At 39.1% G+C, this 1,102,760-nt stretch overlaps 5 protein-coding genes and 1 long non-coding RNA gene across 17 annotated transcripts; 3 read left to right on the top strand and 3 right to left on the bottom strand.

The window, feature by feature from the left end:
* Positions 1–12,315: 12,315 nt before the first annotated feature.
* Positions 12,316–13,601, bottom strand: LOC110257623 (uncharacterized). The gene is made up of 2 exons (XM_021079290.2): positions 13,260–13,601; positions 12,316–13,120 (listed from the first exon to the last, which is right to left on the bottom strand). Exons 1-2 carry the CDS (start codon positions 13,585–13,587, stop codon positions 13,077–13,079), a joined length of 372 nt encoding a protein of 123 aa, XP_020934949.2. The 5' UTR covers positions 13,588–13,601; the 3' UTR covers positions 12,316–13,076.
* A 75-nt stretch (positions 13,602–13,676) lies between these two features.
* Positions 13,677–65,975, top strand: ZNF800 (zinc finger protein 800). 4 transcript variants are annotated; one of them, XM_085005591.1, is made up of 6 exons: positions 13,677–14,330; positions 14,829–14,947; positions 20,142–20,237; positions 29,073–29,216; positions 33,050–34,742; positions 60,957–65,975. In XM_085005591.1, the coding sequence occupies exons 2-6, from the start codon at positions 14,887–14,889 to the stop codon at positions 61,141–61,143; spliced, it is 2,181 nt and encodes a 726-aa protein (XP_084861717.1). In that variant the 5' UTR covers positions 13,677–14,330; positions 14,829–14,886; the 3' UTR covers positions 61,144–65,975. The 4 variants fall into 4 exon arrangements, with proteins under 4 accessions (XP_084861717.1, XP_020934948.1, XP_084861718.1 ...); XM_021079289.2 differs by lacking the exon at positions 60,957–65,975 and adding an exon at positions 35,978–37,756; XM_085005592.1 differs by lacking the exon at positions 20,142–20,237.
* A 42,014-nt stretch (positions 65,976–107,989) lies between these two features.
* On the bottom strand, positions 107,990–128,852 carry LOC110257597 (uncharacterized). Of its 3 annotated transcripts, none has more exons than XM_085005943.1 (4): positions 128,325–128,790; positions 124,208–124,326; positions 116,857–117,007; positions 107,990–108,277 (listed from the first exon to the last, which is right to left on the bottom strand). In XM_085005943.1, exons 2-4 carry the CDS (start codon positions 124,306–124,308, stop codon positions 108,134–108,136), a joined length of 396 nt encoding a protein of 131 aa, XP_084862069.1. In that variant the 5' UTR covers positions 124,309–124,326; positions 128,325–128,790; the 3' UTR covers positions 107,990–108,133. The 3 variants fall into 3 exon arrangements, with proteins under 3 accessions (XP_084862069.1, XP_084862070.1, XP_020934716.2); XM_085005944.1 differs by having other exon boundaries at positions 108,010–108,277; positions 128,741–128,852; XM_021079057.2 differs by lacking the exon at positions 128,325–128,790 and having other exon boundaries at positions 108,010–108,277; positions 124,208–124,372.
* Positions 128,853–129,098: 246 nt separating this feature from the next.
* Positions 129,099–141,550, top strand: LOC146394962 (uncharacterized). Its single transcript, XM_085005614.1, has 3 exons — positions 129,099–129,146; positions 129,347–129,779; positions 139,963–141,550. The coding sequence occupies exons 1-3, from the start codon at positions 129,099–129,101 to the stop codon at positions 139,980–139,982; spliced, it is 501 nt and encodes a 166-aa protein (XP_084861740.1). The 3' UTR covers positions 139,983–141,550.
* On the top strand, positions 140,045–935,264 carry GRM8 (glutamate metabotropic receptor 8). Of its 4 annotated transcripts, none has more exons than XM_021079053.2 (10): positions 140,045–140,766; positions 292,380–292,596; positions 480,598–480,733; positions 481,188–481,342; positions 483,004–483,141; positions 614,065–614,265; positions 762,277–762,413; positions 826,180–827,115; positions 920,973–921,274; positions 934,695–935,264. In XM_021079053.2, exons 1-9 carry the CDS (start codon positions 140,257–140,259, stop codon positions 921,267–921,269), a joined length of 2,727 nt encoding a protein of 908 aa, XP_020934712.2. In that variant the 5' UTR covers positions 140,045–140,256; the 3' UTR covers positions 921,270–921,274; positions 934,695–935,264. The 4 variants fall into 4 exon arrangements, with proteins under 4 accessions (XP_020934712.2, XP_005673251.3, XP_084862067.1 ...); XM_005673194.4 differs by having other exon boundaries at positions 920,973–921,219; XM_085005941.1 differs by lacking the exons at positions 140,045–140,766; positions 292,380–292,596; positions 480,598–480,733; positions 481,188–481,342; positions 483,004–483,141 and adding an exon at positions 568,649–568,785.
* Positions 694,668–733,456, bottom strand: LOC102162101 (uncharacterized). Of its 4 annotated transcripts, none has more exons than XR_014834018.1 (4): positions 733,266–733,456; positions 731,239–731,324; positions 718,369–718,541; positions 695,700–698,044 (listed from the first exon to the last, which is right to left on the bottom strand). It is a non-coding gene; the product is annotated as an uncharacterized LOC102162101 (long non-coding RNA). The 4 variants fall into 4 exon arrangements; XR_014834017.1 differs by lacking the exon at positions 718,369–718,541 and adding an exon at positions 729,807–729,954; XR_014834016.1 differs by lacking the exons at positions 695,700–698,044; positions 718,369–718,541 and adding an exon at positions 694,668–695,238.
* Positions 935,265–1,102,760: the final 167,496 nt, after the last annotated feature.

Consider the following 1,102,760-nt stretch of genomic DNA (forward strand, 5'->3'; position numbering starts at 1 on the left):
ATTTTAGGAGTTTCGGTTGTGGCGCAAGGGAAAGGAATCTGACTAGTATCCATGAGGATTCAGGGTCGGTCCCTGGCTTCATTCAGTTGGGCCAGGGACTCCGGCATTGCTGTGGCTATGGTGCAGGCCGACAGCTGTAGCTCAGATTCCAGCCCCTAGCCTGGAACCATCCATATGCCACGGGTGCAGCCCTAAAAAGCATAAATAAATAAATAAATAGGTAATAATAATAATAATAAACCCAGACTAACAATAATAAACCCAGATAATACCACTGCATGTTAGCAAGGATGTGAAGAAATTGGAACCTTCATTCAACGCTTTTGGGATTGCAACTACTTTGAAAAACAATGCTTTTGGGTTTGCTGCTACTTTGAAAAACAATCCTTATGCATTTCCTCAAAAAGTTAAATGTAAAGTTACCATATGACCTGGCAGTTACACCGCTAAGCATATACCCAAGAGAAATGAAAACATACGTCAACACAACAACTTGTATGTAAGTGTTCTAGTAGCACTATTATAACAGCCAAAGGTGGACACAACGCAGATGTGCATCAACGGATGAAGGAGTAAATGAAATGTGGTACATCTATATGGTAGAGTATATTTTTGGCAATCAAAAGAAATGAAGTACTGACCTATGCTACCACATGGGTGAATCTTGAAAACATTATACTAAATGAAAGAAGCCAGACACAAAGGATCACATAGTGTATATTTCCAGCTATACAAAATACTCAGAATTGGCAAATCCATAGAAACAGAAAGTGGATTTGTGGTTGCCAAGGGATGGAGGGTTGGAGGAGAATGGGGGAGTGGTTGCTAAGAGGTGTGCAATTTCTATTAGGGGTGATGAGATGTTCTAAGATCCCTTGTGGTAATGGTTTCACAACTCTCAATATACTGAAAACCATGGAATAAAACCTTAAATAGGTGGATTTTGTAGTATGCGAATTTTATCCCAATAAAGCCATTATTTTAAAAAGTCAGGCGAAATGTTATACAGGGTGGGCCTAAGCACTCTGAGACATCTGATATCCTCAGTCCTGCTCAACTAAATGCTAGCTGCACCTCCCAATTATCATGACAACTAGTAATACCTCCACAGCCTCCCAAAATAGCTCCTCATGAGAATCACTGAACTGCAGAAGAAGTGAAAATAGAGTCTACCCATTTGTGGACTCGAATAGAGGAAACAGAAATCAGGGTAAGAAGATTCGGGGGCAAATTCTCATCTCTTTATTCCAAAGTCCTGAGACTTCTGAGGGGAGCCGAGACATGCCGGGCTTCTCCTAGCCTCAGGCACTGTGGGCAAGTATATTCAATAAGCTGGAAGGAATTACCTACCGTGGTTTGGGATCTTGGGAGGAAACTGCAGTGCAGGCCAGTCTTGCACCCACGTGGTGGGGTGCACACCATGGTTAAAAGTATGCTGTGTTGTGCTAGTCAGAGGGAGGTTTTGTTGGCTTTCGTGATTTTCCATCAGTTCCGTGGCCTGGAGGCTGAGTTTAGAGCTGGCTGGCCTGCTCTGGCTGGTCTGACAGGAGCTGGACAGAGTATGTGGCAAACACAGATACCAGTGTGATCCTAGGCGAGGCTGAGCAGGGACCAAGGACACCTACTGGGCTCTGACCAAGCAGAGTGAAGAACAAGGCAGAACTCTATCTACCACAGGTGTAGCAGTGAACACTAGCTGAGTATCTGTAGGACCCAGCAATTCCCCTCCTAGATATATACACAAAAGATATTAAAATTTGAGTTCTTATCATTACGAAGTAGAAATGAATCTGATTAGGAGCCATGGGGTTGCGGGTTCGATCCCTGGCCTCGCTCAGTGGGTTGAGGACCTGGCATTGCCATGAGCTGTGGTGTAGGTCGCAGATGTGGCTCGAATCCTGTGTTGCTGTGGCTGTGGTGTAGGCTGGCGACTACAGCTCTGATTCGACCCCTAGCCTGGGAACCTCCATATGCCACGGGGTGCGGCCCTAAAAAACAAAAAGAAAAAATTTATGTACACACAAAAACTTGCGTGCATATGTAGGTGGCAAGATCACTCATAACAGCCAAAAAATGGAAACAACCAAATGTCCATTAGCTGTCGAATAGATAAATAAAAGTCGTATACCCATACAATGGGGTGTCATTTGGCACTCAAAAGGAATGAAGTAGTGACCCATGCTACGACATGGATGAACATCGAAGGTGCGATGCTAAGTGAAGGAAGCCAGACACAAAAGACCCCATAATATATGATTCCATTTTAATGAAGTGTCCAAAGTAGACAAATCTACACAGATAGAAAGTAGATTAGTAGTTGCCAGACACTGGAGGGGAGGGAATAGAGAGTAACTGCTAGTGTGTATAGGACCTCCTCTGGGGGGTGATGAAAAGGTTCTGAAATTAGATAGTGGTGATGATTGCACACCTCTGTGAATATGCTAGCACCACTGAGTTGTTCATTCTAACAGGATGAATTTATTATATCGGTGATATGTCGGACAAATATATGTGTCGGACAAATGAAATTGACAAACCTCTGGCCAAGCTCACCAAGAAGAAGAGAGAGAGGACCCGAATAAATAAAATAAGAAATGAAAAATCATAAATAATACTATGAACAATTATATGCTAACAAATTTGACAATCTAGAGGAAACAGGCAACTTTCTAGAAACATACAGGCCACCAAAACTGAATCAAGAAGAAATAGAAAATTTGAAGAGGCCAATCCCAAGAAGTGAAAAACAAAAAAGGTATATATATATATTATATTTATATAAACATATTCATATACACACACAACACACACTCATAACATGATAGAACCATGTTTTATCTGCATGTTTGAGTGTAGTGATTAAATCTTTAATCTTGCTACATGCTTGGATGCTTTTACTTTGCTTTTAAGAGAGAGCCACCACACATGGTCTACAAGTCTTTCCAGCCTTGTCTCACACCCTGAGTGTGCAAAGGCACATTGGTCTTCATCTTCCATAAGATCTTTGCAATTGCCAGACCCTGGGCCTGGAATGCTCCTTGAGCCTCATTTCATTTGGGTAATTCTTTGTCACTTCCTTTAGCAAACCTACCCTGACCTTCCTCACAAGGCACCTCTATTGTCCCCTCTCATTATCACTGTGCCTTTTATCATACCAATTATATTATGCATATTATATTGGTATTTTAATAGGTGGCCTTTGAATTAGCATCTGTCCTTTCAGTTAGACGGTAAAATACTTTCTTTTACAGATCAAATCTGTAATTGTTCTTTAGAGGCATTTGTCATGCACAAATACCTATTTCACATAAAAGTCGGTGCATATAAGTATTTTTTTACTTTTTTTAAAAGCATAGTTGATTTACAATGTTGTGCCGATTACTGCTGTATAGCAAAGTGACCCAGGCATACCTATATGTATATATTATATACTAACAAATTTGACAACCTAGAAGAGGTTGTCTATATATATATATACATTCTTTTTTCTCATATTATCTTCCATCATGTTTATCACAAGAGACTGGATATAGTTTCCTGTGCCGTACAGTGGGACCTCATTATTTATCCATTCTAAATGCAATAGTTTGCATCCACTAACCTCAAACTCCCAGTCCATCCTCTCTCTACCCACCCCCACCCCCCCACCCCCAGCAATCACAAGTCTGTTTTCCATGTCTATGAGTCTGTTTCTGTTCTGTAGAGGTTCATCTGTGCCATATTTTTAGATTCCACATATAAGTGATATCATATGGTGTTTGTCTTTTTCTGACTCACTTCACTTAATATGAGGATCTCTAGTTGCATCCATGTTGTTGCAAATTGCATTATTTCATTCCTTTTTTATGGCTGAGTAGCATTCTGTTGTGTATATGTACTACATCTTCTTAATCCATTCATCTGTTGATGGACATTTAGGTTGTTTCCATGTCTTGGCTATTTGTGAATAGTGCTGCAATGAACATAGGGGTGCATGGATCTTTTTGAATGAAAGTTTGGTCTAGATATATGCCCAGGACTGAGATTGCTGGATCATATGGTAGTTCTATATTTAGTTTTCTGAGGAGCTTCCATATTGTTTTCCATAGTGGTTGTACCAATTTATATTCCCACCAACAGTGTAGGAGGGTTTCTTTTTCTCCACATCCTCTCCAGCATTTGTTATTTATAGACTTATTAATTATGGCCATTCTGAGGAGTGTTAAGTGGTATCTCATTGTAGTTTTGATTTGCATTTCTCTAATTAGCGATGTTGGGCATTTTTTCATGTGTCTGCTGGCCATCTGTATATCTTCTTCAGAGATATGTTATTTAGGTCTTCTACCCATTTTTTAAATTGGATTTTTGGTTTTTGTTGTTGAGTTGTATGAATTGTTTGTATATTTTGGAAATTAAGCCCTTGTCTATTGCATTATTTGCAACTATTTTTCTCCTATTCTGTAGGTTGTCTTTTTATTTATGGTTTCCTTTGCTATGCAAAATCTTGTAAATTTGATTAGGTCCCAATGGTTTATTTTTATTTTTATTTCTATTGCCTTGGGAGACTGACCTAAGAAAACATTTGTATGGTGGAGTCAGATAATGTTTTACCTATGTTCTCTTCTACGAGTTTTATGGTGTAATGTCTTATGTTTAATAGACTGTAAACTTCTTGAAAGGTAGTACAATCATGTCTGGTTTTGCTTATACCTATATGCCTTGAAACAGTATCAAACATACAGTGCCTGATCTGTATGAGAAAATACGTATTGAATGAATTAATGAATCGCTTTCTTTTTATTTAACTCCTATCATGCCACTTCTGAACTTACTTCAATTTCTGCCCATTTGTTTATTCATTCAAAAATGTTCATTGGATGTCTACTGTGTGTCAGACTTTATAATGTTGCCTGTGACTCATGAAATGATGCCTGGTTTAATCAATTATGATTACAAAGGCAGGAGTCGTTTTACCTACAAAAATTCTGAATAGGCCTATAAGAATACAGGAATTCATCTCCTTATAATGTGGCTTTGTATATGGCAAGAACTTAAGGCTTCATAGAGTCTCCCTTCGGAGTTTTCATTTATTATTCTTGGTAATGTCAGTCAACTCAATAACATGACTTAATCTTGTGTCTTTCTAGCTCCTAACCTAAATCCTACTACCAAACTTCCAGCTCAATTGTACATTTAGTTTTTCAGCAAATCCAACTACTTGGGTATGTAAGAACTAGAAGGTTTCTAATGTGGATCTAGAGACCATAGTACCCATCTTGAAAACTGCAAAATGTCAGCTATTTAATTTTCATAAATGATTTTCAATTATTCAAATAATTTTATTCTTTTAATAAGTCACTGTTTATGCAAATTAATTTGTCTATATAAATTAATCATAGCAAAGAATATTCTTACATATTATGTATATTTGTACTCTGTAAATACAAGCAGGAATATATTTTGGTTTGGCTTCTCAAATTATGTAATTATGTAAATTGAGTTCTTATAAGTTGATAATCAAGATATTTCTGCTATATGTTTAATAGAAGGAAAATGTTTTTTATTTTAAAATAATTTTGACTCTTAAATTATTTATTTATTTATTTAAATTCCTCAAATGAATTTATCACATCTGTAGTTGTATAATGATCATAACAATCTGATTTCACAGGATTTCCATCCCACGGCCCAAGCACATCCCCCCACCCCCCAAACTGTCTCCTCTGGAGACCATAAGTTTTTCAATGTCTGTGAGTCAGCATCTGTTCTGCAAAGAAGTTCAGTCTGTCCTTTCTTCAGATTCCACATGTCAGTGAAAGCATTTGATGTTGGTGTCTCATTGTATGGCTGACTTTACTTAGCATGATAGTTTCTAGGTCTATCCATGTTGCTAAGAATGCCGGTATTTCATTCTTTTTAATGGCTGAGTAATATTCCATAGTGTATATGTACCACATCTTCTGGATCCACTCCTCTGTCGATGGACATTTAGGTTGTTTCCATGTCTTGGCTATTGTAAACAGTGCTGCAATGAACATTGGAGTACATGCGTCTTTGCGAGTCATGGTTTTCTCTGGATAGATACCCAGGAGTGGGATTGTTGGATCAAATGGTAGTTCTATGTTTAGTTTTCTGAGGAATCTCCATACTGCTTTCCACAGTGGTTGCATCAATTTAGAATCCCACCAATAGTGTACTAGTGTTCCTTTTTCTCCACACCCTCTCCAGCACTTATTGTTTGTAGACTTTTGGATGATGGCCATTCTGGCTGGTGTAAGGTGGAACCTCATCATGGTTTTGATTTGCATTTCTCTAATAATGAGTGATGTTGAGCATCTTTTCATGTATTTCTCGGCCATCTGTATATCTTCTTTGGAGAACTGTCTGTTTAGATCTTCTGCCCATTTTTGATGGTGTTGTTTGTTTTTTTGGTATGGAGCTGCAGAAGTTGTTTATAAATTTTGGAGATTAATCCCTTGTTCGTCGATTCACTTGCAAAGATTTTCTCCCATTCTGTGGGTTGTCTGTCTGTGTTGTTATTGGGAAAACTATTTAATAGACATTTTACTAATGAAAATATACGAATGGCAAATAAGTACATGACAAGATGGTCAGCATCAGAATTTGTAGGGAAATACAAATGAAAACCACAATGAAATACCACCACATATTCCCTAAAATGGCTAAAACAGAGAACACTGACAATACTAAATGTTGGTAAGAATGTGGAGCAACTGGATCTCTCACACGTTGCTGATGGGAATGTAAAGTGATATGGTCACCCTGGAAAAAAAATTTCTTTTTTAACTTTTTAGGGCCACATCCATGGCATATGGAGGTTCCCGGGCTAGGGGTCGAACAGAGCTGCAGCTGCCAGCCTACACCACAGCCACAGCAACGCAGGATCCTTAACCCACTGAGCAAGGCCAGGGATCGAATCTGCGTCCTCATGGATGCTAATAGGGTTCATTAATCACTGAGGCATTTTGGGAACTCCAAAAATTGGTTTTTAAGTTAACCATATACTTACCATATGACCCAGCAATTCTAAGTAGCAAAGAGAAATGAAAACATACATTGACAAACAGTTGATACACAAATGTTAATAACAGTATTATTCATGGTAGCCAAAAAGCTGGAAACAACTCAAGTATTCATCAACCCACAAATGAGCAAAGAAAGTGGTAAACCCACACAATGGAATAATAACTCATCAATAATAAGGAATGAATCAATATGGATGAATCTCAAAAACATCATGCTGAATGAAGTAGCCAGACAGAAGATATAGACATATTGTGTAATTTCATTTTTATGAAATTGCTAGAAAAGGCAAACTGTAGAAACAGAAACATCAGAGGTTGCCTAGGCCTGGGAAATCACTCTTTAAAATTTTTTAAAAATATATTTTATAGGGGATTTCCTGTCGTGGCTCAGAAATTAACGAGTCTGACTAGGAGCCATAGGTTTCGGGTTCAATCCCTGACCTTGCTCAGTGGGTTAAGGATCTGGCATTGCTGTGAGGTATGGTGTAGGTCGCAGATGTGGCTTGGATCCTGTGTTGCTGTGGCTCTGGCGTAGGCCGGGGGCTATAGCTCTGTTTAGACCCCTGGCCTGGGAACCTCCATGTGCTGCGGGTGCAGCCCTAGAAAAGACCAAAAAAAAAAAAAATTTATACACTGGGAACTATGTATGGTCACTTATGATGGAGCATGATAATGTGAGAAAAAAGAATGTATACATACATGTATGTGTAACTGGGTCACCATACTGTACAGTAGAAAGATGACAGAACACTGTAAACCAGCTATAGTGGAAAAAGATAAAAATCATTATATAGGAGTTCCCGTCGTGGCGCAGTGGTTAACGAATCCGATTGGGAACCATGAGGTTGCGGGTTCGATCCCTGCCCTTGCTCAGTGGGTTGATGATCCGGCGTTGCCGTGAGCTGTGGTGTAGGTCGCAGACGCGGCTCGGATCCCGCGTTGCTGTGGCTCTGGCATAGGCTGGCAGCTACAGCTCCGATTAGACCCCTAGTCTGGGAAACTCCATATGCCGCGGGAGCAGCCCAAGAAATAGCAAAAAAAAAAAAAAAAAAAAAAAAAAAAGACAAAAAAAAAAAATCATTATATAAACTTAAAAAAAAAAGAAAAAAGAAAAAAATATTTTATGGCTGAACCTGCAACTTATGGAAGATCCTGAGGGGTCAGGGATTAAAATCCAAGCTGCAGCTGCAGCAACATCAAATAACCCACTGTGCCAGGCTAGGGAGGAACCCACACTTATGCAGCAAACTTAACTGCTGCAGTCAGATTCTTAACCCACTATGCCATGGTGGGAACTCCTATTTTGACATTTTTATTCAGAAAGTAAATGAAAGCATATTCATGAAAATAGTAGACTTCATATGATTTATAGGGAGTCAGAAATTGTACTAAATAAACTCCATGAGGGCAAAGATTAACGTTTTTTTGTCATTATACCTTCCATCCTAATCCCTAGCACTGTTACTGGCATATAGTAGGTGCTCAGTAAATATCTCTTACATGAATGAATCAAATACTCTAATTCCAGCCTTGATATCTGTAGAGAATAAACTAATGATAACAGGTCCCAGTGTTAGCATTAATGGGTGAAATTGTTGATTTGTGTCCCAGTTTATGAAAGAAAGCAGTGAGTAAAAAATATAATCTAATTTTGAATTAGGAAGGCTAATAAAATCTGGTTTCTCATTGCACGGTTCATATAGGAAAAGTTTATTCTGGTTTATTATATTTTGAACTATGAATTCAGAGGTATGAAGATTTGGTTCAACCACCAGTCATTTTTGCACAGAGTCTTGGTTGGAAATAACTTCAGAGTCATCTTTTAAAACCCAGTTTTTCACCTAAAGTTTGAATCCCCTCTACAATATTTCTGCCAAGGGTCCAGCCAAGGTTTGGGGGCATTTATTACCTCCTGAGGCAATCCATTCCATTTAAGGACAGTTTGGTTAGAAAACTCATTCAATTGGATTGAAATTGGCCTTCCTTCGCTTCTCACACCCAGTAAGGATGGGTATGTAGACACATATGTTTCCTTTCCCTTCCAACACCCCCTACGTATGTGAAGTCTTTGGCTGGGTGAAATTTCCCCGCTTTCTACAAACACTCCGTGTAGGACATGATTTCATATCTCTTCCCTTTCCTAGTCATTCTCCCAGGAATGTGCTCTGTTTGTTTATATCTCTTTTAATGAACAGTGTCCAGACAAAACCCAGTATTTTAAGTATGGTTTATGTGCATGCAACTCTGCTCCTGTCAAATACTAGATTTCCAGATAGCCAGAAGTGTCCCAGACATTTTCTCCTGGGAGTGTGGTGACAATTCCTATGAATCTGCAACAAGTTTTTTGTCTCCCTCACGTTAGTACCAGAGGTAGAGCATTTTCGACTGGGCAAAGTGATTTTTGTCTAGGTCACATAAACAACCACCAGGGAGGAGTTCCCTGGTGTCTCAGTGGGTTAAGGATCCAGGGGCGACTCAGGTACACTCTACTCCCTCGTCCTTAAAGTAAATATTTTAGGTAAAGCATTATCATCTTTCTTCATATTATGTTATTTGTGCAGTGCTTCGGTGGTTAGTTCTACAGTTGATAATAGATCAAGAGCTTATTGTTTGTCCTTCTAAATCAATTTTCCATGACCCTTTCTAAACTCTCAACATCTATTTTGGCCCATAATCTTATTTATAAATAATTATGAACTTAATTGTTTGTGTTGTGAAATTGCCACATCATAATCAAAGCTAGCAAAATCTGGACCGGAGTACATAGTTCCTATGGGAATTATAATTGCTTCTCCTTGCTATTAGGTTTTTACACCATGTTTTAGAGAGATCTATTAGCACAGATGGGAAAATCTTAAAGAAAGCAACAAAATGATGAGGAAAGAGAAGGAATCGCCAAACTTCACCTACATGAGGTTTCCAAATTGACCCGATTAAAGAAATGGTCTGATTAATGTTTCCTTGTTTTGTTGTTCTTAAAGGCATCATCAAGCATTAAACAAAAAAGCAATCCAGCAGCTTTAATTAGCTAGTATCATTCTTGAAATAATTATATATTGCGATAGACTGCATGCAAGATCATGATAATTATTCCCGTTCCTTTTATACACACACACACACACACACACGTATATATGTGCGTGTGTGTGTATATATATTTATATATGCATAGCCCTTTGAAATGTGGCTTGACTACTCCTCCCATCAATATGGGAAATTTCTCTTTCTGGTTCCTGCACATGTGCTGGCCTTTTGACCTACTTTGATCAACAGAATGTGGTGGAAGTGATGTCAGGTAACTTTTGCTTCAAGATGTCTTGCAGTTTCCACTCTGTCCCTGTTTGGCCTGCTGCCACATGATGGCACCCAGTCAAGCTGCTGACTGTGGCAGCTACATGCATGATCCCAGACAAGGCCAAAGAGCACATAAAATGGTTTTACGGCACTGGTTCTAGGGTGGTTTGCTATGCGGCATTAATATATGCGTGTATATACGGATGTGTGTATATATCTATACGGTAGGATTCTCCAGCCTTGAAGATGAGAGAATATTTTTAAACTGTAAAGTGTCTTAGGTTAATCATTAGGATGTACTTCTAGACTTTAAAGGATCAAAAAGTTCCTTAAAGCTATACTGATGTGTCATCTCGGTTGCTGCAGTGAATAATGAAAGGGAAGACAAATGATTTTTCTGTGATGGTTTGTGCACAATGTTTTTAGAGGTGGGGTGATAATTCTAAACAGTGTTCAAAGTTTCTTTAAACTCTAGAGCCCTGTGAAATTCAATTGAATTGTGATTTTTGCAACTCCATTCCATTTCGTGAACTCGCATGTATAATTTTAGTATCTTTCACAAATGACAGTATCTACTGGCTCATCTTTCACATACAATGTGACCCCAAACAACTGTGGTAGTGGAGGCAATCCAGTTTAGGCAATATAACATAATGGCTAAGGTCGTGAGTTCTAGAGCCATACTGCTTGGATTCAAATGCTGGCTTAGGAGTTCCCTTGTGGTGCAGTGGATGAAGGATCCAGTGTTGTCACTGCAGAGGCTCAGGTTGCTGCTATGGCTCAAGTGCGATCCCTAGCCAGGGAACTTCCACATGCCATGGGCATGGCCAAATAAATAAATAATAAAAATAAATGCTGCCTCAGCTATCAGCTTGTAATCTTGGTGAGTTCTCTAAATCTTCTTTGCCTCAGTTTCTCCCCCTGAAGAATGGAAGGATAACAAAATCTCATTGGATTGTTGATAGGATTTAATGAGTTAATGTGAATTTAAAACATATCAATTGCTCAAAACATGTCAGATACTAGAATTGTTATTTTACAGAAAGGAATTATGTAGGTCCTAGACTCAGTTCTTTTACTATGTGACATTCAGCAAACCAATTAACCTCTTTGGGTTTCAGTTTCTTCATCTATAAAGTCAGGTTTACTAGATAACTTCCATGGTATCTTTTCATCTTTAAAATTCTATGATTCTTAGTGTTCAATATTTGTTCCATCCACATGGCACATTCCAATCTTGTAATTCCAATTTTTCCTTTTTTTTTGGCCAGGGATCAAACCCGTGCCACAGCAGCGACCTGAGCCACAGCAGTGACAATGCTGGATTCTTAACCACTAGGGTACCAAGGAACTCCTTCCAACTTTTCCAAGATTGTTCAAAGCTATTTCTATTAGTAAGCAATTTGGGGGACCACTTTGAAGTATAAACACTGTATTGACTCAGGAAACTAAACATTTTTAATTCACATCTGGTTGGCAAACATAACTCTCACATATCTGAAGCAATGCCTTTTCAGGTTTATTAAAACTTAAAATTATATGCTCATTTTTTAACCCATGATAAATTTGCTTATTCAAGTAGGAAAAGGTCCTCCAAAAGTGAAGAAATGATTTCACCTCAAATTTCACCAAAGATCTCCAGGAGTTAAAAAGTCACCAATGGAGTTCCGTCGTGGCTCAGTGGTTAACGAATCCGACTAGGAACCATGAAGTTTCGGGTTTGATCCCTGGCCTTGCTCACTGGGTTAAGGATTTGGTGTTGCCATGAGCTGTGGTGTAGGTTGCAGACATGGCTACAATCCTGCCTTGCTGTGGCTCTGGCGAAGGCTGGCAGCTACAGCTGCAATTAGACCCTTAGCCTGGGAACCTCCATATGCTGCAGGTGCAGCCCTAGAAAACACACACACACACACAGGACAAAAAAATCCCCCAAAAATTCCAGTAAGGGTCACATTTAAAATTTTTTTTTTGCTTAAGCATATTGCATACAATTAAATATTTTAAAATGTGACTTTTATTGGCAGCATAACAAGCACCATCACGTGGAGGTGTTTATTTTACATTGGTTTATGAATTGCCGCATTCCATTACATTTTAGTTTGCTGTTTTACGATGCTTTTTGACAATGGGGCAGATAAAAACGATCAAACACACTGAAGTGATAAATTAGTGTGCAGAATGCATGGTACATGGAATTCCTTTTTTAAAGTTGATCATTTTTTTAATCATTTTCTGTCACGCCTGTAATAAAGCTGCTACAATCCCTCAGGACCTAGACAAATACTCCGTGCAATATTTTCACAGTAACAGATTTATCAATTACTAGGCCTACTACAAAATTAGCTTTGAGTTTTGAAAACACATTTTGGTTACTCTTTTGCTCTTCCAAAATACATCAGAGCCTATCTACTAAATTTTCTTTTTCAGGGATCTGAAAACTGGCAACTTAAGTTGGACAACGAACGTTTTCAGTGATTCTTGGGGGGACGATAAACGAAGCGAACGGGCTTTTTCTTTCTTAAAATTTTCATATTTGCTTCTGGAGCGAGAATCCCATCCTTAGGAGTCGGGGAGAAGGCGGGGGAGGTGGCTCTCCTGCCTCTGGGCAGCAGCACAGGGATTTGCTGAATTTGACAGACCACTGTGATCTTCGGGGATTTTCCAGGCAGGATGAGGGCGCAGAAGAGGAGAAAGAGGGCGTACGGCCCACGTGACCCAACTTTACTTTCAGGTTCCAGAAGTTGAACGCAGCTGCAGTCAATACTGATCTTCCACCACTTGACTGTTTTTCTCCCAAGGACCTGATTTAAAAAAAAAAAAAAAAAAAAATCCAAGTTCTGAGAGGCACACTTCGGAAACTATTGAGTTAAAAAAAAAAAGTTCCATTCGTTCCATTTATAAATGCGCGGATAAACTTTTTCAGAATCACGAATAATTTACAGTTTACGCATTTGCCAAGCCTCCTATAGTTTCCTCCCGTGCTTCTCCAAGCCTCCCTGTTTCGGTTCCACCGAAATAAGCGCGATAGCAACAGTTTGGTTGCCGGGCAGCCTGTCTCCCGTGCGCAATCGCCGCTCCAGGGTCCTCGCACTTCTTGGTCCTCGAGGTCCAAGCCTTCGGCTCCGCGTCCACCAGCAGGAGAACGTGTGGGCGAGCTGCTCGTCCGAGACTCATGCCGCGGGCTCCGCACAACCGACCGCGGTTCCCTCCCCGCGCAGGGTCGCGGCGCGTCGCCTCCCCACCGGCTGGGGCGCCGGGCCGGGCGCATGCGCGCGGCGCTCCCGGGCGTGCCGGCCACACTCCCCCCACCCACTTCGAGAGCTTGTCACTTCCTGCCCTCGCCCCATCTCCGTCCGGGGTCAGTCAGTCGCTCCCTGTCGCTGCCGGAGAGTCTCTGCTTCCCCCTTCCTACCCGCTCCACGGCGGTAACTCAGGCTCTTCGGAGAGGGGGAGACAGAGAAAGAGAGAGACTGACTCAATAAAGTTTCCAGAAACAACTGCTACTAAAAAGGGCCCGAGGTGGGGGGAAACCCCCGTCCTTCCCCGCCCCTCTCCAAAAGCCTGAGGGACCGTTGCAGGTGGAGCGGCGCTGGGGGGAGCCGGGCTCCGGCAGCAGCCGTTGCCCCGGCGAGGGGCGCCTCGGGTCCTGCCCTCTCCGGTTCCGGCTCCTTCGGTGGCGGCGGCGGCGGCTGCGGGGCGGTTCCTCCTGTCAACTGCCTGCGCCCGCGCGCCGCCCGCCCGCCCAGCTCCCCAGCGCGGAGGGACGCCGTGCGCCGCCGCCGCCGCCGTCGCCTCGGGCCGCGGAGGGACGTGGTGAGCTGGGCGCTTCCGCGTCAGCGCCGGCGGGGACTCTTTGGGAGCGCGTCGGGCCCGAACCCGGGTCCCCTCGCCTGGTCCGCGGAGGCTGCGCCAGGTGGGGCCCGAAGTCGCCTCCCACGCCAGGCTGTCCCCGCGGCCGCCCGGCCTGCCTGCCTGCCTTCCGCCTGCCAGCCGGCCCGCCCTTGGAGTTCAGTAAGTTGGGCGCACTTGGTCGGGGGGACGGGAGCGCCTCCGGGGAGACCCCGACGCACGTGCGTGGCGGGAGGGCGCGGCGTGGGCCGGCCGCGGGCGGGAGCGGCACCTTGGCCGCCGCGGCCGCCGCGCCCCCCGCCCCACGGGCCCAGACGCCGACCGGGGCCGACGCGCTCCGCGCCTCCGTCCCCGCGCGCGCCCTCCCGGGAAGGCGAGGCCGCCGCCGCCGCCGCCGCCCGCGCAGCCGGCTAGGCCCTCGCCCTGCGCTGCGCGCCCGCGGCTGCGTTTCCGGGTAGGGCGATGGAGCTCTGCGGGAGCTCAGGCTGGAGAAGCCTCGGTGCGTTTTTCGTTTTCGGTGCGAGAGGAAGAGGAAGGTGCAGGGCGGTGGAGGGGTGGAGGGAAAGCGGAGGGCAGGTGAAGGGAAGGTTTCTGAAAAACGCAGCCAGAGCCCCCCCAGGAAGTTCAGGGTGAGTGACGGGTTTGTGCTTCTTTCAACAGCCAAGCCGCAATGAAGAGCTTCTTACAGTGAAAGGAAAGTAGGTCGCGTCCACTGAAAATGCCTTTAAGGGACAAATACTGTCAAACTGACCACCATCATCACGGATGCTGTGAACCAGGTATACCCCTTGCTTCGCCAGTTACTTTGCCCTCCATCAGAGCCATGCTGCTGTTTCCTTCTGGTTTTCTTTTCCTCCAGCCCGAGAAGTCATTCCTAACTAAGCAGGCTATAATTTCCCCCAGCATAAAACCAGTTATGAAGGTAAAAGCTTGTACAAACAAGAGGTCTCCCCTTCTTGATCCCTTAAAAAAAGTACTACAAGTGTCACCTTCAATCTTTTCCGCAAGATCGATCACTCAATCCCTTTTGCTTTTTCAAGGCAGCCTGCAGTTAGTGGTATAGCCCCAGCCCCATGCTCTGTGAATATTTAAGACTGAAGAGAAAAGGGAAAAAATGGGTGGGAGGATGGTAGCATTTATCTTCGTGGAAGTTGTTTCATTTAAACTCTTAAAAACTAAAAGTTTGTCATGCTTAAACAGTGCTTACAGAGAGAATTTTGTACAAAGCCTAAAAACTAGTTTAGTTTGGACTTAAAAAGTTTGTTGAATTCAACTTGTTGCGAGAATAAGGTTTTGCTAAATGCAGCCCCTCTTTTAACTTTCTGGGACAGAACACACTATTGCAAAACCTGATTATTTAGGTAGAGTACATATATATATTTTAAGGGATATTTTATTCATTTATGAAATGAAAAAGTTGCTTTTTGGAGTCTCATGAAGCATATTAGAACACTTTAATAAATGTGATAGGGAAACTTTTTCTGCTTCTTAGAAGTTTGATGTGTTTTGTCACAAACATTTAGAGGTATATCTTAAAAGGGAATCCTTGAATACACTCACTCAACCACTTGAAGAATATTCTAATATAGTTCAAAGGTAGCTATTTATCATTTTTGATCTAAAAGTTATTAGCACTTTTTAAATACTTTTGCTTAGTTTTTGTTGGAGTATTTAAACTGCACTGTGTTCTTAGTTTTGTCACAGTAGAGTTAATGGGAAAAAATGCCAACATAAAGGAAGAACTTCTATTTGCAGAAAACTCCAGTACATATGAGAATAAAATTTGTACCATGACCCTATCCCCACTGATATTTTGGAAATAATAGCTCTGCTGATAAAACAGGCAATGGCAGGGATGGAATCCAGAGTCTCTTTACCTGCTCCTTGACCTAACTTTCACCATCCTTTCTACTGCATATTTTGTGTATTTGAAGTGAAGATATATCATTTATATTTTACCAAATGTTGAATGGATTTTGCCAGTTTTGAAGTATAAGGCTGTGAATGTCTTTTATACTTGTGTTCCACTGACTTATCTCATTTTTTTCTAAGAACATTTCAAGTTGTTTAAATTGAATTAATTAAATCATTAAAACTTACTTATGAGGAAATTTATTTGGGCGTTTCTTTATTTCTCTGATAATTCATTATTGAGCAGCTTAAGTTAGGAGCTAGGCACTGTTTAAGGCAGTGTGGATATAAGTGATGCACAAAACAGAGGAGCTTATTTCCTCATGGGACTTTTGAGCGGGAAGAGATAGACATAAACAGGTAAACAAATAAGATAATTTTGTGTGATTTGTGACCATACCTTATTGAATGTATTCTGGTAATTAAAGTTTTCTAAAGACTTTAATGCCTTTTTAAAGAGGTGTCCAGAGTGGAACTTTTACATAGGTATTGGAACTTTGCTGCTTTTCCTCCCTCATTAACACAAAGTCAGATAAGTTGTAGTAATTTGAAATTTTCAACTTTCTTTTGCCAGAAACTTTCCCCATGCAGTTTATTTCCCAGACCGTCAGATGAAAAGTAGTGTCTCTTTGCTTTCTTAGCTAGGAGTAAACACTTTGTGAGGATTTAGTTCAGTGGAAAGCTAGAAGCTCAACTTAGGAGTAGTTAATTGTCATGATTTCAAAGGAAGGTATGGGCCAGTCGGGGAGTGTTTGTTATGGTAGTTTTTAAAAGAGGACGCCCTGAGATGAAGGGGAGAAGATGACATGATGTTTGAGAAGTTCTTCTAATGGGTTCTTCTGAGAGGTCTGTCCTCTGGATTGTAGACAGGGAGGTGAGTTCATGAATGAGAGCACTGTGTACCTGAGGAGGCCTTGAGAGGATGGATCAATTCGTAGTGAAGGGTAGTGTTGTTATAAGCCTGTTGGTGTATGTAAAGTATATTCTTAGTTATGTTTTAAGCAAGTTTCTTTGCACAGACAATTTCAAACATTCAAAAGTAGAGAGAATGGTATAAGGAACCCCAAGTACCCACCCAACCTCATCAGTTATCAGTACTTGGACAATCTCTTCTCATCTGTATTCTCCCCTCCCCACAATTCCTTTCTCCACTTTTCAAATGCTCCCCCAGCCTCTATTATTTATAAGCAAATCTCTGACATCGTAGGTAGAAGGATCTTTTAAGAGGCTTGTTTTAAGGTAGAAGGGACGCTTACAAAAGTATTTTGTTCTGGGAAGTATGTTATTGGAAAATTGTGAAGAAAGTTGTTACCTTCTGAATGTGTTTTTTGTTTTGGCAGAAAGGAGAAGCAGTTTTTTGTTGTTGTTTTTCCCTAAATGGTCATGTAACCTCGTCTTGGGAAGGATGATAGGCTATATAAAAGGTAATATTATAAAACACTGGGAGTTCCTATTGTGGCTCAGCAGAAACAAATCTGATTAGTATCTGTGAGGATGCAGGTTCGATCCCTGTCCTCGCCCATTGGGTTAAGGATCCAGTGTTGCCGTGAGCTGTAGTGTAGGTCACAGACGAGGCTCAGATCCTGCATTGCTGTGGTGTAGGCCTCCAGCTCTGATTTGACCCCCTAGCCTAGGAACCTCCATATGCCACAGGAGCAGCTCTAAAAAGATAAAAATAAAAGAAAAATATGAAACACTAACATATAAAGTTTTTAAGGGTTTGAGAGTACGTTTTCAAATGAAGAAAGGGTATTTTCTTACAGTAGGAACTACACAGATGTAAATACCAAGTGAATGTGTCCACTCATAACTAAGCTAACCTGGGGTTATTTTGAATGGTGTCTTAGGATGTATGTGTATGCTGGTGGTAGCAGTGATGGTGATGGGTAACAAAATTTTGCTGTAGCTTTAAAATCAGACCTTGTCATGTGGAGGTGGAAGTTAGTGTGTTATAGGAAGATTTCTGGAGCACGTACCTAAATGAGGAAAGATGGCTCTGAGAAAAAGTTTCCATATTCTCCCTTATGTCATTATTCTTTTTTCATTCTTCCTTTCTAGAATTCTTACCATTTACAGGGCCAAACTTTGGGGCTTTTTACTTCTTTAAAGTTGTATAATTTCCACCCTCTCTTTTACAGTTATTATTTTTTTAATTAGTTGTTGGTTGTTACAATGTGCACATACTGAAAAGAGATCCATCTAGGCCAAATAAATGATACCATCAACCTATTTACAAGCTTCTGCTGCTGTTTCTCTTGGGGGGTTGAATTCTACATTTAGGTTTTGGAAGAGATTTTTCAGTTTTTGGTGTCAGGAAAAGAATTGAGTGGTAGATGATGATGATGATAATAGAACATTTATTAAGCCTTTACTATACCCAAGGCTGATTTAACCAGTTACCCACATTAACAAATTTAATCTTTACTCAATTCTGTGACTTAGGTACTTTTATTATCCCCATTTTAGAGGTGAGAACAGAGAGATCAGAGAGTATAATTTGCCTTAGTTGTATCTAGTAAATGACAGAAAAAGAATTTCAGCACAGTCAGTCCAGGTCTAGAGTCTTCTGTTTTTAATCACTACCGTTAGTGCCAGTGTCAGATGTTCTTGAAATGAGGTGTATTTCTGTGTGTTCTTTAAAATTCCCCAAAGTGTCTCTTAAAATTGGGAAAATTTTGCTTAATGGAGTGATTTGGTCTTGAGATATAGTTCCTCCCATTTTTGTACTCTGAACTTGAGAGTTGAAGCCTGAAAGAGCATCTAAGGCTGTGTCTACATGCATAGCACAGCAGGTTTTACCTGCCTTATCAGACAACTAGATGCTGTCTGAGCCCAGACCCTGAAGCAGTAGCAACACATGCTACTGAAGTACCTCTTCTTATCTCCTCACTCTGAGTACACGATCCTGGGTTAGGATGATAAGATATTATAACATATCCAAAAAAGAGATAATTAAAATGGCCAGTTTTTCTCTACTACAACTATCTCTATTTGATATCTGAAGGAAAATAGTTTTCCTTTTCAGTTACTTTCTTTCTTATTACCATAATCTAATTTATTACGCAGTTATACTGCCAATTAGGGGATTTTGGAAATCAGGGATGATGGAGACCTCTGTATCTAAAATAGGAATATTATTTTCACTTCTTATAAAAATATGTTCTTTCTAAAATGCATACATCCAGAAGCTCAGGGTAGTGAAGTATAAGGCAGAAAGTGAAAATCTCCCCTATAAACCCATCCTGACAGAAAGAACCTTTATTAAGTTTTGTTGGTATCCCACCAGACTTTTTGTGTTTATCTTAGCATTTATACATAGACATTCATATACGTTAAATTTCTTTCTTTCTTAAGCTATTGAAATATATTAATTGAGATCGTCATATTCTATAACCTGTGTTTGTTGCTTAACAGTACATTATCTCCATCCTTTGTTGCCATTACATGTAGATCTAGCTCATGCTGTGTAATAGCTATGAGGGATTCCGTTGTGGGGATATTTCATAGTTTATTTACTGTGGTTTCTTCTGAGAGACCTTTAAGTTGTTTGAAAATTTTTCTCAATGCTGCAGTGAACATTCTTGTACATCGATCATTGTGCACTTGACCAGTTCTTTCCTTAGGCAGTGGTTTTTGAGTTTTGCTCTCATAGTTGCCCAGAGAGCTGTACTAGATTGTCCGGAGGGTTTTGGAATGGTTTATGAGGTATGGCTAGGCTGTCATTGTCCTAGAATTTTGGTTAAATATAGTGGTTCCTCTTCAAGGTGAAATAAAAAGGCAAACATGACTAATACATTCTGAATAATACCAAAATGATAAGATCTTTTCATTTGAACCTAATGCTTGACCTTAACAGTCTTGATTTCACCTTGAATTGAGAAGAATTTTACTTTTTTCCCCATTAGTTCATTTTGCCTTGCAAAGGTAATGGTGAAATATGTACAAAAAAAGTGTGATTGTCATTAACATAATTATAGTAAACCATTGTTTTACTTCAATAATAAATGATTTAAATAACCCTTTTTTTGTGGGGATTGGGGTGGGTGTTTGTTTTCCATGTAGTTTATATCCTGGAACCTGGAGATGCTCCTTTGTTACAGCAACCACTACAGACATCCAAATCTGGTATTCAGCAAATAATTGAGTGCTTTCGATCAGGTATGAATGTTTTAGGATGTATTTTCAATCTTCACATAGTAGTTAAAAACTGTTTAGAAATCCTTAGAAATAATTAAAAAATAAAATGTATACACTGGTTTTCTTTATAGAATGCTTTCGTCATTTTAAAAATGATGAGTAATGTTGGGTTGGTTAGAGATTCTTTTTCAGTACTACTGTATATTATATAGTAATTTTAAAAGTATTTAGTATTGCCTAAAGAAGCATGTGATATATTTGCTGGTAAAGTGTCTCTTAAAGATTTATTGTTATTTTTTGGCATGTTGTTTATAAACTCTCAAAGGGCAGTATAAATTATACAGGGTCTTTATGAGCTTTGACAGAGTAGATTATTTACCCAGAATGTCTGAGATGTCCCTTGTTCTAGATTAATTACTTTATCATCTGTTTGTGTAACCATCTTCTACCTAACCTTGGAATTTCAATATCTTTAGTAGAGATAATATAGAAAAAATTTTGGCTTATTCCAACCCAGATATCTTCAAATACGTTTGCTTAGCTTCTCTTTCTATTAGATTACTATAATAATGGGTATATAATAAGTATATTTGTGCAGTTGCAATCAGTTCTTTAAAGTAGGTGTTGCTCACTGCATATAAATGATTGAGAACTGTTAGAACTCCAGTGTTATCAGTAAGGTCTTAGACTGCTGTGATTCTTAGGATCCAGTTATCCACCTGTTGCAGATTTGACTTCTCTGACATTGCAGACTGTTAAGTTGAATACGAACAAGCAAACACATGACTGATGGACACCTAAGTGGTGGGCACTTAAAGGATTAGTAGTCTTTTGTTATTACTTTAAAGTTTACTATATTTTAATGAAAAATTTCTGAAATTCAAAGGAAAAGATTTACTTGGAATCACTTGTTCTGTATTGACGAGAAGTTTTCTGAGATGCTTGTTTTTAAATAATTTTAAAGGGAAATAGTGTATATTTGATTTATTTTAGGATTCTAAGAAATAGATTGTTCTTTAATCTAAAATGAAAAAGCCTATTTCTGACTCTTAAGATTCATTTCTTACACTTTTCATATATAGTCTTCGTGACATTGCTTTTGTGTATCTTTAAACTAGTAAGTATTTAATGTGTATCATATGCCTGTGCTCATGCTGGGTGGTGGTATAAATGTATTTTGCTGTGTTTTTTGTTGTTTTTTACTTTTGGTGATTGCCCTTGGTTAACAGAAATAACAGGTCAAATTTTTCTATCGTAAGTACAATTAAATTTTTACTAATTAGAGATAGTATTTAAACATATTTCTGGCATAACAGAAGAATGGCTAGTTTGTATTTGTAGTGAGAGTTTCCGTTAGCTACTTTTTAGTATAGAGATAGAAATTTTTTTGTTCTTTTCTTGTATCATGGAAATGAAGGTAATTAGTCATATTCCTTGTTGTAGGTTTCTTTTTAAAAAATTCATCATGTGGAGGAATTCCTTTCATGGCGCAGCAAAAATGCATCCAACTAGGAACCATGAGGTTGTGGATTCGATCCCTGGCCTTGCTCAGTGGGTTAAGGATCCAGTGTTGCCGTGAGCTGTGGTGTAGATTACAGATGCGGCTTGGATCTGGCGTTGCTGGGGCTGTGGCGTAGGCCAGCGGCTACAGCTCCGATTGAACCCCTAGCCTGGGAAACTCCATATGCTGTGGGTGCGGCCCTCAAGAGACAAAAGACAAAAAAAAAAAATTGATCATGTGGAATTAATGAAGTTATTTTATTACTGCTTCAGTTTATTATAGTGTTATTTGATTTAGAAATTAGAATTGGTTCATTCATTTGTGCTTTGTCTTGTAAAAGATCCTGTACCCAAAATTATTTTTTTTTTAACTTTGGAAGGTGAATATTTAAAAATGAAAGTATGGGAGTTCCCCTTCACTCAGTGTAGTGAACCTGACTATTCATGAGGACACAGTTCCATCCCTGACCTTGATCAGTGGGTTAAAAGGATCGAGTGTTGCTGTGAGCTGAGGTGTAGGTCACAGACTCAGCTTGGAGCCCACACTGCTGTGGCGTAGGCCATTGGCTACAGCTCTGATTCTACTCCTAGCCTGGGAACTTCCATATGGTGCAGATTTAGCCCTAAAAAGACCAAAAAAAAAAAAAAAAAAAAAAAAAGAAAGAAAGAAAAAAGAAAAGAGAGTGTTTTTTCATTGTACTGTGGTCATATATGTTTTCTGTGTTTGCCATTTCTTTACTGTCTAAGCTAAAGAAAAGAGACTTTGAATATGTTTTTTCTTAAATGTCCCTGGCATGTTTGCCTTCTGAGCCTTTTTTCTTTTTAAGACAAATTTTGAAAATACTGTAATTTAAATTCTCTATGCACTCAGTCATAGAGATGATTTAGAAATGCTGAGTGGGTTAAGGATCCAGCATTGCCTTGAGCTGTGGTGTAGGTCGCAGACGCAGCTCGGATCCCGAGTTGCTGTGGCTGTGGTGTAGGCTGGCGGCTACCGCTCCAATTAGACCCCTAGCCTGGGAACCTCCATATGCCGTGGGAGTGGCCCTAGAAAAGGCAAAAAGACAATAATGATAATAACAAAAAAGGAATTCTACTTCATCAGTGTATCGCATAGCTAAGGAATTTCAGTTTTCACTATTATTTAAGATAGGAATCTCTCCCATATCTGGATTAATCTCAGGTCTCTTAAAGTAACTCTTTATCACTCAGCTGACTGAAATCTTGGGAGGATGAGGTGGAAGTTTGGGCCACATGACTTAGGGTCTAAAATCCCTTCTCATACTGAGACTCCAGTCTCACTCTACTCCGAAGCAGGCCTTTAATGACTCATCTCTTTCTAAGCTCTTTCCTTTACAGCTTTGTCACATATGTTGCATTTAAAGAGCTATCCTGGTGGTGTTTTATATCTGACAGATATTTGAAGGTAGAAGTCTGTGTTTTGCCCTTCTTAATCTTCAGAGGCTAAGCCAGCTTGGGCAGTAGTAATGTGTTAGGATATCTGCCTTTACTCGGATGGTTGTCTTCAACTCCTGTATCAGGTCTGCGTAAGGGATTCACCATCTCCTGCCTATACTGGGCTGTCTATGACCTGATATTAATTCCTGCCCAAGCAAGAAGTTCATCAAAGGCTGAGGAAGGAGTTGACTCATTTTTTAGGTCCACCAACCTCGTGTGTGCTGTACTGACTGCTGGACCCATTTTCTTTGCCTCACACTTCAGTTTTTGCTTTGTACTGTTTTCCTGGCTTTAAATTACAAACATTTCTTGACCTCTAATCCCTCTTTATTTCTATCAGCTTGACTTGCAAATTAGCTTGAATAGACTTTTCTTTTGGGGATAAGTAATATTTACTTGTGATTTAAACAAAAGTAATAAAGAGGTATAAAAGGGTATACAGAAATACAAAAATAAATCTCTTTCCTCGGGTAGCACTGCTGCATGGTTTGTGTCTTCTAGAGGCCTTCTATGCCTGTATAAGCATATATCCCTCACATTCTCCCTAATAATACAGGTGCTCGCTGACTCTGCATAGTTAGGTATCTTTGGTTTTTTAACAGTACATTCCTCTGTTGTTTGACATCTGTCCATAGATAGATACCTCATTTTTTTTTTTTAGAAGGCTGGCTGTTTTACCCCCACCTACAGATTTTCTACTCTGAGAGCCCTGATGGTTGGGTGACTTGAGACATGCTGTTTGCTCTGAATCCTGGCTTCAGGTACTACCTTGACTGCCCTGCCTTTTGCTTGATCCTTTCCTTGATTTTATCAGTCCTTCTAGGAGCACATCTTGTGACTCTTTGTCTTTAAATTTCCCTCATTTTTATTAACGTTTCTCTATTAGCTTTTATTTTAGCTTTCTTCCTTTCCTGACCTCTCTCCCCAAAGTGAAACAAAATTTTAAGTAACAGAAAAGGTGTACTTCCATGAGATGTTTATAAAATTGATTTGATTGAGGTTAATATTCTTTCTTAGTCTCTTAGTCTTCTGGTAGAGGCAAAGGAGCTGTCGAACGCCCTAGGGTTAGAAACAGAAAAAATGGGAAAAGGGAAAGGTAATCATTTCGTCCATTACTTAAAACTGGTCTTTAATATGAAGTTGACATCATTTTTTAAAATTCTTGAAATATGTATCCCCTCTTTTTACAATATTATACAGTTGACTCTTGAACAACCTGAATGTGAACTGAGCAGGTCCATTTATATGTGGATCTTTATCAGTAGTAAATATTACACTATCAGACGTTCCTTGGGTGACTGAGTCTGTAGATGCAGAACCAAGGATATGGAGGAAGTGAGTATAAGGACTGTAAGTTATATGCAGACTTTTGACTACGATAGGTGTTGGCCTCCTTAACTCCTGAGTTTGTTTAAGGTCAAGTGTATCATAGAAAAAAGGATTCTACCTCTAGAATACACTACTACTCTGTGCAAATAACAGCATCTATTTTGAATCTTAGGAATAAATTGTAGTGAAAAATGAGAATTGGCTTTGCGTAATGTTTCCTGTTGTCATTGTCTAACTCAATTTAAGTTTGGTTAATTTCTTAGAAGATTTTTTAATTTTTATTGTGTAAAGCAGCATTTCTTGCAGATAGTGTAAGCTGTGACTAGATAGTGATGCTTCAGTCCTGACTCTAAGCAAAAGCTTGGGATGGCAGTATGATTTATCAGAGATACATTGAGAAGTGGCATATTAATATGATGGATTTTATTTTTGGTAGATACATAGCAATCAGAGGAAGTTTAAAAGAAGACTGCATATTTTGGGGATGAATAAGAAAAATATGGATTTATTTATTTGTTGTTACATTCATCTTCAAAACATGTCGTCTGGGGCTATGTTTCTAGGAGAGCAGCTGTTTCTATTAGTCTGGGAATTTCTCAAGGGCATAGATGATACCCTCCACTTTCATGTCTCCAATGAATAACACTGTACCTGGTATTTAGTAGGTGTTCAATAAATGTGTGTTAAACTAAACAAAAGCTACACCATGTAGGCACTAAAATTTATTCTACTTATTAATGTAGTATGTAGTAGTGTTCCATAATTAATCTAGTAATTTTTTCTACCAACCCTTGTAGCTGGTGGTTTTAAGATAACAATTTTAATTTTCATAAGTTTTCTTAAATTAGGGATGATCAATTAGAAATTTCCTTCATGCTGGTCTTGTAATTCAGGAGCTGTAACAGGAATTATAGATTTGCTTGCAATGTTGGGATGATATTGTAGTTAAGCAGTCATCCTAAAACGGAGCTCATGTGTGCTTAAAAAATCATTATTGCCTTCACCTAAAAGGGTCATTGACTAACATATCAATATATTAAGGGAAAAAAAACAAAAGCTTATCTTTGTCTAGAACAGAAGAGTTAGAATTAATTTTATGTCACGTCAACTGACTACCTAGTATAAGCTAATGTAAAATTGAGTATAATTTCCTTTTGAAAAAAGTCTTTTAAACATTTTTATCAGTGTATACTATGTGTTTGGCATTAATTGATAGCATAGAATAAACCCTTGATGAGGTTTAACTAAACTTAAGTGAGCACCCATTCTGTATGAGAATCTGAAATATTCATTAATTAATTTTAGGCATCAAAAGCCCTCCCTCTGGAGGCCTGTTTTTTTTGATAGATACTGATTGATGGTCTCTATAAGCAGTATGTAGTGACTTCTGAGATAATTTAAAAACCTAAGGCAAGAAAGAGTTATTAATATAGGAAAAGGAATAATCAAGAGTAAGGCAGCATGGCGCGCTCTCTCTCTCAGGGTTAAGAGTTGTGGAAGAACTTTGGTTGCTGTCTAGATGACCTTGTCTGTTGTTGTCTGAGGTTATAGAAAGTTTCAACTGTTGACAGAGGCACAGTTGGTTGGCTGTGTCTAATTGTCAGTGAGCAAAGTAATTAGAAAATGGTAGCTGATTAGAATAAAGCCATTATGTCCCCAGGGGAAAAACAACAAAAGCTTAAATGGTGACTGAAACTAACTTAGGGAATAACTTTTGTCTTCTTTATGGAATGAGGACACTTTTTATTTTTATTATTTTAAAGTATGTGAGCAGGATTGGAAAATCTTTCAGGTCCTTTTTTTGACTTTCCAATCAACTTTACCTAAACTTTTAAAAAAATCCTATTTATTGGGAAGGTTTTCTTAAAGATATCTTCTCTGTCCCCTTTGAACTTCCAGTTTAATGGGGATACAGAAAAATAACAAGATAGCAGGATAACATAGTATCGATGTTAGGGTGCTCTGGGGGTATCAGCGAAGAATCTTAACAACAACAACAACAAAACCAGGAGGGGTCCAAGAAGGCTGCCTGGGGGAAGTGACATCTAACCTGGATTCCAAAGGATTCTGAAGTGAGCCAGACCAGGGAAATGGGAGAATGTTATAGGCAGAGAGAAAAACAAAAAACAAACAAACAAACAAACAAAAAAAAACTGGTGAAGACCTGAAAAGTAAGTGAGAGAGAGAGAATTTGGTGAATACAAGGATTTGAAAGAAACTTGATATGCCCAGATCAGCACAACAATGTTTGTATCTGTGAGTGTGTGTAGGTGGCATGAGAGTGGTGGAGCATTTGTGATTGATAACTAAGATTGATTAGTCAAGGTTAGAGCCAAATACTTTTTTTTATTTCCAGTGCATATTGGGAATAAATACACCTGCTCTACTGAATAAAAACTAACTCTATAACTAGGACTAGAGAAGAAATTGATAGGTTTTTTTTTATGATCGATTGGGAGAAGATGGTAGATATGTCTGATTTGAGGATGCAGTCTTATATTTTTACAAATAACTTTTTTAATGTGTAATTTCGTATTGTACTTTCTAGTTAGACCTTCAGTAGAATTCTTAAGTTAAACTTAGTTCAAATTACTTCTGTATTCTTTTTCAATCCCTTTATACTATCTTTAAAGGTAGAATTGAATTTGTAGTGTGGGTCTAGCAGGTCTTTTAATTTAGGGTTAAAATGTGCAGAATTTTCATATGTTTTCTTCCAATACACCCACCTATGCTTACTGAGCACTATATGTAGATCAATTAGAGAGGCTCATCTGAAGTATTTCACATGATCGGTCTACTCTCATGGTTTGTTACTCGTGACAAATATGAATTAAATATATTAGCAGTTTATTGCCAGTGTACTTTGTAATATGAATGTACTAGAGAAATGTGTGTGTGTATGTGAACTTACTTTTATATAAAGAATAATATCCAAGCAATCCTTTGAATCTTTTAAAATATACGTTTTCTGATTTTGCAGTAAAATGGTCTAGTGCAATCTTGATTTGAATTTGGGAAATGGAGTTATTTCATTACGTATAATTTTTTTTCCTCAGAAACCCAGATTTATAATTTAATTCTCATATTTTCATTCATAATTCTCCAAGATAGGTTTAATTTGACGTGTTTCTTTTAAAAGATAAATCAAAATGCCAAAATTATATAGCTCTTTAAGGCTACAGAACTAGATGATGCCAGAATTGAAATCTCTGAAGACTTAGTAAAGTTCTGGTAATCTTTTTGTAGTAGAAATTTGAGGGCTGCCCTGTCTTCAAAATGATGATAAAATGCAACATGATGAATACAAAAATTAAATGTAAACAGATTGCAAAAGATTGAATCAGAAATATTTAATGTTATGGACCCTACAATATTAATTATGCTACTGAGATTGTGTTTATTCTCTGTTAGTCCCAAGCTTATTGTATGGTGGAACACTATTCACATAGTCTTAAAGGTATTTTTCAGGACACTTTTGTTCTTTTTCTCTTTAATTCAGTCATTATTGTTATCTTTTTTTGAGGAAACTAAAAGCTTATTAAATAGTGAACACTGCAGATCAATTTTATCAATTTACCTCTGTCAGATACCTATAGGAAGTAGTGACAAAAGACCTTCCATTTGTGTGTTATTCCTGGTGGATGTTTTTATTTTAAAGATTTAAAGAGTACTTGTTGCCATTTATTTTTTTCTCCACCTTTTTATCTGCCTCATAATGCTTAGATTTCCTAGATCAGTGGCATTTCTTCAACAAATATTTATTGAGCATTATTAGGGCTGAGCACTTTGTAGCTGTAAATAAGACAGGCTTGGTCTTGGCTGCTTTGGAGTTACAGTCTAGTGGAGAAGACATGCTTTAAACTAGTAATTATATCAGTATTTAATTAATTGCAATTAGGGTAAGTTTTTAAGGGAGAAATGCTTTAAATAAATGTCTGGTGGTAGTAAGAGGCCTAGCAACATTCAAAACCATGGGCAAGGATTCACTACCATCACACTAAATGGCTATCATCCCATGTTGGCCCAGAACCTGAAGTACTTTGAGCTGAATGTAAAAAGAAAGTCACAGGCAATCCCATGACACAGTTTTGACCTTTTTTAAGGATCAAGGGGAAAATGTATTGCTTCATAGTCACTTCCAAGTGGGAAAGAGCTAGAAGAACCAGCTACAAAAACTTGGGTGGGGTGGCGTTTAATTCTTCTGTCCTACTCCAGATCCACTGAATCAGAATCTCCAGGAGTTGGTCATGTGTATCTTTATTGCGAGGTCATTGTGATGATCACCTAGATGTTGGAACCATTATTAAGATATCCCAGGAATTGATTGGCTGCTGAATTAGAAAAAGACCGCCGATTTCAACTGTCCTAATCCAAATAATAGTAGGATTTTGCTTATTAACTTGGTTTATAACTTAGTTCTGGGTACATTGTGGTAGACATTGGCAATGCCTGTATTTTGTTTTTAAAGAGTAAAACTACGCTTTTAGATTGTCAACAGTGATTGCCCAGTTTAAAAGTCTGTATTAAAGTTATCTTTTATGTTAAATTTTCCTTTCTTTTTTCTCTCAGGAACTAAACAACTTAAGCACATTTTATTAAAAGACGTGGACACTATTTTTGAATGTAAATTATGCCGCAGTCTCTTCAGAGGATTACCAAATTTAATTACCCATAAAAAGTTCTACTGCCCACCAAGTCTTCAGATGGATGACAGTGAGTTTTATTCATATATTCAGTTATGCATTTTATTATATGTTCTTATACTGCAGTTATGCATTTGTGTTAAAATAGTATTAATATCTAGTTACAGATAATTTGGTAATGGAGGATTAAATAAAATAATGTTATATTCAGTTTCTTAAATAGATACTTTCATATCAGTGCTTTTCATTTGGTTTTGCTAAAGATACATGAGGTTAGATTTATGAGTATATTTACTTATATTAATATATTGGATATTATTTGTGAATGTTTATATGGACTATATGGTTTATAGTCAGGATTTTTGTAAGTTAAAATATTAATGCCTGGTGGGGGTATTGGTATTTTTCCTCTTTACTACTTTAACAACTTGCTACCGGATAGGACTGATCGTTTACTTAGATTCTCCTTAAGTAAATGAAAGGGTGGAAATTGAACAAAGAATGAATGAAGAGTTGACTTTGGAGGAACATAGAGAGCATTAAAAAAAAAATTTGTATTTTTCTAGTAATTTTTGTGTCTTGATTTGAACATCAGTTTTTTTTTTTTTTTTTTTTTTAAATTTTATTTTCCCACTGTACAGCAAGGGGGTCAGGTTATCCTTACATGTATACATTACAATTACAGTTTTTCCCCCACCATTTCTTCTGTTGCAACATGAGTATCTAGACATAGTTCTCAATGCTATTCAGCGGGATCTCCTTGTAAATCTATTCTAGGTTGTGACTGATAAGCCCAAGCTCCCGATCCCTCCCACTCCCTCCCCCTCCCATCAGGCAACCACAAGTCTCTTCTCCAAGTCCATGATTTTCTCTTCTGAGGAGATGAACATCAGTTTTATTCTCTGAAATTTATTAGATAAGTCATTTCATCAGAAATTAGATTGTGGAGTTCCCCTTGTGGCTCAGTGATAATGAACCCAACTAATATCCATGAAGATAAGGGTTCAGTTCTTGGCCTTGCTCAGTGGGTTAAGGATCTGGCTTTGCTCTGAACTGCAGTGTAGGTCACAGACACAGCTTGGATCTGGTGTTGCTGTGGCTGTGGTGTAGGCTGGCGGCTGTAGCTCCAATTAGACCCCTAGCCTGGGAAACTATATATTGCAGGTATGGCCCTAAAAAGCAAAAAAAAAAAAAAACTAACAAAGAAATTAGTTTGTGTTATAGGCTAACTTGAAATCTTAAATAGTTTTATGCAATGAAAGTAAGTAGTAGGCTAACAAAGTCTTTGTGGAACCCAAATATTTGTTGAATTAAGTGTAATGTCTCAGTATGATTAAGTTGCAGTATATGTAATGATACTACTTTCTTGTTTTAAGGAACTAATGTAAATTTCTTAAAATGTTTTAATAAGTAATAGGTTACTTTCATTATTTCTTGATCAGGAATTTAACTCTGTGGACTTACAAAATATAGAACATATTCTATCAGTTTGATATTACAGATGCATTGTAGATTTTGTGCATTTTTTCAACTTCACCTTTTTGAGATGGGAATGGAGTGCAGAACTCCAAATATCAAAAATACTGCTTTAATTATTAGCATGAAGTTGATTTAAAGTATATATAGGACATAAGATAAAGCAAAAACTTCATAATTGTCTGGAAACTTTTCCTATCATTGTTAGTTCTTACTATACTTCTTTTTATCCTTGAGATACAAATGAAAAGGCAGTCTGTAGAGATTAGTTTCAAATACAATCTTAATTAAAGAAGTAGTAGGGGAGTTCCCATTGTGGCTCAGCAGTAACAAACCCATTGAGTATCCATGAGGTTGCAAGTTTGATCCCTGGCCCCTGCTCAGTGGGTTAAGGATCCTGTGTTGCCATGAGCTGCAGTGTAGGTTGCAGACAAGGCTCGGATCTGGTGTTGCTGTGGATATGGCATAGGCCGGCATCTGCCACTTGGATTTGATCCCTAGCCTGGGACCCTCCATATGCTTCGGGTCTGTCCCTAAAAAGACCAAAAAAGGAGTTCCCGTCGTGGCGCAGTGGTTAACGAATCCGACTAGGAACCATGAGGTTGCGGGTTCGATCCCTGCCCTTGCTCAATGGGTTAACGATCCGGCGTTGCCGTGAGCTGTGGTGTAGGTTGCAGACGCGGCTCGGATCCCGCGTTGCTGTGGCTCTGGCGTAGGCCGGTGGCTACAGCTCCGATTCAACCCCTAGCCTGGGAATCTCCATGTGCCGAGGGAGCGGCCCAAGAAATAGCAACAATAACAACAACAACAAAAAGACAAAAAAAAAAAAAAAAAGACCAAAAAAAACTAGTAGGAAATTAGTTAATTTTCTGGCAGTTATTCTTTATTGTTTTTTTTTTAATATGGACTAAAGTTTAGTTGACTTTTAGAGGGAAATAGGTAAATGGATTTTCTGAATTATCATGCACTCTTCTTTGCAATCTCTCTCTTTTTTTTTTTTTTTTTTTCTTTTTAGGGCCGCATCTGCAGCATACAGAGGTTCCCAGACTAGGGGTCAAATTGGAGCTGTAGCTGCTGTCCTGTACCACAGCCACAGCAATGTGGGATCTGAGCGGCGTCTGCAACCTACACCACAGCTAATAGCAACACCGGATCCTCAACCCATTGCGTGAAGCCAAGGGTCGAACCTGTGTCCTCATGGATGCTAGTTACATTCGTTTCTGCTGAGCCATGATGGGAACTCCTGCAGTCTCATTCTAGAAATACTTCTGTGCAAGTATTATTGTTCTTACAAGGCTACTTTATCCATTTTAAAAAGGAAAACTAGTAGACTAGAAGAGCTATAATGAGTCATTTCTTGATTTTTAAGTAGATATCAGATTTGATGCTGTATTCATAGTTAGATTTTAGGGTTGTATGTAGAAACATAACCACTGTTAGACAACTCTTTTACGGTAGGAATATTAGGTTGCTTACAGAGGATATAATTCTTGCACAAGTAAGCTCTGTATTTTATTATTATTATTATTATTATTATTATTATTATTATTATTTTGTCTTTCTGCCTTTTCTAGGGCTGCACCCGCGGCATATGGAGATTCCCAGGCTAGGGGTCAAATTGGGATCCGAGCTGTGTCTACAACCTACATACACCACAGTTCATGGCAATGCTGGATTCTTAACAGACTGAGCAAGGCCAGGGATCGAACCTGAAACCTCGTGGTTCCTAGTCAGATTCGTTAACTACTGAGCCACAAAGGAAACTCCAGAGCTCTGTAGTTTTTAATAATTTGTTTTAATAGAAGTATGTCATGTTAAGAAAACGTATAATAGGGCTGAGTTTAGTCTATACATCATGTCATTCACTTTTATATATTTTCTTATAAATCTTTTTTTTTTTCCACTTTTTATAAGATCTTCGGATGTCCCCATACAGTTTAGAGTAGATTACTTGTTATGGATTAGGTTAATAGGAATGCTGTTGTGTTTTCTAAAAAAGTTATTTTTATGTATGTTAACTTTTTCCATGATTTTGTTTCATCCATCTTGGGTTATAAGAACTTTGACTTGCCTTTGCTAGCCTAAAAATTTTAGGCTAAAAATATAAATATTATTTTTATTGTTTAGGATATTCATGTGCTTATTTTATATTAAGGGTCCTTAGATGAGAAGTAGCTCTTCAGGTTGCATCTACTCCCTAACATTTGTGTACCATGTTGAGATTTTAAGTTAAAGCAAATTCTAGTTTGACTAATACTAGTTTTTAATCCTCATAAAACACTGAAAAGTAGATAACGCTCTTATAAAAGTAAATACGAACTAGTAAATAATAAATTTTAAGACAGAGGTTCATAATACATTTAAAAATTTTAGAGGGTTAGAACATGTTAATTATTTCGGATTAAAATGTTGTTTTTTCCTTAACAGACCTTCCTGATGTAAATGATAAACAAAGCCAAGCCATAAATGATCTCCTAGAAGCCATATATCCAAGTGTGGACAAGCAAGAATATATTATTAAACTAGAACCCATAGAAACTAACCAAAATGCAGTGTTTCAGTATATCTCAAGGACTGATAATCCTACCGAAGTTGCAGAGTCAAGCAGTACTCCTGAACAAACCGAAGTTCAAATACAGGACACTAGCACTGAACAGTCTAAAACAGCTCCAGTTACAGACACAGAGGTGGAAACTGTAGAGCCCCCTCCTGTTGAGATTGTTGCAGATGAAGTTGTACCTACATCTGATGAACAACCTCAGGAATCACAGGCTGACTTGGAAACTTCTGACAATTCTGATTTTGGTCACCAGTTGATATGTTGTCTTTGTAGAAAAGAATTTAATTCCAGACGAGGTGTTCGTCGTCACATTCGAAAAGTACACAAGAAAAAGATGGAAGAACTAAAAAAGTACATTGAAACACGAAAGAATCCAAACCAATCTTCTAAAGGACGCAGTAAGAATGTTCTAGTTCCATTAAGTAGGAGTTGTCCAGTATGTTGTAAATCATTTGCTACAAAAGCGAATGTAAGGAGGCATTTTGATGAAGTTCATAGAGGACTGAGGAGGGATTCAATTACTCCTGATATAGCAACAAAGCCTGGGCAACCTTTGTTCCTGGATTCTGTTTCTCCTAAAAAATCTTTTAAGACTCGAAAACAAAAGTCGTCTTCAAAGGCTGAATACAATTTAACTGCATGCAAATGCCTCCTTTGCAAGAGGAAATATAGTTCACAAATAATGCTTAAAAGACATATGCAAATTGTCCACAAGATAACTCTTTCTGGAACAAACTCTAAAAGAGAGAAAGGCCCCAATAATACTGCCAACAGTTCAGAAATAAAAGTTAAAGTTGAACCAGCAGATTCTGTAGAATCTTCACCCCCTTCCATTACCCATTCTCCACAGAATGAATTAAAGGGAACAAATCATTCAAATGAAAAAAAGAACACACCGGCAGCGCAGAAAAATAAAGTTAAACAAGACTCTGAAAGCCCTAAATCAACTAGTCCGTCTGCTGCAGGTGGCCAGCAAAAAACCAGGAAACCAAAACTTTCAGCTGGCTTTGACTTTAAGCAACTTTACTGTAAACTTTGTAAACGTCAGTTTACTTCGAAACAGAACTTGACTAAACACATTGAATTGCACACAGATGGGAATAACATTTATGTTAAATTCTACAAGTGTCCTCTTTGCACTTATGAAACTCGTCGGAAGCGTGATGTGATACGACATATAACTGTGGTTCATAAAAAGTCATCCCGTTATCTTGGGAAAATAACAGCCAGTTTAGAGATCAGAGCTATAAAAAAGCCCATTGATTTTGTTCTAAATAAAGTGGCAAAAAGAGGCCCTTCGAGGGACGAAGCAAAACATAGTGACGCAAAACATGATGGCACTTCTAACTCTCCTAGTAAAAAGTATGAAGTAGCTGACGTTGGTATTGAAGTTAAAGTCACAAAAAACTTTTCTCTTCACAGATGCAATAAATGTGGAAAGGCATTTGCCAAAAAGACTTATCTCGAACATCATAAGAAAACTCATAAGGCAAATGCTTCCAATTCACCTGAAGGAAACAAAACCAAAGGCCGAAGTACAAGATCTAAGGCTCTTGTCTGGTGAGGAACAGTTACAGAGTTTTGCTTTTTTCCCCCCATCGAACTAAAAAAAATCATTTGACCATAATTTGTAGCTGGTTCCATTTTAACACATGTTTGCTTCCATATATCTTATGGCAGTGGGAACTGCAAGAGTAATGTGCATATTGCATTTACCTCTTCAGTGACCTTTATTCCAGTGGCTTGGGAACAAAAGTTAACTTCAGAACTTATCTTCCACAGGACAATGCAATATAGTTATAGGTAGATGGCACAGGGTCAGTGCTTTCCTCTCAATGTTGTAAAATATATACATTTATATTGGCTTATGTTTACAATAGAAGTCTTCTGTTTAACTAACTTTGCACAGGTTTAATTTGATTCAGTGACTTAGTCTACTAATTAATACATTGTAGGAAAGTTAAATATAATAGAATGAATTTGTGAAGGCGATAATTATAGGAAAAAATCTTTTGAGGCACTGTAATTATTGTAAAAATTAATCTGTGATGGCTAAATAAAGTGCTGCACTCAGAAAAAAAAAATCCCCAAATTGAATTTAGAATGATTAGCATTTATTATTTACATTTAACATAGTGCTTCCAGGCAAAGGGGGAAACTTGATAAACGAAAGTGTGGATTTTTTTTTTTTTCCTTCTCCTTGGGAGTATGTGTTAGTTACTGTTTTTTAGTTTTGATCTATAGAAACAGTGATTGTTTAGGTCCAAGATCCTCCTATTTTTACCTTTTTGTTTAAATAAACTTTTGGTGATCATCATTTCAACATAGTTAATATTATTAAGTAGGGTTTTTTTTTTTTTTTTTTGTGGTTGTGTTGCAAAAAAAAAGTAAAATCCCTATTGAGAAGAAAGAAAAAATACTACTTTTTAAGAGGGTTTTGAGAGAAATGTAGATTTTTTAAAATGCATAATAAAATAAGGAGTAGACTCCCTGTACTTGTTTTTGCAAGTCTCTCTATATTTAAAAAGTTTGCCTTCAGTACCTGTGTCCCTTGTATTAAAACATTTAATATATTTAATTAGTACTAAATTAGTTTTGGATTCCAGTTCTAAAGCAGTATACCTAGTTTGAGTGCTGAGTAGGTTAAATGTTGCGGTTTGATTATCACATTTTTTTATTTGTATAGAAAACTTGAGATGAAACCATCCTTTAGTAGTCATTTACTGTTGTATAATTTTAAAGACAAGATTTTATTGGTAAACTCAAAGTGTTCATTTATTCCCATTTCTCCTCAGATAACTTCAAGTGATGTACGAAAAGGTTTGGAGTTCATTTTTGTGGAAAGACTTTAAATTGGTGTTAGAACCACTAAACGTCTTCAAATGGTACCATGATGAAAAAAAAAGAAAAAAAATTGATAAATTTTGACTGTAACTGCTGTTTTCTGACTAAAATAATAACCATCTAACCACTTGTTTATAAGGCACTGCCTCTTCCAGCACTTTTAAGTAGCTGTGACATTACATGTTGTCATCACAGTCTATCAGCTCACCACCCCTTGTGTATTTAGTCTACCGTTTCTGCAAAAATGTTGCAAATTTTGTTTTCCAAACAATTTGTTGATCATCAACCTGATCAACAACCTGAAGAAATATCACCACTGGTGATTTTTAATTAACTAAGACTTTATATCTTAGGGTATTAGTTTCGTTCCACTTTATTTGACACAATTTTTATCTGGATCATACAGATATATAATTTTCTAGTGATTGTATGTTAGGACCAAAAGATAAATTAATATCAACACATTATAAATATTTAGCTTACTAAATATTTGTAATTATTTTTGCATCCATTATTTCTAACTTGTTTTCTAGCACTTAAATGTTTGAAAGTTTCATTCTAAAATATATAGCACAGGAAAGTTCCAGTTCATTTTCATCCATGGATCATCACGTTTTTCGCTCGTAAACATCCAAGGTTTTTATGAAAATTAAACATTCCCCCTTTTTTCTTTAAATTTTATACAAAGCACTTTAATGATAGATGCAACTTAATTTTTCAGATTTTTCTTTCTTTGTTTAAAGACCACACATTTACTAATGTTAATATGAAGGTAGTAAATAGCTTACTGATATTTTATGGATGCAGACAATCCCTGCACAACCACTTCTTATAATACTCATTTATTTCTTTAAATATTGCTTCAAAAGGAAGATGGGGATATAAACCCTGATTTTTTTTTTCCTCCCAAGTAAAATCTTAAATGACCACTTTAGACAATATTTGATTCCTACTGTAAAATTTAGAAAATAATGAATTTTTGTCCATTTTTGTAATCAAGATTTTAGGGAAAACAGAAGTACATCTATCTTTAATGAAATATTGGGCAGGTTTTTATGTATCAATATTTTGTACTTTTTAGGGAATATTTTATTTTTTAGTGATTTTTGTCAAATTATAATTTTAAAAGGTACAGCAGAGAATATACCATGTTTTTATATAGGTTCACACCTGTACTTAGGAGGGACCCTGTCCATCTATATACTTTTTGTATGAAATTTTAAAATGCTGAAGATCCACAAAGTCATAATAAAATGCTTTTATAGCTAGAAAAACATTTACCCTTCCCAGTGCTTTGCACTAAAATATACTGTGAAAGGAAACTAGAAAGACTGTACTGTTGCTGGAAATGTTCTATATTGAATGTACATGCTCTTGTTGGAAATGTACTATATGTGATGGAAATAAACCAGACTCAAAGTTATTTCAGCTAAATGTGCTTCAACAAAGGTGCATTGGTTGAAACTTAAATGTTTTATTATCAAATTTATTTAGTGACTATGAGCAGCTACACTTGAATTTTACCCTGATAGTTTTATTTTTAAGAACTAGAGTGATAATTTCTCTTTAATTTAAAAAAGGATTTACTTTTCCACGTATGGAAAACTTGTACTTATAGGTCTAATTTTAATGTTTGATAGCGTAATATATTTAGGGAACTAAATGTGTAGGTGTTATTTATAAACCATCTTCATTAGTTGCACATTATTAAACCTGTATGTTGGACTTTTGCAAGGTGTTATCTTTTATGCATTCCTACACACAAGACATACTCCAAAGATATTTTCCAGACTTAAGTACCTATAACAAGTGGAAAGATATGAGGATTTCCTGCTGCAGCTTCTCATCTGTATGCAAGCCTTTTCCTTTCTTACTTGTTAAAGACTGTAGAGAAGAAAGCGAAGTGGTCTAAAGTTGGTGGAGGAGAGTTGGGAATTGGGAATTGCTGGAATTCCTTTACTCTTCTCACCTCTTTCCACAGGGTCATTCACAGTTTGTCTCCTCTGTCACAACTTTAGGACCACAGAGCAGAAATTTAGGAGAAGGAATTGAGGGTTCTGAGGTCTGTAGAAAGAGTTCATCTGGGTCATAGAGAAAAAAGTAGCACCATGTCAGGACTTGTCAAAGTTAGAAGGGCCTGGAGCGATTAAGGCTATTTTATCATGATAGCCAAATTAATGGGATCATGGCAGACAAAGCAGTTAGAGGCTAAAGTAGGACTGGTTAAGAAAGGTAGAATGACCAAGTAGGAAGTGGTTAGAAATTCTTTGTTTTTCCTATCCCTTTCTGGTCTTCATCCTTATTTTTCGATTTTATTTTGACTCGAGCTTTTTCGTTTCAGAGGCTTGGCCTTGAGGCCCTTGAAGACAAGAGGCCTAAGAAACTTGTGCCAGAAGCTTTTCTATACATAGGCTATATAAACAAATATTTATAGCACTTTTTTTGAAGGAAGAAGTAGTTAAGCAGATAAAGAACCATTTTACATTAAGACCTATATCTCTGGCTATAAATTATATCTACCTTTGCTGCTGTTTAATCAATTAAGAATTTTTCTATAGAATTTAACTCATCTTCCTTCCTGAAGATACCTTTCACTCCTAAATGTGGAAGAGGAGAAACAATGAAAGGTATGGTTTGCACTTCAACTTCGTAAGTTTGTATATAGCAAGAGAGCTGGAGGAGGTATTGGCTGACATTGAGCAGGTATTCATTGGGACGTATACCTTGAATGCACAATAACCATTTTTGGGGGTTCATGTCTCTTCCTCCTCTCCACTCCCTACTTCAAGAAGAAAACCTTTTTAAAGAATGTATATATTCTTGAAGAATATATAAATTACCCATCCTTAATTTTCAGCTTAATTTTATACATAAGAGCCAAAATTTTGATTGACATAGATTGCTTATATTGCTGAAAAGTACTTTCACATTTTTTTAGGAATGTGTATTACATTGCTTTATGATCAGTAGGCTGTTCTACTCAGTTTGCTTTAAAGAGCCTGTGCATGCAGTAGAGGGGAGTTTAGTGATTGTGCTATTCTGAGAGGCTGTGCGTACAGAAAGAGGAGTCTCCCAGTAGGTGAAGGGCGTGCAGATGTGGAGAAAGGCATCAGTATCATTTTCTGTTGCGAAGTTGCAAAAGATCTCTGCAAATAGCTTGATCACTGAAAATGAGATTGAAAATGCTTCTAAAACTTTAGAAATTAGGTGTCTAGGTTCCCTTTAGTGGCCCATGGAAGCCTTCTAGATGTTTAGGATTAGAATTTACTTTCGTGATGGAATCATTAGATTACTTTAGATTATGATTCAGGCAAGGTGGTAGTTGACATGAGCCAGGTTCTAAGGTAAAGGCAGCAAGATGTTGGCTGTGCTGTTAGACAGAATCCTTCTATACTCTGTGCTGTTCTTTTCTCTCTTCTCTGACTTTAAGGGCTAATGGAAACATCAGCAGTTTTTGTTTTGTTTGTTTTGTTTGTTTTTTTTTTTTGTCTTTTTTTAAGGCCACGCCCGTGGCATATGGAGGTTCCCAGGCTAGGGGTCAAATCGGAGCTATAGCCACCGGCCTACACCACAGCCACAACAACTTGGGATCCAAGCCATGTCTACAACCTACATACACCACAGTTCATGGCAATGCTGGATCCTTAACCCACTGAGCAAGGCCAGGGATCGAACCTGAGTCCTCAATGGCTGCTAGTTGGGTTCATTAACCACCAAGCCACGATGGGAACTCCAGCAGCAGTCTTAATAAGTGGCTGTTAGTTGCTCGGTTTCTAGGACACTAGGCACATGATAGAATGCAGAATAAAACCTGTCTCACTGAAACTCACCTACAATTACTTTGGCTTTTCTAACTTTAGAAATTCATTTACTCTCTCTCATAATTTCTTTCAGTACCCTATTCTTTTGATCTCTATTCTGAGCTTCTGGCTCTTTTCTTTTTTCTCTTCTGGTTAATTAACAGATCATTAGTACTAAGAGAGCTAGAATCTTTTCTTGAGAAGGTAAGAAAGTAAAAAGCCAGCCCATTCTTCCTGAATCTTTATCTTTCTACACTTGATTTGTCAGGTTTGCTATTTATTTTTCAAGCTTCTTTTTCTACATATATTCACCGCTATCACACCACAAGCAGAGAGAAACAATAATAAATGCCATCGGTGTGTCTGGTTGAGAAAATGCCTGAACTTGGAGGTTTTGGTGTTTGTGCCCACTCAGCAGAGTTAATTTGCTTGTTTGTGTTTTTGAAGTCAGGGACTGTGTCATGATAATTATGTTTAGTGCCTAGTATGTTTTCATGGATACCTAGGCACTTTAAATAAATGTTTAATAATGATGTTAAGGTAGGTAGTAGTTTTTCCCATCTCAAAATTGTGCTGTCATATATTTTGAGACCTTGTGTCTTAATCTCCTACTAAACTCTTGTTATCTCAATATTGATGGATGGAATTTACTTTAGAAAGTATCGCCAGTGCTAAAATGAGAATTTATGATAATAAAGAGGATTTTTAGTATTAGCTGATAGTAGTGAGCAATCATGGAATGCTTACTGTATGCCAAACACTTTGCTAGTTCTTTACATGCATAATGCCCTTAGTCCACCAGCAACCCTGTGAAGTAAGAATTGTTCCTTCATTATCCCTACTTTACAGAATAGAAAATTGAAGCTTAGAGAAGTTCAAGCATTTACTCAAGTTCACATAGCAAGTAAATTACAGAATTGAGACTTCACGCCAAGGTCAGCTACAAAACATGTGCCCTTAATCAGCTTACCTTATATTTGCAGATTTTGTTTGTAAGGCACGCTCACTACCTTACTTGTTGGCAGCTTGGTGTAATTATCTGGAGCTAGATTAGTTGATGAGATTTTTGGATCCATAAATTATTTTCTATGTGACCTTGTGCAAGTTAAGTTACTTAAACATTCTGTATCCTAGTTACCTCACTTGTGAAACAAAACTATTTCTTACCTCATAGGATTGTTGTGAGGATAAAATGAAAAATATATTAAAATGCTTAAGATGGTCCTTGTCATGTTATGGATAGATATTAGATATGATTACTATATGTGATTTTCACAGTATATCCAAATGGGGAATTTTTAAGATTACCTCTTAAAGTTAAATTTAAGGGGAAATGTGTGTATTAGAAGAGTGAACTTTATTGCTATGCATCATCACATTTTAATTGCTCCTTTAGCATTTAATTGGGAAAGAAGACAGCCGACTTTATTATTTGCTACTGATTTTCTTCTGATCAGAATATTACTAATTTATCATTCCTATTCATATTTTTTATTTATCTTGAAAAAGGTATTTAAGTTAGGCTTCATCTTTATCATTACTCCTTAGAATAGCCCATCTGTCTTAAAATATTCATTAGGATATGTTCTACACGCAATGTTTTGATTTTGGTCATGTGAATAATATTGACATGGAGCAAATATTAATGAACACAGCTTGAAATATTTCTATGAAACTAAAGTAGGTATGCAGTATTACTTGAAAGCAGGCATTCAGTTGTGGAAAGAGTGGATTCTTCAGGAGAGCATGATTTGGGCTAAGTCAGAAATTTCTTTGGTGAGTGTGTCATAGAGATAAAAAGAAAGGTACTTTTCAAGTCTTGCCAGTGGCAGTCATTAGTGGCAGTACTCCAGATTTCAACTGAGGCCTCATGACTGTTAAGTTATCTGCTAAGAGGGCTTACCCACACACCTGCCTGTTCCTGATCTTGCTGTTTTTTTTTTTTTTTTTAACCATGATATGATGATTTTAGAAATTTTTTGTATTTAGGGATAATTTGAAACACCAGAGAACCTTTGTTTCTAGGTTTGGATGAACCTTCTTATCTTGAACTGCCGATCAAGTGCTGGGGTTCCAGCACCGGGGTTGTGTGACTTCTTCTTAATGCTGAAATATTTATATCAGGTATCTGAGCATATTCCTGGCACACAAAAATTGTAATGTCTAAGCAATAGAATGATATGGTTGAAAAAATAAACAAAAATTAATTGCTTGAGCAATAACCTGCAACTATCCGAATGTCCTGGTAACATTTTCAGTACAAGAGCATGTGATGATGTTATGCTCAGAGGAGAAATTATTACACCAAAATGAACCCTAAATGCATGGAACTCTCTTTACAACTCAGGTTTTGAATGTTAGTTTTTAATCCCTTCTATCTCTGGGATTATCCTGAAAATAAACTAGCTCTGAGAAATGGAACTGTGACTTTTAGTCAGACTTTTCTTTCTGAGCTGTGCAAAAATAAATTTTTTAGAAAGTTGAGACTCCTCTTGGCTAAATTGATGCTTTGGTGGACCTAAATCCCAAAGTATCTTGTTGTGTCTGGTAGTTTTTATTTTGAATGGGAAGAAAAAGTAAGGAATACTTTTCTTCTAAGAAAAAAATAGCGAATCTCTAGGAACATTGTGTACACAAGTGATTGAATTATATGAAAAAAAATAAGTTTTAGGGAAAGGACTTTTATGTAGTCTTGGATTTTTGACTTCTAAGTTGTTAGGTGTAACAGCATATAAGCTTCAGTAGGAGAGTGGCCATGTCATTTTCATGCCTATTGCTCATTATATATTTACCAAGTTCCTTGGAATCCGACATGCTGGGCATTCGTAGGTGTTTGAGACTTTCCTGAGCTTCCTTCTCCTTTCCTTTGAACGGGCAAACTTGGGGGACATAAGATAGGCTTATAGGGCTGTCATAGACAAGAACACACTTGGTGAAATTTGTACATCATTTTCAATATTTATATATCCTCAAGGTAAACTTTGCTCAAAACATTTTCGTGATTTTTCAGTTTGTTTATTTTTTTCCTGGCTGTCTTGACTAGTCAGCTGTTGTTTCTTGTGATTGTTAGTAAACAAAATCACTTATTTACCATGAAATTTGGATACAAACATTTATGCATACACGAGAGGAAGAAACTTTGGAAGGAGATGGTTTTGGAGTTCCCTGGTAGCCTAGAAGTTGGGGCTCCATGTTGTCACTGTTGTGGCTCAGATCACTGCTGTGGTATGGGGACAATTCCTGGCCTGGGAACTTCCCCATACTGAGGATGTGGCAAAAAAACAAAAACAAAAAGCAAAAAAAACCACCCAGGGCACATTAGAGATGGTTTTGTTGCCTGTAACTGCCCCAGATCGCTTTTCCTTTTTTTTTAGGGCCACACTAGCAGCACATGGAGGTTCCCAGGCTAGGGGTCTAGTTGGAGCTACAGCTGCTGGCCTACGCCACAGCCACAGCAATGCCAGATCCGAGCCATGTCTGTGACCTACACCACGGCTCGTGGCAACGCTGGATCCTTAACCCACTGAGCGAAGCTAGGGATCAAACCTGCAACCTCATGGTTCCTAGTCAGGTTCGTTTCCACTGTGCCGTGACGGGAACTTCCCCCGCCCGGGTCTCTCTTTCATTTCTAAGTGTATAATTGTAGTGATAGGAATTGTTCATTTTTAAGGCTTTAGATACTTTTTTGAAGGTCATTTCTCTCTTTTTTTAAAGTTTTGTTGAAGTATAGTTGTTTTATAAGTTTGTGATAATTTCTGCTGTACAACAAAGTGATTCAGTCACACATATACACACATCCGTTTTCTTTCAGATTTTTTTTTCCCACATAGATTATCACAGGATATTGGGTCAAGTTCTATGTACTATATAATCGTTCCAGATACCTCAGTGCATATGCCAATCCCACACCCCAGTGCATCCATCTCCCCCCACTTGTCCCCTTTGTGAAGATCATTTCTTTCTAAAACAGTTAACTAGAGCTAAAGAACACAATGTCTTCACAGATTCTGCAAGATGGAAGTAAGGCCCACAATACTTGGATTACCAGCTACCACCCAATTTGCCATGTCTTCTAATTGCAGATGTGTGAGTGCATGTGCATCCGTGATACCAGTATTGTGCTACCCTTTTTGTTGTTGCAAACAGAGTTTTAGTTGGTCCATCGCTAGTAAAAGTTTTTTTGAAGGCATTGTATGGGGAAATAAGAGATAAAGGTGACCAGGTCTTAAGGGAATCTAGAAGTGAATGTACAAACTGGCTTCACTGTATAGGTTTCAACTATGTGTTAAACCGGAAAAATTAACCCACTCTAGTGACTGGGTGTTGCCCTCTTAGCAGCAGGAGTATTGCTTCTCTGCTATTAGCCCTTCTCAGACTCTGCTTTCACTTAAAAACAAAAACCCTAGTTACCTCATTTGGTGTCTTCTCAATGTGGATATATAACCGCCTCGTTACTTCCGCCGCTTGCCTTCTGTATCTTTCAACTCCTTTGCCTCTCCATGTAGTTTGAATTCAGACTCTTGTAAGAGAAAATCTGACTGGTTCAGTACAGGCTCTTGTAGGCAAGTCTCCCACGCCAGTCCGCTTCAAAGGTTGCTGGCCAGAGTGTGCTCTTCGGAGCTTGGCTGTCCTGGGACAAGGTGCTTTGTTTTTCCTGTCACTGGTGATCATGGTGGCAGAGTCGGTAGCATGGAACATGACCCTGGACCCAGTAAAAGAAACCTTTTGGTGCCAGGTTTTTACAAGAGGGGTCTGGATAGCTCTAGAATGTAGTAATCATTCCAGTACACGTGGTTTTCTAACATTTTGAAGGTGCTAGAAGTAAAGGGAACCTCTGGGCTTGACTGTTAACATCAGTGCAGCACTAACAATTCTTTCCATACTGAGATGTGGGAGAGGGTTTTCTCATCAGCATCTGCAGTTCCTTTTCTGAACTGCCTGTCTTCATCTTTGGCTTTGCAGCTTCCTAGACAGCCTGAGTTTTCACTCAGAAACAGCCATTACACATCCTTTAATGGCATATTAGGTCATTCTGTCAGTTGCTGCTATTTTCCAGACACCCACAGTTATGCAGCACAATTTGAGGTGGTGATGTAGTGACTCTGTAAAGTATTGATTCTGCCCTTCTATTTTCCACATCTGAGCTTACTCTGCGGTAGCTGCTTTATTTCGTCTCAGTCGTTCCTTCAGTGATAGACACTATTGAGTGTTCATCGTGGGTCTGGCACCTTTCCATTCTTCTGAGAAAGAATCAAACAGTGTTTAAAACATGGATTTTTAAGAATCATGCATACCTGAGTTCAAGTCCTGCCTCCTTTACTTACTAACTGCATTTTGGCCAAGTTACTTAGTTTTGCTAAGATTTTCTCATCTGTAAAATGACAGTGTTAGAAACTGTGTTATAGTGGGTTCGTTGTAGGAGCTTTTAACAGTTTAGTGATGTAGTATATGCAGTATACTTAGCACAGTGCCTGGCCCAAGAGCTCGACAAATAGATATAAATACTGTTTCAGTGATCACTAAAAATTGCTATCATTTTGCTGCCAAAATACTTTCTGGCACTTGCCAAATAGTTTCTGGTTATCTTGCTTTGCCATTTGATGTTCGTTGCCTTTTTGTTGGTATTAATCCAGCCGTTTAAGGAAAAGTCAGATGTAACATCTGTGATGAAGCCAAGATAGCATAGTCTAATGCATAGTTTTGAGTAGCAAAATTCAAAACAGTTTTCAGTTTTATTATTATTTTTTGTAACCATTGGACTACAGGTATAAGAACTTATTCTGAGTATACAAGAAAAAATTACGTCTTCTCTTTGTATCACTAATGCCTCTGCTAGTGTGCCTGGCAGATAACTGGTTCTAAGAGAATGTTGAAGGAAGGAAAGATGGAAGGCAGGAATATTACCTCAGTTATCTTCAGGCTTATCATTAGTACACAATATCTCTTTGCTTTAAGCTTCTTTTCCCATTACTTCATCTTGATCTATATAGCTTCTGTACCCGTGAGTTTCTCTTTATTTCTGTTACTGAAGGCTTCTGTTTCCTGACATTTCGTTTGAGCCTCCTAGCATCTGCCGTTGCTCCTAAGTAATGGTGATAGATTCAAACCCATGGGAGTGCTGTATTGACTGAATACCCTGATAAATAATCCATAATCAGTTACACACTGTATGGGTATACATTTAGTGATTTTCTTAAAAAGATTAACTTTTGTTAAATTTATACACATTAAATTCTGTGAAATGCACTTTCATATTCCACTCCCAGATCTAAACAAAGTAAGCCTACAAGTGTTGATTGCCTCTTCTGTCATTTGTGTAACCTTAGGAATTTAGTTATTTCATTTTTCCAGTTCTGACATTGCTACTTCAGAACTTTTACACTGTCCTTAGAGCCTCCAACCTGATTGTGCTTCCTTGGTAAGAGACAACCTTGCCTATATCAGTGGCAAAAGGTAGAGAACATTTCCTTATGCTCCTCATGTGTTCGCATACTATTCTGTTTTAGCATGAATTTCCCTATACCGTAGTTGTTTATTTTGATGTCTTCCTTCTCCAGTAAGGTCTTAGGAGACCTGTGCCTTGGTCACCATTGATTCCTCAGGGCCTAGGGTAGTTCTTGGTGTGTAGTGGATATTCAGTAAATACTTGTTGAATGAATGAACAATATAGAACCATGCCTGTACCATTCACTTGTAAACCATCTGCAGTTTTTTTCTACCCTTACATTTTTATTGAAAGTTCACTTGAAAAAAAAAAAAAAAAAGAAAGTTTACTTGAAAGACCTCAGTGACCTCAAAAGTACTGAATCTAGTGCCTTCCTGCTTCCCATCATGCTTGACCTCTCTGCAACCATTAATACTTACAAAAATCTACTTGCCCCAGATTGTTATGGTCAGTTTTAACTGGTCAGTTTGGGCTAGTCTCAGCATGGTACTGCATTCAAAAGAAACTATTTTACAGAAATCTTCCAAGGAGATAGAAAGATAAAATTATGTAAAGCTGAGCAAACTTTATACAAATTCTCTTTATCCATCTCTGTTCTCAAATCCTCATGTAGCTTGGCAACTTCTCTTAATCTCTTTCCCCAAATCCTCTGTAAAATTTCTTTCAGTACCTCTTGTCCACTTTTCCATCTTCTGAGTCTCTTATTTTCTCCAAGAATAACTTTGCTCTTTCCAATTTAAATTGCGTTAGCCTCTCAGCTTCTTCCAGTTCTTTTCTGTAACTTGTTATCCTGTTAAGCATTCCCTTGACTTCATTTGGCTTGTCCTTACCAATTTTCTTTGCATGATTTTACTTAATTTTAAAGCCTTAGATAAGACATGATCTTCTTCAGTATTTCTGAGTCTTTCTGTAATGCCCCGTCTATAACTATATTGAAGTTATCTATTTGTGTCTCTCCCCAAGGCTATAAGCATCTTAAGTATAGGGCTCCTATCTCTTCTTTATACCTCTGGCTTCTAGCATAGTACCTGGAACATGGTGGATGTTGAGAAACATTTATTGAACTGAAGTTCCTGTGAACTCTGCTCCTTCCTCTCTTGCCACTGACTTTTATTTTGTTACTAAACCTTTAATATGGACCAGAGTTTCCATACTTTTTTTTTCTTTCTTTATGCTTTCTTACTGATTCCTCTACTCCTAAAGCATCACCTATTCTGTGAAGATGACCCCAGACCTGTTTTCTTGTCAAGCTATTCTGATAACAAGACCATTTGTTTTCAAAGTCGTATGTCAGACATCTCTACATGCATATTTCTCCATATCTTAAGCAACAGAAACTTAGCACACCAAACTTAGTATCTTCTCTTTAAACACTCTCCTTTATGTGTTTGCTGTTTTATTCACACCCCTAACTTCCTGATTACCTAGGCTAGTTAGCATTCTAGGAAATACCTTGACTTCTTTTTATCTTACACTCTTTGCCTAATCAGTGATCAATACTTGTCTATCCTGCCTTTGAATGTTTTTCACATTTGGCTCCCCCTTGTGATCTCCACCTTTGGTAGTTTAGTTTGGACTCTTATCTCTTACCTACATTGCAGCAGTAGTCTCTTAACTGACCTCCTCTCTAATCTGTCTTCCATGGTGTTGTCAGAACTATCTTCCTAAAACACAGTTCTGTTGTTACTATGTGTTTATTGCTTAACTAACTTACTCATTGTCAGGTCTCAGCTTCGATGTCATTTCTGAATAAAGACAACCTAAAGTAGTTTTCCTGTAGTTCTGTTTCATGTCCCTTTCCCATTGACATGTAATAGTTTTTATATTTGAACACTGATTTGTTTAATGTGTCTTCCCACTGGAGAGATTTATGTAAGCGACTGCGGAGAGTGATGCACACCCTGTGCCTAGCACAGTGCTTTGGATATAGTAATGCTTAAAAAGTATTTGTTGAATGATTGGGTGGATAATAGATGGCTTATCACTATAGGGAAACCGGAGATAGCAAAGGCAGAAAAGATACAGGATCCTAGAATCTTCTTACATTTTCACAGACCTTGGTCTATAGGTCTAGCCTTCTGAACTAGTAATGGGCTTTCCTCCGCCACCCCACCTCCCCATTTGCATTTACTTCCCTGAGGATGGGAGTAGTCAATACCCCACACTCACTCTACTGCTGATTGACTATAGTTGATCTGGGGGCTGTAGGGTAGTGGCAGCTAGATTTGTTTACCTGTTAATGCATAGGTGGTGCTCCAGGTGTGCAGGCAAACAGGTATTTGCTAAATTGAGTTAACCCAGATTCCTTTTTAGCCTCTTGAGTGATGCAGGCCTATGTACCTCATGTTAATTAAGGTGTTTATTATTTGTAGAACTAGTTGTGTTTGAAATGAGTTATTTATTTGCCTCTTAAAGACTAAATATTTTTTAATTTAGCAAACTTATTGAATGTAAAATGAAAATTATATTTTAAAATGTTATCTAGAGACAGATTAGTAATGGTAAGCAAATTAAACTCCCCCTTGTGGAGCATTCTCAGGTTTTAAAAGTCAAAAGAATTTCATAATATTCTTTAGATTTCACTGTCTCTTAAGACTTGCTTCATCCATTCAGTAGATATACTGAGCTCCTGCTTTGTGTAAGGCATTGAATTAGGTACTAGGGTTACAGAGATAAGAAATGCAATTCCTTCTCTCAAGTACTGTGAAAGAAGAACACCATATAAGGATACACAGAAATTAAGACACACTGAGGGATTGGTGAAGCCTTCTCATAACACATTCATTCATTTTTAAGTTGAGTTTTGAAAGAGCTAGGAAGAAAACCTTTCCAGGTAGGTACAGAAGACATGAGACCACATGTAGACCAAGGGAAGGAGTATTGCCAAATCAAGAAAGATACCAAGAAGAATAGTTTAAATCATATTTTCAAAATTAAGGACAGCTGTCGAAGGGTTTTAAGCCAAGGGCATCTGATAGAATTGAGGAGATTGAATTGGAGGTAGGAGAAGGGTAAGACTTGTGGTAGGGAAGTCAAATAGAAACTAGTTTCAGAAATTTAAATAAGAAGTGATAAGAGCCTAAATTTAGATAATGGCACTGAGTCTATGGAGATGGATATACATACTGTAATTATTTCGAAAGTGGAATCTTTGGAGTTGAAGACGGAGTCTAGTGTGATTACCAGGCTTAGACATTTTGGTTGGCCAGGTGGGTGGAACAATTCTTCAAGGTGGAACACAGGAGAAGGAATACTTTTCCAGTGGGGAAAGTGTTGAATTAAAGTTAGGATGAGTTTGAAGTGCTTATAGGACATCTAATCGGTGATGCTTAGCATGAGTGGGATATAGACTAGACGTCAGGAGAGAGACTGCCCAGGGGCTCTCCATTTAGGAGTCTCATCTACCTGTGGTTGTTGAAACCATGGGTTGCAAAGAGATTGCTGGGAAGAATAAATAGTCAACATATCATACCAATTCTCACATTCTTTTTATTTATTATATAATTTGGGTCAGTGCCTGCCCACCTCAGTTTTTCATTTGGAAATGATGTTTGGCTAGCATTGGTTCTCTTTCTGTCTCCTCCCCACCACTACATATGAAAGCTATAGTATGTTATTTGATACCACTCTAAGAAGTGCTGGATAATTAAATTGTAGTAGTATTAGGCAGTGTGAACTGATCTGTGTATGGTATTTAGAGGGCTTTTTCAAAAGTCTAAGATAAAGACATATTTTAATAGATGATTTCTTTAAAAAAGAAATCTTATTTTTTTTAAATAAAACAATCTATTAATTTTCTGGACTGAACAAGATGTGTTTAAGTCCCAAAGCTTTGGTCTATCCAGAAGTTGTTTGTGACTTAGTCCCTATGTCTCTGACCAAGGCAGAAACTATTTCTGAAAATTAGGAGGAGGCCATCTGGGTAAACTAATAGAATCTGACATAATGCATAAGATAAACTTAAGTAATTTAGGTTCATAGCCAGGTTCTAAGGGAAAAAATATGCTATTAAACATGGAACAGATGATTGAAATAAATTGTAGTAAGCTTACTTTGCCAAACTTTTGCACTATTTGGACTGGTGAATACTTAAAATAACAGTAAATGAAATCTGCCCTGCATTGTCATGTATGTTTCTGTGGCTCTCATGGGTTTCTATTTTTTTTTAGCTCCATTCTGAAGGAAGAACCTAACAATAAAACTTTAAATCTTACCATTTATGATAACCACTGGAGGGAGTTCCCTGGTGGCCTAGTGGGTTAAGGATCTGGCATTGTCACTGCTGTGGCTCTGGTCACTGATGTGGTGTGGGTTTGATCTCTGGCCTGGGAACTTATGCATGTCATGGGTGTGGCCAAAAAAAGATAACTGCTAGAGTTCAGCTGGAGATTTTTGTCCTCTCAGAACTGAGATGAAGTAGCTTTCCCTGCCAGGCCAGTGGATGTTTAGGAGGGTACGCAGAATGACTTTTAAGAAGTCACCCCTGCTTGGGATTGAGACTAGTGATTTAATACTGAAAGCATAGGTCTGCGTGCCATTTAAGCTATCCAACTTTTTTTTTTTTTTTTTTGGCCACCATGTGCTAGTTCCTGGGCAAGGGGTCAAACCTACGCCACAGCAGCTACAGGAGCCACAGCAGTGCTAATGCCTGATCCTTAACCTGCTGCACCACAGGGGAACTCCTAAGCTATCTAACTTTTGATTCATTTTAAAAATCTGCTTTTAAAGGAAAGAATTCCCTGGAGACTGTGTGTCAGGTTTCAATAGAGCAAATTTTATGGATGAGTTATGACCCTTAAAACTGAAGTCAGTAATAGAAATGCTGACGGAGTTGAACTAGAAGAGATAATTATACTAAAACGACATTCTATTACAATCTTATCTGTAGTAAAATGAGAAAAAAAACTTTCAAGTTTTCTTTTGTAATACTTAGAGAATGGTTTCTTGTTATTTGAACTTTAATCAACAGTAGGCATCAGCATAAACCTAATAACTATGTCAAAATAACACAAGGCTCATAATTATTTTAAATTATAAACTTTAATACCTGTTCCAAATCTTCCTTTTTAAATAAATTTGTTTCTAAACACTGCTTTTTCCTCCTGGCAAGCCTCTGTATACTCATCCTCACCTCAGTAAATCACTTAGAGATTCCCAAAAAAAGTAATATGTGTATTTTGGTGTTTGAAGGATTGTAACAAAAATGCGTGGTGGAATAATAGAATTTTAGGATTTATACTTTCTGCATTGAGGACTTCATTTGTTTAATAACCTTTATGTTTATTGATATTCTTTTTCACCCTGTGGAAACATTTTAGAGATAAATTTTGTTTAGACATTTCTTACAAGATTTATCAGTGTGTTACCAATATTAACACACACACTCTCTCTCTCTTTATCCATAAGATAATATCTTGAATTTATATTGCCTATTTTGTCAAAAGTTATTATGTGATTGTGTATTATTTCTTTAGCTTTATAAGATTACTAGAACACAGAGAGAGAGGATGATTTTTTTGTTTTGTTTTGACATTTTTTTCATGCAGTAAAACAGAACTCTTATCTCATCAATCAGACCCAATTCACAGTCTAAATCAATGGAAAAGTAAAACCAGTACCTCTTGATTTCCTGGTTTTGTGTATTTTGGGTTGACCCTTGTGTATGAAGGTTGTGATAGGAAATAATACTAGGCACTTGCAAGACAATACTGGAAGAATGTTACCAAACATCCCATAGAAGTATGACTTTTCTCATACTTCAGATCCCTGCCCTGTTAAAAAAGTTATACTTAGATCATATTAATTGTGTATTTAAGCCTGTTCAGTAACTTTTGATACATCTCTAGCATGTCATCACTCCTGTGTAGTATTCTACAAAGAAAATTGGGCAAACCAGTATTTGAAAAATAATTTCTAACATTTTTTTTTTGCCAGAAGTTACTATTTAAAATAAAACTGTGACTAAAACTAAATTTATTGTCCTAGTACCAGAACTGACTCCCCTTGCTGATTTTATTTTGTCCATGATTTTATTTTGTCCATCATCATTTTGCTTATCACATGGATTTAAGGTCCTGTTCTTCTGTGGATTGGTTCTTGATAGCTCTGACCCATGGTGACCTCTTCCTCTGATGAACTCACAAACATTTTCCATTTATTTTTCACTTTACTCTTTTGTGTTACTATTGCATTATTATTTATTTAGTGTTCCCATGCTTAGACTCTAAGCCCTCTGAGACTCAAGACTAACAGTTTTGCTCTACAGCATGTAGGGTCGTGGATGAATGGACGATCGATCAGGCCTGTCCCCTTCTCTGTTGTCCAGGTGTTAGTGTCCTCTCCATGTACTTCTTTTCCTCTATTCTCGGGTGTCTTAGGTCTGCTAAGATTATGGATGGTTTTTAGGAGATTCTTGGACTATTTTATGGGAATACAGGGGTGATTTTTTTCAGCTTTTTTTTTTTTTTTTCTGTGTCAGGATCCATTTTTAAACTCTACCACAAAAATTCTACCTCTTTAGAATTACTTTTAATATTTACTCATTTATCAAGACATGTTTTGAGAGTCTACAATCTTAGAAGCAGTAGTTTGGAGATATATATATATATATATATATATATATATATATACCAGATTTTTACTTTTGACGCAGAAGAAAAAGAAGAGAAACATTGTCAAGTTCACAAAGATGTATTTTCTTCCCAGACTCTTGCTTACTATGCTGCTTTTAATAGCCTAATGGGAACGGCTCCTGCAGAGTGTAAATAATTATAATATGTTGTATGTTAGTTACTGAAAAGTAAGGCTTATTTTATTTAGCCACCTGGTATATACCTTTTGTATATACCTTCTTTTGAGCCAAAATTATTTTGAATTGTAGCTGGGAACTTGAGAGATTTAGTGTAACCTCATTCTAAAATGGAGTAAATTAAGGTAAGTAATTGTGTGAGGTCACATATGCAGTTAATGAAGAAGTCAGGAGTAGAGACCAGCTATTTCTTTAAGATTATTTTAGTAGGTATTACATGTTAAAAAAAATTAAGCAGTACAAAGAGATCTATTATGAAAGGTAAGTTTTCCTCCTACCCCATCTCTTAATTCTCTCCTTCTCTTCCCCAGAGTCAAGAAGCTAATCACTAGTTTCTTGGGCTTTTAAGGTCTGTTGGATGTGTTTATATAACCATATAAATGTATATTGTCCCCTTCATACAAATGGGTAGCATACTGTACACACTTTACTATACCTTTTTTTCACTTTTTAACAATATGTCTGAAAATTGTAAAACCCAAGTTTTTTTTAACCCTTGATCCATGAACTTTCCATCTTGCTGTATTGTTTATCATTTAGACAACCAGCTTTTGTTACTGTGAACAAAGTGTTACATTATTCTTTGCTTCTAGCATATTGTATTGAGTACCTTGGGTGCAACATAATGAATCTTATGTTTCTTTCAGAAAAAGAGAGATCATGGTCATTGGTTTATTTTATGATAAATGTTGAAGTTAAAACAAGTGAAACTTACATAATAATTATTACTGCTAGTTACCAAAAATAGCTGATTTTTTTTTTCTATTTGAGAGAAATGGCAGGTGAAATTTTCAGGTAAATCATTTACTTTTAAACTTGTATAAAAACCTGTGTAGTATGAGTTTAATATCTCAGTGCCAGTGATAAGCAGTGATGTTAAACCACAGATGTTTATTTTCTAAATTAATCTCCAACCTCATATGCAAATCACAGAAATAATTTTTCATTAGTTTCTCGAGACCGTTTTATATGTTTTAATCTTGAGAGGATTCATAGTCATCTGTATAAAAATATACCCTTAATTTTGATTATTTACAGTTTATTTTGGCTAATTTTGCAATTATTACTTTATTTTTTAGAGATTAATGGGGCCTATCACAACTGCTTGTTTTTTGGACCAGTCCATTTAAAAAAAAAAGTGTGTTCCATGCCAAATGTCCAAGATAGGACTCATAGAGATCGGGTGTTTATATTTTAGTTTTACTTTAGATAATTAGTCAGTAATCCTGTGTTCTCCCTAAAGGTGGCAGTACTTCTCCATGTATTATTTACTGAGTAATTCCGTTTGAAAATAGTATTAATTTTAACTCCATTATTGATTGGAAAAAAGTTAATGAGACTAAAAGTATATTTTCATAATTATATCACAATAGTTAAAATTCAGTAGTAAAACAAGTAAGATTGTATCCTGAGGTTCATAGCATTAGGTCACTTTTATGTGTGTTATCCTTGACCCTGAATACTGGGTCCTAATGGTTCGTATTGCATTCTGACTTTGGAATTCTTTTTTTTTTTTTTTTTTTTAATGGCCGTACCTGTGGCATATGGAAGTTCCTGGGCCAGGGATTGAATCCAAGCCACAGCTGCAACCTATGCTGCAGCTGTGGCAACACTGGATCCTTTAACCCACTGTGCTGGCCTGGGGCTCTAACCTGTGCCTCCACAGCCACACAAGCTGCTGCGGCCTGATTCTTTTTTTTTTTTTTTTTTTTTTTTTTGTCTTTTTGCTATTTCTTGGGCCACTCCTGCGGCATATGGAGGTTCCCAGGCTAGGGGTCTAATCGGAGCTGTAGCCACCGGCCTACGCCAGAGCCACAGCAACGCGGGATCCGAGCCGCGTCTGCAACCTACACCACAGCTCACGGCAACGCCAGATCATTAACCCACTGAGCAAGGGCAGGGACCGAACCCGCAACCTCATGGTTCCTAGTCATATTCGTTAACCACTGCGCCACAACGGGAACTCCTGCGGCCTGATTCTTAACCCACTGCACCACAGTGGAAACTCCACGACTTTGGAATCCTTTTTTTTGTCTTTTTTTATTAGGGCCACAGGTGTGGCATATGGAAGTTCCCAGGCTAGGGGTCAAATCTTGATGTGACATCATTAACAAAGTTTTGTCAAGAATTGTGATAAGTCATGTTTAGGGCCTTGCTGTATTTATGTAGATCTCTCTCCTATGGAGATGTCATCAGAAAAGAAAAACTGACAAAATACCCCAAGCAGAATCAAAACCCCTACCCCAGATCTTAAGCCTCCTCTGCTATAAAAACTAACTTCTGCATTCACAGGGTAGTACTCTGAAAAAGGGAGAAACAACACTATATTTTGTTTCCCCTTTTCCCATTATTTCCATTTCTGATTAAATGGTTCTTGCATGCATGTGTTTGAAATCACATGGCATGGTGAGTCTGAAGATGGTGAACAGCAAGATAGAGAGGTCAGGCTTGCTTTCCTGCTAGCCCTCACAAGTAACTTTGACATGGCCATTCCTTTCTAAAGCTGGCCCTATTGGTTCATCTGGGGCCATTAGTGGTTCATCAAGCAGGGTGACTGGATGCTTGAGGACTGTATAACTCGTACCAACCTCACAGATACTGGTGTATAAACACAATACTAGATTTTAAATTTATAATGAGATGTATCAGGCACACTGGCGTCTCATGTTTATGGTTGAGTGTATTTTCTCCCAGTAGACAAATCTACATGGAAAACTAATTTACAATCAGAAGGTTTCTTGATGCTCATTGAATCAGCTCTTAGCGATAAATGTCAGCAAACGTTTATAGTGTGATACAGTATCTTTCCCATAGAAATATACTTGCCACTTAGACCAGATGTACGTCAGTTTTCAGAGCATCCTTTCTACTAGACCAGGGTGCAGACAGATGGCCAGCTTTTGCCTTCTTGATTTTGTAGTCTGTAGTTACTATAGACTGTCTCCTTTAGCACACTTTTTTTTTCTATTGGAATTTAATAAAATTGCACTAATGTGTGTAAAACACCTAGCCCAATGTCTGACATAGTAAATAAATGATAAGTAATATTATTAAGTGTAACTGATGTTAAGTTCAGGTCATCTTGGTACTTGTAATGTCAAAGACAATATTTTGGGCCATTTCTTTAGATGATTGATGGGTCTCATCTTTCACATTTTGAGTTATTTCCATTGTTTAATTCCTTAGCAGCTTAATTGCATTAATCATTAATGTTGAATCCATGAGCTAATTAGGACAATCCCTATTGGCTCTGTGTGATTTTGCTACCATTTTGTTGTTGAGATGTTGTTACTTTTAAAATTTAAGTTTCATGTTCCCAAATACCCCCTTCCCCCTCAGTTCCTCCATCTGTCATGTGAATCTAATGGAGGGGATAATCTTCAAGTTACTGCTCTGCGCTAGAAATAATTTCATCTTATTTGAGTAGATGATGCCAGTTGTCGGTCTTTCTATCTAATCATCTTACCTTCATTTCAGATCTGCTTAAGTTCTTTCTTATAGAAACAACATCTGAATCCTTAGAATGGTGGGATGGCCATGGGATTGGGAGGCAGTGATTGAACAATACAGAGGTGGGGGTATGATGATGGTAAATTCAGCAGTTAGCAATGACATTACAGATTTGGCAAATACACACTTGACAAATCAAACTTTTTGAGTAAAAATGAGGATAGAAAGGAATAATTGAGATGAGTCAGGCTGTCACTCTGGCAACAATAAGCATTATTGTCAGCCTTCCCCTCTCCATCTATCTGGGGATAAGTTATTCTCTTAAGAATGGCAAGATCAGTTTAGGAAAAACAGTGGAGAAACTGCCACAGCTCTTTTTGGTGTTTGTAAAAATTATGGTGCGTTTTTGAAGCTGATGGTCTCATAACCACACTTTGAGAATAGTCATAGATAAATACTGTGGGAGTTCATGTAAATGGATAGATCATTTCAGACTGCAGTAATCAGGGAAATCTTTTTAAAATGGCTTTGAGAGTCATGAGGGATAGACAGCCTTTGAATACTTTAGAGGGGGAAGAAAACATTTTTTGATGAGTAAAATACCAAGAACGGAAGTGTGGAAGTGGGAAATAAAGTGTATGTTTGGGGAGTAGAGAGTCAAGTAGTTTGGTGGTAGTTTGATAGTTTAATAGTTTCTTAAATATGGCCCATGAAAGAAGATCAAGGCAGTGTTTGTCAAATGCTGTCATTCATTCCAGAGTTGGAAAAAAATGAGCACTGTACCATTTCTGTTCATCATGCAACTGGATGGAACTATTTTTTAAATTGTATTGAGGTATAGTTGATTTGCATTGTTGTGTTAATTTCTGCTGTACATCAAACTGATTCATCCATAGATATGCACATAGCCTTTTCCATATAGGTTATCACAGAGCATTGGGTAGATTTCCCTGTACTATACAGCAGGTCCCTGTTGATCATCCACTCCATATTCCATTTGCCAATCCCTCCCTCCCCCCCAACCCTTCCCCTTTGGTAACCATAAGTTTGCTTTTGAAGTCTGTGAGTCTGTTTCTGTTTTGTAAATCAGTTCATTCGTATCATTTTTAAAAACTCCACATGTAAGTAATGTCATATGATATTTGTCTTTCTCTAACTTAGTTCACTTGGTATGGTAATCTCTAGATCTTGGATGAAACTATTGATGCTGCTCAGGGTATCAAGCTTACATTTTCATATGCTCTTTGATGTCATCAACAAAGAATTTCATTTTTGGACTCTGAAAACTGGAAAGGCTGTTTACATCTTCAAAGTGATCTCTCTCCCTCTCTCTCTCTGATAATTATTTGAATGGCAGAAAAAAAATGATAGCATTCTCAGGGCAGACGGGCACCTATAATGTCAGGCATACAGCATGGTTTTCCTGCTTTGATCAGGAAAGGATAGCCACACGTCATTGTGCCTCATCACTTGCCATGTCAGCAGCTGTCACCACCTTTCCAAGAGGTATTGCCAAGAAATAGGAACAGAATATGATGTTTTTCTCTACTAGAAAGTAATAAATTTATTGCCTTTCCAGAGGTCTTAATTGACCTTATAGGCAGAGGAAGTAATATGAGTTGACTTTGACTTGAAAGTCTTGGAAGTATTTAGTGTTCTGGTACACAGGCTACCTTAATCTGACAAAGCACTCAATGGAATTTTGCTTTGGTTCTATGTATCTTTGTGAGTCAAGGATTTCAACATTTGTTGCCATGGAGAAGAAAAGTTGCAGTTGATTATCAAAGATGATGTATACATTGCTGTATCAAAGTCCGTATTACAATTCCAACTCAAGCCATATCTAACTGAGATTTACTACTGAGCAGTTAGAATTTTAAAATTTCTTTCAGAAAGTCACTGTTTTTCTTTCATGAAAAATAACAAGGTGAGGGAGGCAGAATCCTTTGTAAATATTTTTTTTTGTATATTGCTATATGTTCAGGAAATCAGTTTCCAATGCAGGGAAATAAAGTATATGGTGTATGCACTTCTGTGCATGTTTCTGGAAGACACAGTCCTTATCTTTAACCAGAATCTCAGACTAGTCGTTGACTCCCTGAAAAGGTTAAGAATTAGTAATTTTGCTAGTGTGGAGACAGTGGGATTCTCTGGATGAATTTGAGCAAAGTAATGACGGGAAGTTAGAAAGTTCACCTGAAGAATATGGGAAGGAAAACTTGGCAGGACTGCAGGGAAAGGCAGTAAATTTATTACTGTCTAGTAGAGAAAAACATCATTCAGGGATTCAGGTTAGCCCCAGGGTTGGAGTTAGCTGAATAATCTGAAGGTAATTTTCTAGATGGAGCTTGAAGGAGGAAATCTCATGTTATCTTCTCCTTGGTTCTCAGTGTCTGAGCACAGTTCCTGAGGCATAATAGGCACTTAAAGATCTTGAATTAAATTGAAATTGTGTGGATACATACACCAAGTGAAAGTTGGTTGATAGCAGCACCAAAAAGAAATGCTCTTCCATCTTACCTGTATTTAATCCTGTTAAGTCGTTTGGTGTAAAATAAGGGGTTTGGAGAGAGAGAAACTGCTTTATAAAAATCTCATATATCCTTTTTGTTCAAGCAGTTGGTTAACACAAACTTTTGGCCTCTTAGGATTTGTTCTTTTAATATATTTTATGTGTCTCTTGGCATAATAATTTTATCCGATACCTACAGAAGGAGGAAAACTTGCAGGATGGTGTGGTTGATTAGGTCATCATTTGTTTAAGCAACATTCCAGTAAAAATCTAAGCTTGGATTAACTCATCATTAAGTAAAATCAATCTGACAACTCTGAGGTCACTTTGGCTTAAAATATCATTGGAACTTATATATTAATGGATCTCCTGTCAGTTTAATAACAAAGCCCTGGCAGCCCATTCCTATGTTATATTAGTATAATTTTATTGTCATCCTTATGCATTTTTCTAGAACAAGGTTTAGCAGAATGGATTCTCTAGGTATTAATAAGTGCTAAAACTTTAAATTTATTGATTGGAAGACCAAAATGTAAAGTTTAGACTCCTAGTTTATTGTAATAGTTCTGCTCCCACTAAGGTCTTTCAAGTTAAAGAGAAAATTATTGAATACATCATTAAAACAGTATTATCTAAAACATTTGATCCAAAAATATGGTTAATTTTTTTTTCAGCAAACTTTGTGTTTACAAGTCTGTAGAGATTACAGATCAAATTAGGTTTGTTAAAAGCCCAGAAAGCTTTTTTTTTTTTTTTTCTCCCCCTGGTGTGGAAGTGCTTAGTAGAGTAAAATAAAGTATAACTTGACAGAAGACAGTGCCTTTTTTTTTTTTTTGCCCCACCTGCTACATGCAGAAGTTCTTGGAGCAGGGATCAAATATGTGCCATGGCAGTGACAAGGCTGGGTCTTTAACCAGCTGTACCACCAGGGAACTCCAGACAGTGCTTTCGATTAACTGCATGTTTAAGGCATAAACTGCTCTGAAATACTGTGATTTACTCAGAACTCTTGAGGTAGATAAACCACTTCTAAGGACCATTTATTCATTCTTAAAGTCTTTTGTGATCCACCAGTTTGCTACATGATATAAAATGATTTATTTTCTCAAATTTGAATTGGGAGAAAGAATTGGGCTCATAAGAGTGGATTAAAATTCCTCTTATTAACATATTTTTATTATGAAGATATGCTTATTGCATATAATTTGAGAAATATATAAAGATTACCTGAAGCCTCATAACTTGGATTTAATGTTAACCATTTAACATTTTGGAGTGTTTCTCCCCATGTTATACATCTGTGGTGTGCTGTTTGTGTATACACACCTAAACACATAAGTATACATACATCCCCATACACTACAGATGGGGATGAAACTCATCCTTAAAATTCTATCCAGTATACTCTTCCATATGATTAGGTGTTTTCCAGTGTTATTTTAATAGCAGGTTAGTATATCAGAAGGACTATAACTGACACTTTATTGTTGGGTATTCCCAAAAGTTTTTCTTTAACTTTTTTTTTCACTTTCTTTGCTTGTTTATTGCTGTTCTAGATACTGCACTGAATACACTGAATGAAATTTTTGCATATATTCATAATTATTCCATTAGGGTAGATTCTAAAAGAAATTCTGAGTCAAAAATTATTACAAAGTTTAAGGATTTGATACATTTTCCTAAATTGCTTAAAACCTGTTTATGACACTTTAGTTGGATGCTGTTTTCCTCCGATCAACACAGGTTTGTCTCCCAGGTCCCCGGGACAGACAACCTGTTGGGCGGAAGGAGCATCCCGCTGAGATTGGGTGGCGGCTCCTAGATTAGCTGGGAGGCGCCGGCGCTTCGTTCGGTTTCTAACCGCCGTGTGTTTGTCTCTCTCCCTGGGGACCGCTGCCGCCCGCGTTGGCCGAAGCCTCGGGAAGCCGTCGCCCCGCAGCGCCTCCGCCCTGCGCCCGGCCGCCCCGGGGAGCCGCTGCCCGCCCGCGGGCGCCGTCACCACGCGCCAGGCCGCCGCCAGCTGCCGCGCCAAGCTCCGCGGCGGCGCCGCCCGGGAGCGCCAGCACGCCGCCCGCGGCCTCGGGAAGCCCGCGCCCCCGTGAGCGCCGCCGCCCGGCCGCCGCGGGACCCCGCACAGCCCAGCGCCGCGGGCCTCGCCGCGTCGCGCCGCTCCTCCCGCCCCCTCGCCGGAGCTCTCGAGGTGCGCTGCGGCATCGGCCAGCTCCCTGGGGTGCTCCGCCCTTCGCAGACCGCCCGTCCCCCGCGCTTTCCCGGAACCCGGTCAGCCCGAGCTGCCCGCTCAGCCCCTCGGGAGGACCGTGTGCCTTCGGGCCGGCGGCCGGGGAAGTGGCCTCCTTGCTAGTCCTTGCTCCAGAGCGCCGCTTCCCCATCCCCTCCGCGGAAGGCCGGCCTCTGAGAATCTTGTCACTGGATCTTGAAGGAGGATCTTGCCATCCTGTTTCCCTCCTTGTGGTTTGTCAAGTTCCTTGTCAGTTTCTTTCATTATTCGTTCTCAAAGACTATCTCCCACTTGAGTCTTCTCCACCTCAAATCCCGTCATCAACAAGCTGAGGAGCCGCCTCCGCCCCACTCCCCGCCCCGCCGCCACCTACCAGAAGATTGTTTCAGTGAGTGCACAAATCCCCCATGACTACTGGATGATCCACACTATCTGGAGTTGGGTGATGCGTAACTGTGGTTAAACTTGAACTCCACCATCCAGTACCCTCCCGGAAACTTACTTCATCCCCAAAGACCTAACCTTTGGGAAATCCAACCTTCGGAATCAGCCTTGCTCCCACGGTTCTAGACTGCTGTCCCAGGGGACACACTCCTGGGTTTGCACTGAGGCGGGGGCTTCTCCCAGGCTACTCCCAGTCCTGGACTGAGGACGGTCAGGGTATTACTCTCACACTCTGCACTCCTCTAACAAGAGCAGCTTTGGCGTGGGGACTATCTTAGGACCGTGCTGCATGCAGTCTAAGGTTCTTCTTCCCAATCCCCCTCTCCTTTCCTAGGAGTCAAACTTGCATTACGGTATGAAGGCCCCGCCTTGCTCCTGATTCCTTCCCTTTATCCTTCACAAATGTTCTCTCAATAAAACTCTTGCCGGCTGAACCCTCCCTTGGTGTCTGTTTGGAGGACCTGAACTAACACATTATCAGACATTCCTCTCTGATCACCATCTTCCTATGCTTCTGGATCCCTTGCTTGTTCATTGACAGCTAATTCACTAATCTCACCCCCCCACACACCCCATCCAATATTGGTCAGTCCTTGTTTTGGATTCACTTCCTTCCTTGTCTAGCCTGGATCCCATGATCCATCACTATAATCATCCTCCTTGAAATACAGTGCTCTCAGCAGTCTTAAACTTCAAATCCTTCCAATTTACTTTCCTGTAAAATCCCAACTCTGGGTGACCTTACCATCTGCCTTCCACTGGCCTCACCGGGACAGGTGGACATTTTCTTTAAGAAAATCACGCAACACAGCCAACTAGTTTTACTTTGAATTTATCATCTCAAACAGGTGCTATTGTTCCTACTGTAGTCTCAGTGTCCCACTTCTAAAATGACTGTTTATAGCTTTTCATCTCCTCAAGCTTTTCAGATCCTTTCCTTCCTGTTTACGTTTTCCTTTGGAAAATAGAAGATATTATGTATAAACTTCATCTTTCTGGCACAAGACCCATCTAACCCCTAACCCAGCTCTCTTGGTAATCATCTTTCTGTGACTGGAGAAAGTTTCAAAGGCCAGCCCCTCCTCTTGTGCTCTAGATCCCAAGGAGTCTTGCCTTGTCTCCCTAGGTTTTCCTCTTTATTCTGCATTATCAATCTCCGTCTTGAAAAAATCATTCTCATCAGTCTGCAGACATGCTCTAGCATCCTCCATCTTCACCAAACCTTCCCTTGTGCATATCTTTCCCACCCTTTAGCCATTTCTTGGCTCTCTTTCATAACCAGACCTCTTTATGGAGTTATCCTTAGCGATTGTCTTCACTTTCTAATCTCCTACTCACTTTCAATTCATAGTGAGACTTCCTCGCCGCCCCTCCTGAATGCTGCTTTTCAAGTCACCAAGCACTTGCCTGTTGGCCTATCCAAAAGGATACTTCCTGTCGTCACATTGACCACTCTGTGCTCCTTTAAATTGTTCTCTCCTCACATCCAAGACACTATCCTGTCCTGGTTTTCTTCCCACTTCACTGTTCATTCCTAGTGTTACGCTCTATCTCCTGCCCAACTTGAGAAAGTTGAGGGTTTTCCCCTCCATTGGATCTCTCTTTTCTGTGTTCCTTCCTGGGGGGATCTTATCAGTTTCCATGGGTTTAAGTGCTGGCTTTTTGCTAATAAATTACAAATTTGTGTTTCCCACCTCAACTTTCCATCTGAGTTCTAGATGTACATGTCTCATTGCTTGCTTAACCTCTTCCCTTGAATGACTCAGATATTTCAAACTTAACATGTCCTGAATCTAATTCCTCATTCTCACCCCAAATCTGTTGCCCTCATCTTCCCTATTACAGGAAATAGCACCTCCATCCAACCAGTTGTTCAAGCCAGAAACCCATGTGTCATCCCTGATTCTTTTCATGACCTCTCCACTGCATCAAATAGGCCAGCATAACCTGTTCATTTCATCCCTCAACTATGTCTTTAATCTGTCTTCTTTTCATTTTCAATGGCATCACTTAATCCAGGTCACTGTTTTTTCTCACCTGATTACTGTGACAGATAGCCTACCTGTTCTTCCTGCTCCCACTCTTGACTCATGACCCACTTCAATACATTCTTGACTTAGTGGCAACCATGACCTTATTCCTAAATTGAACTGAGTAAATTGTAGGATAAAATCTAAACGCTTTACCATCACTCACAGAGTCCTACACAGTCTGACCCCTACCTGTCACTCCGACTCTATTGACGCGCCTCTCTATTGCCCACTATGGTGAAGACACACTGGTTCCTCCAGTTTACCAAGACCTTTTATGCACCTCAGGGGATTAGTAAATGCTATTATCTCTGCTCTCCTTGGCTTTCCCCCTACAACAACCACTTACATAACTGCTTAAAAATGCATCTTAAGAAAGGCCTGCCCAGAGCATTGTTTGGAAATAGTCCTCACCTCTCTCCTCCCATTTGCTCTCTTCTTTTTTTCTTGGAATTTCTTATCTCAATTGTAACTCTATGTATTTGTTTATTTACTTTGTGTAAAAAAAGATAATAATAATAAGGGTGTGTTTCCTATACTGGAATGAATGAAAGAAGAAACTGTGTCTGGATGTCTAGATTCTTCAACACTCTATTCCCAGCCCCTAGCATAATACCTGGCACAAATTAGGTGAATAATAAATAATTGTTGAAGGAATACATGCACACATTTGCTTATTTTTCTGTTGGGAGTTCACTTTTCATTGAATGATAAGAGCTCTTTATATGTTAAAACTAGCAACCATTTGTTTATTTCATATGCTGCAGAAATTTCGTCCCTGGTCATGTATGTATCAATTTAATTCATGATGTCTGATATACAGAAATATATTTTTTATTTAGATAAATTTATCTTTTCTTTCATGATTTCTCCTTTTGGTGATATGTTTGAAAAGATCTCCATGTCAGTGTTGTATAAATATTTGTCTATTTTTTTTCTTTTAATTTTTTTAGACTGAAATCTTTACTCCAAATGGAATTTATTTTTGATATAGATGTGATTAAGGCTTTAAATATTTATTTAGCTGTTACATCATCACTTATTGAAAATTCCCTCTAACATTGTTTTGAAAATTCCACACATATCAAAGATTAAATTCTTACATGTACTTGGAGTGGTTTCTGGATTTATTATTTGTTTATTTGTTTTGGGAGGGTTTGGTATCCTTCTCTATTCCTTAACCATGCTGTTGTAATTATTCTCATTTTGCAATTTGTTTTATTGTGCGATTAACTCTTTTTTTGTTTGTTTGTTTTTGTTTTCTTTTTGTCTTTTAGGGCCGCCCCCACGGCCTATGGAGGGTCCCAGGCCAGGGGTCAGGGGTCACATCGGAGCTGTAGCCACCGGCCTATGCCAGAGCCACAGCAGCATGGGATCTGAGCTGCATCTGTAACCCACACCACAGCTTATGGCAACTCCAGATCCTTAACCCACTGAGAGAGGCCAGGGATGGATCCTGCATCCTCATGGATGCTAGTTGGGTTCATTAACCGCTGAGCCATGATGGGAACTCCTGTGATTAACTTTTTAATGGGGTAAATGTTAGTCTTCTTTTTCAAAATATTTTCACTTATATTTGTGCATTTATTCTTCCAGATAAACTTTAGCTATATTTTAGTCAGTTTCCAAAAGAAATTCTATTCTAAAGCATTTTGTTTGGAATTGCTTTAACATTATAGACTAATTGTGGGAGAATTGCTGTTTTTGTAATGTTAATTTTTTCATTCAGGAACTTGTCACATGCCAAGGTTATTGAAGGATTTCTATATAATTCTCAGTAATTTTGTAGGCCCTGCATATTTCTTGTTAATTATATTATTAGATATTTCATATCTTTGTTGAGATCATTTTCTCTTTATGTTTTATAACTAGTTTCTCCTTGTTGGGTCAAGCTATTGATTTCTACATTAGGTAACTTTTCTGAACTCTTTCATTAATTGTTTTAGTTGATTCTAAGTAGACGATCATTTGAAGTATAATGGTAATTTTCTCTCTTTATAATATTAATATCTCATATTTTAAATAAATGATGGTATTAATTTTGCTTTTATTCCAGACTTTTTAAGAATACCATTAATATTTCACCAGCTTTTAAGATTAGCTGTTTGAATGAAATAGAGTTCTTTATCAGGCTAAGGAAGTGGTTTCCTGGTTCAAGTATACTAAGCATTTTATTGAAAGTTGTTGTTGAATTACATTAAACATATTTTGGGCAACTAGAGATAATCATGTGGTCTATTATTATAATAAATTATATTAATAGATTTCCCAATATTGGGTTATTTCTGCATGAGATGCATCCTATTTCATCATGGTGGGTTTTTTTTTTTTCTTTTTTTTCCTCTTTCAGTATAATACAGTTGAATTCAGCTCTTTTTCTTTTATTTAGGGTAATTGCCTCTATATTCATAAGTAAGATTGGACTGTAGTTTTACATTTTAAAATTCTATCTTAAACAACATCCAAAAAAATCCTGTTCTATGCTCTAGATTAGTAGAGTGTAGGACTTGCCTATTTTTTGAAGGTTTGGAGGAGCTCACCAATAGCACTGCATAGGTTCCAAGCTTTTTTCAGAGTGAGTGGAAGATAATTCTCAAAAAAATTAAAATTTTCTTCTATAGTTTTGGCATACACAGGTTAACTACTGTTTCCTGAGTATCAATTTAAAAAAATAACATTTCTAAAGAAAATCATGCATTTTTGTAGAATTTAAAAATTTGTTAGCAATCTTCCACATATAATCTTTTTTTTTTTTTTTTTTTTTGTCCTTTTTGCCATTTCTTGGGCCGCTCCCTCAGCATATGGAGGTTCCCAGGCTAGGGGTTGAATTGGAGCTGTAGCTGACAGCCTACACTAGAGCCACAGCAATGCGGGATCCAAGACGCGTCTGCAACCTACACCACAGCTCACGGCAACGCCAGATCCTTAACTCACTGAGCAAGGCCAGGGATTGAACCCGCAACCTCATGGTTCCTAGCCAGATTCCTTAACCACTGAGCCACAACGGAAACTCCACCATATAATCTTATAATTAAAAATATTTTTCTCAGAGTTCTCTTGTGGTGCTGTGGGTCAAGGATCCAGCATTATCACTGCAGCAGCTTGGGTTTCTGTTGTGGTGTGGGTTTGATTTCTGGCCTGGGAATTTCCACATGCCATGGGTGCCACAAAATTTTTTTTTATGTATTTATAGTTATAGCTTTTTTCTCATTTCTAATCTTTTCAGTTGCATTTTTCTTTTATTAGATTTGTTACTCTTTTCTACTTTCCACTTCACTAATATAACTTTTAATCTTTTAAAATTCCTTCTTTCTTCTTCTCAAGTTTATTTTGTTGTTTTCTGAATTTTTCCTTGTAATTAATCACCTGGGTAATTGATTTTTTTTCTTTCTTATTTAATAATAGGACACATACAACTATGTATTTACCTCTGAGCACAGCTTTGACTGCATTCTCAACAGTTGTTTGGTATGTAGTTTCTTAATTGTTGCTATTTAAAAATAATGGACTATAATTGCTGTTTTTATTTCATTTTGGACTGGTGTTTAGGCTAGTCTTGTGAGGTTTTTGTTATTGTTAATCCTGATTTCTCCTTAATAAAGAATAAATTTATTAATACTTATGCTGCTATTTTAATAAGAGCTAGTTTTATTTGTGAAATAATCTGTGAAGTTGTATTATCTGAAGTTACATGCAGGCATTATCTAGAGTTCCTCATTATGACAGCCTACCAATAGTGCTAAATATACTGATTACTGACAATAGGTATTTGGTGTACCACTAGTGTCAATAATTTAATGGAATTGTGATTTCTATATAATATTCTAGTAACTCATGTGAAAGTCAAAACAGAGCTTAAAAAATGTTTATTGCTTCAAAAATCCTCAGGTAACATGGAAATTAAATGATCATTTAATAATCAGAAAAACTCTATCAAAGTTTATGAAATCAGAAAGGATTTGAAAATTGTGAACAGGAAGTTTGCCACAAAATTTGGGCATTGGAATAATTTTTCTCTTAGATTTGGAAAGACTCATTTTAAAAAAGATTTATTTTTATACTTACAAATGTAATTCATGTACATAAATAAAATAAAAATTACCTGTAACTGCATTGCCCAGTAAAAAAGCACTGCTAATATTTTGTTGTATTTCATTCTAGGACTGTTTCTGTACATCTCTTTTTCCTTCTTTTTTCCTTTCTTTCTCTGTCTCTCCCTTTCTTTCTAGGGAGGGGAACGAATGGGCTCATATTCTTTTATATCCTAGTTTTGTTTTTTACTTATTATTTGTGAGCATTTCCCTATGACATAAGGAAGTGGAGAATGTTGGAAATTTATATTTCAGTATTAGTAGCATAAGGATTGGGGTCTTCCTTCTGCAATTTCTACTTCCTGGACTACTGGCTTTCCAAGACTGGTCCTTGAAAATCCAGGGGAGTCCAAGACTCCCCTGATAATCTCCCATTTAATTCTTTTGTTTCTGTCACTTGCATTCAAGAACTTTGACTGACATGGTGATTTTGTTTTATTATTTGATTCAGAATCCTAGTGGCAAGGGATATATTGTGCATGTATATACAAGTATGCACACATGCTCACACACACACACACACACACACACACACACACACACACACAGACCCATATTAAAAGTGCTGAGAAGTTCTGCATTAAAGAAAGAATGGGGGCATGGTTAAAAAAAAAAAAAAAAAAGAATGGGGGAGTTCCCACTGTGGTACAGCAGGTTAAGGATCTGACACTGTCTCTGAGGCAGTACAGGTTTGATCCCTGGCCCTGTGCATTGGCTTAAGGATCCAGCATTGCCACAGCTTTGGCATAGGTCACAACCACAGCTTGGATTTGAACCCTGACCTGGGAACTTTCGTATGCCACAGGTGTGGCTGAAAAAGAAAAGAAAAAAAAAAAAGAAAAAATTGCTTTAAAAATACATATTTCACACATTTCGTTACAGAACACTGTATACTTTTTCCTAGTAGAACTGGTAATATTTTAAAAATAAAACTTCAGGAAACACCGATTTTGTTTATTAGCTTAGAATCAGTTTGATGGCCCTTTCTCTTGATTTCCACACATCAGTAATAGTTGAATTAAGACTGATAATATAACTCTCAATTGATTTAGCATATAGAAAGGTCTATTTTCTGGTGCCTCTTCTTGGGTGCCTGAGAAGTTACTCCCAGCGGCCCGAGGATCTGATGTCTGGATTACCCTCAGACCCAGGTAAGAGAGTCCCTTGCTCTTGGCTCCACTCTTTACAGGGCCCTGCTCTGGTCCTCTTTTGGTCGCTCTTGAAGAGTCTGTGGATCCAAGGAAATATGCTCACCTGGACCCTGAGCACTCACCTTTAGACTGCATTCTGGGTACCTGGGATTCAGAATTCTCAATCCAAACAGCCTCACCTTCTAGAGCATCTTCTGGTCCATCCTATGGTGCCATCAGTGGAATGCTCCTAGGCCCAATGTGTAGCCAAAGGATGGGTGTTTGAGGGGTGTGACACAATTGATTCTGTAGGCTGGGGAGTCCACACAGGTGCCTCTGAGGCCCTTCACAGCTGAGGGATAGAAATAGTTCAGTGTGGATGGAATTGGGGCTTATGCCTTGTTAAGAGAGCTTACAAGAAATAGCAACAACAACAACAAAAGACAAAAAGACAAAAAAAAAAAAAAAAAAATAGGGAGTTCCCGTTGTGGCGCAGTGGTTAAGGAATCTGACTAGGAACCATGAGGTTGCGGGTTCGGTCCCTGCCCTTGCTCAGTGGGTTAACGATCCGGCGTTGCCGTGAGCTGTGGTGTAGGTTGCAGATGCGGCTCGGATCCCGCGTTGCTGTGGCTCTGGCGTAGGCTGGTGGCTACAGCTCCGATTCAACCCCTAGCCTGGGAACCTCCATATGCTGCAGGAGCGGCCCAAGAAATAGCAACAACAACAACAAAAGACAAAAAGACAAAAAAAAAAAAAAAGAGAGCTTAGATATTTTCCTCTAGATGACAGTAAGTCTTTAAAGACATATGAGTTAGGGAGTCCCCATTGTGACTCAGTGGTTAACAAACCCGACTGGTATCCATGAGGACGCAGGCTTGATCCCTGGCCTCACTCATTGGGTTAAGAATTTGGCATTGTCGTGAGTTGTGGTGTAGGTCACAGACGTGGCTCAGATCCTGCGTTGTTGTGCCTGTGTCACAGGCCCGCAGCTACAGCTCCTATTTGACCCCTAGCCTGGGAACCTCCATATGCTACGGGTGCGGCCCTAAAAAAAAGACGTGTGAGTTAGAACATAGCATGATTAGAAAGGTCATTCCCAAGGGGAATATGGAGGATGAGTTTGAGGGACATGAGACGAGTGCAGGAGGATATAGGTAAAAATATATCGCCGTAATACAGGTGAAAGAGAGACTACTTACCCATCACTTTGCCTCTCGCTGAGTTCCTTCTATTCTAAGACATAAAGAACCTGAATTTCAGTAAGTTTTGGGATCAGGTGTGTGATTTTAATAAAATATAGTGGGTTCAAGTCCCAATCTGGGTTTCGGCCAGATTCGAGTCCTGGCCTGTGGGTTCAAGTCACAATATGAGTCTTGGCTGTGTTAGAGTCCCAGCACGTGGGTTCGAGTCCCGATTCAAGGTGTATGGTTTCAGCTTCAGGGTGCCAGCTGAGAGATAGAACCCGGGGTGCCATGACATAGATAGAACCCCAAGGCCTTATGGAGCCCTAAAACTTGGCATGAAGCACCATAGCCTTTGTATTTGAATGAACCACAAAGTATCTCAGCTGTGACCATGGGCCACAGTGGGTTAAAGACTAAAGGCCCTTACTCCAAGTCCCAGGCATTCCAGAAGCCTCCAGAATTCTGTACTCTGATAGCCTTGCCAAAACATATGTGACTCTGATTCCTCCCCCTAACACTGGTGAGTGGGAAGTTCAGCACAAGATTTAATTTTACTTGGAAAATTGAAGTAATAGCACATCTCTTAGACTGATGATATGAGTCATATTAACTCTATTGTAATAAGTGCAAAATGATGCAGAAGCAGAGGATGTCTTGGAAGAGTAAACAGAGAGACTTCATTTGCTCTGGAAGTTCAGACTAAGTTCTTGGAAGCAGAAACATTTAGCTGAAAGGACGATAAAGTTTCCAGGGACAGCAATTCAAGGGAGGGGAAAACAGTTGGAAGGAACTGACTGACTTTCCTAGATCTTTGTGTCTTATTCTCACCTGGACTTGCAACAACCACTATATTAAAACTGGGCCATTCTGTGAAAGAAAGGAATCTGGTGACCCAAATACAACAGTGTATTAATAACTGGTAATAGCTAGATGTCTTTTCTCAGAGAATGTTGAATTTAAAAGAATATGCCTAGAATGGGCAATAAGGGTGGAATGATGGGTTTTAGATGTTTTGGATCTTAGTAAGGAGGTAATTAATTACTGGGTGGGAAAGGAAAAAGAAACATCGCTTCTCTTAACATTGGTGGTTCTCACCTGGGGGCAACCTGGCCCTCTCAGCAGACATTTGGCTGTGTCTGGAGACATTTTTGGTTGTCATAACTTGGGGTGGGAGTCCTAGGGGTTATAGATAATGTGTAGATGCTGCTAAACATCCTATAGTGCACAGGACAATTCCCCTTTCTCCCTCCCCTCCACCCCCCCCCCCCTGCATATTATCCAGTTCCACAGGCAGTATTGCAGAGATTGAGAAACACTGCTTTAAACCATTACATGAGTGGCTCTATATTAAGATTTGCTCTATTTCTAAGAGTTACATAATTATTAGGTTGAACAATTATGACTTGAGGGATGAAACCATAAAGTAAAGTGATTTCTATTCTTGTCAACTCTTCCTTTAAAATGATTCTGTGGGGCTTGTTCTGGCCCTGGCCTTGGATGAAAACTTGGGCAGACTTCATGAATTTTCTGGTCACTGTTATACAGTGAAAAACATCCTTTATTCATTTTAAACCACAGAGTACATCCTCAATTCAGTAATTAAAAAGCCTAATCCTTTGTAATAATCAAAACTCCAAAACTGATTTAAGAGGATGAGGGTGTGACAGACTTCCTTTTCCCAGTACTGGTCCTGCCCCTCTCCTTGTTTGTCTGACCTCTGGGTTTGAAGCATGTCCTGGGAGAAAGGAAACAGGGCTGGGATAATTCTTAATGAACTGATAGTACTATGAGTTGGTGTGGAGCTCACTGGAGTGCCTGGCAGGTGTTTACAGCTGATTCTAGCCTCATGGATATTTCTAGGTGACCTCTCACCTAGAATTCCCTTTTGCTAGTCATATACTGTCCTCTAGCTCAGGGCCTCTTGAAAAATCATCTGTAGTGAAGAACCAGGTATTTTGTGTGTGTGTGTGTGTGTGTGAGAAAGAAAAAGAAAGAGAATGGGAACAATAATTTCCAATTATTCCCAATCTGTCATGGACCAATACTTTTGAAAATATTCAATGAAAGCTAATTGTTAGTAAAATAAAATGAAAAAGACATATAAAATATAAACCTGTATTTTAAATAATCATATCCTACAACATAAAATTACTCTGTCAAACTGCTATAAAATTTTCCAAAAGCTTACTTTCAATATCTGTCCTTTTTTCTTTTGCTTTTAAGGGCCTCACCTGCAGCATACGGAAGTTCCCTGGCTAGGGGAACAGGTGCTGGCCTACACCATAGCCACAGCAACGTGGGATCTGAGCTGAGTCTGAGACTTACACCATAGTCATGGCCACATCAGATCCTTAACCCACTGAGCGGGGCCAGGGATCGAACCCACATTCTCATGAACACTAGTCAGATTCTTAACCCACTGTGCCATAATAGGAACTCTCTCTTTCTGTCCTTTTTCACATTATACAGTGGTTAACTGTGCACCAGCACCAGTCCTCAGACTGCAGAGCACTGATCTAGCTCATTGCTTGCTTCTTTCCTGGTGCCTGGTGCCTGGGACAAGGTGACATTTGGCTTCTTTCTTCCGAGGCCTATCTCCCCTTACCCTGCCTGAATACACTTTCTCACTCATGTTGCCCACCTCATCTGGTCAATGGAAAACATTAGACATCCTTTGCTCTGACTTGGTCCTAGAGGACTAGACTGCCCGGAAGGGCTGCCTCTTCTGGCTCACCTCCCAGCTGCTGGCCTGTACGTACTCCCCAGGCGGGGCTGACCGAATTACGAGCCCTCCATCCCCAACCCCCAGTAAGACACCCAAGCCCAATCCTCAGAAGCTTTGCATACAATCACTCTACATGACAAAAAGCGCGCTGCGGAAGGGAAGTGACTAGTTAAGGATTTTAACACCGGGAGGGGCGCTTGGATTCTCCAGGTGGGGCTGATGTAATCAGAGGGGCCCTCACACGTGAAATAGGAGACAGGAGAGCTAGAGAAGGTGGATGACGGAGGCAGAGGTTGGAGAGATGCACCAAAGAATGCTAGAAGTCTCTAGAAGCTGGAGAAGGCAAGGCTGTTAGTCGTCCTCTAGAGTCTCCAGAAGGAACGCCGCCTTGCGGACACCTTGATTTTAGCCTCTGCAGACGCCTTACTTTCACGACAGTAAGATAATACATTTGTAATGTTTGAAACCACTGAGTTTGTGATGATTTGTTGCAGAAACTTTGGAAACAAATACAAATCCCATCTACTTTGACTTGTCCCAAGTCAGATAGCAGCTTCATTTTTAAACATGGTGCTCGCATGCTTGGCATAACTCCCTTTTAAGCAGCTTCAAAGCTTGTGGGGGTGGGGTGGACTAAAGCCACACCTTTAACTGCAGGGCTTAATGACCAGTTTCTCAATTTTGAGCTGAATGAAAAACTCTCCCCAAATTATAAGCCTTAAAGTTTGCAATTTTACTTCTATGTCATTCTTTAAAAGAGTGAAATATTTCTAACTCAAAGGGATGTGCAATTAGCAATTTAATTTATTTGATTGCTTTGATAATTTTCTCTGACACATTTCTTTCCTCCAAATACTGTAAAGTGCTTTGTAGAAATTAGACTTCACGCAAATGGTATAATTAATCGTTCTTTGTAGGCTTTTGCTGGTGATGTTCGCAGAGATCTGAGAGTGATATATGCAAATCTAAGTTTTTTAAGATTAAAACAAAACTTTAAGAGCAGTGTGTTACTGTTTTACCTGAGTTTTCACTATTCTGTGATATATGATTGTTTATCATTGTGCATCATGCATCAAACACAATGGCCTAATGCTAATCTTCTGAAAGTACTTCAGCTATGGTAGGGTTCTGTTTTTCTAGTCAATCAATCAATAGAACTCTGTTATTTAATGAAGGTAGACTGAGGTTCAGAAAGAAAGGACAGGGAGGGCAGGACTTAAAAGCTTACGGCCCTCAGAAGGGTTCCTATTCATCCTTCACCAGGCAGATATTTGCTGACTGCTTAAAATGTAAGATGGCACATTAAATCCCATAGATTGTCCAAAATTATTTCTCTTGATTAATTGCCCAGGAAATGTCTCTAAGTAACTTGGTGATTATCTGCTTGAATATAACTATTCCCGGTAGTTGCTCACATCAGCACCATATCATATACATAACATCAAAGAAACCGAATGAAGAATGAGAGAAATGTAAGTTGAGAAAATCCATGCTGAAAAGACTGGATTTTCTGGCTGAAGCAAATGATTTAGACTAGTTAAACTTAAAAAAAAAAGTCATGCTTTCTTTAACATTTTCTTCTTTTAGTCCTTTGGGTTCTCTCTCATGTAAGTTGAAAAGATGATAAAGGAACTAAAAGAAGAAAAATGGTTTGTTTTTTTTTTTGAAGAAAATGGTTTGTTTGAGCTGTCACTGTTCTGGGACCTTCATCAAAGAAACTGAGTTCATTTTGACTGAATAATTTAATAGAAATGAATTAAAAGAACTAAACTGAAGTACAAATGGAGAGTGCAGTTTAATAGGATAAACAAAAGATTGGTACATGGATTGGACACTGACATTAATTTTAGCTTTTGGTGCTGACTTCTTGGTGGTCAATAAAGTGGAATCTGTGGAACTCATTTTTCTTGGAAAACATAATTTAGCAAAAGTGAAATACATTTAAAACATAATGAGGTACATATTATATATTATGGTTAAAGATGGAAAGAAGGCTAATGCTGACAATTGGGAAAAACAAAAGGTAAACCTTGAATTCATCAGTGAGGGTACTGTTTATAGTCCCGTTTTCAAGACTAATCTTTCATTTGTTTTAGGTACGTTTTTTTCTTTCATGACTTTAGAACTTGGAGTAATTGGTAGCACATCTAAATATCTACTGGTGGATTTGGATTTCAAACATCTTTTTATTGCAGAAACGCAAGTCATTAATGATTTTCTAGGCTGCCACTGGAAACCATATTTTAGGTGGTCCCTCAAATTAAAAAGAATTCTCTTTCTCAATAGAAGAATAAGCATAACTCTATTAGTTAAGACCTGCTGTTGTTTCCACCAATGTACACTGGTGTTAGCTTTTAAACTTCAACCTAGATTAAATTTATTTCCATTTTAGTTATATAAGAGGAAAGAGAAACTTTTAAAGATCATTTTCACTTATGTGTAAAAATGTTCCCCAAAATGACAGCTAAATCTGCTCTGTGCAGAGAGTATGCAGGCTCAGAGGAGATGAGCCCCAGCATTTCCCCAAATCAGGGCTCTTCCTTCCATAGTTCATTCACGTCTAGATGAGTTGTTCTGTTTTTGTTTATTTCACGTTGCACACCCTGACTGGGTGGCAGTAGCGCTGCAGTGTCATTGGCTTTGCTGGGCACACACTCACTGCTTTTCATACAGTCCCCTCATCAGTCAGGTGAGGTACATTGTTGGCACTCGATGCTGCATTCACTGTAAACAAAAGATAGTTAAACCGTCTTCAAAAACTATCCTTTGTAGCATCGCAGAGCCTGCAGGTCTGTATCAAGCCATGGTGAGGGAAGGACAGGGTTAAAGTTGTCAGGAGATACCACATGAAATTTAGAAAGAAGAGGAGGGAAAAGTTTGATTTCCTTGCTTAGAGCCCTTGGTAGTCCAGGATCAGAACAAGTATACCTCCCCCAAACATGGGATGGCAGATGGTGCTTCCGTCCAGAGGCTTACTCTGCCAAATTGCTTACCCCTGAAGAAAAGAGGATACGGGAGCCTGTGCAGCTTCTGCTCACAACGTCCATGCTTGTGAAGGTGGGTTTCCAAGCCACATGGGAGCAGAGTTCACCGGCGTGGATAAGTTCTGTAGAGGCCCGATGAGGTACAGCTGAGGGGAGAGGAATGGGATGTGGAGGCACTGTTGCCTGCTGCCCGATGTGCCATTCAGATGTGGGCCTTGCCAGATGCCCTTGGGAATAAAGTTTTGGCGACTCCAAGGGGGCAGATGGGAGGGAGGGCTGTTCTCTCCCTCGCAGGCACCAAACGATTCCCTGCCTATGGTACAGAAAGCAATAACTTCCACGTGGAAGTTCATGGTCAACACAGTATGGGGTGGATGCTCACAGGAAATAATTATTTCAATAGGTAAAGAAAAAATGTAATTTCACGCTTGTCAGCGGAAGCGGTATTTTGGAAAGCTCATGCTTTCCGAAGCTGTGACACAAGAGAATCCAGTCTGTAACAAGAAAACGGAGTTTGAAAGAAAAGGTAGGATGCTCCTAAAATTTGTCTTGTCTGGAAGAAAGATCAGGTTGCTCAGGTGACCAGCTTCCTCAGGGCTCAGGAATGGGCCTTAGCTGAACAATACGCTCTCAATTTCCCATGAAAATTTTTTTGGGGGGTGGGGTGCCAAGACAATGCATTTACTGATCCGGAAAAAAAAAAGTGGTCTTCAACAATGTTACTCCAGGATTCACCATTGAAAAGTTATCATGTGCAAAAGAAAGGCAGAGAAACAGAGCACAGGACATACATTTGATATCAGTGAATCAGGCCTCATCATTGGAGGAGGCAGTGCATGCCTGTATCTTCTTGCAAAGCAAAATCAAATGCTCAGTGTCCCCAAGAGAGGAAATTCCCTCAGGCAGATGAGACTGTGGTGTTTCTTCTGTATTTCAGGCCAAGCAAAACCCCTGAAGACAGAAGAATCACATCCCTTAGACAAGTGATGGAATTTTGAGCAATAAGAGAGGCTGGTGGGGTCCCTCATGCTTGGTGCAGGCCTATCATTTAGGCATCAAACGTGAATTTATCAGAAACTTCCTGCCGCCTTTCCGTAGAAACTCTTTAACTTCCAGCAACCTGTGAATTTGTTGAGGGAAAAAAATTAAACTGTAAGCTTTGTCAAAGTGGCAATGCTGGGAGTTCCTGTCGTGGCTCAGTGGAAACAAATCCATGGGGATGCAGTTTCTATCCCTGGCTTCATTTAGTGGGTTAAAGATCCAGCGTTGCTGTGGCCATGGTGTAGGCTGCCAGCTGCAGCTCTGATTCGACCCCTAGTCTGGGAACCTCCGCATGCCATGGGTTTGGCCCTAAAAAGACAAAACAAAAACAAACAAACAAACCCAAAGCCACAATGCTAGTACAACCCAGGTGTTGTTTTTTTGTTGTTGTTTTTGGATTTTTTTTTTTGTTTGTTTGTTTTTTTGCTTTTTTTAGGGCTGTACCCACAGCATATAGAGGTTCTCAGGCTAGGGGTCAATTCAGAGATATAGCTGCTAGCCTGCACCACAGCCATAGCAACGCAGGATCTGCAACCTACACCACCACTCACGGCAACGCTGGACCCTTAACCCACTGAGCTAAGCCAGGGATTGAACCTGCAACCTCATGGTTCCTAGTCAGATTCATTTCTGCGCCACAATGGGAACTCCCAACCCAGGTGTTCTTTGACCTGTCTCAAAATTATACTTTCAATGCAAAGGTGCCATAAAATAACAAGATCTGGTGACCACAGCTTACTTGACACCTGTCTCTAAGTATAAAAATAATTCTTTTAATAAGTATAAGATAAATATTCCAAATTTTAAGAAAACAGTGTTTTTTATTTCTTAATAGTACATAAAAGAGTAGAATCTTAGGTTCTGAGAAATGTGCTCGTTTTTCTGGAATCTTGGGTCTAACACAGTGTGAGGCAGCTTGGGGCGTCCCGGAAGAGGCTCCTGGCTGATTGGAAGAATGAATGGTGCTGAGGCCCCCAGAACTGGACGCGTTTGTCCTGGGCACTCAGGTGGGGTCCCCACAGCTCTACGGAGTCCTCTTAAGTTTTGAATTTGCTCCAGTTATTTGACGTACTAATAGCCGAAGAGGACCTGGGGGCCCCATGGGAGGAGACTTAGTTATGCAGAAGGAAGGAGAGGCAGTAGCTCCAAATGTGACGTCTCTTTCTGTCCCAGCACCAGCTTTGGGAGGTGGTGTAGCTGAGAGGTTAGAACCATGTGAACTGGAGTCAGGCCAATACAGGGGCTATGGGTGACTTGATGTGTGGCCTTGACGGAGCTATTGCCTGAGTCTCAGGAGCTTCCCCGTAAAATGATGATAATAAAGGAGCTCCGATACAGTAGGGCCAAGTGCTAAGCACAGCAACCAGCACATAATAAAGGTCCAGTGAATAATGCTATCGTGAGGGTTAAAGACCTGAAGAATGCCTGTCTCCCCCTCTAAATTGTAGGAGAGGACATTTGGTGGAAAATGATGCGAGTCAATTTTAGTCACCAGAATGGCTAAAACTACAAAAACTGGCCACGCCGAAGGTCAGCGAGCATATGGAGCCACCAGAATTCCCTTATGTTCATGGTTGCTGGGAGTGTCATGCGGTTCAATTGCTTTGGAAAAAAGTCTGGCAGTTTCTTCTAAAATGAAATACACATCCACCCAATGACCCAGAACTTTCATTCCTAGGTATTTACCTAGGGGACTGCATCAATATGTCTTTCCAAAGACATATAACTTGTACAAGTATATTCATAACAGCTTTACGCAGAATAATTAATACTGGCCACATCCGAGGTGTTCTTTAAGAGGAGAATGGACAGACTGTGGAACATGCAATGGACTATTACCCAGAAGGCAAAGGAATGAACCTCGGGTGCTCACAAACACATGCATGAATCTCAAAACCACTCTGCTGAGTAAATGAAGAAGCCTCCCATGAAAGCACACATCACGTATGATCCCATTCTAAGAAATGTTAGAACAGGCAAAACTGATCAATGGGGGAAAGCAATCAGAGCAGTGGTGGCCTCTGGGGCGGGGGATGGGTTTTGACTGGAGGGACACCTGAGGGAAGGTTCTGGGGTGATGGCAGCGTTTTGTACCTTCACAGGGGTTTGGGTTAGGCAGGTGTGTGCATTTGTCACCATGCAATAAATGGATTCAAATGTGTGCATTTCACTGAATGTAAACTTTATATCAAAGAGAGAAGAACTATAAACATGTATTGAACTCCAGTTGATGGTACACCTGCCGATGTGTTTAGGAGCAAAGTACACGGACGTCTGCAACTTAGGTTGAAATGCATCAGAAATAGGACAGATGATGGATGGGGAGAGGGACGGAGAGATGGATCAATATGTTATAATGCAAATGACGTAAAGCGTTAATTGTCAAATTTCGGTGAGAGCATACAGACCTATGTTGTATGATTAGTTCCCCTTTTCTGTATGTTTGAAAAGTTTTGTCATAAAATGATAGGGAAATAGTGCATATTTACAGTCATTCCTCTTCCTGCAGTTGGGAGATGAGGCATTTATCCTCCAGTCAGGCTGGCTACTCTTCAGTTTTCCTCCTTCCCACAAAGTTCTGTTCTACTTCCAGTTCTTTGCTTTCAGGGTTCAAGTTCTGGTATTTCCTATGCACTCTGCAGCATTTGAATGCTCTGGATGGCTTGACCTCTCGGCTTCTCAGGAATTGATGGCAGTTCCTTGGGTCTCACCTGTGTTTCTTTGAGTCTCCTGCATTCTCCCAGTGTCTTCCCTGCCTGGATGGTTCTGCCTTCACTGCCCACAGATATCACCTAAGAGGGCGAGTGGAGGGGAGAACCTGGTACTCCCTGGTCGTTGAGTCTATTCAATGCCCCTTCTTTTGTTTTTTTGGCTGTGCCTGTGGCATGTGGAAGTTCCCTGGCCAGGGATTGAATCCAAGCCACAGCAGTGACCTGAGCTGTACCAGGGGCAATGCTGAATCCTTAACCTACTGTGCCACAAGGGAACTCCTTCATGCCCCTTCTTTTTTTGTTTGTTTGTTTGTTTGCTTTTCAGGGCTCCAGGTAAGGCATATGGAAGTTTCTGGGCTAGGGTTCAAAATGGAGCTGCAGCTGCTGACCTACACCACAGCTCACAGCAATGTCATAACCTTAATCCATTGAGTGAGGCCAGGGATCGAACATGTATCCTCATAGATCCTAGTTGGGTTCCTTACTGCTGAGTCACAAAGGGAACTCCCTCCATGCCCCTTTTTTATAATAATTTTTATTTTGTCCATTATAGCTGATTTGCAGGGTTCTGTCAATTTTCTACTGCACAGTAAGGTGACCCAGTCACACATACATGTATACATTCTTCTTTCTCATATTTTCATGCTCCATCACAAGTGACCAGACATAGTTCCCAGTGCTATACAGTAGGATCCCATTACTTACCCACTCCAAAGACAATAGTTTGCATCTATTAACCTCAAATTCCCAGTCCCTCCTACCCCCTCTCCCTCCCTCTTGGCAACCACAAAATGCCTGTTCTCCATGTCCATAATTTTCTTTGGAAAGGTTCGTTCGTGCCGTATATTAGATTCCAAATATAAGTGAAATCTTATGATATTTGTCTTTCTCTTTCTGACTTCGCTTAGTATGAGAGTCTCTAGTTCCATCCATGTTGCTGCAAATGGCATTATTTTGTTCTTTTTCATAGCTGAGTAGAATTGCATTGCGTATACACACCACATCTTCTTAATCCAATCATCTGTCAGTGGACATTTAGGTTGTTTCCATGTCCTGGTTATTGTGAATAGTTCCATGCCCTTTCTTAATGAATAAGGCTTGATGGCCTTATACACGGTGGTGTCTTTTTGTTTTTACTCTAGGAACTGGAATATGAGATCTGTCTCAAAAGGGTTAGAGCTGGGCTGTTATATTGGCTTTGTCTTGTGTAAAGGATACTAATCTGGAAGGGAAGGGAACCTGACTTCTTGTCCTGCTTTTTCTTCTACTAACTGTGGCCATACAACCCTGGATGCATCATTTGCAGCCTCAGCTTCAGCCTCTTAATCTAGCAAATGAGGGATTGGATTAGACACTGGGTAAGGATGGCTTCAGTCTGAAATTCTGAGTCCAGGTATTTAGATCAATGACTGGCTTCAAAGCCTGCCTTGCCGCTTATTAATTATGTGACCTTAGGCAAATGACTTACATTTGGGGAAATGTGTTTTTCTTATTTGCAAAATGGGACTAATAACAACAATTATAGAGACTTCTTTAAGGGTTAAATTAAATAAAGCATGTAGAGATCTTGCACACATCTTGGCACATAGCAAGAAGTCAAGTCCAATGTTAGCTGCTACCACTGTCCCTCTAATCGTTACTACTCTCCTGCTGCCACTCCCCCCCAACCAGTGTGAACTGGAAAGCCACCCCAAATATATTTACCTCTAAAAGTCCTCCAAAGGCTTCATGTTTCTTTTTCTCTCTTGGAATTTTATTGGATTTTTTTTTTTCAAATTAACAAAGGTAGCTTAAATATTTTCTCTCTGATTTAGATGTTTTAGATATATTTGCAGTAACTTTAGGGGGTATGCCCTTCTATATTTTAGTCATATTGATTTTTCAGAAGGATATCATATTAAAAATAAGGATCCATTTTAATCCACATTCTCTTCATGATCTTTCATCTTCTAAAGGCAAAAATCTTCATATTCTTTCTTCTCTAAATCATAAGGACTAAGCTGAAAAATCAATTCTTTCTAAGAAAGGAGAAAAAGAGCTGTTATTAAGAAGTAAAGAATAGTGTGAGGATGGTATGAGCAGATCAATGGAACCATTGGTGACATCGTTAGTTCCTCACTGAAAACTAAACCCTCACCTCAGGCTGCTACTGATGAACGTCAGTCCCCATTGGAATCAAGCCCCAGAAATACAGGCAAGTCCCCATCAGCCTCAGCTCTTGGGATCTCTGCCTTTTACTTTTCACTCTTAAAAAAATAACTGAGAATATTAACCTACTTAGATAAATGCAGGTCAAAATTATTCTAGCATAATGTATGAAATGTTGCTTTTTTTTTTTTTTTTTTTTTTAAGGGCTACACACATGGCATATGGAGGTTCCCAGGCTAGGGAACCTCTGCTGGCCTACGCCACAGTCACAGCAACGGTGGATATAAGGCATGTCCATGACCTACACCACAGCTCACCGCAACGCCAGATCCGTAACTCACTGAGCAAGGCCAGGGATCGAACATGTGTCCTCGTGGATACAAGTCAGTTTCGTTTCTGCTGAGCCACAATGGGAACTCCAAGGTATGCACTGCTTTTAACTATTCAGTATTCTATACTAATTAGACACCTGTAACTAGAATGTTTAGAAGCCAGAGTGTACAATTTTTAACCCAAGGATGAATTATATTTATAACGAAAATAATAATAAATTTTCCAGAATTCTAGGGACCTAGAATAATGAGTGAAAAGCAAGATAGAAGTATTTAATTAGAAGTCCTTGGAGTTTCCATCGTGGCTCAGTGGTTAATGAATCCGACTAGGAACCATGAGGTTGTGGGTTCCATCCCTGCCCTTGCTCAGTGGTTTAAGGATCCGGTGTTGCTGTGAGCTGTGGAGTAGGTCGAAGATGCGGCTTGGATCCCGCATTGCTGTGGCTGTGGTGTAGGCTTGTGGCTACAGCTCCGATTCGACCCCTAGCCTGGGAACCTCCATATGCCGCAGGAGTGGCCCAAGAAATGGCAAAAAGACCAAAAAAAAAAAAAAAAAAAAAGTCCTTGATATATACAACCCTTGTCTTGAAGTAATCTGTCATCTCATCAAAGAACCTGTGGGAAATATGGACACAGAAGACAGAAGTCTGCAAATGTACATTTGTTATAACTTTGGAGCCAAACCCTGAGGTAAAACCTTAGCGTGTAGGATTCCTTTGGTGGCCACAAGAGGCAGCTGTGCATCTAGGACTGAGCAGTATGAAAGACTGCTCTTTCTCTGAAGTTCATTTCCAGTCTCGGGCCTCGCCACTAATAGCAAGGAAAGGCCAGTTAGAGCAAGCGGCCCCGGATCCCTCGCTAGGCCTGGTCAGGCTGGCATAGATGTCCTCGGGTGGGAGGGAGGTTGCCTTTCTACTTGAAAGGCCCCCAAGTTTCCTGCAGCTCACTAGATCCAACTGGGTGTAAAGAAAGCCTGGGGCAGAGGGTAGAGATAAATACGGTTCGGAGAGCCGTGTGGCTGTGGCTAAGCTGCTGGATCCTGAGTACGACTTCATGCTATGACCCCTCGAGGGCGCAGGGTTGCAGCCAGTGCTGTTATTAGCACAACTCAGGACACCTCCTGAGCTGACAGGGGAAAGTTCTCAGTGAGTCAGCTTGGGAAGGGGCAAAAAAGTGAAGAGGAGTCAATTCCATGCCCCCTTCTTTGCTCCCCCCGCCAACCGCCCCGCCTCCCATTTTCACGGCTTGAGAACTTGAGAGCGATGAAGGCAGTATTCTGAAAGGGACCCCAAGAAGAGGTTTCTCCGATAATCAATCTGAGGAAGCATATTCTTCAGTCAGCCTTACAAGGCTGAAAACGGCCACCTACAACTGTCACTAGGGCATCAGGTTGGGAATATCAGTATCTTTTCTGAGGAGGCTGACACAGGTGTGTCACTTATATAGGTTAATACACGCTACAACGATGAGACGTATTTTTCTTTTATAAAAGATTCAATGTAGAGCATCTTTAAGAAACAAACTTCCCAAGAGGAGGTGGGTCGGTTTATATTCAGCTTTTTGGGAATAAATGTGTATCAATCACATATGGCAAGAATTAGTCCTATGAGATACTGTTTTGGGAACATAGTTTAGGCCTTAGTGAGAAAAACCTACCAATAAATCAAATGTAGTATCAATGTGTTTCAGAGACGTCAAAGCAGAACTGTGGTTCTAACCACAGACACCATATCTAGACTAATTTTCCTAGAGACGTAATCCCCCAGGAATCAGAATGAGGTGAGCAACAGTGAGATTCTTTTGTTGAACCTGTTATAAAATGAGAAGGTTTGTGTTAGATCCAGAAAGAGGACAGGTGACAGCAGGACTCCCACTGTATTCCTGTATTATTTGTAAAAGCCAAGTCAAGTCAATCATCTTTTTTTTTAAGAATATGACTGCCTTTTATCTTACTTGTTTACTCTTTAAAAGTAATTTTACTGTTTAGCATATTTATACTATTTTAGACTTTAATCAGAATTTGTTTTACCATCAGACAGAATACAAATTATTATTTCTGTGTATGTATATATTATTAATTATATTGAAATCTAAAAAGGCAGGATGTTATGCATTTTGATTTTGTTCTTTTTGTTGTTTTTTAGTTAAGAAAATGTTGGGCAGTTTTAATGAACATTTTTCGTACACCAGTTAAGGCAATCATCTTTTATTTTTTGCTACCCTCTGCCCATTATGCTGGGTAGTAGAGAACGGAAGACAATCCCTAATTTCAAAGAATTGTAAAGCTTATTAAAGGCTAAGCCTAAATATGAAACTAGTGTAGTTTACAGATGCTCTAAACTCATTTACTAGCTGTATGACCTTATTTAACCTGTATATGCCGACAGAAGCCCCACCACTGTAACAGTCTGGAGGAGCAGGGATAGTGAGCAGGAGCCCCCAGAACTGCCCTGGCCCCTGAGTACTTCGGAGGGAGCTGCCTGGGGCAGAGGGCAGCATCCTGCCAGCTGCTCCACCCTTTGGGGTGGGGCTCTCTCTTGGGGCCACTGAGGTGGGCAGGGGACTAATGATAGTAGTTGTCTTATAGGCTTGTAAGAATTAAATGAAGAGTTCCCATCGTGGTGCAGTGGAAATGAATCCGACTAGGAACCATGGGTTATGGGTTCGATCCCTGGCCTTGCTCAGTGGGTTAAGGATCCGGCATTGCCGTGAGCTGTGGTGTAGGGTGAAGACATGGCTCAGATCTGGTGGTGTTGTAGCTGTGGCGTAGGCCTGTGGCTGTAGCTCTGATTAGACCCCTAGCCTGGGAACCTCCATATGCTGCCTAGGTGCAGCCCTAAAAAGCAAAAAAGAAAAAAAAGAATTAAAGGAGCTAATTTATGCAGAGTTATTAGACGAGTTCCCTGACATAAGTAGATGTTCAATAAGAGTTCACAATTACCATAAAACAATCCCGCAGAGCACTAGGCCAGTGCTAGATCATGTGAAAGAAGATGGTCTGAAAGGCCCTGAATTGCATCAAAGCCACTGCCCGGGTATAGAAAGCAGTTAAACTACTCCCTTTCTGAAAGAACCTACATTTTGCAGTAGTTATGATTAAATGTAAACCTGTAAAGGAAGCATTGCAAATTGTGTTCCTCGAGTTAAACAGTATATGCCGTAGACGCTGTACTTTTCCTGATCACTCTCACCCTGGGAAATCACTCAGTGAGGAAGAACTTGACTCAGGGCCCAGGACTGTTGTGAGGAAGCCCCCCTCCACCCCCCCATCCCCGGCCCCCGCCCCAGTGCGGGCCCCTCCCTCGCTGTCACTTTGCACACACGGCTGGCAACAGGTCTTCTCCAATCAGGGACACAGCTTGGTTACTAATCCCTTTTACTCCAATTTCCTAAACAACCGTGTGTGATGCGATTTTTCTAAAAATTTGGCCACAACTTACTCTATGAGGACAGGGAAAAAAGAAATGGGGAAAGTTCACAGTTAAAAAGCAAAATTCTGAAGTTTTCCAAGGTTAAATGTCCCTCTTGAGACTGACTATGAAATTAGAATCCCCAGCCTGCAGCTGAAAGAGAGGTGAGAAGCAGGGAGAAGCAGACATCTGAAAAATACTTAATGAGTACTTTGTTTATGGCAGGCATGGTATTTACATAATTACAAAATTCAGCTGCTTAAAAAAAATTGCAGTCTTTAGAACAAAATGAACAGGGGAAGGTAATCTTGCCAATTCAAGGTAACTCAATCACCATGAAACAGAGTTCTCCTTTCTCCCATAGCTGTGAGTTCCAAGGGGCTTATCCACCATCCTGGCATCTGAGGAGGGTGCCTGGACTGTCTTGTTCTTTTGTGGGCATCTACATTGTTGTGGCTTCTCATCTGCTCTCTTAGGCACAGGCCACACATGGCAAACGTTCCCACAAAGTTCAGCATCTCCTTCTCCAGATTTGGTCCTAACCGTGGCTCTTGCTGGGACGTGCTATTCTGATTGTCCCTAACATCTTCCAGGTCCCTGCTGGCCCATCTGCAGTCTCACCTGGGAGTCAGCTTGTCTGGAACCACAGTTACCCCTCTGTAGCTTTACTGGCTTTTAATCCTCAGGTGCCTTCAATGCCTCTCTGGGTTTTTTAGAGGCCCAAAGAATTGAGGTGGGGGAGTAGGGTTCATCTTAGACCCATGTCTGTTAACAAAGAAGAGAGACACTGACCAGTAAAAAAGGCAAGGTGCCATCAGCTGATGGGGTGGCAGGAGAGTCCTCTGCGCTGTGTCTACCAAGAGTTTATCAGCGCAGGGCAGATTTGGACCAAGAATCGAGGCCCCCCCGCAAAGACACCATCTCAGTTCAAGGTCTGTTTACACCTGTCAGGCCTTGAGACATAACCACTGGCTTCTGGGAAACCGCCCTGGATGGGAGATGCGGCTGCATCTTGGAAGCAAGCCGGTTCTCAGCACAGGTCGGAGCAGCGTGAGACCTGGGGTGGGGTTGAGTCAGCCAAGAACAGACACAGATGGAGCTGGTTACAGCATTGAGGGCTCCCTGAGGGATGCGTTAAAGGGGCACACAGGATAGAACAGGCAGCAGGCTACTTGTGTGTGACCTTTGATCTCCCTCTTGCCGTTCAGAAACTGCACTGACAGAAGTTTCTTCTTCCGGATGATATTAAGATGAGACCTAATCACCTCTCTGCAAGATCTCTGTGTAAGCGCCGCAGCTCCAGCGCCGCTCAGCTTGCCGCCTAGGTTTGTGAAAAGCTTGGTCCTTTCTTTGTTTTCTCTGCTTTGTTCCTACTGAACCACCAACGTGCGCAGCTGAGCTGCATTTGCTGGCTATACCCCCTCCGGGCCAGCCTGGGAGGGAAGTGAAGTTTGAGAGCTTCATTATTACCTATCATCCCCGAAAACTACAAAAACCCTGTTGTGCTGCCGCTAAGATTTGCTGTAGGGCCGTAACAGCCTTTTTAAGAAGGTAAGATTAAAAAAAACCAAAACGGCTGGAAAACCTATAATATTTTGACAATTTTTCGGCAAGTTTTACTTCTATCATTTATGGAAACTAACAACTAGGTGACTTTAAAGGTATATTTCTTACAAGAGTAACTAGAAGGTCAAGGTTAACCTCTTCTATCTTATTTAGGAATGCCAAGCGTCTGATGACTCTTTGCAAGTACAACTTCCATAGCTGGCTGTCCTCTGAGTTCATGTCGATGGAGTCCCTTACTAGTGAGATGCCCCCAGGGGGGCCTAATTTTATTAGTCCGGTAACTGTAGCTGATCCTGAGGGAGGAGAAAAGGGAAGAGAACCAATTTGCATTGAGTGCCTAATATAAGTGAGCTGCTGTGCTAGGTGCTCAATATTTGTTATCTCAGTTACTATCCCCCACAGTTTTGCCAAGTCTATGTTACTGTGCCATTGCGTAGGGGAGGAAAAGGAGGCTCTGGGAATGCCTGTGACTGGACCAAGGTAACATAGCTGCTACATCGGATTTGAGTCCAGGATCCAGAACCCTCTCTCATTTTATTATGTATGTGGCTTTGGGTGGCCCACATGGACCAACTTTATTCCAGATTCCAGCGCAGAGTGATAGTTTAGGACAACTTTGGAAAAACATTACTCCCTCCATTTCTACTTGGTTCACAAAATTCATGTTAGTTCTATTCTATTAGTGGTACTGCCCACCCATCCTCCTAGACATTCTTGCCAACTCTTATCTTTTACATACTAATCTAAGCTTCCGTTTATGGCAAACACAATGTCACCTCAAACAGGGTGATGGGGAGTTCTCTTGTGGTGCCGTGGGTTAAGGATCTGATGTTGGCACTGCAGTGGCTCAAGTTGCTGCAATGGCATGGGTTCATTCCCTGATCTGGGAACTTCCACACACTGCAGGTGTGGCCAAAAAACCAAAACCAAAACAGGTTTATGGGATTATCTATAAATGTCATCAAAGGAAGCTAGTAACCCTTCTTTTTCGGTTTTCCAATTAGGTCACCGATGTTTCTACATTAATGGCTAGACTTACATCAGTAGTACCTGCTCCAAAATAATACCTATTAACAACAATACCTCTCAAATATATTCGGTTTTTTTTCAGCGCAGCATTTATAATGATTCACCCACTACTAACCTCTCATTGTCAATTTTTTATCACCGACAAATTGTTGCCTTCGAAACAGTTCATCATAAAGGACACACACAACACACACATGCATATTGCTCAGGGAACGATTGCTATCCACAGAAATGAACTCTGAGAATATCTTTCAAAACAGATTGATAATTATTTGGTCATATTGATAATGAAATTATCAAAAAGTAAATGACCTTTGATCACGACTTTGGTAGCATTTATGTGCTACCCATGTAATGAACTTTGTTAATATCCTTTATTTTAACATGGATATTGCCACTTGTAGGTGGCAGTGTCTGCAGAGATATTTGTTAAGGCAAATGGTAAATTATGTTATTTTTAATGCATGATCTGTAAATTTATTTGTTCATTCATTGTTTCATTCATTCAATTATTTTGTTTTCAGAGGGCAATCCTGGTCTAGGACATTGGCCAGAAATACTGTACAAACTTCAGTTACACGAGCAGCAAAATATTAGGGCTTTTCCAGTCAAGTGGTTGCCATTAAATGGCTGGTTCATCCAATGGGTTGCTACAAAGATCCTGGACTAAACTTATGAAGGGAAAGAATAAGAGAAAACACCACTTAGGTACTTTGAAGTTTGTTTCTCCTTAGCTCAAGATTAATAGCAGTAGGACAAAACGTGGTGGGATTGGTCCCTGGTGAAACACACACCGCTGAGCTTCTGCCGATGAACAATATCCCAAATGCATTATTTAGGCAAAGCAAAACAACATTAAACAAATATATGTAGAGCTAGCACTGCAAGGTGAGTCTTGAACTGGGGTGTCTTTGCCATTCAGAGTCCTGTGTTGACTTTAATATCTAGGTTTCTCATTGTGCTTACTAGAGGAATGGAGAAAAGTATGTACTCCATATTCCTGGAAGCAGAGCCTTCTAAAAGCTATTTTTAAAATGGCAATTATATGTTGAACGCCCTGAGTGACTATCATGCTTCCTAAAGCATATATTAGGGAGTTAGAAGTCTTATTTTCCGAAAAGAAGGCCAATAACTGCACAGTTTTCCGCAGAGCAATAGGGTATCCATAATAAACCATTTCATTAAAAGTGCTAAATACTTACATTGCCTATTGCTTAATTTAAACGGCACATGTGGCTATAGTCCGTCCTGAACACAGTGATGGTTACTAATTTTAACACATTACTATTCGTGGGGGTTTTTTTCTTGTAACAGAAGGAAAGAAATTTTGCTCTTTCGGTTTCGTAAATGCGAACACCGAGAGCAGGACCAAGTCCCCTCACATGCTTCTCTGCACCTTCCCCACTCAGTCTCCATCCTCTGGCTCTTAAGCAGCAAAGTCCCCAAACACATACGGTTCCCTCTGTAACTGCCCGCACAACAGAAATTAAAAATGTAAAAGGAACATAAGGTTCTTGGCCTTCCCGTCCATCCTCATGGGAGTAGATTTATGGAATCAATAGGCCCTGAATTTGCAGTGTTCTGGTCAGAAACGTCTTCAATCTTCTCACCACTCTTCCTTCATTACAGAAATAAAAGTTAGGGAGTATGGTTAAATTTTTCTGGAAATCTCTCAGAATACAGGATTGATCTGAGAACTTGCAAGGAAAACGTTAATTTTTTTTTTTTAACTTTAAAAAAATGTTGGAGTTCCCGTCATGGCTCAGTGGTTAACGAATATGACTAGGAACCATGAGGTTGCGGGTTCGATCCCTGGTCTTGCTCAGTGGGTTAACGATCTGGCATTGCCGTGAGCTGTGGTGTAGGTTGCAGACGCGGCTCAGATCCCAAGTTGCTGTGGCTTTGGCATAGGCTGGCGGCTACAGCTCCGATTAGACCCCTAGCCTGGGAGCCTCCATATGCTTTGGGAGCGGCCCTAGAAAAAGGCAGAAAGACAAAAAAAAAAAAAAGTTTAATTTGAAACGGGGTACTGAAATGTCTTCTTTCCTTCATATTAGCAAGTAAATTATTTGCTGTCTTAGCTGAAAAGTGATTATACCCCAAATTATGTTTCTGAAATAGAAAGAGTTCATAGTTTAGTCTTTTAAGATTGTAAACACTCGAGTCTTATAATTCACTTTAAATGAGTGAGCATTTATCTACTAGAGGCTGAGGGAGGCTTTCTAGAGGTTCATCATCTGGTAGGCAAGAGAGAGGTGTATCTGCCAAAATAATTCTGATACCAGGAAAGTTGGTAAAAATTATACGAGAAAATGATTGTAAGATGTGTTGTAAAAACATGTTTGCAATTAATTCAAGATGTTATACTCTCCAAACTGTAAAGCTAGAAGGATGTTTAGAAGTCATTGGGTTCAATTCCTCATGTACAAGATGAATCTAGAAAATCCTGTTGTGGCAAATAGGAAGACTAGTACGGTAGTGTCAAAAGGAAGGACTCGAAGAGGAGTCAATTTCCAGAGGACTCCACTGGCCAAAGATGGGGCAGTTTGGGCTTTATAGGGACACTTGGTGAATCAAAAGCTATGTATTTTAAATTAATGAGTTCATAATGACGTAAAATGATTGCTCATACTGAGAGGATGACAGGAAACAAATTTATGATTTTCAACAATATCTTAGAACTCAATACTTTTTTTTCCCAATTTTTTTAAAAGGGAAAGAATCAAGCATTTCCTATACAAACTATATATCAGTGGGTACAGTGGTAACTAAATAGTGGATGAGCTAAGCATTATTTATAAAAATATTCTAGCTAATCAGTGAAGACAAAATGTAGAGGTAGAATATCACAGTTTCACTACTCCCAGTGAACTAATGGATCTGGCAATGAGCTGTGAACATCAAAAAGACAGAGACAACAGGATCCCCCAGAGACTTACAAAGGGACTGAACCTGAGTCTGATCCAGCCTCCAGCTCCAGCTGTCACTGCTCAGGACATGCAGAGGAAACCGTGCTGAACTGCACCGTGAGTGGGCAGCCAGCAACATCCAGCCCGTGGGAAACCAGGTCAGACTGGATGACTACTCCACCAGCATGTAAGGAAGAGGAAAAACTAGGAAGGGAAAATCTGTAGATTAAAAGAGGTTTGAGAGCCATCGTAACGTTTTAAAAATGGGCAAAACCAAACTATTCAGTCTAAAAATACACACATGATCAATAAAAAACCAAAAATGTAAGGTCGTAAGAGCTGTGAAAGGTAAGCTAGATGAACTTTTGGAGTCAGGGAGGAGGCTGCAATTGGGGTGGGACATATGGGTGGGCTTCTGCAGTGAAGGTTGGCAAAGGACAGTTTCTTTTTTTTCATATACATATATTTTAATGATTTTTACTTTTGCCATTATAGTTGGTTTACAGTGTTCTGTCAGTTTCTACTGTACAGCAAAGTGACCCAGTCACACACACATATATATATATTTATACATTCTTTTTTCTCACATTATCCTCCATCATAATTGACTAGATCTAGTTCCCTGTGTTCTACAGCAGGATCTCATTGCTTACCTACTCCAAATGCAACAGTTTGTATCTATTAACCCCAGACTCCCAGTCCGTCCCACTCCCTCCCCCTCCCCCTTGGCAACCCCAAGTCTGTTCTCCAAGTCCCTGAGTTTCTTTTCTGTGGAAAGGTTCAGTTGTGCCGTATGTTAGTTTCAAAGGGCGTTTCTTGACCTAGATGATAGTTATAACATTCATTAAGCTATATATTGGTTATGTGTGGTTTTCTGTATCTGTGTTTCATTTCACAGTAAAAAGGTACAAGAAATTCTATATGGTCCATGCTTTCTAAAGCCTAAGACAACCCATCAGTTTCAGTGTTACCTTTCTCTGCAAATTCCACTCTGTGTCTGTTTCTCAATATCTCAGCTCATTTGTAAGTTGGGCCTAATAAGTAGGTTGATTACACATCTTGGTTTACCTGGGACAAGTCCCAGATTTTGTCTGTGCCTTCTCAGAAATGTCTCAGTTTGGACAGTAAAGTATATGGCCACTCTCCTAATAAATAACACTATCTCCTTTCTGTCCGGGTTCAGACTTATTGAGAAACAGTCTAGGAATCAGACTACTGACAGCAAAATGTCAGCTTAATAGCTGATAAAGCTGTTGGAGAATATAACTTTAGTTCTTGCTAATATGTTTGTCCAAAATTAGGCAGATTTATACCTAAATACAGGCAGTGCTGCACCATCATGCCCCCACTGCTCCCTCCTGCACCCCCTGTGGGGCCTGCCCACATCGTGGAACCTCAGAGGGATAAACAAGGGGTGGAAAGAAAGGCCAGTGGTGTTGCTCTGCCCATGCTTCCTCCAGTGCTTTGGCTTTTGTTATCTTTCCTTGACTTGAACATTTTTGGAAAGTATTGACCTGTTATTTTGTAGAACGTCACTCAATTTGCATTTTTGGATGTTTGCTCATGATTTAATTTAGGTTATGCATTTTTGGCAAGAATACCACTGAAATATAATGTCCTTTTCCGTACATCATGTGGCAAGGCACATGGCGTTAATTGACCCTTTTACTGGTGATGTTGACTAAGTGACTTGAAGGAGATGTCAGGCTTCTCCAAAAACATACTCCTTTCTCCATTGTAATTAATATGGATCTTATGGAGAGATACTTTGGGACTCTGCATATCTGCAGGGTATTTGTTCTAGGATTCCTGTGGATACCCAAATTCAAGGATGCTCAAGTCACTTTTATAAAGTGGTGTGGTATTTGCATGAAATTTGCATATAATCTACATACATCCTTCCATATACTTTATTTTTATTTCTTGATTTCAGAAAAATTTTTAATGGTGCAGTATTTACATGTAATTTGCATGTAATCTACACACATTTTTCTGTATACTTTTTTCTTCCATATACTTTAAATCACTTCTAGATTACTTATAATAACTAAAACAATGTAAATGCCATGTAAACAGTTGTAAATATAATGTAAGCTTGATGTAAATAGTTGCCAGTACAGGGAAAATTCATATTTTGCTTTTCGGAACTTTCTGAAATTTTTTTTTTTTTTGTCTTTTTGCTATTTCTTGGGCCGCTCCCGCGGCATATGGAGGTTCCCAGGCTAGGGGTCGAATCGGAGCTGTAGCCACCAGCCTACGCCAGAGCCACAGCAACGCGGGATCCGAGCCGCGTCTGCGACCTACACCACAGCTCACGGCAACGCCAGATCGTTAACCCACTGAGCAAGGGCAGGGACCGAACCCGCAACCTCATGGTTCCTAGTCGGATCCGTTAACCACTGCGCCACGATGGGAACTCCCTGAAATTTAAAAAAAAAAAAAATTTTCCATCTGCAGTTGGCTGAATCCATAGATATAGAACCCAAGGACGTGGTGGGCTGGCTGTAATTATCCTCTTTCTCATCAGATTTTCACTTATGATTTTAGCATTTGTCAATGATTTTTGATTAAAACAATTATTACTACAGTATCTATTAAATAATTGTTTTGATATAGTAAAACAATCATTACTATAGTATAGTAAGACATTCTTTTTTTTGTTATTCCTTCATCCAACACTTATTACCTAGAAATCTGCTGTAATGAAGAGCCTTCTCTTCACCCATTCACTCTATTTCTTTATGTAACTGTGAACTCTTGGACTCTTATTTTAGTCCATGGGTTACAATCTGTCACTATCCTTTTTTGTTGTTGTTACTCCAGTTGCCCCAGATCTGACCACTGGGAGCCTCTTCAAGTTGGCTACTGTGTCTTTTTAACATATTTGAAGTGGTGGTTCCTATTTGAACCAAGGACATGCTAAAAATATTGACTCAGGTCCTGAAAAGATATGAATCTGGAGACTTCTGGAGGCTCTTTCCTGTCCCTCTTGTAATAGCTTAGAAAGAAGCTGGCCCCTCGGATCCCAGACAGCTCCACGGAGGAGGAGGCCATCCCAGAGACTGACCTCAGGAGAGACCCTCTTTCTAACAAGGCTGTCTCGTCTACCTCCAGTTCCCATGGCTTTATAGGTGTCTAGGTCTCTCCTGGTCCCTTTCAGTGCCTTCCTAACTCTGTAAAGGGGCACAGACACAGGACCCTTCCTTTGGCGCACGTTCCGTGCTGGGTGTGGCTCTGCATGACCCAGGCTGTCTCCTTGCAGGATGGCAAGAGGATGGAGCTCAAAACCCCTGCTGCTTCTTTGCCTGTAAGTTTTTCTTAAAAACTTTATTTTGCACTTACATCCTGCAGTCTCCATGCCCTGTTTTCACAACAGATCCCAAATGCAACCCTATCATTTAGATGTATTCCTGTAATAATTTAAAAAATATTAAGTTGCCCCATGATTGAAATCATTATAAGTGCTTCACTGGACTTATGCTCTGAAAGTTTTAAAACATTATACGTGACATTCTATACTGATTTAGAGTATTCCTACATTTTAGTGGCATGAAAATGAACAACTGCTCAAGCATAATATTATGAGAGTGAAAAATGGATGAAAGTGACAGTACGTCAACAATTAATCTAAGTACAATGTCCAGTGAAACATTACCCGGTCCATATTAAGTTTTGCGGAACTTTAAATTAGATTACTTCAAGCATGGACTCTTAAGAATCAAATATGAGTACAAATTTACCCATTTTTGTGACAAAATGTTTTGTTCAATTTAATTGCTTTTAAGTTTTCATTATTTATTTCTTAGGGCTTCCTGTTTTTGAAAAGAGTTTTTTAAGAATTGAGAAGGATCCCAATAACAGATTCTTTCTGTAGAAGTCGCTTTAGTTTTTCACGTGCCTTATAGATCCTTATAAATATGTTGCGTTATTGCAGAGGCTTTCTGTGAGGGAGGAGCTTGAGTCTCTTGGCATTTAAAGGGGCCAGAGATGTTGTAAGGTGAAAGGAGACAAAGATACGCTAAGAGCGAAAGGAAGAACAGAAGGAAACACGTTTCCAGGAGTCAAAGTCATTATTTGGTTCTATCAGGGCTGAAAGCAGAGAAGGCAGTCTCCTTCTGGATTAGATTTTGGAGGCTGGTGTGGCCTGGTGGGGTTGGGCGGAGGCTCTGAAATCAAACAGACCTGCGTTTTGTCCAATTCCACACTCATGAGCCATGTGACCTTAGGCAAGCTCCCCAAACCTTCTGGAGGGTTATGTAAAATGGCAATGTCTGTTGCACCAAATTGGATCATACTTGCAAATAGCTTAGCATGGTGAGGAGGCCATAAGAACCCTCTGTAAGTGTCTGCTCTTACCATTATCTGAGACCAAACAGTTGGGCTGTCATTTAATTATACATTTACTATCAGCCTGAGACTCTTAGCATGGAAGTGATGCCAGTGAAAGTGACCAATAGATTGGTGGTTTGACAGAAACGGGGAACAGACTCCATTTACATACGCAGATGAATCTGAGGCTGTAAAAGCTTCCTGCCCTGGGCCTTCTCAAGGATCCTGCCCCTCACGGATCACAATGAACTCAGCCGTAACCACTGTGCGGCAGCTGTGGATTCATCAGTGCCTGAAAAGCTGACATATCAAACATGGGTATGAAGCTGCTCAGAGGGCAGAAGAATGTCTTACTGAGGGTACAGTTGGAACCACTGAGAAAAAGGTGTTAGCTTTTCTCACGCAAAGTTTGCCCGCTTGAAGTTCAAATGAACATGTGTGTTGATTTAAAATGCCTGGTGGTGTCATTTAGCTGTTTCTTAAAAAGGCTTTTGAAGGCTTGACTTTAAGCTGTAACTTCAGAGCCTGTCGAGCCAAACAGATGCTTCTGGGGACTCAGGGTGAGTCATGTCCTCCTGTAGCCTGGGTCATTACTCATCGGCTCTTGCTCTAGTGTCCTGGACCAGGCACTGTATCTCTGAGTATGCACAGGGGAGGTACTTTAATGCCAGAGAACCTGGTGCAGTAACCAGAAACGTATTTAGAACTTAAAATGAAAACTCCAATGGGAAGTCCATGATGTAAAGAAATTTCTAGAGCATCCGCCTCAAATTGTCCAGCCGTCGGCTCCCAACATGTTGGTGCCATTGTGCTCAGAATAAAGCTCTTGAGGGAACAAAATCATGACTAATTTAAATTTTTCAGTAAAGGCATTAGTACCTTTGCCTAATAGCGGTAATAGCCGTATCCTGGTGGTATGGTTTATTTTTTGGGGGGGGGGTTCTTATTTTTTAATGTGGATGATATTATGCTGTCTCATACCTTGTTTTCCAAAGATCTTGGAAATAGTTTCTTGCCACACCATGTGGTTGGACTTATTTTATCTTTTCTCTTTGACATGAGAAGCTTTATCTTTGACTGTGAACATTTTAGCCTGATCCATCCACCAGCTGATCAATGAATACGGCAAGTGTGACGCATGTCAGGATTTTTTCATACGTAGAACTCAGGATGTTTATTTCAAAGCCCATTACCATGACAGTAAAATGTTGCTGTCATTCAGTTATAATCTACCTACCACCTACTATGCGACAGGCAGTGATGTAGCTGATGGGATGGAAGAGAAAACAGAACAATAGAGCTGCAGAAATCTCCCTCTGGACTCATCCCTCACACAAACCAGAGTTAGCGGTTGGCACAATATTAGCCCCTTGTTTTCTTTTGGAAACTTTCTCTTCCTTTGGTTTCTAGAAGGTTATGTTTTGCTGGGTTTTTACTAATTCTCCAGTGACCCTGTCCACTGCTGCCCTGATTCTTCCTTCCAAAGCATCCTCAAATACGCGAGCTCCTCCAGACATGACTGTCCACCCTCCCCTGCTCTCTGTGCCTGCCCGGGGCTGACTCACCAATGCCATGTTTTTCCATAGCAAGTATATCCTTGGGACCCCAATGCATCCGGCCCTGAATTTTGGATCCTCGAATCCATTGCCTATCTTCGTTGCCCCCTGGAAGACTCACCAGCATCTCAAATTTCACGTGTCCTTGGCTCACCTTTATTACCCTTTAATCACAAGCGTTGGTGGCTTCTGTCCATGAGAGGTAGCTAGCTTTCTTCCACATCATAGCCACTGTGTGGCCTTTTCGAGAGGAAACGAGACTCAGTTCTGCCTCAGGCGGGAGCGCTATGAGCAGCAGGTCACAGAGGGCCATTCAACCTGCACTTGATGAAGCCCGGACTTTCTGCTATTCTTTTCGGTTTGCTGAAGATGAATGTAGCCATATTCAGGGCAGGATTGAGTGACTCTTCTTTCCATGAAAGGTTTGCTTAAGATGAATGTAGCCATATTCAGGGCAGGATTTAGTGACTCTTCTTCTTTTATTCTCTTTTTTACTTAAAAAAAAATTGAAGTGCAGTTGATTTACAACATTGTGCCAATCTTCCACCATGTTTTATCACAGCGATTGGATGTAGTTCCCTGTGCTATACAGCAGGACCTCATTGCATTTCCAGGTATGGGTTGTTTTTGTGTTGTTTCGGATGGCTATGGCACTCCTGTTTGAATGGATTTTTGCATTTTTCCATGGGTTGCCTCAAGAAATTAGTTTAGCAGGATATTGCCTTGACTAGCATGTAACCGCTCTCATGATTCCTGGAAATAGTTGAAGCCAGGGAGAGGTGTGGCCAGCCCAGCCACCTTGTTAGTTTTCTCCCCACAAAATGCTTAGACTAGCAGGTTAATTAAGAGGAATGTTAACTTTTTCACTCGGTTTTCCCCTTATATATATTCCTGTTCACAGGGCTCAGGGTTATTAACTTAGTGGAGAGACAAGTACAGAAGACAAATTCCTAACTTTGGACTTCCAACAGTTCCAAAACTTTCTTGATGTCGATGGCACAGTGAAGGATTTAAATTGCAGAAGTCTGAGTTCCCGTCATGGCTCAGTGGACATGAATCTGACTAGTATCCATGAGGACGCAGGTTCGATCCCTGGCCTAGCTCAGTGGGTTAAGGATCCAGTGTTGCTGTGAGCAGTGGTGTAGGTCACAGCTACAGCTCCGATTTGACCCCTGGCCTGGGAACCTCCATATGCCATGGGTGCAGCCTTAAAAAAATAAAATAAAATAAATTGCAGAAGTCCAGGTTTTTTGGAAGAGAGGAGGTATTTTGAGTGGCTAAGAGACTGAGAGATTCATAGCACAAGTTCATGTGATAGATAATAAACTTGGAAAGACAGCAGGTGGGTGATCGGTAGGGAGATGGTGGGAGGAGCTGATATGATTCTAGGAGAAGGAACGCCCCTTCCAGCATCCATCATGGACTAGTAGCAGTAACACTACCAAACACATCTAAGCCAAGCATTGTTCTAAGAGCATTATATATGTTAATTCATTGATCCTTCTCAACAAGCTTATGAGCTCTCATTTTGCAGATGAGAAGGCAGGCACAGAAGGGCAAATGATGGGCCCAAAGTCACACCATCAGTAAGTGGCACAGCCGAGTGTTTGCACACAGGCAGTCTGGCCCTAGAGTCCTTGTTTAGCAATGACCTAGCCCTGGCTGAGGATGATAGAGAGCTCAGCTTGGTCGGGGGGGCGGGGGAGGGGGGGCAAGAGCACGCAAGACCTGTGTCTTGCTGCCTGGGTGAAATCTGAGCGTGCAGCAAACCCTCTGGACACGTTGGAACAGCAGCAAAGTAGTGGTAGTGCTGGGCCAGTCTAGGCAAGGAGGGATCTAACAGTTTGAGCCTCCTGCAGCCCAGAGAAGGGCCCACAGGAACGTTTATTGTCCCTGAGAGGATGGTGGACAAGGCTGAGAGAAGTTGAGATGAGGGTTGACTGTCAACAAGAGAAGCACCAAAAAGCCAAGGGTCATAATGGACCTGGGCACAAGGGCTGGGGGTATGCTGGGAGATAGAGATCGGCAGGCAGAGGTGCCCTCATGGGTGCCCAGTGGAGAAGCTGCCCCGATATCAAGTGCCAGGACACTTGCAAAATCATCTTGAGAGATGCAAAGGAGAGGGTGACGTTCTGACATTGTCTGATTTTATCTATGAAATGATTGAAGAATCACTCATTTGAATTAAATTAGAGATTGACTTTACTGCTCTAGAGCTTGTGATTGAAGTCAAATTCAATGATAGGAAAAGTAAAGGCTGTATTTTTGCGCCTTTGCGCACTGGCTTGTGTGTCATTCTACTGCAGTCATACCCATTCAACACAGGAAGCCCCCTTATGAACTTTCTGTCACTTTTTTTTTCTTTTTTGTCTTTTTAGGGCCGTACCCAGGACATATGGAGGCTCCCAGGCTAGGGGTCGCCAGCCTATACCATAGCCACAGCAATGCTAGATCCGAGCTGTGTCTGCGACCTACACCACAGCTCACAGCAATGCTGGATCCTTAACCCACTGAGAGAGGCCAGGTATCGAACCTGCATCCTCATGGATACCAGTCAGATTCATTTCTGCTGAGCCACAACAGGAATTCCCTTTCTGTCATGTTTTCAAATAGAAAGTGCCCCGTCTTGGGCCTCCTTGATGAGATGGACTCTGGATCCCTCGCTTCACATTTCTAGTGCAGGCACAACTCCTTGAAAAGCAATTTCCACTCGATTTCATTTACTTTTCCATGGGTCGGCAGCAGTTAAGGGAAATGAAGGACATTTCGGTGCCGGTGTTGTATTGGTTACCGATACCAAATTATTTCTGGATTAGAAACACTGTGGTTCACATTGTGGCAGTAAAAGTACTTTGCACCCCGTTTACAGATGAGGCCGATGGGTCTGTTTATAGACTTGTATCCCCTAGAGTGTCTTGTAAGTCTGTGAGTTGTTCCCAAGTGCTCTATCTTACATTTGGACCCCCGAGAGAGCTGGAAAAGCAAATGAACAAAGGCACACACATGCACAGAGGTACCTGGTTAATTACGCATCACAGAACTAGACCGGCTCCACGTCTTTTTCTGTTTCTCTCAAAGGTTTTTTTTTTTGGTTGAATTTTTGTCAGAGACACCAAAAGAGCTTATATTTTCTGAATAGAAATAAGAGGTGAACAAAATACCTCCATAAGAATTGTTTGGCTTTGAAAAGACGTTTCAATGGTCAAAGTGGGTTTGAGATGGGCTCCTAAGCAAAGAACAACCAGATTTTTTTTTTATCCCTGCTGTGATCCTTTGATATTTATTGAGACTCATCAATGCAAATAGCTCTATTTGGGGTTTAAACACATCATTACGTCTTAGTTTCGTTACTGGGAAATAGGTGTATGTGAAGTCTTTTCTGCCCAAATGCTCTTGGTGCTGCCTGCGAGCGAGGGGAGCCTCCGCCTTGTTCTGTGACCCTATGCTTCAGTTTCCTCCTTGTTGTTAAAATGGAGGTAATCTCTGCCACAGACACATATCGTGGAGATGGTCGGGTAATTTGTGAGTTATTACCCGAAAAGAGCTTTAAGTGTCTCAGGAGAAAAGAAAGATAACAGGCCGGCCAGGGTTCCTTTCCCTAGGGGAGGTTTCACCACCTAACTGGCCTCCCAGGAACATCCACTTGGGGCAGGAAGTAGTGTCTCTGAACAGAGCTCCCATTTTCCACTGCCTCCTCTCCCCTCACACATGAAGCTGCAGGATCCAGGAGGTGCAGGCCCCCAGCCTGTGACATAATCTCAGTGTTTTCGTTCCCCTGTCTGTCAGTCTGGAAAAGGTAATTCACAGGCTTGCCATATGGGGTGAGTCACCGGGGTGATCGCAGAGCCCAGTGCCGATAAGAAGCAAAAAAAAAGGCACACTGACATGAAGGCTAATATGCAAGCACATGCATTTTGAATGTAGAGATAGAGGTATTTGTCTGTTCAACTCTTGATTTGCAGGAAATGAGTGTGTTGGCTGAATGAAAGCCGTCTATAACTCTTAAGACAACAGCTGTGAGATACTTAAAAACATATGCTGCTCCACATTTTGTCGGCTTGACACCGCCAGATTGAAGATTTAAAATGAGTTTCAAAGAATTTCCATGGTCTTGCATATTGTGAAGTGTTATCATAAAGGACACAATTATTAACTGTCGGTTTTGCCAAGCCACCTCTGTGACTTGCCTGCCATGGAAGATCCAACCCAAAGAACCGCATGTCCAGTGGGTGACCAGAGGTTTCCTGGAGGTGTAAGGGTGCCTTCAGTCTATAGCAGTGGCCACTGTAGACAACCCCCCCCCCCACCCCACCAAAGCTGGATCTGAGCATTGTAAATTTCATAGACCATGGCTCGTTCTCAATCTCTTTTTGGGGTTATAAAGACAGTGATATTTTCTCCATTCTTTTTCTTAAGAGTTGGGGTACACATTGTCTGCATGCGGGGGAGCTAGTCAATACTTGAATGTTATGGTTACCTAGTAAATCCTGACGTACACACAACCCTTGATAAAGAAGAGGCACAAATGGGTGTTTCCTTCCCCTGGCACTTCCGCATTCCCCTCGAGTAAAGCCCCCACATCATCGATGAAGATATTTTTATCCCCTACGTAGGAGTATGTCTGACACATCATTGGAATATGTCTGACACATCATCAGAGTTCCAAAATAACTTGCTTTTTTGGTTAGTATGAGATGGAGATTCTGTGAGAGGAGACTCTGGGAGGCCAAAGTCGCCCCTGGAAAGTCCAGGCCACTCCTGCCAGGGTGTCCTTGTTGGAGAGCTCCAGCCCTGAGCCTAATCAGTCAATCATGGTGACATTGTCCAGCAAGGAAATGAAATGATAAAGGAGGAGGCAGAGGAGCAGGTTAACTGGGACTAACGCTGACATCAAGATGTGAACCACTGAGAAGGTGGGGAGAAGACCCTGGAGACTGAACGCCAAAATGGGGGGGAGACATGGGTACAGGGTAGAAGCAGCCCAATGAAAGAAACATGGCCATTGGTTGGAGAGGGAGATGGAAATAGAAATAGCGGACAGGAACTAAACTCAAAAGTAAAATAGGAGTTCCCATTGTGCCACAGGGGAAATTAATCTGACTAGGAACCATGAGGTTGTGGGTTTGATCCCTGGCCTTGCTCAGTGGGTTAAGGATCCGGCGTTGTGGTGAGCTATGGTGTAGGTCATAGACATGGCTCAGATCTGGTGTTGCTGTGGCTGTGGCTCTGGCATAGGCTGGCGGCTGTAGCTCCGATTAGACCCCTAGCCTGGGAACCTCCATATGCCGCAGGTGCAGCTGTACAAAGCCAAAAAAAAAAAAAAAAAAAAAAAAAGTAAAAGAGAGACCTTTTCTGGAGCCAAGGAAAAACTAGGTGCCATCAGCTATGGTGTATGATTAATTCAACCCCCTGCTCTGCAGTTCCACAGGGAAGACAGATGAAAGGATGTAGGATTCCAGCCCCTGAATCCTTTGTGTAGGTAGCTAGGCATGATCCCGTGAATGGGGATTTGGCATTCTGGTTTCGCCTGGCATGTGCAAGAAGGAAGCAAGCCCTCTTGGACTGGGTCTTAGAGGCTACTTCAAAGTGGCTTCAGATAGCCACTTTCTTTTGTTCTGTGAAATAGCCTACACCCAATACCCACCAAAGCATCACATGTGGCTACTACTTGCAACTTTAAAACTGAACCAAATGGACCAAGTGCAGGACTTAGACGAAATGACTAAACAGAGTACCAATTTCTATTATTTCTGAGTTTTTAAATTTTCTGGTGCTGTCTCACATTGAGGAGTCAAGGTGAAAACATTAATTAGAATCTATAAAACCAGAAAGAGAAATTCTGGTAAAAGGATTTCAAATAGCAGACAGAGGCCCATTAAATAACATATTAATATGAGTGAGCATCTTAATTGGGGTTTGAGCAGAAACCTGGGGTTCCATCCTGCCATTTCATTTAAGGGTCTGAATCCTTTCCCTGAATGTTTAGTGCCTTCTGAGATTCTTGGAAGACAGCCTTCCCGTATTCTCTCCTTTTTTTTGCCCCGTTAACCTCTTTCTGTTATCACTTGCAACAGTTTCCCCTAGAAAGGTTTGGGTCACGGACAAAGGTGGATAGGAATTGGGATCAGATAAGAGCCTTTTTAAAAAAAATTGCTTAAGTTAACTTGCATTTTTTCATTTCTTACCCTTTCAAAAAAAAAAAAAAAAAAAAGAGCGAGAGAGAGAAGTAGAAAAAGAAATAAAAGGAACAGTGATTCAGGTGACATGTGGACAGTATTGTCTTCTTTTACTTGAGTGATTGTCTCTCCAATTTCAGTTTTTGTTCCATGAAAACTTGACATCAGTACCAAATAAGAGTTCCTCCCACTCCCTGCCATGCAAACGGAAGAGGTATCTTTTTGCAAGTAATTTGATATTCAAGATTTTGTGAAAGGATATTGTATCTAACACAGCCACAAATTTTAGGTATTTATCTCTGCTTTTCTAAATCTGTGAGAAGCTAAAAGCAGTGATGTTTATGTTTGACTATCATAAGAAAATCAGACATTTAAATATAGAAGCAGTGATTCATAACAATTTCAGCCCTGGAAAGAAGGAATGAGATGTTTCAAGCTTAAGAAGATCACTAGGGCAGCTAATTAGGTTCCTTGGAGCATCTGTACCGGGGCTTCTTTCCAAAGGCGTGCTATGCTAGAAGGCAGGTTTAGAGTCCTTGTTACGGTGCTCACACTGGGAGCCAGAGTTGGATGAGATGGGTTAGTCTTTGCGCCTAATTTCTACCCTCTTTGGCTCATTAGAAAGATAAAAAACTTGGAGTTCCCCTTGTGGCTCTGTGAGGATATGGGTTCCATCCCTGGCCTGGCTCAACAGGTTAATGATCCTGCATGCTTGTGGCTGTGACTGTGGCATAGGCCGGCAGCTGCACCTCCGATTCAACCCCTGGCCCAGGAAAGTCCATGTGCCGCAGGTGCAGCTGTAAAAAGAAAAAAGAAAGAAAGGAAGGAAGAGAGAAACTTTATTAGCTTGTTGCCCTGATTTGAATTTCTGATGAAGAGCTAACCTAGCTGAATTGATTTTTCTGTCACATACAGGAGAGGGTTTCGTGGAGCCACACATAATCTCCAGTGGGAGCAGAAGGCTTCCTCCCTCCAGGTGCAGAAGAGGAAGGGAGCTGTGATGTGGGTCAGGAATGTAAGATACAGATAGTGATTTGTGAGAGGAGTAATCTCATCAATGTACCTGAGATGTCTCAGGCTACGTTTGTCATTGGGGATAAGCTATTGTAGCTGGAGGCACCCCCACTCCTCCTGCTCCCACCCCCCGCTGACTCTGGTGTCTTCTCAAGGTCACTTGTGTTATTTCTGGGGTTATATGCATGTCTTCAGACTAAGCTGGTAGTGGTCACGGCACCTTCCATTCGCATCTTCTCTATTCCATCTCCCGGATGTTCCCACTGCCTCTGGGGTTCAGGTCCTCCTGCCTTCTTACAGGGGCTGGGAGAATGGCCCCCCCAGCTCAGCATCTGGCCCCTGGAGCCAGGTGGCAGCTCTGCTGGTCTGAAGCCGCACCAGCTCTTTCTTGAACTCTCCGACCAGTTTCTGGCCGTTTTTTCCCCCAGACCCTGGGGAGGAAGAGCAGGAAGCAGTGATAGAACCGACACCTTACCTTTTGCTTCTTTCTTTTTTCTCTTCTTCTACTTTTTTGTCTTTTTTAGGGCCGCACCCTCAGCATATGGAAGTTCCTAGGCTAGGGGTCGAATCAGAGCTGCAGCTGCCAACCTGCACCACAGCCAGATCCTTAACTCACTAAGCAAGGCCCAGGATTGCACCTGCATCCTCAAGGATACTAGTCAGTTTCGTGACTGCTGAGCCATGACAGGAAGCCCTCTTTTCTTAATTCTCCTCTTTTCTCATCATCCCCAGTCTCTCCCAGGTGGAAAACAGAATGCATAATGCCTGTGAATGGCAGAATCAGGTATTAGGGTGGGGAGACTTTAATTAAGAGAAGGGAGAGTTGGGGTTTGGGCTGCACTCAGTGTTGGAACTTCCACTCAGCCAGGTGAGATTCCTGTCAAAATTAACAGGCACATAGATGGAGAGGCACTGGATTTCCTCCTCCTCCTCTCTCTCTGCTTCACCTTATTTTACCTCCTGGACCTTTGTGTTAGGATGGGCTTGCAGGTGCCCCTTGCTTTGGATGCCTTACATTTTTGAAGCCGAGGGAAACCAGGGAAGGTCTATGGCTGGCGGATTGTGCCATTTCCTCACTAGACCTGAGGAAAGAAGGTCTGTGTCTCTTGTGCTCAGACCCAGGCCTTGAGTGACGAGGGCATCTCTGAGGATCACATAGTCCAGAGCAGCCCAACAGGCAGCTCCTGAACTTGGGCTTTTGAGAAAAACAGAGCAGACCATGACCTTTAGGTCTTTGACAGCCACTTCCCCAGTGGCAGGTGGCTACCACAGTGTTCAAAACCCCTTGATGAGATCTGGCAGGTACAAACAATATCTCAGAGTATGTTGAAGAACTTATCTGGCATTGAAGAAACGCTCATTTATGGAAGATCGAAGGCTAATTATTCTTAGCTATTTATAGAAAGATTCCCAAGGGCAGGTATTGACTTGACAGCATTTTGTTGGATTATTGCACTTACTAAATGGTAAGAAAACAAAATTTCTTCTAAAAGTATCTTAGAATTTTAGTTGTCCTTTTAATAAGAGAAAAATGGTATCACTGGACTTCACGGCTGTATCGCAACGTCTACAGAAAAGTATAGTTGGCAGAGCACTTTCTAGGATGCCGTCTTGTTTGACCTTTTCAACAGCCTTGTTTGATGACGAGGAATAGGGCTGCAGAGAGCTTTGCCCAGGGTCACACAGCCAGCAGGGAGCCGAGTAGGGTCATCGGCCTTCGAGTCTTGTTTCCTGGGTCTTTGGTAGATCTTAGAGTGAACTTGAACAAGGTGAATGTAAAGTCCTTAGCTCTTCTAGGTTCCTTAATTTGTCACATCACCAACTGTGGTAGTTATGGGTCCTTCATGGGCCTTTCCTTTTCTTTGAGAAACATCTCAACATCTTTATCTTTCACTTTTTCTATTTGTTTTTCTGAGAAATTTTTATAATTTTGTTTTTTTTTGAGTTATTTGGCTACAAATAACTCACTTGGTTTAAAGTTGCCAGTGATGTCTTAGCAAGCTCCATGACATACCCAGGGATTCCTGCAAGTGAGAAAAATCCATCCTACAAGTGGTTTTCAGATATAATACAGAGTCAATAAATAATTAGATTCAATAATTAATAGAACCTATGTAATGGTATATATGCTAGACATTTTATCAAGCATTTATTTTTATTTTATAGGGTTTTATTGGTATCTTTTTAGGTATTACCTATTTTCATAGGTCTTCCAAAAACATGTTTCCAGTTTTCTCATCCATAAATTGGATAATAATAGCACCTGCTTCATAGGGTTTTATGAAGATTAAATCAATTTCAATTAATAAATTTTAAGCTCTCAGAACAGTACCTAGCACATCATACTCAATAATGATTAGTCAGTATTACTTTCCTATTAGACAAAAGAACTTTCATTGTACACCTCACAACAGAACAAATTTGTAGAGAGCCAGTAATTGGACAATTTGAATCCCAATATAATCCATGACTACTAGTTTTTGCTAAATATCCAAATAATTTTGGAATATAGCTCTTAGTAAATGAGAAGAGACTGTATAAAGTAATTATAGACAAATATAGCAACAATACTAATGGGAACGTTTTAATAAGAAGCAAAAATCCACCTTTTCTGGTACAGTAGATTAGAGTAAGATGATTAAGAGCCTGGATGTCTTTTTACAAATCTTGGCTTTTTCTGTTTGTTTGTTTTGTTTTTTTGGCTTTTCTTGGGCTGCTCCCGTGGCATATGGAGGTTCCCAGGCTAGGGGTCTAATCGGAGCTGTAGCCACTGACCTACGCCACAGCCACAGCAACGAGGGATCCGAGCCACGTCTGCAACCCACACCACAGCTCATGGCAATGCCAGATCCTTAACCCACTGAGCAAAGCCAGGGATCGAACCCACAACCTCATGGTTCCTAGTCGGATTCACTAACCACTGAGCCACGATGGGAACTCCTACAAATCTTGGCTTTAAGTTCACTCCCCGTGTGACCTTGGGTAAATTATTTGCGCCCTCAAAGCATCCATTCTTTAGTCTATAAAATGATATTAATAGTGTGCATATTGAGAGTCAGGGGAGGGTTAAATGAGATGGTGCCAAGCCATGTAGCCCAGTGACAGTCAGAATGTTGGCTGTTGGAATTACAGTGGTGAGCTCATGACAGGGACCAGAGACTGGTCCCTTCTCTAGCCCCAACAGCCCTGATGCTCACTTACCCTCAATATCCCACATAAACCAGTGTTTCGCAACCCTTTAAAATTTTTGCCCACAGATGATTAAAAAAATTTGCATCTGCCTCTTGCTTTTTTCCGAAGTTCCAACAGCCCCAGGGGTGAACCTCTACTTGAGAATCACTGTTTATTCTGCATATGTCTTCCAGCCAAGGAAATGTTGTCAAGCATTGGTTTGCTTTCTGCAGTTTCTATTTTAAAAATATACACACACACATATATATTTGTATTTGACTAATATATATATGGCTTCTATAATATAAAATATTGAATAAAAAAACCTCTACTGTTACATATTCTGATTCTTTTACCCAGTTTGTCTGAAATGTAGGCTCCCTGCAATAGGAGACAAAGTGCAAAGAATACTATTCAGTTCAGCTGGAAAAAAAAACCCCAAGTTTTTCAAGGCAAATGACTAATTGTCTGAGCCAAAAAAAAAAAAAAACCCACTCATATTTTAATGCATAACTAGTATTGTCATAAGTCACTTGTTTGAACACTCTTGTCAAAAGTAATTTATTTTCCTTTTAAGAGAAATATACTTACTGTTGATAATTAAATTTCTATTAAGTATTTTTTCTTTTTTCTCCCTATAATGGTTTTCTATTTCAACCCCAACTTCCTTTATTTAAATGTGAAATTTGTGAGTCAAATATGGCAAATGGTCCAAAATGCAAAATTAGCTTTAATTCATTACTCTATAGTTTTATTCATTTATGTAATAGGCTTCATGGTGGGAAAGTATTGACTTCAAGTCAATTAATTTAGAAATGATTCCTATTTTTAAGACACAGCTCTGGTTCCAACCTGTTCTGTGGTTCATCAGCTTTAAGCTTGGGTGAGCCTCAAAGAAATTTTGTAAGAACTGGAAATCTGAAAATGGGATAGAGAAAGGGTAGAAGTTGGTATGCCACTGGGAGAACTGGAGAAGTCAGTGTTCTGGGAAGGAGGAGAGGGAGCAGCCAGCGCTTCCTGTAGAAAAAATAAAGGAATATTGGCATTAGAGGCCCAAACAGTGTAATTAGATCTGAATCATACAGGGCATTGCGATTTTTAACCCATGTCAGTAGTTCCAGAGAACACCCAAAGGTTAAAAGTGGTTAATTGTTACAAGAAGACTTCTGTGCTTAAAATTCACTTTCACATTGCTGCTAAATATAAAAATACCCCTCAGCCCAACAGAGATGTGTTTCTGAGCCTTTCTCTAAAATATCCAAACCAAAGAAAGGTTAATTGCTCATACACCTATCTGCAGATTTTATATTTGTTTGCTTTATGCAACCAAGACTTTTCTGAGAAGTGGGTTGCAAAATAATTTTTCATAAACAAAAACCTCTTTAAAAAACACCAGAGATGGAGTTCCCATCATGGCACATCAGAAACAAAATCAACTAGGAACCACGAGGTTGCAGGTTCAATCCCTGGCCTTGCTCAGTGGGTTAAGCATCCGGCGTTGCCGTGAGCTGTGGTGTAGGTCGCAGATGTGGTTTGGATCCCACGTTGCTGTGGCTGTGGTGTAGGTCGGCAGCTACAGCTCTGATTCAGGCCCTAGCCTGGGAACCTCCACATGCCAGGGGTGCAGCCCTAAAAAGCAAACAAACAAACAAACAAACAAACCCCAAAAAACCACCAGAGGAGCTTTAAACTTAAAAGAACTCAGTTATTCTTTGATTTGGTGATTCCGTGTGTTCAACTATACTAGGTTTTAAAAATAGGCAAAACGCAAAGCTGAGACAACAGAAGACTGTCTAAAATAGTCACGACTGAGGTGGGACTGGGGGTGGGAGAGCAGACTATATATACCCTTACTGGTCGGCAGATGCAGATATCTCTGTGGATACACAAGAAATTGATAACATATGTTTCTTCTGGGACAAGAACAGGATGAATGGGGGTTAAGGATGCAGAATACTTTTCACTGTAAATCCTTTTGTGTTACTTGAATTTTAAACTGTGTTACCTATTTCCTCCCCTCAAAAAAAAGGTGATAAAGACTATTTTTTTTTTTTTTTTGGCTTTGTGAAGAATCAGATCATTCTTTCATCTGTGTGTAACTACATTTTAGATGCCTGTCATGTGCCAGCCACTGTTCTGGGCCTTAGTTTGTTCACAGAAGATCTTTCTGAGGAAGGAACTTGTGAGCTGGACCAGACTGTGCCAGGCAGAGGGAGTACGTATGGGATCTCTAGCAGGGCAAGGGGTGGACAAACCATCTGGGATGAGTGATCACTGTGTGTGTATTTCCAGGGGTGAGTGTGTGTGTGTGTGTGTATGTGGTGCACACAGCCCTCTGACTTTGGTTCACTTCGTCACTGACCCCCAACCCCTGGGGACGGCAGGAGTAGCCTTTCATCAGGCTGCCAGAGGGCTGTGGACCTGTAAAACCATTTCCGGATTCTAGATTCTATTTTTCACACCCGCAGGGTTTACTGCTTCTGTGTAGCCCCATAAATACCACAGATAACACTCAGAAGGATTGCATTAAGTTTCCTCTTACAGAGGCAAGCCCGAGGTATTCTCCCTGCCACCCTAAATCAGAGAGAATGTCAAAAAGGAAGAAAGGAAATTTTGGCCTCCTATCCAGAATCACTTGCATGGATGCTGCCTTTGCAGGGGAAGGGCGTGGTCTCCCAAATAGAAGGATTGGGAGAGATTCTGTGAGATCAGGTGAACTATAAAAGAAGCTGGTAAGGAGTTCCCCTTGTGGCTCAGTGGGTTGAGAATCTGACATAGTGTCCATGAGGATGTGGGTTTGATCCTTATGGCCTCACTCAGTGGGTTGAGGATCAGGCATTGCTGCAGGCTGTGGTGTAGATCTCGGATCCAAATTGGTGTTGCTGTGTCTGTGGTGTAAGCCTGCTTGGGAACTTCCATATGCCACAGATGTGGCAGTAAAAGGAAAAAAAAAGGTAGCTGGTAAAATAATGATTGAGGTAGTAATTTTCTTGTTTGTCCTCCCCCATCATTTTTTTCTTTTAGAGTAGGTCTTAAGAGTAATTCGATTTTTAATATTTTTTTCTATTTCTTCATCATCTTATCATAACATGTCAGGCACTGCTCTAGATGCTTTCATTTATTAATTCATTTTATCCTCTTAGCATCCTTGCTGCTAGCCCCACTTCACTGACAATGAAACTGAGTCATGGGGTTAGGTAACTTGCCTTGGATCATATAGCTGGTGGGTACAGAGCTGGGTTTCAAACCCAGACACACTGGCTACAGAGTCCTGCCTTTATTGAGAATATTGGGAGAGGAATACATTTAAACATCCTTATTTTCCATCTCAAAGGATTTCTGTTCAATTTGAATATTGATGCATTCTAAGAAAAATGACTGGACAGTTAGTGAGTGCCGGTGTTTAGATTACATTACAATTAGAAGGGAGATTGAGAAGGAAGTTTATTAGTTTGTCTGTTCAATCAGAAGATTTGACCTGGCTTAATTCCATTTTCCAGAATGAATCAAAAAAAAAGGAACTATCACAGGGTAATAATTGGTTGATCTCATTTCTTATTAGATAAACATGTTAACAGAGTGCAGTTTTGTCTTTTGGGGTAGGACATTTTAGCAGTAAAAGCACCCATAAATTTCATGTGCAGTTGTCATGGAACAGCAAACCAAAGGTGGTGCCAAGGTCCCCATTCAACAGCCTGGCATTTATTCATCGTTCCATGGGACACATTTTGCCTTATTGCACCGTTACACTTTCTTCAGGCACGATTAGCAGATAGAATGGCCTGTAAAGAAAAATTAACTCTCAATAAAGACATTAGGAATGAAATAAAATATGCAGAGTTCATACTCTTGCTGCTGGGATTTTTAAAATGTACCATGAAGTTCTAGTAGTAAAATTTCTTTGAACTACGTGATACTCCATGACATGGCTTTCATGGAAAAAATAAAATGGGAAAAGGACACCCTTTTGCCTTTGCCAGATGTTTCCAAACCTGTTGACGATTGTGTCATTTAGGGGGTGGGGTGAGGTTGGGCATCTGAGAGAGAGGGGATGGTGCCAGAAAGCCACATGGTGACATTCTTGAATTTACATGTGAAATAAAACCTAGAGAGGAAGGGAGAAAGGATAAGCAGATGTAGGTCAGAGAGGATCTGCCGTGAGCAGTATGCTGCTCAGTTTGGGTTTTATTTTAGGTGCCTATTCACCCAACATCTCTTAAGATAGTGTCTTTCAAACTTGAGTGTGCTGAGAAATTTCCTGGGGAGTATATTTTTAAAATGCAGATTCCTAGGCTCCACCCCAGAAGCACTGGTTTTGTATATCCCTAGACCCAAATCTGTATTCTCAACAAACTCTTCTGTGGTTTGGACCCAAAGGTCACAGGCAGAAATCTGTCCCTAAGGTTTATAAGTGAAAAAAATAACTTCATAGAGACTTGTCAAGTTCCTAAGATACTGAATATCTCAGCCACTTTCCTCTAAAATAATGATGGATTCTGTCTTATTAAGACGTTCACATGGGCTTACCCGTTGCCCTCTTACAGAGCTTTTGCCATTTGGCTGGTTAGGGATCCAAAGCTGCTCACAGAGGTGGAGAGTGAAATGCACAACTCTTGGGTGCAAAATGCCTTTTGAAAATACTCATTGATGTGAAATGCAAGTGCTCTTCAGCCTTTCGTGAATGTACCAATTATTCTTTTTTTTTAATTTTTATTTTTTTAATTTTTTTTTTGTCTTTTTGCCATTTCTTGGGCCGCTCCCTTGGCATATGGAGGTTCCCAGGCTAGGGGTTCAATTGGAGCTGTAGCCGCTGGTCTACGCCAGGAGCCACAGCAACGTGGGATCCGAGCCGCGTCTGCAACCTACAGCACAGCTCACGGTAACACTGGATCCTTGACCCACTGAGAAAGGCCAGGGATTGAACCCGCAACCTCATGGTTCCTAGTTGGATTCGTTAACCACTGAGCCACGACGGGAACTCCCTGTACCAATTATTCTTACTACTGTTGTTAAGTTTAAATGTTTTTTTGTTTTTTTTTTTTAGGGCCACCCCTGCGGCACATGGAAGTTCCCAGGCTAAGTTAGATTGGAGCTGTGGCTGCCGGCCTGCACCACAGCCACAGCAATGCCAGATCCGTGACTTACACCACAGATCATGGCAACATTAGATCCTTAACCCACTGAGCGAGGCTAGGGATGGAACCTCCTCATGACAACTAGTCGCCATTGTCACTGAGCCACAACGGGGACTCCTAAAGATCTTAAGCATCTATATCCCTAGGCTGCTCTCCCAAGTTCCATGACTTACGAATGGTCTGTAGAGGCTGAGGCATTGAATCAAAATCTATTGTAGACAAATACTTTTTTCTTGAAATCTCTTTGTTGTTACCATATAGCTGTGAGCTGCACCTCAACAAAGGCTGATTAAAATAAAGCCTCATTGGGAATTCCCACTGAGGCTCAACAGAAATGAACCTGACTAGTATCCGTGAGGATGTGGGTTAGATCCCTGGCCTTGATCAGTGGGTTAAGGATCTGGTGCTGCTGTCAGCTGTGGTGTAGGCCACAGACAGGGCTTGGACCTTGCATTGCTGTGGCTGTGGTGTAGACTGGTGACTACAGCTCCGATTGGACCCCTAGCCTGGAAACTTCCATGTGTCATAGGCGCGGCCCTAAAAAGCAAAAAAAAAAAAAATTAGCCTCATCAACAAGTTTATTAATAGTATTTCCCTCTTCACAGGGAAATTCTGCTTGAAGTCCCACACATGCACTCTCATTGCAGGTGAGGATCTGGCTGGTACCTGCCTCAGGTAGAAACTTATGTGTGGCAGCTTTTAGAATTACACACTTTAGCTCAGGGTGAGATCCTCATTTTAAAAAAGTCATGCCATTGCATTTGTATCTTCAGGAAGCTCAACTTGTCTTGGGCTTGATGAAATCAAGCTGAATTCATGGGGTGCTTCATCAACAAATAGGAACCCCAGTTTACCCAACTGTCCTGGCAGGACCACCTCCCCGGGATGGTTGGACGAGTCTGCTCTTTGATGGTACGGCAGCTGTTGCCGAGCACAGCGTTAAATAGTGTTGCTAAAATGATATTCGATTCGGGTTAATGTTAATTGCTGTGTGAGCTTTCTCCAGTTTAGGAATATCTTTGTCTAAATAAGTCCTGACTCTCTCTATTTGGGGTACTCTTCATTCTTCTGAGCTGAAGTTGTATCTGTTATTTGGGTGACCATTGTTTTTGTCCCCTCATCAGTTATACAAAACTTCTATTATAACATCGCTTCTTAAAACATATTAACAATTGATCTTATTGCTACATTTTAGCAAGCTACTTTCTGATCTCTAATTTTATCAGCAACCTGTCTAAATCAATCATAGTAATAATGACAACCTAGGGCTTCATAAGAGACCTCAACTTGCAGATGATCCGGAGGATCGGGGCAGACCGTGACTTCATCTAAGGTCCTTGAGCCTGTAAGTGGTAGAATCTAGACCAAACCCAGTCCTCTTACTTAGGGACTCCTTAATTCACACAGCCCCATGTCCCTGTGGCTAACTGGAGATATCGGAGAGTTTTCAGCTAGAGAATTGAGTGCAGCTAACTAACTTACCTAGCAAGAGAACCTGCCATCATGATCTCATCACACAGCATTCTAACCAACCGAACCAGTCTCTGTGGGTTATCCCAGCTCATTTAACTACTCAGGAATGAGGGAGCAATGCCTGCGTTGTGTAGATGTCAATCCAACCACTTCAGCTGCTACATTTTTCTAAGACTTACCCCAAGTTTTCATTGTTCCCATTTTCTTGATATTTTCAAATACTAGCAATTAGCTTGGGTTTTGAAACTATTTCTCCTTTCAGTCTTAGAACAGCATTTGCCCCTCTAAGCCATATTTCTACTGTGGGTATAGAATCCCCTTCAGACAGAAAGAGAACCATGAAATTTCTTTCTTTCTTTCTTTCTTTCTTTCTTTCTTTCTTTCTTTCTTTCTTTCTTTCTTTCTTTCTTTCTTTCTTTCTTTCTTTCTTTTTTTTTTTTTTTGTGTGTGTGTGTCTTTTTTAGGGTCACAACTCAAGGCATGTGGAGTTTCCCAGGCTAGGGGTCGAAGTGAAGCTACAGCTGCTGGCTTATGCCACAGCCACAGCAAAGCCAGATCTGAGCCACGTCTGCAACCTACACCACAGTTCACAGCAACACTGGATCCTTAACCCACTGAGCAAGGCTAGGGATGGAACCTGCAACCTCATCATTCCTAGTTGGATTCGTTAACCACTGAGCCACGAAGGGAACTCCATTAAATTTCTTTTTTAAAAAAGTTGGTAAAAAACTCTAAAGTGTCTTTTCATGGCCCTATTATTTGAAAATAATTGAATTTTCAAAAAGGGCATTTTCCCATTTTTCCTAGTATAGAGAATCTATAATATAGACATACAATATTGTGGAATGGATGAATAAATACTGACTTTGGTCATTAAATGGAGTATATAAAGTTATATCTATGTAACTTATCACTTCTTTGATAGCACTGGATGGTAATAACGAAACTCTCTCAGACGGGAAACCAGACTAGCCAAGCGGCTGGGTATATTATGGAGCCTGATAGCCAGGTGATGGGTTCTAGCTCCTTAGTCACCTCCTGTTTCCCTAATGATGTGTCATGAAGATCTTTGGTAATTTTTGTAAGAAGAAAATCATGACTTTCACAAAAATACAAAATAAACATTCATCAAAGATTTTATGAAATCCTTCATTAATGAGGGAACCTATGTGATGTTAAAACTGGTTCAAAGAACGTTTGAGTAGCTATGTGTTTATAGGTAGTACTCAGACAAGGGCGAGGGAATAGGAGCTCCTGCTGTGGTGCAGTGGGGTCTGTGGTGTCTCTCTAGCCCCAGGTGGCAGGTTCAATCCCTGGGCCAACTCAGTGGGTTAAAGGGTCTGACCCGCTGGCTCAGGAACTCCTTATGTCATGGGGGCAGCCAAAAAAAGAAGAAAAGAAGAGTGAGAGGATAGATGCAAAATTGGTTGATATCCAACTGAGCCATAAACTATAACCTCACTGGTTATCTAGTCCACAAACAAACATCTAGAAGTTAACCTCTGTTCTGCAGAGTTGGGAACGGGCCTAGACAGTAAAAAGCCAAGTCCAGCACTATACTGAAAGTGTTCCCAGCAATCTCTTCTTGCCTATTTCCAAGTCTGAGATGGTTTTCTGACACTGTGATATGTTCAGGTTTTTACCTTCATCACTTTCTTACTGTCTAGACTGCTTCTTGCATTGGTCCTTTATTTTTCCTTTCCTTCCCCATTTTTCTCTCCTATATATATATATATATATTTCCTACTTTTTGTTGTTGTGTTTCTTTGTTTTTAAATTATAGTTGATTTACAATGTTTCTTCAATTTCTGTTGTTTAGCAAAATGACCCAGTCACACACAGTTCCCTGTGCCATACAGTAGGACCCCACTGCCCATCCATTCCAAATATAAAGTTTGCATCCACCAACCCCAAACTCCCTGGCCATCCCACTCCATCCCCACTGGCAACCACAAGTCTGCTCTCCATGGCCATGGTCTGTCTCTGTTTTGTAGATAGGATCATTTTTTGCCATATGTTAGATTCTGCATATAAGTGGTATCATATGGTATTTGTCTTTCTCTTTCTGACTGACTTAGTATGAGAATCTCTAGTTGCATCCATGTAGCTGCAAATGGCATTATTTCATTCTTTTTTTATGGCTGAGTAGTATTCCACTGTATATATATGTACCACATCTTCTTAATCCATTCATCTGTGGATGGACATTTAGGTTGTTTCCATGTCTTGGCTGTTGTGAACAGCACTGTGATGAACATAGGGGTGCATGTAGCTTTCTGAATGCAAGTTTTGTCTGGATATATGCCCATGAGTGGCACTGCTAGATCATATGGTAGTTTTATATTTAGTTTTCTGAGATACCTCCATTCTGTTCTCCATAGTGGTTGTACCAGCTTACATTCCCACCAACAGTGCAGGAAAGTTCTCTTTTCTCCACACCCAGGAAGGCGGAGAGCTGAGACGTCAAGTAAATTTTATTGACCAACAGATTGGCCGGGAGCATTGAGAGTGGACTCAGGCTCCCTGCTGTTTAGGGAGCCACTTAGGAAACATGGTAATTTCTATTTTTAGCATAGATTTCTTCTTGTGCTGAGATAATAGTCAAGGGTTAGGGGGAGGCAATCTCTTTATGAATGTGGGTAATGGTTTTGGAGGGGGGGTGGAGGGAGGTTGTAAGGGAAACATCCTTTGAGGAATGACTATTTAACTGGTGTCCAAGGCAGCTCATTGTGGGGGGCGGGGAATCAGCCTTCTAGATTGTAAGTCTGATTAGAGTTTTGGTGGCATCTGGCAAGTCAGGTCCATTCCCCACCTACGAGAATTGTCTATTTCTTAGGGACTGTGCAAAATCCTCACCTGATTATTTTGCACTTGAGCACAGCGAACTCTCTAAATATCTTTATGGTGGGATACGGGGTTATGTCCGAAATGTCTGCAGACTCGAGGGGATGTTCTGGCCTAGCCTGGTGTGGTGAGACCCCTCCTTACTTGTGGTAGCTGGAGCGCCATCCGATGCCACCCTCGTATCTCTGAGAGAGGCCTCTTAGTCAAGGCACTGCTGGGACACAGTCTTCCTTCAACTGTGACAGCGACAGGATCACACTTCAGGATGTAGCAGCTGGAGGCCCTGCACATGCTGCTAAAATAGTATCAGAATTGAGGTAAAAGTTTAATTTTAGGTTTTTGAGAACTAGGCTTTTTTTTATTTCTTTCAAGGTTTGTTGTTGCTTATCATCCTTCCCCCCCCATTTGCTGCCAATAAAACTCTTTACTGTTCTTTGTCAGGAGGTAGCAGTATATTTGCAATGTTGATTACTGACACCAGTTTAACCTTAAGTCTCTCTTTGTATCGACTTTCTGTGGTAAGAAATCCTCAATCCCCAGGTCATACGCAGAGCTTTTTTTTTTTTTTAGGGATGTCTGTTTTCATTTTATTTATTCCTTTATTTTTTGGCTGCATCCATGGCATAGGCAAGTTCCCTGGCCAGGGATCAAATCTTTCACCACTGGCACGGCTGCAGTCAGATTCTTAACCCCCGTGTCACAGCGGGAACTCCAGAGATTTTTAATTTGGACAGGTCATGCTAATTTCCAATTGGAACCCTTGGACTTTAAAGAAAGGACCTTTTCATCAAGGAAGAATTTACTAAAACGTGTGCTGTGTTATAGCCAAGGACGACATATAGAGACTCAATCCAGCCATTATAGTTCAAAGTAGGGACATGAAGACTTTTTTCTATCAAGGGTCAGAGAAGGGAAAAAAAAATCTATTGAGGGTCACAGAAATTAAAAACAACGAAGTTAAAACACAAATTTTAAATAAATAATCATCTCTGAATGTTTTAAACATAGAACAGGAAACAGGAAATTCTATCCTGGAAGAATAACATCTAAGAAATATCCTCCTGTTCTGCAATAAGGTCACTTAGGAAGTAAGGACTGAAAGGGAAAAAGAAAGATAAGAAGGAGAAAGGGTAGCATGGGGACAAAGGCAGAGCAGGCCAGAGAAGGAGGGAGAGAGAGGGGAGCAGGTCCAGGAGTTAGGGATGGGACCCTCCCTGGGCCTGTTTAAACACCCCTTCCAGTTCTGAGCAACCATTCCCAAATCCTTAAAGAAAGCTGACTTCTTCTCCATCTCTTGTTTAAGGTCTCACTTTTTACGTCTCTTTCTCTGTACCTGGCCCTTCCCACCAGCGACTCCTCTGGGCACGGTACCCTCCGCTGCCACGTCTCACCACTTTCCACAGCCGTGGGGTCCCCCAACCCCACCTGCAACCTGGAGTGTTCACACCAGTCTACACACTTGCTTCCTTCACCGCTTCCTTTCCTACTCAGAAAACTGTACCCACAGCTTTCCCCTGGACATCCTCTGGGATTCGGGTTCTCCATCTCAAAGACTGAGCTGGGAATTCCTCCCTCACTCATCATTTAAGGCAATACAACCTCAGGTGGTTGGAGTCTTTCCTGGAACCTTCGTTTTCCTTCCTCTCTCCTTTCCACCGTCCTTCTTTGACTCCTTTTCTGCCTCTCTTCCTCCTTTCTCTTAGCTTGAAATGGAGAAGAAAAAAAAAAAATGAAGAAGCGCAATAGTGCTTCCAGACAATGAGCATCATTTTCATTTTTCTACCTTCCAACAAAGTCACCACTAAATATCTGAATGTGGAAGACGAAAGAGGAAAAGGGGAAAATCAGACTGCTGTCAGGTACAGGCAGGAGAAATCCTTTAGAGTACTGGGTAACCAGCCAAAAGCAAAATTGCCGGGGTCCTGCCCGCCCGGGGGTCAGGGGAGGTCCCGAAGAGGAGGGGCGGCAGGTGCAGGAAGAAGAATGGAGACGCAGACACTCTCGAGGAGTGCTCAAGCAGTCTCTAATTTATTGGTGGACAACAGCGAATTACATAGGGGAAAAGGCTAAAACTGACATAAGCAATGGAAGATCAAGATCTCAAAATTTTCCAAAAAACATAGATAAACTTTTAAGATTAAAAAGCACATGATTTGGAGTTCCCGTCGTGGCGCAGTGGTTAACGAATCTGACTAGGAACCATGAGGTTGCGGGTTCGGTCCCTGCCCTTGCTCAGTGGGTTAACGATCTGGCGTTGCCGTGAGCTGTGGTGTAGGTTGCAGACGAGGCTCGGATCCCGCGTTGCTGTGGCTCTGGCGTAGGCCAGTGGCTACAGCTCCGATTAGACCCCTAGCCTGGGAACCTCCATATGCCTCGAGAGTGGCCCAAAGAAATAGCAAAAAGACAAAAAAAAAAAAAAACAAACAAAAACACATGATTTGGGTAAAGTACAGTCTAAAAGCATAAAATAGAATTGAACACCATAAAAGAGCAATCCAGCAGGAACTAGGAATCTCATCAGCCACACATGACCGTTGCAAAAATTGCAAATATATTGTTTTCTTAGAACAATCATCTGATTATAAACCTAACAACTATTTTACTTTTAACTTTATTGTTAATAGATTTCTATACTTAAAATACTTAATTCAATAAATCAATAATTATCAATAACTACCTATAACTCCTAAAATTTACTTATTTACTTACTAAAAACTTAAAACAGCTTTAGCTAAATAATGCATACCAATATTATCTAAGATCTTGTGAAAAACAGAAGTCAAATCAGAGACCCATTTGAATGTAGACAGTGGGGAGCTATTCTCCCGGAGGTAAGTTGGAGGTTTAGCAGGCAAAGATAATAAAAGTTAATAAATTCCTTTCTTGAGGTAAGGGACAGGGAGTTAGGTACAGTAAACAAAGCACAGATTGTTTACAAAAGAGCAGAAACTTAAAGGTATGTATCCTCAGGCATAATGTCCTCTAGTTTCTGGGGTCTGGCAAGCCTGTTGTTTTGCAGCCCTTTCTTCAGAGTCCCCTGGACTTTGTCATCAGGTGGATTCCATTCTTGAAACTCAGCTCCCAGCATAAAATAATAGGAGTTCCCATCGTGGCTCAGTGGTTAGTGAATCCGACTAGGAACCAGGAGGTTGTGGGTTCGATCCCTGGCCTCCCTCAGTGGATTAAGGTTCCGGTGTTGCCCTGAGCTGTGGTGTAGGTCTCAGATGTGGCTCAAATCTGGCATTGCTGTGGCTCTGGCATACGCCGGCGGCTACAGCTCCAGTTAGACCCCTAGGCTGGGAACCTCCATATGCTGTGAGTACAGCCCTGAAAAGACAAAAATACAACAACAGCAAAAAACAAAACAAAAAACAAACCAAAAGTAAAATAATAAAATTAAAGATGTTAAGTACTAGTTTGTTCTTGAAGTTTGTGAGTCAGCTTTTTTTTCAATTATATTCATTGTTTGTTGTATTTTTTTAGAGTCCACACATAAGTGATATCATACATCATTTGTCTTTCTCTGCCTGACTGATTTCACTTAGCGCATTGCCCTCCAAGTCCGTGCACGTTGCTGCAAATGTCAAGACTTCATTCTTTTTTACGGCTGAGTAGTATTCCATTGTACGTACACATATCCATTCATCTGTTGATGGATATTTAGGTTGCTTTCATATCTTGGCTATTTTAACTAAAGCTTCTAGGAACACTGGGGTGTGTGTATCTTTTCAAATTACTGTTTTTTTTTTCAGATATATACCCCAAAGTGGAATTTCTGTGTCATATGGTAGTGAATATAACAAAAAAAGAAGCAGATAAACAGATATAGAGAACAAACCTGTGGTTACCAGTGGGGAGAGGAAAGGAGGAGGGGCAAGGGGCAATAGGGGTAGGAGATTAGGAGGTACAAACTTATGTATAAAATAAGCTACAAGGATGTATTGTACCATATGGGGAATAGAGCCAATGTTTTATAATACCTATAAATAGAGTATAACCTTTAAAATTGTGAATCACTCTTTGTACACCTGTAGCTTATATAATATTGTAAAGCAACAATGCTTCCATTTAGAAAAAAGTTGTTAAAAAGCAGTGGAACCCCTGCCCACTGCTGTTTCTCTACCTCACAGACTTATATTCCCCTTTAAATGCAGCAATATATTAAGACTGTCAGCTGAAGAGTGTTTTATAAACGGTAGATGCTTTTCCTTGCTTAACAACTGCTCTGAGTGCCTGATAAGCTACAGACACGCATGCTTAGAGCTCCACAACCCCCGACCTCTCACCTCCCATATTAGGCTCTCCAAAGCAACAGTCACGGCCCCACCAAGTAGGAGGCAGACTTCTAAGATGACCACCAAAGAGCCCTGCTTCCTGGAGTTCATGCCCTGGTACAAGCTTCACCTTGTCCTTGAATGGAGCTGGACCTAGTGACTCACTTCTGATGAATATGACAGATGTGATGGGAAGTCACTTCTAAGATAAGGTTATAGAAGACTGACTTCCATCTGGCTGCACCCTCCCTTGTTCTCTCTTACTTGTTCCCTCTGAGGAAGTCAGCTGCCATGCTGCTGCCTGCCTTATAGAGAAGCTGATGGGGCAAGGATCTAGTAACAGCCAGCAAGGGACTACAGCTCTCCGTCCAGCATCTTGCAAGGGCTCAATTCCACCAGCAACCACTCAGTAAGCTTGGAAGCAGATCCTGCCAGGCAAGTCCTGAGAAGGCTGAGACCCCAGCCAACTCTTTGACGGCAGCCTTGTGAAAGAACCCGAGTTGGAGACTTAGGTGAACCAGGCTTGGATTCCTGACCAGTAGAAATTGTGAGATAACCTGTGTGTGCTGTTTAAAGCTGTTAGTTTTGGGGGTAATTTGTTCTACAGCCACAAATACCTAGAACACTACCTTCTAAGTTCACTCTTAGTTTAAAGAGGTCCTTTTGGTATCTCAGTACACCTAGGTGGGGCTCATGACAAGAGCCACATTTTGCACCTAGAAAATAGTATTTTAATGAGATTATTCTTTTGAATTACCTGGGGAGGGAAAGCTGTGTTTACTACAAGCACTAGAATATAATCATTATTCCCTCTTTGTGTGTCCTTAGACCAGTTTTGGTCCTATCTTCTCAAAACCTTCCCAAACTCCTAGAGCACCCTATTCCGTATAATTTAGCTGTTGGTTAGTTATTTTTCTGCATTTTCTCTGTATTATTACACATCTGTCAGACTGGGTTGTATTGCTTTATGATGTAGTGGCTGTCATTTCATTTAGTTCCCTGGACCAAGTAGGTCATCACGAGTTATTTGATTATTAACCCTGGAAAGAATCGAATAGTTTATCTGGACGCATTGTTGAGTTCATGCCCATCTATATACTTTTGTCTGCTTATTACTAGTTGGTCAGTTGATGACAAGCAGCAAAACAAGCCAGAACATCCTCTCCCTGGAAGTTTCATGAAAGGAAAGCTCATTTCTTACATCAGTATTAATTCGAGAAGTTTTTGTTGTGATTTTAAACCCATATGAAATGTAATACAAATAGTTTTTTGGAAAATAGCAACTAATAGCTAACATTGATATTCTTTCTATTTGTCAAGTTTTTTTTTGCCCACAGCCATGAATGTAGGTGTTCCCTGGCCAGGGATTGACCCCGTGCCATAGCAGCAATCCAAGCCACAGCAGTGACAATACCAGAATCCTTAACCCAGTGCACCACCAGCGAACTCTGCCAAACATTGGTTTAAGTGTTTTTCTTATAAGAACACAGATTTCTGAGATTCAGATTAAAAATCTAGTGAATAATTGAAGAATAAAGTTCAAATAATTTTTAAACCTAAGGAGCTGAAATACCTGAATCATTATATTAGGAATTGAGTTAAATCCAGCAAATTTTACAAAGTGATTTAAAAAATATGGTATATATTAAGCGTTTTCTTTTCTTTTCTTTTTTTTTTTTTTTTTTTTTGTCTTTTGTCCTTTTAGGGCCGCATCCATGGCATATGGAGGTTCCCAGGCTAGGGGTCTAATCAGAGCTACAGCTGCTGGCCTGCACCAGAGCCACAGCAATGTGGGATCTGAGCCGCGTCTGCAACCTACACCACAGCTCATGGCAATGCTGGATCCTTAACCCACTGATCGGAGGCCATGGATCGAATCCACAACCTCATGGTTCCTAGTCGGATTCATTTCCGCTGCGCCACGATGGGAACTCCTATTAAGCTTTTTTTAGTGTCACCTTTTAGCCTCAGAAGGAGCTAAATTGCATGTGTGAAGGGTGGAGGTGGTGGTGGTGGAGGTGGCGGTGGTGGAGGTGGCGGTGATGGAGGCGGTGGTGGTGGAGATGGTGGTTTGGCAATTTCCATCTTTCCAAGCTTAACAGTCAAGTAACCCCTGATCACTTACTATATTCCCAGGGACCCAAATGAAGTCTGCTTACTCCACCATAAGACAAGAGAGCCAGGCTGACGGATGTGCCATAAGAGAGGAAGAACGAGAATATAAACAAGCCGAGGCTGAATTGCGTGGGTGAAGTTGGGATGCTCTCTCTAGAAGTTTGTGAAGGTTTTTCAGACAGGAAGGACTGTGCTGGTCTGGGAAGGATGGGTAGAGAGGAAGTCATGAGTGCGTCTCAGTGCCAGGAAGCAGGGTTTCCCTTTCCCAGGTGGTTCACAAGACTATGTTATGATGCTTGGAGGAAGTTATATAAGAGGCAATGAAAAACCATTGCTTTCTCATTGATTCAGTCCCCTTGGCCTGAAGATGTCTCCGTGAGTGGCTGTTTTGGGAGGAGGCCAGCACCGCAGTGCGGTCAAGGAGCTGCTTTGGTGAGCCTTTCCTTCTCCCAGGCCAGGCCAAGTCAGGGGGTAGCGAGGATGGGGCTTGGGAAGGTCGTGAACATGGCCCTGTGCCTCTGGGTGCCTAAGCACTGCTGAGGAAGGGAATGGGGCCACGCTCGGCTTGACCTCAAGTGGATCTTAAAGAAGCAGGAAGGCCCCCCGCTGTGTCTCCTGGGTGAGTGGAGCTGGACGTTAGCATATCCACTTGCTGGCTGGCAACCTTGGGAGCTCCCGGGGTGAGATCAGAAACTCCTCTGTACATGGAGGGCAAGGAGAGACAGAAGATAGAGGCGGACCCCTCCAGATTAGCAGGAGGCAGGTTTAATGAGCAAGGGGGCATACGAGGCTTGTGTTAGGCAGCTGCAAGACAGGTAATTCTCTGCATTTCTTGGCCAGAATTTGAAAAGCTTATCGAGAGGCCTTAACTGGGTTGTTACATATTCAGTCCAACAGGCTCAACAGCACCTTCCTCTCTTGTGGCTCCATCCTTGGAACAGCTGCTACATTCCAAGGACAGGGGAGGGGGCGAGTGACCTCTGATTGCTTGTGGTCACGTCCTCTTGCTAATCTCCTCCAACACCACTTGATTTGAATAACAACTAGGTGCTGTAACAACTGAATCTTCAAATTTCAGTGACAAAACATAAAAGTTTCTCACTCACCAAACAATTTGGTGCTGATATTCTGGTATGTGGGCAGCATTCCTTAGCTTGGCGAGAAATCCTAGGGTCCTTGCCTCTGGAGCTGCTAATCCTAGGACCATGGAGATCTCTGCTTGCAGCTGCAAGAAAAAGAGAGGGTAAGGAAGCATTTTCTTCGTAATTTCCTTGGCCCAGAAGTGACCTGCATCATTTCTATTCATTTTACAAGAAGTAGATACATGACCCCTCTTAGATCCTAGATGCAAGGAGGGTAGGGGAATGCAGTCCCTCTGTGTGTGTCGCTGGAGGGCACCCTGTCCAGTGACAATATACACTGTCCGTAGGAGAGCAAGACTCTTGGTTGGACAGGTACCTGTTTTTGCCACACCCATGTTAAGATAAGAAATTGAGGAGTTCCTGCTGGGGTGCAGTGGAAACGAATCCAACTAGGAACCATGAGGTTGCAGGTTTAATCCCTGGCCTCACTCATTGGGTTAAGGATCTGGCATTGCCAAGAGCTGTGGTGTAGGTTGCAGACTTGGCTCGGATCTGGCGCTGCTGTGGCTGTGGCGTAGGCCGGAAGCTTTAGCTCCGATTAGATCCCTAGCCTGGGAACCTCCATATGCTGTGGGTGTGGCTCTAAAAAGACAAAAAACAAAACAAAACAAAACAACCCAAAAACCCAAAAAACAGAAATTGAGCACAGGGAACTATACCTAGTCACTTGTGATAGAACGTGATGGAGGATAATGCGAGAAAAAGAATATGTATATATGTGTGACTGGGTCACTGCTGTACAGTAGAAAATTGACAGAATACTATAAATGAACTATAAAAAATAAAAATCATTAAAATAAAAGAATAGGTGCAGAAATGGTAAAAGTTCAAGATGACATCACAAAGTTAGGAATGGATGGAACCCAGCTTCTTTTTTTCCTCTCAGAAAACACTGGGATGCAACTTCCTCGGTTTAAAAAGAGTTGAAAAAACACGGCACTTCTGTGGCCACAGACACAGGCAGCATGGGCCTCCCCTCCCTGGATTCCTGATTCCTCAGGTCTACCTCTTTAGGCTTTGCAAGTAAGTATTTCTTTAAGTTTTTATTTTTATTTTTGGCTGCTCCTATGGCATGTGAAAGTTCCCAGGCCAGGGATCAAACCTGTGCCACAGCAGTGTGACCACACCGGATCCTCAACCCCCTGTGCCACAAGAGAACTCCCAAGTAAGGTTTTATATATTTAGATGCCCTGCCTGCTGATCAGCTGTGAGGAGAATGATTTTCTGCAAGCAGTGGGTTTCTCATTGTAGTGACATCAGAACCGCCCGGAACATGCAGATCCCCAGGCTCAGCAGGGGCCGCTGGGCTGCTGTCTTTTTTTTTTTTTTTTTTTGTCTTTTTGTCTTTTTTGTTGTTGTTGTTGTTGCTATTTCTTGGGCCGCTTCCGCGGCATATGGAGGTTCCCAGGCTAGGGGTTGAATCGGAGCTGTAGCCACTGGCCTACGCCAGAGCCACAGCAACGCGGGATCCGAGCCGCGTCTGCAACCTACACCACAGCTCATGGCAACGCCGGATCGTTAACCCACTGAGCAAGGGCAGGGACCGAACCCGCAACCTCATGGTTCCCAGTCGGATTCGTTAACCACTGCGCCACGACGGGAACTCCTGGGCTGCTGTCTTGATAATGCACTTTTTCTTGGCTCACTTGCCCATTGGTCTCCTGGGTCTTCCTTCGCCTCCAATAAACTACCTGCCCTTGAATCCTTATCCCAGGTTGTGCTTCTGAGGCTCCCAAATAAAGCCAGCAAGGATGCATGCGTTACTGCACCATAGACACCCTCTTGGGAGAGCCCTCCCATGGCTTCTGTGCACAGGGGGCAGCTGACGGTGGGGGCGCGGGGTGCACATGCTGTCTGAACCTCACTGGCCCTGTCAGTCCTGCATGTTTGTTCTTGCTTCCAGTAGCCGGTACTTTCATAAACTGAGCAAAACCCACATGGTATACTCGCCACCACTTGCAGATGGTCTAGCCAAGAAAAAAAAAAAAAAAAAAAAATACTGTCTGCGTTTCCAAAAGAAACAAATTCTATTCCCACTTTCCCCTGTCAGCTCTGCTCCATGTGGGAGCGTCGTGCTGTCAATATTCCTCCTGGGTGAGTAGCCTGCAAAGGTTCCGAGTCTCAGTGATTACCCCAAAGCAGGAATTGTGGCATAAATCTCCATGTGTGAAATACATATCACAGCTTGAGTTAAATGGACCCCAAACATATGGCATTGTTTTTTGTATTTTCTAACACATGGGCAGTTTTTCACGTTTTAAATCAATGGAAAATGAGGAGATTACAGGCAAATTTTCTTGGAGGATTAACCACCAGGAAATAGATTTCGTTTGCATAAATATTTAGGGTGGGATAAATGATGAAGTCAGACACTTTCCAAAGACACATTTCACATTGCGGTGTGGTGGCCCAAGGCGAGACCAGGCGGCTGACTCTGGAACCGTCCCTGCCACAGGCTGCAGCAAAGGGCAAGCAGAACTGTGGGCTTTGAGCTTGACGACTAGGGGCTGGACTGCCTAGAGCCTCTTTCACATGAGTGTTACTGATGCGATTCCATAGTGAGTAGTTGCCAGTGATTTGTGGAGACCGTCTTTCTTCCTGTGCCATTGAGTGGCTGTCAGTCTGGGTGGATTCTAACCTGTGTCTGGGCTTGTCACTAGCTCAGGGGCCATGAGATAAAGCCACTGGAAACCCTCCAGGGTATGTAGAAAAAAATCTATTCCCTACTGGTCAGATTCTGGGAGACGATGGCCCTGTTCTGACTTTCAAGGGTTAAAAATGATGCAAAACCCAACAGCAGAACTATTCTTTCCCTAGGGCAGATCACCTCTGCGCATGTCTCAGAGGGCTGCACCAGAGAAGCCTGCCGTGCGTGTGTCAGACACCAGACATTGGCAGGTAGTGATCAACAGGGGAAGGAGAAGAGCAGGCTCGCTGGGCATTTGTCCCCTGGGCAGCTCCCTCAGCCTTGTCGGGCCTCCAGAACCACAACTGGCTGTGCTGTCCTCCTGACTGAGATGGGCCCACCAGAGTGCCAGGGTGCTGCCCCCCACGCTGGCCTGGGGGACAACCCTGCTGGACCCACAGCTGGCTGCTAGCAGACCCTGAAGGCCACGGTGCAGGCCGGAGCTCTGCCTTGAGGGGTACCTTCACCCTTGCCCTGCCTGCCCTCGCCTTCATGGCCGTCTCCCCACCCCCAATGTTCAAGCGCAAGTAGTGAGGGGTTTAGAGAGGGGTGGGGACACCTGCATCCCTCTGCTGAGCCAGATGTGACCAGGCTGCCGTGTGAGGTGGGCCTGTCCACTGTTGAAATCAGGCTGCTCAGCTTCATACCTCTAGGGGAAGAGGGAGCCCTTCCAGCTAGGAGGAAAGTCCCCCGAGTTTCATATGCGACTCTGGGACGGATGAGCCCTCCCAGCCCCATCTCTGGATTGTGAAGGGCTTCTTTTCCTGTACCCTCCCTGCCCCAAGCTGCACTGCCTGCTGCTCACTCCCTTCAAGGCTGTGCTGTGCATTCACAGTGAACTGAGGATCCTACACAGAAACCTGAGGTGAGGGGACCCAGCCTATTTTATGTCTGCAAACTCTCCATCCTCCTTCAGGTGGTTGTGGCTACCGTCGAATAGCCTCTTATACGATGATGGGAGAGGGAAGGGAAGGGAATGGGAAGAGATGGAAATGAAAGGGGAAGAGGTCTCCTGGGCTGGAAATCTGTAGGTTTTTCTAAGTGACAAAAGGGCGAGGGAGGCTTTAGGAAAGAGAAAACTTGGAACCCTAATCCCAGCCTTGGGAAAAGCAACAGCCCCAGGGAGGAAGTGTGTATGGAGCTTGCAAGCCAGGAAGCTCTGATTTCTGGCTCTAGGACTTTCCAGACTTTCCATAGGCTTTCCAGCTGTGTCTCTAAGCCTCAGTTTCTTCCGCACCTGGAGAATGGACTTAATTTTGATCACCTCGCAGAGCTGGTGCGAAAATTAGAATGCACAGAATAACGGAAGATACCCGTCGTGATGCTTATGAGTTTTATGAGGCTTGGAAAGTTGAAATTCATTGCAGAGATGTCGAATGGGGGGAGAGGGCCTACCTTGGACTGGGCATCTTCCTCATCTCCTGCTGGCTGCCCCCCGTTGCCCCTAGTGTGTTCCCACGTGGTCTGGGCAGTAGGGACAGGCAGCACTTGCTCTCTGGCTCACCCCGCGGCCAGACAGCAGGTCAGGCCTGGGGCGCCGGCTGCAGTTGCGCGCGGCAGCCTCTAGATGGAACTTTCTCACCAACACAAGGCCGGGCGGCCGCAGCTCTCCAGGCGCCGGGCGGCAAGGGGCTCCCTCTCTCCTTCGCCCCGGCAGGCGCGGGGTGCCTGGGCGGTAGCTCCTGGGGAGGGCCGCTGGACCTCGCACGTCGAGCCTGGCTGGCTATCATCGACTAGAGGCGAAGGGAATCCCAAGTTTTCCCCTTGGGAACCCAGAAGCCGCGCGGCGCGGGTCCCCAGGAGTTTCTTACCCAGCACCTGCGGCTGCTAGAACCGTACCGGCCCGCCCCCACTTCTGCGCAGGGCCCGCAGCGGGCGGGTCTTCAGTCCAAGCTCCGGCTGCGGGGGTTCGGTAGACGGCGCCCTGAGAGCCACCGGCCGGAGGCGGGGAGACATCGCCCGAGCCGCGGGGCGGGACAAAAGGCCGAGCAGTAGCGCAGCGCGAGCAAACTTTGCAGGGGAAGCGCGAGGCTTTACTTTAAGCATCCCGGACAGAAAAGCGTGGGGCGGGACAGGTGCTGTCTGCCTTGTATTCTTCACGGTGACCCTTTTCGGAGCAGAGCTTACAAAGGAGAGCCCCGGGCTCGCGATCCCGACTACGGGCTCCGGATGGCCTTGGCGCGGCGCTTCCCGCGCGGGTCCCGGGCTCGTCTGGCAGTCGGAGGCACTCAGCTCCTTCCCAGCCATATTCCTCCTTCTAGCCACCCGCACTTCTCCTAACCTCCCGGCAGTCTCCCCCTTCCCCCAGTCTTTGGGTCCTCCCTTTTCTGTTAGGGGCGGGGCGGGTGGGGTGATGTGTAAAATCAGAACTGTTGACATTTCTGGTCCCCGCGTTGCTGAGGGCTGAGGTGCTGTAGCGCGGAGGGCAATCCGCCGGCCGAGTGTCCCTCTCCCTGCCCGCCCCCGGGCAGCTCCGAGACGCCAACATCCAGGGGCTCCCGCCCCTCGGGGTTCCTCCTCCTTTTTCTCGAGGTGACTGGTTGGCGCGAAGCGATTGGCGATCCCGGGCGCGAACCCGGCCGCGGCTCCCCGCGCCGCGCCGGGTGAATGGCCGCGGGCGGAGGATCGGGAGGCGCTGGGCGCAGACCAATCGCGGCCGCCGGTGGGAGTATTTGTTATTCACATGGAAGAGACTTGGCGCCGGCTGGGCCAGCTCAGCCCCCTCAGCCCAGAGACCAGCCACAAGTGCGGCCGCGGTGCTCGCCTCGCGCGGCGGCGGCGGCGGCGGCGCTGACATGGACCTGCGGGCCTCCCGCGGGCTTCCTCACCGCGCCCTCTGCGGGGAGCAGGGTAAGACGCCGAGCAGCAGAAGGAGGAGAGAGCAAGTGCCGAACCACAGGCAAAAAAAAAAAAAAAAAAAAAAAAAAAAAAAAACTCCCATCCCCAAACTCTCCCCAAAGGCTGTGCTTGCCAAAAAAGGAGAATTCCTCCAATTTTATTCCCTTTTCCATTTTTTTCCTTAAAACCGTTCATTGGACCGCGAGGCGCACCGTTCCTTCTCAGATCACTTTAGTGATTTGCTTTTTCCTGGGCACAAGTAGATGGCCTTGCACACCCAGAGTCTGGGAGAGAACTGGTGGGCGGAGGTGACGGGAATGGGGGGCGAGGGAGAGTGGGCACCAGGGGGCGAGGGGCTGGCCGGGCATTGGAGCTTGATTGGGTGTCTGTTGATTTTACGTTGCAAAGAATAAGGCAGCCACCCCTCTTATCTTCCCATGATTACATTCCAGTGAAGAGGTTCAGAAAAGAAGGACGCTTAGCATGGAACTCCCAAGGCTTGGAGATGTGGTCCCCCAAAAGTTTAGTCGTTGAATGGGAGACCGAAGGGTGATGGGAAGGGGCAGGCGCGCCTGGGGTGCTCGAATGGGGCGTGCGGCGGCAGAATTGTAATGCGCTCTTCCTCGGATTGCCTGCCCCGGGTGACCTCCTGGACCTGCCCTGGCGGAATCCGGACTTGCCCCGCCGAGATGACGAGGTACCTCCGTTCTGCGAATCTAACGGGAGGGATTTCCGAAGTTAGAGGCTTCCGGGATGAGTTGGGGTAACCCCCACCTTCCTGAGCGTGGGGCTGCATGAATGTCTAGCCGGGATCTAGGGAAGATGGGGGTCGCGGAAGAAGCCGGGTGATTTGGCGGTTCTCGAGACTCCACATCCCCGCATAGCCTACATTTTTGCCTTAAGTTCGCGTTCACCGAGTTGGCCCGGCGAGGTTGGGATTTCCGCGCCCCCCTTTTGTGGCTTTCGGGAAAACACTGGAGTTCCGTGTTCTGTTGGGGGTGGGGGGAGAGGAGGAATGGTCTCTGGGATCTTGAGTTTAAAAAGCAATGGCAGTGCACCCGACAGCTCCTCGGAAGCACCTGCAGCCAGAGCAGCCCCAGTTTGGCTGGGACCCGTGCGGGGCGTGGGCGCTCCGGGCTGCCAGGTGCAGCGGGGGCGGAGGCGCTGCCCTGCCCCGCGGCGTGCGGAGCCTGGATCCCCGGGCGCGCCGGGGGTTTGGGGCGGCGCCGGGATACCCGGGCGGCGCGGGAAGGCAAGAGAAACCAGGTACTTCTCCTAAGGCCCTGGCTCTCTTCAGAGCCTGGGTTCAACAGCCGAAGGAACTGAGAAGAAAAAGGAAGATGCGGCAGGGCAGAGGGGACCGGGGGCGGGGTGAGTGGCTGCGGGCTGAGATAGAGGCAGAGGTAGGGAACCCACTGAGCCACACCGAGAGCGAGCTCATCTGCTCTGTCAAACAGCTCGGAGATCCCTTGAGGTTCCTACATACAGTTGGTGAAAATATAACAGATCCCCAACCCCTCCAAAAAAGCGCCGTCTGTCTGACACGCTCCCTTGGTGCAAATGAAAGGCAGAGGGGTGTGCGAGTCACCCAACTGCGCAAGACGGCACCCCCACGCTTCCCTGAAGAATTGTTTCCTCCGTGGTCCAAATTGCAGAGCCTGGGATCAGAGGGTGGCTGTGCGCCCGGGAGGGTGCGGGTGAAAATAGACCCACCGCCGGCCAGGTGCAGCCCCAAACCCTCACTCTCCGAAGCAAGTCCCGCCCCGGGAGGAAATGCCCTATGTGCCATTTGGGGGTGATCCTTTCCCACAGACCTGACGACGTGGGAGTCTCCTGAACACCCAAGAATACACTAAGGGCTCAGCCACTACCGCGATTGAATACAAATTCTGCCAACATGCAGAACTGGCAAACGGGGTTGTGGTGGAGGTATTGATAAAGACAATCATAAACAGGAGAAATGCATTCCGATGATAGCTTGTATCTTGCTTGAAAGGAAGAAATAAAAAGAGAAAAAGAGCCACCAGCAGGTAGATCTTGGATAAACAGCTTATTGCACTTGACTTGTAATTTACATTTTCCTCTATGAAATTGTTTGTCAATAATTGCAGATGGCTACAGAAACCACTTTAGTTTATCTTGGTCACTTGCTTGTGAATAATGCAGATCTTGTGAAAGATCTCTGTAGGAGATAAAATCAGCTCTCTGTAATTCATTGCCTGCTTCTTGAAAATATGTGGTTTGATAATTTTGAAAGGGAAAGCCTTACCCATCAGGGAAAATGAAGTAAGATTTTTAAATGCAATTTTCCTATTTCACTGTCAACTACAGGTTGTGTCATACTTGAGATAAAGACAAAGGATTCTTGCTTTTAAATCAGGGGTGTGGGGAGAAATAGAAGAGGGAAGCTCTTCAGGAGAAAATTTATCCAGTATAAAGATGCTGAGAACACAGCTCAGTACTGCTATTTAGGCTCCATTTGTTCTATTTGGTTTGTGTGAGCTAGTTCTGCCCTCCTGCTCCTTTTACAAATTATGACTACTTGAATAATTCTAAAACCATCTGAATCTAAAAGGAATAGATAAAAGGAAGAGTTGAGTGCCAGTGGGTGCAGGAGAAAGTTAGGGGTCTAGAGAGATGTGCGCTTTTCAAGTTGGTTGGGCGGGTTGGAGCTGCTGCGGGGGCTTGTTTAATTGGTATTTATGCAGCAAACAACCCGCTGACATTCATGTTGGCAACATCTAGTGTCAATCTTTGTGTAAGAATGTTCCACTGTCTTCAGGGCAGGAGGCACAGAACCCTGTACACATGTGCTCATGGTAGCAATGCTTTTTTTCCTTCCAAGGTCCTTTCCCGCTGTTGTCCTCCTGCAGTTGGAATGCCCAGCAGAAACAGGACTTTGCTTTTGTCCAGGGAATGGGGTTACCCTGTCTTGGTGTCTTAAAAAGAAGCAGTTGCATGGATGTATCTTTTAACTGAATCCACAGCATAGATCTGGCTCCATCTTCATGCCTGTTGAATAGGCTGGCTTTTGAAAACTTGCTGTTTTCTTGAAAGAACCTGATTGGATATCATTAGACTCACCCATGTATTTTGTTCAGGGGGGTGGGCGGCGCTCCATGTTGTTCTGGGAGGAAAGGATGTGAATGGAGAGCCCGCTGGATTGGAAGGTTTCCATCCTAAGAGGGGCTTTCTGTCGGCTAGAAATTTAAAGTTGAACTGTTTTCCTTCCTTCCTCCCTCCCTCCCTTTCTTTCTTTCTTTCGTCCTTCCCTATCCATCTTTCTTTCTTCCTCCCTCCCTCCTCTCTCTTTCTCTTTTTCCCTCTCTCTCTCTCCCTTTCTTTCCTTTCTTCCTTGGCTCAGGGAGCTCTTTGCTCTGATTTTCATTTCTACTTGGTACTTGGACAAATAGTGATGAACTTACCCACTGACTTTGTTTTTTGTTTTTGTTTTTGTTTTTCCTTTTCTAGGGCTGCACCCGCACCTGTGGCATATGGAGGTTCCCAGGCTAGGGGTCGAATCAGAGCTGTAGCTGCTGGCCTACACCACAGCCACAGCAACATGGGATCCGAGAGCCGCGTCGGCGACCTACACCACAGCTCACGGCAACGCCGGATCCTTAACCCACTGTGCAAGGCCAGGGATCGAACCCGCAACCTCATGGTTCCTAGTCGGTTTCGTTAACCACTGAGCCACAACAGGAACTCCATTTACCCACTGACTTTGGACCTTGAGCATGGTGCACTCTTATCCCAGGACCTGCCTTCTGAGGGGTGGGCATTGCTGTGGGAGTGATTTGAGAGGCTCTCGACTTATGGTCCCTCCTAGCTTTGGCTTGTTACTTTGCCAGTCCTAACCACTATTAGAGACGTTTCTTTGGTAAAGAAACCACGAATCTCCTGCAAATGGTCTTAGAAATGCAGATGTTCCAGTTGGCATCTTCAGGTTTTGAAACCTGTTGGCGAATTTACTCACTCCCCAGGGAGGGCCCGAGTAACAAGAGGAGCAGATCTTGAGATTGTAACCATAGAACAGACACATCAGTGCTCAGGGAGGGGAGACCCAGGTCTGGAGGAGGAGGAGGGAGCAGGTGAGCAGAAATAGGAAGATGCAGAAGGGGCTAGAGAGGAGAATGTGGCAATGACTGAGCACCACGGACTTTTGCAGGCAGGGGTACAGCTAGACAGAAACGTCTGGGCTGTGTGCTGGCTAACTTTTCCAGTGGTAATGAGCTTGATTGGTAGAAACTCTCGTCATATCCTGCGAACAACTCAGGAAGGTTTCCTACTCTCCTCTTTTCCCTGCAGAAGACTATCTTGTCACCACTTTCTTTAGCCCTTTGGATGCTCCAGGTGTCGGTGAACCTCAGCTCTCCAGCCAGATGTTGCATCTCGATTTGACTTTTCCTCTGTGTCCTTCTTTCCGGTTTTTCTTTGAATTCTTTTGATTCTTTGGACGCGTGACCTAAGGTCTGATCAGCCCTGAATGTGAGGTGAAAGTATTTTTTTTGGGGGGGAGTCTTGTAAGCACATGGGTAAAATATTGGAATTAGTGTTCAACGAATAGTAGTATCCTTGTATGTTCTTACAGCCCTGGCGGTTATAAATACTTTGATACACAGTGTATCATTTGATTTCACAATCCTGGGAAGGGGCCAGAAATCATTCCTGAGTAAGTTTGGGGGGGGAGTTTACTTCTCAGACCCTAGGCTGCCACGCTCGCAGTCTTCATCCTCAAATCGGGGCAGATCTACATCCCTGCTCTGTTGCACGAGGGATGAGGGTGGGGTGGGGGTAAGGGAGAGACCATAGTAGCAGTTCTGAATTTAAATTCTGGCCCAAGATTTTAGACGCATTCATCTAATCTTCCTTCCTGTTTTTAGGTTCCTTAGATGCCACATGGGGCTGATACCAAGCCCATCGTCCTATCTTGTGAAGGAAATGAAATAATGTGTGCGAGGCTCCAGGCACACTGTAGCTCTCAATAAATGCTAGTTTCACCCCTATCATCTTATATGATACATACTATAAAAGTGGCTTCTCATTAAATATGGTCTTTTTATGCAATAGCTGTGTTATGAAAAAAAAAAAACCTGCGTAAATTGAATTCTGCTAAATCAGATTGCATTTTAAATGCACGGGGGATTTAGCTATTTAAAGGAAACCTGTGGTGAGTTCTTTTGTAATGCAAATAATCACCTTCTAATTTATCTGTTTAGCAAGTTGAGCTTCTCATGTATCAGATTTTCTTAATATGGGGCCTGCTCGAGAAGAGCTTTCACAACCTCTCTCACTGATGGGAAAAAGCCACTCAGCTTGCAAACAAAATCAGTGATTGTGTTCCGCAGGCGAAGCCTTGCTCTGGTGTTTTGAGCATACTCTCATATTCCCCTATTATTCAGTAATAGAACCTCAGAATGGTGAGCTGGAAGACACCTTAGAGATTATATGGTCCAGCTCACTCATTTCACAGATGAGGAAACAGAAGCATGCAGAGGTGAAGTGACATGTTCAGTGTCACCAGCCAGTGACTGTCAGACAGGGATCCAGTTCCAGCCCTCTGTGGCCAGGGGAGGGCTCTGCCTGGCCGCTCATCCCTCTGCCTCCACCAAGATTCCTGGGCAGAGCACACCTGTGGCTGCATGGGAGCTGATAAACAAATGTGATGCATTTTCTAAAACAACCCAAAAGAGCTACACGTGTGGGCCGTGTCAGGAGAAACTGCCTGATTTGCAATTTTGTGAAATGAGGACAATATTCAGCTTAACCTTTTTGTTAAAGAGCTGAATGGGGTCCCGCAGAGAGAGGCTGTTTGGCCTTTTTCTGAGAAGATTACAGTTCTTGGCTAATGATATTCCTTTGAGGATTTTACCATAGCGTATCTTGAAAAGCACTCGCCCAGTGCCGGAGGAAGACAGGGTGACAGCCACTGATAGCCACCCCCACCTCCCCAAGGCTTGGTGGGTTTGTTCTCACTGGCATCAGGCTGGCCAGGAAACCTGATTTGAAGCAGAGGGGTTTGGATATCCTGCATTTGATATTCTTAACCCTTTGAAAGATTCAGAAATCACCCTGCCCTGGTAGGTCTCCCAGATTGTCCCCTCCTAATTCGTGCATTCTTTGTCTTTAAGAGCTAACCTTTGAAGATAGATACATTTCTGAGAGATTTCAATGGAGGGGCAGGGCCTGCCCCTTGCTTGTGTTCCTGGTCCGTCTTTGCAGCTCTGCGGGTTTTCTCAAAGGGCAGGACCTGCCTGGAGGGCCTGAAGCCTTTGACTGAGTTGTCATTTACTAGCTCAGGGCTTTGGGTCCTACTCAACCTCTTTGAGTCTTTTTTTCTCATCTATACAAGAACTAATGATCGGCGCATGAAACTTCAGTGAAATCCTCTATTAGATGCTTGAGACACTGGTACAGAGAAGGTACCAAAAAATAAAAAGCAGAGTTCAGGCCTTGGCCTTTCAGGAAATAGCTAGAGCCTGGGAGGGCGCCACAGACTCCTGTTCCAGTTGGGGGTGGGTGAAAGGGCTGCTCCCCAGCAGACTAGGGCCAGGGAGACAGGTTTTTTTTTTTTTTTTTTTTTTTTTTGCCTTTTTAGGGCCACACCTGCAGCATATGGAAGTTCCCAGGCTAGGGGTCCAGTTGGAGCTGCAGCTGCTGGCCTACGCCAGAGCCATAGCAGCTCGGGATCTGAGCCGTGTCCGTGACCTCCACCACAGCTCACGGCAACGCTGGATCCTTAATCCACTGAGCAAGCCCAGGGACCGAACCTGCAACTTCATGGTTCCTAGTCGGATTCATTAACCACTGCGCCCCGACGGGAACTCCAGGGAGACAGTTAATGGAAGTACTGATGATCTACGTGGTTCCATGTACTTAGGATGGGCTGGGAGGCATGAACAGGAAGGGCTGCACAGCATTTAAGGGCTGAGCCTTCTCAAAGGCTCCTCGGGGGAGCCCCTCTTGAGGGCTCAGAGTTAGTGGACCACAACTCCTGCTCCCCTCAGAGATCACTTGCAGGAGTGCGAACCTCACACCTCCTTGAAGCTCATCAGCTCGAGCAAGGTTTGTGTCAAACCCCAGAGGAAGGTCAGTTTGAAAGAAATACTGTTTCATGTGAAATCAAGCACAGGACATGAGGTAGAGCAGTTTGGCTTGATAGCGCAAAAAGGTCATTATTTTGTTAGAACGCCTTGATTCCGACTAGGATGAGTTTAGATGAAAGCTCACAAGAACTGCCCAGGAGCAAGATTAAGCAATGCAAGATGACACAAGGCCATCCGATGTACGTCGTTTTCCACAAACTCTCAAATATGTTTTTCTTTAGCATTTAAAAAAGGAAACTAAGCCTTCTGGCCATCCAAAGTCTGATTTTTTATGACAGTGCCTCCCATTTTGAAATGACTGCTGTATTTCAATATTTTATAAGTAGCTCTGATGTTAATTTTATTTATTTATTTGGCTTCTTAGGGCTGCACCTGCAGCATATGGAGGTTCCCAGGCTAGGGGTCTAATTGGAGCTGTTGCAGGGATCGAATTTGCCGCCTCATGGTTCCTAGTCAGATTCGTTTCCACTGCGCTATGACGGGAACTCCCTCTGATGTTAATTTTAAAGTGACGAAAAATCTCGGTGAAAACCTCACCAACAGGGCAAATATGGAAGAGGTTGCCCTGCTTTAGTGGAAATGAATTGCGGACTACGTTAGCAATAATAGCTCCTGTTTACTGAGCATTAATCCTTTGCCAGCTCCTGTGCATGCTGTGTGGCAGGTTCTGGGCCCCCTTTTGTAGACAAGAAATCCAAGCTTCAGAAAGGCTATGTGTCCTTAATCCTCTGTTGCAAAGGAGGAAACTTAAGCAAAAATCCAAGTGAGCTGCCCCATAAATAACAACCCAAATGGAACCTGTTGTTTTCTGTTTTAAGTGCATCCATCCACTAAACAAAACTAATTCCTGTCTCACTGTTACTCATACCCCATTCTGTCTTTAACTGAAAGCTCTAAACAGACCTGTACGATGCTAAAGAGACCAAAGATTATTATAAAGGTGGATACTTTAAAAAGAAACTCCATTTTACTATTTCTAAGACTGCCCAGCAAGTGGAATTAGGTTAATGCCATGGGAGTAGCATAAGTAAGATGATTTGTAATTAACAGATGGACTGTGTTTATGGTCGTCTATGATGGAAAACCATTGATTCTCTGAAGTGGTTTCAGTACTGGGCGGGGGGGGGCTGGGGTCATGCAGAAAGGCTGGTCCTTAAGAGCATGTCTCCTTCCATTTCTCCTTAAACCTTTCTCCTCTGCGGAATCCGTTCATTCTGTGCTCTGCCAGAAGGGATATGCTCAGGGGCAGCCCAGCCCTATGGACGTGGTCTCCAGCCCTGAATTAGTGGTCAGAGTTAATGAGGTTTTTACGGCCTTCTCATGGGTCTTCCTTGTGAAACTGCAAAACAGAATCCTCCTCTTAATGGGTGGTCGGTGTGATGCATGGTTCATCCCTCACCTGGATCCATCCAGAAAGTCAGGGTGACTTTCTCAGTGTTTCCTTGTGGGGAATGCCTCAGGTCAGGCTGTTGCCAAATCAGATTTTCTGAAGAAGCAGCTGCTAGACGAATTGTTTCTGAGGCAATACTGGTCAAGGGGTGAGAACAATCAGAAGAGGACTGAGTATTTGGAGGCAGAATAGAGGAAATCCAGGGCTTGGCATGTGCCAGGAGGCAGGAAATGCTTGTGATAGGCAGACTAGGACTGTCTCAGCCCGGGCCATTGGCTGTATTTCTGAGTGTACCCCAAGTGTGTCATCAGAAATCCAGGGCAGTGGGCTCTGAGGAGCCCCCTTTTCTCATCCGAAAGTGAGAAAAGTGCAACTTTCTCTGTAGGCTTTTGGACATATGTTCAGTTCTCCCCCAGAGAGGCACCATCTTTCCCTTTGGGACAAGGAGGACGGAATGAAAACTTTATGAACTGGAAACTGAACAAGTGAATGGAAAATACCGCCAGATGTTAGTTGGCTCGGGTAGAGGAGAACTGCCCAAATTTCAGGTTTCAAACCCATATGTATAAATAGGTTAGAAATGATCATTAGATTAGCCCTCCTGCCAAAATAAGTTAGTGCTGTTTATTCTCTTAATTACATGTGTGTTTCAAACATCAGATTCCCTTCTGTTAAGTTAGCTCTTGTTTGCAGTTAAACCTCCAAAAAGTGCTTTGAAAGAACGTCATGGAGTGAATTCTTGAAGAGTGAAGAAGGTCCCAGAACAAACTTTTCTTACAGATTTGCTTGTAGATGTTTCCACTTGAGGTTATTTCTAGTCTTGATGAAATAACTGTTTTCCCCACTGAGTCGGACAAAATTAAGAAGCTCTTCAATTGATCTCCAGCTCTGATTTGCTCCTGGTGATTCTAGGATCAAGGAGTGTTTTCTTCAGAACTGGAAGCATACCCATTGCTTCTATTCTGACAAGTTAATAGGAAACCGTGACAAAAAAGAATATCTTCATATATAACCCTCCCTATGTGTTTAATTTTCAAGTCTTTGCTTTGTTTCCAGAGAACAATAAGATAATTTACAGGAAACAGCTGACATTCTATGCTAAATCTTTTCACAGGGGCTAAAACATACATTTTGGCTCCTTGGGTAGAGTTCTCTCTTCCTTTTTTTGGGGGGGTCGAATAATCACTTTTTCCCCACTGGGAAATCTGAGGCACCAAAAAATGCCATTAACAGATGACTGGTTTGTTGAATACATCACAGAAAATAGCCTTTCGTTCTGATTTTGTGGACGAAATTTAAATGCTCAATTCAGACAGCTGTACGAAGTGAAAACAGATTTGAAAAGAAATAATGCCATCAATCATGGGATTTTTTACCTTCATGGAAATTGGATTTATTGAAATAAAATGGTAAATAAAAATACTTTCTGATTTGGGAGAATCAACCCTAGTTTCTGATACTTTTCTGTTTCCCTTGCTCCAAAAGTGTCATCAATCTCCCTGTTTAGATGGAGTGCAGCCAGGTGTTTGGAATCATAAGGGGACAAAAAGAATTAGTTTCTTACCAAATAGGGAAAACGAAACAGCAGAAAAAGAGGTGGGTGCAAACAGGGTTTAAAAACACGAAAAATGTAGACCTATTGAACGGAACCCTTTCTTCTCTCCTCCCACCCCTCACCCCTTGAATAATTCTGCTACAGGGCTGACTCCAAGGACGTGAATTGGTGACCTCATCCCAACATCAGAACCTCAGCTGCTATTCTGATTTTCGCACCATTCCAGGCACCTTGAACTTCGTATGGAAATACAGTTGAACCTTGGGGTCTGATGGAAATTCACTGTGACATTCAAATCAAGACCACTTGCTGAAACCGGCAGAGCCTTTCCTCCATGGGCCCTGATGGTAGCCTCCAGAAGGTGCAGCCTCAGCTGGTCCTCCTTCTGTGGCAAGAATAAACTTTGGGTCCTGGATTGCAACCCCACCTGTGGAGAAAATGGTATGCGAGGGAAAGCGATCCGCCTCTTGCCCTTGTTTCTTCCTCCTGACGGCCAAGTTCTACTGGATCCTCACCATGATGCAAAGAACTCACAGCCAGGAGTATGCCCATTCGATCCGCGTGGATGGGGACATCATTCTGGGGGGTCTCTTCCCTGTCCACGCGAAGGGAGAGAGAGGGGTGCCTTGCGGGGAGCTGAAGAAGGAAAAGGGGATCCACCGACTGGAGGCCATGCTTTATGCAATCGACCAGATTAACAAGGACCCCGATCTCCTCTCCAATATCACTCTGGGGGTCCGGATCCTCGACACGTGCTCCAGGGACACGTACGCTTTGGAGCAGTCACTCACGTTCGTGCAGGCGTTGATCGAGAAAGACGCTTCCGATGTCAAGTGCGCTAATGGAGATCCACCCATTTTCACCAAGCCTGACAAGATTTCTGGCGTCATAGGTGCTGCCGCGAGCTCCGTGTCCATCATGGTGGCTAACATTTTAAGACTTTTTAAGGTAGGTAAAGGCTTAGACAGTTTGGACCATGGTGGGCAGACAGGAGGGTGTCCTGCAGGTTTAGGAAGAAAGCAAAGGCAGGGAAGACAGCCTCTCCAGGGTCACAGGTTCCTCGGATTGAGGCTTCTGGCTCCAGGCTTCTCCCTGTGTGCACTGCGTTACATTTTTTAAAACAATGACCTGGGGTAATGGTGACTTTTTTTTTTTTCTTTCTTTCCTGAACACACAGGAAGGTGATCATTTCTGGGACATGTTGCGTCCTCAGCATCTGGGGATGTGCTCTTTAGGGAGGCATTATTAAAGCAAATCAAGTGTTTGGAGAGCATCTCAGTGAACTCAGCTCAGTTATCAGATCAAACATGTCTGGGGTATTTGAGGTCTAAGATAATTTACTTGATGAAACTTCTGTATCGTGGGATGCTCTGTTGTGACACAAGTTCCTGTGTGAAGGAATAGTATTTATCACTAATGTGTCGATGGGAGTGACACTCTGGGCTAGAAGATGGCCATAAAATTGTCAGGTTTATTGCAGTTACAATAGGGCAGAACCTCATTAATTCAGACTACTCTGATGCAGACTGAGAATAATTGTATGTAATTCTTATTGAGTTAAAAGTTCAAATTTAGCAGGATAATTTGAGACTTTTTGATTTAGGTCAGATGACCTGTTACCTATAAATTGCATTTGCATATTGAATAAAATTAGCAGGGAAAATAAGGGATGGAACAATACTTTGAAAATATAGAGTCCCATAAAAATAAAATTACTGTAGCTCATCTTTCATTAACTTTCTCCTTTTCTTTGTTCTTTCTATTACATAGTCTTTTGTAACAGACATAATTTTAAAGATTGAAAATACTTTTCACTCTGATTTTTTAGTCACTGAGACCTGACTCTTCCACCTTATTCTGAATTAATGAATCTTCGTTTTATATTGTGAGCAAATGTTTCTGTGCATATTAGATTTAAAAATATTAAAAGAATATGAGATGTTGGACAGACGACAGATATATGACAAAAATGAACAAAGTAATGGAAAACTTACGCCAGAAAAAAGATAGAAGGGTTTGAACTAAAGACTTTCTGGTTTGGAAGCCACCCTAGGGACCATCGAGTCTGGTTCACGTCTGTAACATCCCCCCCAGCTTCTGTATGAATTCCCTTAGTTTAAAGGAGGGAATGCTGGAGTTCCTTTCATGGCTCAGTGGTTAATGAACCTGACTAGGATCCATGAGGTTGCCGGTTTGATCCCTGGCCTTGCTCAGTGGGTTAAGGATCCGGTATTGCCATGAGCCATGGTATAGGTCGCAGATGTGGTTTGGATCTCGCATTGCTGTAGCTCTGGTGTAGGCTGGCGGCTACAGCTCTCAGATTCGACCCCGATCCTGGGACCCTCCCTATGCTGTGGGTTTGGCCCAGAAATAGCCAAAAAAAAAAAAAAAAGGAATGTTAACAGGCAGCTTAATGACTCTTTTCAGACTGATGAAATTTTCTTATGAGGATACTGCTGGGCAGAAACTTGTCTGTGTCTAAGGAGTTACTGAAGAGGCACACACTGTCCTCAAGGAATGCTGGACATTTGAGGCAGACGTTAGGAAGGGCTTTTTACCAGTGAGAAGGAGGCAAAGTTATAGGCAACCCAAGGAGTTGCCTGGTGGTACAGTGGGTTAAAGATCCGGCTTTGTCACTGCTGTAGCTCAGTTCACTGCTGTGGCATGGGTTAGATCCCTGGCCTGGGAACTTCTGCATAGTTGCAGGTGCAGTAAAAAAAAAACCAGATAGCCAAGGGTGTTCTATTTCTCCATGTCTGGAAACTTTCAAGGGACACTGGGAAGTTGTTAGTCATTTTTCTTGGGCTAACCAACCGCTTGCCTGGAGGCAAGAGGCAGATTCAGCCTTCTCCAGGTTTACTTCCACATCCTGGGATCTGGGATTTCTCTGGGCATCCTGATTCTGAGCCACGGGGGCATTTCGGCTGGCTCTGGGGGGTGTCTAGCTCGAGCCACTTTCCCAATTCTCTTCTTCTCTCTGAATCTTATTTCCCTCCCCCACTGCTTCAAAGCATCTCTTTGCGGTTCTTAACTCCTCAGCACCCACTTTTAGAGAAGACCTTCTCCTTCTGTTCCCCTCCACCTGTATGCTAATTCTGGTTCCCAACAATCCTATGGTAATTCCCCTGAATCCGGACTCCTTCCTGGAGTCGGGTGCCAAAAGTGGGCAAGGATTTGGAGTGGGGTGGATGTCGTAATGGCTTGGTTGAGATTCTCAGAGCTTGTTTACATTCATTTTGCTGCAGAGTCAGCTTATCTGTAAAATGGGAACTTTAGCATTGTGTTAGGTTGTTGGGTGACCTGCTGTGAAAATGCAGTGAAAGTTTCCATCAGGCCCTGACTGTGTCCTTTGCCTGCTCGTACTGCCAGAGGGACCTTCCGGCCACCTGAAGCGCAGGGTTTGTTTTTATGCAGTCTAGACCTGGATTTGTTCTTCCCACACGGACTGGCCAATTCTCTCCTTGCTCCCTTGGATAACTCGGGAGGGAACCTGTTTGACCTTGACTCTGAGCAGTTGAGTGAACGTAAGTGATCAGCCTATGTTCCAGCCAAAGCTGGATCTGCATGAACTGATAATTACAGCTTCATCGTTGTTGTGCTCCTTGAATTCGAGGATGTATATGAGACCTCCAGCCAGCGCTCCACACTGATATTAATTATGAAATGATGATGGTCACTCTTGGGATAGAAAATATTTCACTTTATGTGAGAGTCTGAACACATATGCTGAGACTGACATGCAATGTTAGGGTAGTTATCATAGGAGTGATTGGCACATGAACGCATTGGGGATTGGCTTCCCCTTCCATTTTGAAAGATAATAATTTGATTAAGCAAATGGTATGACTTGAATAAAGGTAAACATTTAGGACTGTTAGACACAGAGGAGCTTGGGCCCCTCCAGGACAGCATATGCCCCATAGAATCTGAAAAGATCCCTGGATATCAATACAGTGCTCCTTTTTCCTGGATTAATGGAGTTATAAAAGGTAGAGCATCTTGGTTTGAAAACACGCAATTAACCTTGACCCTGAGGGACATAAACAAGGTCTTGATTAATGAATTTACTCCCTGTCCTGCCCAATAATAAGCATTAGTTGGAGTTTTCAGCATGTTCGCTGGGACCTGTTTAAAATTGTACAGGAAATGTTTGGGCTGAAATCAGACGTGATCTCCAAAGGTCTGTTCCTTTTTTTCCTGGACAATCCTGGTAAAGCCAGGTGGTATCTGCTTGGGCTAAACCGTGAAGGAGACCAAGTCCTCCCGTTGTCTCCCCTTTCCTCTTCCTCAGTCTCGCCCTCCGGGGGCAGGCAGCCTCTCGTGCCCTCTCTCCCTCCGCATTCTCCCGTTGGAAGCCTGGGTTCAGTAAAGGAGCCGTGTTAGCAAGTCACCTACGTAAAGTCAGTCTGTGTTTAAGACAGAGGAGGATCTGTTTTCCTTGGGATCACGAATTATGGTTCAATGAAGTAACTTGTCTTTGTATGTGGGACTCAGGAACCGGGCAGGGGTGATGGGGGTGGTTCATTTAGCCCTCCAGCGACTGCACTTGGTTGGGGGCCAGTTCCTTTGTCCCACAGTACAGCTGGGTCCTGCTTATCTCTAGAGGGAGGGAGGCTTGTGGCCCTATCTTTGTTTCTCTTCTCATCAAAGCCCAGAGGCAGGGAGTTCCCGTCGTGGCTCAGTGGAAAATGAATCTGATTAGGATCCATGATGATGCAGGTTCAATCCCTGGCCTTGCTGGGTGAGTTAAGGATCCAGTGTTGAGCTGTGGTGTAGGTCAAAGACGTGGCTCAGATCTGGTGTTGCTGTGGCTGTGACGTAGGCCGGCGGCTGTAGCTCTGATTTGACCCCTAGCCTGGGAACCTCCATATGCTGTGAGTGCGGCTCTAAAAAGCAGGAAAAAAAAATAAAAAATAAAAAGTAAAGCTCAGAGGCAAATGGAAAAATCAGCCCCTTTAACTTCAGAGGAGTATTGCACAGGCGGTGGAGCAAGACTCATGGGGACAGAAGCTACCCTGGGGCCTTGCCCCTTGGGACAGTGAATGTGCTGCAGGCAGTGACTGTCAGCCCTGAGTGGAGGGTGGGCTCTGCACGCTCTCTCCTCTTGCCCTGGGTGGGTGTGTGTAGGCTCTCAAAAATACCCCAGGGAGTTCCTGTTGTGGAGCATTGGAAACAAATCCGACTAGTATCCATGAGGATGTGGGTTCGATCCCTGGCCTTGCTGGGTGGGTTAAGGATCCGGCGTTGCCGTGAGCTGTGGTGTAGGTCACAGACTTGGCTCGGATCTCACAGCATGGCTGTGGCTGTGGCTGTGGTATAGGCGGGTAGCTGCAGCTCCCATTCGACCCCCTTGCCTGGGAACTCCCATATGCCACACCTATGGCCCCAAAAGCAACCCCCCCCAAAACAAACAAACAAAAAGCTACCCCAGAGGCTTTTCTGTGTCAGGACTCAGTGGGTGAGTGTGTGCCTCGAACCCCCTCCTGAGAACCATGTTTGCTGATTGAAGTGACTCATATTTCTCAGGTGCGTTGGGAGTGGAACCAAGGTTGAGAGTCACAGAACAAGAATTTAATGATCTGAACTTTTTAGAAGCACTACTGTGACACACACACACACACACGTCGTATATGGGTTGACATGGGGGCAGAGTGGTTACCTAGGTGATTGTTTAATCTTATATCCAGTTAATGGCTTGAGATAATAGCAGCATCAATTAGGATACCGTGACCCATAACTGCAGAATAGCAAACCCAGAAAAGCCAGAACTGCTCCTGCCTACGTGAAGGTGAATATGCCATTTCAGTGGCTCCTGTCTCTGTCTGTCTACCAAAGGAAAGAGGGTCCAGCTCTCAGACAGAGACTGTGTAGTTTGAAAAGAATTCAAGAATGAGAGGGCCTTTTGAAAATGTGGACTGGGAAGCGCCTAATTGAAATTTGTTTGATAAAGCAGTTTCAAGGAATTTACATGTTTTATAAAGAGCTCAGGTTTCCCCCCCCCCCCCCTTTTTTTTTTTGCTATTTCTTGGTCCGCCCCTGCGGCATATGGAGGTTCCCAGGCTAGGGGTCGAATCGGAGCCATAGCCACTGGCCTACGCCAGAGCCACAGCAACGCGGGATCCGAGCCGCGTCTGCAACCTACACCACAGCTCACGGCAATGCCGGATTGTTAACCCACTGAGCAAGGGCAGGGACCGAACCCGCAACCTCATGGTTCCTAGTCGGATTCGTTAACCACTGCACCACGATGGGAACTCCTTTTTTCCCTTTTCTAGAACATTTCCACCCCTCTCCTTTAGATGAGAACAAATCTGTTCCCCAAAATACTAATCATATGTCTTACTTTGAGCAAAGATGGAATATTCTAAGTTAAAAAGAGCACATTGATGCTTGAAGGTAACACATTTTAATGTCCACCTAGATGCCCTGGGGTTAGGAAAGGACAGGGGCAGATGTAATTTCTTTCGCACATGTTTTTCTGGTTAACGTTACCTGGAGAGTTAATTTTCGACTCTTGAAGGATGGGGGTTGGATCGTCCATAGTGTATGTTACAAAAGCAATCAATCGGGACTTTGAAATAGAAATCCATTTGTGGGTGGGCTAGATAATTTCCCGCATGTGGAAGTGTCCTGGTTTATAAATGGCTAAAATTGACCTTCACGTTAAGGAAATGAAGTGCAGTGCAGCAGCCCATTTCGCTGGATGTACTCGCCTACCCTGCTAGGTTTACAAAGATATATCTTCTTCCAAGAGACTCTACTAATTGCAGCAACCACTTCCATAAAGCTAAGCATTTCGTGAGTTATTTATTGCATGCGATGGGCTTTATTAACTGTAACCTCTGAACAGGTAAATCTACCAGGTCCAGGCTCATCTAGTTAGATGGACAGACAAATGGGCCCAGTAAGCAAACTCAGCAGGAGGTAACATTTCATGTTAAATCTTATTTGATGGCCAGTAGAGAATGGAAAGTTGAAAGATAGACTCCTTCCGTCAATCCTTTTCTCCTGTAGCAAGCTCTGGTTTAGTTTTGCAAAGAGCCTAGTCACCCTGGATGAGAGGCAATGAGTGTTCTCTCTTGGTGGCCCTAAGGGGGGGGGGACATGGACAGTGCCACTGCCCAGGGTCACCAGTCCAACTTGTGGCCACAGAGATATGTAAATATGCAGACGTGGTCATGCCACTTGCTTCTTAAAGTGATAATGGCTGCCTTTACTCCCAGGATGAAGCTCTGCCTCTACTGGAGGAAGTCTTTTCTCACTTCTTTCCACTACATTGTTTCTCTGTTGCATGTAGCAAAGCTCTAGGAGGACAGGATGATATCGGAGATTTCCATGAGGGTGTGTATATCTTGTTTGTTTCTGTATTCCCAGCACCTAGTATGGAGCTGAGAACCCATTAAACAGTTGCCCAATGAATGAATGAATCATATCTCTTCCCCCTCCCTCCCTTCCCCCCCACCCCAATCCCAGATAATGGAAATAACAGGTGTTGGGTAGAGAGAAGTGGAATTTTGCGTATTTTACTTTTTACTCTTTTAAAAAAAGGAACAGAAGGAGGGAGAAGGGGAGGAAAAGGAGAGATGGTATATTTTGGGAGTTCCTATTTTCATCTGCTGCCTCGTTTCCCTACCAATTCACATTTTCTCTAAGCAGATTTTTAAAATTAAGAATTAAGTAAAAGACATGAGCGCGTTCTCATGTTGAAAAGTCAAAGCACTAAGTAAATAGTGTAAAATGGAAAGAGACCACATCCAAATGCACGTATCTTTTAGTAGTTACACACACACAGAATTTTATTAACAGCTATGTCTGGTGACTTTTTTTTTCACATAACAATATACCTGGGAGAGATTTCCATGTTGGTTAATAGAGATTCACCTCAGTAATTCTCAACCCCGGCTGCATGTCACCATCACCTGGATGGCTTTTTAAAAAGCCCAGACCCTACTCGAGGCCAGTATAACAGGGATCTGCCAGCCCTGATGGGTATATTTTACGTGATCACCAGGTGATTCTGATATTTGTCGAGGACTGAGAACTATACCACTTCAGCTGCTTGGTTTTAAATTATGTGAATAGAACATCCTTTATTTAATAAACCCATTACTGATAGGTTACTTGACTTTGATCGCCTAAGGTCATTCATCACTTAAGAAAAAAGCTAAAAAACAATGTTAGCAGGCTCATCCAAGCGCTGTTAGCACTAGAGTGGATCTTGGTGTTATAAAATCTCTTCTTGGACCAACCAAAGGGCTGGATTAATGAATCACCAAAAATGCCTTGCTCTAAGGCAGACTCCCACAGCACGAGCGTGTATCTCAAGGCTGTGGCTCTTCATGACATGTAGAAACTTAGGACCAAAGCAGTGGTTATGTGTTCAGACCGTTAAAGGAGCATCGTGACTCTTGTTGGGTGAAGTAGATTTTAAACTTGGTGAATTTAAATCAAATGTTTTTTACTCTCCTTTTCCGAGCCTTGAAAAAGTCTGAACCCCTGCAGTGAATACTGATGACATCTTAAGACCTTACTTAGTGATTAATGCCTATCTTTGGGGTATTTTAAATAATAAGGTTGTTTTTAACTCGTGGTTCCCAATGGGGAGATGGAATAGGGGAGCGATGATATAGGGGTAGGAGAAAAAAGGTTATTATGGGATTATATGAAATCATGTGTGTAAAACTTTTGAAAGTTGTAAAGCACTAGAGAATTCACAGTCTTTCACTCAAATTATAAATTAATAAAAATAATGAGGTTGTTTTGAAAGTGGTGAGGAGTCTAAGAGAATGGCTTGTGAGTGAATGCTGTACCTTGGTTGCTTACGAAGTTGTCTGAAAAACCTTTCTAGAACAAGTCGGGGTATATGTAGATAAATAAACAAATTTGAGGGACAGTCCTATGCTCTTCTTTCTCCTCTTTTACCCTGAAGATTGCAACGATTATTTATTTAAATTTGAAGACGATTAAAAAAAATTTTTTTTTAGAGACGTTTTAGTTTACAGCAGAATTGAAGATGGCAGTGGTTTGATTTGGTATCAGGTTTCTTCCCAGACTCTTCACAACCGGAAGTTGGATCTTCTGGGGGAAGACAGCATCGGAGGCTGTCCCCTGGTTCCGCCCGAGAGCTCTCAGTCTTTCACATGCATCCACATCACTCTGAGGGCTTGGGTTGCTGAGCCCCTCATCAGAGCTTTTGAGTCAGTAAGTCTGGGTTGGCGTCCGGGACTTGGCATTTTTCATGGTCTCCAGGTGATGCTGCTGCTGCCGTTTGGCAGACCGCACTTTGAGAACCTCTGCTCCACGTGCACGTTGCTTGCTGGCTGACTTAGCACACAAGGCAAAGACGAGGTTGCACAATCTTCTGTCTGGCAGCAGCCTTTGTTCTTTTGACTCCTGCCTGGTTGGGTTTCTCTTCCTATTGGTCGTAATCACAGCAGCTGCTGTATGAATCTATTTTTACTTGTGTGCCCTTTTGGAAGTTGTGTTCCTTATTAAATAATGCATGGCTCAGGAGTAATGATGAGTGGGATGGTCACTTGAACACGGCTTCCAAAGCTGGGTCACTCCGATTACCACTTTTTCTCATTTTTCCTACCTGTGACAGTGGAGCAGACTGATTTAAGAAAGCTAGACCGTAAGATACACATTAGTGGGGAACTGAGAACAGTAAGAGATGAAAGAGGCTACGATTTGTCTCAGCTACCAGCAATTTGTCTTCAGAAACCATGACAGCTACCTCCTGATTTCTATTATGCAATGAGATTGCAAATAACATTCCACAGCAGTCCTAATCCATAGAGGGTCGCAAGGGGCCCTTCTCCCCACAGTGGGGAAAAAGGGCCTATTTACCCATTGGTCTGGTAGAACACATTCTCTGGCAAAAGTCAGAGACATCTCTTTCGGCTCCAACCAGGGACTTTCTCTATCTCTAAGCACTCTTAAGAACATAAAAATATGCAGGTACTCCTTCTGTATTTTAGATACATTATGAGCACCAGGCTGGTGGGGTGGGTCCAGGTACAGTGTTGTGCAGAGTCACCTTTTATCTGTTTCCGGAATGAGGCCAATCCCTACTGGGGCCAATCTCTGGACCCAGCAAGCTGATGGCATATGTTTTTGATGTTGGCCATTTGTCTCCTTCCAAGATTCTCCCAGGCTCCCTCTGTGCTTGGGGAGGCCAGGTTCCTTGGTACCATATAGCTCCAGATCTGTTGGGTAGGCCAGCTTCAAAGTCATGGATCTGTCTCTGTGACCTCTAGCGTCCTCTGGGGCTCCCTTGGGATACGAGGACAGTGGTGTATTCTTGCTCCGGCTCACCCTGGCTTCCTTGTTTACATGGATTGAGAGCAATTTCTAGCTTTGATTAGTGTTTGTACCATTTCTTACATTTTATTTTATTATTTTGTCTTTTTAGGGCTGCGGTTGTGGCATATGGAAGTTCCCGGGCTAGGGATGGAATTGGAGCTGCGGCTTCCATCCTACGCCACAGCCCCAGCAAGGCCAGATCTGAGCCATGTCTGAGACCCACACCACAGCTCATGGAAATGCCGGATCCTTAACCCATTGAGCAAGGCCAGGGATGGAACCCACATCCTTATGGATACTAGTTGGGTTTGTTACCGCTGAGCCAGAAGGGAAACTCCCCATATCTTACACTTCAAGTATTGAACATTGTGACAGTTCTATATATTAAAGTTCTCAAAGTGGTTTATCATCTCAGCTCTGAGACTATCTGCATTTATACTATGTATAGGACAAATGGCACATCATTCTTATGCAGATCTGTTGTAGAGATGTTTGTGTCCTGTAGATAATTGTCATCAGGAGCTGTCTATTCAAATTAGAGATTATTGTAATGTGCTTATCTAGTGGTGTTTTGTACTCCTTTGAGTAAAACAGATTAATGTGAGTTATATGAAATGGGTCAGGCTTGGCAGTCAGACGTACTGGGTTCAAATTCTGATGTAATGCTTATTAGCTCTATTACCTTAAGCACACTAATCAATCTCTTTGCATCTTAGCTTTCTTATGTCTAAAACATGGATAATTATAGTGTTTCCTTCATAAGGTTTTAAATGGAGATACGTCAGATAAACTGCATAGAGTCCTAAGCAGCTTCCTTGGTAAGTTTTTAGCACCATAAAATGTTGGTTTTGATGGTAATAATGAGGAAGATATTGGTGTCCACTACTGACTGGTAGGATATTCATTTTGAGTTGGCCTCTCCTCTAGTACTCAACCGTCCATACCACCTTCCCTTGTTTTGTGAATAATGGCAGGTCAGCATTAAAGATGTTGTCATCGACCAAGAAAAAACCCACAGTCCATAGGTCCGGCTAGGCTCTGGCATGGAGCTAGACTTTCTTGTTTGCCTGCAGGCCAGGCATGAGACTGGGATCTCACCAACCCCAGCCTCCAGCCAACTGGTCTAAGGCAGTAGTGGACTGCTGTTCTTTCCAAATCCATATCTTAGGCGGTAAGAGACGCATTTGATGACCAGACAGCCAAAGGAAAGATTGGATGACCCGAAGATAAACCGGGCCAAATTTTAATATTATATCAACACCCAAACAAAAGTGCCACTAGGGTTCAGTTTTGAAAAACAAAATAACACATTCCGGCTCCTTTGGTCTCTTTCCCAGTTTCCCCAGTTCCCCCAGTGGGATGGTATGAGAGGTGGAGCTGTGATTGAGGATGAGCAGCTGCCTAATCCCAAGGCCTGAGGGCCGTCTTGAAGTCTGTCTTTTGGGTTGGAATTCCCTTTCTTTCCCCTGTTTGGTGCAATGATCCAACATAAATGGAGACACGGCCCACTCTGGACAAAGAACAGCAGTCTTGACTGAGGGGTACTTTTATGGACTACGTAACACTTATACCTGTCGTTTTCAGATGCAAATGTCAGGGATGTAAGCAGTAAAAAGATTCAGAGATGCTTTCTCTAGAAGTCCCAGGCATTTTGGACAACCAGCAAAGTAGTGGACCTAAATATATAAAACTTCGACTCATACTACGTCCTCTCTTGATCCACCTGTTTAAAATATGAGTAATTCAGTCAAACACATATCAACTATGCCCTGGTGCATTCTTATTTTAATCAAACATGGATCGTCTACTCAAATGCGAAAAGATTTCACAGGGAAGAAGTGATAGATATATCTATATCTGCATATATATATATATTTGCTTTTTAGGGCCGCACGTGTGGCATATGGAAGCTCCCAGGCTAGGGGTTGAATGGGAGCTGCAGCTGCTGGCCTACACCACAGCCACAGCAATGCCATATCCGAGCTGCATCTGAGACCTACACCACAGCTCACAGCAATGCTGTATCCTTAACCCACTGAGCGAGGCTAGGGCTCGAACCTGCATCCTCATGGATACTAGTCAGGTTCGTTACCACTGAGCCACAATGGGAACTCCTAGAGGTGATATTTTTGCAGTGCAGAATTCTGCCCTCTTTGCAGGAAGGACAGCACGCTATCAGAGTGTTGTGAGATACTGCTGAAGAGCTCTTGGTATTGTTCTTTGAATTTAATATGTGCTAAAGCTCTTTCCGTTTTTCCACCAAGAGAAGCAAAATAGGGTTAAGAAAGGCGGGCGCATTACCCATTTATTCGCGTTCTTTAACTTAAGTGAAACAGGTAATAGCCAATTAATCCCCAGCAGGTGTTTTTAGTCAGCATCCTGGAAGTGTATGCATCGTGTTTGACACTCTAGGGGGTGGCTGTGAATGAAGTAGAAGATTCTAAGCTTTCACATTGCTTAGCATCTCGTTGGGGAGCAATCACTGAAGCACAAAATAACCTCAAATAGTATAACACGACGTTACAAGGCTAGGGTGTCATTCCTGGGTTTAGAAGAGAGGCTGACTTCTGAGAAAGCTGCAGCTAACAGGCAGGCTACCTGTGGTAGTGTGAGGTTGGGCTGGGCCTAGAGGGATGGCTGGGAGTGTGTAAACCCAGAGGCCAGGAGAAGAAGAGGACTCTTCCAGGGGTGGGGAATCCCATGAACTTTGACCTGATGCCTGGTGCTGTTCAGCTGCCTGAAGATGAAAGTAGGTAGAAACCTTGTTTCTTCTGCTAAGCTTCTCTCTGCTGCGACAAAACTTCCATGGATCCTTTTAAGCATCTCCTAGGAGGACTGAAAATGGGGAGGGTTGGAGGGCTGTGCCCCCAGGTTCCCCTGAACACAAAAGTTGGGACCCCAGTGAAAATCCAAGCAAGGGGTGTCGAATATTCCAGAGGGCAGAATTCTAAGCCCTCTTCATCAGGGGTACAATTGCTGTGCGATTCAAGCAAGAAGCCAGCGGGCCCAAGAGAAACCCCACCCTAACCCCTGTTTTTGCACTTTGGAAAACCATGTAGCCCAAGATAAAATTTGTTTTTTCATTTGTCACATGCGTATCTTGACTGTTTATAGTGTTCTCATTAACCATAGATACACGATTAATTGCTGAGAGAGAAATTAAATGCATTATCAGTGAATCGTTTTTATTTGCCTCATTCCAGGAAGGGAAGCCACTGTCCTGGAGAGGCTCCCAGCTCCCAGGCTCCTTCCTGTTGTCTTGAGCCTCCAGTAAAATCTGGGAGTAATCGTATCTGCACATTCCCTATTTCACAAAGTGGTCATAGATCTCAGTAAGAGGAAAAAGAATGGAGAATGTCCAGTATTCTAAGTGTAAAGCGTTTTGAGTGACTTGGAAATAGGTTGTGTATTGAAAATAGCATAAATGATTATTTTTCTTTTTAATGCTGCAGTTCTTGTAATATCTACTCTCATTACCCCCACCGATTTTAAATGGGAGCTCCATGGGAGATGTTTTGTTGTCTTTCAAACCTCTGGGAAGGGATTTTAAATCCTTGGATTTTTTTCCCCCTCTGCCTGAGGAGAAAAGATACTGGAAAATCCACTTTTTCAGTTTGGATTACTTTATTTCATTTATATTCATACAGCTAAAGTACCTAGTGAGTTTTGCCTGTGTATAAATTAATATTTACAGGTAACACCTTGCTGAAAGTGAAATAGATTAAGTGGAGAATATTTTTCCCACAGCTTCCGTCTCCAACAAAAATAAAATAGCCCAGCATTACTCCTTAACTGAATGCCCCCATCTGTCATCTCCATGCTGATCTGAGCCAACAGGGTCCTGAGAGCAGCGAGGGGCCAAGGGTCTGCCTGTGAAGTGAGATGAGTTTAAGCACAGGCTGGGAGAATCGGAATTTTAAACTTCAAACTTATATTTGAACCCTTAAGTGTTTCTCTGAATTATGAGCAACTAACAGGAAAACGTGTATTTTTCGGACTGTCATTGCAGTTAAATTTCAGCATCTATGGTTAGGCGTGGCCCACCATAAAAAGAAATTTAGATGGTAAAGCAATGATCTAACATACTGAAGTGGTCCAAGATTGATGAATAAATATTAACACCTTATTTAAAATTTTTCATTGTGTTTAAACCAATAGCATTACTATTTCATTCTAGGAAACTGGTGCTTCGAGTTTAGCACTGGAAGTGAAAGAAACGTAAGACCTATAAGTGATGCCCCCCACCTCTATATGATGAGAATTACCCTTAAAGGAGCTATGCCTGGTTAGAAAATGGTTCTGACAAAGGAAGAGTACACAGTTTTGCATTGTACTTTGGTTTAAATAACTCCATTAAATTAGGAGAAGACGTCCACCGTTTTCAAATATCATACCCACTACTGGACATTTTAAAATGTTTTAGGAAGCTTAGCACAAAATAACTTATCATTTTTTTTTTTTTTTAGACGTTGTTTTCTCTAATTCCCCTAATCCTTGGCCTTATGGAACCTTAGAGATGGAAGGGATTTCTGAGATCTTCTATTAAAGCCTTTCGTCCAGTGTAGAATCTCATCTATGAAGACTCTTCATATCCAGTGATTCAGTGTTGCCTTTTGTTCTGCTTAATTGTGTTAAACATGCCTCTCCTCCCACCTCCCTGCCGAGTGCAGTGCTCTTGAGGGCAGGGAACATGTCTTAACGCATCTTTATGTCCCTGGCATGGTCCTTGGTACAGAGAGCTACCAAAGAACGCATCCTGAGTTGATACATTTAGACCCTGTCAGAGGGGGGATGCTAATAATCTCACAAACTGGCCCACTCCATGTTGTAATAGCATCCCCCCACCCCCTATATTATGACCTGGAATCTTCTCACCCTTAAGCAGTATTAGGAATGGCTTTAATTCCAGGAGGGATGAGGAAGCCCACCCGGCCATTTGGGCAGATGAAGCAATCCTGGTGCTCAAGGTGGGAGCAGAGGTCATGGTCACTTCTACCCATTGGCCTTGCTCCTTTTTTCTCTCTCTCTTTTTTTTTTTTTTTGTCTTTTTAGGGCCACACTTGTGGCATATGGAATTTCCCAGGCTAGGGGTCGAATCAGAGCGGTAGCTGCTGGTCTACATCACAGCCACAGCAATGAAGCATCTGAGCCTTGTTTGTGACCTACACCACAGCGTATGGCAACACCGGATCCTTAACCCACTGATCGAGGCCAGGGATCAAACCTGCATCCTCATGGATGCCAGTCAGATTCGTGTCTGCTGAGCCACGACAGGAACTCCTTCTCTCTCTCTTTCTCTTTCTTTCTTTCTTTCTTTTTTTTTTAATGGGACCGTTCTTCAAGTGTTTGAAGGTCCTGCTTGTCCCAAGGTTTGCGTTCTCTAGGCTAAAACTTTCTATGTTTTACCTATTCCTGGTGGTAACAGCTCAGGGGCTAATGTTTATGGAGACTTTCTTATATGCCAGATATTGTGCTAAACACTTAGTGTGCCTGATCTTATTTGATCCCCTTTGCAGTTCCATCAGGTGAGTATGGAATTCAGCTGAGAAAATGAGGCCCTTTGATAACCTGGAAAGCAAGTGGCCAAGCCACAGTCACACCTTGGTCTGACAGATGAAACACTCATGCTTTCAGCCCCTGCTTTGCGTCGTCTTTCGTACAAAATCATTTCAAATCCTTCCCATTATGATTCCCTTCCCCACACTTCCGCTATTGGGTTAACCCTTTTCTAAGTGAAATTCATTTTTCCTCGCCATTCTAAAAGCTTGCCCGTGAGCAGGGAAGTTAACAGAGAGACCGCCGCCGGCTCTGTAAGCCACATGCTCACAGCGTGGAAGTGGAAGGGCCGGCCAGCACATCCTCAGTGGGCAGTGGCCTGGATTCAAGGGTGGAGTCTGACCACCTCGACCCCGTGTGCCTTCCCCGCTCCTGGGAAATGTTCGCCAGCGTGCACTCCTTCAGCCCTGTGGATGGGAGCTTCCTCTCGTGCCAGATGTTTTCTAAGGAGGAGGCTGGATGGGAAGCATCTGTATTATTACAGATGGCCCGGGTAGTTTATGTATCAGGAAATTTTCCGTGGAAAGACTAACATGTCCAGAAGTATTCTTTGAAGTTGACGGCAGGAAGTGGTAAAATGACTTGGACTTCAGGAACGCCTGGAGACACCAAAACAACTACTCGTGGTTTGTACCTACGCCTTTCCCAAACGAACATGACAGCCCATGTCAGCCTCTCCTCGACACAGGGAATCGAGTTCCAGATCCAATGGAGAGATGAGACGACAAACATATTTGGGGCTAAGGTTCTTTGATGTCCTGAGTCTAGTCTAGAATGGCTGGGGGCAGATATTGGGACTAAAGTTTGTATGACATGAAAAACAGATGATTCCTTTGCACATATGTAGGGAGAGACCAGAGTTTTTGCTCTTCCCTGGACCTTGGTAGAGGAAGGGAATCAGGCTTTTTAGACACTGTGGGGGTGGACTTGGTCAGCCCCCGGTTGTCCCGCTGCTGCTGTGTGTTCCCTGTTCTCCTTCCACCCTCATCGTCCTCTGGGAACCTGCCTTGTTATTTCACCCCAAGACGTCTTTAATCCAAACTAGAATGGATTTGCTGTGCATACCTTTGCTTTGAAAACACTTTTGATTTTTTTTAGCGTTCTTGTAGGTTTTCCTATAAGATAAAAACAGCTTTTTGTACCTTTTGTTTCCATGGTAATGAATTCCAGAACCACTTTGGAAAACCACCAGCTTCATGGAAAGTTGGAGCATAGTGGTCTAACACAATGAACACCAGCCCACCTGCGTGAGGAATGCAAGCCGGAGAGAAAGCCTGTAGAATCACCGTCATGAGATGAAGTGAGCCTCAATATTTTTACTGCAATCAGCGGGATTTGTGAGCCCTGCATTGCAGGCAAATGACTTGGGAGCATTAGCATGAAATTTAGTGTTCACTAATCAGCTCAAGGCAGAAAGAGCCAGATTAACTTGAGACATTAATTTCTAATTTACCAGTATTTAAAAAGCCATGAAACCCTGTTTCTGAATTTTCGGCACCCTTCCCAAAGTTTTGCAAGTGCCAGGCCTGCTCTTGGGAAGTCAGAGGTGGATGTGGGTGCAGGAGAGCCTTCCTTGGCCTGTTTGCCTTTTGGTGAAAGGAAGAGTCTTTCCAAAACCTCGAGGGAATCTACCTGGTATTGTCTGTGACTGTACCTTTTAGGAAACTGGGATACAGACCAGAGCTCAATAGAAAAATCTATTAGAGTTGGCTAAAGACAGGACAAACATAAAGAGCAGAGATTTTTCTGGGAAAAAATGGAACTGTTGCTTTTATCAAAAGCCTTAGGTTTCTGAGTTTGTGGAAAGAGAAGGAATAATTAGATTTTTGGGGTCAACCGAAACCCACAACCTTGCTCTTTGTTACCTACCTCTTAAAGGGAAAAGAGCAAGGGGAAAGAGAAAAGGCAGGAGGAAGGGCAGAGAGAGGAGAGGAGAGAGGAGGGTCAGAGGTGCGTGCCGAGCCGATTGCGCTCCCTTGGAAAAAAGAGAAGGAGTCAGAGCCCTTGTTCTTTTCCTAGTGTGAATTTTAATATTTAAAATTATGAGAGTTCCCTTCGCGGCTCAGTGTTTAATGAACCTGACTAGGATCCATGAGCATGTGGGTTCGATTCCTGGCCTCCCTTCCTCAGTGATTAAGGGTCTGGTGTTGCTGAGAACTGTGGTGTAGGTCGTAGACTCAGCTGGGATCCTGCACTGCTGTGGCTGTGGCTGTGGCATAGACTGGCAGCTGTAGCTCTGATTTGACCCCTAGTCTGGGAACTTTCATATGCTGAAGGTGTAGTCCTAAAAAGCAAAAAAAAAAAAAAAAAAAAAAATTGCCACTGCCATCATTGAGGATATTAAGATGCTTGTATGTTGAACTGATTAAAATTACATTTGGGAGTTTCCGTCGTGGTGCAGTGGTTAACAAATCCAATCAGGAACCATGAGGTTACAGGTTCAATCCCTGGCCTTACTCAGTGGGTTAAGGATCTGGCGTTGCCATGAGCTGTGGTGTAGGTTGCAGATGCAGCTTGGATCCCGCATTGCTGTAGCTCTGGTATAGGCTGGCGGCTACAGCTCTGATTTGACCCCTAGCCTGGGATCCTCCATATGCTGTGGGGGCGGCCCTAGAAAGGGCAAAAAGACAAAAAAAAAAAAAAAATACATTTGAAATAATGAATGACATGAAATGTACAAATAGGGTTCCCTTTTCTCCACAACCCCTCCAACACTTGTTATTTGTGGACTTATTAATGATGGCCATTCTGACTGGTGTGAGGTGGTATCTCATGGTAGTTTTGATTTGCATTTCTCTTATAATCAGCGATGTTGAGCATTTTCTCATGTGTTTGCTGGCCATCTGTATATCTTCTTTGGAGAAATGTCTATTCAGGTCTTTTGCCCATTTTTCCATTGATTGATTGGCTTTTTTGCTGTTGGGTTGTATAAGTTGCTTATATATTCTAGAGATTAAGCCCTTGTCGGTTGCATCATTTGAAACTATTTTCACCCATTCTGTAAGTTGTTTTTTTGTTTTCTTTTTGGTTTTCTTTGCTGAGCAAAAGCTTTTCAGTTTGATTAGGTCCCATGGGTTTATTTTTGCTCTTATTTCTATTGCTTTGGGAGACTGACCTGAGAAAATATTCATGATGTTGATGTCAGAGAGAGTTTTGCCTATGTTCTCTTCTAGGAGTTTGATGGTGTCCTGTTGTATATTTAAGTCTTTCAGCCATTTGGAGTTTATTTTTGTGCATGGTGTGAGGGTGTGTTCTAATTTCATTGCTTTGCATGCAGCTGTCCAGGTTTCCCAGAAATGCTTGCTGAATAGACTTTCTTTTTCCCATTTTATGTTCTTGCCTCCCTTGTCAAAGGTTAATTAATTGACCATAGGTGTCAGGGTTTATTTCCGGATTCTCTATTCTGTTCCATTGGTCTGTCTGTCTGTTTTGATACCAGTACCACACTGTTGTGATGACTGTGGCTTTGCAGTATTTCTTGAAGTCTGGGAGAGTTATGCCTCCTGCTTGTTTTTTGTTTCTCAGGATTGCTTTGGCGATTCTGGGTCTTTTGCGGTTCCATATAAATTTTTGGATTGTTTGTTCTAGTTCTGTGAGAAATGTCATGGGTAATTTGATAGGGATTGCATTGAATCTGTAGATTGCTTTGGGTAGTATGGCCATTTTTACAATATTGATTTTCCCAATCCAGGAACATGGAATATCTTTCCATTTCTTTACATCATCTTTGATTTCCTTGATTAAAGTTTTTTGTTTTTTTTTTTTGTCTTTTTTGCCATTTCTTGGGCCAGTCCTGTGGCATATGGAGGTTCCCGGGTTAGGGGTCTAATCGGAGCTGTAGCCACCGACCTATGCCAGAGCCACAGCAACACGGGATCCAAGCAGTGTCTGCAACCTACACCACAGCTCATGGCAATGCCGGATCCTCAACCCACTGAGCAAGGGCAGGGACTGAACCCGCAACCTCATGGTTCCTAGTCAGATTTGCTAACCACTGAGCCATGGTGGGAACTCCTGATTAAAGTTTTATAGTTCTCGGCATATAAGTCCTTTATCTCTTTGGTCAGGTGTATTCCAAGGTATTTGATTTTGTGAGGTGCAATTTTAAAAGGTATTGTATTTTTGTATTCCTTTTCTAATATTTCATTGCTGGTATACAGAAATGCGACTGACTTCTGAATGTTAATCTTATATCCTACTACTTTGCTGAATTTATTAATCAGTTCAAATAGTTTTTGGGTTGAGTCCTTAGGGTTTTCTATGTATAGTATCATGTCATCTGCATACAGTGACAGTTTTATCTCTTCTCTTCCTATACCGATGCCTTTTATTTCTTTTGCTTTGCCTAATTGCTATGTCTAGGACTTCCAAAACTATGTTGAATAGCAGTGGTGAGAGTGGACATCCCTGAACTGGTATAGCCACTATGGAGAACAGTTTGGAGATACCTTAGGAATCTATACATAGAACTTCCATATGACCCCGCAATCCCACTCTTGGACATATATCTGGACAAAACTCTATTTAAAAGAGACACATGCACCCACATATTCATTGCAGCACTATTCACAATAGCTAGGACATGGAAACAACCCAAATGTACATCAACAGATGACTGGATTCGGAAGATGTGGTATATATACACAATGGAATACTACTCAGCCATAAAAAAGAATGACATAATGCCATTTGCAGCAACATGGATGGAACTAGAGAATTTCATACTGAGTGAAATGAGCCAGAAAGACAAAGGCAAATACCATATGCTATCACTTATAACTGGAATCTAATATCCAGCACAAATGAACATCTCCACAGAAAAGAAAATCATGGTCTTGGAGAAGAGACTTGTGGCTGCCTGATGGGAGGGGGAGGGAGTGGGAGGGATCGGGAGCTTGGGCTTATCAGACACAACTTAGAATAGATTTACAAGGAGATCCTGCTGAATAGCATTGAGAACTACGTATAGATACTCATGTTGCAACAGAACAAAGGGTGGGGGAAAATGTATACATGTAAGGATAACTTGATCTCCTTGCTGTACAGTGGGAAAGTAAAAAAAAAAAAAAAAAGAAAAAAGAAATGTACAAATATCGTCCCCAGGATATTTTTTACATTTTTCTTTTTTTAAAGCTTAAAAATGAGAAACCACGGTAATGGAAAGTTTTCAGAAGCATTATTCAAAGAGGCACAGTGTTGTGGGTGCAGACACACGGGGCGGCAGGTCCTATGAACAGTTTGCTTTTAGGCTGGGGCTCTGCACCTGCCTGGAAGGAACGGTGACTCCTGCCTCTGATACAATTTAAGGGAGGTTGAGTGACTCTGGGGCTCAGGAGTCCCTTTTTTGTATTTCTAAGACTGAAGATGCCTGTGAAAATGGTCTTCATGTCTGGTCTGGAGAGTTTGCCGAGTCTGGCCGACTCTGAACTCAGCTCATTTCTTTAAGCATTTGGGGCGTGGCTCCAGACGATCACACTTGCTTCTTTCCTTTGCCCAAACTGCATCCAACCTCCATCAAAGCCACCTTGATTTATTTTATTTTCCAGCAGTACAGGTTGCACACGAAGTGGGCCTTTGGCTTCAGTAATTGGAATGTAAATATACCATCCTCCCCCTGGAAGGACCCTCTACCAGGCTGAAGGTTGGCTGAGACCCAAGCCTTGGCAAGGAGCCCCCTCGGGTGTGCTGGCAGGTCAGCTTGCTGGCTTTGACAAGAGCGTCCATGGTTGTTCTTACAAACGTCACCAACGGACTGCATTTCCCAAGGCAGAAGCTCTGTGAAATTGCCAGCAGGGTTCCTCTCCTCTTCCCCACCCCAGAGGAGCAGCAGGGAGACTCTCCTCCCCTGTGAAAAGGGTCTAATTAGCTTGGGAGGGAGTGACCCGGGCAGAGGAGGTAAGGACGCCTCTGCCCACCCCCGCTCCCTCCTCTTCGGTCTCTCCTTTGCCCTTTTCCTGCTTCCCTGCGGGCTGCTTGAACATTTTATAAATTCTGTTTTGATTTATCTGCTGTGTTTTAAAGTGTATCTCTTTATGTAGCTTTTTTAGTGGTTGCTCTATGTATTACATTTATATACAGGTGATTTATCACAGTCTACTGGTGTTGACATTTTACCAGTTCCACTGAAGTGTAGAAACTTACCTTCCTTTCCTCTCCCCCTTTTATGATTGTTTTAAATATTTCTTCTGCATACCTTGAAAGCCACATTAGACAGTGCTGTGATTTTTGCTTTAATCATAAGTTAAATTTAGAAAACTAAAGAGAAGTGTAGTCTGTTGTGTTTCACCTCCTTTTTTTTTTGTGCTCTGTTTTTTCTTCCTTCCCAGTGTCCCAAGACTCCTTCTTTGATCTTTTCCTTTCTGTTTAGAGAGCTTTCTTCAGCCTTTCTTTCTTTCTAGCAAGACTTTGTCATTATTTCCCTTCTTTGGAGAGTGTAACCCCTGAAGAATATTTTTTCTGGATATAGAGTCCTGGGTTGACAGCTTTTTCTTTTAGCCCTTGAAAAACATTGTACCACTTCCTCCTGGCCTCCTTGCTTTCTTATGAGAAATCCTCTGTAATTCAAATTGTTTTTCCCCTTATAGTTGATGCACCGTTTCTCTTTGGCGACTTTCAAGATTTTTGTCTTTGGAATCGTGACTATGATGTGTCTTGATATGAATGTCTTTGGTTTATCCTGTTTAGTGTTCACGGAGATTCTTGAACTGGTCTTTTGGCGAACTTGGTTTGCTTTCAGCCATTATTTCTTCAAATGCTCCCCCTGCAGTCCTTTTCCTCTACTTCTGGGAGCTGGATGACCTATATTTTAGATCATTTATTATAATCCCATAGGTCTCTGAGCTCTGCTCATTTTTTTTTTTCCAATCTACCTTCTATTTTTTAGATTGGGAGTTTCTGTCCTTTTTTTTTTTTGTCTTTTTGCCTTTTATAGGGCCACACCCGTGCCACATGGATGGTCCCAGGCTAGGGGTCTAATCAGAGCTGTAGTCGCCAGTCTATGCCAGAGCCACAGCAATGCCAGATACGAGCCATGTCTGCGACCTACACCACAGCTCACGGCAATGCTGGATCCTTAACCCACTGAGCGAGGCCAGGGATCAAACCCACGACTTCATGGTTCCTAGTTGGATTCGTTAACCACTGAGCCATGACAGGAACTCCAGTTTCTCTATTTCAGTCCTCAAATTTATGGCTTCTTTCCTCTATCCTTTCCATTTTGCTATTGGGCCCATCCATTGAGGGTTTTTTTTTTTTTTTCAATTTCAGTTATGGTATATTTTAGTTCCAGTATTTCCATTTGGTTCTTCTTCCTATCTTCTCTTTCTTTGCTGCGAATTCTTACTTCTTTGTCAGATCTTTCCAGTTTTTCATGTGTTTCAAGAATGTAATTGCTCACTGGAGCTCTACCACTCTGGCTGCAAGAAGGAGGGGTCCTTGGGCACTGCTCCCCCATGACCTCTGCTGACCTCCTGGGAAGTGCTGGGTGCTGATGGCAAAGCCCTGAATCTCCGCTGGGTTCTTCTGACAGCACCTCAGCAGAGGTTGACCTGGAGGAGAGGCAGGTCTAGTCTCCCTGCTCAGGCAGCTCTGAAATCATCGCAGTGGGAGTGTGGGGACACCATGGTGCAGCCTAGGCTCCCCTCTGGGCCTTTGCTGAGGATGGGACCGAAGCTTTTTCCTGCAGTGTTTAACTGGAGTAGAGTGATTGTTATCTAAGTGCTTTCTATCTGAAAGGGGGTCCGCTGCCTCTTTCTTGGCTCTGGAGTTAGAGGAGTTTTTTTATTTTTTGTCTGTGCCTGTTGGTGTTTCCAAGTTGCTGTCTTCTCCAGCATCTAGTGTGGAATATATGAGAGAAAAGGAACATCTCAGAACTCACCACCATGTCATTCCTTGAGTCCTGAGGTCCTTAACCTTCTTGATTTCTCTCTACCTTTTGGAGCCTTGTTTTGTTTGTTTTAGATATAATGTCCCAGTTTTAAGCTCTACCTGTGGGAGGAAGAGCGAACAGTGGGTTTACTCCATCTTCCTGTCAAAAGACTTGCCTTTGGGCCTATTTTTTCATTCGCACCAGAAACCCTTTCTAGGGCTCCATTCTCTCAAGATCAGCGTAACTGCTGTGGTTCCCAGGACATCCAATAATCCCGTAAGGAGCTTGACTTGGAATGGGCATCACCGTAGGGTAGATCCAGCCTCAAGCACCGGCTCAATGGCAGGGACTGTTGGGTGAGGGGCCCAATCACATGGTTCGTGGTTGGACGAACCTGGGTTCAAGTCCTGTTTCTAACCACAGGGTTGGTACATGGTACGGCATTTCACCATCCTGAGCCTTATTTTCCTTACTTGCTATGGGGATTGGAAGTGGCATATTTCTGGTTCCTGGCACATGATAGTTGCTGTAAAAGAACAGCTATTGTTGTTACAAAGAAAGTTGTAAATTTTCCAGATATTTTCTCAGTAATCAGACTTTTGCCAGGAAAGGAACAAGCCCAAACTCTGTGAGCTTGCCTTTTTTGTAAACAAGTCATAGTTCAATAAGAAGCCCCAGAAATGACATCTTTCCATCCCCAGTACTGCATCTGGATGAGAACATCACTTAGAACATGGAGCAAGTACAGTGATTCCTCTAAGGAAGTGGAGTAGAATCATTTCAAAAGCAATGGGTAGCTTGTGAATGCTGTGATGAGCCCCCTACTCTGTTGAGAAGATTACACACTGCAGGAAGCAAGTTAAGGGGCCTTGGGGGAGGTTTCTCTGCTTCCTAAAGAGAAACAGAAGAATGAGTCACTGATAATATTTTAGGCAGTGTTCTGCTGCTGATAACTTCAGCTTGATCATTTACTGATTTCAGAATTTGTCGTTCAGCTCCTATTTACAAGTCAGGTGAGATCTGAGATGGCAGGAAAGAGGGACTTGGTGCTTTTCCCAGGGGAAGGGTGGACTTCTAAGCTGGAAGGGACAAGGGAGCTCTACCTGGCTGAGTCACTGGATTTCATGTTGATGGGCTCTGGATAAAGAAAGTCCATGGAGGTCTTTGGACCATTGTGGGGTCTGAGCCAGGAAGCCAGCTTGGAATACTTGCGAGAAGCATAGTCAGGCCCCCTAAACAGGGATTCTTATGCAATTGGTTTATTAAAGAGCATTCTCAGGTGAAAGGATGTAGTGTCAGGTAAAGCCTAGTGTCAGCCATGGGATGCTGTGTGGTCTCAATTTCCCTGGAGTCTGTCCTGTTTTGAGACAAGGATGTGGGGATTTTGTATCCTTGTACCAATCAGTCCTTAGCTGGGAACAGCCTGGCCCTAAGTTAGGGATAATTTCCAGACATTGTTGACAGTTCACCCAAGGGGAGTTCTTTGGAGAAGGCTTACAGGTGTGAGGTTAGCCAGTAGCGTTGACAGCAGCTGTACTAGGGATCCCTGGCAACATGAGCAGGGATCAACAGGGTCTGTAGCCCCAGGCCTCATCAGTGAAAACCATTGGCTTGTGTAATAGATGGCCTGATTAGTTTGCTATGTGACCTTGAGCAAGTCATTCCATCTCTGCCTTACATGTGAAAAACGAGGATTGGCACAGAGGGACCCTTCAGGCTTTATTGACTCAGGTGAGTTGATTGAGAACATTGGGTTTAGTAAGACCTGGGTTTCCTGGTCCCTGGCCCACAGAGACCTTCAACAAAAGCAAAGGAAGCAACTGCCAGATTAGTGTTATGTGGCCTGAAGCCCAGAGGTCTGGAAGGGAAGAGGCTTCCTTCCCTTGGGGGCTGGAGACTAGAATTAGGCACATACAGGCCCAGGGCTGGAGCAGATGGGCTGTGTGGCTTGGTGACCAAGAGGACAGCAAGGAGGTCCACACCAGGGACTTAGTCAAGAAAGCAGATTCTGGGAGAACCAAGGGTCTTTGTTTTTGTCTCAGTGGTTGCAGTCAGAAGTTTGGGTAAATGTGTTTAGCATCTGGGCTTCAGTTCTTTGAATTTGGTAAAACTTTTTCTTGATTTTAATTCCATCCATCTCCTAAGAGCCCTCTTTATAATATGACTGCATTATTCATAATATTTTGCAATAATCCTTTGACTCATGATTGCAGCTTGTGTCCCAGTCAGAGGAGCAGATGTTTCTGTATTTTCACAGGTCACATGTCAGAAACTGGACAGCTCCTGGGACTTGGGGACAGAGTGAAGCCTCAGTTGTGTTGGTCCTGGGGCTCTCAGGCTAGTGAAACGTCTCCTTCTAATTCAGACAGCTTCTTTCTCTAGGATGGTGGTTTTGAATGAGAACATTTTGTTGTTATAGCACAAGTGTGGTTGATGAGAGCTTGGTTGCTCTTGCTGAGATGGTGGCGTAGATTCCATGTTGGTCCTTGAAAGTTGTTGCGTGTTTCAGGAAATTATAGGTCACCACCCATCAAAATAAACTTCTGAGGAGGTTCCTTCTTTCTCACAAGTCTTTTGATTACCAAGCTTTTACCACTCAAACTTTAGCTTGTTTTGGACACCCTCCCAGGCTGGAAATACCATCACCATGGAGTTGGATCTCAGGTCAAATCAACTGGCTTCCCGCAGTTTATGGAAGAAAGCTTGAGCACGCATCTTCTTTGGGCATAGTTACCCGTGTTGGCTTTCACCAAAAGCCTAGTATTTACTGTCTGGATTTGGATGTTTCTAAGAAGTTTTCAAGCTTGATTGATTTATTGATATAAAACACCAGATTCTTATGGGACCAGTGTCTTACCTATTGATTGAAAGGGTTCTGCCCCTAAGAAAGCTTCAGAGGAACCTTTCAGAGGGAAGAAGCTCTCAGCTTGGTACAGCAACGGGCATCCTGTTCAGGAGTGAGCTGCCTGTCCGGGTGGGTCCTGCCATGTTCAGGTGTTGCTTAGTGGGTTGGCTTTTCCAAAGGAGGAGTCAGTTTGCTGCATGGTCAGCGGATCCATGGTCTGTGGGGGCTTGTGTACCTCCCATGCCTCGTCTTATCTGGGTGGAGCTTTGGGGATGGACATGGAAGCTCACAGGCACATCCCTGGATTTGCATGAGGATGCTGTGGCAATGCTGCTCTTTCTGCTGACTCTCCTTTCTCTGGGCTCTTGAAATATCTGTGCTCATAAATAGTGGCTTATTTAAAATTCTATGCATAGCTGTAAAAATAGTTTCATTTAGAAAGAAAAATGAATAATTTTAAGTACCTCCTTAGGAGATTTCGTAAAAACATGACTTATGGAATAATTTTTGCCATGGCAGGAAAAAAGCCTTCACCATATTTCTCTATTTCCGTCTTACGGTAGCTGACATTCTAAGGATGAGACTTCCTTCTTGGCTGAGGTGTCACCTGCACGGAGGACAGACATCACTGTTTGCCACTAATGATGATTGATGGTCATCAGAAAAGTTCTTTGGTGTCAAGAGGGCACTTGGAAGGCAGGTTATAGAGAGCAGTTTTCACCACTGGAAAACATTTGTCATCACTCATGCTTTGATGCGGCAGCACATTGCTGTTCTTGGCATAATGAGAGCTGGGTTTCAGGAGTTACTGCTGCAACCAAGTCTTACCTGCCAAACTATAAAGACAAACTATTTTGAGGATTAAAGGATGGAATCCCTTTGTGCTTTGTTGAAGCAGAACCGAAAGGTTCATAATGACAGACAGAACCATTAGCAGGCATGAAAGAAAAAGCAGCAGCAAGGCTGAAAGTGTTCTGTGTAGAAAGGAGTTGATGCCCTTTGAACATTTAAGTTCAAATAATGTGCAGTCCTTTATCTCCAAAGACCACACAGCTGACCCACTGTTGTACCGTAGCATGTGCTATGGCTTGTTTTCCAGCAGAGGGGATAGATTTTCCTTAGATCTGTCTTCTCATGTTTGCCAGAGAGCTCCTTAGGGACCAGAGACCGCCACCAAGGAGGCTGAAGGTGGGAGAAAGGGGAGGCTGGGTCCTAATGGCTTGTGCTCACCGAGTATGGGTACATGCCATGTGCCGGCTCCCCTTCTAAACCCTACATGAATCACCTCAATTGTTCTTCACAACCAACCACCCCAGGAGGTAGCAGTGCTTCTTAGGCCCACCTTACAGATGGGGAAACTGAGGCTCGAGGACTTGCCTAAGGGCGCACAGCTTGTAAATGGTGCAGCTGGGGTTTGGCTCATGGTGGCCAATGCCAAGGCTGCCGCTCTTAAGCACTAGTATAATATATCCTGCTATTGTCTAGTTAGCAGCCTCAAATCCTGACTTCATTGTTCCCATTGTGCCTCAGAGAGTTAAGAACCTGATATAGTGTCCGGAACGATATGGGTTTGACTCCTGGCCTTGCTCAGTGGGTTGAGGATCTGGCGTTGCCACAAGCTGTGGTGTAGGTCACAGATACGGCTCAGATCCCGAGTTGCTGTGGCTGCGGTATAGACCAGCAGCTGTAGCTCAGATTTGGTGTCTAGCCTGGGAACTTCCACAGGCCACAGGTATGGCCATAAAAAGAAAACAAAACCAAAAACACAACCCTGACTCCTCCCAGTCAGCTGCGCTGTGTGTCAACTTGGATAAATTATGGGATACCGTTGGGGCAAGGAAAGAAGTCAGCCAGAGAAGCCAGCTGCAGATCATGGCACAGGGTACACGCTCAATAAGTGCTAGCTGCCATTACTGTTAGCATCTTGTTTATTGTTTTGTGTTTGCTACAGAACAGAGTGAAAGTAAGGGGTGGAGGTTCTCTGTCTGAGAGTGTATGAGAAAGGAGTTTCTTGACATTCTTATTAAGCAGTGCAGATTTCTGGCTCCCTCTCCTGAGAGATTCCAATTCAGTAGGGTCTGGGAGAGTGGTGGATAATTGGACCCCGAAGCCTGAATTTTCCTTTCTGTAGTATTTTATATAAAAACAACATTTATTGATCAATTTAAAACTACAAACGTGTGGAATTTCATACAATGAATATCCAAAGAAGCATCGTTTGGAGCAAAGCAAAGCACGTTAGAACCTAGCTAATTCAAGAAGTAACAGTAATCTAAGATTTACTTGCTCCTAGTACTTTGTTGACTCTACTTATAAGACAGAATAACCATGGCAACTGTTCTGGTCAGATACCTTCCTCTGTGACCGTTACCAGGTCCCCGATTTGAATGAGAAAGCTGAATTTTTAACAAGGACTTTAGCTGATAGGGAGACAGAGTCCACACTGAGAAGCCCTATGGTGCAGGAATCTCAGATCTGCCCTGTGCCTATCCTGGCGAGGCCGACTGGCCACAGACGGTGTGCACAAAGCTTTGGAATTAGGCAAAATCCAGAGCCGCGTTTCATACTCGACTTAGGTAGGCATCAAGTCGTAATCAAGCAATAGCCTGCACATGGGTGTTCTCTTGACTCTCTCTTAATTGTTAAAAGACAAAAATAAGCCAGCAAAAAGACAACCATCAAAGTGAATTTATAAGTTTTAAGGTTTCAGTATCGCAAATTTTTAAAACATGTGCTGGAGCAAACATAGAAGAAAATAACATTTTAGAGCTGGTTCTACTGATGCTGAAACCGAGGACCGAAGGGGAAACAACTTGCTTCAAAATCACCCAACTGAATGGCAGCAAAGGCTGCAATAGGACTTTGATATTTGGATGCTCAGGGCCACCCCTGGATGGGGAGCCAAGACTTGAGCCCTTTGGGAAGTTCTGCATCCCCTGAATTTAGGGTGACAGCATAAAGGAAGCAGAAGCCCCTTATCTGCTTGCTGCTGCATTTGCTCCTTTTCTGTCTGGTTGCTTTTCTCCTCCACGTGTAGCCAGCACCTGCAGACTCATTCTTTAGGGTCTTTTGAAAGCTGCCTTTCCAGGGACAGTTTCTCTGCCTGTCTCCCACACTTGCTCCCACAAGAGTTCCTTACTCCCCCTTGGGCCGAGACTGAACCTTCTGGCATTTAGGGCACTTAATTGAAATTTTTTGTTGCTTATTTCCTAAGATGCAGTTAGGTGGCACAGTGAAAGCCATTCTTTTATTTTCTACACCTGTAGGCATCGTTAACCACTTACTCATTCCCGTATGCAAATGGAACGCCCACCCTATATATCAGGTACATTTAGAGAATACAGGGAAAGCAAAGTATGGACTTAATGAGAAAGCCCATTAAAAAAACCCACCTGAAGAGTGTAAGATACTGATACATAGTGTGAAGAAAATAGAAAAAGAGGGATGTGATAAAAGAAAGAGTGGAGGGGCTTCTTTTGACTAGGTGGTCAGGGAAGGGCCTTCTCAAAGGGTCTCTCATTTGAGCTGAGACCCGCAGGATGAGATGTGGGACCCAGATAAGATCTAAGGGAAGAGTCTTCCAGATGGAAAGAAGAGTTTGTGCAAATAAGCTAAAATGAGGATGAACTCAGCATCTCTGGAGAGCAGAAGGAAGCCCGCGTGGAGAGACTCAAGGGAGTAAAAAGAGGAGGGTGTGAGATGAAGACCAGGAGACAGGCAAGGGCCCATCCTGTATGGCCTTGGAGGCCAGGGAGGAGCTTAGATCCCAGTCTAGGGGTGACAGGAAGCAGGACCGTGGCATGGGAAAATCCACCGTATTAACAGATCACTTTCATCTACTGAACTTTGACTTGTCCTCAGATTCTTAACGCAGTTCTCCAGGCAATCTCTATTTATTGATCCATTTGCGCTCAAGGAAGAAAAAAAAAAACAACCCACAACTTTCAGGCATTCTTGCTAAGCTCTTTGAGGTTCAAGTTCAGTTTCAGTCACTCTTGTACATCTAGCCCTTTGCACTGTGCCTGGCACAGAATTGGTTTTTGGTGAGTGTTTCTTGCATAAATGAATGTAAATTGTTTTATCCTTTGGGATGAAGAAGTAGCCAGGTTCTCTCTGGTGGGGGACCTTTTAGCAAGTCCATGACATGGTAGGTAGTAGCGTCTTTTGAAAATGGATTGGTTGACGTCTAGCTTATTTCAGTTCATGTCAAACATTTTTTTCTATAAATTTCAAGTATTGCTAAGCTGGGAAGTAGGAGTGGGGGCTTTGGAGAGGCAAAGTGACAGCTGTATTATCTAACTAGTCTTTAAGCATCAGATAGGAAGGGCCTGGGAGACCTCTGCCTCTGGTATCGTGACAACCTGAGTGTTTTTGAGAAACTCCCCTAATTACATCATTGAGAAATGTTGTGTGTCACACGATTATATGTAGCCAAGTGCATAGGAATTTAAGGAAAATCCATAGGGGCTGAAAATGAAGAGAGAGCTGACATCAGGGTGGTGAGCCAGTGCAGTGGGCTGCCTTGGCACTCTCCGCAAACTGAAACCCAGAGCCTCGTTTTCAACTGCTGTCCAGCAGGGGTGAGTGCCTGTCAGCCGCTGTGGGATGAGAGACAAGGTCTCAGTCACTGTAAGGTGGCGGCTTAGGAGGCTCATTAAGAGCCTACCGAAAATCCAGGAGTCTTGAAGATCTGTACCCTTAGTGAAAAGATCAACTGGCAAAACCCATCTGCTATGAAAAGTTGTTTCAGCCTTTGCAGGAAATGGAGGAATTAAAAGAATCTCTTCTGAGAATCTGACCTCGCGAAGCTTTGGGGTTTAAATTTCCATTGTTGCCGTATGCTGTCCAGGAAACCTCAAGTGGACTAAGATGACCCCAGTGTGAAGGAGTTTCAGAATACCTGGCAGCATCAGATGAGAATCCTCTCTGGAGGGATGCGGGTGTAGCCGAAGCTCTTTGGGATCCGCACGGATTGAGACCGGTCACATACAAATTCACAATACAGAGTCTCCAGCTGCACAGCGTACACAAGCCATTAAGTAGGAACAAACAAAAAGCAGTAGAATCAGATATTCAAGAACCTCAGTATAACAGTGGTCAGAGTCAGAAAATAAACTAAGCCTCCTTAAAATGTTTACAGAAACAAAAGACAACTTTTAGAACAGAAACAAGGGAGGAGAAGCTATTCAAAATGACGAGGCAGCAGTTGAACAAGAATCAAAGTCAAATTCTGGAAATTATATTTGAAATTGAAAACAAAGAATTTTAACCTCCAAATATTTTGTTTTGATAATCTGATTGATAGAAGGCTTAAGTTGACAATACTCTTAAAGGAATACACATAGAAAAGTATAAAAATCGTAAGCATAGAATGTTATGCATTTTCAGAAATTAAATGTGCCACGTAACCAGTATTCAGCTCAAGAAACCTTATCAGCTTCTTAGAAGACCTGTCACGTGCTCCCCCAGATAATCTTCCCCCCTCCAAGGGCAAACACTATCCTGAATTCTAATATCATATTTAGTGTTGCCTGTTTTTTAAAAAATTTTACAGGTGGATTCAGATAGTATATACTGTTTTGCATATGACCTTTATTTCTCAGCATAAGAAAATGATGAAAATATGAAATTCACTTATAGTTTTCTATTATTTTTAGCTTGCTTCTTGTTATTTAATGTAGTATTCCATTGTGTAAACACACCGTGCTTTGTGCTTTCTGTTGTTTCTCTTTTCCACCAGTGATACTTTGCCTTCCTTGATTACCACTGAAGTTCGATTTTGCTTCACGTGCTTACTGCATGTTTGCTCTTCTTTTTCTCACCTCTGCTTCATTTTTTAATTTAATTTTTATTTTATATTGGAGTGTAGTTGATTTACAGTGTTGTGTTTCTTTTAGGAATATAGCAAAGTGATTCAGTTTTATATATATATATATGTATGTATATATATATGTATGTGTATATATATGTATATATATATGTATGTGTGTATATATATATATATATATATATATGTATGTATGTATCCTTTTTCAGATTCCTTTCCCCATCCATTCTCCTGTGGATGGGCACTTTGGTAATTTCCAGTTTTTGGCTATCATTTCTCCGTTTCTATTGGTTTTTATCTAGGAGTGGAATGGTTAGGTCTTAGAGTAAGTACAGCCTTAGTAGAACTGCCTAACACTTCCCAACCTTTTCTAACCTAGGTGAAATATTGTGTGAAAACACATCAAATAAAGCCATATTCAAAATGTCAGAACTAAAACCATACTAATTAAATGGATGGGTTAACAAATTCGACCCAGTGAAGAAAGAATCAGTGATTTGGAAGATAAATATGGAAATTACCCAGGATAAAGCATAGAAAAACAAAAGGACTTAAACAGAGAGAAACTGAGACACAAAGTACAAATTGGAAAATGCAACTTATGTCTAATTGAAGAAGGCTCAGTGGAGTTGAGTTAGAGAAAGAGAGCCTAAATGATCTAATATAGTATCATGCAAAAGGCATATAATGTGAGCCACACATGTAGAAAATTTAAAATTTCCCTATATGTGTTTTATTTAGCCCAACATATAAAAAATGTTTTTATTTCGACAGGTAATTGTTATAAAAATTAATAATGAGATGTTCCGCATTCTTTTTTTTATACCAAATCTTCAAAATCTGGTGTGTAATTTTATACTTACAGGACATCTTAATTCAGACAAGTCACATTTCAAGTGTTCAACAGCCTCGTGGCTGGTGGCTGCCATATTCAACAGCACAAATCTAATCAACGAAGGTGTACAGGGAAGAGCAATTGACTGAAGGTCAGTAGGTATCTGGAGGAATGAGCCAGGTGAGGCAGAGGGAGGGGTTGAGAGGAATGTGGGTTAGTGTAACATTGCAGTGATGGCATCAAGCTTTGAGTTTACACATGTTCATATCCCTCTGTACATTTATTATACCTTCCAACATCCAATGAATTGCAAAATGACAGCTGTTGAGTTGTTCAGAGCAATAGTAAACAATAGGTTAGTACCGGAAGAGAAGTAGATCATATCTGTTGAATTTACAGAGGGAATATTTGGAAACTCCAAATTTAATTATCTTCATGCAGATTTGACCAGCAGCCTAAAGTGAGCATGTCTGACATTTACATCAAAGTTCACTGTGTTTATTAATAGAAGCAGGCAGGTTGGAAGTGGTTTTCATTTATTTGGCCATAATGACATGGAAACTTGACAGTGAATTTAAGTAGGTTGTTACCTTGTTTTTTATGTCTCAGTTAAAAGATAGCACCACATCCTAGTGTGCTCATATAACACAAAAGCATTATTATCGGGCTCTGAATCAAATCCCTTATGAACCTGACCTAAATAACCTCAGACTTCCTGGGAAAATCTATGTTTGGGCAAGATATGTGACTATAGTCAGTTGGGTCACTGTTGCAACAGCTTCAAAAGCAGTGAAGCCAGGCGCTTGGGACCTCTGTCTAGCCTCTGCTATTTGAAAAGTAGTAATAAAGTTGAAATGTATTTTTGTCCTTAAAAACACCTCTACAGAGCTGTATTTATTTGTGTAATCATAACACTTTTTATGCTGGCTCTGCCAGTCCAAAAATAGGGGTGTGACTATTACGCAAGGGAGGCCATTATGTAAGGTTAGGATCTTTATGATAGAAAAAATTCTTCTTTCTCCCTTGGTCTAAGTATGAGACCAACTCAGCCAAATAAGTGCTGCCATTATGTTTGATTATGAGGCCAGTGGTGAAATTATTAGTTTAGTCCAATCATCCCAAATACTGGAACATGGTGATCTAGAATGTTCTACCATACTGCTTTTGAGATACTTTTCATATTGGCTTTCAGAAAAGTCTCAGCGTAATGTAGCACTGAGTAATTATCTTACAAAATATGTGAAAGCACATCCATCAGATGTTGCAACTTTTATTGGTGCCTGTTATCCATGACACCAAAGGAAAGTTTTCAAAGCCAGTGCCAGTGTCCTTCTGGTGTCGTGAGATTGAGATTACTGGTGATGCTGAAGATCATCTAGTGGGAAGGACAGCTAGCCTTCTGTATCTGCAAGTTACTTGGATTGGAAATATTTAGGAAAAAAATTCCCGAAAGTTCCAAAGAGCAAAACTTGAGTTTATTGCGTGCAGGTAACTATTTACATCATATTTACATTGTATTAGGTATTATAAGTAATCTAGAGATGACAAAGTATATGAGATGATGTGCTTAAGTTATATGCAAATACTCCACCATTTTATATAAGGGACTTGAGAATGTGAAGGTTCTGGTATCTGCAGGGTCCTGGAACCCATCCCTGGGACCAAGGGACGCCTGTATTCTAGGAGTTGGAGTGTTGATTGTGTGGCTAAGGAAAAGTCACTGATCCTTTTACTCGTGGATGCATTAGGAATAAAAAATATCCCTCATACACATTAGGATTGGAGGGAATTTTAGGAATCATTTCTTCTAGAAATTATACTAAAACCCGCAGAAGCGTCTGGGGCAAACAACCATCCAGCTTTGGCTGAATGCTGATCCAGAGATTACTCTTGTAACACCATTCTCTCCGCTGCTTGATGTTTCACAGAGTTAGAACACTCTCCTTTTATTGAGCCAAAATCTTTTTAGCCAATTCCCCACTCATAGGAGCTTGGGAAGTTAAAAAATTATAAATGTGAATTTTTTAAAACAAGTGAAATGACTTTACATATGTGTATAAATCTATATCCGTGTGTTTATAAACATGGATCTACATGAATGGATCATAATGCATACATTTTTACTTTTCTTTCTGCAACTCTCCAAACTGAAAGAATCAACATCTTTGTGGTGTGGCTTCATAATTCAGGCATTGGGCTACTGTGGATTTGTCGTGAAAGCAGAGTAAAGAATTCCACCTGTCTAGGCTGACCAGGAACCCCCACTTTTTTTTTTTTTTGACAGCTGGTTGTATTCTTATCCTCATAGTTGAACATTCCAACTATCGTTGCTGAAATTTGGCCTCTTGTCTGCTGGTGCTGAATTGAAATGCAGAGACAGAGTTTGGGGTAAAGGAGAAAAAAAATAGCTTTATTGCTTTGCCAGGCAAAGGAAGGTCACAGCAGGCTAATGCCCTAAAGACTGTGTCCCCCCAACCTTGGAAATAATTGTGAGGAGTTTTTTAGTAAAAAGGAGAAACACAGGTTTTCAGATAGGAATCAGGATTGGGACAAACATGCATTCTTTTTTCTTTGGGAGAATCTTAGTCATTAAAGCTGGAGTCAGGAGAGCTGGGTATCATGATGGGGGTCTTCTGGGTTATTGCCTAGAATAGGTACTTGTGAAAAGGGCATATTAATCGGAGATTAGAACAAACATCAGGCGCTAATGATCTTTCACCCACAGGCAATTGTGCTCAGGGTGCCTGATCTTTGGCTTATGGGTGATTGTATTTAGGGTGCAATTAAGTCAGGGAGAAGGACGAGGAAGGACTCTAAGCTGTTCAGTTTCAAACGAGTCATTTCTAAGAGAAGCACAAGGAATATAACTTTTCTCTTAGGTGTATAAGATGCCTATATTATTACATGGATCCCTTGAGAGGGAACCAAGATCCTGCCCCAAGGCTGGAATATTGTTCCTTACTGTTTCTCTCTTGTCTTTGCATCTCCTGCCTTCTCTGATCAGCAACTTGCTGAACCTGCCCCTGGGAATTCAGGGAAGGCCTTGGAGGCTGAATGAGGCCCATTTCCTAAGAACAAGAAATGGGGGACACAGAAAGGCTTTTGCATCCAGGAACCCCACAGGGCCATGCTTGGTTTCCCTCTTAGCAGGGTTAGGAATTCTCCCACTTCTACTCAAGAGCTTGCTCGCCAGGACTGCAGAGCCTTGTTGCCGTTGACTTAAAATAAATGCACAACCCAAAATCTTGAGTGTCAAGTTTCACTTGAGGTGAAGTTAAGAATTAAGCCTGGGAGACAGCCTCCCAGGTAGCCCTGAAAGACCTCTCTGAGGAGGTGAGGGGGGAAGCCGGGATATATGAGTTTTTGCAACAAAGGGAAGGTAGTAGGAACAAAAGATTACAGATAGCCATATTTACAGAAAAAGACGAACAGCAAAACCAGTTTCTATGGGAAGAAGTAAAGGTTTGGGCTTCCTGGAATCACTCCCTTGATAGGCTCCTCAGCCGTGGGCCAGTCTTCTTTGTTCCCTGAGTTCCCTCAGGGCGCACTGGCCCACCCTTGGGCGTGGCTGTTCTCATGGATGACCCCAATTTCTTCTGTCCACTTAACTACAGCCTAGAGCTATCGAAAATACTGCCCCCAAGAGGAGAGGGGGAATGTCAAGATATAATGGATAAAATTCACCCATGCCCACATTTTCTAGAAGTTTTCTGTGAAGGTCTTGGGAAGGTTACTACTAACCATAGCCATCAGTCATCATTGAAGGATTTTAGTAGTTTTCTAGATATGAGGAGATGCAAGAACGTGGCTCATAAAATCTTCTGCTAAACGTATCTAACTCTCTGAAGACCTTCCCGTTTTCCCAGAGGGCAGCGTGCCTCACTCCTGGTCTCTGTTAGGTTGGCTGAGGGATGAACGTGCCAGGCCACGTTCGTAAAGCAAGAGAGATTGATTAAGGCATCTGAGGGGGACAGGCTGAGCTCCAGATGACACCTGCCCTGACTGTACGCAGATGCTAGGCTTATAAAGGATCTGTGGCGGGAATCTGTGGCAGGAACAATGAAGGAGGAAGGGAAGGTCAAAGGAGGGATAGGAGGTTGAGTCCCATGACAAAGAGTAGTTACTCCTTATAAAGGTTCATCTATGCAGGCGGTTGTTTTTCACAGGCCATTGTTTCTTGCCACCCGTCTTGAGCATCCACATTCCGGAAACAGTGTAGATCTTGTGCTGGGCTGTATCCTTGTCTGCAGCGGGTCTCCAAGGTGAACAGCCACATTTGGGGCGGGGGCAGGCCTGTCTCCTTCCTCCTGGGAACCTTATCAGTCTCTATCCTGAGCTCCGCTCTGGGGTTGCTGTGGGTCCGCAGCTGCAGTGACTCATGATTTCATCCATGTAGAGGCGGGTGGCAAGGGCCCCACTCCAGTGCACAGAGCTTTCTCCAGAGTGGGGATAGTGGGTGAATTACCTATCAGGGGATGCTGATGGTCCATGGGGATCTGATGTGTGTCCCTGATTTGTTGCCCTGTTTAAATAGGATGGTCACTCATAGCTCATTTATTCAGCTAGTACGCGTCGAGAGTCCATGGTTGGTGCTGAGCGCGCTTTCTCGGGAAGTGCTGTGTATTCTCTTCCATCAGACATGCCACGGCCAGAGGACCCTCACTGGAGACGGAGCAGTTCCAGGATGGTCGCAGAGGCCCAGAGGACCTGGAATTAGGATCCCAAGGTGAATTAGGATCCCCAAAGACTTTACCCCCATCTCCCCGACCCTGTGCTGGTCTTGGTCCCTATAAGAGCCTTTGTGGAGGATGCTGGCATCCCCTTGGTTCACTGGACTCCTACCACCCTGGCAACTCTGAATCCAGCTCTGAAGGTTTGGAATTCAGACTTGGGCAGGGAGAGGTGTGGCAGATGGAGCAGCGGAGCAGGCAGAAGCTGCTGAATTCTCAGGGTTTTAGGGGTGAGCACCCGTCTGTGTATCTCTTTCACTGGACATTCAGCACTGAGATCTTGGCTGGGTGTCACACAGGACAGTGTATCCTGGACTTTGGAAAAGGTGATGGGGTTTCAGGGAGAGGCCTTTCTGCTTTGGCACTTGGCCCAGGTTCTAGGGTCATTTCTTCCCAACAGCTGCTCTGCGTCTCTGCTCCTTCTCACACAGTTTGCCCGTGAATTTCCTTCCTCAGCAATCTCGGAGTGCAAACCGAAGGTGCCATGTTTTGTTCTAGGTGCTAAATCTTGTTGGTGTAGAGAGAGGGGCCCTGAACTATGTTTAAATGCACACGGTAAGGTCCTCGGTTTCTCACAGCAGTGTAGCCGCACCAAACAGAACTTTTACTTTAAATGTTTACATCCCTGTTGTTGAAACAAATACACACTCTTAGACCTTCCAGGGTGAAATGTGTGTGTGTGTGGGGGGGGAATGGAATTGGGAACTACATAGCCCCAAGGAAAAGTCAGGCATTCATGGCAAAAACTCAAGTAACAGGCAAAAGCAAAGGAGAGAAACTCAGACAGCTCACAAGCTGGAAAACTCAATGTTGCTGTCTAATGAAACAGCTGAAAACAAGTGACAGCTACGATTCAGGCCGAGTGAAGGGAGGAGAGGCCAGTAATAACAGACTTTGTCAGGTGTTCTGCTCAGGGATTGGAGGCCTGAGGATGGCAGATCTGTGAGATTTGAGGGGAACCAGCAAGCAGGTAATTAGAGAAGCTAGGTGATTATTTGTTTATGGGTCTGTCTTCCGAAGGGCTCCCCAGTTCCATGAGGGCGGGCCACCACGCAGGGCGGCTCTGGAGTCAGAGGGTTGGGTACAAATCCTGGCTCCCTCCTTGTTATCCAAGTTACTCAGCATGTCACTGCCTCACTTCTACCATCTATAAAACACAGCTGCTGCCATAGCTCCATCCTCACAGGGTCAGGAGGCGGGCATTGGTAATGGCAGGTCAAGCACTTAGCATGGTAGCTGGTCCTTCTTACACATTAGATATTATTATGATGATCTATGTTTCTATAGCCCCAAATACCACTTGGCTCTAGGCTGACATTCAATAAATGTTCTTGAATAAATAAGTGAGCATTTATGATTAGTGTTTTAATAAAAGTTTCGTCTTCATTTAATTACTTTCCTCCCTTGCTGGTGATATTATTTGATGCCTTATTAACACACATAGAAAACTTGGGAGAGGGAGTTCCTGTTGTGGCTCAACGGTTAATGAACCCAACGAGCATCCGAGAGGACGTGGGTTCGATCCCTGGCCTTGCTCAGTGGGTTAAGGATCTGGCGTTGCTATGGCTGTGGTGTAGGCTGACAGCTGTAGCTCCGATTCGACCCCTAGCCTGGAAACCTCCATATGCTGCTAAAAAGCCAAAAAAAAAAAAGAAAACTTCGGAGGAAGTGTTCTGAAAATAGTGAAGGATCAAATGTGTAAGGTAGTAAAAACATATTTTCTCTTACACTATAATAAGCATTTTATAAATCAAAAATATATTCCCTTCCATATACTTCATCTCTTTGCAAATATAAATTATTGTGTAATTAACCATATTTCTCTCCAGCTCTGCTCCTTTTCCTACGTTTAAGAAAAAACAAATGGCAGTATCCTTTCTTCTTCTTCTTTTTTTCTTTGCTTTTTGCTTTTTTTTTAGGGTTGTACTCGGCGGCATGTGGAAGTTCCCAGGCTAGGGGTCAAATCGGAGCTGCAGCTGCTGGCCTACACTGCAGCCACAGCAATGCTGAATCCAAGCTGCCGCATCTGCGACCTAAACCACAGCTCACGGCAAGGCCAGATCCTTAACCCACTGAGCGAGGCCAGGGATGGAACCCACGTCCTCGTGGATGTTAGCTGGATTAGTTCCCACTGCGCCACCATGGGGAACGCCAACAGCATTCTTTTTAACATCCAAACCAGAAATCTTGGAATCATCCCTGCCTCTTTCCCTTATTCTCCACACCCATTCGTATTCGTGGACATACAGATAGCTATGTCCATTTCGTCTCGTGATTGGCTTCTGAATCTGTTGCTTGTGTCTTATCTCTGTTGTTATTGTATTTGTCCAGCCACTGTCATATCTTGTCTAAATTAGTGTCATAGTGCCCTGCCTGATCCTTGAGGAAAAGTCTTCCAGGAATGTCCATGGCATGCAGTGTTTGAACTTCTTGCTGGCTAGCTCTCCAGTGTTCACGCACACAGCATTTATGAAAGATTTAAGCAGCTTGAATTTCTATGGGTTTGCAGAATATTGGAGATGCTTTCTTTCTCTTCTTGAATTATGTACAAGAAGACTGCTGTGGAAGCCAGTTGGACCTGCATTTGAGGTGTATATGCCTTAAAGTTTTTCTGAGTTTGCTGTTATTGTGGAGGCATATTAATTCTGAGGAGATAAAACTCAGGATTACAGAAGTTTAGCCATGGAAAAATCCAACATACAAAGATTTTTATGTATATTAGAAAAACATGACTTATTCAATCCAAATTTATCTGGCAAAGCCCACATGTATCTTGGGGTTCGTTTGCTTAGGGCACTTGAGAGCCAGAGGAAGTCACATAGGACTATAGAATCAATGTTTTCAGAATTCAGAAGCTGAAAGTATTCATAGTGATTAGGAAAACCCAAGTTAAGTAGATTAATAGTCTCAAGTTAGCTGTTCTGAGAGATGACTTTACCACACTGGGGTAAGCGTATTTATCACCTTTGGGCAGGCTTACCAGAATGGATAGGAAATCCAGCTTTGCAAAGGATTGTGAGGCACCTTGGTGGAGCAGCATGACTGCTTATCACCCACAACATCCAATTATTCTAACTCTGTAGGTAGAGGTTGAGGGGGATACTAGAATCCAGTGGTTGGGTGGAGGAGTACTTCGGAAGTCAAATTGAGTGGTTTAAAAATGATTCTGGGCATTACTCTGTTTTTCGGGGTCTCTCCCTTGCATACATGTTATTTAACTTTTTTCGATTTTCTCCTATTCAAAAAAAAAAAAAAAAAAAAAAAAGCAAAACCCCCTATTCTGGTACTGATGTCCTTTATGCCAACAGCTCTCATTTGCCCATACCTGGCAGGGCTTCCTAATGGAGTCCAGCATCAAACATCATCAGGCTAGTCACTCCTATAGGGCTGTAGTTGCCTGAAATAATCATCCTAAGCATTTCTGTTTCAGAAGGAAAAAGCAGGATCTGTTTTGTCATAGGTGCCGGGAAAGAGGTGAGAACGGAGGGAAATATGTGCAGTCTAGCTGGAGAGAGGTCAAGGTCAGAAGAGAAAGGAGTAGTGTCTGTGAAAGACCATGTGAAATTTTGAGCAGGAAAGAACTGTAGGGGCCAGGTGACCAACGGTAACATTAGAAAGCAGGTGAACCTCCATCTTCCTCTTCTCACTTGTCAAGGACCCCAGGGAAGATGTGACACCCTGGATCCTCCTGGAGTCCCCAGCCAAGAACACAGCAGAGCACACGTGAAGACATGGCAGCGAGTCAGGTCTCTACCTGGCTCACGAGGAGAGATGCCTCACAAAAACTCCAGAGCGGAGGAGGAACTGAAGTGGTTGGTCTTGCGCTTATTGGATGTGAAGTGACATCTGTTAGTCCACCCGAAGTAGCTGAGGGAGACCCCAGGGGAGGCCTGAGCCCTAGTAATTCAGGCATTAGTGGAAATGTGACTGCATTGTATCCATGGGCTGGTGAGGCCTGCAATATTGGGGATATATACAGTCTTATAATAATAATAATAATAATAATTATTATTATTCTCCTTTTCCTCTTTTTCTCGTCCTCCTCCATGATTTAGAATTAGCAAAAAAAAAAAAAAAAAAAAAAAAAAATCAGAAGTCACTACGCTCTGTGATCTTGGGCATGTTGGTGGAAGTTAGGATTGTATCCAGATCTTCTTCCTAGACTTAACCATTTTAGAACCAAAAGAAAGAGGAAGGGGTGAAATAGAGAAAAAAAAAATCGGTAAAACATACCATGGACAACTTAGTTTTACATCAAGTTAGAATAATGAAAAGTCACGTTTTAATACTAGGTACGTACCAAACCCAAAGCTCTACGGGGCCAGGAACTGGGTTTTGTTCATTACTATAGGGGCTTCCAGCTTCCAGTTCTCTAGTTCTGTGAAAAGTACATGCATACCTTTAAGAAAAAGGTTCTGAAATTTCAGTTCTCTTAAGTATCAGTGGGATTGTGTCTTGGATCACTCTGTCTTTTGTACTTCCTTCCTGTAGGTCTGATGATGGGAGACATTTTCTGGTGGTTTTGTGGTGGGAGGGGACATGAACCAGCCCGCTTCCATCTTGGAGCCTTGCTTTGGCTGTTGCCTCTGCTTTAAACACGCTTTTTCCAAATCATCTTAAAACTGTCTCCTTCTCAGCTTTTAAGTCTCAGCTCAAGAATCACCTCTCCCGATAGACTGTTACTCCTCACTCTCCTCTCGGCTCTCTCTATCCCAGGGGCTCTCAAATTTTGTCCAAGAAACATTTCCCAATATCAGCAGTCATTTTTGACTGTCATGGCTGTGGTGGGGGTGCTAGTGAGTGGTGGTCAGAGATGATGCTCAGTATCCTCTCATGCACAAGACAGCTCCCCGCAGCAAGGAGTTTTCTGGTCAAAAATGTCACTAGTGCCCAGGTTGAGAAACCCTGCTCTCACTTATTGCCCTTCCTTTGATTTTTCTAAGTGGTCCACAGTCTTATTTGTTTACTTGCTTTTCTCTCTGCCCCCTTCCATCCCACCCCCTTGAATGAAAGCTCTACGGGGCCAGGAACTGGGTTTTGTTCATTACTATAGGGGCTTCCAGAACTGTCCGGGGCATAGAGTAGGTGCTCCCTAAATATGGATCGAATTGACGGAGTGAATGACTCTCTCGCTACTGCTAGAAGAATAACTCACAGGACCGGCTTTGCTAGGGTGCAGCATTCTCATTGATGAAAATAAAAACCAAGGCAAAAAACAGCAGGGAAAATAGAATGGCTTTTTTCTTTTTGGCCTCATACAATCAGGATCAGCGTGATTCTGTCTTTCAGAAAGCCAACAAATGAAAAACAGGTGAAGGTTTTTGCAAATGAACGGGTCCTGCCTGTGTGACAGCTGTCAGTGTCATTCTGCAGCTCCGGTGACAGTGTTTGTCTAGGCTCAGACTGCAGAGGGGGAGGGAAATGAAGCTGTTCATACGGGAGCTACGTTTGGCAAAGAGTAACAACTTATTGATTCAGGCTGTCCAGGAAGGCCATGTTTCTTCTCTATGTCTTTTCATTCCCAGTCTGGGGTGAATTGAGAACACAAATTCTACGCAAATGTATTAACAGCTTCCTAATGTAAGCGATCAGTCATAAAGAAATGAAAAGAATTATTTGAAGCACCCCAGAAGGCCAGCGTTTCAAGCTGGTTTATTTTGCCTGATATATTATTAAAAAAAAAAAAAAAGGAAAGAGCAACACTGCCCTAACGCCAAATCAGAGATGCATCCGTACAGTTTTCTCAGTAGACGGAATGATGCATTAGTGAGCGCATCTCACCAGCAAAATGTGATCAGGAGCATCGTAGAAATAAAGACCGAGAAGTGCCTTAACAGCTTTATAATTCACAGATGGCAAATCAAGTCAAAGATCTGTTTATCGCTCTCTGAACGCTCTGTAAAATTCTCATCTGAGGGCTAGGAAGTTTCTGACGGCAGCTGCTGCAGTTTAGGAAACCTCAGTGGAACCCTTGGCTGTCTGATGGAAAGCTCTTCTGGTGTCTTGTTGCAGGATGGGGAAGCAGCCTTTCTGACCACACAGCTTCTGTACGATGAGACCGTGAAGCCCTCATGTGTTGCCTTGTGTGGTGCCTGAAGGCCACAATGAGAGCATCAGATCTGTGCAAGAATGCGTTGTGAGTTGTTAGGTCATGGTCTGGGTTTCACAAAGTTGTGCACAAACAGTCTGAGAGAGAACATTCCTATCCCTGGTAAAAGCTGCTTTTCTAGTGTCGGGGCTCTTTCAATTCAGTGAATATGATACATATTAACTGCACAGCTTGGCTGTCACATTTTTTTTAATAATGATTTTTATTTTTTCCATTAGAGCTGATTTACAGTGTTCTGTCAACTTTCTACTGCACAGCAAGGTGACCCAGTCACACATACATGTATACATTCTTTTTTTCTCACATTGTCATGCTCCATCACAAGTGACTAGACATAGTTCCCAGTGCTACACAGCGGGATCTCATTGCTAATCCATTCCAAAAGAAATAATTTGCATCTATTAACCCCAAGCTCCCAATCCATCCCACTCCTTCCCCCTACCCCTGGCAACCACAAGTCTGTTCTCCATGTCCATGATTTTCTTTTCTGTGGAAAGGTTCATTTGTGCCATGTATTAGATTCCAGATATAAGGTATATCATATGGTATTTGTCTTTCTCTTTCTGATTTCACTTGGTATGAGTCTCTAGTTCCATCCATGTTGCTACAAGTGGCATTATTTTGTTCTTTTTTATAGCTGAGTAGTATTCCATTGTGTCCAAATACATCTTCTTAATCCAATCATCTGTTGATGGACATTTAGGTTGTTTCCATGTCTTAGGCCATGAAAATGTGAATTAATGAATGAACTCTGTAATCAGAAGGCCAATACATTTTGACTACCACTCTTATATTTAGCATGTTACATGTTTAATTATTTAACTTAATTCCTCTTTATTTGCATTACCTCCATTTAAAAATTTTTTTCTGAGAATAAAATTTTAAAAATTCTACAATCCAGACCTTTCTTTTCTGGCTATGAGGGGTCGAGAGGTTTCTCCTTTCTTTTTCCTTCTCTCCCTCTTCAGTCTTCCCTCTTCTCTTTATTTTCCTTATTAAACCAATGCATGCTTAGTTCAAACCTTTAAAATCCCAGATTTAATCACTTGCTTTCTTAAACATGTGTTATAGAAAAAGGTAGGACTAAGCTTGGTAATATTTACATTTCTATGAAATAAACTTAATTTCACTTATAATGGATCTCTGTTAGGTATCCAGTTATAATGTGGATCAACCATGTCTCCTGAAGCGTAATTTAGGGTGAAAACTTGATAGTAACATTTGGTCTCTAAGATAAGTGGTAGGTTGGTCTCCTAACTGACTTTGAGGAAATGGCCTAAATAGCATAGGCCTAAAACGCTGTGGCTTCATTGAGCTGAATTTAAAGTCAAATACATCTGAAGATGAAGATTCTTGATCTTACCCCTTTGAATCACTGTTAGGTCAGAGGGATCGCAAAAGAAGAGAATGGCTGATTAATTTTTAAGGAGTCTAAGATGAAACAGGCCATACTTCAAGAGGTTCATGATCTTATATAAATGAATGAGTGAACATTTTTTTTTTTTTTTTTTTTTTTTTTTGCGTAGAGATAGGCTTTAGAGTTAGGTGAACTTGAGACCAAATTATGGCTCATCTATTTACTAGGTTTTGAATGGCTTTTAAGTACTTAAACTCCTCAGGGTCTATATTGGTAAAATGGGGGTTAGTAATAAGTACCTTGTAGGATTATTGTAAGGACAGGAATAGGTACAGGAAAACTTTGGTTGCCTGGCACCCTGTGAGCATTCATAAATGGTAACTATTAATGATACTTACATGTAAACAGGTAAAATGGAATGCGTTAAGAATCTGGAAAATTCTGTTTTTGCGGTAATGTTTATAGTATTTATGAGAGGAGTTCCCTTCATGGCGCAGCAGAAACGAATCCAGCTAGGAACCATGAGGTTGCGGGTTTGATCCTTGGCCTCGCTCAGTGGGTCAAGGATCTGGCGTTGCCGTGAGCTGTGGTGTAGGTCACAGACATGGCTCAGATCTGCTGTTGCTGTGGCTGTGGCGTAGGCTGGCGGCTACAGCTCCGATTAGACCCCTAGCCTGGGGAACCTTCATATGCTGTGGGTGTGGCCCTAAAAAGCAAAAAATATATATGTGTGTGTATATATATATATGTATGTATATATACATATAGGTGTATATATATATTTATATATAATATTTATGAGATAGAACTGACGATGTACATATAAAACACACACACAAAACACAAATAACCAAACACATACGTGCACACACATTCTCAGCCAGAATTTGTTCCTAAAACTTCAGATTCAAGAAAGCATTTTTGGGAGTTCCCATTGTGGTGCAGCAGAAATGAATCCAACTAATATCCATGAGGATGTGGGTTCGATCCCTGGCCTTGCTCAGTGGGTTAAGGATCTGGTGTTGCCCATGAGCTGTGGTGTAGGTTGCAGCCACAGCTTGGGTCTGGCGTTGCTGTGGCTGTGGCTGTGGCTGGCAACTGCAGCCCCATTTGACCCCTAGCCTGGGAACTTCCATATATCATAAGTGCGGTCCTAAAAGAAAAAAAAAAAGACATCTTTGAGTGTTTGCAGGTATAGCTATTTAATAGCAGGGTGCAAATCATACATTTAATCCAATGCCTCATCAAGTACAAAGCATTTTTTTTTTTTCCTGTCTTTTTAGGGCTGTGCCCACAGCATGTGGAAGTTCCCAGACTAGGGGTCAAATTGGAGCTATAGCTGCTGGCCTACACCACAGCCACCACAACTTGGGATCCGAGCTGCATCTGCGACCTACACTACAGCTCACGGCAACGCTGGATCCTTAACCCACTGAGTGACAATGTTTATTTCTACGTTTTCTCTCTTAAGGTTATGACAATTTATTTTCCTTCCTTCTTCTTCTAAGTTGGGGTACAAAAATTGCCTGGAGCAATTTTTCTCCATAGCCTCATTCACACACACACTGGGCAGAAGATGAAAGGGAAAACGGGTTCCTGGGTGGCCCTCCTGAATTCCTACACTTTCCTTCCAGGCGTGGGGGGCGGGGGTTACTTCCCCATTTCATCCTCTTGGCACTCACAGAAAAGAAGGAATGAAAGTCCCAGAGAAATTAGCATATTTGAAGCTAGTCAAAAAGTGTTTGGGTACATTTTTTAGACTGTTCTTACTGCCATAATGTTTATTCTATTTTCATAGTTGGGAAAACAGATGTACTTTACTGCAACATAAAGAATAATTACAAGCAATAAAACCACAGTCCCCTACATATGTGCTGATAAGGGGCTGTGGGTTCCTCTGTGTCAACCCTTTAATCAAATCATGGAGTCACTTCCCTGACTGTCAAAGGAATCATGTAATAAGATGATTAAACACATTTTATCAAATTCTGATCCTGAATAAGGTTAAAGACTTATTAGGAAGGAATAATTGAGAGGGGAGCATGGAAAAGCATGGACTTAGAACACAGATCACTTGATGAGCGGTCCCAGATCTGCCACTAATGAGCTATGTAACTTTGGGTAACTTGTTTAGTGCTATTTTCTTATCTTTATAGTGGGAATAAAACCACTTACACTTAAAGCTTTTATATGGGTCTGTTGAGCTAGTCTGTGAAACACCAAGAAGAGTATCTATCTAGCACAGAGTAGGTGTTTGATGAAAGGTAAACTTCCCCTCTCCCTCCCTTTATTTTTAGAAAGAGACTAGTCACCCTGACCATCTGACTTAGGGTGACTATTTGCATTTGTGACTATCAAATGAGACAGTATGAAAGCACTTTGTAAACATAGAGCACAATATCAACATAATCAATGGAGACGACAGAGTTTATGATCCACATGTGACAAAGCTGTGCATATGTTGGGGGATTGGTGAGGCTTCCAAATTTGATTCCTTTTGAAAGTCACTAGTAATGGAGTGCTGAGTGGTTTTTGCACCCTCTATCTCCTGGGTCGAAGAGTGCTCTCCCAAGTTCATGTCTACCCGGAACCTCAGAAGGTGACTTTATTTGGAAATAGGCTCTTTAGAGATGTAATTAGTTAAGGTGAGTCACACTGGATCAGGATGGGCTCTAATCCAGTGACTTGTATCCTTCTAAGAGAAAGCAGATGCCCAGATGCACACAGAGGAAAAGGCCATGTGACTATGGAGGCAGAGATGGGAGTGCAGCATCCGAGAGGCAAGGAGTACCAAGAATTGCTAACACCCAATAGAAGCTGGAAGAAGCAAGGAAGGAAGGATGCTTTTATAGAGCCCAGGAAGGGTGTGGCCTCCAGAGCTGTGAAAGAATACATTTGTTGTTGTTTCAAACTACCTGGTTTGTGACACTGTATGGCACCCCTAGGAAACCAATACACTCTCCCTCTTTTTATTGATTAGAGTTTTGCATAATTTATTTTTATTTTATTTATTTTTTATTTTTTTTATTTTTTGCTATTTCTTGGGCCGCTCCTGCAACATATGGAGGTTCCCAGGCTAGGGGTCTAATCGGAGCTGTAGCCACCAGCCTATGCTAGAGCCACAGCAACTCGGGATCCGAGCCACGTCTGCAACCTACACCACAGCTCATGGCAACACCGGATCGTTAACCCACTGAGCAAGGGCAGGGACCGAACCTGCAACCTCATGGTTCCTTGTCGGATTCGTTAACCACTGCGCCACTACGGGAACTCCCGAGTTTTGCATAATTTAAAATGATGTAAGGATGTTGCTTTAACCTGAAGATGAAGATTAATAAGAGGCCTTAGAATTTTACTGAAATCCTGCCATATGTGGAAATCAAATCTGACATTATCTACATTGAAGAGCTCCCAAAATGTTGATTATTTTTTGGAAAGCCACCAAAGAAGTTGGGATGACTTCTGAGTTGAGGCAAAGCTTTGAGCTTTCAGTTAGTCCTGTCTGTTTGCTAAGGAAGTGAACTTACATAGACCAGGACAAGTGGGGGTGGGCTGGGAAGGGGGAGCCTCATGAAATTTGATAGGGAGATTTTCGTAAGGGAATTCTCATTTTAAAAATTAAAATCAGGAGTTCCCTTCGTGGCTCAGCGGTTAACGAACTCAACTAGGATCTCTGAGGATGCGGGTTCAATCCCTGGCCTTGCTCAGTGGGTCAAGGATCCAGGGTTTCGGTGAGCTGTGGTGTAGGTTGCAGCCAGCAGCTGTAACTCTGTTTGACCCCTAGCCTGGGAACTTCCACATGCCTTGGATATGGCCCTAAAAAGCGGGAAAAGAAAAAAAAAGTCATGTTGGGGTCTTGAGCATGGATGGCCAGCCACACAACTGATCTGAGAGTTCTATTTTACCTCCCAAACAATTTCGGGTTGCCATGTAGGCTGCAGAAGGCAGGCAAGTTTAGTCTGTGGCTGTGTTAGCATTTTCAGTGACAGATTTTATTTTCTTCTTGGTGCACCCCCTGCCCCCAAATCAAATATGGGCCTCCTCCAGGCCTCTGGTCAATGTTTATTGAGTCAAACATTGAGTCGAAGTGTGGTTGGCTATAGAGAAGGGCAACTAAATTGCAAAGATACTTCCTGTGGGAATTGAACTACCCATCCAGAACCTCTCAGTTATTGCCCCATTTTAACTTGCTGGAGAGAACCAAAAAAACACATAGGGTCTGGTGAAGTTTAAATCTGTAGAGTCTATCTGTGTTTCCCCAAGCTCAGCCTCACAGTACCTGTGATTAGTTTGAAACCTGTTTCTACATTTCCTCATGTAACTTAAAGCACTCCTGGTTATTTGACCTAAATCTACCACAAAAGCAAAGCTGAAGTCAAATATTCTAAAAAGCAATACTATAATGAATCAAATAGCATTTTGTCTGCAGACTTTTGTTTTTTCCATTTAAAGGATCTTTCTGCTTAAAATAGGCACTGCCATCAATAGTGTGTTCCTCTGGCTAATTAAGATCTTTGCGGTGCTGGGACCTGGGAGAAGCAAGGAATGGCTTGTGCTTCTCTAAATGGAGGCGCGGTGTGCGTCATTTTTACGAATAGGCGGCGTGGCTGGAGACAAGGCAGCTGAAAAGTGGAGGGATAGTTTCAGGACGGAGTGGAAAGCAATCCTCTTCTTATGTGCCTCTGTTCTCTCCTAATGCACAATATTTAAAAAACACCAAGGCTGGGAACTGCCTGTGATGATATCCTGGAGGGAAGAGCCACATCCAAACCACAGGGACCTGACTTGTATCACAAGCAGTCTCTCTGCAGGGACTGCAAAGGCCCTGCTTTTCATGTTGCGCAGAGGAACACGTCTGTAAAAGATGGGACTGGCTAACCGGTAGCAGTGGTTTCCAGTTACTTTGTCACTTCTGTAAACTGGCGATAGGCCTGACTTTCTTCATCCATGTTTCCTTTTTCTTTGAAAGCAATTTTAGTGTCTACTTAACAAGCATGGAACAGGTTGTCCATTAGCCATCGCCTTTAAATAGGGTCATGTGGAATCCATCAGCGAGTACAAAATGAAAGAGAGCATGCTTCTGGAGCCCTGGACAGGGTCGGCCAGAGGTCAGATCTCAGAACAGGATAACCAAAAAACTCCACCTAACACCTCAATGCTAGAAACGATAACAATAGCTCACATTTATTAGGGACTTACTGCCACCTGAGCGCCAGGTCCTTTACGGGATGACCTCCTATGGCTGTACAAGGACACACATCCCGATTGCCGTCCTTTTCACTTCATAGGAAATTGCTGCTCCATTGGGTTCAGTAGCTTGACCGAGGGCGCAGAGCAGATACGGCTTTCCCATTCAGTGCTGTCTGGCCACACACGTCTGGGTTCACTGTGACATCGACCTGCTTTGTTTGTCCAGTTCGCATGCATCTTGTTGGGACTGGTGCCTGAGACAGCATAACTACTGGTTAAACATGTTAACCATTTGGTCGTCAAGAATCAAAGAAAACCTCCTAAGGCCCAGATAAACAGAACATATCTATGCTGGTAATTGCACCTCTAGAAAGCAAAGATGTAGAGTATGCGTAGGATTTGGAGTTTGGATCTCAAAGGCTTTCTGCCAGAGAAATGGTCCTGAGTCTGCGAGTGTTATTGCCCAGAGGAGGTAAATTTCTAGAGTATAAATGTTTCCTTTGGCCACTCTCTGTGCCCCAAATTGTTTAATATTGGAGGGACTCGAAATAAGAACAATGACAAGGGATGTTGTCCCTTTATGCCAAATTTCTCTTCAGCCCTCCCTGTGTTCCATGCTTGGTTCCCATCAATAGATGGGCTTTATCAAAGATGATCCTGGCATGTTTTATTGTTTTCCTTCTTATCTGCTCCTTTCTCTGAGGGAGGTTTTTGTTCTATTTTTCCCCTTTTCTATTTCTGACAGATATGTTGCCTTTCTTATTGAGGGAGATGAAGAAACTGTTTTTGTTTAGTGACAGCAAAAGAAAAAGAGAAAGAAAACCCACACACACACAAAACCTAACAAAGACAAACACAATACACATGTAATTCAATGAATTTTGAGTTTTGAAGCATGTTATAAAAAAAATATTGTTTCTTGGGTCACAGCCCTCTCTCAGTAGGATGTATAGAAAGATGGTTAATTAATGATGAAAAGCTTGAAATAAAACCCAAAGTTTGAGGCCCTAGTGAGTACTGTGGCAATTGTCTCTCTGCATAGGTTGTTGACATTTTGTGAAAATATCTTTTTTTTTCTTTTCTTTTAGGGCCGCACCTGCAGCATATGGAGGTTCCCAGGTTATGGGTCAAATCGGAACTGTAGCCGCCAGCCTCTGCCACAGCCACAGCAGTGCGGGATCCGAGCCATGTCTGTGACCTACACTGCAGCTCACAGCAACGCCAGCCAGATCCTTAACCCACTGAGCGAGGCTGGGGATCGAACCTGCAACCTCATGGTTCCTAGTCGGTTTCGTTTCTTCAGTGCCCCAATGGGAACTCCAAAGTATCTTTAGTTTACAAGTAAACATATTAAGTGATTTTCCATTTGAGTGTTTAAAAATTGAATTAGAAGCCCTTTTGAAAAAGGGCTAGAAGTCCTGGGAATTCATTCTAAGGAAGTAGTTCCATGGAAGTAAAAGCAACTAACTAACCACTTGACCATCTTCAAATCCATATGCTTAGAAATACTCCTGTGATAGAAAGAAACAATCTATAAACAACCTAAATGATAAATAATAGCACATGAGTTCATAATTACAGTAAAAATGATAATTATTCTAAAGCTAAGATTTATAGTTTTAACCTACATCAAGCACTCTTTTAATTATTTTACATGTTAACTCATCTAGTCTTTATAAAAACTTTATAAAATGGGTGTGATCACTACCATTCTATGTTGCAGGTGAGGAAACTGGGACACAGAGAAGTTAAGTAACTTGTCCAAGGTGAAATAGCTGCAAAATGATAGAGTTAGGATTCAAACGTAGGCAGTCTTGCTCAAGGATATGCTCTTAAGCACTCACTTTATTGCCCTCAGATTATGGTAAAAAAAAAAAAAACAGGTTATTAGGGAACACTACAGATGATCAACCTGAAGAACGTGTGAAAATGTGGACCATATACAAAATCCTGTATCAGGAATCTGTAACCATATCTTAGGAATTTCCAAAGATGACAAAATTATTTGTTTTGCATCACTGATCTTAAGCTCCATAAAGAAGACTATAGGAGTTCCTATTGTGGCTCGGTAGTAGCAAACCCAACTAGTATCCATGAGGATGTGGGTTCTATTCCGGGCCTTGTTAAATGAGTCAAGGATCCAGCATTGCCGTGAGCTGTGGCATAGGTCACAGACTTGGCTTGGATTCTGCATTGCTGTGGCTACTCTCTAGGCCAGCAGCTGTAGCTCAGATTCAACCCCTAGTGTGGGAAATTCCATATGCTATACCTGTGGCCCTAAAAAAAAAAAAAAAAAAAAAAAAAAAAAGGGAAGACTGCATATAAAATAACAATTTACACGTTTTATTTTTTCCTATCAATTATCTCTCTCTATTATCTATCCATCTATGTCTATATTTAAACAGTAGTAGAAGACAAACCAAACTTAAAGAATATACAGTAGGTTTTGATATCAGTTTCCAACTCCTTATTAACGTGTAATAAGACTCCCCCAATGTAGTTAACAAAATATTTGGGTTACAACCTATGTTTTTCTTCTGATTTGCTGTCAACTTCTTGCTTCAGTGTCATTATTGTGAGATGTCTATTTTTTTTTTTTTTTTTTACCAACTTAAAATTAAGTCTTAGGATCCTAGGTTTTTAATTTCTTTTTCTTTTTTTTTTTTTTTTGTCTTTTGTCTTTTTTGTTGTTGTTGTTGTTTTTGTTGTTGTTGTTGTTGTTGTTGCTATTTCTTGGGCCGCTCCCTCGGCATATGGAGGTTCCCAGGCTAGGGGTTGAATCGGAGCTGTAGCCACCGGCCTACGCCAGAGCCACAGCAACGTGGGATCCGAGCCGCGTCTGCAACCTACACCACAGCTCATGGCAATGCTAGATCCTTAACCCACTGAGCAAGGGCAGGGACCGAACCCGAAACCTCATGGTTCCTAGTCGGATTCGTTAACCACTGCGCCTCGACGGGAACTCCCATTTTTTCCTTTAAAAATTTAATTGGGGAGTTCCCTTCATGGCACAGTGGTTGACGAATCCGACTTGGAACCATGAGGTTTCGGGTTCGATCCCTGGCCTTGCTCGGTGGGTTGGGGATCTGGTGTTTCCGTGAGCTGTGGTGTAGATTGCAGACGCAGCTGGGATCCCGCATTGCTGTGACCCTGGCGTAGGCTGGTGGCTACAGCTCCGATTAGACCCCTAGCCTGGGAACTCCATATGCTGCAAGAGTGGCCCAATAAATGGCAAAAAAAAAAAAAAAAAAAAAAAAAAATTTAATTGGGAGTTCCTGTTGTGGCACAGTGGAAACAAATCCGACTAGGAACCATGAGGGTTGTGGGTTCGATCCCTGGCCTCACCCAGTGGGTTAAGGATCCAGTGTTGCTGTGAGCTGTGGTGTAGGTTGCGGACATGGCTTGGATCCTGCGTGGCTGTAGCTGTGATGTAGGCCGACAGCTGCAGCTCCGACTCAGCCCTAGCCTGGGAACCTCCATATGCTGTGGGTGTGGCTTTAAAAAGCAAAAAAAAAAAAAAAAAAAAGAAATTTAATTGACTTTGCTTTTTCCCTTTAAAAGATTGTGTTAGGGAGTTCCCACTGTGCACAGTGAGTTAAGGATCCAACTGCAGTGGCTTGGGTTACCGTGGAGGTGCAGGTTCATTCCCTGGTCTGGCACAATGGTTTTAGGATCTGGTGTTGCTACAGCTGAAGTGTAGCTTGAAGCTGCAGCTCACATTCATTCCCTGGCTGGGGAACTTCCATGTGCCGTGGGTGTGGCCATAAAAAAAAAAAAAAAAGATTATCTTAGTTTGGAATCAATTTTCTTCCCTACTTATCTAAGTGCATTGACCATTTTAATTTTGGGGGTGATTGCCACAAACTTAAAACTATCTACCTCTAAAGGGTTTAGCACTTCTTTGGCTGCCACCTTGGGCGCCATATGGTCTTCAGTGCTGGCTTTAGGACTCACCACATCTCAGAACCCGAGATACCACCCTCTTAGGGCTTTGGCCCTGGGCAGTCATGATTAATGCAGATGTTGGGATGTGATATATGGTAGACCCAATGACCATGGACCTCACTTTTGATACTTTTCATTATGAAATGGAGTCTAATCTATTGCAGGTCAGAATGTATCTTTCCTCCAAAATAATCACACATGGTAGGATTGAGTTGGATGTTGTTCTGTTACAAAGCAGGTGTCGATTCTGAATCCTGTTTTTTTGTTTTTTTTGTTTGTTTGTTTGTTTTTTTGTCTTTTGGCCCTTTCTAGGGCTGTTCCCGCGGCATATGGAGGTTCCCAGGCTAGAGGTCTAACTGGAGCTGTAGCTGCCGGCCTACGCAAGAGTCACAGCAATGTGGAATCCGAGCCGAGTCTGCGACCTACACCACAGCTCATAGCAATGCCGGATCCTTAACCCACTGAGCAAGGCCAGGGATCGAACCCACAACCTCATGGTTCTTAGTCAGATTTGTTTCCACTGCACCACGACATGAACTCTGTGAATCCTGGTATTAACATCTTAAAGGGATTTTCTTGACTTTCTTTTCCAGAGACCATTATTTTGCCTGAAGCTTGTCTTATTTATTTCAGAATTTTTGTGACTAAAATGTGCTGAGAATAATGGTGGTTTTTTTGGGAGGGGGTTTGACCTGAAAAATTAATATAAGGTGAATTAAAAAATTAATCTTCTTGGGGAGAATTATGTTGTTAACATCATCATCATAATTGCCCATTATTGAGAAGAAAAAATATAGCCTTCTCACCTATTCTTTGGTTAATTAATTAAGAAAGAACTCTATTTGGGAAGATCTCAAAGGAATGACAAAAGCATTGTGAAGCTTTAAAAACAGTAGCAAACACAGTTTTCATCCTGTAGAAGGCATAGTTCTGTTGGGGGAGGAAAATCACATTGAAACAGTAGATAAATGAATGAACCCATGAACAAAGTCATGGATAGCAAATTTACTGCTGTGAAATTTGAATGTAGGGGGACAATATTCTAGGACAGTATAGCTAAGTGGGCAGAGTCAGCAAGGCAAGGCTTTTTATAGGAGGAAAAGCCTTGAATTAAGTCTTAAAGTGATGTATTTTGAAGTCGGAAAGTGCATTACATTTTCTGTCTTTGAAATATGTTACAACCTACAGCAATTAACATAGTGTGATACTGGCATGAAGACAGATGTATATGACAAATAAGTCAGAAGACAGAGCCCAGAAATAAATCCATGCGTATATGAGCAACTGATCTTCAACAAGGATGTTGGAGATATGTAATATATATAAAGTCTCTGCAACAAATGGTGTTGAGAATACTGGATAGTCACATGCAAAAGGATGATATTGGATCCTAATCTTGCACCATACACAAAAATCAACTCAAACTGGATTAAAGACTTAAACATAAACCTGAAACTCTAAAACTCCTAGAGGAAAACATGAGGGAAAAGCTTCATGGCACTGATGTTGGTAACAATGTTATGGATATGACACCAAAAGCACAAGCTGCATAAGCAAAAACAGGCGACATCAAACTAAACCAACCTATTCACAGCATAGGGAACAGTAGTGTGAAAAGGCAACTTATGGAATGGGTAAAATATTTGCAACCCATAGATGGATAAGGGAGTAATCTGCAAAATCTACAAAGACCTCCTACAACACAATAGCAAAAAACCCGAATAATCCAATTTGAAAAAAGTGGGCAAAGGGCTTGAATAGACATTTCTCCGAAGAATACATACAGATGGCCAATAGATACATGAAAAGTTGCTTAACATGACTAATCATCAGAGAAATTCAAATAAAAACCCACAATGGAATATCAACTCGCACCATTTAGAATGGCCAATATCAACATAACAAAAGATAGCCTGTGTTGTGAGGAGACAGAAAAATAGAACTCTTGTACATTGTTGGTGGGAATGTGAAATGGTGCAGTCACTATGGAAACACGATAGAAATTCTTCAAAAAATTAAAAATAGAACCACCATGTGATCCAGCAGTGTAGCTTCTGGCTATATATCCAAAGAATTGAGATCAGGATCTGGAAGAGTTAGCTACATTCTGGTGTGTATTGCAGCATTACTCACAATAGCCGAGATTTGGAAACACTCCACATGTCTATCAGCAGACAAACGGATGAAGAAAAAATGCTGTCTACATACGATGGAATATTATTCAGCCTTTAAAAAGAAGGAAATCTTGGAGTTTCCATTGTGGCTGAGTGGTTAATGAACCTGGCTAGTAAACATGAGGACTAGTAAACATGAGGCCAGCAGCTAGAGTTCCGATTCCACCCCTACCTGGGAACCTCCATATGTCTTATGTGTGGCCGTGAAAAGACCAGAAAAAAAAAGAAAAAGAAGGAAATCTTGGAGTTCCCGTTATGGCTTAGCAGTAACAAAACTGACCAGTATCCATGAGGATGTGGGTTTGATCCCTGGCCTCGATCAGTGGGTTAAGGATCCAGCACTGCCGTGAGCTGTGTGTAGGTCGCAGACATGGCTGGGATCCCAAGTTGCTGTGGCTGTGGTGTAGCTGGGCAGCTGCAGTTCCTATTTGACCCCTGGCCTAGGAACTTCCCTATGCCGTGGGTGCGGCCCTAAACAAGACCCAAAACAAAACAAAAATAAAAAGGAAATCTTGCCATTTGTGACAGCATGGATGGACCTGGGAAACATTATGCTAGGTGAAATAAGTGTCCCCAAAGGATAAATACTATGATTCCTTTTATATGAGGTACCTAAAAGAGTCAACCTCATAGAAGCAGAGAACAGATGGTGGATTCCAGGGGATGGGGGAAGGGGGAAGTGAGGAGTTGTTCAATCAGTATAAAACAACAGATAATCAAGGTGAATAAATTAGAGAGATCCACTCTACAACATGGCACTTATTGCTAACAGGCAGCTGTTGTGCACTTAAAAACTTGAGAGGGCGCATCTCAAGCTAAGTGTTCTTTCACATGTATATACGCACATGCAAGGGGACATAAGAAATCTTTTGGAGGTGATAGATATGTATATTACCTTGTTTGTGATGATTTTATCACGTGTATGCATGTATCTGAACTCTTCAAAATGCATACGTTAAAATATGTGAAACTTTTTGTATATTAAGTGTACCTCAGTAAAGCTGGAAAAAAGGAAGGTATTAAGCATGAGCCAAGGGAGTGGAGGTTGAAGCACTCGTGATAAGAACAGCAAATAGGTTTAGGCAAGAAGGACCAGGGCTGATGTGGGGGCTATGTGCCAAGGACAACACTGGGAGCTATCTGCTATGGAGTCACTCTTAGATCCCAATAACCAGAATGCCTAGTGATATTAGGGTAGTTGGAAGCAAAGCTTTTTTTTTTTTTTTTTTTGACATTTTTATATTCCACTTATCATTTCACTTGGGACCTGGAAGGGAAGGAGATTTAGACACCTGCACATAAATCACCAAGTTACCTGCAAGTCCCTGGAAAACAGGACTTGACTTGTGTTTATTAATCCTTTGGATATAGCCTCTTAAAATGACTTTCCTTATCTCAGTGCAGTAAGGCATAATTTATGCTGATTTCACTGGATGTCGTGCCAAAATCAGTCTCATTACTTGGTATTCACAGTTTCTATATCTCATAAAGTCAGTCTATCAGGAAAGCTAGTTAAATGCGGGAGTTAGGATCACTTGTAATAGATTAACCATCAAGGACTAATGAGGCCATTTTCCAAGTGTTATTTATGTTTTAAATTTTAAAAATAGAATGTATTTGATTCTTGAGCCCCAAAGCCAACAAAGACACATTACATTTTCACTATGGTGCAGCAGAAGCAAATTAATCTCCATGGCAATGAGAGTTAGAGGTTGGATAGAGGCTGTCTTCAAAGTCTTCTACTATTGGAGTTCCCTTCATGGCACAGCAGAAACGAATCCAACTAGAATTCTTGAGGATGTGGGCCTTGCTTAGTGGGTCGGGAATCTGGCATTGCTGTGAGCTGTGGTGTAGGTTGCAGATGCGACTTGGATCCTGCCCTTCCTTTGGCTGTGGTGTAGGCTGGCAGCTGGAGCTCTGATTCCACCCCTAGACTGGGAACTTCCATGTGCTGTGAATGCAGCCCTAAAAAAGCAAAACAAACAAACAAACAAACAAAACCCTTCTACTATTGTTTCATAAATACTGAGAAATGGAATGAACATTTAGAGAAGATAATCTAATCCGCTCCCTTGTAATAATGGTACTGGCAAGAATGATGATGACAGCTGAAGTTTACTGCCACCCATACACTAGCTTACCTAATTTCCACCATAATCCCATGAGCTTTACCCCATTTTGCTGATGAAGAAACCAAAGCTTAGAGAGATTGATTAGTTTGTTCCAGGTCATAGCAAGTCAATGTCAGAGGTGACATTTGAACCTAGGTTTGTTGAATTCCCACAATAAAGCCCACATTCCTCACTATTATCCTCTCCTGCCACATTATAAATCGAGGAAGTTGAGGCAGAGACAAACTCATTGCATTACTAAAAGCAAAGGACTGGTCACTTGCAGGGCTAGGGTAGAAGCTACATCTTGGGACTAGGAATCCTTGGGGGAACTCTGAATTTGTGGGTCAGGTGCTGGTAAGAGCTGGTTTGCTCCTCCCAGTCACCCTCTCACACCTTTGAGGTGAAGTTTCTCGTGGCTTGTTAATACTTCAAGTAGAATTCATGTTATGCCAGGGATGGGATGTTAATGCCATTGGGGTTTTAATTAAGCTGTATTCTTTTTCCACTTCTGTTTTCTGATGATTGAATCTGATGGAAATGTTTCCTGAAAAAAATATTTTAGAAAGAGCTTTTTTGAATGACTGGGCTCTAGCTTTTAGAGAGGTAGATACTTACAGAAGCAACTTCATTTTTAATTTTTCAATTAGGTGAATTTTATTATATTTATAGTTGTGTAACCATCATCACAACCTAATTTTAGAACATTTCCATCCCAAACCCTCAGCCCAACACTCTCCACCCTCTCCCCACAACCTGTCTCCTTTGGTAACAATAAGTTTTTCAAAGTCTGTGAATCAGTTGCTGTTCTGCAAATAAGTTTGTTGTATCCTTTTTTTTTTTTTTTTTTTTTAAGATTCCAAGTATAAGTGATAGCATATGAGGTTTGTGTCTCACTGTCTAACTTCTCTTAGCATGGTAATTTCTAGGTCCATCCATGTTGCTGCAAATGCCATTATTTCTTTCCTTTTCGTGGCTGAGTAATATTCCATTGTGTATATGTACCACATCTTTATCCACTCCTCTATCAATGGACATTTAGGTTGCTTCTATGTGTTGGCTATTGTAAATAGTGCTGCAATGAACACTGAAGTACATGCATCTTTTCAAGTCATGGTTTTCTCTGGGTACGTGCCAGGAGTGGGATTGCTGGATCAAATGGTAATTCTATTTTTAGTTTCTTGTGGAACCTCCATATTGTTTTCCATAGTGGTCACACCAATTTACATTCCCACAAACAGTGTAAGAGGGTTCTCTTTTCCCCAAACCCTTTCCAGCATTTATCCTTTGTAGACTTTTTGATGATGGCCATTCTGGCTCATGTAAGGTGGTACCTCATAATAGTTTTGATTTGCATCTTTAATAGTGATGTTGAACTTTTGTTTCATATGTTTTTTGGCTATCTGTATGTCTTCTTTGGAGAATTGTCTGTTTAGATCTTCTGCCCACTTTTTGATGGTGCTGTTTGTTTTTATGATATTGAGCTGCAGGGGATGTTTATAAATTTTGGAGATTAGTTCCTTGTCAGTTGCTTCATTTGTGAATATTTTCTCCCATTGCATGGGTTGTCTTTTTGTTTTGTTTAAGGTTTCCTTTGCTGTGCTGTGCAAAAACTTTTCAGTTTAATTAGGTCCCATTTGTTTATTTATTTATTTTTTTTATTGTCATTACTCTAGGAGGTGGATCTGAGAAGATATTTCTGTGGTTTATGTCAAAGAATGTTTGGCCTATGTTTTCCTCTAAGAGTTTTGTAGTATCTGGTCTTATATTTAGGCCTTTAATCCATTTTAAGTTTACTTTTGTGTATTGTGTTAGGAAGTGTTCTAATTTCATTCTTTTATGTATGGCTGTCCAGTTTTGCCATCACCACTTATTGAAGGCACTGTTTTTCTCTATTGTATATTTTTGCCTCTTTGTCATACATTAGTAGACTATAGGTGCATGGGTTTAACTCTGGGCTTTCTATCCTGTTTCACCGATCTATAGTTCTGTTTTTGTGCCAATACCATACTGTTTTGATGACTATGGCTTTGTAGTACAGTCTGATACCAGGGAGCCCAATTCCTTCAGCTCCATTTTTCTTTCTCAGGATGACTTTGGCTATTCTAGGTCTTTTGTGCATCCAAACAAACTTTAAAGGGTTTTGTTCTGGTTCTGTGAAAAATGTTCTTGGTAATTTGATAGGGATTGCATTGAATCTGTAGATTCCCTTGGGTGGTATAGTCACTTTGACAATATTGATTCTTCCAATCCAAGAGCATGGTATGCCTTTCCATCTGTTTGTATCATCTCTGATTTCTTTCATCAGCATCTTATAGTTTTCTAAGTACAGGTCTTTTGTCTCTTTAGGTGGGTTTTTTTTCCTATTTTATTCTTTTTGATGTAATGGTACATTTCCCTAATTTCTCTTTCTGATCTTTCATTGTTAGCATATAGAAATGCATTGAAGCAGTTCCTGTTGTGGCTCAGTGGTTAATGAACCTGACTAATATCCATGGTTTGATCCCTGGCCTTGCTCAGTGGGTTAATGTTTTGGCATTGCTGTGAGCTGTGGAGTAGGTCACAGACATGGCTCAGATCCTGTGTTGCTGTGGTTGTGGCATAGGCTGGCAGCTACAACTCCAGTTTGACCCCTAGCCTAGGAACTTCCATATGCTATGGGAGTGGCCCTAAAAAGAAAAAAAGAAGAAGAAAAAAGAAAAAAAAAAGAAAAGAAATGCAGTCAAGTTCTGTGTATAAATTTTGTACCCTGCAACTTTACCAAATTCATTGATGAGCTCTAATGGTTTTCTGGATGCATTTTTAGGATTTTCTAGGTATAGCGTCATGTCATCTGCAAACAGTGACAGTTTTATTTTTTCCTTTCCAATTTATATTCCTTTTATTTTGTTTTCTTCTCTGATTGCTGTGGCCAGGACTTCCAAAACTATGTTGAATAGTAGTAGTGAGAGCAGGCATCCTTGTCTTGTTCCTGATCTCAACTGGAATTCTTTCAGCTTTTCATTAGTTGTGGGTTTGTCATATATGGCCTTTATTATGTTGAGGTTGGTTCCCTCTATGCGCACTTTCTGGAGGGTTTGTTTATTTATTTATTTATTTATTTATTTATTTATTATCAGAAATGGCCATTGGATTTTGCCAAAAGCTTTTTCTGCATCTATTGAGAGGATCATATGGTTTCTATTCTTCACTTTGTTAATGTGGTGTATTACACTGATTGATTCATGGATATTGAAAAATCCTTGCATTCCTGGGATATATCTCACTTGATCATGATGTACAATCCTTTTAATGTATTGTTGGTTTCAGTTTGCTAGTGTTTTGTTGAGGATTTTTGCATCTTTGTTCCTCAGTGAAATTGGCCCGTAATTTTCTTTTTTTGTGGTGTCTTTATCTGGTTTTGGTATCAGGGTGATGGTGGCCTCATAGAATGAGTTTGGGAGTGTTCCTTCCTCTGCAATTTTTTGGAATAGTTTCAGGAGGATAGGTGTTAACTCTTCTCTAAATTTTTGATAGAATTTGCCTGTGAAGCTATCTGGTCCTGGACTTTTGTTTATTGGAAGTTTTTAAATGACAGTTTCAATTTCAGTATTTGTGATTGGTCCATTCATCTTTTCTATTTAGTCTTGGTTTAGTCTTGGAAGATTGTACTTTTCTAAGAATTTGTCCATTTCTTTTCGATTGTCTGTTTTATTGGCACATAGTTGCTTGTAGTAGTCTTTAATGATCCTTCGTATTTCTGTGATGTCTGATGTAACTACTTTTTCATTTCTAATTTTATTAATTTGAGTCCTTTTTTTTTCTTGATGAGCCTGGCTAAGAGTTTATCAATTTTGTTGATCTTTTCAAAGAACCAGCTTTCAACTGATCTTTTCTATAGTTTTCTTTGTTTCTATTTCATTTATTTCTACTTTGATCTTTATGACTTCTTTCCTTCAGCTAACTTTGGGTTTTGTCTGTTCTTTTTTTCTCTAGCTGCTTTAGGAATAAAGTTAGGTTGTTTATTTGAGCTTTTTCTTGTTTCCTGAGGTAGGCTTGTATTGCTATAAACTTTCCTCTTAGAACCGCTTTTGCTGCATCCTATAGGTTTTGGATAGTTGTGTCCTCATTGTCTTTGACTTCTAGGTGTTTTTACATTTCCTCTTTGATTTCTTTGGTGATCCTTTGTTGTTTATTAGCATGTTGTTTAATCTCCACGTGTTGGTGTTTTTTGCCCTTTCTTTCTTGTTGATGATTACCAGTCTTATAGCATTGTCATTGGAAAAGATGGTTGATAGGATTTCAATTTTCTTAAATTTACTGAGGCTTGATTTGTGGTCCAGAATGTGACTTTATCCTAGAGAATGTTCTATGTGCACTTGAGAATAATGTGTATTCTGCTGCTTTGGGATGGAATATTCTATAAATATCTAAGTCCATCTGGTCTAATGCATCATTTAAGGCCAGTGTTACCTTGTTGATTTTCTGTCTCGATGATCTCTTCATTGCTGCAAATGGGGTGTTAACGTTCCCCACTATTATTGTGTTACTGTCAATTTCTCCTTTTAAGGTTGTTAGCAGCTGCCTTATATATTGAGGTGATCCTATGTTGGGTGCATATATGCTTATAATTGTTATATTTTCTTCTTGGATTGATCCTTTGACCATTATGCAATGTACTTCTTTGTCTCATATTTTTCTTTATTTTTAAGATCTATTTTGTCTTATATGAGTATTGCTACTCCAGCTTTGTTTTGATTTCTGTTTGCATGGAATATTTTCTTCCATCCTTTCACTTTTGGTTTGTATGCACCCCTAGAACTGAAGTGAGTCTCTTGAAGACAGAATATATATGGGTCTTTTTTTTGTATCCAATCAGCCAGCCTGTCTTTTGGTTGGAGCAATTTAGTCCATTTACATTTTGCTAATTATTGATGTGTATGTTTTTACTGCAATTGTTTTGTATTTGTTTTTGCTGGTCTTTTTTTCCTTTGTTCTCTTCTTTTGTGGCTTGATGACTATCTCTAGTGTTGTGTTTGGATTGCTTTTTCTTATTTGCATGTGTATCTATTTTACATTTTTGGTTTGCAATTCCCATGAAGTTTTGATATAGGAGTCTATATATATATATATATATATATATATATATATATATATATATATATATACAAGATTGTTTTTACTTGTTGGTCTATTAATTGCAAGCGCACCTCCAGTATCCTGCATTTGTACACTCTTTTGCCTCATGATTTCTGATTTTGGTAGCATATTTGTGTGTGGGTGATTTCCTGTTTTTACTGTATGTATCCCTTTACTGGTGAGCCTTGTCATTTGCACTATTTTTGTTTCTAGTTGTGGCCTTTTCTTTTCCACCTGGAGAAGTTTCTTTAATATTTGTTGTAAAGCTGCTTTAGTGGTGCTGACTTCTCTTAGGTTTTTCTAACCATAGCGTTGGCAACAAGGCCCCATACTCGTTCAGACCGTGACCTTCATTTTCAACTGTACCAAGGGTTTGTCCTATGCTGTATGTCATAGAAAGTCTCCTTGGTTTGATGTCAAATATTTTTTATGTCTCTCACACTTCCTTTCCTTTGTAAGACGTGATGGGCTCCCTGAGACTGGTGATAAAGTGCAAATCCAGCCAGTGAAAGCAGATACGTCATAAATTAGCAAACAGGAGCTCAGAGAGCTTTGGAACAGTCTGGCATCTGAGACCACAATTTGCAGTATCTCCCAGAAACAGATTTTAGAGTTCAGCTCCTTAGAAAAGCCACACCCCTAGTCTCCCACTCTGCCTTGGGAATTTGAAAAAACTGCAAATAGACTAAAATTTAAACGAAGCTTTAGTACCTATAACACACTTTGGTTAGCTATTCAAAATAATGATGCATAATTTGGTAGCATAAAACATATGTTCCTCTTTTATGCATTTGTTCTATTTACTTCCTCCAAGTTTTTATTTGAAAAGGTACTTCACGTGTATTCAGTGCCCCAGGTAGTATTTCCTAATCAGAACAATGTGGAGATCTTTTCATGTTGAGTTTACTTATGTGGCAATACATTAACAGTAGCACCAGTCATTAAACACTATTTTACAGAAAGGGGGGGAGAAACACGTTTCATCAATTTGCCACCACAAATTGAAACATACATGCACCGCCCTGAGTTTTAATAAATGTGACATAAGTTAACAGAGCATGGAAGACAGAAAAATGGAAAATGGTGTCCCTAAATCAATTTAATGTGATAACAACCCAAACAAACAACAGATTGGGCCTCTTCAGCAAAACACACTAGAAAAAGGATGGTTGTCAGAAATTGTTCACAGGATATTCTTCATCAAATTGCAGAGGAGATTATCTGACAGAATTAAGTACAAATTCAGTTATGAGAAATTTGTCCTCTTGGTAGCTAATGTTGAGAATATTATTTATATTAACAGTCAAAAGAGGGTTGGCAGTACACAAGCAATTATCTAAATTTTATGGATGTGGTTCTGCTCATAAATCTGGGTAATGATGGCATATCTCTTGTGAGACTACATTAACTTTTGGGTTATCATAATTGTATGGAATCAAGACAATGTCCACTTGAAGATGAAGGCATCAGAGTGATAGCCACTAGCTGATAGATAGGCAGGCAGAAAGACAACAAAGGAAACTTTCCGATTAACTATAAATGAATGTAATTTGAATATTGACCCCTTTTATATTCATTAGATGCTCCAGAACTATTTCATTGCTCGAAGGTCAAGGGATGCGAAATTAAAATAGTGTCCTTTTTCATATGATAAAAACAATGGAGGTAGTTAGATGGTCAAAGTCATTGAACCCAGAAATAGAGATTCTGATTTCTGCAGAGATGTAATTTCATTTCAACCTTCTTTTAATCTGAAACTTCTTCTGATATTGCAGAGTGAGTTGTGGTTCTGCTGTGAACGAGTTGGTATTTCTAAAATATAAACTTACATAATTGAATCAGATGAGAAACACAAATCCAGGAATCAGATACCTCTTTCTACTTTGTTTTGTCAAAACAGTTACATGAAAGTATTTACTAAATTTAAAACACTGAAATGAATTTCTAATTTATTCATAATCTTTGCTATATCAGACAGGATATTTCAGTTCTCCCTCTCTCTAGAAATTTGAAAAATTTATCATTGTCATAGACTTACCAAAATGATTAAAGCTTTTTATTAGCTCATAAAAATGTTTTACCAGGCCACTTGAATAAAGAATACCCTGAGAGGAAAGAAATCAATTCATTCTCAGCATAAATGTTACTTACCTCAAGCTAATATTTAACTAATTATAATAACAATAAGAATGGAGTTAAAAAATAATGTCTGAAGTAGGCATTTATTAGAAAAAATAGGCACTGTTTTTCAGATTTGGTTTCCTAGTTTAGGAGTTGCAAATATGCCTAGTTTCCATCTTTGTAATTAAAAATACTGTAGTAGTTTTAATTTTTATATAAATATGCTTGTGGTTTGCTACATCCTTGGCCTTGAGTTTCCATCTCTCCTTGTAACACTCCTTTTGCCATTTAATCTTATAGTCTGTTTCCACCGAGGGTAGCACATAATTCCTTGTCCCTGGATTCTCCACATGGCTTGCTTTAGCCAATAGAATGAGAGAAGGGTGTTTCAGCTCTGAGGTTAGGCCTCAAAAGTCTTGTGTATTTCTGATGGCAAGCTCCTCCTCCATCACCTGAGACCATGCCTGGGATCACCTGCTACAAGAGAAGAGAATTGAGTAATCAATCCCAGTTGTCCCAGCCATGGCTGACCAGGTAATAATAGCCAATAGCCAGTGACTTCAGACACACGGGCAAGCCTGGCTGAGACCAGCAGCGACACCTAGCCAACCTCCAGCTCACCCAGACATAAACAATAAATGCTAATTGTTGAATGTTACTGAGATGATTGTGGCTGTTTGTTATGCAGTGCTACTGTGGCTGTAGATAGCTGATACAATACTTAGGCTGATTTATTTTCAGAGGTAAAATTTGTTGACTTGTGTATTTCCAGCAGTGGGCATGTATTGCTCTATGTTGGTTGCTCTCTTATTAAAGATTCTCCTAGTGGTGAAATTCAAGAGCAGATCGACTGGCATATGAGGTCACAGAAAGGTGCTTAGCCCTGTGTTTCAGTGGTTCATGAACCAGAGATGTTATCCATGACCTTGACTTCTTTTTACATGAAATTACCAACTTTGCCTCCCTCCATTTCTTGCTTCTATTTTTCCCTTTGTTGCTCAGCAAATATTAATTAAGCATTTATTTAATGTTTCCTTTGTATCATTGTGGGGCCTCACAGACTACTGAGGGAGGGTGTGCAAAGTGCACTTGTTTTGAACCAATCATGAAGAAATAATTTAGACAAAGCTTCAATTTGGAGATATTTGCTTAATATCCCCAAATATTTACATGCAATTCTTCCAGCAGGAGAATGAAAAAGGAATAAATGGGACCTACTTCATAGGGCCAAGGAGCCAGAATTCTGCAGATCCTCTGTCAAACGGAATATAATGATTCCCTTCCCCCAGCCCATTCTAAATAAAGCCACTTCTCTGCGCTGGAGATGAATCACTGCATTCATGATAAGACGCTCGAGAATTACTGTTGTTTACAGAAAGCATCACCTGCAGCAGGGTTTAAGAATACCCTACAGTTAAAACACAAATACATTTACAATGATGAGTGATGGAAAATAGCTCAAATCTGCTTATGTCTGCGGGTCTTCCTAGCATACCCAGTGTACGGGTGTTAGGTAAGGGGAGAAGATTCCATCACTGGAGAGAGAACATTGAGGGTAGATGTTTGACTGCAATCCAAATTCCTACAAAGGCACTTTCAGAGCTTCTAACTTTTACGGCAGTTTTGAATTTACAATATAATATAAAAACCTGGGTGATGGAAACCACGAGAAAATAAAAGTTTCTTTTACTACGTCAGAGACTTAGAGTTTATATTATCTTTTAAGATAGGTACAAGTCAGGGGGATGAGAATGTGGAGTGCTGGCTGGAGAATTGTCAACTGTATTGATGGGGGAGCTCTGCCAGGTCAAGGTGAGTGCGTGTCCTCAGACTGGTCTGGATGGTTTCAGTTTGACTCCCTGGATAAAGTGATTATTTGCTTTATTAACAAAGTTTGCTTGTTATTTGATAAGCACTGTACCAAGCTTGGCTGGAGGTGCCCTTGATAGATTGGTTGGGGAGATTAAACATAGCAATGAGAACAAGTAAAAAAAAAAAAATGATGTCAGATGTAGTATACATATAAATTAATAGTCTTATCAGGAACGAAATAATAAAACACAGATAGGAGTCAGTTCTTTGAAGATAGCTCTTTGGAAGTGAGTGTTGGGCCTTCGCCCAGTGCTTCTTAAATGGAGGTGACTTGGCTGAGGGTATGTGATGAGGACTCCAGATGGGGCATGACATGGACAAGGGGGGAGGGTGGAAAGTGTCTTGGAGCTCAAGTAGCCCCTCATCTTGGGAACTGTAGCAGAGCTATGAGCGTCTATCCAGTATTTTATTCATATCTTTAAATAACTTTTCACAGTTATTATTTAAGACTGAATTACTTAGGTTTGATTCTGCCATTTACTAGTTGTGTGACGTGGGTCACATTATTAACATCTGTGTCTTAGTTTCCTTATCGATAAAATGGTGCCCTGTCATAGGGTTGTCATGAGGATACAAAGAACCCAGTTTAAATATCCCATGTAATTCAGTCTTAGATAATAACTGAAAAAGAATGGGACTAAGCAAAATCGACAAGCTCCTTTAGCTCTGAGGTTATTACTCCTCTACTGAACTCATCTGACCCTGGCTCCTTGGTGCCAGCCTTTCTTCTCACATCCATCTGACATTCCCTGCTATGGGAAGAGTGCCAGGTTCTAAGAATACAAAAAGTGTTCCTGCTCTTGACAGGTTAAAAGCAATGACCATTTCTGAGCCTGTCGATTTTGCTTAGTCCCATTCTTTTATCGTTTTTACAGATGAGAAAACAGGTGTGAGAACATTCATGTTAATCTGAGCCCTTTGGATGTGACAGACTGGAGCACAATATGACGATGTGATATTGGAGAAAAATGGGGTTTGGTCCTAAAGATGAAAGGAGTCAAGGAAGTGAGAGCAGAAGCTGTGGGCTCCAAGGGCTGTGGCAGGGAGACCTGACACAGAAGGAGCAGTGTGGGAGGAATATGCTTGGGAATCATGCAGAGGAAAGTCCAGGAGTTCACGATTCAGAAGAGAGAGGATGAGAACACAGATTTATGACCAGGGAGTTGGTGCCAGTCATGGCCCATTAGCTGATGGCTTCAGAGGTCATCTGGGTGCATTGCCACTTGCTATTTGTATGGAAAACCCTAAATTTAATGTCCTGACTTCAGGAGTTGGAGACTCATCTTGATTTTGCAGATAGACCTGTGGTTCCTCTTTGAAACTAAGTGTAAAAGAACCACTCCTGCTTGCTTTGATATGAACATTCTTTCTTTAAAAATAAATCCTCCCTCGGAATAATTCGATCTTGGCAATGGTCAAAATAGAAGTGTATGTATAATAACATCACAAGGTACATGATGTTGGGGTCGTTATAACCTAGCTGTTTTGATGTTAAATGTTCTTTCGAGTAGCTTCCGCTTGTCTTTGTAGGAAACATGACTTGGAAGTTAGTTCTGACCTTGTTAATAAATGATGATGGTGTGCTGTATTGTATGTTCTCAAGTAGAGTAGGAGATAAGCAGATGTTTATTGAACAGTGGGCTAGAACTGGGAATAAAGAGATGATGGAAATTCTCCTGTTGATCTCACTCTCTCACCGAAAGGATGAATGTAGTAAGGTAAGAAAACCCTCACTGAATTCTGCAACACTTATCTCTTGGGTATGCATGCGGTAGAAACCAACTTTGGGGTCTTGAGCTGACATAATTTCAACTGTCAGATCTCTAGGCATTCCTGTACTACTCAGAGTCCCTCATTTCATGAAGCACTCCCCAAATGAAGGCTCCTTGTCTAAGCTTCTTTCATGCCCACCACAATCCTTTGATATTATATATTGTGTATGAAGAGCAAGAACAAAGAGGGAGTCATAGCCAACTCTTGGGGTTGATAGTTGCACAGAGGGGGTAAATCCTATTTTCCCTTATTTTGTGTATGATCTGTCTTATTAAAACGGAAAAATCTGTGTCAGCAGATTAATACATTTTGTATTCTCTCCTTGTGTGTATATATTTTATACCTATGTCAATCAAAGTCTAGGCAGGTAACAGATGGGAGAAATAAACAAAGGGACCACTTCAAAGATGTGGGCAGAGTGTAGGGCAGCTAAAAGGGATGGTGCAAAGCACGGAATGATGCCACTCATGTCACTGACGGCCCCTGCAGAGAGGCTGTAGGAGGTGGCCATTTGTCAGGAGCTGTGGTCTCTGCTGGAGAAACATGGCCATTGTCCACCCATAGTAGAGCCGAGAGGGAGCTAAGAAAACAAGTACTCTTGTCTCACTCTCCTGTCACCTTCTGCTCTCCTGTGACCAGTTTTCACAGGACATCATAATGATGGCACCCCTTAACATTGACCTTAATAGTCAGACCCCTAGGGCAGTGTGGAGAAGGTGGAGAGTGTATCTTGAGAGGTAATTGAGAACATCTAGCACAATACCTGTTATGTGTCTTAGTTCGAGCCTTCATATGTGGCCATATCTAATCAGGATGTAGGGCCACCTCTCCCCTTCCCTCCAAGACAATAATAATGAAACATGTTCTGATTTATAAGCTATCTAGTTGTGTTTCTCCCCCCTCAGATATCACCCCTGCTTATCTCTTTAGCCATGGTTTGTACAATTTCCATGTCTCTGTTCTCCATATCATCTCCTTTATGTGTCTGATCCAGAGCTCTTTTTGTTTTATGCTATTATAGTATATTTATCATGAAACTATTGTATATTCTCCATGGTGTGGAAGGTATACACAAGACCTTTTCTTTAGCTCTTTCTCTTCGTGTGGCTCAAATTAGTGCACATTATTAATTAAACCTCAGAATACCCCAGTGATATAGATAGTAATACATACATAATGAGAAAGATGACAAGAGACAGACATTTATTAAGATGATTAAATGGGTAAAAATGTTCATATGTGCTGGAAGTGAAAGATTAAAATACTCACACCACGTTGTGCACCTAGATTCCTACTGGGGTCACCTATTCCTTAGACTCTACATTGCCAGGGATCCTGGATCCTCTCCTTCTTTCTTGGTCCCTAGATAACAGTAAGGTCTCTTGAACAATGTTGGTGCATGAGCTGATGAATGTACCTGAGCCCAATGCATGGTTGGCTATTAGGATAGAAAGGGATGGGGAATGGCTCAGGGTGCAACACTGTCAAAAGACTTTGGTGTATTGGGGGGATTAGGAAGGAGAGGATTCAGGGTCCTTCGCAGTGTGGTGTCTAAGGAATAGGTGATACCTAAGACAGCTGTATATAAAATGTGATATGTGTATATTAACCTTTTACTCCTGAACCATGAAAATTTGAATAATGGAAAGCCAGGTAGTTCTACTTAGCCCTCGGTGTCTCTTCTAATACCTTCCTGTTCTGTGTTGTTGCCGTCAATCGCCCCATTAAGGAATCACCACTTTGGGTCAAAGTTTTGTGATTAGAAGTTTCTTCTGCCTGTATCTCAGAGAGTTAATAACATTAGAACATGCTAACTTTTACTTATGTATTCATTGCTATAATAGAAATAGAGCCCTGAAGATATGGGTCAGAAGCAGATAATTCTGATGAATGGGCAGGTAAGTAGAGATGCTGGGCTGGTGACAGATTGGATTGGCTGATGTACTGGGGGAAACTGGGCAACCAAAAAACATCGTGAGGGTACTGTATGCTTGATGAGGTCAGGGCAGTTATTCCAAAGTTGAATTCAATTTGCTATTCATTGGTAGCTTATGTAGTCCCTGATTTTGATTTTGTTGTTGTACAGTTCAGTGGTTTTTGACAAATTCATAATGTCTTGTGCCCCCAAATTAGTATTATATAGATTTATTTTACCATCCTAAAAAATCCCCTCTGCTTCACCTACTCAATTATCCTTCCCTGATCACTCTAGAGTCCCCAGCCCCCAAGTAAGCACTGATTTTTTTATTGTTTATATTTAAAGTGGGTTTATTATAGGCAACATATAAATATATAGCATATAGTTAGTTTTTTTTTTTCCTTTTAGGGTATGCAGTTGTGGCATATGGAAGTTCCCAGGCTAGGGGTTGAATCAGAGCTGCAGCTGCTGGCCTACACCACAGCCACAGCAACGCCAGATCCAAGCCGTGTCTGCGACCAATACCACAGCTTAAGACAATGGTGGATCCTTAACCCACTGAGCAAGGTTAGGGATTGAACCCACAATGTCACGGATACTAGTCAGTTTTGTAACCCACTGAGCCACAATGAGAACTCCCAGATCTTTTTTTTTTGTCTTTTTTTTTTTTGTCTTTTTGCTATTTCTTGGGCTGCCCCTGCAGCATGTGGAGGTTACCAGGCTAGGGGTCGAATCAGAGCCATAGCCACCAGCCTACGCCAGAGCCACAGCAACGCGGGATCCGAGCCACGTCTGCAACCTACACCACAGCTCACGGCAAGGCCGGATCCTCAACCCACTGAGCAAGGGCAGGGACCGAACCCGCAACCTCATGTTTCCCAGTCGGATTCGTTAACCACTGCGCCATGATGGGAACTCCCCAGATCTTTTTTTTTTAATATACTATGAAAGTCCCTGTCTTATACTTTGTGTATTTAAACCACTTATACATAAAGTGGTAATCAATATGTTTGTGTTAATATCTGCCATGCTGATAATTTTTCTATTCATTGCATTTATTTTTTTGTTTTTCCCCCCATTTTTTTGCCTTCTGTGGTTTTAATTGAGCTTTTTATGTGATTTCATTTTATCTCTTCTCTTAGTTCTTCAGTTTTTTTCTGCTCCAGACTTTGCAATATACATCAGAAACTCATCTAAATTCACTTTCCAATAACACTATACCACTTCATGTGTACTTCACCTCACTTATAACAGTAGTGCTGATTTTTCCTTCCCATCCCTTATGACATGGCTGTCATTCATTTCACTTATCCATATGTTATAGTCATCCAATACATTGGTACTATTATTACTTTAAGTAAACCATTATCTTTTAGATAAATTAAGGATAAGAAAAAGAAATGATTTCATTTGTTCCTTTTCTGTTGTTTTTCTGTTGTTTTTCCTTTATTTATATAGATATGAGTTCTTATATCATTTTCCTTCTCCCTGAAAAACTTTAAATATTTCTGCACTGCAGGTCTGCTTGTGGTGAAGTCCATCAGTTTTTATTTATCTGAGGGAGTCTTTATTTCTCCTTCACTTTTGAAGGATAATTTTGCTGGATATAAAATTCTAGGTTGGTGATTTTTGTCTTTCAGTATTTCAGTTTCATTCCATTATCACCTTGCTCACATGGTTTCTGATGATATATTTCTTAATCTTGTTCCTGAATAGGGAAGATTTTTTTCCCCTAGCTCTTTCAAGATTTTCTTATTGTATTTGGTCTTCTGCAATTTGAATATGATATACCTAGATATATAATTTTTTGTTATTTATTCTAGTTGGTATTCTCTGAATCTCATGGATATGATCTGGTGTCTGTCATTGGGAAACTTCTCAGTCACTAGTATTTCAAATATTTTTTCTGCTCCCCCATTTTTTTATCCTTCTGGTATTACAGTTCCATAAATGTTGCTCTTTTTGAAATTATTCTATAGTTCTTGGATATTCTATTCTGTTTTTCCTCCATCCTTTTATCTCCACATACAATTGGGAAAATTCCTATTGATATATCTTCAAGTGCACTGGTTCTTTCCTTGGCCATGTCCAGTGTATTGATAGGCCCATTAAAAGAATTTCTTCATTTCTATAACAATGTTTCTGATTTCTAAAATTCCCTTTTGGTTCTTTCTCACCGTCCATAGCTTTGCTTACATTAACCACCCATTCTTTTTTTTTTATAATTTTTTTTTATTTTCCCACTGTACAGCAAGGGGGTCAGGTTATCCTTACATGTATACATTACAATTACATTTTCCCCCCACCCTTTCTTCTGTTGCAACATGAGTATCTAGACAAAGTTCTCAATGCTATTCAGCAGGATCTCCTTGTAAATCTATTCTAAGTTGTGTCTGATAAGCCCAAGCTCCTGATCCCTCCCACTCCCTCCCCCTCCCATCAGGCAACCACAAGTCTCTTCTCCAAGTCCATGATTTTCTTTTCTGAGGAGATGTTCATTTGTGCTGGATATTAGATTCCAGTTATGAATGATATCATATGGTATTTGTCTTTGTCTTTCTGGCTCATTTCACTCAGGATGAGATTCTCTAGTTCCATTCATGTTGCTGCAAATGGCATTATGTCATTCTTTTTTATGGCTGAGTAGTATTCCATTGTGTATATATACCACATCTTCTGAATCCAATCATCTGTCGATGGACATTTGGGTTGTTTCCATGTCTTGGCTATTGTGAATAGTGCTGCAATGAACATGCGGGTGCACGTGTTTCTTTTAAGTAGAGTTTTGTCCGGATAGATGCCTAAGAGTGGGATTGTGGGGTCCTATGGAAGTTCTATGTATAGATTTCTAAGGTATCTCCAAACTGTTCTCCATAGTGGCTGTACCAGTTTCCATTCCCACCAAAAGTGCAGGAGGGTTCCCTTTTCTCCACAGCCCCTCCAGCACTTGTTATTTGTGGATTTATTAATGATGGCCATTCTGACTGGTGTGAGGTGATACCTCATGGTAGTTTTGATTTGCATTTCTCTTATAATCAGTGATGTTGAGCATTTTTTCATGTGTTTGTTGGCCATCTGTATATCTTCTTTGGAGAAATGTCTATTCAGGTCTTTTGCCCATTTTTCCATTGATTGATTGGCTTTTTTGCTGTTGGGTTGTATAAGTTGTTTATATATTCTAGAGATTAAGCCCTTGTTGATTGCATCATTTGAAACTATTTTCTCCCATTCAGTAAGTTGTCTTTTTGTTTTCTTTTTGGTTTCTTTTGTTGTGCAAAAGCTTTTCAGTTTGATGAGGTCCCATGGGTTTATTTTTGCTCTAGTTTCTATTGCTTTGGGAGACTGACCTGAGAAAATATTCATGATGTTGATGTCAGAGAGTTTAACCACCCATTCTTGAACGTTGTCTGATTATTTTTCATTATAACTTTTAACATATTAATTATAAATTACTTTGAATACCTGTGTGATACTTTCAAAATCTGTGCCATATTCGAGCTTGGTTCTGGTGCTTGCTTTGTGTCTTCAGACTGTTTATTTTTTGTCTTTTAGAATGGCTCATACTTTTTTGTTGACAGCCAAACATGATATATCAAATAATACGAGTTGAGATAAAAGATCTTCAGTGTGAGGCTTTATGTCAGTATGGCTAGGAATTGGGCTGTTTTTAATATTTTCACTAGACATTGGTGCTAGGTATACAGAGAAAGTAATATTCCATCCAGATAGGTGCACCAGGAAAGATATCAGGAAGCAATGGGATAGTTTTGTATAGTGTTGAGGGTTTTGACATGTGGAGTTAGGAATGGATTGTTTGGACTAGAATATTATAGCAAGGGTCAATAATTTTAGAAGGGGGGGGTTTAATCTCCAAATGATCCTGTTTGGCTAAAACGTGGGAGTAGTAAGAATAGCAGGGCAGAGTAGGGTGGTAGTGGGAATTATGGCTGGTGTCAAAGTAGATTGAGGATTTAATTTATAAAAGGTCTCGAAAAACAGGCGTAGAAATCTCTATAATGTATCCTTGCCTCCTTCAACATTTACAGATGGGAATTTATACTTAGGTGGTTGAAAGAGCAAAACTCTGGGGTTGGAGATTGGGCAAACGGCAGTGTGAGCAAGGAAAACTGGAGGGGGCTCCATTGCCCACCAGGCAATGGTTAATATGCACAAGGTGCCCAGTGCCTTATCTTCTTTCTCACAGAATTTTTCCAGTCTGTTTTTTAATTATTATTATTATTTTGCTATAGGGCTGGATTTCTGATTTTAAAATGGAAATTATGAAAATCAGATTTTTTCTTTTTCTTTTTTTCTTCTTTTTCACTTCTTAGGGCTGTACTCATGTCATACGGAAGTTCCTAGGCTAGGGGTCAAATCGAAGCTATAGCTGCTGGTCTATGCCACAGCCACAACTATATGAGATCTGAACCATGTCTGTGACCTACCCCACAGCTCACGGCAATGCTGGATCCCTGACCCACTGAGTGAGGCCAGGGATTGAACCTGCATCCTCAGGGATACTAGTTGGATTCGTTTCTGCTGTGCCACAATGGGAACTCCCAGATTTTTTTCTTTTTAATAATATTTAGAAATTCATATTATAGTTAGCACAATAAGAATAACCCTTCCTTTGGAAAGGTTGAATAAGAATGGAGATGATATGGAGGGGAGATTCTAGAGTTTCATTGCTGATTGTGGTAACAAAAGTCATCCTCAGGAAAGAGCTTCAAGAGTGTGTCTTTCATTTTCCCTTTCTCAGTGGGTTTTGGGTTGTCAGGGGCTTATGGTTTTACTTGTCAATGTTCTTCTTCCCTTTCAAAATCTGTATCTCCTTCCAGCCTCTTTCTATTCTGCTCTACACAAAACTTGCTTTAAGGAAGGAGTAGGACATTAGTCATTCACACTTTGGTACAAATTTATATTTTTCCCCTGAGTATACTAATTTTATGTTTTAAGAGTCAGTCCTTATTGCATAATCTAAGCCCCATGTTAATTATATCAAAGCATCAGTGTTTGGGTGGAGAAGCTTTTTGGGTGATGAAGTCAGGACAAGCTTCCTAGTGTCCTTAAATTATATCAAATAGGGAATTTATGTCCTTATGAGCCTTGCTTGGGTAGAAGCTGTCAAGTGTGGAAAAGAGGCTAATCTATTACTCTCAATACAAAGCTCCTTGTGTACCCATAGCTGACTGTCCTAAGGGACTGAAGATGTTTACAATCCAAGAATTCAAATCTGGGTTTCTGAAGTATGGCTTGACATCCTGGGAAATTATCAGCTGAGAGCTCTGAGCACTAGCAAGATACTTGGTGTTAGCAAACACCAGAGAAAACTTTTGAAATGCATTTTCTACATTGTTAGGAAATAATATTTCTTATATGTGCTCAATCCTAACCTCAAATTCAACTTTCAGTGGAAAGTGTGGATAAAAATTGGTACCTACCCCAATGCTTTTCATCTTGCTTCTGACAGTGCTACCCTTGAAGGAGCCTTGAAAAAATAGTTGAGAAGTTAAAAGTCTTCCATCATGACAAAGAAATGCTTAGAAATTTTACTTTCAAAAGATTTAAGCAGAATGAATGTAATAATAGTCTTAACAAAACAGAGTTCAGGGACCAAGAGGTTCAATTAAGCTACCAAGAGGCACCCTTTAGTCACCTTTCTGAAGGTGGGAGGCAGGGACAGGAAAGGGCACCCAGCTTCAAGTGTTTGATCAAAAATCATCTTCTCAATGGCCAAGAACCACCCTATTTAAACTACGACCTCCTGAAACCCTCAATCCCCATAACATGGCAATGTATTATTTTCGCCATAGCGCTTAATGCTGCATAATTTACTTGTGAATTATATTTGCGTTTCCCATTACAGGGTACGCTCTCAGGGGGGCATGAAGCTTGTTCCTAGTGCCTAGATCCGTGTTTGGAACAATGCTACATATTTACTGACCATCTACTGAATATATAGAGGGGTGAATACATGAGCGAATGAATGCACATCTTGGTTGTCATTTTCCCTATTTCTGTTCTTTCCTAGGAGGTATTTTCTTCTAGCTAGACTAGAATCCACCATCCTACGCCAGCTCATAATTTCGATGCAAAGTTGTATTAGAACTGAGTCTCAGACAAAAGGTTAGAGAGTCAGAAAGAATCTTTAAAAAAAAAAAAAAAAAAAGCCAGAAAGTCAGTGTACAAAGTCTGTTTGCACTCAGAGCATATAATTTTTTGACTCTTTTCTCCTTTCTGTGACAACACTGTCTTCAAAATATGAAACAAAATTATGGTAATAATAGCCTTAAAAGAAATACAGATGGTAGAAATATTTTTATTGGACTTCAAACATATATGTATATGTATGTATATACCACTAAAAAAGAAAAAACAATATAAAGGAAGTGCTATGTACAAAAAAGGGGGAAAAAGGAGTGATACTTTTTAATTACCTTAATATAAGTTTTTGAAAAAAGGCTAAAAACGACCTTTTCATTGGTCTATGACAGTAATGAGTAATATTAGAGTTTGCCGTCAATCAAGTGACAGTTAAATAAGGGTTGTAGAGGAGGCTTACATTTTAAAGATATTGAAATTCAGTACAATAATGTGTGTATGAAGTAAAATTCACACTTACCAAATAGAAATACTACATCTCACATTTTGCCCTTGTTTCATTGTTCTGCATTTTTTAAATTCCAGTGGTCATGTGGAATAACTTGGATTAATGCAAGTTTGCTTCTTTTTTAGGATTAATATTCTGTCACTGTTTATTTCATATCTATTGTTTAAAGGTAGAACAATTGGAGTTCCTGTCGTGGTTCAGTGGTAGCAAACCTGACTAGTATCCATGAGGATACAGGTTCGATCCCTGGCCTCACTCACTGGGTTAAGGATCTGGCGTTGTAGTGAGCTATGGTGTAGGTCACAGACACAGCTCAGGTCCCATGGTGCTGTGGCTGTGGTGTAGGCAGGCAGCTGTAGCTCTGATTCAACCCCTAGCCTGGGAATTTCCACATGCCGTGGGTGTGGTCCTAAAAAGACAGAAAAATAACTAAAGGTAGGACTATGGGGTCTTACAAACATTGGAGACATAAACTATGTCCAAAGTGAGCTGGAATGATTCCTGAAACTTCAGGAACTCTCTTATGGAGTGAGTGTGGGTGTCTGAGACTGCTTGTGTCTGGAGTCAGCTATGTAAATGAGAGTTCTCTGAATTATCTTGCTTTGTCTTATACTCTATAATAAAAGATGTTTTAAAAATGTGCTTATTTAAAGTTTCCATACAGGAGTTCCCTTCGTCGTGCAGCGGAAACGAATCTGACTAGGAACCGTGAAGTTGCAGGTTCCATCCCTGGCCTTGCTCATGTCAGCGTTGACATGAGCTGTGGTGTAGGTCGCAGATGCAGCTCAGATGGGGTGTTGCTGTGGCTGTGGCGTAGACCAGCAGCTGTAGCTCCGATTAACCTCCATATGCTTCGAGTGCGGCCCTAAAAAGCAAAAAAGAAAGAAGGAAGGAAGGAACGAAGGAAGGAAAGAAAGAAAGACAATTTACATACATATTATTAAAACCCAACCAAAACCATCGTGATTGTTAGAATATATACAAGAAAAACATTTTTTGAGGAGTTGATTACTTATTTAGAATTGCTGGCACATGGTGATAATAAACAGGTAGTAGACCTGCTTTTTTAAAGTTGGTTTTACTATCGTTCTTAAGTTTTCTATAGACAGAACCCCCTGCCCCCTTTTTGTCCGCATCTCAGTCAGACTGTCCCCCTTTTCCCATCTTTGTCATGCCCTAGAAACACCAGACTTTTTTTTTTAAACCTTCAATCTCTGGATTTTAAAAGGATGTTTTAGAGTTAGTGATTTCCTCCTTTCATAAAGTAAACTTTCCATTTCATGCACCTCAGGCCTGCAGATCCTAATTTTTAATCCAAACATAAAAGGAGAAAAAAAATCCTTTCCTTTGATCAGGAAAAAGCATTGTCTGGAAGATTAAAATGTGTCAGTCACACCAGAGGCCACTTGAAGGTGAACCAATATTAATTTTAACATGTCATTTAAGAAGATATATCAAGATCTTAGTTTTTTTTTTTTTTAAACTTAAACTAGGATAATGCAGAATATTTTTATGAGGGACATTTGCGTCTGAAGATCTGAGAGGGCAGAAGTCTGGGACTCTCAGGTGTCTTTTCTTTTCTGTGACACATCACCTTGTGAGACAATGAAACTATTTTTATTATTGCTGAAAAGAAAGCCGTCTTTTCTCTCATGTTAATTTGTGTTCCTGTCTGAGCATTCACTGTTGCCCGTGCCAGGGTGCCACCTGCACAGATGGTTACGTTGTACCAGGGCACATTTTGTGCACCAGCCAATTTGGGATGGTGGCAGTGGCCCCGGCCCCGTGCTCACGGTCCTGCGGCCCAGGCAGCCAGAAGAGCGCCAGGCTGATTCTGTGTGGCCCGCCTTCATTACAACTTCAGAAAGCAGGAACATTAATCTGAGTTGCTGAGTTCCTGGTGAAGAAAAGCTCTAAATTTATGTGGTCTTAAGTGAATTCCTTAGAAGTTAAATCTTCAGCGTTTAATTGCTAAGCTTTTTATGTTTTCTATTCTTGACTGACTTTGTGCCCCATTTATGAAGGAGAAGGAAAAAAAAAAATCACCGCAAAGGAGCAGGAGGTAAAGAGAAATGTTCATATGCCAGATATTTGCCTGTGTATATTGCTTCACGTGGAGAAGACTAAACTGTCCACCATTACTTTAAAGAGGTAGATTTTTTTTTTAATTCATTCCATTAACTCACAAAGGTCTCTGATGGTGACAATTTTCATTGCTAGAATTTTTTTTTCCTTTGATGGAAATAAGCATCATATTTATCTTCCTGACTCACCCGACATGTTCTAACACAAATTCTTATTTTATTAATTTTCAGATTCTAAAATTGCCAGCAAAATGACGGTGGGGCTCTTAGATCGTCTTACTTCTCCTCATCCCTGTCTTTTCTCTCTGAATCCTCTTCTCCCATCAGTGTAGCCTTCCTCCTCCCTCTCCCTCCAAACATACACCTCCCCTGGGCCTAGCAGCTTCTTTAGGAATCTCCTCTCCTTCCGGTTATAAGTGGGAGCAAAGAGCCTGAAGAAAAGAGAGTAAAAAAAGTGGAAGAAGGTGAAAGAATTCAGTGACAGTGACTCTGATAGAAAAGGAAGACAGGTGAATGGAAGCATGACAGCAGTTTAAAGGTGTAATGCAGGCTGAAGGCCATATCTTAGGAAACAATTAAAGGTGAAGAAGAGAAAAGGCCAAGTCTGTGAGATAGCAGCAAGAGAAGAACCTGTTAACAGGGAGACGTTGTGATGGCAAAGCACTGTGTTTGAAAAATTAGGTCAATATGAAAAAGGCAATGTGGGCAAGATGATAACATTTCAAATGCCCAGAAAGACAGCTTTGGAAAGGATGCTTAGGTTTATAATGTGAATTTGCTCATTAACGAGGCTACTAATCCAGGTTGGAATTCTGGGTGATCATTACTGCTTAGTTGAAAAACGTATAATTCTCAAACATTTACTCTGTGTTGATGTTTATCTAAGAGATTTTTTTCTTTGGCGGTGACACTCGTTTAAAAACTAATTTCAATGTGTGCTTTGTCATCAGAATGTCACCTTCTTAGAGGGGCCATTACAGACCACTTTTATCTAAAATAATAATAATAATGATAATAATAAGTATAATCTTCCATCATTTTTTACGCTGTGTAGCACTTAGCACTATTTGAAACCTTAACATTTATCTGTTCATGTGTTGGTTATCTGTCCCCTGTGCTTAAAGGAAGCTCCATGAAAGCAAGGGCTTACTTTCTTTGGTCACACCCATAGCAGGTGGAAATTGTCAGGCCAGGGATCCAACCTGTGCCACAGCAGTAACCTGAGCAACTCCAGGGACAACACCAGATCCTTAACTCACTAGGCTAATGGAAAACTAGCTTCCTTTCATTTACTGTCGTTATCTTTAAGACTTAAAAAAACAGACACACAACAAAAGTTCAGTACGTATATTTGTTGCATAAATGATAATTTTAGTAGGTAACATTGATTAAATGCTTAGTATCAGCCAATCCCAAGTAGACTCACTTAGTAGTCTAATTGCAATCCCAGCAAATACATCCTGTTTTGTGCTCTGTTGTACAAGCTGATCCAGCTGAGGTCCTGGGAAGGTAAGTACTTACTCAGAGTCACCCAGTGACTGGGTGAAGCAGAGTTAGTAATCCTGAAAAGGAGAGTTCATTCTGGGCCGGTAGCATCAAGATAGACTTGAAAGCAGGGATAAAACAAGCTGAGTTTTGAGAGGGGTGACTTTTGAAATGGAGAGGAAAGGGCAGGCACCTTATGTTCCTAAGAAGAAGAGCAAAGCTGAGGACAGCTATGAGAGTTTTCTATAAAGATTTGCAAAAAGGTGCATAGTGAGATAACACATTGGAGAGGCTTGAAGGCCAGTTTGAGGTTGAAAGTAAATAAACTGTGCCAGTATTTAACATTAAAAAAATTAATACCGGAGTTCCTATTGTGGCTCAGTGGAAACGAATCTGACCAGCATCTATGAGGACACAGGTTCGATCCCTGGCCTTGCTCAGTGGGTTAAGGATCTGGCGTTGCCGTGAGCTGTGGTGTAGGTTGCAGACATAGCTGGGACCCTGAGTTGCTGTGGCTGTGGTGTAGGCTGGCAGCTACAGCTCCCATTTGACCACTAGCTTGGGAACTTCCAAATGCTGTGGGTGCAGCCCTAAAAAATCAAACAAACAAAAAACCTAGATCCTTTCTGAGTCTGATTGAATTCTTCTCCTAATCCAGATAAACTAGTGAGGTTTTACTGTCTATTTCTTTTTTTTTTTTTTTTTTTGTCTTTTGTCTTTTTGTTGTTGTTGTTGCTATTTCTTGGGCCGCTCCCGCGGCATATGGAGGTTCCCAGGCTAGGGGTCTAATCGGAGCTGTAGCCACCGGCCTACGCCAGAGCCACAGCAATGTGGGATCTGAGCCGCGTCTGCAACCTACACCACAGCTCACGGCAACGCCGGATCGTTAACCCACTGAGCAAGGGCAGGGACCGAACCCGCAACCTCATGGTTCCTAGTCGGATTCGTTAACCACTGCACCACGACGGGAACTCCTACTGTCTATTTCTAACTAAGGAATGACCATGGACAGATTATTTGGGACTCTTGCTTTTTAGGGATAGCTCCAGGCAACACTCTACACTGGGCCATATTTGTCTTGCCGATGTTCTGTATTGCTCCTGTTTCAGTCCATGTCCCCAAGGGAAACAGCGTACCCCAAAGGGGTGATTAAAAGAAGTTTTTTGCCATTAAAATCTTTTTGTGATGGAAAAATGTAAACATGTACAAAAGGAGAAAATGATAAAGAAGACTCTTGTACTCATTTACCAGTTTCTTAGCTTTGACATTTATCAATGCACGGCCAAACACACTTCATTTAAATATCACTTTTTCCCTAAATATTTCTGGATATAAACCTAAAAGATAAAGAGCACTTTAAAAAAAAAAAAAAAAAACAATTGCAATATCATTATCACGCCCAAACAAATGAATATTTCTGAAGAAAATTGCTATTACAATTTTCCAATTTGCAAAGGGTTAAGGGTTGAGGGAATTCAACCAGGGGTGGTGACGCACCCCAGGATTGACCATGTGGGAAGCGACTTGACCTCCATCTAGGCTTGAAGAGGTTACTAAAACCCTTGGAGACCTGGAGCTGGAGGAGAGGTCTGCCTGCGGGAGCTGTGGCCTCAGGCAGAGAAACACAGCCACCGCCAATTCAGCAGGGAGTGCACAGGGGCTATAAGTATCCCAACTTTATTTTCCTCCCACCTCCTCATCTCTGGCAAGTCCTTTTCATTGATTAAACTCAACAGGAAACCAGAGGGCAAGGTCAAGCTGGGATGGTTCTTGGAAGTCAGATGCCCAGGCACCTCGGGGGATGGAGAAGGGTAGAGTGGATTTGGAATTCAGTGCATTCCTACCTAGCGCCACCCATGTGCTGCTCTGCCACCTGTTTCTCTAGGGATGCCTTTGAGGCTTCGCCTTCACCACACTGTACCCCAGACCCTGGATCTATCACCTTGGGCCCCACCTACCACTCACACAACCAAAGAAAATAATCTCCCCCGTGGACACTGAGAAGCCAGTGGAGTTAGATATCTTGATAAAGGAAGACCGTTCCCTTTCCCCTTTCAAAACCATTCCTATTTTCAGCTGAACTTGATGCTCTAAAACAAGAGTTATATTTCAGTATCCCAGCCTCAGACATTGAAAAATCAAGGCATAAGGAAGCTATTCTAACTGCTTTTTGAACTTGCTGTGCTTTGCTGTGTTCCAATTAGGTTTAAAATATTTAGACGAGAGAAAGTAGTTCTGGTTCATTTAAGACAAACCTCCAGTAAGAGACAGTTTGGAGTTTGCTATTGGAAGCCAGCAGGGGTTATAACATGCACAGTCTAGTTAAATAAATCCTTTTACTATTAACTCCCTAGTAAGACAGGAGGGAGGAACCGGAAGAATGGGTAGTCCAACACAAAGAACAGGAATGACTTTCAGTTGATACTTGGTTACCCAGGCAACCATTCCCTGACTAGAAGACAGCCAACTAGAGCCTTGATTAGAAGGAAGAGAGACCTTGGGTTTTCCTTTCTCTATCTTCCTCTTCGGGTGTGTGGGGAGGGGGGAGGACAGACAGAAGGGACCAGGAAGTAGGCACATTGGACAAAGCAAGTCGGGACCAGCCCTGAATGGAGGTATTGGTGAGAGAGCAGTGGTGTCTGGGGGAGGTTGGAGCTGAGAAGGGGGTAACCCACAAGGCTTGGAGCCCCCTGAGGCTTTCCAGGCAGTAAAATCCCCTCTTCTTAGCCTGAAAGGCGTCAGGGCCTCAGACTATCTTAGTTCTGGGACACCGTAGCTCATGGCAATGCTGGATCCTTAACCAACTGTCTTCATTTTGTTTCGGGTTTCCTTTGCTGTGCTTGCAAAAACTTTTCAGTTTAATTGGGTCCCATTTGTTTATTTTTGTTTTTATTGTCATTACTCTAGGAGGTGGATCTGAGAAGATATTGCTGTGGTTTATGTCGGCGAGTATTCGGCCTATGTTTTCCTCTAAGAGTTTCATAGTATCTGGTCTTATATTTAGGTCGTTGTTTTTTAAAGAAAAAAATTGTACAAAAATCTCAAGTTCATTATAAAATCTATGTAAGCAAATCAGAAACGTGTAGAGAGTAAACATGACAACCTCCATCCCATCATCCAGAAATAACCACCATACTTGACTGTCTCTCCCCATAACCGAGACCTGCTTGTCTCAAAAAGACAGCTCAGGCTTGGGTTTTTAAGGATTCGATCCACTTTACTAATTCCTGAGACTGTAATAGGGCGCAGGTAGGCCCGGCAGAGGTGGGGCCCTTGCTAGCTTGTCTACACCCCATTCTTCCCTCTGAGCCAGTTTACACTCAATGTCTACCTGCTTAGGAGGTGACCTCATTCCCATGCAGGCGTCCCAACAGGTTTTAGATCCTCTTCCAATCCAGCCTGTAACCCAGAGGTTTTCTTTTTTTTTTACCAGAGAACTGCTGTTTCTTTCCAGCAACCTTTCTAATACTCCCCAGAGGAGGAGAAAAAAAAGGCGGTTCACTGAGCTTGCCTCTCTCCAGATTTATTACCCATGTGAGGGCTCCCCAGGGTGACTTGTGAGGGCTGCGTGGGAGTGTGTGTCGAGGTGACTGACCCTCTTCCACAGGGAATGGCTGCTCCATTCCAGAATCTTCTTTCTTTCCACGCTCATTGTTTTCTGAGATAACGGATGACGGCCTAAGGTGGTAGACTTTGTTCGCCACGTGTTGGTCAATTTTGGTTTTATTTTTTTTCGCCCTCGTTTTCCTTTCATTAAGTTCGGGGGAGTAAAATGACATCAGCCAGCTTATTCTGTCATCCCATCCAAGCCTGGAAGTCCCCCCACTGGCAGGTTCCCACGCCAGTCTAGTGTGGCTTTGGAAAGCTCACTTACCACCCTCCCCGCCAGCATGTGCTGGGAGCATGTGAGGGCCTATAACGCTGGCTCGGGTTTTGCCTAAGCAGAAAGTGTATACTTGCTACCGCTCCTTTGCTATAGTGTTCAATTAGTGTTTTCTTGAAAGAGATGTATGTTCATAGGCTTTAAAATACCATTTTCTAGTTGTCTCATGCTTAGCCAAGGCTTTTATAAAATCTCCCAATTACATATGTTCTTTTACATTCCATTAGAGTATTTGTTCTTTAGTTTAGCCGTGCTTCCCGACTGTGGAAGTCAAGTCAATTTTCGGAAGCATCTTTTATTTGCAAAAATAGCCAAGTGGTATGCCTCAGACTTTTAAGCACGCTTTACTGCACTTAAGTGTACTGTCAGTCTTTCAGGGGGAAATCCAGCATTTGGATTACTTTGTTTCAATTTTAGAATGCTCTAATTTAATAAAGAGGCAAGTCCTCCCTATCTTTGATCTAGTTTCCATTTAAATAACATTAACTCTCATGGGAAAAAAAAAAAAAACGGTGTAAAGATCAATGGCTCTATGCGCAGGTACAGCTGGGGGGTGGGGGGAGCCTGAGGCAGAATGATTACAATCTGATTTCCTTAATGAAGAGTATGTTACACAGATACACACAGATTAATAACTACTATAAAAAATTCTAAGGTCACTTTTCAACCCCATCCTTTTATTTTTCTCCCCAGAGATTTTAATGGTTTTCTACCCTCATGTATTCTTCCTGGCATGTTTGACAACTGTATTAAAATCATGCTATAAGCTTTTGTAAAATCGTTCCAACAAAGCCATACATTTAAAATCAGTAGTGTTTTGTCAAAAAGCTTTGCCCGTGCTTCCCCCGCCCCATTTTCAATGTAATAGCTAATTAGGTCATCTTTAAAAATAGATGCTGGTGGCTAAATTCAGTATGCGCTCACACAGTGTTTCCTTTCCATTAATATTCTGTGTTCACAAGTACTTTATCCTGCATCTTATTATCAAACAGTGACTAAAAGACTTAACTTAGATAAGTAATCTTAGAGAACCTGTGGATCAGATCTGTTCATTAAAAAAAAAAAAAAAAGAGGACTTGGAGAATACCCAGGAGAGCTGAAAGCAAAGGCCCTAATTTCCTTCTCTGTGTCCTGCCCCAGCCTTGCTCTAGTCCATCTAGAATCTACGCTTACCAGACCTGAATGCAGGGAAGCTCATGTCCACGCTATTTCCATGTGACCTTTCTGTTGTGAAGTGTGCCTTATGGCATGCTGGGGGACCAAGAGGACTTGTTTGGAGCATTTGGTATCCTGTCATTCTGGTTTTTAATTAGGACCTTTCAGGGAGCCTGAAACACCAGAGACAGAGACCCAAGAGGAACCACTGTCTAGCTATGTATTACCTCCACCTACAGCTGGAGGGCAGTAAAGAGACCAGATGAGTATAGTCAGCCATCTTTTTGGGTATGAATGGAATGTCTCATCTCCAACAAATGTCTGGATAACTTCTGGATTCCTGACACTGCTCTGGGTCCTACTGACAAGAGAGTGGAAGGGGAGGGGGTCGTGTATCTGAGCTGGAAAAGACAGTCTGTGTGAAGCCTTCCAGAAGCTAGTTCTGGGCACTGTCCTCTGTTCTCTCTAGTCTGTCCGGCACTTACCCCTGACCTGGCCTCAATGGTCTCTTGCCATGTGGTAAGGGCATTTCTGAAAACAGCAGTTTTAGGGCTACCAGGCCTAAAAAAGTCTCTGTTCATCTGCGCAAACTCTTTAGTATCAACTTACGTTTTTCTTACATTTTCCCCCCATCTGTTCTAATAAGTGCTAATGACTTCTTATTTTCAGCCTCCAATCATCCGTCATGGTGGCATTTATTTTAATCAGATCTCGGGTCCAGAAAGTTAAGTTAATCATCCTCCTTAGTTTATAGCACGTTGTTATCATTGATTGGTGCAAAGCCCTCTTCTTGTTCTATTTTCCTTCTCTTTCATCTTCTCTATCACTGCTCCAATTCCTTTCTCTCTTTTAGCATTCACTCTGGTATCTTTGATCTATGTCTTAACTGTACGGTGTCTTAAATATGTGTGTATCCTTGTTAAGTTTATAGTGTTGTCTTGCAGTGAATGTGCTTTTGATGCTCATCCACAGTATTGTACTGTAAACCTTGCCCTGTTTTCTCCTTTCATCCCTCAGCTTTACTCATGTAGCTGTGTCTATTGTTAATGTTTGGTAAGGGTACACTTACAACCAGTTCCCTAAATTTCACTGTCAGTAACAGCACAGGTGTCCTTTTTCATGCTACGTGCTTGTGGTGATTTGGCTGTGGTTCTCTGAAAAATTACGGTAGTTATTAGGCCTTCTGCTAAATCTGGTTTTGTGGTGCATTAATAAAGAAGAACATACAGTCCTGGCCAAAGGTCAGATCCTGGTCTGTGTCATGCCCAGTGGGTTTATTTTATTTTATTTTTTTATTTTTTGATGTTTATAATCTGGTTTTATTTTATTTTTTTTTAAATTGAAGCTGAAAATATATACAGAGAAATTCAGAAATTACAAGTATATATAGCTCAATGAATTTTCACTGGCCTATAACCAACCACTGTATAGATCAGGAAACAGACTGTTACCTACAGCACAAAACTTCTCCATGCCTCTCTTCATCGATAAACACGACTGCTATTCTGACTTTCATCACAGTGAAGGAATTTGGCCTGGTTTGAATTCTATGCAAGTAGACTCATACAATATATGCTCTTGTCATGTGACTTTTGTTCTACATTGTATTTGTAGGGTCCGTACATGCTGTTGTATGCAGCGTCAGTTCATCCATTTTCTTTGTTGCATAGTAGTCCACTCTATCACAATTTAGTACAATGTATATCAAAATTTATTTTCACATTTTATTGTTTATGGACACACCCCTTCCACACCCTCAAACCCAGTGTGTTGTTATTAGAAATGTCTTTTGGTACATATATGTATGAATTTCTGTTAGGTATATACTTAGGAGCAGACTTATGGGTAAACCAATTTATCCTTGCACCAACAGCCTGTGACAGTTTCATTTGCTTCACATTCTTGCTGACACTTATTATCAGTGTTTTAAAATGTTCTCTTCTGGGGAGTGTATAGTAATAACTCATCGGGGTCTTAATTTGTGTTTCCCTAATGACTAAAGAAATCGAGCGCCCTTTGATATGCTTATTGGGCACATAGACATCAGTTTTTCTGTGAAATATCTGTTACTTTGTCCCCCATTTTTCTGTTGCATTTTCTGTTTTTGTGTTTCGTTTTTGTAGGAGTCATTTATATATTGTGGATATGAGTTTTTTTTGTTAAATATATATCAAAAATACCTTCTCCCACTATGTAAGTTGCTTTTCCCTCTTTTGGTATCATTTGATAAACAAGTTTTAAATTTTAACTTGGTGCCATTATTAATATTTTCCTTTATGGTTAGTATATTTTGTGCCCAATTTAAGAAATATTTACCTACATCAGGTTCATTAATATATCTTCCTACATTCTGGAGGCTTTTTTGTTTTACCTTTCACTTTTTTGTTTACAATACATCTGGAATTGATGTTTATGTGAGGTCGGGAGTGAACATCGCCCCCCCCAAATATCCAATTAATTGAACTCCATTTATTGAAAAGACTATTCATGTCCCACTGTTCTGCCATTATCACCTTTGCTAGAAGTAAAGCACATATGAAACTGTTTTCCTACTCTCTCTTCTGCCCTGTTGTACATTTGCTATCCTCGTGCCAATTCAACAGTGTATTAACTACTCATGCTTAATCGCATACTTACTATCTGGTAGTTTAGGTCCTCCAAATTTGTTACTCTTCTTCAAGATCATCTTTGCTATTTCAGTGCTTTGCATTTTCATGTAAGTTTCAGAATCACTTGATCGATCTCTCTTGATGTGGCCTCCTCTTTCTCTTCTGGAGTAGGATGTCTTTTTGAAGGTTTCCGGTCCCTTTGGTTGAAGATTGATCAGCCTTTAGTTGTGAATTTTGTTGTTTTGAGGAGAGAAGTTGAGCTCCAGTCCTTCTAGTCCGCCGTCTTAATCCCATCTCCATGCCTGGTGGGTTTAAAGAAGGGAGGCTGATGATGTGCCTTGCTGAGAGAGGTCATAGCACCAAGGTCTGGGCTTGAGCATCACCTTTGCTTCCCCTCACTGAGAAACTCTGCCTGAGTGAATCTCTCTGTGCTCTTGCTCTGAACCTTCTCTCTTCCAACATCGCCTCTATGTTGGTTGTCTAGTCCTAAGGTAGGGCTGTGGAGAGGACAGATGGAGGGACCCCTTGGAGGCAGGTTACTCAGCCTCACCTGTTTTTTAGCTTCTCCTGGGCTCCAGTTCCCCCCTGAGTTACCTCAGGTTGGCTGTAGGGTGGGCTGCTGTTCTTTTGGTTAAGAGGAAAGAAACGTTCCACAGGGTAAAAAGAAGACAACTCATAGGCACATCCCCAGCCTATATGCCCATACATTGCCCCTCCCTCCTCCATACTGGCTGCCATTTTTCTTCCTTATTTGGTTATGACCAATCTTTTTCTCCTTGGTGTTTCTTCATGATCTTTCTACTAGATCTTCAGAGTCAACTTTTCCTTTATGGCTTCTCTAGGGGTGGGCTTGGGAGGAATTCGTATCTCTTGTATGCTGGAAGAAAAACCCTTTAATGTTTACACATCAGTGTCATCACAGCAGAACAGTTGTTTCATGGAATTCCTGAAATGGGTGTGCCAAGACATGATTTTGTCCATGAGAGGGGAAGGGTCTTAGTAAACCGTTACTTTTTCTCAGTAATCTTTCTTTTGACATGGCAACCCTAGGAACATAGCTACCTGCTGCTAGAATTAGCCACGTCCTATCATGGGCACAGGGGGTTATTAAACACCTGTTAGCCTCAGTCATCAGTTTTTCCCACCCTCCTTTCTTGTGTGAGCCCCTGCGTTACAAGCCAAGGGATCCCTGGACTTTGCTCCAGTTGCACAGATCCTGCCTTCAATTCAAATGAGCCCAAGAGGGACAGGATTAGTTCACTGTCTTTCTCTACTTCTTTAAATATTCATGACATGTGAGTGCAGTCCATTTGAGTGCACATTTTATGAATGTTATGTTTCCTGAGTGGATTTGAGGACTCTGCATGACAAAATTTGTGAATAAAACCTTTGTGAACCAAACATGTCATCTGGTTCTGGATATTTTTTTTCTGCTTTTTCCTTTTTCCCACATGGGTCACTATCAGCTGTGACAGATCTGCTCCAGTGCACTTGATAACAGTATCCCAGCCCCGCCCCACCCCGGTAGAGATGGTTTGGAAAGACGTTCAGCTTCTGGCCGGGGTCCCCTCTTCTTTGATCCTCCCTTGTGAACTTGTTCAGTGAACTATTTTTGAAGATGTTTTACTTTAAATGATTGATGACAATTAAGTTATGTGGGATGAATCACAGAAAGAACTGTATCCTGTTTCAAGAAAGTAAATTTCCCCAAACAACAGAGCTGTGATTTTAGAGTAAAAAAGCACCAGAAATGCCGTGCTGGGTTAGATCCAGCCAAGGTGGATGTGTCCTGCTCGGTGCTATGCCTGTGACAAGTGGCACTTAGGATGAGGGGTGGGGGCACCCTGATGACAAGGTAAACAGCTCTAATTTCCACTCAAGAGCATGCTGGAACTGTCATCTGAGATTAAAGCTACGTCTTTTTTGGAGCCCATTTGTATTTTCAAGTCTGTACCAATTCTCAGAATAAAGAGTTTCACGTTTGCCACCTGCTGTGTAAAGTAGAACTCCCTTTTATTTATTTCCAAGCCACCTTCCTCAGGCTTCGAGGGGTGTCTCTAATTCTAATATTCCGGAATTTGGAGAACAAGTAGAGTCTTATTTCCATAACCCTTCATGTCTTTTGTAATATTTTTGGCATCTTTTAATCAATACCAATCTTCATATTTCCTGTTTGAGTTAGAAAACCTGATAGAACAAAGTAATCAATATTCATTTGTATTTATACATATATATATTCTTTTTCAGTTTCTTTTCCATTGTAGATAATTCAAGATATTGAACATAGTGCCCTGTGCTACCCAGTAGGTCTTTGTTGTTGATTTTAAACACAGTAGTGTGTATCTGTTAATCCTAACTTCCCAATTTACCTTTCCTTCCCTTTCCCCCTTGGTAACAACATGTTTGTTTTCTACATCTATAAGTCTATTTCTGTTTTGTGGATAATTTTGCTTGTGTTGTTTTTAGATTCCACATACAAGTGGTATCATATGGTATTTGTCTTTCTCTGTCTGACTGACTTTCCTCAGTAGGCTAATCTCTAGGTCCATCCATGTTGCTGAAAATGGCATTATTTCATTTATGGCTGAATAATATTCCATTGCATATATGTACCACATCTTCTTTATCCATCCATCTATCGATGGATGTTTAGATGGCTTCCATGTTTTGGCAATTGTAAATAGCGCTGCCAGTATTCATTTTAAAAACGATCTATCTTTCAGAAGTTTTATTTAAAACCCAATAGTCTTATATAATAAGAGGTCCTAGAATCCATTTAAAAACAAAACAAAACAGAACAAAACAAAAGATTTAGTCCATGGATTGGAAAAAGGAAATGTCAAAATGAATTGATAGCCAAGAAATAGTCCTTTGTCTGCAAGGTAGATGAATGGCAACACTCCATTCAACCAACACATGCAGATGGCCTTACTATGTGCAAGTCACTCTGCAAGTTGCTGGGAGCAAAGGTGAAATAAAGGGTACTTTCTTCCATGCCCAAAGGCCTGGGCAAGGACTGAGTAAGTGTGGGTACCTCTGCTACGGGAGTTTATAATGGATGGGGAGAGAGAGAAAGGCCTTTTTACGTCCTATATAAAGCTTGGAACTTTAAACCACATGGAAATACTTTGGAATAAATTGGGACATAATTTGGAATAGCTTCAACATAATTGCTGGGAAGGAAACAGCAAGAAGCTGGAAGGGCTGCTGGTGGGGCCTGAGCTGGATCCTGAGAAAAACAGGTTTTCTCTATTATTTTCTGAGTTCCAGAGAAGAGTGCTCTTTGCAGGCTTAGGAAGTTGGACTATAAGATGGCTTTCCCTCAAAGCTTGTTTCCTAATTCCAGCCTGCAAAACATCATCTTTCTAGAGAATCAGTGGTGCTTCTGCTGATTCCCTTGATCCTGTTTCCAGAACCCCCGCTGCCCTCAAGGTGGCATTTGGCAGAGGAGCTGGGCAGGGTCCCTGCTCCCCAGGGTCCCTGTGCTTGGACTTCTCTTCCCGCAGCCTCCCCTGGACCACTGACCGACTTCGCCTGCAAAGTCTAGGCTTTGCTGAGTTCCTGTCGTGGCTCAGTAGTTAATGAACCCAGCTAGTATCCATGAGGACATGGGTTTGATCCCTGGCCTTGCTCAGTGAGTTAAGGATCCAGCGTTGCCGTGAGCTGTGGTGTAGATCGCAGACACAGCTCGGATCCCGCTTTGCCCTGGCTGTGGCATAGGCTGGCAGCTGCAGCTCCGATTGGACCCCTAGCCTGGGAATCACCATATGCCGCATGTGTGACCCTAAAAGACCAAAAAGAAAAAAAAAAAGTCTACGCTTTGAGTTTTCCTTTATGTGTACATTGGATTTCACTAACAAGTCAGTTGTATTTTGCAAACGTTAAAAAATTCTAGTATTTAAAGTTTGTTTATGCTCAGACAATTCAGTTATCTGTCATGGCTAATTGAATCCAACGAACACTTATGAATAACTCTTTTGTGCCAGGAGCTGTGCTGGGTGCTGGTGACACAAAATCAATTAAGGCCTCAGGAGTCCAGTCTAGGGGAAGAAAGGGACAGAGGTGGCTCAAGACGTTTGAGGCTCCTCTTTGTTCATACTCAGCCCCTTCAAGTTGCCTGCCAGTCCTCAGTGTCCCAATGAACTTGCCCTAACACCTCCAGAGGGACTCTTTCAAACCACGCTCTCCTCACTTCCCATCTTCAACACATGACTTTCTACTGTTTCACAGGGGAAATTGACGATATCTGCCCAGAACCATCTCAGTGTCCACTGAACCTTTAAACCCACCTATAGCCCAGTCCACCTTTGCTCTTCCCTGCTGTTTTGGGAACTTTCCTCCCATGAAAAGTTCTAGCCATGGTCTGGAGTTGAGCTTCTTCTACAGTCTCATACTCCCTCTGCTATCATTTAAAAAAAAAAATTCTCTTTTCTTTGCTGTATTTCTGGCTGCCAGGAACCCCAGGGTTGGACTTGCACTAGCTTTCTGTGGCGCTTGGGTTAACTGTGACTTCCTGCCTGCAGAAGCACTTCTGATGGCCGTGAAATATGCCTTTCCTGTGGACTCTAAATAAAATGAGCCTTTCCCTTCATTAATAAATTCTTTGCTTCCACATCCCAAGTGATCCAAATGCTAAAGATACAGTATTTCACAGCAGGTTGTGCGACCTTTTATGTAATATACCCTTTAAGTAAGTGGGTTATGGTCTTGTGATTAATGTGACCTGATGTTTGCATTGAGAAGATGAAGGTGTTAAACTCTTTAAGAAACTCAAGTGCTTTAGGAGAGATTTGTGATTCAGGCTAATAAGATTGACTTATTTGTTATGCTCCAAATGGAAGGCCTTTAATTTTTACTGACAAATGGTTCCATGTTGTTAAGGACATAAGTATCGTACAGCATTTGAACTCTAGTTCTGTAAAACATGCCTGAAAAATAATTTTTTTCCTTTTTGGAAAAATTTTTCAGGGATATTTGGATTGTTCTCTCCAAGTGTAATCAGCTGTGTTTCCAATTTAAAGAAATAATTTCTGTCTCCTAATACCTACGTTCATTTATGAAAAGAACTGAAAAACAACCTTGCAAAGGAAAGAGCTCCTTAAGGACATGTAGAGCCACCTTCCCCTGGGATCAATTATTGATTACGGTGGAGTTTGAATGTGGAGATAAGCTGAAGCCAGTATCCACTGTATGTGGATCCCAATGGAATTTACAATTTAGCTCAAGTGTCTTTGAAAACAGAATGAAGTTGTTCATCAGGGTGGTGGAATATTTCCTTGGTTATAGGCTTCAGTCCTGATCCTTTCTCGATTTTAGGGTAAACTGTATCCAATGTTTTTTTTCACCTGCTGCCCTCACTCTTTCCCCCCTTTTTTTACTTACTCATCACCATCATCATCATCACCATTACCACCATCATCATCACCCAACATCATCACCAACATCACCATCACCCATCATCATCACCAACATCACCATCATCACCATCATCATCACCACCATCATCACCCATTATCATCACCAACATCACCACCATCACCACCATCACCACCATCATCACCACCATCATCACCACCATCTTCACCACCATCATCACCACCATCATCACCACCATCATCACCACCATCATCATCACCCATCATCATCACCAACATCACCACCATCACCACCATCATCACCATCATCACCACCATCATCACCACCATCTTCACCACCATCATCACCACCATCATCATCACCCATTATCACCACCATCATCATCACCCATCATCATCACCAACATCACCATCATCACCACCATCTTCACCACCATCATCACCACCATCATCATCACCCATCATCATCACCAACATCACCACCATCACCACCATCATCACCATCATCATCACCCATCATCGCCCATCATCATCACCAACATCACCATCATCACCACCATCACCACCATCATCATCACCCATCATCATCACCATCATCATCACCATCTTCACCACCATCATCAACATCTTTTTTTTATTTGAATAGCAACCCTGTGCCAAGTGCTTTACCTCCATCATCTCTTACCCTTAGACCCTGCTTATTTAACAAACGATGAAAACCAGGATTCATAGAGGTTGATGATCTTGCTCAGGTTTACTCAGTAAGTGGTAAAACCCACATGGGAACTTCGGTCTGAATGACTTAAAATACCTACTTTCTTCCATTCCTATTGTGTCCCCATGTCTCGCCAGTCTTCCTACTTCTGGTAGTTTCTACAGTATACTTGTTCACTTTTTCCCTAAGGTGATGAGAGGTGGAGCAGAACTAGCACTTTCCCTATTTTCAAGAGTAAAAATAAACATGAAAATTCAATAATTAGCAAGTGAGAAAGAGTCAGAGTCATTTAAAAGTGGCCTAAGAACATCTGATATTAAAACTTTTTTTGATCTGTAGAATTAAAAGGCTTTGGAATGGAAATGAGAAACTGATAAACCTTCAGAATATAAAGTCCTATTTACATGTAATACTGCCAAGAAAAAATAAGGGAGTGTCTAGCTTTCTAAAGACCCTCAAGTTCTGCTATGACCCCATCTCTAGGTTTGTCATCATAAATGAAATGGAAGCAGCTTTTCCCGCTCTGTACTTCCTATACCTCTTATGACACTTTTGATGGTCGGTGTGTATTTTTTGTTTGTTTGTTTGTTTTTGTCTTTTCCAGGGCCGCCCCCACGGCATATGGAAGTTCCTAGGCCAGGGTTCTAATTGGAGCTGTAGCTGCCGGCCTACACCACAGCCACAGCAACACGGCATCCGAGTCGGACCTGGGACCTACACCACAGCTTACAGCAATGCTGGATCCTCAACCCACTGAATGGGGCCAGGGATTGAACCTGAAACCTCATGGTTCCTGGTCGGCTTCGTTAACCACTGTGCCATGACGGGAACTCCCCCCATGTGTATTTTTAAAAGCCCAATAGAGATCCTTAACTTCAGAGAGTTACAGAATATGGGATGACAGTGGTGATAAAAGGAAGAAGATACAATGTGACCAAACACCTTTCAGCAGATCACCTCATGTCTTTACTATGGAAAATGTTGATAACTTCTTAGTGTGATGTGGCTTTTCACAACCACCCATAATTGGGTTTGGGGGTGTTTTTTCCTTTATGATGCAAGCAGAGCCTTAGAAGAGATGTTACTTCTTACCAGGGTGGGGAATTTTCTGGAGGCAGTTGATCTTTATACTCAGGGGTGACTGTAGCCTTTGGGTGATCGAGTTTATTGTAGAAGTGTGTAAGGTGCAATTTTCTCTAGAGAGGCCAAGGCTGGAAAAGGGTCTGGGATAGCACAAAACCTGAGGATTAAAATCAACCCCCAGCCCAGGCTGGAAGATCTTCAGAATCTAGGGTCTCCAGTGCTGCCCTGATGAGACCTGACCCCTGGCAGAGTCCTTTTGCCCAGGGGGCCAGATGGTCACACACTTAGACATGCCAGCGTATGCTCTTCCCCAAGGAGGGAAAAGTGCTTCATTTCTGCTAAAACCTGATATTCATTGTAACATATAGCACGTACCAACTGGGAAAGAAAGAAACCATCAGGCCAGCCTCCTAGGCTCAGTGTGATGGCCATCTAGTTTTGGAGGTAGCGTCTACCTATTCAGACATGAGCGAATAGTAGTATCTGAAGGGCTTCAATTCTAGACTATGAAGCCAACTGGAGGGTTAATTGAGAACGGTTAACTGAGGGTTAATTGAGGGTTAATTGAGTTAAATGAAACTGCTATACTCTTTACTCCCTTGAAGAGAAGGAAGCCAGAGGGCACAGATGTTGAAATATGGGCAGGCTTGGGAGCCAGATTGATTTTAAGTCTTGTGAAGTCACTTTCCATGGTGTTTCTTGGGTGAACTTTATGATTTTTTCTAGTTTTTCAGTTATCCAATGTGTGAAATGAGATGATAATACTTACTGTCTATTACAAATGTGATTGAATGAAGCAATATAGATGGAGGGCTTGGTCTAGCCCCTGGCACACCAGTGCTAGGCACTGATGAGCCAGTAGGGCTGTGGTTTACATTTCTGTTTTTTTTTTCCCCCCATTAAGATTTGGGGTAGTCTGCACCTTTGTCTTCTTTTCTGATCTGGTTCTGATGACCTTCAGCCTCCGCTGGGTGCCCCAGTATCACTATGTGTTCTTATTCTACTGTCCGAGATGCTCCCTGGCTTCAGGGACCTGCCTACCTGTGCAGTCCCTGCTATTGCAGTGCCTTCAGCGTTAAGTACCAATTCTTCTCCAGCTGGTTTCCAGGAGGTGACTTGTTCTTTCTAATCTGAGCCCCGTGCTCTAGACCTGTCTTCTTTCCCGTTTCACTGGGGCAATGAGAGGAGAACTTTAAATGCCTTTGCTAGAAAAGTTGCTTCTTAATTAGTAGTTTTGACCAAGCAAAGTTAGAGATCCTGGAAGGGACTCTTCTAGCCATTCAGTAGATATTCCTTGCAGATGATATCATGCCTGGTATGGAGAAAGGCAGTGCTTCTCAAAGTTTATTGTGTATATAAATCACTCTAGGAATCTTGTTCAAATGCAGATTCTGATGTGGGAGTCTGGGGTGGGGCCTGAGACTGAGTCTCCAATGAGTTTCCTGATGCTGATTCTCCGACTGTACTTTGAGTATCAAGTATACGGGCTGCATCAATGTGCTGAACACCTGAGTTCCAAGATGGGCAATTGTAGGCACCTTATGTCTTAGAACAAAGCTTTCTGTGCTCCTCTGCACTAATTTACGTGGACTCAACCACTTTTTAAAGCTATGTTTGGAGGCCCAATACTATACAAGTTCAGACATTCAATCCCCGAGCAAATAACATAAAAATATATGCTAAAGACCTGACATATAAGTATGTGTAAGGGTTCAGGTATTACAGGTAAAAGGAGAAAACAGTAAAATTGAATTCCATGAGTTTATTCAGAGGAGCATCTACAAAGAGATGTTCTGAGCCCAGCTTAAAAAATATGGTAGGGGGTTCCCTGGTGACTCAGTGGTTAAGATTCGGCACTTTCACTGCTGTGGTCTGGGTTCAAAGACTGCTCTGGGAACTACTGCATGCTGCAGCCAGAAAAAAAGATATGATAACTGTGGGCTGGAGGATATTGGAAATACATTGTGAGTGCACTTGTAAGGGGCAGAGGGTGGACTTAAGGGAGTTAAGCCAAGTGGGGAGAGGGGACTTGCTTAAGCATGTGTGGTTAACAGAGATGTCACCACCCAAGCTCGGAGAGGGTCTTAGGAGAGAGTTTAACAATATGTATTAGGAAACAGGAGCTCTTTAAAGTACACCCTCTGTTAGTGGGGCCTGTCCAAGGACCCTCGCCCACAGCTAGCCAGGCAGCATCCTTCTTCTTTACACTTCTGCTGGGACACTTGAACTTCCAGCTTTGTCTAGTAGGGGAAGGGAGGGCCTTTAGACCTCGTGGGAAACATTGGTTAGCTCTCTTTGAGGTTTTCTGTGGGCTGCCCAACTTTCATTCATTGGTCCATCCATGCGTTCATTCATTATGCCCTGTGTATTTGAACCGCATGCTAAGGTTGTGCTAATTACACTGTGCTCATAGCAGCAATAACAATTGCCTACGAAAAAATAGCATCCAATATAGGGACAGATGCCTGGCAAAGACCTTCCATTCCAGGTGGACAGTGGTGTTAGGTGGTTGGTTTCTGTTCTTCTTTTATTGCCCCCAAGCAAACTCCTTTTTAAGCTGGAGACCCTTTCTTTGAGTTGAAGAACAGCCGGGGGGGTCCCCTCTAAGGCTATGAAAGTTTCTCTCAAGAGGTGTGAGGACTGCAGAGTAGAGTGGGGCAGAGAGTTACTATACAATGCATGACTCCAGAATTACAGTGCGATTTTTGAGTAACTGGAGGTGAGGAGGGGACGTTTTTGAAAGGGAGGGGATTGCTGGCCCTAGTTCTGTCCTCTTGGGATTGATATTTCTCTTTGGTGAAATATCAGATCTGGGCAATTGAATTAGAATATTCAGTTCTGAGCCTGTTGATTAAAAACTAGGGATTTCAAGGAGACCTTTCGTCCTGATCATCATATCCCTTCAGCATCCTCAGCTAGGAAGGGACACCTGTGCTTCCCACAGCTGGGCTTTGTTCTCCTTGCTCTCCCCTCTCCTGGCCTCTCGGTCCGTGGATGTCTCTGTCCCTTCGTCCTTCTTCCTGAGCCACGGGAACCCTGTTTCTTTACCTTAGGCTAAAGGCACCAGAGAGCGGTTGCCTCTTTGAGCCCTATCTCTGGGAGCTGTGTTTTGTGTGCCAGATATTCTGCAGGAAACCATAGGGGATCTGTGATAGACCTCGAGTGTCTCCTTCAGGGACAGAGTGCCCCCCCAGCTGTGGCTCACTGTCCTCGGAGACCTATTCATTACTCTGGATTAAAAAATAATGAATGCAGAGTGGGTTCCAAAGCAGAGCCATAACTTTTAAACTCCAGTTATGACTTAAATAAACAATGTTTATCTCCCAAAGATGCTCTCTTGATGCTGGCTAAGGCCCCATCCTAGTAACCTCCCTGGGCCCCAGAGAGGCCCAAGACATTGCCTACCATCGGATTTCTCTCTTTTTTGTTTTTTTTTGGCTTTTTAGGGCTGCACCTCCGGCACATGGAGGTTCCCAGGCTAGGGTTCAAATCAGAGCTGTGGCTGCCAGCCTACACCAGAGCCACAGCAACGTGGGATCCTAGCCGCATCTGCAGCCTACACCACAGCTCATGGCAATGCTGGATCCTTAACCCACTAAGCGAGGCAAGGGATTGAACCTGTGTCCTCAGGGATGCTAGTTGGGTTCGTTAACTGCTGAGCCATGACGGGAACTCCTCATTTTTGCTCTAGCTCACCTTCTAACAGAGACCAAGAAAATGCTTCCCAAGATGAATCTATTTTATAGGCACTGCTTGCTTGTTTGTTTGTTTGTTTGTTTGTTTATTTATTTATTTTTGCTTTTTAGAGCTGCACCCTCACCATATGGAAGTTCATGGGCTAGAGATTGAATTGGAGCTACAGCTTCGGCTTACACCAGAGCCAAAACAATGCCAGATCTGAGCTGCATCTGTGACCTATACCACAACGCTGAATCCTTAACCCGCTGAGCGAGGTCAGGGATTGAACCTGTGTCCTCATGGACATGAGTAGGGTTTATAGCCCACTGAACCACATGGGAACTCCCAGGTACTGCTCTTTTAAAAGTAGGGTTGCCAGATAAAATATAGAACACCTAGTTAAATTTGAATTTCTGAGAATGAACAGTCTTTTAGTATAAGTATATTTCAAGCAATATGGGACAACAAAAGCAAAAACAAAAATTAATTAATTCATGTTAAATCTTACAACCTTGAGAGCAGGGCTTATTCTGTTTTGGGTTTTCTTTGTCTTTTTTTTTTTTTTATGGCCACACCTGCAGCATAAGGAGGTTCCCAGGCTAGGAGTTGAATCGGAGCTGTACCTGGCAGCCTACACTATAGCCACAGCAACGCGGGTTCTAGGCCGAGTCTAAGACCTGCACCATAGCTCACAGCAACACCAGATTCTTAGCCCACTGAGCAAGGCCGGGGATCGAACCTGCATCCTCTTGGATGCTAGTCAGATTCCTTTCCGATGAGCCACAATGGCAACTTCTTATTCTGTTTCCTTGACAATCCACTGTTACTATCTTTAGCATCATTTGCCGTGCTGTCACTCCTCTTTGCTTCAAAGTGTTGAGTGGCCCATGTTTATTTTCAAAACTGAAAGGAGTTGTCTTATTTTGTTTTGAGAAATTAATGATGCCACTTGGCACAGTTAGCAAGCCCTAGAGTGCTGCAAAACCAGGGACAGGTCTCACTGACCTATGGCAATATGAAAACTGGATATCATGGGATTGGGTTGCTAAGCTTGCTCAAAATGGTTTATCTGGATTTAATGACCAAGCATGAATCTTTAAGAGGAGAATTCAACCCTAAGGTACTTCGGTGTTATGTTTTTGCACAAGACACAAACAAGTACCTTGAAAGACGTATTTATTACACACCTGCACTGTTGTTTGCATACCGCATGAAGAGAACAAGTTGATGACACTGAGAAGCTTTACACGGAAACTTATTTATGGCTGTGATATTATAACCATATAAGTACATAAAAGGGAAACGTTTTTGATCACGGGTAGTTTGAGGTCCCTGTTTTTGCAAGGAGAAGTATTTAAATCAGATTTAACAATAATTTCCATCAGGCTATTTACAGTTGAGAAAATTAATTAAAATGTCATCTGTTTAATTATTGTTTGTTACCCTTAATTAAAATGTTAATTGAGTACATTTGTATGTGCAACATATTTAAAGTGCTGACTTTTTGACAAAGGCAATGATAATGTTTTCTACCTTCTACACTCAGACTTTTAATTGTTCCCTTATCTGAAATATTTTGGAACAGCAGAGATGAATATATTTAAGCAACGTAGCAGCGTAGATTGAAAGATCATGTTTCTGCCAGGGCTGTGGAAAGCAGATCTGAAGGAGATCAGCGCTTTAATCAGCAGGAAGGAAATCTACCAGAAGTATGCATTTTGGTCTCGTATTTGCATATGAGAAAAAAGGGCAACAGTTAATCAGCTGTAAAATGTCCATTCAGAATGACATTTGTCAGTAAAGAAATTGATTATGAGGAGATGCACTTTAAGTGTGTTCTTGCCTCACTCACAGCACAGGCTAAAGGATAATGAGGACCTTTAGATTCTTTTACATTGATGTACACTTGACCTTTTCATTTGACCAACATTTGAGACCGTTGTTAAAAACAACGTATAGACCTCTGCTGCAAATTTGGTTCGAATTCTCTTTTGACAATAGCTATGATTTCTCTTTTCATGCCAACTTATGGTACCGACCTCAGCACGGTAAATAAACCTGCCGGTTGTTTTGCAAAGTGAGGAGATCTTGTATATCAGCATTAAAAAAAAAAAAAAAGGTTCCTTTTCAAAAAATTTATGAAGTATAGGGCTTTCCAGAAACAGCATCAGTTAGGCAATAGCATCCACTGCGCACGTTTGAGCAACCCAAGCAGTCAGGGGCTAAGGAGACAGGTGATGGGACAGACGTAATTCTTCATCTTGATAGAGCTTCAAGTTTAAAGGTTTCTTTTCTCCACTGCCCAGAACTTGAATAGTCACCAAAGAGCTGATTCATTTTGCTGTCTTCCTTCCCTTTCAACAGGCTTATCTATTAGAACTTAGAGAAAGAGACAAAATTCAGGGGAAGGTACAAAACAGAACAAGGAGGATGGCTTCAAAAAGCAGATTTGACCTTGAAGGTGGACTAGGAAGGGGATTGGAGGAAGGACATGAGCTACTCTTTCCACTTTACCCATGTCTGGGCCTTCCCAGGGTGGCAGGGCCATTATTAGGTGAGTCTTTGTTACTTTTCTTGATAAGCTCTAAGACTTTAACGCTTAGTACAACGAGATGAGTTAGTGCTTCTTAGGAAGTACTAGTCACAAGGATAACAAATACATAGCATTTATTCAGTGCCTACACTGTTCTAAGTGCATTGCTTATAAGATCTCATTTAATCCTCAAAACAATCCCCTGGGTAAGTACTATCATCCTTCTCATTCCATAGGTGAGAAAACTGAGGTATGGCTTTCCCAACAGCTATAGTGTGGGGCTAGGAGTTGAAAGCTGATATTCTGGCCCAGAGTCTATCCTCTTATCTTCCTGCTATCCTTATGGTTATTAAAAGAGGTTAGTGCAGGAGATATTACAATGTTTTTCAGCAATGATATATTTAAACCTATTGCATTAAAGGACAGAAAAAGTACTTGTGTTGAAACTTCAGTTCTAAACCTATCAGTTTGTTTATGTACTTTATTAATGACTGTGAAAATGTTAAAGAAGGATTAAGAGCCAACAAGGGGAAGCAGAGGCATGGAGAATAGGTTTTCTGAGCAGAGTGTATAATTTCTCATGTATAATAAAACTTTCTGCCCTTAATGGGGATACAGTCAATGATTTTGTGGAGCTGCACGGCATTTGTTAAAATTTCAGCTCTGCCACTTATTAGTTGAATGATTCTGGCCAGATTACTTAACTTCTATAAGCTTTAATGTCTTCTTTTACAAGAAGACAGATAGTAATTCCTCCCTTGCAGGGATTATTGTGAAGATGAAAGACAAAGCACATAGCACGATGTGGGTTCATCCTAGAGACCCACTAAATGTGATCTATGCCTGCTTCAAATTGAATAAGCAAATCAGTATGTTTAAAAGTATCAGCTGGGTCCCTAGTTAATACCTAGTTGGATGTTCTTGAAGAGACTTAGGGAGAATATATGTAGATATGTTGTTTAATGGGCCTAAGAGAACTGGCTATCAAAATTCCAATGGTTTGCCTGTTACTAGCAGTGAATATTTATTAAAAATTTAAGCAAAACTTCTCCATCTGCTACACTTCTAGGAACAGCCACCAAAGAGCTGGTTCATTTTGCTGTTTTCCTTCCAACAGGTTTATCTACTAGAACTTTGAGAAACAGACAAAATTAAAGGGAAGGTGCAAAACAGAGCAAAGAGAATGGCTTCAAAAAGGCAGACCTGACCTGAAGGCAGACTTGGAAGGGGACTGGAGGAATGACTTGGGCCTCTCTTTCCACTTCACCCCTGTCTGGGGCTTCCCGGGGTGGCAGGACAATTATTGGGTGGGTCTGTCTGGCTGCGGTGGGAAATGGAGGGGATGCTTAGGCCCTTCTGTATTATAAATAGGCTTTCAAACTTAAAAAAAAAAATCTCTTACACTAAGAAATGTATTTTACATTTCTATCTAATCTACTATATATAAGCATCACGAGAATTTTTATCCGTTGTAATCACTGATTTATCTGTCTAGAAAAGTACTTGACACGTGGTAGGTTCTCAATAAATGGTTGTTGAATCCATATCTCTATCCATCTATCTATGTAGGAAAAAAGTTTTACAAAACATTCTTACTCTTACTATTTGCCTCCAGTGCATTTCTGAAATCTTCTCTTCCATTCCTAAAAAGAAAAAAATGGCGGTCAAGACCTATTAATTAATTTCAGTGCATTCACTGAGGAGAGAGCCTTAGTGGGCCAGTCTTCCAGGTTATCATCTGCAATTTGAAAAACACTGCTTGTCACTGGGAGCAGCTGGCTTTGTGTGCATATCCACTTGTGTCATTGAGACTTATCTTTCTTGCTGTCACAATGACTCCATTTAGCTCGTGTGTTTCCCCAGTCTGTGCACTATCTTGGGCCCTTGCTCTAACCATTCTTCAGGGTGGTAAGAAGCTGAGTAGTACCATGGGTTCTGGCTGAACTGTTGGGAAGTTCTGAAAGTATTTACTACACTCTAATGGGTCTTGTTTTTGTGAAGCCCCTGTGCAATTTTTTAAAAAATCTTTTTATGGTCACACCCATGGCATGTGACGGTTCCCAGGCTAGGGGGTTAAATCAGAGCTATAGCTGCTGGCCTGCACCAGAGCCACAGCAATGCCAGATCCAAGCCATGTTTGTGACCTACACCATAGCTCATGGCAACACTGGATCCTTAACCTCCTGAGCGAGGTCAAGGATCGAAACTGTGTCCTCATGGATACTAGTCAGATTCACTTCTGCTGAGCCACAATGGGAACTCCCCCCATGCAGTTTTTATCTGTGGGTAGTGCTGTTGCCTAACCAGGGTCTATGCCTGATTAGAATGGTTTGGATGCATCTCTCCATAAAGATAGACGATTGGACAGAGTGACTCAGTAAGGCTCCTTCCACAACGGGCGTACTTTTAGTCCCTGCAGATACTTGAAATTAATTACTGGATGAATTTTAACACTTTTAAAGTCATTACATTTTTGTTTCTAAATTGTTTCTGCGTTATTTGCACTTAAATTTAATACTTGCTGTAGTTATGAAGAAGGAGGGGATGAGATAAAGAAATCGATGCAATGAAGTGTTTTCATAGGGGTGAGAATTGCAGAAGTCTTTCCTTTCCTGAGAAAATATGTGTGTGTAAAGAGGATAAGGTACCCAAATGTCCTGTTCATTGTGAAGGAGCCCTGGCAATCCTGTTTCTGATCGTTTTCTAAGTTTCACCCCTTTAGATGATGTAATAGAGTAGTAATATTCCGGCTTAAGGTTTAAGTAAACTTTGAGTGAGGTATCTAGAAGAGCTAACTGAATAGTAATTCTAGTGTCTAGTCTAGGTCTGAATGCCATAGCCTCGTGAGGGTAATAGAAAAATCATGAGCAAAGACCTGGATCTGGAATACCCTTCCTTCCTGGTTGCATGGGAGGGAGTCAGGGCTACAGACTGAGGATGGCATCCAGAGAGCTGGTGAAATCACATATGGTAGAGGCCTAATACAGTCATTGGCATCTTGTAAGTGGAACAAGATCTAATGAGCATGTGTTGATGGGTTGTGGAAACTCAGTAATGGCCAACTCTGAAGCAGGTGATATTTGGGATACCAAGGAAAAGACAAAATAATATTGGGCTAACACTTCTGTCAGCATCCAGAGAGTCACAGATTCTGACTTGGGACTGTGACTCCTGATTCTAGAGGGTCATGGCATCTCAAGACCAATTGTAAAAGTGTAAGACATAACTTAAAGGATCAGCTTTGAATGGTAAGTGGTAACCTTGTGTTTAGTTCAAGGCCCGTGCCTGGTTTTCAAAACTGGGCAACCAGAATGTGGTTTAGTGACAAACAGTTGGAATAACAGGGCAGGGATTATGGGAACATCAGGCTGGTGTCCCTTCTTGATAAATCAAGATTGGAGGTGTGTCTAAAGCTGGATGGAGTTCAAGGCTCCTAGGTTGTTGGAAAAGGCAGATGCAGAGATGGAAACTTCTCAAGGTCTGGCACTTCAGCCAGGGGCCTTTTAATATAATAACACCATCAGAATAAGAAAGGCAATGCACTTGATGTCTGAATATTCATCAGAGAATCAGAGAGTCACAGTCATCTGGACATGAACTATCTTTTAAATAGTTGCATTGTAATTGTAGTTTGGAAGTATTATCTCTGCCTTTTGGAGACACATTAAGCAAATAGAGCAGTGGTTCTTAGCTAGGGGTGACGTGTCTCCAGAGACATTTGGCCAAGTCCGGAGATATTTTTTGGTTGTCACAACTTTGGTAAGGGGTTTTCTATTGGCATCTAGTGAGCAGAGGCCAGGGCTGCTGCTACCATGCCCAGGACAGCCCTTTACAAAGAATTCTCTGGTTCAAAATGTCAATAGTGCACTGAAATAGAATAAGATTACAACCACATGGTCTTGATTGAATATTGAAATTATACAAACAGTGAAATATATTTCCAGATCCACCTAAGTTTGTTCTAGCTTTGTGGTGGGCAAACCATGACTCTACCAGAGATGAAGTAGGGCTAGGAGTATATTGCCAGCAAACTGCTGAGCTGCCTGACCAGCAAGCAGAGTAGGGCTCTCTAGGTGGCATTTGGACACTTCTCTGTGGGCCCATGAGGGAAACTGCTCTTCCTACGAGACTGGGCAGCTGTCCCCAGCTGTGGGCTGGCTTCTGTGGGCTTTTGAGTAGTTTGTTTATAAAGGTTACTTGACCTTGGTAGTCACTTTGACATCTGCCTTCTTTCTAACTACTGAAGGAAAGAGCCTAAAGTTAAGGACTTGTGTCTTTCTTTTTTCCCATGAACTTCTGCCCACGGCCCCAGTCTTGATCTACTCTGGCACGGAATTTCCATGAGCTACAGAGATTCAGTGCCAATGAGGGTAAACAATAGCGTGGAAGCTCTCCCAAGGGAGAGGGCTGCTGAGGGGGTTGATAACTCTCTTGAGATGGTCTGATAAATTTAAAACAAGCAACAGATTCCAAAGCTGAAACTTAAATTCATTGTTCTGGAGTGAGTAAATATTGTTTGAAGAATATATGCCAGGATTCTTTCTCAACCAGTAAGTCTGTTTAGACCTGATTATCAGGCATTTTTCTCGCTACTGTTTCTGGTCAGATGTTGTTGCCTTCATGGCTTGGTCATTCAAGATGGCGCCACACCGTTATGACTATTATGAGTTAGAGTAACCGGAAGAGTTTGCCTAAAGGCCTGATGTGCTCAGGTTACATTTTGTAATCTTTCTCCTGTGGAAGGAAGAAAATGAACCCCTCAGTAGGTTTGTGAGACAAACTTAGCATCCAAACTGGAGTGTCCAGACCCTGGGAGAGGTTTCTAGGTAGCTCACGATCACGTGGCTATGGGAGACCATGTTTCTTTCCCACTGTCCATCGAATCTGGGCTGATGGGCTGGAAGTCAGCCTAGCAAAGTCATTAGAGTTTGTGGGCCTTGGGGGCAGACACACCTAAATTGTGGGGTCCCAGCTCTGCCACTTAAGATCATTAAGACTTTGGACAGATTGCTTAATGTCTCTGCCTCAGTTTCCTTATCTGTGAAATGGGACAAGTTGTTGTGAGGATTGAATAATCTATGCGGCTCATTTGATGGAGTGCCTGTGTCAGTAAGGACAAAATAAATGTCGTTTTTGTTATCATCCCTGTTGTAGTTAATTGCACTGAACCATCCATATTCTCCATTCTGATTTTCTCATCGATAGAGAATGGGAGCTGAGAGTTGGTTTCATGTAGGTGGGACTACTGGACATTCTTTAGAGCTTTCCCAACTAAGGATAGATTTGCCTTTTCCCATTGGGTTTCCCCTTCAAATTGCCTTGGTTGTGTGTGGATGTGTGTGTGATACGAATAGAATTTAAAAATTGGTAGCGAGGCAGTTCAAATTCCGAGACAAATGCTTTATTCACCCAAATGTTGTGACTTAAACATTGAGTCATTCAAATCCTGGCCCTGGGATCAGTCAGATGATTGGAGGTCTTAGGTGAGTTTATAAAATCAAAAAGCCATGAAAAATATCTGCCCCTCTGGGGTCCATATGGAAGGGCTGGGGCAGAGGTTTTCAACCTGGGGTGCCTCTCAGGATCCCCTGGAGGGCTTGTGAAAACACAGGTTTCCAGCCACCTTTAGGGAACATACAGGTTCTGCAGGTTGCTTACTGATTGGATGCTCTGCTGGATGTGGTGAGTAGGGAATACAGTGGTGCTCTGCTCATGTTGCTTCTGCAATGACCACCAATTCAAGTCACTTGGTTGAATCCATAGATGCAGGACTCGGGGGTGCAGAGGGCCACCTGTACTACACCCTTTATATAAGGGATGTGAGCATCATTGGATTTCGGTATCCACAGGGGTCCTGGAACCAATCCCCCAGGGATACCCAGGGATGACTCTGAGTATAGGTTTCTATAAAAAAGAAACAAACAAAAACAAAGAGAAAAATATGTCAAAAGGAGAATGGGAGTTCCCATCATGGCTCAGCAGTTAACGGACCTGACTAGGATCCATGAGGATGTGGGTTTGATCCCTGGCTTTGCTCAGTGGGTTAAGGATCCAGCATTGCCATGAGCTATGTTGTAGATCACAGATGCGGCTTGGATCTGGCATTGCTGTGGCTGTGGGTAGGCCAGCAGCTTTAACTCCAGTTGGACCCCTAGCCTGGGAACCTCCATGTGCCATGGGTGCGGCCCTAAAAAGCAAAAAAACAAAACAAAACAAAACAAATCCCCAAAAAACCAAAACAGAGAATGGGTGTGAAGAGAGGGTGGAGTGGAGTTAGATTATGTGGGGTTTTTTTTTGTTTGTTTGGAAGGGCTAAATTGCAGAAGAGTTTTGCAGTTCTGCACTGTAGGTATCACAAAGGTTCAAATTAAGGGTGGTGGAGCCTCTTCTGTGCTGTTTTTGGCACACTGTGTGGAGAGGAGGCTGGAGGTGCTGCTTCAGTCTTTTGATTGGCATTGGGACACTAGTTGGAGTGAGAAAAAGAAAAATATGAAAATAATCTGATTTGTGCTAAATAGGGCTGCTATGATATTGGCAAGTTGTTAAAAATTAGGAACTCATTTGTAAAAAGGAAATGAGCAATTAGTGCAAACTCTGTAACTTTGCTATGGCTTTATAATCTGGTAAAATGTTTTCATTTCTTCACTTTTTAGTAAAGGTTTGTAAACACGGAAACTTACCACTTGGCAGAAATCAGTTATTTAACTTTTTTTTTACTCAGAAAATGTATTGCATTTTGAATCAAAAAAGAAACTTCCCTGGCATTTAGCACCTACAATTTTGTTATTACTATTTTTTTCTTAAATAGCAAAGCACATTAAATTTGTGGAAGGCTACCCAGATGAACCCAAAGATGTTAAAACAGTGGAGGAATTTTAAGGTTCAAATTTGAAATGGAAAACCAACAGCTGACTCTTACAGCTCAATAAGTTTCCACCTATGTCATTTTAACAACAACAACAAAAAAGAGGGAGCGGATTTAATAAGTTAAGAACAAACATTTCCTTTTATGTTTGACGTGCTTGATCAAATATGTGAGCATATAGGAGGAGCCAGCTGCTATCACCAAATATAAGTAGCAGTTGACTGGTTTATACAATATGCCAGGCGTGTGTTAGAGCCTGAGGTTACAGAATTGAATCTGATACAAGAGTCTGCCTGTAATGGCCCATAATGCAGGGAGGAGGAAAGAACATGGGCAGCTAATGCCTGTATAATGTGGGAAATGGGATGTCTGGGCAGCTGTAGCGTGTCCACATGTTATTATACTTGTGCAAGAGGAATTCAGAGTGCCTGATCTGGGGCATTGTGATGGAGACTTGTTATGTGTGGTGTGTGTGTCAACTACAGCTCTCACAACCTACTTTTATCCCCATTTTTCTTTTTTCTTCTGTTTTTTTTTTTTTTTGTGCAAAGAGGGATTTTATTGTTTTGTCGTTTTTTCTTGAATGTCTGTATTTCTTTTTTGATTCCTATAGTTGTTTTCCAATGTTCTGTCAATTTCTGCTGTACAGCAAAATGACCCAGTTATGCAAATAAGCAAAGTTTGAATAAGGTTAAGATGTCCAAGATCAGGTAGCTAGTTTTTGTTGTTGTTGTTGTTGTTGTTTTTTCGTGGCTGTGATGTATAGCAGCTTGCTGTGGGATCTCAGTTCTCAGACCAAGGATTGAGCCTGGGCTGCAGCAGTGACAGCACTGAATCCTAACCACTAGACCGCCAGGGAACTCTCAAGGTGGCTAGTTTTTTTTTTTTTTTTTTTCCCAATCAGAACTGAGATTTAACCTTGCAGGGCTCTATGACCTCCAAACCTCCTTCCAGTGTGATGCTGTGATTTAAGCTATTATACAATTGCTTCTGGGTAGATCTGGAAACTTCCTTAGACTGTGAATATGTTAGAAATGGCTGACAAGTGGGAATTTTCTTGGGAGTGAAATATTAAAAAGGAGAGCCCGAACTCACAGCACTCTCAACTGGAGCTTCATTGCACAGCACACATTTATCTGGAGGAAGAAGTGTGAATGTGCGTTGCATTCTCAAATGCGGACACATTTTCCACATTCAATGAACGACAATAATTTTACTCTTTGTAGAAATGTCTGTTGATGGAGTTCTCGTCGTAGCTCAGTGGTTAACGAATCTGACTAGGAACCATGAGGTTGCGGGTTTGATCCCTGGCCTTGCTTAGTGGGTTAAGGATCCGGTGTTGCTGTGAGCTGTGGTGTAGGTTGCAGACGAGGCTCGGATGATCCCGAGTTGCTGTGTCTCTAGTGTAGCCTGGCGGCTACAGCTCTGATTAGACCCCCTAGCCTGGGAACCTCCATATGCCTAGGGAGGGGCCCAAGAAAAGACAAAAAGACCAAAAAAAAAAAAAAAAAAGTCTGTTGACTGTGTACATACATGTTTATAGAAATAGTGAGTTGGGTCTCAGAAGTGCACAGCAGAGGTTGACACATTTTTCCACATTCCTGGGTAAGTTTTGTAGCTGATCTTAGGTACTGGGGTTTGAAAAACTCGAATCAAAAATATATCCCTTTAGCGGAAAGAGAGAAGTCTCTGATTTGCACAACCTACTGAACTTATGTTTTAAATATCTTCACATTTTATGTTATAAAAGTTCTGCTGGGTTTTGCTTTATAACACATAGCTGAATGCTACTACTGTGGATGCTGACTTCCTTCCTGTAGGTAGAATGAATGCAACATAACCCATTCTGCCATAACACAAGCTATTAGAAGCGATGCTTCTGGCTATTAAGGGTTAATCATATCTGTGGAATGAATTGAGTTGGGCTGTTTACAGTATATTGGATTTGCCCATTTCACAACTGCCTTCATTCAACCCAGATTTGATGAAAGCTGTTCCTATTACATTTGATAACCCTAATCCTAGCAAGTTACACAAGTTATCAAGCGTCTTTGAAAATTCTATGACATTTGTGTTATTTTGGTCTTTTAATGACTAAGTCGCTTTTAAATTAGGTCTCTATAGTTAGCTATATATTGGTGGAGGCACTTCATAATTTGTGATGCTTCCTGAATTAGTTTAGAATCCAGTGCTTTTGTCTGATTCTGTCTTTATGCTTTGACATTGAAGAAGCTAAGATGAGTGAATAATCTTAGTTTTTCACTGGAATTTGCTGAGCTTTTGAGGAATTCCTGTGATGTGGACAGCACTGTGCAAGAAGTCATTAGTTTGAAGAGGAAAAAGAACTAATCCTTACTCTCTAGAAATTACTATCTACTGAGATAATAATAGACAAGAGATGTACTGGGTATTTATTTCCCTCATTATCTGTCAGAGAGGGGTAACCTTCCTGGAGCTAGCTAGGTGGGGAAGATGACCTGTCTTAATCATATTTAAATTCTCCTTGGGAATGAGAACAGTAATTCTGGATGAATGTAACAGAGTCTCTTGATTCAACTACTTCAAATAGTCTTATTTATACCTGGTTCATTTTTCAAAAAATAAATTAGCTATTAGTTATCTCCTAACTCTGAGTTTTTTCTTTTTTTGCTTTTTAGGGCCCCACCTGCAGCATATGGAGGTTCCCAGGCAGGGGTTGAATCAGAGCTACAGCTGCCGGCCTATGCCACAGCCACAGCAACATCAGATCCGAGCCGTGTCTGTGACCTACACCACAGCTCATGGCAGCGCCAGATCCTTAACCCACTGAACGAGATCGGGGATCGAACCCTCAACCTCACGGTTCCTAGTCGGATTCATTTCCGCTGCATCACAACGGGAACTGCCCCATTTCTGACTTTTGGAATAAATTATTCTTATTTATTCCCTTCGTCTAGTCCCATTCTAAACTGCAGAACAAAGTCACTTCTGGGGGGAGAAAGGAGGAAGCATGTTTGGAATTAGTAAAAAGCCTTTATTAAGAATATTTTAAATTTAGTTTTGTGATTTTCAAACATCTGTAATAACCCAAACAATGCCTAGAAGGAATTGCTTGGAATATTTTCAGTTAGAGATTTCTGTGGCCTCGCTTTAATGAATAGCTAAAAAATTGATTTATAATTAGTTTTACATACTGTTCACATTTATTTATATGGAAATGGGCATGCTTGGATTCCTCAAAATAGTTTTTCTTCTTTTAAATGGGTTGAATACTGTTTTCTAAGACTGTTCCCATCCTATTAATTTGCTGAGGAAACTTCCCTTTTAAAGAATGGGTGACAAAAATGTCAACCCCAGCTCAACCAAACATCTTATCTGAGTCAGTGATTTTCTTTATTACAACAGGTAGCACCATTGATGAGTTATATAAACATTTCCTTGCCTGTTGAATTTTCATGACATTGTATTTTTTCACTCTCATACATTTAGTATTCTTAAAAAAATATTTCTAAAATTTGCAGAAATATTAGTCTGTTACAAGGCCTTTGTGAAAGTTCAGACCTGTATGTAACAGACCCAGAGAAAATCTAGCTGGAATTTGAATGGACTCTTCACTTAGTTGAAATATTTTATATATCTAGAAGATACATGTCTTGCCTGCATTTTATGGTTGAGCTTGAAGTCTTTTTTCATATATAATAAAATGCTTATCAGTTAATAGATGAGGAAATGCCATGAATGCTGCTCTGACAGTTCCAGTGTTTCAAAATATTATGGTAACAAGCTAAATGGTATTGCATTTTCGTTCTTATTTTTTCTCGTTACAATTGTTTTGACTTTCTGGTAATTCAAATTCTAGTTAGACTGCATTTACCTTTGATAGCAAAATGTTTTAGTTCATTTTTGAAATAATTCTACCTGGTTCTCACACTTCCTTCATGCAATCACAGCAGGTTTTAAGTCTCAATCAGGCCCATTGGCATGTATGTAATGGTCGTTCATCAAGTCTAGGTGGTATTTCATGGAGGTGAGATCTGTTTCAAGATGTGACTATGTTTTAATTGAACCTCGAAGTGTTGAACAACTTTATTGCAAACCTATAGATATTTTCTCACTCTTTTTTTTTCTCAGTAATTTCTGTCACTTTTTTTTTCTCAAGGAAGAGAATTTTCTCCATATGAATGTACTTAGTGATGAGTTCTTGATTTTCCTACAAATTAAATCATTAATAGAGTGACGGTATGATGATAGCAAAACAATAATAATACATAGAAGCTAATGGAGTTCCCTTGTAGCACAATTGGTTAAGGATCCAGGGTTGTCACTGCTGTAGCTTGGGTCGATGCTGTGGTATGGGTTCAATCCTCAGCCCTGGGAACTTCTGCATGCCTTGGGAGTGGCCAAAACAACAACAACAACACCCCCCCCCCCAATAATAGCAATTAATGCCTAGTTAGGATTTTATGTACCTGACTCTGTGCTACATGTTTTATATATATCGTTTTATTTAATCTTCATAGTGAAGCTGGATTTTTTTTTTTTTTTTTTTGGTCTTTTTAGGTCTGTACCTGCAGCATATGGAGGTTTCCAGGCTAGGGATGGAATGGGAGCCACAGCTGCCAGCCTACACCACAGCCACAGCCACACCAGATCCGAGCTGCTTTGGTGACCTACACCACAGCCCACAGCAATACCAGATCCTTAACTCACTGAGTGAGGCCAGGGATTGAACCCCCATCCTCATGGATACCAGTCGAGTTCTTAACCTGCTGAGCTACAGTGGGAATTCCCTGAAGCCTACTTTTTGGATCGGGAAGCTAAGAGAACCCTGTGGGGATAAACGGAGATAATATCCAAGTCACGTAGTTGACAGGAGGTAGGAGAGGGATACAAACCCCGAATTTGCCTAATGCCAGAGTCCATGTGCTTGATGATGCATCTGCTGCAATGAAACTACTTTCATTGGAAGTTCTCTCTCCTCAGCCTGTCAGAACTTTTAGGGAGTCTTGTGTCCTAATGAGTCACCTGATATAGACTGCAGCATTAGAAAGTTACTTTTGACTGGTTTATTATTTGTCAGCATACGCATCAAAGAGAATTTTTAAAAAGAGAATAAAAACAAAATGTCAGTTTCTTTGCTTTTTGGAACACTGGCACAGACTTAGGCAGTTAATTATAATTTTGAAACCTCCCAGCCACAGCTAAGATCTTCCTTAGGGAATGTGGGTCTAAGGAGAAAGCGTGCTGTGTGTTCTGCTTTTGCCAGGACGTAGGACGCAGCTTGTCCATCCATCCACTGCAGTCACAGGAGTTTCTGTCCTTCCAGACCCTGTCCTTCCTCTGGTACTTACAAAGCCAGGCTCCTTCTTGTCCTTCAAAACTCAGTTTAAACGCCATCGCCTCAGAAAATCCCTGCCTGACCCCTCAACTAAGGTGAGATTCCTCCTCGTTAGCACCTCTCCCACACCCCCTTTCTTTCCTGTGTCACACTTTCATTAGCTGTTGTGGATTTGCTCCCTCTATCTCCCACTGAGTTCTTTTTTTTTTTGCTTCCATGGCATATGGAAGTTCCCAGGCTAGGGGTCAAATCAGAGCTACAGCTGCCAGCCTAGTCACAGACACAGCAACTCAGGATTCAAGCAGCATCTGCGACCTGCTCCACAGCTCATGGCAACGCTGGATCCTTAACCCACTGAGTGAGGCCAGGGATTGAACCTGCATCCTCATGGATCCTAGTCGGGTTGGTTAACCACTGAGCCACGAAGGGAACTCCCATCCCCCTGAATTCTATGCTGCTTGAACCATGTCTGTCTTATTGTGTCTTTAGCACTGAGCAGAATGGCGTGTCATCGGTGCTCAGCAAATATTTGAGGAACGAATGAAAGAGAGAATGAGTAGGAGAGCTTTGAGAAGGAAAAGAAATAGTTCAAAGGAATAAATGCAGTGAAAGTTACTTTTTAATTTATAGCCTGAGCAGCGTAAATTGGGGTGGACAACACCAGAGGGTGGGGTGGAGGTGGTGCCGTCTTTTCCCTTCTCAGGTGAAGCTCAGACTTAGCTTTCCCTTTGAAACGGGCAGGGACAAGGGAGTCCCAACCTCATCTTCGGAGCATCAGCTGTGTCCCTGGTTGCTTCCTTCAACAAAGCGAGACCCTAATGCAAAATCCAGGCTTTAGGCAGTTCCTGTGGCAGCTCAGCAGTTAGGAGCCTGACTAGTATCCCTGAGGGCAAGGTTTGATCCCTTGCCTCCCTCAGCCCGTCATTGCTGTGAGCTGTGGTGGAGGCCGGCAGCTGCAGCTCAATTCGACCCCTAGCCTGAGAACTTCCATATGCCATGGGTGCAGCCCTAAAAAGACCAAAAAAAAAAAAAAAAAAAAAAATCCATGCTTTAGATTGGCTGTATCTTAGAGAAGAAGGCGGTTTGTACCTTGCCATAGATAAAGAAGGCTGATCTCTGGTGCATAATGGATTCTAGTTTTTCTCTGTTTTTTTCTCTAAGACTGCAGAATTCAAAATAAATGACGTATTTCAAAGTACTATTCTTTTTTATTTTATTTCCTGTGCCCAGGGCATGTAGAAGCTACCGGGCTTGGGACTGAACCCATTCCACAGCAGTGACAATGCTAGATCTTTAACCCTCTGAGCTACCAGGGAACTCCTAAAGTGCTATTCTTTATTTTGAAAAATTTTATTATTACACTTAAAAAAACTAAGTTTGTGCTGTTTAGCACTCTTTTGCACTCAAGAGTTCAGAGTGATATAAGTTTAGGGAGGAAAACACAGTTAAACACAGATACAGATGCCAGGAGCAAAGGAAAAAAGGAGAGAATGTTAAATTATAGCAGTAATATAGAAAGAGGTTGCAGGCATGTGACAAATCTTCTACCACAAAATCACCATGCATGGAACCAATGAATTTCATCTTTAAATCCTGGATTGAAAAAACACAGATGAGGAGTTCCCGTCGTGGCGCAGTGGTTAACGAATCCGACTAGGAACCATGAGGTTGAGGGTTCGGTCCCTGCCCTTGCTCAGTGGGTTAACGATCCAGCGTTGCCGTGAGCTGTGGTGTAGGTTGCAGACGCGGCTCGGATCCCGCGTTGCTGTGGCTCTGGCGTAGGCCGGTGGCTACAGCTCCGATTCGACCCCTGGCCTGGGAACCTCCATATGCCGCGGGAGCAGCCCAAGAAATAGCAACAACAACAACAACAACAACAACAAGACAAAAAGACAAAAGACAAAAAAAAAAAATATCTAAGCCATGTTACTATGCTAATAATGTGGCCTAAGACAATAATTAGGAATCTGGGGATAGTGAGATAACTTCAACCAGTGTCCCTATGGGCAGGTAAGAACTAAGAAAATGATGTAAAGATAATGTAAAGAAAGAAGCCCTCATTAATGGACTGTTTCTGGCCTTGGAATATGGCCCTTACATGGGAATCTACTTAAAATGAGACAAACTTTTCAAAGTAAACCGTGAAACAACAACAGCAACAACATTTGTTGGGACCATTATCTTAAAAATCAAAACAAAAATTATGAAACTAATTTCCTTGGAAACCTACATGTTATCTGCAGTTGTCACTTGGACTAACTGCCCCCATGGGTCAAAGGCCAAGGGATGAACGAGTATTTTCAAGTGATGACAACTTCGCTTCTCCATGCTACCCTTTTATGGAGAGGACTTGGATAACAGGCTCAGACAATTGGGTACTTTTGCAATTTTGCTCTCAAACTCAAACCTTCTATCCTGCCACCCAATCCTGTTACTAAGACATGACTAGGAGATTCGGGACTTTTGAAATTATCTTGATTGGCTATCAGAGCATTTCAAATTTGAAAAATTGGGAGTTTCCATGTGGCTCAATGGAAATGAACCTGCTTAGTATCCATGAGGATGTGGGTTCTATCCCTGGCCTTGCTCAGTAGGTTAAGTATTCAGTGATGCTGTGAGCTGCGGTGCAGGTCGCAGACGTGGTTTGGATCCTGTGTTGTTGGGGTTGTGGTGTAGCCTGGCAGCTGCAGCTCTGATTCCACCCCTAGCTTGGGTGCCATACATGCAACCCTAAAAAAAAAAAAAAAAAAAAAAAAAAAGAAAGAAAGAAAAATTATTTGACCCATGTATTACTTTGCTAAGACTGTCATAACCAAGTACCACAGTCTAGGTGGCTTAAGTAACAGAGATTTATTTTCTCACAGTCCTGAAGGCTAAATGTCCAAAATCAAGGTGCTGGCAGGGTGTTAGAATGGCGGGGAAGAAGGAGGCAGAAGCTGGAGCAATGAGATCGCAAGCAGAGTTTGTTAACCAGCAGAGGGGTCGGAAGCTCTGAGCAAGCAAGGCTCAGGCTCGCCCCACAGAAGAGTGCTTGGTTTTTTATAGACAGGGGTCTTTTTGTTGAGCTATATAGTCTGTGGCCTTGGGGCTATCTTTGTTTTTGGGGACTCATCCGTTACTTGGGCTTGTTCGTTAGGAAGGCGTCTGCAATCTGGATTTGGCTGGGTGACGCTGATGCTCTGTCCTTTTAGGCCTTGTTTCACTTTCCACCTACGACAGGAGTGGTTCCTTCGGAGGGCTGTGAGGGAAGGCTCTGTTCCAGGCCTCTCTCCTTGGCTTGTATGGTCGTCTTTTCCTCATGCGCTTGTCTCTTCATGTCACCTTCCTTCTATGCATCTCTGTCTTCAGAGTTACCTTTTTCATAAGGGTACTGGCCCTACTGGAATAAGGCCAACCCTAATGACCTCATTTTAACCTGTTTACCTCCGTAAAGACCCTATCTCAATATAAGATCCCATTTGGAGTTACTGGAAGTTAGGACTCCAATATACCTCTTTTGGGAGGACACAATTTAACCCATGTGAATCCACTACTCTTTCTTCCTAGGTAGGTAAAGACTGTGTCTATCAAACTCAAAAGCAACTTGAAAATAGTTAATGTAATGATTCGTGACTACGGTGAATGTTTCTTATTGTTTTAAGCCACTGATTCCATGGGCTGATTTGTTATACAGCAGTAGATAACTGATAACATGATCATGTGAAAGCTTGGTCCAGAGATGGCTCAGAGTTTAGAGGAAAGGAATCAATGTTTCTGTGATATTATATATGACTCACAAGGGGATTTTTAAAAACTGTGTTATTGGAATATACCTGATAAACAAAGAGCTGCACATCCTTAATATGTGCAATTTGATGAGTTTGGACATATGCCAACTGATGCCATCACCACAGTCAAGGTAATAGACATATTCAACACTTTCCCACAAAAGCCAAAACCAAAACCAAAATAGACATACACAGATAAGGAGATTTTCACAGGATGAGTTCAGGAGCTCAGATGTTAGTGTTACAGTCTTCCCTCCAAGCCAATTTCTACTCTTTGCTGGATTTGAGAAATCTTGTCTTGAATATGGGGATCTCTGGTTGTGGGTAGAGCTTTGGAGAAGAGCCACGACTAGAATTAATGAAGGTGTGGTGTAATATCTTCTGTCTCCAGTCCCCTGCTTGAGTTTGAGCTGACAGAATGCAAGTCTCTGTGTAAAACTTTGTGAAATTCTGGGCACCAGCATATCTGCTTGGGACCCCAGCTGACACACAGCAGGACCCTGAGTTGGTCCTGGAACCTTGAGATAGTGGTTCAGGAGTATTGGGAGAACAGAGACATTGACTTTCTTGAGGTGGGTACCATTATAGCTGCATGAGTGGTGAGCATCCTTCTAATGGCTTTGCAGGTGGTGGTGATGCTTCTAGATGGAAGCCAGTACAGAAGGCAGGACAGGGTGGGTGCCTCAGGCTACTTCAAAGACAGAAGGGTTTGTGGGCTCCCACTAGACCTTCTATGGGGATTTCTCAGAGTGTGGTCCCAGGACCAGCAGCATTAACCTCACTTTGGGACTTAATTCAAATGCTCAGGAATTTCTCCAAAGCCACGGGTGCATGTTCTGGTGTAGACAGAGTCTGGGAGTGAGGGAGAATCAATGTCTTGGGGGAACCCTCAACCAATGGAGTTGGAACTTGGCAAATAAATGCCCCAGATTCCCATAATTTATAAGGATAATTCCAAGGTAGATTTTTTTTTTCTTTTTGCTATTTCTTGGGCCGCTCCTGCGGCATATGGAGGTTCCCAGGCTAGGGGTTGAATCAGAGCTGTAGCCGCCAGCCCACGCCAGAGCCACAGCAACGCAGGATCCGAGCCGCGTCTGCAACCTACACCACAGCTCACGGCAACGCCGGATCGTTAACCCACTGAGCAAGCGCAGGGACGGAACCCGCAACCTCATGGTTCCTAGTCGGATTCGTTAACCACTGCGCCACGACGGGAACTCCCCAAGGTAGATTTTATATCCTTCCTGTGGGTCTCCTACAGAGTGGAGCTCCAGATCCCCACAGTGGTAACCAGGTAATGATGCATCCTTTAACGTCTTCATCCCACTTTCCCAACTCCTTCCTGATTTCTGGAAACACCTCCTGAAAAAACTACCTGCACCCAAGTTCTTGTCTCAGGCTCTTTTTTGGAGGATAATAATAATAATAATAATCCAATAAGGATAAGGTTCCCACAAACACATGCATTGGAAAATATTCTGATTTGTGCTAAGTATATGGATTCTAAAAAGTATCTTTAAGTCCCGTGCCACATGGAGAATACAGGATCTCTGTCCCCTTGGTGGATGTACAGCGTGTTGTTTAGGAAGAAATAAACTCTCTACCAGGATACTGGCACAGGGGAATGTAACTTCATCCATGGCTGCCAAAGGTCATCTTTCAGATGGATCCTCTCATTGGTTTAGCTTCTGGGGCCTGGGAATTAAATCCCCTACTGTGTGCAATTTTCACTTACTGAGAAGTTTAGTCCCTTGGCAAGCTGTTTCTTGATGTGTCTGGATAAGGATGAGAAATGAAGTCTTTAGCAGTTTAGCCCAAGTGTTTGGAAGTTTGATTTTTGGTTATTTTGAATATTTAATTTATATGAATATTGGAGGAGGTCTTTGAGAGGATGTGGCCGCTGGTTGACACAGGCAAACTGGGGGCTCCTCACTCTCTCCCCTGTCTTTGGAATGTACCTCTGCCCACTGTTCTCATACTCAGAGCTGTTTCAAGGATGTAGCCTTGAGAGAGTAATGTGTTATTGAGACCATCTGGACTGAATACATGGCTGAACCCCAATAAGGTCTCCTTAAAACTTTTTAAGATTCTGGCACAGTGCGGTGATCTACTGTTTTGTGGCCGCCCAAGAGAAGCTTCCTATGTAAGTTCCCTTGTTTATGAAATGTGCCATCTACCCATCCAGAGGGGCACGCCTCTTTCCTCCTTCTCTCCTTGCCTTCCATGTACAGGGCCCGTTTCAGATCTCACCTGGAGAACTCCCAGTATTGTGATCCAACAATGAGCATATATATTTTTCAGTGTGTAATAACCTGATGTTTAAAATGATACCAAAGAACAGGGAGTTTGGTTTTATGCCCAACAATTTAGTTGCTTAAAGATACTGAATACTTTTGCTTTGAAGTGGGCAAAGCAGTTCAAAGGAAATGAATATCTTTTTCATAAAGTAAGGCTATTAGCTAATAGCTGCAGCAGGGAAAGGTAAATAAAAGCGTTAAGTCTCATTTATGCTTCAACTGAAAGCGTGATAATTTTTTGGGTTTATACCTATGATTCTATGGATTTATTAAAGATGTCAGGACTTGCAAATGTTGACTTTACCTGGGTTTCTGGCATGAAATACATCATGCATGAAATTCTGACATACTTATGGATGTTTGTATACATCATTTATTTCTAGGAAGAAATAATTCCAATTTATCAGGTTGAACATACTAAAGGAGTCGTTTTGAAGTCATATGATTAATGTTAATAAGTCAGGTATTATAGTACCTTAATTCATGCGGGTTTTTCTTCTTCCTGCCAGTCTTTGTTTCCCTAGATATTAGCTATTGCCCAGTCTTTTACTGGGTATTCTGCTGTGGTAGCTGCCATCCACAAGCTGATTGGGGAAGAACAAATTCTGAATGTAAATACAAAGGAGTGTAGATAGAAAGGATATAAGTGCAGGAATTTTTTTTTTTTTTCTTTTTAGGGCCGCATCCATGGCATAGAGAAGTTCCCAGGCTCGGGGTCAAATCAGAGCTGCAGCTGCCAGCCTACACCACAGCCACAGCAATGCGGGATCCAAGCCACGTCGGTAACCTGCACCACAGCTCATGGCAACATCGGATCCCAGACCCACTGAGTGAGGCCAGGGATCGAACCCTCACCCTCATGGATACTAGTTGGATTTATTTCTGCTGTGCCACAGTGGGAACTCTAATGTTAGGAAATGTTTTCTTGCTCTCCCTAGAGAAGTTATATAGTATTGTGGAAAGAACATGGTCGTGGGAATGCAACAGGTTTTAGTGTGAACTTGCATCATCAGCTGTACGTAATCAAAGGATAATTATTTAACTTTCCATGTCTCAGTTTTCTTACTTATAAATGAGATGGTATCTGCCTAAGAAGATTGTTGTAAATGTTAGTTAGTATACACAAAGGGCCTAGAAGACTTACAATAAATGGTACATATCATTACTGTTACTTTACTACATTGAAAAAAACTTTGAGGAGTTCCCGTCGTGGCGCAGTGGTTAACGAATCCGACTAGGAAACGTGAGGTTGCGGGTTCGGTTCCTGCGCTTGCTCAGTGGGTTAACGATCCGTGAGCTGTGGTGTAGGTTGCAGACGCGGCTCGGATCCCGCGTTGCTGTGGCTCTGGCGTAGGCCGGTGGCTACAGCTCCGATTGGTCCCCTAGCCTGGGAACCTCCATATGCCGCAGGAGCAGCCCAAGAAATAGCAAAAAGACAAAACAAACAAACAAAAAAAAAACTTTGAGAGAAAGATCACTTTGGTAAGAGTGAGTGAGAAACCTTGTGCTGGCTGGGCAGGTTTCCAGGCTTTAGAGAAACAGTGGTGTCAACAAAAATGACTCAGCTCGAAGGTCTTGACATAGGACTTTCATCCAAATAGTCCCACGGACTTTTTAGAGTGATCTTCAAGTCTGGATGTTTTTAGGATAGTCAGGAGAACTGTTTAGTGTTATCCCAGGACAGGGAGTAGGAATTTCTGGAAGTTGCCTAAGGTGATTCTAATAATCAGTCAGGTTTGGGAACCTCTTTTCTTTTTTTGTTTGTTTTTTGTTTTTCTAATGGCTGCGCTCATGGCGTATGAAAGTTTCCAGGCCAGGAACTGAATCTGAGCCGCAGCTGCAACCTGTGTATGACCTATGCCGCAGCTGCAGCAACCCTGGATCCTTTAAGCTACTGTGCTGGGCCAGGGAGCAAAACCATATGCTGCTACAGCAACCCCAGCCACTGCAGTTGGATTCTTAACCCATTGCTCCATAGTGGGAACTCTGGGAACTACTTCTTAATATTTAGACCCAGCTCCTCTTTGCGCATGTTGGGTGAATAGCAACAAATTATTCTTAATATCTTTTCTATTTTTTTTAAAGAAAATTATTGTGCTTTTCTGTGCTGAATAAAATTAATTTCTCAATATCGTTTAAAACCCAGTCCATATTCGCATTGCCTAAATTGTTTCAAAATGTCTTTTACATTTAATTTGCTTGAATCAGTATCCAAATAAGGTCTACTTATTGTATTTGGTTGATATGTTTCTTAAGTCTTTCTTCTTTTTTTTTTTTTAATATATCCTTGATTTGTTGGAGACATTTATGCTTCAGGCTACCCCACATTTTGGATTTGATGGATTGCTGTCTCATGTTCTTTACTTATTGCTCTATTCTGTATTTACTATGAACTAGTAATTTGATATAGAGACTTGATTAGATTCAGGTTCAATTTATTTATTTATTTATTTGTTTGTTTGTTTGTCTTTTTAGGGCGCCACCCCGTGGCATATGGAGGTTCCTAGGCTAGGGGTCTAATTGGAGCTGTAGCCGCCAGCCTACACCAGAGCCACAGCAACACTGGATCTGAACTGCGTCTGTGACCTACACCACAGCTCACGGCAATGCCAGCTCCTTAACCCACTGAGCGAGGCCGGGGATCGAACCCACAACCTCATGGTTCCTAGTTGGATTTGTTAACCACTGCGCCATGGCGGGAATTCCATATTCAATTTATTTTTGGATTATTCTATTTTTTTATGTGTTCAGTTCATTACATTATTTTTTTTAATAAAATATATCCCATCTCAGATCAGTGGAAACTCTTTAATCCAGTGTCCTTTGAAACAGCACTACTAGTTCTTCATAATGTCATTGCTTTCTGGCACAATAAGATGTCCTGGGTTCATCTTGCTGTACATCTAGAGTCAGTGGTTGCTAGAAGGAGCCTTGCTTTGTTTCAGTGGGGAATGGGATTTAAAAACCACAATCTAAGTACCAGGAAAATTCATTACTACTGCATTGTCATTGCATTCAGCAATTTCAGTAAATAAGAGTTAGGAAATAGATGTTTAAAAGTAAAAAGAAAACATAACATCAGTGTCCATGATATAGATTTAAGGAGTGCTTATTTAACTTGCTTGATGTTATACTTGTATCTCTTTAGTCTTAGGCTAGAAATATGAGGGCTTTCACCCTGACCTGCGTAGCTGTGCTGGCCCTCGGTGTACCTGCTCTTACATCCATTCTTTACCCATCCTCTGGCTTGCCCTGTATTGCAGAAGGCTGACCCCTGCCATCTGCATTTCCCTGGCTCCCCTGTTAGCTGGCTTCTGGGGGCCTTGTTCCCTGGCCTCTGTTAGCTGATCTTTGCCAGTGGGGAGCATGGGTAGAAGGTTGACAGATGGGAAGGGGAGAGATTTCAAAATATTTCTCCTCTTCTATGTCTGATCTGAAAATCATCTGTGGCTGTGGCCATGGCGCCTCTGAAACCTCACCTCCCATGGTTTTGGCTTGCCAAGATTTCAGCTTTCAGTGGGTGACCCTCGCCCCTGGCTCTGGTTCCACCACCTCCTTCTCCTCTCTCTCTGCCTTAGGCACGCTGGAGGCTTCCTCTAGGTGCTTATCTTGGGTTGTATCACTGTCCTCTGGGTTTCCACTGCTCCTGTCACCTGTGTCATGAATTCCCTGTCTTACAGTATTTCTGCCTAAAACCTCAAGTGGTTTCTATAATTTAGTTAGACTCTGATGCAATAGTGTTGCTTAATCATTGAACATTTTATTTTACCAACAAAGTCTTGCGAGTTTTTGACTGCTCGGAGCTTGCAGACTGAATCCTGACAGTCTTTATTATCATTATCACAAGTCATTTATTAATCATCACACCGTGGGTATCGTTTCCTACATGTATACTTTTCCTTTTTAATCATAACAGTTAGCCTTTGTCTAATTATACTTCCCCTCGGGCTCCTGAATCTGCTATTCCCACTGCTATCACTCCACTTCAGGCCATGACAGCCTCCTTAAATTTTGCAATAACTTCACAACTCTCTCCCCACCTCCAGTCCCTTCATTCTCCAGTCTATTTTAATATATGCTGCCAGATTTATTTTTATAAAGCACAGCTCTGATAATGTCACACCATCACTGAGGAAGCAAATCTCCCGTGGCTTTCCATCACCTACCAAATTAAGCACAAACTCTTTGTACTGGCCTTCAACTTGCTCCACAAAATATCCCCCAACCTACCTCTATGCTGAGTCTCTCATCCACACAAACTATGCGTCCACCTATCGATTCGTTGGCATGGAAGATCCTTGGAAGTAAGAAAGATCCTCCTGGAGTTCCTGTCATGGCTCAGTGGTAATGAACCTGACGAGTAATCATAAGGATGCAGGTTTGATTCCTGGCCTTGCTCAATGGGTTGAGGATCTGGTATTGCCATGAGCTGTGATGTAGGTCGCAGATGCGGCTCAGATTTGGTATTGCTGTGGTGTAGGCCTGCAGCTGCAGCTATGATTTGACCCCTAGCCTAGGAACTTCCATATGTTGAGGTGAGGGTGCAGCCCTAAAAAGACAAAAAAAAAAAAAAAATAGAAAAGAAAAAAGAAAACTGACTTTGCCATGCAGGCTGTATTGTTTGAAATATCTTGTGGAGAGACAAAGTAAATTAGGCTTAATGGTAGTCAGCAAATTTGGGCGTCACTATCATAGAAGCTATTCCTTGTGCATGTATTAGATAGAATTCTTCTATAAAGCACTTTCCCTCATTCGCTATTTGAGTAGTCTCAGTTACTGAAAAGCAAGTCAAATATTTGATGTTTTCCCCATGTTTGTTATCAGTTTTTAGTGTCATGATATTTAGTGCCCAAGCACCTTCCATCGGTGCAGTGAATTTCTGAGCATTACTATGAAGTCCTGCATCAGTATACATTTACATTATTTTAGTTATTTTCCTTCTTGAAGCACACTGTCCCGTCCAAGTCATGAATCCATCTCTTTTAGATTTTAAAACACAGAGGTTACAATGACTAAGCCCTTAAAGATAAAATGACATTCACCTTTTATAGGCTTGTTTATTTTACTTTGAGTTCTGGGTCCCTGTGGACTCATTTTAGAAACAAAATGTCAGTGATTAAAGAAACTTCTCGCTCTCAGAGAAGGTCATTGTTGGCACTTAATTTTATCATGTTTGTGGGCTTACTTGATCTTACTTTGTTTTTGGTTGTGGGCTATATTCATTCATTTATGTTTGTTGTACCTTTTTTTTTTTTTTTTCTTTTTAGGGCTGCACCTGGGGCACATGGAGGTTCCCAGGCTGGGGGTCAAATCGGAGCTATAGATGCCGGCTTACACTGCAGCTCATAGCAACACCAGATCCTAACTCACTGAATGAGTCCAGGGATCGAACCTGCGTCCTTATGGATGCTAGTCAGATTCATTTCTGCTGAGCTGTGACGGAAACTCCCTGTTGTACCTCTTAATACTTGGTCCTGGGGACATGACAGTGGAGAAGATGGACAGGGTTACTGTTCTTGTGAAGCATCAATCCTACAGAAGACACAGACAAGAAACAATAAATTGCACAAATAATAATACAATTCCAATAGAAGTGAGTACTGCAGAGGATAAACTCAGGCTGTTACAAGCAACTGTGCCAGGGGCCTCTGACCTGATGGGAGAAGGGAGCAGGGAAGGCTCCCTGGTGGAGGTGATGTATGAGCTGAGAGCTGAAGGATGAACAAGGATTTAGGTGAAGGGGGGTGTATGCGCACAGAACACAGCAAATGAGAAGGCCTTAAAGAGGGACAACACTGAAAGGACAGAAGGCTGGAGTGTGGAGACCCATACGATGATGGAAAGAGGTTGGAGAGGCCTGTGGGGACCAGGCTACCCAAGGCCTTCCAGATCATGGTTAAGGACAGTACGGTTTTATACATAGAGGCTGTCATAGTCAGATCTGCATTTGGCTGGAGTGTGGGAAATTCATTGGAAGGACACAGAAGTGTCCTTCAGCGTTGGCTGAAATGCCACCAGAGATCCAGGTGACAGATAATGAGGTGTAGGACTGGAGAAGTGCCGGTGGAGGTAAGATATATAAAGACTCCGAGATTTTTTTAAAATTTTAATTTTATTGAGGGATAGTTGATTTATAATGTTGTGTTAATTTCTGCTGTACAACAAAGTGACTCAGTTTATATATATATATGTGTGTAAATATGTGTAAATACATAAATATATAAAAGAATATATATATATATATTCTTTTTCATATTCCTTTCCTGTTATGGTTTACCACAAGCCATTGCTATACAGTAGGACCTTGTTTATTCATCCCAAATATGACATTTTGCCTCTGCTAATCCCAAGTCCCAATCCCCCCTCCCCCACTCCAAGACTCCAAGATATTTTGAAGGTAAACAGGACATAGTGATTGTATGCAAATCAGTGTTGAGGTAGATGGGAATGGGAAAGCACAAAACCAAGGTTTTAAATGACTTGAGAAGGTCTTGGTTTTGAAGGCTGTGGGCTGACATGGAAGGAGAAGCCAGTCATTGGTTTTTTAAAAAATTTACTTTGTTTAAGATAATTTACATATAATAATATGCACCTATTTTACGTGTTGTGTTTGATGAGTTTTGACAAATACATACACTTGTGTAACCACTGCCACAATCAAGACAGAATTATTCCTTTGTCTAAAAGTTTCCTCTTGCCTTTTTTTTTTTTTTTTTTTTTTTTTTAGGGTCACACCCATGGAATATGGAAGTTCCCAGGCTAGGGGTTGAATTGGAGCTATTGCTGCTGGCCTATACTACAGCCACAGCCACAGCAACAGCAACACAGGATCCAGCCATGTCTGTGACCTACCCACAGCTCATGGTGATGCTGGTTCCTTAACCCACTGAGCAAGGCTGAGAATCAAACCCGCATCCTCATGGATACTAGTCAGGCTCATTATCCTGAGTCACAATGGGAACTTCCAGTTTCCTCTTGCTTTTTGCAGTGGTATCTTCACTCTGATCTGATCCCAGCCAATCTCTAATCTGCTTCATCACTAGTGATTAATTTGCCATTTCTAAAATTTCAGTAATAGTATCCATAGTAAATGCAACCTTGGGACTGGCTTCCTTTGCTCGGCATAATAGTTTTGAGATTCATTCATATTATTGTGTGGATCAGTAGCTTGTTTATTTGTGTTGGCGATTTGTATCCTATTCTTTTGCTGCACTACAATTTGTTTATCCATTCATCTGTTGATGGACATTTACATAATTTTCAATTTTCAGCTATTATAAATAAAACTACAATGGGCATTAAAGTGCAAGCATTTATGTGGGTATATGCTTTTGTATTTCTTGGATAAATAAGCTTAGTCGTGAAATTGCTGGGTTGAACAGTGTGTAGATATATTTAATTTTTATAAATAGATATACACATATGTATATTTAATTTAAAAAAATTTAATGAAGCTGTCAAATTATTATCAAGTGTGTGTACCATTTTGCAGTCCCACCAGCAATATATGAGAGTTCCAGTTGCTCCACATCATTGCCCCCACTTGTTAATATCAATTTCTAACTTTAGCCATTCTAGTGACTATAGTGCTATCTCATTGATTGTAATTTTCATTTTTATTTCCCTATAGATTTATCCATTTGTGTATCTCCTTTTCTAAATATCTGTTTAAATATTTCTCCCATTTAAAAATTAGGGCCGTTTATATTCTTATTCATTCGTAACAGTTCTTTAAAATTTCTGGGTAATGTTCTTTGTTGTATATATGTTGCAAATATTTCCCCCCAATCTGTGACTTGTCTTTTAATTTTACTAATGGTGTTTTGTGAGAGCAGAAGGTTTTAATTTTGGTGAAGTCTGTCTCAGTCCATTTGGGCTACAGTAACAAAAATATCATAAACGGAGTGGTTTATAAATATGAACATTTTTTTGCACAGTTCTGGAGGCTGGGAAGTCCAGGATCATGGCACTGGCAGGTTCGGGGTCTGGTGAGGACCTGTTTCTTAGATGGTAACTTCACACTGCGGAAGGGACAAGCTAGCTCTCTAGGGTCTCATTTATAATCCCAAATACACAGCTCTTGCTATTATGACCTAATCACCTCCCAAGGACCCCAGCTACGAATACCAGTACCTTGGGGTTAGGATTTCAGCATATGCAAATTTTCGGTGTGGGAGCACAAACACTCTGGCAAAGTCTAACATCAGTTTTTTTTTTTTTTAATGGACTGTGCTTTTTGTGTCTTATCTAAATATCTTTGTTTAAGCAAATTTTGTAAAGATATTCTCTTACTTTCTTCTAGCAGTTTATAGTTCTTATCATTTACATTTAGGTCTGTTATTTACTTTGAGTTAGTTTTTATGGCTGGCGTGAGAGTCAAGTTTCATTTATTTCTGATATGGATATTCCAGTTGCTGATATTGGATAGCACCGTTTGTTGAGAAGATTGTCCTTTCTCCTTTGGGTCTTGGCACCTTTGTAGTAGCTCAACCTACTGTTTCTGGGGTCTACATTTTGTTTCATTGATCTCTTATGTTTGTCTTTAGGCCAATACTTTGTTTTGTTGATGACTACAGTTTTATAGTAAGTCTTGCTATAATAAGTTCTCTAAGTATGTTCTTATTTTTCAAAATTATTTTAATTATTGCAGATCCTTTTCATTTCCACATAAATTTTATGGCTGTGCCCACAGCAGGCGGAAGTCCTGGGCTAGGGATTGTTCCTGCACCACAGCTGTAACCAGAGCCACCGCAATGACAGTGCCAGATCTTTAGTCTGAGGCGCCACAGGGAACTCCATCCATGTAAATTTTAGAATCAACATGTCAACTTCTACAAAAAAGCCTCCTAGTATTTTAATTAGTATTGCATTTGATCTTATTAGAGTTGCATAGTTTCTGATCAATGAACATATCATCTCTCTTCATTTACTTATATCTTCTTTAAATTTTCCCAGCAATATTTGTTTTTAATGTACATGTTTTGTATGTATTTTGTTAAATTTATTCCAAGGCGTTTAATGCTTTTCAATGCTATCACAAACAATATTTTTTATCAATTTGTTTGTTTGTTTTACCTTTGATTTTTTTTTCTACTGTACAGCATGGTGATGCAGTTACACATACATGTATACATTCTTTTTTCTCACATTACATGTTCCATCATAAGTGACCAGACAGAGTTCCCAGTGCTACACAGCAGGATCCCATTGCTAATCCATCCTGAAGGCAACAGTCTGCATCTATTAACCCCAAACTCCCGGTCCATCCCACTCCATGCCCTCCCCTTCCCCCTTGGCAACCACAAGTCTATTTTCCATGTCCATGATTTTCTTTTCTATGGGAAGGTTCCTTTGTGCCGTATATTATATTCCAGATATAAGGGATATCATATGGTATTTCTTTCTCTTTCTTAGTTCACTCAGTATAAATAATATTTAAAAAAATTATTTTCAGTGTCTGTTGGCAGTATGTAGAATATAATTTATTTTTATGTAATAAACTTACATCTTGAGACATGGCTAAATTTACCCATTCATTTTATTAGCTTTGTTTATGTTCTTTAGGGTTCCTATGTTCATGATTATGTTGTCTGCAAGTAAACACATTATACGTCTTCCTTTCCAGTCTCTGTGTCCTCTCTCTCTCTATGAAGCCATCTGATTTTGAAGTTTTCTTTATGGAAAAAATTTTTAATTATAAGTGCAATTTTTCTGTATATGGTGCTATTGAAATTTTCTATTAATTAAAAAAAATTGTGTCCTTAATTTATGAATTTGTCCATTTCATCTAAACTGTTGGATTTATTGGTATGAGGTTGTGCATAATGTTTCTTTATTATTGTGTCTGTAGGATACATAGGAATGTCCTCTCATTTCTTACTAATACTGGCAATTGTTTTTTTCTGATTAGCATAACTAGCATTTATCAAGTTTTTTGGGTTTGGTTTTCATTGATTATCTTTATTGTTTACTTTCTATTTTCATACAGAAAGATATGATTTCTGCTCATATCTTCCTTCCTCCCTCCCTCCCTTTGTTCGTTCTTTCTTTCTTCTTACTTTGGTTTTAATTGTCTCTTCTGTGGCAATTTAGGCCAAAACTTAGTTAATTGACTTGAGGCCTTTATTTTTTTTTCCTTATGTAAGCATTTAAAGCTGTGCATTTCTCTTAAGCACTATTATATCTATGTCCCTCAATTTATGATCTGTTGTGATTTCCAATTTTTTTTATTTCTTCTTTGATCCGTGGATTCTTTATAAGTATGCATTTAAGTACCCAATTATTTGAGGGATTTACCAGATATTTGCCCATTACTGGGTACTAATTTAATATCATTGTGGTGAGACAGCATACTCGATATGATGTTAATCCTTTAAACATTTTTGAAGCATGTTTTGTGGCTCAGCATACGGTCTATCTTGGTGAACATTTCATGGGCTTCTCAAAAGAATGTATGTTCTGCTGTTTTGGGGCAGAATGTTTTATAAATGTGAATTAAGTCAATTTATTTAACAGTATTGTGCAAATCTTTCATATTTTAACTGATTTTCTGTCTTTGTCACCATTTTTTTTTTTTTTTTTGCTTTTTAGGGCCACACTTATGGCATATGGAGGGTCCCAGGCTAGGGGTCTAATTGGAGCTACAGCTGCTGGCCTACACCACAGCTCATGGCAATGCCAGATCCTTAACCCACTGAGCAAGGCCAGGCATTGAACCTCATGGTTCCTAGTCCTTACTGCTGCGTCATGAGGGGAACTCCTGATTTTCTGTCTTATTCTGTCTCTAAAAGGGAAGTGCTAAAATCTCTAGTTATAATGGTAAATCTGTGTAATTCTCCTTTGATGTCAGGTTTCACCTCTTTTTCTTTTTAGGGCTGCACCTGCAACGTATGGAAGTTCCCAGGCTAGGGGTCGAAGTGGAGTTGCTGCTGAGGCCTGGACCACAGCCACGGCAACATCGGATCCAAGCTGCATCTGCAACCTGCAGCAGCTTGTGGCAATGCTGGATGTTAACCACTGAGTGAGGCCAGGGACCAAAATTCCACCCTCATAGAGACAGATAGTCTTTAACCCACTGAGCCATAATGGAAACTCCTAGGTTTTGCTTCTTGTATTTTGGTATTCTCTACTGGCTTTCATATAAATGTAGGGTTGTTACATTTTTTTATTTTGCTTCTGTTCGTGAAATGTCTGTCTTTATTTCTGAAGTCTTTTTTTGTCTATTGACAACTAACTTTCATATGATCAGCCTTTCTATGATATCTATTTTTTACCTTCCTACTTCTTTTTTTTTTTAGGACTATACCTGCAGCATATGGAAGTTCCCAGGCTAGGGGTTGAATTGGAGCTGCACCTGCCAGCCTACGCCACAGCCACAGCAACTTGGGATTGAGCCATGTCTGCAAACTACACCACAGCTCACAGCAATGCCGAATCCTCAACCCACTGAACAAGGCCAGGGATCAAACCTGCATCCTCATGGATACTAGTTGGGGTTGTTGCCACTGAGCCATGGCAGGAACTCCCTATCTTCTTACTCTTATCCCTCTGTGCTTTTATATTTAAGTGAATTTCTTCCTCCCCCCAGCTTTACTGATGTATAATTGACAGATAAAATGCTAATATGGTTAAAATGTACAAGATACTTAGTACTTAGCAACAGAGTCAGTGGGAAACCTGTACAGATTACTAGAGCTTTTTCTCTGCTTACCTTCCTCTTCTCTGATTCTTTGACCCACACATTACTCTCCCTTCAGCTTCTTTGGACTCTGTTCTCTCAATTCAGTTGGATCACTTTGTTTTGCTTGAGATGTCCCTCCCTATTGCAAGTCCAGAAGTTGCCTCCAGACAGAGAGCCAGGGCAGGCAGAGAGCTCACCTCATTTGTTTTCCTTTCTCATAGATTGCGATCCTGCACTGCCTCTTGTCTAAAGTAGTTACTTTTTATATTTTATCTAGTTTTCTGATCATTTACAGTGGGGGAGCGGGACAGCAGGGAGAGCACATCTAGTTGCAGTTATTTCTCTGTGGCCAGAAGCATGATTCTATGCATTCAGTTTTGATCTTATTAAACTTAAGGTAAGTTTGAAATTTCTAAGTGGAAGTGCATTGTCCAGATTTGCAGGTGGGAGAAGAAATCTGAGTTGAAGAGATATATCTGAGAACTGTAGTAGTGTGGGTGGTGATCAGTCATAACATGATTTGATGTTATCTCTTGTGAGAATGAAAGTTTGTGAAGAAAATTGGGCTTTGGGTCAGGCTTCAAGGAACTTTACTTTTAAATCCCAGCAGAGAAGGATGAACTAGAGGAGGTAACAGAGAAGGAATATCTAGAGAGGTAGAGACAATTAGGAGCGCATGTTGCAGGAGCCAGAACAGGTATCGTCAGGACTGTCATGATCATGATTGTCAAGGTTTTCACAACACTGGTTCAGGTGAGAGGAGGACTGAGAATTGGCCATTGGATTTTGTGACATGAAAAGTTCGAGTGGCCTTGGCCAAAACAGTTTCAGGAGAGCACTGGGACAGAAGCCAGATTAATGTTGAGGAGAGAGCTGGAGGTAAGACAATGGAGAGGCTGAGTTTAGACAATTTTAAAATGTTGAGTTGTAAATGGAAGAGACAAGTTAGCTTGAGAACTATAACCAGATGAGAGTTTTGGAAACGGTTTCATTTCTTTTCTTTTAAAAAAATGTTTCTCGGGTGTATAGAAAGGCCAGTGGGAATGTGTGGCTGAGAGTGTGAGGTCAATGATTTGAGAGAAAGGCAATAATCTATAGTATCAGGGACAGGAAGGCTACTGCATGTGCAATTCAGAGCATGAGTTGAGGATTGACCTTAGAAAAAGCAATATATCTTCTTGCAAGAGAAGGAAAGAAGAGCAAGTGAGTGCCCAGGAAGTCTGGTTCATTGGTTTGTTGGTGGGAAATTGAGAGCTGTCTTTAACTGATGGCTTCTATTTCTTATGGAGAATGTTTGAAAAATATGTGTCCCATGTTGACATAGATCTGAGGAATTTTTGAAGAAAACTTGGTAATGTTAAATCAGAAACCATGGGCAGAATAATGCAGTTAACTTTGTGTAGGTTCAGGCATCTGTAATTACAGCATCTGGCTGATGATTAGTCATGAAGGGTCTCCATGACCCAGGAAACTAGTATGGATGCAATGAAACAGTTTACCAAACTCAGATACAGCTGCTTGTCATTCAAGAGTCCAATATTGAGAGGCAAGTGTTAGGTAAAAGGAAAGATAGCTTTATTAAGGAAGCCAGCAATCCTGGGGAGAAGGTGGACTCATGTCCCAAAGAACCAATTCTCCACTGCTGATCAAGGGGCAAGAGCTTTTAAAAGGAGAGTTTCAGGAGTTCTTTTATGGCTCAGTATATTAAGAACCCAACTGGTATCTATGAGGATGCAGGTTTGATTTCTGGCCTCACTCAGTGGGTTAAGAATCCAGTGTTGTCATGAGCTATGGTATAGGCCTTTAGCTGTTGTTCCGATTTGACCCCTAGCCTGGGAAATTCCATTTGCTGCACATACGACCCTGAAAACAAACAAACAAACAAAAAAGATAGAGTTTCAGGGATGCACAGGTAGTGGGGGAAGCTTCTATGTGATGAAAAGCACAGTTAGCTCTGACAATCATCTTGAAATTGGTCACATGGTGGTCTGATGAGTGTCATCTTGATTGTTTTAAGTACAGTTAATCTTCATTTCCAAGGTTGGTTTGTTCCCATTTCCTTGTGGCCATTTCTTGGAATTGTGCAAGATGGAAGAGCTTATTTCATGGCTATATTCCAGTCATCATGTAGTTATCTTTTTTCACCTAGTGAGGGTTTTAATATCTGAAAAACTCAAAAAGCTCAAAAGATATGGTTTGGAATATTGTTTATAGCCCTTGAGGGGGAACTAAAGGTCCTTGACTTTATTTAATGGTTAAACTATTATTATTTTGTCTTGCTTGATTTTTTCTCTTTGTGTCTGCATTTTCTCATTTCTCTGATTAAATTTGTTCTTTGGTACACAGGGGTGAGGGATGAGGGAGCATCAGTCTTGGGAAGGCCCCATAGGGTCCCTGCTCAGTTACAAGACTGCCCTGAACCAAGTTGCTACCAGTTCAGAAAGATGCCTGCCAGATGATTAGGTCACTGGTGGTCTCTTAGCAAGGATGTTCCATCCTCTGCCAAAGGCTCCCGTTTTTCTTTCTTCTTTTCCGGTTTCTTTCCCTAGTTCTGATATTCAGTCCTCAAGTCTCAGGGTTGTCTCTACCTATCCTCTTCTCATCAATCTCTAGACTTATTTTTCTAATTCTGGTTTCTTATCCAGTATTTAACCTTCTTCTCATTCTTCTTGATCCCTCTCCTGGAAATAATCTCTTCATTACTTACTGAAAATCATTTTCCCGTCTTTCAGCATTTCCAAATCCTCCTCCTTGTCTTCTTGCTTTCTTTTTTAAGCCACTTTGAGTCCCACTTGTTGTCTTCCTCTCTACTTCTTTACCAAAGAATTCTACATTTTCAGTATTCAGTCTCAATTTGAAAGTGATTATATTCTTAAATGCCATCTTGAGCTGCTTTTAAATCTTCTCAAATGTTGTTCCTTAGAATGGAGAAATTAAAGGACATCTAAAGACTGGTATATAAGCCTTATCAATTTTGAGGCTGAAATAGTATTTTTTAAAAGACAGAAGTGCCTGAAAGGTTTTTTGTTTTGTTTTGTTTTTTTGCATCTTTTTAAAAAAGAGGGCCCAATGATATTTACATAGTCTGGCAAACCATTATGAGAACATTTACATATTTAGATTATTTAGAAAATTAGAGAGAAATGGAAAAGCAATAAATGTCTTCATATATCTAAATTATGGTCTATGAAAAAGGACGTAGCTCTTTATAAAAAAAAGGAAAAGCATATTTTCACTTAAGCACCAAAAAACGTGGGAAGCTTTGAGAAGCAGTTTTACTAAGTAGGCTGCAGATATTAAAAGTCAGGAGTCCTGAGTTGTTTTCTGTCACTAGTAGGCAGTTAATTCACAACATACTTGGATCATCTACTGTGTACAAAGTACTTTCCTAGCATTTGTGAAAGAACAGCAGTGTAACCCCTAGTCTTAGCTCTTAAGCCAACCTTCTGATAGGGAGTAGGCGTTCGGAATGAATTTGATCTTCAAAACCCAAGTGCAAGAAACTCTTTTCCTCTGTATCAAATAACTCTGGCGCTGAGCCGCATTGACTAGTATGTCAAGAAATTTAATCACCATCATATTTTGGGCCTGTGCTTCAGTTTCCAGTGCTATGGTCGTGTTTGCTGTAGAGATTTGGACTACTGCCCTCGTGGGCTATTTGAAGGAGGTGACTCCATTCCTTCCATGGCAAGAAGAGGAAAGGGGCTTCTTCGATGAGGTTCCTGGATTCCTGGGCACAGGGAGGGAGCAGAATGGAGATCTCCATCATTCTGAGTCCTGGATAAAGCACCTCTCTCTCCTTCCATTTCCATTTCCAGTTCTTCTTCTTCAAACTTTGGCTCATCCTCTTTCTCTAGATAATTCAGCTGTTACAGTCTCTGTAAATTAAGGCTTCTGAAAACAAGGCTTGTTAATCCTCTAGGACACACAGGCTTGATTATTCTTGTGGAGGGCACAAGAGGGAAAAAATACTTTCATGGGTCTTCTGAAACAACAATAATTAGCTTGAAAAAGTCTTACTAAATAAATAATCATGCTGTGTACCAGAGCTATGGGAAATTTATTGATATCAAGGAACACTGCATCTTACATTTGCTATTCAATCACGCAGCCTTTGTCAGATTTTTATTTTTCAAAATCTCATCTGTTATTTTCAAATAGGAAACATATTTAAAACCCTCTCACTGACTCAACACTCACCACGATGTAGTCACTGGTCTATAGATTTACCAGGATGCTAAAAATAAACTTCATGCCAAAATTTGACGCAGGGACTTGAAACATAATACTCTTAAAATATAATTATAATTTTTGAGTCGTGGGGTATTTTTGAAAAGAAACATCTAGCTACCAGGAGATGCCGTTCACCTTCGGAGAAGGGAACATCATGTTCAAGACACCAGCTTCTTCATAAAGTGAACCTAGAGAGAGCTTTTATATCTCCTCATGATGACAACATCCAGATCTACCAAAATAATCCTCACAATGAATGCATTTAAATCCCTTTGAGTGTGATATGGAAAATTTTCAAAAGAACATATAGGGCTCCTGAGTACACATTCAGTGCTTTAGACCAGAGCAATGCTTCTCCAGCTTTATTGTGTAGAGGAACCACCTGGGGATCTTGTTAAAATGCAGATGCTCATTCAGTAGCTCTGGGGTGGGGCCTGAGGGTCTGCATGGCTAAGAAGCTCCCAGGTGATGCTGATGCTATGGATTTGCTGACAACCTGAGCAGCAACGTTGTAGAGACTATAGTTTCAGTAGTCAGTGCTGGTAAATTGACTTTTTTGTAATGTGAATGTACTTTTTCTCCTTTTAAGGAATTTTAGACCTAAATTTAATTTTTTAAAAAGTGTTCATCTATGGTAGCTAACCTGACCAGTGAAAGGTGTAGGAAAGATGAGGCCCAGACAAGGCAGATCTAAGCCACGCATGGGATGCTACAGGTGGAAAACACTCAGCCCTGTGTAGACAGACACACTGCTACTCACAATAAAGTATGGAGTGGTCATGTACGTTCGGAGCCTGGCTGATTGGCTTGTTGTGGTTTGAGGCCCTTGGCACACCCTTTGGCCTCCAGTTATGCTGGGGGAGATGTGACAAGTTTTGGAGGTGTGGTTTTGACATACCAGTTGGACATTCCAGAAGAGTTTTCAAATAAGTAAGACTTGGGTATGGAGCTCAGCAAAGAGATGCAGTCTGGATGTATAGATTTAGAGTGGGTATGAAGGAAAAAGAGAGCCTAGGCCATATCCTCAAGAATACTAACATTTTAAGGAAGAAACAAAGAGTTAATAGCCTGCTGGGAGCCGAGTTTCAAGAATGGAATCCACCTGATGACAAGGTCCAGGGGGACTCTGAAGAGATAGAAATTTACAAGGAAAATTAGGAGAATGAATTTTCATAGACGCTCAGTAAGAGTGTTGGTATAGAGTAGGTTCTTAACAAATGAATGTTGAAACGAAAACCCCCAGACAAATCCACTAAGAAGAAACAAATAGAAAACCAGACTGAAGTGGGCTCATTGATAACTTGTACCAAGACCACTGGATCGTTTCCTTTCCCTAAGCGGACTCTTTCATATGTCTGCTTCTATCAAAGGCTGTCGGCTCTGTCTGGAATAGCCTTCGTTCTCCTTCCACTTTTCCTGATCTCTGCCTCCACTACCCATTCCGTCTTGGGTTTGCACATGCTCTCTCTGGCTCTGTGACCTCCACTGTCCCCTTTTGCTCCTGGCTGCCCCTGTGGACCTGTATGATTGCTGCCCAACCCACCCAGGCCTATGTGCCAACCCTGTCTCTAGCCAGCATGCTGGTATAACTGGGCCAGGAAGCACCCTCGTCCTGTAAGGAACCACACCAGTGGCTAGAAACCAGAGGAGCAGGATCGTATTTGCTGATAGTAGGTGTTAGTATTTCCTTTTCACTATGATGCCATTTGCGATGATGGTTATTGGGCTCCAAGCTCTAACTGAATCATGACCTGTGACCTGAGAGAGTTGCGTAGGTGACCAGAAGTAAGGACAAGTAACTATAGTTGCTTTCTTGGGAACCTGAGCACTCATGGAAGAAAACCTACTGAAGAACGAACAGTTAAAAATGGACCCAAGGTAGCAGAGGGTGGAGCTGTTTAAGAGATGGGTCGAGAGTCACACCTGCCTGGATTTGATTCCTATTCTGCCATTCAGAACTTCTGCAGCCCCAGAAAAGTTATGTAACTTCTCCAGATCTCAGTTTTCTCATCTGTAAAATGACGACAGAGCATGTAGCGTAGTTCTTGTCCACTACAACATGTTAAATGTGTTGATGACCAAACCAGCCACATACATGAAGACACACACTCACACGTGCACACAGAGTGTTTTGCGAGTTAGGTGTGCTGATGGGATCTGTCACCTACAGGAGGTTTATCAAGGGCAGTAAGCTGGCCTTCCTCAAAAAAGACTGTGGAGGGGGCAGGGATGGGCAGAAAGGCTCATCAGTCCACTTGGAAGCTTAACGTGCTGCCCTTTGGACACTAAGATGCTCAGATGATGCTGGCCAGGGGAGCGGTACTTGGCACATTCTCTGGTGTGGAGTGGAATATTGGAATCTGAGTTATTTACATTATTCATATACTTTTCCTATTATCCAATGGTGGCCATTTATGAAGGTTTTTGGACACCAAATGTTTTTGTCCCCTAGGTAAATGAAGCTGTAAGTAAGACCTTTAGCCTCATCTGTACTCTCTTGTAACACATTGAGTTCCCCAGCTTAGACAACATCAAGGAAATGAGAATTTCCAGTGGTATTTTGTGCTCAGAATCAGCACCTGGAAGATGCCAGCTAGGGGATAACTAATCAATTGGAGACCAGGATATCAGTGAAGGTGGATAATCACTGAAAATCCAACAAATTGTCAACTGAGACATTTGTTTGCATAGACAAATGTCTTTATCAACATTCTTCCTTATTTTCAGGATTCAAATCATGTACTGAGTGGCAAAATGCCAGCCTAAATGGAATATTTGTCAGCTTAAGTTTTATTGACTTCAATTCATGGGTTATAATTACTAACTTTTTATTTTTTAATGTTCGAATGCTGACATGCTTGGGGGAAAATTGAACCACAGTGGTGATTTCACAGCAAGGAAATCAGCAGAAGAGGAAAATTAAATGCCAGGTGATAGTTTGAAGTCAGCAGCAAGGGGAAGGAGTGGGTGGAAGAGTTAAATTTTTAAGTGATTTAGCAAATGATGCTAAGAAAGTGCCATGGCATCATTTTGCTTTTTAAAATATAGAAAACCATAATTGCTCATTTTTTTTTGTTCTCACGTAGGAAAACCTCTTTACAGAAAAATTTCACTGTCCTACGTGATGCATTGCAAAATTGTCCTTTTTTGTTTAAAAGAATACTTAGAGATAGATTTCATTTTGCAATCCCAGGCTGCTTGAAAACTTTGTTGAGAAGGTATCAGAGGAGTATCTTTTACTCTGGAATGCACTGGAATCTGCGCAGTAGTGGTTAGAAATAACAAAATCAGGGAATGACATTCTTCTGGTCTCCTTGGAATTCTGGGTCACTGAGCAGAGTTTTCAGAGTTGGACAGATCTGTTTATTTCTCTTTCCTCCTCCTGAGAGATGCTGAAAATGTATATTATCTTTTTTTTTTTTTTTTTTTAAGGTCAGATTATTCTCTGGGTCAGTTCTAACGTGCTTCTCATGTCTTTTGAAATCCTATCCCAAAGCCTTCACTGCCTAAGAATGAAGAAGGCGTTTCTTTTTAATTGGCATCACTTTTTTTTTCTTTTTTAGAGCCACACCAGTGACATATGGAAGTTCTCAGGCTAGGGTCCCACACTGCAGTCTGTGGCAAACCGGATCCTTAACTCACTGAGCGAGGCCAGGGATCGAACCTGCAGCCTCATGGATACTAGTCAGGTTCATTGCCGCTGAGCTAAAGGGAACTCTGGCAATCACTTTTGAAAACTTTTCTAAGGAAACAAATATTTGAGCTTATAAATAATATTAAGGTGCATTTCTTTCTTCCTGGGTTCTTGAGTTAAAGTTTCTCTCCTGTGGGCTTAGGTTCTGCCGGATTCATTCTTTCATGGCTACTATCTATTCATTTGTTTGTTCATTCCTGACCCCTACAAACCTCAGGGTCTATGAGACCATAATGCAGTTTCCTGCTGATAATCACATAGTTATTTTCTTAAATAGTTCTAATATGAGAACCCCAATTAGCCATGTACTAGTTAAAAATAGTGTGTGTGAAAAGCGTGGGGAGCTGTGGTCTTTGATTGAATCTTATCCTGCCTGTGGCAAATTTCTAAAATTAAGTACCTGTCAGTCGACTGCCCCTCCTTCTCACTTGTACAAATCGGGTGGTTTACACGTCTGTGGGACGTCTGAAGTGAGAGGTGATCTGTGATCTGTGGCTGGTTCATTCCCTTTTTCCCCACATTTTCCATGTGTCAGCTTGATGTCACTTAACGCCCCCCCCCCCCACCGCCCTCATGAGTTACTCCCTTCCTTTTAGCAGCTTGTACTTCTTTTTCCCAGCACTCATTACACTTACTGTTAAATGTTTATTTGGCTGATTGTTTATTTAGTGCCCGTCTTTTCCATCTGACCATATGCTCCATGGGGGTGGGGGGAACCGTGTGTTGTTTATGGCCCCATCCCTGGAGCCTGTCATGGTGTCTGGCACATAGTGGGAGCTAATTTGTTGAATGAATGAATCAAAAAGTAACCATTAAAAAGACATTAAATTTAATTTAACCACGAATCAGAAAAAGTGTGAGTGCGGAATTAACCTTTTAGATTTGTGTGTAGTGCTGCACAGGCAGTTATCAGTTTCAAGAAGTCACAGCCTACTGAAATGTGTGGAAATTACAAAAAAGTATTTTTTTTTAAATAAGGGAAAACTGAAGATCAGGAGAAGCCATAAACTAGAGGAACCAGAGAACTCTTGGGAATATTAAAGTCCCTTCCTTCAAAAGTGAAGGTTTAAATCCAATTTGGTATTAGAACTTTCGAATGAATATATGCAAGGTAGTTAGGCTTAGAAATTCCCACACTACTCGTGACTTGATAGATTATAACAGCTCTTTCCCTTAGGAGCTGCTGTGCTTTCTCATTGTAAAATGTAATTAGCAGATGTAAAAAAAGGTTTATTAATCTTATAGGATATAATTATGGTTGTTTATATGTAAATTCCTTCATGTTCCCGGATAGCTTGTCTTTCATTTTAAATAAACAGGTTGAAGTCAAATGTCATTACCACTTTGGTTAAAATCATTACAGTTATTTTATTTTATTTTTAACAGATCATTACTTAGTTTATTTTCCGAAAGATAATGCTAACTTAATTGGCCTAGTTTTAGGGTTGGGATTTCCAATAGCCAAGCCAAAATGTCTCAGTGTAGATGTTCTGCCAAAAGTATTTGAGAGCATCCAGTTAAAAAAAAAAAAATGCACTATAGGAGTTCCCATCATGGGGCAGTGGTTAACGAATCCAACTAGGAACCATGAGATTGCGGGTTTGATCTCTGCCCTTGCTCAGTGGGTTAAGGATCTCACGTTGCCTTAAGCTGGGGTGTAGGTTGCAGACATGGCTCGGATCCCGCGTTGCTATGGCTCTGGCGTAGGCTGGCAGCTATAGCTCTGATTCGACCCCTAGCCTGGGGACTTCCATATGCCGCGGGAGCGGCCCAAGAAATGGCAAAAAGACCAAAAAAATAAAAAAATAAAAAAAAATTAAAAATGCACTATAGCATAGAAAACTGGAGATCTGCACAGCCATCCACCCATTTATTTAAAGCGCCTAATGATCTCGGATGGATGAGACCTGGGATGGGCGGCTTCTGCTCGCCCCTCCAATCCACCTTGTCTTGTGCTGGCTGTTTGCTCTCCTAGGAGGCAGCTCTGTCCAGACAACATTAACAGGTTCTTTGGCTTCTTGGTTTCCAGTGGATTTGGTCAAGGGGAGCCAGCAGAGGGTCAGGGAGGTCTGGGTATAGTTTCCTGGATCCCTCCCTGTGGGGTTACCAGGGGCGGGCTGTGTCCCTCCCTGAGAGGGGAGGGGAGGTGTGACTGCTTCTCTCACAGGGCTTCTTCTGTCCCTGATTCCTGGTTTTTGTAACTGCTCCCCCTGCTGGTTCTTAGGGCACTGGGGGTGGTAACTGCCCCTTTCTGTCTTTTTTTGGACTATGGCTTTCCACTGCACCGGCTTGAAAATAGTCCCCTTATTAACCCCCCAAGTTACCTGAACTCAAGTGCGCCATTTGTTTTCTTTGCTCCCCAGAATCATACAATACCTTAGAAAAAGGGGTGAAAAAAGGGGTTTACAATTCAGTAGAACGTATCCAAGAAGATCATGTGAAGCCAAGAAATGATGTAGTGTGACAGGTACATCTCCTTTCAGGCTTCCACATGGCTGAAAATACACTCTCCGTGTTCTGAAGGAGGTGCGCCTCCTATGACTTGGCCTTCTTCATTTCTGCCTTTGAAACTTCAGACTGACCATCGACAGCAAGCCATCTGTGAATTTTTTATCTATTAGTGAGAATAGGTTGACCTTCTTTCTCGGACTGGCTTTATTATGGGTGCTGTGCATTTGTGAGAAGAAGGTTCTAGTAAGAGAGAAGGTCTGTATCCTGGCTCATGATAGAATTACACTCATGACCTTAAATTTGCTAATAGCATGCTGCACTCAGCGTGTTAACTGACCCTTTTGGTGTGTGTGTGTGTGTGTAGGTAGATTTTACGTACTCTGCATGAGCTAATGTTGAGGCAAAGGATAAAATTACAGTACAATGAAATCATTCTCTCTCTCTCTCTCTGTGGCCTCCACAATTTCCTGTTTCAATAGACCTCCTTTGCTTTTGCTAAGTCCCATCATGCATCAAAAGACAAAAGCCTTGGAGAACAGACTTGTGGTTGCCGGGGGCGGAGGGGGGGGAGCGCGAGGGAGTGGGATGGACTGGGAATTTGGGGTTAATAGATGCAAACTATTGCCTTTGGAATGGGTAAGCAATGAGATCCTGCTGTATAGCACTGGGAACTATATCTAGTTACTTATGATGGACCATGATAATGTGAGAAAAAAGAATGTATACATGTATGTGTGACTGGGTCACCGTGCTGTGTAGTAGAAATTTGACAGAACACTGTAAACCAGCTATAATGGAAAAAAATAAGAATCATTATAAAATAAAATTAAAAAAACCAAAACACAAAAGCTTGTGTCCTTCTCTGAATCACCAGTGGGAATTCAACTGAGAAGACAGTCATGGACTAATTTCACATTTGGCATTGACATTGATGTGTACAGATAAGATGCTTACTCTCTGTTCCCTGTAGGGAGGATGTCTTTGAGCAGGTTCTGGTTTGGGAGGGGAATAGTACTTCCTGTTTTGGGAAGGAAACTCAGGATAGTCATTGCTCTTGTTCACGACGCTACTCTTTGGCTCCACAGCCTGTTCTTTTCTCCTTTTCCCTGTCCTTATTCCATTTCCATGAAGCTGAGAGGAGCATGAGAGCTCAGGGCTGTGTGAGGAGCAGAAGCTCAGCATGGGGCATTGACTTCCAGCTCCGACTCCACATTTTTATCCAGTTTCTGACTGTATACTCATGTTTTGCCACAAGCAACTAGGAGTTTTAATACCAGAGAGCAGTGAAGTCTGAAAAGACAAACCGAATGTCTATAATCATTATGCTTTTCTGGACATGGTTCTGCAGCAACAACAAATCCATCCCAAGACCAGGTGGCAGGAAGCTGTCGTAGCCATGGCTGTGGTTGCTAAGGCCAGCATCCCTGAAGAAGTGCTCAGATGAGCGCTACCCCCTGAGGAAGTGCACAGCTTCAGGCTGGTCCTTCACTGGAGAAAACCAATGACGCTATCGAACGGTGCCAAGAATCCACCTGCTAACCTCCTCCACCATTACGGCTGGCAATCAATGGACGAGGTTGTTTGTAGAGATGGAAAAACACAGAAGCCTTTTTGGTAGGAATTGATGGTGAAGATGTGTGTGACTCAGGTCTTCAGTTGTCCTCTCTTTGCAAATCTGTCCTCAGTTGTGTGTGCACTTCTTGCTGGAAGACTTAGAATTTCTGCGATTTGGAGAGGATTCCTCTGAGCTGTGCTTTAGGGCCCCTTGCTTGTGAAAGGTGTCTTGCCTTCCTAGGGGATCTTTGGCAAACCAGAAACGGGGGGAGAAGACGTGGGATTCACATCATTTTGGACAGACACGGAAAGCTTCAAACTTACCATCGTATTTTAATGTGCGAACAGTGGGGAACCTTACAGAGGCAGCTCAAGTAGGATGTAATCTTCTTGGGCCCTGAAAGAGTATTTACGGTACCTAAAAGCCCCTCAGCCCCTTTGCATCTCAGTAAAGTCCCATGTCACCATGTCAGTTGTGGTGTTAGATTCAGTCAGGAAAGCAGTGCGAGATAATGTCCATCTGAGGAAGGAATATGCTCTCAGCCCTGTCTCGAAAGTGTATGCAGCAAAATCAGGCATGAGGCTTGGGAAAGGAACAGGGGTTGGCTGCGTCCGACAATGTGCTGAGTCAGGTGAGTGAGGGCAGAGGAGGTCAGATGTCAAATCATAGGAGCCTGTGGAAAGAGCTTTGTGCTTTATTCAAGGTGCATTGGGGAGAAGACTGAAGGGCTTTCAAGATTTTGATATGACATGATTTTTTTTTTTTTTTGGAAAAAGATCAGTTTGGTTGCTGGTGTAGACTGGTTTTGCGTGGGGCAGGAGTGGAAGCAGGACGAGCATGCTTTGGTTCCAGGAATCCAGATGTTGTGGTGGTTTAGACTTTGTTCTGCCATCCCCAGGGCATGGCCTGAGATGACTAATCGAATGGTAGGTTATGTCCAAATTCTGGCCAGCAGGAACGGGGGAGGGGCAGGGCAGGAGACAGACCTGCCCTCTCCCTTTAAGGACAGCTTTTCAGACGTTTTGCATATCACTTTACAACGATCAGAGTGGCAATGAAGGCTGGGAAATGTAGTTTTCTTCTAAGTGGCTAAATCCTAGATAAAAATCTTGGGTTCTTGCTGGAAGAAATAGAAAAGAGACACTAGAGGACAATAATATCTGCTAAGTTATATTTAAAAAGAAAAAATTTTTTTTTTCTCTTTCTTTTTTTTCTTTTTATGGCCACATACATAGTATATGGAAGTTTCCAACCCATGGGTTGAATCGGAGCTGCCGCTGCAGGCCTAGGACACAATCACGGCAGCACAGATCCGAGCTGCCTCTGTGACTTCTGTGGCAGCTTGTGGCAATGCCAGATCCTTAACCCATTGAGTGAGGCCAGGGATTGAACCCGAAATCCTCACGGACACTATGTCAGGTTCTTAACCTGCTGAGCTACGACAGGAACTCCCATGTTTTGTTTTTATTTTTTTTTACCATTATTTTTACTGAAAGATTATTATTATTATTTTTGCCACGCCCATGGCACATGGAACATCCCAGGCCAGGGATAGAATCTGAGCTGCAGTTTCGGTAACTCTGGATCCTTCTAACCCACTGTGCCAGGGACTGAACCTGTGCTGCTGCGAAGACAACACCTGATCCTTAACCCACTGCATCACAGCAGAAACTCCCTGTTGGTTTTTATTTTGTAACAAAACATCTAAGAAACTGTAAATGAATTTCTTTTGAAATAGACCTTTGCCTCCTTGACAGCTATGTTAAACTCCTGGAATAAGTTGAAGTATGTAAGTCTCAGAGTCACGGACTACTAGCTAAATGTGGATCAAGCGATTCGTTTTATTAACAGCTGGGCAAAAGCCAGGTAACTTGCCAGACACATGGCTGTTTGTTAAAACCAGACTGGAAAAAATTCAACCTGGACTTGAGGCCGAAATGGTGCCTCCTCCTCCCATATCACATCTCAACCTTGGGACCTGCCTCTGCCTGGACAGAAGACCTGACGTCTCTTATTCAACCAGTGGCCTGAGCTTCGTGCTCCCTCATACACCTGCTTGTCGGTGGAATATGGAGAGCAATGGGCTTCCTCCCCAAGAGAGAGGCCCTGCCTGTGCTTTTATCACGCAGACAAAATAAGGACACTTGGGATGTGTTTGGGTGGGTCAGAGAATGAAAGCAGAGCTTTATCCACTCTTGCCCAGTAAATGCGGAACTCTGACCTCTCTTTCAGGTTCCCCTTCCCTTTGTGGAGAATACAAAAGAGGTGGGGGTCTAGGTAGGAAATATGCATTCTGGAACTCTCCAAGAGGGGTGCGATTGGGGGTAGACAGCTCTTCTTTTATGGGCTAAAGTGAAACTATAGTGGCAGAAGGTGAGGGTTTTTTTTTCCCCCCCGACCCAAAACAATGATCAGAAAAGCAGAAGCTAAAGCAATTTTTAAAGAAGGGTATGGTTATGGATGTCTTGTGTTGTGCAATTAATTGCCTCAAATGTGCTTTATTTGGGTAATGGGAATATGGCATTATTTTAGGCACACATCATATTCTTATGAAACTTCAGCACAAAGAAAATAAGAAATGAAAAAAGAAAACAAAAACAAATTGACAGGTGTTTTCAAATGGTGCAGTTTTATGCCTTCAGGCACGGAAAGAGAGTGGAAGGGAAAATGTTGGCGTTCCTGTTGTTGCTCAGTGGAAACAAATCTGACCAGTATCCAGGAGAATTCGGGTTCAATCCCTGGCCTCACACAGTGGGTTGAGGATCCATTGTTGCCGTGAACTCTGGTGTAGGTGACAGACCCGGCTCAGATCCCACGTTGCTGTGGCTCAGAGGCAGGCCGGCAGGGCAGCTCCATTTCGACCCCTAACCTAGGAGTTTCCATAGGCCTTGAGTGCGGCCCTAAAACGACAAAAGAAAAAAAAAAACCCCAAAACAAACAGCGGGTCCGTATAAAAGTGTCCAATGATGGAGAAGGCTGGAGGGGAAGTGGGCGGGGAAGGGCTTGGCGGTTTGGGTGGGACTGAGGGTGGGGAAGCAGGCAGGGGATGTCCCTTCTAGAGACCTGGAAGGATGGGTGGATTAGCAGGTCTCTGGGGGAGTCAGTACTCTGACTTCTGTCTCCTCCTGTCCTCACATCTCCTGTAAGGTCCCTCCCACTGGCCAAATTCAACTGAAAGCCTGAGGTGAGGGAGCCCAGGTGAAACAGTCTCAGAGCAACCTCCCAGGATGTACAGCAGGATGGAGAAGGGTCGAGGGGGCAGATGGAGAATAGCCAGCACCATATTTTGGTGGAATGAGGCGCGGGGCTATGGAGCAGAGGCTGTATCAAGATTCTTGCCATAGTTTGAGTAATTGCACACAATTATGGTTAATAGTGGATGGTAGAGGCTATGGGACGGGAAGAGCTGGGGGGTGCAGGGGACAGCAAATGATAGTTCAACCTGAGAGCTGGTGACAGCTTCCTGGGGAGGAGGGGGACTTCTGAGCCGGGTATTGCATTTGTGCAGAAGATCGCCAGGTGGAAAAGACGATTCTCTCTCCAGAGAACAGCGGGGGCCGGGTGCAGATGCCATCAGACTGTGACAGCAAAGGCATGAGCTGGGAAGGAAGATGGACAGAGGCCGATACCAGGGCTTCATGAGACCAACGAGCTGGGATATTATCCTTTGAATGGGCAAGTGAGTTAACAGAGGCTTATAAAGGATGCGACATCTGATGAGGGATGACCTGATGCCGACTGCTTTCCCTAACACCTCTTTTCTTGGTACACTCGCCCTTTCCTTCTCATTTCCCTCTTTTACTTCTATGCCACCCACCACACTTTTTACTGTTGTTTCGTTTCTGGAAGCGGAAACCTCCAGGGTGAAGGGATTAGTTAGAATGGATTCAGTGTAGAGAAAAGAAAAAGAAACACTCCATCTTTTAAAATAATTCCCATTTCACTTGCCAGTCGGGGTTTAATTTGAGGGTAGTGAAAATATTGGGGATGCTGGCATAGAAATTAAAATGTTTAATGTGCCAATGCTTGGTGGTGGACCACAATAAAACAAAAATGTGATATGACTTCAGGACAACGTGAAGGGTTGTCTGGAAATATGATCATATACGCTGACATCTGTGTAGACTGCGACATGGCAAAAATTGAACGAATGAAAATGCAAACGTGTTCTCACATTGCTTTTCCACACAATGATCTGAAAAGAGAAAACTCTTTAAGACTTTGGAGACAAAGTCCTTTACCTAATTATTCAAACAGCCATTTCTTATCTGCACTTTTATTTTATATACCCTTTACACCTGTTTAATTAATCCTAAACATGACGCTGACTGCTAATTAAACAGCCCTGAAAGTGACTGACTGAAGGTAGTAATTTGAGATAATTAGTTTTGGTTTCAAACACTCAATTTTCACACTTTGTGCTCAATTTTAGAAAGGGGTGCCTCATTATTATAGGCAGGGTGGGGGTTGTGGAGGGCGTTTTACTGCTGGACTCTGAGTAGCTGAGGAAGTGGGAGGATTATTATATATCCAAGTAGAGCAAGGAAATGGTGTAGTGCTATCGAATCTGCTATAGAATGTTCCCCGTCCTCCTACATCCACGCACAGACACACACACACACACACACACACACACACACACACAGAGAGAGAGAGAGAGGGAAGGAGTTACTTACAAAATGAAGGTCAGACTGCTGGATCTTTTTCATTAGAACAGAAAAATGTACCTGTTTTTGATCTTTGGCAAAGTTTTACCTACTAAAGAGTAGATCTCACTGAATCATCCATTGTCTCTTTCCCAGATCCTCTAGAAGCAAGTGAGAAATGGCTAAAAAAAAAAAAAGACCAAGATTTTGTATGTGGTTTGAGATTTGGATGGTGTCCTTGCTGAGCTGTCCTGTACTACAAAGGCACAAAGCCTAAGGGGACAGTCTACCAAGAGATGGCTGGTGTATGTGGCAGAGAAAGAAGAGGCAGGTCAAGACTGTTTTCACGGTCTCACAAAGTTAATAGGCAAGTTAACATGATCCCACTAGGAGAACAGGACCCGGAAGAATTGGGTGTGAAACAAGCTAAATCCTAGTTGTCGTCGACATACAGGTTACATAGAAGCTGAGTAAATCCTACAGCACCTTGGAGAGCTCCAAGCACATTCTTCTACTTCTCTTCCCTGGCTAATGAGGCTTTAAGTCTTGGGAAGTTCATTGTCACTTCACTAGCCACCTTTATGGAGCAGGACTCTCTAAACCTAAGAAAGGTTATTCAGACATCGAGGGCTTTCCAAAGATGTCAGGAGGAGAGTCAAAACCTCCGTGTGGACTGGAAATCATCTGGCCAGGCGGTGGTGGGTGACAGTCGGATTCCAGAGTGTGCAGCTCTGTGGGCAGGTGGAATGCCAGCCTCGTTGACGTCAGAGCACTGACATTCGCTGCAGGATCTGATGGAAAGCAGAGTTAACTGTTTTATGTATGAGTCAAACCTGCATCTTCAACCAGGCCACCTGAGTTAGTGACCATGGCCTCATTTTGACCCCTGAATTTTCACACCACAGCAAAGCAGCAGAGGAATGATGAGATACATGCCTCTTAAACTCCAGATCCCACAATATCATTGCCTACTTTTTATTGCTTCCATTCATCTCATAGGAACCTCAAAAGATGCAAATCAAAAATTGAACTAATCGTGGAATTCCCATCGTGGCTCAACCGTAATGGACCCAACTCATATCCATGAAGACGTGTGTTCAATTCTTGGCCTCGCTCAGTGGGTTAAGGATCTGGCATTTCTGTGGCTGTGGTGTAGGCTGGTGGTTGCAGCTCTGATTCGACCCCTAGCCTGGGAACTTCCCTGTGCTGCAGGTGCAGCCCTAAAAAGACAAAGGAAAAAAAAATGGAACTAATTATTTTTGACTTCAGAATCTCCTCTTGTTCTCCAGTCTTGGTAAATAGCAAACATCATCTACTCAGATCCCAAAGCTGTGGGACTGAGAGTCCCACATTCCTCCTTGTCCCCTACACCCTTCCTTGTCTTTTAGATCCTTACAGGTTCTGCACTCATCCTTTTTTTACCACCTGCCACTGCCTTAGTTCAGTTTTTATACTTTCTTTCTTAGGTTTCTGTAGTAATGTTTCTAACTGATCATCCTGCCTCTGGAATGACTTCCCTGTAATTCAGCAAATCTCTGAGCATGGGCCCATCCACATCAGATGCTTCTGGAGGGCACATGGAAATGCAGACTCCTAGACTGCTAGACATACTAAGTCAAAACCTTTGGGAATATGTCTTCCCAGGTGGATACTGAAATTTAAGGCTTGCTACACTCCCTACTTGTGCCAGTGTGATCTTTTTAAAACAAAAATTTGATGATGCCGCTCTGTTGGATACAAGGCCAGGTAACCTCACTGGGCTTCCCCATGGCCTTGGTGACAAGATCCACACTCCTGTCAAACCTGATTAGCTCTTCACCGTCTGGTCTCTGTCTAGCTTTGCAGTTATTTCCTGATGTTCCTCTCTTGGTATCCCTCCTTCCCATCGTGGGAAACACTGCAGTTCTTGGGATCTCTCATGCCCTCCTTGACTCTACGCCTTTGGACATGTAGTTCTTTGTGGCTGAGATGTCCTTCCCTACCTTGCCTGCCAGGTTTCTTGCATCTTCCGTGCTCTGTCTAGCCTGCATGTCCTTCTGCTCTACTGCAACATTCTTGTGTTCTGCTAGCACTTTTCACTGGTAGAGTAAGAATCTTCACTTGTATATATGAGTGAATATTACATTTCAATTTTTTTTTTCTTTTTTATAGCTGCACCTGTGACATATGGAAGTTCTCGGGCTAGGGGTGGAATCAGAGCTGCAGCTGCCGGCCTACACCACAGCCACAGCCACACGGAATCCGAGCCGCGTGTCTGTCTTGCATTCCCACTTGCGGTAATGCTGGATCCTTAACTCACTGAGCAAGGACAGCGATCTAATCCGCATCCTCATGGACACTATGTCAGGTTTGACACCTGCCGAGCCCCAATGGGAGCTCCACATTTCACATAATTTTAGGAGTAGATTGGTGGCATGCAGCAAATTTGTTACTCAGTTTGAATTTATTTGGGAGAAACGACATATGATGTCTGATTTTGAAGATCTAGCAATTCACCCTATTTTTGTCAGAACGGTCTCTTTTCTTAAAGAAATTGTGGTATGGATTCCTGTTGTGTGATTTTTTTTTTTTCCCCGAGGGGTGAGAAGCTGAAAAGATATTTTAATTGGAAGATACATAGTTAGCTATTCCCAAATCTTTTTGTGGTACTCAGTGATTGTATCAATAAGCAGTGAATAGACTAGCAAAACTATATATTTAAAATAATTTACCAGAAATATAATCTTAAGACTGAGCTGGTATCAAGTGTAAAAAAATCTCATATTAAATTCTTTGTCATTATGTAGGTTTTACGTCCTGAAGCCAAAGACAATTTCAGAGGTGACCTTTTCTGAGGCATGAGTGTGTGATAATGACATTTCTGCCTCATGTCTGCACCAGAACTTACCATGTACTGAAGAAAAGCGTAGCAACCAGAAAAAGCACACTTGTTTTGCTTTGGCTTCTGAAACAATGGCAGCCGAAGCAAAACTAAATTCTGTCTTGCTGCTTAGAAATGTGCTTTGAAAGAAATGAGCCCATAGGCTCCTACAAAACACTTGCTAAATGATTGGTGGTCCTGAAACCCTCTGTTGGCTTCAGGCTGATCCGTCGAGGCATCTGGTGTGGCTTTGGTGGGATCGTCTCTTGGGTGACACCCCATCATTTGACAAGACGCCTCCTGGGTTGAAACGGCCTGCCGTTTGTTTTGCAGATACCTCAAATCAGCTATGCATCCACAGCCCCAGAGCTGAGTGATAACACCAGGTATGACTTCTTCTCTCGCGTGGTCCCCCCCGACTCTTACCAAGCGCAAGCCATGGTGGACATCGTGACGGCCCTGGGGTGGAATTATGTGTCGACCCTGGCTTCCGAGGGCAACTACGGAGAGAGCGGTGTGGAGGCCTTCACGCAGATCTCCAGGGAGATAGGTAAGCGTATATTTATTAGATGATGGTGTTTGGAGGCGACAGGTGGCAGAAGTCTGAGCAGCTCCCTCGAGTTCTCCGATCTGTACAGAATAATTAGGGCTCCTACAGAGGCCTGACCCAGGCTGTCCACTCCAGGGGGACGCTGGGCTTATTATAAATGATTCTGTTGTTCATGGTCTATCAAGGTGACATTTTGGTGCTAATTTAGGAAGTGGAGCTCCTGACTCAGGCGAACATTTTTTAAAGTTGTCTGTTTTGACGAGGGAGTTTGCTGGCACAGTAGAGCCACTGTAAATTTGAATAAATGACATACTAGTTGATTGTTCTAGATGGAAGTTTACATTAGCAAGTCATTAAATTAAAAAAAAAGGCATTGGAATTTAACATTCAACACCAGAGGGATTAGGACTGGTAATCATCTTAAAACAATACTGGAGTAGCCCCCAAGGCTATGCTACAGTGAAATTCTTATTGTCATATTTGACTTTTTGAATTTTCTTTCTTACCTTAAACTCTGAAGCTTACAGTGGGATGAAGGGCAGGATATGAAAACTTGGTTAGAACAGGGCGCTGGTGAACTCTGTCCTGGGCTTTTTTAAGGTTCTCATCCAACTCTGTGCAGGCATTTGGTAAATGTACATTTTATACGTATATTTAGCCATGAGGATGTAAATTCATTTCACTATATGGGAAAAAAGCGGAAAACAAAAAACAACTTGGGGCATAAATCTTTTTTTTTTTTTTTTTTTTTTGTCTTTTAGGGCTGCACCTGCAGCATATGGAGGTTCCCAGGCTAGGGGGTCGAATCGGATCTATAGCTGCTGGCCTATGCCACAACCACAGCAAGGTTAGATCCAAGCCGCATCTTTGACCTACATCATAGCTCATGGCAACGCCAGATCCTTAACCTACTGAACGAGGCCAGGGATCGAACCTGTGTCCTCATGGATGCTAGTCAGATTCATTTCTGCTGAGCCAGGATGGGAACTCCAGGACATAAACCTTATTGCTGATTGGTCAATATAATTTTGCGGATGAAAGGAGACGTATCCTTTCATCCTATTACTTAAATGCTATTGTTCTTACTAAGAATTGCTGAATACAATGTACATATTTTTCTATAAAAGCAGTGTTTCATGGAAAAATTAAAGTGCCTTTAAGCTGTTTTAGCGTTATTTTGAACTTGCAGGAAGTTCTATTGATCATTACTATTTTCCTTGGAAGCATCAATACAGGAAAAGACCAAGGGAGTGATTTGGGCTTATCAACATAATTAGCAAAGACAGAGTCTAAAGTTATTGGAATTAAGGTTTTCTCTTGAAAGACTTGAAGATGCCTGGGCTCTGTTCTTTTGTATATAAGAGAGCATGGAAACTTATTATACACAATATCTAGTAGATTTAACATTTGTTCCAGTGCTGTGCTGTTGCAGAAAATGGAGAGAAGGCCTGGGCTTGTTTTGGACAGATTGAGTTGATTTATTTAAGGGACAACTATTCATTCTGGTTGTAAATGTCCATGATGCCATAATCTTTGCTCTTTGGAATTTTAAATTATATCACTATTGCTATAAAAATGATTCAAAACATTCATTTGAACTTTAAATGATGCTAAATTATATTACCTTCTTGGATAAGAATCCCCAGCTTATCCTTAAGAGAAAAGCCCTCTCAAATGAAAACAATAGCTTCTGAAAGCCAGGTTAATGCATTATTTAAGCTGCTGATGTCAGTTCTTACTGAGAGATAATTCAACGAAAGAAGGAAATGAGTAGGTATTGAAATAAGAAGTTTCCTGTTGCGATCCTGTCTGTACCTTCTCAACTTCAGGATACATTCTGTGTACATGAAACAGATTACGATGAAACATTTAACGCGGGACATGATTTACTAGTTGTTGCAGAATCTGATAAAATGCGCTGTTCTAAAAGTCAAGATCGAGGTACTCTTCCTCCTGCTAAAAAAATAAAGACGTAGTTTTCACTTTTAGGGAGCATTGCTATACTTTGGTACCTGTCACCTAAAAGGAGTCAGATGGTACCATTCATTATTGCTGTGTTTTAGGCATTAGTATGGGAGAAAGTAATTTTAGTGCCTTGTGTTTGCTCCTGATTAGAACAACCCGTTTCTTCTATGTTGATCCCTTCAGCATTCTGTGACTTGATTGGCTGTCCATTCTATTTCAGTTCTCACTTATCTGGGGAATGGAGGAGGGCTGGATTGTCAATTAATATGCAGAATAATGAAAAGGCCAAATTAGTGCCACACTAGAGTATGCCATGGAATATATTAAATATCAAAATCATCCCTCATTTTAATGACAAAGATTTTATCTAGAACAAAAATAGCTGAAAATTAAACCTTTTACATGACAATGATATTAATGGGAATGGCAAATGGTAGCAACTTAACCCATTCTGAAATGATCTGATGACTCTAATGAAAATTCATTAGTTCTGTAACATTTGCTCTTCTTACTGCAACATTGATGACATCCCTGTCACCATGTTAGTAGTTTTTAAAAATCTTGGTCTCTTGACTGAGAAGAAGATGTATAAATTCATTTCTTGGAGTGTCTGCCGATTAATAAACTTACACATTTCCCCAACTCTTACACCTTTTCCTGTACTGTTTTCAGAGTTTCTCTCTTCAGCAATGTGGATCGCAAAGAAATTTCAGTGTAAATCGAGGCTTCCTATGCTTTGTCTCTGATTAATTCTGACAGATCATAATGGAATGGTAGAGAAATGAAAATCTGTTTAGTGATAAATTGCTTGTACAGTTTGATTAGAACATTTTTCATTTTAACAAAATCTGAGACTCAGCGAAGTGTCCTTCGTGAGTCTTGGAGAATGAAGTTTATGAGTGAATGATGGTCATGAACGCAGTTGTCAATGATGTCTTTTCTCTAGTCTAGATCCTTCTCAGGGAGAGAGGGACAGGAGTTATTTGTTAAAACAAGACAAATGGCCCCTTGATGTCATAGCTGCTCTAGTCTCAGACCTGGGTATCCTTGACTATAGCATTTTTACTGGAGAAGGCAAAACCAATTTGATATCAGCAAATAGCACAGTTTTACGGGATCATAGTTCGTGTTGTGAGGTAGGGGAGAAGAAACTGGATGGCTTAACATGGACACAGCTGAGTGTTTCACCTTGTAGGATAATAATTTCATCCTTCATTTTCTAGACAATGGAGGAAACTACTGAGGAGAGAGGAGTTTATCAGCATGTGTATTTAAGATTGTACTGGTGAGACGTGGAAGCTGGGGAGAGCAGTTGAGAGGCTTTTCCAGTGTCGGTCGTAGCCTGATATACGGCAGTGATAATAGAAATGGAATAGGGAACAGATTTGAGAGACACAAGGTGGAGTCTCTGGAGCTTAATAACTGCTTGGAAGTAGAGCTCGAGGGTAAGAAAAAAATTAAAAACTTGTAATTCTGAACTTGGGCAATTGGGAGAATGCAAATGCCATGAGTAGAAAAGAGATAGTGAAATGGAAAGGGGTTAGTTGGGGATGGAAGCATCGTTTGGTTATAAACCCAATAAGCTGTAAATACTGGTACTTACATTTGGGGGGAAGAGCAGCAAAGAACATTGGTCTAGAGCCCAGACAGGAACTGAGATTCAGCTCTGAAGCTCATTCTAACAAGGCTGAGAATTGAGGTGGGAAGGGTTATTGCTGAGGTAGAACATGACCAATGGGAATTAAAGGGGGCAGAGGATATACTTTTGGGGAAAAGCTTGACATAAAGGTATGGAATGATAAGCTTTGGCGAGGATGCAGCAGAAAGGAAACCTTTGTACACGGTTGATAGAAGTGTAAAGTGGTACAGTCATTATGGAAAATAATTCAAAGATTCCTTGGAAATTAAAAATGGAAGTACCATGTGATCTAGCGATTCCACTTCTAAATATATGTCTAAAGAAGATGAAGTTGGTGTCTTGAGGAGTTATCTGTACTCTCATGTTCATTGTAGGAGTATTTACAATGGCTAAGATATGGAAACAAACCATATGATGGATGATTGGATAAATACATATAAATAAAATGGGACATTATTCAGGTTTCAAAAAAGAAGGAATTCCTGCCACTTGTGACAAAATGGATGGATTTGAAGGACCTTATGCTAAGTGAAATAAACCAGACACAGAAAGATAAATACTGCATGCTCTCACTTATATGTAGAATCTAAGAGTCAGACTCATAAAAGTAGACTGTAGGTTGTGAATGCCAGAGGCTGGTGGGAGGTAGGAGAAATGGGAAGATGTTGAACAAAGGGAATAAACTTTCAGTTAAACAGGATGAGGAGTTCCCGTCGTGGCGCAGTGGTTAACGAGTCCAACTAGGAACCATGAGGCTGCGGGTTCAATCCCTGCCCTTGCTCAGTGGGTTAAGGATCCAGCGTTGCCGTGTTGTGGGTTGCAGACGCGGCTCTGATCCCGAGTTGCTGTGGCTCTGGTGTAGGCCGGCAGCAACAGCTCTGATTAGACCCCTAGCCTGGGAACCTCCATATGCCATGGGAGCGGCTCCAGAAAAGGCAAAAAGACAAAAACAAACAAACAAAAAACAGGATGAATAAATTCTGAGGGATTAATGTACAGAGTGGTAACTCTAGCTAATAATACTGCATTGGATACTTGAAATTTTACTAAGAATTGATCCTGAAGTGTTCTCACCACACACACGCAAGTAACTATGTTGAGCTGATGGAGATGTTAATTAGCTTGATTGTGGTAATCATTCCCCAATGTATATCAAATATCCTGTTGTACACCTCAACAAGGTACAATTTTTGTTTGTTGATTATACCTCAACGAAGGTGGAAAAAATCAAACTGATATAAAGGAAAACAAAATGAAGGTGGGAATAATGGTCTAGGTTTAGCGATGGAAAACTGAGACTATAGCAGAGTGTTCTTTCTCTTTCCTTGATGGGTTCATGGCCATGGGCGGTCTCTCCGTCTTCTTTGACGTTTTTGTGGGAGGAGATGGTAGGTGTTCCTGAGGAAAATCCAGAGATATTGAGCAGGTTTTCATAAGCGAACAGGACCTTTGCTGGAGGGCACAGCTGCAAGCGTGTGGTACAGAGGCAGAGAATCAAGGCATGTCCTTGAGAGGAGCAGGTGTATTAGGGCTGCCATAACAAAACACCACAAACTGGGTGGTTGAAAAGAGTAGAAACTTGTCTCACAGTTCTGGAGGCTAGAACTCTGAAATCCAGGTGTCAGCAGAGCCGTGCTGCTTCTGGAACCTCTAGGGGAGCATCCTTTTCCTGCCTCTTGTAGCTTCTGGTGTTTTGCTGGTGATCACGGACTTGTAGATGCATCCGCCCAGACTGCATCCATCATCACATGTTGTGTTTTCCATTCTTGCATCTGTGTCTGTCTTCTCTTCTAAGGAGGCCAGTCATATCGGATTAAAGGCCTCGCCCTACTCCAGCATGACCTCATCTTAACTAATTGTATCCGCAATAACCCTATTTCCTGATAAGGTCGCATTCCAAGGTACTGGGTGTATCTGTGGGGGAGACACAATTTTAGACCCATAGCAGGGGGTGAGAGTGAAGAGAAGTGTACCCAGGGAGATGACTTGCAGGGACAGAGATGGGAGGTGGACCAGGAGGACAGCCAGTTAGCGAGAAAGATGAGAGGGATGCTAAGATAGAATTTGATTAACTGAGAAACCCATCATAGTTCAAGAGTCCCTTCTGAAGGGCTACAGAACTCTACCCTTCTAAACCTGACTACTTGGGTAGATGAGGTGACCTGATGGGTAACTCAAATTCCAGACTGGGGTTGGTGGGAGGGTCCTCCAGCGTGTCTGGCTTTCCCGGGGATTCTAAGAAGTCAAGAGCATCCCAGGAGGATCCCCGCGGGCACTCCTTCTACAGCGGTTCCTGGCTGTTCAGCCTCCCTGCTCGGTGTAATTCCAAGCTATTGTTCTTTTCAGCAACGCCAGGGAAATTATGGACATCCGGCGAGTCCTTTCTGGTCTAATTTATTTTTATTTCCCCTTTTGGTCTCTTTTGGCTTGAGGGAAGGGAATAGCTTCGCTGCTGCTGGTGGTTAAGACTTGCCCACTGCCTCTTTCGTACACCCTCAGTGGTTACGACCGGTCCTCTCTGTCTTGTCTTAATGCTTTGATATGATGTTTTCACTGATATTATAATAAGGGAGTTAACAATATATGCCCATACGTTTCTCGCCTAAGCTCTGGAACTTGTAGCTTGGGCCTCAATGAACGACTTCCTTGAGGCTTTAGACAGGTTCCTTCCCTTCTTTGTCTTACCTGATTATATTATTTAAAAAAAAGAAGACAGGATAATAAATGTTAATGCTGCCATGATCGTTATAAGGGGCGAGGAAGCTAAAGCTTTATCTTTGAAGATCAAAGGAATTTGTGAAAGCATTATATCTTTTCACTGTGGATTTGCACAGTATGGCAACACACTTCCTTTAATCAGTCATCGTGTTTATGAACGGCTTATTGAAGATGACAGGCCTGCAAGTCGTCATCCCACACGTTACAGGGGGCAGAATAGACCTGATTCTGTCAAATCTTCTACCGTACGTGACTTTTTTCCCTTCTCATTTGCAAATGCTGGAAGCTTCTGACTACTGTCTGACATGTGTTCGGAATCTTAAAATCTCAGACTGGGAAGGGACCACAGAGGTCGCTGGATTGGCACAATCTGTTTGAAATGTTAATGCAATAGACCAATTTAATGAAATTATTTTTGTGTATATAAAATGAATGACACTTGCCAAAATATTTGATAGTCATTTATTTTTGATGTGGGTCAGGAAATAAAGAAATTCCATTCTAATTCCACAGTTGAAAAGTGCCCCCTGATCATTTTTCAAGATATCTCAGTACAGTTTTAAGAGAAAGCATTTTTTCCCTCTTGTGTTGCAAACAAGAATCAAGTTTCTATTAACTGCAATGGATTCGCTTCAAGATTAAAACAAAGTATTTTCAATGACAGAATAGAAAAAATACATAAAGAGCAGCTTTTTCCCTCAGATGTTCATTGCTTTGGAAAAATGACTTCTAGCAGGCAAAAATCAATTTGACAAAAGAATTAATGTTGTAAAATACTGTGAATGAAAGGAAACATTTTAATTCAATTGAAATTTTTACTTTCTATTCCTACAGCTGAGTTCCATTGATAACACCACATTTCAAGTTGCAAATCATATTTAATTAATATTAACACCAGGTAATTGGCAAGAATAACTTCAAAGGAGGGCTGAGGAAATTGCAAATTGGAACTGCAGGTGCAGTGATCCTGCAGAAGCTTTACAGGGATCCAAAGAAAGTGTATATGATTTTGACAATTACTGCAGAACTTGATCAAATAAAGCATCATTTCAAAGCTGTTCTTCACTCTAGCTTTGCTTAATATTTAGAGCTTAGGAACTGCTGAGTAGCAACAGCTGCTAATAATGTGAAATAGCAAATAAGTGCTTTCAAACCTATGGTTCTAATGCCGGAGCTAAGTGCTTAGTAAACAATGGCAGTTTGATGCAGGGCAACCCACTTTGGAGTCAAAAATGTGTTTAAATCCCTCTTCTTCAATTATGGGACTTTGTCTATGAAATGGGGGCCCTCTGCTCAGTGATCATCCTGTGATATAATACTTGTGAATGTGCATCAAAAGTTCTATTTGATATCAGGCATTATGAACGAAAGGAATGGGGATAATACAAATTTTTTTTTCCACAAGGTGCGGCAAAACGTATACATTATTATGAAGGTGGTAGATGTACTGCCTGGTGGGTAGGATAAATAGCCAAAGAAGGCTTTGTTTGATTCATTAATTACCTTCAAACTTGGTCATATTCTGCCTGAAAGATCAGAGAGGAGATTTTAAGTGGCTCTTGCCCACCTACCCTCTCTGTTGTCTTTACTGGTCTTCCATACCCATCATGGTACGAATTCTACCCTGGCTTATCCTTTTTTTTTTTTTTTTCTTTTTAGGGCTGAACCTGTGGCAGATGAAGTTCCTGGGCTGGGGGTCGAATCAGAGCTGCAGCTCAAGGCCTATACCACAGCCCCAGCAACACTGGATCCGATCCTTGTCTGCAACTTACACCACAGCTTGCAGCGATGCCGGATCCTTAACCCACTGGGCGAGGCCAGGGATCAAACCCACATCTTCATGGACACTATGTTGGGTTCGTAACCCACTGAGCCATAACAGGAACTCCACCTTATCTTATTCTTTTCACCCTGGCTGTTGAATATTACGTATTGTATCACCTGACAGGTGTGTTTGCTGGAGTCTGTGCAGCATCACCTTGAGGGACCTTGTCTCGTCCTTAGTGATGTACTCTCATGAGTCCTTGAACTTAACCCTGTGGGACCACTTGCCGCTCTGATCATGATGCTAGTTTCTCTGTATACCTCATCCACCAAAATGTGCCTTTCTCAGTGGAGGGGCTCCTCCCGGCAGAAGGCCTGGCATACGACAGGTGCTTTAGGAGTTTCTGTGGCATGGCCACTGTCACCAGATTCCTGGTTGTGTTGGTGTTGAGAGCTTAGTGGTCAGGCTTGCTTAGGCTCTGGGACTGAAGGGCAGAGATGTTCCCCACAATGTGTTAGGTATTTGCTTTGCTAACGTGTAACCTACTTGGGAATCTTTGGGGCTTCCATTCTGTTGAGACTCTCAGAATTCAATTTTTTATTACTGGAACATACCAAAGCCTGTGATCTGTAGGTTCAGCCTACCCCTGATCCCTCAGGCCACACAGCGTTGGGGAGTGAAGAGGTTCTTACTGGCAGGGTGTGACTTCCAGATCTGTCATAGCCTGGCACCAAGATCATGACTTATTTTTTTCTGTGCCCCAATTTCCTCATCTGTACAATGGGGATAATAATTGTATAGGGATTGAAGAAAATCATGCAGAACAATGTGTGGCTTGTGGTAAGTGATCAACAACTGCCAACTCATATTGTGTTAGGAGCCCACCCACCCTCGACAGCGGGTGGCGCAGCAATTGTCTTATTGCCTTGAGCCTGTGTCCAGTTTGCTCAGTGAGCAAATAAGAAGGTGGAGTGAGGCCTAAATAAGTGCTCAAATAGAAGCAGTCGATACTTCTCATTCCTGAAACTTGCTTTTTACCTCCCAGCAGGGACCAATTCTATTATTATTGTTATTTTCTGTCTGTCTTTTTTTTTTTTTTTTTTGCTTTTTAGGGCTGCACCCGTGGCATATGGAGGTTCCCAGACTATGGGTCTAATCGGAGCTACACTTGCCTACACCACAGCCACAGCAACGCCAGATCCTTAACCCACTGAGTGAGGCCAGGGATCAAACCCGCAACCTCATCATTCCTAGTCGGCTTCGTTTCCACTGTGCCATGGTGGGAACTCCAATAATTGTTATTTTCTTAGCATGACTAATATACTACATGGAATAGTGTTGGCACCTAGTTGAATGCATGAATTAATTAAGTGCCCGTCAGTGTTGGCTCACCAAGTGTGCTTTCTCCCCTTCTTTTTGAACCTTCTGTATATTAATTGACTCAGCCAGCATCTAATGTGTACCTACCATGCATTAGGTCATACTTATTCTAGGTTTTCGGGACCCAGAGATGAATCATGGCCTCTGCTTCCTAGGTGGCTACTGTGTATCCGTGGATACAGAGATGTAAACAAACAATTACGAATGAATATGATCATTGCCTTCATGGAGGCATCATTTAGAGGCATTGTCCAAGAAAACAGTACCCACGAGAAGGCATCCTGCAGTTCATGTAACAAAAAGACCTGCCATAAGCCAGTGGAAGGTGATGGTTTCTGGACCCCAAGCTCAAAGGGAGTATACTTTGTGATATGAGTAAAATTAATTTAGATAAGTTCAACAGAAACAAATTTTCCTGAGAAAAAGAGACAGCACAAGCAATGAATGTAGGATATGATGCCAAATTTGTAATGTGTAAATTTGTGAAATGTTTAATATGTGTAAATGTATGTGTGTATGTATATATATATATAGTTTTTGACAATTCTTATTTCTTGATCTGTGGATGGTTTTGTAGATGTATCCACCTATAGACAGTATCTGACTTGCTCTGCAGCTTCAACCCCTGTTCCCTCTGATCACTCTCACCCAGCATCCCCTGTGCCCTTAGCAGCAGTTTCAGTTTTGTTCAGTTCCTGAGTCTGAATCAGGCCAACAGTTTGTCCCCAACCTCAGCTTACAAGTCTCTTGGCTTCGGAATAATTTTGCCATGGTGGAACCTGTTCCCGATGGTTCCAGGGCGAACTCTGAGCCCCTTTCTCGGTCACTGCAAACTTACAGTATTGTCCCACCTCCACTCACACTCTGGATTCCTAGGAAGGGGCTCTGCCCCAGACTGTGGCCTCCAAGATTGAACCATGACACACTGTCTGTTCCTTGTCAACCTTTTCACCTGACTGGGTGGAGGTGTCTGGTCCCCTGTGTGTAATCGCATAGCTGTTGAGGTCTGACTCTGCACAAAGCTATTGAACAGAGGGCCCCTCGTGCGTGGTCTTGACTCTGTCTAGCTTGTGGTCTTTATATTTCTCACTTCCTTTTGATGTTGTATTCCCTAGAATCAAGGAGTTCAGCTTCAGATGATGGTTTGAGTTTCTCTCTAAGAAGTTCCCATTTAAATGCTTTAGGAAGGGTCAGGGTCTGTCCTGTCAACAGTGTAGTCCCTGTTTTGAGTTATTCTTTTCCTGATCTAACTCTCATCACCGAAGGTGTTAGTTTCCGAGGGCTGCCATAACAAAGTACAACAAACTGGGGGGCTTAAGGGATAGAAATCTATTGTGTTATGGTTCTGGAAGCAGAAGGTCTGGGGTCAAGGTGTCAGCTGGGTTGGTTCCCTCTGAAACTCTAAAGGACAGTCTTTTCCAGGCCTCCCCTCTAGTTTCTGGTGGTTGGTTGGCCATCTTTGGTGTTCTTTGGCAATCTTTGGTATTCTTCACGTGTGGCTGTGTGTGTATCCAGATTTCCCCATTTTTAAGGATACCAGTCACATTGGATTAAGGTGCCCCTAATCCAATATGACCTCATATTAGATGACCTCGTGTAAGTATGACCTCATCTTCATTAATCCTATGTGTAATAACCTTTCATGAACTTCAGCTGCAATGAAAATAAGGTCATATTATGAAGTACTAGGAATTAGGACTTAAACATATGAATTTTTTTGGGGGGGAGGAAGGGTCACAGTTCAGTGATAGCCCCAATCATGACTGCTGGATTGAGCCCTGATTTATGGAGTTCTCTCCAAACTGAACCCACATTTGTCCTGGTCCCCTGGATGGATTTTGGGCTATGGACACCCATTTTCTCCTGAGGGATCAGCTTCTGGAACCAGACTAGCCAGCCCCGTTTCCCCTTGTCCTTACTGGCTGGTCTCTGCCTGCCTTACTGCTGAATGCCTGTGTCTCCTCCTGTGCTTACCCCCCCAAAAAATCACATTCTTTTATTTCCCTTTCCAAAGTCATTTTCTTGTTCCAGCTCGTTTGTTTGGGAATTCCAGCACTCGAGGAGAGCTTTAAGGTGCAATCCGTACTTTGCTGTGTTGATGGAAGACCATGATATAAAAACATATTTCTGCAGAATGAAGCAACATCAGAAGCCATTTATGTAACTTTGCTTGTAGATCCTGAAAGAGTTGGCCTGAGAATTAGGAGTGTGTTTTCCCGATTTCCTTCCTAACTTATCAACTAAACAGTGATTATGGTTTCCTTGAAAATAAATGGCTCAGGAAGAATACAATCAGGAGGCTACAAGATGAATAGTTTATTGAAAAAGGTGCCAATTATTTCAAGGGTCACGTCCCTCGGCAAAACTGGGCCACACAGTCTTTCTCTCTAACATCTGCAGCTTTGACAGATCCCGGGCTTCTTTCTTTGCTGCTTTCAATGTTACCTGGCCAGAGCCATTTCATGATTCACTGGAGGCCCCACAAGGGGAAGGCAGGGGAGAGGAGAGAGAAAGTGAAACTCGAGTCAGCACATTTTGTTTCTTGTTAACAGCTCAGGGAAGAGGTTTGGTCGGGAAAGGAATTTTAAGTAATGATTTAAACATATCTTCTGGCAGTTCCACTAGTGAGAAAAAAAAAAATGCCTCTTGTAGCAGCTCAGACACACTTCTGAAGCAGTGGGACTCCGGGGCATGTGACTCTGGGGCCACATTTGCATCACGAATCACCGCTGGCACCCCCAGAATAGGCTATTAAGGGAAGGAGGAACGTGCAGAGTACATTGTTAGCCTTTTGCGTTTAGTAGCACGGAGGGCAGTCGCTGTGGACCCCTTCAAAATGGTGCCTGATGTTATGCCCGAAGGAATCCTGTGCTGGATGGAATTATTCATGGGAGGTGATGGGGCATTTCATTCAAGAACGCTTTGAGTACCAATTATATGTTGGGCCCCATCCTAGGAGGTTGGAGATATGGCACAGAGTGAGTCCAACCTGATTCCTGTCCTCGTAGCACAAAGGCTTTCCAGGCAAGCTGGCCGTCTTTCCATTTCTCATGGTTCTCTTCATTTCCTATCTCTAGGCTGTGGGAATGCAGCCCAAGTCCACTGCATGAGAGGCCCCAGACCAAGGGTCCAAGGCAAGATTAAGAGAGGGTCTGTTTCTGTCACATCAACACCTTGATCCCTTAGTTGTTCTGGAAGCGCCAGAGTTCAACCGATGTGTCCATGGCCTGCTGGGGGTAGGGAACACATGTTTGCATGGGCACACGGAGGGAGACACCTGGGCCGAGGAAGCTCTCCCAGACAGATGTTTGGGAGCAATGCCAGATGCAGGTGAGGCAAGAACTCCATCTGGCCGTGCAGAGCCTCGACTGAGATTATGGTTCTGGGTGATACATCCCGAACCTATTGCCATGTGTCCAGAGATGCGCTCACCCTGTCCCTCAGCCTGGACTTCCTGCCTGCCTCCCACGTAAGTCTTGTTAGCATTTCCACGTCCTTCAGGTCTTGAAATACTTGCAGAAACCTCCTCTGATCGCCACTTCCTCATCCTCCCAGAAAACCCAAGTTAGTTTTCTCCTCTAAGTGTTCTCTCAGGTAAAAATCAATTCAGAACTTAGGTAAAGAGAGACTTTGTTCAGAATTAAAGACAATTGCAAGAGAGAAAGACTTCAGAAATCCACAGGCATCGCAAAAATCAAAGAGAGAAAGGTTTTTTCTTTTATATGGCAGGCAGGGGTGAGCAAGAGCTTAACAGAAAATTTTAAAAGAAATCTGGGTAGGCAAAGGGAGTCTGCCGGGAAAGGGTTCTGCTCTGGTCAGCTGAGTCCCAGAGGCAGCTAATCAGGGGGGCATGGTCCATTTTTCAGTGCTTGCTCCGATTTGGGGGAAGGCAGTGTTGAGGGGCATGTAAGGAGGAGAGAAGCCTGAGTAAGCATCTGCCAAGACCAAGTAGAGGGTGAGAAGTGGGTAGCTGTGAATGCTTGGTCAGTTTCTAGGCTATCGTGCAGATGTCTTCACACCATGGATTTTAATTACTTCTCTCTTTTTTCGGAGGTGGGGAACATACTTTTTAATCTGAAATTCAAGAGGAAGGTCGTTGGAACTCCCAATCTATAGCCAGTTGGTGAGCAGCGCAGGTGATAATCTGGGTTTGCAATTGGCATATGCAGGGCTGGGGAGGGGACTCATCTTCTAGGACTAAACCCTCAACCTGCAGAATCGGATGCTCTCTCTGGATGGATAGCGTCAGACTTGAGTTGTAGGGCACCCAGCTGGTGTTTCAAGAATTGCTTGTTGGTGTGGGGAGCCCCCGGCCCCTGCAACGTGGTCTCTAGTGGAATCGATATCAGAACCTATTTAGTCCTGGTTTAGCACTGTAGTTGTGAGGTCTAGAAGATGCTTTAAAAATGTTGTTGAATGAGTGAATAAATGCACACAGCAGGTGAATGAATCCTGGTGACAGGACATCAGGAAGTAGGTGTTTGGAGGAGGAAGGTACATGGGTGGGCTAGCAGTCCACGTGAAAGTGTCCTGTGGAAAAGAGGGGGGGGCCCTCCCCAGGGTAAGAATTCATGACCGACCTGCTGTCGTTTGGGAGATGGGGGGCCTGGGGGCATGGCTGGGTCTACACCAAGGTGTTACATGGGGAGGAGAGAGGACTAAGAAACCAGAGTTTAGGGTCAGGAATAAATTGGGAAGCAGAATCAGTAGCTTACGTAGATGACAGCAAGTTTGATGTCCAGACTGCTGCTAAACTTGATTCTGAGAACCGGAGCCAGATGGTGGATCCACGTTTCCAGGCGGGTAAAGCTGAGTTACAGGCTTGAGCTCTGCTCGGTCTGATGGATGGGTTGGGGCCAATCAGAAAGTACATAAATATGCCCAATGGATTATTCCCCTTCCAAGTGGCTTTGAGTCTTCCAGGTACAGGTGTGTGACGTGAATCATGACGGCAAGATGTCCTGAAGGCACAGAGCTTCTGACATTCACACTCATGCTTCCAGGCCCCGCGGAGTGTGTGCACAGATGACTCATTCGGCAGATGACTGGTGTCTATGTGAAGCTGGACTGTGCTGGGTGCTGGGAATTTGCAGTTCTGGTCTCTGGCCTTAAGGGGCTTAGATTCTGGTGAGGAGCCTGATTTAAAAAGAAAACAAGGAGTTCCCTGGTGGCCTAGCATTGAAGAATCCAGCATTGTCATTGCTGTGGCATGGGTTCCATCCCTGGCCTGGGAACTTCTACATGCTACAGACATTTACCCCCCGACCCCCCCAAAAAAGAAAATGATTGTAAATTCAGGATAATAAGTATAGATCTTAACTTACGAAGAAAGAAATGAATGCATGTTGAGTTGAGAGATATCCTGGAAGCCAGTGTGGCTGGCTCTCAGCAAGGAGGAGGGTGGCAGCAGAGCAGGTGAAAAGCGTGATTGATTACTGTCAGAGGTCACAGCAAGTGTGGATTGTATTCTTAAGCAATGGAAGGTTTTTGAAGGGTTTGGAGAGTGGTGTGGTGCAATTCAGATTTTAAGGGGATCGTGTGCAAAAACTGGATTGTAGAGGCAAGAGGGAACTTGGATATGAGTTGGAAATTTTTTGGGGTTGACGTGCACTGGGGTGGAGGTAAATAAAGGCAGGGAGGTGTGTGCGTTGGCCTATAGACACAAAGAGGATCAAGGTCCCAGACCTAGGAAAATGAGGTGACGATGCTGTGGGATCGAAGCCACAGAAAGGAAACTCTTTTAAGACTTGTTGGTCAAGAGCAGGGTGTGTCCTGGAGCCCTTAGGTTGGGATGGGTGTGTCCCAGATGACTCGGTGGCTCCCCTAAAAGGATGATTTGGGGAAGGAGATCAAGTGAATTATTTCCTGGCAAAATTTCACTGAAACTAGTGCTTCAGTGAAGAAGAGCTAAAAAGGTAAATGTCCCTCAGGTTGTTGTTACTTTTTTTTTTCCATTTAAATAAAATCTATTTAGAGATCTTTATTGCTATTTTTCCTGTGTTCTAGGAGGACCTGACGTTTAGAGCTTCCTTGTTTATAGTTGTAAATATTTTTCTCTGAACTCATATTTCTTGTTGCTTGTAGACTCTTGTGTTACTGATTCATTTTAAGGCTCATTAATCATCATGCAGTTTTCTGAACATGTTTGTGCTTTCATAATACAAGGATGATTCTGGAAACGCTTCTGGGTCCACAGTCAAGGGTCACAGAAATGGGTGATTTGATACAATGGTCTCCAAAAATTGGGTTTAGTGTAGCTTTCATTTAAAGTGTGTAAAAAATTCATTGAGTAATAAAAAATAAAAAAAGAAGAATTTACTGACAGAAAAAAATAAAGTGTGTAAAATTATGACTTGACCTAATTACTATTGATTTGTAAATTTCAACATGCAGCATATTCTATTACATGTGAATCTTTGCTTACCAAAATCTCTCTCTGTCCTTCTCTCTCTCTCTGTCTTATTGTCCCCAAATGTAAGGTTGTCCTTGGATAATTCATTGAAAGGACAGGGAAAATTAATTTTTTTTAAAATTTTTTTGCTTTTTAGGGCTGCACCCTTGGCATATGGAGATTCCCAGGCTAGGGTTCTAATCAGAGCCACAGCCACAGCAACGTGAGATCCAAGCTGCACCTGCAACCTGCAATGCCAGATCCTTAACCCACTGAGCGGGGCCAGGGATCAAACCCACAACCTCATGGTTCCTTCCGCTGAGCCATGATGGGAACTCTGGAAGTAGCATTTATTATGCTTACTTTACATGTACCATCTAATTGAACTTTCACTGGGCTCTGAGGCATCTATTATACCTATTTTACAGATGGGAAAACCAAGGCTGAAAAAAAGTACATAGAGCCCAAGATAAACTCATTCATTAGGAAGTGGTAGCCTAAGATTCAAGCTCAGAGTTCTCTCTGACTCCAAAATTCATGTTCTCCTTACCACCTCTTGCTATTTCTCTTTTGAGGTTGCAGACTTTGGCTTCTTGTGTCCTGTTGGCCATCCTTGGCCTGCAAAGCTGCAGGGAGGACAACGAGACCATGACCTTTACACGGTCTGATTTCTTGCCTTTCCTTCCCTCTCTCTCACTCATTGTACTTTTGTGCCACACCTTATGACTTGAGCTTTTTCTAATGTGCCTGTGCGGGTCTTCTTCCATTTTTTGGAAATGCTGCATCCCCCATGTCTGCGTGGAGCTATTTTCAGATACTTTAAGACCCAGCATTAATGATACCTCCTTTGCGAAACCTTCCTAGATTCCCAGAGGGGTTAGTTGAGCTCTTTTCTGAATGCAACCCTTTGTACACATCTTTAGTGAAGAACGTATTGATGGGAAACAAATAGATACTCTTCCAGCAGAGATGGGTTTGTTCAGAATCAGCAGAGAATTGTACTTTGGGGCCTGCAGCCATGGTGAGCCACGTGCAAGTACCCGCACAGCAAGGGAAGGAGTCTGCTTTTAGGGAGGGGAAAAGAAAGTTGGGGGGGAGGGTAGTAGTAAATCAAGGGTCCTTGGCTTTTCATTGGCTGAGTCCTAGAAGGGAGAGGAGTCTTGGCCCTGCAGGGCTCTGCTATCACCACAGGGCGTGAGAGCACCCCCTTCTGGTCTCCACACTCTTTTTCCTCCCCTTTTATTTATTGATTTAAAATATTTTCGGGTTGTTGTTTTATTTTTTAAATTAAAGTATAGCTGATTTATAGTATTCTGTCAATTTCAGCTGTACAGCACAGTGACCCAGTCATACATATGTTCCACACCCTTTTAAGTGAGGTTTCTGTGTATTAGTTTTGTACAAAAGCATTTATTTCACTGTCTTAGTCAGGACTCAAACTCAAGCCAATGAGAACATCTGGGGTTCAGAAACTTGAAAAGTCTAGGAGTAAATCAGATTTCAGGTCGGCTTAGCTCCACATTCAAATGACGTTGACAGCAATGCGTCCTGTGCCAGCTCTGGCTTCTGCTTTCTTGGCTGTTGGCTTTCTCCTCAGGTTTCTTCCATGTGGTGGGAAGAGGGCCCCCTGGCAGCTGTGAGCTTGTGAACTGCCAGCTTAGCAAGTGTATTCCTTAGCTGCCTTAACAAATCACCACACCGTGTGACTTAAAACAAGAGAAATTTTTTCTCCTGCCACTGTGGAGCCGGAGGTCCGAAATTGAGGTGTTAGCAGGGTTGGTTCCTTCTGGAGGCTCAAGGGATCATCCGCCCTCTGCCTCTCTCCTGGCCTCTGGTGGCCACCAGCAATTCTCAGCATCCCTTGGCTCATGGCTGCATCCCTCCGACCTCTGTCTCCATGGTCACATCACCAGCCTCTCTATGTGTTTGAGTCTTCTCTTTTCCTGTCTCTTATAAGGACACTCGTCATTGGATTTAGGGCCCACTCTAATCCAAGGTGATCTTATCTTGAGTTCCTCCCGTAGTTATATCTGCAAAGATCCTTATTCCAAATTAGGGCACATTCTGAGGTTCCAGATGGCTGTATCTTCTGAGGAGAAACTTTCAACCTACTAGAGCAACCTTAGAGGGACTGGCATGTTTCACCTGCATTAGTTCCAGCAGAGACCCAGATGTGGCCTCACCATGGTGGCTGAGGTCCGTCATTCAAGCTACCACTATGGCCTAAAGAAGGTGCTGTTCACAGAGGCTAGGCCTGGGTCACATGCCCATCTGGAGCTGGGGAGAGGAAGGTGGCATGAGCCCTGCTTGCAACACATGGTCAAAGCCACAGGGAGGGTCATTCCTCAATGCTAAATTGAGACGCTCTTCTAGAGCAAGGAGAAAAGCCTGCCAGGCAGGCGAACCACTGTGCATATTATGTGCTGTCAGTCTGCTCACCTCTCTGCCTCCCACCTAGACCGTGACCTTCTTAGCCTACCTGGTCTTATTCATCAGTGCCTGGGGCATGATAGAGCTCTATCAACATATGTCACATTGTTACAGTAGCTAAAATGTCCCTGAAAAATAGGTTTTCAATGTAACCATGAATCATAGTATTTGTCAAAAATCGTTTTGGCCTGCATCTAAATGATAACAAGCAAAGCAGTTTCAGGGATAAGAAAAGTCTTCCGTTGGGTGTTCTCCTCCACTTTGAAAAGGCTCTGCCTTCTGTTCTGCTGTCTCAGCCCAGTGTGTTGGGAGCCAGAAGCCTTCAGCCAGGGCCTTCACGCTCACTGATGATGGCCACGTCTCCCTCCTCTGCAGTTGTCTGTAATAGATGCAGACTCTGGCCACCACCACTGGAGTCCGGTCTGTGAAAATAGCACAGGTCACACAGAGGCCAAAGAGCTGCCTTCTCAGCCAGGGGCCAGTTCTGACTACTAGCTGCCTGGACAGCCATTGGAGGAGCCCAGGTCATAAGGAAAGAACTGGAGTATTTTGTTTGGCTGTTTTAAACATGGCTGAATTCTCTATTTTCAAAGAATAGGTTTAATTCTTTGTATGGTTTCTAAATCAATGAATTTTTCATTTCTTCAATTAAAAAGGGAGGGGGGCATTTCCCCCCGTGGTGCAATGGGTTAAGGACGTGATGTTGTCTCTGTGGAAGTGTGGGTTCGATCCCTGGCCTGGTGTAGTGGGTTAAGGATCTGGCCTTGCTGCAGCTGTGGTGTAGGTCATAGTTAGGGCTCAGAGTCCATCCCTGGCCTGGGGAACTTCCATATGCCGTGGGTGTGGCCAGAAAAAGGTGGGGGAAGTGGATTCCTTGTAGGACTGTGAGAACGCTTGCGGGCCTATGTGTTCTATGTGTCTTAAAGGGAGAAAGGCATTCTGGGAAAGCCCTACTATTGAGAACTGACTTTAAACACGTAATCAGCATGTTGAGTATACTTCACAGCACTGCTTATTTATTTTTAAAATGCAACTTCTTTATTTTAAGAATACTCTTATTTTTTTTTCTTCCTACTGCTTCTTTACATGTGATGGTCTAGCTCCCGCCCCCTCCGACACCAGAGGAAAGCTTGGCTTCATATCCAGTCCTTTAGTCACTTCTAAGTGTATGAAGTCTCATTTTTGTTATTAAAATGGCCAGCCCCGTGAAATAAAACCAAATTTCAGCCAAACTGGGGGTTTTTCCCCTCCTGCAGCTTGGAGATGCTTTGGGCTGGAACCCTGCTGCGGAGAGGCGGTGGGGGCGATGGCTGCCTGCTTCCCCACGGCCCCTTTGTGACCCTTCTCTGCCCGCCCCAGCTGCCTATCTCTGCTTTGACCTTCTGTGGCGGTTACCAAAGCGCCGGCGGAGGTATTCCTGGTGTGGGTTGGCTGCAGTTGCTGTCCTTGATGGAGGGTGTTTTCTCCTCAGTTTCCCACTTGTATTTTTCCTTGGAGAACCTTGGGTTTCCTCCCTGGCTTTTGGCATTGGGCCCTCCATGTGGGCCAACATATGCTTTGGGTCTTGATCGCAGCAGCATGAACTTGTGAGTTCAGCTTTTCTTTCCCTTGCTTGTAAACAAAAAGTTGGAGGTAGGACTTGATTAATGAAGGTGGAACAGGAGCAGAACTCTGGTGTCTTTTATTTCTGCAACAACAGGAGCCATCCTAAGGTCACACTGGATTAGCTGTTCTGCACTAGTTGAGGGCCAGACGTTGTGATAGGCACTGGGTCCCATTACAAAGATGGAGGTGATGTGATCGTTACCTTCCAGTGGCTTAGAACCGAGATGAGAGAAAATCATTGCTCCATAGAAGTACAGGTCATGAGCTGTGTGCGTGCAGAGGACAAGGCGATCAGTTCCCACGGGGACGTTATAAGCAGGGGGATTCGCAGGGGAAAGCGCTGGCCCAGGTGCTGAAGGAAGAGGCGGTGCTTGTGGATGGAGACCCGGAGACCAGGGAGACAGATGTTAGCATTTCAAATGTTATGTGCTTCAGAGGTAAAGGTTTTCACCAATAAATGCACAAGATTGCTTTGAAATTCTCAATTATAAAAATGAACATTTGTTTATTTCTTTCGACATACGTGCTTTGTTTTGCCTTCACTTCAACTTTATGCTCAAGAAGGAGCTGCTCCATTGACGGGATTTGTGTCTCTGGCTTCCCAGCATTCCCGGTATACGTTGTTTTGTCCCATACCTTTTCCAGGTTCAAGGTGATAAAGATTGGTTACTCCATTCTTACCCTGAAACACTCAGTGGTCGGAATGTCTTTGTCATCGGAACTGTGGTATTTCCTTCACTAGCCTTCAGTAGCCGCAGTTCCTAAACAGGGACCAGGAGGAGTCAGTGAGTAAAGGGACAGAAACACTTCTTAAATCCCTCAGGCTTGATCGAGGCAATTGGAGCTTGGCATCACTGTCTCCCTCAACAATTGCCACCTCCTCCTTTGTGTAGATTTCACAAAATTATGACATGGCTTTGTCTTAATGACGTATCAGATATAAGGCTTCTTACAACCTCACATCCCCCAGATTATTGATGGTCTTGTGTTCACTGTGAGCAGTAAAGCATGTCTTCTCTGTGATGCACAAGATTTGTGGTTTCATTTCTTATTTACTGTAACAAACATGGTCTAGCGTACACCCGATTTCTCCAGGCTGTACTCTCATAGTTCAGGTACTCACGTGTACAGAGGCTGGAGGCAGCAAGATGACAGCTCAGCCAGTCTCCTGAAAAGAATCCACCCCTAATCTGTTGTGTCTGAAGATCCTTTTGTTGCAAGTGTCTTGAAGTGCAGCTCAACCTTTGTGCTTTTTCATTGTTCTAGCTATCATTTCTTCTCTGGTTATCAATTCTTCCTAGAGGTTGGGAAACATTTTTTTTAACCCTTGAAAAACAAACAAAGATGTTTGAATATTTCCCAAGGAAAAATGGAGCTGCTGGCTATTCTTAGGTACCTTCAGTGATTTCTAGGCTCTGTATTACATTATGAGGTGATAGGCACTTTTTTCACCAAGCGAGGGGGGCACACCACAAATGTTGCCTCTTAGAAGGTCATATTTCTGCTGTCTCAATTTTTTGTTTTTCTTTTTAGGGCTGTACTTGTGGCATATGGAACTTCCCAGGCTAGGGGTCAAATCAGAGCAATAGCTGCCAGCCTACACCACAGCCACAGCAATGCCCTATCCGAGCTGCGTCTGCGACCTACACCACAGCTCATGGCAACGCTGGATCCTTAACCCACTGAGTGAGGCCAGGGATCAAACCTGCATCCTCATGGATCCTAGTTGGGTTTGTTAACTGCTGAGCCATGAAGGGAACCCTCTCAAACTTTTTATAAAGTACCTGGCCTCATATGTCCAGGTACTATGTTGTTAAGTGTTTGCATTACCAAAATGAACAGAACACAGTGCTGCCTCCCAGGAATTTACATTCTAGAGGGGAAGTTACTTTCAGTGGTTGGTGAATTCTCTGCTGAGGCTCTGGAAGGGCAGATATAATATGAAAGCTTTATTTTGCCCAGATCTTGGGAAACACTGTCCCAAAATGATGATTTTGTACCAGTTCAAGGAGAAAGGAGACTGGCTTTTGAGGCAGAGGAGAATAGCACTTGCAAAAGTTTAGAACCAAGAAAGGGCTTGGCAATTTTAAAGGAGTACCACCATTTTTGTAAGGGGAAGTGTGCAATGAATGTGGTTGTTTGTTGGAGGGATGGCAGGAGATGAGACTGGAAAATAAATGAGGACAGGATAGTAAAGGACCTTTTCACCAAACTAAGGAGATAGGGCTATTGAAGGGTTTAAAATAGGGCAGCAGCATGACCAGATTTGTGTTTCCTGAAGAGCCCTCTGACAGTAGGTTGAAAAATGGATGGAGAGAGTCAATCCATCTGTAGACAGCAAGATGAGTTAGTGGGTTATTGCAATAGTCCAGGCAACAAGTGACAGGGTCTTAAATAAAGCTGTGGTAGTGAGGATGGAGGTGAGGTGACAAATAGGAGCACTGTTAGGAAGTAGAATCGATAGGTCTTTGCAAGCAATTGGATGTATAGAGTGAGGAGGAAGAAAGAGTCAGGGATAGCTTGCAAACTCTTGGTTTGGACAGCTAGGTAGGGAATTCTGTTATTAACCCAAACACGAAAAACAAAAGGGGATGCTTTAGAGCGAACTAATAATTTTAAAACCATAAGTACCCCATTCTGTTAAGGGCATAGGTATGATGGTCAATTTTATGGTCACCTTAGCTGGGCCATGATGTCCAAATATATGGTCAAATGTCATGGTGGATGTTTCTCTGAGTTTCGTTTGATTGTTTGTTTTTAATGTGACTGATATTTTAATCAGTAGACTTTGAGTAAAGGAAATTGCTTGCCCTAATGTGGGTGGGCCTCACCCAATCAGTTGAAGGCCTGAATAGAACAAAAGATTTGCTTTCCCCAAGCGAGGGGGAATTCTGCAGCAGACAGTCTTCAGACTTGAACTGCACCCCTGGGGGCGCCTTCAGGGATCTGTAGTCTGTTGACCCACCCTGCAGATTTTGGATTTGCCAGCTTCCTTTATGCATGAGCCAGTTTCTTAAAATACTTCTCTTTATGTGTTTATACATCCTACTGGTTCTGTTTCTTTGCAGAGCCGTGACTGTACAACAGGCTTTGGGGCTACCCTGCATGGCTCCAAATCCTGTTTGGGCCAGTGCCCAGTGATCTCACTGTGCGAGGTTAGGCAAGTGATTTCTTCAAGCCCAACTTGCCTCATTTGGAAACTGAGAATAACAATAGCCTTCACTTGTCTTGTTCCTGGGATGATTAAAAGAGAAAATGCACATAACGTTTTAAGCTTAGGGCCTAGCCAGCAGTAAGCTCTTAAGAAATGTTTGCCGTTATTATAACCAAGGAAACATTTACACATTAGTGTTAATGACTAATAACAGCTCAGATTGTTACCTTTCCCAGGAGGGATTTATGTGATAATAGGGATCAGAGTTTTCCATTAGAAGAATTAGCCTCTTAGCTTAAAGCTTTGCTTATTGAACTAATAGGCAAATAGTCATTGAATGGTTGAATTACCTCCCAGTACCAGTGAGTAGGGTCAGACAAACACAGCAGGTTAGAAAGGGGAAGAACTGAGGCCTGGAGACATGTGACTGACTTAGATAAGGTCATAGGATGAGCTAGTGGAAAATCTAGTACCAGGACTCCCGTGTCCTGGCCCTCGTCTTGGGCCCTTTCTCTTGGAGCAAAGGGGTCCCCCCTAAACCTTGCCATGTCGCCCATCTCCAAGCTGCCAAGACAGTGCCTGCAGAGTGAACGGTATTTTATACCCTTCTTTGTGTAGCCAAGTGCAGGTTAGTCATCTGGTGGCTAGTTTGGTACAATCCTTAAAGGGCTTTTTCTTAAATGGACCAAAACCTGCGAAGGCATTAGAATTTTTAAAAAAATAAAAATGTTTTCAGGCTTATTAGCCTGTATGAATGTAGAACAAGGGAAGACAACGAGTCATGTATTTTGTTCTCTTTCTTTTCTGGTCTGGTCCAGCCACGGGGCACGTGTAGGTGTGGTCAGTGTGGACACACGGATTCTTTGTTTCCACTTCTCTTACCCCCTGCCGTTTAGCCTCTTTCCTACTCCTTCTATTGAAACTACTCTCTTGGAGGCTGTATCTTAGAGGCCAAGTTCAAGGCCTTTACCAGCCCTCTCCTTCTTGACACCCGCCCCCGCCCCCCGCCCCGCATCTTCCACTGTAGCTGATACCTTCTTCTGGAAACTGTCTTCTTTAACAGCAGTCAGGGCTCCTTCTACTACGTTTATTGGCGCCTTGCCCTCCTCCCACCCCAGTGGCAATGCTTCTGAAGGATCTGTTCTTGGCAGTTTTGTCCAAGCTTTCACTTTCAGCCATCATCTGTGTGTTGACGATGCCCCAAATGATATCCTGGGTCTTTGTCTCATTCAAGCTCCAAGCCCTCTCATTCATATTCATCCTCCCTCTCTTTCTTCTCCTCCCCCTCCCTCCCATTCTGGGCCAGGCACAGAACTAAGTGCAGGCATTACATAAGAAGACCACAGGTTTTGGCTTTAGAGCCCAGGTTAGTGGGGGTGGATGGAGAGGCAGATGTTGAGTCAAAAAACAGCTGTCCCAATAATTTATAAAGGGCAAATGAAGATGTGCCCAAGATGCAGTGGGAAGACAGGTAAAGCAGGATCACTAATGTTTAATTCTCTCTGGGTAGGGGTGATGCCAGGGTTGGTTCCATGAAGCTAGTATGAGTTGAATTGTGAAGAATGAGAACGCATTAGCGGGAAAAAGGGCTCTAGGGACCATCTCACACAGTTGCAAAAGAACTGAGAGGCACGTATTTACAATGGAAAGTCATCCAGGGTGACTAGGGTACAGGCCACCTGGAGTGTAGGGTAGGGGCTGGTGGGGGGATGGAGTAAGGAAGAGAGAATAGGCTGGGACTATGGGCAGAAGCTAGCTCCCCAAAAAGACCTTCCATGCTATTCTAGGTTTTATTTTGTTTTTTCGACTGTCTGCTGAGCATCTTTAATTAGCATCTCAATCTTATAATCTGACTGAAATGATCTTTTACTTTAAATATTTCTTTTCACCCCATTAAATTTCAGCTAATGAGGGGATACCTTGTGGTGGGTGTTTTGCTTACAGAATGAGTTCATTTCTGGTAAAGGTTCTAAGGCTGCTTTTGACAGCAAGACTTGGAGCCGATCCAAAACTGGCTTCAAGAGCATTTTTCTTTCTCCATAACAAGAAGGTTGGAGGTATCTCAGTTCCACGGTTGGTTATGTCTATGCCTAACCAAGGCAGCAAGGATTTTGCTTCTTTCTGCTTTCCTGCCCTGCTGTCTTTAGCAGGTGGGGTTTTTCTTCATCATTTTGCCCTAAATTGTCTCATGGTAACAGGTCCAGGTATCAAATAGAGATGACAACATCTCCAGAGAGAGAAACAAAAGGACATTCCTGTTTATGAATATCTCCATGTTTTAAGAGCAAAAATTCTCAGAAACCTCCAGAAGACTTCCTCTCCCCTCAATCATTTTTTCTTTTTTTTTGGGGGGGGGCAGAATTGTGTCACAAGCCTAGTTCTAAATCAGTAGGAAAATGGAAATATAATGATAGATTCAGACTGTGATGCTCAGTGGTAGCAGAATTGCCACCATAGGGACAAATATTGGTTTGGGATGAGGAGAGGGTGGGTTTCTTATGCTATTATGAGAAAGTGCCACAAACTTAGTGGTTTAAAAATAACACAGATTTATTACCTTACAGTTCTAGATGTTAGAAGCTCAAAATGTGTCTCACTGATCCATGATTAAGGTGTTTACAGGGTTGCATTCTTCGTAGAAGCTGTAGGAAAGAATCTACTTTCTTGCCTTTTCCCTCATCTAGAGGCTGCCTGCCTCCCTTGGCTCATGGCCCCCTTAGTCCATCTTTAAAGCCAGCAATGACCACTTGAGTCTTTTCCTGATGCCCTCTCTCTTTCTCGTCTTCTGCCTCCTTCCCACCTCCTCACCCCCTTAGGGAACTTTGTAATTATATTGGGTGTGCCAGAATAATTCAGGATAATATCCCCATCTCAAATTCAGCAGAATAGCAACATTAATTCCATCTGCAACCTTATTTCCTCTTTGCTAAATATTTATAGGATCCAGAGATTAGGATGTGAAAATGCATAGAGGACCATTATTCTGCCTGCCACGGGGACAAAAAAACTTAGATGTTATAGTGGTTCCTTGTCCTTCAAAAGGCTACGTAATCAGATGTACAGTCTATCTGTGATATTAAAGTATTATGGAAGAGTTTGGGGAGTATTTGAGTAAAAAATGTGTACAACGATTTCATGATGGGGGGATGGGAGGGATAGACTGGGGTTGAGATTGGCATATGCACACTGAGGTATATGGAATGATTGGCCAATGGGGACCTGCTGTATAGAACAGAGAACTCTACCAAGTATTCTGTGATAATCTATGTGGGAAAAGAATCTGAAAGAGAATGGATATGTGTATATGTATGACTGAGTCACTTTGTTGTACAGCAGAAAGTATTACAACTTTGTAAATCAACTATACTTTAATAAAACTTAAAAAAAGAAATCATGAGGGGGAAATAAGATATTCTGAGTTAGACTAACTAAACCAAGATAAACTAGTGGGGAAGGGGAGGGGCCTATGTGCCCTGAGGCAAGTGGCTATTGCTACCTGAATAGTCTACCAGCAGGGAGGACAGGGGAACTAGTTGTTGGGTTCACAAATAAGCAGGATCTGCTCCAGGGGAGTGGCCTGAGGCTGAAACAAGAGAAAGGGTGATTAGTAATTGGACATTCGGCAGAAAGTCATTCACTTTGGCAGGGATGTAGCCACACAAAGTCCAGATGGTTTCTGTCTCCCTTTGTTTTGCCTCTCCACTGTCTTCCCTTTGTTTTTACTTTATCTCTGAATAAACAAATATATGAGGGATCTTATCCGTAGAGAGCATCAAAATTTGCCACTGACCCTTTAAAAAAATAGAAATGATGTGGCATAACACTTCAGCTGTATTTGCCGTGGATGGATATCTTGGTGTAATAATATTTGGAAGGTGAGATCAAAATGGTTGATAAGAAACGTGATATGAAATTTCCTAGTTCTTTCGGTCATGCCTTTTCTTTATGTGGGCATCATTTTTTCCCCCTTTTTCACTAACCAATTGTTTATCTAGAAGTTACCATTTGAAATTCCATTACTTCATGAACTACTCACAAAGCCTTGGAAAATTACTGCTAATTCTAAAATAATTATATCACTTATCATTACTCAGTCAGGAAAAATGGGCATTTATGTGTGCTTTAGCAATATTTAGATAGGCTGTTACACCTCTTCCTTTAAAATAGTCCTGATTGCAATGCAAATTGCAAGCTATGAAGCCATCACTGAAAATTGGAATGGCAACAATTTTGTATGGTTGATAATCCTCTGTTGACTATGGGTGCTTCTGAGAGCTATACTCAGTCATCGTGGATCTTTTCACTAAGAGGACCAATGTGTGGTCTTTCCAACTAAGGCTATGCTTTGCATCATCGTATTGTTATTCCCGGGGCACACGTGCCTTCTCTGCCTGAAGGAAGTTCTGATTGCCCTCTGCTGCCAATACAGTTTCTGCCGTACTGTCAGGCTTTGTACTGAGATGGGGGCAGCTGCTCATTGAACACTGAATAAAATTCTTCAAACATTAATAAATGTCTATTTGACGCCAGAATCTGTGCTGGGGCACTAAAAGAAATTGATCTATGATACTGGGCAGCTGGAGTCTAATGAAATGGTTGGATAACAGAATGGTGGTGTGTAGGAATGCTGTGAAGGCACTGATGGAGGAGTGGAAAGAGGGGTCCAGGAAGGCTGCAAGAGCAGGTGATGTTTCTTCTGGATCTTGTTAGTGTAACCAAAGTAAGAACATGACAGCCACTTTTTAAGGTGGACAGAAGGAATTTGGGTAAGTCTTTGAAAATAGAGTTTGCAACAACCAAGTTTCTCTAGATAAAGGTTTCTTGACTCCATGGCATTGGAGGCTAGATAATTGGTTGTTCAGGGAGCCTTCCTGTACATTGTGGGGTGTTTAGCAGCAGATATCTACCTAATAGACACCAGTTGCACCCTCCATTCATGACGACCAAAAATGTCTCTAGACATTGTTGAATGTCCCTTGGGGGAAAAAATCACTCCAGTTGAGAATCACTGCTCTAGATAGTAGACTGAGAAGAATACAGAATCCCAAGCAATCCTAAAAAGAGAAGGAAGGGAGAAAAAGACAATGAGAAAGAAGAGGAAAGAAGAGTCAGGGAGATGGCAAAAGTTAGGTTTACCTGGCTAGTAAAAAGATCACTGAAGGGGGGCACTTTTAAAAATGGGCATGTCTGCTGGCCAGTTTGAGGTAGTTTGAATTGTTTCAGTGTAAGTGGCCTCACACAAAGCTTCTGGCACATGGTCATCTTCAGTGAGTGGTTTTGCTTTTGGTGGGAGTTTTTGAAATGGGTTTGACTTCCACATACAATGTAGAACAGAAAATGTCACATTTGCCCCTGTAGTTAATCCATAACTGGAGCTATTTGTTAGGAAAGAAGTTAGGATCAAAAGTAACCACAAGGCTAGAACTTGCTCTGGAAATCACAGCAGTTTGGGGAAGGTCCATGAAGGTCCTTAGAGAATGAAATGGAAGTTTAGACCAGTCCAGTTTAGATCCTACAGGGGGATGAGCACATCTGGCTGAGATCTGGGCTGTATGGGAGAATGCCCCAGTCAGAGTATGAATACTTAGGAAAAGCCCTGGCATTTGCCTGGGAGAACATCAGGGGGCCAGAGTGAGCACGTGGGCACTCCCAAGACCTCTGTGTATTCTTGTTTCTGAACAAGTGCCCCGCTCACACTTACACGCATACCTGCACATACTCCTTTAAAGATTTTCTCTGGGAAAATAGCCAAGACATGGGAACAACCTAAATGTCCATTGACAGATGAATGGATTAAGAAGATGTGGTATATATACACAATGGAATACTACTCAGCCATTAAAAAACAAAATAGTGTTATTTGCAGCAACATGGATAGACCTAGAGACTCTCATACTAAGTGAAGTAAGTCAAAAAGAGAAAGACAAATATCATATGATATCACTTATATCTGGAATCTAATATATGGTGCAAATGAACCTTTCCATGGAAAAGAAAAGCGTGGACTTGGACAACAGACTTGTGGTTGCCAAGGGGGGCAGGAGGGAGTTGGATGGACTGGGAATTTGGGGTTAATAGATGTAAACTATTGTCTTTGGAAAGGATAAACAATGAGATCCTGCCGTACAGCACTGGGAACTATATCTAGTCACTTATGATGGAGCATGATAATGTGAGAAAAAAGAATGTATATATGTATGTGTGACTGGGTCACCTTGCTGTACAGCAGAAAATTGACAGAGCACTGTAAACCAGCTATAATGCAGAAAAATAAAAATCATTAAAGTAAAAAAAAAGGATTTTCTCTGGGAAAATAGTATGGACAGAGAATGCTGTAGAATAACAGAGTTTGTCTAAAAGGAGAATAGCACATCCATACAGTGTGTGGATAGTGGTTGAATACTTAACAGGGAGTTGGTAGACAAGGTTTCTGTCCTTGGTTTACCCTCTAACTCTCTTTGTGACCCTCAGGAATCATTTCATCCCTTTGGACTTTAGTTTTTTTCTCTTTAAAGACCTCAATTGGTATAAGTTGTCTAACCATAGACCTTCCTGCCTAACATCCTATGAATCCATAAAAACCCTCCACTTCTCCTCTTGGATAGGACATTTGTTTATAGTACTTGAGCCAGACCAGCTCAACTAATACCAGCCCTAGAGTGGGATGGATGTGATGGCCAAGCCTGGAGTGAAGGGCCCCCATTATAGCCTGAGGCTTCCGTCAGCCACCAGGTCCTCCCAGATCTTGCTCTTTAGGGACTCCTTGAAGGACATTCAAATCTGGGTGTTGTCACGGAAGGAACCAGGAGGAACAAAAGAGAAGAAAGCAGCAGGCTGGGTTCCAGAACCCAGTCAACCTTTCGGACTCTCTGTTTTCCTGGGCTTGAAGCCACACCCCTTTTACTCTCTATTCATTGTTGATAATGATGACTCAAAACTGGCCTTTTCCTCCTGTTCTCTGTTTGCTCTGTTTTCAAGATGGGTCTGAACAGAAATAGAGGATTTCTGTTCCTGTCTATTTGAGCACAGAGTACAGAGGATTTTTTAGGGCAGTGAAACTGCTCTGTAGGATATCTTAGTGGTAGATGCATGTCTTTATAAATTTGTCTAAACCCAAAGTACAACACCAAGAACGTACCTGAATGTAAACTGTAGACTTTGGGTGATAACATGTCAGTATAGATACAAGTGTAACCAAAGCACCACTCTGGTGGGAGATGTTGACAATGGGGAAGGCTGTGCATGTGGGGGAGGGGCAGGGACATATGAGGAATCGTTGCACTTCCTGCTCAGATTTGCTGTGAGCCTAAAACTGCTCTACAAAAAAAAAAAAAAAAAAAAAAAAGAAAAGTTGTTCATTTTTTAAAAAGTCAAATTGCCTTTATTTTTGGTTTCTTTCAGCATTTCCATCTTTCTTTGAGACTCAGAGCTGTCTTAATGAATCCTCTGCCACACTATGGGAAGTTGTTTACCAGTTTCTGCTTTTAATGCAGCTGTAAGACACTCAAACTGTCTGTTAGCCAAACTGGCTTTCTACTAACCACTTTTTCCAAGCTTCTGTCTCTTAAATACAATGTTTTTGACTAGACTAAGTGTATCAAACAGTCTTTTAACACTTTTAAAGTATGGTATTTGCCCCCGTATAATCCAATTCAATAAATATCCTAGCACTTTTCTCTGTGTAAGGCCTTCTGCCAGGTGCTTTTGGGTTGTATAAAGATGAATAAGGAGCTGTGCTGCCCATTTCAGTGTGAACTCCAGTGGGAGCTTGAGAGATAGGTGTGAGTGAGTGGGTTGTTATTATTATTATTATTGCCCTCTCTTATTTAGGGTCATACGGCTGGCCCAATCCAGACCATGTTTGCATGCCTGCCTCCCCTCCCCCAACAAAGGGAAGAGTCCCCTTGGCAACTGCTTCAAAAACAGGACAATACTATGTTCATACACTAGATTCCATGTGTTCTTGGCAGGTTCTATAGGCCACTGCTACCCCTGTTCCGCCTTATTCCACCTAAAATCTAAGAATGTAGATTTGTCTCATAGACAATGAGACAAAATAATCCTATTTATGTATGTTTTTTTTCTGTTGTTGTCATACCCCTTTCCCCATTGCTTTCCAGCAAAAATGATACATGGATGCATTTTTCCAGAAATAGATTACTGTATTTCCACCAATTTTATTTTAATCCATTCATTTCGCTTCATTAAACTGCTGGTATAGCCACTGTTGTGGAGGGTGGCCCATTAACTATATCATCGGAGGGGATATCCAGTTCTATTGGATTTAAGCCTTAACTCCAAGTAATACTGCATTGTACTGTGGAAAAAATATCTGTTGCCCATAATTTCCCTTATTAGGGGTCCACAGTCTATAGCTTGGCAACCTATAGAATGAGCTTAAACCATATCTGGTGAAAACGTAAAATTCCACCTTTCCATTTCCCACCTCTGCCACTTAGATCTTTACTGCAACTTGACTCTGGGCAGTGTTTCCTACCCCAGCAATCTTGGGAAAATAAAATCAGCCTTCATACAAAATAAGTAGGGACCCCTACATTAGGTATGGCTACCTGGGAATGGGAAATATGCCCGCAATGCTAAGAGTACAAAGAGTACAATGAATTTCAAGAATACACGAAGGAGGAGGTTGGAACACCGCAAGTGGGGGAGTGTGTGTAGATGGGACACTGACGAGAACCCGAAGAGTATCCAGAATTCCAGAATTTCCAACCAAGAGATCAGAGTATAGCCTTAGAGCTTGACTATGTCAGTGGATTCAAAACTATGGCAGGGTTGCAGGCACTGCCATTCAAGAGAAGAAAGGTGCCCACAGAAGATGGAATTGGTCCCTGTTTAAAAGGAGGGAGGAGAACATGTAGAAGGCAGTTAGTGTCTCTCCAGCCCTGTTAGGAGAGGGCCAGTGGACTGGATGGAACCTTATGGCTCTGTGGGCAGGCAGGGTAACTTGTGAAACGGGGAAGGATGCTTTCTGTTGTCTCAGGAAGCAGATCTCAAAGTCATCTTTTCATTTCCAATAATAGTGACGTGTGTGAGCACTGGTTAGCATGTGCCAGTTCCCAGGTGCTTAACAAAGTTGCTGGACATACAAAACTGAGGATCACCTCCCAGAACAGGGCAAGTGGGGACATCCCAGAAGCTGTGTCCCCAGAGGAGGAGCAAGACTCTGCCTCATTCCCTTCCAACACACACATCTGTGACCCTCTGCTGTCCTTGCGCTTTGCCTATATCGCACAATTTCATGCTTAGATGTGATGCGTGAATGAGAATTGGAAATGTAAAAGATGGACGATGTGGAATTAAATTTTCATAAATGGCAAAAAGGCTGAGTTTTACATTGACATCACCAAAGCCTCCCCCTACGCCACTAATGGTGTCTGCACTCTGGATTACAATTAATCAGCATACTATTTTATTGCTACCTTCTATTATTAAAAAAGCCCAATATTGTTTGGAATATCAGATTAATCAGCATACTATTGTATTGCCATCTGGGCTTATCAGTAGCAACTACTTGCATTTCCAAGTCTTATTAAACCAAAACCATTACGGCAATTTGTACAGGAAACATTCCAGAGTTACTAAAACGTCTATAGTCCTGAAAGCACAAGTTAAATGAAAGCATACTCCTTTGGTTACCTAAGGTTTTATTATAGTTACAGTCCTATCTGCAGAAGGCTTTTCTTTTCAAGGACAAAAAAGTGTTAAAGAAACTTCAAATTCTTTAGGAATCAGTGACTCATACTGAATAGGATTTTCTGTCTAGTTGTAGCAGCGCAGTCTTACCACGTGCATAAAAGTGTGCGAGGGAGACTTCATGCTCAAGAATCTGGGCTGGGTCTTTCCTCATGTCTCAGATCTAGTGCGTTTGCCCTTCCCCGTGACTACCGAGAGCCATGGTAGCTCATAAAGCCTGAAGTCAAAAGCTTTTATGCTGCTTCTACTAAAACCAATCTTTCCTGGCTCAGCTTTAGTTGCATAGACTTTGGGAAAACCAAGCCAACCAGCCTAGGCAATCAGACAGAATAAGTTCCCAGGCCCGTACTTTTGCCTGTCCTGAAAGAATAAGTGGAAATTTCCAAGCTAACAGCAACCCCGGGAGCCCTTTGAAAGTGTTCATCTGCTTGAAACTCTGTACCGTTGTAAACATTTGGAACAGCCATCCTAAGGGTTTTCACTGATGGGATGTAGACGACCTTCCTCTGTGCTTACTCATCTGCCCCTGTTACAGTCGTGGTCCATTCCTCTGTTCTTCCTGTTCATGTGGTCAAACGAACCCAGGGGAATTTTGCTTCCACCCCGAAGGCATTTTGTGGCCCTCTTTAGATGTTAAGTGATTTCTCCCCTCCGAGGTCCCTCCAGTCCCTAGAAGTGTTGCCCCCTGCAAAGGTCCCCTCCGTGGCCTGGAAGGCAGTGATATTTTTTCCTGCCTTCTGGGCAGAGGAAGGCTGCTTTCCTCCAGCTGTGGCAGTGATGAATGACTGACTTCTCTCTCCTCATTCCCCCTTCACCTTCCCTCTCCTCCTCTCAGAGCTGTCTCTATAGAATACTACTTTTTGAAGCCAGAAGAAGAAAGAAAAAAGAAAGGATGGTTGATTTGCAAGCAATCGGTGGGCTAACGTCACCTCTCTTGGTCCCCTGCTAAAATAAAAGAAAGAAGCTAGAACAGCATCTGACCTTATCTCGCCCTTCTTTCAAGACCTGCTTAAAAATAATGTTTAAGATTTAAAATGTGGGCTGCAAAAACACCTAGAGATTTCTACTTTCATTTGTACTTTTTACCTCTCTATGAAACATTCTTTGTGTTCCTTTATGTTTCAGGGTAGCAGTATATTTTATTCATTCATTCATTCAACCTTGCTGAATTAATAATCATTTGTTGAGTATCTATGATATGTGTGGTGTTGAGCCAGGAGCTACAAAAGAAATATGGTAAAAGGATTCAGCATTTAGTAAGTAGGACAGGCAAGAAACACATAAAATCCTTATGAAACAGTACAAAGAAGCATATAATTTGATTCCAGAACAAACGATGCAGATATAAAAGCTGAAAGTTTTCCGAGGAAAGAAGATCAGTACGGTCTGGAGTGAGTGGGGGTGGGGGATCCATAAACCCAGGGAGACCTTGGAGAGACCTAGTTGCCAAACTTAGGGAAGTGCATTTGATTCTACAGAGGATGGGAAACTTTTGGGAAATATGTTAGCACCTCAAAGCATCTTGTTGGAAGAGATGAGCAGACAAGGACTCTTTGTGGCTGTGAAGGAAGTGGCTTGGTCAAATGCGAATAAAATGCCTCTTCAGCCAGGGAGAGCCTTTTGAGATGTTCAGATTCAAGTGTAATGACAATGAAGGAAGGAGAATGCTTGCCTAAGCCTAGAGGGTTGGTTGGGTAGACTCTACAGGGTGATACTTGAGGGAACCAGGTATTGAGCAGGTGGGCATGGATGGAGAGGCAGGGATACTGTAGGCAGAACGGGGGAAGTTAGGTGAAAGCCATGTGAAGAGAGTGTAAGCCTCACTACATTTTGATGGGCAGAGAGGCAGCACTGAAAATGTCTTAAGAACTGAGCCAACAGGGGTTCCCTTGCAGTGTTAGGGATCTGTGTTGTCATGGCTGTGACTCTGACACAGCCTGTGGTGTGGGTTCAGTCCCTGGCCCAGGAACTTCCACATGCTGCGGGTGTAGCCAAAATTAAGAAAAAAAGCAACTGAGCCATTGATGGGAGGGGAGAGAAATTGATGAATTCAGGAGATATTTATTGGCAGTCAAGAGCATGGCATCCCACTCATGGCAAAGCTAGGTATGTGCGGACAGAGAGGGAACAATCCTGAACAGAAAGACAAATATTCCTATTTTTACCATACTTAGTTTCACTTGTGAGATCTGATAGTCAACTTGAAATATCTTGAACGGAGAGCAGGCCAACGTGATTTATTTCTGCCCCAAGAAAAAAAGGTATAGAAAAAGTCAACCATGAATCTCAACTGTCGTCATATTTTTAATCTATTAATTTGATTTACATTCAGAGACAACATTCTCTTTTAAGTTACAGTGTTTCCCATGATCTCTGAAATGACCTCTGCAGACATGAAGAGAAGTAGGAAAGAGGTCTGAGTTGCCAGGCAGGGTTGTTTCCTCCTAGCTTTTGATCTGTTCCAACTAATGAAGGCCCCGTCAGGGGCTAATAAAGGAGGCTTGTTGTGGCTGATGCAGAAAATGTAGCTCTAAATGGTCTTAAATTAATATCTGTTCACCTTCATCCTTGACTTTGACTGAGCCTAATGACATCAGTGCACAAAGAAGACAGGAGGAGGTGGTCTTAAATCATTATCTGGAAACTAAGTCTGGAAGAAAAAAGTCCAGTTTTTAGCTCATTAAGGGATATTGCTGAATACTCCAGGATATCAAATTAACCATTAAAAACCTTTGAAAGTTGAGTTGAAAATGAGAACTTTTTTTTTTCAAATCTTTTGAGATTTGGTTTTTGAAGTGAGTAAAACTCAGAGCTTAAAAAAAATTTTTTTTTCCCCAGCCACAATGAAGAGAACATTAAAGGACATTTGCTTAAGTTACTTCCGTCAAGTTTAAGAAGTTAGTTTGGAGGAAAAAACTTCTGTGATAGTAGTGTTATTTTCTGTAGGATCGTAAGCATGATCTAGAGCTTGAAGCTCATGGCAAATGCAGGATACGCATCTTGGTATATGGATAGTTTGAGGGGGTAAAACCAAGGTACCCATTATGATTTATCGTTGAATGTTTTCGAATCTTAATATTAAATTCACTTGTCCAACATCTTTCTTGGGCAGGATTATGATGTTACCAAAAAGGAGAAAAATTCCTTTTCTTCTCTGATGCAGTTTAATGACTAAAGAGTGTGCTTTAAAGACAGACAGACACAGGTTCAAGTCTTATCTCTGCTGTTACCAACCCTGGCTATTTTCCAAGTTTTAGTTTCTTTCTCTGCAACATGGGGATAGTCCCAATAGCACAGAATATTTGTGCCTGTTCAACTAATCTTTGGGTTAGTCCCAGGCATATGGTAATAGTTCTTCATTTTCAGCAGGAATACATATCAAAATTAAGGACAATCATCCCTGGCCAGCTCCTTTTTTTCCAACAAGCTCCTAGGATGCATCCTAGTTTCTAGTGACTTGGAAAATCTTTACATGGACAAGGTAGGCGGAGAATTATTGACTGTATTGACCTGTACACATTATTAGAGAAAGAACTGATTTCTGTCGTTTTTATTACTGTTCAAAAATGGTGGTGAACTCTGTCATCTTCCACTTGATGCTATGCTGGTGATATAAGTAAAAATCAATTTCAGAGCTTTTTAAGTGTAGTATGCATCCTTTGACCTAAAAAAAAATCCTAAGTTTTACTTAGAGAACAGTCAAATCCAGTGAGGGCAGAATGAAGCTTGCTGTATAGAATGATCCTTGTGTGGAAACAAGCTAACGTGTAGACAGAGGCACACCTAAGTGAGGAGATGAATTGGTTATCCAACTGCATCTTAGAAGTTTCCAAGTACAAATATCAGGTTGTCTCTATCAGATATCCATTTCTAAGAGATGGTATTTTAAAAAGACATTTAGATTTTGAAGGTAAAGATAAATGTGAAAGACAATCAGCAGAATTACTTCTCATGATGCTGCTACAGAGATTGATAATAAATGGTGATAATGAACTTTTTCCCCCAAATTGGAGGGACCAGGATATGGGCAGGGGAAAAAGGAAAATTATGAACACTTATCGAATATCTACTGCTGTCAGATGTAGTGTTCTATACGTGTTATCTGCGTAATTCTCACACAAGCCCTGCTATCATGAGCTATGCCGGCCACTTTTCAGATGACTGAAAGTTTGTCTCAGAGAGGTTAAGTCAAGATCCTATATTTACAAGCTGAAAAAATGGATGCCCCAATCATGTTACCATGTGTGAAGGAATGTATCTCCTTTAGTGAAAAATCAATCAGTGTTTTGAGCATCACTAATGTTTAGTTCCCAGAGAGGAAACTTTTGGTGGGAGGAGCTGAGTGTTGACACTTCTGCTTTCCTTTTGGGCTGCTCACATCTGCTTCCCTGACAACCACCACCCAGGCGGCAAGTCATCTTCTCAGGTTCCTGTCTCTACAGAAAGCAGGATTTCCTAAGCACCAGGGCAAGGTTTCTTAACAGTGGTTAAATTAAATGCAGCAGTGTGTTCTGGCTGCTGGTGGAGAGAGTGGGAAAGAACTCTGGGTTGCCTTCCAGCAAAAAGCACTTTGTGTCATAGAAACTTCAGCTGAGTATGAAGTTTTCTGGTGTTTAGTGACACGTATAGACTTTGGCCTCACAAAAGCAGGGACACCCTCTAACCTGGTGCCATCCTTATCTCCTTGTGTCAGTGTTGCAGTGGGAGATCTTCTCTACCCACACGCATTCAAGTTTCAAGTGGTGCATCTGGGTTTACTTTGTTTCGTCTTTTTAGGGCTGCACCTGCGGCATATGGAAGTTCCCAGACTGGGGGTCAAATCGGAGCTGCACCTGCCGGCCTACACCACAGCCATAGCAGCACTGGATTCGAGCCACATCTATGACCTATGCCACAGATTCCAGCACCGCCAGATCCTTAATCCACAGAGTGAGGCCAGGGATGGAACCTGAATGCTCACTGACACTATGTCGGGTTCCGTACCTGCCGAGCCACAATGTGAACTCTGTGCATCTGGGTTTAAATGAAGGCATAAGAAGAGCTGATGGAGAAGGCTAGCAGAAGAGGACAAAGGGAAGCTGGTTGAGGGGTCAGGGTTTCTGGGTGTCTTCTTCCCATGTAGCTCCAAGCTCTGTTGTTTGGCCGTCTGTGCCCTGACTGCAGAATCAGCCTGTCTCCTGCTCTGGGAGCAGTCTTGTCTTCAGCGTGGAGTGGGGTGGTCAGTAAAAGCTTTAATACTCCTGTATTGAACTAAGCATGGCATCAAGGCCTCTAGTCCTTGTGCTCTGGCTCTAGGGATGCAACGTTTGCTCCGTTCCCAGGAGGAAGTTCTACATGTGTGCTCCAGTTCCATTTGGAGGTTTTCCCTCCACCTGCATCCAGGGAAACCAATCTGGTTTGTCCAGGACTACTTCAATTTTAGCACCCAAAGTCCCAGGTCCTAGGAACTCTTGCAATCCTAGGCATCCTAGAATCTGAGGCAGCCCTACAACCCCCTATGTGGATGATGTGCCTAGAATCCCTATGGTACTAGGTCTGGTACTTTTGTTTCTTGTTAAGTTTGAAGCCTCAGATGAAATTGCTACAGTATTCTTTAATTATTGTCGAGTGCATTAATACATTGAATTTGGGATTCTGGATGCAAGTCCCCCTGAAGAGTGTGATTTTGATTATCAAACCACCCACATCTTTTGAGCATACATTCTAAGTGATAAAATTTCAATTCATTACAGAATGCTGTTAATACCGAGTATTTTGGGAAATTATCTTTGACTAATATGAGGGGGTGGGGAAAACTCAGATTTGACTATCTTAGGGTAAATGTTTTATTTAGTGGGAAAACATTCTGCTCCATTGTTTGCTTTCATTGGTCTAAAGTGATCAGACATGTATAGTTACCTAAATATGTTCAATTATAAATCATATCTCCTCTGTCGTTCCCAAGTCACAAGTCACTTTTGTTGGAGTTTTTTAAAAAAGCTTGTTTTACATGGTCCTTAGAGTGTTGTTATTTGTAAATAACAATTGAGATGAAAATAAAGATTATTGCAGCAAAATGATTTACTATGGAGCTGCTAAAGTGAGGTCTTGACATATTGTTCTAAATTGGATGGAGCTTACTTTTGCTATAAAAGAAATGTCAGTTTTATATAATGACACTTTTAATTGCTTGCATCAAATGCAGGATAATATCCTTTAAAACAAAGGGAAGACATTGAAGCATAATGAGGAGTTCTCAAGAGCAGATTATAGAACTAAAGTATTGCTTTTATCCATCATAGGCAGTCTTGGTGTGTGTGTGTGTGTGTGCGTGCACGTGTGCATGCACGCGTACTTATGTGAGGGAGAGAGGGAGAAACCTAATAAAGAACATTCCAGATAGTTTCTCAAATCAAGCTAAATATTGAATGGGCAAAATGAACTCTCACAAAATTAGCTCATGGTGAGACGAGCCTCCTTTAAGACTTTGAAATAAAGAGTAATCCTTGATTGGGTAGAATTCTGTGTGCTGTTTACATGAACTGTCACATGGCAGGAGTCATTTTACACAGAATAAATACAGCACCTGTTATTGCCAGATGTGCAGCTTCCTTGGCTGACAGAGAGGATGGGCATGCATTGCAGAAATGCTTGCCTGTGATTTGGTTCCCGAGACAACAAGCATTTTCGCTCTAGAAATGATAGCTTATGATGTTCCTCTCACAGGGCCTCCCGTGAGAACCCCTGGTCACCAATGGGAGTGGCCAAGGAAGTCAGATAGGGGAGCCACAGTGTGGATGGGCCGTGGTAGCTGCGAGGGGACAGAGCCTGTTGGCATCGATATTGATCCCGCCCCTAGAGAATCGTGGGTGCCGAAGAGAGTAGAGATTTTAGGGGGACAGTCTCAGCTCCACCACTTAACAGCTGGGTAGCTTTAGGTGAATCGCTTCCCATCTGTGCCTGGAAATCTTCACCTATAAAATAGGTTGGGTTCAGAATACTTCTCTCACTCGGTTGTTCTGAGCATCAGATAACGTCAAGGTACTTTGTAAACTCTTAAATGCTACACAAAGGTTAACTATTTTCCCAGTAATGTGGTTTCTAATTGCATGTGCTTAGGTATTCCATGAGTCACAGTGTTCCTTCTGAGCTAGGGCCTGATATAAGTTATTCCATGACACTGTATTAGTTCTCTCCCTGGGAAGAAGCCTTATCAAAGGTTAGCACTATATTAAGTAATAGATCCATTGCTCTACTGCATTATTCATGATTATGTGTTCAGTGAATGATCAGTTTGATTGAAATAATCATCAGGTGTTCTCCGGGCTCTAGAGAGGAAGCTGAGAAATGACCTAAGGTTTCTTCAGTGTGATGACTTTGCTACTATAAAACATGAAGAAAAACCAATTAATGGAATCTCTGTGAAAAAAAAAATGTCATCAAGTTACAGTCTGGAATGTTAAAGGAATCATCCCTTTTTTGAATTTTTTATATATTTTTTAAAACAAATCAAAGCTTTTCAGTAAAAGTTTCAGAGTGGTGAATGATTTCAACCATTTTCTGAAGATTAGTTTTTTTTTGAGTACAAAAGAGAAAAAAAAAACCTTATTTCTCTTCGTCCCCCCCCTTCCTTTCTTTCCTTCCCTTCTTCCTTTTTTTTTTTTTTTTGTGGCTGCATCCACGGCATATGGAAGTTCCCAGGCCAGGGAATGAATCAGAGCCACAGCTATGACCTACATTCTAGCTGTGACCATGCCAGATCCTTAACGCACTGTGCCAGACCGGGTATCAAACCTGTGCCTCCACAGCGACCAGAGCTGCTGCAGCTGGGTACTTAACTCATTGTGCCACAGTGGGAACTCCTTTTTTTTTTTCAGTTTCTTTTTCATAAGAAAAGGCAAGCTAACTTTTTGTGGTTGTGAAATCAATACATGAATGAGTTTGGTGAATTTTGGTTAGGAATTAAAATTTTTTTTTATTATTTATTATTATTGTTTTTGCTTTTTAGGGCCACACCTATAGCATATGGAGGTTCCCAGGCTAGGGGTCAAATCAGAGCTGTAGCTTCTTGCCTATACCACAGCTCAAGGCAACATCCCATCCTTAACCCACTGAGCGAGGCCAGAGATCAAACCTGCGTCTTCATGGATGCCAGTCAGATTTGTTTCTCCTGAGCCATGATGGGAACTCCTGGTTAGGAATTTTAATAGCTGTTGAATTTTAAAAGTTTGTGTTGAGACTCTTCTTGGGAAATAGGTGCCCCCCCATCTCTACCTCTGACTTCTGCGGGCTCCAGAACCATGACAGTGACAATGAATGTGAGAATTCTACTTGGGTATCCTGTTGTCATGTCAAACTATTCACATCTAAAATGAAACTAATTTTCTTCTCCACTGTCTGCATCACCACAACCACCTGACATATTCCCATTTTTGTCAGTGGCCCATTTCCCATTTCTCTTGCTAAGATTCTCAGGAGTTGTATTTGTCTCTCAATACCCTCCAACATTTCTCATAACCATTGTACACACAGGTCCTGACTATGATCCTATTACGAATGTCTCTGGGTAGACCCCCATTTCCCCTGCCACCAGCATAACCCCAGCTTTCATTCTTGCAGTGTCATGGCAGCTCTGACTCCAATTGCCTTTCTCCAGTTCCTCCTGAATCTTTCCATAATACCATGTTACACTATTACTTCTTGTGTAAACAGCAATAGTGCTCTATTGTGTGCTGCATCCAGCTGAACTTCTCTCTTGTAGTTTTTTTTTTTTTTTTTTTTTTTTTTTAGTCCTGTGATGTTTCACCATATTTGCTGGGACTGCCCCTGCCTACCTGGGCTTAGCCAGTTCACCCACCTGCCTATTGCTTGCGGCTCTGATTATCTAAATTCCTTGGTATTGGCCTTTCTTCCACTAGGACCTTAGGAAAGTCTAGAATCAGGGGGGCAAAAGGTGTTTCAGAAACAGAAGTTCACCAACTCCAACCTCAATTTGCGCCTCCTCAGTGTCTTACAGTCTGGGACCCTCCCTCCCTCCTTACTCTGAAAAAGTAAGTACATCCTGTGTGAAAGAGCAATAGACCATTTATATGCTGGTGGGAAAAGCACTCTCTCCAACATTGGTATCTATAGCCCTAGATCTCTGGGAATGATCAGGTGGGAGCCAAGATAGCATTGATAAAGTCCATGTTATTTGTAAGTGTAGTAGAGAAATGGCAGCAAACACCCAAGATGGTACAGTTGGGTCTGGGGAACACAAAAGAACTTGAATGTCCACAAGCATCAGCAGTAGGAAGAAGAGTATGGGGAGAGGAAGATGGTGTTGGGGCTGAGTATTCCATTAGAGGGGCCCCCAAAGCCAGACATTATTAATCAAATCAGTACCTCCACCCATGCCTACTCACCTAGAAACTATAGGAGAAAGATAGCAAGTTGGGATAATTCCAGTATAACTGTATCCAGCTTTGAGGCACTTAAAAATGTTAATGTATTTATTGTTAAAAAATGATGAGCTATCAGATTAATTCAAACAGCTGAATTTTTAGTTTGTACGGGTTAATACTTCTGTTCCTCTTCAAGATGATTAAGGATGTGATTGAATTAAATGGCACGTATAAAACGCCAAACACAATTTCTAGTAGCTAACAGGTCCTTAATAAATGGGATTGCTTTTACCCTTCGTTTTCCCTGAATTCAGGAATTTAAAGAAAATTATTCATGTTGGTAAGTAAAATTTAAAATCTTTGTGTGGGCTGTTTTGCTCCAGTTGATGGGAAAAATCCTCAAATCTGAGGAAAAGATTTGGGGGTGAAAAGAATGAGTATGGGTGTTTGTTATACCTGTCTCAGATATGAGTTGAATATACCTTTCCATGTAAGTATAGAATATGGAGGCAGACAGACTCACGTGAACTCTTCTAAGCCCCCACTGCCAGATCCACTGCAGCACGATGAGACATATTTGCACAAATGGGTCCTGATTTGAGAAGGCTATTATCAAACTTGGAAAACAGGTAAGTTTGGTTGAGGATTTTCCTATAAAAGATTCTTTGCTCTGAAAGATACAAATCAAGTAAAAATTTTCAGCGTGTATCTGTTGCATAAAACGAATCCTATCTGGATGAAAAGTACATTAATAACCATCTGAATAAATATGCAAAAACAAGGAATTTGGGGTGTTTTTCTTCTGGAGTTGGGATTTTTTTTTTTTTTTTAAAGATCCACTTAAAATTCTTGAGGAAATGGGTCTTAAGAACTGCATTAACTCCACAGCCTACTGGTGTATACATTTGAGTTCCTATCTTCAGATCTTTCCCCTCATATTTTCTGTATTTTATTTTCTAAGATGTATCACTTATTTGAGTTAAATTTCTTATTACATTTTCTTTCTTTACTCTCAATTCATGATAAAATTTTGCATGTTCTACGTGTAAGAAAAAATTGATATTTGGACATTTTCTTTTCCCTCTTATCAATTATTACTTACTGCATATCTTTGGGAGTCTGTGGGCTAATTCTCTGCTTTCTATTACCTTATAAAATAAATATGTTAATGAATATACATATGTATATATTTATGTACATATTTGGCATAGGTAACAAGCCGCATGTGAATATTTCATCAAGTTTCCATTAGATAATTGCTGATATTATTCCAAAAGGATATGTGTCTATATAGCTTAGAAACGACATTTTAGAAAATTGTTTGAAAACTTGCCTCTCAACATCATGTAATTCTCAGAGAAATGAAGGCAAGTCTTTGGGGGTTGAAATTCCCTAGAGTTTTTATTCTCTTGTCATGTCTAGTTTTTAAACACCTCTTGAGGACTGTGGTAGCAGTAGAAAATATCTCACAGTGGCTTTCACGTGGGATTGAATGTCAGAATACATAACCACTTACCATTGACTGGGCTTAGTTGTTTCTCCCATAGTATATTAAAAAACGAATATTCTTCAATGCCTACTTTAAAAGGTGCCTCATCAACAGGGATTTTTTCTAATCCATCTTTATGTACATACAAGAAAAGAAGTTACCGAGATCTTTGTGGCGAGTCAGATGCTTTCAAGGTAACACAAGTGACTTTGATTTCCAGTTTTTATTTGGTTATGAAGAGAGAATAGCATATTTAGCCTCATGAAAGAAAACTCTGCTAAATGGTAACTTTACTGAATTGATCTGGAAGCTGTTTGTAATTATAAGGAAGGATTATGGTGATGTTAGTGTGTGAGTCAGTACCCCTCAAAATAGCATTTACACATTTTGAGAAAACATCTACAAAAGGATTAATTTGTAATACTCTTGAGGTCTCTCGTATGCCCATTCGAAAAAATTGAGTCAGGAAATTTTTCTCTCTTCTGCCTATTTATTTTTTCAAGATTCAAGAACATCTTACCTTCCCTGTAGGATCCTTTTGGCAACTCCAGATATTTCTTTTCTTTTCTGAGTCTCCAGAACCCTCTGTCTTATTATTATTAGAGCCCTTAGCAGACTGTCTTGAAATCTGTTGCCCACCTGTCTCCCTTACTGCTCTGTGGGCTCCACAAGGTGACTCTGCTTCTTCTGCTCAACTTGAATTCTTATTTATTTATTTATTTATTTATTTATTTATTTATTATTTTTTTGTCTTTTTTGTTGTTGTTGTTGTTGCTATTTCTTGGGCCGCTCCCGCGGCATATGGAGGTTCCCAGGCTAGGGGCTGAATCGGAGCTGTAGCCACCGGCCTACGCCAGAGCCACAGCAACGCGGGATCCGAGCCGCGTCTGCAACCTACACCACAGCTCACGGCAACGCTGGATCGTTAACCCACTGAGCAAGGGCAGGGACCGAACCCGCAACCTCATGGTTCCTAGTCGGATTCATTAACCACTGCGCCACGACGGGAACTCCTCAACTTGAATTCTTATACCTAGTATAGTGCCAGGGATATAATGACTGACTTCGTGAAAGAGAGGTCATGCCCTGACAGTATGCACACAATGCATATCATGATTAATAAGCTGGAAACTACATGTTTTGAAAGGGTTTATTAGTAAATTCAGATAACATGCACATAAAGTTTGGATAAGATCTAGGGGAGATAGTCTCATCCAAATGTCCCTTGTTTACAATGGCCGCTAACATGGAGACTGCTGCTCATCCATCAAGGCTGTGATGGCCAAAGTTCCCCTATCATAGCTTTCAACACTCCCTCCAACCTTAAATGTTTCTAGTCAAAACTATTGACTGCATCTTCTTCCTGCTTTTCCATCACTTGCTGTTTCAGGATATTATGTGTGTGAAGAGGAAAAAGAATTGGAAAAAGAATGCAGATGATGAAGGCAAGAAATGAGAAACCAAAGAATTAGTTTTTTCTTTCTTTTTTTTTTTTTTTTTTTGCCAGCTCAAATACTATCTCAAATACCAGCTCAAATACTGTCATATCTATGACCTGAAAAAAGAGGAGACTAATGTATGTAAATATTTATCTCTCAAATAGGATTTGGGTGTTATTAATTATGGGGCAAAGTAAGAAAAAAAACCTGTGAAAAGCATTCTCTTCAAAGCAATTCCCAGAATTTCTCTCTTGTAACTTTCAATTGTTCCTAACTTGAGATTCAGGAAGCTTTAGGAGACCAGGAAGTAATTTGTGAAGTCTGCTGTTCTCTCCTACAGACCAGGGCTGATGACAAGAGCAAACGAAATCTTTTAATTTCTCTCGCCCTTCCTGGGGCCAGGCTGATGAATTTAATCTGATGCTATTATGCCATGACATTGTGTCAATATGCGATGATGTGTGTGATGGCACAGCGTCATCACGTGGTGACGCAACATCATGACGTAAGACGTCACAGCGCCAATTAAAGACATGACTCTAGGAAGGTTTTAAAATTGAGCAACAGATCTACAGTTATTTGACCGAGGGCTTGAGATATAAGGTAGTGAGGTAACTGAACTGTAAATTATAGACTAGAAAATGTTTCTTTGCATGAATTGTGCCTCTTTTAAAAAATTTGATATGTGTCTCCTTCAAGAGATTATAATCCCTGTTCTTGCAAGGCAAGTTTAAAATCAAAATAGAATCTTTTTTTTTTTAATCAATGTAATGGTTTTTTTTTTTCATTATAGCTGGTTTGCAGTGTTCTGTCAATTTTCTGCTATACAGCAAGGTGACCCAGTTACACGTACATATATAGATTCTTTTTTCTCACATTATCATGCTCCATCATAAGTGACTAGACATAGTTCCCAGTGCTACACAGCAGGATCTCATTGCTTATCCATTCCAAAGGCAATAATCTTCATCTATTAACCCCAAATTCCCAATCCACCCCACTCCCTCCCCCTACCCCCAGCAACCACAAGTCTATTCTCCAAGTCCATGATTTTCTTTTCTGTGGAAGGGTTGGTTTGTGCCATACATTAGATTCCAGATATAAGTGATATCATATGGTATTTGTCTTTATCTTTCTGACTTACTTCACTTAGTATGAGAATCTGTAGTTCCATCCATATTCCATCCATAATGCCAATGGCATTATTTTGTTGTTTTTTATGGCCAAGTAGTATTCCATTATGTATATATACCACATCTTCCTTATCCAATCGTCTGTTAATGGACATTTGGCTTGTTTCCGTGCCTTGGCTATTGTGAATAGTGCTGCAGTGAACATGCGGGTGCATGTGTCTTTTTCAAGGCAAGTTTTGTCTGGATATATGCCCAAGAGTGGGATTGCTGGGTCATATGGTAGTTCTACATATAGTTTTCTAAGGTACCTCCATATGGTTCTCCATAATGGTTGTACCAGCTTACATTTCCACCAACAATGCAGGAGGGTTCCCTTTTCTCCACACCCACTCCAGCATGTATTATTTGTGGACTTATTAATGATGGCCATTCTGACTGGTGTGAGGTGATATCTCATGGTAGTTTTGATTTGCATTTATCTAATAATCAGGGATGTTGGGCATTTTTTCATGTGCTTGTTGGCCATCTGTATATCTTTTTTGGAGAAATGTCTATTCAGGTCTTTTGCCTCTTTTTCCATTGGGTTGTTGGCTTTTTTCTGTTGAATTGTATAAGTTGCTTGTATATTTTAGCAATGAAGCCCTCGTCAGTTGCATCATTTGAAACTATTTTCTCCCATATTGTAAGTTGTCTTTTTGGTTTCCTTTGCTGTGCAAAAGATTGTCAGTTTGATTAGGTCCCACTGGTTTATTTTTGCTTTTATTTCTGTTGCTCTGGGAGACTGACCTGAGAAAACATTGTGTAAGGTTGATGTCAGAGAATGTTTTGCCTATGTTCTCTTCCAGGAGTTTGATGGTGTCTTGTCTTATACTTAAGTCTTTCAGCCATTTTGAGTTTATTTTCGTGCATGGCATGAGGGTGTGTTCTAGTTTCACTGATTTGCATGCAACTGTCCAGATTTCCCAGCAGTACTTGCTGAAAAGATTGTCTTTTTCCCATTTTATGTTCTTGCTTCCTTTGCCATAGATTAATTGACCATAGGTGTCTGGGTCTATTTCTGGGTTCTCTATTCTGTTCCATTGGTCTGTCTGTTTTGGTACTAGTACCACATTGTCTTTATTATTGCGGCTTTGTAATATCAAAATACAATCTTTTTAATGGACTGCTTCTATCAGAGGTTGTCCTTATGTTAATTTTCTTTTGTCTGTGGAATATGAGCTGGTGCTAAATTTAAATATAACTTCAGAATGAGATTAAGAAAATGTAATTTACTCTTAATTTAAATATTTGTTAAAAATTATTTAGTACCTCATAGAGTCCCAGATAGAATGATTTATTATTGAAATTACATTGTAGCTAATACATTTTATAGGTATGCATTTCATAATAATAATCCTGCACTGAGATTCTAGTAATATCAAAATGTTATAATGGAAAAATGAATTGCACAATATCATTTGCTTTGTGTGTGTGTTGTGTGATCTTAGGCAAGCTTTTATCCATTTTGCGTCTCAGTTATACCATTTTTAAAATGAAGATAGTACATTTTCCCCTCATTTTTATAGGAATATTATATGAACAAATTATATGCTGAATATGAATTTTTTTGAGCCTCTTGCAACAAATTGTGGTTATATAAATAATACTATTAAATACCTTCTCCAAGACTAAATAAACTCTACTTATAATAAACTTAAATGGAAATCAAATGGGGAAAATTTTGTTAAGTTGAAACTAAGATAGGTTTCACATTTGATAGTTCATCTTGACTTTTTTCCTGATTGCTTCATTTGTAGATTTATGTTTTGAGAAATGAATTAGATTCTGAAGTAGAGAAGATAGTGACATACATAAGATTTTATTTCTGATATTTAACATTTTGATAACTCTGTTCTGTAAAGGTGGATTCAAGGTGTGTATCTTTCACTGGTGAAATAAGCTTTACAATCCATGTCAAGGAAAGTATAGTTTGAGCAAAGGTTCAAAATTCCCTCATTCTCATGTAGTTTTGGCAGTTCACAATCCAGAGAATACTGAAAAAGGCTGAAGTGCTACAAAGGTTCTTTTGCTACATCTAATTTCAGTGGTGAAGTGAAGAGGGTGTTTGTTGTCTTAAAATTCACCCTTGCTTCCATCATTCCTTCTGTAACTCCAGTAAAAAAATGTACCTAAATTCCATGCCTTCTGAAAGTGATACATAACTTTTTGATGGAGTGAGTCTGAAATGGCAGCTGATTACTTTTGAATACTCAAGCTCCACTGGCTGGTAGCTCACATCTGCAGGAGAGAAAAAAACAATTGGCAGATTTATGAATTAGCTTTGGTTTACACATTAAATCAGCAAAGTACTCCTTTATGATTTTAACCAACAGGCTGTGTGTTTATTAGAGGATATTGGTGCTCATTAATAAATGGAACTATTTTAAATTTTGCCAATGTGTGTGCATTTCATTCGCTTGCCTTTCATAGTTGCCATGATGCACCCGTCTCCAGGACCACCTATGTGGTCCGTAGGGCCCAGTGTTCAAAAATTAGTAAGATTTTCAAGACATTGAAAGTGGAGGATTAAAGCAAGTGTGTAGCCATTCTGAGCACCAGGCCATTTAAAGTGCAAGGCCTTGTGCAAGTGCATTGTCCATGCCCAGATGTCTCTGCTGGTCATGCTTTTGACGGCATTGGGTCCTGTGTGCCAACTCATCGTTCCTGTAATTGATGGCCAGTTTGTGTGATCTCTGGGTTTGGTTGGATCCTTTAAAGTAAGTTTTGGACTGCTTATAATACTCACTTTTCTCTCTCTCTAGATTATAGTTACTTTGCTTTGGTTAATAATGATCTATCACCATTTCTTGCCTAGCTATAATCTAGAAGAACTCAAAGCACCATATCATCAAAAACATCCTTTAATAACTTGGACTAGTGGGACTTCATTTAAACCTGGGAAATGCCCAGTTCACACAAAAGCTGAATTTCTTAGCATGAAAAAAAATAAACTTTATTATTTTCAAGTTTGTCCAGTATTCAGAATAAGTGCTGCTAATAAGTACTTACAGCTGGTAATCTTACATGATTTGAGGTAAAGAAGGGATCGTTAAGAAATTGGAAAGATTTATTTGTACAGAAATCATAAACTAATTATTTTTAATGGTGCGTTTTCTTGACTTCAGATGTAAGGCCAGGCTTTCCTCCTAGAATCTTGTTTACACTAACAATTTACTTGGCAAACATGCTTTGATTCTATTCCCCTCTGAATTGAAATACAAATTTCAAATAGTAGAACCTGAACTGAGACTTTGGTGTTTACCCCACTTTGACAAGAACTGTACACACACACACACACACACACACACACACACACACATACACGTATATGTATATATGTGTATATATATGTATATATATTGCGTACAGACATATTTGAGATGTAGGTGGGTAGCCTATTTAACTTCAAACCATATCTTGCCGAGATTATTGGTAACAGCAGTTACTAACAGTTAACCTTTCCCTCAGGCAATTTATAGATTGTGAATTCATTTTCCTTTAGGATTGCATGCGACCTCAAAATTCACTGAGACAAAACTTCCCTGATGCATTAATCCCCTGTAAAATATCCCACCAATATACTCTTTGGTCACTTGTCCAACCCCCTAATTTGGGGGAAATCATAATCTCATCATCCTGCGTATGAATTTCCTTGTTATGCCAAGTTGTGGCATTTTTCTCTCAACCTATTAATTCTTACTGACATCTTTGGGTCCTTCTATCCTTCTTTCCTTTGGACTAAACAGACTCTTATAAATTATTACTTTTTTCATGTCTCTTCATCTGACATGGGACTCTTCCAGTGTGAGAAACTGAATGTTCATTTTGTCCATGTCTTTAAGTTTCAATGCCACTTGTTCTACAGCTTTAAGATTCAGCATTGAAGCCCATACACAATCTGCAAGTTAATTACTAGTGTCAAGAAGAGCAGGCCTGTGGCTTCCCTTTTATGGGATACTTTTCTTATTTCTGTTATTGCAGAAATGTCTGGTTTCTATTATTGCTAAAGGTGGCTCCAGCTTTCAGCAGTCATATTGTTGTTGATTTATTGAATTTACTGCTAACCAAAGGTCCTATGTCTCTTTTAAGGTAGCTGTGAAACCATTTTTTTTTAAACATCCTGTACTTAAGAAGTTTATTTTTTTGGATCTTACAGTTATCTCTGTTAAATTTCAATTTGTTTGACTTGACTCATCGCTTCACCCTGTCACATCTATTTTGGTTTATATAATCCATTTATTATCCCACTCAATTTTTTGTCATCTTTACATTTTAGGACCTTGCTCTCTGTTCATTTATGCTACTGACAATATTTGGGAACAGAAAAAGGTCAAGGACAGAACTCTGCATCACAATTCTTTGCCTAGGTTGAGATTCTTTTCTTAATTACTTGCTGTTTGAGAACAGCTATTGGTCTAATTGCTAGTTGTCCTGTCTGCATCCAGTCTGCATTTCTCCATCTTCTCCATTTGGGTATGAAAGACTCTGCCAGATGTTTTGCTATACAAAATACGGCACATTATTGGCTGCAATTTATGACCAGACTACTAGTCCCCTCAAAGGAAATGATGAAAGTAATACACATAACATAATATATTAAGAAGTTTGGTGAAGATAAAATAGGTACCACAGGTAATTCACAAAGTCAATCATCCTCAAGGTAGTGAAAGTCAGCCGTATTTATCTAAGTGAGAATAGGGTCTATATGGGTCCCACTGACTGATTCTCATTCAAGGCCCTATTATTTTAGTTTTGTTTTTAGTCACCAAAGAGGCATATTCTCACAATAGTGAAGAATAGAAGATGTCAGGGGAGTACTTGCTTTAAGGAGTATTACGTTGTAAGTGTTGAACAGAGTCTAAAAGTTGTTAGAGTGACATGCAAGGTGAAACCCTTGAAAAGCTCTTACAAAACAGGTGTCTGTCTTTTGGGTATTAGTATTGTTGTTGAAATGGACTAAGACAGATTTAGAATCCTGACCAGTATTTAATAGTACTGAGATTCATACCAGCTACGAAGTATCTGCCTCTCAGGGTTCCTATAAGGATTAATGAGAAATTGTCATAAATATCTAACATAGTCCTTGGCATAGTATGAACCTAGTGATTTAGCCTATTAATCAATTGATTCAGCAAGTATTAACTATATGCTGTTATGTGAAATATACCAGGCATTTTTTTTTTTGGTACTGCTAACTGAATAGTATAGATTTTCCCCATCTATTAAAATATATAAATAAGTAAATATGTATCCATATATACTGCATTGAATCTAACTGGAGTCTACATGATTCACTGGTGACTTTTTCATTTTTCACCTACAAAGGTTGAACACTTAGACTGAGACTATAGATACAAGGTCATTCCATAGAACCAAAGGATTGCAGAGATTGGAGGGACCTTAAAAATGATATAGACCGATTTGTACGTATCATAGATTAGGAAACAGGCCAAGAGATGATTTCGTAAGGCTACTCCAACTTGGAGCAAAAACCAGATTTGCCTGTTTTTGTCTCATATCCCTAGTCAATCAACATTTCCTCCCCTATCACATGGAACAAGTGCCTCAGGAACCTGGAACCCTCAAATTTGTGATTTGGTGTCACAAACCCTAAAATGGGAAATGTCATCTCGACCTGGCCTGCTGATTTGAATATGCAAATAAGCAAACCATTAAAAGCGATGATGTATCTTGGTGGTGGGTGTAGTTTCTGTATATTTGAAATATGTTATAGTCAGTAATAGATGAGTTAAAATTACTTTTCGTAGGCATAGTTCATTGATATTATGATGGCCATGTTTCTCAAATGTTGATCATGTTTAAAGGACCAGCAAACAAACCTTTTTGAAAAGGGATCGCTCTTGTAAGAAGAGCATAACTAGAGGAAAACTCCAAAAACAATCCATAGAGAATGAGAAGCTAAGCTTTCCTTCGTGGAAAATGTCAGTTCAGTTAGGTAGTTGTGCGGAATTGTATCTGATGTCAAAGTCGGGGATAAGGAGGTGGAGGTGATGGCCAAAGAACAGGGATAAAGTGGTAAACATCGCTGTAATCCTGATTTCAAATTCTCTTCCACTTGGTGAAATCTATGCTCAGGGCTAAGATTCTCCTTCAAGGAAAAGTTGCTTACAAATTCAAGGTCATTTTTAAAAATCCCACACAGTTTGTCTGTGCGCCAAACTTTCCTGGTTTTATTTTTACTCTTTTTGCCTTAAAAATATATCTTAGAACACAGGTTCTATGATTCCTGCTTGGTGATATGTTATTAGTGCCCATCCCAGTTGCTGAGGCCATTGTAAACAGGGGGCTATTAGGGCGGACAGCTGGACAATGAGCAAGGGCTGAAGAGGCTGCAGCCTATGCGTGGAGACTAAAAAGGCAGGGGGCTGGGGATTTTTCTATCTGAGAACCAAAATAGATCATAGAGGGTGAATTCAACCCTCTCTGTTTTGCAAAGTGAGGGAACTGAGAACCCAAGAGAGAAAAATAATCTGATCAGTGCCAAAGATCTGTTATCAGGGTTGGTCTTGAAACTCAGGTAATTTAATAGCAGATTCCAACTGATTGTTTTTCTTATCAAATTTTTAATGAAATAGTTCATTTATCCAGAAAAGTATAAGAGTGATATAAGAAACACTGCCATGGGGGTTCCTGTGTGGCTCAGTGGTAATGAACCTGACTAGTATTCATGAGAATGCGGATTCAATCCTGGCCCACTCACTGGGTTAAGGATCCCTTGTTGCTGGGAGCTGTGATGTAGGTCACAGACGCGGCTCAGATCCCGAGTGGCTGTGGCTGTGGTGTAGGCTGGCAACTTCTATTTGACCCCTAGCCTGGGAACTTCCATATGTCGCAGGCGTGGCCCTTAGAAAGAAAGAAAGAAAGAAAGAAAGAAAGAAAGAAAGAAAGAAAGAAAGAAAGAAACACCAGTATGCCCATTCTCCCTCATATCAAATTTAACTTATTGTTCTATTTTCTTTAGATCCTTTAAAGAAATAAAATTGGTGAAGCCCTCTTAGTATCCCCCCAACCCCCCTGACCTTTCAGCATCTTTGTCCAGAGCTAACTACTGCCCCCAGGAGACAGCTGATCATCCCTATGCATGTCTTTATAATTTTACTACATGCAAACATGCCGTGCATAATATCCGATATTATTCAGCATATTATAAATATTATATAAACATTATCAAGCTCTATTGCATTTTTCTGCAACCTGGCTCAACATAATGCTTTTTGAGACAGCTCTGTGTTAAAACACTTAGCTCCAATTAATTCGTTGTAATTGCAAGTGTCATTCCAATGCACAAATATACCGCAACTTACCCATTCTTCTCTGTTGACAGTTATGCAGGTGAGTCCTGATATTTTGTTATTAGAGACAAAGCCACAGTGAACATTTGTACTGTTCCTTCTGTATTGGTGTGAGTTTTCTCTAGGTCAGAATTTCCCGGCTGGTGCTGAACAGGCCTGGTGCTGGTGGCTTCAGGCCTCTAGCAGCTTCATCCTTTTAACTTGGAGTTCTGTATGAATACCATCACACTCTGTTTTCTGCTGCCTAAGATGTGAAAAAGTTGGGAAGAACTATATGAAGGCAGTGGTTCTTAAACATTAGCATGCATAGATTCACCTAAAGACCTTTTTAAAGGGTTACTGCACCTCCCCTTCCCCCAAATTTCTGATTCATTAGGTTTAGAGTGGGGTCCATGTATTTGCTCGCTTTCTTTCTTTCTTCCTTTCTTCCTTCCTTTCCTTCTTCCTTCCTTCCTTTCTTCCTTCCTTTCTCTCTCTCTCTCTCTCTCTCTCTCTTTCTTTCTTTCTTTCTTTTTTGCTTTTTAGGGCCCCACTCATGGCATGTGGAAAATTCCCAGGCTACGGGTTGAGTGGTGCTGTAGCCACTGGCCTACGCCAGAACCACAGCAAGTAGGGATCCAAGCCACGTCTGAGACCTACACCACAGCTCACAGCAATGCTGGATCCCCGACCCACTGAGGGAGGCCAGGGATCGAACTCTCATCCTCACAGACACTAGTTTGACTTGTTTCTGCTGTGCCACAATGGGAACTCCCTATGTATTTGCTTTCTGACAAAATCCCATGTGACATTAATGCTCCTGGTCTGGGGACCACATTCAAAAGCCACTAGGGTATGTATTTAGGAGTTGAATGGGAGTTTCAATTGATTATTCAAATGCCTTTGCATTATTGCCAAACGTTCTCTCATAATTAGTATATAATATAATCTAGAATATAACTTAAAAATAGAAATGATCATGTAATTGAATAGCTTAGTATTTGTGAGCTTTTGTGTGAAAGAATGATGAAGACGATTTAATCATGCTCAGAAACAACTTTCCCTTAACTGTAAATTCCGCATTCCCTTTTGGGTGTTTGGAACCAGAAAGAGGGCTCTGTAAGGACAATCGAATGAAAAAAAGCATCCCTGCTTTCTATCCCCTGTTATCTTTATAGTGTAATCAATAGTTACATCACCCATCACCAAGGAAGGAAAGCAAAATAGGGAAATGTTAAATTAGACCATTGTCAGCCCTTAACAGAGCTGTAAACTAATCAGAATGTTCTTCCCCTGTGCATCTCCTTTGGCTCTGCTGCATCTCTCTTGAAGTCCACTCTGGTTTCTGTCTCTTTTGGTATCCTGAGCACCTGATTTCAGTGTGGAGTTTCCCAAACAGCACCCAGCAATTCTCAGGTCACCAGCTGGATGTCCTATCCTTCAGTTCAAATCTGACCCTATCTACTTGGAGATAGATTCAGATTCCACAGGTCAATGGCTCAGTCTTGTTAGAACTACACTCCTTCACCCATCCACAACTTCAGGCATCGGTTGCAAGCCCAGCTTGTTAACTGTACTTCTGACCAGTTGGCCACAGATCAAAGATTCCCACACCCTGCTCCCTTCTTGGGTTAGATTAATTTGCTAAAGTGGCCCACATGAGTCAGAGAAATCTTTCACTTCCTAGATTACCAGTTTATTATGTAAAAGACTATAACTCAGGAACAGCCAGATGGAAGAGATGCATGGGGCAGTATGGGGAAAGGGCATGGGGTGTCCAGGCTCTCTCCGAGTGCCCCACGTGCCCCCAGTCTCCATGTGTTCACCACCCTGGAGGCCCTCCAAACCTCATCCTTTTTTGCGTTTCTATGGTGGCCTCATTACATAGTCATGATTGACTAACTCATTGGCCTTTGCTGATGGAATTTAATCTCCAGCACCTCCTCCCTCTCCAGTGGTCAGGAGAAGAGGAAGTTCCAACCATTGAATCACTTGGTTGGCTGTCCAAGCAACGAAGCTCCACCTCCTGGCACTTTCTAAAAGTCACCTCACTTTCATAACAAAGACACCTTTATCTTCTATCAGTCTCTTCACTTAGAAAATTATAAGGATTTTAGGAGCTCTGTGTCAGGAATGGGGACGAATATATATTTCTTATTATAAATCACAGTTTCACACTCTTCCTCCCCCAGCACCCCATTCAGTGCTTGGGCTTCTATGGAAAAGTTCTGCGTTCAAAACTTTTCTTTTCAGAACTTTCCCCTGATCTTCTCAAAAGGCATCTGTTCCTCTCCCTCTGCAAGGAGGATTCTCTTCTTATACCTTCAGTAAAAAGAGACCTGTGAAATTGAATCTTTCACAAGCAGTAGTTCAGGTTGGTAGGGAGAAGTGGTGCTGAAATAGACATTCACCCCGACCTCCACGTCCAAAGCATACTTGACATGGACTCACAGCTGGGGTGAAGCAGCACCCCCTCCGTGTCCCCATCTCAGTGAATGGCCCTTCCATCCACCCAGCTGGAAAATGAGGGGTCATTGTCGCCTCTTTCTTCTCACTCATCCCCCCTACACAGTCCCTGTAGATTTGAGTCTGTCACCTTTGCGCACCGCGCTGCCTCTGGCTCCATCCACATCCCAGAGCCTCTCACTGGATGATTAGGACAGCTTCCTAAGTACTTTCCACTCTTGTTCCCTTCTGATTTGTTCTTCACAGAGTAGCCAGACCGACCTTTAAAAAGTGAAAACTAGGCATGTCACTCCACGGCTAAAAAGTCTCCCCTGGTGGCTTCTCTTTGCTCTTAGAGTTAAATCGAAACTTTTAAGCCTGACCTGCCCTGGCCGCTGCCTGTCTCCAGCTCCACTTCACACAGTCCCTGCCCTGTCCTGATTTCCAGCAGGCACCAGACTTCTTGTTCTTTCTTCCTCCAGGATGTTGGATTCACTCCTGTCTCAAGTTCTTTGCACAGATTCTTCTCTTTACTTAGAAAGCTCTCTCCTCTGCCACCTCTTTGTGCTTCTCCCTGCTAACTGGCACCTGTCTTCTGTGGAGCTGAAACATCACTTCCACAGGGTGGGCTTCTCCGACCATTCTCTCCCATTGCACTGGGTTTAGTCCCATGGTCAGAGCGGCCCCACACCCTCTTTCCTCCTTCATGGCTCTCCTAATATTTCTAATGATGTGTTTATTGTTTAGTTTCCCTTTGGGGCTGGAAGCTGAATGAGGTCAGGGGTCCTGGCCTTTTCGTTCTTAGCACTGAATCCCTTGGACTAAGGTAGTGCTTAGGGAACACTCAGTAAATGGAATAAACATCTGTGGCTGATTGATTTAAATTCTTGACTGCATTTCCATGTATTGTACACACACACCCAACACAAAACACACTTAAATTTCCCCACATCATTTACCTGTATATATGGGTCACTGTGGCTGGTTTAAAAACCCAACACCAATAGACTAGAGATCAAATTTGTATGAACCATTTTTGTGTCATTTATGTTTTATGTTGAATGGCTGGAGCCACCCAATTTGTCACTGAAGAGTGAGTAGAAACATTTTATTAGCAAATTCTTCTATCTGACTATCTTTATTACCAGTGACATTACAAAAGACAGCATTTCTGGTGTGCAAGATGGGATTAGAACCTCAGAAGGTGCCTGTCAGTCAGAATATTATAAAAAGAAGGCTCAGCACTCAGGTGGTGAAGTGAGTTGTACAGAATACAGTCTGAGATTCTGTAGGAGAGGAGGAACTTAACGTGGAGCTCCTAATTTCTAGCTTGAGAGTAAATAAATCCTCAGGTCCTTAAGTTTGTTGGAAGCAAACCTAATTTTTGCAAATCTAGGTTTAATTTTTTTTCATAAATGATTCAAGAACAAAATTTAAGAATCTAGAGTTACAGCATCCAATGACTTAAAAATTTTTATTGAGGTGTTCTCTGGTGACTCAGCGGGTCCAAACATTGTCACTGCTGTGGCTCGGGTCATTGCTGTGGTGTGGGTTTGATCTCTGGCCCAGGTACTTCTGCATGTTACAGGCACTACCAAAAACAACAATTTAAAACATTTTTATTGAAATGTAGTTGACTTACAATGTTGTGTTGTTCCAGGTGTATAGTAAAATGATTCAGTTATACATATGTGTGCATGTATGTTCTTTTTTTAGCATTCTCTTCCTTATAGGTTATTACAAAAAATAAATATGATTTATCTAAAAGTCTGAAACATAAAATAGATATATGATTAATCTAAAATCGTGACACTGTTAATTATGTCCTACATTAAATGAAATTTATTGTGAAGAACTTTTGCATAGTGCAGTCCGAGTCACTCTGATGCCAGACACCAACTTTTGACCTTGGATGGAACCAGCTCTGCTTGATAGTAGCTGTGTGACCAGGCAGGTTATCCTTTTGCAGTTTTGGTTTCCTCATCTGTAAAAAGTACAGAATAATGGTCACCACCATCTCATCCAGCTGTTGGGGATTAAGTGATATGAACTCTCCTTCGATATTGTAATGGCCTCTGGAATGGCCATGCAGCTTCTATAACTGTCCTCACCACGATAGCCAGAGTGATTCTTTAGAAAAGTCAGCCAGATTGCCTAACTCTGCTCAAAACCCTTCACTGGCTCCCCATTTCCATCAGAGTAAAGCCCACCAGGGCCCCCACTATCTGGCTCCTATAATCTCTTATCTCATCTGTTCTTTCTGCGTCATCTGGCCCAGCAGCACTGGCTTCCTTACTGTTCCAGGAACACTGCAGCCATGGGGCTCTGGGCTCCCTCCCTACCTCCTTCAAGTCTTTGCTCAGATGTCACCTTCTCCAGGGGACCTGCTGACCACCTTATTCACACTGTACTTCTGACCCCTCGCCAACACCCATCCCTTCCTCTATCTGCTCTTCTTCCGTTACGTATTATTTGCTCTATTATTTATTGTTTGCTTCCCTTTGCTAAATGGTAAGCGTCATGAGGGCAGGGATCTCTGTTTGGTTCACTGATATATTTCCAGCACCTAGAATAGTACCTGGTGTATAGGATTCAGTATACATTTGGTGAGTGAATGAATCTTGAAGTAATTTAGTAGAGCACTTGGCACATACTAGACATTGAAGAAATGTTGGCCAGTCTTCTTTTTTTTATTTAATGATAGGAAGAGATTTTGCATTGATTTTAAACATATGACCTCAATCAAAAAAAAAAAAGGGAGTTCCCTTTGTGGCTCAGCAGAAAGGAATCTGACTACTGTCCATGAGGACACGGGTTTAATCCTTGGCCTCGCTCAGTGGGTTAAGGATCCAGCATTGCCATGAGCTGTGGTGTAGGTCGCAGACATAGCTTGGATCTGGTGTTGCTGTGGCTGTGGGGTAGGCTGGTGGCTACAGCTCTCATTGGACCCCTAGCCTGGGAACATCCATATGCTGTGGGCGCGGCCCTAAAAAGACAAAAGACAAAAGATAGAAAAAAAAAAAAGAATAAGAGAAGAAAAAGGGAAAAAGGAAAGGGGGATAGATAGTCAAAGAAAGAGAACCACGATAAGAGAGGAGGCAGAGAGAACAGAAATGAGAGCTAGAAAAGAGATTTTCTAAAAAGCCGCTTTGGCCACTTGTCTGCTTGTTCCCCGGACCCTCAACATAGAGTGAAGGGTGTAAGAAGAGGGATTTAATATGGTGTCTATCAGGGTGTGCAGACTTCTCTAAAGGGCCAGATGGTAAGTATTTCAAGCTTTGTGGACCATTTGGTCTCTGTCAACCGCTCAGCCCTGACATTATAGTTTGAAGTATTCCTGAATAATATGTAAACACATGGGAGTATCCATGTTCTGATAAGCTCTTCTTTTTTCTTTTTAAATTTTTTCATTTATTAAAGTATAGTTGATTTACAGTGTTCCTTCAATTTCTGTTGTATAAAAGAGTGACCTAGTCACACACATTTCCCTGTGCTGTACAGTAGGGCCCTAATGCCCATCCATTCCAAATATAAACGTTTGTATCCAAAACCCCCAAATTGCCCATCCATCCCACTCCCTCTCCCCTCCACCCCTGGCAACCACAAGTCTGCTCTCCTGGGCCTTGATCTATTCTGTTTTGTAGATATGGTCATGTGCCATATTTTAGATTCCACAAATAAAGAATATCATATGGTATTTGTCTTTTTCTTTCTGGCTTACTTCACTTAGTATGAGAATCTCTAGTTCCATCCACGTTGCTGCAAATGGCATTAGTTTATCTTTTTTATGGCTGAGTAGTATTCCATTATATATAACATCTTAATCCATTCATCTGTCGATGGACATTTAGTTTGTTTCCATGTCTTGGCTATTATGAATAGTGCTGCAGTGAACACAGGGGTTCATGTATCTTTTTCAATGAAAGTTTCGTCTGAATATATGCCCAGGAGTGGGATTGCTGGGTCATATGGTTGTTCTATGTTACATTTTCTGAGGTAGCTCCATAATGTTTTCCATAGTGGCTGTGCCAATTAAAATTTTATTTTTCTGCCAAATAGATCATCTAGGATGTAGTTTGCTGACTTCTGACCCAATGTATATTGCTGCTAAATGCTCAGTGTAAACTGCAATGTAGGGATTAAATGAAGGAAAACCAAAGTATCCATATCAAGACTCATTCATGATATGAACTAACATCAAACTAGGAATGCAGTGAGCCTTCCTTACCATGATAAAGAGTATCTAACAAAAAATTATGGCAACATAAATTTTAAAGATGAAACTTTAGAATATATCTTCCAAAGAGAGTAAGATGGGAATGTTTCTATTTGCTGCATCATTTATTATGATACTGTTAGTTCTGGATAATGCAATAAAACAAGAAATAGAAATATTTATGAGTATAAGGAAGAAGGAGGAAGAAACAAAGTTTCATTCTTACATGTAGGTTATATCATTATTAAAGAACTCGAAGATAATCTACAACCTATTTGAACTAACAAGAGCATTTGCAAGGCTTCCAGATATAAAATCAATGTATGCAAATTAATAAGATGCTTATAATAATAAAAGCTAACATTTACATTGGGTTACTATGTACCAGGCACTTTGTGTATATTAACCTATTTACATCTCACAACCACTTGATGAGGTAGCATTGTCATTACCATTTGACATATGAGAAAACCAAGTCACAGAGAGTGTAAAGAATTTGTCTTTGGTGACAGTTAATGTGTGAACTCAGGGTGAATTATTGACTCTAGAATTGGTGATAATGCTCCTATTTCTTTGTCTCTCTTTTTTCTTTCTATGGCCACACCTATGGTATATGGAAGTTCCTGGGCCAGGGGTCGAATCAGAGCTGTAGCTACAGTCTATGGCACAGCCAGAGCAACACCAGATCCAAGCCGCATCTGTGACCTTTGCTGCTACTTGCTTCAATGCTGGATCCTTAACCGACTGGGAGTTGAGCCCATATCCTCACACAGACAGTGCTGGCTCCTTAACCCGCTGATCCACAGTGGGAACTCTGCTCCTCTTTCTCTTTTTTCATAATATCGACGAAAACTATACGATTCTTTGGGTTAAATGAAAGAAAAATCTGTAAAATCATTATGGAAAAAATATAAACATTATCGAGAGATGGGGAAGACTAAAAATTAGTGAGATAATGCTATGTTTATTTAAATTCATATATTGGATGTTTCAATACTGCAGAGTTTTGTTATAGTGTGTGTGTGTCTCTGTGTGTGTGAGAGAGAGTTTATAGATTATAAAACTCAGATACAAATGTAACATTGCAAGAATAGCCAGTCAATTCTGAAATAAGTAAAAAAAGTAAAAAACAATGATTTTCCCATATATTGATTTATAAAAAGATTTTAGCACATGGTACAGTTTGGAATTTGGAGTTAGCCCAGGGAATAGACAAATAGATCAAATGAATAGAATAGGTAGCTTGACAAGATACTCACATGCATATGGGACCTTGGTATATGATGGAGGTGGACTTGCTTGCTTATCAATAAAGAATGGGCTCTTTATTGATTTTTTTGTTGTTGTTGTTAAAAAATTAAATTAGGGAGTTCCCGTTGTGGCGTAGTGGTTAACGAATCCGACTAGGAACCATGAGGTTGCGGGTTCAGTCCCTGCCCTTGCTCAGTGGGTTGACGATCCGGCATTGCCGTGAGCTGTGGTGTAGGTTGCAGACGCGGCTCGGATCCAGCGTTGCTGTGGCTCTGGTGTAGGCCAGCTGCTACAGCTCTGATTGGACCCCTAGCCTGGGAACCTCCATATGCTGCAGGAGCGGCCAAGAAATGGCAAAAAGACCAAAACCAACCAACCAACCAAACAAACAAACAAACAAATTAAATTAGGAGTCCCCCCTGTGGCACCGTGGGTTAAAAATCCAGCTGCAGTGGCTCAGGTTGCTGCAGAGGAGTAGATTTGATCTGCTAGTCCATTAGTTAAAGGATCTGGTGTTGCTGCAGCAGAGGTTTCAGCTAGACTCAGATTCAATCCCTGGCTCAGGAATTTGGTATGCCACAGGTGCAGCCATAAAAAAATAAAATAAAATTAGGTCACTACCTTAAATTATTTATTTTTATTTAAGATGGACTAGAGAGCATATATGGAAAACCAAACTTTATAACTATGTAGAAAATACAGTTATAACAGAGTTGATAGATAAAGATATTGGAGGATGTTGTTATGACATCAGGACAGGAAAAACCAATGGATTGGACTACTTGAGATTAGAGATCTTCTGAACGACTAAAGACCTCCTAACAAAGGTAAAAGTAGGCCACATCCTGGTAGAAGATATTGGTATATGTATATGTCAGACCCAAAACTCCTTCCTAGAAGTTATTTTAAAAAGGCAAACAATAGTCAGATAAAAAAATGGGCAAAGAATACAAGGTTGTGGGTTTGATCCCTGGCCCCACATAGAAGAGGAACTCCAGAGAGCCAGGACATGTGTGACAGCATGCTCAATCACACTAGGGATTAATCAGAAAAATGTAACTTAATAGAAAATGGAGGTGCCATTTTACTTTTATTATTTAGGGAAAAAAACCTGTTAATGCCAAGCATTAATGAGCAAGCAGGAAAGCAGTCAGAGAAAGATGGCTCACTTCTTTGGAGAGTAATTTGATGATATCCATTGAAGTTTAAAGTACACATGTCCCATGACCTCATAATTGTCTCTAGGTAAATTACATCTTAGAGGGTTTTTCATGTGTATACAAGGATTCCAGGCAAAATTGTTTACAATGCCAAAAACTTAGAAAAAATCCAGTAAGCCTTAGTATATAAATGGATAACTAAATTCCGAAGCAGGCATACAATAAATTATTCTAGAAGTTAAATAAATTAACTCCATTTCTGATACTCATTCAAGAGATATTTATTGAGCATCTGCTACATGGCAGGCACTGTTTATTCATTTCTATTGAATAAAACAGAAAAAAAAATCCCTCTATTTCTTTTACAGTCTAATGGTGAGAGGGCAACATATTATAAACAAAATGAATGAATAAATTTAAGAGCTTGTCCAAAGTTGATAAGTTCAATGGAACAGATCAATCAACAATAAAAGATTTTGAAGTTGGGAGTTCCCATTGTGGTACAGTGGAAACGAATCCTACCAGGAACCATGAGGTTGTGGGTTCAATCCCTGGCCTCGCTCAGTGGGTTAAGGATCCAGCGTTGCTTTGAGCTGTGGTGTAGGTCACAGAGGTGGCTCGGATCTCGAGTTGCTGTGGCTGTGGCTGTGGCATAGGACAGCAGCTACAGCTCCAATTGGACCCCTAGCCTGGGAACCTCCATATGCCGTGGGTGCGGCCCTAAAAAGACAAAAGACAAGATTTTGAAGTCTTACATTGGAACTGATAAAAGAGATCTTCAGAAAACAAAACAAAAATCTATAACAATACTCAATAGTATTTACAGGTACCTATAAATGGAGTAAAACATGAAAATATTACTGCCTGGTGGCTGACTCTGAGGAGAGAGAGAAATGGGCTTCAGGAAATCAAAATTATTTCATCTGTAACTTTTCTAAAAAAAAAAAAAATCTGAAGCAAATAGGACACATAGTAATCTTTAAGTTTTAAATGGTAGGTATATAGGTATTGCTTTATTTTCCTTTGTACTTTCTTTACGTTAAAAGAAATCATTGAATAAGAAAATGTCTGACCCACAGTGAATTTTAGCCTTTGCTGCTATCACCGCGATACTGTTCCTATTTAATTCTCTGCCCACAGTGGCTTTAAATAACCCTCAGCCGGCCTGACTCCATTCTTGGACGGTCTTTGCCACTGAATTAGCTCTACTGCCCTACTTGACATGAAGGGATTTGGCATGTTGAGCCAAACTTTGTTAGTTAAATTAAATTCCAAGGCAATTGCTTGTTTTTTTTTAGCTAAACTCTAGTTCTCGAGAGTACCTGCGGAGAGACACTGTATGCATAATTTAAGTAAATTGCTAGTAAAGGATTTGTTTTAATTACTTTTAATATCTAAATTGTTCTAGAACTTTTAAATAGACTCCAATTGAAGTCCCACATGGAGAGGTAAATGTGTCTTTCTAAGCTTGATTACTGTTAGCCATCCAGGTGGATCTTCCTTCCATTCAGCAGGGGGGTAGAATTGGGGGAGGATGGGCTGCCCACTCCTCATGGGGGATGGGAAACCTCCAGGTGTGTGTTGGGGGGAGAGAGAGGGCAAGAGAGAGAGAGAGAGAGAGAGAGAGAGAGAGAGAGCCACTGCTTGTCTCTCCACTCTAAGCAAGGGATTGGGCATGGGTCAAGAAAGTTAGGTCTTAAGCAGAGTGAAAATAATACATTTAACATGGCATGTGACAAGGATAAAGAAAGGAAATCAAGCTTGCCTTTGGTATTCTCCAGCTCCCCTTTCAGGACCCTGTGCCCCTCCTCTCTTGCAACTTCTTGGCCACTGCTCTTCTAGAAGCCCAGAGGGCCTCCCTGTGCCCTGGCTAACCAGCATTTCCTTCCGGTGACTCCAGAGCCACCTATTTATAATGGATTTTATCTTTAAAATTATTCTTTTCTATCCCTTCCTACAACCTTCTCACCCCTTGTACCTTCCTGCTTCATGTCAATAGAGAATATTGTTCGTCCGTGTCTTCACACTGGCTATTTCTCAGTTCCCCTGTCTAGATCGAATTCATGTCCTTGCTTTCTGGGGCTCCACTCAGCTGTCCAGGCTCACCTGTCAATGTGCTGTGACCCCATTACTTACACTGCAGCCACTTATTCCCTGTCAATGCTCTGGGAGCTCTTTATGCATAACCTCTATTACCCCATCTCACCCACTCTACTATAATTGCCTGTTGATACACTGAAGTTCTTCTTTCATGGTAGAGTATACATTGTCTTAATTTGTGTTTCTCCAGAACATAACATAGTGCCTGATCATAGGTCCTGAACCAATGAATGAATGAATGAGGGAACGAGTGGGTGAATAGAAACTTCCATTTTATCAGTATCAGGAAGATACCTGAACTGAGATGATACCGGTTTTGGGAAGCCTATATGTCAGACATTTCTGCCCTCTCTTCCTCAGTATCGCGCTGCCCAGACATTATAAGGGGGGAGCCTCCTCCATCCTACAGATGCAGCCCTGCCCTAAAATCTGCTGATTGCAACACATTATCTGTTTCTCATTTTGTTTCCTCACTTTCAGGATTGACTCTGGATTCTGGGGATTTCAGAAGAATCTCCTTGCAACTTTCTGCTCTGGGTGATTTGCACACCCCCCTTTACCTGACCACAGACATGCTAATTACAATAATTTACGGGAACTACTTTCATTTATTATTAATTGCCATAAAACTCTATAATTCAATATGAGTGCCATCATTTATTCCTCTAACATGAATCGAACATCTCCTCTCAGCCCCTGTGCAAGGTGTTGGAGATAAAAGGATTGAATTCGCATGTCAGATTAACTTGGTTGCATTTTGGGTTTGATTGGAATCTGACAAAGTCTCTATTTATGCAAGCATGTTTTTTTATGTTTTCTTCCTCCCATAGCATGTTAGACAGCTCACACCATTAAAATGACAGGCATTTTGATTCTCTGTCCAGAGGAAAGAAGACAGGCTCAAAAGGTCTGGGCTGTGTGTCTGTAGCATCTTGGGGCAGAGCCTCAAATACCACCTTTGATCTTCCCACTCCAGTCATGTTAGGTTGTTCCACCTGTTGCTCCCTGCTCTGGAAGCTCCTTAGCTAGGTCATCACTGCTTTTATTAACATTATTAATTTGAGTAGCTAGCCTGTCTTCTCACAAGAAATAAAGAGGTAATTTGCAGGACAGTTATCTTCCATGTGGCCAGTCAATGGAGTCTGACTACATTGGCTTTTGCTCTAGAAAACCTGGAATAATGTTTGTTTCGGAGGGGAAAATGAATGCTCTGTAGCTTCATGTGGCAACCAAATTGGAAAACTTTCTATGGGCATTTGTGTTGTCTGATTGGAATGTCCTTCCTGAACTGTCCAGAGCCATGGAGGCCTTCTAGTCTGGGCAGTTGTGAGACTGCCCTGCTCAGACTTGCAGATGTAGGAAGTGTGATAAACTGACCAATGCTGTGCTCCAAAAGCCATCACTGATGCTGCCTGTAAGCTCTTCTCAGCCAGGAACTGAGCATGGCAAGGGTACCGAGGCAGCCTATTCCTGGGACACAGGACTTTTCTCTGGTCTTGCCAAACTTGCCTTAGACCTGCACTACAGTCAGTCCCAGACTTTCTATCTGCCCTTGCTTCTCTTTCTCCTTCTCTCAAGGTCAGACCAGCTCTGTGGGTTCATGCTCCTCTCAGCCTCCACAAGCTCCCTCCTCATTTCTTCTCATAGGAATTTCCTCTAATGTACCAGTTTGCTAGGGCTGCCGTACAAATCCCTGTGTCTTCACTTGGTCTCCTTCTGTGTCTCTCTGGGTTCTAATTTCTTCTTCCTGCAAGGATACCAATCCTATTGGATTAGAGTCCATCCTAATAATCTCATTTTAACTTAGAGACCCTTTAACCTCTTTAAAAATCCTTTGGTGTCTCTAAAGATCTCCAAATGCAGTCACGTTCTAAGGTATGTGGGTTAGGATTTCAACATAGGAAATTTGGGGGAGTGGACACATTTCAGCCCATAACACCTAATAAATATCTTTCGCATTTAATCCTGTCTTGGTGTTTGCTTTTTGGAGAACATGGACCAATCCACCCAACCTCTCTACTGGTCTCATGGGACCAATACCCCAAGCCTCCTCACTGGTCTCACAGAGTCCAGATTGCAATGTGGTGAGTTTGCTAAGCCCCTGAGGCACTAGAGCAAGTGCAGTAGGAGCTCTCCTTGCCCATTAGTGGTTTTGGGGAGTCCCCAAGGTCTTCAGCTTTAACTCAGACTTTCAAACATCTCACTCGCTTTCACCATGTATAATATAATAAGTTTTGCTATGGTTATCATGATTAGATGAAGTTACTAACAACTGTCCTTCATTTTAGTGTTATCTGACCAAGTATAGTCATTATTTTAGTAGGCTCAAACCAAGAGGAGGAAATACCTTTCCTCAACCTACTACTTTATTTAAGGAAAGGGTCTCCAGTTTGGTTGTATCATCTACCACTTGTATTTTATTATTCCATTTTTATAATTTTCTTTATTGTTTAAGCTTTATAGGTAGCTTTTGCTTCTGAATTTTTGAAGGAATTAAAAAACTAATTCAAGGAGTTTCTGTTGTGGCTTAGTGGAAATGAATCTGACTGGTATCCATGAGGATGCAGGTTTGATCCCTTGCCTTGCTCAGTGGGTTAAGGATCTGGCACTGCTGTGAGCTATGGTGTAGGCTACAGATGTGGCTGAGACCTGGCGTTGCTGAGGCTGTGGTGTAGGCTAGCAGCTGTAGCTCTGATTCGACCCCTGGCGTGGGAATGTCCATATGCCATGGGTACAGCCCTAAAAAGACAAAAAAAAAAAAAAAAATTAAGGCAATATAAGAATATAAAGTCTGCAGGTAAATAAATAAAAATAATGTTTTAAATTTCTCTATAAGAGTGCATTCAAACTTGTCTTATTTTGTTGTAATGAGTGGGTATATCAATATGATATAAAGAATTCTTTAAAATCTTGAATATCTTCTATATCACAGAAAACCACTTTTCTGCCTGGAATGGAATTCCCTTCTACCATATTCTTATTCTAGATGTTCTTTAAGGCTAAGTTCAAAACCCACTTTCTTTATGTAGCCTTATTTTGGCCAATTGTTGCAAATCACGCCCATTTTTTTCTGTCAGTCGTGTACGCTGTAACCTTCTCACATATTGTCTTAGACTTTTTTTCCCCGGTAGTTTCAGATATGTATGCAAGCTCCGGCCCCCTAGTGAAATTATCAATTTCCAGGCCTCTCTTGCTGTGCTATTTAGATGAACAAAAGGAGTATAAGATATGATTCCTGTCAATGTCTCCCTTAATGTTGGAAATTGTGAGCAGCAAATCTTGAGACCCAACTGACAGGAAACAATTTTTATCATGCAAATCAAATGCAATTTGTAATAAAATTAATGATATATATGGATACTGCCATCCTAGTTATTTTACATATGGTAATTAGTTGTAAATGGTAAATATATTTCATATATAAATGTAATTGCTGTTTCTTTTACAGAGTCAAACCATATTTTCAGTTTTCCTTCTCTTCATTAATTCTTAGGTATTATATTAAAAGCATCAGAGTTGGCAGATTTTGCTGATACTATATATAGTGTAATTTTAAACGCACATATGCACACACACAGCTAGAATTCAGCATCAGTCTAGCCATGATTCCTTAGGCGCCTTGTGCATTGTGGGGCTGAGACACTCTTGTTCAAGTCTCTGCTTCTGGAAGCTCCTCAGTCTGCCTCTCTGTCCTCTCTTTTACAAGGTCCTGATAGCCCCTGCTCCTTGCTTACTTCGGTTCACCACTGAAGTTATGAGGTAGTAAAACTTTGGAACCTGAGGCCTGGGCTTATAGATCCAGCAGGAAGTTGAACTTTGAGAAAAAGGAGGCAGGTGGAGTTTTTAGGATGCAAGCTAAGGTTGTGGAATGAAGTGAGACAAGGACATCACAAGAGGGACTGAAGGAGCATTATTTCAAAATCTTTGGGCAGAGAAGAAAGAAAGGGGCTAGGGGGTTTGAGGGACTCAGATGAGTGGGAAGTCCTGGAAAAATCCCTCCCACTGGGCTTGCAGTAAGTCCTAGAAGGCAGCTTTTTGAAGCCCTGTGCATTCACTCAAACAAGTGTCTAATTCTCTGCAATCCATGGACCAGTGCCCAACTTTGGGTTTCAAGAGCTTCTGGATATGTAATCAAACATTGTGGGTGGGGGTGTATTTTTTTCTTGGAGAGAAAGATCTATGATTTTAGCAAAGGGTCTATGACTCAAAAAATAGTTAAAAACCATTTCCCCATTATGTAAAATAATTGTAAAACATCTGTTTTTGAGCTGGTGATGTTGAAGGAGAGTTAGGGGCATAAAGTCACCAATAGTTGGCACTGTCCCCAGAGTTCAGAGAAGCAGAGGGATAAGCAGTATTCCATCTTCTCTCTGAAGGTTTATCTTTCTGTTTATCTATTTTAAATTAAAAGCAAGAGGAAAAGGAAGAGTAAATGTGAGTCATTAAATAGAATCAAGGACAAGATTAAGATGACTATAAAACCTGTTTACTTGCTCAGGATAGATCACAAATTCAGCTCTAACTGAAAAGGGAAAAGTGGTTAGTTAAAAATGCTATAGGGTCCATAGGAAAAGATAAGAATGATTGCTTTGGAGAAGTTCTGTCCTTGGTCCTGAAACAGGACAGGACTCTCTCCCAAGCACCTTAATAAAGGGGTCTCTGCAGTTTAACAGTGGTCGTAACATCCTAACTGTGGACGCATAGTTCAGTCCCACAAAGGTGGCTGCTCTTCAAGTCACTATTTGGCTTGGTCGGTAATAGGCCATCTTTGTCGCTCTAATAGGCCAATATTGTGGGGTCCAACTGGTCCAGTTCTCTGCTGCTCTAGCTTGTCTGTGAGCAGTAGATTTTCCAGCATGTGGAGAGTATGTGCCTCAGGCAGTCCTGACAAATGATGGATTCTTTCCACCCAGTTGATAAGACATACTGGATAGCTGTAAGTTTACATTAAGATTATAGATTCTAAGTTAAGACTCATGTGCCTTAACAATTTTGCTAGGAAAAGGATAAACATCTTAGGAAAACTGAGAAGCTCTTGTTAGAATATATGTCTGAACAGAAAATGATTCCACTTCCACTAAGAGGGACCCAAGAGAGGTTTACTGTCTGTATCATCACAACCATGATCCTTAACATCTGCAGGTCTGAGTTTTCTAATGTGTTAGATGTCCTTATACCAACTTAGTGAAATAAAGCATGGAATACTGGGCAACTGTTAGTTGTCCTTAATTATTTAATTTGTCACCAAAAAAAAAAAAAATCCCACAACAGCTGGACACTGCTTGATCGATGTACTGGTCCAAATCTCAAAGAGTTTAATAATCTTTGTTGTAAATGATACAAAATATATTACTGACAAATACAGAGCAAGCCAGCAGATTGTAATGAATGTTCAAGTACCTGGGGGTAAATAGTGGAGGAAGTTAGAAGGGGGTAATGTCTGCCCACTTGTCAGGGACTGCTTTGTGGAAGATGTGGCCCATGAAATTAGAAGAGGGAAAGGCTCAAGGGAAGAAAGCAGGTTGGAGAAGTTGTCTGATAAGTAGGTGAGTAGAAATATGAAACCGTGAAGCATCTTCAGGGGGAACACTTAAAACTAAACTTTTTAACAAGTCCTTCTACACAGGATGAAACAAATAGGGTTTAGGGATTAAGAAATAGGACAAATTGCATCGCATCCCCAAAGGCAGCTTGCCAATAGCCATGCCACTGACTGATTCCCTATACTATACAGACCCCCAACACTGAACATGGTGCTGGAGGTGAAAGATGGAGACAAAGGTGCCCCTGCTTTTTGAGCAAAGAGCTCACTCAGTGTTTAGTGAGGGAAATAGACTTGTTATTAGGTAATGACCCTGCAGAATGTAAAAATGGGAAAGGATATTTGTGAGCGACTGATCCAAGTGACCAAAGGAGGCATGAGAGAGCAGACAGGGTACATAGCAAAGTGACCAGTCAATCAAACATGTCAGTCAGTCAGTTGGTTAACGTAGGCAAACAACAAGCGCTTGAGTAAATGTTTTGCTAAATTGACTGGTTTCTTGAGTGCATCAACCTAATCAAATGTTTGCTGGCATCATATAGACACAGCCTTAACAATGCAAATATTATTATAATCCCTAGGCTTCAAAATGATTTGATGGAACCATCCAAGGAGTTTGGGCTTCTACTGTTGTCTAGCCTTGTTTTGACTTTCTGCCCCATCATGAGAAGAGGATTATTTTTTTGTGGACTATCTATCATTCACTATCTAAAACATAGCTCTGCATGTATTTCCAACATTGACATTATTTCTATGATTAAAAAAGTATATTTGAAATCTTTTTGAAGGCTAAAGTTCTTTGCCTATTTACTAGAAACTGATAAAAACCAAGCTTCTTTAGTTTATGACCATAACCACCTAGATTCTGCTTTTAAAGTTCTTCAGATTTTTTTCTCCCATGCCCATCCTATCCCAGTATTTTAAAATGACTTGAGTGAAAGTTCAGAGTTTTATGGGCTCTCTTACAGTAGTGCTATTTTTAGGATATTCAGTTCTTTTCTTTTCCCCAAATCCAATTTCATCTCTATGATCCACTCTCCAGCAGTGTTCAAGGTTATTCGAGGGATGGCATGAGTGCAATTTTGGTTTTATCCCCTGGAGCTTGTACCATTCACCGCACAGTGAAAACACTGGATTTATGGAAGGTCAGGGATCTACCTCTGTGACGTAGATTGTGTAACCAATTTTGTGATCTGACTCTGCAGCCTTCTAGTCTGAGCTTGAGTCAACAGCAAGTACAACTATAAACCTTGCCATCTGGGGCTTGGTATGGAGAAGGAAAGAAGGAAGAGGGAGAATTAGGGTTAGGATAGCAGAGTGACTTGATTGATCGTGCAGTTGGGAGAGTGGCTTTACCTCTCAAGTTTATTTCAGGGGCACTATGCTTGGAGAAGGCTCAGATTATAAGGTCTCTAACATGAGCTTTTGTTTCACTGACTTTGCAATCACATGATCTATTCAGGGACTCTAAATGCAAATGCCTCTACAGGAGAGACCAGGTATATAAATGTATCATATCAAGCCAGGGTGTGATACAATAGGGAATAGTATTGCTTGTGGCAAACCGGAGAAGTTATACTCATTTGCATAGAACAACTAAGGCTCTTCTGCAGGCTGATTTTTGGCTACTGAGTATTACCAGTTTGCAGCTCCTGAATTAAAGTGCATGAGAAGAAAATATATTTATATGACACTGATGAAAAGATGTGCAAGTTAATTATGCAGTGGTATCCTGTGTAGTTTGCCCTCTGTGTCATCTCCAATTTGATTAAAGGAATGTGGAAACAGTGGAGAGGGACATTCCATCTTAGAGGTTCAGAATTTTTATTCTCTTAGAAAACTATTCCATTAGACCATGGCAATGAATCTTCCAAGCTTTAAGTTTTGTGGTATGTCTTCTAGACAGCATAATTTGTGATGCACACTTAGTACTTACGGGGAAATAATTGAATAGATTAAAAGCAATGTGTTTACACATGTGATTTTAGCTTTCATTATTAATGGAGCCTGTTCTTTTTAATGTATGTGTCTAGAATTTATATGAGGGGGGGTTTTCTGTGGGTCATCAGTACAATACTTCTTAAAACATAGAAATTGCGGTTGAATGTTTAGGAAAGTCCCATCTAGCTAGAGGTTATGAGAGAAATATGCATATGTTTTCTTCATAGTCAATAAAATGCTGTGATTATGTACATGGGGGTTGGAGACAGAAAACCAAGTTCCCAGGTTTAAATTCTGGTTCTAGCATGTATGGCTTGTACAACCTTACTTAACCTCTTTGATCTTAAGTTTCCTCATCTGTAAAATGGAGTTTTTATAAGGGATAAATTAGGTGGTGTAGGTAGAATTTCCAGATCAGTCTATGTTCCATAATAGGTATTCATTGATTGCTTAGATATTGTCATAATTATAATTAAATAATCATTTTTCTTTTATTTATTTATTTATTTATTTATTGTCTTTTCTAGGGCCGCTCCTGCGGCATATGGAGGTTCCCAGGCTAGGGGTCTAATCGGAGCTGTAGCCACCGGCCCACACCACAGCCACAGCAACGCTGGATCCGATCCACGTCTGCAGCCTACACCGCTGCTCATGGCAATGCCGGATCCTCAACCCACTGAGCAGGGCCAGGGATGAACCCACAACCTCATGGCTCCTAGTCAGATTCATTAACCACTGTGCCACCATGGGAACTCCTATTTTATTTTTTGTTATAATTATTTTTTAATGATTATTTCCCCAATACATTTTTTTTCCTACTGTACAGCATGGTGACCCAGTTACACATACATGAACACATTCTATTTTTGCACATTATCATGCTCCATCATGAGTGAGTAGACATAGTTCCCAGTGCTACACAGCAGGATGTCATTGCTAATCCATTCCAAAGGCAATAGTTTGTATCTATTAACCTCAATCTCCCCAACCCCCCCACTCCCTCCCCTTCCCTCTTGGCAACCACAAGTCTATTCTCCAAGTCTATGATTTTCTTTTCTGTGGAAAGGTTAAAAAAATAATTAAATAATTAGAGATTCCGGTATTAAAATCTGATGTAAGGGCTTTGGAGATTATTTGGAGTAAATCTCAAACAGCCTATAAGGCTAAAATATGGAGCTCTGGGAAAAACTGGAAATAATGTTTTAGATTTTTAGTCCAGAGAAGATAGGCTGAAGAAAGAGTATATTGCTTTTCAATTGGATCAAAGCATGTGTTGTCCAGTTCTACAGGTTGCAATAACTTGAAGTTAACATAGAATATTTTTACAATTTTTGGGTGAGGGACAATCATAAAAAAAAACTAAAAAGATAAGCACCAGACTAGGAGACAAAAATCACATCACATATACCAAACAAAGGATTACTGAATATAAACAATCTCTGCATTCAATTATAAAACTACATCTAACAGATAAAAGCACAAAAATAAAGTGGAGATAATTCACATGTGAAAATATGCTTAATCTCAATATAGTCAAGAAAATATAATTAAAACAAGTTGTCATATTGGCAAAAATCAAGAGGAGAAAGATCTTAAGATAATTTCTAGCGACCCACTGATTAAGGATATTTAGAATAGCCTTGGAGAGAAGCTTTGGATAAAAGCTCTCCAGATTGTACAGCAAAGAACTTTCCCAATTCAGCCTTCAGTAGAAATAAAACAACAACAAAAAGCAAAAGCAAAATTTAAAAATAGAAAACTCTTATCCTCCTTATCTTATAGAAAAAAACCGCAGCTCTTTTTCTCATCCCCTCTCAAACCCAAATCTGGATGCCATCCAGATTGGGAAAAGTGGAGTTCTAAGAAGGGAATGGATGATTTTGAGGGCTAAACGCTCTTTTTATATTTTCTTAAATTTCCTATGTTCATGCATAGTTAAAGATTTGGGCTATTTATCTCCAGTGGGAATTAAGATTGCTATTGATTTTTTTAAGTACCCCAAATTGAGGCCGTAAATGAACCTTTTCAAAGTAAAAGACTTCAATTTTCTTTAAGGAACATTGCTAGAAAGATGGTAGGAAGAATGTTCCTTGCTGGTGGTCACAAAGAATGCATCCTGGGGTGGGGATGATGGGCAGCGGTGGAACAGGGTCTTTCGGAAATACTGCTAGAGGCCAGTCCACCACCAAAGAGAATGAGGTGAATGGGATAGGTTTGTCGGGCAGGAAGCCTGGGGGAAACAGTGCTGCACAGGTAGCGGAAAAGCCAAAGCAGAAAGTGTGAGACCCATCTGAGGGTGTCTGTGAGGACTGAGCTGGGAGCAGCATGGTGAGATCAAGGATGGCTCACAGTGCTGGTCTCTGAAACTGTAGCCCTGAAACATGCTGGACCATAAAAAATGTCTTTTTCAAGATTTAAGTTTGACATAGGAAATAAGGAAAGACTAGGCTTACTCCTCAGAGAGGATGATAAAGTAGGCTATATTATGGAGAAAAGGAGGAAAACCCAAATCTTAATTTTCTTCTATTTTATCCTTTGCAGAAGAGCAAATAATCTTCCAACTGGGAGAGTAATATAAATAAAAGGAACAACTAGTTCATCCCTGCTATGGATTGAATTATATCCATGCAAAATCCATAGGTTGAAACCCTAACTCTCAGTGTGATGGTATTTGGATGTCGGGATTCAGGGAGATGATTAGGTTTTGATGAGGTCATGAGGGTGGGGCCCTTGTGGTGAGGTTAGTGCTCTCATAAGAAGAGACACCAGAGAGTTTGCTCTGCTTCTCTCTCTCTATCCTGTGAGATGGTTGCCACCTGCAAGTTAGGAAGAGGGTCCCCACCAAACCCAACCATACTGGCCCCTTGATCTGGGGCTTCCCAGCCTCCAGCCTCCAGAACTTGGGAAAAAATAAATTTCTGTTGTTTAAGCCACCCAGTCTGTGATATTTTTCTATAGTAGCCTGCACTGATTAACATAATTCCCAAGAGAGATGAGGAGGTAATAGAGGATGGTCTAGGCATTGTCAGAGCTCTGGGCTCAGACATAGAACCTCCCCAGTACTAAACGAAGGTGAAGATTTGACCCTGGAAATGATGAAGGGCCCGAATTTTGCGGGCATGTATGAAGCATAAGAGGAGCCTGAGGATGGACAGATATCCAGATTTTCCAAAAGGGTAGTGGGATTTTTTGGAAGATCAGAACAACGATGTTGATGTTACTCAGGATAGCCTGTGAGAATACAGAAAATAATTCTCTTGTTTTTATGAGGAAACTAAGTGAACTGTCTATGTATCATACTAACTTAGTCATATCTTTGAAGATAATGTGATCTTATCTGCAGATCATGGGGCTGTGGTAGAGATCATATTTTTATTTCTCCCAAATATCTCCTAAAAGCTCTAGAGTTTTATAAAAAGAGAGGTGGTGGTAAGGATCAGAATGTGGGTGGCAAGTAGGCCAACATTAGGTAGACTTAGGTGGATTTGCAGTTGGGTGAGCAGCCATATGCAAAAAGTTCCAGTCAAAATAGCCATCCTTAGAATACCCCAGGGCTCTGACTTGGCTCCATTCTCTGCAGGTCACTGAAAAAAAAAAAAAAAAAAAACCTATGATCTAAGTTAAGACACAGCAAATATGTTTATCATATTTGCAGATGATAGCAAATTGACTATCTTAGTATGATATCCAGATTAAAAGAAAAAACCCAGAGACTGGAACAAAAGGGCAAAAACAAAAGGGAAATGTTATGGAGCTTAATGTAAGATTCAACACTTACACATATGTGAAAGAGTCACTTAAGCCAGTGTAGGCAATGAAGGTGTGAACTTGACAGTGGTCCATAGAAAGGAAACCTGAGGTCTGTCAACCATACAGTAACATGAGCCAACGATGTGGATCCTCTGCTGAAAAAATTAACCCCAACCACTGAATGCCCAAATCCTAATACAAGTGTAGCTGCATGAACAGAAAAAGAGAGCCCATCTCTCAGGAACTGCTATTCTGGCTGCCCCTCGCTGGGAGAACACCTCTTAATGTAATAGCCAGGATGGTCAGTGGGTCTGGAAACCATGGGGACCGAGAAGCCTAGAAAAGAGAAGTCACTGTCTGGAGTTCCCGTCGTGGTGCAATGGTTAACGAATCCGACTAGGAACCATGAGATTTTGGGTTCAATCCCTGGCCTTGCTCAGTAGGTTAAGGATCCGGCGTTGTTGTGAGCTGTGGTGTAGGTTGCAGACATGGCTCAGATCCCACGTTGCATAGGCCAGTGGCTACAGCTCTGATTCAACCCCTATCCTGGGAACCTCCATACGCTGTGGGAGCGGCCCTAGAAAAGGCAAAAAGACAAAAAAAAAAAAAAAGAAGTCACTGTCATCATCTCTATCTGGGAACATTTAAACGAGGTGTGATGAAGAAAAATAGGGATTATTCTATTGCTGTATTGATCAGAAAGATAGAAAATGGATGCACATTTTTTGATTTCAAACTACTGGGGCTCTTCAGTATGTTATAGGCTTCATTATGATGAAGGGTTCAAAACAGAATTCATTTAACAGATCTTTAATAGCACCTCCTGGGTATCAATGCATCAGTGCTTCTCTAGGTGCTGAGGGTGGACTGAGATGGTGCAGATGAACAAAGGAATGAGTTGAGATTGGCGAAGAGTAAACCATCATGGCAGTGGTATTTTCCCCCTTAGTCCTGGAATCAGGGCTTTGGCTCAAAGCTGAGGACCTGAAGAACTCAGTGCCCCTCTGGGTTCAAGGTGCTGCCGGTCCCTGGGACAGCCCTCCTGCAGGGCTTACTGAGAGGCACCAAAGAAGAACAAGCTTTGCCACCATACCTACTCTTACCAGCCTGTAGAAGAAGACTGAAAGGGTGGGAGTCAGCACTTTGGGGAGTGCACTTTCAGCCTGGCTATTCCCTCCCCTCCCTGTGACAGAGAGGAGGGCCTTTCCTCTCTTTGGAGGCAGGTGAGCAGGGCTCTGAGCAAACCAGTAATGGCGGGGGGGCGGGGGTGGGGGGAGCCGTGTCTTAGAATGGTGGACCAGCATCTCATTCCCTGGCAGAACTTAGGTCTTTTTTTTTTTTTTTTTTTTTTTTTTTGATGCTGTCACTGGAGTAGAGCAAGAGAGTTTTGGAGCATATTCTTGGAGCCTTGCAGTAAGGTTTCATTCCTGACTCCCCTCTGCAAGAGAATAGGAAGTGAGTGTTTCATGTGTACCCCTGAATGGTAGAGGAGTTATGTCTAAGGGTAGAGCCTGGAGGTTCATTGGCAGAACCCAGGACAGGGGTATGGTGTTCCTGGGGGAGAGGGACAGTGTATACTCCATGCAGGTTACTGGCAGCCCTCAGGACTGGCATCAAGGGCATGGCAGTGGTCAGGGTGGCCTCACTTGCAGTACTTGGGGAGGAGCTGAGTGCAGGAGCTGGACCAAACCTTAGGGGTCTTAACTTGGGGAGAAGCAAAGGTACCATGTCTGCTTTGTTAGAAAAAAGGGGGACAGAGTGCTTCCTTCAAAAACTCCAAGGATTCCTTCCTTCCTTCCTTCCTTCCTTCCTTCCTTCCTTCCTTCCTTCCTTCCTTCCTTCCTCCCTCCCTCCCTTCCCTTCCCTTCCCTTCCCTTCCCCTGTAAGGGACCCACTCCTCTTGAGGAAGGGAGGTTGGCATGGCACTGTTAGGGGAACTTTTTCATATTTATATTCTGGTAAGTGGAGCTTTCTCCATAAATTGATTATTTTTCTAAAAAGTCACAGAGAGAAGAGAAGGAAATAAGCTGGAATGAGTATGAGAGTCAGAGGGGGAGATGGGATGGGATGGCAAGACTGAGAAGCTTTTCTAGGTGGCGGTGGGGCCTTGCCCTGGGGACGTAGCCTCTGAGCTGAAATCTTCCTGAAAAGAAGGACCTGGCCATGTAAAGACACGAGTGGAGTGGTGAGCTCTGCCGGCAAAGGCAGCAGCAGGTGCAAAGGGCCCCAGGTAGAAACAGACTTGGCCAAGGCAAGGGAGAGAAAAAAGCCAGTGTGACTGGAAGTGGAAAGACACAGCATGAGATGTGGTCAGGGAGCGGCTCCTGGGAGGTATTGTGCCCTCAGCAAAAGGCTGGGTTTTCTTCTGAGTGTGAAGTTAAGGGTTTGGAGGTTTCAGTCAGGAGAAAGATGTGGTCTGATGTCCGTCTTAGATGATCTGAGCATTGCGGGGAGAACGAAGCAGGGCAACTAATTCAACAGCAGCTTTGCTCTATATTCTCAATTAAATTAGACAAAAAGTATTAAAGCTCAATGATTGGGCTCATCTGTAATGATGACTGGAGAAGAGATCAAGAGAACGCTGGGAGCTCCTCCTAGCCAATGTCAAACATGTCACTCCTTTTTTCTTTCTTTCTTTCTTCTTCTTCTTCTTCTTTTTTTTTTTTTTGTCTATTTGGGGCCGCACCTGCGGCATATGGAGGTTCCCAGGCCAGTGGTCGAATCAGAGCTGAGCTGCTGGCCTACACCACAGCCACAGCAACGCCAGATCCTAGCCTCATCTTCAACCTACACCACAGCTTATGGCAACGCTCTATCCTTAATTCACTGAGCAAGGCCAGAGATCGAACCTGTGTTCCCATGGACACCGGTCAGATTTGTTTCCGCTGAGCCATGACAGGAACTCCTGAGCAGGTCACTGTCTTTCTCCTTCAATTTAATAGCAGTTGCAAAATAATTCCTATTAATATATTAACAGCTGCTGTGCTTGCTCTGTGCCACGCCCTGTGCTGGGCATGTTAATTAATCTTACCTTATTTAATTCTCCCAAGAATATGCACCAGAAATGCTGTAGAAGAGGTGGTAGCTGTTAATAACCAAATCTAAGACTTGACAAGCTGTCAATTTGGTTGAGCAAATGATTAGCCGTGCAGTGATTTAAAACCAATTCCATATTTGACTAAATTCCATCTTTTTAAACCACTTTATTTACAGGCCTAGCCTTGCAGAAGAGACTTTCATATCAAACGGAACACTTGAAATATTCTTCTCTAGATGCAGAGATATTTTGAAGTCATAGGCATTGTCAGGAATACATCTTAGAAAAATTACCAAATCTGTTTCTAAAAATGCCCTTCAGATGTTATGGGTTTTAATATTCTGAAACCTTATGGTGTATAGAAGAACCACATTGGGAGGCACTATGGAGGGCCTCGCTTTAATGAGCCAACAAGATTCTATGGAGCTGTGCAAACGTTGAATGAGGGATGACCATGGATTTAAATTGGAAATTTTTTGTCAGCCAAGAAGAATTTTTTGGTCTGTCTCCATGAATTCAATTTTACAGTTTTTACTTGATGAAATCATCAAAGCCTTTTGCTTCTGAGCGAACATTCCTTTGAAATGTAAAATTAATAGTTTAAAACCTAAAGAAGAAAAATATCATGGTTTTAGATTTCAGAAGATGACCAGTTGTCGTGAATATTTGGAATGAGAAATTTCTGTTTAAGAACACATTTTCAGGCTTAGAAATTTACCTTTTTTTTTTTTTTTTGGACAGATAGAAAGTATTCTCAATGTGTTCCCTTTGCATAGATAACATGTGATTCTACAAATAGTGTGAGGATTGTTGGCACAAACTGATAATGAAACCTTAAAAGCATGTTTTGCCATTATAAGAAATTATAAATAATGTATGAATAAACAAAATTCATAAACATTTATTTTTCCTTCTAAATAAAAGAAAAATCCATGATGAAAGATGTTATGAAGAAAACAGCTTGGAAAGGCAAAGTACTACTGAAACATAAATGAAGAAGTCTTCCTTCTCAGTATTAGGAAAAAATATCCTTAAGTGGCAGTGTGCAGCTACTCCCGGATGCTGTCACATGCAAGAATAAGGGCACAGGTGGTTCTCTAGAAAGTAGGTCAACCTTTGGTATCTAATATATTATGCTATCACCATAAATTGAGTGCCTACCTCATGGCAGGCTTTTTGCAAGACACTTAGAAACATGTTATCATATTATATATGTTATTGTTTCCACAGTATGGATGGGGAAACTGAGGCTTAGAGAAATTAAGTGGGAGAGTTAGATTTTGAATTCAGATCACTAGACTTCACTGCCTTGTGTGTGTTGTAAAAAGCTGTAAAATTTACATGATTGGTGAAATCAAATGTTTGGAAACATATAATACTCTTATACTAAAATCGGTGGGGTTTATTCACTAGTAAAACATTTTTCCATCATTGGTGTCTTTCTTTCCTTGTTCACATGCTTCTTTGTAGAAGAAATGATTGTAGAAACTGTGGGCTCGACCTGTTCTCACTTGCTTTCTGCCAGCGACTAAATTCTTTGCTGTCTCTCCATCCCTGCACCCCCATCCCTCCCCCGCCAGCCTCTTCATCTCTCCTCTGCTATCAAAGGTAGGTGAGGGTGCTTCAGGTTGTGTAAAAAGTTATTATAGTCACTTAGTTTTTATTTTTGTATATTATATTAGAAATTGACATTTGTGGTAGAAGCTCTATTATATACTTTAAATATTTCTCTTTTTTTTTTTTTTTTGGTCTTTTTTTATGGCTGCACCTGCAGCATATGGAAGTTTCCAGGCTAGGTGTCTAATCAGAGTTGCAGCTGCTGGCCACAGCCACAGCCACAGCAATGCCAAAATTGAGCCACTTCTGAGACCTACGCCACAACTTGCGGCAGGAATCAAACCCACATCCTTGTGGATACTAGCTGGATTCTTAACCCACTGAGTCGCAATGAAAACTCCCTGTTTCTCCATTTTTTAATGAATTAAAGTTTGAACTAATTCTCCAAACATAGGTTACAGTGGAACTATACTTGAAGAACTACTGCTTCAGGGATTACTTAGAGTTCAGATACTTACCATGCAGTAATCTATGTAGCCATAATAAAATTTATGTTGAAATAAAAAGAAAAACCACAATTCAGAGAGAGGTAATAAGTGGTATTAGAACTAAGAAGATCCAAACCGAGTTTTAACTGTCAATTACTATTATGTTTGGGCTGTGAGCCAGCGAGTTCCTAGATGGAAAAGTTAGAACAAAGTGCAATTTTAATATTGCTGCCAATTATTAATTGCCTAAGATATAGAACTCACTGTTTTATCAGATTCAACTCGATTATAAAGCTGGAATAGAAGGTAACAAACAAAATCTTCCAAAAGCAGAGAAATAAAAATGGCCCTTAATTTTTCATTATATTTTGTAGTATTTGTTCTAATCTGAATCTAATTGAATCCAATCTTGAAATGTATTTCCTACCTTAAAATATGGTAGGATTTAATACAGCAAACTTAACTAGAAATTATTAATTGCGGGACTGAATTTATCTGTTTTCTAAAAATGTTGTGGTATGAATAGCTGAGGTCTCTGTGTTAAAATACCATAACAGGTAGCAGATTTCCTATAAATATTATGAGATTTTTAGAAATATTGCCTATTTCTAAACAAAGTCCACTTAGGGATATTTAATGTAAGTATAATTTCTCAGAGTTACTAATTTGACGTGTTGATTGAACTGTCCAAACAACTGGATTGATTCAGTTTTTCTTTTATATGCCTATAGTTTTACAACCATAGTGATGAAATTCACTCATATGCAGTTGACTTGCTGGACACTTAGTGATAGCCGGTATCACTTAGTTGTCACAAAAAAATTACCAAGGAAAGAAAATGATTTAACAGTTTAGGTTTGGCTTATTATATTTCTTGGAAGTTCATTTCTTTGAAAAAAAATCTCTCTCTGCCGTGGCTTTCTGGCTCAAGGTCTTTAAAGAAGCAGGTGAGTGTGAGATCCCTGAGACTGGTGGTAAGGGCAGGGTTTTTTGAAAACAGTTTCTGGCCATGACACTCTACAGTTTGGAAGCCAAGACTTCAGTCTCTTTGTTTCTCTTGATCTCTGTCTCTGTGTCTCTTCTTGAAATAATAACTGCTGTATTTGCAATACTTATGAATGTAAGTGAGCGTAAGTGGCTTTCTCCTGCAGCAGCCTTTGAAAAATGTGAAGATATTATTCCTCGTAAGCATTTAGAACTGCAGTTGAAAGACGAGAAAGTGTTGGCAATTGTACATCACACAATTGCTTATCTCTTTTCAATAATGTACTGTTCAGCACAGTGTACATTCCCCGAGGAAGCTCTGTGGAATTGCCCTTTCTTCCACTTAGAAAGCAAGCTTTAATTTCCTTCCTGTATCTACTCTGAATGGTAATTGGACATTGAGATTCTTGTTTCCTGATTTATGAGGATGATTAGGGCAACAGAGGAATAATACAAATTTGGCCACTCTAACATAACAATAAAATGAAACATTCTCTGAATAATTACAAGGCGGTAATGATGATTCTCCTCTCCCCTCCGCCTCTCAACCTTCCTGAGAGAACGAATGAGCAATGCGTTTGTATTAACAAACAAATGAATTGACATTTTCGAGACTGACCAAGGGAATGTTATCACTCATATTTCCTGCAAGGAAAAGAAATTAATTCTCAGTATCTGTAAACATCGCTACTGTTTTATCACGAGGGTCCTACTTGGAAGTATTTTGCTCTCACCGGCCCTTGGCTGCCAGACTGCCCTAAAAGGAGGGAAGTAGTCAGAGAAATGACTCAACAGGGAGGTGAGACTTGCTGAGGGGGCTCTCCCAGCTCTTCCGTGTGAGATATTTACTCTAGCTTAAGACTAGTTCAGGATGAGGGAGACAGGAGTGGGGCCGACAGGGGTGAATGTAAGGGTCACAGGCTGATGGGAGCAGAAGGATTCAGCAGGAAACATCTTCCATTCTTCATTCTTCCTGCTCAGAGTTGTACGCGGGCATATTCCCTACCCCGTGTCTGTAGGACAAGGAGTGTGAATCCTTAAAATTCTTGTCTTAGATTTTTGCTTTGGCTTTGTGATTATGTGATACTAACCTAGTCTTTCAAAAATGGAAACGATCCTTAAAATATCCTTCTGAGGGTCTCCATGATGTTCCAGTGGCAGGTACAACTGACTTTTACCGCCCTCTGTATGTGGGTAATTTTTGCTTCAGAATTTAAGGTTTTTGTATCTGATAATCTTTGGTTCAGGATTTAAGGTTTCTGTATTTGATCATTTTCACTTCAGAATTTAAGTAGAAACCCTCTCTTCATATTATACTTAATTGGATTGGGATCTGTTCTGTAGCAACTGATTTTACGAGCTTAACGAAAAATTTTCAAATGTAGTTCAGTATAGGAATGGGCAAAGGAGAAAGGAGATAATGTTTGCGGAGAGCTTACAGCCTTTGGAGGCCTTTGTGTGGGCTGTTTGTTTATAAAGGATCTCATTTAATACTCACAAAATGTAGGTATTCAGGAAACCAAAGCTCAGCTAGATTGAGTGACTGACGTGCTTCAGGTAAGAGATATGAGTCAGATCCTAAGGTTTTTGACTTCAAAGCTGCATCAACCAGGATACACTTGACAGTGAAATTTGTGCTGCAGTGGACAGCATTATAGAATGTGCCAGTATAATGATTCTTGGTCGAGCTGGCCAGAGCTGACTTCACCTACTTTTCAAAATGGGAGTTTCATGACAAATCAATGTGCATAATTAGGAAAAGGAAAATGTGGGAAACTTATTTATGCTTTAATAACTTAAAAAGCACTGGTCTCCTGCCAAATTGACATACATTTTTGGAACCAGAGACTCTAAGATACTCCTTAAATGCTATTTATGATAAATAATGCCATTTAAATGTCCACCACCTGCTACAGCACATGGCTTCCATTTACTTCCTCAGATGGTCTTGATTAATATACAAGGATGGAGAGAGGTTTTTTTTTTTTTGTTGTTTTTAAAGAAAATGTTATGATGTGACAACTAGATGTCTTTAAATATACCCGTGTTCTGTGGTTTAAAGCTAAACAGTTTCCAGAGGATAACTTTTGCAATTCCAAAGCATTATCCTAAATAAGACAGTACTTATTTTATTGAAGAGCTTGATTATTCCACATGTTTGTGGCAATGGCACTGTCAGAATTGGAAAACAGGGCTGGACATGGTTTTTGATTCTCATTTCTGTCAGTGTCCTTGCTGTTGGATCACCTTAGACAAGACAACGCCCCTTCCCATCCCACTGTAACCTTGTATTGATTAGAAATTATGCTGGACTGCAAGGAATGGAAACTGGTCTGCCGTGGCTTACCCAACTAAGAGTTAGCTTTTCTTACGTAACAAAAAGCTCACCGGGAGAGAGTCTGAATTTGGTACCGTGGCTCCAGGATGTCCTCAAAATTCCAGGCACCCTCTGCTTCCCAGTTCCATCATCCTTAGTGTGAAACCTTTCACTCTAAGGGTTGCCTTGCATTACCAGATGGCTGCGTCACTTCTGGACTCATGGTGTCATTCAGGGTAGGAAAAGGAAAGCCAGGTGTCACTCAAGAAGGTACTGTGTTGCTATTGCAAAACCAAAACTTTCCAGAAATCCCCAGCAGTATTCTGCCTTTGTCTTCCTGGTCAGAACTCTCATGTCAACTCTCCATGCAAGGCAGCTTGGCAAAATTAGTATTTTAGCTGGGCTTCTTGTCACTCTAAAAAACTTAGGGTTCTGTTACTAAAGCAGAACTGGTGAATCAATTTTGGGTAAACAGTTAGCTGTGTCCACTCCCACCCCAATTCCAGTCCTGTCTACTTATACTTGGCTTTGGTATTAGCGTAGAAAGGGTAGAGGAAAGAAAAAATGGAGGCTCTTCAAGGTTGCCAGTGGTCTCTCTCCCCCCCTTTTTTTTCTGTCTTTTTAGGGCTGCCCCTGCCCTAAACATTTTCCAGGCTAGGAGTTGAATTGGAGCTGTAGCTGCCGGACTACTCCACATCCACAGCAATGCCAGATCCAGCCACATCTGCAACCTACACCACAGCTCACATCGTTAACCCACTGATTGAGGCCAGAGATCAAACCTTTGTCCTCATGGATACTAGTCAGATTCGTTTCCGCTGAGCCGCAATGGGACCTCTGCCAGTGGCCTCTTGAGAGCAATGTACTGTGTGTTTTACTCTTCTCTTCCTTAGTGTTGGAATATCCTTACTCCCTCCGTCTTTGCTGATCATTCTCTCCCCTTTTATCATTACTCATTTGCCAGATAACGAATGTCATTTTCGTGTAGTACGAGAGCACTTAAGGAATGTCTAAAGTTAGAATACTTTAGAAAAGACGAGGCAGTTCCCTGTTATATATGCCCCCCAGCACTTGGACCTTGCACCTGTTTCCTCTTCCTCCTCCTCTTCTTTTTCTGAGAACATTTATTACAACTGTACTTATTTGTGGGAGCTGGAAGATAGTTCTATTTTTGTTGTTGTTGTTGTTGTTGTTGTTCAATGTTTTGCTCTCTTTTCCACTAGACTATAAACTCCATGAGGACACAGGCACTGTTTATTTTGGACCTGAATATTCTCTCCCACTTCTGTGTCTAGTGCAGCACCCACAAACTGAGTAGACCCTCAAATAAATATTTGTTCAACCAAATAACAACAAATGAATACATTATGAGGCTCTTCTCTCACCTGCTGTTCTTCCTTTTCTTTATGCATCTTTTATGTCCTCATCCTCTGTTCTAACTTTAAACATTCTTTAAGTACTCTCATACATTTTATTCATTCGTTTATATTTCTTTTTCATTGTCCCTGCCTCTCTTTCTAGATTATTTTTCCTCTCTCTCAGATTGGTATTATCTCTCCTCACAACTCTGTGTCTGCCCTGGTTCTCTCACTCAGGTATCACTATCCCACATTCAATTGCTTCCTACATTTTAACTGGAATGTCTTTCCATCACCCCAAACTCAGCCAGTTCCAAATGACCCTCATCAGCTCCCCATCTCAATTTTCTAGTCTCTGAAAGTGATGACACCATTTTCTAGTTACTTAAGCTCGAAAACTTGGTGTCATTTGTGGGATCGTGTATTTGTATCATTAAGCTATGTTTTCTTTACCCTGGCAAATAGCACTAGCTGTTCTCCATTCTTCTTGCTGCATCCCAGTACACAACATGTAGGGTTTGTGAGTACTGGTACATGTCAGGTGGTAAGATCAAAGGTGACAGGCATCAGTTGGCATGTACTCCCCATCAAGAAGAGGACAGAGAAGAGGCTTTTGCCAGTTTACGTTGCAGTATACTCATTTTAACACCATGTTCTAGTGCTCCTGACTTGTGGCCCAATCAGTCTGATAACCTGGGATTATTCTGCAGTAAAACATGAGAGGGTTTACTACTTAGAATAGGTGGTACATTTGATGATGGTAAGTGTGGACAACTTTTGCAGTATTGATGAAAAGATCATGAAATTGCATTTTAAAATTGCTTAAGTATAGTATAGGGTTTTGTAAAGACAGATTAAATGTTCCTACTCAATCAATTTCATAATGCAGAAATTAGTGGAAATTTATTGAAATTAATAGGTATGAAATTTAGAAAAGTTAGCACAATTGCTTCACAGATTATCTCATTAATCAATATGTACATTTTTATTTTACAGAAAAATAGTGAGTCATGTAGATATATTAGATGAATAAATGAATATGGCAGCATATCCATGATGCCAGAATGATTGAAAAGTGACAAATTTTGATACTTTCTATTTAGCATTTTGAGTAAAACTCTATTAGTTGTTGTTGTTGTTTTTTTTTAAAAAAAAACCCTAGTGTTTGAAAAAAAGTATGAGCAAACAAAATTGCATTTTAACATGAAACTTTTAAAACCACTTTGTGAATGGATACTTTCTGTATAGGTTTAGATTGTTTGGCCATGCAGTATTTCAAAATTTTAATCAACACCTTCCACGTTACCCTAGTTATTTCCTATAGAGGTTGTAAGATACTTTAGGAATTTTTTTTTTCCTGTTTGAATTGAGAAAGAGCAAAGGTTTATGATATAGTTCATTTTTTAGTTCACTGCATTTGTCTGATTGGAATTCATCTCTGTCACCTTGTTGTTCTTTAGGGTATCTTCTTTTGATAGATAAATGTTTAGATGTATAGGGCACAGAGGCACAGAAGCCCAGCTGGTATCCATAACAGGCTCACATCACTCTTAATTTCCCTGATTTGTATCTCTTCCTTTGCTTTGTCATTCAAGTATCCATTTGATTATGGAGATTACATACAAAAAAATGTGTCAGAGATGGGATCCATGAAGACTTTTACCCTTTCAAATGTACTTCAGCTAATTCTGGTCCCTTTAATGTTCCTAGCATTGGGATGTAGGAATTAAGACCGTATTTAGATTTCTGTGATAGTCTTATTCCCACAGGAGGAGTAATGCTGGAAAAAAGGAGATCAGAGACCAAGATTCTATTCCCCTTTATTGGTGGATGTATTTCATTTATTACTTTTAGAGATTCTTCTCCTCTGGACATTTTCATGGTTTTTTTCCCAGTAGAATAGAATAAGTATTATTTGGGTTTTCATCCATCATAATAATAGAAAGCTGCTGTCATAAGGAGACACTTGAGGCTTGAGAACTGGGGCAATGTTAAGTCAAAAATCTAAGCTTGTTTGTATGACAAAATAGGGAGTAAAAGGCATGCAAGAGATACCAGAAATATGTGCCTAATCTTTGTATCTCATCTTCATGGATATCTTAAAACAAATATTATAATTCAGTATATGTCAAGTTGACTAAAATTCAAATTGGCTGTCATTATTCCACAGTAAATTTGTTTTAAGTTCTTCCTTTTTAGCTGGATGGGCTAGTGTTTTTTTCGTGTAGCCTCCATACTTTGATATATATGTCACTATAATAAAGTAGGAAAGTTGGCGCTATAAAAAAATACAGTAACAACCAATACTGGAGCTAGTAAGGTATTCTGTTTGTATGGAACTTTCTCTTTTGCTCTCAAGGTGGAAAATCCAATGGCAAGAGTGGATAGCAGCCAACCTCATGTTTTTAATGTAATATGATGTGAACCAGAATTGCGGGCAAATTTCAAATTACGTGTGTTGTTGGATGGCCTCTATCTTATGGTTTGAGGGTAAAGAAAATGGTTTTGAAACCATGGAAACCTTTGTAAGTTACCTGTCTAGAATCCTCCTTTCTTGCTCATTATTCCCACCCAGACCGCTAACTTCCCAAGCATTTCAGTTCTAGTCAATTAGCGTATCCTCACTCTCTGGCATAGGAATTCGTCTGAGGATGATCATGTGACTTGATAGGAGGAGACGGGGGTTGGAGGGTCAGAAAGACTCTTCCTCACTCTTTCTTGAATCTCGCTTTCTCTCTCCTTCCTTCCTTCCCATGTCAGAAATGCATGAGGTACTAAGCAGTTTTCTTGCTACTGATCAATAGACTTTTGGTCACAAGAATGCCAGTTGTTAAGATGAAGTTGACACCGAAAGGAGAAGGAAATCATCCTGGATGACTTAAGACCATTTCATTTAAAAACAGCAGGTAATTCTAATTTAAATGCCTACTGTTCTTTACTACTTATTTAAGTTTTTCTTTATTCAAATTTTGAATGTGATGCTTTAAAAACCAATAGTACTAGCATCTATCAGCTACCGAGTTCTTACTATGTGCTGGGCATTGTACTAGATGTTTTATGTGTCTTAGTTCATTTACCCTGCAAAACCACATTATGAGTTAAAAACTACCATCTCCCACGTACAGATGAGGAAACTGAGGCACCAAGGGTTTAACTCGCTTCCACAAGGCACACACCTACTGAGAGGTACAGTTGGAATTTCATCCCAAAGGCCTTGCCTCTAACCTAGTAAGCCATCCATGGTCAGACCTTGAATTTGGAGAAGCCAATTCTGAAGCTTATTTGGGTCTGTCTCCTGAATATTCTAAAAACAGCCCTTTGAGGACAGTTTTGCAGATGCGGCTTTTGAGACATTGGAGGAATTAACGTCTTGGTCATGGTTGTGTTATTACAGTGGGATGAACGAGGCCCTGGTAATGTGGTAGGAAATAATGTGGCTCTGTGAACAGTATTCATCCAGTGTCTGAGGTCAGTGGGCTCTGTTTGCTGCTTTGTCTTCCCAATATCCCTAGGCATCCTGCCTCTCCATCTTTGACCTTGTCATCATCAGTTACCATTTCTGGGAGCCCAGATGTTGCCTTGTTGGACTAGCCTTACTCCACTCTATGAAGAATGAGCTTTACATTTCCGTAGTGGCCTGTAATTCACCGAGATCTTCTCATCCATGGTCTTATTTGGGTTCTTCAACTCCCCTATGAGATGGACTGTTGTACTCATTTTCTTTACGTCTTAGGCGCTTAGATACCACTTTGCTTTCAGTTAATTTTCACTTATAAATATGTTGCCTGAAAAGTACTTGTTAGTTCTTACAAATGTTGCTGAACGTGCAGCTAAACTCTAAGCTCCATGAAGAGAGGACTTGATTATGAGTTTCGTGTGCTTGACTTTCCTTCAATGGTGCCTCCTGCTGGTACACCCTGGTTTCTTGGGGGGGGGGGGATGACTCATTAAATTAATATCTGGCACTAACTTTCCAGAGTTGATTGTCAAACATTCTGTCAGCTGGCTGTTAAACGGTTGGTAGTTTGAAATCTACAATGGGATTATTTTGTACCAGGAACACAGGCAGTGGCTACATACCAAGGCCTCCCCCAATCTACTCCCACCCTCAGAAAACCAGTTTACCAGGACATCCCCGTTTATAACCATTCCTTTGGTCCACAGACAACTACTCTTATTTATCCTTTGGGGATGAGCGAATGGCTGTGGCTCAAGTGTCTTCACCAGGGCAGAAAGTAGAAGCGAGGTCACTGTGTCAGTCTTCCTGTCTTTGCTATCCTGAGACTCTGTGCAGAAGCTGACAGATTATATTCACTGTAGAAGAGCACACTACAGAAAACGGTCAGAGAAAACTTGATCAGGAAGCCCCCAAATAAGCATCACTAGATGTCAGCTTCCTTCCCTGCTTCCATCTGTATTTCTTTCCAGCCCTCTTAATTGAACCAGTAAGCTGATCAAGCTGTGCTTATAGGGATCTCAGAGCCTGTAACAGGATGTGTTGGGTTGCAGGTGAAATAATTCCTAATTAAATGTGGTGTAAACCACAGGGATCTTTATTGTTTACTTATCAGAAGGTCTGGAAATAAGAGGCCCAGAGTTAGTTCACTGTCTTAATCAATGGCCTCAAAGATTCCAGGCTGTTTCTTTTCCCTCTCTGTCACTCTCAGTATATGAGTGGTGTTTCCCCTTCTGGCTTCAAGAAAGCTTCAATAGATTTAAAGAATAGGAAATTAATTCACCACCCAAATCCTCAAGAATATCCTGGATTTGTGATAGGAAACCCCTTGTTTCTCTTTTCTGAAGAGAAGCTATTCTTTAACCTTAAATAAAGGGCTTAGGAATAAAAGGGAAATGACGCATCTGATGGAATACTAAAAATAACCTTTATAGTCAAATAATTTTGAGGTATTCATTTCCAATTAGCAGGATACTCCGGTGATTCTGTGTGATGAGGAGTTAATTAAGGAAGCCAGCAAGCCAGGACCATCGTAGAAGCTGTAGTAAGAACTAAAGGAAAAACATTGAAAGAAGAATAAGTAAAAGTGTTCATTTTAACATCCGAGGCAGTAAAATGCTATTTAAATGGAATTGAAGACTCAAATGGCTGCAATTATGGTATATTGCTAAAATTTTCACATTAAGAAAAAAATAAAACGATGTTTTTACTTTTATGGGCAGCAAAATTAGATGAAGCTGCCATGGGAGATAGGATATCTAAAATCCTAAGAATTTGTGAGCACCCTTGCCCTAAAGGACTTGCTCTTCTTTGTTTCCTATTGCTAACTTAGTACCTGACATACCATGTGCGTGTTGACTGAGAAGACAAGACAGGAAATGATGCAGATAATAAAACTAGCACAGGGCGGGGGCGGAGGGTGTTGGGGGGATTGGCCATGGTGGAGGGAGCCCAGGCAGGTCATTGGAGCCAAGGAAGATCAGCTTCGGATGGAGTTATGATGATTCGTGTTTGGACCCACATTTGCTGCAAGGGGAACAGAATTGGCCCCAGAAGCTGGAGGAATGATGGCGAATGGTAGAAACCTTCAAAGTTGGATCACTGAATGCTCATTCCCTCGCCGGATCAGCTTTCTCCATCTCTGATGCCAAATGTTATCTCTCCTTCCACACCACTGGGTAAAACTGAGTACTGAAACAGTTAAAGTGTATTCACAGCTGACTGACGTTTATGTGGACTGCCTTGATTAGCTGTTTTATGATCCTTTTTGGGGAAAAGTGGGCAGTCAATATTTGTACCAGTTACATCATAAGCTTAAAAATGCATAGGGAAGACATTCCAAGCCAAGATGGTACAGAAAACACTGTCACACAGAATGGAGGGGATGAAGAATGTCTTGTAATCTTTCTCTAAGATTTTTATTTTTTAAAACAGGGATATGTGAGTACATATGGTACAAAACTTTTTTTGGAAATCTGCCTTTAGAACATCAGAAATGAAAATATCCTTTAAGCATTGAACATCAAAACTCATTTCCAGGGAGTTCTTCTAGTGACTCAGTGGTAATGATCCTGACTAGTATCCTTGAGGATGTAGGTTCGATCCCTGGCCTCGATCAGTAGGTTAAGGATCTGACATTGCCTTGAGCTTTGGTGCAGGTTGCAGGCATGGGCTCAGATCCCAAGGTGCTGCAGCTGTGGTGTAGCTTGGGAACTGCCATATGCTGCACGTGTGGCCCTAAAAAGCAAAAAAAAAACAAACAAACAAACAAACAAAAAAACCCAAAAAACAAAAAACCAAAACCAAGAACCCATTTTCATGTAGAAAAACTATCATGCTTCCTAGAAAACAATAGATTTTTTAATTTCCCTGTAGGAGACATCCTCACAGCCTTCAGACAGAGTAGAGAGGAAGGAAAAGACGAATAGAAAAGCAAGTAGCTTAATAAATATTATAGCGTCATAACTCCATTCATTTTAAGTGCGATAATTTCAAATCTAGTAAAATTGGAAGCATCATATTTGTGAAGTGTAGCAGCTTCCTTCTACCAATTTTAATTTATATAATTAAACCTCAAGTCACATGTGGGTTTTCATATTAAATGCATGTGTTCAAGTTAGTACTGTGACTATTTTACCAAATTTTGAATCCTTTCTTTCTGAGGCAGCATTATCTTTTTCATAGAGAATATGAGAAATGCCAAGTCTGCAGAAATTATAAACATTGCTGTGGGTTTAAGGTTGTGCTGTTTGATTCCATGACTTTGTTATTGAGTTTCATAGAATCTGACACTCAAACGAAATGTTTCTTAACTATTACCTCTGATTGAAAACTACATTGATTTTTTTAAGGCAATATTGGATAAAAAGAAATAGTACCTAGGACAATATGTAAAATTCAGGACAATAATAAGTAATCATGAATAAGACGGTAAACTCTGAAGTCAGGATCCTCTCCATCTTCCTCCTCCTCATCCTCTGCCTTTTCCTTTAATTACATCCTATAAAGCAAGTGACTTGGAACATCGTAGTGACTTAAAAAATAGCTTGCTAATAATGTGTGGACACACAAATCTTATTATCCCTCCCTGGATCTGGATTGCCGTGTTGGATATACTGAGTGATTGACAAGCATTTGTTGAATGAAATTTTTGAATTACAAACTTTTTTCTCTAATGGGTTCAGTCTTAAAACGTTGAGCTTGTACTGTACTGAACAAGAAGCTATTAAAATATTGTTGAGTAAAAGATTCGATGGACCCACTTTCATAAAGAGAGGAGCCATTTGGAATTAACATGATGGCATGCAAATAAATACTGGAAAAGGGATTGAAATTAATTTGTTAACCCAAGTAGATGATTTTCTTCTTATAGTTTTGCACATATTTTTTAATATATTGGTATACACACATATATCTTTCCCAACATCTAGCCATTTTTACCAGTTTCATGATTTTTAGACATCCTTGCTTACCACCTGTACAATTATTACCCCATGTTTTCTTTAAATTGATTCACTTTGCAACCTAAATTTATTTAAAGAGAAAACTTTATATTAGAACTGTGAATAGGAAAGCAGTATCCTCTGCTGAAAACAGAAGGCAACTATAAAAATAAATATAATGTGATGAAAATGACATTATTAAATTTTAGCCAGCTTCTGTTGCCTGGAGAAAGACTGAGCCTACTTTAAATTTTCTTAAAAAGAGAGTTTGTCAAACATTAGAGAAGTGTTAAAGACACACAAACAATAAACTGAGCCTTTGTCTCTGGCCAATCTGGATTTTTCATGATTACAAATTAGTGGGGCTGTACTTTATGAAATTTTAGGGCTCTATAATTTTTGTGATGAAGGAAAAATGTTCTTTTCATGTTAAACTTCATTTAAAATATTTGATTTACCATATATAAAATTAAGAATATAATTCAGAGTGAAGCCTTCATTTTCCTTCCATGACTATTTTTCCTGCCCTATGGGTTGTATTAGCAATGTCTAAGTGAAAAAAAAAAAAAACGTAGAAATATGAAGTTACAATATGCCAAGTAGGGTTTATACTTTGTGTATTATTAATATTTCACAGGGAATGTCATTCTAGGTAGTGTTCATGAAGTTAAAATACATGCGTTTGTCAAATTTGTTAATAGTTTAGTGCCTTATGGAACTAATACAACAGAGAATCTAGGTCTAGATGATCAAAATTTCAAATTAATGTAGTCATACATAATGAGTTTTAGTGTGTAAGTTTTGAAATACTTTGTAGGCGCTGGCTTTGGCCTGGTTATCTCAATATTGATAAAGATCATTTCAGGTTATATCTGAAACACAATCAGATTGACCCTTTTGATTGAAAAAATTGATTTTCTAACAGGTAAAGTAATAGTCTGTCAATTCGGTCAAACCCCTGGTGGCCAGTCACTTTAATCAAAGTCAAAATGATTTTGTGTAGAGATGGGAAAAAAAACCTTGTAAGTTCTGCATGATTGGTCTCCCCTGTCAATTCAGGAGATGCTACATGGCTCAAAAGTCAGCCTGGCAAATTTCAGCAAGAAAGAAGGCAAATGAAAGATAGGTTTTAAAAATTTCAGATATGATGATGACATGTGTGATGTAACACTTTCTAATGAGAGTTTCATAAGTGATTTATTCCACTGGTGTGGGTAGAAATATACCTGAGACTGAAAAATCAAAGCAGTTGATTTTTATCTGCGTTTTCTGGATGAGCAGTAGATATGTATTTTTCACTTGTGCTACATAGAAAGCAACTTAAAAATAAACAGAAAACACTCTCATGACCAATGCTTGATACATGATAATAACTGAGAATAGAGGTTGTATTAAAGTGGCCTTGAAATTTTTGATTATTGTTTTTGTAACTACTAATTGATTTAAGAATAACACATTTAATCAAACAAAAATGCTTTTACAAACAAAAACAAGGTTTAGTAAATGTTTTACTTTTTTAACGATGTTAATTTTTTTCCATTATAGTTGGTTTACCCTGTTCTGTCGATTTCTACTGTACAGCAAGGTGACCCAGTCACACATACACATATAAATTCTTTATCTCACATTATCCTCCATCATGTTCCATCATAAGTGACTAGATATAGTTCCTCGTGCTATACAGCAGAATCTCATTGCTTATCCACTTCAGATGCAAGAGTTTGCATCTATTAACCCAAGACTCCCAGTCCATCCCAATCCTCCCCCTCCGCCTTGGCAAGTCTGTTGTCCAAGTCAAAGGACCTTTCTGTAGAAAGGTTCGTTTGTGCCATATATTAGATTCAAGATATAAGTGATGTCATATGGTATTTGTCTTTCTCTTTTGCATTTACTTCACTTAGTATGAGAGTCTCTAGTTCCATCCATGTTGCTGCAAATGGCATTCTTTTGTTCTTTTTTATGTCTGAGTTGTATCTCCTTGTGTATCTATATATACCACATTTTCTTAATCCATTCATCTGTGATGGACATTTAGGTTGTTTCCAATGTTTTACTTTTAATAGTTAATCTGAACAAACCCTGAGAGATTAGATATCAATGTAAAACTTGAATAGTTTAAAATAATTTAGAGAACAGCACATACTTTTCACAAATACGTTACGAATCATTTAGTACCTATGTCGTGAGGCATGAGGAAGAATTTTAATGGTGTTGTATTTATAAGGATGAATTTGCTTTAAAATGTGGATAGTTGAAATTTTGACCTCTTTTTCTTCTTCTTTCACATTTTTTTTTTTTTTTTTTTTTGTCCAGGCATTTCTAAGGTTTTCTAGAAGAATGCTTCTTTGAATCAGTCAGTTGCGAAGTGGAGCAAGATGAGGGTTACAGTTAAAATTCTTCCCATTGATCATGTTAATGTTAATAGGTTACCTTCAAATTTAGACAGAGGTTTGGCCCTACGCGAAACATTCCAGAAAGAAGCCGTTTACTCTTTGTACCACACAATCAAATACATCTTTAAAAGCTCTGCCTGAAAAACAAACATGGAGATGGCTGGTAGGGTCTGTACGATTTAGTTCAACTTTCTTTGTTTTCTTGTCTTTCTTTGCTTCATTGTCCTTATATTTTCAGATCAAATACGAAGAAACAGCTAATCCTGCCAAGGAGTGTGGGTGATCTTCAAAGACTGGGCGCCTCCTATAAATTTAAAAGAATTTGGGAAAGCGACTCCTTCAGGTATAAATACAATGTTTTATGGCAGTGGAGGAGCCTAGCAATCCCTGAACACGCTTTGTTAAATCTGCAGAAGCTACTGGAGGTTAAGGACTTTAGTATCATTAAAATGAATTCTAGATTGGGGCATCTTTCTCTTCTGATTCCCGTAATCTTGCTGAAGCTGCTTAAGCAATGGTTATATGTAAAATTTATGTTAAGGCCTTGAACTTTCTAAGAATGCAAAAAGTTATTCTCCTTTGTTAAGATGTTAATCCTTACCATATTACCCTATGGTTGTTTGAAAGAATTCACTGGTGATAAAACACTGCTAGAAGTTGGAAGTTAACAGTAAAATTAATGAAAAAGTTATTAATATAATCAAAGCAGAGTGATGGGAAGAATCAAGGATTTTTCCTTAAGGGATAAAATGTTTTCTTATGGGAAGATTACCTTTTTTTTATAGAGCATAAAATGGTATTAGAAAATTATATTTTTACTATCTGTATTGAGATCATGAGTGATCAATGTATCCTCTTTTTTTTTTTTTTTTTTTTTTTTTTGTCTATTTGTCTTTGCAGGGCCGCACCTGCAACATATGGAGGTTCCCAGGCTAGGATTTGAATCAGAGCTCTAGCTGCCGGCCTACACCTTAGCCACAGCAGCACAGAATCCAAGTCACATCTGCACCCTATACCACAGCTCACGGCAACGCTGGATCCTTAACCCACTGAGCAAGGCCAGGGATCGAACCTGCAACCTCATGGTTCCTAGTCAGATTCGTTTCCACTGTGCCATGATGAGAATGCCCCGTGTTCTCTAGTTTTTTAATAGGTGTAAGTGGAAATTAAACAAAAATGGCAACCCATGCTCATAAGTGAAAACTTCTGTATCTGCTGCAAACCCATAGTTTGTATTTAATTTCATATACAATTAGTTCTGAGATTATGTGGGGAAGATGACGGCCCTGGAAAGAAGGGCATGATGTTTGCAGCTCTCCATCTTTGCTAGAGGAGAGAGTTGGAATTGTTTCTCTCTGAGATAAAATTTTAGGGAAATGTGGGACCTACTTTTTAACAAAAGATTCCAGTGTCTACCCTACTCTAGGTGACACACTTAGGCCAGCTGAATACCTTGAAGTTCCCTCACTAAGAAAGAAGGAAAGACTTGATATTGGTGAGGCATCTCTACACTGAGAAAGTTGATTCCATAGTTTCTTAAAAGACAAAGAACAAAGTTAATATATTAGGGTACTTCAGAGAAAGAGAACAAATGGAATTTATCCATGTCTGTCTGTCTGTCTAGCTATCTATCCATCTACCTATCTTGTAGTAAAAGATTTGTTATAAGGAATTTGCTGTCATGATGGTTATGGAGGCTAAGTCCTAAGAGTTGCTCTTTGAGGGCCTACAAAGCGTGAAAATCCATGGTATGAGTTCCAATATGAGTTTGAAGGTCTGAGAACCAGGAAAGCTGATGGTGTAAATTGGTCTGTATCTGAAGGCAGGAGGAGATCCTTGTCCCACCTCAAGATTGAAAGGAAGAGATAGTGAATTCTCTCTTAGCCTTTTGTTCTGTTCATGCCTTCAACACATTGGGTGTGGCCCACCCATGTGGGGGAGGACAATCTTCAATTCAAATGTTAATCTCATTCAGAGACACCTTCGCAGTCAACCCAGAATAATGTTCAACCAAATATCTTCACTCCCTATGACCTATTCAGGTTGACACGTAAAATTAACCATCACAGTTACACTTGAACACTTATTTAAAATTTTCATGAAGATTTTTAGCACCCAGAAGTTGTTGAAACTTTCCATCAAAGGGAGAAATGGGGAGGCTGAACTGATAGGGTGTAGAAGCAGGTGTGTTTGAGGGCACTGCTGTATCTTTTCATGACGTGATTGCAACATATCTGTTCTTTTGGAGGTAACAGAGGCCCTGATTGAAGATCATGTGAACATGTAGACAGCGACCAGGCAGTGTGAATATGATGACCACTAGCGGGTTAAGGAGAAGGGACATTAGAAAATAGGAAAGTGGTTCAAAAATTCCCAGGTAGAGCATTGCCCTCATTGAAATTTCACCTGGTTTACATTGTCCCCTCATAGAAGACAGAGTAATTATCCTTTAATACTGTCAAAAACCTGCCTTTTCCAGGCCATCAGTGAGCTGAATCAGCCAGGCTGTTTCAGCAGGCAACATTCATTCATGTATTTATTCAAGAAATGTCTTTTGAGGACTTTCTATGGAGCCAATACTGGTTTTGGCAGGCATGGTGGATACAGCACTAAATACAGCAGAGTCCCTACTAGGAGGGGTTACATTCTAGTGGAGAAGCCATCCAACAAGCAGATAAAGAGAGACATTTCAGACATTGTAAAGTGCCAAGAAGGAAAGAAATCAGAGTAAAGGAACATAGGGTGATGGGAAGTTGGGGTGGGGGGGTGTTTTACTTAGGCTGATCAAACCAGAACTTTTTCTAATAGTGATGTTGGAGAAGCTGTCTGAATGATATAAAGGGTCCATTTGTGGAAGATATTAGGGGAGAGAATCCCAGGAAACAGCACATATAAATGACCTGAGAGAGATGGAAATTTTTTATGTTTTTGGAGGCAAGAAGTCAGTGTGGCTGGAATGGAGTGATCAATAGATGAGGTTGAAGGGTAGGTAAAGGCCAGATTAGGAGGAACTCTGTGAGCCCTTTCAGGAGTTAAATTCCATCCAGAGTCATTGAATGGATACCTGTTATAGTTTTCAGCAGGGGAATAATACAATATAATCCCTGTTTTTAAAAGTTCCATTTGGCTGTTTAATGGACAATAGAGTATAGGGAGGCAAGAATGGAAATAGGGAGACCAATTATTAAGTTGTCTAGGTGACAGATGACATAGTTTGGGCAAAGGTGATAGCCTTGGAAGTGACAATTAATGTTAGATTTGGGCTATTTTGAAGGTAAAGGATTTGCCAATGGTTTGAATCAGGGTTGAGGGAAAGGGATAATTGAAATTACTTGATAATCAAAATAATGAGTAATCATTACACTTAGATTTTTGGTCATGGCACTGGAAACTGAGATGGACGTAATTGGGAGAGGTTCAAATTTTGTTGAAGACAGAGATGAAGAGTTTTTCTTTGGCTATTAGTTCAAGAGCTTGATTGTCCCTCTCAGTGGAGAGGTTAAACGGGAAGTAGTAGGACATCAAGAGCTGGGAGCTTAGGGCACAAATGGGAGCCTGGAAAAAGAATATGGAGTATGGAGACTATATAGTGTCTGCATGGTTTGGAGACATTTAGTTTATTGGTAGTTATACAATACATGGTACTACAGGAGATTAGGAAGAAGTAAATATACAAGAGAAGAGACTCAAGGACTGAACTCTGGAGAATGCTAACACTGAGAGCAGGAGGACCCAGCAATGGAAACTGAGAAAAAAAAATGCCAAAAAAAAATTAAGAGGAAAATCTGTAAAGCATCCTTCACTGGAAGCCAAGTGAAGTGTTTCAGGAACAAAGCTATTATCCAGTAAGTTAACACTTTTGAGAGGTTGAGTAATTTGGAGACAGATGTGGCAAGATAGAAGTTGTTAATGACCTTGATTTGAGCAGCTCCATGGGAGTGGTGGAAGCAGAACTTAATTGGAGTCGATTAAAGAGCAAATGGTGGCAAGCAGAGACACTGTTTCCCAAAGGAAAAGCAAAGGAATGGACAGAAACTGGAGGGCAGCTAGGGTCAAGAAGTTTGGTTTGTTTGCTTTGCAAGGTGAGAGCCTTTTTATAACCTGTTTACATGTGAATGGAAATGATCCAGTTGAGAGAAGAAAGATGAGGAGGAAGCAGAAGAGGAGGTAGAAGAATTTCTGTATAAAAATTCTCAATAATTGAGAAGGAATGGAATCCAATACACTGTGGGGGGTTGGTTTAAATGGACCAAGGAGAGGTCATTCATCATAACAGGAAGAAAAACAGAGTGAATGTGTCAGGTGCAATTAGGTTGGAAGATTCAGTGATAAGAAAGTGAGGAGGTTTTTTCCAAATTGCTTTTCGTTTTTCAGGGAACTAGAGATCAGGTTCATCAGCCCAGAGAGGCAGTTGGAGGAGGAGTATTGAGGGTTTAAGGTGAGAGGAAAATATGTAAAATAAAATTTTGGTAGAGTAGGAAAAGGAATTTACTATGAATGCATAGAAGTATGTTGAGTGGTAATGAGGTGTTTCTTGAAATTTGTGGTCACAAATTTATTTTAAGGAAAGGAATAATTAAAATTCTTTCTTAAAAGTCAACATGAGATCAAGTAACTCAAGTGTTGTTTTACTCTAGCCACTTTCAGCTAGTGGGGTGAAAGTGGGGAGTAGATAGGGGTTAGTATTTGCTAGGTGAACAGGGTGGAGAAAGAGAGAACAAGTCATATTTGAGTTACTGAAAATAGTGCCTGGCATAATGGTAGAGAGGTTTTCACTGAGCTGGTTGCCAGAATTCTAAGTGAAATGCCAAGAGAGGCACTGGGAAGATAGTAGATAATTTTAAGAGACTCATTGCAAACTGAATTGTACTTGGCAAACTCACTTGGTTATGCAACTTAGTGAAGGTAGGTCAAGATAGTGCACAGCCTGCCTTAGGTAATGATATGGTAACAACATCATTACCATAACTGTCAATTAGCTACAAACAATTTTAGTTTTTATTTTTAGTACTTCAGCCCTGCAAAGCCACAAAAAGCATAGTCTGTGTCTTTGGGGAATTGACATTCTTCCAGAGATCTGGTAGAAAAGAGAATTAGATGTAGAAAGTGATCCACAGTGGTTTTGTTGAGTAGAGTCTGTTTTAGTGGGAAAGCAACAGGCACACTAAGTTGTTTCTGTGATCTCCTAGAGCAGAATGTAAATATTTATGGAATACAGACCTCTTTTAATCAGTAGCACAGTTGGGTCTCTACAAATATGGAGTTCTCTTTCAGATACTTCAAATTAGAGACAAATATCAAGCAAAATCACTGAGAGTAAAAATTCCGATATGTCGAGTGTAAACAGTTATTCCCAATAATTCACATATCTGATTTACTAACAGTACAAACTAAATGATGATTTTTCTCTCTTTCTCTTCCTCCTTCTCTCCTTCTTTTTGGTAAAGATTAGGTGAAGAGAAAGTGATAAAATAGCATCTTGGAAAATTCATAGTTTTCCTTCCTTCCTTCTTTCCTTTTTACTAATAATGGTATTGCTTTTGTAATAGTAGCCTGTGTCCATTAAAAATATTAAAATAGTGGAGGGAAGTGCAAAGAAAAATGTGATAGCCTACCTCACATTCCACCTCCTGGAAATAATCATTATAAATTTGATGATTATCGCTCTAGAAATCTATGTTTATGTGTGTAAACAGAACAATAAACAGCAATAACCACGTTGTTTTTCTTCATCCTTGAAGTTGGAGGAAAATTTGGAGCCAAAACTCTTGCAGATATATGCTGCTTATGATTTTTTCTTGAAATTTCAATGTGTAGATTTGTGTTTGCCCTTAATATCAGAGAAGTTTAGTTATACTTTACTTTTTTCATTTTTAATATTTTTATTGAAGTATAGTTGATTTACAAGGTTATGATTTCTGCTATACAACAAAGTGATTCACTTTTGCATATATACATATCCATTCTCTTTCAGGTTCTTTTCACAGAATATTGGGTAGAATTCTCTGTGCTATACAGCAACTCCCCACTGGCCAATCATTCCATATACCTCAGTGTGCATATGCCAATCCCAACCCCCCCGAGTCCATCCCTCCCACCCCACCTGTCTCCTTTGGTAAATAAGCTTTACAAAAAGTGCTGGAAGGGTGCAGAGAAAAGGGAACTCTCTTACACTGTTGGTGGGAATGTAAACTGGTGCAACCATTATGGAAAACAGTATGGAGTTTCCTCAAAAAACTAAAAATGGTTGTACTACATCTTTGCATACTTTTCCGTTGCATTTATTGTGTCATCTACCTTTTCTGTCTTCTATACATGTTACTTTTCTTATACTTGCTTTAGGTTTTGTATTTTTTTTTTATTTGCATTCACTTGATTTTCTGAAATAGTTCCTCCAGGGAGTAATTTAATTTTCAACCTTGTCTATTCAGTTCCTTGATCTTACTAATTTGTTTGTGATTTTATTAACTTAATTTATAATGACCATCACTTCGTTTCCTTACTTTTTTTGGTCTCATTTTGTAGTTATATGATCTAGCGCTTGAGCTTGTTTAATTGAATTCATATTCAAATAATGTTTTGTAGATTAAAGCACTCATAGCAAATTTTCTTAAAAATCTTTCTCAGAAGTTAAAAGCCACTAAGAAAAAGGGGCATTCTTATCATAATTGCAATTATTGATTGAATTCATCTAGTTGCAATACTTTTTCTTAATAATGCAAGTGGTTATAAAGTCCTTAAAAGGATTTACTGAGAATGAGAGGCCACACCCTGCAACACAAACTGTTGAAACTGAACTAAGTAGTTAATTAGCCTAGGCACATATAAAGAAAGCTTTATAAATAAATTATATGCAAGTATAATTACATGTTGTTCTGAGGTTAACTGTCAAATGGACTCATTAAGGTATTGGGGAATGCACTTCACCATGAGAGGCTAAGAGGGTATCTGGCTAGTTGTGGTTGATCTCCTCCTATTGTCCTGGTTCTTTTAATTTACTGATCCTCTTCTGTGTCCACTGCTGACCCATGTGGGCTCACGTTAGACTGGTCATATTCAAGACCGAAACCAGACATAGTCCTGAGAATTTTTCAATCTATCTACCTTTGTTCAAAGTTTAGACTTTGGCATATGACTTCTCCATCAACTCAATTTCTGTAGTGTAGTTGTCTGTTCTGTTTGACACTACACAGTTACATAGAGAATGGGTGGCTCCCAAGAGTTGCCATGTTCTTCCAAGGCACAAGATGCAAAATTTCTTGGCACCAGATGTCTTTCGTTTCTTTCACTGCTGAAGAAGAGGTTTTATAGACTTTTTCATGTGGGTGAGAAGGGACTCTTTCCCCATCTGGATGCCACCTGTAAGAGTTCACACTTTTTCTCAGAAGAAATTCAATCTATAGCAGCAAGCTATTTCATGTTCTTTTAAGCAGTCCATGTTGCCATTCTCTAAGAGTTAAGTATAAATATTCTTTATAGGTTCCTTTTCTAGGATGTTGTGCTTTGTAGAAACAATGCCATTTGTATTTGCATTTTGTTTAACATAAGCAAGGCCAACAGAAAACTATTAACCCATGCAAAAATAATCATGCTATGTCATCATGAGGGACTGTTTGAAGAAAGTATATAATGACTAAATTGACTTTGATTATGTGTTTGATTGTTATCTTGCCTATCTGTCAACTCACTCCAAACTAATTGGAGGACTAAAAAGTTAAATGTCTCTGTCAGAGCAGGGAAACCATGAACCCATTAAAGTAATATTTCTTAAACGATATGAAGGCTATCTTCCCTAGAATTAGGGAGATGTTAAAATGCATCTCCTTGAACCCTAATTCCAGGCCCGTCATAGACCTCTGAGGATTTGGGCTATGATCATGAAATGTGTGAGAATGTATTCATATTAATATTAGTATTAGAAGTTGCCTGTAAGATCATCAGAGAAAATGAACTTTATTGAGAAGCTTAGAAAAGCAACAGGATGAATTTTTATCTGTGCAAAGAGCATATAAACCACCACTTTAATTATGCTTTTCATGTTTTAAAATCATTTCTGGGCTATTGTTAAGGTGGAGGATTGAGAAATAGTGGGCTGTCCTGGAGAGGGAAAAAATGGAAGTGGCAAAAGTGCACAAACATCTTATCCATCATTTACTAAAGAATATACCTTCTGGAGAACTGGCCATAGCAAAGGTTTCCTGAGTCCTCTCTCAATTACCCACTCCCAAGAGCAGTTGTCTTCTGGTAGGAAGATGTCCCATAGTCTTTGTCTTGGCTCTCGAGCTGTGGACCTGGGATATGTACACTGCTGTGGAAAAGATTGTGGACCTTCCCCAGCTGGACATGAGGGAGACGTTGCCTCTGGTGCTGCCAGTGACTCAGAATTCTGTTTATTTTCAAACTGAATTTACACCCACACCTTAGCTTACCTGTAGGTGAACTTGGCTGCATTGCTTTGACAATCCGTTTTGTCATGGCCTTAAGAAGTACATATGAATTCAGTCATGGGTGAAGGTATTTATTTTCATTTTCACACCTTTATTGGGGCATAATTTACATGTAATAAAATACACCCATTCTGGTTATAAAGTTCCATGAGTTTTGACAAATGTGTACATCTATGTAATCACCACCACAATCAAAATATAGAACATTTCTATCACCCAAAAAAAGTCCCCTCATGCCACTTTGCAGTCATCCTTCTATCCTACTAGCCACGATCCTGGGCAAACACTCATCTGTTTTCTGTCATTGTTTTATTAGTTTTGCTGGTACTAGAATTCTGCATAAATGGAATGGTAAAGTAGGCGTGTTTTCTTTTGCTCAATGTAATGTTTTTGAAAATTTATTCATGTCATTGCATGTAGCCATAGTAAAATAGCCTATTTCTTTTTCATTTTGAGTAGTAGTCCATTGAATGGATGTATCACAATTTGGTTATCCATTCACTTATAGAATGAACGGTTGGTTTGTTTTCCAGTTTTTTTGGCACTATGAATAAATCTATTATAGATATTCTTATAGGGTAGTCATTATAATTTAATTACTCTTGGGATTATTGGGTCATATGATAGGTATATGATGAAATTTCTTTGTCTTTTTTTTTTTTTTTGGTCTTTTGAGGGCCACACCTGTGGTATTTGGAGGTTCCCAGGCTAGGGGTCTAATAGGAGCTACAGCTGCTAGCCTACACCACAGCCACATCAATGCAGGATCCGAGCTGCATCTGTGACCCACACCACAGCTCCGGGCAATGCCAGATCCTTCACCCACTGAGCGAGGCCAGGAATTGTACCCGCATCTTCATGAATCCTAGTCGGGTTCATTAACTGCTGAGCCATGAAGGGAACTCCCATTAACTTTTTCTTGTCTGTTAGACTTAAAGCAGACTTAATGCTAGGCTCGTCTTTTCTTGACCTGTAGGCAGCTACCATCTTGCTGTGTGCTTGCTTGACCTTTTATGTGTGTGTGCGAAGAGAGAAAAACAAGGTCTCTTACATCCCTGCTAAAAGGGCACTAATTTCATTATAAGCGCTTCCATCGCCTTATCTCATCTAAACCCAATTTCCTCCCAAAGGTATCATTACAAAATATTATTACATTGGAAATTAGGGCCCCCACATATGAACTTAAGTGGGAGGGCACAATTTAGTCCTCAACAGTTTCCTTTTTTAAGACTTGTTTAATTTTTCTCCGTAACATTTTGTAGTTTTAAGTGTATTACTCATGCACACATTTTGTTAAATTTATTTCTTAGTATTTCATGGTTTTTGATGATATTTTAAGTGCACTTTTTGTTTGGTTTCCAATTCTCCGTTGTTTGCAATAGAAAGTGATTTTTTGGTATTGATCTTGGATCTGCAACTTTGCTTAGTTCTAGCGACTTTTTTTTTTTTTTTGGTAGGTGCTTAAGATTGTCTACATAGCCAATACCCAGTCAGGTTGTCTGTGAATAAAGATAGTTTTCCTTTTTCTTTTCCTAACTGTGAGTCTGGGGTTTTCTTTTCCCCTTGCTTTATTGCACTGGCTAGAAATTTTGTGTAAGGTATAATGGCACCGAAGTGGGTAGACATCCTTGCCTTGTCCCCAGTTATATGGAGGGAACATGCAGTCTTTTACTATTAAGTGTAATATTAGCTGTGGGACATTTTATTTGTATCTTAATATTTGCAACTAATTTAATCAAGTTTATTGGCTACATGGGCTTTTCCTTACCCAGTTATGTAGTCAGTGATTATGGTGGCTTCAGGCCCTTTAACACTGTTTCACTTAGAGGAGTTCTTATTTATCTATTTTATATATAAGCTGCCATATAATATTTTATTTTTCAGGTTCCATGGCTAAAAATAATTTTTAAATTACTGGCATAATGTCATGCCATTGACTTTTATTGAAGTTCAAAGCAGCCACTGAACCTCATTGATGAAAATACTGTGTATTATGAAACTCAATTTTCCTTGAAGAAGGGCCCATAAGATAAATTCCTAATGGAATTTAGTACCAAGGCCACACTTGGAATTAGTATATAAAAATATTACAGATCTGCTCCATAAAGAATGAGAAATTGCTTAATCAACTATATTTCCATTTTCTCCTTAGTCTCATGGAAGCTCAGAGCTGAATTTTGTGCATAATCACATCCATGATGATTTTTATATTTGCAGCCTCTTTTCTATTGCTTGGGTATGTTGTGATTTATTTTCATCTGTATTTATGGCTTTTGTTGTAGGTCAATTCAAATCCTATTAGAAAGGATTTAGAAGTATAAATAATTATCTCTTTTTGAATTAATAAAAAAGCTATTTCATAGAAGGACCTACCTTTAAATATTTAATTGGAATAATATCTACCTTTAAGAAGCTTAATGGAAAGCTCTAAATGGAAAGTCTCTAGGCTTAGCAACACAGTCTTTTATCAGGCTTGCAAGATAAGCTTCCAAAAAGAAACATTTGAAGTGATGATCTTGTTGAGGTTAAACTAAAATGCTTATGACTAAAACAAAGAAAAAAAAAAGCAACCTGCTGTTTTCTTCAGTGATCCAAGAGAACTAACGGGTTGAATGTCATAAACACAACCTAATAAATGAAACAGCAAAAATTCACAGTGACCTGGGTTTCTGGGTGAGGTGGTGAAAGAAATTGTAGGTTACTGCAAATCATTCGAGTCTATCCTTATGCTTCAGGAAGTGGTTTTTTTTTTTTTGTGACAAAAACTAGAGCAATGTAAAAATGTAAATTATGGTAACTATAGTACCACCTAATGTAATCACACATGAGTGTATTTGTGCATTTTAATGCTAATTATAGACTTTTTGAGCTAAAAGATTTTTGGAGTGAGAATTACTTTATAAAAAATTGAATTCTCTACCACCCTAAATACTTAATTTTTTATATGCAATTTTATGGGGGGGAGAGAGAGAGAAGCAGCATTTAATTTAAAAAACTTTCCACTGTTTATATTTTAGTACTAATACGTACTTTTAATGTTTGAGAGTAACATTAAGTTCTGCCAATTACATTACGTGAATTATTTCATATTTCTCACAATAATTTACAACAATCCTATAATGGTGATTACACCTATGCCCATTTTACAGATGAGAAACTGAGCTTAGAGATGTTTAGTAACTTGCTCAAAGTTACTCAGTTAGCAAAAGGCAGAATCGGGCTTTAAACCATAACTGCCTTGATCAGTATCTCAGTTGGAGGGCACTTGGCTGTAACAATGGCTTACGCAACAAAAAATCTTTTTCGCAAATGGAGTTTTTTGAAAGAACGAAATTGCTTGCACTAGTTTGCTTATATTGTTCAATAATGCTATTTTATCCTCAGTTTCACTGTTCCCAACAGGCTGGCTTTTCATTTTCACTTTTTTTGTTTGTCTGTTTCATGGTGGCAAAGTGCATAAGGCAGGTCTGGACGTCATATGTTCAGGACAGGAAGAACCTGAAACTGGTGGTGCCGCCCAGAACTGTGTCACATGGGCATCCTGGGTGCAAGAGAAGCAGGGGAAGGAAATGTTACTGTACCTAATCCCGGAAGACAGCGGCTGGGGCTGGGGCTGGCTCTTTGCTTGGCCAAACAGTGTCTGACACAATAAATATTATATAATCTTGATGCCGCTGGGTTAGCACTAGTGGAATTTGATTATGCATACGTTTTAAAAATGGTGATTGAAAGAGAGTAAAGGAGAATATTTCACTTCTCTTAGAAGTTTGAATTCAATTTTCCAGCAGAGGGCTTTGGGATGCTTTTCTCTGCCTCCTCGTAGTCCCCATTTTTGCAGTACTGTATTTTCTTTCCCCAGCATGCCTCTGCAGTGGATATATAGTCCTCTGTATCGTGTCAGGGTATGAAGATGGCAAGAAAAAGGAATGGGAACCTGGACCCTGTTCGAGCTTACAGTTTAGTTGGTAGACAAGGCAAGCATGCTTTGTAGTAGAAAGGGTACAGGATAGCATGATGAGAGGTATGGATTTCCTATTATAATAGTATCAAAGTTATGAAAAGGAGGTAAGATTGAATATTTATGCTTTTTTTTTTTGCTTTTTTTTAGGGTCACACCCTTGGCATATGGAGGTTCCCAGGCTAGGGGTCAAATCGGAGCTACAGCTGCCAGCCTACACCGTAGCCGTAGCAATGCAGGATTAGAGCCGTGTCTGCGACCTACACCACAGCTCACTGCAACGCCAGATCCTGGACCCACTGACTGAGGCCAGGGATTGAACCTATATCATCATGGATACTGGTTGGATTTGTTTCCATTGTGCCACAACGGGAACTCCCAATATGCATTGTGAAGAGATGTTAAGCTAGTAGCCAAGAAACAGGGTTATAATTTATTATTTTATTCACTTCTAATTTAATAATTAGAATATCCCCTGAAATAACATAAAGGTAAAAAACCAAAACCTAAGATACAACAGTTATCAGTGATGAAAATTTGAGAAAATTAAGGGATTCTGACTGAAATGAACAACTTTTAGTAAAGTTATAGCTTGTCTTGATTCATTAATCAGTTACGAATCCTTTGACTTGAGAGCCTCAATATGATCTCTGCATCTAGGAAGGGTTAATGACCAAATGGCCATCTTCATGTCTGAAATTTTAATAAGTGGGATATAGTTGAATGCGTTCAAAAGAGATTATCATTTATTCACACAACCATGCATTGATGTCTGGTCTGTGCTGGGGAAATACATACAGCCCCAGAGCTACAGAAGTCATGGCTCTTACCCTCAGGAGCTTGTGGTCCAGGGGAGGCTGGTCTTACAACCCCCAGTCAGCTCTCTCATTTTATGGAACAGTGGCCAACCCCATTTAAGTACGAGGCCATTGTTATTTCAGTGAACTAACTGACCAACTTAGGCAAAAATGCCAAATGGACAGTTGACCAGAATGCAAACTACATGGATAAGCTGACGCATATGTTCCTGCCATTCAAGACAACATATAGAATTATTTATGTCAACTAAAATGCTGCTCTTCCTTCCCATGCATAGCTAGAACGCACAATCGAATGTTAAATTTGATGAGATATCTAGAAAAATCACTAACCCAATTTAAAAAATATGGTTTTATTGACAGAAAAATGATTCCTATAAGTACACCCAATAGAGTGCTTAGCCAGTAACAGGTACATAACTAACAATTTGACGAGGGACTATTGCTGAATGAAGGCAAATAAATCACAATTTCTCTGTGGAATTTTATTTTCTAAGCATTAGTAGGACTTTTCGAACATATTCTTAGATTGATAAAGAAATAGACATTTTAGAAAAGTTATGGTTTGTGTCAGTGAATAAGTCTAGTTAGGTTCAAATTATTGTGCCTTAAGAGCTTCTATAGCAATTTTCCTGGAAACGCTTAAAGTGATACGTGAAAGGCTTCTCTTGGTGTCTAAATCCTCTGCTAAACTGACAAGTTGTTTTGATGTCCTCTGCACAAAATGACATAACGTCATTTCTTGTGGAGAGCAATGTGCTGGCTGGCAATTGTTTGCTTGCTGCGAGGTTTTGATGGAAGTGTTTTGTTAGACTAGCTTGGTATATGCGCCTTGGCTTTTAGCTTGCAATGCTCCGTGCAGCTGGGCTGCCACTTCTTCAAATGAGGGTCCCTAGTGCCTTTAAGTTCGAAGCAGCCCCCCCACCCCATTTTGAAAGCTCCATGCCTAGAAGAGAGTGGCCAGACCATTAACTTACTTTTCTACGGCAACATTTCCTTCAAATCCCAAGCCTATTTCCACACACTTGCTAATTTAAAAATTGGAATGGGTGTCTACTCCCATGGGTAAAGAGAAGAAATCTAGATATTATAGGTGTCAGAACTTGATACAGAATCAGTTTAACTCTTTGGCTGCTGGATGATTTATAACAGTGCTTTCTCTGCCACGGGTTATGTATTTGAGATGCAACCGTGAAAACACATCCTCCTTGCTTTTAAAGAACTTAGTATTTAATAAGCAGAAATCATGGTAGGTGCTGCCCTAGGAGACATCACAGAGCAGGTGCACAGGAAGAGGGCACTGAGCCCGTGTGGTGGGGGTCAGGGTATCTGCATGAAAGCAGCACAAAATGATTTCAGATATGAAAGGGAACATGTTATTATTATTATTATTATTTTTTACAAAATTCAAGACTTTCCTGTCCTTTGTATTGAAAATAGATTCCAAACATGGAAGTAATTTTGAAGAGCGAGAGGTAGCCTAGCACAGTGCTCAAGATCTCAGACTCGGGGGCCAAGCTTCAAAGGTTCTTATTCTGAATTTGCCATCGATTAACTCTAGGGACCTGAGCAAGACAGTTACCCTTTTCTTATGCTGTAGTTTCCTCATTTGTAAAATGAGGATCATGATACTATTTAACTCACAAGGTTGTTAGGAGGAAAAAAGGAAGTAACATTCATAAAAGGCTTTGAATATTACAAGTACCACATGGGTTTGTCAGGTAAATATTGTCACATAGATACAAAAGCATTTAAGCACAATTATTTGCCTCTGCCCTGTGATATAACCTATGTCTTCTATATTCTTCCAAGTCAATGAAATGAATTCTGGTGGCCTGAAGCTCCTGTAAAATGGTATTGAGCTGTGAGCTAAACATTGATTGGCTATGATTTCATCTAGCAAAACTGTTCATGCATGTTACTGTATATGATATTATGTATACATACAGGTAGATTAATAACTTTGAACACTTTCAAGGTATCTTGAAAAATATAAAATAACACATATAAAAGTCTACAGAGCGTCTCAGAGTCTAGTACATTTATGATAATAGAAACTAATTATCATGAAGAAAAAAGCGGGTTTGGTAACTTTAAACATCAGTTAACTTATATGAAGGGCATAATACAACTACAGGAATTAATTTAACTGCAATAAAATATGACGGAAAGATAAGAAAGACTTCTCCTTTCCCTTGATTACTAGAGCAAGTTATGATAATAATAAAAGAGACTTGATTTTCTTTTCTACCTTTCATCTTCATGAAAAAGGAAATAGACATTTTTGAAAAGGTAACTAGAACATTCTAACAAGGAATCTTTCATTAGCTCTGCTGCATATATTAATAAACTCAAACTGTAGTTTTGCTCTTTAGATATGTAAAATACACCAAAGATAAATATTTAGTTCGAAATCACAATAAAGTAACAAGTTTGCTCTTTTATTTTTTATCCTCCTGGCCAGAGGTGAAATTATTAATCACTACTTGATCCTCCCATCAGAGACTGAGCTAATTTTAGTTTGTGGATGTGGAACCAAAAGTTGCTTGTGAAAAGTCATTCTGTAATTAATTCAAGCTGTTGAGCTTTGGAGCCTATGGAAGAAGGCACAGCATAGGCTTCACTTGGGTGTAAAGGAAATGGGAAAGGTATGTGCAATTGGCCAAAATAATGCTGAAACAGTTTGCTTGTATTTCTTAAAACTCCCGTTTGTGTCAGTGAACTCAGTTAACTATATCTAAAAGCTTTTTTTCTGGCTTCCTTTGTGTGTGTGTGTGTGTGTGTGTGTGTGTGTAATGCTATGGAAGCAGAGTTTGGTAGAAACTTGGGGGATAATTAGACATTTTAACAGGATAAAATGCAGAGACATATGCAGGTGCATAGCAAGTCATAGGAGCCATCACTGAAAAATCCAAAATCATTTTCAGAGATCAGGTAGGTTATTTATAATACTCCTAAATGACAAGGTCACTGTTGAGGGGTTCCTGTTGTGGTGCGGTGGAAATGAATCTGACTAGGAACCATGAGGACTCAGATTCAATCCCTGGCCTCGCTCAGTGGGTTAAGGATCCGGCGTTGCCGTGAGCTGTGGTGTAGGTCACAGATGCAGCTCGGATCCTGCGTGGCTGTGGCTCTGGCATAGGCTGGTGGCTACAGCTCCGATTCGACCCCTAGCCTGGGAACCTCCATATGCCGTGGGTGCGGCCCTAAAAAGACAAAAGACAAAGGACCAGAAAAAAAAAAAAAAGAGGTTACTATTGAGTTTTAGCATTATCTCTTCAAAGCAGTAAGTCCATCAAAGAGAAACTTGATTCTGTAGATATTACGGAGCCAAGGGAGATTGGTAGGAAGGGTGATGACAGGCTGTATTTTTCCTTATTCATATTATATTTATCTGTCTTCTCTCTATCAAACCTTGAGCCAAACACTTTTCCTGGGCTTCTTGGGAATGTATAGGGGAAGGAACATACAGAGCACAAGAGATATGGAAGAAGGAACCCTGGGGGGTGGAGAGAGGTACGTCCTTATAGCAAAGAGAATGAAAAAGGCCATATCAGGCAAGACCCCCGTGGTCTTCAAGAGGGCAAAGCCCTGGATCACATAAGAGAAGAGCTGCTGCTTCAGAGAAGAGTTTGTGGCATAACCAGTGATACGGCTTCCAAATACAGTCCTAATCCCAGCCCAGAGATGCAGCCAGCCCCTCTGACTGTGGCAGCTCTAACCCCAATGAACTTGACCACTCTGTCAAGGTCTCTTGAAACGATGCCATTTTGGAAGCTCCTGCTATGGATAAGTGAGGTCTGGGGACGAGGAGCAGCCAAGCTGCTGAGGATCTCATCTGTCAGCACCACCACAGAGACAGTGTGCTCAGTGGCTGAGAGGTGGTTCTGACTGGTGAGGGGATGGAGATGAACTTGGCTCAGGCATACATTTTCTGGGGATGGAGAGAGTAGCAAGAGCTGGTCCCAGTGGAGAGAAGACAGAGAGGGGCAATGACAGACTGTTTTAAGATGAACCATGATGTAGCATACATGATCAATTTCAAGGAAGAGAAATTGAGACATTAAACCTCTTGGGGAGATTGTTTTCGTAATACAGGTAAGAACTAGTGACAGTCTAGACTGTATGGCCCACTGGGAAGAGAATAAAGATGTTAGTTCAGGAGACATTCTGAAGGTCTAATGACAAGGTTAAGAAGCTGGGGTTGGGGTCTTGCAAAAGGGAATGTCAGCAGTTTGCTGTGCCATTTGGGTGTAGAAATAGTTAAGAGCAGCCACACCTAAATGTAATCGCTGAAACTATCAGGCCTGGGGAACCCTTTGATGATGGAATTAAGGACACAGGCAAGAATTAAGCTGTGGGTATAAAGAAAAGAAGATTGGGGGAAAAAAATGGTAGACAAGTAAATCCTAAAACTACCAGTGTTTGCCATCTAAATGCTGTCAAGAGAAAGCAGGCTGACAGCTGCAGGGATAGGCTCACTTGAATGAAGCAAAAACAGCTTGTTACTCTGAGACTGAAAGGGAGATACACTGACATTCACAATGTAAATATCTTTTCCATTAGCTCTTTACCTTTTACTGGTGGTTTTCCCACTAGAATGTAAGCTCCATGAGAGCAGGTACTACATCTGTTTTACTCATGGTGATACATCCAGCAACTGAAAAGAAACTGATACATACTTCTTGACTGCAGAAACGAGTAAACTGCTACACACTCAGATCTTTAGCAGGAGATAAAGTCTGCCCAGCTCTAAGAACAAGGCTGGCTGAGGTCAAGAACAGCATGGCACCCTAGAGCAGCACTCTCCAGGGGAGTGTGGTGGACATGGTCCATCCGCTAACCACTGGCCACATGTGGCTACTGAGCACTTGAAATGTGGATAGTACCCTGAGGAATTGAATTTTAAATTTTAGTGGAAGAGGCTTCTGCCAAACTTACATGAGGTACAGGTCACTTCTCCAGGGGAGGAGACCAGAGAGGTATTTGGGGCCAAAGCCCTAGTTGGTAATAAAATTGAGTTTCCTCTGAGTGTCTTTATGAACATTTCTGTTAGAGAATTCACTGTCTCTGGGAGAGACCTCGGTAGATGACTAGCAGGAATTTAGGATGTAGGGGTTTGGGTCACTTTTTTTGTATCATGATAGCCACTAATGACATACAATCATTTAAAAAGGCATATGGGATAGACTTATAACAAACCCTCAGAGACCCAGGAACTCACAGTATGGAAAAAGTAACATCTTTGAATGTGAAACTACAGCAGAGAGTAAAAGTTATTTATATATTTAAAAATGATTATTAAATTAGAGGAATGTTTGTCATACTTATTCTTAGAATATCTAATCTACAGTAGATTTTGGAATGCTCTTTTTTTTTTAAAGTAGAAGTACTTTCTTAATTTATAGTGTGCTTGGGCAAATATTAGAATAATTCTGATTTCCTTGAGCTTTCTGTGACAGGGCCTTGGGAGGAGGAGGGGGTTGTTCAGGAGCGTGTTAAATTTGCCTTGTATTCAGAATTCACCCAGTGATAATACATATCAATATCATGTATTGAACTGTGTGTAGGAGCAGATGTTTGGCATGTTTCAGGCTACTTCTGGGAATAGTCTCTATTGAAGAGAAGAAAATACGTTTCACATCCATTCACATAATTTATGAAAGTGAATAGGGATTTCTCACAAAGGAAGAATACTGGATGGACTATTATATTTAGCAAGATAAAGCATGCTGTGTGCAAATTTCCAGAGTCAGCCAATATAGAAGAGGACAAAGAGATATTAATACATTCCTAGGGAAGGAGATTAGTTCCCTAAAGAGCAAACATGGAAATAAATAGAGGATCCCCTTAGGATTTCCTGAAAACTTGGTTCACCTCCCCAGGCTAACCATTTGTTTTCATTGTTTTTTTTTTAACCAGTGAAAATCTTTTGCAAGCATCTAATTTGCACCACAAGAAAATGTTTGAATATTGGAATTCTAGGGTTGGAAGGGATTTTCAAAGATTATACCAACTCTCTGATGCTTGGTTAATTTTGCAAGAGCCTTGACCTCCCAGTCAGGGTTCCAGTACCTCCTGGAAAGAGTGGCCAGTAGCTCTCTCCTTGGGTACCATTGACGCTGAGATATTCAAGAGAATCTAATTCTGCTGCTTTGTGCCTTCCATTCACATGTTCTGTATGTAACTATTGGGTCCAAACAACAACACTGCCTGTTCTTTTCCCCTTAAAAGTCTGAGGAGATTTGAACATGATTCTCAGATCTCCAAGGCTAGATATGCCTGATTCCTTCAAGAATTTTTTGAACAGTCTTTGACTGTACATGTTGAGTCTGAGTGTAGCCAGTTTGTCCATCCATACTTACACTAGAACTTCCAGAATGGTCTGGGCTGCACAGGGAAAATGGGGCTTTTGCGTCTTTTCATATAGAGGTTCTCCTCTCCTTCTTTGCCTTCTCTCCTTTCCCCTTCCCTCCCTTTCCTTTCTTTCCTCATCCGTCCCATTATTCTATGCTACCTTTATGCATTTATTCAACAAAGATTCCATTTAGCGTTGATTCATCTCACCTTTCTATAGACTGAAATCTCTAAACCTTTGTTGCATGGATTGTCACTGAGCCATTGCTACTGTCTAATCTGTATAAAACCACTGTCGTTTTGGACTTAATCACCTCATTATACATTTCTGTTCCTTTTCGTCTGATTGGTCTTAGCCCTTGTTTCTAACCTGTCAGCTTCTTTTTCTGTCCTGATGCAGTCATCCGGTGTGGTCACTGGCCCGCCTACAAATTTTATGATGTCCTTTCTACAGTCTCACCCAGAACATTGATGAGAATGTGAAATGTTGAAACAAAGGAAACCCAGGAAAGAATCCTATGATGTTGGAAACCTAGAACCAGATTGGTGTTACTCTATTAATTAGCACCCTCTGGGTCTACCTGTTGAAACTGCCACTAATCTGTCAATATTTATGCCCTTGGTTTCTGCTTACTCCATTTTGTCCACAGGGATAAGGTGAAAGACCTTCAAAAGGTCTCTTTGAAGGTGATGTGTGCTTACTCTCTACATTTTCTGTAATTCTAGGAGTTATACCAAAGGAGGACAGGGCATTTGACTGTTATTCTTTGCTCCTGAAATTGTTGTGTTATCCATTCTTTAGGATAGTTCTTGGGCAAGCAAAACACTTTGATTCCTTAACAGACACGTACGACTGAAAGAAGGATGTTGGAAAAATTATTCAGATAATTATTAGAAGTGGTAATGGCATTTTATGGGAGTATAAAACATAAGCTAGAAATGCTTTGACATATCAAGTGCGATGAACCACCTTCTAATCAGCAAAGGATTTGAAGTAATTGGTGTTTTTATTAAAACAAATCAGAATCTCCAAGCCTCTGCTAATGCTTGTTTCTTAAGGTTTTTCTTATGTCTTCCAAAGAACTAAAGACACTTAAAATCATCATATACGCTGATGTCATGACACTTGGTGGAATTTATACATATTTTGGTCAAAACAGATAAGGTGCACAAAGAACTGTTCTATAAAGACACACCCTTGTAGAAAGGTGTGAATGAACTGAATGTTACAGTGGAGAATGGAATGGAAGAATTACAGGATCAGTCTTGGTCTTTTTCAGTGGAAAATACTGGTAGGGTTGTATTCATTGTGCAACTAAACTCTTAAAGACAGAATCAGTTGAGCAAATACTGACCTTAATATTTATAGTAAGGTAGGAACTAATGTCCTGTAAAGATATTGCTGCTTCCTCCTCACTTAGGTTGACAGATTGTGTTCTCTGTGGCCAGTGCGACTGTGTCTAAGATGTCATTATCCCAGTGACTGAGTTTTATATTAAATCATATTCTACATGTGCAGTCATTTGAATTATATAGACATTTTGAGTGAGTTTCATGATGTCTTATATTTCTTCTCTAATTAAAAGCATGAGGAATTTTAGATATCACAGTTTTATTAAGGTAAACCTTTAATATATAACTATAGAAAGGAATTTAATACGAGCCAGGACCAAAAGAGGTTTCCAAGTTACAAAAAATTTTTTCTTCAGAAGTTAAATTTCATTGATAGTTGTGTTTGTGTTGTATGTGTTTCTAATACAGTGAGAAAATGAAAAAAAAAAACTTCTACTAGTGTATTTTAATTTTTAATTACTGTTTTCTATAGTTTGTCACTATTTGGACCTTCAAAAATGTTCTTGATATTCTCTGGCTTGCACATCTTATGTTTGTTTGTCAGTCTGGATTGAGAAGAAACTGGTAGTTATTATCAACTCCATCCATTAAAGGAGTAACTGGGTAAGTCACAAAACAGGAGAGCTAAAAAAATTTTCTTAGTTGGAAAATTATAAATACAACCGTTATTTTATTTCAACATTTCATTTACATTTTTTGAATTTTTGGAAGCTTGAATATTATTTTATTTTCTTGTTATAATTAACTCATGTGCATGGAGACTACTGGAGACCATTTATTGAAGTTATTAGAAATCTTGAGCTCCCAAATAAAACTGTCAGGAGATAGTATTGCCCTGATCTATGTTGCGTTACAGAACGGATGCACTTCCTTTTTTGTTTGTTTTGTTTTCAAATTTTTATTAAAGTGTAGTTAATTTATAAAGTTCCTTCCGTTTTCCCTGTACAGTGAAGTGACCCAGCCACACACACACACACACACACACACACACACACACACACACACACACACACACACACACATACATAAATATACACACACCCCAGTTTTTTTTTCTCATGCCCTCTTCCATCGTGTTCTAATCTGAAATGCTGGACTGTTTCCTGTGCTATACAATAGGACCTCAATATTTACCCTTTCTAAATGTAATAGTTTGCATCTACCAACCCCAAACTCCCCATCCATCCCCTTCTCTCCCCCTTCCCCCCTGCCAAACACAAGTCTGTTCTCCATGTCTGTGATATGTCTGTCTTTTGTAGACAGGATCATTTGTGCCATATTTTGGATTCCACCTATATGTGGTATCATATGGTGTTTGTCTTTCTTTCTCTGAACTACTTTACTTAGTATGAGAATCTCTAGTTGCATCCGTGTTGCTGCAAAGGGCATTGTTTTGTCCTTTTTAAGGCTAAGTAGTATTCCATTGTATATATGTACCACATCCTCTTAATCCATTCATTTGTCAGTGGACATTTGGGTTGTTTCCATGTCTTGGCTATTGTGAATAGTGCCGTATGCATTTCCTATGGGTGAGAGCATTCGCATTGAACTTGAGGGGAGTTATTTTCTACCCCTGCCTTCAATCAAGATTTCTAGAGTGAAGGGAAATTGCAATTACTATAAATTTGATAAAACAATGATAAAAAAATCAGATTTTGTGGCAATACTACAGTTTAAAAAGCAAGATGGAAAATAAAAATGTACCATGGTAAGTCCCAGTAATATGAGTTCCACCATCTTTCTTTCTCCTCCAGGTGTAAATTGTGCTTTCTCCTTTAAAAGTCTCCCCCAGTACTCCTCAAATCTTAGGACCAGGCTTCATGTTTATGCAGAAAAAACTCTCTCTTGTCCTGACACCTTCCTGCTGACTGCACTGCACTCTTCTCTGACCTGAATCATTCTGTCAGTGAACTGACTTGCTTTCATCAAATGGGGAAATGCTATCCGGCAGGAGAAGGCCTCTTCCAAGTTTAGAGGGTGGATGCTATCAAACCAAGTGGGAATATTTTTGTTTCTTTAGCAGCCTATGGAATTATACGATGGATTATGATACTGGCCTGTGTTGTAGTTCGAAGGATGGGCCTTGCAACCAGTGAGCTCTCAGTTTCAAGGCATTTGAACTTTGAATCTGCCTTTAGTCACCACATTAACTAGGTTAGTGTTTTTTAACCAGAATTGCGTTATCACCATAATCTGGGCAGTGAGCCCAAATTCACGTATGTATCTATCTTATTAATTTCAGATGCACATTTTTTTAATATTTTCCCTCTTTTATTTTTTTGGCATGCCCACGGCATGCAGAAATTCCCAGGCCAGGGATCCAACCTGTGCCACAGCAGTGACTCCAGATCCTTAGCTGCTAGGCTACCAGGGAACTCCATTATGTTTTCTCTTTTCTGATATCTGGATGTCCTTTTCATCAGTTTAGTCATGATTCAACCGCAGAATTTTCTTTTCTTGGTGGTGCATAAAATAATGGCGCATCTTATAACAAATGACATCTTAAGAGTCAATGAAATATGGACTAGATCAGAATCTTTGAGGGGCAGGTAGCTCATTGCATGAACTTTACAAAAGCTCTCCAAGTGAATCTGATGCACACTGCTGGTTATAAATACACTCTACTAGCTCTTGGCATTTCTCCAATTAACCATAATAATACATTGTTCACTGCCATGCATTGATCTTTCCTTTACCAGACACTGGTATTTTCATCTTATTTAATTCTCACAGCAAGCCTATTGAGTAGGTATTATTATCCCCACTAAAAAGATTGAGAAACTGAGGCTCAGCAAGATGAGGTAACCTGCCCAAGTATATATAAATATTAGTGGAAGAGCCAGGATATGAACCCAGGTGGGTTTGACTCCAAAGCTCTAATCACAGTATTATATATGGGTGGTTCTTCAAGTATGGTCCATCAGTGTCCCTAGGACATATTAGACATGCAAATTTTAGGGCCCCACCCCAGCTATAAGGAATGAAAGTAGGGCTCAGTAATGTGTTTTAACAAGCCCTCCAGGTTCTAATGCGTCCTATAGTTTGAGAACCACTGTTATATAGCATAGGAGTCTTCTGCAAGAGGAATCAGAGGCATTGCTAATAAAGATAAGACCTAATACAGTTTATTGGCTAGCTGGCTGTCTCATATTGTAATCCTAAAATAATGCCATATTTGCAAGGTTGACTAAGCTTTTACTTGCTTAATAACAAATAAAATTGCATTTGCTCAAATGTGCTTTAATTATAGTTCCCAATAGGCAGAACTATGGTAACAAAATATACCAGGCTCTAATGTTTTTTGCATAATGAGCATAGTCAAAGCATTTAGCAGGAATGGATTACAATTCCCCATATTAGATGGGAAAGCTCTAGAAGGACCACATGCCTTTCTTTGCTCAGACATCTTCTTGTTCTCAATCTTCATCTAATCCTGTTATTTCCTTTCTTCAAAAGTGCAGAATACGGTATCTCTCTTCCTGAGAGGAAAGGATGAACTGACAAGATCACGGTTTGTGTTATCCTGGGTTGATAGCTTCGTTAAATCTAGCATTTGTAATGCAGATAGAAATAAACAGTTTCTGAACAAAAGCTGATTAAAGAATTTAGCAGAAAAACAAAGAACTTGCTTAGTAAAAAAAAAAAAATTGATTGACATTATGGAATTAAGCATCCCAGAGGATAAATAAATTTGATTCCAAGAAAAAAGACAGTTTACAAAATAATATACCAAAGCGACAAAGTGCAAAGATGCCTGGCGAATATGATTATGTCTATCCAGCATCAGTACAACTATTTGAAAAGCACAACATTCAAATTGTAATTTTTTGGCTCTGCATGATGCAAAATGAGCAATTTGATTTTTCTTTTTCCACTAAATTGACTGATTTTTGAATGCATTATGTGACCCACAGTACTGTGTTATCCATGGCATTTCCCAGATGACTGAACTAAGTAGATGTCTTATTGTTGTTTTTTCCTAATAGATGTGTGTGGGGATGAAGATAGTGATAATTGGAAAAGAGGAAAGCATAGCATTTGGAACTTGGGAGTGGAGATTTTAGAAGCATGAGCAATCTTCAGCCTAGACGACCTGATGTTTGGCTGCAGTGACCTGCAGTTCTGGTCTCTGCACAGGCTTGTACACACTTAACTACAAATTTTTAAGACTGGTGCCTTATAGATAATGTCAAAGGGTCTGGGGTCTTGCTGCAAAGCCTAAAATGCTCCCATGTTGGTATCTGTTTCTAGCTCTTCTCTGACATGTGACATGAATCTCAAAATGGGCCCTGATGTCTAGAGTTTCCTCTAGGGTCTTTCTGTCTTAAATGAATCTCTGGACTCCTGTCCTGTATACCCTGATCATGTACTGTACTCCTGCCCAGCTTGGACTTAAGCCCTGGGAGTCCAGACCACTTGTCCTAACCTTGAACCCTGTCTACAATGGACATTCTGGCCAGCCTCATGGAAGTTAACCCTCTTCATAGACTTATTGGGGAGGGCAAACTGGTTAAGTGCATCTGCTAAGGCTGGCCTGTAATTGAAACTCCCATCAGAAATTCAGTAATTGTGAAATCTGGAGTAACTCCTCGCTGGATCTCAGGTTCCTCATCTACTTTATATCCAGTGGTCTGTATATACATGCATGTTTATTTTTTTTTTTTTTAACAAATGGATGCATGCTGATGAAAACAAAATAGTATCGTATGTTTAAGACAATTATCAAAGTCTAAAACAAGGATTAAGTGTTCAACACATGCTGCCCATGACTATCATGGGCTTTTCCCCTTTTCTTTGTTTGGTCACTTATTTTTAGCATTGTTACCACCCAGTCTCTGTCTATATAAATTGGTCCCCAGCTGTAATCTCTTTCCTGTTGGCTGGTTGACTGTCTTCATCCCATTACCTTCCACAACCTACCACTGACAAGGCCAACACAAATTTAGCATGAATCAAATAATTTATTTAGAGAAATGTATTGTTGTCCACTAAGGTTCATCAGGATTAAGCCATTGAATGAAACGGTTTCCCCCATCTGTGCAGTGACAAAAAACATTTTAGGAAATACTCTCCTAAAATTCAGTCAGAGTTTCTGTGGGAGAAACTGCAAGGTAGTACATATGTTTAGTTCCATGCTTCTGGTTTCCTGAGTTGAGTAAATAGTAGAACTCAGGGAGCACAAAGTTTAACCATTTAATGCATTGCCTGGCCTGCTTGTTAATTTGGGCATCTATAGATTTAATCATTGGTTTGGGTTTCAAATTGATTTTTGCTTAGTCTTCCAATAGCAGACAGCCAATCAAAGCAATTTGTTGTTCTTATAACAAGAACCTATGACTAGATACTTACAATGGAGCATGACAATAGGAGAAAAAATATGTATACATGTATGTATAACTGGGTCCCCAGGCTGTACAGTGGGAAAAAAAATTGTGTTGGAGAAATAACAATTAAAAAAAAAACACTCAAAATAAAAATAAAAAAGGGAAAAAAAAAAAGAATTTATAGGAAGACTCCAAAGTGGTAAATGGATTTGGAAGTCATTGCAGCTGAAACTCGACAGAGCTGGAGGATTAGGTTATGACTGACACAGTCATGCTTTATTGACCATGATTTAATGGCTTCCCAATTTTCTTTTCATTTCTAGAGCATTTACATACTTCTGAGTTGCCTAATAGATAAATCTTAGACAATGGCATTATACCTCGATGACAGCATAGTGGTAAATTCATATATTCCATCTAGTGACTATCAAAGTGCTAGTTTCTCCAAGACCAATAAGCTGAAGTCATAAAACACGTTTACATTTGCATATGCATCCTGTGCATTTATGGGGGCACATTTAACTCTGAAGGAATATTTATATATTCACACACATGAATTGGGATTTATTATGAGTGCTGAATTTGGAACTTTAAAGTCGTGAAGACTTGAGGCACTTTCCTCAAGACCTACTTTTGCTTGATTATGATTCATTAGTTTAAACCTCACCAGTCGTATGTTAACAGTACCGTTCTTTTTGAAGAGAGGGCTATTCTCTCAAAACTTATTAGGACAATATATGAATTTTGTCCCTATTTAAGACTTGACACATTGGATTAAAGAAATAATATATGAAATGTTGTAAGTTTCTAAGTGTGAAGGCTGCTTTCTGTTTTATGTAATTGAACATTTTATGATGCTCTCAGGCATTTTAAGGGACACATTTGCATTTAGGGGCAAAACGTAGAGAATAATCTAAAGAAAGACAAAAATGAAGAGTAAGGAAGGCCCATATAATGGGTCTGAAATTGCTGTGTGCTTTTTCCCAAGGAGGAGAGATTTAAGAGGTCCCCTGAAAACTTTAGCTCATGGAATTCACATTCTGGCACAATCACTGTTATCCATTAAATTTGAAGAATTATCTGGGTTATCTTTTCCTATATGTATATACATATAAATGTATATTTTTACATGTATAGATGTAAAATAAATATATATGAATAAATGAGGCAATGCCAGTAGCCACCAGAAACTCATCTCATCCACGGCCCCCGTGTAAGTTGGTCCAGGCATTCTGTGTCTCAGGATGCGTGAGTCCAGAAGCAGATGTAGGGTGAACAGGGCTCTCTGTGTGCCTGCTTCTTCCTGCCCTGGGAAGACTGGGGTGGTAGAGTTCAGCCCTAGGAGGGACATTAACATATTATACTACACACTCAGCAGCTGAAGGGTCTTCCAATAGTGGGTGCTTCCCCTGCCCCCACCCTTGTCCCTTCAGAGCAGGCCAGAGCCCCCAAAGGCAATTCTACTTCTCATCGACTTATTTATTCTGAAGATCTAGGGAGAGCTTGGGGCAGCACATTATTATTTCCATTGGTCCAATTAGCCTTGTTTTACTTAGGAAGACACGTTTACTAAATCAAAAGTTTTCTGGCTGGGTCATGCTGACCAGTACAATAGTATCTCCAATTATTTCGCTCTTGGAACAAAACACGTTCACTCTCTAAACCCTCGGTGTAGAGATCATGATGCGTATGTTTCTCTCCTTCAAGAGGACGGAAGCATAATATTATTTGTAAGCAAATGTTGAGGGCACAAGCTGACACCTCCTGTTGTTTCCTTTTCCTTTTAAGTGATCACAAACAGCTTTACGAAATCTCTTTACCGCCTTACTTGGCACATAATTCTTTCCTATTACTCTCATGCAAGTATATTTTGGCTCTTAGTCTGGTTCCACAAAATGCCATTTTCTTTGTTTTATTCTAACTTGAGCAATATTTATTTTTGCCTCCCCCCCTTTTTTAAGGGCTACACCCATGGCATATGGAGGTTCCCAGGCATGGGGTCAAATCAGAGCTATAGCTGCTGGACTACACCACAGCCACCAGCAACGCCAGATCCGAGCCACATCTGTGACCTACACCACAGCTTGTGGCAATGCCAGATCCTTAACCCACGGAGCAAGGCCAGGGATCGAACCCGTGTCCTCATGAATCCTAGTCAGATTTGTTTCCACTACACCACGATGGGAACTCCCCCCCCCCTTTTTTTTTTTTCATATTTTTGAGTACTTACTAAGTGCTACACAGTGTGCTGGTGGCTGGAGACAGGACGATGAAAAGATATGAACTGCCCACAAGTTGCTCACAACCTTTCAAGAAAAAAAAATCACTCAGCTCTGTGCTTATTTGTTTATATGCGTAAGTGTAACCAGAAGCTTGTCGTCGTGGGGAGATAATCAGGGAGGGCTTTGGGAAAGAGAAATATTCTGAGGTCATTTTTGAGCAAATAAAGGAACAAGGGTATGTTAGAAAAAGAAAAAAAAACTTAAGGTAGGGAGGGTGCAGGATGTGTATTTTCATTTGACTATAGAAGAAAGACTATAGAAGAAAAGACTCAAGGTAATTTGTATTCATATCACAAGAAGACTTATACATTTGGAATAAGTCTGAATTACTATGCTTTTCTTTAAAAGTATAATTGAATAACTTTGACGACATTTTAACACACACAATGCAGTTATCTAATTTAGATTCAGAGAGTTTCACTTGCGATTGTGTCAGTTGTTTTTTATTTGTTTAGATAATGTATTGAGAATTTTAAATGATCTGTTAAAATCTTATTTTACTTAGCAAACCATTTTTTTTTTCTCCCTAGATGTAGGGCAAAAGTAAATTCTGGCCCAACATCTATCAAAAATTATACAGTCTATACAATCTGGGAGTTCCCCTTGTGGCTCAGTAGTTAACGAACTGGACTAGCATCCATGAGGATGCAGATTTGATCCCTGGCCTTGCGCTCAGTGGGTTAAGGATCTGGCATTGCCCGGAGCTGTGGTGTAGGTCACAGATGCAGCTTCGATCAGACCCTGCATTGCTGTGGCTGTGGCGCAGGCTGGCAGCTGTAGCTCCGATTCAATCCCTAGCCTGGGAACATCCATATGCCTCAGGTGTGGGCCTAAAAAGCAAAAAAAAAAAAAAAAATAAAAAAATAAAAAAAAGAAATCATACAATCTGAATTAGGTTCTGATGAATGAGGTTTTTATGGCACCAACTAAAATGCCTTTTGCTGATATCACTGAAACCCTTTCTTCTTGCCCCAGTCATAAAATACTCTCCCCATCCTGATCTGATGACGTTTAACCACCTCTATCAGCCAGTGCCTGAGGATTTACCCTTCATCAGGCATTGTGGTTCTTTCTCTCTACTATCCTGTTGTATCTTTTGTTTTATGTTTTATTTACATGGTTACCACAGCATTGAGAATATTTGTTGTGATATCTCTATCACAAGTTATGATCCCCCCGATGTCACTCATTGTTGCAGCCACCCTCCCCCTGCATGACATTGAAACAAGCAAATGATGACGTTCACGTTCAACCTTCTTTTACCATTTTTGACAAGTGGTTGTCAATTTTAGCTGCTCATTGTGCTCACCTGGGAGCTTTAAAAATATTGATGGGTGGGTCTTACTCCCAGAAATTCTAAATTAATTGGTTAGGAGGGTGGCCTGAGAATTAAAATGTATAGAAGCTCCCCAGGTGAGCAGTGAGGTTGAGAACCACTGATCTGGACCTACACGGTCCAATGCAGTAGCCACTGGCCACATGTGGCACTGAGCACTTAAAACGTGCCGGTTCAAACAGTGTAATTGTGACTATATGCCTCAGATTTTGATGATTTAATACAAAAAAACAGTAGAATAACTCTAGTTTTTTAATATGATTATATATTGAAATGATAATATTTTAGATATGTTGGGTCAAATATAATGTATTAATTTATATTAATACTTTAATTAAGGATAATAATCAAATTAATCTCGCCTGTTTTTTTTGACTTTTTAACAAATTTATAAACTATCTTTTTTTCATTTTTTAAAGTTTTATTGAAGTATAATTGATTTGAGGTTGCGTCTTTCTGCCTTTTTATTTTTAATTTTATTATTTTTTCTTTTTACAGTGCACCCATGGCATTTGGAAGTTCCCAGGCTAGGGGTTGAATCAGAGCTGCAGCTGCTGGCCTATGCTACAGCCACAGCAACGTGGGGTCCAAGCCATGTCTGTGACCTACACCATAGCTCATAGCAATGCCAGATCCTTAACCCAATGAACAAGGCCAGGGATCGAACCTGCGTCCTCATGTATACCAGTTAGGTTCATTACCACTGGGCCACAGTGGGAACTCCCTTTCTGCCTTATTAAATGTGGCCACTGGAAAAATCAAAATCATGTACATGATTTGCATCATATTTCTGTTGAGTAATACTGATGTCCATATGTGGAAGGACAGAGATGTTTACCGAACAACAAAAAAATGCTTAAGTGCATTCTAGCAAATTACTTGGTGATGTTCATGTTTTGGGCCATCTTTGGTACACATAGTTTCTCTCTATGGAAGTCTATATTTAAAGTCAGACTCAACTAATGTTCATTGATTGTATGAATTATAAAAATTATTGAGCTGAGAAGAGTAATAATGCTCATGCAATAAACAGAAATAAATTGACGACTCAATGGTATCAAGTATGTAAAAATGCAATAGCACCATTGAAAATGAAATAGTCCTTCAAAACTGGTCAAAAAGGGGGAATTGAGAAATAGAATGTTATTTTTGTCATTATCATTGGACTACAGGCCAAGAAAAATATTCTTCTTAAACTGGACTCGACCTGGTCTTAACACAAAAACAAAAAACAAAGACCAAACCCTGAGTGAGTTTTTTGGTTTGCATGCAGAAGAAATAGGTAAATTATTTATATAGTCATATGTCATCATATATGTATGTTTAAAAAGCTTGGAAAGTGATATATCAGAAGAAAAGTCAAGGTCAGTGATGTCTAAGGTTTTCACAAATGGAGAAATGACTATAGAGCTGAAGTCATTAGATGATATGACCATCTTGAATATTGAGCATGAAACTCAGTTTTGGGGGAGGGAACATAGGAGCAATGTGACCTATGGAGCAAAGCACTGGGCAGAGCAAATATGCAGGTGGTAGGAGTGAAACACTCACTGCAGGCTTAGCTGATCGGGTTAGCATGGTGGGTATCTTTTGCTCTAACCACAGGTATCCAAAGAAAATGTTAAGTGTTTTGAGCAAGCTCTTATTTAAACTGGGAATTGCTAACTGTGAGTTATTAAGAGACACAGTATCCATAAATCAATTAACCTGCATCATATTCTATTCCATGCCCAGCATTCATTTAAACATAAACCACTGTTGAGTTCTAACGCATGGTAGACCAAATCAAAAGTTTAGGCTACGTTCACTTTATTCTGCAGTGTTTTTCTTCTGTTGGAATAAACTGAAATGCTTCTTTTCGTTTGGTTTCTGATAAGCTTGAAGGGAAATGAATTTGTATTCAACAGATACCTGGTGCTGTAATCTTATTTTTGTTTTTCTTCTCACGTCTTGACCTTATGAAGCAGCGTGGGGGCGTTTTGAAAGCTGGGCTTTGGCATCTGAACAGACCTTGTTTGAATATTAGCTCTTATCATTTGCTATTTGACCTTGGCCAAGTCACTTAACCTCCGCAAGCCTCAATTTGCCTGGCCCTGATACCTGCCTTGCAGGGCCTTTGCACGTGGTATAAATATTACTGTTATCCTCCTTATGAGATTGAAAAGCATTCTGAGCAGGACAGATAGTTTTATTGTAATCAAAAATTACAATCAAAATTAGTATTTTATATGTGGACTATATTATTACTATTCTAGCCCGCAGAGTTTGGAAGGGGGTGAGAAGGTGTATAGAGGAGAAGGGCTGGGGAAGGAAGGGAAGAGGGGGTACATGGTATCAGCAAGAAGGTTTCCCTGTTTATAGTTGGGGCCATTGGGGGATTAAATCTTCTCTACAGTGGATATGGAGGAATCTTTAAAACCAGAACAGATGAGGGAGGGACTATGGCAGTGCTGGGCCATCCTCCCCTGATGGGCCCTCGTGGCGGGGGTGGGCAGCATTCAGCTGTGCTTGACCAGCCAATGTCCAAGCAAAAAGGATATGTACAAGGAAGTACAAGCCTGGGGACTGTGCTTTCCTTCAGGCTCTTGGCTTGGACTCTACTGATGAGCTTCCTGATAGATAGTTTGTGAGCAGAACATCCCAAAGCATCTGTCTTGGGAATTGCAGAGTCTGAGACATGTTGGAAAGGCCCTGCTGTGTGGTATTCGGAGGCAGGGGTAGGGCCCTAACCTGTGAAACCAGGGGCCGGCACATAGTAGGGATGCCCTGATGTTCTTAGGATCTGAATGAATGCACACATCCTACACTTTGTAGACTCTTTGAGTATCTTCAGTGTGAACAATTCAAGCTCATTTCTAGACAAATAAGTCTTTTTATATTCCCTTATACATGGTGATAGTATAAGAGAGGAAAAGAGAATGGAAATCAATGATAAATTAAGCAAAGGGAATTAACATTCAAAAGACAAGTCCTTTAAATGCCTCTCAAAATTCTGCATTTGCTTGTTTTACAAAATGCTTTGATCAATGAAATGCAGTAGGTGAGGAGTTTCACACTTAGCGATTCTTTCTCCAAAGCCTATTTAGAATGACCCAGAAAATCTTTCACTTTTTCTTCCCCTAAGCTTAACCCTTTTACGTAGAGAAAGGGTTTCTGTTATCTGCATTTAAAGTATGACTTAGATAAGGAAGATCAAATGAGTTTTGAGAGCTATATACTTTGTCCTTTAGCTATGATAATATGGTCAGAACTATCTTTATGAAAATGAGGAAAGAGGATTGTTTGATGTGTGAATATTTGCAAGAGAAGAGCTGGTTCAAGGCATTGTGTTTGTTTATATGTCAGTCATCCATAACAGTGAAGGGGAGGTATCTCCTGCAGGTAGGAGTGTTCTTTGCTGAATTTTAAGTATCGCTAAACCATCGGGTGTCCGGGGGGAACATCTGGAATATCCCTCAATGTGGAAAGTAGGAGTAGCAGGAAAAGAACAAAATTAAATGGCACTGTCTTCAAAAATAGGAATAGTTTGGATCTTAGCATTTATTTACTTGGAAGTGACATCATCCAATGCCATTCACTTATTTCAGTGCCACTCCTTTTAAAATATGCATCTGGATCTCGGACGCAGCCATATCTAGGTCTCAGTCTAAGGCTCCAACATTTCCTTGAGCCTACCCAAAATATATTAAGATGATTTCCTCTATCTGTCCCCTGATAGCCATCTTCGCTGGAGGTATAACTTCATAAACTATAAAGTAATTTCCTTTGCAACTCTAAGCCAGCATTCTAAGCACAGTGTTGTCTTTGGGCCAGAATAATGTTATTAATTACTTTATTAATTTTCATTCTTATGCTAAAACACCTTGTACTTTTTAACTAAAGTTCTGCTTTCCGTTTTCAACATTTCTTCACAAGCCAAGGTATCTCAATTGTTTTTAGGGGGAGTATTTTTCATTTGCTTATTTTTTGGCTTAGGTCTTTGAAGAAGGCTGAATGAAACAGCTTTGTATTATTTTACTAATTCTACTAATTGTCTAATTCTACTAATTGTCTTCATTTGTAAAGACTTCTGCTAACTGGGACATCTGACTCTGATTTGATAACATAGATGATGAATCTTTGCAGCAGATTTTTTTTTTCCTCACTACCAGTTGCCAGGATCTTGTCAGAATAGAAAAATTGGAAGATTGATTGGTGTTCTTTTCTTATTCATTGATTTACTTGGGTTTCTGGCTGACTGATGTATGTGTAGCTTCAGATACCATGGATTGTGTGTGTGAGAAGAAAAAATAAAGAGCTCAACAATAAAAATAACAATAGCTACTGTTTTTTTAGATGCTTGTAATTTGCTAGGCACTGTGGTAAGTACTTTATACACAGTAACTCTTTTAATTTTCTTAACAATTGGATCTTATAGATGAGGAAGATGAGTTTTAGAGAGGATAATTAATTTATTCAATACCATCCCGCTAATATGTGATGAAGTTGATTTCAACCTAGGTTTACACCACTTGAGAACTCAGACCAGATCGCTTCTGATCATATTATGATTTTTGATCAAATTAAATTCAAGATATTTGAGACAGACATTTCACTAGGCACCATGGAAGATGCAAAGACAAGAAATTTAGAGTTCCTTAGAGGAAAAAGACACATACTGATAAAGATTGTAAGCAGGTGAACTTTAGGGTCTTTTTCTTTAGCTGGAAATCTTTCAGTCCCGGGACGCATACCCTTTGCCTCCAAAATTTGGGTCTCCTGTCCATGGGTTCGAGTGGAATGTAATGAAGATGTAAGTTTCTATTACTTTTTCCCAGTCCAAGGACAATGTTGGTATCTCTCAAATAAGGAATCAAAACTAGCCTTTAAATGATTTTAAGTTCAGTTTTGTTAAATTGTGCCTCTAAACACTCTATCTTTCCCTCTCTTCCAAGCCCCCAGCAGAGCTATAGCTCCAGGACTTTCCAGCTCTGGTCTGGTCGGTTATAGTTTTCCTTCTTCCAGCATTTGGCACCACCTTCTGTAGTCGGTCCTTCCTGCCTCTCATTGGGGCTTTTCCTCTCATTAAACATCATACTAAGGCAGCCCTAAAAGCTCTATGGACTCCCAGGACCCTATGAATTACAGCTAACAGCTTTCACTCTCCTTCAAAGTCTTTTCCTAGAGTTACTTACAAGCTCACTGCCCTAATCTCCTTTCATCTTCCAGCTTTCTCCTTCCATCTGCCCATATTAAATTTCACCATGTTTCAGAAGCTTGTTAAGGGATCAATAAAGTATATTTTGAGTCTAACTATAGGTTCCATGCAGGTCCCTCCCTCACAGTTTTGATGACGTTGGCTGAATATACTTTTTCATGAAATGAACTGGCTTTGTGCATTGACTCTTTGCTGTCTCAGTCCATGGGGTTGGGGAGCGGGTGTCGGGGGAAAGGTAGAGAAAACCCTTTAGTACAAAAGACACAGCTCTTTTCCATGTAGATTTTTTTTCCTTCAAAGGAAGAGACCCCATGGTTATCTAATTCTTTGGGGGAAGTAGAATGAACTTTTCCATTACAGATGTTCTACTTTCTTTCAGCTCATATCTCAGTGCTTACTGATTTTGTGCAGCTCTCTGTTTCAGAGCTTCCTGACTTCCCAGGCACAAGCTCCATTTGCATCCACGTGGTGCTTGCACCTTGTCAGGTACCAGAATCATCTGAGGAGCACTTTCAGTGCTCACACTAGGTCCCAGCTGTGTGCTTCTGACTCTGTACTTTGTCACCCAGGATTGAGAAAGATGCCTGCATTCATCAGAAGGTCCTCCATTGCTTAGGTTCTTTTTCTTTTTCCAGATCTCTCTTCATGATTCATTTCCACAGTGATAGTAGGCTCCGTCTTGGGTGAAGAATTCCATTAAGAGAGCAGAAAAGATAAACTCTGCAAGTTTAATTAGGCCTAAGAATAAACTTTGCTCCTAGTGTGTTCTATGGTGAATTCTGACAAGAAGATTCATCGCTCTTCATCACAAGTTATTGATCCCTTTCTAGCACGGGCTTCTTGTTTTTCCCTGTTCATGTTTCTGCCAGGTTAATAAAAAAAATGTTAAGAAGTAATAAAGAAAGCAGGTTGTGGCCTTTTCAGTTATATTTCCATTTCAAAAGGGAATGCTGAAGAGACCATGATGGGAATTAGCATTTATTGAACACCTACTAACTGCCAGACACGATGCTTGGTGGTCTTCTTTACACTATTAGGCTTAATCAAACAACAAACTAAGTTAGGCACTGTTATTTGGCTTTTCCAGATGAAACCAAGGTTCAGAATATGAAATAATAGTAAGTAACAGAGTGGGGATTATGGATTCTAATTCCATAATACATTTTTTTTTCCTTCATTGTATTTCTTCTTTGGAAACATTCACATCTCAAAGGTATTTATGTATCTTCCTCCCATTTCTTCTCAAAAGAAAAGTAATAAAGCCCTAATTATATAGTGATAGACTTTTAAAAATATTTTTTTTTCTTCCTTTTCCCACTGTACAGCAAGGGGGTCAGGTTATCCTTACATGTATACATTGCAATTACAGTTTTTCCCCCACTCTTTCTTCTGTTGCAACATGACTATCTAGACATTGTTCTCAGTGCTATTCAGCAGGATCTCCTTGTAAATATATTCTAAATTGTGTCTGATAAGCCCAAGCTCCCGATCCCTCCCACTCCCTCCCCCTCCCATCAGGCAACCACAAGTCTCTTCTCCAAGTCCATGATTTTCTTTTCTGAGGTTGCCATTGCTTTAAAGTGCCATTTATTTTCAGGTAATTGATAATATCCCCAAATTAGGTCACACATACATCTGCAAAGGTTGCTATTTAATGTACTCAGCTCTCAATTTGACTTTCTCAAGTTCATTTTTTAAATTACTATTGAAAATGGGAATGGGATAACTGGAAAGGTGTTCTTCTAATCATTGGGAAAATCCCCTGCAGTGAACATCAGAGTGTACTTCTGAAATGAGCAAAGTTGTCTCAAAGTGGTGGAAATAAGGGGGGGAAGGAGGAGATCCACATATTCTTTAGAAGTGGTGGCAGTGCACTGCAAAAAAAAAAAATTCCTCAAAATGTTTAACTCTGGAGTTTATCTGATTGAGTAGGGAAAGAACCCACTGGATTTGTTAAGGGGAAGATAGACCTGAATTGGCAGGAATAATCAATCTCTTGAGACCAGGTAGAGGAAAAGGTTGCATCCGAGTCTGTGGAACACCCTCAAATACCTATGAAGACTAGTCATAAAGAAAATGAATCGTTTCCGTTGATCCTGGCCCTCGGGAAAGAGGGAATGTTCTTTGGAAAGTGCTAGTGTAATGGGAGGCTGAGAGTCACTTTTATTTATATATATTTTTACCCCTCTAGTCAGCAGAAAGAATGAGTTGATAGCTGAAAATTCAAACAGTTTTCAGTGAGAACCTTTCTGCTGTTCTGGTTTTTGCATCCAGCCAAGAGGAAAATGCTATTTTCCAGCCTTTGTGTTGGTGTTGATGGGTTCTTAGGAGACTTCTTGAAGGAAAGAAGGTGGAAGAGGCAGATAGGACACTTCTAAGAAAAAAGCTTAAATATTGGCTGCCTTCCAGGCATAGGTAATCTTGGAAAGGGATTGTCAACCAGCCTCTACACAGAAACATTTTACTGGAGGTCACTGTCAATTCTTTTTTTTGAAGGGCTGGTAATAAGTGTGTTCTTAATTTACATATATACCTTTTCCTCATTTTTGTTTGGGCTTATCTCAGTTGTTTCACTCCAATTCTTCTGCCTTTTATTCTGAATTGAAATGAAAAATGGAATGTATAAAACACTGCAAGAAAGTTCCGTAAACGTTCTTCATTCTGAAGCCTGACAGTGATTATTATTAAGGGATTACAGGAAAATCTTACAGTGTAATTTAGGGATTCTCAATTTATTCACAGACTTTTCTTCTCTCTCTACCTTGCTTAGCAAAGACATGTTCTATCTTTCTGATAAAATCTAAAACTTCACTTATTGTCTTGTGTACTGTTCCAGCAATATCCTATTTCATGTACATAGTAATAATAAGGTAACTACAATAATAATGAGAGCAGACATTGAGTAGATGCATAGTATTGCACTAAGCATTGGACACATTATTGGATTTATTCCTTACAACTCTGCATTGTAAGAAATGATTATTATTATTAGCCTGTTTTACAGATGAGGAAATAGAGACAGTAAGTAAATTACTTGAGCACCACAATGAAGAAGTGGTGAACCAACAGAAGCTTCCAGGCCTGGAAATTAAATTGTAGCATTATTTATCCATTTCTTAGAAGGGGCCAGCGAGTTGCTGGACAAAATATAGAACACTCAGTTAAATTTGCATTCCAGTGACACAATGAATGATTTCTAGGGTGTGTCTCACATATTGCATCTGGACATCCTGTAATTTTATTTGCTAGATCTGGCAACACTAAGAATACTTGACTATAGGCAGAATCATTTTTGAGCCAGAAAGTTCATTCGAGGCATCTCCCTCCAGTGTCACAGTACACAGATAAGGATAGACTCAGGAGTCTTAAGATTTTCTTGTTCCTGTGACTGCTGACAAAGTGAGGTTTAGGACTTGGCCATGCTGCCTTTGAAGTAACCCCTCAGCACTTTTCCATTTGACTACCAGGTAAGATTTCCCCTGTTCTTTCTAAGGGTATTTATCCCTGGCCTATTTTCTGAATTATTGTCTGCAAAGCAAGTCTTTGCAAACACTCTGCTGATAACAACATGAGGAAAGGTGGAGGCAGGGCAGGAGAAAGCAGCAAGTAAAAAGTTCCTGACTGCTCCTGTGTGCTGGCAACATATAGCATTCTTTCCGTGTGGTGTCTCCTTTGGTAGAAACAAAAGGCATGAGTATAGTGGCATATATTAAATAGCTACTTGTCCTTGTAGTGTTTCTTTTAAGACTTTGGCCAGGGGGTTAGGGGGTGGTGTTTCCTATTTGAATGACTACTCGTGTTATCAGAGAATGAATACATAGGAATGCATTTTATAAAGCAGTCATCCTTTGAGCAGATAGTAAATTAAAATGTTGTATAATTCACTGGAGTTCAATATTGGGTCATTTTCTTCAAAGAAGAGAGAGGTATTAATTAGTCTGTTGCTTGGAGGCTTCATTATATATGCTTCATTCCCTTTGCTGTTGTAACAAACAGTTCCTGGGCACTGGGGCCCGGACTGATTAACTTGCAGAGCTGCCTCTTGATAGTTTTCCTTCTAACAGACCCTGTTAAATAGGGGAGAACAGGGTGGAGGAGTAGGAAAAAGAAAAAAAAAAAGGGCTCTTTTTATCATGTGAGAAAGCAAAGAAATACAACACCTCAGCAAACAAAAGTGAAATAAACTGCTCAAGCTGTCCGTCTTCGCCGTGGGGTTCCTTTAGGCTGAAAATCAAATGCAGTCGGAGTTGTAAACAGCTTCGAAAGCTTCTTGAGGTCCCGTCTGTGGAAAAGGAAAGATTCCTCTGCTGACACTGGAAAATGAAGGTGGGTCGTAGTTAAAGAATAAAGCCTCACAAGTGTGTTGAATGCAAGGGATGGGATTGTTGATACAGATTTTTTTTTTTCCTTTTGCCTTTTTCTAGGGCCGCTTCTGCGGCATATGGAGGTTCCCAGGCTAGGGGTCTAATCGGAGCTGTAGCCACCGACCTACGCCAGAGCCACAGCCACGTGGGATCCAAGCCAAGTCTGAAACCTAGACCACAGCTCATGGCAACGCCAGATCCTTAACCCACTGAGCGAGGCCAGGGATCGTACCCACAACCTCATGGTTCCTAGTCATATTTGTTAACCACTGCGCCACGATGGGAACTCCTGATAGAGATTCTTAAGTGGTAACTGTCTAAAAGTGGGAATTTTTAACCAAATGTTGTTTCCCTGGTATTATTTTCACAGGAGAATATTTTCCCCCCAGATTTGGTCTTTTCCCTCAAAAGAGATTGCCTTCTTCAAAAGCACTTGCAATTTAGACAGTACCTTTTCTTATTGCTTTTGATTTCAAACTGCTTTTAGATGTAGAGAGAAGTTGCAACACTACTACAGAGTGTTTCCATATATCCCCGCTCTAGGCTCCCCAAATGTTTAAAACCTTGCTTAACCATATACAGTGAGATGGTCGAACCAAGAAGTTAACATTTGTAGAATACCAATAACTAAACTGAAGACCTCATTCAAATGTCACCAGTTTTTGTTTTTATTAAAGTCTTCTTGTTTTTCTGAGATTCCATTCAGGATCCCACATTGCATTTCTTTCTTGGGGGGGGGATAATTTTGAAATTTTTTTTTTTTTTTTTGCTTTGTAGTGCCGCATCCGGAGGCATGTGGAGGTTCCCAGGCTAGAGGTTGAGTCAGAGCTACAGCTGCCAGCCTCCACCACAGCCACAGCAATGCCAGATCCGATCTGTGTCTGCGACCCACACCACAGCTCACGGCATCGCCGGATCCTTAACCCAATGAGCGAGGCCAAGGTTGGGGATTAAACTCTGACCTCATGGTTCCTAGTTGGATTCGTTTACACTGCGCCATGATGGGAACTCCATGAAATTAATTTTTTTAATTTAATTTTTATTAAAGTATAGTTTATTTACAACGTTGTACCAATTTCTGCTGTGCAACAAAGTAACCCAGTCATACATCTATAGACATTCCCTCTTTCATATCATCCCCCATCACCACATTGCATTTTGTTGTTGTTTCTCCTTACCCTCCTGAAATCTCTTAACAGTTCTGCTTACCTTAACCCTTATGAACTTGGCATTTTCGAAGAGTATAGATCAGATATTTTGCCAAATGTCCTTCAAGTTGTGTGTCTGGTCTTTTCCCATGATTGGACTGAGGTAGTTATCTTTGGCAAGAATTCCGGGAGTTCCCCTCATGGCACATCGGAAACGAATCCGACTAAGAACCATGAGGTTGCGGGTTAGATCCCTGGCCTCACTCAGTGGGTAAAGGATCCAGCGTTGCTGTGAGCTATGGTGTAGGTCCCAGACACTGCTCAGATCCCACATTGCTGTGGTTGTGGTGTAGGCCAGCGGCTGCGGCTCTGACTCAGTCTCTAGCCTGGAAACTTCCATACGCTGCAAGTATAGCCCTAAAAAAAAAAAAAAATTCCGCAGAAATGATGTTGTGTCCTTCTTAGTGCATCATTTTACGGGATTCGTGATGTCAGAATGTTTCATTCCTGGTAATGGTGACCTTGATCACTTGTTAAGACGGTTTCTGCTGGTTTTCTTCACTTGGCAGTTACTCTCTTTCCCCAGGTTATTGACAAATATCTTGAGGGAAAAATGCTTTGAGACCGTGCACGTCCTGTTTCTCTTCAAGGTTTTACCTGCTGTTTTTTTGATTTAAGTTTTTTTGAAGTATAGTTAATTTACAAGGCTGTGATAATTTCTGCTGTACAAAAAAATGACCCACTCATGCATATGCATCAGAGAATCTCAGTCCTGTAGCAATTGTTACTATGATATTTACTTAATGGTGATTTTCTCTTCTCTTTCATTTAACATTTATTAATTGGAATTCCATAACAAGGAAGTGATGTCTTTCTCTCCCATCTATCTAGACAATTGATCATTTATATCTGTGGCTCATGGATATTTATTTGAGTCTATGAGTCATGATCCAATATTCACAATATTCACTTTTTTTTTTTTTTGCTTTTTAAGGGCTGCGCCTGTGGCATATAGAGGTTCCCAGGCTAGGGGTCAAATCAGATCCACGGCTGCTGACCTACACCACAGCCACAGCAATGCAGGCAACGTTGGATCCTTAACCCACTGACCGAGGCCAGATATTGAACCCACAACCTCATGGTTCCTAGTGGGATTTGTTTCTGCGGTGTCACAGTGGGAACTCCTATGTAATTTTTTTACTCAACTCATTTCCACTTTGGTTTTTAGGAGCTTCTTCAGATTGGTTCTTGTGTTCCCTTGAGAAGCTATATGTGTGTGTGTGTGTGTGTGTATGTGTATACATATATAAACATTTCTTAACTTTTTGGCCTCACACTGTATTCCAGGCTCATTTGTATTTTTACTGCCCTACCCCTGGGATCAACTGCTTTTCCAAGTTGTCCTTTGTTGGAGAATGCTGTTTAGAAGCTGAGGTCTTGGAGTTCTCGTCGTGGCGCAGTGGTTAACGAATCTGACTGGGAACCATGGGGTTGCAGGTTCGATCTGTGGCATTGCTCAGTGGGTTAAGGATCTGGCATTGCTGTGAGCTGTGGTGTAGGCTGCAGACGCATCTCGGATCCCATGTTGCTGTGGCTGTGGTGTAGGCCGGCGGGTACAGCTCCGATTAGACCCCTAGCCTGGGAACCTCCACATGCTGTGTGAGCGGCCCAAGAAATAGCAAAAAGACAAAAAAAAAAAAAAAAAAAAAAAAAAAAGAAGAAGAAGAAGCTGAGATCTTGATGCTAGGTGTCCTTTTTACTACTAGGGTGTCATTTCTCTAAGCCCTCTCGGTAGACAGACCTGGGAAACGTACATAAGTATACCAACCTGCACAATACACACATCTGTATTTCTATATCTATCTATATAGTTAAAGCCATATATTTATATTGTTACCTCAGATTCATTGTGTCTTCCTTCTTTTTGAATTTATGACTTTTTTCTCTAATAGTGAGAAATATGGTTCTTGATTTTTGCAATATATTTACCTATTGAATTCTAGTGGGCACATTATGTAGCTTCAGAATTGCTAACCCATACCACTGTAGGAAACTTATACATTGACTTAATCGTAGCATTTCTATAGTTATTTTTGTCTTTAACCTTACAGTATTCAGCCAAAGTACTGTTCTCCACAGTTGTTTAGGTTAGTTTTATCATTTCCCATCCTTTCAGTGTGGTTGTGTGATGCTTTTGAAATAGAGTTAGCTTCCTTGTTAATTTTTCTATTGCCTTTTGATAGTTCTCCCCTAGTCCTCATCCAGGTAAATTTTAGCTATTCATTACTTGGGGGTATGTAAAAAATATGAACCGTAACTGTGGGTCTGAGAGCCAGAGCTTTACAAGGTGATGTACTCAAGAGGAGTGTCACCCCATCCTTGCCCGGCTACCCCGCACCCATCGCCCATTCTTTCCAGCCCTTTCACCTCCACCCCCTTAACGTAATCAGTCTCTTCGGTTTCAGGTTCATCCTTCCTGTATTTCCTCTGTACAGATGTGCCGTTACACATGTATTTTCCTGTGTAATCATTTCTTTCTTACACACAGGGTTCCGTGTTATAGATGCTCTTTTGCGCTTTGCTTTTGTCGCTTAGCAGTATGTTCTGGAAATCACTCTGTATCAGTGCATAGAGATCCTCCCTAGTATATTCTACACCTGTGCTGTACTCCACTGTATACCGGTGTGACAGTAACTTCTTCATGTACCCCTTTCCCTAGGAGAAATGCATACCCCTTAACAGGCTAAGGAGGTTTACTATTGTAACAACCAGAAGAAAGAATAGAAAGCTTAAAAAATACTTAAAAATGGAGTCAACTGGGCATGGTTGGTAAATGTAGCTGTTTGTGGCATTTATATCAATCCAGGTTGGAGAAAGCAGAAGTAAATCATAACCATTTACCAGCTTAACACTTTTGGAGATAAGTCTTGGCACATCTGTGACTTTTTGTTAACACATGGCATGGTGAGCCAGGGCCATCGCTGCCCTTATTGGTTGGACCATCAAAAATTTTGGATTTTTACAATGTACACGTGATATGAATTTGGGCAAGTTACGTAACATCGTTGTGACTCAGGTTCTCTTATTTGCCCAAGGAGAATAATTAGAGTGTGTACCTCACAGAGTTAAAGTCAAACCATGGGAACAGTACAGGGAAGGAACATAGAATGATGATCGGGATTGTGTTGTCAATTTATTACCTGTTATACTAATTTACACACTAAGCAGAAGTTTGTTTTTGTCTTGTTTTGTTTTTGTTTTCAGTTGCACCTGTGGCATATGGAAGTTCCTGGGCCAGGGACCGAACCTGCGCCACAGCAGTGACCCAAGACATAGCAGTGACACCACCCAATCCTTCACCTGCCGAGCCACCAGGGGACGCCTAAGCAGAAGTTTTTGATCATTTGGTTTACATACACCGTTGACAACACCTGATTTATTAGTCATTAATAACTGTTTTATATCAAATGATGCTAACAGAAGGCATGAGACAGAGCAAGAATAGGGGGAAGCGAAGAGAAGGAAGGAAGGAGAGGATACATTAAAGAAACGGAAATTATCCCTAATTTTACTAAGCAGAGAAAATCACTGCTGATATCTTAGTATAAATCTGTCCAGATAATTTTCTGTATATATGCACACAATGTACATCTTTTGACAAGAAATGTAGATTTTAACAAAAATGGTATCATTTGGCACATACCTGTGTCATTCATTTAAAACTTTATTTATTTTAAATTTTTTGTATGATCTTTAAAGGTTATACTCCATTTACAGTTATTACAAAATATTGACTATTCCCCATGTTGCATAATACATCCCTGTAGCCTATCTTCTTTTTATTATGAATATTTTCCCATAGTATTATTCGTTTTTACTAGAAGCCTTGACCAAATCATTTGGTCATTTCAGTCTAAGGTCTGATCAATCAAAAGTGAAACAAATTGAAGAAGCAGATGGACAAACTAATAATAATTAAAAAAAAAACACCAGTATATTTGGGTGTTTGCATTACCTGGGTATTCAACTCAACCACCTCTGTTTTTGTAAATGTAACGTTTGCCGAGTATACTTATTTGGAAAATACAAAGTTAAATTCAAAGAATCAGTCCCTTGCTTCTTCAACTTTCATTTGTGATGTTCATTTTAGTGGTTTTACCATATGAGGGAATTAACCTCAGCTTCAAACCCACATCTTTGATCTAAAATGCTCAACAGAAGTCTCCAGCTTCCTCTCAAGAATGCGATTCTTTTTTTGTTGATGCTGTCTTTTTAGGGCCACACTGGTGGCATGTGGAGGCCCCCAGGATAGGGGTCCAAACAGTGCTGCAGCTGCCAGCCTACACCACAGCCATAGCTACGTGGGATCCTAGCCATGTCTGCTACTTACACCACAGCTCATGAAAATGCCAGATCCTTAACTCACTGAGCAAGGCCAGGGATCAAACCCACATCCTCATGGATACTAGTTGGATTCATTACCTCTGAGCCACAACAGGAACTCCCTCAAGCTGCAACTCTAAAGGAAGCACTTCCATCATGACTGGAGCTTGTAAAATTCCTCAGTAAAGTTTCAGAGTTTTGAAGAAGAATCATTTAGGTAAAAGTCACACCAAAGTTTTCCTCTGCTCCCTGCCTTCTTCCCACCCTTCCTCTCTCCTCTGGCTTCATTATTCAAGAAGTATTTATCGTTGGTCTCTTAATATTGCCAACATTCTAAGTGGTGCTGAGACTTAGGAAAATTTCCAGCTATGTAGAAGATTTAGCTTTATTTTCTTTCTTTTTTTTAATATGAAGGCAAGAAGTGAGCAGATGAAAATTCAGCAAAGTTTTCAAATAAAGGGACATTCTTAACCCCACATCTTAGCTCCCAAAATCACCATGAGATAGGAGAAATGGAGGGAGGCATGCTGGTTTTTCCATGTGGAATATAAGCCTGTGATACATATTTTGATTCTAGTATTTTTTGCTCCTTTTTAAAAATAGTTTTTATTTTTTCCATTATAGTTGGTTTATAGTATTCTGTCAATTTCTACAGCAAAGTGACCCAGTCTCACTCACACACACACACACACACACACACACACACACACATACACACACACATATACACATTCCTTTTCTCACATTATCTTCTATCATGTTCTATTGTAAGTGACTAGACATGGTACCCTGGGCTACGCAGCAGGATCTCATTACTTATCCGCTCCAAATGCAGTAGTTTGCATATATTAACCCCAGATTCCCAGTCCATCCCACTCCTTCCCCCTCCTTATTTGCTCCTTTGGAAAGAGGGCCTACTCAGTTGTAGAAAGAAGAAAATAATTTTTAAAAATTTTATTATCTACTCCAAGGGTAGATCTGATCTTTTATTGTGCTTAGCATAAATACACTTTATAAGAATATAAGAAGCACTGCTATGGAACAGAGGAGCAGCCCTTTAAATATAAGATTTTCTCTCTGAGATCTCTGGAGGAGAAGAAAAGGGATGAGATATCGAGGAGGGTGTTTTTCGAACCATCTGCCAGGTTCCAGACTTCTTTAGGAATAGGCATGGTGCTTGATTGCATAACGCTAATTGATAATAATTGTAATTGTGGATTGTGGAGTGCTTACCATGTACCAGCTCTGTACTGAGTGCCTCACATGTGTCATTCATTTAATGCATCCTTAATATAGGGCAGGCGTTATGCTATCTCCACCTTGCAGATGAGGACCTGAGTCTTGGAGAAGTGAAATAACCTTATCAAAGTTACACAGCCACTAAGTGAGTGAACGCTCTGTTCCCATTTAACCCAGGTCTGTTGGATTCTTACTTCAGTGCCACCTGTGATCTAGTCTTGTGGGTCTCTGGATTCCCTGGGGCCATGGTTCTCCTGGGACCAACCAGCGCAGCCTTGGGCTCATGGATCCAGCTGTGAGCAGCAGTGGGCTCTGGTCCAGGCCTTCCCCCTCCAGGAATCCTGAGCATCTCCAAAGCCTTCCCCGGGGAACTGGGGTTTAGATGGCAAATGACATTTTTAGGCTGGAGGGAATGAAATCCAGCAGAAACTAGTGGAAAGAGCACTAGTAGATTTGTATTAGCCTCCCAGCACTCTCATTTCTGTACTAGTCATTTTTTTTTCTCTAGACCATTAGCTGGGCCTTCTTGTCTCCTCTTTTATAGGCGCATGCTCTTTGTTGAAAGCAAGGATAACTATGTTCTTTGCCTGTTTATAGACTTTCAGTGGCTCCATCCTCATCTCCCTAGGCAAAAGTCAAGGCTCTTTTGTTGCATTATTTATTCTTGCCTTTTTCTTCTTTCATGTCCCCTTATATTCCCAACCTGCATCCCAGATTCAAGATTATCCATCTGGTTACAGTCTCTCAAACACACACATACGTGTGTGTGTGTGTGTGTGTTGTAAATGTCTTTGCATAGCCTTGTTCTCTGCCTTTTCCTCTCAAACCCTGCATGACTTACAGACTCCTTATTTTTCAAAATGCAGCCTAGCTACCTCCTCTTTCATGAACTCTTCCATGTGTCTTCATGCAGAGTGAGATATTTCCTCCTCTGGATTCTCAAAGAATCCCACAAATACCTCTGCCTTTGCACATATGTTAGAGTTTGGCCATTGTTCCCTTCTTCATCACTTCACCTGGACTGTGAGCTCCATGAGAACAATGAGTTTGTCTTAGTATCTTCTGCATCCTGAGTGGCTGGTAGTGTGTGCTGAGTGTTCAGTAAGTCTTGCTTGAGCGGATTCATGGATGCACCAGGTATTAGACAACATAACATTAGAACTCCCCTGCCCACCAAAATGCTGGATGGCATCTGGTAAATTGCAGGACTTTCAGGGCCTTGGTTTCTTCATCTGTGAGCTGAAGATGTTGACCATAACTGTCAACATCTCTTCCTTGGAGGACACGTACAATTTAAGCCAGTTTAACAATAAGGTGTTAAGGAGCTACTGAGGGCAATTCCTTGTCAGCTTGCTTTTGGCTGAAATCTTCCTTTCAGTCCAGGTTTTTCAAGTGAGTGATTTGGACTGAGAGAACGTACATCAGAATCTTTGGAGACTGAAGTGGAATGAAATGATGAAATGGTCCCCCCCCCCCTTTTTTTTCTTTTTAGGGCCGCACGTGGGACATACAAAGGTTCCCAGGCTAGGGGTCAAATCAGAGCTACGTCGGCCGGCCACAGCCACAGCCACAGCCACAGAGGATCTGAGCCAAGTCTGCGACCTACACCACAGCTCACGGCAATGCCGGATCCTTAACCCACTGAGTGAGGCCAGGGATCAAACCCGCATCCTCAAGGATACTAATTGGATTCGTTACTACTGCTTTTATTCGTTACCACTGCTTCTATGACAGGAAGGCCCCTGGGCTTGTTTCTCTGTCACAGGTTCATGGAATGTTCACAATGGGGGGATCTAAAAGATGAGTCATCCAACTTTGTTTCATAAAGAGTTAAAAAAATCAAGGCCTGGAGAATTTCAGTGACTTGCTCAGAGTCACAGTACTAGTTTGTGGCAAGATACAGCCTGTGGATTCTCAAGTTTGTATTCTTCTGTCACAACAAGCACTTGATCTATGTCACTAAATCAAGATATGGAATAATGTTATGCTAAGATGTGCTTTGGGGTCACTGTTGACTCAGGTTGGAGTAGACATAATAAAAGGTTAGAACTTTTGATTTCTCTTCATGTTGGCTTGGAATCTACTGTCAAATGCAGCACATGTTTATGAGCAATTTGTTATTTGTTGTCTTTTTTTTCAACAGTATTGTTTACAGAAGTCTCATGAAGGGTAAATAAAGGCACAGAACACACCATGCTAGAACATACGTGGAAAGATTGCAATTGAGCCTCGCTTACATGGGGGCCTTGCTTCACAGATGAAGCAAATATCTTCTAAATAAGGAACTGGACAGTGTGTGGGAAGAGTCGAGCAAGTTTTGATGCAGACTGTAAGGATGACATTAGTAATGGAGGCTTGGAGTGTTACATATGTGTCTGGGTATGTGTCAGTGGTCACTTTTGCTATAATGGAGTTTTTTCTCTTAAAAATTTCGTATGTGGCAAATGCATGTCTTAGCCGTTAAGACATAACAAGACCACTCCAAAGTTACTGGTGATTTTGGACTGGGTACTTTTGGGTGTTAACTCTTTGTAGGCAGCTGTAGAATAGCTTTGACTGGGATAACTAGACTCTCTTTCACCTGGTTTTTTATTCTCCAGCATGCTAGTTGAGGCTTTTTCTAGGAAATGGCAGCCCAAATGTGGAAGAAAGGTACTAGCATGTCAGCCTCTTGAGACCTAATTTGGACTTGGCACGCCACTGTTTCACTTGCATTCCATAGGCCAAAGTAAGTCACAAGGCCAGCCAGAGTCAGATGGAAGGAAACTCTACAGTTGCAGGGCAAAGGCTTTGAGTAGAGATAGGTCATTAATTGGGGCCTCAGTACAATCAATATATTACAACATGTGAAGCCATGTTCATAAATATGAGAACAATACAGAGTTGGGTAGCTCAAAAGGGAAAAATCCCTTTGACTTTCTTCTATTCTACTTTCTCCCCAAGGGTAACACTGTCAGAAATTCTCTGTTCTTCCAGGATCATGTATAATAAGTATATATGTATATCTGCATCCATACATACACTATCCTGATAGATCTGAGATAACGTCACGGTCATTTCATCTTTTCCTGATTATTATTGAAGTTGAGCAACTTCTCATATACTTATTGGAATTTGGGGGTCTTATTTTTGATGAAATAACACTATGTATCTTCTGTTTATTTTTCCATGAGATTATTTGGCTTTTTGTTATTGATCTTTATAAGCCCTTTATATGTTCTTGATATTAACTCTGTATCTTATGTACATTCTCTTATCTTCTTTCAGTCCGTGGTTTGTCTTTTAGCTTTGTTTAGTTATCCTTTGGGGAGTAAGATCATGTAAAATTTGTGTATTTTTGTTCTATTTCCTGGAACAATCTGAATTTACAATGGTAACGGCAAGTATCATTTCTAAATTTCTTTTTACTGCTATTTTAACATCTTTAATAGTTTAAGTCTATTTAGGGTAGAGATTAGGCTTTGCTTCAGGCTCCCTTGGGCAAGGATGGAGTTTTTCTTGTCCTCTCTTCAAGGACACCTGGGCAGTCCCAATGGGCCAGGTATACAGTTCTGGTTCTCTGCTTGGTCAAGATCCAAGGTTAGGATTCTAGGCCTGTCCTTTGGAGCCCATATTGTCATAATACCACTTGGGATGTCACAACCCCAGCTCCTGCTCACATCCTGGCTTTGACTTACCTATTTTCTTATGACTACTGAGAATCTTTTATCTTTCCTTCAAGTTCATATTATAATATTTATTGTGGTTACGTTTGGTCCAACTTTCCATGTGTTCACTGTAGTCAGAAGAAGGTCCCTAACAGCTTTCTCTATCATGTTACTAGAAAGGCTCCACAGTTACAGTCATGATTCTGATGAGGTCAGTTGGCGTCTCTTGGGTACAATAACTAACCTAAAGATTTCAGTTTTATTTGCCTACTAATAGTATTTAGCCCAAGAAGGGGGTCAGTTGAGCTGTCTGGAAAGATACAGAAAGCATTAATGTACATTTAAAAGCGTAGGCATTTAGTATTTAAACTTTTGTCAATAGTAAAATGAGTTCTTTACAAAGAAAAATATTAGAGCTATGGCTTCTTTAGACAAGGGAGAAGCTCTTTGGGCAAATATTTGACAAATGTCTAAATCAATCCAAATATGAATGTAAATTTGTCTTTCTGTTTACTCTCCATTGAACTCATGGCTGACTCACCTTCATTTGTAGCACTTCAGTGAACATGAATCTGTAAGCCTAGTTCCAGCTGCTTTTACATAGGAGACCTTAGCTAGAGAGGGAAGAACAGATGAAGTTTCACCTTGGATTACCCAAAGAACTATTACATTCTGTTCCATGCTAATGGACTCTGGGGCCACGGTTTAATGTACTTGAGATAGAGAAAACTGCCCACAAGGTCCCAAACATCTTCCAACTCTTGCGTAAAATGACCTGTAAGACTTGTGCCACCCTTTGGCTAAGAGCTACACAATTCTGATCTTAGCCTTACAGTGGGGATCTGAGCTTTGAATGTCTTAAATTTTTTACTTCCCATCAGCTTCCAGCCTCCTCTGAGTGCCACCCCTGTCTCTTCAGCATCAGTATCAGCATCAGCATCAGCATCAGCTGCAGCAACTGCTGTCTGCCACACAATCAGGCCCCTGCCTATGTCCTACAATCCTTGGCTGCCCACTCTGGGTAGCAGAGACAGAGGAGCATCGGACTCAGAGCGCTGAGCACTCATCAAGACTTAATTCTGACCTCTCCTCAGTGACTCAGTGGTCTGATCTTTGGATTCCTGAAAACTTGGTGGCCCTGACAACTACTATGTGTCAGTTTCTTCAAACTTTTCCTGGCTGTCAGGACTCCTGAGGTGCAGGATTTCTGTGTCATATCAATCTGAGAATCTCTCAAATCTTGTTACTTAAAATGAGATCCAAGGACTCAGCAGCCTTGACACCACTTGCTAGCTTCTTTGCAAATGCAGAATCCCAGGTACTACCACAAACCTACGGAATCAGAAACTGTCTTTTAGCAAGATTCTGAAGGGATTGACATGTACTGCTCCACTGGAGTGAATTTCAGTTCAGTACTGGGTTTCATTATCAACCAGGGTCCTTTTTTCAAAGTGTGCACCCCACTAAATGATGGGGGTAACCCCTCTTTACCTCTCCATTGGGAACATACTCTCTATTTGATAATTGGTACTCTTTATTATTTGTCTTTTTGTCTCTTTAGGGCTGCGCCCACGGCATATGGAGGTTCCCAGGCTATTGGTCAAAATGGAGCTTAAGCTGCTGGCCTGCACCACAGCCACGGCAATGCTGGATCTGAGCCGTGTCTGTGACCTACACCACAGCTCATGGCAATGCTGGATCCTTAACCCACTGAGTGAGGCCAGGGATCAAACCCAAGTTCTCATGGATGCTAGCTGGGTTCTTTAACCACTGAGCCACAAGGGTACTCTGGTAATTGGTACTCTTAAGTCTGTGTACCTGATGGAAGTGTGGCTTCCGCTTGAGGTGTTAGAGAGAGAAACAGGTGTGTACTATCATCACCGAGCCTGCTTCTGACCTTGACCACAACCTGATCCTTCTGGGCTTCATAATGTTTGATTGCACCTCCCCAGCCCTGGTTGCGCTGGGGACTTGAACTAGAGCATTCACATACTACTCAAGGTCCACACCCCCTCCCCCAACACACTGGGTGAGCAACAGGACAGACCAAGGCATTTGGCTGATTGTCATGGAGCAGAGCAAATGTCTGTCCATGTCAGGTCCAGGACCTTGGCCTTATTAGCACTGACCTACAAACTGAGCTTGTTATTGCGATGTTCCCCATCAGGTAATGAGTGCTTAAGCACCTACTGCTTCCAATTATAGTGAGCTATTGGCAATATGGTCTCAGCCCTCAAGCAACGTTTGCAATCTGAAATGGGGAAATGATATAAGGAAGGAAGGACAAAAGACATGCGGGATGCAAGATACTATAGCAGAGAGGTCTGAAGGGGGGTTGTCTTGACCACATGGTGACTACTTCATTATCAGGAGGTTTGAGGTTTTTAAAAATAGACACATTCTGACTATAGCAGCAATGGACCTCCATGCTGTTCCCTTTAGTTGGCAATGTGGATGCTTGGAGGTGTGTTTGCTTATGTAATCCAACTATCCAGAAAGTAGTTTTCCAACTTAAAAATTGTTTGCAAGTTTAGAAAAATCACCTTCTCAAGTTCACTATCTAGAAAACCATTCATGAGTGCAACTAATTCTATCAAATTTGTACTCCAACCCAAATAAGGAAAGGATGGCAGAAAGATATGCCAGAGTACATTTTAATTAAAAATCAAATTTAAACTTTTAAAGAAAAGTTTTCATTTATCCTACATATTCAGAAGAAAATACTTAGACTCTGTCTGATGTGAGGATGGAGGAACTTGCCAACGGATTTGTTTTTAAAGAAATCTTTCTAGGTAGATGCCATTTTGTATTTAATGTTCATTATTCGTAAATCTAACAAACTTTGGAGTTTATAGCTTCTGATACTACTGTTGTATTGGAATGTTTTCTTTATTTTATTTTATTATTCTGTTCTGGGCCAGAGAGTGAACCTGTGCTGTAGCAGCAACCTGAGCTGAGCTGTGCTGTAACACCAGATCCTTAACCTGCTGTGCCATAAGAGACCTCCTGGAATGTTCTTGTTTGCTATTTTTCTAGACATAAAAAGTAACTATTTAAAAAATTATGTGAATTCGTCCTGCTGTAGTACAGATTCAATTAGGAAGGGGCTGTACTTTGATTGTTTTGGTGATAGCAAGATTCTGTTCCAGAAAGTCAAGAACTTAAATTGCTCCTGCTCCGTTTGAAGAAATCCACTGGATATACCCTGTGTCCTTTGGCCCAGTGTTTCCTGAGCACATGGTGAAGGTGATGCCAGGCTCTTGGGAGGCTCCATGGGTGGACCAGGCATGCAGACAGGAATCAAGGAGCTTGGGAGTGCGTAGGGAGGATGCAAAAGTCCGTGAACCATGTAAATACATGTTGGAAAGAACTGTCAGGGGAGATAGAAGGAGAAGCGCTGTGGTTGTTCAGAGAAGGAAACAGGAAGTGAGGAGTGAGGGAAGACTCAGTGCAACAGGGACGAATGGACGAGGTTTGGATGGCTGGGTAGAGTTTGAACATGGATCACATTCCTGTGTAAAAACCTGCTGTGGAGATAATGAACTAAAATGTGTAAAATTCTGCGCCTCATTATCATTGCCTTTGTTTCAAGGTAGATGCAAACAAATAGCCTGAAAACAGGCCAAGTAAGCAAATAATGATATACAAAGCCCCCTTTTCAATCATGTAATCGGCAATGATTACACAGTGGGCACTGGCTCTAGGCTGGGCTCTTAGCCGGGACAACCAGCCAAGCAGCAGACAATCCAACTGGACAAAGTCAAAAACATTCTCAAAGGAAGAGAAAGGACAGAGAAAAAAAACAAGAACCCAAATGATAATCCTAAAAAGCAGCCAAGACTTTACAAGGGAATATTACAGTATAGCCAAGAGTCCTAGACCAGGACTCTGCCTGTAGGAGGCCACCCAGGAGAATACTTGAGCTGGAGTTCTTCTTTGATTTCTTTTTTGGTGTAGAGAGGTTCAAGGGCTCTTGTTTGCATGCTGACAACAAAGACCATGGATTCTGGTCTTAGGTCTGCCCCCACTAAGCAGTGTGACTGGGGCTGCATATTTCCCCGGAGCCTGCTTGACCATTTCAGCAGTAGAAACCATTTCATGAAGTGCCCAGAAGTGTCCACCAAATGCAGCCAAGAAAGTTCCAGGGACTAGGGCATTTGGGAACAGGAGCAGATGAACTGCGAAGCCACTCTTCCAGCAACTCTGTGGCTGAGAAAAAAAAAAAATCAGCTTAGAAAATTGGGTCAGACCGGGGTGGTGACTAAAACAGAAACCTGCAAGAGGAGACCCTCTAAACAAAATTGGGCAAAATTCATTGCTTTAAAAATAAAGATGAGGGAGTTTCCATCGTGGCTCACTGGAAATGAATCTGACTAGGAACCATGAGGTTGAGGGTTCGATCCCTGGCCTTGCTCAGGGGGTTAAGGATCCGGTGTTGCTGTGAGCTGTGGTGTAGGTTGCAGACATGGCCCAGATCTGGCGTTGCTGTGGCTGTGGCATAGGCCGGCAGCTGTAGCTCTGATTCAGCCCCTAGCCTGGGAACCTCCAATATGCCACAAGTGTGGCCCTAAAAAGCAATAAAATAAAATAAAATAAAATAAAATAAAATAAAATAAAATAAAATAAAATAAAATAAAATAAACTGTAACTGCAATGTATACATCTAAGGATGACCTGACCCCCTTGCTGTACAGTGGGAAAATAATAATAAAAAAAAATAAATAAAATAAAATAAAGCAAAAATAAAGATGACACTCTCTAGCTGCATCCATGTTGCTGCAAATGGCATTTTTTTTTTAATGGCTGAGTAGTATCATACTAAGTGAAGTAAGTCAGAAAGAGAAAGACAAATACCATATAATATCATTTATATGTGGAATCTAAAATGTGGCACAAATGAACCTATCTACAGAATTGAAACAGACTCAAAGACACAGAGAACAGACTTGTGGTTGCCAAGTGGGAAGGGGAGTTTGGGATTGGTAAATGGAAACTATTATATTTAGAATGGATTAGCAGTAAGGTCCTACTGTATAGCACAGGCAACTATATCCAGCCTCTTGTGATAGAACGTAATGGAAGATAATACAAGAAAAAGAATGTGTATATATGTATGTTTGGGTCACTTTGTCTTATAGCAGAAATTGACATTCTGTAATTATTGTAAATATTGTAAAGCAACTATACTTTAACAAAAAATAATGAAAGAAGAGAGGAAAAAATAAAGATGAAACAATGGGTTAAAAGAAGCCATGCTGCATATCTTCTTCCCTGATAGAAATGGCAGGAAAAATTGGAATTGGAGGTAGAAGGGGAATGTTTCTATTTTAATCCAGAAAAGAAAAGGCTCATTTTGCCTTTAGTTTCAAACAATTTTTTTTTAGTTCCAGGTTTATCTCCATGTTGCTGGTAAAAGAAAAAGCTCCCTGCTCCATCCTGGATATTGGGTTAGCTGATGACACTAATTGTCCCAATCAGCTCCCTGAAGGCTAAGAGGGCATTTTCTTTGAAAACTTAATTTTAGTTTTGTGAAATCATTAAGTCTTGGAGGGTGCTGGGTGACACCCACTGCTGTAATGATTGCTTAGCCAAGCCTGGCATGGTCAGTTTAGCTGCATAGAATGTGGCACTAATAAGAAGCAACATCGTGGATACAATCTCATGTGAAGCATTTGGCTTGACAGAGGGGAGAATCTACATTTCATTAATGTATCTCATCTGCAGACAACAGGCAATAGACTTGCAAAAATGATGTTTTGGCATCTATGGAGATTAGGAGAGAATGTGCTTGAGTGGTCAGTGTGACCCATTAGTGTGAGAAGGAAAATACACAAAGCATGTGCCCAGACAACCAATGAATCTCAAATTCATGTGAGAGTGTTATTGTCTTACATGGATGACATGTTACTGTTTTTTGTAACAATAATTATGCCAATGAAAGTTTTCATTGTTCATTTCTGAGTGCTTCTTGTATCCTAGGCATTGTAGTAAGCATCTTGTGTGTAGTGTCTCATTTAGTGCTGATAGCAATGAATGAGCTAGATATCATTGTCTCCATGTTACAGATGAGGGCAGCTGGTCTCAAAGATGTCCGGAGACTTGGCGCATATCACACAATTAGGAAATGAGAGCTCAGAGACCTGGTTCTGTGTTTAGGTAGACATAGCACGGGGAAATGGGAGTTCTTAAATCTAGAAGTTGTTTTGAAGTAAATTCATGAATCTGAGTTTTCATCAGTATATTTTATTACATTAATTATTCATTTCATATGCTAAGGTATGGACACACTTAGTATGTAAATAAATCCCCTGATTGAGTTGCTGCCTTTTCTAAAAAACATTCTGTGGGTTGCTGACCTGAGAAAGAAATCAGTCTCCTAGAAGACAGAAGGTTCAGATGTCTAGCTTTTAACAGTGATTTTTTAACAATCAGATGGGAATAACTGGAGTTGGTCAAAGATTCACTGAAATCTTACTATGAACTGGGTATTTCCATGAGTGCTTCGTGCATTTTCTCATTTAATTAATAGGAAACTGAAATACGGGCAGCTGAGACTTAAATAATCTAGGTAAGAGTTTAAGGTCTGACACCTTGGCAATTCAGGGAGAGTAGGAGGCTTTGTTCCAGAAGGTCACCCAGAGACCCAGGTTCTTTCTGTCTTGTTGCTCTATGGCCCCCTGTGCAGTTTCCATCTGTGTGCTCAATAGTGGTGCATGCTATCACTTCTGCATTCTAGCTCACAGGAAGAGGGAAGAGAGAGACAATAAGTTGAGAACAAGGAGTTTCCCTTAAAAACATGTACTTCATCGGTCAAAGTCACATCCCACTGGCAAAAATCTAGCCATGTGGCCATGCCTTGTCAGCTACAAGAAAGGCTAGGGAGTGCAGGGCTTGGTCTTAAGGAGTTCGCAGCTCTCTGGGGGTTCTTAACCTAAAAAGACAAGAGGAAAACGGATGTTGGAAATAATTAACCACCTCTGCCACAGTCTGCCCCTCTAGCATCAAAGTATCCCTTCTCATTCATCATCCCACAAGCCAGACATGCTTAAGTTCTTCCCAAAGGAGACAAACCAAAGTCCCTCCAACTACTGCAACCAGTTGAGAGTCCAGGATTTCTGGGAGGGATTCGCCTCTCTGTCATGTCAAATGTGGACCTGCTGATACTAAAACATGAGTTATCTGCTAAGGCATCCTCAGCTGGAAACAGGAAGAATGGGAAGCACCCAGCTAGGTTTAATCAGTAGCAGTATTTTGCTGGACAGGAAATGCTTGGCTACCCTTGGTAGGTTTTCTTGGGCACCCCAGATTTGCCCTCTGGGAGTAATTTTTTGCCACTGTTCTTGGTGGCTTCTTTTGTGGCCACATCTGTGGTGAGTATTGGAGAGTGTCCTTTATTGGGAACTGTTCTCCTTTTACAGCCTGCTGCCTACTGGTGCAGGCTTGGGGACCTGAGATTTGCTTTGGTGATTGAACCATCACTGGCTTTATCAGCTAGGCTCTTGATTTCTTTGGTAATGCAGTTTCCTCAAAAATTCTACTTTATGTGCTTCCAGTCTGTTCTATATGAAAGTAACCTCTGGCTATAGTTCTGAAGCTTGCAGATTCTAGCTTTTTACTTATTGGTTTCAGTGCACAGAACACTCCTAATTCTTTCTCTCAGTTCAAAGGCTTCCATCTTGAGATCATCTGAAACGATGGGCTTGAGTGGGGAAGGTATACCTTTGTCTTCTGAATCTTGGAAGCAGGACTGGCTTCCATTGTGTGGCTTGGGAAAATGTCCCATAGGAAGTTCTTGGATCACATTCTGAATAACAATCTTATCCTCTACTGTTTGGAGAAGAGAAGCAGTTGGCTTTACTATCAGGGGCCACCAGCTTTGCAGCCTGTAATATCTGTGTCTTTACCACCTGCCACCTGATCACTAAGCCACTGCCAGAAATTTTCAGTTTTGGTAGGTATTGACCCTGCATCTAAGTAGCAGCTCTATATTAAGATACACACTAAGCTGCTATAACAAATAGACCCCGATGATACTGACTTTCACAAGACAGGAGTATAGGAGTTTACTTCTGTTTCATCTAGTGTTCTCCAGGTAGGCAGAGAGTCCAGGATGGGTCAGCACTGCTGCTCTACAACATCAGTTTAGAGACCAGGTTCCTTCTATTTGTCCTCCTGTCTTGTCCCCAAGTGTTGTCCTCAGCTTCAGTCCTAAAGCTGGCACATACCATCTTGTTTATTTTCCAGACTGTAGGAGGTAGGAGAGTGGGAGACAGTGGAGTGGAGGGTGAATAATGTCCTTATGAAAACGTAAACTGGAAGTTACACATGTTTTTCCAGTGACAACATCTCACTGACCAAAAACTTGTAGCCATACCTAGATGCAAAGGAGGCTGGGAACAGGAAGGGTGGGATAATTGTCTCCAGGGGGGCAGCCATTATTTTTGTTTTCTGGATTTTTCTAAGGTTTCTGCTCCTTTGAATGCATATCCATGCCATGTAGAAAATAAAATTATACTTAAAACGTATTTTAGCTTTATTGTGGTATAATGGACATGTAAAATTATAAGATATATAAAGTGTATATCATGGTGTTTCGATACCTGTGTCCATGGTGAAAGGATTCCTCATCTAGTTAATACATCTATCGCCTTACATATTTCTATTGTAGAAATAGAAAACCACTGTTTTCTCTCTATTTGTTTATTTGTGTGGGAACTTTTAAGTTTAACTTCCTTAGTCAGTTTCAACACACAACACCATGTTATCGACTATATAAAAGAAAACATACTTGAAATCCCTGTGTTGGTACCACCGGCCAGGATAAAGTTCACCTCATTTTTGTGAGGTGAATTGAGATTTTTCTTTGTCTTCAGTGCCTGCCTCCAGGGTAAGTAAAAATGGGAGATAAGTTGGAGAGCTGGGGCTAATGGGATGGGAATGAGGTCTTCCTAAATAAAAGTCTGGGGATTCTACAGTTAGAAGGAAGAGAGAGGAATGGTAGTCAGAGTCCCTACCACAACCCAGCTGACCAGTTATTAAATGAGAGTAGATGTGCCTGGACTTCTGGCATGCTCTTAAAAACTTGCTCTTTCACAAGGAGTCTATCCATCACGGAAATGCTGGGAATGAAAAATATCCTTCTGGTCTTGTTGCTCCTTCAAGCTCTCTCCCTGTGTTCTTATAAATATAATGAGAACTGAGTTTTAAGCAGAAATACCATAAGACAGGTGGTCAACTGTTTGAAGTTCAAATATCCATCATTTGTTGAGCTCTTTTCAGCCAACCACATGATAATTCTATCACAGAAACTTATTCATGTGTCTGGAAAGGTATGTTCATAATTGATTCCAAGCAGCATGGTTTAGATGGTTTTTCATCTTTTCTTAGCACTGATTTGTTGACAGCTCAGATGGAGTCATTCAGGCTTGGTAGGAGTCGTGTGCATGAAAGCAAGCATGCTTATATTCTGTTGTGTGAAGATATAGAAAATAAGGGGCTGAGTGGCCAGCTTGAGTTACTCAGTCTGATTATTTATTGCCTCTGGTAGCACAGAACTTGCAGACGAAACTGCTTCCCAAGTTTATATTGGGGAACAAGATTTATTTAAGATGACAGTAAGAGAAAATACAGAAGAATCACAGCACCTAGAAAAGTCAATGCTGGACAATATGATTTAGAAGTAGTTACACATCTGTATTGTTTTCTGATAGGGTAAGTTTATCTGGGGACCTGTCATCAGTTTCCTCTTTATACTGATTGACCTCTGTTTTCATCTCCTACAGACACAATTGTCAACATTCATTTCTGAGTTCATAAGGGGTGTACCTGTGTGTCTTTGCTTCCCTTCACATTTGCTGAGTCAACAAGCAGCTGCAGTTCTGAGGCTCTGGCCCTTGTCCCACCCTAACCTTGACGTTTTTCTCCTCTCCGTACCCACACGGCATCTTCTTGGCCTGATGATATACTTTGCTAGGGTTTTGTCAGTTTTGGTTGCTGCCTTCCTGTTTGGGTGTTGAGAATTCCTGGTTTGCATATGTCTGGGTCTCCCTTGCTTCTGAGCAGGGCTGAGTCTCAGCCAAATTGTAAACTTTGCCTTTATGTCCTCTTCTTTCTGAATTATTTCCAGAGATGTCTCCCTCTTCAGTTCAAACTCCTGGGTAGCTTAAAGTGATCTACTACAAGCATGATGCCTCTTCCTAGTTTCCTCTTTTGTTTTTAAAATGCGTGCAAATCTTGGATTCTGCAACACATTTGATCCATTTGTTTAAATAAACAAATGATTTAAATTATTGCCTGTTAAAACACTCATTTCCCTCTGCCTCAAATCTTCAAGTAAAACTAATTTGTAGGAAAAAAAACCTCATGTTTACCTTGTGGCTTTGCACAATCTTTGGGCCCGTGGCTCCCAAAGTCCATAAAGTCAAAGTTTTCCAGTTTGAGAAATATGTATTTTCTTAGTCAAAGAAAAGCTCTAATAGTGGGATTTGAGTTAAGGGATTTTTTAAAATCCTTTTATTTTATTTTATTTTGCTTTTCATTTTTCCAGCTTTATTGAAGGATAATTGAAAAGTTAAATGTAAAATTGAAAATAAAATTAAAATTGTATATATTTAAGGTATAAAACTTGATGTTTTGAAATACACACACAGTGCAAAATAATTACCAGAGTTAGGCTAATTAACATCTCTATCACTTCACATAGCTACTGTTTTCTTTTTCTTTTTGTAAATTGGAGAATAGTTTATTTACAATGTTTCAGGTGTATAGAAAGTAATTCAGTTATATATATATAAAAACTATATATTTTCAGATTCTTTTCTATTATAGATTATTCTAAGATATTGAATATAGTTCCCTGTATTATATAATAGGTCCTTCTGTTTTATCTACTATTTTCTTTTTCTTTTTTCTTTTTTTTTTGTAGTGAGAACACTTAAGATCTACCCTCTTTGCAAATTTCAAGTATATGTTGCAGTATTATTAACTGTGGTTGCATTGTTGTGCATTAGATCTCTAGAACTCATTTATCTTGCATAACTGAAACTTTGTACTTTTGACCAGCATCTCCTTATTTTCCCCTCCCCCAACCTGGCAATCACCGTTCTCCTCCCTGTTTCTGAGTTTGGCTATTTTAGACTCTACGTATAAGTGAGATTAGGCACTATTTGTCTTTCTCTGTCTTTCAATAAATTTGGCTTATTTCACTTAGTGCGATGTCCTCCAGATCTATTCATGTTGTTGCAAATGGCAATGACTTCCTTCTCTTGTGAGGCTGAATAATATTCCACTGTGTGTGTATGTGGGGTGTGCGTGCGTGCATGCGTGCGTGCATGTGTGTGTGTATGTGTGTTTCTTTAGCCATTTACCAGTTGATGGAAATTTAGATTGTTTCTGTATCTTGGCTACTGGGAAGGGAAAGGCTCTCTTCAAAGATGACTCATAGGTCCAGTCCAAACAACAGTTCCAGTCTCTTCTCATGCCTTATCTGACCCATGTAAGTGTAATTGCCTCCCTCCTGACCTTAGCTTCAGGCACAAAGGACCTGAGATTTCTATCCCTGACCCACAAGAGTAACCTCATACTACTTAGTGGTCTGTTGACTTTAATATCTCCAGTCATTTGAAGATACATTTTATTTAGTTACCTTTAAAATTTGTTTCATATTGCTACTTTTGCTGACCTAGAAATTACTGGTATGTTCATTTTTAACTCTGTGGTTTAACCTCTGTTTATACCATTATTAAAATCAATTGTAAAAAGTCACAAGCATGCTGTGGAGACCCATCCTGAAACATTTTTTATGAATGATTTAGAGCAGGGCTACATAATTGTATTCTGTGGCTGAAAGACTCCCAGTTGATGAGAGAGACTGACTATTTCTTTGCCTTCCTTAAATATATACCAGAATTATGAATTTTTAAATACATATATAATGTCAAAGCATTTTGATATCATAGTTGAGTGCTCTGGGGAGTTTTGCCTCCACCCATGCTTTTTTTCTAAATTTGACCTCTTAGGTGTTGGGAAAGGACCTCATTAAGTTTAGGTCCGATCATCATGAGCGTATGAAAGGAATAATGTTTTGCCCTTAGTTCCTTGAGAGCAAGGGACAGAATGAATGTGTATCAACATATATATTTAAGGGCTTAGTGGGTAACAAAGAATGAAGTGTTAATTTATTTACTCACTCCACACTTACTAAGCTCCTCCTACAGCCCCAACAGTGTGCTCTGTCCTACAGAGGAGGTGGTAGATGAAATTGACAAGGTCCCTGTTCTCAGGGGTCTAATGGGAATGACGCTGTATTTGCTAAAGTGTTACTAAATGCCACACGTTGTCCTGCCACCTTCACACACGCTAACTCTTAATCTTTACAGTAACCATTAGGAGGCATGAGATGCATTTACAACTAACAAGTATTAGAACCAAGATTTGAACCCTAGAAACTCTCTCCAAAACACAGTGTTGGTTTCCATTCTATCCCCTTACATAATCTGCCAATATGTACAGGTTTATCAATCTGTAAACTGTGGTAAGTGCTAAGAAAGAAGAGTAAAAGCTGCTAATTGAGAAGTTCCCATTGTGGCACAGCAGGTAAAGAACCTAACTCATGTCTGTGAGGATGTGAGTTTGATTCCTGGCTTCGCTCAGTGGGTTAAGGATCCAGCATTGCTGCAAGCTGTGGTGTAGGTCTCAGATGCAGCTTGGATCCTGACTTGCTGTGGCATAGGCTGGCAGCTATGGCTTTGATTAGATCCTAGCCTGGGAACATCCATATGCCACAGGTACAGCCCTAAAAAAAAAAAAAAGCCCCCCCCCCCCACAAAAACCATGCTCATATGGAGTAGCAAGGGATGTAGGGTTAGAGAAGAACACAGGAAGAATGATTATTTCGCCAGTTAAATGTGAACAGAAGGGACTGTACCAAGTAAAAAAACTTAGTAAAAAACGGCTATGTTTTACCTGGCTAGAGTAAATTTCCAGAAAACCTCAGTCCGGTCATTAATCTCTATGCTCTTAGCTATTTTCAGGATGCACTCTTTGCTTGCATTTCCCTTAACACTTGTACGATTGTGCACAACTTAATTGAATCTACTACTTTCTTTCACTAAAAAGCTTGTGAACGCTTCCCCCTTTACAATGTTGTCTTGAGAAGAGGTAGGGAAGTATCTTTCCATTAATTACATCCTACTAGGGATGAATCCACCTTGCAGCTGTGCTTGGTGTCCAGGTGTGATTCCAAGGGCCTCATCTTTGCAACCATGAGAGGATGGGTCTTTCTAAGAGGTCACAGGACATAGTTCCTTAGGGAAAGAATCTTGAGCTTTTATCATCAGCGTCATGATCATCCTGGGTAGAGACTGGGGTTCCTGGAACATTGAGAGACCTCTTCACCTGTGGCTTTTAAGTATTGTCGACTCTAGAAGCCAGACTCTTTGTCTATTTCATTTCGTAGTGAATCTAGTTTTAGTCAAACAGGCGAAGGATCCATCTGTCTCGACCTTTCCTTTAGCTTCCCCAGTCTGTACTGTACAAATGCGTTTACGATAGTTCTTTTGAACTTTTTATTATGTGAACTGATATTATTTACCCTTTCCTGAACACAGGGCATTCTCATTTTTTTAATGTATTTTAATTTGTAAGACTTATACCTCTTGAAGAAGTTGTTATTTTATTAACTCAGTTCTGTAGACTTTATTCCAAGTCTCAAGGTATTTTTGTATGTTATTTACATGATTTTCTTTGAACTCAATAGCACAATTTTATGCACATGCCTGTTTATGCTTTCTAGCCAGATTGTGTATTCTTCAAGGGTGAGAACTATGCCTTTTCTTTATAATTCTTCCACAGAGTTCTATAGTTTGACCAACTGTGACTAGGCAAAAAGATTATCTAAATAATGAAGACACTGTTAACTCTTTATTAGTTGTCTGTGATTTGCTTTATGTGGTGTCAACCTTGATCTTAGTTTGTCAACAAAAAATTATTGGTATTAGCTAAGGATAAACAGTGTGTTCATTGACTGACTTTCTTACCTTCCAGTTTGTAGTGTTGGCCTGGAGAAGTGGTAGCCTCGGTATACTTTGGATTTCTATTATCCTTAAAATAAAAGTCCAAATGTTGCAATGAACATAATAGATTCTTAAAGACTCACACCAAAGCCAAACCAAACAAAGTTGCCGATCTACCAATGGACGAACAAAACAGTGTTTCAGAGATGCTCAGGAAAAGAGAAAAATACTATATAGCCATCTGTTGGTGATGCTAGAGAAATTCCTTCACTGGGAGGGTTGACCCTAGGTAACCCTGAAGTTTATTTCCAACTAAGATGTTATTTTGAAATTTAGAGGCAAAATTAAAGAAGAGGATTAAAAGGAATGTTAGCAAAGTGAGTATAAAAATGAGGCCTTGGGAATTTTTCATGAGAAGGTCAATAGCTGTTTTGTGTTGAGTTAGCTGCTAAGTGCTGTGTGATACTTTGAAAGCAACCATGATAAATTATTAAGTATGTGTAATTTATTACACACATCAGGGAATAATATATTGCAGTGTGAGCTGATGACACCAAACAGTGCTGGCTGAAACATTTGTCTAGATATTGCACAAGATTGTCTGAAAAGCAATGGGCTCATTAGTAACTCAGATTGTTGCAGGAGACCGTGTTTTCTTTCTTATGATTTTTTCAATTTTCAACTAGAAAATGAATTGTAAAGACACCTTTACATTAGCCAAGGGTCCTGGTGAGACTTCTGCCCGCTGAAATTATTGGGGTGATCACCAGTTTTTTCCAAGTGTAAGAAATGAAGCACAGAACATGACTTCTTCTATTTAAAACAAATGTTTTATGAATCGTTGATAAATATATATTTAAGCTTTTGACTTTTCAGTTATCTATGGCTGACATGAAATGCTATTAATCTATTGTTTGTTAACCTAGTTACAACCTACATTTCCTATTCTGCTCAGTGTAATTTTATAAAGAATAATTCGCACTAAGCATGCAAAAACATGCCTCAGGTAAGGATTAATGCACAGAGTCCCTAGGGATGATCGTTTTTCATAGCATCTTCACAACCTGAGTGTTTCCTTCTACTGATTCAAAGCACATCATTGAATTTATTCGGAGGAGATAAAAAAATACTCTTGCATTTTCATTCCTAGCAATTATAGGAGCCCTTGTCGTATGCTGTGGCTTGTTAGCTCAGTCACACCTTGAAAATCTTTAATTTATTTCACATCTCTCCTGGAAATTTTCATTTTTTTTATCATTCTCTATTTTAACTAATGCTTTTCCTCTGAGGTATTCTAAATTTTACCTCCTTTTAATGTGTTCAACATCAGCTCTACTTATAGACAAATTATCTCACTGCTCTTGAGAGCTTTCCATTAAACTTTAAAAGCTTCTATCCACTTGCAGCAAACAGTGAGTTGGCTGGAGAGAGGAGGAAGGAGAGGTGAGGGTGGATGAGTGACGGGGGAAGAGGATGGTGGAGGCTTGGAAAAGCAGAGAAAGTTCAGAAACAGGTGAGGGCGTAGCCACGAGCAAGATTGTAACTGGGACAGTTACAACAATTCTGCCTGTGAATATCATTTACTGTGCTATGTTCTCATGATAACATTTAATAATTGATAGGAATCATTAGCTCATAAACTTACCTATAGTTTGTAACCTGTTAGAAGGGAAGGAAAAATGACCATGCGAATAAAATAGAATAACCATTAGGCTGATAAGGAGGAAGTGAAAACCTGGTTGGAGACTGTCCATTATCATCTGTTCAATGTGGTGCTTTTTTTTGTCTGGGACCCGTCTGAGACCTCATCTGACCATCATGAGGCAAAGACATATCAGAGTCAGAAGAAGGTCCAACCAAGGCCAGAGCAGTGTGTCCTTCCAAAAGGCGTGGTGTGTGGGAGTTAAGCCCTTGGTTAATTGCTAACCCGTTGTCAGCAATTTACTACGTATGTCAGGCTCCGTTCTAAGTGCTTTGTATGCGTTGTCATATCAATCCTATGAGGTTGATGCTATTACTGTTCGAGTTAAGATGAGGAGGAGAACGTGGCACAGGGAAGTTAAGTAATTTGTCTCAGGTCACTCAGCTAGTAAATCAGAACTTGATTTGAGCACAGACAGTCTGGCTCCAGAGTCTTCATGCCTAGTCGCTATTGTCCCCTGCCTGTCCAGTGTGGCTCAGTAAGATCTTTGCACCACAGGAGCCACATTTAATCAAATAAGGACACAGGATCCTGATTCCTTTCTTGTCATCTCTTTTGATGCCCACTCCGCTTTCATCTTCAACTTCTACACTCTTGTTAAATAAAACACATGAAAGTACATTATGAATTGCAAAGGCCAATAAAAGTATTATTTCATTATTTCCCAAACAGGTGACCTCACCATTTTAATCCTCTTTCTCCTTAATTTTGAAACTTTTCTTATTTTTTTAAAGCTTATAGAGCTATAGAATTCTGCTCTGCCCAAACGGTCACTAGCCACGTGTAGCTATTTAGAATTAAATGTAGGAGTTCCCATCACGGAGCTGCTGAAACGAATCTAAGAACCATGAGGTTGCAGGTTTGATCCCTGGGCTCACTCAGTGGGTTAAGGATCTGGTATTGCCGTGAGCTGTGGTGTGGGTCACAGACGCGGCTCGGATCTGGTGTTGCTTGGGCTCTGGCATTGCTGTGGCTGTGGGATAGGCTGGCAGCAACAGCTCCGATGAGACCTCTAGCTCGGGAACCTCCATATGCTGCAGGTGTGGCCCTAAAAAGACAAAAAGACCTAATTAATTAATTGAAATATAAATCCTGTACAATGAAAAGCTCAGTTGCTTATGCCCAACAGCCACATCGCGCATGCTCTGTGGCCACACGTTGCCGGTGGCTACTGTGCAGGACAGCACAGCGATAGGACCTGTCCGTCACCATAGAAAGTTCTATTGGGCAGCACTAGGCAGATCATACCTGGTAGTACTTCCTTTCAAATGAGGCAACATAGTAATTAAATCACTGTGGTATTGGACCATCTCATTTCCTACTCATTGTCTTTATGCTCCTGGAATAAATAGGACACCATGTTTCCTCCTCCCTTCCTCTTCTTTATTTATCTCTTCCTTGAAACAAATACACTTGGTCCTGTTTCTTTTCTTTTTTTTCCCCTCCTTCTCTCTAGCTTCCATTCATTCTTCCATACTGAAAATGTGTGAAAGCAGCTGCCAAAGCCCATTAAATGCGTCAACACCTTTGCCTCGGGGCAGCCTCCTTTCAGTCTACCTTCCTTCAGACAGTTTCCTGACCTGCAGAGGACCCTCTGAGACAGTCAGCTTGAACCTGAGCTTCTGCATTACCCTTGAATTCAATTTTTCCTTAAAGGCATTCATACTTTATTTATTTGCGGTTTTTCCTACTATGTGTTTATTATTAAGATCAAACTCACTTTTTAATGCACACGTCAAAGCTAGCATCCAGGGTTTTATTGAGTAAATCACTCAAGACAGTCAATTTCATGTATCTTTCAGGTCACCCAATACTTTAACAGTGACTTGCACCATTGGCCAAGTCCTATATAGCATGAATTTAATAGTATCTCTCTAGTTTTTAAAAGTTGCAACAAATGGGATGGGCTACTTGCTAGGTACTATCACTGGATATTAAACAGAGATATTAAGATATCAAATATATTAAACAGAGACTGGAATTCACTCATTTATTTATTAATCCAACAAACATTTATTCTCTACCACTAAGAGCTCACACTGTGCAGGGTACTGAGGATTCAGAGTTAAAGGCACATCTTTAACCTGAAGGAGCCAATAGGCTAGCTGGGAAACCAGCAAGTAAATAGGCAACTACAATACAGTGAAATAAATGGTCTCTAATTAAAGATTTCTGATCTGTTGATAGAGTTATGAATGACCAGCCAACACTGGGAGGATGTAGAGTTAGGAAAGTCTTCTGGAGGAGTGGATCCCAGAGATGAGTCTTGCAAGACAATAGTTGTCTAGGTGAAGGCTTGTAAGACCCATGGTCTTTGTTGGTATTGAATGGGTGTGGGGTTGAAACTAAAACCTGAGCTAGATTATGAAGAGCTTTGCAGGCTATATTACCAAATTCAAATTTTGTCCTGGTAAAAAAAAAAAATGGCATGCTTTTGGAGTATTTAAGCAGTGAGTAACTCTCACCTTCGAATTAATATTTAAACCACACATGATGCCAACAATTGAGCTGGAGGCAGAAATACTGTAGAAGAGGTAATTGCAGTAATCCAGGTGAGGGTAAGGAGAACTTGAACTAAGACCAGGCAGGGAAGACAGAAGAGTGGGCAGATTTAAGAGGGAGTTTGGTTTTGAAAGAGCAGGACTTAGTAACACATTGAATGAGGGCAATTAAGCACAGTGAGGAGTCTAGATAATGACCAGGTTTCAATCAAAGATATTGCTGCAAAAATTTCTCCATGGGTGAAAGACTAGGTTAAATTATGTCTATAGTCCTTTACAGGTCCATGGGTCATAATTTAAAATTTTATTAACTTTCAGAACTCTTGAAACTTCCACTCGTTTTCATAAAATATAATGAAGTTAACATTTAACAGCCACATAATGTGGTGAGATACCCCTTTTCAGATATGTTAGCAGACCATTAAATATAAATACTCAATGTTGTCAAGGCTGTTGTATAATTATATATATTTTTAGTGCTTTATTTTTACTGAAGTATAGTTGCTGTGCAAATAGTATGTAAGTTACAGATGTGCAATATGGTGAGTCACAATTTTTAAAGGTTATACTCCATTTATAGTTATTATACAAAATTGGCTATATTCCTTGTGTTGTACAACATATCCTTGTAGCTCATTTTATGAATAATCATTTGTATTTCTTAAGCCCCTCCCCCTACATTGCCCCTCCCCCTTTCCTCTCCCATTGATAAGCACTGGTTTGTCTTCTATACCTGTGGATCTGTTTCTCTTTTTATTATATTCACCAGTTTGTTGTGTTTTTTAGATTCCATATACAATATCATATAGTACTTGTTCTTCCCTAACTTATTTCACTTAGCATAATACCCTCCAAATTCATCTATGTTGTTGCACATGGTAAAATTTCATTCTTCATTATGGCGGGGTGGTATTCCATTGTGTATGTGTGTGTGTGTGTGTGTGTGTGTGTGTGTGTGTGTGTATACCACATCTTCATTAGCCAGTCATCTGTTGATGGACACTTAGTTTGCTTCCATATCTTGGCAGTTGCAAATAATCCTGCTCTGAACATTGGGGTACATGTTTTTTTTTTCCAATTAGTGTTTTGGGGTTTTTTGGATATATGCTCAGGAGTGGAGTTGCTGGGTCATATGATAGTTCTATGTTTAGTTTTTTGAGAAACCTGCACACTGTTTTCCACTCTGGCTGCGGCAATTTACATTCCCATCACCAGTGTATGAAGGTTCCCTTTTTCCACATCCTCTCCAACATTTGTTATTTGTGTTCTTTTTGATGATAGCCATTCTGATAGGTATGAGGTGATATCTAATTGTGGCTTTGATTTGTATTTCCCTGATGATTAGCAGTATGAAGCATCTTCTCATGTGCCTGTTGACCATCTGCATGTCCTCTTTGGAGAAATGTCTATCCAGGTCTTCTGCTCATTTTTAATTGTGTTATTTATTTATTTTTTGATATTGAGCTATATGATCTGTTAATATATTTTGGATATGAACCACCCATTGGTCATATCATTTTCAAATATTTTCTCTCATTCCTTAGGCTGTGTATAATCATGTATTTCTAGTAACAGTATAAGTTTGCATAAATTTTTTAGAAAGCAATTTGGCAGTATATACCAAAAGGTCTAAAACATATATAAATATGTCCACCTTACCATGAAGTTATATCAAGGATAATCTTCAAAAGAAGAAAAGAGCCATGTTAAGAGTGTGTATTATGGTGGTACTTAGACCTCTGAACTATTTCTCATGCCCTAAATGCTCAAGACCAAGAAGAGTAAGTAAAATTGGTTATATCAATTCCATGGAAGATTGACTGGCTTACAGAATGATGACTGTCAGGACAGTGCAAGGAACTCATGTGTACTAAAACATGTGTGCTAGTCACATCTTCCTGTTCAAAACCCAGGGTTCTTTCTTGCTTCTCTTGAAATGGCATGGAAGAATATTAACAGCACAATGCTCAGCAGAAAACTAAACTCAAAATGTATATGCTTGTTAATAAGAAGTGATAATTACGGGTTTATGTGGATAAAGCCTGAAATAAGTTGAAAAAAAATTTTAACGCTAGGATGGTAAGTTTATTGGCAGTATTCTTTTCCATGTTTTTCTTTAGCCGTTGTTCTGTTTTTGTGCTTTGATATTTTAAAAATTATACTTTAACAATTATAACAGTAAAAAAGATAACAAAATAGTTTTATTTTGGTTTCAGAATCGTATTGTTTAGGTCTGCAGCTTTTCTGCAAGATTGCTTGTTATTATCCTTCCCAATTTAGAAGAGTTAGATATTTAATAATAGAACACATGTGCAGCAATTCTCGTACTGCATTTTGCTTTCTAAAAATTCATTCAGCACAAATTTCACAGAAGCCCACCTACACTTTTGAGCTATTTAATTTTTCACAGTTTTATGCTCATGTTGTGCTCTAGCACCCATGCAAAAATAAACTGAATGCTAACCATGCTGCAGAAAATAGAATGTATGCTCTGAGCTCTAAAAGTGACAAACCAAGTGTTATTCTGGCTATTTTTCATGCTTAATAATAATAAATAGAAAACAGGAAGAAGTAGCTCGTGTTGGATTTCTTGCTGTTCTCTTAATGTCACATCACACCTAAAACTCTTCAGAAGCTTCTCCTTTTCATCCAGGAGCTGAGGGCTCTTCCCTTTCCTCCTTCTCTCTCTTCTTTGCCCATTTCTCTCCTTTTCTCAAGTAAATTGCAATCTTGCCTGTCTGGGTCCCCGATACTCACTGGAGACTCACTTTCCTGGAGGACAGTGAGCTAGCATTTACTTAGCTTTGCATCTGGTCCTCGTGAAATGGCATGGACCTCTTTCTGCCTTTCTCTCCTCATTAAACGTCTTACATAAATTGTAAGCTCCAAGAGGCACCCGTGTCCACTAACTTCCTTTGCACAATGCTATGTCCAGGTGGAGCCTGAAAAGAACCTGGTTCCTATTGACATCTTTGACCACTAAGAAGATGAGTGGATACTTTTTTCTAAAATTAAAAAAAAATAAATCACACAGAAGTCATTTTAATAGGACCAAAAAAAAAAAAAAAAGACAGAGAGAGAGAAAGAAAGATAATATTACCCTCATGAGGGCTCTGGATTATCTGTTGGTGGAGATTGAGAAAAACTTGTTACTAGGAAACAATGTCACTGCCCCATGTCACATAAGTCACCACCTCTGGGACACCCATGACACCTGGAGGGTTTATGCAATATGATCTCTATTGTATGGTGACATAATGCAGGGAAAGAACTTAACACTTTTTGAGTTGTGTTGTTAGGGTGCATGATTATTTCTAATTTTATGCCCTGCTGGTGGTGGGACAAAAATCTGTGAGGTTTAAAATGAGTATGTATTACTTGGTATTAAAATGAAGGACTGACATGAATCTAATACCTTTTCTTCATTTGCCCCTTGGATCCCAAATTCTGTGAAAATCGGGGTGTGGTCTCCCATCCTCCATGCCTACGCAGTGCTGGCAGGAGACTTTACCCACGGCTGCTGTTTGCTTCACCTTTGTCCCCTGTGCGTGCTGAGGCAGGGGCAGTGGAGGGGAGGTGGTCTGTCTTTCACCACGTTGCCTAGAGGCAGGCAGCCTATTTGTTGTTGGCAAAGAAATCAGTGCAAATCTCTGGAGAACTGTGACATGCAGATTGATTTCCAGTGCTTCAGTGTACAACGTATATTAAAAATACATGTAGATGTATTCGAATCACAGATGATTGAAATCTGTGATTTATTTCCCATTTAAAATTCTTCCAGTTTCAATTCTGGATGGATTAGCTAAAATTTGGCCGAGAAGTTTTTCATACCTTCTCAAGCCTTCCGGAAACACCCTTGTCAGGGCTTCAGACTCTCTCTGGAGGGGTTCAGATGACAGTTTCTGGTATATTTCTCATTCCTACCTGCTTCTCTTGTGAAGTACTATTGAACGCCTACCAAAGTCGCTATAAACTCAGGTACCTGATAGGATACTAGAGTAATTTCCACCAATGCCCTTGGCTGCACACCCCCGCTCTGGGCCCCGCTGTGCCCACCTCTGCCCAGAAGCCACTTTGCCTATAGAGCTTTATTCCCTTGTGGTCCTTGAAATACTCAAATAAGATTGCCTGGGTGACAATTACATCCTTCTGTGAGAGACCTCATTTTCTTTAACATACCAACAAACATTTTAAATTGCAAATAGTATCTACATAAAGTGTCAGTTGTGGTTTTGTTTAAGTGATGGGTCTTTTCTGTCATTGATAACAGTTACTGATATACCTGAGGAGAATCTTCGGAGTTTGGGCAAGAAACAACCTATGGACAGGTTAGCTTTAACTGAGATGAAAGCTGGTACTTTAAACTCTGGCAATGTGAGTTGTCATATTGTTCTTATTAATTATTGTTTTTGTCAGTATCCTTTGTTGTCTGGGTTTCAGTCCCAAGAAAATTAAACAAGCATCTGCTATGCCATTGAAAAAGTGAAGAAACAAAACCCCAATTAAGATAATACAGGCATAGGTATGAAGATGTGGAAACAGGGAGTTCCCGTTTTGGCTCAGCAGAAGCGAACCTGACTAATATCCACTAATCAGGGTTCGATCCCTGGCCTAGCTCAGTGAGTTAAGGATCCGGCGTTGCTGAGAGCGGTGATGTAGGTGACAGACGTGGCTGGGATCCCACATTGCTGTGGTGTAGGCATAGGTGAGCAGCTGCAGCTCTGATTCAATCCCTAGCCTGGGAACTTGCATATGCCACATGTGCAGCCCTAAACAAACAACAAAGATGCAGAAACTTTTTTAAGAGAAACTCAGTTATGGAAGAGCCTTCCCTTAAGAGATAGATAGAAAGCCATCTTTTTTTTTCCTACTTATGACTTTAAAAGCAGAGCCCCAAGCACGCATTTTATCCCAGTAATATCATATATAACGCAACCAGGCTTAACAAAAAGGGCAAGCATGTACCCTGCTCTTTCGACTTTTGAATCTTGATCCTCTAGAAAGTGACTTTTCAACTTCTTTCGTTTTTTCCCGTCTGATTTTGGTCTCTATTTCCTCACATAACATGTTCATGCTGCTATCTGGATTTTTAACTTTCATCTTTATGGTCTTCTTGTTACAGAAGATGATGACTTACCTCCCACCATACAAAAGTTGCAGACACAAATTGCACATGCATGTGCACATAGACACACACACACACACACACACACACACACACACACACACACACACTTCTCTTCCAGACCTTCTGGCAGGATTGTATCACCATTTTGGTCCAACTAATATTCAGTGTTTCTATTATAATGACTGCACATGATGCTACAATTGATCTAGAGAGGGTACTAAAACAACGTTTCTCTTCTAATACACATTTTGTTTTTCGTGGAATTAATAATTTTTTATTTTGCCATACATGTCATTTTCTATATATCTCTTTTGAATTCATCTTCACACCCTGGCAAAACTGTACATATCCTTTCAGTACATCCAAATAGATCAAACAGTCTGTCAATTCTGGTTCTTTTTTTCCTGGGAGATACTTCTGGAGTCTTCCATCTCTAACCTGGACTGGATGATCTCTGGACGAGTTCCACACTGCTAACTCTGACCTCCTGTCATCATCACTTTGAGAAATCCTTTGACCTTTTCTGTGTTGGATTACCTGTTACCTGCATTTGGAGTCTTCTTCTATCTTGTTTCCTTCCTTGCTTGGATGGTGTACATCCTTCAAGAACTTTCTAAAAAGGGTGCATGGAAACTAAAGAGTTTTGAGATTTCTGCACGTTCAAAATTGACTTTATTTTACCCACACATTTGATTTATAGTTTGATGTTTTTCTGGAATAAAATTCGTCTTTCCTCATCACTTGAAGATGTTGAGCCATTTTTTCCTGATGAACCACACTGCTGCTGAGAATCCTGAAGCCCTTCTGAGCTCTAATCCTTTTTCTATCATCTGTTTCACTCTCCACTGATTTTAAAATCTTGTGTGAATATTCCTTTCTGTGGGTATTTCCCTTTCTCTTCTTTCTCTTTTCTTCTTGCCAGAAATTTGGTGGGCATTTTCAGTTCGAAAACTCATGTTCTTCAGTTCTCAGAACTATTCTTTCATTTCTTTAGTAATGGCCTCTCTTTATTTCCTTTGGAGACTTCAGAGTTTGAATGTTGAACTTCTTGGATGAATCCTCTAATTGCATGAGGAGTTTTCATTTGTTTTACTTTCTGAAATATTTCCTCAACTTCCTCTTTTATCTTATCTATTGAGCTATTTCTCTCTCACTCATCTTTTTTAATTTCCAGGAGCTCTTATTCTCAGAATGTTCCTGTTTTTATAGCCTCCTATTCTTGTTGCATGGACATAATGTCTTCCCTCTCAGAATATTAATATTCTTGAAGTCACCTCTGCTTGTGCCTTGTTTCTGTCTGCTGATTTCTCTTTGGTGCGACATTAAGAATCCAGTTGTCCTGATGCTATTTTGAAGCTTGGGACATGTGGGTCAAGTTCACAGACTGGGCTTTTCTTCCTTCCTTCCTTTCTTTCTTCTCTCCTTCCTCCCTCCCTTCTTTCTTTCCTTCCTTTCTTGCCACACCTGCAGCATGTAGAAGTTCCTCGCCAGGGATCAAACCCACACTGCAGTTACGTCCTACGCCACAGTTGCAGCCACGTTGAATCCTGAACCCATTGCGCCACAAGGGAACTTCCAACTGGGCTTTACTTTAAAATGAGCAAGTAGGAGTTCCCGTCATGGCTTAAACCCAACTAATATCCATGAGGATGCGTGTTCAGTCCCTGGCCTCGCTCAGTGGGTTAAGGACCTGGCATTGTGGTGAGCTGTGACATAGGTTACAGACGTGGCTCAGATCCTGCGTTGATACGGCTGTGGCTGGCCACTGCAACTCCGACTTGACCCCTAGTCTGGGAACTTCTATATGCTGTAGGTGTGGCCTTAAAAAGACATAAATAAATAAATAAAGTAGACACGGTTATTTAGTTGGGTGACATCGATCTATGAGTGTCAGTATGGGGTTCCCCTTGGCCAATTTCTCCAGAGATGACTCTTCCTGCCTGGGAGACAAAGTTAGGTGACAGAAATCTGGGTGCTAAGCAGAGAAGGGAAACCAGGGGCTCCCCATAGAGGCTTTCACTTTATAGAAACTTGTTCAGTCCTTGCTGGATCTGGTGTCCTGAATTCATCCTCTACACAGCATGGCCCTCTGATCTTCCGTGCGGAGGGCCTGTCTTGGAGGAAGACACTTGGAGAGGATTTTCCCCCACTTCTATTTCACCCCTACCTTCTGGACTCTCCCCGCCCCTCTCCTATGCCTCCACTCTGAGAGCCTCCTGGTGGAGGGTCAGGTGGTTTCTATTGGTATCAGCTGCATCCCTACATTTTGTGGGCTTTCCTTTCAATTTTTTCCTACTCTGGTTAAGTCAGTTAAGGCTTGATCACCATCTGCTTTTCAGCTTTCAAAACACTGATGACATTTCTTTCCTGTTTTCCCCATTTTAGCCTCAACAATTTAGTTGGTTGTTTGGAGGAAGTGGAGATAAACGAATGTGTTTTAGTTTCAGTGCTTAAGCAGACTCCATACCACACAGCAGTTGTGTTGCTGCTCTGTCCTGTTAGTGAATCTTAGGGACCAGCAGGACAGATGGTCTTGGAAGTGTGCTGCCTCCAGGGACCTGTCACCATTTTCTGATTTTTGAGAGTGGAGAGAGTGGGGTAAGAGAAGAGAAAAAGAAAGTGGGGTAGGATGAAGAAATAAGGGAAATTAAAAGATAAGAGAAGAGCAGCTATTACTGAATACTGAAGTGAAAGCTATTAATGAAGAAATCCACATGGAGATACCTCCATCTTCATCACAGCTATGCCGATGCCCCATCTCATTTCCTTTGTAAAAAGTTTTTATCAGACTATTTCTGTAGTAGAGCATAGCAACCCTTATATGTATATATATATATACATTCTTTTTCTCATTCTATCTTCTATCATTTTCTATCCCGAGAGATTAGATGTAGTTCCCTATGCAGTACAGTGAGACTTCATTGCTTATCCTTTCTAAATGTAATAGTTTCCTTCCACAGATCTGGGAAGGAATGAGAGTGCTTCGATAAACTGGTCTCCAGACTGCAAGCACCTGATGGAGACTCATGTGCTCTTGTAAAAATTAATTTTGAAGTTACCCAGTCATGCTCTGACTCGCGAAGCCAGGCTTGGTAATTTTGAATTGAAGTTGTCTTGTGTCCCTTCTAGTTCATCTCTTACAGGCTTAAAAAAAAGGAGCAATTTGTTGTATTTTACAGGATGTTCTTTCTCTTCCCCTGTTAGAACTTCTGTAATTCACAGTACTTCTGGGAGGTGGTCTCTGTGTTACATTCATAGAAAGACAAAATGTTGAAATTCAAAGGAGCCTGGAGATCATCCCATCAAGCAGCCTTCTTTTGACAAGTGAGGAAATTGATAGCCGGAGAGAGTTCTACAGAAGAAACATGGGAATGATCCAGCGTAGGAACTGGAAAATTCTATCCAGTCATGAGTAAACTTGTTAGAGTGAGAACCAGTACGTTTTTTATACTATTCATGTTTTGGGATTTTTTTCCCCCCACAAGCAGAACTGCTTTTTATTCTGTGGGTATTCACATGCTATAGTAGATGGATAAACTGTAATGCATTTGTATAGAGAGTGGGTTTTATCGGGGAGTCATTGCATGAACGGAAATTGTAGAAATTATGTCACAGAAATGTATGCAGTAACAAATGGTTATCCTTTTGTCATTTGTGGTTCTGATCAGTTTTCATTTTTGTGCTTTGATGATGTGGGATTACTGAAAGCTTAATATTCTTTTCTGAGAACCACCTTAGATAAATGATGTAATTTAATGTAAAATGTTATAATGCACCTGCTCTATTTCCTATCACACCCCAGGCATAGATGTTTCTTGGTTTCAGTGAAAGAATGTTTGATAGTGAATCCTTAAATGATGCAATTTTGCCCTGGCTTGTTCATCCACGGTTTGCAATAATAGGAATAAAATTTTTTAAAAAAACTATTCTTGCAAGTTCTGACATGTTTTAACATCGAAATAAAGTCATGTATATATAAACTGATTAGTTATGATTAAAATGTATTGAAATCTTGGTTCTTAGAATTGAAGCTTTGTTATTTCCCCTTCAAGTGGCCACTTTTAATGGATATTTAAATGTTTTTCCCCATGTTCCTTTTACCTCAAGGTGAGTTGTCTGTATCTTACTGCGGACAAGTAAAATTAAATCCCCCCCGGTACATAAATGCAGGGTGTTTATTACATCATATTTAAATTATTAAACACAATCACATTGTTACAGGAAGTACTGAACATGTTGGCTGACTGGTAATATCTACTGGAAATAGATTTGGCTGGTTTCTGGCTGGATAAATCAGAAGCTCACTGCTGAAGTGTTTTCTGACTTGTTGATCCTGGTGTGTATGTGTGTACCACACAGCTACTTTTTATGCTTCTTTGAGCATGCATTCCTGCAGTCACTGGCAGGAGCTGGTGAATCTTATTTATGGTTAACTAGATTCTGGTTTCTTGGTCTCATTTCCCTAGGCTACCCTGCATAGTAGCATCTCTCACATCAGATTGTAATATTGTTTACATATTGTGTTATTTACTGGGAGTGTCTCAAGACCAGGGACCATGTCTTCTTATTCATTTGTTTTAATCTCCCGATTCCAACAGAGCACTCAGCATGTAGTAAACGCCCAGTTAATGCTCCATGAGTGATGGTGGGCATGCCTGTGTTCATGGGGAGAAGAAGCCTGCAGGATACTCTTTTGAGAGGCTATTAATTAATGAAATTTCTGTCCAACCTGAACCAGATTAAAAACCATTTTCCTAAATTATTCAGTCCTAATGGCATAAAAACTCCAGAGTTCATATTTTCATTATATTATGTTACCTATTGATGCTGTTTAATTATGCACATTAAGGAGATTTAATGACGAGATTTAATGACCAAGGGGACAATTCTGAGAGAGAATTGCAAAGTACAATAAATATACTTGGCTATTAGAGTAAGAGTCACAAGGTCTGCACTTGACACCTTCCTAGCTGTGTGAACTTAAGGACAGTTTCCTCAATGTAAACCTAAGTTCATGATGTTTACTCTACTTATTCAATAACACGGGATATTATAAGGGTGAAATGAGATATTAAAGCATGGTGGACTAGTAGTCTTCAGCATGCCATTATTAATATTATTTTCTGTTTCTTCTAAAACAGGTTTTGCAGTTAAGGAAAAGGCAATAGGATTCATTTCTTTTGAACATGGGCAGTCTTGCATTTCAAATTATTCATTGTCCTCTATTTTGAGTAAACTCCAGCCTAAACTTTAACAAGAGCCCTTAAACGCCTACAATACAATAGGAAAAACCCAAATAACTCCATTTAAAAATGGTCAAAGAAAAAAAATGGTCAAAGAACCTAAAGCGATACTTCTCCCAAGAAAACGTACAGATTAGATACAACTATGTATTTGAAAAAGTGCTCAGTATCACTAATCATCAGGGAAAACACAAATCAAAACTACAATGAGGAGGTCCCGTCGTGGCTCAGTGGTTAACAAATCCAACGAGGAACCATGAGGTTGTGGGTTCAATCCCTGGCCTGGCTCAGTGGGTTAAGGATCTGATGTTGCCATGAACTGTGGTGTAGGTCTCAGACGCGGCTTGGATCCCGTGTTGCTGTGGCTGTGGCGTAGGCCGGTGGCTACAGCTCCGATTAGACCCCTAGCCTGGGAGCCTCCATACGCCACGGGTGCGGCCCTAGAAGAGCCAAAAAAACAAACAGACAAAACTACAATGAGAGCAAGTTCCCACTCTGGCTCAGTGGTAACAAACCCGACTAGTATCCGTGAGGACAGGGGTGTGATCCTTGGCCTCAGTCAGTGGGTTAAGGATCTGGCATTTCCATGAGGTGTGATGTATGTCACAGAGGAGGCTTAGATCCTGTGTTGCTGTGGCTGTGGCCTAGGCTGTCAGCTGTCGCTCCGATGTGACCCCTACCCTGGGAACTTCTGTATGCTGCAGGTGCAGCCCTTAAAAAAAAAAAAAAAAACCAAAAAACTACAATTTCAGATCACTTCACACACATATTAGGATGGCAGTTGTCAAACAAACAACAAAATATAGCAAGTGTTGACAAGGATGTGGAGAGAATGGAACCCTTGTACATTGTTAGAGTGGATGTAAAATGGTATAACCATTATGGAAAACAGTGGAGCTTCCTCTAAAAAATTAAAAACTATATAATAGCACAATCTCACTATTGGGTATTTACCCAAAAGAATTGAAATCGGGATCTGGAAGATATATCTGCACTCCTATGTTCTTTGCAGCACTATTCACAATAGCCAAGACATGGAAACAACCCAAATGTCCATTGACAGATGAATGGATAAAGCAAATGTGGAATATCCGTAAAGTGGAATATTATTCAGCCTTAGCAAAGAAGGAAATCCTTCTGTTTCAGACAACAAGGATTAACCGGAAGGATATTAGGCTAAGTAAAATAAGCCAGTGTCAGAAGGACAAATGCTCTACGGTTCTACTATGTGAGATGTCTAAAGTAATCAACCCATAGTAACAGAGAGAATGGCGGTTGCCAGGGGCTGGGAGGAAGGGGAAATGGAAAGTTGTTCCATGCAGATACATTTTTAGTTAATCAAGAGGAATGAGGTTTAGAGGTCTCCTGTACAAAATAGTGCCTACGGAGATCAGCATGGTATCACTTAGAATTTTGTTAAGAGGGTAGATAGCAGTGTGAAGTGTTCTTGCTGCATACACATGACAGGGGGACATGAGACACAAAGAAGCTTTTGCCAATGATGAATGTGTTTGTTACCTTGATTGTAGTGATAGTATCGTAGGTGATGTCATGGTCCAGACTCACCAAACTGTATACATTAAACATATGCAGGTGTTTTGTATATCAATTACACATCCATAAAGCTATTACCATTTTTTAGAGTCCTTTAAATAACTACAGTGTCTGATGGCTTGCAGTCAAAAACATGTCAAGTCACTCTTCTCTCTTTTTAGTTCGATTTGAATCCAAGACGTCAAATATATAACTATATTTTTAAACCTTTATATTTCTCAAGCAGAGAGATCAGATTTTACGGTGGAAAATTATCTTGTACTGCCTGGAGAAACACTGCAAGGACTTGCATTTACTTGAAGGACTGAGTTTTTATTTTAAATGCTTTTGGTTCTTAGTTTTGTTCTCTGAAGTCTCTCTCTTAGCTTAGCCACTGTCGTACATTTGTTGTAGTGCAGCCCTTGCTCTAAAGAGTTATTCAGCTAAAAGAATAATGAGTTTTCAACTATTAGTTCCTTCTTTAAATTGAGAATGTCATCCCCTTGAGTATCTGTTAAAATGCTGCTTTGGGTAAAGACCTCTGTTTGAAAGCCCATATATAGTAGAATTCAGGTAATGCTGATAAGTGGACCAAGATATTTTGGGGGTAGAAGAATGTTTGTGGTTTGCAAGCTCTAATAGCTGCTCTTGAAGTACTATTGATAGTGACCCATTTGCAGAAGGTATTTGGCAATGACTTTAGATTATAAAGCTAGCTGCAGAGGCGCTTTGCCGTTTTCTGAATGATGGTATTTTAAATACATGGATAGGCTTCTTATCTCTTTATTAGATCATTCCACTCTATCATGAAATAGGAACTTCTTATTCATTCACGTATGCATCACATATCCAAAGAATGCCACAGGTATTAGGCTTCACAAAACTCTAGAGGTACACTGAGATGTGAGCCCTGTAAAGTCAGGGACCCTCGCTTTATTATCAACTGCTGTATATTCTATGTCTAAGAAGTTTCTGACATGTACTAGTACTCACTAAATATTGAATGATTGAAGGATGGTGGATACCATGATTGTTCACTACCCCCACCCCCAGTAATTTAATTGGCATGACTCTGGAATGAATTCCCCATTCACAACTGAATTACTAATTTCTAATCTGTTATTGTAATGAGCTTAATTCACAGTCTAATAATAGTATTTTTTTCTAGTCCAGAATGGGTAAGAAATGTAAAAGTGCTCACTTGGGTTCCAGTGGTCATTGGCATGATGGTTTTTCCAGGCAATGGGCTGGAAAATATGAAATCTCTCTTTTCTTTGAGAGTTTGTTCATAATGGGCATTTGAGCGTTTACAGGGACTTAGTATTATTTTTTGAAACCTTCCTGTCATAGTGTTGGCCCCAATATCTAGGAATCCACTGTGAAGTGATAAAAACGAATAGACAAAAGAAAACAATCTCAAACACTCCACAAATAGTACTCAGAAAATAATCCAGGTAAATACAATTGCACGCAACACATTAGTAAAGCTTATTTAAACCTAGTCAAGTGCTCCTTCTCCAAATGTTCCTCACCCCACATTTGCTCTTGTGACCCTACAGAGAATCTAAGTTTTTTCTCAGCTCCAAAGATACTTGGTGCAGATGTTGTGCCCTCCAGAATCTCCTCTCTATACTCTTGTTCTCTTTTCTTTTTCTTCCCCCCAGGTCACGTCATTTCTCGTCTCACTCTCTCCCCTTCCTGGTTCCCTCCTCCTCCTCCTCCCCTTCCTCCTCCTCCTCCTTCTTCTACTTCTTCCTTTCTCTTCCTGAAATTTTCCCTCCTACTGTACCCATGTCTCCTTTGATAGTTCCAGCTTTTAGGAGGAGGAAGAGGCAATACATAAGGAATTTAGTTCTCGTGGTCGTGGGCATGAGTTTCCCTTCTAGGGTAGAACCTTCCGTAGTTAACATCCCCATTGACTGGCCCCTCTAGTAAGTGTTGTTATTCTGTGTACATTCGGAGGAATGACATTTGAGGCATCTAGAATTAACGTTATAGTAATTTTTGCATGGTGAAAGTGACGTACTGTTTCTGCTTGGGGTTTATCAAAATGAGTTGTAAACAATTTACAACTCACATGTTTTCTGAGGAAAAAAATGAATCTGTTGAGTGGTTATTCAATGCCTTCGCAATAACCCATTTTGAAGATAATCTTTAGATGGAGGGACAGGGGCACAGAGAAGTCACAGAACCTACCCAGCTTCACAGAGCTAGCTGAAGAAGGGCCGGGATTTGGAGCTGGTAAGTCTAGCCCCAGAGACAGCGTTCATAACGCCACACCACTCTGTGTCTCTGTGATGAGTTGTGGCTGTGAGACAAAGCTGAGTGCATATGAAGACTGACCCAGTGAACCTGTTCCAGCCCAGTCTGCCCCCCAGCATCATCATCTCTGTGGGTACCAAGGGGGCAGGCAGGAGAGGGGCTCTCTGAGACAGTCCTTTCCATACTGGATTGTCCCTAGTGCCATTCTTCAGGAGACACAGAGGGGAGGAGCACAGGGCTCGTGCCCCTTCTGTGCCAGGGCTTTCATCCCCTCATTTCATTGCTTTTCAGAGTCCCTTTAAGGGTAAGAGGGCATTTGAGAGAAGAAAAAGCATAACGTGTTTATTGGCACCAGGTGTGTGGCGGGGAGATGATCATAGATTTAGGTGCAGTTTTGCTCTTTTAATCCATGTTGTTAAAGATCACACTTTTTCTTCACTGTGATGTGCAAGATACATTTTCTCTTTCACAAAGTGCACTTGAAGCTGGCAAACGCAGACGCACTTTCATCACGTTGTGCGCTTTGCTGCTGAGTCCCAGTTGTACACCACATAAGGAGGTGAAAATACTGTTACAAGAGGCGTGATGACACTTATTCCAACCTTAGAACAAATTTTACTGAACCATCACTAAAGGACCAATTACATTAGGCCCAATTGTTATTTTACTCATGTCTCCAGCAAGAGGGAGGGAAATGATGTCCAGGGTAATTAGGGAAGAGAATTGGGGTACTGTGATTTTATAATAAGAAATACGTATTTCATCTTCATCCAGTTTCTGGCACAGAGCTCCTTAAAGCTCTTGGAATTTCCTAAGCGATAAAAGTGATAAAGGGAGTTCCCGTTGTGGCGCAGTGGTTAACGAATCCGACTAGGAACCATGAGGTTGCGGGTTCGGTCCCTGCCCTTGCTCAGTGGGTTAACGATCCGGCGTTGCTGTGAGCTGTGGTGTAGGTTGCAGACATGGCTCGGATCTGGCGTTGCTGTGGCTGTGGCGTAGGCCGGTGGCTACAGCTCCGATTAGACCCCTAGCCTGGGAACCTCCATATGCTAAGGGAGCAGCCCTAGAAAAGGCAAAAAGACCAAAAAAAAAAAAAAAAAAAAAAGAGTGATAAAGGCGTTTTTTTGTTATGTTGATGACTTGACTTTGGGTCTCAGTCTCAGGGTGAGGGCCGGTTGTCAGGAGAACCAACCAGGGCTTGGAGGGTTGGAACTTTCAGTCTCATCTCCCAACTGCAGGGAGGGGAGAAGCTCTGGAGATTGAATTCAGTCACCAGTGGCCAATGATTCAGTCAATCATGACTATGTAACGAAGCTTCTGGAAGGAATTGGGTTTGGAGAACTTCAGAGTTGGTGGGCACTTGGAGATTCAGAGAGAGCATGGGAGCTCCATGCCCTCTCCCCATACCTCCTCCATGCATCTCTTCCATCTGGCTACTCCTGAGTTATATCCTTTTATAATAAATCAGTGATCTGGTGAGTAAAATCTTTCTCCTAATTTCTGTGAGCAAATTAATCGAACCCATGGAGGAGGTTTTGGGAACCTCTGATTTATAGATAGTTTGTCATAAGCACAGATAACAACCTGGGCTCACCACTGACAGCTGACATGGGGGATGGGCAGTCTTGTCAGACTTGACCTGTGGAATCTAACAGTCTCCAAGTAGATAGTTATCAGAATTGAGCTGAATTGTAGGACACTGCATTGGTGTCTATAGAATTGCTCGGTGATGGTGGGAAAACTCCTCACTCCCAGTGAATCAGGATTGGGATCCAGACACTTAGAAGAGTTGTCATGTTTGTTTGTTTCTTTTTTTTTTTTTTTCTGTCCTTTTGCCTTATCTAGGGCTGCACCTGCGGCATATGGAGGTTCGCAGGCTAGGGGTCCAATTGGTGCTGTAGCCACCAGCCTACACCAGAGCCACAGCAACCCAGGATCTGTGACCTACACCACAGCTCACAGCAACGCCGGATCCTTAACCCACTGAGCAAGGCCAGGGATCGAACCTGAAACCTCATGGTTCCTAGTCAGATTCGTTAACGACTGCACCACGATGGAAACTCCAAGAGTTGTCATGTTTCTTATTGTCTTTAAGAAAGGAAAAAAAAAAAAAACCTGGTTATTTGTTTTTGCTCATTGCTATTATTTGAATGTTCATTCATAAGAAGTAATTAAATATGGAGTTCGCATTGTGGCTCAGCAGTAACAAACCTGACTAGTATCCATGAGAATGTGGTTAAGGATCTGGTGTTGCCGTGAGCTGTGGTGTAGTCCACAGATGTGGCTAGGACCTGGCATTGCTGGGGCTGTGGTGTAGGCCAGCAGCTACAGCTCCGATTTGACCTCTAGCCTGGGAAATCACCTTTGCTGCTGATATGGCCCTAAAGAAAGAAAGAATAGTTGACTGACTATATCCCATATATTTTGGGGTCAATTATAAGAAATTTCTTGATCAACCAACAAATTTGACCCATCATTTTTTTTTACCAATAGTCTTACCTTTGATAAAACGGTAATTTTGTTGATTTTTTTTTTTATGTATCCAAACCAGTCTGCCATGCAGATCCAACAAGTTATATAACCAGAGGCTTGATCTGATTTACTTAGAACTTAACTTGACAAAAATTAGGAACCAACTCGGGACACTGGTAATAATCATGCTGTTTAAAGAAAATCACATTCACTATTCTATACACAGCTTTGTAAGTGATTTCATTCCTAATAATTTAATCCTCCTCGATTTCCATCACAGTTGGAAGTTAGTGCTGTGACATTGTTTCTTGTTTTATTTTTCTCCTTCTACTTTATTAATAGAGATTTTGTTCTTAAAAATAAGCAGTAACGAAGAATGCAATTCTTTATCCTTTCAGATTGCTTTAACAAAACCTCTCTGTTGAAATACAGGGGGGGTTATGATCCTAGTTCTTTTGTCTGAGCTGTCTACAGTTCCACTTGCGCACTGTTTGTATAGGTTGCCTTTCTTTGTGCAGTGAGTCCTCTTTGAAGAGGAGTTTTGCAACTAAATAATGAAATTTGATTAATTGTTTGACTTGCCCTATCATTTCAGAGATACTGTATCTTCAGCTCTCTATAAATTTGAATTCTTACATCTGGTGATTCCCCCTTCGGAGACCCATTCAGTGGCGGTCCTGATGCCCTTGCCTTGTAGGGGAACTTAGAACAGGCCCTTCAAGGATGACCTGGCTGTAGAGAGCCACCTTGCCCAAAGTATCTGCCCCCTTTCCCGGGATACCACCATCCAGAGACAGATGGATGTGGAAGTATAATGGTCTATTCTACCTGACCTAGTTCAGAGCAACTCTGGAGGTCATTCTAGCCTTAGGGCTCCCTGTGGTACTGGGAGTTTGTCATTGGGCCACAGCCAGCTGGACTTCTCCTCTGCCCAGTCCTGCTTCCTTCTCTGGTTCTCCATCGGGTGGAGGCCAAGAGCAAATAGCATACATTTCAAACTCCTATGGCTGCAACAATATTATCTTAAAAGTGCTATTCCAGCCTCTTAATAGTCTATAGACACATGTTTAAATTAAACAGAACATGTGGATGTTTCTACTTTTCCTTCTTAAGGGTTGACACCATTAAAGGATGAATAGCTTTTACCATTACATTATTCTTTTAAAGTATTACATTCTAATTTTCAACCTAGATCTTCAAAATATTTATAAACTCCCTCCAAAAGGAAACCTGGGTCCTTAGTGTAGGAATTAGCAGGTTGCAGAGGAGAAGTAAGTAACTCATTCCATTCTCTGACACTGAAACTGCCCCAATCACATTGTGATGACCAATTATAGGTAAAAAGTGAAATCTGGTCATCTTACCATTGGCATAAACAAATGGGCAAGTATCCCTTCTCAGAACATAGGATGTTTCATAATGGTATATACAAAACGGTGAAGAGTTCAGGGAGACTGGTCTGTTGACTGTCTCATGTTTTAGGACAGAATATTAAAGAGCTCTCCTCTCAGCTTCGGTGATGAGCCTCTCTGGTCACGATGATGTGTGGATGAACGGTGGTGATGATGTACCACATTGTATACAACTTTATCATTTCACCCTTTTAAATCTGACTCTCTTAACATTCCTGGGAGATAGTTTTTATGAACCTGTCACAGAGATGAGGATGCTGAGAGATGAGAGACTTGCTCAGAGTCACACAGGACCCACCCTCAGGTCTTCTGACTCAGGTCTGTTTTCATCTTCACTTCCGCACTTTACGGCACTAGCAAACCAACACATGTGAAAAGAAGTTTTGGCCTCTCAGACCCAAGACATCAGGCTATTTACTCATGAGGTAAAGAAATACAAAGTGGAACTGTTTAAAAATTTGTTCTTGTGTCCTCTGAAGTAGGATGGTCCAAATTTTTTTTACTTTTTGTGCCACTTAAAAAATATTTATATGCCTCCTTTTGTTTCCTTAGTTAGCGAAGAGGTGTTTGAAGCCAGAACTGTCTCATTTCTGTTTATACCAGCGGTGTCTCTTATAAGTCTTGCATTTGTTGCAAGTCTCTCTATGCCAAGCACAGTGATAGGTATTAGGGGTATGGAGGTAAATGTGAAAGACAAGATTCAGCAGTCATGGAGCTTATAGTCAGGGGGTGAGAAAAAAAGATAGTGGAATTTTAAAAATATGCAATTTTTGTGTTTGCTTCAGTGAAAAGGTGAAGTGTAAGACTAGAGACCTCAGGAAATTTCTCCTGAGGTCTCTGCATTACAGGGGCAGCTGGAATGTTTTGAAGATAAACTACTTACAGATTACTTATGTAATCTGTATGAATTCTAAGTGTCTTAACTAAGTTCTTAATGCCCAGTAGAAGTGCTGTATTTGTTTAGCAACCAGATATATTTATCAGGGGTGACCTGCTGGGCCTTTTAAATGTCATTAAATTTGCTTTATCTTATTCATCAGTCATTCATATCCACTAAAGCATTAAGGACAGGTATGGTCAGTTACGGATGGGCCAGATGATGGAAAAAGTCTAGTCTTGAAACTAGATGGATCTGGCTTTGAAGCTGGGTTCCAACCTCTTGCTAGCTATTGACGCCCTTGCTTCTCAGTGTCTTCATCAGAAATATGGTGACAATACCTATCTTAGCGTGCTTTCACTAGGACTAGGGAGGTACAGAGTGAAAAAGACTCGGAAGGAGAGTTCACATGTTGTAGAGTACATGAAAATGTTCAGTTTAACAAAGGTTCTTTTAATTATCACTAAATAATCAAAGGGAAAACATTTACATAGGCAAGTAAACCAGACAGAAAATTCTAGAAGACCACCAATTATACATTCCTCCATACAACATTCTTTTCCTAAGTGCTAACCTTTAAAATTTATTTCTTGGAGTTCCCATCGTGGCTCAGCGGAAACGAATCCGACTAGAAACCATGAGGTTGCAGGTTCAGTCCTTGGCCTCGCTCAGTGGGTTAAGGATCTGGCATTGCCGTGAGCTGTGGTGTAGGTTGCAGCCGCGGCTCGGATCTGGCATTGCTGTGGCTGTGGTGTAGGCCAGCGGCTACAGCTCCAATTAGACCCCTAGCCTGGGAACCTTCACATGCCGAGGGTGTGGTCCTAAAAAGACAAAAGACAAAAAATAAAAAATAAATAATTAAATTAAATTATTTTTGAGGAACGGGGCATACCTGCAGAACAGGAAGGTTAGTGTCTCTTGAATTGTACACAATAAGTACTCTTCCAGAGTGAAGTGAAAAAATAGATGTGATAGCCATATCCTTTGATGGAGACCCACTCCTCATCCTTCTTCCCATCTTAAGAATCTTAAGTCAAGTCAGATAATCTCTTTAAAAACTGAAATAATAGATAAGAAGTATTGTAGAAAAGCCCATCTTTGATAAGACTTGAATGTTTGACTAAATTTCATTGGTAATTTTACCAGACTCTAACAGTATATAATGACCTCTCTTCTTGTGAAATCACTGGACTATTTGGGGAGATAGCATATCATTTATTACTGAATTTGATTTGCTCTTATGATTTTTTTAGCTTTAGATCATTTTACATTCTTATCTGTCTTTTTGTGTGTATATTTTGTCATTCAATTGTACAAGGCTGTTGAGGACAGGCAATCTTTGAATGTACATAGCTCCGGAAATGTAGTAGACCATGAGTGCTTATGAATGGATTAACTGTGTGACTTTTTTTTTTTTTTTTTTTTTGTCTTTTTGTCTTTTTGCTCTCTTTTGGGCCACTCCCGCGGCATATGGAGGTTCCCAGGCTAGGGGTTCAATCGGAGCTGTAGCCACCGGCCTACACCAGAGCCACAGCAACGCAGGATCCGAGCCGCGTCTGCAACCTACACCACAGCTCACGGCAACGCTGGATCGTTAACCCACTGAGCAAGGGCAGGGATCGAACCCGCAACCTCATGGTTCTTAGTTGGATTCGTTAACCACTGCGCCACGATGGGAACTCCAACTGTGTGACTTTTTGATTGATATGAAAATAGAATGTGTGAATGAGTTTTGAGGCTAGAGAAACAATTCCAGGCTTTTAACTACAATCACTTGGGAGTAATACACTCCACCGTTTAATAAAATATCCATAAGGCACCAAACAGCAAAACGTGGTTGGTGCAGGTTCTTCATATAGATTTGTTCAGCTGAAATAAATTAATTGTGTAGTCCCTCTTTCCAGGAGACTACAAATTGACCAGGCTGACAAATAAAAGACAAGGTAAAGGAATAAAAAATATGAACTCGATTGAGACTAGGTAAAATTCCAACCTAACTCAGCTTTTTTACAAACAAAAATGTTCAATAGATCTGCAGTAAATGAATAAACCGATGAACTCAGACTAAAACATATGTGTGAATTGCCTGTTTGCCTCCTCCGAGATAATCATAGTAAAATTTTTCTGGTCTTCATTTCTTCTGACTATAGACAGTAGTAACCTCAGAATGATACTTAGGGTATGGCATGTCTTTAATGGAATCTTTAAGTCATCAGAGCAATTTTGTTCAAAGGGTGGTCATATTTAGAAATAGCTGTTATTCCCTAGACAGTGTTACAGTTGGGGTCTTGCATTTCTGAGCTTACATAATATATCCACTTACCACAAAGTTTGTTTGTTTTTTTGATTTTTTAACACATTATACTGAGTCTGAAACTTAAGATTTTGTACCCAAAGTTTTCTCCTCAAAATGTGTAATTGCTCCTTTTCCAGTCTCATTCACTAGCTGTCTTCCCAAAGCTGGTGGTTTTTCAGAACTCTGTCATTCACCTTTTCTAATGGTTGATTTAAATATTTTCTTTGAGTGCTCTCTTCATTCCCAGCCCTTCAACTACCTGCTGTATCTGCCCTTGACAACACTGAGTGCAACTCCCATTTCTCTTCTTAGCTCCAGACTCATCCTTTTCAGTCTGATGTTCCACAGGTACTTTGAAAACAACTGGTCCTGAATCAGAGTCATTCCTTCCTCCTCTACAAACCTGCTTACCCTCTTATATTTCCTATTTGTTTAATGAATGGTGTCATCACATAAATGGATCACAAAGTCCACATTCTCAAGTCACCCTTCGAGGTTTCCCACTACTTCATTACGTAGCTCAAATCAGTACAACCTAAATATATACAGTTTTTATTTGTCAATCGTGTCTCAATAAAGGTGAGAAAATATCACAGAATCCCACTGATTCTAACTCAGATGCTCACAGGTCCACCTGCCCCTTCTCAGGGGTTGCATTGTCTGTCGTCCTTCCCCATGGCCCGTTCCAGTAACTTCTGAACTGGGCTCATGGCCTCCTGTTCTTTCCACTCCAGGTTGCCTTCCTCCATCAGTCCGTAATCCTCATTCATTTGCCTTCCATGAAATGCAGTGTTCGTAGACAAGTCCTATTCCTATGGGCTACTGAAACATAGGCACTTTAATTATTCCTAATCTTCCGCAGGCTCTGAACGCCATGCACATTCTGGCCCCCATCTCCCTCCCATACTCTTTCCCTTTCATCCATGAACTCCATGGGCTCTTTCCTGCCCTTTTCCATGCAATTCTGTCCTATTCTCTTTTCTTTCTGACCTTAACCAAATAGCATCACCTTTAGGGAGCCTTTCCCTGAATATTCCTCAATCTGAATTAAATGCCCTTGGTCTTCCTCATAGGACTTGCCATAACTTATATTCATATACTTCTGGGGGGGGGGTTGTAAGCCTCTTATAATATTTCTGAACTCTGTGAAAGCAAAGCCTGTATCTATTTTATATACCATTATAAATCTGTATCCCCTGCATGGTATCTGGGAAACAGTGGGCACTCCATCAACACTTCGTGAAGGAATGAATCCATCATCACAACAATTTTTTTGTTGTGTTTTTTTTTTGTTGTTGTTTTTTTTGGTCTTTTTGCCATCTCTTGGGCCCCTCCTGCAGCATATGGAGGTTCCCAGGCTAGGGGTCTAATCGGAGCTGTAGCCACCGGCCTACGCCAGAGCCACAGCCACTCGGGATCCGAGCCGCGTCTGCAACCTACACCACAGCTCACAGCAACGCCAGATCGTTAACCCACTGAGCAAGGGCTGGGACCGAACCCACAACCTCATGGTTCCTAGTCGGATTTGTTAACCACTGTGCCATGATGGGAACTCCCATCATCACAACTATAATGGCATATCAGTAGGCTAACTGAGCTCTGGCGCAGTCTATGGATTATGGGCAATTCCCACCCCGAGGAGCATGTTGTAAGGTTAGTGAGAGTATTGCTATTGCAGGGATAAACTTAGCAATGCTCTAACTTGTATGAAAAATAACCATCAGTGCTCTAGCACCATTAAGCATATAGTATTGTCACATAGGTTAAACCTGATCACAACACACTGGACACCCGGTGTCTGACTACTGCATAGTTCTTCTTTGGAGATCTGAGGTTTCTCCCTAAAGCATACAGCTCGTCATGTAATTCTCCTGCTTATGAACATTCAATAGTTCCCATTAATTTCAAGATAAAATCCAAATTATTTGGCATGTCTAACAGAGTCATTGTCAAGCTGGCCCTGACCGTTCTTTCCATCTTCAGCACCTGTTGGTCTCTACCACAGGTCAGGATCAAGCAAGGTTCCTTCATACCTTGGCCTCTACCAGAAATGACCCACTTTTGTCCCTATGTGGATGTATACTTTCCCTTAAATCGAGTGTCCTGAAGCATTTCACTCCTTCCTCTGTACTTCTAAGGTGTAGTATGCTCTTTTAATTCTAAAATTTATCACATTTCATGATGGTTTATTGGAATGCCTCTCTCCCAGACAAGATGGTAACTGCTGGATGAGACTGTGCATTCCTGGTGTCCAGCCTGATGCATTGTGTATAATGGTACCCAGTGACATTTGGGTGACTGAATGCATTGCCGATTGTTGGGAAGTAAAAATACCTTTGCCTATTGAAGTGATGCTATAAATAAATGGTGATTTTCTTTTCAAGTGGCTCAAAAAGCTGTTTGAATCATAATGTAATTGAAACAAGTTGATAATAATTGCTTTTTCTTCTAGTATTAGAATGTGTTACCTCTGTACCACTGCAGTGGAGGAGACCTCTTTTATCCCAGCCCATTGGCTGAGGGCAGGGATATTTTCTAAACTTTTCTTTTTGGCTCCTCACTGCCTTAAAGGAAAGGCCAAAAGGAGAGGCTTATTTGTGTGTGTGTATGTCTTGGGTGTGTGGGTTTGTTGTGGTAGTGGGGTGGGATTTCTGTCATTTTGATTTTCATGGTGTAGACATACGTCAACTAAGGGTTTGTGTCTTTGAAACTTGCTTGTGTCTCAAATAGTCTTAAAGACCACTTGTCTCATAACATATTCTGTGGCTGCATAAGAATCTTGCTGCAACGCTATGAGCTAAAAAAGGAAATTAAAGGAGGTCTACTAGTAAATAAAAGTAGTGAAAGGACCTTCATTCTTAACAAGTGATCTCACTTATCAGACCTAATCATAACTTTTAGTAACCCAGGCACTTGTCTTTGGGGTTATGTTAAATGAATTAAAACAACCATTCTTTCCACTCCTTCTCTCTTGTCCCACATTTTGCACACTTTGATATTTTTTCAAGACATCCACAAAAAGTATGTTTAACTTGGAAAAAAAAAAACCTGATGTATGATTAAGTCATTGATGTCATTTACTTGATATGTATATTGTAATGCAAATGGCATTGCTTTTAAGAGGTGAGAGAGACAGGTATTTTGAGAAACAATATCCTTTACTGAATCATGTGTTTTTATAAAGTAGCTAACCTCGTTAACTTTGTTAAATAAATGTCCTTTCTGAATCACTCTCTCTTTTTTTTTTTAAATAAATAGGTGGTGTTTGCATTGCTCAATCACAGAAAATCCCACGTGAACCAAGACCTGGAGAATTTGAAAAAATTATCAAGCGCCTGCTAGAAACACCTAATGCTCGGGCAGTGATTATGTTTGCCAATGAAGATGACATCAGGTGCTGATTGCTTTTCTTCTTTATATAGGACCAGATTTGCAGCCCACATCTTTTTCTAACATATTTCGTGTTCAATGTAAAAGCGTGTGAGATTTCACAGGAATTGCAGCATTCTCATGCAACTGCCTTCTGCTACAGAGATAGCAGCCTTCTAGTTTCTCAGCCTGAAATGTTTATCGAGTAAAACCTGGGGACTGAAAGAAATGAGACAAGTAGCAGTAATAGACAGAATGATGTGAATAAGGTTAAGGAGAAGGCTAATTATTAGATGCTGGAATTAAAGTCTCCAATAGATTTCCTTTAGGAGATGATAAGATTCAGGGAGTTAGAAGACTGACTAGTTGCTTAATGGTGACCTGCTGAGTATATATAACTTGATCTAAGCTGGTCTTGTAACATTTGTGTTGAGGTTGTTGATAAATGCAGTATGTTTTATTTCTTTTTATTCTTATAGGAGGATATTGGAAGCAGCAAAAAAATTAAACCAAAGTGGGCATTTTCTCTGGATCGGCTCAGATAGCTGGGGCTCCAAAATAGCACCCGTTTATCAGCAGGAGGAGATTGCAGAAGGGGCTGTGACAATTTTGCCCAAAAGAGCATCAATTGATGGTAAGGATGCACCACAGAGAATGTGTTTCATTTCCAACTGAATCTAAACTCAAAAGCAGAATCAGAGTATCAGCAAATGATGAAAGGCATCCATTATTGGTGGCTCTGGATGGAATTTTTAGCGCTGATGACAAAATCGCCAAGAGAATAACTATTTAACTCAGCATATTACATATATTTTGAATAGAAAAGACTACCCACTTTTTTTTTCTTTTTGTCTTTTTATGGCTGCACACATGGCATGTGGAAGTTCCCAGGCTAGGGGTCCAATCAGAGCTGCAGCTGCCAGCCTACACCACAGCCACAGCAACGCAGGATCCAAGCCTTATCTGCAGCCTATACCACAGCTTGTGGCGTCGCTGGACCCTTAACACACTGAGCGGGGCCAGAGATCAAACCCATGTCCTCGTGGATACTATTTGCGTTCATTACCACTGAGCCACAACAGGAACTCCCCACTAGATGTGTTTTTTTGTTTGTTTGTTTGTTTGTTTTTTGTTTTGTTTTGTTTTTTTGCCTCTTTGGCATTTCTTGGGCCGCTCCCGTGGCACATGGAGGTTCCCAGGCTAGGGGTCTAATCGGAGCTGCAGCTGCCAGCCTACACCAGAGCCACAGCAACTCAGGATCCGAGCCGCATCTGCGACCTACACCACAGCTCACAGCAATGCCGGATCATTAACCCACTGAGCAAGGGCAGGGATCGAACCCGAAACCTCATGGTTCCTAGTCAGATTCGTTAACTACTGCGCCACAATGGGAACTCCCTTTTTTTTTTTTTTTGTCTTTTTTTAAATTATTATTATTATTTTTTTCCCATTAGATGTTTTTTAAGGAGCACTAGTGTTGGCCTTAGATAACTCTGAAATGTTAGCAGTTGCCTTCTAAGTTCGCCTGTTTCCACGGGCATATATGCTGATGACAGCATCGTTGGAGGGAGAGTGCTTGCTTTATAGCAAATGAAGATGTGATGCTGGCCTAACTCTTAGATAAATAAATGTAACAGCAAAGATGTGGAGCATCCCTGAAAGACAGTCTGTCTCCCAAATATCTTTTCCAATGATCTTGACAGTGACTGAAATTCCTGCCTTTGCCATTAGCCTTTGGAGTAAGGCATTATTTCCAGGTGGTCTCCCTTCAATGGTAGTTACCTGAGCAGGCTGACATGTTAGCCCATTACCCAGGACTCCATGAGGTTATATTAGTAAGGATCAGTTTATTGAATTTGCTGAAAATGGGACATGCAGGACAGATAAGTCTCGAGGTGAGACACATAGAAGCCTGGAACATTGACCCCGCTAGGAGAGAGCGGAGAATGAGAAAAGTCGGAGTTCGTTCTGAATGTTCAACATGAGGTCCCTGAACGCTGCCACTGGGAGAGGGGGAGGTGGTGAGAATGACACCCCAACAGGCTCTCCTGCTGCACACATCCTTAGAGCCAGGTGTCTGAATAGGGAACGGTGGGGGTGGAAATATTGTCCACTGATCCCCAGTGACTGTTGCCATAAGGGAACCTTATTTCTGAGCTATTGGCCCTTCCCCATTTTAAAAATTTTTTTCATTCAGTGATCACAATATAATATAATATCTATTCAAAAACCCTGACAGTATTTGGTTTTGATTTTGAAGGAATATTAAAGTCATTCTTTTCTTCTTTAAAATAGGATTTGATCGATACTTTAGAAGCCGAACTCTTGCCAATAATCGACGAAATGTATGGTTTGCAGAATTCTGGGAGGAGAATTTTGGATGCAAGTTAGGATCACATGGAAAAAGGAACAGTCATATAAAGAAATGCACAGGTAGTCACTGAAATGTTTTCCTTTGAGCATTTGTTTTATCATTACCTGAAAGATGAGGTTTTTCTGCGTGGATAATGATGACGGTATTTTCTGCCTCCTTGCATCCTTTGTTAGAGTTTCGCAGCCGGGCTGAGCGTACACTGATCCTTCAACAAACTTAGGTTTGCTCATCGGTTCTTACAGTCAACAAACAAGTGTTTATTGAACATGTGTCTTGTGTCCCGCACTGAGGTATTGAGTGTCTACTTTCGTCAGAGTATTTTATAAGGTTTGGTGGGATATTGACAAATAAGCAAGATGTGATTTTGCTTTGCCAGGAGCTCAGAATGTAGTGAGGATGACTGGTCATAACGAATTTCTCAGAGAGAGTGTTCAACTATTTCGACCCATGCGCCAGTATCCTGCATCGTGCCCTCTGCTGTGGGTTTTTGTTGCTCTGCTTTCTGTATCTAGTGCTTAAAAATAATATGCTATTAAATGTGCATGTTTTAATGTTAGAATGAAACTTTTTATTTGCAGATGACGTGATTGTGTACATAGAAACATCTATGGGATTTAAAAGTTTCTAAGAGCTAGGTAGTACATTTTGCAAGGTCAATACAAGATACAAGGTCAATATAAATATCCTCCCCCCCCTTTTTTTGCTATTTCTTTGGGCCGCTCTCATGGCATATGGAGGTTCCCAGCCTAGGGGTCTAATTGGAGCTGTAGCCGCCGGCCTACGCCAGAGCCACAGCAACGCCAGATCCGAGCCATGTCTGCAACCTACACCACAGCTCACGGCAACGCCGGATCGTTAACCCACTGAGCAAGGGCAGGGATCGAACCCGCAACCTCATGGTTCCCAGTCGGATTCGTTAACCACTGCGCCACGATGGGAACTCCAAATATCCCTTTTTAATCCATATATGGATTATATTAATTACTTCTATATATAATTATTTAAAACACATGGAAAATAAAATACATGCAGCATGATTAAAAAGAACATAAAAAGTGAGGAGTAATTTTTACAAAGATGCATAAATTTTCTACACTAAAATCTTCTACACTGAATGAGCATTTTATAAGCAGACACTCCTCCCTCACTCATCCCTTGACTCCCCCCATACCCTCACATTTTTATGTGCCCTCCTTTCCATCTATTTACTTTCTTTGAAAATAGCTGTTCAAATAAAAGATGTAATATGATAAGTGCTAGAGCAGCCATAGAACTGGAGTGGGCATGGGGATGGGAACACAGGTCATTCTCCCCGGCACTCCATGGCAGGATCTGACTCCAGGCTTCCTGTGTGAAATGTGAAAAGAGTGACCAAGTGGTCCCTGGCGAGAGGGTGGCCATTACTGTAGTTTCTTTGGTGAAGATGCTTTGCTAAGGAGGTGACATTTGAGACCAGACCTAAATGGCAGCTGTTGTCAGCCTTGTGAAGATAGGAGGGCAGCCCATTCCAGGATCCAGGGCAGGCCTCTGGTTGAAGGTACAGAAAAAAAAAATGGTCAGGAAGGCTAAAGTGAATGAAGATGAGGATGGTTGGAAGAGGGAGAGGGAGGGAAGAGAGGATAAGGAGACAGGCTGGGACTAGCTTATGTGAGATCTGGGAGTTCTTCTAGAAGCTGCGGAGCTGAGGTGCTGAGGCTTTATCTGACCTATAGGGTAAAATAATTTGTGGCTTTTCATCCAGGGCATTGCTCAGACCTCTGTCTCTAAAAGATTCCTCTGGCAGAAGCGCAGGGAGGGTTGGAGATCAGGGGAGAGGAAGGAGAAAGGTCAGCCAGCGCCCCTCTAGTAGCCCTGGTGATGGGCAGTCAAGCCTAAATGAGACAGACGTGCTGGTTAGGGGTAGAACACAGAGTATAGCCGTCCTAGTAGCCTTACAGTACAGGGTGAGTGATTAATGCTGGGGATGGGGGAAGGGGTGGTGAGTGGCGGAGGTCCTGAATGTTCAATCTCTGTGGACCAGTCTAGGAAATGGTGATGTAGTGACTTCACAGAGAAGATAGCATGAATTTGGAGGGATGAGCTTGCATTTGCTTCTGAGCTCAGCTCACCCCGTGGAACTGCACAGAAGGTGGCAGCATAAAGTCTGGGACCCTACAGAGTGGCTCTAAAAATACAGACTAGGGAGTGGCAGATGGAGACCTGGAAGTTAAAGACAAGGACGGAGATGCAGTTGCCAGAGGAAACTGAGCAGAGATGAGGGATGACGATTTAAGCTTCTGGGGAGGAGCCAGAAGAGGGAAAGAGCATGGCAGGCTGGGGAAGGAGAGCGAACTCAGGGTGCACGCAGGTTCAGTGCTGCTGAGAGTCGTGCCTGAGGGACAGAAGTGTGACAGAGATCAGATCACGAGGGCTGGAGACAGAACCGGAATAGAAGAAGTGGAGGAAGGAATGCTTTTTAAAGACGTTTGGTGGAGAAAGAAAGGAGATAACATAGGGAGAGCTTGAGAAAGAAGCAGGATTGCAGAAGTTTCTGCCGTATAGGGCACCTTTAAGCATGTTTTCAGATACATCTAGAATTCAGAAGGAATAACTAGAGAAAGAGAAGTTAAATGTGGGATAGGATCTTGATAGAAGCTTTAGGAAGAGGCTGAAGAGGGAAGTGTTACCTTTAATAGATCAGGTTGTTTAGGTGGGAAAAAAAAGGTATATACAAACACATACATAAGCAGAGGGGAAAAAAAAACAAACCCACAAAAAACGCCCATGATTAAGGGCAAAATTTGGACAGAAATATTAAGGAAGTTCAGAAAACGTATGACTAAGTTCAAGTTGTAAAATTTAAAGCTTCGTGGAGGAGATGAATGTTTGATAACAAGAGAGATTTAAGAAATGAGGGGAAATGATGGGTCAGTGGAGAGCGGCACAGAGATGGGTGAAAACAGTGAGAGGTTCAGCTTATTGGAGCGGAGTTTGCATGTCAGCCAGTGAGGGGATATAAGGAGGGGTCGGTTTATAGGAAGGTCTGAAAGGAGGGCTGATACACAGAGTAACTTTGCGGTTTTCATTCAGATGTATTTTACGCTGTGCTTAGTTTCAAATTCTGAATGTTATTGTTAGGTCGTCTGCACATTCCCATCCTACTGTTGCTTAGATGATGTTAAAGAAAATTTACCAGCTCATGAAACAGATGAATTCAGTTCTATTTACACACATATAGGATAGAACTGGCAGGAGATTAGTAATGAACTAATTACAACTTTTAAACAGACTGCTTTCAGAAAATTTACCAGTTCATGAAACGGATGAACTCAGTTCTTTTTAGACACATATAGGATAGAACTGGCAGGAGATTAGTAATGAACTAATCACAACTTTTAAACAGACTGCTTTCAGAATAATCAATTTCTTTTTACTTAGATTTCCCCCCGAATGTTGATGTCTATAGATGTCCTTTTAGCATCTGTTGATTGTATATATGGAATACTTACTTCAAGCATAAATACTGAACTGGGTTGTTGTAGAATCCAGACCTGGTGGCATGTCTGTTTCATATTCCTTTGATTTATTCGGGTGTTGCTAAAATTGTGACAATCTGTCTAATTAGAACTATTTCTAGTGCAATGAAAATGGTGTTTCCTCCAAGTGCTAGGACAAATCTACCCTTAGGGGATGGGGTCAGTAAACAGATTTTCATGCAAATTCCATTGTAGATGATCCTGAAATAACTTGTCTCTGGGTAGACAATAAAGAATGCAATGTTCTATCATTTTTTCGAAAACAGTAACACATGAATATTTCCAGTTGGGAGAGAAGAAACTTGTACCCCTAATTGCCATCAATGCCCAGTTTTTATCTCTGTTTTGGAGAAGGAAAGCAGATGATTGAGTGTGTGAGTGGACAAAGAGGAAATATACTTAATGTACTTAGGAGTGAAAATTTACAGGATATTCATGAGTAGAGGGTCCAGGATTTGAACATTATTTTTATTTCCAATTTGCTCAATTCCATCTCATTCAGAAATGAATGTATACCATTGTGCATGTTTCAAAATGTGACCTTACAGGGTTTACATCTCAACCCTTCCCAATGAGTGCAAAAGCCAGAGAACTCTGAAAGCGGAATATCCACAAGGTCCTTTTTGCTGCATTTGGAGCATCATTTGCGGGTTATGTTTTGAGTAAACTCTTACATTAGGCGATGGTAGTCTGTGAACGTAATTATTTGCTTCCACTGGGGGCGATACCGGCGATGTATTTACATGGATAAGCGAGTGCTTCCCAGCAGGCTGGAGCTTCTGTCCTATCAATTTTCGGGAGAGAGAATGTCTTCAAGCCGTGAGACGCATCCCCTTCCTGAAATTAACTTGGTACCGTTTTCCGAGATGATGTTCCCCCCCACCCCGGAATCTCAGGAAAGCTTTCAAAAAGATGTGATACTACTGTTAACTTTGATATGCTGGCCGGATTCCAAAGTGAAGTAATTCCTACCATCCACTTAGCTATTTATGTAGTTATTATTGCTTCTGAGAGCTGCTGAGTTCTAAAAGCTACTACTACTTAATCCTACTTAAAATTCCCTTTGTCTCCCTCAAGAAGAAAAAGGGATTCTTTTATACTTGTTATCAGTGGTGATGGGTGTTATTTTATACACTTTTATTTGACCTCTCCCTCCCTCCCTGTGTTCTCTCAGACTTAATGCTTTTCTGCTGCTCCTGACCCACACGCCCACACACCCTCCCTGGAGGATTGGGGTCTTCCTCGTCTCTCCTTGTTTTGGCACATTTTTTACACACCGTTTTCCCCCCTCAGGGATCTGCCTGAATTCCTCTTCCGCTGTTCCCCTTCATCGGCTCATTTTTTTCTTTTCCTACCGGTTCTCTGATCAGTTCCTTGCCTGACATTGTTCTTTCCAGCTGGACCCTGACTGACTGGCAGTGGAGAGTTTTTCTTTTGAGGTTTCCCTTGACTTTTGCAATGGCCGTGATTCTCATTCGTGTCTTCCCTAGGGAGGCCTGAGAGTCAATGTTGCAGGGACATGAGCAAGTGCAGAACAGTTGCTCCTCCAGGGCAGTCTCCCTCCTGTGTCACATTATGTCTTGGCTTTTGTTTCTCCATCGTGAATTGTAAATAGCTCTGTCCTCATCAACATAGCATCCTCTGACCAACTCCCTAAATCCAGTCGGTTCCATACAGCATCTGGTGTTTCTTTCTTTTTTTTCTTTTTAGGAATACACCTGCGGTACATGGAAGTTCCCGGGCTAGAGGTCGAATTGGAGCTGCATCTGCTGCCTACACAGCAGCTTGCAGCAACGCCAGATCCTCAACCCATTGAGCAAGGCCAGGGATCCGCATCCTTATGGACACCAGACAAGTTCTTAACCCACTGTGCCACAATGGGAACTCCCCATATAGCATCTTTTATGTTGTTGTTGTCTTTTTAGGGCTGTACCCACAGCATATGGAGGCTCTCAGGCTAGGGGTCAAATTGGAGCTATAGCCCCTGGCCTGCACACAGCCACAACAATGTCAGATTCGAGCCATATCTGGACCTACACCACAGCTGATGGCAACGCTGGATCCTTAACCCACTGAGTGAGGCCAGGGATGGAACCTGCATCCTCCTGGATGCTAGTCAGATTCATTTCTGCTAAGCCACAAGAGGAACTCCCCAATATAGCCCTCTTAAAACCTTTTTTTGCCTCGTTCAACCATCCATCCACCCATTCATTCATTATCCATCCACTCACTTGTTTATTTGTTTGGGATAGCCCGCCTCATGCCAGAGATTGCTATAGATATAGACAAAGACTAGACTACCTTGCCTTCAAGTTGCTCACACAGACAAATCCACACTGCCTTAATGAATTTGAAGTGCTTCCCTTGTCTGGTGGGTTTTAATTCTCAGCCAGGAGGTTGGTGCACGGCTGCTAAGCCTGCATATGGCTGACACTCAGATGCTAAATGGTGGTGAGCATATGCTGCTCGAAATGGCCTATTGACTCTTATTTATGATGATAGAAATAGTGGTAACGGGAAAAGCAATGCACAAATATGTTTCTTCCTGCAAACAAGCCATTCTGTCTGTGAACCAAATAGCAGGCTCAATAATTAGCCCCTGAAAGTCCTGTCAGTTTACTTTCTGGTGCCAGAGTAACTAGGTAGCTTTTGACGTGTAACTGTCTCTCCACCTTTCCCTGTTTTGGGGACTGTGGAAGATGCAAACTTTTACCTACTCACTCAGCAATCATGGAGACCTTATTAATGAATTGGATAGTTTGCAAAGGGGATGGACCATACGATTTGATTTGGTGATTCAGAATGAAAGGACGTTAAGGTAACTTTTCCTTCAATAAAATGTATTCTATCATCTGCATTTGCTCCTTGCATAGAGAAAAAGTATGTTGGGGACAATATCTTTACATTAGCACCACAAGGTGGCCATTAGCATATATGTTCCCATTCTTATCAAGTGAAAAAGCAGAAATTTCAGAATGACTTATTTAGTCCACTTCTGGGATTTCATACTGAATTTCAATATATGCATTTGACAAAATGAGCATTGATTTCAGACATAACCTCAATTTCAGAATTTTAGAGCTGGGACATAAAAATCAAAAGCATTCTTTTATTTTGTAGAAGAAAAAAATGGAACCCCGAAAAGTTTAGTGAATGGTTGAAAAATCATATTGTCTTAGAGCTGCAACGAGATCCTTGTCTGTTTTGTTTGAACTTATACTTGAATTTTATATCCTCCATTTATTTTTTATTTACGTATTTCAGAGTTCTTAACTGTATCATTGAAAACTGTTTTCTTAAGATACTTTATGTATGACAGCGATGCATTATGAAATTTTAAAATCACCAGCTATAAAGTGAAACAAAAATAGCATATTTGTTATTACCTAATCATAGAAAAGTCTAATATGTTAATATTCTTCATATTGATTTTTGGTGTGTATATAGTATTTGTGAGTTGGTCTTGAATAGAATAAAGCTCTTCATCCAGTCCTCCTCCCCCCATTTATAAGAGTAGACCTAAGACTACATTAAAAAGAAATGGACAAACTATCAACTCTAAGCTTCTATGATTTCAAGCCCAGAGGCATTAATTGTAGAAATTCACTTTGCTAAATTACAGTTAGTTTGCTAATTTATTATTTCCCTTGTAGGAACCCCCCCCCCGCCACCTATTTTAAAGCAGTGCAGGAAGCACTGTAATATATAATAGCACTTTTAGAAGTTCAATGAACATGTAAATCACCTGAACATCTGGTTAAAATGCAGATTTTGATTTCATAGGTCTCGGTGCAGTGGGGGGTGGGGGTGGGGAGTGGAGAGGCAGTTTCTGACCAGTCCCAGGTGATATGATGACAATGTGGACTCTGGGCCACAATTTGAGTAACAGGTGGCTATTAGTTTATAGAAATAAAGGCACCTGACCTTTCATTAGCATAATAGATACTCAACTGTGCTAAAGATTACTGATAAACTCAAGATGTCTTAAAGAAGGTCATCCAAATAAGACTACGAATTTTCAAATACAAAAATTTACAATCCCTAATATGTGTTATACATACTGTCTTCAATAAACTATTTGGATTAGTAAAGTATAAAGATACAGTAATGTGTGTGTGTGTGTGTCGCTTCATTAGGAAATTTGAAAGTGGGAGTCTTAATTACTCAATTTAAAGAAATGTACACAGATGCACCTGTACCTCCAAAATCTGCAAAGGAGATTGCAAAGCTTGCCATGTCAAGATCCCAAAATACTCTGAAAACTTAAAAAGAAAAAATTGCACTCTCAGTCATAAATATCCATACAGTAAAGGAGTTGGAAAGGTCCATAGAGATCATTTTACTCAGTTCTTCTGTTTCTCAGTAAAGGAAATGGAGGCCCATTCTGCCTAAGGGAGTTATCTAAAGCCCTACATAGCTGCTACCTGACTGAAGGTGACAGAAGGGCTGAAATCTGATTTGACACTTGATTCTCTCCTTAACCCTTTCCTGTTCTGAAAGCCTTTCCCAGCGAGGGGCCGAGGTGCACTGACCCATTTCACTATGTTTTCCTGGTATGGTGGCCTGTTTCCTCAGTGGCCATTGAGAGGTAAGTATTCCCTCTTTGTGATCTCCCTGACTTCTTAGTGGGTCAGATTGATGCTCTTGGTCTCAGAAGCATTAATACTGCTGGAAATGTGGAAGCGTAAGGAAGTGTCTTGGGGGTGAACTTGGAAGGAACATAAACTCTTGCATTTTTTCAGGTCGTAACTTAAAACAGAAGCACATCTATTCTATAGAGTCAAGATAAATTTAGGAGTGTAGAAATGTCTTTGTGCAAAACATGCAGTGGACTCAGGCATTAGCTTGATGGGTTGGGAATCAGCCATATCTCTGGGGAACATGGCAAGGGACTCAGAAGTGGACAGGGAATATAAGCAATCAAGTGACAGTTAAGCATTTTTGAAAACCATTTTTTTTTTTTGAAAACCTATAATAAGGCTTGAGCCAGTGAGAATGAGGGAAGGGTTAGAAAAGTACAGAAACATTAGAAGAAAATGTCTTTCTGTCAGTGTTTATTAAACTTCAAGTTGGGGAACCAGTTCATTAAAACAAAATGAAACAAAGAAAGAAAGACTATACAGATGGCTCAATATTCAGAAAATTTGATATCCCAAAACAGATAAATGCAGGGGCCAACTATTTATATTACAAAAGGAATATTTATTTTCTAAGAAGTTTTACCTTAAGACTCCTTCAATCCCATGGGATTTGAGGAAATTCCATGGCTACATGGATGACTTGATGAAATAAAAGAGATTTACTATAAAAGAATTCTGTTCCTAAGAATAGGAACACATCCAAACAAAAAGATCGACATATTCAGCTGAACAAAGAATTAGATACATTAGGGCAAAGCAGACATCAAATGAGATGTGATCAGAGTTTACTAAGGCTGATTAAGAAAACCTTCTGGAGAGTTTTAATTTTTGGTTACTTGTAGCTTTTGTTAAATCTCTATTATAACGTGTTAGACTACTCCAATCCCTCTCCTCAAGGAGCTTGTATTTAATGAAGATACATTGTTTGAAAAATGAAGAGATTAGATTAGAGATTAGCCTCTTATGAGCAGGGCCTGTATCTTCATGGCTTAGCAAATCATAGCATTCATTATATGTTTGTTAAATTACTTAATTGGTCCAAAATGATGGCCAATAGCTCTATCTCTTCATTCTAATCATGTAGATATGATGATGGGGCCTAGTTTGGCATAAATGTGACAAATATTTTAATTGTTGGAACGGAAATTTAATGAACAGAAATGCTTAATACAGATGCTTATGGTAAAAGAGCCTTTACTATCATTTAATAGTAAAATTTACTCTTCTGGTATTTTGTCCTTAAATTTCTGACTGCACTGCTAATATGGAGATGAGAATATAATTCTATAAACATATGTAGGCCTGTGCCTTTCAGCCAAATCTAACTGGAATATTTGATTTCATGATTATAAATGCCTTCTATAGTGTTATATTTTTTAAAAAATTACATTTATACTATGTGGTGGGGTGGAACATACTATATATCTATACTACCTATTATGAGGTAACAGAATAATCAAAAGACTATTTGGAAAATATGATATAAAATACCAGTTAAGAATGTGTTTATTCATTACATTTAAACATGTTTATTATCATTGGTTTTCTTTCCTCACAAAAACACAGGCATCAGGAAGGCAGGGACTTTGCTTTGTTCTCTGTGACATTCAGTGCCTAGGATAGCATTTGGCAAAAATAGGCTTTCTTAAAATACCTGTTCAATGCATGAATGAGCTGAATGCAGCTTATTTATTATATAATTTTTGTCAGGCACCATTAGATGTCAGAGGCATGTTAGAAAGCAAACAGAAATGGTCGTTGCCCTCCTGGGGCTTACCATTTGATGGTGAAGGTGAATAGTTAAGTTACATCCCTGCAGTGAAATGTGTTATGTATGGTTGGTGAGTAGTGCGAGCATGCTACTACCTAAGGTAGTGTAGGGAAGAAGAGTGGCGTTGTTTCAGTGGAGACTAAAATACCAGCAACGTTTAGACAGAACAAAGAGGTGATCCATAGAATTAGTATTTCAAACAGAAGGAAGCACAAAGTCCAGGAGACAAGAGCGAGAATGGCAGTTTGAGGAACTGAACAAGTTCAGTATGGCTGTGGTAGGGGGTGGGGGAGGGGAGAACAGTGCGAGGGTAGGATAGAGACCTAGGAAAAGAGCAGGCAGGTAAGATTTTACATGCCTCACCTGGGAGTTCACATTTGTTTTGAAAGGCAATGAACAGGTTCTAAAACGTTTCAAGCAAATCAGTGACATAATCAGATTTCCATTTTAGGAAGATTATTCTGGCTGTAGCATAACACTGGCAAGGCATAACGTTGGAGGAAGGAGACCAGTTGGCTTTTATAGTTATTCCTTCAGAGGTGAGAGTGACCCAGGTTAGAATGCCTGTACTGCACTGGTGGTAGAGAGAAGTGGATGGACACGAGATAGTTTCAGAGAGAGATTTGGGACATGGCAAGTAATTAAGGAGTGGACAAACCATGGATGACAACTTGACTCTTGGATTAGAAAATTAGATCATTGGTTGAGACAGTGTTCCTGACATATGGATATGAGGACATTTGGGGAATAGGGGGAAGGGGAGTTTGATGAATTCTCTTTGGGATATGCTGGACTTAAGGAATCCTGTGAGAGATTCAGCTGCAGATATCTGAGAAATCCCATAATTATGAGTCTGAAGCTGAGGAAAGAAGTTCACTGTAGAGAAAGATTTGGGAGAGTCACTAACTTATAAATGAGACTGAGTGAGATAGACCCAGAAATTATGTGGACAGCATATTTCAAAGAGCCTGAGTCAGAGCTTGAGGGACTCAACCTTCAGAGAATGTGTTAAAGGAGAAGACCCTGGAATTCCGATTTCTCTATGAATTGTCCTCAGTATCCATGATTGGACCTTCTCAGTTCATATATCTGATCTTTGACCCTAGACCATAGTTCCCTCCCTAAAGTCTCTGCAGCTGCAACTGACTAGTCTAAGGCTGGGTGTATGACTCAGGCTGGACCATCAGAGTCCCTCCACAAGGGTATTTAGGACTGGAACTGAAGAAGGGAATAAAGGGTAAGGCTGTGAGACATGAGGCTGAGAAGATTGTCAAGTTCTTCACTGTGAGGATAAACTTGGCCTGGAAGAAAGATATTGACATTTAGACAAAACAGAGATAACAAAGGAGACTACTGACTGGGATCAAAACCTTAACCATGCCCTGCCTGTGAAATAGTTCAAGATCCTTCCAATTAAAATTTCCCATCCTTAGGTAGCAACCTAGTATCCAGCCTAACATATAATACAGAAGAAGATTAGAAGCAATGATACACAGAAAGCTTATTGCTTGCTACACAGGGAGTACAGCAGGTACTATAATATATCCAATTGCAGTTTCCCTTTCTTCTAGGCTGGTACCATGTAACAGGACTTTCTGTGATAAAGACATTTTTCTATATCAGTGTCGTCCAATAGAATAGCCCTTAGGCACATGTGGCTACTGGTCACTTGAAATGTTAAATAGTGTAACTGAGAAACTAAATTTTATTTCGTTTTAATCAGTTTACATATACATGAGAACAGCCACCCATGGCTAGTAGCTGTCACAATGGACAGTAGAGATCTAGGCTACAGAACAACACTTTGTTTTAGAGTGCACCCCATGTAGCCCAGTTAATTCTGATTGGTCTTGTCCATTTATGGCGGGCCTATCCTGTTTGCCAGTGTTTGGTTAAAAGGGTGACTCGTAATATAGTTCTGGTCAATGAGCTAGATGGCAAAGTCTTTCAAGACCCTTCAGGGAGTGGGGAGCCTTTGTTGTCTGGTTATTGTTACAGTTGCAATTAGTGGCTGGACCTGCACTGGGGAAATCATGCTGAGGGTAGCACAATAGAAAAGGAGAAGGAAATTCAGTCACCGCTGATGTTTTCGAACCTCTGAATTAACCTGCCCTGGAATGCCCTTTCCTTCTTGTGTTATGAGATAATAATAAACCCTCTCATTTTTAAAGCTATGCTGCATTAGATTTTCTCTTATTTGCAGCTGAAAGCATACTAACTAACACAATGTATTATCGATAAGTGGGAAGGATTTATTGAACCTGACATGAACATGCCTCATTTTAAGAACATGTGAAAAAAATTAAAATTCTAAGGTAAATCAGGAGGTTAATATTTGCAATACAGACAAATTGCTTATATTAAATGGATTCATCACAGGTTTCTTAAATACTGACTTCCCAGTCAGTGAATATAAAAAGTGATGTGGTTTATTAAAATTGAAATGATATACAGCTTTTCAGCAATCTTTCCCTGAGATGTATTTCTGTATAAGTTGCAGAATTATAAAACATAAGTATTAGAGAATGCTCCTTTATTTTTCAAATTAATTCACCTCTGGCTTCCTTTAAACAACAAGCCCTTTGGTCTACCAAAATGTAGACGGGGAGTAATTTAGATAAGCATTTTTCTTTACAGTGTAAGTGAAAACTGTTCAAAGTGCTTGCAAGTTTATTAACCAAATCATAAGACCTAAGAGGAACTAGGTATTTCTGTTTTCAGCATCTAGTAAAATTCTCAGCCTCATTGGTAGACAAACACTGCATCTTAACCGTGTGATCTTGGGCAAGTAACTTAACCTCTATGAATTTGTGCTAAATGTTAATTTTTTTCTATCTGTGGATGGTGGTGGCTGTTACTGGTGTATGTTATCTTTCACAAACACCATTCAAATTGCTCTGATTCTCCCTTATGTTACCAAAATGCTCTATGGCTAAAACAGTGAGCTTAAATGTAGAACTTATATTGTTTTCAGAAGTGGTACTTACTGCTTTACCTACCTCTCCACTGCATCCCAACACTGGGCTGAGTTCAGATGCGACTAGTTGTTGGGAGGGGAGATGGTGCTCTGACCAAGAGGTGATGTCATTTCACCCCTGTATTACTTTCCATTAAACCACTGGCCCGTATAGAACCTTTTAGCTGCAGGTTTATTTGCTTACATCACTGTGGTCCAATGATTCGATTTGCCGTTTCATTTGGGGAAATGATTAGTATCTTTCATGAAGAACATGAAAATGCTTGCTTGAAGTTCCCTTCTGTTCATGGTTAATGAAACACTTCAGAAGGTTTTCCCTGGCCTGTGGGAGGTGGGAGTATGTGCTATGTGTGTCTCCCGTCCACATCTCTTTCAGGAAGAATATAGGCAGAGCTCGCTAAGCTGTTAGATGGGAGCAACATGCAGGTCTTTGCCAAGAGAGATCCAAGATGTCAAATATGCTGATTCAGCAGAGCCCAGGTAGGAAAACTGGAGAAGGGCTCAGGGCGCCCTCAGAATGTGTGATCATTTCAATAAGATTCAAATCCCGCAGGCAGACGGAGAGGCGGAGGATATCAGAGAAGGAAGGAAACTTAGAGGTCAACACAGCCAACATTTTGCTGAGCTTGACCTCCCAGACTGAAGTAAAATGAGGACAGGGAGTGCACAGAAACATTTCGGGTTTTACTGATTCAGTACAACTCGTGAGGTCTGTATTTGGTGCAAAACGAGGCTTTCTCATTGACTCTAAATAGGCTTATTAGCAGCACACAGAAGGATTTCCACTGTGGCTTCTCTTTGTCCCCAGTCAGAGGGAAGGCGTAGGTGTGACGCAGGCTGATAGCTGTGGAAGAGAAAGGTACCCGCAGACCAGAGCCCAGAGAATGGGCTGACTGCCAGCTCTGGGTCAGCACCCTGAAGAGTGTTGTTTGTCTGAGCTACTTTTATGAAACAGAGGCCTTCTTTTGTGTGTGTGTACCTGTGAAAGGAAGCCTGGGTGTAGCTGATCCAAAAAAAGCAGAAAAACAAATAATTCATATCAGTTTAGGAGGCCCTCCTGCCTTACCCCTCTCTGTTTTTAAGAGCCTTTGTTTACATCTCAATACAAGGCCAACATTCTGGGAATTCTGGCTTGCTGAGTCCCAGAGGGGTTTCCTTATTTGGTATGGAAGTTTAAGTCTATAGAACCCAGAAAACCATTTAGCCTTTTCTTGCCTGCCCAGTGACAGAAAATGTCCCTGTCGCTGATTTCTTTGTGGAGTCGGTCTGCATCTTCCCTAGGGCTGACACAAAGCCTGACCTCAAAGGACAATGCTGGCGGCATGACTCACCTCTTCCCCGAGGGCTGCAGGTTTGATGAAAGTTTAAATGACCTTTTAGGACAGATGATTGTGAGGTTGGGCAAACAATTTGTTCTTCCACCTCTCACTAACTTTGGTGAGTATTTGGGGACAGAGTTGGGGAGAATGTAAACAAGAGACTTGGGTAATCCTTAGAGATGAGGGTGGTGATGATGGTAATTTTTTGGGGGGAGGGGCGCTTTTTAGGGCCGTACCTGAGGCATATGGAGGTTCACAGGTTAGGGGTCGAATTGGAGCTACAGCTGCTGACCTACGCCACAGCCACAATGCGGGATCCAAGCTGAGTCTGCAACCTGTACCACAGATCAGAGAAGCTCCAGATCCTTAATCCACTGAGTGAGGCCAGGGATTGAACCAGTGAATTCATAGATACTAGTAGGGTTCATTACCCCTGAGCCACAGTGGAACTCCCAATGATGGTAATTTTATTATAAATAAACAGAGAATAAGTCTTATCAAAACAGGGGCAAACTCTACCTAGTTCCTCATTGCTGGCTCCGTCCTTTCCATCTCAAACACAGACACTCATAGCATGTTCTGTTCTGATGACTTTGTAACCACTCAAGAGAGCACCAGTACTTCCCAAGGACCACGGCCCTGTGCCTGGGGAACTTTACCCCTGATGGCTTTCTGGGAAGCTCAGCAGTACCCTTAACATGGCAAATGTAATTTGAGGGTAGATTTACTTCAAGGAAATCTCCAGGAAACCACTGTATGCACTTGTGAACTATACCCAATCTCACTGTTCAGTCTGTCCTTATAATTGGGCTATAGGTTTTACTTCCTAGCCCCTAGATTCTTTCTGTCTCCAGTTGATTCTTTCAGCTAACCAGTTCTTGAAAAAGAAGTCTCTCCTGGCTTGATTTTCAGGTGCATCTCATGCTCCTTTCAGGTTCCAGATTGAAAACTTCCCTTCTTTGAGACATCCGGATGGACCACATCTTCGTCTCCCTGGCTCTCTTGAATTGTCCGGATCCTTTGAATGAGTATAACCTGTCCTGACACATTTCTAGACTATTGTTTCTCAGCCCTTCCAAAATGAATCCTTCCCTTCTTTTGGCCCTTACTCTGCTGCTCTAGTGCATTCATTCATTGCAACTCAGAATAAACACTAGATTAACATCCAAGAGTTAACTCCACATTTTATATTTCTTATGACCTGAAAATCTGGCTGCACAGAAACTATAGTGACTTAGGGATAGAAGGACTTACTTGAGAAAGTCTCCATACCTATACATTTTTGAGAATGAAATTTTGACTCTATAAGATGAATTATCTCTGATTTTTTTTCATTAAAAAATGGATTTTGGTGACTTTTCATTTACATTGCCATGCTATTAATCTGTCAGCGTTAATGAATTTATGCAGCCTGTTCAGAAATTAATGAAGCCTGTTTATCCTATGGATTTTCTCATGCACTCCTTCGAGCTCTTCTTGCCTTCTTGGCAGCGCCGTTGACATCATAAAATATGTTGCACATCCTACTGCTATAGCCTTTGCAAGTTTTTTTGATGATTATTACACACTCAGGGACTTGCATAGTACTGGATCTATGGTCAAATTATTTTGAAATTGTAATACAGAATGCACAGGAGAAAACTGAAAATGTGCAGAAGTAGGCAGACTTTCCTATTGAAAAAAACTGCAAACTAAATAAACAGTAAGAGGTATAAAATGTGTCTGGAATTCTGCTACTCCGTTTTCTTCATTTGTTGGTTTATGTACTTAACTGGTTGCTCTCAAGACGTGTTAATGGGTATGGGAAGGGTACATATAAATCCTGGCAATAAGGTGGGGAAACTCAGAACTGCTTTGGCTTCAAGAGAACAAGCCAACTTAGTAGAGTCGAACATCATTGTACCTGCACAGAGTTACCTGGGTTTCTTTGTGGTTATAAGGAGTAGGATTAAAAACTATACCATTACAATCACTCCATGATATTTACATGACAGAAATAATACTGGGCCAAGTGCCACAAAGACTTGCCCTTCAGGAACTTTCATTTCTAAGGAGAAAAACAAGCTTGTTTTTGGAATCAGATGAGAACCTTTATTATGATTACAATTTGGGTTTCTTCATTTTATTTCAGAAAAGTTACATTTGAAGGTGGAAGATAGCTAGAAATGCCCCCTACCATCCTGCCCCACCTCTTGCTCCCTGAGGGTTTAAAATCATCCTTGAATTAGTAAATATGTTCAAAAATTAAAAATCAAATCAGATTTGTTACATGAAATCATCTAAACCTAATTTATGTATATATATGAGTCCCCGAGGATTTTGGGGGTCTTTTGTGGTTCCATACACATTTTAAAATGTTTTGTTCTCATTCCATACAAATGCTATTGATAATTTGATAGGGATTGCCTTGAAGCTGTAGATTGCCTTGGGTAGTATAGTCATTTTGACAGGATTGATTTTTCTAATCCAAGATCATGGTAATTATCTTTCCATCTGTGTTACCTTCAATTTTTTTTCATCAGCCTCTTAGATTTTTCAGAGAACAGGTCTCTTACCTCCTTAGATAAGTTTATGCCTAGATTTTTTAAAATAATTTTTAATGAGATAGTAAATGGGATTATTTACTTAATTTCTCTTTCTGATCTTTTGTTGTTAGTGTATAAAAATGGAATAGATTTCTGTGCATTTTTTTTTCTTGCAACTTTACTGAATGAATTTACTGAATTCAATCACGTGCTCCTTCTTTTACTTTTTTATGTTTAAGTTTCTGAATATACATTTGGCTGCTTCAGACCCACTTGAAATGTAGCCTCTTTGAAATACGGTCTACAATTCATAAAATTTTATTTATCCTTTTTGATAAAGAAAACAACAGCTTTTTTGTGGAGTTGGAAGAAATATTAGAGACTACTTACCCTGAATTATTTTTTACAGATTAGAAAACTGAAATCGATTGTAATAAATTACTTGTTTAAGGGCCAGAGTAAAGAACCAGGACCAGAAATCCTATATATCTCCTTATCTTACAATGGATTGCTGTTAATGTGAGCTCCTAGTCTGAGTGATTTATACATGACATTCTATTTGCCTTTCTGGCATCAAAATAAAAGAAGGCCTATTTTGTTTTATTTTCTTCTTCTCCCCATTGCATAGTTGAAGTGAGGTTCAATATTCTGTTGTAAATTCAGAATCAGTCAAGTTTAAAAAGATGAAAGGGACTTTGAATCATCTGTATAATCCAAACACCTAAATTAACTGAGTGATTATTTGTGAAGCTTCTTCTTCTTCTTCTTCTTCTTTTTTTTTTTTTTTGCCTTTTAGTGTTGCACCTGTGCTATATAGAAGTCCCCAGGCTAGGGATCAAATCAGATCTGCAGCTGCTGGCTTATGCCACAGCCACAACAACGCAGGATCCGAGCCACGTCTGCAACCTACACCACAGCTCATGGCAATGCTAGATCCTTAACCCACTGAGCAAGGCCAGGGATTGAACCTGAATCCTCAGGAGTCATGTTTGTTCCTGCTGAGCCACAAGGGGAACTACCTGTGAAGCTTCTTGAGTTTTGTTGTAGTGTTTGGATTGAGGCCAATCAGAAATGACCCTTGAGTTCTGACTCTATCTAGTCAGTCTCTCCTTGATCAAGGAGAATGTTTGGGCATGAAAGGTAGTTTTTATTGTCCTGTGACTGACTCCCTTTAGAAATAGCTACCCAAGGCCAGCCTTCCATTTTGATCTAATTGTATTATAATCGTAGCCTTCGGAGTTCTCTTTGACCTTTGGAAGACTACGCCTGGGCATAGGGAAATTACAAATACTATTGAGGGCTCAACAATGAGGATATTATTTTATATACTTAGGGATAGGTGCTTTTTCTCTGTGGGATGCCTGAATAGGAAATTTTTATGGCCCCAAATGTAGCCACAAATATCAGGAGAGACTCCCATTACAGAAATTCCCCTGAAACAATTGATCTCAGGAAGATTAAACTGTTCCTGGTGCAGACACTTGACCTTCTAAGAATAAAGACCCTATCTATCTATCTATCTATCTATCTATCTATCTATCTATCTATCTATCTATCTATCTATCATCTATTCATTTGTTTATTTTTACTCTCAAGGCCGAGTTCAGGGAGGAATCTCATTCCTTTCCAGTGAATTTTTATAAATTCTTTTCTCAGATTTTGAGCTCCTTTTTCTAGTTGAGTAAAATTGCTTACAGATTTTTATAGGCTATCCCTTAGTATTCCTGTTTCTTATTATTTAAAATATTAAAGTGTTACCATTTGCAATGATAGGAATCTCAAAAAGAGCTGAATACTCTCTTCTTAATATTCTTAGTGATATAGAAATGATAGCTAGAGCACTTTTTCATATTTTCACTTGCCCTTTTTTTTTTTTTTTTTAAACCGAAGAGGTTGAATTAAAGATATAAAGCAGTATAAGCAAAAACATGGAACTGTAAATTTCTGGGTCAATCCAAATACATAAAGCATTTAAAAATGTCAGATACCAAGCTAGATGCAAACCGACAGGGAGGAAAAAAAATGTTTGTGTACTGAAAGCCCTAAACCAAAAGCAAAATTAAAATTTGTGCTGACCCTTCTCCCTTGGGGCTGCAGATGTCACTGCTGTCCAGGGCACCGTCTGTTACCGAGTGGAAGGAGGAGAAATGGCATCCAAGTCACTAGTGTAAAATGAAATAGTCAGCCTGCCAAGTCCTAAAGATGTCCTGCCATAGTTTTTAAGGCAAGGGGATGTGGGGTAGAGGTGAGCTCCAAAGGTGACCACTCGCCTTCTGTTAGTTCATTTCTATCTTTGATGGTTCATTCTTGTATTATAAATGTCCTATAAGAGTCAGTTTATTATGACTTACTGTAGGATTAAAACAGGATTTAAACTTTATTTATTTATTGTATAAATATATGTTTTAAACTATTTTATTACACACATATATTTATTTTAGGATAAGTTTTCATTGTTGGTAACAGTAGTTACCACTTATTGAGAGCTTACTGTGCTAGAAATTTTGTAGACATTTTTTCCTTGAGTATTCGGAAGAAGTCTATACACTGAGTGTTATTGCATATTAAAGGTAAGAAAGCTAAGCCTCTAAGCCAAGTTTGTCAAAGTGACACATAACTGTGATTTCAGGGAGACCTGTAGCTGTTTCCTCACTCTGAATATGGGTGATCTAGACCCTGCCACCCTTCAGAAGGCAAAGCCTGAGCTGGGGATTTGCCATGTCCCCACATCCATTCTCTATGGTTCTGTGTGTGCTCCTGGTACCCTGGAAAGCTGACCCTTACAGCTTCTGGAGAGATTACATGTCCTGGACACTCTTCCCATCTGAGTCATCTTGGGCTTAGCCAATGGGAAGCATTAGCAAGATACTGGAGGACAAGAAGAGAAAGTGGGGGGGTTGTTTCTTTTCCCCATCCTGTTCCACCCTGTGTCCTGGCTGTGGTGGTGTCCTTTCTGGCTGTCAATCCATCGAGGCTGCCCTCTTCCAGGCCTCCAGCTTTATCTGGGCTCCTGTGGATGTGCTATTCCTCTGTGTCTCTTCATTCCCACTGGTAACACTGTCTTCTCACCAGCGCTGGTCTCTAGATGCCTTGCCATCTTGTTTGTTCCTTAACTTTTCCTACACTTTGATAAATTACTCTTTCATTAAAATCTCTTCGTTTGAATCATCTGGGATGAATTCTGTTTCCTTGTGAGACTCTCACTGATACAGAGGCTGATAGCACACCCATATGAAAATATGTCAAAAATAATTTGTAAAGCAGTTACAAAAACTCTAAATTAGGATCACTAGTATGCCAGAAAGCACAGATAAGAAAATACATTTACTTCATTCCAGGCATGGCAGAAGATTATTCTTTGTTTTATTTTTTAAACTAATGGAGAATCTGCCTTAGAGAGATGTGAGGGACTAGGCTGGTGAGAGGGGTAAAGACTTTAAGAGTCTGTTACATACCAGGCTTTTGAGAACTGTGATAGATTTTGAGCTGGTGATAAAACTATCTTTGCGGAAATTTTTTCTAGCAGTCATTTGTAAAAAGAGTGGATGTGGAAGAAAGATTGACATCATGGAAAAGAAGTACAATGCTTTTAAATTAGCCTGTGGTTTGCATAGTGGCTGCAGGTAAGGGATAAAAAAAAAAAAAAAAAAACAAAAACAAAAAACAAAAAACATGGAATGAAACATATCAAAAGAAAATCACTACTACGTGACTGCATTCTTGCCTACTTGATGCATTTGCTTTAAATTGGTATAAGCTCTTCATGTGTGGAGGCCCCGTATGCCTTGATCATTAGATCAAATTGCAGAAATTAAATTTGGAATTAAGGCAATATTTGGTTGTAGCGAACATCACTCCTGTGTCTATCTCTTTGACTTTATGTGGAAGCACGTAAAGTCCTAAGTAAGTTCAATCTATGTATTAACAGTATTTCAGATTTTTAATTTTCTGTTTCCAGGTGATCAGACTCCTCAACTTGAAATCCAAGGGCATTATACGCTTCAAGCAAATTGCCTGTGCATTAAGACTGTTGAACTTAGAGAGAGTAATCCTATAAAAGCCCCATTATTGCTGAAACATTTTCTTTATAGTGTGTTTCTCTTGAATGTTTATTTGAAGATGTTCTCTTTTGGTAGGGAAGTAAATGAGCTGATGTGTCTTGAGCTCTATCTACCCATTTGTTTATTTATTCATCGAATAAAAATTTGGGTGCATAGGTATCAGGTGCATTTATGTTTTAACCAAGAGGTCTTTCATTTAATATTCAGCCATTCAACCATTTGGTCATTCATAGTGAAAAGGTCATATGGTTTAGAATGAGGCTGGCCTGGGTTTGAAACTGAACTTTGCCACTCTCTGGCCAGGTTGTCTTGGGCCAGTTATTTTTTAGGCTCCTGTTCAGATTAGAGAAAAGACTTTTTATAAAGAATCTTCATCATGACTCAGAAAAGGCACTCGAAGGAGGTAAGTTTAATCCTCCTAAATCGTACCCCCAAATAACCTCATATGTACACAAAATACATGAAGCTCAAAGATGGCTATGAAATAACTGGTAGGAAGTATAATACTCTTTTGTTTCTTTGCTTTTTTAAGGCCACATCCAGAGCATATGGAAGTTCCCAGACTAGGGATCGAATCGGAGCTACCGCTGCTGGCCTATACCACAGCCACAGCAATGCAGGATCCAAGCCGCATCTGTGACCTACACCACAGCTCACAGCAACACTGGATCCCTGACACAATGAGTGAGGCCAGGGAACGAACCTGCATCTTCATGGATATTAGTCAGATTCATTTCTGCCGTGCCACCACAGGAACTCCCAATGGAAGTATAATACTCTTATGTGTAATTGCAGATAAAAGACAAAATATAAAACTGTTTAAGTATATGAGAAAATTAATATAATGAAGAAGAAAATATAGTATAACTTTTCTTCTGTTATTTAACTGGTATAAAATTAAATCCTTGAATCTCACATTTTTGTCAACAAACATGGTAATGCACATTGTGATATTTTGTTTGCCTTGAGAAGGCAAAAATAATTATAGCCACAAAACATTTAAGAAAATTCTAGAAAATGAGTACTAGAATTAATTTTTTTGAACCTTTCCCAAATACATTTTAAATGTCTTTCCTGAAGGAGAGAGAAACAAAGAAAAAAAATGCAGATATAATTACAGATAAGACCCATGCATATTATTAGTGGACTTAAAAATAATCATACATATTCATAGCTAAATTGCTAATTACTATTCTCAGAATTTTGTTTAATATAAGCAAGTTATTTTAATGGGGTTAGGGCAAAAACAATATGATGAAGGTCTAAATTTGTGCCTATTTAACCAGCACTGAAAACTTGACCAAACTGCCTCCTCCCTCCTGCAGACATCAACAATTGTCTCATTTTCATGTTTTTTAAAGAATAAAAAGGGCACGTAGAAGGCAGTACATTAAGCTTTAACACGCAGTCATCTTTGTTGATTATTGATGAGTTTTGAACCCTCAGGGGTTTGAGAGAAAGGCTGATGGAACTTGGAGGCAGAAGCCATGGGCTCACGTCCTCTCTCATCACTAAATAGCAGCGTGGACTTCAGGAGGCCTCCGAACTCTCTCAAACTCTGTGACATGGAGGTAATGTTTCCTATAGAGCTACCTCAGAGCCGTTAGGGAAATCATATGGAAATAAATTATGGCTGTCAACAAGTTTTATGAACTGTAAATTACCTTATACATATAAAGCATTATTCACTCTTCATTTATTCACCAATGGAGCTGTATCTGGTATCATGAGGCATGTGGGGTGAACATTAATATGGTGAATGATGTGGAAGAAGCAGTGCGTCCCTATGATGAAGGGTGTGGGCTTTAAAGTCAGACCATCCCGGGGTGACTCAAGGCTCACCACTCTGGGACTTTGTGTGATCACCTCCTGTCTTGAAACCTTCATTTTGGCCAGTCGCTTCATCATCTTAAATCCCATTTTCCTTTTTTTTATTTTTATTTTTTTAAGGGTCACACCTGTAGCCTATGGAAGTTCCCAGACTAGGGGTCAAATCGGAGCAACAGTTGCTGGTCTCTGCCACAGCCCCAGCAGTGCCAGATCTGAGCCACGTCTGTGACCTATACCACAGCTCACAGCAATGTGGGATCCTTTAACCCACTGAGCAAGGCCAGGCATCAATTCTGCATCCTCATGGATACTAGTCAGATTCTTAACCTGCTGAGCCACAACGAGTACTCCCCTAGTTTCCCTAATGATAATATTTGGCAAGACAACGCACATTTCACAGTGGAGTTATGAGAACCTAAGACTCTTAGCACTCAGCAACAGTTGGTAAATATCAAATTTTCAGACACTTTAATCTCTAATCAGGAAGAGCAGACATTCACAACAGCAATGACAGAACAGAGGGTAAGAGTGGCATAAAGCACTTTGGGAGTCCAGACAGGTTAAGTATTTAGAATGAATTTTGAAGAAAGGGTCATATTTTGATAGGAAGAGGGATGGTGGGTAGAGAGCATTCCAGGTATAGGGAACAGAATGGACCGAAGTTTGGAGGTGAGAAAGTCAAGCAGTCTAACTACTTTAGTGCTGCCCGACAGAACTTTCTCCCCGACAGTAATGTTCTATAAATGTCTTGTACTGTATGGTAGCCACTACCCGCATGTCGCTGTTGATGGGTGGATGGTATGACTGAGGAATTTTTAATTTCATTTAATTTTAACTATTTTAAAAGTCATATGAGATTAGAACTGGTCTAGGCCATAGGATACATGGAGAAGAGGTTTGTGTGATGAAGCCAGAACAGTTTGTCAAATCTGGTAGAACCTAACTGCTAGACTGACACGTTTAGGTTTCAAAATGAAACCAAACTTATTTAGAAACAGGAGTAAAAAAAGAATTTATGAGCAAAGGAGACCCAAAAGCCGCATCTGAGAGAAATGGGAAAACCAGGAAGCCAATGAAGAACAAGTGTTGAATAAACTTGCAGTGTTAGTTCAGAGGTCAACAGATGCCAGTACGTTTGTTGGACATGGCAATGCAGAGATCATTAGTGATCTTCAAAAGAAAGTTTCCTTTGAATCGTGGAGGTATAAAGTTTACTGCATGGATTAAGGAGTGAGTTATGTAGGGTAGGTGGCAAAGGTGGAGCACTATCTTCTTTTGAACTAGTATGTATTCCTAAAGAATAAAACATTACACACTAACTTAGTTCCAGCAAGTCCTGTATATTCGCCAAGTAAGTGGAGTTCTTGCAGGCAAACTAAGTAGTTTCAATGCCAGGTATGAAATTATAGTGGTTTAGACAAAATTTTGAAGCAATTCTGCAAATAACTACTCTGAGTCATGACATTTTCAGGCCACAATGAAAACACTAGCCGAAAGAATACAAACAATGTTGAAGTCATAACCAGGCCCCTTGCTGAGTTTATATTCTGAGCTCAAGCTAGATTATCCTCATGCCCTTATTTTTATATGATGAAAAATTGTTTTCTTTTTTTTTTTACTTGCATAGCACAGGTAGGTAGCAGGTAAATGAGGATAGGGGAATGCTGCATGGATCCCTCAAGATAGACATATTTTGTAAAAAGACATAGGTTTTCTTATCTCTCATGGTTAAATAACTGTAGCAATTCTTTCCTTTCCTCATTTGCCTGTCTGAAAATCATTTGGAACACCTGATAACATAGGTAATCTTTATCCCTAATTCAACCTGGTCAATAGAAATCTCCAAGGGATTAGTTTGAGGATCTGCATTTTTAATAAGTATCAAAGTAATTCTTAAAATCAGACTCTGGGGAAATTGAGTTGTAAATTCTGATCCTATATTCACCTTAACAGCAAACATCAATTAAGCACATTACATGTTCTAGGCGCTCAACTAGATACTAGGACAGAAACATAAATAAGATATACAGGTATCCCCCACTTTTCTAAAGTTCCTTTTATGCCCTTTTGCTGTTACAAAAGATCTACATTAGTATCTGTTTTTGCTAACTGAAAGAAATGTGAAGAGGATTTTCAATTTTATGTAAAAAGGTGAAAAATGAAAATAGTGTTCAGTATTTGTCTTGCAGTAAGTATTACTGAGACAGGATGTACCCCAGCAGAGTGCCCCTCGCCCCTAGGTTCCTTCCCTGGGAACTGCACTCAGCATTTCAGCATCAAGCCACCATAGCTTTAAACTGTGCTTTATCTCGATCAATTCTGTGCATATGTTAGCAAGATGTGTCCTAAGGTAGTGCTTCTTCCCTTTATTCAATTTCTGCTTAAGGAGGCTTCTTAGAAGCACTCTTCTTTTAGATAGTAGGCGCAACCTGCAGTCTTTGGCTTTGAGAAATTGTTCTGATTGGAGAGATAGTAAATACCATTTGGGAATGAATGATTTAGTAGATGTTCAGTGGGAGCATAGAGGAAGAGCATCTCAGCCTGAGGAACATCATGGAAAGCCTTGCTTAGGGGAAATAAATTTGAGTAGAATGTCAAAGGAAACATCAACCAAGTGAGGGAGAGAGAAGCATCCTGTTCAGGGGAAGTGTCCCAGTAGAAGGACGGAGAAGGAGTGTGTTGGGTCTGGGAATAGCACTGAATTTAACATGACTGGAAAATAGTTTTCCATGAGAGAGTGGCCAGTGTGGCCAGAGAATAAAGGCATTGGACGGAGCACAAAAAAAGAGTTTCTAGTCATTCTCAAGGTGATGAGAAGTCATTACAGAGTAATATGGGGTTGATGAGATCAGAGACAAGGAGATCCATTAAAAGCTTAATACAGTAATTCAGGTGAGAGGTGATGGTGTCTGACCTAAGGCAATATCCATAAAGAAAGAATGAAAGGACATTTTTGATAAATTGTTGGTGATTTATTACGCATGACACAACCAGATGATAGTTTACTTGATTCTTTTATTAAGATTGTCTTAATGAGATGAATTAGATTGCTGAACAGTTGATTGGGTAGATGGCCCACATAATGCATTCATTGTGGCCAGGATGGAGAACATATAATTGCTTGTTCTGGTTATAGTCACTGTTTAAATTGGACTGCTATTGGACAAAGTTTCCAAAATTATCCCATTGGTTTAGGACTGTACCATCCCCAAGGATGGTATAAAGGTTTTTATAGTTGTCTTTGAGAGTATCTCTAACTCTGGCACTTAATGTAGGTGAGAAAGTGTTCATTGCTTACTACCTATTCAAATTCTTCCTAGTATTATGGCCTTTTAATAATTTGTCCTGTTTATTTTTCTTCTACGATTACTTACAGTTGTCATACTATTTTAAAATTTATATCTCTTCTTGATTCATTCCAAGTTTAAGTTAATATAAAGAATATGCAGATTTCCAACATATAAGTAATCAAATATGAGTGAACTAAAATTATTTTTGAGGTTTTTTTTTTTTTTTTTGATCTGCACTAAATCTTGAGTTGTCATGAAACTAAATTTGAAAGATACTGATTTATAGTGATAAAGTCTGTGGTGACTCAGGAAAAGGGGTACTGGGCACCTTAATAAACCATTTAATCGAATCTGAGTAGATGACACCCAATTGCAGACAAATCAAATACAAAGCATAATGAAATACTTGGCTACCTTATGATTTGCAGACATATTTTACAAGTTGGAACAATTTGAGGAGTCACAGCATTTGTGTAAAATATGTGGTTATTAACACATTTGAATGCGTTGTGTTGCGGAAAGCCTTATAACATGCAGTGTTTAATGGTATGACCAAAACACAGTATGGTTGCTGTGTTTATGCAGTCTGCATTCATAAGAGGGCAGCGAGTGACTCAGAAGGGGCAGTGGTCAGGAAAAGCTGACTCAAACCAAGGAATCTGGAGGGAAACCAAGGTTTGGGATTCTGACTCTTCCAGGGTGTGAATCTGGATGAGTGGGTTCACCTCCCAGAGCTTGTCTTCCCTCCTTTGTGATGTAGGCTGATGTTGCTTACCTTCCAGGGTCGTTTTAAGGTTTACAAGAGATAAGGCAAGTAGTATGGTTGGCTCATAGTATACCCATATTGACAAAAAAATTAATCAATAGTCAATCCAAGAAAGAAATTGAAAATTTTGTTCAAGCCAGCCTGAGGATTATAACCCAGGAGACAGTCTTTCAGAGAGCTCTCAGGACTGGTCTACCCATTAGAGATCAAAGCACAGTCACATAATTTTTTGAGACAAAGGGTTTTATGTCAAGTGACTTCTTAGTGACAGTTTACACAATCCAGATCAACAGGTACAAAGAAAATAGTAGGTCTTGGGTTATGTACCCCTTTACAAGATTAAGTAGGAAGGTTATCTTCTAAGGATCTGTGACCCATTATGAGATTGAGAATGTTATTTCCCAAGGAGCAGGTATACAACACACATAAAAAGGGAGCGAGGAGGCCCAAATGGACAAAGAAAAATTTTATGTTTAAACTTTTCTTGTCTTACCATAAAATATGAAATTTATTTCATTAGTCAGTATAAAAATAATAGCAATTACAAAAAATTAGGAATTAAGATTCTACTTGCAGCTCAGCTACATTTTCATGATTATCTTAGACAAGTCATGTTTCCTGTTAAGATCTGAGCCTCCTTATCAGTAAAATGAAGCAGGTGGATTGAATGAGTTCTAAATGTGATGATCAGGGTTCGGATTCGATGACTACTATGGAGTTACAGATGAATTTTTGTCATCACAAAATGTCTCATTTAAAGTTTTCTTTTACCCTGAGTCATGCACCCCTCCATGAGCTTTGAGAATACATTTAATCTAAGCAGATCTAGAAGTTTCAGGAATGGCGATATGTTGATTTTCGAAAGCATACTAGATATCCAAGTGAAGAATTCCATGAAATAGAAATAAAATTCAAAGAAGAGGACAGAGCTTTAAAAAACATGAGAATTTAGCAACACAAGTGATACTGAAATGATATCATTGAAATGAAAGTGAATAACAATCCCTTGGATACAAACAAAAAAAAGTATGGGAGTTCCCGTCGTGGCGCAGTGGTTAACGAATCCGACTAGGAACCATGAGGTTGTGGGTTCGGTCCCTGGCCTTGCTCAGTGGGTTAACGATCCGGCGTTGCCGTGAGCTGTGGTGTAGGTTTCAGACGCGGCTCGGATCCCGCGTTGCTGTGGCTCTGGCGTAGGCCAGTGGCTACATCTCCAATTCGACCCCTAGCCTGGGAACCTCCATGTGCCTCGGGAGCAGCCCAAAGAAATAGCAAAAAAAAAAAAAAAAAAAAAGTATGCAGGTAATTTTCACATATACATTTATGATTCATTTATTTTCTGATATTCATAATAGACATAACTCATTAAGAAATCAGTGCTCAACTAAAACTGTTTATGTTAATTGCAAAAGTTTTACAAAATATTGACTTACAAGGAATTATAAAAATTTGGCAACAATTTGAATTTCCACATGTTTTTGTTATGATAATTAGCAAATGTTTGACATATTTAGAATGAGCAAGGCCAATTATATTTTGAGAGCATTGTTGAATTTTGAAAGGCTCCGGCAGATAGGTTACCATGTCGAGTGCCTGGACATACATAGAATACTGTCCATGACAAAGACAATTTTGGAAAGAGTTGAGATCAGGAACAGGGAGATTCATAGTTTTGACTTATTTACCCTCAGTTACATCTAGTTAATTTGCATCAGTGCTATTTCTCTGCTTATACTCTGTGTGCCCAGTTAGTAGTTGGACGGTGAACTCTTGAACGATACTTCCTAGGTTCAAGTCCTAGCTCTATAACTTTGGGAAAGTTGTTTCACTCTCTGTTAGTTTTCCCAGACTGGATATAGAGAAATAAAAATACCTATCCTATAAAAGTTTGTGGCAGTTAAATAATATATACACATTATTTAGGCTAATAACTGATGTACAGTTTATAAGCATCAGTTGATTTTTCCCTTTGCAGTTTTTCTTTTACCAAGCCCAGAGGAAAAAAGTTCTATATCTTCAACAACAACAACAAAACAAACCCAAACTACTATGCTCAGCAGATTGGCTCAAGTACAGAATTTTAGAAAAATGCCATGAGTGTGGTTGTTTTTGAATTGCCTTATCAGTTTCATCAAAAAGCCAAACTGAGTGCATATGCAGACACAATTCATGTTGATAACTCCTCCTCAATGAAAGTTATCAAAGATAAAACAATACTGATATATGTCGGAAGAAGAAAACTGTACCTATAAAATTATGTGTATGTGCATGCGTGTGTGTGTGAGTGTGTGTTTTAAGCTGCAGCAGAAATCCTAGATATCTAGCATGATACTAGGAACTTGGTAATCATCTGGTAGATAATTTTTATTAATACTAAATGAAATTTCATATTTTTGTAATCTGAGTGCTTGGTAACTGTGTTTAAAGAAAAGAGAAATTTCCCAAAAGTTACCTTCGTTTTCTCTCTCTGCAAACTCTGACACATACCTGATGGATATAGATTTTCATTTTAAAAATTAAAGAGGGGCTCAAATGAGTTTAGTTATTTTCTTCGATGATGAAATGCTCCCCGGAGATGGACCACGAGGAGTGATAAATCTTTGATGCACCTGTGTAATATATGCACTCCACTGCTGAGAATATCTGGTTTTGAGGTTTCAGTGGCAGAAAACCAACTGCAGGGAATCTGGATATTCTAGTACAGCTCTGACCTTAAATTTTTTATTCACTGAAAAGAATAATGCACCGTTTCAAAAAAGTTAACATGGTCTCAAAAGAAGGCAGGGACTTTTTCCCCTTTGCCATACAATGTTAATTGCACCGTGCTAAACAGGCTAAAGTGCTAGGGTCACCTTAATTTTAAAACAGAGGGCTCTTTAGTTAGAGTATTGCTACTTGGGATAATCTAAGCAGAATCATAGCAGCTAAAGAATTAATGCTCCCAACACTCCTCTTGGTGCTGGGAAGTGGCCTCAAAGGAGGACAAACTGGTCTGGACTGGAGCAGCTATGCAATGGGCATGGCTTTCTTCCTCTACGATCCTACTCATGACCTTTTGCTTCCCAAACCTCCCTGGCATTTCCGAATGAAGAGGAAAAAAGGGACAGAACAGAAAGTTAGGGGGAAAAAAGAGAGAGGGCAAAACAACCCTTTAGAAGAGTTTGCTCATCTTCAGAATTCAAGACAGAGAGTTGAAGTTCCCCCAGAACAGCAGAGCTGCTTTCCTTCCCTCCATCCTATGCAAACACAAAGACCAGGAGCAGAAGCAGCTTTTCATGTCAAGCACGCAGGTCATTTAGAAACATAGATAGGTTTCCTGTTTGCATGACATCTGTGTGGGCAGATAGTGCAGGCCAGAACTTCATGCAGAGAAGAAAGCATGAAGGATAATTTGGATCCATGAACATAACACATCTTGTGAATCATATACATTAGAAGAATTTTTTTTTTGTCTTTTTACGGCTGCACCCATGGCATATGGAAGCTTCCAGGCTAGGGGTCAAATCAGGGTTATAGCTTCCAGCCTACACCACAGCCACAGCAATGCAAGAGCTGAGCCACATCTGCAGCCTACATCACAGCTCACGGTAACACTGGATCCTTAACCTACTGAGTGAGACTAGGGATTGAACTCACAACCTCATGGATACTAGTCAGATTCATTACTGCTGAGCCATGATGGGTACTCCTACATTAGAAGTATTTTAGTTTATCACTGTTACCACACCAAAATTGGGTTCCCTCACCCAACACACAGCAAGGCCAATCTACTGACACTGGGTTGGAGTGAAGGAAAGTACAGTTTATTGCAGGGTCAAGTGAGGAGAACAGCTCATGCTCAAAAGACTCAACCTCTCTGATGGCTTTCAGGGTAGGGCTTTTTTTTTTTTTTTTTTTGTCTTTTGTTGTTGTTGCTATTTCTTGGGCCGCTCCCACGGCATATGGAGGTTCCCAGGCTAGGGGTCGAATCGAAGCTGTAGCCACCAGCCTACGCCAGGGCCACAGCAACGCGGGATCCGAGCTGCTTCTGCAACCTACACCACAGCTCACGGCAACGCCGGATCGTTAACCCACTGAGCAAGGGCAGGGACCGAACCCGCAACCTCATGGTTCCTAGTCGGATTCGTTAACCACTGCGCCACGACGGGAACTCCAGGGTAGGGCTTTAAAAGACAGTGGTAGTGGGGGTTAGGTTGCTACATGATCGCCTTGTGCACAGTTCTCTGATTGGTTTATGGTGATGTTTTAGGGAATCTCAGTCATCAGCCTTCTGGTTCCAACCTGTGCTGGGTCTACTTGCTGGTGGTCAGCATGCAGGTAACTTTGTCCACCTGGTGGAGGCTTTAGTAGCTGCAAAACGACTCAAGGATATGACTTGGGATTTCATCTATAGCCCTTAAGGAGAAACTAAATGTCCTTGACTTTGTATTATGACTAAACTATTATTTTGTCTTGCTTGGTTTCCTTTCTTTGTTTCTTCACTTTTTTTCACTTTTTTTTTTTTTGGTCTTTTTAGGGCCACACCTGTGGCACATGGAGGTTCCCAGGCTAGGGATCCAAGTGGAACTGTAGCTGCCTGCCTACACCACGTGCACAGCAATGCTGGATCCGAGCCATGTCTGCAACCTATACCACAGCTCTCTGATTAAATTTGCTGTTTGGAACTTGGGGAAAGCCTAGGAGATTAAAGTTTTTCTACAAACCAGAGAAGGGGACACAGGAGGTCTGTTTCCAGGGAGGCCCCGCAAGGTACTTCTCTGTTTCCACCATCAACCACAAAATTGTCCATTTAACACTGTTCCTTTTATGTAATGATTCTCGTGTTTGTTCTGGATGAGTATAATTATCTATAATCCTTGGAGATAAATCACTTTCAGAAGACAGTCATTTTAACACAAAATACGCAAAAATAGTTCAACAACTCCACTTTTGTCACATGCTGGCAACCTCTTTAATGTCTAGAAAGATGAGATGTTGTAATATTAGGACTCATTTGTCCTTTATATGCATAGCAAAGTAAAATAAAGTGCACAGGACATAAAAGACAATGGTTAACCTTGTCTTATGATAAACCCTCTTGCACCACTTTCTTCTCCCTTGTCCCCTAAACCAGTGCGCAAACACAAATGCCTGCTTTTCAAAGAGATGTTTTGGCCAGTCCACTTCCAAAAGACAAATTTCATATGAATTTTAACAAAAGGATAGTTATAAAGTGTGTTATTTTACTATCTCTAAACATAAATCAGGCACTTTATAACAGCGAGAATAATTAGCTCTTTCAAAAAGGTACTTAGCGTGGTTAACTCTCTATATAGTCATGAGAAATAAAATGCACACAGAGGGCAATATGTATCATATGAAAACACATCCTAAATCTCAGCAGTTTGGCATAGTGTAGTGAACCATCCTATTCCTCTTGTGTGGCTTTTGGCTTCACCTCCTCTAACCTACCGAATGAATGCGGATGTGGGTGATGCCTGGAGTCTCTTCTAGTGGTGGTCCACAAATTCCATTTCTAAGCATCATTCTCAGAAAACAGTTCTTTCCCATGATTTTTTCTTCCTTTTTCTTTCAAAAGCACATGTAAAGTATGTATTTTTCTAAACATTGCTAATAAATTGTCCCAAGGCCATTAAAAAAAAAAAAAGATGTGGGAAGGACGAGTTCCTATTGTGGCTCAGTGGAAATGAATCTGATTAGTATCCATGAGGACGCGGGTTCAGTCCCTGGCCTCGCTCATCGGGTTAAGGATCCAGCGTTACTGTGAGCTATGGTGTAGGTCGCAGACATGGCTCAGATCCCGCATTGCTGTGGCTGTGGCATAGGCCAGCAGCTACAGCTCCAATTCAACCCCTAGGCTGGGAACACAATATGCCGCATGTGCAGCCCTAAAAAAAAGAGAAAAAAAATAAGGTGTAGCATTTTTTTTTATCATCCATCAGAACTTCTTTCATGTGGAAGACACTGATACAGTAAAATAACTTTAAAATGTCAGCACTGTGGAGGTATAGTTGACAAATAAAATTGTTTACGATGTTTAAAGTCCATACCAGAATGATTAGGTATACCCTATAAATTGTGAAAGAATTTTCCCCATCAAGTTAATTAACACGTTCATCACCTTATGTTAATAAAGTAATCAAGAACTTTCAAGTCCTATTCTCTTAGCAAATTTTTTTTTCTTTTGAAAAGATGGGGGAAACTTGAGAGAACCTGTTTCATATCATACACTCAGGACTTCTATAAATGGCCAGCAAGTCTTCCCAAAGGGTGGCAGGCACCCTGTGTTGGTCAAATGTGGGATGCTGTTCTATCATTTCCAGTGTCAAGGTCTGGTGGAAAAAAGACTCCACCCAACACTTCTGCTCTCTGCTCCTTCCTGGCCCCTTAAAGGGAGGGACAAGGTGATGTCTTATTCATTGGGGACACAGGAGTCACTCTAAGCCCAGGATTTGCATGGTTTGAGGCTGAGATGGCTGAGCTCAAGTCCATGCTGACCTCTCAGGGGTCACTTGCCAGGCCCCCCTTGCCATTGGTGCGCTTTCCTGGGACCTGGTGGGCTCACTGATGCCTGCAGAGCTGGAACAGACTTGGGGAGGGTACCCATGGGCTCCATAGTGGTAAGATCACGGCAGGGCGGGGCTTCTGCTGCCTTAGGGCTTGGATTTGGCTGCTTGGGGCCCTCAGCTCACACAGGCCTACGGAGCCTGAGGCTCTGCTCCCCCAAGGCCCACCTCTCTGACAGATCTCCTTTATTTTCACATTTCATTTTCAAGATTGATATCAAGATGGATTCAGGAAGTATCCTCGACGTCATGGTTATATGATTTTTATGTAGCAAACGGTTACTAAGATTGAGTATTTATAAATACTTTGAGATGTATTGTTGATTAATTACATCTCTTGAATCCCATCTAAGATCACCTCCCTGGTTTGCAAACTGCATCTTTCTAATACAGGCAGGTGATTATTTTGTCTCCCTCCGTGTCTTATCTTTGCCTCTCCTTTCACCACCTCAGTTTTCCTGTCCTCCCATCTCTGTTCTCTGCCTTTCATCTCTTTCTTTCTCTGCTCTCCTTTCTCAGCTTTCATTCCTACCATTTTTGTTCCCCTGATCCTTTTTTATAGTCTTTTTCCCCTTCTCCTTTTAAATCTCTCTCTTTTCTATTACAGCAATAGAGAGAGAAATACAGAAAATTACTGACTAGGATTTACCATATTATAACAAAATTTCTGTTCTCGCCCCTTTGCCAATGATTCATTACTTGAAAATATTGACATCAATTTCCAGAAATTCATAAATGTCTCCAGTTAATACATCTAAATTTCAAATAAACCTCCAGTGGTTTTGATAAGAAAGTGCCCAATTTATTACTTTCCTTCATTTCTTATAAATCACAGCAGTGAGAGTTTGGAACAAGGCTGCATCAGGACACTAAGAAATCAGCCTGTGCAAATGAGGTTTTTAATTTCCTTAGAACCCATGATACTAGTGACTCAGGTTGGTTAAAGCTCCCCGAACTGTTTGGTTCCTGGTGTTTCAACACAGTCTCCTTATCTTGTATCTAAAGTACGATGATGATGGCTTTAAACTCTAGTTCTGTTAATCATTGAAAAACGTACATACATAGAAATATGTAAAAGAATAAATATCTCTGAACTACTATTTTATAATCCCATGCTTTTCAGAGAGATCAAGATATCAAGGAGGCTGGTATCTCGTGTCGTTTAATATTGCTGTGATACTGATTATGCATAGTCACCCCAAATCATGTCCTTTTTTGGTTAGATCTTTAGTTCTTAGAGAAGACCTGGTAGTAACCTTAAAAAGCACCACTATGTTCACACCATATAAAAAAGTAATTCAAAATGATAGAAAACTTAAATATGAGCTCTAAAACTACAAAACTCTAAAGCAGTAGCTCCAGAAGGAAAGCATAGCCAGAATGAAGGAGAAGCAGTAGGATATAACAACAGGGAATAATCCAGACGCCTAGAACCAAACGGGTTCTCACACTGAAGAAACAAGCAGGCTCACTTGGACATACCACATTGAAAATGTGAAATGCAAAGAAAAGGAAATCTTTAAACATGCCAAAGAGAAAACACATGATCCGTGATAGTGCAGGAACAAAACTAACAGCAACAGAAAAACATTTTTTAAATGTGGTGGGAGGAGTTCCCATCGTAGTTCAGTGGAAACAAATCTGACTAGTATCCATGAGGACTCAGGTTTGATCCCTGGCCTCGCTCAGTGGGATAAGGATCCGGTGTTGCTGAGAACAGTGGTGCAGGTTGTAGACATGGCTCGGATCCTGTGTTGCCGTAGTTGTGGTGTAGGCTGCAGCTCAGATTTGACCCCTAGCCTGGGAACCTCCATATGCCTTGGGAGTAGCCTTAAAAAAGACAAAAAAAAAAAAAAAAAAGAAAAAAAAAAAAAAAGAAAAATTTGAGGGAAAAAAGCAATAGTTATAAATCTATACTCAAACTATCATTTAAAAACAAAGGAAAATAAAGACATTTATGTCATAGAGAGACTTAGAAAATTTGTCCCTTAGATTCTTTTTTGAAGGAGCTGCTAACTCTTAAAGAAAGAAATTGATTCTGGAAATAAGCAACAGGTTGTGAGAAGCAATGACTCTCAAAATGCAGCTAGCATTGTTTTTAAATAAGGCGGAAATAAAGTTCTAGACAACAATGATGTGTTTGAGGGGCTAGAAATAAAGCCTTCCTGACCTCCTTGCATTGTTCAGAAATATGAAATTATTGATTATCATAATACATCATTATATAATCATACATGTTAAAAATTTAAGGTTAGTGGTGTTCCTGTTGTGGCTCAGCGGTAACAAACCCGACTAGTATCCATGAGAATTCGGGTTCCATCTCTGGCCTCACTCATTGGGTTAAGGATCTGGCATTGCCATGACATGTGGTGTAGGTCACAGACTTGGCTCGAATCCCGAGTTGCTGTGGCTGTGGTGTAGGTGGGCAGCTTCAGCTTCAATTTGACCCCTAGCCTGGGAACTTATATATGCTGCAGATGTGGCCCTTAAAAAAAAAAAAGGCAAAAAAAAATTTTTTTTAAATTAAGGTTAATAGTTAAGATAAATGTACAATTGTAGCTTAGAAATTCCTAGGGGCATAAAAGGGTATGCTGTACTGAAAAGGTGATCAATCCCTTGGGAAAAGGAGAAACAGTGGAAACAACCTAAGGATGATAAATTGGAAATACAGAATATACTGAATGAAATATATATAAAACATTAACAGTTACAGTAAAATTCAACCATTAAAACACAGGAAAATCTGTTTGTGTAAAATGCAAAATCCAGGTAAAAAGAAGCATGTTACACAAAGACATAGACTTGTATGCATATATACATATATATATGCCTATGCATACATGTGTATATCATAATTAAAAATAAAAAGTGGTATACCAGGCAATTTTTAACAAAAAGAAAATATAAAGATTGGATAGTAAATTAAAATACAAAAAATGAACTTTTTTATAAAGTATTAGTAGATACAGAAAAGTACAAATTAAGAAAAAATCATTCATCAAAAGGTATGACAATTGTGAACTGAAATAAACTTAAAAGACAAAAATCACAGTAAGCTGACATTAACAAAAGCGTAAAACAAACAGGAGATGTTAATGCATCTCTTAGAAATTAATAAATTAATCAGACCAAAATATTTAGAAAGGATATAGAAGGTTTGAATAGCTAAATTAACAAAGTAGATCTGACAGATGTGTATATACAACTGGCACACCCAACAAATGCAAACATCTGTTTTCTTTAAGCATGCTGAATTCAAGGCAATCTATTATGGAGTTAAAAGTGCAGTCTCTGGAGTTAGCAGTAGCTAAGACTGAGTCAGCACCACAATACTCTAGGTATGCTACTTGTGTTTAAGTTACTTTATGTGGCTATGGCTCAGAGTCCTCATTTGTAGATTATAGCTAATACTAGTACCCAGGTGTTTTGTGAGTTTAACAAGTTAAAACATATAAACTGTTTAGAATAGTGTGAAACATATGGAAATATTTGACCAGTGTGTGTTGGTACTATCATTATATAAGATAGCAAAAACAGTAGCACAAAATTCCATTTAATAAATTCAATAAAATTAGGCATGGACTATTAAAAAACAGCCCCAATTCTCCCATAAACTGGAAATTTAAGAATAGATTTCTAAATAATTCATGAGTTGAAGTTCCCTTCCTAGTGCAGCAGAAACAAATCCAACTAGGAACCATGAGGTTGAGGATTTGATCCCTGGCCTTGCTCAGTGGGTTAAGGATCCGATGTTGCCATGAGCTGTGGTATAGATCGCAGACATGGCTCAGATCTGGCGTTGCTGTGGCTGTGGCGTAGGCTGGCAGCTACAGCTCTGTTTAGACCCCTAGCCTGGGAACCTCCATATGCTGTGGGTGTGGCCCTAAGAAGACAAAAAAAAAAAAAAAAAATCACACAAAAATAAGTAATTTATGAATTAATGAAGAAAGTAAAATAGATATCACACAGTATTTATAATTAAATGACTATGGTAATGTAATAATGTAAATGCAGTAATCACCTAAATGGGACTTTCTAATTATAAATGTATGTATTAGAAAATAATGTCATTTGAAAATAAATGAATGGGAGAGTTCAACAGAAGCAGTCAGAAAATAAGCAGCACAAGTGAACCTTTCCACAGAAAAGAAAATCATGGACTTGGAGAACAGACTCCTGGTTGCCAAGAGGGAGGGGGAGGAAGTGGGATGGATTGGGAACTTGGGGTTAATAGATGCAGACTATTGCCTTGGAATGGATAAGCAATGAGATCCTGCTGTGCAACACTGGGAACTATGTCTAGTCACTCATGATGGAGCATGATGATGTGAGAAAAAAGAATCTATATATGTGTGTGTAACTGGGTCACCATGCTGTACAGTAGAAAATTGACAGATCACTGTAAACCAGCTATAATGAAAAAAAGTCATTGTACATATATTAAAATACATACATACATACATACATACATACCTCTTTCTTTTTTTTTTTTTTTTATTATTATTTTCCCACTGTACAGCAAGGGGGTCAGGTCATCCTTAGATGTATACATTGCAGTTACAGTTTTTTCCCCCACCCTTTCTTCTGTTGCGACATGAGTATCTAGACATAGTTCTCAATGCTATTCAGCAGGATCTCCTTATAAATCTATTCTAGGTTGTGTCTGATAAGCCCAAGCTCCCGATCCCTCCCACTCCCTCCCCCTCCCATCAGGCAACCACAAGTCTCTTCTCCAAGTCCATGATTTTCTTTACTGAGGAGATGTTCATTTGTGCTGGATATTAGATTCCAGTTATAAGTGATATCATATGGTATTTGTCTTTGTCTTTCTGGCTCATTTCACTCAGTATGAGATTCTCTAGTTCCATCCATGTTGCTGCAAATGGCATGATGTCATCCTTTTTTATGGCTGAGTAGTATTCCATTGTGTATATATACCACATCTTCCGAATCCAATCATCTGTCGATGGACATTTGGCTTGTTTCCATGTCCTGGCTAATGTGAATAGTGCTGCAATGAACATGCGGGTGCATGTGTCTCTTTTAAGTAGAGCTTTGTCCGGATAGATGCCCAAGAGTGGGATTGCAGGGTCATATGGAAGGTCTATGTATAGATTTCTAAGGTATCTCCAGACTGTTCTCCATAGTGGCTGTACCAGTTTACATTCCCACCAGCAGTGCAGGAGGGTTCCCTTTTCTCCACAGCCCCTCCAGCACTTGTTATTTGTGGATTTATTAATGATGGCCATTCTGACTGGTGTGAGGTGGTATCTCATGGTAGTTTTGATTTGCATTTCTCTTATAATCAGCGATGTTGAGCATACCTCTTTCTAAGACCACAGGGGAAAGAAAAAAAAGAACAAGCAACACATTTGGAGTGGATAAGCAATGAGATCCTGCTGTATAGCACAGTGAACTATATCTAGTCACTTGTGATGGAACATGATGGAGGATAGTGTGAAAATGTGAGAAAAAGAATATATAAGTGTGTGTGTGTGTGTGTGTGTGTGTGTGTGCTGGGTCACTTTGCTGTACAGTAGACAATTCACAGAACACTGTAAACCCACTATAATGGAAAAAATAAAAATCATCATTTAAAAAAAATAAACAGCAGAGAACCTGCAGAGGAGTAGGAGGAGGGAAGTCACATGAAAAGGGGTAATAAAATAGCAAACAAAAACATTAAATTACAAAATACAAAGAATGCTTTCTTGAAAAGAATGTTAAAGTAGACAATCCATGATAAAACTGATCCTTAAAAAAGACACATGTAAACACATATAGGCAATATGAGAGATAAAAAACAATGTAATTTAATATCAGGTGAAAAATTTTAAATCCTTAGAGAATATTCTGAATGTGTTATGCTGAACAACTTAAGTAACTTGCTATCTTAGGTTAACTGAACAATTTTCTAAGACAATACACATGTCCAATATCAACACAGAAAGAAAAAGAAAATAGGAATTTAAAAATAACAATTTAAAACCTTAACTTGATAGTAAGAATGCTGCCCTCTTCCTGAAGGATGCATGCTGTTAGTTTATTTTAGCTAGGCCCTGGCCTATGCAATAAGATAAGAAGTGCATATAAGTATTAGATAGTAAGTAACAGAGTGATTATTTGAAGAACATAAGTGATTATTTGAAGAACATAAGTGTAAGAAAGTCCAAGAGCATTTAGAGACAGATTTTAGAAGTAATAATTTTGTTGGATATAAGAATTATTTGAGTCTTTTTATACCACAGAAGAATAGAAATGTCACTACATTTTTAAAAATTCATATCGTTGTAAAAAGCTATAAGCTGCTGGGGAGATACCTAGTTATTAATATATCTTTCTTGCAAAACAGAATATAGATCTCAGAAACTGATCACATGGGAGGTTAAACAAATGGAAGGGTATTAAAAATAAGTGTGGAGAAAATAGATTATCGATTCTATTGAAGTAATTTGCTATGTAAATGGAAAAATAAAATTAATTATGTTTATACATAACTTTTTATTTTAATTAATTAATTAATTAATTTTTGTCTTTTGTCTTTTTAGGGCCACACCCACGGTACATGGAGGTTCCCAGGCTAGGGGTACAATCGGAGCTGTAGATGCCGGCCTACACCACAGCAACACAGGATCCGAGCACATCTGCGACCTACACCATAGCTCAGGGCAATGCCGGATTCTTAACCCACTGAGCGAGGCCAGGGGTTGAACCCACAACCTCATGTTTCCTACTTGGATTCGTTTCTGGTGAGCCACAACGGGAACTCCTTTTTTTTTTTTTTTTTTTTCACGTTTTAAAACAAAATAAAATCCAGACAGATTTAGAGACATAAACGTGGAAAACAAAATGTAAACAAATACTGTAGGAAACATAGGAGAATATGTAAGTTGACCCTTGAACAATGTGGTTGGTAGAGGTGCCAGCCCTTCATACAGTCCAAAATCCTGGTATGCCTTTACAGGATCCCTGTATCCATGGTTCAGCATCACGGATTTAATTAACCATGGTTCATGTAGTACTGTAGTGTGTATTTATTGAAAATGAATCTACATATAAGTGGACCTATGCAGTTCAAACGCATGCTGCTCAACTGTATGTATAATACACATTATATTCAATGAATATGTACCTTTTCCTGCCTTGTGGTAGCAAGCATTTTACTCAGAGACACACTGAAAAAAAAAAAAGCATAAACCAGAAGTGAGAGCAATCTGACTCTACCAAAACTATTTAAAAATTGCTGTATTAAAAGAAAAATAAGTCCAGTTACAGAATAAGAAATGATAGTTGGGAGATACATACATACATATATATGTATATATATATAATATATATATATATATATAATATATGTGTGTGTATGTATATAGATATATGTGTATGTGAGTCTTTCTATACAGTAAACAAAGCAAGACAAAACTCAAAAACTTTGGGTTCTAGGCTATATGTTCCTCCAACAAATAAGTGAGAAATGAAAAACAACTTACTAAGTGGGATAAGAAAATAAGAATGATGAACAGCCAGTTTATAAAAGTGGATAAGTAAACAGCCAATAAACATGAACATGTTTGAGCTCGCTAGTAATCAAGACAGTACTTTTTTTTCTTTTTAGGGCCACAATTGTGGCATATGGAAGTTTCCAGGCTAGGGGTTGAATCATAGCTACAGCTGCCAGCCTACACCACAGCCACAGCAACTCGGGATCTGAGCCACATCTACTACTTACACCACAGCTCACGGCAGTGCTGGATCCCCAATCCACTGTTCGAGGCCAGGGATCAAACCTGCATCCTCATGGATACTAGTCAGATTCATTTCTGCTGTGCCACAATGGGAACTCCAAAATAGTACAATTTTCTAAAGTCTAGTATATATAATTTTATACCCATCAGATAAGAAAAATAGTTTAAAAATAATACCAGGAGCATCAAACACAGAAGAGACTGCAGTGAATTTGAAACTCTTACACAGTATTGATAAGAGAATATTTGTATGTATTTATATAATGATTTTTATTTTTTCATTATAGTTGGTTTACAGTGATCTGTCAGTTTTCTACTGTACAGTATGGTGACCCAGTTACACATACATATATAGATTCTTTTTTCTCACATCATCATGCTCCATCATGAGTGACTAGACATAGTTCCCAGTGCTGCACAGCAGGATCTCATTGCTTATCCATTCCAAGGCAATAGTCTGCATCTATTAACCCCAAGTTCCCAATCCATCCCACTTCCTCCCCCTCCCTCTTGGCAACCACATGTCTATTCTCTAAGTCCATGATTTTCTTTTCTGTGGAAAGGTTCATATGTGCTGTATATTAGATCCCAGATATAAGTGATATCATATGGTGTTTATCTTTCTTTTTCTGACTTACTTTACTCAGTATGAGAGTCTGTAGTTCCATCTATGTTGCTGCAAATGGCATTATTGTGTTCTTTTTTATGGCTGTGTAGTATTCCATTGTGTATATATACCACATCTTGTGAAACCATATTAGAGGGCCATTTAGCCATATCCAGTAATGTTGAAAATTTACACTCTTTACTAGTAATTCCACTTCTAGGCATACACTGTAGAGAAATTTTCACGTGTGTGCCCATGGATATTCATTAATGCATTGATTTTAGTAGTGAAAAATTGGAAACAATATAAATGAAAATTTATAGTGGAAATGATAAGTAGATTGTGATATATAGGTATAATGCATATTAGGATGAATGAATACTGGATATTCATGTATCCACATTGATCAAATCTTGAGAGCCTAATGGTAGATAGAATAAATAAAAATGTCATAATACTTTTATCCCTTGTGAATAGAAACATGTGAAGGAAAATGAAAATAAGAATGGGGAAGGATCTACAGCAGCTTTGATATTGTAGGTATGTCTGAGGAGGAAGGGGATTATAAAGTCTCAGTGGTAGTTATGTGTTTCACCTCACCTTCTCCCTGTATTTTTGCATTGTAGAAATATTTCATGTTAACAATGTCCCAGCCTCCATGGTGTCCTTATGAGCTGTTGAGATCAAACAGCAGGAGACTAGCTGGCTGGTATGGAATAAGAGAGACGTGCCTGAGCATGGCTGATGGCTGCAGAGGAAAATTCACCAATAAAAGATTTATAATAATTGCTACAGTCAAAGCATAGAGCAATCTTAACATGTTCACCATATCAAATGGATGCTTTATTATTTATAAGTCTTTTCAATTATATACTGATATTCACAGGTCACGAGGACTAAAAGTGCTTCTGTTTTCAGAAAAGCAAAAGGATAGCAACATATAAAAATATGCATTTAAAAAAGCAAAATTGCACAAATTTCCCCCAATATTCCCAACTTGAAAGATATGTGCTTTGGCCAGTAATTATCATGTAAAATGGAGTAGAGCATCTGAACTCAATACGCTTGTAATTTCCATAAATAAATCTGTTGTGGTTTTATTAATTCTTTAAAGAATTGGAGTTAATATTTATAAAGTGGGTAAGTTATTAACACATTTTTAGGAGGTTATGTTTATGCTTTTATTATAACACTATGTGTTCTGTAGTCATCTTAATTAGCAATTGTTTTTCTATACATGATTATTTACTTTAACAAATATATCTGCATTGCTAGTATCTTAGTTGAGGTAATCATCTTCTAAATAAATTTTTTACCAAAAAACCCACATTTCTTAGGAAGGCATAGATTCTTACTCATACATGGAAATAATTAGGTATCACAGTAGTACTGCCGAATCTCTTAATTGCTCTCATAGCTGACTTGTTTAAGAAACAGCAAGGAAGTCCAAATGGTTTGAGTCAAGGGTGCAGAGGTGAGAATAACAGAAGATGAAGTCCGAGAGTTGAGGAGAGTGTCTAGATCATTAGTTAAATAAAAGAATGAATGATCCAGTTAAAAAATATAACTAAATGCTACAACGTAAAGGACATGAATTTGCCATCTGAATGTGAATCCCGTCTCCATGATGGACTTCTTACATGGATGTTTCTTGATTTCATTTTTACTGTTTTCTAATCTGCAAAAATGGGGCTTACTGACTTCACAGCATTGTTTGAGAATTAAATGGAGTAATTTGGGGAAAGTATACTGCAGAGTGCTGGACATCTGCTAGGGTCCAGTAAATATTAATATTCTTTTCTTTCACTCCTTCCCCTAATTTACATATTCCTTTTTTTTTCACTCTGTGAGGGCAATGGGGAAGTTCAAATTACTTAAGGAAGAATTTAGAGCAAAGCCATCAATGATCCTAGATTTACAGTGGAGGGAAATGGAGTCTTGTTATTCAAGTAAATACAGAATTGTTTATTTAGGACCTACAATCCTCAAAGTGCACAGTGAATAGACTTCAGGGGGCCCATGTATCCCTCAAATTGTGTGTACATTTTTTATGTAAGTGAGGTTTTTTTCCACTTATTTTGATCCACACTTGGCCTCAGACTCTCAAAGTATCCATGACCTCCTAAAATATTAATATGCACTGGCTTTTAAACATGAATGGAGTATCTTTTATAGAGTGCGACATTGAAAATAATATGTGATATCTCTCGCATTGGGATAAAACTAAGTCTTCAACTCCAAAATGCAAATTGCACATATATTAAAAAAAAAGAATATTCCTTTCCCTCTCTCAGTATTAAGGGTGAAAGTACAACTTATCTTGGTCAATCAGTCTTTGGTGTGAGCTAATTCACTGGGAGTGTGAGGTGGCCTGATAAAGGGCTTATGACATGGAGCTGGTTTCATTTTGTCAAATTTGGTTAGAACAAGCCTAGCTTTTGTTCATTTATTAAGATTTCATTGAAAACCCACTTTGTCTCAGCGTCTGAGCTTAAACACTAGAGATGCTATGATGAAGCCAAGAAAAATATAAGCAAACAAACCCACAAGATGTTTACATCACAGGATGGGGGTTTGGTTGGGAGGTGGAAGTGAGTTGGAGAGGTGTGTGTGCCATGATGAAAACCAGCTCAGCTGTCATGGGAGAGGTCATTTATGATGTGATGGTCAGGGAAGGCTTCTAAGGGGAGACATTAGACGGTCTGCTGTGCAAAGGACAGGGAGGGGCACCAGGGCAGAGGACCCTGAAGAGGCCTTGGGTAAGTGGGAAAGTATATATCATGTTCAGAGAATAGGAAGGGGCCAGTGTAGCACTGTGAGTGAGAGGGAGAAGTTCGGGGCAAGATTGAAGGGCTGGTGAGTCCAATCAGGCAAACCCTTATGGCCAGATTAGGAATTTGGGTTCTGCTATGAGAGTAATAGGAATAAATTAAAGAATTCTGAGTAGAAGGGTGACCTGATTCAAGTGCTGACGCTACAACTCCTCTGACTCTCTGTGAAAAATGGATTGTTGTAGTTAAGAGTAGATGCAGGCACGTCCTCAAATCAAACCACCAAGCTATTATATAAGTTCTTCCATCGCCAGATGTAGAACCGATCCAGCCTCTTCGGAACTGGGGTCTGAGAAAAAGGGTTAATTACTAAGTTTCTGCTTTAACAACTGGGTGAGTGGGAGTATCATTTTCTTTAATAGGAAGCACTAGGAAAGCTCGGATTTGAAAGTAGAGGGTGGGAAATTCTATTTTGAACATATTAAGTTATACCTACTGAACATCCACGTGGGGATGGGGTTGCAGATAGGAGTCTAAAGTGCCAAGGAATTGTAGCCTGGAAATGGAAATTGAGAATGGACAGTATACTATGTCACTTCAACCAACCATGGGGCTAATAAGGCAAAGAAGTGAAGAGAAGCTGAGTAGTACCTCTTACCCAAAGAGTTTTACTCTGAAGGAAAGTATAGAAATGATAGTGTAGGTGGAAATCAGTGTACGTTATGCCTGGGAGGTTTTGTTTGTTTATTATAGTTGATTTATAGTATTGGATCAATTTATGCTACATATCAAAATGACTCAGTCATATATGTATATATACATTCATTTTCTCTTATTATCTTCCATCACGGTCTATCCCAAGAGTTTGGATATAGTTCCCTGTGCTATAGAGAAGGACCTCATTGCTTATCCATTCTAAATGTAATAGTTTCCATCTACCAACCATAAATTGCCCATCCATCCCACTTCCTCTCCCCCCCAACCCCGGCAACCATAAGTCTGTTCTCTGTGTTCGTGAGTCTGTTTCTGTTTTGTAGATCAGTTTATTTGTGTCACATTTTAGTTTCCACATACAAGTGATATCATATGGTATTTGTCTTTCTCTTTCTAACTTACTTCACTTAATATGAGAATCTCTATTTGTAACCATGTTGCTGCCAATGGCCTTAATTGTTCTTTTTCATGACTAAGTAGTATTCCATTATATATATGTACCACATATTCTTAATGCATTCATCTGTCAATGGACATTAATGCATTCCACGTCTTGGCTATTGTGAAAAGCACTTCAGTGAACACAGGGGTACTTACATCTTTTTGAATTATAGTGTTGTCTGGATATATGCCCAAGAGTGGGATTGCTGGATCATGTGGTAGTTCTATATTTAGTTTTCTGAGGAACCTCCAAACTGTTTTCCATAGTGGTTGTATCAATTTACATTCCCACACATTCCCTTTTCTCCACACATTCTCCAGCATTTGTTATTTGTAGACTTGTTAATGGTGGCCATTCTGACCAGTGTGAGGTGGTACCTCATTGCAGCTTTTTTTTGTTTGTTTGTTTGTGTTTTGAATTTTTAGGGCCGCACCCAAGGCATATGGAGGTTCCCAGGCTAGGGGTCGAATTGGAGCTATAGCCGCGAGCCTACACCACAGCCACAGCAATGCCAGATCCGAGCCCCGTCTGTGACCTGCACCACAGCTCACAGCAATGCCATATCCTTAACCCACTGAGTGAGGCCAGAGATTCAACCTGCATCCTCATGGATACTAGTCAGATTTGTTTCCACTGAGCCATTGTAGTTTTGATTTGCATTTCTCTAATAATTAGTGATGTTGAGCCTTTTTTCATATGCCTACTGGTCATTGTATGTCTTCTTTGGAGAAATGTCTGTTTAGTTCTTCTGCCCATTTTTTGATGTTTTTGGTATTTTATAAAAGATAAACTGTATTAAAACATTTTTGGGAGTTCCCCTCGTGGTGCAGCAGAAGCAAATCCAACTAGGAACCATGAAATTGTAGGTTCCATCCTTGGCTTCACTCAGTGGGTTAAGGATCCAGGGTTGAGGTGAGCTATGGTGTAGGTCACAGACTGGCTCAGATCTGGGGTTGCTGTGGCTGTGGTGTAGGCCAGCAGCTGTAGCTCCGATTCCACCCTAGCCTGCCCTCCATATGTGGCCCTAAAAGAAAGCAAAAACAAAACAAAACAAAAAAACCATTTTTTGTTTGTGAATGGAAATAATCAATTTTTAGGGAGTAAATGATAGTGCTGAGAGAAGATTGCTCATGTCGGTTGTCAGAATTGAGGCAGCTTTTATCAAGGGGTCTCACATTTCATTTCTTTTTGTTTGTTTATCTGCTGAGTGTTTTACAAACCCAACATCTTAACTCCCTTCACATGGGCGACTAAGTGGAAAATGGTTGCTTATAAATGCAGCTGCCACCTCCGTCTGTAGAATCACAGGCAATGGCACCATCTGGTTCAGAGGCTTTATAAAGATTAGACCGTCCCATGCTGTTGTGGTAGTCCACAGAATTTTTCCTATTATTTGTATTTCTTTCCTGCTCCTTCTTCTAGAAAGTTTCTGTTTGCTGAGTAATGAGGTAAATTGTCATGATCCTTGGAGTAAAGATCTAGCTGCTCACAGAAAGCAAGTTTACCTTGCTTTTGCTACAGGATAAATGTACGGTGCAATTACAAAGAACTTGCTTATTACTAAGAACTGTGCATATGAAATCTAGTTGGAGAGAAGTTTTCCTAAAGAGGGGAAGAAAATCATGCTTATTTGCCAACCATAAAATAAGAGCTAATTGACCCAATCAAGAAGACTACTTCCTAGAGGGAAGAATGAAAGAATGCTTGAATCTTGTGGTGGATGGTATGTCATGTTGATGGGTGCTCCCCATAACAAGAATTACACAGCAACTTCTTCCCTATCTAAGGGCTTTGAAATATCATTTTTGCCTGCTGTAGGTGGTGACTGAGCTTTGTTGTGTATTAGTCCCATTTCCAAATCCTTGTGTAAAGAAGCCACCTCCAAATGCGATAGCTGTAATGTTCCCAGGTTCAGCTACGTCATGGGACTAAGCATTACGGATTTATTTACTGGTCTTCCTGACCTCTAAACTTAGTGGTGGTATAAGGAAGACATGACAGAACTCATCCCTGAAGCTACCCTAGAAAAGACTGGAGAATAACAAATAGATGCAAATGAAAGGCAAGTAGAAATAGCACTGTTCTCCCTATAAGTTTAATCATTTGTGCTCCAAGTCCATATTGCAACTGCATCTACTCAGATCCTTCAGAAACGGATTGCTGAAAAAAAAATTGTGGCAATGTTATTTTTGTTATCTGATTTTTTTAATTTACAGGCATTCCCTGCAGATATCAGAGTGACAGCAAATTTACAGAGTGCTAATAAAAAGGATGTACTGGCTGGAAACATTTTTAAGATATGATATTTCTTAAAGTAATTACTCGAGCCAGTAAGGTCCAGAGCTATAACATTCTGTATATTAGCCTGATCTTTCATTAATTATTTGAGTTAAGGGAAAAAAAAAAAACTGAGATGGATTTTACTTTTCGGGAAAAAAGTATATTTTAGCAATTCTTGCGAACAAATAAAAAAAGCTGGGGAGAGTTCATGCTTCTGAATCATTAAGTCCGTTTTTCTTTTTTAAAGAAAAACTGTTCTTTTGTTCTGGAGTATTTTAAATTTCTTGAGGTCAGGGTCTGCATCTTTAATTCAGTTATAAATATTTATTGAATATTTTTACATGCACCATGGAAGATACACATCACTAGCATTACTCTTAGCATTTACAAATTAGCTCTAGTGCAAGGTAGGTAGTAGACTAAGAGAGGTCCAACTCTCTACAGATGCCCTGAGGAGGCAGAAATTAATTTTGGTTTAACAGCAATGGAAGACTTCATATAAGACACAGCACTTGAGACTGAAGTAGGTGAAGCATTCGCATAAATGCAGATGAATAGAAGAGCATTCCAAGTGTGACCCCAGGACCAGCAGTCTCAGCGACACCTGGAAATTTGCTAGAAATATAAACTCCTAGGCTCTACCCCAGACCTGCTGAATTAGAAACTCTGGGAGTGGTTCCAGTTATCTGTCATCTAATAAATCTTCCAGGTGATTTTGATACATGCTAAAATTGAGAACCACTGGGTTAAACGAATCAAGTGAAAGTAAGAAGGTGGGAAAGAAAAAGCTATTTCGGGGGTGGACGATATCTTTATTTTTTTGGTCTTTGATATAAAAGAGGCCATAATGAAAGAAAAATGCAGGTTCGTATAACCCAGATGAGGGATTTTAATGTGATGCTTTGGAGTTTTGACTTTATTGCATTGGTGGAGGGGGGCTGTTGAAGGCTAATGAATAGGAAGTGACACCAAAACTGAATCCAACAATTCTTCTGGCATCAGAGTCCAGGATGGAGAAGTGATTACCAAAGGAGAGACCATTGAGGAGGGACCTTTTAGGAGGTTTTTGCAATTTTCCAAGTAGAAATTAATTATAAGAACTGTAATGACAGAGACAGAAAGAGACTCCGAGGAGAACCTGTTCTGAACATTTTCTCAGTGGAAATCCAGGAAGAGAGGGAAATAAAAATCAAAATTAAATAAAGACAGTAAAGGGAAAAGACATGAATGGATATCATTAATCTGGTTTTGGAATGTTTAATTTATCCTTGCAGATATTGAGGGAAAAGTGTCCAGGGGCAGTTGAAAAATGAGTCTAGAGCTGCACTGTCCGGTAAGACCACATGTGGTTATTGAACACTTGAAATGTAGGTGGTTTGAATTGACAAGTGCTATCAGTATAAAATACACCCTGAATTTTGAAGACATAGCACAAAAGATGGAAAATATCTCAATAATGTGTACATTGTTCTTTGAAATGATAATATTTTGACATCAAAATATCTTAAAAGAGTTGCCTGTACATGCTGCTTCTATATTCTCTTCCTTATTATTTCTTGAATCTTCACCAATTATAATTCCCACCATTCAGCTGTCCTTATCAAGGTCATTGATAACATACAAGTCGCCAGTCCCAAGGTTCAGTTCTCAGCGTGCATCTTACTTGCCTGCTCAGAGTACTTGCCAGTGAATCATTCTTCTCTTTCCTTGGCTTTCAGGACAGATTGCACTCCTGGTTTCCTTCTGTGCCCTTAACTGTTCTCCTCCGTGTCCATGATTGGTCCCCTTTGATTCCCAACATTTACATGTTGGAATAGTCCAGGGCTCAATCTTTAGAGTTCTTCTCCAGTGTATGTATATTTACCCATGTCCGTGATCTCCAGGCAAAACCACCTGGAACACACCTATAGTTGAACAAATTGGGTTTATTATTTGCTGCAGCAGGAAGAACCCACACCGTGGAGGACTGTGAGGAGTCTTAGTAAGATGGTGTTAGAAGGGATTTATTATAGAGTGTGGGGTTTTGTGGAGTGACTTTGAGGAGGGTCCAAGGAAATAGTAGTTTACTCTTGATTAGGTTCTGTCTGACAGTTCCGTGACTGATTATCTTAATAAGCTTTATCTATAAAGAGGACAGACTAAATCAAGGCTAAAGCTGTAATTGGTAAAGAAGCAATTTGCTCTTATTAGACAGATAGGATGTTTGTGGGGTTTTTTTTTTTTTTTTGGTTTGAACAATGTTGATGTTTTGCAGGTGTTCAGACATGATTATGGAACAGTCTCAGTTTTGTCTTGCTCCATCGTGGTCACAGAGTGGCCTTGTCTCATGTCAGTGTTCTGTGAAATTTTTTATGGTCAAGAAGTGAACATCAAGACCTATGTGATAGCATTAGGCTGGCTTCTGGAAGTCAAGAGCTGCTTTTTTCTTTCTTACTCATTGGGTGAGTTCATCTAATCCATCAATATGTTCAATACTAAAATTGATATGCCTAGTTCTTTTTTTTTTTTTTTTTGGTCTTTTTGCCTTTTCTAGGGCCACTCCTGTGGCATATGGAGGTGCCCAGGCTAGGGGTCTAATCGGAGCTGTAGCTGCCAGCCTAAGCCAGAGCCACAGCAATGCCAGATCCAAGCTGCGTCTGCGACCTACACCACAGCTCACGGCAACGCTGGATCCTTAACCCACTGAGCAAGGCCAGGGATCAAACCCGCAACCTCATGGTTCCTAGTTGGATTCATTAGCCACTGAGCCACAACAGGAACTCCTGGTATGCCTAGTTCTTATAGCCACAAATCGGCATGATAGCCAGAAAATATTTTTCTAGAAGGCTTTTTCACTGAGCATATCTGAATCTGGGATCCTGACAGTCCCTCCAAGTCTGCTTCTCATGGTAGCTTCCCTGGTTTAGACAATCCCAACCTTTCTAGTTGCTCAGACCCCAAACTTCTCCCTTCCTTGACGCTTACATACTTTTTCTCTCTCTTATATCCCAAGTCTGATCTTTAGCAGATTCTGTTGGTTGCACTTGCAAAACTCACTGAGAATCTGACAACTTGTCCCCTCTCCAGGGCTGTCCCTCTGTCCAAGTCACCATCATTCCCTTCCTGGATTTTTGGAAGAGCTCCTCACTGCTCTCCATGCTTCTGCCTTTTCTCCACTTCAGTCAGTTCGTAGCCGAGCAGCCAGAGGGATGCTGCTGGAAAGGAAGTCAGATCACATCACCCATCCGTGGAAAGCTCCCCCCTGTCCTCCCACCCCACCTCGTGTGAATACCTGTGTCCTTCCTACAGCATATGTGATCTGGACCTTTTCTCTGACCTCATTTCCTGCTTCTTTCACCCTGACTCACTCTGCTTCAGCTACACTGGCTTCCTGGCTGTCCTTCAAACACACTAGAAAAATCACTCATTTTATTGTTCAGGGCTTTTGCAGTGTCTCCTTTGGCCAGAATGCTATTCCCTCACCTATCTGCCAGCATTCCTTCTTCACTTCCCAGAGGATTTTACTCCAAAGTCTTATTAGAGTGTTCCTTCCTGGCTTTTCTCTCTAAAGTTAACCTCCCACACCTGACATTTCTTTTTTTTTTTTTTTTTGTCTTTTGTTGTTGTTGTTGTTGTTGCTATTTCTTGGGCCGCTCCCGCAGCATATGGAGGTTCCCAGGCTAGGGGTTGAATCGGAGCTGTAGCCACCGGCCTACACCACAGCTCACGGCAACGCCAGATCGTTAACCCACTGAGCAAGGGCAGGGACCGAACCCGCAATCTCATGGTTCCTAGTCGGATTCGTTAACCACTGCGCCACGACGGGAACTCCCAACACCTGACATTTCTTCTCCACATTTTTTTGCTTCATTTTTTCCTCCGCAGCCCTTTTTACTCTCTAATATACTTCGTACTTGACTTTCCTGTTTGTAGTTATTGTTTCTTACCAGCTGGAGTATACAGGGGCAGGGTTTTTGTTTGTTCTGTGCACTGCTGTACAAAGAGCGCTCAGTAAGAATTTGTGGAGTGGATGGACTGTTGACATGCCAGGGACAGTCGACACTGGGGGAACCTGGGGAGTCAGAGGGGGTGGCAGCCCGGAAGAGCAGGCTGGGTCACCTCTCACCCCTCCGTGGGCTGAGGTATTGATGTTATGTGCTCACAGGTGTGGGGCTGTGGGTGCCTTCCTATTTCCATCCTCCCTTGTGGATGGAGTTAATGATCTCTGGGACGTGCTCAGGCCCGTGGAGCCCTGTCCTCTGAGTCACTCTCCCTGCCCTGGGGAGTAGCCTGCCCTGGCCATTCTGTGTGCTTAGTTCTAAGCTTCACCAATCCTAGGCAGCAAGGTCCAGCATGACCCACCATCCTCTTTCTTTGAGGTACAGATTGGTCCATGGCATTGTGGTTTTCCTTCCTTAGGTATCTTTAGAAGTTAAGCTGGTAAAATGGCAGAATGTGCCACTGGGTGGGGGGAGTCTGAGATGGTAGCTCTTCTGTCAGTAGCTTAAAGGACAGGAGAGAATAGGGACAGGGTGGCACAGAGTTAGCACTACTCATAGTTTTTCCCCATATTAAATGATCCTGGTTCCTATTAATAAAAAGAAAAAATAATAAAAAAGAGCTTACACTAAGTAGATTTACAGAACTGAACTAGAAAGATTAGACCTTACTTTTGTACTAAATTGTGACATTTAATAAACCTTTTAGAGATCTAAATGTGCATTGAGAGTGTTTTCTTGCAAGAATGTTCAGTTGTTGTGTTTGCAAAATCTGGTGACATGTGGCTTATCCCTCACCCAGTCCAGCTTGCATAACTAATCTTTGAACAAGGCTGTTTGCGCATTACAGAATCATACATCTCTATATTTCCAGATTGTATTTATTTTATGTATTTAAGTACTTACATTTAGAAGAAATTGGATAAAATTCCAGCTTTTTAAGTATTTTTAAATTTTGTGTTGAGCCTACCAATGGTTGATCCACCTTTTAAATTTAGTGTTGTTCCAATGACCTAATGTTGCTCCAAACAGTTTAGAAGTAAACAGATTGACTTTGCTAATGTCTGCATTTGGTTTCAAAGTCAAGATATGAGAAATACAATTTTCCGATAGACGGGGCATTGTGTAAATATAGACCTCAAGCCTAGGCTTTTGAAAAAGGATGAATCATCTGGAATAATACCGGAACTACCTGCCTCCTCTGTTTCTTTTTTTTTTTTTTTTTTTTTATCCTCTGTTTCTTTCAGCTGTTTTAGGTAAAATTAATAGTGATGTTACTTGACTGGGCTTAGAGGATGAAAGAATCAGATCACTGGATGCTGGATTCAGCATCCGCTTTTCGCTTCATCGTCAGTTACTGGTGTTTTGTTTGATCCGCCTGTAATATGTTATAACAGATGGATGGTTTTTAAAAATTCTTTCTTCCCTTTACTGTGGCAAATCTCTACCTGCCTGATCTGCACTTACTTTAAGAGGCCCCGGGTCATAGTAAGAAGAGATGAGCCTCTGGTGGGCCAGGCTTATTGAGGTCTACTTTCTAGAGATGGGTAGATGGTTTCTGATTTCACTTGTGTATTTTTAGGGTTCTTTCTGGACCTAGAAAAACATATCTGGTGACCAGCCTCTTTCATGCATGGTCCATCCTGTTTAACTAACCTCTGACATAAGATTGAACATCTAAATAAGTAAATAGGGAAGGAAAGAAGAAAGGAAGCCAGCCTCTGATTTACCTTTTGTGTAGTTAAGTTTTTCAGGGAAGGAGCTTCATGTTGAATTTGGGTTTTAATAGATTTCCAAAGCTTCCTAGAAAAATTCCCAAACCTAACATCATATGCCCCGCTGGCCATAGTTTACTGTAATGTCTGCTTCCACATTAATATCTATATGACTTGGACAAATTAACCAGTCTTCCTGAGTCCTAGTTATCCATACAATAGTCACGATTTGTGTGAAGGAGATAGATAAGAGATATGTATATGTATAGATAGCATATTTTATACATAGACTGTATATATTTAAATATCATATAGTGCTAGGCATATAATAGGGGATACAATTAGTAATTATTACATTCATTTTTTTTTTCCCCAGGAGGAAGAGGAGAGGCTGATGATTGTCAGCCCTCCTCCACTCCCATCCATGCTCTCCCCACATTTTCTTCCGTCTCCCTCAGCAGAAACCTCTCTCCAAAGATGCCTATCCTAACATGGCATTTTGAAGCTAAATGTTTTTTCTATGAGAATAGGTACCTCACTAGTGATAAATTAGCAGGAATAAAATAGTTGTAGCCAACAGGTACAGTGTGGTCTTCAAAGCATAATAAAGTAAACTGGATTATATTAAAGTCAATTCTGAGTTAATTGAAAATGGATTATTCATGCTAACCAACTTCCATGCCCCTATCACTGAAAGATCCATCACTCTTCCTTGCCCAGGGCCCAGAATGGAAAAGAAAAGTGGCAAAGTAGGGTAGGAATAGTATGGGCTTGTTCTCAGACCAGTTCAGGTGCAAAGTCTGGATCCCACTTACTAGTTGTAACAGGCAAATGTGATAGACTGAATTGTGTCTATGCCCCACCCCTCATTCATCCACTGAAGTCTTAACCTCTAACACGGCTTATTTAGAGATAGGGCTTTTAGGAGATAACTAAGGTTAAGTGAGCTTGTAAAGGGGTGGGGTGGGATCTGATCTGTTAGGATTGGTGGCTTTATAAAAGGAAGAGAAAACAAATTCTCTGTTTCTAAACACACGGAGGTAAAGCCATCTGAGCACAGCAAGAAGGCTGCTGTCTCAAGCCAGGAAGAGAGCCTCATAAGAACCTGACCCTGCCAGCACCCCAATCTCACCCTTCCAGCCTCCAGAACTGTGAGAAAGTGAAGTTCTGTGGTTTAAGCCACCAGATTTGTTGTGGCAGTCTGAGCAGACTGAGAAGGAAAGTGACTTAACCCCCTGCCTCATCATCAGAATGAGGATAATAACACCTACCTCACAAAATTATTGAGGAGAAAAAAAAGGTCAGGTACACAGGGCTTGGAAATTTAAAGAAAGCAAGAAAGGAGGGTGAGCAACAATATCATTGTCCATATTTTTTATATGATTGTAAAACAGATCTGGTTACATATGCCTGATCCTATGAATCAGAGTCTCCCAGAATGCTTGTTCAAAATATAGTTTCCTCCCACAGACATAGAAAATAAACCGAAGGGAAAAGGGGGGGGGGGTTAAATTAAGAGTTTGGGATTAACATACACACACTACTATATATAAGGTAGATAATCAATAAGGACCTACCGTACAGCACAGGGAATTCTATTCAATATTTTGTAATAACCTATAAGGCAAAAGAACTGGAAAAAAACACTTCTGTATAACTGGATCACTTTGCCGTGTGCATGAAACTACCATAACATTGTAAATCAACTATACTTTGGCAAAAAAATACATAGGTTCCTGGACCTACCTTAGACCTAAATAATTAGACTGTCTCTGATGGGGCCCAGGAATCCAGAAGTTCATGTGATCTGTACACTTAAATTTAGGGCACTACCTCAGAGGAATGGTATGTTAATCAGTGTGTCAAAATGTTGTTCTACAAATGCTTCCTGCCAGGCACTCCGATTAAAGGAATTTATGTGGGTAGATGTCAATAGACAAGGAGGAGATTAATAGAAGTCTGATTCTGAAAGCTGCCATCTGAGTCTGCCTTGGCTATTGTTCATCTGCCTGTGAATCTTTTAGACTGACCACAAAGGACAGCGAGTGAGTGCTGGTCATAAAATTAATTAAGATAATATAACCAGATTCCTGGGTAATTTTACAAATTGATAACCTATTTAAATATCGCTTTTTGATCAATAATATATGAGAACATAGCGTGTTCGAGGAAATGAACCGAAGGAAGTTGCTGCTCATGATTCTTGATCTGTGTGTCCTGAATAAATCATCAGCAGGTGAAGCTGACTTTTTGGTAAGCACGTGTGACAGCCAAACTGAAGGAAAACATCACAGCTCTCCCCTCTCCGGCTCACAGAAATATTGACTTCTTTTTTAGAGACACTGCGTCTCATCTAAATGATTAAATCTCTGAAAAGAATGCCAAATACCCAGCAAATGGTAATTACAATGCCTAATCCACCTCCTCACATCTTTGTGGAAGACAATATTTACTCTGGGTTATGTGTTTGCCAGAACAATCATAGCCCAGCTTTAGCTGGTGGGTGTTCAGCTTTGCCAGGCATGTTTGCAAGATGTTATGAGGAACCAGCGGAAACTCAGAAGCTTTGTCAATGGTTAAAAATGTCTCACTAGGGATGTATTAGCATTTTCACTTGGAACTCAGTTTGACTTCTATTTTTATTCCAATTAATTTTAGCTTCCTTCTTTCTTCCTTCCTTTGCTAACATACCCCATCTCACAAGCCATATGTGGTGGTGAGTTTTGTTATTTTATAGCCCCATTTAATTTATAGAATGGATTTATTCCTTATTGAGCGTCTACTATGTACTAGGTGCTGTGCTAGTTTCTAAAGTCTAGATCTGCCAAAATTGACATTAAACAAGACAGGGAGGGGACTGATATTCCAAACAACACATGAAGCTTAGTTGCTGTGAACCTGACAGGGTTATGTTAACATTATGTGCTATAAACAGTTATATTCTTTTATAATTTGCCTGTAAGTGTTAGTATCATTTTTATTATTCTTGACCAACTATTTGTAAATCAAATGTTTTCATTTTTCTCTGCCAAGACCCCCAAACATTTTTCATAATTATCTTAGTTTCCTCTTGCTGCTGTAATCAATTACCACACACTTAGTGCCTTCAAGCAGCATGAATCTTCCAGTTCTGGAGCTCAGTCGGAAGCCTGAAGTGGGTCTCATTGAACTGTAACCAAGGTGTCAGCAGGGCTGCATTCCCCTCTGGAGGCTTCAAGGGAGAATCTGTTTTCTTGCCTTTTCCAGCTTCCAGAGGCTGCCTGCTTTCCTTGGCATATGGACCCCTTGCTTTTTCAAAGCCAGAAATGACCACTCAAGTCTTTTACATGCCGCTCTTTGTTATGGACTGTGTGTTTGTGTCGCCCCCAAATTTGTATGCTGAAGTCCTAGCCTTCGGTATGACAGTATTGGTAGAATTGGGCCTCAAAAGAAATAACTAAGGCTAAATGAGGTAAGGGTACGGCTTGATCTGGTAGAAATCATGTCCTGCTCAGAAAAGACAGAGAAAACTTGCTCCCTGTCTTTCTCGTCACTGGCATGCATCGAAAAAAGCCCAAGTGAGCTCACAGCACGAGGCCATCTGTGTTCAAGCCAAGAGATCTCTCATGAGACACCAACTTTGCTGATATCTTGATCTCGAACTTTCAGCTTCCAGAACTGTGAGAAATAAAGCTTTGTGGTTTAAGCCACTCAGTCTCTGGTATCTGGGATGGTAGCCTGAGCCGACTGGTACACCATTTCTCTGGTCCTGGCTCTTCTGTGTCCCTCTTCCCCAATTAAGGATGCTTTTGATTATATTGGGTCCACCCAGATCAATAAAAATTGCTAATCAGCTGAATTTTAAAAATTTTAATTCCATCTGCAACCTTAATTCCCCTATGTAACATAACATATTCAGGGTTCCAGGGAGTAGGATTGTAGGCATGTCTGGGGAGCTATTATTCTGCCTACAACATAATGTAGTTTCTTTCTCTCTCTGCTTTTAGAGGTTAAGTGTTATTTACTCCACCTTTTCCTTTTTTTAAAAAAATTTTTTATTTTATTTTATTTTTTAGGGCCACACCTAAGGCACATGGAAGTTCCCAGGCTAGGGGTCAAATCAGAGCAATAGCTGCCAGCTTATACCACAGCCACAGCAATGCCAGATTCAAGCTGCCTCTGTGACCTACACCACAGCTCATGGCAACATCGGATATCATACAGAATTAGTTTCAAAGCCCTGAGAACATCTCCTGTATTTGGCCTACTTAAGTCCTTTTCCTCCCTGTACCACTGGCAACCAGTGGTTGCCTTTTCCAGGTGTCAAATAAATTGAGTTACATAGTCTGAGTCATTTCAGACGAGCTTCCTTCACTTAGCAGTGTGTAGTTAAGATTTGTCTATGCAGTTGTGTAGAGTGATAATTCATTCCTTTTTATCACTGAATATAGATTGCTACGGTTTGTTTATCCATTGCCTTTTAAAGGACATTGTGGCTATGTCCAGTTTTTGGTAATTATGAATAAAGCTGCTATAAACATTTATGCCTTTTTTATGTACATAAGTTTTCAGATCATCGTGGTAAATCCAGCAATTGCTGAATCACACAGTAAAACAATTTTTAGTTCTATAATCAAGTAAAAACTGTTTTCTAAAGTGGCTATACTATTTTGCATTCCCAGCAGTGATGAGTGAGAGTTTCTACTGCTCTATATTCCTGCCAGCAATTGGTATTGACAGGTTTTTTTTTTTTTTCCATTCTGCTAGGCGTGTAATAGTATCTTGTTGTCCTCTTAGCCACATCTGGAAGATGTGCTAAACAGCTATAAATGGTCAGACAAAGAGAAATAAAGAATGATGATGGTGGTGTGTACACTTTTAATGTGGATAATTAGTTTAGGGAAAATCAAATTTTGTACATTGCATTATTTTATTCAACTTATTTTTCTGGCCTGTACTCAGTGAGAGAAATACATCTAGTAAAGTGGGGCTTCCTTTAAATCATACTAAGTTTGAAATTTCTTGTGTTATACATATATTCATATATGTTCTTTTTTTTTTTGGTCTTTTCTAGGGCTGCTCCTGTGGCATATGGAGGTTCCTGGGCTAGGGGTTTAATTGGAGCTGTAGCCGCTGGCCTACACCACAGCTCATGGAAATGCCAGATCCTTAACCCACTGAGCAAGGCCAGGGATCGAACCTGCAACCTCATGGTTCCTAGCCGTATTTGTTAACCACTGCACCACGACAGGAATTCCTATCTTCATTTTCTTTATCTCTCTATCTACATGTCCATCTCCACTTACTAGTTGGATAAATAAACGAACAAAACATAGAAATCTAAGTAGTTGGCTGTGGTGGATCAAAGATGGCTGAACATATTTTGCTACTTCTCTCACTGAGAAATGGGGTTCAATTTCATTCCTCTTGAATTTAACCTACTTTAAAGTAGGTGTGTTTGACCAATAACTGCAGCAGAAGTGATGTTCTGGGACCTCTGAGGCTAAGTCAGAAGAAGCCTCACACCTCATGTCCGGAACTCCTAGGACTCCTAGACTGCCAAGTAATTCACATGGCTCCTCAGAGACCCCCCACATTGCAGAGGCCACATGTATGTACTGCAGTCAATTACCCAGCAGAGCCTATTTTTCTAGCCATTCCCACCAAGATTCCAAAAATGTGGTGAAGCTGGCTTGGGTTCTCCGAAGCAGTCCAGCCACCAGCTGAATACCATCAAGTGACTTCTGTCAATGCCTTATGACACAGAAGAATGGCTCAGACAGGCTTTTCCTGAATTCTTGAGCCATCAAATTGTAATGGGTGATAAAATTGTTGTGGTTGTAAGAGATGACGAGAATAGCACCCGATGGCTCTCTGGGTCTGAAAGTGAATCACGCAGTGTATGTGAAGGCTCATTCCGTGAAATTTTACAGCAGCCATGATGCCAATGCACACATTACTCTATTACAGAAAATAAAGGACTACATTTTCAGGCCCCTACCAGTACCTTTAATCTTCACATACACAGCTACTTACACAAAATGAAATAGATCTTCTTTATTAAATTTCCAGATCTTCCTTAGATAGGAGCTAGAGTAATCTCACAAACATTGACTATAAAAACAGAAGCTCTGACATAAAATTAGTGTATACTTTCCACTATTAAAATGAAAGGTTGATGAAAAATTATAATCTTCCTTTCAAAAATGAGTTGCCCTATATTCTTTTTCATTCACATTAAAAAAATACAGAAAGCTCATTTTTTTTTTTCTTAGTGGAAATGTGCTCATTAGCAAGTTATGCTATGATGTGAAATTTGGAAAATTTTTCACAATGAAAAACCACATGGCCAAAAATTCACTTTAAAATGAAGAAGCTCAAAGTCATAGATATTGACACAACATGAGTGTCTCCTTGAGTCACCTGGTTGCAATGACACAGTGCAATGAGTAAGAAAATATATTCTTGAAAATGGCATTAAATTCTCCTCCAAGAAAAGATGAAAATACTCTCTTATTAAAGTGTTGAAAAATTAGATATTATGAAAGGCACTAAAATACTGTAGTAGCAGAGGAAGGAAAAATAATGGAATCGAGTTAGTTTTTAATGAAAAGGCAATAGAGCTAAATCTAATTAATTATGATAACTTGAATTGTGGATGTCCTGCAGTTTACCTTTCTATTCTGGGAGACAATAAGGTTTGCTTAGAAAGTTTGATATGTAGATAAAACTGTAGCAGAAATGCTTAGCCAAATAGGTTAAGGGAAACTGTGTCCAAGATCAGATGTCGATTCACAGGAAAATAATATATTTTGATTCCTTTAGTCTTGGATGCCATCAAAGCAGACCCCAGATGGATGCTTTATGGGTTAATGTAGTTTGATTTATTATATACGGTGGGAAAAAACTAAAATTGCATTTAAAAATGCAGTCACATAGGAGTTTCCATTCGTTAGACTTAGTGAAATAGTTGGTATCTCTAGAAAGTGCAATATTGGGCTAATTGTCTGATAGAAGAACCTGGAGAATAAGTGTGTACATTTGGCAAAAGAATGTTTCTGGATTCTTATTCACAGGTTAGGGAATTCTGTGGTTCAGGAGAAAGTGATCCTGTGCATAATTCAATTAAGTGCTGCTTGAGCTTCTCGATGAGGATGGGGTTATTTGATGTCAAGGACCATTTCAGGGGACCTGGAACAGTGTTGGTAACAGAGTCTGCCTTTAGTCCTTAGCCAAACTCTGAAATGGATAAAGTGTGTTTTTAGCCCAATTAGCTTTCCCAGTGGTTCTCTCCTACTCCCTGTCAGGGGTATCTGCTACCTCCCAGATTTCCAGCTCACTCTTTTCTCCTCCAAAATTTATAATTCTCTGTATCAGATTTTGTCAGCTAATGAGAAAATCATGCCTAAGTGTAAATGTACTCAGTGTTTTTCATTCTTTAGCTATACTTGCATCATCAAGAAGTGCTGACTATTTTAATATCTGGATTTTTGAGTTAGAGACACTCAAGTTTGAATCTCAGCGATTCAGTTTAGCTAGAGCCATGCTTCTCAATATTCACATACATATAAATCAACTGGAATTCTTATTAAAATGCAGAGGCTTATCCAGTCACCTGGGGTTGAGGCTGAGAATCTGCATTTCCAAAAAGTTTCTAGGTGATTCTGAGGCTGCTTTTCCATGGGCTATAAGTAGCAAAAACCTAGACCATGTTACCTGCCTCTGTCTCCTCAGCTTTCATTTGAAAATAATGCCTAACAAAACTATCATTGAAAAAGATCCATGTACCTGTATGTCCATAGCATCAGTATTCACAATAGCCAAGACATGGAAAAAACCTAAATGTCCATTGACAAATGAATGGATTAAGAATATGTGGTGTATATACACAATGGAATACTACTCAGCCATAAAAAAGAACAAAATAATGCCACTGGCAGCAACGTGGATGCAACTGCTAGTTGCAACTCTCATACTAAGTGAAGTAACTCAGAAAGAGAAAGACAAATACCATACAATATCACTTATATCTGGAATCTAATATATGGCACAAATGAACCCATCTACAGAAAAAAACACTCATGGAGAATAGACTTGTGGTTGCCAAGGGGCAGGGAGGGAGTGGGATGGACTGGGAATTTGTGGTAGTAGATGCAAACTATTGCATTTGTAGTGGATAAGCAATGAGATCCTGCTGTATAGCACAGGGAACTACTTCTAGTCACTTGTGATGGAACATGATGGAGGATAATGTGAGAAAAAGGATATGTATATACATATAAAGTGGGTCACTTTGCTGTACAGCAGAAATTGACAGAATATTGTAAATCAACTATAATAAAAATTTTTTTAAAAAAAGAAAATAATGGCCTACCTCCTACAGTGGTGGCAGTTGTTGTATGAGTTGCCTTATGTAAGGTGCCTTGTGCAATTTCCATTCAAGCATCATCTCATGCATGGTGGTAGTAGTATGATGATGGTAACAGTTTTAATAATGTGTTGGAGAATTTCAGGCTGAAGGCTTTGGAAATAAGTTTTAGGTGTAGAGTCTTGGATTCCACCAAACGCTGTCGTCAGAAGCAGCCCATCAAACCACGGGTTCTTAGGACTTTACTTGATGGGCAGAGCACCATCTCAATAGGTCCTCAGTTGTCCTCTGATAAATTTTAAGACCACAGAGGTTTCTGAGAGTTCACGTCTGGGCTCTGGGTCTAGTCATTAAAAGATTCTAGCTGTGAGTTAACATTTTCTCTTATAGCTTGACTTGGTTTAAGTGGAGAATTCGGAGGTTGGGGGAGACATGCGTGAAGGATTTTGCTTTATTTTGTTTGTTAGCTACAGGTCAGGACTCTGAGTACTTCAGGAAAGGGAAAATTGAAGTGCAGCATTACAATGCCTCGAAGTGTTAATAAAATAGTATGTGGGAAAATAGAAGCACAGCATGATGTTCATTGCACCTTTATCTCTAGGGTCTCCAAGAACTTAAGCTGGAAACATTTCTTTTCCCCTTGGTAAGAGATGGTGGCTGGGGAGTGTTATGAACCACTTCTTTAATGTCTTTGGTTGTTTCTATTACTTTGTAATTTTAGGAAACTCTGCATGTAAGGGCAGAAAAACTGGAGTCTCAGTACTTCAATGCTGAACAAGCAGAATAGAGAAACAAAAGAAGGAAGGTGATATTACCAATAGTTGGCTGTGTCACTGGAGTCTTCATGTCCATGTTTTATTGGCTGATTTTTCAGGAGAACACTTCTTTTTCTCTTGGGTCTTTTTTTTTTTTTTTTTTCCAGATGCTGTTTCTAAAAGGTCACTTATTTGTCATAACACTACTACTACACATTAAAATGCAGAATACATCAAATTAGAATAAGGTAAAAAAGGAGCTCCCGTTATGGCTCAGTGGGTAACGAATCTGATTAGGAACGATGAGGTTGCGGGTTTGATCCCTGGCCTCACTCAGTGGGTTAAGGATCCGGTGTTGCCGTGAGCTGTGGTATAGGTCGAATCCGTAGCTCGGATCCCACGTTGCTGTGGCTCTGGCATAGACTGACGGCTACAGCTCCAATTGGACCCCTAGACTGGGAACCTCCATATGCCGCAGATGCGACCCTAAAAAGACAAAAAACAAACAAACAAAAAAGAATAAGCTAAAAAATACTGGAGCAATTCATTCAGTACACACTTTTAATATTATTTTTAAGATTAATATATTTAAGGGCACAGGTAGTATTTACGATTGGGCATCTGTCAAAATTTTCTCTTGTGCACCCATGGTTATCTTTTATAATCCACTTGAAATAGCCTTCACGGTCCCTTTAACTTTAAGAGGATATGGCTTCCTTTTTGGATTTTTTTCAAGGGGAGCACTACAAGTCTTTGATTTTCTGCAGTACTGCTTGAAAGATGAAGATGTCAAGATGGATGACAGCTAATGAACTGAATGCTCAATAGTTCATCACCTTGGTTTTTCCTGAAACCATTTCTTGTCCTTGCTTGGTAAATTGAAATCACTTGACTTTGTTGCAATACCTGACAGGAGTCAAATCCCCAAAATATCTGGACAGGAGTAAATTCTTTTAGCATCACAAATCTTTTGTTGTCCATGGCCTTTAGGCCAGTGGGTTAAGGTGTAGAAAGATGAGGCCCTGGGCATGTTCCATCTGGTACCAGTTGGGTCCCTTCGCTCTGATGAATAGCACCCTAGGACCATAGATCCTCTCCCCTCACCACTCAAAAGGGGAACAAGGTGAGAATTGTGCACAGATCAGCACAAATGCATCTCCACTCTTGGAAAAATAGCTCAGACAATAAGTCCATCCATGGTTGGCCAGTCCTATCATTTTGGTGTATAGAGCATACTTACAGTTTTCATGTTCCCTCATAGGCATATTTGAAATTATAAAGTGGCATGTACCTTATATTGTTTCCTAAACTGTTGAAATGGTTCACATAAGTGGAATAATTAAGTAAACCAATCAGTTTCTTTTTTATGTGACATTTTGGCTTAAAATGTGTTAAAGGAAATTTTATCAATCAAGATTTTGAGGGAGTTCCCATTGTGGCTTAGTAGGTTAAGACCCAGCACAGTGTCCCTGAGGATGTGGGTTCAATCCTGGCCCTGCTCAGTGGATAAGGATCGGGCATTGCCACAGTGCAGTGTAGGCTGCAGATGCAGCTCACATCCAGTGTTGCCATAGCTGTGTTGTAGGCCTTCAACTGTGACTTTGATCTGACCCCTACCTGGGGAATTTCCATATGGCATAGATGCATCTGTATAAAGGAAAAAAAAAAGGTTTTGATATACTTAATGTCACATCAACTTTAGCAGTAAGTAAATTACTAAGCATCATTGTCACAGTTTATAATATTTCTTAGATACCAAAGCCTTTAGTACTAAATGTGGTTTCTTTTTGAATATGTCTATACAGTGTTATACACGTAAATGAAGACTAGAATGGTCAATTAAACAGTTCTTTGGTTTATCATCTTGATGTCACAAAGATAATAATACCTTCCATTTGAATGGCACTTTCCAATTTGAGAAATGTTTTTATTAAGTATAACCCAGATAAAACATATAGAGGTTATGGGGTTATTGCCCATATTTTTAGATGAAAAAAACTGAACCTCCGAGAAGTTAGAAGACCTATCTAAAATAACGTAATTAGTTAAGTGTCAGAACTGAGATTTCATCAAAGTAACCTCATTTATTGAGTACTATATGCTAGCCACCATCTGTAAACCCTTAGAAATCTTACGATCTAGTGAGGGATGGAGAAATTAAATAAATAATTATACAAATCCATAATCACACATTGATAAATATTTCCAAGGGAAAGCAAAATATGTTCTGAAAGAGAATGGATGCCTGATTAAGAATGTGGTTAGGCAAGGACCAAGTTTGAGGCATGGGCCACGTGACTTAGGAAGAGACAATGAGTACCAAGGCTGGGGAGAGGCTGCACAAGCTAGAGATTGGACAGAAAGGCAGCAGACAGCACATGCAGGACATGGCGGGCCATGCCACAGAATTTTAATTTCATTGTAAGTTATACTGGAAGTAGGGGAATGCCATGATCAAACTTGAACCCCGGATCTCTGCTTCCAAGTTTAGTGGCTATTTCTATCATAACCATCATTCTTCTGATAGTGTCCCCCATAGAATTCTTTTCTTCTGGTCTTTTCTTAGAGTTTAAATATGCTATTTTTCTTACAGACCATCTGTATATGGGAGTTTGATCTGTTGATTGTCATTACTGGTGGTTTCTGTATTTTTTTTAACTTTTGCGAGGACATAATCCAGGCAAGGAAATTAATCTATGGGTCTATGAAGGCTATGTTTCATTCTCTGTAAACTTCAATAATGTGGCGCTCAACTTAGATTTTGACATAAAACAACTATACTCTAATAAAAATAAAATTTTTAAAAATAATAATTTCTTTGTTATATTAAACAAGTAGTAAATGATGCTTTGAATCAAAATGGAATGAGCTGACCAAAGAAGGAATTTTTTTAAAGACCTGGGGTAATGCCCTTGACTGATGGTCAAACTTTTCTCTTGCCTCCACGCTCATTCATCAGTCTTAGCAGCCTGTATCTAGATGTTGAACAAGTCTTCAGCCTTGAGGATAGCCTAATCCTTTTAGAGGTGAGTTTATGTGTGTTTTAAAGCAGACACCTGTATTCACTTTGAAATCGCTTCCTTTTAAACAACCTAGATGTCTGTGTTTTGAATTAACTTCCTAAAATTTTAGAGAGGCATTTAGGACACACGAATGGGATCATCCATATACATTTTGTTTTCCTAAGGAAATCTGTTTCTGCGCCGTGTGGCATTTTGAGACCAGACTTACAAATCACCTGAGACCAAATCCATAATAAATCTAAATCTTTGGAAAAGTTCGCGTTTGCAAAGAAGTCGAAAAGAGTTTTTAAAGATAAAAGTATTCAATTTAATTTCAACAACAGTTAGTCACTTATCATTACACATGTTTTTATAGTTATCAATGTATTCCAAAATGTGACAGTGATAACAAGTTCGGGCATTTGGAACTTGGCTAATAGATTTTTATTATATTTGCTGAGCCCTACTTTTAACCTGAAATATTTCTGGTGAAATAGGGGCTTAGTTGATATCAAGGAGAGCTTTACTTTTAAAGAGGAGTGGCCTGTAGGAATTAGACCTTATTTCTTACTTGCTTGTTCCTATACTAAAACATAGCTTGAGTAAATGCAATCTATAAATAATTTACTAATAAGCAGCCCTATGAAAGCATTTATTTTTCTTATATTTGAAACATCAATAGTTTCATATATTCGTATTTGAAGGACAGCTTGAATTTTGTAAAGAATATGCTATACACTAAAAGTAATTTTGATTTTCTCTGCATAATTCTATTTCTTTTGGTTCTTCCCTCTTATGTTTATGAACCATACTAGTTTTAAAAATCATCATAATATCTGTGCTATGAAATACTTTGAGGCTGTTAAGCTTATGATTTCAGTGTTTTAAAATTTAAGCCCCAGCAGTTAATTCTAACAAAGCCTTGTCCATTAAGGTTTTTTTTATCTGACCATTTGGCATTATCTTTAGGACAACTGGGTTATCAGTTCTACTTTTGACTTTTTCCTGAACATTATTTTTTTTGTTGGTCTGAACCATTTATGACCATAGATATCCCTTCATGTTTAGCAGATAACACACACTGAACCAATAAAATTTTCAAAAAGTATTGTTTTTATTTAAACATAGCCTTATAAGTTTTCGTTATTATTGTTTCTCTTTCAAAAGACTTTTCCTTGGTGTCGCACTGACAGGGAGATGCCTTCTAGCTCAGGGTAAACTCTCTTTGGCCAGACTGATTCCATTGACGGAAACACGTGTATTCCCCCAACTGGCAGTCCATTGCCTTCTCCGGCCCCTCTCGAAATCCATCTTAAAAACTTACCTTTGGGCTGGGTATGAGGATACTATCCAGATTTTTTTTTTTTTTATTTCCCTTCTGCTCAAAAATAGTCTTCCAAAGGTCATGGAGATGGCCGTGGGATTGGGGATCGGGCAGTGAGTATGTCTGTGTTACTCAGATATACATTACTCAGCACCACTTTGCTGAGATTTATGTAGATGTACCTCTGTTCACATGCCCTGGTTCTGGCTCTTACCATTCATGGGATAGTCTGATCTCTGAGCAGCTCCTTCCACTGTTCCAGGCAGAGCACAGGGACTCGTGAGCAATCCCTTCTTCCCAAAGCCAGTCTAGAGCAGATGCTCACACTGTGGCCAGTACCTTTGAAATAGAATTCCCCGGATTGCTTTTGAAACTATTTCCTGGCCACCTTGCAGACAGAATGAATCAGAATCTCAACTGTTACAGGACTGAATGTTTATGTCCTGCTCAATTTCATATGTTTTGGCCGTAACCCCCAATATAATGGTATTAGGAAGTGGGTATTTGGGAGTTAATTAGGTTTAGATGAGGTCATGAGGGCAGAGCAATCATAATGGGCGTACCGCTCAGGGAAGAGGAGTAGACAACAGAGCTTCCTTTCTCCATCATGTGCGATACAGCAAGGAGACAGCTAAGTGCAAACCAGGAAGAGGGCTCTCATCAGAACCCAACCTGTGCTGGCACCACCACCTCTGACATCCTAGTTTCCAGAACTGTGACAAATAAAGGTCTGTTGTTTAAGCCATCCAGCCGATGGTATTTTGCTACTGCAGTCCGATCCAATTAAGACAGCCGGTGTCCTAGGGAATGCTTCCCATATCTAGACATAAAAGGTTGTTTCATCCTTTAGGATGGGAATGAAGACCTGGGATCCAAAAAAAAAAAAAAAAAAGATCACTTGGAGATCGGTTCTTTCATATAGTTGTTGTCTCAATTTTTCTACTGTGGTGATTATTATCTGTTAGTGGGTATCTTTGTACCCTCCTTATTACCCTTGGAGCTGCTCCTTCCACCAGCTGCATTTAATACAGAAAAGCTTTCCAAGTACATCTCAGGTGTTGGATTTAAACTTTTAAATATCCTGATTCCTAGCCTGCCCTTGGCCAGCCAAGAGACTGATGGTGCAAGACTCCTTATGTTTCTGCAGAGTTAACTGAATTTGCTTCACCATTAAATTTGAGGCTATCATGTGACCTCCCAGTATGCATTAAAATTAACGACATCCCTTTAGTCTTCAACACAAAATCATATCTTTTTTTGAGGTTCTGCAAAATTCATGAACTGTCATTGAATTTTCTTAAATTAAAACAGCATGTTAACAAATGGTAGTAAATATGATTTATGGGATGATGCAGTCATTCAGCATATGCTGCAGCTTTTAATTGTTCGTTATTACCATTAGCCAGGGAATCAGTGCAAAGTCCTGGAAAAAAAGGAACTAATAGAAGAGAATTTTATTTAAAATGAAAGGACCCAGTTGCATATTTCTTCCTAAGTTTTGTTGGGAAGGATAGTTCCATAGTTTGGAAAACAAAGTCTGCAGCCACCTTGCTGTCTCTTCTTTTATAATAAAGGTTTCATACTGAATATCTTCTTAGTTAATATTAGGGCTATACCTGGTTACATAACATGTAAATCTAAATTAAAAAGTGAAAAATGTAGGCAAACGCATTATTTAATTATACAATAAAGAAAACTTAACTTGTGATTCCAACTCAGCTTTATCATGTTTGATTGTTTGTACTATGTTTCTTTTTGTTTTACCTGAATGGAAATTGAGTTTATATACTGAATATATAAATATGTTTAGAAACAGCCTAAATGGATCCAAATTACGGTACAAATTATGATACGGAGAAGATGTTTGGATGCCCATTCCTTGCTTTATGAGATTGATGTGTTACAACGGTCATCTCTTCAGTGTGAACCATAGTCATGACAGATCACAAGCCTGGGCAGACCAGAAATCTGATATGCTCACTATAGCATTCTTTTGGCATATAGCAAGAGGTGTGTGTACTAGCTCCTGGACAAAAGAGAGGCAATGATCTCGGGGTGAGTATGCCTCTGCCCCAATCTTGAGATTTAATGACCTTTTGACACATAGTAGGTACAAGGTCAACAAATGCTTGAATATGGATTTGTACAGTTATGCAAATGTACATTTACTTATTGAGATGGCTTTCTCCACCAAAAAGGAAAAAGAACCTCTACTAAACTCCTAGAGATGGAAACTCTTAAAATGAAATAGAAAAGAAGTTCAACCTTTCAAACGTAGTATCACACACAAGGGACTATTTTATCTATGGACATTTCATTTGTGTGTAACTATTTCAAGGTTTTGACTTTTTGTTTTAGGGCCACACCCATGGCCTATGGAGGCTCCCAGGCTACGGGTCGAATTGGAGCTATAACCGCCAGCCTACACCATAGCCACAGCAACGCAGGATCCAATCTGCATAGGATCCGACCTACACCACAGCTCACGGCGACGTTGGATCCTTAACCCACTGAGCAAGGCCAGGAATTGAACCTGCATCCTCATGGATGCTAGTCAGATTCATTTCCACTGAGCCACGATGAGAACACCCTTTTAAAGTCAATACGTAAGTTTCCATTTTATGAATTACCATGTAAAGTTACAAATTCAGAGTTTGTTCTTGGCATGGTTTTCTTACTTTACCAGGTCTTATAACAGGATTTAAGTACACTTCCAAAAGCATGATATTTGCCATCTTTTGAGACCATTTGTGGTGAGAACTCTGGACTTGATTGAGAAATTTGGAAATCGGCCACTTATTAGCCGTGTGACCCTGGTCAGGTTGTTTGATGTTTCTGATTCTTAGGTTTCCTATTTATTAGGCAAAATGACAGTAGTAAAGAAAATAATAATGCCTCATTAGTTTGTTGTACATTTAAAAGCAAGTCATGTTCGTCTAATTGCTTTCTAAACTCTGATATAGCAATAGACATGAAGGGCTGCCCAAGTGGTCTTTCTCAGTTCTGTTGGTTTTTGTTTTTGTTTGTTTGTTTGTTTGTTTTCTTTTTTGGCCAGGCCCACAGCATGCAGAAGTTCCCAAGCCAGGGATCAAACCTGAGCCACCGCAGCAACCTGAGCCACTCACTGAAAACACTGGATCCTTAATCCACTGCACCACAAGGGAACTCCAAGTTCTGCTGTTTTTAAACTGCTCTGAAGAGGAAGAGGGAACTCCTGGAGAGTGTCCTGTAGTATGGAGACTTTTACGATCATAATGCCTATTTAGTAGACCTTGCCATCTCTGTAATTTCACTTCATACAGATTACAGAGGAAGGATCCAATATAATGGGACTGCTAAATCATGAAGGCAAAAACATTTCAAAATAGTTCTTAAATACTAACCAGAAAGGTAAAGAAAATAGTAAAAATCTTATATTCCAGTTTTTGCTAACACTGGTATACGCCCACTCTTCTCTCTTCATATTGCATGAAGAATCCAGTAGGCTTGGGCAGGTGTCATGAGCAGTCATCATTGTGACATGTCAAATAAAGCATCAGAAGCTGAGCCACAGTCTGCGACCAGACACAGCCCTTTAATGGGACACGTTGATATGTTAACAAGCACAGCGCTGTATTTGGCATGCCCTCCTCCCACCAACAAGGAGAGGGGAGAGAAAAAGCTGCCATCAAAAGATAGTAATGACTTTTTTTTTTTTTTTTTGTCTTTTTTTGCTATTTCTTGGGCCGCTCCCGCGGCACATGAAGGTTCCCAGGCTAGGGGTCGAATCGGAGCCGCAGCCACCAGCCTACGCCAGAGCCACAGCAACGCAGGATCCGAGCTCGGTCAACCTACACCACAGCTCATGGCAACGCCAGATCGTTAACCCACTGAGCAAGGGCAGGGACCGAACCCGCAACCCCATGGTTCCTAGTCGGATTCGTTAACCACTGCGCCACGACAGGAACTCCGTAATGACTTCTTTGGAAGTGGATCAATGAAGGTTTAGCAGCAAGGGTGATTTATTTATTTATTTATTTGAAGTATGGTTGATTTACAGTATATATTAATTTCTTCTGTACAGCAAAGTAATTCATATATGTGTGTGTGTGTATATATATATATATATATATATATATATATATATATATATGTTTATATATGTGCACATTCTTTTTTATAATCTTTTCCGTTACAGTTTATCACAGGATAGTAAATAGAATTTCCTGTGCTATACAGTAGGAATCTGTTGTTTATCCATCCTATATATATATAGTAGTTTGCATCTGCTAACCCCAAACTCCTACTGCATCCCTCCTTCACACCTCCTCCCCCTTGGTAACCACAAGTCTGTTCTCTATGTCTATGAGTCTGCTTTCGAGTCACAAATAAGTTCGTTTGTGTCATAAATTTAGATTCCACAAATAAGTGATATCATTTGTATTTATCTTTCTCTTTCGGACTTACTTCAATTAGTATGAGAATCTCTAGTTGCATCTATGTTGTGTTATTTTTTCTTTTTTATGGCCAAGTAGTATTCCATGGTGCATATGTACTACATCTTCTTAATCCATTCATTTGTCAATGGACATTTAGGTTGTTTTCACATCTTGGCTATTGTGGATAGTGCTGCTATGAACAGAAGGGTGTGTGTATCTTTTTGAATTATATTTTTTTGTAGATATATGCCCAGGAGTGGTATTGCTAGATCATATGCAGCTCTATTGTTAGTTTTTTTTAAGGAACCTACATACTGTTTTCCATAGTGGCTACACAAGAGGGTGTTTTATTTATTGACTTGTTATTTGCCATTGACTCAGACTTCTTTCTCTCCTCATATACACTTGTGATTTACACATAAAATATATTTTTTATTCATAACACTACGCTAAAGCAATGATTGAAACCAACTCTGCAACATCTCCTGGTTATTAATTCACCCAGACTGTCTGTCATTGGAGAACATGCAGTGACTTACTGAGGGATGAGCAACAGTGACCCCAACCTGCGAAGGAGTAATGATTACAGTGATAATGATATTGTCCATATGAACGAACTGACTTTAATCTTATGTAAAAATGAATAGAAGTATTTTTAGACATCCTGTTTTATTGATTCGTGACATGCAATCTAAACAAAAGTGTTCTTTTTATGCAAATAGAGATTTAAGACAGGCTCCCTTTTGTATACCCTACTCCCTTCTATACACACACACACACACACACAATAAATATATTTTGTCGAGAAATCCTAGAAATCTACCAACCACTAGTGATTAAAAAAAAAAACAACCTGGTATTCTGGTTAGTCGCCAACCTACTGTAAGTAGTCATGGCTGTAACCCAATCCTTTAGTCACTGTAACTTTTCCTTAGCTGAGGATGGGGGGTGGGTACAATGGGACATAGAAAATAACGCCCAGGAGTTCCTGTGAATTGACTCCTCAGTTGGTGGTAGAATACACCCAGAAATGTCTGTAGATGTGTTGGAGAGGCTGTGGGATCAAACAAATATGTCTCTTAATTCCTCAGCCATAGTGATAGGACAGTTAACATCCAACCCATAGGTATCCAAAGGCAGTTAAGATTAGTAACCAGTAAATTACTGTACCAGAAGGCTGCTGACTAGTGGATTGCTATGCCTATGTATGTAAGTCCCCAGCTGTGTGTGACAGAACTCTGTCCTATTTTGATTCCTTTTTTTTCCCCACTGAATTTGAACCTCATGTTTAAGATGAGGGTAAACAACACACACTCATCAAGGGGAGGGGAGGAATGGCAAACTCAGGTCCTAGAATGCAGTTACTTGTTCAACTCTTGGATTCTTTAAAGTTTTTAGGCAGCTGCATCAGAGCCTCCAAAATACAAGTATTTTTCTTTTAAGCAAATGAAGAATAAGTTACAGGTATAATTTCTATTCACATTCTATTGGCAAGAACCTGGCTACATCTTGTAGGGAAATGCAGTCTCTCCCCTTCACAGCTATTCAATACATTGACTGTGACTCTATGAGGCTGTTGAGCCCTTGAAATGTGGCTGGTCTAAATTGAGATGTGCTCTGAGTGTAGCATACACGTTGATTTCAGAAACTTAGAATGAGAAAAGAATCTCTCTTTATTGAGACAATCTTTAAAAGTCTCATTAATACATTTTATATTAATTGTGTTGAGGTGATAGTATTTGTGATGTATTGGGTTAATTCAAATATGTTATTAAATTGGATTTCACCTTTTCTTTTTACTTCATTTAATGCAGCTAATAAAAAAATCTAAAACCACATTCGTGGTTCTTATAACATTTCTGTTGGATAATGTTACATCTAGCTGATGGCCAGGAACCTGGATTAAACTTCAGTATTATGGAAGAAGAGAAAATGGATTGAGGTGAAAACTAGCAGTCTGTCCTACCATAGTACCTTCAGTGTCTCACAAAATTTTGGTTGATTTAGTGAATAAATGGATTACTGTGTTTGGATCCCAGGATTTATCAGACTTGAGCGATGGGCCAAATTCAAGGGAGTGACATAGTGTGTCTTAAATTTTATCAGTACAGCTATAGGACTGGCAAAATAATAACAGTAATATATTTATAAAGAAACATGGGGGATTTCTGCAATCAGTTCATCATGTGTCAATTATGTAATGTGGCCACCACAAAATCTAATGCAATTTGAGGCTGCCTTGGTAAAAATAAAAATCAATGGAATACTACTCAGCCATAAAAAAGAACAACATAATGCCATTTGCAGCAACATGGATGGAACTAGAGACTCTCATACTGAGTGAGGTAAGTCAGAAAGAGAAAGACAAATACCATATGATGTCACTTATATCTGGTATCTAATATACAGCAAAGAAGAAACTTTCCACAGAAAAGAAAATCATGGACTTGGAGAAAAGACTTGTGGTTGCCCAGGGGGAGGGGAAGGGAGTGGGAGGGATTGGGAGCTTGGGGTTAACAGATGCAAACTACTGCTTTTGGAATGGATTAACAATGAGATTCTGCTATGTAGCACTGAGAGCTATGTCTAGTTACTTATGCTGGAGCATGATAATGGGAGAAAAAAGTGTGTATACATGTATGTGTAACTGGGTCCCCATGCTGTACAGTGGAAAAAAAAATTGTGTTAGGGAAATAACAATAAAAAATAAATTAAAAAAACAGATGCCATTCTTGATCTACTCTTTGTTGAGTTTATAGTGGTTTAGTAAGTTTTGGGGGGTCCTCCTGAAATGTAAAATAAATCTTATTTCACAAGGCTAAATAGGAGTGGTTGCAGGATATATTCAGTTTATGAGTCCTATAGTTTAGCTTATGAAGGTGTTTGGAATGCTGTTGGATATATGGGTATAAAAATTAGGAGAGAGAACTATGTTGAAGGTATAGATGGGGGCATTGTCTGTAAATGGATGGCCAGGATGCACTTGTCCTGGGAGAGGGCATCATTAGAAATCAGCACTGATGCTCAGGTGTAGGACACCAGGAAAGGAGCCAGGGGAGGGGGCTGAGAAAAGCACCCAGAAAGGGTAGCGATAACTCAGGCAAGTGTGGCATTGTTGTGGCTGAGCTCAGCAGTCTTGAGGTCACCCTGTCATCCTGAAGTAAAGAACTAAGAAGTTTCCTTTAAATCGAACAACTAGAGAGTTCTTGGTGTCCTTGATAAGAGGAATTTCAGTGTATTGACGGGAACTGAAGGCACTGAACAGTGGATTGAGAACCAAGAGGAAGGAGATTAAGTGAGGTTACTGAGAGGAGCTAATTCTTGCAGAAAGTTTTGCTCTGACATATTGCCATCATGAATCTCTTGATATGATGTCTGGGAAGGACATAATATCAGATCTGTGGTATTCTGGCTAAAAATGCAAGAATTTTTCAAATTGCAACCCTGATGAAAATACCACACCGAAAGGCATTCTATGAAACAACTGATAAATTCTCTTCAAAAGTCTTTAGGCTGTGACTAGGGTGCACAGAGGAAGATTACAGAAGACTAAGGAGAAATGACAACTAGTTGCAACGTGGAATCTGGATTGGGTCCTGAAGCAGAAAAATGATATTAGTGGGAAAACAGGCAAAACTTGTATAAGGTCTGTGGTTTAATAGTCTTGAACCAATGACAATTTCCTGGTTTGGTTTTGATTATTATACTATGGTAATGCAATGTAGTTAACATTAGTGGAACCTGGGTAAGGGATAGATAGAAACTTTCTGTAGTAGTAGTTTTGCAATTTTTCTCTAAGTCTAAAGACATGGAAGCAACCTAAGTGTCCATCACCAGAGGAATGGATAAAGAAGATGTGGTGCATATATATAATGGAATATTACTCAGACATAAAAAAGAACAAAATAATGCCATTTGCAGCAACATAAGTGCAACTATACGTTCTCATACTAAGTGAAGTAAACCAAAGACAAATATTACATGATATCACTTATTTGTGATACCTGAAAAAATGATATAAATGAGCTTATTCCCAAAAGAGGAATAGATTCATAGACATAGAAAACAAACTTATGGTTACCAAAGGAAAAGGGGGCAAGGGAGAGAGAAGTTAGGAGTTTGGGATTAGCAGATACAAACTACTACATATAAAATAGATAATCAAAGGGACCTACTGTATAACACAGGGAATTATACTCAATATATATTAATAACTTATAATGGAAGAGAATATAAAATACATATACACACATATATATTCATATTTATATATGTGTATTCATGTATATAGTCATATATACATGACTAAATCACTGCTGTACACCTGAAACTGACACAGCATTGTAAATCAACTATATTTCATTAAGATTTTTTTTTTTTTGTCTTTTTAAGGCTGTACTCGCTGCTTTTGGAAGTTCCCAGGCTAGGGGTACAATCAGAGCGGTAGCGGCTGGTCTATACCACAGCCACAGCAATGAAGCATCTGTAATGCTGGATCCTTAACCCACTGAGCAAAGCCAGGGATTGAACCTGCATCCTCATGGCTGCTAGGCAGATTCGTTTCCACTGAGCCATGACAGAAAATCCTAAAAAACTTTTTAAAGTAAAAAAAAAAATTAATTTAGAAAAAAATGTTTTAAGTTTTGCTCTAAAGGGAGGAAGAAGGATGGAGGAATGGCAGGAAAGAATATAAAGCCGAGGAGAGTTCAAAATTAGCAGTATTCGTGAAAATGATTGGTAATATTTTCTAATAGCTTTGTGGAAATTTTTCACTCAGGGTTCATAACTATGCTCTGGAGGAAACGGTGCTGTTTTTGCTGTTGTTGTGATTCCATTTTTACAGCTGAGGGAAAGGAGATGAGGTTAAACATAATCACACAGCAGTAAGGTGCAGAGCTGGTATTGGAAGTTATTTCTTCTTTCTTTTTTTCTTGGTGTGTGTGTGTGAGAGAGAGACATTTGGTATAATTTTTGCTATTATTTTTTAATTTTTTTCACTTTTAAAAAATTCTGTTGACGTATAGTTGATTTACAAGGTTGTGATAATTTCTTCTGTACAACAAAGTGATTTGCTTATATGTACACACATCTTCATTCTCTTTCAGATTATTTTCTCACGATCACCAAATATTGGATAGAGGTCTCTGTGCTATACAGTAGGTCCCTGTTGACCAATCATTCCACATACCTCGATGTGCATATGCCAATCCCAAACCCCCAGTCCATCCCTCCCCACCCCTTCCTGTTCCCTTTGGTAACCATAAGTTTTTCAAAGTTTGTGAGTCTGTTTCCATTTAGCAAATAAGTTCACTTGTATCTTTTTTTGAAGACTCCATGTATAAGTGATGTTTGTCTTTCACTGACTAACTTCACATAGTATGATAATTTCTAGATCCATCCATGTTGCTGAAAATGGCATTATTTCATTCTTTTTTATGCCTGAGGGATATGGTACATGTATACAATGGAGCATTACTCACCCATGGAAGCTGATTTCTTTTTTTGATTTTTTTTTAACTTTATGTTTTAGAGCAGTTTTAGCGGAAGCTGATTTCTTAAGTCACTGCATTCAATATTCTCTTTGAGAATGGAGAGACTTAGATATGTTTAATGCTTGTTAGAGACAAGTAAAGAAGAAGATGGAATAGAAAATAGAGGTGGAATCCAGAATATAAGTGGAATATGGACTTGGACCTGAGGAAGGACACCTGTGATAAAGAACAAGTAGAAAGGTAGGAAATGTGCAGGTGGGAGATTGAGAAAGTTGTTCTCAGTGGTTTTAAATTTCTTTTGAAATGGGAGCTGAGGTTGGAGATTTGAGGTGGTGGAAGGTTTTATGAGAACCGGTAGAGATAAAAACAGAGAAAGCTGGTAAAGCTCATGCAGGGCAGCCAAAGTGTGCTGAGAAAGAGCTGGCGAGACCACACATTCGTGATCTCACCATCTCTGCAGTGCACGGCTTTCTCTAACATGTTCTATAGTCCATGCCATGGACTGTCAACTTTACCCAAGACTGAGTTTTTGCCAGGTGGGTGCTACAAAAATAGTTGATCAAGAAAGAGAATGATTTTAAGAAAGAGTAGAATGAATAGACCCAAATCTGACTAATGGAAATGGGGTGAAAATAGGGTAGGGTTGGCAGGGAGGAGTTAGAGTAGGCAGTCTGTTGTTTCAGTTCATATTTCTCTGATAACTAGTGACTGGTAAACACTTTTCATATATTTATTGGCCATTTTTATTTCTCCTTTTTAATACTGTCTGTTAACTGTCTTTTTTTTTAATAGAGAATTTTTTTTCTTTTATACTTTCTAGTTTGTTTTTAATAAAGTATAGTTGATTTATAATGTGTTAGTTTTTGGTGTACAGCAAAGAGTTTCAGTTATGTGAATGGATGAAGAAGATGTCTACACACACACACACACACACACACAATGGAATATTACTAAGCCATAAAAAATAATGACATAATGCCATTTGCATCAACATGCATGGACCTAGAGATTATCACACTGAGTGAAGGAAGCCAAAAAGACAAATACAATATGATATCACTTATATGTGGAATCTAAAATATGACACTAATGAACTTATTTACAAAACAGAAATAGACTCACAGACATAGGAAACAAACTTATGGTTACCAAAGTGGAAAGATGTAGGGGAGGAATAAATTAGGAATTTGGGATTGGTAGATACAAACTACTATATATAAAATAGGTAAACAAGGGTTTTTTTTTTTTTTTACTGATATGTTAAAATGATTTGTTTTAAGGATGCAATATATTTATTTAACTAACAGGTATGTTTTACATGTTTTCTTTCAATTTTGTGGCTTGCTTTTTTCTTTTCTTTCTGTAAGATTTTATTTGGATTGAATATCCATGTTGTCTAAAATGGCAGCCATTAGCTATAAGTGACTGTTAAATTTAAAAGTAATTTGAATTGCAGTTAAATTGATTAAAATGAAATAAAATTAAAATTTAAGTCCCTCAGTCTCCCTAGTTAATTTTTGTGTGTCCTGGAGCTATAAGTAGCTAGTGGCTACTGTACTGGACATTGCAGCTATTGAACATTTCTGTTCAATGCTGAAGGTTACATTGGGCATCATTGCTTTAGAGTTATTTTTTATTCGGAAAAGCTGATATCACTTTCTTGATTGATGTCTGCCTTTGGAGTCATACCCAGTAGAGTCTTTTCCATCCTTCAACATAATGTGATTGTTCATGTTTATTTTATTTTATTCCAGTATTTATATAGTTTATTTATTGGATATCTATTATATTACTTTGATTTGTCTGCTAGAATCTATTCACCTCAATGCATATTTATCAAGGGAAGCAATGTGATGAAGACTAACATAATTCACAGTTTAGCAAGGAGGTAGTTGACAGAATATATATATATATATATATATATATATATATATATATGAGTCTTTTGATAGGAATATGGAAAATTTCAGTGTCATTTCAAAGGTCATTAAAGTGGGCTATGTGTGGTATGTATACATGGAGAGAGGAGGGACAGAGGAGTAAGGAGAGGGAATGGGACCATGTGGTGACACTAAACTGAGACATAGTTTGTACATGACACTCTACTTTGTTAGCCATCCTAAGATGTGTTCTCTAGGAGAAGATGGTCTGGTTGTTCAGCTAAGGATCAGGCACTGGGTAGGTGGGCACAGGAGCAGGGAGCTTCTTCAGGTAACTAATCCATTTATAATTCAGGTGAGAGCTCAGAACGAGAATTAAGGCATTAGCAGTGGGCTGGATTAGAGAGACTGTTAGAAGGTAGAAATGATAGGCAATGGTAATAATTGGATGTGGAGGGAACTGCTGATTGAGTGATAGTCCAAGGTATACCTGCAGAATAGAGTAAAGCACACGTCAGGTTCTTCCAAAAGTGGACCAGTCTCCTGACACGGGGAAGCTGAATATTAAGCAATACGCTATTCACCTTGTTATTACTGTTTCATTGTCAGAGGTCTCAGTAACCTGATGTGATTTCCTTCAGTTCGAATAGAGTTGGGATTTGGCTTAGAAGACTGAATATCTTAATGCTGGAGAAACATTTGCTTGCCTGGTTCATCCTAATGCCAAGATTAAGTCGATAAGAGTTGTGAAAATTCACAGCCTTAAAAATTTTAAATGAATAGCTTAGAGCATCTTCCCTTTTACAGAATGTATTTGAGGCAGACTGAATAAGACAAGAAGAGTGGAATTATTATCATTGAAAGATTTGACATTTGATATTTTCTGTTGGCACTAAAGGCCTTAAAGTTAGTTTAGTGACAACAAGCAGGAAGAGATTATCTTGGCATCTTTGAATTATATCTTCTGGTTGTTCTTTCTGGAAAATATTTAACAGGACAGTGAATGTCATTCACTTGAAGATAATCAATCCCTATGTCAATGCTATAGAAAATTAAGGTTAGATTTAACTGGTTTTAGGACATGCTTCTACAAAAGAGCTCCTAAGATTTTTTAGGGGTGTAAATATCTCATCTAGAAGCCAATTTTATTGTTTGACATCTGAAAGTAAGACATTTCTATTAATATTACATAGACTAATAAATTTTCCATTAAGTTAAAAATGTCAGTTTTTTTAGAAGATTCTTTTCTCATTAGCATCCTTTTTTTCTAGTTTGAAAAAAAAAACTCTTAAGGACTTTAAAAATTGTATGATTGTTGCTATTTTCCAGAGTTAAAGACTATTATTCAGTTGAATTACCTCTGATTCTAAGTGTTTTATGTATAAGCCTTGTAAAGATTTTGGGATGCCGTGGCCTTTACTATAGTTTGGGGGGAAAAGTGTGTCCAGAGAAATTGAAAGAAAAAGAACATTTGGAGAAATAATGATACAGAATGAGTCTAAGATATTTTCTCTTTATCCTCTTAAAGGGACACTTTACCTACCTTGGTGAAATTAATTCTTTTTCATTGAGGTGAGTTATTGACTCATAAAAACAGAGACGCTTGAACAACCTCCCTCCATCCACTCCCCTCAAATGTTTGCTTCTGAAAATCAATCGCTCAAAACTGACGATGGCCAAAGTGGTCAGGATGTGTGTAGAGGATGATAAATGATAGGGAAAGACTTTTCGTAAATAGGCAGCCTACAGGATATTTTCTCAATTTATAGGTAACTGTACATTGATAATCTCCAGTAAATAAGCTGAGCCTTACCAATGAATCAGACAAGCAAAAGCTCATCATCCCTCAGGTAAATTACTTCTGAGGAAATTGGTAAATATTTTGAAAATATTCAAGTGAAGGTTTATGGCATTGATTTAATGAATCCTCGTACATATTCCCCATGGTATCATTTTGCGACAATTCCTTTTACTGTAATAAAATAAATTAAATGGTAAATATTACACAACCTACTCTGATTGCTTGGGTATTAAAATACCAAGAAATCGTAAGGAAAACTCGCCGAAGGTAGTAGATAGGCATTAATAGAGACAAAATGCAGTTCTATTCCAAATCCTCCATCTTGACAAAAAGTGGAGAAGTAATTTAATTACTAACCATTGCTTTTTATGAACACCAATTTAAAGAAAAGTAAAAATGAAAAAAGGAGCTGTGTGTAGAAACAATCGAAGCGTGTATAAATCAATGCTGAGTGTCTCACCATATTAGATTCAAAGTACAAGCAACTGGGAGTGAATAATATGAAGGAATTTTTAGGAGTGATATGATAACGGTATTGCAGGTATGTTTTATGAAAGAGATACATAATGGAATATTTTTTGGATATATATAATTGAATATTAAAAATTAAATTACATATTGTTTGAGATTTTCTTCAAATAAAATGGAAGGGAGAATTGGGGGGTTATGGTTGAAAAAGATTGTCCACGAGTTGATAATTGGTAAAACTGGGTGATGAATATGTGGGATATATATTATACACATATGTAATTTATGTATATTATATAATACATGTATATGTAATGTACACAACCCACTGTATATGCAGTTTCTTATGTCCCTGTGAGGTAACAAATGGCAAGACATGATTATAACTGGATCGTGGAATTTAGCAAGTACCAGGAACCATCATCTTCTCATCTTTTCATTGTTATCACTCTAGTCCCTGCTTATTTTCCACCTATGGGCCAGACAATAGGTTAAGTATGCTCCATATTTTCTCAGATTTAATCATCACACCACATCCACTTAGAGAATATTTTTGGGCTCATGGTTCAGATGGGAAAACTGAGGCTCTGAGATGTTAAGTAACTTTCAAGACTACACATATCCTGGTTGGCAGAACTAATAATTTGTAGGCTATATTGCCTTTTTACATTATAGGGTTCCTTGCTGAAGTTTAGTGTGCTGTGCTGCCTGTGGACAGTATCAAATACGTGAAAATAAATGAAGGTCACAGGCAGGAGAGTGGGAAAACCTTATACTGAAAAAGAAAAAGAAAAGCAATGGCTCTAGGTAATCTCTGATTGGACATTGTTAACATAGAGAAGCTAACTAGAAGTGAGGCTTCTTATGTGGTTGCTTCCGGGAGCACATTTGGCTTTTTGGGGTTGGTGCTGAGCCGGAAGTGAAAACAGAAATCGAGACACTGACTGAAGCTATCTGCAGAAGTTGTGGTTTGGTTCCTGGGCTGCTTGCTACAGAGATTGTGGGTCAGAGTTCTGCTGTCCTACCTGTTCTGGCCCTTGTCCATCTGTATATTCAGTCTCCCCTTTGGGTCCTTTTCTCCCTTGAGAGAGGTTGGTCAGTTCATGGGAAGCTAGGGATCCAATTCATCACCGCCACGTTTAGGGCCTGTTTAGTTTTCTCCACAATTACTTTGTGCCAAGATCTTTATGTCGTTGTAGCATTAGGGCTATCGTCTGATGACAGGCAAGCTTAAATACAGACTCCTGAAGGTTCCAGATAAAATGCTGCAGAACAGTATCACGATCATTCCAACCAAAAGAAGAAAAATTAATAGTCCCTGTAAGATGCTTTGGAACAAGGAACCCCAATTTCCCCAGTCAGGTTATGAGAACAAACTTCACACAGCATGAGGACTCCATTAGACATCCAGGTGGCTTTTTCTTAAGGCATCACACAGGCTGGTCTGCCTTGTCCGCTTCATTGATCCATGTACAGCAAGAAGTATCAGTCATGGCACCAAGGCCATCATGACTAGCAAACAGATCTGGAGCAATGGGATTATCCATTACCGCTTTTCTCAGTGAGTTGAAAGTGACGTGTATTTCATGTAGGTTAAAGAGGATATTGCTAATGACTTCCGCTGGAGTTAATGTTAAGGGTCTAATAGTCTCTTCTATTTATATGATGCTCTGATTATTCATGTCAACAATGAGTCAGTGATTCTCCTGAGTAGAGTTCCTGAATAATCAAGGGTGGCCTGATTTTGGAGCTTGTGTATGAGTTGGAATTTCAAGATCTGACGATGTATAGAATTAGGGTTTCTGTGTGCAGAAACACCTCTAAGTATTATTCCTAAAGGGTATGAGATGTTAGGGGCAAACAGAATCAGGCATCCTGGACACGAAGGACATAGTGACTGGCAGGGGCACATGGTGAGCCATGAGAAGTGGAATTATTCATGACACAAGGTTGGAGCCAAGGCCTTTCTTTAGCTGGGTTACATATTGAAATATCTATTAATACCTTCCAGATACCAAATAATTGGCACATCATTCAGTGAAGATTATGAAATTCAAGTTTAAATTCATCTAGGATCTGATCAAGAGATGGCAATAATTGGTTCTTTTTCTGGGATGGAAGGACAGTGGTAAAGCCACTTGTTGATTTGTTTAAGGTCTTTTGTCCATGCAGGTGCCAATGGACATGTCATCGGACTAGTTCCTTCTGATGTCACCTGATGAGACCAGGATTGCTCAGAGGTTTTTATCAGAAGACCTGGTTTTGGATGACCTATACAGTAGTCTGTAAGACGGAGAGCAGTAGCTACATTTGGGAGAATCTAATAATAATATTTGAATGGTTATGTTCTGATTTAACAATTAAAATTAGGGGAGAGAAAAAAGAGAAGAGGGCCATTATGAGTAGATGGCAAATAGGGATGTTTAGAAAATGAGAAGAATGGTTATAGGCAAGAAGATAAAACAAAACAAAACAGGAACTAGGAAGAGGTCTTGATCTGATATCTTCAGCAGAGGTCATATCCTTTTTTTTGAAGGTGTTGGGTCAGCTCTCTCTATATCTAAAGACCAACTGCTTCCGTAAGATCTGCGAGAATCTTCAGCTTAATATCTCCTACTGAAGTAGCCTTCTGATCGTGTGGAGGACTGAATTGTGACCCAAGGAATGACTCCCTGGCGTTTCACTGCTGTATTTTTTTAAGAGTATCTGATAAGGTCCCTTCTGAAGAGGATCATGAGCTGTGTATTTTTTTATTTCTCTTATGTCTGTGCCCGTGGTCAGAGTCTCCTGGTTGAAACTCATGAAGATGTTATAGGAAGGCAGTACTAACTTGTTGGTGATGAGACTGGGTATAACTACATGTGTCCTTTGTGATATTGTGTCCTATCTTTGTGCAGCAGGTCTAGTATCAGAGGCACCTGAGTGAAAGGGCTTTCGAATGACCAGTTCTCATGTAGATAACGGATAGGTTCCTGAGGGAAGGCTAATGAAAATAACTTTGCCCCCCCCTCCCCAAAGGACGCTGACTTAGGAGTTTCAGAAATTTTTTTTTCTCTTTTAGGGCAGCATATGGAGGTTCCCAGGTTAGGGGCCAAACTGGAGCTACAGCTGCCAGCCTGCCCCACAGCCACAGCAATGCCAGACCCGAGCTGGATCTGTGACCTACACCACAGATCCCAGCAACGCTGGAATCTTAACTGTCTGAGTGAGGCCAAGGATAGAACTCCAACCTGCATCCTCATGGATACCAGTCAGCTTTGTTTCTGCTGAGCCACAATGGGAACTCCTGAAAATTTTGTTAATTGTAATTTAAAGATGCCATTGATTCTTTCAGCTATTATAGAAGATTGTGGCTTCTTTTGCGTAAGGCGATAATGCCTTAGAGATTTCTTTTATAAGGATTCCCATAAACCATGTGCTTTGGTCACGATATAAAAGTGGATATGCCCCACATTAGAAACATGTAATCAAGAAGCTTTTTAGTGACTGTGAAGGATGTAGCTTTTCAGCAAGGAAGTGTTTAAGCCCATGCTAAAAATAAACACACATTAAAATGTATTCAAGTCCAGTAGAGGATGGATGTTGGATAAACATCTGAAGGTGTTTAAATGGTCCTTGAAGATTTAGTTCCTGACCATGTTCATCCTTATAGCTTTTCCAGGATTGTATTGTTAACAGGTGACTCATGACCTCAAAATAGCCTCAGCTGTTTCTACAAAATTTTACCAAAATGTTGATGTAAGGTAGTAACCAATTTGTCTGTGCCACGGTGAGTAATTTCGTAGAGAAATGTAGCTCATATTCATTTGAAATTATCTTGTGTCTCCAAGCCTCCTTATTGGGAGTGTTGGAGACGATCTGAGTGAATGGTACAACTAGTTTTTTTTTTCATTCCTCCTTTTCATGGTCTTAACATTGTTATTTTGTAATGGCCTCTTTGAATCCCTTAAGTGATTGATCCTTTCAGGATTTAATTAGGACCATAACTTTGATGAAGGCTGCCTATTTGGTAGAATGACCTGTTGCAGAATTTCCTTTCTTTCTTTTTGCATCAGCCTCATCCTTTATAATAACCACCTCTCTAGAAAGCATCTCAAAGTTCCTTAACTTGTCCATTTCCGATAGAATTTCCATCAGGAGTCAGACACCCCTTTGAATCTAAAGCACTCAAAAGTCATGTACTATCCCAAAAGCATACTTCTCCCACTTGGCTGGATGACAAGCTCAAATAAGCATACAAAGTTCTACCACCTGAGCTGATTTTGCGTCAATTAGAGAACTCTGTTCTAAAGGAGAACTTAAATTAGTGAATGCATATGCAGCTTGATAATCCCCAGTTTTAATTTGGAGATGCAATCCATCGACAAATAACCTTAGGTCAAAGTTCTCAAAGGGAGTTTATACTGAATTTGAGGGTGATACAGCAAGTTCCAAACTGGATAATCATCAAGTTTCCCTTCCAGTAGCAGCAGGAGTAAAGGTTTGCAGTGGGGAAGAGTAATGTGGGAGGGAGAGTAGCAGAGACTCATGGGAAGTTAATTGACTGGTGAAGACTGTTGTTTACGCTCAGTCCGTAGCAGTGCCTGGACTGTGTGAGGAAGCATGAGATCCAGCAGGGAGCCTGGAACTGATTCTGAAGAAGCTCTGACAAGTTTTGCAGGGACAGCATTGCCCTGAGACAAGGTGGTTAAGCCTTGGCAGCCAGGTAAGGGTGAGGCTATGGTAAGCCATGGGTTTTCTATGGTCTCAATGGAAATTATCTTAAAGTCTCAACTTGTCCAGATGCTCATGTACAAAAAAGTAACAGGTTTTTTGTTTGTTTATTTGTTTTTTGTAGTCAAAGATGCCTGAGGAAGGAGGCTTTTTAAAAAAATTTTAGGTAATTTTTTTTTTAATTAGAGTATATTCGATTTACAGTGTTGTGCCAATTTCTGCTATACAGCAGAGACTCAGTCATATACATATATATATATATATATATATATTCTTTTTCCCATACTCTCTTCCATAATATTCTATCCCAAGAGATAGGACATAGTTGATTACCCATTCTAAATCCTTCAGATTATAGAAGGTTTGTGCTTGGCTTCTCTGAGGAGAGGATCTCTTTCTGAGGCTTTTGCCAATTCATAGAGAGATGTTGCAATTCCAGAAAAATGTGTCACCTATTATCTGGAACATCAGTTAAACCTGGAAATCCCCTAAAGTGTCGTTTTTGTGAGGGGGCTGGGATACGTTTGGATAGTCTTGAGTCTACCAGGAGAGAGTGTTTTCCCCTTCATAGATAACTTGTATCCAATATAATGGATGTTGTTTTGGCAAACCTGTAATTTATTTTGTGAAATATCCTTTTATGCCAAGGCTTATAGCAATTAAAAGAAATTCTCTTTATAGGCTTTATGGTCCTCTGAAAAGAGATCACCTACATACTTACAACTACATCACAGGAGGAGTGAGATAAAATTTTGAGTCTTAATTGAGAATCTGGGAAAAATAGAGGCGGCTTTGGTGAATCCCCAGTACCTATCCAGAGGGAGAGAGAAACGTACTGACTTGCAGGTCTAGAGGCACAATGTAGAAGGTAGATCAGAGTCCACCCCAGTGCAGCAAGTGGGTTCATTTGGAATTGATGATAACATGGTGTTTGGGTTAGATACTACTGGGAAGCAAGGCATCATAATTTTGTTGATTGCCCTGGGGTCTTGAGCAAATCAATATCTCCTCTTATTTGGTTTCTTATTTGGTTTATTACAAAGGCTAGTGTAGGAAATGAAAAGGCCTTTGGATGTAATAAGACTTCTATCTGTAGACTTGAGACCTTCCTTTGCTTCTGGTTTCCGGGGATATTGGGGAAGTTTGCATAACTGTTTGGTTAGATCTGTCTGAAATTTAATAGGTTCTCCTCCAGTGATTTTTCCTGTGTCTGTAAATTTTAACCCATAATGTCTGGTGCCAGATTGTGATAGGCAGAATGAGATACCCTCAAAGATGGGCACATCCCAATCTCTGGCACCTGTGAATAGATTAGGGTCTAAGACTAAGGGAATTACCTTTGCAAGTGGAATTAAGATTAAGATTAAGTGGAATTAAGATTGCTAATCATCTAGCCTGGAGTGGGAAGGAGTCATTATAAGCAGAAGAAAAAGTTCAAGTGAAAGATTTGGAGATGCTACACTGCTCATTTTGAAGGTGGAAGAAGGGGCCATTAGCCACGAAATCTAGGTGGCCTCTAAAAGCTGGAAATTGCAAGGCAATGGACTCTTCCCTGGAGCCTCTTGAAGAAATGCATCTTTGCTGATATCTTGATTTTAGTCCCATAAGGCCCATTTTGGATTCTTAACCTCCAGAATTCTAAAATAAACACAAAGTGTGTGTGTGTGTTAAATATGTACATATGTTACAGAAGCACTTGGACATTGAAATAATCCATATGTCAAGACCTTTATCTAGAATATGGTTCAAATATAATGGAGGAGCAAAGATACATCTGTGCGTATATCAGGCACAGCTTGATTATGGATAGAGGAGTTCTCTGGAACCACAAGAGATAGTCCCTCTGGTTTGCCTTTAATATTGCAACTTCATTTTCAGAGTAAGTCTCTCCTAAGTAAACTTGGAGGATAGTAGGATCACAGGGCAGGAAGAAATGTTTTTCATTCAAGGGCCCAAGGGTTTCAATTAAAGACAGAAAGGCAGGGAAAGCCTGTGTGTTACTTGAAATACCTACCACCTGGGTTTACGTTTACTCCATGGAAGAGGTTGGGCCAAGGGTGGTGGGCGTTAATGAAGAAAGAGTAGCTCTTGGATCCAATAGGAGGCTGACCATTTGTATTTAAAATGAATTCATCTTGAGTGTTTAAAGGTAAGACAGGATATTCAGTACTTTTTCCTTCCTCCAAGCATCCTTATTTGTCTGAATTTGCAGAACTTTTTTCTTTAACGTGGCATTTCTTTTGTTATGTGGGACAGTTTTCTCCCCAGTGTCCTTTTCTCTTTGGTGGCATACAGTATCTATAAGTGTGCTTACTAGTATGTGATCAGTCAGAAAGCAGGCTATTTACCTGTTGGATCTGCAGGACCATAAGTTTATTTTGGCTCCTCTCTCATTTTTGCTGTAAACCCTTTCAAAGTGTTCTCTAGGATGTTATAATTCCAGTAAAATGGTATTTCTTAATTTATGTTTGTAAATTGGTTCTGCAATTGCAGGTGTAATTCCATTGGCAAAATTAGATGGTACTATTGCTGATACCTCAGCACCTTTTTTAACTCCCAAATATTGCTGAAGTCATTTTCTAGTCTATCCTGCAAAGGTCCTACAGTTTCATCTTTTCTCTCTTTGCATGATTGAGTTATGGTCCACTCAATTTTTATTGGAAATGTTCAGCTACGGCTTTTATGAGACTTTGTCCTACTTTTTTGTCCTTTTTTGACTTCCAGGTTTATTGTGGAAAGCGAAAGCCTGTTAGTCTCTTTTTGGGTCAGTCCAATCAGCTATTGCCTTTTAGGATTTAGCATCTGAGGTGTTCCAACCAGCATGCGTTTAAGTTGATAGGGGTCAAGTATCCATGGTTCATATGTACTCAGGATCACTCTGAATTCTTCCAAGAAAAATTGTTCATCTTGTCTAGGTTTAGGGACATCTTGAATTATTGCTTGTAATTCAGCTCAAATCTGAGGTATCAATTCTTGGGTTGCCTGCATACTTGGCTGTGGAAAGGAGAGATCTTTAGAGGCAGCTAGCAATTAGGACATAAGGAGAAGCACTGGGAAAGCCTAGGGGGTATTGAAAAGGGGAAGAGGAAGGGGGAGATGCTGGAGGAGTGGAAGAAATGGGGCCAGGGAACCCTGGACACAGGGAGGCAGTGGAAGACAGGAAAGGGATGGACTTACCAGCAAAATGAGTCTTGTTTTTGCTCAAGTCTGTCAAATTGCTCATTAGCCTTGGCCTAAGATTCCTTTAAAGAAATTCTGGATCAGAATTTCATTTGAAGACTTCTGCATACCCATCAAGAAAGGCTGCTCACCGGGCCTGAGAAATCTTATTCCTGTTTTCAACAAGTCCCTTCTGAAATGAACAGTTTTGTACAAGTCAAATGTTCCCTAGAGTGGCCTCTGAAATCTTGACTCATCCTCGGTGAAGTGATGCCATTTGGAGAGAGAGGCTCAAGAATTAGGGTTGTCCTGAGAGTACAAGGGAAGCAGGAGTTTTTCTTGGAGGAGAGGATTTAGACTTGATGACCCCAAGAGGCCTGACAATGGTTGGCCAAAGGTGACATTTGGGTACTTCATGTATTCAACTCCCAAATAGTTGGCTGCCTATAAAAACAGACCTGCGAGTCTGTGCCTCCTGGCAGGCAGAAACCTGAAGAGAACTCTCTCTCTGGATCAAAGCCAAACTCTCAGGACAAAAAACTAAAATAGAAGCAAGACCTCGTTCATTTTTATCAGGCCACTCACAGCAAAGTTTGTCCAAATAGAAGCAGGTCTGGTGAAACCCTGCAGACTCACTGGTCTGTGACGCTGGCTCGGACAACAGGCTTACAGGGCCTATGCCTGTGTTCTGCCCTGCGATTCTCCTCCACAGTGTTGTTGGGTGGTTAAGTATTGTTATGATGAACAACTCTTTGGGACAGCACGACATCAGCAGAAGCACAAACAAAAGCAAAGAGGGATGAAACACAATTGTCTGCTGAGGATGACAGACGAATGAGAACTGGTAATAAAACTTGGTACCAAACACAAGAAACAGCTAAGGAACTCAAGGAGAGAGAGCAGAGTCCAGCTGGTAGTGATTTACCACAGCTGATGGGCTCAATAAGCCAGAGGCAGCAAGACACAAAGGATAGCCATGGGCACCACACCTGCTTGAAGCCTAGGGTCAGCAGCTACGGGTAGTGTGGATGGTACCTCCGTGGAAAATCCAAGAATACAGCAGAAAGGACAAAGACTACCCAAATGAGAATTCGCAGAGGCATTTGTTCAGAGTTTGCTCTAGTCAGCCACAATCACTTGAGGCTCAAAGATGACAGTGGAGTGCAAGAGCATTATACTCAAAAAATAAAAAAAGGACCATTTTAGGTTTGCTCTGATTGGATGTCATTGGCATGGAGAAACTGAAAATACGCTAACTAGAGGTGGGACATCTTATATGATTGGTTTGGGGCGCAATTTCTCTGACTGGTCCTGAGTGGGAAGCAAAACAGGAACAGAGAATAGGAAACTAGCAGTCCTTGACTTGGTCAAGTTTTGACCTTTCTGGGTTAGTTCCTGCAGAGGTTGTGATTTGGCTTTCCAGGCTGATGGCTGTAGGGGTTGTGGGTCTGAGTCCTGTTGTCATTGACATTCTGGCCATTGTCTGTGTACTCAGGATCTCAGATGGAAGGAGAATATCAAAATAAGGTAGATTAGCACATGGTGAGAGGACCACGGTCTGGGCAAAAACTTCACTCCTGCCTTTTATTGATTATCTTATCGATTGACTGAGGGAGGTGGGAGGCGTTCCTTGTCAAATACTTTCTAACAGTGCAAAATAGCTGGTTAAGATTCTAAAAGATCTACAAATTGTTAATAAGCCTTGGCATAGGTAGTATAGATCCTGATGGAAACCTGATTCGGTCTACTCTGTCTCTTCTCCCTTGTTGTAAACACATAAAGGCAATTCAGCCACCACATCTAAGTCGCTGTCATGCAGCCCTAAAGAGAGGGTCACTATTTCAGGCTGAAAAGTTTTCTGCCTGTAAAAGAGAACATCACCCTCACAATGAGGATAAAATGCTGGTGTCTTTGTTGAACAGATCATGAAATGGAATTACAGTTAAATTTCCTTTAAAGCTGCTACCGGTAGATAAAGGGGGAGGGAAGGGTTCTGAGATCAGTAGGCTAAAAACATAATGTTTGCTCTAACTGGCTGACTAACCTGGCCAACTCCAGCAGGAGAATGTGCTGAGGAAAGAGACAATGAAATGGAATAGAGGTGGAGGGGATTTGTAGAAAATAAAATGCTTGTGTTCCGTCATCTCAGTACATCCCTGTCATGTGGGAATATGTTTAGAAAGATAAACTAAAAGAATAAATGACCCTGCTAAGTAAGAATTTTGTTAAAGTTTTAAAAGTGGAAGGGGAAAAAAAAAAAAAAACCATTCGTTAGGCAGACAGCTGCAGGAAAAGCCTTAGAGCTGGTAAACCAGGCCAATGAAAAACAACTTTGATAAGAGCTGTAATTGCACAGAGTACAGACGGAGAGGAAGTCAGAGATTGCAATCGGTTGTAGAAGGGAGAGTGAGCCCCGTTGCTAATGTGGCAGCCTTGTCCTGCATCCTTTGTGATTAGGATAGGAAACTAAGGTGGGCCAGCTGCTGCCATTTTTCATCTGAAGTTTCAAACAGGGGAAGAGCCATTCACAATCAAGAACTTATCGTGAGTAATGATAGTAGAGCATTAAGAGGGCTTCTATGCTTCAGGCACAATGCTTTAAACTGAGCACTTGAAACACATATTCTCTCATTTAATCCTATGAGTCAGGTATTTTAACACTATTTTACAGATGAGGATATTGAGGTTTAATAAGATTAAATCATCTGCCCAAGTAAACGGTGAATAATTTAAACCCATGGCTCCTTGATCCCAGAGCCATAACTCTTAAATATAGTGGCCATCATCCTTACTTAGGGAGAATTAAGGACCAGTTTACTTGGTTGTTTGTTGGTAGCATCAGGGGAGGTGCAAGGAATGATGCTTAAATCTCTATAACTAGAACATTAAGGGCTGGAATAAAGGCAACAAAGTCTATGTTTTAGAATGTAGAAGAATGTAAATTCTGGTCATGAAATTTACCAAAAAATTGATAATAATGTATTGGATAATGGAGAGACTTCCAAAAAGATCCCTGTAGTTTCTCTTTTTGACTTTGTATTTGAAAATAAAACCTCATGTATAATCTTTGTATGGTACTTATACACATTGATTTTTAAAGGTTTCTACTTTTCTCTAAGTTCTGGAATCTTCACAAATAGTTTTTGTGTTTAGAAAGAATTAAACTAGACACTTAAGGTATCTATGGGGGTACCTACAGTTTGTGCCTGGAGACTGTTACCTGCTCAGTTGGCCAATGTTGCCATCTGCTGGTAGCTTCCTCAAACTGCAGGCACAAGGTTCCAAGGTCCTTACTAATCAGTAGGCATCTTGAGGATGGCTTCCTACAGGGAAATGAATCATGACAGCCCCCAAAATTCACAATGAAAAGCCAAAACATTTTTGGGTCCCAGGAGAACCACCAATTTATTCAAAGAGAATTTTTATTTTGTAGTAGGGAATTGACCATTTAAAAACCTTTCCCTTAGAAATGCCACTATAAAAATCTGCCTGGATCTCTTTGAAGTTCAGTAAATCCTGGCAAGAACTACCTGGAAATTTATGTCCATATTCCAAATTCATGCTTGCCAGTTGGTAAGAGTAATTTATCTGGTGGTTCAATTACATTAATAAGTATTATTCTTCCTTGAAGTATGTAATTTCAGTCACCATTCCCTGCACATTTTGACCTTAGGGTTTTTGTTTGTTTGTTTTTGCCTTTTTTTTTTTTTTTTTTTTTTTTTTTTTTTTTTTTTTTATGGCCATACCTGTGGCACATGGAAGTTCCCAGGCTAGGGGTCGAATCTGAGCTGCAGCTCCCAGTCAATGCCATAGCTACAGCAACACAGGATTCAAGCTGCATCTGCAACCTACACAAGTTTCATGGCAAAGCCAGATCCCTAACCCACTGCCAGGGATCTAACCTTTATCTTCATGGGTACTTGTTGGGTTCAATTTCTGAGCCACAACTGGAACCCCCTTGGTTTTTCTTTTTTAATAAAAAAGTGAAGTTAGGATTTTATCCTGTTTTGCAATGTGGATTTTATGCTCCAGCTTTTGAGGAAAATGGGCCATGTTTCAGAGAGGTGGTAGTTGAAGGGGTTAGGATAGGAGCTCTGAAGAGGTGGCAGGCCAGATGATGGGGTGTGCCAGAGAAGTCACAGGGGGTTGGGTTGGGGGAAGAAGGCTCGCTCAAAAGATCTTGGAACATAGCAGGGGAAACTCAGAGCTATCACGGTCCTTTGAAATGTTGCATAAATAAGTATATTGGTGTGTATTGCCAACGTTAGCCAAACAAGGCGCTAGGAAACTATCACTTGCTAGAAGCCCATTATAACCCATGCTGACATTTAACTGTTGATATTTCCTCAAACAGTTGAGAAAGGGGATCAAGCCATAGATTGCAAGTCAGAGCAAAGGAGGCAATACCTCTGTTGCCTGTCTTTCCTCTGTAACTAGTCACTCTGAAAGGTGGGCCTCTCTACTGAACAAAAGGAGAGGGAGCCTTTTCTGAGTATCCTGTATGCTGGCTTCTGCTCTTTCCTCATCCTCGAACTCTAAATTTTTATTTTATTTTATATATATATTTTTTTCCATATACCCATAGGCCATACCTATGGGTATATGGAAATTCCCAGGCTAGAGGTTGAATTGGAGCTGTAGCTGCTGGCCTACACCACAGCCACAGCAACACCAGATCCAAGCCATGTCTGTGACATACACCTCAGCTCCAGGCAATGCTGGATCCTTAACTCATTGAGTGAAGCCAGGGATCAAACCTGCATCCTCATGGATACTAGTCAGATTCATTTCTGCTGAGCCACGATGGGAACTCCTTTATTTATTTATTTTAAATTGTAACCAGTATGTAATATAACAACCAACACATACATGTTATAAAAGATCATATAACAGAGATTAAAATACTTTACTTTATTTTGTTTTTTGTCTTTTGTTTTTTGAGGGCCACACCCACAGCATATGGAGGTTCCCAAGCTAGGGGTCGAATCAGAGCTACAGCTGCTGGCCTATGTCACAGCAACACCAGATCCGAGCCACATCTGCAACCTATACTACAGCTCATGGCAACGCCAGATCCTTAACCCACTGAGCAAGGCCAGGGATCGAACCTGCAACCTCATGGTTCCTAGTTGGATTGGTTTCCATTGCGCCACAATGGGAACTCCTTTATTTATTTTAAATTGTAACCAGTATGTAGTATAATAACCAATATATACATATTATAAAAGATCATATAACACAGGTAAGAAAATTTTAATTCACAGTATTGTAAATCAACTATACTTCAATAAAAATTTAAAAAAGAAAACATTTAATTAATAACCCATTAAATACCACCTAGATATTAAGGCTGAATATTTTGCCATCCTATGCAAACACATGCATATTATTCTCTCATTCTTTTCATTTTACATAAAATACACTGTGAGAAAAAATACAATGTAGTAATCTGTTTTGCTAGTAGTAGTATATCAGAACCTTAAAATTAATAATTGTAGATTTAGATCAAATTTTTGTGATCACAAAATATTTCATTACACATATGTCCCCTATTGCTGGTTGCTTTAATAGACAACAGCTTTACATCAAATTAAAATTTACTTCTGTTAAGTGGCATTGCTCTGTGAAAATATACACATTTTTAAAGTTTTTAAAAAATTGGCAATTTGTTTTCTAGAAAATGTGAATCAACTTATGCTTTCACTAGCAGTGTGGGGTATTACTAGGTGGATAATATAGTGTTATAGTGTTGCTTTGATTTGTATCTGTTTGACACATATGAGGTTGACCTTTCTTATTTTAGACATTTCCCATTTTTTTTTCTTTTCTGATTTGTCTCAAACAATTTTCCAATATAATGTTTTATCTTTTGTTCATAATATGTTAAAAATACTTCAGAGACTTATTTGCCTTTTAATATTGCTGATAAAATAAGCCTTTTTTTTTGTACTTCACAAGATTTGTATTTTTATTCATTTAAATATAATCAATCATCCTTTTTAAAATTGCTCATTTTGGTATCATGCTTTAAGACACTCTTCCTCAGATCAAGGCACCTTTGCACTCTGTTTCCTTTTAAACAGTTATTTTTTGACATTAAAATTGTTAATTCACCTAGAATTTATTTTCATTTACATTTAAGAGAAGGATTTAACACCTTTTCTCCCTAAGTCACTGGCTGAGATACCACTTAAATGATCCCAGAGAATTTGGATATTCTTTAAAGTCTCATGCCTTTCAAGTGCTGACTGGACTCTGGTGGCAGATTTGGGATGATGTGAACAGCAAGCTCAGAGGCCAGTTAAAAAAACAAACTGTCGTGTAGTGAGAGAGACAGAAGCAGTAACTCAGTATTTCATGGTCCTCATTTCTCTGTCATTAAATATAAGGAGAATTACTATTGATGAATTGGGGCATAGCTACATTACACTTATAAATATTTAAATAAGAAAAGCAAGGGGGAAATCTACTGCAGGCAGTGAGTTCATAGCTGAGGAGTCAGAAGGAAGCCTGCCTGATGTGCAGGTGGGGGACTTCTGAGGGGAACCTAGAATGCATTAGGAAGGACACCTTGATGGATGGCAGAGGCTGGTCTCCTTCCTGGGTCTGTACAAAGCAATGCATTAGGATATGATGAGATTTGTAGGGCTTACGGTTTTCAAGGTACCACAAAGTGATTTGGTATGGCAGACTATTTTCAGCAGCATTAGTCATCATTATTATCATGATCATCATCTGCAGGAAAAAAAAAAAAACAGTTTGAAAGTTAGAGGTTGTATTTGAGGATGATCATGTCATTGAACTTGAAAAAAGGGCTTGTCTGCTTTCTGATTTTGTAATTGAGACCATTTCTAGGTCCAGGTGTATCTTTCGAAGAGATGTTCGGACTCATCTCTTCCTTTCCCTGGCTTCTGTTTGCTTGGGTTGGGAACAGGGAGTTGCCTGGATTCTGCAGCTTTGGGCTTGGTTAGCCTCATATTCAGGTCTGTCTCACTCAGGTTATTAAATATCAAGGAACTATGTAAACCAGGCTTTATAGAGCAGGTTGGATCGATGAGGAGGCACAGCCAAGGTACTAGTAATAGTTATAACAACAGTGACTGCATTTATGGAGTATCTAGTGCATGCCAGACAATGTTCCTTGTCCTCGGCACCAGCAATATTCCTGTTATTAGTAGCTGAGGCTCCCAGTTGAGGGATCTGCCTCCTACAGAGGGATCTGCCTTCTCCCCAGGAAGGGAAGAAGGGATGGAGGTGCTACTTTTGGATGAATTTCCTAAGTATAAAGAGGGCTCATTGATACCATATCCCTCCTGTGTTAAATGCTGAGCTAGGAATCAAAGAGGCAGCTTTAAGTTGGCTTGGCTGACCCTCCTGCATAGGTACACTCCTAACTATGTTATCGTTAAGTGTCTTTTAGATGATTCCTGCTTGTCTCTTTACCCTTATATCCATCCTACTCACCTTCACTGGATTAATATTCCTCAAAGGCCTGGGATTTGCTATCCTCTTATTTGTCTCCCCTGGGATGTTTGTCAAACATGAAGATGCCTGAGCTCATTTTTAGCTTTAGGGCCCTGGGTGAGCCAATTAAATACTGGAGCACTGCATCTCTACATTGATGTATAAGATTGTGTGCAGATCTTATCAAAGTGCAGATTCAGACTCAAGAGGTCTGAGGGGGTCCTGAAGCTGCATTTCTCTGAGCTTCTGTAGGGTGTTGCTGTTATCAACCCACAGATCACACTTTGGGTAGCAAAGGGCTAGAACATCTAAACTAGTTATTCTGGCATTTTAGTCCTTCTGTATATTTGACCTCTCCTTAGCTCTCCAAAGGACTCCTCTGGCACCCTTCCAAACTCCTCTGATGCAGTCGCACACGTTTCTGGAATATCCTCTGATAGGGCCTCATAGATTGAACTTTGCTCCAGGTTACCACTACGGCTATTCTTTCCCATTCCCATTTGCCAAAAACAGATCCCTCTTGGAGGACCTTCCCAGGGAAGGTTGTGGGTGAGGCTCTTCCCAACAGCTCTACCCTCTAACATCCCTGGAACATCAGAATGCCAATCATCTGCCCTTGGCATTGGATTAGGGGCAGCAAGCCCTCCAATCTCACTCTCGGATTTAAGGATATAGGAGGGGTTGTGTTAATTAAACTAGGCTTGCTTTATTTCTCACTTGTTATCAGACAGGAGCCAAGGAGCCAAGGCTGTGTTGACCCAGACTTATTTCAGAAGCCAAAGCTGTGTTTACTATCCCTGCAGAAGCACAGAGTACCCATGCTGGTGGTTACCTCTGACTTGAGCAGATCATTCAAATTAATCCTAGGAATGGCGTAGGGGGGAAGCCTACTGAAGTGACCCCACCCCTCTAAGGTGGACATAACCACATCTGCCCCTCTCCTCAAAGTAGAGGAAAATGTTCATACTTTTACTCAGTTTTCCTTGGCCTTACACTTCCAAACTGACTTACATGGATCTGTATTTTCCCCGTTGGAACTTCCTGGATGTCTTCGTTCCATCTTGGTAGAAGGCAAGCGCCGAAGCCTTTGCCCTTAATCCTTAGTTATATACTTTCAGTCTGTCCTTGGGTCTATGAAGGTGATGAACATTACACAGCAGGAGGAAATACTCTAAAATATGGATCCTGATATAATGCATGGCAAGGGGAACACAGTGGACTTGGCACTATGTAAATCTGGAAAGAAATTCTTAGATATCCTTTGATGTAGAACTTAAGAGTGTCATAACGTTACCTGGTTCTTCTCACAGAGCTGTTTTTTCTTTCTTTCTTTCTTTCTTTCTTTCTTTCTTTCTTTCTTTCTCTTCCTTTCTTTCCTTCTTTCCTTTCTTTCCTTCTTTTCTTCTTTCTTTCTTTCTTTCTTTCTTTTTCTTTTTCTTTTTCATTTTTGTCTGCTCTGTGGCACATGGAGTTCCTGGGCCAAGGATCAGATCCAAGCCACAGTTGTGACCAAAGCTGCAGCTGCAGCAACTCCAGATCCTTAACCCACTGGGCTGGGCCAGGGATTGAACCTGTGTCTCAGTGCTCCCAATATGCTGCTGATCCCATTGTACCACAGTGGGAACCCCCAGAGCTGTTTTCTTTTTGCACTTTTTCTGGAGGTGTAAATATCTTCAAAGAAGAAAATCCTGAATCTCTTCCAAGCACTATATTGATGGGTACTGTACTTCTATGCGTTAAACAGACTTGCCCAATATTGAGCTCCATATTCCTACTTTATTTCTTGAAATAAGTTTTACTGGAATATAGTTGACTTAGAAAGTTCTGTGAGCTTCAGGTGTACATCAAAGTAAATCAGTTATACATATACATATATCCATTCTTTTTCAGATTCTTTTCCCATATAGGTTTTTACCCAGTATAACACAGGACAATCTACTCCATAGTCTGACTTTTAATGTGGACACAAAAATGTATCGTTTAGATAGTATCAGGCTTAAGCCAGACAGAAATTTACTTTGGTATTTAGGAGCCATAGATTTGGAGTCTTTGTTGTTTTACACTATTTTAGTGCTTGTTATGGATTTTGGAATAATATTTCACGTTCTAGGAGTAGCTTTTATCCAATGATGAGACTTCTGTTTTTCAACACTTTCCCCCTAAATCTTTTAAGGTCAAAAATCATGAATAAACCCATGCTTGATAGACTGAAAGGTTTTAGCTTCAGAGAGTTGTTAGTTGGCTTCAAACTGGAGCAGACTTTCAGTTCTCTTACTTGCAAGTTATTGATAAAATTGCACACCACTGGCTGCAGACTAATGAATATATTCATGGACCATGGAGCATGGCTTGGTATTTAGAGGAAGCTAAAATGTGACTTTAAAAAAAATAAATTGTGTTGGGTGTCTTATTTATAATTGAATATTTTAAATAAATAATTAAGAATATGTGCCATTGTATTTTTGATTCCAGATTACGTGTAAAAAATGCAAATAATAAATGACAAATCGCAAATGATATTCTTCGGCTATTCAGTTTAAGCCATTTTTACTAATGCTAATCATACCACAGATGAAGTATTTATAAAAATTAAGAGGTTTAGTATGGTAACTGATTAAATCATAACCTTTATACTAACAGAAAAGCTAGGGAAATTATAAACTGTGAATGTCTCAGGGATTAATGATCTACAGTTCTGATAATAACTCATGGTGGGGAGTAGGAAACCTCTAGATTTAATGACCATTTCTATAGAGTGCAGTTTGAAATTTTTTTTTTTTTTTTTTTTTTTTTTTTTTTTTTTAGTAAACAAGTTCAACTTTTTAAATGTCCAATTTAATTCTCCCACTCAAGGGGAAAGCACAGAGCCCTTCCTTTCCTGAAGGCAGCTCTTAAAGAGAAGCAAGATGGTGAACTTAGAGCAAGACTGAGTCTATAATTGATCTGAACCCCAACTATTTTTTTTAATTACTTGATGAATTTTATTATATTTATAATTGTACAATGATCATCACAACTCAATTTTATAGCATTATCATCCCAAACCCCCAGTGTGTCCCGCAACCCCCCAATCTATCTCATTTGGGAAATACAAGTTTTTCAAAGTCTGTGAGTCAGTATCTGTTCTGCAAAGATGTTCGTTGTGTCCTTTTTTAGATTCCACATGTGATATATATGATGTTGGTGTCTCACTGTCTGGCTGACTTCATTTAGCATGATAACTTCTAGGGCCATCCATGTTGCTGCAAATGCCTTTATTTCTTTCCTTTTAATGGCTGAGAAATATCCCATTGTGAATATGTACCACATCTTCTTTATCCACTCCTCTGTCGATGGACATTTAGGTTGTTTCCATGTCTTGGCTACTGCAAATAGTGCTGCAGTGAACATCAGAGTACATGTGTCTTTTCGAGTCATGGTTTTCTCTGGATAGAGACCCAGGAGTGAGATTGCTGGATCAAATAGTAATTCTATTTTTAGTTTTCTGAGGAATCTCCATACTTTTTACCACAGTGGTTTCACCAATTTACAGTCCCAATAACAGTAATAGGATTCCCTTTTTTCCACACCCTTTCCGGCATTTATTGTTTGTAGACTTTTTGATGCTGGCCATTCTGGCTGCTTTAAGATGGTACCTCGTAGTGGTTTTAATTTGCATTTCTCATTATTAGAGATGTTGAACATCCTTTAATGTGTTTTTTGGCCATCTGTATGTTTTATCTGAAGAATTGTCTGTTTAGATTTTCTGCCCATTTTTTGATGGGGTTGTTTGTTTTTGGCTATTGAGTTGCAGAAGGTGGTTATAAATTTTGGAGATAAATCCCTTGTCAGTCACTTCATTTGCAAATATTTTCTTCCATTCTGTGGGTTGTCCTTTTGTTTTGTTTAGGGTTTCCTTTGCTGTGCAGACACTTTTAAGTTTGATTGGGTCCCATTTGTTTATTTTTGTTTTTATTGTCATTACTCTAAGAGGTGAATCTGAGAAGATGTTGCTGTCATTTAGGTCAGAGAGTGTTTGGCCTCTGTTTTCCTCTAAGAGTTTTATAGTATCTGGTCTTATATTTAGGTCTTTAATCCATTTCATGTTTACTTTTGTGTATGGCCAACTATTTCTTGGGATGATGAATTGAATACTTTTATCTGGTCTTATATTTAGGTCTGTAATCCATTTCATGTTTACTTTTGTGTATGGCCAACTATTTCTTGGGATGATGAATTGAATACTTATATCCTGATAATGAATATAATGTCTGTGATAGGAGAGTTATTCTTTTTGAAGAGTCCTTTCAAAGGAGAACCTTAGTAACCTGAGTCTACGTCATCCATTCACAGAGATCAGCAGGCAATTGCCATCCTAGACGCCAAATGGAGAAATGCCCACACTGTGAACCCCAATGAGGTGGCATCTTACACACAGCTTATTTTTAACTTAAAGGAATTTGGTGTGTCATCACCAAGTCAGCAGATTCCAATTCTCCAGCTTGTTATAATTATTCATGGGAAACCCTTACCAAGAGCTTTGATAAATGATCATCTTAAATACTACCATCCTAAATACCACCAAATCCAGCGAGACATGTAGGTCAGTGTGATGACTGGCTTGCCCAGCGTGTCGGTATCATTACAGACCCGGTTCAGTGAAGGTCATTTCAATCATCTGCTGGTCATTTATGTTTCTTTCTTTGATAAATACATTTTGAAGATGCAGCTTAATTATTACCAAACTGGGAGCTATACTGATAGATATCAAAATAACATTATTTATTTATTTATTTTTGTCTTTTTAGAGCTACACCCATGGCATATGGAAGTTCCCAGACTAGGGGCTGAATCAGAGCTGCAGCTGCCGGCCTATGTCACAGCCGCAGCAATGCAAGATTCGAGCTGCATCTGCAACCTACTCCACAGCTCAGGGAACACCACATCCTTAACTCATTGAACAAGGCCAGGGGTTGAAGCCGTGTCCTCATGAATACTAGTCAGGTTCATTACCACTAGAGCCACAACGGTACCTCCAACTGAAATAACTTTAAAAATTCCAGTTTGAGGTGATGGCTGCTTAGTGTTTCCTGGACATATACCTTCTTAGGACATTTTCTGGGAATTTGATATGTGGACAATTTTACAAAGATAAATTTGAGGAGACAGCTTAAAATGGGCATGTACCTTTCCTGCACTGATTGATTTTTTTTTTTTTTTTTGTCTGTGCTCTTTCTTCAATCTACAAGGGTACATTCTCACTAAAATTTATCAGCTCCTGAAATCATTTATCCAGTTAGAATTCAGCTTTGTGTAAATTTCAGTCTTCAAAATCTTGACTCATTCCATGTTGAGAAAACTTGCAAGCTGAAATTTTTTAAAAGAGAATGTTATTAGTTTAATGGTAATATATTCATCATTTTAATTTAAAGTATTGTTATTTATAGACCAGGTTGATGTTTTAAATTTGTGGTGATGATAATGAGAGAACTCTATGGAAATTTTGGTGTTGCTATTTATCAATCTTACTGTATTGTTTCCACTTCATCAGCTACAGTAACATATATTCAATAACCTAATCCTCTCCCTCACTGTGGAAACCTATGGATGACTTTGCATCTGTGTTTGTTCCGTCTGGATCCTCATTTAGACAACTGGGTAACGTCTAAAGTCTCTCAACCTTTTTCTGAGGGGGAAATGGCATTAATTTTCAGCTTCTTTCTAAACAGTAGAGTAGTGAATATCATAGAGAGAGGTGGCTATTATTCAAGGACTCTTCTCCTGCTGAGAATCGTGGAGATCTAGAGAGGAGTTTGTGACTGTAGAAGCCAATGTACCAATTAGGAAAGAGTTTAACTCATCATAGGAACCAACATTTTGGAGGCCAGCTTTTTACTAAGTATTTTTAAGAGGATATTTCAATTTAAAAAGATAGATTTTTTTCATATATAACACCTAAGCCTTTCCTTTCATTTGTATATCTAATTGAAAATCAGTCAACGCCTATGAATTTTTTTTGGCAAACTACTAACTGTATATGAAATAAGCAAGGTGGGACAGATACTTCACTTTCTTTGCCTGCTTTTAAGTTAGATGATCTCAGTTCTCTCCTACTGCCTGAATATTTCCGTAGAGTTTACATTCCAATGTCTTTAGAGCCTTGGTTTAGAATTAGTTGTTTTCAACCTCAACTGACCAATTGATTCAAAGAAGGAAGGCTTTAAAAAATCTTGTGCTGATGCTTCCTAACTCAGATTGCCAGATTTAATAAATGAAAATATAGGATGCCCAGTTAAATTTAAATTCCAGATAAACAACAAATAATTCTTTATAGGTTTGTTAAATAATGTGTCGAATTTTATTTGGCAACCTTACCTGTAGTATGTGTGTGTATAACTTTGTGACTCATTTATTTTGTAACTAAAAATTTGTGCCTCTTAATCTCCATCACCTATTTCTTTCCTCTTCCTACATCCCTCCACTCTGACAACCACCTATTTGTATTCTGTATTTGTGATTGTTACTTTGTAGTTATGTGGGTTCATTTTTTGTGTTTTTAGATTCCACATATAATTGAAATTATCACTGTATTTGTTTTTCTTTGTCTGACCTATTTCATTTAACATAATATACTCTAGACCCATCCACATTGTCACAAATAGCAATATTTCATTCTTTTTTAATGGTTGAATAATATTCCACTATGTGTGTGTGTATGTGTACACCACATCTTCTTTATCCATTCATCTGTCGATGGACACTTAGGGTGCTTCCATATCTTGGCTATTGTAAATAATGGAAATAATAATAGGCATTATTATTGGAAATAATAATGCCTTGAACATACAGGTGCATTTATCTTTTCAAATTAGTGTTTTAGTTTTCTTCAGATAAATACCCAGGTGTGGGATTGCTGAATCATGTGGTAGTTTTATTTTTAATTTTTTGAGGACTCTTCACACTATTTTCCATAATGGCTGTACCAATTTACATTCCCACCAATAGTGCATGAGGGTTCCCTTTTCTCCACATCCTCACCAACACTTGTTATTTCTTATCTTTTTGAGGATAGCCATTCTAACAGGTGTGAGGTGATATGTCACTGTGGTTTTGGTTTGCATTTCCCTGACGATAAGTGAGGTTGAGCATCATTTCATGTGCCTGTTGGCCATCTCTATGTCTTCTTTGGAAAAATGTCTATTCAGGTCCTCTGCCGAATTTTAAATTGGATTGTTTGTTTGTTTTATTTGACCTGGGGTGAGTTTTGGCCATTGGTGTTTTCATATTTTCCTCAGGGGAATATGTGCAGTGACTTGGGAACGATCGGCCCGGATGAACAGTGTTTGACAAATGGCAGTGGACATAGGAATCAACAGTAGGGTTTATGAAAATGCATCTTCTCTATTCCCCTCCAGTGTAGTTCACCTGGATGGAGTTGAGGACCCCAAACAAGTATCCTAGTTAATTCTCTTGCAGGTGGTTTGTGGACCACACATTGTGCCCAGACTCTTGTTTTTGGGTGTATTACTAAACACTGGTGTTTCCCTTTCTTTAAAATAATTTAATGGCACACTTTTATGTTATTTTAAAGAAATTCAGAATAATAAAATCACAGGGTATAGCATAACACCCTGGAGATGAATGAATACTTCTTGTTGTATATTAGAATCAGGGATATGGATTTATTTTCCTTTATTAGAATGAGGGCTATGGATTAGAATGATGTTTTTCAGAAGAAAACAAAAAATCAATGTGGATTATGTTCTGTAGTTTAGTATCATTTCTTATGTAACAAATTAAAGACATTTGTCTTCTGAATTGGAAAACAAGTCTTGGTGATGACGGTTAACTTTAAGGACCCTCCCTCAGTAAAGGACTCTGATCTTTGGTAACTGAAGAGAGTGACCTTAGGAGGCATGAAACATGGGGAAGTGACACTTACAATCTGGGACTGGTTATAAACTCATGCTGAGCAAGGTGTCTGTGAGAAATCATTCTATGAGGTTAATAGACTGATTTTTTTAAAGATTATGTACAAGGAAAAATTGTGTAGTTCATTAACGCTGTTAGTGCTGAGGGTTGGTTTTTTCTCTATTTCTAATGTGGTTTCAGTAATAAAGAGAGCAAAAGACATTCTTATTTCAACCTCTTTGTTTTGGTAATTTCTGAGTTCCAAATCGATATTTTTTTCCTAAGACTTAAAAGAATACCCAGGGAAGTAAATATTATGCTTTATTTGCAAGGGTCATTTAAAACTGATGGGAACCTCTATTGCTGTTAACGATCCAAAGTAATTTTTTATGGGTGTGATTTTTCCCATGATCTATGAATGCATTATTGATTAATTACAAAGCCCATTTTATATTAGCAAACAATCCCGTATGGGCTCGTTGACCCCAAATCCCTTTCCACGTTTCTTTTAGGTAGCATGGCCTGTGGTAGGTTGACTTCTTTTGTCCCAGATTTTCTCCAAATGTGGATACATCTTTGGCAATATTTCCTAAGTTTCACTATTTAAAACTATTTCAGCAAAACAGAACTATTTCAGCAAAACTGAAAAATTTCTGTTTGTTTTTTGTTACAAACATTTACTAGCTCATCTATTGGGTCAGCCTGTCTCTAGGTTTGTAGGATTCTGAATCTGTAGATTAAAAGGCCGCTCTTATTCCGAGAAGAACTGCAATGGCTTTCAAGTCCGAGTTGAATTTGCTTTCACTCTGAATCTGTAAACTCTGTCACTGGTGCTAGTAACTCAGGTTTTCAGTGGCTGCAATGACCTCAGATACATTTTTGTTGTTAATCACTTTAAGTATAGGAAGTTTTATTTGGTTGTTCAACATTTTTTAAAACTTTTTTAAGTTGACATATAGCTCATTTACAATATTGTGTTAGTTTCAAGTGTACAGCAAAGTGATTCAGTGATATATATATATAAACACACACACATATGTATTTTCAGATTCTTTTCCATTATAGGTTATTGTAAGATATTGAGTATAGATCCCTGGGCTATACTTGTCATTGACCTATTTTATGTATAGTAGTGTGTATAGGTTAATCCCATGCATGTTTTTTGTTTGTTTTTTTGTCTTTTTAGGGCCATACCCGCAGCATATGGAGGTTCCCAGGCCAGGGGTCAAATTGGAGCTGTAGCCACCAGTCTACACTCTAGCCACAGCAACACCAGATCCAAGTCTCATCTGTGACCTACACCACAGCTCATGGCAATGCCAGATCCTTAACCCACTGAACAAGGCCAGGAATCGAACCTGTGTCCTCATGGATGCTAGTCAGATTCCTTTCTGCTGAGCCACAACGGGAACTCCATGCTATGCATTTTTAAATTTGGTCTTCTCAAGAATTGTATGGAGGACCCAGGGCAGGGGTAATTATTAATTCATTGGGCAGGAGACCATGGTTCAGTGTTTTAAGTGGCATGTGCTGATAAGTCTAAGTGTTAGAATTGTCCCTTGATCACAGACCTTCTGACCTGCAGTGAAATTTCCGCTCTATCATGACCATTTTTTTATGAGAACGGACCAAACCAGGCAAAAGAAGATAAAAGTGCAGTGGGAGGGTAGCTGTTACCAAGGAAATAGTTACTTTACATTTTAAAGTATCGATCAGGAAAGGAAGTAGGAAAAGAGGATACTTTTTTTCACAAGCAGAAAAAGAACAGAACTGAGTGAAGACTTGAAAGTGAGCTGGTAGAACGGTGATGCAAAAACTTCATCATGCAGCTTGATTATGTCCAACACACTCCTTTCAACTTGATGTTTCTGGACAGGAAAGGAGGTCTAGGGAATTAGCATGGATGAGAAAGAATATTCTGCAGTACACATTATAGTGTAAAGAATGCGATGTAAATCCTATAGAGCGGACCTCAATAGGACGGAAGGTGAGAGAGAGAAAGAGGAGGAACTTGTACCTTCCATAGCTGAGTGACAGTGCAGGAGGGGCCAAAGAAAAAGTGGGCACAGGTGGCGGCCAGACATCCTGCTGACAGTGGGCAAATATTGTTCTGTTTCTTTCAGTCACTGAAACAGCTTAGAGCGTCAATACACTCTTCTGCCTGGGATGGAAAATCACCTGATCACTTTTGCGGAGGGCTTTTTTAAAAAACAGAAAAATAGCTTTATTTTCTAGAACAGGATGTGTTTTAGGTTGAAAGTGCTTGAAATGTAAAAGCTGTGATAGCAAAAGCAGGGAGACAACCAGGTCCAGATTAATTAATGACTAGAGCTGAGAGTAACGGAGAATAACTACATTTAATTGCTCACCGTTTAAAACGGTGACTGTAACTTTGCATTGAATCAGAGTTATTTTGTTAAAACACAGATTGCTGGGCCCCAGCCCTGAGGTCTGATTCTGTAGAGCTGGGGTGGGACCTGAGAATTTCCTTTTTGAACAAATTCGCTGACAGGTGCTCTTGCTGTTGCCCATCCAGGGACCACAACTTGTGTGTGACCACTGGTTGAGATGTAGGTAGCCTTGATTCCTTTGGATTTCCAGGGGCAATGGATATTGGTTAAAAAAAAGAGAGAGAGAACACAAACCACTCACTGTGAAGTTTTAAAGTTGTCTTCAAGAAAGTGTACTGCTCTGATGAGGAAAGGCCACCAGGACTGGAGCAATCTGAGATCCCCTGCTGGCCTCCCTAGGTTCTCTGTTCCTGAGGGGCACACTGTGGCCATGAACCTGGCCCTCTAGAGGGGGGGTCGCTAGAAATGATGGCATCATATTGCATGTGCCCCAAGTTGTTTAAGTGCCACTCTGGAAACATTTCACTTGTAATCTGAGCTTTCTTTTGAAAAGTTATTAACAAATACCAGGCACTCCTAGTTTCTGAAGAAAACTCAACATCATCTTCTTACATGGAGGAAAAACACAGAATGTTCAGGTGTGCTATTTAGTATCTGTCTCTCTCTCTCCATCTTTCCAAAAAACCTGCTTCCCTGCAATTACATGTTCAATTTCAGCACAATGATTAATGGCTTGATTAAAATTGATGTTTATCTGCTTGAGAGATTTTTTTTTTTTAATAGAATTCTGTTAACCACTCTTATGGCTCTTTTGCCTGTAAGCTGTGGACAAGAGGCTCTTTTTTCACCTGATGGCACTAAACAATAATTATGAGCAAACTACTTGGAAAGATTATGTCAGGGCTATGTTTTTGAACACAATCCTGTGAGTCGGCAGTAGACGTTACAAGTTGGCTTCTCCTTCAGAGTTCCTAGACAAGGAGAAAAGAAAATATCCTCCTCCTTGATTCTGAACTTGAATGTATACAGAGCTGAACGTGTGAGTCACCACAGGGGGTGGCAGCCTCCCGGCTTTCAGCAGGGCTTCAAAAAATAAAAAAAAAAGGTCTGGTAAAGCTGCCTCCTGTGAACCAATACAATGCTTTACATTAAAAATATGAGTATGGTACAGAAGATAGATACTAATAACTCCAAAAGAAGGTCTGTGTTGTCAATGCAAGCCAAAGTAAATGCAAAGAAAGCTGGCAGCGAGTGAAGATACTCAGTTTTCTAAACCTGCCATTTCACATTAAGTCCTTTTTTAAAAAGAACGTGGTAGCGGAGTATTCTTAAAGAACTCATGATCGGCTTGACTAGATCTCTCTCTCGACTTCTCTCTACTGTAATAACTCCATGCATGGGGGTAGCCGTCCTTGTCACTCCGTACATTCTTTGGGTGGGGTCACACTCTATATGAATGAGCCAGCCACTTTAGAATGTACGTCGATGCCAACAGATGCTCAGGCTCCATTTAGAACACCAGAACACTGGCACGACCATTTATCAAATGGCACCCTAGTGATCGCAAAGAGTTAATGAGAATCTCAAACATCCTACTTATCTCCCCAACAGGAAAGGCATCTGACTCACATTTTGCAGTCTAGCAAAGCAGTTGGCACACCCCAGAATTCATGTCAAGTCCTTCTGCTCAGAGCCCCAGATTCTCACCCACTGAGCTGCCATTCATTCCTGTCTTCCTGTCTCCAGCCGCAGTTTATGAGGCATCATTGCTGCTCTGCCCCATTCACCTTCACCCATTTGGACTCTGAACCATTCTCACCATATGTTTCTGCATCCTTTAGTGCAGCCCTGGCTCCAGAGGTGGTCTCTGACTTGGCAAATTTCTCTTCATCCTCTGATCACCTTGGTGCAACCATCTGAAAACCTAACTGATTCACCTCTAGGATTCATAACCATAGTTTTCAATGAAAAAGAAGCTGTCTTTTAAATAAAATGCTAAGAAGAGGTCTTAGTAAAATGACAAACACAACTACATGAATAAATGCTAATGCAAAGCCAAATACCCAACATTCAATTTAAAATGGAGGCGTGAATGGGTATACTATCTCTTACATTTTTCTTAAGCTACAGAAAGATTTCTCTTTAGAAAGTATGTCTCCATATCAAATGAAAATAGATGTCACTATAAATGTTGATTACGGTGATGGTGTGCATTTTTTTCTTTGTTTAAAAATGTAGGCTATGGGTGTTCCCATTCTGTCTCAGTGGTTAATGAACCTGACTAATGTCCATGAAGACACGGGTTCAATCCCTGGCCTTGTAATCCAGCATTGACCTGAGCTGTGGTGTAGGTCGCAGACACTGCTCAAATCCCCCATGGCTGTGGCTGTGGTGTAGGCCGGCAGCTACAGCTCCCATTTGACCCCTAACCTGAGAATCTCCATATGCCATGGGTGTGCGCCCACCACTCCCCCAAAAAAAGACAAAATGAAAAAAAATGTAGGATATCATTGACAAGGTCTTTAAAGCTATGCTCTTACACAGACTGATTTTGGAATTACAAACGGTGTATTCTATACTCCAGACTATCAGTTAGAAAAAAAAGTTGAGTTATTCAACCTGAATAAATTGAAAGGGAGTCTTTATTGTCTTCCTTTTCCAAATAAATTGATCTCTGAGTCTATATAATATAATCTACATAGCAAATCTTCCCTAGAAAGTCACTGAATAGAAGATGTCAGTGGTTGGGTGGCAGGAGGCAACTCACACTTTCCATTCCACTACAATGAAATCATTTTAGCCAGTCCCGATATGAGGTGATAGCCACATATTTTAGAAAGAGCATTTTTCATGTTGTTTTAGGCTTGTTATTTGTTACAAAGAAGAAGCTATTTTCTCCTGATGCTTAGCTTTAATTATTTATATTTTAAACCTGTGTTATTTGTCATGCTTTATGGGGTTTTAACATTTAAAAAAAATAAATTAGCTTCCGTGGAACATTAACCTGTACATCTGGTCTGGATGCGGGTGCTTGATGAAGGGAGCAGCCGCCTAAGAACTTTCGAGTCTCCATCATCTGTCAGGGCAGTGCAGATAAAAAGCTTGAAGACACCATAAATTTATAACATGGAAGCTGCCTAGAAGTTTCTTGCTGTTTCTTCATGTGTTGCCTTGTGTGCAGGGCCGTAATTATAAACTGATTACAGTTAGAGAAAAGACGCTTCCATTGTTCTCCTCGCTGAGTAGTAATTACTCTGTTACTGTGTTTCATTGCCATTTTTTGTTGTTGTTGTTAGTTTTTTGAACATTATTAGGCTCTCTGAGGTTTCAGTATGGCTTCTGGCAAGCAGGAAGTGCAAAATAAGTGTAAAATATGTAAGGTGTTTATCGTGATTATCTCACTGTTTGTTACAAATCCTACTGTAGAGAAACTAGGTATGTACTGGAAACAAAGCATCTTATTTTACTATCTGTAGTCCTTTGTACCATGTTTGATGCTGTTCCCCTTTACTCTCTGTTCTACTTCTCTTTCTTCTTTGATCATATAGGTAGTTCAGAAAAGCCAGTTTCAAAGTAGGAATACCATATACCAAGATTTTGAATACGATCTGCACTATATGAAATCTGTTTCCATGAGAAGAATAGCTATTCTTTCATTAAGGCTGCATTTACATCAGCTGAAAAGCAGAATGATTGACAGATTTTTTTCTTCTGACTGTGAGCTGATATATATATATATATTTTTGTTTTAAATTGACCAAATTGACCCAAATGCTGTCTCACAGGCATAATCTGTGAACTCATCTCCTCAAGTCTAGGCCTAATTAGTCTAAATGCTTTCTTGGTTTGCTACTAATTGTATGTTTAACTGTAGACTTATGATAAAGCCCATTTAAAAGGTAAACAGAATTCATTCTTCATGTCATTTAATATAATTGTATTTTATTTCATCATTGCAATAGATAGGAAAACCACATTTTTTCCCATATTCAAAAGGATAAGAGATATTTAAGTGACTCTGGAATGGGGGAAATATTCAGGAAGTTTGTGGTATCAGGAGGGTGGAAATGTTTAAAAGTACATATGCTTTGGAGAACAAGGAATAAAATAAATCTAAAGGTTAGCTGAAAAAGATTTTTGGATGGTAGAATAGCCATACATTTTTCAATGACTTTTGATGTTTTTGTTGGTTTTGACCAAGAGTTCATTGAAGAAAGTCAGTGGAACAAGTGCTTTTTTATTTTTTAAGATGCTACTTTGAAATAGAAAGAATTAGGTAGGAGCTTCCCCCTCATTTTTAGTCATTTGTTTTTGTTTTTTGTTTTTTTGTAATATTTTTATTTTTTCTGTTATTGTTGATTTACAATGTTCTGTCAATTTCACTTTACAGCAAAGTGTCCCAGTCTCATACACACACACACACACACACACACACACACACACATATATAAAATTGCCTTATATTAAGCTCCATCATGTTCCATCACAAGTGATTAGATATAGTTCCCTTGCTATATAGCAAGATCTCATTGTTTATCCACTTCAAAGCAGCAGTTGACATCTACCAACTCCAGACTCTCAGTCCCTTCCACTCCCTCCCCCTTGGCAATCACAAGTCTATTCTCCAAGTCCATGAGTTTGTTTCTTTTTTTGTATATAGGTTCATTTGTGTTGTTTATTACATTCCAGATATGTGATACCATATGGTATTTGTCCTTCTCTTTTTGACTTCACTTAGTATGAGAGTCTCTAGTTCCATTTATGTCGCTGCAAATGGCATTATTTTGTTCTTTTTTATGGCTGAGTAGTATTCCATTGTGTATCTATATCACATCTTAATCCATTCATCTGTCAGTGGACATTTAGGTTGCTTCCATGTCTTGGCTATTGTGAATAGTGCTGCTATGAACATTTTGAGTGCATGGATTTTTTCAATGAAAGTTTTGTCTGGATATATGCCCAGGAGTGGGATTGCTGGGACATATGATAGTTCTATATTTAGTTTTCTGAGGTACCTCCATACTGTTTTCCATAGTGGTTTTACCAGTTTACATTCCCACCAACAGAAAAGGAGGGTACACTTTTCTCCACACCCTCTCCAGCATTTATTATTTGTTGATTTGTTAATGATGGCCGTTCTGACTGGTATGAGGTGGTACCTCATTGTAGTTTTGATTTGCATTTCTCTAATAATTGCTGATGTTGAGCATTTTTTCATGTGCCTATTGGCCATCTGTAAATCTTCTTTAGAGAAATGTTTATTCAGGCTTTCTGTCCATTTTTCAATTGGGTTGTCATTTTTTAGTCATTTGTATTTGATTTTTAGCTTATATCCTTTATGTAAGAGAATGAAATTGATCATAAAATTTTAGCAATTTCTTTGAAAATTAGTGAAACTACTGAGAATTAGATTTTCATAGTATTTTCCTTAGTTGGAGAAGGTACATAATTAAGGGATGATGACCTACAAATATGTAGAAAAGACCAAATATCCAAAAATATAACTAAAAGATCTACCAAATTATTAAACTATGTACATATATATATGCCATAGCAAGTAAAAGCTGGAAACGATTCAAAGAAGTTAAAGAGTAAAACATAATCAATAGTAAATAATTTAATAAAGAGGATGAAATACCACTTGGAAAACTCTTTATTCATCATTTTGTAAATATAATAGGAATGAAAGATCTTTTTTTAAAAAATAGATTGAGGAAAAGATTTGATAATATTTTTAATAGTAAATTTTTACCATTGATGAAAGGTAGAATTTTTATTAATAAAGTTATACACAGAAAGTGTTTTAAAAAGCTAATTATAATTTCATTTTGATTGGCTAATACATAATAAAAAAAGAATACTTCAGGGAGTTTTCTTGTGGTGCAGCAGGTTAAGGATCTGGCATTTCACTGCTGTGGCATAGGTTCAGTACCTAGCCAAGGAACTCCTCCATGCTATGGGTATGGCAAAAAAATAAAAATAAAAAAGGAATACTGTAGAATTTAGCTGGCGTTATTATTACTCCTTCCCCTCTTTTTGTTGACTCCTAGCAGTCTGGGAAGAAGATCATTATTGGTGTAATTGAAATAAATGGCCATCTAAAACTGGCAGTTCTTTCCTACATACAACATGCTGATAATGTACTTTCAGGAGTGAATGCATGTCAGCAATATGGTAACACCTTGAACATTATTGGTCATTACTATCTCTTTGTGAAGCAGTTTATCTCGCTCGTATCAGGTACTTGTTGGGTGAGGATGAAGGGACAGGAAAATGGCTAGTTAGAGGAGAAACGCGATCAAAAATTAAAGAAGCAAGAGGAATTAGAAATGAACTTAATCTCCCTCATCACTCGGTTAGACATAGCCCTAACTGTGGTGGCAGAAAAATGCCAATATTGTGAGCAAAATAGGGTTTGCAAATTGAAAAGGCGATAGCACTGAAAATTACTCTGTGAACTTAACTGGGAAAAAGAGTTTTAAAACAGTCAAGTAGTTCAAAAACACTTGTGTCACATTAATCTGATATTTTCTAAATTAGACCAACATATCCAGTTGATCAACAAAAAGTCTATGAATGCTAATTATAATAACTGTAGACAGCTTTTGAATCTGCTTGATTTATTTATCATATTTATTATTATGCCGTATGAGTGTGGGATAAAATAATTAGTTCTTATCAAGGACCATAATTGGCTGTAGGATTGTACTTAGAAAGTAAAGGATAAGAAGTGGCCTGTAGAGGTACAGCTTAAATCTTTTCATAATTTTTTACTAAATGGTAAAGGAAAGGACCTTTTGATACAGGAACTACTACTAGAATGGAAGGATGGGGTAGAGGGTACATTTAATAACACATTACCATGTGCATGAAAGTAAAATGATAAATGAAAATAAACATGCCCCCTGCCCTTTTGGACTGTTAATGACACTATCTTAAAATACCTTAAAATAAGCTAGAATACAGAGATGATTTCAGAAATAATAAAAGGCGAGTGCCTTCAAAGGGTTTCATTTTTTCTCTCGTTTATTTTATAAACAATTGACGTACTTGAAGAAAACTAGAATGTCCATTAATTCAGTGAGTAGGTGAAACTAGAACAGAGGTACTAGGGTTGAAAGCTACTTTAAATGTAAAGGTAATTGATGTTCTAATCCTAAAGTTCTTGCATCTTGTAAAAAAAGGACACAAGAAATTGTAGTTTCCATTTGACTGAAAACTTATTACAACACTTTGAGGTGAGGGGTTGGTTTAATAGGGGCAAACTATTGTATTTGGAGTGGATAAGCCATGAGATCCTGCTGTATACAGCACAGGGAACGATATCCAGTCACTTGTGATGGAACATGATTGAGGATAATATTAGATATGACTGGGTCCTTTTGCTGAGCAGTAGAAATTGACAGAAACTGTAAATCAACTATAATGGGAAAAATTATAAAATTAAAAAATAAATTAAAAATTAAATTTTTTTAAAAAGAGGTCATTTTCTCCTCCTTCACCAATAAAGACACTGAGACCAAGAGAGGTTAAGTCATTTGCTAGACTTAACACAGAGCTAGTAAGTAGAGGAATTTCTATTATAAATTTTGTGTTTTCCTACTGTTCCATGCTACCTCATAAAGACTGGTCAACTAAAAATCAACATGTGGTAAATGGATTACTTTCCTTTGGTTTAGACACAAAGAGATCATGTTTTTTTATCATTTAGGACTATATCCAGCTATTGGTAACAGAGAGGGAAAACAATGCTGGTTTAAAGAAGGCAGAATTTTATTTTTCTATCTGGAAAAACCCAGAGACAGTTGAGGAATGGTGCAATGGCTTGGCTTTACTCAGAACTCAAGGACCTATACTTCTAATCTGCTGCTTTGTGCTCTCCAGGTTGTGGCTCTAGTTCCTTCTGTTTCCAGGTGGCAGGTAGGGTATTAGTATCATGTTTGCCTTTTAGGTGTCAGGATGGAGGAAGAGTTTGGAAAATGATAGAGGCAAAGGTCACAGGCCCATGTCTTTTAAGAAAGTTTCCCCCAAATTGCCACTCTGTACATTTGTTTACATGTGTATTGGCAGCTATAATTAGGCACAAAAAATGTTGAAAAATTAAATTGTTATTCTGGTTGTCCATGTGCCCTGATTAAAAGCATGAGTTCTAATACTATGGAAAAATGATGAATTCATATCTAAGTATAACTAAGGGTCTCTGCCCAGATAGCCTTGATGTGTGGTTGGGTTAGAAACAAGATTCAGGACTCAAGATGTGAATGGAAGTGAAGTGGAAGCACAATTGCTCTTCTAAGAATCTTGGCTTTGAATGAGGGTGGCTCATTAGATGACTCCCATACCTGACTCTGATTCCTAAAAGCATTTGATTGAATGACTATTAGAAAACTCATTAGAGAGAAGAAATAAACCCATACATTTATGGTCAATTATGACAAAGGAGCCAAGAATATACAATGGGGAAATGACAGTCTGTTCAATAAATGGTGTTGGGAAAATTGGACAGCCACATGCAAAAGAATGAAACTGAATCATTATCTTATGCCACACGTGAAAAATAATTCAAAATGGAATAATGATTTGAACGTAAGACTAGAAACCATGAAACTTCTAGAAGAAAACATAGGCAGTGAACTCCTTGATACAGGTTTTGGCAAAATGGTTATTTGAATCTGACACCAAAAGCAAAAGCAATAAATGTTGATTTGTGCATCCACAATGGAAAACAGTATGGTGCTTCCTTAAAAATTTAAAAAGAGGAGTTCCTGTGGTGATGCAGCAGAAATGAATCCGGCTAGTATCCATGAGGATACGGGTTTGATCCCTGGCCTTGCCCAGTGGGTTGGGGATCTGGCTTTGCCATGAGCTGTGGTGTAGGTCACAGACATGGCTCGGATCCCACGTTGCTGTGGCTGTGGTGTAGGCCAGAAGCTGTAGCTCCGATTTCGACCCCTAGCTGGGAACTCCCATATGCAATATATGTGGCCCTAAACAAAACAAACAAAAAATAAAACCCACATACTTAAAAACAGAAATACCACATGATTTAGCAGTTCTATTTCTGGGTATTTATCAAAGAAAGTGAAAACACTAATTTGAAAAGATATATATGTACTCCCTTGTTAATTTCAGTATTATCTGTAATAGCCAAGATATGGAGACAATGTAAGTGTGCATTTATGGATAAATGGAATAAAGTGAGTGTGTTTTACACACACACTAGAATATTATTCAGCCATAAAAAAGAATGAAGTCTTGGAGTTCTCTGGTGTCACAGCAGGTTAAAGATCTGGCTTGGTCACTGCTGTGCTGTGGGTTTGATCCTTGGACCTGGAACTTGCCTGGCGCAGCCAAAAAAAAAAAAATAAAGAATGAAATCTTGCCACTTGTGGCGACATAGATAGACCTTGAGGACATTATGTCAAGTCAAATGAGTCAGACAGAGAAAGATAAATACCATATGATCTGTCTTATGTGTGGAATCTAAACAACAACAGCAACAAATTGAGCTCATAGAGACAGAAACAAATTGGTGATTGTAAGAGGTAATGGGTAGAGAATGGGAAAAGAAGGTGAACTCTTTATTGTGGGCTTTTTTTTAGTTTAAATAGGTCAAATAAAACATTTTTAAAGAAAACTCATATATTAGGGATTTTTCTTCATACAGAAGCTGAATGCACAAGAGTGTCATAGAAAGTCAAAGGCCAAATGTTTACCAGGAGTTTAGAGTGCAAACGAGACAAGTCTATGTAAGGACCTGGTAACAGGTTTATATCTTAATCTATATCCATTCTGCTGGTACCTGGACACATACTTTGTTGCTTAGACTTGAGTTATAAGGAAAAAGCAAGATAGTTCGAATAGACACAGTTTGGAGTCTTGGCTTTACAGCATAGTATGTCTGTGATATCAGGCATATTTTTGATCTGAGACTTGGTTTCCTTATCTAAAAAAATTGGAAATAATAAAGCTTGCTTCATGGAGTTATTATAGGGATTATGAAAGAACAAATCCAACTTGCCTAGCATGGCAGGTGACTCAGCACAGGTCCCAGTACAGTAAATGTTGTCCCTTCCTCTTAGCTTCTAAAAAGAAGGCTGTTTATGAAAATTTGTACACTTGAGCCATTATGTCTGCATGTTTCCTTTATCATATCTTCCTGTTTTCTACTGAAGTCCTTGATGCTAGTAACATAATTTGGGGAGTAAAAATAAACCCCTGAGAACAGAATCCAAAAAGCAGATTTGTTAGAAATAAATTTAAAGTGCATCTCAGGCTATGGTTTTCACACTGGTTCTAAATATATCACATTTCTATTTATAATTTTTTCTCACAAAATGTGTTTTGGTATTTAAAGCATGCAATGGAAGTTTAAAGATGAAAATATTTTCAATTCTTTTTTTGCATTTGCATGCATTGAAAGTTTAAAGATGAAAATATTTTCTTTCTTTCATTCTTCTTCTTCTTTTTTTTTTTTTTTTGCATTCTCATACCGTGATAATAATAGATGCCAATTGGTCATGCTCTCACTCACCAGGTGAAACCAGAGCTGGTTGCCAGAATAGATCCTTTGGTGGTTACAGAGCTAGAATTCTACCTCTGGCTTGGAAAACTTTCTAGGTCCATATAGGACTCATAGTAAATCATGAACTATGATTTAGCTTATATGTAGTGTTGAAGGAAACCACAGTTTACATTAGATTTTTTAAAGTAAAAGATGTCAAACCTACTTTCTTTCTACTATAAATTTAGTCAAAAGCCACAATTTTGGGCCTTGAGCAACTGTATGTATAAGTTCGGCTTAATGATTACTGATGCTTTATTGATTGCTTAGGAAATGATAAATACAGCCATAGGGTCCTGATTTATGAGGGGTTTGAAATAAGCACTTACCTCATCTTGGGTCTGTTGTTTCAACACTATGTAATGCAGTTAGACTCAGATGTTCTATTTCCTCTATTATGGAAATTATCCTACTGACTTGAGTGGAGAGAAACGAAAAACAGCCCCCCTATTCTACCTTTTATGTACATTTATTTGAACATAAAAATAGAAGGCATAGCGTTAGTTTATTTGACAAAAGATTTTCCAGCTGTACTTTATCATATCCCATAATAGTTTCCTGGAGTGGCACTTCATAGAATTTTAAAGCAAAAGGGATGGAGGCTTTATGCACAGCTAATTGGGACTACTTTATTGACATATGCCCTTCTTTAGAAAGAACCTTGATTCAGGTTGGTTTAGCAAACACCGACATTCACCGGAGACATATCTGGGCACCATGCTATGCCCAGTGGGTGTTCAGAGGAGGCAGATCCAGTCGCAGACCTTCATGAGGTTTCAGATTATTGGGGTGAAAATAATATTTAGAAACAAGCTATAAATCAAGAACAGTGATCGCAAGATGAATCTGGCTTATGCATTAAACACAGTCTGCAGCCTCTGTGTTTACTGATTCCTGGTGAGGACTTGGAATGAGTGGATGGTTTGCATCCCCGAAGGTGTCTGATGAAAGCAGAGGCTGATTGAATTAATTGGAAGGCACCAAGAGAGGTCATCTTGTCTGGTCCCTGTCTCTATGAAGGATGGCATAGAAACTCTCCCGGACAGATTGAGACCTGCTTTAATCAGCTACTGGCATTATACCTACGCCTGTGCTGTGACCCCTAAAATTGGGAAGAGATGTGAAAGACCTAGTCAGTCACCCAGAGGATGGACCACATTGTACAGAGGGACAATTGTTTTTCATTTTTTAGCTGGATGGTCCAGGCTACCCAGAAATACCCTAAATTTTCCACTTAAAGGATATGCATTTTTATATTCAAGATAATTCAGGTTTTCTTCCTTTAAATTGAAATTGCTGTTATAAAAATCATTTATTTCAATATTTTGGGCATTTTCAACCTAAAAAAAAAACATGGTTCTTTGTTGCTGGCTTCCGCTGATACTCCTATTAAGTGAGCATAAGGAGTAACTCACACCTTCCTGTTATTCATTTCTTCCCATCATTCATTTAATTAACTCTTTCAAGGCTTTTCATTCCTTATGAGCAAACTCATTTAGTGATTCCCTTGAGTTTTACTTATTCTCACTGGAACTTAATTACAAAGGGAAAGAAAATGCAGCTGAAAAGAGGTGAGGTGGTATAAGGAGAGTCCCAGAATTAGGCGGTTCAGGTTCTATCCTGGACTCTGAAGAACAAGTCAGCGAGTTGCGAATTTTTTTTCTTCCCTGCAGATTATTTGTTGTATATGGCAACCCAGCACACACATGCCTTGCAACTGAAATAAAAGATTCAAGAAATAACTCTTCCTGTTACTCTACGTGATGTGCTTAATTTCTGTTTACTTTAAAGGCATGCTGTTTGTGACTCACTACATTGATTTTAAGGACCGCTAAGAGGTTATGCCATGACGTTTAAACACAGCAGATAGGATGATTTTTATGGTTGTTTTAGCATGAGCATTCCTATTGTATTAATTATAAGTTCTAGAGTCTCTTTTATCACTGGGCCTTTGCCGTGACTGTCACCCTGCCTTTTGTGCTCCCCCTGCTTCGCTTTCTCATCTAATTCACAGCTGTTTACGCATTAGATCTTAATCCTAGTGTCATTCTGTGATGTCAGGCACTGGACGCAGGTGAGTCTTGGTTTAGCATTATAGCCAGCTAGGTGTTTAATACATTACACAGTGTGACGATGATGGACAATAAACATGGTAATAGGAATGACAGCATCCCCTTATATAGGACTTCTCATTTTCAACATACATAGGATACATATTAACGCATTTAATTATGACAGCGCCTATGGAGTGTGATACTATTTATTATCTCTGTTTTGCAGATAAGGAAACTGAGGCATAAGATATTAGGGGACGTGATCTAAGTCCCATAAATAGAAAATAGTGGTACTGAGATTTGAACCCAGGCAGACTGGCTGCAGGGTGGTTTTTCCTAATCATAGAACTCAACTGCCTTTCTCATGCTTATTGAATGAGAATACAAATATATAGCCTGGGTTTACACTGCGATTTGTTTGTCTAATTGGAAAAGTGTTGCACGTTATAGAAGGTTAATATTTTATAGCCCCACATAACAAATTATGATGTCCATTTAGTCACTATATAATGTGCTAGATGCCCTCCATTCTCAGTGCTCACAATGCAATGTAGGTATAAAGTCCCATTTTCTTTTCTTTTTCTTTCTTTTTTGGCTGTGCCCATGGCATGAAGAAGTTCCCAGGGCAAGGATGGCACCTGAGCCACAGCAGTGACAACACCCCAGTGACAATCCTTAATCCACCAGGGCACCAGGGAACTCCCATATAAATTCCCATTGTTCTGAGTAAAGAATAAGCAACTCAGAGGCAGGGTCTCAAGTTTTCATTTGTCTGATCTCGGAGCCCAGGTTTTTTGCATGTTTCTTGTTTTGTAGAAGAGAGAAGACCTAATCTGGGCCTTCTAGAGTTTACATAAGAGGGAAGGAAAATGCTGAGCAGGAAAAGTGAATTGAAATTTGGGAGTTATGCCATGAATCACCAATTAAAAAATACAATGAAAAATTCTATTTCCTAAAGCTCAAAAACACAAAATATGTGTTAAAAGGAAATGAGCAAGAGGCATATCTTTCTGAGGATTCCCAAAGAAGATGTGAATGCGTGGAGATGCTATGTCCCCACGTGGGAGTACTGGATATTGCAGCCATGTTGACTCCTCTGCCACTCCCTTTAAAGACGAATGCAGTTCTAATAAAAGCTCCACTGTAATTCTAAAGTTTATGTGTGAGAATGGTCGGGAATTTTTTAAAAATAAGAGTACTTATAGAATTTGCATAAGCAGGTGGTACAGTTTATAGAATTACAGTATCTATAAAAAAAGGGAGTATTGGTATATTAAGAGGCAAGCAGCCTAGAGCAGAAACTCCACATTATATGTCCGAGAATACATGAGTCTGATACATATTAAAAATGACTTTATGTAAATTAACGGGAAAAAAGAATATCCATTCACTCATCTGGGAGAAGAGGTTCACAATTTAGAAAACATAGTTACATCCCTACCTTGCACCAGATGTCACATTGGGTATCAGGAGTTAAATGCAAAGACCTGAACCCATTAAGTGAACAACAATACAAGTGCTATAACAACCATGCTTTCCTGCAATATGGGGAATTTCTCACTATAGGCAAAGTGAATATTACATATTTAAAAAGTGTACACAGCATAATCTTAATTTTTAAAAACAGCGAAAGAGAGAGATGCTATAAGGCAATAGGTCAGTGTGCAGACAGTGGTTAACATGGTGGGTGGTTAGACTTTCTCTGTTTTCTTCTTTATACTCTTCTCCCCACATTTCTACAAAGACTATTATTTACTTTTGTAATTAAAAATAATATTTTTAAGGCAAATCTGAAGCCATATCATAGGGTCAGCAATGACAAGTGTAACATATTTTGGGGTGGAAGAATGGACATTAGAAATCCTGTCCACTGAAGGGGAAATTATGAAGGGAACCTTTGAATTCTTTAATAGGTGAGCTATATTATTCTTTAAAAAGAATAACTCTTAACTGTCAACTCTACCATTTTTTTCCCACAGTTTTACACACGATTTTGATTCAAAATTTGTCTCTAATGGGTATGATCTAAGATCATTATGTACAAAAATACAACTGTTTGAATTCAGTCAAATGCCTTTTCTTTGTTTGGGGACCTAGGGATATAATCTATGCAATAAGTTTCTCTTCTGAAAGTCTTTCTTTTAAACTGGTGGTTTTGCCTGAAGACACCCTCTTAATCTTATTTGCCACTTACCGTAGGTTTTTCAGTGTTTTGAAAACCTTAGGGCATTGCATGGAAAATTTAACACCTGAAGGGGACACTTGGCACCTGCCTGAAGTATTTTCCGTTTTCTGCCAGGCACAAAGGAGAGCAGTTTTTGTGGGCTGCTGCAGCACTCCTCGCTGGTTGATTTACAAGTGTCTCCTGACATGTCCTCAGGCACCTAAGAGCCTTCAGTTCTTGGGACTGCATTTAAATTATCGGAGATGGAGAGCAGGTGCTTTTCAGCAGAGGACCCTTCGCATTTTCTCTGCCCTTTGTAAATAGATAAAGCCAAGGTTCAAATTAGTTCCTTACCCCAAAACATTCATTTATATAGGTCCTTGGTAAAGCCTGCTGTAGAATCCAGGAAGCAGGACCTCAGGTGTAGAATTCTCTTGAGCTTGGTGATATTTTCCTGGAGAAATCCACTAGATACATAAATATATACATACACATGCACATTTCCACCCTCCAAAGTGAAAGAACTCTATGAATTTTTATAAAGAAAAATTTATAAGCCTTATTAGCTTCAGCTTTCGCTGCAGATATCCAATCATCTTGCTTACGAATTTCAGCCATTGCAGGACAATTTTATCTTAGGTGTTAAAATTCACAAACAAAAATACTATTTTTGGAGTTCAGAAAAATGCTTAAATATTATAGAAATATATTTCCCTTTTTTAGTACATTTTAATCTAGGTATTGCTAATGGTTAATATTTGTTAACATTTATTGGTATTTCCATAAAAGCATTATTTTATAGGCGTTCCTGTTGTGGCTCAGTGGTAATGAACCTGATTAGTATGCCTGAGGATGTGGGTTTGATCCCTGGCCTCACTCAGTGGGTTAAGGATCTGGTGTTGCTCTGAGCTGTGCTATAGGTCACAGACTTGTCTTGGATCCAGCGTTGCTGTGGCTGTGGCATAGGCCGGCAGCTGAAGCTCCAATTCAACCCCTAGAATGGGAACTTCCATGTGCCACAGGTGCAGCCCCGAAAGGACAAAAAAATAAGTGTTATTTTATAATATTCTTTGTTTCCTGCTCTGCTACTCTTTTTAAAGATTCATACACACACAAACACAAAATCTCTACTTACTACTTAACTAGGACACAAGCCAATCGTGGATGTAATGGCTGAACATAAAACAATAGTTCAGAGAAGTGAGTTTAGCCTGAGTTGGAAGAACGAATGAAAATTTCACAGAGAAAGAAGCTAAGGCAGAGGTTTGAAGTCAGACCTAACTTTTACTGTGCCATAACTGTGCGATCTTGGGTAAATTATTCAACCTTTTGCTTCTTCATTCCTTTATCTTTAAAAAAATTTAAGATCAAAAAGGAGCTATCTGTGAAGAGTACTGACCATGTAAATTATTGTGTCCTCCTTCCTTTTCGCTTCTCCATAACTGATTTTCCATAATTGATTCTTTTAACCATTGGATCAGAGTAAAAAGATGAATGAAAACATTTCTCCTTTGCGAGCAACCAGATTCTATACATAGTTAAAGTCTAAGAATAATGAAAAATAGGGACTCAGTTAATCAGTTGGAGAATGCAAGAAGAAAAATCCAGGCTGACGTTTGGCATTTTTTTGTTAGTACAGAATTTCCAGGTCTCAGTGTCAGCCCATTTACTGGATATCCCCAACTGTTCTGGAGAATTGAGTTTAGTGGTATTTGTTCAGTCGCACCCTAATGCAATCTTCAAATGATCTTGGAAAGGGTAATGAGGAAACACAAATCAGAGCGCATGCCCTAGAATCCAGAATTTTAGTACTGAAAGGACCCTGATTGATCCTCTAATTTCTATTGAGAAATATATAAATGCCAGAGGGATCACGACCTGACCAAGGACGCAAGGTCCGTTGGTCACTGTGTGAGAGCTAGAACACAATTCTCAAGCCATTAGTCTTAAGGCAGCATGGTATAAGGTATTTCACTCAAAGGCAGTATAAATTATGGCAATGTTATAAATAAATAATCATATCGCCATTGTATGGTTTCTCTAAACACGTGGACCTTTATTTTTTAAATAATTCAACAAAGTTGTATATAGTATATACTGTGTTAGAGCATGAAATAAATACTACTGCGTCTTAAAAATCAGTGCATTTAACTGTCATAAATGGAAACTTTTTTTTTTTTTCTTTAAAGGGCCACACCTGGGGCATGTGGTGGTTCCCAGGCTAGGGGTCTTATCAGAGCTGTAGCCGTCGGTCTACATCACAGCCGTAGCAACGCCAGATCCGAGCTGCATCTGCAACCTACACTTACAGCTCATGGCAATGCCAGATCCTTAACCCACTGAGTGAGGCCAGGGATCGAACCCGTAACCTCATGGTTCCTAGTCGGATTCGTTTCCGCTGCGCCATGACGGGAACTCCAGTAATGGACACTTCTTGTTCACTTGATTTTCCAAATTCTGTTTAATGGTGGCAATATTCTACTACCTATCCTCAAAAGCCCTGAGTTGTGGATTGCCTTCCACTCTTACTCTCATATTTAATCAGGTGTCCAATTACTGTCAATTTGACATCTGAAATATATATTCTCTTATTCTTTTTCTTTTCTATAGTTTCAACCTATTTCTGCCATGCCTCCCAACTTGTATGTCTACCTTCAACTTATGTTTATTTCAATTTCCTTTACATATTGTTCCCAGAAATAATTTTAAATGTCAGTTGTGGCTGTTTCCAATTCAACAACAGTCAGTATTTCAACCTAGCGTTTAAGATGCTCTTTGATCTGATCTAAGCTACTACATTAAAAATAATACTAAATATTACTACTGCAGCCTAACTTGAGTTAACATCTTACCTGAAGTTCACAGGCTGAGAAGGAGACAAGACAGTGACAGTCTGAACATCTGAGGGAAGCTGTGTGGTTTGAAGATCTCAGGTATATTCGAGGACCTTTGAGTGGAGCACAGAGAGGTAGGGAGATATTAGCAGATAAGGTGGGAGAGATGGGGACCCCGATCCTGGAGGTCCCTGTGGGCAGCTTTCCCAGTTGAAAGCCCATGCTTAGTCAGTGAGGTTAACGAACGTATCCCAGGCCTTTTGAGTTAATGCAGCCAGGATCCTAATCCAGGTCTAGCTGAGTGGCCTTTCCTCTGCTCCTGAGCCAGCTGCCTCCATCCGTCAGTTTGTCTTTCTACTTTACAGGGCCCATGTTTCCACCCTTGGTGGTTTGGGAGAGGCACACATTTCTGTTGCATATCTATGAGCCTAGGAGATAGTCCTGTAGAGTTGGCCATGCTAATGTTTCCTTCCCACCCTCCCTCTTTTGTGTCCTTGGCACCAAATTGGCTTAAATTCAGTATGAGATGACTTATGTTTGCTAACTTGCCCGTGATGATTTTTTGGGATGTGGTGCCCTTCTTGGCATGATTCTCAGTGGTTTAAAAGTTACCCACTACGCAGTTACTATATACATGTGTGGTATTAGGAAGGTGTGATGTAGAATGTGACAGTTTTGTCTCTGGTGTATCAAGTAGTGGGGCAAATGGAGTTCTTGTGAAATTCAGAGGTTTTTAAAAATTTGGTCCCATATACATAAATATGTTTATTCTTAGCAGCTCACCAATTCTCTTCTTCTCTCTTACCAGCTTCCCCACAGCAACTGCTAGAAATAATTGTTTAAAATAGTTGTATACTTAAGAAAAAGTCAGGGAGGAACTAAATAACGAAATACTTTTTAATCTACAAATTTAGAGTGGGATTATTTCTACTACATGCTAAGACTACAGTAAAAATTCAACCAACTAGATGTTTGCTTTCCTGGGAATAAAAGAACTATAATGAGTTACATTTTTTTCCTACTGAATTGACCAACTGTTTATTAGATCATCACTACATTAACATTATGAACTTTATAATAATTTCAGAAAAAGGAAAATAGTCCTGAATAGATCAGTTTACAGAAGTAAACAATCTCCTGAGAAATGAGAAATTCTTAGAAGCAAAGCTCAACAACTATGTGTCAGTCAAAGAATTTAAAATTCATGTCATGCTCATCTTAGAAACTCACATTGTAATGTATACAACATTTTGCAAACTTGAGCAGATTTGCCTTTTTCACTAAGGAACAAGGACCGAAAAGATACACCTTGATGAGCAAAAGAGGTCAGCTGAGGTCCATGTGGTATTGCTCAGACCAATAAGAATTTGCCATATATGTTCCAGGGACAGGAGATACTGTCAGATTTAGATTTCATTAATGAATACATAAAATAATCTTGCTATAAAATTAACGAAGCTGACTTCATCTCCTACCACACAAACACTTAGCTATATGTTGTTAATTTTAAGCTATGCACTAAAACACATCACAACTTTACAATCAGTGTTTTAAATGGATGGCTGACATACAGCCTTTGACAATATTTAGCACTTCATAGTAATACGTTAATGCTAACTTGAGAAACTATAGTATAATGAAATTTTACAGCCAATTAAGTTGATGAGTCACTGTCAGCTTCCTAAATTCTTCCTTTTGATGAGCAAGAGAAGCAGATATAGGAAGGGAGGGGCAAATTCCAGCTCCTGTAAAATCTTAAGGGTCATTATGAGTTTGAAGTGTTAGGGAATAGAAAACTACATTGTCTAGACAGCCTACAAAGAAATCAGATTTTTTTTTTTTAATTTAGAGAGGGTAATAGTGCTTAGTCTTTTAGTTTGCCACCATGTACATACATGGATTTAGGGGGAAAAAACTCTTGTTGTAGTGTTCACTGATTTGTGCGGCAACTGTCACTAGACAGCCTTCTGAACTTTTTTTTACTTTAAAAGAAAAAGAAGTGGGAGTTCCCGTCGTGGCGCAGTGGTTAACGAATCCGACTAGGAACCATGAGGTTGCGGGTTTGGTCCCTGCCCTTGCTCAGTGGGTTAACGATCCGGCGTTGCCGTGAGCTGTGGTGTAGGTTGCAGACGCGGCTCGGATCCCGCGTTGCTGTGGCTCTGGCGTAGGCCGGTGGCTACAGCTCCGTTTCAACCCCTAGCCTGGGAACCTCCATATGCCGCAGGAGCGGCCCAAGAAATAGCAACAACAACAACAACAGCAAAAGACAAAAGACAAAAAGACAAAAAAATAAATAAATAAAAAAAAAATAAAAGAAAAAGAAGTGAAGGTAGATGTCTATAATCTTCACTCAAACTAATTGCAGTTTATAACTGGCCGAGGAAAGAGTCTGACTCGTGAAAATTCAAATATTTCCTTCAATAAGTTGATGTGGTATTTGGGAATATAAATCCATTATGTATGAAGTTGAAGAAAAGTTGAGGGAAATGCAAGGAACAATATATCTATAAGTTGGGGTATTTATATTAAAATGTATCAGGAAAAGTGTTGTAGATAACTTTATCCTAATTATCGAATGCTCAGAAATATCTTTATAGATTGATAGGAAGTCAGAGTAGATTTAAAATAAAATTCTGGTATATTAAATCCAGAACATTCGGGGTAGAAAAAATTTGTTAAAATATAAAATATTCTTACACATCTAGCTCTTCCATATATCCCATGGATTGTGGAAAACTTCCACATCCCTTCATGTTCTCATGGTCATTATCTTCTTTGAATTAATTTGGCTTTGGCATTTTCTGCCAGTTCTATGCCTGCTGACCACACTCTAGCGTTTAGTAATGTGGACATGGAAATCTTTTTTCCTTTAAACTCCACAGGAGAAAAAAATCAGAGAAACAAACAATGTTCACAGAAGAGATGCCTGTGTGTGTGTGTGTGTGTGTGTGTGTGTGTGTGTGTGTGTGTGTGTGTGCGCATGCGCACATGTGCAGCAGAGCAGTTTACAGAGCAACGGTATACAAAAAACAAACAAACAAACAAAAAAAAAAAACAAAAACAGAACCTGGAATGTGAGGGCTGTAGACTGAATATTTGTGTCCCCCCATTTTTTTTTTAAAGGCAGCACTGATGACATATGGAAGTTCCCAGGCCAGGGACTGAATCTGAGCCACAGCTGCGACTTACGTGGCAGCCAAGGTAATGCCAAATCCTTTAACCCCCTTTTCTGGGCTGAGGATTGAACCTGCACCACTTCTGGTGTAGCAGCCACCAGAACTGCTACAGTTGGATTATTAACTCACAGCTCCAGGGCAGGAAATTCTCCCTAAAATTTTTGTGTTGAAACACTACGCCCTAATGTGATGGTATTAGGAGGTGGACATGATGGGCATTTGGGAGGGAATTAGGATTAGATACAGTGGTGAGGGTAGAGCCCTCATAAGTGGGATTAGTGCCCTTCTAAGAGTCATGGGAGAGTTTGCTTCCTCTCTGCTTCCTCTGTGTGAGGATGTAAGGAGATGGCCACCTGCAACCCAGAAGAGAGCCCTCATCAGAACTGGAACATGCTCACGGCCTGAGCCTGGGCTTCCCAACTCAAGGCACAAAACTCTGAGAGCTATGAGAAACAAATTTCTGTTGTTGACAAGCCACTGCATCTATGGGACTTTATTACAGCAGCCCAAGCTAACTAAAATGGTTAGATATCCATGTTCTGAAATTATAGAGTATTCATGTCGTCAAGTTGGGAGATTCTGGTTCAGTTAAATCTGGAATGGCACTGAGGAATTTGTACTAAAACAGATAACTAAGATGGGAACAACTGCTCTCAGATGCCAGGTCTTCATTTTCAGTTACCCAGTTCAATGATGCAAAATAAATGTAGGATCTCTCCTTATGGACCTAGGGACCTGCCCTCAATGTAGTTACTTCCTCCTTTTATCACTAAATTTTCCTCATTACCTGCCTCTTTTTTTCATAAGCAACCATGCTGGTCTGCTCAGGACTGTCCAGGTTTTAATCCCATGTCCTGAGAAACTCCCCTGTCCTGGACTCACCAGAGCAATTTGTCTGCAGATAAGGTCCTTTAATGAAATATCTGAATCTTTTTGGTTTCTGTGACTTTTCTTTACTATTTACTTATGACTTGTCTATTTTGTGGTTAAAAGTATGAGAGAGAAATTTTGGGCAGAAGCTGAAAGGGCTATTCTCACAGGTCACCTGATGACATTCTGGACATAAGCAGTATTGTCCTAGGACCTAGGAGACAAGGGGCCACAGAGCTAAGGAGAGGAGAGCACCCCCATGTCTACCTGGATCTTAGCTTAGATCATGCAACTAGGGCAGGTTGAAAGAGACAGTATACCTTTTGGCACCTTGAAGAGGCTCTTTGTTAGATCTGCCCTTTTTCTCTCTGTGCCCCCAAACCTGCAAAACTCTCAGTAAGCGGTTTTAGGAAAATAATACTGTAATTCCCTACAATGATAGCCTGCTTTGGTAGCTAATGAGTTTGATTATGGAAGTGGACTATGTAGAAATATAGTGGAAATATGGGTTGGAAATTAGGTCACAGGAAAGTCTTAGAAAACTAAATTTCCAGAAAGCTAGATTCCATGATGAATTAAATTGATAAATTGATCTAATGTTTTGGACTCTATAACTGACATTTGGATTCCACTTTCTTTTTCTAGACCATACAAATAGTAGTAGTTGGTGGTATTGAGAATGAATGGAGTCTGACATTGGAGGAAAAAAGAGGACTTATATATATATATATATATATATATATATATATATATATAAAATAAAGGGAGTATATATATAAAATAAAGTGGAGCCATCAAAAAATTCCAAAAAGTCATGCTAAAAGGGAGAAGCAGAAATCAGCATCATGACAGACTATAGGGAATAGAGCAACCAACAGCATTTAAAGGAGTGTAACAAGAGATTGAGACCAGAGGGAAAAAACCTTCAATGCATGGATGAATAAAAATGAATGAGCTGAGCACTATTTTTGTCTAGAAGAAAGTCATTGGTTTTATCAGAGCATAAAATACTCAAATATAAGACAGCCGTTTTAATTCATCTCTCTAAATTTAGAGGAAATATGCATCAGTGTGAAGAAAGGAAATATTTGTTGAACTTAAAGTCTTTTTTAAGTTTACTGACATTTATTGGAAATTTTAAAGAGCTTGGTTTTGGTCTCTCCAAGTGTTACCAGGTGTGTAAGGTTTGGGGAGATGTGGAAGTGATAGGAAATCCTTTTTTATTTCCTTAATAAGTCCTCAATTTCCTTTCTGTAGTTTTTTCTTGTGTGTCCAACATTCTTGCCATCCACCACAATTTCCATGGGATTGAGGGAATATTGGACTTCAATTCTGAGACCTGGGGATGGTTCCTGTGGCTGATCTATGTGTTCTAAGTGAATTTCATCTCCACAGTCTGTTTCCTCATCTTCTAAAGGAGACTGTTGGAATATAACTGATTATACACAATCTAACATCAAATTTATCTTCCATTTTTAATTCTATGTTTCTATTACACCCACAATAAGCACCAAGCTAAAGGTAATCTCCAATGCCTAATTCTCAGTCCTAAATACTCAAAACCAGTTGCAGTTATTCTGAATGACATTCATTTTGAGAGCTCTATATCCTTTACCTAACATACAGCAAGGGAACCTTAGTTAACAACACAGTGTTATATACCTGAAGGTTTCTGAGAGATGAGATCTTAAAAGTTCTCACCACAAGGAATAAAAAATAGGCAACCATGTGAAGTGATGGATGTGTTAATTAACCTTATTTTGGTAATCATCTCTCTCTCTAATATATATACACACACATACATACACATACATACATGTATACATATATGATATATAAACTCATCACTTTGTATTTCTTAAATGTATACAATGTTATGTGTCAACTAAGCTTATCGTTACGTATCGATACACTGGAGCAAATTAAACAATACAAACAAAGAGTTCAAGAAGGAAAAATTGGATGATACTTCCAAAGATAAGCAGATTCCCTTAAGGAAATATTGTCATTTAATATTTATGAAAAGAGCTCCCAAGCAGAGCACATTCAAAATAAGAACAGACCTGGGATGGGGATGGGATGGAAAGATATCACTTTGGGCCACTAATTAAATGAGGCTCCTGGAGTTGAGGTCGATGAAAACAACAGTCTACACATTTTATTTTAAAGATCAAGCCCCTACCAGAGTTCCTGTCATGGTTCAATGGTTAACGAATCCCACTAGGGTCTATGAGGACTCGGGTTTGATCCCTTGCCTTGCTCAGTGGGTTAGGAATCCAGCGTTGCCGTGAGCTGTGGTGTAGGTTGTAGATGTGGCTCAGATCTGGCATTGCTGTGGCTGTGGTGTAGGCCAGCAGCTAAAGCTCCAATTCAATCCCTAGCTGGGAACCATATGCCATGGACGTGGCCCTAAACAAACAAACAAACAAAAGCTCAAGCCACTACCAAAATGTTAGGTAATTACTAGAATGTACAGTGTAATAGGACTCAATAAGGTGGAAAGAAAGATAATGAAACTATGGTCTTTTATTTACTTTACACATTTTTGTTGCTATAATGAAATGGCTTCTGTTCTTGCCAAATAAAAAGTTTAAACCTGACTCAGTAACTATAGGACTAAAATAATCAGGAGTAACATCAAATAGTATTGTCTCTTTGTGTACCTGAAATGATGAAAATCTTAGCTCTCACCCCCTCTTTTAGTGAAATTAACCCCAGGTGATGGTTTTCCTTGTTATTTTTCAGGGCTGGAGCGAATTGCACGGGATTCATCTTACGAACAGGAAGGAAAGGTCCAATTTGTAATTGACGCCGTGTACTCCATGGCTTATGCCCTGCATAATATGCACAAGGATCTCTGCCCTGGATACATTGGCCTTTGCCCACGAATGAGTACCATTGATGGGAAAGAGCTACTTGGTTATATTCGGGCTGTAAATTTTAACGGTAAGTCGCAAATATCCACCCCCCCCTTTTGGTATCTAAATACTTGAGGAGTGACAAGGTGTGTTCTTTCCGCCTATATATAGAATATACTCAAGCAGAGTGGGAAGCACAGGATTAGAAGCAGCTCCCCTTTTAATCAGAAGTGTGAATTCTTCCACCTGCTTTCAAATCTCAAACATTTTTTTTCCTGCTGCCATTAATCTGCTCCTGAAAGAAGCAGAAGTTAAAAATAAGCCTCTATCAATCAAAATATCACTATTTCAGAAATAACTTAGGAGGCTCGTTTGGAACCACTGACAACAGATTAGATTTCTTTGAAAATGTTTTGTTCATGCTGTTATTAGAGAAGGATTTATAGACATGTTTTGTTTTGAAACCAATTTCAAGCATTTTAAACAGTGAAATGACTTGAGGGAAGTGAATGATTTGGAGTTGCCATCTATTTACCTTCTAAGAATGCTGTGTTACAGTTCTGCATCTTCTTGTATATGTTTCTATGATTGGGTCAATTTGAAGCAATGAGCTGCATCGTGTAAGGTAGCGCTATATACAGTGCAATGTAGATGGGTCTTGCCTACTGCAGGAGCAGAAAAGCTGCTCTGTGAGTATCACAAGAAATTGGTACAGAATATGCTGGATTCGTAGTGTTTGGCTGAGAATAGCCAAACTGCCTGTCTCTAGTGATGGAGCTATTGAATGCCTCTATTCTTTCATGAAAGTTGTAATGGTGGCTGCCCATGACTTTGACCATTATTTTCAAATGAAATGATAGAATGCTCTGAGCTGTCTAATTCTTCCTGTTGGGCTGTAATCCACACAATGGACATGCCTCCGAGCCACGCGCAGCACTGCACTGTCCATCATCATACACTCCAGTGACCTCAGCTGCCAGCCTTTCTCAAAAAAGCACAAGGTCATCTTCGATTTAGAATTCAAGTGGAAACTTCTTCTTTTGCTCTATTCAGGCTACATGAGGCACAATTTGGTTTACATTCAACACAAAGTATCCTCTTTTTCAGCCGCATTTTGGTGAAACATTACATAACATTGTTCCTTTTGTTAAGAATATAAATAGTAAGGGGAATTTGAAAATAATTTTCTTACAATTATTAAATGGAGCAAAAGAAAAGTGTTACAACCCAAGGTTATTTATCCTAGCATGAGGTTGGGGAATACTTTATTTATCCAAATTGTTAGGAGGTGGGAAGAGGAATGCAAGTGAATATATGTTTTCAATAACTAAAGCTCATGTCCAGAAGACAGGGAAATCTTTTAAAGAAATGTTGGATTAAAGTATTTTGAAGGTGAATTATCAATTTCTCTCCTATCTTAACTATAGATAAAAACCTGCTTGATGACTTTAATTATTATGCCATACTGTAATATAATGATGCTATTAAAGAGTACTAAAAAAAGTCATAATATCTAATGATTATTAAGACAATTTGCCTCTAGACTCCAATGATTTCTGAGATCTTCTGTTCCCTTTTTGCAGCTTTTCCCCACTTCTACATTTTTTTTTTTTGGCTGATCCCTCCTGTAATCTGCTTCTTTCAATCCCTGGACAGAGAAATGCACATAAAATTTCATTAATTTCATCAAGATATTTATGGAGCATATAGAGTGTGTTAAGCATTATGATAGGTGCCAAAGATACACTGCTGGTAAAAACAAACAAAACAGACATGCATTTCTTGGGAAACAGGTGTTGCTCAAATAAGCACAGAAAGATATAATCATATAATCTGCAATGAACACCGAGAGAATAGGGGTGCTAGACTAAGAGTTTATAGTAGGGAAATATGTCCCTATTCTAGAGAGTTAGGGATGGCTGAAATCTGGAGATGAGAGTCAGAGGTAAGGATAAAGCAATAGACAGGATCAGATAGATCATGCGAGCTATGATCTACAGGTCATTCTTAAGATTTGTTCTTCATCTTGAAAGCAATAGCAACAGACCGAAGCATAACAGAAGTGCGTGACACAAGAGTGAGTGTGCTTCAGATGAGGATCATGTGAAATACATGAATTTTAGTGTATAAACTTAAAAGAGAAACTCCTTGGAGATTTATTTTGATAATGGCTTGAAACTTGGCTGTGTAATAATAACAGGATAATAATAATAGAGTAAGAAAGCTGAGCTTAAGTAAATTATCAGGGAATACATAATTCAGTTTTTAGTAATTTTTAGGATGTTTATCAATTTTTTAATTTCATGATTGGCTTACTGTTAGCACTCATTCATTATTAATACCTCATCTGTTTCTGATAGAAAGACATGGGGCTCTTCAAATAGAAGCAAACTATCAAAATCATTGAAGGGGGAAGAAAACAATTTTTGTAATCCAAATCAGACTGCATTAAGTGCTGAGCTTCCCAAGCAGCCAGAATGTAAAGGGGCAGTCAATGGGATATATAAGTTACATTACACGATAGAAGCAAGCCTACCTACCTATTTTGGGGGGAGAGAATGAATTTTCTTGGAAATTAGTTCTAAAACAAAAGTATATGGGATTTTAACAGCCACATAAGAAGTGTTATTTGACAAAATTTTACTTGGGGAGCCAGAGGGAAACAAAGACTTGCCTTTTCAGATTACTTTTATTGCTACCATTTGAACAAAATGCTATTTCCATAAATTTTTTAAATGTAAAGATTTATCAAAAGAAAAAAAAAACAAAGAAGAGTTCAGGTTTTTCAGGTACTTAAGCAACAATGTCAATTCCTTACTCTGGTCTGGTTTATAGGCGATAAAATATTAATACTGTACATCTTGTATAGAATCAAAGATTTTTCTGTTGCTATGAAAAACTTATTCATCATAAAGAGAAGCGTTGGATAGAATTCCAGAGATATCTTCTTCCTTCTCTATAGTTGAGCAGGGCTGAGTAGGCACAGCAGCATACTAATTAGGATTGTTTGACTGCAGGTGGCAGAAACCAACCTAAGCCTGCTTCAGCTAAAAGGGGGGATTTATGAGGGTGTGGCAAGAAACCCCATGGCAGAACGTGGAAGGGTCTAAGAAACAAACTAGTTTTAAGTACGAAAGCCTTTTAGAAATCTAAACATCTCCCTGCTTTGTTGGATTCTCTTTATAGTGGTTTCCTCTGCTTCTGGGTTCACAGAAAAGGTAGCAGAAGGCCATCTGCATTTCTAAAAGTAGTTGTTTGTTCAGGACACATGCTAAGACATAAATAAATAAATAATATATATATATATATATATATATATATATATATATATATATATATATATATATATATATCTCCCAATTCTAACTTCTTGGAAATGAATCTCATTCGCAAAAACATAGGTTGGATGTCAGTCCTGTTCCAGATTATCAGTGGCAAGGAGCAAGTGGTACAAACTTTGTTGTCCTGGAGCACTCCCAGGGGTGAAAGGGACATTTAGGACATTTCTGTAAGTGACTTAGAGGGAAAGTTTAAGCCAGGTGAGCAGAGAGGTGAAAACCTGAGAGAAGTGATGCTGTGGTCTCTGTCTGAATTTCTTTGCTTCTCCAGGTGAGTGAGTTTTTGTTGGGCTGGAGGAGACACAATTAAGGATCCCATAGGATCTGTGTGAATCAGAGAGGAAGCAATTTTGGAATTATTTAACGCAAACCTTCATGTTGTGACTAAATTCCCTGAATGAAGCAGATTGTTTCAACTCAGTGAGGTAGTGGTCTAACCACTTCAGTGCTCAATATTCTAAGAAACATATGTAAACTATGTAAACACTTGCCTGATTGTAGAAACTGGTACAGAGATGGAATTTATCAACATCTTTTTTTTTTTCCCTTTAGAAACCTTATTGATTTTAGTGCACATTTTCCAAATATATAATTTTGAGAGTCTTGAACACTGTAGTCTGATTTTAAAGCAACTATCCTTTGTATATCATGCTTTTAAGCTACCTAAAAGAAAAAGGTTCTGCTTAATATTAGGGAATGTATTACAAACACACTAATAGGTCAAATGAGACAATGATAAATATCTCTTAAGATTCCGTAAAAGCCATTTGATTAAAATATAATCCTCTTTTCTGTTGTAAGTATGAAAACAAACTAGAAATGGAAAATATGTTTAACACAATAAATCATATCTCTCTCAGCCTATAACTGATTGTTTATAGTTATTCCTATTACAGAGAAAGATTAGTCCTATTAGCACTACTATTAATATTCTATACATTTTAACCCATGTGATAAAGCATTAAAAAAAGAGATTACTACTAAAAAGGAAAAAGTTGTATTGATTATTTTCAAATGATTTTCTCTCAAGACAATAAATTTAAAAATATATTGGAAGTGTGTTTTAATATATCAATATATATATATATAGTAATATATATAATTAAAACATTAAGAACTTTCCTATATACTAGTGAGAAATCATAATTATTACATGGAAAATTAAACTCTGTTTTCTTTGCAAAAAATTTATAAAATATCTTGGAATAAATTGAGCCAAAAATATTAAAGACCTATATGAAGAGAATTTTGAGAGACATTTCTTGTTTCTAGACAGAAAAATTAGTTATAGGAAAACTCTTTAATTTTTTCTGAATGAATCTGTATTCCAGGCTTAGTATAATTCCAACCAAAATGACAAAGTAGTCTTTTCTGGAGTTTGAAATAATATTTAAAATTTTAATTGTGAGAATAAATGTGTAAAAATAACCAAAATTATTTTGAAGAAAAAATTATTCCTACCAAACATTTAACATTTGAGCATAATGTTAAGATACACTAATTAATCCAGTATGGAACTAGTACCAGAACAGACATATGGTAAATGAAACCAGATAGAAATAGGCAGAAATATATAATGTCTGAACATAGCTGTGTATACATATATATATATATATATATATACACACACACATATGAATTTATGATGTGATAAAACTAATTTAGAACTCAGTGGGAAAGGACATTTTATTAACTAATTATCAATTTACAGTAAAATCAAGTGGTCATGATTTCTTCATATAAGGAAGTATTATCCATTTGAAGTTTATTTTAAAGTTGGGTAAAAGGAGGAGCAAAAGAAAAAAATGAAGAAAATATAGAAAATAGAAAGCAGTTTATCAGATTTGAATGGAGAAACTTAAAATCAGTAAAACAAATTACAGTGAGATTACAGACATGTTTGATTTAGTAAAATTTAACACTTTCGAATATTAAAATTACCACAGGCATTCCCATTATGATATAGTGGGTTAAGAATCCAGCCACAGCAGCGTTGGTTGCTGTGGTGATGCAGGTTCAATCTCTGGCCTGGCAAAGAGGATTAAACCATCTGGCGTTGTTACGGTTGTGGTGGCTCAGTTTCAGTCCCTAGCCTGAGTGTGGCCATAAAAAAATAAATACATAAAAAATTATCATAAATACAGCTTTAAAACATATTGTAAAGTAGGGAATATACTTATATCAAAGGATAATGTCTAAAATATTTTTTTAAAGCTAGCTAAATTGATACAAATGATGACATATCCAAGAGATCAATTTTAACAAAACTTACTGATGTTAATAAATATTTGAAAAAATGTTAAGCTTCACTGATAACAAAAAAAGTCCATTTAATCAACGATGAAAGACTGTTTTCTATCTACCAAATTTACAAAGACTTAAAAAATTATAATAGCAATTATCAAAAGGTTAATTGCATTGGCTCTTCCATATATGCTTGATAAGAGTGGATATTGGTGAAATATTTTTGGAGAGTATTTGCTTAATGTATATCACTACTTTTTGGAATGTAGTCTAACGAAATTATTTGAAATAATTATATTTACAGAAGCCATTGAAAAATCAAGAAAGCACAATCATAGTTGTGTTCTGTTTTTAATGCCCACTAGCAATATGTTTTATTGAGGCATGAAGCCTTGGATGCATCTCAAAAGCCTAGGCTTTCATCCTAACTCTGCCTCTACTTCCCTCTGAGTTATGGGGCCATCTTTACCTCTCAGCTTCATCTTTTAGATGGAAGGATTATACTAACATGATCTAACCTCTGAGATCTCCTCCATCTCTGTAGTCTCTATAGATTCTTGTAAAGATACAGGTATATTTTTAAAACATAGATGTCTATCAGTGTTCTTACCATTGTTTTTTTAGTTGTGTATTTTTATTTTTTATGAGTCATTCCTTTAGCCCACATACATTTCATTGGGGATTTGTTGGTTTGCTTGTTTGTAATTTTATGGCCACACCCACAGCATGTAGAAGTTCCCAGGCCAGAGATTAAATCCAAAACACAGCTGCAGCAACGCTGGCTCCTTTAATCTACTGCATCTAGCTGGGGATCGAATCTGTACTTCCATAGCGACTTGAGCCACTTCAGTTGTGTTATTAACCCATGGCACCATGTGGGAACTCCTGGGAATCTTAGAAAGTATCTGGTAAAAGGGCTCTCTGCTAGGCATCAAGAAAACAGAGATTAATAAAACAGTTCTGTGAGTTTTCACAATGTCATAGCTTAACAGAAGGGAGACACAAGCGTTACCAACAATGATTTCTTGATAAGCGATATGATAGAGGCATGTACAAGCACAGCACAAGGCTGAGATTAGCACAGTACATTGGGGGCTCAAAGAATACCACACAGAGAGCCTGTGACATCTGATTTAAATTACAAATGGAAAGTGACATTTCCCTAGGTAGACAAGATGGGAAAAAGTATTCATGGCAGACAATGCCCTTAAAGAGTAGCTGGAGACACGCGAGAGGATCCGCTGTGAGAAAGTGGGCATCCTCAGTGTAAGAATTCTAATAAGTGACTTGGGAGCCACCTGGAGATGAGGCTTGGACATGAACTTGGGCCTGGTTAGAAATCCCTGCCAAACACTGATGTTTGAATATGACACCAGGGGTGACAAGGGAACTGAAACTTTCTGAGCAGGACAGTGAAGTGCTAGGATTTGTGTTTTAGAAAAGTAGCTATGACAGCAATTTGCAGACAGGAGGGAAAGACTGAAGACAGAGGTGACAAGTTAAGAGATGGTTCCAGTAATTTCTGTGAGAGAAGGGTGCCTGAAATGGGGGAATCAGAGTACAGATGGCATGTAAAGAAGTGAAGAGGGAGCAAGTGAACCAAGAAGCACTTGAATGCTGGCTCCCTTCTAGGCACTCTGCTTTGATGAGAAACCAGGAGGTTTTGAGAAATACCTTTACTTCCCCAAATGATCTTTCTTTGTAACCCCTTGTGACAGCTCCATTATTAGAGTTAATTCGGTATTTCAGTGTATACATTATTGATGAAATTGGCTTGGCACTACTTGATGTTTTATCTGCCTTTGTAAGTAGAAAATGAGATACAAAATGTCAATATATGGAAAAACTGACATAAAATTCAACTCTAGAAGCTGTGATGCATAATTTCCTTGTGATTAGGTATTAATTATTTAGCAGAAATGAAACAAATTTCAATGTGATAAAGTGATTCTCTGTTAACCTTAAACATAAATATCCTTTTTGGTAATTATTTGATATAAAATTGGAAAAAGTATTAATAATTTGGAAGTACATTACATAATTTTTTCTTGATGATCAGGATTTGCAGGTTATGAAGTAATTCCTGGAAGTATTTACATATACATATATTTTAAAAGTCGATAGCATATGATGTAGCAATAATGAATACATAGAGATAAATAAACAGGCTGATTTGAAATTAGGTAATTTTTTCACTTTCTGATTAAGGAAACTTCAGGCTGGCTATAAAATATTAATCCTACAAATTAAGCGATCATGAAATTTAGCAGCATAATTATACCTGCCTCTGTTTTTTGAGTAAGGTGATAAACTGTGGGCTTTTTTAAGTCTAATTTCTTTTATAGTCATGAAGAATAAAGGCTTATTTCCTCCTTTAATGTATAAAGACTTATAAGTGGGCCCAAGATGGAGCCAGCATCAAAGAAGAGCTTCAGGCAAATCGTTGAAGTTGCTTTAGTTCTTCTTTGGATCCTGTTCAACTTCACCCATTGTGCTGGTTCTCTTTTCCTCTTTCTTTATTCTCATAATTCATGAAGTTCATCATATGTCAAAATAGCTGTGCTGATCATGTGCTAAAAATGATCAGCAAATCCCAGAAAGAGATGGGGTGTCGTGAGCTCACTAACTAAGGGTTCAGGGTTGGCACTGGGTCTAAAGGAGGGTGTAGCGGTGAGCCCTGGATGAAGAGATGACGTGGCAGAGAGGATGTGAGGTGGTGGGGAGTTGCTGAAGGAGTTCACATTTAACTGTGCTGGGTTTTCTCAAAACCTCAGGTTCTAAGCAAAGCACAGTGCCTAGAACGGTGCCAGCATTCAAACAATTCATTATTCATTTCCTCCTTTTTCTCTTCTTTACGTTCCATTTGTACATAGTGACTAGAAGCATAGGCTTTACACTCAGGGTTTGAACCCAGTTTCAGCATTCACTACTTTGTGCCCTTGGTCAGGTAACAAAACCTCTTTAAATCTTTCTTTCCTCATCAATAAAATGGGATGTTAATAGTACATATATTTTAGTGTTCCTGCGAAATCTAAAAATAAGGTGATATATATAGAAATATATAGAAAGTGCTTAATACAGTATTATGTGTGGATAGTATTTAATCAATAGAGAAGTAATGAAATTCACACTAGGATCATTGTATAAAGGTGATGGAATGGGTGGAAAGGGACTGAGGGCTTGAGAATTTTTAGAACAATGCAGTTAAAAAGCTCTAATACAGCAATCAGTAGTGAGAATGAAAACAAGGCACAGGTTGGAAAAGATGCTTTTGCCCGATCACCAGTCAACAAGGCTCCCCCAGCAGCATCAGCTTCTTAAATAAAGGAACAGAAATGGGAATGTGTACAAGGGCTCAAAGTACATGGCAAAGCACATCACTGCTCATAAGGGCATGTGATAAGTCTAGGGTAGATCAAATGGGGCACATTCTTTCATTGTTTCCTTGATTTCCTTCAAAATTACATACCTTTTTTCTTTTTTTTTAAACTGAAGGCATGCCATTTAATAGGACAGCTCCCATGTTATTAGGGGTAATTATTTTCTAGTGATATTTTGCTTCACAAAGAATCTACTGGAAAATTATAATGGAGACTTGATTATTTTTCTCTTTAAGGTTATTAACTCTTATAATTACATTAAAGTTTAATTAAGGAGTTAGTCTGAAAGTGAAGGATATGAATGAGAAAATTCTTTTTAATTCAGGTGCCTAATTGTTACACTTTGAGGATTTTGGTTTTCTCAGTCTTTTGAATGTGTTCAAAAACCATGGCTAAAATAACTTTTCTTTTGAACCATGCAAAGGTTTATACACCTTTATATTTAGCTAAGTTAAGGGAAAAATGATCAAATTTCATTTTTAAAAAAGGTAAGGAATGTATATAACATTTATTTGTATATGTCATATACATTTGTTTAAGAAACATTTATTGAATGTCTATTATGTGCCTGAATTCTGCCATTAGTATTTTATCTCTCTTCCAATTCTCACATCATTTTCTTACTTCATATTCCTTTATATCATAAATTATTTTCTTCTCCTTTTGTCCTCTTTTCTTGCCCAGTTTTTTTCCGTTTGCTCTTGGGATCACACAGTAATCAAGATAGTAGCAAGTGGCTAAGAGTATGAGATTTCAGGTTAAAACAGAGATGAACTAAAATCTTAGCTCTTCCTCATGTTGTGAGACCTTGGATAAGTAACTTAAATTTTATAAACCTCTATGTTCTCCTCTTTGGATGGGAATAATAATCATACTTACCTTATAGTGTAATTATGAGCATTTAATGAGATTCTCCTTCCAGCGCATTATGAGTAATAAAAAAATGGTAACTACTTTTTTTTTGTCTGCCCCCTGACAAAAATACATCTTCTATATATGCTTACTGGATTTCAAACATACACACATAACTACTCCCCAAATACACACCAAATTCACATGCATCCCCCTAGGCACTTCAGATCCCAAGGCATCTGATAAATCTCTTATAATCAGTAATATTGCGTTGTCTGAAATTAATTTCTTATTCCTTCAAGGCGTAATTCATCTATTCTCAAGGTTGATTAGGATTTTTAGCTCAGTTTTTTTCTCTTTCAGTCACCTTCTGAATGCTTAAAAATTTTTTATAAGCTCTGTAAGTTCAGATATGGGAATAAGAGGTTGTAAAGCCCCTCCTAACCCATGCTGCCTTGAGTAAAATGATCTGATAGATCAAGAAGTGGAGGCTGTGGCTGGAACCACTGTCCAGGGAAAGTGTACTGGAATACAATACACCTCCTCTATTAAGAAACTAGGAAACTCACTTAGACGTAGGCTATGAAAGAGACACCTGTGACCTGAGCAAAGAATTTAGCTTGAAGGTCATTGGTCCCACCCAACTGAATTAGACAAAACCCATTTGAGTTGTCCATGCCCATAGAACAAGAAGAATTAGTTAAAACCCGTAAGCCCTATCATTAAAAAAAAGTAATTCAAATAAAAATGACAATACACATGTGACAGGCAAGAGGGATGTGGTACAAGTCTCCTAGAAAGACGTTTATTAATTCTTACTTACTCTTAATCCTTAATCCTGCTTAAGAAAGCTCTAACTTTCCCCAGATCCTATGTTTTTCTTTGCTGAAAATCATCTAGGTTATAAAGACATTGCTATGATTTATATTAGGTCATGACTTACACTGAGAAATTCTAACCTGTTTAATAATACGTCCAAAAGGCCATTCCTCTCTGCTCCTTTAACTTCCTTTTCATTCTTCTCTAGCCTTATATAAACTATAGACTTATGTAAAAATGTCTGCACCCTCATATCCATACCCTCTTGTGTTTAATCAAAACAATGATGTAAAGAACCATATTTACTACCTTTTTAAAAAACTGTTTAAAAAGTATAACGCATATTCAGAAAAGTGCAATGAGTCTACAGCTCCATGAATTTTTACAGACTAAGAACACCTAAACCAATATCCAGAAGAACCGACCAAACCTTCACATCCCCAGCTGGCACCCCAGAACCTTCCTGCGCTCTTCCAGTCAGTACAAGTCTGTCTAGGAAGTCCCTGCCCTGACTCTGAACAGCATACACCAGGGTTGCTTGCTTTTGTGCTCATATAAATGAAATTACATAATCTGTGCTTTTTTGGGGCCTGGCTTCATGTCGCTGTAATTTTTGATAAAAAGGACGTAAAGCACATTCACAGCATTCTCTCTCTATTAACATCAGATTCAATTATTGAATTTACTTTGTTACATATTAAGAATTTAATTTTTAAAGCCTAATGAATTATTTTATAGAATAATAATATTTAATATCCATTAATGAAGTTTAAAATATGAAAATTAAAATTTTAATACAATGCTTACTATTTCTTAGACAGTGGTTAAAAAAATACTACTTGCAATATTCTTCTTATTTTGGCCGTGTTCCCATCATTTAAAAAAAGAATAGACCTTATTTTTTAGAGCCATTTTAGGTTCACAGCAAAGTTGAGTGGAAAGTATGGAGAATTCCCTATACCCTGTACCTCTCCCTCTCCCTCTCCCCAGCCCCTCCTACTATCAACATTCTGAACCAGAGAGGTACATTTGTTACAGTAGATTAATCTGCATTGACCCATCATTATCCAAAGTCTATGGTTTACATTAGGGTTCATTCTTGATGTATGTTCTGTGGGTTTTGGCATATGTATAATTCTATATATTTTACTTTCCAGGAAACAGCATTCTCATGACTGTTTCAATTTTAATGACAGTTATGGAAAAATACTCCTTTGTTGCCTAAACCCGTCAGTCTCAATCCTAGGCACTAGAGAGTAGCAAATTATACTTTTCCAGCTAGTGCTCTAGGGTAATTCCCAATATCCAAAATATCAGTGTAGGACTTAGCAGAAAGATTTTTAGTATGCAATCCTTTTATTTTACCAGGAAAGAGAATGCATAGCTTTCCTTATTTAGCTATTAATGGCAGCATGTCAGAGTTGTCACAAATTCAAGAGTCAATGAATTCAAGAGTTCTGAGAGGCATTTGAGAAAACCGCAGTGTTCTTTATTGCATGTTGTACCCATTTCTGGAAATAAGTGCTGTCCAATTTTTCTATCTTCATGTTTATATCTTGGAATAATAGTGCCCTCTGTTTAAAAAAAAAAAAAAAAAAGCTTCAGACTGACATTTCAGGAATTTTTTTTTTTTTTTCAGGTAACATTTACATAAGTATGGGCTGGGTATGTCTTTCTGATCCTACAAGCTGTGCTATAACTCAAACCAGAGAGAGAACCGACACTTTTTATACTCAGATACTAGTTTGGGGTGAGGGAAGAGGATGATACTTTCCCACAAAGTCTCTAACTGCTAGTTTAGGGTGCCAAAGTTTTTATTTTCTTCTTTAACATTGTCTGTCTACATAGGCACAAACTATCAGGTTTGTTAAAAAGTAATGAGGTTTTGGAGTTCCCGTCATGGTGCAGTGGTTAACAAATCCGACTAGGAACCATGAGGTTGCGGGTTCGATCCCTGGCCTTGCTCAGTGGGTTAAGGATCCAGCGTTGCCATGAGCTGTGGTGTAGGTCGCAGATGCGGCTCAGATCCTGTGTTGCTGTGGCTCTGGTGTAGGCCAGCGGCTACAACTCCGATTAGACCCCTAGCCTGGGAACTCCATATGCGGTGGGAGCCGCCCTAGAAAAAGCAAAAAGACAAAAAAAAAAAAAAAAAATTAAAAAAAATGAGGTTTTTATTGCAATGTTCACATATTGCTTTAATACCTGTACAGATGAGCTTCATCAATTTGAACCATCTTAGCCTTTATAATGGAATGTAGATGAAAAATTTAAATGATACTACTTTGGACAATTATATGCTAATATGTGGATAAACAAATATCATTTCATGTTGGATTTTTTTCTTCTTTTTAGCATTACTTGAAGTCATCTTTTGGCTTTTAAGCATAATATCAGTCTGCTTTACTGGTATTGAAACAGAAAATAACCAGTCCATAAATTTTCTAGCAACTTTCACAAACAAAACATTTATGCAAATAAAATAACATATTTAGCAGACCTATGGATGGTTTCAGCTAAGCAACTTTAAGTCCTGCAACACATCTAAGTAGAAAGTGAATTTCTAATACCAAGTTTACAACAGCTCTCTTTTATAGAAATAGAGGAAGTGAAGAAAAAGTAGTAAAAGGATATGATGGAAAGAAGGTTTTATTTCCTTGCTAATGTCAAGGTAATTTTCTAACTCCATGGAGACTGAGTGGAATTTTTTAATCATTTATATTTTTGAACAGGGGTTTGAATAAACCAAATGACATTTGAGTCTTTGTTAACTTTGGCTAGATTTATGAAAACTATTTCCAGAGCCAGATCACTACCTATAATAATATTATTATTTTTATTTTTTTACTCTTGAGAATTTTTTAGTCTTAAGGAGTTCCTGCTGTGGCACAGGATCTGGTATTGTCTCTGCAGCTTAGGTCACTGCTGAGGTGTGGGTTTGATCCCTGACCTAGCAGCTTTCATGCGCCTTGGGTACAGCCGAAAAAAAAAAAAAAAAAAAAAAAGGAATTGACAAGAATCAGAAATGTAAAGAGTACTGTGATATAACATTTATTTTCTTTATTACATTTTTAGAACATCGTAATTTAGGCATGATGTGATTGCAGATTAGTGTGATACACTATTTTAAAATCTTAGCAATCTACTGCAAATTTCAGGTCCTCCATTCAAAAGGCCCCCATGGAGTTTAGGTGATCTGTAGTCCCCTGGCACCAGGGAATATGCTTAGAGATTCCACCTAACATAAAAAATTAACCCTCTGCATTTCAAGAGTTCTTTGATATAATAATACCTAACTAGCCTATCCATCTCTATCATTTGATTTGAGTTAGTAATAAAATATTAACTGTCATGTCATTTTCCAGAGGTAGCTTTCTAATGTTTTTCAATACTTCCCATTGTGGATAAGGAAATATGATTCCTTAATTGCCATGATTAAAAAGACTTTTCATAGTTGTCTGGCAAAAACAATTATGTCACAAGTACAAATAATTCTAGGGTGGATTTGGATCCCTTGAAATGTACAATAGGAAGGGTCAAATAAAATTAGCTATATGCTGTTCAGGAAAAAAAAATAACTGCTGAAAACTTGTGTATTTTTCTCTGTTCTCATCAGAGACTTTGAATTGTCAAAATCCTATTAGTATTGGGGGGTGAAAAATAATCTTGTCACTTGGGATTTATAGTCAAACAAATGTGTATGTGTAAAGATGATAAGCCCCTAATAATCATTCCCCAGGTTTTTTGTTTTTGTTTTTGTTTTGTATCTCAGTGAAAGATTTCTTTTTTGATGATACATTTTACATGTATCCCTATTAGGTCCTTTTAGTGCTAATTACCTTGAATTTCACCATATTACAGTAACAATCCCAAGCATCTTAATGCTTTTCATTTTAAAATACTTTCATCTGTATCCTCTCCTTAGACCTGACAGTCCTGTGTGGGAGGGCAAGTGATGGATGTTACTGCACCATTTGACAATAGAGGTGTACAAAAGTTAAATAATGCATTCAAGGCTCCCAGGTACAAAAACAAGGAATTGGGACTAGACCCAGAATTTTCAATTCTATATTTAGTGCCCCAAGTATCAATTTCAAAGGAGCTGAAATAGGATATTGCTTTGAAGGTAGCCTATTAAAACTGCTAAATCTTCATTCATTCATCAAGTTACTCATTCAACAGATAACTAACTGCCTCCTTTGTATTAGTCTTTATTAGGATTTGTGTTATCAGAATCCAGGTTCTTGTTCATGGAACCAAAGAATGAACTTCACGAACACACAGGCAGCAAGCAAGCAAAAGTCTTTATTACAGGAAGGCAGACAGCTCCCAGCACAGACACTTGGAGGGGGAGGAAGAGTCCCCCTTCTCTAATTTTCTAAGGAGGTTTTATCTTTAGAGATGGGAGTACCAACATGGGGTCCTGCTCTTACTTCGTCTCCCTCCTGGCCTTGCCCAGCACCTATTTTGGGCTTTGTCCAATAGGGACCTAGAGTTAGGGGATGCGCCGTAAGGAGCATGGTCCTTTTGCTCTTCTCTCCCCAAGACTTAGAGTCGCCACTCTTTCCATTCTTTTGCTAACAGTCAAATGTATAGGTCGGGGGTTAAGGTCCACCTTTTCTTTTTCTTTTTTTCTTTTCTTTTTTTTCTTTTTGGTCGCAAAGGAAAGGTTGCTTTATTCAGGAGGCCAGGAACCTGGAGAGAAAGTAGACTCATGTCCAAAAACCACCTCCAAAGATTCTGTTTGACTGTGAAAGTTTTTAAAGGGAGGATCATTTGGGGGGAAGGTCAGAGTCTTCATTATCTTCCAGTGTCTGCAGATTTTCTTCTGATTAGTTGGTGGTAAGGTAACAGGGTGAAATCTTGTGCTCAGCGTTGAGTTGCCATCCTCCACCAGGATGGGGGCCTTAGTTCCTAGAGAAGAGCTCAAAGTATTGTTATGTATATTCCTTGAGGAGGAACTAAGACCCTGCCCCATTTTTTGCACAATTTTTTTTTTTGATGCTAAATATACAGATTCATTTATTTTTTTTTAGTTCATTTTTTATTGTTATTTCCCCCAACACACTCCCCCCCCCACTGTACAGCATGGGAACCCAGTTATACATACATGTATACATAATTTTTTCTCCCATTGTTTTGCTGCATTGTAAGCATCTAGACATAGTTCTCAGTGCTACACAGCAGTATCTTATTGTAAATCCATTCTAAGAGCAATAGTTTGCATCCATTAACCCCAAGCTCCCAATCCATCCTGCTCCCTCCTCCTCCCCCTGGGCAACCACAAGTCTATTCTCCAAGTCCATGATTTTCTTTTCTGTGGAAAGGTTCATTTGTGCCATATATTAGACACCAGACATGAGTGATATCACATGGTATTTGTCTTTCTTTTTCTGACTTATTTCAGTTAGTATGAGAGTCTCTAGTTCCATCCATGTTGCTGCAAATGGCATTATTTCATTCTTTTTTATGGCTGGGTAGTATTCCATTGTGTATATGTACCACCTTTTCTTAATCCATTCGTCTGTCAATGGACATTTGGATTGTTTCCATGTCTTGGCTATTGTGAATAGAGCTGCAATGAACATGAGGGTGTCTTTTCAAAGGAAAGTTTTGTCCGGGTATATGCCCAAGAGTGGGATTGCTGGGTCATATGGTGGTTCTATGTATAGATTTCTAAAGTACCTCCATACTGTTCTCCACAGTGGTTGTACAAGCTTACATTCCCACCAACAGTGCAGGAGGGTTCCCTTTTCTTCACAACTCCTCCAGCACTTGTTATTTGTGGACTTATTAATGATGGCCATTCTGACTGGTGCAAGGTGGTATCTTGTGGTAGTTTTGATTTGCATTTGTCTAATAATCAGTGATGTTGAGCATTTTTTCATGTGCTTGTTGGGCAGCTGTACATCTTCCCTGGAGAAATGTCTATTCAGGTCTTTTGCCCATTTTTCCATTGGGTTGTTGGCTTTTTTGCTGTTGAGTTGTGTAAGTTGTTTGTATATCCTAGAGATTAAGCCCTTGTCCATTGCATTGTTTGAAACTATTTTCTCCCATTTTGTAAGTTGTCTTTTTGTTTTCTTTTTGGTTTCTTTTGCTGTTCAAAAGCTTGTCAGTTTGATTAGGTCCCATTGGTTTATTTTTGCTTTTATTTCTGTTGATTTGGGAGACTGACCTGAGAAAACATTCATGAGGTCCTCTTCCAACAAGCAAGACCTGTTTGTCTTGATTGTTTTTTATAAATCTTAAACCGTGGACATTAACCAGGGAATATATCAAAGCCCATATTCCTACACTAACTACCTGAATTATTATTCTGCCTCAAGTGAACCAGTGATGGTGAGCAAAAACAGCCCCTGCCCTTAGGAGGGTGCAGTTTAGTGGGGCAAGCAGTCAGTCTACAAACAACTACCAAATGTGAAGTATTACAATGCTAAAATAGAGCATATGATGTGAGATGGAGGGTAGGGCTGTAGGGAAGTTGGTGAAATCATCACTAGGATAGTGGCATTTAAACTGAAACTTGAGTTATGAGAAGGATAAGAGCCTAAGAAAAAACTGGTACAAAAACCTTACGATAGAAAAGAGATTTGCATCACCATCATGCTAAATTCTCTCTCTCTGGAGTTACAGACCTTTTTACTAAAAAGTATGGTATTTCCTCAAGTTCTCCAAATGGCGCATTATCTTGTAAATACCTGATGGAAACTCAGGGAAGGGCACATAGCTATTCTCATAGGGTTTATGATTCAGGCAAGTCCTTCACATGAACCTGAACTATACCCCGATGTGGTTAGGAAGTACTGATTTTTAAAGTGTTTTCTTTCCTTTTTTGTGGTATAAATTTTGTGTTCTTTCATTCTTTTCTACTTATTTAATTAAAATATTAGATTGAAGTATGGTTGATGTTAATTGTGTTAATTTACACACAATTGATGTGTAATTTACACACAGCAATTGATGTGTTGATGTGTTAACTTCTACTATATAGCTAAGTGATTCAGTTATACATTTATATATATGTATACATTCTTTTTCATATTCTTTTCTGTGATGGTTTATCTCAGGATATTGAATATCCTGTGCTATAGAGTAGGACCTTGTTGCTCATCCATTCTATATGTAATAGTTTACATCTGCTAACCTCAAATTCCTTATCCATCCCTCCTCTACCCACTCCCCCATGGCAACCACAAATCTGTTCTCTATGAGTCTGTTTCTGTTTCACAAATAAGTTCAATTGTGTCATATTGTAGAATCTACATCTAAGTGATATGGTACTTGTGTTTCTCTCTTTCTGCCTTACTTCAAAAGTGTTTTCTTGGAAGCTCACACTCTGAACAGGATGTTATTGAACACTGAAGAAATATTTCGCCTTGCCAGTACTTCCCAGATTGTCGTAGCCTCAGTGGGGATGGAGATCACAGTAAATGATGTCAGATAATAACCAGTCACATTTTAATCTTCACAGAGATTTTAGCAACTGCGTTGGGCTTATGGGGAAAGTAAACACTCTCCACTCTGTATCATCACTACGTGCCCCCCAACCCCCAGGGAGGAAGAGATTGATTTACAGGGGTCAAGTTTGAGGTTTGATCACTGTGCTCCTGGAAGAGGTCACCTCCTGACTGAAAAGGAGGGAACAGAGCTCTTGTTGGAGGAGTTCCTGAAGGAATTGGGATAGTGAGGTGTTGGGATGCTCTCTCTAGACAGGCTGGGTCATCTAACTTTGGTTTTGTAGATTTGCTTTCCTACGTGTGGTTGCTGTCCAGACATCACTGTCCTGGTTTGGACTGTGACTTCTCTAGTCTGAAAAGGCCCAGACCACGTTGGCGTCATTCAACTCAAAATTGGGCCTTGTTTTTAATAACTGGTTCATTTTCTTAGCTAACATGGAGACAAGGAACCTTCCATATTGTCTCCCCTGATTTATGAAATTCCGCCATGGAGTTTGAGGGCAAAGTCACAGCTAACAATAACATATGATCCAAGCCAATCTAATTATAAAGTGCCTTCTCTTGCCTTCTTTATGTATGTTTCCTTGGAGGCCTCCATAGCGGGATTGGTTAAACCAAGGCAGGACTTGTGTATTCCTAGTTTTCCTATCCAAATAATATATTCAGTGTAAGTCCTTTCAAGAGTCCCAAATTAAATTTAGAATAAGGTAGATACACATACAAGAGTCCCAAATTAAATTTAGGATAATGTATACACACATACATCATGCAAAAACACATACACGATATAAAAGGTTGTAAGAGGTATAAGAAATACCATCCTAAGACATAATGATTAATTTAGCCCTCTCTATTGTAACATAAATAAGAAAATTTAAAAAGTGCAATGATAAGGAGTTCCTGTTGTGGTTAAGAGGGTTAAGAACCCGGCATAGTCACTGTGAGGATGTGAGTTCAATCCCTGGCCTCATTCAGTGGGTTAAGGATCTGGCATTGCTGCAAGCTGCAGCATGGGTTGCAGATGCGGCTCAGATCCAGCATTGAGTGGCTGTGGCATAGGCCTGCAGCTGTAGCTCTGACTGAACACCTAGCCTAGGAACTCTCATATGCTGTAGGTGATGCCTTCGAAAAAAAAAAAATGCAATGATAACAACAAAAAGTAAAGTCATACAAAACTGAGAAGCAGAGGATGGTTTTTCTGTTGAGTTTTGGAATTATGGGTGAGTACAATCCTTGTATTTAAAATTCCATTTGGGCATTTTATTCAGTCACTCTGGAATCATGTTTTTTTTTTTTCCTGGAATTTCCAATGGAAAATATGAGGCTGATACAAATGTTAACATTTACTGAGTTGTTATGATGATCCAGGTATATTTCTACACATTGTTTATGTATTATCTCTTTAATCCTCAGAGCAATCTAATGAAATAGAAACAGTTTTTATCCCTGTTGCTGCAGATGAGGAAACTGAAGCACATACCAAATTTACTTACTTTGTCAAGTGATGGAGTGAGGGTTTGAGCCTTTGGAACCTTAGCTGAGAGTTGCACTCCTAATTACTATGTTAATTATGATGATTATGGTAATTACTATGTTGATTAAGGTATGCCATCTCTAATGATAGCTGTTATTGCAGAAGCAGGGGACAATTTGTTAGTGAAAAAACCATGTGTCTAAAGAGAAAACAATGAACCTTTATAATTTTGATGGAACACTGGAGTCAAATTAGCTTTCTGTGACTATGCAGATAATATGAAACAAAGTGAAAATAGCTACTGAATAGCAAAAACCAAAAAAAGGTGTTTCTAAGAGTGGGAAGACAAGGAATTCAACAAACATGAAGTCAAGATAAATCTTTGGAAAGCTCATTACAATCACATATTAGTCTTGGATATGAACACCTATGGGCTTCTTGAGGACTGGGCATTAAGATTCCTGCCAGTCTAATAATTTTTACTTAATGAGCTTCATTGAGATAAAATATATACACCATAGACCCATTAGTTTTATGTGTACAATCTGATGTATTTTTTGCAAATATATGTAATTGTACAACCATCACTGCAGTCATGATCTAGAACATTTTCATCACCCCAAATGTTTCTTCCTGTCTCTTTATGGTCAATTCCTTCCCCACACTATCATTCCCTGGAAACCAGTGGTCTCCTTTCTGTCAGGATATTTTTGCTTTCTTAAAAATTAATATGAATGGAATCATATATTTTGCAATTTTTGTGTCTGTTTTTTCACCACTTAGCATAAAGCTTTTGAAATTTGCCCATGATGTTATATTTATTAGTAGTAACTCACTGCCTTTTTCAAAAAATGAATATATCACAATTTGTTTAGTCATTCACCAGTTGATAGAATTTGAATTATTTTCAGCTTTTTCCATTATGAATAGAGCTTCTGTGAATATACAACACTTTGTGAGGACATATGCTTTTGTTTCTCTTGGGTAACTACTTAGAAACGGGATTGCTGAATTATAAGGGAAGAATATGCTTAATGTTATCAGAAACTGCCAAACTTTTTTCTAAAGTTACTGTATCATTTGCATCCCTAACAGCAGTATATGATGGTTCCAGTTATTCCATTCCTCTCCAACACCTACTCTTGTCAGTCAGTTTAATCTTAGCCATACTAGTGTATATGCAGTGATCTCACTGTGGCTCTAATCTGCATTTCTCTGATCACTAATCATCTTTGTATATTTTTAGGTACTTATTGCCATTTTCACATCTTCCTTATATCTTCAGATCTTTTACTCATTTCAAAATGACACTTAATTCCTTATTATTGAGTTGTAAAATTCTTTATTCATTATAAAAACAAGTTCTTTATTTTATATATGCATATGTATGTATAACATACAAATATTTTCTCTTTTTGTTTTTATAATGGTGTCTTTTGATAAACATGTTCGATTTTGATAAAGCCAACTTGTCAACTTTTTCTTTTATGAATCTTACTTTTCCTGTCCTAGCTAAAAAAATTTATGTCTAACTCAAGATTACAAAAATTTTCTCCTGGAAGTTTTATAGTTTTACTTTTTATGTTTAATTCTATGATCAATAGAAATGTAATTTTTGAGTATGGTATAAAGTAAGGGCTGGTTTAATTTTTAAAATATGGATATTCAATTTTTCCACTACCATTTGCCATTGAATACCAGTATATTTTTGCTGAAAATAATTTGAACATATATGTGTGGGTCTATTTTTTGAATTGCTATCTCATTCTATAAATTTATATGTTTGATTATCTAATACCACATTGTCTTGATTATTATAGTGTTATATTAGGTCTTGAAACCAGGTAGTTTAAATTCTGTTTTTATTTCTAAAAATTGCTTTTCCATTCTATGTCTTTTGCATCTACATATCAATTTTAGAATCTGTCAGTTTCTAAAAAAATATCTGTTCTTATTTTGCTTGGAATTACATTAAAATTGGTAAATCTACTTAGAGACAATTGATATCTTAACACCATTGAGTCTTTTTACCTGTGAACATGGTATATTTTCCCATTTAATTAAAATCAATGTTTGATTTTTAGTATAAAATTGTTGCATATATTTTATTAAATTTAGCTTTAATTATTTCATGTTAGGTAGTCTTGTAATTGCAGTTGCTTTTGAGTAAAAGTCGTAAAAGCAAGCATCCACATCTTTTCCCCATCTTAGTTAGAAATAATTCCATCTTTTACCATTTAGTATGATGTCAACCTTGATAAATATAGAAAATATGAGCCATATAAACTAGCTGCAGGAGAGTGTAATATATGACATAGTATTATAAAGTATTATATGAAAATTAATATATATTATATACTTTTTTTTTTTTTTTTTTTTTTTTTAGGGCTGCACCTGTGGCACATGGAAGTTCCCAGGCTAAGGGTCAAATCAGAGCTACAACTACTGGCCTACACCACAGCCACAGCAATGTGGAATCCAAGCCACGTCTGTGATCTAAACCACAGTTTGTGTCAATGCTGGATCCTTAACCCACTGAGCAAAGCTACGTATCAAACCTGCATCCTCATTGATAGTAGTCGGATTCATTTCTGCTGCGCTACAATGGGAACTCCAATTATATATTATATACTTTTAAAGATACAAACATGTGTGTAAAATGAATAAAGACAACACCGAAATTATAAATACCTGGGGTAGTGGTTAACTCTGGAAAGCAAGGGGGAGGAAGAGAGGGATTAGGAAAAGCTCATAATTTTTCAGTTGTATTTGTATGGTTTTATTATTTGAAAATAGACGAAGAAAATAGGAAGAACTTCATAGGTCTTTAATTAGCATCATGGGAAATATAAGTAAAGAAACTGGAAAGGATACTGTAAATATTTTTTTGGTAGGTAATGAAAAATAAGATTGGTTAATATGTTGACATTCGAATCTGGATGTTAGTTAAAATCAAGTAGAATAATTTATATTTGACAGAATAGGCAAAAGGAAGCCAACATTTCTTGTTGTGTAACTCAACTTTTTATTTCTAATATGTTACCATCAAATGGATTATTTGGTCTTTTTTCATTGTTAAAATTTTACTGAATTACAGTTGATTTAGAGTTTTGTGATAATTTCTGCTGTACATGATGATTCAGTTATACATGTACACACATCCATTCTCTTTCAGATTCTTTTCCCACATAGATTGTCACAGAATATTGAGTAGAGTTCCCTGTGCAATATAGCGGGTCCCTGTTGGCCAGTCATTCCATATACTACAGTGTGCACATGCTAATGGTCTTGATCATAAGATCCTTATTAAACCAGGGGATTTCGGAGTTCCCGTCGTAGCTCAGTGGTTAACGAATCCGACTAGGAACCATGAAGTTGCAGGTTTGATCCCTGGCCTTGCTCAGTGGGTTAAGGATCCAGCGTTGCCATGAGCTGTGGTGTAGGTCGCAGATGAGGCTCGGATCCCGCGTGGCTGTGGCTCTGGCGTAGGCCGGCGACTACAGCTCCGATTGGACCTCTGGCCTGGGAATCTCCATATGCCACGGGAGCGGCCCTAGAAATGGCAAAAAAACAAACAAAACAAAACGAGATTTGAGTGTCTTAGGGGAACTAGCCAAACAGGTAACATAAATGCATAAAACCGGCAGGATATAAAACCACAGAAGATAGAACTAGTAGCTAGTGCCTTTCAGTGTGTTGAAACTCAGATGTAAACCTTTTGTTTGCCCAACCAAATATTCCTGCAGATGAAGTTATAAAGATTGAAAGCAGTAACAATAGCCAACTACAGGCAAGTCATCTGTTTCTGAAAAATTAGCAATACATTTGATTAACCTCTTGTAACCAAATACGGTCTTACTTTGAAAGTTAGTTTTCATTATTTTTGTCTAAGTCACAGGGGTTGGGATATTTTAAAAAATATGATTCAATTCTTTTAAATTTTCCTTTTGATGTTCATGGTTAGGTTAAAAATGTATTACCTCATCTATTTTAAATAATCACATTGAAACTCCTATCATAGGATTTTATGATAAGGGCCTCTTTGCAACTTTAAGAAGCAATGCTTCCTTAGCTTTCTTTAGGGAAATGAATGTACACAAATAGTAAGAGGATTTTTAGACGATGTAAATTTACTATCTGTTCCTGAGTTGCTAGTGAATTAGAATGAAATATATTAAGTAGAATATTTACTAAATATGTAAAATGTATTCTTAATTGCTTTTTATTTTGAGGATAACATTTAATATTTGGAAGGGGAAAGGCGCAGAGTCAGAGGAAAAATCTCGTGAAAATTCAGTTTACAGAAAGAACTTCAATAATCATGAGTTAAGAGAATAGGTTTGTTTGCAGGCAGAGATTGTACTGTGGAATAGGATCAAAAGGAATGAAATTTCACAGCTATGACTTGTCATTACAAAAGTTTAAAAAAAGTAGCTCTTCATAAAATTAGGGAAAGAAACAGAGCCTAAAGGGAGAATTACTATTAATAAGCATGTGCAATTTAGCAAGTGATTTTGGTTTTGGATCTAGTAAGGCTCCCTGTGGAACATACAAGTGAATATATGTGAGGCAGCTAGGCACACTCATGACAAGCCATGCAAAGACACATGCATGTAAGTTTCAGTGCAGAAGAAAGATGGGGATAAATTTATGGATATATCACTATATGCATAATGATGCAAACCATAAATACTCTGATGACAGGACCAATGCCTCATGGTTTTGTTTTTCCCTATTGTACCTGGCCTATAACATGGACTAAGAAATAATTGTTGTATAAATGACACATAGAACACTGAATCTGTATTACGAAAGATTCCAAACTTGATAGAATGAAATAACAGCATTGCCAGAGAATTTGTCTTTTTTTATCAAATTATAGATTCCTAACAAATAGTATTTTCTAAGTCACTAGTTCTCTAACACTTTGGTCCCAGAATCTTTTATTCTTAAAATTATTAAGAATCCCCAAAAGCTTTTGTTTATATGCATTGTATCTATTGATTAACAGTTTAAGAAATTTAATGTTACAATTTAAAATATTTATTTACTAATTAATTTAAAAATAACAATAATAAACCAGTTACATGTTGATATAAATAAAATTTTAATGAAAATAACTATTCTCAGAGTTCCCGTTGTGGCTCAAAGGTTAGTGAACCCGACTGGCATCCATGAGGATTCAGATTCCATCCCCGGCCTTGCTCAGTAGGTTGAGGATCCAGTGTTGCCATGAGCTGTGGTGTAGATCCCAGACACGGCTCAGATCCCATGTTGCTGTGGCTGTAGTGTAGGCCAGCAGCTGCGGCTCCTATTTGACCCCTAGCCTGGGAACTTCGATATGCCTCTGGTGCGGCCCTAAAAAGACAAAAAAAAAAAAAAAAAAAGGAAGAAAGAAAATAACTATTCTAAAAGAAAAAATTTTCTGAGAAGAGTAGCATTATTTTACATTTTTACAAATCTCTCTATGGTGTGGATTACTAGAACAAAGCTTGCATTCTCCTATCTTCTGTGCTCAATCTGTTGCAATATGAAGTTTTGGGTGAAGAATATTAAAAGAAAATCTTGTCTCATAGGTATATAGAGACACATAGAAACACATGGAAAAAGAAGACTATTTTAGTAACATTTTCAGATTATCTTTTATTTTTTTCTTAGGGCCGCACCCATGGCACATGGAAGTTCCCAGACTAGGGGTTGAATTGGAGCTACAGCTGCTGGCCTAAACCACAGCCACAGCAATGCAGGATCTGAGCCACGTCTGCGACCTACACCACAGCTCATGGCAATGCTGGATCCTTAACCCACTGAGTGGGGCCAGGGATCCAACCCACCATCTCTTGGTTCCTAGTAAGATTCATTCCCACTGCACCACAATGGGAATTCCCAGATTATCTTTAATACTACACCCAAACTTGACAAATATTGTTTCAAAAAAGTTAATTCCAACATAGGTGAGACTTTATCAATAAGCTTAAAATTCATTGGTCTGTGTGGCTGTTTGAATGAATTTTTTTAACTATGGAAGATTTTGTAATTTTTGGATAGTAATTGTTTCATCGAGTTTATACATCTGTTTCAAATGTTGGAAAATTTTATATAATAACAAAAATTACATTTTTTTCACTTTTTAAAGCCTTATTGAAGTATAGTTGATTTACAGTGTTATGATAATTTCTGCTTACAACAAAGTGACGCTGTTATACATATACACACGTTCATTCTTTTCTGAATTCTTTTCCCATATGGATTATCACAGAATATAGGGTAGAGATCCTGTGTTTTACGGCAGGTCCCCATTGGCCCATCATTCCATATTACATTTGTTAATATCACCACCAATGTGATCAGGAAAATCTGATCAGAAAAGCCTGATTGGATTTTTTGGAGGAGATAAGTCTTCCAAAATAGGAATTTTTCACTTGAAAGCCCAAGTTTTATTATTGGCCAAAATGTCTAAGTTTTTCTTTAGCTAAAAAGTTTACCTTATTCATGTTTGAGAACTATCTGCCACACAGCCATGTCTCAATAATTATGGTTTATCTGTCAATAGACTGCTATTTAGGGCCACACTCGTGGCATATGGACATTCCCAGGCTAGGGGTCTGATTGGAGCTACAGCTGCTGGCCTACACCACAGCCACAGCAATGGGGGATCTGAGCTGTGTTTGTGACCTACACCACAGCTGAGGGCAATGCTGGATTCCAGACCCACTGAGAGAGGCCAGGCATAGAACCTGTATCCGCATGGTTTGTCTCTGCTGAGCCCCAACAGGAACTCCCTGTCAGTAGACTTTTTAAGTAAACATGATATGCCAGTAATGATGTGGCTAGTTCACTTCACAACTGAAATGATTGTGTAAATACTTCTCTGACCCTTCCTCAAATCAAACGTCATCTTTCCATCTGTAACAGAAGTGCTTTATGTGCGCTTTACATTTCATCGTGTAGGATATTAAGATCTTTACTCCAGTCAAGATTTTAAAAATCAATAGATTTTACTGCTTCATCAAGACTGTCCTTGAGTGAAACTAGCAATTTTCCTTTTACTCCAAGTGTGTAGCAGTGAAGGTTATACTGACATCTAGTATAGTTTGGCTCCCCTTCCGCCTTCTTGGCAAGACATCAGGAGTTTTACCCATCATCATCACCTTTCGTTACCATCAGGGCAAATGTTAACACAGTTCCAGGAGAGGCAAATGTAATTTTAATATTACTATGGTTTTAAATTTTTTTCTTAATTTTTTAATTTTTATTTCCCTAGTACATTTTTTTCCTACTGTATCGCATGGTGACCCAGTTACACAGACATGTATACCTTCTTTTTTCTCCCATTATCATGCTCCATCATAAGTGACTAGACATAGTTCCCAGTGCTACACAGCAGGATCTCATTGCTAATCCATTCCAAAAGCAATAATCTTCATCTATTAACCCCAAGCTCCCAATCCATTCCACTCCCTCCCCCTCCCCCTCGGCAACCACAAGTCTGTTCTCCAAGTCCATGATTTTCTTCTCTGTGCAAATGTTCCTTTGTGCTGTATATTAGATTCCAGCTATAAGTGATATCATATGGTGTTTGTCTTTCTCTTCCTGACTGACTTCACTCAGGATGAGAGTTAATATTACTATGAAAACAGTTTTCACTTGGTGGATCTCCTGAACGAGAACCCCGAGGGCTGCCTGAGCTACAACGAGAGCCACTCTTCCAGTTAATATTTCTCCATAAATACTGTTTTATAAAGGAGAAAGAAAAAAAAAACTATTGTAAAAGCATGTAGGCAATCTATACTGTTTCAGAAGCAGCTTGAGGAGTATTCCATTTGAAAATTTCAGTACCCTCGCTTGGTATAATTTCTTTAAGAAATACTAAGATTGAGAAAATGTTGCGTTTAGCCATGGCTGAATTTCTTCTCCATTTTCACTCCAGGTACATATATTTTCCCTTCTTTCCTTCTCTCTTTTGCTCCTTTTTTCCCTTTTTCCTTCTTTCCCTTCCTTCCTCCTTACCTCTCTCTCCCTGCTTACTTTTTCCCTCCCCCCTTCCTACCTTTTCTTTTTTCTTTTTCCAGTAAGATTATGATTGTAATCTAATTTAGTACAGTTTTTAAAACTTATCAAAAATGTGTCAAAAGGGTTAGCATAAGGTGTGATATGAAAGGTGAATAATTTTAATAGCACATGAATTGAAAATCAATTTCTGTTTCTGGGACATTACCTTGTATATCTTCAAATATTTAAAAATGAACATGGCAGAGGTTTTATTGGACCTGCATTAAACTGTAGTATCTTTATATGTTAGAGTGATTTTTTAAACTGCCAATTAGTTGCATCTTTTCACTGAAATTTTACTACACATGCCTCAGTTTTACACTAGTCTCTTTTTCAGATATTAAAGACTTTATGCCATATTTTTAGAGCACACTTTCATTTAGTGTCTGCCATACACTGAGTTAAAGGCATCATGGTAAGTACCACTTGATTGGGAGAAATTTTGCTTTGGGTTCCATCCATGCCCATGACACTCTTGTGTTATCCTGGTCTTACTTCCTGAGGACATTTCAATTCTCTCACATTTGGGACTAGATTTGAAAAAAAAAAAAAAAAATCCTGGCCTGTTCTTAGGGTAAGCGGAAAGGAGAGCAACTGATGCTTATAAAATTATGTGGGACAAATTTTGCTTTGGGTTCCATCCATGCCCATGACACTCTGAAGTGCCTACATGCTATTCTGCAAATATGTGTCAAATACCTACTAAATGCAAGACAGCAGTCCAGCCTTTATAGGAAAACACGGGATTATATAAGGTCAAATCCCATCAGGAAATGTGAAATCTAGTAGAAAACTAAGTTTTATAAATTGCCAATTATTAAAATATATCAGAATGGATTAGTGAGTACAATTTATAATGAAGGCATATACAGATTTATGTTCTATAGGAGCACAGTGGAAACAGAGGTAAGGAATAATAGTATTTGGTCAGGGCTTGTGGGAGTGACTTGGGTTTCATTGGTGAAGATGTGGTTCATGGGTTACATTTTAGGTGGAAAGAAGGGCAAGAGTGCAGGCACTGAGGAACAAGATAATGTTTGATTAATTGGTGAGTTGGGTGGGACATAGTGGGAGAGGTGGCTGGGAAGAGTGGTCTTTTATGTAGCGGCATGTGTGGTTTTGGGGGAGGCTGCCATAAGGAGCAGAGACTCATTCTTGAAGTGCTAGCCCTGGGTATTTTTTTTTTCATATTTATTGAGATATAATTGTATAAGTTTATGATGTACAATGTGACAATTTAATATATGTATATATTGCAAAATGATGACCACAATTAGGTTAACACATCTGTCATCTCACATAGTTTTGTGTATACATGTGTATGTTGATATTTTTTTAAGATCTGTTCTTTCAAGAGCAACTTTCAAATCTACAATACAGCATTGTTAACTATAGTCTCCTTGCTGTACATTACATCTCCAAAACTTAGTCATCTTGTAGCTGAAGGTTTGTACCCTATGATCACCTTCACCCATTTCTCCCCTTTCCCAAGAGACCACCAATCTACTCTGTTTCTATGAGTTTGTTTGTTTTTTTAGATTCAATATATAAGTAAGATCCTACATTGTCTTTTGCTTTCTGACTTATTCCAAAAGGTTTCATCCATGTTGTCAAATGGCAAGATATCATTTTTTAAGGCTGAATAATATTCCCTTATGTGCATATACCACATGTTCTCTATCAAGTCATCTGTCAGTGGACACTTAGATTGTTTCTATGTCTTGACTACTGCAAACAATGGTGCAGTGAACATGGGGGTACAGGTATCTTTTTGAGAGAGTGATTTCATTTCCTTCAGATATATACCCAGAGGTGAAATTGCTGGATCACTTGGTAATTCTATTTTTAAATTTTTGAGGAACTTCCAAAATATTTTCCATCTAAGTCTTAAAATCCCAAATCAAAGGAAACCAAAGGATACTGTTTTAGGGCTATTTTACAGCCCTGAAACATGCCTTCATACTCTTTTCCTTGTTTGTTTTTGTTTTGTTTTTTTTTTTTCAATCTCTCTGATGGTGAATGGGTTTCTGAGCACATTCAGTGTTTATGTTTTCTCCTGACTTATACCTGAGGATGAGGTTTAAAAAATGAGAAAGTAATGTTTACAAATCCTTTATTAGGCCAGTTTCATTGAAAAGGTTTAACTTAATCCTTGCAGCAATCCCAATACAAATAGCAATAATGCATGCATTATCTCATCTATTCCTCTCCACCACTCTGAGGAGGCTTAGAATCCTTGATTTACAGATAAGGGACTTAGTCTCAGAGAGAAGTAGGTAGCAGAGTTGGGATTTGAATCCACCCTTAACTACCAAGATATCCCACTGCCTATAGTCTTGTGGAAGTGGCTCTTATTAGATATCTTATTTATAAATAAGGAAACTATGACACAGGGAGATTAAATAATTGCCAGGATTCACATACCTTCACAAATGGCAAGTTGGGATTTTAGCTTGTCTTTGCTGTGCCCCCAAAGCCTTTGTTTCTTTTCATGACATCATGCTGTCAGCTTGTGTTGGCCTGGTTTTACTTCCTGAGGACATTTCAATTCTCTCACATTTGGGACTAGATTTGAAAAAAAAAAAAAAAAATCCTGGCCTGTTCTTAGGGTAAGCGGAAAGGAAAGCAACTGATGCTTATAAAATTATGTGCCCTGGAGGGCAGATGAAGTGCATTCCTAAATTAAGCAATGCTACTGTGTGACAGTCCTTTCAACGGAAGACCGAATGCTCAGATGATTATTTCTTCCACTTGCAAATAGAGGACTTTTTTTTTCTTTTTTCTTTTTTTTGCAAGTAGTATAGTTTAGTGATTTCCATGTATTGGAACACATACCCACAGAGCAAATATGTCCCTGGAATTTTGCCTCAGTAAGTATTAGGTGGTACCTAGTCATCTGTTTTCTGAAGGCTTCTTGGTTCAGGCAGTACAGTGCAGTGGTAAAAGTCTGGAGCCAGACCTCGTTGGCTTTAATCCCAGCTATGTAGCTTTGGCAAGTTGAGTAGCTTCCCAGGGCCTCAATTTATCCTCTATATTTGAGTTCCTCATATACTATGGTTATTTTGTATTCTCAATCTGGTTTGAGAAACACTGGTCCTGTAGATATGATAACTTAGATATCAAGAGGTGAGTGACAGGAGTTCCCGTTGTGGCACAGTGGTAACGAACCCGACTAGGATCCCTAAGGATACAGGTTCGATTCCTGGCCTTGCTCCATGGGTCAAGGATCCAGTGTTGCCATGAGCTATGGTATAGGTCGCAGACTGGGCTCAGATTCCATGTTTCTGTGGCTATGGTGTAGGCTGGCAGCTCTAGCTCTAATTCGACCCCTAGCCTGGGAACTTCCAAATGCCATGTGTGTGGCCCTAAAAAGCAAAAAAAAAAAAAAAAAAGAGGTGAGTGAGAAAATTCCATATATCTAAGGCGCAATTTCCCTAGTTATGTGACAAGAAGGATAGTTTTAACTGAATAAACCCAGGGCAATTTGATTGTGGATCCCAATTACATTCAGTGTGCCTTGTTCAAATTTTACAGTAAAGCAGCATAAGCTTAGACCTATTAAATTAAAGTCAGACTGATTTAGGTATAGAATAAACTGAAGTTCATACTTAAAATGTTTACAGCACAAGTGCTTAGTAAGCATGTTGATACTGTAATCCCACTGCATGAGGGGCGTTTGACCTAATTCAATTAAAAACAACAGCAACTAATCGTGATTGCCTTGCAACATATACTTGTACACAATCACATATACAGGTTTTTCTGGCAGAGAATCTATTTAGCAGCACTTTTATAGACCAGTAGGACCTTGGAGATTGTTAAACCCTAACAAATTGCTAATTTTTATAGATTAAGAAATTGAATCCCAGTAAGGTTAAGAGGAGGATCTGAAAACCTCACAACTGGTTAATTGCCAAATCAAGGCTAGGAGTCAGATTTTAATTTTTTTTTTTTTTCTGTACCCATGGCATGTGGAAGTTCCCAGGCCAGGGACTGAATCCACATCACAGCAGTGACAACACCTGATCCTTAAACTGCTGAGCCACCAGGGAACTCCTAAAATTTTTTGTTCTCATCAAAACGATAGTATAACTAGTTTTCATTAGAGTGGTTCCAGGAATTCAGACCATTCACTATGACAGAATGGCTGGGAGATGCTGTGTGTTAAAGGAATGAAAACAGGCTTAGGCATCCTCTAGACCTTAATTGAAAGGCTCTCTCATTTACTGGATATGTGACTGGGGTGTATACACCTAAGTTTTACTGCGCTTCGGCTTCTTCTTTTTTGTGAATAAAGATTACAATAAAACTGACCCTTATCATTCACGGGTCTAGCACTCATATGTATCGTTATATTTGAGAGCAACTTCCAAGTTCTGCAATGTGAGCAAATCACCTGCTTCAGAGCAGCGAATGCCTTAGCTAACGAGTGAGCATGAGCAACGGCGCAGATTTTTCCATTGACGTTACAACAATCTCTATTTTTTTATAAAACATTATGAACTTTAAAAGAAAATCAACTGCTGGTGATGATGCTGGAAGGGAAAATAAATGAGAGGAGATCTAACAAAGTGATGTTTCTTAGCAGATAGAAGGTTCAGATGTATTAAAGTGTAGACTGTCAAAGTCTATACTGGGTCAGATTCAAGATATGACTAGTTCTGCCCTAAGTTCCACATGCCGAAACCGGAGAAAATGCTTCATAAAACTGTATTAGTAAATGCTGTCATTTTCACAAAACAACTTAAAAGAAATCAAGCTTTAGTGCAAACTGAAATGTAGGTTACAATGTGAAGATATGTACAGGGAACAGTTGAATCAAACATGAAAGTGATTTTTAAAGACTAGAAGCTTGCATTAAAATTTCCATAGTTGAATATTAAATAGGTGAATTTGTAAAACTATTGAATATATTGCTAACAAATGTAAGACTCTAACTACTAAATAAAGTAGTTATGGGGCTTTTATGAGATAAAAAACAATCTAACACATGTAGCACATTGTCTAGGGTATTCTATTTCCATCATCATCCTCACCATATTAATCATCCTAATTCCTCAGTTTAATCTCTACAAGTAAAGTTTCATAATATAGGCAAGTTTGTTTTATACTTGCAATCATTTTCTATATGAAGGATTAATCAATTACTTTTTTTTTTTTTTTTTTGGCCACAGTCACAGCATATGGAAGTTCCCAGGCCAGGGTTTCAATCTGAGCCGCAGCTGCCACCTCAGCCATAGATCTCTTAACCTCTTACTCGGGGCCAGGGATTGACCCTGCACCTCTGGAGTGACCTGAGCCACTCCAGTTGGATTCTTAACTCACTCTGCCACAGCAGGAATTCCTATTGCTTTTTAAAATCACTAACTCCTAAGTGCCCCCACTTTCAACTTCTCATTTTTGTAGTAAAAGTTATTAAAATCTTATGTGCTTTCCTGCAGGAAGATGTTTATCAAGGTGGTACATGTTTTAGCCTTACTGTTTTTCTTAATATTCTTTAGTAAATCTTTTTTCTTTTTTTTGCCTTTTCTAGGGCCAACACCCACCGCATATGGAGGTTCCCAGGCTAAGGGTAGAATCAGAGCTGTAGCCGCTGGGCTATGCCAGAGCCACAGCAACGCGGGATTCGAGCCACGTCTGCAACATACACCAACAGCTCACAGCAACGCCAGATCCTTAACCCACTGAGCAAGGCCAGGGATTGAGCCCGCAACCTCATGGTTCCTAGTCGGATTCCTTAACCACTGCTCCATGAAGAGAACTCCTCTTTAGTAAATTTAAGCTACCACTATTATGGCTAGTTGATGCACATGCCTGAAACTGCAAAATCACCTGCAGTTAGAGGAATCTTTTAGGTATACTTCATGGTCTTTCAAATCAAGAATTGCTGACTTCAAATCAGAAATAATAGCATTTTCCTTCCAAACCTATGAAACTAAGAGTTAATGTAAATAATTTGCTCAAGGTCACAGAAGGAATGCTTGTTTGGGTCCAGATTTATAACATGGGAGCCACACTTTGTCAGCTACTAACCACAAAGTTCCCTGTTTAGCAGTAAAGCTTAGTTTAAAAAAGAATTTTTTTTTAATGTATGCATGAAGTACCTGCCTTTTATTCAAGTGTTTTTATTAAATGGCTATTGATCTTCTTGGCAAAACTAATTCTTATCAATTCTAATTGATAAGAGCTATATCCCAGTGCACAAAAAATGGCCCATGTGAACAGTCAGAGATCATATCAGTTTGTGGCATGGTGTTCAGCGGAGCATCTCCTGTGATTGATCTTAGCTCAAGTCTCAGGAAGCATCTTTATTGTTCGAGAGCTAGGTAAACAGCATGTTAATTGTGCGACTGGTTGATTTCATCATCCTTAATGTTGCCTGGCATTTATTTATGTGAGCAGCGTGTAGTTTGGAAAAGGTGCTTTGGGGTCTCTCAGGGTGAACTATGCTATAGGAATGTAAGTTACCATATTAGTAAAAATTTCTAGCTGACATTAAATTAGAGTTAGAAACAAACATTAGGACGAACTAAAAATAATTATACAAAGAATTTGTGGAAGAATTACCAGCCTGAAAAGGGACTAGCAAGAGGAGAATTTACTAGGAAAATTGAGAGCAATGCTTTACATCTTTTTGGAGGAATTAATCTAAAACACTAGTGTTCAATATTAGGCGACTAAACAGAAGCCCATGATCCTAAAAGAAAAGTAAGATACAGTGTCGTGAATATTACACATTTATTTACACTCTAGTAGGATAAATTTTGTTTTGTGTGAGTGGCATGTATCTGTACAAACACGATTTTGAGTAACTTTGGAAGGAAACTTCGAGGTGATTCACTCTAATTCCCAACTGCTGCTTCTGCTGCTGATGCTATTTTATCAAATATTTTGACATCAGAGTGGAAAAAAAAAGTTTATCTTATGTTTCATTAAAACTGTTTTCGGGAGCTTGGGCTTATCAGACACAACTTAGAATAGATTTACAAGGAGATCCTGCTGAGTAGTATTGAGAACTTTGTCTAGATACTCATGTTGCAACAGAACAAAGGGTGGGGAGAAAAATGTAATTGTAATGTATACATGTAAGGATAACTTGATCCCCTTGCTGTACAGTGGGGGAAAAAAAAAAAAAACTGTTTCCAAAAGGCTTCATTTCTCTTTGAGAAGGATGTTGCCAAATAAGCATTGCAGAAGAAATCAGCTAATTATTTATTTAAAAAATAACACTTGATATGGAGTGTACCTGTATCTTTCTTTTCCTCCTTTGATAAACTATTAGGAGCATTGGTCCACGCTGCCCATTCCACCCCCTTAACCTTCTGGAATCTGGCTACTTATACTTTCCTTTTTCCTCCTACCACTGTTTCCTTCAGCTCTGATTTCCACATTGCTAAAACTCTGAACATTTGTCTTGTTCATCCTAAATGACTCTTTCAAAGCCTCTGAAACACTTTACCTTCTTGAAGTTCGTCTTCATCAACCTTGGTAGGTCTCTTCCTCCTCTTCCTTCTCCTCATCTCTTCCTCGAATAGTTAAGTACTCGTAGCTGCCTACTGCTGTCCTCTTAATTTAGAGTTTCCCAGGGTTCTCTGCTGGTACCTCTGTTTTATTTATTTATTAATTTTTTTGGAATAGCATCCACCTCCTGCTGCTGCCTCCCCACCCCTGTCGCCTTGACCACTCTCATGATTTCAGTTATCTCTTCTATACAGTTAAGTCCCTTATCTTTCACTTATCCAGCTGTCTTCTGCATGAATTCCCTTGGATTTTGAACTCAAAGTTCAAAATAGTTTATCATCTCTCATTTCAAACCTATGCCTTCCTTTGAATTTATCATCTTAGTGAGTAAAACAGCCTTCACTTTGTGTTCCAAAGCAGAAATTTAGAACCAGTTTAGACTCCTTTCCCTATACAAAGCATTTCACCTGTTCTAAAATGTACTCCAAATCTGTTCTCCACCCTAGATCTTTCCTACTTTAATTGAAGCTGTTAAGATTTCTTGCCCCGATTATTGCAATGATGTCCCAGTTCCCTCTCTCTAGTTGGCTCTCCTTTCAGTGTGTCTTCCATAGCGTAGCCAGAGAGTTTGTTTTCAAAATATTTATCTCATCATATTTTTCTCTTGCTTAAAGTCAGGCAGTGGCTCCCTGCAGCTTTCAGCATCATGTCCAGAATCCTTGGCTTAGCACATCACGTCCTTCCTGAAAAGGGCTTTATTTTCTTTCTACCACATGTGCCCTTTCCTCTGGCTATGCTGAACTTGTGCTTCTATAAATGGATCATACCATGTCCCATCTTTGAGGTAACTCATATATCCTTCCCATTGTCTGGAGAATTGTCCGTCTTGTCTTTGACTTGTCACCTTTTCCTTATCCTCTTTCCCAACTCAGTTCAAGGGTCACCCCTAGAAAGCCTTCCCCGACTTGAGCCCATCCTCATTATTATTAGGTTGATTCCATGCTCCTGCTCCAAGCAGCTTAATCAGCAGGTAACACTTGCTCTACTGAGGTAGAATTACTAATTTACTTGTCTGTCTCTGGCTAGACTATAATTTTCTTGAGGGCAGGAGTCATGATTTATTAGACTTAATATTCTCATAACTTGGCTCAGTGCTTAGCTAAGTGCTATTCAATAAATATTTCCTGAATAAATTAAGGAATTAATGGGCATTGGGAATGGCGCTTTTGTAAGTCTGGCCATTGGTCAAGAAAGGGCTGGAAAAATTAAATCCCAATGGATATTTAGTCTAGAGTTAAATTTAATATCTGAGCAGTTATCTTTAAAGGGGAAATGAGAAAGACTACATTTTATTGAAGTGGTACTAAGTCGGGACGTAATTTTGAATCTCTAAGAAACTTGACAGTGTTGCTTGAATGACGACATTTTACAATCTGGCAAATCTTTGGATATTTAGAAAATTGAGCATATTTAGTTTCTTATAGAAAAGCTATTTAGAATAGTGACGGACTGTACTTTTCACTTCTATTGAGATATTTTGGCATCATGTAGCCTCAGAGGATAAACAGTAGCAAAGGTTAGAAGTATTTAAGGCATTTTAATCCCTAAATATAATGAGAGAAACGCAAAAACACTCAGATTGCAATTATAGACTCATAATGTTGAGGCACATAATGAATGAATGACCTTGTCCAAATCACAGGATGGATTGAATGTGTCAAACATGGAAATGGAAAGCTTTTGCTTGGTTCAGCAGGTTATGTTTACAAAATCTAGACCATTTCTGATCCCTATTTTGGGGGGTTATGTTTGCACATAGTTTAAGCAATTGGAAATTTCAATAGATGCATAGCTGTAACAGTGCTGCCCATTTCCAGTTAGTGAGAAGGGCCCATATATTCAGATTTGTCTACAGGTTGTAAATTAGGTTAAGTTTCTGATTTAATGCAGCACATTTTGGTGGAGGCCTTCCTGACCCCTGGTTCCCAAATAGATCAAAGAACCACTGTGGATATCATGCATACTAAGTAGAGTGATGCTCCATGTGTGAAAATTTGCTATTTGTGCTGGGTCACAGTCTCTTGTACCCAGAGCCTACATCAGCCTTCTGGAAGAATTTAACATTAACAATCCGTGCTCTTCTATTTTAGATATTATATTCAAATGTTGAGTTCTTCTGGTTCTTATATCGAGATGTGCATTAGCACAGCTTCTTTTCCATCCAGAGAAAGGAAGATAGTGCCCAGGTGTCCCTGCCTCTGCCTCCAGCTTATCAGTGTTCCAGAGAACCCATTTCCCTGCAGGTGCACAAATGGTACTCACATTGTCTCCATCTGTGTCTTTTATTCTGTGTTTCTCTTTGTTCTTGTGATTAGAGCTTTTGAATTGTGGGTGCCATCTGAAAAAGGAATCTTTGAGTTATCTTGATTTGAGTATACTGTGAGGACAGGGTCTTTACAATGCTAAACAGCTTTTTATTCTGAAAAATAAATAATTCATCAGAACCTTGGTAATAACCCAGTGTCTTTTGTATATGAAGAAGCTGACAACAATCTGTTTACTTGCTCAATTATTTTCTTAGGAAAAATTCTTAGACATGTAATTTCTGCCTTTAAGATTCTTGATCATTATTACCAAGTTGCCCTTCATAGTTATATACACAGTAGTATTGGATAAGTTTACCTACCTTCCCATACATTTTTCAAAATTAGTTATTATTATTATTTTATCTTTATCAATACCAGGGTAAATTTATTTTATTATTTTAGTTTGGATGTCTTTGATTCCTAATGGGCTTAAAAGTTTTATGTACTAATTAGTCAATTCTTTTTATTCTTTTGCAAATTGCTTGTTCATTTTTTTGCCTGTTTTTCTTTTGAAGTATTCCCCTGTTTCTTGTTGATTTGTAAGAACCTCTTTTAGATTAAATACATCAACCCTTTGTCTGACATACATTTTACAGATTTATTTCTGTAGTTCATCCTTTCATGCATGGTGTTACTTGCCATAATTTAAACAAATTAGGAGGTCACATCCATCAAGGTTTTTCTTTATCCTTTTCTGTCATTGTGTTATGCTTAGGAATGTGTGTTGACAGTCCCATAGAAAAACTTCTGTGGAAGGCCTCAGTTCTCCAAAAATACTGCTTTTCAATGAGGCTTTTCTTTTCGTACTCCAAAGTCTCCACTAAATTATTTGGAATCTGAGTGCCTCAAATTATGTCAAATGATGCCAACTTACTGTAGTACGATAGTTTGAATTAAAGTAGATTTCATATCTGAATTACAAAAATGTTATTAGATTTTAGTAAAACAATTCTAGAAAGTTGTGTGTCATTCATACATATCCAGGCTAGCCTGCGAATACTTGATTACTGCTAAGAGGCATGGCTACTCTAAGTTAATTCCAGGAGGCAGGGCAATAGTCCTCTGCTCTTCTCTGTGGGACAAACGAAGCATACATTGATACACACACATGCGCATGTCTTCTGACTGCCACCGTTATTATTATAGGATTCTATTTGTCATCTGATCTAATAGGTGGACCCAGCCTTTCCCATAGACCTACAACTACCTTATGATGCCTACTTCTATGCTGTTCCTGTTTGCCTCCCACTTTCCAGCAATCACTGCCTCCAGATTAACTACCAAAAATATTTCCTTTTACTGATGTCGGAGACTCCCCTTTCTCACTGCTGCCTCCTGGGTGCAGGTGTCAATAAATCCTTTTGTTTTAGACACATGTGATGAGTTTATGTTGTCTATTCTGTCCTGTTCACACTGAGGACTTTCAACTAGGACATTCATTTTAAACTCAACTAAAACATGCTGTGCTTTCAGAATAATTAAGAAATGCATTTTCTTATAGCTTTTTCATGATTTTATTCTCTTGCCATAAAATATTGAATTCATCTGCATTTTATATTATTAGAAATGAGGTGGACATCTAACATTTTAATTTGTGCATAGCCAGCATCCAGCATTATTAATAGAAGAACCATCAACTGTTTCAAGTGGTTTGAAATGCCATTTTAATCATATACTACCATATTACCTTTTCTGGATCTGTTTATGAATTTTCTGTTCCACTGATCTGACTATCCATTTTTTGTGCTGGTAAAGCACCATTTTAAATATTGTAGTTGTATAATATGTGTTAAGCTCTGGTAGAAAAAGTGGCTACCATTTGTATTGATTTCAAAACATTCTTAACTTTATTCTTGTGCAGTTAGGTACCTTTTATAAGATTTCCGCCTCCAAAATAGATTGTGATTTTCTTTAAAAACAGACTTAATTTACAAATCAACATGGAAACGAATGCTGTATCACACTAGGCAGTGATTAAAGCCTTTTTTTTTTTTTTCTTTTCTTTTTCTTTTTAGGGCTGCACCTGAAGCATATGGAAGTTCCCAGGCTAGGGGTCAAATCGGAGCTACAGCTGCCAGACTATGCCACAGCCACAGCAACGGGATCCGAGCCATGTCTGCAACCCACACCATGGCTCACGGCAATGCCAGGTCCCTAATCCGCTGAGCGAGGCTAGCAGTTGCACCCGCATCCTCATCGATCCTAGTCGGGTCCCCTAACAGCTGAGCCATGAAGGGAACGCCTAAATTTTTTTTATTTGATTCATTTGTGGCTCTCAGTGATGTATTTCTAGTTTTTAATATGTTCTGGAAAATTCTCATTAAGTTTATTTATGAGCATTTTATGTTTGCTTATGTTATTAACAGGATCATTTCCCCAGAATATTTTAGGGAAATTATTGTAGATATATTGGAAAGTTATTAATATTTTTCAAATAAGGGTTTGTAAACATCATTTTTATTTACTATTTAACTACATCTAATGGAATTTCAGGTGGTTAGTTATTTTTTCCGTAAACATTCATGTCGAAAAATAAGGGTATTTTTTGTCTCTTCCTTCCATGTATTTATCTCTTATTTTATTGTCTTGTTGCACTGGTTAGGGACATCTTGCGTGACCTGCAGTACTGATTATAATACTTCGCATCCTGGTTTGACCGTGGCATTAATGAGGATGCTTATGCCATTACAGTTTGGGGGTTATAAAGCTTACTATTGACCTCTGATAATTACTGTTGACTATACTAAAAGAAGTTTTTCTAAAAACGTGATTCAGTTTGAATTTTCTCAAATGCCTTTTTTTCATCTAGTGACATGATAATATATTTTTGTTCTTTTATTTAATTTATTAGACATTAGGATGTTCTTCCCTAACATCTAACCATGCTTTAATCTATGTAACAAATACTCTTTAGATAGAGTGCATTGTTCTTTTAATCTAATACTAAGTCTATTATTTAATATTTAGTATTTTATTGAGAAATTTTGCAATCATATTTATAAATGAGATTTAGTTGTAGGACTTTTTAAAATAATCATTTTTCTAACAAGTCATTTTTTTAATTGGGAAGAAAGAAACGCTGCTCATTGCCAAATACATAGCCTGACATCATAATACCTTATATATTATGATGTCAACGTCCTGTGTATTATTATACAATAAAATGAAGAAAATAACAAAGTAAAAGCAAGAAAAATCTGTGTTTTGCTAATATTTTATTTTATTACCACTCCTATTAGGATAATTTAATGTTAGAAATAGTCCCTAATAATTCTAGTGTTTTTCTTTCCCTTTAATTATCAGAAAGACATTGCCCTTTACAGGTGAGTTAGTTAAGTATGCCTTCACTCCTTAACTATTCTTTAGAAAATTCTTATTTTCTATTCCTGGAAAGTTGGGTTCAGAAGACAGTGATTCAATGAAAGTAAAAAAGTTGCTATGTGAAAAGACAATAATTCCTCATTTAAAAAATTTAACAATGATAAAGCAAAAAGAAAGTACTTTCCCCATGCCACTATTTTTCATGTGTAGATGTGCTATAATATATTTGACCAGGCTTTCACCTAAGCAGAAATTACTAACTCAAATGAACTGCATAATGTAGGATGTGTGAATTTTTAAAATATATTTTATAAAGCTTTCTATATTAGTATTTTTGATGTACTCATGTAAGATGTAAAATTCAAGAGATTAAAAAGAATTTGTTCTCTGGAGTCTTTGAATTTTTCTTAGATAGTTGCTATTGCTCTGAATAGATGTAGAAGACTTAATTACGTAATTTCTTAGATTTCTTAATGGGTCTTTTAATTTTTACAACAGATGTTCTTTTACAAGAGGTCTTTTATCACCCATAATAACCTGCCTGCAGTTTTTCAGTTATGTTTTAAGTTAGTTTATTTAAAATTATATTAAACATCTAATGTGGTGAAAAAACATATGATGATATTTGTTCTGGCTACAGACTAAATTTGGTTAATGACTGTGTAAAAGGAATAACTGCTGACATATTAAACTAATTAGGGTTTTGGTGGTACTTTTATTCTGAGGGATAGTCATTATGGTAGCTTCCTGGATTTTACACCCCATGGCAATTCTTCTCATAGCCAATAAATATAGTTCCCAAATAGAAAATGTATATTATTTCTTGTTTAGAAGGCTTTACAACATTGCACTATAAAAAACTCATTTTAAACAAAAACAAAAACAAAACAAAAAAACCCCCTCTATTCTTGATAATCAAATGATGTACCTAATTAATTACTTTACCTGGAGGTATTTTGGTTCCAGACATTTATTAGACAGATAAAATGAGAAAGTAATATATCCTCACTGTCTCTAGGAAACTATTTGTATTCATAATTTATATGGCTATGTATGCATTTATCACAACCAGGATTATTACAGTGATGGTTCATATCCTATTGAGATATATGAATCTAAATTTGAGTATTCGCTTCTTACTGCTACAAAACTGTGTAATATGAGAATATATTAAATAAAGAAATCTTAAGTAGGAGTTTTGGGGTGTCTAGAAATAGTCCATATTGATAATAAAATATCAAAGAATGCCTAATTCAAATGAGAAATTTCTGAATTGGACTTTGTTTTTCTTCTGTTTATTGCCATTGGGAATATCCAGGCAATATTCTTTCAATTTCTTCTTATAACAGGTTTAGAAAATTAAGGATTGAAGAAATATTGGAAAGGTAGCAGATGGAAATAGAAATCAGGAAATACATAAAATGATTCCTCAAACTCCCGAGATGTTTCAAGCCCAAGGATAAATATTTACATCAAATTTAGGTCTATATTTAACATAGTTATACAAGCTCTCAGGATATCCAGTGGTTCTTTCACATCCTGCTGATAATGGCTAAGGTATCAGGGTAATCAAATGTGATCTCAGTGTAGATAGTCAATCCATATTAAGCCTTGCCATCAGGACATCAGGAGAGCACATGGTTAAAGGATGGTAACATCCTTTTACTTTCCTTTTACTTTCACAGTTTTCTTTCCAACTGACAGTTTGGTTTAATATGAAAAATTAATCTTAAGCCTCTGCTCTCTGAGGTCCCTTTAAACAAGTAACTGTATTCTAAAATATATTCTTTAGGAATGACCTTGTAGTTAAGCAAATTAAAGATCTGGTGTTGTCACCACTGCAGACACTGTTGTGGCACAAATTGGAGCCCTGGCCTGGGATTTTCCATACATTGTGGACACAACCCAAAAAAATTATATATATTCTTTTGAAATCCACACCTGGGACGTATGGAAGTGCCCCAGCTAGGGGTCTAATTGGAGCTGTAGCTGCTCGCCCATGTGACAAGCCACAGCAACACTGGATCTGACATGCATCTGGGACCTATGCTGCAGTTTGCATCAATGCCAGATCCTTAACCCACTGAGGAAGGCCAGGGATTAAACCCCCATCCTCATGGACACTATGTTGGGTTCTTAACCCACTGCACCACAATAGGAACCCCCCCAAATTTTTAAAATAAAAATATGCATTCTTTGGGAAGTAGATGTATAATTTAATTAAATTATAGCATTCAACCACATTCATTAGTAAAATATTATACTATTGATCAAATGATTATATTCAAGGTGGGAGACATTGTACATCATTATCAAAAGGTGAATTTGATAAATGATTAACTAGATAATGATTACCTCCAAATGTACGTAGTTAATGGATAACTGAATTCTTTTTAAAAAATATTTTAATTAAAACTGAATCAATTATTGTTGATTTACAGTGTTCTAATTTTTCTTGTACAGCCAAATGTCCCAATCATACAGAGTTCCTTGCACTGTACGGTAGGACCCCACTGTCCATCCATTTCAAATATAACAGTTTGCACCCACCAAACCCAAACTCCTGGTCCTTTCCACTCTTCTCACCTTCTTGGCAACCAAAAGTCTATTATGTCTGTGAATCTGTTTTTGTACTACAGATAGGTTCATCTGTGCCATATTTTAGATTTCACATATAAGTGATATCATGTATTTGTATTTCTCTTTCTGACTTACTTCACTTATTATGATAATATCTACTTCCATCCATGTTGCTGTAAATGGCATTATTTGGTCCTTTTTATGGCTGAGTAGTATTACAATGCATAGATGCACCACATCTCCTCAATCCATTCATCTGTTGATGGACATTTAAGTTGTTTCCATATCTTGGCTATTGTGAATAGTGCTACATTGAACATAGGGGTGCATGTATCTTTGTCAATGAAAGTTTTGTCTGGATATATGCCCAAGAGCGGGATTGCTGGATCATGTGGTAGTTCTATATTTAGTTTTCTGAGGTACCTTCATAATGTTTTCCATGGTGGTTGTACCAATTTATATTCCCACCAACAGTGAAGGAGGGTACCCTTTCTCCATACCCTCTCCAATATTTATTTGTTGACTTGTTAATGATGTCCATTTTGGCTGGTGCGGGGTGGTACCTCATAGTGGTTTTCATTTGCATTTCTCTGATAATTAGTGATGTCGAACATTTTTTCTTATGCCTGTTGTCCATCCATATGTCTTCTTTGGAGAAATGTCTGTTTAGGTCTTCTGCTCATTTTTCAAATGAGTTGTTTGGTTTTTACCTTGTTGAGTTGTGTGAGTTGTTTGTATATTTTGGAGAATAGGCCCTTGTCTGTTCCATAATTTGCAAAGATTTTCTCCCATACTGTGGGTTGTCTTTTTCTTTTTCTTAATAGTTTCCTTTGCTCTGCAAAACTTTTGCATTTAATCAGGTCCCATTGGTTTATTTTTTTGGATCTTTTTGTCTTTTTAGGGCCATGCCTGCAGCATATGGATGTTCCTAGGCTAGGGGTCCAATTGGAGCTGTAGCCACCAGCCTATACCACAGCCACAGCAATGCAGTATCCGAGCCCGTCTGCAACTACACTACAGCTCATGGCAACGCTGGATCCCTAACTCATTGAGTGAGGCCAGGGATCGAACCCATGTCCTTATGGATGCTAGTCAGGTTTGTTAACTGCTGAGCCACAAGGGAACTCCTATTTTTGTTTTTATTGACCTTATTTTAGGTGGATCAAACAAGATATTGCACAATTTATGTCACAGAGTGTTCTGCCTCTGTTTTCCTCTAGAAGTTTTATAGTATCTAGCCTTGTATTTAGGTTTTTAATCCACTTCGAGTTTATTTTTGGTATGGTGTTAGAGACTGTTCTAATTTTATCCTTTTACATGTAGCTATCCAGTTTTCCCAGAATAACTTATTGAAGAAATTAGCTTTCTTCCACTGTTATGTTCTTGCCTCCTTTGTCATAGATTAGTTGACCATAGATGCTTGGGTTTATTTCTGGGATTTCTATCCTGTTCCATTGATCTATATTTCTGCTTTTGTGCTAGTACCATATTGTTTTGATAACTGTAGCTCTTAGTATTTTCTGAAGTCAGGGAGCCTGATCCCTTCATTTCTGTTTTTCTTTTCCACCATTTCTTTGGCTATTCAGAGTTGTTTGAGTTTCCACATGCATTTTAAAATATTTTGTTCTAGACGTCTCCATTGTGGTGTAGCAGAAATGAATCTGACTAGCATCCAAGAGGATGCAGGTTTGAACCCTAGCTTCGCTTAGTGGGTTGGGGATCCAGTGTTGCTGTGAGCTGTGGCGTAGGTCACAGATGTGGCCTGGATCCTGCGCTGCTGTGGCTGTGGTGTAGACTGGCAGCTGTAGCTCCAATTTGACACCTAGCTGCAAACTTCCATATACTGCAGGTGTGGCCCTAAAAAGAAAAAAAGAAACAACTTTGTCCTAGTTCTTTGAAGAATGTCCTTGGTAATTTGATAGGGGTTGCATTGAATCTGTTATTGCCCTGGGTAGTATAGTCACTCTGACAATATTGATCCTTCCAATCCAAGAACATGGTATATCTTTCCATCTGTTTGTGTCATCTTTTTTCTTTCATCAGCATATTATAGTTTTCAGAGTATAGATCTTTTGTCTACTTAGATAAGTTTATTCCTAGGTATTTTATTCTTTTTGATGCAATATGGTAAATGGGATGGTTTCCCTAATTTCTTCTTCTGCTCTTTCATTGTTAGTGTATAGAAATGCCGTCAATTTCTGTGTATTAATTTTGTATCCTGCGACTTTGCCAAAGTCATGGATGAGCTCTGACAGTTTTCTGGTAGAGTCTTTAGGATTCTCTAGGTATAGTATGTCATCTGCAAATAGTGATAGTTTTACTTCTTCCTTTCCAATTTGGATTCCTTTTATCCCTTTTTCTTCTCTGATTGCTGTAGCTAGGACTTCCAGAACTATGTTGAATAGCAGTGGCAAGAGTGGACATCTTGTCTTGTTCCTGATCTTAGAGGGAATTCTTTCAGCTTTTCACCATTGAGAATGATGTCAGCTGTGGCTTATCATATACGGCCTTTATTATGTTGAGATAGGGCCCCTTTCTGCCCAATTTCTGGAGGGTTTTTTTTTTTTTTAATCAGAAATGGGTGTTGGATTTTGCCAAAGGCTTTTTCTGCCTCTATTGAGAGGATCATATGATTTTTATTCTTCAGTTTGTTAATGCGGTGTATCACACTGATTGATTTGTGGATATTGAAGAATCCTTGCATCCTTGGGATAATTTAATTCCCACTTGATCATGATGTACAATCCTTTTAATGTATTGTTGGATCCAGTTCGCTAGCATTTTGTTGAGGATTTTTGCATCTATGTTCACTAGTGATATTGGCCTGTAATTTTCTTTTTTTGTGGTGTCTTTGTCTGGTTTTGATATCAGGGCAGTGGTTTCATAGAATAAGTGAGAAAGTGCTCCTTCCTCTGAAATTTCTTGGAATAGTTTCAGAAGGATAGTTGTTAGCTCTTCTCTAAATGTTTGATGGAATTCGCCTGTGAAGCCATTTGATCCTGGACTTTTGTTTGTTGGAAGTTTTTAAATCACGGTTTCAATTTCAGTGCTTGTGATTGGTCCATTTATCTTTTCTATTTCATCTTGGTTTAGTCTTGGAAGATTGTACTTTTCTAAGAATTTGTCCATTTCTTCTAGGATGTCCATTTTATTGGCATATAGTTGTTTGTAGTAGTCTCTTAGGATCCTTTGTATTTCTGTGATGTCCGTTGTTACTTCTCCTTTTTCATTTCTAATTTTATTGATTTAAGACCTCTCTCTTTTTTTATTGATGAGTCTGTCTAAGGGTTTATCAATTTTGTTGATCTTTCAAAGAACCAGCTTTTCGTTTCATTGATCTTTTCTGTGGTTCTCCTTGTTTGTATTTCATTGATTTCTGCTCAGCTCTTCATGATTTCTTTCCTTCTGTTAACTTTTGGTTTTATCTGCTCTGCTCTCTCTAATTGCTTTAGGTGTTAATATTAGGTTCTTTATTTGAGCTTTTTCCTGTTTCCTGAGGTAGGCTTATCTTGCTATAAACTTCCCTCATAGAACTCCTTTTGCCACATCCCACAGGTTTTGGATTGTTGTGTCTTTATTGTCATTTGCTTCTAGGTTTATTTTAATTTCCTTTTTGATTTCTTCAGTGATCCATTAGTTGTTTAGTAGCATGTTGTTTAGTCTCCACGTGTTTGTGTTTTTTGCAGTTTTTTACTTGTTCATTTCCAGTCATATAGCATTGTAGTCGGAAAATATGCTTGATGTGATTTCAGTTTTTCTTAAATTTACCGAGGATTGATTGTGGCCCAGGATATGATCAATCTTAGAGAATGTTCCATGTGTGCTTGAGAAGAATGTGTGTTCTCACGCTTTGGGATGGAATGTTCTATAAATATCTATTAAGTCCATCTAGTCTAATGAATCATTATGACCTGATTTTTTGTCTGTATGTTCTATTCACTGCTGTAAGTGGGGTATTAAAGTCCCCTGCTATTATTGTGTTATTTTCAATTTCTCCTTTTAAGGTTGTTAGCAGTTGTCTTATCTATTGAGGTGATCCTATATTGGGTGAATATATATTTAAAATTGTTATATCTTCTTCTTGGATTGATCCTTTGATCATTAAGTAATGTCTTTCTTTGACTCTTATAAATTTCTTTAAGATCTATTTTGTCTGATATGAGTATTGCTACTCTAGCTTTGCTTTGATTCCTTTTTTCATGGAATATTTTCTTCCATTCTCTCACTTTCAATTTATATGTGTCCCTAGTGGTGTCTTGAAGACAGCATATATATGGTTCTTGTTTTTGTATCCATTCAGTTGCTATATGTCTTTTAATTGGGGTGTTTAGTCCATTTACATTTAAGGTAATTACTGATATGTATGTTCTCATTACCATTTTAACTGTTTTGGATTTGTTTTTCTTGGTCTTTTTTCTTACCTTCTTCTCTTGTTCTTTTCTCTTGTGGTTTGATGACTATCATTAGCATTGTATTTGGATTGCTTTTTCTTATTTGGGTGTGTATTTAGTGTAGATTTTTTTGTTTGCAGTTACACTGAAGTTTTGACATGGGAGTCTATATACATACAAGATTGTTTTAAGTTTTCGGTCTCTTAATTGCAAGTGCATCTGTAGTGTCCTGCACTTGTACCCTCCTCTTCTCCCAATTTCTGATTTTTGTAGCATATTTGTGTGTGGATGATGTCCTACCTTTATTATATGTATGCCTTTACTCGTAAGCCTTGTCATTTGTACTATTTTTGTTTCTGCTTATAGCCTTTTCTTTTCCACCTAGAGAAGTTCCTTTAGTATTTGTTGTAAAGTGGTGATGAACTCTCTTAGCTTTTCTTTGTCTCTAAAGATTTTGCTTTCTCTTTCAAATCTGAATGAAAGCCTTGATGGGTAAAGTAATCTTGGTTGGAGGTTTTTTCCTCTTATCACTTTAAGTATGCTGTGCCACTCCCTTCTGGTCTGCAGAGTTTCTGCTGAAAAATCTACTGATAACCTTTTTGGGGTTCCCTTGTATACTCTTTGTTTCTTTTCCCTAGATGCTTTAAATACTTTCTCTTTGCCTTTAATTTTGGTTAGTTTGATTAATATGTGTCTTGGGGTTTTCCTACAATTAATATGGTACTTGTGCTTCCTGGGTTTGAGTGAGTAATTCCTTTCCCTTGTTAGGGAAGCTATTATCTCTTCAGATATTTTTCTCTGGCTCTTTCTCTCTCTCTTCTCCTTCTGGCACCCCTATAATAAGGATGTTGGTGCATTTATTGTTGTCCCAGAGTTCTCTTAGGCTTTCTTCATTTATTTTCAATCTTTTTTTCTCTTTTCTGTTCCACATCTGTGATTTCCACTAGTCTGTCCTCCCCCTCACTTATTCATTCTTATGCCTCCTATATTCTGCTGTTGGTTTCTTCTAATGAATTTATTTCATTTATTGCATTTTGCATCTCTTCTTGCTTAATCCTTAAAAATAGTATTTCTTTGCTCAATGTTTCTTGTGCTTTATCAATTTTTGCTTCCATTTTATTTCCAAGATCTTGAATAATCTTCACTGTCATTATTCTAAAGTCTTTTTCATGGAGGTTGGTAATCTCCAGATCACTTAGGCGTTTTTCTGTGTTTTTTTCCTTGCTCCCTTACCTGAGTCATAATTCTCTGCCTTTTCATTTTGTAAAGATTTGTGGTGTGGTCTCCTTTTTGCAGACAATAGAGTTGTAGCCTCTCTTGCTTCTAATTTCTGCCCTCCTTGTGATTAAAGTTAGTATGGGGCCTTGCTGTAGGCTTCCTGATGGAAGGGACTGGTGCCTGCCCACTGGTAGGTGGAGCTGATTCTTATCCCTCTGGTGGGTGAGGTTTTGTCTCTGGGTAAGATTAGAGGCCCACTGTGTGCCTGGGAGGTCTTTAGACAGCCTCTTAGCTGATGGGTGGGGCTGTGATCCCACCTGGATTATTGTTTGGCCTGGTGCTTCTCAGCACTGATGGGTGCAGCCAGATTTTCCCAAATGGCCACCTCTAGAGGAATTCATGCTAATGAATGTTCCCAAGAGCTTTTCTTCCAATGTCCTTTCCCCACATCAAGCCACAGTCACCCTGTTTTCCCAGGAGATCCTCCAAGAACTGCAGTCAGGTCTGACCTAGATTTCTATGGAGTCTCTGCTCTTTCCTGGGACCCAGTGCATATGAAAGCTTATATCTCCCTTTTCCCCAGTTCTGTGGAGCTCCTGTGCACCAGCTTCACTAGCCTTCAATGCCAAATGCTCTGGGGGCTCTTTCTCCCAATGCCAGATCTCCAGGCATGGGGACCTGACGTGGGGCTCAGAACTCTTACTTTAGTAGGTGAATCTCTGTGATGCAGTTACTTTCCAGTGTATGGGCTGCCCACCCAGTGGGTATGGGGTTGCTTATATCATGTAATCTCTCCTCCTGCCATCTTTTGTCTTCTGGAGTAGGGTATCTTTTTCGATAGTTTGCAGTCTATTTAGTTGAAGGTTGTTCAGCAGTTGCTTTTAATTTTGTTGCTTTTATGAGAGAAGATGAACTCTAGTCCTTCTACTCTGCCATCTTAATCCCGTATCTCAAAAGTTTTTACAGTACTGCATTATTCATAAAAAGATTTATAAATTTCCTGGACTGACATCCAGACTCCTTCATGATATACCCCAAATTCACTTCCAGATTTACTTTCTGATATCCCTAAAGTGATTTTTTTTCATTTTCAATGCAACTAGTATATTTATTGTTACACAAATTGATTTTATAACTTCCCATACCTTGGATCTTTGATCATGCATTTTCCAACTTCACAAGTGCTCTTATTTTGTATTCTGTATCCATACAAATCTTCAGCTTTCTTTTCAAATCTCTGCTCAAGCTGCATAGCCCTCATTATTTTTTCTGCTTCTAAATCAGTGCATTGCCAATACCATTTCTTTGACACATATATGGTTTATGTGTGGATCTATTGCTAATCTTCTCAACTATTCCCATAAGCCTTAGATCATGACCTGAACTGAACAGAAGAGACTCAAACATTATTACTCCTATATTGCTTCTTCCTTATTCCTAACTCTTTACTTACAATTCAGCTCATTTGGTCTGTACATTTTGTTCTGTTTTTTCCTACTGAACTTTCTTAGTGGAAAGATGGTCTTTCTAAACTCGTCCATATTTGAGGCTGTATTTCTCTTCCCTTAGCTTTGCTGGGTATAAACCCTTGAGTCTTGGACTTTGGATCCAGAACTGCTTGGACCTGTATTTTTTCTCCTGACATTTAATATAGTGGAGAAGTTTTTAAAACAGTCTGATTTTCTTAACCCTAATTCTTTGGTTAAGGTCTTTTGCCCCAAAGCTTGAGAGACTTTTACATCCATCCTTGTAATTCCAGAAGTAATTGGCAGGCCATGTGTAGGTGTGAGTTGTATGGATTCAACAGAATTTCAGGGCATGAATTCCTCTGAGATCTTGGATGAGGAAAAAATCACAGAAGCAACAAGGGACATACATGAAAAATAATGCATTATTGGAGTTTCCACTGTGGCACAGTGGCTTAAGAATCTGACTAAAGTGGCTCAGGTTGCTGCAGAGGTGGAGATTTGATCCCTAGCCCAGTGCAGTGGATTGAAGGATCTGGCATTGCTACAGCTGCAGTATAGGTTGTGACTACGGCGTAGGTCACAGTTGTGGCTCAGGTTCATTGCCTGGTCCAGGAACTTCTACATACTGTAGGTGCAGCCATAACATTTAAAATAATAAATACATTTTTTTTTAAAAAAATGATGCATTGCTTTCTTTAGGGCTAGGCAAGACTCAATATCCCCCAAATGTGGAATTTCTAAACTGGAAGACACAACTTATTGTTTTAGACTTAGCAAAGTTATTTGCTTTCTAGAGCCCACATACCCAGCCAGACACACCTATGATGGCAGCTTTCCCAAAGGGCCGGGCTCCGGGATCCTCCTACAATATGGAAGAGGGAGATGAACACTTGGGCAGGCATCTCTCTTTTGAGGCACAAAAATCCCCTTCTTCCATTAGTAAAATGTGTCCCCTAAATGCCTTGGGCTCCTTCCACACAGATGAATGCTTGCTATTTTGTGGAGAGCTCCGAAGTGGGAGAAGAAAGTAGAAATGACCCTTAGGCCTCCTTCCCTCCTCTTTTATTTAATGTTGAGCTTATTCCCCACTGGTTATAATTACATTCCTAAAAGGAATTTTGATTTCTTCCTTAGGAACTCCTAAAATTATTTGCTTTTCCTTTCACTCTTTGTCCTCCCTATTCATCCTATTTGTTCCAGTCACTTTCACTTCTGTGTATCTTTTCTTTATATTCTGGAGTAGCTTCTCACATCTGCTTCGATATTCCTAACAGGATTTTTCTTTATGTCATTTCAGGCCTTTACTATCCTCTAATTTGAATTATAATAGAGCTGCATATATATATTTATGCTCTTTATTTCTCTCATACAATTGTCCTTTTATCTATTTTTAAAATTCATTCCACAAAGTATTTATTAACCTGTGCCTTTTGCTGGGCATTGTTCTAGACACTGAGAGACAACAATGAATAATAAAATTAACACTTTCTAAGTACTTACTCTGTTCCAGGTACTGTTTTAAATGTTTGTTTATATCAACTTCTTTACTCAATTACCCTACAATGTAGATATCATAGATTGGGTTCCCTCAGAGGTAAGCCCTGAGACTACCATTTGAGTGAGTCCAGTTTAGGTGGGAAGGCATTTTAGAAAGGACTAGTAAGGGAGTGGCGAACTGAGATGGGGAAGGAAAGGAGGAGAAGAAAGTCATTACATGGTGGATAGGCTGTGGGCATCTGGGCTTCAGTCCAGTTGTAGACCTCTGATGTATAGCTGGCTTTAGTTGCTACACCCAAGGGGTGATGGGACTGACTTCAGGCTTTGATTCATCATAATGTGAAGACCATTTCTTGGAGTTTTAACTCCTTGGCACTTCTGGTCTGCGCACACCTGGGTTGGGCATGCTCTCTGGGCCAGAGAACGCTCTCTGGTTGAAGATTATACACACTACAGTGGGAGGCCATCCAAGGGCACAAGAATCCTGAGTGTTGGGGTACTAGTAACATTGGCTGCAATTAGTACCAGATGAGAAAGATGAAGCAAAGAGAGGGTAAGTCACACATCCAGGAAGTGGTAGCTCCAGGATTGAACACAGCTCCTTCACCAGTAGGATAGTCTGTGCTTGTGCTCATGTGCTGTGAAGACCACCTAGTTTAAAGCAAGAGAAGAAATAAAGAGGGAAGCAGCTGCTGTTCAATAAGAGGCTTTCTGAAGAGGAAACCTGTGAACAGAGACTTGAATGAGGTGAGGAGGTGACCCTACGTCACCTGGAGAATGTCTGGCATGTTTAAGGTACAGCAAGGAGAGCAGGGTGGCTAGGACAGGGAATTAAGAGAAGAATGCCAGGCAGCCTAGGGCCATATCATGTAGGGCCCAGAAGCCCACATAAGACTTACTGGGTTTTAAGCTCCTTTGTCATTAATGATGTTCCTTCTTGTCTCCTGTTGTATCTATCAGTTTTCTACAATGTTCATCTAGTTCCTCTTCTGAAATATTTTCAAAGATCCCCTCTTTTGACTTTTCAGAATCAGCTTCTTTTTCTTGTGGATTTTGAGTGTTTTCCAGAGGCGCCATGTGTTTTTATTTTCTTGCTTGTGCATTTGTCTAACTGGGGCAACCTCGCCAGAGCCAATGAGGGTGTAATGCTTCTGTGTGATTCTTTCTCCACTCCCGTGTTTGGTCTTTCACAGACAAAAAAGATGATAGGGGAATGCACAAAGCTCCAAACCCAAGCCCCATCCTGGGAGCAAAGAGGCTTTCCTTTTCTGCAAGGTTCCTGCTCTGCCCTGGAATCCTGTCTTCTGCTCCCCTTGTGAGCCAGCCAGCTGGATCCATGTTTCTTCAGGAAGTAAAGGGAAATTCGCGGTTGTGCACAGACAGCATCCCTAGCATTGCTTCAGGCAAGGGCACAGACAGGAGGAAGTCTGTCCCAGGGCATTGGGTCTGTGAAGAGGAGCCCTGATGGCCAGGATGGGGTGAGATGCAGGGCAGTAGTGACAGGCAGAGATTGTTCTTGCTGCTTCAAAAAGCAGTGGGTGTGCTGCACACAGCTTCTCAACAATTATACTCTGCCTGGCATTTCTTAAAATGGTATTCACATGCATAGACCCCTTTCCTTTATGTCCATAGGGGATTGTGCAATTCTTAACGTGCTGGAGCTAATGCCACCCTTTCTTTCTGGGTTTGTAAATTGAGTCAGAATGCAAACACTAAGGCAGCCTTGGATGCAATTGCACTCAAGTGTATATAAAATAATATTAGAAACTACTTACCATACACCTCACAGATGGCCTCAATGCCCAGCTCCTCAGTTTTCAGGTGGTCAATCTAGGAAGGCAGACAGGAGCAGGGAAGGAATTTGGTTTTTTGGCATCTTTTCAGTTAGGTTCTCTTTTACCCACCCCCCCACCCCCGGGGATACTTTTAAATCCACTTTAAGCCATTTAAAAATTCTCTCAAGATCCTTATTGTTCATACTTCCTTTAGATGATTATTTTTCATTTTTTCTTAGTGTTCATAGATATTTTAAAGGGAAATTAGAAATCTGTATGAGACATATATACCTAGATGACAATTTATTTCACTGAGTTTTTTTTTAAAATCATAGCAATAAATCTACTATCATTCAAAAAAGCTAGATTTTTCATTTGAATTGCTTTAGATTCCAAAATTATATCTAAAGGTCTATATTATTCTGAGGCAATAAAATTCTGAGTCAGATATTTCTACATTTATATAGCTCTTATGTATTAATTTATGCACAGCAATGGTTAGAACTTTTGCGTGTGTGTGTGTGTGTGTGTGCGCGCGCGCGTGTGCTTTTTAGGGCTGCAACCATGGCATATGGAAATTCCCAGGCTCTAGGGGTCGAATGAGAGCCACAGCTGCTGGTCTACGTCACAGCCACAGCAATGCCACATCTGAGCTGTGTCTGCAACCTATTCCACAGCTCACAGCAATGCCAGATCATTAGCCCACTGAGTGGGGACAGGGATCTAACCCGCAGCCTCATGGATACTGGTTGAGTTCATTTCCACTGAGCCACAATGGGAACTCTGGTTAGAGCTTTTTAAAAGTATGTTCTTAATGTACTCATATACCTCATACCCAAATCCACAGATGCTTATAGAATATTTTTTTAAATTACGCAATGAATTTATTACATTTGTAGTTGTACAATGATCATCACAATCCAATTTTATAGGATGTCCATCCCACAACCCCAGCACATCCCCCCACTCCCCAAACTGTCTCCTTTGGAGACCATAAGTTTTTCAAAGTCTGTGAGTCATTATCTGAACTGCAAAGAAGTTCATTCTGTCCTTTTTTCAGGTTCTACATGTCAGTGAAAGCATTTGATGTTGGTGTCTCATTGTATGGCTGACTTCACTTAGCACGATAATTTCTAGGTCCGTCCATGTTGCTAAAAGTGCCAATATTTCGTTCTTTTTAATAGCTGAGTAATATTCCATTGTGTATATGTACCACTCTTCTTGATCACTCCTCTGTCAATGGACATTTAGGTTGATTCCATGTCTTGGCTATTGAAAATAGTGCCGAAATGAGCATTGGAATTCATGTATCTTTTCGATTCGTGGTTTTCTCGAGGTAGATGCCCAGGAGTGGGATTGATGGATCAAATGGTAGTTCTATTTTTCGTTTTCTGAGGAATCTTCATACTGTTTTCCACAGTGGTTGCACCAATTTACAATCCCACCAACAGTGTACTAGGGTTCTGTTTTCTCCACACCCTCTCCAACACTTATTGTTTGTAGACTTTTTTTTTTTTAAACAGGTATCTTCAAGTTCTTTTTTTTTATTTTTTGTTTTTTTATTTTCCCACTGTACAGTAAGGGGATCAAGTTATCCTTTGTAGACTTTTTGATGCTGGCCATTCTGGCTGGTGTAAGGGTACCTCATAGTGGTTTTGATTTGCATTTCTCTAATAATGAGTGATGTTGAACATCTTTTCATGTGTTTTTTGTTGATCCATATTTTTTCTGTGGAGAATTGTCTGTTTAGATATTCTGCCTATTTTTTGATGGGGTTGTTTGTTTTGGTATGGAGCAGCAGAAGTTGTTTGTAAATTTTGGTGATCAATCCCTTGTCAGTTTATTCACTCGCAAATATTTTCTCCCATTCTGTGCGTTGTCTTTTCATTTTGTTTAGGGTTTCCTTTGCTGTACAGAAACTTTTAAGTTTGATTGGGTCCCATTTGTTTATTTTTGTTTTTATTGTCAAAAGAAGTGGATCTGAGAAGATGTTGCTATCGTTTATGTCAGAGAGGGTTTGGCCTAAGTTTTCCTCTAAGAATTTGATAGTGTCTGGTCTTATATCTAGGTCTTTCATCCATTTGGAGTTTCTTTTTGTGTATGGTGTTAGGGAGTGTTCTAATTTCATTCTTTTCCATGTGGCTGTCCAATTTTCCCAGCACCACTTATTGAACAAGCTGTCCTTTCTCCATTGTATATTCTTGCCTCCTTTGCCATAGATTAGTTGGCTGTAGGTACGTGGGTTGAATTCTGGGCTTTCTATCCTGTTCCACTGATGTATATTTCTGTCTTTGTGCCAGTACCACATGGGTTTGATGACTGTTGCTTTGTAGTATAGTCTGAAGTCAGGGAGCCTGATGCCTCCAGCTCCATTTTTCTTTCTCAGGATGTCTTTGGCTATTCTGGGTCTTTGGTGCTTCCAAACAAACTTTAAACTATTTTGTCTGAGTTCTGTGAAAAATGTCCTTGATAATTTGATAGGGATAGCATTGAATCTGTATATTGCCTTAGGTAGTATATTAATTTTGATAATATTAACTCTTCCAATCCATGAGCATGGTATATCTTTCCATCTATTTGTGTCATCTCTGATTTCTTTCCTCGGTGTCTTGCAGTTTTCAGAGTACAGGTCTTTTGTCTCTTTAGGTAGGTTTATTCCTGAGCATTTTATTCTTTTGGAAGCGGTGGTAAACGGAATTGCTTCCCTAATTTCTCTTTCTGCTCTTTCATTGTTACTGTATAGAAATGCTGTCAATTTCTGTGTATTAATTTTTGTATGCTGCAACTTTGCCAAATTCGTGGATGAGCTCTAACAGCTTCCTGGTAGAGTCTTTAGGATTCTCTAGGTATAGTATCATGTCATCTGCAACTAGGGATAGTTTTACTTCTTCCTTTCCAATTTGGATTCCTTTTATTTCTTTTACTTCTCTGATTGCTGCGGCTAGGACTTCCAAAACTATGTTGAAGAGTAGTGGCGAGAGCGGACATCCTTGTCTTGTTCCTGATCTCAGCGGGAATTCTTTCAGCTTTTCACCATTGAGAATGATGTTAGCTGTGGTTTTCATATATGGCCTTTATTATGTTGAGGTAGGTTCCCTCTCTGCCCACTTTCTGAAGGGTTTTAATCAGAAATGGGTGTTGGATTTTGTCAAAGGCTTTTTCTGCCTCTATTGAGAGGATCATATTGTTTTTATTCTTCAGTTTGTTAATGTGGTGTATCACACTGGTTGATTGGTGGATAATGAAAAACCGCTGAATCCCTGGGATAATTTAATTCCCACTTGATCATGATGTACAATCCTTTTAATGTATTGTTGGATGTGGTTTGCTAGTATTTTGTTGAGGATTTTTGCATCGATGTTCATCAGTGAAATTGGCCTGTAGTTTTCCTTTTTCATGGTATCTTTGTCTGGTTTTGGTATCCGGGTGATGGTGGCCTCATAAAATGAGTTTGGGAGTATCCCTTCCTCTGCAATTTTTTTGGAATAGTTTCAGAAGGAGAGGTGTTAACTCATCTCTAACTGTTTGATAGAATTCACCTGTGAAGCTATCTGGTCCTGGACTTTTGTTTGTTGGAAGTTTTTAAATCACGGTTTCAATTTCAGTTCTTGCGATTGGTCTGTTCATCTTTTCTATTTCATCTTGGTTTAGTCTTGGAAGATTGTACTTTTTTAAGAATCTGTCCATTTCTTCTAGGTTTTCCGTTTTATTGGCATATAGTTGCAATATAGTAGTCTCTTAGGATCCTTTGTATTTCTGTGATGTCCTTTGTTACTTCTACTTTTTCATTCCTAATTTTATTGATTTGAGTCCTCTCTCTCTTTTATTCGTGATAAGTCTGGCTAAGGGTTTATCAATTTTTTTATCTTTTCAAAGAACCAGCTTTTCGTGTCATTGATCTTTTCTATGGTTTTCTTTGTTTGTATTTCATTGATTTCTGCTCAGATCTTTATGATTTCTTCCTTCTGCTAACTTTAGGTCTTGTCTGTTCTTTTCTCTTGAGCTGCCTTAGATGTAAAGTTAGCTTGTTTATTTGAGCTTTTTCTTGTTTCCTGAGGTGGGCTTGTATTGCTATAAACTTTCCTCTTAGAACGGCTTTTGCTGCATCCCATAGGTTTTGGAGTGTCGTATCTTTGTTGTCATTTGCTGCTAGGTATTTTTTAATTTCCTTTTTGATTTCTTCAGTGATCCATTGGTTGTTTAGTAGCATGTTGTTTAGTCTCTATGTGTTTTCTTTTTTTTTTTTTTTTTTTTTTTTTTTTTTTTTTTTTTTTTGCAGTTTAATTCTTGTTGTTGGTTTCCAGTCGTATAGCATTGTGGTCAGGAAAGATGCTTGATATGATTTCAGTTTTCTTAACGTTACCGAGGTTGGATTTGCAGCCCAGGATGTGATCAATCTTAGAGAATGTTCCATGTGCACTTGAGAAGAATGTGTATTCTGTTGATTTTGGATGGAATGTCATATAAATATCTATTAAATCCATCTGGTTTAATGCTTCATTCTGGGCCGGTGTTTCCTTATTGACTTTGTGTCTGGATGACCTGTCCATTGCTGTAAGTGGGGTGTTGAAGTCCCCCACTATGATTGTGTTATTCTTGATTTGTCCTTTTAAGGTTGTTAGCAGTTGCTTTATATATTGTGGTGAACCTATGTTGGGTGCATAGATATATCTTCCTCTTGGATTGATCCTTTGATCATTAGGTAGTAACTTTACTTTTCCCTTAAAATATTCTTCACTTTAAAGTCTATTTTGTCTGGTACGAGTATTGCTACTCCAGCTTTTCTTTGATCCCCGTTTGCATGAAATATATTCTTCCATCCCCTCACATTCAATTTGTATGTGTCCGTAGAAGTGAAATGGGTCTCTTGAAGACAGCATATATATGGGTCTTGTTTTTGTATCCATTCAGCCAGTCTGTGTCTTTTGGTTGGGGCGTTTAGTCCATTAACATTTAAGGTAATTATTGATATGTATGTTCTTCTTGCCATTTTGTTAATTGTTTTGGATTTGTTTTTGTTGTTCTTTTTCCTTCTCTTGTTCTCTCCTCTTGAGGTTTGGTGACTATCTTTAGTGTTGTATTTGAGTTGATTTTTCTTATTCCTTTGTGTATCAATTGTGGCTTTTTAGTTTGCAGTTATTCTGATGTTTTGATATGAGTCTATATGTATATGAAATTCTTTTAAGTTGTTGGTCTCTTAATTGCAAGTTCATCTCCAGTGTCCCTGAATTTGTACCCACCTCTTCTCATAATTTCTGATTTTGATGTTATAATTGTGCATGGATGATTTCGTATATTTACTGTATACATACCTTTACTGGTGAGCCTCGTCATTTGTGATATTTTTGTTTCTGGTTGTGGCCTTTTCTTTTCTGCCTAGAAAAGTTCCTTTAGTATTTGTTGTAAGGCTGGTTTAGTATTGATGAATTCTCTTAGCTTTTGCTTATCTGTGAAGCTTTTGATTTCTCCTTCAAATCTGAATGAGAGCCTTGCTGGGTAAAGTAATCGTGGTTAGAGGTATCTTCCTTTCATTACATTAAGTATATCATACCACTCCCTTGTGGCCTGCAGAGTTTCTGCTGAAAAATCTGCTGATAACCTTATCAGGGTTCCCTTGTATGTTATTTGGTTCTTTTCCCTAGATGCTTTCAGTATTTTCTCTTTGTCTTTAATCTTGGTCAGTTTGATTAATATGTGTCTCGGGGTGTTCCTCCTTGGGTTTATTTTATATGGTACTCGTTGTGCTTCCTGGATTTGAGTGAGTGGTTCCTTTCCCATGTTAGGGAAGTTTTTGGCTCTTATCTCTTCGAATATTTTTTCTGTCCCCTTCCCTCTCTCTTCTCCTTCTGGCACCCCTATAATGTGGAAGTTGTTGGGTTTAATGTTGTCCCAGAGTTCCCTGATGCTCTTCATATGTTTTCAATATTTCTTCTCTCTTCTCTTCTGCATCCGTGATTACTAATCTGTCCTCCATCTTGCTTATTTGTTCTGCCTCCTGTATTCTGCTGTTGGCTGCTTCTAGTGAATTTTTTATTTCAGTTATTGTATTTTGCATCTCTTCTTGTTTAAGTTCTATATCTTGTATCTCTTTGCTCAGTGTTTCTTGTAAATTTTCCATCTTTGCCTTCAGTTTATTTCCAATGTCTTGCATCATCTTCAGCATCAACAGTCTGAAGTCTTTTTCCTGGGGGCTAAGAATCTCCTGATCACTTAGCTGATTTTCTGGGTTTTTTTTCTTTCTCCCTCATCTGAGTTATAGTTCTCTGTCTTTTCATTTTTATAGGTTTTTGTTTTGGTGATCTTTTTACAGATAATAGAGTTGTAGACTCTCCTACTTCTGGTGTCTGCCCCCCTTGTGACTGAAGTTGGTATGGGGGTTTGCTGTAGGCTTCCTGATGGGATGGACTGATGCCTGCCCACTGGCAGGTGGAGCTGATTCTTATCCCTCTGGTAGGTGGCGTTTTGTTTCTGGGTGAGATTAGAGGTGGCTGTGTGCCTGGGGGGTCTTTAGGCAGCCTGTTTACTGAGGGGCGGGGCTGCGATCCCACCTGGATTGTTTTTTGCCGTGGTGCTTCTTAGCACTGATGAGTGGGGCCAGATTTTCCCAAAATGGCCACCTCCAGAGAAAGGCACGCTGATAAATAATCCTGAGAGCTTTGCTTCTAATGTCTTTCCCTCACAACAAGCCACATTCACCCCTGTTTTCTCAGGAGGTCCTCCAAGACCTCCTGTCATGTTTGATCCAGATTCCTATGGAGACTTTGCTTTGTCCTGGGACCTAGTGCACATGAAAATCTGTGTGCACCTTTTAAGAATGGTATCTCCATTTCTTGCAGTCCCATGGTTCTCCTGCACACAAGCCCCACTGGCCTTCAATACCAGATGCTTCAGGGGCTCTTTCTCCCAGTGCCAGATCCCCACATGTGGGAGTTTGATGTGAGGCTCAGAACTCTCACTCCTGTAGATGAGTCTCTGTGAACCAATAAGTTTCCAGTCTGTGGGGCTTCCCACCTGGGAGGTATGGGGTTGCTTATATTGGGTAATCACCCCTCCTACTCTTGATGTGACCTCCTCTTTGTCTTCTGGAGTAGGGTATCTTTTTTAAGGTTTCTGGTCCATTTGGTTGACGATTGCTCAGCCTTTAGTTGTGACTTTTGTTGATTTTAGGAGAGAAGTTGAGCTCTAGTCCTTCTATTCAGCCATCTTAATCCCATCTCCCCTCATATAGTGTCTTACATTGGTTATTCTTATTTATTTAAATATGGCTCCCTGCTAGACAGTACTTTCTGTGAGGACAGGGACAGTATCTTCCTTTTTTACTTCTTAACATCTTTCTTTCCATATCTGATCATCTAGATAAACGAGCCCAAGAAGGTAAACTCATAGTCCACCCCTGAGTTTTAATGAAGTTGCAGAAGGTCTGGCTTGGAGTCTTGGTTGAGTCAGGTGGAGCCGGGCTTTGGTAATCAGGAAGCCCTTTTGTCACTGAGGTCGAAGAACAGAGTTGCAGCACAGAGTGACAATAAGTGGAGAGCAAGTGTCAGTCTAGAATATTTGAAATACTGTCTTATTAAATTTATGTGTTGATACATATTAGCATTTAAAGGTATATTTTGTCATTACATATTTATTTAAATACTTTACTTGAATCCATTTAGATACTAGCTAAAATTTCTTCATTTTTGTGATTCAATAATTATATATATGCATGCATATATTTGTACAGGTATATTAAATAAATATCTCATACAAGTAAAATATCTCAAGTATGTTTACTAATAGTCTATATAGTATTTAAAATACTGTTTTTAGACATTCTATTATATAGTCATTGGAACCTAGCTGATTAAATACTGTGTTATACTTTGGGGAAATCTTACTTTTTTAAAGAAGAATAAGTGATATATAGATAATACATAATTTCTATTTTTAACTACTTGACAATATTTTTATAAGCATATCTTAAGTGCTTGACAATATTTTTAAAACCTGGTTCTGAGCCGAAGGGGGAATAAGTGACAGAAAGAACTGGTCATATGTGGGACCAGGCTCATCCTGCCTGGGAAAAGCCTTGCAGCTCAAAGTGTGGCAGTGGTGGCCAGAGCGGGGAACTGCTCATCAACACAGGCATGGAGATGCAACATATCCTTCAGAGTCTGGATCCCTGTGCCTCTGAAAGGTTGGGGCATCAAAGAATTGTTGATTCTGTGTATCCTGGCCAGGCCGGCAGGAAAGCCACCGACATCAGGGCCTGCTGCCCTCCAAAAACTGCAGAAGAAGGGATCTGTGATGGTCACTAAGATCAGAGACTGGCCTCTCCCTTCCTTTTTGTTTGACATGATCCACCAATGATAATGATGATCCTGATCCTGATCGTGATGCTGTCACGTGGCACAGAGTTTTCTTGGTGTCAGGCACTCTTTTAAAAGCAGTTAATATGCATTAATTATATTACTTATAAAATGTGTAAGAAAGGAATATTATTTTTATTTAAAAGATAAAGAGGCACAGAGAAGTATATTTAAATATCCAATGTGGTAATTGGATGACTGCCTCCTCAGCTTAGATTCTGAACTTCTAGGTCATTTTTCTGTCTGTATTTAAATGCCCGTGGACCTTCTGCTACAGCCAGTGCATTAACAAGGAGTGGACCATATTGAATTCTCCTGTATCCCCTCTCTTCTTAGCCATATTTATCAATTTAGGGATTGTGGGCTAAGGTTTGGAGGGGACAGCCAGGACCTCCTGCTGCTATTCCCGAGGTCCTAAGCATACCGTCAAGGGCATGGCTGTTGCGTGTGTTTGCACCCAAGTTGTGAAGGGAGATGCCCTAGTTTGAAATATGTACACATCATATGTATTTATCCATGTGATAAAGAACAATCCCAGTGAAAGGTGGCAAAGGCAGCAGATCACTTTCTTTCATTATTGCGTATAATGAGATTACTCTTGGAGAGGCCAACTTTGTTGAAGATATAAATCGGAGGGTTTGTGTCTAGCTTCAGTCTGCCTGGCTTTTGATAACTTGTAGACTATGCTTTGATGCTTTCAGAAAATCTCCAGTTGTCTTGAGTGAACATCTGTTCTTGTCATTTCCTTCGCAATTTTTTTTCACAGCGTGTCCCTCATCCGCAAGAACCCGCAGACTATAAAGGCTGACATGAAGTACTATCTGTATCTAGCTACATATAAGAATGTGCATCAATTTAAGCAACTTTGGATAGATTCTTTTTTCAGTTCCTTCTCTTCCCAAGACCCATTATATGCTGCCATTGATTTTTCTTTTCTTTTCTTCTTCTTTTTTTTTTTTTTTTTTGCTTTTTTTAGGGCCTCACCTGTGGCATATGGAGGTTCCCAGGCTAGGGGTCAAATCATATCTGTAGCCTCCAGCCTACGCCACAGCCACAGCAATGCACAATCTGAGCTACGTCTGTGACCTATACCACAGCTCATAGCAATGCTGGATCCTTAATCCACTGAGCAAGGCCAGGGATTGAACCACAACCTCATGGTTACTAGTCAGATTCATTTCCTCTGCACCACAACAGGAACTCTGATTTTTCATTTCTTTTTAAAGTGCTGCTTAAAAATCAATTTTGAAGATAGTTACAGGAGACTTGTATTAAAACAACCAAAATTCCCAATCATTTTTTTTTTCTGAAATAAAAGCTTATCATGCCTGTGTGCATGTTTCCAGATTCCCTTTTTCAGGCACATATTTTAAAATGTGCTTTAAGAAAACATGTCTTTAAGCTATACACATTCACACTCATAAAAGAGGCAATATACGTGGATCATGCTGACACACCCCTGAGATACACATATTTGTCAGGATAACCAATTGTTGCAATAAGCAGTGCTGGAATCTCAGTGAATTAACATGATAAGGTTTGATTTCTTTATCAATGCCAGAGTCTGATGCAGGTCAGTGAGGTTAAGGGAGAACACTTTTCTCCATGCATGCATTCAGGAACTCCCATTTCTTTCACATAGTGACTTTGCCATCCCCTGGGGCCTTATGATTCCCTACCAGATCTTTGTACCTGGCTGGTCAGTGAAAGAAAAGAGAAAACAGGGACGATCCATCTGGCAGAAGAAGTCTTTCAGAGGCAAGCCTGGAAGGGTCGTGGAACACTTCTGCTCGCATTTATTGACCAGAGCCCAATCCTGGCCACACCTCACTACAAGGCGTGCTGGGATATGAAGGAGGAAAGATAGACAGTCTGGTGGACCACAAGCTGGTCTGATTTGTCTCATTAGAGAGGACCACTCTAGATGCTGAGTTGGCTCCCAGAGAATAGGTTTAGTGAAAGAAGAAGAGCCCCAAGCAGAAAAACAATAAGAACACATTCACAAAACCCCCTCTCGTAGACACCTGTTAAAACCTTATACCCTCCAGGGAAATGAGAACTCCTAGAGGACTCTTACCCATAGTCCCTTCCTTTAGTAAAAATAATACTTTTAGTGGTTTCTTCCCCCTTCTTTTTTTCATTCTTAATCACTTGAGTCTTTTACCCTGACCCCAATTTCTTCAATGCTCTCTTTTTACCTACTGCCCAGAGTATCTGAACTTCAGTGGATGTTAGGAGAAAAGCAATTTGGTTAGATGATTTGCACTAAGATATAATTAGTTGTAAAATTCTCTTTAACTCCCAAATGTAAAATCCACTTGACGTTCTTATTTTTACTTCTCTTTCAGGCGTGTTATAGGGTCCCCTGGACCACTGTTTTCACTATACCTCCACTTTCAGTGGCTCATGCCTGTGAGTCCAAAGTTGCCCAAGTGTTGCTGTTAATATAAACTGATTCCCTTCACCTCTTTGACCTATTGTTAAAATGGGGCTGTTTAGGTTTACCTCTGTGCATTAATAACTATGAATTCCTGGGCCATTTTTCTGATTTGAAGGCATTCTGACTTCTAGTATCCATGAAGCTCTTTCATGCTTGACTTGTTCTTTAAGCCAAATCAGTTTGGGGGCCTCCATTTCCCACCCCTGGCCTATTCTGCTAGCTGCCAGTCCCAATTTTTTGAATCCAGGAGTTAACGGAAAAAAAGGGAATCATCCATTGACAGAATTGTTTGTTTGTTTCTTTGTTTGTTTTGTCTTTTTAGGGCCGCACCCAAGGTATATGGAAGTTCTCAGGCTAGGGGTTGAATCGGAGTTACAGCTGCTGGCCTACACCACAACCACTGCAATGCCAGATCTGAGCTGCATCTGCGACCTACACCACAGCTCATGACAATGCCACATCCTTAACCCACTGAGTGAGCCAGGGATCAAACTCATGTCCTTACAGATACTAGATGAGTTCATGACTGCTGAGCCACAACTGGAACTCCAACTGACAGGATTTTTTAAGTGAAGAAATGTAGGTGGCCTCATGAAGGAGGCATAATGCTGAAGAAAATCTCTCCCGTGCTCCTTCACTCCATACCCTGCACCACCAGCAGCAGTGTTAGAACTGCTTTCATCTGTCACTCATCCAGCTCTAGATAAGGAAGCAGGGAAAGGAGGGTTCTTACAGCCAGCCCTTCAAATTCTGTCTCCTCTGAGGAAACAGGGGATTGGTTCTTTTCATAAAGAGGCAAGTGTCCTCAAAGGGGAGACTGCAAGATGGGCAGCCTGACCTAACTTTACTCTTTCATACTTTATCCCAGTAATTCCACATCCTTGTGAAAAGAAGACTTGACTCTTTACATGTTTAGGTCGCTAGCGCCTTGTGTTGGAAAATGAAGGAAGTCCAGATCCTAAATGCTCCAGGGATCTTCAGATAGATGTTAGAGATGATTAGTCATAACTTATCTCCCAGAAACCAATTTCAGAAATTCCTCTCTCTTTCTAATTTCCTTAGACCCTCACCTTCCCAACTGGTCCTCGCTCTCAGTCTTTCCTTCATGCTATGAGGCTGTGTCAGGGACCACTTTTTGGCCATCAGTTTCTTCTTTATGGTCACAGGCTAGAGTGTATTTCTCCCTTGTATATAAGTGTGTCCATGTCTCAAGTTCTATCAGCTCCCTTAATTGATCTTGCCATGTGATGCAATAGATTTAGTTTCTAGTGGTTAGGATGTGGGAATCTGTGTAAGGGGCCATTATTCTGCCTACTACAAGCACTATACCAAATGTTGGGTGATAGTCTGACCCTTCGGATTGTAAAGTCCACTCGAGAGAACAATTAATAAGGTAACAATGCTGTGATAGAGATGAATCACAAATTATTGTTATAATATTAGAAGATGTCTCCAAACAGACTGAGGACAAAAGAGAAAAGGTATTGTCATGGATGGATCCTTCATTGAGCTTTGTTGATTTAGTGAGAAAGAGGTAGCGCTAGCTAAATAAAAGCAGTGGCAGAGAGTCTTAAAATTATCTCTAAGGCCATAAGAAGCACCAGACTTTTAGACTATAGAGTGACATGAATGGTTTGTCATTTAGAAAGATCATCCCCATAGCCCCTTGGAGGATTGACTGGAGAGAGATAAGCCTAGAAGTAGGAAGATCTAAAATGTTGTGACAAACATCCAGTGACTGATGATGAGAGCAGCAGCAGTAGATATGGAGCCCAGGGCATACTTGAGAGCAGTGTAGGAGATGGATTCTGTGGCCCTTGGTAATGCTTGGCTAGAGGAAGGAGAAAGAGAATAGGATCTATGATAGCTCATTTTTTTTTTAGGTGATGGAAGTGTAATAATTAAAATAAATATAGGAGGAAGAGCAGGTATATAAAGAGAAAAACTGGTTTGGGATGTGTTGAGTTGAGCTCCCCATGGGGCGTTCAAGTAGAGTTCCAGGTGGAAATAAAATAAACCAGTGTGGTGCTCAGGAGCAAAGCTAAGGGTATAGTTTAAACGCAGAGTTGATGGTCCAGTGCCTGGTGGTTCATGATACCCACTCAGGGGCATAACGTTGTCAGAGACCTGTGTATCAATGAGCCATCTTCAAATGTGCTTCTCCTAAGGAGTCCATTGGTACCATTCAGCCTTTAAAATATGCAATTATAACATTTGGGCCTAGCCCATTCCTCAAAAAAGAAAACGTAAAAATCAAAACAACAGGATCTACAAATGCAGTAAGGATTAAGAGTAGAAAAGAAAAAAGTCTCCATTACAGATATTTTCTCTTTAAACATTGGAGAGTGGGGTAGAGGGGAAAAGAGGAAATATTTGACAGTGCAGTTTAGTGAAGGTGTGGAAAAGTTCACAGAGTTTATCTCTAAATGAATGTTCATTGAATGAAAGTGAATCTGCATTCAGAGGAGGATGTGGCAGGACAAGTCCAAGGAGAGCGACAGAAAATAAGAATGAGAGGAAGACAATCTACTAGGCCAAGTGAATGTACTTAGAAAATAAATTAATGATGTTGATTTTTTGATGGACCTGGGAAACTCTCTTTGTAGTCAGTTCCAAAGAGGAGTTACAAAATGAGTGTCCCAGGCCATGACCACACCATCAACAAGGTGTTTAAACTTCCAGGGGGTCACGAAAGGACGTGTTTCTTTAGAAGAGGTATTATAGTAAAATTGGTACAAAAAAATCTGTTTCATTTTTTATAACCTCATTATGTTCATTTTTTAAAAGCTTAAAAGAGAAAGCAGGGCTCTCATGGGGGCTGCACTTTATTATTCCAAGGTGAAGTTCAGGGTTTGAGTTAGAATTAAAAAGATTTTAGATTGTGTAGATTCAGGACCAGACCCAAAATGGTGTGCCTTTGAATTTGATCACCATTCAAGCCAAGCTGAGGCTTTTGACATTGCAAAGAAATAGTGACAGATCAAAGGATAAAAAGAAAAATCACTGCAGATAAAATTCGGTTCACACATTTTAAAGATAGGTACATCCTATATGCCATTGGGATGTAAGGTCAAGCTGTTAGTGATGATGAGATGGCAGCTCAAGGGAGCAGAAAACATTTTATGTTTTGATGACAGTAGAATGACCAACACACTGATCTTTAATCCCTGTGTTTGCTAGAGGGAAAAAGTAAAGGAAGGCAGCAAAACAAACCCCCACAAAGCAGTTCACACAAAGCCATTTGTAAGCTTTGAGTCACCTCCAACTTTCCTAGGGGTGAAAATTCTACCCCCATCCAGTAAAAATATTCTCTCACTTCATTAATAAAAATAATGCATTATAAAGGAATGCCTTTGGTCAAGGCAGTATTACTATATTATGTTAATTTGTTTTATATAAGCTAGTGCTATATTTTTCCTGATTTATTTTGTAACTATCCAAAGTTTGATGTTTTATCAGCATATTCCTTATAATCAGAAATCATGAAATCTCATCATTTTAAAGATGGTAGGAGGTCTTAAAAACCACTTAATCTTTCTACATCATTCTTTTTTTTTTTTTTTTTTTTTAGGGCCACATCTGTGGCATATGGAAGTTCCCAGGCTAGGGGTCCAACCGGAGCTGCAACAATAGGCCTATACCACGACCATAGAAATGCCAGATCTGAGCCACATCTGCAAACTACACTGCAGCTCATGGCAACACTGGATCCTTAACCCACTGAGTGGGGCCAGCAATCAAACCTGCATCCTCATGGCTACTAGTTGGGTTCCTTACCCCTGAGCCACAATGGGAATGCCACGAGATCCCTTTTAAGTAATCATACAGTGACAGTTTTGGTTAAAAAAGAAATTTTGCCTTCTTCATAGTTACCTATAGTGGCCTTGTCAGGAAGTAATTTGTCATAAGAATGACAGTGGCTCTGATATACATCTAGTTATTTCAGAGATAAGTTTTGAGGGTTAAAAGAACTAAATAGATGTAAAGAAGGATGGAAAAGAAGAGAGAGAAAGAAGGAAGGAACAAAGAGAGGGAGAGGGGAAGAGGGAGGGAGAACAAGGAAAGAAAGTGTATATTTATAATATAAAGACATATCTACTCCTTTTTAAGGGATATTATAAAATAAGAAGTAAAAAGTATGGCTGTGGCTTTAAAAAGATAACATTGAAATTTAGAGAGAAGAAGTAAAGGAAAGGAAAAAATAGCACTTGCTATAGAAATCAGTAAACACCTTGTATTTCTTGATTTCCTTTTTAAAGACTCAAGATTGCCTTTTATCCTAACAGCTGCTGCTTTGGAAAAAAAAAAAAATGCCACCCACTCCTCAAGTTTCTATTTGTAATTTCCTAGCTCCCTGGAGTCCTGATGAATTGTGTGGCATTTTTCCAGAGAAAGATTGCCTAGCTAAGTACTATTGTGGATCGTGGCCTGGGTAAACTTGAACTATCATAAGCCTTTCCCAGTAACACACCTTTGTAAGGTTTCTCAGTGGTTCCAAGGCCCTGTATTGTCATCTTTCATATATGGTGACTTTCACAGACCGCAATGGCAGACTTTCATGGGAATGGACTGAAAGCTTGACAAAATCATTTGCAACCTTCTTTATGGCTTCTTTTAGTATCATACCCATCCCTGAACTACACCTCCCAGGTTACCTGTATTTGATTTCACCAGAATTCTTATGGGTTTAAAACTCTTCATACTGATGAATACATTGAATGAACATTTCAACTTTGACCGTTTAGTAAAGTTTAGAAAAGAAAATCTGTGTTTATGTTATGTTAAAAGAATTAACTTTCAGAATATGCCTCTATGTTGCCAGGGCTGAGTGAGTTGAAAATGAGTAATGCCTACTGTGACAATTCATTGATCGTGTGCTAAGAATTATGCAAAATGCTCAAATGTATTATCTCATGTATTGATTTATTCTTCATGGTAACTTTTTAAAGTACATACTACCCACTTCATGGGTAAAAGAATCTGAGGTTCATAGAGGTTAATTTAACTTTCCTAAAACCGCTTGCCTCTTAAGTGGCTAGTCTAGGAATTGGACTCACAACTCTTTGGCTCCAAAAGCTAGATATTTACATTCTCTCCCAGCATAGAGATTATGCAATGATTATACAGTAATTTTCTTTTGCGGTGGAGAAAAGTAAGGTGATCCTATAGGGCTAAACATTTTCCTTAAAGAAGTAGTAAGTGAGATCACTTACTTGGGACGTGCAGCAGATTATGAAAAAGACTTAAGCCACCTCCATGAGAAATGTTTTTGGTCATCTATAAAAAGTTAATCCTTGTGCTGAGAGCCCAAAGGAAAGTGGACGGCACACATGTGCGATGGTGTAGTCCTTGGAATCCTGTCGCTCTCAGGCAGTTCTGGGCAGGGCATAGTTAGAAAATATGGACAACAGAGCTGATTCTTGAGACTGATAATTCTAGAAACTGGAAGTGGAGAGCAAATGGAAACTCTAAAGCTGGCGTCTGGTTACATCCACCTCTGATTCTCACTGGCCAAAATGCCCTTGCAAAGTAGCCAATGGAGCTGCTAGCCTACCAGCCCCAGCTCCTACTTCAGACCAGCAGTGGCACTCCTGACAGAGGTCAAGCTCATTACTGCAAATTCTATAACCTGACTCAGGTTACACTGTGGAATTTCTGAATCAAACCCCCAAACTTTTGTGAATCAAATTGTTTCTTTTCCGTTTTTTTGTTTTGTTTTGTTTTGTTTTTTGTTTGTTTGTTTGTTTGTTTGTTTGTCTTTTTAGGGCTGCACCCCTGGCATATGGAACTTCCCAGGCTAGGGTTCAAATCAGAACTGCAGTAACCAGCCTATGCCATAGCCACAGCAACACCAGATCCCAGCTGCCTCTCTGACCTACACCACAGCTCAGGGCAATGCTGGATCCCAAGCCCGCTGAGTGAGGCCAGGGATTGAACCTGCATCCTCATGGATGCTAGTTGGGTTCATTACCACTGGGCCATGACGGGAAGTCCTGAAATCATTTCTGCTCTTCCAGAGCCTGATTCAGAAATAGGTATAAAAGCATTTGGTCCCTGAAGGATGTATTTTTTTTTTTTTTTTTTTTTGGTAAACTTCCCTATATGGAGCAAGGTTAGCTTTCCTTCTGGAAAAATGAGAAAATAGAAATAACCCACCAAAATCCTGAAAGGCATCGTGTTCAAATTTAGGGATCCACTCAACTGTTCTTGTGAAACAGTTGTTTCTAGAAATAAGAACAATAGTTTTCAGGAGTTCCCATTGTGGCACAGCAGAAATGAATCCGACTAATATCCATAAGGGTGTGGGTTTGATCCCCAGCCTTGCTCAGTGGGTCAGGGATCCAGCCTTGCCATGAGCTGTGGTGTAAATCCCAGGTGCAGCTCGGACCCCGAGTTACTGTGGCTGTGGTAGGCAGCTGCAGCTCTCATTGGACCCCTAGCCTGGGAACTTCCATATACCACAGGTGCAGCCCTAAAAAGCAAAATAAATAAATAGTCTTCAGATAATCATAATTTTTTATTCTCGACATGGTTTCTGAGTGAATAGATTTTTCCACATAATTATTTAGGTATTAACCAAAAGAACTGGTAACGTCTATTACTGTTTTGATTACATAATTGCCAGTGAAATTTATTTTTTATGAACAGATAAATTGATGATATGTAACATGGGGTAACAAGTATTTTTAAATATTCAATGTCACAATCCTTTGATATAGAAATAAAGGCTATATTGAAAAATATGTAGAGAAAACTGTATGTAGAGGAAAGCATGGTCTTTGACCTGCTTTAATTCTCTTAATTATCTCTTTTTGGGGAAACTTGTCTACAGTTGTATGTCTCAGCCCAATTTGACCAGCTATCCCGGCATGAAGGAGAGAGACCACTGGCTGTGTCCATGGACACTGTCACTGCCAGCATTCATGCCCCTGGCTGGCTCACACCGATGTTCTGTGCAGGTCCAGCAGCCTCCTCCTGTCTGTCTGTCCCTCCTACCAAGCCAGGACCTGCCATTCACACTAATGCTTTCCACATCCAGTCCCTAGAGCCTCCAGGATCAGCCCCATTGTCCATGCTTTTTATCTCCTCCCTGCCCAGAATTGGCACAGGATTCCAGGGACTACACCATTGACTACACCATGGCACATGTGTGCTGTCCACTTTCCTTTGGGCTCTCAGCACAAGGATTAACATTCTATTGATGCCCAAAGGCATCCGCCTCCTGGAGGTGGCTTGAAGTCTTTTTCATAATCTGCTGCCCTTCCCAAGGAAATGATCTCACTTTCTACTTTAAGGAAAAGGTTTAGACTCTGTAGGGTCTCACATAGTTATGTTTCTCCACCTCATAAAATTGTTAAAGAAACTCTTCTTCCTTCTCTCTTTGACATGTTGATGGCCCCTCTTCGCTGATGGAGGAAGAGCTCACTAGCCTTATTTGGAGAAGAACCCCTGCACGCATGCTCATGATCCTTCGTCCGCTCTCTCATGCTTTCCTCTCTCAATTGCTCATGTATAGCGTCTCTGCCTCCTCACTGATACTTTACCTTCTCTCTACAAGTCTTCTCAGATATTCTGTCTCTGCATGAGAGTAGAATGGTCCTTAAAACACCCTCAAGGAGAACAAGGGTTCTTGGCTCTTAAAGTGTTTGGGCGTTGGCGCAGATAACGTAGAAGATGCATTAGAAGTTTTGGACAAAGGAGGATGTGTGACGGGGGGTGGGGGTGGGAATTGCCACTCCATAAGGGCATTTAGGAAGGGACTGCTGGAATAGTGGGTAGGATACAGCAGGAAGTCATACTTGCTAGCAGCACCCATTTTCGGGACTCAGGAAGAATGACATAAGCAGATGCCACAGAGGAGCAAAAAGTATTCTAGAAAAACAGTCTTTATTACAAGCCTAAATGATCTCTTTCTAAATTTCAGTGCATTTCGGCAGAGAAATAACTTAGCTGTCAAATACACTTCTCTGGCTAACTGCTTTATAACTCCAGATAGTTATGGAAAATTCTGCTGCCAACATGATTTGTAAATTAGGCCAATTAGACTGAAAAGTCAGGGGCCTAAGACGGCCTGTATATAAGGAAGGAGAAAAAAACTGTTTTGAGAAAGAAATCCATCTAGCCTTTTAGAAAGAAAAAATAAATACATTTATTAATGTTACATGCATAAATGGAAATGTTGCCTAATCTAATTCAATTGTATCAAACAGAGTCTTTATAAACACCTACTACGCATCTAGCTGTGCTAAGGAAGGCCAATGTCTGGCTTAAAAATACCACTCTGTAAGTAGATACTGTCATTACTGAATGACTTTGGTAGTTCCTGAGCTCCCTAAGGTCAGGGGCTGGGCCTTTTATGTTTTGAAACCCCAATGCCTACTGTAGACAAGGGCAAGGGAGAAACTAAGTAAACGTTTGATGAAGGAGATAAAGACCACAAAGGTGACGTCTTTCCTGGTACTGTGTGTCCTCTGACGCACACACCTGATGGCAGACACAGTTTGCGTCCAGTGCCCACCCCCTCTGCCAGGACTCATCTCCGTTCTAGTTGCCTTCCAATCCTGACTCCTCTTTGAAAGTCTAAACACGAATATAGAGATTTTAACTTTTCTTTCTTTCTTTTTGCTTTTTAGGGCTGCACTTACGGCATATGGAGGTTTTCAGGCTAAGGGTCCAATCAGAGCTACAGGTGCCAGCCTACGCCACAGCCACAGCAACACACGATCGGAGCCGTGTCTGTGACCTCCACCACAGCTCACGACAACGCCGGGTCGTTGAGCAAGGCCAGGGATCGAACCCGCAACCTCATGGTTCCTAGTCGGATATGTTAACCACTGAGCCACGACAGGAACTCCTAATTTTTTAACATCTAATATAACAATAGCCACGACCTATTTGTAGGGATGACAGTTAATCTGCCATTGATGCTCTGGTGAGCCATCATAGGTTCTAGATTATGGGAGGGTTGTGATGAGAGTAATGTTTGGGAAAGATGTATTGAGTAATTTTGTAGAAATGGATTGTTACAAAGAAAGGCTGGGGATAAGGCTTCCCGATAGGCATGAGGTCACGAGGACTAAGGTCTCAGGGAGTGTTTTATCCATTTTGACTGCAGATGTGGCAGGTATTGGCTATGATAAAGCATAATGAATAATGGGATATGAGGATCATGCAGATAATACTTTTGACCATCAGACTTAGAGTGGTTTACACTCCCTCTGTCAGTTGCTATTCTTGTTCACTCTTTTCTTTGGTATAGAGTTTGAGTAAAGACAAAGGAGCCTGTATCCTGAGAGAATGTTGACCTACTGTGATGATCAGTTTTATGTGTTAACGTGATTGGGCTGTGTGAAGCCCAGATATTTGGTAAAACATTATTCTGGGTGTTTCTATGAGGGTGTTTTGAGACTTAACATTTAAATTAGTAGACTGAATAAAGCAGATTGCCTTCCCCAACTGGGTGGGCCATGTCCAATCAGTGGAAGGCCTGACCTTTCTCCGAATAAGAGAATTTCTCCTGCCTGACTGCCTTAAAGCTGGGACATTGGTTTCCTGCCTTCAGACTTGAACTGAAATATTAACACTTCCCATATCATATCCTGAGCCTCACAGCCCTTGGACTGGAACTCCATCTATTTCTCTCTTAGGTCTCAAGTTGCTGACTCCCCCTATAATTCTTGGGACCTGTTGGCTTCCATAATTGTTGGACTGCATGAGCCAATTCCCCACAAATCTTTATATATATATTTCCTATTCTGTTTCTCTGGAGAGCCCTAACTAATCACCTTTTTATACATTTTCCCACTGAAATAGGTGATTTCTCTCAGGTTCACATGAATATTGAAACAATAGGAAAAAAATTTGATACTGCTTACATCTTCTTTCTACTAAATATACTGTCAGTGACATTAAAATTAATATCAGAGTTCCCATTGTGGTTCAGCAGTAATGAACCCAACTAGTATCCATAAGGATGCAGGTTCGATCCCTGGCCCCACTCAGTGGGTTAAGGATCTGGCATTGCTGTGAGCTGTAGTGTAGGCGGCAGATGCAGCTTAGATCTGGCATTGCTGTGGCTATGGTGTAGGCTCGCAGCTACAGCTCCTATTCACCCCCTAGCCTGGAAATTTCCATTTTAGGTGTGGCCCTAAAAATAAATAAATAAAAATAAAATTAATATCAATCACTGAAGTTATGTGTTCTCTCCTCTCTTAAAAGAATGGAATTTTATCCAAAATTTATTCCCTAGTGATGTACATTTAGCGATTACTTGGGTCTTCTTTATTTGCATTAGGTCTTAAAAAACCATATCACACGTAAAATAATAATTTGAAGTTAACATAGTGAAATTTCTGAAAAGAAACAGTCCCTTGGTTACTTATTATTATTCCTAAATAAATATGCCAGGATCTTTATTTTTCTTCTCTTATTATAGTGAGTACTTTCATCTTAAACACTGAACATTTTAAACATTTTGAAGTTCTTCAATACTTCCAGATAGTGACATCTTGAAAATTTTCTATGTTTCAATGGCTATGAGTGAAAATAACACATTCATGGGAGCTCCCACGGTGGCACAATAGGATCTGCAGGATCGTGGGAGCACTGGGACATGGGTTCGATCCCTGGAGTGGCACACTGGGTTAGGGATCTGGCATGCCACAGCTACAGCTTAGGGTACAACCGTGGCTCCGAGCTTATCCGTGGTCCAGAAGCTCCATATGCTGCAGAGAGGCCAAAAATGAAAAAAGCAAAACAAAACACATTCATGACAAAATACTAGTTTTGTGTGTGTTTGTGTGTGTGTGTGTGTGTGAAAACACATAAATCTGTGTGTATTCTCTCTGTTAATATTTCAGGCACAGAAATATCTTTAGCGTGAAATAAAGTATATGTTCAAAGAATGACATGGTCAGTTTTCATTATATAGCAAATATGAAAACAACCATCCCACAGTGATGCTATGATTATGACGGTAAAACGTGTGTATGGAATAGGCGGGTTTACACACCAAAAAGGATGTTGGCATGGTGACTCATCATATGTTGTGAACATGTTTGTGAGGAAGAGAAAGTCAGCTTCTCTAGGTAGTTATTAGTGCAGGTTGAGTAGACAAGGTTGTGGTCTCAGGGTCCGGGTTAGAAGTGTGATGTAACCACCTAGTAGGAGGCTTGTAGATGACCAGACAGCCTGAGTCCATTGTTGGTGATGGCTAGGCAGGAGACGTTCAGACCTTAGTGGGTCTGAGGAAGTGTTCATGAAATTTGGGGAAAACACAGGTGTCATTATTGTGGGGGTAATAGGGTGGCCCTGACAAGGGTCTTTGATGACAGCCAGTGTAAGAAACAGGTGCTTGAATGTGCTGGGCTCAGAGGGATTTTTTTCCCTGACTCTTGTGCTAAAACAATTTGACCTAGTTCAGATGAGGGTCTCTAGATGGAAAACTGTTCTTTTATAGACTCGTATTTACAGCCTCTCCTTGACAAAACCCTTGGATGTCCAGTCAGCATCTCAAATGCAACTTGCGCAAGAAAAAAAACTCTTGATACCTAAAATGCAAACTTATTCTATCCCAAAAGTTCCCATTTCAGTGAATTGTACCACAGCTATCCTTGGATTCAGCTAAAAGCTAAGGACTCGCTTTTAATTCTTCCTTTCCCTCCCTGCTGCTGCTGTGACCACCATCACCACCACTACTGCTGCAACAGCCCCATAACTAGTCTTCCTGCCTTTGCTCCAAGGCATCCAGAGTAACATTCTTAAAACTAGACCATATCTGACTGAAACTCTTCATTGACGTTCTAATATACTTTGGAAAAATCTGAACTTGATCCCACTGGCATAGACCTGATCCATCTCCCCCTGTGTCTCGTCCTTCCCTTTCCCACCTCTTAACTCTGCCCCAGCGACAATGACCTTTGCGTTGCTTGAACGTGCCAAGCCCTTTTCCAGCCTCACCGCCCTTTGCATCTGCTGTTCTCTGCCTAGAGTTCTCTTTTCCTGATGTGTCACATGCCTCCTTTTCATTCTGCAGCTCTTTCTCCCTTCTGTCCTCTCCTTCAACAGATGACGGAAACCACTCCATTTTTAGCAGAAAGGAATTTAACATGGTAAATTAGCGCTTACAGTTTGTTGGGAAGGGCTTGAGAAGAGCTCCAGGGTGGATCTTCAAGAGGGACTCCACGAACACCACCCTGGAACTGGTCCAGCCGCACTGCCACATCCGGAAGCAAAGGATTCAGGAAGCCACTCTCCCAGTTCCTGGCTTCAGGGTCAACCACTGTTGCCATGGCAGGAGGAGTGAAATTGTCCGAAACAAACCAGGGCATACAGTCAGCCTGTTTAGTATGATCACTATCCTCTGACAGACTCACTTCTTAGGTTGCCTCAGAAGGGTCCAGATGTCTCAGGCCTGGCCTGCTCTGTTACTCCGCCTCTGTCATCTCCAGTGGCTGGGCAAGGGTTTTGATGAGGTGGACTGTGTTAGCAATTTTCTACATCTGGGGGTGTTTCTAAGACTAAGCAAAAGCATCTCTCACAAAACCTGACAATTTGAACTCAACTGTAGATATTGTAATAATAAAAATCGAAAGCAGGACTATGACCTGAGGTTTTCCCAGACCATTTTAACGAGGCTACTCAGCAATCACTGGGAGAGTTTACTAGAAACACAGATTTATTTCTTAACTTCCTTCCTGGAAATATGAATTTCCTTGGTGGAACTCAAGAATGCATTTCTTATAAAAACCACCGGTGCCTCTGGTAAATGGTTAGATTTGAGAACCAAGAAACTACAAGTATCTGAGGTCCCTTCCGTGTTTGGTGTGGGAATTAATAAGTTCTCTCTCTCTCTCTCTCTCTCTCTCTCTCTGTCTCTCTCTCTCTCTATATATATATATACATATATAAAATAAGCAGTGGTATTAACTAAGGTAAGAGCTATAAATGGGCCAGCAGTATGAACTGACAGGCCCCTGTGCTCCTACAGTCTGCATTGCATGTGGTTGCAATTCAAGGCAGCCCAGCCCAGCATTTCTGGGCCTGCAGCTGGGAGCAACTGTGACTAAACTGATTCCAGAAATAGCTGACTCATTTCATTGCTTCCTGATTCTCTTCCTGCTCTTTAAAATGTTTGCAGTGGAGAACCTAGAACACTTCCCAGTGCATTGCAAGTGCTTGGTAATTATTCGTTATATATACATGTTTATTAAAAGAAGGAGGGGAGGGAGGGAGGAAGAGAGGGGTGGAGAGAAGGAAGGACCAGGTAATAAGATAGCATGGGAAATAAAGCATGGAAACAAATTTGCTGTTCTGAGGTCAGGATTCACTTCTGACTTAGGAACAGAAGTGTGTAAGTTTCTTGAGAAGATGCCATTTTGTCCTCCAATGTTTTATGGGCTAATGCAAAAAATTAAATTTTGTTGGGCTGATTTTTAAGCATCTGAGAGCTTAGGTGGCTGCTTTTGGGGCTGAACAGAACTTAAAAATAAATGTGATAGATATTTTTATTTCATCAAGTGATGTGAGAATGGCCTTGGGCAGGGCCCACTTAATCAGGCCTGGAGTTCCAGGGACCCCTTAACCACCCTTATCAAATTATGTAATTTATTTATCTCAACTTTTTAAACTCTAAAATGTAGATTATAGTAATCTTTTAATTATAGGTCTGCTAAGAGGAGCAAGTGAGGTAACGACTGAGGATGTGGTAAGAAATGTTTAAAAGTGAGTTATAAAAAAAGATGACATTCTTGCAGAAATAGGTTTTCTTAAAAATCAATCACTAATTGCTAGGATGTAGAGGCATGAAGTATTCAAAGCTGTTACAGTCTTCAGGTTTCTTTTCGCCAAATTGAATTTTTGAATTCTTGGTTTCCTTTAGGGACAACCTGGTTTCTTTCAGATACATGACACACAGAGCCGCTTTTATCTTCATTAGTGGTCTAGAAATTGTGATATTCCAATTGTTCCATCTGCTCTACACCAACCTCCCACATATTAGGTCAGTGTGTAAAGTCAGGTGCATGATCAGTAGGACCCTGTGAACTATCTGAACAGTGTGTGCCTTGGTTACATCTCTTGCAGACCCCACATCAATGCAGTTCATGTCATTTATTTCCTTGTGCTGCAATGTTTACTTACCCTAAACAGGTATTACAGTGCCTGGAAAAAAAAATCAGTATTTCAGTAGACCCAGATCTCAGGCCTCTGAGGAATACTGTCCATCACTCTTCTTTGAGCCAGTATTTATCATTTCCTCCCCAAATATGCATTGCACCTAGAAAGATACAGACAGCTCAGGCAAGCCAGACCCCAATGGGCTTATTAGGGTACTTCTGGGGTATCCCAGTTCTCTCTCTAGAGTCTGGAAATGATTGTTTGACACATGTCAAAGGGAGCACCCTATCAGACACTGAAAGGGCACCCTGGAGTCTGCAAAAACCTTCCAACTGCTTCAGGGGTGGAAAATGCAAAGACGTAGAAACATAAAAGTCAAATTCAAAATGTAATAGGAAAATGAAAGGAAATAGAAAAGGAAGAAGGTGATAAAAAGAAATATGTGAATTGCTTTTCTATTTCTAGCAGTCTTATCAAAATCATAGGGGGTGTGTTTTGCCCACTGAAGTCCTGAGTCCTTGGGCATCTAATGAAAATATCATGAATTTTCCAAGTGCTTTCCATTTTACATTTTTTTTGCAAGAAAGGGGATTTACATTTGGCATCAATCCCGCAGATACAAAACAGCAGAACCGAACTCTTATAAGCTTATTTTTCTTGAGTTCAATCCTCATAAAAGTGGTACAGTTACAATTTAGGGAAAGTATGGGAAATGGCTGTGCCCTGAAATTTTGATAGCACTGTTGAATCTTTAAAAATCTACTGTCATTCTGGTCATTCTATCATTAGTCTTTTCCTCTCAAGTCCTTTGATGGCAATCGTGTTTTACAGATGAACCCATTAGTTCACTGGAAGTTAAGTGATTAGCTCTGCTTGGCAGTCAGGTGCAGGGTTAAGATTAGATAAAAGTCCCTCAGGTTTAGGTGATTGCTAAACCTGAGGACAGCAACCAGACACTCAGAAATCGTCCACCAGCTTCTCCCACCACATTCAACAAAAGATTTTTTAATCATCTTATAGAAAAAAAAAATGCCTCTGAAGATTTCAGCATCAAGTTGCTGAAATAATATGCTTTGCACCTCAGAAACCATGATTAAATAAATTGTTTCTTGAAGTAAATATAAATGTATTCCAGTGTGCACAAGATGCATGTAATCCATAATTTGGTAAATATTTATTTGGCCTATTCATGTTGTACCACGATGGTGGGCTCTATTGGAGTCACAAAAACGATGTAGCTCATAGACTCTGCCTCGATGATCAATTAATTCATTCCTTCATTGTTTTAATCCATTAATTTTTGCATTCAATAACTATTTTTTCAAATTAATGAAGAACAAGCCAACCAGGAAAGGTTTAATGTTGCAGGAATTATCAGATGGATAAAGTATTAACAGGCAGAGAGGGAGTTCCCTTGTGGCACAATGGATTAAAGATCTGGCATTGTCACTACTGTGGCTCTGGTTATAGCTGTGATGTGGATTCAGTCCCTGGACTGGGGACTTTCACATGCCGTAGTCCTGGCCAAAAATAAACAATAACAGGCAGAGACATCTGGGTCATTCCGGGTATAGGATATAACATGACATTTTCCTTCCCCCGAAATCCAAAAGGTAGAATAGCACATACGCTGATATGCCTAGAGTGTTTTGTGACACGGATGCAACTGAAAAATATCTTAATATAAGTTAAATATTGACAAAATATTATATTATTAAAGGTAAGCATCCCTTTTGTTAATTTTCCTGCAAATTTGTTTGTTTGTTTAGGTTTCCTTCCCTGGGGGAAAAGAGAACGATCTTCTTATATTTCAGTCCTTGCAACATACGCCTCTAAATAAAATTATAACAAAGAGCAAGCCACTAATACCCTTTAAAAATTCCCCTTCCATTTACTGTAGAAGAAAAACAACTCTAAACATTAATTGTGAGGCTTTCACCAGAGTATTGCCTAATTAAAGATGACCAGAGAAGCGCCAGCCTTGGAGACTCCTTTAATTTGACAGCCTGGATACTTAGCATGTTTGAGAAGTAATTCTGCCATCCATTCCATTAGTATCCACCTCTGGAGCTTAGCTCCAACAATAGTAGTGCACAGAGGAATAACTTGGTTCTCCGAATAACAAACATTTACTGCATTTGCTTGAATTGTTTTTCACCTCTCTAGTAGATATTTTATTGCTAAAATAGAAGAACTGTTTTATGGAAAAAATTGCTCTAAGGTGCAGACTGTGGTGAACTTGAGGATCCAACCATTGCAGCCTTGAGTATAATTTTCCACCTGAAGGTCAGGTAGGAGCATTTTTGAAACGATGCGAGCAGCGCTTAAGCAGCACTTCTTTTATTTTCATCGAACAGTGTTTTTAATGGTTCTTTGTTCTTTTGTTGAAGCTTCACATTAGTAACTGTTGATTGATGCTCCAAAGAGAGGGGGATTTCGGGAGATAAGCATGACGTGCTAATTCCTGTAAATTTGGGGATGGAGAAAAACACAGAAGGATGTGAGGAGATGTTAGAAACCTTTCAAAAGATAAAGAGAATGACTTGCAGAGGGAAGATGAGCTGGCATGTTATTTGGACAATAAAAGAGCTGGCCTTCACCGTCGGTTCCTAAGTGGAAACCCCCTCAGTTCGGAAGAACGTTACTCACTCACTTATCCGTGTCAGTCCCCATCTTCACCCCCCCTCCTCCCCTCAAGCCCCCCCCCAAGTCCCCCCTCCGCCCTGTGCTTCTCTGCCTGCCTTCTCCCAAATCCCTCCCTCCCCTCCCTCCATCCCCAGCCCTTTTTAACCTGAGGAAACAAACATGTTCAAGTTTCTTCTCTCATAAAAGAAGAGTGAAAAAGAAGTAAAAGCATCTCCCTTGTGTTAAGCAACTAGATGGGAGGGAATCTTTCACCATCTGTGAATATATCAAATTATGATGGCATATACTTTAAATACCTTACAATTTCATCTTTCAATTCTCCCTCAATAAAGCTGGGGGAAAACCCACAAAATACACCTTATTTAAACCACCTGCCCAGCGGAGGATTTTCTGATTGCTCCCAGTCACAGCTTCCTTTAAGGAGCCAGGCTTCTGGGTGTGGTCACTGCATCAAGCGTGGTGTATTCCCGATTTTCCTTTTTCTTTTAAGGTATCTCTGAGTAGAGGCATGGCATTGGTCTTCATGCTGCTATTATTTAATAGATTTAATAGTTTGATATTTTATTCATTAATTTCTGCCTTAATTTTTTTTAATTTTTTTTTTTTTTGTCTTTTTAGGGCCTCACCTGTGGCATATGGAGGTTCCCAGGCTAGGGGTCTAATGCAAACTACAGGTGCCGCCTACACCACAGCCCTAGCAATGCGGGATCCGAGCCCACATCTGCAACCTACACCACAGCTCACTGCAACACCAGCTTCTTAACCCCCTGATCAAGGTCAGGGATCACAGCTGCATCTTCATGGATCCTAGTTGGGTTCGTTAACCACTGAGCCATGAAGGGAACTCCCTCTGCCTTAATTTTGATGTAATTACTTTACATTAACATAGTGTTTATCCTGCCCCTTCCTATTTGCATCCTGTTGCCCTCACCCCAGTCCTGGTCCTGCCCATCCACCTGCACATGTGGTAGGTAACTCGGGGTAGTTGTATCTACCTTCAGCCAACTCTCCCCTCCCACTGTTGCTCCCCATTTCTGTGAACATCATCACCTTTTACCTGGTTGCCAAAGCCAGAAACCTGGGACATCCTGGCGAGCCAGCACTCTTTCCCTTATGCCCATCTCCTCAGCCGTGTAACCAGCAATCGTATTTGGCCTCTTTTATCTTTGTACTATCTTACTCCAGGGTAAGATAAGACCCTTGTCATTTCTTTCCTGAATGGCCACAACTGCCCTCTAGTCTGCCTGTATCTGTGTGTCCCCTGCATCCTTCCCCAGGTACGTGGATGTAGCCAGAGAACGCATTCTAAAATGGAAATCCCATCATTCCCCTTGACTACTTAAAATCCTGCAGTAACTCCCCATAGCCTAGGACAGAATCCAGAATCCTTACCAAGACGTCTGACAGCCTTAAGCAAGCGGCCCTCTTAACCCCTTCATCTCCATCTCCTGCCACTGACCATTAAGACCTTTGCTGGAAAACTTGCAGGGCCGTACATGGGCTGTTTCTCCACAGCTTTGAAACTGCTGTTGTGCTATTTCGTCTGCCTGAAATTCAGTTCCTTTAAAATTCACCTGATAGGTCACCTTCTCCAGGAAGTTTTCCAGCTGTTTACAGTCTGAGCTAGGCATCCATTCCATCTGCTCCGTCTCGTTTAATGCTGTCCTCTCATAGCTCTTGCACTGCTCTCTAGTTGGTTCCTCACAGTGCTGTGAGCTCCTTCAGAATAAGGATTGTGTCTTTTAACCCTTTGTCTCTAGTGCATGATACAGTTCTTGGCACAAAGGATGTGTTTCCCCAATTATAGAAGATATCAACCTGTATATCATTCTCTTATTTTATTTATAACATAAAATATTTAAGAATGTTTACATATGGTACTATTCTTGTATTGGGATGGATCACAATGCGTCTTCTCTGTCTAGAACATGTTATTTTTGAATATAGACACCTCAGTTCCTCCCCCATCCCTACCTTACCCTACACATTCCCGGAGAAGTTACCCCATCCAGACAATTCTAGTAGGAACAGAGGAAGATCTTAAAAAATCATAACTTTTTTTTAAAAGTGGGAGATCCAGGAGGCAAGACCAGGGATACAGGCAAAGGTGAGATTTCAGTATCAGATAGGACCACACAAATTCTGTTTCTCATTCTTAAGCTTAGACTTCCAGATAAGTGACATTATGAAGGCAAGAGGCTGTTGTGGACAACTCTGGCTTTGGAGCTAGACAGAAATTGCCTGGGCATCTAATCTAGGCAGGGAACCTAGAGGGGCAAACATATCTCAAGGGTCTGATTGACCCATATTAATATAACTTAATAACAAATGCATGACAGCGTCATTAAATCTAACTGGGTTTACCTAAGCAGAACTCAGATGAGACACAGAGATCTAAAATAGACTTTTGTGTATTTCAACATTTGAGAGCTTTCTTTTATTTATTTATTTTTTTTCCACTGTACAGCATGGGGACCAAGTCACACACACATGTATACATATTTTTTTTCCTCCCAATGTTGTGTTGTGATGTATGTATCAAGAGCTTTCTTGATGCTGAGGCATGCTGAGATTTTTCCATAGATATGACAGTTATGAGGCAGTTAGTGGAATACTTTGCAAATCTGTTGCAAAAAAAAAAAAGGAAAAAATGAGTAAGAAACAACTAAAGTAAAAAATGAAACTGCTATAAATATAGATAATAGCTTCCATTAAAAATGTCTCCCAACATTGGAAAGTTTAATCACAGTTACATTCAAATCATTGGTTACACTCTATTTCACAGTTATCCAGCTTGGGAAAATCTATGCACCATTAAACATGATAGGTTCAATGTTTTTTATAATATCTGGTCAGCAGTAGAAAATTTTGTTAGCTAATTTCATTAACAAGTTTCAGTTTCATTTAATTTTAACAGTAACAATTAAAAAGCAAGTACCATTTTTCTAATCTGTAGGAGACATTTAAAATAAGATTAGGAGTTCCCATCGTGGTGCAGCAGAAACAAATCTGACTAGGAACCATGAGGTTGCAGGTTTGATCCCTGGCCTCACTCAGTGGGTTAAGAATCTGGTGTTGCCATGAGCTGTGGTGTAGATGCGGCTCAGATCTGGCGTGTCTGTGGCTGTGGTGTAGGCCAGCAGCTGTAGCTCCGATTGGACCCCTAGCCTGGGAACCTCCCTATGCTGTAGGGTGCAGCCCAAAAAAGACAAGACAAAAGACAAAATATATATATATATATATATATATATATATATATATATATATATATATATAAAATAAGATTAGACTGGCTTTTGCAGAAGTAGATCCTGGAATATAGTAGAATTTAATTTCTGGAAAAAAATTGGTGTCCACAAATGAGTGGGGAAAGTAATGCAGTTTTCTATTTGAAAAAGGCTCAAGTTTAACTTCAAGCCATACACCAATGTAATTACAGTGAGATCATTCAGGGTCTTATGTGTAATAGCAAACCATATCAATTATTTAGAAATGTAGATAGTGCATATCTAATCTGAAGAAGGGGAAGAATTTTTCTAAACTTAAAGTAACTGAGGAAAAAAAATCACATAGAGAAATAAAAATAAGTTTAGCTAAATAAAAGGCTTAAACAATGAACAAAGTTAAAAAAAAGAAGCTGGGGGAAATATGTGCTTCAAAAGTAAAAGAGAACATTAATATATTGAATATTTACAGTGGTGATACACATTTCTAATAACCTCCCTCAAAATCCTAAAGTATGAATCAACATAGAACATAGTCAAAGAATTCACAAAAGAAAGTACACTTGACTATTTATGTAAACGATCAAGCTTTAGAAGTAATCAATTAAATGCAACTTGAGACATTATTTTTCACCTATTGAATTAGAAAATATATTCAGGAGAAATAATTTGTGTTGACTAGAGGGCACAGACATGGGAGTGCTCTTTTATATGGCTGGCAAAGGATTAAACAGCTTATAAAATAGAGAAAACTTTCTGGAAAATAACTTGCCAGTTATTCTTTTCCTATCCTTTGGTCCAGAAATATTTCTTCCAAGAATTTTACTCTAAGAAGTAATCTGAAATAGGAAGTATTTGTGCATAAAGATTTTTGTTACAACTTTTTATGTTAGAAAAAATACACAAATGGCAATAAAATGGAATACAATATAGGCATTAAAATGCAATAATTTAATGAAGGGAGACCATCTTTTTAAGTATAAAATGCAAATCACATATATGGTGTGATGTACAGGACATATATACTGAAAGACTGAAAGAAGAATGCTGGTCCGTTACAATGAGCATGTGTGGTTGGTAGCTTTATTATCAATCACAATTATTTTCTTATATTTTTCTTTATCTCCTTAATTTTCCAAAAGAGGCATGTAGTACCCTCAAAATCAGGAAAATAAATATGACTACTAAAAGGATTTTGTTGAAAACAGATCCGATTATTCCTCAACCTTCAATAAAGTAGCAGATTCTTTGTATCCATGTTGACAGTTTGGTTTTCTGTCCTGTCATTTGTTATTCCAGTAAGTGACTACTGTGACTTTTGGGGGAGGCACTGTATCTAATTAATGTTAATGAACTCTGAGACAATTATTAAGTTGTTTACTTTTCCAGCCAACTCTTCCCTGTTGAGGGTTTGGGTGGCAGACAAGGGAAGGGGAAAGCCATTCTTTGTGATAATTTAATGAGGGTAATTAAGTAAACAAAGTGTTAAATTGTGAAAAGAATTCACCCATATCATATGACCTACTCCTTTTCTGATCTTGCCTCTGCTTTATAAGACTGATATTTGAAAGGTGATTATTTTACTTTTGGGGGATTTGACATTTGTTAGGAATCAAGACCTGAAAGAATAACTCAGTTAACGTTACCTTCATTAAATCTAAAGTCCATAAGGAATTCTTCCATTGTAAGGAGGAAAAAAAAAAATCACAAGTTTTTTGTTTGTTTTTGTTTTTAAGTTAGGACAGCATGAAAGCCAATAATCTGCAGTTAGAAGAAGCAGTAGGTGTAGTCTTTGAGATTCTGAAATATCCTCAGTTTATTGCTCAGGGCTGCAGTATTTTCCCATTATGTGCTGCTGGAGGAGTTCATTCTTCCCAGGATGGCATATTGAACACACCTTCCACTTGGAGAGTGATGCTCTGTCCTGAAGGCAGACAGCTCCCTTCTCAACACCTTTAACACACATCACCCTATGTTGACAGCAAGGACATAGAGAGTGGCCTTAGCAGTCACTGTCCTTGGTGGATGACAACTCAAGGCCTCTGGACTCAACAATGGCATTTCTTTACCATTCTGCTTACCTCTTATTCTACACCAAGTCTGTATATCTGCCATTGTTACAGAGTTTGACACAGGTATAGCAAAACTTCAAAGATTGCAATGTGAAAATTAACATGCTGGTCTTCTGACTTTAGAGATATAGAGAGTGTCGCTTAGCCCTACCTGCTCCTCTGTCAGGGTCCTCCTCCCAGGGAAAGCCTGACTCCCTCTTGTGATTAGGCGATGTGGTCTTATCCATCCCCACTTTGACTTCTGGTTCCCTCCCAGCCTGTTTCTCCCTCCCTCAGAACATCAGGTCCCTTGTCTTCTCTGCATTCTACCCCGCAACGGCCATTGAGAAAATCTTCCTCCACTCCTTCACACTCAAATCTAAATATTAGTCCATTTATAGTAAGAGTTCAATCATTCTTGGTCCATTTGCATTTGAAAGGTCCCCAAAGTCTAGAGGATTAAATTCTGGTTGAGTAGAAGTTCGATGAGTTGTCTGTGGGGAGTAGGGAGTGGGCGTGGTTGGTGCCTCTTTCTATCCAGCAGACTGTATTCTTGAAATTAATGGCTTCACTCTTACCTGCACACATGCTCACTTCCCCTTCCTGGGCCCCAGCCTCACCCCTACAGGCACACAGGCTGCATCTCAGTGGGCCCACGTGGGGTCTAATTTCTCCATATTGTCCATATGCGACATTTTAGTTCTTCTAACCAGCCCTAGTGGCAGTGGCAATAAATTCAGAAGCAGCTCCAAGGCAAGAATTTGACTTTGCTTTAACTGCTTTATCTACACAATTAAAGCTTAATTTTTGTAGTTTCCTCTGGCCAGCTTCTTTACAATAATCTGCCCTGCAGAGACCGTCCCACCTCACAGTTTCCTATTCATGTCATCTTAAACAGAGGAAGACAGACCCCTCTAAATGGTATTCAATTAATCAAATAACTATTATCGACACATATGTCCTCTCAAAGTTCAGTCATATAGCAACAGATGTACTTATGATAATTCAGAAGCTTCTGCTCATATTTGGTATATACACAAACACAAAGAAAGACATGTTGAGTTACTATTAACAAGTGAAAATGCAATCTACATTTGTAAGTGGGATACAACTGCAGAGGTAGATTTACTTCTGGTTAGTCCCTCTGTTTTTGCAAATATCCCTTCCAGCCACACTAGCCCAGTGACACCCCCGCCACACACTCTATTGTTATTCTCTATTTCATTATCTTGAGAATGATTTTGTTGAGGCCAGAACCATGAATTATCATTCAGTTGAGAAATTGAAGCTATTTGCCTTTAATTATTTTAGCCATAACTAAATTTTCTTCTTTTAGCCCCATGAAATAGGCCCTATTTCATGTGCTAAGTGTCTTAAACACATTATCTTGTTTCCATCATCACAATAACTCATTCTTGTAGTTGGCATAGTTCCTATTTTACAAGTAAGAATACCAAAGCTAAATATGGTGGCCGCCCTCTCAGATTACTGCTGTGCAGCTGGGCTCAAGAATTCTACAGAATCACATGGTCTAAGAACAGGCTTTACTGGAGAATCTTACAAGTTGATTCAGGAAGAGAGGAACATTCCTAAAGACTCAACATCCCACAGAGAGCAGCTAAGGGCCAGCTACCTGCTGGGCCCATAGTGGGCTTTTGTTCTAGGGAAGGTTCATTGCCCCTAACTGCTCTCTCTTCTTATGGGGCCATGGAATGGCCACTTTCTCAAGACAGTGCAAGTAGAGTTTTTAGATGACAGGCCATCTGCATTTAGTTGTCAGCAGTGCAAGAGAGCCAGCTGCTCAGAATCTGGGTACTTCAGAACCCAGTGGGAAGATGCTATCCCTCTTCTTCAGGTGGGGAGAACACTGTAACCCTACCCCTTGGGAACAGTGAGGGCTCCAACTCTAACTTTGTTATTTTTCAGGTGCTTGAAAGAGCATTTGGAGTTACTTTTTGAAAATTCTGCTTCCCACACCAGTCACACAGGTTGTAACTGTCTGTGTATTAGAGGATTGCAGAATTTAAACCCGGATCTCTGTGATATGCTATCCATTGCCTGTAATACTCATCAGGCTTATATTTTCCTCTTTTCTATCTGCAACTTCCAAAATTCACTGTCATTGCCATCCAGCCCAGCTCTACTCCACCACAGGACAACCATGCATCTGCTCTTAAGGCTTTCCTTAAACCACAGCAAATATTTAAGTGAAAAGATGCTTCTAAATCTTATAGACTCCATGTACCATTTCTCAATTATACCTAGGTTCTATTGGTCACTGAGTAGATGATAAATAGACCTTTCCTGATAACGTTCTTCATCCATGAGTACTGCTCTCTCTTGCATTAATAGGTCAAGAGAGGAAGCATAGTATTTGTTTGCCTTGAGACTTCTGTTCCAACACCGTCATTCAACAATTATGGTTGAAAAGTCCATGCCATACTTATACACTGCTCTCCCCCAACTCTTGTGAGTATCATTTATTCCCATTTAAAATACTTCTTTTTCAAAAATAAAAATAAATAAAATAAAATACTTCTTTTTCTCGGTAACTTTAACTGATTAAGCCCATAATTTCTCTCATTATCCTCATTGGTTCTGAAATTAATCTCAGCATCATAATGCCACTATTTTCTTAATCCTAATGCATTTTGCTCCCGCCCCTGTTCAACTACACATTGGCATGGATATATTTAGGACCTCTGGATCATCTGGTATGTTTTTCAGGGTTCTGCAGGGAAACAGAGCCAATAGGATATATACATTTCTAGACAGAGATTTATTTTAAGGAATTGGTTCACGTGGTTGCAAAGACCGGCAAGTCCGAAATCTGCAGGGCCGGCTGGCCAGCGAGAGACATGGTGGGCTGGAAAGGTTGATGTTGTGATCTGGAGTCCAAAGCCAGACAGGAGACAGAATCCCTTTCTTCTCTGGGGATCTCAATGTTTCCTCCCAAAGCCGTTAATTGATTGAATGAGACCTACCCATGTCATGAAGCATAATCTGCTTGCCTAAAAAGCCTACTGATTTACACATTAATCACAACTAAAAATTACCTCACAGCAACTTTGATACCAGTGTTTGATCTAACAGCTGGACCCCACAGGCTATTCAAGTTGACACAAAAATTAAAAATCACACCTAGTATGGTTCTGTTGTTGAGGTTATTAATGATTCTCTCTTGATCTGATTTTATTCCTGCTTCAGGGACCACTCTTCAACTCTCTTGTCTCATTGTTCCTTTTTTTTGACAGCTCCTCTAAATTTGGTTATCAAGTTTAGATCCTTTGCTCTTCTAGTTACTGTTCTTTCTTCACATCTCATTTACTCCCAAAGTATCATCTGTGAAGTTTAGGTAGTATTCTCTTTAAGTTTGTTCCTTCTATTTAGGGAAGTCCCTTTATTTTCCTAAAAAATATAAATGGGTATTTTCAGGATTCACCTTCATATGACCTTTTCAAATTACCATTCCTCCCAGGATCAGCTGGCAGCTCTTTCTTTGTATTCAACAGTGCTCTGAATATCTGTCTACAGAGACCCTGCCACAGAGACTTGAACATGTGTCTCCTATTGCAGTTAGCACAGGGAGTGAAAAGAATGAGACAGAACATTTACAATACATATGAAAAGCAAAGTGTTTGTATGTATTCTGGAATACCTATTAAGAAAAAAAATCTTACAAGTCAAGAAAAAGGCAGACAACTCAATAGAAAAAAAAAAGAACATGCAATTTACATGTATACTTCACAAATAAAAAAAGTTAAATGATTTTAAGTTCCATTAATGATTTAGGAAGTACAAGTTAAAATCATAATAAGATAGTGATTTCTTTGAGAATGGCTATATTTAAACAAACTGAGACTATCAAGTATTTTGTTTGTTTTATGATGATTTTTATTTTTTCCATTATAGCTGGTTTACAGTGTTCTGTCAGTTTTCTACTGCACAGCAACGTGACCCAGTCACACATACATGGATACCCTCTTTTTTCTCACATTATTGATAAGGATGTGAAGCTATAAGAATTCTTACACACTGCTGGTAGGAATGTAACTAGCTTAACCACTCTGCCCACCAGATGGGCATTTTCTGTTAATTTGAAGATATTCATATCCACCAATCTACCAATTCCGTTCTTAGTTATATATTCACTGGAATTACATGTCCATTTGTAACAGGACATATATAAAAGAATGTTTATAGGAGTATAGTATAGTAACCAAACTAGAAGTAACCCATATGTTCATCAATGCTAACATAGATACACAAATTATAGTGTATCTATATAGTGAAATACTCTTCAGCAATGAAAATAAATTAATTATACATAACCAGGACAGTGAAGCTATTTCTCACAAGCAGAATCAAAAGTAGCCAGTCAGATAAAATGATTCTAGAGAGTTCACGTAGGAACTAACAAAGTTTGATTTTATTTACATAGAGTTTTTTACAAACAGGCAAAACTAAACTAAAAGATTTAGAAAGGCACACCACATACATTTAGGTGGAAATGAAAGAAGCAAGTGAAGGAAAATATTGCCTTAAAATCAGAGTGGTTCTCTTTAGATAGGAGGAGAAAGACGTGATTGGGAAAAGGTACAGGAAGGGCCATGAGTGTGCACAGGGTGAGGAGTGGTTGTTTGAAAGTGCCAGCTGTGTTCTATCTCCTGGCCCATGCGGTGGTTACACAAATGTTTGTCTGGTAATAATTCATTAAGGTCTATGATGAGGTTTTGTTCGGATATATGTATGCACATTACATTTCATAGTGAAAATCTTTCTATATGTACGTATGGTTGTATAAAGATGAAAACAGGTAGAAGCGAGCCACTAGAATTACGCAGTGATAGATACTCTGATGAGGACCAGGCAAGCCAGTGGTTTCTGGCTGGTTTGTCACACACCTTTGGGCTGAAGGAATTGGTAACACACTAGTCCAGATGCTGTGCATTGTTTTCCACCGACCTCACAGCGTAGAAGGGCAATGAGGGGTGACAGGAAAGTGCCAAGACTTTAAACTTCAACAAAACCTGTGACTAACACAGTCAGCCTCACAGAGGAAACAGAGCACAAGGTTGCAGGGGCTCCCAGTTCTCAAATGAGAAAAAAGAGGCTTCCCGCAGAATTTCTCTATGGAGATAATCTGAGAATCTGCCGTACTGGTCTCATTTCCCCATGAGCCTGTCCATGGATCTGTTTCCATGTGTGGAAGCAGCAGAACCTCTCCTGTCCAACCTCTCCAGGTGCTGCCCCTGCCTGGGCTGCTTAGTGGGGTTTTGCTGCCCTGGCTGGAGTTGCAGTGTGGTTAAAGTCTAACAAGTCTGCAGATGAGGGGACCACCAAACCACCTTCTCCTGATAATATCGGTGTGTTGCTTGAGGAGCCTCTGCCCAGGAGGTGCAGATTCTCCCTAAACTTCACTGATCAAAGTGAAGAGGAGGCTATTCTCTTCCTTAGCATCATATCAGAAAGAAACAAGTCAGAGCCCAAAATCACTGGGAGGCAAATGTGACAATGCACAAATGGGCCACTTCCCTGAGCTGAGCCCATGTGCTAGGAGTGACTCCAGCATCAAATACATCTGCTGAGACTAGAGCCACTGCCCATCCCACCCCACCCCCCAAAAAACCAGGTACTAAATCCAGAATCTCGGTCTAGACCAAGCACTCCATATGATGGGTGTGCTCAAAAGAATTCTGTCAAAAGAAGATCCCTCTCTGATCTTCTCTTTATCTTCCTTCTCTCCACTATTTCCCTCCTCTTACCCCCTCCTCCATCCCTCCTGCTCACCTCTCTTTCATCCACAAATATTAACATGCCAGGCACTGTGCAAGGCAATGTAGAACACAGCAGTGAAAAAAATTCAACGCATTCCTTCTTTTGTGAAGGTTACAATTTCCTGCCTTCTGGCCTTATTGTGGATGATTTAAGGACCTTAGAAATGTTTTAATAACTATCTCACAGAAAAGGGAACATAGTCCAAATTTATCTTCTTCCCTGGGGCCTTTAATCTGCTCTTGGCTCATCATTCATAGATAAAAAGAGCGATGGGACAGAGCGCCCATCCCCCAAAGACCATACGTCTTTCCAACAAAAGCAAGTAATGTTTAGCCCTTGTCTGGGTGAAAACATCTTGTTTGTGTAGCATCTATCATATGTAACGTGATTAAATGCTTGGTCTAATTAAGAGAGGAGCATTGACTTTTATTTAATTAATACAATACATACTTGACATCTGATAAGTTCTATAGATGTACAGTTAAGTTGAGATACGAAGGGAGGGAAGGAAGATGTAGAAAAGCGAGAGTGAGACACCTTAAAGACGAGACGAGAAAGGCTTACTAAGTTCCGAAAATTTTCACACTTTCCACTGAGAACTGAAGAATGTGGTTACCTTATTTCTGCCCTTTGAAAGTCTAATTCATTGTTTAACAGGAACCCACAGTGCTCTATCTGCTCTCATCTTGAACAGAGACTTCCCTGGGAATGAGTTAACCCTAGCACCAAACAGGGACAAATGTGAGCCTGAGGCAACAACACAGTCTGTGCCGACATTGACTTAAGGCTGACTGAATTTAAATTAGAACCTTGCAGATAGGTTCATTTGTGCCATATTTTAGATTCCACATATAAGCAATATCATATGGTATTTGTCTTTCTTTTTCTGCTTACCTCACAAAACAGAAATAGATTCCCAGGCATGGAGAATAGACTTGTGGTTGCTGAGCGGGGGTGGGGAGTGGGAGGAACTGGGAGTTTGGGGTTGGTAGATGTGAACTATTACATTTAGAACAGGTAAGCAATGAGGTCCTACTGTATAGCACAGGGAATTATATCCAGTGTCCAGGGATAGACCATGATGGAAGATAATATAAGAAAGGGAGGGACAGTGTGGGTGTATGTATATATTTATAAATGACTGGGTCACTTTGCTGTACAGCAGAAATTGGTACAACATTGTAAATCAACTATACTTCACTAATATGAATGAATGACTGAATAGATAAGGACTTTTCCTGGGTATTTTTCAGTCCCACAGTAACCCAGTTGTGTTGGAGTAGAGAGTAGGATAAAATCGTGGAATCAGCAAACATGGAAATTGAATCCCCTTGGGCAGGAGTCTCTGCTTTTCTTCTCACCATTTCTTCACCACCGTAATCTGTTCCTTCGGTATGTCCTAGGGCAGGCATCACACTCTCTTCCTGCAAAGGGCCAGAGAATAGATATCCAGCCTTTCAGGCTAGCCAGTTCCTTTGCAACTGCTGGGCTTTTTCACTGTAGGCCCCAAGGCAGCCAGAGACAATATGGAAACAAATGGATGAGGCTGTATTGCCACAAAATTTCCTTTACAAAAAGGGTGGCAGGCAAGAGGGGTGTAGACCATAGTTTGCTGACCCCTGTCCTAGGGACGAAGAGTTCAGGCTTTGAACTAGACAGCCTTGAGTCCTAGTTAAAGCTGTCATTTATGAAATTTGTTAACTTTGCTAAGGCTCTTTACTTCTCTCAGTGGCTGGATTTCTCATCTGCAAATTGGGAGTAATCATACTTGCCTTATAGTATCATGAGCCTTAGATCAAATAATTGATATAGACTATCCAACTTAGAGTCTAATTTGTGTTATGTCTTCAGTAAAGGAAAGGTGTCATTGACAACCACTCATTCATTCATTTGCCCCTTCATTCATTCAATTGGCTGTCTGACAGGCATGTGGGGAATGCCTATCATGAGTCAGGCATTTGGTAGGGTTGGGATATGACAATATACAATGTCTATCCCTGATCTATGGACTCTCGTATGTATGAACATATATATAAGCATTTACATATATATAAGCATTTACAGTGCTAAGAAAGCTACCTTAATTCAAAAATTCTTTAAGAACTAGTAAGGGTACATCTAGTTTAGTTGTGAAGCTTCCCGGCTTTGAGTGATGCTCTTTATACTTAGAGCAGTGTCTAATTCCTTTCCTACACTGGGTTTGGGCTAACTCATAAAATCCGAGTAAATCATGTTCATAAAGTGAAGGAATAGAGGATCACCCATGAAAATTAACGAAAAATTATAAATGCAGTGAATAAAGGAGAAAGGGAAGAATAAGCTCCAAGGTTAAACAACGTGTCTTTGTGGAATAACTGCCTGGATACTTAACCATTTTTGATTAGAAACATGAATTTGGGGGAGGGGGTCATCATTCAAGCTAATGAGCCCCTGAACTTACCATCTGTGAGTAAGTCTCCTCTCCCTACCTCTAAGAATATGTATCTGGCAATTGAAAGTAAACACAAGTCAGCGTGATGCCCGGAAATCTGTATCCTCGGGAATGAGGCAAGGTCACTGCTCTGTCAGAGTGTCACACGCTGTTCTGTTTGGAGGAAACTCCTCAGATCTCTAAATCTGTGAGTTTCAGCCCAGCTTTTCTTTGTTTCTGATAAGGAAAAGGTGCTGGGATTAAGTGTACACATGGTACTTTCTGTCCAGTTTTCTATCTCAGGTGAACGTGTCGCTGTCAGGGTGTGCACCTGTAGCTGTGCAATTGTGGGGAGCACAGCCTGGTGGACCCAGCTCCTGGGATGGACGGGTTACTGGAGGTGGGCAAGGGCTGGTGTGGGCTGTGGGCCCGGGGGATGGAGGATGGGCAGCTCTCTGAAGGGGGCGGAGCTGGTGGGAAGGCAAGGCTGCTGCCCCAGGGCAGAGACGAGCAACTTCTGCTCAATAATGAAATACCTCATGGGGATCCTAGGGTAATGGGGGATTTTCCAGGGACTGCTGTTTTGTGCAAGAACTTGCTGAAGTTGAGACATAATCAATACGGGGATTAAGAAGTCAAAGAATCAGCTGCCTAACCATTTATTTTCTCTACCTGCTCACTGTTCCTTCAAATATTTCTGAAGTACTTATGTATTGGTTCCAGAATCACTTCTCATTAAATTCTAAAAATAAATGAGTTTTTTTCTTTTCTTGTTTCAATCTACTACATAGGCAAAAGAGGTGAAAGATTGTAGTGTAACTCAGACACAGGCATGTTTGTGTTTGTGTCTGTGTCTCTGCGTATCTGTGTCTCTGTCTGAGGGTTTGTGGTAATTAAGAAGAGTAAATCGATACAGAAAGAGGAACAAACATTCCAGGTGTCAGATGAATTTTTTTTTTTTTTTGTCTTTTTGCCATTTCTTGGGCTGCTCCTGCAGCATATGGAGGTTCCCAGGCTAGGGGTCGAATCAGAGCTGTAGCCCCCGGCCTACACTAGAGCCACAGCAACTCGGGATCTGAGCTGTGTCTGCAACCTACACCACAACACTGGATCCTTAACCCACTGTGCAAGGCCAGGGATCGAACCCGCAACCTCATGGTTCCTAGTCGGATTTGTTACCCACTGAGCCACGATGGGAACTCCAGAATGTACCTTTTATTATTATTATTATTATTTTTGCTTTTTAGGGCCACACTTGCCACGTATGGAGGTTCCCAGGCTAGGGGTTGAATTGGAGCTACAGCTGCCAGCCTACACCACTGCCACAGCAAGGCCAGATCTGAGCTGCTTCTGTGCCTTACACCACAGCTCATGGCAACGCCAGATCCTTAACCCACTGAGCGAGGCCAGGGATTGAACTTGCAACCTCATGGTTCCTAGTCAGATTTGTTTTTGTGGTGCTGCAATGGGAACTCCTGACTGTGCTCTTTTGAAAAGCACAGAGCATGTGGTTCATTACCAAGAATGGTACCTGAATGTTACCAGAAAGTTGGAGGTAACAAATATACACAGAATTGGTTATGCTTGCATCTTCCTAAGCAAAGCACACTACCGATAATATTAGTTGGCAGTGCACTAGGATAAACAAAGATAAAATGAATATATTAGTGATAAATAGCTCACTTATGGGAGTTGTCAATCTAAAACAGTCCTTTATTTGCATTATTAAATAATTGTATTATATGGCACAAAGGGGCAAGACCTCACTATCAGAAAGAAGTAATTGGAAAAATACACAAACCAATACTTAATGGGTGTATATACATTATATTTTCTCAATTCTGTTACCATCTATTGCAAAATAAATTTGATCAACAATTTTATATATATATATATATATATCTCAAGCTTTTATTGAATGATGAGCATACTGGTCAGGCAGGACTAAAGGTGAGCTTATAAACTAAGTAGACAGTGTTCTACTGACATTCTCATTGTCAGTGTGCAATAAATAACCACCAGTAGGGAACTTGCCAATATATAATAGAGGATGTGCCACTCACGCCTTGAGACTTTGGTTCCAGTTCCAGTTGTGCATCTCCTGGCTGTGCGACCTGGGGCGAACCTCCTGTGCATAAAGTCCCATCTTTCATGAGACCCTCTGAGATAAATAGTCTCTGGGTATATAGACTGGGTTTTTTTTTTTTTTTTTCACTCTGTTTATCCTCTTTCAGTATCTCCTACTTCTCACTGATAAAGAATAGCACTTATTACAACTGCAATTAAATTATGGATAATTGTTTATTAATTACACAGTCTAGTGTGGATCTCATTCATCACTGTAGTTCCAGCCTGCACCTCAGTGCCTAGTGTATGGCTTTTGCTCCGGCTCTATTTATTGAGCAAATACAGTTATTTCGCTCTCTAGGCACCAGTGTTTCCATCAGTTAGATGAGAAGATTACACTAAAAGATCTCAGCAGAGCCCTTCTTGCCCTAAATTTTTTGATTAATTTTATTTTAATGTATCTCATTTAAAAGTTTACATCAGAGGAAATTAAATTTTCATAAGAAATTGTCCATAAATCCAAAAATAAAAGTGGGTAGCATATCAGTTTGGGAAGATTTACCATAATATGCCCATTATTTATGATAACATTTTTGGTATAAAAATTAGCTTTTGGACTCATTTTAACAATGGGATGTCAGAGTGTTCTCCATTGGACTATAAGCCCCTTGAAGGGGAGGACCATGTTTACTCATCTTTTTAATTTTTAATTTTTTTTCTTTTTGTCTTTTTTAGGGCTGCACCTGCAGCACGTGGAGGTTCCCAGGCTAGGGGTCTGATCAGAGCCACAGCTGCCAGCCTACACCACAGCCACAGCCACGCTGTACCTGAGCCGCATCTGTGACCTACACCACAGCTCACTGCAGTGCCAGATCCCCAACCCACTGAGTGAGGCCAGGGATCGAATCCCCAACCTCATGTTTCCCAGTTGGACTCAGTTTCTGCTGCGCCATGATGGGAACTCCTTTTTAAAATTTTCTTTTTGTCATACTCATCTTTTCAAATTCTAGTTTCTAGCATGGACCCTGGAACACAATCTTTATTGAATTAATAAGGGAGGTTGAGTGAATAAAATGGTGGGAAAAAAGAGGAAACCAACAATGTTTTAGAGAGCTTTGTAGGCAGACGCCTCGGGAATTTGAAGTAAAAACAAGACTAGATAAAGGTCTCAGATGTTAAAGTGTTAAGGAGAATGATTTACAGTTTTAGACAAAGACGTTTCTGAATATAAAAACAAATTTCAAATTGTTACGATAGTATTTTTTATCATCTACATTTAAGACAGTGGAAGAGACCAAGTGCTTGATGGGAGGCCTCCCCACCCCCACCATGAGGCAATTTTGAAAAACTCTTTCCATTCCTGGAATTAAGAGACTGTATGCAACCATTGCCAGGACCTAAGTGTCAGCCAGAAAGAAGGCAGCAGCAGGCACACTGAAGAGGCATAAAGTTTTCCAGGTAGTTGAGTATCTCTTAATGGAAGATCACTTACAAAATAGAAGTTGCTTAGGTTTTGTTTGTCCGCGTCTTTTTATAGAGTACTTTGTTTATTGGAAAGAGAAGAACCACTGATTTAAAAGTGCTTCAAGAAGCTCAAAGACATTTCCCTTTCACTATGCTGTTATCTTTCCTCCCCTTGCCTGGAAAATCCTTCAGAACCAATGCATTCTTCCTCCAAATGTATATATGCAAATATACCTCTCAATGGCTCTTTAGGAATAAAAAGCAGGATTTACTCAAGAATAAATCTGAATAGCACCAAAGATACTTCAAATTCAGATTCCTCCATGATATTGCTTGATTACTTTCCTTGGAATCAGGGTACCAGTCTATATCAATTTATCAACTATTAACAATGTATGTCTTAAATATAAAGAAAACAAAATAGAGCAGAAGTCAATATCCTTTTTCTAGATCAGTGTGGATCCTATTCTCAGAAGCAGTGTTCAACGAGAAGTGATCAAGTCACAGTGTTAACTATGAAATCTTAGTGGGCTCATGTTTGGGTTTCATCAATGTTGCTGCTTCAACCCAGTGACACCCACTAATATATATATCAAGGAAAAATAAATCAGTGAGTCAATTAACCAGTTTAATTTTAACCATCCCTAAACTAAGGCTTACACTTTCAGTGCTTCCCATATTCAGGACACGACACACACAGAAGTGATGCCATTTATATGGCCCACTGGGACAAAAAGAAGAGGCTCTTTGAGCTTGTGATGAGTGGCTTGGAAGCTCCTTTCCTCTTCCAACAGCAGCGCATGAAGACTGAAGGTCTGACCCACATCCATCCATGCATTCATGGCACATTGGTGTACTTTAGAGCGCTGCCTTGAAAGGTGACCAGAGCTGCAACTCATTTATTTTTTTTTCTTTTCCAATTATTTGTTCTGATTCAGGTTTGGTACTCAGGTATATACAAATCGAATGACAATTGCTAGATGACTTTCAAACCATGTAATTTGAGTCAATGTTAAGCAACTCTTCTCGTTGCCATGGTAACTTGTTCAGAACAAATGATGGTTCCTTCTATCTGGGTGACCCTCTTGAGCTGGCCATTTACACCTCTCTCCATTATTATACATATTACATTAAATTATAGAGTTTTTATCTTTATAGTGTAAGGTCTTGGGGGCCAGCAAGTACACCTAATTATTTCCTCAGTCATCTCACAGCGGACAGCCCCTGGTAGATGTCCTCACAACCTACACTGGATCTGCTCGGCGGTCTGACAGAACACGACTGATGCGAAGCGGGCACCGCTGAGGAGCTTTGAATAGAGATGCAAACTTGTCGATGCAAATTTGCAGACATGAACACCCACTTCAGGAAGATAATGTATCCTCTTTTTTAAGGGAGAGAATACCAAAGAGATCACAGAAAATACCATCACCTGCATTTAAGGATTATGCCTAGGGAAAAACATATTGCCTTTTATATCCCTCAGTCATTATGACACAGACGACGATAAATCTACTCTGTTGCTGTTTGGGGTTTATCAAATCTCTGGAAAGCAGTACAGTAGAGCTGGAATATGGATTTTCTTGCGTTTGACGCATGAGTAGGAGAAGGAAATAAATGGGAAGAGGCTGGCAAGTTGAAAGATGGAATACGAATCAAAAGAGATTGAATTGTAGTGGGTGAGTTACGTAGAAATGATGTTTCACCCGAGTGCAGTTTATATTGCCCCAAATCAGTTAATAGACTTGAGGACAAAGGTCTGTATTGATACATTTATGTTCTTTATTCACTGTGCAGTATCAGTGAGGAAGGCTAATAGAATGCCAACTAAGATTAGGGGAAATATTAATAATGCGTAATACTTCTGCAGAGCATCTCATAAAACCAAAGACACTGAGTTGGAAAGTATCTTAGAGGTCATGCAGTCTACTTTTACCGCTAAAGTCTCTTTAAACTTTTATGTTCAAGACACACTTCTGAGTGTTAGAAATTGGAGCAGAACATTTGGAAGGATTAAAGCACTCAAGGTAACATCTACCATGACAAATTGAACAAGCAGGAGCCTGCCCTTTTTCAAAAAAAAAAAAAGAAGAAGAAAAAGAAGGAAACCACATTGTGTGCTAACTGCTCAGGCTGGCCCCCACGCCTCTCTATAAAGAGATGGAAGGATGCAGGGCCACAGTCTCTTTTGCTGATTTTCTTCTTTGTAAATTTCCCCAGGAATGCCTACCCCTTGGGTGGCATTGTAGAATTTGTTCCCAGTCCTGGTACATATCATGGTTACCTTGAAGGGACCCGCCTTGCAAGACAGCCCAGGCTATCCTCTAAGTCCATTATCTCCCCTTTGTGGTTTTTCCCTGAAATGTTTAAGTATGTTGGGTGGGGGGGGCACCCAGTCCACAGAGGGCATGGATTCTGCTTCCAACAGCAGGTGCAGAGGGAGGAGACGTCTGACAATCTACCCCTGCTGTTTCTCGTGTCCTCCTGTTGCCCTTGGGTCCTGACCTCTGCTACCTCAAAGCCTTTGCTGATCTGCATGCTGTGACAGCACACTGGCACACAGTCTGTTTACCTGCTAGCTTTTATTATTATTGTTATCCTTGTTATTTTAACATTGTATTATTCTATATTATAAATATTATAATTAGTTGATATAATTACTATGCTTATATTATTACTTATGATTATTATTGTTATTTTCATTATTATTAGTTCACAATCTTTTACCCTTGAAGTCTGATGTTTTTTGAAGTTAGTATTAGATTTTTATTTGAAAGGCAGTAGGGAGATAAATGGAGATATTTATCCAGTGGGCCATAGGGCAGAATCCCATAATTAGGTACATTAATATTTCCACAAATAAATATATGAATATGTACACTATGTTGGAATAGATAAAGGCTCTCTCCTTATTTCAGATCAGGGTTTGGCAACAATTGAGTTAAACGTCTTTTGATTTTCTTTGTCTGGGATTTCAGAACTGCAGATAACGGGGTGCAAATCTGTGGTGTTATTCTTGCTATTGTATTGATTATTTTTTAAGAAAAATGACTATTACAATTTACTCTCCTGATGATTCTTTGCCGGGTTCCTAGTCCGCCACTGTCTTACTTAAGCTCAAGGTTCCTGGAGTTGAATGTGTTATGTTGGGTGTGACATGCTGGGCTCAAAGTGGAATTGATAAATCACCCCCTTGATGTCGGTATTTGCTTTTGCGGCCAACTCACCACATGATGATTTTCAGTCCACAGAATTATTTATTTCTTGTTTATATCTGCTACTATATAATCTCATGTCCTCTCGTTGTTTTTGTGCAACTGGTTTTTGGAAAATAAATTTCTCCCTATGAAATTGTTTCTCCCCATGAAATTTAATTTTTAAGCCTTGGCTCATTTTCCCAGTCTGATGAGATAATTTTGGATCCTGACTCTGACATCTCAGTATCTGTTATTGCCATGCGTCAGATGTAACTTTGATCAGCATGTCTTAATCCAATTTGGTGAGAAAAATATTGAAAAGGACAGTGCCAAGGGCAGAGTTAATGTTGCTCATTAGTGAACGTTAGTCAACACTATTTGCAGTAGTCATTCAGCCAATTAAAATCTATCAAACTCTATGACAGTTTGCATTTCTATCCTTGTCTGTAAGAGTATCAAGAAGATCTTTATCTGAGATCTTGTTAAAATCCACCTTCAATCTGTCTACTGAAATTCTGTGGCATGTACTACATTAGCCTGAAAAAAAAGAAGGAATAAAGATGGATCTCACCTAATATAGTTTTTTAAAACCCATGTTCCCTCTTAATGATGACTTTTTCTCTCTCAAAGTCATCGCAAAAATCTGGATGATAGTCTGTAACCTCAGATCATCAAATCTACATACTTTGGTCACAGGATAATCACATATTCCTTCTTTACACTTTTGAAAATTAGAATATAGCTCATCTCAACTTTCACAGCACCACTTCCATTCTCCATAGATTCTCAAAGATAATTGAAAAAAAGTAAATGTGAGATATCTTGGGCGTTCTGAAATGTTAAGGATAACTATATAATTTATCATCCAAATAAAGATACTTTTAAGGACTTCCTGTCATGGCTTAGTGGAAACGCGTCTGCCTAGGATCCATGAGAATGCATGTTCCATCCCTGGCCTTGCTCAGTGGGTTAAGGATCCAGCGTTGCTATGAGCTGTGGTGTAGGGCGCAGACGCGGCTTGAATCCTATGTTGCTGTGGCTCCGGCATAGGCCAGTGGCTACAGCTCCGATTCAACCCCTAGCCTGGTATAATCTCCATATGCCATGGGTGTGGCCCTAAAAAGACAAAATAAATAAAGATACATTTAAAAGAGAAATAGGTCTATCAGTGTGTCAGAAAGGCAGGCATAAACTGGGACTATCTTAGGCAAACCAGGATGTTCACCAATAAGTGAACATGGCTAGAGTCTTCAATTCGTTTAGAATTAAAGTACCTGTTACAATGTCCTCACCTGGTGAGGTGCTTCATGCTGGGATTGGCCCCTAACCATCTTTAATCAACAGTTGTTCTCCACTACGGATGAGGATGAGAAGTAGAGCAACACACAACTCTGCACCCCAAACACTCAATCATTCCTGCTGTGAGGAACAAAGACATTTGCCTTTCTGGCCCTTCTTGTTCTTCTTCTTCTTTTTTTTTTTTTTTCAGAGCCACACCTGTATCATGTGAAGTTCCCAGGCTAGAGGTCCAATTGGAGCTGCAGCTGCAGGCCTACACCACAGCCCCAGTAGCACCCTATCCAAGCCTCATCTGCGACCTACCCCACAGCTTGTGGCAATGCCTGATCCTTAAGCCACTGAGCTAGGTCAGGGTTTGAATTTGCATCCTCATGGGCACTATGTCAGGTTCTTAACCCATTGAGACACAAAGAAACTCCTCTGGCTCAATGGCATGGAAAAGAAAAGGAAGAGGAGGAAGATGAGAAGACTATATTTCCTGCCATATATATATATTTTCAAGCCTTAGCTTATTCTGGGGTTTAGTATTTCCAACTCTATTATTTTACAAATATTTCCCCTTAGTTATCCATCCTTCTATCATATACGCAAATTTGATATCACAGCTTCCAACTGGTCTCTCTAGATAAGCTTTCCTACCCTTTTTTTCTTTTTAAAAATTACTTGCAGAAGGAAAAGTGAAATTTACTTTTGAATAACCTAATAAACCTCTTAAGCATTTTTTTCTCTTTCAGAATCTCAGCAATGTTTTCATGCTTCCCTTTATCAGGATTTTTTGAATGCTCCCTTCCTGACCTCTATACATCTAATTCAACTTAGCATTCCTCTTCCTAGCTCTCAGGAACCTTAAGATATCTTTTTTTCTTTCTTTTCTTTTCTGTCATTTTCACACTCCCAATCTACTTGATAGTCAAAATTAATTTGAAAAAAACAGCAGTTTTCCTTATTTGTCTTCTATCTTCAGCATAATTTACGCATTTCTATTAAAGGATCCCTTTTCAGTTTTCTTTTCCTGTCAGTTTCCAAATCCTGGGAGAAAGTAAAAGACCCCGAAGAATCTATTACAAAATATAAATTTAGAGTAATTTGGAAAGTCTTAAGGTATTTATTGTGAAATAAATACTGAGGAGAGGAGGAATGTGAACATGGCATTTTAACAGTCAACAGCGATCTATCAAAACATACGTTTTGCATACAGAACCCTGGAATCATTAAACAGAAGTTGGGACAAAAGTCAGGTCACTGTGAAGACTTGGGAACTTTCTCACATTGAAGTGGGCTGTATTGATCTGATGCAAGTTGCCAAAGGGCTCCTTTTTTGTTTTTTTTCTAGAGAGGAGGATGCAAGAGTAGACTGAGGGTGACACTTTTGGCACCTCTGTCTTCCCACTTCATTAGTTCGCTACTGACAGGAAGGCCCACCCAGGTGAGGCAAGTAAGACTCCCATAGGCACCAACCTATCCAGGGCAGGGTGGAGACAGTATGAGGAAGAGCTGGCACTTGGGCTGCTTGTTCTCAGGCTCTGCAGGCATTTGGTTTCTTCTTCCCTGAAGTAATGGGTGAAGCAGCATCAACTTGGGTTGGTTGACCACAGTCCTGTGATGATTCGGAGTCCTGAGGGTCCCTGGGGCTAGGTTTAGGGAATGGTTTGGGGAGGATCAATGGATTCTTTGATCTAGTCTTTACAAAGATACGTTTAAAGCTTGATTTTTTGGGGAGTTCCCATTGTAGTGCAGCAGTTATAAACCCAACTACTATCCATGAAGATGCGGGTTCGATCCCTGGCCTCTCTCAGTGGATCAAGTATCCAGCGTTGCTGTGACCTCTGGTGTAGGTTGCAAACATGGCTCGGATGCCATGTTGCTGTGGCTGTGGTGTAGGTTGGCAGCTATAGCTCTGATTTGACCCCTAGCTTGGGAACTTCCATATGCTGTGGGCATGGCCCTGAGAAATAAAAACAAAACAAGCAAGCAGAAACTTTATTTTTTTTGGCCATGCCCACAGCATGTGGAAGTTCCCAGGGTAGGGATCAAACATGCTGTGGGCATGGCCCTGAGAAATAAAAACAAAACAAGCAAGCAGAAACTTTATTTTTTTTGGCCATGCCCACAGCATGTGGAAGTTCCCAGGGTAGGGATCAAACATGCGCCACAGCAGCAACCCAAATCACTGCAATGACAACGCCAAATCCTTAATCTGTTCTGCCACAAGGGAACTCCTAAATCTTGATTTGTTTTGAACAGTTGGTACTGACCTTTGTACACTTAAATTCTACTGGACAAAATCTAGGAAGTGATGAGCGTTCAGGTAAACTTTAGATAGAAAATTTCACCTTGGACGTTCTCTATAAATATTAGAGGGAGCCCTTGGAATGTTCTTTAGAGAAATGGCATTTTTATATACTTTGGTTAATTCCCTCTTGGAGTTTTAACCAGAAGTTTTGGCAGCCTGATTAGTCAAGGACATTTTCTGAAAAAAGAATAATTATGGAGGGTGATTGTACTAAAAGTAATTAAAACATTATTCAGCCACACTGATTTTAGTATTATAGCAGTGTTGCATTACTTTTTCGTCAGATCAATGGACTTCAATAAAAAGTCTAGAAACGTATCCAAACACCTGTAGTCATTTAGTATATAACAGTGGTAGCATCTCAAAATAGTGGGACACAATGTGAATTATTCAAAATATAGTGTTGAGAATAATTTGGAAACATTTAAATTTAAGTCCATTTTTGTTGTATTCTCCAAAACAGTGTTCATTTGCAACAGGGAGTTAAATAATCTCGAAAGTTTATTGGGTATTTATTATACCTCAGGCAACTGAGCCATGTATGTCATATGGATTATCCCATTAATTACTTTTAAGTGTCCTGCGGGGTAGATGTTCATATTAATCATATTTCATGATGAGGAAATTAAATCACAGATCAGATTACCACTCAGGTCAGCAGAGGCAGATTAGAGTAGAGGATTAAGGTGAGGGTTGGGAATAGCTTCAAACCTCCAAGCTCCAAGCTTATTACGCCTTGAAAGAATTAGAAGATACCTCTGGAGAATATGTATGTGTAGTTGTAGCATAGAGGAGATCGTTCAGAACGTGTCACCAGAAACAAAAACCAGGAGGAAAATATTTAACTACATAAAAATCTAAAGCCTCCTATATGTCAAAAAAATAAAAGAAATAGGATAAATCAATGATATTTTAAATATGTATGACAAAGGATGAATTTATATATTTAATATAAAGAGAGCACCTTTAAAAAGCTTAATACCTCAGTGAAAAAAGAGAAATAGACCATAGACTTGAAGGCAATACACAAAAGAAAGGCACATAGCCCCAAATATGAAAAATGATCAATCCTACCAGTAACCAAATAAATGCAAGTAAAATCAAAAACACTGATTTATAACTTTAGTTGAAATAAATAGTATAACTTTATATACCATTTATAACTTTATTCGAAATGGTAGTCATTTGAAGACCTACCTTTTCAACTTTAGGAAATTTATTAAACGTAATGCAATTTCATGCAGCCTTTAAAAGAACGTTTTAAGTTTCTAATGAAATGGCAAAATACACAACACGTTGACAACTAAAAGGAAAGTATTAGGGCCTCAGTTGTACTCATAAACAAGGCACAGATGTACAAAAGAATAAAGCCTTGTGTATAATGCAGCGAACTATTGAAAGTGGTCCTCTCTAAGTGGAATGTTTAAGGTTGACTATTTCCCTCTTTTTTAAATCTTTCTCACTATTTTCCAAATATTCTGTAGTGTACATCTTTCACATTTATACACAGGAAAAATTTATATATATACACACACACTTTGTGAACTAAGGACTGAAATCCAGGGTCAACTCAGTATATAATTTTCCTTTTCCAGTGATTTTTAGTTTACAAAATTAATCACATGCACTTTCTTATTTAACAGAAACATGACCCCAGGTTGGTTCCCACTACCACTTGAAATGGCATAATTTGTGATTCCAGTAATTTGGGGAATAAAATAATTATTTCCCAAAGCCTCTGTTACAGGAGTCCTGGCCTTCCTTCTTTATTTAAATGTATGCCTCCCTTGTCATTCATTAGAGCACACCATCCCTGCCTCCCCTTTTGTAAAGAACCAAAGCATTCTGCTACAGTTGATCTAGAAGGCAGCCTTCATACAAAGCAGCATAGTAACCCAGAGCCACGGTATTCACCTTGACCCAGGTTTGAAGCATAGACTAGACTAGACAGAGCTAACAGGTGCTATGTGTACTTCAAATGTCTCAGCCCCAAACTTCATGGATTAGATGAAGCTTTCTCAGGTCTGGCAGTTTCTGATTCTGTTCTCTGCTCATCAGTTTGGCTCATTGGTTCCAGTCCCTAGTTCTGTCTTTCTTCCTAATTCATTTTACTTCCTCCTTCCTGTCCAAGGTCATATCATTCTCTTTATATTCTATTTGGTTCCTGGAGAGGCATGCCTTATTCTTTCTAGCATCTGGGTTCACCACATTTAGCTTCCACTGGGAGTGGCCGCCTGTGACTCAGTGAGCATTAACTCAGCCTGTGGCTCGTGGGCTGCCCACAGACACTGTGTGGTCTCAGCTGCCTTATGACATCAACTCCACTGATGTCACCTTCATCCGTGCTTTCTGCCTGCCTGTCCTGGCTTGCCCTATTTTTTCTCTTTCTGAACTCACACGCCCCTTAAAAGTTCTAGTTCCATTCAGTTTTTTTCTCAACAGACAGACAGTTGAGACAATAGCCTCCAGGTCGTCAGGCTATTGTTTCTTCTTGGAAAATTAATATGACCGTTAGCATCTTTTTACTTAATTGCATTTCATTGTTTCCTGCCTGAGAGAGGACAGATTTATAATGAGGACCAGGGAGGAGTTTTTCCAACTGGCCACAAGCCTTCCTTGCTGCACCCTTTCTATCACCCTGTGTACATGCTTCTTCTTCTTGTAGGTTCTCCCCATCTCACCCCGCTCAACTGGACAGTTGGTTCACTAATTAAATGACTACATTCAAGAGTTCCAGGGATTTTCCACTGTGACTCAGCAGTATTGAACCTGACTAGTATCCATGAGGATGGGGGTTCGATCCCTGGCCTCTCTCAGTGGGTTAAAGACCCGGCGTTGCCATGAGCTGTGGTTGCATACATGGCTCGGATGGTTGCTGTAGCTGTGGCTGTGGCCTAGGCCGGCAGCTGCAGCTCCGAATGCATTTCCAGCTCAGATGCTATTACGTTATGTCTACACATACATATGGGTTTTATTGAACTTACATATGTTTTTTCTTTTTTGGCTTCCCTGAGGCATAGCCATATGAAGAAAGCTATATTTATACTTTTTTTTTTTTTTTAAATGAAGTTCCTGGGCAGGGATCACATTGGAGCCACAGTTGTGACCTATACCACACAGCTGTGGCAATGTGAGAGCCTTAACCCACTCTGTCTGGCCTTGGATCGAATCTGTGACCCAGGGTTCCAGAGACACCACTGATCCCATGGTGTGCGGTGGGAACTCCTTGAATCTATGATTTTTCACTGTTAAGCAAACATTTCCCACCAATAGCTAGTGGTCCTGTGGTCTGTGGGGTTCAGTTCTGAAATTCACAGATGCTAAGTGTCAGAGAAGGCTGGAACAACTATCCATGCTGATTTAAATTTTATATTCATAAGACTACTAATTGCCCTAATAGTTAGTCATTGTTAGAAATTTATACTTAAAATTCTATGAATGCAATGCCGTTGTTGTGTTGTATAAAAGGAACTCTATTAACATTTTTTTTTCTTTTTTGTCTTTTTGCCATTTCTCGGGCCGCTCTCACGGCACATGGAGGTTCCCAGGCTAGGGGTCTAATCGGAGCTGTAGCCACCGGCCTACGCCAGAGCCACAGCAACACAGGATCCGAGCCGCGTCTGCAACCTACACCACAGCTCATGGCAACGCCGGATCGTTAACCCACTGAGCAAGGGCAGGGACCGAACCCGCAACCTTGTGGTTCCTAGTCGGATTCGTTAAGCACTGTGCCACGGCAGGAATGCCAGCTTTTTGGGTTTTTTTAAAATGGTGTTTTACTGCTAAGAAATTATTTCAATGCCACTGGTCTATTTACTGTCAAGAAAGCATTTTAGGCTCTTTTTTATTTCCCAAAGGTTTTGTGTGTGTGTGTGTGTGTGTGTGTGTGTGTGTGTGTGTGTGTACAGATGCAGCCTGACTTAATCTATATGATTCCACATTAACTACTTGATGCCTTATTTTCCTTACCTAAAAAATGGAGATAATACCTCATGTATCTGTCTTGAAGAATAAATAATGGAAACCATTGTAGCACTCAGTAAATATAAACTGCCATGTGAACACTCCTAAATCATAGCCATTGTACTGTGTGCTTAAGCACTTTTCATTTGGCTTCCTTGCTAATGCATTAATCTGTTGGCAAAGGTTAGACCCTGCAACCAATGTCAGATGTGGATGAATTTGTTTCCTTAAGTACATGTTGCCTTCACAGGCAATGCTAACTGATGGGAAACAGCACTTTTTTTACCTTGCAAATTTTAATAGTAAACACAGTTTCTCTGTGAAAGCGAGCATCTCTGACAACCAAAGATATCCCCTGTCAGTCCCAGCTTTTACCTATGACCCCCTTCTTGTGACTCTTCCAATCTGGTGGCATGAAGAAGGGTCACAATTATTAGAGCCCTCTCCCGTTGGCATGCCAATTGATGCCAGGGGAGATCAAGGATGGCCTTTGGGGAGTTCCCAGATGGCTCAGCAGGTTAAGAACCTGACATAGTGTCTGTGAGGCTGCAGCCTCATGTTGGCCTCACTCAGTGGGTTGAGGATCTGGCATTGCCACGACCTGCAATGTAGATCACAGATATGGATCAGATCCTACATTGCTGTCTGTGGCATAGGCTGACAGCTGCAGCTCAGATTCGACCCCTAGCTAGGAACTTCCATACGCTCCAGGGGTGGCCATAGAAAGAAAAAAAAAAGAGAGGCTGGTCTTTGACTGTTGCCATGCTTCACATTCCTCACTGTTTAGACTACTAGAGAGGAACAAAGTAGGGGGCAGAGTCCCTTAGCAATTCACTCTGATTATCATGGCCCCCACTAGACCTTATAGCACTCTCCAAACCCCTAAAACATTGGCATTTAATATCCCTGGGTATTATTTTGTGGTTGCTATTTCTAGTTTGTATTTTGTGACCCCACCATCACTCTCCCAAAAAGAAAGCCAACACTAAGAGTTCAGTGGGCAGTTCCCTGGCTTTGCTAACTATTTGGTAGGCTATTTAGAATTGCTTTTAGTATGTATTTTTGTTACATTGCCAAACATAGAGAAATGACTGAACAGAATATTTCAGAATATTCAGAATATTTCTCCTATTTTCTGCAATGGGGGAGAGTACCAAGGTTAGCCCATTTTTCTGTGCATTTCTATAAATATAGTTACCCTGAAAGGTGATTTTAATACTATCTTACTCTCTGGTGCCATACTTTGGAAATAAATCCATCTTGGGATTCAGTTAAATCACACGTGGATAATTTGATAAATCCTGTTGTGATTGGGCAAAAGAAAATGCCTTCCTTAGCTTTGGACCAGCTATTTAGTTTCTCTTATCTGTACCTTTTGGATAATATTTGATAAGATAAAACAACACCACAGATTGAAATGCCTGATATATGTTTGTAATAAGATATTACAGAAAACATTGTAGTGTGTGGTCATTTATGGATGGTATGTCAATCCGGGGTAATCCTGGTTCAAGATGAGTAACCAATAACTGAGGCCAAGAAGGATGAGATGTTTAAAATTTTCTGTTTTAGGATTATGAGGTGCATTTGGGATCTATTCTCATAGGATAGGTGGGTAATGAATTTAGTGGTACAGAACTCAGCCAGATGCTCTAATAGACTGAGCTCCAAATAGAATGTTAAATGAATGAGTGAGCGAACAGATATCAAGAGCTGGGGAGATTCTGATTGTCTTTATGGTAATATGGATGTTAGAAGAAACGCATTTAAGCAGAATCAATAATCTGCCTAAAAAATACAATCCATGTTGCACCCTCCCTTTCACACATCCCTCTTAAATTTCCTTTTCTGCCCTCATTCCCTCAGTTCTGTTTCTTCAGGTCACTTCCAGTGTTTGCTGGAGCCAGTTCCTCCTGTCAATGATAATTAGCATCAGTTCCCCATGGCTCCTCCTGGGTTTTTTTCAACCGAATAGTCATTTTTTCTTTAACATTTCCTACTGCTTTAATTTTCACTCCTGTTTTAAATTCTTCATTAACTTTGATTAAGCTTTCCCAAGGCTTAAATACCTGTAAAACTTTTTGAAACTTAATCATTTGATTTGCCTGCTCAGCTTTCCTAATCTCGCCTTATTTTAAGACTGTTAAACTGAAAATTGTGCCTCAGAGATGGTGTGATCACAGAGGGGAAAAGAAATGATGGCTTTGTTAGTGAAAGTTTAATGATGAGTTTCGCTGGAAAAATCTCACACTTCAGTGTTCTTTGTGTATCATGCTGATAAGCAGCTAATAATTTTAAATGCCTTCATTTTAGATTTAATTTTAAAAACACTTATAGTTTTCAAGTCCACATAAATACTAGGTACAAGTTCACTCAGTCTAGAAGAAAATTAACCTTACATTGTCCTTTATAAGTTTTGCTGCTTACCTCAGCAAGTCTCTTTGATTTTAATTCTGTAGACCATTAATTATTTTCTTAAACCTGTCATACTTTTTCTGATTAAGAATATGGAACTGGAGGTTGATCTTAAGAATGAAGTACTCCATTTTTTTTTTTTTTTCAATTTCTAGAACCTGAAGCCAAGAGAGGTTAAATTTGCAGACCTAGATAGTAGCAAAGCCAGACTAGAACCCAAGGATTTGGTTGCTTGGAGTCTGCATCAGGGACTTTCACTGTAAAACATAAACCATATCGTCCTGCCAATTGGTCTGAAAATAACTCTTGCCACCTCATGTCAACTCAAGGACAGATGTAGAGGAAGTATTGGAATATACATGCACCTCCTTAGGGCTCTGGTTACTATTGGAAATGATTATAGAAAGAGTTTACTTTAATTCAAATGAATGGTACTTTCTCTTGATTCTAGGGAAAGAAAGTTACAACCTTCTCACAATCCTGTTACATGAACTCTAGGACTATGCCATTGTGACTTTTAAATCTAGCAGTTGATAATAGTCTGTGTTATAAGACCTATTGAGAATCATCAAAGGATACGTTTTGCATCATCTGAGCTATTCCTGGGTCCAATTACTTCCCCTTCTTCCCCACAGCGGATATTACCAAAATAAGCTCTTTTACTACTTCTGAGGAAGATAAATAGAAATATAGATTGCTCTTTGATTAGAACGCAAACAACCCTATTGAACTGAGCAATATTAAAATAAATACCAAGAAAATTCATGGGTATTCTTGTTACAGGTTATTTGCCCTGGACTATTAGGTTTATTAGGTTTTGTTTTTATTGACTTTTCCATATATAACATAATCCTTTAAAAAAAAAAAAAAAAAAACCTGTAAGCCTTAGAGGCAACCAAAAGACTGAAATGTGTTGATAGAGGTGAGTACACTCTATGATAAGATTTCGTGCTTTTAGGAACCGTATGTAATCCTTGTCTATATACAGTATAGTTGTCTCATTTCTGTTGATGTTTCCTTATTTAATATAATTTGAGATGAAATTAGTTATTTGATGCCATTGGAAATGAGCTTTATCTTCTTATTTAACTAGTCCACTTATTGGACCATCTTGCAATAAGTGATAATGACCTTCACTCTAATTGAATTTCCTGTTTTGGTGGGGTTCACCCCTCCACCACCTGTGCACACATCCCTCATGGGGTGATTGTAAGGAGCTGCAGTAGATATAAATGTAATAAAACCACATTGACATCACTTGTCTCTCTTGAATCTTTTTTTTAAATTACTCAATGAATTTTATTACATTTATAGTTGCACAACAATCATCACAACCCAGTTTTTAGTATTTCCATCCCAAACCCCAGGTGCTTCCCCCCATCCCCCAACCTATATCATTTGGAAACCATTAAGTTTTTCGAAGTCTGTGAATCAGTATCTGTTCCACAAAGAAGTTCATTGTGTCCTTTTTTCATTTCCACATGTAAGTGATAGCATATGTATGATGTTGGTGTCTCACTGTCTGACTGAATTCACTTAGCATGATAATTTCTAGGGCCATCCATGTTGCTGAAAATGCCATTATTTCTTTCCTTTTAATGACTGAGTAATATTCCATTGTGTGTATGTACCATTTCTTCTTTATCCACTCCTCTGTCAATGGATATTTAGGTTGTTTCCATGTCTTAGCTATAGTATATAGTGCTGCAATGAAGAACTGGAGTTCATGTATCTTTTCAAGTCACGGTTTTTTTCTGGATAGATGCCCAGGAGTGGGATTGCTGGATCAAATGGTAATTCTATTTTTAGATTTGTGAGGAATCTTCATACTGTTTTCCACAGTGGTTTTGCCAATTTGCATTACCACCAAATCCTAAAGACGCTACCAGAAAACTACTAGAGCTCATCAATGAAATTGGTGAAGTCACAGGATACAAAATTATTTCACAAAAATTGACGGCATTTCTACATACTAACAATGAAAGATCAGAAAGAGAAATTTGGGAAACAATCCTATTTACCATCACATCAAAAAGAATAAAAAATACTTAGGAATAAACCTACCTAAAGAGACAAAAGACCTATACTCTGAAAACTGTAAGACACTGATGAAAGAAATCAAAGATGACACAAACAGATGGAAAGGCATACTATGCTCTTGAACTGGAAGAGTTAATATTATCAAAATGACTATACTACCTAAGGTAATCTACAGATTCAATGCAATCCCTATCAAATTACCAAAGACATTTTTCACAGAACTCAAAATATTTTAAAGTTTGTTTGAAAGCACAAAAGACCCAGAACAGCCAAAGACACCCGGAAGAAGAAAAATGGAGCTGGAGGCATCAGGCTCCCGGACTTCAGACTATACTACAAAGCAACAGCCATCAAAACTGTATGGTACTGGCACAAAGACAGAAATATACATCAGTGGAACAGGATAGAAAGCCCAGAATTCAACCCATGCACCTATAGTCAACTAATCTATGACAAAGGAGGCAAGAACATACAATGGAGAAAGGACAGCTTGTTTGAGAATAAGTGGTGCTGGGAAAACTGGACAGCCACAGGTAAAAGAATGAAATTAAAACACTTCCTAACACCATATGCAAAAATAAACTCAAAATGGATGAAAGACCTAGATGTAAGACCAGACACTATCAAACTCTTAGAGGAAAACATAGGCCAAACACTCTCTGACATAAACTGCAGCAATATCTTCTCAGATCCACCTTTTAGAGTATTGACAGCAAAAACAAAAATAAACAAATGGGACCCAATCAAACGTAAAAGTTTCTGCACAGCAACGGAAACCCTAAATAAAACAAAAAGACAACCCACAGAATGAGAGAAAATATTTGCAAACGAAGCAACTGACAAGGGATTGATCTCCAAATTTTATAAACACCTTCTGCAGCTCAATACCAAAAAAACAAACAACCCCATCAAAAAATGGGCAGAAGATCTAAACAGACAACTCTTCAAAGAAGACATACAGATAGCCAAAAAACACATGAAAACATGTTCAACATCACTCATTTTTAGAGGAATGCAAATCTCGAACCCTTTTGATTCTTACACCTTTTATAGAATTCTGCCTAAAATGCACAACTTTCTACCCCTCAGAGAGTCCTCACTATCCTTCAGGATCCCCAGTGAATTGTAGGTGAGGCCATCGTTCCTGAGACAAATCACCAACTGGGATACATGTATTACTGTGGAGAACTGATCTTCAAAGCTAATGTGATTCTCAACCTTGGGAAGAAGGAGATACCTAGGATTGACCTTAAACCTATAAAATAAAGGCTATAGGTCCCTCTAAGTGGTTCTTCCTCCTTTGTCTCTGTCACCACATCTAGACATTCACAGTTAGGATCCACATTTTTATACACAGATGAAGATAGTCTGATTTACTTAATATGAAACGTACCAAGCTAACATAGCTTCTAAAAGCCCGAGGCTGTCTTCCTACAACCATCTTGTAAGTAATTTGCAAATGAAGTCCTTAAATTATATTGTCGCTTAGGGATAACATAGGAATAATAGATAACTACAATAACTGCTTCAGTAACTATGGTGGGAATACAATGTTTCCTTGTCATTTCTTTCTAAGGATTACATCATCCTAATAATCAGGCTTTGAACATTACAACCATTGTTGCATTTGTTAATTTAAAAGTATTGTTTAAATCATAGCATTTTTGCTGTTTCAGACATTATTTGGAGTTCCCTTCATGGCTTAGTGGTTAACAAACCTGACTAGGAAGTTTAAAAGGGTCACACATCCAGTATTTGGTGTTACTGGGATTCCAGCTTACATGAGACCCCAGAAATCATTTTCTTAAGTGCGGTGGATGTGAGCATACAACTGGGAGGCCATGGAAAGTAAGAACTGATAAATGTCTCCTGGTTAGGCAACATGCATGCAATTAGCTACCTTTGAAAGGGAAGCGTCAGTACTAAGGGTGGGGGAAAAGTAGAGAGCCGAAGGTAGAGAAAGATGGAGTAGTGAGTGGAAAGAGCCCTTATAGTTACCTTTCAAGAACTTTGACTGAGAAGAGAATTGGAAAGGTAAGGTAGTAGCTGCAGAAGGATCAGGGTATCAAAGGAAGATCATGTCTTCCTTCCTTCCCCTCCTCCCTTTCCCTCCCCCCTTCCTCCCTCCCTTCCCCTTCCTCTCATCATCTCTTCCTTCCTCTAGTCATAGTGTCAACTAATTTACCTGTAAAGCTTTGGTAATTGAGAAGGGGTTAAGGAAGCAGGAAGGGATGCGATGACCCATGAAGGCAAGGTCCTGAGCATGTGGGGGAGCTAATGACCAAACTGTGTGGAGTATGGTTGATCTTTAATAGACACTTTCTTCACTTTAGCTAGAGAGACAGAGAGGAAGGGTGGGTAAGAAACCTTGAAAATTCATTGTGGACCAAAAGGAAGGGCTATGCTCTAAGACTTCTATTTTTTCCAGTGAAGCATAGGACAAGATCATCAGCTGAGGCAAGATGACAACTGGAAAATAGGCAATCTTTGTTGAGGACAAATAAGAGAGAGCCAGTTGACAGAGAAATGTAGTGATTTCCAGGCAGGGCTGATGCCTCCTGAATGTTAATGACCATGAATGAAGTTGATACTACTCAGAAAAGTTGCATTATCCCTCTCACCACCAGAAAGCCGTTTTAAAACTATAATGCAGGATAGAGTGTGGAGAATGGACTGGGGACTGAATAAGGCTTGTAGCAGAGAGACCTCAGCATCCTCACAGAGAATAACTGTTTCCTTTGGGAGAATGTCTATCTATTATGCTATTTTCTGGACGTGATTCTATGGATTCTGCCATGGCTATCATGGAACGGAACATATGGTTCATGCACTGAAATAGATGCTCTCAGTTAAATGGCAAAAACAGAACTACGGAGATAATTATAATGCCATATATGAAGTGTGTCTCACTTGAGAGGGCTGGGTGAGCTTTTTTTCCTGAAGTTCTTCCCTCATTTACTTTATCATCTCTCAACTCATACACCCATTAGCCAATCATCCCTTTGAGGAATTCATTTACTTTAAATATGCAATGGCATATTTTAAAGGCACATCAAGTATTTGGTACTCAGTGTAATGTAAACATATGGTTAAATAAATAGTGCCAGCTAATATCCTTAGAGGAAGAAGAATAAGAAAAACAAGTAAATGTTTCCATTGTATTAGTTTTCCTTCTCCCAGAAAAATTAAGCAAGACATTTTGCCTTAAGTGTTTAGCAATAGAAAAAGATCCCTATAAAATACCTGTGAAACTGAAAAGACTTGTGAAATCTGTTCACATTTTTATCTACCAAGGATCATCATCAGTGCATGATGCTTTCTTTAACAACCAGCTATGTGTCTTGGGAACTGCATATTAAACTGAAATAATTCACTGTGTTACCAATTTTTCTTTCTCCACTGTAGGAGTTAGAGGGCATTTGGATATTGGCTATAACATATATACATGGATGGTAGATACAGTGTTGCAGAATAAGGCAGACTCAGGCAACAGACTACTTACTCCAAGTGAAGTGCCAGGCACGTGTAGAAAACCAATCATTATTTCCATGAGATTTTTATTGAATAGACTGATTTCCAAAAAGGAAAATATAATCCTTCTTTGCAGCATGACTTACCTGGTTGGGAATACATCATCTCTGTCCATGGGAAACACTGCCATATAGCCAAGGCATCAGACATTTTTAATCCTTGAAAATTAGATCTTTAAGAAGAAAAGCCAAGGGAGGATGTGAGTGCTCACTCTTTGCCCACATTCCTTCCAGAAACTTAATTCAGATTATGAAGGAAAAAAGAACACTTATTGGTGAAGACAGAGACTGCCATTAATATAATCAAATGATCTATGAATAAAAATTTTAAATTTATGACATTATATATATATTAATATTGATCTTTATTCTAAAAACATGATTATGTTTCTAAAAATCAGGTTCAGTCTGATTTATTCTCAATTACCTCTTGAGGACAAGTTTTGGAATTGCAATACTGTTTCAAGATACCACTTAAGGTCAAGTTCACAACTGACTTAAAAAGAAATGTTGCATTAACTGTATATTATTCTTTTCAACCAATCTCACTTTTCTATAAATTCATTCAAATGATTCCATTGGACTTGATTCTTCTGTATCACATCCAACATTTGAGTCTAAGCCTTCATCAGGTTCATGGTCTCCATGTTCTATATGACCTTTGACCTTGGACAGCACAGTGACCAGCTGCTTTCTAAAACCTGTGCTTGTGATTGTGACCTCTTTACCTGCCTTGGGATTGACAGATAATTTCGAAGCCTATCTAAAAACACTGTGTTTTGTTTGCATTTCCTATTTGGTTGAATTCACAGTTTCAATTTTTCCATAATGGAAGTATGTATTGCTGGATATTGAACAGTTTCTCTTGAATATCAGCTAGAAGCTTTTGACAGTTAACTGAGATGTCATCTCTAATGAAACTCTCTGAGGGTTTAGAACTTCTCTCAGTCTTTTAAATCCTATGATATATTCTAAGATATTTGCCAGTTTCCATTGTCTTTATCCTTCCTCATGTGTACTGGGATTTTTTTATTTGAATAACTATACATACTCTTGACATACTTATATACACATGTACATATATATACAGCTTTATTTGCATGTGTATATCTTCTGTCTTAGAAACTAGAAGGCACTTGATCTTGGACTTAAAGATAATATGAGAGGGCACTTCGTCACCTACAGTGATTTATTGCCTCAGACAATATTAATAATAATGATAGCCAACATTTATGGATCACATCTTTTGCGCCAGACCTAATCTTTAGCACTCTCACCAGCATTAACTCATTTAGTCCTCACACTGACCTCCTTGTCACCCCCATTTTATATAGATGAGCCACAGGGGATAAAGTACATTCCCCAAGGTCACACAGCTCCTGAGGGGTGGAACCAGAACAAATTTCGATTCTAGTGGCTAAATTCTTGACCACTAGCAATACTTCCACTTAAAGGAAATTTACTTCCTTCAACTCTACCTCTGTCTTGTTTAGTATGGCAGTCTTTTGCCTGACTACTGTATCATGACATCATGTTTTTATCGACACTTTAAATTACAATTAGATAATAAAAATGTAAAGTGCATTCATGTGTGGTGCAAACACCTTCATTGTGGTGGTACTTGATGAACATCAAATACCTTCAACACAAAGCCAAGGTATGCAAGTTTCTTCTGAGAGAAATTGTAGAACACATCCTGGTTTACGAAATGTTAACATGTGGGAAATGTGTGCCTTAGATTCAGTAAAATACAGTCATCATAACTGAGAGCTACCATTTATCAGTGCTTTCTATGTGTGGCAGATAATGTTAGTGTCTTCCCAATATCCACTCATCATGTCTATTTTAATACAGTCCAGTTTGCCTTGTAGGTAGCAGTGTGTTCACCTAACCTCCACCTAGAGCTGGTCAGTGACTGTTCTGGCCAGTGAGGTACAGCTGGGAGACAGAAGGTTAAGGTTTAAGGGAAGATCTTTTTCTCCATACAAAAAGGAACAATTTTGCCACAAGAGACATATATTCCAGTTCCTTGGACCTGTCCTGGATTCTCTTGCCTTTGTGCCTCAGCCCATGCTGTATAATCTGTTCATTTCACCTCCCCAAACCCCACCTACCTTTCTGTCTCTGCTGTAGAATCTGAAGCTGTGATGGAAAGAGTCCAAGCCCATTCTGCTTACCCATAACAGGCCAGTAAATCAAGGGACGAGGTGTTAGGATGAGGAATGGCAATATTTGCAAAGCCAGGAGTCCAAGAAGAGGGTGGACAATGTCTTAGAGAGCCATCTATACAAATTAGATTTCAGGCTTCTTTCATACTAAAAGGGGGAGGGGTGTGTGGTTGGTTGTTGCAAACTTCGTGGTGTAGGAATCCTTTGTTCTTGCAGCTGTCCATGGAGGTTAGGTCATGATGTTCCTGTAAACCTTCAACAAAACAAATATTATTCTCTGTTCTGCAACTTTTTATCTCTATTTGAATAGAAAAGTGTTAAGGATTAGAGATTTGAGAATGGACTGTTCTGTATATTTCAGGCTATAGGCAACATTCTCAACTGGAAGCAAAAGCAATAGAATACAAAGGTAAAAGAAAAGATGTAATATGGAGTCAGATTTGTTCTTCCCTATGACAGAAAGAGGGCTGGTGAACAAATAACTATGGGTGTTTTTTGTTTGTTTACCAAATTAATTATCTTGTTAACTTTTATCTTCTCGTTAACAAAATAGAGATTAAAACCATCTACTTGTCAGGAATGTTGGGGTTTAATGGAATAATGTGTGAAAGCTGCCTCACATGGCACCTGGCGCAAAACAGCAGCTTCTAAAAGACATTTTAGTATGTATGTACTCAGCAGAAGTGATCTTGCTCTTTCTCCCCCCAAGGGTTACTCTGTACCATGCTAATGCCATGTCTCTTACTATTTTTTCTTTATTTTGATAAATAGTATTTGTGTCATCCTTTCTAAATAAAGGATAGTTGTTGAAGTCACAGACCCTTGCTCATAGTATGTATGTTTTTATTTTTCTAAAAATATATGACGTGAGACTTCCCATTTCCATTTCTGAAGATAAGGAGCTTCGAAGTCTTCACCCTGCTCTGACAAGTAAAATGCTAAACAGACTGAAACATCAACAATACTGCTGCATGCCCTAAGAGAAGAGGAGGCAGAATTGGGTAGAATGGAAATACCAACAGGCAAATAGAGGAATGCAGGTAGTCTCAGTTTATGGGTACAGAGACTCAGGAATGGAAACCACTGCAGGGATCAGTGCCAGGGTAGGAAAACCTGAACCGAATTGATGAATTGCTTGAGGCTCAGTGTGGAAAAACTCTGAGAGTTAAAAATTCCAGGGGAAGCCCACGGTAGGGGAGGCCACACAATGTTGTCACCGCCAGGAGCTTAATCAGGTTTCCATAGTAAACACTGAAGAAAAATTTCCTTGTGCTCTGTAGAGGGAGGGGAGAAGGAACCATTAGGTAATATGCCAGAACATTCTGTTGTTAATAAGGTCTGCCCTCAGGGGAAACTAGTTAACCAGAGCCTAAGCTCCTGGGGTTTTGTCAAAGCCTGACTGACCTGGGGAAGGGAAACCTATCACCCCAGCCCAATGGAGCGATCCTGTCCCACTTAAGGGAGGAGGAAAAAAACATTTGAAGAACAGCTGTGAAGTTCACAGTCCAGAGGCACAGGCTCACTAAAAACCTCGGGCCTGATCATAGAACCATAAAATGCTTCCCTTCCCCTTATTAACTCACCCTCACAGTACTAAAGGCCTGTGTTTACAACAGTTCCTTTTATTAGTATATTGTGTCCAGTATCAAGAAAAAAATATCACAAGGCATACCAAAAGTCAAGAAACAAAGAGACAGAGCAAGTATCAGGACCAGACATGGCAGGAATACTGGAGTCATCACAAGGAATTTCAAACAACTCTGGTTGTCTGCTAAGGGCTCTAATGGATAAAGTAGACATTTGGCCCGGACAGTTGGGAATGTATAAAAGAGATGGGGATCCTAAAAAATAAGCAGAAATAAATGCTAGAAATAGTTAACATCTCCCCCATAATAGAAACAAATAATGCCTTTGATGGGGTCCTTAGTAGACTGGGGACAGCAGAGGAAAAAAATCTTTGAGTAGGGGGATATATCAATAGAAACATTCAAAACTGAAAGCAAAGAGAAGAGACACTGATAAAAACAGAACCATATCCAAGGACTGTAGGGCATTTACAAAATTTTAACATAAGCTTGATGGGAATACCAGAAAGAGATGGAAGAGATGTAGGAACAACAGAAATATTTGAAAAAAATAGTGATGCAGAATTTCTCCAAGTTAACATTAGACTACAATCAACAGATCCAGGAAGCTCAGAGAACACCAAGCAGAAAAAAATATACCCCCCCAAAAAAAAAACCACAAAAAACTTATTTCTAGACATGTCATTTTCAAAACTACAGAAAATTAAAGATAAATAAAAAATCTTGAAAGACTCCAGAGAAAATCATCTTACCTATAGAAGAAGAAGAACAGAGATCACAATTATACCACCTTATCCCCAGAAACCATGCAAGAAAGGAGGAGAGTGAAATATTTAAAGTATTGACAAGGAAGGAAAAAAAAAACAAACAAACCCTCCAACCTAGAATTCTGTACTCTGAGAAACTGAGGGAATGTGTTGCCAGTAGACCAGCCTTGCAAGAAATGTTAAAGGAAGTTATTTAGAGAAGAAGAAAAATAACATAGGTTAAAAATACAATCTACTTAAAGAAAGGAAGAACATCAAAGAAGGAATAAAGGAGGGGAAAATAACTTTTACTTTTCCTATTCTAAATTGATCTAAATGATAAACTTTGTTCAAAATAATAATAGTGATAATTTATTCAATTATGTATGCTTATCTATGTAATATGCATAATGTGCACATATATAGACACATATGTAAGCATACATTTATATCTATTATATCTATATATGTAATATATCTTTATATTTTATGTAATATATCTTTATATTTTAAACCTGAAGCCAACCTAAATTTATTTCATAGATTTGCAGATGTATTTTTTTGTTTGGTGTTCAAAATTGTGAAAGTTCGGAGTTCCCGTCGTGGCGCAGTGGTTAACGAATCCGACTAGAAACCATGAGGTTGCGGGTTCAGTCCCTGCCCTTGCTCAGTGGGTTAACGATCCGGCGTTGCCGTGAGCTGTGGTGTAGGTTGCAGACGCGGCTCAGATCCCGCGTTGCTGTGGTTCTGGCGTAGGCCTGTGGCTACAGCTCCGATTCGACCCCTAGCCTGGGAACCTCCATATGCCGTGGGAGCGGCCCAAGAAATAGCAACAATAACAACAACAACAACAAAAATAAAAAAAATATAGAAAAAAAAATTGTGAAAGTTCAGTTTAAAAAGTTTTAAAGAGGGAGTTCCCATTGTGGCTCAGTGGTTAAAGAATTCGATTAGGAACCATGAGGTTGTGGGTTCGATCCCTGGCCTCGCTCAGTGGGTTGCCTTGAGCTGTGGTGTAGGTTGTAGATGCAGCTCGGATTTGGCGTTGTTGTGGCTCCGGTGTAGGCTGATGGCTACAGCTCTGATTAGACCCTAGCCTAGGAACCTCCATATGCCAGGGGTGCAGCCCTAAAAAGACAAAATGACAAAAAAAAAAAAAAAGACAAAAAAAAAAAGTTTTAAAGAGAGTAAGTACCTCCATACTGTTCTCTATAGTGGCTGTACCAGCTTACATTCCCACCAACAGTGTGGGAGGGTTCCCTTTTCTCCATAACCCCTCCAGCATTTGCTATTTGTGGACTTACTAATAATGGCCATTCTTACTGGTGTGAGGTGGTATCTCATGGTAGTTTTGATTTGCTTGGGTTGATACTGTGGCATAGATTTGATCCCTGGTCTGGGAACTTCCACATGCCTCAGGCATGGCCAGGGGAGAAAAACAAAAAAAAACTACAGAAAATATATGGGTGCACATCTTAATACATATTCTTATATATCCACAAAGGGATAGAAACATGCAGACCCAAAATATGAATATACAACATTCTACAGAAATCAGTAAATATGGCTAGATATAGAGTAGTTCATTTCCTTTTAGCCATCAATCTATCCTGTTTGCATGATCCTAGGGAACAGACGAGCTTGGTTTTATCACAGTTTGAAATAATATTTTCTTCTTAGTTATCCAGTTTAACTCTCCCCAAACAGTTTTGCCCCCCCCGGCAGATGTAATCCGATGCTAGTCATGAATACATCTCTCCCTCATCCTCACCATTCTGTAAAGTAAAATCTCAGCCATCGGTTGCACTCAAGGCTATATTAGGTTACAGTTAATTGTATTGATAGGTTTCAAAAGTCTTTAAAAGATTTTTTTTCTAAGATGTACTCTTCTGATGAGTGCTTAGGCTCTAAGAGAGGCAATTGGAAAGATTTCATATTTCACGTTCCTTCAGCTACTCTCTTACGGCTTATGGTTATGTGTTAATAGTTTTCTGACATCTGAAATCACAGCCCCATTGAGCCACATGGAGTGCTTTTCTCTCAAAGGGATTCAGGCTTAAATACAGATGGGCTTGTCAGCATGGTCTAGATGACATTTTTATAACCCATAATGTTCTTCAGCAAGATGTGGTTAATGATCCTTCACATTATCCAACCAGAGAGCGCTGGATTCCTGGCGGAAGGTTGCATTTACATCATGGATTCTGAGGCTGCTCAACCCAAAGTTATTACTGTGGGAACTGAATGATGAAAATCTACGTATTGCTACATTATTTATTTTGTTGCAGTTGGTATTAATGTTGCTGCGTCCTGTTTGGGCCCTTGTCTCACTACTTTAATTTGCCTAGTTTTACCTTTTCCTTTTGGAGCACCATTCTTCCCAGGCTTAGAGGGAGGGTATGTCCTCCAGCCAGTGCCTCCTCTTGCATGGCTCTAACTCCCAAATGAGCTGGTCCTTCTGGAGATTGACTTGCAGAAGGTTTATTGACCCCTTAATAATGCAGTGAGTCTATTCAGAAAAACTATGTTGGAGGTTATAAGGAAACTAAGGTATAAGCCAATGGAGCATCTGTGACACATTTTCTCTAAGTCCCTTCAACTTATCCCTTCACTTTATTCAGATTACTTTTCTCTTGGCCTTTGAACCCAACACTATTGGAAATAAATTTAGTAAATGGCTATTAAGCATCTGCTTTGCATAAGGCACTGTACCACCTGATAAGAGGACACCTCCTTACTTCAGGGCGTAGTGTGTGAGATAGTAGATGTCGTGCATGGTCTGTGGATGTGCTTCCATGCAGCATTAGGTAGATGCACTAAAGAGAGAGGTAAGCAAAGAGCCAATGTTATCTCTGAATGGCAGGAAATAAGAAAGCACCAAGGAGGTGGTATTTGGCTAAGAACTTAAAAGAAGATTAGGAGTTTGAAAGCAGAAGAAAAGACAGACATGCATTTCAGGTTGTTCAAAAATCTTGAGCAATTTTGGGAGTGTGAATGCTGTGCCTGGGGAATCTAGTGTGTGTCTCACACGGACAGTGTGGCTAGAATAGACTGTGCCATTAATTCATACGAATCAAGCAGCAAGTGAGATGGAAAAGTCACTGAGGCCAGATTAGTGTGCAAAGGTGGAGTGGGGGTGCTTACAATGCCAGCTAAACAAAACTGACCTCTGATGTCCCCATCTGGCAGGAAGGAGGTATCAGAGGCTTTGGGGGTAATATGATCTAATGATTCAGTTATCACTCTGTTAGGTGGAAGAGCACAGAGACCAATTAGAAAGCTCATGAGCTAGGTCAGGTGTCCAGGGGTATAGTCCTGGGATTGGAAATTAAAAAAAAAAAAAGATACATGGGAGAATTTTCAGAAGTTGAAGATCATAGTTTGTGAAGAAACTGACATGAACATTCAGGGAAAGAATGAAAGTAACTCCAGAGTGTCTAGACTGGGATGTTGCCAACTTATTCTGGGTGAGACTAGTGCCTAGAAGTATAGCGGAGAAGCAAGACTAAGTCATGAAGCAGGTAAATGTTATCCTATGCTAGCGATCAATACTGACAATTCATCTTTGATCCTGCTGGTACTATTTATAAATCTCCACATTGTTCTGTAGTGCCTTCTGTCCATGCTTGTCCACCAGGGCTACATTTTAATACTCTGAACTACCTTTGTAAAGACACCTGCTTGTTCATATGAATCAAGCCATACAAAAATGGCACTGATTTTTTTTTTTTTTTGTCTTTTTGCTATTTCTTGGGCCACTCCCGCGGCATATGGAAGTTTCCAGGCTAGGGGTCTAATCAGAGCTGTAGCCACAGGCCTACGCCAGAACCACAGCAACGCGGGATCCGAGCGGCGTCTGCAACCTACACCACAGCTCACGGCAACGCCGGATCGTTAACCCACTGAGCAAGGGCAGGGACCAAACCCGCAACCTCATGGTTCCTAGTCGGATTCGTTAACCACGGCGCCACGACGGGAACTCCCCAAAAAATGGCACTGATTTAATTAACAGATACAGTGATCTGTGTGGATGTACTAGCAAGTTAGAGGGTTAACCTCCCAGAGCAATCCTGTTGCATTTTACACATAACCTTCTGCTTAATCTAAATAGCTATGCTAATGGTGGGAATTCTCTGCCTTATGCTGCAGCAGCAGGAGCATTTCTGGAGGCATCTGGGTCACGTGCCGGGCATCTCTTCTACTTCTGGATGGAGTTGGCTTTTTACAGAGCCATAGCAGGGGAAAAGGAAAGTATTATTAAAATTAAGTGAGGATAGTTAGGGAATGCAGGATTACAAAACACAACAAAATTATATTTTAGCACCTGATAAAAGTTTATCATCAAAATGTAAATGTCATTTATTTCAATGCATAATATTAAACACACTCTTGTGACAGAAAAGTCTGGTATAAAATGCTTTCTTTTTTTACAAAGTGTACTTCCATCTCGTTTGATTAAACCAAACTTCAGAAGAGAGGAGGAAGAAAGGGCTAATTTGATCACTGCTAACAATGACCTATCTTTATGGGGAAGTCCCGTTCCTTTCCCAGGTGCTTCCAGGTAAATTCGCATCATCAACCTTCAGGGGAATAATTGTTCATGTTGGAGACTTCTATAATAGGAATCATGTTCTCTCCTGCTGAAATGCAGCCAACCTTAGGGGCAGATGGTAATGATCCCTTGAAAGAGTGGTCTGCTGTAAACAGATTAAGTGTAGATGTGACACAGATTATGAGAGACTTTAGGGGACTTCAAGGCAGCTAAAACATAATTACCGAAATTAAATCTGGACTAAACAACAGGATAATGCTTCTTTTCTAGCCACAGGTTTCAGGAAGACATTAATATTCTTCCTTGCAATTTTCTCTACAAGGAGAGACAGGCATTTTTGAGCAAAGCAACTGTTTCTAAGCCATTACTTGCTTTTTGGTGGTTTGGTATCTGGAAATATCTGGCATCCTTATTTATTTGTTTGTTTATTCTTCTATTTATTCTTTAAAATTGTGGTAAAATATACGTAACAAAATGTATCATTGTAATCGTTTTTAAGTGAACAGTGGCGTTAAGTACATTGCAGAGCTGTGCAACCATCACCACCATCCACCTGCAGAAGAGTCTCTATTTTTGTTCCATGCGATTTTTATTTATTCGATTAGGTATACTTAAGGCACTATGGTTTTCTGTTTGTTTGTTTTCTTTTTTCTTTTTTTTTTTTTTTTTTGATTATCACAGCTACTTTCCCCTTAAATTTTGTGACCCTTTCAAAAATTGGTTTTCAGTTCCCAATGCATTTCTCTCAGGAAGGTAAGTCATACACTCTGCTGTTCTCAATAGAACTGACATCTCGATTTATAAACATAGGAATGCTTGACTTCTCCAGGACTGTGTTGCTAATGTTTTAACCACGAGCCAGTTGCAATGGCAATTCCCAGGCAACAGTGTTGACTTGTCCTCATACTTCACAACAGCTTGAGAAGGGGCTGCTTTAAGAGCAGTTTTAATTATCCCAAATGTTTTTAAAATTCATTTATGTCCTAAGCTGATAAATATCTATCTTTAGATTATCTGTGTTGTGCCACAGAAATGCACTAAGAGAGAAGGCTGCAGTGAGTATGCATTAGGCAGTGAGTCAACCATTATGGTATTAATTTGAGAAAGACCTTTGGAGGAGGAATCTAGCATGCTGTTGGAATTTGGAGCACACCTTGGTCAGTCTGTTTATTCCATAAAGCACAATAAAAACATCATCCACAAGCTATTTGGTGTTATGACCCTTTTGAATTTTAGGTTCATGTCCTTGCTTTCTCTAGAATAATGCATTTTGACATGGATCCTGTTTACCCACTATTACAGGTGGTGTAAACATTTCATAAAGCTCCTTTATAGAGCCCATAGGGGTCTCTGGAATTTAAGTTAACCATCAGTGATGTTGGAGGTGAAAACTTTCCTGATGATCTTGTAACAATACGCTGTTAACTCTGGGAGGTCTTGCCACTCAAAGCGTGGTATTCAGATCAGCAAGGATGTCACCACCTGGGAGCTTGTTAGAAATGTTATAAATGGAGACACTTAAACTCCACCCCCAACTCGGAGTTAGAATCTGCCTTTGAAAACTATCCCAGGTGATTTGTGTGCGCTGCATACAAGTAGGCCAGAGGAAAAAAAGTGTGTGTGTGTGTGTGTGTTTGCATTCTAGAATAATTCATGAGGCTTTTTCATATTATACAAATATTAGTAGTTAATCATGGGCACTACTATTGGATGTAAAATTTCTAAAAGAAAGTTACATCAGAATTTGAAATATCTTATCACTTTGACACAGCAAATCTAGAAGAAGCAATTACAAAACAAGACATTGACACAAAGAAATAAGCATGAGATTTTGAGAGCAATATTGTTATATGACCAAATAATTGGCGATAACATAAGTATCCATCACTATGGGTTGGTGAAGTAAAATATGGTAGATGTAGAAACAGAATAAATGTATAGCTAATAAAGTCATATTAGCAACTTTATGTATTGACATACAGAGTTTTCCATATTTACTGTTAATTAAAAAAGGAAGAATTTAAAACTGCATATACAGTATTATTAGTACTATATCATTGTTTTTAAAAAAATAGCTGTATATAGTGAAAAAAAATGTGTAATTCAAATGCTATAAGATGATGGACAAATATTCTCTTTTGTCTTTTATTCTCATCTCTTTCTTATGCTGATCTCCACTGTCAAGTTTTCTTTACAATAAATATGAATACCTCTATAATGAATATTTTAACTTAAAAAATAGAAAAAGAGTTCCCATCATGGCTCAGTGGAAGCAAATCTGACTAGCATCCAAGAGGACACAGGTTTGATCCCTGGCCTTGCTCAGTGGGTTAAGGATCTGGCGTTGCCGTGAGCTGTGGTGTAGGTCACAGACAAGGCTTGGATCCAGCACTGCTGTGGCTGTGGTGTAGGCTGGTAGCTGCAGCTCCAATTTGACCCCTAGCCTGGGAACTTCCATATGCCATGGGTGTACCCCCCGACACCAAAAGAAAGAAACATCATTTTTCACTAACACTAATATTCAGCTCTTTCATCTGATATTTGATGATATTCTGCTTCTCCCTATTTTCAATAAACATGGTCAATTACATGAGGTTGGTTTTGAAAGTGTAATAAATAGATGGAGCCTATCTTATCGGGTATTGGCCTTGGATAGAGCTTCCTTCTGTTGCTACATGACAGACTAGACTATGGACCAAAAAAATGTGAACATTAATTTTCCCTGTTCCCCGGTTAAACAATCTGATAATCGGTTGTTGCCAGGTAACATTATTCAACTCATTCTTTATGTTTGGTATAATTGTTTCAATAATGTCATTTTCATTGAGGAGGTAACTTTAGAAACTAGTGTGACAAAAGTTTAATGGATAATTAATAGAAAGATATATCATTACAAAGGCATTTAGTTTTTAGAGCTACTTTTCATAGTTGTGCTTTTGTTATTTTTTATAACTTCCCATTTTGTATTTGCATGTAATTAGCATATAAGAAAAATAATTAATTATAAGGTCGCTAACAGATATAGATAGAATTTTTACAAACTTTCAGATGACAGAATAAAAAACCCAGATGTATGGCTTCTGATTTTGTTTTTCTTCAGATAAAAGAGACTTGTAGGATCTTGCTGTTTAGTATCTATTATATACACTATTCTCCCAGGCTGTTCTCAGGACTACAAAATACAAAATATATATTTTACATAAGTTTCTGAGGGTTTTTTAGTCATAAAGTTAAGTGCTTCTATAAACTTCTTAGTGCTCAATTTCTGAAGACATTTAAATCAGAAAGCATAAAACATTCAGCAATTTCAGAGGAAGAAAAACAGAACTTCATAAAAATTCCAAACAGTATTTTTATTATTCTTCTTCTCAGACATTTGTTTTGGAACAGTTAGAACTTCATCTTATGTATTAAAAAAACGGGAGTGCTATCACCATTAACCTGGAATATCCAGCTTTCTAAAAGAGGAATATTTGTGGTTATGGTAGTGAATTTTTTAAAACCACTTTATTGAGTTAAGATTGACATAGAAAAACTGCACGTATTTAATGTATAAGCTTGATGAGTTTAGATTTAAGTATATTCTAGGGAGACCATCACCAGAGTCAAGGCCATGAATTTATTCATCACCTCCAGAAGTATCTTCCTGTCCCTTTTATGTATTTTTATTTTTTCAAATTGTGTGTGTGTGATAAGAACACTTATAAGAGCTACACTCTGAGCAGATTTTCTTTCTTTCTTTTTCTTTTTTTTTTTCTTTTTTGCTTTTTAGGGCTGCATCTGGGGCATATGGAGGTTCCCAAGCTCGGGGTTGAATTGGAGCTACACCTGCTGGCCTATACCCCAGCCGCAACAATGCCAGATCCCACTGAGCAAGGCCAGTGATCAAACCTGCAACCTCATGGTTCCTAGTCAGATTCGTTTCCGCTGCACCATGACAGGAACTCCTGAGCAGATTTTCAAGTGCACAATGCAGTATTACTAACTAAAGGCCATATGCTGAACTCTAGAACTTATTCGTCTTATTGCATTGCTTATCCACCAAGTTATTGCGTAACGGAAACTTTGTACCCATTGACCAACAACTCCCCATCTTCTATCCCCAAGCCCTAACAACTACTATTCAACTCTCTGGTTTAATGACTTTATGAAAGGTAAATGCTTGTGTGTATTTAGGAAATCTAATACTATTTGAGCAAAACAGTAAATTAATTATTTAACCATCTTTTTATTACAGTGAGGGAACAACTCATAGTTAAGCTGAGTGACATTTGTTTAGAGCTCCAGCAGTAATCCCAGTGTTGGCCAGTGCAATGCAAGGGATCACCTTTCCTTTCTGTGTGCGAAGTGATGAATACATCACATGTATTATGCATCTTGATATGCTACTTTACTTACTGTGATAATTCTTGTGATATGTCAGAGTTTTTAGGTAAAGTATTTTTTAAAATGTGAAATTCATGATAGGAAATTTAAAAAAGAGATTACTCTGAGTTCCTGATGTTGCACAGTGGGTTAAGAATCTGACTGCAGTGGCCCAGGTTACTGCAGAGGCCTGGGTTCGATCCCTGGCCCAGTGCAGTGAGTTAGGGGATCCGGTATTCTTGCACCTGTGGCTTAGGTTGCAGTTCCAGGGGGATTCAGTCCCTGGCCCAGGAACTTCCATATGCTGTGGGTGTGGCCATAAAAAATAGATTCCTCAGAGTTTATCTGGTTTAAAATTTTATTTGTTGAAAGAATGTATTCTGCAATATGCTGAAATTTTAGTTTTCTTCATAGGAACAAACAGCCTCCATCAAGCATTAAACTTGGGCTTCAAAGCTCAAAGTAAAGGGTTAGGTGGGTTTAATGCTTTGGATGATTACATTTTCATAATTTGGGTGGTACTCAACAGATCAATTTCTCAATTAGCGAAATAGATTGTGAAATGCAGAAATTTAATATCAGTCATCAATATGAATGTAAATAGCTATAAGGCATGAACTCTCTTCAAGTTGGAATTCATGTTGACAAAAACGAAATGTCAACTTGTTTTTTACACCCTCAATTGATTAAATTCATGGGGGAAATAACTTTTAGTGAGCTTTATTTGGTTGAACAAAGTTATTGATTTATTCTATATTCATAGACATGGCACTGAGGGATGGAGTCTATAATAATTATTGATAACATACCATGTTTTTAAAATGTTGTGTTTTTATCCTCCAGGCATCTTATGATGTAAGTGATAGCTCATGCAGAGTGAGCACATACACACTGAATTTTTTCAGAGACCAATGAGCTATGGCAGGATTGATTCCAAAGCCTTTGCTCTTTCCACCGCTAGACGCTTCTCTCTTTGGATAGATGTTTGATCCTGATCCTCTTGTTCATTATTTAAAATTCCATCGTAAAAGGCATCTTCTTTGACTACTCCTCTGTCAGTGGACATTTGGTTGCTTAGCTCCAGACTTCAGCTGCAATATTAGCATTGCTGCTTTAAAAAAAGATAAAAATCCCTGAGATCTTATCAATTGACTTAAGTAAACAATAACCTTATGTTTGTGCATATCCATAAAGTCCAGCAAATACTAAGGGCTCAAACTTGGTTGATGACGTTGTTGATGGTGTCACTGAAGATGGTGATGAGGTACAGTTGCCCTGGAAGGGCTGGGAAGCCACCACGGTAAGGTTAGCGGGGACCTGGTTCTAGGCGTCTGGGAGGACTAGGTTAGGTTAGAAAGCACTCTGCTATACTAATCTGAAGCTTGCAGTCAGTAGCAAATACTGGAGGCAGAGACCTGCAGGGGTCTAAGTCAACACTGGAGAGATTAAATAGTCTGGAGCTGAAGCAACCTAAATGTATTTTTGGAGGGGTAGATAAAGAAAATATATACATTTATGCAATTGGGTATTACTCAGTCATAAAAGAGAATGAAAAAGTGGCATTTGCAGCAACATGGATGGGCCTAGAGATTATCTTACTAAGTGAAGCTAGTCAGACCGTGAAAGACAAACATCATATGATATCACTTTTATGGGGGATCGTTAAAAAAAGAAGGGTGGATAAGTGAACTTATTTGCAGAACAGAAACAGACTCATTGACTTTGAAAACAAACTTATGGTTACCAAAAGGGATAAGTTGGGGCAGGAGAGGGATGGACTAGGGGTTTGGGATTGGCATATGCACACTGAGGAATATGGAATGGCTGGCCAACAGGGACCTGCTTTATAGCACAGGTAACTCTACCCAATATTCTATATGGGACGGTCTATATGGGAAAAGAATCTGAAAAAGAATGGATGTGTATATATGTATAACTGAATCACTTTGTTGTATAGCAGAAATTATCACAACATTGTAAATCAACTGTATTTCAATAAAACTTTAAAAAATTAGTCTGAAGCTGAGCTTTGAAATGAAAAGAGAACAAGGAAAATGAGAAATCAAGATTCATAACCTATGGAATTAGGAAACCCCCTCAGTTGACAAATGAAAGAAATTAGTAAGATCTAGAGAAATTCCCAAGGTAGAGTCAGATATTCCTCAGGACACACTTTTTGTGGTGCTGTGGCCTAGGACAGGGAAATGGCAGGAGCAGTTAATAGGGGAGACAGAACTAACTTTATTTTCACAGATGTATTTAGAACCATTCAACTTACTCTTAATTCCTTAATTAGTTTTTTTTTTTTTTAAATCCAGTGTGTTTCCATAAAACAGAACTTTAAAATGGAAACAGGTCATTTTCTAATGATCATGAATAATACACCCACTTGTCTTTTAAATGGAACCAAGAAATGTATTCCTAATTAAAACCAATTTCTATATAGCATTCCAGCATAAAACTATAATAAATAATATACTGAGAAAAATTCTATAAACATAGATTTAATATACATTCTTCTAAGATAAAAATGTTATTCTTTCCTATATTTGTGATACATATGCTCGAACATAATAAGAAATTGAAGACTTAAATCCCTGGTTAATAGGAATACACTAAATGTACTGTATAGTTATTAAAAGGGAGAGGTTGTATTTTTTTTTTTTTTTTCCTTTTTAGGGCCCCGCCTCTGGCATATGGAAGTTTCTGGGCTAGGGTTTGAATAAGAGCTATAGCCTGCCTATGCCACAGCCACAGTAATGCTGGAGTGAGCCACATCTATGACCTAAGCTGCAGCTTGTGACAATGCCAGATCCTTAACCCACTGAGCCACACCAGGGATCAAACCCACATCCCCATGGAAACTCTGTCACATTCTTAACCTGCTGAGCCACAATGGGAACTCCAGAAGAGGTTTTAAAAATACAAATTATTTTTGAATATGGAGCTTTTTAGGACCTAAAGTCCATCAACAGAGGAATAGATAAAGATGCAGTACATACATACAATGGAGTATTACCCAGCTATACCCGCCCCTGTCATATTTCATTATCTATTCCTCATCTTATAGCTGTTTGGCTTGTTTCCACTCTTTGCTATTATAAACAACGCTGTTGTAAACATGTGTACAAGATTTTGTGTGAATAAGCTTTCAGTTCTCTTGAGGATATACCTAGAAGTGGAGTTGCTGGACCATGCAGTAACTCTGTGTTAAATTTTTTGAGTTATCGTCGCATCCTTCTCCACAGAAGCTACACCATTTTATATTCCTACCAGCAGTTTATGAAGATTCCAATTTCTCGACATTCTTACCAACACGTCTTAATTTCCGTTTAAAAAAAAATATAGCCGTCCTAGTGAATGCGTGTACTCCTTCTTAAAGTAAAAATATACCATGGAATCTCGCCATATTAATAATAAGTATTTATATTATAAAGAAGAAAACATTTTAATGGCTACATCGTTATATTCCATGAGTGTGTCATTATTTATCCACACCTTGATTGACATAAGTGTATATTGTTTCTATTGTCCCTGTAATAAAGGACACTGGACTACAGACTCATATATCTGTGTCTATTTAGACTGTCAACTTTTCCTCATTATCCTTTTACAGAAACAGTAGTACAGTTAACATGTATAATCACCTGCCAATTTTCATAGCATAAATTTCTATTATTGGATCAAAGACTTTGTTTTACATCTTGAAAATTTGCCTCCACAATGGTCATATCAACTTAAATTTTTATCAGTAGAATAATGAAAGTGTCAATTTTACCCTATCCTCACCTATTACACTTATTTTTGAATCAAATGGGAACATTCATATCTCATTGATGTTTTTATTACTAGTTAGATGGAACATTGCATATATGCTTTACCGTAATTGTATATATTCTATTTTCTGAATTTTCTGTTTATTTCCCAGTTGTGCTGGAATGCTGAATTTTTTCTTATTGTTTGCAAGAGTTCCTTGCATATTAAGAATATTAATCCCATGTTAGATTTCCATAGGCTGATTTATTTAATTTTTTTTGAAATTCAGAAATTTTAAGTTGTTAAAAGTACTGGTTATTTCCTTAGTAGTTTTTACTTGATGTCATACTTAAAAAGCCACTTGCCATTTCAAGAGTCTAAAAATCTTTTTCTATAAATACATCTAGGATTTGTGCAACAATAAAAACTTTTAATTCTCTAAATTTCTCTCTGAAGACAGGCTAGGCCATATTTTCTAGTTTTGAAACATATTGGTGTCTGTTAAATAGTACTCTAAAATTTTAGTTTTAGTTTATTTTGACTCAAGAATTAGTTAACATGAGCACTTAATTTTTTTTCTAACTCTTTAGGATTTTTTGATATTTATCTTCCTTAGTCTGTTTTAATTTATCTTTTTAAAGCTTTTGTTAAAAATTTCAGTTGTACTGAATAATAGAGAATATGAAGTAAGAGTTCTAATTTATAATAATTATTTATATTTTGTTTCTGGCAGAAAATAATTTTTAAAATATTGTATATGCATTTGAAACAAAATGGGTTATTTAATAGTTATTGTTTTAGTCCATGTAATAAGTCAGTTTCCGAAAGGGATATGCAAAAGTTAAGCTATACTTTTATTTTTTAACTTATAATATTTTTTACTTATATAGTTCACTGTTTTTTAAATTATGCTCCAAATTGTTTTGCATGCAGCATAGAATAGAAACACCTCAGATCACCATGGTAACATGGACAATTCGCATTTATCACAGTGGCTTAATGCACATTGACAGTTTATGTAGTTACAGAAAATCAAATTCATTATAAGTAAATGATTTGGTATCCTTTTTTAATGCAGTATGTAAATTATTGTCAGAAATGAGTAGACCTCTCCTAGATTGATATCTATTTCTTTAGACACTTTAGCATCTTCTCCTATAGAATTTTCTATTTTTGATTGGTTTACAGTATTCTTCAAATAGTAACAAAATATTAATTCTGAAATACCTTGAAAGAATGTATGTTAATGATACTTCAAACAATGAAATATTACAAAGGCATGCATAACCCAAGATAAAAAAACAATTTGACATTCAGTTGAAGTAATAACTCAACTGGGAAGAGGTGAAATTTAGCCTTATTTTACTCTTTTTTTTTTTTTTTTTTTTTGTCTTTTTGCCTTTTCTAGGCCTGCTCTGAGGCATATGGAGGTTCCCAGGGTAGGGTCCTAATCAGAGCCGTAGCCACCAGCCTACACCAGAGACAGCAACACAGGATCTGAGCTGTGTCTGTGACCTACACCACAGCTCACAGGAATGCACTGAGCAAGGCCAGGGATTGAACCTGCAACCTCATGGTTCCTAGTCAGATTCATTAACCACTGAGCCACGACAGGAACTCCATAGCCTTATTTTACTCTTCAGAAAAAAATCTTCCTATGAGAGAAATGTGAATTAAGCTTTTTGGCTCAAAAATAATGTGATTCTAATCCCAGACATTTATATTTTATAAACTGGGAATTCTGACAGAAGCTTGACGGATAGAAAATCTAAAAATATATAGAAAAGCTGCTTTAGAGAATTGGGTGAAGACAATTCTGGACTTGACCTATTTTGTTTGGGTTCACAGACCTACAGGGAGGATTTCTATTCTTCAAGGGCAGAACAGCCAAGCTAAGTATAGCACTCAGTCAATTCACAGAATTACACAGCAGTTAAAACACTGCCTTTCCCTATACCCTTCCTGTTTTATAACCTTTCGTGTGGGTCCCTCTCTTGTTTTCTTTCATTCTTTTATTTATTGTTTCTAACTTTCCTTCATTCTGCTCCTTTACTCCTTCTCTTCCTCCCTCTCCCCCTTCTCTGTTTGACTCTTTTTCTCTTTTCTCCTCTTGGTTTCTTGGCTTGTGACAAATGCTCATCATTGTTCTATGCAAAGTCCACTTTAATTTATTTAGTTAATTAGTTGGTTATTTCAAAGAATGTAATAAGCCTCTATGAAAATACTCCCCTGCCTCCCCAAAGCTGATTTTGACAAAAACTGTAACCAAACACACATTCCCATCACTGCGCATCCCCCATCCCATGCTGAGCAGTCAACATTTCTACCTTTAAAAAAAAAGACTTGCCTTACATATGTATCACCACAAAAAAAACCCCACAAATTTTAAAGTTTTAATCATTTATTCCTTTGTAAAATGTATTTTTTGGTCCTTTCTTTTTTCACTTAATTTTATATTGCTAAGATTCATCCATATTTATGGCTGACTCTATAGTTCATTCATTTTGACTACAGTATAATATTCTCCTGTGTGAATATTCCATATAACATAATTGATTTATTCACTCTTTTGGTGGTATCCGGGATAGTTCCAGGTAAATTCTAGAAAACTTCAAGGAAGATATTATGACAATTTTATAGAAAATCTTGCAGAGAAAGGGGAAAAGAAAAATATTTTCCAGTTTATTGTATGTGCCTGTCTGAAGCCAAAACAAAAAGGACATTATAAGAAGAATTACAGCTCCATCTCACTTATGAGTTTGAATATAAAGAATTTGAACAAAATATTAGCTTATTGAGTCCAATGGTGCAAAAAATACTAAAATCAAGTTGAATCTATCCCAAGCTTCTATGACATAATTGAAAATATATACATGCAATTCATTATAGTAATAGATTAAATGAAAAAAATGTTACTTCAAAAGATGCATAAAATATATTGCTAACATTAAAAATGTATTCATGATAGAAGTATATTTAAGATGAGATGGATTTTCTTAAACTGATAACACCTATAACATGCCTAGATCAAACGTAACCCTAAATGAGGAATGTGGGAAATATTCTTTGAAGGTTAGAAGAAATGTAAGGATGTCCAGTATTGCCACTCATGTCAAAATTGAATTTAAATGTCCTTGATGATGTAATTAAAAAAAGAAAGAAAGAAAAAGATCAGAGGCATATCAATTGTTCAGGAGAAAACAAAATTATAATTTGCAGATAACATGATTCTTTACATAGTAATTTAGGAAATACATAGAGATAAATCCTTGAGTATAATAAGAGAGTTTTACAAGGGTTTTTCAACCTCAAAACAACTGACATTTTGAGCTAGATGATTCTTTATTGGAGATGGTTGTCCTATGCATGTAGGACCCTGGCCTCTCCCAACAGACATCAACAGTTCTAATCTCTCAGTTGCTACAATCAAAAATATCTCCAGACATTGCCAAATATTCTCTGGGGAATATAAACACCTCCAGCTGAGAATCCCTGAGCCAAATAAAAGACTAATACAGAAAGAAAAGGCAGCTGCATTCTATACTGCAGCAAAGTGGTTACGATTTAGGACACCATCTACAATGGCCTCTGAATATTAATTACCTAGGAGTACGTCTCCACCCGCCCCCCCAAAAATGGTTACTTGCTGTAGAATGAAAATTATAAGGCTTAGCGTTCCCCTTGTGGCTCAGCGGTCTAAGAATCCCACTAGTATCCATGAGCGTGTGGGTTCACTCCCTAGCTTCACTCAGTGGCTTAAAGATCCATCATTGTCACAAGTTGCAGTGTAGGTAGCAGATGCGGCTCAGATCTGGCATTGCTATGGTTGTGGCATAGGCCGGCAGCTGCAACCCTGATTTGAACTTCCATGTGCCACAGCTGCTTCTTGCACCTCCCCCCACCCCGCTGAAAAAAAAGAAAAAGAAAACAAAACGAAAATTATAAGGCTGCATTAGAAGTCTTGAAAAAGAAGATCTAAACAACTGAGACAAAATTTATTCTCACAGATAGGAAGATATAAAGATATCACATCCTCCCCAAGTGGTGTATAGATTTCACATATTTTCCAATCATAATCTATATAGGATTGCTTATGGCACTTTAAGGAATGGTTCTGAATTGCATACGGAAGAGTCTAAAGCAAAGAGAAGTTGGAACACTTCTGAGAAAGAAGAACAGAGAGTGGGGACTTACCATCCCACGATTAGTCTTGTTGTGAAACTTTAGTAATTTACATAGTATGGTATTTAGTCAAAGATAGACAAATTAATTTATGGGATAGTGGAGAAAGGCCAGAAAAAGACTCTTTTCTCTCTGTAATTTCATTATGAAGGGGAAGCATCTGGCAGGTCAATTGGAAAAGGGGGATAGAGCTGAAAAAAAAAAGGCTGTCAGTATAGGAAAACAAGTGAAAATTTATCATCCCCACTTCATGCCATAAATCAACTATGGATGGATTAAAAACACAGATGCCAAAAGGAAAAAAAAAAGTTTTTTTTTTTTTAGGGTTGCACCTGCAGCATAGGAAAGTTCCCAGGCTATGGGTCAAGCCGGAGCTGCAACTGCCAGCCTACACCATAGCCACAGCAACACCAGATCCTAGCTGCATCTGTGACCTATGCCACTGCTTGTGATGGATCCTTAACCCACAGGGATCAAACCTGCATCCTCATGGACATTGTCTGGGCTTCTTAACCCTCTGAGCAACAACAGGAACTCCAAAAGGAATACTTTAAAGTTCTTAGAAATCATTCATTGTAAAAAATTAATAAATTTAATAATTTTAATTCCAAATAAATTTCATGGCTCAGCAGTTCACGAACCTAACTAGGATCCATGAGGATGTGGATTCAATCCCTGGCCTCGCTCAGTGGGTTAAGGATCCAACGTTGTGGTGAGCTGTGGTGTAGGTCACACATGTGGCTTGGATCCTGCATTGCTGTGACTGTGACGTAGGCTGGCAGCTACAGCTCTGGTTCGACCCCTAGCCTGGGAACCTCTATATGCTGTGTATACAGCCCTTAAATAAGCAAAAATAATAAATAAATAAGTAATAAATCCAAATAGCAAAAGCATCTTTTTTCCAGCAACACAGTGGACTAGATAGAGGCTTCTTCCTAGTACAGAAAATTTGAAAAGTTAAGAATATATGTATACACACAAACACTTCTCTTTCATAGATGTACCCATAAATGTAGCACTCTTTGAGATACAATGATTAATTAAAAGTTAATAATGATAGCCATGTATACATATATATATATATATATTTAGTAATATATATAGTATTAAATACCCTCCCCACAAAAGAAACAATATAGGGTTTAACTTGCTCTAGATAAACAGAGGTGTTCTGTCAGGGAATGAGAATATACTGAAATCAGAGTCTTGCAACACACTTTGGTTTGTTCCCAAGTTCCTCTTGCAGTGTATTACTTAATCTGGCCTAATCAGTACATATTCTTTTCCATTTCTTTCCTTTAACCAAACATTTGATATTTTTAAGTCTCTGCAGGCAATCACTTTTCCTATAAAAATTTTATTTAAATCTCCTAATTCATCGACTTCCCTGAAATGTGTATCACCAAATAATCTTTTTTTTTTTAAATTTCAAACATTCAGTCCACTTATTTGAGTACCATCAATGCAATTACAGGTTGTATTTCTACTTCTCAAATAGTGTTATTCTTTAATGACACTTTTCATTCTTAAAACACCTTTAATGCAAGATCATAAAGACATTTCCACAAGAGAAAGTACTATTGTCGGTTCAGCTTCTTGATGGGAAAATCAAGGAGGGTTGGCTGAGAGAATTAGAAATGCCATTTGATTACCTTCCACATCCTATTGATTTTGTATACCAGAATAGTTAGTTAAAGAAGACCATTTTCACCCCTAAATTCCTAAAAATAGGCCCGTATATTTAATACTTTTCTGTTTGTATTTTTCATTGTGTGTGAAAACATCTGAGTGAGGACTTCAGCCAAGGTAAATCAACATGGATCATGTACAGAGCAATTGGGAGTATGGTCACACATGCTGGGTTCCACCTTTGCATAAGCTGTGTCCACATTGCAGGAAATCAGTATTAACTCTAAAGGAGACTCTGAAAGCGGTTATTGATGTCCGCCAATGTCTTTGACACTCAGTTATAAAACTCTCTATTATTCTTAAATCTTTATACTGTGATAGGAAATGAAGCATTCATTTCCATACTTCATATAATTTCACTTATTCATTTATGATAAGCTACTTTTCTAGATACTGGTGTATTATGATTATCTACTCTAAGTAGTCTCACAACCTCTGAGGGCTCACAAAGGATAGAAGTTTGTTTTTCAGCTCAAGCAGTAGTACCAGATGGATGGATAGATGAACAAGTTACTAGAACAGGTCTCCTCCAAGAACTCATAAGTTACCCAGGCTGATGTGAGCTTTGCCACCTTCAATACACAGCTTCCCCAGGTATCTAGAAGGTCACTTCCATGCTAGCTGGCCAGAAGAAAAGATTACAGGAGGCTTTTCATAAGCAAGGCCCAGCAGTAGTACCCATCACTTCTGTTGACTGGAGCTCCTCATTTGGCCACACCTAACTACAGGGAATACTAGGAATATAAGCTAGCTGTGTGGCCACAAAGAAGAGAATATGGATTTGGATGCTCAGCCAATCTGTTGCAAAGGTAGTGGTGAACATAATGGAAATATATCCGACAGTCATGGAGCTTCTAATCTAACAGTATATAGCAATAAGTCAAATAAACCACAATTTTAGATACTTGTAAGTGCTTTAAAAGAAATAAACAGTGTGTGTAAGAGTGAGTGATAGGGAGAGGAAAAAGGTTAACTGGGTTATGGTGATTCAACAGGGTCTCTGTGATATTTGAGCTGGGATGTAAATAATGTGGAGGAGCCAGGCGTGCAAAGATCCAAGTGGGAAGATCCACTGGAGAGAGAGAGAAAGAGAAAGAGAGAAACATCAAAGTCCTGAAATAGAGCTAACGTCATGCATTTGAGGAACAGAAAGAAGCCCAGGGTGGATGAAGCATAGAAATGAGCGACTGGGGAAATAACAAGGCCCTAAGGACAGCGATAAACATTTTGTAACATTTTGTATTTTATTCTAGTGAAATGGGAAGCCCCTGCATGATTTTAGGGAGAGGAGCCATCTGATTTGATTTGTGTTTCATAATATCACTGTGGCCAAGGGGTAGAGAGTGGATTGTGGTTGATCACTGAATACAAGTGCCAGCTAGGAGTTCAGGGAGAGAAAATAGTACCTTGGACCAGTGCAGAGAAGAGGAAATGGAGAGAATGGGAACATTCTGGGTTATTTTTAGAGACAGGACCTGTTAATGTCTTGGATATGGGCTTTTGTCTATGTGGTTATTTTTAATTTAAGGAGGTTTTATTTTTAATTTTTTTATGTTTTAAAGTTTTATAGAAATATAATTGATTTACAATTTTGTGATAATTTCTGCTCTATGACAAAGTGATTCAGTTATACATATATACACATCCATTCTCTTTCAGATTCTCTCCCCACATAGATTATCACAGAATATTGGGTAGAGTTCCCTGTGCTATATAGCAGGAACCCACTGGCCAGTCATTCCATATACCTCAATGTACATATGCCAATCCCAAACCCCCAGCCTGTTAATCCCCCACACCTGCCCCCTCTGATAACCATAAGTTTGTTTTCAAAGTCTGTGAGTATTTTTCTGTTCTGCAAATAAGTTTTTGTATCCATTTTTAGATTCCATATGTAAGTGATATCATATAATGTTTGTTTTTCACTGTCTGACTAACTTCACTTAGTATAATAATCTGTAGGTCCATCTGTGTTGCTGCAAATGGCAATATTTCATTATTTGTTATGGCTGAGTAATATTCTATTGTATATATGTGCCACATCTGGTTTTTGTGTGTTTTTACCACTGAGACAGTCTGAATTTTATTTTAGAAGCTTATTTCCAGTGTTAGGATCCACCGAGCCATGAGTCTGACTTGGATGGACCTGCACCTCTTTAGGGGAGAAACTAGTGAAGGCAGGGGGTAGAGAGACCAGTCCCATAGAAACTGAAGTGGAAGCCAGATCAGAAAGGCCTAGCAGTGACTTCTTCCTCAGTGAATGGAGGGTTAGACCAATAGCTGCTGAAATGATCAGTCTTTTAGGCCTGCATGTTTCAATACAGATACCTGTTGAGCAGTTGAATTATGTCTAGTCCAAATTGCAATGATCTGTAAATATAAAGTACACACAAGATTTTGGGCATGTAGTATGTAAGAAAGAAGTCTAAATAGCTCATCTATCTCATTACTATTTTTCTATTGGTTACATTTTGACACTGTAATATTTTGCATATACTGGATTATGAAAAATGTATTACTAAAATAATTTTATCTTCTTTCATTTACTTTTTAAAAAACTTAAAGAACAGCTTTCTCTTTACAGACAATTGAGCAGACAGTGGGAAGTTTCCCATATTTCACACCTCCACATGTATAGTTTCTCACATTAACTTTTTGTAGTAGTGTAGTAAATTTGTTACAGTTAATGAACCAATATTGATACATTGCTGTTAGCTAAAGTCCATAGCTTACATTCGTTCTTTGTGTTTTACAGTTATATGGGGGGTTTTATCTTAGATTTGACCCAATGGCATAGATAGCCAGTTCTCAGCTGCTTACTAGGAAAGGAAAGACATGAGGAACATGTTTGGGAATGAAAAAGAACCAAGTGTTATGTCTGGACACACAGAGTGAAAGATGTTTATTGAACAACCAAGTGGAGGTACAGGTAGTTGGATAAGTCTGCACCCAGGGCTAGATGTATAATTTTGAGACTCATCAGTAGACATATAAGGTTACATTTCAAATTAAAATGGTCTGATGAGTTAATAGGAAGGAAGAAAATGGAGAGAGTGGGGACAGCTCACTCAAAATTTTTTATTTTACTGTTGAGAATGGATAAGTGAGGCAGTAGGGTTTAGTAATGGGATATGTTGGCTTGCTTTTTTTTTAAGATGAGAGCTATTAGAATTTAGTTGTAAACTGACAGGAATACTGTGGACAGTGTGAATCTGTTGGTATTAAACATAGAAAAGATAACTGTGAGACAAAGTGCATGGAGAGTGAGAGTGAATGGGGTCCTAGGACTAGGGTAGGAGTTCTCCTTAGATTGGATCAGGGAGGCGTGTTTCAACAGCAGGGAGGCGATAATATGAACATAATGGCAGCTAAGTTGGAGGTTTTATAGGGGAGTGGTGAGGGAGACTTTGTCTTGCTACTGCTTTTTCCCAGTAAGAAAGTCTGAGCCAAGCTGAAGTGACAGGGGAGGAAGATGTTGGATATGTGAGGTGTGAGGCAGTCAGTCATCCAGAAGAGGGGGGAGTGGACTCACTGGGAAAAACACGGTAGGCTTGCAGAGCAATGCTGAGGACATGTTTGAAGCTGAAGTCATGAATTTAAAGTAAGACCAGGCAGCAGAGTTGGGACTAGATGAAGCAAGTGAGACATCTAATGTGCACAATTTAGGGAGGCACTCACTCTGACTCATGCCCAAAGTACCTCACATGCTTTAATCTAATATTGGCTTTGTTGGACTGTAAAGTTTTTTGATTTTTTTCAAACAATACTCTGCTGCTAGAGTATAGGCAAAGAAGATGTATGAGTGCATTCAATCATGAGTGTTGGCAGAGGAATAAAATTGGACAGAGGGAAAAGTACAAAGGAACAGAAGGCACTTGCAAGGAAAATCATAGGACTTACACAAGATGAAGAGGGAAGAGAACTATCCTGGGGCTGAAATATAATGAGACATTGGAATCATAAATGAATCAGTAAATTGAGGAGCTCTTAGAATTGTTGCAGTAGGAGTGGTATCCAGAAAGTGAAGTTTGGAAGATCATGTAGTTACTGGTTTTAGAGTCTGATCATGATAGTGGTGAAAAGAGCCATAATTGGAAGTGTGAAAGTCAGCTAATATAGAGGCTAGGAGGTTGAGTCATGCAGGTGCATGATGAAGCCACTAGAAATGATAACAGAACTATGGATGGAGAGGAATAAATACAGTGAGTCAAGTGCTAAAGTTATCAATGAACAAAGGCTAAGTAACTGATATATATAGGAGTAATTTGACTGACTCCTAAATAATTAAACTATAAGATGATTCTAATTCAAATATTTAGTTCTGTTTTTTGATTGTAATAAATACTTGATAAAATAAATTGGATAAAGAAAGGAAGAGCATGAATAATTGAGATTCTGTTAAAAGTTGCTATTTTCTATGGCATTTTTGTCAATGACTTAAACCTCATGTTCATTCTTCTTTGAAGGGTGCTAAAATTACTAGGTTGCTGACTGATTTTATTTTTTTCTTTATTATTTTTTCATACTTACCCAATAGCATAGGTGGTTATGAGAAGGAAAAAGAACAGTTTGGTAGCAAGAAGGAAAAAAGAAAGTAATAAACATGACAATAAACTGAGTGGCTTACACTTATAAATATATTTATAATATTTGCACATAAAGGTGCATGAATTACTCTTGCATTGCTTTTTGCACTGTGGAAACAAGGAAATGTAGATCAAGGGAACATAAGTGTAGGCAAAGGAGTGGGTAATGATGACAGTGATTTTCATCTATTGCACATCTGCTGTGTGCCAGTCACATGCTAAGTGCTTTACATGCATCATTGCATGTAACCCTTGTAATAGCCCAGGGAGGTTGGGGTAATAATGTTCTCCTGACAGTTGAAAAAGACAGGTTTAGTGAGAGTAACTTGCCAAGATTACACAGGTAACTGGCAGAGCCAGAAATCAAATCCCAGTCCCTGAATCTCATGCCAATACTCTTCCCCAGAACAATATTCAACAGAGCCAACATTTTCAAATAAAATCTTCATTGGACGTATCATTTTCCCTACAAAAGCACATTGGAGGGCTTGATATGCCTTGTAATGAAAATGTAGTTTTTCTCCACGCATTTCTTATTGAACAGAAAATATCCAAGGAGATGTATAGACTCTGAGAGCAGTATTGGACTAATGAAAGTTACCTCAGCTTCTATGATATTTCCATTTCTCCAATGGCACACATTGTTAAAAAGTATGTAAAAAATTAATAGACCTCAAAATTTCAGAAATAGCAGAAGACTAGGACAGAAAGAAACACAGCAAAGCCAAAACCTGTGTTTCTAGTATATTATACTTTTGTATATATATTATATGTACTTTAGCATATTGCCTCTTCATACAATGCCAAATTTAGTATAACTTGCTCTTATAATGATATTGGAGTATCTAAGTTGGACAATTATTTTTGTGATAATACAGCTCTCATTCACTTGCTTTCCATTACACTTTCTCAAGTTGAAGAAAAGAGTTGCAGAAACAACTGGCACACTAGGGATTATGTAGAACTCAGAATACATTCGGAGAATGTGTTACACAAATGGCATTCTCCTAGCATGGGTACCATTATGGGAAAAAGATTGGGATGTTGTTGTGGGAGATGAGCCATTCAGTGAGGAATATGACGACATTGGGGAATTTAGTTAGAGGAAGTAAATATTCCTGTATGCATGGTGTATATGAGATCCAGATTTTGAAGTGGTATATCAATGTCAGGATTTAATGTTCCTGTGAAATTCACAACTGATAGGTATTTTTCCATTCAGCCATCTCTGGCCCATGTGAATTTCCATAATCCTTTGTCTAGATATCAATTAAAGAGTGTTCACCATCCTATCTCTTATTCTGCATTGGTTTTTGATGAGAATACACATGGGGTGAACCATCATCATCAGATCTAATCACCACAGGCATTGTTCTTTGCACTTGACGAGTATTTGTTTGATGTTCAGAACAACTCTATGAAAAAGGTGCCATTATCATTATAGTTTTACAGATGAGGAATCTGAGGATTTAAAAATTAACTTCCTGTGGGTAATGAAGAGTTGAAAGAGGTTGTGATGGGTGATGGCATATTGGTTTCTAGTTGAATATCTAGGGAATAGTTAAGATAGTGATGGATTGAAGAGCTTCTATTTTATTCCCCAATTCCTCATTTCTTTCTTAATTAAAATGTAAAGTCATTTCCCATGTGAACTAATAATAATGTAAATACATACAGTTCTTTTAGGATTTCGAAATATGTTCACCTTCATTATTATGTCCCTACATGACGAGTGGAGAAAAAGAAGCATACCCAAGTTGTGAGAATAAATGTGGGAGTGAACTGAACACGATATCCAGCTTTTGACTCTCAGAACAGAGCTCTTTCCTCCACAGTGTCATTCCTGTGGCCTTAGCAGTTTTTGTAGATACCAGGCATCTCACCAGAGATGTTACAATGTTCAAATTTTAGGTAGATTCCAGAGAAGAGAGGGTAATAGACATCTCTCCTTGAAATATTAGGAAAGTACCCTAATTGCTCCTTTGTGATTCTGATTTCATTTATTTATAATTTATTGTCTTGAGTCACCCATTCTTTTTGATAAGTTAAATGTTTTATACTTTTGTGATTATTGGTTTTAGTGAAAAAACTCCACAAGTAGAATAAGAAACTCATTATGGGAGTTCCCTTTGTGGCTCAGGGGTTAAGAACCCAGCATTGTCTCTGTGAGGGTACAGGTTCCATCCCTGGCCTGGCTCAGTGGATTAAGTATCTCAAATTGCTGCAAGGCACAGTGTAGGTCACAGATGTGGCTTGGTGTTGGTGTTGCTGTAGCTTAAGTCTCAGCTGCAGCTCCCCCAGGAAATTTCCATATGCCACAGGTATAGTCATAAAAGGAAAATAAATAAACTTATTATAAGATGAAAATATATAGAGTTGACTTACATAACTATTGGTAGTATATATTTTTGGAGAGTAAAACACAGAAAAGAGATAGCAAGAAGGGGAACTTTCTAGTACAGCATAGAAATTAAATCTGGTACACCATGAGAAGAAATTCAAGGGCAAGAACCTGCAGAGAGAAGACAGGCACAAAGAAAAGGGATTGGCATCAGGTGAACGTATCAAGATAGCAAAGAATAATGCAAGAAGATGAAGAGGGTGGGGTGGGGGCAGCACCTGATGGCCATTGGAGAAAAGGATGTTCTCTGCAGAGAGTGAGGCTCGATGGAACAAGAAAACATTGAGAGTAGTGACCACTTTCTACTCTTTAAAACCCATGGTTATGTAAAAGTTAGTAAGAGGGGAAAGTAAAAATGAGCAGAAGTTATTAAGAGGAAAAGATGAAAGCTTCTGAGAGAAATGGGAATTTAGAAAAGAGGATGCTTCTTGCATCCTGCTGCCCCGCCCCTATTACACTCATCACAGTGACCTGGGGGAACTTTTATGATCTGAGCAGAATTGGGACTTCCCAGCTACCACTGCCTCACCCCCCCAGAGGGTCCCAGCAGTAGCCCACATCGACAGCCTCTTGGGCAGGGGTAGCACAAGCACAGGCTTAGAAGACAAGTTTGTTCGGGCAACTGCTTCAGAGAGGAGTTCGAGTCGGAATAAAGTCAAACTCTAGGGAATCCGGCTGGGACGTCCTCCTGCCATATTTTTTTGTTGCTGCTCATAGTTCATATTGTACAATAGCTGTTATGCTTCAAGGAGTTTATACTCTTCTCTATTAACTGTCATTCTTTGTAGCCAGTGTTGGCTATCCAGCCTATCAACTTTTATTTATCTAACTGTTACATACGTTGTCCAACTTGGATACTCCTCATTTATTTTCTAATGTGCCTGATGAAGCAGGTCTTTTTCCTGAATGTATGTCTGGGCTTCTTTTCATCTCAGAGATATTATGCTTTCAAGAATGACCTTGTATGGATTACAGTCTTCAAATCTCTTACTATGCACAATATATTTTTATCTACCATTCTTTCTTAGAGATAAATAAGCCCAGTGGGTTATCTTGCTGAAGTGTTATTAATGTTGTTTTCTGAACATTTATAGGCAGTGCAGGGACACCCGTCACTTTTAATGAAAATGGAGATGCTCCCGGCCGTTACGATATCTTCCAGTATCAAATAACCAACAAAAGTACAGAGTACAAAATCATTGGGCACTGGACCAACCAGCTTCATCTAAAAGCAAGTATCAATATAAACTTACTGTTATCTATGTAGTTCTCATGGAGAGATGCTTTAAGTATATAATGTTTGTCAGAATTGATTTTCTTGTCAACAAATTTTTAGAGAATGTATGTTTGATCCTTTTCAACTTTAAAACGTTATGGAAAGTCTTAAACGTCTGTAGAAGAATTTGATCTCTGTAAGGAGTTAATGAAAGATCTGATTTCCTTTTAAGTGACTAAATACACAGGGAGGGAAATTTCACGCTTTTCTGAATGACTCGAGTTTCAGATGTTTATACGATGTATGGGTATGTGTGTATGTGTGTGAGTGGTGGGAGGTGAAGGATGACAAACTGTGCCAGGAATGATAAAGTTGGGGCTTAACAATTAGAGTATTTCACCTTCGCCACATCTGATGTTGAGATCTTATGGCCACATCTGATGGAAGGAAGTGAATCATGACCTGTGTGTACATTACCTCTTTGAATCACAGTACCAAATGAAGTTAACATACCCAAAGGTGATGTTTTGATTTTTTAACAGCCCACAGGACTGCCTGCTGTCCCTGCCCCCTAAAAGTGCCATAGAGGCCATCAGGGCCCATAGATTTTGCAGTTCCTATAAGCAGCAACATGAGGACAACTTGGAGAGCCCAGCCTGGGGGCAGTGCCAAAAGTGGTTGAGCATTTGCCTTCCCAGGGACATGCTGTCACCACCCAGGGCTCTGGCTTCTCCTACTGGGACGAGATGGTGGTGGCCTGAGGGATGGTGACAGGAGGAGGAATGATATTGATGTATCTGGCTGGCAGGTAGCCCTCTGGGGGGCTAGCCTAGGAAAGGAGTCTTAGGGGACACTGTGGAGAGCCATCTGGTACCAGCACCCACTAATCATAAAGGACACTGGAGCAGCAAGCCAATCCTGCACTTGATGGAAGAGGGAGGCCCAAAGTCACAGGGCATGGGGCTGGTGGTGGCTGCCTGAGGAGGGTGCAGGGGTAGTTGGAGCAGCATCTGCTTATACCTGGGTAAGGAATTATTTCAAAATTTAAAGGCTCATGATGCCATATCCATGCACATAGGCTACTTCTGATATAGAGAAACAAGAGGTGTGCCCTATAATCTCAGCTAAGGATTGGGATTCTTTCGTACATGAACGTGAATGTTCATATACACATTTTCCTATACATCTGTGACTGTATAGGACTGTTTATAGGAACTGAATGGCTAAGGAATCAATATAACTGTAGTATTTCCTCTGTAGGCAGTGAGATGCTTTAAAAATCTGTCAAACCAGAAGTATTCTTCTACTGGTCAATTGTTCTAATGTGTATTTCACCCTTTCCTCTAATAAAAATGTCTCATCTTCTTGACTCTCAAAGTTACCATAACACTGAGAGTTGAGTTCATTTCTTACATGAATAATTAAGTTCAATTCCTGGCTATAGCTTATCCTAGCTGGAAGGCAAAGACCTATGACAAACATGACAGTGGGGAGAAATATCATTCTTGTCTATGTGTGTGTTACACATGTGTATGTGCTTTCTCGTGTTTGAGCCCACTCATAAGACATCAATTGGGTATTTTTAATACATTTTTCACTTCTGTATGTCCAGATCTAGCCCCTGAAGCGCTTCATTGATGAGTCAGTCACCAAAGTTTTCAGCAAAGAACCATATAATGAGAAATAGCAAAATGAGGATATTTATGATTTACTGTCTCTGTAATGACTTCCTGATAATTGTCACAGTTCCATATTTAATAATGCACAATGACACCCTATATTTGCAACTATCATTGTAACTATGTAAAACCACATAGCGATAGATTACTGCATGTCAGCCTTATGAAATTTTATCCATTGTCCTGCAATGCAAATCAACATTTATCAAAACATAGCTTTGATAACTCTACAGGTTATTCATGCCAATCTGAAAATCATTTGCTTTTTGGCAAAAGCCCTTTGACAGTGGAACCATGTGAAATTAAATAATTCAACACAACAAGGAAAATAAGGGTAAAAATAGGGAAGCTCCTTTTATCTGACTTTTATTAATACCAAACTGCTTATTATATTCTTATGATTGAGGATTTAAATAACAAAATTCAACAGTTGAAAAATACATAAACTAATATGTAACACAAAGAAACCTAAAATGATTATACACACAAGTGTTCACATATACATCTCTATATATACATGATATATTTATTATAAAACTTTACTTTGAATCTCAAGCTGCTCTTTTATGTACATTTATGGTGCATGAAAAGTTTTATGTTTATTATAGTGTGATTGCTCATAAAATGTATCAAAATAATTTGTAAAAATTATTTCTCATGCATGCTTACGATTGTTTATAACTAGATAACCATGCTAGTTATACAGGAACAGAGAGAATCAACTCCCAGAAAAGAGAGGGAATTAGACTTTGAGGAGAGATTGTAAGTCAAGGGTTGAACTCTAATTTTTCTGTTTTCCCTTTTTAGGGCCACACCCATGGCATATGGAGGTTTCCAGGCTAGGGGTCAAATTGGAGCTGTAGCTGCCAGCCTATGCCACGGTCAAAGCCGCACCAGATCCAAGCCTCGTCTGTGACCTACACCATAGCTCACAGCAATGCCAGATCCTTAACCCACTGAGTGAGGCCAAGGATTGAACCGCAACCTCATGGTTACTAGTCAGATTCATTTCCACTGAGCCACTATGAGAACTCCTTAATTCTAAATTTTATCAGGACAAACAAAATGACTGTTTCTCCTTGGGAACTGGATCAGTTCTCTATTGCAAGGTGGAGTAGGGGTTGCTTAGGAAAATGTTGATTTACTAGAGGTCTGCTTAGATCTCAGGCAAGATACCAAACAAATGGCTTGCCTCACTTTTGTCATCTATAAAGTAGAAACATTAGTAGCATCTACCTTAGATACTTGTAATAAGAATTAAATGAAATAATACAATAAAGCAGTTAGTCCAGGGCCTGGCATACATGAACCACGTAAACATGAGCTATTATTAATCCAGTATGTCATGATTCTGTATGGTCAGTGCTCGCACTCGGGGATGAGTATGGTGAATAGAAAAGTGGAGGTGCTATTAGATGAGGCACTTGAGTTTGCTTTAGCAAGTTCATTTAAAATGGGCTCTTTTGGAGTTCCTGTCATGGTGCAGTGGTTAATGAATGCAACTAGGAACCATGAGGTTGCGGGTTTGATCCCTGCCCTTGCTCAGTGGGTTAATGATCTGGCGTTGCCGTGAGCTGTGGTGTAGGTCACAAACGAGGCTCGGATCCCGCGTTGCTGTGGCTCTGGTGTAGGCTGGTGGCTACAGCTCCGATTCAACCCCTAGCCTGGGAACCTCCATATGCCGCGAGAGCAGTCCAAGAAAGGGCAAAAAGACAAAAAAATAAAATAAAATAAAATGGGCTCTTTTGTTCCCATTGCCAATTGCATGCCTTTAATATTGACTTTAATACTTTAGCAAATCTATCCATACTTAAAAGTAAACTTTATTGGAGCCCTACTGTGGGGAGTTGGGTTAAGAATTGATATGCAATGGTTCAAGTCTATGCAGAGGTGCAGATTCAGTCTGTAGTGTGAGTTAAAGGATCCAGAATTACCACAGCTGATGCAGCTCAGATTCAATCCCTTGCCCAGGAAATTCCATATTCTGGGTGCAGCCATTAAAAAAATAAACTTTATTGAGTAACAAATGAAAATAGGGATATCACTACAGACCGTACAGATTAATGAAAGTGTACTAAAATAGTTAATAAAGATATACTGCTGGAGATTAAGATAGCGGAATAGAAGGACTGGAGCTCAACTTCTCTCCTAAAAACAACAAAATTCACAACTAAAGACTGAGCACTCTTCACCCAAATGGACTGGACCTTAAAAAAGATGTCCTACTGCAGAAGAAAAAGAGGAGGACACAAAAAGAGGTAGGAGGGGTGATTTCTTGATATAAATAACCCCATACCTCCTGGGTGGGAAGCTCCACAGACTGGAAACTAACTGGTTCACAGAGACTCACCTACAGGAGTGAGAGTTCTGAGCCCCACCTCAAACTCTCACGTGTGGGGATCTGGCACAAGGAGAAAGAGCCCCGGAGCATCTGGCACTGGAGGCCAGTGGGGCTTGTGTGCAGGAGCTCCACAGGACTGGGGGAAATGGAGACCCCATTCTTAAAAGGCACACACAGACTTTCATGTGCAATGGGTCCCAGGGCAAAGCAAAGTCTCCATAGAAATCTGGGTCAAACCTGACTGCAGTACTTGGAGGACATCCTGGGAAAACAGGAGTGAACGTGGCTTGTTGTGAGGGAGGAACATTGGAAGCAAAGCTCTCAAGAATATTCAGCAGCCATGCCTTTCCTGGAGGTGGCCATTTGGGGAAAATCTAGCCCCACCCATCAGTCAGCTGCTGAGAAGCCCCAGGGAAAACAACAGTCCAGGTGGGATCACAGCCCCGCCCCTCAGTAAACAGGCTACCTAAAGACCCCTCAGGCACACAGCTGCCTCTAATCCCATCCAGAGACTAAACGCCACCCACCAGAGGGATTAGAATCGGCTCCACCTACCAGTGGACAGGCATCAGTCCCTCCCATCTGGAAGCCTACAGCAAGCCCCCCATACCGACTTCAGCCACAGGGGGGCAGACATCAGAAGTAAGAGAGGCTACAATTCTACTCTGTGTAAAAAGTTCACCACACCAAAAACCTATAAAAATGAAAAGACAGAGAACTATAACTCAGATGAGGGAGAAAGGAAAAACCCCAGAAAATCAGCTAAGTGATCAGGAGATTCTCAGCCTCCAGGAAAAAGACTTTAGATTGTTGATGCTTAAGATGATGCAAGACATTGGAAATAAACTGGAGGCAAAGATGGATAACTTATAGGAAACACTAACCAAAGAGATGCAAGATATAAAACTTGAACAAGAAGAGATGCAAAATACAATAACTGAAATTCATTAGAAGCACCTAACAGGAGAATACAGGAGGCAGAAGAAAAAATAAGAGAGATGGAGGATAGATTAGTGAAAATTATGGATGTGGAACAGCAAAGAGAAAAAAGACTGAAAAGAAGAGTCTCAGAGAACTCTGGGACAACATTAAACACACCAATATCCATATTCAAGGGGTTCCAGAAGGAGAAGAGAGAGAGGAGACAGAAAAAATATTCCAAGAGATAATAGCCAAAAACTTCCCTAACATGGGGAAGGAATCACTCACTCAAATCCAGGAAGCACAACGAGTACCACATAAAATAAACCCAAGGAGGAACACCCCAAGACACATATTAATCAAACTGACCAAGATTAGAGACAGAAAATCTTGAAAGCAGCTAGGGAAAAGAAACAAATAACATCCAAGGGAACCCCAATAAGGTTATCGGCAGATTTTTCAACAGAAACTCAGCAGGCCAGAAGGGAGTGGCATGATATACTTAATGTGATGAAAGGAAAAAACCTTCAACCAAGATTACTCTACCCAGCAAGGCTCTCATTCAGATTTGAAGGAGAAATCAAAACCTTCTCAGATAAGCAAAAGCTGAGAGAATTCAGCAACACTAAACCAGCCTTACAACAAATACTAAAGGAACTTCTCTAGGCAGAAAAGAACAAGAGAAGAAGGAAAGGAAAAAGAGCAGCAAAAGCAAATCCAAAGCAATTAATAAAATGGCAATAAGAACATACGTATCAATAATTACCTTAAATGTTAATGGACTTAACGCCCCAACCAAAAGACATAGACTAGCTGAATGGATACAGAAATATGCTGTCTTCAGGAGACCCACTTCACTTCTAGGGACACATACAAATTGAAAGTGAGAGGACAGTAGAAAGCATTTCATGCAAACGGGGATCAAAAGAAAGCCAGAGTATCAATACTCATATCTGACAAAATAGACTTTAAAATGAAGAATATTTTAAGGGACAAAGCAGGACATAACATAATGATCAAATGATCAATCCAAGAAGAGGATATAACAATTTTAAGTATCTATGCACCCAACATGGGTTCACCATAATATATAAAACAACTTCTAACAACCTTAAAAGGACAAATAGACAATAACACAATCATAGTGGGGGACTTTAACACCCCACTTACAGTAATGGACAGATCAACCAGACAGAAAATCAATAAGGAAACACAGGCCCTGAATGATGCTTTAAACCAGATGGACTTAATAGATGTTTATATGACATTCCATCCAAAATCAACAGAATACACATTCTTCTCAAGTGCACATGGAACATTCTCTAAGATTGATCATATCCTGGGCTACAAACCCAACCTTGGTAACTTTAAGAAAATTGAAATCATATCAAGCATCTTTTCCGACCACAACACTATATGACTGGAAATCAACAACAAGAATTAAACTGCAAAAAAAAAAACAAACAAACAAACAAACAAACAAACAAAAAAACACGTGGAGACTAAACAACATGCTACTAAACAACCAATGGATCACTGAAGAAATCAAAAAGGAAATTAAAAAATACCTAGCAGCAAATGACAACAAAGATACGACACTCCAAAACCTATGGGATGCAGCAAAAGCCATTCTAAGAGGAAAGTTTATAGCAATACAAGCCCACCTCAGGAAACAAGAAAACGCCCAAATAAACAAGCTAACTTTACGTCTAAAGCAGCTCGAGAGAGAAGAAGAGACAAGACCTAAAGTTAGTAGAAGGAAAGAAATCATAAAGATCAGAGCAGAAAGCAATGAACTAGAAACATAGAAAACTATAGAAAATATCAATGAAACGAAAAGCTGGTTCTTTGAAAGATCAACAGAATTGATAAATCCCTAGCCAGACTTATCAAGAAAAAAACAGAGAGGACTCAAATCAATAAAATTAGAAATGAAAAAGGAGAAGTAACAAAGGACATCACAGAAATACAAAGGATCCTAGGAGACTATGATATTGCAACTATATGCCAGTAAAAGGGAAAACCTAGAAGAAATGGACAGATTCTTAGAAAAGTACAATCTTCCAAGACTAAACCAAGATGAAATAGAAAAGATGAATGGACCAATCACAAGAACTGAAATTGAAACTGTGATTAAAAAACTTCCAACAAACAAAAGTCCAGGACCAGATGGCTTCACAGGCAAATTCTATCAAATATTTAGAGAAGAGTGAACACCTATCCTTCTGAAACCATTTCAAAAAATTTCAGAGGAAGGGATTCTCCCAAACTCATTCTATGAGGCCACCATCGCCCGGATACCAAAATCAGACAAAGACACCACAAAAAAAGAAAACTACAGGCCAATTTCACTGATGAACATCGATGCAAAAATCCTCAACAAGATACTAGCAAACCACATCCAACAATACATTAAAAGGATTGTACATCATGATCAAGTGGGATTTATCCCAGGGATTCAATGGTTCTTCAATATCCACAAATCCATCAGTGTGATACACCACATTAACAAACTGAAGAATAAAAACAATATGATCCTCTCAATAGAGGCAGAACAAGCCTTTGACAAAATCCAACACCCATTTCTGATTAAAACCCTTCAGAAAGTGGGCAGAGAGGGAACCTACCTCAACATAATAAAGGCCATATATGAAAAACCCACAGCTAACATCATTCTCAATGGTGAAAAGCTGAAAGAATTCCCGCTGAGATCGGGAACAAGACAAAGATGTCCGCTCTCGCCACTACACTTCAACATAGTTCTGGAAGTTCTAGCCGCAGCAATCAGAGAAGTAAAAGAAATAAAAGGAATCCAAATTGGAAAGGAAGAAGTAAAACTATCCCTAGTTGCAGATGACATGATACTATACCTAGAGAATCCTAAAGACTCTACCAGAAAGCTGTTAGAGCTCATCCATGAATTTGGCAAAGTTGCAGGATACAAAATTAATACACAGAAATTGACAGCATTTCTATACACTAACAATGAAAGAGCAGAAAAAGAAATTAGGGAAGCAATCCCATTTACCATCGCATCCAAAAGAATAAAATACCTAGGGGTAAACCTACCTAAAGAGACAAAAGACCTGTACTCTGAAAACTGCAAGATACCAAGGAAAGAAATCAAAGATGACACAAATAGATGGAAAGATATGCCATGCTCGTGATTGGAAGAGTAATATTATCAAAATGACTATATTACCTAAGGCAATATACAGACATTTTTCACAGAACTCAAACAAAATAGTTTAAAGTTTGTTTGGAAGCACAAAAGACCCAGAATAGCCAAAGACATCCTGAAAAACAAAGATGGAGCTGGAGGCATCAGGCTCCCGGACTTCAGACTATACTACAAAGCAACAGTCATCAAAACCATATGGTACTGGCACAAAGACAGAAATATACATCAGTGGAACAGGATAGAAAGCCCAGAATTCAACCCACGTACCTACAGCCAATTAATCTATGACAAAGGAGGCAAGAACATACAATGGAGAAAGGACAGCTTGTTCAATAAGTGGTGCTGGGAAAACTGGACAGCCGCTTGGAAAAGAATGAAATTAGAACACTTCCTAACACCATACACAAAAAGAAACTCCAAATGGATGAAAGACCTAGATATAAGACCAGACACTATCAAACTCTTAGAGGAAAACTTAGGCCAAACACTCCATGACATAAACGACAGCAATATCTTCTCAGATCCACCTCTTAGAGTACTGACAGCAAAAAACAAAAATAAACAAATGGGACCTAATCAAACTTCAAAGTTTCTGTACAGCAAAGGAAATCCTAAACAAAATGTAAAGACAACCCACAGAATGGGAGAAAATCTTTGCAAGTGAATCAACTGACAAGGGATTGAGCTCCAAAATTTACAAACAACTTCTGCAGCTCCATACCAAAAAAACAAACAACCCCATCAAAAAATGGGCAGGAGGTCTAAACAGACAACTCTTCAAAGAAGACATACAGATGGCCAAAAAACACATGAAAACATGTTCAACATCACTCATTATTAGAGAAATGCAAATCAAAACCACTCGGAGGTACCACCTTACACCAGCCAGAATGGCCATCATCCAAAAGTCTACAAACAGTAAGTGTTGGAGAGGGTGCGGAGAAAATGGAACCCTAGTACACTGTTGGTGGGATGGTCAGTTGGTGCAACCACTGTGGAAAGCAGTATGGTGATTCCTCAGAAAACTCAAGATAGAACTACCATTTGATCCAACAGTCCCACTCCTGGGCATCTACCCAGAGAAAACTGTGACTTAAAAAGATGCATGAACTCCAATGTTCATTTCAGCACTATTTACAATAGCCAAGACATGGAAACAACCTAAATGTCCATCGACAGAGGAGTGGATAAAGAAGATGTGGTACATATACACAATGGAATATTAGCCATTAAAAAGAACGAAATACTGGCATTTTTAGCAACATGGATGGACCTAGAAATTATCATGCTAAGTGAAGTCAGCCATACAATGAGACACCAACATCAAATGCTTTCACTGACATGTGGAATCTGAAAAAAGGACAGACTGAACTTCTTTGCAGAACAGCTACTGACTCACATACATTGAAAAACTTATGGTCTCTGGAGGAGAGAGTTTGGGGGGTGGGAGGATGTGCTTGGGCTGCTGGATGGAAATCCTGTGAAAGCAGATTGTTATGATCATTATATAACTACAGATGTGATAAATTCATTTGAGTAATAAAAAAAGTAAAAAAAAAATAAATAAACTTTATTGAATGTAAGTAGAGTTTCATTTCCTATGGTAACATGCAATACTATCTCCTAGGCAGTTCTTTTTGAATGGATTGGATAAATTCATTCTGTGCACATATTCCGTGTTAAGAATTGGGATTAGAGCGAAAATGTGGACACTGCTCTCTGGATGCTCACAGACTGGGAGGATAAACAGACACTCAGACCAACAATTCTAGTATGATGAGGCAGGGGCAGAGATGAATCTATGACCACGTTTTGCACCTGAAGCCCAGGGAAATGTTCCTATTGTGGCCTGATTGCTGGTGGATGTTGATGGTGAGGGGCAACAGAGGTGGAGCACTCTTCCCTGTCCACTGCATCTCTCCTGATTCTATTAAAGCAGATTTGCAACAGGTTTCAGACTCTCAATGGTAAGCATCCATCAGCCAGTTATTGGATTGAATTTGGCTTATTTTCAAAGAGCCAGTTTCCTTCCTTCCTTCCTTTCTTCCTTTCTTTCTTTCTTTCTTTCTTTCTTTCTTTCTTTCTTTCTTTCTTTCTTTCTTTCTTTCTTTCTTTCTTTCTTTCTTTCTTTCTTTCTTTCTTTCTTTCTCTCCCTCTCTCTCTCTCTCTCTCTCCCCCTCTCCCTCTCCCTCCCTTCCTCCCTTTCCTTCCCTTCCCTTCCTTCCTTCCTTCCTTTCTTCCCTTCTTTCTTTCTTTTCCTTTTTCTTTCTTTTTCTTTTTTTTTGCTGCACCCATGACATGCTGAAGTTCCAGGGCCAGGGAATGGACCCAGGCCACTACAGTGACTTGAACCACTACAGTGAGAGCACCACATCCTTAACCTGCTGAGCCTCAGGGGAACATCAAAGAGCCAGTTTTTCTAACTGAATTCAACTACAGGGATAATTTTGTGCACAGAGGGTGTATGATTAAGCATATATGAGCGCAATAAATTTGCCCTGAATATTTCTTAGTGGAGTGAAAAACTTTTAAAATAATAGGGTTTTTTTATTCCCTAGCAAATGAGGTGTTTTATTTCCTCAAAAACATTGTCTTTATTGTTTCAAATTATTTTTTTTCTTTTGTACAGAAGTAACATGTGTTCTCAACTTAGCAGTTACAGTAAGTTGTACAATTGTTTACTTTGATTTAAGTTTTTTTATTCAGTAATCTCAGTCCACACATGAAGGGTGTAATGTCTACCTGAGAGTGAATTTGAACAATTAGACCTCTCCGTTTTGTTAGGCTGACTCTCAAGAGGCAGGTGGTCCTTGTTAGTGATTACAAAACATATTGTAACCTAGAGGTTGAAAGAAAACAGCAGAGCCTAAACTGCCAAAAGAACAGCCATATGCCACTTGCAGTTCACAGGGAGAAGGTTTAGGGAAGTTACTGGATGGATCTAAAAGAACTGAGGGCTTACTTTTTTACACTTCCAATCAGAGCTACTCTTTCTGCATTACTGTAGGAATGAGACATACATTTTTGTGGTTTTATTTTCTTCTTTTTTTATTCAAGTAAATAATTTGAAGATCAATAAAAATAGTAAAGGCTAATGACTTCATAAGTGTTCATAATAACCAGTTATCAGAAGCACTGTGTCAACTGGAAAGAGTGACCCAAAGGAGAAGGACTTCATTTACTTTTGTGTGGACCATTCCATAGAAGAAAGTAACTCTTGACAAGGTACTAAATTCTGAGTATCATTCTCCTCATCTGTTAAGTTGGGATAATAAACAGGCTTACTATGACGATTACATGCATTGGAATATAGCAGCCAAGAACAAGACCTCAAAGGGAGAAAGAAGATTTTTGTATTCCAGCCTTCCGTTCATGATCCTTGGGCATGCCATTTTACATCTTTAGGTCTCAGATTCTTCACCTGCATGAAACAATCATAACTACTTCATAAAGTTATTGAGATAGCTCAAGGAAATTGCATATACAAAGATTCTAGGACATGCTTGCTACATATTCAGTGTTAAATGAATACAGTAATAATAATTTTGTTTTGTTTTGTTTTTGCCAAGATAACCAGCCTGTTGCGGAGGACTATAATGGATATTGCAATCTGAAATTCCATATATGAGAAGTCTTTTATGTCTTTATCTTGATATCCTGAATAGGGAGTAACTGTAAAAAGAGGTGCACACAGTATGATAACTTGCCTGTACCTATATAATAAATCCCAAATGTTTATTTTGTTATGAAAAAAAAAAAAAAGTAGTCTCCATGAGTCAATGCTTTGGGGACAACCAGAAACTCATGTGAGTTTTCTGGTGGAATTCAGCCAAATTTCATCTTTCTTTCCTATGTACGTGTGGTTTAGCACTTATAACATGGTATTTTAATTGAATATATATCTTTGCCTGTCGATAGTCAGTTGAATACATGCTATATCAAAGGTTGCTTAATTTGCTTGAAATACAGAGAGAGAGAATTTCTGAGTTCTCTTATTTGCCTCATGATTTTATTGTTTTGGATAAACTTCAAAAGTTTTTAACAGAAATCATTAGATTCCCTAATGGCATAGAGGAACAATTTTCCAATAATGAGAACATTGAAATAGTCTTGAATTAGGGGCTGGAGTGCATGGAATGTAAATAATATTTGAGGGGACACTTGACCCTTTATTTGCTTTGGCTCTTAGATGTCATGCATTTTCTTTTTGTTTCTGTTTCTCCATTTCCAAAGTTGCCTGCATTTGAAAATGCTCTTTCGTATGATGGTCAGTGCATACAAAAGATCATTCACCCTATGAGACAAGAATCATATAAAGCTCTTCCCATCTTACAAAATATGAATTCTCTGAGACACTTTATTACATTCCAATAGGACTTTACTCCAGTTCCTACTTTTGTACTGTATTCTGAAAAGACTTTATCTGCGTTCTTTCCTTGTAACAAGGTGATTAATTGTCAAAACTATATTTTTGTGCACTAGATGCAAATTTATTCTTTTCAAAACAAGCCATTTGGGGGTCAGTAAGTATGTTTTGTTTATGAGAAAATAAATGGTAGATTTATGTTTCTAACACGTTGAGCAAGTGTCAAGGTGATTAAAGTTTACATTCTTGCTAGTACAGAATAGGTGCTCGATAAGTATTTGTCAAATACGTCATGAACAATATGCTGATGTTTTCTAATATTGACTTAATATGGAGCACTGATCCAAGATTATTGATTAGGAAGTGGACTTGTACACAGAGTATTTATTCAGTGACTGTTCCCTGCCAGGCAGGATGCTAAGCTATTGAGGAGTACAACTTTCAAGAAAATAAACTTCCTGATATCAAATAACTTAAAATCCATTAGAGGCAACCGTATACTCAAATAATTACAATGAAAGCATAATTAGACAGGTACAGATTAAAGAAGAAACTGTGAATTTAAAACATGTAATGATCACCTTGGACTAGAGGGAATGGATAAAGTTTGTTGAATTCAAATTGAATTTTCAGTTACTTTGGTGGCCAGAAAGGGTTGGAAGAGTATATAGGCTATGGCAAAAGCATCCATATATCCTTCCTTCCTTCCATTTTTCTATCCATTCATTCCAGAATAAAGTGCCTCCAATGTGCCATTGCTCTACAAGGTGCTGGAATGCCTTAGAGGTGTTTCAGATTCATTCCCCAGCATCACCCCTAAGTTAGGGATGCACATCAATTGGACTTAAGATGTAAGTGCACTGATGGAGATAAGGAGATTTTCATAGAAAGGTATTAAAGGTCAAAGTTTATTTAAGGAACTGAGCGTGATCCTGAGCTGCCAGAACGGAGGACTATTTGGGCTGAAAATATCATGGGGAGTGAAGAAGGACAGTTTGAAGCTAAATTGTATAGAGTCTCAAAGACTATTAGAACACAAGCTAATATTCTTTAGGCTGCAGTGAGCTTTTCAATAGAGTTATTCTCAACTTTAAACTTCAGGGAAACATTTGGGGAAGCAAAGTATAGACTGGTTGGAGAAGAGGTAGTTCTATTATTAGTAGAAGCCGTCATGAAGAATTAATTTCTTTCCTATTTTGCCTAATTGTCTCTCTGCTTTATCTGTCCATCTGCTTAGTTTGAATATTTTTTCTTCATAAAACATTTAAAAGGACTTACTAAGATATATTTATCAGAGTAGTAAACAAACAAACAAGTAAATTGGAAGAAAGGATAAAGGGAATTTATAAATTTTAGCTAGTAGTCAAGTTAAATATTCTCATTATTAATTATGGCTAGTAGATTTATCTAGGTTGTTCAGTAGAGTAAGAAATAATTATGCTACTATTTTGAGAACATATAAAATTAGGCCATATAAAATTATTCAATCTGATTGAGAATTGAAAAGTTGGATTCAATTATTCAGATCTAGTTAGAGGCAGATTCCTGGAGTAATGTAATAACATCCAAGGAATCCAGTAGTTCGTCAGGAAAAAAATATAAGTGAAGCACTAAAAAAAAAAATCTATCATTACTAATAAAATAGAGGGAGAGTCATAAGTGCTTAGTTATTTTGATAAATAACAACAAAAATGACACAGAAAGGGACAAGAAAGCTAAAAAAATAATGATAGGGGTCAAACTGGAAAAAAGCAAAACCAAAAATACAGTGCAACTAAAGAAAGACGTAACATAAAGTGCCTCTTTATAGCAACACGAAGGAAGGGCAAAGGAAGATAGTGACTCTAGACTTTTATGGGGATAAAAAAGTAATAAAAATGATAATAAATGGTATTTTAATCCTTATTTAACCTTGGGAGGAATAAAATAAGAGTAATTTTAACATAATGAGAAGAATCAGTAAAGTTACAATAAGGTTAAAAACATAAAATCATATTGTAGAGTAGAGGAATAACTGGTAAAAAATTATTTTCATATGGTAAATTTACTAAAATATATGTGAACTCTGTATTCTAGGGTACAGTGTCAGTGGACACATCACTATTATGTAAAATCTAGAAAATACAAGAGAATCACATGTAGGAACTAAAAAGTATTATATACAAATAAAATGTGTAGCCCCCAGCTAAGTCAGTAGCAGATAAGAGCATGAAACTAAAACGAAGTTAATATGTCTGTTGACTGAATCAAGTTTAACATGACATCTTTCCTCAAAGCTTCCAAAATCTAAGAAAGGAAAATAGAGCCAGAAGCTGCAATCCTCCCCAAGTCCCTAATCCATCTTGTTAAGGTCATAGATCCTTTTCTCCAAGTGAAGTCGCAGAAATGTGCAATTGTGTATAAAACTCGGGGGGAAATAACTTTCCTTCTTAAATCCATAAATAAATGACAGAGGGATATAACAAGGGCACAGAAATATACTAAATTTTACTAACATTTGATTGCTCTTCTTTGTTCTAAAGTCATTTTTAATAAAACATTATTTTGAGATAATTGCAGACTCACACACAGTTGTAAGAAATAATAACAAAGGAGCCTGTGTCCCCTTTGCTCAATTTCACCCCAATAATAACATCTTGAAAAACTATAGTGTAACAGCACAAGCAAGATCTTGATATTTATACAGTCCACCAATCTTATTCATATCTCCTGTTTTACTTGTGTGTGTGTGTGTGTGTGTGTGTGTGTACCTGCCTTTTTGTTACCTCTGTAGGTTCATGTATCTACCGCTACAGTCAAGACATAGGTCAAGGATCCCCCAAGTTGTCATTTAGTGGCCATACCCACTTCCCACCCATATGCCTCCCTTTACTTCCTGGCAATAACCTAATGTAGCCTCTATTTGTATAAATTTACCTTTTCAAGACTGTTGTGTGAATGAAGTCATGTTGTGTGTAACCTGTTGGATTTGGCTTTTTTTTTCACTCAGTGTCCTTCCCTCGAAATTTACAAATGTTGTTGTGCTTTTTTAACTGCTGAGTAGGATTCCATGGTATGGATGTTACCAAACCTTGTTTAGTTATTCACTCTGAAGGACACCTGCAAAGTAATTATGCATAAACCTCCTATGAGTGTTTGTTGAATTATATGTAGAGAAAAACAGCAGGGAAAAGTGATGTCTCAGATCCAAATTAAATCATTTTTATATGACAGTTTGGGAGTTTATATTTAACCCTTTAATAAAGAATGTCTTTAGAAAATAAGAAAAAGAAACTTTCTTGCTGCAACATATACCTCAGATCTTCTATAACTGCTATAGTGCACCCTTTGCTGCGGTGTGCTTACTGCAATCACAGCAAATGTACCTAAGAAAGAAAGTTCTGATTTAAAAGTACTACCACCCTGGTCTACATCCTCTTAACATCATCATCTGTGAAAACAGACCTATGTTCTTTCTTCTCCTGCTTCACTTTTCTGTCCCTTCTATCAGTATTACACTAACGTTGTTGTCTGAGTTTCTAAGACTTCCTTAAAGTTGTTCCTTTCCTATATTTCTTCTTTCTTTTTTTTAGGGCCTCCCCTGCAGCATATGGAGGTTCCCAGGCTAAGGGTCGAATTGGAGCTGTAGCCACTGGCCTACACCACAGCCACAGCAATACCAGATCCAAGTCGTGTCTGCGACCTACACCACAGCTCATGGCAATGCTGGATCCTTAACCCACTGAGTAATGCCAGGGATTGAACCTGCATCCTCATGGATGCTAGTCAGATTCATTGTCGCTGAGCCACAATGGGAACTCCATTTTTTGCTTTTTATCCTATATTTCTTAAGTTCTTTTAACACTCTTCTAGGCTTTGCTGTACTTAGTTCTCATTTGACTGCTTTTGTAGCTGTCAGATCTGTTGGTTTATTCATTTTTCTGCATTCAGGCCATATATTTAAATTTCCAAAATTCAGACATGAATGCTAGATTAAGCCACTCTGAGATCCTTGAGACTATTGATCTAACCTCCTTATGAAAAAAAAATAATTTTTTCTTTTTGACAAAGCAAAGGACTGTTGGGAAGGGGTGCCCTGACAGAGAGCAGCAGAGTAAGGGAACCCAGGAGAACTGCTCTGCCACGTGGCTTGCAGTCTCCAGTTTTATGGGAATGGAGTTACTTTCTGGGTTGTTTCTGGCCAATCATCTTGCTCAGCCTGTACTTGGTCTGACCCAGGGTCCTTCTTGGTGGTGCCCTCACTTCTCAGCCAAGATGGATCCCAGCACCAAGGATCCTGGGAGGTTGGGTGTCTCCTCCTTCCTACTGGCCCCTCCCAAATTCATGGTCAGTCTTTGGGGCAGCACCATGTTCCTTACCAGAGCCTCCTGTTGTGAAGACAGCACATGCAAGAAGCTATCATCATCATTCATGGTCAAGATGGGCAGTTTCGGACAATGGTCCCCAGACAAGTTCCCCCTGAGAGACTTTATACTGAAGATACTTCTTAGAAATTGGGGCAGAGGTCTCTTTCTTCTGTAACATTTCTGTTCCTGCTGGGAGTGGGTGCTATCCTGCCTAGTAGAGTAGGAGTCACTGTCCACCTGATCTGAATCGAGGTATTCCGTATCCGAAACCAGTTCGCACCCTAGTAGCAATAAATTTCATTGTAACTCTTGGGCCCTGTTGAAGATAAACTTTATGGACTTTTTGAAGGGATAGTGGGATAGGCAGGGATAGTGCAGTTGGCTTCTGCTCTATAAATCTCCCAATAGGAACCTACTTTAAGGTTGAAGACTGTGAATTAAATTCCTTGGTTATCTTGTCATTCAACTAGGTTATCAAGGGATCAGCCTATTTTTATATATGGTCTCCGTGAAATATTTGACAGGGGTGTGATTTTGTGTTGCTCAAGGCACATGTGGACTTAGAGGCCAGACCCCGGGAGGCTCTGAGATGATGTGGACTCTGTCATGGGAAACTAGGAAACTTGTTTTTAGCCTGAGCTCTCACTCATCCTGAGATGGGTTTGTGCTCTATTGCTGTTTTGGACCTCAAGTTCCATGTTTGTAAAATAAGGAATTTAATGTAGTTATTTACCATAACTTCTTCAAGTTCTATTATTTTTGAATTGGACACGTCAGATGGAGTTATATTAGATGTGTTTTCCTATTTTGTGTATCTGCTTTTTTAGATTTTAAGATTTAAAGCCTCCGTCATTCATCTATACAGAAGTGATCTTACCGTGTAAATCTCCCTGGACAGAGATCTTCCTTATGTGTTTTTTTGTTTGTTTGTTTTGTTTTTTTCATTTGTAGGTATTAGTTTTAAAGAAACATAGCTGCTTATAGCCCACGAAAACAAATCAAAACGGGAGAGGTCAAAAATGACAACTTAGGTATTTTGCTACCTTGGTTTTAATAGAAATGTAAAAACTGTTTCAAATGGATATACTTCTGTTCTTTTGCTCTCCAGCTGCATGTTTTTATAATATGCTTTTTAAAATTAGGACTCTGCTATAGGGAAGCTAAGTTGATGCTTTTGGTTAGACTGAATTCACACAGGGCTAAGTAGAAATGACTAATGTGATTTGAGAAATGCTAGTTTATCTCTAAAAGGAGGGCTAAGTCCTATGCTTGTGAAGAATTAGCAGATGTCATGGTAGAGAAGAACAGGCCACATCTGAGCAATAAATGTGAGCTCAGCTTATTTTTGCTCCTATAAAAAGAGAAAAATAAGATGATTTCAGAATTCCCACTGCACCGTCGAAAATTAGGTTGCATTCAGCCTGTGACACTGAGGCAATCAGTCCACGGCATTTATTGCCCTTTTACCTCGTGTACAGTGAACAGTTTTATGGTTGCAGGTGGATGTATCGGAACACAGACACCGTGGTCTCATCTTCAGTCTGACTTCCTCACAGGTGTGAGCCGATCCATTTCCTGAGTCTTCCCAGCGTTCTTCCCACTCTTTATAGGACTTTTACATATTTGTATGTTACACTTTTCTCCCGAGAGGAATTTTCAAATATGTTACCGGCTCTTTTTCATGCAAGGCAGTTACTGGACCTTGCATGAAAATTGGAACTTTTTCATATCTTTTAAGAGATCCTTAAGAAATAATCAGTCTTAGAAAGTTCATACCATCCCAGTACCTTTATGACACAGCTTCCCACAGGACAGTTTGCCTCATTTTTCTGAAACTGTGTGATGACTCAGAATATTGGGAGATAGTTTCTTTCACAAAACAAATATTTTTTCTAAGACTGTTGGAAACTTGAGACTGAAATAACTTCCTGCATGATAACTGTGATTCTTGACCAAGTCAGCATTTTTTTCAGATGCCTTCCTCAGAACACTGATTCTGTATGGAATTTAAGTCACCACTACGTATGTACACAAAAGGTTTCTACTCAAATACATTTAGGGGATGTTAGGACGACTGTTTTTGTTTTGTTTTCCTGCAAGAATTTGGAGACCCTTTAACATATATAAATGTACATCATGGCTGATTGAGATGTGGGCATTGAATATGCTTGATAAATTGATTTTACTGTGAATCTCTTCTTATTGGAAAAACATTTCGTGGAGCTAATATTCCTTGGGGCTCACTCTGAGAAAGGTTGGTTGAAGTTGAGTTTTCTACCTAAGTTACACTTATTAACTCACTTCATCTTTGTCATAACCCTGTGAATTAGATACTCTTAGAATGGCCATTTTTATAGAAGAGGAAACTAAGATTAACAATAAGCTGCTTATTTAAGTTCACACAGCTAGTGAAAACATAGATAAAATTCACAGGCATATACATTTCACTCCAGTGTGCTTGCTTTTAGGAATACTAAAAAAATAGTACCAAGAAGTTGGTGAATGATGGGATATGGGCAACTAGGGATGGTGGAACTCAGGATAACTCTTAAGTAGATGAGAAGGCAGGAGAAAGGGATTTTTGGAAAAAAGATTGCTCTAGGAGAAAGCTTCAAGGATGAAGTCACATTGAAGCTAGATGAATAATGAATATTCTTTATGACAAGGGGCATAAAGGCCAGGCATACCAAGGATAAGGAGTAGATTGCACAGAGGCAGAGAGAAAGCATCTCAGAATTTTCATGAAGAACAGAGGGAACAGAAACGGGAATCGTGAAGATCTATTTAAAAAGTGAATTTTGGAATTTGGATCTCAGCTTTGAGTGTGGATACCATTCTAAAACTAGCATCTGTCCCTGTAAAGAAATGACCGGAGCATTAGGACGATTAACTGCCATCAGTTTGTAAACAAGACGGCTTTCAGAGACAATCATAATTTAACAGTGCTACTTGACCATTTCAATTATTAGTAAATAGTGACTAGGCATGTCTTTAACTTATGGCTTATTTCCTTAAAAAAAAAAATCCTTTATCCCAAATACAACTTTTTAAATGGGACAAGCAAGTTTTCCTTGTACAAACCATGTTAATCCATTCTGTAGTATCTTCTTGAAATTAATAATGATGCGATCTCATTTTAAGGAATTTAGGGAATTTCGAGGTAGAGAGAACACAAATGAAAATTTATCTAATAACCATTTCAACAATATTGGTTAAAAATTAGATCTCTTACTGTTTCAATGAATCTTTAGTAATTCCTAAAGCAACACAATTTTGCATATGCAAATTTACTAAACAAATTTAGAAAACATCAGGGCTGAGCTTTTAGTTCAGCTGACAAATTATGGACACTCTAGCTGTACCCTAGAAGAAAAAAAATTATTTTCCTAGAATACCAACTGCTTTGCCCTTCCATAAAAACTCTGTAAAACTAGTTGTCCAGTGTCGACACATTCTATCAGTATCCAAGAAAAAAACCTTGTTGTAATGTCTGTTGCCTGCCATCAGCCTATTAAAATGTCATTGCTCCAGAAAACAGGCCGATTCCAGTCAGCATATCTGAAGAGCTCTGAAGTCTTCTTTCATCTAGGAACTAAAAGTTCCTATTATACGCTAGCTCCTCCTTTACAGAATCTTCTTAAAGATCAGGTGTTGTGTATATGAAAATACTTTGTAAGCTTCAAATGCTGTGGTATTGTTAGCTATTATGTGTGAAGACCTTAATTATTTTTGTATAGAGAATAACAGCCACACAAAATTACATTTAAAAAACAAAATAAAACAAAAAAAATCTCAACTTTGTCATTTTCCAGTTGAAATAATTTTTAATATATATTGAGTAAGCATAAAATGAATCAGAATTGGATTTGCATACATTTCAACAGAATTGAACTCTTGGTATTTAGTTTCTTCCAATTTTTGCATCTGTTTTTTTGGTGTATGTGAAGCGAAATCTTTTATTACCTTTCCTTAAAAAACAACTTTTCATACTTACCTCATATAAGAATGACCAGGGGAAATTCTGATACTATAATTGGCACACTGAGTACGTTCTCGGTAAATGCTGGTTGAATCTGAAAAATTCCCTCCCAGGTTTGTCACTTGACCATTTTTCCATTGCATTAAGTCAAGATGGGATAAGAAAATATGTTTTTTTTAAATTTAAGTTTAATAATTGTCCTATAGCTGATATATAAAATATTAGTAAAATTAGATAACTAAATTAAAGCGTCAAATTAAAAATGGTAATTTTTCCATGATTGTGCCTTTGTGCATCCTTTTAGTAGATTATATTTATTGGCATATAAAAGATAGCTACTTTTGATAAACTAGAGCCCTCACCATTCAAGAGTGCATCTCTAGAGCATGGCAGCCATCTGTTGCTGCTCCCTAGTGGCTGCCACTAAACTGCCCGGATTCTCTAAGCATCAAGTAGAAGGGAAAGGAGCAGCTGTGCTGGAGCTCTGTGACTGCCTTTGCCCTCCTCACCACCTGGCACAGGCACAGCTCGGCTCATGAAGCAGCAGACACACTAAGGCAAGATATATTCTTCTCCACACTGGTTTCTCATTCCTCCTACCAACCACCCAATCTCTTCTCTGCTATCCCTTCTCCTTTCTCCTATTCCCATTCTTTCTACAAGATGCTCAGTGGGAGTGGGATAGTGAGGTTGAGAGGCTGCTCCCTGAAGGCTGTGATATTCTGGCCAAACTGTGACCTACTTCCCATCTCGCTACTTTTATTTCTTTAACCCCCAGATTCTTCCTATGTCAGGTATATATGTAAATAGTTCATTTCATTTTAGCTTCAGAGCAGCTTTCTAAGATGAGATTGCTGCTTATATGTAACAGGAGCAACGCGAATACAAGACTATTAAGAGGTTTTCACTGTAGTCTTCTCCTTAAGAAGAAACATCTTTGCTGTCTATAATCAAGTCTATGAATGAGGAGAGAATCAGGAATCATTGAAATAAGCTTGATTGAGTTACACTGAAAAGATTAGAGAAAGAAATGCCTATATCCAGCAGATCAGAGTGATACACATAGAAAAAGGAGCATGGGCTTGTTTGTTGGGAGATTTCGAGAGGTAAGAAAGGAGAAAGAGTTTTGAGGAAGATACAAACTGTGAAGGCTGAGAGAGAGAGAAGGAGGGAGGAAGGCTTCTGATCAAGAGCCCTTGCATGGGAATGACTGGCCAACAAGGACCTGCTGTATAGCACAGGGAACTCTACCCAATATTCTCTGATAATCTATATAGGAAAATAATCTGAGAAAGAATAGATGAGTGTATATGTATAACCAGATCACTTTGTTGTACAGCAGAAATTATCACAACCTTGAAAATCAACTATACTTCAATAAAACTTTTTTTTAAAAAGAGACCTTGCATGGGAGAAAGTATGCTTGCTCAAGAGGGATGCAAAAGATTTTAAGAAACTGTGCTTGATTAGATGGGTTACATGGAGATTCACTATTTGGAGTTGCTGACAAACTTCAATGAATATTTAAATCACTTCTAAGGTTTTTTTTGATATTTAGTTACTGTGCTGTGGTGCCACGAGGCAGATGAGATTTCCCTGATTATAGTATTTGAGTGTAAAGTGTCATACCTAGTGTTTTTTTGGAGTAAGTCATCACCCATAATACAGGTTAGAGTGGACATTTCAGTGTTTTATGGCTTGGAAATTTTACAGAAATTTCCAGATAATTAGTTGTTGTCCATAGTTGTCCCTGGAATACTGTATCTGGAGGGAAATTCAATCTGAGATTAAAGTAATGATTTGGAATAATAATACACTATTGGACTTTGGATCATTATGTGGATTACTTTAAAAAAATTTAGTATTAATTAAATTCACTAAATTAAGAGAGCCTAGGACATTCCTTTGCATAACCACAAATTGGAAATTAGCTTTTTAACCTTACCTCCTAAGATAGCAAATATCTTAAGAAATGAGGGACCAATCAGAATGGAGGCAGGAGGTGTGATGCCCACGAATGGATTGGTTTGTGGCTTAAAGCCCTCTTCCACTGGCTGAGGTTCTCCTCCTTGGGATAAGACTTGGAAACCAACAGTGATAGTAGAAGTTTAAGAAATTTCTGGCAAACAACAGAAAAACAGGCCATGAAGTTGTGGAGAGGGTTTGCTACTGACATAGGGTAACTCTGATAAGCCTTGGGGTCCAGAGCATCAGTAACTGTAAGCTTTGGCTCTCAATGTTTTTTTGGATTCAGACTGCACTATCTGTTCTGAAGAAGGCAACCTCACTGACCTAGAAAGGGAACTGTAGACCTGACAGAGACTGGAGTATAAATTTAGTCAATAATTAGGCTTTGATAATAAGGGAAGGAGTTTCTACTATGCATTCAGACTGGAGGGAATTTATACCCTGGGTCTATGAGGTTGGAATTTTCACTGATTGTTTGAGGAATGGAAGATTAAAATATCAAAAAAAAAAAAAGGTAGAGGAGAGAAAAAGAGACAAAAAACAGTACAGAGTGATTTTAGAGGAATTTCTGTAGAGTTTATTTGTATTGAAGTATAGTTTATTTATAATAGTGTATTAGTTTCAGATGTACAGCAAAACCATTCGGTTATAAGTAAACATATATATATTTTTTTTTCAGATTTTTGTCCATTATAGGTTATTTTAAGATACTGGATACAGTTCTCTGCCTATACAGTAATTCATTATTGCTTATCTATTTTATGTATAGTAGTTTACATCTGTTAATCCCATACTCCTGATTTATCTTTCCCCTTTGGTAACAGTGAGTTTTTTTCTATGTCTGTAATGTAAAACTTTAAAAGAAGAAACTTGCGGATGATTGCAAGTATTAGAGACCATAAAAAATGGGGAAAGATTACTATAAATTTTGCTTTATACCATGAATTTAGTCCACTTTTGGTATTTGTGAGTGACAGCCTCAATATTTGAACCACCTTTTAAATTTTGAGGTGAGAATTTAGTTGTTTTTGTTAGTTTGTTTTTGTTTTCCTGGCCGTACCTGCGGCATGTGGAAGTTCCCAGGCCAGGGATCAAACCCAAGCCACAGCAGCACGGAGCAGTGACAACACTGAATCCTTAAAATGCACATGTGAAGCATATTTATAGATGAGGAACCAAGGCTCAGAAAATAGAGTAAGCCATGGTTTACTCATGACGATTCATCTGTGGTACTTGGCCAAGACTCAAGCATCTTGCATCATGCAGTGGCTCCTTCATGTTTCTTATCATTGGCCACTCTAGGAGAAGGGTGGGTAGAGGTCGGGGCGGGGGGGGTGGAGGCTAATGATTTAGTGTTAGGAGAAATATATTACGGTATAAGACCTAAAATTCCAGTTGGAACTTAAGTGGCCAGAGTAAGAGAGACATAATTATAAGAAAAGAAAGTAAAACTCACAATAGTGCCTTAGGACATAGACTGGTCTTTTGAAGGGTTAGTGCCTTGTAAATGTAAGCATATCATAGGCTTCCAAAGTGAAATATTGTGAAGTATGTAAATAAATATAATGTCCCCGACACCCACAGTGACATATGATTATTTGATTATGGTGGTTTGGTTACGATTTTTCTTGCTGTCCTCAGGTTTGAGGACAAGACTCATGGGTTAAGTAGCAGATTGTATGTCACTCCCTAAAGGATCTATCCTTACAGTGTGTGGTAGCTCAATGCTAACTCCGGGGAGAAGGACCACAAGAGAATTTAAGAGGATAGCAGTGAGCTGGTTCTGAGACAGAGCTTGGCAGCCGATAGGGCTGACAGGAGACTGAGTCATGTTGTGCTATCCTTGCCTAATCGAGTCAGCATTCATCAGGGAGCCTCTGCACAGGAAGTGCTCATTCCACGCCTGAAGAGCCAGGTCAATCGATAGGATCAGACATTAGATGCAGTCTCTGGGCCAGGCTGCAAAATGGTCCAAAAAAAAAAAGGAGCCTTAAAAAAAGTGCACTGCAGTTTTTGAGAGTCTAATAAGAAATACAAAAGGAAGGAGGGAAGAAAGAAAAAAAGGAAAAGAAAATGAAAGAAATAGAACTCAAGGAATTCCTGTTGGGGCTCAGCAGGTTACAACCTGACTGATATCCATGAGGATGCAGGTTCCATCCCTGGCCTCGCTCAGTGGGTTAAGGATCTGGCATTGCCACAAGCTTTGGTGTAGGTCCCAGATGAGGCTCAAATTCCGTGTTGCTGTGACTGTGTGTAGACCAGCAGCTGCAGGTCTGATTTGACTCCTAGCCTGGGAACTTCCATATGTCTCAGATGCTGCCCTAAAAAGTAAGAAAAAAAAAGAAGAACAAGAATTGGAACTCTAATTGCCCTGAGAGATTTCAGATCTTCAGATCATGAAGCACTTAAAGACTTAACTTTGTAGAAATAAAAGTGAAAACACAGTTGGAAAACACACCGAAAGAGCCAGGCAGTTAAGATTTTAAACAAAGGCCAGTCTTGAAAGTATAGCTTTATTATCACTGACCATCGGATAGGTGGAAAAACCCTTACCTCCTAAGAAAAGGCATCCAGTGCCAGAATGTGTTCATGGTGAATATGTGGCTTTCCAAATCCATCACATCTTTTTCTTTATTTCCCCTTGGTCTGTGCTCAAACTTACTTCACTGCTTCCAAAACCTTAACTCAATCATGATAAACTCTCTCTGGTTATCTGTTAAACAGCTCTTATATCCTGGCTGAAATCAGTGGATTTGCTTATGTCCAGCAGTGGTAAGGAGATTAATATTCTGCCAGTAATAACAGTAATGCTTTGGATGTAATAGTGCATTAGACCAACAGCTGCTGTTCAGTGTTAGCAGTGAACAGCATCATAGACTGAATCCGGAAATATTAATTTAGTTCTCAGGAGATGATAGTGGTGCCATTTAAATTGGTGTTTCAAGTTTCACTTTTAAATTTCTTTTGAAGATTTAGTTTAGAAAATTGCTTGAAAGGAGTTCCCATTGTGGCTCAGTAGGTTAAGAACCTGACGAGTATCCTTGACGATGCAAGTTCCATCCCTGGCCTTTCTCAGTGGGTTAAGGATCTGTCCTTGCCATGAGTCTGGTGTAGGTCACAGTGGCAACTCGGACCACAAGTTGCTGTAGCTGTGGCATAGACCAGCAGCTGCAGCTCTGATTGGACCACTAGCCTGGGAACTTGCATATGACATGGCTGTGGCCCTAAAAAGACAAAAAAAAAAAAAAAGGAAAGAAAGAAAGGAAAGGAAAAAAAGAAACTTGCTTGTAATGGAAAGAAAGAATTTCTGATATCACCTCTCCAGTCCCTGGACCCTGTGTAAAGAAATAGTCTTTTTAATTGTTTATAAGTTTTTTGTGGGTGGTAACTTCAAATATGATTTTTTAGCTTGAATTTTGTTTTTGTTTTGTTTTTTTAATTATTTTTTATGTTACTCAAATGAATTTATCACATCTGTAGTTGTATAATGATCATAACAATCTGATTTCACAGGATTTCCATCCAGCAGCCCAAGCACATCCCCCCCACCCCCAAACACTCTCCTCCAGAGACCATAAGTTTTTCAAAGTCTGTGAGTCATTATCTGAACTGCAAAGAAGTTCAGTCTGTCCTTTTTTCAGATTCCACGTCAGTGAAAGCATTTGATGTTGGTGTCTCATTGTATGGCTGACATCACTTAGCATGATAATTTCTAGGTCCATCCATGTTGCTAAAAATGCCAGTATTTCGTTCTTTTTAATGGCTGAATAATATTCCATTGTATATATGTGCCACATCTTCTTTATCCACTCCTCTGTCGATGGACATTTAGGTTGTTGCCATGTCTTGGCTATTGTAAATAGTGCTGAAATGAACATTGGAGTTCATGCATCTTTTTCAGTCATGGTTGTTTCTGGATAGATGCCCAGGAGTGGGATTGCTGGATCAAAGGGTAGTTCTACGTTTAGTTTTCTGAGGAATCTCCATACTGCTTTCCACAGTGGTTGCACCAATTGACCATCCCACCAACAGTGTACTAGGGTCCCATTTTCTCCGCACCCTCTCCAACACTTACTGTTTGTAGACTTTTGGATGCTGGCCATTCTGGCTGGTGTAAGGTGGTACCTCCTAGTGGTTTTGATTTGCATTTCTCTAGTGATGGGTGATGTCAAACATGTTTTCATGTGTTTTTTGGCCATCTGTATGTCTTCTTTGAAGAGTTGTCTGTTTAGACCTCCTGCCCATTTTTTGATGGGGTTGTTTGTTTTTTTGGTATGGAGCTGCAGAAGTTGTTTGTAAATTTTGGAGCTCAATCCCTTGTCAGTTGATTCACTTGCAAAGATTTTCTCCCATTCTGTGGGTTGTCTTTTCATTTTGTTTAGGATTTCCTTTGCTATACAGAAACTTTGAAGTTTGATTAGGTCCCATTTGTTTATTTTTGTTTTTGCTGTCAGTACTCTAAGAGGTGGATCTGAGAAGATGTTGCTGTCGTTTATGTCATGGAGTGTTTGGCCTAAGTTTTCCTCTAAGAGTTTGATAGTGTCTGGTCTTATATCTAGGTCTTTCATCCATTTGGAGTTTCTTTTTGTGTATGGTGTTAGGGAGTGTTCTAATTTCATTCTTTTCCAAGTGGCTGTCCAGTTTTCCCAGCACCACTTATTGAACAAGCTGTCCTTTCTCCATTGTATGTTCTTGCCTCCTTTGCCATAGATCAGTTGGCTGTAGGTGCGTGGGTTGAATTCTGGGCTCTCTATCCTGTTCCACTGATGTATATTTCTGTCTTTGTGCCAGTACCATATGGTTTTGATGACTGTTGCTTTGTAGTATAGTCTGAAGTCCGGGAGCCTGATGCCTCCAGCTCCATCTTTGTTTTTCAGGATGTCTTTGGCTATTCTGGGTCTTTGGTGCTTCCAAACAAACTTTAAACTATTTTTTTTGAGTTCTGTGAAAAATGTCCTTGGTAATTTGATAGGGATTGCATTGAATCTGTATATTGCCTTAGGTAGTATAGTCATTTTGATAATATTACTCTTCCAATCACGAGCATGGTATATCTTTCCATCTATTTGTGTCATCTTTGATTTCTTTCCTCAGTGTCTTGCAGTTTTCAGAGTACAGGTCTTTTGTCTCTTTAGGTAGGTTTACCCCTAGGTATTTTATTCTTTTGGACGTGATGGTAAACGGGATTGCTTCCCCAATTTCTTTTTCTGCTCTTTCATTGTTAGTGTATAGAAATGCTGTCAATTTCTGTGTATTAATTTTGTATCCTGCAACTTTGCCAAATTCGTGGATGAGCTCTAACAGCTTTCTGGTAGAGTCTTTAGGATTCTCTAGGTATAGTATCATGTCATCTGCAACTAGGGATAGTTTTACTTCTTCCTTTCCAATTTGGATTCCTTTTATTTCTTTTACTTCTCTGATTGCTGTGGCTAGGACTTCCAGAACTATGTTGAAGTGTAGTGGCGAGAGCGGACATCCTTGTCTTGTTCCTGATCTCAGCGGGAATTCTTTCAGCTTTTTCATCAGAATTGAAGGAGTTACTTGGGTGTTTCTTTGTTGTAAATTTTATGATTTCTATTTTTTCTGTTATAGTTGATTTATAGAGTTCTGTCAATTTCTACTGTATAGTCAAGTGACCCATCATACATATACATATCTCCTTTTTCTTACATTATCTTTCATCATGTTCCATCACAAGTGACTAGATATAGTCCCTTTGCTATACAGTAGAATCTCATTGCTTATCCACTCCAAATGCAATAGTTTGCATCTACTAACCCCAAACTCCCAGGCCATCCCATTCCCTCCCTTCCCCCTTGGCAACCACAAATCTGTTCTCCAAGTCCATGAGTTTTTTCCTGTGGAAAGGTTCATTTGTGCCATATGTTAGATTTCAGATATAAGTGATATCATATGGTATTTGTCTTTCTCTTTCTGATTTCACTTACTATGAGAGTCTCTGTTTCCATTGATGTTGCTGCAAATGGCATTATGTTATTATTTTTTATGGCTGAGTAGTATTTCATTGTGTGTATTTACCACATCTTAATCCATTCATCTGTCAATGGACATTTAGGTTGTTTCTATGTCTTGTCTATTGGTTGTTTCTAATATCCAGGATTGCTAGTGGGGAATACGTTTTTAAGAAACTAAGGATGATTTGGCATCATTCCTCATATAGGGGACTCAGTGGGCCTTTTCAATATGAGGACTCATGTCCTGAGCCCTAATACTATTTATTAGATATTAAACTCCTCCCAATCTTCTCTGATTTTTCTCCTTGTTATTTTCTTAATCCAATATCAAATCTTGTATGATGATTTTTTATGTCTGTTAATTGTGTCTTTTTGCTTTATAGATTCTACATGTTCTTGATTTTATTTTCCAATCTTTCCAACTTTCAGTTTCAGCAATTGCATTATTAATCTCTAATAGTACAGTTTTTTGTTTTTGTTTTTTACTTTTAATGACATATAATTTATATTTATGGGTATATTAACATCTTGAATCTTTACAAATATGTTATTCACAATTTTTTAAATTTCATTTTCCTTCTGTGGAGTGCCTCAGTTTCCTCTGAGATCAGAGAGTTTCCAATGGGTTCATCTTCTGTTCTCATTTCCCTTTCCTGCTGTTTGGTGATTCTTTGAAAAGTTCCTGGATAGTTGGAGTGGGTTTCCTCTGGTTCTGTGAAAGAGGATTGACTTTCCCAAAATCTCTGATGCAAAAGAGAAGTATGACCAGGAACTCTGTGCAGGTAAGAGGAGGGTGGAGTGTATCTGCTGGCAGATGAAAAGGGGTTTTTCCTCCTGATAAAGGCCAGCATACACACTGGAAGTCTTAGTGTTCCCAGATTTTTGTTCAGTTTCTTTAAGAAGAGACTTCTGGTTTCTTGTCTGGTGGTAAATGCCAGTTGAGTGGGAAGGATGGCCCACCCTGGTTCAGTAATGCACACCATATATATATTAATAGTATATATCTATTATTTCATTGCAGTGTTTTAATATCATTTAAACCTCATAAAATTCAAATTACTTGCAGTATCTGGGTATTATGTCTCCATGGCGTTCCCTTTGGGCAAACTGGTTTACTTTGAAGCCCCCATCACTGTACTTTAGATTATGAATTCTCTCTCTCTCTCTCTCTCTTTTTTTTTTTTTTTTTTTTTTTTTTTTTTTTTGCTTTTTAGGGCCATACCTGTGGCATATGCACGTTCACAGGCTAGGGGTCGAATTGGAGCTGCAGCTGCCAGCCTATGTCACAGCCACAACAACACAAGATCTGAGCTACATCTGTGACCTACACACAGTTTACGGCAACACCAGATCCTTAACCCACTGAGTAGGGCCATGGTATAGAATCTGCATCCTCACAGATACTAGTCAGTTCTGTAACTGCTGAGCCACAAAGGAAACTCCCTTCTCCATTTATTTTTATCTGTCAACCTATAAGCCTCCATTTTCTATTTATCTGGCCTTTATTAAAAATCTTGTCTGTTGATGACAACTCCTTTTTTGTTTTGTGTAACTATATAGGTTTGAACGACTTTATTCTTTCTTAAGCATCTAGACTTTTCCTATAGTGGGGTCCTGAAAGAATGGATAGCAAATTCATAAGCCTACTCCCCAAGCTAGATCAGCAGTATCAATGTGATTTTGAAAATAACTTCATGAAATGTTGTCTCACTTGTGAAGAAGGAAATTTCCTATTCATTGTGTAGACTGTTAGACATAGGAAAGAAGTAGAGGACATTACAGAGATGATATTTGAGTGTTGGTGGATAACTTATCTGCCAACACTCCAAATATATGTTCTTCAGGCAAAATTTCATTGGGATATTGATGAATAAATATTAACTGGACACCTACTTTCCAGAAAGAGTTCTGAATTATGCTTTTGCTCTTTCATATCCTGGTTTTCCTAGGATGGGGTAGCCAGAGGACATGTTGTCATGGTAATTCTTTTGGGTGGGAGTTGTTTGGGGGAATGTCATAGTATGCTCCTGATTTTTATAGCTTTATAATTTAGCAGCAGTGGAAAAGGAAGGTATTTTTCAAGAGCTCCTCAACCTTCCAATAAATGGGTAATAGGAATAACTCTAAACTAAATTATTCATTGTTACCACTTTTAAAAACTCCTTTAGAGATTTCTAGTCCTTGTCAGTGGGCGGGTTGCTTCCTAGGAGTATAGGAGATACTTTGAATTTCTAATTTCTAGTTTATTTTATATTCATACAATGAAGTTGGCTATTGCAGCTGTAGTAGCGCAATGCTTCAAGCCCTGAAGTTATAATTCAAGAACTATCCTACCTGACAGATGTCTAGGACCCATATCCTATTCCATGCTAACTGATGCAAGGATTTTTCATCCAACACTATTCTATACTGTCTCCCAGTGGGGGAGTGCAGGTGAACTGAAATCAAATATAAAATGACCGAAGGCCAGAAAATATGAATATACGATGTAAAAAATGGGCATATGGCAAAGTACTAATTGAGAAGAAATGAGATGAGAAAGAAGCAGCTGCGGGGAAGAAGCCATAGAAACCAAAAGAAAATATCAAGTTACTTTAGGAATCAAGGAGATTGGGAAAATGTGGTGCAGCCTAGAGCCAGAAAAGGGTTAAGAGGAAAATCAGAATGCTCAGATCTTGAAATCCAAGTGAATAAGCAATAAACTCATGTTTCAGGTGACTGTGGAGAGAGAAAATTTTGTCTTATGGGAGTAAGTTTTTCTTGGAGCTCTGATTGAAAAATCTAAGTATTTTTAAGGAATGGAATTTTAAAAACATTCATCTCTAAGATAGATACTGTTTAGATCTGAAAAGCTGGCTGACCTGGGATTGATTTGGATGCCTGTCATTTGCCTTTCTGTATTCAGTTTAGAGTCCTAACACTTCGCACCCAATAGTAGAGTAGATTTTACTTTTTAAATAGATGAGACTGCATTTGGATAACTTATATTGTTGAGGGGTGTAGAAGACATACTTTACCATGCATTATCTGGAGAAACCACTTGTCTCCTTCCATTGTCATGGTCACAGCAAAAGTGACCCACATTAGCTAAGGAAACTTCCACCTGATTTCATTCAAATTTTTGGTGACAAATGTTAATACTACCTGAGAAGCACTGGTCTGTCAGTGTTTGATTGGCAGTTCTGATCTGAATACAAAGTGTTCCTTTCTTCTTGAAAGGGGAATAAAATTAAAAATAAAATCATTTCAGCATTTTTGAGTCTTTTTGAAGAAGCTCAGTATACCTTGTGAGAACAAAAAGTTCATTACACAGAACCTGTCACAGTTGTTAAATATCCAAGTTGGAAAGTACCTCATCACAAACAATAGCTACTTGGCACTTTTGCCAACTTCATTGTAAGGAGCAAATTAGGGAAACATTGGCTTTTTCTTTTTCTTTTTTTAAAAATTTTATTGGAGTATAGTTGACTTACAAAGTTGTGCTAGTTTAAGCTTTACAGCTTTACAGCAAAGTAAACCAGCTATACACGTACATATATTCAGGGAAACACTGGCTTTTGACTACATTATGTAAAACTCAAAACAAAACTAGATTAAGAAACTCCTCTGTCTTTGATGGCCTACTGTTTTGGGAGAAGAAATGGCATTTTCTTTATTAGATACTTGTGAATCTTTTGTCTGTTCATCTGGAAGAGCTAAATTTATGGGTGCATAAATTAAAAAAGAATGACTTTAAGAAGTACGATATAGTGGAATTTTGAAGAATCATGAGTACAGAACTGGATCATTGCTGTTTAGCTGTGAATTTGCAAAAGCTTGTTCTCTGGTTTTTTTTTTTTCAGGGATCACCAGCCTTGATTTGCTCTTACTTCTTCATTTCCTTTTCAATACTATCAACCTTGACAGTGATTTTACATTTGCTTAGCATGTTTCATCCTAGCTAGACTCAAATACCTTGGTCCTGATCCCCAACTGATTTAAGAGCTACAATTGTCCTAATGTGGAAGACACCAGAGGCTATAGCTTTATCCTTTTTAAAATTTAATTGTAGTGTTATAAAAATCCTACAGAAGAATAGTTCCATGTAGTTTTTCACCTGGTTGACATTTTTTAACTTCAGACAATATTAACTGAAATAAGAGAAAACATTGTACATTTTAATAATAATTTTCAGCTGGCAGTAGATTAATGATCTGCAAATAAATTTAGGAGAATAATCATTCACTCCAAAGTCTGCCATTTTTAAAATCTTCTAAAATTTGAAATTCTATGAAGTTAAAATAGTAGTCCACAGTGGAACAAAAACAGAGAGACAAAGCCATGCAGTTTTCATGGAGAAGTGTAAACCAAAAAAATGTGTTTAGCTGATTTACACAGATAGCTCTAAACTGTTTAGTTTTTAAGGTTGACATCAGCTCTGAATCACTTATGTTAATGCAGAGAATTTTAAAATTGAAAAAGAGTCATCTAGAAATATTTAATTTTTGTAATACACCTTTTTTCTCTTACCAATGTAAATGTGAATGTATTTGATGCTGTGAAATTCTCAAAACTTTAAACAGAGCAGTGAATTCATGTTGGAAAGGTCTGACTCAAGAGACAATATTAAAAGTTGTGACGCTCTCCTCCTTTTTTGCCTTTCTGGTGTTTTTATTACAATTTTGAGACCTTTAAACTTATCTAAAAAGACCAGTCAAATTTCTTCCTTTATTGTTTTATAATATAATAACTTATTAAATAATTTTAATTTATTAGGACTATAAATTAAACACTGCTTACTTCTTTTCCTGTCCTTTAGAAAAGTTGAGCACAGATTCCACTTTCTGATAATTTTTGACGATCAAAATTAATTCAGCATCATTTAGGGCTGTAATCTCATATTCTACTTGAAACTCTACCCCCTACATCCCCAGTGTAGACAAGATTGATTATTTTGGCCAACAGGAGTGTGAGTGAGGGATTGCGGGCAGGGATGAGTGGGGGGAGGTGTTCTAGGCTGATGTTCTCTTTTCAAGCATCTTATCTCCCTCTCTCCATGGTTGGTTGTGGTTAGAGAGGAGCCATTCGGTGAGACTAAGTTCATCAGGAGGACTGGCAGTGGTGGGGAAATGTCTTTGACCTCACTCTGGTTTAGTCTAGTTCCATCTGCTAGTGACTTTGGCTGATAGGTGGTTTCCAAATCAGTTGTTTGATCTCTTGGAGTTGAGTTCAGCTTCACCCCCACATCTTATTTGATGAGAAACCCTTCAGAAAAGAGCAGCCATAATATCCCTTGGCCCTTGCTATTGATCAAAATCTCCAATAAGATCTCTTTGACTAGGAGAGATATCTCATTGCTTGACTCAGAGGCTGCTGAAAAAGCTTAAGTACTTGCTTATAACCTATCCTCTGTGTTTTTTCACATAAAGGTGGGGCCCCATGAACTGCTACTTAATCCTTTTCCCCATCTCCAAGGTCCTAGAAGCTACCCATGATCCCTGAACATAACCATAATCATTATTCTTTTAACTTTGAACTGGTTGAAACACTTTACTATCGTCATTTTTCATCGCATTGGTGCAGGCTCCTCTGGCCAGCCCTGAGAAGTCTCTAGCAATAAGCACTCTCTCTGTGGACCCACAGCCTCACACATGGGAGGGTATACATCATGAGAGCCTACAAAACTACCTCACTATCCTTCTTTTTAATAGTACCCTAGTATACTTATAGGTCCTGTTGTTCAGCAAACAGCCACTCAAAATATCTGTTCCTACAGATATCCATAGTTTCTACTAGTGCTTTTGCTGGAGAATCCTTATTTTGAGGAATGAAGCTGGTAGCCTCTACCTTGGGATATTTCCACCATAAGGCTGGTGAGCATCAAGTGGGTATCTTAGATGGATGCCTCCCCACCATTTTCCTCCATATATGGATGACAGATGAGGGTTAGAATGGGGTAGGGGATCCATCCTTGAAGTGGGGTGCTTCTGAAGCATCTTGGTTGACCTTTAAGACAGCTTCCTGACTCCTTTCTAAAATGTAAATCAAATAATTTAGGGGTCAGCTCTTCTCAGACCTTTCAGCTTTGGGTTTCTGGGTCAAAGAAAAAGTCTCACTCACATTCTGTTACATTATGATTTCTTAGCATTTGGGGGGTGGCCTGAGAAGTGGTACTGGCAAAATATGCTTGTTTTAACTTCATAGGACAAGCAGCAGGTCTGATATTATAAAACAGGGGACTTAAGAATGGTTCAGAATCCCAAGAATATAAAAATACTATTGATGTCATTGTTAACTGAGGGTGGAGTTTAATGACTGTGGGTTCTACAGGGTCAAATGCCTGGCTAACCATAATACAAGAGCAAGTACACAGAAGTACAAGGGAGCTAAGGGATTGCCATATTCATTATAATGGGCTTTACGCTTAAAAATATCATATCCACATTATCTACAATAAGAAGTAGTAAAATATTTTGAATAATAATCATCAGCTACTTACTTAACCATATATTCCTTTATTAATTCTTTATTTTAGCCATTATTTTGACATTAAATTATGTGCCACATTGAAAACTTATTTAGTTTACATTAAATGAGTATTACTTCAACATTGAATGCTTGGTATTACATTGCTTTGGATGAAACTCAATACAGTAAATATCCCTCTGCCAGGATGCTCTGGTCAATTAAGACTCAAAAACAGATTAGAAAGCTAACCAGTCATTACTAGTTACCTGTCATAAGTAATTCAAGAGAAACTGGAAGTGTGCACATACCAAGAAAATACCAAATCTTGGTGATGCATTTGACACAAAGATAATCTTTTTTTTTCTTTATGGAGACTTTTCCCCCAAATATTCCTATATAAAATGAGCCGGCAAAATACTTTATCTTCTCAACTTTAGTTCAGTCTTTTAGTGACCCATCCAGCTTGGCAGTTTATGATTTTGTCATCTTTAACTTTTTTACATATACCCTGGGTCATATTGCCAGATTTCATAGCTTTGGGAAATAATCTTTTTTAAAGCTAAATCAATTGGGTATATTATTTATAAGTATAAAAGAAAATGCCCTCTATATCACACACCCATTTTATTTTTTAAAATTTAGTTAGTTTTTTGACTGTGCCTGTGTCATGTGAAAGTTCTCAGGACAGGGGCTGAGCCCATGCCACAGTGGTGACCTGAGCCACTGCAGTAACAACACTGGATCCTTAAGCCCACTGAACCACAAGGGAATTCCTATCACACATGCATTTTAAAGAACAACATTAGAAAATCTGTGGATAGATGAGGCTATCTATATATATAGATCATTGCTGTTTATCAGAATATTATGTTTATCATTTTGGTAACAAAATGGTATATTATCCTGAATTGGTGTTTTTGTTTTACTATTTCTGTTTTTTGGTTTTTTTGTTTTGTTTGTTTGTTTTTTCCTTTGGGCAGTATAATACAGATGGTGCCAATAGTAGTAATCATGGTGAATCAAGTGAAATAGTGGGAGATATATTCCACCATGTTGCCAGCTGGTGGGTTCAGCAGACCATATAGTGAGCCTGTCATAGGGTGGAAAAGATGACTGCTAAAGTTTTAGATAAAGCTGATTTCTAGTACTGAAACTCCATTTTCTTTTTTTTTTTTTCGAATTTGGAAATTTGTATACTTCAAAGAAAATATCTTACTAAATTACTGTGCATTAAAAACATTTTTTTCCAATTAAACTTTTTTTACAATTTTTTTATTTTCCCACTGTACAGCAAGGGGGTCAGGTTATCCTTACATGTATACATTACAATTACATTTTTTCCCCCACCCTTTCTTCTGTTGCAACATGAGTATCTAGACAAAGTTCTCAATGCTATTCAGCAGGATCTCCTTGTAAATCTATTCCAAGTTGTGTCTGATAAGCCCAAGCTCCTGATTCCTCCCACTCCCTCCCCCTCCCATCAGGCAGCCACAAGTCTCTTCTCCAAGTCCATGATTTTCTTTTCTGAGGAGATGTTCATTTGTGCTGGATATTAGATTCCAGTTATAAGTGATATCATATGGTATTTGTCTTTGTCTTTCTGGCTCATTTCACTCAGTATGAGAGTCTCTAGTTCCATCCATGTTGCTGCAAATGGCATTATGTCATTCTTTTTTATGGCTGAGTAGTATTCCATTGTGTATATATACCACATCTTCTGAATCCAATCATCAATCGATGGACATTTGGGTTGTGAAACTCCATTTTCTTACAACTCACAGTATGGAGAGGACTTGGAGAAGTTCACATAACTTCAGAGACTGCTACAATAATTAAATTAAACACAGGATTATCATTCATTTGTATATTTTGTTAGTGTTCCTTTTTAGCCAATTTAGTAAATACACATTTTATTGATCTTCATTGAATAGCTGTACTATCTTCTTCCTCTTCCTAAATGCCTTCAACCCCAGTATTGTTTAATGCTATCTCTGAAGCTGAAATGCTGATACTTCAAAATGGTACCTGTAGAATTAGTGCAGTTCTTCTTTAGAGTATTTTTGGTCTCCTTGAAGAAGCCTGCTATAGAAAGTAATTTACCATTTCAGATCTAACTACTAATCACACTGTGTTCTTATCCAAAAAGGACATATTTTGGCAAGTAAATTTCACCTGTGTGGTTTTTTTTTTTTTTTTTTTTTTTTTTTTTTTTTTTTTTTTACACATTGTACTCTTTGATGTTTTGCTGGTTCATTTCCTCTCTATGCAGAGATTTCTACTTATTTATTAACTCATGTATAAGTACCAGTTGAAGGCTGACTAAAAGTACTGCCTCCTGCTGTTTGAAATCTCAAGATGGAAATAAATATCCTTCTAAAATTTATGAACCAAGAATACAATAGCTTTTACACATTTTTTTTCTCTATTCTTTGCTACCTTTCCATTGAATAGATCAATATTATTTCTAGGTTGTTCAAACCAGATGGAATATTAGCAATTCATTATAACTAGAAGTCTTGCTAATAACTTGACTTCAAGTTAAAAATCGATGATTTACATAATCACTGATATAGACTAAAAAGTATATGGACTTGAAAACTTTACTATGCAAAGTTTTTATGTTCTTTCATCTGAAATAGAAGTTCAGTCATGCCTTTAAATACAATGAAGCAAAGGTAGGATGTGTTGCTGCTGATATATAAGTACAGAATAGTCTTCTCCCCTGGCAATGCCATTTTCTATCTTTGGCTTAGTTTTCAAGAGGCATTGAATTTGTTGCTCCAGCTTTCTCAGATCATAAAATCATCAAGTCTATTGACACAATTACAAATGCTGCTATTCAAGACCAGAGAAGTGATTTCAAAGAGACAATCTAACATATCCAGCTGCAAATGGACGCCCATGTCACTTCCAGAGGCATTAAACTCACTACTCTTAAACTGCCTACACAACAGAAAAAAAAAATGAAATTTTCAGTTCCAATTTGAAATCATGGTTTATATTCATATCTCTTGGGGCCCTGAAATTTCCAATTTATCCTCAAATATGCCTTGCAGTTGGGAGAATTTACCAAATCAATTGAGTATTGTTTAGTTTTGATTCTAAATATGCTTCTCCCACAACTCTTGTCTCATTATAAGTTGCTAAGGCCATTTAAATGGCATTTTAGAAGAAACTGAGTCACAGCAAGACAATTTGATCCATCCGGGAATTCCCAGCATGACAATAATTGAGATGGAGCTTGAGGTTCGTTAAAGTTGAAACTCTGCAACTGGTGTTGAAATTACCAGTAGCTGACACTTCCTTCTAGATCAGCATTGGACTTATTTTGAAGCCCATTCCCTTGTGCACAATGAATGTTACTCACACCACATACACACCACGATGTGCTCTGGCAAAACACATAGAAAGCTGCCTTGCATCAATAACCAGGCCCTCTTCACTAAAAGGAACAGGCCTTCTGAGCCTGGCTTTGTCACACATATTAGATTTTCATATTTTCTGTACCTTGTGACACTGGATCCTGAATACTACCCAGTCTCACCCTAATCCAGCTGCCTTGGTTCTGTCTTAGGATTGCAAAGTTTTCTTCCTAAAAATATCCCACAGAGGAGGAAATTACCAGAGAGCCACTGCTGAGTCCACTGTGTCTGCAGCTCTGTCTGGAGACAGTGGCCCAGTGAATGTCACAGGAGAGGATCCCAGATCCTTGGTTCGGGGAGCAGCCATCTTGTAGGCAGCTCATTTCTCAGGGCAAGACTGGAGCTCAGTTTTGCCTTTTTCATTGTGTTTTTTCATTTTTTCTTTTTTCGTTTATTTTTGGTCTTTTTAGGGCCACACCTACAGCATTGGGGGTGTAGCTGCCGGCCTACAACCACAGCTACAGCAATGTGGGATCTGAGCTGGGTCTGCAACCTACACCACAACTCACAGCAACACCAGATCCTTATCCCACTGAGTGAGGCCAGGGATTGAACCTGCATCCTCATGGGTGCTAGTCAGATTCATTTCCACTGAGCCACAATGGGAACTCCTCATTGTGTTTCTTCTTATGCTGTCCTATAACTCTCTCTTCAAAATAATACTTCTTAATACTTCTTATTATATCCATATATTTTCATATTTCTTTATGGATTCTAAATAAAACTAAAAAATAAAAACAATGGTAGCTTAGTGGTTAACAAACCTAACCAGCATCCTTGAGGTTACAGGTTCAGTCCCTGGCCTTACTCAGTGGGTTAAGGATCCGGCATTGCCATGAGCTCTGTGTAGGTCTCAGATGCGATATGGATCCCACATTGCTGTGGCTGTGGTATAGGCCAGTAGCTGTAGCTCTGATTTGACCTCTAGCCTGGGAACCTCCATATGCCCTAAAAAGACCAAAAAAAAAAAAAAAAAAAAAAAAAGACACCAGTGAAGAAGCCTTGGAATTTATATCTGCTTAGAGAAAGAAATTAAGGACAATGTAATGGAACTAACACTCTAGAGGCACTTTTTTTTTTTTTAAACAAAAAATGTGTTTCATTTATAGTCTTTTCTTTGTATCTTTTAAGAAAAAATAGTCTCAAGCATGATTGATGTTTGTAAGACTGGAGTTTTCCTCCAAAAATGAGGAAAAGTTTCTAACTAAAATGTATAAAAGCATGTATCCCCCCCTTTTTGTAAAAAAACAAAACAAAACAAAACAAAAAACTGCTTCTCCATTGTAACTCTAGCTGTATTGTCATCTCAAAGCCCTGTTTTGAAGCTTTACAATATAGGTGCTAATCTGAAAACCAACAAAAACAATAACTTTATATTTAACTCCTTGCCTTTCTTTGAGAACTGAAATTATTCAAACATGCATCTATCTCCTGAGTAATTTTATTCCATGGAGACAGAGTGTTTTGCCCTTCTCTCAAGTAACGTTAAACAGAGTGGGATATTTCTCCAACTATGTGTATCTAACCTCAAAATAATGTATTATTTGGGGAAGTACGGGTAAGGAAGCATGCAAGCTGTTTGGGTTTTTTTTTTGGCATTTCAGAGATCAGAGTAAGTTCACTTTTCAACTGGATGTGTTTGTTGCTTTGTAGACAGAGCAAGTGTACTTTTAGTATTCTGAGATATGACTTTTCCTTGGCATGTCCTTTTACAGCAAATCAAATTACTTTTTATAAGCATTACCAAATTTTAAGGAGAAAGAATTCAAACATAGTGTTGAAAATGGAATTCCTTCTGAAACCATTTGTATTCCACCCTCATTTTACTCTTGCAAAAAAAAAAATTATCTAGGCATTTATAGCCATACGAATAAACAAATAACACAAAACAAAGCTGTGAATGCTGAACAACAGTAACAAAATGCTAGCAGGGCCTTTATTTAATAATCCAAAATATCAAATATCAGAAACCTCAGAATAAATGATTTGCCTTAAAATTAATATAATTGTAATACTTAGAAAAACAGTTATAATTATAAAGAATAAGTCAAACATTTGAATAGTTGACAAGACTATGGCATATAGCAAATACAGTAAGTGCTGATGTTCGTAATAACTGCTATTTCCAATAATTAATGGATATAGTCCTACTGAGTAGTTTGTGTGTGACAAGGCAGGGATTCTGGCTCCCAGCTGTTCCCAGCATTGTGTAAGCTGGTAGTGGTAAAGCAAGAGAAATCTCTTCGGACCCTGTGGGATTCTGCCTAGCTCTTAACCCAGGCTATGAAGATCAACTCTTGACCTGACCAATTCTTCTGAAGTTCCTTTTATCATTTGCATACTTTGCTTCTTCCCATCTAGCTATAGATTCCCTGTGTGCAAAGTGGCACAGTGTCATGGGATTAGGCTATAAATTGTACCTTAGGCTGCTGTATTTGCATGAACCAGATTAAGGTTCCCATGAATCTATCAAGAAGATAAGTTGAATCTGTTTTGTTCTACTGGTGTTTCTGTTATAAATAATTTTATTTATGTTCTGTGTGTTCGTTTTGTTTTTTAAGTGTTCCTTGAGTTTGGAGATCATAATTTATTCTAACTGCTCTCACCACTTCATTTTGAGTTGTAGACATTCAAATTGAAGATATTTTTCATTTCCATGCTGCTCTTCTGAAAATAAGAGCAATCTGTGTCCACAAATGGAAATCTAAAATTCCAATTTAATCTTTTCCTCTTGCATTTATTCTATTATTCTCCAGATAGGAAATAGAGAAATTCTTCAAGAAATAAACACATTAAAAAACTACTTTTAAAGACTTCTAAAAATAATTTTAATTAATCAAACTTTCTATTCTGATTTCCTCTTAAAAGCAGGAGACTATTTCTAGGTTATATCATACCAATGTGCTTTGTCTTTACGCATTCTTTTCTCCCATGTTATTCTTTTATTTGATTTATTCTTTAGTGGTCTCTTCAAAACTTAACTTTACATGTTTTTTTTTTAATCTACAAAAATTTTTGATATTCTTACATCTGCACTCATGCCTTTACTGATTACAGGAATGCAAATCTCTTCCTTCAAACTGAAATCAAAAACTTAAACGTTGTTAGAAAGTTTTATTTAATTCAACTCATTGAAAATCTTATTTGAGAAAAGATTTGATATATAGCATGATTTGAGAAATGTAAAACATTGATATTACATGTGGGCAGGCATAAGATAGGTTTTGAAAATGAAGAAAAAAAGTCAGCCATGAAAGAGTACCATGAGATTTGGGGGCAGGTAGGTAAGGCCTATGTCACGTCATCTGTGGTTTGGTGAGTGGTGAAACTAACTACATTGCTGATGTCAGTACAAAATGAATTCAGCTTTTATCTTGAGTTTACTTGTACTAATATAGTTTGATTGATAAGCTGTCGCTGATTTGCTTTCCAGCTTTATCCATAAGCTACATGTGTGCATTTTCACTAACATTATCACCTAACAAACCTCTGGGAGATATCCAACAAGCTTATGCGCTGGAATGCAATGGAGTCTCACTTTATGTTGTAATCAATACAATTGGGTTAACTTCACAGAGCCTAATATGAGTCTGAGTTCAGATTAGTAGGCCAGAGTGGATGTATCAGAGAGTTCATGTCAGGCCAAAGGGAGAGAGAGAGACGTAGTCTATTTGTGGAAGGCAAAGTATTGTGGTAAGATTCATTCATTCATTTGCTCATTCATATAAGAAATTCAGAATTGTTTTTAGCCCAATGAAACATTGTTTCATGGAATCTGGGGTAACAAATTTAGCATTTTAATATTCCATATCCATTTTTTTTTTCTTTTTTGGCCTCACCCATGGCATATGGAAGTCCCCGGGGCCAGGGTTCAAATCCAAACTGGAGCCGTGACCTATGCCACAGTTGCAGCAGTGCTGGATTCTTAACCCACTGCAGCCAGCCAGGGTTCAAACGCTTGCCTCCACAGAGATAAACTGAATCATTAATCCACTGTGCCACAGTGGGAACTCTTCCATATCCATTTTGAAATGACAAAAAGGGTGTATTTTTAGAGCTACCTCACCAAGTTAACAGGCATACAGAGATCTCTGAATAATAGAAGCCATTTAATATTTTTATAATGATTTTTTATTTTTTCCATTATAGCTGGTTTACAGTGTTCTGTCAATTTTCTACTGTACAGCAAGCCATTTAATATTAAGTGGAAATACCGCTGTGTTTATTTAATATCACCAAAAAGAAAACAGCACATAGAATATGTCAATCACTTACACTTTCTCGGGAAAAAAAAAAATATATATATATATGTGTATATATATATATATACACAGAGAATAGAACATTTGGGGTTTTTTTCCTAAATAATTTATAGGGTTTTTTGTTATAGTTATTTTTGAGTAGGGAATAGAAAATAGAGTATCTCATTCAAGAGCAAGTAGGGGACATGTTAGGTGTATGTTGGGAAAAGAAATAAGAGCAGCCATATGGCAGGTGGAACAAGCAGATAAGCAAAGGAAAGGAAGGTTGGTGGTGGTGCTTGAAGATGATGCTTACTTATACCTATTAGACTTACCCTGTTCTAGGATGTTTGTATGGATTCATCTATGCAGTTCTCAAAACATCATCTGAAGTAAGATATTAATGATCTATTTTCACAGGTGGGGAAAACTGAAGCTCAGAGAACTACTTTAAGTAAATTTTTAAAAACGAGATTTAAATCCTCCTCTGATGCCAAAACCTCATGTTGAATCTGCCCATTTCAAAATTCTTTGAGTTCCCGTTGTGGCTCAGTGGTTAACAAATCTGACTAGGAACCATGAGGTTTCCGGTTCGATCCCTGGCCTTGCTCAGTGGGTTAAGGATCCAGTGTTGCCCTGAGCTGTGGTGTAGGTCACAGATGGCTCGGATCCTGGGTGGCTGTGGATGTGGTATAGGTCGGTGGCTACAGCTCCGATTAGACCCCTAGCCTGGGAACCTCCATATGCTGCCAGAGGGGCCCTAGAAAAGGCAAAAAGACCCTTGTCATGTCTGGTTCTCACACTTGCTCTGTCTCTTCAAGTGGTGGTTTTTTTTTTTTGCCTTCTGGTGTGCCAGGTGATTTTTTTCCTTGATAGCTGGGTGAGAGGCACTGCCATACAAAAGCCTTGGGTACTGTGGTAGTAAAGTGGGGGGAGGGGCAGGGTTGTGTATGTAATTCTGTGATTAGACCTCAGTCTTTTAATGCACCTGTGCTTCTGGACTATGAACTTCTCAAGTGTTTCTCTGATAGTTGTGAGAACCTGATAAACTCCCGGGAATAAATCCCACAAAACTGTAGGGCTCCCTATGACTGGGTCCTATAGTAGTTCTGACTCCTAGAGTTGTCCACACTGAGCTGCCAACAATTATAGTTCAGGCTCTCCTACCCTATCACTGGCTTCTGCTGTGGTTCCTGCTAGAGAAGCTGCTCCTACCAACCTTGGCTCCCCTGATTTGTCTTTTTGTCTCTCCATTCTTGGGGGCAGTGATACTCCCTGTGTCCTCACCTCTTTTAGGGGTTTTAGAACTACTGTTGATCTCAGTCTGTTCAGTTTTTCACTCGTTGGGCTTGAATAGCAACTTCCCAGCTCCTTACAAACAAAGCTGAATAGTAGTATTTTAATAGCCACGCATGGAAAGATGTTTTTCCTAAGCAGAGACAAAGCAGGAGTAAATAGAAGAAAGTCAAAATATATATATTTTAGAAAGATGTATACAAAAACTGAGTGAAGCATATAATTCCTGAATGGGTATTTTATGTCACAATTGAAAGACAGATTGGGGCAGAGGATTTGCGGGCTTAAAGTTGAGTTACTAATTTTTGTCTTTGCTTCATATCATTGAAAAAAAACTGTCGTTTTCTATCAAGGAAGGAAATAAGGAAAAGAGGAGATTCAGAATATTTTTTTCCAGCACTGACTTGTATCTGAAAGATGGATTAGAACAGAAAGAACAGCCAGTTGCAAGAGCCCTTTATGGTGGTCAAGGAATGACACTATGATAAATGATTGCAGTAGAGGTGGACAAAACAATGGATGGATGAAAAGGGAAAAAAATTATGTAGTGGCTGATACTCGCTATGAAATTCAATTGAACAAAATTAGAGAAATCAAGAAGAAAACTCCTTGGGCCAGATGAGGAATAAGTTTTTAGACATGATGAGCTTTCTTTCTCATTCTCTGGCTCCGTCTCATGGTGCTTGGTCAGCAGGTCACTGGGGATGTTGTAATTGTTGGCGAGTAACAAGATCAGGATTGAAGTAGAGCAGTGATGTTTAAAGCCGGGGGTGTCTGGGATGTCTAACAGAGACGATAAATCAGAAAACATTAAAGATAAAGAGTAAATCCCAACAAAGAGAAAGCCTAGCATTCACGACAGTAGGAGACAAACAATAGTGAAAGGGTTCAAGATGTCAAGAAAGAAGGATTTACAAGAAGAGATGGATTGGGAAGAGGCCATTGGATTTGAATGCTGGTACTTTTCTCTCATAATGTTTAAAATGAGTATGTTGCAAAAACTAGTTTACATGGGAATCATAGTGCAAAAGGCACTATGAAACATTGTTTTTAAAAAGGGATCGGTCAAGAGAGGAAGAAGAGAAAGAAAACAACAGCTAAAGAATGCAATGGTCGGAGTTCCTGTCTTGGCTCAGCGGAAAAGAATCTGACTAGCACCCATGAGGACACGGGTTCAATCCCTGACCTCACTCAGTGGGTTAAGGATCCAGAATTTCCATGACCTTTGTTATAGGTCACACACGCAACTCACAGCTGGCGTTGCTGTGGCTGTGGTGCTGGCCAGCAACTACAGCTCTGATTCGACCTCTAGTCTGGGAACATCCATGTGCCATGCATGCAGACCTTAAGACAAAAAAAAAAAAAAAGAAAGAAAGAAAGAATGCACTGTCACAGATTATTTTTCAAGTTCTTGGAGATCAGGGTGTATTTATAAATCAACATAATTCCATATAATATTGTATTATTATTATATACTAAATAGCATTTTCTTATTTCTCCCCTTTTTTGATATCTATGGTTATAACTATAATCTCAGAATTAAGGCTGTATATTTGAGTTCTTTCTTTTTTCCCCCCCATATTAGGCTTCCCAGCCATGTGTAATTTTATAGGCTATTGCATGAAAAATATTCTTTTATGTTGTTTTTAATTAATTAACCATTATTCTGTCTTCTGTCTTTAATGAATACTTTTATTGTTATTAATTTCCCCTCTACTTTTCCTAGTTTTATGTTATTAGTTTTGCCTAGCTTCTAGGGTTGAATACTAAGTTCATTTATTTTTATTATTTCATACGTTATAATAAAAGCATTGAGGAATACACATTTTTGTTCTAAGTACAGAATGCTGTCTATAGCATTCTCATTACCTTTTATTTCTAAATGGCCCTAATTGTGGTTTTGACTTGACTTTTTGAATTGAATTATTGTTTAATTTCTAAGTGGTTACATTTATGTTTATGACTTTAATTTATTTCTGGTTTTACTAGAAGCTATCATCAGAAAATGTTGTTTAAACAAGGTTGTTTTGTTTTATTTTAACCTATTAAACTTTCTTTATGGGCCATTTTTAAATACATTTTCTATGAGCGCTAGAATTTTTCAATTTATTGTTTCTCTTAACCTCTCTCTCCCCCCACCTTTTTTTTTTTTTTTGTCATAGTTTGCATTGTTGCTATAAGAGCACATCCAAGTTATATTTTCATTGAAAGCGGGGGGGTTTGAATCCAGATAATTATGATTGTATTTTTTGTTTACCTTAGACATTTTTAAAACTATTTTTGTTCATTGTATCCAGTTATGTATGGTTTTGGTTTTTTATGGTTGCACCTGCAGCATATGGAAGTTCCCAGGCTAGGGGTTGAATTGGATCTGCAGCTGCCGGCCTATGCCACAGGTGCAACAATGCTGGATCTAAGCCGAATCTGCAGTCTACACCTCAGCTTGTGGCAATGCCAGATCCTTAACACACTGAGCGAGGCCAGGCTCTGAACCCACTTTTTTTTTTTGGGTCGCACCCATGGCAGGTGGAGGTTCCCAGGCTAGAGGGTTGAATTAGAGCTGTAGCCACTGGCCTACACCACAGCTACAGCAACTCCAGATCATCCGAGCCACTTCTGCAACCTACACCACAGCTCAGGGCAATGCCTGATTCTTAACTCACTGAGCAAGGCCAGGGATTGAACCTTCCTCCTCACGGATGCTAGTAAGTTTTGTTTCTGCTGTGCCATGTTGGGAACTCCAGGAATTTCTGTATCCAGTTTTATAACTAGATTTACTCACATTTTGGTAGATTTCTCACACACTTACTTCACTGATCAGGGTCACATCTTTTATATTACAGTTTCCTTTCTGGTCTTCCTAAATTCACTTTACTTTTCAGCAGACTGGATGACATACTCAAGCAGATTTTTTCCAGTAAAGTCTTTCTAAAGTGCTATGTTTTTTCAGTGATGGCACACCTGAGAAATTTTTCCTCTAGTTCTCACATGTGAAAGAAACTTGTCAGGCTATTATTTATGTGATCATGGGAGTTTCTCCCCCAAAATATTATACTTCTTTTTATTCTGCATTTATGTTGTGGTGGAAATGTTTGAGACTATCCTTATTTTTTGTTATATGGACTTTTTCTATTTCACTTCATTTGTATTGGCCTTTTCTTGAATCTTACACCTCCCACCCAAAAGTCTTATGTTTTATCGGCCCCTTCCTCCAGTTTTGCCCTTCAATCCAGTTGTCTAGGTGTTTCTTCAGCTGAGAAATGTTTCCGTCTTCATCCCTTTGCTTACATTTTTCCATAACAATTGTTTTGGTTTCTCCTTTAGAAATGTTAATTGTCTATAATTTTTCTCATAATCTCCTTTTTCTCTTTTCTTCCATTTCTTCTATTATTGTTTCCACTTCTGCATTTTTTTTCCTCAATGTTTTGAGAAACTTTGCATGTCAGTCTGCAGACAGTAATGTGATATTTGGCAAACTCTACCCTTCACTTTAGTTCCTATTATAGGGATTTTTAGTGGGCCTGTCATTTTCAGCACTCCTGTACTCCTCTGTTTCTTTTTCATCTTCCGTTACAATCAGGCTTGTTAACTTTTTATTCAACCTGTTCTTATATAAAATGTTTCTTAAATTTATTTGTACGGGGAGTTCCTGTCGTGGCTCAGTGGAAATGAATCTGACTAGTATCCATGAGGATGCAGGTTCGATCCTTGACCTCGCTCAGTGGGTTAAGGATCCCGTGTTGCCCTGAGCTGTGGTGTAGGTCACAGACACGGCACAGATCCTGCATTGCTGTGGCCGTGGTGTAGGGCAGCAGCTACAGCTCTGATTAGACCCCTAGCCTGGGAACCTCCATCCACCTTGGGTGCAGCCCTAAAAAAGACTACCAAAAAAATGTATTTGTACTTATGATAATAAAAGCCCATTGGTCTCACAAGGCTCATTTGAAAACAGCAGCCCCCACACTCTGTCCTTGTTTTCAGATGACCAAAGATGATGACATTCAACTCCTCGTTTCTTTTATCTTTTAAGGGAGGAAGTCATTTTTTTAATGTTTTTTATTTTTAAAAATTTTGTTAGAGTGTAGTTGATTTTCAGTGTTGTGATAATTTCTGCTATCCAGCTAAGTGATGCAGTTATATACGTATATTCTTTTTGAGATTCTTTTCCCATTTAGGTTATCACAGAATACTAAGTAGAGTTCCCTGTGCTACACAGCAGGTCCCTGTTGACCATCCATTCCGTATACAATAACATGCATATGCCAATCCCAAACTCCCAATTTATCCCTCCCCTCGCCTTCCCCCTTTGGTAACCATAAATTTGTTTTTGAAGTCTGTGAGTCTGTATCTGATTTGTAAATAAGTTCATTTGTATCCTTTTTTAGATTCCACATATAAGTGATCTCATACAGTATTTGTCTTTCTCTGTCTGACTTAATTCACTTAGTATGATAATCTCAATTCCTTGTTTCTTGATGTTTTGCTCTGTATTTCTAAATAACTTGCTTACACTTACTGTCTACTTATTTTTCTGCTCTGCCTGTTTATATTAACTTCTCACCTTGGAATATGAAGAATTATCTCCTTTATACTTGTCCTCCTCTGCCATTTCCACCTCTTGTCCTATCAGCCTCCTGATACAGGCACACCACAACTTACACTGTCATGTAGCTAATAAAAATCATTTACAAAATTGTTTGGTTGCTTGGTGTTTTGTTTTTTGTTTTGCTTTTTATATACTTACAAACAATTCCCTTCCAAACTTTTCAGCAGAGGCATCTGGTTAACTATACTTAGGTTCTTAGAGACATCTCTCCAGCTTCTCCAATTTAATTGGTACATCTATAAATAAAGGTGAAGCTTGCATCCCAGCATCTCCCTCTACCATAAGTCAGAGGATTGTCTTCACATTTCTTTTGCATTGAATCTTCTCTTTGCTGGTAATTCAGCTTCCCTCTTACTTCGTTTATTATTTTCTTTAAGGACAACCTATCAACCCATAGCTTCCTGAAACTGAAAATGGAAGATATGTGTTTTGGAGAACTTGGATTTATAAAAATATATTCATTTTAATATTATGTTTAAACAACAGATTGCCAAAATCTAGGTTGGAAATCATTTTACCTGAGAATTTGAAGCCGTTATTTCATTGTTTCATAGCTCTCAGGTTATTCTGATCCTCAGTTCTCTGTAAGTTTTTGTTTTGTTTTGTTTTTGTTTTCATTGGTTTTTTTTTTTTGGTCTCCAGAATCTTCTAAGTTTTCCTATTTGTACTCATTATTCTGAAAGCTCACAGGATATACCCTAATATGTGTATGCTTTTTATTTATTGGGCTGAACACTCAGTAGGACCTTTTAATCTGCAATGTCTTATCATTTCCTTTTCAGAAAATTTTTTTCTGTGTTTAATAATCACAATGCCGCATTTTCTTTTTCTGGAATTCTCATTTAAATCCTGGACTGATCCTTTAATTCTCTCCTGATTTCTTTCTCTATGTCTCTCTGATTTACTTTCTGGGAAATTATCTCAACTCTACCTTCTAATTCTTCTATTGATTTTTTGTTTCTGAAATTATAATTCAGAATTATAATTAATTCAGTTATCTACAGTTATAACTAATTATGACTAAGAATGCAATTTAGCTATATTAATTATAATGATTTAGAATTAATTTGTAAGAGTTATTTCATGCTCCATGAATATTCCTTTCTTACAGAAATTTATTGTTTTATTTTTGAAAAAACTTCTGAAGGTATTAATCATTTTTAATGCTTCTCTTTCCAGACATAGCTTTATTTACTTACATCGCTTCACCCCCCCCCACTTGTTTGATGTAATGTTTAATATTCATGGTAAAAATTTTTCTTCATGCCCAGTGATCCTTGGATTCCACTCAGATATGAGAGTGCTGGACACAGCTGACCAAAAGCTTTCTGCACATGGGTATGTTTGTTGACAATGGATATCACTGCGAAATCACCTCACATCAGAATGTCTAGATATTTTCTTTTAGGCTCATGGATCTAAAAGTCTCCCAAAGATGAATCTTCACATCCTCCGCTTGGGGGATGTAAATGAGGCTAGTTGTGTTCTGTGAGCCAGGTAGGGGTAGAGGACTGGAAAACTCAGCATTCGTATGTTACATGTTGATGTGGTACCCTGATCCCAACTATACCAGGCATCTTGCATCCAAGAGACCCTATGTTTTACCTTCCTCAGAGAGTAAACCTCTAGTTTTCTTTTCTTTCTTTCTTTTTTTTTTTTTTTTTTTGCCAGGTTGGGAGAAAGAAAGTGTCCTACTTCACTAACATCAAATATTTGATCACATGATTTTAGTGTTGAATTTCATTCCCTTATAAATTGAGAGCTCTTTGTGTGCATAGATGTTGCTTCATTCATTTTTCTGTTCCTAGTACCTACCCAGTTGTTTATACTGTTATTGCAATTCATGTTTTTGAATCAATGAATAAATAAGTTCTTCATAAATTGAGGAAACCCGTAGCCAGATGCACCTGATTTAAAATATTTCTCTTCTGATGTCATAGAGATTCTTTTCTCATATCATTGCCTTAGTTTTGATATGTTGTTTGTCACTTCTGTGTCAGAGTAAACGTGTCTTAATATCAATATGAGTTTGAGGAAATTCACAGTATTTCTGTCTGCTATTGATCAAAGTTCAACATTCTAAGCACGGTCTTTTTGTTGTATTTCAATAGCTTTGGTTACTACTTTGTCCTATTAGCTGAAACATAAAAACAAACAATTCTGGACAATATTTGTGTGTCTTTGTGAGTCATATTTCTCCCAGATGACAGCTGTGGTCTCTCTTGTACCACGCAATTTCTCATTCATCTCTGTTCTTTGCTGTCTGGTCTCTTGGCTCAGCTGAATCCAAGAAAACTTTTTCTTAATCTCTCTCAATCTTTCTATTCTGTACTGCAGTCTGTGAGAAGAGTCTTTAGTCTCTAGTTTGGGGGCTGAAAAGAAACATCAGGTTCTCTCCTTTTTTAAAAGTCATTTATTTTTATGATATGTCTAATTGTGATAACTCTGTCCCTCCCTAGCTGCAGGAGCCTTTTTGTTGGTATTTAACAGTTTCTCTCTCTATTCTCTATGTGGGTAGAATATAGTCATGAAATCTCTAGGAATTCTGTATGCAGTAGAGTTTTTTTTTTTTTTTAACTGTCTCTTCTCTTTTTAATTCAAGTAAGGTATCTTATTTTCCATGTATTCATTTGGGATTAAGTTATAAAAAATGTCTTTTTGGCAGGAAGAGTGCCATTTAGGGTTGTGAATAAATCATGCTCAGAAGTTCCCTGGTGGCTGAACAGGTGAAGGACCTGGCATTGTCACTGCTGTGGAACAGGTTCAATCCCTGGCCCTGGAAGTTCTGTATTCTGGGTGCAAACAAACAAACAAAAAGATGGTAAATTGATACAGTAACCTCTTAATGATACTCATATATGGAAGTAGCTAGAAGAATCTTAGCTGGAGACAATGTTTCACTGTAATAATTATGAGGAAAAAAGGAATACATAGCATACTCAAACCATGAAACAAATATTTATCTCTTCTGAAGGTTTTTTTCTTTTTTTTTTTTCTTTTGGTGTGAAAAAAATCCTTTAAGCAAATTATCACCAAATTCTTTTGATTCTTCTTTCTAAACCTGTTTTCAACTCACTCTTTCTGTTCCCAGGAAACTCACTGCCCTGGTCCCACTTACTCTTCTGTTCTTGTCTAGGGTCTCTCCTGTCTGGGACTATACTCTCCTCACCCAGACTATTGTTTAAAGGTGTTATAACTACTGTGCTGTTTCCTACCTCCTCTGCTCCCTATTCTGGATCTTCAGTCAGTTTAAAAATAGTTTCATCCATCCTTCATGCCATGTACTGCCCTGGGAGACATCAGGTACAGGCAATAAGATGCTGGGACTGGCCATGTGGCTTCCAGTCGCCTTCATCATTTAGTAATACTACACGTGATGTGAGGCAAATTACCCACTGCTCCGTGACTCCTTAAACAAAATGGGGCAGAGTGGGGGTCCCTAACTCACAGGGTTGTTATAAGCACTTAATGATCATCGCTTCCGACAGTTCTGGCACATAGTATGCCCTCAACAAATGTTAGCTCTCATCATCACCATCACTTTTTATGTCTGTTTACTTAGCCATATAAAATGGCTTTCCACTGGAAATAATTCATTCCAAACTCCTTTGTCTTAACCTCTCACAATCTGAAGGCATTTACTTCCTATAAATTTCCGTAGATTGCGTTAAATGTACATTGAATGATATGGCCTAAAGTCGAAATAGACAAGTGTTTTGCACTCAACATCTGTTTTACTGTTCAAAATATCACAAAGTGCCTTATCAAGAATTATCTTAGTTTCTAAATCAACTTAGTGTAGGAAAAATAAGAAGTGTGAATAATTAAAAGGACTGTTCTAAGAGAGCATTAGCCCAGAGCTGATTTTCAAATTATTTACTTCTACTTAGTAGCAGTGAAGGATCTGCTGAAATGAACTTAGTCATCACAAAGTACTGGCACAGTGTATTTAATGTAGCTATTTATAGATGACATTTAGGTCATATTTTAAGATTTAGCTCACTTTGAAATTAAAAATATGAAAGCTTTTAAATAATATTCACAAGTGATCTAACATATCAAATCATCCTGATAAGTTAAAATCATTATTTTTATAATAAATGTTCAGATGAATTAATCTTAAGTGAAAAGATTTTATCTAAGGAAATTATTTAAAACTCTAATTTTGTTTTTTTAGAATACAGTCTGAACCTAGTAACACAAGTCCTAGTTCAATGTCTTATGATTTAAAATGATCACTATTCATAGCATTCAAATAATTATTTTTATTACAAATTTAAAATTATGGAAAAATTATTCTGTTTCAATACTTCTGCTAGAAATATCATACACTCCTTGGACATTTGCCTTTGCCCTGTGTTTGGGTGAGACTGTTATAGTGTTAGTGCATCCCATTCACCAAGAGCATGGTGGGTCTGACTTCCTATACTTGTCCCTGAAACCAGGCATCGCACAACATATATCCCAGCATCCACACTCACAGATACCACCTCCTGCAGCTTCAGAGTCAAGAGCAGAAGACACTCACCTAGACAGTTTTCTTTGCATTGAGCTGCTGTGATGAGAGAAGGGGCATCTCAGGTAGCAATTACCAGGAACTGACATTAAGAACTGAGACGGTGGGAAAACCAAACCATGAAAGAGCAGATTTGGATGAAATCCAAAGACATTGCTTTTGCTTGCTGCTGCTGACATAGTTTTTGAACAGATCAGCTATATTTAATTATACGCAGAGCGTGGGGCTTTTTTTCTAGCGCTGCCTCTTAGTCCTAAATCAAGATATATGTAGAGTTTTTGACCATCATTTACACATTTTTTAATTCACAAAACATTTTTGCAGATATTAACTTGTTACATCTTTCCAATATCCTATAAATCATGTGTCAGAGTGCATAACTGCCCCAAATTAGCCTCTCTGAAGGTATGGATGAAATAATCTAGAAACCAGATTTAGGAAAGAATAAGTTATTTTTTTAACTTTGAAAATTTGGCTTTATTTTTTAAGTCAAAATAATTGATGGCTTTAGAATTCCTCTTTGGTCTCCCTTCTCCCTACACATTGAACACTTAAAACCACACAGGACTAATCTTAGGAAAGAATAAGTTTACTACCATCCTAGTCAAAACCCTAAATAAAGAATAATTATGTATTTGGAGTAGTAATACATGTGTTTAGTATATCTTCAATTTATTAATCAATTTATTTTCTTTCAAACATTGAATTCCTACTGAATCCTAGATCTTAGTATAAGTAATGGAAAGTAAAAATATCTGTCTTTGAGATTCTGGGCTCTTGGTCTAGTGGGGAAATTGATACATGAACAGATGATAGTAATATAATGCCAAAGAGTTATAATAAAAGGCACAATTAAGTATAATGAAATCCAGGGGAGGCACATATCTATCCAAATGGTATAGGGTCAATCAAAGAAGACTTCACAGAAAAGCTAAATTTCCTGTTGTGAAGGTAACCATGGACTCTTGATTTTCAAATCCTATCCTCATGGAATTTGACTGTGTCTTTGGTCACCACTGACCACAACCTTGTTGCTGAAATTATCTTTTTGTCTTCTTGGACCTTAGACTAGATTCTTCTCCAGTTTCCATCTGCCCATGTTTTTTCATCCTTCTCTACTAATTTTTCTGAGTCTGCTCCTTAAATTCTGCTCTTTCCATGCCTCCATTTATGTCATCTTCCTTTCACACTTTGCACTGTTTCTGTGGGTGAGAATTTGCTAATAAATATTCATGGTCTCAACTTTCTCGCATATGACTGTGTTTTAGAAATCTTTGCCGCAGGCAAGCCTGACTCATGAACATACCTCATGCGTTCATCGGGTTCTGGTTCCGGAGCTTCTTGGCTTGGATGCTTTGCTGGCACTTTGAATGAAAGACACCATCACTTGTTCATGATTTTTCCACTCCTTCTTCCTTTATTCAACAGATTATTTATTGATGCCTATTGGGGGTTAATTACCACCCTACCTACCTACTTACCTACTGCACTTAGGCTAAAGATGTAGCAGAGGACAAAAATGACCTGGCTCTTACTCGCTTGAGGAAAATACATTTAAATTGGGAGAAGGGCTTCTTTTAAAAATATCAACTTGGAGTTCCCTGCTGGCCTATTTGGTTAAAGATCCAGCATTGTCACTGCTAAGGTACAGAGTTCCATTCCTGCCAGGAAATGTTACATGCCGTGGGCACAGTTGGGGAAAAAAAAAGCCAACTTGGGGTTCCTTTCTAGACCTATTATATTGTAAAACTGGGAACGAATGAGGTATATCTTAAATTCCTTACGTGATTCTGAGGAACATAACTTAAAAGTTATAAAACCACTTATTTGAATAAAAAGAAAATCAAACAAATAAATACATAACTACATACTGTAAAAGTGCCAATGAAGAAGACTACAAGTTGTCGTCTGAGTGTATATGGGGTAAGAAAGGTTGATCCATGATTACCTGGAAGTTAGACAGGGGTGAGAATAAGCCTGGCCATGTTATTGGTGATTGATTAGGCATGAGGTTGAAGCAAGTGAAATTCTAAGGTTGACTCTCAAACACAAGCCTGGGGGCCAACGCTTGGTTCCTCTTTCCCTCCTGCCACCCTTATCTTTATTTTCTTTACTGTATCTTAAATTTGTCTCTTCTTATTCATCACCACTGTCTCCATCAGTTCACAGGCTCTTGTCTTGCCTGAAATCATGAAATTATTCTCCCCATTTTTATCCTTGCTATATATATAGATATTCTTGCTTCTATATCATCTTTTCCCTGATCTGTCACCATATTGATCTCCAAAGTAAATGTATATAAAATATGTTTATATTTTTAAGTTTAATATATATACATTTTTAATATTTTCTGTGTGATCATGCATTTGGTTAAAATCCTTCAATCACTCTCCATGGCCTTGAGAATCAAATCTGAAAACCTGGTGCTGCTTACAAAGTCCTTTATGCTCGCTGCCATTCTCTGGATTCCTGCCACCATTGCCTTTCATCTCAATTTCTACAACAGCCTCAGCATGGTTGGCAGTTGACCTGTGTCTAGTCTTGGGTTCCTTAAGTTTTTTCTCTGCCCTGAAGCCCAGGGATTCTTCTAAAAAGTAAAACTCATTATCCCTTTCCTCATTATAACCCTTCAGAGTATCCCAACCTCCACATTCAAGATAACATCCAGACTCCTCTCAGTAGCTCACAAGGTTCTTCACAATCTAGCCTATCTTTTCCAGAGCTGCCTCTTGCCACTCTGCTCAGTTCTTTAATCTATACTTTTGCTCTTCTTTACGCCTTTTGTTTTTCCAGGGTATTATGACATCTTGACCCTGGATCTTAATGTTCATTTGTTTGTCTTCTGCATGAAGCATTCTTGAGACCCCCTTCCCTGGTTTACCTCCTGCACATCCTTCAGTCTGCTGTTCACACATGCCTGAAGCCTAGGCTTGGCGACCCTGCTAGGTGCTCTTCTAATGCACCATATCCCCATCCTTGTTTTAGGGAGTCTCATACTGAGCCGTGACTGGCTCTTTACTTCTCTCTTTCCCCACCTATACTGTCTCTGGAGGCCAGGGACCATGACATGGTCACTATTGAATCCCCACATTGATCCTCATATCTTGCTTTTTTTTTTCCCTCTGTCTTTTTAGGGCCGCATCTGTGACATATGGAGGTTCCCAAGCTAGGGGTCTAATCTGAGCTGTTGCACCACAGCCACAATTTAAATTTTGGATTTAAATTGGATTTAAATTCCTTATCAGATATATGATTTGAAAATATTTTCACCCAGGATCTGAACCTCGTCTGTGACCTACACCACAGCTCACAGCAACACCAGATCCTTAACCATCAAACATGCAAACTCATGGTTACTAGTTGGATTTGTTTCCACTGCACCACAATGGGAACTCCAAACCTTGTATCTTTTTTTTTTTTTTTTTTTTTTTTGTCCTTTGTCTTTTTAGGGCCATAACTGTAGCATATGGAGGTTCCCAGGCTAGGGATGTAATTGCAGCTACAGCTGCTGCCTACAACACAGCCACAGCAATGCGGGATCCAGGTTGCATCTGCGACGTACACCACAGCTCATGGCAATGCCAGATCCTTAACCCACTGAGCGAGGCCAGGGATCGAACCTATGTCCTCACGGATGCTAGTGAGACTCGTTTCCACTGAGCCACAACAGGAACTCTCAAACCTTGTATCTTGAACAGGGTGGGCATGCTATATGTTTGGTTTTTTTTACAGCAAAGGAAGGGCTGACTGTTAATACTTCTGACATTGTTTAGTTTGCATTTTTTTTAAATAACAGCTTTATGGAGATAATTCAAATACCTTCAAATTTGCCCTTTTAAAATACATAATTCAGTGGTTTTTAGCATACTCACAGGGTCAGGTATCTACTACCACTAATTTTAAACCATATTCACCACCTCCCAGGAAATCCTATACCCTTGGGTAGTCACTTTGTATTCCCCTCTCTCCTTAAACACTGGCAGTCACCAATCTAATGTCTGTCTATGGATTTGCCAATTCTGGACACTTCATATAAATTAAAATCACAACAGTCTATGGTCTTTGTGGCTGATTTATTTCACTTTACATATTTTCAAGGTTCATCCATTTTATAGCATAAATTTGTACTTTATTCTTTTTATTTCTCTTAAATTTCAGGTTGTATAGATAAAGCACATTTCATTTATGGACAGTTGGGTTGCTTCTGCTTTTTTTGCTATAATGAATAATGCTGCTGTGAACATTCATGCACAAATTTTTGTGTGAACATATGTCTCCAGTTTTCTTAGATTGAAATTACTTAGTGGAATTTCTAGGTCATATGACAATTCTATGTTTAACTTTTTGAGGACATGCCAAACTGTTGTTCAAAATAACTGCACTAATTTACATTGCCACTGACAATGTAAAGGGTTTTAATTTCTTCCCATATTCACTAACACTTGCTCTTGTCTACTTTTTTTTTTTTTTATGGCCCTCCTACTGGGTACTCTGGTTTTGATTTGCATTTCTCTAATGACTAATGATGTTAGACATCCTTTCATGTGCCTATTGGCCACTCATACTTCTCATTTTAGAAATGTTTCTTCATGTATTTTGCTTATTTTTAAACAGATTGTATGCCCTTTTAACTGTTAGATTCTAAGAGTTTTAAGAATGAATATTTTGGATTTAAATTCCTTATCAGATATATGATTTGAAAATATTTTCACCCAAGCTGTGTGTTGTCTTTTCCCTCTCCTAATGGCATCTGTTGAATCACAAAAGTATTTAATATTGATGAACTCTGATTTATTTATTTTTATATTGTTGCTTATTCTTTTGGTGTCATCTTTCCCTGGCACCCTTGTTGAAAAGGCTATTTTTTCCCTCCATTAAATTGCTTTGTCATCTTTATCAAAAGTCAATTGGTCATGCATGTAAGAGGTTATATCTGGGTCTCAATTTTATTTCATTGATTAGTCTATCTTTATGCCAATATCATACTGCTTGATTACTGCAGCTTTGTGGTAAGTTTTAAAATCAGGAAGTGTGAATCTTCTAACTTCAATCTTCACTTTCAAAATCTTTTTGTCTATTCTGGCTACCTTTATAATTCCACATGAATTTTAGGATCAAAGTGTCAATTTTTGCAAAGAAGCCAGATGAGATTTAATGGGGGTTATATTGAATCTGTCAATCCGTTTTGGGAATATTTCCACCTTGGCAATGTTAAATCTTCTGCTCCATGAACTTGGGATGTCTTTTCATTTATTTAGATCTTTAAATTTCTTTAAATGATACTGTGGTTTTTAGTGAAAAAAAACTTGTACTTTACCTGTTAAGTTTATTCCTAGGTATTTTATTTTTATAAATTAGAAGTCTTTTGTATTTTTAAAGGTTATGTAGATCTGTAATAACACATGAAACTAGAACTTCAATCTGAGATCATTTCACACAGACTAGATTTTCCAAGGATGCTAAATCTACTTACCACTCTGAACAAGAGTAAAGAGCCTTGCATGACCCAAAGGAAATGGTTCAGTATTAGGGCAGAAATATATATTTATATATATGTATACTTATATATTGAGAAGCTTTATTTTGAGTTGCATTATCGAATTAATTGTGCAATACACAGTGGTCATTCATATGTAAATGAATGTGATTCACAAAAAAGTGATTTGCAAAATATGATACCAAATTTTGACATTTTAAATACCCATGCTAATTAAGTACACTTATTAAACCTGTTGATCATATGGAAATTAATAAGTAAACTTTTTAAAAATGCCCAGTTTCATTGGAAATGTTTGCACATATAATCTGCTGTTATATAAATCAGATGAAGAGTTGGGCTTTTGAATACTGTCATGGCAAACTAGTCACTAAAATGATTATTAATACTGGGCTTATTTATAAAGCAAGATGAAAAGAGCTAATTAAGGATGGTATGACTAGATATCAATTATATTTAAGTGTTATATTTAAAATGTCTCCACATGTAATCATATCAATGGAGATATCACTTAATATGTGGGAAAATACGTAATAGAGGTATTAAATTGAGTGAGAATTTTGTAATGAATACTAGAAGTGATTAATTACAGCAGGGCCTTTAATTGGGGAACATTCTTCTGTCCTTTTTCTCAGTAGTTATTATAACCACACAGAAGAAAATTATTCTATAAAAATAATGTCTATGAAAAGAATTTATGAAGCATTACTCTAGGTGGCTTGGTCTGGAAAGATTAAAGATTAAAAAATGTAAGTATACTCACTAAGAAAGTCTTGGTTTTGTGGTTGTTGGTGTATTTGTCTGCAGTAGTAATCTGACAGCAGAAACCAGTGGATGGCTCACATTCTGTGGAGTGTACTGGGTTGGATCCTATAGAATGAATCACTGTTGTGTTAACATTGTCATCACAGAATGGGCCATGGTTTTGTCTCTCCCAGGTCTATCTACATAACTCTCATCCATTTGTTAGACCACATGTTTTAGACAGAAAACAGCCTGATATCAGAAAAACATCAAAGGAGAGGAAGGCACATTTTTTAAATGAATGGTTTATCCTTCTTCTTTTACTCTATGAAAGATGGTGTAATTTGTTAATATAGCAAAATAAAAGGGGTGGGTGATCTTCATTTATGTTTTGTAGCATAGTTGTGAAAGTTAGGCAGTTTAATGTACCCTCAAGTAGCATTGCTCTTAATTTAGCATCATATGTAAAATACATCTTTCAAATATTAATGTATTTACAAGACCCTGATTCAAGTGTTTTATTTGTCCTTCCTTGAGGTGGATTTTGGTTGGTTCCCAGACTTCAACTATTGCATCAAAACACAATATAGTTATACATAAATAGATTTCTTGATGAAAATGAAGTTATGTCATATTGAACATGTTAACTAAGACATACATAAAGTTATCTCCAGTATGTCAAGGAATGTCATAAGATTGCTTTAATATATTATTTTTTAATTATTATCTTTATTTTATCGATTTAAATGTTGTATTGGTTTCAGCTGTTCAGCAAAGTGAATCAGCTATACATATACATATTTCCATTCTTTTTTTAGCATATGAGTTATTACAGATCTTTATTTAAAGAAAATTTACAACTATTTAAAAAATTGTGGCATTTATCATTATCTTATGGCTATTCTCTATTTAGGAAAAACAGTTTTCTATTAGTTCAGTACAAAGAAAACTGATCAAAAATGTAATATTTAGTTTATAATGATGAACATTTATGCTTTTAATGAGACCTAGCTGACATAGGTATATTTTCTTGTTAATAAGTCTTGTTTATTTTTTCATCTTTTTAGGACCACACTCACAGCATATGGAGGTTTCCAGGATAGGGATCCAATCAGAGCTGTAGCCGCCAGCCTACACCCGAGCCACAGCAACATGGGATCCAAGCTGCACCTGTGACCTGCACCATGGCTCACAGCAACGCTGGATCCTTAAGCCACTGAGCGAGGCCAGGGATCGAACCCACATCCTCATAGATGCTATTTGGTTTCCTTAACTGCTGAGCCATGATGGGGACTCCTTTTTGTTAATAAGTCTTATTTCCTTCTGTAAAACTAAGTGTGTTGAGAATTAAAGAATTAGGCTTGTGGTTAGAGAAGTAGACCTTTAAGATCTTTACCAAACTTTGATGCTTCTTAGGATTTTTTTTTTTTTGTTAACAGTAAAAAAAATCCATAGAAGCCCCAAACAAAATGCAATTTTAACTTTACAATAATTAGCTTTGAAACGTAACCTTCACAAAAAGTATTTTATTATCTTATAAGAGTCCATTAGGGTATAAAATTAATACTTTAGCCACTCAGTGGAGCATTTCATTTTTCTCAATATTTTTGAGAGAAGCCACTTCCAATTTAACTTTTTTCCCTTGCCTAATGGAATGCTAAACATAAATAAAACAACTTTTCTGAATCATTACAACCGAATAGAAAATTAACAGGGTTATGATTGATTGTTTCCCTCTGTGGTGAACAGGCAAGGTAGAGCTAATAGTTTTGCATGCCCTTAAGATACATGAAGTGCCATCTTCTACTTTCTCAAGGGAGGATGTTTGAAATTAAAAATGCATGAATTCTGTACTCCACCTTGGGGAGATCTGACAGCCCTGGCAAGTGTTGAACCTAGGAACTATGATTCTCTGCCCTTTGCTATTCACTCTACATTCAAGAAAGGAAACCATCCTTAAGAAATAGATCTATTTAGGAGAACAATCTTAAGTCATAGCGTTCCCAAAGGGAGGCAGCCTTAAGAGTGATGATAGAATATTCTGACCCTCAACACTTTGAGGCATTTCACAGTAGATTCTCAATAGTTGACTATACTGGCGGTGGTCACAGAATGGGCGGGTAAGCTTAACTTGAGCTGCGTTAGTTTTCTATTGCTGTGTAATAAATAACTCCATATTTAGGAGCTTAAGACAACAAAACATATTATCTCACAAGTTTTCTGTACATTGGAAATTTAGAAGCAGCTTTTCCAGGCTGTTATCGCTCAAGGTCTCCTATGAGGTTGAGTCAAGGTGTTAGCTGGGGCTGCACACGTCTGAAGGCTTGACTGGGGCCAGGTGATTTTCTTTCTAGGTATCCATCACATGCATAGCAAGTGGGTGCTGGTCGTTGGCAAGATGCTTCTGTTCCATTCCATAGGGATGCTTGAGAGCTCTCAAGACAGTCTGGTTTTTTCTCTGGAATGAACGATCCACGAGAAAGCAAGGCAGAAGCCAAAATGTCATTTATGACCTAGCCTCCCACATGCAGCTATTTCTGGAAATTATTGTTGTTCATGCAATCAGCTCTTTTTAAAGTGGGAGAGGACTCCATAAGCACATGAATTCCAGGAGGTTAAATTTTTGAGGAGCCATCTTGGACCCAGACTACCATGGGAGATGGTCAGTTTTCTTTGGGTTTTAATAGAGCTGGTCTTGGGAAAATAATTTGTTTTTCATTTTGTTTTGTTTTTATTAAACATACCTGGAATTCTCATCATGGCTCAGTGGTTAACAAATCCGACTAGGAACCATGAGGTTTTGGGTTTGATCCCTGGCCTTTTTTAGTGGGTTAAGAATCTGGTGTTGCCATGAGCTGTGGTGTAGGTTGCAGACATGGCTTGGATCCCGTGTTGCTGTGACTCTGGCGTAGGCTGGCAGCTACAACTCCAATTAGACCCCTAGCCTATGAACCTCCATGTGCCGTGGGAGTGGCCCTAGAAAAAGGCAAAAAAAAAAAAAAGGCATACACCAAAAAATTCTTTTCTCTCTCATCTCTGTGCCTCTTTGTGTAATCTTTTTATTTCCAAAACCATTTTTATTTCCAACTTTCAAGTGGGTCCCTTCTTCAGCAGCGCCTTTCCTGTCCTTCCTTCCTCAAAAATTCAACAAATATTTGAGGGTGAATTGTGTGTCAGTAACTTTTACTCATATCAGTGAAAAAAATCCCCCCCATAGAGCTTACTTTTTATACAGCAGCTGCATTTCATAGTAAGTTGTCACCTGTTCTCTGTAATTTCTAGTTTTGTCCTATTAGCATTCTGTGGGATCTGATGTTATTTCCAGGTAGATGGTGTCAGAATTGATTTGATGTATAAATCACACAGCTGGTATCCAAGAATTTCTTGGTAGAGTGCAAAACCCCCTCTTCTCCTGCCCCTCACATTGGAATTGGGTCCAAAACGTTTTACAAACAAATTTAAGGAAAGAGGTCAATGATTAGCAAAATTCCCCTAAAATAATATTTTTATTTTAATAGAGGTATTCTATGATCTAATTCAAAAGGGTAAGATGGACCTTTAAGGCCCTGAAACAGACACAGAACACAGCAGGAGGACTTGTTCATTTGCACCAATTTCTCTGCTTTCAGCTTACATTTGTTCAATGGAAAACATCACCATTAAGCTATCTCACAATGTGGAAATGCAAGACTAGGGGGAAAATAATGTATTTCAAGCTTAAAAAGAGGCAGAAACAATGAAGTTATCACCATGAACGTACGAGGAGTATGTTCAGAGAACGTACGTCAGAGAATGAAGTAGCTCGTTTGGCCATTTCTTTTCAAAATTAACCCAGTGAGATTTGAATTTATCCACATATGGTGGCTCATCATTTACACGTATGATTATATCCTAGCTGGTGTTTCAGGAACTCTGGCATTTATACCTGAACGTAATTCTAACGCATTTTTGCTTGGGACTTTTTTTTAGTGTTAAAACCACTTAAGCCAATAAATCTTTCTCCATATGTCAGACTGGTCAACATTTAGGAGGTAAACTAATGACACTCATCAGGTTGATGATGTGAATGATTTATTGGGCCCAATCATTTAAGACTTTCATGAAGTCAATATCAGGCAAAGAAACTCTGGGCTCTTATTATGGTAAACTGTGTTTGTACTGTCAGCATTCAGTGATTTATTACAAACCTGTGGCTAGGATTAGGATATTATAAATGGGGGAAAAATGGAAGGCTCATTAATATTTTATACCCACAGGTGGAAGACATGCAGTGGGCGAATAGAGAGCACACTCACCCGGCGTCCGTTTGCAGCCTGCCCTGTAAGCCTGGGGAGAGGAAGAAAACGGTGAAAGGGGTCCCTTGCTGCTGGCACTGCGAGCGCTGCGAGGGTTACAACTACCAAGTGGATGAGCTCTCCTGTGAACTCTGCCCTTTAGATCAGAGACCGAACATCAACCGCACAGGCTGCCAGCTGATCCCCATCATCAAACTCGAGTGGCATTCTCCCTGGGCTGTGGTACCCGTGTTCGTTGCCATCCTGGGAATCATCGCCACGACCTTTGTGATTGTGACTTTTGTCCGCTATAACGACACACCTATTGTGAGGGCTTCGGGACGTGAACTTAGTTACGTGCTTCTCACGGGGATTTTTCTCTGCTACTCCATCACCTTTTTAATGATTGCAGCACCGGACACAATCATCTGCTCCTTCCGACGGATCTTCCTGGGACTTGGCATGTGTTTCAGCTATGCAGCCCTTCTTACCAAAACAAACCGAATTCACCGAATATTTGAGCAGGGGAAGAAATCGGTCACAGCACCCAAGTTTATCAGTCCAGCATCCCAGCTGGTGATCACCTTCAGTCTCATCTCCATCCAGCTCCTGGGAGTGTGTGTCTGGTTTGTTGTGGACCCCCCGCACATCATTATTGACTATGGGGAACAGCGGACTCTAGACCCCGAGAACGCCAGGGGCGTGCTCAAGTGTGACATTTCCGATCTCTCGCTCATTTGTTCACTGGGGTACAGTATCCTCTTGATGGTCACTTGTACTGTTTATGCCATTAAAACAAGAGGAGTTCCAGAGACTTTCAACGAAGCCAAACCTATTGGATTTACCATGTACACCACCTGCATCATTTGGTTAGCTTTCATTCCCATCTTTTTTGGTACAGCTCAGTCAGCAGAAAAGGTAAGTGGCAAGAAATGCATTTTACCAACACTTTTCCTGGATTTCACTTCTTCCTTTAGGATACTTTCCCTTCTTTCTTTTTAGTTCACTTATAGTCTCTCAAGAAGCTTCAGTGTAAGATGTGTATGAATATATGTATATATATATATATATATATATACATATATATATATATGTATATATGTAAAGATCACTCTGCTTTGAATATGTGTTGACTAAGGCTGGTTTTCAATGAAAACCACTTTAATGTGTCCTCCTTAGCAAGGCTGAAGATTGACAGAGCTCACATCTCTTTCTCGATCCCTTCCCAGCTCTTTTATTGACTAACATAACTCTTCTTTTCCAAGCATTAAAAAAGGCAGGGAGAAAGGCCAGACATGACTCACAGGGATGCGCTATCTCAGAGATATCTCAGCGCATGACAAATGGTTCCTTCCCTGGTTCTAAATGACTCTGGACAAAAGCTATTCCATAATAATTAGGAAGGTTTTAGTCACAGAAGCAGCGTTTATAGTAAAATGGCAACAGCAAAAAGAATCTAAATGTCTTAGTTCCATCTGAACGGTTTTACTATTTCTCTTCAGTCCCCGTTCTTATTTTTTTTCCCATATGTAGAGAACAATGAAGGGAGACAGCTATGGGCAATTATATAAAGCAGTTTATAATTTATTAGAAGTTGAAGATCAATTGAATTTGCTGAAATAATTTTCCTTTAATCTTCCATTTAAATCTTTAATCTTCCATTAACTTTGCCACATAAAACTCTGCAAGTAAAGAACATCTGTATGTGAAAGGAAGTATGTGCTGAACTGATGTATGGAGTTCAATGTATAAAAAGCAGAGAACTAACATTAATCATGAATTCCAAGGTTTGGGTGGTGTGGTGGAGACGGCCAGCTTGTAAAACAAAGGCAAATGCCACCATTCTGAAGGGACAGCCCTTCAGCCCCAACATACTTATGCGAAAGTTCCCTTCTCAGTGTGAAGACTTAAAGATTGTTCCTTCCTCTGTCATCAAAAGGCCTGAGCAAGTCAAACATCCTGGGGGCAATTATCTTCCCTAGGCTCTAACATTCCAAGTCCTGCATGACTCTTAAAATTCCAGCTAACTCAGAGGAAAGAATACTCGACAAGGGCACAGAGAGCTCATTTGTATGAGCTTTCATCCCTTCCAAGATCAATGTGGCCTTCAACTTTGAAAGACAAAAAGTGTACTTCAGCAAACCTGATTCAGAGTAAACTTGCCATGGTTTCCAGCGCTGTGACCTTTCTTGACTTGTATAGCCTGACGGAAATCCATGAGTATTTTATATAGGACCATGCTCATGGCAGGAAAGTAAAATAAGATAGTTTGGGGCTCTCAACCTAATAATTAGATAACATTCTCTTTTGACATATGCAGAGGGGAGTTTATGAAGATTAAACTTATCAGTTTAACTTAGGAAAGAATGTTTCTCTCAAATTCTATTGGCTCTATTTTGACATGGTTAATTGGACCAGTCAGGGAAAAATAATGTTTTTCAGAGTCTGGAAATGTCCACATTACTTGAATTATTAATAACATCAACTTAAATGGTACTTGCACTTGTGTTTGAACCTGGAATTAACTCTTCAATATATTGTTTTTATCTAGAGAGAGCCATGGGTAGTTTATTTTGCTTTCTTGTGGACAAGAAATATTTAACCAAACAAAATCTCCTGAACTCTGATATCTAACTCCCTTTTCTTTTTCTTTCTCTTCCTTTACATTTTATAAATGATGGCCTACTCTTACTTTTTATATTATGACTTCCAAGGGCCTGGGGGAGCAAATATAAGTGCTAATAAGATATTATTTCTATTTAGAGAAGTCTTTTAGTGACTCAATTATAGAATAAACTTTTAGAATATATAAAATCATGATTCTCCATCAAGCTATAAGATGCCACTATAGTAATTCAAGTGTGCATCATCCTAAGGCTCCTTTTTAAGGAAATGAGAAAAAAAATGGCCATTGTCTCTCAGAACAAGAACTCTGCAGGATTTCAGTTGCCCCCTGAAGAGCAGTGATGGAGAGAGTAAGAGTTTTCAGAGTGAAATGGATCCATGAATATGCCAGGGAGTGGAGGCTGCCCAGTGCTGCTGGGCCTGTGGGAGTTGTACATCCTTCCAAAAACCTGGAGTTTCTGTACATATTTGTGGATGTGAATTTATCAATGCCTGCAGAGACAGGACTGAATGCTAGCCAGAATTCTTTTCTCCTTTTTAGCTTTGTGGAATCAAAGCAGGTCAAAGAGGCACATGGTAAGATAAATTTATAAAATATATTAATAGACATAAAAAGAATGAAATAATGTCATTTGAAGCTACATGGATGAACCTAGATATTATCATATTATAGTAAGTCAGACAGAGGAAGTCAACTATCATATAATACTACATATGTGAAATCTAGAACACTGGTATAAATGGACTTACCTACAAAGCAGAAATAGACTCACAACATAGAAAAACAATGTATGGTTACCAGAGAAATTAATTTGGGGGGGATAAATTAGGAGTTTGGAGTTAGCAGATACGCATTGCAATATGTAAAATAGATAATCGACAAAGACCTACTTTATAGCACAGGGAACTCTCTTCAACATCTTGTAATAACCTATAAAAGAAAAGAATCTGAAAAAGAATACATACAACTGAAACACTTTGCTGTACACCTAAAGCTAACACAACACTGTAAATTAACTATACTTCAATTTTAAACAATGATTAAAAAAATACGCTTATGTGTCATCCTAACAATTCACATTACAATTTGTTTCCCGTTGGAGTTCTCTGGTGGTGGCGCAGTGAGTTGTCATTATAGCAGCTCAGGTTGCTTCTGTGGTGTGGGTATGATCCCTGACCCAGGAATTTCCATTTGCCATGGGCACAGTCAAAAAAAAAAAAAAAGAAGAAAGAAAAAAAGAAAAATTGCTTCCTGCTGTTCTATGTCAAAATTATTACTCTTTAATCTTTATTCAAAATAATACACAAAATTTTGAGACTGTTCATTTTTTCACATTGCTAAAATTATTGACACAGAAATTAAAAGTGAGAAAAACATTTCTATCTCTAAAGGAAGCCTTTTCCTAGGTTTCATTGACTTTGGAGGACCAAAGAGCTGGTCAGGCCTCCAGTGTCATTTATAATGCTCAGCCAGTTAACCCCACGTTATCAGCTTGAAGTGTTTGCAATAGTCAGGCGGCACACATACCCATTAATTCAGCAGATCCTTATTGAGCACTGTGGCCAGAATCGTGCCAATTATTGAGCCATGTCAGTCTGCTTCCTGAGCCTTCCTTGTACAAAGGCTCAGCCTGGCTCCCAGCCCATGCTGCCTGACGCCTGCCTGCACCAGCAAGTGCCAGGCTCAAGGGCAGAGGGAGATAGTGAAGAGCAAGATGCAAGATGAGAAAGCAAGCAAAAGAACTATGTGTCTGATAACTATACATCAGTGACAAAGAATTTACAACATGGAAGATAGGGGCAGAGCAAAATTTCTTCCAGTGTGCATTTAATTATATTTCATAGAATGATGTCTACAGAAGAAAACCTATCTAGCCACACCAGGTCTCTTTGAAATTACAAGAGAAGTAGGAATATAAAGTAAAATTAGTTGAATAATTTAGACAGATGTTTTAGAAAACCTCTGAGTAAAATCAAGTTATAAAGGGAAATTTGTAGCATTCCTGAGGACAGACAGCTCTCTAAAGTACACCTTCATTCAATGATAAAATGCCATTTAATTTCACACATTCTTTTTTTTCAGATTTTGAAATCAAAATGATCTATTTTTTTCAATAGATTTTAATGACATCATTTGTTAGTTTTGCACCTATGGCTGCATTCAACTAAATCATAACATAAGTGAATTTTTTCTATTCTTAAAGAAAGAGTGGTGTGAGGGAAGGGCAGATGCACCAAGGCATGGATCAGGACCAACACAGACTTGTATAATTGGGTTGAAAAGACAAAATTTTTAAATATAATTAATAGTCAGGAAAAGAATCCTTAGGGATAGTTAGGGGCTGTTAGGATGGCAGAAAACTCTTCAATACAAATTTTACTAACTCTAATTGGGTTCATAAAACCTAGATAATCAGACCAAGGTTATGACACTGCCAAGCTCCAAGGAGCACAGTGCTTCAACCAGAGCATAGTATGGAACCAAAACAAAACACCCTTAAAACAGAAAAGAAAATAAAGCTCCAAAATGTTAAAAACCCCTTATGTCCCAAAATCCCTGGCCTTGCTCAGTGAGTTAAGTGTCCAGCATTGCTGTGAGCTGTGGTGTAGGTCACAGACCACTTGGATCATGCCTTTTTTCCCTCTCCTTCCAGATGAACAGTGCAGCCTCTACGTAGTAGCTTAAGTCAGGAACCTGGAGTTATCTTAGTCCCTTCCCTCTATTCAGCCTCACCCCTTTATTTCCTTCTGTCATCTTCAAATGTCATCCTTTATCTGTCTCATGTGTATGTCTGTCTCATGTATCTGGATGAATATCTCTTGTGACATAGAGCCTCTCTCTCTTTGTGGCCACACCCGCAGCAGGTGGAAGTTCCCCAAGCCAGGGACCGAACCCACACTGCAGCTGTGACCTGGCCATAGCTGAAGCAACACCAGGTTCTTACCTCACTGCACCACAGGAGAATTTTGTTATATAGCACATTCTCAATAAACACCTGTGGAATGAGTGAGTGGTGTGTCTTGCATAATGATGATATAATATAATAATATAAATGCCTATTTATGATTTAAGTTAGACTGGCATAATGGGACCTTATGTATTCACCTTACTGTGATTCCCATTACAACTTTTTTTCCTGAAAAATAATGTTTCTTATTTAAATGGTATGTTTCTTTTCAAAATTTTGTCAGTATCACTTATTCTGATATAGGGCTGCTAAATATTTAAGGAGAAATGCGAAAAGTAATTCCTACCGTTGTTCTTAGTTCTGTCTAAAGTACACATGTCAAAGGCGAATTGATGCTATTCCCCAGATGCCTTTTCCATGTCATCCCTCCCTCATTCCTTTATTCTCTCCATTGATTATAAGGCAGAAGAGCCATAGGGGTGCAGAGGTGGGTGAGTGGAGTGAGAAAGATCATGGGGAGTTCTAGTTGTGGCACAGCAGAAATGAATCCAACTAGTATCCATGAGGATGCAGGTTCAACCCCTGGCCTTGCTCAGTGAGTTAAGTGTCCAGCATTGCTGTGAGTTGTGGTGTAGGTCACAGACCACTTGGATCATGCGTTGCTGTGGCTGTGGTGTACGCGGGCAGCTGCAGCTCCAATTCAGTGGCTAGCTTGGGTAGCCACAGATTTGGCCCTAAAAAGCTAAAAAAAAAAAAAAAAGAGAGAGAGAGAGAGAGAGAGAGCATGAGCTGTTGAGCAGGAAGACATGGATTCAAGTCCTTGTTCTGTTAAACCAGCTGAGAAAATGCAGTTCAGTGGCTAAATTTGTGCAGAGAACAGTACATTCTCCAGAGAATGCAAACTCAGCTATAGAGCGATATAAAGCACTCGCCTGTACCCAGCCCTCTTCACAAACTGAAGCAGATGTGAGTTCATACTATTTAGGAAAGGGCAGGAGGATGATTGACTTTTTAAAATCCTCTTGTCTCATTATGGTGGGTTTTTGTATTAATAGACACCTCATGGTAGTTTTGCTAAGAGCTACACATTGTGAGTCACAGGACGTGTTTAGCACGTAATAAACAATCAATAGATGTTGGCTGTTATGACTATTAGGTTATATTTCATGAGTGCGGGGATCTTATTTTATTTTGCTCACCATCATATCCTTCCATCTAGCATAAAACCAGACCCAGAATGGGTTCTTCACAAATATTTGTTTAATGACTGAATACATTTAAAATTCAGAAGATTGCCTCAATTTCTCCAGCCATTTGGACTATATCTGTGGAGCATCCCAACCAGAAGTATTTTCCCAAACACAGGGGCTTGCCCGAGGGTGTAGACCATAACAGCTTCCAGAGGTTAAAGGAGAGAAGAATCTGCAGGGCTCAGAGAAAGAGAAGAGCGACCTGTTCCTGAGGCAATATGGAACAGCCTTCGTGTATTTAGCAGAAAATACTGGAAGAAAGGCAAGTGTCACCAGAAAGCAGTTGCTGACACACTTGGGTGACCACTGAAAAGTGGATAATTCTAACAAGAGTGGTGAGAGGTAGTTCTAAGAACAATAATAAGATTCTTGCTCTAAGAAATTGTCCAGATGAGAAAAGAACAGCCTGAGAAACCTGAGGTTAGAGTGTCAATATAACCTAGACGGCGATGGCCATGGAAGTAATTTTCAGAAGAGATCAGACCAACCCTAATTGTCTGCTAACACTTCTCCACTTGGAAACAATCATCAGTATCCTTCCTGTGTGTCCATCATTTGTATAAACTTTGTAGCGCTTTCTTTCTTTGTTAGCTCACAGTCATTCCAAGTGATTCTTTAAAAGGTTTTACCAACTATTTCTTGAAATAGAACTGTCCCACATCCCAGAACTATTTTCAGTATTATGGTAGATTAATCATACCACACTGTTGCAATCAATTCTGGAAGGAAAAATCAAATTAAAAGGAAAAAGAAAAAAAACAACAACTGGAAAATAAAACATTTTTATGATCTCATTTTTTCATTCAGTGAAAACGATGTGCTTGTGAAGATATAGAAGGGAAAAAAAATGAAATGAAAGAGATTTGAAGGCAGGGTATAGGCAAGCCTGTAAGGAGCTCTTCTAGGAAAGGCAGATTCATTATTATTATTTTTTTTTACATTTGTGCTACAAATCACTGCTGCAGAATATTACCAACTTATCCATCCAGGGCAGGTCTTTGGGGGGATGCCTATCTTATTGGAGAGCACAAAGAAATATTTGATTGTGTGAACCTGCTTAGATTCCATGATCCCACTTTTTGGGGGCTCAGAGGAAACTGTGTGGTCTGGGGCTACTTAATTTAAACATTTGATTGTTGGTGAGATTATGGTATTTGCACATTTATATATATATGTGTGTGTGTGTATTCTCCCTCTCTTTCTTGAACTGAAATTGAGTTTACAGAGGATTTGAATTGTCTACACCCAAGTTACAATCAATCAATCAATCAGTCAACCTGGGAAATTAATCCTAGAGCTAACATATCTCATTAAAACAGTTTAGCCTTCTTAAATGCTAGAGAACTAGGTTTGATTAAGACTAAAATGTGAACATTTTCTGAAACATAGTGACCATGACTTTATTTCAAACTTTTAGCAGGAATGCGATGCAAAAAGATAATTTTTTTCTATAGCCAGAACTTTAATGACGCCCCAGACTGTTGATAGTACAGAATGCAGTGACTAATTTACTTATGTAACTTCAAATTGCATTTTCCATGATTCAGTAGATGCTTATATCTCATGGAGCACACAGGGTGCCAGGAAGAGCAGATTGCAAGCAAATAGTTCCTTTTGGCTGTAACCATATATACATTTTCATGTTGGGAATTTTTTTTTTTAACCTCTAAATGCAGAATCATATGCATTGGTAAAACCCACCCCACTGTGTAGAGAAATATTCAACCAAATATTACCTTAAATTCCAGGCTATTTGAAATGAATGCCAAGAAGATTTATTTGCATCATTAAAAGAAATTAAAAAAAAAATCTTAGGCTGGCTTCTGGTCTAAGATATGGGCTGGCACAAACATAGATATCTATTCCCTGTAAGGTCATAATTAATTTTTTTGTTTGCTTTTGGTTTTTTAGGGTCACATCTGCGGCATATGGAATTTCTCAGGCTAGGGATCAAATCAGAGCTGTAGCTGCTGGCCTATGCCACAGCCACAGCAATGCCAGATCCGAGCCACGTCTGTGACCTACACCACAGTGCATGGCAGTGCCAGATCCTTACCACTGAGCGAGGCCAGGGATCAAGCCCACATCCTCATGGATACTAGTTGGGTTTGTTACCACTGACCACAACAGGAACTCCAAATTGTTTTTCGAAGAAGGAAAGAAAATAAGGGAAATAAAAGATGATGGAAATGATGGGTTTAGAGAGAGAGGGAGAAAGAGAAACAGAGAGACAGAGAGAGATGGTAGTTACAGGTAGACCTCAGAGATATTGTGGGTTTGGTTCAGACCACTGAAAGAAAACAACATAATAAAGTGAGTCACACAGATTTTTTGGTTTCCCAGTGCTTAAACAATTTATGTTTACATTATACTGCAGTCTGTTAACTGTGCAATAGCATTGTGTCTTTAAAAGAATAATGTGCATAACAATTAAAAATACTTGATTGCTAAAAAATGCTATTATCTGAGCCTTCAGTGAATCACATCTTTTGGCTAGTTGGAGGTCTTGTCTCAACGTCAATGGCTGCTGACTTAATCAGTGTGGTGGCTGTTGAAGGTTGGGGTGGCTGTGGTAATTTTTTAAAACAAGACAGCAACTAAGTTTGCCTCATTGATTGATACTTCCTTTCAATGCTATTCGAAAGCATTTTACCTAGGGTAGCACTTTTTTCAAAATTGGAGTCAATCCTCTCAAACTCTGCAGCTGTTTTATCTATATCTATTTATTTATATCTAAACTTACATAATATTCTAAATCTTTTGCTGCCATTTCAACATTCTTCATAGCATCTTCACCAAGAGTAGTTTCTATCGCAACAGACTACTTTCTCTGCTCATCTGTAAGAAGAAACCTCTGAGCCCTCAAAGTTTTATCTGACATTGTAGCAATTCATTTGTATCTTCAGTCTCCATTTCTAATTGTACTGCTCTGGCTATTTCTACCACAGCTCCAGTTACCTCTTCCACTGAAGTCTTGAAACTCAGTCCCTAAGTCATCCATGAGAATTGCATTCAACTTTTTCCATACTCCTGTTAAAGTTGATATTTTGACCTATTCTCATGAATCTCAAATGTTCTGAATGGCATCTAGAATAATGAATATTTTTCAGATGATTTTCAATTTGCTTTTACCAGTTCCATCAGAGGAATCACTATCTATGGCAGCTATAGCCTTGCAGAATGTATTTGTTAAATAAGACTTGAAAGTCAAAATTATTCCTTGATCCATGAGCTGCAGAATGAATGTTGTTAGCAGGCAATAAAATCCACTAGTCTCACTGTACATTACCATCAGACCTCTTGGGTGACCAGGTTTATAATCAATGAGCAGTAATATTTTAAAAGGAATCTTTGTTGCTGAGCAGTAGGTCTGAACAGTCAGCTTGAGATATTCAGTAAACCATGTTGTACACAGATTTTCCGTCATCCAAACTTTGTTGTTCCATTTATGGACCACAGGTAGACTAGATTTAGCGTAATTCTTAAGGGCCCTAGGATTTTTAAAATGGTAAATGAGCATTGCCTTCAACTTAGTCACCAGCTACAGTGGTCCCTAATTCGAGAGTCAGTCTGTGCTTTGAAGTTTCAAAGCCAGGCACTGACTTCTCTCTAGATAGGAAAGTTCTAGACTGTATCTTCTTCCAATGTAAGGCTGTTTTGTCTACATCAAAAATTTGTTGTTTATGTAGCCACTTTTATTAGTTATCTTAGCTGGATCTTTTGGGTAAATTGCTACCATTTTGTTTCTATATCAGTGCTCACTGCTAGCTTCGTACTTTTGTTTTGTTTCTTTAGGGCCACACCCATGGCATATGGAAGTCCCCAGGCTAAGGGTCGAATCAGAGCTGCAGCTGCTGGCCTACACCACAGCTCACAGCAACACTGGATCATATAACCCACTGAGTGAGGCCAGAGATCAAACCCGCATCCGTGTGGATTCTAGTTTGGTTCGTTACCGCTGAGCCACAATGGGTACCCCCTACACTTTGTACTTTTTATGTTATGGAGATAACTTCTGTCCTGAAACCTCATGGGCCAACCTCTGCTAGCTGCAAACTTTCTTTCTGCAGCCTCCTCTCCTCAGCATTACTAGGATATAAAAGAGTTAAAGTCTTGTTCTGGATTAGGCCTTGGCTTAAGGGAATGTTGCAGCTGGTTTGATCGTCTTTGGAGACCACTAAAAATTTCTCCAATTTTTTGGAGAAACAGCAATTGGGCTGTTTTAATTTCTTATCATTTGTATATTCACTTTATTAACACTCCTTAATTTTATTCAAGAACTTTTTCTTTGCATTCACAGTTTGGTTAATTGTTTGACACCAGAGACCTAGCTTTTGTCCTACCTTGGCTTCCAACATACCTTCCCCACTAAGCTTAATCATTTCTAGCTTTTGATTTAAAGTGAGAGACATGCAACTCTTCCTTTCACTTGAGCACTTAGAGGCTATGTTGGGGTTATAAATTGGCCTGATTTCAGTATTGTCGTGCCTCAGGGAAGGGGGAGGCCCGAGGAGAGGGAAGGAGACAGAGGAATAGCGGTCGGTGAAGAAGTCTGAACACATACATGTATGTAAGTTGTCTGTCTGATAGGGATGTGGTTCATGGTGCTCTAAGACGATTACAATAGTGACATAATAGATCACCATAACAAATGTAATAATAGTGAAAAAGTTCAAGATACTGCAAGAATTACCAAAACGCAACACAGACACAACGCGAGCAAATGCTGTCGGAAATATGGTGTCGATAGACTCATTTGATGCCGGGTTGACAAAAACCTTCAGTGTGTAAAAATTGCAGTATCTGCAACGTGCAATAAAGTGTAGTAAAACAGGGTATGCCTGTATCCACCTTAGGTGAAACAATTTGGGAGAATCCTAAAAAATAAAACTCGAATGAGTCTGATCTACAGAGAAATTAAGAGGGGAAAGCACAGCTCAGGAGATATAAATGATTAATATGACAGTCCCATATAATTTCTAAATCTGAAGTCACCAGAGACTTGAAGCAGGCCTTGGAGTGACCATCAGGAAAACTATTTAAAGAGCTGAGTTTCAAACTTGCTGGGCCACTTGGTCCCCTCACTTCTCCTTTCTGCTCTAACCTGACATGTAGGGAGCGTATAGGTTAAAATTACAGAATTCCACTGTAAAGAATAGAAATTATTTGATGCCAGAATTATCTTATGCTCTTAGTGTGGGCACAAGACATTCAGAGAACAGCAGTAGAATTTGTAATAATTGTATTTCAGACAGACGTGGACAGGTGGTAAATAGGAAGTGCAACTTCTGTATAGAATAGAAATATGATAAATCTCTCAAATCTTAGACTAGTTTCTCCAGAGGCAGATCCCCAGTCTGCTTGTTTACCTGTGTCCATGCATCTTTAAGAGAAGCCAGTTAAGTAAAACTCATTAATTTACACAGGTTCATAGTCTGTGTGCCCATCCAAGGGAAATGCATCTCACCAGTAATCCTTATCGATCAGCCTGGCCCTTCAATCATAATTATACATCAAAGCCAAAGATGTCATGATAGCTGAAGAAAACCAATAACATATTTTTTTCCCAATAGCATAATTTTAAAAGACAAACATACATACACACACATAATAAAAAAATAAAACCAGGAGTGATTTAGAAATTATAAGAAAAAAATTTAAATAGACTTTTAATTAGCATTCCAAGAAAGAAAGAATCAGGAGAATGTTGAACACACACACACACACACACACACACACCAAATCCATATATAGGCCATGGAAAATATCATCAGAGAATAAGAGAATGATATTGGAAATTAAAATTACGAACATGAAAATAAAAACTGAACATCTTAAACATGGTGTGGCAGGGAAGTTAAAATAAAAGAAAACCAGAATTCCCATTGTGGCACAGCAGAAAAGAACCCGGCTAGTATCCACAAGGTTGCAGGTCCCATCCCTGGCCTCACTCAGTGGGCCTAGGATCCAGCATTGCCATGAGGTGTGGTGTCGGTCGCAGACATGGCGCAGATCCTGTGTTGCTGAGGCTGTAGCACAGGCTGGCAGCTTAGCTCTGATTTGACCACTAGCCTCAGAACTTCCATATGCCATGGGTGCAGCCCTAAAAATAAAAAAAAATTTAAAAAATTAGAAAAAAAAGGGAGAAAGTGAAAAAAAAAAAAAGAAAGAAATATGAGGAACATTTAGAACACATTGAGCAAAGACCCAGGATCCCAGCATGTATCTAATAAATGTCCAAGAAGAATAAAGAGACCAAGAAAGGGAAGAAATAATCTAAAAGTAAAGTTTCACAAACTGGAAATAGGGTGTTCCTAAAACAGAAGGGGCCGCTCATCTTAGAAAAATGTTACTAATGGAGAGAAATTCTAAGATTTTTTTTTTTTTTTTTTTTTTTGGTAGAGGTGGGGAACTACTCCTGTAAGGAATGAAAATTGGACCTCATGTGCTTCTTGAAGGCAATAAGGCAAGACTTTCTTAGGGAAGAGTATTTTAAACTTAGAATTGTAGGACTGGCTAAACTATCAACCATTATGAGGCTAAAAGTGAATGTGGCGTAGAAAATCTGGTGCCTATATATCTTATGCATGACTTATTCTAGATATAATCCAACAAAATTAAAAAGTGTGTCTGATATGAGACAAACATTGGCAATTGCATATGACCTAGAAGAAACAAAATTTAAAAGCCATTGTAAAAGATTTATTAGATCCAAGTGTCTAATTGCCCTTTAAAAAACAGGGTTTTAATAATTATGTTGATCCTTTCTCTGTGAGTCCAGTCAGGCTACGTGGATAAATCTTAAAGGAATAATATTTAGTGGCCATTATACAGCTTTTTGTACTGGTCTTACACTGTTAGAAGGAATCTAGGACCAAAACACAGACATGTTAATTTATCTACTTAAGTGAATATAAATATTATAAACCTGCTAAATTAAAAATAATAACATAACTTTAAAAAAATTGAGGGAGTTCCTATTGGGTCGCAATGGAAATGAATCTGACTAGGAACCATGAGGTTGTGGGTTCGATCCTTGGCCTTGCTCAGTGGGTTAAAGATCTGGTGTTGCCGTGAGCTGTGGTATAGGTCCAGATGCGGCTCCGATCGTGTGTTGCTGTGGCTGTGGTGTAGGCCAGCAGCTGTAGCTCTGATTAGACCCCTAGCCTGGGAACCTCTGTGCCATGGATGCAGCCCTAAAAAAAAAAAAAAAAAAAAAAAAAGGAAATAATAATAATAATAAATAAAAATAAACAAATTGGGAGGTTCTTAAAAAGAAGCAATAGAGAGGGAAGCTGTATAAGCACCCTAAATCACTCACCTTTTACTGTGAGAAGTCAACAAACTAAAATTGGTAACTCAGAAGTGCATTATTTAAACAGCAGCAAATTAACTAATCAATTAATTAAACCTGTTCAAATTTGTTAACTATATAGTGTCAGGAGATGGGGAGGTGGGTGATAGAGAGATTTAATTTTATTTAATAAACACAGGTTTTATTTTACTTAATAAACAAATCTGTGATAAAAACAGAAGTCATTGTATATAGAAGTGTTTCAGTGAAAGTCTCAGGAAAAGCATCTCTAAGAAAATCCAAATGTACCTTCTCTTGGGGACTTTGGATGTGCTACACATACTTTGAGAAAATCTTAGACACAGAAATGGGTGAGTGATTTGGGACTGGTTTAAATGACTCACGGTCTTTGGTCATCACAAATAGTTTATGAATTTCCTCTTCTTTAGGGCTAATGACCTAAAGAAAATAATTTTTAAAGGTCACAATCTGTATCAACTCCCAGGCGGCGATGGCATTTTCAAATGTTTGCTATGCAAGGACTTTAGCTTGGTATTTAGGAAAATGCAAAGATGAGTAGCAAGTATTTAGGGTCAAGAACAGGGACACACCAAGCACACAGAAGTCTGGCACAAAGCAGAGGAACATGATGGAGGCAAAACATCTACTATGAAGTCTTGGAGCCAGAGACGGAGAAAGAAAGGAAGGAAGTCTGTCCTCCTGAGGGATGGAGGACGTCTCCATGAAGGAGGTGGGGATCGGATCGGCCTCGGAGAGTGGAAACAGGTGGAAGTAATAGTCCAGACAATAGGAGCAGTGGGTTTAAACTTTCAGAAGAGGGAAAAGTTGGGACATTGTGTGTAAAACCTATGACTGAAGAACAGTTCTGCGTTTAGCACAGGCACAAGGGGGGCTGGGTGACCACATGTCCCGATTTACCCAGTTGCTAATAGCATTCCTCTTATCTGAAAATGTATTTCCCAGTGTGAGCAACAAGTTTTATGGTTACCCACAAACTAAAGCTCGTCAGATAATTGGCAGCGAATTCACAGTGGACCTTAAGCCAGGTTTGTACTTCATGTGCGAGGGACTTGAGTATATTTGAATCTCTCTGAGCGAGGCTGTATTCTCACTACCGTTCTATTTTGTGAGGTTTCTCTACTGGGGTGAGTCAGATGCATTGCAAGAACAAAGAAAAAAGACAATAAGAGGATTATTGAAGAAACACAGGCAGGAAATAGGGAGGGCTTGACTTGTGGCAGCGGAAAGAAGAGACTCGTTTCCAATCGAACTGGGAACAGAGGACAGAGTGGAAGGTGAGGCACTCGTCCTGTGTGGTCTGTGTCTGTGTGTGTGGCTCTGAACCTTCTCTGTGGCTGCGGCAAAGTCTCTGTCTAACTGGACTTCAAGAAAGAGCCTGAAGCTTTCCCTCTGGCCTGGGCTAAAGGAGAAAAAGCAATTCTTTTTCATTGCCAATAACTGCCTCTAGCCAAGGATGGAGGATATTTGGTCCTGAAAGAGTGAAGTTGTATAAATTCAGTGTAGATAAAAGCAAAGATAAGAATACAAGGACAAGAATACCTAATGGACTATGATTTTTGGTAAACAAATATGGTACCTAATACTCAAATGAATTGTGATCATTGAAATAACAAGACAAACTCATTAGAAATAAAAGTCAACTCACTCCTAAATGATTTTGACTCCAACTCATTGTATAAATATGGACGTGTAATGAATTTTATAGTTTAGTAATCTTGGGCAAATTTTAATCTTGATTCCCTTTGCTTATCATAGTTGCGACCAAATTCATTCACTAGTTTTTTCCTTATTATAGATGTCATTTTTGTACAACTTTGGGCACCTTGCATTGAGTTCTTGAGTTAAACTCCAAAAGTTCTGCATTTTGACAGTGTTCTGAATCTTGTTCACAGGGAATAGTTTTGAATCAATCAAAACTTACAACACTAATTGTAGAGTTTTTAAAATGTGTTTTAAGGATGACTTAAGGTTATTCTCCTTTTGAAAAAAAAATCGTTTTAGTTAAAAAAACTGCCATCAGTTGAATGTTTTTATTGGAACTTTAGACTCACTGAGTTATTTGTTCAGTCAAGCGTATCTACAGAAAAATACCACAGAATGTGATATTTTCTGCTGTCTGTTGGCCCCAATTCTGTAAAATACCGCTCCCCAAATAACCTTTGTGAGTATATACAAACACATTTCACACACGCATATACATATAGCTTTGTAGAAGATTTCATGTTCTCAGGCAAGATTAAATGTCATGTGTTTCTCCTGCCAGCTGTTTTCTCTGAAATCCTCATTCACACAAATTGAATTGAGTTGAAAATAGTATTGGTAGATTGTGAGCCTGTCATAAAACCATAAAGTGTTTACATCAGCAGGCGGCTTATCAGGGTAGCACTGCCCTTTCTTGAACAAAACACTTTCCCCGTGCAAAAATGTCCAATCAAACTGCAATTTATTGAATATTTGGCTATATTGCCTACTTATTGTTAAGAACTGACAATGACAAGCATGAAATAAATAATTACATTTGGGATGAAAAAGAAAGCTATGTGTAGAAGGTGACAAGATAAACAGCAATGAGTAGAGGCAGCCAGTACTGTAGGATTATAAAGTACATGTCTCCAAAGAAGGCCCTCAAAGTCCTTATTTTTACTTTGCTTATTATTTTACAGTGTATTTCCTATATAGAACATGCACACATTTGTGATTGCTAATACACATGGCTTTGCACCTCTCCACCCCCATCTTCTATTTTCCCCTCTCCTACACTCTAGGAAACCATATTGCTTGAATATTTTTTTCCCCTCTGTCTCCTTGAGCTCATCTTCCTTCTGCTCAACTTACCCATGACTTTGGCCTTTCTCCCAGGCACCATTCCCTTGAAACACTCATCATTCACTTGGCTTCTGCTATACATGCTACACTCATGCTTTTCACATTGCCTTCTTAATCTCTGCTCTCAAGTTACAAACATGTGAAATTAAGCAATCCAAAACCAAAATCTGAAAGCAATCCAAAACTCAAGTTGTGAAATTAAGATATCTAAAACCCAGAATTTAGCATATTTGAAATAGATACTATTTACTGAATGTCTCCTTTGTGCCAAAAACCAGGCTAAGTTTTTATGTATAAACACTCTCTTTAATTTCTAAGAGATGGATTTTATAGATGTAGGGAACTTAAGTCAGGAATTCTTACATTTGTACTGCTAGTATGAGGAGTGCCTGGGCTTAGCCTATTCTGTTTGACTACAGGTCTCATGCTTTTAGCTGCTACTTTATACTTCTCCCTTATGCTTATTCTGCTTAATCTTTAATGCCTCCTTTCTAGCAGTGGTACCTGTTTTTCAGAGATCAACACTTGAGAGTCAACATAGACTTCCTCTTCCCTTCCACTCCTATGTATGCTCTGTCAACAAATTATATTATTCTTTTGAAACTTCCCCTAGATGCCTCCTTTCCTCCCCATTTCCAAGGTCACATCCCTAGTCTAGGTCTGATCATCTATGATGATGTAAGAGCTGACCTCCTGGACTTGTTTCTTAAGCATGACTTCCAGATTTCTACCATAAAGTTACTCTGCATACTTCTGTTATTCTTAAAATATTTATTCAACCAACAAATTTTAACACCATCCCTCTGCTCAATACTGACAGCATTGATTGAGCTAGATGTGGCTTCACGGAGCTTGAATTCTAGGAGATTTTAACCTGATAATTATGGAATAATTACTCAATAAAAATTGTTAAAGCCTTCATCAGAGATGCTATGAAGTTTTCTTAAACTAAAATGATCTTTTATTGACCATTAGCTCAAATCTAAATTTTGACTTTCACAGCCCTTCATTCCATTGAACCCAATTTCCTTTGAAAATCAACCAACCCATGAATTGTTCTCTAACATGCAAAACATTACAGATCCTGAATGGATATATATTCTATCTGAACATCTATTATTTTACCTTTCCAGCTTTGTGCTCTGCGTTGTTCTTGGGCATTTATGAGTCTGTGCATCTGGGGTTTTACCTATGGTTGTATTCTCATTCAGAAACCTTCAGGAAGACATGATAATGATAATTCTTTTGTGTTCGATCTGACACTCACTTCTTGCTTTCCCCTCTATGCCTGACAAAGTACACTGCAAATTGTTCTCAGCTAAAAGGTTTTGTTGAACTAGATAAACAGGAAAGTGATAAACATTTTCAAGCTAGTTCTGAGCCAATGTGTGCCAGAAATCGAGTTTAAACAAAAGTGGGGAAAATGTTTGGGCCAAATGGTTCTCCTCTCATTTAATATCTCTGTGGCCTTGATAAAGCAAGTTATCTTATCTGAATCTCAATCTCCTCACTTGTAAAACAGGGTTTGACCAGGTTGACTGTCTTACAGCCTCACTTGGAATGTCAGCACCTGGGGAATGTAATTGCCTCCAGGATATTTGATTTCCTCACAATTTCTCTAAGACCCTGTCTAATTCTAAGATGCTATCATTGTAGAGAAAATTACTGGCTACATAGAAAGTGGTCAACCACTCAGAGATGTGACCTAATTTTTAAGCAAAAGCACATGAAAATTATTATGCATATGGAGCGAAGGATGCAAATGAGTGCAGGAAGCATTTTAGAAGATAAATGTGCTTGAGGCAGTCATCAGTCTCATAAGTCTTAATCAAGTGTATTCACATTAACATAGCATGATACAAACATATGATCCAAAGTCTAAATTACTTTTCCAAAAAGCCCTATGGGGCATGTACTCACACCATATGTTTCTTTCAGTTTTACTGAGATAGCTTAGGCAGGAAAATGAGAAATGCACTCAGTACTTAATCCTCTATATTGATTTCTAAATTCCCTTGCTCTCTGGTTGAAAGAAACAAAGGTGAGCTATAAGGTATTACTGATCATAGACATATCCTAGTTTCTCCGATTTTGCCAGTTTAGCATTACCTAGCATTTCTTTGGCACATTCCACTCATCCTTACTCTGTGTTTATCAGTCAAATTATTTTTCCCTTGCTAGAAATAATGAACCGCTGGCTGGAAGACTTTAATGTGACCCCAGAGAAGTTAATGTGTAAAGTAATCTCTTGTTAGAGATTGATTTTGATTTCACCTCACATTAGTGAGTTCCTTATCCTTTCTACCACATTTTCCTTGTACTTCTAGTTAAACGTAGTATCATAAATTGCTCTGCCACAATGCCTTAGGAAAGAGAAGGAAATTACATCCACTAAGCAGGTCTCTTGTGACAAATTGTAGAATGTTGGTAACAAAAGTCAGTTAAGTTCCCTTAGATATCTTTGAATTTTCCTACCATCCCCCCCCCACCTAATTTCACTCATTTCTGTAAACCCCGAGAGAAAGCTGGTGCATTAAAGTCTATTTAACTGGAAACAGGAAAAGTTAGGTTCGTGAAAAGAAATTCATGGTAGTTTAAGACTTAATTCAAGTATGCCAACAATGTAAATGACAAGAGTTCTCTTCCTGTTGATTGAAAACCTTGTAAGGCAAACAGAGAAATACATTTTTTATTTTGAAAAATAAAGGTCATATTTCTAATGCACAGAACACTTTAGGGTCAATTCTAACTGACTACAATGTGCAATAGTTATACATTGTACGCTATTTTAAATAACATTATGAGCAATCGAATTGTGTTCAGTCTACTTGCATGGAGGCAGCATGGTGTAACAAACATGGATATGGAGAGCAGCTACTGGGATACAAGTCCTGCTTCCACTATGTGCTCTACTGTGTATGTGTTCTCTGTGCTCTATTTATTATACTCTAAGCCTCAGCTACCATCTGCAAAATGGGGATAACAGCAGCATTCAGCAGGCAAGATTAGACTATTATATAAGACTACTGCTTGCTCCCGGAGGAGGGGCAAGCTGGTTCCTTATATGAGGTGAATGTAGGCATGAGTACAGGGCTTGGGATGGAGGGGTGGCTTAGGTGGCTTGCCCACTCCCTTGGTGGTGCTCTGTGCAAGGGGCATGCACAGGACCCTGTTTTTGCTCCCAACTCCTCAGAAGTGGCAGTTGGGTTTTTGGTCTTTTTGTACATTGTCCATAATTTGCCCCAACTATGTATGCATGCATGCATCTTTAGTCCCTTATATTTTCTTCATACTTTGCTGCTGGAGGAGGTGTTTGTCTAGGTGCAAGCACTGCAGCAAAGAGTCCCAGTCCCACTTTTGAGCCTATCTCAGACCAGCCTGAATTGCTTTGACATCCTCCATCTTCTTCCTTCCTATTTTTTGTACTGATGTATTTATGTATTTGAGACATTTTTAAGTTTATATTCTTGTTACATACATCTACCATAACTATAGCAACTAATTCTATAAGTATAGACCTAGCCCCAAACAGATACTGTTTTACATCTTCTTAAATAGAGCAGAGCCTAATTATTTAATATAAATTATGACATGATTTTGTATTTAAAGTAAATAGAAAATAATACAAGAAAAAGAATGTGTGTGTGTGTGTGTGTGTGTGTGTGTGTGTGTGTGTGCCAGGATCACTTTGCTCTACAGCAGAAATTGACCAAACATTGAAAATCAACTATATTAAAAACATTAAAAAATAAAAATAAATGTATTTTATGACTATTTTATGACTGTAATATGACTCCAAGTTAGAAGTTTTAACACAGTTTGCTTATATTTTTTTTCCCCTAGTCCCCACACTCTAGTAATATGTTCTATCACAAAATAATTTTAAGCTGTGTGATTCCTGAAAAATTGCTGTTTGTAATGTATGGTTAAAAAGCATGAACAATATATATTTCTGTAGAAAAAAACAGTCTCAATTTGTCGGCAATGGAAAAATATATTTCTGCATAGTGAAACTCACTTTAATATAATTTCTAGAACATATCTTAGATAACGTAAGGTATATATGTCATGACATTTTTCAATTTGAACTCCTTATAAATTCCTAAAGTATGGCTTCTTTTTCAAATTGCTTCACGATGTTTTCTTTCTTAGAATGTAAATAATTTGAAGCTATTCTATGTGATATGGTATTATACCAAAGGGTTCTCATTCTCTCCATTCTACTCCTGGTTTCATACACTGTATCAGGAAGATAGATGGTTGCTTAGTTTAGTCCCAGGTGCCCTAACAGTATGCTTCCTACTGAATCCTGTTAACCAAATATTTATTTTCAGTCAAAAAATCTTAACAGGACGTCCTATTATGGCTCAGTAGTAATGAACCCAACTAGTGTCCATGGGGATGTGGGTTTGATCCCTGGCCTCATTCAGTGGGTTAAGTATCCAGCGTTGCCATGAGCTGTGGTGTAGGTCACAGAGGCACCTTGGATCCCATGTTGCTGTGGCTGTGGCTTAGGCTGGTGGCTGCAGCTCCAATTCACCCCCTAGCCTGGGAACTTACATGTGTCACAAGTGCAGCCCCCCCCCCAAAAAAAAAAACTGAACAAACGTCAGCTTCTGTTTGAAACCATTCAACACTGTCGGCTACGTCTGATTTGGGTCTTAGTTTCCCACACAATGTCTTATCATATGATCCCACAAATTCTCTTTCAGTCTTCCAAAGGAACAATCCCATTTCCTCTATTAGCTCAGAGTTTCCTCTCTATTAGTGTATGTTTTAGTGAAGAGCAGCTTACAAACGGACTCAATTGCCCATTTTTCTCAATAACTTCCATTCCTTTTTTCACTTCTTATTCCATGATTCCAGTACTTTTATTTTGAAATAGTTGCTTCACTTTAAAAAATCTCCCCCATTATTCAAATGAAATACTGCATATATCATCATATTGAAAGAAGAGCTATATATCATCACATCCTGAAACCTCAATGCCCTAGAAGAGTAAAGCAAATTTGGAATTGTTAGTATGTATGGAAGTAAAATTATTAATATTTATCATATTAAAATATTTCTGTTTCTGTATGGAGTACTGATAAGCAAAAACTATTATTCCATTTTACATCTCAACTCAGTGTATAATAAGTCATCATTTCCCACACTTATTCTTTAAAAATGTTATTCGGTTAGGGTTGCCCGATTTATTAAATAAAAACCCAGATGTTCAATTAAATTTGAATTTCAGATAAACATTGAATAATTATTTTGTATAAATATGTCCTATGCAATATTTGTGACATCCTAAAATATTATTTGTTGTTTACCTCAAATTAAAATGTAAATAGGTGTTCTCTACTTTTTCAGGTGAATCTATACTGGATTGATAAAACTAGATTTATGAGACAAATGTAAATAACAACCAAAATGTTGAAATTTTCAAATTATTTGCCATAAGAATTTAATATAACTTTATGTGTATATTTAAGGCACAAAAATAATTACAGTGCAAATATAAATTTAAAGTATAGGTGAAGACATATGAAAATAAATGAGCATTCCTTGGATGGAGGGCATAAATTCAATGACTAATAATTGTGGTAAGCAGAATAAAGGAAGTCCTCTCAAAGATGCAAACATTCCAATCGCCGGAATGTGTGACTATATCACATGGCAAAGGGGAATTAGATAGCATGTGGAATTAAGGTTGCCAATGAGTCGACATGAGACATTATCCTAGATTATCTGAGTGGGTTTAGTGTAATCATAAGGAACTTTAAATGTGGGAGAGGGAGGCAATGCCACTTGAGAAAGATTGCTAGCTTTGAAAATGGAATGGGGTCCTGAGTTACAGAATCCAGGCAGCCTCTAAAAGCTGGAAAAGGCAAGAAAAGGTATCCTCCCCTAGGGCCTCCAGAAGGAAAGCAATTTTGCAAACACCTTGATTTTAGGTGAGACCGGTTTCCAACTTTTGACCTCCAAAACTGCAAGATAAATTTGTATTGTTCTAAGCTACCGAGTTTATGGTAATCTATTACAGAAGCAAAAGGAAACTAAAGTAAATACTGTGTACATTGTTGCTTTAGGTGACTCCTTGTATAATCTTCTGCCATTTTCAGATGTAATCCAGATTGACAGATGGTGCATTGTCTATCATGTTCTACCACACTGCTGCCAGTGAATACTAGGTTTCATCTGAACCAACCTGTTAGTTGAATTATACTGTGATCTGAGCCGATAGGTCCACATGCACAAAGTAGCCACAAGCCACAGATGAGAATGGGGTTGGCCAGGAGCTATTTCATTCCAGCCATGAGGTGCATATACCTGTTGATCAAGCCAATCTTCTTCTCTTTCTCCAGGAAGGAGTACAGTGGTGGGGAGACCATTATAACCCCTTCTCTTCTCCTCTGCTTTTAGAGAAGAGAAGCCAGTGAATTTCAATCATGTATTAGTTATGAATCCACATGAAGAAAAGTCCTTCCGTAACTTTTCATTTCTGTGGCATTGTCAAGAGCCTTAACTGGAGATTCATCTTATTCTGGCTAATTTTTTTTTTTTCCTTTTCAGAACCTCAGATTTTTGGTGTAATTCAGTCTTTTCTGTGTGCTCAACTTTCTTCTGGATCCAGCTCTATATATGATTTTTCCACTGATCTCTTTCCCATTTATTTCTTCCTTGGCCTTTCTGGCATTCTTATGTATTTTTTAACTCACAACCAGAGCTCAGAAATTTCCTATTGGAGTCTTCCATTACAGGAACACTTAAAATTTTGCTAAGTTTACTGCACGCCTGTTTTTACTAACTATCCATGTTTTGTTTTGATTTTTTCTGAGGACTGTCTAAAGTTACACTGGTATGTCCCTTGGTCTTTGTCCACATGTAATTTCCACTCTTCCCCAAAGCTGATCCTATTAACACACAGTTAACAAAGTTGTTCCTTGAGATGCTTATTGTTCATCTTCTTGATATGCCTTGTGGTGGCCTTATAAGAACTTCCCCCAACAGGATAAAAGGCAAAACCCAGAGAGCCAGTCTCATCACAACCCACCATGTAGGGAAGAAATATTCCAAAAACACCAGAAGATTTATGAAATTGCCTGGTTGTCTCTGGATTTGTACATTCTACAATTCTCAAGGAGATGTCTTGCAAGACCACTTAATTCAAAGCTGTTTTCCCATAGTCACATCAGTGCTCATCTTAGGTGTCACTAACTGCTGGAATTTAATATGGGATAAACAAAGAAGTGGTGGTTGGCCACATTTGAGCAGATCTGAATGGACAGCATAGCCCTGAGATACGTACATAAGCTTCATACTGAGCTTTCCTTTAGTGACACCTGAGTTTCCCATATACATGGGAGCTGCTATAGGCAGTACTGATCTTCTTACTCCCCACACCCTCAGCAAGGAGGACTGATTGTGGGTATCTCCATGGGAATAAAAGGGCAATTTTCTCAATATGTTGACATCTTTGCATTTAATAATATCTCCAAATGGATTTTCACCTGTTTGCTTCACCAACACTCTTTGACCATGGCTGTATAAGAGGTACCGGTTTAGAGGATGTGATACTATTGAGCCCAAGGCCACAGATTTAATCTCCACATAGACTCTAATGAAGATCTGCAAGCTAGTTATGTCTCAAGGCTGGCTGGAAACTTTGGTCAAAATATTTCAAAAATATGTGTCAATATGACTGGGAGTCAGTGAAGGAGTATATACCCATCACATGGTCAGCACTGAGAGAAATATTAAAGGTCATTGAATCCAATTGCCCATCAAGAATTGAAGCTAGTAGTATAAGTCCATCCAATGCCTGAACACCTCCAATGACTAAAAACCCTTTATCTTCCCAGCTAACTTATAACATAGTTGTTAGCTGTGACTCTCAAGCTTTCCTTAGGTTGAGTTAAAATTTGTCTCTAATTTACGCCAAGGGGATTATTAAAAAATCAAGACCAATCCTCTGTCTTCCACATGGCAATCAATTCATCCTTTATGTATTTGAGGACAACCCCCACAGATATTTGAAATTTTGGCTTCATTTTTAAACATGCTTATTTCTTTCAAAAGTCATTCATATATATTTTAGTTTTTACATTTTACATCTATTTACATTTTAATAAGTCCCTTTTGAAAAATTTTTGAAAAGAATGATGCAGAGTATGCCAACAGAGGTCAGAATAGCACAGGTCAGTTTTATCAGGGAAATCGATTCAATAGATTTTTTTATTTGTTTATATTTTTATTTTTTCCATTATAGTTGATTTACAGTTCTACTGTACTGCAAAGTGACCCAGTCATACATTTACATATATTCTTTTTCTCATATTATCCTCCATCATACTCCAGATATAGTTCCCTGTGCTATACAGCAGGATCTCATTGCTTATCCACTCCAAATATAATAGTTTGCATCTATTAGCCCCTAACTCCCGGTCCATCTCACGCCCTCCACCTCCCTCTTGGCAACCTCATGGACTTTGATAGATTTCTTAATGAATGCTAAGCTCACTTAGCTTTCATCTGGAAACTATCAATCTTGAATTACTTATTCAATTATTTATTAAGCTTATTTTCAACTAAAACTCAGGTCTTTCTTAGATGTATTGCTGTTGACCCATGGATAGTGTCCACTGTTATTTGCATAATCCTTTCCTCATTTTATTATTTTATTTATTATTTTGTCCATGTCCACATGCAAAAGTTCTGGGGCCAGGGATCAAACCACAGCAGTGATAATGCTGACTCCTTCCCCATTAGGCCACCAGCGAACTACCCTTTCCTGCTTTTAAAGTGCTGCTGTATATCTTAAGAAAGAACTTAGAAGGACTCCTGCTTTCTACCAAACAGGTGGCACAGGAACAGTTAAATATGTGCAGCCGTGGTAGCTTTGTGATTGTGTTCGGGAAGTATCTTACCTATGTCCTTCTAGCCATGGGAATTCAGTGTTGCCACAGCTGAAAATAATCTGGATTTTCCGATGCTTTCCCCTTTCTTTTTCATAACTGACATTGTGTGTGTGTGTGTGTGTGTACACTAAAACTTTCTATTCTGATACTGTCTTAATGACAAAAATGGAATAATTGTTCCATTTTTCCCTGTTTTATTTGCATTAGTTAATTTCTAATCCTCACCTGTTTTATTGTGAACCTATGTATAGATGAGTCTATGGTCATTTAAGATGTTTTCTGCCCTTTTCCCAAATGTTTTCTCCTTGTATGTCTAGGTACCCTGGTGAGACAGTACAGACAATGGTTTACAGTATGAACTTTGGATAAGATGACCCTGATTTCCAGTAGGATTGCTATCATTTGCTAGCTATGAAATTTTTAGCAAGTGTCTTAATTAAATTTCAACCCAATTTAAAACAATCTGTGTACTGGGGACAACAATTACCTACCTCAAAGGGACATTGGAACATTGAATTAGATCTTTTTCAAGTGCCTAGAAATAGTAAGTACTCAATTAATGGCAATAATACTTACTTTTATTATTACTTGGTTATTTTGTAGTTGCTACACTGTATTTATCTTCATAATGTACTCAATTTATGATTGATTTAGCAACTTAATGTGGGCTTTTATTCATCTCCCCCGTTCATGTTAAATTTAAATTATTTGTGATCATAACAGCCATTCTCTGGACAAATACATAGTTTCTGAATCTCAGGAAATGATGCACTGTCTCGTCGAGGTTCTATTTTTCTAGTACCCTAAGTGACATCCCAGAAATCAAAATCCCATAATATCATATTATCTATGCAACCAACCATGCTCTTCCAGGAGTCACATATCCAATAAAAGTAGTCCCATATTTTAACCATAAATCAGAAAAAAAATTAAAAATAACTTTTACCTTCAAGTATTAACTTTCCTGCCCCTGTCTTCAGAGTTCCAGTATGCTTCCCAAATTGATTCTGTAGTCATTGCTTGTCTCCCTCTCACCCACACATATCCCATCCCTTTGGGATAATTAGGAATCAGTAGCAATTACTGTATTTGTTCAGTCCCAACATCCAGGTTTGTGTTATTGAGAGACAACCATATATAGATCAACTTGGCCAGTTCTATGTAAAGCCACTTCCACTGGTGCCCTCCATTTATCATAATGTTGGTACCTGCAAACACAATTACTGTCTGATGCTTATTTACTGATGGCCCTGCTCTATTTAATAACACAGAGTTTTTCATATATTTCATGTCATTCTGGGATTGCAAAACTTCTTTAAACTTTCCCTTATACATGTCATCCATTCTTCAAAATACAGGCTAGATCAATTATTTGAGAGGCAATTCATTTGACTTAACTAACTTACCTCTCAACGCTTCATCGATGTCAGTAAAACAAATCTCACTCACTTGAATACCAGAATGATACATAATGTACAAAGCATGATGACACATGAAATTTAGGCCAGAAGATGAAGTTGGAAATATAATTTTCTCCTTGAATCATGACAGATACCCTGAGTTGAGGGTTTGTGAGTCAGGTCACCATCCTATACCTGTCCTGCTTGTACAGACACATTTCAGTATCTTCAGTGAATAAAATAATGACAGTGAAGTGGATTTTCATACTGAGGAGTGGGGATGGGGAGCAGGAGAACCCAGGGTCCAGAAAAGATGTCTTGACTGATAGAAGTGGGGTTCTTCCTGAATGAATTGAAACCATGGAAAACTAAGTGGTGGTCACAGGAAAGTTGGGTTGAGGAAGAGGGGCTGTTGTGTAGGGTAGTGTTTTGTGAGAAAGGGACTTGCCCCCAGCAAAAGCAAATGTTCATAGGAACAGATGCTCCATGTGGGCCCTAGTTATCATTCTGGACTTTGCACAAAGGAAAGCTGGTACTTTAACATCAACTTGAATATTAGTGAAGGGCAGATACAAACAAAATAGATTTCAGAAAAGAAGAAGAATCCAGGAGTCTAAGAAGAGAAAGTACCAATCAAAAGGAGTTATCGAGTCCCTGATGTTTGAATTTTGGCAACATAGGAAAATTCCCCCAAAGTAATTCAAATTTGTTAAAGGTTGTAGTATCATTACACTGATAACAATATCTGGTTGCAGAAGAAAAAGTTATATACTTATTGCCAATATGTATTGAGTGTTTACCCAGTGTTTACGCAGGCACTGGTTGAACAGGATGTTCTAAATGTATCAAGCCAGTGAATCCTCATACCAATGCCACAAGATGTGTGCTATTATTATTCCATTTTATAGAGGAGATGGATGAGAAAGTTGATGTATGGAGAGGGGAGGTGACTTGCCCGAAGTCATAAAGCTAAGGCAACTGGTAGAACTGGGACTTGAAGCCATGCTATCTGGCTTCAGAATCAGATTCTTAATTGCAGTCCACACTGCTGCAAGGATACTTATGTGGGGAGAGTAGAAGAGGGAAAAACATTTACTCGACTGGGTGATTTCGAAGACTTCACTGAGAACCTCTTCAGGTTAGGTTAGCTCCCTCTCCCAGTACTTCTGTGTTATCTTTGTGTGTCATGCCCCTGTGACGTACTGCATTATAATTTACATGTCTATTTGCATCTGTCTTCATCACTAGATTGTTACTTTCTTCAAAAGAGAGTTCCCTCTCATGTATTCATCCTTGTTGTCCAGCAGAGGCCACACAGAAAGACATTCAAGGAATGCTTCTTGAATACATGAATTAGTGAGGATATAATTGATGAGCATGGTTTTTAGAGGTGGGAAGGGGTTTTCTTAGAAAGAGAATCCCTCCTGGGAGTTTCTAGTTAGAACAGGCAGAAGGTCTGAAATCCACACTGTCAAAGCAAGAGTTTTGCAAGGAACATGTTTGAAAGAAGCATCATAAGGTGGGCTGGGGGACACACAGAAAGAGCAGATTGAGACTGAGGCATTGTTTACTTAATTTTTCCTGGTTTGACTCTACTTACCTTCAGCTACAGATAAAGACAGATCTAAGATCTGAGAAATTGCCCCTTTCTTGCTCCCTTGATTTTAGGGGACACTGGTCTTGTTCCAGACTCTGATGTGTTGCCAAGCCAACACTAGCCTGGACTGCCTTCATTGAATGGGAACCATCTTCAGATTAGGGATGTGTGGAGAAAACCTGTCAATATATAAATTCAATAGGAAAGCTCATGGAAAGATCTACAGTCTGAATGTCTATTCAAGGAGATACTGAAAGTATTGAATTGGGGCCATTAGTCAATGTTCATATTAAATAGTGCTAAGATTAATTAGCCTATACAATTATGACACTAGAGGAAATTTAGGTGATGAGAGAAGGAGAACAAAATTGTTGTAGTATTTATGTGTCTGTTAGTCTGCTTATACAACAAATCAGTTTTAGTCCTAGTAAGGGTTTGCTTGCCTCCATCAATCTGAAATCTAATTGGTGACAAGAGTTGCTTCTCCTGTTCATGATTCTACTTGGAAAACTTGAAACTGAAAAATGACTCCAGCTGCACATTTAAAGACCTTCATTTTTCCTTCTTCCTATGAAAGACCTCTATAATTTGACTCCACTATCAGTTATCATTACTTGCTAGCTTGTGGGTTTGATATGCTGCACTATAGTTAGTACGAAAAACGTAGTTATTTGGAAAGTGGGAAATAAGCTCTTCTCTAGCACAGTTTTGTAGATTTTCAGGTAAAAAATCATCTCTTCTTTGCAAACATTGATAAATATTTTCCTGAAAAAAATAAACCAGAGACAATCAATTGATACCTTAAATTAGGTTATTTTGTTACATACACTTATGATTTTAGCAGAATAATTGGTGAAATGATTGATTAAAAATGTAATGTTTTGTTTGTCTACTGAGACATAAAAAGTTAAAACAGTCATTAGCTGCAAAATCATCAGAACACTGAATATATCATCATTATAAATGTAGGGAACAGGAAAACAAATAAATCAGTGGGGAAAAAAAGTCCACTTACTCAAGGAAGGAAAATTTTTGGCTTATACTACCAAAAGGAAGCTAAATTAAATGTGAAAATAGAAAACTTAGAGTGAATGTTAAAATGTTTCACTTTAAATTTAATATGCCTGTATCTTGTTAAAATGTAATATGCATAGCTTGATCAGTAATTAATTATGAAACATTTGACAACTACACATATCTATATGATTCACTGAAAATATAATTTCCATAAATCACATCTACATTTCCAAAATGGTACTTATGTAGAAAGGTTTTAGATCTCTTTTTTAGAAATGCCTTGCTTGGATATTGTCAAACTCAATCTTATGAGCAAAATGAAACGGGAAATAAAAGGGGAAATATTAGAGAAGATAGACTAAGTTATGTTGTGGTAATAAAATAACCCTGAAATTCCAGTGACTCATCAGAAGAGAAGCTTATTTTTCTGTCATGCAAAGCCTGCGGCGACTTAGGAGACACTGCCATCCCCCCACCCCCATTAACTGTCCTCCAGGTGGTGGTCACTCAGTAGTGAAAATGCGTCCATCTGGTGGCTCCACCCTCTCAGTGTACAACCCCCATAATCACCGTGACAGAGGAAGACGGAAGCTAGCACTGGGTCTTAAATGCATCAGCCCAGAAGTGATGATCCACTACTTCTGCCCACATGCCACCCCTCTGACCTAGTCACATTCTCTTCTAGCTGCATGGAGCCTGGGGAAGGTTATTCAGTGAGTAGTAGCCAGGAATGGAATATTTGTTGATAAAGAATCATCATATTTTATTGCTAAAAACAAATATTCTATGAAAAAAGAAAAAAAAATCATGATTTGGTAATTGTTTTCTTACCAGATTCCTGGCTTTCTAGTACCATGCCCATGTCAGTTATTTGACCTTCCTAAAGTCTAAGTAATTTGATCAATATTTCTTGCTTTCTGAAACCTTTGTTTACAAAGGAAATATTAGGCCAGTTAGTTATATGGACAGGCTCATATCTGGTCAGCTGGTCAGAGCCACATCTCATGTGCATTTTAGACTCATGTTCTCTGGACCCCTTCCTCCATCTCGTCCCTCTCTTTGTGTTACAACTGCTCTCTTTTTCCTGTGAATCTTACTCTCTCAGCTGTAGCCATGCTTCCTCTTCATGACAGAAGAAGATGAAGGCCAGGGAGCCCAGATTTATCCTCTTACCTTAACAACTCCAGCAGGAAAAAAAAATTTTTCTCTCTGAGAATAATGTATCAATTCCTGGGAATCGCTGTGATGGGTTCTGCTTGTGTCTCAGTCCTGAACTTTTAACCAGTCCCGCTTGCCAGAAGGATGAAGTCCTGAGGAAGGACTTGGGACTCATGACCATCCCAATAGTTCATGGCCAGGAAGGGCACTTGCTTGACAGCACCACTGAAACTACCTAGAATGTGGAGCCAGGAACTATTCCCAGAAGACCAGACAGGACATATGTCCTCCACATCATGTTTGATAATTATACCTACTTTTTAAACTCCGTGTTCATATTAGACCCTCAACAACTGTAACCCAGCTAGTGCCCTGTGGGGCTCCTAGGCACACAAGCCTTTCTGTGTCCTCCATTTCTTGTTTTTAGAGAATCAGTCTCAGCCTCCATGACCTTCCCTGAGTTCCAAAGGGCCGATGCTAATCAGGGACGGGAAGGGATGCAGAAACCAGGAAGGCACAGTCAGGAGACAATACTGCAGCCTTGGGGCAGGGTCCTGGTTCCTCCTTAAGGAATATACATAACAATATCTTTGAGCCTTTCTCCAAAACTAAAACCGACAACAAATGGAAGAACTACTTGATGAAGCATTCCTCATGCCAGGAAGGAGGACTACCAGAACCAGTCCTGGGGGCCACTAAGCACCAGCTTTGAAAGACAATGCAAACTTGCCTCTACCCTGATCCTTATTTGCAGCCCTACTTTCCACTCCCCAAACTATAAAACCACCTCCTAATCCCGTCCAAAGGGGCACAGTCTTTAAGGCATTAGCCTTCTATGGCCCCTTTGCATGGCAAAACAATAAAGCTACCTTTTTCTCTTTCTCAAAAACTCTTGTCTCCACTTTCTACTCTGCAGTGGCGGACAGAGGCTGAGTTTCTGCAACACTTCCTATTGTAAAGTATACATTAATCAATAGACCTTTTTATGTCTCTAATTTTGAAAATGTATAAAGTAAGCATTAAGTTGAAGAAAAAAACATTCTCAAATTATTTATTAAGAATAACTCAGGAAGAAGAGTCTGAACCTCTATTTTGACTATTATATATATTATATTACATATATCATATGCATATGCAATATGACTAGTATGTCATATTGCAAATACAACATAGTAATTTTAGAATATTAAGAATCTGCATTTTACAAAAGTTTCTTTTTAAAAAAATTATTAGAATTGATTTAAAATATTGTGCCAATTTCTGCTATACAGTAAAGTCATGTGTGTGTGTGTGTGTGTGTGTGTGTGTATTTACACATACATTCCCTTTCTTATATTTTCTTCCATCATGGTCTTTCCCAAGGGACTAGATATTGTTCCCTATGCTACACAGAGGACCTCATTGCTTATCCATTCTAAGTATAATAACTTGCATCTACTATCTCCAGACTCCCAGTCCATCCCACTCTCTCCCCTCTCCTCCTTGGCAACCAATGTTGTTATCTATGTCTATGAGTCTGTTTCTGCCTTGTAGATCAGTTCATTTGTGCCATATTTTAGATTCCACATATAAGTGATATCATACGGTATTTCTCTTTTTGACTTACTTCACTTAGTATGATAATCTCTGGTTGCATCCATGTTGCTGCAAATGGCATTGTTTCATTCTTTTTTATGGCTATTATTCCATTGTGTATATGTACCACATCATCTTAATCCATTCATTTGTCAATGGACATTTATAGTGCTACAATGACCATAAGTGTACATATATCTTTTGTGTGTGTGTGTGTGTGTGTGTTTGTCCTTTTTAGAGCTGCACCAGCAGCATATGGAGGTTCCCAGGCTAGGGGTCTAATCAGAGCTGTTGCTGCCAGCCTATGCCAGAGCCACAGCAATGGCAGATCTGAGCTGCGTCTGTGACCTACACCACAGCTCACAGCAATGCCGGATCCTTAACTCACTGAGTGAGGCCAGGGATTGAACCCGCAACGTCATAGTTCCTAGTCGGATTCGTTTCTGCTGCGCCACAACGGGAACTCCATATATCTTTTTGAATTATACTTTTGTCCAGATATATGCCTAGGAGTGGGATTGCTGAATCATATGGTAGTTCTATATGGAGTTTTCTGAGGAACCTTCCATAGTGATTGTACCAATTTACATTCCCACCAACAGTGAAGGAGGACTCCCTTTTCTCTACACCCTCTCCAGCATTTATTTGTAGTCTTACTAATGGTGGCCATTCTGACAGGTGGGAGGTGGTACCTCATTGTAGCTTTGATTTGCATTTCTCTAATAATTAGTGATGTTAAGCAGTTTTTCATGTGCCTACTGGCCATCCATATGTCTTCTTTGGAGAAATGTCTATTTAGGCCTTCTGCCTAAATCCATTTTTTGATTGGATTTTTTGTTGTTCTTGAGTTGTATGAGTTATTTGTATATTTTGGAGATTAAGCTCTTGTCAGTTGTAATGCTTGCAAATATAATCTTCCATTTGGTAGGTTGTCTTTTCTTTCTGTCTGTCTTTTTTTCATGGTTCCTTTGCTATGCAAAAGCTTGTCAGTTTGATTAGGTCCCATTGGTTTATTTTTGTTTTTATTTCTATAGACTTGGGAGACTGAAGAAAACAACTGTATGGTTGATAGCAGAGAATACTTTGCCTCAGTTCTCTTCTAGTTTTATGATGTTTTGTCTTATATTTAAGTGTTTAAGCCATTTTGAGTTTGTTGTACATGGTGTGAGGGTGTGTTCTAATTTCACTGATTTACATGCAGTTGTCCAGTTTCCAGAGCCACCTGCTGAAGAGACTTTTCCCCATTTTATTTTCTTGCTTCCTTTGTTAAAGATTAGTTGACTATAGGTGTGTGAGTTTATTTCTGGGCTCCCATGCTGTTCCATTGATCTGTATGTCTTTTTTTGTACCGGTACCACACTGTCTTGATTACTGTAGCTTTGTAATATTGTCTGAGGTCTGGGAGAGTTATGCCTCCTGCTTTTTTTTTTCCCCCACCTTGGCATTGCTTTAGAAATTCTGGATCTTTTATGGTTCCATATAGATAAAACTTTTTTTTAAAGCAAAATACAAATATTCAGTTTTGTTCCTTTAAAAATGGAAGATTTTGGTGTATGCTATAGTAGACACTTTTGTGTATGAAAAAGAATATCTGCAATGGGGTCTATCTTGAACACTTTACATGGATAATTAAAAAAATTTGTATCTTCCCTCTCCTGTAAACAGATGCTATAGGAAGGCTTCTGAACAGCATGTGGTTTGACTACACTGCACTTGCACACCTACTGTACAGGCATCTATTCTATTTGTATTTAGCATGTCAGTATAGAGGTAGACTGTGTCTTTCACTGCTATAGCATTAAGGGGCAGTTAGCTCTTTTCTATTTTCTTCCATTCCCTAGTGACTGCTAAATTATAAATGTTTTGCTTTTCATTCTTGGAATGAACACTCCCAATTTCTACTGCCCATATATGTGAAGATAATGTCACTTACTCATAATAGTAGGTGTTTCACTATTAAGACAAAGAGTTTATGACTAATCCCAACAGGTCATATGGTAACCGTAATAAATTCAGCCTCACTGCTGGCTTTGCTCTAAAAAGTAAACCAGGTCTAGTCATCAAACCCTGAAAACAGTTTATGAGCATCTGTTATCTGCAAAGCATTGATCACTCCTGTTCCAAGTACCCTTCCACTGCCCCCAAGTCCTCCAGGCTGATTTAAGCCCAGACTGCTGAAAGTTGGCCTGCCTAGAGCTGCTACCAACTCTGTCTGGATCTTACTGCATTTACCCTTCTTGTAGCAGCCTTCATTGATTGTTTTGCTCTCTGACACCAACTTTCAGCCTGCCTGTACTTGCTTTCTTCCTTGGTATTTGGATCTCCTGATGAGTTCAGGGAATCCCCAGAGCTTTCCAACCTGATCTGACTGGTCCAGAGTCACCCAAGCCCCTGATGACAAGTGCATGCTTTATTACTTAATCTGTCCTTTATTCCGTTGTTTCTCATAAATATTATCTCTGCCACTACTGCTGACCTGCCCACTTCCCTTCTTACTTTTTCATAATTTTCCTTGGGGTTTTTGTTTGGTTGGTTTTTGTTTTATTTTTTATTTTATTTTATTTTTTACTGACCACCATTTTCCCTAGGCTTCTTAGGCTTCACATAGTTACAATTTCAATGCACCAAGAGTTATTTTGGGGGGCTCAGTTTTTCTCAGCTGTGATCATATGGGTAATCCAATATGGCATAAATACTTTTGTTTCCCTTGCCAACTATTTCATTGCCTGGAAATTCTATATCTTTGGAAGGTTAATTTCTTGATAGCCAATGTTTCACTGCACCACCATAAAAAAGCCATGCTCTCTCAACTATTCTGTGGGTTAGTTTTAAAACATTATTTCCCATCTCTGTAGTCATTTTTTTTAAAAAATCTGTAAAATGGAAATACTAGCATTTACTTTCCTATCCATCCTGCAGTTAAAGCTAAATAATTCATGCAGAACTTTTGGAGATCCATTCATAAATTATGTGATGTGAGTACAAAGTCTTACCATTATTCACATAAGTATATTATCATTGGTTGGATGTAAACAAGATAGAAAGGATTCAGAAAGAAATTAAAAAACAGTTAAATGTAATACTAATGATGATTAATTTTTAAAAGGTCAGGAAAAAACTAAGGATAGCATAAGAAATGACAAATAGCTTAATGGTCTAAAAATAAGCAAACATTCATACAGCACTTTGATATAATGCAATTAAAATTGTCTGATCCCTTGTAGTCCCTCATAATTTATATCATAATGCATTAACAGCTATATAAGGAAGACCTTCTTAGATGACTAGCAAAAACTTAGCCTCTGGTATATAGTAATTCGTAATGCTTTTTTACTCTTAATACTATGTGACACACACTGGAGCATTTTTTCATGCATTCGCTCAATTCTTCACAATCTCCCTGGGAAGTAGTTGCCACTATACCATTTTACACTGAAGAATCTGAAGAATATGAGTACAGCTGATCCAGGGTCACAGAGTTTTGGGTGGTAAAGAATGAAAGATAACATAAAACAAGCTTTTTACTTGGAAGCTGAAAAAAAAGAAATAGAGTCAAATCCAGGTTGTCTGTCTGTCTCCAGGCCATACATCCAGCCACACTGCTTCTGTATAACGTAAAATAGCACACTTATGTTGTTATTTTACAATCTCCATGAATATTTCTTCTGTATGACTTCTGCTGGTTCTTCTCTCTTTCCCTCTGTCTTAAATTTTGATGTCTGACTCTTATTTCTCTACTTTTACTCAATATTCATTCCTCAGATGAACTTTATTCCTCTTCCTGATATTGTTTGCCGAACATATTATTTTTTAATTGTTATTTCACCAATAAATTTTTTTTTCTGCTGTACAGCATGGTGACCCAGTTACACATATATGTATACATTCTATTTTCTCACATTATCATGCTCCATCATAAGTGACTAGACATAGTTCCCAGTGCTACACAGCAGGATCTCATTGCTAATCCATTCCAAAGGCAATAGTTTGCATCTATTAACCCCAACCTCCCCATCCACCCCCACTCTCTCCCCCTCCCCCTCCCCCTTGGCAACCACAAGTCTATTCTCCAAGTCTATGATTTTCTTTTCTGTAGAAAGTTTCATTTGTGTCCTATATTAGATTCCAGATATGTGATATCATATGGTATTTGTCTTTCTCTTTCTAACTGACTTCACTCAGTATGAGACTCTCTAGTTCCATCCATGTTGCTGCAAATGGCATTATTCTGTTCTTTTTTATGGCTGAGTAGTATTCCATTGTGTATACATACCACATCTTCCTAATCCAATACACTGTCAATGGACATTTGGGTTGTTTCCATGTCTTGGCTGTTGTGAATAGAGCTGCAATGAACATGCAGATGCATGTGTCTTTTTTAAGGAAAGTTTTGTCCGGATATATGCCCAAGAGTGAGATTGCTGGGTCATGTGGTAGTTCTATGCATAGATTTATAAAGTACCTCCATACTGTTCTCCATAGTGGTTGTACCAGCTTACATTCCCACCAACGTGCAGGAGGGTTCCCTTTTCTCCACAGCCCCTCCAGCATTTATTTGTGGACTTCTTAATGATAGCCATTCTGACTGGTGTGAGGTTGTATCTTGTGATAGTTTTGATTTGCATTTCTCTAATAATCAGGGATATGGAGCATTTTTTCATGTGCTTGTTGGCCATTTGTATATCTTCCTTGGAAAAATGTCTATTCAGGTCTTTTGCCCATTTTTCCATTGGGTTGTTGGCTTTTTTGCTGTTGAGTTATATAAGTTGCTTGTATATTCTAGAGAATAAGCCCTTGTCAGTTGCATCATTCAAAAATATTTTCTCCCATTCTCTAAGTTGTCTTTTTGGTTTCTTTTTGGTTTCCTTTGCTGTGCAAAACTCATCAGTTTGATTAGGTCCTATTGGTTTATATTTCTGTTGCTTTGGGAGACTGACCAAGAAAATATTCATGAGGTTGATGTCTGAGAATGTTTTGCCTATGTTCTCTTCCAGGAGTTTGATGGAGTCTTGTCTTATATATAAGTCTTTCAGCCATTTTGAGTTTATTTTCATGCATGGTGTGAGGGTGCATTCTAGTTTCATTGATTGCATGCAGCTGTCCAGGTTTCCCAGCAATGCTTGCTGAAAAGACTGTCTTTTTCCCATTTTATGTTCTTGCCTCCTTTGTCAAAAATTACTTGACCATAGATGTCTGGGTTTACTTCTGGATTCTCTATTCTGTTCCATTGGTCTGTATGTTTGTTTTGGTACCAGTACTACACTGTCTTGATGGCTGTGGCTTTGAAATATTGCCTGAAGTCTGGGAGAGTGATGCCTCCTGCTTGGTTTTTGTTCCTCAGATTGCTTTGTCAATTCTGGGTCTTTTATGAGTCCATATAAATTTTTGGATTGTTTGTTCTAGTTCTGTGAAAAATGTCATGGGTAATTTGATAGGGATTGCATTGAATCTGTAGACTGCTTTGGGTAGTATGGCCATTTTTACAATATTAATCCTTCCAACCCAGGAGCATGGAATATCTTTCCATTTCTTTACATCTTCTTTAATTTCCTTGATTAATGTTTTGTAGTTCTCTACCTCCTTGATCAGGTATATACCCAGGTATGTGATTTTGTGGGGTGCAATTTTAAAAGGTATTGTATTTTTGTATTCCTTTTCTAATATTTCATTGTTAGTATACAAAAATGTGACTGATTTCTGAATGTTCATCTTATATCTAGCTACTTTGCTGAATTTCTTGATCATTTCAAGTAGTTTTGGGGTTGAGTCCTTAGGGTTTTCTATATGCAGTATCATGTCGCCTGCATACAGTGACAATTTTACCTCTTCTCTATTTGGATGCCTTTTATTTCTTTTGTTTGTCTGATTGCTGTGGCTAGGACTTCAAGTATTATGTTGAATAACAGTGGTGAGAGTGGGCATCCTTGTCATGTTCTAGATTTTAGTGGGAAGCCTTTCAGCTTTTCTCCATTGAGTATTATATTTGCTGTGGGTTTGTCATAAATGGCTTTTATTATGTTATGTTCCCTCTATACCCACTTTGGTAAGAGTTTTGATCATGAATGGATGTTGGACCCAAACATATTATTTTGATCTCTGACCTTTCCCCCAAGCACCAGACCTGCATCTCTAATTACCACTGACCATATCAGCTCATACGTCCCAAAGGTATTTTGAGAGAACAAATCAAAAATGGAAACCATTGTCGTTCCTTCAGTTTCTCATCTCTGCTAATGTTGAATTCCTGGATCGCAGGCACCCTTGTCTCCTGTCTCCTTCATTCCCCACACAGATTCTGTCACCAAAATCTCTTAAGTTCCAAAATTCTCTAGAAACCACCTCAATCTGGCCTTCTTTCTTTAATCCTTTTACTTCCAGTGAGTTTAAGACACCCTTATCTAAATTTACAAAAATCTTCCAATATCCTGACCACAAATCCCCTTAGCTCCCTAGGGTCTATCCCCCATTCTGCACTCAGTATCCCTCTCCTAAAAATAAAACAAAGAAGAGAGAAAGAAGAAAAGCCTTCTGGGTTAAAAATCTTCATGGATTTCCCTAGGTCCAAACTTCCTAGTATATTTCTCTTAAGCCCACTTCTCTCCTTATGCTCCAGGTCTTCTAAATCTACTGCTCCTGAAAATGTTTTGTCTGAAAGACGTGTCCTCTATTCCTTTTGCCTTCAAAGAACCAAAACTATGCCCCCATAAATTCCTTCTTTCTTTCTTCTTATCCCTTGTACCACCCTTTGCTGGGTACATTTGTCACTTGACTGGAGCTGTCTATACTCAGTGCAAGGACCATGTTAGACTCATGTTGATATTCTTGCTATTTGACCTGATGCTTGGCACAAAGGAAGCATTTTAAAGTTTTTCCTGGGAGTTCTCATCATGGCTTAGTGGTAACAAACCCTACTTTGTATCCATGAGGATGTGGGTCCCATCCATGGCCTCACTCAGTAGATTAAGTATGCAGCATTGTCATGAGCAGTGATGTAGGTCACAGATGCATCTCAGATCTGGCGTTGCTATGGCTGTGGTGTAGGCTGGCAGCAGCAGCTCCAATTCGACACTTAGTCTGGGAACTTCTATAGGCCTTGGGTGCAGCCCTTAAAAGCACACACACACACACACACACAAAAGGTTTTCCTGGATAGAAGAATGGATGCTCTTTCATGACTTCCCTTGATAACAAAATTTAGTGTACCTAAACACTATGGCTATAAAATATCCACCATTGTTTAACTTTTAGTAGGTGGGAAAGAGCAATCATATGAGTTATCATTTTTACTTAAAATGTCAAACTACTAGCCTTGTGTTGACATCACTCAATATTTTCTACTCTAGCACGGACACTTACATGAGTTTGTTCTTTGTTCTCTCCTTGTAAAGAATCATCTGCTGCTGAGAGTTCTTATGAAATATGAAGCCTCTAGTGCTGGAAATGAGCTATATCTGGATCTGAGTGTACACATACATAAAAATAATCGAGCTATAAATCCAAGATTAATGCTCTTTATGCATGTTTCAGTATCTATCTTATACACCAAGAACAAAAGTAAGAAAAGTCAAGAAATAAAGTTGAAGACCCACTGAGTTCCCAGATGTAACAAAGCCAATTATTAAAGATGGCAATTCTTGTCCTGTGCTCTGTTCCATTTAAAGCAACAAAAATGTGCCCATCAAAACTCTAACATAAAGCAAGGCTTATCTACATGTGTTTGCAAGACAAATGTGGTACTATGTCTATTTTCTTTGTTTCGAAAAGTAGTTTCACTAACTGAGAATCACATATATCACCCTATATAAAAAAGCAAACAGAAAAGTTAAAACATAGTAACAAATTTAGGATTACTAAAAGGGTTAGGTGAGGGGGAGATGGATTGGGGGTTTGGGACTGGCATATACATAGAATTGTATATGGAATATATGGTCAGTGGGGTCCTGCTGTATAGCACAGGGAACTCTGCTCAGTATTCTGTGATAATCTATATGTGAAAATAATCTGAAAAAGAATGGATGCATGTATGTGTATGACCGAATCACTTTGCCATACAGCAGAAATTAACACAACATTGTAAATAAGCTGTATTTCAATAAAATTTTTAAAAATGAAAAACAAAATAATAAAAAACAAAATCTGCAATAACAAAGCTATTAAATAGTGGATAGATAAAAGTTGTTAATTTGGGGCCTTGTTTATTTATTTATCTTTTAAGGAGCTTTTTAATATATGCCCATTGGTTGGTTTAAAAGTTGTTGGAGCAATAAGAAGCTAGAAGCGGAGATAGAGTAATACAGTAATAGTTCAAGAAGTAGCTACTACTCCCTAGGGCTGGAGAAATAAAGGGAAAAAACTAAGCTTATCAGGTTCTAGAAGCCGGGAGGAGGGGATTTACCATTCATATTTTGAGTGTGGGAGTGTGGAGAGAGTTTGTTGTGTGGTGGATCTGGCACTGCAGGAATCAGAAGAGGGGTCCTTTAGAGCTGGGACTCAGACCTCCCTTTGACGAGGGAGCCCAGCCCAGCTGCTCTGCGGCCCCAGGAGCCTAGGGAAGAGTTTCCTGGAACTAAACTCATCCCTCAGAGAAGAGTGCCGCCTAGGTCTGCCGGTTTTTAACGGGACTCCAGGAGGCTTCTCTAGAAGCGATGCCAGGAAACAGAGAGCAGAACCATGTAGCTGCCGGGGTCAGGGTCATTGCTGGGCATCCTTGGGAAGGAGGAAGACCCTTTTCCTCACCTCCTCTTCTGGTTCCCTTCCTGTACACTCTAGTGGCACAAGGAGCAGAAACAAGGGAGTTCCCATTATGGCTCAATGGTAATGAATCCAACTAGGATCCACAAGGATGCAGGTTTGATCCCTGGCCTCAATCAGTGGGTTAAGGATCCAGCATAGCCGTGAGCTATGGTTAGATTGCAGATATGGCTTGGATCCCCTGTTGCTGTGGCTGTGGAGTAGGCCGGCAGTTGCAGCTCTGATTCCACTCCTAGCCTGTGAACCTCCGTATGCTGAGGGTGTGGCCCTAAAAAGGAAGGAAGGTGGTGGGGGGAGAGAGAGAAAGAAAGAAAAGAAAAAGAGAGAAAGAAAGAGAAAGAAAGAAAGAGAAAGAAAGAAACATCCTGCTAACAATACGCAATGTAGTTTACAATATCACAAACCAGAGCATCCACAGGGTGGATCTGGAGCTGGGAGACAACTTCATAACCTCTAGACAATAACTCTGAATTCAGAATAAATCTCTTATAAATTCCCCCAAAGTAGAGAGGCCTATATTTGTTTTCCCAGAGACACATGCCTAGTAACAAAATAAATACACATTTATATTCATGTCATGAATCCCTATTTTATGCCAACAGTGAATGTAGAAGACATTCACCATAGGTCAATAACTTTGATTTCTTCTAATTAGCAAGTTACTTTCATCACTTAACACAAGATAAATACATAATTTATGACCCATAATCAAATTTCATGTCATAAAAACCCTAATTTGACACCATAGCTACTTTATAGCCATTAGAGCTCATCTTTTACAGGTACAGCCAAAGTGAAGCTTAGATGCATGGGCATAGAACAGGGCAGAAGTAAGGTGGAAAAGGTGAAGAAGTAAATTATACTATAAAATATTTAATATTAATTGTCAACTCATTAATCAGACAAAAATAATGGAGTCAGCCAGCAGCCACCAGTGCCATTTCCACCTACTTTTTTTTTTTTTTTTTCCTTTTTAGGGCCATTCTTGCAGCATATGGAAGTTCCCAGGCTAGGGGTCAAATCAGAAATATAGCTGCTAGCCACAACCACAACCATGGCAATGCAGGAGCCAAGTCACGTCTGCAACCTGTTACATCACAGCTCAGGGACTGAGTAAGACCAGGGATCGAACCCTCATTCCTCATGGATAATAGGTTAGTTACTACTGAGCCACAACAGGAACTCCTCCCCCTACTTTTCTGAAGACACAGCATCTCCTCTGCGGGTGAGAGTTTTCTGTAGAAGAGTTTTCAGCTGTTCATGGGGGTATGACAAAAGGGGTTCCCAAGATGAGGTCTGTTACTGTGGGGCCTGGGAAACCAGGCACTCCTGCTGGAAGCTGATCTCCTGAGGCCCCACCAATGCTCAGGAGTCAAAATGCTAATAACTACGATTTTGTGGTTTAGACCAGGATACAGGCTTCTCTGTGGCCCTGGGTACCATCTTCCATTTACTTCATCCAACACCATTCAGCATGCATGGACAGTCAAGGTTTTGTCACTGTCATTGTTACTCAATACAAGAGAAAATATTTTAGTAAAAATAGAGCAGCAAAACAAATGAGTTTCTTAAAGTAGCTGCCGCTTCAGTATGCAGAGCTCTCTCTCTCAGTACATAGCACTCTCGGGTCCTGTAGTAAATTATGAGGATGTTTACGGGCTCAGAGCTCTCCTCTTATTATGAAATCTGCTAACCCTTGGGGGGTCTGTGACTAACGTCTTTCAATCTCCAGAATTGGTCTCCTGTCTTCTCTAAGACACATTTCAGGATCAAGGGATCTCTTTGCCTTAGCTTCGATTTCCTGGTCCTTAGCTAGAAATTTATGGCAATGCACTCTTATCATTGCCTTGAACTCTGAGCTCCATTCGTGAAGCAGGAAGTCTCCACCTCAACTGTACCGACAAATGCCCCCTTGATGCTTCTCCTTCATGGCTGATCTGATTGCCCAGCCCTCCCTGCCTTTTATGACAGGGAGCTCTCTGCATTATTGCAGATCACAATCACTTATCATTTAAAGCCTCACATTTCTACTTCAGAACATGAAGCTTTAACCCCACATTCTAGTAGGAACGCTGAAGTTTCACATATACCAATTGCAGAAATATTGCAATTGACTTCTTCAGAATGGGATCAAAAACATTTTACCCAGAAGAAGTTTAAGATGTTAAGTCAGTTCCTGAGTTGTGACAAGGATTGAAATGGGGCACGGCCATAAAGAAGATGTTCCGGGTGAGGCAATTCCAACTGTGCCTGCCTCATGCTTACTCTCTCCTTATAAATGAGCAAATTCAGGCTGATGTATCTAACTCCATGTCCAAGTTAGAGGACAGTGTACTAGTGAAAAGGGCCTGGATTTGGGAGACAGACTTGCCCAAGTTTGAAGGATGGCCCCTCCCTCCATGTTTGACCGTAAGCAGCTCATTTATGCTTGCTGCACCCTAGTTTCCTCATCTTTAAATAAAGAGTTTTATAAGATGGAAATGAATGAAAGAGCAATTGTAAAGTTCAAGCATAAAATGCAAGCTTTTGTAATAAATAGTAACATTTCCTGTGTGTTCCAACATCTTTCCATATACTGCTCCATTCCATTTTTTTTTTTTTAATTTTGGAGGGATGTTGACACCATACTGAGTTCATCCTTTCTTAATGCTGAAATTGGTGTAATCACTATTGCCATTACTTATTAAATTCCTTCTATGTATCTGATATTTAATATTACCCGATTTCATACATTCTCAGTGGCAATGATATTGGCCTCAAGGGGATGAAAATTGTTTTGGGGGCAGTAGCATAAAAATCTTACTCTTAGACTTCCCCCGTGGCTCACAACATAACTACTAAGCATTTTCTTTGCAATGGCTTTGGTTCTATCCCTGGCCCAGGAACTTCCATATGCCATGGGAGCGGCCACGTAAAAACAAACAAACAAACTTACTCTCTCTATATAAAGCCCCAATATGCATTTAACACATAAAGAGATACACAGTGTATCTGGGGTGTTATAAGTTCATGATGGGGAGATTAGGAAAAAATGTCTAAAAAGGCTCCTTGGGCCAACAATATTAAAAAGAATGTGAGAGGCACTGAATTGCAATACCCCATTTTGTCTTCCAGCCATTCTGCTAGGTCTACAACAGAAAGCTTAGAGGCGAAATAGATTGTCCAGAGTTAATGAGTGATCATCACATAAGTGAAATAGATCTCTGGATGATTTTACTTCCAGAGGGAGAGGCTGACATAATACAGAAATTATAGAAAAAGCAATTCCAAGAAAATTGGCCCCACTGAACCTTTCCTGATTCAGAAAAGTCTGCTAGCATCTGAATGGAAGTAACAGGTGTGCTTTGGTACCATAATAGTGGGACTAATGAAACTAATGAACTCTTCTCATAAAAATACAAATGTATCCATCAACAGATGAATGGATAAAGAAGATGTTGCATACACACACAAACATACATACATACAATGGAATATTATGCAGCCATAAAAATAATAAAATAATGCCATTTGTAGCAGCATGGATGAACCTAGAGATTATCACAATAAGTGAAATAAGTCAGAAAGAAAAAAGACAAATATTATATAATATCACATATGTGGAATCTAAAATATCATATAAATGAATTTATTTATAAAACAGAAACAGACTCAGTTATAGAAAACAAACTTATGGCTACTAGAGGGGAAAGTAGGAGGGAGGGATAAATTAGGAGCACGGGATTAACAGATATACACTACTATATATAACACAGAAAAACAAGGACTCACTGTATAGCACAAGAAACTATATCCAGTAACTTGTAATAACCAATAATAAAAGAATCTGAAAAAGAACGCGTAGACATACGTATCTGATTAACTTTGCTGTATAACTGGCAATAACACAATATTATAAATCTAATACATTTCAATTTAAAAAAATACAAACAGACCTACTTCTTTTCATGAAGGGATCAGAAGGTCTGGGATTAGTCCTGACTGTGTCAGCTCTGTGCGAAATGTCACTTATCCTTCCTAGACATCAAGTGCCTAAGCTATAAAATCTGTAAATTTTCCCTTTCTTTCACCCTTTCTCTCCTTCTCTCTCCTCCCCTCTTCTCACCTCCCTTCTCCCTCTTCATCCCTCCCTCCCTTATTTCCTTCCTTTTTTGATACCCAAACTCCTTTTCATAAATGGAATCACTTGTGAAATAGACAAATACAAAGATGAAGAGGCAGGGCTCTGGCCACAGTACCCCTCCAGCTTCCTACCCCGACCCCAGCAATCTTTAAAAAAAAAAAAAACCCTAGAACTCTTGAGCTTGTGGGACCCAGTTAGAAGACCACCGAATTTAGTCTCTCCCAGTTTTGGAGTCTTTGATTTTGGACTTGCACTCAGAAGGGATGATTGAATTGACCAAAAGTTACTGTGCAAAGAGTGTTGACACTGTGCATATATGGCTAATCAAAGATGGGATATTTTAATCACTAGTCACTTCACGAATTAGTTTTTACTGATACACACACAGGAACATGTATATGTATATTTAAATATTAACTTGCAAAACAGAAAGGTGTGAGTACGTTGGCTCATACTCATTACCAGGATATTTGTCAACAGTGTTACTTTCAGGCTAGGAGGATCTTCACATGTTAGTTCTACATATCATGATATAACTGCTGGTTGATACCTTTGCTGACACAGCTCTTGGTATTTTAAGAAGCCCTAATGAAGAAGACTGAATGACAAAATAATTTAAGACTTTTATTACTCTCGGGCCCTGTCTATTCATACACTCTGTTCTTCAGCTTGGGGACCTCAATTATTATTCTACTTTTTAAGTTTCTGGAGAGTTGGCTTCTACTCCAAATACTATCAATTATCAAACTTAGACTGAAGAGTTATCAAGACCTTTCGATGTATCAAATCTCTTTTGGTGGCTGTTACTATCATCACTGCAGTTTTTTAATGAATTATTTAGTTAATTGATTTTACAGCTGTACCTATAGCGTATAGAAGTCAAATCAGAGCTGCAGCTGAGGCCCATGCTACAGCCATGCTAACACCAGATCCAATCCACATCTGCGACCTAAGCCAGAGCTTGCAGCAACCCTGGTTTCTTAACTCTCTCAGTAGAACCAGGAATCAAACCTGCATCCTTACAGAAACATCAGGTCCTTAACCTACCGAGGCACAAGGGGAGCTTCCATCACTATAATTTAGTAGCATCCCCTGATTAATGGATTTTAATCTGTTGACCCTACTTTGTGCTAAAATCTTTGGGTCTTCTTAACATTTCTGGTATTTTTGTTTCTGGTTGCAGCTTTTTCTTTTCTGCCTAGAGAAGTTCCTTTAGTATTTGTTGTAAAGCTGATTTAGTGGTGCTGAATTCTCTTAGCTTTTGCTTATCTGTGAAGCTTTTGATTTCTCCTTCAAATCTGAATGAGAGCCTTGCCAGGTAGAGTAATCTTGGTTTAAGTTTTTTTCCTTTCATCACGTGAAGTATATCATGCCACTCCCTTCTGGCCTGCAGAGTTTCTGCTGAAAAATCTGCCAATAACCTTATCGGGGTTCCCTTGGATGTTATTTGTTTCTTTTCCCTAGCTGCTTTCAATATTCTCTTTGTCTTTAATTTTGGTCAGTTTGATTAATATGGTGTCTTGGTGTATTCCTCCTTGGGTTTATTTTATATGGTATTAGTTGAGCTTCCCAGATTTGAGTGAGTGGTTCCTTTCCCATATTAGGGAAGTTTTTGGCTGTTATCTCTTGGAATATTTTTTGTTTCCTTCTCTCTCTCTTCTCCTCTGGTACCCCTATAATACGGATGTTGGTGTGTTTAATGTTGTCCCAGAGTTCTCTGAGACTCTCTTCATTTTTTTTCAATCTTTTTTGTCTTTTCTGTTCTGCATCTGTGATTTCTACTAATCTGTCTTCCACCTCACTTATTTGTTCTTCTTCCTCCTGTATTCTGCTGTTGGTTGCTTCTAGAGAATTTTTTTATTTCAGTTATTGTATTTTGCATCTCTTCTTGTTTAAGTTCTATACCTTGTATCTCTTTGTAAGTTTTCCATCTTTGCCTTCAGTTTATTTCCAATGTCTTGCATCATCTTCAGCATGAACAGTCTAAAGTCTTTCCTGGAAGCTGATTATCTCCTCATCACAACTGTTTTTCTGTTTTTGTTGTTTTTTTTTTTTCTCTCTCTCTCCCTTATCTGAGTAATAGTTCTCTGTCTTTTCATTTTTGTAGGTTTTTGGTGTGGTGATCTTTTTACAGATAATAGAGTTGTAGCCTCTCTTACTTTTGGCATCTGCCCCCCTTGTGGCTAAAGTTGGTATGGGGGTTTGCTGTAGGCTTCTTGATGGGAGGGACTGATGTCTGCCCACTGGCAGGTGGAGCTGATTCCTATCCCTCTGGTGGGTGGGGCTTTGTCTCTGGGTGAGATTAGAGGTGGCTGTGTGCCTGGGGGGTCTTTAGGCAGCCTGTTTACTGAGGGGCGGGGCTGTGATCCCACCTGGGTTTTTGTTTTGCCTGGGGCTTCTTAGCACTGATGGGTGGGGCCAGATTTTCCCCAAATGGCCACCTCCAGGAAAGGCATGGCTGCTGAATATTCCTGAGCTTTGCCTTCAATGTCCTTCCCTTATAACAAGCCACATTCACACCTGTTTTCCCAGGAGGTCCTCCAAGAACCGCAGTCAGGTCTGACCCAGATTCCTATGGAGACTGCTTTGCCCTGGGACCCAGTGCACGTGAAAGTCCATGTGTGCCTTTTAAGAATTGGGTCTCCATTTCCCCCAGTCCTGTGGAACTCCTGCGCACAAGCCCCACTGGCCTTCAATGCCACATGCTCCGGGGGCTCTTTCTCCCAGTGCCAGATTCCACACATGGGGGTTTGACGTGGGCTCAGAACTCTCACTCTTATAGGTGAGTTGCTGTGAACCAGTTACTTTCCAGTCTGTGGGGCTTCCCACCTGGGAGGTATGGGGTTGTTTATATCAGGTAATCACCCCTCCTACCTCTTGATGTGGCCTCCTCTTTGTCTTCTGGAGTAGGATATCTTTTTGAAAGTTTCTGGTCTGTTTGGTTGAAGATTGCTCAGCATTTGGTTGTAAATTTTGTTGTTTTTTTAGGAGGGAAGTTGAGCTCTAGTCCTTCTATTCTGCCAACTCAATCCCATCTCCCTGGGTCTTCTTAATTCCTACTTACATTTCTGGTTTCTGACTTTGCCTTTTAGGTATGAGCAAACTTTGGTTTGCTAAGCTGGCTCTCACCAAGTTTTTTGTTCTAAGCCCTCCCACATTGACCTCTGCTTCCAAGGCCATGGTGTTCAGCCATCTCCTGCCTATGGGATTGTCATATTCTTGCTTCTGTTCTGACCTTTTGGTTAGGGCCACAGTCTCTGTCCCCAGACTGTAGCACAATTTGCAAATGTTTTTATTATCAGTGAGCCATATCCACTTGAAAGAATATCCAGTTATGTAATGAATATATAGGTTACATTTTTGTTTGTTTAACTGATTTTGAATTTAATGTTTTCATTATCCTAAGAAGCCCATTCGTAAATTCTCATAGGAAGTCTTTTATGTTGTGTACTTAACTGAGTTCTTTTTCGCCATCTTTTTCTATTTTCATCAAGCATATAGTATTTACCAGTGTTCCGTTTTCTTTGAAGGGACTGTGTCTTGTATGTTCTTAAACATATGTTCTTTGTGGTTTTAGTCACCTAGCTTAGCAGAGGAGTAGCATGTTTTCAAGAAAAGTGCAGTTTGAAATTCTACATTTTCAGTCAGTGGCAGTGGCCTTCAAATTCTACTTTTGAAGACTAATTCTTTCTTCTTTTCATTCACACTTTCCCCCTTTTTTTTGTGATACACTATAGGCTTTTTGAAGTAAAGGAAAACAAAGTAGATTTCTGCATTTGTGTGCCTTCCCCAGGCATTTCCTTCAGAGGACTTAAGTTACCTCAGGATTTGTAAACAATTACTATGCTGCTTCCCTGTGTTATTAGTTTATGTTTTACTGATTTTGTTTAAGGAAATAGAAATATAAATTATGAACACAAATACCTGAGTATTTATGATGTGGTAGATTAGTAGGCCTGTTAACCTGCCCCCAAGTCATTGCCATCAAGGTATGACACTGACAATTAAGTTGCATGTGATTTGCAGATAATCTCTAAGATTGTTTGAAATGATGTTTTGTTTACATAATACTAAGCAGTATACCCACCTATCTGATGTCATGGCTAGATTGCTTCTTTAAAAGCTCATGATAACATATACTACATTCCATCTAAAGACTTGCTAGTTGGGGTTCCCTTGTGTCTCAGCCAATTAACAGTCTGACATTGTCACTGCAGTGGCTTGGGTCACTGCTGTGGCATGGGTTCAATCTCTGGCCAGGGAGCTTCCACATGGCTGGCAAAAAAAAAAAAAAAAAAAAAAAAAACACCTCTTAGTGTATGAGAATCACAGTCATGCTCCTCTCTATAAACTAATTGCAAGATCAATGTAGTTAGTAAGGAAAAAGTGATCATATTTTTCCTGGTAAATTGGGTTGGAAAATATAGCTTGGGTCTGAGAGATTAACACCAGCTTTCTAACACCCACCCTTCCCCAGTGGCTATCAAGTCTGTTTCTTGAGACTCACTAAAAGCGGAGTTCCCGTCATGACACAGTGGTCAATGAATCCGACTAGGAACCATGAGGTTGCAGGTTTGATCCCTGGCCTTGCTCAGTGGGTTAAGGATCCAGCGTTGCCATGAGCTTTGGTGTAGGTTGCAGACACAGCTCAGATCCCATGTTGCTGTGGCTCTGGTGCAGGCCAGTGGCTACAGCTCCGATTAGACCCCTAGCCTGGGAACCTCCATATGCTGTGGGTGCGGCCCTAGAAAAGGTGAAAAGACAAAAAAAAAAAAAAAAAAAAGAGAGAGAGAGAGAGAGAACGAGCAATTCTGCAGAGCTGAAACTTCCCCTGCCAGTCATGCTGTGGGAAGCTGCTCCTCATGACAGCAGTTGCAGAGAGAAGAATGTGCCTCCTACGGCCAGCTGATTCCAAAAAGAGAGGCTGGAAGTAGCTAAGTTGTGCATTCTTAGTGCCTTGGCCTAATCTTATCCAACAGATAAATCACTCCCCCTTCCAGAGGGAACTATAGGGGAGGTGTCTGGACTAGAGATAGATTAGTGAGACCTGCATATCGAGTTGATAGTTGAAAACTCTAAGGTGGCCATTAGTATTCCAACCTAGAAAATGAGAAAGCAGCCTGATAGAGATTAGAGATTCGTTCAATGTCAGGGAGTTTGTAACGGATGGAGCAAAGCTTTAGATGTTCCACTCACGAGGCTGCTTTGTCAAAAGCAGCACTGCTAAAAACCAGTGCTCATGCACTGGTTTTCTTCTCACATGGAAGCTGCTATAGGATTTTTTTTTTCCAATGGCTCAGACCCATCTTCTGCTAAAATTTGTTCCTCAGGGAAGGTTGATCATTACTCTTTTAGCATAATGTTAGGAATCTTTGGGTGCCTGCTGCCCTCTTCCTCATCTGGGGGAAACTTTCTGTCAATGTCTCTGAGCCAGGATCTCCTTCCTCTTATGGTCACTGTCCCTCTGTTGGCTCCCCCACCCCCAGTGCTGCTCCTGTCCCTTCTAACCACGTGGCAGACAGTCTGTGCTCTGGATCTGATCCCTGGCCCCCTGTCTTTCCTGCTATTAGTCAAAATGCAGTTGCAGTTTGTAACACAGCCTCTGGTTTCTCAAAGTCAGATGCTTTTTAATCTCCATTTTCCTTCTTAAATATATTAAGATAATTAACTTTTTTTTAAATGGGAAGGGTATTTCATAATAGAACAATTTCATGAGATGAAAATTTTATCCACTTAATAAAACAATAACTTAAACAACAGTAAAACCCTCAAAAACCTTCTCCAGCAAACCCCACAAATGAACACACCCTCCCAATGCCCTCTTTCCCACCCCATTCATACTGGTGACTATTTTGATGTGTTTCACATTTATTCTAGCACAGGTATGTTTATGGACTTTAAGAAGCATTTTAAGCAATATTCAAATGGTTTAGTCATTAAAAACATTTATTTGAGATCTCTGATCTCTGCATGTTACTATTTTGACAGTTATTTCAAATTCTAGCTTGTCTATCACTTTGTCAGGGAAAAGTGTTCCACCTGACAGAATTACTCAACTTTGAGATTTATGTATAAGGAATACTGTCTATATCTTTATCTGTAAAATCAATGATTGTCACATAAGAAAACTACCAAAATTCAGTATATGAGAAAATCTAATTTTTATGAAAAGAATTCTTTTGTTAAATATTACCATATAGTTGCTAATACCCAACCACATTAAAAAAAAAAAAAAAACTAACATGAGATGTAGTAGGAACAAGGTTTCAGGAAACAGGCAACCTGATTTGTTGGGTGGTGCTTGTTATGCATGTCATTTATCCCCTGTATAGCTCAAATTTCTTCATGATTAAAAGTGAATAATAACATCTGCCTCATTGGTTGTGCTAGGATTAAATCAAAATATGATAATGAATGTAAAGTTCCTAGCACAGTTCCTGGCACATAAAAAGTGCTTCATAAATGCTAACCATGGAATTATATAATTATCATATAATTACATAATTAAAACTATGCCATGAAAGAAAAGATAGTTTTATTATTTCTCTCTAAAGTCAACTTAGCTAATTAGACACCAATTCAGAAAGACAAACAAACAAGGAGACAGGTCTTGTGGGAAACATCTCTAATCTGTATGAGTGATTTAAGTAATCTGAAATTGAGTCAGGGCTAGACTTGAAACAGTGAGCATCTTTCCACATCCACTGATTTATTACTTTCTTATATTTTTAAAGTTATTTTCAATCATTATCTTTTTCTTTCAACAATCCTTCTTATTATTAATTTTATTTTACAAACAATGTATCTGTTGCTAAGAATAAATAAAATATATTGACCAAAAGTTCACAGATATTATGGAACAAGAATATCTTCTTGTTCTAAGGAGAATCCACATGCTCTTTCCCTCTAGTCCATTGTTCTTTGTGTGATGCCCCACTACTAACAGTGTGAATTTTTGTGAAAGTTCTTAAATTCTATACACTTACATTTATGTATTTTAGAAAAATGCAAGCAGTCTAAATCTGTGAGCAATACTCTTCTTAAACTGAAGCTCCTTGAAGAAGCACATAAAGAAGTTAAAAAAACTTAAATGGCAAACAGCCATATCCATTTCATTGTTCTTGCCTGTAAAATGAAAATAATAGAAACGAACTATTTTAGGACTTGCTTACTTTTTGAACATTGATGATAGTGCTGGATTAAGTTTCATGAAAATAAAACAAAAGATGTGCTCCATTGAGAAAACTGTCTAGAGTCTATGGAGAGGGAGATTGTTTCCATGAAATGGTATATAATTACATGAAACTCATAAAATAGTGATCGTATTTGTCAAGTAGTGCTTACTTTTGGAATGTCAAGATAAGTCAATTTCATTAGATTTCTAACCTCATACTTAACAATGGATAAGGTAAAATATAAATTAAACAAACTGCATAGGGGAGTTATTCGTGTTTGCAATTACTGTCAAAATTGCCATAGCATAGAAGAAATGGCATAACTTGAGAGTTAAATGGTCCAAAGATAGATTCACATCCTGGTTCTGCTGTCCATGAGCTGGACAGCCTTGGCCATATTACTTAATCTTGCTAAATCACCATTCCCTCATCTTTAAAGTGAAGATTTACCCGTTTTCCTAGCCTTCTCCTGGGATTAGAGCTCATCTAGATGAAGAGGCTAGAATGTAGTGCATTTTCCATAGAACATGATGATTTTGTGAGTGTGAATTTTTCTGAAAGCAGAATGCTGAGACAAAGACTTGAGTGTCAGCAGTTTATTTTGGAGGGAATGTAGGAAATAGGAGTGAGGGAACATGGCAAATGGGACTGGGAAAGAAGTAGACATAGAGAGGGTATGTCTAGAGTCCATGAGGGCCCTATTCCCACTGAAACCTCTGAAAACATAGACTACTTCCCCTATTCATCCATCTGCGTAAGGGGGTGCCCAGAGCATCTGTCCACTGTCATAGTTCCTATTCTGTAAGGATTTCTTTCCAACTTCATTTGAAGAAATGTCACATGCTTATTATACCTGTTTGGGGGAAGGTGCTGTGACTATTGATTGCAAGAGCTCTCTGAGGTTTGACTTTCCATTGTCAAGGCTTCAGGATTTTATGTACAGATGGACGACTCTATTCAGCAGAAGACTACTGCTCTTTTCAAGAGTCTAGTACTCAGCATGGGAGAAAAGTGCTCTATTGTTAGAGGCCCAGCTGAAGTGAAGGAGGAGGTCATGTTAGAGAATCTGGACAGGAGGAGAAAGAGGAACTAAATAGAGGAACTAACCCAGCATGCTGGGTTAGCATGCTGGCAAGGGTCACTTTCAGAAAGAAGAGGGTTGCAGAGGATGAGGGTAAAACTATAAAGAAGGGAGAGAGAGAAGTCTAGATATTTTTATGAAATCTTTCTTTGTAGTGCCTTTTATAAATTGTATCACCTTTTCAGATATGAGCTTGATAAATTTCCAATTCTTAAAGACTTATCAGATGAGATCAATGGTGATATTAAGAAATGTAAATGTTGATACTGTGTAATGAAATGTGTCAGCATGAAAGACTTGAATAGCTTAGTGAACCACTATTTCCCCGATGATAAATACATGATGTTACAAGATCATGCATGGATGAATGATTCATTCAAAATGCAAAACAGACCAATGGGTTGGTAATATATGGAGTTTCATTGATATTTCTTTGGTTTCTGAATTACCACTAGTCTTTAAGAAACTACTACAGTAGGAGTTCCCGTTGTGGCTCAGTGGTTAACGAGTCAGACTAGGAACTATGAGATTGTAGGTTCAATCCTTGGCCTTGCTCAGTGGGTTAAAGACCTGGCATTGCTGTGGCTGTGGTGTAGGCCAGCGGCTGCAGCTCTGATTAGACCCCTAGCCTGGGAACCTCCATATGCTGCGGGAGCGGCCCTAGAAAAGGAAAAAAGACAAAAAAATTAAAAAAAAGAAACTACTACAGTAAATAGGATAGTATCAAATAAGAATATCTATAATTATCTGAAAATGTTATTAAAATACTTCTCCATTTTCCCATACTATATGTGCACAAGGCTAGGTTTTCTTTATATGCTTGAAACAATACAACATATGACTATAAATGGAAGATCCAGTTGTTTTGTATTAAGCCGGAATTAAAGATATTTGCAAAAACATAAAAACTGCCACTGCTTAATAATATTTTAAATAAAAATATACTATATTTTAAATAAATATTACAAATGAATATTTTTAAATGTATTACTTTTAAAACACATAATGAACTAAATCTTATTAAATCTTTGCTTAAAATGAATTCATAAATCGATATTTTAAAAATTTTAATTTCAAATATTATAGATATTGATAGATATAGCCCATATAAAGAAAAGCACTTCAATATCCTCACAAATCTTTAAGATTCTTAGGAGGTCTTAAGACCAAAAATGTTGAGAACTGCTACTTTGGCAGAAGGGTAATCACAGATTTTTTTCGAGATTTCAATTTTATCTCCCTTACTCCCAGCCTTTACCCTCCAACAGAAAGCTCTGTTTCCAATTCCCTTTGAAATCCCCCTAAAGACCAAGCTCTTTAACATTCTTCAACATTTCCTGTGAAGACCCCTATGAAAATTCTTTGGCTTTATTTCCCCAGACACGACTCACCATTTTATGTATTACCATTTACTTTTGGAATTCAAACCCACCCTGTCACGCGCTATTACACTCCTGCCTTTGCTCCAGCTGTTTCCCTTGCCTGGAAACACTCCCATGCTTTTCTTTTTTCTGCCTACATTTGACTTTTCTATCAAGACCTAGATTCACATGCCACGAGTACAGCTGAAAAAAAAAAAAAAGACCTAGATTGGGCGCATCTAGCTCAGGAAACTGGAAACTGTAACTGAACCTCCAGTCTGGGTCTCTGTGCAGATTCTTTGGGCTCATATATCTTAGCATGAGCATTTAGCATGTTATGGAGCTATTTCTTGTTTCTGTATCTGTGTTATCTCATGACTAGTAAGCTTCTTGAGGATAGAAACCTTGTACCTAATACACAGGTGTCACTTAAAAATGCTTATGTAGTTAAACTTGCTTGCTTAATAATGCTTCTTAATAAATAATATTGTTATTTAATAAATGATATAATACAAAAATAATTAGGAGTGTTAATATGGTAACTGCTTCCAAAATGATTTTAAGTCAAAAGGATCAATGATAGGACTTACAAAGTGTTCTGATAAACACATAAAACAAATACATAAATCAAACTCATTTTTTTTTCCCCTTGTTGACAGGCAGATTAAATGACAATAATAAGTTTTGGAAAATAAAAAATTAGCAGTAGTTCCATGCAAATGCAACTTTGCTCAGCTTTCCAAAAAAGGGATGTGATTATTTAATGTTTTTAATCACATTTGTTTTAGGAAGATCAAGTATAACTCTGTAAGGACATTGTTGCAAATTTGGTTTCATAAAAATCTGTGCAAGAGTTTTCAAAAAATAAAAATCAGATTGGTTTGGAATAAGGTTATCATAATATTTTAAAATAATGGTGCTAATAGTGAAGTAATGAATATATTTAATTTCTTGTTTGGATTGAGTATGATCTTTCAATAGTAGTTAGATTGAAAAATGAGGGCACTCTATAATATGTGCTTATTGCCTTGGCAGTGACCAATGTTTAATGTATCTGGACATAAGAAACCCATTTAAGTTCAGGAATGATAGATGAGAACTTACTACTAATATTTCTACACATGAATGCTATTGAAATGCATGTTCTAAGTTACAAGGACTTGTTGGATTGCTTTTCTAGGTGTCCTTCCATTTAGGCTACTTCCTTCGTCCTAATATAGGTCTATTAGGTCTATTAGCATACTGCCTCTGTTGAGTTTACACAGCTTTCTTGACAAGGGCAGTCCTGCCGTTGCTCCATCATTGGGGTAATCACCTGTTACTTATTTAAAGCCTCCATCATTTTGTATGACAGAGTAACTTAATTATGCCCTGCTTTGGAGATGTTAAATGAAATTATCTTCAAAACAAGTGCACTTCACTTAATATTTTTCTCCATCAAGTACTTGAACTGTGACATTTACGTCATAAGCACTAAGTCACTAAATGCTTTATAAATTGAGGCCTTCTGATAGGGCAATTATCGTTGAGGCAGAACATTCTTCTAAAGTACCTGAGATAGAAATTGTGGTGGCTGATGCTCGAGTCTAGATGAAAGGGTTTTGGAAAAATGAAAATTTAGTAAATAGATAATGAGCTGTAGTTATCAATGCTCTGGACCAAATTTTGTTTTTCACCTTTTGAATAGGGTTACATTAGTGATTGTAATCCTTTCAGTGGATCACAAAACCTCTTTATTAAAAGAGTTGAGACCAGCACTGAGAGAAAGAAAGAATGAAGAGAGAGAAACCAAAGGGAGGAAGGAAGGAGAAAGGGAGGGCAGGGATGGAATATAAAAGTATATAGTGGGTGCTAAGGGTAGGTTCTGTTTCCTAAAATTCTAATTATGGTTATAGGTACATATTATACATCCTGGATCAAGTATAAATGTTTTTCTTACTGTGTGCTCCTGTCTAAAAAACTCGAAAAGCAAATTTCTGAGGTTAATTACCATATAAAACTATTACAGAAGTTACCAAAAGGCTCTATTCTGAGATTAAGTCCTAAACACAATGCAATCTCACATGTCCTTGGCCATGTCTTCCCCCCTCCAACATTTTATTTATTTATTTATTTGTCATACTTTTAGGGGTGCACCTGCGGCACATGGAAATTCCTAGGCTAGGGGTTGAATCAGAGCTGCAGCTGCTGGCCTGCGCCACAGCCACAGTAACTCCAGATCAGAGCCATGTCTGCAACCTATACCACAGCTCATGACAATGCTGGATCCTTAACCTACTGAGAGAGGCCAAGGATTGAACCTATGTCCTCACGGATACTAGTTGTGTTTGTTACCACTGAGTCACAATGGGAACTCCATCCCCCCAACATTAAAAAAAAAATTATTTTTACTATGGTAAAATACTCATAATGTAAAATTTATCATTTTAACCATTTTAAGAGTATAGCTCATTTATATTAATTATGTTCATATTATTATGCAACCATCACCACTCTCCATCTCCAGAGTTCTTTTCATCTTACCAAACTGAAACTCTATACCCATTAAAGAACAGCTCATCATTCCACCCTCCCCACCCCAGTTCCTAGCAATCAGAATTGTATTTTCTGTATCTATGATTTCTAAGTACTTCATATAAGTGGAATCACAATATTTACCCTTTTGTGACTGGCTGATTTCCCTTAGCATAATGTCCTAACTCTTGTCAATGTAGCATATATCAGAGTTCTCTTCCTTTTTAAGGCTGGATAATATTCCATTGTATGAATAAACCACATTTTGCTTATCCACTCATCTACTGATGGACACCAAGGGCTGCTACCATGATTTAGATAATGTGAATAATGCCATTTACATGGGTGGACCAATGCACTTTTAGATTCACTTTGAGTTCTTTTGGGTATATACCCAGAAGTGGAATTGATGGATGGTATGGTAATTCTAGTTTTCATTTTTTGAGGAACTGCTATACTGTTTTCCACATTAGCTATACCATTTTATGATTCCCAACTCTGTACAAGTATGCCCTTTCAATCTGTGATATTTCCTAGGGCTTTCTTCAACTTCCATGACCTTGAGAATTTTGAATAGTACTTGTCAGTTACTGGTAGCACTTAAAGACATTATGTAAAATATCCCTCACTTTTCCTTTAACTATACTGAATTTATGCACCATTGGAAAGAATTCATACAGGTAATGTGCCTTTATCACTGCATCATATCAGAGATATGATGTCTTATGTAACATCTAGAAATACATAGTAATATGTCTTATTACCGGTGAATTCACCTTGATTATTTGATTAAGGAGTTTTCTTCCAGGCTTCCCCACCAGAAAGTTTCATTTTTCCCACTGTAATCAATAAATCCTTATTTGGGAGAGATAGATTTCTTAGTTTTTTAAAACACATATTTGCATAGTCTCAAAGTATCTCCCCCAAATAACTGTTTAGCAAACACAACAGAATGCTGCCAGAAGCAATTACTACTGTGACGTTCTAAAGATGATTTTCTCTTTCCCTCTTTCCTTCTCCATTCATTAGCTCAAATTCTTCTTTAAGGAAGATCTGTCCTTTTTCTTCTACTTATTTATTTAATCAGATACTTATCTCTAACTTCAGTGTTTATGCATTTTTCCCCTACACTGTACAGCTACATGGTAGCTTGAGTATGATAAAGGGGAAAAATAGTGATTTTTTTAATGGGTACTTTAGTAATTGATACCATGACTGAGAATACTTAAAACAAATACAGTTCCTCCCCTATCCTCTTGCAGTTTATTTTAGATGCCTCGTGGTTTCTGATGCCTCATGGGTCCCAAAGGGATTGGATGGGAGGGAGAGAGGTGGCAGGGCAGGGGAGGTCTCATGTGACTGGTGACGGGTGCAGCTAAGAGCTGTTATTCCTACTCTCTGAGCTGACTCATTTCTCAGGGGGCCTTTATGTGGGATCTTCAGAGTTCCCCTTCCCTGGAAACATCTCGCCCTGCCTTTCTATCATGAGAGATATATATCTTTAGCCAACCACCATAACTACTTGGTAGGTACTTACCTAGGCACAGGTGGGCACAGGTGTCCTCTGTGGAGATGTACTCTCAGAGTCCCATCTCTTCCCTAAGCATCCCTTTAGGATAAAATACCTTTAAGGAGGCTGAGGAGCAGCTTGCCTTCTCTCTCCTATCTTTCTTCTCTCTTTGCCATCTGGCTCACAAAACATAGGTACTCTTGACTTCTTCTGGTGGGAGTTTAATAGCGTTTCTCTTCTAACTTCTCTGGCATCAAAGGCCAATTCAGTCAGTCTTTTGTCTTTTAGGGGTCTGTCAGGACATACACATAGGTGTCTGTTCTCCCAAATTGTGAGCTAGACGTAACAGTCTTTCTGTGGCATCTCTCACACTGGTCTTAAAGGAGGGGTAGAAAGGCCAGGAGGAACAAAGCTCCAGAAGTGTAAACAAATTCTCCAAGAATACTGTCTACCCAAACTCTGGTCTACATCTAAACCTCTATACACCCCTTTTGAGGATCAAGATGGGTGGCCAGCTAAGCATTAAAAAATATCCAATTTTTGAATAACTTCTTCACAAACTGTTTAGTTGGAGGTCCATATTTCACTTTGGAATGTGGAAAATCAAATATTCCAAATGGTCTGGGACAGCAGCTGAAACTGATTGGGCTGATTATATGTGTCAAATGTTGCTGAGAGATAAATCAAGATAAAAGCGAAAAACAGTCATTTGAATTTGGCAACCTGGGGGTGAACTTGACAAAAGCAATTTTCATAGAGCCCGAGTGGCATGGGTTCAGGAAAGAGTGAGAGGAAGGCAAGGGGATTCAGCAGCTAGAGATGACGGTTTCATTGACTTTTACTGCAAAAATGATGAAAACAAGTATTTCTTAATGTTTGGAAATGAGGGAGTCACAGAAGGAGTGTCATAAAATGGAATGTGATAGCCTGTTTCTATTATGAGGAAAGCAATCCATCAGAAATGGGAAGATTGATAATGTAGACAAGAGAGGGGAAATCATGGACAGTGCCGAGAGAGGAGAGAGAGGTGGCATCTTGTGCACAGGTGGTGAGCTGGCCTTAGAGAGTAACCAGAGAAAAGACAGAAATGCTTGTTGCAGAGACCAGTATGTTACTGAAAGTGGCAGAGAAGCGTGTGGAAGTTCTCCAATTGTCTTCTGCTTTGTCGGTGACATAAGAACTAGTTATCACATGAAAGTGAGAAGAAGAGTGAATATTCCAGTTTTGAGGAAAGAGATGTGAATCAGTCATGTTCTTGACGAATGGGATGGTGAATTGAGGACAATCTAATAGAACTGAAGGCTAACTGAGGACCAGTTGAGGCTTATTATTAACAACTGAAAATGAGGCTAATTTACAAAAAGGTCACATTTAGCTTTCCAATGGTGCAGATGTGGAAGCAGCAGTGAGTTATATTTAAAGAGTTGGAATTATATTTTCTAGACACAAGCAATAACAGGAGAGGAACAGGGAGGTAGAGGGTCTATTTAAAGCCATGCTCTATTAAGAGCGCAAACAATGAAATCAAAGATAGATAAAGAAGAAATAGAGGAATAAGAGAGGACTTAAGCACTAGTGTTTTGGAGGAAATTGTAAGGTTGAAGAACTATTGACATGGGTACTGAAAGGCACAGACTTGAAGGAGGAGGCTTATCAGAGCTTAGGATGCTTGAACTGAGACTTTGGCAGGTGTGTGCTTATTGTTAAAACAAGTAGGATGCAGGGCACAGTTACTGCGAATGAAGAGTGCAAGAAATTGACAGGCTGTGGCATTTGATGGATCATCAATGTAGTTGGTAATATCAGCAAGAATCATGGAAGAGAGCAAGAAATAATATTTTGATAAATCTCCAAGACTGTATAAATGACACATTGTACTTTCTCTTGTTATTTGGCATTTTAATTTTATTTGCATCCATTGTCACTCTGATTGTAGGCAAGTGACAAGGGCAGATATTGAAATTTTACGGTCAACACTACATATCTAAAATGTCCTACAGCACTTTATGATCTTTATGACTTATGAGGCAATTTCACGTGCATTATCTCATTTTATTTTAGTAGTTTTCTAGTGAGGCAATTAGCGATGGCATTGTTATAACGATTTTATAGATGAAGAAATTGAAGTTTGATGATATTAAGTCATTTGCCAAAGTTGGTATGGCTAGGAAATAACAATATTTTTTTCACGGGAACATATTCCACATGGATATGTTTGAGAATGGTAATCGGAAGACATTTATTAAGTATCAAAACTATTCTTTCATGCTTTTATAAAACTTGTCATTGTATGGCCATTTTTTTGCAATGGAAATTTATGATAAGAAAATATGCTATTTTAAAATTCTGAAACACATTTTAGTTTAGTTGTAGATTGTACTTAGATACTTTTTCCTCTCCTGTTCTTAAACACTTTTTTTTTAAATTTTTAAAGAATATATAGTGATTCTTAAGATACCTTAGTTACTGTAAAGCTGTATGTTATTAAGAATGTAGTTAAAAGACATTTAACTATTCTTATGATTTTAGATATAAAAGAGTAAATAAAATACTGGGATCAACAATTCGACAGAACATTGCAACTTTCAAAATGAGAAGATAGTAAATATCCCAGAATTCAATTAATGGGTCAAATCATAAAAGCTTTAACATGCTATCAATGGATTAAGAAAAAAAAAAAAAAACCATGAAACTATCAATATCTGTTCTTTTTTAAAAGAAAAAATGTCTTTGAGAAAACTAATAATAGAGAAAGTGTTCCATTTTATAATGAAGTGTATATATCTTAAACAAAGAATTAGAATTATTCATAATGATGAGATTCTAAAGGCATTCTTCACAAAATTAGCAATAAGGATTTTTTGAATCAATTTTATATAGAACTTTTTCAGAAATTTAGAGTAATATGAAGTTAGACATTAAACACAGTTAAGAATTCTAGTTCTTTAGAGGGAAGAGGAAAACTTATCTTTTTTCTCCCAATATCATATCCCTAGAATATCAAAAGACATCAAATAAGTGCATATTACGTTAGGAAAATTTAAAGCACAATATGATGACCAGCTACCTATGAATAGCAATAAAATAAATCAATATCAACATCTTTATTGTATCCTACCAATAACCAATTAGAAAATGTAATGAATAAAAAATACCTTATTTATAATGGAAACTTTAAATTCCAAAAATAGTACTTATAAGAAAACATACTATTTCAAGAAAAATGTAAAACTCAGGGAGTTCCTCTGTGGCTCATGGGCTTGATCTCTGGCCCAGAAACTTCCACGTAATATGGGTATGGGCAAAAGAAAAAGAAAAATACAAGACTCCATTGAAATATTGAAAACAATATTTGAATAAATAAACTATGTATTGTGTAGATAGGAAGAAAAAGTATAAAAATGCCAATTCTTAAATTAACTAAAATTCATTAAAATCATGTCCATTTATCTCTTTAAAAGCCTTATTTTTCAAACTAAAAATAAGAAAAGAACTAATCTGGTAAAGAGTAGTTCAGAAAAGGCAGCAAATGTATACTTAATGTTAAATTATTAAAAATTATCTCTCTGAATTTGGGAAAACAACACACCATTGTACTGGTGTTCCTATCTGGTGCAAGATAAGAAGAAAGACAAATAAAAGGCATAAAGTTTAGAAAGGAAAAAAAAACTTTCATCATTTGCAGATGACCTAGGTATGCCAAAAGAAACTACAGATATGCTGTTAGAATTAATAAGTAAATTTAACAATAGTCACTATATACAAGATCAAAATATAAAATTAGTTATCATTCTATATGGAAGCAATGAATAAACATAAAAGGAAATTTTAAAAAGAAATCATTTATGATAACATAAATATCAAATACCTAGAAATAAATCTGATGAAATCAGTTCATAACCTCTACACTGAAACTTCAAAATAATATAAAAATATATTAAAGAGGATCTAAATAAATGGAAATAGGAGTTCCTGTTGTGGCTCAATGGTTTAAAGACCCAACATTGTCTTTATGAGGCTGCAGGTTCAATTCTTGGCCCTGCTTAGTGGGTTAAAGATCTGGGGCTGTTGTAAGCTGAGGCATAGGTCACTGATCCAGTATTGCCATGGCTGAGGCATAGACTTCAGCAGCTCTAATTCCTTTGACCTCAAGCCCAGGAACTTCTATATACCACAGCTGTGGCTGTTAAAAAAAAATATTAATGAAATATATATATCATTCCTGGATTCTACACTTAATTTCGTAAAAATACATATTTTCAAATTGATCTACACATTAATGCAATCCCAACCAAAATCTTAGTAGGGAGGGTTGTGTGTGTGCGTGCGTGTGTGTGTGTGTCTGTGTGGGTGAATATGATGTGCTTGTATGAAAATTGATATAGAATTATAAAGGACCAAGAACACTGAAGGTGCTCCACCTAGGTAGCTATCATCTATCTAGTTATCATCTATTTATCTGTATCATATGAAATTGGTTCTGTTTCTCTGGTTGAATTCTGACTCATACAATCCATATTTTTTTTTTTTTAGGGCCACACCTGTGGCATATGGAGGTTCCCAGGCTAGGGGTCAAATAGAGCTGCAGCTGCAGGCTTACATCACAGCCACAGCAATGCCAGGTCTAAGCCACGTCTGTGACCTACACCATGGCTCACGGCAATGCCAGATCCTTAACCCACTGAGTGAAGCCAGGGATCAAACCTGCATCCTCATGTATACTAGTCAGATTTGTTTCCACTGAGCCGCAAGGGGAACTCCTTCATAAATATTTTTGATGAGTTAAATCCATTCCTAGGAATAATTCTAAGGAAATGTAATATTTGAAGTGAAAATACCTCAGAAAAAGATAAACATAAATACATGAGGAATCGTACAGTATATAGTAAGCAGGAGATTATGAGTGGCTCAAAGTTCAGGCTTTGAAGTAAGGATAGAGAGTAAAGAGGGATGTAATTTTAGTTACTATGTCCCCTAATTAGAAACAAAAATCTAAACATGTAACTTTAGGATATTATTTTAATATATGTTATCAATGGGAATGAAAGTATGTGGCTATTAAAATTAGATTAATAAACCTGGAAAATATCTAAGAGTTACTTTTATTTAGAGCCTCACCCTCGGCATATGGAGGTTCCTAGGCTAGGGGCTGAATCAGATCTGTAGCTGCCTGCCTACACCACAGGCAGATCTGAGCCACACCTTCAACCTACACCATGCTCACGGCAACACCTGATCCTTAACCCCCTGAGTGAGGCCAGGGATCGAACTTGCATCCTCATGGATACTAGTCAGATTTGTTTCTGCTGAGCCATGACAGGAACTCCTCTAAGAGGTACTTTTACATGTCTATTGCCAAATACTTACTATTCACCCTATCCTAATCACAGAAAACATGTATTCATTCCAAATATAATATTAAAAAGTACAATTTATTATATAAAATTTAAAAACTGAATGTTTGTGCTAAAAATAAGTTAATGTTCCAAAATGGAAATAAGTCTCATGAAAAGATTATAACAAATTGTGTGTCTTTGGATAGACCAACGTTCATCAAAAAGTGGGCACTGCTGAATTCAGAGTTAATGTTGCCTAGTTTTGCAGTAACTGTAAATAAGCATATAAGATAGATTACATACATATTAATGGACTGAATGCTTATAATGTATAGTTCTTTTGAAGTAAGAAACATTTTACAAAGAAATTTTTATTGACCTTGTAGGAATACATTGATGAATGCAAACTGGCATTTAAAAGGATTGCAAAATAAATAAATAAATATGTCTATAGTTTATATTGGCAGTTATTTAATTATTGTATTCTTAACAATCTATGGCTTTCAAAATTTGTTTTATAATTCATTAAGTTAATCATTTCAGAAACAGAAATAATTCTCTATGAAGGCAACTAGCTTCATTCTTTGCCATATTCAAAGACTCACACAAATCTTTCGTATTTCTTTAAATTTGGTTAATAAGGGAAAATGAGTGAATATGGTTTGCTTATTTGATTTTTTTTTTTTGTCTTTTCTAGGGCTGCTCCCATGGCATATAGAGGTTCCCAGCCTAGGGGTCAATGGAGCTATAGCTGCCGGCCTATGCCAGAGCCACAGCAACGCCGGATCCTCAACCCACTGAACGAGGCCAGGGATCGAACCTGCAACCTCATGGTTCCTAGTCGGATTTGTTAACCACTGAGCCATGATGGGAACTCCTGCTTATTTGATTTCATCTCACTTCCTCCATGGCAAGAAGGAGCTACTAAAAGTTTATCTCATTTCTATCCTTTTGTTAGTGTTGGCTGGTCTTTAATAAAACACACCCATATACATATATACATCTGTAAAAGGAAGTACATTATCTCCTTTAAGTTCCATTATTTTTTCATTTTATAAAATTAATTTGTACACATTTTAGAAAAATATTTTAAATGTAGACCAAAAAACCAGAGAGAAATAAATGTCACTCATGATTCTGCCTTATATGAACAATCAGATTTGATGTTTTGGTTTATTTCCTTCTAACTTTGGCCTGAGAGATAAATGTTTGTCTTAGGATCATAACAGAGATGTAGTTCTGTCTTGACATATATTATTCTTGATTGATTGATTGATTGATTGATTTTTGCTTTTTAGGGACACACCCAGGGCATATGGAATTTCCCAGGCTAGGGATCAGATTGGAGCTACAGCTGCCAACCTAAGCCACAGCCTCAATAACGCAGGATCCAACCATGTCTGCAACCTACACCACAGCTGGTGGCAACACTGGATCCTGAACCCACTGAGCGAGGCCAGGGATCAAACCCACATCCTAATGGTTACTAGTTGGGTTCGTTACTGCTGAGCCACAACAGGAACTCCTATTCTTTAAATTACTTTGTTTCCTATGTCATTAAATTTCTTTATAGATGCCAATTATGGCTGTGCCATTATGTATTTATTCTATTTGGACACTTGGTTATGCTAAATTTTAATTTTTAAATAAGTAATTCCTAATGAACATCCTTGTAAATAAAACTTCGTCCAGAGTTCTACTCTGTTCCCAACATCTACGATGCCTCATATTTTAAGCATTGGTGGCAATGCATTTTCTTAGCAAGGAGTGGATTTAGTTTAATTAATGAACCATTTTCTTGTATAGTCTTCCCTTGAGTCCACTATTTTTTTTTCCCAGAATTTGTGGAACTTTGCTCCCTTTCCCTTCTAGAGTCATGGTATCTCAAATATAGTTAAAGGGAAGTACACAGACACTGGAGCTAGATGACCTGGGATGGAACTCCATCTGTGCCACTCACTAGCCCTATAACCCTGGGCAAGTGGGCTACCAATTCTGTGCCTCATTTCTTTATCTGCAAAGTGGGAATAAGCATAGTAACCCCCTAAAAGTCTTATGATTTCATATAAAGTGAGAATGCATCTAAGGTGCTTACAAAGAGCCTGGTACCTAATAAATGCTATTGTAAAAATATACTTTATTGATTATCTTAGATTTTTAAGAAGTCTCCTCCCTTCTAGTACTCAGTCCCTTTGGTTTTCTGCAGTCTCTAAGGCAGAAAAGTTTTACTTTCGTCACCCTGACTGGGGTTTTCTGAGTTTCTAATTGGATCATAGTCTCGACCAGAAAATCAGATCTTTTTCTGTAATTACCTCTTTGGCTTGGTTGTGTTGTTTCATTCTTCTTGCCCATTACAAACACTTCATGGAAGCAAGATGTTCCAAAAGCTTTATATTTGACAGAAAAGCTGGAGGCAGAAATACTTGAGGGAAGATATCAATACTGAATAATATTAACAGTAACAGTACTTTCAAAACACTTTTTTATACATTATTCACAACCGTTTTTCCTATTTTCCATATGAGAGGAAGTTAGTTTATTGACCTGCAGTCCCCATATCCGGGGGTGGCAAATTCAAGCGTTTAGCATTGGCTTTCTGACTCTCAACAGAACAGCCTTTCATTTGCATACAATTGAGTCTCCATAACATCTTAGTTAGCTTTTCCGAGTGTGTGCTGCTGTAATAAGCAGCATAAAAATCAGTGGCTTGGAAAAACGTTTTATTTCTTGCCGGTGTTCCATGTCAGGGATTACAGTTGCCTTGCCAAAGGACAGACTCCATCTGAAAGATACCATTCTCTTGGAGAAAAACAGTAAGGATTAATCATTGATCCTTAATGCTTCTGCTTAGGTGTGGTGTACACTTTATCTGTTGGCAACTCATTATTTAAAGCCTATCTCATGATGAACCTTGGCAAGGATAGGATGAAGAGGAAAGCTGTTCCCAAAAGAGTGGTTCTATACATCATGTAACAATGGGCAAACATGGGTAATCAAATGATAGGGCAGGGGGAGTAAATAATTGAGGACAATAATGTAATATACAATAGAAATGCATGAACTGAAAAGGATACAGGAAGGGTCTTTGCAGTAAAATCAAAATAGAAATATTCAAAGAAAAGAAATAAGAAATAATAGACTGACACAAGTTTACTGGGGTGAGAGAGAGTTCCCAGTCATAATTCTGTAGCTTCATTTTTTTTTTCCCCTGAGGCATTCAGAAACTGGAGATGGTTGTTTCCATTGACAAAGTAGTTGGTTAGAGGCAGTGTGAGATATGAACTAGCTGAGGGAAAGAGGTCAAAAGAGAAAGCTGTACGTCAGGTGCAAGTGCTAAGTTGCTGACTTCAGAATTTTAGAGTATTAATTTGACAGCCCAGCTTCTTTTTGGAAGTGATGAGTTATATAGGCTTTCTTCCCTGTAAACTCCCTCAGGTACTGAAACCTGTATAAAGTGCCTGAAATGATTTTCCTTGAAAATGGAATAGAAAACCTAGGTTTTCCTAACCAAAGATGGAGGTCATTGAACCTAGGAATAAATGTAATGGCTTGGGATTATCTTTGATAGACAAGACACTTTGTCAGAACATGGTAATGATGTGAACGAGGTCAGTCATTACAACCCACCTGAGGATATCATAACTGCATTTTTCTTCCATAGCCATGAACATTGTCCTTCACCCTGCTCAGCCCTCACACATTAGTCAGAGGGGCTGCAGAACCCTTATTCAATACCAGTCTATCACCTGTAGAAAAATAATTCTAAGTATGTGATCTGAATATACAATTTTATTTCCTATGCATGCAAGAGCCTGAGACTTTCTGGTCAACTGGCTGCTCTCCTTTATGTAAAGATTCAGGAATACCTATTTCTGCTATGCTATGGTTTTGCCATCTTCATTCTCATAAATACCCAGTCAGCAAAAAGGGAAATATTTCTTGAATTCTTGTAATAAATTTTGTAAAACATTTTTTTTTTTACATTTGTCATTTGTGTTCACATTATATTGGTTGAAACCTAGTGAAATGGCCACACTAATTCTAGGCAGAGTAGCCCCTGACTGGTCACACACTCCCCCAGAAACAATTCCATATGGTGGAAGAAGGGGTACCCATTTTGATACTTCTGCCACACCCATTTTCCCTGTTAAAAAAGTATTTCTTTCTCAGAATTTTCCACTTGTTAAGCTGTTATATTTATAATGTTACACTTAAAGTTGCTTGGTAAAAATCATAAAAGAAAAAAAATGTACAGGACTATTTTTTCCATACATTAAAAAAAGCATACTCAATACTATTTCCCCCATGAGTGAAAGGTTTCGCTTGGGTGCAGTTATTCTTAAGACGGAAGCAGCAATAGTTTGAACACACTTGGAACTCAATCTATCTGATCTACCAGTGGAATAATTTATCCACACAATTCTCTAATCCTATTCCTAGGAAACCAGTTTTAACAATAGCATCCAGATGGTCCTCCAACTTAAGAATGGTTTATGTTATAAAATTCTGTTTATAAATTGATTTGTGGTCTTTGAGATATTATTGTATACCTACAGTATTACATATGGCAGTTGTCTCTGTGGCATCCATTAAAAGCCTATTTAACCCACCATCTCATTTAGATACAGAACCTTTGCAATAAAAACTATAGTAAATATCATTTTTGTGATGTTGGTAATTAACATAAAGACCTAGAAATGAAAAGTTGTTTTCTGAATATAAAATATTCAATTAAAATGTTGACATTATAATGTATAAAACAGCTGTTATAACTGCACATACTTTATTTGATAATAGCTGGGTTTATTTTTTATTACTTAGGTGTACTATTTAGTACTTGTATTTTTCACATTTGGAAAAGTCCACATTCCATCACTGTGAAGTATGGTCAAAATTAACAACCCAAATTTTAAAATACTTGGAACAAAGTGTAACTACTTTTATTTCAAAAGCTCCCTGTATCTATTTACATTAATACCGACACAGCAACAGTCTGCCTGGTAAGTTATTTCCAACATGGAAACATGCATTATGAGAAATGAGAAATACCCATCCCTTCTGGATATTAGCTCTTTGTCACTCATGGGCAACAATGTTCACGTCATTGAAACCTGTGAATATGACTATTTATTATAAGTGGGATGACTTCAAGGAAAATTCAAGATAATATAAATAATCTCTTACTGAAAATTACATATTAAACCAAAATTATTTTACAGTATTTATAACAAGAAATTAAAATAGTTTTTAAAATCCATTCTGCAATCATGAAAGTGAGTGGCTAAGATGCAATAAAGGATGTCATTGGAAATGACATTGGAAATGATAGGTCAGGGCACTGGAATAATATGTACATCAATGTCAAGTTTGACCAATATAACCACATCACTTGGAAAAGAGAGCAAGACTGGGTCTAGGCCAGAACACCTGACACTTGAGGGCAAATTTTGGCAGAGAGAGCAAGAATGAGGAAGGGTATATAGCTGAAGGCTGTGATCGGTTTTTTTTTTGTTTTTGTTTTTGTTTTTTAACAATATATTTAACCTAATTAACAAAATTAATTAATATAAAAATTGTTAACAAGATATTTTACATTATTTTTCTTCTTAAAAAATTTTATTATAGTTGATTTACAATGTTCTGTCAATTTCTGCTGTACAGCAAAGTGACCCAGTCATACATATAGATACATTCTTTTTTCTCATATTATCCTCCATCATGTTCCATCACAAGTGACTACATATAGTTCTGTGATAGTTGAAAAGACAGGACATTGAGGAAAAGGATGAGCTGGTAATGTTATCCAGAAGAAGCAAAAGGGCAGAAGGAATTCCTCATCTTTATCACCTTTCCTGTGGAATATGGATTCAAAGACTAAAAACAACCATCACTTAAGAGGAATGGAGAGAAAATACATTTAGGAAAAGAGAAATTTCAGTTGATACCACAGGGTGGAGGTGGGGAGAAAAGGTTGGGAATGCAGAGAAGTTTATGTGGAAATGGAGTTATAAAGCACTCTAAAACTGGTTTATAAGTGAGGGAAAGGCAAATTGCTGAGTGAGTTTTGAGACGAATCTGAGTATTCTTGCTGGTTCAAGAGAATATTAAATATCAGAGCTGAATCTCTTTGGAAGTGGACTGATGATTATAGAAATAATCTGGTGGCTGTGGGTTCAACAGAACAACATGGGGCTCCAGCAGGGAAAAACCCAGTTACATAACAACAGATCAGGCCATTCAAGATCCAAATAGCAGTCCAGTTGACTTGTGTGGAGATGAAATGGGTCCTTTGTATTGAACTTATCATCAAAGCCAATTATAGCTCAAGACTCTTTGGAAAGAGAGAAATCTGAGATAGCCTATGGGTTCCGTATCCCAGGTGATTTAGACACCGGGGATTTCTGATCAATTCTGGGCTCTAGAATATGCTTTAAAATTTCTTGGTCCTAGCCTATACTTAACAAGTCTCTCATTCTTAGAACTTGTATCATCTGCAGGACTACAAGGAAGATAGTATGAAAGAAGAGAAATGGTCCTGGGAGCTGGATCAAACTGTGTGGGAGGGACCTTGGGTTAGTTCCTCATCGAAGATTGTACAGAGGCTCCTCTCTTTCCCTCTCTGCATTTAGCCTCTTCAGGTGCCTGGTTGTGGTACTCTTAAAGCACTGCTAGATGTGCTGGATGCTTCATTCAGAGTACATGCTTTGCTCTTGCTGGATGAGGTTTTTCAGTGTTAGGTGTGATGGCAGAACAGCCAAACTCTCTCACATCATAGAGTTTATATGTCAGAACAGGACTTTTAGCTCTGACCTGCTGAAAGCACACTCCACCTTTCACTGGTTATGACACCTGCAACTTCTTTAGGTTGTGAATGCTGAGTGTTTCAGTGCCTTGGACCTATTTGAAAAAATTCTGTCTTTTCCTCAAAGTTGTCATTACCACAAAGAACTGAGTCTCTGATGTGAAGTACTAGGTGCCAATATGTGTGATCAGTACACACTGTAATAGATCCCTGGTCTGACATGGGCAGCATCTTCACCATGGCCTGGCATGGTGACCTGGGGAAGTCAACATGTGTATGGGTAAAGTTTTCATTCTCCTCAAAGCTTCATAGCTGACATCGAGGGAGACCCATGTGTTGATATCAGACATGGTAGGGAACAGCTGTATAAAGCAATGTGAGGTTTCAGGGTTTTCCTCCATAGAAAACTGGCTACTTTGATGTTCACCTGTATCCTCCCCCACCCCACCCCCACCCCGCCTTTTTTTTTTCTTTTTACAGAGGGACCCTAGGCATATGGAAGTTCCTGGCTAGGGATCCTATGGAGCTGCAGTTGCCTGCCTACACCACAAGCCACAACAACTCTGAGCTGCATCTGCCACCTACACTGCAGCTTGCAGCAATGCTGAATCCTTAACCCATTGAGCTAGGCAAAGAATCAAACCCATATCCTCATGGACAGTGTGTTAGGTTCTTAACCCACAGAGCTACAACAAGAACTCCTCACCTCTATCTTCTAGAAGCCCTAGTCCTAGGAGCAAGACTTCCTTATGCTCAAAGAAATCCCTATGTGGATTATCTCAGAAATGGTGATTGATGAGTCCAGGAACTGGGCAGGTACATGACAAGAATAGGTACAAATACTGCTGGGACAGAGAACTCATGAGCCCTAAGCTATGAAGATGCTATTCATTAGGGCCTGGACCACATACAGGGTGATGACTCTATGAGGCTGAAGTAGATGTGAATTTGTCACCTTTTCAGATAGAGTTACAATAGCTTCCCGAATCACCTTATCTTAGGGCAGAACTTAGTAAAGCAGCCACTCAATAAATATTCATGCTCCCTAGAGATAGTGCTTAGATAAAGGTGTAAGTGGAGATCCTTCATCACTACTGTAGACGTCACAGCACCTGGGAGAAGGAGGCTCTTAGCCATGCTCTTTCTTTCAAAGAGCAGTGATGCGTGAGAGACAATTTAGAGGAGATGGAACCTGAGAAAAAATTGTTTTTGCTGGTGTATATTTCCTGAGCACTCGAATCTCTAATTCTGAAAGGAACTGTAAACTTTCCAAGGTCTTAGATCCTACCTAACACAGGATCAAAGGCACTATAAAAGTGTTATGCAGCTGTGTCACCGGGTGAGAGGAGGAAACAGGACGGAAGCTGAGATGGGCACTTTCCTTATGCTCACCTCACTCAACAGTGTAGTGCAAGCAGCACTGGCTCTCCCCTCAGGGCTGGGCTATCCTTCTGTCAATCATGTATTAACTACCTTTCTGAACTCCCCCCATGGTTCCTAGTCTATCCAGGTTTTTTTTCTCTAACCTCTTATATCTACTTCTTTGGCAATAATGCATTTTTATCCAGATGTGTATATTTAGTGACATTAAGTTACACATAATTTGCCCTTATAATTTGCAAAATGGTTTGTATCTATATTTATATCCTCTTTATGATTTCTATGGTAATTATTGATATCTTATCTTTTTTTAAAACAAATATTACCAAATGTGACTTGGCTTTGGTTGTTATGTCTGCTGGCTTTAGTTTTCTCACTTATTCATTTCTTCTTTTATCACAGATATTTCCTTTCTTCTACCTCTATTGAGTTTAATTTTTCTACTTTGACTAGTTTCATGGTTAAAATTGAGACTTACCTAGTATTTCCATTTTAGATTTGAATTTTCCTTAAAGCATTTAAGTTGCATTCACCAGTTTTCATTGGTACTGTTCTCATGATTGTTTATTCTAAACAGTTTACCACTTCCTTTTTTAAAAAAAATTATTACAGTTGATTTACAATATTCTGTCATTTTCTGCTGTACAGCAAAGTGACCCAGGTACATATATATATATGTATTTTTTTTTCTTACACTATCCTCTATCTGGTTCCATCACAAGTGATTAGATGTAGTTCCCTGTGATATACAGCAGAATCTCATTGCTTATCCACTCCAAATGCAATAGTTTGCATCTACTAACCACAAACTCCCAGTCCATCCCACTCCCTACACCTCCTACCTTGGCAACCACAAGTCTGATCTCTAAATCCATGTGTTTCTTTCTTTTCTGTAGAAAGGTTCATCTGTGCCATATATTAGATTGCAGATAAAAGATATCATATGGTATTTTGTCTTTCTCTTTCTGACTTGCTTCACTTACTATGAGAGACTCTAATTCCATCCATGTTGCTGTGAATGGCATTGTTTTGTTCTTTTTATGGCTGAGTAGTATTCCATTTTGTATATATTAACCCATTTTCTTAACCCATTCATCCGTCAATGGACATTTAGTTTATTTCCATGTCTTGGCTATTGTGAATAGTGCTGAAATGAACATAGAGGTGCATATATTTTTTTCAATGAAAGTTTTGTCCGGATATATGCCCAGGAGTGGGATTGCTGGGTCATATGGTCGTTCTGCATTTAGTTTTCTGAGGTACCTCCATACTCTTTTCAATAGCGTTTGTACCAATTTACATTCCCATCAACAGTGAAGGAGGGTCCTCTTTTCTCCACACCCCCTCCAGCATTTGCTACTTATTGACTTGTTAATGATGGCCATTCTGACCAGTTTGAGGTGGTACCTCATAGTAGTTTTGATTTGCATTTCTCTAATAATTAGTTATGTTGAGCATTTTTTTCATGTGCCCGTGGGTCATCTGTATATCTTCTTTGGTGAAATGTCTACTCATGTCTTCTGCCCATTTTTCAGTTGGGTTGTTGTTTTTTTTTTTGCTATTGAGTACCACTTTCTTTTTAATGCAAGTTACTTACAGGAGTGCTATTAAGTTACCAAATAAAAACAAATATTTGTTAATTTTTGTTCGAATTTGTATTACACACACACACACACACACATACACACACATATCTGTTCTAGTTCCCTAGTAAAATTCATTGTCTTTATCTATATTTCTTCAACACCTTTATGTTCAAGTTTTTGTAAACTTTTTTCTGAGGAATACAGTATCTAGATTATTTGTGACATTATTTTATCTCTTCTTTTTTTCTCTTTGGTTTTGGTAATTTGTTTTTATGTCCTGACATGCTTGACTGTTAGCTGGTGATATTTTATTGGATACCTGACATTGTGTATTTTTAAAAATACAGATACTATAGACGTTGCCATTTTCCTTCAGAGAAGCTGCAGTTTTTTACTAGTCCACAGTTCAAGTAGAAGCATTTCACCTTGATCTACTCCAGGATTAGGATAATTTGAAACTAGGTCAGGCTTTCTGTGGGTTTGTCTATTTTTGATATTTCTTTTATCATGGAGGATAGTCCAACAGATATATCAGTAAAAGTCCAGGATGTTTATAATTACTCATCCTCCTCAATGGACTCAAATTCCAAATTTTATTTCCTAAGCATTATGACACTGCTTAAATGTTGAGCCTCTGAATCTGGATTATGTTTGATTTTTTTTTAGCATGTTTCTTCCTCACACTTAAGATTCACCAAAGTCTAAAGAAAAAAAAAATTAGCGTAAACCTCAGGCTCACTTCTTTGTAGTATGCTGGAATCTTGAGCCCTGGCCCTGCATCAGTAACCCTAAATGCCAGTTTTTGTCTCCCCAGCCCCATGAAACTATTACAAGACCTATCTAAAGGTTTCTGCCCTCTTACATCTAGACATTGAATCAGCACATTCCCAATGGATAAAAGCAGTGAAAAATGCCTGGCTCACGTGTGTGTGTTCCTAGGATCTTGGCTCCCAAGTCCTGGCTGCCTTGACTTTTCCCTGATGCTTCCAAACATTCTTTTTTAATTTTCATTCTTTTCCTTTTTTGTCCATCCCTCGGCATATGGAGTTATGCAGCTGAGGCAATGCCTGATCCTCATCCCACTGTGCCAGGCCAGGGATTGAACCTGTGTGCCAGTGCTCCAGAGATGCCGCCTCTCCTTTTGCACCTCAGAAGGAACTCCCAAACATTCTTTTTTTTTGAACTTATGCTTCTTCTGTAGCTATTCTCAGTGGGTTGGTTTGATTATAGATACTCCTTCATAGCCGGAATCTGAAATCCTTCATCTTTTGAGATTTTTTTCATGATGAAAAGATTCTTTCCTATGGTATTTTATACTCCTTTCAAAAATTTCAAAGATAATTATTTTTTATCTTTGACATCTTCCACTAACTCCAATGGATCTATTTTCTTGGATTTTTATTATCCTTTTTGTGAAATCTGATGCTTCTCTTTCATAGTATAGGTTTTCTGTAAGTATTTGTTAATTCTGGCTGTCAGTCCATCTGTATTTGTGAATCCCAATAGGCTTACCTATATTTTGTCAATAGCCTATCGCTGATGACTGTGGACATGGGGTGGTGTCTATGCAAGAACAATGTTCCAGCAATTTGTCTTCTGAATATAGGGAAACCTTGTTCTTTCTGGTGGCCTGTGGTTCTATCATGTACTCTACTGCTCTGGCCAGTGCAAACTCAATGATAAATTTCTTTATCGAAAAAGATGAGTCTGGCAGTTCCCTTGTGGCACAGCGGGTGAAGGATCTGGCCTTGTCACTGCAGTGGCCTGGCTCACTGCTGTAACACAGGTTTAATCCCTGGCCCAGGAACTTTAATATACTGTGGGTGAAGCAAAAAAACAAACAAAAACAAACCAAACAAACTAAAAAGGTGAATCTGTCTACTTCTTTAGTCCATATTTCTAGCTAGATGATTCAGTTGAGTTCAACAAGATATGGTTCTCAGAAGGTCACAGCTTCTCTGGGATCCACAATGAGATTTTTTTTTTTTTTTTAATGAGGAAAGTAGCTGAATGCTAAGAGCAGTCTAAAAAAATTCCTGTGAGTTCACAATTAAATATTAATTCAGGTGCTTTAATTGAGACTCTTATTTTTTAAGAAATTTGGCCTGACTCCATTGGAAAAGGATGATTTTCTGATTTCACAAGGATTCAAGTCATATTAACCCTGCTCCTTCACATGTCTGTATATCTCTAGGAGCCATATGGCGTGTGCTAAAGATATGGGCTTTTAAGTCAGACAGACTTCAGCTTAAACCTCCACTTCATCCTCATGAATTGTGTGACTTTTAAAACATTATTTACGTTCACCAGAATTGACCCATTTCTGACTTACAGGATCATTATGAGGGGTTAATATCCATTAAATAGTTGCCAAAAATGTTAATACTTCATCCTCAATAACTAGTAGGTCGTAATAATTGTACCTAAATTTACCTCTTGAGTCAATAGCAGAGATTTTTGGAATTCTGTTATAAACCAACTGCAGTCACAGAACATTCAGAACTTACAAGAATTTACAATCTGAATGATTGTAATTCTCCATTTGTGTTGGCCTGCTAGGGCTGCCACAACAAAGTATCATAGACTGGGAGTTTTAAACAATTTAAATTTATTTTCTCGTAGGTCTGAACACTAGAAGTCTGAGGTCAAGGTCTCCACAGCATTGGTTTCTTTGGAGGCCTCTCTCATGAATTTTTATTTATTTTTTTATTTATTTATTTTTTTGTCTTTTTAGGGCCACACCTACGGCATATGGAGGCTTCCAGGCTAGGGGTTGAATCAGAGCTGTATCTGCTGGCCTACACCACAACCACAGCCATGCCAGATCCAAGCCAAGTTTGCGACCTACACCATAGCTTACAGCAATGCTGGATCCTTAACCTACTGAGAAAGGCCAGGGATGGAATCTGCATCCTCATGGATACTAGTCAGATTCATTTCTGCTGAGCCATGATGAGAACTCCAATTTTTTTTTCTCATAAATTTTAGATGTCCACCTTCTCTGTGGGGTCCTTACCAGGTCTTTCCTCTGTGCGCATACATATCTGGTATGACTCTATGTGTCCTAAAGTCCTCTTCTTATAAGGACAATAGTTAGACTGTCCCACTCAGCCCATTTTAACTTAATTACCTCTTTAAAGACTCTATGTCCTAATATAGAGGTCACATTCTGAAGTACCGAGGGATAGAAATGGGATGTGTGAATTTGAGACTAGGGGTGGGGGCCACAATTCAGCCCATTACACCACTCCTTCTGGTTCTTTCTGCTTTAAGTAATATTACCAGGGGAAAAAAAAATAATGTTTCTATAACATCTTATGCCTCCACAGAAGTACCTGCACTGAGATACTGCTTTCATTCTTTTGGTTTTAGAAAGTATTATTTGGAAAGTATCTAGTTGAACAAAGATTTATAAAACTATATTTGAAAGCATTTCTATAATGTTACCAAATTTTCTTCAATAAGACAACTTATGTAATAAGTTTCTCCTAAAATTTAAATTCCAGCAAAGCTTCTATCTCCAGACAATAATGACTATAGGGTTATCTGCCTATCTGGCTAGACGGATCTTCCTTAACCAATAATAGGGTTATACTCCAATAAACCCATTGTAAGTTGACACTATTGTAACTTAAAATGCATTTAATACACTTCCTATCATAGCTTAGCCTGGCTCACCTTAAGCATGCTCAGAACACTTACAGTTGCCTATAGTTGGGTAAAATCTTCTAACACAAAACCTATTTTATAATAAAGTGATAAATATCTCATGTAACTTAGTGGACACAGTGGTTGTCTAGGTACAGAATGGTTGTAAGTGTGGCTGTCTACCTTCCTGATGACCAGGAACTGTAGCAATGACATTGCCCAGCCTCACAAAAGAGTGTTCATACCACACATCACTAGCCCTGGGCAACATCAAAATTTAAAATTTGAAATATGGCTTATACTTAATGAGTATTGCTTTCACACTGTTATGAAGTCAAAACATCTGAAATCAAACCATCCTAAGTTGGGAACTATTTGTAGGGGTGGGCAGTGGAAGGTGGTATGTGATTAGACAATGTATACACAAATTTTGTTCTTTTTATCTTTTTGTCTTTTTATGGCTGCACCTGTGGCACATGGAGGTTCCCAGGCTAGGGGTCGAATTGGAGCTGTAGCCACCAGCCTACACCAGAGCCATAGCAATGCGGGATCCGAGTCATGTCTGAGACCTACACCACAGCCACAGCAATGCAGGGTCCGAGCCACGTCTGCAAGCTACACCACAGCTCATGGCAATGCCAGATCCTTAACCCACTGAGCAAGGTCAGGGATCAAACTCATGTCCTCATGGATACTTGTAGGGTTCATTAACCACTGAGCCAAGACGGGAACTCCATTAAATTTTGTTCTTGCAGTAATCATTTCTTCTCCTCTGCTTTGTCCTCAAAAATTTAGGCTTTTATTTGCTCTTTCCATGTAAATATCAGTTTACCATATTTTGTATCTTATCATATAGATACTGTTAAAATCATAGTAATTAAAGGTATCTCCATTCTTATTCTCAGTTCTGCCCATGCTGTTGAAAAATGATAAAGGGCTAAAAGGCAGCACTAAAGCAAGAGTCCACGGAGGGAAATATGGAGGGAAAAATACCTGTTAAGGAGAAATTATTAAACACTTAGCAAGTAGATGCTTCATAGTCATTGCAAATGTCACAGTTAAAAATTCTGCATCACTGAGAATTTTTTTATTATGTTTTTATAAATAATACTCATGGAGAATACTTAAAATCTAAAGACTACACTTTATCTAATAATGCTCTACTTTAAAACATCTAAGAAACATCTATCAGGCTTTAATAGAAAATAATTTACTAAATCAAATATTAAGTATTATGGATATTTAATTATAAATACTCACTATATATCTGATATCTGTTCTGCCTTCTTTAGAAGATCTTGAGATTTCTTACACTTCTCCTTTCCTATCCTTAGTGAAGCTAATAGTTCACTAGTTGGTGGATTCTTTGTTATTCTTTGTAGCTGGTTTCCACCATTCTAAATAAGTCCCAGGTTAAGGATTCAGACCTCAAGTGTGCACCAGCTTATTTTTGCATCCATCATCTTCACTCTTTGGTTTGACTCTTCATTTTGCTAACATGTGTCCTGGCTAAAGGGGAGACGGCAAATGGGTCAAAGCAAACTCATTTCCATCTCACTTATGAAAACACAACAGTGTCCCTGACCTATGGATGAGTTAGCAACCCTATGATTTCCACCTGAAAGGAGAGACACAATACTCAGGTTGGTGATTATTCCCAGATGAAACACTAGACTGTGATACTTTGAATGTATTTCCCATAACCATAAAGTATATTATAAGTATTTTGTGCTTCTGTGTATGTGTGTGTGTGTGTGTGTGTTGCTTATTAAAGTCCTATAAAAAGGTGTGGCTGGTTTTAAGAAAGCAATACTGTTATGTCTTTATTATGTGAGAAATGGGGGAAGATTCATAGAGATAGAATCAAGGTTAAACAATGACAACAAAAGCTATCATTTATTAATTACTGTGTGCCAGGTGGTCTGTCAATATTTTGCATAATTGTCTCCTTAAATTCTTTAAGTCACTGGAAGTTTATAGTGTGATTGAATTATCCTCAGATGTACATTCTTTAAGTGAGAAAGGGATGCAGGGCAGAGACCAGGACTCTCATGTTCCCAAAGTGAAGACCATTGACTTTTTATCTTTAGTGTTTTTTTTAATTGAAGTACAGTTGATTTACAATGTTGTGTTAGTTTCTAGTATAAAGTGATTAGGATATACATATTCTTTATCATTATTTTCCATTATGGTTTATCACAGGATACTGAATACAGTTCTGTGTACTCTACAATAGGACCTTGTTTATTATACATCTATATATAATAGTTTGTATCTGATAATCCAACCCTCCCCTACACACCATCCACCTTGGCAAACAAAAGTTGACTTTTGTCATATTTACATATTTATGGTTCAAAAGACTGTCACATTTATAAATGTTTAAAAGACTATCTGACAGTCTCTGTCTCAGCCCAAGTGTTAATTTGAAGGCATATGGTGGCCTTCAAATTTTCATATATTTTCTAGCTTTATCATCTGATTTACGGTTTACCTCTTGAAACTACATGGGCTATTTTCTTTACTTTTATAGGTTTTTATTTTCTTCTATTAATTTTTTGTTCTGTAAATTTATGCTGTACAGAAAAGTGACCCAGTCATCTATCTATATGTAGAGAGAGATACAGATATGTTCTTTTTCTTTTATTATCCTCCATCACGTTCCATCACAAGTGACTAGATATAGTTCCCTGTGCTATAGAGCAGGATCTCATTGCTTATCCACTCCAAATGCAATAGTTTGCATCAACTAACCCCAAACTCCCAGTCCATCCCACTCCTCCCCCTTGGCAACCACAAGTCTGTTCTCTAAATCCATGTGTTTCTTTCTTTTCTGTAGAAATGTTTATTTGTGCAATATATTAGATTCCAGATATAAGTGATATCATGTAGTATCTTTATCCTTCTAACTTAACTCACTTAGTGTGAGAGTCTCTAGTTCTATCCATGTTGCTGTGAATGGCATTGTTTTGCTCTTTTTTATGACTGAGTAGTATTCCATTGTGTATATCTACAACATCTTCTTAATCCATTAATCTGTTCACAGACATTTAGGTTGTTTCCATGCCTTGGCTATTGTGAACAGTGCTGCAATGAACACAGAGGTGCATGTATTTTTTTCAGTGAAAGTATTGTCTAGATATATGCCCAGGAGTGAGATTGCTAGGTCATATGGTAGTTCCTTATTTGGTTTTCTGAGGTACCTCCATACTGTTTTCAATAGTGTTTGTACCAGTGTTTACATTCCCATCAACAGTGAAGAAAGAATTCCTCTTTTCTCCACACCCTCTCCAGCATTTGGTATTTATTGACTTGTTAATGATGGCCATTCTGACCAGTCTGAGGTGGTACCTTATAGTAGTTTTGATTTGAATTTCTCTAATAATTAGTTATGTTGAGCATTTTTTTCATGTGCCTGTTGGCCATTTGTATGTATTTTTTGGAGAAATGTGTACTCAGGTCTTTTGTCCATTTTTCAACTGAGTTGTTGGTTTTTTGTTGCTGACTTGTATAAGTTGTTTGTATATTTTGGAGACTAAACCCTTGTGAGTTGCATCATTTGAAATTATGTTCTCCCATTCCGTAAGATATCTTTTGTATGGTTTTATTTGCTGTGCAAAAGTTTTTAAGTTTGATTGGGGCCCATTGGTTTATTTTTGTTTTTCTTTCTATCGCCTTGGTAGACTGACCCAAGAAAACATTTGTACGGGTGATGTCAGGGAATGTTTTGCCTATGTTCTTCTAGGAGTTTGATGGTGTCTTGTCTTATGTTTAAGTCGTTAACCCATTTTGAATTTATTTTTGTGGATGTTGTGAGGGTGTGTTCTAGTTTCACTGATTTATAGGCAGCTGTCCAGTTTTCCCAGCACCACTTGCTGAAGAGACTTTTTCCCATTTTATGTTCTTGCCTTCTTTGTCAAAAATTACTTGACCATAGATGTTTGGGTTTACTTCTGGATTCTCTATTCTGTTCCATTGGTCTGTATGTCTGTTTTGGTACCAGTACCACACTGTCTTGATGACTGTGGCTTTCTAATATTGTCGGAAGTATGGAAGAGTTATGCCTCCTGCTTGGTTTTTGTTCTTCGGAATTGCTTTGTCAATTCTGGGTCTTTTATGGTTCCATATAAATTTTTGGATTGTTTGTTCTAGTTCTATGAAAAAATGTCATGGGTAATTTGATAGGGATAGCACTGAATCTGTAGATTGCTTTGGGGAAGCTGGCCATCTTTACGATATTGATGCTTCCAATCTAGGAGCATGGAGTATCTTTCCATTTTACGAATCATTTTTAAATTCCTTGATTAATGTTTTATAGTTCTCAGCATACAAGTCTTTCACCTCCTTGGTCAGGTTTACTCCTAAATATTTAAATTTTTTGCGTGTGATTTTAAAAAGTATTGAATTTTTATATTCTTTTTCTAATACTTCATTGCTAGAATAGAGAAATGCAACAGGTTTCTGAATGTTAATCTTGTATCCTGCTACTTTGCTGAATTCATTGATCAGTTTTTGTACACAGTCCTTAGGGTTTTCAATTTATTGTATCATGTCATCTGCATAGAGTGACAGTTTTACCTCTTTTCTTCCAATTTCAATACCCGGTATTTCTTTTGTTAGAATGATTGCCGTGGCTAGGACGTCCAATACTATGTTGAATAAAAGTGGTAAGAGTGGGCATCCTTGTCTTGTTCCAGATATTACTGGGAAGGTTTTCAGCATTTCTCCATTTTATTATATTGGCTATGTGTTGGTTGTAAATAGCTTTTATTATGTTAAGGTGTATTCTCGCTGTACCCACCTTGGTAAGACTTTTATCATGAATGGATGTTGGACTTTGTCATCTATTGAGATGATCATATGATTTTTGACTTTTCTTTTGTTAATGTGGTATATGATGATGATTGATTTGCCTATGTTAAACCATCCTTGTGAACCTGGGATGAATCCCACTTGGTCGGGCTTTATGATCTTTGTTGGATTCGGTTGGCTAAAATTTTGTTGAGAATTTCTGCATCTATAATCATCAGAGATATTGACCTCTAATGTTCTTTTTTGGTAGTATCTTTGGTTTTGATATTAGGGTGATGGCGGCTTCATTCTTCAACCTTTTGGAAAAGGGTAAGAAGGATGGGTATAAATACTTCTTTATATGTTTGGTAGAATTTGCCTGTGAAGCCATCTGGTCCTATACTTTTGTTTGTAGGGAATGTTTTTATTACATATTCAATTCCATTTCTACTGATTGGTCTGTTCAATTAATCCCATTCTTCTTGATTTAGTTTTGGCAGGTTGTATGTCTCTAGAAATTTGTCCATTTCATCTATATTGTCAAATTTGTTGGCATATAATTGTCCATAGTATTCTCTTATGATTTTTTTTTTTTTTTTTTTTTTTTGTATTTCTGCACTATCTGTTGAGCTTTCTCCTCTTTCGGTTCTTATTTTATGTGAGTTCTTTCTCTCCTCTTCTTGGTGAGTCTGGCCAGAGGTTTGTCAATTTTGTTTATTACCCTTTCAAAGAACCAGCTCTTAGTTTTTATTGATGTTTTTTTCTATTGTTTTTTGAATCTCTATTTTATTGATTTCTGGTCTGATCTTTATGATTTCCTCCTTTCTGCTGACTTTAGGTTTTGTTTTTGTTCTTCTTTTTCTAATTCTCCTAGGTGGTGTGTTAAGTTGTCTACTTGAGATTTTTCTTCTTTTCTGAGGAAGGCCTGTATCACTATGAACTTGCCGCTAAGCAGTGCTTTTGTGGGATCCCATAGATTTTGAATGGTTTTGTTTTCATTATCATTTGTCTCGAGGTATTTTTTTAATTTCCCTTTTGACTTCCTCATTGACCCATTGGGTTTTTAGTGTAGCATGTTGTTTAGTCTCCATGTAGTCAGTTTTTTCCCATTTCTTTTCCAGTGGTTGATTCTAATTTCATGCCACTGTGGTCAGAAAAGATACATGAAATAATTTCTATACTCTTATTTATTGAGATTAGGAGTTCCCATTGTGGCTCAGTGGTTAACGAACCCGACTAGGAACCAGGAGGTTGTGGGTTCAATCCCTGGCCTTGCTCAGTGGGTTAAGGATCCGGCGTTTCCATGAGCTGTGGTGTAGGTCACAAATGCGGCTCGGGTCCCACGTTGCTGTGGCTCTGGCGTAGGCCAGTGGCTACAGCTCTGATTGGACCCCTAGCCTGGGAACCTCCATATGCTGTGGGAGCAGCCCAAGAAATGGCAAAAAGACAAAAAAAAAAAAAAAAAGAAAGAAAGAAAGAAAATTATTGAGGTTAGTTTTGTGCTCCAGTATGTGGTCAATCCTTGAAAATGTTCCATGTGCACTGGAGAAGAATGAGAGTTCCCGTCATGGCACAGTGGTTGACAAATCCAACTAGGAACCATGAGGTTGCAGGTTCGATCCCTGGCTTTGCTAAGGGGATTAAGGATCTGGCATTACCGTGAGCTGTGGTGTAGGCTGCAGATGTGGCTTGGATCCCGTGTTGCTGTGGTTCTGGCATAGGCCAGTGGCTACAGCTCCGATCAGATTCCCAGCCTGGGAATCTCCATATGCCACAGGAGCAGCCCTAGAAAAGGAAAAAAAAAAAAAAAAAAGAATGGATGTTCAGAGTTTTTTGGATGTAATGTCCGGAAAATGTCAATTAAGGCTAAGTTTTCCATTGTGTCATTTAGGATCTCTTTTGCCCTACTGATTATCTGTGTAGAGAATCTGTCCATTGATGTGAGTGGGTATTAAAGTCTCCTACTATGATTGTATTCCCGTCAATTTCTCCTCCTATGTCTGTTATTATTTGTTGTATGTATCTGGGTGCTCCTATCTTAGGGGCCTATATATTGATGATTGTAATATCCTCTTCTTGAATGGATCCTTTTACCATTAAATAATGTTCTTCTTCGTCTTTATTTATGAACTTCATTTTAATGTCTATTTTGTCTGAAATGAGTATTGTAACTCCTGCTTTTCTGTCTCTTCCTTTTGCATGAAATCTCTGTTCAAATCCCCTCACTCTCAATTTATATGTGACCGTGCCCTAAGGTGAGTCTCTTGTAGAGGGAATATTTATTATAGGCTCTTTTTTTAAGAAATCCAATCTGTCACTCTATGTCTTTTGATTGGAGCATTCAGTCCATTGGCATTTAAGGTAATTATTGATAAATATGTATGTATTGTCATTTTAAACCTTGTTTTTTCTGTTTTTCCTTTGTTCCTTTTTTTTAGTTGGATGATTTCCTTTTATGCTTCTTGTGTCCTATTCTTTTTAGTTTTTGTGAATGTACTAGTTGGTTTTGATTTGTGGATGCCCTGTTTTTCAAGTACATTACCCCTTCCTGTATCTGTTTGCATTAGCCTGACAGTAGTATAGACTCAAACACATTCCAAAAAAAGTCTAGATTTACCTACTTTCCTCCCTCACATTTTATGATTTTAAAGTCCTTTTTTTAACATCTTCAAGATTGTCCTTTTGCTGTTCCTTGTGTTTATGGTTACTATTACAATAGTTTTTTTGTTTTTTCCCCTTTAGATCTGTCTACTGGCTTATTTAATTGATTGCTTTCCCGGTGTGGTTTTCTCCATCCTATTTCTTCTTACTTCTTTTTTATTTAGAGGAGCCCTTTCCATTTTTCTTTTAGAATGAGTTTAATATTACTGTACTCTTTCAGTTTCTGTTTCTTGGAGAAAATTGTTATTTCTCCTTCTATTTTAAATGATATTCTTGCTTGGTAGATTATTCTAGACTGCAAAATTTTTCCCTTTCCCAGAACTTCAAATACATCCTGTCACTCTCTTCTGGCTTGTAGTGTTTCTGTAGAGAAATCAGCTGATAGCCTTATGCAGGGTCCTTTATAATTAACTCTGTTTCTTTCTTGCTGCCTTTAGAATCCTCTCTTTAACTCTTGCCATTTTCATTATTATGTGTCTTGGTGTGGGCCTGTTTGAGGCCCTCTGTGCTTCCTGTGTCATGATATCTGTGTCCTTCAGATTTGGAAAGTTTTCAGCCATAAGTTCTTCAAATATATTTTCCGTCCCCCCTTTTTTTGTCTTCTCTTTCTGGAATCCCTTTTATGTGTTGATTGGCCCACTTTATAGTCTCCCGTAGATATCATATTGCTTTCTTTTTCCTTTTTCACTTGGTTTTCTGTCTGCTGTCCTGAGTGGATGATTTCCATTATACTGTCTTCCAAGTCCCTAATTCCGTCCTCTTCTAATGATCCATTTTGCTCTTCAGTGACTTTAAGTCAGCTTGCATCTCTGCAAAGGAATGTTCTAATTTTTCTTGGTTCCTCCTTATATTTTCTAGTTCCTTTCTAAAGTAATCTGCATTAGTGTTCATAGCTGCTCTTAATTCCTTCCTACTCGCTCTTCGTCCCTTCAGTATTTTCACTGTCTCCTTTGTGAACTCAGTGTCTCAGACTGCAGTGGTCTGTTTCATTATTTGCTCCTTCGGGTGACTTCTCCTGCTTTTTTTAACCAGGAATGATTCCTGGGCTTCTTCATTTTGCTTATATTTTTCTCATTCTGTGAGCTTAGGGAAAATGACTCCTGTAGGCTTGGAGGGCTAGTTATATGCATGAGTGCCCCTGGGTATTTTGTGAGAACTTACTTTTGATTTTTAGGGTGCTTGATGTGTGTGCTTCCAGGGAGATGGAGGCAATGGTCAGGACTAGTAGCTAGTGCCTGGTTGCTGGGCCCTTGACAGTGGGCAGGACCCACGGGAATGTGGGGCAGGCTGCTCCTCATTGCAGGGCCCTGGGACATGACAGTGATCAGGCGTGTATAGGCAGTGCCCAGAGCATTTGGCAGTGGCAGTAGCAGGGCAGGTGCAATCCCAGGGGAGTGAGAGCAACAATGAATGGTGCTTGGTTGCAGTGCCCTCTTCTTTGCTAACATCTGAGTTGACTGGGCTGCAAGTGGTGCCTGTTCAGAGACCCCCTAGTCATGGTGGGCCACACCCCCATATGGTGTCTGAGATAACTGCTTTGTGTTGCTCCATCGCCTGTAGATCACACAAGAGATGTCACGTCATGCTTAGCCCCCCGCTGCCCTTAGGCCACACAAGAGTTGCCCAGCCACCTGTATCCGTCACAAAAGTTGCACAGTCACCAGTAGCACAAGAAAGTGGCATCTCACCACTAGTAGCCTGTGCCAAGGCACCCCACCCTCTGAGAGCCCAAGTGTGAGCAGACGAAGATATTCCTATGGCAGTCTGCCCCTCCTCCTCCCACCCTCCCTAACAATGGCATCTTGCTTCTCCAGGGGGCCTAGACCTCCTTCTGGGTTCCCCTAGCTGTGGCATTCAGATCTCCAGCCCGTGGTATACTGCTCCCTAACCCCTCAGGCTGTCTCCATCCAGCCAATCCTCGTCCCTTCCTTACAACTGAACTCTGGAGCTTGAAGCTCAGCACCCAGCCCCCACCCAAGCATCAGGCTGTGGTGTCTGGAGGGGTGGTAATAAGATAATCTGTGTGGCTCTCCCTCTGCTTTGCCCTCCTCTGTCCAGCTGCTGCACTTTTATCCATGACTTTGAGGTTCTTCCATGTCAGCTGATCTCCCTGTCAGACAGGTGGCTTCCCAGGGTGTGGGTTCCTTTCTTCTTTAACAGCTCCCTCTATAGGAGTGCTAGTCCCATCCTGAATCCTTTTCTCTCTCTCTCTCTTTTTTTTTTTTTTTGCCTTCGTTCTACCCAGTTATGTGGAGGGTTTCTTGCCTTTTTTGGAGGTTTAAGGTCTATTGCCAGCTTTCAAGAGATGTTCTGTGTGAATCGTGCTACATGTAGGGTTTTTTTGGTTTTTGGGTTTTTTTCGTTGTTGTTGTCTTCGTGGAAGAAGGCGAGTGCCACGGCTTACTCCTCTGCCATCTTGATTCTTCTCATGGGTTATTTCCTTTCAACGTCAAAGTCAAGATAGGGATCCACATCACCTTAAAAAGTACAGAAAATTCAGGCATCCAGGCAATGTTCTAGGTGTTGAGTTTATAGCAGTGAACAAAACAAGTAAAAATCCTGGGCTCATGGAAAGTTTATTCTAGTTAAGGGAAAGATGCAATAAGTTAATAAAATATGTAAACTTTTATGCTGGAAAAAGTTAGATACCAAGGAGTGAAATACAACTGGGCAGAAAGGGCTGGTGGAAGGGTGGAAGTTACAATTTTTAAATTTATGTTTAGGAAAGATCTCCCTGGAAGAACAATTCAAAAAGGAATACCTCCTGATGGAAGTGAAGGAGCAATTCATCAAATATAAAAGCCCCCAAACAGAGGCATGCTTGGTATCTTCCAAGATGAGCCAGGAACCCAGAATGGTGTGGCGAGAATGAATGAAAGAAAGAGTCACGCCACATCAGTTTAGAGGCCCTTATAGGCCTTAATAGGGACACCATCAATGGGGAGTCATTGAAGAGTTTTGAGAGGAGGAGTGACCTAACCTGATTTTTGAATAATGGGATTATTCTAGCTACTGTGGTAAAAAATAAATCAGATGATCAGATAGAAGAGAAGAAGAACAGAAGAGGTGACATTTATAGATGTCAACAGGACATTTGTAGTGAAAATCTACATGGGAGATAATGTTGGCTAGGACCATCACAGTACCAATAGAGGTGGTGAAAAATGACCTATGAACAAATTTTGAAAGTAGAGTCAACAGGATTCAGCTATAGATAGACTGTGAGCATATGAAAGGAGTCAAGGACAATTTCTATTTGTTTTCATCTCAACAACTGGAAAGACAGAATTAAGATGAGGAGACTATGGGAAGAAGTTGAGGAATGACGATGGGAGTCAGATGCTTGTTAGTTTCGGATAGTATGTCAGGCATCCAAGAAGAGCCGCTCCTTGAGAGGGCAACTGAGTTTCCTGAGGGAAGCCTGCAATTTATCAGTGTATAAATGGTTTTTAGGACATGGTTAATTCATGAGTTCCAGTGAAAAAATCAAAATGCAGGCCTCATTAATCAAAAAATATTAAGAGTTTCAAAACCGTGGTAGCAGAACATTAAACCAAGTGTGAGACCATTGTGAGTGAAGGAGCTTATGTACAGGCAGTGCACCCAGGAAGCTGGCCTTGGCTTAAGGTCTAAATAATTCTAAATATTATCATAAAAGAGTCATGTGCCCTGAGGGATGGATGGATAGATAGTAGATATCCAAGGATTGAGGTCTGGGGAACTTTAAGTTAAAGATGTTAGAATGAGAAGGATCCCTCAGAACCGGACTGAGAAGGAGAAGCCAGCAAGATATTTGAACTAAACAAAACAGAAACAATGGTAAAATGTTTGAAATGGATTTGGGAATGGTTCATTAGCATCCAGACTCAGCCTGAAGAGCTGGGTTATTGCCTCTGGTGTTTTGCTGTGTCCAATTGCCAGGCAGTTTTACTAGCTTCGGTAATATATATATTACTTAATATATAATATATAAATTGGACATTATTGGAGTGCCCACTGTGGCACAACGGGATCTGCAGTGTCTCTGCAGCACCAGGACTCAGGTTCAATCCCTGGCCTGGCACAGTGCTAGGCTCTGATCCCTGGCCCAGGAACTCCATATGCTGTGGGGCAGCCAAGAAAGAAAAAAAAAAAAAAAATGTGAACAGAACTTTTTCACTAGTCAGGCTGTGTGTGAAGCAGCAAAAGAGAACCTGGCTGAATGTAGCAAAAAAGTGAGATAAAACCATCCAGGGCAAGGCAGAAATACTCAGGAATAAATAATCTGTTTCTTATCACAGGGCATAAATCTGTTTGGGGTTTTAGGTTTCAGAACATGTTACCTTAGTTACTAAGAGGTTAAAAACATACCAGCTTTGATATGAGAGTCTGTGGAGTTCTGTGTGCAAGCAGCTGGTCGAAAGTCAAAGACTGACCTTTTTTCTGGAGGTCACTCTTCCTGGAGCTTTTGGTGATTCCCAGACATTCAGCAGACCCTGGATGTGCACCAGTGATTCCTGCAGAGAATGAAGAGTTGTAACAAGTCCCAGAAAAGATGTCATGTTAATATGCTCCATTGTGTCATCTCCTTCCTGGCTTATCCCGAGATCAGATAAAGCTGCCTCAGTGCATCTGACTGCTCCAAAATGTGCAGGGGCCACGGAGGCAGAGGAAGAGACAGACTATCAAGGGACATAATAGAAAAGACACACTCCTTCTTCCAGGTACTAATATTTTGGAGTGAAGGTGGGGGCATAAAAGGAAGATGGAAAAAAGGTTGCATTAACAAATCCAAAACCCTCGTCAGCATCTCTCAGTGGATTTATGTTGCTTATAGGGAATTCATGTAGTTCCCTCCTGTATTCTGCTGAGCTATAATTTAATATAGAGAGCCAGTGTACTATTCTAGGCCTGTAGCAGAGACAGTGACTATGGCCCTGACATCAGCAAAGAGCAGCTGACTTTTGGGCAAGGTTTCATTCTGCCCACTTTGAAGTAAGGTTACAAAAGCATTTTCCTTGACATCATACAGTTAGAGCTGCAGTGCTATCACCTCTTCACTAAATGACCCTCTCTCAATTCTACCTACCTGGAAGGATGTTTTGTAGGCAGCCTTTTAGATTCAAAGTTGCAGAGCAAATAATCTTTGTTGGAGCTGCTACTATTTTGTGCCTTTGAGATGATTTGTAAAGGTTATGTCATTCCACCTATAACCCTTCTGTGAGAAAAGGATTATTTCTTCCCATTTCATAGGTAAGAAATTAAAAGTCAGAGGGAAAATAAGAGCTCACAGCTGTTCAACTGCCAGGGACGTTTTATTAGAGTTTGGACAGTCACCTGGTAGGTCGACTTAGAGCTTTTATCACCCACAAGGCAATGTTACAGTTCCTCTATAAACTTTTTATCTTAAAAAAATATATAAGTGGTGGTTTGGAATTCAAGCTCAGGTCTGCTTGGATATGTTTCTTCCTTACATGACTCAAGTGTTTAGAATATTCAGCAGGTATACAAAAAAAAAAGCATGTGTTTTGGGAATCAAGTGCTCCATTTCAATTTTTTAATATGACATAGAAAGCCATGTCTTCTTAAATATGAGAGATATTGAGAATCCTGTAATCCATGATGCTAAGGACTTAGTTTCTCTCAAATGCCAGGAGGTGGCATTTTACTTCTGTTCTTATTTTGCTCTTATTGCTTTCATTGAGATTATAATACGTATAGCATTTTCATTTCATTAAATATTAAAAAATGAAGTTCAAAACCTCAATATACTCAGTTTGAGGTCTGTTACAAAGGCTTGGTCACTGTAAAATTTTGCATTTTAGGGTATGATTTTTATATAGATGCTTTTTATGTATTGAGCTCACATTAAATTTTTTCAGAAGCTGTTTTAAGAGAGCACATAAGTCACATCAGCATTATGGTGTCATCTGCAAACCTAGTGTCCAATGGAGAGCTTGGAACACCAAGCATAGTACTATTTAATTCTAATATCTGTTTATTACATCTTCTGTTGAGTTGGTTTGCTGAAAGAACAGACTGCAGTAATTAATGTGGAAACTAGCATTCCAGAATCTTCTTCATGCTTAATACTTAGCAAAATCAAAATTACTATGTATTACAGAAATTATTCTGAATATGGAAAGAAAATTATATTTACGGTACCAGACACATTTTATAAGATTTTCAAACTAGAAAAGTATTTATGAATTACTTGGACTAGAATTATATGCTTTAAGTGTGGGTGTTCCCATCATTTCATAGCTGTTGGACCTCTGGAAGTTTTTTGGTTTTTATTTTATTTTTTTATAAGTTAAATTGACTTGGCAGGGTCTGAATGGGACAAAACTGATGGTTCCTATAAGGGAGTGGATTTGAAAATTTATGTGTGTGATTCGCATTTGGCTCTCTCCTTTCCTTATCTTTATGTCCTTTCTCTGCAGCCCATTTTCTACATAGCCTTTCTGCAGCAATGCTAGCTGGAGAATAAGCAGGAATTCAAAGAGGATTAACCAACACATGAGAGGCTTAGAAGTATTATTATAATAAGTTGCTTAAAAGTAGGTGGCAAAGCTTAGGGAGATTTATGTGGTTTAAAGGCGCATATTCACATTTTATCAGGACCTTCTTAATTGTAGTAGACCTTTAGTTACTCACATGTAACATGGGTTTTCACTTGTTGGCAGGTAGCACAAGAGATCATGACACATAGTAATTTATCACTTTGCTGACAGATGGATTTGAATTATGTCTCTATTGAGGTTGGTATGCATGAGCCCAACCTAAAATCTGGATTCATACCTCAATACTTTGAGTTTCTTACTTATAATGTTAGCATCCCTGATGTCCATTTGACACAGTAGAAAATTATGGAAAGCATATTCTGAAAAACTTAATGTAAATCAAGGGATTTTCAAAGATCTTCATTTACTTAAAAACAAGGAGTAGTATATGAGTAATTAGTGTATAATTTCCTAGAGGTATATAAGAAAAAATACAGATTACAGATTCAAAATTTATACCCTAGCTTTGCATTTTATATGAATTATTACAGTTTATATAAATGATTATAATCACAGAGTTATATATTAGCAAGTGATCCATTGTGTTTACTTTTCAATGCATTAGTGCTTAGAAATAAAATAAAAACATTATAATTAAATAAGATTTATCATGGAGGACTTTCTGGAGGAGGTGAACTTTGAAACAAACCAATCCTAATGGAAGGGTATTCCCATACTTACGATAGGGTCTTAAGCAAAGGACAGCCTTCCTGGTAGATGAACTGAATAGTAAACTCAGTAACCCACATGACATGATTGCTCAGACAGAGACAGTCTTTTTGTGGGTGTCTGAAGTTTTGCTTCATGGTTTGGACAGTTTTGTACATCAAGATTTTGTCATCTGTTAAGAGAAACAGTCTCCCCTAGGAAAAGGCCAACCATAAAGCTGATTCAGATATTTACCCTTGAAGGTAAACGTATTTCAGCCCTTTATTAAAACGATCCAATTAGTTTGCATTCTGGGGATTGATGGATACAATCTGACAACTTTACATTTCCAGAGGTATCGTCAGAGTGAAAAGATATTAAGGAAGGGAGTTCCTGTGGTGGCGCAGTGGTTAACGAATCCGACTAGGAACCATGAGGTTGCGGGTTCGGTCCCTGCCCTTGCTCAGTGGGGTGACGATCCGGCGTTGCTGTGAGCTGTGGTGTAGGTTGCAGACGCAGCTCGGATCCCGCGTTGCTGTGGCTCTGGCGTAGGCCGGTGGCTACAGCTCCGATTCAGCCCCTAGCCTGGGAACCTCCATATGCCGTGCGAGTGGCCCAAGAAAGAGCAAAAAGAAAAAAAAAAAAAATATATATATATATATATTAAGGAAGATCACAGATATAATAAAGGGATCTCTTCATAATCTTAAAACATGGCTGCTTTGTAGCCTCAGTGTATGCCAAGTTGTTTGGAAAAATTGTATTTTGAGCTCAGGATATAAAAAATGAAAGTAGATCAAAGATTTTTATTTTTAACGATGTGATATATGTACAGAGTGTTTATCCTGCCATTGTGACAACAAGGATGAATCTGGAGGACATTGTACTAAGCAAGAGTAGCCAGAAAGACAAAAACTGCGTGATCCCACTTATATGTGAAATCTAAAACTGTGAGACCCTTAGAAGCAGAGAGCAGAACAGTGGTTGCCAGGGGCAGGGGGAGGGGAAATAAGGGAGATATTGGTCAAAAGGTGCAAACTTCCAGTTACACAAGATGAATATGTGACTGTAGGTAACAATACTGTATTGTATACTTGCCATTTCCTAAGAAGGGAGATCTTAAGCATTTTTAACACACACACACACACAAACAAAGGAAAAGAAAACAAAGAAAATGGTAACTAGGTGAGGTGATGGATATGTTAAGTTGATTGCAATGATCATTTCATGATATATGTTTATTAAAACATCAAGTTGTACACCTTAAAATATACAATTTCTATTTTTGATTATAACTCAAAATATTGGGGAAGGAAAAAAGATTAAAATACTATCATGTTTGTTTTCATAACATAATGAAAAAACTAAAAACAGTGATTTTTAGGTTTGGCTTTTTTAGGTCATTAACCACTAGATTGTAGGAAGAAAAATTTCCCAGAGAAACGTCTCTTTGTAAGTACAAGAGCAGTCAGTTCAGTGGGGTAAGGAGAAGGAATGAGCCCAGGCAGAGAATTTTCAAAATCCAGATGTCAGGATTCTATCCCCAAAGGCCATATTTCAATCTTGGAAGGAGGAAGTTTCATGTATTTTCTAAAAGCACCCACATTTATTTTGATCTGATGCAATCATCAGGAGACCCTCTGGAATTATCCTTTAGGGGGACTGTTAAAGAAAAGCAAGCCCTTATAGCATACTTGTGATATATCAGGTTAGGAAGCTGGAATTAAGCAATTATGTGGAGATGTAAACACTAGCATTATTCAAGCAGTAGTGTGCAGTAGTGGTGTTCTGGACTGTTTGCCTGGACTATTTGTCTCCTGCTCTATTTCCACTATATTTAATTCACCTTCTAGGTTAAGTTTATTGTTGAAAGAATAACATTTGACCCTGTGACACCTCCCTGAAGAAGATTTGTGTGACATAAAATGTTAGTCTTTTGCTAGACTGGTTTTGCCCCCTTCCTTACATATGTATAATTAAAATCTAAAAAGGAAACTAAGCTCTATCAGCTTTGTTTGTTTGTTTGTTTGTTTGAAGGAACTGGGCTTCATAAACAACAGAACTTCACCCACATTTGCAGGTGGGGACTAAAGGAATGGAATGCTTGAATTGAGTATAATTGAAGGCAGTTTCAACAAGTACCTTTTAACACACCGTTAGCAGAGAAGCTGGAATAATTTCAGAAAATGGTTCTGTTATTTGCTTTATCTTTGATCGGGTTTATCAACATTGATTCTTTTTTTTTTTTTTTTTTTCCCCTTCTTCAGATGTACATCCAGACAACAACACTTACTGTCTCCATGAGTTTAAGTGCTTCGGTGTCTCTGGGCATGCTCTATATGCCCAAGGTTTATATTATAATTTTTCATCCAGAACAGAATGTTCAAAAACGCAAGAGGAGCTTCAAGGCTGTGGTGACCGCTGCCACCATGCAAAGCAAACTGATCCAAAAGGGAAATGACAGACCAAATGGCGAAGTGAAAAGTGAACTCTGTGAGAGTCTTGAAACCAACAGTAAGTCATCCGTAGACTTTCCGATGGTCAAGAGCGGGAGCACTTCCTGATAGATGTACGTTGAACATTCTTCTACTGGTCTTGGGGACTGTGCTTCATGTTTCCAGGGACATGGTGGTACTCACAAACCATGAGACCATCACAGCAGTTAGAATCACCTGGTTAGAACCAAATGATTTCAAGGCAAGTGGCTCTTCTCCAGAGTGGGAATACAAATACAGCATCTCTTTCACCAAGTGATATTCAGGTCTCTCTTTTGAGGCATTACAGAGCTGGAAGCTTGGAACTATGCTCCACTTATAAAACTATGCTTTAGTGCTTAGGAACTACCTTACGGGCTTTGTTTGTCGAATACTGGCAACTCCTTGTAGAATTCACTGTTAACTAGTATTTATGGAGCATGCAGACCAAATATCTTACACAAATAAACAGTATGTTATTTAGGTATTTAGGGAAATGAGAAAACTAGTTAGCCAACATGAAGGTTAAGTCATAGTTATTACTTGTCTCCCCAGACTGATCCCTTGATCTTTGGTTTTTCTTATTGGAAGCATTAAGATAATAGAAGTCTTCTCTGAAAGCCTCATGACCCTGAAAATTGTAACATTACTTTTCTTCACCTATATTGCTCTTCTCTGTAATCATCCCTGAAGAAGCACATCCCAGTACCAAATTAATCCAGCAGAGTTTAACTGCGCTGTTCAAGTCCATCTTTGTATCTAAGCAAATAGACTGGAGTTATGAACAGCAAAATACCAGAAAGCTGAATACAGTGAAAAATACATACAACCTTTACAAATTTCTATAGATGGTTGAAAAAGAAAGAAAAGCTAAGGTCCTTGCTTCCTATGTTCTATGAATACAGAACAGGTATTTAATAATTAAGGATAAAACCATATGAAAAAATTACCCTCTTTATCTCAGTTTCCTCCAGGAGGCTCTATCTCCTATTTTCTGTACCTTTGACATGAAACACAGGTTAGATTGATTTTATTTGATTTAATTATTATAACAACTTAGAGCCTTCACTAGACTGACAAACCTTCCCTTATATCAAGATTTCCAGATGAAAACTGTCCACTCTAATGCCCCATATGCATAACTTAATTAAAACTTACTGGCTTCATTTTCTATCAGACTTATTGTAATTACTGGCCATATCCTCCAGGAAGATGACCTTCAGCTCATGAATATCAAATTGAGTCACTTGTAGAGAATTTCACAGATACTCCCCACATAGTCATCCTTCAGCAAACATGAAACTTTGAGAAAGTGTACAAGAAAGATGCAGTAAGGATGGGTTTTGGCATCAAATTGTTATAATCATCTCTGATTATAGGTAAGCAATTGACTAATAGTGGGCTTATTTGGGCCCTTAGCAAAGGATGTACTATAACTACACTTAAAGGCATCAGAGTAGAATGCTTATGATTTGAGGGCAGAATTTTATGTGTTTTTCTGTCTTGAAAGCATCAGTTCAGGAAGTTAAAACCTCCTGTAGGATGCCAATAAACTACTGTTGGCCAGTGATACACTTTGAACACTGGCACTCTTCAGTATGACTCATCAGTCTACAGTTGCACTTGTTTTATCAACAGTCCAGAAAATTTTATATAATATTGTTTCAAATGAAAGTAAGCAAACATACAGTGAAAGAAACAACAGTTTTCCCAGACTCACCTCTGGAATGTGGTAAGGAAAAAAATTAATAAACTCTTCCCACCCTTTTAAAAAATTGGTTCCCTGAAGGGAAAGTTTCCAGTATTGATGAGACTAATCCCATGTCTTAGAAATAAGTCTCATCCACTTTTTTTTCCCTCCTATTATTTTCTGTGGATGTTGAAATGAAAATTTTATAGCATGTACATTTCCCTGTTTTCTCAGAAATAAGAATGAAAGAGTACAGATGTGGAGCATGTATGGTGGAAAAAGCCTACCACATTCTGGAGGAGTCAGATGCTCATTTTTGGAAAGTAAAAGAAAGTTAAAAAGATGAATCAAAATAAAGTAATTACTACCTGAAAGAAGGTTAAATTGTACTCTGGAGATTTCAGTGTAGTATCATCTTTTATAGGAGTGGTTTGGGTTGAATACATTAGGCCAGATAAAGTGATTGAAGTTTACACATTCAGGAGAACAGTATGTGAAATCTTTGCATGTCCTTCTGTAATCCCACTCCAGGTAACCACTGCTAACATTTGTTCACTTACACGACCTATCATTATGGATGCCTTGTGCCCCAGTTCCCTCTACTACATGTAACGATGATTTGAGCCAAGAGTCATTCAAAATCATAAATTCTCTCAAAATACCAAAAACTTGAATAGCTTAAATGTAACATTTTTCTTCTAAAACTGGGTCTTATGTCTTAAGAAGTATAATTGAAAATTGGGGAGTGGGGATCAAGAGGGCAGAAGAGTAAGACGTGGTGCTCACCTTCTCCAACAAACCAAAAAAAACAAAACAAAAACAAAAAAAACTACATGTAGAACGATTCGCACAGAACATCTACTGAATGCTGGCAAAAGACCTTAAACCTCCAAAAAAGGGCAAAACACCCTCCACATAACTGGGTAGAACAAAAGGAAAATTAAAAAAGAAAAGAGAGAAAAGCAATCAGGATGGGACTAGCACTCCTGAGAGGGAGCTTTTAAAGAGGAAAGGAACAAACCCATACCCTGAGAAACCACCTAACTGACAGGGAGATCAGCTGACATGGAAGAACCTCAAAGTTGTGCAGAAAAGTGCAGCAGCAGGACTGAGGAGGGCAAAGCAGAGGAAGAGCTGCACAGATGATGTGCACCACACCCCTAGAGGCCACAGCCTGAGATGCTCTGGTGGGGGCTGGACACTGAGACTCTGGCTCCGGAAGTCAGAACCAGAGAGAGGGCTAGGGGTGGGTGTATGGAGACAGCCTGAGGGGCTAGAGAGCAGTGTGCCAAGGGCTGGGAGCTGAATGCCATGGGCTGGGGAGCCAAACGCTACAGCTGAGGGAACCAAGGAGGAGGTATGCGTCTGCAGGAGAAGCAAGGTGCCATTGCTGGGGAGGGGAAGAGAGGGAGGGGAGGACCACATAGGAATAGCTTTGCCTGTGTACACACAGACTCTCAGATGACAGAGCACCTCTGGTGCAGGCTATGGGAGACAGAGTACAGAAGGCCAGGTACCTCTTGTGTGGCCTAAGGGCAGTGGGGGGCTAAGCACTCTTGTGTGATTTATAGCTGGCAGAGCTTCATAGCAATTACCTCAGACACCAGAGGAGGACATGGCCCACCACCACTAGGGGTCTGTGAACAGATACCAACTGAGGCCCTAGGCACCTGAAAGGTTGGCAAAAAAAAAAAAAAAAAAAAAAGGGGGCACTGCAACCAAGCGCCATTCATTGTTGCTCTCACTCCCCTGGGATTGCACCTGCCCTGCTACTGCCACTGCCAAATGCTCTGGGCACTGCCTATACACGCCTGATCACTGTCACTTCCCAGGGCCCTGCAACGAGGAGCAGCCTGCCCCACCTTCCCGTGGGTCCTGCCCACTGTCAAGGGCCCAGCAACCAGGCACTAGCTACTAGCCCTGACCATTGCCTCCATCTCCCTGGAAGCACACACATCAAGCACCCTAAAAATCAAAAGTAAGTTCTCACAAAATACCCAGGGGCACTCATGCATATAACTAGCCCTCCAAGCCTACAGGAGTCATTTTCCCTAAGCTCACAGAATGAGAAAAATATAAGCAAAATGAAGAAGCCCAGAAATCATTCCTGGTTAAAAAAAGCAGGAGAAGTCACCCAAAGGAGCAAATAATGAAACAGACCACTGCAGTCTAAGAGACACTGAGTTCACAAAGGAGACAGTGAAAATACTGAAGGGACGAAGAGCGAGTAGGAAGGAATTAAGAGCAGCTATGAACACTAATGCAGATTACTTTAGAAAGGAACTAGAAAATATAAGGAGGAACCAAGAAAAATTAGAACATTCCTTTGCAGAGATGCAAGCTGACTGAAAGTCACTGAAGAGCAAAATGGATCATTGGAAGAGGACGGAATTAGGGACTTGGAAGATAGTATAATGGAAATCATCCACTCAGGACAGCAGACAGAAAACCAAGTGAAAAAGGAAAAAGCAAGCAATATGATATCTACGGGAGACTATAAAGTGGGCCAATCAACACATAAAAGGGATTCCAAAAAGAGACAAAAAAAGGGGGGACAGAAAATATATTTGAAGAACTTATGGCTGAAAACTTTCCAAATCTGAAGGACACAGATTCATGACACAGGAAGCACAGAGGGCCCCAAACAGGCCCACACCAAGACACATAATAACGAAAATGGCAAGAGTTAAAGAGAGGATTCTAAAGGCAGCAAGAGAGAAACAGAGTTAATTATAACCCTGCATAATAAGGCTATCAGCTGATTTCTCTACAGAAACACTACAAGCCAGAAGAGAGTGACAGGATGTATTTGAAGTTCTGGGAAAGGGAAAATTTTGCAGTCTAGAATAATCTACCAAGCAAGAATATCATTTAAAATAGAGGGAGAAATAACAATTTTCTCCAAGAAACAGAAACTGAAAGAGTACAGTAATATTAAACTCATTCTAAAAGAAAAAACAGAAAGGGCTCCTCTAAATAAAAAAGAGGAAGAAATAGGATGGAGAAAACCACACCAGGAAAGCAATCAATTAAATAAGCCAGTAGACAGATCTAAAGGGGAAAAAACAAAAAACAAAACCAAAAAACTATTGTAATAGTAACCATAAACACAAGGAACAGCAAAAGGACAAACTTGAAGATGTTAAAAAAAAGGACTTTAAAATCATAAAATGTGAGGGAGGAAAGTAGGTAAATCTAGACTTTTTTTTTTTTTTTAACAATATATGTAAGCCTATACCACTATCAGGCTAGAGCAAGCAGATATAGGAAAGGGTTAATATACTTGAAAAACAGGGCATCCACAAGTCAAAACCAACTAGCACATTCAGAAAAACTAAAAAGAAAAGGAAACAAAAAGCATAAAAGGAAATCATCCAACCAAAAAAAGGAACAAAGGAAAAACATAGAATCAACTGGAAAACAAGCTTTATGTCAATGGACTGAATGCTCCAATCAAGACAAAGAGTGGCAGATTGGATAAATAAATAAGAGCCTATAATATGCTGTCTACAGGAGACTCACCTTAGGGCAAAGGACACATATAAATTGAAAGTGAGGGGATGGAAAAGGATATTTCATGTGAGTGGAAAAGACAGGAAAGCAGGAGTTGCAATACTTGCCTCAGACAAAAATAGACTTTAAAACAAAGGCCATAAAGAAAAAGAAGGACACTAATAATAAAAGGAGAGGAAAACCATTCAAGAAGAGGATATTACAATCATCAATATATAGGCCCATAATATAGGAGCACCCAGATACATACAACAAATACCAACAGACATAAAGGAGAAGTTAATGAGAATACAATAATAGTAGGAGACTTTAACACCAACTCACATCAATGGACAGATCCTCTAGACAGATAATCAATAGGGCAACAGAGACCCTAAATGACACAATGGGTAATTTAGACTTAATTGACATTTTCAGGACATTACATCCAAAAAAATCAGAATATACATTTTTTCACGTGCACATGAAACATTCTCAAGGATTGACCACAGACTGGGGCACAAAACTAACCTCAACAAATTTAAGAGTATAGAAATTATTTCATATATCTTTTCTGACCACAATGGCATAAAATTAGAATCAACCGCAGGAAAAGAAATGGGAAAAAACTGACTACATGGAGACTAAACAACATGCTACACTAAAAACCCAGTGGGTCAATAAGGAAATCAAAAGGGAAATTAAAAAAATACCTCGAGACAAATGATAATAAAAACAAAACCATTCAAAATCTATGGGATCCCACAAAAGCACTGCTTAGAGGCAAGTTCATAGTGATACAGGCCTTCCTCAGAAAAGAAGAAAAATCTCAAGTAGACAACTTAACACACCACCTAGGAGAATTAGAAAAAGAAGAACAAAAACAAAACCTAAAGTCAGCAGAAAGGAGGAAATCATAAAGATCAGACCAGAAATCAATAAAATAGAGATTCAAAAAACAATAGAAAAAAACATCAATAAAAACTAAGAGCTGGTTCTTTGAAAGGGTAATAAACAAAATTGACAAACCTTTGGCCAGACTCACCAACAAGAGCAAAGAAAAAAACCAAATAAGAATTAAAAAAGGAGAAAGCTCAACAGATAGTGCAAAAATACAAAAAAAAAAAAAAATCATAAGAGAATACTATGGACAATTATATGCCAACAAATTTGACAACCTAGAAGAGATGGACAAATTTCTAGAGACATATAGCCTGCCAAAACTGAATCAGGAAGAAATAGATCAATAGACATGCCCAATCAGTAGAAATGAAATTGGATATGTGATAAAAACATTCCCTACAAACAAATGTCCACGACCAGATGGCTTCACAGGTGAATTCTACCAAACATACAAAGAAGCACTCATACCCATTCTTCTTACACTTTTCCAAAAAGGTTGAAGAAGAAGCAACACTCCCAAAGATATTCTATGAAGCTGCCATCAACCTAATACCAAAACCAAAGATACTACCAAAAAAGAACATTAGAGGTCAATATCTCTGATGATTATAGATGCAGAAATTCTCAACAGAATTTTAGCCAACCAAATCCAACAGCATACAAAAAAAAAAGATCATAAAGCACGACCAAGTGGGATTCATCCCAGGGTCACAAGGATGGTTCAACATACACAAATCAATCATTGTCATACACCACATTAACAAAAGAAAAGTCAAAAACCACATGATCATCTCAATAAATGCAGAGAAACATTTGACAAAGTCCAACATCCATTCATAAAAACTCCTACCAAAGTGGGTATGGAGGGAACATACCTTATGGTAATCAAAGCCATTTATGACAAACCCACAGCCAATATAATATTCAATGGAGAAGAGCTGAACGCCTTCCCACTAAAATCTGGAACAAGACAAGGATGCCCACTCTTACCACTTTTATTCAACATAGTATTGGACGTCCTAGCCACAGCAATCAGACAAAAGAAATAACAGGTATTGAAATTGGAAGAAAAGAGGTAAAATTGTTGCTCTATGCAGATGACATGATACTATATATAGAAAACCCTAAGGACTCCACACAAAACCTATTCAAACTGATCAATGAATTTAGCAAAGTAGCAGGATACAAGATTAACATTCAGAAATCAGTTGCATTTCTCTATACTAGCAATGAAGTATTAGAAAAAGAATATAAAAATTCAATACCTTTTAAAATCGCATGCAAAAAATTAAATATTAGGAGTAAACCTGACCAAGGAGGTGAAAGACTTATATGCTGATAACTATAAAACACTAATCAAGGAAATTAAAGAGGATTCAAAGAAATGGAAAGATATTCCATGTTCCTGTATTAGAAGAATCAGTATTGTTAAAATGGCCAGCCTACCCAAAGCAATCTACAGATACAGTCAATCCCTATCCAATTACCCATAACATTTTTTACGGAACTAGAAGAAACAATCCAAAAGTTGATATGGAATCATAAAAGCCAAGAATTGCCAAAGCAATTCTGAGGAACAAAAACCAAGCAGGAGACATAACTCTCCCAGATTCAGGCAATATTACTAAGCCACAGTCATCAACACAGTGTGGTACTGGTACCAAAATAGACATATGGACCAATGGAACATAATAGAGACCCAGAAATAAACCCAGACACCTATGGTCAATTAATCTTTGACAAAGGAGGCAAGAACATAAAATGGGAAAAAGACAGTCTTTTTAGCAAGCATTTCTGGGAAACCTGGACAGCTGCATGCAAGTCAATGAAACTGGAACACATCCTCACACTATGCACAGAGACTCAAAATGGCCTAAAGACTTAAACATAAGACAAGACACCATCAAACTCCTGGAAGTGAACATAGGCAAAACATTCCCTGACATCACCCATACAAACACTTTCTTGGTCAGTCTCCCAAGGGAACAGAAATAAAAACAAAAATAAACCAATGGGCCCCAATCAAACTTGAAAGCTTTTGCATAGCAAAGGACATCTTAAAAAAGAAAAAAAAGACATCCTATGGAATGGGAGAACATAGTTTCAAATGATTTAACTGAGAAGGGCTTAGTCTCTAAAATATACAAACCACTTATACCAGTCAACAGCAAAAAAACCAACAACTCAATTGAAAAACAGGCAAAAGACATGACTACACATTTCTCCAAAGAAGATATACAGATGGCCAACAGGCACATGAAAAAATGCTCAACATAACTAATCATTAGAGAAATGCAAATCAAAACTACTATGAGATACCACCTCACAGCAGTCAGAATGGCCATCGTTAACAAGTCAACAAATAATAAATGCTGGAGAGGGTGTGGAAAAAAGGGAATGTAAATTGGTTCAAACACCATGGAAAATAGTATGGAGGTACCTCAGAAAATTAAATACAGAACTACCATATGACTGACCCAGCAATCCAATTGCTGGACATATATCCAGACAAAACTTTCTTTGAAAAAGATAACATGCACCCCTGTGTTCACTGTAGCACTGTTCACAATAGTCAAGACATGGAAACAACCTAAATGTCCATCGACAGATGAATATATTAAGAAGATGTGTTACATATACACAGTAGAATACTACTCAGCCATAAAAAGAACAAAATAATGCCATTTGCAGCAACATGTTTGGAGCCAGAGACTCTCATATTAAGTGAACTAAGTCAGAAGGAGAAAGACAAATACTATATGATATCACTTATATCTAGAATCTAATATATGGCACAAATGAACCTTTCTACAGAAAAGAAACAAACTCATGGACTTGGAGAACAGACGTGTGGTTGCCAAGGCGGTATGGGGAGGAGTTTGATGGACTGGGAATTTGGGGTTAGTTGATGCAAACTATTGCCCTTGGAATGGATAAGCAGTGAAATCTGCTATATAGCACAGAGATCTACATCTAGGCACCTGTGATGGAACACGATGGAATATAATGTGAGAAAAATTATGTATATATATTTATGTGTTACTGGGTCACTTTGCTGTACAGTAGAAATTGACAGAACATTGCAAATCAAGTATAATAGAAAAAAATAAGGGAGTTCCAGTTGTGGCTTAGCAATAACAAACCTAATTAGTATACTTGAGGACATAGGTTCAATCCCTTGCCTCGCTCTTTGGGTTAATGATCTGGCATTGCCACAATGCTGCCGAGTGAGTTGCAGATATACCTTGGATCCAAGTAAGGCTGTGGCTGTGGCGTAGGCCAGCAGCTGCAGCCCTGATTCGACCCCTAGCCTGGGAACTTCTATATGCCAGGGGGGAGCCATTAAAAAAATAAAAATAAAAAATAAAAATCTTACCAAAAAAAGAGTGAAAAAAAAGAAAGAAAACTGGAACAGCTTTTGCCCTTCAACTCTCTATAACTAGTACCATGCTTCCTCTGATTTAAAATGCCTCCTCTCAAAACTGGTGAAGCCTCTTCTCAACAAATCCAGGGCTGGTTGATCCACTGGAATGATATCCATGTTGCCACATTCTCACACTTTCTGCTACCAGACTTTTGACAAATCACCTTTACTACAATGAAGTGACAATGACATACGGGACAGTGTTTTATAAGCTATAAATCATTATATAAAGGTAAAAGTATCATTGCGGCCATGAAACTATAGATTCATTGGTCTGTGGTTAACAGAAAAGAGAAGACTTAAAATTCAAAAACTGTTGTTTTAGCATCTTTTTATTATGGGGAGAATTTTGATAATTATGGCTTCTATTCTATAACCTTATTTTTCTGACATTTTAGCTGTATATTTATGATATATATGCAATGTTTTTTCCTCATAGCCATGAAGCAATACAAGTCCACAAAACAGAAATTTCATCTTAAAGGTGACTTATTAAAGCCAGAAATTCTAATCACATATGTAATATTTTAAAGCTTCTAAAGGCACACAGAATAAATATAATGTGAAACTGGAGGGAGACCAAATGAGTCCATGTTCACGACTAAATTTGCAGAACTGCATTTCACACATTAAAAAAAGGTCAAATGTTATTTCATAGAAGTGTGGAAAGAGAGAAACAGAGTTGATATACATGAATTTTATCAATGGCACCCAATTAACAAATGCTGTCACATGGCATTCCTTAGGCTATGTTCATGCATAATTCATGAAAACAGCTGCTGCTGGCGGTAGAGGTTCTTTTTCTAGCTTGTGAACATAGTGTGGTGTGCACAGGAAGTGCATTGTTGCTGCATGCAAAAACTGATTTTCAATAAGCATATTCAATACCAGAAGTTTTATAGAGCTTCTATGTACATATGTACATCTCTGATCCCTTTTGGTCTGTAATACTTCTGGGATAAAGGTAAAAATATCACTGCTGATATGAAAACCTACAAACATACCTTGTTTTACTGTGCTTCATTCTATTGTGTTTCCCAGATACTACTTTTTTTTTTTTTTCTATTTTTACCAAATAAGCATTTGTGGCATCCTGAGCTGGTTAGCATTTTTTAGCAATAAGGCGTTTTTGTCTAGTTACGGTATGTACATTGTATTTTTAGTCATAATGCTGTTACACATTTAATAGACTATAGTATAGTATAAGCATAACTTTTGTATGCACTGAGAACCCAAAAACTTCATGTCTCTCCCTTCATTGTGATAATCACTTTGTTGCAGTTGTCTGTATCTGAACCCATTCTGTCTCCAAGGTTTGTCTGCAGTTTGATCTGTGGTTAATAGAATGGACTTAAAATTCCAAAAATGCTATTGTTTTATCATCCCTCTGTCTTCTTGCAAGATAGCTGCTATTAACAAAGTCTGCCTCTTAATCACCGTTTCAATGTTGACCAAATCATCAGTTTCCAAAGCCTTATGTGCCTTTTCTAACCATTAGAAAAATTAAGATTGCTTGCCTTTTGTAAATTATAGTCTTTTTTCTCAATAGAATTCTACCATCTTTTTTCCTTGGAGTTCACATCTAAGAGTTCCAAGAGTGAAGTACAAATTAATAAATAGCTTTAGAATCTTAAAAGGTGGAAAATCCTTGAAGATTAATATCAGAAGATCATCTTTGTCAAGGTCTCTTGGCCCTTGTTCCTTTATTTCAACCATGATTTTTCTTTCTAGCTATCTACAAATTTGATAACTATGTCTTACATTTTAGTTATTGTTAAATATATTGAATAGATCAGGAAGCTGAACAATCTTTTTAAGGGTCATTTTTCCTACTCTTACCTTCATCTTGTCCACAAAGATTACATGAAAGTCATTCAAAAATACAGCCAAAGTACAGATTTTATTTTCTTAGAAAAAAATTTAGAGGCATATGAGAGCATTATATAAATTAGGAATTTTTTTCTTTAAAAAGTGAAGACCATAAATGTTATTGTATTTCACTTCACACTAAACGAAATGTGACATACAACATTTTAGAAGTGTTAAGCATCATTGCATATAGATTCTCCAGGACAACAGCCATTCCCTTGCAAATCTACTCTGCCTCCACCCTTACAAAAACCCAGTATTGTGGACTGTGGACCACTGATAATACTGAGTGACCCAGTTCAGTGGCCTTTCCCATTCATTTTTTAGAGAACAAAATGTAATTTAAAACCAGGTCTAAGATCTACTTCCTTTCTCTTGTGCCCATAAAAACCTAATGAGGGCAAAGTAGGTAAGATAAGCAGATATATCACCTGTTTGGGGCATGATGCTCATAATATTCAATGAAATCAAAAATAGCAAAAATATCTACAACTAGAACTTCCTGGGTTTTCTGCGATAATTTTAGTGATTGTGGACTTAGTATATTCTTAGTCTCTGGTAAGAACTTGTCTGGTCAATTCCTAGTGTTCATGTGCATTAAAATGGAATGAGTCTGATTGCCAATTATTTCAGAGAAGGACATTCACAATTTCCTTATTCAATCTTCAAAAACTAAATTATTCTCTAAAAATTTGATTCACTCTGAATTGGATTTATATAGTGAAATACATACATGTTTTGAATTTTTCATCATCCTTCTTATGATTATTAATTCCAGGGTTCCACTGAAAAATAGGACGTCACATTTAAAATTTTAGAACAGAAATGTATGCCATCATCTCTCTCAAAAATCCAAAGGAATTATTTGGATTTAGGTTTGTATTTCTGGAAATTAAGTATGAGTATAAATTTGACCTAGAATATTTTCGTATCTACATTTTTATAGTACAGATTATTCTTACAATAATGGGTTTTACTTCATAGGAAGTTGGTACCAGAACAATTGACTCTTCATTTCCTTCTTTGAGTCTTTATTTTCTAAACATCTCCATTTGTACCCTTTGGATGAAACCAGATATATGTGTGTTGGCAAAATGCATTGATATTTTATTCTGTCTACTTCTAAAGTCTAAAAGTATTATTTTTCAAATTTTTAAAAAAATTTTAATTTTTAATTTATTTTCTTTTTAGGGTTGCACATGTGACATATGGAAGTTCCCAGGCTAGGGGTAGAATTGGAACTGCAGCTGCCAGCCTTTGCCACAGACACAGGATCTGAGTGCATCTGTGACCCACACCACAGCTCACTGCAACACCAGATCCTTAACGCATCTAGTGAGGCCAGGGATCGAACCTATATCCTCATGAATACTAGTTGGGTTCATTACTGCTGAGCCACAACAGGAAATCCCTAAAAGTATTATTTTTTAAGTGGAAGATATATTCATTCTCAAAGCACAACTAATTATAATGACTAATCCTTTTTTGGTCATCAAATCAGACTTGAAGAATTGAGTCATTAATGTGGGTTGTAAAAAACTTTTTTTTGTCTTTTGCAGAATAGAGAATTTATCTGCTCTTTCATTTTTTTGTATCGTAAATCAAAATAATACACATTAAGTAAGTTCCCATTATGGCTCAGTGGTAACGAGCCCAACTAGTATCCATGAGGATGTGGGTTTGATCCCTAGCCTTGGTCAGTGGGTCAAAGATCCGCTGTGAGCTGTAATGTAGGTCACAGACACACAGCTTGGATGCTGCATTACTGTGGCATAGGCCGGCAGCTATAGCTCTGATGCAACTTCCATATGCTGCGGGTGTGGCCCGAAAAAGCCAAAAAAAAACACATTAAAATTTAATTTTACTAAAATTTGTTAAAGAACAGGGTGTTCACATTTTCAGTTTTTTTTTTTTTTCCCCTTTTGGTAAATATACTATAAATGAAACTAGTTTTACAGATGAAAAATTCTGCTGCATCTTAATTCTACAATGGTTAGATTCTTCATGGTTTAAAAATAATAAGTAACATGAAAGCTACATATCATAAAATAGTTATCACAAGATTTGAATTTTAAAGTCATTTTAACAAGCTAATTTATTAGTCTGTATTATAATTTGTCTTATTTTGTCTTAACAGCTTCCTCTACCAAGACGACATATATCAGCTACAGCAATCATTCAATCTGAAACAGGGAAAAGATACAATATGGAGAAACGTGGTAGGCGATGGTAAACCATGAACATGACACCGCCAACACTTACTCCTGGAGATCTCTGTAGACTACAATCAATCAAATCAATAGTCAATCTTGTAAGGAACAAACAGTAGCCACATGCCAAAAGTATCAATAACAGGGAGTGAATAAACCCATTTTATACAACACAACCAATGAGTGTCAAGCTAAAGTATTGCTTACTCAAGAGCAGTTAAAAAAAAAAAATCACAAAAGGAAAACTAATGTTAGCTTGTGAAAAAAAATGCTGTTGAAATAAACCATGTCTGATGTTATTCTTGTATTTTTCTGTGATTGTGAGAACTCCCATTCCTGTCCCACCTTGTTCAACTTGTATAAGACAATGAGTCTGTTTCTTGTAATGGCTGACCGGATTGAAGCCCTGGGTTGTGCTAAAAATAAATGCAATGGTTGACGCATGCAATTTTTTATACAAATAATTTATTTCTAATAATAAAGGAATGTTTTGCAAATGTTGAGAGTTGTTTCGTTCCAGTTTTAAAGCCAGGGAAAACTTTTTTCCAGGTGGCACCTCTGTTGTTATTTAACTCCTCTGTAAAAGCCCTGGTGTGCCAAGAAAATTCTATTTCCTCGAGGAATGTGTTTTTGTACATTTGCGTGTATGTGAAGAAGATTGTCTTTTATTCCTATATGAAAAAGAATTATTTGTGTAAGATTTTGTGAATATTTCAAGATTTATGTGGTAGCTTTTAATAGTAACTGCTTCTTTTATGAAGAATCAAGCAGTAGCTTGAGGTCAATTGCTTCAGGTATCATAATTAACAAATGATGAGTTAAACTGGGGAGAATATAATCTGAACATCACTATCTAAAAGTATATTCGAGTGTCACTAAAATTCTCTATTTTCTAGGTCAAACTTTGGCATGATGAAATATTCCAAGTAGTAGCTTTTTCTCACCTGGGCCTAGTAGCCACTGAAATGAGTGAAGTGATGGGCCTCACCCAATACATTCCTTAAAGCACAGAATTAGCATATTTATTCCCTGAGCTTCACTAAAGAAACCAATTCAAATAACAGGTCAGTGCTTTCTTATTTTCCAAATGAAAACATTCATTGGTTCATAGGACAGAATCATTAAAGAGAGAGAAAGCAGGGAGTTTTTGTCATGCTAATAAACCATGCTGGAATGGCTAAAAAGGAGCCTGTTAAAGGCTTTCAAATCTGCTACCATTTTTGTCATGGGCACCTCTATTCTATACAATCCCAGACATCCATCAAGTCAATGGGTCTCTACAATCATTTTGTTAGTACATGTTCTCTCTGCTGCGTTAGCTTGGATGGCTCATTGCACTCCATATAGATATAAAAAGCTATCTGTGCTCTGTAGCTTCAACCCAGATATTGGCAGTCACTTTATTTAATAGAAAGAGTTGAAGTAGCATAGTTCACGCTCCTTCAAAATTTAGTCATGTTTCCTAGATACCAACCCAGACAGAGAGCTGCATACAGAAGGAAATGTGTACTTACTGGCCTCTTGTTGAGTTTTTCCTATTGTTGAGTTTTTGGTGTTTGCAAATAATATTTAAATCAAGAGAGAGTGTTATTTTCATGTTTTCAGATCATCTGAATCACTGATGAATATAATCCTATAATTAGGATTGTAAACCCACCTCTGGGTGTGCCTTTATAGATAAGACCTACTTTAAAACAAAATAAACTGCATATTTACTATGTTTTATTGTGCCATGTCACTCAGTAACAATAGCCATGCCAAGAAAAGTAACTGTAATTATATTTTAATTTTTAAATCAACAGCTTTCTTCGTATTGGAGAGTATTAATCATTTTTAAGATTTTTTAAACTAGCAAATATCCATGTTTGGTTGAGAAAAAAATGCTTGAATTTTACAAGCCTTGCATTTCATTCAGAGAGCAAAATTCAAGTATATATATATATTCATAAAATATATTCATATTTTCATTTACTAATTGACTCTAGTCAGGGTGAGTGGATGCAACAGGGTGATTATGAGAACAAAGCTCTCAGGCCCAAGGTGGGTTATTATTATTTTTATTATTACTTTTTTCCTTTAAGGATTTAGGAAGAAAAATAAAATATTGAGCAAAACTCACAATGTTTCAAAATTGTTCTTCCTATTACAAACTTACCAACAGGTTGTCTTTCCTAAGTATTTTATAAATAATTGATAATAATATAGTGTTCTACAGCATCTTATTTAATTCATAGTAGAGGTGAATAATAGTTCTCCTAGATTTACTTATGCCAATCATCCTTTATAACATTATCTCAGTGGAAAGTTTTCTTCTTGATGAAAATATTACCCTCCCCAGGTAATGGGAGGATAAACTCCCACAGCCTCTTATAGTGGGACCTGGAGCATTCTGACCTCCACTGTGGTTATTTTCTCAGGGATTTTGCTGAGGGCTCAGGAGATGGTAATAAGGGCTGGGACAAGGTGGGGAGGTGTCCTGTAAGGAGAAGGATTTAGCATGTGCTAGTCGTGGTGCATAAGTCCCATGCTTTAAAACAAATTGCCTGTGTACTATAGATAAGCAAATGCAAAGTTGCATGGAAAAAATATAGTACTAAATTCTTTAGGATCGACCTTGCGTTTTATTCTGGCCAAGAAATGTCACATCTAATCTCAGCATGCCAGAGGGAATGCTAAAAATGTAGCCTAAGGTAATATGCAGCAAATATCACTAGTAGACTACAAATGATATATTAGTATGACCTTGGGCCAACCAAATCTGACCTCAATTTTTTAAAAAATTTACCTTATGCTAGGTAGTATTTAAAGGTGTTTAAATCCATGATGGTTGCTCTGACACAAACTAATTTTATTTATAAGGAAAAGTAATCAGAAATTTAAACTAGAGGGATGACTATTGGAACATGATTAGGGACTAAATGACTAAGAGTATGTAGTCTTTATCACAAATTTTTACAGAAAGTTTAGCATTTCAGATGAACAGTATTTTACTTTTGTTAATTTAAATTAAATACCATATTACAGGGACTATCGCTAAGTATTTGTGCCATTTTACTTCCTTCCCCTTTAACTCTGTATTCTCTATTATTTACCAATGACAGTGCAGAAAGAGTATTAACAATTTTCTAAATTATGTTAGCCAATACTGATATTTTACTCAGTCAGCAAGCGGATGAAATGACATTTTTTTTTTTTTTTTTTTTTTTTTTTGGTCTTTTTGTCTTTTTCAGGCCACACTCATGGCATAAGGAGGTTCCGAGGCTAGGGGTCCAATCTGAGTTGTAGCCACTGGCCTACGCCACAGCAATGCAGGATGTGAGCTGTGTCTTCGACCTACACCACAGCTCACAGCAATGCTGGATCCAGATCCTTAACCCACTGAGCAAGGCCAGGGATCGAATCTGTGTCCTCATGGATGCTAGTCGGGTTTGGTAACCACTAAGCCACAATGGGAACTCCTGAAATGACATTCTCAAACTCTATTATGCAATTTTACCAATTTTTCACATTTATTTATTTAATTTCCTTTAATGTCAGTATTTCATCCATCCTTTAGAATTGTTAAAAATAATAAGGTTGTATGAAAGGATGAATAAGAAATAATACCAAATTATAGAATATTCTTATCATATAATCTTTAGAAATGCTTCTGTTTGCTTTTATCATGGTTCACTTTTCATGGAGCAACAAATTATGAAGAAACATTTGACCATAGCTAGAAGAAAAGATTTCCTTGAGGAGAAATGACATCTATGAATGTTCAGAAACTTGCTGTCACTTTGGAAAGTGTCATAATAGCAAAAAGCAGAACAATTGTGGTTAAAAAAAAAAAAAAACACTATTGTCTATGACTGTTCTATTTCAGTTTCTTCTTTACAAAAATTTTTTGTAGCATAACTTTTAATGGTGTTATGACTAAGGGTGCCATTATTTTTTATTTAATTTAACCTTTCATTGGAACATTCAGAGTATTTTTCTGTTGTTGAACTTAGTGTATTATAAATGTATAGCCTATAATTTGACTTGTGAATCTACTTTCAGAGTAATAAGGATAGGAAAAAGAAATTTAACCTATTAAATATTCATTTTTCTAATTGCCTAATGCCTAATTAAGTAGTTTAGGCAAAACTAACTTTGACAAATAACTTGTTACAAGGTCATGAATGCCAAGCATAAATTGGGACCTATTAAAAAATAAAAATTGGCCATGTAATGACTTGGATGGAAGGTAGGGGTGATGTGGTTATAGAAAATAGGAAAGACAACTCATCAGTGGGATGTGTCAGATTTTGAAGTAAGCAAATAAGATTATTTACCAATGAACTAAGTCTTAGTAGGTGAGTTCACGAGAACATAACAAACCTTGATAGCAAATGAAAATTACCAGAATATTAAAGCATAATTCTGAAGGAGTTAAAAATATAAATTTCATTCACAGGTAAAATGGGCAAATCAAGGATTTTATTCAACTCATTTATTGAAGAGGTAATCAATATGTTAAAGCTAGTACAAAGAGCATTTGAGAAGCTAATGATACATACATACATATATATATATAATATGTAAATAAATATTGAATAAACCAAAGGATTTGATACAAGACTATTTTAATGTCTTAGCGGTGTAATAAATGGTAAACATACAAGCTATTTCTCAATTGGACAGACCTTATTTGAATCTACTGGCTAAAAATAGACAAATTAACCCTTGTATCTACCAAGCTGTAATATGGCCATGTTGCTAGAAATTCAAATTTAGCACTGTGCTGAAAAAAAATATCTTTTTTGCTTATTTCCAGGTTTTATACAACCTTTCTAAGTTCTATTGCTTTATTTCCCTCAATTTCAAACACTGCATTGGCAATATCTGAATAAGAATCACAAACACTCCTAAAATCATATTAAGATAATCCAAGTTAGTAAGGGAAGGGTTCTGGGATGTTGACTCTGTTTTAATTGTTCTTTCCTATCTTTACTCGTACTGTCTGTGCAGTTCCGAGGCTGGATTGAATAAGATGATATGGAGGATGAATGTGAATAAATGCGTAGCTACCTTTAGTCAACAGCTTCCTATTTCGCAGCTCCACAGATAATCTGTGAAAGTCTGACTTCTTCCCTTTGGCCACTAGGTATTATCATCTCTAGAGGGTATTTCTTTGCCTTTTTAAGAGTATATGACCTTAAAAAGGCAAATTAGCTTCACAAGAGCATCCCCAAAGATGACAAACTATGGACAATTTATATCCCATCTCCATGCATATCTTCTCGTTGTCCTTGGCTATTAACCCTGAACCACCCCAACAAGGTCTTTTCTCAGATCCTGCCACTGACATCTTCGAAGCAAGAGAAGCAAGAACAAAGTTTTCCCAATGAAAGAGTGGGCACTGCCAAGGAAAGAGGTATGATAAATGGAGCTCTGCTTTGCCACAAATATGCTAGAATATATGAACCCCTATATACTCCTCCCTTCCCACTTGTACTCAAGGCTCCACAGAGCCAGTTAATGACTGTAGGGCTGTGGGGTACTCTTTCCATAGGAAACCACTTTTCCGAATAGAGTACTAGTAGCATTGGAGCTCAGTGAGAATCTTTATTATCTTCTGGAAGAAGGATAAAGAAGCAACCTGTAGGAACCAAAATTATAAAATAGATGAAATGTGGTTTTTCTGTCTTTTTTTTCCCCTCTCCTAATGTTCTTGATCTTCTCTGTACATCTTGAAGATGTCATCCAACTGACCAACTGCCTCTACATAGAGATCTACTTTGCCCATTTTTCATTTTTGGACCCAGTAATATTTTGCTGTGCTGCAAAGTCTCAATCTCAATTACTTTTCTCTATCAAAGTTGTCCTCACCCCCAAACACAAAGGTATCAAATAGGCATATCAAAAGCCCCTGGGGGAGTTCCCGTCGTGGCGCAGTGGTTAACGAATCCGACTAGGAACCATGAGGTTGCGGGTTCGGTCCCTGCCCTTGCTCAGTGGGTTAAGGATCCGGCGTTGCCGTGAGCTGTGGTGTAGGTTGCAGACGCGGCTCGGATCCCGAGTTGCTGTGGCTCTGGCGTAGGCCGGTGGCTACAGCTCCGATTCGACCCCTAGCCTGGAAACCTCCATATGCCGCGGGAGCGGCCCAAGAAATAGCAATAACAACAACAACAACAGCAAAAGACAAAAAGACAAAAAAAAAAGGCAAAAAAAAAAAAAAAAAAAAAAAAAAAAGCCCCTGGGGAAGCTACTAAAGCTGGATTTTTGTTATAAAATATATATTCAAGACAGTTTTAACCATTCATTTTATATAGAAACTAGTTATTGAGAACCTGCTATGTAGCAGATGTTGTAGGTGTGAGAATATAACAGCAGACAAAAATAACAACAAAAAAACCTTGTCCCCAAGGCATTTATATTTCTGAGGGAAAAATAAATACGAAACAAGATAAATGTACAGAGTGTGTAAGATCATAATAAATACTGATGAGGAAAAAAATCAGAGAAAATGGATAGGAAATGGGTTGAGGAGTAGCATTTGTAGAGGACAGGGTTGACATTTTAGATATGATGGCTAGGGAAGAGGACCTTAGATTAAAGCCTGAAGAGAAGGAGGGACTGATCTACCTACAGTCCTGGGAAAGAGAATTCTAAGACAAAGAGAACAGCAAGGATAGGTCCTAAGGCAGATGCATATCTAGAGCAGAGTAGGGGGAAAGGGTGAGGAGGGTAGAGTGAAGGGGCTTGAGATTACTGGCAGAACTGGAGTTTTACCCTGACTGACTGGCTGGAGACCATCACAGGGTTTTCCTGAGTCTCGCTGACTGCTATAGTGAAATGTGATTAATTCGTCTCAAGGAGGCAATGGCAGAAACATAGACACCAATTAGAGACTCTGGGATGATCATTATGCATTGGGCTGAGTAAAGCAGTGGAGGTGATGAAAAGTGGTTAAATGTTACAATTTGACAGTCTTACTGATTTGATGATGTGGTTGAGAGAAAAGGGTGATTCCAGGGCTTTTGACTTAAGTAATTTGAAAGGATGGTGTTGCTATGTATGGAGAGGAGGACACTGCAAAATTATGATGAAATATAATTCACACCAAAGTAGGAATGTCCAAAATTTCTTCCCACTCAGCCTCCTTAATTTGCATGTTTAAAGATGTGTGGGTCAGGAACTGGAATAACTCTGGAAATCCTGGGATAAAGTTGGGGAGAGGAACTATCTTGAGAATGAGTATTTGTTCCCTCTGAGATATTTTCAGCAGGATCTCAGATCATCCCTCACCCTGACATCACCAAATCTTTCTCTTTTCTCTCATCTCCCTCTTCCAGGCTAAATTCTGATTTGTTTGTTTGTTCCTTCCTAGCTTCTCTCCATGGCACTCATCTACCTCCTGAGACCTATCCCAGTTCTTTTGCAGCTTTTGAAATTTCCTTTGATGACTGTAGTCGTTGATAATGTGGTGGCTTTTCTCCCAGGAGTGGCCTTTGGGTCTTTGGATCATCTTTAATCTCTATTTCCTTGGTTTCTGGGTTATTTTGAAGTTATTGGTGCTCCTCAGAATCTACCCCAGGAACATTTTTATTTCACCCCCAATCTTTTATCCCAATCAATACTCTTTTTGTCCAAGTAAGTCAATTGCCTTAAGAAGCATACCTATCTGCCCCAAGTATAGAATAAGTAAATAAAAGGGATATCCCCTGAGATAATAAATATTAAGGGACTGCAGGAGTATACTACTTTAGTTATGTTTTCTGCCAGTATACAAGCTCCCTATTTTTCAAGAGCTTGCTTTTTTTAAAAAATTCATCATTTAATGTATTCAACTATTCACTTATGCTTTCAATAGAAACAATGTGAAGATCATATATTAATTCTTATGTGGGGATGCAGAGAGCTTACAAGCTGGGAGGGATGATCAGACACCTAAAGGTAATAATAATTATAATAAAAAGGATAATTGCTAAGATTAAGATGCGCTTATTTTGTCAGACAGCTTTATGAGCACTATACTGGAATAAATTTTGCAGTAGCCTTGTGGGATAGGTACTGTTATTATTCCTGTTGGCAGATGATGAAGCAAAGACCAAGATTTATTAACTAACTTGCTGAAGATCATATAGCACATGGGTGTGGTGCTTGTACAGAGCTATGTATTAGAATGTGTCACAAGGTTATAGAGGTCTGCTAGGAGTATTAGGCACAAGTCTATCCTTGTGCCTGGAATCCTTTGATTTGGCTTCTGATATGGTACGTCATGATCTACTTTAAAAGAGCCACCCATCCTTCCTAGCTTTGGGGAATATATTTTGATCAGGGATAGTCTTTGGATAAATTCAAGTTAGTCCCAATTTTTCCTTATTTGCTTGAGAGTTTTAATTTTTATTCTGAGTTGCCTCAAATGTACAATTTTAAAAATTATCCGTGTACATCATAAGACCAGCCACAGAATGGAGGGCCTTTGTCTTCACAGTTTATGATTTGTTATATCTCATTTAAAATATTTCAAATGCTATGAACAAAATTTTGAAAAAAGAAAAAAACGCTTGAGGGACTTATTTACAAATTATTGGTAAGTTCACACAAATCAACCTAGTTTTATAATTGCTATGCATAGGGTAACTTTATTCAGAAGTTCACTCAAATTGTTTGTAATCTTATCCTTTTAGGAAGGCAAGCCATGATTGTTTCTTTCACGCACAAGGCGTTTCTTTAGTAATTAGCGTATGGTCTCCTTCTTAAGATAAAGACATTATTACCATACTGTCTTACAGACAAGAAGACCAAAGCTGAAGATTATTAAAATTCAGTGTCAATTACCCATCACTAATTGAGCCAAGAATATATAGGCACAATCCACAATGCTGGACTAATGCCCCTTAGACCAAACGCGCCCAGCCATCCTGCTTCTGTCTTGATAAATGTTATTACCTAATGGCTATTTACTGGGCCCACAACCTTAGCATTGCCATTAGCAGAAGCTGTCTACAGTGTCAGAGTCTATAACGGTGGAAACTCTTGGCAGAGCAAAAGGGCAGAATTGGCAGGGGCCTCACTGCATTTCCACTGGCAGGTCCAATCTTCTGGTTCAGAAGGAAGAGGGGGAATGTTTGGATAGTCAGTTGATAAGCACTGTAATTAGCACTGTCCTGGATTGAGTGTGCAATTTAAAAAAAAAAAAAAAAGATTTTCTAGATGCTGAAAAGCTGTAATAGTCTGAGTCCTATTTAGTCCTCCCCTCCTCCCCAACACACACACACACACACACACTCCAACATTTGTGATGATTTTAAGAAACAACAACTAGGCCCGACTTGTGTTATGGAAAATGGAAATTTCAAATTCAAAAAATTTGTTGTATCTACTCATATATTGTAACTGGGGTTTGAGAGCGAGTGTCTTTTATCAGCAGGGATCTGAGATCGGAAATAGATCTTTAATGGCTGTCTGGGGCTGCGGGACAGGCCGATAGTTCATAATGGCTTTGTGAGCTAGGTCAGTGAGCCAGAACATAGAAGGGTTGATGTGATTGGCCTTAACTGTTATGAAGAAGCTGTAACAGCCTATGGTAGCAAAACCCTCACTTTTCAGAAAGTACTTAAATACCAATTTACAAAGTAGGGATTTTTAACTAATGGTGACAGCTGTCCCCCACTGAGAAGGTATTCCTTTACTAGTAACCAATAAGAAAAGGATTTGGCTGCTTCACCATATTTAATTTCTAAGTGTATTGACTGCATAGTATTCAAATATAATTACCATATTTATAGGTCTTATTCTGCCTACAGAATATAAAAATGGAATATTTAATATGAATAATAGACAAAATGTCTTCTTGGTATATTCCTTATTGCTGTCAGCTTTAGAAATTCACGTGTGTTAAAATATATTTTAACTTAATTTTCACCATTAATACATAATAATGATTCCTTCTCTCAATCATTTTATGTTCTGAGGTTAGCATTAAAATCCAGGATGAAATGACTCATGCTGAATTAAGCTAAATAAATATTTAAAATCCCCTTGAACATGCAGAGCAAAATTCAACCATAGCGTGGAAGTGAAATATTTAATGGAGGTATTTTGTGGTAGGTTGTGCACAGGTCACTGACACAGCTACATGCTGATAAAAAAAATAAAAATATTTCTTGATCTTTTTAATGGTTGGAGAAAATTTATTTATTATTGCAGAGACTACATATAGTTTTTTAATGGAAAATTTAGCAGTAAATATTCAGAGTAGGTCCTAAAGTTGTATAGTTTTAAGGCTTAATTTAAACACTATGAATATGGTGTGGTCCCTCCACCCACTAAGCTGACTGGCATCATATTTTGAAGCACAAAAAATTTTCTAAAAAGAGTGTACACTGTATATCAGTAAATGGGGAAAATTTTCTAAATGCAAATATGTAAAGCCTATCTAAATATACGCAGGCAAATCATTTTACAAGACAAGCAAGAAGCATACGGGGAGCTCAGGCCTTGTATTTCTACCACACTCATTTATTACCATTTCACTGTCCTCAGCATCAGAGGAGGACCATTTAAGAGCTAGGCCTTTACAAAGAGCCTATATATCTGTAAGGCGAAAGTTAGTTTAAAATAAAAGTTGTTAAAAATACCCATCAATCTGCCTCACCTCTCTTCTTTGATTGGTACCCACTAGCCCCTGAAATTTACTTTGAGGATAAAGCAGACAATAGTTATTTCAGAAACCAACTAAAATGGAAATCATTTAAGGATGGGTTCAATGCACTGTTTCTCCGAGAGTAGGCTAAATACCAGTTGCAGCAGGGTCAACAGGGATGTGGTTTAAAGTGGAGTTTATGAAGCCCTCCTAGAGACCTAAAGAATTAGAATTTCAGGGTATGGGGTTCGAGGAACTACATTTCTTTTTTTACATTTTTAAAAGAAGATTTATTTTACTGAAGTATAGTTTACTTACAATGTTGTATTAATTCCACTCTACACCAAAGTGATCCAGTTATGCATATATATACACATACACATATATACATTCATTTTCATATCCTTTTCCATTATGGTTTATCACAGGATATTGAATATAATTCTCTCTGCTATATAGCAGGACCTTGTTGTTTATCCATCCTACATATGAGAGTTTGCACCTGCTAACCCTAAACTCCCATTCCATCTCTCCCTCACCCCACCCCATCCCCCTTGGCAACCATTAGTCTGTTCTCTATGTGAGTCTGTTTCTGTTTTGTAGATAAGTTCATTTGGATTCTACTTTAGGAAAATCTACATTTTAAAATCAGCACTTGCGCTCAATGAGTTTGGAAACCACTGGATTGGCAGGATGAGTTAGAGAAACTTTCTTCCATAAAGGGTTCGTGATACACAATGAATTTCAGGTAGTCTTTGTTACTACTTTTTAGCCCAAGTTCTATAGGTTCTTTGTACCATAGTATAATTACCTATAAGTATATGAAGGTTATGAAATTATAGCAGAGATTTTAAAATGGCCAAGACCACACAGAGTTCCTATATGCTATGGAGAACCTATCTTGGCTTTTTCTTTGATATAAATGAAAAGTCTTCACCACATCTTTAGTAAATTTACCTTTCTCTATTTAATAAATCCAAGGGCCAATAACATGTACTTCTCAGTCTGGAACACTGGAGAATATTTTCCTCTCATCTTAGTCTACCCCCTACTCCCCATTTGATCAGCAGAATTGCATTTAATCATGCATATGAATAATAGGGATCATTCTCCCACCAATATTTTGGTCTTGTGTCTCAAGCAAGGAGTAAAAAAATTTAAAAAGATATCATTTACCATGTCATCAGTTCCTAGGGAGTAAATATGCCATGTGCAATTTGTTCGATTTAAACTACTGGCTACAACAGTAATTGATAGTAAGTCCACTTAATGGAAATTACTAATTATTCTTTAAGAATTCTAAAAATGTCTTCTCTCTTATTGGTCCACATTACTGCCTTGTGTTATCAAACTTGCTTTTTTTTTAATGGTCTATGGAATGCAATTTGATACAAATAAAGAAAAACTTACGTATTCATGATGTGTTTTTTCCAGCACCTTCCCTCTCTATGATACAAGATGAAGGCTATTTAAACAATAGAAGCTCTCTCTATTGCGAAGTCAGATCTCAAATATCCTCTTGCAGAAGGACCTCTTTCTAGCTGACTGGTTGGATAATGGTGTCATGTTTGGCATACTACTGTCTTTCCTCAAAAGTGCTAACAGGTGTCTTTTCATCTAGGTGACTAAAATGCAATAACTCACTCGTTGGAGGCATGGGCATCTTATTCAGAATTAAAGGAAGCATAGCATTCAAAATATGAGAATGTTTGAGAATTAGTCACATCCCATACTAATCAGACCAAATCTATAGGTTTATACCTGAGGTCATAGTTAAAGAGAAATAATAACAAAGTAGAGTATAATTAAATGAACATGACTTAATAATACTGTAGGATTTTTTTGAAAAAGAAAAAAAAAACTATGTATGTTAAGTTAGAAGAGTAGACTTAAGTAAAGAGAAAAAACAAAATAACTCACTCCAGATTCATGGGCTGTTCTTAGAAGAAAGGTTGACTTCGGTCAAATGATCAAGGCCTTGCAATACAACAAGGTTTCGGATTGAAGCTATATGACCATCTCTAAGAAATGATGTGCAGAAGTTTCTTGCTTTAAATCATAAGGTATGACTTGATGGCCCCTTAGATTATTCCAGCAAACATGGACTGAGTACCTGCAACATCCCAGTCACCCTGCCAAGGGCTGCAAAGAACTCAGAGCAATAAAGACACTATCTGTGGTCTCAACAGTGACAGATGTGAGAGGAAAAGCTAAAACTCCCTAGGGGGTTTCAAAGATGGGAAATATTTCATCTCTAAGAATTTCTGATTTGTGAGTGCCTTTTGAGATTTATCACACAGTTCGTAACATGGCATGGAGTAAGATAAAACAAGGATTCAAAATTTGTCAACTCTAAACAACCTGGAAACGAATCATCTCAGAGAGCAGAGAAGTCCCCTATGAGTCTAGTAAGTATACTCTGACCACAGACACCGGTCCTGGTGACTATGGGCAACTGTAGGTATTTCTAAAGAGCAATTAAAAAATTATCTGCTCAGGATGACTAATCATATAATCAGCCTGAAGCAGGTCGCGTTCAGGTATATGTGTGTACAATTCACTATAAATAAAAGGCTACACTGTGGAAGTGCAAATATAAATATTCAGAAGTTATTAAAAAATCTCATTGATCTGTATTCTAACAGCAAACCATGTCAATTATTTGAAATTGTTCTTTGGCACTAAGCTTAGTATAAAGTTCAGGCTTCTGGAAAGGATAGTATCTAAAGAGTTTGCCTTGTTTTGTTTTGTTCTCTTCTCCTTCATTTCTTTAAGTCCTTGGCTGGCATTTCTGTAGAGTGTCATGAAATGTTTTTGAACATCATCACATGGCCTTTCTTTCTTTCTTCCTCCCTTTCTTTCTTTCTTTGTCACAATGGATAGCACCACCATTGGCAACTGAGGAAAGAGGTGCCTACCAGGTGCAGGACAGAATATATCAAGACAGGGTTTCTAGAGAGGCAAAACAAATAGATCAGGCACACATACCTAATATGTACAAGGCTCTCTTCTAAGTATGGGGAGTTCAATATTAAAGGGAATGCTTTCTGCCCTTCAGGAACTAAGATAAATAAACAGGTTACTTCAAACTGGTGTGATGGAGTGATGAGTATTAACGTTAGAAGCAAGCATAGAGAGCTCTGGGAACAGGTAGGAGGACCTAACCTACAGCTGCTTTTTTTTCCTATGCTCTGTCAGCATTGACACACAGCCACACTGTCACAAAAACAGGAGAGAATAAAGAAAAAATTCTTGGAGTAGCATGGAGTTTCTAAATTTCACCCATGCTTTCACAAAGCTCCAAATCCAGGGAGAGTTTTCTGAATACAGCTGATTGCTTATACAAAAAAAAAAAAAAAAACAAAAAAACACAAAAACCAAAAAACAAACAAAAAAAAAAGTAAAACTTTTAAAAAGTCAATATTTAACATCTCCTGCTTAAATCTACTTTTTTAAAAAAAGCAAAAAATTATAGGAGAAAGGAAAATATTTTTTTATTCCATGAATCAGGTATAAATTATGACAGATTTGCTAGAAAGAAACTTTTACTCTTTTAGTTTAAGAGATGACAAGACAACTATTTCCTGCAGCAGGACTTTTTGTTTTTATTTCTAAATCTTAGACCTCTGACCTCAGAAACACAAGGGCTCAGATTCCATGAGACAACAAAACAATTATTTAGCCTTTGGGCCTTGACTGCTAGATCTGTAAAATGGAAGTAATATGGCTTTCTACCTCCTTCAGAAGACCTCAATTTTTATAACTAATAAGAAACTAACAACAAAATATTTTGAACTCCCTGGAGGTCAGCCACTAGCTGGGATAAAGTGGGTTATTATAACAGCACTTCTTGAGCTACGGGTACTTATAGCAACCAAAACCAAAATATATCGCATCCTGTTGAAAGTGCCCTTGGAAAGGAAGAGTGCAATTATCCAAGGCTGCAACTGATTGCAGGGCATCTGTGAACATCTGGATTTTTATCAAGTGTGTCTTTGGAGCCCTAAGATATGTCTATTATTTACAAAAGTGGATGGCTCTCATAGAAGAGGTAATTGTGATACACTCCTCGTGTTTCTATAGCTTTTTACTGTTGTGATAAGGTCAAAAGGATAAAATTCCTTTTCCCCTACAGTCTCAGCCACCAGAAATGCTTCCAGTTGTGAGGGGATGAAGACAGATTTTTCTCTTTGGGGGAAGAATCATTAGCGTCAGGAGGAGTTCCCGTTGTGGCACAGTGGTTAACGAATCCGACTAGGAACCATGAGGTTGGGGGTTCGATCCCTGGCCTTGCTCAGCGGGTTAAGGATCTGGGGTTGCCATGAGCTGTGGTGTAGGTCACAGACACGGCTCGGATCCCGAGTTGCTGTGGCTCTGGTGGAGGCCGGTGGCTATAGCTCCAATTAGACCCCTAGCATGGGAACCTCCATATGCTGTGGGAGCAACTCAAGACAAAAAAAAAAGGCAGCAGATGTGGAAACAGCACTCGTTTGAGGCAACTGGATTTCAAACCCAATTATGCCAGTAAGCGTGATAATAAATAAATCTCATCAGGTGTCATCTATGCAATGAGACTCACTGAAATAGACCCTCTAGGAGTGAGGCTCAGGCTGCTATATTTTGAGGAAGTCCTACAGGGGGCTCCGATGAGCAGCCCATTCAGAGATGTGCTTGGCTCGGGCAGGTGATGACCACGTTCCCAACATTAATTCTTTCTCTGTTTAGGAAATGGTCTCAGGCAGCCTTGTATCCTTTCTCCAGTCCCTCGTTAGACCTCCAATTCAACCTTAACTCCTCCACGCCAAAGAAGAAAGTTTGGTCGTGTAGGCCTGTCATCAGCACAGCAACCACTATTCCAGGCTCTGCCTCTCCCATAGGCACAGGGAAAAATAGCAATGTCATGAGGGACAGTTCTCATTTCTTATCTCTTACAGGAGTGGCTGGTTGGTTGGTTTCTGTTTTAGCCAATATCCTGGACTCTGAAATATACAGCTCAGGAAATGAAAGGTCAGAGGATCATCAATGTAGAGTAGAATTAATGAAAGCTGGCGCATGGAAAGAAAAAAAGAGAATACAAAATAGAAGCAGTAGTTGGTGCTATTAACCTGTCCTTAGGTGCTATTAACATATTATTTTGAAAGCTGCCTTTGATCAGGGGACTCAGAAATGCTGAACCTTGCCCTCAGCCACGACTGTTGCTCTAAGAGTTCTCTGGGAATATAAACATACATATATACATACTCACAAACACGACAGAGCTGGCATTGAAATCCAGATGACATATCATTACCAACCAGAGTGTAGACCCTAAATTCAAAAGCAAGACCTAAAACAGTTGTTTTCAAAGTATGGTTCCTTGACCAGCATCCTAAGCATCACCTGGAAAGTTGTTAGAGATGCAAATTCTCAAGCCCTATCCCAGATCTGCTAAGTCTGATATTCTGGAATGGGGCCCAACTACCTGTATTTTAATAAGCCCTCCAGGTGATTCTGCTGTGCTGCTCAAGTTTAAGAACCACTGACTTCAAGTAACAACATGCCACAGCCGGGTCTTCCTTCTCTACCTTCTCCAAAGTCTATCCAGATCTTTGGCTTTTAATGCAGAATGAGGGAAGAGGCAAATCCAAACTTACAGGAAAAGGAGTGAGAGACAGAATAAGAGAAAGCAATTACTTCACTGACCCTAGAGGGTTAGTTTGGGCTGCCTGCCCCAAACACCAAGAGGTCTTGCCAAAACAGGGCAATAGATGTTGGACTGACAGAAAATGCTTGGGATGGAGATATGGAAGTCCATGATTACTTAAAAGGCAGACTTGCTGTTGTCCTTGGTGCAATGGCATTTTTGAAAAAAACTTTGCTGCCTCTCTTTGCGTGTTGTTTATTCTCTAATGTTTTTCTTTATAGCCAGGTATGAATGAAACACCGTAAGTGTGTAGGGGTTCTAACTATCTTAATCTCATGCTAGAACAGACCTGAGAGGGAAGAAAAGCTAGCATGCCCTCAGGGAACTTGGAGCTAGTCAGGAGGTTTTCTCCTTCTGGAGCCTCAGGCATTGATTGTCTCCTGACTGTTCAGGTTCTGAGGATATGAACAAAGGTATAAGCTGTCACCATTATCTTTTTGCTCCACATTCACTGCTCAGGGCTCTAATCTGTATCTAAACCCTGAGCAGCACTTGATTTCATTGGGTAGGGAGAGCCTCACTAGGAACTGCTTTTATCCTTGGTGCGATGTGAGAGGTACCAGCGCAGGTCTGGAGCTCCCCCTAGAGGTGGGAACCTCTTATGCATGCAGGGCCTCAAAAGCAACGCAGCATGTGACATTGCCAAAGCAATGCCATTTCTGGGTCATCGCCACAGGTAGTTATTCAATTTTGAGTTAATTAAAATTAAAAAGTCAGTTCCTTGGTTACAACAGCCACGTTTAAAGTGCTCAGGAGCCACTTGCGGCCAGTGGCCTCAGTGTTGGACAGTGAAGATGTAGATCATTGCACAGCTGAAGGTGTCCAAGGGACAGTTAGGGGAAGGATGTGGAGATCATCTAATATCATCAAGAGTAAGTCCCATCTTAGGGAAGTGACAGAGTAACCTATAGATGCCAAGTAGTGTATTCAGACACAGAGCAAAATCTTCTGAGTTAGAGATCGTTTAGAGGGGAAAAGGCATCCTGCACCCGAGGCCTTCAGGTGTTTCAGGGACACAGCTTTCTCATCACAGAATCCTCCATAATCAACTTCTCTGTGCTGCAGGTTCTGCCTCATCATCACTCAAGAAGCCATTGACTCTCACCACCAACCTTATCCCTGACACTACTCTCTACATAGTTCCTTCCTTTACCGTGTAATCCAAGCCCCTGATCACGGGTAATCACTATTAAACAAAACAACATAACAGCCTTCAATTCATATTTATTTCGAGCTTATAGTATTCATTCCACCCTCTCTCTCTTTTCAGGGTCATTGTACCAATTCACTTTGTAAAGCAGGGGCCATTCTCCTATTAGATGCGGAAGGTCAGCCTACCTTCCAAATCTCTACTAACCCTTCTTTCAGAGGAGCACAGGAGAAAAGATAGGTGACTGAGGAGGGGGGTTAATTCTATATATGTAGACTAGTAAGTGAAAATCATTTAGCAAATATAAGTAGCTGCCCTGGCAGCTTTTTTTCTTTGCCTCTTTGCCTTGAAGGCCTTTTATGAGCTCTACCAGTCCAGTCCAATTTACGTGATCCGTTCCTGGAATAGGACGACTGCAAAGCATTATGCAGTGCTACATTTCTGAATTTACTTATCAGCAACTCTGTTTCCAAAAAGACTGAAGGGCAGTTTTCCCCTGTAAATATTAACTGTTTGGGGGAAAATCAATCTATAATCATATAAGGAATGGTTATGCTATTATAAAACTGTATTCCCAAGTCACCCATCCAATCAATCGCATTAACTTTTAGCTATACCTTGTAAATACACAAGTATTTTCCATGTTGGAGGATTTATGTTACTTGTCATTCACATAGAGTACAACATAATTTAACAGCATGGTCCAGGAATTTATCAGATAAAAATGAAAACAAATAAACTCACACACACACAAAATCAACTACAGTTTTCAAATGTAATAGGCCAAAATGCTGCAACAATGACTTAGACAAGTTAGGACTGATTCTGTAAATAAAACTGAGGAAAAGCAGACAGAGACATAGTAAACTTCCCCAAACAGTACTAATTGGGAGACAATATAATCAAATCTGGGAGAAAATGTGAATTACAGAATACTTTCAGAATGCAGTCTTGGAGTTCCCGTCGTGGCGCAGTGGTTAATGAATCCGACTAGGAACCATGAGGTTGAGGGTTCGGTCCCTGCCCTTGCTCAGTGGGTTAACGATCTGGCGTTGCCATGAGCTGTGGTGTAGGTTGCAGACGCGGCTCGGATCCCGTGTTGCTGTGGCTCTGGTGGAGGCCGGTGGCTACAGCTCCAATTAGACCCCTAGCCTGGGAACCTCCATATGCCGCGGGAGCGGCCCAAGAAATAGCAACAACAACAACAACAACAACAAAAAAGACAAAAGACAAAAAAAAAAATAGAATGCAGTCTTGTTATACCCAGAGAAATACCAAAAATGACAGTAAGACTATTGCCTTCCAGGTATTTCCAGGTACTGGCTGGCTTCTTTTAATCAGCAAATTTTACTGAAAAATGAATAGATGAGGGTTTCACTGGGTAGGAGACAGAGGGCTAAACCAGATGATCTCTTTCAGGATTGTTCCAGATAGAAACATGTGATTTCATGATTTGTGAGTAGCAGCATCTAGCTACACAAATCTAATTCATGTGATAAAGTCATTAAATATAGTTCTTCCAAATGGGCTGACCATATTTTCTATAATATTCCTTATTTTTTATTTTTTTAAGAGAGCATAAAACTGAACTACATAAAGACCAGGTCAGATGATAACATATTTCAAGTTAATGGAATCTGAATTGATAACCACTCTTCTTGAGTGAATACATTCAGTAGGAATACTTGAGAGAAAAACAGGTTACTGAGTTCCAGTTCTGCTTCTAGTGACTATTTTACAGCCTCTCTGATCTCCAGTAAGGAGTTTCAATCCCATCATCTCTGAGCATCCCTTCCTTCTCTAACCTCTACAGTTATATGCACAGTTTTAGTTTCCTTGCAACTGAAAACAAACATGTGACATTAATCTAAAGGAATTAAGATATTAGAGACCTTTTCTCAGTAGATTGAGTTATTCCCTCAAATGTAAGAGAGGAATTTTTTTTCTTTTTTAGGGCTGAACCGGCAGCATATGGAGGTTCTCAGGCTAGGGGTCGAATCAGAGCTATAGCTGCTGGCCTACACCATAGCCGCAGCAACGCTAGATCCGAGCCACATCTGCAACCTACACCACAGCTCACAGCAGTGCTGGATCCTTAACCCATTGAGCGAGGCCGGGATCGAACCTGCAACCTCATGTTCCTAGTCAAATTCGTTTCTGCTGCATCATGACGGGAATGCCTCCAAGAGCAAAATTCTTGTGTTTTGCTTTCTATCATGGAACAGACTGAAAATTTCCTTGATAATGATTATTTTCATATCTAACATGAAAATGTTCATATTTCTTTTCATAACTCAAGAAAATAACACATGAAAACTCTGCAAATCTCTTAAACCCAATTATCTTGCTTATTGACCAAGAGATAGTTTGTGGCAAGAACAAGATGAGAAGCTAAGGACCTTTTAGTCATCATATTGGTGAGACTGAATATTCCTAAGCATGTATTTCATGTGAAAAATCATAATGACAAGTGATCAGGTGGGAGGCAGAGTCAGTCCTTATGTTGTCCAATGGGGATACAAATAAAAATGCAAAAGCAGAAAAGAAGCATCTTGATTAATTTCCAGATGCAACTGAGTTCTCTGGAGCCTCTATACCTTAAGACAATTTTTCTTTTGCCCCACATTAAAAAACAGGCAAGAAGTAGGAAGAAATTCTGAGAATAATACCGTAAACATTAATACTGAAACAGTTATATACTCAATGTACATCCTAAAGTCAGGTGACTATTTTCATTTTGAGGAAAATGAAACAGTAGGTAGGGGAAAATAAATTCATTTTAAGTAAAAACTGAAAGTTACCCACTGCCTATTAACTATTCTGCTTTCATGTGTCGCTCAACTGCCAGATTTAAGAGGGACTGGACTCAGTTCACAAAGGCTGGCTGCTCCATTTCAGTAGGTTAGCCCAGTCAGATAAACCAAAAAAATGCAGTTAATTTATATGGTTAGATCCAGAATACAGTCTTCAAAACGCAAAACTGTATTTCCAGTGATTTTATGACCTTTTATTGGACATTCATCACTCCAGGTCACTTCAGTACATATTAAGATAGGTGAAGACTTTGCAAATCTTAATAACAATGACAGTTGATTAACAGCAAAACTGCTTTAATTTGGAAGGTGTGAAAAATGCTTTAAGCTCAATATGTGTGGTCCTTCTGTGACAGATACTTTGTTTCATCAATTCATCTCTTCCCCAGTAGGCTTGTCAATGTTACAGTAGTTCTAACTCACACCTTGCCAACATTTATGTTTCACTGGATCAGTAAAGGAAGTACACACACTGAAACATGAGGAAGAAAAAAATAACACCAACATAACTTTGGGGATGAACAAATACCCTATTGATATTCAGCTACAGCTTCTGAAAGTGCTCACAGGATGTTTGGAAATTGCATTTCTAAATGTTATGGGCTTTGGGTCTTTCAACCATGTAATGAATATATATATTTTCTCCATTTATTTATTATTGGTAGAAATTGAGTGATGGACTTTTCCACTGATGCCCCTGTCCGTGTTTATTTTCTCATTGCTCCAGTCAGCATTGTTATCTGACAATGCAAAACAAGTTACGTTTGGGTTGATACACACAGGCAATCCTTCTTTCAAAGAATTTTCATCTGTCACCATCATCGCCATTAAGATACAGAACAGGGAATGACAGAATGATTGGTTTTATCTACATTTTGGTATATTTTTCTTTGAATGGCAGTCCCTAAGAATACAATTTTTGAGATAAAATAACAAAACTATGATGATTTCAAATGGCAGGATCTAATGGAGGATTATAAATTATCGCCTAAAGTGCCAAATACTTTGGACCAGTAGCTTGAAATTGTGTTCTGGAGATTGTTTAGAATGACTGCCTCTCACAAGCTCTTTTTTTTATTCAAGAAAATGAACTGTTTCTTGAAAATGGCATAAGACCGAAAAAAAAAAATGCACAAAATAGCAAGGTCAAAATAAACTCAAGTAAAATAGACTACATAGTTCCCCTCACATTAGTAGTTCTTGCCAATAGTACTTCTTTAAGCTATGCTCCTTTGTTTTCTAAAAGGAAAGATTTTTTTTTTTTTTTTTTTTTTTGTCTTGTCTACAGCGGCTCCTGTGGCACATGGAGGTTCCCAGGCTAGGAGTCTAATCGGAGCTATAGCCCCGGGCCTACACCAGAGCCACAGCAATACGGTATCCGAGCTGCATCTGCAACCAACACCACAGCTCATGGCAAAGCCAGATCCTTAACCCACTGAGCAAGCCCAGGGATCGAACCCACAACCCCACTGTTCCTAGTTGGATTCATTAACCACTGAGCCACGATGGGAACTTCCTAAAAGGAAAGATATTTTTAAAAAACTATTTTTGCTTTAGCTATTCAGATGATATAAATTCAAACACTATTGCATAAATCTGATAAACTCAAAATGTGTGTATCATCAACTCCTAACTGAAGGCTCATTACAATATTAAGAATTGATGTGTTCACAGAGAAGAGCTAGGTGATAGATGCTAACACAAGTGAGGTTCAGCCAATGGATCGAACAAATAAGACACCTGTTTCTTGCACTTTCCTCTTGCTACATCTTCTAATTTGTTTTCTCCATTCTCTTTCCCTTGTCTCTGTTGCATCTGTTAAAAACATAATGGGAAATGGAGATCCAGGCACACCTAATTTAGGTAGGAATCCGAGGAGAAAGCTTCATTCTCCTCCTATCTCAGGCCCCGAAAGTTGATGTACACCTGGCCATCAATCAATTTTAAAGTTGAATGATTTTATTCTATTGGAAAAATTGAAACATTTAGATAATACCCTAGAAATAACTTCTGCTTTTTACCCATTTCAAAATACATGCATGCACAGTTCGAGAACAGTAGCTAGAGAGGGATATCCTGACAATATTTTGATCATTTCAATGAGCCATTGAAATTTTTCATAAAAAGGAACAATGTCTAGATTTGTGCCAAGTCTTATTAATACATGAAAGCTATGGTGATAAAGTGAGCTTTTATTCTTTATAAAAACGATTATTTATAGATATTAAATAGGAAACTAAGATGTTACTAGAAACATCTAGAAATCAAAGTCCTATGCAGTTGCCAAGTTTTGCCAGTACAATCAAACAGCACTAGAAAAGACTCATTTCTATAAAAAATAAAACATACGGTTTTCTCTAAAAACAGGTGTTTTGAAGAAAAAAACTTCTATGTAGTTAACGTTGTGCATTTGAGGGCCTTTAATCTTATTCTCCCTTAAGTTACTTTTGTTCTTAAAAACTTTAAGAAAAGTTGCAAGTTCACTTACTTATTTCATCCATCATGAGGTAAGTAACAGCCCAGAAAGCGGCTAGTGACATATTGCCCCATTCTCTTTAGAAACATGTTGAATGGATAAAACGCTTATTGTACAGCCAAGGGCTAAAGAATGAAGTTGGTGTTACCCCTTGTGTTTTGTCCAAAATCCACAGACAAGCACCATTCTAGAGGTCTTCTTTTGTACGAGGTGTGTCTCCTATTAAATTAAGTTATCAGCACTGGAATTGTGACTAGCTTCTCTGGATCATCCCTGAAGAGATGACACTGTGGTTAGAATCAGTGATAATGTGCAGGTTGAAGTACAATTGTTTCAGATGCAATAAAAGCAATTAAACAAAACTGAGTGCTCAGTGTAACTTCAAGTATTAAAAAAAAAACTTCACAGGATTAAGATGGCGGAATAGAAGGACTGGAGCTCAACTTCTCTCCTAAAAACAACAAAATTCACAACTAAAGGCTGAGCATTCTTCACCCAAAAGGACCAGAAACCTTAAAAAAGATACCCTACTCCAGAAGAACGAGAGGAGGACACAATAAGAGGTAGGAGGGGCAATTTCACGATATAAACAACCCCATACCTCCTGGGTGGGAAGTTCCACAGACTGAAAACTAACTGGTTCACAGAGACTCACCTACAGGAGTGAGAGTTCTGGGCCCCACATCAAACTCTCACCTGTGGGGGTCTGGCACTGGGAGAGAGACCCCCTGGAGCATCTGGCATTGAAGGCCAGTGGGGCTTGTATGCAGGAGCTCCACCGGACTGGGGGAAACGGAGACCCCATTCTTAAAAGGCGCACACGGACTTTCACGTGCACTGGGTCCCAGGGCAGAGCAAAGTCTCCATGGGAATCTGGGTCAAACCTGACTGCAGTTCTTGGAGGACATCCTGGGAAAACAGGGATGAATGTGGCTTGTTGTGAGGGAGGGACATTGAAGGCAAAGTATCAGGAATATTCAGCAGCTGCCTTTCTCTGGAGGTGGCCATTTTGGGAAAATCTGGCCCCACCCATCAGTCAGTGCTGAGAAGCCCCAGGGCAAACAACAACCCAGGTGGGATCACAGCCCCACCCCTCAGTAAACAGGCTACCTAAAGACCTCTCAGGCACACAGCTGCCTCTAATCCTATCCAGAGACTAAGCTCCACCTACCAGAGGGATTAGAATCGGCTCCACCTACCAGGGAGCAGGCATCAGCCCCTCCCATTAGGAAGCCTATAGCAAGCCCCAATACCGACTTCAGCCACAAGGGGGGCAGATACCAGAAGTAAGGGAGGCTACAACCCTATTTTCTGTAAAAATGTCACCACACCAAAAACCTATAAAAATGAAAAGACAGAGAACTATAACTCAGATGAGGGAGAAAGGAAAAACCCCAGAAAATCAGCTAAGTGATCAGGAGATTCTCAGCCTCCAGGAAAAAGACTTTAGATTGTTGATACTGAAGATGATGCAAGACATTGGAAATAAATTGAAGGCAAAGATGGATAACTTACAGGAAACACTGAGCAAAGAGATACAAGCTATAAAACTTGAACAAGAAGAGATGCAAAATACAATAACTGAAATAAAAAATTCACTAGAAGCAGCTAACAGCAGAATACAGGAGGCAGAAGAATGAATAAGTGAGGTGGAGGACAGACTAGCGGAAATTACGGATGCAGAACAGAAAAGAGAAAAATGATTGAAAACAAATGAAGAGAGTCTCAGAGAACTCTGGGACAACGTTAAATGCACAAACATCTGTATTATAGGGGTGCCAAAAGGAGAAGAGAGAGAAAAGGAGACAGAAAAAATATTCCAAGAGATAATAGCCAAAAACTTCCCTAACATGGAAAAGGAACCACTCATTCAAATCCAGCAAGCACAACGAGTACCATAGAAAATAAACCCAAGGAGGAATATCCCAAGACACATAGTAATCAAACTGACCAAAATTAAAGACAAAGAGAAAATATTGAAAGCAGCTAGGGAAAAGAAACAAGTAACATACAAGGGAACCCCAATAAGGTTATCAGCAGATTTTTTGGCAGAAACTCTGCAGGCCAGAGTGATGAAAGGAAAAAAGGAAAAAACCTCCAACCAAGATTACTTTACTCAGCAAGGCTCTCATTCAGATTTGAAGGAGAAATCAAAACCTTCACAGATAAGCAAAAGTTGAGAGAATTCAGCAACACTAAACCAGCCTTACAACAAATACTAAAGGAACTTCTCTAGGCAGAAAAGAAAAGACAGCAACAGGAAACAAAAATACCACAAATGACAAGGCTCACCAGTAAAGGCATATATACAGTAAAGATACGAAATCATCTATGCACAATTATACCACCAAAATCAGAGATCATGAGAAGAGGTGGGTACAAATGCAGGACACTGGAGATGAACTTGCAGTTAAGAGAACAACAACTTAAAACAATCTCATATACATACAGACTCTTATATCAAAACTTCAGAATAACTGCAAACCAAAAATCTACAATTGATATACAAACAAGGAATTTCTGGATAAGAAATATATCTCACAGTAAATAAGTGCATAATCCACTGTGAAGGGGGTCATTTGACATCATTCTTGGAATGCTGAAGTCTTAGAACTGATTGTGATTTCCTCTCCATCAAAGAATTTATGATAATTATAATTAAATAATGCAAATGTACAATTAAATAATACAGTTCAACTGTATTATTAATAACCATTTCTCTCCATGGTACAATGTAAGGTCTATAATGTCTTGTTTATCATATCACCTAGAATGGTGTAATGCCTATATTGAAGAATCAATAAGATGTAACAAATTGTGAGGACATAGTTACATAGTTACACTGTTTTTTAACCAATTTATGCATTTTATGTTTTACTTATTTTCAGAGGGTATATTATTTTTGTTATTCTTACCAGTTAAGTTATTCTTTATATTATGCTATATAAAATATTTAATGGTATATAAGGCTTTCTTTATAAATTTTAGTTGCATAATAGACACAATTTTAATATAATGCTAATTTTTAAAGAAGAATTGAAATGTAAAAGATAATATTAAATAGTAAAGATGAAAGCCATACAAAATGGGATAAAGTATAGAATAAATTTCCTATTTGTCTCAGCATATTTTCCATTCCACTTCTCCAGAGGGAGTCACTTAATTAAGATCCATGATATAATAATCTGTGTGAATGTAATTGTGTTTAAATATATGTATTTTATTTTGTAAAAACAAACAAACAAACCAAAAAAACAAACTTCCCAAGGGCAAAGATTTTCTTCTGTTTTACTTATTGTAAAACTCTAATCTACTAGAACAATAAGTACTTAGATACTTAAATATTCATTGAGTGAATAAATGAAGGAATAAATATTTATAAAATATTGAGGTATGTGGTAAGAATAAAATATTCTACAATTATTCAAACAATTTATACAGATTGTCTCTTTTACTATAACTACTGGTATTTGGTATGTGATAATAGTACCCTCATTTACATATGAAAAACTGAGGCAAAGACAGTTAAGCAGTTCACTTAAGTTTACCATCTATTAAATAGTGGTGTCAAAATTAGAACTCAGCCTGCCTGACTTCGAAGCCCACACTCTTAACTACTTACCTCCCGCAACTGTAGTGCTTATGCTGCTTTCCTTTACCTAACATATATTTTCAGTACAGTGGAATGAAAGTCAGTTGAATGTTAAACACCCTCTCTGGGTTTATGTCAAAGCTCAATGATAAATGTGTCAAAATGCACCTGCCATTAATGATAAGATTTCATACTTGATGCTGGTAAGTATGTGAGGGTTTTTTTTTTTTTTTTGACATATTCACATAAACCAGCATTAAAGCTGATAGTTATAACCAGTTGATCTAACTTCTCAGTTTTCTGCAATTTAAAAAGGACTTGGGACCATAAATATTCTTATTTATAATATTAAAAAAAAAAAGCTGTAATCTTTCCAGGGAACCTCTGAGAATTCTAAATGTCAATCTGCCTGTCTATTACTTGTGAAAACCTAATGCACATTTAAAAATCTTAACACTTTAAAAAGGAAACACATAATAAAGTAACAGGAATGTCCACTTTTCACACAAGAAGTAGAAGGCAATCAGATCCGTCTTCTGACAACATCCATTCCTTCTTCTAGCCAAACTTCTATTCCAGCTGCACCTTGGTGACGAATCAACCCTATGCTGACCAGTCTAGCCCTGTCCTAGACTCACAAAGGACTCAGCAGATGATTAAATGCAGAAGAGTTTCTAATAAGGTTTGGTTGTTTATCACATGAGTGAAACACATCAGGTATTTCTTGGGTACTGTTTAAATATCAGGTGATATACAGTCACTATCAATAAAGATGAGAAGGGGCACATCTCTGCTTTCTCAACCTTCTTGCAGCTTCAGCCTAAGATTTCCTGTCACTTGCATAAAAACAAGTATAAATCTGTGCTTGCCTTGTGATTCAATCCAGCTCTACTTTCCAATGGTGTTGCTCATTTCTCCCTTATAATTTTCAATATTCAGGGACAGAGACGGTGGCTGTTCCATTTGAGCAGTCTTACCATGTTTTGTCTAAATCAAGGTAATCTCGAGATCCCCAAATACTGGACTTTAGGGACAAGTCATTAGCTAATATATCATCTAAACCTCACCAGAATTGAGTCAGAAATATAGAGTTCGTGAACCATGAGTGAAACAGTCACCTGGAAGAAATTAATGGTGGTCGACCAGGCTCAAGTCTAGAATATTGCCGTTGCTATATAGTTAGAGGGAGAGGGAAACAAAGGGTTGGAATGAAATACTAAAGCCTGCATAGTGAAGAAGGCAGAAAGGACTTGGGGACCTTTAGCACCCAAAGATGTCAGCAATGTCATTTCTCTGCCAGACTTTGATGGGAAGGAAAACCTGCCAATCTACTGAATCATGTTTTTGTTTTTCAATGATGACTTCTCTGGTAGCGACTTCTAATTGTCCCTGAATATTCATTACGCTCTTCTTATATAGTTATACACACCCCAGTTTCCAGCTGGACACATACCCACCTATAATAAAGGCCATATTTCCTATCTCCATGTATAGTTGGTATGAGCATGAACTTTCTTTTCTCTTTTTTCCTTTTTGCTGGTTAAAATATAGATGTGAAAAAACATGCCAGAATTCCCCTTTGTGGCTCAGCAGTAACAAACCTGACTAGTATCCACAAGGACATGGGTTTGATCCCTGGCCTTGCTCAGTGGGTTAAGAATCTGGCGTTACCATGAGCTGTGGTGTAGGTTGCTGACACAGCTCGGATCTGGTGTTGCTGTGGCTGTGGTGTAGGCTGGCAGCTGCAGCTCCAGTTTGAACCCTAGTCTGGGAACTTTAGTATGCCTCAGGTGTGGCATACTAAAAAAAAAAAAAAAAAAAAAATAGATGCCCAACTGACTCCTGGCATAGGAAAACAAAAAATTCAATGAAAGAGAGTCTTCTTAACGAATGGTGTTGGAACATCTGATTCAATTTCTCCCGAAAAAGAACCTTAACCTAAAGCTCACACTTTATACAAAATTTCACGTGAAGTGGGCCATAAATATAAAGTGTAAACCTGTAAAACTTTTCTTGAAAAGAAGATAGGAGAAAAACCTTCATGATCTGGCATTAGGCAATACATTTTTAGATATGACACCAAAGGCATAATCCTTAAAAGAAACTCAAATATTGGATTCCTTCAAAATTAAATGCATTGCTCTGTGAAAAACTATGTTAAGAAAATGAAAAGACAAGCCACTGATTTAGTGAAGACATTTGCAAATCACAGATCAGACAGGACTCACATCCAGAAGATATAAAGACCACTCTAAATTCAACAGCAAAAAACTAAATAATCCAATAAGAAAGTGAGCAAAAGATTTCAACAGATATGCCATCTAGAATATACACCAATGGCAAATAAACATAGGGAAAGATATTCAACAACATTAGCCATTGGTAAATGCAAATTAAAACCATCATGGACACCACTACATATCTATTAGAATGGTTAAAATTAAAAGTATATGTATGTGTACATAATATCAAATGCCAGAGAGGTCATGAAAAAACTGGATCTCCCATATATTCATGGTGGAAATATAAGTGATAGAGCCACTCAGGAAGTTAGTCTGGCAGTTTCTTTGTAACTTAAACATATACTTATCATATGAGCCATTGCTTTTACTTCTGGGCACTTATCCTAGAAAATGAAAACCCATGTTTATACAAAAATAGGTATATGAATATTCATGACAGCTTTATTTGTAGTAGCCCAAACTGGAAATGACTCAGATGTCCTTCACTGTGAACTGTTAAACAAACTGTGCTGCTTCAAGACAGTGGAATACTATTTGGAAATTAAAAGGAATGAACTATTGATATGTGAGACAAATTGGTTCAGTCTTAAGAGCATTCTGCTGCCAGAAACAAAGCCAGTCTTGAAAGTACAGACATCGTATGATGCCATTTATTGAACCCTCCTGAAATGGCAAGTTATAAAGATGGAGGACATTACTGTTGCCAGGGGACTGGGAAGAGGAGGTAGGGTGTGAATAGAAAGGATTAACATGAAGGAAGCCTTTGTAGCATGGAACCATTCTGTATTTTCATTAGAAAGAAGGTTCTACTAATCCTGTCATAGAGTTAATCTCAAAGACATACAAAAATGAGTACACAGAAAAACGGATGAGACCTAAGGTCTATTGTACAATTTATTGTGCTGTTCTAATTATTTCTAATTCTCTATAACTTTGTAAGATGGCACCATTGCAAGGATCTGGGTGATGGGTATTCAAAACCTCTCTGTACTAGTTTTGCAACTTCTTGTGTTGTCTTAGTCTATAACTACTTCCAAATTTAAAACAAAGTTTACATAAAACACTCATAGTCATGAGGTTTGCAAGATGAATCAGAAAAAATGGAACGCACAATTAAATGAATTCCATTATTGTACAAATACTTGTAATACTAGTACATATACTATGTTTTCTTCACTCTTCCTTTAACACAAGAGTGTAATATGGAAGGAGATTTAATTTCAGTAGCCCACAGATTCTTACCCAAGTCATGTAAACTCAACTCTCCAGGCTGAATATATCTAGTTTTTACTAAAACAATGTTTTTGGCAGCTAAATGACTCAGATTCAATACTGCACCCGGATCTCAAGGCATCCTCATTCATACATTTAAATTAATACTCTTAATATTTTATTACTTTATAACTGGTACCTCACCCTTTTTTCTTTACTAGAGTATGATTTAAAAAACTGAGCTCAGGGAGTTCCCGTCGTGGCTTAATGGTTAACGAATCCGACTAGGAACCATGAGGTTGCGGGTTCGATCCCTGGCCTCGCTCAGTGGGTTAAGGATCTGGCGGCGCTGCCGTGAGCTGTGGTGTAGGTCGCAGACTCTGTTTGGATCCCGCATTGCTGTGGCTCTTGCGCAGGCCGGTGACTACAGCTCTGATTAGACCCCTAGCCTGGGAACCTCCATATGCCGTGGAAGGGGCCCTAGAAATGGCAAAAAGACAAAAAAATTAAAATAAAAAACTGAGCTCATTCAAAAGACTCTGCTCAATATGGTGGCCTGTGAGGGAGAACCCTTGGTGTCTACTTTTCAATACAGTGTCTACTTTTCAACATCAGTGGGCGCTGCAGGTCCCTGGAAAGCTACCCCACAGCATCCTCATCTCTCCTAACACTCGAAACACCATCTTCATGCTTTATGACCCTGGTTTGTGATTCTCATCATTTTGCCCCAAGCAGATTCCATTCTTCTATCTCCCATTTCATCATTTTATTAGAATGAGATATGACTCCCAAAAGAAGGCTTCTACATTTTTATCTTAAATATCTTTTAAGTGTATGTTACATAGTCCTTAGTAACAGATATTACACATCCCTCATGTCCTGCTGAATTCTAGATGTCTTGCCTACCTAATAGAGAATTTTCTTTAGAAAACATAAAGATCATAGAAAATGTAAACCATTCCAAGGAATGGGTTGATATGATGTGTTCATAGCACAGGACAGTTTGACTACTGCAATTAAGTACTCAGTTCTTCAACTACCATAACAGAATACAGTTACCAAATAGTCATGTCTGTCTACCTACTTTTCTAAACCTATTTCAGCTATGATGAATCATAATACTTTCTAGAAAGAACAAAGAAAAATGATTTAATATGTCCCATTAACTAGTTACATTATTAGCACTTTTAATAATACAATGTCCACATTCTCCGCCTAATACATAAAAAATTCAGTACTTAAACCAGTAATAATCCCTTGGTTAATGCTGAGTTTCAGCTAGCAGATATGGTTTCTTCTCTTCATGTTTATTTTCTGAGTGTGGAAAATAAACCCAGTGGAACCATCATTCACATTCATTAAGCTTTCGTTAAGTGAATAAATACATGTATGAATGAAGAAAATAAGTGGTAGTGGCAGAAGTAGGTTGCCTGTCAACAAGCTAGCTATAATCCCAGCATGTCTTACATAGAATAATGAACTCCTAAAGATGGTATAGGGATTGGGCAAGACTGGATAATTATTTTCCAGGGAAACTTGGGGATGAGGAGATAAAAGGACTAGCCGCGGAGAGAAAAATGATGAATTCATCATAAATCTACAAGAGATTGCTGGAAAAGAAAAGCTTGAATTGGGCCATGTTTAACTATAAACTAGTTTGAGAAAATCAGAACAGATAACTGGGTATTTGGGAAATATACTTGAATTTAGTAAATAAACACTGTAAACTCTTCCTTGTTAAAATAACTTATATTTTGTACGATTTTCTTTATTGTTATTAAAATCATAGTCTATTCATTTTCCTGATCTGGTTCATAAGAAATTTCTAATAATCATTATACAGAAAACAAATGCTCCACAGAGCATTAACAGATCGTATTAATAGATGTCCTAATAGCTTTGCACCTGATCTATTTAAGGCTCTCACAAGTTATGGATATCTCATTCAAGAGTTTTGAGGACTCGGCCATCATATTCTGTGCTAATTGTAAAAGAATTTCCAAACAAAATTTATTTCCAAATTTTGGATTATAACCCAATTAGATTCTGCCTTCTGACCACGGAATAAATCCATACTTCATTTTCGTGTAAATTGGAAAATGTAATATTGTGTGGGGTGGTCGCCATTTCCAGGGAACAAGACTACCTATTTGGCTCTTTTTCAAAAATATCTAAGATTTTAAAGTAATTACGCTTTATGGTAAAGTTGTGGACGGTTTCTCTGTTTCCTTTTTTGGGAAAAAGGAGATTAAGTGAACTATTCTATATCTTATGTATATAGGACTTTTTTCTATTCTTTAAAACAATTAAGGTGCTCTGCATAATTCCCATATGATGTTTCATTTATTTTTATTTATTATTATTTTTAATAGTTATTTCAATACAATTTTTTTCTACCGTACAGCATGGTGGCCCAGTTACACACACGTCCACATTCTATTTTCACACATTATCACACCCCATCATAAGTGACTAGACATAGTTCCTAGTGCTACACAGCAGGATCTCATTGCTAATCCATTTCAAAGGCAATAGTTTGTATCTATTAACCCCAAGCTCCCCAACCAACCCATTCCTTCCCCCTACCCCTTGACAGTCACAAGTGTATTCTGCAAGTCCTTGATATTCTTTTTTTGGAAAGGTTCATCTGTGCCTTATATTAGATTCCAGGTATAAGTGATATCATATGGTATTTGTCTTTCTCTTTCTGACTTACTTCACTCAGTATGACAGTCTCTAGTTCCATTCATGTTGCTGCAAATGGCAATATTCATTCTTTTTTATGGTTGAGTAGTATTCCATTGTGTATATATACCACATCTTCCTAATCCAGTCATCTGTCGATGGACATCTGGGTTGTTTCCATGTCTCCCACATGATGTTTTTAAAGGTTAGGTTCAGTTAGATAATAAGTGTTATGACAAATAGTTCCATATATTCCAGCAATATTCAACTAAAGTCAATTTATGCATCTTATGTTTTTCAAGTTTCCAACATATGGGGCTAAGGAAGGACACTGTCAAAACATCCATAAACTCAGGCATATTACTGAACTACACATGCAAATTGGTTCAGAAATTCTGCTAATTTCATTTGCACAATGATTAATTTAAGAATAACTGGATACTAACTAGCTGGTAAATAATATCAAATGTAGTAAGAGTACTATAGCTGGGATGAGATCCAAGTATTTATTGTACTCAAGTCTAAATAGTTAGTTGTCAAATAAACAAACAACAGAACTTTAGAGTTGTAAATTTTTTTTTCGCATTCTCTAGAATATGACATTTTGGAATTGATTTTGAGAACAGATTGTACCTTAACTTTGGGGAAGATATATATATATATGTGTGTGTGTGTGTGTGTGTGTGTGTATATGTATGTATGTATGTATGTATATGTGTATATATATGTATGTATATATATATTTTTTTGATTTTCTAATGTAAAGTCATAATACCTCTGGAAGGGAACATTTAGAGGTAAAGATAAGCCAAATGTTGCTAAAATATGAGTAACAGTGAAAACCTAAATCAACAGAGGAAAGCTCTTGTTTGCTTACTATGGTTGCTGAATTAGGCCTCTGTCCACACTGGTGCTAAACAGAAATGTGGAGACAAAGTTTTAGGCAAAGGAGAAAAAAAAAGCTTTATTGCTTTAGGAAAAGGAAGCCACAGCAGGCTAGTGCCCTAAAGACTGTTCCTTCCTTTGGGATAGAATAGGAGGTGGTTTATAGTTTGGGAGTGGAAAATGGGGCCACTGCTAAGAATCAGGTAGATACCAAGTTTCATTCTCCTTCAAAGCTGGTATTTAGTGGCTCCAGGACAGAAATGAAGAATGCTTCATCAAGTAGTTAACATCTATTTGTTGGGGGTTTTAGTTCTACAGGAAAACTCAAATATATTGCTATGTAGTCCTCGAGGAGAAACCAGGACCCTGCCCCAAGGCTGCACTGCACTATTGTTTCCCGATTGCTCCTCTCTTGAAACGACAGTAGGCCTGGGTTGAGAGTCACATCCATCCGGTAGGAGAATCTGTAAAGGTCCAAGACCAGGATCTCCACTTTTTTTTTTTTTCCTTAATCTACATTTTGTGTTTTGTTTTGTTTTGTTTTCCTTTCTTTCTTTGTCTTTTTAGGGCCACACCCATGGCATATGGAGGCTCCCAGGCTAGAGGTCGGATTGGAGCTGCACCTGCCACTTATACCACACCTCACGGCAATACCAGATCCCCCAACCCACTGAGTGAGGCCAGGGATTGAACCTGCGTCCTCATGGATGCTACTCAGATTCATTTCTGCTGAGCCATGATGGGAACTCCCCGTTTTGCATTTCTTGACCTTTCTATTATGCCCAAGATTTTGGTAAATTTTTGTAAAGGTGATCACCAGGTATGATCATTTATTTGGAGAACTAAGAGAAGGGTTTGTGTTGCCCATTAGGATGATACAGGATGGGAGAGAGTCAGTATCTGAACTTGACAGAAGAGAAGACTATAGCAAGAGGGGAAAAAAGGGGCCTTCAAGCTACAGAGAACATAAACATGCTTATTGGGATTTCTCAAAAATACAAAGGGGCAAAACTTGGCTTCCTCTGACCAAAGAGGACAGAGGCAATTTGGGTATTAACAGATTATCTCTGAAGGCTGAAGAAGTTGAAGACAGGTTAGGTAGGAATATCTGGCTAAAGGGATAAATTATTTAAAATGAACTGCACTGTTTGTTTCCCAGATAAGGTCATTACTTAAGTGAAAAAAGCTAGTGTATAGAGAGTTGATGTTTAATAATTATTTATGAGCTAAAATTTTTTAAAAAATAAATGATCATGTTGAATTTTGGTATACTGACTTATGTGAAAAATACATTTTAATCACAAATGCTATTGCTTGTGAGACACAAATACATGGAGCACAGTAAGTAAGCATTCTGTGATTAATTGACTCAAAGATTCAATTTGAAGAGAATGAGACTAAAGTATACCACAGAGCTTAAGGCTTTAGGACGCCAAGGCTGTGCTGATAAAAACAAAGCTAAGTGATTAATCAATCCCATGAATTAGATTAATGCAGCCAGTCAACCTGGATATTATGAGGAAAATCTTTTATTTTTCTCAACAGTAAGTATTTTTGTCTGCATTTGTTCTTAATCATTCAAATGATTGCATTAGCTATTTTACTCTGTGTGAATGACTTTCCTTAAATTATTTCATTTTTTTCTCTGTAGGTTAGGTATTTAACTTCTGAAGGTTTTCTACCATATGTCCTGTCTTTGTTGGTGGTCATCCAAAAATTGTTCTTTTTCCATAAAATATGTATCATTTCAATTATCTGATGTTTTTTCCCTTCTTTGATGATAACCAACCATAGATTGTGACCTTGATTTTCCTGTCTTAAATCCCACTTTATCTCCTCCATAAAATTTTCATTTACTTTGTCTACACATTTATCTTAATGAGCCTTCAGTTTCTTCAATTAAGTATATCTCTATCAATGTTTGCTGTGACCAGGACAAGTGGTGGATAAAAGTGCTATTTTAAGTAAGCATGAGTCAGAGAACTGCGGCTCCAGGAAGGATGTGTCTCTTTCTCCTCCTTGAAAGTTGAAGGACCAAGAGAAGGACAAATGATGCCACGAGAATGAGAATGGCACCTTCATGGTACAGTCAGGGTCCAGAGATGTTCCTCAAGCTCATTTATGTGGTTACTAGGAAAGTCTTTTGTTGTTGCAATGATAATAAGCTAACCCAAGTACCTAACAGGCAAATGTTTATACTATGCTTAACTATGTAATAACCTATATGGAAAAAGAATCTGAAAAGGAATAGATATACCTATATGTATAACTGATTTACTTCACTGCATACCTCAAATTAACAAATTTGTAAGTCAACTATCTTCCAACAAAATTTTTTAATAAAATGAACAGAAGGTATTTAAAAAGGAATCATTGAGATTTCATTGACCTGTATCACTTATTTTGAGTAGATAACAAGGACTACTTATGACAACCCAATACTGCAGACATTTAAGGAAAAAAAGAGTCACTGCTACAATAAAGAAAATGTTTTAGCCTGAGGGTCTAAATAATTCAACACTTGATAGTATTCAATTTTTCTTTTCCTCTTGTTTGATGGAAATGATAAGAATAATATTAAGAAAAGGTAGGAATTCCTACCCCACCCCACTTCCCACGATCGTAAAACTCTTACAGGAGAAATTTTCTCCCCAAACAGAAAGAATATATAGTTTATGGAGAAAAACGATTTCTGATGGTAAAACAGAAATATGTTTAGACGTCCACATTTATAACTTCTCTTAATCTAGATAATTTCTGCTCAGATCCTATTTTATTTTCTCTGCTATCTATGTGATTTGTTGGCCCATCTCTACTTTTGTATTTTATAAGGTTCTTGAAGAAATATTTGCTTTATTACTATAAAGTGTGATTCTATAACTTTTCATAATTTTTTTTCTTTCTTATAGCATAAAACTGTAGTTTAATACATCCAGCTAACTCTTACCATTTATTAAAAGATAAGTACAATGGGGGATACAAGAGAAAAGAAATATACAGGTTTAGCAGAAATTCTTTTTTCAATAACACACTAAAGCCACAGATTTTTCTTTATTTTTACAAATGTTGAAGTTGAAGCTCAAAGGTCTTAAAATGCTTGCCCCAAGCTGTTGGATCCAGTACAATTAGCTGTAAGGCTTTTGCCTGACCTGGAGCTTAGCCCTGGAAGGGTGAGAGAGCCAGAGATAGAACTTACTGTTAAACTTCAACCTGAACCTCCGCTAATAAGGACAGTCTCCTTTCAAGGTTCCAAACTGGGAGTGGGGTCAAGACTCCTCCTTTTCTCCATCCCAGCCAATATCAGGCATGTGTGATAAGCCTATCCCCTCATATCTGCCTCTCTCACCACCCTCTGTACTATTCCTTGGGGCCAGGGATAAATAGAATAGTTTTTATCTTTTTTTTTTTTTTTCCCCCTCAGCCTTTCACCAACACCTTAGCCTCTTCTTCCCTTTGATCAGGAGGCCTGGTGACCTCATGGTCCCAGACCGCCGCTTCATCCATTGCTGAGACCTCTGTGAAGTGAGTCCTCCAGATTTAACCCTTAATGTGCTGAATATTATAAAAGAAACTAGAAAATCTCTCAAGAAAATATCCTTGCTTGGAGGGCCATTGTTTCACTATAAAGTCCTATTTTGTGTTTTGTTTTGTTTTGTTTTTTAGGGCCACACCCATGGCATATGGAGGTTCCCAGGCCAGGGGTCCAATCTGGAACTACAGATGCATACACCACAGCTACAGCAATGTGGGATCTGAGCCACGTCTGTGGTCTACACCACAGCTCATGGCAATGCCAGATCCTTAACCCACTGAGCGAGGCCAGGGATCGAACCCCCAACTTCATGGTTCCTAGTAGGATTCGTTTCCAATGCACCACGAAGGGAACTCCCCAAAATCTTATTTTGAATGCCAGAAGTGAAACATTACCAAGTATTCCTAAGGAAATCTAATGAAAGCTTGGAAAGATGGATGCCCTAGGCGAATGTTAAAGAGAAAGGAATATAGTAAAGAAAACACATAAATAATTTTCAAAGTAGAGTTCTGATCACATTCAGTTTGTAAGTAAACAAATAATCTGGAAGAAATCCCTAGGGAAAGGCCTATAGCTAATACAATATCTCTGGTAGTTACTAAACCATGTCAAAAACTTAGTAGAATCTCTAAATGCCATCCATCAGAAGTAACAGTGTCCTCACAGAAGATATATTTGAACACAGATAACATTGCTACTGGAGTTAGCTTATGACACATCAGAAAAAAACTGGGATTCTAATAGATGTGAAACACAGGTTGGGTATCTGGGAAAACTGAGAGGTGTTTTTCTACCTCAGAAATTGCATAAACTTTACAGAGAGCAGAAACCTCCTAAATAGATCATCCATCCAAAGGGAACTTGAATGACTTTCCTCGGTCCTGTCATTCTGTGAGCCTCTCATTTTTACGACACTTATGGTAGAGACAAATTACAAGAGAAAGTTCAGTTAGAATGAAAAAAAAAAAAAATCAAAGGCTAACAACTACTCAAAGATGTCAAAGGCTTGGCTTCACCCTTTTCTGGCCTTTAAGCAACTACAAGTAATCAAAGCCATTTTAAGGCTTTTTATGTATGCTTTCATTATTTCCTTATGCTATGTAACTCTCCTGGTAAAAGCAAAATGTATTTACCTAATCTGTGGACTGACATGCAGTAACCAATATCTAAATACAAATGAACCTTTGGGAGAACAAGGAAAGGCTTAATATGTGAGCATCACTCAGCTTGTGGAGGTTCGTCCCTCTGAGTTTGCGTTCCCTGGTCCCCTCAGGATGCCACCTAGTGTAACTGCTTTTTTGAATAGCTCTAGTGATTTTAACAACTTTGCTTGCAGGGCTTTTTTTTAGATTTTTTAAAGTGTTTCTAATATTTTATGAGAAGAGGCTTCTGACATTTGCTTTGATTTTTTTTTCTCATTTAATTTCCATTTATGCCCTTGTTCCATGATTTCTAGAAACTGAGAAATGGAAACTTTGGATATGACCAGGACTATTAAAAGTATGTACTTTCGCTGAAACCTCTTACCATTTTTTCCTGAGTATTACAGGCCTCAGTGTGGGAATAAAAAGGGGAAAAAGTTGAAGTTTACCAGTGTATATGGCCCTTTGTTTTTATTAACTTTTTTTTTTTTTGGTTGCACCCAAAGCATGCAGAAATTCCTGGGCCAGGGATTGAAGCCATGCCACAACAGCAACCTAAGCCACTGCAGCAAAAATGCCAGATATTTAACCTGCTAACTTAACCTGCTGAGCCACAGGGGAAGTCCTATCTTTATTCACTATTTTTTTTGGCTTTTGAGAGCTGCACCCACGGCATATGGAGGTTCCCAGGCTAGCGGTCGAATCAGAGCTAAAGCTGTCAGCCTACACCACAGCCACAGCAATGCAGGATCTGAGCCCTGTCTGTGACCTTCACCATAGCTCCTGGCAATGGCAGATCCTTAATCCACTGAGGGAGGCCAGGGATTGAACCTGTGTCCTCATGGATACTAGCCAGATTTGCTTCTGCTGAGCCATCCCGGGAACTCCTTTATTTACTTTTAATAGCCTAGGAATAGTGGCTATAATCCTAATGCATGTAGATAATAAAAGTTATATTTATATATAAATTTCATATATGAAATATTGGAAATTGATAACAAAAATAATGATTTACTGTGAATCATCCCAGCATAAAACTGAAACTAAATAAGATTTAAAAATTTTAAATTAAGTAATTATAGATCATTGATGATTGGCTTAATATTGTTTTTTGATCCTATGATACATATTCTCACCAGAATTTCAGCTGTGATTTGTTTAGATTTGAATGAGGGACATTTTTTACCATGAATCATTTGATGTACCTAAATTTTATAAAAGCAATGCTTTGGTCTTTTTTACTTATGTAAACAAAAGGTAATATAATAAGGACGATCTGGAAACTTATCAGGAAAATAGGAACTGAACATTCATGAAAGCATTTTAATGGATATCTTATGATGATGAAGAGCTCAAATTACGAGGCCAGCTCCTCTTAAATCTTGCAAAGAACAGTTTTTCCTCAGCTGGCATTAAAAGAGCTTTTCTTTTTAGATTTAAAGATTTTAAGAGGTGTTGAAAACTTTCAACCTAGATACTAAATCATTCAACAAATATTCATGGAGTATCTAATACGTGCTAGTCTCTGTTTTGATCTCTAGAGATAACAGAAGGAAAACTAAAGCAGGTAATCAATCCAGAAATAAGAGTTCAGTTCTGGGTACCTGCACTGGGACCATGTTACCCAGGACAGAAAAGGTCAAGAAAATAAAAACGGCAATTTCCTGCTTTATTTCTAAGTACTAACCATGGAGTTACTTTTCCTAAACTATACAATTTTTTTTTAACATTTAAAATGTAAATAAGATACAAATACAGAATATACAGTACAAACAAAGTTTAGTGAATTATAAGATCAACACCTTAGTCCATACCATTCATGTCAAGAAACTGAACTACTCCCAGATTCCTAGAAGGTCTTCCATGTGTTCCATCTCATCACGCTAACTTCCCTCCCCACAAAGGTAGACACTCTTTTACATTTATAGTAATCGCCTCTTTACATTTCTTTTTAGTTTTATCACCTAGGTCTTTGAGAGACTAGATCAGAGCTTTGCAAATTGCAGGTGCTCAATCAGTTCCTAAACAAGTCAAGTCCCTGAAGAGGCTTTCCTCAAGAATACATCTCTGAAAACTATATTTAATCTTTCCTGTTTTTAGTTTTGGGGAGGGTTTGGGATGATTTTTGGATATGTCTCTGAAGTCACTATTATTCTACACTTTTTCCCTCCTATCTTTACTTTTTCTTACAATTTATCTTTTGAAAGGCTAGGTCCATTGCACACGGAGTTTTGAATATGCCTCTGTCCCACAACTTGGCAGCTGATGCAGAGGTTTGTTTAGACCCTTTGGCCACACTGCAAGCTGTATTGTGTTATTAGCAGGCACAGGCTGTTTGGTTGTCCTTGTTTTTGTGATAACAGCATCTATGAATGCTATGGCTAGATCCATTCATTTGATGGGAGTTATAAAATGGTGAGATTCCACTGCTATCATTTATTTTTCATTTCCTGGATGGAAAATTCTATACACAGGGAATCCCCCTCCACTGTTATTTTATTACCCAATCATATTGGTAAGGCAGCATAAGTGATTTATTTTTTCTTTTATTTCTCATTTACCACAATAATGAATCGGTCCCCAAACACCTTCTGAAAAAGGAACCAATTAGTTATTTTATCTTTTTTTTTGGAACCATTATCAACTCATGGATTTCAACATGTTTTGAGTGTCTTCATCCAACTGGGCTGCTGTAACAAAATACCATGGACCAGATGGCTTTATAAAAAATTATTTCTCACAGTTCTAGATGCTGGAAGTCCCAGATGAGGGGGGCAGCATGGCCAGGTTCTGGTGAGACCTCTCTTCTGGCTCATGCACTTGGGACTTCTCATTGAGTCCTCACATGGTGGGAAGGGTAAGACAGCTCTCTGCAGTCTCTAAGGGCAATAATCCCATTCACAAGGGCTCCATCTTCATGACTAATCACCTCCCAAGGACCCCATCTCCTAATACCGTCACAGTGGGAGGAGTTAGGATTTTAACATATGAATATGGGGAGGACACATTCAGGCAATAACAATAGATTTCAACTCACTGCTATTGTTATCCTCACTGGAGTTCAAATCATGCCATATTTGACCTGCAGAAGTCTCACTCATGTGTCTGGCCTTTGGCGCTGTCAAGTAGGGTGATGAGGATGATTGGGTCTGTGTCTCTCACCATCCAGTAGGCTAACCCAAACTTCATCACAAGGATCATAGGGTTCCAAAGAGCCTCGAGAGATAGCACACTTTGGTATACAGGTATTTATTAGGCTTCTGCTTAAGTAATGTTTGCCTTTGTCTCCTCAGTCAAAACAAATCACATAGCCAAGCCTAGTTTCACTGAGAGAGAACTACCTCAAAGTGGGAAATGGAACAAGAATTAATGAGCCACTTTTTTTGGTTTCTAAGGCTGCAGCTGTGTCATATGGAAGTTCCTGGGCTAGGGGTCGAATCAGCTGTAGCTGCCAGCCTATGCCACAGCCACAGCAACACAGGATCTGAGCCGCATCCAAGATGGGAACTCCTAGTGGGCCACTTTTGCCCACAATCTACCACATATCTGTCTTTCTCTTATACATCACACACTCTTTTAACCTAGATTGCTGAAGTGTTTTGTTTTTTCTTTTCTCTAAAACTCAGTAATGTTGCTAGTTATAGCTTGGTGTTAGTAAATACTTTCCCGTTTCTATTTTTATCTGAATCTTTTCTTCTGTCCTTTCTGTTGTCCCCATTATGTTTAATTTTAATCTTATTGCAGAAATCTTTTCCCATTGTCCAGCTCTGTCCAAGAAGGCAGCTTTGGCTGGTCATTTTGAGAGTTCGTATGACTTATTTATGATTTTTATTTTTTCCATTATAGTTGATTTACAGTGTTCTGTCAATGTCCACTACTCAGCCATGAAAAAGAACAAAATAATGCCATTTGCAGCATCATGGATGGAACTAGAAACTCATACTAAGTGAAGTAAGTCAGAGAGTTCATAGGATTTAGACTGCTCCAGCTTTCACATTCTACAGTGAGCCCCTTGCATACTAGCTAGTTGGATTTAACCAAAGCCCTCCTTGTTTAAGCTGCTGTGCTTAGTTTGGCCTCATGTGCCTTTCAGTGCAGGCCGGTTGGCTGTCATGGACTTCTGTTCTTAGATCTGTCCTGTATCTCAGCCTCTTTCTGCGTCTTCCTACACAGATGCTAACACAATGTGTCTTGAGTCTGTAGGTGGTTTTCCCTCCCACTTGAATTCTGGGGTTTGTGGAGGGTATCCTGTCACCTAGGCAACTGTAAATGGTGTACCTTGGTCTTTGGGTTTTGCTCTCTGTTTACTCTGTTTTTACGAAGAGCATTAGGGAGACTCATAAGCTGCGTAGCATTGCAGCCACTCTCCTTCCAGATTGCCTCACCTCCCTCATGTTTTTATTTTTCCAACTGCTTTTTATTTTCTTCCTTCTTCTATGCTAAATCCCAAATCATCTAAAGCTGCTATTCCCCCCCCCCCAAAAAAAAGCTAATTCTTTAACCCAGCATCACAGACTGTTCATTTGGACCTAGTCTATTATCTTGATTTTTTAAAAAAATAAACACAAATTGATCAATTACAGATGATTTCTTCCTATAAACCTACAACATTACGTACTACATGTCCAATAAGAATTACTTTGGATGTTTACTGATACCGTTTTTGGCTCTTGGCATTTAGAAGTGTTATAACAGAGGATAAAAATTGGTCTGAATACCAGCATCTCAGGAAAGTGTTGATGCTATATTTCCCAGATGGACAAAATGCCTTTCTCTATCCTAGCTCCAAAGTATTTGTTCTGATTAAAGAATATATAAGAAAGAAAGAAAGAAAACTCCTTTCCTAGGGAACCACATCACAATGTTCTCTTAGTCACAGTCCCATTCCAATAAAACATAAAGACTAAGCATGTAAAACATGCCATGACAATAGAGGAATTTATCTGGATTAGGAACATAAATTGATTTGCCATTGTGAACTTTGCTCTTATTTTCCTTTCAAAGGGCTGATTTTGCCCTAAAGGTTATAACATTTTAGCCTGATCTTCCTCGAGACCCGTCATAATGATCTGTGATCATGAGCCAGGCATGTTATATGAAACCACGGAGTGAAGGGAATCTAACTGGTCCATGCGAGGTGCTCGACTTTCAAGAACACCGTGACCTAACCATCCAAACTTATTGAAATACAAGTAATTTTTAAAAGAATAATCAGCCTGTTATCTTTTATGCAAGAACTAGTTACTGAAGTCATGTTTATTCATTTAAAAGTAAGTGACACATTTCTATATGCACCAGGAGAAAGGGGTCCAAGCTGAATTCAAATTAAATATCACAAGCCTCATGTTTATAGATAGTTTCTTAATTACGAAAATTGCCAGGAACCAGTCTTTGATCTAAAACCTGTCAGCCTGCATTGAATTACAATCTAATTTGCTTCCTCTGTCCCAAAATGGCCAGTTTCTGATGTAACACGATCTTTTAATAATGTGATCTGAAGTAACTGATGAAACAAAATTTGATTTGTTTGATGAGTAGATACAAAAATAGTGCAGTAATATTTTCATCTTGGAGAGAGAATTAAAAGGGCTTTTGGCTGATGAAGTTGCCATAATTATAAAGACCTACATTTCCTGTGTCCCAGCATCCAAGCAGTTAATGGTAGTGAGAATCAAAACCCAAAGAGCAAGTACCTAATCAGAATGATTTTACTCTGAGGAGCAAAACTAGGATAAAGTCAAATATCACATGGTTTTGTACACCACTTTAAACATGCATTGATAAAGTTGTTTTTGTTTGCTTGTTGTTGTTTTTTTCTTCTTTTCTTTTTATGGCCACACCTATGTCCTTGGCTGGGGTCAAATCAGAGTCACAGCTGTTGGCCTTTGCCACAGCCGCAGCAATACTGGATCCAAGCCACATCTGTGACTTGCACCAAAGACTGCAGTACCCCTGGATCCTTAACCCCCTGAGAGAGGTCAGGGATTGGACCCACATCCTCATGGGCACTATTTCAGGTTCTTAACCTCCTGAGCCATAACAGGAATGCTAATAAAGTTGTTCTGGAAGTCAATATTTGTTTACCTCAGTGTAATGACAGTACTTTGGATTTTTCTTGCTAATATTAATGAGTGTGTGTGTGTGTGTGTGTGTGTGTGTGTCTGTGTGTGTGTGTGTGTTTATGGGAAGGAGGATGTACAGATGGGGAGTTACATTGCTATAACAATTAACTAGCCCTTCCCCTCATAACACTGTCATTTTGCTCCCAAGATAGTGATAAACTCAATGACCACTCCCTGTAGCAGCAGCAAAAGTTCCAAAATGTCAGGAACTGCAGATTATGAAAAAGCTCATTTTGAGTGACAGTAGGAAGAGTGCGTGATTCCCTATAATGGCAAAACGCACTGACCAGGGAAGTTTCTGTGTGGCACAGCAGGTTAAGGATCTGGCGTGGCAGCAGCTGTGGTGCAGTTTGCAGCTGTGGTGTGGATTCTTTTTTTTTTTTTGCCTTTTCTAGGGCCACTCGCACGGCATATGGAGGTTCCCTGGCGTCGGCCGGAGCTGTACCTGGCCTGCCCTGCAACCTACACCACAGCTCATGGCAATGCTGGATCCTTAACCCACTGAGCAAGGCCAGGGATTGAACCCGCCACCTCATGGTTCCTAGTCGGATTCGTTAACCACCGAGCCACGATGGGAACTTCTGTGGTGTGGATTCTATCCCTGCCCTGGGAACTTTCGCATGCTGTAGGTCTGGCCAAAAATAAAACAAAACAAAACCCAAAACAAGACTAAACAAACAAACAAAAAACAGTGACCAGAAAACAATGCTGAAAGGAGTAGGTTTAAGTCATAGTACATTTACTTATTTACATTACAGCAGTTTATATGTTCCCAGTAATTTATACTCTTCCCATGCATGAGAAATTTCTTGTGCAGCTAATTTACCAAATTTTATGACTTATTCTGCTACTCTGAGCTAAGACATGAAGTCATTCTCATCACTGACTATTCTTTCTCTTTGATTAAAATAATAAGTTAAATCTCTATTGTATTCTAAGAACAAGGATTCCTACTTGTTAAAAATCTAACACTTTAAGTTCTATATTTTGGATTCGTGTCCAAAATTACACTGAAGAAAGACATATAATGATGTTCTTCCTTTGAAAAACTGTCCCATGGATTGCCTTGTATGTTAAATACTCAAAATAATGTTTGTTTACCTCAAGTTTTAATGTGTTTTGTTACAGATGTAATAATCCAGCATGACAAGAAACACAGGAATTATAAATTTAAATAAATTTTAAAAATGACTGAAAGCATTTTTTCCCTAAAATTATCTTTTATCCTATCTAAAATAGCTTACTTAGCAGCCTTAAAATTAGCTTCCTCCACCAAGTACTCCATAAAAATACATTCAATTTCTTCTAATTTATACCACTGCCCTCTCTGAAGTCATCAAAGTCCTCTCGTCAATCAAATGAAGTGGAAACTTTTCAATACTTCTTTTATATTAATGCACACTATAGATAATTCTCTTGTTCATGCATTTCTTCAACAAATAATCTTGCCATGCTTATTTCACCACACACACACACACCCTTGACTCTCCATAACAGCCAAAGAGGCGCTTCTGAAATGACCTTTTTGTTGATGGTGCCTCTCCCTGCAGGAAGTCTTCCCATAGGAACTACCATAAAAGCAAAGACTTCAAGCACTTTGGGGATTCACTTTTATGATCTGAGGGGTTTATGGTACATAGCATATCACCAGGTTTTAGAAAGAGTCAGGAAGATACTTTTCTTATCCAACTCTTTTCCTAAATATTCTATTCCATGGTAATAGACTTAAATGTTGTTTCTAAGCTGAAATGCCTCAAATTCAAAACCACCTTTTGAGTTCTTTTTCAGAATGACAGACTCCAAGGAACAATTATTTGCTGGCTATCAGCCACTATAATTCCCACTGATAATTCAAACTTAAAAAATCAAAATCATTGCCTTTCCGAAACATGCCTTTGTCCTTTCATAGCTCCTTCATGTAAGAGTTTCTCCATTTTTCTTAATACTCTGGCTTATACGCTTGACTTCCTTGTCTTCATTGTCTTACAGCCAATCATTTGCCACACTACCTGTGCAGCGTTTCCTACTTCCACTTCCCCTTTCCATTTGTACTGTCAGTTCCTAATTCACACCCTCATCAGCGCTCACGCTGACCATTCAATGCCCTCTTCCCAGGTCTGATATTGCCTCACAATCTAGCCTTTCACATTGTTAAATTTTTCTTATCATCCACCTGTAGAATCCTACCACCCCCTTCCTTTTTATTTTTCTTGAATATCATTATGTAAGGAATTTAACCCCTTAGGGTAACTTTTGAGGTATTCAGTCATTTGGTTTCATTCTGATTTTGAAGGTAAATAATCTTCTGGAAGGTTGGACAGCTGAGGAGGAGAGAAAGGAAACAAGGGATGCCAGTCACTGAAATTGCTTTTTCCCTAAAATAGAATATGATCTTGTCAATGTGAGCATAAGGTAAGAAAGCCCAGCTGTCTGTAATTTTTTCTATTGAAAGCATAAAAGGATTGAATGCATTTTTTTCCTGAAAAATGATGAAAATCATCCAGATTACAAAAATACTGGGGTACAGCAAAAATTTAAGATTCTCAGATCTAAAAAATTCCTAGTTTTCTGGTATAGCATCATTGAGGACAGACTGCCAGCCCCACAAGTGACATTTTGCAAAAGAAATGGAGCTACTGTAAAATAATTTTGTATTCTTTGCTTAAAATAATAACAATGATAGTAATAATAATAATAGTAATCAGGAAAAACCTAAACTTATGTATGGTATGAGTTTGCTATGCTTCCATAAATTCAGTTTATCCTGCATTGGTATATATAGGTATTCCCTGCTTTTCAAAAGTTCTCTTTATCCCACTTTGCTTTTATGAAAAATTTACTTTAGTACCTGCTTTCACTAACTGAAAGAAATCTGAAGAGGATTTTTGCTTTTATGCATTCACTTTGCAGTGAGCTGTCCTAGAGGCAGTGCATAACCAAAGCAGTGAAAGAGGTCCTTCCACACTCCTTCCCCAGGAACTACACTCATCTCAGCATCAGGCTGCCATAGCTTTGAACTGGGTCTATGAGCATCTGTGCTTTATCTTGATTTATTTTGTGCATCCGTTATCAAGATGTAAAATGAAGTAATTGCTTCTTCACCTTAAGCCATTTCAGCTTAGAAAAGTTTTCACAGGAACACTCTACTTACAGATAGCAGGGGAAACCCTTATTTTTTGTAGCTTATCTTTTAGTTACTGTTTAATTCTTCTACCTTTGCTTATGCTGTTGAGTCTACTTTCAGTATTCACTCCTGAGTTCCTAATCACATTTCCCTTAAATTTCAAGGTTCCTGTAAAATTATGCTTCTAGTGTAAAACCTTCTTTCTGTAGCACTTTGACATTGCTTCAATTCCTATATTTATTCTGTTTTCTTTGTGCAGAGGTTAATTGATAATGTGTCTGGGAGCTAACGACATCGTCATTTCTCTGTCCTCACAGCTGCTGTTGTCCAGTTACCTCACTCCAGGCAGATGATGAAGTGTATTTGCAATGGTGAGACTTAAGGCGCTGGCATACCTAGGAGTATCTTTCATTGCAATAGGAGTCTTCTGGGCAGGGGTACCTTCCAAAGGTGAGACTGTAAAAATGCATTTCAAGGAGTTTTGGATAGTAATCATGAGGACAGTTTTATTTTTTATGCCATTTAAAAACACCCAATTCAGTGATTTTTAGCATATTCACAAAGTTGTCAAACCACTGCCTAATTTTAGACACCCCCCCCCAAAAAAAAACCCCTTAAATCTCCCATTTCATCTTCACATTGCAACTGTTATGGACTGAATATTTATGTTGCCCTCAAATTCCTATGTTGAGCTTCTAACCCCCATTATGATGATGTTAAGACAGAGGCCTTTTGGAGGTGATGAGCTGATGAGGATGGAGCCCTCGTGAAAGGGATTAGTGCACGTGTAACAGAGACCTCAGCAAACTCTCTCCCTCCTTCCACCACATGAGGACACAATGAGAAGACGGCCACCTATGAAACAGGAAGTGGAGCCTGTAGACACTGAACGTACTGGTATCTTGATTGTGGACTTTCCAAGTTGACAAACTGAAAAATAATTTTCTGTTGTTTCTAAGCCACCCAGGCTATGGCATTCTGAGGAGAAGCCAGCTGTGAATCCTATCAAGGATCCCTGTATAGGAGTTGCTTTGATACTGCCAATTTTAAGACTCTTTGTATTAACTTTTACCAATTTGATAATGATACATGTGTATCTCATTGAATTTATTTAGAATTTTTTGAGCTTCTTAAATGTGTATATTCATGTTTTTCATCAATTTGGAGAGGTTTCTGACAATTTCTTCAAATAACTGTATCCTTTTCTCTTTATGAATAGTTGATACAGATTATTACGAGCCTTCTCACTCAGTCCGTATTCGGATTGGCAGAGCTGACATTTTGGATCCTAGCCTGCACATTTCATTAGTCATAACACATGAGTAGAAACAATGGTAAACTAATGAGATCGGAAGAGAAGTCTGTCCTCAACATTCACATTTAAGGATAATATTTGTAACATGGATTTAGAACATTATTCTTAAAATGTTCAACACCTTAATATTTAACTTTTAGATATTAATTATTATATGAAGTTATCATGAATAACAAAATTCATTTTAAAACTTAGCATACGAAACAGGAATAAAAGACATCTGTAATAGTTTCAGTGATTTTTTAAAAAAAACATTAATGCTCAGTACAACATATTTCATAAAATAACACTGAATGTCAACATAATGGTAAATATTAAGAAGCTTTTTTGAGAATTCTTAGTATTGAAAAAGAATAATCAGATGTCATTGGAGAAACATTTGTTACTTTTTTCCCAGTAAAACTTGCTAAAGTAATACATGAAAAAAATACAATCTTAAACTAAATTTTGTTCTTTTGTCAGAAAATACTGCTAAAAGATACAAGGAAAATACTCTAAAGATTTAGAAAAGAAAGTGATAGATCAAATTACTTAGTGTGGGAGTTTGCCATGTAGTTGAATGGAAAAATATATTTCTTACAAGTCTTACCTTAGGGAATTTTATAGATGATATACTCAAATTATTGTTTTCTGTGAACCTCTCAAAAGAAAATTCACTGGATAAAATTCCAATAGTAAATTATTATTTTAATTTTTAAAAAGCTTTAAGAAAAAAGTACAGAAATGTAATCACAGTAGAATGTCTTGACTGCATTTTCTTAAAAGAGTAGAAGATAAAGTTGAGGAAATTACATCATACATAAAATGCATTTATTGCATTATTTGTAGCCAGGCTATTAAAGCAAGGAAAATAAAGTCAGGAGTACACAAAATGCTTTACTACGTCAGTATTATTAATTTAAAAAATAAAAATCTTTATACATAGTAAAAGCTTTAAAATATAATGAGAAGAGATGTGACCTTGAAGTTCAATGTATTATTCTGAAATGTGCTGACTGCTTTGTCACAAAAACTTAAAGAGTTGAACTTAGATATGAGCTACATATTTTGTATTTTAGAGGAAAATGTTTTCCAAATATGTGGAAATTTTCTCATATGATTTCAAGAAAATTAAAGGAAAAATGTGACTCTTCAAAGTACAGTAGAATTTGAACAATGAATGGGTAGTTATTGAGTTTTTGAAAGAAATATATGCTATAGAGAAAAATTTTTTGATGCGGCTTCTTGATGATATTTCCAAATCTGTACACTAACCATTGATTTAACTTTTGTTTTAGGTATTAATACTGAAATACTAAGTTTTCTGCTCTTAATTTAAACTTTAAACTACATTAAAGCTGTTATGAAGAATATTTTTATCTTATCTATTTTAAATCATCCATTTCCAGAAAAGCACTGGAACATTATATTATTTTTAATTAGACCATGTTTGTTTTTGATACTTTCCTACCCTTTATCTGGGTTAGGATATTGAAAGTTTTCTCATATCCTCCCAAATGAATTCACATCTGGTCCCACTTTTTCATTTTAAGCTATCCTGAATTTATTTGTTCCTCTGAAAATGCAACTGAGTTGTAAACTATGTAAAATACAGGTAAAACAACCTAGAATGACTTGCATGCATATCTGATAGAGACATCTATGTACCAGATAGAGACATGTGTACCACAGTTAAGAAGACGAAAGCCCAAGACACATTTTGCTAGGGTAATTGAGCTTGAACAGTCATTTCTTTTTAATAGGCAACTTTATCTGAATTTCAAAAGTCAGGGGCAGAATATTCCATAAATACAGTTTGGAGTCTGACTAGAACCGGCAGCATGGCATCAAATTCAACAAAAGCTACTGTGAACATTTCCCAAATCTATAATAAAATAATGATTGTAGTAAGTCATAGTTGTAGTAGTATCAGTAGCAGTGTTGACAGTGGTAGTTATAACAAATAATAATAGTAGCTACTTGAACACAATTTTAAACACCTTACATTTAATTATTCATCTAATTCTCACAGCAATCCCAAAAGGTTGTTGCTACAATTAAACTCACACAGATAAGAAAACATAATTTAGAAATGTACACAATTGGTGTCCCAATTCACATCTAGTAACTGGAATAATAAAGATTCATATAAGAAATTGTAGGTCAAGTTCATGCTCTTAATCACAGTCCTATACTCAGTGGTACAGCAGCAGCAGAGTATTTATCACTCAGGATAAGATCCAGGTATAACTCAGAGATGTTATGGTTTGATAAAGCAAATATTACAATAAAGCGAGTCACAGAGAATTTTGGTTTCCTAATGCATATAGCAGTTTTGTTAACACTATCCTATAGCTTTTTAAATGTGTAAGAACATTACGCCTAAAAAAAAAAAAAAAACCAAGAACAATGTATGTAACTTAAAAATACTTCATTGCCAAAAAATACTAACCATCACCTGATAAGGCAGAGTTGTCATAAACCTTCGATTTGTTAAAAAAAAAAAAAATGCAGTATCTATGAAGTGCAATAAAATTAGGTATATCTTAAATAAAAGGCCTTACAAGACAAGGTGTACTTGCATAAGGCTTAAATAAAACTCAAGGATGGTAAAGGAATGCATTTTCAACAAAAGATACTGTAACAACAGGTTAAGTATGTGAAGTGCTGGTTAACAACTGGTAAAACTGAATTTTGAATACTATTTTATACCATCCATAAAGCAAAAGAGAAAAAAGAAAGCTTAGATAACCACAGAGAGATCCAAAAATTGTCAGGTGCAGGCCCCCAGCTCTTTTCCTTCTTTGGATTAGGAACCCCCAAGGTATGTGTGAGGCATCTCAGTTTCATGGGAACTCTGACCTGAGTTTGCCGCAGTCTTTTACACTGCTCTTGTCATATAGCGAAAGCTGGGACATAACTGCTTAAGTCACTTAAAAATCATCAATCTATACACTGGTATACAACATAGACACACTATTGAGTGTCTCCAGGGATTTTTTAAACTTTGAATAGCACAATATGTAATTCACCTACCAGCACATCTCATCCTTATCTTGGCCAAGATAAGGCATCCCAGATATAAGCGTGGAGCTGCCCCAGTCACGGGGTGAGAACCTCACCCTTACACAGGCAAGATGATCATGGTTTTTGATCATCAGCAGTTTACACTTTAATCAAGTTCAATATATTCATTATTTCTTTTATATTTAGTACTTTTATTTACCCTTTAAGAAAACTAGTGCTACTGCAATACTATGGAGACATTCTCTGCTATTTCCCTCAGTGTATCATTCTGGAAACTTAAAATATTTTCATTTATGATTAGAGCTACTATCCATATAGGATTAAAAGTTTTGAATGGTGTAAAACAGGGGTCAAGGAAAACTTATCCCCCCTGTGGTTAACTAGTTATAGTACTTTTTGTTGAAAAGATTTTACTCCGTTTAATGGGCTGGGCACCTTTGATTAAAATTAATTGACAGTGTAAATGTGACTCTATTTCTGAACTTTCTGTCTTCTTTAACTGATTTGTTTGTCTGTCTTTACCACCCAATACCATACTATCATGACCATCATAGTTGTAGAGGAAGTCCTGAATTGAGCTGATCTAAGTCCTCAAACTTTGTTCTTCAAGATTTTCTTTTGTGGTTATTCTGTATCTTCCAGATTTCCATACGCATTTTAGAATCAACTTTCTAATTCTCCCCTTGCCAAATATAAACTGTTAGGATTGCAATGAAAATACAGGACAATTTTAGAAGAATGAACATCTTACCAATATTAATTATTCTTTTCCACGAATGTGATAGGCTTTCTGTTTACATAACTTTTTACAATTTTAAACATTTCTTTCAACAATGTTTTGTGGTCTTAGGGTAGAGGTCTTGGGTATATACACTAAATTTTATCTTAATAACTTTGTTGTTGATGGTATTGCAAATGGTGTATTTGTACTTAATTTGCCAATTATTTGTTGCTAGTTTATAAAGACACAATGGACTTTTGTATATTTATGTAATGTTCTACAAACTTGCTAAATTACTTATAAAATTTCTAGTAACTTATTGGTAGAATCTTTGGATTATTATTTTCTGTGAATAAATGCATTTTATTTCTTTTCCATCTATATGCAAACATATAATGTTTGATAATAGCATATAGTGTGTATAATCGCATACATAATATGCATAAGGCATAATGTATGTAATAGTAATAAATAATTCTAATAAAATAAATGCATATATCTGTATCCACCTAAATATATCTAATATAAATATACAACTATCATACAATATATTAATATGATAAATTATATACTTTTTATATAATAGTTTATAATATAGTTAATAATATATATGTCTATAATCCTATAACTCATATAATGTGTATAATAATACATACCTATGTGTATGTATATTATTATATATCATGCATATAATATTTGTAAAGACCTAGATATACATACAGATATAGATATACACACTGGGCACAGGTCTGACTTTATCTTCTCTTTTGAAATGAAATCATTATGTCAGGGATAAGATTATAAAAAAGTCAAAGTCAGTTATTTTTCCTAACCATGATGACTGTGTACAATGACCACTGGAAGAGAAACAGAGGGCAATGAAATCTGGCATGTGCTCTAGTAATTGAGCCATGTATCCCAGAATCTTTGTAGAGGAGGGCTGGATTCCCCTGGATGAAAGGGAACCTTTCTACCTCAAAGGAAATCACTTCTTGTAAACATGGAGCTGAGAGAAGGCTTTCTTTGTGTGGGGATAGGGATGCTATGAAAGCTATATAAATACCAGATAATGAATAATGAATGAGTAATATATAAATATATAGTTCTTGCACTTGCCTTTTTTTTTTTTTTTTTTTGCTTTTTAGGGCTGTACCCACGGCATATGGGAGTTCCCACACTAGGGGTCCAATCGGAGCTGCTGGCCTAGGCCACAGCCAGAACAACGCAGGATCCAAGCCGCATTTGTAACCTATGCCACAGCTCATAGCAACACTGGATCCTTAATCCACTAAGCAAGGCCAGGGATCAAACCCACATCCTCATGGATCCTAGTTGGAAAGGACAGTTAACCGCTGAGCCATGAAAGGAACTCCTATATGTGTTGCATCTTTGATGGAATTCCTGTTTTCCTTTCTCAGCCATGATGTTAGGCGGGATCTGACCTCACTCCCCCTGCTCTCTGTCCCTGACAGCAACTTTAATTGGATTAAGACAAACCCTCATAGTTTACTCCAATCACAGAGAATGGTCCATACATAAACATATGACATAGTATGGGTAAAAGAGATTAAAGAAGATATTTCCTGGGTTTTGACTTACATGAGCTTTATTTCTCTGGAGAGCTACTATAAGAAATGCTTTCATTTGGGATGAAAAGTAGCTGAGACAACCTAAGTAGAGATAGCCTAGAAAGAGGGCCCTGGAGGAAGATGTGGCCAAAAAGACAACAACAAAAAAGACAACGGGAGCTCTCTCAACACTATCAACTTATTTGTTTGTTTAAACTTAGATAAAATGAAATTAAGAGCATGTGTCTGTTGATATATGCAAAAGTATTTGGTAGTTGGGGAGAAAATAAAGCTAGAAAGTAAGGGTTAAGCTAAAAAATGAATAATCCTGAATTAACTAAAAGTTTTCTTTTAAGCATTGTGGAGACATTGATGATTTTTTATGTGAAGAATAAGTATTTTTATGACAAATGTCAAATTATATACCTCTGCAGTCAGAGATAAAGAAAACCTAAATTTTGACTATCTAGCATCCTGAAAGTTTTAATATGCAACACAGTCTCTGTATAATCACAATGAAAAGTGTAATCAATTGAACATTGTCAAAGTTAATTGCAATCTGAATGGTCCAGGATGCTGCACTTCATGTCAAACTTAATTTGAAACTTTTTAAAAGGTAAGAATGCTTTTTGGTTGGTTTGAAATCTTCCCCAAAGCATGACTTTCCAGCTGAACTCTTTTCATTGTGAGTAGGAATAAAGTGATGTGCTTGACACAACCAGATGAAACACATCACCATTGTACCTGACAGCCAAGAAATTTAAACTGACAATAACCTCTTAAAAGAGTCACAGAAACACTGGACTTTGAACTAGGAGTGCAAACACTAGACCACTGATGTGGCCTTGGGCATAATGGGGGAAATTTTTCCTTTTTAAAACATCTTCTTTCTCATATGTCTACTTAAAAACTAGGGTTTTTCCTCCTATTTACAGTTTCTTAGAGAATTTTGCACATCCAAACTATTAAAAGCAGATGCAATGACCTAAAAACATGTATAGAGTTATACAACCCAAAATTTTGGCTTTATTTTCTATAATGAAAGAGGAGGGAGTTCCTGTTGCGGCTCAGCAGAAACGAATCCAACTAGTATCCATGAGGACATGCGTTCAATCCCTGGTCTTGCTCAGTGGATGAAGGATCCAGCATTGCTATGAGCTGTGGTGTAGGCTGGCAGCTGCAACTCTGATTCAACCCCTAGCCTGGGAATGTCCATATGCTACAGGTGCAGCCCTAAGAAAAAAGGCAAAAAATAAGATGAAGTTGATTCTCTCTGCTGCCTCAATGAGAATAAAACCTGTTTCCCCACATTCTTCTGCGTAGCTCTGACACTACCACCCACTCAGGTGGCATGCTAGAAAAGTCACTTATTTCATTATTTGATCACGCAGCAAATTCTGTCGTTTGTGCACTCAATTAAAAGGAATTCACTTATGTCCATCTCTGCCACTTCCTCAGTCCATATAATCATAACTTATTAACACATATGCATACCAGTAGATATGTTCACTAAGTATTTTGAGATGTCTGCATCCTGGGGCATTTGAACAATGTATTCACCCACTCCATCTGAAGTTAGGCATAGCCACATGATCTTCTTTAGTTCATAAAATGTGAGTGGAAATAATGTGCACTACTACTTCCAGGTGAAAGTTTTAACAGACAACATGTAAGGTTCTATCTTCCCTTTTCTAGCTTCACAGTTAAGAAAGCTCTGAGATGCAGCTTCCCTCTGCCAGGTTCAGGGAGAATGACATGGGGCAGAGCTCTAGACCCTCAATGGCTCTGTGACTCATTCTGGCCAATGAAACATTAGCAGAAATGGCATGAATCCCTCCCTGGCTGAAACCAAAGAGCCTCCTCTTTCCCTATCTAATACTCCTTGAAGAAATGATAATGAAACCACACATTGGGTTGTTGCTACCATATTGTAGCAATCTGAATCTCCAAGTCACCATACACCCAAGCATGAAGCCTAATCCACAATAAACTTTAGATGAGTTAGAGATAAACCACATAATGATAAAATGTTTGACTCCTCCGAGTGACATAAAAATTCTCAAGTTGAACACATGTAATAAAATCAAAATATGTAAAGTCAAGGTTGATAAAACCACAAAGAGAAGTTGCCAAATTCCCTACAGATATTTTATCTAGCAGGCAGAAATATTCAATCATCCCCAATGAGTTATTTTTATTTATTTATTTTTTGCCCTTTTTTTGGGAGGGGCGCATGTGAGCATATGGAAGTTCCCAGGCTAGGGGTCAAATCAAAGCTACAGCTGCCAGCCTGCACCACAGCCACAGCAACACAGGATCCAAGCTGTGTCTGTGACCTACACCACAGCTCAGGGCAATGCTGGATACTTAGCCCACTGAGTGAGGCCAGGGATTGAACCTGCATCCTTGTGGCAGGTATTAGTTGGGTTTGTTACTGCTGAGCCACAATGGGAACTCCCCTCAATGAGTTATTTTTGAAGAGACATGATTAAAGTGATTATCATGTATATATATACCTGTTATCTGATCTTCTCTCTGGCAACATGGCCTACTTAGAAATGACTGAAAAAGCTTATAGTTAATTCTTATTACAATACTGAATGATTCATAAAACCATCCATCTACAACCTCAAATATCTTTATTTTTGCCATGTATATGAAAGACAGTGTTTAGGCCTGGTATGGCAGTCACCTCAATATTAATCAGGCTTGGAACACCCTTTTAATCTCAAGACCTATAAGATAAGATTTCTAATATTAGTATTTGTAGTTTCAGCATGAGTGGGAAACATTGACGTGCCAATTATTTTGGAACATTTGCTATAAAATCTGCTTTTAAAAATAAGACAATGATTTCCCTTTCAAACCAGTTTTCAACTAGGAGTTTATAAATTTAAATATATCTTTATCTAAAAAGTATATAATCTGTCTTTTAATACCACTTCAGTCATAAGTTGAGGCAGATTGGAAGGATAGAGTATTAATGTGGAAACTATATACACACACTAAGGATTCAAACTCTTGAGATTAATAAAGTGGTTCCCTCCAACCTCCCTCCCACATTTCTTACCATTACAGAGGATTTCAACCCATGTCAGAACTTTTTGTCATCTATTAGGAGCTCAGCGACTCCAGTTTGCTTGCTTCATTTACCTGCTTATTTTTAGTCTCCATTTATCATTATTTTTAACAGTTGTCAGCATTAAACGTGATTTGCCACATCAGCCAACTTACACAGCAAATGCAAATCCTTTTGAATTTCACTTGTAATTTCTGGACTTCCCCAGTCATTTCAGTTTTGCTTCATCAGCGTCATTTGACGTTTTGCTGTTACAGACCATTCCTGGGATTTTTATTGTGTTAAAGGACATAGGCACTAAAATAGGTATGTTCAATCAGACATGGCTGTTGCGTACTACATGAACTAGAGCCCTTGTTTTTCAGCGGCTGCAACCTAGATCACTAAGACTTCACTATCCCGTAAGAGATAATACAAAACAATTGATTCTCATCCAACTTTTTTGATGCAACTTTTGATCCAGTATTGGGAAAAAAAACATGTGAAAAGAATGTATGTAGGCCAGACCCCTTTAGGTTGTCCTCACACTGCACCACTATAGCATTAAACTTTGCATTTACCACTGGTTGATTTTATTCAATGATTGATTAAATGACAATTCAGGCCACATTTCTTTATAAATATCCAAACACTGTATCATTATTCAGAAATTTTGCTTCCTGTTTGGACAGGAGGTCAATTTTTAGCACCATCTATGGATTTTTAAGTAAGATTAAATATTTCAAAAACTCTTTGAGCAGCAAAAGCAAGTTGCTTTATCTCCTTTGTCATAGATCACAGCTATGTGTGTTCATATACGCATATTTCCAAAACTGGGTGAGGTGTAAAACCACGTAGATGTACTTTTTTTTCGTCCTTAACATAAGCAGTAGCAAACATATCCGTTTAAAATCAATCAAAATATCCTAATTAAATGTGGAGGAGTAAAGCTAAGGTCATAAAATTTCTTAAGGTAAATACTTAATAAAAGTAATACATTTAGAAACATAAGCAAAAGAAAGGCATTTCCAGTAACTTGAGTGTAACATTCCTAAAGCATAAACTTTAAAATTCTTAACCAGTGAAAAGCAGCAGTTTGGGTCAAAATGGTTTGACTTCAGATCTCTCCCCTTTGTCTACCTCTTTTTTTTTTTTTTTTTTTTGCATAGAGCCTTTATCTTCAATTCACATATAATACATATAACAACTGTATTATCCATTATCTACCTCTTGTCTCCCCAGATATATATTTTCAGAGCTTGAAGTTCTTTTGAGGGAAGCACAGTCCTTTCCTGGAGTGACCACTGCAGATTTCCTTCATATCACTGGTTGAATGTAGCTGCCTTTAAATATATTTGATATTTTTAGCTCTACGTATCCCAGTTTATCAAAAATAAATAGCTATGAGAGGTACTTTATATTGATGAATGACTTTCTAGATTAATACTTAGATATTTAGTTACAGAGACAGAAGTTTGATAGTTCCTTGAAATTTAGAGGTCATATTACATTTCCACTTATCTGTAACTAGTAAAGCAGTTTAGGGGATTTCAATTATTATTCCACAGAAATATGTGTCTAAAACTTTATTCGGAGAAACTATTGCCTGACAGTCAGAAGACTTCAAGTATAAAACTATTGAAATGACTACGTACAATGGAATATTGTAAGCAGGGTCGTGTACTGGTCCAACCACAAGAGAACTGCAGCAGGCACTCAGCTCTCCGCAGGGGTAGAAGTGCAGAACTGAACCCATAGGGGGAACTGAGTGCAGGATAAAAGTGATGCTAAGGACCAAAACGTTTACGAAGTAAATGAGATGCCTTTATAAAATCTATTGGGAGGGAAATCTAACAAAGGATGGTTAGAGATGAGAGTGAAGAATTTAGTTCGAGACAATTAGTTTGAAGTTTGAAGAGATAATAACTTCGGTAGACTTAAAGAAACGGCGTTAGAGAAAAGAATGGGGGAGACAGTTAATACATTAGAGTGATTTTTTTTCCCCTTCCAGTTTTATTGAAGTATAATTGACAATGACATTGTGTAAGTTTAAGGTGTATAATATATTGATCTGCATACTGACATGTTGTAATATGATTATCTCCATCATATCACATAATTACCATTTCTTTTTGTGTGTGGCAAGAACAGTTAAAATCTACTCTCTTAGCAATTTTCAAGCATACACCACATTACTGCTAACTCTGGTCACAATATGGTGCATGAGATTCCCAGAACTTACTCATCTTCTAATTTGATGTCTATACCCTTTGGCCAACATCTCCTTAGTCTCCCAATCCCCCACCCTCTAGTAATCACTCTTCTACTCTATTACTACATTTAGCTCTTCCAGATTCCACATACAACTGATTTTTACATAAGATGCACCATCTTCTAATAGCCTGTATCAGTATTTCTCAGGAAGGGAGGAAGATTGAATAACATATTCTCCAGTCATTGATAAATAATACTCAATAAAATTTCATGTGAGAAATAGTTGAGTAAAGTTGATATTAAGAATATATTTGACATACTTAGAAATTAAAGCACTAAATAAGATGAGTAATAGCTAGAGAGGATGCCTATATGAAATTACTATATTGAGCAGTGCAATGCTCAATCTTAGCTCTTAGCTACTGCTGAGCAAATTTTTTGCCAATATTTTTTTCAAGAAACACATTGTGTTTCTCCACAAGAAGGAACTATATAAAGTCTCTGATATTGCTGTGGATTTATTGTTATTAATGGTCCAAACAGAAATAGAATTCATTTGAACTTTCATTTGCTCCTGAGTGAGACATCCAATCTATTTAAAACTATATTATGATTGAGTGGTCATAGCTGAGAGAACTGATTACGAACTACTTCAACAAGGAAAGTGAACTAATTACCTTAATTTTCTGCTAACAGGCCTTTTGAGCCCTTTTAACCAGTGCTAAGTTGTCATGGTGATGGCAAAAGTTAATGGTGGATTGGGTGAGAATTTTGACCTGACTCTCTCAAGCAGCTAACAAGGTTATTCAGCCATAGAATTGGAGCCATGGCTTTTTTGGAGCTTACAAGGACAAAGATTATTTTTAATATTAGAGATTGAAAACAGAAGCATTTCCTTGGCCTTTCTGAAAACTCTTGAGTTGTCTCTCAGTGATCTTTGGTGCTCAAGTCTTGATTATTTGAGCAATTTAGTATGTTTTCTTTTGCAAGGATCGTGTTATGGCTCATTCGGTCTTTAAGCAAAGCCATTTATTTTATTGCCTCATGTCATAACAAAAACTTTAGCAAATGCTATTTCTTTCACTTTTTAAATCCCAAGTTTATTCTGCGTTTTACATGCAAATGACATAAACATATTCCGAACTGAATAGCCCCGTGTCCTATTTTTCTTTCTTCTGTCTCAGAGAAAAATGTAGAACTATTTCATGGAATAAGACTAAAATTTAAACTATGTGCTCCTTCATTAGATACTTTTGCTGATTTAAGTGGACCCTATGCTATCACATTTATTCACCTTCAAAGTAATGGAGTAAATTGAGAGATTAAGATGTATTCTTGGGGCCATTTATACTTTTTGCGTCTGGTCCCTACACTGTATGTGTGGTTTACATAACTCACTGAGTACAGTTCAAAGAGTGATTTTTCTTGAAAGATTACTAAGGTAAAGGAGATCAAGAGGGCTTAAGCAAAATCTTAAAAGGATTTTTCTCTAGAAGAGGGACATTAGCGTTTACCTAACAAAAATCAGAAGGATACATCCTAGTATAAATAACTCACCATCCTACTGTCTGTGTCAAGCTGAAGGTCAACTGCATAAGCTTTGAATATATAAAATACACATTTCTTTTAGGGGAGGCCTATGATTGCATTTATGATCCTTGACCTATATCACAACACAATAAAAAGTCTTTATTGAGAATAAAAAGTAGCATTCTATTTAAGCCCTGGCTTATCCTCTTGTAAAATTGTTGGGTCTGTGAAGGTGAATAGGGCACAGGTACTGTGCACATATATTGATGCATAAAGAAATGTGGACTCCGAGGTCTAAAAGTAGTCTTTTCATTTTATGAATTTCAATGACTCCAGTAGTGATGGCTTCAGTCTCCAAAGAGATTGTCAACTCTCCTTCCCTGATCTGAGCCTTCACAGGTTTCTACAGTGGTTTCATAAGCCCTAAGTGTGCTGATCCTCAAGGATCTCCATCAACCTTTCCACTTTTTACCCGCACAGGCTTTTTCTCTCTAAATTATCAGCAAGGCCACATTACTTTACAAGTACTGTTAAGTACAAGTCCTTTTCTTGTACTCCACTCATTCATGCTTCTTATAATCTTTCATTGTGTCTTCTACACCTTGAATGGACTTTCCCTTTTCTTTCCCACTAAAAAAGTCATAAGGATATGTTACTCATCTAAAAATTGGACTTTGCACAGCCAGTAACAGTAAAAAAAATTGGACTTTGCACAGCCAGTAACAGTAAACAAAACAAAAATAAACCAGTCTATTTAAGCCCAGCAGAACTTATGGTGGAGCTCATGGCACCGGGGAATTCTTCTGAACTAGAAATTGATTTTTTTCTATTTTGATTTACTTTTGTGTACAACCTATATTAATTATTGTATAATAGCTTACATAGTATTGTGTTAGAAGTGTCCCTTAGTACTTCACTGACATCAGTGCAAAAGTTATTTAACAAGATGTGTTTTAAAACTCATTCAACTATAAAAAATGGGATCATTACCAGTGAAGGCACCTATTAAAATTTCATCTCCATGACAGAAAGACCATTAAACTTCAACAATGATCTATGATTCTGAAACATAGATGCTTTTTTTTTTCACACTGTACTCTGAAAGTACCCCCAGGTAAAGATAAGAATAAATTCTTAGTTTTTCACATTATTAACTATCTTTGTAGTCTTAGCACCTTTACATTACAAAAATGTATGCAAGATTAGAGTAGAAGAAACTGTGGAAAATAAAAATTACCTATATTATCATAATTCATAAAAAAGGTAAAGTTTTAGCATGTACCCTTCAGAAAGATAGAAATTCAGCTAAAATATTGAGTAATTAAGTTAAAATATGAAAAATTGAACTAAATATGAAATTATTTACCTTTATTATTTATATTTTATGAAATTTTATAGTTTGATGTTATAAAATGTATATGTACAGACTGGTAATCAGTTTCTCCAACTTAATAATTTAAGACTACCCTTATATATTAATACAAAAACATTTACAATTTAAACAGCTTCCTGGGGTTTCAATGTATGACTCTATCATGGTTAATTTAATACCCTTGGGGTTATTTAGTTTGGTTCCTTTTTAAATAAGTGGCAAGGAACATGTTTATAGATTTATTTTTGTGATATTTACTTCTGTATGATATATTTCTACATGTGAATTGTTTAATAAATGAGCTCATGTTTTAGATTTTGCTGTATTTTCTCAAAGATATTTCCTAGAAAGTGCTCTACTATATAATCCCAATAGAAATTTATTCACTTTTCACACAAGTGATAATACTCTTCTGCCTATTAGAATGGTTTACAATCAGATCAATCACATATATAGTCACTTCAACATATCAATATGATTACTGAATATAGTTATCAAAATTGAGATATTTTAAAGCTTTTTTGTATATTAAATATTTGGATCAGTGTGTACTTTATATGTCCACCATGTCTCAATTAATACACTGAATTATAATTGTAAATACTTGATTCATGTTTAGATGTGATGAAATTTATAATCACAAAAAATTCACATATCCAAGCTGTCTGAGAACATATTTAAAAGCTTCCCAATAACTGAATCAAGTGTCAATTTAAAAATTTTGAATTAAATTAATTTATATTAATATTCAATCATACTAGCCGATTTCAAGTGCTCAAGAGCTACATGTAGTCAGTGACAACAATACTACATGGCACAGGTCCCAAGTCCTTAGTACCAAGGACAAGACACACATGAGCCCGCTTCCCATAACCCTGTGCCCTGATTTCTTACAGTCTCCCTCCTCACTTACCCCACCCCAGCCTTCTAGCCTTCCCACTCTTTATGGAACACTGCAGGCACCTCAGGACCTTTGCAGTACTTCTTTCTGTCTAGAATGCTCTTCCATCAAATACCCTTATGGCTGCTATTATTACGTCACATCTTTGCTGGTCCAGGCAGAGCTTCCATGACTTCTCTATGACCCTTATCTGGCTTAATTTTTCTCTTACTATTAATTTCCTCTTGTTATCGTTTGTCTCTCCACTCTCAAAAATAAGACTATGAATGCAGAAACACATGTTCCCTGTTGTGTCCTCAATGTCTGGCACATAGTAGATGCTCAGATATTTAATATGAAAGCTCATTTATAGTTCCTAACTATTAACAGGTCCTGGGTGTATGTCTGTGTGTGTGTCCTACTGCTCCTTTTCTCCCTCTGTTCCTCCTTTTTCTTCTTTTCCCTTTACTTTTTAACATGAACATCCACCTTAAGAACCATTTCTCCCTACCTTATTTCTTACCAAGCAACCAGTAGCTCTCCCACCAAACCCTAATTTTCATTGATGGGTCAGTAGGTAAAAAACATTTTCACATCAAATATGGGCTTTATCAGACTGAGACATTTACAAAAAGGAAAAAAACAAACAAAAAGCTTAGGTAGTTAAAAACTCTTGACAAGAACTGGTTGGACTAAAGATTACAAAGTGACATGGCCCATAGCTAGTTCCAACTTACAAATAAGGAAAGGTGATTTACAATATCTAAGTAGCCCTTAGTTCTTCTGTTAGACAAAAATCACTTTTCCTAAAATAGAACTGATCTATGATTCTGGAATATATAGCAATTGCAACCTCATGTATATATGTATTTTAGCATGGTTTGCATAATGAATACTTGGCTCCAAAGAAATCCTATAAACATAGAAAATTATAACAAGACTATTAAATAAAGATTGAAGCATCGATAGCTCTATCAGTCACTTATCAATCAAAATTTTAGATTGTATTTACAAATATTTATTATAAACACTGGTAACAACACAAATTTTTAATTATAATAAATTATGCATAATTACAGAAAGAGTAATCATCATTTTCAGAGAGCTCTCTTCTGTTTTACTCCATCTACAATCTTCTTTCTGATATATTTGCATAGCTAATGTAGAAATTAATAAGCTAAGTTTTAGAAATATTTATCATCCTAAGGTAAGTTTACATATACCAATGCCTCTTATGATATCACACAATCTGTCCTCAGAGATAATCTTCTCATTTGGCCATTTTTGTAATAGTATCTGCAGTGAGTACATCAATATTTCACCAGTGTAATGTCTTTCTATGGCTATCACTGCCTTTGTTATCTCAGGATGAGTTTCTTTAATGCTTTCTAATTAATTCTCTATTTGAAGACTCTCAAGAGAGTCAGGTTGTAAAGCTTCTCATTTGAAGTGAAATGGAGCATATGGAATATGTAACATTGGTCTTGGTGTCCCTGGAATAGCTCGCGATTTGCTTTGGGTCTGAATTCAAGATCCAGCTAAACTCCATATTAACATTGCTCTTGAATAACTAGATTAAACAGAAAGTTAAGAGTTGCACAGGGAATTGGTAGCTTGCATTATGTTCCTTGGCATTGCCCAGTTGGTTTCTAATGCACCCTTCCTACACTTCTAGGCCTAGTAAGCTTCCTGTAACCCTTGAAGATCCAGGACAATTTCTATTTCCTCTGGGAAAATGGATCCATTTTTTACAGGCAGTTAGGTGTTTATTACTCTGAGATAACACAACCCTTTGCTCCTAGCTCTATGTATAGCATTTTGGGCATCTGCAATATCCTACTTAACTAGACCCACCAACTACAAATCCACAAATTATCCTCTACTGATTTTACTTCCTCCTTTCTTACCCAGTCACCTAGTACTCTGCATTTTATCTTTAGTAAGTATGTGTGGTGGAAGAATAATGTTCCATTAAAGATGCTCACAACCCAAACTATCTGTCCATGGGCATACTCTTTAACCATTTGTATTTAAGGTTCTTCATGGGTAAACTAGGCATTGGTCTTGGCAGTATACCTTATCTGCATGGGGAACAGGTTATGCAGAGACAAGGTGAGGCATGGACAACATTCTTTCCCTAGTAGGGAGTGAGCAGCGCATGTACTTAAGATGGGGGAAGGGCATTACAATGAGACATGGCCAGAGGCTTTTGGATTTAATTTCCTTGAAGGGGACCTGAAGTCTATAACACTATGAGCTATAATTCTTGCATTTTCTCATTTGAGTTTTGCAAAACTCTGTGAGTTATGTATCAACATTAATCTCAATTGCAGGTAAGGAAATTGAGGTTTAGAGAGGATATAATTGTGTGAAGCAAGGGTTAGGATTTGGAAATGCAGCAATGTGTCTGCAGGACATGTTGGTTAACATTGCTTATTTGGATGACATATTATTTTTATTTAATTAATTCAGAATTTTAAAAAAATTTGAGACTACTTTCCCATATCAAATTTTCTAAACTATATGTAACAGATGTCTTAAACAACTGACAATTTTGGAGAAGGAAAGACAGTTGCTAACTTCCCTGCATAATAATGACTCTGAGCTGTGTACACTTAAAGAGTTAGATTCAGATCAAAAATATTTCCTCAAATATGGATTTAGTGAAATATTATGATTAAGTCAAATCTTTCTTGGGTTTATAGTATAAAAGGATCATGCATATTAGAAGCCAGTATCTTATATATGATAATAAATTTTGCAAAAACCAGATGTTTTTCTTTTAGGTAAAGAATGGTTGAGCAGACTCTTTTTTTGCTTTGTGGCATATGGAAGTTCCCAGGCCAAGGGCTGAATCAGAGCTTCAGCCACCAGTCTATGCCACAGCCATAGTCACACAGGATCCAAACCACATCTGGGACCTATAGCACAGCTCGTGGCAGTGTTGGATCCTTAACCCTGAGTGAAGCCAGGGATTGAACCCACATCCTCATGGATACTAAATCAGATTTGCAAGCCACTAAGCCACAACAGGAACTCCCATGAGCGAACTTTTAAGTAACAAACTGAGTAGGTCTATGTACCATGGGCTATAATTTCTCAGAATTTGAATTTGTTCTTAATGAGCACATTTGTGCTCATATTTATGTTTATGAACTTTCATTTGGACACATTTACAGAGAATGCTCTAAACTTATAATTAAGGCTAATGTGAGAATCAGCAGGTCAAAGACTCTAAATTACTTATTTTTTTATCACCAATACCCCGCTAGTGCTTTCGTTTGTTTATTCAACAATTACTCAGTGCCCATTATGGGATAGGAAGTGTCATTAGGTCTTGAGATACAGAAGAGATCAAGCCAGCAAAAGGCTCTCTTTATAGAGTTTAGATTCTAATCAGGAGAGATAAACGCCAAACAAATAAACAAACTGGTCCATAATGTCACTTAGAGCTATCTGAAATAAATGATGATTGAACCAATTATTGTAGTTTGTAGTTGTTAACCACTTTGTCTATGTTTTGTGTGATCACATTTCTGGAAAATAATTTGGGGAGATACTTCTACTTCTCAGAAAGGACAAATTGATACATTTGTAGATTATATAATCTTCTCAAGCTTACACAGATGCCAACAATATCCGAGTGAACACATATATCATATGTTAGTACGTTTCATGCAATTTTTATGATAATTGTTTAAATTGCCTTTACATATAAAACCCACTTTAGCAACTTTTGTGCGCTATTGTCTACCTGCACACCATGGTTCTCTACAAACCACTACCTCTTCCTACATGATAACATGTCCAAGGACAAATTCAAAGTCTACTTTTATGAACATAATGAAAGTTTTATGAAGCAAATGCAGTTTAAATAAAAGTAGTTGGTAGCAAGAAAAATACCTATTTATCTATCTATCTACCTATCATCTAACTTGTCCAGCATATTGTTTCTATGCAAATTTTTATGTAAATTATTTTATGTAAATATATTGAATTTCAGTTCAATTCCTTTTAAAATTGTGTCATTAACATACTTCAATTTATATTTGAAAACCATCAAATTTTCATTTGAAACTCAAGATGAATAGAACAAAAAATCAAATATCAACTAACTCTCAAAACCAACCAAATTCCCAAATCTCAGAGGGATTTCACTACCTCTAAATGATAAAAGTTGCTGGAGAAAAACAGAGTGTGCCCTGCCTATAATTTACCTCATGAAAAGAGCAACCACCATCTACCATAATATAGAAGAGACAATTTAGCTGTCTCCTACTTTCTGTCCACTAATTCCTAGGAATTGATCTGTACCAGTTAGAAGGCTGGGTAGTCCTCCCTCTATTACATGGGAAATATTTCTGTGCTGCCTTTCTTCTTTCCACTTTGATGCCACAGCCTCTCAACATTCTGCTGCCAAAGATTGCCAAACCTGGTGTCCCCAGTTGCCTGTCGTGGTGGAGACAGTAAGCTCTCAGAAAGATTTCATTATGGTCCAACAGATCTGCAAGAGTTAAGTAGTTCTGCTTAGCAGTACTGGGCTAAAGGAATGATACCACTGCTCCAGCTGTAAGTCTAAGAAGAGGGCGTGATCAGCATGCAAAAGAGAAAGGAATCCCTAGGGACACAAGCAATCGAAATTTTCTCCCAGTTGGAAAGTTCTGAGTATGGTCAGATCACCTGCCTTATGGAGAAAAGTAAACAGAAAGCAACACAAATAACAAGAAAATGTGTGAAGTGTCAGAAGAAAGTTACATAGCAACTTTTCACAGTAAGAAGGAATAGCATGATTCTAAAAAGTATTAGTAAGCTGATTATTAGAAAAAGCTTCAAAAGCTGGTACCTGTAAGTTATGAAAATGAATTATCTATGAAGCTAGAGCAGAGAGTCATAGAAAAATAGTTGTAAAATACAATTGGAGAAACTTTAAAACAAATCCACAAAATAAAATGCAATGTAAACAACGCTGAAACAAAAGAGGGAATAAAGTGAGAAAAGAAGGAAAGTCTGAAAAGAACTGAAATCATGATGATGGAAGCAAAGTCCTCATTAGCAGCTGAAAGCAGCAGAATTGATTCTCAAAGATACTCATCAGGGGTGGAAAGAAAAAAAAATAAGACAACTTTTACTTTGGAAGAAAGACAATAGGGATAAAAACTAAGAATAATACCTTTTCTGGAGGAAGAAAGCCAAAGATTTGGAAGGGAAGAAGTAATCAAATTATAGTTAGAAAAGTCCTAATGTAAATCACTAAAGGACAAGAACAAAAATCACTCAAATACCTCAAAAACTCTTCTCTGGTTTCCACATAAAGTCAATGGGACATCCCCCTGATCCCACCCCAAATGATATGTTCCCTGAAACAGGAAAAAGCAGGTTAAATGAAAAATTGTAAATTTAGAGCACAGAAATAAATTAAGAGCTTGAGGGTAATGCCTGTGCTCTCGTGTACTCATTTGTGCGTGGGTGCAGTAGGGAGCCTGATTGGAGGACTGGTCAGTCTTGGAAGGATAACAAGAAGTTACATTGGTGTCCTCCACCAGAACTCCAATGCAGGAGTTTCTGGATCAATATTGGACATGAAAAGAGTAATTTAAGTGACATACTAGAAAAGTAAGAATGTTATACAACAGTCACAAACTCTAATCTCTTCATCTGCCATGTTTCTACCTTGCTTTTAGGCTACCTCTGAAAGGTTCCTTTTAATGTTTCACTCTACCATATAACTCCACTTACCTGTCTTTATGAGACTAGGACAGCAATTGCTGCCTGTGTCCCACATCGGCCATTGGCTGGTAGGGGAAAGGAGGTTGCTTTGTGGTGGATATTGACTGGCAGTTCTTGTTCTTCCTTATGAAACATATAGAGAAGGAGGCCAACAAAGAGGAAGCACAGAAGCTAAAAGACATAGAGAAAAGGCAGAAAGTAGAAAGCCTGCATCAACAGAGGATGAAGAGCATCAGGAGTCAGAAGATAGAGAGACAGATAGAAAATTGGTTGATAACATGGGTATAGTTATTTTAGGTCTGAAGGGAAGGGAGTGAGTGGCTGAACCCAAACAGCTGTCTAGAGAGGGGCTGTTCAGAGTTGAGGGCTGTAATGGAGGAAGCCACCCAACCTACAGCAAGCAACAGAGAAGAGAGGGAGGTAGCCGGGGAAATAGGTTCCTGGAGTCATTTCCCCCCCCTGCTCTCCAATCTACTGATGCTCCCTTAGATAGAATCCAGCTAAAGCCAGAGGGCAAGAAAGCGCTGATGTAGTTCTATAAAGTAGGTCAGCCTCCTAGGACCCAGGGCAGGAGGACTTAAAAACAAACAACCCAAATTAGAACTTCGATCCAACATAAGCAACGGAAAAGTATAGATTTTTAGGACAAAGATAAAATCTTGCAAATAAACATTTACGTAGGTAAAACATGTTACCTACAAAGGACTGAAAGATTACTTTCATACATCCCTTAGAAACACCTTTTCAGAAGTTCTCAACTCAAAGATTAATGTATGAGCTTCACGAAGCTCTCGAATTATAAAAGCCTTTGTAAAATTGTGTCAGTATTTTGAAGAGAGGAATGCTTGTTTTCTATGCAGAGGCCTTTACCTCTCATCAAATTCTTAAAGACGTTTGAATCCCAAAAATGTTCTCAGAACCATGGATCAGTAAAAATTTAAGACAAAAATATTATCAGCAAAGAATTTTATATTCTTGAGGATTGTTTTCATGTAAGATAGAAATAGAATATAATTCTAGACAAAATATTTCAGAAATATATGCCTTTGGTGACATTGGAAAAACTTACTTCAGCCAAGCAAAAGATGAACCAAGATTAAAAGCACAAGAACACAAATACAGTGAGATAAAGGCAGATAGAGGATACTGAAACTGATTAAAAATAAGGTTATAATAATTGTTTTAATCATAGTTATAGAACTGGGATAATTAAAAGGTAAATTTAATGTAATTTAATAAAAATTATTTTTGTATAAGTGATCATGCTATTATGAGAAAGACTAAGTGTTGTCAGAAGAAGAAAAACGGGGAGCTGAAAAGTGAATAAAAACAAAGTGCTCTAGATTTACAGTCTTTTGTAAAGAACAGATAAAGTATGACTTGCTATTGATTTATTAAGTTGAGGAAATACACACTGAATAATGTTTTTAAGAAAATTATAAGAAATCATTTGAAGAATTATGAGGGCATGAATTCCAAATAACTGTGGAACCAAGGCATAATTAATACAGCAACAGAGAGAAAACAAATGAAATAGCAAGAAATAAAGTTACGTGAGAGGAATGGGCTACGGAAATATTTACGTTTTAAAAATGTGTAACAGGCTGTTCATAGTTGGGTTCATTATCACTGAGTCACAATGGGAACTCTTTAAAATATTTTATATATAATAAAGGTGTTAAGAATGTTCCAAGTACTCAAAAAAACACCAAACTTAGAGAATAAGACATTTTAAATATTTCTGGATTTCCCCATGCATCTCTTACCAATCTCTTTCTCTTCTCCCTTTGCCATATCCCAGTTTCTAGGGGGAATAACCACTCCCACTTTGGTGTTCATTATTCCCATGTAAGTGTTCATACTTTTACTACGAAGGTTGATAATACTAAATTTTTTTTAAGATTTTCGAAGTTAATATATAGGGCCTGAATTGGGTCTGTCCCCTCCAAATTCATATGTTGAAGCTCTAATCCAAATATCTGGAGATGGGGTCTTTAGGAGAAAATTAAGTCTTTTCCATGTGAGGATAAATGAGAAGGCAATGTCTGCAAGCCAGGAAAAGGGCTCTCATCAGGAACTATGTCAGCACCTTGATCCTGGACTTCCCTGCCTCCAGAACTGTGAGAAATAAATGTTGTTTAAGCCACTAGATCTATGGTGTTCAAACAGCCCAGGTAGACTAAAACAGGACCCAGACTGCATGTAGTCTTCCGCTGATCGCTTTACTCTAATTATCACTGTTTGAAAGATAAGTCCATGATGATATTCTTTCATTTTGCTCATTTAACTTCACTCTGATCCAGTATTTCATTAGGAACTATGTTACATTCCCTTATCTATCTTCACTTTGATGGTTATTTACATTAATTCTAGTATTTTTATAAACAGATTTAAGATGTCACATCTTTTTGTGGACAAACATCATTTTTAGTTTATGGCTGGTGGTGGAATTTCTATGTTACAGTGGATATGTGCATTTACCTTTACTAGTTTTTGCCAAATTGCACTGAAAAGTTAAAAGTTCTCTGCAACCATTGCAACATCTAACGCTGCCAAATTTTAAAAACTGCCAATCTATTAAAAGTAAAATGGTATTTCTATTTAATTTGATATACATTTAATTTTTACTAACATGGTAGCTAAACCTTTTTTTTTTTTTTAAGCCATTTGAGGTTTTCACATCTTTAAATTTCCCACTGGCATCTTTGCCTTAACATTCTATTCAATTATTTGTCATTTTCTTAATGACTGGTTGGATGCAATTGCATTCTTCACTTGAAAAAATCTTCAGTCAATTTTAACAAACTAAATCTCCCTAAGAAGATCTTTTGCTATTAAAAAAGCAAAGCAGAGGCACTTAACTAACTATATAAAAACTTGTGTCACCAGGCCACAGTTTCAAGCATTAAAAACTCGAGAGTGAAACCAACTTTTCTCATTCTGCTCTCTGTAGTCTGTCTTATAATCAGAGCATCTACCTCGACTGAATCTGAAGGGGATGATGCTAATAAAAGGAGCAGAATCTCCCTGCCCCTTTTTACTTCTCCCATGTGGCTGGTTGTAATGCAGGTTTTGCTTCATGCTCTTGTGGAATTGCTGATATAAAAACACAGGGAGACCTTTGAGGAAGGAACAGGTCAGGGAAGCAGCCCCTGCTACTCCGGCCGTGTTGGGTTGACCATACTCTGGGGCTTTCCCTGAGCTCCCTCACCACTGGTTCACTTCACATGGACCCCAGGGTCTTTCTAAAACACATTATTCTTCTTAAAATACTAAAGCTCATAGTCCCAGACTGGAATGAAATCAATCAGCATATATCTTCATTTTACAGTTTGTAAAAAGGCTTGATTTCATCCTTTAAAAAGCATGTAGTTTTTGTATGATAATAATTTACAGGATTCAGAATTCAAATGAACAGATGAGAACACAAAGCAGTGTCTCCCTCTCACATCTGTGTCATTCCCCTTCCCCTCAGGCAACCATTGTTAATGATTATACATAAAAATCTAGCACTGCTTTTTATTTTTCATAGTGGATAGTGGAATTCTAGTTGAATTCACAAATCTCTTGGATAAGTGAAGTTGAGAATCTTTTCTTATGTTTAAAAGTTGTTTGTATTTCTCATTCTGTGACTTTTTCTTCTCTGTTTTTCCTTGCTTATTTCCTTCCTTTTTTTTTCTTTTTAGGGCCTCACCCTCAGCATATGGAGGTTCCTAGGCTAGGGGTCGAATTAGAGCTACAGCTGCCACCTAAGGCACAGCCACAGAAATTTAGGGATCCAATCCACGTCTGTGACCTACCACAGCTCACAGCGACGGCAGATCCTTAACCCATGAGCAAGGCCAGGGATCAAACCTGCAACCTCATGGTTACCAGTCAGACTTGTTTTTGCTGGGCTACAATGGGTTCTCCATCCTTATCTCCTTCCTTTGTTCTTCCCTCTCTTCCTCCCTTCCTTTCTTCCTTCCCTTCCAATTGTTTGCTCATGTTTTTTTCTGCTGGGTTGATGGACAACTTCTCATTGATACATCAGAGTTTTGTATCCTTTAAAGAACCCCCTGCCGCCCCCTTTTGCTTTGTTTACGGAAGCTTTGTTAATGCAGGTTTTCTTTTTTCCAATGTAAAATTTACCAAAATCTTCATTTTGGATTTAGGGTTTTATTTCATGTTTAGTAATAAACATTCACCAATATCATTTTTACCCTTCCATAGATTATTTGGTATTTTTATGATTTCAAGAGTTATATATTTAATCTAATTTCTTATGCTACAAGTTATGAAAACAAATTTACTTTTACTTTTTCTAGAAGGCTATTTAGTTGCTCCAAAACCATTTACTGAATACTCCACATCTGCCTTTAATATGTGCTGGAAAAATAACTTCTCTTAAAACCAATATTTGCAAGTTTAAGAATGGACATTTTATATCTGAAAGACTTTAGCCTCAATATATATTAATTGTATTCGTATTTATTAAGGTCTAATAAAGGACTAAAACATTTTCTGTATTTTAATGAATGGACAGATAGTTTAGTATGTCTTGGTAAGAGATGAAGTAGACCCTAATTAGGTTGATTGTCTAGCTAACATCAATTTATCCAGTGTTCATATCTATAGATTTTTTCTTTGGGAAATAATTCCTTTTGCCCTGTTCTGGTCATGGTCTTGTATCTTACCACTCGAGATACAGAGCTGAAAATACGATTCACCCTCATTCAATAATTGAGAATAATTCATCCTCCTGACAAGCTCTTCCTGTTCTCACCCCCAAACAGAGCTATCATAAGAATAGAACCAAGAATTTAAGCTCTAGGACCCAAGTTTATTTCCCCTGTCATTTCTTTGTTATGCATTATTAGTAGTATATTATTAGGGCAAGGAAGAAAATAAAAGTACCTTTCTTCCACAGTTTTATTCCTTCCCGTCCCTTAATTGGGCTTGATAATTCATCCAAAAATTCTTGATCAACCATCATAAAGAGACCTCAACTCCTAAAGCACAAAAACTGAAATCATTCAGTTTTGAGAAGCAGAAAGATTTTCCTCCCATCCTGGTAGGGGGCAGGCATTATTTTTTTTACTTCTTGATTACATTTCTCATTTCCAGGAATAGGTAGAAGAGTTTCCTTCTAAAATAAGAGAGAACAAAATATAAGTTGAGTTATCAGTAATCCAAAAGTTGGCCATACCTTTGGTTGAAAACCTTTTTTTGTCCTCCCTGAAAACTAGGCTGATTAATCAACTCTGCATCTTAGGGACATAGTACACATACAGAAAAGTTACTTGGTGAATGTTTGTTTAATAAATGAATACGTGCATAAACAGCCCCTTTCTGGAACTGTCTCCTCTGGGAGAAACTACCAGAGATGACTCACTGCCTTTCGCTTCGGTAGTTTTTCATACACTTCTCTGCTCCTGGCAGTATCCCCCTAGGAGATTTCAACTACATGATGATTCAGTACCTTATTTTAGTCGTGCCCTCTCTTCAATGCTCAGGGCACTGGTGGCCATCCTGGACCATGCTATTCAAGCCATCCTGGGTCCCTTTAATAAGAAGCCATGATTGCAGGAAGACAAGCTAGAATACCATTTTCTAATTTTCCAGAAATTCATTCAAGAAAATGAGTTTTCCAGTCCCTTTTGGGACTCTCTTTTTTTCCAAGACCTGTTGTCTCCCTTCCTAGATAGAGTAAGTCATACTGGGCCCTAACCCTTTGGCCCTGCCCACTCCTTCATGGTAAGGGGAACAGTCCCTCAGTTTAGACTCACTGGGAGCTGAAGAGTGAGAAGGCAAGCAGAACTCTTGCCAGAACCCTGTCACCATCCTATGTGAGTATGCACAGCTGTGAGTGCTGCCTTCAGAATTATTTGTAAACAAGAGAACTGGTGGGATGAGACTTGGGTTTCTCCTCTAGAACCATGGATTTTACCCACACCGGTAGTTTTTCCAAAGTCCTGGTTCCATGTCTGTGGTGGAGCCTGAACTATGCATTTGGAAAGCCTCTCATTCAATTCTAATGTACATGCCTGGTGAGGTCTTGCTCCAGAGTGTTAATTACCACTCATTGACCAGTGCTGACTTCAAGTATTAGCTTTGCCATCCATGAAGAGTTTTCCATCCATAAGGCCTTTAATCTTTCTGACTTTCATTAATAAACTTCAGACAATATCATCTCTTACCCAAATGTCTGTGATGATCAAATAATATAATGCATAGCACAAGGACATTCAATAAATAAAAGTATTATTATTCTATAACTAAGTGTGTGTCTCTGTTCCAAAGGAGCGGATGAAAAGTACATCTATTCATTTTGGTAGTGAATAGGAATAACCACCTTTTAGAGAAAGGTGGGGCTGATGCTACTTTGAAATACTTTATTCTGCAAAAGCTTATTTGGTGCAAAGACAGTCTTAGAATGAAATTCAAATAAAATATAGGCTAAGTCCATGAAAAGAGCTATCAAAGAACCCAATGAAATGCAATTTAATTCTTTACCTAAGCTTATAAATAAGTGCTGAAGCTGCCTTTCTCCATTTAAAGTGCTTTCACCTAAGACAAACAACTCAAATCCTTTTATTTTCCTTTAGTCACCCTTAAATGAACACCTTAGTTATTTCTGACATCTCTAATCCAACCTCTATACCATCTGTAGCTGCTTTTTTCCCCCTCCAGAGTCTAATAGTTCCTGTCTTTTCTAAAAGATGAATTCAGAAGCCCCTTCCAGATTTCCTACTCTTGCTTCGGTTCGGGAAATTTACTTCAAAACCCATCAAGTTACCAAGAAGTAGATTCAAGCCCCTTCATTCATAAAATGGATATAAGGCTGGAAGAAAAACTTGCTTCACGATTTTCCACCTAAGACATGAAGCAACAATAATGGAATCTATGGCTGGGGGTAAATTGCAAATTCTTGGGCTGTAACACAAGAGGGCTGCATTTCATGGTGTGACACAGGAAACTATAGGAGCAATAACTTTAGTGGGATTCACACTTAGGAATTACTTGGTATCACAAGTCAAGGAAGCCTATATTCCCCATCCCACTGCTGCAGCTCAGAAGAGAAGTAAGCTGGTCAGGGATGGCAATCACAGAGAATAGCTGCAGACTAGAAAGAGAGATTCTTTTTCCACTATGAACAAGTGCCTGCACCAAATCTCTCTCCTCTTTTTGAAGACTCATGATTTTTTTAGGTGTCCTATCAATTATTGACAACAAATTAGAAACAGAGATAGAGTGACAAATATATATATATATATATATATACACATATATTTGATCAAGATTATAATTTAAATATACTCTGAGCAATGGTAGACAAGAGGCTAGTACTTACATGAGTAAATGAGAATTTCTAACTCAGTGAAGCTACATTGCTATAGATTAAATGGTGTGTGTGTATATATATATATATATATATATATATATACAGTGCATAGCTGTTCTCATTGAAAACAAGTGAGAACATGCATTTTCCTGCAGTCACTTCTGGTTACAAATGTCAACAATTTTGTAATAATGAGGAGTTAGATAAATGCTACAGAATAATTCTAATTTTATTATGTGCATACATGTGTGTATAATTCTTTATCACATTCCATATAGATATCCCCAGTTAAATTTTCTTGTTGTTTTAGAAAGTCCCCCTCCCCAAAAATAACTTTTCCAAGTAGCTGTATTTTAAAAAATGAATTGATATATATTTTCATTTTAATATAACTTAAATTACCACTTTGGAAACACAAATTACATGTTGTTATAACAACACTATTTTTCAACCTTTTAATTTTTATGTCCCTTCTCTTTTCAAAAATGTTTAATCAAAGCAATATATCACATGATATTTCTTAAAGGGTTAAATTTATTCATTCTTTAAATAAGTATTTGAATTTCTACTGTGAGTCAGGTGATTGTTCTAGGCACTGAGAAACTCAATAAAAAGCAAAAACATAAAAACCCTTGGCTTGAAGAAGCTTATATTCTAGTTGGGGCTTAGACACCACAGTTATAAGATCTAAAGAGAAAAATGAAAGAGGAAGATAGGACTGTACTATAGACCATGGGAGGAGGGGAGAAATATACTAACAGTAACTATCTAGTAATTTAATTAAGTCTTTATTTAAAAGAGCAAGCCCTCAAGTATATGTGTTCTTGAGCTCCGTTCACTTGCATGTTTTGTTGTAATTTAATATACCCTTTCTAAAAATGTGTCTATAATATATGATGAAGACTTGGTAGTTGGCTTCTAATGAAATTAACTTTTGCTTGATTTTGGATCATACCTATCTTCTTATCTTTTCATTGAGATACCTATGAAAGGAGAAAATACTTCTCAAGCATAATGGATTTCTTGAATTTCTTTAATTCATAGGTTAACTGTCCAGTATACACCAGACAATAGGGTAAGCTATGATAAATAAGGCCAAGAAGAACCTCCTGGCATAGCTGGAAATGTGCAATGGGTGGCAATGGAGTATGATGAGAGCCATAATAAAGAGAAACATGAAGTTCCATCAAAGTAGAAAGGCAGCATCCTTGTGAATCTGGGATGAACCCTACTTGGTCATGGTGTACCATCTTTTTGATGTGTTGTTGGATTCGGTTGGTTAAAATTTTGTTGAGAATTTTTGCATCTATATATATCAAAGATACTGGCTGATAGTTTGGTTTTTTGGTGGTATCTAGGATGGTTTGACATATGCAAATCAATCAACGTCATACACCACATTAACAAAAGTCAAAAACCACATGATCATCTCAATAGATGCAGAAAAAGCATTTGACAAAATCCAACATCCATTTACAATAAAAACTCTCACCAATATTGGTATAGAGGGAACACTCCTGAACATAATCAAAGCCATTTATGACAAACCCACAGCAAATATGATACTCAATGGAGAAAAACTGAAAGCCTTCTCACTCAAATCTGGAACAAGACAGGGATGCACACTCTCACCACTGTTATTCAATATAGTTTTGGACGTCCTAGCCATAGCAGTCAGACAAACAAAAGAAATAAAAGGCATCCAAATAGGAAGAGAAGAGGTAAAATTGTCACTGTATGCAGGTGACATGATACTATACATAGAAAACCCTAAGGACTCAACTCCAAAACTACTTGAACTGATTAACAAATTCAGCAAAGTAGCAGGATACAAGATTAACATTCAGAAATCAGTCACATTTCTGTATACTAACAATGAAATATTAGAAAAGGAATACAAAAATAGAATATCTTTTAAAATTGCACCTGAAAAAAATCAAATACCTGGGAATACACCTGACCCAGGAGGTAAAAGACTTCTATGCCAAGAACTATAAAACATTAATCAAGGAAGGTAAAGAAGATGTAAAGAAATGGAAAGATATTCCATGTTCCTGGATTGGAAAAATCAACATAAAAATGGCCATACTACCCAAAGCAATCTACAGATTCAATGAAATCCCTATCAAATTACCCATAACATTTTTTACGGAACTAGAAGAAACAATCCAAAAGTTGATATGGAATCATAAAAGCCAAGAATTGCCAAAGCAATTCTGAGGAACAAAAACCAAGCAGGAGGCATAACTCTCCCAGATTCAGGCAATATTACTAAGCCACAGTCATCAACACAGTGTGGTACTGGTACCAAAACAGACATATAGACCAATGGAACATAACAGAGACCCAGAAATAAACCCAGACACCTATGGTCAATTAATCTTTGACAAAGGAGGCAAGAACATAAAATGGGAAAAAGACAGTCTTTTTAGCAAGCATTTCTGGGAAACCTGGACAGCTGCATGCAAATCAATGAAACTAGAGCACACCCTCACACAATGCACAAAAATAAACTCAAAATGACTGAAAGACTTAAATATAAGATAAGACACCATCACACTCCTAGAAGAGAACATAGGCAAAACATTCTCTGACATCAACCTCATGAATATTTTTTTGGGTCAGTCTCCCAAAGCAAAGGAAATAAGAGCAAAAATAAACCAATGGGACCTAATCAAACTGACGAGCTTTTGCACAGCAAAGGAAACCAGAAAGAAAACAAAACAAAAAGACAACTTACAGAATGGGAGAAAACACTTTCAAACAATGCAATGAACAAGGGCTTATTCCCTAGTATATACAAGCAACTTATACAACTCAACAGCAAAAAAGCCAATCAACCAATGGAAAAATGGGCAAAAGACCTGAATAGACATTTCTCCAAGGAAGATATACAGATGGCCAGCAAACACATGAAAAAATGCTCAACATCACTGATTATCAGAGAAATGCAAATCAAAACTATCACAAGATACAACCTCACACCAGTCAGAATGGCCATCATTAAGAAGTCCACAAATAACAAGTGCTGGAGGGGTTGTGGAGAAAAGGGAACCCTCCCGCACTATTGGTGGGAATGTAAGATGGTACAGCCACTATGGAGAACAGTTTGGAGATACCTTAGAAATCTACACATAGAACTAACATATGGCCCAGCAGTCCCACTCTTGGGCATATATCTGGACAAAACTTTCCTTAAAAATGACACATGGACCTGCATGTTCATTGCAGCTCCATTCACAATAGCCAAGAGCTGGAAACAACCCAAATGTTCATTGTCAGATGATTGGATTTGGAAGATGTGGTACATATACACAATGGAATACTTCTCAGCCATAAAAAAGAACAAAATAATGCCATTTGCAGCAACATGGATAAAACCAGAGACTCTCATATTGAATGAAGTAAGTCAGAAAGAGAAAGATAAATACCACATGATATCACTTATGACTGGAATCTAATGCACAGCACGAATGAACCTTTCCACAGAAAAGAAAATTATAGACTTGGAGAACAGACCTGTGGCTCCCCAAGGGAAGAGGAAGGGAGTGGGAGGGATTGGGAGCTTAGGGTTAACGGATGCAAACTATTGCTTTTGGAATGGATTTACAACGAGATCCTGCTGTGTAGCATTGAGAACTATGTCTAGATACTTACACTGCAGCACAACAATGGGAGGAAAAAGTATGTATGCATATATATGTAACTTGGTTCCAATGCTGTACAGCAGAAAAAAAAAGTAGAAAGGCAGGAGTGATTCACAGATAACAGAGGTGACCGGGCAATGTTTTTGAGAAGAGAAACAATCTAAACTAAGCTCACTGACAAGCAGAAATACCTTGAAAACTTCAAAATTTTTAGGCCTTGACTAAGAGCAGTGCTTGTGTTGCCCTCCCAGTGGAGTCTCTGGTCATTTGCCCAATGATGTACCCAACCTTGAACATAAAGTGTGTTCCTTGGTCCAAGGCAACACTATACAAGATCAAATGCCATTAAGCAGACACTCGGAGCCCTGGGCACTGAGTGCAGAGAAGATAAATCCCTATACCATTTCATATCCAATTCTGAACCATATTAGATTCTATCTTTCCTATCCGTGGTGCTCACCCACAATTTTTGGAAGGAAAAATGAAAGGCTTACAAAAGGAAACGTAGGGTAAATATTATATCTGCAGCTCTTATTCCTCAGGAATTGATATTTATCATCTTCCTTGTCTGCCAGTCATCTTAAATTCCCTTTATTTCCACCAGTCCTCAGCTCTTCATCCCTGAGGAGTCTGAGGCCTTGATTAGCATGCCCTTGGGGAGCTGTCGCTGCAGTTAGGTAGTTCTGGGTACCACCAGTTATAAAAGCACCAAGAAACTCCCTAGGGAATCAATTCCTGAGTTCCATCCTTCACACAGTCTCCATTATGTAGCAGCAAATCTGCCACCTTGTGAAAATCAAGGCCAATTACGACTCCTGGCAATTCTGTTCTTCCTCTTCTGGTCTGCTGGCATAATAAATCCACAATAGAAATCATGCTCTCTCTTTGAAGTGAATTTGCATTTCTCTGCTCTTTTCCTTTGTGATTTGATTTTATAATTTAACCACGAGAAGAAAATTTCCTTTCCTTTATTTCTAGCTATTTGAGAAGAGCCCTGCTGTTACCCTTATGTGCTGACTACAGTTCAGTATCACTGGAGAGGTTTATGTGTGAGAAAGAGCTGGCAGGAGATAATTCTGGGGAAGGAATAAGAGACTAATTTGTGAAGGAGTTTAGTGTTTATTCAGTAGGCAATGGGATGTTTCTGAAAGATTTTTAGGCAAGGGAGGGATAGGTCCAGGTACATGATTTAAAAAGCTAATTACAATGGCTTGGAGGGTTGAGACTGGACAAAGTGATAAAGAGGACCAATGGTGATTGGACAAAAGAGAAGACGGCAGATTTAGAAAACGTATTCCAGAAAAAAATGATCGACTTGGTAACTGGTGAGCAATGGGGACTAAGCTAGGAGGGCAAGTCCTAATTGAATTGGACGTCCTCTTTTGGGTGATGAGCTGTCCAGCCCTATCTTCACTTCTGCTGCTTGTCATTCAATAAGCAAGAAGTCCAAGAACACCAAAGAAATGAGAAATTTGGCTTCAGAAAATAGGACATGGAAGGAATTCGAGGCATGTTTTTCTTGAGGTACCAAACTATAATAAAGAGAACCATCTAAAATAGGTGCCAGAGTCACACAGCTTCAAAAGCTTTAGTTAAAAAAAAGGTTCATGGCTTTTGAACACATTCCCCAGGCTCCAGAGATTGTTGAAATTTCAAGTGTATTTTTGAGGACAATTTTTGAAATGGGTTATAATTCCCAACCCCACACCCCTATCACTACCACTCAAGAGGGCAATCTGTTGTATGGAGAGAGTTCCAGCTCCTTAACTTCAAGAGGAGCTCCACAGGGACCACTTGGAGAACCTGACAGATGCCTCCTGAAGGTGGAAGCAGTAGATCTGATGGATTGTTTTCTGATCCCTATTAAATAAATATAAATGTAACAAAATAAATACAAATATAACAAAATAAAGATGTATAAATAAGCTATATATATATATATATATCCATCCTATAGAAGAGTGAAGAGCTAAGAGCTAAGTGAGCTAACTGTAACCAGCAGGGCAAAGGACAACTTGCTGAGTTGAGAATGAGTCATCATTCCATTCCTGAGATTTGTCAGGACAAAGGATGCGAGTGTCTCCTGTGGGCAGGATATGGACCACACAATAGAAAAAGCCAGTGTGAGGCTGCCCTGAAACAAACTGTTCTATTTGAGGGCCTTGTAAGACTTGTGCTTTTGGAATAAAGGAGGCAGCTGGAACTAAGTGTGTGAATTAAGTGTATGAATTCATCAAAGCAATTGAAATGAATGAAACCATTCATGGAGAGCCTGTGAATAAAATACCACAGAGCACTGGCAATGAAATGATGACAGAAGGAGGCAGGAGGACAACAAAGGCACAACTCTGAGGGCACATTAACAATGACACAGCCCCCCATGGTCACTGCCCTACTTTTTCTCTTTTCACACACAAACATATCCTGGAAGAGCTGCCTATAGTTGCTACTCCTACTAATTTATCTATTCATCTCTCCTCAACCCACTCTGATCAGACTTTCCTCTGCATCAGTCCACTGAGAGGCTCCTAATGAAGGCCATTAAGGTGTGTGCTGATGAAGACAACTGATAACACGGGTGTCGCCAAATCCAGTGGTTACTTTTCTGTCCTCTTGTATTTGAACTTCGACACGGCTGACTACTGATCTCCTTTCTTGGCTTCTGTGATCTCACGCCTTGCTGTTTATTTCTCCTACCTCACTGGCTGCTTCTCTCCAGGCTTCTTTATCAGACCTACCACCCCTCCTTGAAATATAAATGTAGGAATGTATCCAGGATTTAGTTTTGGCTGCTTTTCCATTTCTATTTTCTCTTTATCCTTAGATGTTGCCTAGTACCTTGGATTAGAATGCCATTCATGTGCTAACAACTTCTAAATTGTATCTATAATATAGTTACACAATTACTAACTTGACAGAGCTAGCTGGATGGCTAATAGGCATCTCACATTTAGCATATCCCAAAAAGTAATTTTGATTTGTTTGTGCTCCATCTGCCATCCACAATCTTTTTCTTCTGAGTCTCCCCTATCTTGCTTTAAAATTCACCCCATATTCACCCAGTTCCTCAAACTAAAAGTCAAGGAGTAATTTCGATTACACTCTTTCCCACTTCATTTCATCCAACAGATCCCACTTTGAGCTCTGAGGCTTTTATATTTGAAATATATCATAAATTCCTCTATGATTCACCATCCCGAATACTATCTTCCTTGTCCAAAAACCCCACAGTATCTTGCATGGATGACTTCAATAGTCTCATACACACTTTCACACCTTCCACAAGTAATTCTCCACAAAGCATTTTCCCATCACTCACTGAACAACACACACAGCTTATGAATCATCACATCACACAGAACTTTTCTGACCACTCAGGAGTGGCCATCCGTTTTTTTCTCTGTATAGTCATTGCATTTTTTTATCATTAGAATTTTTTCTTTTCCTTGTTTATTCTCTCCACTCAGGACAACTGATTAAAAAAACAGTTATATTATGTCCCCACTGTAGAACAATGTCTGAAACACAGTAAATACCCAATAAACATATGTTGAGTAAGTGAAAGATGGATAAATAGTAAGAGAAAAAGGCAGTTTGCAAAGGATTAATGGCTATGTCAGAAATATTAATATTTCAAGACCTTGTATTTGAAAAGGAGAAAAGAAAACAATAAAGTGAAAATTTAAGGAGACAAGCTAAGGAAAGCTTTGTTGGTTTTTTAAAATGAGGAAGAACTGAATGCATGGGAAGTTTATAGGGAAGGTACCAATGAAGTAAGAGATAAAGATAATGAAAAGTAAAGAATGAAACATGATCCTAAAATAATCAGGAACTACTGGATCAGAACTGCTGATTCTTATCGAAGGATTAGCCTCAGAAACAGGAAAATGTGGAAGATTCTATCTTCCTTCCTCTCTTCTTTCCCACTTCCTTCCTTCCATTTCCCTCCCACCTCCTCGTTCCTTCCTATCTTTCTATAATTGCTGATTTAGCACTTCTAGCGTGTCAGAAACTGTGAAATAGATGGGAGATTTAATTCAAATAAAAAAAAAAACGAGATCTGACAATCAACAAGAGGGAAGAGAAATGCCTTTGTGCCAAGGAAATTTAGCAGCAACATTGCTAATGGGTTTATTACAGCTACTTTATTAGTCACAAAAAACTAAATGGACTCTGGACTTACATAGAAAATGAATGCACTAAGATTGTGGAGGGTATCTCACAGGACCTGAGAGGAAGGCCAGGTATAAGCTATGGTATAAGCAAAGCAGGGCAGAGCCAAGCACCAACATCAATGACTGGTTCCCACTTGTGCAGCTGGCATCGCCTCTGGTTCTCCTTTGGTGATTGGACTCCAAGACTCTATACTCTTGTCACCACATCATTGGACTCTCCGCTCCACTTCATTGAGTCTTTCTTTTGCTTCACTCCCTCAAGAATTAAGACAAGGCCATCTGACTGGTGATGCTCAGGCCTGGGAGAATCTCAGGGGAAAGGAACACCTATCCTCTTTTCAGCTTTGATGTGTGGAAGCATATCTGCCTCTTGCCTTCCTTTGGATTCCCACACACCCGAGTATGAACCTTGGTCATCCCCAAAGTCAAATATTCACAGGAGGCAATTCCAAAAGAGTGAAGTTGCATGGTGTGAAGGTGACTATGCTTCATGGTATGGAGGTGGACATGACTGTGGCTCCCAGGGGCTTGAGTTCATACCTCCAACTTGAACCACTATGTGACTTTGTCTAAATCAGCCATACTCTCCATACTCTTGACTTATCTGTTAAGTGTGGCTGTTGTTTTCACATGTTTGCTAGCTGTTTCCAGTGCCAAGATTCTCCAGGTAGCATCTTGGAGCTAAAGAAATACATCAGTAAACCAAGTCATACTGGTTTGCAGCATTTTATCACTTATGACTTGTCTTAGAACCCACAGAGGGTAACATAGATCAGAATATCTTCACTAGGTATTACAAAGATAGAAGAATACAGATGATAAATAGTAAAGGTCATATATATATATATATATATATACACACATTGGTCAGATGAACTGACATGAGACTGAAACAAATGGTGCTAATATTGTGGTTATGTTTATGCTCCTGAAAGAGAAGAAAAAATGTCCAGGGGAACTAGATTTCCCTCTTAACGAACAGTTCAATAGAAATGGGGAAAATGACACAATATAAAAGGTAGGATATATCAAGACAACACAAAAAATCAGCTGGAGGTAACAAGCTAAATACAATTCAGATTTCTATTCTGCAGAGATATCTCCAGAGCCCAGAAGTTCAGTGAAGATGTGTAGAGACTACAAATAATGTAGACTCATCTTTGTGACATGATTCTCAAAGGCCACTGAGTAAAGCATCAGGAACGCTAAAAGTTTAGATGTCTAGAATGTTTTTAAAAATAAGTGTTAGGAAAGTAGAAGAAGACAATGCAATAGAATTATTTTTAGGTCTTTGATGATTTAAATACATGGGAGAAGTAAATTAATTTAAACCTGAAAGGCAGAAGAAGATGGCTTAAAATTGTATGTGTTCATCATACCTGAGAATGTAATCACTCATTCCAGTCAATAGGCAAGTTAAGTTATTCAAAATGTAACCTTAAATTTATTTCAGATCTTACTTATATTTCCCAGCATGATAGATGCTGACAGTCTGGGAAAGAATCTTATTCTCCTTACATCAGTTATTTGGGGCAAGGTATTCAGTTTAGGAATTTATGAGTGGAGTGCAAAAACAAACGGGTTAATGATGTTCCAGGCCATGCTCTTTTAGAGAAGCACCTACCATTTCAGTTTTCTTACAAAGTGCTTCTTTGATTTATAACTTGACAAGACTGCTTTACTTTATACACAAAGACTAAGAAATCTGACAAAATTCAGAGAGACAGGTATTCCAGGCAGTGCACATTTTCTTGGCCTCTATTTACCATGTGATTGGAGAACAGCTAACACACTGCATATTTTTACTCATTAATATGTTGTGTGATATCAAATTTTAGCAGTAAGAAAAAATAAGCTTTTTTTAAGAAAACTGTATTTTATGGCTGGACTAAGGCAAACAACAAGCCTTTGGGAAATATCCTGCTCTTCAAGAGAATAGAGAGAATAAAAACAAAGTGCTAAATGCTTTCCTGGCACTTTGACCTTCCTGCTGGGGATCCAAAGATGAACATGACCACATGGATGCTTCAGTCATTAGTCTAGTGGGAGAGAGTGATGAGTTTCCAAAACCACGAGAAGTACTATGAAGAGGTTTCCCTAAGGGAAGGTGCCTGGAGACTAACTCTTTAATTCGGGAGGGGGACCCAGCACAGCAGAAGCAGTCAACATGATTTTCCTAGAGGAGGTCACTCCTTAAAGGAATTGGACTTTAACACTGCGATGCAAAAAGAGGGCAAGGCTTACTGTTTCATCATTATCAAATGACCCATTTCAGGCATAGCAGCTCTTACAGTTTTAGTTTCTACCCATCTGTCCAGTTGTACCTCTGTCACTCTTCCCCTCATGCTCTTCACTCTCATCTCTCCTAACCCACCACACACTTGCATCCTTTTACCTTTGCATATGTGAGTCTCTTAACCTTGAAGGCCTTCGTACACCCACTGATCTATGAGCTAAGAGCTCCCCAGGACCAGGAGCAGGTATTTCATCAGCACACACTGTGGTATCATATACACCATGGTTTCTAGGTAAGTATTTGTAGAATGCATGAAGAGATGAAAAAAGCCGTGTGGAAACTCAGTGAGATCAGGAGCTCTGGAGGTGCCCTGCCATGTTTTGATTCCTATAGCTTCTACTTAATCTCTGCATGATATCCAGCAAGTTATATAACGACTCTGTGACTCCATTTTCAAATTTATAAGATACCCATGAGGATTAAATGAGATCATACATGAAAGTCTTTTAGAACAGCATCCAACACATGCTGATCATAATTGGGTATTTGTAACCAAAAAACTCTTGGATGTATATTTGTGGCAGAGGCAGTAATTATTCCTAAACATCCATTTGCTGCTTGAATTTCCAGCACCCTTATGGTTAGGCAGGGACATAGGCTGAGTTCTAACCAACAGGCTGTGATGCTCGCTGTTGTCTTGTCACAGAGATCCCAAGGCATATGTTAAGATGGATTGGGGTTTGGGATTGGCATATGAACACTGAGGTATATGGAATGATTAGCCAACAGGGACCTGCTTTTCAGGACAGAGAACTCTACCCAATAGTCTGTGATAATCTATGTGGGAGAAGAATCAGAATGAGAATGGATGTGTGTATAGGTATAATTGAATTACTTTGTTGTATAAGTAAATTACCACAACCTTATAAATCAACTATAGTTCAATAAAGCTTAAAAAAAAAGATGGAATACCCACGAAACCCAAGCAGCCTGAAGGAACTTTGTGTTTTGAGACTTTAGGGTTATTGTTGCTGTAGCATAAACTTACCGATCTTGACTAATTCAGGATTACTCTAAAGTCATACCACAGAGATGACTGGTCTATACACTTACATAGCCTTTAATGAAAACAAGTGAGTAGGTGGAAAGAGCAACTTGGCCTTGTCTACAAAGGCTGGAGGGATAAAATTGTGATTTCGAAGAGTGGTTACGTAAAGGATCGAGGAAAAGAGGGAAGACAGGGAAGAACGCCGGTGACTGAATGCTGATTCAGGTATTGGTGGAATCAGTAAGGCATTTTCTAAAATTTAAAAAAGCCTTAAATAATGGCCAAAATGATACTTCGTTCTTTCATTTGTTTTTTCCTATATGCAAGATTAAAAAGCCAAAAATTAAAAAAAAAATACTTCCACAACTATATTAACTCAGTAAAAGAAAGAAATCAAGTGATTTCTTAAACTTTTTCTGGAAATAGGTAGACTTTTGTGAGTGTGCCTGGGAGTGGGTCACAAACTCCTTTGCAAATCTGTTAAAAAACTGGATTTTTTTGCATAGGGAAAAATGAATTTGCTGACATAAACACAGAGTTTCCTAGAATCTGGAACTAGAATTATGTTGCAGGTTTCTCTATCAAATCCTGATTGAACTCTCAAGAAATATCTTGAAAGTAATTCCCTAACAATTTTATCAGTTGGGCTACAGTTAATAACAGTTTGAGCATAGATGCACCATAAACACTTAAATTAGTATAAATGTTGTGGGGAGAAAATAGTCAATATTCATCAAGTTGAAAAATGGTCACACTCTTTGAGTCAGCAATTCTATGAAGAGGCATTACATCTATAGATACACTTGCAAAATTATGCTGTGATATATAGCCAAGATATATATATATGATATATAACTGATATATAACTTTCATTTATATATCTTTAACTTTTTAGATATCTTTTAACTTTTAACTTTCATATTTATATCGTATGATATATAAATGTTATATATCATATATGATATACATATATGATATATAACTTTCTCTGTGATAGCAAAAATGCCTGGAAATAATGACCATTTACAGCAAAATGGTTAAATAAGTTATAGTACATTAATATTCTGCTGCCATTAAATAAAATGAAATTGATAAGTATGTAGTGACATGGGAAGATAATCCGTTTATTTAAATCAAGAAAAATAACTGTGTATATTAAATGGTGTTGTTACATAATGTTTTACAAGAATGTGTGTGCATGTGTATATTGTAAAAGAGTATCTAGGACACAATTAAAAGGAATTACCTTTGGTGAAGCATATGCCAATATATGACACATGGGAGCATTCAATAAATATATTTGTGTTTTTTTATTATCTACTATGCTCACAATTCCTCTGTGCTCAACACATTGTTCAATGCTTTGGGAATACAAAAGAATGGAACACAATCATTACCACTGACTTCTTAAAAAATTATAAAAATATAGTTGACTCACAGGTGTACAACATTGTGAGTTAATATTTTTACAGATGATACACCAATATTACATAAAATATTGACTATATTCCCTGTGTTGTACACTACATCCATGTGACTTATTTATTCTATAGCTGGTAGTTTGTACTTTTAATCTCCTTTACCTATTTCATCCTTCTCCCAGTCTTCTCCCTCTGTCAACCACTAGTTTTTTCTGTCTGTAAGTCTTTTTCTATTTTGTTATATCTGTTCATTTGTTTCATTAATTATATATCAAAAAGAAGAGAAATATATGGTATTTGTCTTTATCTGTCTGACTATTTCACTAAGTAGAATACAGCTCTATCCATGTGGTCACTAAAGGTAAGACCTCATTCTTTTTTTATGGCCAAGTAATATTCCAATGTGTATATATACCAAATCTTTATTCATTCATCTGTTAATAGACACTTAGGTTACAATCTTGGTTATTGTAAATAATGCTGCAGTGAACATTGAAATGCATGCATCTTTTCAAATTAGTGTTTTCATTTCCTTTTTTGTCAATAACAGATATCTGAAATAATCAGAGAAAATTTAAAATACAAAATATGAACAAGTGCAAGCTGAAATGGTAAAACCTGCATAATAAGTGCTGAAGAGTGTGTTATCACATTTGGAAGAGACTCCTCTATCAAACAAAATATTCTCACCGAAGGCAAATGTGTGTATATGTGTGTGAGTGTGTGTGTGTGTGTGTGTGTGTGTGTGTGTGTGTGTGTGTGTGTGTACTTTGAAGAAAAGAAAATATGTGAATCATGCAACTAGCACAGGAAAAACTCAGTAAGGTAACTTTAATTCCCAAGTGCTGAACACAGAAAATACACACACACACACATTCACCCTTTACAGGGATATCATAGACTTCTTTCTCATAATTTTAGCTTATTAAAGGTAGAAAAAGCACTGAAAATATGACTCACTTATCAAGTATCAAATGAAAAAACAGCAAATCCAAATAATACATATGTGGTTTTTCTCTAATTGCGTCTAGATGTATACCTTAAGTCCTTATATGACTTCGACTTCTCAGACACCAGCAAGCTATCTTTGACCATGTTGGCAGCTTGCTTGCTTTATTAATTAATTAATTAATTAATTTATTTATTTATTTTGCCATTTCTCGGGCCACTCCCGCAGCATATGAAGGTTCCCAGGCTACGGGTGAAATCAGAGCTGTAGCTACCGGCCTATGCCAGAGACACAGCAACGTGGGATCCAAGCCTTGTCTGTGACTTACACCACAGCTCACTGCAATGCTGGATCCTTAACCAACTGAGCAACGCCAGGGATCGAACCCGCCACCTCATGGTTCCTAGTCGGATTTGTTAACCACTGCGCCACCATGCGAACTCCTGTTGGCAGCTTTATTAAGATACCTGTTAGTGATGGTAAGAAAGTACACTCATTTTCAACTGAGCCTGACAACACTTGATACATAGGCCATGTTGGCAGTTGCACCAGGTGGATCATTCTGAAGCCTTACAGTAGACAAATCTATCAAAAAAAGTCACCTAGTCTCTGTATGTACCTACAGAGTCAAAGGAGTGACTGACATTTTTGCAGTCATTTCTGGGAGAGAATACTGATATTTATAGTAGGCATGAAAATGCTAGTGAAAACATCCTAAAACCCAGGAATATTTCTATAAAAACATGCAGTCAAATTACTGAAAAATCTAGTGGCTATTTCAGTTAAGACAATTTTGTTTCTAAAAACACTTTGTTTTATATTTGGGTACCTAATTGTGGTAAATGTGGTACTGCTCTTGCATGTTGGTCTAAAATGATCCCAAAATTTCCTTAGTAAATGAAACGTTCCAAGTAGTGTTGAGGGAGTCAGACGGCTAGAGCTTATGGACATATACTTGAGAAAATACAACGACAGCAGTTTTGGACCAGCATTAGCCTCTGGTCTTCCCAGTGACTGATGGGATGCTGGACTCTTGGTAAGTACCAAAAACAAAGTTCACATTTGCATATTAAGAATGGTGAGACCTTCTTCAGGTTGTCAGACCACAGTCTCACCTCTGTAAAATTCCTCTCTATGGGTTCATTTGCTGGTCTAATTTCAGTATAAATCTGGCTAGGAGGTGAGGACAGAATAAAAGGCACTTAATCTGACATATGAGTGATTTGCTGGACTTCTTACCCATGTTTGAGTTGACAGCTCTCTGTATTTCATCAGTTGCCCAGAAAGTCTGAGACAGGACTTATGACAGGTAAGCCACTTGCTTTAAGATTGCCAGATTTCTCTATGAATCAAGCCAACTGTACCTCTCCTAGCAAAAAATCTAAAGTCTCTTATTTCCTAGTATTCATTTCTTCTGTTTGGCTTAAGAAATAAAGAACTGTGATATGAGTAACTACTTTAGATGGTGTGGGATGTCTCAGAACTTCTGATAATTTATTGCTTAATTAGGAAAAATGTCCACTGTTCTTAGCAGGAATACCTGTGACCATTTTTTTTTTTTCTTTTTATGGCCCCACTTGCAGCACATGGAAGTTCCCAGACTAGCGGGTGATTTGGATCTGCAGCTGGGGTCTATGCCATAGTCACGGCAACACCAGATCTGAGCCATGTCTACAATCTATGCCACAGCTTATGGAAATGCTGGATCCTTAACCCATGGAGTGAAGTCAGGGACTGAACAGAGACAATATTGGGTCCTTAACTGCTGAGCCACAATGGGAACTTCATGATGGAATTAAAAATATATATATTACTCTGCTACCTAAAACACTGTGGGTCAGAAATGATATCCCACTCCTAGAGTAATGGGAAAGCTCTTCAGGAAGTAAACAGACAAGCGAATTTCTGAACTTCAAATTGCCAATGGTGGGAACAAAAGTGTGCATTGTGGCTAAGTAGGAAGACACACTTTGTTCCTGCACCTGGAGATGTCTATTAATAAGAGTCATCTAAATGTTGGTTATTCATAAGGTTAAATAGGAATACAAATTACCAGGTTAGCTAGATCTCCTGCAGAAATCAGTAGGTTATCTAAAAGAAAAAAAGTTTTACTTAATACAAATTCTTAGTTATCCAGTGGAGGGTAAAATTGACATAATTCAAGGATTAATTAATCCATTCCTGACGTGCTTTTTTAGTGGCTAAATAACAGAAAAAAAAGATCAACCTAATCACAAACAGTTTAAGAAATAGAATTATTTCATGCTAACTCACCATGCTCACTTAACATTCAGCTACCACCTAGCAGCCCCCGAACTGCTTTGAATGGCGGATTCTGCTCTAATCAAAGAATTGTATTTCTCCTAAGTAACGACGTATATTAGCCATAACTTGGAAAATTAGGGAATTTCTAAAATTCATATGTATGGACCCCCTAAGCTTTGAGTGGGTCAAGATTCTGGAGCTTGTTCCAAGTTGCACAGAGGTCTGAAATCAGATATTGCTAAGAGGTACTGACAGATACTTCAGTATAAGCTTCTTGTACAGATTTGGGAGTGGATGAGACCCCACCTTAAGCTGAGATAAGTTGGACAAAATGATCCAGCATTTAGAAAAGAATCAAGGGGTAGATATGATATTGATTCCATGAGATAATACAAAACAGATAATAGTAATAGGATCAATAATAATACTAATAATATATGTGTATTAAGTGCCACATACTTGTAATTTCATATGTATCATCTCACTGATCCGGATAACATTCCTGGGCATATGATATTTTAATTATCATCAATATTTCATCTATTTTATTTCTGAGGAACCTGAGACTTTACACAGATTAAGAAGACTGCTTAAAGTCACTTTTCATTTAAATGCCAGTGCCCAGGCTCTTAGCAACTATGCTTCCCTGACCTATCCAACTGTTCAGAGGAACTTCTCTTAGAGGCAAAATATATCAATCTGACTGCAAAAGCCTATGGTCTTATGCAGAAAGACCTCACGGCTAAGAACCATGAATAGTAGTTCTTTGGTGGGAGCAACTGCTACTATGAAGTCTGCAAAAAGGATTACTCTTGAGATAATGCTAATTATAAAGCCCCTAAACAAGTGTGCTCTTCAGACCAGCACCTCCAATGCTTGTTATAAATCTGGACTTTCAGAGCCCACCCCAGTTCTGCTAAATCTGCATGATAACAGATCTTATGACTCTGCATAAGATCTCTAGATAATTCACATACAAATTAAAGTTTGAGAACCACTGCCAATATCACTCATAGAGTATTGGAGGGCATTTCCTAAGCTGGAATGTTACAGCTTTATTTTCAATTTAACAAGATGAACTGGAAGTGGGAATTGCATATATGGGAATTTACTATTTATAGAAAGGTAATTATTTTGGTATTAAGATAGGACATTCAATTTAGGGACAAGGCAGACGGTGCTACTCTCTGTGACGGGAGTTTTAAGACTGCTTGTATACCACACGTGATGGGCTAGCTGCTAATTCATGAGGTTCAATTCTACTTGTTGAAAAGCTTCTCAGAGGCAGATAATATCACAGTGCTGTTTTAAGGCAATTTAGTTAAGCTTAAGATATATCTCTACATGCCATCATGGAGCATCCATGCTAAAATGTAATTGGAATGTAATGTGGAATGAAGAAGGCTACAATAATGAATGCAAACTGAAGGCTGATAGTCCCCACAGAACCTAGAGAAATGAAAAGTTAGAAGGTAGAATCTGTCATTGTCTTTTTTAGCACCACCTAGAGGAGAAGGTCTCATTACCAGTCACCAAAAATATTCCCTCTGTTGCACAAATACATCTATTCAGAACAAAAAATGTCTCTCCAAACCTCTACTGCTTGATGAATGGCTCGATGGATATCTTGATTAAGGCCACTCAACTACCTTTGTTCTGATCCCAAACTCACCAAGCAAACTTTTCTTATTTTAATTCACCTTCTTGGGTCAGTTTCCCAACAGGTAAGAAGATGTATTTATCAGATGGTGTATAAATCCAGTTCTTGTTATATTTATTTAAATGGCTACCTGTTGCAGATATCATTGGCCAAATTTGGGTGGTATTAATCTCTATCACAGTGAATGAAAGGCTAAGAAATTGCTAAAGTACGTTGCTAGACCTTGGATGAGGAAGAGAGGTGATCAAGTTCAACATTCTGAAAAGGCTGACAGAAAAGAGTCTAGCAACATCGTTTAACCAAGTTCAACTATTTTTGGTCAATAATAGTATAGACTTTGAATTGCTAACTAATGCTCTTGATCTGAACCTTTGTTAGGAGAGAACATATGTTGTGTTTGCTGCTCCTAGTAAAACTGTGGCTCCTCAGCTTCCACCTCACCCTTAACAACAGCTGGGAGCTGGGCATCACGAAGGTGGTGGGGGATGCCAGCCCCCTACTGTTTCTATGGTGCAGTAACAAAGTTCTGGTGCTCTGAGATTAAAGGAGTCACATAATTCCTGGGTCTCCAGATGAGACCATCCCCACCACTGGCTTTCATACTACCAGTAGGAGGTTGAAAGGATGGCTGTGCTTCCTCTCTGATAACTAAGCACCACTGAAGTATATGTTCTCTTTGCATCCAGGTCCTGGAACCCAGGAATTTCCTGGGACCTGAGATTTTCAGTGCTAAAATCAGGAAAGACCCAGGAAACCAAGATGGGTACAAAGAGATCATCCTACCTCACTGCCACTTTTGGATTATTCTCTATTCTTCATATAGACCACCAGCTTGCTCCTGTCCTTGTCAGACACTACCCATAATTCCTTTATGTTACAGGCAATGATATTAGTGCTTGTCAAACTATCTGTGGGGAAGGATCAGTCTTTTTTTTCCTTTGCAATCTATTTTGGATTAATATATACAATAAAAAAGTTACAGACAATGAAGTAAAATAGGCATAAAACATAAACTCGTTTAAAAATTATTATTAGATTTAATAATCCTCACTGTGGATGACTTACAAAAATCGGGGGGAAAAAAAAGTTTCCATCATGGTGCAGTGGAAACGAAACCAACTAGGAACCATGAGGTTGCAGATTCGACCCTTGGCCTTGCTCAGTGGGTTGAGGATCTGGCATTGTGATGAGTTGTAGTGTAGGTCACAGACACGGCTCAAATCCTGTGTTGCTCTGGCTGTGGTGTAGCTCCAATTGGATCCCTAGCCTGGGAATCTCCATATGCTGTGGGTGTGGCCCTAAAAAGCAAAAAAAAAGTGGACCACATTTTGAGGGACACTTTTTCGCATAAGCCCAGTCTTCCTCATCCTTTAAGGATTTTACCTCTTATTCTCTGTTATTTTCTCCAAAATTGCTTTTGCCATGATTCCTGGTGATTTTAATATCCATGTAGGTGCTTTTCCCAATAACCTGGACTTTTAGATATTTGATCTCTAATAATCTTGTCTTGACTCTTCCTGAGACTTCCAAGTCTGTGGACGTACTCTAAAAATTGTCATTACCAATATCTGTAATTAGCCTATTCTCTGACCCCCAGGAAAGTCCCAGACAAACCAGGATAATATGACAATCCTTCCTCATTGCCACATATGTGTTGCTCATTCACAGTGAGATCAGAGCAGAAATCGGGAGTAGCCATTCACACACTTTTATAGCAATCTGACAGGTTTGTTTTTAATATCCATTATTATTAACTATCTAATAATAATTAAAGAATGAACTTATGTTTATGCCCTTTTCCACATTGTTCCCTCTAGCATCTTTACTAAAATAATTTTTCAACCTAACAGGGATCTATGATTCATTAGTTCTGTCACCTTTTGAAATTTTCACTAAATATTATTTTTATTATGAAAGATAGAGAACCAAGTTCTTAATTTTGCAAACAAAACTGTTGGATTTTTAATTTAAATGCATCTATTGATCATTTTTCAGATAACTCTATCATTCCAAAATCGACACTTTCTATTCACACCATTCTGTATTCTCCATATATTTAAGCTTTACTCATTTCCACTATACTACATATTTACTTAATTATTTTTTGATTGACTCTCGTTATCCATTGCAATATAACATCAACGAAGGCAGATTTTGTTTTGTTTTGTTTTGTTCACTGTTATGTATGCAGCACCTAGAACTGAGTGCTTGGCTTATAACAGACCAATAATATTTGATCTTTCATTCATCCATTCACTTAAACAAGTTCATATGGGAAGAATTCTGGGACAAATGAGAAACAAAATTTGTTTTAAAAATTCCACACGTTTGGCTGAAAACTGTTTAAACAAATAATTGTAATTCAAAGTATAATATGGAATAGGTTTGAACACAGTGTTTTTATGGGAGCACTGAGAAAATACATAGCACTTAGCCTGGGGCTGGAGCAACTTTTAGGAAGATACCATGTTTACTCTAAAAGAGGGTTGTTAGAGCTATTCTAGTGAAGGGGAGATAAACTGAGGGTGTGCTCTCAGAAGTTCAAAGTCAAGAGACAGAAACCTTACAGAGCCTGATTGGGTGTTCATGGAATAAAATGTGAATTACTGAGAGGCAACGATGGGGATTCAGAGACACTGGCACAAGTTTAAGAACCTGGATTTTTTTTTTCCTGTTATGTATGGAAACCACTGAAGAATTTTAAGTATGGAAGTGAAATATACAGGTTCATACTTTAGTAAAGAATGAAATCGAGCATGGCATAGTCCAGAGAATAACAAGTTTGAATTTGGGCATGGTTCACAGCAATAGAAAAAACAGAATAGATCTGAACACTTTGTACTTAGGAGGCATTAATGAGAGAACTGGCAAATGTATGGATTTGGGAAATAAGGGGAAAGAGTGGAGTGAATGACGACCGTTAGCTAAAAGCAATTAGTACTGTGATCAGGTCAAATTACACATCAATCAAACGAATAACACAAAACACCTAGGAAGAGACCCAACAAGAAATCTTCAGGATATATATGTGTATATTTTATATACATATGTATATATATATGCAATTTAAATGTTTACTGAGACATGAAATAAAGTATTAGCAACTAGAGGGTGATAGCTTGTGCTTACATAGAAATAGTCACGTCAATTTATTGTAAATGCAAATATAAATTGAATACATCTAAATCAATTAGTATCATACTTTATCCTCTTCCCTTTCCTCCTCATTCTACTTCTTGATTTCAATCTTGAAAAAAATTTCCTAAAAGTTATATGTTTAAATAAATGAGTAAGAATAGACGGAAAAAGAAGCCAGGAAGGATTTTTAATGGTAGAGAACTACTCCTGTCTACTAAGCTGTACTAAAACCATGCAATAATAGCTTGGTGGCTGACAAATCAATGGAACAGAATAGAGGACAAAAGCAGAACCTTTTATATGGGATATTTAGCACATGATAAACACAGGTTTTCAAAACTCAGTGATGAAAAAACAGATTACTTAACAGATTGGATTAGGATAACTAGCTATGTTTTAAGAAAAAAAGAGCTGGACGCCTACCTTTCTTAATAAACTCTAAATGATTCACTGTCAATAAAATTTTAAAAACAATAAAATCTGAAAAATTCTTACTGAAAAATACACATGCCATAATTTAATCTCTATATAAGTACTAAAATTTATTTATTTTTTTAAATGGACGATTGCCTAAAATAGGCAAAGGATCTGGAAAGCCAGTTTCTTTCTCTCTCTCTCACATACATATACATCTACCCACACACATATATCATATAGATGATTAATAACATACATTAAAGCTCACTTCACTTGTCTATACCAATTAAAACAAAACATAGCTGCTTTTTAACTGACTAGGCTGGTAAATACCGTAAACATTTATAAAATTTCATGTTATTTAAAGCATGGGAAAGTCAGTATTACCATCCCCCTTTGCCAGAAGTGTACAGATGCTTTATACCAATTTTTGGAGGGAAACGTTGCAAATTTTCAAAATATAAAATATATATATATATGTCACTTGGAATTTAGTCTATGATAAGATTTACTCGAACAAGTGCTCATTAATGTACAAGGATTTTCATTTTGATAAAGGGTGACAAACCTAATTGCTTATTAAGTGTACAAGGATTTTTGTTTGCAATAGGAATGTTATTGGGTTGAATGCATAAATTGGACTATATACCTAAGATGCAATACTATGGAGCCATTAATGAAAAGTGAGTAATAACTATGAGTTTTGCCCTAGACATATTATGCATAATTTTATTTTTAAGTGCAATAAGCAAGTGAAGATCAGTATATGTAGTTTGGCTACATTAAAATAACATATGCACATGCTTTTTTATTTGCACATGCACACAAAGACATGCTAGAAAAACACCTCCAAAACTGATGACAATAACCACAGCTGAGGAGAGGAATTAAGGTAGCAGTTGGTAGAGGGAAATTTTCATTTTTTATTTTGGATGTTTTAGTATTTTCTGAAATTTTCTTAGGCAAAGGATCTAAAGACTACCTACTATATACTAGTGAATTAAATGCTGTAATATTTTATTATTCTAACTGGATTTCCTAGAAATATCGAATTTGGAATAAAATTAGATACATTTCCTCTCCAATGAAGAATGTATTTTAGTACACTGTTTGGCAGACCTGTTGTGGAGGCATAGATAAATGGGACCAAGTAAGATCAATAACCCATCCATATCACTGCACAAGCAACTCCTCCATAAGACTAACCTACAGACTCAAGGACTCAGTTAATTTCATCAGGAATTTATTTCTTCTAGCGATAGAGGTTAACTGATTAACATAACCCAATGTCAAATATTTGCAACCACATCCTCTTACATTCTTGCTATGGTTTCTTGCTCAGCAGGCAAACTTTTTTTATTAGATGTTAACTCCCCAAGTACTTCTGCTTGTGTAATAAATTAATAAATTGATATTCTCATTTATACTTCACGCTCTGCAAACTTGATTAATGTGAGTCTCATCCTTAGCAACTGACCCATTCTGGGAATGCTCACCAAGTCAAAATTCTGAGCATCTGGAATCACTCCTAGGCTCTCGACTCTTGGTGTCATCTCCAAAGCCAGTGCTAACTTCAGAAACCTTTCATTTAAATGAAACAGACTTTTGTTAAAAACAGCCGTTCTTACAGAATGGGAGAAAATGGCTTCAAATGATGCAATGGACAAGGGCTTAATCTCTAGACCATACAAGCAACTTATACAACTCAACAGCAAAAAAGCCAATCAACCAATGGAAAAATGGGCAAAAGACCTGAATAGACATTTCTCCAAGGAAGATATACAGATGGCCAGCAAACACATGAAAAAATGCTCAACATCACTGATTATATGAGAAATGCAAATCAAAACTACCATGAGATACAACCTCACACCAGTCAGAATGGCCATCATTAAGAAGTCCCCAAATAACAAGTGCTGGAGGGGTTGTGGAGAAAAGGGAACCCTCCCGCACTATTGGTGGGAATGTAAGATGGTACAGCCACTATGGAGAACAGTTTGGAGATACCTCAGAAGTCTATACATAGAACTTCCATATGACCCTGCAATCCCACTCTTGGGCATCTATCTGGACAAAACTCTACCTAAAAGAGACACATGCACCCACATGTTCATTGCAGCACTATTCACAATAACCCAAATGTCCCTCAATAGATGATTGGATTCGGAAGATGAGGTATATACACATAATGGAATACTACTCAGCCATAAAAAGAATGACATAATGCCATTTGCAGCAACACGGATGGAACTAGAGAATCTTATCCTGAGTGAAATGAGTCAGAAAGACAAAGACAAATACCATACGATATCACTTATAACTGGAATCTAATATCCAGCACAAATGAACATCTCCACAGAAAAGAAAATCATGGACTTGGAGAAGAGACTTGTGGCTGCCTGATGGGAGGGGGAGGGAGTGGGAGGGATCGGGAGCTTGGATTTATCAGACACAACTTGGAATAGATTTACAAGGAGATCCTGCTGAGCAGCATTGAGAACTATGTCTAGGTACTCATATTGCAACAGAACAAAGGGTGGGGGAAAAAAACATACATGTAAGGATAACTTGATCCCCTTGCTGTACAGTGGGAAAAAATAAATTAAAAAATAAAATAAAATATAAAATAAATAAAGAAAAAAAAAAACAGCCCTTCTAACTAAAACACCTCATATCTATCAATTTATAACTATTATTCAAACCTTGATCCAAACCTTACTTCCTACATAAAAACTTTCATCATCATAATAGGTTACTCACCTCTTCTAAACCTTTGTAGAAATTACTTCCCTTGTATTTAGGCACTTGGAACACATTGTATTTTTGTTTGTTGACACCGAGTACATCCTATACAAAATTAAACTATTGGTATATTTTTCTGCAGTCACTGTTATCTGGTATAAATCCCTTAAACACACTAAGGTTAGAGTTTAGTATATATTTAAGATTTCTTATTTGCCTTTTCCTGTTATCTATCCTCTGAATGTATTTCCTATATCACTATTACCTTTCTTTAAATCTTACTTTATATTATTAACTTTAAGAAACAATTTCTTTTAGTTTATACACATTTATTGTACATGTGAAAGAAATCCTTACAGAATGAATTTACATGTGTTACTCTCCTTAACATAATTACAATATGTAGTGCTTTGAATAAAGTAGACCTCCTCCATATGGGTGTTAAATGATCAGATACCTATAAGAAATTATAGAAGCTCCTAATAGAAGTTTTATGAATTAGTAATTTTTAGACAAATATTCTTAGAAATGCTTTGAAGTAAAACAGAAAAATCCAAGCCTCGTTTGAGGTCAAGTTCACTCTAAAAAGTGGTACTAAGTAGATGATAAGTGAAGAGTCATTCACCCACCGGCTGTGCAATAATTGTTTTATAATAATTTTGCTCCTTGTCTGCTTCCAAAGTGAAGAAAAATGTTCTGTGAGTTGGTGTATTCTTTTTACATATTTTAAATGCTGCTTTAGCTTTTGTTAATTAACTTAATTACTGTGACCTAAAGCAACCTGGGCTTGCTTGAAACATTAGTCAGGTCTAGAATACAGCAGGGAATGCCTTATGGCAATAATACTCCCTGTAGACTCTATCTGGCAGTGTTCTCACTTTATTGGTGTTTGGTCACCTTGGTTGTCTATCTCTGACCACATATTAAACAGGTTATAGACACATAAACAGGATGCGCTGAACCTGAATCAAGAAAGCATTTTTATGGTAAGTGTAGGTCAGTTACTTCTAAAATTCTATGTTGGAAATTAGTTTCATTGCCACTTACCTTGAAGGTATTAATTATCAGAGCTGGAATGGATCTAAAAAAGTGATGTTTCTTGTTTATATTTGCATATGTGATTTCTATGTGTTTCTACCCCTAATTTAGGCTACAAAGTCAATTCATTTCTCCATAAAGATTTCTTTATTGCTCAAGTTCAAAAACTGGGTACTGTCCTATCTTATTCTGAGACATTTCTGTCACTATTATTTCATTGTCTTTAAGGACCTTTCCTGATCATTCAGAAACGATGGCTAAACTCTGAATGTACTTTTCTGGCTACTGCTATAAGTAACTTCTCCTCTTGAATGTCATCACGGCAAAGAGTGAGATGCAGATCTTCTTTAGAGAGGAGGGGTGAATGAATGAATCTCACAACACGTAGGGTATCAGTGTAGTGGTATCCCCTTTACTCCCTAATAGCAGTCTGCTACAAAGGGCTTTGTGGAAGGCGAGAGTGGATAAGGAAGGGATGGGGGAGAGAAGCAGTAAGACAAGACTGTGATAGACGAGATATTCTAGAGCAGTGTGTGCCATTCCAAGTGGAGTGAATGACTCAAGACAGGAACTCAGACACCTTCTCACTGCTCTCTTTCTTCTGTCCCTAACAGAGTTGGGGACTGAGTGGATTTTATCTAAGGAAGTAGAAGTATGAGGGGAGAAGTGACTAGGAAGGGAAAGGAAAGTTGCAAAATAGTACATCCCTGATTCTCTGGTTTTGGGTTAAGTGGCTAATGTAAAACCCACAAAGTTATTAAAAGGATGAAGGAACTGCCACAAATTTGAGATTTTTGAAGTTTTATTTTTGGCTGAGTACAGATGATTTTTCCTAAGGAAAAAAGTTAGAGTCCAAGGGAATTCTTAATTGTGGATCAGCACTAATGAACCCAACTAGTATCCATGAGGATTTGGGTTTGATCCGTGGCCTTTCTCAGTGGGTTAAGGATCCAGCATCACCATGAGCTGTGGCATAGGTTGCAGAAGTGGCTTAGATACTGCATTGCTGTGGCTGCAGTGTAGGCCGACAGCTGCAGCTCCGATTCAATTGCTAGCCTGGGAACTTCCATATGCCAAGGGTGAGGCCCTAAAAAGAAGAAAAAAAAAATTACAGTTCAAGATGTAAAGGAAATTAGAAAGTAAGAAGTCATATCTGGTTCTAGGGTGTGTATACTGCACAAAGACACCATGTTTAAGAGTCTGCCATTGGTATCTAAAATATTTACTAACTTAGATGAATGAGGATATGAGTGACTCTGAAGATTCCTGTCTTCTTGGCTGTCCCATTTAAAATACATCTCTTCCATTTAGACCCACTCCAGTAGGCATGGTTGTACTTACAAACCAGGCTACGGGCTTTGCAGAGATTGATTCCTTCACCTACTTGATATTCTAAAATGTTCTATAATTTCTACTCTCCCTTCCCACCTCTCCAAGCAGATTTGATTCTGACATAACTGTCTGATTATCTCACTTTGGGCAGGGGTGGCTGTGGTGTCAGGCTTGCACACTGTGTGCTACATCCGTTATTTCTTGGATGACTATGAGCCAAAGAGAATAGGTACAGAAAACTCAAATTTGTCCATTTCTTCTCTAAATAGTCCTGTGTAAAGCATAGGTATATAGCATGAGTTAGTGGTTCGAATCCTGCCAAATGAGTGAAAGGCTACCTGTTAAGAGATGCCTGAAATTCAGAATGGCTGCCTAAAGTTGTATCAAACAATGTGACTTAGTATATTCAGTAAAGGAATAAAATAGGCCAGTGGCTTGGCTTCATCAACATGTTGGAATTGAGACCTTAGAGTCCTTTTAAACACTGCTCTCTTCCGCCTCTTACTTTCAATCAATCCCCATAAATTCTACCTCCAAAATGCTTCTCCAATGTACTCATGCCTCTATAATCCTGCTACTAGAGATTTATTTCAAACACTCATCAATTCTTACATTATTTACTATATTCATCTACTAGATTTTTCTGTTTAGTATCCATCTTTGTTTACTATCAGTCTCAACACTTCTTAATAGGCTTTGTTAGAGAGAAGGATGGAGGGAGACAAAGAGGAAGAGGGGGAGAAAAAGAACAAATTTCTGCTCTGTTCCTCACTGAATCTCCAGCATGTGTTACATCACTTGACACATATTAGGTGAGCAAAACATATGTTTGAACACTACTCATGTGAATAAATGAGTAAAGGGTTGCATGCATGACTAGAAAGACATATGCAGCTCACCATTCTGTAGGCTGTAGTCATAGTGACTCTTTGAAATGTAAATCTAAATGTATCACTCTTATCAGTGACTTTTTTTACTCTGTGCCCATACACATGAAGTCTACCTGATATAGAATTTAAGAAAATCTTTCATGTCAGTTTTCACTATTCTTTCACATAACTAGTGCCTATCCAACTTTCAACCATTTGATTTTTTGCCCTTCCCTGAAAACACTATTTTGCTTCTCACCTTCATGTATAAATGCATAATATTATTTTCTAGTACATTGTTAGCACTTCTTCAGCTATTTACTTCAGGAAGTAAGTTGAGCACAGTGCTTACTTTTTTCATAGGGCCTTTTTGAGTCTACTGTAAATTTAGTTCATTACTGTCCTCCCACTTTGGAAAGTGAGTCTTTCCAAAGTAAGGAATAGTTTCTGTGTGCCCAGAGCTTTAGAATCTTCCCTGCTCTTAGTATACATCTAAGGTATATTAACTGAATGAAAAAAAAATGAATGAACCATGATACACACTATAAAAGCTGCACTAGTGACTTCAGGCACTTGTTTAATTTGGGGGTTGACATCTATCACTGGAATGAAAGTGTTCTCTTTTTTTCTTATCAGTTACCCAGTTACTTAAGTGGTAGTTTTAAACTAAAGAAGCTGATAGCTGAGGCTTGAGAAAGTTGAGCTATTATATATTTAGACATTGATTTAGACAAATAAAAATGATAGACACTTTAAAAATATTTTAGTTGATGTACAATGTTCTGTCAATTTCTGCTGTACAGCAGTGACCCAGTTTTACACACACACACACACACACACACACACACACACACACAGCAGGACCTCATTGCTTAACCACTCCCAGTCCGTTCCACTCCATCCTCCTCCCCCTTGGCCACCACAAGTCTGTTCTCAATGTCCATGAGTTCGTTTCTGTTCTATAGTGCTGTATTTTAGATCCCACGTATAAGAGATATCATATGGTATTTGTCCTTATCTTGCTAATTTAGTATGAGAATCTCTAGTTCCATCCATGTTGATGCAAATGACATTATTTTGTTCTTTGTTATGGCTGAGTAGTATTCCATTGTATATATGTAACCACATTTTCTTAATCCACTCATCTGTTGATGGACATTTAGGTTGTTTCCATGTCTTGGCTATTGTGAATGAATGGGGTGCATGTATCTTTTTTCTTTTTAGGACTGCACTCATGGCATATGGAAGTTCCTGGGCCATGGGTCAAATCGAAGGTGTCTTGTCTTATGTTTAAGTCTTTAAGCCATTTTGAGTTTAATTTTGTGCATGGTGCGAGGGTATGTTCCAGTATCATTGCTTTACATGCAGCTGTCCAGTTTTCCCAGCACCACTTGCTTAAAAAACTTTTTTCCCATTTTCTATTCTTGCTTCCTTTGTCAAAAACTAATTAACCATAGGTGTCTGAGTTTATTTCTGGGTTCTCTATTCTATTCCATTGGTCTGTATGTCTGTTTTGGTACCAGTACCATACTGTCTTAATTATTGCAACTTTGTAGTATTGAAGTCTGGGAGATTTACGCCTCCTGCTTGGTTTTTGTTCCTCAGGATTGCTTTGGCAATTCTGGGTCTTTCATGTTTCCATACAAATTCCAAGCAGGAGGCGTAAATCTCCCAAACTTTCAGCTTTTCTCCATGGAGTATTATATTGGCTGTGAGTTTGTCTTAAATAGTGTTATTATTATGTTAAGCTATGTTCCCTCTACACCCACTTTGGTAAGAGTTTTTATCATGAATATATATTGGATTTTTTCAAATGTTTTTTTCCACAGCTATTGAGACAGTCATGTGGTTTTTGACTTTTGTTATTGTGGTGTATGACATTGATTTGTGCACACTGAACAATCCTTGTGAACTTGGATGAATCCCACTTGGTTGTGGTGTATGATCTTTTCTATATGTTGTTGAATTCTGCTGACTAAAATTTTGTTGAGAATTTCTGCATCTATAGTCATCAAAAACATTGACATCTAATGTTCTTTTGTGGTAGTATCTTTGTCCGATTTTGATATTAGGGTGATAGTGGCTTCACAGAATGTCTTTTGGAGTGTTCGTTCTTCAAACTTTTGGAAAAGTTTAAGGAGGATGGGTATAAGTTCCTCTTTGTACATTTTGTAGAATTTGCCTGTGAAGCCATCTGGTCCTGGGCTTCTCTTTGTAGGGAGCGCTTTTATTACATATTCAATTTCATTTCTAGTGATCAGTCTATTCAATTGATCTATTTCTTACTGTTTTCAGTTTTGGAAGGCTGTATGTCTCTAGAAATTTGTCCTTTTCTTCCAGGTTGTCAAATTTATTCGCATATAATTGCTCATAGTATTCTCTTATGGTTTTCTGTATTTCTTCAGTATCTGTTGAGCTTTCTCCTTTTTCATTTCTTATTTTGTTTGAGTTCATTCTCTTTTTGGTGAGTCTGGCCAGAGGTTTGTAAATTTGTTTACCCTTTCAAAGAACCAGCTCTTGGTTGCATTGCTTTTTTTCTGTCTTTTGAATCTATTTTATTGATTTCCTCCCTGATCTTTATGATTTCTTTGCTTCTGCTGACTTTAGGTTTTCTTCTTTTTCCAGTTCTTTTAGGTGGTAGGTTAAGTTGATGATTTGAGATTTTCTTCTTTTCTGAGAAAGAAGATTTTTCTTCCTTTATGAAGTTCCCTCTAAGAACTGCTTTTGTGGCATCCCATAGATTTTGAACGATTCTGTTTTCACTATCCTTTGTTTCTAGGTATTTTTTAATTAACCTTTTGATTTTCTTGTTGATAAATTGACTTTTTAGTAGCATGTGGTTTAGTCTTTATGTAGTCAGCTTTTTCTCATTTGTTTTCCTGGGGTTGATTTCTACTTTCATGCTATTCTTGTCAGAGAAGATGCTTGAAATAAGGATGACAGATATTTCTAATCAAGTTTTGGGATAACAGAGCCATAGAACTTTCTTCAGAAAATGGTACTTATTGTGCTTACTTGCATATATTTCAATATGTATGTTTTTATTCAAAAGGTACTATTGATGATGGTTTTAGATGTATATTTATACTACAAATGAATAATCTGCCCTATAAGGATGTGAAAGAATTTGGCAACATTAGTGTTTTTTCCTTATAGCAGTATGAAATTGTAGTTAATTAACTTCTCAGATCTTCAGCTTCCTTGAGTGTCTACTAGTGATGATAAAACCTAATTTACAAAGTCAGTGACACAGATGATGATGTTTACATCATTTATTTAGTACTTATTACATGTCATCGTCTAGGATAAACACCTGGTGTAACCTATTTAATCTCACAAACACCTGAATGAATTATTTTATTCTTATGTGGTGTAAAAAGATAATCACTTAAGTTTTTTTTGGGGGGGGGTGCTGCACCCATGGCATATGGAAGTTCCCAAGCTAGGGATCAAATTGGAGCTACAGCTGCTGGCCTATGCCACAGCCACAGTAATGCAAGATCTAAGCTGTATCTGTGACCTACACCAAGCTCAAGTGCTACACCAGGTCCTTAACCTACTGAACCAGGGCAGGGATCCAACCCTCATCCTCATGGATCCCAGCAGGGTTTGTTACCACTGAACCATGATAGGAACTCTGTTAAGATTTTATATCAAGTAAGTGATAGGATTAGAACACAGGTTAGGCAGATCCCAAAGTTATTCACTTAACTACTGTATTACATTAAGACTTCTCATGAAAAAACCTTAAATGCTTAACATACCTAATTTCTAGGTAATTGCTCATATTGGGGAGAAAATATTGATTTTTAAATAGAAGTCCCTCCTGAGAAGCTAATAAATATGATTCATTAATGGACTGTATAACTGCTTCTATCACTTCTCCTTGAAGAGGGCTATTACAGAGATTTCTTTCTTAATTTACCATGGGAATTAACATTCTATTATTTATTCAGTTCATATACTACAATAATGTAACACTATAAAAATAAATTGAAGTATTCAGAGTAGAAAGCAAGTAATTAACATTATTTCAGCTGTGTTCTGCAGAATGAAGGAATGTGTTTCATGACTCAAAAACTCTTTTGGTTTCCAAAAACTATTCATCTTCTGAAATGCAGTTGTGCTATTGACACATGTTTTTTCTTGTAGCACTTTTAACTGGTTATTTTTCTATCCACAATGGGGGAAAGAATTACAGAATGTTATTCAAGGAAAGGACTAATACTGCCTGAGGGTCTCTCTGAGTTGCACTAAGTTTTTATCATTTGCAATTACTTTTAATGAGGTGCTATTTGTGAATCATCATCATATAACTTGTAATTTATTCAAATTGGAAGGAGGGAGTTCCCTGGTGGCCTAATGGCTGAGGATTCAGCGTTGTCATCACTGTGGCTTGGGTTTGATTCCTGGCCCAGGAATTTCCTAATGCCACAGGCATGCAAAAAAAAAAAAAAAAAAACCCTTAAAAATAGAAAAAGAAAGATACCTACGCCTGTTTCTGTACAAGGAGCTGTGGGTAGAATATGCTGTGTCTTAATGCAGAACAATGCTCACTCTATTTTTTTTTTTTTTAATTCAAGGAGATAGTCTAGGGAGGAAAGGGAAGGAATTGAATGAGAGATAAAGGAAAATGAGAAGTTAAAAGTAGAATTAACGTATTTGCTTTTATTCTAAGGTATGTCAGAAATGCAAATTCCAAAACCATTCTGGGCATTATCTACTTCATAACAGAACCCACATTTAATCAACATTTTTTTAAAGGCTAAATCTATCAAATATTTCATTTTTCTCCTTTGCCAAAAGATGCTCAAATCAAATATAACCAAGAAAAAATAATGAAAACCATGTTCCTAATTCCATTAAGGAATAGAACATTAAAATGACAACTGAGTCTCAAATCTCTCTATAGTCACATCCAAGATAACTACCTGTGCGTCAGTCAGGACAGACTAGATAACAACTATCCCCCAAATCATGGTCTTGTAAAACAATAATTTATTTCTTACTCATCATAAAAATCCCTGTGGGTAGGCACTCAGGGGCCCAGAACAAGAGTAGCCACTATTTTGAACTTGGATAGCCTCCATGCTAGTAATAAAAGTGAGATTTATAGAGTCTTACACCGAAAACAAATGTCTTGTCTGTAAAGATATTGATACTTCCGCCTACAGTTCATTGGCTGAAACAAATCATGTCACCTCAATTGCTCAAAAGGGATGAGAAAGTACAGACTGTAATGAGCTTGGAAGGCATAAGAATCAGAGATATGTGAACAGCAATAATGACCATTTTATCCCGATATTGCTATTTATCTTTCTGATGCATATATATATATGTGTGTGTGTGTGTGTATATGTATATATGTATGTATATACATGACATTATCCAAAAATTATCCACATGTGTATTTATACCTTCCCCAGATCTATTACATGGTTCATAATTTTTTTTTTGTCTTTTTGCCATTTATTGGGCTGCTCTCATGGCATATGGAGTTCCCAGGATAGGGGTCTAATCAGAGCTGTAGCTGCCTGCCTACGCCAGAGCCACAGCAACGTGGGATCCAAGCCGTGTCTGCAACCTACACCACAGCTCACAGCAACGCCGGATCCTCAACCCACCGAGCAAGGCCAGGGATCGAACCCACAACCCCATGGTTCCTAGTTGGATTTGTTAACCACTGTGCCACGACGGGAACTCCATAAATTTTTAAAACATTATATAAATTGTGTTTTGCCATATTTTCTTCATGAAATTTGTTTTTATTTTTGGTCATATTTATAGTATACAAATTGTTACATGTAGCTTGGACTTGTTCATTCTTACTGTTGCAAATTATTTCATTTTCTAAATCACAATTTTATGTATCTAGTTTTCTTTTGGTGGATATTCCTTTTGATTATGACAAAAATATAGGCATTCTTATAAAACTGTGTATAAATTAGTATAAGATTTTCTCCTTGAGTATATAATTTACAATAGTATTATCGTCTTTTAATATTTATTATTTACTATTACTAAATGAGAACTATGTTTTAATCTACTTGGAACTGACTTTTACACATTTTATAAGACAGAGATTTAATTTCAAAAGTTTACATATGAACATACTCAACTAGAAGCAATTATTTAATAGTTTTCTCCTCTCTATTAATATAATGTCTTTTTGATCACAGATCATGTTTACCTATGGTTCTCTCTTGAGATCTTTATCCACTGGATTTTGTACTTTGTTTCAATCAATGAGGTTTCCATCACATTGTCTTCACAACAGTTACATAACAGGTTTGATATCTCGTTGTGCAAGTATTCCTATTTTGTTCCACTCATCAAAATTATTTTGGTGATTCTTGAACATCTGTTGCACCCACACAAAATTAGAATCACTTTGTTAAATTCCACAGAACATTCAAATTTTTATTACAATTCAATAGGATTTACAGAGTAGTTTCGATAAAATTAGTTTCTTTACAACATTGAGTCTGCTTATCAATAATAGCATAAATTCGTATTTATTTAATAACATTTTGGATAATGTCAATTTTATTTAAATTGTTCTGATAAGAACTTAAATATCTTTTGTTGTAATTATTCTTGGGTATCTTATATATGTTGTTGCTAATATTACTTATGTTCTGGTTTAGGTTACTTTCTAACATTTGTTACTGATACATAAAAAAAAAAATCTTGATTTCTTAATATCAACCATAAATCCAGAGAGATTGTTGACACTCTTACCAACTCCATTAATTCATTTGTAGAGTCTCCTGGATTTCCTACATAGATGATAATATAGTTTTTCAACACTGGCAGTTCTTTCCTGTCTTTCTGCTACCCAAGACAATCTACAAACTCAATGAAATCCCTATCAAATTACCAATGGCATTTTTCATAGAACTAGAACAAAAAAATTTTAAATTTGTATGTAAAGGAAAATACACCAAATCAATCTTGAGGAAAACAAACAAACAAAGAGCTGGAGGAATCATGCTTCTTAGCCTCAGACTATATTACAAAGCTATAGTCATCAAAACTGTATGGTACAAGTGTAAAATCAGAAATATGGATCAATGGAACAGGATAGAAAGCCAAGAGATAAACCCACATATGTATGGTCAGTTAATCTGCAACAAAGGAGATAAAAATACATGATGAAGAAAAGACAGTCTAGTCATTAAATGATGCTGGGAAAACTGGAAAGCTACATGTAAAAGAATGAAGTTAGAACATTTTCTAATACCACTCTCAAAAAAGAAACTCAAAATCAATTAAAGACCTAAAGGTAAGACTGGGTACTATAAAACTCCTAGAGGAAAACATAGGCAGAACACTCTCTGACATAAATCACAGAAATACCTTTTTTTGGATACACCACCTAGAGCAGTGGAAATAGAAACCAAATGGGACCTAATTAAACTTTAAAAATGTTGCACACAGCAAAGGAAAACAAAAACAAAATTAAAAGACAACCTATAGAATAGGAGAAAATATTTGCAAATAGTGTTACTGACAAACGATTAATATCTAAAATACACAAACAGGTCATACAGTTCAATACCAAAAAACAACCTAATCAAAAATGGGCAGAAGACCTAAATAGACATTTCTCCAAAGAAGACAGACAGATGGCCAAGACCACATGAAAAGATGCTCAATGTCACTAGTTACTAGAGAAATAAAAATCGAAAGTACAATGAGGTGTCACCTCACACTGGTCAGAATGTTCATCATCAAAATGTTTACAAATAATAAATGCTAGAGAGGGGTAGAAAAATGCAAATTGGTATAACCACTGTGTTGAACAGCATGGTGATTCCTTAAAAAACTAAAAATAGAGCCATCATATGATCCTGCCATCCCACTCCTGGGCGTATATCTGGAGAAAACCATAATTCGAAAAGATATATGCACCCAGTGTTTATAGCAGAACCATTTACAATAGCCAAGATATGGAATCAACCTAAATGTTCATTGACAGAGGAATGAATAAAAAAGTTACTATACGTATTATTCAGCCACAAATAAGAATGAAATAATGCCATTTACCGTAACATAGATGGACCTGGAGATTATCGTAGTAAGTGAGTAAGCCAGACAGAGAAAGACAAATATTATGATATCGCTTATACTACTGGAATCTAATAAAAAGGTAAAAGTGACCTTATATACAAAATAAAAATTTAGACCCACAAACATAGAAAACAAATTTATGGTTTCCAAAAGGGAAAGGGGGGAGGGACAAATTAGGAGTTCGGGATTAACGCATAAATACTACTTACATAAAATAGATAACCAACAAGGACACATTGTATAGCGTAAGGAATTATGCTCAATATTTTGGAATCTGAAAAAAATAGATATATGTGTGTATAACCGAATTACTTTGCTATATAACCCGAAACTTAACACAATATTGTAAATCAACTATACTTCAATAAAAAGTAAAATAAAACAAAACAGTTCTTTGCTTTTTCTTGTCACACGATATGGGCCTAGAACAACTGGTACAACATTATAAATGATGATGGTGGACAGTCTTATACTCCTCTAGAATACTCAGTTCTAATGTTTAGCCTGTAAGTGTGATGTTTACTATTGGGTTTTTACAGATATTCTTCATCAGCCTTAGGAAGCTGTTTCTGTTTGAAATGTTTTAAGGTTTTTGTTTGTTTTGCTTTGCTGTTTTTTTTTTTTTATGTTAGTTTGTGGGACTGTGCTGTTATTATGAATATTATTACAAATGTAAATATTGAACCTAAATTAAGGACAGATGATTAGGACTTTTCGGGGTAAACTTTTTTTTCCCTCCAACATTTCATGTCAAAAGAGAAAAGTTTCTCTTTGTCGAATAGAAATTTTTTTAAAAAATCACTTTTTTTTAATTAGAATTAATAACTCCCTTTTGAAAACCAAGACATGGGTAGCAAACTGCACATTCACACCGTGCTAAGAATAACAGAATCTTAGAAACCTAAACTTGAAAGGGGAGATCTTTGTTCTAGAAGTCTCAGTGTTTCTCATTTCTTCCCTAGCTTTATGGATGTATAATTGACAAATAAAAATTGTTCATATTTAAGGTCTATAACATGATGTTTTGGTATACTTATACACTCTTAAATAATTAAAACAGCCATGTTAATTAATATGTATGCCATCTCACATAGATACTCTGTGTGTGTGTGTGTGGTGAGGACTGACATTTAAATGGATTTAAAATCTATGCTTCTAGCAAATTTCAAAGATATGATACACGGTCATCATGCTGTTCATTAGATCTCTACACCTTATTTATTCCGTACAACTGAAACATTATCCACTTTGACAAACATCTCCCCATTTCCCCCCGCTCCACAAACAGATTTTTAAAACTGTTTATTTCCAGTCAGCCTATTATAGAGATTGTTATTATTTGAGAATCTAGGCTTTATGTTAGCAGCTAATCCACTTCCCAACATGAATCAGCCCAAAACTTGTCTCTCATTCCTAAATGCATATTAGAACCAAAGCTCTCTTTACTGGGATATACAAATAAAGAACTGACATATCATTCCCAGTTTATCATGCTTACTTTCTGCTTCCTATCCATTTATTTATTTTGATATATTAATTACTTTCTTCTGAGCTCTGAAGTGCCTTTAAAAGGTGAAGGGTATATTACATCCATAATTTTTCTATGCTTCAAAAGGGATTTTAAAATGATACTAGTGTAGTTAATTTTTTCTGTAAAATAGTCTGGACATAACATGGACCAGATCAGTCATAGTATCAGAGAATCTGACTTGGAGATTGATAAGGGGGAATTAGTAGAAAGGGGAGACAAAGAAGGAAAATGTGTGTCAATTCCTGGGTTTCCCTTTCTTGACAAGCTTGGCCATTAAGCAAGAGTTTTTAAGAAGGATTCCCAGTTGGAGTTAAATATAAACTGATATCTGATAAAGGAGTAGGAGTTAATGAGAAAGCTAAATGAAGGAGAACTGGGACAAAAAAAAAGAAAATTGCTGGTAAAGAGAAAGCATCTTAGGATTCCGGAGATTTTGAAGTTAACATCTCTATAATTACTTTATTTGCCTTACAAAGCGTATCTTTAGTGTTTTTAATTTACCATTTTACTTTATTTCAAGACATTCAATAGCCACTTATTTTGCTTATTTTATAATGCCAAGCATTTTATAAGATACTGAAACACATAGCCTTCTCATTTGAGATTTATTGCCTCAGATATTTAGTAGGATTTCTTTTTATAAAGTATCCTTTTTTACTTCCAATTACAAATAACAGTTGATTTTTGTCAGTTCACTATTATTTTTTCTTTAAAAAAATTTTTTGGCCACACCCTTATAGCATGCAGAAGTTTAGGAACAGAGATCAAAGCTGCACCACAGCAGTGACCAGAGCCACAGTTCCTTAACCAACTGCCACAAGGGAACTTTCATTTTACTTTTAAATACATTAAAATATGAAATACATGTCTTATATCAAGTAGCTACTTTTCAATCTTCTGTTCGGATTTATACTTTGGTTATTTCTATTTGTATATATTCTAATACATTTAGATGCATATGTTTTCCTCAATCCAGACCTATAATTACTCAACCATCACATCAGTTGTACAGATGAAGGGAGGCTTCCATTACGCTAATTTTATCAGGAACTATATTTGCTCTTCATTTGGGAATAAACTATCTGCCCAAACCAGAGATTTGTTGCAACTCTCAAATGCAATACAAATTGGCAATCTCAGTGAAGGCTTTAAGATTTTGTACTAGGTTTATGTCTCTGCTGTTGTACTTGAGTATATCAACTTTTGGGCTCCATCAATGTAGTAAGGCCTTAAAATAATTATTCAAAGAATGTTCAAAGTATGTTTGGCTTAATAATTATACCAACAGAGTACAGGAGTTTGGGAAGTTATTTAAGGGTGACAGAAAATATATTTTCCTATTAAAATATTAAAGCCTCAATATTTGTACAGAGCAAACCACAGAAATTACCTTAATAGAGAATGGAGAAAACTTCAAAATTAAAGGACACAGGAGATGGTCTGAATAAGTGCAGAGATATGTCACATTTTGGATGGTAAAATTTGATTTTATAACAATGTCAATTTTCATAAAACTAATTTGTAAATTTTTCAGTGAAATGTGATCAACTTATCTAAAATATACATGGAGGAATAAAGACACGCAGCTAACTAAAAGTTTAGCAGGAGAGTTTACTAGATATTGATGGGGAACTGGTTCCCTCAATATCACTGGTTTCCCCCCGTTAACACTGTAGAATAAAGAGACACTAGATTGAAAAAAAACTTTAAGATAGACTGCAGGTAGACCTAAGGAAAAACTACAAAGTTAACAGAAGAAATTAAAAAAAAAAATCTCTTTAAGATTCTCGTCTCTCCTTTCTTTTTTTTTTTTTCTTTCTTTCTTTTTTTTTTCTTTCTTTCTTTTTTTTTTTTTGTCTTTTTAGGGCCTCACCCACAACATACGCAAGTTCCCCAGGCTAGGGGTTGAATTAAGAGCTGTAGCTGCTGGCCTACGCCACAGCCACGGCAATGTAGGATTGGAGCCATGTCTGCAACCTACACCACAGCTCACAGCAATGCAGGATCTTTAACCCACTGAACAAGTCCAGGGATTGAACTTATCATCATGGATGTCAGTTGGGTACCATTGAGCCATGCTTGGAATTCCCTCCTTTCTCCTTCTCATTGTGATTTTCTTCCTCTTTCTCCTTTGTCATTTAATTTAGGCCATTTAAAAGGAGAACAAAAGCACGTGCTCAATCCATTTATAATGTCAACTGTGACTGCATTTTTGATAAGTCAAATACCTATGTTGAGATGAGGCTGGAGTCAGAAGCAATGTATTTGTGTGTATATATATATGTCTGTGTGTGTGTGTATGCATATACATATATATATATATATTTGTTTAGTCTTAAAAACTAAAATTTGATTTGTCCTTTTTTCAAATTGCATATAGTTCTCATTATACAACTAGGTTGATGGTCTAAAATAAAGTGAAACAAAGCCATCCTACTTACTTGAGTTGAGGTATAAATTAAGTGATTTATTCAAGAATAAAAAATGATCCCGGAGTTCCTGTCATGGCACAGCGGAAAGGAATCCGACTAGGAACCATGAGGTTTTGGGTTTGATCCCTGGCCTCGCTCAGTGGGTTAAGGATCCAGCGTTGCCGTGAGCTGTGGTGTAGGTCACGGATCTGGTGTTGCTGTGGCTCTGGCGTAGGTTGGCAGCTGCAGCTTCAATTATACCTGTAGCCTGGGAACCTCCATATGTCGTGGGTGCGGCCCTCAAAAAGACAAAAAGACAAAAAAAAAAAAATTCGTGATTTTTCTGACAGGGAAACATGGTCTCCAGCTATTTGTCCAGTAGTAGAAGGCTCTTCTCACTCCCTGAGAGCTATGACAGTTTGCAGTTAGAGGGCATGAAGAGAATGAAATTAAACCTGTTCTCGAATAAACTTCTGACCTTGGCCTCATTAATTGTGAAGTGTACTCTGACTTGAGCTATAACCTAAACATTTCAGAAATATATTCATATGCTACAAATACTGTGAGTCTTTCTTGCACATCAGAAAAAATAAATAGTCCTGGTTTAGGTGTTCACTGCCATTCATTGTGTGGAAGGAAGTCATGGACCCCTGGTTCTAATACTACCACGCCTTTGGTGTCTTTATCACTCTTCAGGATCATAACCTTGGTTTATTCATCCCCTAGATGTCTGTGTCACATAGAGAGCTCAGGCTCTTGGCTATTCAAAATTCAAACTCTGATTGAAGTGTCTGCCTCACTTTGAAGCGTAAAGCAATGCTGAGTGACGGCAGCTCACTACCACAATGGCATTCCAACCCAAGCCACTCCTAAAGCTGTAGTCCACAGATCACAGCTCAGCATCCATCTACAGAGAGCTTAATGCCTTCAATACTCCATTGGCAACTACAGAGGCACTGCTTAAAGCTCTGTATATAAACTACGTGTTTTACATCTTTTCAACATGTGAGAAAGGCATGACAGAGAGACTAGGAGTTTAAGAAGTAATTCTATTAGGAAAGTGTAGGGCCCCTGAAACTCATCTACCCACCTAGGTCTCAAGTTATAAAACTATAAAGTTAAAGGGTGGGGCTAGGTGACCTTAAAGTTGCCTTTAAGCTCTGAGATTTTTTATTTCAAATTCAGGGAAAAGTCCCACCAATGTCCTTATAAAAGCAAATTTTTTTTTTCAAGATCTCTCTCAGAGTTTAGACTGGGGGAAAAAAAGTCAAGGAAGAACCTACTGCAGTGGTTGCTAGGGAAACTGGATGCACAGTGATTCAGGTTATTAATCAGTAATAACTTCCCAAGTAATCAGCCATGGTGCCCGAAATACCACCATTTAAGAAAAATTCCTTTTGATTGAACTGTATATATAGTGGTTTCTGATTAAAATGCAAATCTCCATAGAGGTATTAATCTATTGTTAGCTATTGATAATTTATTACATCAAATTTTAAGCACTGGGACAAGCCAGGTACCTTTTGAAGGGAGGAAGCATTTTGAAGGAGAAAAGATCTGCCTGAGAGAGAGAGAGAGACGTTGTAGGTTCACAGGAAGGAATCTAAGACAGTTAACATGAGTTTATATACAGACCTTAGGGAATTGAAGGGATAGAAGCAACTTGATGAGGAAAGAGACATGATGAAAGCAGAAGTAGGAGGATATTGAGGAACACTTGTTGAATCAACATGCCCCATATGTGGGGTGGGCAGGTAGGAAGAATAACAAAGTTCATTGTCTAAAACCCCAGAATATTTTTCCCACTAATTCAAGGTCTTAGAGACCATGTTCTAGATACCCTGATCCTTAACACTGAGTTTCTGAAATCAAGACACAGAAAGTTTCTTAGTGTAAGAATAAGGCTCCATTTTAACATTTATTTCACTAAGAAACCATCAGAAGTTAAAATCATCATGCCTAAAAGAGTTTTATTTATAATTTTTTAATGAAAATAAAAATGGAGAGTTCTAAGTAGCCATGTTTAAGGCAAAACAGTTTGTTTTATCTGGTTTTCCTTTTTCCTAAAGCTACATGAAATGTGTCTAAAAACTTATTACACATTCTCAGATAGCTCAGGCATGATTCTTGGATTCATGTTTCCTAAAACTAATATGCTATGGAGATTTGAAGGTTTTTCCTCTCTGTGATACACTTGGGCAAATGCTTTTGGAGCATTTCAGTAAGTTCTTGAATTGTCTTTTAATACACAAAGTAATTTCTTAAAATGAAGCATTATACCAAAGAATAAAGTGCCCCAATATAATATGTTACTTATTTCATACTTGTATCACTCTAGACAATCATAGGGTGCTCTATGGTCTAATTAATTTAGAATGTATAAACCCAGGTACTGGGAGGGTCACCACTAAAAAACTGGCTGGAAATCATTAAGTGTTCTATAGACTATATAAACTTGAGCATGATAATTGTCAAGTTTGATGAAAATCCCTGACCTATAATGACTCTAATAAAACATCAAATCTATATATTTGGAATGTGTAAACATAACAGTAAAATCTTAAAGTTGCTCCAGAACTTCTGTCTGCCTCCTGCTTTCAGACTTCAATTTTTGATTTGGTATTCTTCCCCTCCAAGACTTCCTCCCTGAATTTCAGTATTGTTTATTTTGACATCTTTGTGGAGATAAAATACATCTTAAATAAGGTGGCCTCATTTTTCTTGGTCTCAGAATACACATATTTCAGTAACCAAACTTTAATTTATATCAGTCTTCTAATATCACACTTCTAATTCCAATTACTATGGTATATTAACTCAGTGGCTGCATGAATCACAGACTTAACTGCTAGCTCTTCAGTCCACAAGTTGGTACATAAATAACAGATATTTTCAACATCAGTGATCAATCATGTCACTTATTCCTTTTTTTTTTTTTTTTTTTTTTTTTTTATCTTTTTGCTATTTCTTGGGCCGCTCCCGCGGCATATGGAGGTTCCCAGGCTAGGGGTCCAATCAGAGCTGTAGCCACCAGCCTACGCCAGAGCCACAGCAACGCAGGATCCGAGCCACGTCTGCAACCTACACCACAGCTCACGGCAACGCCGGATCGTTAACCCACTGAGCAAGGGCAGGGACCGAACCAGCAACCTCATGGTTCCTAGTCGGATTCGTTAACCACTGCGCCACGACGGGAACTCCATGTCACTTATTTCAAAGTCTGTTGATCTCCGGTCACTGTACATTTATTACTCAGTTCATGCACAGACAGCAAGGCATGCAGTTGTGTTACCTCCTTGTCTTGCAATAATAAACCTACATTATATTTTACAAAAGTGATGACTGAGAAGGAAAACGGGCCAACAAAAAAGGAATTGCAGCAAAGAAAGAAAAAGTGATAGTACTAGAAGTAAAATTAGAATAGAGGATAAATGAAGTTAAAGAAGAAATAGCTGATCTTGTAAATGTGAACATTATCTCCCTTTGAAAACTCTAGATATGAAGATAGAGTGGCTTAATGAAGACACATGTACTAACATAAATGAGGAATGTGGTTGTAATGGAAACTAAGGCAATGCCCCAGAGGAGATTATGCCAAAGAAATTCACATTAAAGAAATTCTTACAAATAAAACTCACAACAGTAGCAGCACAAAGGAACCAGACTTGGAAAGGAATACGACAATTTGCCAGGACATAGAAAAGATGTCTGCTCCATACTATAAGTTACACAACAACAAGAAGAAAGCAAACTCCGTTGAACATAGTCAATATGTTGTGTTTTTTTTCTTGTAGGAAACTGACTTTTTAATTTTCAATGTTTTTACTGTTTTTAAGTTACACTATGCAGAATATTATTTTTATTATTTTTTTCATTTCCCTATACACTTATAACCAACAGGAAAGGTTTTTTTTTTTTAATGTTTTTGTAAAAACTTTTACAAGTCAGGACACAATCATAATTTTCCGGTTGGTTTTTAAAATTATTTTGCCTGGTTTCAGCTTGCATGATATTTTATGTTCCCAGATTAATATATGAAAAGAGGACTGCCTATATGATGTTTCCAAAACTAAGCTTATGATTCTCTCCTGAAAATTTGTTATACTTGCAATGATTCCAATCTTATTCATGGCAAATGCATCCTTCCTGCTGCTTAAATCAAAATCCTTGGCATCATCCTTGAGACCACTCTTTTTCTATGTTGAATTCATCATGTCAGCAATTCCTGTTGGCTCTGCCAGCAGAATGGATGCAGAATGAGGTCTCTCTTCATTTCCTTAATGCTACCATCCTGGTCCAGTCATGATCATCTCCATCTCTAACATTAATTATTGTAATAGAGTCTCCACTGGGCTCACAGCTTGCACTCTTTCTACTGACCCTCACAGACGCTTCTCAAACCAGCAACCAGTGTGACTTAGCTGAAATGTAAATCAGACCCTGTCAGCCTTTCTAAGAACCAACCAGTAGCTCTCTCTGTTCCACTCAAGAGTAAAAGCCATATTATGACAACAATTCCACTCCTGGGAATATTTTTGAAAACAAAACAAAACAAAAAAAAACCCCCACTAATTTGAAAAGACACATGCAGCCCAATGTTCACAGCAATATTATTTACAATCACCAAGATAAGGAAGCAACCTAAATGTCCATAAACTGATGAATGGATTAAGAAGATGTGGTATATACAGTGGAATACTATTTAGCCGTTAAGAATGAAATTTTGCCATTTCTAGCAATATGGGTGGACTTGGAGGGCATTATGCTAAGTGAAATAAGTCAGACAAAGACAAACATCATATAATATTGCTTACAGGTGGAATCTAAAAAATACAACAAACTAGTGAATACAACAAAAGTGAATCAGACTCACAGATAAAGAGAACAAACTGTGGTTACCAGCGGTGAGAGAGAAGTATGGAGGGCAATATAGGGGTATGGGAGTAAGAGGTACAAATTACTATGTATAAAATAAGGTACAAGGATACATTTTATCATAGGGAATATAGCCAATGTTTTAAAATAACTTAAGTGGAGTATAACCTTTAAAATTTATAAGCCACTGTATTGTATACCTGTAACTGATATAATATGGCACAGCAACTATACTTCAATTAAAAAAAGAAGGAAAGGGCTCAGAAGGTTAAGAATCCAACTAGTATCCATCGATCCCTGGCCTCCCTCAGTGGTTTAAGGATCTCGTGTTGCCACAGGCAGCTTAAGTCGTGAAGGTGGCTTGGATCTTGTGTTGCTGTGGTGTAGCCTGGCAGCCTGGCTCAATCCCCAGCCTTGGAACTTCCATATGCTGCAGGTGCAGTGGAAGGAAGGAAGGAAGGAAAGAAAAGAAAGAAAGAAAAGAAAGAAAAGAAAGGAAAGAAAGAGAAGAAAGAAAAGAAAGAAAGAAAAGAAAGAAAAGAAAGAAAAGAAAGAAAGAAAAGAAAGAAAAGAAAGAAAAGAAAGAAAAGAAAGAAAGAAAGAAAGAAAGAAAGAAAGAAAGACAGACAGACAGACAGACAGACAGACTGACTAAAAGCCAAAGTCTGTCCAAGGACCTACAGTGTCCTAAATAATGTGCACTCCCCACCCTCCACCTCCATCACTACAATCTTCCTTCTCTGATCATATTCCTTACCCTCCTCTTGTCACTTTCCTGCACCAGTCACATTAGCCTTCGTCCTCGCAATATGTCCTGCTTTAAGAATTCACACTCGTTGTTTACTTCTAATAACCACCCCCCCCAGGTATCTCACTTATCACCTTTGAATTGTTGCTAAAGTTGTATTATCTTAACCTGCCATAACTACCACAATTAAAATCCCACACTTCCATCCCTGCCATACTCTACTTTGCCCCTCAAAGCACTCATCACCTTCTAACAAATTATAAATTAAAAAAATTTATTACCACTATTTCTCCCACCCTTCCCAACAGAATGGGAATTCCACAGAGATGGATTTTTGTTGTTATTTTTGCTCATGAATATCCAGAGCCTTAAGCAGTGCCAGACACATAACTGACACTCAATAAACATTTGCTGAATAAGTGAATCATGAACAGAAATATATGATGCCGCTACAATGTATATTAATTCCTTTCTATTTTCCTGTTAGATGCTTACTGATAAATTTGTTACATGGCATCTTTTTCTTAAAAAAAATGTAGGAGATATAGAAAGAATGCTATGTAAGGTGCTATGGAAAAGAATATGAAGGTTTCTCAAAATTAAAAACAAAACTACCATTTGTTCCAGCAATTCCACTTGTGTATTTATCCAAAAGAAATGAAATCGGGATCTTGAAGAGATATTAGCACTATCATGTTCATTATAGCACTATTCACAACAGCCAAGATGTGGAGACAACCTAAGTGTTGTTTGAATGAATAAGAAAAATGAAGTACATACATTTAAGGGAATATTATTGAGTCTGAAAAAAGAAATCTTGTAATATGGCAAGATGGATGAAACTTAAGGACATTTTCCTTAGTGAAATAAGCCAGTTGCAGAAAGACAAATACTGCATGACTCCATTTATATGCCGTACCTAAAAGAGGCAAACTAATAGGATCAGAAAATAGAATCATGGTTGCCAGGAGATGGGATGAATTCAGAACTGCTAATCAACAGGTATAAAGTTTCAGTACTGAAAAATGAAGTTTTACGGATCTGCTGCATACCTTTGTGCCTAGAGTTAACAATACTGTATTGCACACTTAAAAATCTGTTAAGATGGTAGGTCTTATGCTAAGCTTTTTTACCATAATAAAATTAAAAATTTAAAAGACAAGAAAAGGAAGGAAGGGAGGAAGGAAGAGTAAGCTAGGTACTCCAAAAATATCTTTTTAAAAAGCCAGCTGAAGAGGTGTCAAGGGAAATGTTGCTTTGGGCTGTGACATTGGCACAAGTTTTCTAAGATTCTGGAAGAGTCAATAACTCTTGTTTCACTGATGCCGAACTGTAAAGTCCTAGGTCAGAAAGAGAGTTGGATAGATTTTAAATTTTGTTTATGGTCATCGAATCACAAAACCTGCTATATTCAGAGCTTTCCTGCCTCCTTCTCCCTGAACAACATTTTCCCAATAGCATCTTCTATGAAATGGGCAAGCCAGATATGAATGTTAAGAGGAGAGAGAAGGAGGGAGTTAGGAGTTCGGGTTGTGGCTCAGGGATAACGAACCCGACTAGTAACCACGAGGATGTGGGTTCAATCCCTGGCCCAGCTCAGTGGGTTAAGGATCTGGCATGGAGCTGTGGTGCAGGTTGCAGGTGCTGCTCAGATCTGAGGTTGCTGTGGCTGTGATGTACACTAGTAGATACAGCTCTGATTTGACCCCTATCCTAGGACTTTCATATGCTACCGGTGTGGTCCTAAAAAAAAAAAAAAAAAAAAAAAAAGAAAAGGAGGGAGTTAATCAATGACTTAAGGAAGCATCAGAAAAAAAAACAATCTTATATGATGAGGAAGATACAAAAACTCACAGATATAAATAACATGATCTATTTTATTTAAAGCTTAATTTTATCATCCACTTAAACTGAAATGCCTGTTTTTTTTTTCCTTGAGAATATTAACTATAATTAAATAAATGCCTGTGTTTCCACAACCTGTGGAGCAAAATTATGGTGCTGTCTGTGTGAGGGGAGGCTCAATTACAAATCAACAACCAAACTGGATAATCCATCAAGGCTCTGAATTTTGAAGTGTATAGATGAAACCAATGTTGGTTTTCTGTTCATGATGTCATGATTTATATCGGCCTCACTCTGGGTCAGAAGGCATTCCTTGGTAGCATATTTTTCATCTTCTGAAAAATGACTGCTTATTTCTCTGAGGTGCCCAAGATAACTTGAACCAGAATCATGAGTACCCTACATGTCCCATTCTCTCAACACACCATGCAAATTCGTGATTATCCATCCAAATGTTTCAAGTTGGTTCAACAACCGAAAGCAAGGAGGGGAATTTAATTTCACCTTGGTTTTTACAATTGGGTTGCATTTCATTACACCTGAAATGCAAGCCATGTACAAAGAATTTTTCAGAATATTATTCCTGTTGGTAATGTTCAGAGAAAGAGCTCAGGATGACATACTGACATAATCTTTTACAAACACACAAACATACCTTATTTTATGCTCTCAGTGCATTTGTGTGTGTGTGTGTGTACATTCACAAAATACATCAATTATTTTACTCACTGTTTATATATTCAACTGCTCTGTATAAAGTGTTTTCTCCTGGCAGATGGATGTGAGGACATGTGGGATAGCCAGGTTTCTGAGAAGATGGTTGGTGTATCCCAAGGGCGTGAAGGATCAGACAAGCTAGTGATTTCCACCAAGGAGCAAATGACTAAGCCATTTGACCCTACGGCTTTACTAAGCCTCCAGAGGATGGAGCAGTGTCAAAAACCATTTCGTCATGAAATTCCCTGAGGATTCTGGCATCCACTCCTCCCTCCACTAATCTGGTATCATGTTATGCCCAGGCACTCTTACTGAAGGCTGTCTTTCTCCAGCACCAGCAGAGGGTGAGAGAGGGGAAAACATAAAAATGACCTATTAAAGAGGTCACAAAACTTTTGCCTTGGGTCTTTGTTATATCTTAATTGACCCTTGGGGTAAAACTGTATGCCATTAGAGGACATAAAGAACAATGTTTATGAAAATATGGCACATAAATATTCTCAGTCCATGCTAATTTTTGTGTCCATCTGAAACATAACTTGAAAGACAAAGTGAAATGGTGATAAGAATTTTGCTGTAGGAAAGACCTGCCTTTGAATCCTCTTTGTTCTCACTATACTCTGTGACATTGGCACATTTCTGAGCCTCTATAGTTATCAGTTTCTTTTTATGTATTAAGGAGCGAATGAATCTTGAATTTAGAAGAGGGAGTGAAAGAATCTGAATACATAAAAACTTGTCGATAATTATTCTTCCTTCCTATTGAACATGATCTATAATTTCCACAATATTTAAACTAAAGATTAAAATATCACCACACCTATTGAAAACTTACTGCGTTCCAGGTTCTAGGCTAAGTGTTTTTAAACCTTAATCTGTTTCATTCTTATAACAAATTTATAAATTAGGAACTATTATCATCTCTCTGTTAGTCAGAAAAATGAGGCAGGTAGAGTTGCAGTAATTTGCCTCAAGTTGTAAACTAGACAACTAGAATGTGGCCTTCCCATCTCATCTATGTCATTATCCACTAGTCCAAAAATCTCTACATTAAAGCATCATATCCAAACATTTCCTTTCAAATTATCATTATATAAAATTTTAGGGAAAGGTTTCCATCAAAAATATTAATGCAGTTAATTAAAAAATCCTATCCCAGACATTGTTTAAATGGACTATAGTTGATGGGCTATAGGAGAATGTTAATTCAAGAGATAAATGAAAAATTCTGAATTCAGATGACACAGCACCCTCAAATTGAGTTGATCAAGAGACTAACAAATGTCAGTGAAATCTGTGATCTACTCCTCCCTAATTCCCTGCATGTCTGGAAGTTAATCTCAATATTTACAAGTTATTTTTATATAAATAAATGAGGGATTTTATAAAGAAAGATGCTAAGCACATATCTATCTCATTAAGAGTTCAAAGATATCTTCTTTTAGGTAGAGAGACACACTTCCTAAAATAAGAAATTAAAGGAAGAAAATAAAGGAAGATGAAGATTCTAACAGATCAGGTCTTTGGCAATGGAGAAGAGACAATTATTCATTCTGAGTAGTAACTAGCCATCTTCCTATCGTTGGGGAGATGAGATGTGGTGTGTGTGTGAGAGAGAGAGAGAAGAGAGATTGTTGGATGTAAAACAGGCTTGTTGTGAAACTCTTTAAGCCAAATCATTTATGGTGATTCTCATGAGATTTCTCCAGCCTGTGGTCTGAATAGATTTTTCTCTGCCCTAAGACTGATGATTCTGATGATGGATTATATTTCTGTCCAGTAAACTGCTAGAGATGAGAGATATGAGTCTCCCTGAATCCCTCATCATCCTACAATCCAGCTTATCTTCATGTCTGGCACTGTCATTGTACTTTGGCCCTTCAATCATCACCTCTACTTTCACATTCAAAGTTCTTACTGAAGGGTTCCAAAATGTCACAAAAAGAAGATATATGAATGTATGGAGGAAATGGAGAATCCTCACCTCTATTTGGATTCACCTTAACCTTGCCATTAAGAAGAGAGTGACATGTTACTTTCTGGCTAGCAAACTACAAGAAAAATGCAATTTGCCATAGAAACTGTATCCTTTTTTTCCAGAGAAATAATTGGTTTATTATTGGTGCTTTTGACAAACACTCTCTTTGTGTGTGTGTGTGTTAATGGTAAATCTTGATTTAAATGGAAAATTGGTGTTAGTTTTGTGATTTACCAAAGGATTCTTAATATATACTATAATTACAAAAGAAATAGTATTTTTAAGACAGGCCATTCTTTTTCACTACAACTTAAGTATTTAGGTATAAATAGCACTTTCTAACTTTACTGTCAAGTAGATTCTCAGTAACAACTATTTGTAACGTATATGCAACATCTACATTGCGGAGATTAGACTAAATTGTCTTTCAGTTATATTTTCAGAATTAATGCCATCCTTGTGTACTTAAGCAACTAAAAGAAAAAATGTCTAGTTTTTCTTTTTTTGCATTGCCTGTCATGGTAGTTCTGGCATTAATCCTTCACTTGGTGTGGCCATTAGTTTTTTCAAGCTTTCAGAAGCCATTCTCACAGCAAATTTTCAAAGTCTTCTAGGGTCCAGGTGAGGATGTTAACTCCAGATCTCAGGAGTGTGTTTCCATTTCAATAAACTCTCCTTCATCTTCGTCCCACCCTTTTGCACCAGCACCTCCAGAATCCAGTTCCATGTACATTCTCATGATTCTTGTCCTTACGAGGTGGCTGGGTCTTGCAGCTCCTTCAACGTGTAGTCACATTCCTCCCTTTGCAGAATCAGCTCATCTTTGCCCATCTTATACCTTTTTCAACCACCTGTTATATTTCACTGACCAGTGTGTTTCCTTCCATCAGGATATCATCCAAGTTTACCATTAATGATAATGTTAAGACTATACCACTACCTTGAATATCAATATTCCATTTGCTGTCAGGAAGGGGTCCTCATTGCTAGGCAAGCAGTGTGTGATAAAGATCCAAAATTTCATCTTAGAATCTCTTTCCTTAACCATTTTCAGTAGCAATTGCAGTAGGTTGGGTTTCCAGGAAAACAGATTCTAAACACACAGACATGTGCAAGGAATTAACTGATGAGTGCTATTGGAAACAATATGTGTGTAGAAATGGAAAACCAAGGAAATGAATGGAGTTGAAACTGGGCCATAGAGCAGTCACAACAACACTTCAGCTGACTCAAGGGAACCTTGAAGCTATATTGACCCATTTGACTTGTCCCATGATAGGGCAAGGAGGCTGGGCCTTTAGATTCCCACGTCAACCAGTCATGCCTCATGCAAGAGCATGTTTTTTGGAGGAAGGTAACTGCTCATTCGAGGACAATCAGCTGAGAGGACAGACATCTGAGCTCTATTATCCAGCATCAGGGGAGTAAGTCTTTCAGTCTTGAAGGAGGATCTGGGTGGCAGTGCACAGGATCTACTAGGAATCAGATCCATACTGCTTCTGTGGGGAATCTACAAGCAACTTCTGTAATTTGGATTATTGCTTCTATAAAGACTCTCTCTCTTTTAATCCCATATCACAAACTATGTATTATCTTCATACACTGACATATATTCCTGAAATGAGGACAACCAAAAAAAAAAAAAGAAGTGTCCCCTTCTTTAGTCATCCTGGAAGCTCATGCATAACTTCAGAGAAGACTCACATCTGTATGAGCATATGTCTTGCGAACAGATGGTGTATTTGGATCACGCAACGGTATGTAAGTTATACAATTTTCTCTAACTATAGACACATTCTGGCCCCTTGAGAATGGCCTCAGAACTAGAGGAGTCCTTTTGTCCCAACTAACAGGCAGAAATCTGGAGTCAGGTCTTTTGCTGTGTGTAATTCTTCTGCGTTGTTCTATATTCAGTGATGTTATTTAGCAAATAGTGTGCTGATAAAAATTTGTAATATTTTTTTTTTCTTACACACAGTTTAGGCTTCTCTGTTTTTCTATTCTGATTTTAATTTATGTAATTTTGATAGTCACCTATTTTGTGGATGCTGGATATGGGAAAAGATCTCAGGGATAGCTACATGGTATCAAGAGATATTGTTGAAAGCTTAAAGGACAAAAGCTCAGAAAGAGAAGACATAGATACACATGGTGGCTCCATCAGAAAGTCTCTGCCTCCAACACATTCAATACATAAACACACATGATCATTCTCATCCATTTATGCTCACTGATCAAAGATTAGCTTGTTAGTTAGAATCTTGATTTCTTTAAACATTATTTTTTTTTTTCTTTTTAGGGCTGCACCTGTGGCATATGGAGATTCCCAGGCTAGGGATTCAATCAGAGATACAGCTGCCAGCCTACATCACAACCCCAGTAACGTGGGATCTGAGCCACGTCTGTGACCTACACCACAGTTCACAGCAATGCCAGATCCTTAAACCACTGAGTGAGGCCAGGGATCGAACCCACAATCTTATGGTTCCTAGTTGGATTCATTTCTGCTGCACCATGATGGGAACTCCTCTGTAAACATAATTACCAATAGAAGATTTTTATTTGTGATTTTTAAAAATTTAATTATTTTTAGTTTATAATTTTTAGAGCTTATAATTATTTATCTGGAGTTATTAGTTATTTATTGATTATGACATAGAATACAACAGCAACCATGTTACAATGTGTATTTTTGGCTAGGACAATAAATGAAGGTGATTGATCCCATATGCCTCAAATAAAACACTAAAAATAATGCTTTTGTCTATCACTTGGTATTAATTTTTTTCAAAACATTTTATTTTGAGGTGTCATATTTATAAAAAGTTGCAAGATTACTAGGAATTCCCTTCACTATTTCCCAAATGTTACCATTTTACAATATTTGCCATATCCTTTTCTGTTATTGTATATTATATAAATCAGTTTTTTTCTGAACTGTTTGAAAGACTCAGACATCATGCCCACTAATCTTTATATATTTTACTATATCTTCCTATAAATTAACATATTCCTTCATATAACTGCAGTAAAATTATAAAATTAGGAAATTAACATTAATTTAATACTATAATCTATATACATCGTCAGATTTCACCAATATCTCAACAATGTCTTGTCCATTTATAGTTAAGTATTATTAGACTGATTTTTCTTTTTTTTTTAAGAGTAGCTTTTAGTTATGGGTCTCTAATACATAAAACCTATGAAAATGTATGCTATATTTTGTGTTTGTGTGCATGTGTCCTTCTCTCTGGGGAAGGGTCTATATATTTCATTAGACCCTCAAGAAGGCCATTAACCTCAAAAAAGCTTATTGACCACTGAACTGGGAGGTAACTGGGAGTAGTATGGGGCCCAGGTGCAGGAGGACATAGCCTATATTTGCCAAACCTGTGGGGATCTAGGCAAACAGATTCGCATGGTTCTCACGTTTTATACCTGGTTCTGTTCCACTCAGTAGGGCTCCAAATCAGACAGAAGTTGAGCTATAAATCCTCCAGTCAGGAGTAAACAGTGTGTTTTCAGGAGCTTTAGAGAACAGATGTCAAGAAGGAATTAGACATTTAGGATATTTACTAGGGGAAGTGCTGGTAAAGGAAAACAGAGAGGAACTAGAAGGTAGAGAGAGCTTAGAGATGCAGGCCTGACGCCCATGAAGAAGAGGGAGAAGAATGGAGGATTGTGTACAAACAATTTCAGCCTGCAGCAGAATTCTAAGAAAATTCAGCCAGGCCAATGGTGAGTCCTTGAGTTAATGTCCTCCATAAGAGGAGTTCTAGGTTGGGCAAGAATGAACCTCTTTGGTACCCCTGCTATGTTTTTACACTGACTGGAAGCAGCCCATGGGAAACATGACCTGGGAATAAATGCAATGATGGGTCCAGAACAGAGTATCCAGGAGCATTGGTCAACTAAGTTCCCTTAGCAGATAAGCACTACATTTCACACAGGTGAGTCCATCTGGTTCCCCTGTGTCACTATCCAAGATACCTGGAGCATGCTAATAGTCAATATGAAAGGGTACAATCAAGTAAATAAGGGGATGAGCTCTCATTTAGGAGGCCAGACAAATTACAAATGCTCCATAAATTATGTCCCACATAGGTTTCTAAGTGGTACGGAGAATATCTAAATCAATACAATACTCCTACTAAGGTTAAGGCATTGGAAGTGATACGCAATTGCAATTACATTAATAGGAATACAAAAATGTCAACCAGACATTATAGAGTTGACTTCAGTAGCTTTACTTATTTAGAAAAAAAAAAGTTTCAAAAGTATTGATGAATTTTCTCTTTGTTTTTGTTAGTTTCCTTATATCAACCAAAACTTTATTTTTGTTTTTGTCACAACTTACATTACAGTGAAAAACACATTCGAGCCTATGATCTAAATGCAAATACAGGCTTCTTTCAGAATTTGTGAATATTTTCCAGCTGCTTTGTGATAGGAAGCCAATTATATACAATATATCATAGAGAGGAAGCAATTACATTCATTTTCTTGGGCGCTGAGAAATTTGATAAGGTTGACACTTGGCACACTGAGCTGTGATAACAGTTAATTTTTTAAAAGGCATAAAATATAGGGCAGTTGAATTGAAGTCATTCGTTCTTAAATTGTTCGAAATTGCGTTACCTTAGATGCTTTCAGATGAGAGGAGGGAATGAAAAAATTAATTTAGAAATCTGTTCTAAATACAAAATGAGTACTAGGCTCATTCAATTCATTCAATTAAAACAAAACACTTCATTCTAAGACTAAACCAACTTCTGGAACCTAACTATTAGCCTCAGTTGGGGATGGACCTTTGTGAAACTGTGAAGAAGGCAGTCCTTTCACCGTGCATGTTTTACTGAACTCTTTCATTTTAAAATGATGCTCCTTTTCCTTTTTTCTGCAAGGCAACCAATACCCACATTTATTTTCTTTCTCTTCATTAAAATATTCTCTCAGAGAGATCAGATAAATTTATCAATACTCTGAGATAGACGACTTACAATTCTAAATGCACAGTGTTTACATCTATTTATTCAGTGGGCATCTCTAATGGGACAAATGTTAAGCAATCTGCTCACTACATCATGTGTGCATTGAGAGGAATAGTAGTAGGACCAAAAAGTATATTTTACCTATACTTATATATATGTATATACATATATACACACACACACGTATATATTAGAGGTGTAATAGGGAACTGTCAGACATTAGTAAAATGTAACAGGCACAATGGCATTATGGCCAATCACTTCCTGATAACATCACTTCATGCCATATACATAACCTCTCTTTTCAAACACTGGTTTTGCTATAGTTTATCTACTTCCACATATAAGCATTAAAAGCCTGGCAGCTTAGCTATGGGCTTTGTTACTTTAAACATCAATGTAAAAAATTTTCTTGGAGTGTCTACTAAATAAAAAAGGTCTCTAGTGCATTGCTTTGAGACCTATCATGAGAAGGACTATGCCTCAATGCATTGTTAAAGAGTATTAATAATAGATTAAGCAACTAGGGAGCATGTTATTCATTTTTCTTTAGGAAAATGCAAATAAAGAGAAAAATTATAACTCATTCTCAAGATTTTCTAAGATGATATTTTATAGGTAACCTGTCAGGTAAGCTGACAGGTACCCTGAGAGGAGGTGTCCTAGGTCACCTCAGCGGAGACCTATCCTTTCTTGGATTTTATTAAGGCTCTACTGTGAAAAATATATTCTTTCCAGGGACTCAAAAGAGTTCAGTGGGAGCTGTGGAAAATAAACAGGATAAACACAAAGTAGCCTGACCATTTTATAATAGTTCCAGTGATGTTTCATGGACTGCACACTGAGTTTAGTAAACATAGTTTGCGGATGTATGCCAGGAATTTTGCTGCAATAACAAATTACACTTATGTGTTCAGAGAACCACACACACGTGGGAGGAATAGAAAGCCACAATTTACAAGAGGAGAAGTTCAGAGCTCATTATTAGATGGAATAGTAGGACTAATCTGTGTTTTATTTTTTGGAGGTATTACTTTAGTACTTCATTTGCTCTCTCAGGCACAAGCTTTAGTTTTCTTTCATAAAAATAGATATTATGTTTTTTTACATAAATTTTTAGCAATGAGATAAAAGCACATACTGTTTTGGGATAAGAAATGGGGCAAAAAGAATGCAGGGTAACAGCACAAGTTGGAGATCTGAGTTTATCCTCAAAACATTTCTCAGAGATAGTTTGAACTGCCCTCACATTATTTGGTCCATTGTCAAGTTTCATTAGTCCATATCCACAGGGACATCCTTTTTACTCTACACACTTTGTTTATGAAAAAAACAACCTACAGAATGGGAGAAAATAGTTGCAAATAACACAACAGAGGAGGGGATTGATCTCCAAAATATACAAATAATTCATACAATTCAACAACCAAAAAAAAAAAAAAAAAAAAAAAAACCACTCAAAAAAAAAAAAAAAAAATGGTCAGAAGAACTAAACAGATATTTTTCCAAGAAGACATATGGGGAGTTCCCATCGTGGCGCAGTGGTTAACGAATCCGACTAGGAACCATGAGGTTGCGGGTTCGGTCCCTGCCCTTGCTCAGTGGGTTAACGATCCGGCGTTGCCGTGAGCTGTGGTGTAGGTTGCAGACGCGGCTCGGATCCCGCGTTGCTGTGGCTCTGGCGTAGGCCGGTGGCTACAGCTCCGATTCAGCCCCTAGCCTGGGAACCTCCATATGCCGTGGAAGCGGCCCAAGAAATAGCAACAACAACAAAAAAAAGACAAAAAAAAAAAAAAAAAAAAGAAGACATATGGATAGCCAGTAGGCACCTGGAAAAATTATCAAAATCACTAATCGTTAGAGAAATAAAATCAAAACTACAATGAGGTGCCACCTCATACCAGTCAGAGTAGCCATCATTAATAAATCTACAAATAACAAATGCTGGAGAGGGTATGGAGAAAAGGGAACCCTCCTACACTGTTGGTGGGAATGTAAACTGGTACAACCACTAAGGAAAACACTAAGAGGCTGCTCAGAAAACTAAATATAGAACTACCATATGATGCATCTGTCCCACTCCTGGGCATATATTTGATCAAAACTGTAATTCAAAAAGATACATGCACCCCTATGTTCACAGCAGCACAATTCACAGTGGCCAAGACATGGACGCAACCTAAATGTCCACCAGCAGATGGATGGATTAAGAAGATCTGGTCCATATACACAATGGAATAGTACTGACTTTTCCCTCAGAAGAAGAAATGGGCAAAAAGAAGGCAGGGTAATGGTGGAATAGTACAAATTGGAGATCTGAGTTTATCTACAGAACAGTTCTCAGAGATAAGTTGAACTCTTCTTTTTTTTTTTTCCTCTCTCTCAACAACTTTAAATATTTCACTCCGTTTGTCTTCTTACTTGTATGGTTTCTGAGAAGTTGGTTGTAATTCATCTATAAAAAAGAACAAAGTAATGCCATTTTCATCAACATGTTCTTCCTTTCTTTGTGAAGATTTATTTATGTTTCTGGACAATATCATTTTCTGTCTGCTAAGATCTCTAACATTTCTTGCAATGTAGCTGTATTGACAGCAAATTCCTTCATATTTTGCTTGTCTGGGAAATTCTTCACTTTTGAAAGATAATTCCATGGGATAGAGAATTCTAGGTGGGTAGTTTTTGTTTTTGTTTTTGTTTTTTTTTTTCTCTCAACACTTTAAATATTTCACTCCACTGTCTTCTTACTTGCATGGTTTCTGAGAAGTTGGATGTAATTCTTATCTTCTTTGCTCTCCTAGAGGAAAGGTGTTTTTCCCTCTGATTTCATGATTCTTAGATTTATCTTTTATTTTCTGTCATTCTAAAAAGCTACACCTAGGTATAGTGGGGTTTTGTTTTTGTTTTTTAAAACTTATCTTTCTTAGTTTTCTCTGGGCTTCCTCAATCTTTGGTTTGGTATCTGACATTAATTTGGGAAAATTTAGGTTTTCCCTACTATCTGAAAGTGGAGCGTCCCCATGAAACCTTTTGTTAGTCGAAATGGTATAAAATGAAGAAGCAAATACCTTAAGACAGATCCTGCTAACGGAAGCACAAAATAAATCGGGATAAAGTGCAGGCAGATGTTCACGGAGACTGTTTAGAGCTACAGTGGCTTGATGCTGTAGCTGAGTATGGTTCCTGGAGAGGGACCTTTTCCATGCCACTCTGCTCGGGTGTGTGCTGCACAATGGTTTGCTGCAGAACGCTGAAGGCTGTTTTTGCTTTTCACGTTCATTCGTAAAAGTGAAGATCCTCTTTGGGTTTCTTTTCAGTTAGCTGAAACAGGTCCTCACGAAGGTCTTCTGCATGAGTAAGTGGCATAAAGCAAAAGCAGGAGTACCTGAACTCAGTCATTAATTTTTCAGTATTTCTTTTCTTTCTTCTCTGTCTGGAATTCTCATTGCGTGTAAGTTACACATCTTGTAGTTGTCCCACGGTTCTTGGATATTCTGTTCTGTTCCCCCCCCGCCCCCCTGCCGCCCCAGTTTGCTCTTCAGTTTAGGAAGATGCCTATTCAGGAGGTAGGTACCTATTCAGTTATACTCAAGCTCGGACGTCCTTTCCTCAGCCATTTCCAGTCTGGCAAGCTTATTAAAGTCACTTTTTCATTTCTGTTAACAGTGTTTTTGACTCTAGCTTTTCAGTCCTTTCTTAAAATTTCCATCTCTGGGCTTATATTGCCCATTTGTTCTTGTACGCTGTTGAGTTTATCCATTAGAGTCCTTAGCATGTTAATCACAGTTGTCTTAAATTCTTGGTCTGATAATTCCACATTCTTGCCATAATCTGGGTCTGGTTCAGCTGTTTGCTTCGTCTCTTCAAAGGTATTTTTTGCCATTAAGTATGTCTTGGAATTTTTTCTTGATAGCCAGTCACGATGTACTGGGTAAAAGGAGCTGCTGTAAATAGGCTCTAGTATTGTGAGTCTTTTAGTGAGTCTATGTTTCTGAACTGTAAACTTGAAAGGCATATATCAGTTCCCCAGCCCTTAGGAATGCTAGAGCCAGCTGGAGTTGGGTATTTACCTTTTCCTGTGTTAGGCGTGCTCTGATATTACCCCAGCAGGTTAGGCTCTGGTTAAATACCTCCTCCTGAGAGCAGATCTTGTTAAGAAGAACAAATTGTTGTGGCTTCTTGGAGTTACCATTGTGGCTCAGCGGGTTAAGAACCCTGGCATCCATGGGGATTGCAGGGTCAATCCCTGGCCTCTCTCAGTGGGTTAAAGATCCAGTCTGCCATGAGCAGACATGGCTCAGAACCTGTGTTGCTGTGTCTGGGACTTAGCGCAGCAGCTCCAGCTCTGATTAGACCCCTAGCCTGGAAACTTCCGTATGTCACAGGTGTGGCCCTAAAAATAAAAACAATAATAATTTTTAAAAAGATGTTTCTTTTCCCCTCTCCTCCTGCCAGAAGTAGAAGGGGATTTTTCCTCCATATTCCCTGTAAAGACCTGTGAGAGATCTTGGAGATAAAACTAAGGTCCAACTTGGGACTCCTACGACAGGTCCTGCTGGAGATTTAAAATTCAGAGATGTCTTCACCGAACCTCCAGGCAATTCATTAGCTAGAATTTGGGTTCCCTGACCCGGCACAGGTTCCTGCTCCTTAGGTTTCTGTGAGTAAGTAGTGACTCTGTGTTCACCTGTTCATTGCTCCAGTTTGGGAGACAGCATTTGCCCTGTGAGTTCACTTCTCTTATGCAGCTAAGAAGAATTGTTCATTTTTCAGTTTATTCAGATTTTACTTGTTGTTAGGATAGAGTAGTGACTTTCAAGCTTCTTTAAATGCCTGACTAGAAACCCAATCATTTGTTTTTTTCATTCCAAATAATTTTTGAGAATCTATTAATCGGTGTTCTTATTGGGACAATACATTGCAACATCTTTATTCCTAAGAACCCCAATATTTACTTCCATTATTTGCTCATCTTTAAGCCATCATGGGCCAGTATGAGGCAGCAACGCACAGTAGTTTATACCAAACAATCCTTGGTTCTATACCTAAATTCACATTTATAAACTGTGTGGATTTGGGGAAATAATTCAGTCTGTTGTTTATTCTCTTCCCACATAAAATGAGTTTAACAATCATATCTATCTAATAAGATTGTTAAACAACTAATTGAGTATGGAATGTAAACTCTTTAGAGCAAAACATAACAAAGTAAATACAAAATAAAAATATTAACAATAAAGTTCAGTACAACTCTATTAAGCAGCCAGAAGAGTGCCTTAGAAAGGAAGGCAAATAAACTGATAGGAAACCTTTATTTATGGGGGGACTAATCCAACTGGGCTGAAAACTTCATGTCAGATTGGAGTAGTAGAGTTTATGGGATTGGGTATTAAGTACAAGTGGCAGTGGCTATGAGGCTATAGCATCTTGAAAATTAAGGATTCCCAGAGGGTATTTTCTAAATAAATATTCATTGGCAGATAGCTGGCAGTTTATTGGCCTGGCATTTTGCTTGTACAGCTGACAGCTTTTTGTTGTCCTTGTTCTATGAATAACATTGTCTCTGTTAATTTAGGGCCTCACCACAAAAGAAAACTCCCACTGATTCTGAGAACTGCACACCCAGGCTGAGTGTAGTACATTTGAGGCTTTACTTTTTGGTTTCATTTTACTTTTATAAACAACAGTAAATTGCATGGGTATTTTAGAATGTGTCCATGGATTTACAAATGTCTCTCAGAGTGATCCATTCTTTCCTAGTGATTTAGAGCATCCTACTCTCCATTGCTGGTTTTGCAGAGATTAAGTGTCTGCCTTTAGAAGATGGAAAACATTCTTCTTTTATCTTCTGACTACATGATACAATTAAAGTCATAAAAAGCTTCATAACTCATGTGGGATTATAAGCATGATCAACAACTTCAGTGAATCATATTCTCCCTTCCAAAATTTTCATGGATTTATCAATTTCCTGTGATGCTAGGCAGGGACAAATTGGTCCTCTCCCATCTCAGTACTTACACATACTTTGAATGTGACATGATGACTTTAATTGCTTTGGTTTTACTATGCATAGAGAAGGACATAGCCAGGAATGAGTCTTGAGCAGTCAGGCTGTCTATGTTAATGTTTTAATGAAATTATTTTTCCCAAAGCAGTCCTGGCAGCAGATAATACAACCGGAGATGAGACAGATACGCTTTTCCTTTGCCCGAAAGACTGTATTTCTAACTATATGCAGAGCATGAAGGGAAAAAAAAATTATTTGGTTGGAAGAAATAAAAGCAATATTAAAAACAAACTTTAGACTCAAATGTCTCATTTTTCTTCATCCAGATACTGTCATTGATAAATGGTAATTTTCATATAGTCTTAAACATCTATGATAATAGACATGAGGCGATAAGAATATCTGTGTGATACAGAGAGATGAATCAGAGGTTCTCCCATACTGCAGAGTTTGGGCAGTCAGCCTGTTATATAAAATAGCAAACTGGCATCTCTCCTGTCATGTGGCAATTTCCTAGATTCAAAGGTGGAATAAATGACATATTTAATATGCTGGAAGCATGTAAATGCTAACTCAAACTACTCAACAATCACTGACCTGCCTATATATATGGACTGAAGAAGTGACTCCATAAACATCTCTAAATAGATTCTGAACATCTGTGCAATGACAAAATACGTTCCAGCTTTGAAGCATGTGAAATACATTTTTAAGTCCCTATTTCTATCCTTTTCTATCCTCTTTTCTGCTCTCTACTCTTTCTGCCTGAGAGGTCTTTTGAAGTTGCCCCTAAATGCTCATGGTTACCAGGCTCAAAGATGCTTGGACATCTTCTATCCTGATCAAAATGTATCATTCCAAGAGTAAGCATCTGAGGTCTTAGCAAATGTTTAAATAATCCATATAATAATTAGATGGTTGAAAAATGATAAATGATAGCCTCTCAGACAACATTTATACCTCAAATAAAGGACCTCCATTCTTTAACTGAATATGTGAGTAGCAAGTGAATTTCAACTTTTCTGGTAAAGTCTCTGAGATAGAGGTTTGTATGTTCTGGTTTCTCAGAGTACCTCAGATTGTACAAGATGGGAAGATACTGATTTTGCTCAGATGTGTTCAGGGCCTTGTCCCTGGGTGATCATTTACAGTTGGTTAAACCCATCCAAAAAGCATTTCTGTTATCAAATCTTAATCAATTATGCCAAAGAAGTGTATGCAAGTGGGACTGAATTTAATTTCTTCTACAAAAGAGACCTTAATATGCTCTTGCTGAAGTTGAACAGTTGTAGAGTATGGCCATATTTATAAGCTGATGCTCTACAAATATTTATAAGATTAGTTTTAGTAAGGCTTGAATTTTAGCAAATTTTAAGCACAACTATATTTTTGTAAGTTGTTATTGTACTTTAACATGATGTGCATTAAAGGGTGTTTCAAATCTAGTGTCTGTGATGTCTTATTGAAAAATCCAATGATCTTCATAAACACTGTAATGTATAATTATCCATAATGGTCAATTTATGAGTATAAGTTACTCATAATTCTTCTGTGATGAATGATGAAATTGGTTCAGTTATGAGGATATAATGGTTTATAAGTATATAGGGAGTTCTATAAAGTACCAAATTTCAGGAAGCTGGATAGGGAACAACATTTTACAGAACTATTTTTTTTCAGAGAAAATTAATTAAATATCTGTTATAATTCCTTCTTAATAGCTATAAAGAACATTTATTTAGACTAAGGTATGATTTACTCAGAATCGATCCCAATAATTACTAGCAAGGGCAACGATCTTGCTAATTTTGTCCTACTTCCCAGCTAATGTTAATGGAATTAAGTTCATTTTGCTTCCTCTTATAAATTTTCTGATTATATCAAATATCTCTCAAGAAACAGACTAAGCAGGCTAGTTTGATCATATATTATGAAAACAACCGAAAACACATTTTGATTAGGTCATATACACATGTGAATGGTTTGGGGATTTCATTCTCACCTAGAATGGAACACAAGGTCGCTACTTATAAACATCAAAAGAATCCTGGAAGGTTGGGTCCAGAAATAGGTGTGTTACTAAAGTACAGACCTGATGTCTGGTGCCAGTTGTATCGGTGGGCATTAGGGAAGCTGATATTTACAAGAACTGAGACTGAGGTTGGTTATCAACCCAAGTAAGCCGAGGTCTTAGTTAGTAAGAAGATCATAAACAGACCCTGGGAGGGCTCATGCAGTGTACAATATGAAAAGTACAGGATGAGCAACTTAATACGTATGAGCGTTAGATATAGCATCCAGACATTTTAACTCCCTGGGGTACCAAAAAGATGCAGTCTTTAGTGCCATTGCTATCTCAATGTTTAAATCATCATCTTCAACTATAGGCAGTGGCTGCAGTAAAGCTGAGATGGTTCAAGACAAAATCCTTGAAAATAATCAAAGCTAGGAGATCTTTATACAACCCTGCTCCCCAAACCTGCCTCCTGGCTAAGATGGCAAACCCATTTCTTACTGGTTGTAAATAATTCATAGGCTAAATATCAACTGTAACTGTGAGATTTGCGGAAACTATACTCACTGAGGCCCCGAGGCTTCCCAGGGGCATTTTTCTGAATGGCGTCATGCTCATGGCATGAGGTATTTTGACATTCCCAAGCACTGCCCACTTTGCTCATGTGACACACACTGAAGACGCCCTCTCCTTGTCAAATTGCAGGAGCATCGGAATGATAGCAGCCTGACACTGAGGAAGAGTATGAACACTTCAGTGGGAATGTTGTAAGAAGACAAATGAGGATCTGAAAAGATAAGGCCTGCTCAAGTGTACAGGGGTGTATCTCAGCTTTGGGGCTTGCCCAGGCTTCCCTATAATGTGCTTTTTATATTTCTCCCAACCAAATGCTCCTAAAGACTCTTTGCTATTTAGTTTTACAGATTAACATGCATCTTGGAGAAATAAGGCATACTGGCAGATGGCAGGGTTGAGATGTGTCTATCTTTGTTTTATATTTTAGAAGATTCTGTTGAGGGGAAAAGGTATGTGATCTGTTTAATATATCTCTAGCAATCAAGCTAAGGGTTGAGAGTCCAGGATTCTCTCATTTCAGATCTTCTAGTCAGGAACAAAGATCAAACATGACCACTGGCAATTACCCATCTGGGGTGAAATTTCCGGTCAAAACAACAGTGTTTGGGGAAGAAGGATCACCCACTCACCAAGGAGCATCTCTTAACTCCTCCAGCAATGTCCACAAATTCTCCTACTATGAGATAGGTCTCGAAAATACAAATCTTTTTCTTCCTTATCTTACTGATGGTACTTTTTTTTCAATGTCTGGGAAAATAACAGGCCCAACCTCCCTTCTGACTACAGAAGGTGATAGTTAAGAACAAACCCACAGGAAGTAACAAAGTGTACACACACGCACACACACACACACACACACAGCAGGAAGAGGTCAGCCAGCGTAAATGCCTTGAAGCTGGAGCACAGTAAGTGTGGCTGAGAAACAGCAAGAGAGCCTATATAGCTGGAGACTGAATGAAGAATTTGGAAGGAAATTAGCTTAGAGAGGTAGGTAAAAAATATTTAACCTTGTAGAGCATGGAGGCTCTACAAGTTCTCTCTCTTATCGGAAAGGGGAGCCAGCTGTTGAAGAGCTTTGAGCTTAGGAGCTATATGATCTAATTACATTTCAAAAGGTTAAGTCTGATGCTCTGTAAAGAATCAGAGAATAAAGAGAAGCTAGGATAGAAAGAGTAATAACAGCGTGGGGGGGGCTAAGGTTTAGGCAATGGATAATGACTACCTGAATCAGAGTGCTAACAGTGTAGACTGTGGGAAGTGATTAAACACATACTCACGCACTCAAAAATAAACGTACTGAAGTATAACAAACACAGAAACACACATAAGTCAGAAGTAGACACGTGCATGTAGCCAGCCCCTGTAACAAAGAAATAAAACGTTACCAGCATGACAGAAGCCCCCCTTCCGTTCTCTTTCAGTCATAACCTCTCCAGCACAGCATAAACCATCATTCTAAAGTCTACCACCATAGATCAGATGGCTCGTTTTATAATATTGTATAAATGGAATCTACAATGTGTACTTTTGGTGTATGTTTCTTTTACTCAGTATAAGTATGAGATTAATTCATGTCATCTTGGGTGGTTACAGTTTGTAAATTCATTTCTGCATAGAATTTAATTGTATGAACACTGGAGTATATATGTGGTGGCTTGTTTCCAATTTTAGGCTATTAAAATAGTGCTGCTAGGAACTTTATTTTTATGTGTTTTGATAAAAATATGTGCATATTTTGGGGGTATATACCATAGGATGTAATTGTCGTATCATAGACTATGAATATGTTCATGGATAATGATAAACAGTTTTCCAAAGTGATAAGATAAACTCCTACAAGAAATTCATGAGAGTTATAGTCGTCAAATACCTCCTCAATAGTTGGCTATTCTTTTTTTCTTTTTTTTTTTTTTTTTTTTTCCAGCTTAGTCTTTCTGGCAGGTGTATTGTGGTATTGTGTATGAGATCACATTTTTCATATATTATGGGGCCATTTCAATATTTTTTGTTAAGTATACGTTCAGATATTTTGCATATTTTTATCAGATTGTCTGCCTTTTTACTGATTTGTTCTATTTTGGTTACAATTCCTTTGCCACACATATGTGTTGCAAATATCTTTCCCATTCAGTGGCTTCTTTATTCACTTTCTCAACAGAGTATTTTGATGGCAAGAAGTTCTTAATACTAATATAGTTCTATGGTTAGGGGCATTGTGTTTGATAAATATTTGCCTATTTCAAAGAAATTTTTCTCTTTTGCATCATTCAGTATTATAATTTTCATATTATGATCTATAACATATTTGGCTTTTTAATTATGTGAGGTAGAGTAGAGATTATTATTTTTCCCATACAAATGGACAATTATCCAAGCACTGTTTACTAATAAAAAATTCTTACTGCACTATATGTTAGCTTTGTCACAAATATAGGCAGGTCTGTTCTGGGATTTCTATTTCGCTAGAATGTATGTCTATCCTTGGGAACATGCTGTGCTGCCTTAATTACTGGTAAGTCTTGAAATATTTTAGTGTAATTCCTCCAACTTTATTCTCTTCTTCAATGTTGTCTTGATTTTTCCAGGTTATTTAAATTTTCATGTAATTAAAAAAAAAAAAAAAACTTCACTCATGTCCAGAAAATGCATCTAGGGACTTGATTGGGATTGCATTTAATCTATGTATACATCATGGAAAAATATTTTTCAATGTGAATTTTCAAATCCACAAGCAAGGTATTTGCTTTTCTACTGAGTTATATAGCCCCTTTAATTTCTCTCAGTAAATTTTGTATTTGGGCGGTAAAACCTGACATCCTTTTTATTATGTGAAAGTTAGTCATTAGATGAAAGAGTTCTTACACATTTGATATTTTGATTCTATTGTAAATGAGAGTTTAAAATTTATATATTTTTCCTGACAAATAGAAATATTACCTCCATGCCTCTTCCTTACAACTAAAGACCCTGAGAATCATAACCAGTGGGCATAGGAAGTCTGTGGAAAGCAGAATACATGCTCCTTAGGAACCCAGGGACTTGAGAAATACAAGGCAGTGAGTTCCTTGGTTTTCCCATTTGTTCTAAACAGTGCAGTCCAGAAGCCTCTGACTCAGAACTGTCAATAGGCACAGATATATCTTTAAGAAAAACCTGTTTTCTCTAGCCAAAGAATGGGGGAAAATGTCACCTAAAAACAGAAATCCTTTTTTGGCAAAACCCACCTTAATTCAGCTAAACACTAAGAAAATATTTGCAACCCTCACTCCCAACAGGGTTCCAATGAAAAACTGATATTCCAGCCCATCTCCCCAAGTCCTTAGGGAAGTGAGTGGCATAGTCACACTTAGATTCCCCTATGGGATGGTATCTCCAAGGTTGAACAAGGAGCTGATCTTCCATTCCTTCCTGCCAGAATCAGGCAATGTTCTCCACTTCCCCACTGTGGCCTTAGTGGGTTGGAGCAGGAGCTGAGCCTCCACCCCAACTCAGCATGGACAGGAGCAAGGCGGTGCCAGGCTGAGTACACCACACTCTGCAGTTCTCTTCTTTGAAAGGCACTATTAACAAAGTGAACAAACAGACCACAACCTGGGAGAAACTATTTATGCACTGAACGTAGCTTACCTGTATTCAGAATTTGTAAAGAATTTATAAAGAATATGTATGACTAAATAAGACAAAAAAATGCAATAAAAATTTCAACATATACTTCAGAGAAGGTATACAAATGACCAATAAGAACTTGAAAGGATGCTTCTATTGTTATCAGAGAAATGGAAATTAAAAATAGAAGAGATACAGAAGTCTTATATATTGCTGTTGAAAATAAAATTCATGAATATAACTCATTTTTTAAAAAGCTTGAAATAGTCTTTGAAGTTAAACTTATCACGTAATCCTGAAGTTCCATTCTTAATTATTTACCCAAGTTATGAAAACATATTTCTAATTAAAAATTTGTGTGCAAATGTTCGTAACAGCTTTATTCATAAGAGCCAGAAACTGGAAAGAACCTTCTGTCAATCATCCTGTCAATGATTAAACAAATTGAAGTATACAATGTAATAACTACTCAGTATCAAAAGGTACTGCTTAGTAATACACAAAACAATGTGGACAATTCTTTAAAATATTATGCTGAATGAAGGCAGCCAAACATTAAAGCATACATACTGCATGATTCCATTTATATGAAACCAGGGAAGACAAACAACCCATAGTGATATAAAGCAAATGATGGTCTCCAAGGGCTGGGGTTGGGATGGAGAATGGCTGCAAATGTGACCCCTGGAACTTTTGGAATGATGGAAATATTTTACAGCCTGATTGTTGTACAGCTACCTAGTCATATATTTATCAAAATTCATCAAACTATATGCTTAAAATGGATATGTAAATTATAGAGTTTGATTAAAAAAAAAACTCCTAACATACACAGGTACGCAGACACACACGAATACACATATGTGCATATACACATATACATTTATAGTCACAATATAATAATCATGATGCACTTCTTTTAAAGTCAAAATTAAAATGACTAGTCAATTACCCATTTTAATTGTCTGCTTATCCATATTAGATAAGTGACTTGGCACAAAATATTTTTACATAGAGAGATTGGTTTAAACACTAGAGACCTGACCTTTTCCTATAAATTGCTCAATTCTGGAAATTTATTAAACTTCAGACTAGTACAAAATCTCATCTTTTCACACATCAAATGATATTTATGTGATTTTAAAGATGCTAACATCTGTTAAAATAACCCACTGCACCAGGCCTGGGATTGAACCTGCACCTCTGCAGTGACCAGAGCCACAGTAGTTGGATTCTGAACCCACTGTGCCAAAATGGGAACTCCAATACATTGTAATATTTAAATATTTAATATTATGATATTTATTACAAAGAACCCATGTGTCTATTATAAAATTTCAAAACTAGTTTTCCACCTGTTTGATGATTGCCTAATGCAACATTCCTGCCACAATTCCTGCATGTTCTCTCTCTGTACCAATAGATTCCCACTAGCCACATGGAACTATTAAGGACTTGAAATGCTAGCATGACTGAAGAACTTAAATTTTATTTTTATTTTCCATCAATTTGAATTTAAATAGCCACATGTAGCTATTAGTTACCATATTGGACAGCCCAATATAATACCCGGAATGGATGAAGTTGGCTATTCTTTGCACATATGTCAATCTATCTTGCATTAAAGTGGGATTCTGTCTACACATTCTCACTCCCACTTAATAGGGTAAAATACATGATTTAGTCATATTCTGAGCATTTGTTAGATTAACTCTACACTAGCAGGGTTATTTCACATTAAATGATGTCAGAGTCTTTCTCCACACTCACGGGGCAGATGGAGAAAGCCAAGTCCAATTCAGTCTCTTGGGGCATAGTTTGAGCCAGCTTATTTCTCTCTTCTATCACACTAATTGTTATGTGCTTGGAAATTATTGGTTTGGTAAGGTTAGTAGTAAGCTTTAACTTTGAGAAATGGTAGAAGTCCAATAGGTAGTGGCTAAGCCATTTATTCTAGTTCAGATTTACTAAAGAGCCCAATCTTTGGGATTATGGGCACCAAATATTAATAAGTAGTTGCTTATTTCCATTGCCTTTCTGGTAATATAGTAGCTTTTCTACCTAATAGTAGTTTGGGTTCTGAAAGACTGTTTTTAATTGCAAAGTCACTAAAGATGAATTCAAACATTTTATCCCTTAATATTCTAAATTGAGGCACAGTCATTTCCTTGAGTGATTTTTACTTTGACTTTTAGAATAGTTCCTATTTTGTAGTGTTTTATTAATGTGGAATGTTCTGTTGTTTCTTCTTCACTTCCATTATAATCATATCTCACTACCTTTGCACATATTGGACAGGATGAGGTTAACTAACAGTGCCTATATAGCAATACATCCTCAGTACATTCATAATAGAGAGGGCAGAAAATAAACAGATAAAGTCTGCTAGTTTCCAAACTGGTGTATTCATCTCATGCTGTACAAAAGACAAGTAAGCCTCTTGAGGCATTAAATATATATATATATATATATATATATATATATATATGCACTCATACACACATACATATGCATATATACATATATCACTATACACACATACATACACATACATATATACATATATATCATACACACACATGTATGTGTGTATATATATGTGTGTGTGTGCGTGTATGTGTATGTATATATATATATATATATATATAGGAGGCACTAAAGTAAGTGTTGGTTTTGTGTTTTTAGGGCTGCACCCACAGCATATGGAAGATCTCAGGCTAGGGGTCAAATCAGAGATGCAGCTGCTGGCCTACACTACAGTCACAGAAACACAGGATCCAAGCTGCTTCTGCCTACACCACAGCTCACGGCAACGCTGGATTCTTAACCCACTGAGCAAGGCCAGATATCAAGCCCATGTCCTCATGGATACTAGTCAGGTTCATTAACCCTGAACCACGATGGGAACTCCAGTAAGTGTTGGTTTTGAAAGAAATAAATGAGTCTAATGATGGGTAACAATTAGATTTCAAACCAAGTATTTTTGCTTCATTCTTCCTACAAAATTAAAAGGAGAACCAATCAAGTTATCCACTAACAGATAATTAAAATCAAGTGTGGAAAAAAGATATCTAGGTGATATTTGGCATACAACTTGGTAGTTCAGAGACTTTAGCTGCAAAAATCTTTCCAGACTCATCTACTCTTTTATGTGAACAAAATTTCTCAGATCTCACATCTGAAGGTGAAAATTAAGAAGGGGCAGAATAACTACTTAACTCTTTCATATTCTAGCAATTAATGCCAATGATTGATGGTACATTAATTAATTGTAAAAGAAAGTCCAGTTATCTTTAATTCATTTTGAATAAAATTTTGTTTTAAATTTACATAGTATGTAATATAATTATGTTTGTATTAATTGTGTATTAGTTATTGTTATGACTCAACCTCCAAAGAAATTATAAAAAATCAAGCCCTTATAGTTATGAAAAATTGGGAAAAGAAAAAAAATTTCAATTAACATACTTTATTTTCAGAGAATTAAGGAGGAATATATATTATGTGAATAACATCCCCCAGAGTTAGGCAATGCAGTGGTATGAAAAGGTGATAAAACCAAAAATACCTAAGATAATCATGTATTGCATTACTATTATATTATGTCTATAAAAGAAGTGGAATGGAAATATGAGTTAAAGGAGGAAAAGAAAGGATGTGAAATTTCTGACCATTTAGAGGAAATTTGATCATGTGTATTTTAAGATGTTTCGTGGTGGGTGTCAGTTCTCCGTAGTAGGTAGGGGCCATACTTACTTATGATTCTCTCTCTCTCTTTTTTTTTTTTTTGGTCTTTTGAGGGCTGAACCTGCAGCATACGGAGGTTCCCAGGCTAGGGGTCAAATTGGAGCTATAGCTGCCAGCCTGTGCCACAGCCAGAGCAACGCCAGATCCAAGCCACGTCTGTGACCTACACCACAGCTCACGGCAACACCGTATCCTTAACCCAATGAGCGAGGGCAGGGATTTGAACCCATAACCTCACGGTTCCTAGTCGGATTCATTTCTGCTGCACCACGATGGGAACTCCTGATTCTAAAGAAATCAAATCTTGGCAACTATGATAAATGTGATACAACCTGAGATTCAAAATTGAAATTCATTTAATTAAAAATTAAAATCTTTTCAACAAGGTATGAGCAAAATTTTTGAAGACCAATGGGCTAGACCAAAATGACAAGTAAGTTCTCAGGCCCCATTTATGGAATTTTCAAGCTGAGTTTATATGTAGGGAAGATCTGGTATTTCTATTGGCACCTTACCTGGAGAATGACTAACAAAGCGTCTGATCTTGGTAACCTGTTCCTAAAATCATTAAAATTTCATATTGATTTAAAACATTTATCTGTAGAAATGACTGGTGAATAAAAAAGAACATGTAGAAACACAAAGGTCTCCAGAATCACAAGGGCAATTCAGCCCTCTCTGATATATGACTCACGACACTGATCCATTAACGGAAACTCCTGTTATGAAACAGTGCTTAGTACAGCACTGGCACAGTGTGGACCCACAGCAAATGCTTTTTTGAATGAATAAAGAATCCTGGACTGTGGATAAAAAATTTGATAATTTTTTCCTCCATCATAAGACATACACGCAGGAACTTAACGCATGAGCGCGTGCGCATACGCACACACATATCCTTGGGTATAACTACAAAGACCCCATCAGAAATTTGACTTTCATTTTCAACATGTCAAAAATTATATATGTGTATATATGTATGTACACACACACACACACACACACATACATATGACTTTTTGCAACTCGAAAACTTATTATTTTCCTACCTTGTAGGAGAAACTGGTTTTGAATAAAAGTTTCGCCTTGAGGTTTTTCTAATAGCTTATATTCTAGGCATAGGAAAATTCTTCTTCGAATAGAATTATTGTTTTAATAAAACTTGTCTGCTTCAGAGATCACATTGCCTTTCCAAATTCAGCTTCAGAAAATACTGAAAGACTGAGAATTACCAAATTCTACTATTTTGTTTACATCTGGAATGAATATTTAAGTTACGTGCTTATTAATGTGGTTACGCTACCCCTTAATTCTCCATAACTATTTTTTTTCACTAGATGTTGTTTTAAAATACCATAAGAATTAATTGACTTGTATTATACCAAACATTTGTGTAAGACAGAGGCCTCGCTGTGTAACAATTTATTTTTCGGTATTCCAAACATTCCCACATGGTTAACTCCATCTGTAACTACCATGATGCTAATGGGCTGCTTCTTCCTCAGCCTTTACTTACTATCCAAAATTAATGTTTGTAAATGAGTTTTAAAAAAAGAAACAGGAAACTATGTAGGATGCACATAAAAGGAAATTTCTTCCTCTTGTCTTCTTTTACATACAATGTGTGTACTGTCTGGTATTCTGGAGTTCCAGGAACTCACTGGCTAGATCCTTTTGCAATTCAGCAGAAAGATGATAATGAAGCTTATCGTAATAACCCTGAACTATTAGGGTTGTTGATTCAACAAAGAAAAATTATATTTTGTTTGGTATAGACTTAATGTCAAAGGTATTTACTTGAATTCTAATGTTTGGAAATTTAATTATCTGCAAAATATGTACAGCTACTATTAATCAGGAGACTTGATTAAACAGAACACTGATTATCTGATGAAGAGAATAAGGCAAAAGTAGGGATAATAAAAGACTCACAAATGGATTCTTTTCATGTATCTGTGAATCCAAAGAGCTACATCTTACGAGAGCGAGAGCACACACAGTGATCAGTGACATTCCTACATACATATGTGTTTATGTTTATAACTGCATCTATCACTCTACTTACATAATAGATGTATGTTCTGGTTGCAGTCATATCTATATTTCTTAGGCAATCATCTAGGATTCATGTTCTGCCTTTGAATACCATTTATTATTTTTCTCCTTTCGCTGCTATTGTTCCTCTGCCTGTCTCAAACTAGAAGCAGGTAGCGAGTTGGGGGGGTTGGGAAAGCAAGTCCTTGCCCCGGCTTTGTCAACAACTAGCTCTATTACCTTCATCAAGTGAGTTTATGCTTACACTTCACACTTCTCATCTAAAAGTGTGTCAGACTATGGGAGTCTGGGGTTAATAGATGCAAACTATTGCATTTGGAGTGGTAAGCAATGAGAGCCTGCTATATAGCACAGGGAAATATACCTAGTCACTCGTGATGGAACATAATGGAGGATAATGTGAGAAAAATGTATGTGTGACTGGGCCACTTTGTTGTACAGGAGAAACTGACAGAACACAGTAAATCACCATAATGGAAAAAATAAAAATCATAAAATTGGGTGTGAGACTAGATCATTGAGGGGTTTAATTTTTTGAAATGCAGTTGTATCTTCAAAAAACTTTATCTTAAAAAAAAAAAAAAAAAAACTTACACCAAACCCTGAAATGGAAGGCAGGTAATAGAAAAATAGCTCTGGGTTCTAGACTAAGTCTAGAGCCCTGCCCTCTCAGCAGCACATAGGATACATTTGTGAAGTCCTAAAAACATGGTTTTAGAACAACCAGACTAGATTTTTTTCCAAGTTTTCCATCATTCTTAAATATTGTGATTTAGGATAACATGCAAATCAGTTATTAAAGACTTGAAAAGGAAAGTGGTTGAAGAAATGATGAAAGTTGAATTTTACATCCACTGTAGATTTCTTTTAGTCATACCTGACAATACTTCTCAGAACACACAACTGAAAATACTTGATCTCCGTCACCACTAGTTCTGGACACAGTTGTGTAATCAAATGCTCTTTACTTATGGGTTAAAATAATATCATGTCTATGTATTATTGAATAATATATTCTATTTTCTCATTTATTAAGTGAGGAAACTAGATTAGATGGCTTCCAAGGCCTTTTCAAAGACTAATATTCAATGTTTCTGCATCCATAATAAAGTTTGCCAGATTTAAATATAGATTAATTGACCAAGATAGTTTTCATTTAAATAAGTTTTAAGTAAATCCGTATTTAAATAAAATTCAACTACAGTGAATTTTAGTAAGAACTTTCCTATAGCCGATGATTCACACAATCCTGTATATTTTCTTTCACCTCTACTCTTTCTTTCTTGAGTCTATTTTACCACATTAGATTAACCAAACTTCAGTAATTTCACTCATCTCCACATGCTAAACTGTCTTACCATTGATGAAACTTACCTCTTCTTGCAAGTACATTCTTTTTAAAACGGTCTCATTCTAAAATCTTAGAGAAGCTTTCTATACCATCACTTCAGCTGATTGTAAAAGCATCCACAAAAGTAATCCTTCCCAGTGAACATGCTTCTTGAAATACGACTTTGCTATAATTCTCATCAAGAGGTTAGCATCCATCTTCTGACTCGATTCTGGCCTGGTGTTAGGTCATGCTTGTGTTTGTAGAATGTAGCAGATGTGATGTTGTACCAGTTTCAAGCCTAGGCTTCTCAGATGTCTTGTTTGTTTCTGCTCTCTCGGAACTCTGCCACCAACATATGATCAAACCTGGACCAGCCTGATGGATAATAAGACACACGCAGCCTAGTTACCTTCATCTCCCCAACCTTCATCTCTCCAGGCAGCCAGTTGACATGAATGAGGCCTTCCTAGACCAGGGAGGCCCCAGCCTACCTGCTAGCACATTATAGAGCAAGAATAAGTCAAGCCATGATCAGCCAATACTATCCTCTTTACCTGATTCATGAGTAACTACGAAAGGCTATCATCTTATGCTAACCAGTTTGGAGTGATTTGTTATGCAGAAACATCTAAAACCCACTTCCACTGTCTAATTTCCTATACCAAACAACTTTGAGCTAATATAAAAAGATTCTGCTGATCTCTGCATAGTCTTCATAGTCTCCACTTCATTGCCCCTCAGCTGTCTTCAAAATGCTCTATCCATGTCAATGAGAGAGGTAAAGATTTGCCAAGAAATACGTGGAACTAGATAATTTAAAGGGAATCCTCTCCCACATCCTCCAGGCCCATGGGTGCCTCTTCCTCAAACTCACCTGCCCGAGAATGCTGCTGTGATCAAGGCATCATTCTGTTTTATGTTTTTGTTTTTGTTTTTTTTTCTTTTCCCATGTTTTCACAAGATGCCAATTCAAAATATTGGTTTTGGGAAAACATTTTTATGAGATAGTTTTTTTCCAAAATATTTTAGGGGATATATATGCAAAGATGTTTCAAAACCACCGCATCATTGCCAAGTGCACTTCCTAGCATGCAAATGGGACCACCTTTCTCTTTAGTTTAATGTACTTCAACGGCCTCTCATTATTCATAGGCTAAAACCCCAAATCCTTGGCTTGGTGAACAAAAGACCTCTAAGAACTAGATCAAAATAGTGTTCTGGTTTTATTTTCCTTAGAGATACCTTGTTTTGGTTACACTACACTACACTTGTAAGAGTTTTACAAGTTTGACCAAGGTGCCTGCTGAAGTTAGGCTGCTGTTGGAGTTAAGTTCCTCCTATCCTCCCACAAAGACAAGGAGATGGGACACCATCATCCTTGATGATTAGATTTCAAAAGGACTGATCCTATGTCCTTGAGAAAAATAGTCCTGTGTTATAACATTGTCAGGAGTCTTTAAAAAATGTATATCCTAAAGGGGCAGAATGGACAGGCACAGTTTTCTAAAATAAATGCTGTAAGGAAAGGGAGGCCAAGGCCCAGAAGCAGGAAGAATCTTCTCTGATGTCTGGTCAAGACCCCCTTAAAATCAGTCAATTCTGTCCCTAGCCCTCTACAAATCCTCTGCCTTAATTTTCCATTCTGAGAGTAAATTAAGACTCTGTCAAGGTTGTTTTCCCCTTTATTATAGTAAATCTAATAAAATTAACTTTGATCAACATGTTTTTCTGGTGGCCTTTTAGCAGGGTCAACAATTGAGAACCAATTGTCTCCATAAAGTGTCTTGACCACATCAGTATATCTGAATTCTAACCTATTTCCCAGCTATCTGGACCTAAGTATGCAGTATACCTTCTCCTAACTCTCCATGGTAAACTTTCATTCACACTGGCTTCTGATTTTTTTTTAATCAATTAACACCAATTTAGGCTGAAACCTGCTCCAAGACCCAAAACAGTCTGATGAGGCCTCGACTCCAGGCTCTATTTCTCCACTCCTTCACACGCCCTCTGATGAGTTTAGCTCTCTTCATGACATTGATAGGGATGGAGTAGGCACAGGTAGTTGCAGAAGTTCCAATAAAGGGACATCTAGGGGATATTGGGAGATCACTGCATGTTAATAAATTGCTTTAAAAAGCCATCAGAACAAGGAAAGCTTCCTTGACCAGTGGAGGTATGAGAACTGTTTCAGGTCATTGGTTGGGGAATGGGATGAGGCCTGCATTCAGATTCTGACCAAGGGCAGGAGTTTGAGGACCACCCTTCTGCTGATTTGAATACACAGCTCCCTGGATACTAGGGAGGAGCTACTACTCTCAGGAAGAGGTGGGCTTTTCTAACACCCACACCCCTTGGATGGTAAAACTGTAGCCCACCAGATCCTCTGGGCAGAATTTCCATGCCTTCCCACTTGCACCTCTCACAAGCAACCTATCCTAATAAGTCTATTTCTTGCCTATCACTTTGTCTCTTGCTGAATTCCTTCTGCAGAGAGACATGAAGAACCTGAACCTCAGTGAGTCCAGACACAGGGTGAGTGATTCTAATTTTAAACCGTGGGTTCAAGTCCCAGTCTGGGTTTTGGCTGGGTTCAGGCCGTTAGTGCTGTCAGTTTCAACACTGCTATCCGCTACACTTCAATGATGCATCTTTCTTAGAAATTCAGTAAGGGACTCTGTCTGCCAGACCAGATCCAAGAATTTAAGCCCATTCATCACACCTTTCCAGTGCAACTGTATGTACAGTGTTCTTAACTACCAACCTACTGATCTCAGATGTTTTGCTTTGCCAAAATTTTAATTACAGAAGATTTAACTTTCAACATTATATATTGTATGAATGTTATAAAAAGAGATATTATACAGATTAAAAGGCATATTTGAGGAGTTCCCGTCGTGGCACAGTGGCTAACGAATCAGACTAGGAACCATGAGGTTGCGGGTTCGGTCCCTGCCCTTGCTCAGTGGGTTAACGATCCAGCGTTGCCGTGAGCTGTGGTGTAGGTTGCAGAGGCGGCTCGGATGCCGCGTTGCTGTGGCTCTGGCGTAGGCCAGTGGCTACAGCTCCGATTAGACCCCTAGCCTGGGAACCTCCACATGCTGCGGGAGTGGCCCAAAGAAATAGCAAAAAGACAAAATAAATAAATAAAAATAAAAAATAAAATAAAAGGCATATTTGAATCAATAACCTGATACCCACTAGTTTTGTAAAATAAAGAACTATAATGATCCAGCAATCCTACTCCTGGGCATATACCCAGACAAAACTTTCATTGAAAAAGATACATGCACCCCTATGTTCACTGCAACAGTTTTCATAATAGCCAAGACATGGAAACAACCTAAATGTCCAAGGACAGATGAATGGATTAGGAAGAAGTGGTGCATATACACAATGGAATACTATTCAGACATAAAAAAGAACAAAATAATACCATTTGCAGCAACATGGATAGAACTAGAGACTCTCAAACTAAATAAGATAAGTCAGAACGAGAAAGACAAATAAAATACCATATGATGTCACTTATATCTGGAATCTAATATATGGCACAAATGAACCTATCTACAGAAAAGAAACAAACTGATGGACATAGAGAACAGACTTGTGGTTGACAAAGGGAAGGGAGAGGAAGGGGGAGGGAGGGGGAGGGAGTGGGATGGACTGGGAGTTTGGGGTTAGTAGATGCAAACTATTGTATTTGGAATGGACAAGCAATGGGATCCTGCTGTATAGTACAGGGAACTATATCTAATCACTTGTGATGGAACATGATGGATGATAATGTGAAAAAAGAATTATATAAATGTATAACTGGGTCATTTTGCTGTACAGAAGAAATTGACGGAACACTGCAAATCAACTATAATTAAAAATTAAAAACAAGAACTACAGAACTTCTTCAAGCCTCAGTTTCCTCAATTAAAACGAAAACAATACTGTAAAATAGTATTTTGCAAATATGAAGTATCAAAGATGTACTATCTAGATATTAGTCTACCAGTTGCCAGAAGGCTTTGTTTACTACAAAAGCACAAACAAAATTAATAAACTTTTGCATTTGGATTAATAAACTACCTAGATAACTTTAGCTACATTCTTTGCTGCACACACAATATGGGTATAGCTTAAAGGAACAACTGAGCGTTCAGGAACCATCTGGTCAAACTTGTTATTATCATCTAGGACCCCAGCTCCTTATTCTCCTGGCTCTTGGTACTGACCTTTGGCCATTGTCATACTCATTTGCATCAGAGTGTGAGCCAGAAGAAGGGACTTGAGCTGACACAAAACTCCATTCTGCATGTGACTTCTTGTTAGCAGCCTATAAAATATTTGTTAGGGAAAAGGCTCTACTTTTGCATTTATCTTCTCGTCATTCAGGGGAAGGCTAAGCATGGCACAGGCCATAAATACTTAACTTTATGGTCTGTGTACTATGATATCAATGGCTTCAAAGGGATAGCTATGCCAAAATGTGTTATAACTAGCACCATTAATTTCTGCCACTTGGGGCTACAATTTTCTGTTTAAATCTTTGCCATTTACACCTACATAAGGTAATATATGTTTATACATTATGCATAAACATAAGTATGTATATTCTTCATATGTATATACTTCAAAGAAATGGATTTTTAAGGTTAAGTGTCCTAAGAGTAATGGTGCTTTTTTTGTTTTAATTTTTATCTTTGCCTTTTTTTTAAGTTTTGACTTTTATTTTATTTATATATTTTTTTTGGTTTGGTTTTTCTTTTTTTTTTTTGGTCTTAAGAGTAACATAGATACTTAGCAGTGACTGTAGCTTAAAAAACAGAGAGAGAGAGAGAAATATGTAGGCTTACCTTTTCTTTTCAGGCTGACCTGACCCTGACTTTCAAATTGAAATGGATAAAGACAGAAAATGGAAAAGCTGGAGATAAGGTAAGGACTTTTTTTAAAAAAAGTTTTTAAATTCTCCATTTTCAAGTGACTAAAAGAGGATTTTCAGTAAATAAGAGTTTTGATTCAGCCATTAATATCAAATGAAGCACTTTGGGAGGTTTACATAGCTGGAGGCATTATTCGCAGACAGCACTCCTCAGTGTTCCCTCAGGGCACACACCACCAGCAATCAGAGGCAGTTAACAGGCTCTAAGCTGTGTTCTCCCCTGGTTGCAACTAGGCAAGCTTATGAGACGCTCTTCAAGAAACTCTTGATTAAAATTCCTCATGGTAGTCCAACTTGGAGGACACAAAGGGCAAATTCCCCTGTGACCAGGGCTATATATAAGAAAAAGTTTAGTGATAAAAAAAAAAAAAAAAAGTCACTCCTATGCCTCAACCTAATCCCACAGAAACCCAGTGATTTACTAGTACACACCTCACACATTCCTTTATTCTTTCTGGTTACCTGAAAGAAAAGAAGGAACAGCTTACTGAAAAACAAACCTTCACATCATTTTATCCATTTTGATAATATATAGTCTATAGTTATAACAATCCACTGATTCTAAATATTATACTTGCAGAAGCAATGCTTTCAAACAAGTTTATTTTACTGATTCAATAGTGAAAAAAAAAAAGGTATGCTGAGGGTCTGTCTGTCATGCTGAGGGTCTCCTGGGCAGTTCTAGGAGGTCAGCGCTTACTTTAAGGTCACGGCATCTTGAATGGAAGTGACTCTACACCCCGGGGATCAATCAGAAGTTGAACCATGCTCAGGCTGCCCTCACTGCCCTTCTTTGTTCTGAGAAATTGCCAGGATCTTGCCCTATGTTATACGCCACAGGAGAAATCTAAACGAGGTTTTCAGAGATAAAACAAGGAACTGGATTAAAATACACCATTAAGAAAACAAATAAGTCAAGCCACAGACTGGAACAAAGATTCACACTACATTTATCTGACAAAGGATTGGTGTCTAGTCTATATAATGAATTCTTACAGATCAACATTAAAAAGCAAAATTCCCCTTGAAACCAAACATCAGCCTGCGGGGCTCCTGGGGGCAAAAGCCCTTCTGTGTCCCCCATTTCTCGTCTTAGGAAATGGGTCTCATTCAGCCACCATGACTTCCCTGAGTTCCTGGGCGTGGGTTCAGACAGTTGCTGACCAGGGAAGGAAGGGGATGCAAAGACAAGGGAGGAACAGTCAAGGACAGCTAAGAGTCCTTCCTTGTCCTCCTCCCTGGCTTAACTACACCCTAAACACAATCACCCATAAACTAAAGATTAGGTGCCTGAGCACAACTGCCTATGGGTTAATGATTATTAGAACATGATGTTTTTCAGGAACCTTCCTAGTTTGTTCTAATCTCTGATCAATATGCCCTTTTTGCAACTACTGTTATTCTGGGCAATAACCCAGAAGACCCCCATCACGATCATGCCAAGATCTCCTGACTCCAGGTTTGATGACTAAGATGCTCCCAAAGAAAGAAGAGGAATGCATGTTTGTCCCAATCCTGATTCCTATATGAAAACCCATTTTTCTCCTTTTTACTATAAAACACCTTGCAATTCTTTCTAATGGCAGGGGATGGGGGCACAGTCTTTAGGGCATTACCCTGCTGGGACCCTTGTTTGCCTGGCAAAGCAATAAAGCCATTTTTTTCTCCTTAACACAAAACTCTGTCTCTGTGTTTCAGTTCGGCACTGGCAGACAGAGGCTGAATTCTGGCAATACCCTCAAGAACAGGTACAAGATTCGTATAGACATTTCAAAAAAGAAAATACACAAACATCAAGAAGTACATGAAAAAATATTAATCATGAGTAATTAGGGAAAGCAATTTAAAATACACAAATATGTAATACACAAAGATTGCCATGAACAAATGTTGATGAAAAAAATAGTGGCTAGAATACTCATACGTTGGTAGAAGGAGCACACGATATATATACCATTATGGAAACCTGGCAATTTCTTATAAATGAAATACATTTCTATGACATAGCATTTACATATCCACTTCTATGTCTTTATTCAAGAGATATGATAGCATAGGTTTTCACAAAGTCTTGTATAAGAATGGTCATACTAGCCTTATTTATAGCAGCCACAAGTTGGACATAAATATCCATCGATTTAGAAAATAAATCAGTACCCTGTGTTATATTCATACAATGGAATGATACTTAGCAATGGAAAGGAATGTATTATGGATGCACATAGCAGCATGGATAAACCTCAATAATATTATGTTGAATGAAAATGAATGGAATGTGAATATGCACACTAAGATGTATAGTTCAAAAACATGAAGCTAAGTGAAATAAGAAAGTGGTTGCCTCTGGAAGGGGGTAAATTCCCCAGAAAGGGGCATGAGTGAAATCTCTAAAGCAATGAAAATATCCTATATTCTGAGTGTTTATTATCTATAATAATTGAGAGAGAAGAGGACTCAGAATGAAAGCAATCTGGTTGGCACCTTGATCTTGAACTTAAGCCTGCAGAACTGTGAGAAATAAACTGCTGTTGTTTAAGCCTCCCATGGTTGGTATTTTGTATGGTATTTTGTTAGCCTGAGGAGACTAAGGCACCACCAATCTTACTTATAAGAATTTTCCATAACTGAAACCTGTAATCATACAAAATATAACCACATATATACATAGTGCTATTCATTGTGGCATTATTTTTTTGCAATTACAAAATATTGGAAATAACCTAAAGACCTAGACATTAAAAAAGATTGATTAAATAATTTCTCTTGTATGCAATATAGTACAATACAGCTATTAATAAACTGATGTTATTTCCAGTGTGTGGCTGTATGTAAATGTGTTTTCAACACAATTCTGAAGCTATTTGTCCAGAGATAACATCAGATCCCACAGGTTAAGGGCTCAGTCCAATAAACTGCCCTCCACTTCAGATACCAAATCCTAATTCAGGGTGTTACCTGTGCTTCTAACCAACTAGCTATATAAACTGAAGGTTTCCACAGCCTCTTCCTTGTGTTCTAGCAATTTGTTAGAGCAACTCACAGGACTCAGGAAATCAGTTTACTCATTAGATTACTAGCTTATTACAAAGGATATTAAAGGATACAAATCAATAATCAAATGGAAGCGATGCATACAACAAGGAATGTAGAATGGGGTAAGGAGCTTTCTTTCCATCTCCAAGTATGACATTTTCTCTAACTCTTCAAAATTGATATGCTTTTTTTCAGTGCTTTTATGTCACTATTATTTTTGCCTTTTCTAGAATGTCACACAAACAGAATCATGCAATATGTACTCTTTTGCATTTGGCTTCTTTGATTTAACAACATCGACATCTTTGCTTTCTTTCTCTCTTTCCCTCCCTGTCTTTCTTTCTCTCTCTCTCTTTCTCTTTCTGGCTGCACTTTCTTTCAGGGCCAGAGATCAAAACCATGCCACAGCAGCAATCTGAGCCACAGCAGTGACAACAACCCAGGGAGCCACCAAGGAAATCCAACAGCATCACTACCTTAACAATATTGAGTCTTCTCATGTATAAAAAGAACACATCTCATTACTTATTTAGATTTTATTTTAATTTCTCTTCATAATCTTTTGTGAATATCTATCACAATCATTTATATCATTAAATGTATTCATCAATACTTTGATATTATAAATGGATATTTTAACATTTCATCTTTTAATTGTCCATTGCTAATATAGAAATATAATTAATTTTTATACTGACCTTATATCCTACAACCTTGTTAAATTCACTTATTTCAATAATTTGTTTTTGCTTTGTTTTGCAGATTCTCTTGGGTTTTCTATACATGATCATGTCACCTAAAAATGACTATTTAAATTTTTTCCAGTAAATTTGAATTTTATTTCATTTTCTTGCCTTATTGTATTAGCTATGCTGTTAAATAGAATAAGTAAGAATAGATATTGTTGCCTTTTTCCTGATTGTAGGTAGAAAGCATTTGGTTAAATATGACTCTAGTTTTAGGCTTAAATTATTGATCCTAAATAAGAATGAGGATGACTTATATCTAGTTTGTTGATGTTAAATTGTAGAGATTCTAAATTGTGTTATTTTTCTCTAAATAATGTGTCATTGTATTTGAGAAAATAAGTTTAATATTTCTGTAAGCAAGTTTAAATAGCAGTTTTATTTATTTAGACATGATATATTTTAGCTATTATGCATTTAATATAAAGGAATGGGCATAAATAATGTGGATTCTAGTAGAAAGATATATTTGAATCATTAAGGCAAATGCATCTACAACTTAACCAAGTTGGTAAATCCTTAGAGAAAACATACTTTTTGCCTCACTGTTGCTTTTTATGTATGTGTATGCATGTGTGTGTACCTGTACGTGTGCATGTTGAGAAAGTGGGTTTTTGGGAGAAAGGAAAGGACAGTATCATTTTAAGTGTCATGAAAACTGGCAACAGAATTTTAAAAAGCATTTTAATGTACACAAGGATGTTAATATACACTATGTCTACTAATTATATGTAATTTGTAATATATACTTATACATACATATGCGTAATGTGTATAACCATAATAATGTATTTGATATACATTTCTAAATAATCATAGTGTTTATAATATACATAATTCAAATATTAATATATAAAAACCTTTAGAGTATGTGTATCCCACATAGATTAATACAATAAAAACATGAAAATGTGTAATGAAATACATAATTTAATTTTAGCTATATTTTCCCCATTCTGTATATTCTGGAGACACTAGAACAATGTCAAGGTCCCCAGATATATAAATGTTTGAATGCAGTCTTCCAATAAAGCTGAACGACACTCTGGGAAGCACAAGATTAAGCCTTTCTGTTTGTATTGCCTGGTTTTAGTTGTATCATCCCCGGAGTCTCTCATATATAAATAACTAGATAAGTTCTTAATTCAATTTTAAACAACTGTCACTCTGTGAATAAATGCAATAGGTGTAGAATAAGCTAAAAAGGGATAAAGTGCCCAGGCTTATTTAAAAAGGGAACAGAAGAGAAGAAAGAGCATCGTCTTTACAGCCTGACCTAAAGACTCAGGACAAGGTATTCATCATTTCAATTTTATAGCTTCTTCATGTTACATAATAACATTTAAAATGTGTATTTCTTAAAGGTATGAAAATGAAATAACATATAATTATAAATTTGATATTTAATAAATTATAGCTATTTTATGACTGTAATAATAGGCAATCTAACATTACAAGAAAACAATGAAATATATAAAGAGAAATTAGAGATGATAAAAAGATAATTTCAAAGAGAACAAAATGGGATTTGCATCTAAATTAGGCTAGTTAGATGTAGGTTCTGCTAAAAGCGCAGTGTATGAAAGACTCAAGGATTTCATTAATAATAATACAAGAACAACCATAATAATTTTATTATGTGATTATCTATGCAAAAACAGTAAGCATCCATATTATTTTGGAATTTTGCTCTTCATTGTCTTATTAACATGCCTTTGAAGTAATTATTTTCTAAAATAATATAGTAAAATACAATATATACACGTGAATTATGCTTACCAACATCCCACAGTCTCTGTGAATAAAATCTATGTTAAAATCATTCACTTTGTGTTCAATCCCAATATGTTATTCCATTGTTCATGCCACAACACAGGTGTAAACACAAGGTAAAGATCATAAGGTAATTTAATGAACTCCACCCAGGAGAAGGGATGATCAGAAACCAGGGTGGAAATGTTACCAGGTCTAAGCTCATTCTGCTCACTGCATGACAGGCCAATAAATCAGAAGGTGCTGGGACAAAGAAAAGCGACTTTACTTGGAAAGCCAGCAAACCAAGAAGATGGCAGCCTAATGTCTCAAAGAGCCATTTCCCATCAGTCAGAATTGTGTCTCCTATTATACAAGAAAGGGGAGGGAGTGGTTAATTGTCATAAATTTCTTGGTACAAAAATCCTTTGTTTTTGTAGCTGTCCACCTAGGTCAGGTCATGATATTCCTGTAAACCTCCAACAAAACAGATGCTATTCTCTGTTCTGCAACTTTTTATCTAGAAATGTAATAATCTTAAAGGTCACAGCCTTAAGAATAGACTAGCTTGTATATTTCAAGCTACAGGCAGTATCCTTTTGCAAAAGGTGCAGAGCCAGGATGACTAAGCACAAGTGATAGAGGACAAAGCTTACAGTAAGGTTAAAGGAAAAGAAACAGATCAAATATGGAGTCAGATTTGTTCTTCTCTATCACAGAAATCCACCTCTAGAAACAGATATGGAATAACCAACCCAAATTCAGAAGTATAGTCAAAGAAGACCAGAGCCAGGCATTTCTGCACACAGGGATCTGCCACATGCAGAGCAGGTAAGCAAGGTTTTGTGGGCAATCTGGGTGACAGTTGAAAGTTGGAGAGTTTTGTGGATGATAATTATCTCACACAAAGTTTCCCCTGAGGATTTCTCTGCCAATGGTAAGTCTAAGGTCAGAAGTGTATAAAAAGCAGATTTAAATCAGAATTCAAATCATGGAGAATGGAAATGATAGAATTTAGTGGTGATTCTGGGTTCTAACCCAACAGGCTATGGTGGATGATAAAAAGGAAAGGAACAGATCCTTAAGGGAGGCATTGTGACATTTCTAGGAGAATTAGACATCCTGTGACATGTGGTTATAGATTCCTGATAACCTGTGTGATTGGGGTCAAAAGAAGGTTGAGTGCAGGAACAGGCACACTTAACTTTCTCTAGGCAAAGGTGGGGACCATTCAAAGGGGCAGATCTAGTTCATGGTTACATGTGTGAACACTTTCAGAAGAAAGTTAGGATTTTATGGATGCTGAAGGAACATTCTCTGTTGAAGTTATACACTCCAGTTCTGCAAAATAGACATGTAGTAGACACATCACCTTTATTGTCCAATTATATTTTTCAAAATGACTAGACAGTAGTGTCCTCAACCCAACGGAAAAAAATCAATACATTTCCATTTATGGATAAAGACATAGAGAAAAATCTCAAAGATCTGTTATAGGCTTCAAGTCCCCTTCAAGGAGATTAAACCCAAAGCCTCTGGTCATTTCTCAGTGCAATGTCCCTTCCCCCAACTTGAACAACCTGGGCTGCTGACTCCCTACTAGGGAAAGAATGTCACCCATTCCTCACCCACCTCTATATAATCTGTTCCCCATGCAAACAGGGTATCCTGCCCAAAACTGATCAGAAGATCAAATATGCTCCATATAGAAATCAAACAACACTCAGCCCTTATGCATGGTATAGGAGGCTGGGACAGGAGAATTGGGTCCCTGCTCAGGTTCAGGCATGGGGTATAAAAACAACTGTAAATAAAAGCAGGCCCTCTTTTTTACCTGTGCACGCAAGTGCAATCTCTCTCTCTGAAAATGTACTTTCATTTTAATAAATTTGTAAAACACCTGCCATTTCAGTGCTTTGCTATAGTAGGGCGGGGACCAAGCAAACTACCATTCTATCATTCTGAAACAAATTCTAACAGTTCTCTAGAAACATTTTAAAAGAACACTACATTCTCATATTGACTCAGATTTATTAACTATGGAATACTGCTATAATTAATGAGGAAGATCTAGAATTACTATTCTTTTTTAAAAGCTACATGTCATTTATGTGTATTTATAGCTTGTTTTTAAGGACACATCAAACAAATGGATCACAGCTGAGTAATTGAGAACCAGGATTCAAAGACAGACACTGTTTTACACTGATGGGGTGTATAGAATATTTTTAGATTTTATGAAGATCAGTAGATAAGCTTTCATTCATCTGATGACAAAACAAGACAAGGAGATATATTTGGGTATTCTAACTTTACATAGTATGCGATCAACCCTTTCAGTGGAACACATCATTTAAAACTGATTACAATCACAGCTGCTACAATGATGAAGGGGTTCCATAAGAGTTCTTTTTCAGGTATACAGCATGTTATGACATTTTGTGAAATAGGTTTTGCTTGCTTTCTCATCTTAACAATTTAGATTACTCATCTAAAACCCATTACACCACTGAAGATGGAGATTTATGTCTCAGAAAAATGTATATCTTTTGTGGCAATAGACTGAAGAGTGACAGCAGGCTAGTATACACTTTTATGGAAATAGTTTGCACAGGAATGGATTGCAAAGCACTTCTCAATGATATGCAAAAATCAATCTCCGTAAGCTTGCAAACAAGACAAACCTACAAATTCTGCCATCACATAGAAAAATAATGACTCATGACAGAAATCACAGCTATGTTTGATGGTTGCAATTTAATCTTAAATCTAGATAAACATGAAAAATACCTTAAATTTGATCTTATTCATTTTTTGGTCAATGTTAAGCGAAGGGGCAGAGGATGGTCATAAATGATATATCTCAGTGGAGATAAAAATCAAAGAAAACACCTCTTTTCCACATGCTGCCATAAGTAATAATACATAATTTTATGGAAGTGACTTATTTTAGTCCCATTCTGAACAGTGTAATTTTGGAAAATATCATACAGAAAATATCAGCTATATTTTTATCTAATTTCAGTGGATTTTGGTAGTCTCTACATAAGTGAAATGGTTATATAGCAAAAATCCGAGTGTGAAAAGCCAGAAGTTACTGATAGTGAGAATTAAGCCATGAATTATGCCTCTGATGGGTATACTTCCTGGATAGAGATAGCTTGGAAGTACTCTCCATTATAAAGGCAAATTTGCATAAAATTCATCCATTGCTTTGGCAGTGTTTAGCAAGCCACAACAGCGGCAAAAGAGAAATGGTGGACATAGCAGAAATTCAGTCCTAAAGTAGTAATAATAGTTGACAGTTATTGAGTACTTGCAATGTTTCAGGTATTGTTTTTAATACAGCACTTTGCGTGTATGATTTAACATTTGCATTAGCTCCATGAAGTAGATACTATTATTTTAAAAATTATTTTTATTGTTGTTAAAAACTGCATAACATAAAACTGACCATCTTAACCATTTTAAAGGTACAGTTCAGTAGTGCTAAGTATATTCACACTGTTGTGCAACCAATCTCCAAAACTTGTTCAACTTGTTCAAAGTGAAATTCTATACCTATTAAACATGTCTTGTTTGGCTAACTTTAAGTATATTGAACTCTGGCGTTTAGTCAAATTTTACCTGGTGATACAACTTAGGATCTCCATCTGTTACTCTAAGTTTACCTTCAGAGAAGCTGTGTGTATTTTTCAGTGTCCACCACTATTATCTTTGGAGGCAATTAAGGAAAAGAAACTCTGAAGGTCATCGTATTGGAAAAATATGATAACTCTTTAGTACAGCGCTGGCTTATTTGAAAGTCAATAAATGGCAGCCATTATGATGAAGAAGAGGAGGAAGAGAGGAGAATGATGATGATAATAATCTCTATTATTTAACACATGATGTTTCCATTTCTGGAAGGAGATATGCCTATGATTCTGAGCTCATTTGCAGGACCATTTTGATAGATGTAACGAAGCCAGTGAATGATTATTGCCTTCTATGACAGAATGCCATCGCCACCCAATGCTCATCTAAATTTCTTTTATATGCATCTCGTCCTAAAAACTCTCATCCAGAATCTTGTTGCTTAGACATTTTCAGTATCAATGCATAAATATCTCCAATAATATCACTAGAGCATATTGATGAATTAATAGAACGTCCCTTCAAAACTTCTCCCACATCTTTTTTTTTTTTTTTTTTTTTTTTTTTGCTTTTGAGGGCCGCACCCATGGCATATGGAAGTTCCCAGGCTAGGGGTCAAAACAGAACTGTAACTGCTGACCTAAACCATAGCCACGGCAACGCCAGATCCTTAAGCACCTGCTGAGCGAGGTCAGAGATCGAACCCCCAACCTCATGGTTACTATTTGGATTCCTTTCCACTGCACCACAATGGGAACTCCTCCCAATTCATTATTACAAAAGCAACATGAGCAAATGTTCTTTCTCATCCTTAATTAGCCCCACAATATTAAAGGTATTCCAAGACTGTTACCAATTTCTCTTTTGTAAGTATACTAAGACAGTTGTTAAACAAGTCTTCTTCCATTTGCACAAGTCCTCTTGATTAAATTCAATGAAATGCTCATAAAAAATCCTCAAGGGACAGTAGAAAAAGGGAGGTTTTACTTGTGATTTATTTTTCCTAAAGGCAAATTGCATTGATTTTATTGGCTTTTAACTATACTAAAGTATTTTTTCTTGGCAGCTTTGTTACTAAAAGCATTACAATGTTTTTCCAGGTATAGTTTCCAATTGTCTTAAGTAAATGCTGAACTCTTTCTTTCCTCAGGGAAGAGTAATTGGTATCAAAAATAACACACTGATTCTCCAATAATGCTTTTATTTTTTTGTACTTTTAAAAAAATGTCCTTTAATTCTCCAAAGGTGTTCTTAGGTAGCCACTGATATGAGGAAAATACATTTGAAATTCCTTTCATGACAAAAAAAATGAGCAGAGAGGAATAGAAAAGATATTAAAGAATCTTCAATACCAGTGATATGCAAGGTTTTTGTTGTACTTCTTCCATCTTGCCTCTCAAAATGGACATGTATAACATCTTGATCACTTATTTAGAATAAAAAAGAATTTTCTCCTTTTGAGAAATGTTTATGTTTTTATTTCAGTCTTTTTACGCTTCCAAACATTCTATTTCTTTCTCAGTATAACTTTTCTATGATTATAAGGGAATGAGTGAGAATGGCATAGATTTTATATGTTCTACTATTTTTTTTTTCTCAAGCAACACCCCTTGGGTACAGCCATAAAGTCAAGACCTTATAGCTAACAAAGCTAAATGTTCTGAGAATTTTTTTTTTTTTTTTTTTTTTTTTTTTTTTTTTTTTTTTTTTGGTGGCAGCATGTTATCTCTGGTGGTCTCTGCAGCCATTGGGAAGACTTATAAAAAAGGTATTTTCAGGCTATAGGAGGTAGAGAGTATATCTGAACTGACATTATTTCCTCAGCTGTTTTAATGATCTGCTCACATAGTCGAGCTATCAAAGAGATGTTCAAATGTCAGGATCTCAGAGGTGTGGCCTTGGTTGGATTCCTTACAAATACTTCTGTGCCTGTTACTCAGTGTGATTGCTAGCATTTGTTGGTGCCACACCAGAAACTGTTCCAGTTTTGAGGATGATAACTGGGTTTTGTATTTGTGATCAGGAATATACTGCATCACAATTTGTCTTAATCTCCCCTTATATTCCTATATAATAATTTGAGTTCCATAGGCATTTTAACTTTGTGCTTTCTTATTAGTTGCAAAACTTGGGTAAAATAAAAAACATTCCAGGTTGTCCTGTTTTGCCTAATATTCTTTATGACTATGAAGTCTCTTTTATCAAAATAACAAAAGAAAGCAGTAGTATGAAAATATGATACCTATGGTATGTTGTCTTAATTTGAAGAGAGATAAATATATAAAAATTATTTTAACCGCAAAGTCTAGATACACCAATTGAAAGAATCATGGAAGTTAACCCTTGTAGCAAAAATGGCAAAAATGGCAAAAATTAATTTTCAAGGCCATCATTAAAAAGTCTAAAAATAATAAATGCCAGAGAGGGTGTGGAGAAAAGGGAACCATCCTACTCTATTGGTGGGAATGTAAGTTGGTATAGCCACTGTGGAAAAGAGTAAGGAGGTTCCTCAGCAAACTAAAAATAGAATTACCATATGATCCCACTCCTGGGCATATATCCAGAAAAAAACAACTATAATTCAAAAAGATACATGCACCCTTATGTTCACAGCAGCACTAGTCACAATAACCAAGACATGGAAACATCCCAAATGTCCACTGGCAGATGAATGGACTGAGATGTGGCACATACAAAAAATAGAATACTAATCAGTCATAAAAAATGAAATAATGCCACTTGCAGCAACATAGATGCAACTAGACGTTATCACACTAAGTCAGTCAGAAAAAGACAAATACCGTATGATATCCTTATATGTAGAATCTAAAATAGCCAACAAATGACCCATTTACAAAACAGAAACAGATTCACAGAACAGAGAACACACTTGTAGTTGCCAAGAAGGAGGGGGCTAGGGGAGGCATGGAGAGGGAAGTTGGGTCAACGGATAAAAGCTATTATATAAAGGTTGGATAAACAATGAGGTACTACTGTATTGTGCAGGGAACTATATTCAATATCTTATAATAGCCTATCATGAAAAAGAATATGAAAAAGTATATGTATAACTGAATCACTTTGCTGTGCACCAGAAACTAACACAACATTGAAAATCAACTATACTTCAATTTTTTAAAAAGAATAATGCATAAAAAATCATGACACCAAAGAATATTTGAGGGACTTTAGGAATTACCTAGTTTAAACATTCTTGTTCTTTTGTTTTCTATAAAAAATATTTTATTCTTTCATTTAACAGCTTAACTGAGGTATAACCAATATACAAAGAAAATGTGTACTGTTTGATGAGTTTGGGTGTGAGGATGCTATATTTCAATTTTTCAATGATTCCATTGCCATTTTTCATGACTTTCACTCAAATTTGTACTTAAATAGTTATTTACATACTACAAAATTAATTTTCAAGGTATGTTACTGGTTCTTTGGCTGATATTTTCATACACATTTATTTCTGGAAAGCATTCTATTGGCAGCTCCCTGGAATTAGAGAAATGAGACTACTTGGGCTCCCATTGGTATTCAGATATCATTTTGGGCAACTTTAATTTTTAGTCAATTAAGTCCCTGGGTAAACTGATGTTAGGTAAGTTAAGGTAACTTGACTTTCTCCAGCTATCACTAGCCTGTGGTTACAAATAAGATTACATTTACCTTTAGACTATTATCTTCCTGGCTCATCTTCCTAACCAGTTCAATTCTAGAACACTGGCTCCTAAACAAGTTTTCCCACGCCCACTCACAAGCATGTCTAAGTATTTTCACACATTCTTTTGAGCATGGTCACCTTTTAATGGAAACATCTGATTTCAACAAAAGAGAACTGCTACCTTTCATTGGGGATTCCTTCTCTCCAGGCTCACCATAGCTGTGATTCCTAGGATTCCACTGACACATTAATCCCTAGAGAGCTGTCTGTTCTATACAGATTTATAGAATAATTAGCCATCACATAGTGTGCTCTAATGCCCCGTCTCCCACCTACCTAGGAAAGAACTTCCTCCTTCCAGGTGCCCTTATGGATGAAGAATCCCATGCAAATCGACATGTGTGAGGATAAATTCCACATCAACAGACATGACTGATTCAAAGTTTAGTCTCCAGTTGAATCCTACTCTATTAGTTTCCAAGTTCTTTGGAAATTTTAAGATTCATAGACAGGATAGAAATGCTTAGGTTCAGAGTTAAGCTCAAAAGGAGTATAGGTTGATACTGAACATGTTCTCATATCTACCAACAATTCAGATCATGGGGTCCTACTTGCCATGATAGCATGGCATTCTGTATCTCCTGGTGGAGAGTCCCACACGTTCCAAAAGCTGGTCAACCCCGCACCACCTCATCTAGTCCCTCTCATCTTAGGCTGTGACCTACCTGTTCCCATCCACATGAGGCCCTGTGAGCTGAAGGGCTGCTTTACATCCATTTTTGCA

Source organism: Sus scrofa, chromosome 18 (genome assembly GCF_054392235.1).
Source record: "Sus scrofa isolate SSC_HxYL_T2T_F1_AM1 chromosome 18, Sscrofa_HxYL_maternal_Yorkshire_Landrace_v2.0, whole genome shotgun sequence".
Taxonomy (NCBI): domain Eukaryota; kingdom Metazoa; phylum Chordata; class Mammalia; order Artiodactyla; family Suidae; genus Sus; species Sus scrofa.

What these genes read in the sequence shown, in the direction of transcription:
- LOC110257623 (XM_021079290.2), bottom strand. Translation starts at nt 13,587, where the DNA reads ATGCGCCCGGCCCGGCGCCCCAGCCGGTGGGGAGGCGACGCGCCGCGA. An exon ending in GCTTGGCAAATGCGTAAACT is followed by an intron (nt 13,121 to 13,259) that starts GTAAATTATTCG and finishes TTTTTAAATCAG; the next exon opens with GTCCTTGGGAGAAAAACAGT.
- ZNF800 (XM_085005591.1), top strand. Translation starts at nt 14,887, where the DNA reads ATGCCTTTAAGGGACAAATACTGTCAAACTGACCACCATCATCACGGA. An exon ending in AATTGAGTGCTTTCGATCAG is followed by an intron (nt 20,238 to 29,072) that starts GTATGAATGTTT and finishes TTTTTCTCTCAG; the next exon opens with GAACTAAACAACTTAAGCAC. An exon ending in AGATCTAAGGCTCTTGTCTG is followed by an intron (nt 34,743 to 60,956) that starts GTGAGGAACAGT and finishes CGTTGGCCGAAG; the next exon opens with CCTCGGGAAGCCGTCGCCCC.
- LOC110257597 (XM_021079057.2), bottom strand. Translation starts at nt 124,356, where the DNA reads ATGCTTCCTTACCCTCTCTTTTTCTTGCAGCTGCAAGCAGAGATCTCC. An exon ending in TATCAGCACCAAATTGTTTG is followed by an intron (nt 117,008 to 124,207) that starts GTGAGTGAGAAA and finishes ATACTATTTTAG; the next exon opens with CAGCATGTGCAGGGCCTCCA. An exon ending in TGGCGCTCCAGCTACCACAA is followed by an intron (nt 108,278 to 116,856) that starts GTAAGGAGGGGT and finishes TTTTTTCTACAG; the next exon opens with GAAGCGCTGGCTGCTCCCTC.
- LOC146394962 (XM_085005614.1), top strand. Translation starts at nt 129,099, where the DNA reads ATGGCCTTGGCGCGGCGCTTCCCGCGCGGGTCCCGGGCTCGTCTGGCA. An exon ending in GGTCCCGGGCTCGTCTGGCA is followed by an intron (nt 129,147 to 129,346) that starts GTCGGAGGCACT and finishes GAGGTGCTGTAG; the next exon opens with CGCGGAGGGCAATCCGCCGG. An exon ending in CGCCCTCTGCGGGGAGCAGG is followed by an intron (nt 129,780 to 139,962) that starts GTAAGACGCCGA and finishes ATTCTGCTACAG; the next exon opens with GGCTGACTCCAAGGACGTGA.
- GRM8 (XM_021079053.2), top strand. Translation starts at nt 140,257, where the DNA reads ATGGTATGCGAGGGAAAGCGATCCGCCTCTTGCCCTTGTTTCTTCCTC. An exon ending in GCCAATGAAGATGACATCAG is followed by an intron (nt 480,734 to 481,187) that starts GTGCTGATTGCT and finishes TTATTCTTATAG; the next exon opens with GAGGATATTGGAAGCAGCAA. An exon ending in TCATATAAAGAAATGCACAG is followed by an intron (nt 483,142 to 614,064) that starts GTAGTCACTGAA and finishes GTTATTTTTCAG; the next exon opens with GGCTGGAGCGAATTGCACGG.